Source organism: Amyelois transitella, chromosome 13, assembly GCF_032362555.1.
Source record: "Amyelois transitella isolate CPQ chromosome 13, ilAmyTran1.1, whole genome shotgun sequence".
NCBI classification, from domain to species: Eukaryota; Metazoa; Arthropoda; class Insecta; order Lepidoptera; family Pyralidae; genus Amyelois; species Amyelois transitella.
In genome coordinates, this window is record NC_083516.1 from 3,616,676 (window position 1) to 4,679,291 (window position 1,062,616).

The 1,062,616-nt window shown below is 34.8% G+C and overlaps 67 protein-coding genes and 5 non-coding genes across 101 annotated transcripts; 31 read left to right on the top strand and 41 right to left on the bottom strand.

The window, feature by feature from the left end:
* The first annotated feature begins 37,285 nt into the window (after nucleotides 1-37,285).
* Nucleotides 37,286-45,034, top strand: LOC106137030 (uncharacterized). Of its 2 annotated transcripts, XM_013337765.2 has the most exons (10): nucleotides 37,286-37,640; nucleotides 37,716-37,925; nucleotides 38,275-38,387; nucleotides 38,817-38,916; nucleotides 39,162-39,317; nucleotides 39,664-39,781; nucleotides 40,075-40,257; nucleotides 40,600-40,687; nucleotides 40,920-41,155; nucleotides 41,304-45,034. In XM_013337765.2, the coding sequence occupies exons 1-10, from the start codon at nucleotides 37,567-37,569 to the stop codon at nucleotides 44,946-44,948; spliced, it is 4,923 nt and encodes a 1,640-aa protein (XP_013193219.2). In that variant the 5' UTR covers nucleotides 37,286-37,566; the 3' UTR covers nucleotides 44,949-45,034. The 2 variants fall into 2 exon arrangements, with proteins under 2 accessions (XP_013193219.2, XP_060803224.1); XM_060947241.1 differs by lacking the exon at nucleotides 37,716-37,925.
* On the bottom strand, nucleotides 45,028-48,297 carry LOC106141332 (zinc finger HIT domain-containing protein 3). The gene is made up of 4 exons (XM_060947242.1): nucleotides 48,082-48,297; nucleotides 47,836-47,987; nucleotides 46,658-46,848; nucleotides 45,028-45,737 (listed from the first exon to the last, which is right to left on the bottom strand). The coding sequence occupies exons 1-3, from the start codon at nucleotides 48,144-48,146 to the stop codon at nucleotides 46,667-46,669; spliced, it is 399 nt and encodes a 132-aa protein (XP_060803225.1). The 5' UTR covers nucleotides 48,147-48,297; the 3' UTR covers nucleotides 45,028-45,737; nucleotides 46,658-46,666.
* An 885-nt stretch (nucleotides 48,298-49,182) lies between these two features.
* Nucleotides 49,183-69,468, bottom strand: LOC106137040 (beta-glucuronidase). Of its 2 annotated transcripts, none has more exons than XM_060947521.1 (13): nucleotides 69,266-69,468; nucleotides 59,622-59,894; nucleotides 58,949-59,128; nucleotides 54,770-54,921; nucleotides 54,456-54,565; nucleotides 53,919-54,112; nucleotides 53,150-53,296; nucleotides 52,584-52,756; nucleotides 52,027-52,170; nucleotides 51,460-51,538; nucleotides 51,185-51,361; nucleotides 50,897-51,035; nucleotides 49,183-50,509 (listed from the first exon to the last, which is right to left on the bottom strand). In XM_060947521.1, exons 2-13 carry the CDS (start codon nucleotides 59,892-59,894, stop codon nucleotides 50,328-50,330), a joined length of 1,950 nt encoding a protein of 649 aa, XP_060803504.1. In that variant the 5' UTR covers nucleotides 69,266-69,468; the 3' UTR covers nucleotides 49,183-50,327. The 2 variants fall into 2 exon arrangements, with proteins under 2 accessions (XP_060803504.1, XP_060803505.1); XM_060947522.1 differs by lacking the exon at nucleotides 69,266-69,468 and adding an exon at nucleotides 67,893-67,929.
* A 3,520-nt stretch (nucleotides 69,469-72,988) lies between these two features.
* On the top strand, nucleotides 72,989-73,059 carry Trnag-gcc (transfer RNA glycine (anticodon GCC)). The gene has a single exon. It is a non-coding gene; the product is annotated as a tRNA-Gly (tRNA).
* Nucleotides 73,060-73,477: 418 nt separating this feature from the next.
* Trnaf-gaa (transfer RNA phenylalanine (anticodon GAA)) lies at nucleotides 73,478-73,550 on the bottom strand. The gene has a single exon. It is a non-coding gene; the product is annotated as a tRNA-Phe (tRNA).
* Nucleotides 73,551-86,735: 13,185 nt separating this feature from the next.
* LOC106140377 (matrix metalloproteinase-2) lies at nucleotides 86,736-247,306 on the top strand. Its single transcript, XM_060947239.1, has 12 exons — nucleotides 86,736-87,111; nucleotides 89,664-90,493; nucleotides 129,579-129,686; nucleotides 130,143-130,315; nucleotides 235,424-235,573; nucleotides 241,969-242,111; nucleotides 243,672-243,830; nucleotides 243,920-244,479; nucleotides 244,559-244,700; nucleotides 244,960-245,119; nucleotides 245,383-245,486; nucleotides 245,751-247,306. The coding sequence occupies exons 2-12, from the start codon at nucleotides 89,903-89,905 to the stop codon at nucleotides 246,020-246,022; spliced, it is 2,562 nt and encodes an 853-aa protein (XP_060803222.1). The 5' UTR covers nucleotides 86,736-87,111; nucleotides 89,664-89,902; the 3' UTR covers nucleotides 246,023-247,306.
* Nucleotides 94,146-94,218, bottom strand: Trnak-cuu (transfer RNA lysine (anticodon CUU)). Its single transcript has one exon. It is a non-coding gene; the product is annotated as a tRNA-Lys (tRNA).
* Trnar-ccu (transfer RNA arginine (anticodon CCU)) lies at nucleotides 136,000-136,072 on the bottom strand. The gene has a single exon. It is a non-coding gene; the product is annotated as a tRNA-Arg (tRNA).
* Nucleotides 136,765-136,837, bottom strand: Trnak-uuu (transfer RNA lysine (anticodon UUU)). Its single transcript has one exon. It is a non-coding gene; the product is annotated as a tRNA-Lys (tRNA).
* Nucleotides 246,631-249,990, bottom strand: LOC106140366 (cytochrome c oxidase assembly protein COX19). The gene is made up of 2 exons (XM_060947240.1): nucleotides 249,555-249,990; nucleotides 246,631-249,299 (listed from the first exon to the last, which is right to left on the bottom strand). The coding sequence occupies exon 1, from the start codon at nucleotides 249,832-249,834 to the stop codon at nucleotides 249,568-249,570; it is 267 nt and encodes an 88-aa protein (XP_060803223.1). The 5' UTR covers nucleotides 249,835-249,990; the 3' UTR covers nucleotides 246,631-249,299; nucleotides 249,555-249,567.
* Nucleotides 249,991-250,336: 346 nt separating this feature from the next.
* LOC106140359 (probable RNA-binding protein 19) lies at nucleotides 250,337-261,097 on the top strand. The gene is made up of 15 exons (XM_060947571.1): nucleotides 250,337-250,487; nucleotides 250,566-250,922; nucleotides 251,093-251,335; nucleotides 251,554-251,670; nucleotides 252,344-252,524; nucleotides 252,752-252,843; nucleotides 253,074-253,179; nucleotides 253,625-253,816; nucleotides 253,989-254,150; nucleotides 254,513-254,616; nucleotides 254,916-255,386; nucleotides 255,505-255,707; nucleotides 255,939-256,055; nucleotides 257,267-257,375; nucleotides 257,738-261,097. The coding sequence occupies exons 1-15, from the start codon at nucleotides 250,452-250,454 to the stop codon at nucleotides 257,945-257,947; spliced, it is 2,700 nt and encodes an 899-aa protein (XP_060803554.1). The 5' UTR covers nucleotides 250,337-250,451; the 3' UTR covers nucleotides 257,948-261,097.
* Nucleotides 257,949-261,836, bottom strand: LOC106140369 (transmembrane 9 superfamily member 3). Its single transcript, XM_013341952.2, has one exon. The coding sequence runs from the start codon at nucleotides 261,714-261,716 to the stop codon at nucleotides 259,989-259,991; it is 1,728 nt and encodes a 575-aa protein (XP_013197406.1). The 5' UTR covers nucleotides 261,717-261,836; the 3' UTR covers nucleotides 257,949-259,988.
* Nucleotides 261,837-262,051: 215 nt separating this feature from the next.
* Nucleotides 262,052-266,211, top strand: LOC106140370 (notchless protein homolog 1). The gene is made up of 10 exons (XM_013341953.2): nucleotides 262,052-262,285; nucleotides 262,370-262,527; nucleotides 263,131-263,267; nucleotides 263,422-263,596; nucleotides 263,844-264,018; nucleotides 264,385-264,529; nucleotides 264,651-264,840; nucleotides 265,096-265,259; nucleotides 265,523-265,649; nucleotides 266,115-266,211. Exons 1-10 carry the CDS (start codon nucleotides 262,148-262,150, stop codon nucleotides 266,125-266,127), a joined length of 1,422 nt encoding a protein of 473 aa, XP_013197407.1. The 5' UTR covers nucleotides 262,052-262,147; the 3' UTR covers nucleotides 266,128-266,211.
* Nucleotides 266,212-266,215: 4 nt separating this feature from the next.
* On the bottom strand, nucleotides 266,216-268,545 carry LOC106140371 (something about silencing protein 10). The gene is made up of 2 exons (XM_013341954.2): nucleotides 268,412-268,545; nucleotides 266,216-267,605 (listed from the first exon to the last, which is right to left on the bottom strand). The coding sequence occupies exons 1-2, from the start codon at nucleotides 268,426-268,428 to the stop codon at nucleotides 266,216-266,218; spliced, it is 1,407 nt and encodes a 468-aa protein (XP_013197408.1). The 5' UTR covers nucleotides 268,429-268,545.
* An 850-nt stretch (nucleotides 268,546-269,395) lies between these two features.
* LOC106140360 (cysteine-rich with EGF-like domain protein 2) lies at nucleotides 269,396-271,104 on the top strand. The gene has a single exon (XM_013341942.2). It carries the CDS (start codon nucleotides 269,984-269,986, stop codon nucleotides 271,061-271,063), a length of 1,080 nt encoding a protein of 359 aa, XP_013197396.1. The 5' UTR covers nucleotides 269,396-269,983; the 3' UTR covers nucleotides 271,064-271,104.
* A 776-nt stretch (nucleotides 271,105-271,880) lies between these two features.
* LOC106140372 (active breakpoint cluster region-related protein) lies at nucleotides 271,881-299,888 on the bottom strand. The gene is made up of 22 exons (XM_060947135.1): nucleotides 299,462-299,888; nucleotides 297,131-297,371; nucleotides 296,680-296,875; nucleotides 295,870-296,026; nucleotides 294,019-294,265; nucleotides 293,591-293,750; nucleotides 292,451-292,592; nucleotides 285,595-285,708; nucleotides 284,967-285,152; nucleotides 284,512-284,709; nucleotides 283,388-283,507; nucleotides 283,181-283,303; nucleotides 282,227-282,418; nucleotides 281,742-281,948; nucleotides 281,217-281,412; nucleotides 280,070-280,263; nucleotides 279,687-279,856; nucleotides 279,174-279,313; nucleotides 276,559-276,704; nucleotides 276,106-276,230; nucleotides 275,753-275,900; nucleotides 271,881-275,576 (listed from the first exon to the last, which is right to left on the bottom strand). Exons 1-22 carry the CDS (start codon nucleotides 299,738-299,740, stop codon nucleotides 275,490-275,492), a joined length of 3,768 nt encoding a protein of 1,255 aa, XP_060803118.1. The 5' UTR covers nucleotides 299,741-299,888; the 3' UTR covers nucleotides 271,881-275,489.
* On the top strand, nucleotides 289,865-291,700 carry LOC106140374 (uncharacterized). The gene is made up of 3 exons (XM_013341957.2): nucleotides 289,865-289,946; nucleotides 290,213-290,769; nucleotides 291,062-291,700. The coding sequence occupies exons 1-3, from the start codon at nucleotides 289,868-289,870 to the stop codon at nucleotides 291,065-291,067; spliced, it is 642 nt and encodes a 213-aa protein (XP_013197411.1). The 5' UTR covers nucleotides 289,865-289,867; the 3' UTR covers nucleotides 291,068-291,700.
* A 201-nt stretch (nucleotides 299,889-300,089) lies between the features above and the next one.
* On the top strand, nucleotides 300,090-308,744 carry LOC106140375 (armadillo repeat-containing protein 5). 2 transcript variants are annotated; one of them, XM_060947470.1, is made up of 12 exons: nucleotides 300,090-300,390; nucleotides 300,622-300,848; nucleotides 302,091-302,319; nucleotides 302,857-303,025; nucleotides 304,072-304,242; nucleotides 304,629-305,041; nucleotides 305,210-305,552; nucleotides 305,798-305,977; nucleotides 306,297-306,534; nucleotides 306,735-306,843; nucleotides 307,161-307,306; nucleotides 307,511-308,744. In XM_060947470.1, the coding sequence occupies exons 1-12, from the start codon at nucleotides 300,151-300,153 to the stop codon at nucleotides 308,268-308,270; spliced, it is 3,225 nt and encodes a 1,074-aa protein (XP_060803453.1). In that variant the 5' UTR covers nucleotides 300,090-300,150; the 3' UTR covers nucleotides 308,271-308,744. The 2 variants fall into 2 exon arrangements, with proteins under 2 accessions (XP_060803453.1, XP_060803454.1); XM_060947471.1 differs by having other exon boundaries at nucleotides 306,300-306,534; nucleotides 307,511-308,637.
* Nucleotides 308,745-308,839: 95 nt separating this feature from the next.
* Nucleotides 308,840-313,900, bottom strand: LOC106140362 (cytochrome P450 315a1, mitochondrial). The gene is made up of 7 exons (XM_013341944.2): nucleotides 313,815-313,900; nucleotides 312,704-313,104; nucleotides 312,156-312,362; nucleotides 311,521-311,657; nucleotides 311,213-311,407; nucleotides 309,260-309,475; nucleotides 308,840-308,974 (listed from the first exon to the last, which is right to left on the bottom strand). The coding sequence occupies exons 1-7, from the start codon at nucleotides 313,883-313,885 to the stop codon at nucleotides 308,858-308,860; spliced, it is 1,344 nt and encodes a 447-aa protein (XP_013197398.2). The 5' UTR covers nucleotides 313,886-313,900; the 3' UTR covers nucleotides 308,840-308,857.
* A 1,127-nt stretch (nucleotides 313,901-315,027) lies between these two features.
* On the top strand, nucleotides 315,028-325,265 carry LOC106140368 (26S proteasome non-ATPase regulatory subunit 2). The gene is made up of 18 exons (XM_060947472.1): nucleotides 315,028-315,242; nucleotides 315,328-315,384; nucleotides 315,469-315,687; nucleotides 315,769-315,854; nucleotides 315,983-316,189; nucleotides 316,312-316,470; nucleotides 317,114-317,243; nucleotides 317,583-317,808; nucleotides 318,039-318,272; nucleotides 318,756-318,904; nucleotides 319,025-319,127; nucleotides 319,417-319,583; nucleotides 319,840-319,954; nucleotides 320,379-320,539; nucleotides 320,963-321,147; nucleotides 321,458-321,663; nucleotides 324,270-324,388; nucleotides 324,655-325,265. The coding sequence occupies exons 1-18, from the start codon at nucleotides 315,168-315,170 to the stop codon at nucleotides 324,847-324,849; spliced, it is 2,793 nt and encodes a 930-aa protein (XP_060803455.1). The 5' UTR covers nucleotides 315,028-315,167; the 3' UTR covers nucleotides 324,850-325,265.
* A 1,148-nt stretch (nucleotides 325,266-326,413) lies between these two features.
* On the bottom strand, nucleotides 326,414-327,693 carry LOC106140367 (PRKR-interacting protein 1 homolog). Its single transcript, XM_060947400.1, has 3 exons — nucleotides 327,404-327,693; nucleotides 327,144-327,323; nucleotides 326,414-326,733 (listed from the first exon to the last, which is right to left on the bottom strand). Exons 1-3 carry the CDS (start codon nucleotides 327,503-327,505, stop codon nucleotides 326,449-326,451), a joined length of 567 nt encoding a protein of 188 aa, XP_060803383.1. The 5' UTR covers nucleotides 327,506-327,693; the 3' UTR covers nucleotides 326,414-326,448.
* A 181-nt stretch (nucleotides 327,694-327,874) lies between these two features.
* On the top strand, nucleotides 327,875-334,576 carry LOC106140363 (enolase). The gene is made up of 8 exons (XM_060947464.1): nucleotides 327,875-328,009; nucleotides 328,546-328,640; nucleotides 329,605-329,799; nucleotides 330,128-330,380; nucleotides 330,603-330,799; nucleotides 330,950-331,198; nucleotides 333,636-333,787; nucleotides 334,266-334,576. The coding sequence occupies exons 2-8, from the start codon at nucleotides 328,569-328,571 to the stop codon at nucleotides 334,447-334,449; spliced, it is 1,302 nt and encodes a 433-aa protein (XP_060803447.1). The 5' UTR covers nucleotides 327,875-328,009; nucleotides 328,546-328,568; the 3' UTR covers nucleotides 334,450-334,576.
* A 1,127-nt stretch (nucleotides 334,577-335,703) lies between these two features.
* Nucleotides 335,704-336,970, top strand: LOC132902370 (uncharacterized). Its single transcript, XM_060947132.1, has 3 exons — nucleotides 335,704-335,949; nucleotides 336,453-336,569; nucleotides 336,753-336,970. The coding sequence occupies exons 1-3, from the start codon at nucleotides 335,812-335,814 to the stop codon at nucleotides 336,927-336,929; spliced, it is 432 nt and encodes a 143-aa protein (XP_060803115.1). The 5' UTR covers nucleotides 335,704-335,811; the 3' UTR covers nucleotides 336,930-336,970.
* On the bottom strand, nucleotides 336,927-341,226 carry LOC106133026 (uncharacterized). Its single transcript, XM_060947131.1, has 5 exons — nucleotides 340,888-341,226; nucleotides 339,769-339,919; nucleotides 338,183-338,325; nucleotides 337,354-337,539; nucleotides 336,927-337,244 (listed from the first exon to the last, which is right to left on the bottom strand). Exons 1-5 carry the CDS (start codon nucleotides 341,075-341,077, stop codon nucleotides 337,063-337,065), a joined length of 852 nt encoding a protein of 283 aa, XP_060803114.1. The 5' UTR covers nucleotides 341,078-341,226; the 3' UTR covers nucleotides 336,927-337,062.
* Nucleotides 341,227-341,406: 180 nt separating this feature from the next.
* On the top strand, nucleotides 341,407-346,518 carry LOC106140376 (THO complex subunit 5 homolog). Its single transcript, XM_060947130.1, has 5 exons — nucleotides 341,407-343,966; nucleotides 344,052-344,189; nucleotides 344,309-344,599; nucleotides 344,706-345,045; nucleotides 345,271-346,518. The coding sequence occupies exons 1-5, from the start codon at nucleotides 343,871-343,873 to the stop codon at nucleotides 346,473-346,475; spliced, it is 2,070 nt and encodes a 689-aa protein (XP_060803113.1). The 5' UTR covers nucleotides 341,407-343,870; the 3' UTR covers nucleotides 346,476-346,518.
* A 1,110-nt stretch (nucleotides 346,519-347,628) lies between these two features.
* On the bottom strand, nucleotides 347,629-386,847 carry LOC106141168 (serine/threonine-protein kinase unc-51). Of its 3 annotated transcripts, XM_060947515.1 has the most exons (17): nucleotides 386,446-386,847; nucleotides 379,242-379,418; nucleotides 365,664-365,880; nucleotides 365,241-365,314; nucleotides 364,859-365,019; nucleotides 364,201-364,337; nucleotides 363,190-363,279; nucleotides 362,151-362,285; nucleotides 360,030-360,250; nucleotides 353,878-353,985; nucleotides 353,175-353,295; nucleotides 352,940-353,094; nucleotides 350,787-350,904; nucleotides 350,363-350,491; nucleotides 350,046-350,164; nucleotides 349,131-349,269; nucleotides 347,629-348,591 (listed from the first exon to the last, which is right to left on the bottom strand). In XM_060947515.1, exons 1-17 carry the CDS (start codon nucleotides 386,569-386,571, stop codon nucleotides 348,506-348,508), a joined length of 2,313 nt encoding a protein of 770 aa, XP_060803498.1. In that variant the 5' UTR covers nucleotides 386,572-386,847; the 3' UTR covers nucleotides 347,629-348,505. The 3 variants fall into 3 exon arrangements, with proteins under 3 accessions (XP_060803498.1, XP_060803499.1, XP_060803500.1); XM_060947516.1 differs by lacking the exon at nucleotides 363,190-363,279; XM_060947517.1 differs by lacking the exon at nucleotides 353,878-353,985.
* On the top strand, nucleotides 367,088-370,842 carry LOC106141169 (uncharacterized). The gene is made up of 4 exons (XM_013342826.2): nucleotides 367,088-367,392; nucleotides 368,092-368,581; nucleotides 368,899-369,036; nucleotides 369,483-370,842. Exons 1-4 carry the CDS (start codon nucleotides 367,349-367,351, stop codon nucleotides 370,263-370,265), a joined length of 1,455 nt encoding a protein of 484 aa, XP_013198280.2. The 5' UTR covers nucleotides 367,088-367,348; the 3' UTR covers nucleotides 370,266-370,842.
* Nucleotides 386,848-387,416: 569 nt separating the features above from the next.
* Nucleotides 387,417-389,172, bottom strand: LOC106138860 (density-regulated protein homolog). Of its 2 annotated transcripts, XM_013340148.2 has the most exons (5): nucleotides 389,051-389,172; nucleotides 388,746-388,966; nucleotides 388,506-388,676; nucleotides 388,152-388,291; nucleotides 387,417-387,724 (listed from the first exon to the last, which is right to left on the bottom strand). In XM_013340148.2, exons 2-5 carry the CDS (start codon nucleotides 388,921-388,923, stop codon nucleotides 387,680-387,682), a joined length of 534 nt encoding a protein of 177 aa, XP_013195602.1. In that variant the 5' UTR covers nucleotides 388,924-388,966; nucleotides 389,051-389,172; the 3' UTR covers nucleotides 387,417-387,679. The 2 variants fall into 2 exon arrangements, with proteins under 2 accessions (XP_013195602.1, XP_060803501.1); XM_060947518.1 differs by lacking the exon at nucleotides 389,051-389,172 and having other exon boundaries at nucleotides 388,746-389,044.
* Nucleotides 389,173-390,988: 1,816 nt separating this feature from the next.
* LOC106138862 (septin-2) lies at nucleotides 390,989-399,189 on the bottom strand. Of its 2 annotated transcripts, none has more exons than XM_060947483.1 (8): nucleotides 398,574-399,189; nucleotides 396,555-396,746; nucleotides 395,808-396,066; nucleotides 393,891-394,041; nucleotides 393,405-393,570; nucleotides 393,080-393,236; nucleotides 392,510-392,597; nucleotides 390,989-392,206 (listed from the first exon to the last, which is right to left on the bottom strand). In XM_060947483.1, the coding sequence occupies exons 1-8, from the start codon at nucleotides 398,707-398,709 to the stop codon at nucleotides 392,120-392,122; spliced, it is 1,236 nt and encodes a 411-aa protein (XP_060803466.1). In that variant the 5' UTR covers nucleotides 398,710-399,189; the 3' UTR covers nucleotides 390,989-392,119. The 2 variants fall into 2 exon arrangements, with proteins under 2 accessions (XP_060803466.1, XP_060803467.1); XM_060947484.1 differs by lacking the exon at nucleotides 398,574-399,189 and adding an exon at nucleotides 397,862-397,946.
* Nucleotides 399,190-402,890: 3,701 nt separating this feature from the next.
* LOC106137748 (carboxypeptidase D) lies at nucleotides 402,891-419,769 on the top strand. 2 transcript variants are annotated; one of them, XM_060947566.1, is made up of 11 exons: nucleotides 402,891-403,051; nucleotides 409,285-409,387; nucleotides 410,132-410,293; nucleotides 411,605-411,738; nucleotides 412,863-412,999; nucleotides 413,553-413,740; nucleotides 414,916-415,107; nucleotides 415,722-415,840; nucleotides 417,374-417,550; nucleotides 418,087-418,179; nucleotides 418,668-419,769. In XM_060947566.1, the coding sequence occupies exons 2-11, from the start codon at nucleotides 409,285-409,287 to the stop codon at nucleotides 418,779-418,781; spliced, it is 1,419 nt and encodes a 472-aa protein (XP_060803549.1). In that variant the 5' UTR covers nucleotides 402,891-403,051; the 3' UTR covers nucleotides 418,782-419,769. The 2 variants fall into 2 exon arrangements, with proteins under 2 accessions (XP_060803549.1, XP_060803550.1); XM_060947567.1 differs by having other exon boundaries at nucleotides 414,931-415,107.
* Nucleotides 416,234-416,958, bottom strand: LOC106140019 (uncharacterized). Its single transcript, XM_013341536.2, has one exon. It carries the CDS (start codon nucleotides 416,874-416,876, stop codon nucleotides 416,268-416,270), a length of 609 nt encoding a protein of 202 aa, XP_013196990.1. The 5' UTR covers nucleotides 416,877-416,958; the 3' UTR covers nucleotides 416,234-416,267.
* A 582-nt stretch (nucleotides 419,770-420,351) lies between the features above and the next one.
* On the bottom strand, nucleotides 420,352-421,072 carry LOC106140020 (superoxide dismutase [Cu-Zn]-like). Its single transcript, XM_013341537.2, has one exon. The coding sequence runs from the start codon at nucleotides 420,961-420,963 to the stop codon at nucleotides 420,358-420,360; it is 606 nt and encodes a 201-aa protein (XP_013196991.1). The 5' UTR covers nucleotides 420,964-421,072; the 3' UTR covers nucleotides 420,352-420,357.
* Nucleotides 421,073-421,419: 347 nt separating this feature from the next.
* On the top strand, nucleotides 421,420-425,011 carry LOC106140023 (juvenile hormone esterase). Of its 3 annotated transcripts, none has more exons than XM_060947565.1 (4): nucleotides 421,420-422,312; nucleotides 422,470-422,848; nucleotides 422,918-423,973; nucleotides 424,509-425,011. In XM_060947565.1, the coding sequence occupies exons 2-4, from the start codon at nucleotides 422,517-422,519 to the stop codon at nucleotides 424,711-424,713; spliced, it is 1,593 nt and encodes a 530-aa protein (XP_060803548.1). In that variant the 5' UTR covers nucleotides 421,420-422,312; nucleotides 422,470-422,516; the 3' UTR covers nucleotides 424,714-425,011. The 3 variants fall into 3 exon arrangements, with proteins under 3 accessions (XP_060803548.1, XP_060803547.1, XP_013196994.2); XM_060947564.1 differs by having other exon boundaries at nucleotides 421,422-422,312; nucleotides 422,571-422,848; XM_013341540.2 differs by having other exon boundaries at nucleotides 421,612-422,312; nucleotides 422,571-422,848; nucleotides 422,939-423,973.
* LOC106140024 (replication factor C subunit 5) lies at nucleotides 424,873-432,798 on the bottom strand. Its single transcript, XM_060947568.1, has 8 exons — nucleotides 432,462-432,798; nucleotides 430,913-430,977; nucleotides 430,681-430,808; nucleotides 430,193-430,355; nucleotides 427,160-427,319; nucleotides 426,361-426,575; nucleotides 425,638-425,715; nucleotides 424,873-425,388 (listed from the first exon to the last, which is right to left on the bottom strand). The coding sequence occupies exons 1-8, from the start codon at nucleotides 432,494-432,496 to the stop codon at nucleotides 425,237-425,239; spliced, it is 996 nt and encodes a 331-aa protein (XP_060803551.1). The 5' UTR covers nucleotides 432,497-432,798; the 3' UTR covers nucleotides 424,873-425,236.
* Nucleotides 427,382-430,178, bottom strand: LOC106140025 (ras-related protein Rab-28). Of its 2 annotated transcripts, none has more exons than XM_060947570.1 (4): nucleotides 429,605-430,178; nucleotides 429,270-429,449; nucleotides 428,640-428,873; nucleotides 427,382-428,005 (listed from the first exon to the last, which is right to left on the bottom strand). In XM_060947570.1, exons 1-4 carry the CDS (start codon nucleotides 429,680-429,682, stop codon nucleotides 427,814-427,816), a joined length of 684 nt encoding a protein of 227 aa, XP_060803553.1. In that variant the 5' UTR covers nucleotides 429,683-430,178; the 3' UTR covers nucleotides 427,382-427,813. The 2 variants fall into 2 exon arrangements, with proteins under 2 accessions (XP_060803553.1, XP_060803552.1); XM_060947569.1 differs by having other exon boundaries at nucleotides 429,270-429,452.
* A 937-nt stretch (nucleotides 432,799-433,735) lies between the features above and the next one.
* Nucleotides 433,736-437,746, bottom strand: LOC106133942 (uncharacterized). The gene is made up of 2 exons (XM_060947181.1): nucleotides 437,609-437,746; nucleotides 433,736-436,827 (listed from the first exon to the last, which is right to left on the bottom strand). Exon 2 carries the CDS (start codon nucleotides 436,822-436,824, stop codon nucleotides 434,458-434,460), a length of 2,367 nt encoding a protein of 788 aa, XP_060803164.1. The 5' UTR covers nucleotides 436,825-436,827; nucleotides 437,609-437,746; the 3' UTR covers nucleotides 433,736-434,457.
* A 1,038-nt stretch (nucleotides 437,747-438,784) lies between these two features.
* Nucleotides 438,785-450,245, bottom strand: LOC106140022 (cap-specific mRNA (nucleoside-2'-O-)-methyltransferase 1). The gene is made up of 14 exons (XM_013341539.2): nucleotides 450,031-450,245; nucleotides 449,664-449,822; nucleotides 448,996-449,507; nucleotides 448,671-448,814; nucleotides 448,315-448,591; nucleotides 446,441-446,637; nucleotides 445,746-445,929; nucleotides 444,994-445,225; nucleotides 444,597-444,711; nucleotides 443,914-444,163; nucleotides 443,635-443,735; nucleotides 443,041-443,156; nucleotides 442,374-442,612; nucleotides 438,785-441,885 (listed from the first exon to the last, which is right to left on the bottom strand). The coding sequence occupies exons 1-14, from the start codon at nucleotides 450,044-450,046 to the stop codon at nucleotides 441,629-441,631; spliced, it is 2,799 nt and encodes a 932-aa protein (XP_013196993.1). The 5' UTR covers nucleotides 450,047-450,245; the 3' UTR covers nucleotides 438,785-441,628.
* Nucleotides 450,246-453,043: 2,798 nt separating this feature from the next.
* On the bottom strand, nucleotides 453,044-455,772 carry LOC106140030 (THO complex subunit 4). Its single transcript, XM_013341547.2, has 4 exons — nucleotides 455,413-455,772; nucleotides 454,443-454,656; nucleotides 453,813-454,013; nucleotides 453,044-453,395 (listed from the first exon to the last, which is right to left on the bottom strand). The coding sequence occupies exons 1-4, from the start codon at nucleotides 455,608-455,610 to the stop codon at nucleotides 453,223-453,225; spliced, it is 786 nt and encodes a 261-aa protein (XP_013197001.1). The 5' UTR covers nucleotides 455,611-455,772; the 3' UTR covers nucleotides 453,044-453,222.
* Nucleotides 455,773-456,725: 953 nt separating this feature from the next.
* LOC106140029 (histone RNA hairpin-binding protein) lies at nucleotides 456,726-460,122 on the top strand. Of its 6 annotated transcripts, none has more exons than XM_060947465.1 (6): nucleotides 456,726-456,899; nucleotides 457,610-457,779; nucleotides 458,440-458,534; nucleotides 458,809-458,902; nucleotides 459,126-459,248; nucleotides 459,778-460,122. In XM_060947465.1, the coding sequence occupies exons 3-6, from the start codon at nucleotides 458,477-458,479 to the stop codon at nucleotides 459,953-459,955; spliced, it is 453 nt and encodes a 150-aa protein (XP_060803448.1). In that variant the 5' UTR covers nucleotides 456,726-456,899; nucleotides 457,610-457,779; nucleotides 458,440-458,476; the 3' UTR covers nucleotides 459,956-460,122. The 6 variants fall into 6 exon arrangements, with proteins under 6 accessions (XP_060803448.1, XP_060803450.1, XP_013196998.1 ...); XM_060947467.1 differs by having other exon boundaries at nucleotides 458,440-458,523; XM_013341544.2 differs by lacking the exon at nucleotides 457,610-457,779.
* Nucleotides 460,062-463,791, bottom strand: LOC106140028 (high mobility group protein 20A). The gene is made up of 7 exons (XM_013341543.2): nucleotides 463,354-463,791; nucleotides 463,109-463,268; nucleotides 462,765-462,910; nucleotides 461,754-461,875; nucleotides 461,318-461,440; nucleotides 460,894-461,053; nucleotides 460,062-460,258 (listed from the first exon to the last, which is right to left on the bottom strand). The coding sequence occupies exons 1-7, from the start codon at nucleotides 463,598-463,600 to the stop codon at nucleotides 460,119-460,121; spliced, it is 1,098 nt and encodes a 365-aa protein (XP_013196997.1). The 5' UTR covers nucleotides 463,601-463,791; the 3' UTR covers nucleotides 460,062-460,118.
* Nucleotides 463,792-468,023: 4,232 nt separating this feature from the next.
* LOC106140017 (U6 small nuclear RNA (adenine-(43)-N(6))-methyltransferase) lies at nucleotides 468,024-471,800 on the bottom strand. 2 transcript variants are annotated; one of them, XM_060947246.1, is made up of 8 exons: nucleotides 471,743-471,800; nucleotides 471,387-471,566; nucleotides 471,081-471,294; nucleotides 470,633-470,773; nucleotides 470,066-470,201; nucleotides 469,393-469,509; nucleotides 468,644-468,804; nucleotides 468,024-468,565 (listed from the first exon to the last, which is right to left on the bottom strand). In XM_060947246.1, exons 2-8 carry the CDS (start codon nucleotides 471,489-471,491, stop codon nucleotides 468,024-468,026), a joined length of 1,416 nt encoding a protein of 471 aa, XP_060803229.1. In that variant the 5' UTR covers nucleotides 471,492-471,566; nucleotides 471,743-471,800. The 2 variants fall into 2 exon arrangements, with proteins under 2 accessions (XP_060803229.1, XP_013196987.2); XM_013341533.2 differs by lacking the exon at nucleotides 471,743-471,800 and having other exon boundaries at nucleotides 471,387-471,736.
* A 538-nt stretch (nucleotides 471,801-472,338) lies between these two features.
* LOC106141077 (exportin-6) lies at nucleotides 472,339-493,356 on the top strand. The gene is made up of 21 exons (XM_060947548.1): nucleotides 472,339-472,693; nucleotides 472,815-473,024; nucleotides 473,313-473,510; nucleotides 473,906-474,077; nucleotides 474,253-474,388; nucleotides 476,498-476,636; nucleotides 478,252-478,418; nucleotides 478,512-478,635; nucleotides 478,717-478,799; nucleotides 479,707-479,815; nucleotides 480,350-480,442; nucleotides 480,576-480,729; nucleotides 480,913-481,054; nucleotides 481,309-481,435; nucleotides 486,146-486,286; nucleotides 486,431-486,643; nucleotides 486,950-487,131; nucleotides 490,468-490,644; nucleotides 490,961-491,153; nucleotides 491,545-491,775; nucleotides 492,104-493,356. The coding sequence occupies exons 1-21, from the start codon at nucleotides 472,691-472,693 to the stop codon at nucleotides 492,206-492,208; spliced, it is 3,099 nt and encodes a 1,032-aa protein (XP_060803531.1). The 5' UTR covers nucleotides 472,339-472,690; the 3' UTR covers nucleotides 492,209-493,356.
* Nucleotides 492,953-495,453, bottom strand: LOC106141003 (ADP-ribose pyrophosphatase, mitochondrial). The gene is made up of 4 exons (XM_060947549.1): nucleotides 495,002-495,453; nucleotides 494,699-494,930; nucleotides 494,418-494,566; nucleotides 492,953-493,768 (listed from the first exon to the last, which is right to left on the bottom strand). The coding sequence occupies exons 1-4, from the start codon at nucleotides 495,261-495,263 to the stop codon at nucleotides 493,473-493,475; spliced, it is 939 nt and encodes a 312-aa protein (XP_060803532.1). The 5' UTR covers nucleotides 495,264-495,453; the 3' UTR covers nucleotides 492,953-493,472.
* Nucleotides 495,454-496,869: 1,416 nt separating this feature from the next.
* On the bottom strand, nucleotides 496,870-508,080 carry LOC106141080 (condensin complex subunit 1). Of its 2 annotated transcripts, none has more exons than XM_060947545.1 (22): nucleotides 507,774-508,080; nucleotides 507,465-507,578; nucleotides 506,956-507,128; nucleotides 506,340-506,512; nucleotides 506,042-506,183; nucleotides 505,856-505,951; nucleotides 505,314-505,487; nucleotides 504,670-504,831; nucleotides 504,258-504,395; nucleotides 503,390-503,755; nucleotides 502,928-503,257; nucleotides 502,482-502,682; nucleotides 501,727-502,269; nucleotides 501,230-501,403; nucleotides 500,488-500,699; nucleotides 499,671-499,841; nucleotides 499,296-499,381; nucleotides 498,756-498,942; nucleotides 497,959-498,223; nucleotides 497,528-497,689; nucleotides 497,177-497,279; nucleotides 496,870-497,004 (listed from the first exon to the last, which is right to left on the bottom strand). In XM_060947545.1, the coding sequence occupies exons 1-22, from the start codon at nucleotides 507,889-507,891 to the stop codon at nucleotides 496,928-496,930; spliced, it is 4,167 nt and encodes a 1,388-aa protein (XP_060803528.1). In that variant the 5' UTR covers nucleotides 507,892-508,080; the 3' UTR covers nucleotides 496,870-496,927. The 2 variants fall into 2 exon arrangements, with proteins under 2 accessions (XP_060803528.1, XP_060803530.1); XM_060947547.1 differs by lacking the exon at nucleotides 507,774-508,080 and adding an exon at nucleotides 507,656-507,677.
* Nucleotides 508,081-508,262: 182 nt separating this feature from the next.
* Nucleotides 508,263-510,816, top strand: LOC106141079 (translocon-associated protein subunit gamma). The gene is made up of 4 exons (XM_013342733.2): nucleotides 508,263-508,526; nucleotides 508,673-508,892; nucleotides 509,726-509,857; nucleotides 510,567-510,816. The coding sequence occupies exons 1-4, from the start codon at nucleotides 508,394-508,396 to the stop codon at nucleotides 510,631-510,633; spliced, it is 552 nt and encodes a 183-aa protein (XP_013198187.1). The 5' UTR covers nucleotides 508,263-508,393; the 3' UTR covers nucleotides 510,634-510,816.
* A 10-nt stretch (nucleotides 510,817-510,826) lies between these two features.
* On the bottom strand, nucleotides 510,827-531,312 carry LOC106141078 (uncharacterized). The gene is made up of 4 exons (XM_060947550.1): nucleotides 531,177-531,312; nucleotides 512,706-514,103; nucleotides 512,490-512,624; nucleotides 510,827-511,888 (listed from the first exon to the last, which is right to left on the bottom strand). Exons 2-4 carry the CDS (start codon nucleotides 514,039-514,041, stop codon nucleotides 511,770-511,772), a joined length of 1,590 nt encoding a protein of 529 aa, XP_060803533.1. The 5' UTR covers nucleotides 514,042-514,103; nucleotides 531,177-531,312; the 3' UTR covers nucleotides 510,827-511,769.
* A 3,800-nt stretch (nucleotides 531,313-535,112) lies between these two features.
* Nucleotides 535,113-540,643, bottom strand: LOC106131397 (CUE domain-containing protein 1). Its single transcript, XM_013330508.2, has 3 exons — nucleotides 540,369-540,643; nucleotides 536,097-536,392; nucleotides 535,113-535,276 (listed from the first exon to the last, which is right to left on the bottom strand). The coding sequence occupies exons 1-3, from the start codon at nucleotides 540,641-540,643 to the stop codon at nucleotides 535,113-535,115; spliced, it is 735 nt and encodes a 244-aa protein (XP_013185962.1).
* A 1,171-nt stretch (nucleotides 540,644-541,814) lies between these two features.
* On the bottom strand, nucleotides 541,815-548,062 carry LOC106131400 (lysosomal-associated transmembrane protein 4A). 3 transcript variants are annotated; one of them, XM_013330511.2, is made up of 7 exons: nucleotides 547,945-548,062; nucleotides 547,571-547,713; nucleotides 546,716-546,929; nucleotides 546,287-546,425; nucleotides 545,164-545,320; nucleotides 544,596-544,850; nucleotides 541,815-544,116 (listed from the first exon to the last, which is right to left on the bottom strand). In XM_013330511.2, the coding sequence occupies exons 2-7, from the start codon at nucleotides 547,673-547,675 to the stop codon at nucleotides 544,024-544,026; spliced, it is 963 nt and encodes a 320-aa protein (XP_013185965.1). In that variant the 5' UTR covers nucleotides 547,676-547,713; nucleotides 547,945-548,062; the 3' UTR covers nucleotides 541,815-544,023. The 3 variants fall into 3 exon arrangements, with proteins under 3 accessions (XP_013185965.1, XP_013185966.1, XP_013185967.1); XM_013330512.2 differs by having other exon boundaries at nucleotides 547,571-547,683; nucleotides 547,945-548,057; XM_013330513.2 differs by lacking the exon at nucleotides 547,945-548,062 and having other exon boundaries at nucleotides 546,287-546,395; nucleotides 547,571-547,711.
* A 543-nt stretch (nucleotides 548,063-548,605) lies between these two features.
* Nucleotides 548,606-549,199, top strand: LOC106131403 (ragulator complex protein LAMTOR4 homolog). The gene is made up of 3 exons (XM_013330516.2): nucleotides 548,606-548,736; nucleotides 548,816-548,954; nucleotides 549,040-549,199. Exons 2-3 carry the CDS (start codon nucleotides 548,821-548,823, stop codon nucleotides 549,197-549,199), a joined length of 294 nt encoding a protein of 97 aa, XP_013185970.1. The 5' UTR covers nucleotides 548,606-548,736; nucleotides 548,816-548,820.
* Nucleotides 549,200-549,222: 23 nt separating this feature from the next.
* On the top strand, nucleotides 549,223-551,018 carry LOC106131402 (protein RFT1 homolog). Its single transcript, XM_013330515.2, has one exon. It carries the CDS (start codon nucleotides 549,223-549,225, stop codon nucleotides 550,900-550,902), a length of 1,680 nt encoding a protein of 559 aa, XP_013185969.2. The 3' UTR covers nucleotides 550,903-551,018.
* A 52-nt stretch (nucleotides 551,019-551,070) lies between these two features.
* On the bottom strand, nucleotides 551,071-556,012 carry LOC106131404 (vacuolar fusion protein CCZ1 homolog). Of its 2 annotated transcripts, XM_060947213.1 has the most exons (11): nucleotides 555,633-556,012; nucleotides 555,436-555,533; nucleotides 555,125-555,215; nucleotides 554,912-554,974; nucleotides 554,590-554,715; nucleotides 554,253-554,425; nucleotides 553,797-554,071; nucleotides 552,798-552,979; nucleotides 552,150-552,235; nucleotides 551,876-552,003; nucleotides 551,071-551,326 (listed from the first exon to the last, which is right to left on the bottom strand). In XM_060947213.1, the coding sequence occupies exons 1-11, from the start codon at nucleotides 555,702-555,704 to the stop codon at nucleotides 551,268-551,270; spliced, it is 1,353 nt and encodes a 450-aa protein (XP_060803196.1). In that variant the 5' UTR covers nucleotides 555,705-556,012; the 3' UTR covers nucleotides 551,071-551,267. The 2 variants fall into 2 exon arrangements, with proteins under 2 accessions (XP_060803196.1, XP_060803197.1); XM_060947214.1 differs by lacking the exon at nucleotides 555,436-555,533.
* A 306-nt stretch (nucleotides 556,013-556,318) lies between these two features.
* Nucleotides 556,319-564,019, top strand: LOC106131399 (EF-hand domain-containing family member C2). Its single transcript, XM_060947264.1, has 16 exons — nucleotides 556,319-556,908; nucleotides 557,227-557,382; nucleotides 557,634-557,784; nucleotides 558,109-558,221; nucleotides 558,423-558,512; nucleotides 558,637-558,713; nucleotides 559,122-559,287; nucleotides 559,562-559,724; nucleotides 560,025-560,205; nucleotides 560,564-560,714; nucleotides 561,176-561,358; nucleotides 561,845-561,990; nucleotides 562,401-562,517; nucleotides 562,762-562,941; nucleotides 563,240-563,381; nucleotides 563,850-564,019. Exons 1-16 carry the CDS (start codon nucleotides 556,852-556,854, stop codon nucleotides 563,955-563,957), a joined length of 2,181 nt encoding a protein of 726 aa, XP_060803247.1. The 5' UTR covers nucleotides 556,319-556,851; the 3' UTR covers nucleotides 563,958-564,019.
* A 221-nt stretch (nucleotides 564,020-564,240) lies between these two features.
* Nucleotides 564,241-619,639, bottom strand: LOC106131401 (dual oxidase maturation factor 1). Of its 2 annotated transcripts, XM_060947252.1 has the most exons (11): nucleotides 619,503-619,639; nucleotides 611,897-612,066; nucleotides 573,528-573,704; nucleotides 571,847-571,904; nucleotides 568,050-568,187; nucleotides 567,509-567,734; nucleotides 566,967-567,178; nucleotides 566,497-566,677; nucleotides 566,019-566,171; nucleotides 565,627-565,740; nucleotides 564,241-565,344 (listed from the first exon to the last, which is right to left on the bottom strand). In XM_060947252.1, the coding sequence occupies exons 3-11, from the start codon at nucleotides 573,690-573,692 to the stop codon at nucleotides 565,296-565,298; spliced, it is 1,296 nt and encodes a 431-aa protein (XP_060803235.1). In that variant the 5' UTR covers nucleotides 573,693-573,704; nucleotides 611,897-612,066; nucleotides 619,503-619,639; the 3' UTR covers nucleotides 564,241-565,295. The 2 variants fall into 2 exon arrangements, with proteins under 2 accessions (XP_060803235.1, XP_060803234.1); XM_060947251.1 differs by lacking the exons at nucleotides 611,897-612,066; nucleotides 619,503-619,639 and adding an exon at nucleotides 596,359-596,661.
* Nucleotides 619,640-625,113: 5,474 nt separating this feature from the next.
* On the bottom strand, nucleotides 625,114-666,443 carry LOC106131398 (dual oxidase). Its single transcript, XM_060947220.1, has 29 exons — nucleotides 666,297-666,443; nucleotides 659,693-659,775; nucleotides 646,425-646,496; nucleotides 639,228-639,389; nucleotides 638,786-638,973; nucleotides 637,375-637,458; nucleotides 636,715-636,829; nucleotides 635,793-635,959; nucleotides 635,312-635,548; nucleotides 634,908-635,104; nucleotides 634,594-634,727; nucleotides 634,097-634,211; nucleotides 633,645-633,846; nucleotides 632,971-633,124; nucleotides 632,362-632,531; nucleotides 631,593-631,748; nucleotides 631,229-631,375; nucleotides 630,805-630,936; nucleotides 630,356-630,559; nucleotides 629,815-630,002; nucleotides 629,320-629,587; nucleotides 628,893-629,121; nucleotides 628,524-628,741; nucleotides 628,190-628,304; nucleotides 627,659-627,842; nucleotides 627,141-627,300; nucleotides 626,861-627,016; nucleotides 626,187-626,315; nucleotides 625,114-625,867 (listed from the first exon to the last, which is right to left on the bottom strand). The coding sequence occupies exons 2-29, from the start codon at nucleotides 659,760-659,762 to the stop codon at nucleotides 625,739-625,741; spliced, it is 4,482 nt and encodes a 1,493-aa protein (XP_060803203.1). The 5' UTR covers nucleotides 659,763-659,775; nucleotides 666,297-666,443; the 3' UTR covers nucleotides 625,114-625,738.
* A 1,783-nt stretch (nucleotides 666,444-668,226) lies between these two features.
* Nucleotides 668,227-674,017, top strand: LOC106140810 (transcription factor 15). 2 transcript variants are annotated; one of them, XM_060947478.1, is made up of 4 exons: nucleotides 668,227-668,538; nucleotides 669,028-669,158; nucleotides 673,269-673,360; nucleotides 673,549-674,017. In XM_060947478.1, the coding sequence occupies exons 1-4, from the start codon at nucleotides 668,399-668,401 to the stop codon at nucleotides 673,591-673,593; spliced, it is 408 nt and encodes a 135-aa protein (XP_060803461.1). In that variant the 5' UTR covers nucleotides 668,227-668,398; the 3' UTR covers nucleotides 673,594-674,017. The 2 variants fall into 2 exon arrangements, with proteins under 2 accessions (XP_060803461.1, XP_060803462.1); XM_060947479.1 differs by having other exon boundaries at nucleotides 668,385-668,538; nucleotides 669,025-669,158; nucleotides 673,549-674,013.
* A 461-nt stretch (nucleotides 674,018-674,478) lies between these two features.
* LOC106140811 (integrin alpha-PS1) lies at nucleotides 674,479-752,604 on the bottom strand. Its single transcript, XM_060947145.1, has 16 exons — nucleotides 752,245-752,604; nucleotides 684,556-684,683; nucleotides 682,077-682,194; nucleotides 681,690-681,803; nucleotides 681,001-681,212; nucleotides 680,654-680,876; nucleotides 680,182-680,578; nucleotides 679,718-680,095; nucleotides 679,290-679,485; nucleotides 678,960-679,111; nucleotides 678,488-678,738; nucleotides 678,027-678,129; nucleotides 677,624-677,759; nucleotides 677,216-677,508; nucleotides 676,741-676,965; nucleotides 674,479-676,591 (listed from the first exon to the last, which is right to left on the bottom strand). Exons 1-16 carry the CDS (start codon nucleotides 752,427-752,429, stop codon nucleotides 676,355-676,357), a joined length of 3,348 nt encoding a protein of 1,115 aa, XP_060803128.1. The 5' UTR covers nucleotides 752,430-752,604; the 3' UTR covers nucleotides 674,479-676,354.
* Nucleotides 708,199-709,083, top strand: LOC132902374 (uncharacterized). The gene has a single exon (XM_060947146.1). The coding sequence runs from the start codon at nucleotides 708,599-708,601 to the stop codon at nucleotides 709,040-709,042; it is 444 nt and encodes a 147-aa protein (XP_060803129.1). The 5' UTR covers nucleotides 708,199-708,598; the 3' UTR covers nucleotides 709,043-709,083.
* A 1,380-nt stretch (nucleotides 752,605-753,984) lies between the features above and the next one.
* Nucleotides 753,985-763,052, bottom strand: LOC106140812 (uncharacterized). Its single transcript, XM_060947208.1, has 8 exons — nucleotides 762,870-763,052; nucleotides 760,763-760,928; nucleotides 759,966-760,055; nucleotides 758,549-758,749; nucleotides 756,464-756,733; nucleotides 755,871-756,213; nucleotides 755,335-755,591; nucleotides 753,985-754,912 (listed from the first exon to the last, which is right to left on the bottom strand). The coding sequence occupies exons 2-8, from the start codon at nucleotides 760,910-760,912 to the stop codon at nucleotides 754,580-754,582; spliced, it is 1,644 nt and encodes a 547-aa protein (XP_060803191.1). The 5' UTR covers nucleotides 760,913-760,928; nucleotides 762,870-763,052; the 3' UTR covers nucleotides 753,985-754,579.
* Nucleotides 763,053-771,179: 8,127 nt separating this feature from the next.
* On the bottom strand, nucleotides 771,180-786,518 carry LOC106137982 (HEAT repeat-containing protein 6). Its single transcript, XM_060947174.1, has 16 exons — nucleotides 786,197-786,518; nucleotides 785,868-786,116; nucleotides 785,530-785,775; nucleotides 784,792-784,995; nucleotides 784,385-784,669; nucleotides 783,970-784,181; nucleotides 783,572-783,798; nucleotides 782,923-783,227; nucleotides 781,539-781,746; nucleotides 781,102-781,265; nucleotides 780,766-780,888; nucleotides 780,269-780,393; nucleotides 779,758-779,845; nucleotides 776,793-777,017; nucleotides 776,456-776,671; nucleotides 771,180-772,351 (listed from the first exon to the last, which is right to left on the bottom strand). Exons 1-16 carry the CDS (start codon nucleotides 786,347-786,349, stop codon nucleotides 772,094-772,096), a joined length of 3,288 nt encoding a protein of 1,095 aa, XP_060803157.1. The 5' UTR covers nucleotides 786,350-786,518; the 3' UTR covers nucleotides 771,180-772,093.
* LOC132902376 (uncharacterized) lies at nucleotides 772,639-775,314 on the top strand. 2 transcript variants are annotated; one of them, XM_060947177.1, is made up of 3 exons: nucleotides 772,639-772,943; nucleotides 774,385-774,599; nucleotides 774,720-775,314. In XM_060947177.1, the coding sequence occupies exons 1-3, from the start codon at nucleotides 772,639-772,641 to the stop codon at nucleotides 775,271-775,273; spliced, it is 1,074 nt and encodes a 357-aa protein (XP_060803160.1). In that variant the 3' UTR covers nucleotides 775,274-775,314. The 2 variants fall into 2 exon arrangements, with proteins under 2 accessions (XP_060803160.1, XP_060803159.1); XM_060947176.1 differs by having other exon boundaries at nucleotides 774,385-775,314.
* Nucleotides 772,943-775,884, bottom strand: LOC132902377 (uncharacterized). The gene is made up of 2 exons (XM_060947179.1): nucleotides 775,320-775,884; nucleotides 772,943-774,091 (listed from the first exon to the last, which is right to left on the bottom strand). Exons 1-2 carry the CDS (start codon nucleotides 775,447-775,449, stop codon nucleotides 773,133-773,135), a joined length of 1,089 nt encoding a protein of 362 aa, XP_060803162.1. The 5' UTR covers nucleotides 775,450-775,884; the 3' UTR covers nucleotides 772,943-773,132.
* Nucleotides 786,519-786,748: 230 nt separating the features above from the next.
* Nucleotides 786,749-795,772, top strand: LOC106140803 (uncharacterized). Its single transcript, XM_060947175.1, has 16 exons — nucleotides 786,749-787,055; nucleotides 787,381-787,607; nucleotides 787,700-787,762; nucleotides 788,407-788,624; nucleotides 788,828-789,107; nucleotides 789,201-789,316; nucleotides 789,438-789,686; nucleotides 789,771-789,895; nucleotides 790,129-790,177; nucleotides 790,268-790,363; nucleotides 790,545-790,589; nucleotides 790,830-790,865; nucleotides 791,226-791,393; nucleotides 793,546-793,761; nucleotides 794,180-794,529; nucleotides 795,261-795,772. Exons 1-16 carry the CDS (start codon nucleotides 786,749-786,751, stop codon nucleotides 795,431-795,433), a joined length of 2,718 nt encoding a protein of 905 aa, XP_060803158.1. The 3' UTR covers nucleotides 795,434-795,772.
* A 589-nt stretch (nucleotides 795,773-796,361) lies between these two features.
* Nucleotides 796,362-811,096, bottom strand: LOC106137976 (ATP-binding cassette sub-family B member 6). 2 transcript variants are annotated; one of them, XM_060947316.1, is made up of 18 exons: nucleotides 810,961-811,096; nucleotides 810,300-810,450; nucleotides 806,331-806,475; nucleotides 805,540-805,739; nucleotides 805,043-805,187; nucleotides 804,038-804,209; nucleotides 802,930-803,096; nucleotides 802,393-802,630; nucleotides 801,827-802,002; nucleotides 801,235-801,304; nucleotides 800,790-800,922; nucleotides 800,213-800,420; nucleotides 799,697-799,875; nucleotides 799,312-799,426; nucleotides 799,047-799,187; nucleotides 797,595-797,716; nucleotides 797,026-797,223; nucleotides 796,362-796,679 (listed from the first exon to the last, which is right to left on the bottom strand). In XM_060947316.1, exons 2-17 carry the CDS (start codon nucleotides 810,443-810,445, stop codon nucleotides 797,046-797,048), a joined length of 2,535 nt encoding a protein of 844 aa, XP_060803299.1. In that variant the 5' UTR covers nucleotides 810,446-810,450; nucleotides 810,961-811,096; the 3' UTR covers nucleotides 796,362-796,679; nucleotides 797,026-797,045. The 2 variants fall into 2 exon arrangements, with proteins under 2 accessions (XP_060803299.1, XP_060803298.1); XM_060947315.1 differs by having other exon boundaries at nucleotides 810,812-811,004.
* A 1,049-nt stretch (nucleotides 811,097-812,145) lies between these two features.
* LOC106137977 (G protein-coupled receptor kinase 1) lies at nucleotides 812,146-847,808 on the top strand. 4 transcript variants are annotated; one of them, XM_060947158.1, is made up of 16 exons: nucleotides 812,146-812,642; nucleotides 820,976-821,052; nucleotides 826,511-826,584; nucleotides 828,034-828,135; nucleotides 829,933-830,007; nucleotides 830,090-830,151; nucleotides 830,382-830,490; nucleotides 831,079-831,213; nucleotides 840,855-841,020; nucleotides 841,450-841,591; nucleotides 842,106-842,280; nucleotides 842,564-842,682; nucleotides 843,055-843,217; nucleotides 843,555-843,723; nucleotides 844,077-844,321; nucleotides 844,617-847,808. In XM_060947158.1, the coding sequence occupies exons 1-16, from the start codon at nucleotides 812,530-812,532 to the stop codon at nucleotides 844,815-844,817; spliced, it is 2,127 nt and encodes a 708-aa protein (XP_060803141.1). In that variant the 5' UTR covers nucleotides 812,146-812,529; the 3' UTR covers nucleotides 844,818-847,808. The 4 variants fall into 4 exon arrangements, 3 of the variants coding, with proteins under 3 accessions (XP_060803141.1, XP_060803142.1, XP_060803143.1); XM_060947159.1 differs by having other exon boundaries at nucleotides 842,582-842,682; XM_060947160.1 differs by lacking the exon at nucleotides 812,146-812,642 and adding an exon at nucleotides 814,236-818,507.
* A 341-nt stretch (nucleotides 847,809-848,149) lies between these two features.
* On the top strand, nucleotides 848,150-851,737 carry LOC106137978 (lysophospholipid acyltransferase 7). The gene is made up of 7 exons (XM_013338942.2): nucleotides 848,150-848,358; nucleotides 848,677-848,957; nucleotides 849,716-849,867; nucleotides 850,065-850,273; nucleotides 850,756-850,941; nucleotides 851,195-851,327; nucleotides 851,461-851,737. The coding sequence occupies exons 1-7, from the start codon at nucleotides 848,150-848,152 to the stop codon at nucleotides 851,650-851,652; spliced, it is 1,362 nt and encodes a 453-aa protein (XP_013194396.2). The 3' UTR covers nucleotides 851,653-851,737.
* A 106-nt stretch (nucleotides 851,738-851,843) lies between these two features.
* Nucleotides 851,844-857,295, bottom strand: LOC106137979 (pyridoxal kinase). The gene is made up of 5 exons (XM_060947297.1): nucleotides 857,144-857,295; nucleotides 856,914-857,037; nucleotides 854,602-854,845; nucleotides 853,423-853,689; nucleotides 851,844-853,145 (listed from the first exon to the last, which is right to left on the bottom strand). Exons 2-5 carry the CDS (start codon nucleotides 857,001-857,003, stop codon nucleotides 852,850-852,852), a joined length of 897 nt encoding a protein of 298 aa, XP_060803280.1. The 5' UTR covers nucleotides 857,004-857,037; nucleotides 857,144-857,295; the 3' UTR covers nucleotides 851,844-852,849.
* A 10,423-nt stretch (nucleotides 857,296-867,718) lies between these two features.
* LOC106137981 (cytochrome P450 9e2) lies at nucleotides 867,719-873,239 on the top strand. Its single transcript, XM_060947194.1, has 9 exons — nucleotides 867,719-868,308; nucleotides 868,828-868,979; nucleotides 869,540-869,663; nucleotides 869,925-870,043; nucleotides 870,593-870,771; nucleotides 871,223-871,314; nucleotides 871,677-871,892; nucleotides 872,169-872,420; nucleotides 872,709-873,239. Exons 1-9 carry the CDS (start codon nucleotides 868,053-868,055, stop codon nucleotides 872,870-872,872), a joined length of 1,554 nt encoding a protein of 517 aa, XP_060803177.1. The 5' UTR covers nucleotides 867,719-868,052; the 3' UTR covers nucleotides 872,873-873,239.
* A 143-nt stretch (nucleotides 873,240-873,382) lies between these two features.
* LOC132902380 (biogenesis of lysosome-related organelles complex 1 subunit 1) lies at nucleotides 873,383-874,563 on the bottom strand. Its single transcript, XM_060947195.1, has 3 exons — nucleotides 874,340-874,563; nucleotides 874,141-874,213; nucleotides 873,383-874,009 (listed from the first exon to the last, which is right to left on the bottom strand). Exons 1-3 carry the CDS (start codon nucleotides 874,398-874,400, stop codon nucleotides 873,757-873,759), a joined length of 387 nt encoding a protein of 128 aa, XP_060803178.1. The 5' UTR covers nucleotides 874,401-874,563; the 3' UTR covers nucleotides 873,383-873,756.
* Nucleotides 874,564-876,095: 1,532 nt separating this feature from the next.
* On the bottom strand, nucleotides 876,096-881,563 carry LOC106137980 (acyl-CoA Delta(11) desaturase). Its single transcript, XM_060947292.1, has 7 exons — nucleotides 881,555-881,563; nucleotides 880,881-881,109; nucleotides 880,400-880,530; nucleotides 880,036-880,241; nucleotides 879,274-879,459; nucleotides 877,949-878,105; nucleotides 876,096-876,419 (listed from the first exon to the last, which is right to left on the bottom strand). The coding sequence occupies exons 2-7, from the start codon at nucleotides 881,104-881,106 to the stop codon at nucleotides 876,246-876,248; spliced, it is 1,080 nt and encodes a 359-aa protein (XP_060803275.1). The 5' UTR covers nucleotides 881,107-881,109; nucleotides 881,555-881,563; the 3' UTR covers nucleotides 876,096-876,245.
* Nucleotides 881,564-893,409: 11,846 nt separating this feature from the next.
* LOC106141221 (kazrin) lies at nucleotides 893,410-983,322 on the top strand. Its single transcript, XM_060947457.1, has 21 exons — nucleotides 893,410-893,590; nucleotides 909,597-909,624; nucleotides 956,658-956,858; nucleotides 958,518-958,785; nucleotides 959,567-959,818; nucleotides 963,865-963,986; nucleotides 964,314-964,479; nucleotides 966,332-966,459; nucleotides 966,759-966,935; nucleotides 970,240-970,384; nucleotides 971,394-971,531; nucleotides 972,795-972,885; nucleotides 973,264-973,445; nucleotides 973,739-973,929; nucleotides 975,088-975,297; nucleotides 975,597-975,755; nucleotides 978,145-978,268; nucleotides 978,647-978,791; nucleotides 980,835-980,946; nucleotides 981,252-981,550; nucleotides 982,115-983,322. Exons 3-21 carry the CDS (start codon nucleotides 956,823-956,825, stop codon nucleotides 982,257-982,259), a joined length of 3,090 nt encoding a protein of 1,029 aa, XP_060803440.1. The 5' UTR covers nucleotides 893,410-893,590; nucleotides 909,597-909,624; nucleotides 956,658-956,822; the 3' UTR covers nucleotides 982,260-983,322.
* On the top strand, nucleotides 912,428-914,164 carry LOC106140731 (uncharacterized). 2 transcript variants are annotated; one of them, XM_060947458.1, is made up of 2 exons: nucleotides 912,428-913,328; nucleotides 913,670-914,160. In XM_060947458.1, exons 1-2 carry the CDS (start codon nucleotides 912,537-912,539, stop codon nucleotides 914,123-914,125), a joined length of 1,248 nt encoding a protein of 415 aa, XP_060803441.1. In that variant the 5' UTR covers nucleotides 912,428-912,536; the 3' UTR covers nucleotides 914,126-914,160. The 2 variants fall into 2 exon arrangements, with proteins under 2 accessions (XP_060803441.1, XP_060803442.1); XM_060947459.1 differs by having other exon boundaries at nucleotides 912,526-912,681; nucleotides 913,670-914,164.
* Nucleotides 983,323-1,038,497: 55,175 nt separating the features above from the next.
* Nucleotides 1,038,498-1,055,399, top strand: LOC106141184 (uncharacterized). Its single transcript, XM_060947444.1, has 4 exons — nucleotides 1,038,498-1,038,848; nucleotides 1,051,198-1,051,333; nucleotides 1,053,869-1,054,992; nucleotides 1,055,259-1,055,399. The coding sequence occupies exons 1-4, from the start codon at nucleotides 1,038,594-1,038,596 to the stop codon at nucleotides 1,055,397-1,055,399; spliced, it is 1,656 nt and encodes a 551-aa protein (XP_060803427.1). The 5' UTR covers nucleotides 1,038,498-1,038,593.
* The last annotated feature ends 7,217 nt before the right edge of the window (nucleotides 1,055,400-1,062,616 follow it).

Sequence of the window (1,062,616 nt, forward strand, 5' to 3'; positions counted from 1 at the left end):
GAGAACTTTTTCACTCTGTGATGCAAGTAAAATTACCGCAACAATAAATTGCAATTATTCAATTATCTAGTTTGTGTAAGAAGCAGTCTGTCGGTATAGTCAAACAAGAATAGATTATGATAATTGGTCACACTTCAGCGAGTGTTTACTAACTTAACGAATAAAAGATATTTAATCATAAAATAACTAATGTTTATAAAGACTCGCATTTTTGAAACGGAACATTTATCAAAGTAACTTAAGTTAGTTAAGGTACTTATACAGATTTTTAGAAAAATTAGAAACGGTACTTACATAAAAATAGTGATTACCTACATTTAAAAAGCAATGTGCGCCTTTAAGAAATATTGTGACTTCATACATACATACCTACGTATAATCACGTCTATATCCTTTGCGAGGTAGACAGGGCCAACAGTCTTCAAAGACTAAGAGGCCACGTTCAGCTGTATGGCATAATGATGGAATCGAGATTCAACGAGTGCGAACCCATTGCCTACAAGAAGAATCTCAAGTTTAAATACCAATATGGTAGCTATTATACTGATATCAAGTGTGATATTTACGAATTGACAAGCTTTTTCTGCAGCTTCACTCGCAATTTCTGTGTCGCAGATCGTGCAGAAACTACAATCTTTTATACAGGATAAAGAGTAGTTACCTACGTAATGACATATTTCAATTAAATTGCTTGACACTGTAGCAAATATGAAGACGTAACAATACGAAATACATTAGCTATTAGTTCGAATGGGATTGAAACGCGATTAAAAAATTGGCTGGGTATTTCAAATTAGTTGAGTTTAAAAAGCAATTAAAACAAGACAGTTTGGTCAAAATGGCGGATGCATCTAAGCTGTGACGTTGTCAGCGCGACCGCTTTGCCGCGGTTTGTAAAAATTAGATACGGCCGCGGGAGTGATAAAAATTAGCTTCTTTCGACTTTAGCCTTCAAGTTATCATTTCAATGATCTTTTTAATAAACACTAAAGTTTAATGCAATTTTTATGTTGTTTGTAGCATGTTTCTAAAAATCATTTTATGTCGCGGGCCTTTCTTTAAAAAAAATAAGCGTTCAAATTATCTTTCCGAACTTATGGTATTTACTTATTCTATTAGATTTTATAATGTACTTACAATTGTACGTAATTAATTAAAGTTTACAAAAACAAACGACAATGGAGTAAAGCTGCAACTTACTTTTTTTAGTTTTTAAATGGGGCGTATAACCGCATAATAAAAAAACTATTATTATTAAACTTAGTTATAAAGGAAAAATCTTACACAAACGTGCCTGCCACAGATATTATCAATGTCTCAATGATTTAAGTACTGCATTATTTCTCGGTATTAAAGTGTGGGTCGGCAGAACGGTGCAGTCTTACCAAAGCATTATGCAGATCAAACTTCAACGCCTACATTTATTTCGTTACTTTTTTTAAAGTTAAAATAAACTTTAGAGTTGTGACTTTTCTTACTAAAATGTGAGTACTCAAATTTGCGAAAAGAAATCTTACGCATAAAATAAATACTAAACAATGCATAAAAGATAATATCTTTACTATAAGATTTCACATTAACACACCAATGATTCTGATTTAAAGAATGATTTATTTTAATTAATAATTATTATTATCACCAAGCATGCAAAAGATTGAATTTACAGACAAAAGAATCCTAATTCAATAAATTTAGAAAGCGGTCGGTTCTTGCAGCGTTTAAATTATCCCGTACCCGTAGACCGTAGCGTCGCCTACGACACGTAGTCCCTTCGCGTAGCGGATCGTAGCGGCATGCTACGCCGTAGCCGCATTACAATCATTTCCATAGAAATAAAATCATTGCGATTTCTGTAATCTTTTATTAAAAGATTTGGGCTCAAATTTTCAATGTGATTTCTTGTTTCTAACCCAAAAGTATAAAGCATGTTGCACATGCAGTTTTAAAATTTTTATATTATGCAAATAAAAGTTTGAATTTGAATTATTTTTCTTTACTGTTACTACGACGCAATATTGCTACACAAGACTCAAAATAGCCTGGGTTTTCTTTATAAATACCCTGGCTTGAGTTGTCCAAAATTTGTTGGTGCTAAGACATCATACATTTTACAAAATGTTTCGAAAAGCATTGGTAGGCGCAAAATTTTATGTGTCAAAACACGTGGAATGATTCCAAAGAACTTTCTGGACAAGTCCCACTAAACGCCGCGATGGTTACATAGGATAAATTGTCGTTGTCTATTGTGGGATGAAACTTGTGTAAGCACTTGTGCTATCGTAGAGATTCTAGGGAGGGAAGGGACCAAGAAGCATAGTTGTTCTGTCCTACTCCAGGATATATCTTTGTACCTGTAGCCTTTGAGATCATAATTAGGACCTTCTGGATCGTGGGCAAAAAAGTTTGTGAACTAAGCTCAGTAGTCGTGCTGCAGACCAATGAGAATCGTTCAGGGTCGTATCTGGTTGATCCATAGCTAAACGACGAGGGAACTTATCGAGTATTATGGGCGACTTTAGACTGGGCGCTATTGGGGGCAGCCGTTTATATGAAACATGTTGGGGATACCTTACACGTTGACGAAGCATTCTGTAGATACAATTTTCTAAATATTTTTATAAAACATGTTGTGTACATATTTATTTTTGTAATTCATTTGATGGTAGATTCTTAAAAGTATAATACTAATCGACTTGTTTTCTGTTTTTGATGTGTAGTTATTATGACTATATATAAATATGGAAATAAATTAAACTGGAAAATATATTTAAAATAATGTTCACCATTTTATTATTTTGCTTCGTGGGAGATATATTCCATCATTAATATTTTTTTACCGTTTATTGTTGTCATTTGATAACAGGTCTTTATATTCTCATGATACAGGTTGATAAATCAGAAACAGAATGTTGTAATCGGAAAAAAAATCAATACGAAAAAAAATCCGCTAAGAGGCATAAAACTCGTTCCTAAACAGACTGTAAACTAGTTTGGAAAAATCACTTGTTTCATTATTATCGTATATTTTCGAATGATCTGTTGTTTGCGCCTTCAGAAGTGCGCCGGCGCGGCAGGATGTGAGTCAGGTGTCATCGACCCCGGCCGCTACGTCATCACAATACCTAGCCCGCCATTATTGCGCTCACGCTTACATCGGCTCTAAGACATGGTGTGTTAAGTTGCCGAGAAACGTATTTGATACGGTTTATGAAAATTCATCAATTTTAAAAGAAATTAATTGTTTTGCTTGATAACGAATAAGTTATTGGCTTGTTATATGTGGCATAGTATAATTATTTTCTTTCAAATTTGTTTCGAAAAGAACAACCATTGTTAAGGGAGGAAATTAATAATAATTTCCTTTATTTATTAAGTTACGCCTTAACACATTTATTAAGTTACGCTGACAGTTAAATTTAAATCTCTTTAAAATAAGAAACATGGTTCCAGCGTCAACATTTATTCCTTACCGTACAGACGAACAAGACTCAAAGGCCACATTTAGATGATGGAATTGAGATTCACAAATAGTTTCCTTTATTTTTATTAAAAGTAGCTAAGTAGTAAATAAGTAGACTGTGATCATTACAATTTCATCACAAGATCATTATATTATAACCTTAGATAAACCTATAAGTACCTAACTTTGAATGCTTTATACGTTTAATCTTTAAGGAATAAATTGCTTAAAGCAGTGAAAACTGCACATGAAAATCCTTTTCTTATTTTAAAGAATTAAGCTTAGAAACAGACAGATGCCGTGGGCGATTTTATTTTAACAGTAATTAACAGCAACAAATATTGATACATCCTTCCAGTTATTAAGGTATAATTAGGATACTTTACAATATAAAAGTTTTTCGAATAGTAGGTGCCTAACCAGAGTCGTGTTTTATAGTTAAATCTCATACATTATGTTGCTTATTTATTTTTTGCCGTGTAGTTCCCGGCACTTTCGAATAGGAGCACTCAATTTCCTTTTCTTGGATGTCGTTAAAGGCGACTAAGGATAGGCTAATAAACAAGGGGTCATTTTAGGCGATGGGATAGCCACCTACATGCATTTGAATCTTAATTTCATCAATAAGCCATTACAGCTACGCGTGGTCTTTTCTGTTGGCTCAGTCTTCTCGTAAGGGATGTGTTTGTATGTATTTATTTAATATTGATGTAGGTAGCTATATGTATGTAGCTATATGTGAACATATCAGAGAGTGTTCGCGAGCGCTACAAATATGCAATGCAAATTAATTGAAGCAAATGAGGCCCTGATTGTACTGGAATGCTGGCTTTCTATTTCTCCACTTGTTTAGATCTTGTTACACTATGATTTGGCTATTTTAAGAAACATTAGTGAAAGTATTCGAGTGTGTCTATTTTTGGCCTATTTTTACATATCTACTTACTACTACCGTGTGTTTAAAGGTTATCTTTAGTCAAATTTTCAGAATATTAAGGATACTAACTTCTAAAAAGTACTTAATGACTTCTCTTTAAAACTTATACTAAAATAGCACATAATCCGACTTCTATGAATAAACCCATTTTTTTTCTACTAAAAAATATAATGATTCGTATACAGTATTGTACTTTGGAATATTATTACTAAGTACATTAAAATTGATAGTCATAATAGCTCTGCCTTGTTGTTAATCCAGTAAGTAGAAATATTCATATAGTGAACATTATGAGGGGATGTGACTCAATCTGTGGTTGGCCCTGTCATGCTCTGTCATCATTTTGTTGGAAATTAACTATACTATCAGTCAAGCAAGCATCCAACTTCAAAATGTGCCAAATCATAATATTACCAGCCTTACTCCCGATTGCGTCCTCAGTTTCACTGGAGAGGAGTAAGAATAAGAAATCTTTATTGGTATTACTCCAGCACACGCATACAAGTTACAGTATAAGGTAAGTCAGGTTTTTACACGAAGCTATTCCCGTCTGATCTTTGCGAGGAAATGTTATCCATGTAACCATGCTCCAAATGAGCATGGTAACACTTGCACCATGTTGTCAAGTCACCATCATGTACAAAAGGAAGTCATGCGATAAGACCGCCTTTTGTACATAAGTTACTTTAACATAAGTTAAGGATAAATTTATTGTTATAATTTTATGTGCAAAGAAGGGTATTTTCGTCTTTTTATGTTTTATCTCAGCAATCAATCAATGAGTCTTTCTCCAATATAAATGATATATGTGAAATTACTCAGAAATTAATATTATTCCGCCCATAACTTTATTAATATTCAGGACATGTGCGACAAAGTGATTGAATTTGATACAAATTACGATTTATAAAGGTAAGTTCATTTTACATTGAAGCAGGAGTATAATTACATAAAACCTTAAAATGCGTGATGCGCAGAAAGGTATAGGTTTAAATCTCACCTCGGCCACGTACTATTTTCAAAGTTATGTACATTAATTTAAATACTAACCGATGTTGTTACGGTGAGGGAAAACATCGTGAGGAAACATGCACTTTCGAGCAACTGGATGTGTAACCACGGATCCTATTCGGGTTACGTTTACCTGCAAAAGTTGCGGGGGCCAGATGGGAGTCGCTTCGTGTAAACACCTGACTCACTCAAACTAGAATGCATCGTCAAAGGCATACCCCGGGCTCCTCTCCAGAGAGGAGAGGATGCAACCGGGACTAAAGCCAGGAGAAAGAATGCATTAACAGCATAAAATTCTACCCATAGAATTTCTATAACAGATTACAGATCTGGTTGCCTATAAGAGAGTCCCTAATCAGCGTACTATCAGTCTATCCATCGGCATTCATATTTTATTTCGCCTTTTTAAATCGGAAGCATAAATAAAAAATACACATTGACGTCGCAAATAAATTTACCGATCAGCCGATGCAAAGCTAAAATTAATAAATAAATTTAAATACCAAATATTTATTCTATGAAAAAAATATCTTACCGACTTATTAGATTTTTTCTTCTGATTAGCTTTCCACTTCAAAATCTGTAAAAAAAAACAATTTGTTACGAAATATGTAAATTAAATTTTCATTGTGATGTCATTCTATTTTTTCACTTTCCACGATCTCTATATACTAAAATGTATATATCAAAGACGAAATAGATTCAACCAAAGATAGCCCACTGAACTGCAAATTAATGTATTATGCTTCATATCATCATGCCATGCTTTTGTCTTTTCTGTAGAAATATAAAAAAGTTATAATGTAATGATTAAGAAAATATACATTTCCTAAACGTTACCTTTAGAAGTCTTTTAAGAAAAATCCAATTTTTTTAGTAAAGTACATTGAATGTAGTTGTTGTGTGCTGAGTGTGTTAATTTCATAAAAAGAGAACTAGATGTTTTTCTTGGTCACATATATTGTATGTTGCCCGTAAGGAAATTTCCTGTAAGTCACACCATGGTTCATGAATTCACGTTCTTGGGATTTAACTTTGTTGGAGTTACCTCGTTGGTTCATTCTTGGAAACTATTGATTTATTTACAGTATTTCAAGTTAAAATAATTGACTTTTAAGGAAAATCCATGCCAATAATTGCAAGGTCTCATGTATTCAGTTGTGCCGATTACCTTGCCATTAGGAAACTTTGCTTTCTAAGTCACAGTCATGAATTTTGAGGAAAATTCAGTTGAATAATTCTGGTATTCATGAATGTATGTGTTGTGTCGGGGTCACTCGTTGTCTAATTCGAGGAAACGTTAGCGAACAACACGCAGCGATGTGTGAATTTAATCGTCAGTTACTCAATAACTATGATGTCACCTGATGTGTATGAGTCAAGACACTCGTTTCGGCAAATGGCTTTTGCGCATTCACTGCATCCTAAATTAAAATAATGGCCCTATTAGAACAGTCGTTGGCATATCTAGGGCACGTTAGTTATCTTTTCTTCTTGATAGAAAATACTAATTTAGTTTAGATATGTGGTTGGTCGTTTTGCTTCTGTCAAAAAGATTTCATAGGCAATTGATCACTGATCGATTTTGACTAAAATGTAGAGTTCGTAAAGTTAGGTGTGGTAAATTTGGGATCTGACCGCTTTTACATATATTTTGATTCGCGACTTGCTCTCGTCGTGGCAATTTTTATTATTTGATTGATCATAGGCATTGTAATGTAATGTAACTTTTGAATTCGCATGTTCATCATTAATGTACAGACAGTAGGTTCTTATATAATTTTTCAACGTAGATTTGGTTATCTATGATTTTGCACTCGAATATACACAGAATGGACAGATTTATTTTTAAATATTTCTATTATATCGTTTCATAATTATTCAGACTTATCCGTTTATCACACATAACTTGTATTTTAAAGACTCCCTGAACAAAAGAAATGAATATACAACAAGTTGACAACAAGATAGGCTTGTTATAAGTAATTTACAACGAATCCAGCCGCGTTATCTATGTAGGTACAGTGGGTCACATAGAAAAGTATTTAAACTTTCATACGCCTACGATATGTGTCTGTTCGTGTAAATTATAGAGGTTGCCCTAGGTTTTGCCTCTGCCTCCTCCGCCCGTGGGTAAAGTACCCTATATGCCCTCCGTTCTCCAATCGAAACTAAATGTATGTATAATTTTCATGGAGATTGATTCAGAAGTTCAACAATGCAGAACAAACAAAGTAACATTTTTAATTTATACCATTCATTAGTTTTATTTTATTTATCGAAGAATAAAAACAGTTACCTTCAAACTAATAATATAATAAGTAATATCATATAGTTTAACAAAATGAAGTTTTAGTTCCCCTTCGGCTGCACCCAGAGTTTTAGTAGGTATATTCTTTGTAACAAAAGTTAGTTCGGATGGGATATCTTTCAATGTAACCCACTGTACGCAAAATCGACGAGCACAATATGTCAAGTCAACTTGTGTGTTCTTATCAGCGTGTCAACCGGCTGATAAGATGGACGGCGACGGCGTCACACTCGCTTGCGATTTGATAAATTTACCTTTCTCTTTTATTATTAGTTATGTGGCTATCTTCTAAATGGTTATTCGTTTAACCATGATGTAATACGGGCTAAATTCCCTTGCAATGGTTGCGAAGGTAAGATGGGAGTTGCTTCGTGTAAAACTCTGATTCACACAAGTATACCTAAAACTCCCAGAAATGAGAGGAAGGAACCGAGACTAATACTAGTTTATGTTATTTATGGTCACAGCGGTGTGTGGTATGTTTAAATTTCTTTAAAAAATGCACTATGCGCATGCATTTTGAAATTCATTATACCCGTAACTTATATCAAGTTATTTTATAAGATATTTGTAGTCACAATCACAACAAGATTCTTTAGAGAACAATACATAAATTGAATTGAACCAAGCCCGGATTTTCATAGGAAAATATGGACCGTTATCAGTAAATCTTCCAAACATGCGCGTGCGCTGTGACGTTCATTCATGACGATAACAGCGGTTTTATCGTTACATCACAAACAGCTGTTTGACTGGTCGGGGCACATTCCTGAGGGAACGATGAGCGCGGACTGGCTGTCGGGAAAAACTCTAATTACGCCGCATAGTTCAATGTAAAAAAACTTGTGGCAACCAGCAGATCAGCTGTTCGCTGTCAATTTTAAATTCAAATTCTGTTCTACATTCTGTCTTTAAAAAAATGCCTGTCGTGTGTGGTGTGGTTTTCAAAATATTTGAAGAAATTTCTATAATTAAATGTAGATATATGAAAGGTACATATATACTTATGTCATCTGTAAGAGTAAGCAGCACAGTTATTGATTTTCATAGTCATCAAGAGAAAGAATAAACCGTGGGATTATTTTTTTTGGCGATGGGCTACCTTGCCACCATTTGAATCTCAAACGTTTCGGATAATGACATGATTATATGTTTATATGATATACCTAAATACAAGTATGAGTCTGTTTCGGTGGGTGTTGGCGAGGCGCCTTAGTTGCGTTGCGATCATCAGGAACACTCATATGTTGTTTATTTCTGATCAAGCATTGTTTGAATCTATTTAAAACACAGCTCATCATTCCCGTGTCAGCAACACAATTCTATATTTACTTGTGTTCATAAAAATATAGGTTTACAATTTTTACTCCATGTTTGTACGAGTAAAATAGTTGATGGCGATTTATTACTCGTATGCGAGAACATCGGTAGTAGAGACATTTATTAAGACATCAAATTATATTTGAGGGTTGGCTATAATATTCATAAGATCCCTGAGTGATTCATAAGATGCTTAAGTTTCATTGAAATTCAGAATGAAAGTGAAGGTGTATGAAAATTTAAGCAGGAGAGGGAAAAAATCAAAGTTAGTTAAGAGGAAGTGCAATTTGATAATAATTTGTCAAACATTAGTGTAAACATAACACCTAATAGAACTACGCCGCTGCGACCACGTCGCTACCTATCCAGTGTATACTTTAATGTCCTAATTAAGGAATTCTTGGCGCCCGTCCGTCACAGTTCGTTAACTGATTAGATTGCGCACACGCCGAAACCGACCGTCTGTACACTGTGTTAATTTCACCGGCCATGTCTATCATATAATTAAACATTAAAGTATTTCACCGCTTCGGCCTGGCGGAGATCAACTTCCAAGTACATGAAATGCGTGAAGAATCCGACCTCATAAAGTTCAGGAAACATTAAAGCGCATTCAAATTCTTTAACATTTCAACATTTTAATGACTGTAATATTGCAGTCAGATGTTTTGTTGTCAAAATACATTTTATAAAATTCTTTCGTTTGGGCAGCGGCCAATATCTTCCGGAAGCCCGAATTTACGGTGTTAGGGGATGTCTATAAAATATTTGCCTACATTCCGTTCTAAATATACAAGTGACGGTCTGGTGACGTGCGCTGACGCAGCACTCCTGCCCACGTCAGCTCGGCGCCCACTGAATCACGCGCTACTAGTTCATCGCCGCGTTTCTTCTGGACTCAACCGTAATACTTTCATTACAAATATTTTTAGATGTGTTCTTACTTAATATGACCGGTGAAAATCTCTGACCGATTGATTCATCGTTCCAAATCAGAAGACTAAAATTTTTATGGAGCGAGTCTTATCGCTAATTTGAGTTTGTTGGGAGTCAACAAAAGTGTTGAAATTAGAAGATCTAGGTGAAAATTCTATTATATCTGCACTACATTATATAGGTAGTTTATTTATTTGAGGCACTGATGAATTATTGCTAACGATAATTTAATGATATGAATGTTAAACATAAATATCGATTTCGCGAACCTATCGCCCAAAAATAAGAAATGTAAAAACACTGCACACTGTAAACAAAAAATCCATATTCATTTTTTATGTCTAGAGACGTGAACAGTATCAAGCTGATAAATAAAGAGTGCATATCCTTTGTCTTCTGTAATCTAAAGCAAACATGTAGGGTGACGGGAGTACCTGTTATCTCTCCTTATGTTCAGTGCCTTGTATGATTTCTCTGTAATATTCCGTCTTTAGATGATTTATCTGACGAGGACACTAACTTTACACAGAATCTTTAAATAGAATTTCCTCGCCGATAAATTCAAGTTTAACAGCTGCTATATTAGCTCAATTTTTAAAAGCTGCATTTACAAATCATAAATTTATGCCATAAAAGGAATAAAGCTGACCCTCTGTATTGCCCCTTAGAGGAGTGTAGGGAGATATTTTGGCATACCAGTTTTTAAGTTTCTCCAAGCCGGACACATTCTGAGAAATCTACATTTATTCGGATAAATAGTTTTAAAGTGATGCGAGAATAAACATACAGTCATATAGTACAATTCTAAAAATCACATTTTTGGCTACAATTGGCATATCTTTCAAGTACCTACAGAAATTGGTCAGTTAAAATTTTTATTCCGTATATTCTTTAAGATTTCTAAATGCGGTTAATCTTATGGCAGAATTACTCTTTGTATTTAAGTACCTATCTATACCTAAGAGTTTTGATAAATTTTTAACAAAGGAAAATTGTTGTGATTTTCCATAACATTCACTGTGTGATCTCCAGCGCATTCACCTCTGTCCTTGTTATCAAGAGATGCATCGTAAACGTGTACTGAGTCATATAACTAATTGGCAATGTCAGGAACTACGACGTAGTATTTGATATGAACATTGTTGTCAAACACATACAATGTCGAGTTAGAAAATTATCTATGAGTTAACTTTTGGGATTGTGGCAACATTTCCAACAAGCGGCAATACTGAAACAATTTCAAACCGCGAAAGTAAAGTTTCTTCGAATCGATACTATTATGATTTTAGTATTTATTAATGAAGAAAATTGTAACTTTTCCCGTTTAAATTGGTTTCACAACAATTTTCCTTTGTTAAAAATTTTCCTTTCGGAAAGGGAAAGGCTAACTAATAAACTTGGCATTTTGGCGATGTGCTTGCAACCTATCACTATTTGTATCTTAATCTATTAACCATACAGCTGAACATGGTCTTTTATTCTTGGCTCTGTATCCTCCTTAAGGGGTAGAGACGTGATTTGTTTAAGTAATTTGTTTGATATAAAAACCCAAAACTGCAATTTACGGGTAAGACAACTAAACTTGATGTGTTCCAATCAATAAGTTGAGATAAATAATGTAAAGGCTATGCTAGCACATCGAGAAAAAGGCACAAACTCTGAGTTTCTCGCAACCTTCTGTAATGTTTATAAATTTATTTAGACCGGTGTTCAATATGGGGGTTTCTGGCGATGGCGTCTATCGTTGGATCTTTTATAGCTAGAGTGTGCAAGTTAAAGTGCACAAGCTAAAATGATGGTCAAAGCACAAAGGCGACCGGAGCAATCCGGACAGAACTGGCTGTGTGACTCATTGTAGACCGGCTCAACTCTGTGCAATAAAACTTGACTTCGCGGCTTCACAACAAAACAACCAGTATTTATTGGCTATGTTTGAGAAAGGGATGATCAGATGTACTTGTGTGATATTACCCAATTTTATCTATTGCACAGATTAAACAAAACGGTTTTTAAATATACGTACCTATTTCGTTGTCATTGTATTTAATTTTTACTGAAATATTTATAAGTCTTGTTTATTTATACTTGCTTCTTTTAAGTAGTCATTTGTTGAATTTTAAACTTTTTAAAGTATTATTTTAATTGTTTCTTTTATTACCATAAATTTGTGTTCACCTATTGGAAAATATCTTCGAAACAAGGAACAGAAAATTTTCGGAAGATTTTGCTTAATTGGCTTGTTGGTTCTCAAGGAAGTCTACGGAAGTAAACAGGATTTTAAGATATACGTAGGCAGCACCAAGGACGTACTCTAGTACTAAATAAGTAATTAGGTACCTAATTTCAATATTTCATAATAAAAAGTGTGCCTGTCAATAGGCTGTATATCATAAACCGTGATAGCCAGAAAGCTGAATTTTTCCCAAATTATGTATTTCCGTTGCCGCTATAACATTAAATATTAAAAAAATTGGTAACGTTTAAAAAATCAGGAATAGGCTTAAAATTTTCACAGAATTTTTTATTGTTTGTTACTTCTAAATATAAATAATTGAAGAAATATAAAGTAATTATTTAATGAGGGCGGGCACATACATCAACCGCATTTTTTTTAAAGATAATAGTACGGAACCCTTCATGCCCTAGTACGACACGCACTTGTTCGGTATTTTTTTAGAACATTTTACAGGCAACAAGCGCAACCGCTACAGGTCCCGACATGTCTCGGGCGATCGCCCTCGCAGACCTCCGAGCGATAACCTCCAATCCAATATTGTGCAACTTACAGGGACGAATGAATCTATTTGAAGTTTTTACTTTAAAAGATCTTGTCTTGAAAATTAAAATAATTGAATTAAAAATGTGTAGTTTATTCCGTAATAAATAAATAAACAGAGTTCATTACATTTAATGTAAAATGTTTTGGCTGTTAACTCTGCTGTTCCTAGTTTATAATTTGTTATATGGTATTATGCATTTCATTTGGGGGCACGGCAGTGCCCGCATCAAGTCGAGCAAAAAAGCGACACGGTCGTTAGGTATTGTTATTTTATACACACCTATCTTGTTCCCTTTACACTTTATAATAATTATCTCTTCCTTATAATAACTTTCTCACTTAAAATAATCTTAAAATTATTTTTTTATATAAGAATGTCTTTTATCCAACCAAAATACAGAATACGTGTTGGGTACCTACATAAGCAGCATGCAGTAATAAATAGACTTTATCATTTCTCTTTACCTACTTACTTATTTTCCAATCTTTAATTCGCCTTTTAGTATTTTATACATATTCTTAGGTAAAATGTCACTGATACGAGTATTAACAGTGATTTTTAAATTGGCAGCAATGGTACTCAGTATTTCAGTTTGAATAAGCCAAGCCATCGACGAAATAAGCTGTCTTACATTTTTTCTAGAATACATTATGGATAAATCTTGCGTCATAATATTAGATCACAACACAACATGAGCAACATTTTGCTGTTATTGTTTCCACTATTCTATTTAGTTTGTCGATTTGACTTGGAAATTTTGCTTTTCTGCGATGTTCAGCTTTATTTAAATATAATTGTTATTCATTGTGTGTCACTTCACCATTCGCGCAATGTTAACTGTTCCAATTGAGAGTACCTACTGAGTATTATAGAAAAGATGAAATGAAGGATACTTAAATGCAACTTTCACTAATTCGTCATTGTGTCTTTTAAAATTAATTGTCAATAAATATTTTTTGTTATCAGTGACAATGTCGCAAGTTCAGCGCTCGGTCCGCGGAGGAGGTGGAGTGGGGCGTAATCGCGGCTGTGACGTCACGAGTCTGATATTTGCCGCTAATGTAATACAATTACAGACTTCTTTGCTTGGACCGGCGCTTGGTACCTAGGTATCAGATACTAGGTAGAAATAGCTGTTACTTGATAAACTTGCCCGACCTTTTTCAAGTCTATAAAGAGCAACTTGATCAGCCTGGCACCATGTGGCATTGTGGCTGCATGTTAACGATACTTGCTAAACGTTTTGTGGTTTTATCGGTGCCTTTGCATGTAAAGGGCAACAATTGTCAAATATGCTACATTGCGCATTGGTTTTATTCACATTTCTTGTTAGGTAATTAATCTGTTACCCGATATGCGTTTCCGATTACCTACTTTTCTAGCTTTGCGTCCATGTGCTGGGTATTTACTTAACAAGAGTCAAATTACTTTGAGTTCAAGCAACTTTGTGAATTACCTATGTTAAGTGAGAGGTATAAGGAAGACATGTTAGAGGAAGCGCTACGTTTTTATGGCTCCCGAGGAGAAAGATAAAAAGAGAAGCGGAAATGCTCGTCCGTCTGTCAATGCAACGACATTGTCGTGCTATTTGCGTTAAACGAGCGATTTATTTCAGTCGGTCGTGGCGTGAATGTCCGCGGTGGAATTTCGGCCGCGAGGAATCTGATGCCGTTAGGTTGCGTTGCGCTTGCGGGAGATGAAGGCGGCTGCGGGCGTCGCCGGCTTGTTGCTGGGCGGCCGAACCACCACACCGCAGCAGACTCGCTAACATCCGGTCTATTACAATGACATTATTTCCGAAGGAAAATTCGAGACGCAGCTGACTCATCATACCGTTCACTGACGCAACGCTACTGTGCGCCCGGTACCACTTTCCATTACAATATAACTACACTTAATTCGCCATCCAATTTCGTCGCCGGCCACAAATTTTCGCTGTAGCAATTATTTTTCGGCTTACCTTACCTTAATTTATTTAATTATCCAAATTTGCAGATCCATGGCATAAGAACGGTGGTCACTCACTGCATTTGGCACAGTAAAATCCTAAGATAACACATTGGATGTCGGCGTACGGCTCGCGAGAGACCGTGGTAGCGGAGCGCTAGCGCAAACGAGTAGGCGACGCAGGCTCACGGAACTGACTGCGCCGGCGCACCATTTGGGTCACTGTCATGCCGTGGTGGGGGACACGTTCTCCACTTGCCTCTGAAAAATCAGCGTCTCGCGATCGCGAATATGTTTGATCGCGTCACGTCTCGCGCGATGCTTCAATCCTGGTGGCACAATACTTCCACCGCCGTCGGCCGATTACTTTTGCCTATAATTTTATTGGAAATTAGTAAAGCAACACATTAGCACAAAACTTTGGCAGTCATAACAATTTTTTTTCAATCAGCTGCAAGTACGACTAAATGGACGTACGCAATAAATATCCCTTCCATAAAAAAGTATTATACCGTTATAAATTTTCTTTAATCTATCTTAATTTGACGAAACACTTAGTCAAAAATGTACCTACTTACCTAGTTGAAATGTTCAGTTTTTCTACTACGAAAACTATTAACAACCTATAAAAAATAGCTATAAGCAAATAATTGCTTTAATTGAATTTCTTGATAGATTGCACACATATTATATTAATCGAATCTCTATTAATTATTGAGACAAGAAATTTTCTACAGATAGGTACATACATACTTATATTAATTATGAATATAATGGTAATAGAAGCGGTAAATGGTGTTCAACAGTTGAAAATAACTGGAAAAATATTGGAAAATAAGAGCTAAACAGAATAAAGAGCTAAGAAGAATTGAAAGTCTTTAGGAACTACTTATTACCTAATGTTTTCTCGAATGTGTTATTGAAAAATCTACCTATTTTTTGAATAAAAAAAACGGAATGTCAAAATGGAAAGTATGTCTAACTTTTTAATAATTTACAGCGTACGGTGGGCGCATAAAATTTGAAACATATCGAAACACTTCGAAATCAAAGTTAAGATATATATGGCCGTAACATATTCGTAGGTAATACCAAGATAATAGTTTTGTTCTCGTTCACAAATCGGCGCCGAATAGTCTGGTTCGGGCTTGCCTCGATCAAATTTCAAATGAATGCACCGACGGGAAAGTTGCTCAAAGGTGGTCAATCAAGAAATGTGAGAATGCATGGTAACTCAGTCTGAAGTTAAAACCAAATCGAGTTCATATTCTACTTAATATTCTAGTGATATATGATACGCTTTTACGTTAAACCGTTCCACCGATTTTAGTGAAATTTTGTGTGAATAATATGCTTAGCTAGCCTAGCTTTGTAGTTTGTAGGTACAGATCTATATCCCACCGCGGCTATGACTCTTTTCTGTACATTTAATTCCATACAATTACATTCACGTCTATATCCCTTGCGGGGTAGACAGAGACAACAGTCTTGAACAGACTGATAGGTCACGTTCAGCTATTGACAGGTAAAAGAAGAATGCCAAGTTTATAAGCCTATCCCAGGTAGCCTTTTACGACATCCATGGGAAAGAGATGGAGTGGTCCTATTCTTTTTCTATTAGTGCCGGGAACCACACGGCACATTTAATTGAATACCAATAAATGCACTTACGAGAACGGAAAATATCGTGAGGAAATCTGCACATTTGAGATGAACTATCGTCCAATCTGGGTTAGGACGAGGTTAGGTCCCACAAGGTCCAAGAGATGTTGATTCAAACAGTTTAGTATAAAAAAAACTAATTTACTAATAAAAAAGGAATGGCTTAGTTTATTAATTTCGTTTTGCTGTAAAATGATAAAAACTCCATTTGGTTCCAAGTTTCTAAGTAGGTACCTGACATGAATGACAGATAGGCGTTTTGGAATGTAAAAAGAAAGTTATCGAATTATTGATATAATAAATTTGCAATAATCGTAGAATCTTATGGAATAAATGTTTTTTTTTAATTTGTTAATAACAATTGTACTAAACAAAAATTTTATAAATTTAAGGGAATCCGATACAACTACATTTATTTTTAAGTCTATATATTAATTAATATTTTAATTATAAATATATATTATAATATAATTATAAAGCTGCCACAAGTCGGTAAAGTCATTAAAATTTATAAGTTTGTGTTAAAACAATAATTGAGCCATTAATTATCTTAATATTCTGTCATAACCTGATCGTTTCTGCGTTCCCAGACGCGGGACTAGGCGATACTGTACCGGACGGAAGTACAGTCAACAGAACATCTTTATTAATCTTTGGCGTTGCCATACCTTCATGTTTGCAGCACGCACATTCAGCCCATTGTATTACCTAACTGAAGGTCCTACAGTACCTGTCCTATAGATTTCTTGCGATATGATACTTTTATATTACGGGATAGATATAGGTAGCCAAAAGTCAAAAGACTTGAAGACATCGTTTAGCAAGGTAGTTTCATATTAGATTGAGGTTTAGATATCACTGGCAGTTTGCTGCCCATCCAATAAAAGAAGAATTCTAAGTTTATTGTGGTATATTTAAGCCCTAATTTTTTTTTGGGAGTTCAGACTGTTACTCTCGTCGTTGACGGTACAATCGGAAGTCCGTCTTCCGCCAGACTCGTTAAAATGACTGATGATGTGAATTAAATGATATAATATATAACAGGAATATATGCTTCTTGTATGTAGTTTATTACTACAATTATGAACTTATCTGGAAAGTAATTTTCACTGCAATCTCCATAAACAATGTTATGACGTTTGATCGTTATCGTATATTTACGACAGAAGCTTCTTAGATTTAATTATGTTCATTTATAACAAAATAATTATTAGGTAAAGATCTAAAAAATATTCAGTTGTTAAGCGAAGTTATAAAACGATTTTCACTTTCCATAGGTAGGTACCTACAATGTGTGCTGAACTATCTTTACATCAACATTTCAATTAAATCGAATCGAAATGTGTAAGTTACATCATCCATTATACACATTCGTCCCGGTTACATTTACCTTTATGGATAGGAAACATTGTCGGAGTATCTTTTTCCTCAAAGAGATAATTCCGAGTTTATCTCACGTAAGAAGAGGAGTCAGGGGTGTGCCTTTTGACCATGATTTGAAATTGGCTAAGTCAGATTTTCACACGAAGCGATCTATACAGAGGAACATAATTGGATAATAGTTTCAGTTTAGTTTCGAATTATATTGTGAATAAATCAGAAAAAATCCATGTAGATTTAAATGTAAAAAAAATAATAATAATACCGCTAAATAAAATACCGGTATTATTATTTTTTTTACAACCGAATAAATTAATTTCTATCTAATCTTTGTCTTTATCAATCATCAGTCTTTATCAGTAGACTCAACATAAAGTGTGTCAACTAGCACCCAGCCAATAGAGACACAATCTTAAATATTTAAAATTCAATCAAGTCTTGCTTATGAATTTCTTATTTGTATAATCACTAATAAACAGTCAGTTTGTTTATTGGTAAACTGCATGAATTTTTTATTTCAGTTTATCGAATAGACAATCAGAGACAAAGGGGGACTTTGTGTTAAATATTTGAACCACTGAAAGTCACGGAGACCGTCAAAGGGGCCGCTGTCAACTAGACCCACGGTTTAAGTCGCTGGATTCTTTTATTTTTAATATTTTTTTCCTGCCAATGTAATGAAAAATAAGTTTGGTAAAATACAGTCAAAGCAAGAAAAAAATTTTTTTTTGTAATGTAGGTTACGTTGACTATTTTTAACATATTTTGTGTACCTATCAATTTTATTTTAACATTTTTCTTTGACAATGATTTCTTGATACCTACAATATATTAATGTTTTGATAACTTACTTGTTGTTAATTGTTTTTTTTTATTTTGGGTAACATTTAAAATTTGCTGTTTTTTTTATGGACAGACTCCTCTGAAAGTCATAAACTCATAGCTATAGAGTATAACCATAAAGATAAAAATGTGTAGGTAAAAATATTATAAAATTAATAATTCTATAAGTATTTACTTATACTTACAATCAGAACGAGTAATAACTATACTTACAATATTATTTTTAAGTCATTTTAATAAATATTTTCAGTAAAATTATTAAGAAAAATATGGACCATAGCCTTGGTTAAAGTTTATGTCAAATATAACGGTGGAGGTTACATTAACGTTGACCTATAAAAAAAATTGATGGTCAAGTGCAACACTAATTTTGCTAAACCAAAAATTGGACGACTTGTGATGGTTTGGTGATCGGTATAGTAACATGGTGCAATTCCCACAAAAAAATTTAAACCTGCGACCACCTTAATGGTAAAATATAAATACCAATTTAATAAAAAGAAAAGAAAGTGTCACTAACCTTTGTTGTCCTGCTGTTAGGTAGTTAGTCACCAACAATTGTTTTCTCGAGTCGGGAAATTGTTAAGATCTTCTCCATGCTCTGCACACATTTCTTCTAGTACCTACCTATACGACAATTGTTATCATCTCCTAAGTTAACCTCATAAGTCAAACACATTGGTAGCACGAAACACAAAAAGTTTCATTACAACACAATCCATTGACGTGAGTAGAACACTGTTTGGCAACACTGTAAGTCTGTAATACATTTGAAAGTGACGCTGTGATTAAAAAAAGCGCGGCAAAATGATGGTTGGTTGGGCGGGGCGAGCGGCGGGCGGGGCGGGGCGTGCCTCGGGCGCCGCCCCACTGACTCATACAGGCGCCTGCGCAGTCACCCAATACAAGAAAATGCTGAAGGAAATATGAGATCTCGGGGTGACTTGAAGAGAGTTGAGAGTAGTTGTATTTTGACTCCAGTCTTTTATTTATAAAAGGTGGTGGACAAATCTATCAACGCTCAGAAATTAGTCATACATAGTAAGTAATAAGAGAGTACCTAATAAGAATTTTAAAAATATTAAAACTGTATAAATGGTCAAAGTTTGAGCCAAACGAGCAAGATAGGTAAGTACATAAATAACATATCTTCACTGGTATTCTAATGATTCCATCAATAATCTCTGAAGAGAAGCCTACCGGTTTTAAATAAAGAGACAAATAAAAAAATCGTCCAATATCATGCACTTCTATCGTAGAATGGCCCCAGTTGCACCCTTTGCCGCTCTTCGGTATCTACTAAGTAAGTACTTGCTGCTAAACTTGTTTCATATAGGACTTTACTTAATAAAACCACATTAAGATTCAGTTGAATGATGACGCCATCACAAACTGTTTTATTCTATCTTTTTTGACAATGACATTAACAATCATAGATAATTAATCATATGACACAAAACTAAACCTCATTTATAAAAAATATAAATTCGTTAAAGTAACTAGGTAGTTTAAGCAATCAATGTGAGAGCTGTAAAAGAAAATATTGGCAGTTTATTTACACTTAACTGTGGCCAACCAGTTTTCAAGATTGTGGGCTCTGTCTATCCCATAAAAGATAAAGACGTATATATTTTGCAACAAGTAAAACATTTTACTTTTTTTATAGTTTTATTTTGCTCTTGACACTAGTTTATATTTGGGAATAATCTAAAATTTAATTTTTACAACATCAACATCATACCTTCATTCATTAGCAATCATCGGCCGTATGCCATATAAGTCCGAGGCAGCCTTCGACTTTCAAATCTGCGTGAGTCACGCTAGGAGGCACCCATGTGACGTCACCGAGCCCTGCTCATTGGCTTAGGGTCTTCGCAAATCCAACCCAGCCCCCATTGGATATTTTTCCAAGAAATAACTCATTGACCTTTTTGCGGTCGACGTTATTTATTAGGTCCCTTTATTTACATGTGGTTACATTGGCTGTAGGTATAGTTAGATGCAAGTGTGTATAATTTATTTCAATGTAATGGTGCACTGAAAGACTACCTACGTTTATGGCTTAGGTACTGATAATTAATTTAATCAATTACTTACCACGACACCGCCACTGCCTGTGGTAAAAAAGAACACATTTTTAAGAAAACACCTAACAATTAAATACGTATCAATTGAGGGAGAGTCATACAAACTTAGTCAACAACATTTATTATTATTAAGACGCTAATTTTTATCACTGCTGCGGCCGTGTTTCTACGAAACGCGGTAAAACGGTCGCGCTGACAACTCTACAGCTCAGTCACTTATTAAGTTATTACTTATGAGATAAACAGAAAAAGATTTATTTTCGAAATTTGATACAATTTGTATCGCTTACTGACGTCAATCTACTACCGTTTCTAAAGCGCATGCGTTGAAGAAACGGCGGAATAAACTACACTGTAGCATTTTCATCGGACGCCAATTTACGGATTTTTAAATCTAAATCGTGACTAACATTATACACAATATAGACATATTTAAAAAAAGTGTTTATTGTGTCTCTTACAACCACTGTTTAAAAGCTGAATAATTAATATTTTACCTGTTGATTGTCAAATGTATCTTGCATTGCACGTGGATCCGGGCCTTCGACCGGATACAGGTGAATGACCGCCAAACTGCGCCAATCCGCCATCTTTGATTCGTCACGGAGCGCGCGCGCATATCTATCTTCTGCAGATTCTGCTCGGCAAAATTGAAATTGCCAGCGTCATTTTGTTTCAGTTGCATACTTAATCATCCTACGAGAATGTTAGGACAAAATTTTAGGAAGGTTAACCCACTATTAACTAGTTATATCCAAACCAACTTGATCGAAATTTAAAGTGGCTAATTATCATATCGATTTAATAAAGGAGGCATTAATTAACATAAAACCCATAATTATAAGATATTGTTTGTGCTATCGCTAGGTACGCATAATGAAATAATGTTCATAAAGAATTTTGTTTTTCTTCCACGCAAAACCTATAAATTGATTTGATAAATGAGTCTTAAAAAATGTTTGTAGGTATATATAGTCTTTTCAGGAGGAAATTTTTATAGAAAATGATTCCTGAAATTTCTTCCATAAGAAGGAACTTATGAAAGAAATTTCAGGAATCATTTAATCGCCGCGATTTCCCTTTTCATCAGCTATTCAGCTCTGTCTATTTCCTTCGGAAATCTAATGTTTTAATAGTGACGCTCGTCTGCGAATGAAATAGTTCTCACAGCGAAACAAGTGATAGGTATACCTATTGGTCGTGGTATGTACATAGGTACTATTTTTATTACATGTATCAAGTTTTAGTGACGAAAATAGATTGACTGGAAATCACATACTCTTAACAATGTATCCTACTTAGTTATATGTATATAATTCAGAAAGGAAAAAAATAACTCTTACTGAATGGGACGGCAAGAAGAAAAATTCGTGGTCATCGCTTTCCAATCAGAAATTAAAATTATTTAATTAGGTTGTCTCCAATTGTAATAAAAAAAAAGAACGAAATCAAATTAACTTAATTCGAGAGGTACCTACTGAAAGAAGTGAACCAAACGGTCAAAGTGGTTAGCAACAACTGTAGTTCCGATTTATAGGCGTTGAGCTGAGCTAAGCAGTAACCGTCGGTCATCCAACTTGAGCCATTTAACAAACCGTAAAAAACTGAACCCACTATGAAAGAAGGCAGTGGCTCTGTGAGACTTATTCAGAGAGCGTCTTACAATTTAACAGAATGCTCAGCTTATATTAAGTACAGTTGTCTGGCATTGTTGTATGTAAGATCAAACCACACATAAAACGATGTTTTTGGATGGCAACAGTCTCATAGATCCATTGAATAAGTATAAGATTACGTAAATAGTTTGACTTCAACAATTTATAAGGCTTCATATTGGTAAACGATTGGAATAAAAGTCTTTCAATAATTTACTTTTGTAATAATAACAACACCGTTATGCAGCCGCAGAAATCGAAAAAAACAGATTTCTGTGGTTAAAAGTTACAATACAATAAGAATCTTTCTATGTACCAATTTGGTTAGTTGAGCGCATAGCAACGAACGAATGAAAGCCGACGAGGGCGTTAAACCGTATCTAACATTCTGAGTTACGAGGTTTTGTTCGTAAGGAAGTCGGACATGAAATTTTTACATCTTTGAATGTTCCTAGTTGCACCTTTCCACCAGTATGCTTCGGGATCCGAAGGATGAACGATTTAAAACTTCAAACCAAAGACATCAAAAGAAAGAGATGCTTCTGGATTTGAATCACAAACAAGTGAAACCGGCAAAAAAAAAATCAAATTGCACGGCCTCTCTGTACTCTGTGACATACAAGGGTAAATTTTCGCCCGTGTTAAATTAAGCATGATATAGCATGTAGGTGACATTCCGCGTGCAGGGGAGAAACTAGTCGGACCGCATTCAAGGCTCGCCCTTAACCGTCGCCGAGGCCGAGTGGGTACCGTTTTCTGCTGCTATACTGTGTAGGGTTGCCATCTCATTAATATATTAGTTATTCGCCGTGAACTTAGACCTCGCGAACACAATTTTTTTTTTACAAAATTATGAATATCACAAAAACCATATGACCGACTTCGTGCCCCACCAATTTAAAAATTCTTTTGACATATCGCGATACAAACACACATACAAAATATGTATTTTCGACTGGTTTAGTTAGCTCCAAGTTGATTTGGTAAATCCCACTCGCTTCACTCTCTCGGTCAATTATAACAATATCATCTCAATTCAACTATTGAGCCATAGAGCTGAACGTGACCATCTGGTCTTTTTTAAAGGTGTCACAAATGTAGAACAAAATCAGGTATATTATATTTAGCCTCAAAATTTTGTTTGGGGTCCACCCCATAATTATAGTCAAGTATTCGCAAATTATTAGGATCTCATATGTCTAGCACATCTCGCCCGAGGGAATTTTCAAAGTTATTAACTGTACGTAACGTAGACTTTCAGAACAGCTCATTATTTCGGACATTACATCACCAAGTTTGGTAGAGAGATTTCAAAAATCATTTAATAATTGTCACACCTATCTGGGGGCACGGCAGTGCCCCCGCCAAGTCGAGTAATTTGGTTTTACAACATTAATTTTTGTTGTAGACTAATAAATTACTAAAATGTTAATTTAGTGCCGCTGCCGAAGCGTCAGTTCAGAAGAAACGATAACAAACTACACTAGATGCAACCCTGTGTAGCAGTCCAGTATCGACAGCATATAGTCGTTTGCACGATCAGTCTGTAGACTGGAGTCTGCACATCGCTATGCAACTGAACTTCACATTATAAGTTACTGGACGGTCGTTAGAGGCGATCACGTCTGTAAATAATAATAACTTTAATTAAAATATTATAATGATAAAACTGGAACTGATTTACCTACAGTTCTAGTTTTTATAATATTTTAATAAGTATTTTTGGGGTTCTGTCTACCCCGCAAAGAAATGATGTACCTACATATGTATTTATTTTATTACTAAAGCGTGTGCTTTTTATTATACATGAACAAATATTTTCTACATTTACGAAATAATTTCAAAACTAGCCTATCTCTACTAGTGTGTAGGTACACTGAAAACGTGAATTAAAACAATGAATTGCGAATGTGATAAGTAATATATGTTTAAACATCAACAACAGTGTAAGTACCTATGTAACAATTATAGATTAAATAACTTAAATTTCATGGAAAATACTCATATCATCTGCAACATAATTATCACTCTATATAAGATTTATCTTGTTTCCATTATCCGACTGGTGTAATCAAATAACAAGGTGAAAAGATGTTCGTATCTTTTTGAGAAGTGAGCGTTTTTTAATAATTCTCTCTCAACAGCTTTATGTTAAAAGTCAAATTCAATCAAGAATTTACTCGTGTATTATCCTTCCTTCATTACAACTACAAATTAAACTTTTGACCGAAACACACAGAGTAAAAGGCTTTAGCTCGGTAGCCATGCCATTACTTATGGAATATGAACGACCGGCCTTGAGGAATGCCGCCCGAGCACATTGTGTGCACGAGTTTCCCATCGCCACGAAATAATGGGAGTGTAGAAGTAACACTTCGTATTGTGCGGTCTCGAGCAAAATAGCGCACAAAATGACGATGACATGTCAACTTTAACTAGGTACCTACATATATCTACTTATGTAACCATGAAAGTAGTTTGTGTATTGTTTGTGACTACCTCCCTTATTTGTTCGCGCATGTTGTCAAGGTATACATATTTCTTATCACTCATTTTTGTATATTTTTGAGATACAGGGAAGTTAGGAGATGTGTTGTAGCAGGTTTTTCACTTCACCTCGGTTGAATTGAGGTTCCTTCCAATCCTTTGGCTCTTTTATACTTTTATATTTGGTGTTGTCTGATACAATCGCCTGCTCTACTATGTAAGTATAAGATTCTCTGTGTTTTTTGTACGTTCAAGTGCTCATCAGGCTCAGTTTTTGTGACGTAAAGTTTCATAATCTATACTATATTTCTTTTTAAAGAACGCGGCAACGGTCTTAAAAGATATGAAAAAAGTAGTAATTTTAAAGTTTTTAAAAACAATACAGAAAAATTGGAAATAATATTAGGCTGCATATTTCACCTATTTATAGAATCAAGCCCTTTTACCGGAGGGTGGCCAGCAAAGATTACATCTTTTCAATACACACAATTCGTTACATTCACATTCATCACAATATCACATTCTTTATGGATACTCTTCGATGGTATTCTGCTATTTACTACATTCTATTAACCTGATTATACTTTATTTGCATTATAAATAAAATATAGCTATAACATATCTTCTTTGTTTTATCGATATCAATAAAGAAAAAAAAGCACTCTGCAGGTTCTATTGAATTTTAATAAAATATTTAAACATTGATGCGTATGCTATAGAATGAACTATAAGTCTAAAAAAGTAATAAAATATTGTAGTTTCTGCAGTAAACACAAAACGCGACGCGAGCCGAGGGCAAAAGCTAGTTAGTTTTTAGGTACGAAATTATCGTAAATAACAACTTATTCATAAGTAAATCAAGAGAGAGGCTACAACTTCGCATTCTTTTATTAAGCGATGGGGTAGCAACCTGACACAGTCTTTCTAAGACTGTTTAGCTCTGTCTTTTCCGTAAGAGGAAAAGGCGTGATTATATTTACTATGTATGGTAATGTATTATTTGTATCATTACAAATCTGCATCAAAAACATAAAAACTTGAACAAAAACACAAAGGTCCCTTAGAAATGATTAATCACGATCCCGAAGCGCGAGGTGGCGTTCATAATGATGCAATTCCCGGGGTCTGAGTCACGGCCAAACAGACTCGGCCGAGCGGACCTGTGATTCAGCCGCTGCTAACATTTCTCTGAATCGACCTAGGGCTGCCAAATCTCCATACTTATTATATAATAATACTATAAATGGTATAACTAGGGGAAGCGTAAGTGCAGGCCGCCTTCATCAGAGCGAGATGGAAGTCATTGGGGTAGGCCTATGTTCAGCAGTTGACGTCCTACGGCAGAAAAGATGATGATGAAATCAGGTCCAAGGCCCCGAAGCTTGGTGGCGGACAGTGGAACTGGAATACGCCAAGATGAGGGAGAGGGAAAGGAATTGACAGGTTATATTGATTATAACCTCACAACCTATGTTTTTTTGATTAACTGTCTGAATTACTTTCTGTTAAAATGTTTAAAATATGTGGATTATTTATTAAAATCAACTTTCGCTTGACGGTTAGGTAATATGTCATGTCGTCGATATGCAGGTATTTGCATTCGCTAAGATTTTTTACAAATAAAATGTTCTTATTGAACAATAGGTACTTCTATTCCAAGGACTAAACCGCTTGGGGAAATACCCACTGAAAAGTATTTAAGTCTTTAAAGATTTCCCCACATATATGACAGTATTGGATTGATACACCAGACCAGCATTGACTTTATAATTATCCGCAATCGAAAGGTTAAATACGACTTTTTATGTTATTTACTTTACATGAATCCGGCTAGCTTAAAAGCTCTTATCTAATGGAGGTAATTTAAATTAAAAATTAAATTTCTAAACGGATATACTATTATGCGCGATTCATACGTATTGACTCGCGATCATTTTGATTCGAGTGCTATTCCTAACAACATATGTAGGTTATTATTATTATTATTATAAATCTTTATTTCATGCGGCATATTGGCACATACAATTTGTTAGTAAACAGTGAAGCTTAAGAAATAGTAGTAAAAAGTGAAGGTTATGATCGAAGATAAAAATCCGGGTCTCTTTTGATTGTTTAATAACTTTTGTTCAAACTTACTGCATATTTCTTAGAAAAAATAACGTGAAAACGTCCAAACAGACAGTCTTTTTCTCTCTATCTCTCACTCTCAATTGTATTAATAAGCCGCATACAGCTAAACGTAGCATTTCAGTCTTATTTAATTCTGTTGAATTTATCTATCCCGTAAGTATGTATGTAATAACAAATTATGGCTGCAATTTGAAAAATATTGGGCCCTAATTTTTTTCACCATCAGGCTGATGGAGATCAGATAAAAAAGTCTGAGCAATTAAAATAAAAAAAATAATATTAAGAAGTTTCTCATAATATCTCTATTTTCCTAATTTGTAACCCTGTTAGCACGTATTCACATTTTTATTTCTGGATGTCGCTCATTACAGGATCAGTCATCGAGCATCGCTGTGTCCTCAAAACAAAAAATAATCTAAACAGAATATCATAATGTGAAATTAGCACATTGCCATTCGAGAACAGGCAATTTACGAGTATGTTATTAGTTCTGTAATGATTCATTTGTACATTCTTGGAATTGGTTACATTAACTAAAATTTTACAAATATTCTTAAGTTTTTATCATGTTGACATGAAAAATCTTTGGATAAAGTTGTTATTGTTTAATTTAATTCCACCCCTGTTAGTTTTGTGTCTATAGAGTAAAGTCGCTTCGCCGCGCAAGTAATTTTACATAAATAAACTTTTAACTTACTACTCGAATTTTATAATTACGTGATTAGTAGATTCGTGGCCCGTTAGGAAGTAAACTTAACGTTTTCTGGATAAATTATTATCTAATTGCATCATTCATAAACTTTTGGGTTCTTGAGTGTAATACGAGTAATTAAGAGTGTAGAATGGTTTAGCTTTTTGACTAGTCTCTTTCAATACATATAATAAAACAGTAAATAAAAGTTGTCTGAACATTGAGAAATTAAAAAAAAAAATTGGGTATGATGAAATATAGTAACCGAGCATGAATTTGAAATAAAAGTCCTTCTGTTTGTATGTTTGTTTGTACACGCCAATCTTCGGAACTACTGAACGGATTTGAATGTTTTTTTTTTGTTTTATAGCTCTTATTCCTTGCCAACATATGTATATGGTATAAGTTATTTTGTAATCTGGAATAGCTGATGTACATATACCATAACAACTCAATTAAACTAAATTAAATATAAAAAAAAACGAAGACCTGGAACACCTGATGCAGAACCATTATAGACCAGCTAAATCATCCGAATTATCATCAACATCAACCGAGCATTATGTATTGGCGAAGAAAATGGAAGTTTTGGATCATGTGATGTGAAAGCCAAAGGGACCAGCTACTCTTCAATATATAGTAGATACGGAAAAGTAAAAAAAATACGAATCTATTTCTATATAGATATTAGTACGTATTATTAAATATTTGCTGTCAACTGTATGTGCCCTGTGGTTCCGCTGCCGTGAGAATTTCTGGATATAAAGTATTTTTTGTTAATCCAAATTATATACTATGTAATGCCAAATTTCGTTGAAATTTATTTTGGTGAACTTGAGTAAATTTAATAACCTTAACCTTAGTATATCCAATAACACGCAAACGGAGTATCGGGCAACAGTTAGTCTAAAATAAGTATCTAAGTATGTCTAAGCCGAATATCGATTATTGATTGTACTTAATGTTGCAATTTTTTTGCACATTCAAATTGCTGTAATTGTTTACAAATTGCCATATATTATGAGATGAGAGATTAGATAAAATCAAAAATACGTTTTTATTTATGTAAGTATAAACAGATTTATGTCTTGAATATCCAAAAATAAATAAAATCATAAAAATAAAGTGTTAAGCGTAAGCCTTAAAAGTATAAAAATTAAGTGGTTGAAATAATTATCAAAAATCTCATGCACTGCTTCTGCGCATAATATCTTTCTGCCGCCGCGCCGTCGCGACGTCAACGGCCCGCTCCGAAGGGCGGCCACCGTGACGAGCCCGGCGATTTAATTCCAAACAATAATTATTTTGAGCCACGCTGTTTAATTAGACATAATAATTTCTCGACGCTTTATATCTTACCAGTAACCTCTGATATGTTTATTTTAAGATATAATAAAAATTAAATACACAATGAACTTGCGACGGGGTGATAGAAATACAACGAACACAATATCGAATTGAAGAAGTAAAACTTGTTAACTGTTTAATTTGACACGCAGTTGTATTTAACACATGCAATTTTAAAATTATTTCATATAATGGTAAAAAAATTAAAGAACATTAGATTAATAAGGGCTACTTAAATCTTAAAATTTTATGACATATTATAAAATTGATAAAATCCACAGATGCTTTTAAATGTTGATTTATGTAGTTATTTAGGAAGTATCATCTATCTATGACTACTTTCTTTGAATCAAATGATGAAATTAAATTAGCATTGAAATTATAAATCATAAAGTACCTATATACTTAACTATGGTTAATACTCTTTCTAGACTCGGCCGATGTTTTAAAATCAATGACTACCATACTTTGTTCATCGATGAGGGCTACAATTACAATGTCCTGCATACCTAATTAGTAATGTGTTATGTACAATTGAACATTTTGAGTATGGATGGTGTAATAAAAACTAATTTGTTTGTATCTATAGTTGCGACATGTCTGAAGTTTCAACTCTACCGTATTTTGGAGGTTACGTTAGGTTATATACGATGTTCCTAGAGTATAAAATAAAAATTGTTCCAGGAACTTGTTGACTCTCTTTTAAGTGGCTTTTGGTTTAAGTATACACAATATTTAACCCTTCTTTGCATGATGATGGAAATTTCAATCATAACATTTAGTGAAGAAAAAAAGGTACTCAAAAACTGTAAACTTTAAATTTGTTGTTGCTGGTAACTTTGTAAATGACTATTGTGTACAACAAAACCCTAGTACCAATCTACTAGAAGAAAAATTACATTTAAAAAAAAGAAAGGTCACTTCGGTGTAAATTTCCCAAATGTAAAGGCTATTCCACAATTTCGTGTAATCAATGTGGAGTTAATTTGTGCTTGAATAAAAATAATAATTGTTTTTTAAATTATCATTTAGAATAAAGGAGAATAAGTAAGCAATATTTTGACTTATTTAGTACTGAGCTATATATGTAACAATGCATAATGATGTAAATTTTCATCACTGTTTTTTAAATATTTCAAATTCTTATTTATACAAGGATTTTTTTAATATTTTTCCTTTAATCTAGAGCATAAATTACATCAATCTGATTTATTTTAAAACAAATTGGAAAAATCATGCAATGAAGGGTTAAGCTATTACAGATTTTGTTAGCCCAAAAAGGTATCGTTCCGTATAAAAATATTGTGGCAAACACACACATAAATAACTATAACAACTTTAATACTACTCTTAATATCGCAGTCAGTATCAAGACAACATAAAGAAAGCTATGTAATTTCATGCAAACCCCTAAAGATGCTAGTGCTATTTATTATAAGGCATTAATTACACATAGACGAGGCATGCGCAAGCGCAGCGGTATCGACTCAGACGGTCAGCCAGACGCCGTGAGGGGGAGGGACTAGTTCTGCGCGGGGGAGGAAAGCCGGGGAGGACCGGGGAGAGAGGGGAGGGGAAGGCTGTGTTACGTCAGGCAGCCGCATCCGGGTTCGCGGCCGCCCTGCACGCTCTACTGTCTATTGTCGCTGTAGTCTATGCCTACAGGTGGGCAACGAGATAGCTCTAAAATACTGACTGCCTTTTAAACATAGATGAAATGCTTTATTATTAGAAATTAATAATTAAGTAAATAAAGGTAGAAATTGATCGACAGTTTCAGGTTTATTATGTATTAAATTACAAATAAAAAACCAGTCATTCAAGTTTTGATAAAAAAATAGTTTTGTAGGTATTACTTACATTTTGAAGAGTCTAACCAAGTTGCGTAGAGAGTAGAGACCCTAAAATACATTCTACACTATATAGAATTATAAATTAAGTACAAGAAATTACAAATAATATTAATGTAAACGCAATAACTATTTGTATAAATTCGATCTAAAACGCCAATTTACTTATCTACACTAAAATTTTTAAAGTAACGAAAATCCATACGTTTTAAGTGTATCTCTTTTAAATTTACTTTAAAAACTTTTTCTAAATAAAAGGAAAATGTTGAGCCGCTCTTGTATTGTATAGTATCAAGTAAGCGGCGGCAGTCTGTTTCACAGACTCTGTTGCTAGGCGGCCTGCGCTTGCGACGCCCCCTCCCCCTTCCTCGCACCGCGGCGGCACTCGGAAATTATCTAAATTCTAGGCCAAGCCATTCGCGATCCCCTTCTTAACTGGTAAGATCTATATCTATGGGTAAGATACATCTCTTTTGTTTTTGTTTAGTAGTTCTAAGCAGAATAAGATGGCAAGTGCTTAATCTAATCAGTTAAAAGTACAACATCGCCTATTTACAAAAGTCTCCATTATTTTGACCTTCCAGTAAGACAGAAAGAGGTAAACATCTAGAAAATTCTACTTTGTTATTTGTTTTTTATCGTTCCAAGAAGGTGACAGTTACCAGATACTTAATGAGTATAAGTAGGTGCATATGTCCCGTATAAGTATTTGTTATGTAAAATGCCTACATAGGTCTTAGGGTCTTATAGGTCTTAGTTAAGATAATTTAAACTTCTTTTATAAGTGTCATACAAAAGTTAATTGTTTAATAAGTAACTAGCTGTACCCGCGACTTCGTCCGCGTGGTATAGTTATTTTGGGCATCATTGAACCCCCTTAATGTTAAATAATTTTCCCCGTTTTTTTTTTCACATATTCCATTATTTCTTTGCTCCTATAGTTGCAGCGTGATGTTATATAGCCTAAAGCCTTCCTCGATAAATGGTCTATTAACATAAAGATATTTTTTTAATTTGAATCAGTCGTTCTTGAGATTAGCGTGTTCATACAAACAAACTCTTCAGATTTATATTATTAGTATAGATAGTATGGCAAGGAAAGTATTTTTGTTTTTATTTGATTTTTTAACAATCTCCTAACGATGACCATAAAATACGTATAATGCGCACGTTATGGTGTCTGCATCTTGCTGTTCTAAATAAATATTATAATATTAAATAAGCAGTAATTAGAAGAAATACAAGCTCATTAGAGCGAGACTCGCTTACGAAGGCTTTGTGGTAAGTTGTTCTAATTAAAAAACTACATAATTATGCTTATTTATTAGTCACACTTTAAAACCGTTATAGATTTAGATTTTTGACATTTCGGGTATCCCCGGGCTTCTCTTCAGAAATATGAGGACACAGCCGAGACTGACGAAAAGATGGTTTTTGGATTTAATACTAGGAATACGTATATACTTATATATCGCGGCTAGTAGATACTTATTTTTTTAATTAATTTTAATACATGTTCTATCTATCTATTTTTATTTTAAGTGAAATATTTATTTATAAAGTTTTTTAAAACTAACCTATTCATAAATTTTTGGATGTGTGTCAATTTAATTTGGCATTTATAAATAAGATATCAAGGTAATGAAAAAAAAATATTTTTTCTTTGTGGAAAACCGAGGGTTAGTTGATGTCTTTTTAAGGTCAGAAAATTTCTTCAAAGAAAATGTAGATTTTAGTAAGTACTGTAATTTTTTATCCTAGCTACTTTTTTATTTAAAATCAATATAAATATATATATGACACTTAAACTTATATCAATAATATGTGTTCTTATAATAACCTTGCATAAGGTCTTATGCAAGGTTTTAGTTAAGGTCACCCTAGGTCTCTAGAATAGGTAGTCTTGGTTTTTGGCACAAGTTGAATACATTACTTGTCATAGAAATAGAAGTAATATAGTTCTACAGAAATATTATTCCGATTTTAATGGTAGGAGGCGACAATCCTTTGCCAAATAAGTACCTATTTGAAACAAAAACCTCTTGACCACAAGGGTAACAAGATAGGTTACCATGAAAAGAATCCCGTCTGACTTCCTTAGGTATCACAGTTTTAAAACCAATATCTGATTATGCATAGACTATAAGAGATATATCTCATAAGAAACACATATTTTTGGATCCAGACCTGATATAATGAGTAGAATTAAAGATACTTTTCTACAATTGCGATTAATACAAACATTTGTCGGCAAGCGTGTTCTCGCGTCAGGACAGACACCTTGCATCGTCGTCAGCTGTTTAAACTTCCACGTTTTATGTTATCGATGACGTAATTGAGGTTGTGATAAAAATAGCAAACAGGGGGTTATACGTTGTACGAACGTTGACAAGATATATGTCTTATCTGTTCCTCTAACTTTAAGGTTAACCTTAGAGTCTCAGGGAGGGAAATGAGATATACGCCTTATCAACGTTCCTGAATATAAGCATTTATTTAGATTTAACAAGTGGATTTAGATGGCGTTTAGATTATTTTATTTTAGTCCGTAGGTCCGCCCTGGCTTAACTTAAAATTTCTCTGGGAATATAAAGTGAAAGCTTGTTACGCCTTATGACGTGGTTTCAGCTTTCAGTTACCTACAAGTTCACTATTGCTCTGTTAGATATCCACACGATTACTTAGACTGGATATATAGCTACCCTCATAATAAAACAATAAAACTAGTGAACGCTTGATTTATCTTTCCCAAAAAAGTCTGGATAATAATTCTCTTCTGAATGGGCCTGTTTCACGGGAAAACCCCGAAGGACATTATATTATTGGACATCTAATTTTTGCAAACTCGAATCATATTTGTGTGTCATAATCACCATTCTAAGCATGTTTAAAACATGTAAAGTACCTACTCATGTTCAAAGTTCACGTTTCTAAGCGCAGCGCTTACTTGTTTTCTATAACATTCTGCTTACGTACACCTACGTTATTTCTATTACGAAACGAGTTTTCGGTGGCAAACTGCGAAATTCCTCTTTTAATGTCGACAGTTATGAATCTTAGTTGGCTCCGATCCAGCTGCATTTTTGCTATACATCAAACTAGTTACCGAAAGTTGCGCGTGTAACGGAACAACGCCGGCGAGAGGTGAGCGAAGCGAGGTTTGTCGTGGGAAGAGCAGATCCGGCTGTTCTACTTGTGACACGCCTTTCACCGCGCCGCCGGCGCAAGGTCGTCGCGCGGCCGCGCCACTTTCTTTTATATAACTACCATGCTCGCGGCACTCGGCAACCGAATTCGGAGATGACGTCATCAGGTGATTCACCGCACCATTGCTCGCTCGATTACCATGCATATGGGATAATGGGACATTGGCAGTGAACGCACGTTGGCATGTCAATCCCTGGTAGGATTGATTAGATTGATAGAGCGTATGAGAGAGTGGGTTTATTGACAGACAGCGTTTTTATAGGAATGCGGTTTAGGTGTACAGTTAGGTACTGATGGTTTCTTAAGACGCATCCCTTATAAGTTGCTTGTAAATAAGATTATGCGGTACCTATGTGATGAAAATATTATCAGAATTATTGCGCCGTGTGGCTCCAGTTTTTTTTTGAATAGGACCACTCCAAACTGGGTCTGATGACAAAGATAATAAGCTCGTTCATCTTCTTCGAGCTTCTATGCTGGTCAAGTTGAGAAGAAAATTTTTTTGTGGCCTCTGCGCCTTTTCTTGCCTGGGTTATAAAAATCAATCAGGGGTTTAAACTTAGAATTCTTCTTAAATGCGATGGACTTCATATTGAGCCATGCAGCAAGAATAATCTATCTTTTCGTATAAAAGACATCTTATTATTGCCCTGAGGTATTGTTTGATTGGGGATATTTAGACTAAGTAAATAAATACGTTTCTATGATCAGTCAGTTAGACCGCCGAATTAAAAAAAAAAAATATTATTTTTAGGGTAAGGTAGCCAGTAGGTCCATAAAGTTTATATTATTTTGGTCTTGATAATTATTTAATTTCGTGTGTAGGTATTGATAATCATCATACAAAAAATGCTCCCATCATTCACTCATACCATAGTACTACTCTTGTTAAAACATGCTATAGCAAATTTATCAGAATAACATAATTATGCATAGGTAACAAAGGTTCCCGACGGTTTTTTTCTTTTTCATGCAAAACAAGTGACTGTAAAGTACTTCAATATGGGCTTTAATTTTATATCATGCGAAGCCGCGGTTGGAAACTATGTAGAATAAAATTTAGCTAAACCTTTATGTATAGGATTAATTAAATAAGATAGAGGATTTGGATTTAACTTAACAGTTTTACATCAGAATAACACATGTTAAAATTTAGTTACCAATAATCCTTCAACCCTATTTTGACGAAAAACTCCGATACACAATAAGCGGCGAAGTGCTCTGTAGAAAGTGACAGCAGGGTAACATCCGGTAAGCAGGTACCGGAACTGGCGTCTCACGGCACGCGGTTACATCACCGGTGACCGTCAACGTTCTAATTTTAAATGTCGTCAGTCTTGCATAATTTAAAAAATGGCCAAGTGCGTGTCGGCCTTGTGTTGTGAAACTGATGTAAAAATAAAGTTACCTTAAAGTCAATCTTAAAGTTTACTTCATTTGTTAGTTTAGTAGATTGTTGAATTCAGTGAATTGTTTTTTTTTAATTGAAATGCATATCTCGATCCCTTCATCAATCTTTCCCATCAATTTGATATTTGTTTATAAGTTCCATAGTGTCGGTATCTCCGAAGACTTTCCAGAAGTCCGTATGTACAATTCATAATGAAATCTCCATTTAAATCATCAGTATGAAGTTTTTACTTACATCATGGACGTTTTTACAAGTTATACGGGTCGATGAAAACCACTTTTTTTTGCAGTTTTTTCATTATCATTACTCCTAATTTCATTTTAAAATAGCATGTTCGAGTAAGGTACGGGTAAGGTGAAATCGTATACAAATGTGTACATACATAATTGACATACATAGCTGTTAGTGTTTTTAGCCTTTAGATGGCAACTACCTAAAGGCTAAAAACACTAACAGCCAAAATCAATGATTCTTTAAAAGAGCACAGGAGGTATCGTGGGCTTTAAAGAAAGTGAAGAATACTTAAGCTATGTTGATTCATTCAACTTCTTTAAATTGAACAAAATTAACTGTTCGGGCGTAAAATGTATTAGATAGACTTACAGAAAAGAAGAATGAAATCTCAGATAAGGCTCTTACAGCGTGATGCCGACTTCGGGCGTAACGACTGGGTGAAACTGTGCAGTGCAGCGGTCCCGTGACCGACGACGTCTGTAGTCGTACGACTTGCACAGACCAGTCTGAGCGACTGCCAGTGTTACCAACCTAGCGAATTAACCATCACAAACCTAGCTTTAATCAGTACTCGGTTAGGTAGTTCTGTATTGTTTTAGATATTCACAATTTTATAAAAAAATGAAAGTAATCGCGAGGTCTATGTTCGTGGCTTACGACTAGGGTAGCTAAGTGTGAGACGGCCTTTAAATCGGCTGGCAACACTGACAATTAGTCGCAGGTCGCTAATGGGTCGCACATTGTTTATTTAAAGTCTATGCAGGTCGGTACGACTCAGAAGTACGTTGCACGAGACCTTAGATTGAGGCCTAAGTATGTACCAACATACTAGGAGTCTAGGGCTCATCTCTTGTACGTCAGTACCAGAGGTCAGTACCATTATTTATAATTAAGTCGATACCCTAAGTTCAGTACTCTGCCTACATAGATCTCTATTCTGACTTATTTTGATATTTTATGTCGTCGAATAAGTTTTCGTTAATAATTCATATGACACTTACGCCATCTATTAGTGACATTACGAAATAAAATTCTAATAAAAACATTCACGCCATTGTCAAATAATTATACATAGAATTTTAATTAAAAATATTGTGTATCTTCAAAAAAGTCAAGGACAATGTACCATCTTTTATGTTATATCCAACTATGTGACTTCCAAATAAATTTAAAAATATTCTACTGTTTGCCAAATATCAATGTCAACGTACGCGTCAAATGATTTGACGCGGACTGACATTAAAACCAATGTCAAATCACAGACAATGTTGCTAGCTCGGTGCTTTGATCGCCCTTGACTAATCTTATAAATCTAGGGCCTTTTTGACCATATCAGCGGCTCAGCGTCATAAGCGTAGCACCTATTTGTAGAAACCTAGCGCTACTTTTAGAAGTAGTTTGAATTCATTCAAATATTTCAGGAAGAAAATCGAATATATGTATAAGCAAACAAGGTCGTCGAAGAAGAAGGTTTTAATGTTACTATAAATGTCGTACAAAGCTTGTCGGCCCAGGCGACGTATATGTTTGGCTCTTCAAAATTGTCGTTAAAGTCTTTAGCGCTTGTTCAGGAGCAAACAAGCGCTTTTTTGTCGAAGACAGTTGGCAACAATGTCACAGACGTCAAATCAAAAATATTTCCCACGATTTTGAAAAGAAAGCTTGTGTTTAACATTAATTACATTTTACGCATTTTCTTTGTTGTACATTAATAAATATATAAATACAGAAACGTGAAGTGATATCTTTATTCGGGATAAGTTGATACCGAAATTTATGATTAATAAACTTTTGAGCTTGTATGTACTGACGAACACAAGTTTGTTTTTGCCTACCATTTTTACGAATGTCATCATAGTGTTTTATTAGTAAAGGTAAACATGGATCCTTCAGTGAGCCCCATCAAGAAATTAAAAAGTCCCGAAACAAATTTGAATGCGAAAACATCTATCACGTAAGCTATAGCCTTTTTTTATTTTTCTGTCATACTTTATTTAAGGTTAGTCATTTATTCATTACTTATTTGCAGCTGTTCCAATGTGCCAGAAGCGTTATTTGATGCAACTGCATCTAAGAAACACTTTACAAAATTTGGACGAGTGCAGAAAATCAGATTATTACCTAAAAAGCAAATGTGTATAATAGAATATGACCAACCAACATCTGCTGAAAGAGCTTTGCTAAATGCTGGTGCTTTTGAAGGTGCTATGTTTGATGTTACTCGGACCAAAGCAAGAATGTATGTAACTAGTACTATTTGACAGTATACTGTTTTCACTGATGAATTAAGTAATGTTATTCAGCAACATAGTTTTATCAATTTGAAAAGCACTTTGTAAAAAAAAAACAGTAATGCTACTGAGACTGGAGTTGAAATGAACTTCAAACTTACACACATTATTTCTTAATTTGGTTGTATTACTGACACAAACTAAAACCAACTTCCACAGGTTTTATTTATGATTCTGTCAGTACCCAAGCCCTGAGAAACTGCTGGTTACATGATTATTATGTTCAAGATAAAAGTTTAATAATAGTATATCATTTACAATTTGAAAGATTTAATTCTATTCCTGATCTATTTACAGAAGAAAGAAAAGCAAGAGAGATGATGATCCAGACTGGATGCCTGATTCCGATCTGGAGGAAGAATTGGCTGCAATGAGCGGAAGCCCTTCATATAGGGTGTCTCGGCAGAAGCGTGAGTTCTATGTTTAATACTAGCTTTTGGCCAGAGCTTCCCTTTCATCGAATTTCCAGAAATAAAAGCTTTGTTGTATCAGAAGTTTCAAATCAATCTTAGATAGTTGATCTTGAAAATCATCTACAGTATGGATAGGTTAGTTCGGTACAATAGTATCAATACAATTAATAGTATCTTTGATCACTACTGTTTTTGAAGGTAATATATAAATATATATATTTGTGATGGTAAACACTTGTTATCATATTTTCTATGAGGTCTCATTTTTTATATAATTAATTTGTAGCCCAATTCTTATGAATAGTAAGTTTTGAAATGTGACCCTAATTTTCACTTTGGAAGTATCATCATCTGACTAAAGTTTAGACATTGATAGTAGGTATTATAAAACAAAAAAATTACTAAATATATATGTTTCTTATTCAGCTATGGAGGTAGAATCAGAGGTCAAGATGTCTAAACCCACAAGAATAGCTAAACTGTCTCCTCTGAGGAAGAAAATTCCAGTTAGAGAGAAAGTCACAATGTAAGTCTAATTTGTTTTTTACTGTATGAAAATGGCTATATGTTCATCAAGCTGTATATATTAAAGCTGCCCTAAATTATATTGTCGGACCATTTTACCTGTGATCCACAATAAAGACTTTGTAGTTGTACTAATTGGAATCCTAGCAATTCTCCTTAAGAAATCAGTTTGTCACTAGAAAGTAAAGATGTTGCAATTCATTTATTTCTTACCAATCAATCAACTAAACTTAATTTACATTTTAGTACCCAACCATCTAGTGGGATAGAGTCACCAATGAGCATTCCAGTGACACAGACCACTATGAACACCACAGAAGCCGCTGCAGAACTTTATCAGCTCCGGACTAGAGTCTCTCTGACGCCTGATGAGCAGTGGAGGACACTAGATGCTCGGGACAGGTGAGCTAGTATTTAATTTTTACAATATTTTGTCACTGCCTGAACTAAATAGATTTAGATGACACATAGAAATAAACTAATAAATACATACATAAAATCACGCCACTTTCCCAGTGGGGTAGGCTTAGACAACATTTTTCCACTTACCACGATCCCTGCATTCTTCTTTCGCTTTATCCACATTCATAACTCTCTTCGAGCTAGTTTGGAGTTTCAGATACTCTTAACCTGACCGTAATATGATAAAAAGTACATGTTAGATAGAATTACACACATGCTACAATTACTCCCCAGTCTCAGTGAATGTGACGTCTAACGTCTTCTATTACTTTCTTTTTGTTTCTAGAATTTTGAGAGCATGGGGCGGTACTGGATCTCGTGTCAAAGTAGGTGGCGCCACCATCGGAACTTGCCCTGACATGTGTCCTGAAAAGGAATTGCTGCACAGGCAGGCTGAACATCAGGTAATTGTGGTTGTCTAAACTTAGGTGTAGACAAAATGTGAGGATATTTGGCTTAATGGTTACTTGATACCAAGCTGTTAATTTGATTTTTTGTAAGTGCTCGGTTTAAAATGGGCAAGTCATTCCAATTAATAAAGAAGAGATAACACAAAAGGAAAGAGAGCTAACACAATTTGTATGATTGTGCATGTATAGGTATATCTATACATATATTTACTATGTCAGTTTGGTATTAACTTGGCTTAAAATCCTTTAAATTAAATTTTTACGTTTAATTATATTTGCATCAACAGGTTCTCACTCTAGAAACGGTGGTAGACTCGGACGGACAGATGGACCCGTGGCGCGCCGTGAAGCAGTACAGCCGGAGTTCCGCCGACCAAGAGATGCCGCTGTGTTACGAACTCAGACCCGCTTCCGTGCTCATGAGAACCTGCTCCTATCTGCTGCATGAGATCGTGGATACTAGAAGACAGGTACAGATTTATTTTGATCTTGAAAATGTTATTATAGCTTTGTATCAGTCTTGACAAGTTACTGCTCTGTGAATGAAAACAATAAAGTTTTACAAAGATGTAATGTGAGATACAACAAAATAATTAACCTACCCTTTTCTGTTTCGATGCAGTTGTGATGTAGACTATATTTACTACTTTGCTGAATGTGGTCTATTAGTCTTTTCAAGACTGTTGTTTCTATTATTATTTTTACCCCACAAGGGATACAGATGAGATTATATGTATGTCTTTATTATTACATTATGACACTTGCTGTTCTGTTTTTACTCAGTGCCATGTAAAATGAAATTATATTTTCAGGTAACTCTGTCAGACTGGTTCCATTTTATGTGGGACAGGCTTCGGAGTATCAGAAAGGACATAACCCAGCAAGCGTTATGTTGTGGTGGTATGTATCTGTTAACCACAATATGTATTATATTGTAATTATTTGTTTTTATTTCTTTAACAAGAGTTATGGTTTTATGCGGCCAGTGCAGAGTGAAGTGATCCTATTTAATTAAATTCGGTGTAAGTTTCACAAGAGGTCACAGAAAAATCTAAACCAAAAAAAAAACAAATGCGTGATATTCCATCGTTTGCTTGTTGACGCAAAGTCATGATTCATGTTTGTTTTCCAGAATCAATACGCTTAGTGGAAATGTGCGCTAGGTTCCACGCGCATTGCGCTGCCCGACTGGCAGACTTAGAGCACACGCAGTTTGACCAGAAACTCAACACAGACAACCTCACCAAGTGCCTACAGACCCTCAAACATATGTATGCGGACGTGGGACCAGAGGAAAAGCCCAGAGAAGCTGAATTCAGAGGATATATTGCACTGCTCAATTTAGGCGATGCAAACTTTTGGTGGGAGGCAAGTTTAGTACATATATAAATAAATCATGCCTCTTTTCTGGGGGTATAAGCAGAGACAAATCTTTTGCTACAATCCCTGCAATACTTTTTTCTCTTTATCCACATTCATAACTCTCATATCTTTAAAATGATAACTTTTGTTACAGATAAAACAACTGCCAATAGAAATACAGAAATCTGACGCGATAGTGTTCGCAATCAAAGTCTTCAATGCCATAGATAATAATAATTATGTGAGGTTCTTTAGATTGGTAAATGAGAAAGCTACATACCTGCAGGCTTGCATTTTGTTGCGGTATTTCAACGATGTCCGCGCCCGAGCCTTGGCTAGAATCGTCAAAGCCTACGCACCCAGAGGGGGATCGCGATTTCCGGCCGAAGATTTAATGAATGCTCTAGCTTTCGAGTCCGTTGAAAATATGAAATCTTTTATCAATCACTATGGATTAAGATTCGCAAAGGTAGACGACATGGAACTTACGGTTATTCTAGATAGGAACCAGTTCATAGAAGATAGTGATCCCTACCCAACAGCGAGAGCAATCAACTTAATAGAGTCAAAGCGAAACAGTTCTGTTGCTGTTGTGATAGCGGGCGGAACATTGCCAGCCCCAGATTACAGAACACATAAACGATACTCAAGTTTTAACAGCGATGGAAGATTAAAAGATGCAGCCCTTGTTGCCGAAGATCTAGGATATAATACATTTAATGACAGTAACAGAGATATTAAAGCTTTAAAAACCGAAATTCAAAGATTGTCACAAGGAGGTAGAATATTGGGAGTAATTGAAAATAAAACAAATAATACTTTCTCAAAACCAGAAATAAAAGTAATTCAACCTAAGAAGTCTTCAAACTCTATGGACAGTTTTGGTAATAAAAGAACATACTTGTTCCAACCCGCGATTCCTGTTGCGCCAATGGAACTTTTACATAAATCATCAGATAAAATAATGATTGTTAATGATAGAAGCAAATTTATATTTTCCAAGCCTCAAGAACCAGCAACATTTGATTTGGCAAATTCCAAAACTAGTTCAGTTTTCAGTACTGCAAATGCTGATAAAGGAAATATTTTTACAGTTCCTAAATTAGGTACTACAAATGGTAATGATATTTTTGGGAAATCAAATGTTGGTATTGATAATAATTTCAGTGTTTTCAAAGGACATGAAACTAACTTTGTGAAACCCGACAGTACTGGTAATATTGGTAATGTATTTACAAAACTGGATAAAGATTCTGGTGCTCAAAATCCTTCCAGTATATTTTCTAGTTTTAACAAAAAGAACTCATTTGATACACAGCCTGTAGTCAATAAACCAAATAATACCGAAAGTACGTTTGGTCAAAACACTTCAAACAAACTATCACCAGGAAGTCTGTTCAAAAGTGCCTGCAATACAGTTAATGGATCAGAACCCAAAGCTTATTCCATATTCCACACCAAAAATAAAGAGAATTCCGTTGCTGCTGATATATTTAAATCTGTGAACAAACCTCAATTCAGTTCAGTATATGATTTTGATCCATATCAACAAACCGAAGAACAAGAGGAAAATGATATAAAACAGAGAGTACAAGAAGAATTTAGAGAGCAAGAACAGTTAAGGAAAGAAGCTGAAAGAATAGAAGAGCAAAGAAAAGAAGAGTTGCGACGTCAAGAGCAATTACGCAAAGAAGAAGAAATGAAGCGCTTGGAAGAAAAACGTCTCAAAGACGAGGAAAGGAAAAATGAAGAACTAAGAAAGAAAATAGAAGAAGAGAAACGAATTACCGAACTGAAACGTAAGGAAGAAGAAGAATGGCGGTTTCGGATAAAAGTGGATAAAGAGGCGTGTGAATTAATTGAAGAACTCGTAGACGAAATAAAGGATCAAGAAGTCTTGAGCATTTTAAGAGAAGAATTTGACAGTTTTCAAGGCATGATGACACATGCGCAAAATTTGTCTGAAGAGATCCTAAGAGAACTATGTGATGAAATTTGTCGTTCTGAAATGATGGCGGAGAAATATAGATCTGAAAAGGTTATGAGAAAATGGTTTGGTATTTGGAAAAAACAGTCAATGAGAAATTATAAAAGAAGATGTTTTCTAGAAAATACTCCAGTCTGGCTGGCTGATAAAACACCAGTAGAAGAAGCTGCCCTTTTACGACGAACTGTAGAACAATCAGCTTTGAAAAACATGAATGCTATTCATAGGGGATATAGGTTCACTGGAGAATTAAAACAGTGCCCTTCGCCTCAACCATTCAATGTTATGGAAATTATCAAATCTCCACTCCTCAAGCGGATGAAACATATTAACTACCCATACGAAAAATGTTTTTTCTGGAAATTAACTCTAGTAGCGCCAAGAACAGACAAGTGGATGTGTAAAAAGATAAATACAGTAAAGTGGCTTTTAGACGCCTTCTGTGACAACAAGAAACATGATATTTCCGACAGCCTAATACATGTGCAAAAATATTCATGGAATAATTTGATAGACTTTGCTACTTCTATCAGTTTAATATGGCAAAAAAGAAATAATGTTGAAGCAGTGGAAGGTACCAATGGATTGCTGTTTTATTTCACAGAGTTTGACAAAAACTATATTGAAACAATTAAAGAAACTGTTAATCATAAATATCCGTATCAGATAATACCAATAGCTATCATTTTACCAAAAATGAATGAGGATTCAATGCAGAAAACTATAGAATCTACTCTTTCAAGTTTATTGAGTGAGAAGGTTATATCAGCATTTAAAATATTTAATGTAGAATCGCAAAATATTGCTAATTCTATGAACTCGTGTACAAAGAGCGCATTGAAATGGATTGCAAAAATGTATCCACTAGTCCCAAATCTGGAGGTAGATATGTTGAAATCATTATGTCAAAGATATTTAGGAAATGAAATATGGTGTATGTTGAAGTCTAATAGAGATAATAGAGTAAATACAATCCTGAAGGATATAAAAAGACTAGTTAAATGTTACAATATTGCTGTTGACAAATTAATTGAAGTTGTTACAGATGAACGTTTATTCAATTATCCTCCATTTCCATTGGAATTCAAAGAATTTCTAGATAACATATCACCATATCCAAAACCTTATGAATTTATACCAAGCAGCGCAAGAAATACGGAAAACATATCGGCAGTAAGGAATATGATGATACAATTAAAGTTACCTGATCCTAGAACAGATTTTAAAGCAATAGACGTTCCGACATTACAACTACAAATCAGAGATTATTGTAAGCAAATTGACTGGTTTAACAATTCTGAAGAAGTTGTGTGCAAGGTAGTTGCAGTCTTACCTAACGAATTTTCTGATTTGGATATGCCATGTGAAGAATTCAGTGAATATTTTGCTAATTATAATCTTGTAGACATTTTGAATATTATTGTATATGAGAAAATCAATAGATTGAATACCTTTGATAATAGGTTTGTAATTTATGAGCCATCGGTGTTACAACAATATCGGAATGGGCATTGGTTACATGAGGTTGATGTTATAGCTGGAATTAAACACAGAGTTATAGAATACGAAGATGAATTAGATTGTTATCTTGAAGCCAAAAGACGAAAAATTGAATTGGATTCAATGGATTATGTATTGGAGGATAAGGATACAACTTTAGTTGAGGAAAGTATTAAAATACATGATGAAAGTATATCAAAATTCATTGATTGTGAAAGAGCTGTTAAACAGCTTGAAGAAAAATTGGAAGAAGAAAAACAGAAATCTATACAGCTAGAGAATATGTTAAGACTAGCTCTTTCTGATGGATAATAAAAAATAATAAATGATTATTTTTGTGTATATTTGTATTTGAAAAATTAATTGTTTAGTTGCCAAATGAAAATAAAATAATAAAGAATTTATCACTTCTTTTAATTATCTTATCCATATAAATCACAATACATATGTCATTTATTACTTAGTATAAATTTATACAAAGATGATTATGTGCCTCTGAAAGCCTTAATGTCATTTAAACAATTATAACTTATTTTAGCTTTCCCAAAGATCGGGTTGAAATAACATTTTTAAACATCTGTTTTAATCATAGAGCTAAACAGGTTTCTGTCTCAGCAGAGATGGATGCCCACATTACTCTTAAGGTTTTCATAGATTTGATCATTGTATCACCAATAGTACCTACCAAACATATCAGGTTTTAGAAATACTGCAGCTGGATGGAATTTCCAGAAAAAAAGGTACTATTCTTTATAGTCTACCTAACTAGGAAGACTATAATACTAGTAAAGTATTAGTCTACCTAACTAGGTAGACTATAATACTAGTAATAAAGTAGTAAGTAGTAGTAAAGTACTTATTTTTTTTAACTTGTTTCAGTAGGAAATTAGAATGTCCAAGATTTTTCTCTTTACACATTTTATACAGTTTAATAGGTATAGCAAAGAAACTAAACAATTTGTATGAATAGGGGTCAAATTTCTCTGTCATTGATGTTCAGTTATTGTTTTTAGACTAATAGCTATACCATGTACTTACTTATCTTTTGTGGCTCTAAAACAGACATGGAAGAGATGTTATAACTTATTTTTTTAGACTAATAGTTATTATCTGGGAGGGGCGTACGGCAGGGAGATACGCTTTCGCCAAAATTGTTTACTTTGGTGCTGGAGGACATCTTAAGAAGCCTGAACTGGGGGGATTGTGGGTTGAATATACTAGGGTATCGCCTAAATAACTTGCGCTTTGCTGATGACATCGTTTTGTTGGCAAATGACCCCGAGGAACTTCAACGCATGATGGAAGAACTTAACGGCGCCTTCACCCGATGTGGCCTCGAAATGAACTTGGACAAAACGAAGGTTATGACCAACACAGATTCTAACGCAACCATTAAAGTCAACCATACCACCATCGAAAAGGTTGATAAATACGTATATTTGGGGCAAGAGATAGTGACTGGGAAGAAAAACCAAGCGAACGAGATCAACAGACGAGTGCGGCTGGCCTGGGCTGCCTATTCCAACCTCGAGTTTGCCTTTAAAATGAATCTCAAGGCCGAACAAAAGGCACGCATTTTCGACCAATGTATCCTGCCAGTTCTCACCTATGGTGCTGAAACCTGGGTCTTACCACCACCAAGCCAAGGACATACTGCATAAATTAGGTGTGGCCCAGAGGGCACTGGAGAGAAAACTGGTTGGGATCACGTTGCGGGACCGCAAAACAAACGAGTGGCTGAGGCACCAGAGCAAAGTCACTGACGTTATCAAACGCGTGGCTAGACTGAAGTGGGAATGGGCTGGTCACATGGCGCGCAAGACCGATACGTGGAGCAAACGGTTACTCGAGTGGCGACCATGGGGTGAAAAACGTCCCCGAGGGAGACCCCAGATGCGTTGGGACGACGACATCAGACAGATAGCAGGGACAAGATGGATGCAAGTGGCACAGAGCCGCGATGAATGGCGTAGTTTGAAGGAGGCCTACACCCAAGGGGTAGAGATGGGCTGAAGAGAGAGAGTTATTATCTATTTATCTTTGTTATCAGGTGGCTCTACAACACTTAAGCACTCGTCAACAAGTTCTGTAAAAATAGGCTCTTGCATGTATTCTTGGATTAATTCATCGGGGTGTGGTGACTTATCAAGTTCCTCTAATATTTTCCGAACATGAGGGTTTTCTAAACATTTCTTTACACCTGCAGATTTTTCTGAAATAAAAATCGCAATAGGTACCTTTAAAATTTAAGTATGTTTGAAGTTATAATAGGAGAAAAAGTTGAGCAAGTGAAAGAGTTTGTATATCTAGGATCAAAGTTTACATCAGATAGCAAGTGTGATAGTGATATTGAAAGGAGAGTGAACACGGGGAACATGGTGAATGGAGCTTTGCATGCCTTTATGAGCAGTCAGAAACTATCCAAAAAGGCTTGACTGGCTGTGCATAGGGGCGTGTTGGCCCCAACATTAATGTATGGGAGTGAAAGTTGGGTATGGCAAAAGAAGCACGAAAGCAGAATAAATGCAGTGGAAATGAGAGTGTTAAGGAGTATGTTGGGTGTGAAATTGAGTGACCGGATAAGGAACAGCGTGATAATGGGGAATGTTGTGATATGAAAGAAGATGCAGTTACAGGAATAGAAAAGGGTATGTTGAGATGGTTCGATTATGTGGAGAGGATGAATGAAAACAGGTTGACTAAGCAGATATACAAGGAGAGTGTGGAGGGAAAGGTCAGAGTGGGAAGACCTAGACGAACATATCTTGATCAAATTAAGGACGTCCTGGTAAAGGGTCAGGTCAAAAGTACCCGAAACCGCCGAGCGTGCATGAAAAGAGTTATGAATGTGGATGAAGCGAAGAAAATATGCAGAGATTGTGGCAAGTGGAAAGAGGTAGTCTCTGCCTACCCCTCCGGGAAAGAGGCGGGATTTTATGTATGTATGTTTGAAGTTACATTGTATGGAGCCTGGACATGCTCCAGTTCAGCCATGTTCCAGTCAATATGTCAATATATTTATAATTTTTGCCTTTCCCTGTTGTGGGGGCAGAAACTTCATCTATCTCCTTACTATGATCCCTGCATATGTTTTCACATTAATCACATCTTTATAATGCTCGTCAGTTTAGAGTATTCTCAAACTGACCTTTCGCCAAGATTTCTTTTTGTTCAATCAATTCAATTTACATACACTTACCTAATAATTTTAATGTTTCTGGTGCAACTGTGTCCTCTGTAGGGTAATCATAAGTAGTGTGTCTATGAGTCTCGAGTGGGGCGCTAGGTTCCTTTACTGGGGGAGGCGAACATGGAGTCTCCTTGTGTTGTTTACAGCAAGGTACTGAACAGCTAAAAATAAATAATTCATAAATTATAATATCTGAGTTCTAGATGGTACGTTTTAAAAGGTATAATATGGTACATGGTAAATGTTCGAACTTACTATGGTTGACAACAAGTTGGACATTTGTATTTTGGTTCCCCACCGCATTGTATACAAACAGTCATATTTCTTGTAGGTGTATTGTCAATACTACTATTTCAGAAACGAAATAAACACGATTAAGGCTACACTGCTGACTTTAAAATAACTGAATTAGTTTGCATTCGGGGTCGTTTGAGGTATATTATAGGTTATGTTTTTATTTACATGTAACATGTGATTTTGATTGTTTTATGTCGTTGCTGACAATGACAGATGAAGAAAATGAATAATTTTTATATGCAGCCAAACTTCTAATAAAAAGACAGCTTCTTTCTTTCTTTTTCAGTTTAGACCCGTAAAGCAGGTCCCCATAATATCAGCAGTCCTCAGACAAAGGATATTATAATTATAAGTCGTGGTCGCACACTATGGACCTAGAAGGCTTAAGGTCACTCAGCGAGCTATGGAGAGGACTTAACTTATTGTCGTATCGTATCTCTGCGTGACCACATCAGGCATAAGAGAATTTGAAAAACGCAGTCACCGATATAGTTACCTAGAGCAGCGGAGTTTGTTAGAGCAGTGGTCAGGGCCAAGTACCGGCTAGGGCCAAGTACCGGCCAGGGCCAAATACCGGCAAACGCATGCAGTTAGAAACCAGACCTGGGTGGTGTGACGAAGGGTAAAAGATATGAAGTGACCTTAATTACTTGCATAGATAAGAACCTACTTGAAAAGTGGCAATGGTTTTGTGCTACTGGCATAGTAGTAGGTTCTGAAAAAGGCCCGGGACTTCGGTTTCCCATTTTGCTGACAAATCTATGCTTTTACTATTGTCATCTTTTTCGCTCTCGAGTTTGCTGAAAGAAATAAGCAGCACCTATTTATGTAGGTATCTCAGATCCTTATGACATATTTCTATTTCCTTTATGATTTCTTGCTCCGAGCGATACTTCAATCCTATTGAAACTAACCAATGAACAAATAAACAATAAAGGCCTGGTAATAAAATTAAAAGGCCTGGTAATAAAATTAAACTATTATTATGTTAGATATAATTTGTATTTCGTATCTCAATAAATAAATCTTACTTAGAAATATGTTTAAAATTATCCTTAATTAGGTACTTATGACACTAATTGACAAATTACAATATAAAGTGTTCGTGCTGGCGTCAGTCCATTAGTTACTTTATTTCTATTATACATTTTCAGTATCATCTTGAGACAACAACAAATTGCAGTCTTTTTGTATCAACTAAATTGAGAAGGCAAGTAACATAGTTATGAGATATCCTGTACCTATAGGCCAGCAGGCATTTTTACTCTAACTCTACATGTTTTACATAGGTACCTACGTACATAAAACATAAAAACAAAAAATAGTTTTGCATGTGTATGTGTCCATATATTGCTATTTTTACATTTTATAGATACAGTAGGCACTAGCAGGTTGTTTTCAATAAGTTAATGTTCATACCTATACTATACGTAGGTAAATCTAGAAAAGCCTGTGTGGGTCGCATATGTTAAAATATGTTAGTTTTTAATTCTTATCCGATATGTACCTAAGACCTTTTAAAGCTTGACTAGTGAACACTGCCTTAAAAGGGGTAACCAACATGTACGATAACCAAGGTCTAAATAACTTATTACCTGCGTTGGCTTATTTCATTACAACATTTTTCATTTTAACAAAACAACTTGTGCCTTTCCATTGAATAAAGATAAAAATATGTATGTACTTGATCACTGACTGTACAATAATTTGATTAGGTAACATAAAAAAAATTGAACTTGATAGGTAGATGTTTTATTTACAAAAAAATATCAGGTTAACTAGGTGAAAAGGAAGATATTATGGACAATATTATGAACAGAGAGAGGTATTATTCGCCAAGTATTTAAAAGAGTAATAAAGTAGAATACTGAATACTAACATTCTCCTCCTAATAATAAACATAAACTACTTAGTTAAATCACTTATGTCATGTTTACGAAATTAACAATTACCCATACTTTTGAAAAAATGAGTTGTCCAAATTTTCACAATCGGCATCACTTATCCTTTAAGTTTTTTGCTTCGTTTTTCAAAATTTTCATAACGGTATCGGTCTATATATAATTCTTTGTTCCGCTTTTGTTGCGAATCTTGGAGCAGTCTTCGACTCTTGCTTTACCTATACGGCAAATCCACAGACACTGCACCGTTTTGACTGCCGTCAGAATAATAACTAATGTGGGTAGAATGAGAATTAGTACCGACTAGAGTTCGCCGTGTGTCGCCGGGGCGCCGTCGCTGACGTAGAGCGCGCGGGGCGGCGGCGCGCGCCCGGCGTCCGCGGCCGCCACGGCCAGGTAGCGCGCGCGGAGTAGATGTGCCGCGGCTTTGGGTTGGCGCGCACGTGTGAATATGCCTTTCTTGTTGCCTCCCGCTCTTGTGATACCTGTTCAGATAAAGATGTACTATGGCCAAGAATGGGATTCGGATTTTATTCAATCTTATTAAGACTATATTTTGATGTGATATCTTGGAGTTTGATCTTATTTGGAACGCATTGTGTCGTGTCGTGAGTGCTCTGTAAGATCTAGATGAGTTTCCAAGGCCTACTTAAAGATGTTGTGCCTTATAACAGGTAGCTATAACAAAGTTCGTTCTGTGGTAAATTACACTGATTATGTAATCATAATACCCTAAAAGGGTAATACCCTTTGAGCTCAGCGAGACTTCGCTATTTAAAAATTAGAACAGCACTGATTCAAAGCAGAATATTACTTATTTTTGAACATTGATATGGAGGTGTTATTAAATAAATAATTATACGACTCCTTACCCTGTTTAGTTTTGAAGTCAGCGAAGTTCCAGATGAACTCCCCGATAAAGAAGCCGGTCTGCCGTAACTTGTCGAAAGCCTTGAAATGTTCCGACATCAAAGATGCTTGATAGTCTTCTGACCACATGAACGTTGGAAGCTAGAAATTAAATAAATATAATTATGAGATTCTAATGAAATTATCTCGTCTATCTATGACAATCCCAAATCACAATTTAATTGATATAGATGACGGTTAAAAAAAAGAAGATGACGTTATTGGAATTAAAGCCATTGCAGATTACTTACATAATGCATGCCAGCGAGGGTGTCGGCCCCATACTCGGACATGAGAACAGATCGGTTATACTTCTGATGCCATTGCCGCGCTTCACTCTCCACTCTCTTGGCAATGTTCTCGATGTTTCCAGGATCGTGGTACCAACCATTGTAGCGGTTGAAACTGATCACGTCTAGATGCTTTCCCTGAAAATTGCGATTATTTAAACTGTCTTAATAAATGGTGTCATCGAAATGAATGAATGATTCATAAAACTCACTAATTTATAAAATTTATAACTCACTGCAATATCTTTAGGATTAGCTAGAGCGTATGTCACAGGTCTTGTTACGTCCATTGACTTCACATGAAGGACCACGTTTCTGAAACAAAATTCTTTGTGTTAAAAGTAAATAAAACATAGGAATACTAGAGATTTATAATAAACTCCTATCCTTAGCTATTAGCATTGTAGAGTATAATTTTTCGCTAATGAGTAAAGACATGTAGTAATACATACCTATATATGAAAATTTTGCACAACAACTATCTAAATAGGTAAATAAATCAGGTTCCTCCTTAAGTATACAAAAGTCCTAAAAAGGGAAAAGAGATTCCTAGTACTTATCAGAATGTAGGTGTGATATTTTCACAGATATGATTTTCCACAGAATAGAGCAAATCAAAATATTAAAGCGAATAGAAATAATTGATATAAAACAGGTAGGTTTAGCCCTAGAAGCATCCCTCGCCCTGGAGAGAGGCACAGAGCGCGCCTTCGACTGGATTGGGTTAGTTAGCAGGTACAGACCAAAAGCAATAAAGTGTATAGTAGTAGGTACAGTCTAGTATATATAAAACAGTTTAGTACTTGAAGTATTGGTCGCAGTTAGCCTTGTCGCTCACCGGCTCGTTGGCGATGGACCACATGATGACGCTGGGGTGGTTCTTGTCGCGGCGGATGAGTTCTGTTAACGATTGCTTGTGTTTCTCCAACATCGTGTCCGAGTATATCCTGAGAACAATTGATTATTTAATCATCGAGTTTGCATGAAAAGATCAATAAATTTTGATGAAGCAAAAGTATAGAAGGATAAAGGCTAGTGTGATGATGAAGTCTTTGTTTTCCCGTCCCTACAGGAATGCGTGCTATATGTATGCTTTTACTTCTATGGTATTAAAGTTAATTTTTATGTCGCCTAGTCGGCTAGATGTAGTCTATACCCATGAGGCAGTATATCGGTCATTTCTGATGTACAACTTCTTATCAGAAAGTTCGATCTTTCATACTGTACTTATGTTTTTAGCCTGCACTTTTCCTTTGCTAGCTTTTTTACAAGCAATGTAATTTTTCTACTAGGAAGCACTATAAATTGAAGATTTGCTGCTGATCTTCTCAAATCAGAAATATAATAAATGAAAACTCACACAGCGTTGACGCTGGGGCATTCATCGATGATCATAATACCGTGTTCGTCAGCCAATTGATAGATCTCTTCGGCGTAAGGGTAGTGGGAAGTGCGGAATGTATTGGCTCCAATCCATTTGATGAGGTTCATGTTCTTGACCCATAAAACTGGGTCCCAGCCCTTGCCGCGAAACTGGAATGAGGAGTAATTTAGATGACATGATGTCAATTTCTTTATTTCTCAATATTGTATTATTAAGGACGAATACTACTTACAACAAAGCTAAAGAAATTACTTCTACAATTATTACCATAAAGTCTATATGAGTCACAATTAGTATCACAATATTACACAAAAAGGAAATTGAAAAAAAAATACATTATATATAAAACCTAGTCACGCCCGGGACCGACTCCAAGATATTATATATAATACTAGCTGTCCCGGCAAACGTATAATATATGCGTAAGATACAAAAACATGCTAAATAACAAGATCAGAGAAACAATAAATCATTATATTTCAGAAAAGACGCTAAAGAAATCATTTATTCAGTAGCAAAATAACACTGTACAGAATACTCACATCTGAATCTTCGTGCATGCCAAACCCTCGTAGGTATAATGGCTCATCATTGAGATACACAGTCGTGTTGGTCCAAGCTATGGTCCTAATGCCGATCTTTTCACTATACATGTCCACCAGTTCACCCCGAGAGTTAACGAGCGCAGCCTGGAAGAAAACACTAGCTGATTACCTATCATCATAATTTGAAAAAATATTTAAAGATTTTGGCTGCTTAGTCGTTGAAACAGGACAATGTTTCAAAAGCTGGACAAATTTTCAAAAATTGCAATCCATAAAATATATATATATTTTTTTTTCTTTTTTATAAATATATAAATCTCCCGTGAACAATGTATTCTCCCGTCCACATTCTATTCTAAGTATAATTTAATATTGTGAAGTTGACGTTGTTGAGGAAAATGCTGCAGTGCAGTTTGTTACCGCTTCTTCTGCACTGACGCCTTGGAAGCGGCAGTAAACTTAGTTTTTAAGTAATTTATTTGACGTCAACCAAGTTGTTAAACCATGCGACAATTATTAAGCGATATAATAATATCCTATAATAATGAATAAAAATTTTTAATTTTGATTTTTTTATTATTTTGCATTGTAAAAAGAATAACAAAATAAAAAAAGAAAGTTTTAAGAAAGTCGTATGTGGTGGTGTCGTCCTATTATTTCCTTAAATAATACTGTAATTATGGAAAGAAAATTGGCTAGCATTACAAAGTTACCGAGACGATATTCTGACAGTTGAATATTTTAAAACATTTCTCGTCGTACTTACCGTTAATGTGTATAAATATCCTGGTTTCTCGTGCATAAGGTACGGCCACCAGAGATTCGCCTGGGGGATGTCCATCACTCCACTGCAGTTCCGCGACGCGCTTACTTGCTTCTTGTTTTTGTCGAAAATTACCACTTGACAAGTGATCTCTTCGTCACTTGACCCTCTTACTGATATGTTGTATGTAATGATACCTGGATAAATAAATGTAAGTTGTTAAAGTTTTGATTCTGTATACTTTAAGGAAGATACATGTAATGACTTGTGCATAACAACTATCCTTTTTTCTTGAGGAATTCCTGAAACTCAATACTTATACATTCTCCGCCCCCATATCAGTCCTCAGTTTTTTATTCTTTTTTCCTAGTTTCGTTTTCAACAAGAGCTTTAAATTGTTTAATATATCCCAATGGGTATCCCTATCGTCGTCATTGACGAAGAGTATCACTCTTCTGAATAAGCGTTATCAGCGAATCATTGAAAATAGGATAAGTAAATTAAAAGATTGAATACTATTGCCATAGAAGTTTTGCTTACCGGTGTATCCTTGTATATCGGTGTTGACGACAATATCATCAATGTATACGAGTGGTGTGGTGTAAAGGACCACAGGTCTATGTATCCCAGCATAGTTAAAGAAATCGTATCTGAAATTTTTTGGTTTAAGAATTAATTATTAAATTGTTGAAGTTAGTAATAATTGTGTAAACCCAATTAAATATGCTAGAAGGTAATCAACGGAGCTATTAGGGTAAACTATTGTTATTTTTTATATACGTAATATATTTAATCGAAGACGCAATTGGGACTAATACCAGGTGGATGACTATTTATTATTTTTAAAGTCTTACCCATTTTCTTGTGGTATTGTGGTAAGAGTCAAAGTGTTGTCCACAGCCACGGTGAGGAGATTGGTGCTGTTGTACAGGATTCTTTCTGTGATATCCACTTGGAAGGGCAGGTGACCAATCTCGTGAGAGGCTACTTGCACACCATTGAGAAACTGTGACAATATCATAAAACGTACATTATTTTTGAAGTATAACAAGTTCCTATATATTTTTTTGTGTTTCTTTTCTTCTTTATGCCAAGAAAAGAGACGTAGCAGTTATATACAACCCATTATTATTTTTGGTATGGTATTGATTGCCTTCGAATGCCGAAACTGTTGTGTGATTTTATTTAATGATCTGTTTGTTATTATTATTCAACAAATTATGTAATAACTAATAAGGTACTAATATTAAAATTTTGCTATGATAAAATAATTATCTACGATAAATTGCTAAGTAGGTATTTATTTATAAACTGACCTACATTTTTACCGATTCAATTGATAAAAAGGTACATCAAAAGCCTTTTAGTGTCATATCACTTGGCAATGTTAAGTTTTGCGATAGCAAATCCACAAGACTCCACTGTTCAAACAATTACTTAATTTATTTTTTAGGTTATCTTGAATTCCAATACAAAACAAGATTAGTAGGTAATAAGAGTTTTAAATGTTAGCCGACGACGGCATTCCTTATCAGTTTGCTTACAGTATAAATATTTACAGTGGAAATGTTTAGAAAATACATAGTTGTTATTTATAAGACTGGCTATATGGTTTTTCCATCATTAATGATTTTCACGCATACATACAGCTTAACGAAGCCCTCAGTTTTTTTAACACTGTTGGCTTTGTCTAACCCGCAAGGGATATAGATATGAGTAAACGTTTATGTAGTATGATTTCAATTAAGTAGGTTATGGATATCGGAGTTATAATTTTATTTGTTTAAGGATCAGTTATGCGAGGTTTACATATCATTTAAATTTTATAGTAGAAAATAACGTTTGAAATTCAATCGCATATAAGGCTGCTATTGTAGGACCATAACCAAGAACACAGATCGGTTCCATGCAAAAAATACGGTTCATACGGCACATTACATTTTTCGACCTCGATATATGATATTCATGGCAGATAACTGAACATTGCATAGCTCACTTTTCGAAACTGGCTTATCATTAGCTTAAAGCTGCAGGGGAAACCATTTGACAAATTATAATAAAAAATATGAGTTAGGAACTTTCAGGTCACTTTATTTTACTCTTTTATACCTTACTAGCGACCCGCCCCGGCTTCACACGGGTGCAAAATTCGGAAAAAAATATACATAAAAACCTTCCTCTTGAATCACTCTACCTGTTACAAAAAACCGCATCAAAATACGTTGCGTAATTTTAAAGATTTAAGCATACAGACAAACAGACTAAAATAGCGACTTTGTTTTATACTATGCAGTGATTGCAAATGGGTTTGGAAATTGCGGTTAGGACATTGGTCATTGATATAAACGTAAAAAGAGAATTCAAATGGGACTAACTAACTTGTCATGACGGTTCAACAGTTTCTTAAAGGTAGTCCTGTTGATAACATATTTATTCCAAAAAATTGTGTAAGTGTACAAATTACCAGCTGCCCTGCAATGTGTCACCATTGTCAGTATTATTAGAGGTGGGTATATCTACGAGAGAGCTAGTAGGAAGCCGATTAAGAAACGCCGCCGGTTAAGCGAGGTCAGTGCTTTGCCCTCTGCCTGATCTCGTGTCGTGCAATTGGTATTCCAACAACACCAATCCAAAGTTAAAATAGATATGTGTGTTATATTATAAATAATATTTTCATCACCTAAAAACTAGTGATATACTAGTTATACGCGCAGAACTGGAACGAATTCATATTTTTATTTCTGCGCGTTTCCTTGCATATGGCGAATGTAGGTCACTACGATTCTCAATCATTTATTTCTTGATATTTGTAAAATATTTTAATAAGGTGTGATAGAAAGGTCAAAATCGTGGAGATTTTATCAATATACAAGTTTCAATGTCTATTTAACAAAACAAAAGTTGTGTTTGGATGACTTTGTAATAAAATATTTAAACTTTTCGAAACGCCGTGAACCAAAATTTAGATTTAGAGAAAAATTAAAAGTGATCAAAATTCCAAACAAATAAAAATTAACTTCATTAGCACGACAAGGCGTTGCTTTCCGCTACTTAATAGACGTGAAACGATAAGAAGAAATGATGTGTTCAAAATAGTAAACAACAGTTATCTATATTCAGACAAATTAACGCTTAGGTACTTATAGTAATGCTAGTTTGCCAATATTATTAACATATTGATATGGTCTTATATATCAATATATATATATAGTCTTATATATAATATGCTCTGGTGACCTATTCTCAATGGACATTCTGAACAGGCATTGTTGTTGTAAACCTACTCTATCAGACAGAGCTCATACTAAATGTTCAAGGTCGCGAGATCATTATGTGGTACCGTATCGGTCGATCCACGCGTCGATTCAAGATGTGCATACTCCACAAAACTTGAAATGACCTGTTTACGGAAAGGCTAAACAAAGGCGCACCCCGGACTTCTCTCCAAAGACAACGGAATGGCTTAATTTTGGCTACAAAAATCAGAAAAAATGATTGTTCTAGCTAAGTTTTTCCTGGTTACATCTGCCAAAAATGGAGTCTATGTATGAATATCTCAATGCTATAGCTACCTGTGATATAAACCTCTGTATTTATTGCGTAACCATCACGAGATGGGTTCACGAGAGTAGTAGGATAGTGTACAAATTGCACGTCTGCAATAAACCAATTGCCTAGCGACACACTCATATGCGGTCAGCCAGGACACCTCCACCTCTACTATAGAGATCGTCGCCCTTTCTGTTAGTATCATCAATTGAATTATACTAATCTGAATAAGGTAATATCAATCAAAATAGATTCATTTAAAAATTCTTTTTTAATTTAACTTCGAGTTATAACAAAATATTAAGTGAAGTTGTATAGTAAATGTTCAAAGTGTGGTCGTTGCTACTTAAAGAGAAGTAACTAGTAGTGACTAAAAAATCGAATTTATTTCACATGGCACAATAAGCTCCAAAAAAATGTTAACTGACGTCATGGAATGTAAAATTAGGCAACAACTAAACGAAATGTAAGTAAAACTGTTGCTAAAGTTATACAATGTTAAGGTACAGATAATAAGCTATTAATTTCCATATCGTGACGTAATTAATTACAGAAATGGCTTATAACTATGCAAATGATATGTAAATTAATGTTAATAAAAGTTTTGGCGACCAGCAAAATATATGGAACGTAAAAAACGTAGGAGGATTATCACATCGTACGTAGTTATTTCGTTTGTTACTAATTGCCTTTAGTGTTACCGGGAGTACACAAGATGATGGTACCCAGATTAAATTATTCGTAATGTACCTACCTCTATATAGGTACCTTCTGTATATAGGTACCTTATGTATATCTTTTTCTGATTCTTCTTAACAAAATTTGGAAGCGAAGCTAAACATTGGCATTTGTTTGAATAGTAATAGGTAACTAGGCTTTTACATTTTATAAGATTATGTTGTTACTCAAGATTATGTTTGGTTGATTTTACGTGGAAATGGATCGAATGCAAACAAACAGTAGGTACAGAAAGACAAATTAAACGAACACATTACGCGTATAGAAATTAAGTGAGGAACAAAACTAGATTTCGTCCAAATACTAGAACCAGTTTGACGACGATTTTAGATTTGGATTGTTGAATAATAACAACATATACCTACTTATGTTCCTTATAGGTATTGTATTCTTGAGTAAATCCACACTAATAATCATTAATAAAACGAAATAATAAAAGCGTAAAGGCATAAAATCTAGTCTATTTAAAAGAATATAGAGACATAAGAATTGGACCAAATTTTATGCACACACAAGACGTAGGTCGCTTCTAAACGAACGATAAATTCTTATGGGGAGGCGAAACACATATCCTGTATGTGAGTTTCGTGTAGCTAAGACCATAAAATATAGAAAGTAAAAAAGAATATTGGGACGTCAATCACAATCTAAGAGTTACCCCGGTCTTCCCTTTGGTGGCGATGGCGTGGATTCGGTCGGGCTCGAGTCAACCAAATTTATTGAATGTTAATGTGTGTGATACTAACCACTTTAGCCTGGTAATGCACGCTGCCGAACCTTAGCCACACTCTCTGGTGGTTCTCCCAGGACTGCGGCGCGTAGAACCGCCGGTCGTACCAGACCACGCCCGTGTGGTCCCGTATTGCAGCGTCCGTCCCGACGTCGTTGTACGATGAGGGGACTGGCATAGGGATCACCGGTCCAGTCTGCAAAATGTTTATTTAAATATTACACTACCAAACTTACTAGGTACAAAGGTATAAAGAAATGGGAAAGCGCAAAGTCGAGAGACATTATATGCTTAGTACAAATGAACTGGATTTGAAGACTGATTTTCGATGTATTACTGACAATTACTTGCAAATACATACAGAATAATAAATTACAAACAAATTTATAATCACGTCTATATCCCTTGCGAGGTAGACAGAGCCGACAGTCTTGAAAAGACTGATAGGCTGTTTAGGCTTAATGAAAATTTTAATTACTACGAATAATATTAATACTACTTCACTGGTGAGTGATCCTGCTAGCACAAATTCTTCTAATCTAATCCAGTTATGTAATATATATAATCAATGGATACTTACTCGTATTATTTAACCTATGCTGTAGCTAATGTTAGGTACAATAGTGCGTAATTCTCTATTTTCGATAAGGATGGAAAACCGAAAAAAGTTTGCCCAGACATTTACTTACCCTCTCTAAATCTTGTAGATACCATCCATTTAAAAATCCGTACAACGGATCGTTTGGAGGTGACAACCTAAAATTCCAAATACCATCTAGGCTTCTTAAATCTCTAGTCAGTGACTCCCGAGGATACAGTGATCCTCCAGTACTTATAGTTGATCTCTTCCCGAAACTCTCTATGATATTTTCATTTGATGACACCGGGACTATGGCACTGACGATTGAGATGATGATTGTTCCTAAAACTAGCAGCAACTTTGCATTCTTAACGGCCATCATCTGTAACAATACAATATCAATTTATAATAATTAACAAAATAAATTTGAGTTTCATTATATCTAGAATTTTATTTTCTGAACAATCGTAAATATAAATAAAGTAGTAACTTACTTATAGGTATTTAAACTTGTGTTCGATTATGTGGTTACATATTTTGTCGAGTTCATAAATAATAAGCTTTAATGTTTGTAGCTCGCAGAATCAGTACTAATTGACTTTCTACATCAAATTACTTCACTCTTTGCCATTTATCACTTGAGTCGCTAGGCGCAGATGTCGGCAATTGCAAATTTTGTACGACTCCACCAGATTCAAAAGACATAGCGCTTGCGTCTAGTTAGCTCGTATGAATTAACAACTTGACTCCTCGGAAAAATCAAATTGTCGTTTGATAGAGGTCTAATTACTTTGGTTGAGTAGTAATTACCTACAGTTAGTGGTCAACGTGCTCCGCACGCACGACCATCAGTGAAACCTGATAAAGATGCAGCGTCATGTGCAACGCATCGTGTGATCGCCTATGTGTTACATAAGTAATATTTTTTCTGCTCTATTGTTTTTTCGTTCTTGTGTAATCATTGTAGGAAATATGGAAGTGGTTTTTCGGAAACTATTTTAGATAATTTTTATGTTGGTGGAATTTTATAGGTAATTTTTTTTTTAAGTCGATCTAATATAAATAATATCATTCGTCTAAGGATAAAATTACAAATTTATAAAATTTAACACGGTCAAATATTGCAGAGGAATTATTAAGAAATTATTATCAAAAAAAAACCTATTTATTGAAGACAGTTGTAGCGAAAGTGTTAAATTATAGGTCACGAGGTTTCAAGTTTCCATAATTTCTCTGATTGCAATAAGTACCTGTACTAATGGTAGGGTAATGAAAGTGTTCATACATCGATACCTTAGCCAACGTTCCATATCGACAATTGCCTACTTTGTATTGTAAACGTCTAGTAAGTGCGTTTGTTTCGCATTAAGGAAGCTACTGATTCGATATCATGTCAATTAATGTTACTTTTTATGGAATGTGGGAAGTGCCAAATGTTTTTGATTACGTAGGTGTTTATGATGAACTGCATAAAATGTCAAATTTTTATAAATTCATGGTGTCAGATGGATATGTGCTCCAATTAGAGGTAATATAATAAATGCATATTCACAATTTTATATTAATTGATACAGATCAGATATTTGTTATTTTCATTTAAGTGAATAAACTCAAAGACTTGATTGATTTTATTTGAATTTCTTCTTCCTCCTGGCTTTAGTCCCCGGCTGCATCCTCACCTCTCTGGAGTGGAGTCCAGTCTGGGGTAGGCCTTTGACTATGGATCCTAGATTGGGTTAGTCAGAGTTTACACGAAGGGACTCCCATCTGAACTCCACATCTTTTGCAGGTAAACCTAACCCGTATTAGATCCATGGTTATCATCCAGTTGCCTGAATGTGCAGGTTTCCTCGCGATGTTTTCCCTCACCGTTAAAGCATCGGTTAGTATTCGAACTAATGTACATAACTTTGAAAATAGTCATTGGTACTTGGCCGAGGTGGGAATTGAACCTGTGAACGCATCACGCATTTTAACCGGACACCTTACCGATTTGACCACCGACGCTCTAGAACTTACACGTTATAACTTGTGATAAATTCTATTATATTTGTAAATTACAAAGGAAGTGTAACCACAAAAAATAAACTCTAGTAATATATAAATAAAAAAGTACCAAAGTAACTTTCCTAAATATTCTTATAACAAATGATTAGTTACTAAACACATAATCATATGCCCTACCTCTGATCCTATACCATTTCTGTGCACATAAAACAGTACTTAGACCTACGTAACACTATAATAATTGCATGGTTTGACGGTGCGTTGCGAAACAACCGCTTTCTAGAGCATGCGCGCGAGCATAAACAAAAGTACCATGTGCGTATGTTATGGTAATGAATAAAAGAGATGACTTCATCACACAATGAACGACCATTATTTTTTGTCATGGAATTACCATAAGGTATACAAAAAATGTTTTAGGACAAACTTGATTATATTATCAGATTGTTGTATCATAAAAAACCACACGTAGGCATAGTTTTTTTTTTATTTTTAAACACTTGCTCTAAAAGAATTGCTAATCATGATTCCGGTATTCTATAACAAGTTGACTACTGTATTTTTTTTTGAAAAAGTACCCCAAAGATTAATTTACATAAATAAAAATTCTGAACATTTTTCTCTCAGCTCAGCAAAAAAGAAAGCTCCACCCATTTCGTAACACTGCTACGAGGCTGGATTTTTATTGATTTGCTTTGATATTACTAAAATAAGTTGATAATATAGTCATGTCGTCCCTTATCGTGAAGACATAGGTATGTCTATGTATGTTGCCTTCTAGTCTTCTAGAAGAAGATTAGAAGGCATGTTTAAAATGAATTAAAGTAAAACTTAAACTTATGTTCCCGTGGGAGTTTTGGGAAATTCTCTCTTGGGCGCACTGCCCTTACACCATATAACTAAAGAACCTATACTATAATATGTCAAATTTTAAGTTTCTAGACCTAACTGGCTGTGCGTTGTCGGTCAGTCAGCCAGTTATTCATTAATGGAAGAGTTTTATGTACATAGACTGCTATTAAATTTATTTATTCATTTATGTAGCATTATTAGATAAACAACACATCACAGTAAGAGGTATACCTATTTGTTACACGATTAACGTGAGGTTACGACTCAGATGTTACGTCGGATAAGTAAGTGGATCTCGTAAGTATTACTATTACAATACAAAATAATTACTCAGATTCCACATTGTTAATTAGCGTTGAAATAAGTACTCGGGAGTGTCGAAGTTTGTTTTTTAGGTACTTGTTTTAACCAGGTTACCTGATTAAGCTCTTTAAGAAGGACTGCGTTATTAAGTTGATTAAAAAGCAAATCTAGTTTAAGCCCATTTCTTGGAATACAGAAACAACCGTTTGTTTTAAATACATTATGTAAAAAAATTGTAGCCATCACGAAATATCAGTTGTCATAATGAATAACTTTCATAAATAAGTATATGTTATTTAAGTAATGTATTTTTAAACAAAAAGCCCCATAAAGATTGTTTACTTTTATTTTGAGTACACCTACAAATATGTAGGCTTTTTCATCGATGGCTTTTACATAGTGACACTACCAAAAAGAACAAAGTGTAAAAATATTATTATTTTTTTGTTTCTCGAGACCTACTTAGATGTTTTTGGCATTAGCTCAAATAAAAATGATTACATTATTCTTACTCTATGTGACTGACGAGGCATCGCCCGATGGATACATATATTTTCTTTGGTCAATAAAGGTCACACTGGTAAACTTAAGTTCAATAACTTTGAATATAAAAAAATAGCCAAGTTTATAATTACACGAAAACTCAATTATTATTTTGAAAATAAACAAAAACTCCTCGACTCCTATTAAGAGGTCAGCGGCTTTGGCATGATGTAATCACGATCAAATCTGCTGTTAACGCTATGTGATAAATCTTACGACTTAGAAGAGGACTTTGAGAATGATCGGTCTTTTTTCACAATCATCATCCTGCGGTTTGGACTTGCTACCGCTGTCACTATTTGAATCCCAATTCCATCTAGCCGAACATGGCTGAAAGCGTTTTAACGTTTTACTATTGACAATTTTAAAACAATGTTTACAAAGAAACTTTTTTTCTTTAGCCAAACCGTGTAAGTTTGGGTAGTTCAGGGAAAATTGAGAAATATTCTATTTCAAAAATTTTCTTCAAAACACTAAATGTTAGTGTTAAAGGCGAAACTTAATTCCACCATGTGGTCCAACCCTATTTTAAATAATTTCATCCTGTATCCTCTATGCAGCTGTTGAATGAATGCATTGTGCTCCGAGGAATGCCTTATCTCTCATAGATCTTGCACGCTCGACTACAAAATTCCTTGTATCTGTACAGTTTATGTGATGTAATATGATAATATTAACCATATAATAGTCTAGGTCTAGGAGTAACGAAAATATTAGTGTAGTGGTGCATTTTTTCCTATATGCTTTGGTATATCATCAACGTTGTTGTTTTAACGCTTTAAATTTCAATAAAATTGTAGTACTTACAGAGATTTAAGACGGTACAAAGCGCCACTCTTTGAAAAGATTTGGATTATGCGAAGACCAAAACATCTCGTTTACATTAAAATAATGAGTATTTTAATGTAAACGAGGCCGAGCCGGGATCTATGGGTATGCAAAAAGATTTGCGTGTTATTTCCGTTTATACCTAAATGAAAGAGTTTGTATATCTAGGATCAAAGTTTACATCAGATGGCAAGTATGATAGTGATATTGAAAGGAGAGTGAACGCGGGGAACATGGTGAATGGAGCTTTGCATGCCTTTATGAGCAGTCAGAAACTATCCAAAAAGGCTCGACTGGCTGTGCACAGGGGCGTGTTGGTCCCGACATTAATGTATGGGAGTGAAAGTTGGGTATGGCAAAAGAAGCATGAAAGCAGAATAAATGCAGTGGAAATGAGAGCGTTAAGGAGTATGATGGGTGTGAAATTGAGTGACAGGATAAGGAACAGCGTGATAAGGGAATGTTGTGATGTGAAAGAAGATGTAGTTACAGGAATAGAAAAGGGTATGTTAAGATGGTTCGGTCATGTGGAGAGGATGAATGAAAGCAGGTTGACTAAGCAGATATACAAGGAGAGTGTGGAGGGAAAGGTCGGAGTGGGAAGACCTAGACGAACGTATCTTGATCAAATTAAGGACGTCCTGGTAAAGGGTCAGGTCAAAAGTACCCGAAACCGCCGAGCTTGTATGAAGAGAGTTATGAATGTGGACGAAGCGAAAGAAGTATGCAGAGATCGTGGCAAGTGGAAAGAGGTAGTCTCTGCCTACCCCTCCGGGAAAGAGGCGTGATTTTATGTATGTATGTATGTATGTATACCTAAATGGTTGATTTATCTAAGATTTTCGTATACATACTATGCCCTGCATAAAACTTGTCTGGGTTTACTTAAGCCAATCATTTTTTGCAGATGCTAGGGTTAGGAGACGAATAATAGTTTGGTGAACTAAATGCTAGGGTTTGATGGGACTGGTGCTGAACTAATTAGGAACGGATGCACACAAAGTAATATATTTTTCAACGCGCATGTAATTTTGATTTCCGCAAAAAAATGATAATGTTACAATAACAAATTCTTTGTAAGTAAGGATAAGCGACTGAACTTGCGTTTTACTACTCTAGAGGAAAGTTGTGGAAATGCCTTGTTTCTATTTAAGTAACCATGATCAGTCAAAGTCGGTTTGTTAATTAACATAAGCCAAGTTATAATAAAGTATACCTCAATTTGTAAATTGCCATAAGTTGAATGTACTGAAGAGTGCCACAACCTCAAACAAGGTTGGACGTAGTATCAAGATTAGGCCACGCGGATCCGTCGCGGATTACGTCTCCAGAAACCTTTGGTTAGACAAGACAGTTACACTGCTACATTACATGCAAAAGAGATGATCCGCGCCGATTTTCCTTACGGATCACTTTTGCAACAAATCTACAAAAAAAGTAAATTATAAGACGCTAAAAGAAAACGAAAGAGTGAAAGACTAAAGAGTGTTCTCCCTAACAGTGGGCGCGCTGTATAGTAGTAAAAGCGAAGAGTTTCCATGTTCATGGAGACCTGATTCGGCGCATAAAACCAGTTTTTTTTTAAGATAAGGAGGATAATGATCCATGTATTTACTTTTCTGATTTGTAGGAGGTTTGGAGGTAGGTATTGTGCAGCTAATGAAGATTCTACCACAAAACCGCAAAAGCAAAACACTTAAATATGTAATTTGATATTCTAATAAAACTGGTGATCACTAACGAGAAGATGGTGCGATATGCCTAAACGCAGTTAAACATGACACCATATGCATTGTTTAGATATATGCAATTACGCATTCCTTAACAGAGCAATTAGCCCAAAATCTTTGTTCGAGTAATGCACGAGCAGCCAATGAGGAGAGTTGTTGACCGGGCCCTAATAAAATGTCTCATTACTGCAATGAGCTTAATTACTTAGGAATAATGGATCCGCTTCCACAGCTGCCTTCCAGTAAGTAGGTACTTATGAGTGTTGGCAAATTGACAAAAACAATGATTTTATAACCTAAATATATATATATAATCACGTCTTTACCCCTTGCGGGGTTAACAGAGCCAATACAGTCTTGTCACAAAAGACTGAAAGACCACATTCAGCTAATGATGGAATTGAGATTCAAATAAAGAGAGGTTGCTAGCCCATCATCTAAGAAATAATCTCAAGTTTTATCAAGATAAATAACTTTTACAATCGGCACGAAAGAGAAGCAGCTGGCATACACTACTTATGTTTTTTTTTCGCTACCAGACCAGCATGGAAACTTTTTAAGTACGTAAAATTATATACAAGTTGATGAAATATTGTCTTTACTTCTCATGATCTTTGTAAAACTCCCATTTTTTTAGATCCACAGAAATAACGAATATTAGATGAATAGATTGTTGATCTTTTCATAGTGGTTTATTTGTAAAAGTATTTAGTTAATGGCCAAAGGTTAAAGTACTGTTTAACCAAGTTGACCATTTCTATTTTTCTTTGTTGTGGCTAAAAAGACGTGCTAATGACTGCTGGATTTAGAATAAAAGCCCACGCATTTTTACGTGTCGGTTTATAATAAAAGTAGATTTTTGACTGTGGCCTTTACGTGCGAAAGAAAATAAACTGACCTAGTTCAGTAAACATAGGCTTGGTCCCTACAAATGTGTTGTTTCACGCACGCTTTGGTTTATCGGTATAGGTATAGGGCTTCATTAAATGGGAAGTCGTTAACCCATATCAACTTACTCCAGTTTGAGGCGAACGAGGCGTTAATATAGAGTTATGTATTGTATTGCCTGTTTGAATTAGAAGTGATAACATGTATCTTTATAATTCTATTAAACATTTGGGAGTCCAGATTGGAGTGGATACTAGGGATATAGCTACACGTATTGGGTCATGTATATCAAGATAAACGTGACATAATATTCATAAATTACTAAGGTATGTCGATTATCACCATCGACAATTTAGGCATATGCATACCTATAGGTATAGGTACAATATTTTTTAAAGTTTGTGGCGTGTTGATGATATTCGCTCTTTTAATTTTCGAGTAATTCCTATTATAAAATTAAAATAATACCATTAACAAAATAATAATAGCAGTACCATATTCCTTTGTCCAGGTTAAGAATGCCACTCACGTATATTTCTCAGATGTATATTTTTTATGAAAACCATAAGCTAGCCGACAAATTAATACAGAAGATCAAAAATATTATAAAGAACAAATAATTTATTACTGACTGTACCAAAATATGCACGGAGATCCAATCGGAATACAATATTTGATTGTTAATTCTGATCCACCGGACTAGGGATCCGAACAGAATAAAATAAAATGGATCCCTAGGTATCTAATTTTGGGGATCAGAACGGAATAACTTTGAGTTTTTGAGTTTGAATTTGGGCATATGAATTCAGCTATTGACCTTCTGGGCCTATTGAGATTTTGTTAGAAGGTATCTTGAGATGGCTGCGCAATAAGAGAACCAAGGTACCTACATGAATAGAGAAAGACTATTTATAATTATTCGTTACTACTATCACTATCACACTAAATTTAAAACTTTAAAGATATTTATATATGAGAAAGTACACGTACTTACTTACTATAGACACAGAATAACCTTATATTAAACAAAACTTGTGTAAAAGTTTTGGTAGAGAATGCTTTTGCAAGTTCGCCTTGTTTCATCTAAGAAATTTCGAATTTTCTTCCGCGACGAGCATTTCACCTGTCTTTTCTAATTTGTAAAAGTAATGAAACTTTTACTTTTTCTCCTACAACTAGGTGTGTTAAGTAGGTGTTAGTTAGTTTAAATATTTAGTTATAAACATTACCACGATACTGCTAACAGGTCTTGTCGCTTGTGCACAGTTGAATACAGTTTACTTTTTACTCGTAGTTTCAAAGTATTATATACTTAGAGATAAGATATTGATTTATTTGACGCGAAATATGCATGGGTTGCAATGAAATGGCAGTTGGCATTCTGGGATTTTGGAGCACTAAATACTTCCGCTGGGAATGTTGCAACATGACCTATGCTGGTCCTTTATAATACCTGCTTTTTAAATAAAGTCTAAACCCGTGAATGAATTGTTGTTGTTCACATGCTTTGCACAAAAGTAGTCAACTATTTCGTAATACCTGCTCATAATATCATAGGATTAATTTTTTTGTAAGTAGGTAGGTATTTGACTTTTCAACCTAATTTTGTACAATGTAGGCTGAATGAAGTTCTGCTTGCAGTGAAAAAAGACAAATTTTAAAAATGTATAAGCTTTTAGGTAATCGGTTGCCTAATTTAAAAATTTTCACACAGATTGTAAAAGACAATAAAATTAATGAGGACGAATGTTTAACAAAAGAGCCACTTTGTGCAGTGTATCCTTGTATGAAGCTTTATCATTATAGTTGACCGGAAGTAGCTATAGTCAAGGTTTTGTCAATTATTACTATTTAAAAGAAAAAAGTAAATTACATACAAAAGGATGAGTGAGCAAACATGTAGAACTAAAGAAAATTGTTATCAAAATTGTTCTGAATGAATGAAAGGTCAGTGTATACACTTATATACATATATGTTTTATGTGTGCACAACTAAGTATATTGATATTTTTTAAAGTAAAGTAATGCGTGTTTAAGATTTAACATAGGTAAGTCTTTCTATAAGCGAGTTCTCATCTTATTGAAAAAATCATAAAGCATGACCAAAAATTTAAAACTAGGTTAGTTCAGTGGGTTGCAGATAACAGATACCTTGGTACTTAACTCACCCATCTTACTTACTTATCTGTTTATGTTTGTTCGTATTTGTCATATATACCTATTCATACCCATCTTACAATACCTACTTACCATTTCAACGACATAAAGAGTACCTATATTGAGCAGTTGGGTGTTTTCATTTTATTATTAAGTAATGTTCTTAGCCATAACAATCACATTAACATCATATCGTAGTGACCACAGATAAAATGTAGTCATTTTATCTCAAGTCTTATTATATTTACCTACAGTTGTATGTAGTAGGTACTTGTAGATAAATAAATTGATACAGAAGTTGCTATGGTTTTTATCTTTACACAATTTTTACTTTAACTAATACTGAACAAAACAAAATGAATCTTTATGTAGAATACCTATGCTATAGATAAGTACTTTAGGTACGTCATTCTTAAAGAAATATAATTGTCAATTTTTTACTTACATTTTATTCCTGGGTTAAATTAAGGTTGTAATCGCAACGTTACTAAACCACTTTGTACTTAATTCTTATTCATCTGTTCATAAAATTGTTTTCAATAAATATTTTTAACAATTACAATTATTGTATTGTTTTTTTAATACATGATATTTATTTGTTTTATGGCGCGAAAATTTAAACGGCGAACGCGTTCTCCGCTAGACATGAGTTGGTGGACTGGTTGAATGTAAAATGTAAATATCCCTCCCGTGATTGGAACGCACCGGCATAAACCAACTAAATTCGAATAAACACAACTATTTACTGATTTGAACGAAATGAAGCAGATTGAATTGGTCCGGATTAATTAATTTTCTTTTTGTTTCAATGTTTTTTTTCTTGACATTCTGAAAGAATTCTTTAAGTGTCCATTGCAATTTAATTTTTTTTACACGTTTAATGACAAATTATTTACATATATTATGGGAGTTAAGCAAGAGCTAGTAAATATATAGGTACCTATCTTCTTACTGCATGCATACATATAATCACGTCTATATCCATTGCGGGGTAGACAGAGCCAACAGTCTTGAAAATTCTGATAGAGCCATGTTCAGCTGTTTGGCTCAATGATAGCATTGAGATTCAAATAGTAACAGGTTGCTAACCCATAGCTTAGAAGAAGAATCCCAAGTTTATAAGCCTTTCCCTTAGTCGCCTTTTACGACATCCATGGGAAAGAGATGAAGTGGTCCTATTCTTTTTCTATTGGTGCCGGGAACCACACGGCACATTGAAAGAAAATTTAAAGTAATGAATAATGGAATGAAAAAGGCTTGAAAATCAATATTTATATTTACCTAAGCAGATAACTTAGTACTTACACTAACGTCTAGAGTATGTAGGTAGACGTACACTTACATACAAAAAGTTAATTTATTGTAACGTAGGACATGAGCAATGTCGCCAGGACAATCGGGATTTGGGCTGGGTGACCTCGGTCGCAAATACACAAACATAAGAAATTATAGAAGTACCTAGCTAACCCAGATTTTACAAGACTTAAATAAACACTAAAATATTAATTTAACTAATTAAATGAAAAGTAACACAATAATACAACTAATCTGCCTACCCCTCCGGGAAAGAGGCGTGATTTTATGTATGTATGTATGTATGTATATTAATTTAAGACAGTAAGATAAAACTAATGTTTTTTCCTTTAGATCTCTGGCATGAATCTGGTAACCATAAAAATAAACCTTGTATTGTGATCTTAAGAAGAGGCTTCTGAACGAGAAAACTTGGGATACTGTTTTTAGGCGTTGGGCTACCAATTTGTCATTATTATACAAATACCTTAAGTAAGTACAGAAAGCACGTCTTTGATCCTCAAAGGGTAGTCAAAACCAATAGTTACAAGACTCAAAGGCAACATTCCGTTGTATGGTTAAATGATGGAAGTGAGATTCAAAACTTACTTTTCATTTAAAGACTAAGCCTTTTTTGTAGCTATAGGGATATAAAAAGGAGCTGGAACACATTCTTATATTTCTTTGTCACCAGATCAGCATGGATTGACCACCAGACGACGAAACAATTGCGTTTAATTAAAAATTGAAATCCGTTGATTTCGACTTTCAACGAATCTCTTCTAGTTATTTTACATCCTTGACAGAGTCCTTGTCCTCGATGAACCGATATCATCACAATGAACGGTAATGTCCAATCTCGAAGTCTTTGCTCGGAAATAAAGATGTTACCCGGAGCTCAGTTTTTTTTAAGTTGAAGTAACTTGAAAAAACTAGTTTTCTTATCTTTTTATGAACGATGGTCATGCAAAGTTTTGTGGGTACTTGAACTTTATTTGTGTTTTAGTTAGAGCCATATCCATACTTAATATTGTAAGAATCCATCTCTCTCTTTCTTATCTTAGTGTATTGCCATCTCATTTGCAGGCTCTGTTAAGTACTGTCTACTTTTTAATGTAGAAAACCTTCTTTTATGTGCAATGCATGTGCAAAAGACATTATCGCACCACCGACATAAAGTTTTTCTGATTGGTAGGGTGGTAGACTGGTGAAGGCGGAGAGGTACAAAAGGCGGACTAAATGCAAATGCCAAACAGCATTTACATTTTTTTTTGTGCAATAAAGTTTGAAGTTAATAAATAAATAAAACCGGAAATTTTATTTAGATTTGAGATCATATAATATGATACGAGACCAATACCGATTTATATGAGATCCATAAGTAGCCGTATTGTTTTTGATGTCTTTTCTTTAGCCAGCATTTAACAAATGTATTAAACTAGAAGGTAAAAAGAAAAAATCTCGTCAACTTCCGTTCCCGACACTTTTTCAGATTATCTTCTCTTAGTGCATCCTACGTAAATACAATGCTACATTTCAACTTTCTACGCCCAATTGGCAGTCAATCGCTTATCAATGACGCGGCAATAGAGGAGAGTTTTCAATGAATTAGGGTAGTTTGATATCCTGTTTACTATAACTGATGACTGTACATTGTTTGTCTATCACTTATTTATGTAAGAGTTATATATATATTGAACCAAATTTTATAAGAGTGTTCATTTGCTGCCGGCTGCTATGCCAGCGAAGACAAACAACATTTCTCAGAACAATGATATAAAATATAACGGTGATCGCATAAAGCGTGTATTGACGTTTATTCGTGATTCTCAAGATGTTACATAAAGTTTTACGAGTTCTATCGAATTCTCAGAAGATACGAACCATCAATATAAATGGCTCAGATGTTCATAATTTTTATTGTTGCTTTGCTATAAAAGTAGCCATCTATGTTTTTCCTTATGCTTAACCCTTTACAGGACAGAATACTGAACTCAAATTACACAGGGTGACACTCCGGTTTTTCATACAAAAAATCACCACGTCTATAGCAGTACTTATTAAAATGACTACTAAAATATCAATATACGTCTGTAGCTACGGGCATACCCGCTGTACAGATACAACCGGACTGTTATTATAAATAGAAACTTAAACCAACAAGACGGTTAGTTAGCCTCAAAAGGGTCTGTTTCAGTATTTTCTGATGTTTCAAATAAACTATCATCGTCGGTATCTTCCGGGGTCGACACATCCTCCAACAGTTTTTTGATTATTCTCTTCGTCTTTATTCATCTATGACAAAAAGTGAACTTGAGCAAATCACACAAATTGAGCTAGCCCCAAAGTAAGTTCGAGATTTGTGTAATGGCATTAGTATCGATACTATATTTTATAACAACATATGTACATATGAATCTTATAAGAATGAGTAAAATACTTACGTTTTCTGTCACAAATTTTTGCGACACTGACTTGATGTTTCAAAGAATGTTCTAGGCGAACTAAACGGCTATTGCCGTGGTGTCACTATATCAACTACTTTTTTGTGGTTCTACACGATGTAAATATGTATGTATTTTAGTTCTTAGATTTGACAGTAACAATGTTTGAATAACTTGTAGATAGACAGTAAATCTTGTTCTTTACAATGATAGTATGAACGTAGCACGGTGTCCACCGTAGCGCTCTTTACGCTATCTTTTAAAACGACTGCGGTGCCCGGGCTGTCAACCTTCTAAGTTTTTAGCACACTGCTATAACCGTACTGTCCTGTAAAGTGTTAATGTACTTACGTGACGATTTTTATTATTATTCCGCTTTCGGTGGCACATTATACAGCTTAACTTATGTAATTTCGCCAACTTGGACAGAAGCATCGGTGGTTCAGTGGTAGAATGCTCGCCTGCCACGCGGGCGGCCCGGGTTCGATTCCCGGCCGATGCATTGTCTTTTTTTGATGCTTCGGATTTTTTTATTTGAAGTTGAAGAAAACAAAAAGTTGTGGGTTTTGTGTTGTACCTTCGAGGCTTAATGAATTTTTAAATAAATAAACATCATTAAAGTTACTACATAGGTACCTAGTTACAATATTAAACAAACATAAATCTATTCTAAGGCATTTCTAATGTAGTCATGTGTACTAAGAATAAACCGATCGTTTTTGAAGGGAAAGGCCAAGACGAAAGACAGTCGGAGTCATGACTGCTGTTGTTATCAAACCAAAATAAATTTATCAGTCTTTCTACAAGTATCCTGATACGAATTCCAGGATATAGCTAGTTCCCTTCGATAACATAATTTTTCTCCATCATCGGAATTGCGCCCACTAAACAGAGAATGAGCAAAATTAAAAATTATTATTTGCCGAAACCCGGGATTGAACCGGGGACCTTTAGATCTTCAGTCTAACGCTCTCCCAACTGAGCTATTTCGGCGATGATGATTTGATTGAAAATATAATATAAAAAGTAAAGGACTTCAAGGTAGGTACTAACTACTAACAGATAAATTCACAGTTAATATCTAAGACTTATTATATAAAATAGTAAAACTTCCTAAGTATGTACATGAATTAATTATAATCCATGATTTTAAATTATCACATCAAATTCAAGAAATTGCATTCTCTGCCATCTATGTATTATTTCAAAGACTATCCATAAACGTTTTGTTTATTTGTTTGACTACTCGACACGAGATGGCGCGCTGTCGACCATATCAAAATTTAATAAATGGCGTTTTTCGATATTTTTATATTACTATTAGTTTGAATGTTTTGTAATTCATTTCAATATAAGTAAAACTTAACCTTTTATGCCTGTTATAAATAAAGAAGTTTTTAATAAGAATTCATGTCAAAAAGATGTATATATAATATAATATACATTATGCCCTACTATTCAGACAATATTATTTTGTACCTACCAATATGATAATAATATGACCAATGATTTCACTTTTATATAGATTTTGGATCCCTTAATCAATCATCAATCAATAAAAGTCAGGAGGAAGATAGGGTAAAATTAAGTTCTATATTGAGTTTACTTCTACTGGGTACCTATCTTTATTTTGTTTTTTTTTTACATTTTCTACCGCAGCGACCAATTCCATGGGTGTCACTCACACGTGTCGCTCATAAAATATAATCAATGAAAGTACTATTGTGTGAAACTATACCTAGCTATTTATAATAAAAAAAAACCTCTAAGTAAGTCTGTAAGTAGGCACTTAGGTACTACCATCCGCGAATGAATTAAAATATTTATCATAAAATATATTTGTTCAAGTTCAATAATTTCTCCTATCATATTATGCTACAGATAATGCTCAGACAATGTTGGCGGTGAGTCATTGGTGACAAAGGCAACTATTAATTGATTGTAGTACTATCGGAAAAATGATTCAATTGATTTTTTTACATCCGCCCGAGTCCCCCAGCCTTATTAAAACATGAAATGCGAAATATTTCAAACGGTCATGAACATTTAAGTTCAGAAATTTTGACAGACACGTGTGTGGCATTATTATTATTTAACATCCAGTGCCATCCAGTTCCACTGAGTTTCCGTGCACCGTCCTTAGACCCCATCTTGCTCACCATCACGCAGATTAATGTCAACATACAAATATAAGTGATATAGATATCACTTGCGATGTAGACAGCCAATAGTCTTGGAAATACCCATAGGCCACGTTCAGATAATGACACCTAGTATTGAGATTCAATTATTGACAGGTTGCCAGTCCATCGTCAAAAAGAAGAATCCCAGGTTTATAAGCCTTTCCCTTAGTTGCCTTTATGACATCCATAGGAAAGAGATGGAGTAGTCATATTCTTTTTTCCGTTGGTGCCAAGAACCACACGGCACATTGAAGATTAAAGTCAAACGCACTGAAATTCCCAATAATAAAACATACTTTGAATTATTTGATGTTTTACTTCAGAGCCCGAGGCCTCAATCTGTTCTATTCTTTTCAGTGTTAAAAGTTTTATTATTTTTGTGCTGTCGTACGTCCAACGCTCTTTCATAGAAATCATGAATAGGTAAGCTTCTATTAATGCTGGTTTGGTAGTGTGGAACATAGTGTGTTAGCTTGTAGTTGCTTCGTAGCTGCTTTACAAAAGTCTTATTAAGGGAAAGAATAAACTTTGGCATTCTTCTTTTAGGCGATAAACTAACAACTTGTCACTGTTAACCCCTTAACTGTTTATCCCTTAATCTCAATTCCATGTTTAAGCCGACTAGCAAATGGGGCCTTCGAGTCGTTAGTGACTATTGGCTCTGTCAACCTCGTACATAATAAAGACATGATTATGTGTTTTAGTATCCTGGTAGGTGAACATTTTATTGTAGTCAGTGAAATGTAGGTGTGTCCGTGGAAATGTTGGCGCCGTAATTGTTTAGAACACATCAATATTCCATGGACTAACTACAGCGGAAGTCACACGCCTCGGGACAGTTACACTGTACACACGGCAGAATATCAAGATGCCATTCAGTGGAATTTAGTACTTAATGCCGACGTTTCTGAGTAAACGAAGGCAAATTCGCTGTGGTGTTGACTGTACTTCGTAATGGCTGTGGGCGACCTAGCTAGTAGCTAGGGGACCACACACTGTTCATGACTATATTTTCCCAAAATTAAATGTGAGTACTAACTGCCTATTAAAGTTATAGGTTAACTGGAATAAAAGTAGAACCTTAAAATATTTAAAAAGAGGCTTCGACAACTAGTTCGTACGAAACCAGCATGTACCAAAATTATTTTTTTTCCCTCCTGGCTTTTGTCCCGATTGCACTCTTACCATTTTGAACTTACTTTTTACATGAAGCGACTCCCATCCGCAACTTTGCAGGGAAACCTAACTCGAATTGGACAGTTGGTTAAATGTGCTGATTTTAAGGTATAAATCTGACCAATCGGTTCGTTATCATTAGACGCACTCCAAACTCATCTCCCGAAAGGTGAAGGCACAATCGGGACTAGCACGAGTGGGACGATGACTTTAGTATACGTTATGTACCTCAACTACATATTTCTATTTGCAAACTGACGTACAAATGTGGGTTTTCGGTAAAGAATAGTCAGTCAACTATTTTCCATCCGCTATATTTGATTCATCCTTAAAAGCAAGTCATTGAATTAATTGATCTACTCTGAACACCTCAAGTTTCTGTTTATTTACGTTTTTGCGGTGGCGGGCACGTAAAGTAGTAAGCGTTTTTCCCCATGAGTCATTTAAACGTCAAATGAGATATACTCGTACATATAATTCTGTTAAACTTTCTGAGGAAAAGAATTCCTTCTATAGATTTTGTCTTATGAATCAATACTGCTTGCCAGGGTGCTTAGATATATGTATATTTAGATGAGAAATATGGGAAATGATTTTGGGTATCACAGAACAAAATTTTCAGAGTTTATTGTTTAACTAGAGTACCTACGTGGCTCCACTCGCGAAAATTTCGTTAATTTCCGTTCTAGCGGAAATTTCGGGAAATCTTAGCTCGGTGACCACTTAAGGAATCTACATGCCGAATTTCAAATCTCTAGATTAATCGGTTTGGGCTGTGCGTTGATTTGTCAGTCAATCAGTAATTGAGAGCCCTCTTTTATAAGAGTACATTATTCATCAATTAAATATATTTTGTTACTCTCCGCCCGTGTAATTCGAAAGTCATTTATTATTCCCGTTCTAGAAGAAATTCCAGGTAATACTCTCTTTTTATTTCCTTATACTTAACAAAGAGCTTCCTACTCCGTATTATATAAAGTACCTACTCGTACTCTCCCTTCGCCTAGTATCAGTAGTCAGTCATCCAGTTGCTTGGTAACTCAAGAATTTCATAATAGTAGATTGATTTATTCATCATATAAGGTACACGGAATACGAATACATAAATTTTACCAAAAAGCTTTTGATTTGAAATTATCCTTATTGATCGAACACATACTCCTGCCAATTTACGTGTTCGATACAGATGGCTTACAATAAAGGTTAATTTGCTTCTTATTACGTTCGTTTCTCGGTACGGTATGGAAATATTGAGATTGTAGAATTGAAACTTAATGCATCTCACTCTCACTGTCACTTATTTAATTACCTGTGTTATCTACTCTTAAAAAGGTACGAACCAGTTTCTTTCCTCATTTATTTTTTCAAGGATCTTTCGCAGAATGTAAGAAATAGTAGTAGGTATATTCCTCTGTTAGTAGAATATATATACCAATCCAGTAGTTTCCGAGTATATCTATCTACGTACATAATTGACGGCCTCTGTGGCGCAGCGGTAGTACGCACAGTCTGTGACACCGGAGGTCCCGGGTTCAAATCCCGGCCAGGGCATGAGGAGAAAAGAACTTTCTCTGATTGGCCTGGGTCTTGGATGTTTATCTATATAAGTATTTATTATAAAATATAGTATCGTTGAGTTAGTATCTCGTAACACAAGTCTCGAACTTACTTCGAGGCTAACTCAATCTGTGTAAAAAATAAATAAATAAATAATAATATATATTTTTAATACATATTTTCTCAGTAACTCTTCTGCCACTGAATTGTTAGCTTACAAGTGACTATGCCAAGTGAATGATCAATTGTTACACTGTGCCTCACTGCATGAGTTCTTCATATGTCCTCTCGTTATTCTTTTTCGAGGACAATATGGGCTCATATCGAATCGTTCACCCCCCATTTTACGACCACGCCCGACTGTTTTACGGCCGAGTAACGAGGAAGATGGAGATTATTTATTGTAATTAATTTAGAAGTACCCGCGAGTTGAGGACCATGTACATAAGAATACATGTTGTATCTTTTACCTCGCGTTATTCTCAATAACTTTCTGGAGTGGAGTCTTCTGGAGTGTTCCTTTGACCATGATTCTTGAATTTATGATTGGGTAATTCAGATTTTCACACGAATCGACTTTCTTCTGGCTTCCGTAACGGGGCATGTTGATTAGTTTACTTACTATGCTGCTGTCTGGGTATTAAAAGCGCACTTAACGCAGTTACCTAGCTTTTCTAATAATAGACACATAATTAATCTGGTTCTCAATTCTAGCATAAAGCTCCAGCATACAGAACGAGGCCATATTTAAAGTCATAACCTGAAACTTACTACGAGGCTACATAGTGCGAAAACTCACATATCTGTAATCATGATTTCATCTGTAACCGGCTGCTGGGCGCCAGACGGCCTTGACCTTTCCACGCTAGTATTGAGTAAAACGATGGACCTTTGACCATGGTTTCAGATTGGGCGAGTCAGGATTTTACACTAAGCGACTCCCGTCTGACCTCCGCAACCTTCGCAGGGGAATCTGACCCGAATGTGCAGGTTTCCTCACGATGTTGTCCCTCACCGTAAGAGCATCAGTTAGTATTCAAACTAATGTACATAACTTCGAAAATAGTCTTTGGTGCATGACCGGGGTGGGATTCAAACCTGTGCCTTTTCGCCTGTGCTTCTTTGTGAGAGAACAAACAAATGTTAGAAAAATAATGATTAAGACAAATAAGCACTATGCGATGCTGGCACGTGTGATGGGCTCCTTACAATTTGCAATGATTCCAGGTCGTTTCTACTTTTTTCGACTGATTGACATTTTTATTAGGTGTTCATTGGATACATTACCGCTTGACAACGGTTGCAAAGTAGGCGTTTTATTGTCAACCTTCGCAATTGCATGATATGGGTTACTTGCGTTACGACATCTTGAAAGGAAAGTTGTTCTATTTCGAAAATCAGACTCAACTATCAGCTTCTAGCTAGTTCTCACTTATGGTAGCAGTCATATTCAGTAATCCTCTATAAACTGTATTAATTCTGTTAAAGTAGGGGAGATAATAGAACCCAAAGGCTTCACCATCCACCAATAAATATTCGGTAGGTTGAACTTTTGATGGGAAATTTTTAGTGATTCACTATTGAAGTGTAGCAGGAATACTTTACAGTTTCATATAGCCCAGAATAGCGAGAAATTTAATAAGAAGAATAGAAAAAATAAATGCCACTAACTCACACATATTTCTTGACTAGTTCATTAATCACACAAATGGTAAATCTATTAAATTTGTTTTTTCTTTATAAAATATTCAGTGCATTCGGTACCATTAAAAATATCTGGACCTTATACTTTTTTGTTTACTTAAATGGTTCTCAGTGGGTTTCAGTTTTATAAAACCTTTCTTATCCATATTAAAAATATTATATGTAAGTTTTGGAATCTTCTCTATAATATTATAATCTGTAGAGGATCACTCATATTACGATGAAAAGTACTTCAAAAAAACAAATATGCTTACATTACACCTCATAATATTTCGCGGGATCTAAAGAAAAAAAACAGATCTTTAAAAATAATTGAAATATTTTTCAGTAAATAAAGCAACGGCGACGGAGTTTCTTCAGGGTGCTATATTTTCTTGATTCAGTATCTTATCAAATCCCCAAACGATACGAAGTTGTGTCGTCGTTTGCTCGTCAACTTTGTCAAAAATATCTTCCATTCTCATCGACAGTGTGGAGTGTGAACAACCTTTTAATATTAATACTAACACTAGCCTCTGTCAGCGCTTTCGTCTGCTTAATTTCGAATTTTATAGCGATGTGCTACTCTTGAAATACACTGATCTTTGTAAGGTTCATTCAAAATATGACGAATATTAGGTTGGCGCAAGTCGGGCAATGTAGAAAGAGAAGGTCTTTAGTGCGAAGAAGACTTTACAGAATTCATTTATTATGATATAGATAAAGATAAGAAAGATACTTACGTAAGTAAAGATTTTTCGTATATTCAAGTCAAGAATTAAATAAAAGTAAACATAAGAATATATTGAAGTAGAATAAGTTTTATAGGGTTACCTATCCATTTTGTTAGATACTTTTTCTGAAACTTCTCACCAATTCGTTAAGGGAACTTCCGTTTGTGAAAGCACCGGTCATTGATCCCTGATGATCCCACAGGACCCGATTGATGGCCTACAAAAGTCTAGACATTCAGGAGATTTAAAAATAAACTGACTAGCGTAACAGTTTTAACGGTGTTTTAAATATCTACTTATTTCATCTGTTCTCGTTTTATGCGATATAAGTATCTTTTTGTTAATTATGATAAAATCGTATTTCAACAAACGTTTTCATAACTAAAGCTTAAACAATGATTTATATTTGAAAAAGCTTACAAAATTTTGGATCTCTTTTGGGCGATGACATAGCTAAATGATATTATTCCGGGATCTAAATTCCATTACAATCCCAGCTAAGCGTGGGCTTCTCGCCCCTTGCATCTGTCGGCTATGTCTACCCTGAAAGTGACAATTAGATGATTTGTGTGTGTAACTGAATCTAACTTAGTATCAAAAATTGGGTTAGTATGTTTGTCACACTATAACACCAGAATGTGTATCTAATGCTTTTAGTAGGTTGTTATTATTAAGGTAAACGAAAAGAGTTTGTTTTACTGTAAGTTCTGCATCTTTAATTAGTTACCTACTGAGATTTAATATACCTACTACATGTCCCAACAGATGATTAACTCAGGCAATTAATGTAAACAAATGTAACATCGCACGTACAGCGCAGTTGCAGTGGAAGCCGTGAGTCATGGCGAAACATGCAGACTTTGTGCATTATAGAATAATCAGCACAATTAAATACTCTTTGTCAATATTATGAAAGGTGAAATGAATGAAAACATAAGTAAATAAGTTTTGTCGTAAATCAATCAATACCGATAAAAATATGTAGGTATTAAATCCTTGCGTTACTGACTGTGAACGTGGAGCCATATTACAAAAAATACAGGGCGTAAGAAATTTAAAATTGTTTCCTAAATTAGAAGACACTCCTACGGAAACGGGACATGGACAAGTCCAATGAGGGTGCTAGTTCAGGGAAATCTAAAAAAAAAATACACACTAGATTCATCATGCCTCTTTCCCGAAAGGGTAGGCAGAGATTCATTAGTTTCTTTCTGACAGATATGAATAATACTGTACCACGTCTTCATTTAAAATTTATAAAGGATGGCTTACGGAAGCACAAGAAAGTCACAAGGCACAAGAAACGAAAATGTCCAGAGCTATTTGTTTTTTAAATGCCTATTTGTTTTTTCTAAATGATAATTATGTGAAAGTTACTTATAACTGGCCTTAAAAAATGAGTAACAAAATTACCAGAAACAGGAACGGAACCCCAAAGAGAGAAAATAACCGTTTCCCCTTGTTGTTTTGTAATATTAGCAGTTTGCTTTTTTGACGGGTGTCGATTGCACGTTAAGAATGAATCACAATTTTTCTGCAGTAAAAAATGAATCAAGTACCTTCAAAGATATTATTACAAGTATAAATGTAGATATTTCTCAGAAATGTCATCTTTTCTAAACATCACCTGTTTGATTGAATGGAAAAAGTAACGGGTTTTATCATTTTTGTACATGGGACGTGGTAGTACAAGTCGTACTAATGAAACTTTAGGTCACTGTGCCTGGGATATGCTGTAGTATGGCTATAGTCCAACGCCTTAAGTAATTTATACAATACATAATATTTGGTAATTTGTAAAACGAATAGATGTAGACTACTTACATATTTTGTTTTGCTTTGATCCATCCAGACTTCTTTCGATTCATGAACATTCATTCTTCTCTCCGTGCAAGTTCGTTGACTTAGGTTACTCTTGAAATCTTTGACCTAACCTTTTTATGTTTACATAAACATTAATCAGTAATGTTCAAAACTTAGAAAAGAGTCATTGGTACATGGCCGAGTTAGGATTTCAATTTGTGTTGCACACGCATTCACTTGCGCATTTCACCCTGCACCTTAACCGTTCGACCACCGACGGTCTCACGGGTAAAGACGTGATTGCATCTATTTATTACATTTTATATTTTACTAGTTCGTTTGAAACTAGCATTGAAAGGAATGATGACACAGATAAACACACACATTGTGCCTACATTAGTGCTCTAGATATGCCTTGTGTGTGCTATCACAGGACGGCGGGTCGACGATCCGACAGATCTAAATTAATTGTTACAAATTGTGCATTATTCACTCACTCGTATCTTCTTATTGGTAATTGATAAGTGTCTAAGTGCTATTTGTCATTGTTTTTCACTATGGGAGTGGTTTTTGAAACGAGTTAGTTTCTATGCTGGTCAATAGCGGAGAAAAACAAGTATGTACCATATTCTTCTTTCCCGCCCATATTGTAAACTAGTTGACGCCGTTGAGTAGTTGTTATTTGAAATACGAAGGTTAAGGTTATTAAATTTACTGAAATTTCGGCACATATTACAGAGTAGCTGGTCCCTTTGGCTTCACATGATTCAGATCATCCATTTTTTTCGCCAATAGAAAATGCTCTGGTTGAACAACTTTTTTAAAGAAGTCATTTCGATATTTCCTATAGTTTAGTTGAGTTGGTATGGTTCGATATCAGCTGTACCAGATTCCAAAATGAATTATATCCTTTATGTTGGCTAGGAATAAGAGCCAACAAAAAAGTTACATTCAAATCCGTTCAGTAGTTAGCTGTCTACCTCTTAAAGGATAGGTTATGTGTAACTGCTTACTTTGGTTAAATTTCCGTTTGGGACACCACGAAATCCGGGATCTATAAAAGGAAGATGTTACTGACATAAAGACATATTCGTCAACACGCATCCAAAACCACGAGCTGTGGCCATTGTTTATAATAAAAACATTGCAATCAATTCGTCATCTAACATTACGTACAGTTCACTTCAAGTAAAAGTAAAAGGTGCTGAACATCTCGTTAGTCATAACGGTTACCCTCGAAATATATATGCAAATTATTAACTTATCCTAAATAGAGATTGCGCGTCATCCGCATCTGCGGTATCGTGAGGATAAAATTATGGGAGGAGGCATACAGCATGAAAAAATAAATTTTATCTTGATACCTGTACATGAAAGAGAATTTTATTGAAATTGTTTAAATTCGGTATTTAAATTGTATAACTCGATAATAATGGGAAAGTACCTTTAAAAATTATAAGTAGATAACTACAGCAATGTATGGTTTGTTCTGCTTTCAATGAATCTTTTCTCATATCGGTTATTGTCTATCAAAAAGTATCCATGCCTTCTCCAGTGAGATACTATACTCCATGTGCGGTTACGAGCAAAAAATGTAGCCATATGTCCAAGAGTACTTGAATGCTTGACACGTTCATCTGTTTAGTTTGTAGTTGGTAAATGGGTCGCATTTAGGAGTTTTATTTGTGATTGGTTGGTCACAGGTCGAAAAACTCGACGTCAGGATTGATGTAATTTGCCCTGTGTGTTTAATAAACATACCTACAGTTAAGTTTGATACACATTACAAGCTCACACAAACGGCTTTTCTCGCGTTATAATTGTAAATCGCGATTGCTAGGATAAGTGTTTTACCAGGATTAATTATGTATTTCTGAGTATCACATTATGTTCGCGAAATTTCAACATAAAGCGAGAAGACGCAAAGTATTTTAACGCCTTTATATAGTTTAGGGATTTGACATTACAAGATGATTTGACGAAATATTCTTATTGAAATCATTTACATGAATGCATTTCGTCCACGATTTAGATTTAAGAATCTATATTTGTAAATTGACTTCTTGTGAAAATGCTGCAGTGTAGTTTGTTCCGCCGCTTCTTCTTCATATGCACTTTGGAAGCGGTAGTAGTTATAATTAGATTTAAGTGATGTGACGTCAATAAGTGATACCGTATCCAATTTTGAAAACAAATCTTTTCTATTCTAATTTTATAACTCTCAAGTAATAAAGTATTTAATTTGTTTCCAAATACTATGCGTCAATACAAGGGCGTAATACAACACGTCACTAGAAGAGACAAAATATTGTAACACTAACTTTCGAAACTGAATTGAGTTCATGTCACCTAGCCTTAGTCATATTGGAAAATTCATAATTCATGGGTGCGCGGAGGTCAAGCGGGCTACCAGGAAATTTTAAGCACGCAAAGCCATGTTATTAGGCAGATTCAGGCTTACTCATCAACCATCGTTGGTAAATGTGAGAACCCAAGTGACAAAACTTTATTGGGGCAGGTCAATCGTCATTGTTATTTTTTTAAACTATTCAAGCCGTTTTTACATTATCGAATAAAGAACAAATTTAGGCTCCTAAACATTTAGTTTGTGTATTTTGGTTATCTTATTTTTTTAAATAAGTCGCGTGTCCATAAACTTCTACATAACGTTCTAACGTAATTTTCCAATTTGTGGCAATAAAAATGTCTTATTTTATTGGTAAAACATATGTCTTCTTGACTTTTTCCCTTTAGGAGTTTAATGTTGGTCGGTTTCATACTCGTAACTAACATATTCCCGATATCATCTTAGCTATTTGCTTTAAGTTTGGAGACTGTTGAAACAGGCAGTTTGGCAGAGTTTTTATAGTTGGCTTGGCTGACTGCCTAACACCAATAATATAAGTTCAAGGTTAGTTATAATAGCGCTGAATTTGCTTCATATTTAAAAAAATAATAAAAGTCGATTTATTTGATTAATTTAATGATTACATAAATTTTAAGATTGGAAAAGCCATGACTACTCAAACATTTCCTCTTAATTAATTTTGCTTGAACATGCTCTCTTGCAACGTTTCTGCAAAGGGACATCCTTATACATACCGTGTTTCGTGATAATGCGATACATAGAAACACGGAGCCAAGGGTCGTGTCGTGGGTCAAAGTCACGTCGGCGATGCCTCGGCGACTACAAAACAAACACGTGCGCGGCCATATTAGCTGTCTACACAGAAGGTGGTCGAAAATTTATCAGCATTATAGGCGCCACATTAATATGAACTGTCTCCATGATATAGGTTATATATAGGTTGTGATTTTAAGGCTTCTTGTCGTACCTTGACTTAGTTTCCTATCACCATCATCTGCATTGCAGTACAATAAATTTTTATGAGTTGATTGTCAAAAATCCAGTGTGTCCAAAACAAATGGATTAGTAAAGATTAAATCTTTTGAGTGACCTAGCCTTGGCTTAGGAATGACTGATGCTTTTGAGTTTATTTTTCGAAGTCTATTTGCAATGGCAAAGTTAAATTATTTCCAAATCATCTTTTATAAACCATCGCAGGGCAGGACTTGCAAATTATGCTAGGTACTTTATTACTACTCCCACTGGTAACCACATAACAAATGAAAGAATTGGTTCCGATAAAACCTAGACCGTTACCTTTTTATGGTTTTAATGCCACTGAAATTTAAAGACAGGTTTTATGAATGAGTTTCAGACGTGCCTGCATACTCAATACTCATAATACGAAAGCTATCAAAATTTACGACGAGCTTTGTTGGTAAAATTTTATTTCTGTTTCGGCGTTTCCTGATTTTGTTTTACAGGTTTTACAGCCTCTGTGAACTTTTGAGTATCTTCCAGGTGCATCGATTCCAGGATTTTGAACCTCAGGTCATTGAACGGTTTTATAAGGGAAGTTAGATTTTTACTTTTGTCTGCTTTTCTGCCAAAGGGCTTGGGTAGAATATGTGTTCTCTAAGAATCAAAAAATTGTGCTTCTTTTTACAGCTTTCTAAGTTAAACTATTTTTTAAATTAAAAATATTTCGAATTCCACAACATTTCAGCAATTGCTCAAACAAGGTGTCATTTATATTTTGTTCTTTTCCATAGTTACTCACGCAGCTTTAATATATTCTAAGATTTCAGTCTATCAGCGGTTGACTCGACGCTATACTTGAGTCTTGAGCAAACAAGTCGAAATTTTTTTGCGATGTGCTTTGTGTCCGAGTGGTTTATGAACCGTTCAAGAATTTTTGATTGCGTGAGTTTATTGTTATAACTGTGATATCAGCTAAATCACTGTTAATCATAATCATAACATTACACAGGAAATCTGACTAATATTGTTACCTATATGACTAGCAGTGTTATCTCTCACTTTAGCAATAAATATATTTTTTTTACGTGAACTAAGTATAACCTATTCCTGTTTCCTTATAACTTTATACCTAAATTTAAGTTCATCATATTACTGCAAGTAAAATACAAACTTATAAAAATATTAGAATTTTAAAATTTTCCTCGTTTATTTCTACCGGCAGCAAAATAACTCGTTATTTTTCTAATTCATGCTTAACATTTGTAAAAACCACAGATCATACGAATAAAAAAAACCGTGCTAAGATTTCTCGAAAAGTTTTGAACAAGTTCTTTTATTGGCAGTTTTTTTAAATTGTTAATTTTAGATGTTGAGTAAACTTTTTCATTTGTAAAGCCCTTCACCTTTCTTTATTTACAGCACTATCCGTTAATTGTGCCGACCTGCGCGAGGAATTAACCATGTTCCCCTAATTCCTTTCACAAAGACCATGCAGAGCTTCAGATACAAAAGAAATTTTAATCAAACGGAGTTCTGTACGCACTTATTGTGCGTCGACAATTATAACTAACAAAGCTTGCACACAGATGAGTGTGCTGGAGTACTGTACTGACACACACCAGCCCTCTGAACCAAGGAGCGCATGCACTCTGTCCATACCACGTCCAAATCCAACCAAGTTTTAGCATTTAGTTTGGAGTCGCGCGTGCGGGCGGCGAACGTGCGCCGGGCGTTTCGTTCATTGACTTTGTTTATTTTCATTTACGAAACGCTCGCTTTCAATGAACTTACAAAATACAAGTGCTTTTATTACTGTAACCACATCTCTATCAGTGTGTCTGTGTAATTTGTAACCGCTATCGATCATTTCTTGATCTACTACCGAATTAGCTTTACATTTACCAGTAAGTTGTTTCGTAGTGTGAATTATGAAAAGTTTTAGCAGTGCTTTCAGTGTCAGCTGTGTTTAAAGCTTTAGTTGTCCCTGTTTGTCGTTCCGGAGGAAAGAAGGCTTGTTTGTTTGCTTTGGAAGATTTGTTTTCGTCATTCTGTTACTTTCTTTGCTGTAAAGTAGAGCGAACTCGGAACATGTAAGTGTTGTTAATTAGATTTCAATGTTGTTTACATGTTATGTTGTTTTCTTATACTTGTGTAACAGCTATTATCAAAAATAATTTCATAAATTCAGCAAGAGACTGAACTAAAGATGTATAAAGATTTGTGCATGTGTTATGATTTATTTGTAGATCACAAGCCGGCATGTAGACGACTCTAATTAAAGCTGAGTTCGGTTATAAATAGTTCCACTTAGACTCTACTTGTGGCTAACTTTCCTGTGTGTTTTTGTAGCCCCACTTTTATATTTTTATGTTTATTTAAAGCTACTTAGACTTATGATTTTTATTTTACGAATAAAAATAAAAATCATTAGAGTCGGTTAGACAAAGTAGTCACCCAATATTTTTATTCCTTTACAATTGTTTAACGAAGTTTTTACGTTAGTTTTGATTTTACCGAGTAGATCGATTTTACAGTACCTACCTCGTACAGAGGTAACATTGAAATATTTATTTCGTTTTGTTTATTGTTACTCTCAAGATCAAGTTTTTAACCGGGGTCTGTTTCCTTGGGATTTTCAAAAATAAATTTTGGTATGTTTACGTCATTCTGAGTGCCTATTATCTAATTTCAGCGAATCCGTTTACAGCTGTGCGCTGACACATTATTATGTCAGTAACTTACTTTCCTTTTAAATATATTTAAAAGAATTGTTTGATAGTCAATCAAATACAATTTATTATCTTATTTGGAATTCTTCCGCCTTACGGAGCAAAACGCACGTGTGTACGTGCACGAAGGATTTTTTTAAGCACTTTCTACAGATTCCGAAATAGTATCTATCTCAGTTATATATCTCAGTTATATATAATTTTAAAAATAAAATTACTTTTGTTGATACAAAAGTAATTTTATTTTTAAAATTATACTTTATTAGGTTACAATTTTGTAGCGGATCATTAAATATTTTCAACACGTAAAGTACGTAGTTTCCGAAAAAATGTCTATGACATAGGCACGAACGGACAGGACATGGCCAAACTACGATGGTCCTGTTTTGCCATTTGGCTGCGGAACCCTAAAAATACATTAATAAATCTACCATTAGTATGTTTATTTGCCTCCCTGCTAAACAAAATCAGTCAATCAATATCTCAGTAAGTGGGGGAACAAGTCCATAAACTTGCTATCTTATCATTATTTACAAATATACCCTACATGGTTACAATAAAGTTGACATTTCCTTAAAAAACATACCTCAGTTACTGTACCTACCTCGGTATTTTAATAAAAGTTTATGAACTAAATTGTCCTGTTTTTGATCAAAATTAATAGAACATTTTGCGATTGGTAGAAATTATTATTTTAAAATTATATTATGGCAGAAATTACATTATTTGTATCCCATAACATACAATTTATTTTAGAGGCTATAGTGCATTTTTTATAATACTCATATAACGGGAAATAAATAATCTATCAATGAAAATAAACTCCTTTATCTGTTAATATTATTGTTTTCGAGAAAGCTAGGTTCTAAGCTTATGAAATTCAATTCAATAATAACATTTACATAAATGTCTATTCTTACGCATATTACTTTTACTTGAAACAAATATCTAAGAAAGAAAAACTTTCCCTAGCTATTATAAAGCTTCGTTTCGTATTATAAGGAAATTTTCAAAAATCTTTCTTGCATGACCAGCATTCAAATCAAATCCATACTTCCATTATAAGAGATAATGATTTGTTTTCTGTTTGCAACGAGTCAATTCAAAAAGTCCTGGACCGATTTTGACGAAATTTGGAATTCTGGAAAAGCTTGTCTCTACATACTGTGATTAATTATGTTATGTGACTTTCCTTTTATCATCGTCATCATTACTAACACCAAACTTCCATACTAGATGATTTGTATTTTTTGAAATATTTCGGCATCTGTGATGTAGTTGGAGTATCAAACAGATTGAGCTAGTCCCAAAGCAACCTCAATATTACTGCTGTCGGGTACTAACTCAACTATAAACACACTTCCTAACCCTGATCAACCATATAAAGTTATTTTTCAATCATTTTTAACTGGGATTCGAATCTGGGACATTGTGTATAAGAGGTTAGCACTACCACTACGCCACAGAGGCCAATGTTACATATAATAAATAATAAAATACCTATTGAGAAAAGATTTATGGTAAAGGTTTCAGTTATCATTATCTCTTCATAATTTATTGCTATCAGTCAAGTGACATGTCAAACAATATTATCGCCTTGGGAGAGCTTTGTTATCATGGATTTCCTGTTTTCAATATAAATAACTTGTGAGCGTTAATTGTTTTTTTGTTATTATAATGTAGGGTAGTTAATTTATTAAATAGTTCACATAAGAAAATTGTAGATAAAAATAGTTTTCTTTTTATATTGAGGCAAATAGGATGCAAAAAATTAAATGACAATAGTTTCTCTCTTTGAGTACTATACGTTGATCGTAAAAAATAATTATAAACACTTGAATAAAAGTGATTAAATAAAAAAAAGGGTTTTCGTTAATTCCAAAGATTTATCAAACACCTTTTACTTGTTTCAGAAATCGCTTCGATATCTTGTGCATACAAGAATATTATAAGTTCAGAACAAACAGGCTCGCCGCCCACGGAGACAGATAACGCAGCATCCCGTCCACGCAGACTTAATCTGGCACACGGCAACAGGAAATATGACGATAGTATTGCGAGCTGGAACATAGCGCATGAGGATCCTTCACAGCTGCCCCAGTAGCATGCTTAGCTGACAACGCGCATCGACTCCAAAAACAAAGCTGCAATAATGTCAAATGAAGCCACTGCCACAATAAACAGGCGCACCAAATATAGAAACATTGCAAGTAATACTGCCATTGAACTACCAAAAGACATGGAAACTATTATCACTGCCAATGAAAAAACACATTCGTTAGATCCAGACATGGAAACACATGAAGTAGACATACATAAAAGAAGGGATAATCATTCCATTGAAAAATTAGACGAAATTAACAAAACGACTGATTTAGATAGTTTTAGAATACCGCATAAGAATAAATACGAATATGAAAATAAATTCGAAAGGCGAAACGTATTCAGTATCAGAGAAATCGAACGATTGGAATTGCATAAGAACGAAAACGTATACGGAAAAGAATCGATTACCAAAAACAGGGTTGATGTTGACAGATATGGTGGTTCAAGGCGAGCCGCTAATTTGAAATTTAAATTCATTCGGGATGTACGGGAGTGCATGGACGCTGTAGGGAGGACAATGGGCGTGAGTGTGCGGGTGCTCGCCTTAGCGGGCCTGCTGCTGACGTTGCTGGCGACGAGCGAAGCGGCGCCGACGAGGTCGCGACCCCCACGGAGTACACACCACGAAATAAATGTGGTAAGTCTTATTTTAACACGAAACATAGTTCCCTTAAAATAAAATTACCATGTCTTCACTTGGAATACGTTTCGGAAGCAAATGTGCGGGCATTATATTTACATGTAGCGAGCACTGAGCTGCCGCCTTGTCTCATGCATACTAAATAGTCTAAGAGATATCCTGACGACTTGTAAGCTTTCGTCTCGTCGGAACCTCGCCGGAAACAGGCTGCTTATTATACTGGCATTGTCTGCGTTATCTGAATCCCTGTCTGATTTACCAGACAATGTCTTTCTATATCCACTTTTTGAGCCCTCTTATTCTGTGTGGAACCTTTTCATTCAAAACAAAAGCACAGCACACAGACAATCTTTAGAATCGCAATCTCCGTGGTCTGGTTGTTTTCATATTCGAACAAATATTTTTATACGATCCTAAAAGATTGTTAGGTGTTGTATTGGAAATTTCATCTAAGTCGTCGTTCAAATCGAAAATGCACAATTTGGTTAATTCAGTTCATGAAATCTATTTTTACTTATATTTTTCGATTGCACAACAGCTAAAAGGATCCTCTGATAGATTACAGGCCATTTTAAGGCGTATTTCCTCCAAGTGCAAGTAAATGGGGACAAAAAGCTGGCGTGTCTTATTAGATTACTGGCAGTGACAGACGGACGGACAGTTTGGGAGGATTAATGGGTCGAGTGAAAAGATGCGAGTCCGCGGGAAGACCACGCTCGTTTATTTCATGAACCGTTACAGATTGTGAAAAATCTCACTAATTCACAGTGAGTTGTGGTAAATGATATGGTCAGGTCAAGCGATGAAATAAGCAGATATAAGATTTGTAGGTAAATTGACGTTGTTGACGAAAACGCTGCATATTTTTCTTCCGCTTCTTCTACACTTGCGTTTTTGTAGCAAAAGTGTCATTAACAAACTATCCTATCCTACTACTATTATAAAGGCGAAAGTTTGTATGGATGTTTGTTACTCTTTCACGCAAAAACTACTGAACCGATTACCATGAAATTTGGTATGTAGGTAGCTGAAGACCCAGAATAACACATAGGCTACTTTTTATCCCAGAGTTCCCGCGGGATTGATAGGGTTTCCATGCGGACGAAGTCGCGGGCGGCCTCTAGTAAGTAATATTTGACGTCAATATGTAGTGAAACCTTGAATTCTATGTTGATTGATAAATAAAAAAATATATTATAAATACATAATAGATAGTATCTAAGTGTAAGAAAGAAATGCAGAATTCATTTGGCCTACATGTAACAAGGGCAAAGCAAAATTTATAAACGTAAATAAAGTAAGCCATCCAGCTAAAAGTGAACTTCTATTGCATCTTAATCTATATTTTATTCATCATGAGTTTTTGTATGACTTTACGAGTTGCTTGGGTTTCAAACATACCAACTTACCTATTATTTGTTTTGGATGTCATGTTTCTGAACTTGACGTTTTGCGACAATGGAAACGAAAGAAACGAGTTTATTCCGTGCTTATCACAATTAGTTTTTATGAACAGACACACGCATGTCTCGCCTCAGTTTAGACGGCCAGTCTAGACCTTGTGATTATGATAGCTACTCTCTTAATACATGTAAAACTTACATAATTATTTTTATACTGAAAAAAAAAAAGCTGATAGCGAGATAGTAATTTCAAGTTGCTGTGATTGGCGGATAATATTAGAATTTAAATACAGATTACTTTAGATAGTGAACAATAATTTTAGAACAAAATACTTCAGAGTCCCTACTACATAGTAGGGATTACTACTATATTATGTATATAGGTAATGCTTTTTGGTTGGTAATTAAATCAAGTAGAAATACCATCGTAAATAAGATAATTATGATTTTAAGTGACTAACTACATCACCTTTCCATAAGAAATCAAATGAAGACGAGAACTTTTAAATTCGAATTCAGTTTGGTTAAATTATCGTCTAAACTCAGCGTGACCGCGGTGTTTAGCGGCTTCCTGCGTGTGCGCAACTAGGCCGCTCGCCTAAAGGCATGCCTACACTATGTGCTTGGTTTTATTAAAAGCACCAGTTGCGAAACTTGTTCAGAATCTTGTTTTGTCCTTCTTCACTATGCACTGTAATTCTCAAGCAGTAAGTATGTCCAAAATATAGTACTACTCTTCAGTGGTTATGCGTTATTTTATCGTTATGAATTAAAATTATTGTAATTCAGTGAATCCTATTGCTACTTGCAATAAAAGTTATAAAAATCTTCATAATGAAAATTGATTTCATTATATATTTTGGATGTCTCAAGACATTCTATGATCAAGAATTTTGTTTTATACTACTTAATAGTGAGTGTGTATATTATTAGCATGTAGTCCAGCTCGCTCGTGTGAACTAGCCTTTGTTTATGTAATGATAACGGGCTTTATTGCGCTTATGCAAATAAATACTATACAAAATGTTTAATTTTTACAATTACATTTTGAAAGATTGCGTTGTGGATGCATTTCATTTAAATTTAGGAAGAGTGAAAATTAAAGAAAACCAAAAAGACAGTCTTTGTTGAGGGATGGTTATTTTAATTTACAAGAGTACTTGATTAGAAATACATATTTACGTGAATATAAACATGCTTCTTTCCCGGAGAGGTAGGCAGGGATTAATCTTTCCACTTACCACCATCCCTGCAAACTTTTTTCGCTTCATCCACAGTCATAAATCTTTTCATTCAACTTCTTTCGCAAGAACGTGTTCGATTCACTCTAATATCATATATAAAATATTAAGAAAGTGTAAAATTTACTATTGATTAATTCAAATTTATTCCCACCGGGAAGAAGTAAGTGCATATAAAAAATTTAAATTAAAATTGCTTGTCAACATCGTATAAACAAAATTTACATCTAAAAGTTCGTTGAATAGTCTAGTCTGCCTTCTGGAAAAGTGCAAATATATGGCTCGCTTTTAGCAGATTGTCTGGTTCTAGGATCGCGGGAATCTAAGTCTTTTGCTTCCTATTTAAATTCAACTTACTGTTGAATCGTATTACAATAACAAATATGTAGGGAATTTTTTAAATAAGTTAAATTTTTTTTGGCCATTTGTTATTGTCATATTTTGATAATTTAATAAAAAATGAACACGAGTAAACGCATTGCGTAAAATCTATACAGTGCATCATCTTTTTAAATTAAATTTAGGATTATTTACTAACAAATGGACAAAATTTCTTTTTTAAAACAAGTTGACTTATTACCGTAGTCTTCCAGCGCGACCGTAGAAAATCATGAATCTAATTATAATATGGAACCTCGTAAATCATTATGGTAAAGACGTAAATTCTTAATAGGCACAGTTGCATTGTCTCGTTTCTGCTGTCACCAGCTCCTGGTGGCATTTACGTTCTGAGTTGCTTTTTTATTTATTTAGAGATACTTTATTTGTAATATTATAGATAATTTATTTCAAGATTTCAAATAACGAATTTCATAAAAAATATATTAGAGCCCAATACTTAATTATCAGTGTCGCGAAGATCTAGATATTGTTAATTTGTCTTCGGCAAAACAGTCCAAATAGGTTACTTAAAAATAGGTGGTAGGTACAACCTAAGCATTAAACTAAACTGATAATCTAATTATTTTTTTTATTATAAAACAAAAAAAAATTAAAAAGGTATTTCGCCCAACGTGGGGCTCGAACCCACGACCCTGAGATTAAGAGTCTCATGCTCTACCGACTGAGCTAGCCGGGCACTGTTGAAATGGGTCAAATTATCTATGTGATAACGTTTAACACAAAGCTATGATTGCGGATAGGTTGAATCTGCGAGAACTTTATCATTTTAGAGATAACACATGCCATTAAGAACATAAATAAAAGCTAAAATTTTTTTCAATTAAATACTAAAAATACATGTAATGCATTATGTATATTGATGTGGAATCTTTCAGTTGTCACACATAAATTTAGTAGGTACCTAAGTATATTTTTTTGGTATTATTCATATTTTAGCGGGCACCGGCTCCATTGTAACATCATCGTTAGAGGCTGTGTCGTAATCTAAAATAGGTCATTTTACATTACGATTATGATTCGATTATCAATTCCAGTAAGTACGCTTATGTTAACTCAACTTCTTACTTTTACATTCTAAAGTAAACCTTACGACCCTTGTGATAAGGATTGCCTTATCACGCGAGTTTAAATTAACGCTAATACGAAAGCATAATGTTATCTTTCAAGAAGCTGCCTCAAACACTTGCGCCATACGATTAATCTCTCTCTTTAATGGTTGTGTGGAAATATTATCATCTAATTGCATTAGAATAAAATATACGTCTAAATGTTTTATATAAGAGCCCGAAATTTTGCAAAATCTGTAGTCATATCTGTTAATCATGGAATATTAATGTTTTTTATCATGTTGTGGATTAAAAATTTCTTAGTTTTTTTTTTGCTTCCCACCGGTGGTTGGGAAGAGAATCTCGTTTTTCCTGTGTTCTCAGTTGCACTCTTAGGTAACCGTTGCACTTTTAGACTGCGTACAAAATTTTCACGCATTTTATAGACGAATATTAAATTTGTTAAGATAGGCACGGCCAACCCTTTCAGTTCAGTGCCCAAAACCAATAGGCATTTACATAAAACGAATAAGCTTATTTCACTATTGATCGTTAACTATGTAATTAGAAATTTGCATTTGGGAATTGCCCGCAACGGCTGGCCAACTCTAATTATTACCTGGGCTTCATCAAAAGTGATTAAACTCAATCCTGATCAAATTTACGCTTTTGGAAACCATCCTATTTACATGGTAATGATGAATTTATTATGCTAGGAACTACAATACCAGCGGACATAGGTATTTTATTGCTTGAACTTTTAAATTAACTACAGATCCTAACTGATATGGAAAATATTATTTAATAATCTTGCTTAGCTATCTGTTTCGGCTTTATCATTTTATGCCAAATTTCAGTTAATTCCATTTGGTTGTTTTCTGAAACGTATTGACTTTGTAACATTTTCCACATGTGCTTATCTGATTTTGGCTTTTGACAAATGGCTAGTCTACTGACCGTCCTATTCTATAAAAAAGCATCCTGCCCAAACCTACTACATTTATTTAAATGTTATTAATTTAGGTAATAATTCAGGTAACTTGGTATTCCTATGCGTAGGCACATACATGCTTGATATTTAATTATCATTTTATATGGTACTTACCAATAATAATATAAATAACATCCAATTTTTTTCATCATATTTTATTAATTTGCTTCTAAAACCTACTTACTGACTAATGTCCAATGTGTGTCTGTTTTTATTTTCTTTAGCTTTACAATTTAACATTTTTACTTTGTTTCTTGTTCACAAGTTATTTTTTTTTATTTTCAGTGTGAAGAAACTTCAAAAGAATGACATTAGATGTCGGTAATGATGCATACATTTCACGAAAAATCATTGTCGTCTTATTTTGTGCTTTCGTTCCTCTATAATCCCTACGTAGTCAGAATGACAGAACAAAATGAGTATAAGGTTAAAGAACTAATACCTACACCATATTATAATCCTGACACATGTGCTTGGCAAAATGCATGCGTAATTTTTCATTTTAATTTGGACGAGGAAGTGCTCATCCCGATTCTGGCAATTTTTATTTGAGAATTGAGACGATTCGTTGCAACTGGGCAGCTTTCAACGCACGTTAGGCCGGAAATTGCGTCTCCCAGATAAATATAGACACACAGAGAGAGAGAGAGACAGAAATACATGCAAAAATAGTAACAGAAAAAGACCGACATAGTTTTGTTAGTTTATCACGTACTATTTAGACAAGAATTATGATAATTATGCATTACATGGCGCTTATCACTTTCAGAGGAAATTAAACTAGTGCATTGTATGAAATTTTATATATCATGCGTTGTCTTTACTCAATGGTTGTTTTCCATTATAAGTAGTTTATCTCAGTGAATTTTGTTCAAGTCATAGAAAACACTTTTTTAATATGAAAATTCATAATACATATCATATGTTTAAATTGCAAGTGTCCTTTTGTTTGCATGCAAATATACAATTAAAGAACAATCGATAATATCGTCAATGTCATCAAAACGTCATCCCGAATCAAAGTAGCAATACATGCAACATATGCATCCCAATGGTGTATTTGTAACAAATACATTGCTGCACATCAACATTAGTATTCATTGCGTGTTATAATAGAATCCCAGGTGAGGTCCGGCCAATTTTCGGCGCTATGTTCCGGTGACTCATTCATCCGTTCACTGTACCAATCTATATTGAATCTTATTCATTTGTCGTAAGATTTTTTTTATTCAGATCACCATTTGCCCATGTGCTATTCAATCCGGTGGCTATTGTTATTCTAAATACGTGGTTAGAGTATATTTAGTCTGTTCTTTTATCTTGTCTGACGTAGGATGAATCGTTGACCCATATCTGTGAATTAACAGTACTGGCAATAAAACCTGTCGGTGTGGTCATAACATTGATCTAATAAAGACTTTTATTGTTACTGATGTATTATTGGGTATAACTATAATTTTTTTTGTAAAAAGCAGTATAATATTTTTCAAGTTGGCAATCAAATGAACGCCCAGGTAGATGACTCATTAATAATACGTTTTTCCAAAGAAAGAGAAATATACTAGTAGGCAGGTAAACTTACCTTTATAAACATTTAAGATCTTACTGCCAACAAATCTAATAGATATCAACCTTTTTTCAAACTATTTTTACAGTCCTGTTCTGTTCTCATCAAATATTATCGGAGAATGAGTCCCTATACCCAACAGTTTGCTTATTTGGTTTGCACAAATAATGAGATGAAACAATTCGGACGCGAAAAAAGGATTAAAGGCGATAAGGCTGTTTGATTATGGGAAACAATTGAAAACCTAGGTACACATTTTAATTCTAGGATTATAAGAGAGACAAAAGCTTCCATACTGGTCTGGTAGTGAAGAAAAAACGTGTGCCAGCTGAATCTCTTCCCATGAGATTGGAAAAGTAAATCAAAGAAAAGGCTTATAAACTTGGACTATTTTTGGCGATGGGTCAGTAACATGTCACTATTTGAATGTCAATTCAATCTTAAAACCATAGCTGAACTGCCTTTTACGACATCCATGGGAAAGAAATGGTGTGGTCCTATTCTTTTTTCATTGGTGCCGGGAACCTCACCGCACTTAATAAGAAACGTAAAAATACAAATCAGTAAAGCAAAATGTTCCTTTGATGCTTATAATTGGATTAACCTCAGACTCGCCTTACAAAAATCCGAGAATTTCAATGCAGTATTAAATTTCAAGGTACATGCCGCAAGGTGACTAAAATAAAAGGAATGTTAAGATTTTGGACTGTCACTCACGTCCACAACATAAATAAAACAATATTGAGTAATAAAGAAGAAGGTGTAAGTTACTATTCCTTTGGAATAATTTCAATTGCTTCTAACTACCTACATTAAAACTTTTAACTATAAGACGCAGTTGAATCGGGAAAATTAGACCTACATGATAATTCAATCTGTAGAAAACGGAAGCGGATTTAAAGTTTTAGCTACAATCATTATTAATGAATCATCAAAATGTTTCATATCTAATCTAAAAGGACAACGATCTACAAAATTGATTTTAACGTTACGGAAAATACCTGTAAAAAATAAATAGCGTTTAAAATTAATCGGTAGAAGTCAGAATCTTTGCGTGAATATGCTATAAAAATTCATCTTTCTTCATGTGAAAGGGAAGAAAAGCAAAAATTGTTTTTTGTAGGGTTTCGTTATTACAAGTGCGGATCACATGGGTTTATGTGTTACCAATGAAAACCAAACATAAATGTGATGAGCTATTAATTTATTTTCATGAACTAGTCATGAACAGTCAACACCTCAAAATCCGCTAGTATTTTGATCGATATTGAGAACTGGGTCACGTCACTGCGTGCTCGTGTTGACTTGATAAATACTTCTACATACCATACTTTCTTTGACATTTGCGGCCAAGGCCGTACGTACAGTAATGTGCTACTGCTGTAAAATGGTTATCGATTAAATATATGTAATATGCGATGTTCTATCGATATAAGCCGTGTGGATTCTGCGTAATAGTAACACGTCATCTGTTCCTGTCTTTTTCTTGAATATTTCCGTAGAATGCGAAATGATACTAATTACTAATAGTGCATCAAATTTTTTTGAAATAGTTTGGTAATTTTAATCTTTAACAAATCCACGTATTTGAATCTCTTTATTTATTTAAATTGTAGGGTGTAACATGTTACCAATGTTCATTAGGTTTCACTGTTTCTCACAGTACAAGCACCAGTCAAAGACATCGCCTCGAAGATAAACTTAATAATTAATAAACCTTAATACATCAGTAGTAGAGTATATATTCTTTTGAAAATATAATTGTAGAGGTACATAACTGCGGCTGTAGCAAACACGCATCCTTAAAAGTGCAAACTGCATTCTCGTTAACCTTTTTTGTATGGTCAAGTATCAAGTTTATTTCTCGATCTAAGAGGCGTTACTGATAATAAGAAGAACATAGCTCTTTGTGTTGTCAATACTTTGTCAACTATACCGGAATTACAAAACAGGCGATACTTATATGCTAAGAAAGGAATAACCGGTCATTACAGTGATCAAAACGTACGATTATACTATCAATTTATTCTTGTTAAAGAAATATTGAAATACCTTTGATCTATTACTGTCAATTCTAAATGCTAATTCTTTTATGTGATTTTTTTGCATATGTATGTATGCATACTGAAATAGTCAGATATCAGTATCAAGCAGTCGTTATTGTTTTACTTACTACACTAATAAATAAATACTTAGTTTCTAATTGAGACGAGAATCTTGAGATTGCAAGTTTATGTAGCATTTGGTAGTAAAAAGGCAAAATCAATTTGGATATAGAGGCAATGAAAGTGACTCAAAATCTACCTCCACTCTTTAGAAAAATACATATATTTAATCTATACTAATATTATAAAGCTGAAGAATTTGTTTGTTTGAACGCGCTAATCACAGGAACTACTGGTTCGAATTGAAAAATTCTTATTGTGTTGAATAGACCATTTATCGAGGAAGGCTTTAGGCTATATAACATCACGCTGCAACTATTAGGAGCGAAGAAATAATGGAAAATGTGAATAAAAACGGGGGTAAATAATTGTTCATCCTTGAGGGCTTCAACAATGCCTAAAATAACTATACCACGCGGGCGACGTGGGCACAGCTATGAAGTAATAAAATGTTAAAAAGGCGTTAAGGAAATACATTAAATTATAAATTATAATGATAATAAAAATGGCATACAATTCAATGCACACACATAAAGTATCACTTTTTTATGTCATCAAGTCATAAATTTTCACAACATCAATGGCCTAGTTTAGCTGGAAGTGAGATTCAATGTAAAGCAATGCTAAAGTTTAATAAAAATACTTAGATGATATTATCTTTGGAATAGTTCTTTATATTGGTTCATTCTCATATTAAAGTAGCGAATCATAAAAGATTTACAGTAGCAATAACATTCAGTATCTCACTGCAATCTTCAATGAAACCGCTATTTCTCGGCGCGCAGCACGCGACCCGCCTCTCAACTCCATGCAAACGAGGCTTTTGCATAATTTATCAATAGGTGTGTGAACTGACCGTGTAATTCGACATTAAATTGTTAAAAGCATTTAAGTGTAAATGGCACGCTTTGCACCTTCATAATTTGCACTGACTTTACGTAAGAAATTCGCTTTAATTTCGTTCATTTCTTCACAACGAATTCAGCTTGGAAAGTTACATGCGCTATAATTAGGTTTTATTATTATTATGCAAATTGGGAAAATAACTTAGCAATTAATTTAGGTTTTAAAAACAAGTTGGATATGGGTTTTTGTTGTGAGTGAATATGTTTGTATAATAACAGACATAGGTTAACTGTCCATAAATAAACACGTAATGCAACTCAATAATGCGTTCGGAACACAAATATTAATGCATACAGACAGCAATGGCAAAGGCGGCGCGTGCGCACCCATTCTAACTTTAGCTAGGGGGGTGAGAGGGAGGGGCGAAGTCAGAAGCTACTTGCTCACGCCGGACTATAAATAGGGGCTACTTTCACTCGAGGGCGTGACCTGTACCCGTCAGCTGATGAGCTGATGTTGCGAATGAGAACGGATCGGAGATTACCAATAAACAACGTGTCGGATAAAATACTGCCCCTTCATTGAAACGATCTGAGTGGGTTGTGTGAATACTTGGTGAATTATTAAGCTGCTACAGATAACTTGTTTCTGTATTGGAAACATCTGTATGTGGTAAGAGTTCATGTATATACCTACACAATCAACAAGAGTCTTTTGGCGATTTTTGTCTCGGATGCGTCCCGACCATTATGCGTTATTAAGTAAGGTATGTAATTAAATGGAGCTACTCCCGTCAGAGCTTGTGCATAATGCCCTATATCAAATTAAACGAATCTTATGCTTCTTAGAGTTAACGTATTATTTCTTATCGAACCCTGGCACCATAGTTTATGGCAGTTTGTAGAGCATGTCAGACGACTTGTAAAGGTCGACACAGCCCCTGTTCTTATACATAGAGAGGGGTTGTAAAAAATCACAGGAGACACCCCACGCACGGCCCATAGCAATATATCAAGATATCGGATTCCTTTCGCGCCACCTCGATATGTTACTAGTACGTCTTTTCTGTATGTCTTATATAAATTTTCTCTATGAATCTATGAGGTCAAATATCTGCAGTATAATAATTATTCTTTTTATTATGCATCTGTAGACATTTTGACGCATCCAAAACCGTAACGCTCACTTATTTAGGACCAAATTAATCAGTAAAATCGTCAAAATGTGGCTGGACCCTCTCCATTAAGTATTTGGCTTGAAATCAAAACTCAAGTCTATTAAGACAGAGTTCTCTACCATGTTCAGAATGATTATAGTGAACAGTCCATCATTTAGTATGTGTTGGTAACTGCCTATTTTCGTCAACAGAGAATGTAGTTAAATAGCTACTGCGTTAGGGCGAAAGAGCATGCATAAGGGTGCACTGCACAATGTAGGCACGATGTTATATAAAATGAAGAGATTACAGATATTCTACACTTAGACTATTTATTAATGCGGCAGTACACTTTTGGTTTACTTAGCTTTGTATAAATCTTTAGTGATGGTATATAAAAGATCTAAGGGGTATAATATAAATAATCAACATGTTTTCCGTTTGTCTGTTTTCCGGCTACATTTCCAGCGCGGAGGTCAGGTAGTAGAATACAATACAATATAGGTACTCCTGGATTGGGTAGGTAATTTTACTCGATTCGCCTCTCGTCTGACCTCCGAAACATTTCCAGGGGAATTCAACCTAATCTAAAAGTTTTTCGTCACCGTTAGTCCTGTCCATGTAGGCACTGGTTAATTTGTGTCAGTGCGTTCGTATTATTCAATGGAGGGCACGCCGCACAATACGCCATGGCGGGAAGCGCAATCGATTGCCGGGGTCATCGACACGGGAACTGACCTTTGAACCTCTCAGCTGATCGTTCCTATTGTCCAATTATTGTAAATTGCGTGCGAAAAAACCTCTAAATTCGTCAGTCTAGTATAGGTGCTTGTAAATAAGAAAAGATCCCTTTGAAAATAATGGAAAACAATGTTTCTGTACATACGTGTCTAACTAACGTTCTATGTGAAGACATAATATTATAATAAGTACAACTGAATAACGCATTAACGCGATGAACGTTGAAACACAAATACATGAAGACAAAATGCTCAAGATGTCAAATACTTACTACTTAGACAAAATAAAATTGAAAAAAGAAGAAACGCAATTCTTCATAGAACTACTTCGTACAGTCAACGAGGACTATTGATACAAATCGAAGAACAGCTGGCTTATCTAAAATTCAATATTTATTTATCTATTTTATCGACGATGATACTTAGCTGGAAAGTAGTGATGTAGCCACTCAGACGAAGGGAGGAAGAATAAAATGAAGTGCATTGGCTGGGGGCCAATGGAGCGAGAAATAAGCTATTTGGTGTTGTTTTATTGTGATATTCGTATATTCGTCCTTGTGACGAAACAGTACCTTTAAACAAAGGCAAGAATAACATAAAATAGAAGTATAATAGTATCACGTAGAATTTAGGGTATCATTATGAATTGACAATAAAGGGTTTATTTTAGTAGTCTCTTCCTTTTTTTGTTAACTTTATATAAATAAATTGCTATGTTGATTTCTCAAATCGGTGACTGACATACTTAATCGTAATGCAGTTAATGCGAAATTCTTAAGTTCTAATTCTATATAATCTACAGCATTATAATCTGCCTGAAGCAAGATAGAAACCGTAATCATTCGACCTACATTCCGAAATGAAATTACATTGGTAGATATTGGCAAAATGCAATAACGGTGCATAAACACAAACGGATGCAGATAAATAAAAGAAATCGACAGATTGAGTGATTCATTCATTGATTACTGTTATAAATGTTATAATGTATTGCCCGCTGAATATATGGGCTCGATAAAAGGTTGCGTTCGCCATGATTCATCTTGGAATGTTGCTGCGGTGAAAAAATGTAGGACGGTGAAACTGTGATTTCCTAATGTATTAAGATATGAATACGAGTACAAAGGTAAAAGGAACATTGCATATACATACCTGGAATTACGTATGAACATTAGATCACTTTCACTACGGCGTACGAAGAAAATACCTACTGATATATCTTATCTCAATAAATAAATTTTAAATTAATTTGCAGTGTAGTTCCCGGCACCAATAAATACAAGAGTAGGACCACTCCGTCTCTTTCCCATGGATGTCGTATAAAACGACTAAGTGATAGGCTTATAACCTGTCACTTTTAAAATCTCAATTCTATCAACAAGCCAAATAGCTAAACATGGCCTGTCAGTCTTTTCAGGGATAAGCTTATAAACTTGGAATTTTTCTTTTAGGCGATGGGCTAGCAATCCGTCACTATTTGAATCTCAATCCTATCATTAAGCCAAACAGCTGAATGTGGCCTATCAGACTTTTCAAGATTGTTGGCTCTGTCTACCCCGCAAGGGATACAGACGTGATTATATGTATGTGTATAAATAAATTTAAATTTTTATACTGATTTCATCTGTGTAAACCTAAATTAGGTTCTTAATTGATAATTGTGTAAGCGACGATTGTTTTATTTGCTGTTGGTCATCAAAATGTATGAAATAAACAAATAATATAGCATACCATCAAATCATTTTAGTCCTTTCATACAAACCTAGCATTCCACCGAACTGAAATGCATGCAATGCAAAAATCTTTACCGAAAATGAAATGAAAACGTTTCAGTATGTACTTGGCTAAGAAGATTAAGTAGACAATTCAATTTATTACTTAAACTTACAAACCGACAGTGAACCTAAATTCATACACTATTCAATAAAATAAAATAAAATTTTAGTTTAGCTTCATTAAATATGTGCAAAGATGTAATAGAGGAAGCCATCCACTTAATTCTAAAGGGCTTCATTAAAATTATTGGACGACATGGCAATCTAGCCGGATTAAATTTAATTAAATCATTAAGCTGTAATGTGCCTTTAACATTTATTGCGATTTATGTAGCTCAAGGATCTAAGGAACTTAGTGTTGGTACAGTCAACCGCATATCAAGTAACTCTGCATGGAACTCTATGAAGCGGTAATAGAGGTGAAATTGCAATTTTGGGGATTTAGGTTGATGTGCGTGTAGACTGTACAACTTATAAAGCCGAAGTTTTTTTTTTAATATTTTACTGCATAAAAATCACTCAAATAAGTACAATAATTATATCCAGTTATTAATAATTCACTACCAGGCCGGTGTGTTAGCCAAGTAAAACAAAAAACAATGCTTAAGGTTGTATTTTCTTGAAAAAATATAAAAGTAAATCAAGGCAGAGACTTCTAAACTAGAGATTCTTCTTTTAGGCAATGGATAGGTAGCAACCTGTCACTATTTGAATCTGAATTCCATAATTAAACCATCCAGTTGAACGTGACCTTCGTGTCTTTTTGGGACTGCTGACTCTGTCTACCTCTAAGAGATGAAGATATGACTATTATTTTTCAAACAACAAGACATGAAGCACTAGTCTATCTCCAAGTACCTACCAATTAGAAAAACTTAATGTGTGGTCGATTCACAGGTGGTCGTTTGAATCTGCACCATAACTATACACATAAATTACTCAATTACCCTGCTTATTTCTCTTAATTACTCGGCATTCGATTTTAATCGATACATATTATCGGTCGTATACACACGGTCATTGTTTTCCGCTCGGTCATCAATCACTTCAGATTGACGTTATGTGTACAATCGACAAATCAGTAGCGTTTGGCCGCTTTCATTACAATAGGTGAACGACTTGTTTATTGAAATGAATGTCATTTCAGCTTTATCAAACTAGCGTTTGCCTATGGCTTCGATTGGGTCTTAAATTCATTGCCAAAAAATTACAGCAAATACGAGAATCGGGATAAATGTTGATTAAAGCTTTTCAAGATCCACTCCATAAATTTATATTCTTATAATTATTAAAATCCTTTGGATATCTTCTTCTATCACTAAGTAAAAGATATGAACGAGAAGGAACAATAATACACTATTTAGTTTAATACTTATGTTAGAATCTTGAAGATTGTGAGATTCATTTTATCACACTCTTAATCATTTTAGTAGATTTGAAAGAAACTTCCCTTCTCCCTTTTTTTTTTCTCTCCTATATTTGCCTTGAAATACAGGACTACATTATTTTCCGGATCCAGTGGAATGAACAAACCCCGAAAATTTAATTTGCGTTTTTAATCATTAAAAAGTTCATCAACTTCATTACAAATTGAAAAGAACATATTTATATTAAAACCTTCGATACTAAAACCAATTAATTGTGAACAAATTGAAAGAAATCGAGTCAGATTATTTACGATTTATTTTATAGCTTTTCCTTTTGCTTGTGATTGCTTTTAATATTACTGCTATATAGCATAGCTATAAAGTTACTTGTCAACTAAATATGAACTAATAAACTATTATTAATTATCAATTTTGTTTATGAATTAGTTGTAAATCCTCAATTGCTATCAAATATATGCATTTTATTTATGTGGTAGAATTATGACCTTCATAGACATATACATTTCTAACTTATTTTTTAAAGAGTAAGTTTGTAGTAAATTTTGTTTCATAAAGAATATCTTTAGTAAAACCTCTAAAGTTTGACCAAAGTTGTGTTCTGGATATAGGTTAAATTTTTATTTATCAGCATGTTTGAACGATGAAATAATATTAACTTAAAATATTTAAATTTCACTGATCCAGAATTGTATGCAATACAGATTATAAAAGATTTTATACCTTATACTGCTTCAACGCTTTTGAGAAATTCCTTGCAAAATTTATTCGTTGAAAATTTAAGTACCTGTTTCATTGTGTATAATTCGATCACGTGTATGGGATTTAATAGCAGTTTTATTAGGCGATGTGGACATGTGCGCATGCGTTGTTATTGTTAATCATTGCTGGCGCCAACACACCGACAGGCGACAAAATATGCTGTCTGTACGCACCTTTATGACTCATTTTGCAATCAAATGGCAGTTTAATTATTATGAGACGCAAAAGACATGCATTGCATTTTTATTGTGAGAAGTTAATATGCAGGAATTTTGCATTTAAAAAGGTGTTGGTGTTTATAAATTTAAGCACTTGTTAAGACCACTGAGGTTTCAAATTAAGATTTTATCCTTTTTTGGTAGCTAAAACAAAATAAAGATAGTGTTTGCCAGTTACTTTTCTTCACACGCTGATTGTGATAGTCGATAATGGGAAAGGCTAATAAACTTAGTTCTCTTCAGTGACGGGTTAGCAACAGTCTCTTTATCTCTCAATTATGTCTTTTGACATTTGACTTTGTCTACACCGTTAAGGCTAAAGACGTGGTATGTGTATTTATTAGTACACTACAGGCTCACATCGAAATCTTCCCCTAGGAGCAGATTTCAGCACAAAATATGATCATATTGTTGCATTTATTAAGCACCCGTCACTCTTATCACTGCGGTAATAAAATCTTTATTGGAACGTAAATAAGCATTTTATGAAAGCATTTTCATATCTGCCAATGTTTAGTCAGACTGTGGAATGGTAGGATTTATTGGTCGTTAATTGTTACTGACATTTTAATATCATTCGTGTTTTCTAGCTTTTAAGATCTACTATGAAATTTCATTTTATTTTCTTCTAATTTGTTCAATACATAAATATTTAAGGTTCTAGATTGGGTAAGTCAGCTATAGTCGTAGTTACTGACTGATTCTAATAATTTCGCTTGCAAATATTAAAAAAGTACAGGTAGGTAACCAATCCAGCTTGCAAAATGGACAGCTTTTTCTGTATGGGTACAAAAACGAAACATACTCACGTTTATATGACGTCTTTTTCCCTTATGAGACAGAGCCAGAGCCCAAGCCAGAAGACTCAAAGGCCATCTTTAGTATACCTATATATATTATTAGGTTGCTAGCTTCTTGCCTTAAAGAGGAATACTAAGTTTATATCCCCTACGAAAATGAGATCTTCACATACAAATGCCTGTTCAGAGGGTGGCAAGTATTTGTTTATACACATTTGTGCGTGGCAAGTGTTTAAATCTCAATTGTTTCATCGGTATTCCAGACTGTTAACTCTTACTACCCTGTAAGGGATAAAGACGTGAGTATATGTAAAAATGTAGGTATGTGAATCCATATGTGGAAATGAGTCAAGTACCTAGACACAGATAACAATAGTATAGACTTCGAGGGTGTCTGCCGTATCCCGTCTGGTTTCCGGCACACTAAACTTCCTGTGGAAGTCTTATAGGCGACTTGAAGACTAAAACACTATGCAGGCATAGTAGGTAATAGGAATAATATAAGACAATAAGAATGATGAATCGCCGCTTTTCATCGCATACAGTTTTCTGCGCAGAAGTAAAGCTGTCAAATAAAAAAAATGAAATGAAAACTTTATAGTAACTGCGATGTTGGTGAATCAGTCGTGGCGACACATTTACCAGACCATACTAGTCTTCATATTCCAAATTCCAGTTTTGAGTAGGTACCTTGACTTGCACTTGCCCCAATTTGGTCAATTTAATTTTACATTATATATATATAACTATATATCATTACGTCTTTATATCCCATACGGGGTAGACAGTTCAGCTTTTTTCGTTTGAATCTAAATTGTGGTTTGATTCAAAAAGTGACAGGTCAATTTTATTAGCCTTATTACATGTTATTTTTAACGAATAAATTATAAGTATATTAACTTATTTTCAACCACTCACAAAAGTCAACAAGTAACTTCCATTGCAATTTAAACTACAGGATGCAGCCTATCACGTCCATGGAGCTTTTCTGAGCTTACTATGATCACTTTTACGGCAAATTGAATCGTATTGTTATACTCGTAAATGCTAATTTGCGATGGCATCTTCATTAGGTTGAGTAGCATTGACCCTACAGTCATTATTAGATTGAATGCTCTCAAGAGATGAAAGCTGTTATTAAAATCGATTGTCGATAATGTTATTAGTGATAATATAAATAAACAAGCGAATTTATTTATCAAATTATTTCCGTGCAAGTTTATTAGGGAAGAAATGACATAGGTAGTTTGCTCCACTTTCTGGGCAGATTTAAAAAGACAATCAAGGTATGTTTGACAGCTGGGCTATTTAGTGGCATAGTTTGTGACTATTGGCTTTGTCTAAGCCGTAAGGGCTGAAGATGTTAAATTTGTGCGTATGTTCGGAAATAAATATTGCGTTATTATTACCAGTAATCAAATAACAAAGTATAAAACGGATATCGATTATTATTGATCTTTAGCAAAAATATTGATTATTTCAATTTTATAATGAAAAATAAAAAGATATAAGCGTTGTCTTTGTAATTTCTTACGCAGCCATTCATTATTCAGCCATGCACCCCATGGTCTAAAGGGTTCCATTTTAAGGCTGCATTATAAAGCGTGCTTATGTTAAAGTAATAAACATTAAATTTAGTCGAAGGGTACCAAACGGTACACCATAAAAGTGCTATCATTATGGTCTCCATAAAAAAGCGCCACCGCACTCCAGCCGATGACAGGAGATACATAAAACATGGCGGTAGTCAATTCATTGTATTTTTAGAATTATCTTGATTGTTAGAGAGAGATGAAAGTATACGGCAATTTTGTTTTAGGTAAGTACGCAGCTATCCTTTTATAAATTCATCAAACAGGATTTTTGAAAAGACTACACCATGAAAATGAGTTCATTAAATTTTTTGATATAGGAATACTAAAAACCTATAAATTTTTAGCTTTAAAAATACCGTAGCTATTGAATAAGAATAACTTTATATGAAAATTGGTTTTTAACAAAATCAATCTACTAGTGTAAGAGATACTTTAGGATAATTCGATGAAAATACACCTAAGTATACATACTTATACTGATGGGACCAAACCCATCGTGCGTAAATCTCTACTCCCTACAGTTTTTTATTTTATGTTTCGATTCATGGCGAATATTAACATAATAAAAGGCTTAACCTTGTGATTTCCGGCAAAGCAGAATAGGACCATACTATCACTTCCTGTGAATGACGTAGAAGGCGGCTGAAAATTGTGTAGTACTTTATTGGACGTATATAAGATAGATTTCGTACTTAGTTAAAATTTGTCACATATCTTTTTCATTATGATATATTTTTTCCGTTATAACAGTAACCAAAAATGTATCATATGATTAATAGTATTTATTAATAAGTATTTATTGGCTACAAAAATTGTATAACACAACTCGAGTTCAATCCAATTGGTAACGGGTTTAAAACTAAGAAATATCGCTAACGTTTTGCTCGAGAAGTACACATACATATAATCTCGTCTTCATCCCTTACGGGGAAGACATAGCCACAGTCACGTAACGATTGAAATGTCACGTTTAACTGTATGGCTTATAATTACATTATGAGGTAAGTGAGTAAAACAAGTTCTTACGTTCAAAAAGGTTATTTGTAAAAAGCATAAATTGAATTCGTATTTTCCTTTCTTATCTTTTATAATCTAATAAATTAGTGTGTGTATAAAATAGTTTTGGAGTCAATTTTATCAGTCAGTCAGTAATATAAAATCGTCTGGCAGACCGATCGATGTTTTGCATCAGACGAGTTCATTGGTGCAGGTATGAGCAAATTAATGTGTCTAACGCCAGTCTCACGCTCGGCTTGCCGGGAAATCAGGAGGTTTAAAGAAATTTAAAAAGTATTCTATGTATAAATAAAGTAAAATAAGGAAAAAAATATACTTTCTTTAAAATAAATAAAGGACAATGGCATGATCTTGTCTGGTATATGAACCGAGCTCTTAGTATTATATCAAATGTGTAATACTGTTCTTTTTATTTTCGATTTAATTTCAAATTACCACTAAAGCTAAATAGCCAGTTACCTCTTAAATTACTTAAGTCACTACTCGTCTAGATTTATTTTTTACAACATTTTTGAAACAAAGCTGTTTAATGTTCTTTTTCAGTAAGTTTCCTAATTCTTAGCATCTTGCCAGATTTTAAGAGCGCGTGTGTGACGTAAACGTAGCTTAAAACATATAATGTAAAATGATCTTTATAATCAAGATTCTGCAATTATAGACAAAGAAAAGATATATATCAGTAATGTAGAAATTCCGTTGCTGAGTATAAAATATAGAAGAAACTATCTATATCATCCTTCACTTTAAAACTTTGATTTTTCGATGTACCTACAATCTAACGCATAGGTAGACTACTACTACCTATATTTAATATTCAAATTCCTGTCTATTTCAAGCCTATCTTAGTTTTTATTACACATATGTTTTATATATTATAATAATTGATCAAATTATTAAATTTCAACGAATAGTGGTCATTCTTTTTCCTTTTAAATGCTTTTATAAAATAAGGTTAAACTTTAGTGACCTATACGTAATTGGTGCAAGAGTCGCAAACACAAATACTCATTTAATATTTGTTAATAATATTGCATTTTGAATTATGCACCATATGCAATCGTATTAAAGTTAATATTAATATTTAATGAAATTAATTATGATTAATATTTGCTGGCACGCCAGACGCAGACTGCAGCGTGACGTGGCGTCCATTGTCCCTTACCAAGGATTAATTATTGTATTTTAATTTAATTAGCGGGAACTTAGTGGCGGATATGGGTATCGGAAGACTTTCCTGTTCGCAACGGGAATAAGCAAATGTACTGCAAAACCTGTGGGGAAATTACATGGAAGTAATCTTCATGTATTTCTTACATAAATTGTGTGAAACCACCGTCTCGTTGGGAACGATCTATTTATTCAACAAAAAAACCCTGTTCGATCCGATAAGGACGTAATAAATATATACGAGTACGTAGGCGACAAGTTAAAAAAAACTATAATAAAATAGTCAATATTTTTAAAATATGCCGTGTGTTTCCCGGCACTAAGAACAGGACATTAAGGATTCCGCTTGTAGGTGATGGCCTAGCAACTTGACACTATTTGGATGTCAATCTATACTAATACTAATACTAATACTAATACTAATACTAATACTAATACTAATACTAATACTAATACTAATACTAATACTAATACTAATACTAATACTAATACTAATACTAATACTAATACTAATACTAATACTAATACTAATACTAATACTAATACTAATACTAATACTAATACTAATACTAATACTAATACTAATACTAATACTAATACTAATACTAATACTAATACTAATACTAATACTAATACTAATACTAATACTAATACTAATACTAATACTAATACTAATACTAATACTAATACTAATACTAATACTAATTACTAATTACTAATTACTAATTACTAATTACTAATTACTAATTTACTAATATATTATAAAGCTGAAGAGTTTGTTTTGTTTGTTTGTTTGTTTGTTTGTTTAAACGCGCTAATCTCAGAAACTACTGTACCGATTTGAATAATTCTTTCACTGTTAGATAGTCTATTTATCGAGGAAGGCTATAGGCTACATTTTATCCCGGATTTCCTACGGGAAACGTCAACAATGCAGGTGAAAGTTGAATGAGTCGGCCATCTGCGAGCTTTCCACGCGAACGCTGCGCAAACCAACAAAGATATAGTAAAACAATGTACTAAAGATGTGAAGTACTCATTTTTTGCCACAAAAAAGTCCGCAAGAGCATATATCTATCTCTTAAGGTTTACTTACAATAACCACTTTTATGTTCATTTTTTAAGATTATTTTTTAATTATAAACATAAGTTATTTTGAAACCAATTTTCTTTAATTCAGTATTAATCCTTATCCAAATAAATATGTTTATTACTTTCGGCTTTTCATGTAGACTAAAATTGCCATTTACAGTATATAAATCAGACGAATAGGTTTTGAGATATAGTCGTTATAAGCAATTTGCAGCGAAACATTTAATACGGCGAACCAGCGTTCTTTCTAATACGCGTGTCCGCCTAATTAGCAGCTATAATTGATAAAGCCGAGGAGGATGTTTGCAAAAATAAATATGATGCCCAAAATAACTATTCCACGCGGACGAAGTCGCGGGCACAGCTAGTACATGATAAAGCAAAACAGGTAATGTGGCTAATCGGTCTTTTTAAGGATATAGACGTGGTAATGTGATATATATAAATTTTTAATATATAAGATTAACATATTCCCTACGATGCGGCCGTTAATTTTACACATTGATAACTAATAAATACTCAAGCTATTAGCAATCATAAACTATTTGTGCATCAGTGGACTTACAAATATACATTCATATATTATAAATCCCACACCGCTAACTGAACAATGAATTCTTTAAACTCAAAAGAGTCGCGATGCATTTTATACACTAATTGTATTGGGCGACAGGACGCAACAATGATGACATATTTGTTTTATTTTTTCAGAAGAATTATGAGGACAGTAAATAATTTTAAAGTGACCGTTTGCCGGGGTTCCGGTGAGAGATTTGTGCGTGGTTTTGACATGGAGCGAAATTTACTGCTCGACTCGCATAACGCGTAACTGTATTTAATAAGTGTGAAATGTAAATAAAAATATTGCGCAATCTCATTAACCTTTAAGTACTGACGTGACTTAGTCACATCATGAATGGTGACGTGACGTATCTCAGACGGCTTAAGAAACAATTGAAAAGGATTATTTCTGTTTACTATTTGCACATTATTTACTTATATTCTGATCTGTTTATTATTATTCTATTTAGGAAGTGTAAAAACAACAACATTTTCATATAAAATCAGTAATTATTTGGTACAAATTAAATAACCTTCATTTCGCTTACTTAATAAACATGTATCTTATAATCTTAGCTACAATCGAATTATTTGGATTTTTTGGCAATATTCTTACATTTTGTAATCAGTCTTAGTATTGATATTGCTTAGGTTACAAATGCTTTTCTAAATCACGCAAATATTTAGGAACAAATTACTTGTTGTCTACACAGTCCACGCATATTGTTTTTGAACAACCAAGACAAATGGGCTTGCGGCATTCAATGCAATTGTACTTAGTACGCCTTTTAAGTCTTGATGACAGATTTTACAGGTTTTTCTCGCTACTTCTGTATTTTCGGGGGGTATTGTTTCAGGCTCCGGGGGCTTATTTGGACCAAGTACGCGTGCGATTGACAATCGCAACTCTCGGCAATCGATCTGTAAGAAAAAATCTGAGTCTGCCTGATCATCGTCAACATCGCTAAAATCGCCCTCAATTTCCGTTTCTATCCAAGATTGTAAAGTATTTTCGAAGTCTTCACTAGTAGCACAAACCACTCTTTTTCTTTTGCGGCTACTTTTCGATGTACTTGGTTGATCCATCTAAAAAAATACGACAAATGATGAGGTAACGTCTTATAGACCCTTAGAAAGACACACACTAATCATGATCTGACGTCTAATAGATCTGCAACATTAATACTGACCTTACGTCTGAGAGACACTGCACAGCTCCAGAGCCGAACATCTTGTCGCGCCGCTCGCTAGCGCTCGACTGATTAATCAGCGTGTTCAACCCCGAAGCTACAGGGAAGGGCGCGGGGGTATCTTTAACACCTTTGAAATAAGGCTAATTTTTGTCAACTCGCCGTCTATGAGACACCCACGTCAGTACTTAAAGGTTAAATATTACAATTATAGTCTTCCTATTGAAGTATTCTTAGACCTAATACGCGTAAAAGAAAAAATTCATCGCTCAGCTTTTTTTAGTTGTGAGCAATATTCCGTTATTGTGTGATCATTTTCAAATTTACGTTTGGTTCTTTCTACATTCAAATATCAGATCATGTCCTTGAGCTGAATCTTAATTTTTTTTTTGTGTTTTTGGTTCCAAATGGAATGTATTTGTTTATTGAATAACTTCTTAATTCTCACAAAGCGGCTGATTTGAAAATTTTATTAAATCCTTTACATATAACAGGATACATATCCATTGTATGCCTTTTATTTGCATAAGTATACATAGCTACGAATAAACCCATTATTTCTCAAACCTCCATAGTTCCATATTACAATACAATCTTTTATAAAACCCGAATTTACAAGGTTTTCGTATCAATTTTCCATTTTATTCGACGTTTATGAATGCATTACATTCATGCGAGTATGCACGCGATGGTATTGGCATTTTATTAATGCATTTTTGGAATATTGGATATAAAAATAATGCCTTCATGTTTTTAAAGGTCCAATCGAATTTATGGGAGCATGTACGTTTTAGTGCTCACTCAAGGGGCTGAGTATGATATGATTAAAAACAAAGCAGCTCCTATTTATATTTTATGATAGTGCATTGACACAGATTTGATAAATTTAAATAAACTAGGCCTACTTATAAAAGAAAAAAAAGTACTTTTTATAATATGAACAAGAAAACAAATGCACTCAGATGGCAGCAGGTCAATACAGCCCAAGGATTTAATACAGGTAAAACCAGAGAAGAAATCATTTCACAGAATAAAAAAAGCCTTTGTTAAAAAAAATCATCTGAAAATATAAAAGAAAAACGTTACTAATCTAATTCAAATATTGAAGAAACAGTCTGTACGTTCACAATTTCACAAGGCCACCAATGTTAAATGAATTTCCCAAAATTCCAAAACCCCAAGAAAGAGCCAATAAAAACAAACAAACGGACGCCGAATGTTCATATCAGAACACCAAGCAAATCAAACACGGAATGAAATGAAAACTAAATCTTGAAATGAAAACTACATTTTCATTTCAAGATAGGCGTGTAAACATAGCAAAAGTGATTGTATGTTAATATTTATTCACTCCGCTAGGAACACAGGATTGTTTAGACAGTTCGTTCCCGGTCCTGCGGGAACTAGCGCAGGCGCCGGGGAGACGCCCGTGACTCATTCGACCTCATTATGGATGGATCATGCTGTACCTATCTATACGTCTTAACATATTGATTGTGATGTCCTATAAGTACGTCTTCATTGATATTTGTGTTGTTAATTACTACTGAAAATTGGTTAATACTGAAAAAATCATTTTTGTGAAAATAATTTCAGTTTGAACATTAAACATCCTAATATTATAAATGCGAAAGTTTGTGAGTATCTCAGGATGTCAGTATGGATGTTTGTTGCTCTTTCACGCAAAAACTACTGAACCGATTACGATTAAATTTGGTACTTATAGGCTATTTTTTATCTCGAGGTTCCCGCGGGATTGATTCCACGTGGACGAAGTCGCGGGCGGCCTCTAGTAGGTTATAATAATATACACAGCAAGGTTTTATGAAAGTCTGCATTTTAATGAATTAGGTAAGTTAATCATTTAGGTTTAGGTTAGTAAACATTAATCAGGTATTTATTTTAAATTCATTTATTACAAAAAACGCAGACTTATGAGTAAGAGGCGTGTAAACCTGGATACAAACAGTATGGGGAACTCCATGTAAATAAAATCACCAGGTCCTCTAAGTTTTAATTATAACCTTACAAGTGGGATGGCTTTGGGAAAGGTTAAGTAATTAATCAAAATGATTTAAATGGTACCAACACACCAATGATACGTGGTTATCTGATTCATCTTATCTAAAATATGCAATCTGTTATTCATAAATCAATAAATTGGCGTTTAAAAAACTAAAAATCTACTTGTGATTGGGATTTTTTTTTTAAATCTCTTGTATGTTTGACCTACATGTCGCGAAGATTCACATGATTTAATATTGTATTGCACTGAGGACTGAGACTGATAAGTTTGTAAAGGACACAAGATAATCCTTGAATTTCCTGACTTAATCCTACAATATACAATCTCTGTTTGAATTAAAGTGAATCATCCAATTTAAAGTTTCTCAGAAGTCTATAAGCTTAATGATTGTAGAGTTATTCTAAATGATAAAAACGTAATAATGTTCACACATGCAACATGTTGCACTGAAACCGCTTTTTTGTGCGCTGTTTTTAAGTTTTATTTTTAAGTCTATTCTTTAAGTTGTCTTTATAATTGTTGGGTCCGTTTTGAATCATTTTAGGTATTATGATTAATGAATTCTTTAGACCTTGTATATTTTTTACCCAACTATAGGTTAGGCATAGAATGTTATACTTTGTCTTGAATAATAAAATTTTATATATTGTTTATTTTTTCAAATAAGTGCCGTATGGTGCATCAATAGAAAATAGAACTACGCCATGTCTTTCCTATTGATGTCGTAAAATGCGACTAAGGGATAGGGTTATAAACATGAGATTCTTCTTTTAGGCGATGGTCTTGTAACCTGCCACTATTTAAATTTTACTTCTATCATTACTCAAACAGCTATACATGGCCTTTCAGTATTTTCAAGACTGTTGGCTTTGTCTACCCCGCAAGCGATATAGACGTGATCATACGTATGTATGTATGTATATTTTAAATAAAGCTTCACACTGAACATTGGGCCTACCTTCAATGCAAACTGTTAATAGAATAAAGAAACTGATTAATAAGGTCGTGCTGCACTATTTGTTGCATCAATACCGAGTCAGTGAACTTCATTAACCCGAATTGGCCTGTCCGTCTGTGTGCCCACAATTAATCACCCGATGCGAGGGACGCGCTGTCCAAGGACTCGACAATTTATTACAATTCCCTCACAAAGTCCACCGGCCGATTAATAGTTGAGATAAAGTGAACTTTACCAGCTAAATTAATGTAATCCGCTCCTTGTCTCGGAGCTAGCCACTCGCATGAGCTAGCTAATTCCGCTCTGTAATAGGTGTCTGAGGATGATATATTGCTTAAGGGACATAAATTAAGGAAACAGTATCAATTTATTCAAGCCAGAAACGTTTGAAACTAGTTTGTTCTTGGTGAAGTCAGAAGCCATGGACAAACTTGGACAAAACTTTCTTAATATTGTTAGATATTGTAGCAAAGAGCCTCCCTGAACTTCCTATCTGATTCCTTGTCCCTAATGATAATACAGAGATTATTTGGTAAGATATAATTAAAAGACAATGTTAGAACAAGTGCTCTGGCTTTTTCAAAATGAATCTTGAAAAAGCCAGAGATCTAAATGAAGAATCTTAACATAATATACAAAACATGCAATCAATTCACCGGTAAATATCTGGAATTCTTCTAATCTTCTTTAGGTTATCGTGTAATTTTGTTCTGGTTGCAAAATCTAGATGTTTCGAGTTATTTTTACACTTTCCAGTTACACTAATCTCCTACGAAATGCGAAGGGAAGAAAAATATGTATTATCTACGAAACGAACTCAATTTCGGATGATCTAATACCATTAGGATACAAAGCTAATTCTCAATTCACCCGAAATTTCTGCTGAATTCACCCGAAATTTCAAGACGTTAAATTAGTAAAAATGCTGACCCCTGCTGACCCCCATGTGCAGGTATTAAGTGAAGAAAGCACTCGATGCTGATAGAAGTGGAAAATCTACACCAAGCGGAATTTCTAAACAAAAGCAAGGAAAACATACTCCCCCGACAAGAATTGAAGAGAGATTGGCTGACATACAAAACAAATAAATCGCTTCGCCGGCGTTTCCCGCGACCTTGCTATTGCTCGCTAGTTTGGCGACCTCGCGCCATATGATCGCAGTTCGTTGACTCTCAAAGTTTGTATAATAAATTCGTGATGCGTCTCATGCGTCGCAATGGCGTGTCGCCGACCTAATTTTGCGACAACATTGTTAAGAACGGTTCCTTTGAGTGTGAAATTAAAATGTGCGAACAAAAAGGTCTAACTTTGTACGGAGCTGGAATTTTTAATTTCTATTTTCCACTATATCTATGTAGGTACCTACATGAAAGTAGAATCATGAGATTTCACACGACAACAACACAATTTTCCTAATATCATGCATATGAATAGCTCTTTGTCGTATAGATGCATACGACTTGCTAAAAAGATATCACTAGACAGTCGGCCGATTTGCGGAAGCCTGCCTGCTATCAGGGGAACAAACAGATATGTTTCGCAGACCTGCTTGTCTGGCGCCTCCATCGAGCCCAGGTTTAAAGAACAAACCGACAAAATGATATAAGTGTTTCCAAATATCAGAAAGCAGTATAACAGCGGAGAGAAAACGTATTTACGAGAATCAAACATAGGAATTTTGACAATTAATTCTAATCTTTTCCCAGATACCATAGTCCATACCTCTGATATGAATATCATTAGGAGTACTTGTCCTCCGATTATAATCCGTTGACAGCGTTTCACTTAAGTTCTTAATTCTTAATGAGCACGGTTTGAATACTGCTTTAATGTCTTCATGAGCGCATTTTGGAAACGAATTTAATTAATTTCAGACGATGCTACATGTGTAATGGCAGTTCGTTGACTGAAGCGTGCCCGTTGGTCATTTCATTAACTACATACAATGTTAAGTATTTTAACATATAAAGTACTTAACTTACGTGGGTTGATGTTTATTAGCGATAATTATAAAGCTTTGTTTATAAATATCGTGAATATTCGTATGCTGTAAAATCACGGCTGGTGCTAATTGGGCCGTTCTTTAAAATGCGAGTCGAATGAAGGGTTTTATATCACCAGTTTCTTAACATACGATATGTCTATATCCCTTGCCGGGTTAACAGAGCCAACAGTCTTGAAAAGACTGAAAGGCTGAGCTGAGCTGTAGCTGTATAGCTCAATGATAAGATTGAGATTCAAATAGTGACTTGTTGCTAGCCATTACCTACAAGAAGAATCCCAAGATTATTAGTTATAATGTTTAATTATGATTACAGTTTTAAAAGTTATACAGTAAAAGGAAAACTATTTTCTCAGTCCAGTCTGTTTCCAATATAGAGATGATGGTAAGATATGGGTACTCGTATGTGAAGCTTTTAAAGTTGAATGCAACCAATATTATTTTAAAATAATTTAACCTGCCCAGACGGGTATAGATGTGGAGATTATGAAATTAGACATACTTATATGAGTATATACGGCTCTGTTTTCGAAGCTATTGAAAATGCAACTTAGGATACACTTTAAAGAGAGAGATAATTATTTAACTTTATATTTGACCCACCACTTCTCTTCCATACGAAAACATATAATATCAAAAAAGAATTAAAATCCGTAAGATTCATATTTCATAACAAGCGATAACCTATACCTTTGAGATAACCAATTTGGGTACAAATCACTAAAACACGGAAGAACTATTATGGACATCACTTGAATGGAAGTGTGGTAATCGCTGCTCCTCGAAAGTATATTGCGATAGCGGCTCATTTAATAAACTGTTAAGTAAAATGTTTTTGTTGAAGGTGTTCCTATTATTCTCAATGTATAAAATAATGTTATTATTGTAATCTTTGAATTAATAAATCTGTGCTTTAGTATCAGTTTTACTGATAATATTACAAAATAAGGAACAGACGTAATTAGGAGAGATAATTAACATTATAGTATAGTGTAATTTAACCTGCTTACTTATTTTCAAGCTCCGTCGGCCGGTAACCCAAAGAAGCATATAAAAGGCATCAAATCCATAAAAGCCAACATAGAGGCGGGGAGAGTCTATTCCCGCGCTCCCAGTTCGTTCCCGACACCGTATTTGGAACGTTCCCCATAAGGGACACAGGTGTGACATGCACTTACATACTTATGGTCCGACTCATCGACTCACATACTTTAAGCGACCTAAAGTGCAGCATACGGGCGACTAGCGACCAACGGCTCGACCAACGGATCGACAACGTTGCCAACTGTTACTGATGACAAAGCGCTAAATCGGGCTTTACAAAAAAGGTCAAAAAGAAGCAATAAAAGAACTCAGACTGATTGTTGCAGGTCGTACGACTACTAGTTGTTGGCTGCGAGCACTGGTCTGTTTTATTTAAAAAAAAATCTAGTCGTTACGACTGAGGTCTTTCAAAATCGGCGGCACGCTGACCTAGCCCTTACTCTACCCGCCAGACGCGACTCTTTTGTTGTAACTTGCAAGTCATTGTATATTGTTGTACCCTAAAAAGCAGCTTAGTGATGCAACTTGATACTGATACTGGCCTTCTCTTATCCCATTTTGGTTAAATATTTATAATTAAGTTCGTCGTGTATGGCTTTCTCGAAAAAAGTTACTTGCCTAGTTTATATCGCGGTATTGTTATATTTGAGAATGATATATTTGCCGTGTCGTTCCGGGCACTTTAGAATAGGACCACACTGTAACAAATAGTATCTATTATAACCGTTACAAGAACGATATAGCTATGTAATAGTAATCTGATATAATTTGAATGTAGTTTGCAATTTATTGGCCACAAAATTGCCGCAAACATTTAAGCTTTAGGTTGTTCTAATACCTGTTCATTTCTTAATAGATTTCTTAATCGCGAGACAGTATTATTTTAAAGAAAATTATAACAGTTACGAAACGTTACACTTTTTAATTGCTTATTTTTTGGGAGCTTTTATCATGTTGACATGACAGCTTCCTACTTGAGAATACAAATAAACCAATCACAAAATATAAAACCCGTTATGTTACTTAATGAATGACTTAAAGCATACGAGGTAATCTATTCATAGGAAAATGAAATTTATCATGTAAGTATATTATTAGAATGCAAAAAATATACATATTTAAATTGTTATGTAGCTGTTGTTACCAATATGTATTGCTTATTATACATTTATGAATAGAAGTGTGAATCTGACTTATTTGATGTGAAAAACGAATATAACTATTAAAGACGTTGCCTTACATTTCAGAAAATGAAATTGTTATTAGCTAAATAAAGTCAAGTTAACGCTAATATGCCTTACATAAAAGAAAATGCAGTAGAAAAATGCATAAATTTTTATTTTTTTAAATAAACGCATTATAACTTTGATACTTAATAATGATATAAGTTGAAATGGTATATTCGCGCGCACAGGTGATAGCACGTTCACTGCCATATCCCTAGAAACCCGACTCAAATAACGAGAAAAACAAAGTATTACAGAAAAATATTAATATTTGCGCAAGCTGCGTTGTCATAAACATCCAATATTAAATAAGTTTTTATGCTTTACAGAGTTATAAACAACTAGAGACGTAATGCGATATAATACCAATTTTATGTAAGGCGGAACAGTAAAATATGGAAGTTCTTTAGTAAACCGTAAAAGTCACGGACCGCAATATCGGAGTTTATAGCGATCCGATATTAGTATTTACTCTGTGGCAATAACCCAGGGTTCTCCTGGCTATTTGGATTGGACTCTAAGCCCGATATTTCCACCTTAGAATATCTTAATATGAACGCGACGTTCTGAGATTAATCTTAAGATACGTTCTTTCTAAGTTCATCTGACTTGCAACATTCATGAGCCAACTTAACTTCCACGAGATTGTTTGAATTTACATAATCACTCCTAATTTGTAGTAAGTTAGTATAAGAAGGATTCATGGTGTAAACAATTCACAATCATATCTAGAGAATAGAATATATTGTGAGGATTTTACTCCTTAAGCAAACGATATATTTATAAATACATCAATATAGTAAGGAGATAATGATGTTCTAAATGTACAACCAAAGAGGATATAATCACTTCGTTTCATGTACAACTGATACCTGAAGACTGAAAATCACTGTTCACTTTTCTAGATTTTTGGTTTTCCTATGACTACGAAGATAATAATATTTTCTGTGACGATAAACATTAAATTAAAAAAAAATGCAAATTAAAAGGAGTTTCCAGCATTCTACCCTTAAAACTGCCAACATAGATTTTTCTTTTAATTTTAAGAGTATATTAGTGTTCCATGAAATGTGTTAGCTACATAACGTGAGCTAGCTGCATGGCTGCACCGAACTTTTCTCACGCACGCTCATTCTGCATGCGTGGAGTGATGCCTTTAACAAGAATATATGTATTAAACGACCATCGATGAAGAACTTTACATACGTTGTAATAGTGTCACATATTTTTTTCTATTCAAAATCACTCAAATGTTTTATAAACAATTTGCTTCAACATGGCCCCTAAAACATACCTAAATAACTGAGGAGTGTAAGACGAATAAAAGCAATAGAAAAACTTTTGAATTCATTTCTATTAAAATCATAAATTTTTTTTAAAATCATAAATTACATAATCAAGATATTGTGAAATATATTATCACAGTGATACTCTCAGTAGTAGCAGTCAATTCAGACAATATCTTTAAAAACTACCAATATCTAAAATTTATTTAGAGTTACTTACCATCCTTACACGATATTCTCAAAAACTTAATTAACCAATCCATATCAATTACCGGATAATAATATCAAATTGCATTTTGTCATAACGTATGCTGAATCGAGATATTTTTTTCGTATTGTACAGCATTGGTGTCAAAACCCTGTACCCCGCAGGCGCCGACCAACTTCGTATGCTCGGCGAAAACGGCCCCGTTGGTTACTGGAAAACTGATATTGATCCAAGGGTTCCGCACTCATTCAACACGAGAAACTCACTATTTCATATGCCAAATTAATTAAATTCGTTACTGCGTCATGTTCTTTATAAAAATAAGTATCTTTTTCGCTACCTTTATTTATTTTGAAGTTAGCATACACATCTTTCAAACTCCATTCATATGGTCAACTGCTATCTCATTCATGCTCATATTTTCCTATACGCTATTCCATTCACCTGTTTCTTTTCCTGCTTCTTACATCTGTCTGTTTCATCATGTCTACTTGATTTTACATGAAATCTAGACTGCTGTTAGTGAAGTATGTTTAAATCTTAGGTATAGAGATAGATAGGGTAGGTTTGTTTTGTAATAGTGGTCAATCGGTCCAAAGTTATGACATCAATTAAGTGATGAGGAGTATCTCATCTTGCTAGACTGTGAAGAACGAATAAAGAGACAAATCCGTGTGAGTCTCACCAAATTTAAAAGCTTAAAATGGAAATTTGGAGCAATAGGACGTTAAAACAAAAACGCGGATGAAGATTCTCAACCCTTATTCACATAAAATTAGATATGAACGAAACGAGTTAGTACACTAAGACGAGTGAGTGCGAAGCCGAAGCGAGTCGAGTCAAATTATCGCGATCTTCATCGCTCATTCATCATTATCATTCCCGACTGATTTCATTTAAGATGTGACAGTTTGTTTTAATTAACTACACACTTCCTGCGGTTACGGTCGTGGGCTCCGATAAGTCGGTCAAACAGACGGAATTCACGATTTTCCTTTTCCCACAATTCTACCTTCACAAATGTAGTTTCCTGGTTTTAAAATTACTTCATACAATAATTTACGCAAATTGTGACACATTGAATGTAGCTGGTATTTCTGTTTGTGTCTTTGTCCATGACTAACGGATAGGCTTATAAACATCGGATTCTTCTTTTGGTTGACGGGCTACCAACCTGTCACTATATAAATCTTAATTCTATTATTAAGCCAAACAGTTGAACGTGGCTTATCAGTCTATCAAGACTGCTGGCTCTGTCTCACCCGCAAGGGACATAGACGTGATAATATGTATGTATTGTTTCTTTTTGTATGATACAGGATTTGTACAGGAAAAGTTACCTGATAAACATGAAATGTTTCAAGTATGTGGTTATAGAGCGGGATTTTATTGCAATATTTTGTGCCGATTACTTGCTTATTAACTGGCAAAAAATACCAGTAGCCCAATACTGAATTATATAATCAACAAGGAAAACTACAGAAACGAGCAATGTTACATTTTAATTTTGTTATTATAGGTATTCTGAAAAGGATAATATTTCATTTTGACTTTAAACTCGATACCTGAAAACCTAGAGCCGAAGACCTTGTCGCTGGTAATAATATAATTTCTGTCGAATCGATTTTTCTTATCAAAACAAATCACATATTTTGTCGTGTGGTTTCCGGCATCAGGAAAAAAAATTGGACCACTCCATCTCATTCCTATGGATGTCGTAAAAGGCGATCCCAAGATAGGCTTACAAACTTGGGATTCTTTTTTAGGCGATGGGCTAGTAACCTGTAACTATTTGAATCTCAATTTTATCATTGAGCTAAACAGCTGAACGTGGCCTTTCGGTGTTTTCGGGACTGTTGGCTTTGTCTGCCCTGCAAGGGATATAAACGAGATTAAAATGTAAAATAATATTACACAAATTCGTTAAGATTACTGCAATTCAGACTGCAATCAACTGGAAAATTGAATGGACTCACCTTTCCAAAGAAACGCACAATGCACTCACGTCATTGCTAAAGGGACACTAAATTTATATTACAATTTGCCGCCATTGTCAAAGCCCCATAATTTCGTCTAATTTCATGTTCACCATTGGAAATTCAAATTTGATACTTCTTTGTTACATATTGAAATACTAATGGAATGGGTTTATGTTCTGTTTTTTTTCCTAATTATAATAAAATACATGCATGGATATCTTGTCATTTACAGTTTTTGTTTTTTAAGATTTTACTATATAATTAATATTTTACTTTTAATCATACAATAATATGTAGGGAAACTCTTACTTCTCTTTCCTGAAATATCAGTTTTCCCATGCTTGTCGTAAAAGGCGACTAAGGGAAAGGCTATTTAAGTATTTAACATGGGATTCTTCTAGTAGGCGACGGGCGAGCAACCTGTCTCACTCGAAGAAGCCACCATTCATACTAGTGTAGTGCAGGATAGTTTGAAGAAAAACTAGTGTGAAGGACATGCGTTTTATTAAAACAGAAATTCCAGTTACACGTGGGACTCCCACGCATCTCATTATTGTCATCACTGAGCACTGAACGCCTGATCTACTGCGCTCTGCGCCACAGATGTTCGTCCCTAAACGACATACATGACGAATGATCTCGACTGACCTATTAACAGTAATTATCTGAACTGAAACTGCCTTCGGTGAATTACTGACTCAGCCAATAATATAAAATTTTATATTAACATAGGTTACGGTTTTATTTCATACGTGGTGGACAGAGAGAAGTCTCATGAAAAATAATAGATAACTCAACGCCTAAAAGAAAATCTCAAGTTTATAAGTAAATGCACTATTTTATAAAGCTACAAGATTTTTTTTTTGGTTTTCATTCAAATTTAAACTTCATTTAGGCCAACTAAATTTGAATCTGCATGAAATCTTGAAAATGTTCACGATATGCGCTCTTAAAACTAACATGCTGATGGACAAATTTTTCAATAAATTAAAATTATACCGATTATGAATATGGCCGAACTAAAAAATACAATATCATATCGAACGAAAATACTTAAAAAAAATTAATAAAATATCACCCCTCCATACAATTTTATTATCTGTTCGTGATGACAGCCATGTGTGGGGCGTCCGATAAAGGAGTGACGAGCTAGTTCTAATGGTGTGTAATCAGATCACTACCCCTGATGAAGATAGATGGGACTTTCATAATTGTTCTAGGGGTAATATTAATTACCTTTAAAATACAAAAAAGAAACATAAATTTTCAGGCACACAGTATAAGTTTTTGTCTTTTTCGTAGGTATAACCTAACCATACCTAGTTTATTTTTTCCTAGCCTTAGTGTAAATCTCGAAATCCCGGATTCGAAATCCGACCAAGGAATGTTTAGAAATGATTTTTTTTTGATCGGCTTTGTTCTTGTGTTTGTCTTGTCTTTATGTTTATCTATTAAGTATTTAGTATAATATCTCGTACCTATCACAAGTCTCGAACCTATGTCGCAGCTAACTCAATCTATGTAATCTGTCTTATATATATTTATTTATATCTATTGACTTTATTGCACATAAATTATAATAAAATAACATAACCTTTAACTTATGCCTAGGTGTAATAATAATGTAACGTCCTCATCGCATTAGTCAATCTCTTCCAGTAATGGACACAGAACGCAGTGAGTGTTTGATGGCAGTAAGATTCAGATAAAGTGACGGGACAAGATGCAAGTCCATACCTTAAGAAGTAAAGTTAAAACTAAAATTTATAAAATCTTTTGGTTTTTTAATTGTAATTAATTTCATGTTTTCTTCTTATATTTAAGTCCATACGATTCTTTTCTCTGTTTTTCTTGTATCATAAATTAAATTCTAATTCTATAATTAATTAGCATTTTTATTGACGATCTTATGTCAAAATGTAGGGCAAATGTAAGGCTGTGAGCGCACAAATCATCTTGCGTGCCTGTTTGTTCTAATTGACGGTGATCATTAGCCTGCTCCCGTTTCAAGCTTTTTTACTTAATCACTAAGAAAAATACTATTAGCTTTGACCTGATATCGCAATAAAGATAGTGGATATGGGAAAAGTTATTATAGGCAACCTTTACGTAACACTGCTGCGTACAACATTAGACTCGTACGCTGCTCTTGTCTTTACTGCCTGCCCTAGCTACGATTAAAATGTACTTTGAAAAATAAAAGGTATATAATAAATTATCAAAATAAACTTTAAACAATTTCAATTAAGGTAAGGCAAAAATTAATAATAACAGTGAAGATAGAGGTTTTCCTTTATAATATTACTGTGCAGGCAAACAGTTGTGGAAAAATCTGAACCCCAGTTCATACAAAAATGTCGATTTAGAAAGTATAGAACAATCATTAACCGTACATGGAAGTAAGTGTAGAAGCACAGTTGCTTTATAATAATATAACACAAATCTACTGGTTAATTTGCTCGGGTTATTCACATTCTCAGGTGTTCAGCCTTTTCATAACATTATAGTTGACAATTTAGAACGTTCACATAAAATTTATACAACTTATATTCATACTAGACTTGCAGCTGTTTTCTATAAGGCTATTCTTCCGTTTCAATTGAAAATGCATGTTGCTTTTGTAGTTTGAGATTATGTAGCTTTCAAGATAAATAATTAGAATAGGTATGGAATTCAATAAAACTCAACTATGAATTAATTTATCATTCAGGTCTCAACAAACAAAAAATTAACGAACTTTTGCACCCCTTTTGTGCACAATTCTAATACTACTTTATTGCAAAATTATAATTATGTACACAGTTATAATAAAACTATAATACTTATGCGCCTAACTTATTACTATCTGTTATACCGTTTATAAATTATGTTTTCATGGTATTCTAACATCGCACAAAATAACAACTTCAAACGCGAAATTAAATTAACTAAGTACCTACATATAATAATTTAGGATCAAAGCGATTGGCAATAAATTTCCAGATAATAGAAATCAATTAACACGGCTCCATTGTATAATTAACCTAATTGCCTGAATATTTGCATTTATTTTATGGGACCATTTTGTCGGCGCCATATTAGGAAAGCCAATTCGGAAAATTGGAGGACTGACCTGAAAACTAAAAGTGTTTTATACTTAGAAAATGGCGGAATAATTAGTAATGGACCTTTTAACAACATTTTATGTGCGAACGCTATTATGTTTCACGCATCAACTACTGATCAGATTTCAATGAAACTTTACGGTCAGTACCTTATACTTGTCAAGAAGCTCATAGTCTAATAATTACATCGGAACAAATCATAGACTAGATGAGTTCAATAAAAAATAACAAGAGAGCGAAGCCGCGAATCAAAGCTAGCTTAATAAGAATGAAAATTGGAAATTAAAACACACTGAAATTCCAAATTGGTTATTTTATGACAATGTATTTTTTATAAAGATGTAGGTACTTAAGTAACTAGACGTATTGTGCTATAAAAATAGCATTGTTGTGTATTCCACAAAATGAACTGCAAAAAATGGCCAAATGTCAGCTTAATCTTGCACGATCATCTATACTAATATTATAAAGCTGAAGAGTTTGTTTTGTTTGTTTGTTTGTTTGTTTGTTTGTTTGTTTAAACGCGCTAATCTCAGAAACTACTGAACCGATTTTAATAATTCTTTCATTGTTAGATAGACTATTTATCGAGGAAGGCTATAGGCTACATTTTATCCCGGATTTCCTACGGGAAACGTCAACAATGCAGGTGAAAGTTGAATGAGTCGGCCATCTGCGAGTTTCCACGCGAACGCTGCGCAAACCAACAAAGATATAGTAAAACAATGTACTAAAGATATGAAGTACTCATTTTTTGCCACAAAAAAGTCCGCGAGAGCATATATCTATCTCTTAAGGTTTACTTACAATAACCACTTTTATGTTCATTTTTTAAGATTATTTTTTCATTATAAACATAAGTTATTTTTTACAATATATAAATCAGACGAATAGGTTTTGAGATATAGTCGTTATAAGCAATTTGTAGCGAAACATTTAATACGGCAAACCAGCGTTCTTTCTAATACGCGTGACCGCCTGCAAAAATAAATATGATGCCCAAAATAACTATTCCACGCGGACGAAGTCGCGGGCACAGCTAGTTATTAAATACAAGTGTAGGAAAATGAAGTTCTGAACACCTTTTTATTGACTTTACTCAAGATAACATTTGGCCTGTTGGAACAGCGTTAGTCAGCTGCCACAGCCTTAAGCATTTGTGGTCCAAATCATATAAACTTATTTAGATTTTGTCGAAAAAGTTTCTTAGAAAATAAACATTGCCATTCCATATGGCAAAAAAGGTATGCTGCTTTATACACGTAGATTAGAATAATACTTAGTTGTAGATTTAAAGAACAAATTGAAATAATATGCAAATAGTAAGTATGTATTATTATACATACTTAAGTATGTATTATTATACATACTTACTATTTGCATACTATTTCAATAGGATTGTAACTTCTATGAAAATGTCTTTACAACTAAAAACGCCAAATTTTTTTTAACTATAGGTAACCAATATATTTTTCTTCTCACAATTAAATCCACTTCATCCCAACTGGCAGCACCTTAGGGTCGAGGACAATGGGCCCGTGTTGCACAAAGTGTTCATTGTTGTCCGGAAACTCGCTTTAGGTAAACAAGTTTTTTCTCCAGGTGGTATTTGATAATGATTTTAAATTAAAGATGGCATATTATTTTTAATTTACAAATACGGCCAAAATTTTTTAGGCTTTCAGTTGACCGAACTTGTATATGTAGCCAATAATATTAATCTTTAACTCAAGTACTTACATAATATACATTTTCTATAAGTATGATAAATTTCCCTCCGGGAAAGAGGCGTGATTTTATGTATGTATGTATGATAAATTTGCAGGACGTGTGGTCCCCAGCACCAATAAAAAGGGAAAAGGACCACTCCATCTCGTTGTGGATGTCGTTAAGGGCGACTATAGGCTTATAAACTTGGGATTCTTCCAATTGGGTGATGGGCTAGCAACCTGCCACTATTTAAATCTCAATTCTATCATTAATTCAGCTGAATGTGGCCTATCAGTCGTTTCAAGACTGTTGTGTCTGTCTGTCTGTCTACCCTGCGAGGGATGTATAGAAGTGATTATATGTATATGTAATTGTATACTCATAAATACTTATTTATATTCTGCCATTTGCTCTTTTCAGAGATCATACTTGGAGACTTTTGGGTACTTACAAAAGGGCCTGCCGGAGAACCTATTGCTGGAAGGTGACTACGAAGATGACTTCAGGATCGCGATTAAAACGTTACAAGTAAGATTAAATATATACCCACCTTGGTACTTATTTTTGGTTCCATTCTGTTTTCCCGTTATCATGAAAATAACAAGAACTATTACAAACACACAATAACAAAAATTACAAACATTACTTTCGCATTTAGAATATAATTTGGATTGTGAAAAAAGTAGTCAAATATTTATTATTTAATCTAAAAGTAAAAACGGCACTGAATTAAAATATATAGATATATCTAATATTTCTGAAGGTTTTACTTAGGTATAAACCAAAATTAGTCAATTCACCAGAACAATATTAAATTAATCAGAGTTCTATGTTCACGGACAATAAAAATGTTTTGTCTCAAACCAAACATTCTACCAGGTGCTGCTGATAAAATATTCTACCTCTATGATAAACTTCGGGCTTATAAGCGGTGATTGAAAAACTGACTGACAATAAGATTATTGAATGAAATTTTTTCTACAGGAATTCGGTGGTATTCCTGTAACGGGTGTAATAGACGAAGATACGAAAAGTTTATTGAAACAGAAGCGATGCGGCCGGCCGGACCGGGAAATTGGAGACGAGGAGAATATTAGGCGGAAGAAAAGATTCGCTGTGCAGGGCGAAAAGTGGCATCACACCAATTTGACTTGGAGGTAAGTTCCCTAGTTTAAAATAATGTCAAAACATTTAGATATTTTAATTAAGTTCATTAAGGAATTCAATTTAGGAATAAAACCTATAGTTAATGCAGGGATTCTTGTGACACTAGCGACTCCTATCATAAATGTTTTGAAACAGCGCCATCTAGTATTAATATATTGAAAAAATAAAGCACTTATGAACGCATTCATAGTAGTTTCAACTATTCGATAAGAGATGGACCACATCGAAAATGTTCAGTTACTTGTCGCTAGATGGCATTGTACAAATTACTACGTTTTTAACCCTGCAGTGGTCGCGCACCTAATCGAGACAAGAGTGGTCGCGCGGACTACATACGTAGTCCATATTCAAAATGAAATAACTTTGGTTTTTTTATATAATTTATTTATTTTACTTATGGAATTATAATCAGTATAGTTTTCTTAACTATACAAAATAAAATAAAAACTTAGATGTCAACTCTTTTTTATATTAATTAAACAAAAACAAAATTACTTTTCTAAATTGGCACAATAATCACAGCTTTGCTTGATTGAGATCACATTTAAATATAATAATTAAAATTAATCATTCATAGCATTTTCTACACAGGAAAGACACATAATCTTGGAATGATCTCCACAAATAAACTTCTAGCAGGCAGTGCACGACTTTCAAGTATTTTTATTGCGAGCTCTTCTGTAGTCGTGGCAACGGCACCTACATTGCTTGACGTCGCCTCTGAAGCTGGTGCTTGTCTTTTTTGGTCCGTAATACCTAGAAAATCTTAAATTTTTATTGTCAAAGACCTCGGCAACGATTTTGAGTCTATTCTTTTTTGAGCCAATGGTTTCATCCAACCCAAAGATAAGTCGATCAGGAAGTCCCGACGGCATATATTTTCATAATTTTTATTTGCTGTGTAAATACATAATGCATTTGGTGCACTCAAGTTTAGTAAATTGAAGAACACCGTTAGAGGCCATCTTCTAGAGTTTCTCGAAACGTCATACAAAGAACATTTAATCAACAAAAAACACTATGTTGCCTCCGGGTTCTCCCTCTGTTTTAAGGAACTGTTTTAGACCACACTGTGTTATCAACTCCTGTGTAATATTCATTACGCCATCGTCTTTGCTGAGGTGGTTCCCCATCTTCAGAACTTTAACCCGACCCTTCTCCATTAATATCTTGTTCCTGCTCTGATCTACTTCGTCATCCGAGCTAGACTCAGCTTGATAATTGTCGATGTCGGCATCAACTTCTCTCAACCACGCCTCTATTTGTGCAGCTTGTCGATAATCCATTTTTATCCTAAAAATATAATGTTAAATTTATTTATAGTAAAATAACATAAATCAAAAATATTTATATTACATATTTACATCAATTTATACATAAAATAAATTAAAACAAAAAAAATATGAACTGAAAAAATACTTACGTAATTGGTCGCACGGACTACGTGTGTAGTCCAGGAACTTTGCGGAGCTAGTATTGCTACATCCGCGTGTGACCGGCGCTCGTGCTGCACTGAGAACGTTCCGCGATAAGTCATTTGAAAGTACCTAGCGGCACAAGAACCTAACGTGTAGCGTTTAAGAAATAAAACTGATTTTGAATCAGTGGACTACATATGTAGTCCGCGCGACCACTGCAGGGTTAATTGTTTTCGTATCTTATTTCGATACTATTCGTATTTTACATTGTTATGTAATTTCTACATTATTATTTTACTGAAATATTTTTACGCCCTACATTCAGAAGGTAACTAAGTCAGTATTTTTTGTCACATCGTTTCTCTAATTTAGAAATAGGTTGGTATGATTATTAACTTATAAAATTAATATTTTTGTGGATTAACAAAAAAGTATATACGGCTAACACTCAGTAGCACTAGAGTTGGAAATAATAATATATACGTAAACTAAATTTCATAAAATTCTTTACTTTCCCACTTGGCTTCGCCTGCGCGAATTTAACGCCATCTACAAAAGTATACCGGTTTTTCGCAAATTCCAAGGGATTTATAGTGTTTCCCAGGATGTAACGTATTTTAGATATTACCCAAAAGATTGGTTCAGTAGATAACAAGTGAAAAGAATACAAAGAAACAAACAAACTTACTTTCGCATTTATAATAAAACTAGGAATAGATAGTCCAATTGTATCATATTCGGTACGATTATTTTAATGTGAAAATGTAAACCCTTCAACTTCATTTTGCTTATAACTTTTAATCACGCCAGTACTTAAATATTATTTATATCATTTACGTTTTAATAAAGTTGGTTTCTATTTAAACATGCGTACCAATAGATAGACATTCACTATTTGCTTTATTACCACATAAAATTGATGACAAATAATAGTTAAATCACAGAGCTCGTAAAAGTTACGACGCTTTCCGCGTGGCTTAATTAAAAGAATACTTACGTCCATTCGACGCCCCAAAAACGATTTAATGTTACGATCAGAGACTGGGAAGAATACTGTTCTTCTAAATGGTATATTTTTGTAGGTTTTCTATCAATAAGAAGCTGATATCAGTACGATAAAAGCACTTCACACACAAGATCTATTTCACAGTAAAGATGGAAATAAGTCTTGAACTTAGTATAGCGATATCGTACGTACTCAATCATCTTCAAACTGTTGCATTCTATGAAGTTTAATGCTACGCTTATTATGTACTGCAATATTCTTTGTTCATTTTATTACAAAATAAAAGTTCTACTTAAAACATAATACCCTACAAAGCAAGCATCGTTATTACGTGGGCAAGTTGCAGAGTGCCTCGTAGCTTGCAGAGTTTATTCAACTTGGTATCCCAAGAGTGAAAAAGCTGCCTCGCTCGCATCCATTTGAAGTGGAAACAACCACGGAACATGCGGATAATTTGAAAAGTTCACAATCACCTACACCAAACGCGGCTTCAGCACAATTTCCTGTCGAATTAATGGTCTGTCAATATTGTAGTCCTCCATTACAGCTTGTTGTGCAAACAGGCAATAAAAGTACGAGTAGCGCCATCTTGCGGTGGCATTACGTGAGTGTGGCGCCGGTTTGGCCGAACGAAGAAATAACAATAATTTGCTGAATTAATTGCTGATTGAAACTAAAAAAAATTATGAATATTTCGTCAATGCAGTTTAATGTTAAATTAGAAAATTTTTGAAAACAAAATCCCTACCTATAAATAATAATTGTGTATTCGAGTCCTACCAGGGGTTCACAGGAAAGAATCGTTTTGGAATGTCCGTAGCTACTACGTAGGGCGGTGCTGGCAGGGAGCCGCTCTAACTCCTTGCCATCAGATATCTTGACGCGTAAGCAATCATATATGGTAAAATAATGTCAAATTTGCCAAGAAAATAAATAAATTGATGATATTTAAGGCATTTTTTAAAATAGTATATGTTTTTTAAAAATTATGTATTATAAAAATTGACCGATTTCAAGTCACGATTCGGCACGTAACCGATTTAAACACAATTTCGTGAAACGGACTTGTTTCTCGTTTAATATCGAATATAATAATTACCCGCCTTGTAAATCGAACAATAAACAAATACATATCTGTTTCAAACGTCCGCACCGGTAGTTATTACATGGAAATAACGGTATTGTTTGCTATGCTCGTGACAGCTGTGACAAGCACGTTTCGCCACCCGCCGTGCGCGGCGCTGTCATCGCCAATCGGTTTAACACTAGAAACAATATTGAATTCGAAATAAAAGTATTTGAAAAATTATGCACATGCCCGAATTTGTATACCTCAATTTTTTCTGTCTAAATTAAAACTTGCCAACTTCTAATTATTCCAATTATCTTCCTCCAAAATTTTGTCAAGAAGGTATGTTTAGCTTTCGGTTCAAATTGAAACAAGGTTGCCAACAAAAATTAAAAGTTGAATTCTTAACAAAATTGGAAATAACTCAAAATGACTGAACTGTTGACCAATGATCTTGAAAATTTTTCTACTTTATTTCTATTGACCTACATACCTTTTAAATTTAATCAAAGTCAGACCAGCGATTTGAAAGCTATACAAACATACATACAAAAAAAGTATTTTCGCCTAAATTTGATTAGTAGATATAACGTTATAACGTTATGAAAAATCGTTAAATTAACAGTGCTGGCGCTGCTAAATCAGTCTTCTTTCAGGTAATATACTTTTTTAGCAGAATGGCTACCTTACATCTTCAGATCTATACATTGGATACAATGCTCTTTTCGTTAGTAAAGTTCTCATCTACCGCCAACAGAAAGAATTGTCTACATCAGTGGTAGGTTAGTTACCTTTAAACTTTCCGAAAAAACACATCTCTAATATATTATGATAAGAATTCAACTATCTTTATTGTGTTGTGTTAGCCTTTGATTTAATGAGTGTGTGAGAAACATATTTTGCTCTGTATTTAGTTACAATTGTGGCAATATCAATTAAAATTTACAGAATAAATCGTATCATCCTATCAACATTAAGAAGACTACATAAAATTATGTATACATAAAACTTGAGAAAATTAAACTTAGTCTAGATAATATAGTGGATGACGAGCTATTTATTAATTATTGTGACTTGAGCCACCCTCGTCCATCACACCCGCCCCCCCTGCGCGCCCCCTGCGGCCGCCCGAACTGGGTCGACATTTCAATATCGAAGGCATTTCACAATTTCTATTGCCTTTTATTGCGACTGTACGATGTAATAAAGAGCTTATTATACTTATATGAAATGTTGTAAACAGACAGTACTCAAACAAATGCAGCTGAATACTTAAATGTGAAGTTTAAATAATACAAATTGTTCTTATTTGTATTATTTAAATTGTTGTTACACGTGTTGTTTTTAAATAAAACGCAGCTTTCCCGGAAAAAAAATAATTAGATACATTTTCCTAAAAAAAAAATTTTTGTTTGGACATAAATCAACACAAGATAATTTTACATGATCCGCTAGTTGGTAAAGTGATTTTATTCATTACTATTATAATCTAAAAGAATTTAAGTTTATATGCATACCTACCTACTTATCCACATATCTAAACAGGTATTTTCCTTATTTAATTTTTAAATTCAACATAATGTATAAGTAAAGAAGGTTTTAATATAATCATAACATATGTAAGTAAGGTATATAGGCTATGTAATGTTCATCTTAAAAATAAATAAAAGTTTGCTCACCAAAATTCCGGCGATGTTATGGCCATCTTCCGGTGGATAGCAACTTAAAATTTCGATTTGCAATAAAAGTTGTTTATATTAAAGACTTATTTCCATATTATGATTTTTACTCATAATATGGAAATAAAAATTAGAATTAAGTTTGTTTTCGCCTCATTAGGAATCACATTAGAGAATGTATAAAATGAAGATAGTTAAATTATGATATTCAACCTTACAACACCATCAATATGTGATACACGTTCTTTAAAGCAAAGCTTAAAAATCAAAAAAATGTTTTTACGACATTTTCATGCATGTTTGTCCTGACTGAGAATAGAAAATATCTAGCTACGTAGGCTCTACCTACCTTTGAAAGACAAAAAAAAAAATATAGATTTTTTCTGGTACATTTTTTGTTAGGCGATATTTTTACCAAAGGTTAATTGCTCAGAAGTAAAAATGGGTGAAGAATAAAGATAATAATTATGTAGCAACTGTTGCAAAATGATTGTTTTCTGTGTACCCCTGGTGGGACTCGAACCCACAATCCCCGGCTTAGGAGGCCGATGCCTTATCCATTAGGCCACAGGGGCTTGTGTCCTTCGATTGAAATTTGTTAATAAATGCTATTTAGTGTCATTTCATGTGCAAAGTTCGCCAAAATTATGAAATGCAGGTAATTCAAATTCAAACTTTTATTTGCATAATATGAGTACAACAAGGTCTTAAATGGTAGGTAAGTTGAGACGTTGAGAAGATTTGATTATGAGTACATGCATATACCTACCATGTGGTTCTCCATTTCTTTCCACGGGTATCGTAAAAGGAGACAAAGGGATTAAGTAAGGAATAAGTATACATGTATATAGTGTAAGCTGCCATGTTTTTCTAGTAGGTAGTAGCGAAAAAGTAAGCAAAGAAACTTGGGATTCTTCTTTAGCTGATAGGCTGCCACCTGTCACCATCTATATAGATCTGGTATCGGCCAACTTAACGTGGCGATTGAGTCTTGTTTTTATTGGCTTTATCTACGTCGTAAGAGGTAAAGCCGTCTTTGTTTTATAATTAGTGACACAATAAGTAAATACATATTACCTATTTGATGCATATGTACTATAATCAGTTTTTCAATTTAAATAAATAATAAGCATAATAATAAAACTATGCAATTTATAGGTATTGAGAGTTTTTGAAAGGCGATACTTTCAAAAATTTTAAATATCTATCCCACCTAGAAGGCAAATAAAAAAAAAATAACAAATGTAAATTAAAAACAAAAAGGAGCCGCCCGAACAGGGACTTGAACCCTGGACCCTTGGATTAAAAGTCCAATGCTCTACCGACTGAGCTATCCGGGCTCTGCGATGTTTCTTGAAATTTCGTATCAGTTTCGCTACAGTACATAAGACCTTTTAATTTAAAGTAATATCCTATGATTTACGAATTACGAACTCGTTATCATTAGATTTTAATTGAAAGAATTTAACCTAGCCTAGCGCTAGGTTTCCCTGAACAGGTTGCGGAGGTCACACGGGAGACGCTTCGTGTAAATATGATTTACCTACCCAATCCAGGATCATGTGAGGATGTAACTGGGATTTAAGCCAGAAGAAGTATAATTAGACTTCAGTATATCTACATAATAGTACATCTGAAAAACGGGAAAACATAAAAAATAAACAAATGATTGCTTAGTTTAAAAGTTTAGCAACTGCAAATATCGAAAATTGTTCTAATTTTAAAATGTTACAAATACATAATTCTAAATGTTGCAATTGATTGCAATTTTTTTTATTATTATTACCTAACCGTTTCTTTTCTATTTTAAAGGAATAGGTTGGTAACTCTGCTTTTCAAATATACCACTCGTAATATTGATTCGGCTTCCATGTTTAGAAGTCTGTGTAACGGGCCAGTTTTAGCCGACCCAGCGCTTTATAGGTCGCTTTTAAATATCAATGCAACTCCTGAAATAAACTTACAGTGCAGGTATTCAAAACTCAAATTATTATTGAAAAAAGCATTCGAATTACTTTATTTTTAACATAAGTAGAACACGTTTTTATCTCTTACTAGGCAGACAAAGACAACAGTCTCGAAAAGTTTCTTAGATTCAAATAATGACAGGTTAATTGCTTATCGCCTAAAATAAGAATCTCACGATATTTTTATACTAACTTTCTTAATCATCATCGTTAATGCCCGTTTAAACATAATTGATTTTGAAAAATTTTTGACTCTAAAATAATTATGTCCGTCGTCCGTCGGGTCTACTAAAATCTATGTCTGTTTTCTCGTAGCTCCAAAGTCAATCAGCTATCTGGTAATCCAAAACTGCTCCCCGGGAAACCTGATTGTCCCCGCCGAGGCGTGACGTCACTTCGCAAATAACTTGGAACGCTAATGGATATTTTGTAAGGCCAGCTAGACAGCTAAAAGCATTTGACTTAGCTCGATTAGCTCAGTCTAACGACAAACTGTGAATTGAAGCTGTGTTCGTCGTAAAAGATACTTGTAAATACATACCTATGTACTTAAAATCACGTGTCTTTCCCAGAAAAAAAATTGCCACTTGTCACGATCCCTACAGACTGATTTTGCTTCATCCACATTCATAACTCTCTTCACATTCTCCTTGTAGATGATGGGTTAAAATTTAGTAATAGGTCTGTTCGTGTAGTTCCCATATATACGTGATACAGACGTGATTATACATATATATGTGTGTATGTAATAGTTCTGTTAGCATTTGTCCGGTATCAATAGAAATGACGTAATAATTCAGTGGTCTGTACTGTTGATATTTCTTCAGAAATCTTTCAAACTATTGCAAAGCGTTCTACAACGTTTAAGAAGCCTTATATTGACGTGCCTCGTAACTTGTTCTAAACATAGGCAGCGTTGGAGACTAGGTAGTGGTGTAGCAATATTGTAACATTTGTTTTAACCGATGTTCGTGTAAATGAAGAAATCTACATAAAAAATGCAAGAAGAAAAGGGTTTTCACTTTTGCATTTTCTATGTAGTTTTCCAATATACTTGTATATATTATAGTTTTGATAAATTATTAAGTTAAACTATGATAAGATGAAAAAAAAAAAAAAAAACTTCTTTCTACGTAAGCATTTCATATTTGTCTTTTGTTATTAAGCATTTAATTTGCTTTGGAAGCTAATCCTCTTACGGTAAAGGTTAACCGATGCTCTTACAGTAAAGGAAAATATTGTGAAACCATCACCGAATATGTTTTTGGTTCTCCTGTAAAGGTTGCGGAGGTCAGACGGGAGTTGCTTGATGTAAAACCATGACTTACCCAATTAGGGATCATGGAACAAGACCTTTGAGGTGCGTCTTGGTCCATGATCCATAATTGGGTAAGTGGTCCTCTCCAGTGACCTAAGGATGTGACTTACATGTAAGGATTTACGTTAGGAGGCAGAAGCAGCTTTCATGCTAATAACGCATAGCCTATTTCGCTAGTACGCAGTCGAAAATTTGAGGAAAAATAAATATAAAATAGTGGTTTCTGGCACTGCCGAATTCATTCCATATCTTTCCCATGGATGTCGCAGAAGGCGACTAAGGGATAGGCTTGTAAATTTGGGATTCCTATTGTAAGAGCTGTCGCTATTTGATTCTCAATTCCCACATGAAGTCAAACAGCTGAATGTGACCTTTCAGTCTTTTCGAAGCTGATGGCTCTGCCTACCCCGCAACGGATATAGACGTGACTATATATGTAAATAGTATTGTGGTATTATCAACCGTTGTCAAAAAGTTGGACGATCGTTCTTTTTTTATTCTACGGCGAATGTAACGTGTGTCGTCCTCTCGCTGGCCGCTCGTAAATCGCGGACTAGAAAACAATCCTCGCCGCTCGCCAAGTATCCGGTGCGTCTGAAATTCCAATTAAGGAAGCTGCAGAGTTCGCGGGTCCGTTGCATGCTGCGATCACTCACTTGCACTTTTAATTAATTTATTTATCGGGTTCGCGGATCGACGGCGCAACTCGCGCCGGCGCCCCGCCCCGCCGCCGGCTATAAAAAGCGTGGATCGGCGACGACGTCCGTCAGTTTTCTCAGGGACGCCGAGGGCGCCGCCCGCCCACCCTGGAAAATGTTCGGAAGGACGAGGGTTTCTTAAAAATTTTGCCAGTAGCAATGTAGATAAAGGGTTGAGCTTAGGGGGTCGGGAAGCGCGGGTGCAGGCGGCCGCAGATGACCTTGAGGTAAGTGATGCACGCGCGGCGTTCGATAGGCCGGCAGCGCCGCCCGCCCACGCCTGCACTACAGCTGTTTTATTTGATAACCTTGCGTTTCTTATTTCGTAATTTTTTCCTATTTACTTTTTTTTGCATGTTGCGACGGTTTTGTCCTTTTTGTTGAAATCTTTTCAGCAATCGTATTAACGTTTCTTACCTTAAACTGTCTCGATATTTGAGCAAAGATGAGTTACAAGTCGAGCCTGTAAGTTTCCTGTAAGTTAGAATATAAACTTGCAATTTTCTTTTAAAACTGATTGAACAAAGCTTTATTTTGTATTTATTTACAATTTTTGCACGGTCCTATTATTTTTTATTTACAATTTCTCTCCTTATATTTTTTTTGTTACTGTAGTATTTCGACTCAGCATGCAGTTGGGTAAATTCTTGTCATATTAAATGTTTTCCTATGATAAACTTCTTCCTTAATTAAAAACGCAATCTTTCTACATAAATTTCTATTTCTTATTAAAATCTACATCCGTTTCCTAGTAAATTTAATTTAATAGGTTTTCCTAATTTTCCCAAGACTTCGTCTGCGTTGGGCAGTTTATTTTATCAATACAACTGAAATCTGTTTAGACTATTCTAGTACAGACTATTATTTATAGAATTCAAGTAACTCTTCTACAAAAAATAGCTTTAGGTACGAGTACTTACGGTTAAAAAAAATAGTGCAGTTTGTACAAAATTTAAGATTTTACACTAAAATATTTGTTAAATATAATTCGTACTTACGATTGTATTTATCGTAAAAGGAACTCCACGCAGATAAATTACAAAACAAACTACTCAATTAAGTATCCTTAATACCTACTTTAACTGAACTGACTGAAAAACAAGGTCGGTGGTCGAGCGGTTAAGGTCCGAAAAGCTGCCGGTTCTATGATTTTAACCCCTCAAATGAAATTTCAGGTAAAATAGTCAGTTCGTGTAAAAACCTGACTTTCCGTCTCCGAAGAAGGGTTAGGAGGAACGTTAGGCGTTACTGGGACTAAAGTTAGGAGAATGTAAAACTTTCTTTATTTGCAAGGCTGTTTCCAACCACAATCTCAGTCTTCTTAGTTCATTACCCTTGCCTATTTTTACGTAGAACTGGTTCAGTATTTATTTATTTATGTACAAAAGATAAAAAAGAACGTACAAGAAAACCAAATTATTATTTCGTTACCTACTTATAATTAAATCGTCTTATCCAACTAATTACATCCACAAAACCAAAAGGATTCAAATAAAAAGAGCGTGACATAAGGTTGTCTCAGTTTGGTCGGAGGCCAAGTAGTCGTAGCGTAATTACTATCACAGGAGCGGGGGTCTTAATTTGCTTAATTTACTCGAACCGTGCGGCTTATCCACGCGATTTAATGGTTATATCTGAATGATGCGCATTGTTTTAAAACGTCCCAAGTCTACTACCGACAATTAGATCGTTTAATGTAATGGGGTATTAGCCGGTTAGTATAGGCCACATAAAATGTACTATTCTATGAAGTACCTACACTGTACATTTTGTTTGGGGACTAGACTATACCCACAGCTCCGTCCGACTCAGTTTACCCTACCCTTAAATTTTTTAATCTTTTCTTAGTGCTCGTCTAAGCTCTGTAAGGAATTAATAAGCCAAATTTCACTTACCATCGGTGTATAGTTTTGGCTGTACGTCGTCAGTCAGTTGATGATAAAGCTAGAGTTTAAAAAAAAGGCAAATTTAAAATTATCCTACTCGTAGGCTCTTTAGGCTGTAGGCTGGTTTCGTTCTAGGTAACGTTTTAATGGTAAAATCCAAATGACAAAACGGGAACCAAAACATTAAGGTATATAGAATTTAATTAAAACTTCAAACTAAACAAATATCATTCATTTTTTATATTCTGAAAATACAAAGTGTTTTTAAATTCGTAATAAGAATTTAATTTTTCGCTATTACCTACAAAGTTCTACGACAAGGCTCTTATAATATTGATGAGTACTGAAGATAATCAGATTAGAAAGTATCTAAAGCGTACTTGTATAATTACGATACCTACTTAATAATGAAGTTTTGAACTAGCAATATATAATAAATTTTATATTTTTAAAGTTGTATTTCTTTTATTCAAAATATTTAAACTTAGAACTCTAATGCAACAGATTTTCATGTAGTACGAACGCAACTTATTCGAATCAATAAATGTTTTTGTTTTATGAATATTTTTAAAATAAATCTGGCAAATCAAAGTGAAAGTCTGACTTCAAAGCTTTTTTTCTATCAGTCAACTGAACAGGTTAATTAACATATAAACAGAGTTAGACCAAATAAATCGGAATAATAATTCCAATTTATTTGGAAGATTTTGCAACTTTCACTAAGTACTTCGTTACTAAAGTAACAGCAAAAAATAAAAGATATCGGGTTTTGCAGCCAGGACGTCCAATGTAGGATTTATAGCAGAGAAGCCAAAACAAAAGTCCTAACTACCCTACAAGATTGCTTTCGTGCGGTTGGCAATAAACCCGTCGAGTGTGTACTCAACCGAGTCAGTATTTAGAGCATGAATTTTTGATACGCAAGAGGACAATATGCTCAAATATATGCTGAATGTATTCAGTTACTTTATAATGTCAGGTGGGGACGGCCACTCGAAATAAATAGGGAAAACTCGGTCAGCAAAACAGGCCCCGAGGGGTCAGTACAGTTCATAATGTAGAAGGAATATCGTACGACATCCGGCGATGCAGGGACGTCTGAATTCAGTGTTGCTGTTTTTGAAAAATATTCGCATCAAATAAATTTATTTAAGATATAAGGAACTTATATCTTTTTATTTTCAAAACTAAATTCTACCCGGGGCCTCTCTCACGTAATAATCCTCAGAAAAGAGTACATTATGTATCAGATAATTAACTAAAAAAAATTGAATCTCAAAATCTGTCCAGCGATTTAGCCGTGAACGAAAGACAGAATTGCGCATTTATAATATCACTGTAGTTTATAATATTTGTTATATAATCTCATCAATCATTATTGAGATTTTCGTATATATTCTCAAAGAAAGAAATAAATTTATTTCAAGTTAAGCTTCGATACGATAGCCGTAAATATAAACTAGAATTACTAGGTATGTCTCCTTTTCTTCTTTTGCCTTTATAGAGTAAACTGATTCAGGAAATAAAGAAATAAAAGTAAATTCCTTGACTTTAAGGATTCTTCGCTTGCCTTTCCCATCATAAGGAAATCGTCGAGTTTTCTGTACGGAGAGGCACGTCTCATGCTCGTTACGAATATTATGATTTATGTCCCGAGCCGAGCCCAGGAGTATAACAGTAAACAAGGATGATGTGACACCATTTAGCCAGAATGTTTTTCGTACAATAAGTAATTTTGGTTAAGCGCCGCCGAGATGTGCAAATAATTTAATAGGCGTCCTCTGTGTATTGTCTTCTTCGTCCTGGCGTTAATCCAGTTTACATCATAATCTTCCAGGAAAAGAGACTGTGATACTCCTTTTGGATATCCATTTTTACCATCCTGAATTACGTAAGTCAGATTTTTACACAAAGCGACGATCCAATATGGAGACGTTCTCCATATTGGATCATGGTAAAAACTTCCATACTCCTATTATCTGACTAAATACCTTAGTCGCCTTTTACAACATCCATAGGAAGGAGTGAGTGGTATTTTCTATTAACGTATCGGCACGGCAAAGATGATGTGACACTATTTAGCAGAAATATTTTTTGTACAATAAGTAATTTCGGCTTAGTGCCGCCCGTCGCGATGGGCGCCTGTGCAAATAATTTTATAGACGTGCTTTGTGTATTGTCATTGTAATTAAATTTAAATTAGGAGAGATACTGACGTATTTAAAGGTGGCTCTGCTTTTTACGTTTTTTTAATTGCCTTTTTTGAAGTTGGCAATTATCTTGATACTGTGAGTTGGTATTTAATAAATATCTCCATATCTCTATTCCTTGTATTAAAATACAGTAGCTTTCGTCTATATACAACTAGCGATGCGTCTCGGCTCCGCAAGGGTACAATGCTGATTTTATAGACCTAAGTATATACCTTCCCTTGAATCTATTACAATACCCTGCAACAAAATACGTTGGTTAATAGCTGTAGAAATAAAATGTAAATTTGAAAAGGAACCCCGACAAACATTGAAGTTCCTTTTAAAAAGTAAGCAATAATGAATAAAAACTTAAGGTACCGTAGTATGTATAAGTAATAATTTAAAAGAAATACTTTGTTGAGGTCCCCTCAGAATCTTAAAAGTTACAAATACACAGTTTAACCTAACTAAGCAATTTACCTACTTTAACATTTACACCATTTTTAAATGGTTCAACCGATTTTGATTGAACATTTCTAAGAACACTTTGGATTAAAAAAAATTACTTCGTCTGTTTGTGAACTATGATGCCACAGACAAACAGTAATGTCAAACTTATAGCACCCCCCTTTTTCTATCATGGGTTTTAAAATATCAAAAGTATGAAGCGAATTTTTTATACTGTGTAGTGATAGTTGATGATTTAAGTAGTATAAAATACTGATTTTTTCATGAAGATTTCTTTGATTTATTTTAACTTAAACAAAAAATATTAAAATAAATTTATTTTGATTTCGGGTTCCTTGTTTTGGATTTTTTTGCATATCATAACAAAAAGAGCAACTCTGATAAGGTAAAAATCCCAAAACTACAAAGATGCTAATCGCCTTCTTGACAGGTAAAGTTTCCACTACTTAAAAATATTTCATATTATCGGGTTTCCAGTCGTAATCTTTATACTAGACATCAGTAATCGGAACCTGTCTTTAGGATTTACCTCACCATTTTAAAAAAACACTTATTAAGAAAAAAAAAAAGAAAAACAATACCCGCATTGATTTTAAAAATATTTACACTATCTACAGTTTCATTTGTCGGATGGGCGGCTGTTTGTCAGTTCTGCGGCTGTTGCCTTATTCATTACGTCGTCCACTGTTGTAATTGTTGAAATGCAAAAATGTATTCAAAATGGCCGCATACTATGATACCCGATATTTTACAACGAATATACATTAATGATTGCGTAATAAGTATTTTGTGGATTGCATACCCTAATTATGATAATCTAGCTCTGTCTTCCTCGTAAGGAATGAGAATAAGATTGTATAACCAATTACAATTGTTTTCAGTAAAGATTGTTCCAAGTAACGAAAAAAGCTATAGGTAGGTATCATTTTAATTTAGGTAATTTTCTTGCTCTGTGTTTTTTTTTTGTGATAAATGCAGATCTCAAACTCTCATTAAAAGATCAATAGCCAACTGTCCTTTTGCTAGATTCAATTAATTAATTAAGTTAAGTAAAGTACAGAGTATCCCGCAAAATTTTGGACACAATATTTTAAAATAATTTTATAATTATCAAAGCAAAATTTTGAAATAAGCGTCTCTATCAAAAAATAAATGTTTATAAGAATATTATTTAGTTTTCCAATAGGCTAGCTGCTTACGCATTCACCTCTTAATTTACTCGTACTTACAGAATATAAAACCGTGATTCATAATATTAGATGGAAGGTCTGTATGTTATTTTACCACTTTTCTAAATTTTTTAATAAAGTAGTGATAAATCAGGCTAGTTAATTAAGAAAATGTTTGAGTGCTATTCAGATGCTAAAAGCAAGTCTATCACGAATAAGTAGCAACAAATTAACTGAAGGCCTAAATACTCTTAATTGGAGTACACAAATATTTTTTTTTATATTTAATACTTGTTCATAGTTTCGTGTTTAATATTTTATTGTTATTATTTGTTAGCATATATCTACATTCACATAATCACATATTTATCCCTTACGGGGTAGATAGACCTAAAAGACTACATGGTAAAATGCATGGGCTACATGGCTTAGTGATTTGATTTGTATTATAAGTTAGCAATCAAATCGTTTACCTGAAATCCCTCCACATTTGCCCTTCCTTTTTAAACAAACGTAGCGGAATCGGGCAACAAAAGTAAAAAAATATAAAGGCAACAATACACAGTAGTGGGCGTCTATTTCTGCCGAAGCCAGCCGAACAGTCCGGTTTGTAAATCTCTTGTTTTTGAGCACAAAAAGAGGGAATACGAGTATTTCGTGCCTGGAGTCAGGTAGCCGATCCGAAAAACAACAGTCACGCTGTTGGCAAGCTGTAATCGGCTCGTAATAGCCACATACGTCCAGAGATAACGTTTCCAATGACATTTTCCTCAATTGTAATTATCATGTGTTTACTGGGAAATTTATCTCCGATATTTTATACGGATTTCGTTTAATGAGTTTGTCGTTGTAATCAGCGTATTTACTGATATTTCATTATTTCGTTTCTTCCAATAAGTATCTTTAAGGCCTGTCTTTGTATCTCAGACGCTTGTATTAATTGCATTCTATGTATTGCAAAATTTATGTATGTATGATACGAGTACCATTAACAATATGAAATATTATCCATAAAATCTATTCATTCGCCTTCAATTATCCGAACATCAAGGGAAGTCGAACAAGTTATTTGCTGGCAAAAGGTACGCAGTCGCTCGCGTAAACAAGCAATTATGCAAGTCCGTAATAAAAATCGTCATTAATTAAGTTTCCTTTATTTCAATAAACCAAACGAGCGATTCCTTGTTAATTGCCGAGTCGCAGCCTCAGCGCGGCTGAATCGGGTCGGAGAAAAATGCAGATTGCAGTTTGCCGACCGTCCACGACCGGCGGAAATTTAAATTGTTTACGTGAAACAACTCGTTGTTCTATTTACAAACGGCGAAAATATTTTTGTGATTTTCGCCGGCCAGTTTTATTGGAAATTGATGAAAATAAAACAATAGCCATACCGTTGCAGACCATAATTTAAACTAAGTATATTATTCTACGTACAGTCTAGAAATACCCACGGACACAATATCTCTCCGACGTTCATTTATTTTTATTTTCTTTAAAAGTCTCTTGTATTTTTTTCAAATAAGGAACACTTACATAATTTATGTTTCGGTTATGTTTTCCATCTTTCCGAATTTATCTAATCGTTGCGATCGCTGAGGGTTTTCTCTTCTATAACAACTATGAGCTTGTTATGCAAGCACATTGTACCCTACTCTCAACACTAACCACATTCGGAATATTATATGATGCTCTCAGTTTCTATACTTCCTCTTTTATTGTGTAGCTTTCTATGACTGTATAATGCTAGTTTTATTTGCATTCAAATGGAGAAAAGTTCCGAAATCCTGAAAGTACTTACACATTGAAGTGCACTTCTATTCGTCGCGGAGACGGAATGTACTATTAGTATGTACTTAGGAAGTGGCACATGAATTTTAAAAGACAAATGTGATCACTAGTTAGAAATTTAAGATTTTCAGATTATTTATTATATTTGGTGATTCTGAATATCGTTTTGCTAAATAGATAATCCGTTGTAAACGAAGTCGCAGTAAAATATAATATGTATGTAACTATATTGTTTTATTTAATTTAGGTGTGTATTTTTTATTTATATTTTTGAACTCTTTTTTTATTAAGTCTTTACCATTGTAACTAGCTGTAGCTACTATCCCTTACCTAGATATGATTCTTTCAGGTACCTGGTTGACTGGAAGAAACCCCGCCTAGGGATAAATCCGCCATTAAAAATTATTGTTTATGTCATACTTTGTACTTCTATAAATTTCTCATGTACCTACTATACCTAAAGTATTTACAAGCAAACAAACAATAACAGTACACAATCCAAATACATAAAACATTCAGATGATATCCATTCTGATCCCCGATCTCGGCCCTGTTTGCTTAGGTAACAGAATTATGCTGTCCGAGCGGTGCAGTATTAATAGCACAATCATAGGCAGGGCTGTAACGTCCGGGCCGGGTAGCGCTCGCTACGCTGTCGCGTCCTAGCGCTACGCTACGCCCGGATTTAGCGCAATCAAAGCATCGCCGTCGTGTTTACGTAAAATTGAGCAGAATCAATTTTCGTTGGCTCACTTAAAATTCGAACACATTCGCCGATTTCCGGCGGCACATCGCACATTTCCTGCCGTCTAGTCAGGCTGCACACGGGGAGGCCGACGTTACAGGGCGTTTTGTACGCCATTTTTATTTCATCATAATTCCGTTTTCAATTTCTAGCGAGAGCGTCGTGCGACGAGATTGGTGCGTAAAATTCGCGTAAACATTCGAGCGGTTGTGGAACAGTTACTCGCGACTGTAACCGGTTTATGTCGGTGCAGAGTGTAAAGAGACAAGGTTCTTTATGTGTGTAATCATTTTGTGTTACGATGGACTTCGCCGCTCGTGAGTGTTATTAAGGCGCTGTGTCCCCACCCGCTAAGCTTTTACGCTCCGTGATTTTAAAGTGTACAATGTAGGGGCGAGGCTGACCGCTGCGCTGACTCGTGACTTTAGATTATAGAGACTTGTGGTCTCCAAATTCTCAACTGTTCATGACTTTAATACTTTGAACGTAACCTTTTTGGAATGTTTTATTTTAAGCAAAAACGTGATAAGTCCTTACATAAATTGTACTAGTTTCGTACTGATATGATAGGTAACTTTAATTTTGAATCTTTTGAAATAATAAATATTCCACTAGCACCTAAAAACAAAACCTAATACAAACCCCACACCAATTATGTATTAAAAAATTACAAATAAATCTTTAAGCTTATCATAGTATTATAGTGATAAGCTTAAAGATTTATTTATATATATATATATATATTTCATCCAAACTTTTGATTTTCGTTTCGTGACGCGAGGAAGTATTGTTTTATTAAAGGTTCCAAACGTGGCAGAACGGCTGCTTATTCCACGCGCCGTTATATCTGAGAGAATTTACTTTACAACATGCGCTTATTTTTAACTAGCCTTCCTTATTTCCATCACCATTTCGTCACAAAATAAGGAGAGTTCCGGAATAACATTTCACATTGTGAAAAAAACAGTGAATTATTATATTTATTGATATATTACTTTATTCAGTAGAAGAATCAATTAAAAAATTTCGTCAATACCATTATAGTATTTATAAATTTTATTGTAATCTTAATTAAGTATTTGAAGAGCTTAAACATACATACATACATATGATCACGTCTTTATCCCTTACGGGGTAGACAGAGCCACCAGTCTTGAAAAGACTGATAGGCCACGTTCAGCTGTTTGGCTTAATGATAGAATTGAGATTCAAATAGTGACGGGTTGCTAACCGATCGCCCAAAAGAAGAATCCCAAGTTTATAAGCCTATCCCTTAGTCGCCTTTTACGACATCCATGGGAACGAGATGGAGTGGTCCTATTCTTTTTTGTATTGGTGCCGGGAACCACACGGCTTAAAAACAATAACATAAACTTAAAATTTAAAGAACCAACATTAAAATGATGCATGGATAAATTTTACTTGTTAGAATATAAATTTAAAAGTACCTACATACCATTAATATGTTTATCATAAACATGATTTAAATGGTAAGTATGACTCCCATTCAACAGTTAATTTTACGGACACAATCAAATAAATTTTGAGTCCAAGATTTCAGGTTCTTATTAAATATCCGTAAAAGTAGGTATTCCTCTGTACTGTTGTCACCTGGTAACGCCGCTGTACGCCTGTGAATTGGCGCACTGCGATTACAAATTTAAGCCGTCGCAGCTAATATGAATGACAACGGGTCGACCTACTCGACATTCATTTCCCCCGGCGCACCTCTCTTATAATAACTTACACGAGAACTTCGCCTTAAGGTACCGTCGAATATGTGCGGACGCGGTGGGGAACGTGTGAGGCCGAACGGAAAATGGCTTAATAACTTTATGTTTTACGCGTCATTTTCTTAAGAAAACAAGCTTTTACTTATGTTGAAATTGCAAAAAAACATGAGCACAAAAAGGAGTAAACATAAATATAGTTGCCATATCATGTCACGTCAAATTACAGCATACCTTCAATAAAATACAAAGTAAGATACAACTTCTCGTACCTTGTAATTCTGTTATGCTTAAATAATAAGTCGAATTGTACAAGTGCGTCAAACGACGTAGCATTTGCTGGCGCTATTGAATAAACCAAAATTACAGTAAGGGCTACAATTTTCCGCGCCTGAATTGCTGAGCTGCAAACAATTTTATACATATCTGATGAAGGTGCAGACTTTGGCGCCCTATAATCCAGATTCGACCCTTGAATGCGAGCGAACGAGCGGGTGGCCGAGGTTTTAGAGTGGCCCTTCAATCAGCCCTTGCTGGCGGGCGCGGGGGGAGCGGAAAAGAAGGGGGAGGGGCCACGAGGACCTTTGAGCTACAAGCTCTTTGACACGAGCCACTGGCGCACTCTTCAAGTAATGATTCATTCTGCTGATGACTGACGCGGCTAATGCGGCAGTTTCCCTCCCTGATATTTGGTTAAGGATTAAGGATTCGCCCGCTTTTAAATTAGATTTCGTCTCGTCTCTTTTAAGTCATTTAGTGCATGAGAAGTTTAAATTGTTTCTGTAAAAAATTGTGATGCCAACGTTATCAATTTATTAAAAAAAAATGGCCATCCATTTTTCAAATATCAGTATAAATAAATTATTAAATATATAAAATATGTACTTTACAGCGCCATCAAAAGTAGCCTAGAGTGCATCAAACTGGAAGCGATAAAGCCGCATGGCGACTCCTACGCACCGTCGCGTCGTCGACAAACTCACCCATTGTTACTGCATCCGACAATTGCAAGACAATAGCGATCCCAGCTATCGCTCCGTGCACGTAGCTCAAAACCGTAATCGATGTTCGCAAATTATTTAATCCATCCATTAAAGAGATCAACTTCATTATCAAGTCACATTTTCGCTGTCGCAACTCCCTATAACTCCATTTTCAAGAATTAGTTATGTAAAGACGATATAAAGCTTCTACTTAAGCATACTTCTTTGGTTTTCCATATTTTTCTTTAGCTCCACTTCTAATAAACTCCTCCGTTCTAATTGTTTTAATCTACTAAAAATTCCAATTAAAAGTTTTTATCTCTGTTAGAGCTTAGGCGCGACTTGCAGCGGCCGCTGTCTTTTCGCTTGTATCCGTTTTCATTTTCGTCATCTTATTCGAACTTCTAAATTTAAGGTATATGAAACAAGCATTAAACGCTCAAGAACTTAATTTTTAGTGTATCATTTAGCTAAATATTGATATTGAGAGAATAAAACATATATCGTAAAGTCGTAATAAATGTATAAACAGAAATAAAATCAAAATTGAGACGTCAAATAACTTGTTGAGTAAACAGAAAGATAATATTTATCATCTTAGAAAAGATTTTTCTTGATACTCTTCAATATTTCTATGCAGTAGCGTCGTAGCCTACACAATTTAATGTATTCGATGATACGAGCCCGCGAAGGCGGGTCGTTATCATGTCAAAGAAACTATCGCATTACGGACTCAAAGACTTCGGTTTGTTTCATCTCGGTTATGGCCGACAGTTCTTACTCAATAAATCGTAATTCTATATTCAAAGTATGAATAAATGATATTCATAAGATCAGGGTTTTAGAAGTTTCGCAAATTTTGTTGGACCCACAACGCTAACTACTTAGGAAGAAAATACAGTGGTGCGTGAATTTTGGTTATAGTAATAACCAAAATTCACGAACCACTGTATTTTCTTCATTTGGTTATCACCTTATTTATCTTTAACTTTAAAAACGATAATATAAAGACATAATCCGAAAGTCAGTTATACATTTCTGGTGGCTACCATTTGTATAATGAACGTTTAAAATTTAATTCGTTTCGTTTACGGCGCGTGCCGTGTGTCGGGTTACGCAAATACAATGTTCACGTGAAATATCATGAGCTTCGCTCTTTACAAACATACTGTTATTTACATTGAAAATTCCGGTTAATTCAAACTAAGGTATTTTGTTTTGAATCTAGAAATATTGATTTGTCAATTTCAAATAAACTTTTTTCTTACAATTCAGCTATTCACCAATCTTTGTACGCAGATAAGATTATTCTGACTTCCTCTAATAACACCGATCTTATAACAACGAAATAAAAAATAGGTATGTACCACATACCTACTTATAAGTACTAGTACTTAATTAATTAAATGATTAAGTACCATTCATAAAGCGTTACCTTGTTAATAACTGAAAATAGAAATTTTCAGAGAGATAGAGATCGGTTTCAATAATCTCCAATAAAATTGCGAACAGCACTGCACCGAGTTTCCGCTAATTCCCTATAATTCTGGATAATACCCGCCGCTTCAATATCATGAGAACTGAGCTCTTCGTGTACCAACTGTTAGCCCGATACAATCATACGGCATGAGGAATCCATATTGGTTACTAAACAGTGTTCATTGTGAACAAGGCGCCGTGTGGTTTCGTGAAAAAAAAACAGTGCAAACACTTAAAATAAAATATCATTTTCGTTATATCAAGAGTTGAATTGAATTTAATTCAGTTCAATTTAAACTCGGGTTATTGTTATTATTTTCTTTAAGAAGTCCGAGGAATCCTTCTAACTTTCGTATAAATCTTCCGATAATAATGTAATAGAATACAGCGCAGCTTTATCAAGTAGGTACCTGTTTTTGTTACTCAAGTCAGTATAAAATTATTTTATAATTATAAAGCAGTAGGATATATTTCATATTCGGTAAACTCAGAATAAATTTTAAAAGAAATATTAATTTATGGCCTCAATGTAGGCTTTTTAAATGTATACTTTTTTCTGAATACACAAGGAAGAACTCAGTTTTAACAAAAAACGGCAGTAAACAAAGCCTCTAATTAACACCGGCGGTCAAAGTATTATTTTCACCATTAATTTTGAATAATTGCACCTGGCATATAATTTAGACAGATATTCATTTTAAATTGTATTTATGTTGCTCCAGTTTTTTCGAACATGTGTATATCTATGTCTAAGCTTAATTGGTATAAACGGGAACAATATTATGATGAACGGATATGAAAATGAATAGGGTACCGCAATTTATAATTATTATTGTGATGTATTACACCAAAGTTTGTTTCTTAATGAAAATCTGCCTTAATTATTGCTGAAATGAATCAAGTTTCCTGTTGTTGCGTGGTATTAAATGTTTACTTTTTGTTTCAGGTAAGCAAATGAAGGGCCATCTGAACAACGCAATGTTCGTTGAAGATTACGGTAATTTTTAAATCATTTAAATACTTCGATGTTGAAAAAAATATTTTTTACACACTGTCTAGAAATAGAGTAAAGAGAACCTTGAACAACAAACATATTTAGTGTCATAACAAAGAAACTGAGAAAGTTATTGCTGTAATAAAAAGCAGATGTAGACAAAAAGTAAATAAGTTAAAAATGTATATATAATTCTTCTCTACAAAGTAACATGCATTTAAGGTTTTTATTGACATCGGAATAATTCTTATTTTATTCACACATCATTTCGATAGTAGGAAATATTGAACGCGTTGTTACCATTTGTTTGGGCGGAAACGTTGCATCCGGTCCCAAGAGGATCTGGGTTTTCTTATGACACAAACCTTAGAGTAAATAGATAGATAGTTCTATACAAAATAAAATATATTGAATTAAGGAGTCATCTTTGTTCTCATCAAACCGCGGGTTTTGTAACCTATAATTGAATCTTTAGGTGCTGTCTCAAATGAGGGGCGCGCTTAAAACATTATCAAGTGAGACTTTTTTTAAAAGACTTCCTTCTAAGTACCAACCTTGCTTGCTGAAATGTTCAATTAGTTAAATCTGAAAAATATTTTTGAATTCTCAAGAAGATATATATATATATATATATATATTCAGACTATTTTCGGCTTATTAATATTTATTACAATTAAGTAATTATTTACATAAACTTATTTGTCTTAATAAAACTGCGCGCTCTACATCTTAAGATACACTTACAGTAAGGCTCGAACAAGCCCGCAGGACATGCCTGAAAATACTTTGGAAAGGCCCAAGCTCTTGATAAATTGCCACCGGATGTTTTATATAGATTTCACAAGAGAAAAAGGAAACATCGACATGAATTTGTTACAATCCTTTTAATATGGGATCCGTGTTCGAACTTAACGATAAACTGTGTACCAACATCGAATTTTACACAATATGTGAACATTTTTCGAAGAAAGAAGGATTTTATGTATAATTTTCCCTAGCGGTAATAGCTGAAAAGCACTTTCGCAGATCATTTCGTTGTACGCGTATAAAACAATTTACTGATTTATATACTAACAAATCAACAAATAGCCCAAACCGCTGGGTCTAGAGATTTTTTTTATTCTTGAAATCCCTGTGATAACGAAAACATAAAGTCTACGGTTAAATAAAGTGGTTTTTATGTTTAGCAACATATCTCACAAATATACATTCTGATTTACTTTATTATCAAAATGGCACTTCTAATACGCATAATGTGTTTTGTAATCACTGATATAAATAATGGCTTTACGAATCATACAGCTTATCTGTATGATGTTTTGTGGGTAAATGGATAGCTGGGGTAGATTTATTTTACCTATATCTTTCAAACTCAATATATAGAACAAACTGCTATTGTGACCGAATTGTCAGTTAAATTTAATACTTTACCTATCGAAGTTATCACAAGGCTGTAATTGATCAAACATCAATTAAAACAATACAATAAGTAATTGTCATGACGTGTCATAGTTTTTTCCTGATAGGGAAAACAAATAATGCATTAGTTGATAACACATATATTGGCCCTTGTCAAATAAACGTTCTATTTCACTTATTAGTATTAAGTATAATTCACTAAATGAAATTTAGTTTAAAATAAATTATTTTTTACTAGTTTATATATAAGTAGGTACCGTAGGTACAAAAATTATGGTACAGAGTATCCAAGACAAGAGAAGAATGGAATAAAACCGAAAAAGATTTTTGTGTCGCAAAAAGAGGCACGCCAACAGGCTATCTGCACTTTTATTATAAATGTGTAAGTGTATATGTTTCTCCATAAAATTTTCCATACAAATATGGTGGAGTACGGAGAAGGACATGGATCGGATAGAACTTTTCACGTGGGCGGAGCTACGGCCGAGAGCTAGTTAACCATAGGTTAATCTAAAATTTTCGTAAAGAAATGTAATTAAGTATGTTGGCAATTAAAAGCTATATTATAAGGTAGGTACCGACGTTTCGATGAATATAAACTTGGAGTTAACTTGAGACCTTGCATCCTCCAAGTTTACAGGCACATACATTATTAAAATAGTTTCGAATACACGTTCTTCCGGTAAACTTCAGTCATTATTCTCAGTTCGAAATGAACATGATTTTAATAGGAATGTTAGGGATAAAATGATTACTTCATTGTGCATTCAACGAGAAAAGTAATTTATTTAATATATTATTTTTTATTAATGTACAACTATATAGAGCTTTCTTATAATTGTAATCTTCAATTTAATAACACAAAAGTCAAAGACGAAAGAATTTAAATAATCACTTATTAGTTTTACATGCTAGCTAGCACATGTGCTTTCTCATAATAAACAAATGTAGGTATGCCGCGTGACTACCGCTAAATATTTTTAAAACGTAAAATATTTTCAAACAAAGATAAAGCCAAGTCATAACTCCCGCAACCTCCTCAACTACTTGATTAAGGGGCGAAGTTTCCAACTCTTAAGATACTTACAAATATTGGCTATCTCGTGCTAAAAGGCGTCGCTAATCCCTGCCGATATCGGCGTTCAATGCTTCGAATATAATATAAATAAGAATCACGTATGTAATAAGGCGGGAGAGGAGAGCATTCCTCACACGTCCCGGGGCTTCCAGGCTTATCCCAACTTGGGCCATTACTCCGGCGGGCGAGGTTTTTGAAACTGCATTCCTAGTTTGCTGCTTGTATCGTTTGATTTCTCAATAACGGATTTTATCCTACAATAGTTTTGAGTGTTGTCGATTTTATATTGCTTTTCGCTGTTAAAAGAGTAGCATGTTGATGTACGTTCATACATTCTCGGATATTGTTCTCTATAATATTAGTGTATTGTTATATATACTTTTCTATTATTATCCTTCCTTCTCTGCTTTTCTTGTACAATAACATAACTTTCAATCATTTTTGTGTGTTTTCATTCATTACACCATTCGCACTATGCATTGGAGACCTGTGATCCGCTGTCCTATTTTATTATCCACCTTGTTCTTTCCGTTTAGATAATGGTATTAACTTAAAATATCCTTATTAATAGAAAGGTATATGTTCGTTTATTTGGTGGAACCACACAGTTCGTGCGCCCGACATTCTATAGCTCTGCAGAATGGTAGCGGCACTCCGAAACCTGTTCAATTAAATTGTTTGATTAGATTTGCAATAGGCATAATGCACTTGCATTTTGACTATAAACTGTTATTGAAATTTCTAATTTCTGTTAATACGAGTATATGGGATTAATGTATTGGTTTCTAAAATAGTTATCAATGTGCAATAATGGATTGGGCCGAACATTACTAATGTGTTCCCAATTCCTGATATAATAATGATGAGATGATAAAGAAATAAACCGTTTGTCTGTTTTTCAATGATGATCAATTAAAAAAATATAAAGGCTCGGTAAAAGGGCTTTTGCTTAAAGTTGGTTCTGTCATCGCAGTTTGAAAATTGAACATTTAATAAGGTGACGGTGTAATTAAACTTTAACAATTACAGAATGACGCTCACCATTAATACCGGGTACAAATTATATATTGTATCGGTATATAATGTAAGTTTTTTCATGTCCACATGTATGAAGTATTAAATGATCTGTATTGTACATAATTTGTAAATAACTCTCCTACTCCGATGCACAGATAAACTAAAAGTACATAATTGGTTAACCTAGTATTTGTCAAATACTTAACCATATCCTCTTGTCTCAGGCTAATTATACTTAGTTTCAGCTATTTAATAATATCATTACTTGAACTATATCGCTATCAAATCTAGTAGTACGTGTCATGCAATGTATGTAAATCGTTGCGGCATAACCATCTCAATTGGGAGCATAATGCGATCATACGGGAATGCTGTGGACAGCTCCGCTTTCGCTAATAGACAATATGCGGGGAGATTGCATCTTAGTATAAACATCAATGCGGGTTTGCATGCCTTGATCGGCTTTTATATACCGATGCATTTGTTTCGTGATATATACCATTTACCAGCAAATGCTGGTAAATCATCCGTTTTGGGGTATACATAAGTACATTATGATCACGACATTTTATTTCTCGCGGAGGCATAGGCAGAGACTAAATCTTTTCTCGTTTCCCAGTCACTGTTTATTTTTGCTTGATCCACATACATAAATTTTTTCATAAGTTGGTTGATTTGGGGTTATATTCATACTGATATTTATGCCCTGCAGTTTAAAGAAAGTAGAGTAGAATTTTTGTCTTGTCTTAAAAATATTTAAAATATTTGGATAAACAGTAAAACAACAATAAATAATGATTCCGAGACGTGCTACGCAGCACAGCGTGAAAACCTACATTAGTCTCCCTACGGGAGAATTAAAGTTTAGTATCTTACCAATTTTATTTCATATTTCACAAACTTTTAAGACTCTGTTATTGGTATTTGTCTTGTTTAATTTATATGAAAAACTTACCTTTAAAACCGGGATTCTTCATCATTATTCAGTATTATCATTTACTCGACTTGTTTTTTAAAGCTGTTCTTTATGATACAATAAATATGTACCTCATAATTATCGCAAAACATCCAACACCAAAATCTAATTACAACTATTGAATTAATAAATTATTTACATAAGGGCCTCGAAAACTATAATTTAAACTTATTAATAATCTTTTCCAAGACACAAATGAAAGTAATTTAAAAAACACTTACAGCTTTATTACAAAATACAATAATAATACAGCCAACAAATTCTAAAACAGAAATGCATTGTAGAGTTAATTTAATGAATATTAGCATAACATTTTGGCGAACATTCATTTCATAAAGCAAGTTAACTTTTACGGTCCTATTAAAACTGATGGCTCACTTCCCTTGAGTCTTCTTACAAGTGTAAATTAAAGTAAAAATTGCATTATTACATATTAATTGTTATAAGCTCCGCTTATTAATGTTACTTCTCGTGAAAATTTAATCCTCATATATTAAAATGGCTGTTACCTGTTGGTAGGCAGGGAATTATAATTATATTACAATGTCGTTTTACTGCCTCGTGATAAAACGGATATTGTAACCGCTGTGATGTAGCTTTTAACGGGTTTATTGAGTTAACTCACTATCAAAATAATGCGAACTAGGTTTTACCTATCCTATTATTCATATTTTTCCTTTTTTTAATAAATTATAATACAAAAATAATTCCGTATTTACCTTTATTTAGCCTTTCATGAATACAGAACAATAGTAAAAATTTTATTGCTAGCTGATAGATGAACAGGCTCTACAAATAGTAAGAAACAGTACAGTGATTTTTGATACTCTTTGCTATCAAAAGTAAATATTTCAAACTGAAGCAATAAACATCATTAAAAAGTGTACACTAACTACTTTAAAAGCTCATGTTTCATAGTTCTAACGGGCTCGGAGCGGAGTCGAGCAATAATTTGGAGTTTATTTGTGATGTGGCCATTACCGAGTTAATTATTCAGTGGGCCGGGCAACTTCCAAACAAAATAACCAGGACACAGAATAGTGCATATAAAGATAAGTACATACACTGTATCACACGTTTATTCCGTTCGAGGTAGACAGAGCCAGTGGTCTCGAAAATACTTAAGACTTAACATTCAGCTGGAAAGTGAAGGGCTGCAGGCAGATGAGCTGGCCCATCGCCTTAAAAAAGAATCTCAAGTTAATAAGCCTTGAAATGTATCACCTTGCGTATTTTGAGCGTCTTGTAATATTTTCTGTATCATTTCTATTCTATACCTCCAATTTGATACAGGTATATGACTACAAAAACGAAAGACTTTATATAAGTTCTAAATTTTTCTCATTATATCCCATCCCAACTAATATTATAAATGCGAAAGTAAGTTTTATTAACTAAATTTGAGCGTAAAAGAGCTGGTAATAGATAGTACTCGTATTGTAGAATAGAAAATCTTTTAAAATGTAAACATATTTTTATTATGATGATTTTTACGTTTTAATGGATTTTTGTGTAAAAATAATACCTACAAAGAGCGCTAATAACATCCCGTGTTACTACTCTTTTACTTTCAAGCTATTCTTGAGACACATGACGCCTATGTTTGCACCAAGCACAGAATTTTTCGTTTTTCTGTCGCCATCATTAAAACAGTTGAAAACTTACCTACAGTTTTACGAGGAGTGAATATGGCACTTACTCCAAAAACCCATTACGTGTAAGATAGCGGCCAGAATCGGGTGCTGTGAAATTAGAGAACTGTAACTAAGAACATTAAGCCCCGAAATTATGACTGCTTTAACAGTGACTGGAGAAAGCTCCAATGCACTGAATTTACATAATTTGTATCACTTACTCGTAGTATGTACATCATTTTAAATATATTTTCAGAACGGAACTTTTGCTAACTTGTTTTTATTTACATGTTATTAGAATAGATGGATTATAAGAAGATCGGTTTTAAGTCCTTTATTAAATAAAAAAAGATCTCAGCCACAGTTATAAATTCTAGGACAAATAGTTATCAATATCAGTTTGTAACGAGATCTTGGTTAGTTTAGCCCCCACAAGGGCACGCGCGACGCCATTTTTTTTTGCCTGAAAAATATAGCTTCTATTATATAAAATTAAAATATTGTGATCTTGTAGTTGAACATAGTCTAATAATTATATCTTTTAAGTCCTTGAATTTTGTCTTTTCTCACTGTTTCTCTAAAAGAACGGATTAGTAATAATTAAAGCCGTCGGCCAATTCGAAGTTTACGAGCACCTACTGCCGCGCATGTCGTTCTGCTGGCTGTAAGATAATAATTTATTCACGCGAAAACTCGTTGCGCCTCGCAACTTAGATTGGACTTAAACGAGTATGTTGTGAACGCGTATAATACTTAATGAAGTTAAACGCGCCTGAACTGGGAACGACGGCAGTGATAGACACCACACAATTATACTACGATATAATGTCAAAGTAGAAACTTCGGTTGACAACTGTTGAAAATGAATTGTACGTTTACATTTAGTGTTAATAGCGGATGACAAGTCGAATACTAACCTACTTAACAAATATTTTTTATAATGTCAATTAATTATAAAAAAAATTTACCATATCAGTTAAATCAGATAAATTAAATTTAGGGATGGCTGGAAGAGATCCGACTTAGGGCCTTTGTAACTTTTTCCTTTAAACCATCAAGTATTTACTTACATTTTCTCATCGTAGCAGCTAATTTATAAAGCTATAATTCCATTTTATAATTGCTTAACCATGAAATTTGAGCCCAATATGAAGATAGGCTAAGTCATCGTTGAGATAGTTTTAATAACTAAAACGGTTATTTAGCTAAGTAAGTACATCAGAGCAACTACATTTGAAACTAGACGGGCGGCTAAAATGCCATTACTGGACGGGTCGCATGAATTATTTGTAGTAGTGGCCAGCACGCGACGCGCGATTAATCGACTAAATTATTATGCCAACGATACACTGCTGTTTTACAAAATAAATAGAATATGGAAAGGTGACCGATTAACAAAGTAACAATTTATATTATGGAAATATTTTCTTGATAAACATATGAATAAAATAACAAAATAAACATATAAACAAAATAAGTCGTTCGCCGCGAACTCAAACCTTGCGAATACTTTTATCTTTTACAAAAATGTATAATGTACGTATAACGTAAAAATATCTCAAAAAACAACAGAACTGATTTTGTTACCCTACAGACTTTATAATTCTAATAAATATCATATATACCTTTTATATTTCATTTAAATCAGACCAGCAGTTCGAAAGTTATCGGGTCACAAAAATACATGCATGCCAAAAAAAAAATATTCTTGTTAGTTAATTAATTTACTTGTATTACCCAAACTTGACATAGCGACAGCCTGTTTGGCGCATCTTGCCTTTGAAGTAATGATACAACGGATATCTGTATTACTCGTATATAAAACTGACCGATGTTGGAGAAACCGCACAATAAAAAACGAGGCTCCTCTGTTCCCTCTTTATATTTCGCCCCTGGCTGCCGCGCCACTGGGCCGGCTCACTGAAATTCTGACCGTCCCCGGCAGCACTTTTGTGCACGCGGCAACAAAATATTCGACATTCCAAAACACCAGATAAAGACTGTTTAATTCATTCCGATCGAAAGCAAATATGTAAAGAAATAGTAATAAATAGTTTGGGTGTATTGTAAGTAGATTACAATAATCAAATTACATTAAGCACACAGAGGAAAGCTACACGAAAAATCTATTAGGTTTAAAATTTCTAATCATTGTCATGATTCGCATTGCAAACAAAAAATCATATGTCGTATAATCGTAGATGTTACGAGCGAAAATCTATTTCCGTCACGGAGGGCATCGTAAAAATGTAATTACAAAGTAATAAATAAACTTGTTTCAAGCCATTTGAAACCGGTAATACAATAAACCGTGCTAGTAATTAAAGATTAACGCCGGGCGGCGCCGGCGCGACTGAGGCGTCGCTAGCGTGCATCGCACTTATATTCTATTCAAGCTAAACAGTGACGACTTAAACAACTGTTGTATTTGTAAAGTGTATGTAAATTTGTAAAACACTTTATTCAACATTTATACTGCAATTAAAAATGTAAAAATACTGGCTTGTAACAAAATTAACTTTGATGTCGCTCAATTACAACATAGCGCAGTTACCAAACAAATATACTCGTAGGTCAAAACAAAAAGGCTAAATTCCAAAATAAAGGGGCTGAATTTACAACATAAATGTATTTTTGAATTTACAAGCAGACACGCAGGTGTAGGCAGTGGATTTAAACCTGTCAGCGCGAGGCTCGGTCCTATGATATACATTACGAAGCCTCCAAAAATAACTCGATAAAACCACTGAAAAACCGACGTGAGTGAGTTCGTACATAGTTTGTTATAGCTCGAGTACACGCAAAAGCTTTCCTGAGGTGACTCAGCTAAACTTGTTGGAACCAAGATGTTTTTTTAAACACTAGCGGCATATCTAGCACACCGCTTCGTCATGCTTTCTACGTGCATTGAAGAATGATGTGGAAGCACTAAAGTTATTTCTGTCTACTGAGAACGCGTTCTAGTGGGTTTTATGTTCTATTTTTAAAGTGGAGGAACTGGCTGGCAGGCTTATTTTTTTAAATTTTCTTTGTTGGTCGACATTGTTGTATAAATTGAAGAAGCTAACTAGGACGCTTTTATTTTTTAAAATAATAGAATGCGAACTACTTTTATTTAATAGTAAGATAGCAAAACAAATATTAAGTACTCTTTGAAACCTTTTTCATCATAGTAATTTTAACTTAATTTTATAAAATTTTAACAAGTATCTTTTAAAACCCTACCAAAACAGTCATTTAAACCTCAAAATATCAGTGCTGTACTCTTCGTCGTAAAACTTTGTTGAAACGTTGTTCATAACAAGTTGAGAACTCACTATAGTTGGTAACTAGCAGATAATTTAACTGGCATATTTAAGTAAATAGGCGGCGAGTAAACACGAGGGTGAGTGTCGTTCGACATCTTAATTACAAGTTGTGTTAAAATGATTGAGTTTTGCGTTCATTGAATTAACTGCCTGCCTTTACCAAGTGACTATTATCTAGGTTCTTATCATATTTTTAAAGGAACAATTAATTGACGTAAATTTTGGCTAGTAAGGAATTTCTAATAAACATTTATTAGAAATTATAACATTTACAGGACAAAACCTGCAAATAAATTACACAGTAATAAGAATGAACTTACCCCCGAAAATAAAAAATTACCCCGTTCAAATTTAGTTTACAGAATATAAAAATCGAAAGACTTTATACGCGAGGTACTAGAGGAAGATTATTTTATTTAATTCATATTTTATAACAGGCGGTAATCTCGGGATTGCATCTAGATCCAGGCTAGCGGCTAGACTTGACATTTAGCGAGCGGCGAAAGACGAGAAGTCCGATAATTAAAATCTTAAGCCCGGCTTAAGAAGTTGTTACTATGTGTTACTTTACCCTGGCTATAACTTACTTTACTTTTTTCACTTATTTCTCGTCGGTCTTGGAAACTAAAAACGTTAAGTTTTCTTGGTGTTTCTACCGTGTTATAATATTCGATTAAAGAGTGAAATTTTAGCGGTTCTGTTTAATCATTGGTGGCTTACGCCGTAGTTAATAGTTAACGTTATATAAGAATATAAGACATAGTTATTCATGTATTTAGACTAACTGCTGTTAAATTCTTCAAACATAAATTATACGAATTGATTGATTATCAATGTATCCTTTCTTATCAATATCTACGAAAGTTTTGGAGTAACAAATGAATATAAAATTTATGTTTATCTATAATCTTATTTATGTATGTATATAAATGAAACATTTGTATATTATTCTGTATCTCGATTTCAAATTGACACCTGATTACATTATCTTTGCTATTTTTTAAAGGTTGACTGGTAGAAAATGAGAGACACTAAAGTGAAAGGCTAAATGAAGTTTTAAATAAATTAAATAAAAATAAATTAATTGTCCGTGATTCCAGGTTTGGTCACTTATCTATCTATAAAGTAAGTAAGTAACCAAATCGATCGAAACGAGGATCCATCACCGTAACTTCTGTGTAGCCTTTCGTAGACTTTCGTAGCAGTGGCTACGGCGAACAGTAGCACTTAAAGACACTCACTTTCTACTAACTAAAATTATATATTATCTTAAATTTTTAAATGTAGTATTATTAAAAAGAATCATCATATTTTCTTAGATTTAGATATAATAAAAGCGAAATATAACATTTTAAACTTGTTAACAGAGAGTCGGAGAGTAAGTTAGTACCTACCCTTAAGATATAATGGAAAAAAGCTCTCTTAATAACATTGTCAACTTCCCAAAAATATCATTTAATTTTTTTTAAAAAAAACAACACCTTTTTAATTTTAGCAAGCACTTTCTAACAAAGATTAACTCCGTTCAATCATTGTTATTTTTAATAACCTCCGTGTTTAAAAACTCGGCTTTTGGCTATCACGTTTAGATTTTTTTAACGAAATACCATTTAACGGGATATTGGATACTGATACATGTTACATACATTGTTTCTAAGCCAATTAGTTGATCATTTTTGCAGTGGCACGGCCGTGGACGGTGGACCGGCCTAAGCCGAATAAGCCGGTTATGTCCGGTTCGAATCTAATTAAAGGCCGCCGTGTCTGTCCAAAATGCTGACAGTTGCCATTTCACCAGTTTTTATTATAAAATAAAAAGGACACAGAATTGAGACTGTATAAGATCAACTGTACTAATTAAGTACAGTAATTCAGTGCCCACATATACGTGAGATGGATACAATTCATCGATGACAAATGCAGATTGTTTTTATTGTATGTCTTTCTTCTTTCTCTCCCCTGGCGTAGATCCCGGTTACATCATCAACTCTCTGGAGAGAAGCCTGGGTTGCGCCTTTTGATTTGTATAATTCTTTATTTTCTAACAATTCCTTTTTTATTAGTACTTTGCTCAATTATTAATCATCGAACAAGCCAAAATATTTCAGACATTAATATTAATAGTTATTAATACAAAAAGTTATCTATTAGTTATGCATCTGTACCCACGTTACTTTTAATTTTTTTCATCCGCCTCGTTCCGATAAACGCGGTCGGGTCAATGGCGTTGTTTTAATATTATTTGCGATGAAATTTCTGTAACTAAGAGCTGCAAACAGTACCGAAGGGAAAACGAGAAAGAAGTACGAATGAATAATTTGATCAAGTAATGCAGCAACCGCAGTCGCTCAAAATGAATACAATTGTTTTGTTTTCCCTTGGTAAATTTATTCCTTGTTTAGAATAATGAAACTGGCGTATTTGCTCGGGGAAATCCATTCTCTTACAATTTAAGACGGAGCCGCCTAATGTGTTGCAATTTTTCGCGTATAATAACAGTATGCAAATTATATACAGAATAATATTTTGTGTTGTGATGTTGACACAGAAAAAAAAATATTTTTTCCCAAAACGCCGTTTTAGTTTATGAACTACTTAAAAAGTTTCTTTTTACTGTTGCATTGGATTTATTTTACAAATATATTAAAAGAAAGTGTGAATGACCTACATATGTATGAAAGATTTCAACTACAGTTCTGATTAAACTTAAAATAAAAAAGAGCAACATGATTTAAAAGAATATTACATTAAATTATTCAACTTTTTTTAAAATCAAGTCTTTTAAAAAGTTGGCAAAAATCTGTAAAAATAAAACGTAATGTAATAACTTTATAGCTGAAAGTGAATTGTGATAAAAATTACGTAAAATAGATTCCGTTTCTTGTCGAACTGAAGCGCTTTATTCTTACAAAATGGGGATAATCGAATAAGCAACGTTCGATGTAGCGACGCGATGGTAGACGATGCTCCCGACATACCACATTGAAAGACCTCCGTGAGCTGTAATTTAGTAGAAAGCATTGAAATATTCGTGTATAATCTGAATAACATGCCAATATGAACAACAGGGGAATACGAAGGAACGTTAGGGTGTATTTTATCCAATATTAAACGTTTAGGGACCGAGTGGAATATCCTACGAATTACCAGAGGCTTTTACTATACTCAATAAGATAATAGATGAAAAGTATATACACGCGTTAGAGTAACATGTTGCGTAAGTGGTATGCGAAGTATTCTTTGAAGTCTGTTGTTTAGACTTATTAACTTAATTCATTTACGTTATTTATGAGGAGTTTAACGTCGATAACTGGATTTACGTAGGTACATGAAAATGGAATATTAAACGTATTTTAAAAACAGCAATTTGAGGAAGTAAACTTTATTGGTACACAAATATGGTACAAAGTTTACTGTTTTTTTCTTGCAAATAACTATTATAACTCGTTTCTTTATTTCTTATCAATATTTTAGGTCAGTTAACGTAACCGCTGCACATGAAGCATTCAATAATATAACAATTAGAATGAGGCATAATATACGATATTCGCACCTTAGCAACACTCTAATCGAATCATGTATCGGCATCGTGTTGAGCAAACAGTTATTTCAATTACTGTATGCATCTCGGCTGCAAACTCCGTCCGTGCATAATACGAACAAACAAGCGGCGATTCTATGATATTTGTAAGCAACAGTTTTGGAACACGTACCAAATAGCGCAAACGTACTATATATTACTGAGTTTAGGGTTGTAATCGATTCATTAATCCCAGTAGTAGTTAATTCCATATTCGAATTAAGATTTCGACGGTTGTAAAAGAAGAATTCTAAATTAAAATGTAAAAAGGCTAGGCTCTTTTGCAAAAATCGAATCGTATACATAGTTATTTTATATACCTTAATTTTATTTTAACCAAACCAAACTATTTTAATTCCATTTGTGAAGGCAGTCTATTAGGTTGACTGTCTGGTTGGAAAGTTAATGCCAATCATTATCTTAGTAAATATTAACGAGCAGTTTTATGTTCGATAGACTAAATATATTCGGTGAAACAGCGGAATAATGAGCATTTGAAAACTAGCGACCCACCACGGCTTTGTGCGGGGCATATACGTAGCCTAAACATAAATCCTTAATTTGTAAATATGCAGGGATCGTGGCAAGTGGAAAAAGGTAGTCTCTGCCTACCCCTCCGGGAAAGAGGCGTGATTTTATGTATGTATGTATGTAAACATAAATATACATACAATAGGTACATACACCAGTGGAAAATGTACTTTTTTAAAGAAGAAAGGATTTCATGATCGGTTAAGTATTTGCAATGTTACCTTTATAAACAAACAACCCAAGTTATTAACTCTGTTCATATTATACTATACTCTGTACATACCCATATTTTAGTGAGAGTTTTAATTTCAGTAGGTACGTGTTTTGAGTGCCTATTTATGTTTAATATTACGTGATTTTATTCATCAGTTAAATATGTATAGTTCACACAACACAGAGTAAAAGTCAAGAATTCAATTCCTCAGATCCCGGATAATGTAATTTTTCGCCTTTCCATTTTCTCTACCCGAAAGTTAGAGCTTTATTGAAATATTGGATATCAAGTACGGTAGAGTTGTTTTTATTATTCAAAAGTTTCTGAACTTCTTGGTCCGGTCCGGCCATGTTGGCCGACACATCGAGTTTATTTTGATTTTTACCCTCACTGAAATTGACTTCGGATGATGGTATTAGAAACGATAATATTGATAAAGAGCATTTTTTGATTTCTAGATTTATATTAGATATCTAGATTTAAATTTACTTAAATAGATCACTGATTTTTTTTCACACAATGCTTTTTGATTAAATGTAGGCAGAGTCAACAGTTTTGAAAAGACAGAAATGCCACGTTCAGCGGTATGGCTTCATGATTTTAAACGTTAAATTAAGTAATTAAACTAAACTTGTCTTTTAATAGTCTAAATAATATTGATTAAAATTAATCTTAAAGTTCATATTAGCGCATGCTACGCAAACCGTTTCATTTCAAATTTGTAATTTTTTTATTATCTTAATAATTTAGAAAAATCTCAAGATACAGCAGTGTGTCCCACGTGGATTGATTAGTAACAGGAATCTAAGCCGACGCGGGAACGTAACTTGCGGCTTCATTCCGCGAAACTCGACGCCACCGCGCCGCAGTCATCGCACCCCGGTACACTTCACTGCACAATTTATATATAATCCACCTATTTTTAGACTAGATCCTTAACAAATAAAGTATTTAATTAAATCAATAAAAGAAAGTAAACAAATTAACTTTTTTTTATTGATTTATTGAAATACTGTAATTGAGTGATAAAATCTTTTTGATGGTAAAGATTTAGCGCAGTCAGTTATAACACATTTTTTCAGCAAGGAACTAACGTTTGATGAATAAATCAGTTATCTCTAAATCCTGCAAATATTCAGAGAAATTGAACATTACTCTCATAAATAATAATTATTTTAATTAAATATGTTACACAATGGATTGCTTTAAATTGTATAATGATGTAGATGTATAAAACATCGTCACATAACAATGACGACAAAAATCTCAGCGTCCGCCTTCTCCAAAACCTTTGAATTCATTTTCAGGCGCTCCATAATTCACCTATCCATTTAGCTTTGTGGTCTTTGCCCTTAAAAAATATATCAAAGAAAACTCAAGGAGCTCTTATAAAACGTGGCGACAGATAAAAACAGCGAGTAGCCGACGAGACAAATTTCCCGGCGTGCCTCGGAGTGAACCACTCAACTAGTGTGAGATTTTCTTGCTTTTATTTCTAGCGGGTGACACTCGATCGCTTACGGAGCGGTGGCACCTCTCATAAAATATGGACTGTGAAGATGTGGCATTTTGTACTTCTAACACCTGAAATCACATGCTTAGCGATAAAACCATTAATTCTATCTTTAAATAGGCCATTATTTAAAACTCAAGATAAAAAAGAAAAATAATTATTCAGTAAGTTTTAATACTATATATGAATAAATATTTCTATTATTTTTTTCAAATTGAAGATTCAATAGTTGTCAAAATAACTAGCATATTGTATGAGAGCTACTTCTCTTTTCAATCAGTCTTGGCTCTGTCTACTCCATAAAAATTGAAGGCTTTGATGCCATTTCTTTATTTAGTCAATATCCTTGTTTTATGTTTTTCTTCTTCTCCTAGCAATCTTAACGTAGAACTAATAAAACTGAATTATACCTCTATATTGTTAATATTTTGTGCCTTTCCAGACTTGATTTATGCGACCAATATGGCGGCTGCTGTCAGTCGTCCGCCGATATCGAACCGCTCATATCGGCTAACGCGGTTTGCTTGACCAAAGTTAAAAGGAATGTGTTGACTTTACAGCTATATTAAGTGGACCATCTGTTTCGCCTGAAATCTATGTCGATATTGTATCTTTGCTGAGATTTTGTCAACCAAATAGTTGGAACAAGGTTTTCTTATAATATCATTTCGAGCTTACATGTAATTCAAACCATGACATTGGCAGAATCGCAGTCCCGTGGAAGTCGTAATATAGAAAAAAAAGTGAGCACTTTCAGCAGTAAAGCTACAAAAAGTATATATCGCTTAGTAATAATCTTGAGAACCAAAATACATTAGATAGTATCGCGACACTCTCAATTAAGAACACAATTACCCCAGCGATGATTGTTATCGCGCCATCATCAGAATCCTGGCGTTGTTATCAGTGCGGGAAAACCTTTCTCATTTTTAAGCTTCCGACATGGATGGCGACGCTTCAAAACTGTCACAATATCAAGTACTTATATTCTACAGGTTGATCAGAAAATATTTTAATCAGAATCTATATTGACCACATTCAAAAGTTATTATCTTTCGAAAACACTCATAGAATAGATTTATTTTCAAATTTCATAGTTTCACCTATAAATGTAACAGGACAAATTATTATTTTAAATATTGTTTCTGAGGAAGGTACTCGTAAATGCAACCCGTGGGAAACTGGCGCGGGTTGCTATCACTAGTTCTTGGATAAAATATGACAATGAGGTTCATAATCACGTTGTATGAATAGCGACACGACGACTCGTATTGCCGCTAAGTAGGTCGAATAATATGAGGGGATCACCAAGTACCCTTGCGGCTCTCGTCTTCCCTGAAGGGCCCTCCGCCAGTCCTTTACCAATCGCTTGATTTGACATGATTTTTTAAATGCCGATACCAAGTTGCCGAGACCCGACGACACGTATGCGGAATTTTAAATTTCTTATTTTGATGTATTTTTTTTTATTAAGTACCGTCCATTTTTTACCCTAGGGAGGTCATTATCAAAGCACTTTACATTTAAGGGCGTCAAATGATAATTGAAACTAAAGCTTTGAAAAATATAATTATAACAAAATACATATTATTAAGTCTAGACTTATGACATATGTATATTCGGAATACAAGCAGATTTCTGTGCTACTTACATACTAGAAATGAATATTTATCCGAATACATAAACGTAGAATATAAAAATTAAATTGTGAAATGCTTTACTGATTTGTCTCATTTCGTTTTATGGACGTTATTCTGCTTTAACAGAAAACTGACGAAATCTTAGCTACTCCGTCATCTATTTTAATATATATTTATTAACATACATATAATCGCTTAACGTGCATTAAAAATTACTAAGTTATTAATGATATAAATAGCAGAAACAACTTTCAACTGAATGTGATCAAATGACGACGGCTGAGCATCACAATGAATAATGTATCAGCTGTCCAGATTTCGGGAAACTAATTGATTCGGGATATATGTAGATTGGTAGGCATAGGTAGCTTGCGGTGTGATCACCTCGCACACTAACTAAGCTGTGCTACACAAATGATAGTGTACAACCATTAAACGCAATTCGAGGCAAATCACAAAACCAAGAAGTTAGTTAGAAACTTGGTCAAACTAAAATAAACTCTATTAATGAAGGTTGCTTGAGGAAAACCATACTCTATTGTAGAAGTCACGACAAACTAAATCGGAAGAAATATAGACGCAAGGAAACAAATAGCCGAGTTTTCCTCTAACAGAATGAAATAGCTGGAAACATAGACAGCGGCTGGCTGGACAGTGAGTGTTTGTAGTGTAGTGGGGGTGCGGAGGGGACGCCTGTCACGGCGGCGCGGAGTGCGCATCGCTCACACGCTGTGACGGACCGACTGAATTGAGAAATTGAAACGCGTATCTAATCATATAAAAACACACATATCGCTATCGCTACTGTGAAACGTCGCCTAATTATACGAAAGTAAATTAAGACCTTACTTATACGATGATACTTTACGATGTTTTGACTTACTTATAGAATACGTAAAACTCGCACCCTATCCATTTTAATTGACGCTCAGTCCCTACTATGACGTCAGATGCGGTAAGAATGTTAAAATAATTTTCGCCATTTTCGATGTTCCTCTCCATTTCACAGACATGATTCGGCTAAGACGAGTATTTAGAGCGCTTGATAAATTGGGCCCGAAATCGATTTATGGCAAAGTCGCGTTTAAACGAAAATGAAAAATTCGCAAAATCTGCTGGAATCTCATAATAGCCTTTTCATCAATCAATACAATGAAATTCGAAACTGACAGGGGTGGCGTCTATTATTTTCAGATCATGGCATATTTTTGCGATAAATACTTTTCTTCGGGGAGCTTAATAGAGAAATATGTCGGAGGCTTTCGTCTTTTTCATTGTTCAGCAAATAAGCCTAGTGGGTGGACAAAGGCGGCGTGTCGCGAGGACAAGCACATAAGGGCTTGCTTCCGCCGCGCCAGCACTCTCGACGCCGCCTCGAGCCGTCGTCGAGGGCTGTCGAGCGCTGACGAAGCCACCGCCCCGCTCCACGCGCCGCCACTACACGAATAGCTGATATTATAACGCTATGCGGCTGTCACGAAATAGGATGCTGCGGGTTATACAGCCGCAATGCCGAAACTTGATGCAAGTGCTTGCAATGCCATATTCAACAGGGTTTTGATAAGCTTAAGATGCAAGCTCTTATTGTAGTTATAAGTAAGAATGTACTTCTAAATCTATAAATCTACGAAATTGAATTATTTATTCACCTGGATAAGCTTAACTTGAATACAACAAATTCATTTTCCTGTAGAAATAATTGAGTTAGTCTTAAGTGAGTAACAACGCGACATTGCAGAATTTAAAATCCACAGTCTGCGAGAGAAAATATTCGATTTCAAGCGAATAACTCGGTGCGACAATCAAGCCAAACAAAAAGTTGATTCAACGTTTGTAATTAGAAACCGCAGCCGCTCGGATGCCCTGCGCTGCACCTAGTGTGTGCACTACAACTTTACAATTTACTAACTTCTGAAATTCCTAACAACACTTCTTGGCTTTTCGTGTTCAACTTAAAGATGTCGAAATTGTTAACAAAGGAATTGTGTACTTTATTTTAAGCTTAAAATACATTTGGGCTTTTCAATGTAGCGTCATTATATTTGATTTTGAGGGAATACTGTAAATAAAAATAAAATATATAATTTTTATTTTTAATGATGTAGTTAGTACCTATATACCTAATATTAAACATAGGTAAAAACTAAATTAATATTTACTACTAGTAGTGTGTCAAGTGTGGCAGTATTGTCAGTGCAATGCTCATCAGACAGATCATTTCCAAGCGTCAACTTTATAATTTATGAAATTAGATTATTTCAAGCTTACACGAAGAAAAGATAAATGTGGGTAAACTGAAAGAAATATGCAAGGATTGCGGCAAGTGGAAAGTTTTAGTTTCAGCCTGCCTCTGCGGTAGAGACACGTGACGATTATTCCGAAGACAAATTACAAAAAAATAATCACTAAACAGTGATATTTAAATTAGCAAAATAATAATTGGAAGCAGTGTACTAGCACGCTACGCGTCAGGCAAGTGTTTCAAACGGTCCGCCACCGGAGAAAATAATTCAATTAAGTTTTACATCCGAGTGTTCCTCGGACACGAATGAACGCGGTTATCACAATTATGCTGTGTTCGGGAACTAACGGGCTGCAAGTAGAATACGTAACGTTTTGTAATCTCCTACCGAACGTTTAATTATTAAATACCTACGAATGTCGTGTATAACAAAGTGATACATATAAATATCGTATGACTTTAAATAATTTATATAATTTGTATGCGTAATATAGGTATATATCATATTTTTCCCTGAATATTTTTAAACATAATTGTATTAAGTATAGTTCAATTCCAAAAAAAAACCTTAAATTTTATAATTATAAAAATTAATCATGTATGGAATAGTAAACTTTCAAGTAATGGGCATTTTAGAAATATGAAATGCCTTGAAATAAATAAATAAAAGTACTTTTTACTGCGTTTTTGATATTTTAGTAAAACCTATGATGAAAAAAACCGTACATAGTGTCAAGAAAAATAAAAAGCTTATGAGACGTAATTACGCTAACTTTTAGTAAAGGAGTAATCAGTAAAACAATTTTCCCAGTAGCACTTCTGTGCCAGCATTCCAAAGAAATATGCAAATTGAAACAATTAAACAGGAGGCATTTACTTAAACCTAAGTAAAGCAATGTGATCATACTGAAGAAAGTAGCGTGGCGTGGCGTAGCGTGCCGGCGCCACACTGCGCGACGCGGGGTCCCCGACAAGACCCACTAATGGAGCCCCCAGCACCGCCGGGGGGCTATTACACACATTGCTCTTATCGGAAAGCCAACACTTTCTTAATAACGAGACTTTGCCATTCTTCCGTTGCAATCATCTGTGATATTTCCGGACTCAATACGTGATATATATTATAAAAGTATCATAAAATCACTTGTTAGATAGACATAAATATTATCTCTGCATACTGCTGGGTGCGAAAAGACTTCCTCTCACAAAACTTTTAGCATCTGAAAATGCTTCATATTCTTAAAATACTTAAGAGTCTTAATTTACTCACTCCACATTAAAGGAAAAGTGTTAAAGTAAACTGCAGTAATTAGAATGTTAATTAAACGAGTAATTAATTTTAATATAAATTACTCCAACGAAAAGTACACCAAAACCTATTAAAGTAAGTTTAACCCGATCCTCTTGACAAACACGTAGATCTACATTCCGCGAAGTAAAATACAGTCGATTCACCGCAACCTGACGGAGAAACTTTGGCTTCGACGTGTCGACTAGCAACTGTTACCCCACTACACACAATTATACACCCTATTTACATACACGTGAAGTAGCAAATCCTATAAAACAAGTAGTTATTTAATTCTTTGACAATGATGTTTCACAGCCACTTAAAACTTTTGAGTGAATAACAAATCTCCTCTGAAAAGTCTGCTGTGCGAAGTTAGGCTGTTAAATTGTTTGTTGGCGGTCTTTTAAGAAGTTAGAACAAAAATGCATAGAGGTTTAAGTGGCCGGTTCGTTGGGGCTATTTGCATTAGTTTTTACACATTTAAATCAATTCGATTTGAAAGAATATCTTATTCTAAACGTGGATTAGGTACGAGTATATAAGATTCTTCAGTTCTTCTATAAGATTCAGTTTACGCGTACGCAATCATACGTTTTAAATGCTTCCCAACTTCAGCCAACATGAATGTCGTAAAAGACGACTAAGGGATATTTGATATTTTTCTTTTAGGTGATAGGCTAAAAACCTGTAACTATTTGAATCTCAAACCAAATAGCTTAATATGGCCTATCAGTCTTTTCAAACCTGTTAACTCTGTCAAATGCGCAAAGATATTAGACGTGATTATACGAGATGTATGTGTCAAGAAAAACTATTTAGCAAGCTTATGTAGTCGAATTATTGAGAATCATATTTGTCAGTCGGTTAAGAATATTGTGAAACTTGCCCATTTGTCCCTTTAGTCGTAAAAGAAACGTAGGTACCAGTCGATAGTGTTTTGTATTAACCATAACATTGGGGAAACGTGTCGAAATGGCGAGTTGACAAAAAGCGGGGCGTGATTGATGTAGCCTCCTGGCACGCTGCGATCCCTACATGCAAGTTAATACTCTTAAAACCTCCTATGTTTGGGATAATGTACATTTGTATTTCACAAGTTTATAACTCATATTTTACCAGAGGTCTGAAGAGCTTTTTATGTTTGAAATACTAAAATTGCCAAATTCAGCACTAGTGGCATTGTTGATTTTATTTATATTTCTGCATATATTATTACATAAAATGATGCTGCTTTTCCAGAAGAAAAGAGACTGTCAACATGCAATTTTTTTTTAATATGTATTATAATGAGGCTACGATTCAATTATGATCCCCTTAGTTTTTCTGAATCTGACAATCCATGCTATGATTAAAATCTAGATGTTATGAAGCCAGGATTCCCATAAGAACAACTATATTCAATCGTTCCCGTCGATCACACTGTCTTACATAGGTTACCAGAAGCCAGTAATTAATCTTTATTCTATGTCATTGTCTAAAAAAATATCCGTCGTGACACTCCCTCTTGTTTGTTCTCACTGTCACTAACGCGTTTTTCCTTCCCCTGCGGAGAATCCCGCAGCTAATTTGCAAGTCGGTCGACATAATTATCTCTTTGGAGAAAAAACACGTGGTCTGATAAGTGATTAACGCATAGAAATGAACTGGCAGCTACAAAAGTAACAGTGTTAAATAATACTTAGGTGGATTTCAGATATTATTTTTATTCTAAAGCTAGTCTTAAAGATCTCAAGTGTAAGAAATCGTTATGGAAATTATTATATGTAGTACATTAGCATAACGTTCGAGTAGTTTACCCAAGTAGTTTACATAACAGCACTGCATTTTTTGTAACGCGTTATTGTTATTATATCGATCTATTTTTAAACAAAACTAAGTATTTTTTTAAGTTATCCCTTTTGTAAAGTTTTTCACGACAAACCTACAATAAAATTTATCCTGAGTTATAAAAATTCCTTGGGTGACCGAATTTGGATATAAAATCATAAAAAAAGAGCGCCACCTTCCGCTTTAAATAAAATAAGGTGTGCCAACGTTAGTTGCTCACTTATTTAATTAGTGGCACAGCAGTTGACAAATCCATTTACCGCGGGAGTCCGCATTATCTTTTGTTGTCTACGACTGAGACCAATCAATTACCCAGCAGTCGCAGGGAGTTGATTACTCTTCTTAAATCTATCGTTAAGACTGAATTCATACCGGCTTATTTTTTAGAGGTTACATATAATAACTAGGTACTTAGCTAGAAGTCATGATAAAGTTTGCTTTATTTAGATAGATCGATACGATCAGATAACACAAAATGTTTGATTATTGATTTCGCTAATTGTTATCATCGAATCAATAAACACCCATTAAAATGAAAATCAATTTAAGCTACAAACACTTTCAAACGGCAATGACAATTTCAATTTCAAGTTATGCTCGACAAATCTACTTGTGACTGTTTCTGAAATAAAGTTCTATCCGAAATGCTCCAAAAGATCCCTTATCTCGGTTACAGCCTCTTTGAATACCGATTCAAAGTGTAACCCCATCGCAGCGGTTCTTTGATGTCCTTTAATTATAAAACTTTTTCTCGTAAAGGAAAACCTTTTATAGCCCTTGCGCTTGAAACACTGGCATACAAAAGTCACTAGTTAAGAAACTACGTAACTTTATTTAAGTGTACGGGTGAATTTTACATTTGCCACTTATGTGCATTCTGCTTGCCTGTAATTTTGAATTTCTTAATAATTTGTCACTTTAATACAATATTTCTCTCATTCTTGTTCATTGAAACGGCTGTTATCGCATGTCTTATAACAAATTCATTTCATTCATTAGAAATGATAGAATAAAGTGGTGGCCAGCTAAGTAGGGCGCCGTGGGCCGTATCGATCAACCGCTAAAACAAGCCCGCCGACTGTCTGGCCACACGGCACACCCTCCACACGGCCTACCACCTGCCACTCTCTGTATTCCTGGTACAATGACCCAGTAAACGATTCCGGGACACGTTGATTGAAACTTGAAATAGACCTGTGCTTGGAATTGGTTTCAAAAGGTCAACGTAAAGTCAGATATTTATTCTTTTTTTTTCTCTAATGTAAGTAATAACTGCGAAGTTCCTGAATAAGGATAATGACGAATTGGCCTATCAATCTAGCAACTCACTAAGCGAGTTTAATTTTTCCCAATAAAATGGTAACTTGTACAAACTCCAGCGGTTTCAAATTACTAATCGATGTGAGGATTTGCTTCCGAGCTATGTAAATCCCATCATTGTCCGATGTGATGAATCACCCAAGATAAACGTTCTGAAGCAAAGTTAATCGAACGCAGTGAACTTTCAAGGCTTTTATTAAACATACTATTTATTTTACATTTCGTTCCGGCTTGAAACGTACTCTGTTTTATGTTAAACGATCGTTAATCGTCCATTTGTTAGCGATCGGGCGACTCATCGAAATTAATGTACCTATCGTAGTTCCCTGCTTTAAACAACCTACTATCAACAACCTTCATCGACTTGCATTGGTCTTCATTGATCTCTATTTATATGGTTTTATCGTGATAATTACAGTTTTCAGTTAACTGTGATTGCGTGACCAACGAACAGTAATTTACAGTAAATGAGCCGTACAGCATTGCTCGTATTACTAACGTTTTCTTGCTATTTTACTTCTGTCATGAATGTCCCTGTGCACTTAGGTCGTCCATTAAGGCTACTGCAACGCTCGCTGACGGAACGCGACCGTAAAACCTTTATAACATCTTTCTAACACTTGTAAAGCGTTTTGAGATTCCGAGCCGTTTTATGCGACCCAAGATTACCCCATGCTATCTAGTTTTTTTTGGCCTGTCTGCGATCGTGAGCTAATGCTAAGTATACAAGTTTTCTACATAAAAGATGTCTGCTGAAAATTCTGAAACTTATACTGGGTAATTTTATTCAAATGTTTCACTCTGTTGTGTTGTTCAACCGACGAGAAAAGAGTGGAAATAAAAGCAGTTGAATTCCCATAGCGAATATTATAGACATTTTAGTGCTTTTTGATATTGCGATACAAAGCATTGAAATCGCTTTATAGATACAATTGGTACATTTACCTTTTCATTCAAATCTTTTAAAACATGATGTATATTTTCGAGAATAAATATTTCGCAAAGAATGAGTGTTATTAGGAAAAGTCGTGATTTGCTCGCCGGGAGATAAGTTTAATCAGAGAGCCGTTAAGTTTTACTGCCTCGGCTGCATACGTTTTATGGCGGGTTGGGGCGACATTGTCAACAGATCTTGCGATGCTCTTTACGGCAGCTGAAACGTTGCTTTAACGGTTTTATAGTTTTCGTCGTTTCGTCGCGCTGGCGGTCACACAATCCTTAATAGCCCGCGCTAAGTGCCCGCTCGGGGCTTTGTTGCCCTCAAATATGTGTTTTTCTTACATAGCGGAGATTTCCATCTTTACGATATAAGAGTTTTACTTCTTTTATGTTGCAAATTATACCCTAAGTTCCACTATCATGAGTTGAGATTTCTCGATGAGATTTAATAAAATATGACTGTTCAATTCCATTAGCAAACCGCCCAATCGATTTAGGTCAAGTAACTCATCCGTTATGAGATAGTCCTACGATTAATTCCGATAAGTCACGCGCTATGATGTAATATAATCAATTTACATGTTTCACTAGTAGGTTTTCGCGGCAACCTATTACCGTGGTGTTGCTTTTGGAATGTGTAGGTCTTCTTTAATTAATTTACTGGTATGACGAAATGTGCAATCAGGAGTGCTCAGGCAGGGAGCATGGCGACGGCGCGGCGGCTGCATGTCGAGTGCACCCCTACATTATTAATTTGCACACTAATTAACAAATAATTAATTAATAACATGTGAACACTTCGCCATTAATCAACGTTCACGTTGCAGTCCCTGTGCTCGGAAACAATGGACAGTTAGTGGAAATGGCAATATTGAGAATTATTGATATATTGCTGAGGTTGGAGTGGTTTTCTGAGCTTAATTGATAATTACGAGTATGTTTAATTTAGTAGAATCATAATCTTAAAACATATACTGTCGAACAAGTATTAGGTTTTGATCAACAATTTGGAATGCCAGTCGGATCCACGTTGAATCTACATATATTTAATTTTCAAAGAACATTACTTTCACAGTGACTTTTTTAATTTTAATGAAAATACTCTTTGATTTCTTTTTGTTATTGATAGTTTGTGAAAATATCACAATAATTTAAAGAATAGAAACAACCTGTGAAGGATTTTCTGAAAAAAAAGCGCTGATCGATTGCAATGCTGTCAATAAGATTATTAGGACAAATGTGTTTATCCTGTTATAAATCAACGGCGGTGATTTATATCCCATAGCAGAAAAAGTAACTTTAGATGAAGCTAATATTTTCCGGCGAGTCCTCAAACTTGGCTAACTCATCAACGGCCAAGAACACCCCGATTGTAAAATACTGAGCATACAGAACTGTACTCGTACTATACTTTAATTCGTAAACATACATATAAGCACCTCTTTATGCCTTACAGTGTAGATTTAGCCACAGCCAATAGTCTTGAAAAGACTGAAATGTCACGCTCAGCTGAATCGCTTGATAATGGAATTGGTATTGAAATAGTGACAGGTTACTAGTACATCGACTAAAAGAAAAATCCTGATTTAATTAATTGGGTAAAGTTTAAGCTGCATCAATTTTTGAACAAAAAGCAAGTAAGTGTATGCTTTTGTATATGGATAAAAAATTGAACGTATTTTTTTATAAAGGTACTTACTATTTATTAGTATAGAAATATTTAAGCAAAAATTATCACAAGAAAAATAAAACGATGTGAGTTGTCCAAATTAGTTTAACCGTTTTTCAAATTATATATTCCTGTTCTTTTTATTTTGTGATTGAAACTTGGACGAAATTTAACAATGTGCTTGAAATATAATAACAGGCCATCTCTATCTTTATGAACAGGCATTAAGTAAAACAAACTTCTAATTATGAAAACTTTGCTGTTTATCAATATCAATACTAGTGTTATAAAGACACATTTTTTCTTATAATACCGATACTATTCAGTACTTAAATTTTTTTATGGAAATTTTTATACAAAAAAATGCTACAATTATGGTGTCATCATCTTAAGTTTTATTGAAAATAAAAACAAAATTTATCCATGTGGTTTCTCAATAGACGAATAACGGGGTAGACAGAGCCAATAGTCTCGCAAAGACTGAAGCCTTTCGTGATCATTCAAACTATTGGCTCTGTCTACACCTTAAGGGATAAAGACGTTATTGCATGTATGTAAAAATAAGGATGAAATATAGAAAAAAGACTAGATTCCGAGATATGAAGACGGTTTATTTTTAAACGGCATTATACTAGTATAATTACTACTTGAAATTTATTTATATAATTAATTGTTCATTTTGTATAAATAAGGCTGTACTGTAGCACTACGGAAGTTATTTATTAGTCTATGCATGCATACCTCAGTAAGGTCCGCGTGTATCCATGCATATTATCGTGCATCAATATAGTGATGACAGGAGTTCACATATTGCATTGTTTGGCTGCAGTTTGATTAAAACGGCAATGCCTCTCCGGCACTCCGCTGCCGGCGCAAATTCCATTTGTAAAGCTTCCTGCTAACTTTTAATACAAAACACGGAGGTTACAGAAGTTAAGATTCTCTTATAACATCTTAAAAATGGAATGAGTGGTCGAAATGCTTCTCGCCAATTAAGTAAAGATTATCACTAGGATGAAGAAGAAAAGTTAACAAGTGTATATTTATAGTGTCTCTCGAACTTTGTCATCTATTTACCTACTATGAGTTGAAGCCGGGGTTCTCTTTCCAAGATTTCTCGCTCTACTTTATTAGGCAGAATCTTCAGTTTGCAGTCCACCGGCTTAGCGTCTATTTATCTATCAACTTATAGTTATTACAAAGCAGAACGTAAGCGTTTTCGCTGATTTCTTTGGTCGCAAGTAACTGCACTCCCTTGGAAATAACTAAAATGTAGGTATTTTACGAAGAGTTTCAAGCCACTTTATACATTTTCTATTTTCATCTCTTTTTTATCAATTCATAGTTTTGTGGTAGTTTTTTAAATAAATGTGTCATTTAGTTTTTGGCACCAATAGAAAAAAGAATAGGTCCACTCCATCCCTTTCCCATTAATGTCGTTAAAGGCGACTAAGGGAGAGACTGGCAACCTGTCACTATTTGAATCTCAATTCTATCATTAAGCAAAACAGCTGAACGTACATACATACATACATAAAATCACGCCTCTTTCCCGGAGGGGTAGGCAGAGACTACCTCTTTCCACTTGCCACGATCTCTGCATACTTCCTTCGCTTTCGCGTTTCGGGTACTTTTGACCTAACCCTTTACCAGGACGTCCTTAATTTGATCAAGATACGTTCGTCTAGGTCTTCCCACTCCGACCTTTCCCTCCACACAGCTGAACGAACGTCTATCAGTATTTTCAAGACTGTTGGCTCTATCTACTCCGCAAGCGGCACAGACGTTATATATATTATATATGTAAGTATATTTTTAATAAAAATTACATTAGCTACTTTTCTAAACTAATCATGTTTTGTGCAACGTACGATACACCAAGTTTCCAGTCAAATTACTTCAATTACATTATGTCTATGGGCTTATTTACTGTTTCTCTGTGCAGTCAGAATATGGTATGCATTAACTTTCTGAATACGCCCGCATCTTTGTTGAATTTTATTTAAATCTAGTATGAGCTACGCTGTTTATTTTGAAATTTAAAATTAAATTGTCTTGCTTCTATATAGATCACATTGAAGAAGTTGAAAATTTAAAAGTTTCAGAAACTAAATTAAACTTTTTCCTATATTAAGAATATAGGATAAAGTTTTATTTACTTATAAGCACCGTTGACTACACTAATTGGAAAAAAAAAATGTTACATATGTAATAAAGGATTACTCAAAGAACAGGCCACTTGGACCTTAAACTTCTTTGCCAAATCTACCAGAAAATGGAACGATAAAGGTAGTATAATATTGTTTAATAAAAATAAAACATAATTTTGTTGGTGGCAACACTTTTTCTTCGTTCCGCTTTGTAAATTCATTTGATGTGCAATGCCTTCATTGTTAAAATTATAAAAAAATGTTATGTATGTGGAAAATCTTTAAGACTGTTCTTTTAATCTGAATTAAACCTGGAAAACTCATAAATTGATATTTTTCACTATTTTCATTTATTTTAGTAAACATATCACTTAATTCAACTTGTTACTGAGCAAATACATTTTAAAACCATAAACCATAACCACGAATAAATAATATTTATGAGACCAAAAGTTAAAGGCTAGCATTTTTTCATTTCCCCAACTATCAGTTTGAAACTCCTTCCGACGGCGGCCGTCTGGCGCCTTACTTGTTGCACGCGTGAAACGTCATCTATACGTGACGCTATTATCTGATAGTTTGTTTTGTTCACGCTCCACTTATCAGCAGCGTGACAGCCAACATCATAGTTGGAACTTGGATCGAAGAAAGGAGGCGATGTGGCCTGAGAATCGGTTTAACAGCAAACTACGTTGAATGGATAAAAGAAACCGTTAGTTATTAATTACAGTGCTTTTCAAATAAAAGAACATTTTTGCAAGGTTCGAAGTTCGTTATTACTCTTGTAGTTCTTAACTCAAAGGTAATCTTAACGGTTTTTTATCGTGATATAGATACATTGTTCTTATGATAATCCAGTCTATTCAAGACGATTTCTTTAACTGAGCCTCTTCGTTCAATTCAGAACTTTATATAAAATAATAATTTGTAACGACTACAGTATGGCATTATTGTATATACATATATAGTACACAGTTAAAAATTCTTTATCCATCATCTCTACATTTCCATAGTCTAAGGGCTGAAAGGAAGGACGCTGGCGGTCGTATGTAATTTGTGCCTTTGCTCAGCTCATCGGGACCAGATTGAAATTCCTTTCGCAGCCGCGCCGGCGACTGTCTGGCGCCGCACTTGTTGCGTGAACCGTCATAACTACACTTACGTGACGCTATTATCAGATAGTTCAAGACGCGTGCTAGGCTGTTCACGTAAAATTATAGATTTTATAATTTTCATTTAGGATTCGAACAGAAAAACCCTTAGACGGTCATAACTACACTTGGTGACGCAATTATTGGGTAGTTCAAGTCACGTGCTTAATAAGTTTAATATAAGAGGTTTTGACAAATTTTACTTGTTCATGTCGTTAAACAATTAGTTTTAATATTTTTCGTTTACGGTTTGAGCAGAAAAAGATCACTCTGCATGAATCGGGATAACTACACTCGTTCTAGACATGACGTATGATTTCGTCGATGGTTCAAGACGAGTGTCAAAGTTGTTAATGCCTAATGTAACACGTATACGACGTAAAGTAGTATTTTTATTGGAAATAGAAGTACATACTTTCAATTTAAAATAATCAAATCAACACATTAGTTTTGCGCTTATACAATATGAATTTCTGTACTTCCTTACTTCCTTTTCAGATGTAATACATTTTTTTATAAATTGCGATTTACGATAGACAGAATCAATAAATTTTATTGAAGTCTAAAAAGATCAAGTTTAAAAAGATATTTTAATAATCAAGGCGTGAATTCTCACTTACTATATTGGAATCATTACACTTTAATATTACTTTAAAAGGACTCCCATTGATCGTTCTATTGATTGAATGTCTTTTGTAGAATGCGCACTATGAAAATATCATCCTAAATAACATCTTTATCTGATTAAATCAAAGAAAAAAGATTTGTGTGTTAAAAACAAACACTTGAAAAGTTTACCTTCTGATCTATACCATACAAATGTTAAAGCATTGTATTAAAAATAACATGAGACCCGTGAACTAAAGAACATAAGCTCATTCTAATGGCGACAACTTAAAAGCTTTGTTCTTAAAGTCATTAAAATTAATTGAAGAGTTTCAGCCTCTGTTTTATTCCTTGTGTTTCCTCGTTAGGAATTCACGGACGATACTAAAACTTGTACTGTTATTTACAGGAGTTTTAGAATATTATGAAATACAAGGGAACATTTTTCATGGAAATCATAATTGAAATGTAAAGATGTAATACACATTTAACGTGAAGAAACCTTTTTAAATATATTATCCACTTATTCGTAGCAATTGGTATTTTCAATTCAATTCAGAATATTTATTGCATATCATAAAGTACATCAATTGAATTACAGTTACTGCTTAAAAGTAGGTACAATATGAACCCTGTTGGGCATCGCAATTTTAAAATAATATGGAACGGCGGGCAGATTTATATCGGCTATAATTATGAATAATTAAATTGTCATATTATATTTGTAGTTAATATTTATAAGTAATTTAATGAAATGATAGCATAAAAGATAATTTAAATGCCAATATTTCTATCGTTTAAAACCCATCGAATGTACAGTAGTATTAGGCTTTCTTTTATAAATTATTAAATAATAATTTCTTCCAGTTCACAATACAATTCTATTTTTGAAATATGTTTATATAAGTGTTCCTTTTTTGAGTAATTGTATTTTTCAGTTGTTTCTATCTTTTTTATAAGTTATTTTAAATAATAATTTAACTAGCATGTTCATACATATACGTACATCCATTTATTAATACGTATTTCGATCAAACCTAGTATTCAGACAAAAATAAGAAAGATACGAAAATATACTTAATATACATATTATAAAGACTGACGTCAAAAGCATCTTAGCCGTTCCTAAAAATTGAATATATAATCGAGTATTTACACTAAATAGTCGATATCACGTGGCTAGTGAACAGCAACAAGTAGGGCGTCGCGTCGGCGCCGCCGCTGCACGCATGTCCACTACCATTACAGTACCGATTAATCTAATGAAAAGGCCGTAAAAGATTATCCTTAACTACTTTATAAATTAACTTTATTGTCTCAAACCCTGGACGCACCTTAACTGCCTTTCCTTACTCCCTTAAACTACTTTTGTTTAATGTTGTTGTAAGTTACATGCTGCAAAAATTTCTTTATTTCTTCAATAACAAACATTTTTATGAAGGAGCCGTTGAGTAGCAGGCTTATGCTGCGGTTACCACTTTTTAAGCAAACATCGTACTCATGATAAATGCGAAAATTTGTATTTACGTTTGTTACACTTACATTCAAAAACGAATCAAGTATTTTTCTTGTTTAACTTATTATGTCTTTTATAACATGCATACCGCACAATCGGCGGACTTAAGACTGAAAATATAAACAACCAATCAATGATTCGGGAAACAATTTAAACGCAAGTGAAAAGTCTGTGTAAAACAGTATAATGACCCCAGCTACGGCTTTAAAACTTACCTTGTATTTTCTGTCACAAAACGTTGTCCAGCGCTACGGTGCTACGTCACCTACGCTACGAGTGTCTACGAAAGCTCTACGCAGAATTGTAGACATCGACAACTTGCCTTGCTTTGCAGAAATTTACAACTGCTATAGGGCTGAGTTAACGATAGAAGATACATAATCTTACTACTTAAATGTTTTTTAAGTATTTTGTTAAATATGCGATAGATGAGTACCGACTGTTTTTGAATAATTTGTCTATTGTCTCAATCCCAAAAGGTATAATTTTATCGCCAGACTTCACGTCTTTCTGGTCGAGATATTGGTGTGTGACATATTTACCTGCCTCTTAGGTTTGCCTATATTGTGTTAAATTGACGTCCTCGTGTCACAGCTAACGACGCCGCGCGGTCCGCCATCGATTGTTTCGCGTCAAATAAATATGAATTACCATAGGGCGGCGTAACAAGCGCGCTACCACTACACCTACGCAAAAATTGCGAATGTACAGAAGGATAACAAAAATATTAAGCTTGAATAATTAAATATAATCGCTGCAAGACAAAACATGAAACCTTAGAAGATAATGGCTTAGGCGAAAGTATATTGATCAAACCACGTCATGGAATAAAGTCAAGTCAAGTGTACCCTAAAGCGATGACATTGTACGTATTTGGTTAAAGCGAAAAAGTATGCAGTGATCGTGGAAAGAAAATTCTAAGCTACGCCTCTAGAATAGAGGTGAAATGTTATGTATCTCTCTTACTCTCATCTTTGCGTATTCTCAGCTGCACCCTCTACCACTACTTCAAGGCCCGGTCCACTTTCCTACATTTGTCTTTCCACTTTTTCCAGTCTGCAGCATCTTCAATTTAAAGACCATTATATATGTAATGTCTATAAATGAACAACTATAACTAAAAATTGTTAATTCTGAAGGAATTTATTTATTAGTTTCATATCTGTACTTTCTACACGTTATACCGTACGTGCACGGAACATGGCCGAGGGCGCGCCGTAATAGCGTCCACTTCCGCTTTATTAAATTTCTTCGCAAATACACTTTTATTGTTGGCGGCCGACTATCTTCGAGGGGCGTTGTCTTGGCTGTTTGTATCGCATGCAAATAGTGAAACGAATGGCCTTACAACGTTATATGAGTTTTATGAACGCTCAGTGAATTTGAGCATAAAACTTTGTATAGAATATTCAAATATTGTATCGCTGAATTAGTTTCTTCTTACCTAAGTTTCGAACTCACTTCAAGGCTAACTCAATCTGTATAATTTGTCGGGTATATATTTATTTATTTTCCGACTACTTTGTAGCCTGGGGTACGCTTTAAGATATAAGTCTCTCCACTATCTCTCTCTTCAGTCTTTGATAGTCTATTTATTGGCTTGCATATAATCTACTATCAACAAATATATCCATCGTGCTTCGATACCTCAGGTCTATTTATAGATTTTTGAATTCAGTTCTCAGCTTTAAATGTAGTTATGATAAAATACAGCCAACAAACAGTCTTAAAAAGACTGTTAAGCAGTCTGGCTTCAGCAGTTTGGCTTAATGACAGAATTGAATACTTACTTATAAATAAAAACGTTAAATATTTATTACAAAAAACTACATACTTTTAATTGAACGTGGCCTTACAGCTTTTTTCAAGACTTTGTAATGGACTAAAGATTGTATGAATTTATAAAATAAAACAATAAAATGCAAAAGTACGACACAGGTCTGTGTGCAGCGATACCCAAAAGTGCTTCAAGTTATTTCGCAGCACGTACGTAACTCGCTAAAGAGCAAACACTGTATTACATCGAGTTTGCCTCTTCACGCTCCGACTTATGGCTTCCTAATGAAGTTGTCGCCAGGTCCGCGTGTGTGGGTGTGCCAAGACACGCCTAAGAATGAGGTAGTGTGCCATACTACAGAGTGTATGTACAGGTTTTAAGCTAAAGGTCTTAGCGATCCATAATCACTTTTCGCGCGATTTCCTTCGATAGCGCAAGCGTAAATATGATTTAGGGCTGGCACCGCCGTGATCATATTTTTAACAGTATTTTTATTTTTCAAGATAAACTGAAATAAAGATGGTGTAACTAGGAACAGCCAAAGATGACACATTTATTAAGTTGCAAAGAAGACAAATATTAATAAATAAGTCCGTCCAAAACTCATCTTAATTTCGTATGGGTGTGGATTGTTGACGAACACGACATATGTGTTTTATGTAAAAAGTGTATAGTAAAAGAAAATATTTTAAAAGTGCGTAATAAAAAATGTATGTCCTTTGAAGTGATTACAAAGACGAAAGTATTTTAATCATTCGATGTTGTTAAAATAACAATACATAATACAACTTAATAACCATCTGCAATAAGTACCTACTCAAAGTTAACTATTCTAACCAACAAGGCCAATCTTATTGAAGAATCTAAACGGCAGCCCTGAGTAAAGGCAGCACTCAGGCAGGCTGGAGGTTCGTCTCGAACAAATTGCCGTGATGCCCCCGCCATATTAAGTTAACGTCCTCCTTTCTCCCCCTCCACATTTTACTCAAACTCACTAAATTCACTATTCCATTGTCATAATTTACTTAAGTCGACAATGGAGATTCATTATGGATGATTAGACAAATTACTAAAATTAATTCGGTTAATTTATGTTACAGTGTAAAATTAACGTATGGTTATGATCGTACCTCGGGTGGCAATCATACTTCATACCGTTTCTACGACTGCTGACTAATAAATTTGTTCTGGACCGAAAACTAAAAACTATAATCAATAATCCAATGCCTTCATTTTTCATTACAAACAGCGAACAGGTAAGGGTGTGGGGAGTAAATGCCAGGCTTCTGAAGGGAAAGTAAGGGTGGTGCGCGGCGTGCAAGGGGAGAGGAGAGGTGGGTGAAGAACAATAGCCACCATGACATTTAGCATGGAAGCGATTGTCACGGGCCGTTAGAGCCGCGAGCCACTGGGCGTACAGCCGCCCTCCACATCGCTCCTCAAATACTGATTGTGACTGATTCTTTCTTTTCTTTTTTTTTAAATTCTTGTCTGTTACGGCCATTTAATAATTGCTTTAGCATCACATCACATCTTAGAGCCAATCGGCTCAATTCTTCTAATGCCAAAATTCGGTGGATGAGAATGTGAACAGAACATAAACTTTTAAATATTTTAAGCACATTCCCCGTGAAAAAGCAAAACGGGAAGTTTATTGGAAGAATAAATTGAGACTAAAAAGCAGGCAGGGCTGCTCGAGTTTCTCTCGAGGGTAGGAAAAAACAAATTGTTGGTAGATGGTAAGTAATGCCGGGGACGTGCCACAACGACTCGAATTACTTCATTTTGCTTCGCAGCAGCCTGCAGGTGTACATCGCGAGCCGCAGCCCGCGCCGCAATCAAATTAAATTTTAATTGCCGAATTAAGCACATTAATGGCGCGTTATTTTGTCTGAATGAACAATTTTATTGAACTATACAACTTTCAAGAGAAACATGATAATGTGGAGCAATTTAATCAGCTGAAGAAACAAAGATAATATGAAAGTATTGTTGTAGAAATGTGAAATGTTTTCAATTCAGTTTTGGCACTGAGTGTTGCTGAGTCATGACACGAAGCTAGCAAAGCCTTCCAGCAAAGCTCACCTGCCACGAGACACCTGCGCTGCTCGATCACGTAAGTGGCGTATTGCGAGGACATGCTAACAGAAATACTTTCGACAAATATCAAATTTTCTACATAGTCGGAACGGAACACAGTTTTCTACATACGTGCGGGAAACAAACTTGGGTGTTTTAAAGTTATTTTCAACACAAAATGAAATGGATTGGTGGTTAAAAATAATAATAAAATTTCAATAAAAAACTCTTGTAAAAAAATATCATTATTATTTATTCAAGTAAATATGAGTATTAATACATCCCATGTATTCTCAGTAAAATGTTATAATTAATAAATTATTATCTTTATATTATCCCTAAAATCTCAATAAGGCAACAAGCGGTTTTCCCGCCATTACGGCGACAAACGTTAGTAGTAGACACGAACAATTAAGCCGGCATTCGCGCCCTCGTTTACATATTACAATAACTCTGGGGCACAAAATAATGTCACTACAAAAGTATTATCCAACCATTAGTTAGAACTTATTATTTAAGTACATCATTATGTTAGTATATAAATAAAAAATAAGTGCTACTTTATTTTCATTGATTATTTCTTTTAGCCTGCGACCGTTTATACTTAAATTTCTGTTACCAAGTAAAATAAATGTACGGAACAAATTACACAGATTTAGTTCAATATCCAAGCCAATTAAAAAAAGATTCAGCATATCAAAAATTCTATTCCATTATTTTTCGCACTTTGATATTTTGCATACTCTACTCAATTTTACTTCAATGTAGACACATTTGACATGAATGAATCCATTGTGGAATATATATACTTCTATTACGTGACAATTCTGTGCTATAATCATTTAGCGATATTACAATAACTCTGCGGAGAGTCGGGGGCTGATGCTGGTGACAAGCATTCACGGAGATAATCGCTTCTTTGTTTCCGAAGTAAGCCTTTAGAGGCCTTATCTTAGCTAATCATGAACGAGTTTATTAAATTTGTTATTAGTTTTATTTCTTCTGAATTTATAACTTTGCGCGGGGTTTTGACCCCGTGAGAATTTCTTACAAGAAAAACCCTGTCTTACTCTTGAAGGCCCAGCCCACCTGTGTGTGAAATTCATCAAAACATCTCCTGTTGTTTTTTTTATTTACAAAAAATCCTGTAAATAAAATAATCATAATAAAATTCCACATTTCATCACTAATGCAACTATACCCAATTGAAAGATCATAAAAAAATTAAAATGGCTCTATTTCTTGATTATATGAGTATTGAGTATATTGTATACATATATTCACGACGGTTTCGGTACGTCAGAAAATACTAATGCAGTAAATAAAGCCATTAACGAATTTTTATTACTGCCTGCCACCCGCGAAGGCAGGGAGGCTGTTACGTAGGTATTTTTATTTACGCTGTGACACCCTGAACCCCAATAGGGAAATTGGATTGATACTACTTTTAAGGGCCTTTTGGACATGAACCGCGGGTTTAATGTCCAAACCAATATTGCGTCTTTATGCGTTTAGATTTTTACGAGTATTCCAGTTATTATATTAACGGCTCGCCATTCAAGAAACAGTTTAATTATGGGGTTACTACATGGCCATGTTGGGTACACCATTTCCCGATTATTAACTAATAAAAGTTTAATGATGACAATCAATATCTCAATGTACAGATTTATATTTGTTTTTTTTAAATTTTAATTTGTACCATTTCCTTAAACATGAAATTTTTTGTACAAATTATTATGATTATATTAATATTTTATAGGAAAAATATTTGCAAGTTTAGGATTTTTCTAAAATGCATGTAAGTCATTCACCACGGTAGCCCTTGAACCTGTGCATCACGCTTTTTTAATCAGTCTGGTATCTTAACCGTTCGTCCAACGAAGGTTTGTACTTATTCTTATACTCAGATTTCAAAAAAATAAATTGGGCATAAAATAAAACTCAGTAGCTGAAAGTTTAACATTGCCGACAACGTAGCAGTTGGTAGCGGGTTCAAAGTTGGCAACACTTGTAGCGGGAAACGCCTGCGGCCGCACAACTTCTTTCTTGACGCTGCTGCTCAGATTTTCCCGATGTTGCCACTTCCCATTTTTCAATATTTCTCAAGTGCTATTTATTGTTATTTTAACACCGCTTTAAACTTAGTAAGTTTTGGAGTAGCGAAGAATTAAAAAACACACTTACGGTGCAATTTAATTTAAATGAAAATAAACGTTCTAAAAAATCTTGACTATATAATTCTTCCTACAGTCGTCAATCCCGCTTAAATACTAGCCTCTTCGCGTACATTGTGGCCGCGCCTTTTGACCAAGATTTTGTCTATATTGTAGGCAACTAAACAAATCTATTAAAATATTAAACCTCTTGCGTCCTTTGAATTTTAGTTCAATTCCCTACAACAGTCAGTAACGAAGTAAGCTAAGCCTTTATCTATATGAAAACAGTGTACACACGCGATGCAGCATAAATGATCCTCTGGCAGCTGTCACTCGAAAAGTCAATTTCCTCAAAATGGTTGTGTTTTCAGAAACTTTTTTCTCATCCGGAGAGCAAACGAGCATAAGGAAATAAAACAAAACAAGTGTCATCAACGTCAGCTACCCGCCATCACACTATGTATTGATTTTTAGGCTTCGTTCACACCGCGTTGTCATATTTATATACATATGTGTTCAAAAACAGATCTAATATTTACTGATTGATAATACTTTAACTATTGTGATATGCAATATGTATTTTGGGGTAAAATAACAAATGAATATCTAAGTATTAGGATATATTTCGTACAAAAGGACTGGAACTCATTGGAATTATTAAGTGGACCACGCTTTCCGCAGCGAAACGATTGAGGATATAACTGAACGCTGAGATAAAAAGAAATCTCTTTCTCATCTTTGCGTGTTCAATTGCACCCTCCGTCATAATGCTTCGGGGCCTGGTGTCTACTGAAATATTAAGATACATGAGAAAAAAAAGAAATAATTTTAACATTTTATGCTAATTTACGAAAAAGGAGAACATCGCCATTAGCTTCGGAATATTTTAGATATAATATAATAAAAGTGTCGGTAATTGAAGTTAGCCTGCAATTACACATAGAAAAGGTCATCCGTGTGATTGCAGTTTTAGAACACAACCTATTGGCGCCGCATACGTTATAAAATCCGTCAAACGTTCGTTACTCGGTTTTGTCGTTATTTTATCAAATGTCAAGCGCATTTCGCAATGCTAAAGAAAAAAAAATGTTTTATTTCTACGAACTTTCATTACAATATTATTTGCGCTATTTCCGTTTATTCCGTTTGCGGTTTAAGAATAGGTAAACCAATTTATTTTTACCTGCGATTGTCGAAAACTTATAAGAATAAACTTTGATAAAAATATACAGGTATGTTGCGCAAATTGTGGTTTTATTATATAATTTACATACAATTTGTCTAAAATTATTTTGTGCTTAATAATAAATAATGTCCACAACAAAGTGATATAACGGCTAGTAAAATATTTAATTTGAAAACTTATAAGAACTGAGTACTAAGCGAACACAATCTCTGTTTTATCTTCGCACATCAATCTTGCGTTTCTATTGCTTTAGGAAGTGTCGGCTGAAAAATGCATTACAGTAAGAAATGGACAAAAGTCTCAAAATAACGCTCCAATCATGGTGCGAAGCTTTTCTAGTGCTCAAGCGCTGTAAATCCCGCGGCCACTATGAAACTGAATAAGAAGCGGACTGCTTTGATAAATGATGCGTCGCTCCAATGAATCTCCATCAGCGCTTTGTGGCGCTGCAATTCCAAAACGAATTGCAGTTATTTCTTTGTGATTTCCTTTTATAATTATGTGTGCATTGAATTGCGAAGCTGCGAAAATACTTACTGTTTATGTTGGTTTATTAACATTATACCTTCTGCCACTTCTATTGTGTTGTGTTATGAATTTTAGCAAAATAGGTGAGACCTAGGTACATACCATGTTTTATGAGTGGCTGCCTATTTACATAAGAATAATCCACATTCAATGACTTGCAAAATAATATTTTTTTTTATATTCAAGTATTAACTTTACCTTAAATCTTGCTGTTAAATACATTGTTGAAATATAACATAAAGCTAAAGTTTTATGGAGCTGATTTTGGTTTGATTTCCAGAAATTCACGGTAGGTATTTATGATGGTAAAAGTAAAACTGCACTTTCTTGAATATAACACTGAACTATAATAACTGATTTCCGTAGTTTGACAACACAATTATAGATTAATAATTAGGGTATGAACTGCAATGAAATAATATTTCTTAATAATACGCTTTTTTAGAAAAATATCTTTCTTAACATTCTGTTTTGGTTTTTCTTTTTTTCTTAGTGGCCAATTTTATTTACTAATAGTTTGAACACTTCCTTTATTGGAATAATTATTATATTATTCATTTTAAGAGGAATTCAGGCATCTTTTGTTATATATTATGTAATATTTATTATTGATAAGCTTCTAAATAAGATCAATGCCGAGAGAATGCTCGTTTCGAAAAAAATCCTGTCCAACAAAATCTTATCAAATGATTAAAACATATACAACTGTTACCCGGTTTTCAACAGCCGACCGTAACCGCGGGCACAGAGGAAGTGATAAGAATATCCTGACAGGCCAATATTGTTGTTTATTCGAGCATCTGCGACTTATTTCCAATGTGTTTGGTGACCCATGTGACTATACTTCCACATTCAGTCACGCTAAGGCCAACATGGTTTTCCACATATTTTATTTTGACTTACAAGCTCAACTCAAACCACCTAAACTAAATATTTTTTTTGTCTTAATTCATATTACGCCATTAATAATTGCGATGGAAAATTTGCGGAACACATAATCTTACTAAACGGGGGCCGGCGTTACACTATAGGTTTAGTCAATCCTGTAAAGGATAAAACGTCTTGTCCGTGTAAAAAGATATTGCTTTTTGAATATTCGTTTTATATTTTTCCGTAACTCTATCTTCCCGTGCTTCTATTGTGCCGTGTGGCTCCCGGCACCAATACAAAATAGAATAGGAGCACTCCATCTCTTTCCCATGAATGTCGTAAAAGGCGACTAAGGGATAGGCTAACAATCTTGGGGTTCTTTTTTAGGCGATGGGCAAGCCACCTGTCGCTATTTAAATCTCAATGTATCATTAAGCCAAATAGCTTAACGTGACCATTCAGTCTTTTCAAGACTGTTGGTTCTGTCTGCTCCGCAAGGGATATAAACGTGACCATATGTATGTATATGTAACTCTATCTTCAATATTGTTAGATTTTCCTTCACACCGTGTTACCTAAAACAAGCTAGATTATTTGTTAAAGAAATGCTACTATTATTATTTTATGACTCTAAATCTGCAAAGGTTAACGAACCACTATATAGTTTTCTCAGTACATATTTTTGGTTGTATCTAAATCTACAAAAAGTGTCACGCACACAACTACCATTATTGCATTGGAACTTTGAACCCGACATGATAAATGTGCATTGGAGGAGGACATGCATGTATCTTATCAAACAATATGCACTGCCATAGACAATTTTGTTTTAAAAATGGTGGTAAATAATACACTTTGGTTCACGTGATACTTTAATTGCACGCGATACCTTCGTTTAGTATTTCAGTTGTTTCATTCTGGAATATGTTTGCGAAAGCTAACAGGTGTTGAAAAACATATAATAACAATAAAACTCTGTACCGGAAAATGCATACTAACCAAATATATTTAGTTACAAGGTTTTACCAAATTTATCGTTACGTTAACGTGCTTTCCGAACAAAAGAAGTTAAATTAATTATAATTATATGCTCTTTGTTGCTTACCATAAATTCTACAAATAAACTGGGCAATCAAGCTTCTGAAAGTCAACATTTCATTTCCCTGAATCGTGGGTAAACAATTCGCAATAATCTTGAAAACCTTAAAAGGAAAAAGTTGATGAATATACTTATGTACAAAATGCGAAGTATTTAACTGTAAATGCCTCGGGCGGGTTACAAATGCCTGGGATTTTAACGGGACGGTGTAAAACCACCTGAATTTGTATGTGAGTTTTTGCACGGTCTAACTTGGAACTACGACTTACTTATTAATTTACTCAAAGTAAATACAGACCAAATTTGTACCGTCATACGTGCATGATTACAGTTTACACTTTTCTAATTTAGATGCAATTTCGAACTGTGTACCAGTTGCAATTTTGTACTGGTTGTACTAATACCTTTTTTAACGACTTAACTTTGAATAAAATAATATTGCCTTAATAAAAATTCAGTCGTTGATGTCTCCAGTTTTTTCGTGACGAATATATTTTGCTATGCCGATATAGCCGACATTGCCGGCTTCCGAATTTCAATTGTACCGTTTTCCAGTCGATGTACATAACAATTTCTATAAACGATTAACTCATTGTTTCACAAACGTGGGTCGCGGAGTACGAGTACGTGCGTGAGCAATATCGTTTGGGACAGATGGCAACGGGCGGGTCTGTTTGCCCGCGACGGTCAACAGCAGCAGCAAACAGGCGTGCGAACTGCTCACGTGATCATTATACTGCTCGTTCATGTAAAATGTACTGTACATAGTAGAGCATATCCTATTTTGATCTGTGATATAAATTTACTATAATGAAACAATTTAGGCGCTGAGAAAAAGATACCAAGTTTTTCTTGTACTTCCTCTCCATAGAAATTGGCAAGCATTGCATATGATGAGTTTAAATTGTATCGCTCGAGTAAATCTAAGCATGAAACATACAATTTTATTAGGCACATTATTCTTAGTAAACGAAGTTTACGCGGGATTTCTCGTAATCAGGTATACACAAACTCGGATCAAATTGAAAGATATCAAATGTTAACTCGGAATATGAAACTCATCAATGAATTCCAGTCTAGAATATCTGGAAAGCTGACATAAAACTTGAATGCTCCTCAGTTGAAAATCAAATAAAGCGGGCCAGCTGTCGTCGCGCACTGGCGAAGTGCTTCGTACTTGCTCGACTTCGTACTTCGCTTCGTACTCCCTCGTCTTCGTCACACAGACGTTATATCATCCGTTGTGTACACACACGATAAAGTCGCCAGCCGCCACCGACTAAACTTGTACGAGTACTTGCAGGAACTTATTGAAAGAAGTTATTTGTTTATCAAACGCTGACTACGTTATTGTTTTTTTTTTGTTTTTGTTGTATAGTATATTCCCTGTTTTAATCATTTTAGTTCCTTGTGCTCAAAACTATAATTAATTAACCAATAGTTACCAGAGTCAAAATTTATGAAAGGTCCTTTTAATATATTTTATACGTGATATTGATCACGTGATTCATAACTAAGAATCCCATTTATAATACTAATCGGCTCTTTAATTGCCACGAAGTTCAATTTAATGGATTTTGCAGATGTTGTTCTAATGTCAAATCCAGCCGGTAACAGATATACTTTTACAGATTTATAATCTGTGTATCAAAATGCATAACTGCTCATTCAAACCTTGGTTTACCTACATCGTCTTCATACAGTGACAAATGAATAAATCTAACCAGGTTATTTGTTAGCGAGATGACGTGAGCACGGGTCATTTGAAAGCTTATTTGGCGCGGGTGTGTTGATCTTCGCAATAAAGGCAGTATTGCAACGCAAATATTGGGGCCTGAGAGCACGCAGTGACCCCAACTAATTTCATTCGAGTTAGTATGTGGTCGTATGTGCTCAATTGTCTTGTAAGCTGGATATGCTGCTGTCATTTATTCTGGCCAAAAAAATCACTTGAATCTGATTTGGTCTGGCAAGAACCTAATAAAAAACATATATAGATAGTGTATTTTCCTTTATTTTTGATAACCCTCGTCATATATGTCACGGATAACTAAATAAAAACCTATTGAAGTTACTTTTCCTTTTTTAACTTTGAGATAATCATGATCTGTTTTACAAATTTACTGAAATTATTTTTCAAATGATCGATAGAGATTGTACGAGAATGTGGTAAAATACCTAACACAAACGCACTACTATGCTAGCCCTAATCCCAAACCGGTCGGGGAAAGCACGCGCCCTCGTATTTCCTCGGATAATTTACAATTGCGTTCATATTTAGATACTAAATTGCCGCTTTTGTTAACTTTATAATAATGTTGGCTTTACTTTTTATATTTATTTAACTTAGATTTAAGATCTCGTCCGTAGGAAAAACCTAATTGGAGGAACTTATAAAAATAAAATAAATTGGATGAAAACAGAAGAAAATTGAATTGTGCCTATAGAAAAAAAAATTATCAACCGTGTATTAACTTATTAGAACTTATTATTTAGCAGTGTGTTAGTAATCATTTATTGATTGGAATACGCACGAGCATCAATGACAAACGTATTTTAATTTCCATCATTATTACAAAGCCTTTCAACAAATACTAGGCCACAAATTGGGCAATCGCTAACAGCAGCTCTCAATAGAACCAATGAACATTATTGTCAGTGAACATCATCTCAAATTCGTCGAATAAATCACGCGATTGAAATGTAAATACGAACGAGCCGCGTTGTGGAATTAATATTTTGATTGGATTAATCTATTAACAGAATATCCGCGCACACAATAGCCCCACTTGCGGGAGTGAACCTGAGCTGCCATATACATTTGTGGCACTCTGTTCGCTATGTGAATACAGACCTATGTCAGATTACTGTGTATGTCACAAATGCAAATTAATTCTATATTTAGTGAAATTTGACTAATAAATTACAAAAGTCTATGGTTTTATCGTGCACATTACAAAATTGAAACCAATTAAGGACTATTGCGCGATGTAAACTAGTACATTTGCTTGTCGAATTTAGGGAAAATCCTTGCTTCAAACAAGAGATAAATACTTGGCAGGGGTAGGTGCCTATGAACCGTACTTAATGCGGTCATTAGACGTGATTACTAAGTAATGCTGTTCTTAACGTTCCTCCTCGCTTTAAACGACTGAATGTGCGTGACAGACCGACATACCACGGTCTCTGGAAAACTGAGTTTCTGGACATCACCGGCCAGAGTTAATTTCGCTTTTATAACACCACAAACTCGAATGATCTGTTTACTAGCGGGTCAGTAATAAAAAAGGGGCCGTGGTACCATTATGAGAGCAGTCGCTGGATGTCGCCCCCTATCGGGTTGCAAGTGAAACGGATCGTGGGGGGCGGTGACAGATAACGACCAATATGGCTCTTGGTAAACGTCGACTCAATTATGTCGCCTTGGATTTAAGTAGTCCGTAATATGTATTTAGGTAATTGTTCCTAATTCAAGAAATTGAAGGAACTAAAAATTTTATGATATAAATTAACTTTCCAGTCATTATTCTGTACCTTGTAAAATATCCTGAACTGCTTAAGTTGTAATGAGCAAGAAGTTAACTTAGTTTCCATACAGGTTTAAGATTATTTTTTTAACAACACGATCAAAACTCTGTATAATCAGAATAATGATTGTGATCGCTCAGTGCGATAGTCAACAAATACGGGTCGGAAAACATGTCGAGATATGATGGATGGTGAAAGCGTGGATATGATGAAAGATGAATCGAGAGCCAGATAGATATCTGATAATAGTCTCGAATTGACAAACTCTCATGCTAATTACTAAGGGAAAATATTTTCATTTGAATGTTTACGTTAGAATTTGACAACCTCTGTGGTTCTTGTCTATGACACATGAGGCACCCGGTTCTATACCCGGTCGAAAAAAGAACTTATTCTGATTCCTCTGGATTGGATTGGATCTGTATCTATATATGTAGTTATCATAAAAATATATAGTATCGTTGAGTTAGTATCTCATAATACTAGTCTCGCACTTACTTTAAGGCTAACTAAATCTGTGTAAATTTTTCTGTATATAAAAATAAAACAAATCGGAAATATTATTCTAATTTTCTTTTAATAAAACGTTGTGACAACTGCATTTTAATAACAATACAATTATACTAACATTTGCCCGTTGCTTTATGGTATCATTTACAAAAATCCTTGGGTAATATTTGTATGTATGTCAAATTACAGATAATATGAGGATTATTGTTCCGATTTCTATAGTGCAGAGGCTAAACCTAGGTATTCACACATTCATCATTGATATTTCCTTCAGAAAGCATATCTTACTTTCAAAATACACTTTCGAGATTTACGAATTATTCCCAGTCAGATTTAAAACGCGTATAAACAAACCCTCGACCTCACCTGAAAAACAATTGTCTCGTGCAAAATGTAAAATGTTTTATCGGATCCGAACCTCGGGCCCATGCACACGGCCGCAATTACCATCATGCCGGTGACACATCCATTATACTGACGTTTCTCGCCCTTTTTCCCGTCACATTTGACAGTTTTGAAAGCGAATCCTCGCAGCTAGTGATTTCGGAGTACTATAGGTAGGTACTTTCTTTCTACTTGTATTTCGCGTGATTTTATCGTGTATGTGAGATACAGGTTCGCACAAGTTAAGTACAAATTTGGGATTGGGTTTCGCAATGGATATGAACAACTTTCCTAATGTACCTAACTGTTGTGCAGGAACCAGTTTTTTTAGTACGATTTGCATTAATTAGTTTCAATGTCAAATTAAGAACTTCTGCTTCAAACAAATTATTGTACAAATGTTGCTATTGATACCGATTTAGAAAATAGATGTAGCATTTAGTATAAGTCAACAATAATTTTCTCTTGATATCTAATATTCAACCATTATAACTCTTAGGCTACATACATACATATAAACACGTCTATAACCCTTGTGGGGTAGGCAGAGCCAACAGTCTTTAACATGTTTGGACAAATTCAGGAATATCGTGAATACTGCTTTATTTGTCTATATTAACTCGGAAAACTTTTATTAAATAAGGTCTGGCAATATAAGACAATATTACCCCGTAAGATTGATTAATTGCACAATAAACGCCATCTATTGACGTGTAGTGTTACTCTCGGTCCAATCAGTCACCGGCAGTCGAGGTGTGCGGACGTCTCGGCTACTGGTTATTTATAGACGCAATCTTCGCATGCTGAAAAATACGTTACCACCTGTGTAACGACACCTCACGATTTATTACTCTTATTTGCTGCGGATTTACGCTGACAGGTTCGAATATGTTTACTCCTGTTGCCTTAACATATTAATTGCTAGCTTTAGATAGTTTCATAAAATTTGTATTTTGTTGCATTTATTTTGGTTTTATATATTTCTGAACTCTATTATTAATAAATTTTACTGTTCGTTACAGGTAAGATACCAATACTTCAACCAATGGGTAAGACATCAAGACATCAAGTTTACTGAACCATAAAATTGAAATAAAATCTTGAAAAACATTTCGAGCAATCGACGAATTTGAACTCCATTTAGGTATAAAAAAATAGGAATATATGCATATGTATTGAGAATGCAAATAATATCGTACGTTTCCTATATGAAGTCTTGTTCATAATCAAAGTTAGAGCCCGTGACGTCACTTTGGCAACATGGCGGACGACTCTCCGCATCCAATTATGTCTCAAAACTGCCGGACATAAATTTCAATAACACAATTTGTCACAATTTGCGGTACCATTGAAGCCCTCGACGAGCCGTCAGTTTAGGGTTCCATACTTAAATATCCATATATACCATAAGGAAATCCTATTCTTTAAATAACCTTACTTCTGTTCTTATGTCAAGAGTAACTATAAGAACACCTCACTTCTACAAGACATAAATTCATACAAGTGCGTTATGTTGTTAACAAAATCATAAGCAATGAAGTATAACATACACATTATTAATATGCTTTCATATAACAATAACATTAGCATTTAATTAATAACATATCATTGCTTAATGATGCAATTCTAACCGAATCTGCTTTCTTTTCCGTCAAGCAACTATATATACGTGTTCATTACAACACTTTACATACATAAAGGAAATAATCAGAAATCCTTTAAGGTGCTTTCGAACGTACCTTAATAGTGCTGACGTCATAAATACAATATAAAAGTACATACGCGTTAAAACATATTTATCTTGTCATTTTCAATATTAACAAAACATTTATACTGAAATGTCGGTGCGAATGCACAACTCGCGCTTGACCAGTATTTTTTACTGCGGTGGTTGAATTGCGGCGCTCGCGTTGATATGTTTGCGGGCACTGAGAGAACGCCGGATTAGATTCCCAACGTTTATGTTAAACACGTTAAACCCGCAGTCAACCGCCCGGAGTCTTATTAAAACAACGAGAATTGTAGCAAAATATTATGGTACGGCAACACCCGTTTTTATAAGGAATGAAACTTTCCATTATCCTTATACCATTATACCTTTTTTGTTTTCCTCATTGTTACGATATCAATTAGGTATAGATTTGTTATATAAATATTATGTCTAGACAAAAGATCTAATTATATACTTTAAGCAATAATTCGTTTGCTGTGAATTGTGCTTCGAGTTAAGCTGAATATGAGGGGATTTTGCTGAAATTGTTACGATCCTTACAGAAATCTCCCGCTTACTACATACTCATAACTCTTTTCTTGCATATGCGACGATTACGGGTACTTACATCTCCCTTTTTAAAGACATTAGAAATTAAGTCCTTAAAAGGTCGAAAAAGCTAGCAGTCTGGCACTATCTCGAAATTTAATTCCGTCATTCAGCTTTCGAGTCTTGTGACTTTAAGATCTGTCTACCCCGTAAGGATGAAAGGCGTGATATATGCGTACATGCAAGTTTCCCTTGTGACAAATACTTTCAGGAAACAGCCTAAGGTGATTGCGCACCTCGGCTTAAATCCCGAACAAGAATTAATCGCCAATGAAAATTTTCGGCGAGCCGTGAAATTGCAATTTTACGTTGCCTGTTTATATGACGAGTAAAGATGTTATATTTGCATGGACCGCATTTTTAGATTTATAATTATTCATTTAGTCTTTGATGGCTTTATATTATCTCTTAAAGTTTGCTGATGCACAACTTAGCCATTTAAAAACCAATCGGGAAATATTTTGGGTTCATTTAAGAAGCTTCCTTGCTGGTCTGGTAGCTTAGTGTATTCGACACTTTCATTTAATTACACGACTTAACACTTTAATTACACGACATTATTAGCACAATACATAGGCCTTCCAGTGTTAATGTAGTGACTTATTGCGTGATTTCAATGGATTATTTTTTAAAGTAATTTTTTAAATTATTTACTCGTAATCCATACTTGATATTTCCATTACCACATGTCGTCGACCCCCAACTAGGGTAGGATAGGAAGCCACAATTCGGTGACTTACAAGTGCGAAGCCTTATCTATCTCATTACTACCGACTTGACTGAGTCACACATCGTTTATCATGCCGCTAATATAGAATTACTAGCTACCTATTTTCCTTCATATTTGAATAATTTTCTAGGTAAGGTTATTAATTTTACTACCATATTATGTTTTCACTATGAGCGTGTAGTCTAACTCACACTCTCTTTTAAAAATTAACGCAATAATTCATGCACCCGCACATAGAATCACGCTTTTTTCTCGAAGAGGTAGGTAGAGACCACAATTATACTAACTCGGCGGATAAACTACGAGATACTAACTCGGCGATACCATATTTTATAAAAAAAAAACTTATGTAAATTATTAGATTTATGCGGGCGTCACAGGGCGCTCAGCAAACGGCTGAGGTGACCCTCGCGCGCAGCTTTCTTGCATGGGGTATCAAGGGTTCCAAACTTAAACAATTTTTTTTTAATTTGTAGTTTAGGAATTTTACTTTTTTTTTAATTAGGTAGATTCATTATTAGTATAGTTTAGAAATTGTAATAGTCACATTTTGTCAACTTTATTTAGCAAATAAATATTACCTTAACAAAAATCATTTAGCCACGCAAACGAACATACATATTGCAAATGTCGGGTTTATCAAACCTTTAATTGAAGTTATGTTAGAAACATCCAAGACCCTTAAGCCAATCAGAAAAAATTGTTTTCTCATTATAACCTAAACGGGATTTGAACCTTTGGTTCTTCGACATTCAACAGCTTTCATGCAAACACTTTTTTGATGTATCAGGGGGCGATAATTACTATCACCAATATCATTGAGAACGCTTGAAAGCAATCATTACAGCTCTATGAAACGAAATGTTCAAAAGTCTGCCAGAGATAAGCAGCAGGCCCTTTTACAGATGTCCATAGTTATCTCTTAATAGGCATGAAAAGTGGAGCTCTTAATAGGTATGTAATGCGATATTATCGTATTATTTATCGGTACCGCCCCGATTCGGTCGCTTATAACCGCCCGCCCGCCGCGGCCGCACCCTGTTCGTTGGTAGCCGGAGCCGAGTGCGGGAGTGAACTGTGTAGTGCTACAAGTACTTACAATCCAGTCTCTTGCCTACACGTCGTCGCACACCACTGTGGGACTCCGCACGCCGCGCCCGCGCCGCTCGTTTTCAAATCAAACTTCATTAATTGTATCTCGCCGCGATATCGCTACGTTTTATTACTCCGGTCTTTTTATTTCACGTCCCTTAATGCAATTGCACTCGAGCAACGCGAACCATATTATTTTTTGAGCAGTTATTCTTGTTTTTATTGGTTTTTGTGCGTAGTCCGAAATGGAAGCCGACAGCAAAATGGTGAGTTTTTGTATTGTTGTTAACATTTAAATTTTTATTTCTTTTATAATTTTATATTTCACTTTGAAATCTTTAATCATCAAATTGCTCTCAAAATAAACTCAAAGGCTTTTGGTTATAAATAGACTGAATGGTCTGGTATAGTATAAACGGTATCATGGTCTATGATTGAAGAAGCGAGCGCGCCTCTGACACTCATGCGCATTGTCAAGCAATCATCAATAATCATCTATTAGTCCACTTAAAGTGGAACCGTACGGTCAGTATATTGTACAATGCAATAGTACAACTAATAGATTTATCGACTAAAATAACAAAGGAAACTAAAATGTAGAAAACTAAAGTTGTTTAAAAATATGTAATTAAATTGTGTGTTTTTTAATGTAGACAATGTGCATTCGTCCACGATTTAGATTTAAGAGATCTATATTTGTAAATTGACGTCCTATGAAAATGCTGCAGTGTAGTTTGTTCCGCCGCTTCTTCTACACATGCGCTTTGGAAGCGGTAGTAGTTATAATTAGATTTAAGTTATGTGACGTCAATAAGTGATACCTTGTATCCAATTTTGAAAATAAATCTATTCTATTCTATTCTATTCTATTCTATTCTATTCTATTCTATTCTATTCTATTCTATTCTAATTAGAATCATGTGATTCAAATGAAAACCGATAACGTTTCGCGCAATAAACTGTATCTGCGACGTCGTCTGCGAGTACAGTTTTTTATCTCCTCGATACAATCAATCACTATGCTAAATAACGAACAAATATTTATTCTTTATAAAACTAGGGATTTAGTGAAAACAATAAAATAACATCTGAGATGGCCACTTTATTTGTCCAACTGATACTTTAATATAAATGAAATGAGTTCTTTGTTCCATCATAAAAGTGTCGTTATCTCGCGATATCGATCGAGCCAGCCTCCCTCGCAGATAGCGGCTGATAACATAGTTTATCTCGTCCAGACGCGTCCGACCGTTGTCACTGTCACTCCGCCAACGAAAAACTACAGTTAATGAAGAATTCCGATACGCAGCTTACAAACCACATACACTTGTAATCCCCTAATAGATTCTCATTCCGAGAATAACAGGAAAATAAATACTCTTTTCATTCGTGTCACAGAGTCATTGAATTTGTGTCATCATCTTTTAAATCGTAAAATATTAAAATATTTAATTATAGTGAATTACTTTGAAATATCGCGAATGGATAAGTGGCTCATTTGACCCTGTCTAGCCTTTTATGGACAAAACGACATTTCTTTTCAACTTGCAGTAGTTAGTTACTATATTTTAACATAAATTGTTATCAACTTTTCACTTATTATAACAGTTATTCACTGAAGTACTATATATAACGGAGCTCTTAGGCTCCACATATACTTAATTCTTGGCCCTCAGAGTGTCTGCATTCTGTTTCTACGATTCTTATAGACAGAATGCTCTCTATAGCTACCTATGGCGAGCATCGAACTAGCGAAAAGCATAAGGTAGCTAGGTATGTGCTAGCTCTTTAATAGACCATTATTTTCATAGTCTCTCAATACACACTGCAGGAGTAGGAACTCGGCTGTTTTGTTTTATAAACACATGCCTTTGTACGCCCACTCGTGCCTTGAAACTTACGATTTACTCATATCACAGATTTGTAATACCTTATTTATTATTCTTCCAAAACACGTTTATGAATCAGACCCAGAATTGAAACATTTGAAATTCAAATTGTTCCTTCCAGCACATACTTAAGTCATTGTCATAACAAGATTAACTCGAGAAGTTTGTTTTTGAAAAGATCTCTATCGTTATATAATGCGTTTGAGTAGAATGTCTTTGTCAATTGGGAACAGTCATGCGAACAGCCAACTCTAATTATCCGTAGTATAGTTCCTTCAAAACTAACGCTATCCATTAGTTAATTTTCTCGGACGTCACATCTCGCGGACTGAGCGTCATCCGATATTAGGCACAAATAAGGAAAGTTTGGAATAGGCACTACATACAATATGCATATAACCTTGTAAATCATATTGTAGAAAATATAGGTACTGCAATTTTTTGAACAGCATACCGTTAGCGAAATTTACCAAACGTATATGCTTTAGGCTGTATTAGTCACAAAAGTGCAGTAAAATAGAAAACAAAGGAGTTCGTTTAAAAGAGTAGGTATCTAAACCTTATACATGCTGAGTCACCGACCACAATGCCTAGGCATCGACCAACTGATTTCTTATCGTAAACCATTCTTGTTAGAAATAAAACCTAACAGCAAAAATACGTTACAATTTTAAAACTTGATAAAGGCAGAAATTTTAATCTTTCATTTTAGAATGAAACTACTGAAATTTGATGCCCAAATATAGTGATGAAGTTTTAGGAATCGATAAAAATTTTCTTACTGATAAACAGCTGTTTATTCTTAGTCAAAACATTTTAACATCAAACATAAACCAAAACACTATCCAGTTGATATCAGTTTCCTCGTGCCTAAGAGCAAGTGAGCGGGCGTCAATATTGCTTTTCTAAAAGCACATCACCCCTTATCATGTAGACAAGCGTGTAAGGTGCGTCGCTAGTCTCACTATGGTAGCACAAAATGTTGAATTTACAAAATGATGTCAAACTTAGCTTTTAATGACTATAAAAAAAAAGAAGTTCATAAACCGATGTGATTATTTTGTGATGTTACAAACCTTGGCAAGATGTTATTTTATACTAGCTGTTGCCTTCCACTTCGCTCGCCGACAATCTCAATACATAAAATCTGGCCTCCTGAGTCAACTTTTATGTATTGAGCATTTATTGGCAATATCTTTCAATTACTGACATCGCTCAGTTACAATTTTATTATATGTATAGATGAATGGATATGGATTAAGATAATGTTTTTGTAACCTACTTCAATCATTGTTGTGGCTGGAAAGTGTCTTGAGTCAAGAAAAAATTAAGTTTACTATAAATATTATATTAAAGTAATATGACTGTCACATTAGTTAGACTATAATACTACTACTTATATTATGCTTGAATTATATGATTACGCCACTTTCCCGGAAAGTCATAGATTATATAAATCTTTCCACTTGCCGCGATCCCTGCATATTTCTTGCATGTTCAACAATCTTTTCATGTAAGCTCGTCGGTTTAGTTTATTTGAGACCTGACATTCAGCAGGCAGTCCATAGTTACAATTAGAACAACATCTGTTGTTTTGTTATTTTGCAATAGTAGGGAACTCGAACCCACACAAATTGATTGAAAGCGACATTTGATATAAAATTGTGTTGTGATTGATGTGGCCTCGCGCCCCGCCGCCCCTGCACCTCGCTAAGTGCTCTGTCGTAGTGTTGCTTTACCCATACCCTTAATATATGTGCGAGCATTACACGTGAAAGTAGATAATGTACACATTTATTCTGTCGCTCCGTAATATTGGGATACAGATTTTTTTCTTAAACGTAAGAACATCGGCGAAAATCAGTTTGAACCTGAAATTTATGTCAGCTCTAAGTGGAAATTAATAGTGCACGTATATCTGACCACCTGTCAATAGAAACCAACAGCTTTTTACTCATTTATTTAATATGCAAATTGATCAACAATGAATTCGATCAATCACAGAGAGTAGTAATTGAAAACCTTGTAATGCTTTCTAATCAAATACTTTTACCACACAATCTTCTCACTTCTCATTTCAACATGATTCGAAAATTAATATCACAGCAAGTCCCACAATCAGCCGGCACAAATAAATGAAGCCATTTTCCCGCTCCTGCTGACAGTCGCGTAAATAAACGATAGCATTATGCTTAAATAAAATACTGACTTCACCTGAACTTTGATAAGACCTTCTTAAAAACAATTTTATTATTCCTCCTCGTCTAACATTAAATGCGGAAAAGACAGCAATTTGTTAAATTATTTTGTTCATTCATTACAATACATTCTTTGGCAGCGATAACAAACCAAATAATTATTTTTCTTGACTTCGCTCACAACTTTCAAGGATAATAATATGATTTGAAACCAACGAAACTGAAGCCAAATTTTGAAATACAGGAAGTGCCGGCAAAAGAGCAAAAATGTTCCTAATGATATTCAGCGTTTTTACATTACGTAAAGATGACAGCATATCTTAAAACTTTTCTTAATTTCACAGACACGCTGAAAAATATAGAACATTTTTTTTTCACTAGATCACTCGACAGAAAAGGGTGGCAAAGAATCGCTAGACAAATTGCTCTACTGCTACGCTTAATCTACTTTACAAAAGTTTTTAAAGTTTTCAGATGAATATTCCATCGGCTACCAAAAATCCTTATTCACAATGCGATCTTTGTTTGAACATTTATCAACTCGAAGCAAATACTAAAACATTAAACTTTTATTTATTCCCACAACTTTATAGATGGGAACTGAGTCACGTGATATTTGTCCGCTTCAATAATTCCATAGGTTTAATATTTTAAAGAACTCCAAGGGATATTATTATTTTGATCATAATATTGATAAGTACACAATATAGTGTTATAATGTGTTAAGTTGACTAAGGATCTTGTACCGGCTACAGTCTGTTTGAATTGCCTTTTTCACTCCAGTGTTCTTCTTAGTTCTTGTTAGAGGGCTTCACGAAAAAAATAGTACTGCATTATTGAATAGTTTACTTACTATGATTAAAATATTTGTGGAAATAAGTTTAATTATACTATCCAACGTTCTGCTAACTGCAAGAAGCTGTGGTCGGTCATTCGATATACATACACGTATATTTGAAGAATATATATTTGTAACTGATGAAACTGCTAAATTAACTGGGTGTTTAATCAAAGTGCATTTGGTGCAGACATATGGATTCATAATTAAGAGATATGTAGTTAAATGTGCAGTGTGGCTCTGACCATCCATCACACTCAGGATTCATAACAGTGTCATCCCTTCAGATGTCCCATGTACGGTTATAACAGATGTGTTATGGTGGTAATACTACGAGTAATATCACAGATCTTATTTGGAGACAATGTCACTGTTAATTTATGTAACGTGGTAGTTGCAGTTTGGAAGCTTTAACAGATCTCTCATGCCAGATCTTGTCTCCTACGCTTTGCTCGTCTGTACATTTTGTTAGTACCTCAGGTGTTTAAGGTTTTAAATATACTTTTCTGAGATACCATAATCACATTTAAGGTATAGATATTAATTCCAGAAACGAATAAGTATCAGAAGTTAATTCAAGCAAAAATTCATACCATGAATATGATTCCACAGATGAAAGTAAATACTCGTATTCGAACACATCTGTATCCTTATAGGAGACGCGACAATGATTTTGAAACTACATAAACCATTTCGAAAACAACAATAGATAAGATACTTTAAGCAAAAATTGTTGTATGCACACAAAAAAATGTTGTATGAAAATTTATTTCAGAATATAGTGTTAAATTAAGGATAGGGCTGTCAACGACGGCGCGGAGTATCCCGTATCTGCCGCGGGCATTATGCGAGCTCCCCGTAAACTCATCATTTACAGCCACGCCCGGCGACACCCGGGTGAACGATGACGTGATTCGAACGCGATATATCGTCGTGCAGGGTAATATTGTGCCGCGGGACCGACTGATAGCTCCCGGCCCTTAGCAAAAAATAAGGTCGCCCGTTTGCACGAGAGCAAAGGCTTTAAGTGACAGATACTAGATAAATGTTACTGCTCGTTAGATAAGGGCAAGCGCATAAAAAGGTCGACTCGACATCATGCGAGACTGCATGAAAAACCCTACAAATATGTAAAGCCGAGGGTATATTCTATTCGGAAGCTTCATGTATACGAGTCATGCTGGGCGGAGATGTAATTATTGACGGTATCGATGCGGTAACTTTGAGAATTCTGAAACAGTCCCGATTTCATTATGCAGGAGTGTGGCGGACAGGGACGGTCGAGACAAACTTAGATTGAAGGCGACGACGCCAGCGCGTGCTTAAACTGTACTATCTCCACTCACTTGACGAAGATTTACAGTAACTTCGGGCAGAGTTTAACGGCTTGCCACTATGAAAAGCTGTTGTTGTCGCATACTTCAATAGTTGACGATATATCATAAGCTTTATAAAAATTAATATAAAATTATATTTTAAAATAATGATACCATTACATGAACCCATTTAATGAACTGATAGTAAACTTTACAAATGGGAAGCCTTATCTACCATATCGCTTATGCAGGCATCCGGACATGAAGCGGACGGAAGCGCTCGCGCGATCTGCTTCCGTCGGCGCGTGCGCAAAGCCCTGCCGCGTGTCACTTGATCCCTGCCCACGGTATCGCCTTGCCTGACATTTGATATCCATTCGCCGTCAGCCGACCCACCGCAAAACCTTGATAGGAAATTAATATCAAACCGATATAAAGATATCATACAGTTTTAATAAATTCAACAGAAGGTGATAATTAAACAAACACAGCCACGCGAAACATTAAGCTAATTTTGCCAACATTCAAAACAAACCACCACGCAGTAATAAACAGTTATAAACAAATGGAGAAACCTCACAATTGCTCTAATTACCGCCTCCGTTACCAAATCACGAGAAAATTCACGCGCTCAACCCTCCACATCACAATGAGGGAATGGAAGAAGCCTGTGAAAAAGCAAATTAAATTAATTGTGATGTAAACGAGGGTAGGCCAGTACAGTTGGTACTGTAAATAATAGATGACGCTGCCACTGCTGCACCCCTTCCACAATACAATTTTATTTGGTTCAATGACAATCTACAATAGTAGGTAGTTGTGATTCAATATTTAACCAATTAATAAATTAACATTGGCCGGCAGGATAGCACAAAATAACAAACATTTTGGGTTAAAAGGCTGACAAGTGATTGTTATGTCATTAAATATTTTATTTGCCCGCATTTATTATACGCTGCCACTCTAGCCATTTGCCGCGTCAGTTTTCAATTTAAAAGTAAACTTTTTTTATTCTTCATTTTTATTATTATATCGCCGATCCTGTCTACGCCCTCTCAGGAATAGATACGAGGTCCCCCATATACTGTCATTATTTACAGAAAACTTTAACTTCAAAATTTGAACAAACTCTCACATTTACGATAAAATCAAAATGCTTACCAATTAAAATCTTTTATTTTCTTTCCATATGAACAATTTTTTTCGATTCCGATATGAGCGTCGGTGGTCGATTAATTAAGGTGCCCGGCTACAAGGCACCAGTAATGCATGTGGGAGCAAAAGTTCAAATCTTACTTCAGCCATGTAACAATAACTCTGTTCTGGTGTATGTACATTACTTTGAGTGCTAACTGATGGAAAAAGAAGATGTCGGTCATCCTTTATTATTCACTAGCTACAATAATAATTGACACGTAATCGAGTTTTCATATATCATAGCGGTCAAGCCAAAATGCGAAGGTGAAAACTATAAGTGTATTTATTATGAAAACAGCGTGCCTCCAAAAATAACTTGCATTGAGACGATCGATCGTTTACACTAGAGCTTTATAGAAGCTATTTCGATCATACCGCCAAACATGCTTTACAACTCCGTTATGGATTTACGCTAATATTTCAAGCTATCGTAATATAAATCACATACATGTATTTACAGTGTAAAATAGTGTCAAACAAACAGCTAACTATCAAAACTTTGCCATAGTTCTGCATTGAACATATATTATAACTTAAATGCTTGCTTAGGTAAACTCTGATCTTTTAAGTGAACAACGAATTACTATATTAGAAGTGTCTATAACCACAAGTTTCGAACTTAATTTAGGGCTAGCTTAAACTATGTTATTTATCCCGTGTATAAAACAAATAATTATATTTATAACAGTGACCGTATAAAAAATCTGAGTTATTAACGTATGTTCCAGTTTATTTAACAAAAATACATTATATCGCTAAATTATCATCATATTATTATAATTTATTGACAGTTGAGAAATTGGCTGTGGTGTTCAGTCATTGGTTAGTATATGTCGTATCAACGAATTTTCTTCGCCTCCCTCTTATGACTTTTTATAAAATGATTTTACGTATATCATTTTTTTAACCTACAAGATAGAAGAACAAGAGAAGAAAAGAGTGTAGAAGAGCTTTCCTACAACATATTTTTTAGATGGAAGAAAGAAGATATTAAGAGAGAAGAGGCTCGTTCCCGGTTACTCACTCAACCTGGGTGTGATGTGTGCATTCGTGCTCGGCCCATCACAACCTCCTTGAGTGAGCGATCGTGGATGAGATTCCAACGAGACACCAGAATAAAGAAAATTTAAAGAAATGAAGAGGAACTTATTATATAATATCGCCGTTTTGATTATATGTTTGGCCGTGGATTTTTTCGTTGGAGAACAGTTAATTGGGGCTGGCCTAAGCAATATTTACGAATGTATAACGAGGAAAGACTACCCAGCAAGTAATAAAATAAATTAAACGTATAATTAATATTGAGGATTATAAATATCCAATGTATTTGGAATGTAATTATGGCATATCCGAAATCCAAGTGATCTCTTTCATGGCGCATTACTGTATACACAATAAAATATTTAATGTTTTAGAAACTGGCAAGTGGTTGTGCAAGCGGACATAGACCACAAAACCGTTATAGGTGTATGGTAACATACTTCTGATGGAAATACGATTGGCTACTCGATAAAAATAGACCCACCAACGTACAGAAAACAGGCGCGCTGCGATCTTGATTTACACGTTACTAGAAGTTCCCGTGACTTTGTTTTTTTTATAATAACTAGCTTGGTATTCGCAGTCTTTCATGTTTCTGTAAGAATTCCTAGAATATAAAAAGTAGATATATAAATTATCGACGGGGAACTTAGATGTTAAACTTTCTACCAATTAGTGACTGTCGACAGACAGACAAGTGAAAACTGTGAATGTATATAAAAACCTACGCGCTCATCTGAAGACATACTGTATCACTAGCTTTTGCTGTACTGAGTTTGTCATCTCGCACATTGAATCTCAAATCCAACAAGGGCAGTACTTTTTCAAAAATGGCAAAATACCGAAGACCTCTTCGGTGCCGCCTATAAGTATGAATTTCAACTTTTGTAAAGATTGTTCAAATAAACAATGCGTAAACAGTTTGTAGTATTATTACTAGTATGGATTTTACACTACTACAGACTTACTGACAGAAAGTAATGTTCGTTGGACATTAAAAAGCGAACGTGCGCGTGAAAACGATTTGTCATTGGTAAAAATGCGACAGATAGTATAGTCAACAACATATCACTAATACTAATACTAATCCTGTAGTTACAGGAATAGAAAAGGGTATGTTAAGATGGTTCGGTCATGTGGAGAGGATGAATGAAAGCAGGTTGACTAAGCAGATATACAAGGAGAGTGTGAAGGGGAAAGGTCGGAGTGGGAAGACCTAGACGAACGTATCTTGATCAAATTAAGGACGTCCTGGTAAAGGGTCAGGTCAAAAGTACCCGAAACCGCCGAGCTTGTATGAAGAGAGTTATGAATGTGGACGAAGCGAAAGAAGTATGCAGAGATCGTGGCAAGTGGAAAGAGGTAGTCTCTGACTACCCCTCCGGGAAAGAGGCGTGATTTTATGTATGTATGTATGTATATCACTAATTTACTGCAAATTCACCTCTATTACCGCGTCGTTGAGTTCCATGCATGGTAACTTGATATGCGGTTGACTGTACTTTCGCTACCAGCTTTTGTGTGTGGAGTGGATTCACAAACATCGTTACCTGCCAAGGATCTCTGTCTATATCTAGTCTTATTTATAGCTCCTGTAGTTGTAACAAAACGTTATGTTGAAGTGCATATAACGATCTCATGGGCTATGATTTAAAGGAAAGTTACATATTTTCTTTTTTGTACTCTGTATATTCTTGATATTTCTAGTTCCGGTTGCATCCCTTCCTCTCTGGAGAGGAGTACTGGTTTGCCTTTGACCAAGATCGTGGATTGGTTATGCTAGTTTTTACCCAAAGTGCCATCTGCCTACCACTACCTTGCGACACCTTCCGTCTGTCAACTTTTATAACACAAAAAAAAATGCATTAAAAATATCTTATTTTAGATTCCCAATTTTACCGACATTGTGAAAAGAATTTAGGGCTCTAAACTTTCTAACACTAATTGAAACTTTCACTATATTTTTCCCCTTTTGTTTGAAATAAATTAGTTATATTTTTTAAGATACCTGGAAATGTAAAAAAAAATCTCGCACTAGTTCATCTACTCCATTGTCCATGGCGAGCGCATTCAATTATCTGCAGCATTCTACTCAATTTAGGTGCTATTCATCCAATTACCGGTTACAATGTTATTACGCCGCCGTGTAGTGACCGTGTTCCTCGCATATACATTTTATAATGATTCATTTTCATATGTGATGGGGTAAGAGTTACAGTTTTGAAAAACGCAAATGAAAATTATAATTATTTATAAACATAAGATTAACATTAAGATACATTATGATTTTGTTAAAACAAAGGTTTAATGTATATTACTTACACGCCTACAATTTTACAAATCAATTTTACAACTTGCCTAAAATTAATGTGTAAAAAAAGAGAGGAAAGGAGAGAGAGACTTCGGAACGCAAGATTCAGACCCCGAAGCATATTGTGAGACTTAACACGCTCACTATGCTATGATGTAATGACTATATGCGTATCTACTTATCTTGCAGGAATGCGCTTGCAGTGCAGTTGATCAGGCTGCAATGTTTCGTACTTGCACTGATTGCGACCAATTTACATATGTTTTGCACAAATGAGTCCGCATATCAGTCTTTATTAGCGGCGTAATTGTGTGAGCATTCATTTCGCACGTATCATTTCCGCTTTGAAACATTTGCCACGCTATAAAGGTATGTGTTGTGAGGAAATAAATCGAATACCAAAGTTGTAATTATAATACTAGGCATGGCTTATTGTTGAAGATACATTTTTAAATTGTGAGATAATGTTGGATATATACTATCTATATTCATATATATTTATATATACATATATATATATGTGCTAATTTTTAATGAGACTATGTATTTGGGCTGGCCTAAGCAATATTTAAGAATGTATAATGAGGAAAGACTACCAAAATAATAATTTTGACATACTGGTATATAGTGTTATTATTTTTATTTTTGACTTTTAATGTATTTATCATGTTATATATTTTTTGTCATATAGCCATTACATTTCGAAACATATAAAGTACAATTAATTCTGGTTACTAGAACATTTGATATAGTACCTTCCACGCGTACGAGTACAAAGTCGCGGGGAACATCTAGTTAGTAATAAACCTTACAATCTAACCACCATGTCTTGTCTAAACTAAGACTTAAACCCAAGGCTCTGGCAACTAGCGCATTCGTAACCGCTGCCAACAGCCTACGACTAAGCCGGTCTACGAGCTACGCCGTAGATCTCTACACAGCTACGAACTACGAAAAATTAATTAACATTGCTTTTTTATGCAAGACGTACGTAATATCAGCTCGCATCGAATACGAGAAAAAGTAACGTGAACCTCTACCTTTCAATCTAACCTAAACCTATGTTACAGAAAACAAACCGACAAACGAAACTTGAACAGCTTTTAACAGAATTAACTTTTAATCAATATGTCTGATATCACAAAATGTGAATCAAATTCAAAATTTTTATTAATTTTATTGACGCGCAGAATTTTATTTCATTACTATATAAGTTTTTGTAAAAACTACACGTAAAGTGGTTTTGTGGGCGTTAATAACAAAAAACAATTTTTGTAACGTATTCGTTTGATACCGACCGCTACACTCCGACAATACGGGACCGCTTTTATTTTTCAATTCCACTAACAACATGGACAATTCCATATTGCGATTCAAATATTCAACTTACAAGCCACTTTATTTAACATTTTACTATCTAAAACTGAACTGTTTTGTTGCAAACACTGAATTAAATAAATGACAAACAAATCATACTTTTATATACTTCGTTGGTGCTAATAATAAACGTAGAAGTTGGTATGTTGGTATTCATACTTTCTTTCAGAAAATTACGGATTTGGGTTAAATTACACATAAGAAGTTATTTCCTAATCTAACCTGAAATCTACATTTAATCGATTATAATCGATTAACATATATAAATATATTGTATGCACGTACCACCTTTAACCATTTCCTAACATATTAATAACACATCTACCTTTAACCTTTGCTTACGGAACTAACTACTCGATTATTCTATTATGATTCGTGACGTCACTTCCGGCGGCCAGACCAACAATTGAAGTTAGTTCGCGACTCTCCATGTCCAGTAATTAATCAACTTGTTTAGGATAACTGGACGAGGTGCGACGCGCACACTAATTGTTAAACTTTTCAGACGTTCATTAAACATTATGAATTGGTTATGACAATACCAGCTGTTATCCACGACTACTCGATAGTTATATTGTCAATAAATTATAAAAAACCTAAAAAACATTGTTAAATTATTCAAACTTGTTATTCTGGTATTCGTTTTGATCCATACCTGAAAAAATAACATGCAAACGCACATAGTAACTTCCGCATTTAAAATATTAGTAAAAAGATAGACGTTTTTTGAATAAAGATACTTCGCAGATTGAATAAAAGGAGTCTAGGGTATAGTCACTTTTGACGACGTGGAAACGAGTCGGGAACAATTTCAGGAGGTACTGCGCATCGTGAAATTGAAGGTGTTTGGTTTACTGGAACATCAGCATAAAAGTAAACAAAATAAAATGCACAGAAAAGTTACCCGTTTTCTTATTTCACCTTTATGAAAATTCTAGTCTGTCTGTCTACCCCGTAAGGCATGAACGTGTGATTATACGTATAATTATGATATGATAGGAATGATTTAGAGACTTCGCACAAAAATAATTTTTCGGGCATCATATTTTATTACTAATCTCTTCATTCAGTTGACTCTGGTTTAATTTCAAGAATTATAAATTAATAATAAACACTATCTCAAATGAAACTTGTATGCTGTTTTGGTATTGAAGAATTATATTATTTGTAACATCCTTTATCTGCACATATTGTAAAAGTCAGTTAAAGGAAAGACTTATAAACTTGCATTCTTGTTTTATACGATGAATAAGCGACCTATAACTATCTCTGAATTTAATCATCACTACCATTGAATTTATTAAGTCATCCGACTGATCGTGGTATTTAAGTCTTGTTGTAGATCAAGATTTCATATGTGTGTGTAGAATGAAACACCACTTCAGCACTTCTGTTGTTTCAGTATTTTGTGCTGAGAGTGAGTTGTTTACAGTCTCGAGTCGGTCTCAAGACAATTTGTTTGAAAGGTGTCGCGCAATCCACTCAGCGATCACCGCCGCTGCAAGCCCAGTCTGCAAATATCTGGTATAAATCACTCCATGGAAATAACCATTCAATTCACTAACCGACAGGACTCCAAACATGATAATGATATTGCAATGGAGCTGCTTATGCGCCGTAAACGAGCTATATCTGTCAATGTTTATTCCATTTCAATATACAGGAGATCTGGAGTACATCAAGTTAATTTGTAGTTTTTCGAAATGAATTTAACGGTAAAAACGCGAGTGTGATCCTTGCCGTTGCAAATATAAAAAACTGACCAATATTTTCTTAAAACCAAAATACTAATAAAATTAGTATAGAATATGGAATGTACTTCCCTAAAAATTAGTATAGAATAAGGAATGTACTTCCCTATGTTTTGTGTGCCTTAAATATGTCACCTCATCATTAAAAGTCAGTTATTAGATAAATATATACACCATAAATCTTTTATTGAATATCGTAAAAATAGACGGTGTCACGAAAATTAGTTTCTTAAACCATATTCTAATAACTTTTTTCTTATACTGCATTCTTAAACTATATTTATAGTTAAAATTTTTGGAATAACTAACTTTGTAACTTGTCCTAATCTAATCTAGTCTAATCATTTTACTTTGGTTATAAATTTACTCATGGAAAAAAATATGTGATGCTCAACCACAACATAAACATCTTTCAAAATGTCATAAAGTATATGCGAAATTCATTTACTTAATCCTTAAAAATGAAGTCGAGTCATGTGTGGCATTCAAACGAAGTGATGAATAAGCCAAGGAAAAGTTGGGGAATACATAAATACTGGGAATGTACATGTTCAGTTCAATAGGCAAATCAGAATTCGTAGAAGCCATGCCAAATTGTTTTTATTGTATTCAGTGCAGTGAACCACGAATAATCTAAATAATAATAAAGTTTTATAAGGCCATCCCGTAGTCGCCTTTTACGACATCCACGAGAAAGAGATGGAGTGGTCCTATTCTTTTTTGAAATTGGTACCGAGAACACCAATAGAAAAACAATACTATACGGCACTTACTTGACTTTAGTTAGTAATATATGTAGTTAACAAATGTAATCATCTTTGTTTCGAGCCACTCCTTGACATTTCTCTGGCTTCATCGAATGTAATCGCTTTTACGATCGCTCGTAATAAAAAACACAAGTGTCTGGTTATTAGAGAACACACGCGGTGCAGTCTAAACCTCGTTAGCGGTCACATCACTAGTTCAAATAGCACAACACAAAATATCTAGACTACAAAGAAATAACACATACATTCGAACAAATAAAATACATGCTTCTTTTAGGCGATGGGCTAGTAACCTGTCACTATTTGAAACTCCATTCCATAGCTGAACGTGGCCTTTCAGTCTTATTAATTATACATACATATGATGTATGTAAAAACAATGTTGCTAAACACTCAGTCATATTCATATAGACTATTGCGTTATTGGGTAGTCTGACTGGAAGACAACGTACAGCAGAAATTCTACGCCGAAAAAGGCTTCAACGCAAAGTTGCACACCGCTAATAATTCTACTCATTTATCTGTGTTGCACACTGTATGAAGAAAGAAATAGGTATTCTCTACTACTATAAGCAACCTCCTATCATCTCCATATTGTGTGCTACCAGTACGAAGAGTTAGGCACATGGCACACATCGCCGCCGGGTTATCGTCGAGTGAAATAGAAAACGCTGGTGATTAATTGGCAATTACTTCAACTGGCGATTCCTGCACCCACTTGTCGCCATGTTTAAGCTCCTATATTATTTTTCCGTCGGGTAAATAAATTGATGGTAGGCGCCGCCGGCAACCCGATTGCGATAGGGGCATACTACCTTTGTTGTTATTAATCCCGCTCTCACAATTCACATCGTTGAACGTTTTCGACTGTAGATTGCCAATAAATAATAAATGCATACGTTTTGGCGCGCAAATAAAGAAATGGATAACTTCGTTTTGAATTGTTGATAGACACATACATGTTATAAAAAGTTACACTACATACTCATAAAACAAAATAAATACATTCATCACTCCTGTAGTCATTACATAGGCGTCTAGTGTTACGTCCCAGTGCGAAACAGTAATTTGCCATGATATAATTCAATATTTAGCGGAGTATAATTGAATATTTTTCCAATTTGTCGCGTGTAATGGGGCAAGATTGAGTTGACGGTCCCCCAGCGGCCGGGGCGCGGACCCCGACACCTAGCCCGCTTCATCTTCACGCATAATCTTAATGCTCCAATTAAATTCCGCATTTTAAACTTGGATTTGACTAACAAATATTTGGTGTTCTTTCGGACGTGAATGATAGCGGAATTTGATGACAAATTTTGAATAGACTTCTGATGGAAATTTATTTCATCTATACATTTAACTTAATCTAATCTACATAAATGTTAATGCCAGTTTGTTTTATGTTTTTGTAACTCCCAAACAAAGCTTCTTTTCAACTATAGCAAGTGGACAGATTCCCGAGATGTCCCGTATATTTTGAATATTTATTTTTATATAATTATTGCATCTTGAATGATAGATGAAGATTATTATATATCTATTGCTAAAATAGATATATAATACTCTTTTTCTAGGTTGCTTAACTATAAGGCGATGTATTCAGAACATATCCTACTTGACACGGAACCCATGCACGTCAGACCCCACGTCAATACGGCTGGATTACCAGCCAAATTCACTCGACTATGCCTGTCACGCGTTCTGTTTTGAGTCTCCGACAAAAAGGCCTCATCTTTCATCGGCCGATTTCCTCCCAAATACGTTTGCGATATATTATCCTTGTAATAATACTCAATCATTATGATGTTACATGCTGTAACAGCTTGGCCGACGATTTTTGTTCCGTTATCTTTGATGGCAAAAACATGTTATATTGTGGTTATATATTAATAACGTTTTCGTATCGGCCCTTATGGCTAAATAATTAAATAATAGACCTTGTAAGAGAAATATTTGATTCCAAGTTAAAAATAAACAAATCTATATTTCTTTTTATAAATATCAAATGCAAAAGTTAAACTCACAAATATATGTAGGTACGTAGGCATCGTTTTAGGAAAGACATATCAGTAAAGATATTTTCTGGCAGTCATGAAAAGAACTATGGATAAATATTGTAAACACGCAATAATGCATAGATTTGATCGGTTTACGGTCTCTTGTTATTGCGTTTTGAGTTAGCCGTGGAGAGGCGCGCGTCACGTCGGCTCATTCCAGTGGCCGCCGCCGCTGGCATACTAATATTCTGCAAGCGATTCCCTGTAATTCCAGTCGGTATTCCAACGTCGATTGTGCACCAACCAATATCTTGAATATGTTTCGATAATACTTGACTAGATTTAACAATTTAAACCAAATTTGCTAAAAATATTTTTTATTAAAATATAACCAACATTCCTATCTGCTTGAAAAAATGTCTTCCTTCATAAGTATTTCAATACACTGCAAATCGTAAACCATTGCGACATGCGAATCAGCGGTCGTTATTCGCTTTCGCCGGAGGCTAAACAAACTTTGCTTATCGCTCGGCATAAATTGGCAACACGTCGTTAAGGCGGCCCACACACTGCGATCCGCGCCGCTTTATCAGCAGCCTCTCGTAAACCAGCGCTCTCTGTTATTGCACTGCCGCGACATTTTCCGAGACTTTTTTCATATCGCAAAACGCCGGGCAATTGTTACCCGCGTTGCCTGCAAACCCCGTCGAACAACGTAAACGATTTGGCTACCAACGATAAATATGTTCATTTGGCAGTGCGGGCTCGTTCTGCGTTCATATCGACTGAAAAAGCGCGACGCCTTGAGCGCCGCTGTAATTAGAGGCCCATCGTAAAACGAAAGGGTTGCACCCGGAACGTCCCATCTGATAATGAGCACGACTGGCGCAGCTCCAGCCGCCGCTCATATTAGGTGGTTCTCTCTACCGCTATCGTAACGACTTTTACACTTTTACGAGTTGTTTAGTTCGCGAACCGGCTGTGCCGGGCGCGGACGCTGCCAAATGCTAGTTCGCGGCTCACCGCGCGCGAACCGCTGCTGCTCCCTAAATATCGCCGCCCGCCCGCGACGTGTTAATGAGATGTACGTTTCAGGCTCGTTTGGCATTGCGCGGAGCCACCACCCGCGCCGTCTGCATTACCTAAATACCAAGTCGTTACACTTCATACTACACCCACCCCTAATTTTGTTTGTTTCAGATTTTCAAATCTTAAATAAACAATAATAAAAAAGTAATTCCCCTACAGTATAAAAAACTGTCAGGATCCGTTTACAATAACAGAAGAATCTTCATTCCCGACGATATCAATTTTGCTCAGTGGCTCTTAATTAACATTTTCTTTTCTTTCCTTTCCAGGTGAGTGAGGAAGCGAATACAAAACCAGCAGGCTTTGTGAGGCGCACGCGGTCGCCGCGCGCCGCTCGCTCCGAGACAAAAAAGAATATTACAGCTCTTTCAATTCGAACACACAGAAGAAAAAATATGATCTGCACTTTTGTAAACGCAAATGAGGTTCGCTTTGAAAAGCGGGACTTAATTTAAATAACTCTGTGCATGCATCTGAAAATTTAAACACTTAACACTGAATAGGTATCAAATAAGGGGAAAGTTTACATATGCAACAAAAAGAAGTACATGGTCATTGTATTAAATTGAATAAATAGACTTACCTATGTACTTACAAACGATTACTTATAAAATTTAGATTCGCAACTCGCAAGTAACAACGTCATATAAAGGTGAGTTACAAGTTTTATAAAATCTCATTCAAATATTCAGCAAACACACAAACAACATTTATAACTGCAGTCACTAACGTTGCATACCACAAATATCAATTCGCCAACTATAAGCAATATTTCTAAAAGTCCATTTTCATAGTCTATAAATCCATGTACTCAGAGTACATCGAATGGAACCTTATCAGATCCAGCGTTATGCAACAAAGGCTCCGCGGACTGTTGAACTTCGAACCCGCACCTTCGGAGGTTGAACCCGAACTAGTTTGTTCACTCACCTCGCGGTCATCGCCATCTCAACTATTATGCAACTACGAGTACAGTCTCTGAAAATGACTCGTCTTAAACTTTTACAAAGATTTTATTATACTTAATTGGAAAAGAAATTGTTTTAAATTACCCACATAGCCACAAGTTTCTTATAAGTTAATCTATGATTTATAACTTCAATGTGATATAAATTAGTCAAATGAATTTATTTTTTCTTGACCTGAGATCTTGCCCCGTAAGTAAGAAGCAAGCAAGATACGGTAACACAATGCACTTTATTGACCAGTGATCTTTTTACAACGTTAGAATTATTAGTAATTCTGTGTTCTGACGCAAATTCTGTCATACCATACATTTATTTACTCTATCTAACCACATATTTTCCGGTCGTATTTTTATGTTTTTTGTTAAAGCGCGATGGTGTGCAGGATCAATAAATAAATCAAGTAAATAATACTGGCACACATTTCCGCATAAAAAAGATATAATGAAATTAATTTTGTATTGATTGCCATTGTGATCTCTAAAATTCCAATCCGGAAATGTTGATACTAGAAAATTATAAGACACAACAAGGTTTACAAATAGGCAATAGAATACATAAAGGACACATATTTAGCCAAAATTAGAAATAGGTTTAATGTATGTAACAGTAACTTGCCTTACTAACATGATTCAGATGCAAACCTAGGGTTAAGAGGCGAAGACAAAGAGTGCTAGCTAGGGCAAGCACCTCGCGAGCACCGCCCCTGAGGGCTTTGCACCCTCACTGTTCCACTCTATTTGTCCGTGTTATTTCAGATAATACTCTTTTACGTCATGCTATTCGAGCGTGGAACAGTGGAGAAAAATTATAGAAACTGCTAATTCAATGTGGTCTCTAGACGAAACATGTAGGAGTGATACAAGTGTTTGAAGAATTCTACACACAGATTTACAGAAATCTAAGTTTTCGAAATAAAACTCCGATTTCTGTGATTATTTTCATTCTTAACAAACCTTTGCTCGGGACTTTCTAATGGGAATTTTTAAAAGTCTTTAGTAAATGCTTGCGGTGTTGTGCGGTACCTGCGTTTTCGGAATTACTGGAATTTGACATTAATTTATATTTATATTTGCTTTTGACTAACGAAAGTTCTAAGAAATAATGAATTTCAAGATTTCCTTTTCATAATCACTAATAAACCCAAATAAAAGTCATAAAAGACCAGGAAATAACAATTCTATCGGTGCTGATAAGAACTTTAATTGAAATTTAGTTTCCAAAGACGATATTACAATAAAAAAGCACACTTTACGTATAGGTCATAGTTATTATACATGCACATAAACCAAAAGTAAGGGTGATAAAATTCAAATAGTAGGTATAAAGGTGTCGCACTCATTCTTCAATTTTTTATTTTATGAGTTTTTTTCGTTACCGTGAATGAAGGAACAATACTTTTTACAGCTGATTTCAAAACGAGAGAAGATACTTAATTTGACAATATATTTTTCAACTATGAACCATTTTTCGTGATTGTATTTTTATTTTTGTTGGAAAGTCTCATTATCTTCACGTAAAGATGGGAACTTGGAGAAATCGACGAGACTTCAAATTTATATGCATAGTGTTTACTTTTGATAAAATTACTCAAAATATTCAAACATTTGCATCTTAAATTAAAAATAAATACCTAACAAAATTATCTATGTGATTTGAAGTCGATTTTATGTTTATGAAAGCTATTATATTTCTGCACATCGCTCAAGGAAACTATTCACATATCATTTCCCTACTCATGATAGAACATCCTCCACGCTTGAATCACAAATTTTGCTATTGCATGTTCATTGCTTTTGCAATTCAAATAATTGAACTAACATGCGTGGAAGAACGTTATTACTTTGTAAATATTGACTTCATTTTTATATTTCAAAAATAATATTTTCCTTTTCTTCAAGAATTGGAATCCTAGTAAGTAGTACCTGGATACAACGTATTAGTTTTAAGCTACCAGCTTTTTTTTATATTTTTCATATTTTTTATTATATTTACCAATTTTAATACTAGTCACTTCTCTTCCCGCGCAGATTTTAAACACCAGTCAAGGGAAATGCTTATAAATTTGGAAATATCCTCTTAGGCTATGGACAAGCAAGCTGTCTTATATATAAATTACAATTCCATAATGAGGCCATCCTGGCCTTAAGCCTTTAAGTTTTTGTGACTATAAGAGGAAGCCTCCTTCTTCCCTGTAGATAATAAAAGACACATGATTGACCAATACATGTACCTATTTTTATTTAGAACATACAAACAAAATTTTACTTTTTAAAGACGCATCAATATCCGAGCCTAGCTGAAAATGTATTTTATTCACTATACCCAGGAATCGAATTCGCGAATTAATCAGAATCACACTTACTAATAATCCAATATTATGTGGTAACCAACATGGCATGTTACGCCGGCAACAGCCGGCTTTCAATCCGGACGTTATAAATTTGCTTAAACTTGTTTGAGTTCCGAATTTCCGCGATGTTTGTCCGGACGTGCGGGCCCATTTAGCTCCTAAACTAACTGCTAACTTCTGAGCAAGCACCGACTACCAAGATATTCTGATAAAATTATACTGATATCGAATCAAAAACCGTTCTAAACGACAACGCCCCAATACTTGTCTCTCTTTATGTTCCAATCTATCAAGTTTCCGGTTCAAAATGAGTTATTGTAAAAGCAATCTTTTTGACTGAATTTTCATTTATTCTCGTGAATTATCAATATCATAAATTTTCTATAAATGCGGAGCTACCTTTTTAAATTCCAGTAGACAGTTAATAACTCTAATGAACTCAGATCCACCATGAAAGTAGACATGGGAATATTATATTAACTTCAATACAAAGCTCGCGGTCCACGATCCAGATTAATACCTTGTATTACGTTTACCTTCTTTCACAGCGATGTAATAAAATTCAGCTTAAAAGTGCCTATTACTGAACAGGTCGTTGCTTTCATATCTATATTATTTTTCGTTCCAAATATGAAGTCGTTTATGACAAACGAATGCGATCACTTTACGTAATTAAATGTGGACTATTTCTTATTAGGACTAACGCGGTTGTTTATTAATCATCTAAACTAACGGATAAAATAAATGCCGTTTCCTCTGGTTTGCACGAAGGCGTTAAAATGTTAATAATCAATAATTAATTAAGTTCAAAGGTATTCTCATAAAACACCAGCTGTTAGAGCAAGTTAACGGTGGCAGCAGCGGCGTAGCAACTCATTTTAAATGTATCAAGACTACACTCGTTCCAGTCGGCTGCAGCGGCGTCGACCATCTCAAAACAATCCCAACTGCGTTAATCACTTATTTACGCCTGGGTCCACTCCCGCCCGAGTATTTCTAATGAACGTTGAGAATTCTGGGGAATCCTAATGAACCGTGGGAATTTCGATTCTAATGAACCGAGCGACTCGGAACTTCGGGGCCGGACTTTTAGCTGGTGACTCGGTCTTAAATCGAATTGCGTAGTTTGGTTGGACATTGTTGTGGTGCATCGGGAGCAACGAGGGAAGTAATTTTGCTCGGTTCCGGCGGATATATCTCTCCCATGGCGCGGGGATTGCAACTAATCGGTTTGTCATTTCCGCAATCGACCGCCGCGACGCCGCCGTTTTGAATACTTGATATCCCTCCTTGTTTACACGACTAATACAAGCGAGAGTTTAATCTGGTTTCGTTTCAAACATCGAATTCGTGCCTCAATTCTTTAGCATCGCAAGAACTGTAACCCGTACTTATCCTCTGTCCTGAAACTTCAATTGGTACTTTAAAAATTCAAGACAAATGCTTTTAGCGCAGCACGGCAAGGGAGCGGTAAAAATAACTCGGGACACTTAGAGCTCTCGAGGTGCAACGGGCGCGGTCGGAACATCAAACAGTGCCCGTTGACTTAGCCGATGGGGTTATTGGATAGATAAACTGGGAGACCTTAACGCTTGCTTGGGTTGGGTCTCCGGTATGTACGATATTTAAGTTAAAAGCACTTAAGTAGAAACTTTTTCCTCTCTGTTCCTTAGTAAAGTTGGCAAATTTATTTAGTATAATACTTAATTTTAAAGTAGCCTCCTTTACAAATATCCTCATTTTACTTCAATCATTAATTGGGTCTTAATGCTACAACCGTGCTGCCAGTAACTAATTAATAATATTAATCAATATCAATAAAAAAAAAGAATAGGACCACTCCATCTCGTTCCCATAGATGTCGTAAAAGGCGACCAAGGGATAGGCTTATACATTTGGGATTCTTCTTTTAGGCGATGGGCTAGCAACCCGCCACTATTTGAATCTTAATTCTATCATTAAGCCAAACAGCCGAACGTGGCCTATCAGTCTTTTCAAGACTGTTGGCTCTGTCTACCCCGTAAGGGATAAAGACGTGGACATATGTACATATATGTATGTATGTATGTATATGTAACAGAAAAAAAATCAGCTGCCATATGTCAATGTAATGAAATTTACAAATTTATTATTAAAAATCTTGACGAGACGTCGTCACAGTCTTGTCCGATGCCCGATGGAACGTCTTGACGGAGTGGTTCCCGGCCACCCTGCACATAAGAAAATCTTTTCTAATGTAGACGGGAGCGACGCCATTTCGTTTCAAGAGTTTTTATAATAATAAAAATAGACTAAGCGACTACGGGAATAGAAATATTCATCGTGCGATAGAAAGAAAATCATAATGTGAGGCAGTATTCTTCTTTCCGTGCAGTTTGTAAAAGTGATCAAGCTGAACGTGCCCTTTCAGTCTTTCCGAGATAGAATAAAAGCACTTCATTGCTTTGCATGGATGTCGTAAAAGCTACTAAGGGATTCATCGTCTGGTAGCAGAAATACAAATCTTGTGCCAGCTGTTTTTCTTTCCGTGCAGATTGTTTAAGTCATCACATTGAACGTGGCGTTTCAGTCTTCTCGACACTATTTCCCTTTCTATCCTATCTTTTACATATTTATGTATGTAAATAAATAATGAAGATATTAAATACTTTCTAAAATAAGTCTGTCGGCATCATCATAATAAAAATTTTAGGAATATTTCTGAGGTTGTATATTCTAATCTGCGCGGCGCGGGGGCACCGACGTAAACCGCCGAACATCCGGCGGGTTATCGGCGCGGCGGAACATAGCGCGATATCACCTCACCTACTACGAATTACCATGTTCATATCACAAGGAATAGAGGTATATACGTTAGTAGTTATGCTTGTGATCTATGGAATCTGATTTATTCGCCACATTATCTATGCTTTTTCGTAGTCTTCATATACTGAAAAAAAGGCACCGCAGAATTTCCTAGTTTTAGCTTATAACTACAAAAAATATTTCCTCAAATTTTTATTTTGTCAGTGTGTGTAACTACTATGACCATATATTTACGCCAAATTAACAGCATTCTTTTAAGTATTATAATATATTCTATTATAATAAATTTACATATATGTATATTCTATTAAGTAATATGTATAATAAAATATATAAAAATATGCTGCCCACACGCTATTAGATTTTTATAGTCGAACTATACTCACATGTACCTAATACAAAAAAGAATAACATTTTTAATTAACATCTAGCCAAGAAAATGCAGAGTTTTACAGCTGAAATTAACGTCGTTACCGTAAGCGCAGCACCGCCAAGCTCGCCGTCTTGGATTTCCAATTATATCTCTTTTAGTTTAGCCAACTCATATAAAAGTTCTTACACACGTGTCCTTCGCTGCGCTTTAGATAAAATGCTATTAAGTTTTATATCATCGCTGATATTAGATCTGCTCGGGTCATATAAAATATATTACGATCGGTATTTACCTGTTCAATTCAAAATATTAAGGCCAAAACAATTAATCGTAGAAAGCATTGAAACATGAAATTTAACATTTATTACGTGTTTATTTCGTTCACATGTCCTTTGATATACTTATAATATAAATCATACCAAAGATATTTGAATGTTCCTTGATTATTTAGATACTTCGTATAAAGAAACACTGAGAAAGGATTTGGATTGAAGAATACATTTGGTCGGATATCTCATATATATATATATATATATTGTATAAATGCAATAATAGTGAAGTGACCCGCATCTCGATGGTAATTTACAGCACAATTGTTTGACCGTCGTCGCCGGGAGCGACAGCTCCTGATGCAGCTATCAAATTCTGATCTTATCGATTGAATGCCTACTCGTAGTAATAATAATGAACAGGTTTACTGTTCATAAAAACAGCAAGCAATGCCTATCAAGCCTCATCTTATAGCCTGTTTTATTTAAAGTTCGTATTTTGTTTTTTCTTAGTGCAATAGTTTACCTATCTATCCCAAGCAATACTTCAAAATTAAACACTAAAACTTCGCCAAGTCTGTTAATGGCAGTTATCCTATATTATTTAAAACAGAGCATGAGCTATTAAACCGATAATATTTGTTAAGAATTAAATCAAAATTTCCATAGTTAAATATTTTTATTAAATAAAAAGATAAGTAACAGCAATTATTTTATCATATTATTATATGGTAAATTCGTATTATTTTTAAATTACTTTTCACCTAAAATCAGGAATAAAAATTATACTTATAAATAAACTTGTTCTTACCTTTTTTTTAACTAAACGACAGACATAACTATTTTACATAAAGATGTCTGTGAGTAGTTTTGCTGATTGCAATAATTGTTCAGTCTGCTGCAATAATGCACTCCTTTGAAGGGTCCCTCCGAGCGCAGAGGTTCGTCTGAGACTCGCGCCGTACATTGGCGATAAGCGACATGGCAATAGGCATTGATGCTCTCTGGGAATTTCAATAGCAAGCTACCTCCTCAATTCTTTGATGCATAAAAGGATTAAAGCTTCCATTCTCAAGAATATTCAACACGTGACGGGTTATTTTTAAATCGCGAAAGTGCTGGTATTCTTCATGAGTGACCCAGTAAACGTTTTATCGGCGCACGGATAGCCAATCTCGGCACTTGGAGAATTTATTGAGCAATCATTAGTACACAATAAAGGCAGATGGCCGGCTACGTTACGTCAGGCTCGACGTCGAATCCTAATTGACCTTTATCGACGCTCTCCTTTAATAATGGCTCCTTTGAATGTCTGTCGGCCGGCTCTCACGTGCACTATTGTGGAGGAAGCATTGACTCTCCTTAGGGATTTGAGAGGATTTCTAGACTTCGCTTTAGTCTATCTAATAGTTCAGACAGTGTTGTGAGATGTTTACCGAGTTTGCTTGTCTAATGTAAATTGTCTGTTGGAGATAACGGGCTCGAGTGAACTTCGAATGTTGCTTAATGGTTGGGCTTTACATTGGAATTTAAGTATTATTTCTTTTACTTACCAAAATAGTTTATGTAGAAATAGGTAAGGTACCCGGTTAAAATGCGTCTTGCGCATATAGGTTCGAATGCCTCCACGGCCATGTACAATTTTCAAAGTTATGTACATTAGTTTGATTACTAACCGATGCTCTAACGGTGAGGGAAAACATCGTGAGACCTGCACATTCAGGCAACTGGATGGGTATGCATATAATCCAATACGGGATTGGTTCCCCTGCAAGGGTTGCGGAGGTCAGACGGGAGTCGATTCATGAAAAAACCTGACTCACCCAATCCAGGATCCATGGTCAGGGATTACAACGGGCTTCTCTTCAGAGTGGTGAGGATGCAGCCTTGGGACTATAGCCATGAAGAAGAAGAAGATATAAAAGTCGTTTAAGAATAATTCGCTTTGCTGAAAACTTTTAAAAACATGTGCAATCTGAGCAGAATAACGAGCCCGAGAATCTGGCCCTGAAAACTTCCGATCACAAGCGTACTCTCGCCAATCAACTACTAGAATCGTGTTCGGTGGTGCATATAAGAGAAATTAGCGAATCTGGCCGGCAGAATCGCTGGGGGCAGAATTAAGTCGAGAGTAACGTTGTTATGACGGTAATAGCATATTACCGCTCGGGCGGCGCCGGCATTTTGCGCGCCAGCTCCGCTTCCAAATTGAAGCGATTTTTCAGTGATGCGATTCCATCGGCGATCAGCGTACTCACTTTTATTATTCATGCCTTTACACTTTATGGAATTGCTCTTATAAAATTTCAACTGAAGTCTTTCTAGCCTTTATAAAATAAATCATCCTCCTATTTTATCTAAAAGCGGAAAAAACAAACTTTTGATTTTTTTTGCCTAGATCTGAGCACTCGCGTTATTATAAAGTTATTGAACCAGTAACTTCTACTTTAAATAAGACAGTTTTACAATCCGAATTTGATCCTGAAACTACACTATATAGTTTGAACAAATGTAGAGTCGGTAACATAGTCTTTAAAAGGAGTTAAAATTTTCACACATTCCGGAGAATAAGCCAAATCAGCAAATTTCGTTACTAGCAGCTGCTAACAACATAATGTATGCACATATTAAATATTTTTGCAACATAAGAGTGTGTTTTGGAAGTTGAAAGCCCGTATTTTTCTCGTGCTACGTTCAGATGAATATAAAATGAAAAGCTATTTGTGTATCTTTTATTAATAATGTGAGTATTTATTTTTGTTTCTACATCTAAAATTATTTTGTTCATCGAGCTGTTTTTAATTACGCCATTTATGACTTACGCCACAGATCAAAGATGAAACATATCATAGACATATAATAAAGGAGGAATTATATTTTATCCAAGCTCCTGAAAAACCTCGTCTTCTTTTAAATGAGAACTTTAATATTTGTAGATAGATAAATACATCTCTTTCCCGAAAAGGTAAGTAGAGAATTCATCATTCCACTTGCTACATTTTTTGCATAGGTACTTCTTTATCGAAGTTTTTATTATTGTGAAAAAAGTGAGATAAATTCAATTATTTCCGGCTCAAGGTTTCGAATCGATATTCAATGGTTTATTAACGAGAGAGAAGAGATAACTTCACATGTCGTGACAATCGAAGTGACAGACGGTGCCCGCCATCCCCCGGCGGGACTTCTGACGTTATATTATTTTTATGCTAATTCCGCCGGTCGAACACTAAAGAAAATGTAATTTGGCATGTCCGTCTACATTCCCTACGTTGAGATATTGCATTCGACCTGTAGGTGTGCCGCTTGTAATATCTTACAGTCTTATGTTTCTTTATTGAGGCCGGTGAAGGCGTGTCGTAAAAGTAGTTAATAAAGTATAGATAACATTTACTGGTTAGCGTCGAACTCAAAAATATTAAAAAATATTTCAATTATATGTTATAACATTACCTAAGCGATTTCAGTGACTAAACATCTTCGAGCATTCATATAATAAAATGTATTAGTTTTTTTTATACCAACCTCAATTTTAAATCACTTTTCCATATTATTTCTTCCATATTTTATAAATACTTTTCTTACATATTTTTATAATTGATTTTCGGAAATAGAAATTTTGCCAGTTTTTATCAACAGTGTTCTGAAATGACTATTTCCTCTTACACTGCAGAGACGGCCCGAATAATTTTAATGGCGCGTTGACGGATTATTACAGAAAATTAAATTTTAGCTCGTCGGACACAGACCATAAAGTTCATGCTTACAAATCTGTTTGTTACGACATCGTAACGAGATTATGTTTGCTCCGTAGTGAAGACGTCGCCATGTCGTCATCATATCGCATGTTTTATTTTATTATTTTGAGCAATAAAAGCTCTCCGGCACTCCCGAGCTAAATGTATAAGTTACGGAAACATGCATATTTTTCTGAAAGTTTTGGATTTACTCCCAAACTATCATAGTTTTATCTTTTTTGTAGAAGACAAGGTTAGTTCTTATACACAGATACCTTTTTATGGCCTTTTAAATACAAAGATGATGATGATGACAAAGAGAAGGAAGTATTAAAGATATTGTGGTTCTCATGAACATGATTTATGTAAATAGACTGTCGGAAAGCGAACCCTGGGCTTCGTAATATAGTGAGGGTACTAGAGTGATGAAAGAGCCGTTTTAATTGGATTCGCTTTTTATTCATTAATTCAATGACAAAATTTTCAGATCTATCTCCTAAGGTGGATAATTTCTCAGAATTTGCTCCACGTACAAAAGAATGTAAGGCATTGTGAACATCTATATAACTATTTCCTCTATATATATATCCTCTATTAATAATATGGAGTGAATAACGTTTCGATATCCCGTCGCCAGAAGGCCGGGCTATTGTGAGGGAGTCACGTGAGCACTAGGTCACGTGGCGCGGCTAGTTGCCCACTGAACCCCTCACGTGGCCTCCTGACCCTCCCACGCTCCGTCTTAGCCGTTTTACCCATAACTCCTTCAAACACCCAACGTGCCCTGAAGTCCTCCAAACTCTTAACCAGCAACTTATGTCTCAACTCACGTGCACATCAAATGAAATGTATAACGCAGCTGACGTTTAAAAAACTTTGCACAAATCTACTTTTATGGCTTCGGTCGCAAACTTTTTAAGTGAAACCTGTGCAAATCCAGCTCCCGCAAATCAGAAACAATAATTATTAATTTCTCAGAACTGTAGCTTGTTTAATTTTATAAGTTCTTACAATACTTACCTATCTGACAAATAGCAAATACGGCAACGCTACGAAGTCGAGTAAAATTGTATACTCTATGGAAGCTACGCAGAAGATTTCTAATTTATGAAATTTCCTACTTCGCATCCCAGACCTGCCAAATTGTAAGATCTAGTTATTTGCTGTTGAATTTATAATTTGAAATTGTTGTTTGTTGATGTCTAGCTTGTCTATTCCTAAAAAATCTGTTGGTGTCATTTTTGTTAAAAAGAAAACTCATGGTTATTTAATCAAAACTCGTTTATTTACAACAGGTGCTGTACTTATAAGCTGTTTATTTCATGATCCAAATCGTTAAAAAATGTAACTTGTTAGGTACTTTTAAAATGAGACTAAGCCCCTAGTTGTTTATTGGCATAAAAATTGGATTTAAATGTTGACTGATATATTTGTCTATTCCCAAGTCAGGGCAGGCATGCGTGGACATGATTATCAGACAATCAGTTCGTTTGAGCGTAAAGGGGACGCGCGATGAGCCTGCACTTGATGGACACTGTCGAACATGCGGACATTCCGACAACCATTGTGTGAGGGAACGTAACAAAAACACAATAATTCAATTCACGCATACTAATGAGCGGAAAGCTTTATGATTACAAATAGTAAATCTAAAGTTATAAGCTCGGATTGATAAACAAGGTGTGGAGTGTAATTTTAGTATTTAATGTCGGCTTACCTGATATGTTGATTGAGGACGGCATCATTAGGCCTTCTCGTCAAATAACAGTGAAGCATGGCAAATGCTAGGGTGGCACCAGCAGAAGCTGCGTATCACGGAGATTAAAATGCTGCACTGTATATACGAAGTTTTCGCATTCACGCAGCTTTCATATCCGTCATATAGCAGACAAAATGTAAGACGGCCGCCTAGGCCGATACGGCTTGCGGAAGCCTGCAAACTATCTGTAGTAAGTACCTGAAATACCTCCATAGTGTAGTTTATGACAAAATACTTACATGCAATATAGTTTGCACATGTGCATTTACTGCAAGGAAGTGCATTTCGTTATATTAAAAAGCCAAGACAATAAGTACTTAAAAAATAAATTGTTACTGTTTCGAGAATTCCCTCCTGCATTTCGACCACACTCATTATTTTGAGCTGACATAGCAACATTAACTTTGAAATGCGGTTGCGAATTTCATCCAAGGCTTGCAATTAACTAGTTGGCTGATATAGTGCGTGCACGGACGGCGGCCAATGTTAATATGGCAATAATAAATTTCGGTTTCCATCCGACCGACTGTTCTGGGCGCGGTCCATTAAAAACACTCGATGAATTTAAATTATATCCCTCGAGCAAACTATAACTACGATAGAGTTATAGTTTGCTCAACTAGTTATCATGTCGATAGTACCATTTTCGGGATGTGTCTCGCTTTCAAATTAATATTGCTTATTAGTGCCTCGATATTTGTTTGAAGAAAGCTTATAACACTATTTCGATGCTTATGCTCAATAAGAACAAAAACAGTCATCATAGATATACCGAGCAAGAGCAGTGTGTCTATAAGGTATAAGAAAAGTTATTCTACTTTTACTGAGCTTCACTGCGCTTAAAAACTTACTCACATTCCGTAATGTCTCTATCGATAACCATAATTACGATTAATTAAAAATCTGTAATTTTTAACATTACAACTCAATATACATAGTCATCATCGGAATGTTTTCTCATCATTTCCCACGGGTATCCTAATAATTAAACTAAAATAATAGTTAACAATGGCGGCAGCGGTCAGATCCCATGTTGGTTAGTATTAATTACCCGCGGAAGCGATATTTTATCCGGCAAAATGTATGAATATGAACAAAATGCGGCCGCAACACCACTCGTAGTGGCGGCTCGCTGACACTTATCCGTGTATCTGGGTTTCATTAAGCGAACAGGATACTTTTATTATCCCGCGTTAATCAGGCTTAGCTACAAAATAATAAGAGTATGAAGCTTTATTACATTTATAAAAAATCGATTAAATTGTACGTAAACTAACACAATAATAAAAAAAGGACAAGGCACTTAAAAATTCTAAAACCCAAATGACATTTTACGACGCTTAATACGTAATTATTTATTAGTTTGTTACATATTATGTACATACATGCAAACCGAAGCTTCTGTGCTCTCATTATTTCACGGCTTAGCGCTAACAGTGTATCCGAGTCCAACTAGATCTCTAATTAAAACTGCGTGCAGGGCTAATGACGTCGCTCTCTGAACATGACAACGCATAAATCCAAAGTAATGAACGCAGCGAGCGTTAAATAGGGCCGAGTCACTCAAATTGTCCACAATGCGATTATTCCATTACTGCAAAGCTGCTGGACCGCAGGACACGCGTTGGAACATAAGCTCGACGAGAATTCACGTGGCAGTACCGACTACGGCCGCCCTACACCTGCAGGTGTAATGTCCACTCGTGTTAACTATTCATTCGACACTAAGAGCCAGCTTTCATTTTATGTTTCCTTAAAGAGCTTGCGACTGGCAGAGCCGTGCAAGTCGCTAAATACGAAGGCTACTCAAGTACTATCCAATGCTACTTACATTTTTCTGTCAAAGATTTTTGCCTGCTAGGTACATAAACTATGTTAATAGAGGCTTACATTTATTAACGTAACGTCATAATACCGTCGAATAATCATGTGAATTCCGATGTCGACCACGTTTTTTTTCAAATTAGTCATTTACCAACGTAAAATAAGTATCCCCAGGGATATTGTTTTCAACACTATTCAATTACGTTAAAGAAACTAACACTAGAAACGATTTCAAAATACTTATCATCCGCTGAACACTTACTACCTACTAAACCAACAGGGGAAATATGTAATTCAATACCACAAAATAAAACGATTTTCATGATATTAAGACAACAATATCAATGACAGTGGGAGCAATGACCGCAATTATAACTTTAGAACTTCGCTTCAGAGCGTGTTCAGAGTAAACAAATCTGTTTAATCTATTCCACAAACTCACCACTTGATAGTCTGTGTTATTAATTATGTAACTCAATACTTTTCCGATAAACATTTTTTAACTTTAAGTCCCTATAATTTGCGGGCATAATGCGCTTTCAAATTCAAGCATATTTTGAGTATGATAAGCAAAAGCTCAGGCAAAAGCTAACTGCGGGATTTGGATGCTTACATACATTCCTTTTTTAATTTTCCCTCGTTGAAGGTATTTCAAATTGAAGCCAAAAGTGTAAATCAAGCCAACAATATCTGGCCAGCTTCCGAGTTCCATTTTTAAACTACTTTTTTAGATTAATTAAGTACATAATAAACAAATTTCTTTTCTTTTTCAGCCTAAAGTCGGACCGGCCCCCTTCGCAACTCGACCCATACGGCACCCGCGATGTGCTGGCGCGAGCGCTGGATGTCTGGGAACAAGCCTCCAGGCTCACCTTCAGGGAAGTCAACTCGGATGAGGCCGACATCGTTGTGTCCTTCGCGAAGTAAGTTCTCTTTTTCAAGCACCGTGTAGTCCAATTATGAAATTTCCCAAACAGTTATCCAGTTGGAAGAACAATTCTAGAATGGCGAAGCAATAGTATAAGACATCTGATGTTTACGATAAAGGAAAATAAGCCCGTTTCTAATTTTTTTGTTGATAATGAAATTACTATTAAATTTTCCAAATTGATATTTCAGCCGGGATATCATGTTGATGCATGATATCCCAGCCATAAACACTTATTCAAATTGAAAAGCCAGTTTTTCCTTCCGAAACCTATGTAAGTTAATTTAAATAGTAGGAACTTTAATATTAACTTACCTAAAAGTAACCTTATAAATCGATAGAATTCAATTCGAAATCGCAAATAAAAGCAAATCAAATAAACGTTAGATTACATCCGTAGTGAGACCGGAATTCGTCAGTTGATTTATTACGTTGATAATAAATAATAATCAAGTGAGGATTTAGAGAAACGTCCTATCCATTTTAAGGGGATTTGCGGGTTCGTGTGGAGGCTGCGAGCACCAGAATAAAAGGTCCGACACTGAAAAATCCGCAGCGAAATTCACACAAAAGTTATCAACTTTATTTACTTCCATGTATTTTATTTTGTACAACATAAATCAGAATGAAGTACACTTTTTAATTAAAATCTCCATACATTTTAAGCTAGATAACATTATGGATAGTCATCACTTCACACATATCAAAAGAAAATACCCCTATTTTCTGTGTCTGTATGTAAGCGCTGATCTCGGAAAGTTGGGGACGAATTTTGTTTGGTAGGTATGTTGGAGGGTATTTTGAGGAAGATTTATCTATAAACGCTACCCCTACCAAGACTAGGCAGGTAGCTAGAATTGTATAAAATGAAAGAGAAAATTGATTGACTGATATATCAATGTACAGCTGAAACCAGAGATTTGAAATACATGTTTGGTTTAGGGGTACATTATGAGAGGATTTCCCGAAACTCCTACAGGAACGGAAAGTAACGAAACTTGCTTGTGCGTGGGCGGAGCTACAGTTGTATTCTAAACAGATTTGAAAATGTTTTTTTTTTCAATAACAAGTTAAAACAGATTAAAGATACAATTATGCTAAAAATATTATACTAGGTAAATAGCAAAACGCTTCTTATAAGAGTTCAAAGAACATAAATAGTGTTGGCACGGGCAGCGTGGGCGTTTTCGTTCATGATTCACTTTCATTCTAAAGACGTGACCGGCTAAATCCACTATTCAATTTATCTTACACCAGACTCTACTACAATTCGACATTATTTCGTACAGGACAAGTCTAGGATCGTGCTGCATAATTGTACTGTTCCAGTTGATTTTAGGATTATCATCACTAAGTACTTATTATACTTAAGTGAATAAAGTTAAAATTAAATCAAGCGCCTCTCCGGTTACCGAAACTTAATCAGTCAAAAGCTCAAAATTATTCTGACATCATAAATTTGGGCTCTGTGGCGTACAAGTCTCTCTCAAACTTTCTCTGATAAATGTAGAACCTAATAGTGCTATACATCATAAGTACTCTTCCAGATACAACCTATATATCGTGGTGGTGCTTAAAATTGTTGGTGGACTCAGATTCGGAATGATAACTTAAGACAAAGTTTCCATTGTCGAAAAAAAACATAAACGTAGAAATCCTACAGTGGCATCTTAGACTAATATACGTAGTCCCCGGATACGAAATTACCTGGAATACTGTCTGCGAATATACAATCTTGTTGCGTAACAAGACATGTGTAATTCTGAGGCTTCTTGGATTCATGAACTTATATGAAGAGGGAAAGTAGAAAAGGATATTAGTTTGGCCGTTCTTAACTCCGGTAACAAAAACTTAGAAGAACTATATTTTGTCATGGGTTAGGCATTAGGGCATTCCCAAACAAATGGGCTAAAAAATATATACAAAATATTAACACTTAAAATGTTGCCAACTCATAATATTTGTAAAAAATGTGCAATGTTAATATAAGTAAATATAGGTGTCTCGCAAAGGATACCTACTTAAACTTTGTAATTTCTTTGATATCTCAAGCTATACTGAACACGTCCTTTAAATCTTATTTAAGGAAAATGATCTCGTTAACTTACTATGCCGTTGTTGCCGTATTCACTGCACGCGTAAGTCATTCGTTTCAGACAAATCCCTCTCTATACATTTTCATGTTTAAAATGTCAATTTTTAACTCGGTTACATGAGCTACACTTTAAGTTGTGTTTGTGTACAATTTGATACTATTGATGATACCTAATTAATTTTTTATAGGCTTTGATTTTGCAAAATATGTTGCCCTTTTGTTATTAAATAAAAAAAAAACATAAAATATTCTGCTGACCTCAAAAAGTGGATAAAGGAAACGAAGAATAACATATACTTAGGCACAGTTTGCAAGTTTAACTACTATATATGATTTGAAAAGTAAAATTTACAAGTCAGCAAACACGCAAAGATGAGAGAGATTATAAAAGAAAGAAAGAGAGAGATAAGCTAAAGTTTGTACGACAAACACCTAAAAATCTCTTCTCTTACGCTATCACGCAAAACTACTGTTAAGATTTGGATGATACTTTACAGTAGTTAATATGGTATATACTCAGTCATACGATTAAAATAGGCTACAATTTACACTCGAGCGAAGCCACGGGCTGGCATACATGTCATCAAACATCAAATCGTATCCACTGACTCTACGAAACAGAAGTTGACAAATGACGGAGTGTGGCCGACAAGCGCGGCATATCGAATGAGCGGAGGGCGAAGTTTGCCTTATTAGATCACCGTACACGATATGAGAAAAGGCAACAAAAACCTCCACTGTGGACATATTACGTCGCCATATTGCATAACTTGCACCAACAGCCGATCGCCATGCATTGACTTTTTACGGAGAAGAGAAAAACGCGTTAGCTGTACAGTATTAGACCGAGGAGTTTCTAAAGAAATGTGTTGGCTATTATTCTTTATATAAAATTAGTCAAGTTCAAGACTCAAAACAATTTGTTTGACAATAATCACATATGTCCTTAATTCCGTAATTTACAGTGTGGTTCCCGGCACGAATAGAAAAAAGAATAGGACCACTCTATCTCTTTCCCATGGATGTCGTAAAAGGCGACTAAGGGGTAGGCTTATAAACTTGGGATTCTTCTTTTAGGCGATGGGCTAGCAATCTGTCACTAATTGAATCTCAATTCCATCTTAAGTCAAATAGCTGAACGTGGCCTATTAGTCTTTACAAGACTGTTGGCTCTGTCTACCCCGCAAGGGATATAGACGTGATTATATGTATGTATGTATAAAATTAGTCACTTGGTTAACTTAGACCTTCCGAAGAAAACTTTCTTTTCATTTAGAACAAACCAGTTCCATATTACACGATTGAACTTCCGAGCTCATTCGTTCTCGAAAATCGTGCGTCAATTGTTTACATACACAGTATATAAAATGCTTAGTACATGCGTCGTTTGGGTTGTGTTTATTGATGTCGTAGAAATATCTGACATATAAACGAATCAAATCCTCAGATCCACCTGCCATGGCTTTTATGCGTGCCATTAACTTATATTGCACTCAATAAAAACTCCATTTCACACTACCTATACGTGTGTCTACCTAACTCATATTTATACCGTTTGTACTCATACCAATACAATGTTGCTACGTAGACTGAGAATATTTAAATAGACGAATCGTATTGATCGAAATTGAATCGTAGATACTTACATTTAAAAATATTTTGGGCCTATAGATTAACCAACGTTTATAATTTCCATCACGTTTGTTGCTTAAATATTGATTTATAGTCACGTATCCACGTTTTTATTGAAATCGCCCAAAAATTTTCTTAAATATTACCTATGTTGTAAGGGAGCCCTTTAATAATTACTTTATTGTTACTTAATTATTTATGCTGAAAATTAATATACAAGTTAATAATACCTAATTGGAGTAAAAAATACATGAAAATATTCTGTAAAAATTTTGAATCTACTTGTTGCCGTTGTTCATATTGTTTTCTTAGTTTATTGGGATCAACAAACAATTTTACAATAAAATAAATATACAATATAAAATGTAATAATAACTAAATGTAAAAACAACATCGTTAACCACATGTTCACACATGAATACACTGAGAGTAGGTACATTTTATACCTACATTGTGTTTTCTGTGTAAATTTAGCTTAAAAATGTTAGTGTTAGGTACTCGTTCTGAGTGCAATACATTTCGGGAATTTTGTTGCTAATCAACCTTTTGTAAGCATCAATTCGTGTTGCAAATATATTGTAGTAGTACAATATTATTAGTACGCAAACTATACTTATTTAACAGGTTATGATACGATAATATTCAGTAAAAACACGGTTTCAAGTACGGAACCCTGAAAAAGAAACACACAAATACATGATAATAGTCGTGCCTATTAAATTCGTTTAGTCAAATATCTCTTATATTAAGGTCAAGAAAAATCTGTGTTTATTATTGAAAAGGTTTCTGAAAAACCAGAAATTTTATCTGCAAACCCCGTCACAAGTAATGGAATGTTTCAGACTGCGGATGATTTATTGTGTTGCTCTTTGATAAGGTTTGCAGTATACGATCCGACATAAGATCCGTTTTTTTACAATGAAAAGTAAAATAACCTTTTATGTCCTGCTAATTATGTTCGCAAAAAATATGAAAGGAGTCTTTATAGAGTCCAACAATTTCAATGGTCAAGTCGGCTTTAACAAACTCTCCACTTTGCAACTTACATGTGACATGGGCACAGAAACCAAAATTGTTAAAATTTCACGATTCTCGATATCAATAAAAATGGTGACCGTAGAAAAAGGAACAGTCATGGCTAAACCGAGCTCGTATTCTTACAAAAGTTGTAACTTCTCGAATAAGCCGCTCAAAGTTATAAGTCTAGTTGATGGTTACTTAAATTATAAAATCTGTGTCAGATGAAACTGTTACCGATATATTACGACAGTAGAAACTGTATATAGCAACCATTGCACTTCGCGAGTTGCAGGAGGCAGTTAAGTTGTACGTACCCGAGTACTATCCTTTATTACTGGGTAATATAACAGTTTATGGGGTAATAAATCTCGTAGACGCGTACTATCGTTGCGTTTTGTGCATCACTTTGCGTTAGCGCGTAGCCTTACAGTACTTAGCCGTCCATGATATGAAAATACCGATAAGAAAACAAAACGCTTTATCAATAAAAGATGCCATTTCTTGGACTAATATGTTGGCCAGCATATTACATTAGATTATCAAATCATTTGTTATATGAACTCACTCATATCTCAATAACAAGTGCATTTACTACAGAAGGCAAAAATCATGCCAAACTTCCATTCAACAGACTGCTACAAAAAGACTAAAGGCCATTTCCATCATTGAATTTTCTGACACAATGATAAGTAGTAGCTGCTATTTTTCTATGTCACATTATCCTTGATATGTGTGTATCGGGTACCACACCTATCTGAACTAATGGAAGAAGTTTCGCATGGAAACTCAATAACGCAGCGGTCAGCTAATATTGCGTGAAATATGCATGGGCGAGGTCTTTCCCTTATTTTGTTGGCTTTCTGGGTGTGTCTACTCCGACCATAGGTAATCTATGGTCAACTGAATTTTATTATTGATGATAATTAGGTTATACATAGAGTTTTATGTGACCATGGTGGATTCAATGAATTAATCATCAGATTCTATAAAACCAAACAGTTCATTTATCAATCATAATATAACAGAATCAAAATCTTGAAGGTTATATATAAACGCAAGTCATAAGCGGTAATGTGATTAGTTTGGAACAAGGTAATTTTTATTCCGATGGGAGAGGAAACGCACATTGCAGTTATTAATACAGCCGCTATTAATTCATGATCCTAGATAATCACTACTTTGATCCAATTAGTATGAAACAGACAAGGGATTACATGATTTGAGTGGACACGCCCGGCCCGGTTGGCGCGAAAAATGATTAGGTGGGTAGTGGTCGAGCAAGGACCCGCGGGACACAAGTTTGATTGCTCTGCACACTCTCCGTCCACTCCATCAACTGTTGTTTGTTGCGGAATGAATATATTACTTACTTCAATTCGAATGTTTTCATCAACAGTAACAGTAAACCCTTGCCTATTTGATTTGATGTAATTATCTGTTTAATCGTAATTCATATCTTACTTCTATTTTTACCTGCTCTATCGGATCTCATTCTAATTATATGGTGAGAAGCGTATTGAATTGTACTAAGACTGTTAAAGTTTCAAGACCGAACTAAACCTTTCGGACTAATAATTACCTACCTATTTTGATTCAAAGCATTTTGAAGTACGAAACTATAACGAACTTTATTTTGATAACAGGCGATACCACGACGATGCGTATCCTTTCGACGGACGCGGGCTGATCCTTGCTCACGCCTTCTTTCCGGGTTCCGGACGCGGCGGTGACGCTCACTTCGACGACGATGAACTGTGGATGCTTAGCTCCAATGACGATGATGAAGGTAAGACTAACTGCAAGAAAATATACGCTTCCACAACAATGCGAATCCTTTCGACGGACAAGGCCCGAACTATGCCCACGCCTTCTAGGCAAATACTGGTGGTATATAAGCCGGTGGTCAGACTCCGACCGTAGAGAAAAAGTCTGCTGTGTAGAGAAACCTAATTTAGCGGTTTTTTTTTATTCTAATCTAGCCGCGACGGAAATATATATAATTCCTTTAATTAACGTATTTAAGAACATTATGTCATGAATATAAATAAATGCTGCCGTTCAAATTGAATCGCAAAGTAATTACAGATTTTCCGTGAAGAGTTCAGTGAGAGTAGCGTTCGGAAATGAGCATGTCGCGGTCACCACTGTTTTGACATGCAAATGGCAGGCGCAGTGTGCAGTGGACTTCAGCCCTCATTATATCTAGTTTTGAACGTGTATTTCATCGTTTTAGTAGGCAGTCGGTCATTAAATCTGTGGAAAATCAGTTTAGTTTAAGTATGTATTGCTTTTGGTGGTTTTGGTAAGTTATCGTGTACGGAATCTTTCAAAAAGACCGGCAATCATTTTTCTTTTTCGACAAAGAGAATTATTTTCTGTGGGAATAGGAAAATAATTCAATGATTTTTATACGGATGTTACAAAAATAATATTTAATTAGGAAGACTTCATGGACCAATCCAATGAGCAAATTACACGAACCCAATTTTGTACCGATAGATGAACACATTCTGTTAGGAACAGATTCTGGTAGGACTGCGTTAGTTCATTCACTGCAATTTCAAAGCTAGTACATCTATGTGACAGTAGCCGACAGGAGCTCTGCAAGCTAGGTTATGTAGTGTGTTAACATGTAGCATGTTTGAGCCTAGCCCGATAGCAGGCGCGACCGCAGCACACGGCCCGACGCGCCACGATTACCACGCTGCTGTTACAAAATGTCAAGAGTACAGAATCCATTCATAGTTCTATCGGCTTTAAGCGCCAGCTTCAATGTGAGGTAATAGGTTTAAGTATCTAGATGGTCACACAGACGTGCGGGCGCCCCTTAAGTAGCGAATTAGTTAAGTGACGAAACTGCAATGTCTGCACTTATCTGTACGGCAGATTGTTCTGGAGATACCATGGTACCCCCAACAAAATCCTGCAAATGTTGTAATCTTCCATAGAATCATTATTTTGTAAGGCTGCTGCGGACACGTGATAATTTACACGAACGGGCGCCTACAATGCTGTTATTGTATTCGGCAAGCCATATGTAAATATTCACCTTTATTTGACCCAACCCACACGTAAATATGAGATAACTAGCCGGAATTTGTACACGCAGCATTGGGGCGGGAAATATTTGAACATTTTTTGTTATTTTCTTGAATTGAAAACAAATTTCCCTTATAAACTACTTATTTGTAAAAGTTGAGGTAAATATTAATTTTCCTTGTCGACTTTGAAGATCATATGAATAGCATTTCTATAAGGTTAACACTATGGCAATATCTAAGATTAAGTACCTATTTATCTTATAAAATGAGATTTACGAGTATCACTTTTTCTTCTATTGTTGAAGGAACATCCCTGCTGGCTGTGGCAGCCCATGAATTCGGTCACTCCCTGGGCCTCAGTCATAGTTCAGTCAAGGGAGCTCTTATGTTTCCTTGGTATCAAGGCATCCAACCCAACTTTGAATTACCTGAAGACGATAGAAACGGCATCCAGCAGATGTATGGTAAGAAAAATATATCGATAGAAAATCTGCAATAATGCATGTTGTTGAAAAGTGTACCTTGTGATTAATCATAATTTTAATCATTACAGGGCCGAAAGTACGAAAGCCCTGGGCTAAGATACCATACTATCCAGTAGACTCACAACCACCCACAACCACAACTACAACCACTACGACTACGACCACTACCACCACCAGGAGACCTTACATTCACCACCATAACAGACACAACCGACCAGACCACACGCCCTTCGCGCCCCCGCGGCCTCCCAACAAATACCCTACTTATTACCCCAGACCTCGTCCACCGTACTACACCCCAGACCGTCGTCATTACAACACTACTGAAGAACATCCTAGACGTACGAACCACAATCACTACCCTCGGCCTACACCTCACGAAACTACCACTCACCCCACAACGTATCGGCCAGTAAGATATCCCACTGTCAATACCGATTACCCTTCATATCCGAGGCCAAACTATCCAACAGACCCCAGACATGACTATCCAAGAAAGCCGTATAATCATCCAAGGCCAACCACCACGACTAGACCTACTCCTCCGTCAGATAAACCTGATACATGCAACACCAGCTATGATGCTGTTGCGCTGATTCGAGGAGAACTCTTCATATTCAAAAATAGAGTAAGTCTTCTTTTATACATTGGCATCAATATTTTTCTGGTAGGTCAATGTAGTAAAGAGTGAATTTTTCCTTTTATAGTATCACTGGAGGATAGGCGCTCAGGGTCACTATCCCGGTTATCCCATGGACATATCGAGAATGTGGCCAGGTCTACCAAGGGACTTTACTCGCGTGGATGCAGTTTACGAGAGGCCAGACAGGAAAATTGCATTTTTCATTGGTAAGTTATGAATTCTTTATAAACGTAAATTAACTAATTTTAAGAGTTCATCTTATAATTTTTCCATATCCAACTTTTTGATATTGTGTTCAGCTGGCTCGCATCAAACTACCGTTATCTAGAAGACAGACTAAAAACTTTTTAAGAAAGCAATAATTAAAATTCCCATAAATTACACTGTAGGTACTTTAGAATTAAGAACAGATTAAGAAAACTATTGCAACTAGCTATTCATTTCTTGTTGCGTACTTGTTTTCAGGAAAGGAACTTTTCTTGTTCGACACTCAAAACTTGTTGCCGGGATATCCAAGAGCGATTTCCGAGCTGGGGCTCCCCAGCAGTTTGGAAAAGTTGGACGCAGCCATGGTTTGGGGGCATAACGGCAAAACTTACTTCTACAGCGGCTCTTTATATTGGAAGTAAGTGTTTCGAAATATGAATCCATTTTACGCCCGAATTATCTTATTTTTTAGTTTTTGTCATAATTACTATAAAGTTTTAATAGTACTTAATTATTTTCACTTGATTCTGTATCATGTTTTTGCGTATAGGTACAAAAATATCTTTAACTTCTGCGTCCGAATTCAAACTTGCAACAATAATAAAATTTTATTTCCTACAAATTACAAATAAATCATGAGTTATACAAAATATTCTTATTTAATGATTATTTTTTCCACAGATACGACGAAGAAGAAGGTCACGTTGAACTGGACTACCCGCGCGACATGTCCATGTGGAAAGGAGTGGGCTACAACATCGACAGCGTATTCCAATGGAAAGATGGTAGGTCCTTTGTCATAGGCATTGAATGTGGTTGTTATCTATTCATATCCTACCACCAAACATAATTTTAATAACCATCCGATTATATAAGCCGAATCATGGAATGGGTGACACATTTACTTATTCTAAGCCACATAAGTATTAAAGTGGATCATATATTTACAACGGTTGTAAATATATGATCCACTTTATTACCTACTTAAAACTAACTAAAAGTCGAATAAAAAATCTTCAACTAACATTATCAAATTTTACTGTTCACAGGCAAAACATACTTCTTCAAAGGTAGAGGATTTTGGAAGTTCAACGATCTCCAAATGAAGGTTGAGCACGAGAGGCAACTTCCGTCTGCCCCATTCTGGATGGGATGCCCCACCGAGCGTACCAGCCGTCGCTCGCCGTTCCGCGTGCCCCCCGCTCCTGGCTCCACCCTCCGATCACCGAGTGCCGCTTCCAAACCACACTTCAATACACATTTACCTGTATTATATTCTGTTATTCTTGTACTTGCAACCTTTAAGAAATTCTTTTGGTAGGCCAAGTACAACAAAGACTAGAATAGCAAAATTACCTGTCTACAGGGGCAACTACCAGCCTACTTAAAAGAGTATAAAATATGATACTAGTATGTTACCTACGCTTGCTAGATATCGTAATTTTAATCCCATATTTCCTATATTAATACATAAAGCATAAACAATGCATGCATAAGTAAAATCCTAAGTATACAATTTAATGAATGAATTGGTATGATAACATTGGAACACATTAGATTTATTTTTTTATTCCTACCTAATTAATGTGAAAATCCTCCTTATCAGTAAACTGTTGCCATATTCAATTATTTTGACTAGATCTTTCTTATTAGTAGACAAATTGCAAGCTTCTTAAAAAAACCCGTAGGTATGTGTCAGAGCATAATAAAATTTAGTTAAACACGTTACATATCGATATTAATGTCTGAATTTTAAGGTCTAGTTAAGATATATACCTACTTTATTGCGCAAAATGCACTGCCTGTTTTAGTATTAATCTATCCACTTTGTACTATTAATGTAAACCTATTAGGCTAATATAGTGATACGAGCGGCGCGTCCTATTATTTCTATCGGAATTGTTGTATGTACATTTTGATCTCAACATGATCGCGTGCTTGGTATGACATGTAAGGTATATAACACCATTTTTTAAGCTTCTGTACAGTTTGTAAAGTCGTCGGTGTCAGTATTTATCTTTAGCCGGTGGCATAGGAACATACGAAATCCCGTTTCAGGATCCTGGTTTGAAATAGTTTCGAATGAAGTAAATGAATAAAAAAGTTATATTATTTTCTTAATTTCGCGGTTTATGTAAAATAATAAAATTTTGCCATTTTATTATACTAAATAATCGAATAAGTATAAAATAATAGTATGTTACTATGTATCAACTCGTTATTCCTATGTAATCTGAATAAAAATATTTTTGTAAGAAATGCCTGTTATATCCACAAGAATGCCTTATAATAATTAGGTTTAAAATCCATCTTCTAATCTATTTATATGTAATTAAATAATAAAACTATATCATGCTGGTTAGAGGTACACAATACACTTATTATACACACATAATATATTATTATTGTAAAATATATATTTGTAATTGAAAGTCAATACTTAGATGTAAACGTATAAACTTACCTAATTATCTTTAATCAGAGCAATGGCAGTTCATATTTTACGTAAAATTTCAGTGCGTTTTATTTTTTTTGTAGACATAAACCATTGTTTTGTAAAGAGGCACACAAATCAATCAGAATACAATAGACAAAGTTTAATACTTTTGATTTAATAAAAAATCATATTGGTACTTTAATTATAGTTAGATTACTATAATAATCAAATGCTCAGGTTAACAATAATCATTGTTAAAATTATCTTTGTGTCATGTAAAAATATAATGAGGAGAGTAGTACAAAATATTTTAACTACTATACAAGGTTAACTACTATACTTATATAATACTATCATTGTATAGCCAAGGAATGGCCGAAAATTAATAACCCATCATTATTACCAGATCACTCCTCGTTTCTTATATGTATATATTCTAATTTTGTAGTCAAGAGATTATTGAATAAATCAAAATGGCCTTAATGTACTAAGAAATATACTGAGATTGCTTGAAGGCTATTTATTGGTCCTAAATTGTGTTGCCAACTGGGAATGGAAATATGAATGTGGTAAATGAATAATGGTGCTTATTATAGTTAGTTATTGTACAGAATAAATTATCTTTCAATATTTTTAATGTAAATTTCGTGTGTTGTCAACATTATTGTCTAAAAAACCATAAATTCTTGTACAATCAACAGTCAGCAAATGATAAGTAAATATTTTTTATTATAAAGTCAATATTAAATACTACTGATATCGAACACCTATTTCAACCATAAATTATACCTCTGAGAGTCGCTTATTGTATTAGAACATAGAAACATTTAGCTTTTTTACTGGTTCATCAATCACAAATAATTTAATAATAACTGTGATATTTACTTGTATAAATGCCATAAGTGATTGGCAATAAAAATATAAAGTTTTGTAATCATTTTAATAATAATTATCCAGTTTGTAGTTTTGAGTAATTAAGTAATATAATATTTTACCTTATGAAAGAATAAAATATAAAACTTTCTATATTTGGTTTTTAAATTTATACCTACTCTACTTCTCGTCATTTTTGTTGGTAGAAAAATAAATCTTTAATAGAATCATCTATTTTGTACACAAATCTAAAGTCAAAATCTGCTGAACTGAGCTGTCATATTACACGCATCATACTTTTACTTTTTTTGATAATCACATCCTGGGAAAAGCTTTCAAACTTGGGAATCATCTTTGTGTGAGTATTTCATTAACTTCTGAAACAATAGGCTTTCACAACTCACATTACTGGGTTAGGCTATCTGTCTGGTGACTTCAAAGATAACTGATGACATACCCATATAAACATACATTTACTCATATCCCTTGTGGGGTAGACAAACCCAACAGTCTTGAAAAGACGGGTGGCCACATTCAGCTGTTTCACTTAATGATAAACTGAAATTTAAAAAGCGACAGGTTGCTAGCCCATTGCCTTAAAAAAGAAACCCAAGTTTATATGCCTATCCCTTAGTCGCCTTTTACAACATCCATGGGATGGAGATGGAGTGTCCTATTCTTTTTGTATTTTGGCTAGGAACCACATGGCACATATATGTTGTTCTATTCAAGGGGAGGTGCCTAACAATATGTCAAAGTAAGTAGTTATTCCAGATGACATTTACGTCATCACATTACAAAAACATTAGCAACCTGGCTTGAAAATGCATCACAAACCAGGAAGCTAAAGAAAATTCTTTTTACACAAGTGACAAACGAACTATAAGTGATAACAAATAAAATAAAAAAAAATATGTGCTATGAGATAAAATACTTAATTGAAATACCATGCTGCCCACAACATCATCCTATGAAGGGCGCTCATAAGCATGCACAACCCCTTGGCTTAAGAGCCTCAAATCCTCTTATCTACCAGCAACCAGTGGAGAGGCTGGAGTGGCGGCGGATACCCGGGAAGGCTCTAAGACTAATAATTATCACATAAATAACATTGTCTCAGCACCTAGTAAGACTTCATACCCTTTGGTGTCAAGACTCTTGGTTCGCAGGGCAGGTGTGCACACATGGACTTTACAGGGCGCTCAGCAAACAGCTGAGAGGCAAAGGGTGACCTTCGCGCGGGCAGCTCTCTTGCGCATTGCTATTGCAATACAGTCCGGAAGTATTCCTGATGGAAATGGATATGGATGGATAATGGAAACCATACCAAAAAGGATCTTAAATTAAATTTTTTTTAGTTTGTAGTTCAGGAATATTACTTTTTTTTAACTAGGTGGATTTATTATTAATATAGTTTAGAAATTGTAATAGTCACATTTTGTCAACTTTATTCACCTTGTGTAGTAATATACAATACAGCACTTCATTGAAATACAAAAATGTATAAAATAGCTATTTATTGAGCAACATAACAAAATCTTACCATACTATAAAAATTATTTATCTTTTTTATTAAGTTCCAAGTCTTTAAACCCTAACTTTGACCAATCTTCTTTAGCCATCAAATTATGTTCCATTCTACAGGCCAAATATTCTTTTGCTTCATTCCGGCACATAGAATTGTCACTATCATTAGTAAATAAACATTTCATGTATTTAGTCATACTCTTCTTACACAGACCTTCGTGGTCCAAAGGAAAGCTTCCTTTATCCGGTGGTGTAGGAATGAACTGTTTCTGTCCAAATGTCATCGCTGTCGACATTTTAGATTTCCTTGAGCGTTTGTTTTCAAGAAATAGATGAGATTTTTGAAAAAAGTTACACTTATTTTGTTTGTACAACAATATGAATCAAAAAAATAAATAACAAGACCCAGCAAGACCAACAGCTGATTTTGCTCTAATTTTGATATGACAGCACAATATGACAGTATTTTTAGTTTGACATTTTTGACACCCCCAACAATGACAAACGTCCATGCTTAGACATGAACAATATAAATAGCTATAATGAGATTATTAATATTTAGCTTGCCTGCGATCCCATGATGCCCTCAAAATGGCAAGGGCGAACGGAGGAGTTTTAGTGGGTAGGCTGATATACTAGGTGCCAGGAGTCCCACACTCTCCCGGGTGAAGACCCGGGGGGTTGTCCGTAAAAAGGATTTCCCCTTCGATAACAAAAAAAAAAGGTGTGACAAAGAAAGTGCAAATTGTGCAACACCAATGGTCATTCGTCAACGTCAATATTTGTGACATTGTCACTTGGTTATTCGTCGATCAGCACGTGTTGTTTTGATTTCATTAATTTCATCCGATCTTGAGAATTTGTGTGTAATTTAGAGAGATAGAATACTGAATAAATAAAGACATATGGAAAAATGTCTCGGCTGATTATAAAGAACTTGCCCAACAAGGTATTTAATATATAGCATTAGTACGTGTTTAAATACCTTTGTCTTAAATCTCATGTCGGACTTAATATTCTGTTTCAGGTAACCACTGAAGGTCTGAAGGAAATTTTTTGCCAAAAAGGTGAAGTTACTGACGTTCAGTTAAAATACACAAAGGATGGAAAATTTAGAAATTTCGCCTTTGTTGGGTATAGAACAGAAGAGCAAGCTGCAGAGGCTCTAACATATTTCAATGGCACTTGCATTAGATCTATGAAAATAGATGTTCAAGTCTGTGCTAATCTAGGAGACGAGAAGAAGCCGAGAGCGTGGAGCAAGTATGCACCAGATAGCACAGCATATCAAAAGTTACATAAAGATGAAACTGAAACTAAAAGTAACAAGAAAGAGCGAAAAATTGAAAAAAATAAAAACAAAATTAAGGATTTATTAAAAAAGGTAAATCGAAGGAGAATTAATACTATCTAATTCTTTTGTTTGGATATTTATAAGGTAGATTAGTATCACTAACTAGTAGAGTTATAAACAATTAAAACTATATTTTAATTCACTTGCATGTAAACACATGGTGGCTTCAATAATTTATTCTTATGATGTTTTTATTTTAGCACAAAGATGATCCATTGTTTGCAGAGTTCATAGAAGCACATGTAAATGACAAAACTGCTTGGATCAAAGAGGCTTATGAAAAAGCCATAAATAGTGATGAAGAAGACAGTGGGGTCGATGAAGAAATACCCAGTAAAGATTCAGTAGACAAACCAGAAACAGACACAAATACTAAGACATTAGAGCCCACAAATGTTGTTTCAGAAGAAAAAATTGCTAATAAACAGATCAGTGATTTAGAAGTATGTAAAACTCTTGGTAATAGTAGATCTTCTTTAAGAATTTGAGAAATTTTGAATCAAGTAGAGTGAAAACTTTCTCTTGATCAACCTATAGTTAAACAGAAAAAACAATATCATTTATATTGGCTTTATTTCTGAAATTTTCACATTTTTAGCTAAATTTTCTCTTAAAGTTAGACTTTATTTTTTTACTACCTATTTTAATTTTAATGTTGCAGTACATGAAGATACTAATGAAAAGAGTGGGTAGCAATAAAAGTACCATACAACAAGATGTGCCCAAAGCTGATGACACACCAAAGAAAATTAGACATAGAGAATTGTACCATATTAAAGTTAGTTTTAGCTTTTTTTATAATTAATTTTAACTTATTTTAATTGCCTACAAATCTTTTAAATCCTTGACTCAGTCTAGATGTTTTTATGAGACATCTTTGTCCCTTACATATCATGTATGTGTCATTATTTTGTTTGTCACTGTATCCAACTAGACTGCTGCATGTATTAATTATAAGAAAGACTGAAAAGAAGGTTTTACCTATATTACATCTTTAAACAAATAAAATTTTCATTTTCTACTATCACACTTTTGAATCTAGATTCCATCATTACGCAATGCAGCAGAGCGTGGCCCTCCAGGCTTTTTGAGATCATAGGCTTTGTCTGCAAGGAATAAAAAAATTAATATCCTCGTTAGCCTCGAAGTAAGTCCGAAATTTGTGTAACGAGAAACTTAACACAACAATACTATATTTTAAAAAACTTATAAAGATAATTAAAGACCCATACTAATTGGAGAAATTTTGTTCCTCATCATTCCGTGGCCGGGATTCAAACCCGGGACCACAGACAAGCGCACTACCGCTGTGCCACTGACAAAGATGTGATTATGTTTATGTATGTATGTTATATTTTCTGTTGTAATTGTTGACAATTAGTTTAAAATTTTAAACCATTCTGTGTACCCTATTATTTAACTATTTCCTATATTATTCTTACTTATTTTAGGTAACTGGACTACCTTACACATGCAAGAAAAAAGATATAAAAGATTTTTTCAGACCCCTTGTGCCATATTCAATACGACTTCCTCTAGGCAAAGGAAAAAAATTAGCTGGTTTCTGTTTTGTTGGATTCAGAACAGATAAAGAGTTGAAAAAAGCATTAGGAAAAGACAAATTATTCATTGGTAAAAATATGTTTTAATTTATGTAATAAAATAATTAACTTTAAAATTTTGATGAACTTCACTGGAAGATTCCATTGACATTCTTTATGAAATTATACTGTGTGAAGTGAACTAATAATTAACTTCAAATGTTCATCATCTTATCTACTTAGAGGTGACCTTAAATAATTTAACATACCTTTAAAATCTTAACTGTTCATGTATTAATAGTAAAAATTAACTTGCAGGTAAAAATCGTGTGCACATACAGCAGTATGAAGATAAGGCAAAGAAAGTAGCTGAAGAAGAGGAGGAGAAGGTGCAACAGAAAAAACAAGAGGTGAGTAACTTATATTTAATATATTTTGCCTAAATTTCCCCTTCAAAGGATGCAGAGATGGGAGTTGCTTACTGTAAAAACTGCCTTTTCTCCAGAGAGGTGAAAAGAAGTATTATAAATGCCCCGCGGGAAAGAGTCGTGATTTTATGTATTTATTTTTATTTAACTATCTTTCGAATTAGGGTACTTATCTCTTTATTTATTTTAAATCAAATTTATTAATGTTTCAGCAAGCAAACAATGAAGAAAGTATAGGCGAAAGCGGTTGTATATTTGTAAGAAATCTGCCTTACATTGTATCAGAAGCGGAACTCACAAGTCTCTTTGAAAAATATGGTAATGAAAATAATCTATCAAACACCTCTGAAACGTTTTTGATTTAAGTAAATGTAGTCATACTGTATTTACCAACCTTAAGCTTTGAAGTCAACATCTGAAAATGCAATTGGGAATACGATCAATAGTTTCATGTGGGTCTGAGTCTGACTCTAGTGGTTATGAAGAAATATAGTGTATGCCAGCTCTGTCCATGCAGATGATTGTAATTCAACCAAGGAAAAGCTAATACTAAACTTGAGATTCTAGGATTATTCGATGGGCTAGCAACCTGTCACTATTTGAATCTCAATTCTATCATTAAGCCATACAGCTGAATGTGGCCTCTCAGTCTTTAATAGATTGTTGGCTCTGTGTACCCCGTAAGAGATAAAGACGTCAATATGTAAAACAATTTCAGAGGGAAAATTAAGTGAGTGCCCAAAAATCATCTTTACTTTTTTAGGTCCAATCACAGAAGTGAACATGCCCATCGACCCCATACTCCGACAGGCCAAAGGCTTCGCTACAGTCACGTTCATGATTCCCGAACATGCGGTGAAGGCCTACACGGAACTAGACGGAACAAGTTTTTGCGGTAGAATGCTGCATCTGCTTCCGGGCAGAACTGAAAAGGTTGATAAGGACAGCGATGATGGTGAGATTTTTATTGTGGTTATATTCTGCCTCCGGGGTTCGAATCGAAACTGATCAATCGGTCTCAAATGTTCATACATATGGATTTTTATTTAGCAAAAATTTGTGAATCTGCTGTCTAGTGGCAGATATAAATATTCTCACAAAATTACAATTTTATTTAACTTTCACAGAAGGTTTATCGTTCAAAGAGAAAAAGGCGAAGAAACTGAAAGCCCAGGCCAAGTCTTCTCACAACTGGAATGTGCTGTTCCTGGGAGGCAATGCCGTCGCCGACGTCGTGGCGTCTTCATATAACACTACAAAGGAACAATTACTTAACGATAATAACAAAAGTAAGTACTTATCAAATCAAAACAGCCTTTTATTGATTAAAACCTTTATTGAGTTAGTTTTGATATATTTATTTGGACGTTTTGTGGCGGCGGCCATCTTGGACCTACAAACTTCGCTAAGGATACACCAAAATTCCAAATTTAAAAATATAGAAGGATCCAAATTGTTTATCCCTTTGGAGAACCCGCACACACACATACACATTAAATACCTATCGTTCTTGTTTTGGGGGTAAAAAATGCAATCCCATAGTAGCAGTTCAGCATTATGAAATTAACCAATCACATTGGTGTATTCTTTTCAGAAGTATTTGTATTATTTTTAAATTATACATATATTCATGATCTATCTTTTTATCTAGATACAAGTGCAGCAGTTAGATTGGCCCTCGGAGAGACACAGTTAGTTGCGGAGACAAGAACCTTTTTAGAGACCAATGGAGTTTATCTAGATGCTTTTAATAAGGTATGATTTAAAAACTTGTCAGTAACATTTTTATATTACCAAGTTTCCTCTATACCTAAAGACAAAAGGCATTCACCTCAGTTAAGCTAGAAGTATTCTGTGGCTTCAAAGCTCGGAATTTGTGAAAATATTTTTTTCAGACTGCTGCCTGCTTTGGATTAACGTTGCTTCGAAATTTGTTATTTCTTTAATCCTTTGGTCGCCGTTTGAGATTTATGTTTTATTATTTTACAGTTATGTTAATATTTGCCATAATATTAATGTTAATGAAATAAACCATTAAATGTCTTCCTTTACAGCCTGCGACGAAAAGATCAAAAACGTGTATCATAGTTAAGAATTTACCCGCAAACACAGATAAAGATGAAATTAGGGCATTATTTGAAAAACATGGACAAATAGCTAGGTTTCTGATGCCGAAACACGGCATTACAGCACTCGTCGACTTTATTGAACCATTCGAGGCAAAGAAATCATTTAGTAAACTGGCTTATTCTCAATTTAAAACTGCCCCATTATATTTAGAATGGGCACCAGAGAACGTATTTGTTAAATCAAAAGAAAAAACAACACCAAATACAGAAACTAATGCTTCACTTGAAATCGATGCAAAATCACAAATGGTCACTGAAGACCAAAAGGAGACAAGTACAGTTAACAAAAATGAACTAGAGAGTGAAATTTTGGAAGAAGATGAAGCGCCAGAAAATGACACTACATTGTTTGTTAAAAATCTTAACTTTGTCACAACCGACGATAGGTTGAAGGAGGTTAGTATGAACTTCACAAAACTGTAATTTTTCTCTGCTGTGAAAAAGCAGTCAGCTTCGGCACTTTTCGTTAACGTTAACATTAACGTATTAGCTGTAATATATAATTTTATTTCAGCATTTTTCAAGTTGCGGCAAAGTTTACAGCGCGACTATAGCAAAAAAGAAAGATCCCAAAAATCCAGGACAGTTTTTGTCTATGGGTTATGGTTTTGTGCAATATTACAAAAAGCAAGGGGCCAATGAGGCTCTAAAAGCATTGCAGAGTTCTAGTTTAGATGGCAAGACTTTAGAATTAAAGCGATCTGAACGCGCAAACACGTAAGTGTTGTCAATTTTAATCTGTTAAACTGGTTTACTGTATTGTATCAAAATATAAGATGTTCTACCTAGTCCATCTATATACTCATATATATTTATTAACCGACTTCAAAAAAGGAGTAGGTTCTTAGACACAGAAACAACAACTTTCTTATTGGGCAGTCTAGTAAAGATGAAATTTCGCAAAATATGTAATCAAGCAGTTTTTATTATTATTTTCTTTACTTTCAGGAATGAAGTGAAAACTTCTAAGAAAAGCACCAGTGCTACGGCCCAGAATGGTACAAAAATATTAGTACGCAACGTTCCATTCCAGGCGAACAGAAATGAATTGCACGAAATATTCAGGTATGTATAAAAAAAATTCATCTTAGTTGTGTGATTAGTTTCGTCAAGATCAAGTTACATCGTAGATCACAGATTTCTGCATAAAAAGGTCAATAAATAAAAAGCTACTGTACAAATATAGTAGACTCATGTACAGCCCATTATACATAGAGAAGAAATGTTCACTAAAATTACTAGTCACATGCCTTTTACTTATTTATTTATTAGACAAGTATAAAATATTAGAAAACTTGTGCACCTTTTACTTATTTGTTCAGTTGAGATTTAAAATTATTATTTTTTTAAATTTAATTTAAAAAAAAAGCGATATTGTTAATATTTTCTTATACCTAAAAAGAAATTAACAGCAAATTAAGTATAATCAACATTCAAATAATTTAATTCAAACACGATGAAATCAAAACCAATGTTTACCTACATACCGTGATTGTATTTGCTGATAAACGTTCTGGTATCGATAATTCATTAGTAGTTAAAATTTACAACTGTGGAAATCATACATACATATAGTTTATATTCCTTGCGGGGTAGACAGAGCCAAAAGACATGCAAAAGACCACAAGGCCACGTTCAGCTGTATGACTTTATGATGGAATTGACATTCAAATAGTGACAGGTTGTAATCGATGTTACAAGAGGAATCCCAAGTTTATAAGCCTATCCCTTAGTTTCCTTTTACGACATCCACAAAAAATATATGGAGTGTTTCTATTCTAAAGTGCCCGAAACCACACGAAAATAGTATATCAATATCAATCATATACACATATGGAAATCACCATACTTATGATGGTTGATTTTAGCTTAAAATTATAAGAAGAGCATGAGTAGTAGAGAGTTAAAGCTCACTGTGAGCATGGAATGTGCCAAATGAGTTCTTTCTTCCCTACACAGTACATTCGCTTGAAGGTTAACTCGATGATCTTTCGGTGAGGGAAATTTCAGTTAGGTTAGTTAAAGGCACATTTCAGTAATTGCTATGAATTTTTGATCAAAATTGATGTGTTCAGGGTTACAATGGTCAGATGGAAGTCCCTCTTTGTACTCCTAAATCATAGTCACGTCATGTAATTTTATTCAGTTTATTATCAGGTATCGATTTAATTTCCTGTTTATTTGATATTGCTTATCTCGACCAATTGGTTTACAAATGCATACTAGCGTGTGGCAAATGTTCAAACTAATATCCACTTGTTAACATTTTGTTACAGAGCCTTTGGTGAAATAAAAACATTGAGGATGCCCAAAAAACTTACACCTGGCTCCGATCAGCATCGTGGGTTCGCGTTTGTGGACTACTACACTAAAGCTGATGCAAAGGTAAAATTCCGCTGTATGTTTTACTACTTATATCCCTCGACCCATTCCTCACTATCAATTTTAAAGATCTAACTTGCTAATATATCTTACTAATCAATGCGAAGTTTGTAAGGATGTGTTTATGTATGTTTGTTACTTTTGTACATAAATAGGAAATTTGATACACGAATAGAACATTACCTAAAAAACTATATTCCAAATACCCACATGTGCAAAGCCCTGGCATGAAGCTAGTAAAGAGTATAAATAAAAAACAACACAATACCTACGTACATTGTTATTTTTAATGTATTTTTATGTACTACTTAAAATGTGTAGTTACAAACAAACAAATAATACGCCACAAAACTTTTCTTTTTTAGTCTGCATTTGATACTCTGTGCCAATCGACTCATCTCTACGGACGAAGACTTGTGCTAGAATGGGCTGATCAAACTGACGAAAATGAAGACATAAATGCTCTGAGGAAACGAACGGCTCAAAGTTTTAATGCAAAGGCCCCGAGCGGCAAGAAATCTAGGAAGGCGGCAGTCGACGTGGAAACCTTTGTTGAGGGCGAAAATAAAATGTAAATTTGATTGCAACATTTTTATTTAATTCCCCGTGTAGAGTACATAATACATTTATTTATATTAGGAGTTATAACTAATTGATAGTTTTCATCTAATTCATTAAAATGCAATTAACATTTAAAGTGTTTGCTAATGCCCTGCGGGGTTATTCACGAACGTTGATTAGACATATATCATTCCTTTTACTCATCTTTCCTTTTACTCTTTTCTGAGGTTAACCGAATAGGAAGAAAGGGCTGAGGTACATGTGCATATCAACGTTAATAAATAGACCTATTGATGTTTAAACATATGTTGCAAAAAGATTGCATTTTAACTAAGAAAAACTTGAATTGTAAATAAAAATTTAACACAATATCACAACATCTTTTTTGAATGGGTATTTTGTGGTCTTTCCATGGCGACTACAATTCCAATTTACATTTCAACTGCTATTTTACTCTTAACGTTTAGTTTCGTTATAATTAAGTTCAAATATTTTATGGCAAAGTCCAGTCAAGAATTACTATACCATCTCGTTTATAATCAAAGTATTTCTATGGAAATGTGGTTATGTCAAAAAACTATGTTTATTTTTGGGAACCTGGACTTATCATTCCTCAAAATATTTGACTTCCCCTATATTTTTGCAGTTGCCGAAAATGCAATTTTATTAATAGAATATGTATGCATCAAAATAATGACCAAAATAAGGAAAACCAATTTTAACTAAATTAAAAATAAACTCTCGAATTTATACTTTCGAAGATCCTTACAAAATTTTCACAATAACATACATTTTTATCATATACCTAACATAGTTGTTGATATCATTTCAATTGTGATTATGAATCATCGTAGGTGGAGTCTATAGATATCAGTGCTGGTGTTTGCTTGGACTTGGCTGTGGTTAACTCAAAATGTTGGAAATTCTTCCTTGTGACTTTCGACAAATCAATCTGATCACAAGTTTTAATATTATTAATGTTCCATATTCTAATATATACAAAAATTTATTAATTATACCTAAAATCTAAACCCTGGCTATAGCCTGGGCATAATAAACCTTATTTACAGAAACTAGGAAGATTCTAAATGAATCCCACATCAAAATCAAATATTTTTGGAGTTATGAAAAATCAAGTCAGGGTCCGAGAGGCAGCTTCAATCAAGAATTAAGTGTTTAGGATGATTAATCTCAGAACATTACCCATTTACGAGACAGAAAATTAAGAACCAATACCTGACACTGGTTCATATCACGAAACATTATGACCATTTGGCCTACCTATTCATCCTGTACTGGTTGCTAGTTGCAGAGCCACACAATGTCATTACAACTAATTAATACTAGAAGACTGGAAAATATTTACAAGTTGCTTTAATTAGCTCAAGTAAAATATAAGAGTGAAAAAAAAACCATGAATAATTATAGTATGCGACATAGATAAAAATAAATAAATCACATTATATTCCAAACTCAAACTTTTCTTTCCTAAATTTTCATTTTTATTTCACCAACATGCAAAATACATTGAAATCTAAAAGACACTTTTAATTCATACTTAATGTTGTGCTCATCAATTATGTGAAAGCACCCCTATGGATACATTAATGAATTTTGTTAATCAATTTGCTTGCTACCATTAGTAAGTCAATTAATTTACAAACAGCAATATAATTAAAAATATTTCATTTCTGTGATGGTATGTTCATTGGATTACTATGGCCAATATTCCATCTGTAAATTCTATATTTGCCTCAAATAAAAATAAGTAATAAAATTCAATTTATTGGATCTGTAACATTTAAATCTATTATAGACATTTACAGTAATTTATCAATTGTTTAAATAATTTATAGTGTATTTTCCATATGTTAATTACAATTCTGACAAGTCATATTTTTTTTGCACAAAATAAATTAATAAAAACATTAATTTTATCTTTTGATGAGAGCAAAATATTTGTAATATTTGCATTCAACAAAAACAATGGATATTTTAATAATAATAAAAAATCAAGCAATATTTACTTTACACATAAAAAAGAAATTAATGCATTTAGTCAATTTTCACAGTGGAATATATTTTCCTAACAAATATGCTAGTGCCCAGATATCCAACAGTTCCACATATGATACCAAGAGCCAGACTGAAAAGAGCCATGTAGCCAAAATAGAATGTAGTTTGGAAGAGGCCATACATTTTAGTTTTGAATATGAAATAGTAGAATGAGTACAAGTACACATAGAGAGCAGTGCTTCCAGCAGACAGGAAACTTGTCCACTGCCAGCGGTAGTCTTCGGCATTCAGTAGGAAGTAAGTGCAAACTATAGTCACACATACAGTTACAATCATCAGAATCAAAAAGACGAGCAACATAAACCCATACACATAGTAAATTTTATATGCCCAAAATGAGGTAAATATAAAGTACATTTCAATGAAAATGGACCCAAAAGGTAGAATGCCACCCATGATAATAATGATGAGAGGCTCCATAAACCATTTCTTTTCAGGAATAGGCCTTGGTACAGCATTTATGCGGCAGGGATAATCAGGTTGACCAGCCAGGTTACGTCCGAGTACAGTGCCCACTAATGTCAAGGGCAAAATAACAAAAGTACAGATAGACATTACTGCAATCATGCTACCAAATGGAATGGCTCTAGAGGCATGGTAATACATGGCAATAAAATTGATGAAAAATGCTGTCCCACATACCAACATAGGAAGTAAGAAAGCAGATAAAAGCATTTGCTTGATCCAGAGCTTTCCACCCATTCTGGCATAAAGTGAACCCCCAAAGTAACCATTGATGGGAGAAGTTGCAGCATATATGAATATCGCTGTTGAGAGCAAGGAACCTCTTTCAGTATAAAGTTCACCAAATATAGTAAAAATAATAACACCCAAAGTTACCACTGTTAATTGGTAACCAGAGCCGACCAGAGCAGAGAAAAATGCCAAGTGGGGCACTGGACGGAACACATCACCATGCACTTGCTTCCAACCATACTCATCACCCAAATCTTTCTCCAAGTCATCAAGATCATCATCTTTTGAATACCGGGCATAATCTTTACGTAGAGTTCTCATCAAAATCATGGAGACTAGACCTACTAGGAATATAACCATCATGAAACTATTAAAGATACTGAACCAATGAATCCTATGTTGGAAAAAGTTGGGGTCCAAATATTTATCAAAACGATCCTCAAATTTGATGTTGCTCTTCTTCCAATTCACTTCATAGGTAAATGGAATGTTTGCGTTAGGTGTCAACAGTTCTTTATTCTCAGCAGTAAGATTTACTTCTACAATCCTATTGCCATTGTATCCAATATCGAATTTCTTATGTGTCCAAATATAATATTGGTCACCATCAATTTCTCCAAGTATTCCCCATATTGGTAAGTCATCAATGTACATCTGATACCAATAATGGTTTTTTACAGCATATACAAGCGCTTTGTAGTTTTGATCGGTGAGTGATATGGCACAATACTGTTGTGCTGGAACATTTTCTTTGAAGTTAATATCCAGACCACTGAATTCCAATTCGACTCCCTGAAGAGCTTCCGACAATGTTTCATGGTAATGCTCGATTTTCACTTTAGTACCACCGCACAGAGGTAGCGAAAAATAAGCGTAAGTTTCTTGTCGGTTATGATATGGGCCTACGGTATTCATCCACAGCACGACTTGCTCCTTATCTTCATAAATGTGTTTATGTTCATCACAGTTAACTATTCGCCACAGGACAAACAAAAAATATAAAACTTTCATTGTTAAATCAAATTGCAGGTAAAAGTCAATGATTAATTTATTTTAAATTAAAATAAACATAACACGTAGGATGGAATGCCGCTGTCCGTCCGACATTTAAATAATGTTGCCATGCCATAACTAAATGGAAACTCGTATAAATAATGCACCATGCATGAATTTTATTTATTTGAATTGAAAATAAAGGATCAATCTTGCTTGCGGGATTAAAAAAGATTATAGAAATGATAGATGGAAATTTCAATGTTAAAAGCTAAAAGGGGAAAAGAAAGCAATAATTATTTGCCTCTTCCTTGTCGTAAGGAAATAGATAAAAGTTATGTCAATGTCAAAGACATCCTTTGTTTATCATTGTTTTTAAGGTTATCTTTACCAACAAGACATGCACATAGGTATTCTTTTTGAATAATTTTATTTAACTTGTAATAAACATGGAAGTGGATTTACCTAGCTGTGTTCAAGCAAAACTAAAATCTGATACGGGAGAAGAAGTTGGGGGCACTTTGGACCTGCCTTTGAATATTACCAAAGATCAGCTGCAACTCATCTGTAATGCACTTTTACAAGAGGTATTTAGTTATAAACTTGCTATTCTAATGCAAACGAAACATAATGAATAAACATATTATAATAATAGTATATTATCTTTGTAGGAAGACAAACCGTTCCTCTTCTTTGTCAAAGATGTTGAAATCACATCAACATTGAAAGACTCACTGGATATTAAAACTTTGAATTCTGAAGAAGTTGTGGATATAATATATCAACAACAAGCAGTTTTTAGAGTACGTCCAATAACAAGATGTACTAGGTAAGTGAAATTTTCTTTTAGTAGTACCTCTTAGCCCTTCATTGCATGAATTTTCCTATTTTTTTTTAAATAAATCAGGTTGATGTAATTAATGCTCTAAATTAAAGGATTTTTTTAAATATTTAAAAAAAAATCCTAGTATAAATAAGAATTTGAATTATATAAAAAACAGTGATGAAAATTTACATCATTATGCATTGTTACATATATAGCTCAGTACTAAATAATTCAAAAGATATTGTTTACTTATTCTCCTTTATTCTAAATGATAATTTAAAAAACAATTATTATTTTTATTCAAGTACAAATTAACTCCACATTGATTACACAAAATTGTGGAATAGCCTTTACATTTGGGAAATTTACACCGAAGTGCCCTTTCTTTTTTTTATTGTAATTCTTCTTCTAGTAGACTGGTACTAGGGTTTTATTGTACGCAATAGTCATTTATAAAGTTGCCAGCAGCAACAAATTTAAAGTTTACAGTTTTTGAGGACCTTTTTTTCTTCACTAAATGTTATGATTGAAATTTCCATCATCATGCAAAGAAGGGTTAGAGTTATATATCTTAAGTAAATATGTGTTATTATTTGTTCATATTAGTTCTATACCCGGGCATGCAGAAGCTGTTATATCAACCAGCTTTAGTCCATCTGGCAAACAGATAGCCAGTGGCTCAGGGGACACGACTGTCCGATTTTGGGATTTGAGTACTCAAACACCTCTTCATGTCTGTAAAGGTATGATAATTCTCTTTGTTTATTCTTCAGTTAACTTAAAGTAAAATGATGCACAAAATTATTATTGTGCACCAATTGTGGGCATTCAAGTGCTCATCTTATTTTGTCTTTTATTTTTAAGAATAATTGCTTATCTGTGATTTTATGTTTCAAGGCCACAATAACTGGGTGCTATGCATAAGTTGGTCACCAGATGGTTCAAAACTAGCATCTGCTTGCAAACAAGGAAAAATTATTTTATGGGAACCAAATACTGGAAAGCAGATTGGCAAAACTATGACTGGCCATAAGCAGTGGATTACAGCATTAGCTTGGGAACCATATCATAAGTAAGTAGGAGACATTTTTTAGGAATTCAGATTCATAACTTTTATTCATTATCATGGGACACTGCAATAATTGTCATATCTTTTGATTCCACAACATTGGTTGATGTCAAATAATTAACTTAAAACTAAGTTTACTACCTAAGAAAAGAATTTTATTGAGAAAACATTAAAAATATTTCTTTTTTTAAATTAGTATTTTGTAAAGCCATTGAATTCACATAGAAAACATTTATTTTTTATCTTATAGAAATCCAGATTGCAGAAAAATAGCAAGCTCTTCAAAGGATGGTGATGTAAGAATATGGGACACAGTGACAGGACTTACAGTCCTAAGTTTGTGTGGACATTCGAAAGCTGTCACTGGTATTAAATGGGGGGGAAATGGGCTAATATACACATCCTCACAGGATAGAACAATCAAAGTATGAATTTAACTTCAGCATATGATATTTAAACAATAGAACTACTTTATTAGTAACATACTTTTTAAATCTAATTTTCTGCACATATGGATGGAACTTTGGACACAGCTCATGTGAAAAGTATCTTTGTCTTATCTTTGCTCCAAACTGTAAAATTAAATTTAATAATAATTAATTTTCCTGTGAAGTAGTTACCAACTTACTTTCACATTTATAATTTTAAGTTAGTATGGGACAAAACAAAATTACATTACATATAATCACGTTTTTTACCTTTACGGAGAAAACAGAGCCAACAATCTTGCAAAAGAAACATTATGCTTAAATATTATGATGCCTGTTCATAAAATTATATGATTTTTATAGGTTTGGAGAGCTGATGATGGAATTCTTTGTAGGACTTTGGAAGGACATGCTCATTGGGTGAATACACTGGCATTAAGTACTGACTATGTGTTGCGCACAGGTCCATTCCATCCTGTCATGGATCAAAATGGATTTATCACTGATAGTTAGTATATTAAACAAGTGGTAGATATATGTAATTGGTTCTATTTCTTTAGATGTAATTAAAGAACTATAATATGAATAGACATGACAATATTATACATTTTTATAAATATTACTTTCAGAAAAGGTCTTACAGCAAAGAGCTTTGGAAAGGTATGAAGCCGTATGTACACAAGGTGCAGAAAAACTAGTTTCTGGTTCAGATGACTTTACACTATTTTTGTGGCTACCAGAGAAGGAAAAGAGACCAATGGCAAGAATGACAGGGCATCAACAACTTATAAATGATGTTAAGTTTTCACCAGATACAAGGTGATGAATGATTATTTTTCAATATTATTAACATGAACATTGCTTTTTTGATAAAGTTTCAAGTGTGGAATGAAATTTAAGGTTACTATGGTCATGGGAATTTTCAAAAAGACTAAACAAATGCCTAGTTATTTAAGCTTAAACAATACAATAATTAATTTGGTGTGCATTTATATTTATATATATGTATATAATAATATATACTCATCTTCTCTTTTAAAGTAGGTTAGAATAAGTAAATAAAAATTCTTACAGAATAATAGCATCAGCATCATTTGATAAATCAGTGAAACTATGGGAAGCAGCCACTGGGAAGTTCATCACATCCCTCAGAGGACATGTGCAAGCCGTGTACATGGTGGCTTGGTCTGCAGACTCCAGACTTTTACTTAGTTCCAGTGCAGACTCTACATTGAAAGGTTAATTTAGCCTACCGTTCCGGGTTTTAAATGATTTTTTTTAATTTGAATCTCCTAAAGCCTTATAGGCGAACATGGGTTTTCAAGACTGTTGGCTCTGTCTCCCTCGCAAGGGATATAGACGTGATTATTGTATGTATTGTATTGCTGATAACTGAATTATATCAACATTAAACTGATGTTTTTTCAATTGGGATTATGTATGTATGATACGAAATTACGTAAGTCTTATTTCAAATTGTAACAAAAATTCTTTCTTTTAGTTTGGAATATGAAGACTAAAAAATTGGAGCTAGATTTACCAGGTCATGCTGACGAAGTGTACGCTGTAGACTGGTCACCAGATGGCGCATATGTGGCTTCAGGGGGTAAAGACAAAGTTTTGAAATTGTAAGTTTTGCTAGATTTATTCTTCCACCTGGCGGTAGTCCCGGTATCCTTAACATTCTGGAGTCGTCCCCCCCTAAATTTGTTGCCGTTGCTAATCCGTTAGAAGCCCTTGTTAAATATTAATAATATTACATAAAGAATACCTTTTTCCTTCTAATAAATGAACTGAAAAGCTATTGGAGTGACTTTGATACATATTTAATACATTAAGCTTCAGAAATAATATTGGTTATAGAGAGTAATGAATGTAGATGAAGCAAAGGAAGTACGCAGAGATCGTGGCAAGCGGAAAGATGCAGTGTCTGCCCATCCCTCCGGGAAAAGGCGTGATTTTATGTATGTATGTAATAATATTGGTTACTGGTATTTATAGAAATCCCTACAGCCTATTTTGTACATAGTGAAATAGATCTCATTTAACACTATAAACACTACCCATTCTTTAATACTTGTATGTTGTTTCAGGTGGCAGCATTGAAAAACTTATAAAACATCAGAGGATTATTTTATTGTAGAAATAAAGTACCTAATTACATTATTTTGAATAAATTAATATGAAGTTTATACTACTTAATTTTAACACTCTTCTTAACATTAGCTTTAATACCAGAAGATTCTCCTGCATAACGTGTGATCTCTGTTCGAGGCTCCCGGACAGCACCCTTCCTTCTGATCTTGGCTTTTCTGTACTTGAGTTTATGTTTCACTCGTGGATTTCTCTGGTCCTTCTTTCTGTGAGGCGTCAAACCTTTATTTTTAGCAATTTGGTAGGTTATATCACGTTTATCACCTTCAACTATTAGGGCCTGAGATGTGGATGGTTTATTTTCAATTTCAGTATAATTAGGTGAAGCCTCATTGTCTGAAAATCCACTTTCTTCTGATTCATTGTCATACCTAACATTATCAACTTTAGTATCAATGTTGGTCAATTCATTTTCTTCATAATCATCATCTGAAACACCAGTATCTTCTCCATCATCTTTTTCAATAGCACTTATCAATTTCAGTTTCTTCGGTGCTGATTCTGGAGCTGCTTTTCCAGACTTGCGTTTCATTCTGTCTTTTTGTTCTTGTTTGAATTCTGTTACAGTCAATGCCAAATTACTCTTCACAGCAGCCAAAATTTTATCAATTTGTGGTTTAATAACTTCTAAATATATTGGTTCCATTTTGTTCAAAATTTGACTATACTGATACAATCGTTTTATAACTGGATGATTCTGTATATTGATTCTCTGACTCTTCAGAAGTAAATAAAAACTGATATTTGTGCAATAGTTTAGTATCAAATCATAATTTGTTTTTACAAATTTCGAAGCAGGGCATTTTGGTAGTTTACCATCTTTCACTAATTCTAAAACTGGTTGTAAATCATCTTTAGCCACTGTTAGCTTTGTTTTAAAATCATTAATGAGACCTGCAAACTCTGGACTTTCTTTTTCCAACAACTGTATTTTTTGCCTTTTTGACATTTGACTGAGGTCACTTTTAATAACAGACTCCTTGTCTTCTGCTGCTTGGATCTGTTTAGTGAAAAATTCCAATGTGAAATCTTCATCACCAAGTTGTTCTAGCAATCTTTTTTGAATATTTTTTGCCTCCTCTTCCTCCATAAGAGCAGCCTGTTCATCCTGTCCAAACCCTCCATAGTCTTCATCAACATAATCTGTAGAATAGTAAGATCGTTTTTTCTTTCCCCATGCTTTTGGATCTGGTAAATCATCATCAGATTTTTCTTGTCCTTCTACATCACTATCTGCTATGTCAGGGTTGTCCTTTTGGATGTCAGAGTCTTCATCGGATTCGGAGAATGCATACATTTCATCTTCATTATCAGAACCATCATGCTTCCGTTTTTTTACTTTTGAAATCAACTCTTTTTCTCTTTCTGTATATTCATCTTCAGAACCTGAAGGTTCATAGTTCTCCTTTACATCAAATTTTGAATTAATTCTGAAACAGATAAACCAATATATTGACAAATTGCAACTGGAAATCCATAGTAAGTTTCATCAATACTAAGCTGTAAATTATTTCATAGAACATTACTTGGAAGGAAAAATATTTATCATATTCAACACGCATATTTACATACATACATAGGTATAACCATGTCTTAATCCCTTATGGGGAAGGCAGAGCCCACAAAGACCGAAAGGCCATGTTCAGCTGTATAGCTTAAACATAAGTTATTCAGTCTGATCTACCCAAAATTATTAAAACTTTTGTTAATGGACAAATTTACCGACTGGACTGTTTTTATATATTTTAGCATTCTAATATATATTACTCCAGTCGAGAATAAATCATGAAAAAAATATGAAGAATTAATAATCAGTTACTCTTGTATTTCGTGTGAATAATTTCACACAAAAAATAGCAGGAGCATTACTACTATATTTATTTGTCCTCTTTTAAAGTGAACCTAACGGCACCATGTATATTTACTTATTCGTAATCTTTAGTAAATAACATTTTGATGATAGAACAAAATGTTTGGCGCATGATGTGTTCACGTGGGTATTATAATGAAGGTTGTAGTTTTAGTTATTTTATCGTTTACCATGAGGTTTTCCCACAAACTTGCTTAATTCGGATAAAGGATTTTGAAAATTCTCTCATATTTCGAAAACAGGGAAAATATAGACATCAAGTGAACACGTCGTTAAGTAGCACATAATATTATTGTTATTAGGCCCTTTAATGATTTTATTTAAATAAAAAAATACAGCTTGTTTAAAAGAGAAAATAGTGCCTACCTTATTTTATCACCCATCGTTTTGAGTAACAAATGAAAATAATATTCATTTACAAAAATAGCATGTCACTTCCTTGAGGTTAGAATTGATTAATTTGATGGTTGATAGATTTACTTTGCCTAGATAGAGACGTGCTTGCTAGAGCTTGACTTGACGTATGACAATGACGTGCACTGTTTCCAACTGTTACTAATGAAAAAGCGCCAAATCAACCCAGTCTTTGCCCAACTTGACGTAACGAGCGAAGCTATTTTTTTAACCATTCCATTAGGACGATCAAATATGCTATTCCAATACAACGCATAAAATTCGTGTCCTAACATAAGCCAACGAGAGTTCACAGAGTAACGCAAAAACGACGAAAGTTATATCGGTTAGCGACTATTATTTCGGTTTTCCTGAACCGATTTTTTATTTTTACTTTGCAACCAAGGGATAGCCCTTCGTTGCTTTTTACGATATCCATGAGAAAAAGATGGAGTGGTCCTATTCTGAAGTGCTGGGACACGACACTCAAATATATTTAAAAGGCTTTTTATACGGAAAATGAAATATCTTTTTTGTAGAAATAATATAGGTACAATTCCACATAACATAGTACATTGTTTTGTCATAATTCAAATTGAATCTACAGACAGCGGTCGCAGTACCGGCTACATTCAATATAATCTGTTTGAATCATTTAATGAAACCGGTACCGAACGGACGACTTAGACGCACGTGTGTACTGTGAGCAGGAGCTGATAAGGAACTATGTATCTTTACGAGGAATCTGTACCGGGTAAAAATCAAGATTCAGTGAGCCAAAACACGTGTCGGAGTTGAGATTACCCATGTCTTGTATGTGACTCACACTCACATCATACATAAAATCACGCTTCTTTCTAGGAGGGGAAAGCTGACACTTGACACGCTGACTATTTTTCAATACATAAATATTTTTGGAGTATAAAGTCTGCAATACATAATCTACAAATGGTATTTTTTATTTTAACGACATGTATTTTTGAAAGATTTTTGTCTTTGCGAATTTTGCGTAGGTACTTAAACCTACCTAGTCTTTTGACACAGACGTCACTTTCTCGTCGGTCCAAATAAATAGGTAAAGAATGAAGAAATGAGCGGATTTCATAACCTAAATATAAAACCCAATAAAGCCGCAGGACGCAGCTCCCAGCCAGTCTTGTCTTCTCTTTTCTTCAGTTCTCCCCTGTGCAGCAGCGTAACCTACTGCCTACTCTAAACGGCTGAGGACTCGGTCGAACCGACTCTACATCAAATTTTATTCTACGCTTGTGGTCATTATTCTAGTTTTATTCCCTTAGTTTTTCGTTTTATTTACAGTCAAATAAGTCGGCTCCATGATTTAAAATAACTACCTACCTGTAGATTAAATAATTTCCAAATAGAGATTTAGGTCCATTATTTCTAAAACTATGCCAGAATAGGACTGACTAACTTTAATTAGATATTTAATTCTCAAAAGTACGGTAGATACATACTGTACTTTACTTACTACAAAATAAAATTTGCAGTCCTTTAGTGTGGCGACTAACCATAATTGAATTTACTATGTCTTGGTCCATTTTTTATACAACCTTTTATTTGTTATTTATTTGTGATATAGTTTTAAGTAAAAAACTGTTGCATAAATTTAATGCCCAAAAACTAAATGAATGTAATCGTTGTAAAATATTATCTGATTCTTTTAATTTTTGGATAGAAAAGACTTCTCGTGGAAAATATGAAGGTGGTGATGTAGCCTGGGAAGAAGCAAAATTAAAGACCTATGCTCGCAGTGAGATACGCCTTGTGGAAGTGCAAGAAGGTCTTTGTTCAGAATTAAAAAGTCATCAAGATGATTGCTATGTATTAGCTGAGGAAGCTGAGCAGGTATTAGAGAAGTGGTGGTTTGATGATGGCCCAAAATCAGCAGACTTGTATAGTTGGTTATGTATAGATACACTGCAATATTGTTGCCCAAAAAATCACTATGGTGAATCATGTCTACCATGTCCGAATGGTAAGAATAATGAGGTGTGCAGTGGCCATGGTTCATGTAATGAGAGTAGAAAAGGTGATGGTAAATGTAAATGCAAAAAAGGGTATGATGGAACATCCTGTGATGTTTGTGCTAAGAATTTTTATCTTAATAAAGACATATGTCAGCCTTGCCACAAAGCCTGCAACGGGTGCTCTGGTGACGGTGCTAATATGTGCAATGAATGCAAACTTGGTTGGTCATTAGAGCTAGGTGAATGTGTGGATATTGACGAGTGTGTAGATACAACTATATGTAAACCAGATGAATACTGTTCAAACAATGAGGGATCTTATGTGTGTTATCCATGTGATAAATCTTGTAAAACTTGTTTGGGAGGCGGAGTATCAAACTGCACATCATGTGTATCAGACCATGTATTATGGAGTGGATTTTGTATGGATGATAAATTAAAAAGTGATTTGTTTAGAAACACACTTAAAAAGTTAGCATTGTATTGTGGATTACTTGTTATTGCATTCTTTATTTTTAGGAATACAAAGACATTGGCGTCAGTAGTAATATTAATTATTTCTATATTTATTTTTATATCAGAAAAATCATCAGACATAAACACAGTAGATGTTATATCAAATTTATATTTAAAGTAACTTTGTACCAAATTATCTTTAATTAAAATTTTTCTCTAACATTTACTTTTATTGATTAACCATAGTTATTCCTATTCAAGCTCAAAATTATATTTATTACATACATAATACAATAATATGAACTAGGAAAATAAAACATATGTATATAGATAAATCCATAGAAAAATAACCTGCCTGCAACCAAACAATATTAACACAATTAACTAATTGTTTGCTACTAACGTAGACCTCGCAAATACGTTCAATTTTTACAAACTTGTGAATACCTATCTCAAAAACTACATGACCCATTTTGATGCCCCACGACGAACTTAAAAAGGCCATAGACCCATCCTACACACATTTTAAATTTCATCAAAATCAGAACTTCTCAGCTGCCTAAGCAGTTATCAGTGCCCTGGGTTATTCCCGTTCGTCCCACCAGTGGGACGAACAGAATTTAATAAAATATTATATTTTTATAAATTATAAGGCGCGTTCCACTGGTGGGACGAACGGGAATGACCAATGCACTGGCCTCAACTGCTTAAGCACTGATTAGTGCTCGCACTTTCGGCCGCTCGGCCACGTTTTTGAGCATAATTGCATAACTTTAAGTTTGGAAATACTCCTCTCTCGAAAAATTGATTTCCCGCGGCAAATCGGATCGCGTTACAAACATACATATTGTAGTGGGAGAGATAGTTATGGGTCGATCGCCACAAAGGGAAAAAAAATCTTATTCGCATTACTTGCTCGATTCAGACCAATCTGATATCGGTGATGTTAGATTAGAAGTTTTTAAGGCAATAAAAAACAATCCAAAAAAACACTGGTATAAAGGTGTATTAAAAATACATTTTATTGCAAGTTTTAACTACATTTTAGTGTCATTTATATACAAAAATCAAATACACAGTATTGGGTATTATAATAATCATTAATAACTAAATATTGTTAAATACTTTATAATACAGCTGAATTATTATTAGTAATAACGAATAAAAAGAGGTTGAAATGATTACAAGGTAACATTTCGGGCTTCCTTGAATAAAAGGGGAAAGCGAAGGGTTTAAAATTTATGCTATGCTTAATTCAGTCAAAATACATAGACAAAATTGTTAAACTTCTACAATTACTTTGTTCATTAGAAACCTCAACATAGGTACATAAAAAATGTGTTCACTTTTCTGGTTAACTTATTTGACTGTATTATTAAAACTTGTGACTAAAGAACCCTTATGTCTAGACATTCTATAATACTACAGATTGTCAAGAATATTATAATTGGCAACAGTTAATTTGGCAGCAATAAGCATATCGAAAGGCAGTCTATAGAAGTATAATGTGAACTACATGAATAAAGTTTAAATAAACACTATTTTGGGTTTCTTTTGTCAAACAAATTTAATTATTTGTGATGTTTGCAGTTATTTAAGCTTATGATAACTATTTGACCAAGATATTGGCCTTTCTGGTATAATAGAATAAAAAAGCGTCTAAAATGAAAAAAAAAAAAAACGTTTCTCTTTCATTTGCACATTATATTTTTACAATTTCATGGAGTTCTGCCAAAGCAGAATAATCACATATACCTTGTCTTATAATTGGTTTCTGTAATTAAGTATATAGTACGTAAGTAGAAACCTGTTATAATCCTCGATAGTGATAGAATGGTAATAATGATAATTACTTAAACGGTTGAACGGCAATTTCCAGCATAAAAATACTGGCTATAAAACTAGATAGCTTATTTAAAGCTTATTGCATTGTCGGTATACAAAAAGTATTCCCTGTATCTAGGTATGTTAGAATTAGCATTGAATTTTTAATTCTTATTTTTATATATTAGAAATTTCAGTGGTGGGATAAAAATAAAACCTATCCTTGCCAGTTCTACGTACCCGACATGTCTCGACTTGGAAATTATAATACAAGTACAAAGGTTGAATACATAGAGTCCATTACAAGTGTTTTTAAATGATGATGATACAAAGCGATCTTTGGCGAAGAAAAACAAAAATCTGAATATAGTTAAAGAAATAACACAATATGCACTTAATATTAATAACAATATATTATTATATTCATAAACAGTCGTAAATTAAACGTTTAATGTCTTTCAACAAAATCAATACAAATTTTAATAATGCAGTAACTTTGTTCTAAGACTTTTTGGTAAAATTTTATGTTAAGTACTAATAATGTAACACCTCTATACTACTTGTGAAAATAAACCCTCTAATTTAGTGTTATCTAAAGAATTCGTCAATACATATTTGTGACGAAAATATAATACAAATGTTAAAAAGCCTAAATTAGCTGCAAAATTGAAAAAAAAAAAACAGGACAAAGTTTTAAATTAAATCCAACCATTCCGCCAAACATTCATCTTCAAATGCAGGTACCAACACAAAATTAGCTTATTGTAGATATAATGAAACTTAATAAATATTGCGAAACGAAATAATTCACACGACTAGCATTTAAAAATGCTAAAATAGTAAACTTTTCTAGAATCTTCGTGAAAAATCATTTCACATCTCACAAAATATTCACCTTCCACTGACTACCATTTTAAGGTAATTGCTGTTTAAAATAATAGTTTGTTCATTATCCAAAATAATATCTAAAAGAAAATACTGTCGCTGTCTCGTTTCACGTCATAATAAAAACCAAAACAGCGATAGCGTGCGAGCCGTGCTAATATTCAATTTAATTGGAATTATTTATACATTCTCATTCACAACTTCGAAAAAGAAGTCTACGTTTTCATTGCACTAACTGAATATAAAAATAATACCTAAAAAAATCTTTACGGTATCCCGTGTAATACAGGCAATATCTGAGACGTGTTATTTTTATAAATTTTGTTACAATAGATTGTTAAATTTATCAGTCCAAATTTTTATAATAATCATTTCGGTCCCTTTTAATAATACTTTCGATTACTCAACTTTTCGCCACTTGGTGCCCACATGCTGACAATATTCAACCAACACTATAATCAGTTCCCTGGAGGGGTATTGATTATAAAGGCTTGTGTAAACGAGAGAATGTCTGCAGACGACAAAAACTTCCCTGACTATACAGAATCATATTTATACAAATAGTATTTTTATAAGTTGCACCGATTTTGGCATATTATAAGTTATTCCTGCGCGGAAGTCGAATTTTTGTATGGCGCGACAAAATTTGAGCCTATAAGAACTATTTGAACCCGCTATTATGTCACAGATAATAGATAGGAGAAAATTTGTATGGATTTTAAGTTATATGTACTTGCATTAAGGTTGTTATTTAATTGAATTTTCACAAGATTTGATTCAGCGGTAGGTGGCGCTATTCTGCGCCGTGCAATTTATCATCCAATACCGTTAATTACCGATGCGACTCAATAAAGTTTTAGTACTGTACAAAATTTAAAGAGTTTGCACTCCGCAGACAAAAAATCCATACAATGCGCTAACTTACATAAAGCTACTTGATACATAAAGGAAATGTATGTATTTATGCTTGATTTGCAAATTGTTAATTACTTACATGAAAATTTTGATGTATATGATATTTATCAATAATCAATATTTCTACAATCAGTCTGTTCTTGCATTTATGGAATGTATTTATGGTTTCGTTGAACTTTCTTAACGGACGTTTTACTTAACAATAAAGATAAAAAGCAACGCCTAAATTTTATATTGACGCAAGCTGCCGGTCATATTTCCCTATTACGATTAAAACATCTAGAAACTGGTAGTTTTATTGTTTACAGGATTTCGATATGCGATTCCACGTTTAAAATTAAAAAAAAGTGAAACCTTACAAAAAATCGATTGCCAGTAGAGGGCGGTATGAGGAATAATATAGCTTCAAATTTGCAGCTTGTTGAAGCCACAATATCTTTGAAGTGTATACCACTGACTATTCATTATTTACGTCATAAGTAGTGTATGATATACATCAGCGTACAAAAATTTATCTGAAAGTTTTTATTAAACAAGTTCCGTTGTTTATCACGTTAGGTCCTTCTGTTGTAATGACACTAGTCATTACTCTTGAATTTTGAGTCATTTTTCGTTAAGTTTCGATTGATGTTTGTGTGTATGATAAATTTTCATCTATATTTATCAAAATCTATTTTGTTGATGGTTTAACCCAAAACATAAATTCAAAGATTTTATTATTAATTTCAAGCAAGAAGATCAAAATCTATAATAATAATAGTAAGGAATAAAATCTTACAAAAAATATTTTTCTAATTGGAAAGCTGTTTTCTACAGCCGTCTATGCTGTGGATGTCGAAGATGGATATAATTTTGGTTAAAAACAATAGTTTGCAACCAAAAGGAATGGCCTAATTTATCCACAAGCTCTCTGTTTTCGGTTTGTAAAACTATTTGTTACCCTGAAGGGTAAGTTAGAAAATAGTTGTGTTTATAGTCCCTGTTCAGTCCATCATGCTGGGCCCGCGTTGGTGCGAGGACAGTTGCGCGGCGAGCTGTCGATGTTGCAACAGGCAGTATAGGATGCCGGCCTGAAATCAATAAATTTTTATTTAGAAAAAATAAGGGAACAGCCAGAGAACACGTGAGTGCTATTCTTTCAATTGCCTCTTACAATTTCCGGGAAAGGAAAAATTCTGTCTAAAGTTCTTGACCTTAAGACAGAACTTTACCTTTCCCGAGTCCCACCTTACTGCGCCTAGCTCACCTGCGCCATGGCGTCGACGGTGCCCGCGGCGAGCAGGTCGGTGCGCTGCTTGGCGGCGGCGGCGCTGGCGGGCCGCAGCAGTGTCGGCCCGAACACCGTCGCCAGGTTGTGAAGAGACATCTTGTTCTCGCGCTCGTGCTGATTCACCCTGACAACCAAACGTACACTGTTATCATACAACCCCAGCACTATCCTATTTTGACATTAACTTATGTACACAATGACGATACGAAAACTATTTTTGCTCGATAACAGAACATTTTATTATATGATTCAACAATTGTTGAAAATTTTAAGGATTTAACATTCAGGGGGTCGGGGGTAAGGAAAGATTGAAATAAATAGTCACTTACTTAACAAAATGATTGAGTAGAAAATCTATACAGTTCTTGTTTAAATCAGGCAGTTGTGCGTAGCATTTGAGCAATGCATGTCGCCGCGTGTGCGCCGGGCCGGAGTCTACAGACGTTCCAGCTCCCTGCAAACATAATACAATTACATTTCGTGTTGTCTCACTTAATTGAGCCCTCAATACCTTTTCTTTATTGCAACATAAGGTTAAAATTGGGTAGATTTTTTTTATATAGTTGTTTAAACATATTTAGATTACTTCGGGAAAAAAATGTAAAACAATATTAAAAAGTCACTGAAATTCAAAAGCAAAATATTTCAGTTATAATATAGAAAATGATATAAAAGCAAAATATCTGAGATATTTTGCTTTGAGTTCATATTCTATGTATTTGTTATATTTGTAATTCTTTAAAAAATTTAATAAATCTAATTAAATAATAACGTTTAAATACCTGGGTGGCGCCCCAAGCTCGAATGAGTTCCGGATACAGCGCATCCGTAAACAAAGCCTCCGGCAGTTCCCGTAAGTACAACTTGAGCACGCCCGTCACAGAGTGGATGTCAACTTCTTTTAGTAGCTGCTCGGCTTCGTAAGCATCTGAAATGAAAAATTCTGTTAGCGAATGTCTTGGCCAAGCAAATTTTTTAATCTAAATATTTTACCTACACAACGCTGCGTTGCTACTTTAGGTGAATCATACATCTTAATTTAAGTTTTATGAACTCATTCTGTATATTCGTAGGCCTTTTTCTTCGACAAACTACAGCGACAGGGGTTCGTCTATCATTTTGATAGTGTAGAAGTTCTAAGCAGGGGATCAAAAATATAAGGGGCATTTTTGGTCCTTCGAGCCGGATGCAGACTGTTAGCTTTCGTCATTTTTTTTCATGACGAAAAAAATTCTGCTGAAGAAATTTACTTTCACTGCTTTACTTCGCGACAATCATCGATATGGCAAACTATAACATTCATAGATGAAATAATAGTTTAAAAAAAACTAAAAAACTACGCTTTTATTGCTAATCAAACTAAAAAATAGAAAATAAAAATTAATGACAAAGGAATTCAGTAGTAGCAAGTCGAACAATCAGTTATAGTCAGTTGTAGTAGTAATTACCTCGGATTAAAATTATAACAAAATTAAATTTATAAACAAAACAATTTAAATCAGAGTAAAAAGCGTGGGGTGCCTGATGTAGTAAATATTAAAATCATTCTATTAGCATATATTTATGACAAGAGAGTTATGAAAATGAAGTAAAATGCACCCCACGCTTTTTACTCTGATTTAAATTGTTTTGTTTATAAATTTAATTTTGTTATAATTTTAATCCGAGGTAATTACTACTACAACTGACTATAACTGATTGTTCGACTTGCTACTACTGAATTCCTTTGTCATTAATTTTTATTTTCTATTTTTTAGTTTGATTAGCAATAAAAGCGTAGTTTTTTAGTTTTTTTTAAACTATTATTTATTTTCTATTTTTTAGTTCGATTTGCAATAAAACGGGTAGTTTTTTAGTTTTTTTATACAATTATTTTTTGGAAGTTAACACTTCTGGTATAACTATCTTACTAGAAAAGACTTTCGCAACCATGCGCCCATCGCCGGAGGTTTTCACAACTAACTTTCTTAAAGTTATATGTGGCCTGATTGGATTAAATCTCATAATATTCTCATCATCATAATTCTTTTTAAGGCGATGGGCTTGCAACCTGTCACTATTTGAATCTCAATTCTATCTTAAAGCCAAATAGCTGAACGTGGCCTATCAGTCTTTACAAGACTGTTGGCTCTGTCTACCCCGCAAGGGATATAGACGTGATTATATGTATGTATGATGATTGTTAAACCCAGTTGAAAAGAATTTTATAGTGATAAATCACTGTTAATAATATTTTTGACTATCCAGCAAACGTAATAATTTTCGATTGTGGCCTTGCCAGGAATCAAACCACTAGATTAAGAGGCAGATTGATACAGGAACAAAAATATTTCAAACATACCTCCACTGCCTATACAACCAGGAACGCAACAAAGTTTATCTGAAGACATCGTGGCACTTTTGTTGTAAAATCTGTCTTTCACAAAAACAAACACAAACTTGGGACTCCTATCTCAAATAATAAGGTACTTTTTACAGGAGTCCTATCTCAAAATATCTGCACAACACAGTAAACACAGTCAGAGTCCAATCTCAGATGATAAAATCACACGAATATCCGGAAGAACAAAGCTCGACTCAACGGAAGATTCCAAACTCCAAATAACGATAAGTTATCAGCACAAAACAAAGTGCAAATAGGTAAATACACAGGCACCGGTAAAAAACAACAGAAAGAAAGTTTACAGGTGTTCGAATCGAATTCAATCAAAACTTACTGCAAAACTTATTTGACATAAAAAACTGTCACTCATTTTCCAAACGAGTATTACAGTGTTGCTATTATAAATAGGCAAAAGATACCTAATGTTAATTCAAAAATTGCATTAATATGTTAAATACGTATTAAATATCGCAAAGTTCTGTAGGTAGTAACTTTATTCTTGTATTTTTGTAAATTTAGTTGTTCAATTTTCATTTATTACTTTTGTTTTATTACTTATATATTTTTTATTGTTTTAAAATATTCTACTAATTCTACTATGGTTTCTAATGGTAATACTAAATGGAGCAATGCGATGAAATAAAGAAGCCTCAGGTTAATAGTAACATTATATGGAAATATATTACATCTCTTTTTGACTCATTATACGTCAGAACTTCTTGGTTTCTTGTATGGAGATTACTGGCACTGGTGCTATCTCTGTCTCTCTTACTCTCATACGAAGGATCTAAAAATGAATTTATTAATCCTGGCAGTTTTAATAAGGATAATGAGAAACTCTTATCAAAATATTGCATTGTCATCGGTCCTTGATACGTGTGCAAAGTTCCAAGTTGATCAGACGTTTAGAAATCAGTGAAAATTAAGCTCAAAGATTCCGTTACACACATACATACATACATACAACCCAAGGTAATAAAAGCGTAGTAAAAAACAATAATTGAATGAACTCACTAGTCTCGAAGCTCTTCTTGAGGCGGTTTAGATCGGACGCGCTGCCGGAAATGCGGTACACGCCCACCTCAGTTATTCCTCGCCGCTCGACTTCTCGCACACAAGCGCTTATTATGAACGGAATATTGCGTTTTTCACGTCTGAAACAAGATATCATTTTTTTGAAGGAATGAACTAGCGCTGCCAACGATAATAGGCCAAAAGATAAGTGTAGATTTATTATTTTTACGGGAAATATCTTTGACCCTGAGCTCTTTGATTGAAGAATTTGTAATGTTAACGAAACTGCTGAAAAAACCTTGTAGGTGTTATTATAACGATACACAAAACTTGCACGTACATTTGTGAAACCCTGCTATCTATTTTGTTAAAGATAAAAATAGGGGTGAGAGCAGGATAGCAGATTTGTGCCGAAAAATCAACAAAAGTCTCTACTTTTCCGTAAAGCGCCTACTCTTTCCCTGCACGCATGTCAGCGCGCTTCCAGTAAGTGGTTAGAGTCGCAGTACATACTTGGCGACGTGCGTGATCTTAGCGCCGAACAGCGCGCCGGGCTTGGCGGACGGCACGCGGCGCGCCTCTCTCTCGGGCGGCAGAATGCGCAGGCGCAGCGGCAGCGAGCCGCCGCCCAGCGACACGGCGCGGCACACGCCGCCCGTCTCTAGCGCCCACTCGCGGGACAACTGTCAACAAACATAGCTTTTATATGCAAACGGCATGACATTCTTGTTATCCGGTAACGACGGTGAATGATGCGTGGGGTATGGACAAAGAACCCGAAGCTTCGAAACCCGCTAATGCACCGTGGCTCCCGGTGGCTTACATGGCTCTGAGGGAGGAGATCCAGCTCGAAAGAGAAAATATTTAAATTAAATAAAACAAAGGGATATCCTTACCTTGAGCGTACACTTTCCTCTCAGCACAGGTCTTGCAGCGTCTTCATAGAGCAGTAGTCGCAGATTCTGCGAACCCTCAAGATCTAAAGTGAAGTTTTCGTTCCACCGCGGCTGCGCTGATCGACACACCAGTTTCGACTTCGCCTTGCGGAAGTAGTGACCGTACGAATCGATCTCCACTACTATGTAATAATCTGGAAAAACATATTTGAATTAAGAAATCGAGTAATATTAGAAATGCAACTTGATCTGAAATGTGCGGCATGAAAATGAAAAATGGAAAAATAAATTTAGTTGGAAACGAGAACAAGTACAATTAAATTACATAGGATAACTATGACATCTGCAGAAGTTATTTAACTGTGTCAACGCCTCACCTCATTAAGAGCACGGTCACTTCCCTGGATTAAAGATAGTTATGATTAATGCCATTTTTGAAGGTTAAAAGAAAAATTACTCGTTTAGATAAGCGGTTATTAAATAACAATTAGTTATCAGTAGCCATAGTCAAGGTGGAAATGTTTGAGGGAGGCCTATCTCCTGCCGACTCATTTCGACAGAGATGATAACCAAATCATCACGGATTTGTAGCGGAAATTAGATTTTTGACTCAACCAACATCAACGGGCTGATATTTCGCTAGGTTGGATGGGTTTTTTTTTACGTGTGGAAAGACCTTCGTCTACCCGGCCGGCTACGAGAAGCCGGACAGGTTATGTGGGGCTTGAACCCACTAAAACCACACGGTGCCATCGCCTACCGCTTGTTGCCAGGAGTGTGAGCTGCCCTCGCTCATATTCCTGATGCGGCGGCCGCTTCCACGGCGGCCTCGGCTCGGCCGCTCTCCACGGAGCGGCCAGCGGGGTGACCCGTCGGCCTTCAATTCTACTAGGTTTGATGGGTACACCAAGATAACCGTGGCTCCGAGAATGTTGCGTCGAAGATTGTATTTATGCTCTAATCCGTAGAAACTTAGCTGTTCGTTAATCGTGTGCGAATGTGACTAACGCAGGTGTCAGATTTGACAAGTTAAGAATAAATGTTGAGCAGCGAAAACGAAGAGTTGCGCTCGCGTGACGAGTTGCCAGTAATCCGCCAGCAGCTCCGGCGTGAGATCGCGGTGCGACGTGTATACGGTGCGTCTCACCAGCCTGCGTGTCTAGCGGCGAAGTGCAGCCCCCGATGTGCAGCTGCAGGTCGCCGAGCAGCAGCGAGTCGTCGCGGCCGCTGCGCAGCAGGTACGACCCCATGTCCGTCTGCAGGAAGCTGCGGCACGCCGTCACCCACGCCTGCAGCTCCAGCATGGAGATCGCGGTCGCGCCCAGCGGCGGCGCTGATGATGCCTGTATCACAAAAACTCTGTTACAGGACACAATACTTGCATATATGTATATGCACCATTCATCTAGTGGCATGATGACGCACAACACTGAACAATGTACTATCTGATACAGTGTAAGTGTAGGGTTAAAACTGCGGCACATATTCGAAGTTGAATCTCGGAGGATCCATATGCCAGATAATGTAGGTTGCGGTAGAATAATCCGACATTCGTGTTTCAATTTTGGATCAACACACATCCAAAAGCCATCCATCCACAAACTTTCATCATCATCATATCAGCACTAAAGTTGGATTACATAATATATAAGGTATATAATCCAATTCATACCTGTAACGCATGTATAGAGTCGATCCACTGCGTGCGCTCGAACTCCGAGCTGAGGAAGAACACGTGCTGCCGCTGTAGGCCTCCGCCGGCCGCCTTGGCGCCCACGCGGAATACCAAGTTCGGCGACGCCAGTACGAGTTGTCCCTCCAACTCGGCTAATTTCTTTCGCTGCTTCTCTAGGGCGCCGCGGCTGCCAATACGGATTTTCTAGAAAAATATTAAATAAAATACATACGTATGTATACCTACGTATACAATCTCACCTGTATACCTTACGGGTAGCTTCAGGAGTAGAGCTTACAGTCTCATAAAAACTGAAACGCCACGTTCAGCTGTATCCATTGGCTTAATAATGAAATAGAAACATTGATCTGAATGAATCTTATCAAAATTGTTTTTTTAAACTTTAGATTCGATTGGAAAATAAGAATTCTTTCGGGAGTTCGAAACACTTTACAACACAACATAGAGGCTAAAAAACCTACCTTATCATCGGCCACCGCTCGTTCCTCTGCCAGGATCTGATCACGTACGGTGGAAGCCTGCGACTTGAGCGCCACGATATTAGCCGGCGAAGTCTCCCGGGCCTCAACGCCGGCTTCTTCCTCCACGACGACGATATCGGGTAAAGGAATGAACCATTTCAGTTCGAACGTGAACTTGTCACGACCCGAAGCCTAAAGGTTAGAGTCAGAAATTATTATTATGAGTGTGCTAGAAGGGTTCAACAAGTATGGCACTACAGCAATGCTGATTGATTCACTCAGCATCAGCAATCATCGATTACTGACTACGACCAGTTTGACAAGGGTGCAACGATTAAGAGAATTAGCATAATCTTTTATATATTCATCAGCTCCTAGTGTTTACTACGGCCCCCTCACTGGGAAAGTTCAAAGCATACGCGCATGACCACGATTCAGTATCTCTTCTATACTATACTTTAACTGGAAAAATATCGCAGGTGGATTTTATTTAATTACGACATCAACGGGACATATCAAATTGAAGTTTTAAAAAAATCCTTGTTTTGAAAAGCTTATTTCTGACAACATTACCAACTTTTTCGCAAAGCTAGCGAGTGAACGCCTGCATTTATTTCGCAATACGCGTGCGAACGCGCCGTTTAAAAAACAATGACAAAGGCCTTTGTTGCCGTCCATAGAACTTTAAAACTAGGAAGTTACATGAATCATTTTCATACATACAGAATAAAAATTTCACGTTTCTGAATTGAGCATATATATTGCGAAAACATAAATTTTATGAAGCACGCATCCCTATTATACCGACTTTTCCTCAACCCTATTTTTATGCGGCTTCGTCGACCGCAGCTTTTACAATGAGTAGCTCGTACACTTAGCATTATCGAGGTGGGGATTCTCATTATAATAAAAGATGTATTTCAAAAGATTTTATATCCATATGAGCTATTTTACCTTATATTTGGCACACGCGATAACGTCGTTAAAAAGGAAGAGATGCCTTAATTTTCTATGCCCATCAGAAAGTTCTACTATAAATGAGTTTTTGACCAGTCTTCGTTGTGCACGATCTGCATTCTGAAAAAAATAATTAAAAAATAAATAAATGAAATTCAGCATCTTATTGCTGCACGTCGGCAACAAATAGTATATCATACTTACAGGAAACATAGATTTCGTCTGTATAATGTTGAACTCGTCTAAGAAATGTTGGGTCATGTTTAGCGCGTCCGTCAGCATTGTATGGTCCGGATGGCTAGCTGGTGTATATTTAATGAGATCCTGAAAATTAAATAAAATTTTACATGACTGCCCCAAAACAATTTCATAGTTGTAAACTTTTACAAGAGAAGAAAGCAATAAAAGTTATAAAGAATGTGTAATTCTCAGAGCGCTTATTTCAGAACGTGGATAGTACATTATGTCTAATCTTCTCTTTCCCTATATTTGAGATAATCCGGATTGTGAAAAAGAGAGACAAGACATACACCTTGTCAACGTTCGTGAATACTGAGACAGTGCTGCTACACACAACGCAATTTGTTGGTCCTCCTGGTGTTACTTTCAGTTGCTTCCTTCCAAGAGATCGGCCTATGATATGACCACAATCCAGAACTTATCCAAGCCAGTTAATAAATGAAGGGATACACAAACAGTAGAATCCCGATTATCCGAAACCCGATTATCCGAACATCCGATTATCCGAACTCGCGTCACGGCTCTAGTACCGCGCAACTAGACACGTAGCGACAAGTTAAAACGCGCCTCCGAATGTTTAATCCCGCTCTCATCTCAAAGAAGAGACTGAAACTGAGGATGAATGTCAAGGACCATCTCACGCAGAAGCTTTTGAAGCTCTAGAAATAGCTTTTAAGTGGTTTGAAAGACAGGAGGAATCGGATTCCTTACAGCTGTTACAACTGAAGCACATCAGGGATTTGGCTGCAATGAAAAGATGTGATTCATTACGTCAAAGTTCAATAACAAGTTATTTTCAACCAAAATTGTAAATAACATTGGTACATATTACAATGTCATTCATTATATTTGAACTACATATACATATATATGTAAACGACGTAGGTACAGTTAAACTCATTACATAATATAACATTTAAATTTCAAATATTGTTTTATTTGACTATGAAATCGATTATCCGAATTTTCGATTATCCGAATTACCACTGGTTTTAATTGATTCGGATAATCGGGATTCTACTGTATGACATTCATTAAATCTATTACAAGAGAAATAAGACTACTATAATGAGTAACCACAAACTTACATGCAAAACGAGCGCGTTCTTCTGCACCCTTGCGACGGGTTTATGCAACAAATCGTCAAGCGACATCGGTTGGCCGCGACACGCGATCTCGCGCGTCAGCTCCGCGAAATACTGCGACGTGCTGCAGCGACGTCGCACCGCGTCTGTCGCGCGACCGTAGTTGTGCAGGAACGCGCCGTAGATATTGATGTTTTCCGCCTATGAAAAATCGGCATGATGACTAATTTTCGTTCTAGGGTTTATAAATTTAATTTTACATTAACTAAAACATTGGTGAAATAATCCAAGTCTCTTACGAAACGATACTTAAGTATGACGTCACACTAGAGTAGGTATCTTGTTCGCAATGAAATGCAGGACTTATAAAATTTACTCGACATATGTCTTCATCACACATCATATAACAGCTAGAAGTGTTCTTAAAAATAGTAAAATAAAGTTACTATTATATTTACCATCTTTTTAAAGTGGATTCCAACTGACAATGGTTCATCCCAACTAGCCACAGCGGCTTTAAGGCCTTCCAAAAAATTCTTATGTAATTCATGTAATTCGGATATCTTATAAAATATTGTATTAAACTCTTCTTCAGTAATCACCGGTTGAGATGTTGATAAAGTAGCTTTTATGGCGTTCATATACTGAAAACCGAAATAATGTGTTACATATTAAAACGAATAAAAAGACAGTAGAATAGGATACAATTAAATGTGATTTACAACATTCATTAATACATGGCCACCATGGGATTCGATCCGCTATATCTAGTTTACGAGTCGGGTATCATTAACAGTTCTATTCTTTGCTTTAAGAAGCCATTTAATAGCGCCTTTATTTCTTGTTTCCTGCCTTGTTGAATTTCATCGACAAAACTTTTCCAATTCTTTTTCCCTCATATTTGAGACATATAAGGTATCATTAAGCCAAACAGCTGAACGTGGCTTATCAGTATTTTCAAGACTGTTGGCTCTGTCTAACCCGCAAGGTAAGTATTATGTATATACAATTTATTTTTATCCTGTCTTACTTGCTCGTGTATTAAGTTTAGCTGGGAATATTTTTTGTTTAAAAAATAATACCTACCTTTTCCATAACATACAGACATTCAACATAAACGGTTTCGCTTTCAATGATGCTCTTGACAATGCAGCGGTGCATCGTGAGTCGCTCTGCTTCAGCATTGCTATTAGTAGATTCCTGCAATAAAAAAATATCAAAATGAGCATGTTCGTAACTTAAGTATATTGCATAACACTTCATTGCAGTAAAAATGAACAATTATGGTTCCATTGTTTGACAAACAAACGAAAATTTGTAAGCAATCAGGGCCTCGCTAGACTTATGAGTTATTTCCGCCATTCTAGGTCTCAATCTGAATCAGGTGTGCGAGATGAAATTTACCTTAAGTTTTGTGTGCATAATTTTCTTGAAATTAATTGAAAGCCATGATTCTGAGAGTAAGTATTATTACAAATTCTTGTTAATATAATTCATTAATATATACAGATTTTTGTGTCGATTTACCTAATTTTTTTATGGCATTTAGGCTCGGAGATGAATCGAATAGAAATTAGTCCATTCTACGATACCATAATAATAAGTGATGTTGCCGATATTATCAACGAATTTGAAAACAATATGGTAAGTATAACAATTTTTACGGTATTTTTAATATCAATTAAATCACTTTTGGTTCAGTCTGATAAATCAAATTATTTTTCAGAACTCTCCATTAGACGCAATTCTTAACAGCGAAAGTGAAAGCGATGAAAATATTGAAGATTTACTAACCGAGTATCAGATATCCTTAGACAAAGCTCACAAGCAGCGGCTGACATATTTAGAAAATAAAAATAAATCAAAGAACAAGGTTCCACTTTTCCGGCATGAAAAATTTTTCAAAGGAAAAACACCCAACGTGAAACACGACAATTACTACTTCAATAGTTTTCTCAATCCTTTTAAACCAACACGAAATAATTTCGACCTTTATGTACCACTTACTCCGAATGAAAAATTATTAAACAAACCATTAGGCGATTTACGTAAGGAGCCTGCTCCTCAATTTTCGGCTATAGATAAGATTATCAAAAACAAGTTTCTACCCATTAATTTCCAATCTACTTCCCTTTTTAATCCAGATATGGAGTTGATGAAACCTCGTTGCTGTAAAAACGGGCAAGGTAATTGTAAACAGTGCCCAACTGTATTTAATGCCTTTACCGAAAAACGCACTGATCCCAAAGTATTGATATTTGATAAAACATCATCAGATATTCAACAAGATCCTGCTCATCCAGGAAATAATTTTATGAATAACGAGCTGGCGAATGATCTTGAAAACACAATTAACCTGAAAATAAAAGTTGATGTCCAGCTACCAAGCTTAATGAATATGAGAAAATCCTACAAAGGGCGATATCGCGAAAGAAATATTGACCCAGAAGACACATATTCCAAGGAGTTCATGTCTAGTATAAATCTGCCAATACCATATTTTAACTTTCCAATTCCATTAGATCTCATTCATAAAAAGAGTCCTAAATTCTTTAAACACGATAATATACACGAGATAACTATACATAAGAAAAAGAAGTCAAGGAATAATAGCAATAAAAAACATAGAAATAAAATAATATCATATCAAAAAATATCTTCGGACTTACCACATATAAATAATATCACCGTCGAAAATATAACCAGTTCTAATGATAATATATACAGCACCAGTGAAAACATCAATAATCATTTGAACACAATAAGTAAGCTTGTTGAAGATCATACTAAAAACAATAATACAAAAGTGCAAAGTGTTAAAGAAAAAAATAACAATGACCAAATATTAGAAAGTATATTTGTAACAGTTAATATTTCAAACGAGGAATCGGATAAAGAAGATGCTAATAAAACTATTGAGAATAGCATTGAAACTGATTACACTAAAGCACATGGACTTAATATTACTACCGAAAAAACACTATTACGAAAAAGGCGTCACATTCAGAGTCGGAATATAACAGTCAATACAAATTTGACTGTTATTGGATTACAAAATGTTACAATCCTCAATTCTACTTCTAAGAAAGGAATAGAAAAAGTTGTAGAACAAACAATATCAAAGAAAATTGAAAAGAGTATGTTAGCTGACGCTGAAATGCTTTTTTGGCCGACTTTACCTCAAAACCGATCAGTACCTATTCCTAATAATATAACTAATTTAATATTAGAAAGGGAAAGTAAGAAAGAAAAGTTGAATATGAGTACGGACACGATTCGACATAATCGCACTTTAGCTTTAGAACATGCTATATTTGGCAACGTTGATTGGGATGATATAAGTGTAGTTGCGCCTACATTTTTATCATTTGTTGGTAAATATATCAGGGGTGCTTTAACCTTTTGTTCGGAAAAGATTTGCCACTCCATGAAATGCGAAGAAAAGAAATGTACTCACAGAATATGTGTTCCTGAAGATAGATTAAATCAGAAAGGACACTGTACAGGATCCAATACAACAGGTCTGTAAGAAACACACATTTTTTTGTCCATGCCATAATTAGTTACGTGTTTGTTTTTACTTTTTGCAATTATCCTTGCGGCTGAGTAGAACGTATTCATTCTTTTAGCATTTATTTTAATTTTTATACTTTTAATTTAACTTAGGTTTAGCTGGATAGCTAAATCAGTGTGCAACTTATATATTTTTTTATTTATTTCCATTACAGATAGCATAGCATCATTGGAATCTATTATGGATTTACCATCAAGTGTTGTTTTCAAAATTGTGGATATTGTGGAGGATAAAATGTTAGGCAAAGTATTTGGGAAGGTGACACTTTGCACCAACGCAAAGTGCTTAACATTTCTGGCATCCAAAAAGACTTTCCTTAAGTACAGATGTAATATTAAGGAATCAAACTCGACTGGACACTGCCCAAATATAAAAAATGAAAAAATCATGTAGCCCATAGTTTGCAAAATAAAATGATTTCAAACTTGAAACAAGCGATGTTTATAAATATTCTGTTATGCTACAATTTGGTTCTGATAAGAACCATTCATGCTTATAAAACAAACACTATTCAATATGCAGTTTTCTTACGACTTGTACATACAAAAAATAATATTGATTTATTTAAATATTATATTGCTGTTATTGTGTGATACAGATGTAAGTGCTTCACTGAATTACGCGGTTTCGGTTTGTTTCACCGGTCACCTCATCTAAGATAAATATATTATTCCTATAATTCGAAAAATATACCTACCTACTAATAACCACTTCCTGAGGTTATATTTTACTTGTAAAATTTAATGTGCGTATATATTATATTAATTGATTAATATGTATTTGAGTTAATTTAGACATTAAGAAAAAGTATTTAGGATTGGCTCAATACAATTGGTTATATTATACATTTTGCTAGAATTATTATTTACTTCCATTGTTGGTAAAGTTTTAGATATACTTTGCAAATATTTTCCTCGGTCTTGCTATTGGAACAAACAACCTCAAAATGAAAAGTATTCAATTATTGTGTGTGCATGTAACTATATAATACTAATGATAAAGTAATTATAGGAGTCAGTAGAACTGTATATTTCACCGTGGAAGAAAGTTGTCCCTAGAGTGATCAGCTTCGATACCAAAGGTGCCGTGATAAAATCCGCTGTGAAAACAGACAATTTCATAAGTTGGAAGAAAATAGAAGAAGTAATAGGTAAAAAAGCCGCACGCAAACTTCAAGAAGAAAACGATTGGGATCCACAAGAATGGAATGATTACGTCACTGTAGAAATACGGCAAATGATTCGTAGATTATATACGAATTTGCATTCAAATGGAAGATTGAAAATTTTTACTCTCTGCAGTAAACCTAAATCCATTTGCAGATTTTTAATTTGTACAAATATCAGAGAATTTTGCTTACTGTGCGAAGCTACTAATGAAGATATGCTTGTGAAGGCTTTTTCAAATAAGATTACGCAATGCGCAAACTTTTCAACCACGTTTTTAATAACACAGGGGCATTATTAAATAATAAATAAAATTAGAAACAAAGAAATACGATCATTTTAAATAAAATAACACAGTAGCAAATGTGTCATAAATACTTTCATATGAATGAGAGAAAAAATGTAGATTCTTATCTCATGTTTGTCTTTTGTGCAAGAATGAAAAAAGGTGCCGGTAAATTAAAAGCTCCGTTGGTCGTTTGTTTCTCATTAGGTAAACATTCCTGACTGTGCTTATCTCACAGATAGGGAGATACTTAGCAGAGGGTCGTGTATATAAGATCAAAGTTGGGACAGTCCAAACATTTAGTTCCTTGCGAGTGGTGACATGCACGCAGTCATGTTGTTTTCAAAGTGTATTTTAACAATTTTGTTATTGAATATAGCACGTGAAAGTTCATGTAAACCTATGACTGATGGTAAGTAATTTTTATTTCTTGTTAACAAGCCAGGGGTGACATAAATTTCGGACGTTATGAGATTATAAATAAGATAATCACCCTGGTCATTCTAAATAAACCTATTGTACCATGTTATTCTTACCTTCAAAAATAAATTCTCGTAAAATAAATAAAAAAGGGTTTTCAAAATATGAAGTTTTTTCAATGCATGGTTCACCAGTTTAGATTTGTTTATGTAAGTGTTCAATAATAATTGTAAATAATTATACTAACATCGCTTGCAGAATACATAACAGAGGCTCGGGGTATTGGTAGCACGTTGTGGGGCTGGATCACGTACCCTTTCTCCTGGTGGAGTTCCGGCGAGCCAGCGCCCGTCAACGATCAGCTGATTGGATCCACGACGTTAGGACCCTACGATAACATAGAAGTGGAACGGCACAATGTCACCGTTTGGTGCAACGATCAGACATGCACCACTATGAGATGCGATAAATACGGCTGCAAGAACACAACTTGCAATATTTATGACACCGATATGAAGGGTCAGTGCCGCGAATACGTGACGAAGCCAGATGAACCAGCGCCTACGATTTCGAGCGAAGCAACGAATTCTTCACAAACATCTGAAGTTACGGAAGCCACGCAAAAACTACCATCGAAACCAGACATTGTTACTAATGCACCCGAAATTAAACCAGTAGTTGTGACTAACAATCCTGAAACTAGCCAAGCTGTGGACGAGAGGCCTTTGGAACTTGAAGCGGTTTTATCCTCTACTGTCACCGAAGCTAACGTTAAGGATCCCCAGGCAGACGTTGTGAACTCCAGCGTTTATAAGGTCAGTTCATTGAGGAATCAGTGACTAAATTAATGAATGTTAACAGGTTATTAATAATTTTATATTCAAAGCAATAATTGATTTCAACTAACAAGTGACGCGTACAAATTTTACAATACACCTTTCTTAGAAACTTATACTAATATAACTGATTAACATGGTATGCTATGCGGTTGAAATTATATTAGATAACGATGATGCTGCATGTTGACTGAAAGTTACGAAAAATTTCCTCTCGAAATTGTGATTGTTTTCCTATTTTCCGTAACGCTATTCAATATTTTCCTTTCAGGCGTAAAATCTTTTGAAGTATCCACTACATCATATCTAACGGAGATAAAAACAGGTATGGCAAATTATATTCAGTCAATGATAGAAGAGTACGCTACGAAGCTCACAAACACACTGCTAGAGAATCTTGACATCTCATCTTTCTGTGCCGACGGCGTGTGCTACTACACTGCTTGCGAAGAGGAAAACTGTAGACTGCGCTATTGTAAATACTACATACTGACCAACGAAGAGAAATGCACCGTTAAACCAACGACCACAAAGTTCAGTATGCATAGAAATAAAGTACTATCTATGATCGGTAATTCCAAAAACACAGAAGACAATGAAATCAATATTATAAATAAAATTTTGAATAAGTAGTTACCTACCTCACTAAAATGATGTTCACAGAATCAAAACAGAAGATCATTGAAACGGTATCACTATGGTCTATTTCGACACAGTACCTGCTTATCTACAACCTTAGAGATAACAAGTTCCCAACAAGTTTCAGGTAATATTTTAAGATTAAAATAGAACAGTTTCTTACGCCGAAATCAGACCTAATACTGCCTACCTAGTTTTAGGCGAATATAAAACACATTTTTTTTATTATTGTAATAATATATTTGCTTAAAGATTTGTTCGTTTCGTTTGAGTGTGACTAAAATTAAAAAATATAAATAACGACTTTTATTTTTATTATACATCTTCACTTACTAATAGTTTTAATATAAATCTTAACTAACAGCATTCTTGAAATCCTTCATATAGTTAAAAAAAAAAATAATGAATTTCTCTAACAAATAAGTGCAACAAAATATTTCATAGCTGGTTGGTAAGTTTGCCACCTAGCCGACCGTAAAAACTTACATTTTATGATAGGTACTTCGATGCTGTGAAAATATTTAGCTGCCTTTGGCGAACTCCCGAGCTTTCAATTGTGAATAAGTTATGATGATAGAGAGAAAAATAGAAAATGACAAGGTTTATTTCGCATCAAACGTCATCATGATTCTAACCATACTTTTATATTTATTGTACACAATTTTTTTATATTTAATGTATGTAGGAAAAATACATAATTGCAAACTTCACCAAGGTTACCGCATCTTACACTTTACACTGAAGAAATCATTCAATTCTACAAGATATAAAAATAGTGCACAGCACTACAATACTAAATGAACAAATTCATATAAGCCGCAAACATAATAAAATATACATCTGCCTGCTTTTGATCCATAATTTTATGATAATCGATAAGGTTTTGTGAATAAACTCTTCACTATTACTTTTTATAAATGATTAAAAATGGAAATTAAAGCACTATGTATGGATCGTAGAAAGATATAGTGTTCCTCCGGGAAAAAAGCGTGATTTATATTAGCATATCTTAAAATCCTACCTGAGTCTGTAATTTTCGTAAAGCGGGAGGTGTAGCACTCGCTTCGGTATCTGAAGATATAGCCCTGAGCAGCAACGGTGTATCCGTGGAGTCCACCAGTTCGGACGCTACTTCACTAGGTTCCACTCCTTCGCCAGCTTGCCTGCAACAAAATAACATTATCCAAGGTCTTGGTTGCATCGTTAGCGGTGTGGCTTCAGTGTCCGGGGTCGAATACCTAACCTTGTGGCATGGGAAGAAAATCAACTGACACTATGGACCAATGTGGAAGTCTGCACTATAAATGTGTCTTTTAATTTAGTCGCCTTTTAAGACATCCATGTAAAAAAGATCAAGTAGTCCTGTTCTAAAGTACTGAGAACCACACGACACTACAAGTTTACTGTTGTTGTTATTTAATTAGTTTAGCTTTGACTTGTCTATAAGTTGCTTTTAACGACATCATTAAAAGACACATAGACAAGTCAAGATATTGTTTTCCGTAAAACAATATAATTATCATCTTCTTGCCGTTAGTCCCGGTTTCGTTCGTATCACTCAAAAAGGGACGACTTACGACCTTACGAACTTCGTAACCTTTACAGTGGAACCTTATACATATTAAATCATGGTTACAAATCCAATTGTATGAATGTCCAGGTTCAATGTTCCTCATCTCTCAAACGAAAATTTCATCAAAAGTAGTTTTGACTATGACAAAACTACAAAAATGTTTTCTATTACATAAAAATACTTTTATTTGACCCCTGGCAAGATCAAGATATACTCTCTGACAGACTAATAATAACTCAATTCGATACACTTTCAATAAGGGGCAACTCATTGAGAAAGTGGCGCAAATAGATTTTACGGTATTACAACTGTAAAATTAATAGTAGAATAATTTAAGTTCAATGAATCTAAGTACAGCCGTGTGGTTACCGGCACAATAAATAAAGACCATTTTATATCTTTTTTTGTGGATAGACTAACGCAAATAGTTTCAACTAAATCACGCATTTAAAAGAAGATGCAATGTTTAGTGGCACCTGCGCTATATAGTTGAGTACCAGGCTAACGGTCTTTGGCGTCAAACAGGACTAACCCTGGCTGATAGGCCAAGTCTGTAAGAAGAAGAAGAACATAAATAAAAGTACTCACTGTATAAAATAGTGTATATTGACGTAATTGGGGGCAGTCGCACAAGGAGGAGAGTCGGGCCCTCGCGTCACACTAGGATCGGGCGGCGCGCTCGCTGCTGCGCTCAGTGCTAGCGTACTGGTCCCGCTTGAACCGTCGTCTGTGCTCGAACCAGTGCCACCTAACAACATAGTAGTAACATAGTAGTTTAAATGAAAATACTTGTTATTAAGACGACATTGTTTTATACTGATTTTATTATACAGAAAATGTATGGCCTTTTTAATTTTTCGTATGGAATCTTTGTTAAGAAAGTTAATTATTATTGGGAAGTTTATAACATGTGGATCATTAAAATTGGAGATTAAAGAGCTTTTGTAAGTGAAATGAAACATAATCTTAAATATAAAATATACAAAGTTAAGCGACATAGTATTCTTAGCAAATACCTGCTTGAATATAAACATATTCCCCATCATTCATGTCAGACGGCACTTGGTCGTAGTAAGGCTCGTCCTCCGCAGGGACAACGGCGGGGATGCTTTCCAAAGATATGGGGGCGGATTTGTCGTCACTCCCCTCCGGGAGGTCGGGGGTGGTAGACGTCACCTCCTCGTCGATGGAGCGAGGAGTTGCCGCTCCACCAGATCGTTTGCGCTCAGACGATAACGAGTTTATGCTCTCGTAGCTTTTCACCTAATAAAAATATTTTAGCGTCCATTATTAGGTTTTAAGTTTTAAGAATTCTAGGCTATAAAAAGTCAATAGATTTAACCGGCTGCTCTCTATATGTGGATCAGATAAAGTCACAATAATCAATTAGTCTAGATTCTAACACAGAAGTCTGATTAATAATTTGCAAACTTGGGTAAGCTAGTCTCTGCGAACCCATCCGAGAAAGAGGCGAGATTTTATTTATGTTAAGCTAGTACGACACCCACAAGATAATTTTCAGTTTACCTATAATTTCATTTTACGGACACGACACTGCATTTAGATGGTTTGGTCATGTGGAGAGGATGAATAAAAGTAGGTTGACTAAGCAGATATACAAGGAGAGTGTGGAGGGAAAGGTCGGAGTGGGAAGGCCTAGACGAACGTATCTTGATCAAATTAAGGACGTCCTGGCAAAGGGTCAGGTCAAGAGTACCCGAAACCCCCGAGTTTGCATCAAGAGAGTTATGAATGTGGATGAAGCGAAGGAAGTATGCAGAAATCGTGGCAAGTGGAAAGATGTAGTCTCTGCCTACCCCTCCGGGAAAGAGTAGTGATTTTATGTATGTATGTAAGTATGTACACTGCATTTAGTCTTTCCTGACAAGTGACTTCTTTAAAGCAATTAGGTGTACCTTATTATTTTGATATTGAACCTTAAGAAATTGAATAATCTAAATATCGTACTTAACTAATTCTTCACATACTAGTACGTAATTGTAACTCATCTGTATATATTCGTCATTCAAATACTTATATTAACAACAGTCATGCGCCATTTTACGTCATTTTACATAGAAAAACCAGCAAGAGACGCATAGCTGAAACCAAAGCGTGACAGCGTAGTTTAATTATACGTAATTCATTAAAACGTCACGCACGATTTCTCTTACACTACAATTTTTATTGCATCAAAACTACAGTTAAAATACATATTTCTAGCCAACTTGATAATCTTACCCTAATTTTATACGTATCGTATCTAATCCAATGCAACTAATTAGCTGTGCTATTGTAATAAACGAAGACAGACTTTCGCATTTATAATGTCAACTATGGATTCTAGTATCGTTAGATAGTATCTCATTATATAAAGAAACTTACTTTGGTTCAAGTTCTAATTATCGCTAATACATAAGTTACAAAAAAAAAACAGTAATTTTATTCATATACAAATTTTTTATATGTTGATTAAAAGGAGTTCATTGGGTTGTGGTCATACGTCAGTAACAATATTTTTAATTTTGATACGCACTGGGGTGACAAAGGGTACCTAAGCTCAGTAAGGATATTTTTAACTTTGATTCGCATGACATATCAAAGCGCTGAGCCCTTATATACACAGTTAATTTAAGGTGGGCGAGGATAAATCCTGTAAAATTAGAAGATACATGTTTATTACTCTTGAAATTTTAGAGATGAGTTATTAAACATGCTATGATGTAAGAGAGGTTTTATTTCAAAATAACGGTGACCACGCAACACTTAGTCATAGAAAGGAAAACATGCGCCTCTTTGTTTAATAACTTAAGGCTCCGTTTACCATGATAACGAGTTGATTGTACAAAATTCCATGGTGACCTCACCCTTTCACTGATAGAAGGTGTTGACGCTCGGCTAGCAATGGATTCCCTGGACTCAGCATTTCGCATCCGCCTGCCCAAAGAAGACGGCGGACTATCCTCAACCAATCCAGATTCAGGCAGTGACGCGCCACGCTTATTGAACACTTTCGGCGGCGGCCTGCAAACAGTATCTTTAATGTGCTATCTTATCTACTAAATATCAATTACAATTGCATGTAATTATTTATTCAAGGCAATACGCGCGTAGACAACCAACGACTATACAATGTTTTTAATGATGCAACATAAATGCTTTTAAGTCTATTAAAATTAAGTAGGTGTCCATTTCTTCAGTAATCTCAAATTTTTAAATCATTTTAATATTTAAGGTTAGTTTTATCGCTACTTTATGTTAGATAACCTAAATAAACATCATAAGAGTTTGTTTGTTAAAGCAGGCTTAACTCTAGAACTCCTAAACCGAATTTGATAAAATACTCTTGATTACCTAAGTTTTGACGGTCAATGCAACTTATTTACAAACATACAACAACAACAAACTCTCTCATCTTTACATGTATTTGCAACCTTTGCTAACATGTTTCAGAGCTGCCTTCAAACATGATGTAGGGAATAAATGAAATTATATTTATTCACTTATAAATATTGTCACATTACATTGTGGTGCCCTATAACCCACGATAGGTTGCCCTATGTTATGGGTGGCAGGTTTCCGACACAAGGACCAGTTGCAGTATTGTATTAGTGTAAGCCAAAGATACCATAACCAAGTTAGTTAAATATATCTTGCTAGAAATGAAAATTACTTACTTAGGTGGAACTTTCTTTTTGGCAGCTGCCGTAGGTTCAACAGGACTACTCTCAGAAGACTGAGGGGACTCATCTGTCTTCTTGGATGCATTCTCTGCTAGTTTCAGACCATTTACTTCGATGACTGTTACAAAATCACCACTTTGTGACGTTGGACGGTTTTTGACTTGGGTTGGACTTGTTTGATCTACAGCTACTGCATTAGATAAAAATAAGCCAAATCAAGATCATTGTAATAAATAAAGGTTTTAAAGCAGAATATTCAAATTTAAGATGTGAGGTACTTTAATTGTTAAACAATAGAACCGTAGAAAACAGTTTCCGTGGTTACACACAGAATAAACAATACAAAATGTATGCACATCAAATATCTTCTTACATAAATAAAAAATAGTATAAATTTAAATTAAGCAATAAAGACACATACATATAATAAATTATTATTCCTTACCTTTAGAATCTTGAATATTATCAGTTCTTTGCACAATTTCACTATGACATCTTCTCCGTGCTTCTGCTGCCAAATTGGATGAAAGCTCATTAATGCATTGGTTGATTGAACTCCGTTCACCAGCATGCACTGGTTTGCTTCTAAGCTGCACTTCTTCACATTCTACAGTCTCTGTTGTAGAGTCAACACTACTTGCGAGACTGGTTTCACTCTTCTTAGATAATGAATCTGTATTGGACTCCTAAAATTAAAAGTTACAAAAGTTTTACTAAATTATTCTCCATGACACCTCAAACCAAGTCCTTATACCTACTCCTAAAAGCCAGTAGTAAAAGTAGACTTAAAGTAATGGGAAATGCTTAAAAACAGTAAAAAACCTGTTCTTGTTTTTTTTTGTTCATTGATTTTATTTATTTAAACTTTATTGTACAAACAACGCCGATACGAACGAACTTATTTCTCAATGCATTTCTAAAAGTTAACCTTTGGGTTAAGCAGGTTTTGCAGGTTTTTCTTTTCAAAAGGGCAGGATCAATAACATATGACACATAAAATTTGTACGTGACAAATTTTCAAGGGCATTGAGTGGCTATAATTTACAGACTCAATATGGAGTGATCAAAATATAATTAACATACAAAAGGGAAGTCAGAAAGACATTACAGGTGACAACACATACCATGAGTGTAGAAACAATAACTATGTAATAATGTAAGACTTTAATAATTTTAAGTGACCCTGTGTCCTTTATGTTAATCCCTTGTGCAAACACAAACTTCCTGTTACAGTGAATTTGACTTATTAAAATGATGTCATACAGTAAAATAATCCATTTGTTGTCAAGGTTGTAGGCTTCAGTTCCCTCAGGTATCCTAACATATTTATGTCAAGGTCAATGGTATGATGACTCTGGATTTTAGTTAAATGTTTCTTACTTGATTAATGTATGATACTGGTGAAATAGAGAAACCTCCTTACTAATGAAAGTAACTTTTCTAAGAAATAATAAAGTAGGGATGTTTCTTTTAGTCGATGGGGTATCAACCTGTCCCTAAGTTAATCAAAACTGCTTTCTGTTAAACAAAATTATTCTCTTATAGGTACACTAAAAATATGTAATTTAAGAAGTAGGATAATGGGTGATAATTAAAAGCTACTGTTATGAGTAAATTTTTTTAAGATAGCAGTTGTGATAGTTGGATGAAAAATACAAAACATTATATTTGGGCTAAAGTCTTATCTACATGGAAGCAAAAATTGAATAGGTTTATAGTAAAGGCAGGTAGCTACTATAAAATAATATGATGTTGAGTCATACTTATTCAGCCAATGAATGTTATTGTGAGTGGTTACATACTCTATGTAATATATCAGCTTGATCTAACATAAAATAGAAAGGTGACATAACAAGTGTTTTGATAATCTATGCCTTTAACTTGCCAAACACCAGACCAAGTGGAGAGAGTAATATGGAACCCAGGCCTCAAAATGCTATTATGGAGAGTGCAACTAGGAACACCCAAAGAGAGAGAGAGAGTGATTCACAAAACACCCAAAGAAATTAAATCCTGTTTAGTAGTTTCTACCTAATGCTTTTTAAATAAACCAATATTTCCTCAAAATAATATTATCCCAGAATTCAGTGGTATAAAATTTATGCATGTTGTAGCCCCTGCTTTCATATGCTCTGAAGAGCATTATACAGTTACAAATAAGTATTAATTCATTCATACATAAATATGGAGCGAGCATCAATGAATAAAACATTTAGACTAAAATGTTTCCTCAATGCTCAGTGAGTATGAAAATCAATTCATTCATTGATACATTTACAAGTCAATGGGATCCTGTATAACAGTAAAGATAGGTTGATGTCCACCAATACTGTATCAAATTGACAAATTGAAAGATTCACATAATTTTTATTATACAATACTGATTCACTAAGTATATTGAATAAAGTCTTAAATCTAATAAAATTGTGAAAATGAGCTAAATTGATTGGATTTTGATTAATAGGATAGTATAGAAGAGATTTATTTTTAAAATTGGATACAAAGTATCACTTATTGATGTCAACATAAGTTAAAATATAGTGTTTACAAATAAAGAATGCCATAATTTTATGCTACTTCCTCTTCTCATCTAGAATTGTCAGAATATTTTTAGAGAAAAATAGTTATCAATATAAATCTTACTGTGATGGTGAACTTTAAATTAAGTATGGACAGCTAACACTTGGTAGAAAAGAGTTTTTATAGAAGATTAATTGATTGTTGAAGAATTAAGAATCTGAAGTTAAACGATGGAATATAGGGCATATTGATATACCTGTTTGTTATCAGACGTCTTGTCAGGTTCATTCGAGTCAGGCACCAAGGGCGGCGCCGCCCTGTTGCCCTGAGCAGCTTTGTGCTTCTCTACATCTGAGAGCAATGTTTCTAAATATGACACATAAAATTCTTCCTTCTCCAACTCTTCTCTAAGGATAGCCACTTTTTGTTTGTGTTTAGACAAATTGGCTCTGACATCTTCCTCCCAAGCGGCTGGTAAGGTACTATCTGGAAATCGTTGCACCCACACGCGTTGAAAATCTCCAAAGACACTCATCTCTCACAAAACGATTTCATGACCAGTTAATTTGCAATAGTTTACAGGGAAGCTTTTCGATGTACAAAAAAACCTATCATAAATTCACAAATACAATCACAAAATTATCTTGTCCTGTCATTAATTTCTGATTCTAACCATAAACTTAAAAGTCTATACCACAGAATAAAAATAAAACTAACGTAAAAGAGCAAGAAAATTATAGAAAGGAATTTTATGAAGAACAATACAGTGGGCGAATGCCCTTATTTTTTTCATAGACAAAATCAGCTGTTCTACTCTGAGTTTCTTTAAGGAGATTGGTGTCGTACGAATGTCATAGGGGGGCTAGAAAGAAATGTCAGTCAGTTACGTCAAAATGTCTGTCTAAGTATAGTGAATGCTGTTGTAATTATTTTCACTAATTGAAAATGGATAAAGTTAAATCAACTATAGAAGGATTAAAATCAACTTCATCTGCTCGCGTTCAAGAAACTTTATTAAAGATAAGAAGTAATGTAATAATAAATGACGCTGGTATTAAACTTTTTAGACAAAGTGGTGGATTAGATTTACTAGTGCCCCATTTGCGCAAGCCAAACGAGAGAATTCTTGATATCGCTCTAAGTATCCTTGGAAATTGTTGTCTCGAAGAGGAAAGCAGCCTAGCAGTAAGTTTTCAGTGATAATTTTATAAATCTAATTCTTAGATATTCTTATATGAAGTTCACAGTAGTCACATTTGAAAAAACATTAATAAGATATTTATTCCACTTAATATCCTACACTTACTGTACACTAGCAATATTTGTGTATTTATTTTTACTTCGTTTTTATTTCAAATTCTAAATATTTTGTTTGTATAATATGCATTTCGGTTTTACATCATATTGGCTTTACAGGTTGGCAAGTTAAATTCATTTGGACCATTAGTATCTATACTGAAGACGGTGTGTCGAGACAGTATCGTTGGAAGAGCTTGTCGTGTGATAGGAAATCTGGCACAACGCACCAGCAATGCTGAAGGCCTACATAATCATGGAGCAGTAACAGCATTAGTTGCTCTCATTGAAAACAGGGATAAAAACACATCATACCCTACTCTTACTATGGCTGTGAGAGCAATCAGGTAATAATAATATTATTATCTTAAGATTTTAATATATAACAATTTAAAAAAAAATTGGATGTTTGGATATCATGGGAAATTATCAAATTTATTTCAACTTATTTTGAGACCAACTGAATCTATGTAGTATTTATAACTGTACTGTACTTTATAATATTACAAATAACAGTATGTAACTGTTATTTGTAATATTATAAACACAATAGATAGCCTTGATAAAACATATAGCTTAAGTTTGTGACTTACACCTAAGGTATTAAATACCCATAGAATAAACTAGTATAAACTTAGATAATAGGGTACCGGACAGTAATCGAAAAAAAATCTAAGTTGTGTTTTAAAATAAAGTTTGTTATACAAGAACATCACATAATAAAGATTTTTAAGAAATAACAATGATTTATAATTTTAAATCAATAAATAAAGTTGCATAAATCCAATATTTTTTATCTGTGCAGCGTAAGAACCCAAACACCAATCACAGTGAGTGACGTCATACGTAATGACTGATAAGTAAACACCACTGCTTTGTATGTTATTTCGAGTTATTCTACGATTTATTTGCATTTTTCTAAAAATATTTAATTGTAATTAGTTACGAATTGAAGGACTTTACTCATAACAGAAGTTGTCGCAAGTGCTTGAAGCCGCCTATCAAGCTTTTATCATGGAACAAGGTTACAAACCGACAAATCTCCCAAAAGATTGATATTATATTTTCATGGTGGGCAGTTCCTTTGCCACTAATACCGACTTTTATTTGCTGAATTAAGCAATGTGGAAACATTTGTGTAAGTATTTCAACCTCTTTTTGTTTATCTTAACAACAGAAATGATTGAAGAAATTACAAACGAAAACATAACCTAAAACTAGTTATTTTCACATATTTTTTTCTATGATTTTAAAGGTTAGATATTTATGGGTTTTGCATGTTTCTAGATCTGCGAGAAAATACTTAAATTATCCAAGCACTGATCACTTGTAATATGGCTTGTAGTTTGTTTTTCAAACATATGACGTCACGCGATCAGAATTGACGTAAAGTGCTGTTTTCGCGGCAATTTTAAATAAATTACGTTTTTCTCGTTTTTAAATACTCCAAAAGATTTATTTATTTAAAATAATATTTTTTATGGATATATAAATAAATAAAGATTATTTTTAAACACAATCTGAAAAGTTGTCCGGTACCCTATTGTTGTCATCCTTCAATGGCACTAATGTTTTTTTTTACCATTTAGGCAACTTTGGATGGTTATAGACAAAAGAGAGGAGATGCTTGCTCTCAACGCTGTGCGCTGTATAGCAATACTAGTTACAACTGAGTGTGAGTCAGCGGGGATAATAAAGTCTACCAATCCAGCCAGGGAAACTGAGGGATTCAGGAAAAGCCAGGAGGAATTAGTCATTGGAATACTTAAATGCCTTGGATATTTCACAACTCATGCAACAGCACAATGTGCAGAACAGGTATGTCTCCCCAGCTCACAGCACCAATAGAAATAAGAACCACTCCTTCTCTTTCTCATTGATGTTGTAAAAGGCAACTAAGGGATGGGCCTTTAAACTTGAGATTCTTCTTTTAGGCAATTGACACTATTTGAATCCCAATTCAATCATCAAGCCAAAATTTGCCCTGTCTATAGAGTAAGTATATATATGTATGTATGTATAGGAAAGATATGGAGTAGTCCTATTCTTAAGTGCCAGTATCCCTATGGTTTCTAGATAATATTGCAATAGAATGTGGCTAAAATTAATAAAAGCCCCTTAGATATAACAGGTTTTTAGTGTAAATGAACTGCCAAAGGTGTTTGATTGACATTGTGGTTATGGGTACAAATTCTGTAAGCAGGAAGTTAGGATATATTATTTAGACTATATACATACACTCTGACATTGATAATTATTTACACCCTGTATAGTATTGAATGATCAAAACTCAACAATTAGCAATATAAAAAATAATTATAATTATATACAATGCTTTAATCCTTTTCTTTTAAGATTCAAGGAGATGGCAGAGGATATCAAAGTCTTGTAGCTTTGACAAAATTATATGAATCCTTAGCCTTAAAATGCCTGATGAATCTGTGTTACCTGTCTCCATGTCGACCTCTGTTAGGCACTGCAGGGTTAGTAGAGTGTCTTGTGGGAATACTACAAAAGATATCAGGTAAAATAATATTGAAAATTTATTAGACTTATGTATAAGTACTTTGTATCCAAATCTATACTAATATTATAAAGCTGAAGAGTTTGTTTTGTTTGTTTGTTTGTTTAAACGCGCTAATCTCAGAAAATACTGAACCGATTTGAATAATTCTTTCACTGTTAGGTAGTCTATTTATCGAGGAAGGCTTTAGGCTACATTTTATCCCGGATTTCCTACGGGAAACGTCAACAATGCAGGTGAAAGTTGAATGAGTCGGCCATCTGTGGGCTTTCCACGCGAACGCTGCGCAAACCAACAAAGATATAGTAAAACAATGTACTAAAGATGTGAAGTACTCATTTTTTGCCACAAAAAAGTCCGCGAGAGCATATATCTATCTCTTAAGGTTTACTTACAATAACCACTTTTATGTTCATTTTTTAAGATTATTTTTTCATTATAAACATAAGTTATTTTGAAACCAATTTTCTTTAATTCAGTTTTAATCCTTATCCAAATAAATATGTTTATTACTTTCAGCTTTTCATGTAGACTAAAATTGCCATTTACAGTATATAAATCAGACGAATAGGTTTTGAGATATAGTCGTTATAAGCAATTTGCAGCGAAACATTTAATACGGCGAACCAGCGTTTTTTCTAATACGCGTGACCGCCTGACAAAATAACTATTCCACGCGGACGAAGTCGCGGGCACAGCTAGTTTGGAAATAAAAATATTCTATTCTATGATTAAAGTTACACATTTACGTTAATGGTCTTTGAAAGTCGAAATTGAGTTGAAATCGATTTACAAATCGAAGTCTCAGTGCCTATAATTTTGTTTGCATTGTACACACAATCATACATATTATGTATAGATTATTGTTTTATAATATAGTTAATAATCCATGTATATATCCAGTATAGTGTAATGTAGGAAATCTCAATTCGATCACTAAGCCAAACAGCTGAGCGTGGCCTATCAGTCTTTTCAAGACTGGTTGCTGTCTACCCCGTTAGGGATATAGACGTGACATATGTATGTATAGTAAATTATATTTTTAGAGGTCTTATGGTGGCCAGAGGGTGCCGCCCGAGCACTTGCCCAGCTGAGCGGGGAGTCTGTGAACCGCTCGCGGCTGCGGCACTGCGGCGGCCTGCCTCTGTTAGTGGCGGCGGCGAGAGAGCACCCGTGCGCCATGCATGCTCTGTTGCAGTATGTGTTCGATGATACGTGTGAGTATTCTTCTTGCCGTGGTGTTAATCCCTGTTACATCATCACCTATCTAGAGAGTAGCCTAGGAAGCGATTTTGACCATGATCCCGTATTGGGTAAGTCAGGTTTTTACTCAGATTAGAAACTAACCCATATTGGATCATTGTAAAACCTGCACACTATGAATGTGTATGTAAATGTAACTATTTCTCGAAATTAAACTCAAATTTTGAATTTATTCATTGGTTTTGTTCAATGTGTCCCTGAATAGATTTTTGTAAAGGAATTAAATTTTTGTACTGTAGAATTTTAGTGTCCCTTTATTTCATTTCATACTTTTTGCCAGTGGCAATCCTGTGGTTTAGGTATTTGCACCTGATTTATTGTTTTTTTCTATTACCTACAGCATTCCAAATTCTTGTCAATGAAGGCCTAATAAGTCTACTAACAGATGAACTGACAAAATATCTTGGCACTATGGATATAGAACATAATAATACGGAAAATACTAACAAGCTGAATGAAACCACGGAGCCTCTTGTTGATAAGAAATTAAGAACCGAATTAAAAGTAGAAGAGAAAGAAGCACCAAAGAATGTGGAAGCAAAAAGTTGTTTATTCTTGCGGCGGAAAAGTCACTTAGCTAAAAACGAAGATGAATTGAAAGTGGTAATAGAAAGAGATAACATGATAGTCGGTTTCATTGATGCGGTTGATAGCGACGCCAGTGATGAAAGTCAGAGTGAGGATGATAGCGGAGCTCCAAAACGAAAAGGGACCAAGAGAGCTAGATCTGGGAGTCCAAAATTAGCTCAAAATGTAAGTAAATTAAAGTATTCTTCATTAAAATGACTCATTTTTATATAAAGAATATGATTTTATATAGTAGCCTGTTGCCCATAACACAGGAAACCTTCCATATACACCATGTCATGAATGAGACATTTACTTCTGAATAAATATATTTTCAATATATTTATCTTTCAGAAACCTCAGTTAATCAAAATGGCCAATAAGGATTGGTCTGCTGGTGTGTACTGGGAGCCTAAAAGTCCCGAATGGCCGATCACATGTCAACCTTTAGGGTCTCGCGGTGCGCTGAGTCCAGATAGATCAGAATATGGACCAATGTCTCCATATTCCGACGAGAATCAATCTGGATTTAGCCCAGAATATAGGGGATTCTCCAATAAGCGAGCCCGTTGGGATCGGAGTCCAGAGTCTGGTTTCAGTACGGGAGAAGGCAGTTCCGCTTCGCCATATTGGACTGAGTATCAGTGGAGCCCCAGCAGCTCAGGAAGCCCTACCTCGCCGTTAAGTGTTAATGAAGGTAAGACAATGACAGCAGTTACCAACCATCTCACTAATCAATTTATACTTTTTAGACTTGGTGAAACACAACAATCGAGAAATTCAATACTGGAAACCATAACAACTGTCATACGCAATGAGTTAATCTCCATTCTCTGTCTCCATCTCTTTTACTTCATTATGTTTATCATACATAAACTCAAGTGATTATATCTCTTAATAAATTTCTTATAAGATTTTTGTTGTGGAAAAACTTTGTTACAGACAGTTCAGACTCAGAGATATCGGGGCGTTACTCGCCCGTTTGTAGCGAGACTGACGACGCAGTTAACATCGCGCCGCGAAGCTCGGCAGCCGAGTTAGACGCCGCTCAAGTAGCTCATGACCTTGACGAGCTCATCATGGAAGATGACGATAGCGTGGAAGAGGAAACACCATTATCAGGTATATGGGAAGGATTTTATTGACGTTTCGTTAAAGAAATGCTAGTGTGGCTATACTTCGCAAACTTAAGAGCATTCTTTTCTAGATAGACGCCTCTCTTTCATAGACCACTACACGGGGAGGTTGGAGGAGCTGATCGAAATGCAGCACAAGTAGGGCTTGACTTTTTCTTTTTTTTTCCCCTCCGAAGAGTAAATAATCCCTCGACGAGCTCATGAGAGGGAGCTGATGTCTTTGTTAGGTGTGACACATCATAGCGATTTGCGCACAGCACGGCCATAGAATGGATGTTCTCGTAAAGTCATCTCATTTGTTTCAGAAGAAGCAAACAAATTAGACATGAGTACGAAATCGTCCCGAATCGCGTGCGTTCTAGTCCTACTATTCAGAGTTTCGCACGGCGCGTGCAATTTTCACGGCGCACGTGAAGAGCCCGTGCCCAATCATACAATGGAACTATTGACAGGGAAAGAGTGCCTAAACGCTTTGCTGGACTATGTGGAACGATGCAAGAGGCCGCTTGGAAGGGCCGCCAGAATACTAGCAAGAGTTTTAAGGTGACATTATCTATTTACTTGTATTTCATATTGAATATGCGATAGAATAGGAGATGATCTCTCTTTCTGAGAATACCTTAAAGTAGCTAGGTAACTAGTGTATTAAAATATTAAAGGGCACTTGGTACAAGCAGATAGCTGGTTAGAAAATAAAACCTCATACTCTGAACAAAATTAATAAAATGATTTTCTTTTTGCAGTAATGCGCTGTGTTTAATGAACATATTGAGGCACCGACTGGCTCTTAGATTACACAGCATGACTGTCAGTTCCAAGCATCCGCCAGCTAAATGTCAGCAGTGTAAACAGGTTAACTCTTTTTTATTTTATTTACCGTTCATTAACCGGAGCTGGGAATGTAGTATTTGGACGATCGATGTGTTTCCGGATATGAATATTCTACAATTAAAAAAAATAGCTTTAGGTATAAATATCATGTCATCTAAACATCCGACTCGAAGGACAAATTTTGAGAAGTGATACGGTCAATCCGTGTTAAGGTCAGTAATTCTGACAGCCTCTACCGACATATTCCGTCTTGCTCGTGCTCAGCTATTTCACACGCACACCTGATTTTAACCGAAGCTCTTCTAAGTCAAATATTAAATTTTAGAAATTTGTTACAGATTGTAAGACTGAGTGCTAAGTTATTAGTTCAATTGACTATTCTGGCGGAATCCAGTTACGGTATCGGTGAAATCAGTTACCAGCTGCTAAAAGGCAATTCTTCTATGAAACAAACGCTAGCTTTAACACTGCCATATATAGTAAGGTGAGATTACAGATATAATAAAAATGATTTTGTAGTTTATAATTTTTTTTATCGTTATAACCAATCAAGCGTTTCTATAAGAGACGCAATGTATTTGCTGGTTTAGGTTTTACTTGGATTTTCCCTACTTTAAAAAGAGGGTTACGCTTTTGTTTTAGAAAAACGCGCCATGCATTTAGTTCATTATAACTCATCTTATTTCAGAACTGAGAAAGCGTTAAAGAAATACTTCATAGACTGCAGTGCGCTGAACTTCCTGTTCGCTAACATCTCGGAGTCCAAAGAAGACATTCAAGACTGCGTCACTGCCATAGTAAAGTTAGCCTCCAATGTTCATATTAAAGATCCAAAATCTTTAGAAAGTAGGTTCAAAGATCAAGTCTATGTTAGCTATGATCCTGTACTAGATAATCTATCAGTAGATGAAGTAGTCACCTTCCAGCTAGACGATTTATCCTTAGTAAAAGCGAACAAAGTGTTCCTATGTCAAAACTCTGAATATTTCAGCGCCATGCTTATGGGCTGTTTCAAGGAGTCTGTAGAAAAGTGCGTTCGTCTCACAGATGTTTCGAGACCCGCCCTCGAATATCTTTTTACTTTATTACACTGTGGTTTGAATAACCCTCAGTGTGAAATACAGATATTCCCAATGGCTGAAGACTTGGAAACTAATTTAGAAGTTCTATTACTTGCGGACAGGTACTTGCTAGATAGACTGAAGGAGTTAATGAGTAGTGCGATATTGCAATTTCAGCTGACGCCCGAGAATGCCGATAAGATTTATGTGTGGTCTTTGAGCAAAGGAATGGGATTTTTGTGTGTAGAATCTGTAGCGTATTTGCTAACTGGAAAAATGTGCGAGACGGCGCGTGCGCGGTCGTTCCAAACTATCCTTAGCTTGGAGTATAAAGACCAGTGGTTAGATGACATCAAGTCTATGATCCGAAGGCAGCTTGTAAAATGAACTATGCATAGTATTTTGGTTATTGAGTTATTGTTATATCGAGATTGGTTATTATTAAGAAGGATACCTAATTAATAACTTTTTAATCCTACTTATTACTGTGCTATCGTACTCGGTATTTGGTGGTCTGCTCTCAATCTCGTTTTGCCATAAATATCTTAAATAATAATTAAAAACCCGCCTATAAATTTTTATTGCATTTAATGAGCAACTCAATTAGATTTCGCCTCCAGCTCCGCCCGCGTGAAAAAGTACCCTATGTCCTTTTCCGTACTCCTCGCTATATGTATGCAAAATTTCATGAAGACCGGTTTCGTGGTTTTATCGTGAAAGACAAACAAACGTATATTTTACAGGAAATGTTTAATTTTGTAAATGAAATGTAATTTTTTAATTGTGATATGTATGAAATTTATAAAAAGTGGAATAGAATAAAGCGAAAAGATATATTTTTATTCAAGTACATGTATTGAAAGAAATGTGTTGAAATGTTTATAGCATGTTTTACATATTTAAAAAGCAATACTTATGTAAATATTGTTTATTTGTGTTAATTACAAAATAAAGTTATGCAATAACACAAGCTTTCATTGCTTTCTCGGAGATACTCTTATCTGAATGTCTTGATTAGGAATCAAGACTTGGCACATTATGGGGGATACTTCAGAGCTATTAATGCATTCCAAGTCAAAGTTCTGCACTATCTGAAAAAATAGAAGATTTGATAACCAAAATAATGTTGTCTTAAAGGAAATCATGAATATTTTATTAATTCTACTAAATTTGGAGGATTCTACAAATTCTCAGTATAATCATACCAACTACTTAATAGCATAAACAAATTGATTAACCTTGTGTAAAGAACCAAATCCTCCAATGTCCACCACAGAGTACTGAAAAACTATCACGCTACGACAATTATGCATATAGCACATAGAAATGATATGGGATATTAGGTAAGTATACCTAATTACATTGAATAAACTTACTTGGTGAATAATTTCAGTCAGCTGAAGCATGGCGATTCTCTTACCCACACAAGAACGGGCGCCCATAGCGAAAGGCAAAGAAGCTGATGGTACATGCTTGGCTAAGTCTTGTCGCCTGGGGTCGTTCCTATCCCATCGATAAGGCAGGAATTTGTCTGCTTGACTAAAATTGTGCTCATCCCTCCCAGATGTGAAAATGGAAGCAACAATTGGGGTCTAAAACAGTATTACATATTAAGAAAGAGACTTCATAATTAGAAAGTGCTTAATATGCATGTCGTGTTAAGTAAAAAAATAGCAAACATTGTTTAATTTTTTAATTTCAACTTTAGATGTTTTGATTCTAAGTTGGGAACAGTATGCTGATACTTTAAAAGCTGTGTAGCAATTGAAAAAGATGTTATGTCATTTTAGATTGAAGAATTTTTTGTGAAATTTGTGGTAAGGATTATCTCTGAATAATATACAATGTAACAAACTTATTTACACTCATTTATTAGGTCTTTTTTGGCATAATTTTTGCAACTGTATTTTTTATTTCTTCCTTTATGTGATTGTAGGGTTCTTCAATTTCACTAGGCGCTTCAGGTATCCCAAGCTTTCTCCTCAAAGATGGTGACAAGAGACACAAGTTCTGGATCAAACCGAATCCGCTCGAGGTAACCCAATAAAGGCACATACATGATGGAACACTGGCTGCTACAGGTATCATTACTAGGGAAAATACTCTGAATACATTTGTGAAGGTATTATACATTTTTGATGGCTCTCTCAATTTTGACATCCTCTGTATTTCTATGATAGTCAAATTAGTTATTCCAAATGCTACAGGCAAAATAAGGGAATGATCAGGTTCCACTAAATTTGGTATCCAACCAAATCCTCCACCAGACAATTCCATAAACGTCACTAAGGCAGCAGGGTCGCCTGACTGCATGTACACCAAATTTCTAAGAGCAAAAGACATGCACACCCATATTGGAATTTGACACCAAATAACTAAACTTGCTTTGAAGGGATGGCAATTATCTCTTACAATAAGCTGTTGCCATTGCTTCTTCAGGGATCTCTTATACAATACTACTGCTTGTTTATCTGTTAAATTGTATACTTTCTTAGCTATTGTGGTCTCTTTTTTCAATTCATTAATCATGTCTTTTAACTCTAAGCTAATATTTTCAACTTTTGCCAAAATATAATTTTGATATATTGTAAGAGGCAATGTTATTAATCCGCGTATGAGTATAGTGGAACTCACTACTGTTGCCCACCAGGTCAGGCCGGTTGTGTCATGAAAGTATAACAAGCCATCTTGCATTAAGTGTACTAGGGTACTGTTGGATATACTTGTATAAGTCTGCTGCTGCCATTCCACAAAAGCTTCCATAGAAATGTGCCGTCTATTCGAACAATTAGTATCATAAATTATACTGTTTTGTGTGGGGTGATTATATCCATCGCCCCTTTTCTGGTATAGATCAGAATTAAGAGCACTGAAATTCCTGCTGTTATAATAAATAATATACTTTTTGTAATTTCTGAAATATTTTATGCAGTTCATGGTTATTTCCTAAAAATATAATTTTAAAAATATTTCCGATTTCAACAACTTATATTCACTTCATATTTTGACTATCTTAACCAATCCTACCTACGTACGTTCATACGTTGACAATAAGTTTTCTTTATTTTACCGTAATGACGTGTGTGAAAAATGTTACCAGACTACAAATTTCCATACCTCTAGTACTTAATTATATATCACCGTCATTCATAATTTTATTTCAATAATTATTTTATTAAATATATAGTTTAAAATCATTGTTTCTCTGCCATCAAGCGTACATACTAATGCCTTACTTTTCTCTTATGACATTATAATATAAAAAAATTATTACATAACTTAATTTGTTTTTTTTATATAAAATTATAAAAGTAAATTAATATACTTACCCCAGAATCCAAAATGTAATTTCCAAGAATATTTTCTTTAGGCAATATCCTAGTCAAAAATGGAGCCACGGGATATAATCGCATCGTTTCCTTAATAACGAGTTGTATTTTATTTTTGTCATTCGATCTCAACTCATTGCTTACTTTAGGGTGTCTTGAAAGTAACAGCAATATCCACAGTGTTGTATACGCCGTCTTGTGAACAGAAAGATACATAGCATTTAGATTTCTCATAATTTAGTAACGTCCTTACCACCTTTCTGCATCTAACCTAAATGCCTCAATTATATTTTTTTATTAGTGTTTACCGTATCTCCCGCAGCTATTACAAAATCTGCTGCAATTTTTGTAATATTATCGTCCGAAATGTTTTCCTTGCACAATTTGTTAATTAAACCATCACTTTTATGCCTCTTTCTTATGATTTCTTTGACAATTTTGTGTGCTGTGAATATAAAAGCAAACACCTAATTTAAAAAATATGAAACATTTGGGTAAAAATGTTTCTAGTAGGTAATTTAATACTGAAGATTTAAAATTATCCCTACTAATATCATAAACGCGATTATCTGGCTGTCTGTCTGTGATACTTTCACACTTAAACCACTAAACCGATTTTAATAAAATTAGTACAGAGATAGAGATGACCCTGATTAAGAACATAAGCATACTTTTGATCGCGAAAAAAATTATAGTAAGTTATATAATCTCGTGGGATAAAGTATGTCTTTGATATACTGAAACAATTCAACGATTTAATCTAAAAATATGTATAGAATTAATAAAAAGAAAATAACGGAGATTTTCCATAAATATATCTGTTACATTACTGATCGCAAGTTACGGGAGGATGGGTCACCTAGACTAAGCATACATTTCTCATGATAAGTTGGTATCTAAAATATAAATTGTAGATTAAATTGAAAATTTTATTTACACATACCCAATGCAGTAGATAAATCGATACAATCCTTGAAGTCCCTCCACACTTTCAAGTTTAACTGTTGGGATAAATGTAATGGAAAAGCAGATAATTTTGTGGTGGTTATGAAAATCATTTTAACTGATTCAGAAAACATGTTTAAAAGTTCTTCGTAGTACTTGCTTCGATTAAATGATTCTTTGCTGCCGAGTAATATTTGAATAATCACTAAAACAATAACAAATCATGATTTTTTTTTATAAATAAAATATTGCAATTTTTTACAATTGAATAATGTGCCGTGTGGTTCCCGGCACCAATTAAAAAAGAATAGTCACTCCGTCTCATTCCCATGGATGTCGTAAAAGGCTACTAAGGGATAAACTTAGAAACTTAGGATTCTTCTTGTAAACGATGGCATAGCAACCTGTCACTATTTTAATCTCAATTCTATCATTAAGCCAAACAGTTGAACGTGGCCTATCAGTCTTTTCAAGACTGTTGGCTCTGTCTACACCGCAAGGGATATAGACGTGATTATATGTATGTATGAATGTATGAATAATTACCATCTGTAGAAAGTCGATAAAAGTCAGATTCTAGATTAGGCATGAAACTAGTGCTTTTGCATTTGTCCTTCCATGCTGAAATAAATTGTTGTATCGGGGTATTTATAGCATTTTCTAACCAGTCGTCAGAATCTTTTAATAGATGTTTATTCGTTATACGACGGTTTGTTAACCACTCTTCTCCATTCATGAAAAAAAGACCTCTTTTGGATCCATATAGCTTCTCATATAATATCCAAGGTTCTGGTAAAATATGAAGTGGATATTTTCCCTCCAAAGTCATAAAAAGTGATTTTATCAATGCAGGATCGCTTACAAAAACTATATTTGTGGTTCCGTTTAATTTTTCATAAAATATAGGACCAAGCTCTTTATGTCGCGCATCTATATAATTATGCAATCTGTGAAATAATTAATTATGCAATTATAAAATCAAGATGCAATTTAACTATAAACTAATAAGTTTTATTTGAATAAAAGAAATTAAACATTATTTGAAGATGTTTCCGTTCAGACCAAAATTAATCGGATTTCTATGTTTCGGTGTCCGTCGATCATTGATTGGCTTTGTATAATAGTTAGTCAATCAATTACGTTGTATGTATTTTGTTTTCATATTTATTAATTTTTTTCACCGAATCAAACTTTTTTTATTTGGAAAGTACTTTTATTAATAGTTTTAGTTGACAAATACAGTTTAAAATAAATAGACGTACGTACAAACAAAATCCTGTCCGTAACCTTTTTTAATAAAAGAGGACACTGACTGATATATCAACGCATAATAATAAAATTTAAGGAATCACTGGGGTTGGGATGGAACTAGAGATTAAAAATTTGGCATAAAGATTCCTAAAATAGTCAAGGGATGCACTGACAGGATTTTTGCTATATTCGCGCGAACGTGATTTTTACTTTCACTTGTGTGGAGTGTCAGCTCTGTCTATTCCGTAAGGGATAAAGACGTGATTATGTGTCAACATAATCACGTCTTTATCCCTTACGGAATAGACAGAGCCGACAATGTCGGAAAGATTGAAAGCCTATAGCAGAGTTATACTAAGTATTATAATGTATATAAGCTTCTAAGTAGATTAAACATAAGATATACTTAGTTTGATTTCCAGCTGCCCACAATTGTAATCGAGATCCAAAAACAGGCAATTCTCTGGGCCTGGGCATATCTTTGATTGTTTTAGTTGAGCTTTTTCGTAATAATACCGTTGCATTATGCCTTTTGTAAAATAGATTTTGCGCCCTTGCCATTAATATTTTTACACGATACATATTTTTTTTAACCAGTATGCACTTGTACACAAATGGATGTATATCACTTATTATTACACAGAACAGTCCACTTCACAGAACGTGGGTATTGAAATAAAACCTGTGATTTTAAATCATCCGGTCGCGGCTTCAGGTAGCTGTGCGATCCTGTTTATATGGTAATAACATTCAATGAATAATGCGATGTCTCGACCTGAGATCGGATTCCCAACCATCGCTAAACAATATGATAATTTAAATGAACTTTAGAAAAACAAGTTTGAAGATATTTATATGAAATATATTTTGCGAATGTAATCGACAAAAAATGGACCAAAAATATCCATAAAATCCATACAATTATAACTGGCCAATATATGTCGGGTGTTGAATTTAAGACGATCTGCGTAACAGACTAGCGCAACGGATGCCTTAAACTAATGTTATAAATGCGAAAGTATGTTTCTGTGATTCTTTTGCCATCATTTACTACAAAACCACTAAACCTGCATACACGTCAAGTAAGGAGAAAAACAAAGAATACTTTTCATAAGGGCGGAGCTCCGGACGAAAGCTAGTTTTCTAAATGTATATAAAATTCTCTATTATTTTATATATTTATATAAAAATAAAATAATAGAGAATATGTAAATATGTACTATGTTCAAAGGAATTTTTTAACGTGTCGATTTAATTTATGATTTAACACCATGCATGTTCCCAATATGAGTTAAGTTCTCGTCTGACCTCATCAAATTTTTAGCTTCCAGGAGTCATGAGCAGGGTATTTTTGCGATGTTTTCCTTTAGCGTACGAGCACCCGTTTTTAATCAATCAAATTTATGTACCAAAATATCCAAGAAATGTAAATGTTACATCATGTTACGTAAAATCAAATAAAATCTAAAAATTAAATCAAGTTAAAATTTTACGTAATCACTTCTCAATAACATCATTATATTATATTGGGACTTAATCTGTTTTGGCTTTGCTGCATTTGGGTAAAAAAAAATGGTAGATACTAGTAGATTTTGAGATTTTTTATATGGCCACTTTACAACAAAGTTGTCGCTGTGGTTGGTGAGGTGACTTGTCAAAATTATAAAACTCATCGTGAAACCAAAATTGTAGAATTTTTTCGCTGAACTGCGGATTTTGAAATAGATTTTATTTTATTTAAATATAAAATACAACAAACATGACGGTGAAAAATAAGGCAGAAGAGCCTAAAAAGGAAAAGGCTGAGCCTGTCCCTGCTCCGAATGACGATTTGGTAGGCAAAATACTTATTATTGAGAATATGCGGTTACTTGGTTTTCATTTACCTATGTACTTTATCTCTTTTGTTTATTTTCAAGTCCGAAGAAGATAAACGTCTCCAAGAAGAACTGAACATGCTAGTCGAAAAGCTTGTGGTGAGTGTATTTTTATTTGTCTTACTTTTTCTATAAATAATAAAAAAACAGCATAGTTAACCCTAACATGCCTTTGTATTTTAGGGGAATGAAAAGGATCTGTATTTCCCGGCTCTTCAAATGCTCAGCAACCTCATTAGAACATCCACAACATCGATGACGTCAGTGCCAAAGCCTCTCAAGTTTTTGCGGGAACATTATCCTGCTCTGAAAGAAGTATATGGAAAAATCACAGATGCAAAGACCAAGAAGTTTTGTGCTGATGTCGTGTCCGTATTAGCAATGGGAGTGAGTGGATCTCAAGTAAGTACCATTGAAGACCAAAATTAAATAGAAAGATTAATTATTACATGTTCTTCTAAATTTTTTTATCTTTGTTTGAAGGATGCTGCAGAGAAGAGAGAATGTCTTAAATATTGTCTCCTCGGAACTATGTCTAATGTTGGAGATTGGGGCCATGAATATGTCAGGTACAGTACAATTGTTATATTGATTGAACTGGTACTTCACATGGATTTAATGTACCTACATCTAATTAGCTATAGTTACCATTAAATTGTCCTGAAAAAGGTGTATCTATAAGTGTTTATTATTTTAGACAACTGGAAGGAGAAATAGCTGAAGAGTGGAATGTTGAGAACATGGACACTCTGCTGCCGTTAGTAAGGGATGTTGTTGCCTTTGACATGCAGCACTCTGCTGAGATCCAAGCTTGTGATCTCCTAATGGAAATCGACCGGCTCGACCTTCTAACACAACATATGGATCAGAGCAACTATCCTCGTGTTTGCCTGTATCTTATTGGGTAAAGTTATTTATTTTTACCTAATATTTTATATACAATCAGTCTCTTGACTTTGGTGAGATATCCTTAAGCTTTAACCCAACATATCCCATGGTGCATACTATTTTGTGCTATGCTTTTAGGTGTGCCAGTTATGTTGTAGAACCAGAGGCCACTCAGATCCTACAGGGTGTGTTGGATACATACCTACGTTTCGGAGAATATCCAAGGGCACTATTGGTTGCAATGCAGCTTCATGACAAGGTCAAGTGTGAGGAGGTCTTCAATTCATGTAATGATCCGTAAGTTTTTTAAAATTATAATTTGGTTCACATATTCTAAGTTATCCATTCTTCAACTTTCATAATTTGTATATTGACATAATAATGTAAAATAGCCTGTATTTCTCTGCTCAGTTAAGATATAATTCAAATTCATAATATCTACGCTTCAAAAACGTTATCCCGATTCTTCTTGTAGGCGATGGGTTAGCAACCTGTCACTACTGGAATCTCAATTCCATCATTTAACCATACAGCTGAAAGGGGCCTTTCAATGTTTTCAAGACTTGTTGGCCCTGTCTACCCCACGACATGACTATTTGTATGTATGTAAGTTTGTTATTAAGGGGTAATCTTTACAAATATATAAACCATTCATGAAAATTGGATTAAAAAGGAACAATAAAAGTGAAAATTCCATTATAAAGGTACAATATATGTATGGTGATAAATAAGAAGCAGTGTAACTTTATAAAGTACCCGAAACTGCAGAGCTTGCATGAAGAGAGTTATGAATGTGGATGAAGCAAAGGAAATATGCAGAGATCGTGGCAAGTGGAAAGAGGTAGTCTCTGCCTACCCCTCCGGGAAAGAGGCATGATTTTATGTATGTATGTATGTAACTTTATTGCAAGTGTCAGTAAATCATGGCTGTACATTTCAGATTACTAAAGAAGCAGCTTTGCTACATGCTCGCGCGTCAGTACGTGCCGCTAGACATGGACGACGAAGACCTGCGTACCATTCTCCTCAATGCACACATCAATGATCATTACTTAAGCCTTGCTAGAGAGGTATGTTCTGCATTTTATTGATATAGCTGAAGTTTTCTTGATATCAATTAATATCTAGCGAAATTTTACAGGAGAGCAGATTTTTTTTGAGATACTTGTGTACCTGTACTGTTTTTTTGAGATTTTTGAGATACTTACCTATAATTTTAGATCAACCAACAGCTGCTTGAAATTTTATTTTCTAATGAGTTATAACAGATTTTTTTTAATGGTAAAATATGCGCATTTTTATTTATGATAAATTTAATGGCATAAAAACAGATTATTAAAAAAAAAAGAGTATAATTTTCTATGTACCTACTTGAAAAAAGAAGTTGAAGATTTCATAAATTGTTTCAGCTCGACATAATGGAGCCAAAAACTCCCGAAGAAGTCTATAAGACTTGGTTGGAGTCTGCCGGTTCAGCACTCAGGCCGTCACTACTGGCAGACCACCCAGTGGACTCTGCGCGCCAAAATCTCTCCGCAACGTTCGTCAACGCTTTCGTGAATGCTGGCTTTGGCCGTGACAAGCTTGTCACCACTGAAGATGGGAATAAGTGGATGTACAAGAATAAAGATCATGGTATGACTTTGTTTCATACTTCATACATACACTTCTTTATGTATGGCACGCGCGACGTCGTTTCTATCGCGCTTAAAACTATCGCTGGTTCGCTTTTTTTATGATGTGAAAAAGGACAGCGATAGTTTATCGCCCGACAAAAATCATTACATTATCATGACTTCTTTAAAATATTTTTAGAATGTTTTCTTTTTCATACAGTAGTTGATCATGATGAATTTCTCTCCCAGGTATGTTATCCGCGGCTGCCTCCCTAGGCATGATCCACTTATGGGATGTAGATGGTGGTCTCACACCCATCGACAAGTACTTGTACACAGCCGATGAACACATCAAGGCGGGAGCGTTGTTGGCGTTGGGGCTGGTCAATTGCGGCGTACGCAACGAGTGCGATCCGGCGCTAGCGTTGTTGTCAGATTATGTGCTACATTCTAGCACCAATCTTAGGATTGGCAGCGTTTTAGGTGAGTTCTCCTTATATATAATGTGTTGATCTTTGGCCAAAATATAACACCCACATTTGTATTTTTAATATGAATTACTTAATTATTTTCAATTGTTTTGTTCTTCTCAACAACAGTGTGAAATGACTAGAAATTTTTTCTTCTTGCTGCATAACACATTGGATAATTAAATTACAAATTTACTAACAACTAGTAAGTCGCGTCGGGAATTCTAAGAAGGCGTAGTCAAGCGGTGATCGTTAAATCTTTGCTGACCCTGAGCCTTGAAGTTGTAATCAGGATCACGAAAATTTTCAAAAAGTCACTGTAATAAATAGTTTTCTAGACGTCGTCAACAGCCTGCGGCATGTCAGACTTACCCAATATAGGTTTATGGTCAAAACACGAACATTGGGTTCTTCTCCAGAGAGGTGTAACTGGTATCTACGCCAGAAGAAAAAAAAATGGACTGTGAGCCTTGTGACATTAATTATCGGTCATCAGGTCTCGGCATCGCGTACGCGGGCACGCATCGAGAGGACGTGCTGTCCCACCTCCTGCCGGTGTTGAGCGACACGAGCGCCACGCCCGAGATCTACGCGCTGGCCGCCATCTCCTGCGGCCTCATCGCCGTCGGCTCCTGCAACGGAGAGGTGAGTTCTGCCATGTTACCAGCTCTCACATAGAGAAGGTTTCTCACTATTGAGGTTGTCATTGTTGATCTGTTTATTGTAAAAAAAATTGATAATAATTTTTATGTTTTTGTTGATTAGGTAACGTGCGCTATCATTCAACGCCTCATAGATGACAACAAGGATTTGCACTCTTCTACCTATGCTAGATTCTTGCATTTGGGATTGGGCCTGTGTTTCTTGGGTAAGGAATTGTTGTGAGGTTAACAGTCCCCCTAATATATTCTTGTTTTCTTTGATTGCAGTAACAATAAGTTTCTATGCACCTCTTTATCAATTAGATTATGAGCATCTGCCATCAATTATAGATACTTCAACTGAATACAAAGAAAACTGACGTATATTGTCACCAATGTGTCAGCCACGGACATATGCTTTTGATAAAAAGGAACACAAACATTGTTTTTGCTTGTGTCATTTTAATGATTTTTTCAAGTTCAGAAATCATTTTCAATCGCATTCTTTTTCCTCAGGCTGTAAGGAGCGCACGGAAGCCACCATGGCGGCCTTGGAAGTGTTGCCAGAGCCGCAGCAGTCTCTGTGCCAGACCACACTGTCCATGTGCGCGTACGCAGGCACCGGTGACGTGCTCGTCGTGCAACAGATGCTGCACATTTGCTCCAAGCACTATGAGACTGATGTAGGTGGATTGTCTCCATGTGATATGTATTATTTCTAAATTCAAATTCAAATTTGCTGATACTCTGCACCTTTAGACTCGAATAATAAACATGGGATTCTTCTTTTAGGCGATAGGCTAACCGCCTGTTAGGATTTAAATCTCAATGCTATCACTAAGCCTACAGATTAAAATGGCGTTTTTTTCAAGACTGTTTACCCTAGAAGAGATAAAGACACGATTATGAAACCAGCTGATGTGAATACTCTGATTTCAGAACGAACAATCCTCAGCTGAGGACACCGCTTTCAAGAAGCAAGACAAGAAAGAAGCCAAAGAAGGCTCCAGCAGCTCCACTGCAGCGAGCTCTTCCAAGGATGATAAGAGCAAAGGTAGCACCAGTGAATGTTCACTATCTTTCATATGTCTCATCATGACTCTTCATCTGAACTGAATAGATACAAGATATGAATGGCTTACCAGAGTTCGTGAACCATCCTCTTATACTATAGTTTTATTTGATCTTTGATTAGGTACTACTAACACCAGCAATAGTTTCTACCAAGTGAAATAACTTTCTACAACCAGAACTTTCGGCTGTGCTTCTACTGGGCAGTCAATTCTTTTATGTGATTAACTCAGTCTTCTCCAAAAGATCTTTATGGGTAGGAAGTCATATATCGTGTGTTGACTTACCTTTACCTTTTAAAGTCATCAGACCACCTTGTAAGATTCTCCTACAATGTATCTGTCTATTCGTGGTCGCAATTCTGAAACCTACATAAAAAATTGGACGTTTATTATTTTTTTCTATAGGCAAATCATCAAAGGACGGCAAGAGCAAGGAGAAGGACAAGGAAAAGGAGGCCAACAAGGAATTATCATCGGTGCAGGCCGTGGCCACTCTCGGAGTCGCCGTTATCGCCTTCGCCGAGGAGACCGGCGCGGAAATGTGCACTCGCATCTTTGGACAGCTCGTGAGTTACCATAGACTATATATATTACCTCATTTGTGTCTATCATTTGAGTTCTTTTATCTCAAAGACTTCCAACAAATAGTTGTCGTTGGTGCAAGCCATGGTCACTTCCATAGTCGCTGTCATCTCCTTCGTTGAAGAGACCGGCGCTGAAATGTGCACTCGCTTAAAGATGCGAGTGTTAAAAGTAACAGCTCGTTTGTTACCATAGACTATAGATATTGGCTCATTTGTATCTTTGAACTGAGGACTACTAGCTCAAGACTTTAGAGTCTCTGAATGGTCAGACAGAAGAAGATATAATATTTAATGATTAATAAATACCTTCAGCTAAGGCTAGAAAAAAGATGACTTTTAAATACTCAATGTATTGTTTTCTTATGTGGTTAATGAAAAAAAAATCCAAATGTGTTCCCTTTCTAGGGTCGTTACGGAGAGCCAGCCGTGCGCCGCGCAGTGCCATTGGCAATTGCTCTGTGTTCTATCTCGAACCCACAACTGGCTGTCATCGACGTTCTAAACAAGTATTCTCACGATTCCGACAATGACGTCGCTTACAACGCCATCTTCGCCATGGGATTGGTCGGCGCTGGAACCAACAATGCCAGGTAATGTGCAAGATAATGATTTTGTTTTTGTTATAACTGATGTAGATTTTCAATCAAACATTTTCTGAAGCTTATGTGATGCGATGTGACAAAAAATTGTAAGAATTGGAATTTTGTGTGTTTAATCTATGACTACTGGATTTTAGTCATAGGTGGACCTGGGACCCTCGTCTGTAGAGACAATCACGGCCACAATTTATTCACCGAACGGGTTTACACTCGACGGCCTCGCGCGCCTGCCAGCGAGGCCCTTAGTATTGCAATGATAACTACTCTTATTGATTAAAACCAACGGTCCTCTTCCCCGCAGACTGGCTACAATGCTCCGCGCGCTGGCGCTGTACCACGGCAAGTCGCCCGTGCACCTGTTCATGGTGCGCCTCGCCCAGGGCCTGTGCCACGCGGGCAAGGGCACCGTCACCCTCAGCCCCGCGCACAGCGACCGCCGCCTCATCAACCAGCCCGCGCTCGCCGGCCTGCTCGTCGTGCTCACCGCCTTCCTCGACTGCAAGAACAGTCAGTGCACCATCTGTTTGTCTAGCTTCTGCTCTCCAAGTCGCTAGTTCCCCTGTCTCCCTGAGCCCCCACACAGCGACCGCCGCCTCATCAACCAGCCCGCGCTCGCCGGCCTGCTCGTCGTGCTCACCGCCTTCCTCGACTGCAAGAACAGTCAGTGCACCATCTGTTTGTCTAGCTTCTGCTCTCCAAGTCGCTAGTTCCCCTGTCTCCCTGAGCCCCCACACAGCGACCGCCGCCTCATCAACCAGCCCGCGCTCGCCGGCCTGCTCGTCGTGCTCACCGCCTTCCTCGACTGCAAGAACAGTCAGTGCACCATCTGTTTGTCTAGCTTCTGCTCTCCAAGTCGCTAGTTCCCCTGTCTCCCTGAGCCCCCACACAGCGACCGCCGCCTCATCAACCAGCCCGCGCTCGCCGGCCTGCTCGTCGTGCTCACCGCCTTCCTCGACTGCAAGAACAGTCAGTGCACCATCTGTTTGTCTAGCTTCTGCTCTCCAAGTCGCTAGTTCCCCTGTCTCCCTGAGCCCCCACACAGCGACCGCCGCCTCATCAACCAGCCCGCGCTCGCCGGCCTGCTCGTCGTGCTCACCGCCTTCCTCGACTGCAAGAACAGTCAGTGCACCATCTGTTTGTCTAGCTTCTGCTCTCCAAGTCGCTAGTTCCCCTGTCTCCCTGAGCCCCCACACAGCGACCGCCGCCTCATCAACCAGCCCGCGCTCGCCGGCCTGCTCGTCGTGCTCACCGCCTTCCTCGACTGCAAGAACAGTCAGTGCACCATCTGTTTGTCTAGCTTCTGCTCTCCAAGTCGCTAGTTCCCCTGTCTCCCTGAGCCCCCACACAGCGACCGCCGCCTCATCAACCAGCCCGCGCTCGCCGGCCTGCTCGTCGTGCTCACCGCCTTCCTCGACTGCAAGAACAGTCAGTGCACCATCTGTTTGTCTAGCTTCTGCTCTCCAAGTCGCTAGTTCCCCTGTCTCCCTGAGCCCCCACACAGCGACCGCCGCCTCATCAACCAGCCCGCGCTCGCCGGCCTGCTCGTCGTGCTCACCGCCTTCCTCGACTGCAAGAACAGTCAGTGCACCATCTGTTTGTCTAGCTTCTGCTCTCCAAGTCGCTAGTTCCCCTGTCTCCCTGAGCCCCCACACAGCGACCGCCGCCTCATCAACCAGCCCGCGCTCGCCGGCCTGCTCGTCGTGCTCACCGCCTTCCTCGACTGCAAGAACAGTCAGTGCACCATCTGTTTGTCTAGCTTCTGCTCTCCAAGTCGCTAGTTCCCCTGTCTCCCTGAGCCCCCACACAGCGACCGCCGCCTCATCAACCAGCCCGCGCTCGCCGGCCTGCTCGTCGTGCTCACCGCCTTCCTCGACTGCAAGAACAGTCAGTGCACCATCTGTTTGTCTAGCTTCTGCTCTCCAAGTCGCTAGTTCCCCTGTCTCCCTGAGCCCCCACACAGCGACCGCCGCCTCATCAACCAGCCCGCGCTCGCCGGCCTGCTCGTCGTGCTCACCGCCTTCCTCGACTGCAAGAACAGTCAGTGCACCATCTGTTTGTCTAGCTTCTGCTCTCCAAGTCGCTAGTTCCCCTGTCTCCCTGAGCCCCCACACAGCGACCGCCGCCTCATCAACCAGCCCGCGCTCGCCGGCCTGCTCGTCGTGCTCACCGCCTTCCTCGACTGCAAGAACAGTCAGTGCACCATCTGTTTGTCTAGCTTCTGCTCTCCAAGTCGCTAGTTCCCCTGTCTCCCTGAGCCCCCACACAGCGACCGCCGCCTCATCAACCAGCCCGCGCTCGCCGGCCTGCTCGTCGTGCTCACCGCCTTCCTCGACTGCAAGAACAGTCAGTGCACCATCTGTTTGTCTAGCTTCTGCTCTCCAAGTCGCTAGTTCCCCTGTCTCCCTGAGCCCCCACACAGCGACCGCCGCCTCATCAACCAGCCCGCGCTCGCCGGCCTGCTCGTCGTGCTCACCGCCTTCCTCGACTGCAAGAACAGTCAGTGCACCATCTGTTTGTCTAGCTTCTGCTCTCCAAGTCGCTAGTTCCCCTGTCTCCCTGAGCCCCCACACAGCGACCGCCGCCTCATCAACCAGCCCGCGCTCGCCGGCCTGCTCGTCGTGCTCACCGCCTTCCTCGACTGCAAGAACAGTCAGTGCACCATCTGTTTGTCTAGCTTCTGCTCTCCAAGTCGCTAGTTCACCTGTCTCCCTGAGCCTCCACCCAGTAACTGTATCAAAATACCATTTTCTGTCTTTTTTACTGAGGGTCAAGTCAGTCGAGGAAGCTACCTTGAGACAGCTGATACATTGTCCATCTTCATACCATTCTATCTTGTTTGTCATCAATCTGTACCCTGGGCCAGTACCCTGGGCCAAAATGATGACATACACCCGCATGCTTTATTCGGGCCTTCCTCGGGACTTTATGGCGTCTAGGCAAGATCCACTAGGCATAGGATATGAGCAACTAACTTAAAAACCAACAATCGCTAATAGAATCAATATGTGTTTGCGGTAATTGTCTCCTTTTTTCTTCCCTCTCTTCTCGGTTCCGTTTTAGACCTCTTTTATGTAACGAACACTATACTTACTCATCTTTTATTTTTATTGCAGTTATTCTGGGCAAGTCCCACTACTTACTGTACGTGTTGGCGACGTCCATGCAGCCCCGCTGGCTGGTGACCCTTGACGAGAACCTGCAGCCCCTCAACGTTAGCGTGCGAGTCGGACAGGTAACCTTCATGTGAACTCCGTGATAGCCCAGAAACATCGATGACTTTAAATAGTTTGTCGAGGCAGAAATTATAATATAGGAGGCCTTGATATTATACTTAGTATATAAAATTAATTACTCTTATACCTCACATAGGGATAAGCCAAGGCAAATCTCATTGCATTAGAGTACTCTTGAACTACCTTTACCAAACATTTGAGATAAGCAGGCAGACAGACTTAGCGGGTTATAAGAAATCGTAAACCCATTATTTTCTTCTTCCAGGCGGTCGACGTGATCGGTAAGGCTGGTACACCGAAGACAATCGCCGGATCTCACACGCACACCACGCCGGTGCTGCTTTCCTTCGGCGAGCGCGCCGAACTCGCCACAGACGAGTACATCCCACTGTCTCCCGTCATGGAGGGCTTTGTTATCCTCAAGAAGAACGAAGACAGCATTATGGCTTCGGTCCAGTAGACTACAGTTAGATGTGTAGACTTCAGAATAATGTAAGATTATAGAAGTAGTAGTAATTTTAAATTTCCCTCTTCAAACATACCTAACATGTTTGAAGAGGGAAGTTTAAAATCTTAAATATACCTTGATAATGAAAGAGCATCAATAAAAGAGCTAATGAATTTGATGTCACAAGTAATGGTTCTGACACCATTATAGTAGCATGTTTTGGTTACATCTTGGATCTCAATTCTGAGATTTAGCTTTACAACTATGCACAAAATTAAGTGCGATGTAAGACACTCATTCCTTAAGTTTCATGTACAATATTGAATTTCTATTTTCTTATATTATTCCGTTTCTATGATGTTAGACGTAACTTTATATGTGTAACTTTCCGATTTTAATGTAATAAAAATATCTATTATGTATATGCATTGCATTGTTTTATTTCTCGTTACTATCAAGTGAAGGTTAAAAACCTACTTCAAGACTGAAGCTATGATGCAGGCTCACTTATTTCAAGAGTACTAAAGATAAGCTAATCATTATGATTCTAATTAGGAAGTGAAAGTTTATTATAAATAAGCTCACTTGATTTTCATAAACTTTCCCTATAAAGAGCAAAAGCCTTATGAATATAAGTAGAGCATTCAATTTAAAGGTTTTCAAGTGTCCGGGATGTTCTTTTTAACATTGTATCCCATTGTTATAATAAACAGACAGGGCAGAATACTGTTCTGTAAAAATAATAATCTGAATTCAGAATCTGTACAATAAAAGTGGGTAGTTTTGAAACTTTCCTGGTAATAATTACGAGATATTTAAACGAGTGCAGTGCACATGTTATTATTTTTCGTTTTTAATTCCTTCCATAAATACTCGTATTTAAAATGTGGGACTTATTTCTTGTTTTGGTTGGCGCAATGGTATTTGTAATTGTAATAATTTTAGGGTAAGTTATACCGAATTTATAATAAAAATTAGTCACTTGTGCATCAAGAACTATTTTTGTCTCTCATTGCATTATCCTTTTCTAAACATTATAATTCATTGTAAGGTTAAGAAAAATATTTTTTATAACACCCAAACTAATTGAACGTCTATCTCAGCTTTTGTGTCTAAACTGATATCGCTTTTGATAAAATGTTGTGTATCTTTTTTAATTCCTGATTTTTAAATTACACGAGAAATTTGTTCAACTTGGATGAAAGCTACAACATACAAGTTGTATCAACAACTTTTTTCTTTTTGAGCTACATAATGTGAATTCATACATCGACTACCACTATTCCCTACCCTACCAAAATAATAACGAACTACCTATGTATCCCACAGGTTTACAGTAGTGCCATGCTGCGTGCATGGCAACATCAACCTACCTGCCACAGCATGGGATCACGCCATCTCAGCTGATATAGATAGCTATGTTCTCACAGGGTCCCTACCACCGTTTTCCACCTCTACATACTTTTTAGTAAATGAGTTTAGTTATACAGATGTTTCAGCATCAGTCTAAAAAACTCAATTTTTATTGATACTTCTTGAGTATGGTTATTAGAAAAATACTCTAATTTTTTTGTAAATAAAACAATATCATATTTCAATATTTTCACTTTGCTATGATCTATTATCAGTTATTACATTACTTTTACTAAATTCTTGTTCTTTTTTTTTATTTTGTTCTGTCTCTTTGTGCTCTACTAATTCTTCATCATCTTCCTCATTGCTATCGTCAGATTGTGATGAAGTATTTTGTTGAATGTTTTCAGTTTTTGGCTTCTTGCCCTTCAACTTTGCTTTATTCTTTTTCTTCAACCTTTTTGCTCTCTTCTTTGCTGTTTTTTCCTCAGCTGCTCTTCTGTTTTCTTCAATTTTCCTGTGATATTCCTCTTCTAGTTTCTCCTTTAAATAAGAATAGAAATTATTAGTGTAATATTCTACAGGATCTGAAAATTCTTGTGTGCTAAACTCTACTAACTTGGGCGAGATCTTTAGCAATGATGAGGTAAATGTATTTGCAGGAAATATTCATTCTGGTTTGTTCAATCAGAATTTAGAAATATACAGCAACATATTTTCTCATGAATACAGTAGACAAAAAAAAGGTGTGCTAGTTTACAAATTAACAATCCTTATGATAAAAAAAACCCAATCAAAATTATGATTAAAATCCATTATAAAGCCATACAGCTAAACATTGTCTTTCGGTCTTTTCAAGACTGTTGGCTCTGTCTACCCCGCAAGGGATATAGACGTGATGATATGTATGTAACTCTTATAACAAGACAATAAATTACTAAAATGTACTGCACCTTCTCACTTTTCTCTTGTATGAATTTTTGCCTTGCATATTCTTTTCTCCTTAAATGTCGGTATACGTGAAATTCTCCAGATCCAGCACCGGCACTTGATCCCATTACATTTCGCACGAAATCTGGCGCAGAAGGTAAAGACTTCTGTTTTGGTGGCTCTGGTATAATTACTGGCTTGTCCTGAAATTGCAATTCTTTATTAGGTGAACTTTTTTAATTTTGAATATAATCCCAAAATGAGATAGGCGCATTCTCCTTACTGGATTTTTCATAAGTTTCTCTAATTTGAGTCTTTGAAGATCTGTTGCATTCTTAATAACTATGGGCTTTTTCTCATCCTTGTTTGATTCTTTATCACTCATTGCAAAATCTAGCCTTTAAATATTACACCAAAGTTGAAAAGGCAGGTAAAAAATCGAGAGCACGCAAGAAATTTATTTATAAAATACCGAATTATTGAACCAAAAAGATTTTATTTTACGTTACGGACATTAAGTAAAACACAAACAATTCCAATTCCTACAGATTTGCTAGATAGGTACCTACTTGTTTGCTAAAATTTTGTTTACCTGTCATTATTTAATGATGACATTTATGACAGTTACAAATAAAAAAAAACTTGAAGGCACTGATAGAATAATAGTACATGTCTTGAAGGGAACGATGTTTCTTTAACTCTTCACCATCAAACCGTCGTCAATCCAATCTAAAACTCCAAAACGATATCCGGTTTTTACCGATTCGATGCTCTTATTTCACCTTTGAGAAGGTCAAATAAATCACTGACCCAACTCAGCTGCTAGTGAATTGTGTTGTGCGTGAATTCTTTAAGACTTGTTAAGAATTCTAATTAATTATTTACTGTGGTAAGTAAGAAATAGTCATATTTTGTTTAGATAACTAGCAGTACTTCATGCTTATTACTTATTTTATTCTTACAGTTTTTTGTAGCGTTCTTATTTATATTATAATTTGGTTTATATAACTATATTTTTGCAAGCTGAGCATTCAGCTTAGACTGTAAAATAAACGTGAATAAATTATTGAATACATAAGCTACTAAAACGTATACTTAAAAATCCTTCTTACATATGATCTTTCGACCTTGATCTTAAGTAAGCCGGTGCTGCCGGTAAGCAATGTGATAAGCTGCCAAAAAGCAAACTGGACATACACTTTTTTAACAAAACAATAAAATTTTAATAATAAGCTTTATTTTTGAATTTCAAAACATCCTTCTAGTTCTTAGTGCCATTGTTATATTAGGATGAAAACGTGCTAGTTTTGAGTCCAAGAATGTCATAGGTAGTTAGAATAACTGCTACCAAACTAGGTCAAGCTCTCCTTGTGCCCATGCTCACAGCATAGACTGCTTCACTCAATTAAATATTTTGTTTTCCAGTAATAAGAAACATCATTTCCAAAATGCCGATCAAGTCTATCAAAGCTCGTCAAATCTTTGACTCTCGTGGCAACCCTACTGTTGAAGTTGATCTGGTAAGTTTTAGTATGCATAGCATTTTTATGTTTCACTTATAACAAAATAATCTTCACAAGAATTAATATAATATTCATGATGTAATAACTAATATAACATAACCACAAGTTCCATTGTTTTTTCTTCACATAATATTGTAACTTGAATGGATTTAGCTGTAAAGTTTATCTATAAGTTAGGTAGATACATACATACTTACTTATATCAAGTATTTGTTATGATTTATTTATATGATGACATTTTCGTTATCATTAACTATAGACTTTTATCTATATTAATTTATGTTTTGTCTGGATAGTTAATGTTACATATTGAAAATACATACATATAGTCACGTCTATATTCCTTGCGGGGTAAACAGAGCCAACAGTTTTGAAAAGATTAAAACACTGATATGCCAAATTCAGTTGTATGGCAACTGATGGGATTGAGAATCAAATAGCCAATCGCCTACTTGAGATTCCTCTTATCCCAAGTTTATAAGTGTACCCCTTAGTCGCATTTTACGACATCCATGAGAATGATATGGAATGAGATGGATTATTCTAAAGTGCTGGTAACCACACAGCACAGATGAAAAAGGTTTAACAGAATTATTAATTTTGGTTATTTATTTATATGTATGTATGTAATCTTTTATCAAGTATTATATTTAATACATCAATTATGAAAGGAATTGTATGAAATCTTCTAACTTATCCTGTAGGTATATAGTGTGATGTATCCATAAACAAATACAAGAGTAATCTTGTGTTCCGGCTTGTTGCCAGCTTGTGTTCCGGCACATAAACAAATACAAGAGTAATCTTATTATTTATGGATACATCACATATAGCTTTACTATATATCTTCATATTCGATTCCAGATGAAAGGATTTTTGAAATCGCTACATAGTTCTGACCATAGTCCCCTTTACACAAATTTGTTGAATTTAAAACACATTTATTGTTGTTATCACATAGGTAACAGAGTTGGGTCTGTTCCGCGCGGCTGTTCCCTCCGGCGCCTCCACCGGTGTGCACGAGGCTTTAGAGCTCCGTGACAATGTGAAGGGAGAGTACCACGGCAAGGGGGTGCTCACCGCCATCAAGAATATCAATGACATCATCGCCCCTGAGCTGCTCAAAGCTAACATCGAGGTCACACAGCAGAAGGAGGTTGGTTATACTCTCTGGAATTATGTAATTTAGAAAATATTTAATAGCATGATCTATCTCATACTATCATCTACTCTCTGGAATTATGTAATTTAGAATTTTTTATAGCTTGGTCTTGTTGCACTTGATTATCCTAAAAGAGACATTTATTGATTTTTCCATTCATCCATTCTTTCCTTTTCCATCCATCGAAGTTACCTTTCACTGCCCAAATTGAATAGGTCATGCAAACTACCGCAGACAGAGAAGCCACAATATTATGTTAATTACTAAGTGCTATTTGAGCACTTATTTCTCATCCGATTCTAAGATAAATTTTATTTTATAGATTGATCAACTAATGCTAAATCTCGATGGCACTGAGAACAAGTCAAAGCTTGGTGCTAACGCCATCCTCGGCGTGTCATTGGCGGTGGCCAAGGCCGGTGCCGCCAAGAAGGGCGTACCCCTGTACCAGCACCTCGCGGACTTGGCTGGCAACAGCAATATCGTATTGCCTGTACCAGCCTTCAATGTGATTAATGGAGGCTCCCACGCTGGCAACAAGCTGGCTATGCAGGAGTTTATGATCCTGCCTACAGGTAACATTATATTTAGAAAATCTGGATTAATATAGCTTATGTCCAATTGTCTTCCCTGTTGTCTGATGATTGAATATCCTGATCAATTATATCTCCCAAAGTACCATAGTTTTAGTAATGTTGATTAATAAAAAGTTATCAATTCCATTGAACTTCTTATCTTGTTTTTGTTAAGTATTAAAGAAAAAAATTGGAATTATTAAAGACAAATTTTATAAACAGGTGCATCCAGCTTCAGTGAGGCAATGCGCATGGGCACAGAAGTGTATCACCACCTGAAGAAGATCATCAAGGAGAAGTTCGGCCTCGACTCCACCGCCGTCGGAGATGAGGGTGGCTTCGCGCCCAACATTCTGAATAACAAGGACGCCTTGTTCCTCATCCAGGATGCTATCCAGCAGGGCGGATACACTGGCAAGGTCAGCTTTACAAATTTAAAGCAGTTATTTTAAAATTCCCCCTCTAAAGGGTCTAAGGAGTATTCTTCCTCTGGAAATGGAATTCACTTAATAAAAATTTCAACATTCAAATACTACAATATAGTTATTAATTACTTACATACTTTACAGATCGAAATCGGAATGGACGTCGCAGCATCAGAATTCTTTAAGAATGGCTCCTATGATCTGGATTTCAAGAACCCACAGTCCAACCCGGCTGATTACCTTCCCTCGGACAAGTTGGCCGAGCTGTACCTCGAGTTCATCAAGGACTTCCCCATGGTCTCCATTGAAGATCCCTTCGACCAGGACGACTGGGCCGCCTGGGCAAACCTTACGTCGCGCACGCCCATACAGATTGTGGGAGATGATCTTACCGTGAGTATACTGATGGGATAATAACAGGAGTTTTTTTAGGACATGGGATAATAATTGGATTTCTCCAGGACTTTGCTTATAAAAATACTATGTACATAGGTGTTGCACGCATGTGTGTGTGACAATAAATAATAGTTTAAAAAAACTAAAAAACTACGCTTTTATTGCTAATCAAACTAAAAAATAGAAAATAAAAATTAATGACAAAGGAATTCAGTAGTAGCAAGTCGAACAATCAGTTATAGTCAGTTGTAGTAGTAATTACCTCGGATTAAAATTATAATAAAATTAAATTTATAAACAAAACAATTTAAATCAGAGTAAAAAGCGTGGGGTGCCTGATGTAGTAAATATTAAAATCATTCTATTAGCATATATTTATGACAAGAGAGTTATGAAAATGAAGTAAAATGCACCCCACGCTTTTTACTCTGATTTAAATTGTTTTGTTTATAAATTTAATTTTATTATAATTTTAATCCGAGGTAATTACTACTACAACTGACTATAACTGATTGTTCGACTTGCTACTACTGAATTCCTTTGTCATTAATTTTTATTTTCTATTTTTTAGTTTGATTAGCAATAAAAGCGTAGTTTTTTAGTTTTTTTAAACTATTATTTATTTTCTATTTTTTAGTTCGATTTGCAATAAAACGGGTAGTTTTTTAGTTTTTTTATACAATTATTTTTTGGAAGTTAACACTTCTGGTATAACTATCTTACTAGAAAAGACTTTCGCAACTATGTGCCCATCGCCGGAGGTTTTCACAACTAACTTTCTTAAAGTTATATGTGGCCTGATTGGATTAAATCTCATAATATTCTCATCATCATGATTCTTTTTAAGGCGATGGGCTTGCAACCTGTCACTATTTGAATCTCAATTCTATCTTAAAGCCAAATAGCTGAACGTGGCCTATCAGTCTTTACAAGACTGTTGGCTCTGTCTACCCCGCAAGGGATATAGACGTGATAATATGTATGTATGATGATTGTTAAACCCAGTTGAAAAAAATTTTATAGTGATAAATCACTGTTAATAATATTTTTGACTATCCAGCAAACGTAATAATTTTCGATTGTGGCCTTGCCAGGAATCAAACCACAAGATTAAGAGGCAGATTGATACAGGAACAAAAATATTTCAAACATACCTCCACTGCCTTTACAACCAGGAACGCAACAAAGTTTATCTGAAGACATCGTGGCACTTTTGTTGTAAAATCTGTCTTTCACAAAAACAAACACAAACTTGGGACTCCTATCTCAAATAATAAGGTACTTTTTACAGGAGTCCTATCTCAAAATATCTGCACAACACAGTAAACACAGTCAGAGTCCAATCTCAGATGATAAAATCACACGAATATCCGGAAGAACAAAGCTCGACTCAACAGAAGATTCCAAACTCCAAATAACGACAAGTTATCAGCACAAAACAAAGTGCAAATAGGTAAATACACAGGCACCGGTAAAAAACAACAGAAAGAAAGTTTACAGGTGTTCGAATCGAATTCAATCAAAACTTACTGCAAAACTTATTTGACATAAAAAACTGTCAGTCATTTTCCAAATGAGTATTACAGTGTTGCTATTATAAATAGGCAAAAGATACCTAATGTTAATTCAAGAATTGCATTAATATGTTAAATACGTATTAAATATCGCAAAGTTCTGTAGGTAGTAACTTTATTCTTGTATTTTTGTAAATTTAGTTGTTCAATTTTCATTTATTACTTTTGTTTTATTACTTATATATTTTTTATTGTTTTAAAATATTCTACTAATTCTACTATGGTTTCTAATGGTAATTCTAAATGGAGCAATGCGATGAAATAAAGAAGCCTCAGGTTAATAGTAACATTATATGGAAATATATTACATCTCTTTTTGACTCATTATACGTCAGAACTTCTTGGTTTCTTGTATGGAGATTACTGGCACTGGTGCTATCTCTGTCTCTCTTACTCTCATACGAAGGATCTAAAAATGAATTTATTAATCCTGGCAGTTTTAATAAGGATAATGAGAAACTCTTATCAAAATATTGCATTGTCATCGGTCCTTGATACGTGTGCAAAGTTCCAAGTTGATCAGACGTTTAGAAATCAGTGAAAATTAAGCTCAAAGATTCCGTTACATACATACATACATACATACATACATACATACATACAACCCAAGCTAATAAAAGCGTAGTAAAAATGGCCATGTCGTGAGATAATTTATGAGAGTGTACGGTGAGGTGTGTATGTAATAAAGTTGGCATACTTTTCATTCATAATAAATGAATGCTCCATTTTGCCTTATTTTTATTCTACGTCTATGATTTTGTTATTAAAAAATTACATTTTTAAATTATTATTAATTTTTCGAGTTAGAAGACCACAAACATCTACAATAATTTAAATTAATTACTTTGTCGCATCCCCAGGTCACAAACCCGAAGCGCATCGCCACGGCTGTGGAGAAGAAGGCATGCAACTGTTTGCTGCTTAAGGTGAACCAGATTGGAAGCGTCACGGAGTCTATTGCCGCACACTTGCTGGCCAAGCAGAATGGCTGGGGCACCATGGTCTCCCACAGGTGGGTTGAAATTATTTTTCATATGAGGAGGGTCATACGAGTCATTTAAGATGTCTTTACACCTATTTAGGATAATACATACATAGATATAATCACGTCTATATCCCTTGCGGGGTAGACAGAGCCAACAGTCTTGAAAAGACTGATAGGCTACATTCAGCTATTTGGCTATAAGATAGAATTGAGATTGAAATAGTGACAGGTTGCTAGCCCATCGCCTAAAAGAAGAATCCCAAGTTTATAAGCCTACCCCTTAGTCGCCTTTTACGACATCTATGGGAGAGAGATGGAGTGGTCCTATTCTTTTTTCTATTGGAGCCGGGAACCACACGGCGCATTTAGGATTATAGAGAAAAAAAACAATAATAGATATGTAATTACCCTGCCTGAAATAGCTTTACCTGTCTGTCTATTATTAATATCATTAAATCAGTGCCAGTACCTATAATATTGTCTTGTATATGTATGTTTTTACCAGGTCTGGTGAGACCGAAGACACGTTCATCGCTGACTTGGTAGTGGGTCTGTCGACGGGTCAGATCAAGACGGGTGCGCCGTGCCGCTCCGAGCGCCTCGCCAAGTACAACCAGATCCTGCGCATCGAGGAGGAGCTCGGCGGCGCCGCCAAGTACGCCGGCAAGAACTTCCGCAGGCCCGTTTAAATGCGCATACAACCACCATATATTATACAATCACCGCTAGGGCGGTACTTAATCTTTAGAGAACTTGGCTATTTTACCGATATCTCAAAATTTATACGTTAATGCGCAAATAAATGTACAATACTGACTAACGCATTTTATATAAATTTTGGAATCGATAATTCTGTAAGTTAAAAACAAGCTTTCGTGAACGTAAACCAGAAGCTATCATTGTAAGGAAATAATGTTTGTAGAGTGGATGTGTATTTATTTAAAATTAATAGATCCTTATTTTTAAAATTATCTCTAATAAGAAAAATAATTATTTGTAATTACCGTAGGTATTTACAAAATGCTAAGTCGATCGATACATGTTTACCCTAATAAAATGTTATGTAATAGTTCAAACAATCTTTTAATTTTCACTTCTTCTTTCTTAAGATTAATCTTAGAATTTTATTATGCATAACGACAAAACATGAAACAAATCCTGAGACCTGGAAAGCTGAGACTACCATAAAAACTTTCATTCCCACAAGTTTTTTACATCATTTGTTTGAAGTTATAATATAGCTGCCCAATGTCTATTCTAGACCTTAACCAGGCAGATTTGAAAACATTACTTTGTATTTAAATGTGCCCTAAATTTATTACAATACTTATCACTCCCGTAAAAGAGTACCTACCACCTTAGACGAAGAATCATAATTATTGATAAATAATAAATAGTATATATTATTAATCAATAAATCAATAATACAGGTTTTACGTGTGTACGTAATGTACGTTTATTTTATTTCGGAAGTTTCATTCGTTTAGAGCAGTCTTTCCCAAAGTGGGCGATTGTGGGCGCTGCAGGTCTCAAGGGGGGCGGTAAGAGACCCAGAAAGCGCTAAGACCTAAGCGCCGTTGTATGTTACCTACTGCGCTCAGGTTTTAAGTTGCGGGTTATAGTAAAAGTTTCGTTAAGAATTCTCCGTTACTATACATACATATACATATATAGGTCACAATAATTAATTAAACTAATTTGAAGTTATAGTGGTTTTTAAATAGGTGAAAAAATGGGGGCGCTAAAAAAATATTTATTCTCAAAGTGGGCTGTAGACAAAATAAGTTTGGGACTCTCTGATTTAGAGATACACATATATGTCTGAGCCTACCAGAGATGAGCTTTTTACCTATAAAATTTTCCCTGTATTGATTAGGTATGTTTTATTTGATCATTCTAATTTAAAATATTCTATAATAGTAACACTCGAAACATCTGATAGTGATGGATGATGTGACATTGACATATTATTTTTAGTAGGAAAAACGTCAAAAAAATTGTCAAATTATATAAAGTGTAGATATTCGTATTTCCATCTTTAGGTCACCGTAATGAAATTAACAGCCGTTCTGTGCCGTGTGCCTGTAATCAGGTTCCGAAAAGGCAACGCCGGCAAGCCCGCGGGTCCGCCCGCTGGCGGGGGCAGCTGTCCCGTCGGGTCTTCGCCAGCCGCTGGACCTGCCGCCGCTGTAAGTTCCTTCCCATCCCACATAACACGGGACACAGCTCTATTTGAACTTGTGAAGGTAACACAATCGCTTCACTAAATGTCCAGGCAGTGTTTGTATAAAGTTACCTACTTGTACGGATAGTAACTTAATAAGATGGTATACATACATTACAAAAATTAAATCTTGTAAGGAATTAAATTGAATACTTTCGAGTTTTACTATGATTTATTCAAAAAAATATAAAGTTAAAGCCCCTTCTTTTGTGTAAAGATATCCAATACAATTATGTTGTTGGGTACTATACTTTTTGGCTTTATAAAGAATTTCTTCATATACTTTTTGGCTTTATAAAGAAATTAAGATTCAAATAGTGTCAGGTTGCTAGCCCATCGCATAAAAGAAGAATCTCAAATTTATAAGCCTTTCCCTTAGGCACCTTTTACAACTTCCATGGGAATGAGACATATCCATACTCATAATGTTCTTCAATATATACTTAGTGTAGACACATTTGGTTACAGGCTCAACCAGCAGCTGCAATGAGTACATCCACTATTCCCGATATTGACCTGCCAGCTCGCTACCGAAGGGCACCTCTTAGTGATGAAGAGATTGCTTACATCAATGGAGGAGGAATAGTGTAGTCACATTATTACCTTGTTTTAGTAGACCTTAGCCTATTCTTATGTAAATATTATTTGTCTAGACTAGTAAGTAGGTTTGTGTATACACTGCTAACTTGAAGAAACATGTCAAAGCTACCATCAGTCAGTTTTTGTTTATTCACATTTTATTACATATTAATTTTTTGTAAATTTCAGAGATCCACCAGCAAAGAAAAAAAAGTAGATAAAGAACTTCCAAAAGCTGTAGCAGTCCTCAAAATTCCGCGTGGTGTTCTAGTGGAATCTGGATCAAAATCCAGAAAACAGCAACAAGAATTCTCTTTAAACATAATTTTACAAAAAACTGTAAAGCAAAGTAGTAAAAAGCTGTAATGTAAATCTTTTATTATAAAAATATAGAAAAATATTATCTATGGAATGTTTTAATAACATGTTTAACTATTTGGGTGTATAATCAACATAGAGAATATAAATGACATATAAAAGAGATATCACAAGCAAGATTCTAATAATACCGAACACCGAGTTTTTCGCTCTGGATGGACCACATTTGTGCAGCCGGCCCATAGTAGCTTTCATCATTATTGGTCTCAAATTTCAAGACACCAAACTTGGCAAATCTTTGTTTCCATGCAGTTGTTTGTGGCAGTGTGAGAAGAGCATCACTTACGGCACTCTTGACTTGTGCTGAAAACAGATTTAATTTAAGCCATTACTTATTTGTTAGAAAAAGATGTAAAAAGTTCAATGTAACTTAAAATTTTACCAGTTTCTGTTAGTAAACTTAAATAATTACCATCTAATTTTTTATTAACTACGATAGGGTAAGGCGGTAGGCGTCCTAGGGTCTCTAGTAATATGATGTCTTTGCCACCATCCTGCATGTATTTCTTAGAGTACAGCAGTGTCGTCGAATCAACCGCCGCCCATTCAGCTTGTTTGGAAAGTACCATTTGAGCAGACGCCAAGTGAGACCCAGATTCTGGAAATAAAAGTGGTTTTTAGTAGTGGGTTTTAGTTACTCAAAACGTCAATTTACATTGAATATAAAGCAGAGTACGCATATTATCAAATTTCATCCATTCACGGTCATAGCCACTTGCACCTACCTACTACATTGCAAATGACACATCATTTACGCGCTGCTATGCTAACAGCTGTTGAGACTTGAATTGTACACAATTGATGTAACAATAGCTGTAATGTATAGTACAGTGGACCGTGTGGAAAATTGTACTATCTACGATCGAAAGTAAGAAACTTCTAAGTAGCTCATTGGTCTTTATTTAATTCCACTTGATATACTATATTTATAAAAGAATGTATAACTTATGCTATGACTTTTGCCCTCGTCTGTCTCTGACTATCATGAGCAGATCGATTGTTTAATTTTTTTTACTAACCTTGACTGATTAGGAACAAACAGCACCTACGCAGTACTCCCAATTATTGTCTATAAACTTATTATAAATGGTTAATATCACTTTTCTGCGAACTTTCTATCTCAAGTCTTTAAGTAGGTATTAGGTATATGTATGTACTTTTACTCGGATTTCGCCTTAAACCGTCAAGAAGCGCCTTGATGTGGCACTGATCATTTAGTAGGTATTCAGAACAGAGCTTACTTAACAGAGATCCAAAGAAGGACGCATTTTCGCCTTTAGATTTCAGGGTTTTCAAAACTATCTGGCTTCCACTAAGAGATTCTTCATCACTAAAGGCGAACGTACATCCGCGAAGATCCAGCAGCGTGTTCACGTTGTGGGCTCTGAAACGATCAAATACCCGTTCAAATTGTATTCGCGTGCACACGATTAACTCGATAGAACAATATTAGCAACGTATATCATATAAATACGTAATTATAGAATAATAGAAGTTCTCAATTCTTATCAGAAGCCAATGACATGGCTGATAACATTTTTATCTATTTGCTTTTAGGCGACGACATGTGATTGAATTCAAGCAGTTTGTATTTTAAAAGTGATTTGGCGTAGGTATTAAGTGTTGTAAATATTATTAATTTAATGAATAAGAGAAAGAGAGAGTTCCTCTTCTACTCTTTCTCTCATCTCTGCGTGTTGCCGGTTGCACTCTACAGAATTGTTTCGAGGCCCGGGGTCCGCTTTCCGACTTTTCGGTCTCTACTTAGTCCGATTTTTGGCGTCCTCGGATTTCAGTCTATTGGCTCGCATATCCTCTCTTGCGACGACCAGCTATGATTTTTTCGGCCTGCTCCTTCTGCCTGGGCCTGGCGGAAGCGGTATGGCCTATGGAAGATATCTGTTCTTCAAGTAGTCTTCAGTTTTTCGCAAAACATGGCCAGCGTAGGCGGCTCTCCCGCATTTTGTCTGCTACGTCATTGACATGAAGACTTCTGTGGATATGGGAGTTCCTTACGCGATACTTCCGTAATACTCCACATCACAGGCAGATTTGGCTTGTGCCGTTCCAGCACAGGCCAGGCTCAGGCCGCTGTTATGCGAGCCTTGACGTCGCAATCGATGTCCGGACATATGGCGTACGGATCCCAAGTAGGTATTTAAAATGGTCTGTACGCTCGACCAGGTTATCGCCTATGCGTACAAGTGGGGATGTGTATTACATGTAGGTACTCCGTCTTCGCCACATTCCACTTCAGACCGCCGACACATTATAGGAAGGGCAACTCGGGTGAGTCCGATTACGATATTAGTCTCCTACATACCAAATTTGAAATATTATGCAAATTTTATTGTCAGAATGTAGAGTAACTCCAACGCATGCACTCACTAGCATAACACATAGCATAGATTACTACAGATTATTAAATAGGTATACCTATAGTTGATCATATAAATGCATGTACACAAAAAGTGTTGTTGGAATCTTTGGTTTGAACAACCGTTTTAGTTTATCTTTTACGCATTTGCGTGGTGCTGAACTTTCATCATACCTGATTTAATCGTCTTGTGAAATTATGATTTTATTTTAATAAAGTCGTTAAAGTATGAAGTCATTAAAAGTTTACAATTAAAACAATTAGCAGCTATAATTGATAAAGCCGAGGAGCAAGTTTGCAAAAATAAATATGATGCCCAAAATAACTATTACACGCGGACAAAGTCGCGGGCACAGCTAGTATTTTAATAAAGTCGTTAAAGTATGAAGTCATTAAAAGTTTACAATTAATCTCTCTTTAATAATTAATTAGGTATAGGTATCGTCTTACTTTTTGTCGCTGTGAACAATGATGTCTGAGAAGTATCCGGGCCTGTTTTCTACATTCATTTGGTGGGCAAACACGGGAGTAACGGGCAGCAGTTCCACGTAAGGGTTTTTCGTATTGCGAAGCTTCATGTAAGCCGCCGCAGTCATGAACGCTGTAAAAGGAAAAATCTATAAGGTTGGATAAAAGTACCTACGAGGTAGACTTAGCCACACAAGGCGTTTAGCTGGGGGGCTTAAGTAGTTTATTGAGATTCGGAGGCAGTGACGAGTCCCTAGCCTCGCCTTATGCGCAGGAAGAGAAGCAGCTGGGACACTATTTTTTTTCGATAGGTAGAGTATATAAGTAACCGTCAGAGAAACTGTAAGTATGTAATGTCACCAGTTCAGTACTACCAGGCAATGCCGTTCATAGATAAGGTATGTCACCTTTGCCTTTACAATATAAACAGTGCAAATTCCAACCGGTCGATCCGGAATAGTCTCCGGAATGCTGACAAAGTTCGAGGCAACTAGGTTTCTACTTTGTTGATGTTATTCGCGCACCTATACTTATTAAGTTCTTGCTATGTAACTATTAACTAGATACTAACTTACTAGTTTCAAACTTACTTCGAGGCTAACTCAATTTGTCCCGTACCTATATATTTATTTATTTATGTCATTTGCTTACTTTGTTTATATAAAATAATCATGATATAAGTATTTACAGATACACTATGATGGATTCAGCTACTGGAGGTAATCCTGTGATAATGTCTCCATTACCAGTTTACAGAAATACTTAGTCATAGTAAAAAAGTTTGTATAGGTATTCTTTCTCAAATTATGTACTTACCTACCACACATAAAAGGGACAATTCAGAAAAGCCTGCCCTTCAAAACCCGATGAAAGTTTGAACTCGAATCATGATTTTTGGTTTGAAAAGCTTGTTTTTCACTTAGTCGCCCCTTACGACACCCAAAGGAAAAAGATTGATCTACTTAGAGCCGAATACAACACGGCACCATTTATATTGTAGGTATTAGGTATTGTATTGCAGAAAAAGCAAGTACCTACCTTCCTAACATGCAACCTAATATTTTCATTAGTTTTGTTAAGTCCTATCCTACCCCTACCTACCCAAATCCACTTTATCCTCTAGAAAGGGGTCCGGTCGGTCCTGGAATGGTCCGGGTGTCCGGCTTTCATACTGTAGCGTTGTGTTGCAGCCCACAGCCTCCTCGAGCAGCTCCATAATCAGTTCATACAACTGCACGGGGTGAGTCGGACACATGTAAGTCACTATACGAACTTCTGGCTTTGCAGACATTTTCACGAAAAATAATTAAAACTAGATTCTACAACTTTCCACTTCGTATTTATAAATGGGATTGGAATGGTCGCTTAACTCATAATAAAACAATAAACAATACACGCTTCTGACACGGGATTATCGACGCGACTTGGAGTAAACTTTGTGACGTCAGATGCACGCGGCCGGTTCGTGGTCATTGGAGCGAAGGAACCGATGTGTTGAAAGGTTGAGAACTGGCAAACCGATAGATAGATGTATTTATGGATAAAGGAGTAGGAGTAGAAAAGGTACTTTCTCACATGATTCATCCAACCTTCCTACTTATTAGGGTTCTGTTAGTAAATAAGGAACTCTAATAGTTTCGCCATGTCTGTCTGTTTGTCTGTCCGCGGTTTTACTCAGAGGCTATAAATCCTCTGAGTAAAACCGCGGACAGAGCCGCATTGCCCCTATGAATATGTCAAACGATCTATATTTATAACAATTATATTATTTTAATTTAATTAGTTTTAAAATTAGTCAATTTTATATATCTTTTCATTTGTAGTATATTTTAATTCATTGAATTACGACAAAAAAAAATTCTATGCCTAGGGAACCGCGGCTCCGACGTTGTCTGTATTATTTTATATACCTATGTTAGTATTTTCAATACTAAAAAATATTGCATGCCTGAAGGGGCAAACTGTTGATACTGTTAAATGTAATTCCATCTATATGTCTACACAGTTATGCAATAAATATTTTGAGTTTGAGTTTGCGACGGAGGTTGTTTGCTTTTTTTGACAGGCGTTGTTGTTCGATGCGTTGCGGTTGCGTGATTAGTTGTTCTGACTTGTGGCTAGGAATGTGAAAAAAAATCGATTATGGAAAAAATCGATTTTTATAATCATACAATAATTTGCACTCCGACATTACGTTTTTGTCTTCTGGCTTGTAGCCCGGAACGCGAACTGCCAAAGAATACCATATCATATCATAGCTCCATAATATTACATTAACGCCATCTGTGCATTCTTTCTGTGCTCTTAAAACAGTTTAGATGATTAATTTAATCAAACATTCTCTAGATGGAATTAGTCGATGAACAGTATTTTACCGCCATTCGGTTGATTTTTTATTCATTATGCGTTGCTGAAACTTCATTTTTCAAACTTGATTGTTAAAAACTTTAACTTGTGTTGATTATATAAGAACTTACTGTTTCTGTTGTTTATTTTTAATGAATAAATCTATTGATATAATGTATATGGCGTTTTAAAAATTAGGAAAAAATCTATCAATATAATAAAATCGATTATTTTCTTAAGAAAAATCGATTATTTGTTAATCGATTTATCATACTTAAAAAATAAATCGATTATATAAAAATCGATTTTTTTACAGCAATGTCACATCCCTACTGTGGCGTAGAGATGTCGTCGCCACACCAGCAAATATTGTTTTTTTAATGTTAAGTAGCTATGTAGCTCTGACTATGTAGTGATACTTTTGATCTGATAAGTATCAAAGATAAAATTCCAATTCAAGAAAAAGCGAATAATCTGAGGGTTTTTTTATAACTGAATCTCAATAAAATCTGTATATAAAGACATATTATGTTTATACATAATCAAGTAAAAAGCGTCGGTGGTCGAATCGGAAAGGTGCCCGGTTAAAATGCGTGATGCGCAGAAAGGCACAGGTTCTCAATGCTCGTACGGTAAGGGAAAACATTGTGAGAAAACCTGCACAGGCAACTGGATGTATAATTATTACTGATCTCTTACTACTTAGTAAAATCAGTTTTTTTACATCAAAAACTTAAAGCTCCAAATGCTTCATATGTAAATTTAGAAAAAATCGAAGACGGTATAAAAAATCGATCTATTGGGCTTGAAAAATCGATTCGTCGATTAATCAAACCTCTAACTAAAGGATATTAGTTGCAGTGCTGCCATTTTAGCGCTTTTTTTATGAGTTTGGAGCGTTTTACAGAATTATAGCGCCTAGCGGATAATCTGGCGCTTTTTTCATTTACGTCATGACATATTAAAGAACTCTATGGCTCTATCAGCATCAGTTATTTTAAAGCCCAATAGAGTGCTTCAACATTTTATACAAGTTTTGGAGTCTTGGAGTAAGCGACATAGACAGTAGTTACTCTCCAGCAATGGCAAGCAATAATATTAGAAAAGTGGGTGAATACCGATGACACGGTAAAATTCTGGGCTGAAGTTCAGCAGTCGAAAGATGCAGCTGGCAATTGTACATATAAAGATTAATTCGAAGTTGCCACAAAAATAATGAAATTACCATATTCTAATGCGGATATAGAAAGAGTTTTCAGTTTAATGAATGTTGTAAAAACGAAATTAAGGAATACATTAAAATTAAAAAATATAAATGCTATTCTTACAATTCGTACAGGACTAACTGTCGCAGACCGCAATTGTTCGCATTATGACATTCCAGCCGATGTCTTGCGAAAGATTGGAACATCGGAAAAATATTTTAAAACTACTAATGAACCTTTACCACGCCCTAGTTCAGCAGATAGCTATTTTTTTGTTAATTTCGAAAATAAACGTTTTACTTAAGTAATTTTTTGTTTGTTTGCTTTATTTCATTCAAGAAAAATTGTTCTTTTAGCGCGATATCTAGCGCTTTTTTACATCTTACAGCGCTCTATCGGATTTTTGGTCTGGCAGCACTGATTAATTGTTAGTATAGTATCTGTGTCCTAGCCTCGCCTTTTTTGCTGTTCGTTCAAATAATTATTTATAGTCAGATATATTGTTTATACATATTTATGCCCTAAAAATCACAATGGGAAAAGATGAAGTATCAACGAAAAAACGGCGAAAATTAAATACTACCACGTCAAGTGATATCACCAAACAAGCGCCTGTTGATGTTTATAAGGTTAGTAATTCTGGTCAATGCATTAGTCCATTTTTTGTCAGTAATTGAGTGAGTGTTCATAATATTAACTTTACTTACTTCACAGCGTGTCGTGGAATTTGAGGAAACAGAAGCGCAGCTTCGGCCCGCCGAGAAAGATGCCACTTTATTCAAGAAGATTTGCCAGGACATCAGACTCTTGCTTGCAGACATTGCGGATTTGAAGGCAAAGGATACAGAAGAAGTAATATATTTTTATGTTGTGTAAATATTTACAACGAGAAAGAAATTTTTTTATTTGGCGCATAAAACAACGTAACTAAACAATTGTGTATAAATTAAATTCATGTTGTGTATTTTTAGGCAAAAGAAAAAATCACTGCCAAACGAATAGAAGCTTCACTAAATTTGGTTGCACTTAAAAAGTTAAATCGTCTTGAGAAAGTACGCACAAGGGCTGGGCGAGATACTTTGCATAAAGAAAAGCAGAGGGTAGACTCTACTCACTTGCTGCTGCAGAACTTACTGTATGAAGCAGATCATCTCAACAAAGAGGTCACCAAATGTCTTCAATTCAAGTCAAAAGATGAAGAAATCGAACTTGTGCCTGTAGAAGACTTCTATAGAGATGCTCCAGCTGAAATAGCACGTCCTGTAAGTTTATAATTGTTGTTATTATTCTGAGTTGTTTATTATTTTATGAAAGATGTTTTACCATTGTTTTTCAAACATCATCTTCATTAAATTTCAATATTTCCAGGAAATTACAAAGACTGACTTGCATCAACTTCAACTGTCAAGACTTGAATGGGAACTGCGTCAACGTCGTGAGCTAGCTGGAGCATGCAATGAGTTGGTTGCATCAAAAGAACGGGTCGCCGCAGCTATTGCGGCTGCTAGGTCCAGGCTTGAAGCCTTGGCCCCGCATCTCAAAGATGTCTTGAAATCCACAAAACCTCTGCAGGAATGTTTGGCTATGAGACTGGACGAGAAGAGGGATGAAGCAAGGGTAGCTTCCTTGTTGCCACCGCCATTGTTTTTGCTGTATGCTAACTCCAGTGCTTATTCAGATGCTCTTGGAGTTAAAACTGTGACTGTTGGTAAGCAATGTTGTTTATAATTTTACTTATTATAAATTTTTCTTATATGCTTGCTTGCATACCAAATTCTAATGGCAAAAATAAAAATATTAAATTAATATGTAGCTTTTTATTATATGTCAACTTGTTGTACATTTTATGTGCATAAAATGATGATAAAAATGTATGTTTATGTAACTGTAAAATGTATGTTTATGTAACAAATATATCAATACTTATTTCCAGGTATCTCTGGTGATGAAGATGAAGCACGAAGATTAGATCAGCTCAGTAATATTGACAGTGAATTAGTAGTCTCTAATGACTCAGATTCAGACCAAGATAATAATGAAGAAGAACACAGGGAAAAGAAGAAGCGCCACCATAGGTCTTCAAAAGTCTCCAAGGAAGAAAAAGCGGAAGCCAAGAAAAAGGAAGTTTTAAAGAAACATCCTCTGAGTGTACAAGTATCAGTTAAAGTTTCTGATGGAACTGGTCTGAACCTAATTTTTTCTTATCTTATTCATCTAAAAATTGTTGTGGTGAAATTCACTGTGTTAATGCCACAACCAGTCACAGGAGTGTCAGCCGCTGATGTGCTGAGTGGGCACTGTATTCTCAATGAACTGTATCCCTCAGACACGGGAAATGATTCTCCCCATCCAGCCACTTCTTACTTATTAAATGCTGCAGGTATATCGGAAGATTTTCAGCATTTTATACCTGAAGTTGGTAAGCCTTATATTTGGGCACAAAGAATGTGTGGTCTAGATTTCATGGCTGCTATTTTGGACGATCAAAAAATTAAAAAAGTTATGCAACCCTGCCAGAGCTTAAGCGTAAGTACAGTTGAAAACTTCATTCTTACTTTAAAGAAAAGATTAAAGTCACGAGTGGAACTTATGAAGGAGTTACAAGATCTGGAATCTGGGAAAATCATACCTCCCACAGGAAACGTGCCTGTGCGATTATCAGGTTCTTTGACTCAATGGCAGTCTGTAGGTTGGCCAGAGTACAACCAGTCTCCTTCAACAGCATTTTTGATATCAGAGGGATTGGTCAATTGTAATGATATGCTCTATAGGGCTATTATTACAAGACAATCAGCAAAACTAGTTGCATTTGTTGCACTGGCGAGCGACTACCCGAAGAAGGCCCCGTTATTTTCATTGACACTTCATTGGAATGGAACCCATCACTCGGGAATAAACGATGATATTAGGGATATTGAAAGGATTATAAACACTGACTGGGTAACAAGAGAAAAAGAAGTGCCATCCCTATCAACGCAAATGACAAAGCTGTTGACTTATCTAGATATTCTATTAGAAACAATGGGTTCTTCAGAGTTTCCTCCTGATAAGGTTATGTTCTGTTCAGTACGGGGACGTAATAGAATTAAGCCTTACCGATTCTTGAAACAAGGCAATGGAGTGTTTGTGCAGTTCTAATTTCATGAAATTGTATGAATTAAATATAAGTCAATAACTAGTATTTTGTATTTCACTTTAACTTTTTTCATGTATATTTGCCCAGAAAGGTAGGCATACAGGCTACATCTTCCCATCATCTTGCAACAATCCCTGCTTTCTTTGATACACATTCCTAACTCTAATAAATGAAACTAACCATCACACTGGTTGGTGGCAAAATGCTGTTACTATGTATCAGTCGTGGAAGGAACTCTTGACATCACCTGCTGGTCTTCTCCGATTTGATCAAGGTCTTTTCGTCTAGTTGCTGACGGACAGTGTCAGAATTTGACTCTTAAATTTTAATATTTTTTATATTACCCTATTATAATACACTGTCCGAATAATATTGTGTCCGACTCGTCAGCAACTCCCTTCGCCCGCTGCTCCAACTACATGAAAATTGCCCTATGTCCGACACGGTCGATTCAGTGGATTCAGATAATATTAGTCTGGAAGTCCTCATTGGTCCTATTACGATCATAGTTGGCGCAGAGACAGAAAAATCTTCAGAAAGATAGTTTACTATACTTTAGGAATTTCCAACAGAAGTGAGGCCCCGCGCAAAAGCTGGTAGTATCGGGATTTCTTTTTTACTATAATCATAATAAATTCGACTATCATAGTGAATATACAGGGTGACTTTTAATTCAACTGCATACATTTAACTGTTAAGTATACTCATCAAAAGGATATTTAAAAACGTTAAAAGAAAAATATCGGTTCATATTTCAGAAAGTACGAAAAAAAAATTATCAAAATCCACGATCCTAAATACGTCATATCACCCCGGCCGGCGGAAAAGCGACGCGTAAGATTCACAATTCATTCAGCTGAGCGATCTCGACAACTCTGTACTTTACTTGATCTTGATATTAGAAAAATAATTATTTTTCAGGCATTTATTTACATGTTTAGTTTTAATTTATTTTTGTAGTATTGGTTTAATAAAGCGTGTGACGTAGTTTTTGAGGGTTTTTTAAATGTGAAAATGATGACGTTTAATTTAAATACAAATAGGCTTACACGGCTCAGAAGCATGGGTATAGTCTATGTTTAAAAGGATGCAGTTGTTTTAAATGTCATGTCCTGTATAGTGAAAATACTTCTTGGCAATAAATAATATCCATGATGTGATGTTACAAATAAGTATTTATTAAACAAAACAAAAATTTTATGATACAACAGTCTTTATTCTTATTTTCAGTAAAGCATTTAACATTTGAGGAAAAGTAGGGAATATGATCACAATTTGGCAAAATAAGATATGACTTGAAGAGAAAAATTACACAAAAATCATTCATACTTAATATTTTCGACGAAATACTCATAATTTGTAGCTTAACCTAAAAATGCCATATTGTTATTGGTCGATAATGAGATCTCTATAGCATTGTGTCTATATTGAGTTACACCAAATTTGCATTTTACATAATACACATAATTGTAATAATAAAATGTTAATTTAATAATGAGACTTATATGGAAACAATACTACATACTCTACTCTAATTTTTTTTTACTTTTTTTAAATTGGTATTTTTAAATCTAAAGTGACTTGAAAACCAGCTTTACGACATATGTTACTGAATATGATTCGCTGTAATAGCAGTTTTTTGTTATCTTTTACTACAACAAACCTTAGAAAGATACAACCTTTTACTTCAAAGGAGATGAGAACACACAACTATTCTAAAATTTTATCAATCCAAAGCGATTTCTAATTCTTTCAACACTAAAATCTTCTAGAGGATGCTATATAATCTATAGTTACACAAACTCTTTGCAATGTACTGCTCATAAAAAAATATAATTCGCTATTGCAATCTCTGGCAATCTTCATTCTTGCTAAACAATTGTATACGGTGATTCATTGTTATCATTCACTTATACCTTTTACACATTTTTTTTATAATTATTTTGATTGTTCCTCACATTTTCTAAGAACAAAATAAAATCACTTTCCATTTGTCAAGTGTGCTTACGGCTATGACTTGTTGCTTATTGTATTATGAGATCCCAGCCTCCAGTTTCGCGTCCAAGATCTTGCGCGGCCCCTTGAGGCAATTGAGCCGCCTTTGGACTGCATCTCGGTCTATATACAGAAGACAAAAATAAGATTAGCTCTATAGACACATTGTTTCGGATACAAACAACACATCTCTACGCAGTATTTACCCGTATGTACATATTATTTACTTTATTAAATACTAGCTTTTACCCGAGACTTCGTCCTTATGATAGTTTGTTAGCACACTACATTTATTTCACACGTCATATAGACAATATGATATGACAGCTCACTGCATTACAATCCATCCGGAAAGTAATTTAATCCATAGATATGCGTTGCCCTGCGGTAGAAGCCATGTCTTTTCCCAGGTTTTCAAAATATCGCCATGCCAAATATCATCTATTCAGTAGTTTGGGCGGTTAATTTTAACAGAGTAACTTTCGCATTTATAATATTAGTATGGCAGTATGAGTAGCATCATTTGAGTTAGTATTCGACAATTGCCCTGTATACATGTTTAGTTAATAAGATAAGTAGGAAGGCCCCGGGCCGCGAGACACTGCTGTGGAGGGTGCAGGAACATGCAAAAAGAGAGTTTACATTATGTATGTGGAGCTTACACTTGGAGAGCGTGCTGCGGTGGTTGGGGTGCAGCGGCGAGCGCTGCACCAGCGAGTGCAGCAGCACCTGCGCGGACAGGTAGCGCCGCTCGCACTCCTTCACGTCGCCGAACAACTCCTCCAGCGCCGCCTTCTGGCACTGCAATGAATAAACACTCTGAAATTTATACTACGACTACGATAAAAAATTTTAGTCTTTCAAATTTGAAATGAGGTCTGTAAGGATCGTAGCAAGTGGAAATCCAAAGTCTCTGCCTACCCCAAAGGGAAACAGGCATGATGCTATGTATGTATTACAAATTTAATAAGTTGCACCGATGTTCCTGTGCAGAAGTCTTAATTTTCTTATGGTGCGGAAAACATTGAGCTCTTGAGCTTGTCGCGCTATTTGAACTTGCGAATTGAACTATCCGCTATTATTAGCGAGATAACAAGAGACATTTTGTTTTTGGGTTTATCTCTACTTTCACCTTTCTGAATGATGATTAGAAAATGCCGGTCAACGAATGTTCAGGTCAAAACGAAAAAAAAAACTGAAAGTTGGGATATTTCAGGAGTGCAATACATGATTTCCCATTATTTGCTTGGTTGGATCACCAGTTTACTCTTATATATAAAATTCTCCTGTCACAATTTTCGTCCCCGTGCTCCTCCGAAACGGCTTGACCGATTCTCATAAAATTTTGTGAGCATACCTATTGAGAAGGTGTGAGAATCGGCCACACATCTATTTTTCACACCCCTTAGTGATAAGGGTTGTCCATAAACTTATCTTAACATATTTTTTAACTAGAAATTACTTAAAAATATTTATATGGCAAAACAACGTTTGCCGGGACAGCTAGTAGAATATAAAAGATACGCAACTCTTAGTATAAAGAAAAGAAGAAGAGGATTTTACAGTGGCATTCTTACCAGTTCTATGGCGTGTTCGTAGAGTATCTTATCACAGACCGCGGGCGGCACGCCCGCCTCGTGGAGCCGCTTCGACTCGTTCACGATCCACTTGTACTTGCTGTTCATCATTTGGACGACTGAAAAAGAATAATATTATTAGTACAATTGAATCACTTTTGGTGTTCATCTTAACCAAGGTCAGGTACGATAAAAAAAAAACACGTTTCGAATCAGTTTTCAAGCGTGTGTAGCCAAGCGGTTTGTCGCCGCATGAGAGGTTTCCGAATCCCAAAAAAGTAGCTTTGTACAAAATAAAAAAGTGTCAGTGTCCCGACCTTGCCTGACTTGCGGCGTGGGCTGCAGCGTGCGGTTGCGGTAGGCGTCGGCCGCCACGCGCAGCCCGGCCGCCAGCGCCCGCATGGCCTGCACCAGCAGCCCGAGGCGCACGCTGTCGTTGTACCGCTCTGTAACAACAATACACTGTTTTAAACTATTCCCATACATAATGGATATGTACGGAGTCTTATAAAAATACGGAATAACGTGGACATTGGACACTGAATCCACATTGCCGGTACAGGTTCGAACGAGTTTTCGGTTTTTTGCATCGGTAGTCATTATTTTCGAAGTCATGTTGTAATAATTCATGTAACTAATGTACATTAGTTACATGAATTATTACAACATGACTAACCGATGCTTTACGGTGAAGAAAAAAAATCGTGAGGAAACCCGCACATTCAGGCAACTGTTAATTACCGTCCGAGGCGTCCATGAGGGCGGCGATGGGCGCGCCGCACGACACCGCCATGTCGGAGAGCAGCTCGGCGAGCACGCGCACGAAGTTCAGCTGCGAGAACACCCTGCTGTGCTCCTCCTGCAACGCGACATATTCAATTTTATTTATTTAAATTACTAGCTGTGCCCGCGACTTCGTCCGCGTGGAATAGTTATTTTGGGCATCATTGAAAGACGAATAATTTTCCCCGTTTTTACATTCTCAGCGTAATGTTATATAACCAAAAATTCCTTCCGCCTTCATCGATAAATGGTCTATTCAACACAAAAAAAAAAATTTCAATTCGAACCAGTACTTCCTGAGATTAGCGCGTTCAAACAAACAAACTCTTCAGCTTTATAATATTAGCATAGATTAATATTACCACTTTAATAATACCGAAGAAGTACAGCACAGGAGTATAATTTTTGAATGGTGCGAAAATATAGCCAATCTGAGCGCGCCATTTGAACCTGTGAACTGAACTGCCCGCTATTACATTACTATTATGAGCGAGATAGCAGGAGACGTTTTGTTTATGGAATAAAAGTTTTATTAACTTTGTAATAAGGCTGTTATTTTATTTGTTTATTTAATTAAGTTTGATTCGGTGGTACAGTGTGCTAAGCTCTCGAATATTCCCGAGGCGACTTGCAACAATGACTTATGAGGCGACTGAACATGTTATGGCAAACATTTCCGGACAAATGGGCTGAATGAAGTAGGGACCAAAAAATCCCACATACGAAACCATATACTCATGTCATCTAGAACTTCAATTTCAAACAAAACCTAAATTCTTAAATTGAATGAGTAACTCTTTATTGCTATTAAAATTAATGGCAAAATTCATTTTTTCTGTCTCACCGCTACTTTTTATTATTTTCTTTCAACGATCCCGCATGGATAAGGATGGAATTATTACATACTTACAGTTTGTTGAATAATTCTTTTTATAAATTACATTAATTTATACTGAACGAACTAAAATTAAACACAGGAAAACTGAAGGTGAACAAGTAAACACAAAGCGAACATACAACATATAATTATTACATCAGCAAATACGGCGAGGTAATCTTTCTTAATGTCGCCTAGTCTATAATGCGTAGGACTGATATCACGCAACTATGACGTGGATTTGCAATCATTCGTCTCATTGTCGCTCGTTAAGTGTTCCTTGTATTGATATTTTTTATCGTCAATGTTTATGTCATAATGACTTCATAAGTGTGCGGTTTTTTGTCGGGAACATCAATAGAATAAGAGGTTAATGGTCAAACTACGCATCTTCAATTTTTGGGTCAACGCACTCGAAACTGGTTATATTTATATTGGTGGTTATATTTAGAAATAGGACCTTATCGAGTTTGTATTTGATAAGCCTATTATTACGTTTCATATATAATATAATAGTATGTAGATATAAAGACTGCGTTTACGTCTTCCATATATTTACGATATTTCTAGTGGGAAGAACATTTTATTTCTTAAAAAATTACACAGAAAACAGCTTGGCCCAGCTGTTATGTAAATGACTAATAACTAAACTACTCATAACTAACGAGGCGTTGTTTACATAGTTACTTTGACACGTAGAGAATATTTGTTTTTAGTGGAAGCACTTGATCGTTATGGTAAATATTATGTTGTTTCAATATACGAATCTTTTACAGATTTTAATTTTTTGTTGACATTCAACAATATAATTTTAACTCTAGGTTAACGAAACGGCTATTTTAAACTGTATTGGCATAGCATAAAAGTTTCAGGAAAAAATGAAGTGAGCGTTAAATGAGGCTTCTTACTCTTCATGGGCTGTTTTTTACATCCTGCACGATCAGGAAAGGCGTGAAGGCGGTATAATTTACATCGATATACCTAATTTGAGCGGTTGAGCCTATCGGATCGCGCCCTTTAAACCCGCAAACTGAAATGTTCTCTATAGTACTTACTACATTATGAGCGAGATAGGACGAGACTTTCGGCTTTTGCGTTTTAAGTTTAATGTACCTTCAATAAGGTGGCGTTTTAATTTTATTGAGTTTTCATCCGGTTGTACTATTCTGCGCCGTCGAATAGTGCCAAGTCGACTTATGAATGTGGTAGTTCTGTAAGTCGTGTATGTACATACCGCAAGTATGGTCTCCTCCTGCAGGTTGGGGATGTAGACGGGCGGGTCGGCGTGGCGCGCCAGCCCGCGCAGCAGCGCCTCGGCGCGCCCGGGCGAGCCCGCGCCGCCCGCCTCGCTGCTCGCGCGCAGCGCCAGCGGCACCGGCGGCGACGTGCCTGGGGAAACATTCTCTACTGTTATCTACTGACGACTACGCGTTGTGTTCAAAATTCTGCGAGGGTAGAAGTATACTCACCGGATCTGTGCGGGCTGGCGTTGGCCGTGGGCGAGACTTGCCATAGAGAAGGCGGCGGTGAGCTGCCAGAGTTGCTGCTGCGGCGGCGCGGAGTGCGGCCCGTGCTGAGCGGGAACGGCATCTGTTACGGGAATCACTTTGTTTATACACGGTAAACGACTTTTATGATCTGTACTCAATGTGATATATTAGATTTAAACATCGCAAAACGAAAAAGCTCTTTATTCTCCGTTGCACTGTTGCAATCAAAAGTCGCATTTAAGCCTACGCCCGAGTCGTCCTCATAACAGGTTCCATAGTACGTCCCATAAATTTTATTGGCATAATTTTGAAGACCGCATTACTTAATTTCCCTCTTAAATAGCGGGAAGACCGTGGAAGCCAAGTACTGGCAGCAACGCCAAGTACAAAATTCAGAAAGAAAACAATGACCTAAAAATTATTCGTTACCACTCCGTATCTTTCATAATTTTTTATATTCAATATGTGAATTTCAACAAAATGCACAAAATTTTACATTATGAGACCTTACACTAGTATGGCGTCTCTAGCGGTTAAACCATACGCAGTAGCCCTTCATTAGAAAGAGACGTCGCGGTCATTTATTCATTCTAAAAATTTTATTCTGGAGTAATTTATTTCTTCCAGTTCATTGAGAATTCTGAGGGGGAGGGCGGAGACTTATGTAGAACGACTGACTCACAGTGGGTGGTGACAGTGAGCCGATGTTGGCGGTGTTGCGGTTGGAACGGAGGACGTCGATTGGCTGCGAGCGCGGGATGTTGTTGTTAGATGCCATGTCAAGCGGATTCTGCAATATATACATATTATATATTATATGCTAAGAACCGTTATTCGAGACCTATAGAGTGAGATAGCAACACCTTCGTGCTCTTTCAACAGCCCCAAAGTGCCCCCTCCACCCACTTCCGGTCACCTATCTCGTTCTTTCGGAGTGGAGGGGGGGCCTCGCTTGCCAGTGCGCGCAGGAGCGCTGTCTCCTCACATTGGCATCGACTTTCGTCGAAGCAACACCCCATAAATAAAACAGCGTTGCTGTTCGAAAAAATAAATTAATAAATCAATAAGTTGTTATTGTGTATGTCTGCGGAAGACTTACAACACTGCCTACAAAAGGCATCGCCTGCGGAAGGCAATTCCCTAAAGTTTCCTACAGAAGGAATTTTTATGATGAATAAGTCACCAGATAAGGACGAACGGAATCGGCGGGAGCGGTCCACAAGTTCCAGCAGTACTAGTTCTTCGTCAAGCTCATCTAGTTCCGACCGGCTACGTTCCCGTTCCCGCCATAAGGCGCGAACACGCGGTCGTAAAAGAACACATAGCGGTGGGGATCGCAGGTTAGACATATTAACATCTCAAGTAAGTGATATATTGAATTATATTAGGCAGACCGATTCTACTTTTGCCAAAAAACAACGTAGGTCTATCAGTGATTCAGATTCTAACGTTTCTAACATTTCAATTCATCCTACCGACAATTTAAAAAGTTCTCTTTTTGCCGACGAGCCCCTCGTCAACAAACCGCGACCAAGTAAAACTTTCGAATTTAACGTTAACACTAATCTCAAAGAACCTAACGTAGAAAATGCATTAGAGAACCGATTAAATCTTCTTAATAAACTGCATCACTTTAATACAAACGAGTGGGATCGCGTTCGATACGTAGAAACCGAGAAAAATTATTTGGCAAAACCTGGTTTTTACGAGATTGATGTTAACACTGAGGTTCGATACTTTGATCCTAATTCTAGCTGGCTAAAGTCATTAGATAGGTCATTGGGCGCCATGACTCATGCACTTATCCAGCAAAATGAGAACTTAAAAAATAATCTACAAGAGCTCATACAATGGTCATCATTACCCGGTTGTAACTTAGATGCAAATACGTTATTTGATAAAATAAATTCCCTTTTTTCTGACAAATCGGCCTATGTAAAAGTGTCCGAAGATATTTTACAATTAGTTTGTGGGAGGCGTGCTGACGTCATACAAAAGCGACGCGACAGTGTTCTTTCAAGCATTAAAGATCGTTTTATAAAAGAAGACATTAGAAAGATACCTCCTACAAACTCACAATTATTTAATCCAGATATGTTAAGCTCCTTTTTGCAGAAAGTTGGGGGTACTAATAAAATTTTTGTGTCAAACAAACGCTCTGCAGAAGAGCCAATAATGTCTATGCGGAATAGAACAGATTATTCTCAAAACAAACGATCGCAGAGATCGTTCAATAGACAGGAGAAAAATCTTGATAATGTACCCTCAACTTCGACTGGTTATCGCGGTTTATCGACAAAGACCGGTAAATATCAAAACAGCAAGGCGAATAAAAGTGGGACGAATTCGAAGCACAGTACCAACACTAAGAAATCAACTGAGAATTCAAACCGTCGGTACAGTAATTTTCGTAAATGACTATATACAAGACAACTTTTACGGTGGGCGTTTGAAAGATTTTATTCATGTTTGGCGTCATTTCAACGCTCCAGATTACATCATAAAAGTAATATCGAGTTATCGAATCCCCTTTTTAGTTCTACCCCCATTAATGGCACCAAACATGTTAAGAAAATTTCAGACACCCAACAGTGCTGCAATGACAAAACAGATTTCAGATTTAAAAAGACAAAAGGTTTTGGTACCAGCTCCAAATACACCCAGTTTTGTCTGTCCGATGTTTCTCGTAAAGAAGGCAGACTCGAGCGATCGGCCTATCTTCAACTTGAAAAAGCTAAACGATTACCTAGCACAATTCAAATTTCGCCTTATAAACGTTCAGAGGATTCCAGACTTCTTACAAGAAGGAGACTGGACCGTGAAGATCGATTTATCTCAGGCATACTTTCACCTGGCGGTCGCCGAAGCCGATCAACAGTATCTGAGAGTTCTATACGAAACGGATTCAGGAAACATCGAGCTCCTTCAGATGACCAGTCTCCCCTTCGGGCTGTCATCAGCACCCAAAGTATTCTCGACTGTATCCAACTGGGTAGCCCAGCTCTTGCGCGAAAGAGGCTTAAGGCTCATAGTCTATCTCGACGACTATCTGATAGTCCATCAAAACCGAGAAATTTTGATAGAGCATGCTGCAGAAGCTGTTCGATTACTGACCCTGCTCGGATGGACGATCAATTACAAGAAATCTGTGCTCGTCCCGACCAAATGTATAAACTACCTAGGTGTAACATGGAATCTCAGCCAGAATTCCAAGTACCTACCCAAGGACAAAGTGTCGAAAATCAAAAACAAAATACTTTATTTGTTAGACACCAATCAATGGAATTTCAAAGATTCCCAGAGGGTACTAGGCATGCTAAACTTTGCAGCGTTCGTCGTGCCCAGAGGTCGTCTTCACTGCCGCCCCATACAGAAGGCCAGCATACGACTTTCGAAAATTCAGCCACAAACAAAGTGGCCATTAGAAATTTCAGTTCAAGACGAACTGAAATGGTGGTTAACTGCAGTAGAATCAGGCACTCCTATTCACTGCCAGAGGGTTGCACATTTTTTGACAACCGATGCCTCCGGCTCAGGTTGGGGGGCTGTGCTAGATGGGAAAAATGTAAGTGGTGTCTGGCAGAACAGTCAGATAAGTTGGCACAGCAATCTGAAAGAAATGTCAGCTGTCATACAGACATTGAAGATGTTTCTATCGTACCTCCGAAACACCACGATTCTATTACAATCGGACAACAAAAGCGTGATCAGTTACATAAAAAACGAAGGAGGCCTACGATCCACAAACCTGTTCAAATTAACGCAACTGTTGTTCAACATAATGGACGAGAACAACATACAGATAATCCCACATCATATTCCCGGTCAATTCAACATAGAAGCGGACTTACTATCCAGAAAGAAGTCACGCGGCGAATGGACTCTCAACCCAGAAGCTTGCCACGAAGTGTTCAACCGCTACGGTCGACCACAAATCGATTTATTCGCTTCCGCAAACGCACACGTGCTTGCTTGTTACGCATCGCGCAATTACGAAGACTCGAGCGCAATATTTCACGACGCGTTCAGCAGAAAATGGAACTTTCAACTTGCTTGGGTGTTTCCACCCCCCCCATCTTGTTCCCCGGGTCCTAGCACATATGAACCAGGCGAAGGGAATGTACATCATAATAGCCCCGCGTTGGCACAAAGTATATTGGCGTCCGGATCTCAAGAGCAGGGCTGTACGAGCGCCGTTCACTATCACCGATCTACAGCACAGGCTGACGGATACACGGACTCGGCTCCCACCGCCTCGTGTGGCCGAGATCTGTCTCGAGGCTTGGTTGGTGAAGGGTGGAGCAATCAACTGACAGGTTGGTCTCATGACGAAATTCAATTGCTTAACACTAGCTTGAGAGCATCAACAAACAAAATATACCAGTCTGTCTGGTCTAAATGGGAAGTTTGGTGTAGGGCTAATAATATTAACAGCCTACAACCCAACGGAGCCCAGCTAGCTAGATACTTAGCACATTTGCATATACGCTTGAATTTGTCATATAAAACCATTTTAGTTCATAAATCCTGTATTTCTACACTGTCTGTTCCTAGACAAGAACCACTTAGCGCAAATGTTATTGTGAAGCGTATTCTTAAGGCTATTTCAGTCGCTAATGCTGACAAAAAGCAAAGTAAACCAGCAATCTGGGATCCCAGAATTGTAATTGAATGGTTAATTACACACTCCCCTGATCTAAATTCATTATTTGTATTATCTCAGCGCACAGCTTTGATACTTTTGCTAGCATCTAGTCGAAGAGTACATGATTTAACCCTGTTACATATTGATGAACAGCATTATGAAGATCATTCTGATGTTATTGTGTTTCACCCAGTATTCGGCTCTAAGACTGACAATTATGTGCACAGGCAGTCTTCATGGCGTCTCAAACAAACTGAGAATTACAATATCTGTCCTGTTTTTCATGTAAAAAGACTGATAGAAATTTCTCGAGCAAGGCGTACTGAAGAAATGACTGAACTGTTCATTTCATGTAATGGAAATATTAAGGCTGCCTCTCGGACTATGATTGGAGGCTGGGTCAAGAGGATTCTTCGCTCGGCGGGAGTTGAAGCTAGTCCAGGGAGTACGCGCAGTGCTTCAGCCTCGTTAAACTGGATGGACAATTGTAATATTGATGAGATAATGCAAAAGGGGAACTGGCGTGTTCCTAATACCTTTGCGTGTTATTATTCAAAAGAGATACGTGAACCCCAGAATGGGTTTAACTTGTCAAAGTATTTTGATGCTTTATAACCTGATTTTATGACTTTTATATTATCATATTACTAACTGGAAAATAACTTTAACTTTTATTTAATTTTTTGTTTTCAATTCTTGCTTATAAGAATTCTATACATTTAAAGAAAAATACATACATATATATATATTTCATTCATTATTTGTCGCAGCAAATACCATTGATTAGGTATATTTTCTATAAGAAGAATAAATAAAACAAAACTGATTAGCAGATGTCTTCTTTTTATTGCCATTGCATATTTCAATGACTATTCCATACTGACCTTCATCACACATTGGCTTATTATTTTTCGCTTGCCACCAGGCGATAACAAACACATCTCACTCTATAGGTCTCGAATAACGGTTCTTAGCATATAATATACCTGTTTTACCTGAAATTAAAACAGTTATTATATGCGGTAACCTTATTCGAGACCTATAGTTTAAATTCTGCCTGCTGGCTTATTTTAACATACTTTAGTGAGATGCAATGTGAGGAGACAGCGCTCCTGCGCGCACTGGCAAGCGAGGCCCCCCCTCCACTCCGAAAGAACGAGATAGGTGACCGGAAGTGGGTGGAGGGGGCACTTTGGGGCTGTTGAAAGAGCACGAAGGTGTTGCTATCTCACTCTATAGGTCTCGAATAAGGTTACCGCATATAATAACTGTTTTAATTTCAGGTAAAACAGGTATACATATCAATACACAGAGCCGCGGTGATAACGACGTGTGTAATGGTGGTTGGTGAAGTATATCGAGTTGAAGGAAGCCGCTTGACTGACCAACGCATATAGGTACCAAGACCAACCGAATACTGAATGCTGATATAGTGGAATGAATGGAACATGTGATATAACCCGTTGGTAACATAGGAAATTTACATGGACAAGTTATTATATCATATAAAACGACGATGACGATCTTATAGTTACATACAATATGCTAATGTAACGGTGTAAAGAGACGCGGATAATGAAACAATTTTTTATTGATATGTATAATTATATAATGTCTTTTGTCGTGTGTGTCGCGACACCAATATAAAATAAAATAGGACCCCTCTATTTCTCTTTCCTATGGATGTCATATAAGGCGACTAAGGGATAGGCTTCTTAAACTTGAGATTCTTTTAGGCGATGGGCTGGCTACCTGTCACTATTTGAATTTCAATTCTATCATTAAGCCTAGCAGCTGAACGTGGCCTATCAGCTAAATATAGACGTGTTTATATGAATGAATAAATGAAATGAATGTCTTGAGTGAGTGTCTTTGAGAACAAAATGACAACGTTTACAGAGGTAGAAGGTCGAACATTAACGTGGGCTAATGATATCAATATAAAAATGACTTTAACGAGTTTATAATTTCGATACCATGCCGCTAATGTGATTAGACAAATAATGGAACATTGAGATATCAACATTGAACTCGAGTCAAAGTTATATACGATTGGTTTAAGACGACTACGACGACTTCATAATTTGATATCACGGCGCTGGTGTGATGATGTAAGGTGACGGAAATCATACTACTAATATACCTCGAGTTAGGGTTCAAAATGACCGCAAATATTAGTAAAGACTCACCCTGTAGTGCAGCGAAGGCGGCTCCAGCGCTGGTGGGGGCTGGAAGGCGTTGGTGGGGGTGGGGTTGGGGTGCTGCCGCGACTGCCCCGCCAGCTGCAGCGTGCTGGGCCGCGGCGCCGCCTCGGAGCCCGACGACGCGCCGGAGCACGACGCGGACCCGCCGTCCGCCTCCACCAGCACGAAGTCGTCTTCCCCCGCCCATGTGTTGTCCGATGACTCGGCTGGGAGGAAGATGATACTATTGTCATAAGATATACTCGCGACTTGACTCGAAGGCTCTTAAACTAATTTTTATTCCAATAAAACATCATTTTCCATTTGACATTCAAATTGAGAATTATCGACCAAATTAACATTGAATGGAAAAAATAACCCGGTATTTGAAGATGAAGATTAAATTTAAAAAGACGTTCATTTTAGTCAAAATTAAAAAATAAACAATCTTACTACCGTATGCAATCCTACTACTATTATAAAGGCGAAAGTTTGTATGGATGTTTGTTACTCTTTCACGCAAAAAGTACTGAACCGATTACCATGAAATTTGGTATGTAGGTAGCTGAAGACCCAGAATAACACATAGGCTACTTTTTATCCCAGAGTTCCCGCGGGATTGATAGGGTTTCCATGCGGACGAAGTCGCGGGCGGCCTCTAGTACACATATAAAACTACCTTTCAATACGACCATTGTAAGTTGGTCTGCCGACGTTATTAAACGTTAAAGTATCTAATAAGCTTATATTGGAGGTGCTACTATCATCTCGTACCCTACTTGCAATTGAGGCGTTACCAATATATACGAGTACGCATTGCGCACTTACTCGAGCAAAATAGGACACATCACGACAATCCTCGACTCTTTGGTTGGCCAATGTGCAAGTAATTGATCTAATTTATGTCGCTGTATAGTGATATGTCCTACTTTATTATCTAAGTTATTTATATTGACTAATATGTACAGGCGTTGGCATCGATGCATATCAACGGTATAAACTGCAATAATTGATTGTATACATTATTATTGTACCACTCAATTGTAAGCAATTAAGATGCAGTTATTATGGAAATAAGATTAATTTACTAGCATCTGTTAGAATTATTCTTACATAATGTATAATAACTAAAGTGCTGCTTTCTTATATAACGTGTTATGCAATCTGTATGCAAATATATGACATGTGAAGTTTGTGACATTTACAGAAGGTTATTGTTAAATATAAAGGTAACTTTATAAATTGTATCTTCTTTTTATTTTGATGCTGAATGGGTCACATTTTCATACATTAACGTAAACATCACGAAATTTGTTGGTTTATATAAACATACAGATTACACACGTATGTATTATGCTCGTCAATAACGTTTGATTAGGACACGAAAGGTTTTTAGAATTTTTTATTAACAGGTCTTAGATTAGAGAATATATAAATGAGCCTAGAACTTATTTGTATTACGAATAAATAAAAAAAAACAGTCACTTTAATGCAATATTAAAGTCACTTTGACTTTCATATTGCATTAAAGTGACTTTATTTTGTTTGACCGGATATCAAATATGATACAACTATTATTTCATTGATTTTTCCTTATTGCGCCGAAAATTCAAGAATGTATGCGTCACATACAATTTAATATCGCTTTACTACCTTTATCACTAAAATACTGCAACAATACGTCAGCGTAATATCAAAGATAAACTCTTACTATCAGACTGAATTTTTTATGTTTAGACAAATAAAATAGGTACATAATTTAACAGATACTAATCATGTCTAATTTTAAACTCCTGGGAAATTCGAGTTTTCAAATAAATATATTTTCACTTTCAGTATTAAGTGATAGATACCTTTTGTGTTTCGACTAGTATCATCCGAAAATTTTAATGAAGTACCTTTATAAAATAAAAATATGTTTATTTTACTCCACAACAAATATACTTGTAAGAATATGTTTGTGTTATAAAACTATGATTAAACAATAGTTATTATGAATACCAGTTTAAATAAGTATTTTTACTTTTTTAAAAGCTAACTTTAGCACTTGGTTGCTTGTTTACTCTGTAAAACGAAATTTCATCGAAATCCACTTTGCAAAAGAGTCGTGAGAGAGTCGATACTGACCTGATGAGGTGGGCTGCGGTTTCCTGGGCTGCAGCACGTGGTGCGGCAGTGTTAGGGTGGGCGCGGACAGACGCGGCGCCGCGCGCGCCGGCGCACTCGACGCTGCGCTGCACACGCCAGCCGCGCTAGCGCCGCCTAGTAACATAACGCTTACTGACACTATTCTCTTGTTTTTATTTGTAATACAAAATATAAACTATACCGTACATGACATACGTGCCCATGTCCCGCTCATTAAAAACAGTTCGATAAGAAGAAGAAAAAACATATTCTGAAAGTTTTAAGTTATTCTTTATATATACCGATAATTAAATTTACCCGATATAAATTCAAATGCCAATGCTAAATATGAAGGGTGATCAAATAGTTCGTGGAATAGAGGGTTTTTCACTTATAACAACTGCGACACATGATAGTTCAGAGATGTCCCTAGTAATGATCATTCATTTCCTAATTTTATGAAAGAACAACATGGAAAGAAAGCACGAGACGAAAATTGCTGATTTGCATATTTCGACACCAAATGAAAAGCTATCCTTATATACTGAAATATCAAAATAATTCATCCTTTATTCTTCTCATTTCGCGAACTTTTTGACCTACCTCATAAAAAACATTCTGTAGGCAAGCGTGGGCAATCTACATAAGAAGGTCGTAGTCCTTGAAATTTTAAAACTTTTTGCTGTTTTGTTGATTAACACATTTTATAATCAAGCCATGCTACAGAAGCGACACCGAATGTGCTTATAGGAGTAGAGACGAATTGTAGATTAGTGACAACTGACAACACGTTCACAGGAAGGTTATCAATAACCGCCACATCATGCACCAACGAAGCGACGATTAAATAGGCCGTCTACTTCGTGCACGGTACTCCTACTCTCTCAACAATGAAAGCGAAATTAATAACTTCAGAAACACAAAATTGATAGGAAAAATTTCATCGTGCCTTCATCCCGTATACAATTTCCTACTTATAGAGTATCAGGCACGAAGTCGACCGCCTTAATAGTGCTTTAGTAAGTGATGATATAAGTACCCTCGCTGTGCCACGAATCTTCTAGGTAACAGTTAGTGTCTGCTTCACCCTCTACGCACTCCATTATGTCAGGCAGATCACAGTCCAAACCTGAACAATACATGCTCTTTTACCATCACTGAAAGTTATTACGCTACTTTCATATTTTCTTTAATACCTGTGTCTAAACAACACTAGTCAAAAATTTCATGGACTAGAAACGAGTAATGTGCGATGGCATATGCAGTAACTATGTATAACAATGAAATGATTATGAATCAAGATAGCACTATTAACTAAAAAAGTAGGTACCAATACAGCCAAACATCAGTTTCAAGAAACGCTTGTTATATTCTATTTAAATGTTTTCTATTACTATTGAATGCAAATTGAACTAAGAATACAAATAGGTAAGTATGTAAACGTATGCAATCGACACTGAGAGGACGAAGAGACAATGATGTGAGTTGGTTTCGAAAGCTCGAACAAAAACTAGGCGAACACATTATGATTACTGATTAGTCACACGTACAAGATTGATTTCGTATATTCGGCGATGAATACACATACATAAGTACACAAGCCGAAAAAGCATGAGTCATATCAGGTAAATAGGTAGAAATATTTATTCCATATAGTGTTTTCTTTACAATTCAGGGCAATCTATATCACTGTAGATCTTTTGCGGGTCATTGATATCTTTGTTAGGTATTTCTAGCCTTCTTCAATGTAAAAACATGATATTTTCGAAAGGAATGTTTGGCTTTTTAAAAAAATACTTTAGATTGTTTTTTAATTTTTTTTTGCCTTGTATTCTCTAACTGGTCTTTTGCGACATCAACTCTAAATGCTTTGTCAAAAGCAACGCGGGTTACCGATAGTTAACTGACACATTTTTTTATTGGGCACGATAAATTTATTTAGTTAAAAACATTATAACAAGTTGTTTTAATGTATTTAACAACGTTCACGTCAGTTCTGTACATAGTAAGTTCCCAACATTGAATACCTAAGATTTCTCTGGTTACTCACTAGGTATAGATGTGGTGCGCGGGCGCTGTAGGAACGGATGGTTGAAGAACATTTCAAACGGCATGCGCTCGCGTGGATTTCGCCGTAGCAGACCAATTAGAAGGTTGCATAGTTCATTGCTGGTACCTGCCGGCATCCTGAAAAAAAAAATCATATATTAATACCTTCTCAATTAATACAAAAGGGGATTATAACTTACAACACAAACAAGGTATTTTGCTTTGTTGTATTTAACTTAATAATTAACTTAAGGATAGTCCCGTGCGAGCAAATTGTGAATTACGATATAAATAATATATAATAGTATTTACACTTCAAGATGGTTGTAAGAGTATGATTTCCTCTGAATTAAATAATAAACAACAAGTTTATGATTTCTTGGTAGTAAAAAAGCCGCTTACTAATAATAATTAAATGTATTTACAGGTGCTTGATTCGTAATGCAAAGTAAATAATTATTACGTCTCTGAAAAGTTCTTGAATTCTTGAATACAAAATGAAGATCTAATAGTATGACAAGAAAAAAAAATTTGCTCAAGTACATAACTATACATTACAGTTTTGCTAAATCTTGATCAACCATAATTAAGATTATGCATTTAGATAACACAGTTAATGGTGGTAAAAAATAAAAGCAACACAAGAGCTTGGCACTTACTTGGGTTGTAAATCTACGCTGTTTTCGTAGAAGGCTTTCAGTTCGTGAGGCGTAGTAGCTTGGAATGGAGCCTTGCCGGTCAGACATTGGTAGACAATGGTGCCGAGGCTCCAGAGATCAGCTTTGGCATCATACTTCAGTGACATTATGACTTCAGGTGCCTGTAATAACATGAAATAAATTTATATTATTAGATTTTTACCGCTTCTTTTGCACTTACATTTTGGAAGTGGCACTAAAATTTTACTATTTATTCGACGTCAACCAATGTTATTAAACCAAAAGATCTGACAATTATCAAGTGATATTCGAAATGTTCCACAATATTGAATAAAAAAAATAATTTGCTTGAGTTATGTTATACAATGTGTTGATTACATACCATATACATTGGAGAGCCACATAGTGTGACGGCCATGTTTCCTTCTTCCAGGAACCTCGCGAAGCCAAAGTCAGCTGCACGGAAAGAAACGCAGTTAAACATATAAACAACGCTACCTAGTTGCAAATTGCGTAGCATGAATATTAATGCTTCTAAACAATTATATTGTGTACTTTGTGAGGTGATTCACAATGAGACCATGAAAAACTATGTATCAAATGTTTTTTTTGTTGGACTTTACTCGACAATTTGTAAACAACGTTTGATAGTAATTTCTAGTTATTTTAATCATTATTTATCTTCTTAATATTTCAAATTAATTACGCTGGGTCTAGGGATGTAAAATTTGACATGTACTTTTTTATGTGTTCTTCATTATTTATTAAGCGAGTTTTCTTACTATACCTAGTTTAAAATAATTACCAATTTTTAGTATGATCTCTGAAGGTTGCGGAGTGCGTTGCGGCGCGACATTGTGGGTGAGGAGTATGTTCTGTGGCTTGAGGTCTCTGTGCACAATTCCCTTGGCGTGTATGGCGCGCATGGCCTCCGCCAGCTGCCGCAGGAACAGCCGGATGGTACCTTCGCTAAGTAGCCGGTTGGCCTGCAGGTAGTCCGCCAGGTCGCCGCCATTACAGTACTGTAACATACAACATAGTAAGTGCCTATCCGAAAGACGGAATAACATAATAAATGACGGTGGATAGTGAAAACCAAAGAATTTGGTATATATATTTTTTGCGAAGAGTATGCCTGTAAAATTATAACGAACTAATAACAATAATCCATCCAGCCGAACATGGCCTTTCAGTGTTCTCGGGACTGTTGACTTTGTCTACCTCGCTAGGGATAAAGACGTAATAGGTATGTATAGGTTTGTATGTAAGAAGATATTTTAATATAAGAAAATGACATGAAATACATAACAGTTCAGTAATTTCATAGGCTTCATTCAAATTAAAAAAACTACATACATATTATCATGTCTATATCTCTCGCGGGGTAGAGAGAGCCAACAGTCTTGGAATGACTGATAAGCCAAGTTCGGCTGTTTGGCTCATTGATAGAATTGAGATTCAAATAGTGATAAGTTTATAAGCCTATCCCTTAATCGCCTTTTACGACATCCATTCGAAAGAGATGGAGTGGTCCTATTCTTTTTTCCATTAGTTTCTGGAACCACACGGCACAAAAATAAACTAATCACATGTAATATTCAATTGTTACTATCATGATTTGTTGCAAAAGTGATGTTTGGAGCCTCTTAAAGGTTACCCGTGATCTCCGTTATATTTGCTTGCACTAGACTGATTCTGCGGATAATGTTTATTTAACTGTTTAATAATAGATGTTATACATTCAAATTCATTGCGTAGAATTAGTACTGAACGAAGTATGCGGTCAATTTAACGAGCTATTAATGTAAAGGATCGCATAATGCACAATAAATTGATAAAATAATATACTAGTCTACAGTAGTACTTGACGTAAGAAAGGTGCAGTACATATAACAACACATATTCATATTTGTATAAAACGATAACGTCAATAAAACAAAAATAATAAATCCGGCAATTTATGAATCAACCTCAATTCCGGTGTAAAACTGATTCTTCTAGTTTCTTCGTACTGAGAGATAATTTTTGTAATGTCCATCATACGATGTTACGTATACTGTCAAGAGCAGAGCATATCAGAACATGTAAGTATTACTATCAGTTCGGTTCGGTAGTAATTTACACTTATCAAGTTTTTTTTTATTCATATCAAGTCGACGCACAAATCTTTGTGGGGCCGTTGAGTATGGAGCAAACGTTTGCACATCTGTGTAACTATTCATTTGTCAGACCTTGCCTTCTGTGAATACGTGTATGTTTCAGGTGATAAAAAATAGTTCGGCTCATAATATTTTCACATTTATGCAGAGTTGTTATCTGGTTTGATTCGCGATAAGCTGCGCCATGCCGCTGGTAATCTTATCATTGAGTGATAATAGTTATAAGTGTCAGTGAGTTATGTGCTGTGCGCACCGTTGGTACTTGCGGCACAGGCAACTTCTCCAGAGTTCGATTGGCACGTCTTATAATAGTGTGCATTTGTGAGTGACCATGAAAGTGAAGCATCTTTGCCTATTGTCGCTGGCTCTTATTGCGTAAGTATTTAAAATATCCTATTACATATTACCACCTATTCTGTAAAAGCGGTACGTACTGAGTCAACTGAGCTATTTACCTAGTTAGATTTACTTCATGCCTTGTTCAGTTTATTGAAACGCAATACATATTTCACAAAATAATCTTTAAAAAAATTATTCCTATTTCATAAAACTTTTTGCCAACATGTGTTGTACTCGTATGTAAATGTAACTTATGACGGGTATGAAGTACTTACCTACAATGTATGTTGCAAGTATTTGCTTTCGGTTTTACTGATGGATGAGACTTTTGACACGGGGTAATCTTACACTTTAACTTTAACTCGTGTGTTATGATGAATCTACCACCAAAAACTTAATAAAACCAACAAGACTTTGTCAACCTAAGAACGACATCTACCTACAAATTTAGAGCCTATAGAATAATGTTAATGAAAACTGTATTCTACAAATATTTTACGTAAATAATTGTTGACAAGATGTTAATGTAGTATCAGAAGTAATGTAAAGAGTTTTGGAAAGTGGTTATTTTGTGTAAAAAATTAATGTATAATAAGTATCATTAATTCTAAAAGTGAAATATTTCATGCACGCCCTTGATACTTATCATTTTTTTATCTTTTACTTATAATTTTACGTCACCTACTCCCGATAAAAGTGTACGATAAAGTCACGAGTTATTAAAACCAATTTCAGGCTTACAACCGTAAGAGGGCAGAATGGCGATGATATTCCGATGGAAAATGATAACCAATTCCCACCTGAACAGCAAGCCGCACCAAACGATGGGGACGTTCTGGAAGGAAGTGGAAGTGGGCCCATAGAGCAAACAGACACTACTGATAAACCCTCTAGTACAACAACAGAACAACCACAAATTGAAGATATGTTTGATCCATCTAACAAACTGTTGAATGAACCCGACATCATTGATAAGCAAGATAAAGGTGATATTGGTCAATTATCTTGCCCTGAAAAATGTTCATGTAACGCGGAAGGCGAAGATTTTACAACAGAATGTTCAGGTTTAGAGTTATCAGAATTACCTACAGGAATTGACAATAAAACGACAAAACTGAAACTACAGAACAATAAATTGACTGAAATACCAAAAGAAATATCTTCATTAATAAACCTAAAGTTTTTGAATGCTAGTAACAATTTGATTCAAGATTTGGCTCTTGGAGTAAGTATTTCTTTTAATTAGTGAGTTCTTTTGATTATAAATCATTAACAAAAATATGGACCTATTTTCTCAACGCAAGAGAAGTTTAGATTATATGATTTTAATTTAGGTGTTGAAAAATAATCCATGATAAGAAAAGTAAAATGAAATTACTAATGTCATAATGAATTACTTTTGCTGAAACAATACTTTATTTTATATTTTAGTTATTCATCTTTTCTAAAAAAAAAGGTATGTAGATTGTTTTACTTTATTTCAGTGCCTAAACAAATGGACAGATTGATAGATTTTATTACATAAAATATTTTCCATTCCAGTCAATCAGTACTTTATCTGGACTACGTGTGCTAGACTTACAGAAAAATCGTTTGTTACAATTTCCAATGGATTTGCAGAACAGCTTTGATTTGACAAAATTAGAAACATTGAATCTGGGACGCAATGACATACGAGAGGTAAGATTGTAATCATTATATTATACAGTGAACTTAAAATTGCAATGATTTTTATCCATCCATTATAATAAATACATTATAATAAAACTGTAACTGACCAATTTATTTACGTTTAAGATAATGCTAAAAATCTACAAGGGGTTCTATATATAACTTACAAAATCCAATACCACTATTTTTAAAAGTTTTATCTATATGTTTGTCTGCGCATATATTTGTGCGCCTATCACACAAAGCCTAGTGCTTCGTTAAAAATGTCGTTTTCGCAGATATATTTGTCTTGCTTGATCTTAAAATCTGGTGTACATAATGTTCTTACCCCACCCCTCTAAGAGGGCAATACAGGGAGCAATTTCAATTGTCAGAGGACAAAGTCGCGGGCAACAACTAATCATTTTATAAGATGTGTTTAACTTATCTTTGATATTTGCTTATAAATGTTTCAGAAACTATCATCCGACGTATTGGGGAAATTCACGTCTCTTGAAAAAATAGTAGTGCCTTCAAACGCGTTTGATGAACAAGTAGAAGTGGGATTGTGTAAATCTTTGACAAACAGTCTGAAAATCATATGCGTTGAAACATGCGAGAAGGAAATAAATTGTCCAGATTATCAAGGTGGTATTGAACATGATATGCTTGAAGCAAAGATTCCAGCAACTATATTCCTTGACGACGACTCGGAAAGTGATCCAACAATAAATACCCCTGATATAAATTACGGAACCCCTAATGCTGTTAATAATGAGACCGCATCGGACAAAGAACCAATCTCTACACTGAATCCTGAAAATGGGTCGCAAGACGCTCCTGAAACTTCATTAAATGATTTGGGCAAAACAGAAGAAGCTGCAGCAATTTCAAAGTTCAGCACTTTAGTAGAAGCTGGAAACTCCGATATATCAGTAAATGTCCGAAAAGTTGATATTCCAGCGGTTAATTCCGAAAATAAACAAGAAGAAACTCAAACAGATAAAAACGAGTCGTCTAATTATAAAGTTGGTGCCACGACATCAGATTCAAAATCCGGAGGTGTAAATAAAAGTACTATTGGAATAATAGTAGCCTGTATGGTGGTAATAGTTGCTGGAATTACAATAAAAAAGAATTGGACTAATATTAGAAAGAGATTTAGCTCTGATTCTAGAACACCAGATCGCCCAGTTGGTAACACGAATGGTACAACATCACCAGAAGAAGTGCCTCTGCAAGACAAATCCCCCGTTTAAGGACATAAGTTTAATTTAGCTAGTGTGTCATATTTGACTTTTGTGGTTTCGATCTGAATGTCATTATTTATTGCCAAAATTGGTTCAGAATTGTAGTAGGAAGTAGAAGTTGTGAAAAATAGGGAAATATTTTGTATGTGATTCTTAATACATATAAAAAGCGTGTCATTATTGCGTAAAACGTATGTTTCTCGTTGGAAAGCGTAAGCTTACGTTTACAACTTTGTTTAATGATAATTTATCTTAAGATAGCATTAATAAGCACGTTAAATACATTGTTGGCTCTGTCTACCCCGCAAAGGATATAGACGAGATAATATGTTATGTTAAAATACATTGTTGTTAAAATTTAATTTTATAAATTAGAATGATTATGTTGTTAGAATATTTTCTCCCTTTACAAAATACATTTTTTATAGTCGGCAACAATTAATATGTAAGTTAAGTTTAATGGTTGTTAATCCAGAATAAGGGAAAGATAATAATATATGTAAATAAATTCATATACTCGTAATAAGAGAACTTTTTTCCTATATGTTTTGTACTTAAAGAGTAAATAAAAAAGTTTAAGTTAAAATAGTTTGTATTAATGTTTTGTTTAATTAAAAGTTAACTTATCGCTTGCGTTCTCATCTCCCACTAATCCTCAATCGAGTATATAGAACAAACAAAGAATCAATTTATAAATCTACTTACGACTAGGTTGTCACGGTACGGCTTATTATTGAGTGTCAATAAATATTATTTTTTTATTCCATAAAATATACTGCTTATGTCAAAAATTTCAAAGATATTTACAAAATTTTGTATAGGTAAGTTCCAGAGGTCGATTAAAAAACTTAAAGATAAAAAAAACTTCAACTTCTAATTGCAATAAAGAAGGACATACGGCTCAGTGACTTACAAGCTTGACCGAGTTGTACTGGTACCGTTACCCTATTTAAGCCTTTATGCAACTTGTTACTAATAGTTCACCGTGGTGTGAGTGAGTGGTTTTTAAAGTTCCCAGCTTCACCTGAACATGTGATTTCTGTCTGACAAAAGATACGGCCGACATGCCCTAGGTCGTTGACTGCGGCCAGGTCTACGGCCGCCGCCAGTGCAGTTGCAAACACATATCGTGGCGAAAACGGGACAATGCTTATTTAAGAAACATTCACCACCAATGAAAGTTTTACAGCGTTGCTCGCATTATGATTCGAGAATTGTGAGATATGACTCAAGTGCAGCGACCTCGTTAAAAGTTTAATTCACTCTGGAACCGTCATGATAACCTTATTTAAAAGGTTTTTATATGGAAAGTGCAATATAGGATTTTGAAATTTCAAAAAGCAGGTTATCATTAAATTTCAATTAAATGTTTTTAATTTTAAGCCATGTTTATAGTATACATATATTGTGTTTTAAGTATCTAAAGGCGGCTAAATGTGGAAGCATTATTTATTGAGAAATCCTGCTTGGCCTGACCTACTAACATTTCGAGTCCCTTTTGATTGCATGTCTGTGGCGCAAACTGCAATTTACCGATTGATAGTCATTTTGCAAATATGCATTTTCTTGTGGTGCCGCCAGTTAACTACTCGTAGCAATATATTTAAAAGATCATTGATAGAATGTTGACTGAGACATATTTTTTTTATATTAGGTACTAATATTTAGAGGTGGCAGGGAGGTCTTAGTAAAAATATTTGGTTAAAAATGTGAAATCTGTTGACTTGCAATTGAGTTTTCATGCAAGATTTAATTAAGTACATCAACTATCTAGATACAAAACGGAATGTAAAGAATAGACGTAAATGGAAGAAACCGTGGCGTCAACCAGTCTAGTCATGTTTTTCCTCCTCTTGAAACAAAGGAAATAGGTACATATATAACAGGTACAAGAACACCGTTAACAACTAATTCTCCTAAGTTGAGATAAAATGTAACAAGTTGTTGCTATATCTAGGTAGGTTTTATTAGTTGTAGGTACCGGTTTTAAATGACGCTTTATCTAACACAAAAATCAATCAGGCAAAAAAGTTTCAGTTCTAGTTTATTTGTTTTATTTTTTTGGACAAATTAAATAATTTCTTTCTTTCTATTTTAAAGAGTTAAAGAGTAAAAGTAAGTTACCAAAGAGTAAAGTCAACAAACAAAGGAATTAACAAAGAGTTTGTAAGTAAAAGTCTTTAAATAAGTAACAAGATTGTTGTCACCAATAGCTGCATTACCACATCAAACACATACATACATATGGTCACGTCTGTATTCCTTGCGGGGTAGACAGAGCCAACAATCTTGAAAAAACAGAATGGCCACGTTCAGCTATTTGGCTTAATTATAGAATTGAGATTCAAACAGTGACAGGTTGCTAGCCCATCGCCTAAAAGAAGAATTCCATGTGAGCCTATCCCTTAGTCGCCTTTTACGACATCCATGGGGAAGAGATGGAGTGGTCCTATTCTTTTTTCATTGGTGCCGGGAACCACTCGGCACATCAAAAAAAGAAAATAAATAATTATTACGTTCAATTGCAGCAAAAAATGCAATGTTATACGATGATTCGAGAAACTAAATCAACACATCAACAAAACGAAAGCTACTTGAAAATTATTCTCATTTGAAAATGAGAGTGAACTTGATAGGCGATAGCGGATGGTGACTTGGAATTACAAGTGCATTAGGCGGATGGATAGAAAGCTGCGGTTTCCGTCGCACCAGCTCGCTTTCCAGCGCCGGGCGGAGTACATGGAGTGCGAAATGCACCTGACGCAATATTGCATACTCATTTGTCTAGAGAGACGATCGGCTCGTGTCCTCAAATGGGTAGTTTGATTGTATCAAATGACGTTATCAAAACCCTATATAAAAATCTATTATAAATATTATAAGTTAAATATTTCCAAATAAATATTTTGATATATAATTATGACTTTATGTTAAATTTTCCGAAGAAATTTGAAAACTTTTCTTCATAAAATGCGTGTCGGTGTTCGTGTGTGTTTATAATAAATTGAGATAATATTACAATAAATAATCTTGTCTGGAACTACGTCATCAAACGTATTGAACGAGTGAGGCGTATAGTTGAACCATAAGATCTATCTAATAGTTGCCAAGTCAGTAGGTTACATTTGCCGTTCCGTTATCAATTTAATTATTCCACGGTGTAGTGAGTGCACTATCTGACATAAAAACCTTTACCGGTTCGCGATATGGACCGTTGTTTTACATGCACCTTAAATAGATCTTTATCGTATTGCATACGGGATTATATTTAACAGAAAATAGAACGAAGTTATTTTTTGTATGAATTATTTGATCAATTTGAGTGTTTCATTTATTGGGCGTATTTATTTATATTATTTATATTGAATTCCGAAAGGGGATAACACCATTTCTGTCTTTCTGATTTAAGGAGTTTTCAGAACAAAATACAATGGGCGAAATCACTAACAAGTGCACAAAAATTCTCAATCCTGCGTTGGTGTCAGACGACATAAAAATCTTTGTAAAGTAATCAGAAAAGTAAGTATCTATCTCATGGAATGAGAAAATCATTTTGTGTTACATGATGTTACAAATATTGTATTATGTTTTGTATAGATGTGGTACGCGGCCGAAGCCCTGCCGATATCGAGTAGAGGTACCGGTTCGATATGGAGACACGTGCGAGATGTAGGGCCCCAAGAGCGCACACTAATACGACCACGAGGTCACCACCTGACTGCGATAGCAAACGCGAAAAGTTATATATCACCAATCGTTCGAATTTAAATATTCACGTTTTATCTTTAACAAGAAATGTCTAAGAGTTCGAGACGAATTAAACGTGTGTAAAAATTTGGGAAAATCAATTAAACAATCTTCAGTATAGAGTACAAAATAAGAAGTCTAAATGGCTCAAGAAGATGTAAATATTTATGTGCAAAATTTTCGAACGCGCGTTCTCGATTTGGACAGTGTTGATGATTCCGACTTCCTTTTTGTTTATATTTTTAAATTGAAAACCAGAAAGATGCCCCATACACCAAATTAATTCAATTTGCGTGTTCATCAAGAAGACACAGGATATACTACTATATCTGATACTAGAGACTACAAACAAAAATGTTCTAAAATCGTTCGTTTTATAAATCCTTGGTTTTAGTCGTTTCAAATGAGCGATGTCGCGTATCATAAGTGGACTATCCTCTAAATAGCTAGCAACCAAGTTGACATTGACTACTCGACTCGTATACATGTTATACGTACCTATACAATAGGTTCAGATTAGTCGGGCTCGGGCGTCGCCGTCACCTCAACACGTGATCATTCGGCAACAAACGCAAGCTCTTGCATAAGATCGCACCTAATATTCCCTATACATCATAGTATTACATTTAGTGTGTAGGTGCAATTGGCAAAATTGTTGCATTCACCTTCCACAGACTTGTGTCTACTTTTAAGTAGTTTTTTTTCACTATATGGCGGCCTTTCAGAGAAATCTTTAATATAATTTGTTTAATCTTAATTAAATAGGACTGTATCTGAGTTCCCAAAACATAATTTTATTTGCTTTGAAATTCCAAAGTTCACTGTCCCAAAAAGAAAAACATATGACAGTTATGACGACGCAGATTTTGATAAGGTTTATAATAAATTGAGATAATATTACAATAAATAATCGTGTCTGGAACTACGTCATCAAACGTAGTGAACGAGTGAGGCGTAGAATTAACGACGCAGAAACACGAAGCCACGAACTCTTCCGCGTTGTTTTTTAGATCACTTGCTACAAATAGTTCAAAAATTATATATGGTACGGGTGATATTAACATTTGAATCTGGAAGAGGTTATGGTCGTTACATATTATACATGAAATTTTGCTTTTATTTTTGCTAAATAGTTCGTAATTTAAAACTCAATTCCAACATTATGCCATACAACTGAACGTGGGGTTTCAGTCTTTTCAAAACTGTTGGCTCTGTCTACCTTGTAATGGAAAATGAACTTATAATTGTATATGTATGTGAACAGTTCGAGGCTTTGTCTTGCCGGGAACAACTTAAGGTTGAAATACAGTACAATAAAGAGTGGAGTTAACTTGTTTTTGACTGCGTTATGTTCTAAAAATAAAGAGTCAAAAAATTGACGTACCCATAATTGCTGAAGTCATGGTTGGCGGCGACCATCACAGGTTGGCTGGCCATGGCGATCTACGTAGAATGTATTTGAGAATTCGTGCCAATGAACTTCACTTGGCTTATTGTACTGCGACGAGGGCGTTGCTGTTCTGTTTTAGTTTTTACGCAACAAATACACTTTGTACGTATTTATATATTTACGTCCGTGTTGTCGTATTATGTCTGTTATTCAATGTTAGAACTTTGTTTAGAATAGTATAAATTTAGTATAACATTAGACTTGTTGATTTAATTACAATTTTTTAAGAGGTTATTTTTAATTTATATTTATACTCGCGTTCTAGAAAACGGCTCTTACGATTTCATAAAATTTGAAATGTATGTGCATACGAGGATAAAAAAAAATCGAATCAAGGTTTCACATCCAAGAAAATTCATTGTCGACATTTTGGGATGGTTTTGATGTTCGGTGGGCGTTACAAAACCTATAATATTTTTTTATGGTTTTTCTGACATCCACCGGGCGTCGCTTGGTCAACGAAGTACTATAATGTTATAAAGAACCATTAAAATCTAATCGAAACAACGCACAACTGTCATTTCCTCTGAATCGTCTTATAAATAAGTAAATGTAGCTCGGAATTATAGTTAAAAGACAGGCAAGCTTTAAAAGATACGTATGATATCCATATGCCAAATTCTACAAGTCATTGAGGCAAATAAAAACCTTAAGGTAAGAATATTGTATAAAAAAGGGGCCTCCCATTTTGTTCCGGTCATTGTAAACCAGAGTAAATTTATGTTCACGTCATATATTTTTAGTTTTGGGTCGGCTTGCAGTTTTCCAATACTTTTATCAGTTTTTATCACCACGTAGGTAGTCATGACACGTTTATATTGTTTATGTACTGCCATGTTTGGGAGACTGTTGCTCCGTTCATGTATCGTTTATCCTTTGTTAACATTTATCAATATCAGTCAGCGACTCGGGTAAACTAGACAAACAAAAAAAAAACTAGATTTTAAGTCGGGCGGTGACCCACAGGCACGGTGTAAAATAGCCTACTGATACAACGTCGAAAATTTGGAGACTGAAAATTCCAACAAAACTTGTAAAATATATAACGCATGGAAATTGATTCGTAGCGGTAGGTTACCTTTATGAGGCATTAAAATTAGTTTCCAATATTTAGACTACTTCCTGAAACTATGTAAATAAGTGTACTTTCACGACAGTAGCAATTAGTTGGGAGTACATACTATTGTGCGCAATAATCTATCTCGTAGATACAACACGAGGCGGGCGTATGTATATACACGAGGCGAAGACGCGACACGTGTGGAAATACAGCAGGCAGACACCATGGCGCGTGCGAATGCGCTCGGCATAAGCAACGACGCTGGTCTCATTTTGGACCCAAAATGAGATCCAAAATGGCAGAGATTCTCATCTGAATTGCTCGTAAATCCGTTTCGAAAATGTAAGTATGGTAAGGCAAAATAATTTGTACGTATTGTGAGTGTGGTAAGGCAAAATTTATATAGAGAACTAGCTGTTGCCCGCGACTTCGTTCATCATCCTCCTCAGGGTCTCAAATCTTATCTACGTACCAAATTTCATCAAAATCGGTTCGGTGGTTTAGGCGTGAAAGCGTTACAGACATATAGGTAAACAGACAGGGTTCCTTTCTAATTTATAATATTAGCATGGATTTGGTTCTTACAATTACAATTACGATACCGCTAATGACTAAAAGGGTTGCAAATCTTTAAAATTAATTTGTCTCATCTTAAACGTATTTTTGCGTGAAATAAAACGTTCGGTTATGAACGTATACGCAATCAAATTTCTGAAATCTTAGGTTTGATAAGAAGATAAACAGGTTAGTAGGGCAGTTCCACCTCCACCAGTCGCGACCCTAAACATTACGATGGCCAGATCAAAGTTCTGTATACTGATAATAACTTTACATTGTCTAGCACATAACGTCTGCTAATCTCATTTATTGATATCCCCTTGACCTATTACGGCATTTAGCTGCGCAATAACTTAAATTTGGCGCAATTCACGTGAATTAATATTTTTATCTTTATCCGTCTACAATTTTAATGTAATCTATGACAGCCGACGGACTTGGACGTGCACGCACCAGGCGCGTGCTACAAAGATGGGTGTCTCGCTAAAATTTGACCTTGCTTTAAATTCTACCATTCCTACCACAGATACAAAGGTTTGAAGCGTGCCGATTGAAAAAATTAGATTTAGCACTTAGTAAATACACAGAACTATAGTTAATACGAATACTTTATTTTTAAAAATGTTAATTTATTAAATACAAAGTTGCATTGCTTATTTTTATAGAACAAATTGTCGATTGCGGGTTTGTCCGTCGCTTCAGAAGTAGATTAAGGGCAAGGGCAGTAGGTTATGGACAGCAATAGTTGATGTTTTAATGATGGACACAACTTCCTGGTTATTGTAACGCAAACTATCTCTAGTATTGTATGTTAATATGTGATTCCGGGTTTGTTCTACCTCTTTTAATAGAAAAAATAAATAGGATATGAAGAAATTATGACTATCATAGCTAAAATACTAGATAGAAATAGTAAAAGACCAAATATTAATGAAATAGACTTAATAAAATAACGAGCTCATAGCAGCTTCTATCTGGTTATAATAGAGGTTAGTAGGATTAGTAAGCTTAGGACAGTTCAGATATTGCGGTGTTCAACAGGCGATGAATGTATAATCAAATACATACACGTGACTGAACTAACCATTATGAAGTTGGGGAGCTAGTGTGAAACGTGATTAAAGTTTACGCTGCCTTATTATTGGGGCTGCTGATTTGCATTAATTTAGATCAAACTAAAGTCGAGTTGCAGGTTGATGGCAAACTAGAATGAACTAGTGGAAATAAAAATTTGCGAGAGCAGACCCTTTGATTAACAATCAGTGTCTTGATTGTTAAGGAACATGTAATCCATACATAATAATTGGTCGGTTACAGAAAAGAACATGTTAATTTTTTTGTAAATTGGAATGAGTTCATTCTAATTCGTTAACACGCGTTATTTGTTGTTTGTTGCTTAACCTGTGGTGCGTATGTTTATTGCGATTGCCGTATATTTACCGAGACAGCCATGCATACCCATCCTCCAATGTTGAAATTATGAACATTCTTACTTAGCCATATTTTCCAGAAAAATGGCGCCAAACGGAAGCATTATAAAATTAGTTTCTTTAAATAGACGGAATTCAGCAAACATCCAGCAAAGGAGGAAAATTTTAAAAATGAGTGAAGTTTGGCAAATTGTAAACCATGGTTAAAAGAAAAACTTAATACCTAATTATTTAATATGTCAACTACTTATATTAATACGAAGTATAGTGTACTTTTGTACAATTTAAATCAATATGTGCCGTAGACTTTACGCCGCGTGATTTCAGCAAAGAGAAGAGCAGAGAAGTTTTGTTTAACTATCGCTGAGGTGATACTTCGGGCTCGACCGTCACCTTAAGGAAGTTCTTCTGCCAGGATAGGTATTATGCCTGGGGAACAGCAGCTCCGACGATGTGCAGTCTTAGGTTGTAGTTATGCTCTAATACGTGAAATGTTTGATTGCACGATTTAGCATACGCGCTGTTGATAAGCTTAGTGATGTTGCCACATAACAAAAACAGTTACAATACAACATTAAAATAAAGTCACCCGAGATGGCCCGGTGGCTTTAAATAATAAATCATTTTACAGCATGCCGAATATCATCGACAAGATGTCTTCAGTGGACCCAGAATTTTAAACCCGATAAAATAAGATTGGGGATACGCTGTTTTGAAAGAGTCTAAATACGTTAACTTACCTCCATGACGACATAGACGTATGCCGGGCTGTCCATGCAATCATGCATCGCGACTAGGTTCGTGTGGTGCAAAGCTGTCAGCTCACGCAAGATCTTGATTTCTTTCACCAGAATTTCTGACGCTTTCTGGATCCCTTTTTTTGTCACTACCTTCACAGCAACTGACTGTGACGGATTCTGGAACAAAGCAAAATACATTTAACTGTACGTGATACGACTATGATAAAAACGCTTATTTATTCTGTATGCAGGTTATTATTTTAGATAATATAACAATGGCTGGAATGCGTTGACTTCGCATGATTGTTGGCTAAAGTACAATGAAATCTGTGGGAATGGTGATGGTGCAAAAAGTTGGCAAGCATTTTTAGTTTATATGTATTTTGTTGGCTATTGAATATCAACTAAGGAACTTATGCCAAAGATGTAGTAAAGAACACATATTTTTCTATATTATGTATATCCGTAATAGAATGGATTAAAATCTATAATAGCTGCATCTGATACGGGTAATAATTATGGAATACTTAAATAACTGCCATGCGCTCAGTGCCAATATTGTACGCGAGGTTTGCACAAGTTCTTATAAGAAGTTACTTTACAGTATTATATAATTATAGGTTGCTCTGTAAATTGATAAGGCAAATGCAGTGAGCGTTGCTTAAGGTCGTCGCAGGTGGGCGAGCTATACGTGCAGCAAGGTCCTGGCTGCATCTTTAAATTTGTATACACGTAAGAGCACTGTTAACACTGAAACTAATGTACATAACTCCGAAAAAAGTAACTGGTAATAGCTGGGGTAGGATTTGAAACTGTGCCTCCACCACACGCAACTGTTCCCGTATCCATTCGAAAAAATACGCGGACGCTCTAGCCGCGGCCAACAGCTACCAACATAATTATTCAGAGCACGCATTTTAATTTCACGTTATTTCAAAATCTATAAATCCAATTGTGCTATAAAGGGCAATATTATATTCGTAAAATACCCTTTATGATGATACAACTTTTGATCATAAGGATATGTATATCCTCGTGTAGTAATAATGCTCAAAAACCTTTTAATTTACATAATTTTTTAACATATAAAATACCTTATAGTAATTAAATTATAGAAGTTAGATATATTGTGTCGAGGACTTTTTATAGATCTTTTAAAAACCTACTATATTTTTGTCATACATTATATGCCTAGATAATCAGTCGTGTGGCCAGCACACGCCATAAAAGATTGAAGTAGCGCTTTTTCCCGGATTACTTCATAAATATTGATTAATCTGTCTGAAACCTAATAAAATTAAAAAAAAAAAACAAATATATTATTATGGCACTTTCAGATAATGTAGCTTTCTAAAAAGTGAAAAAGGAGGAAACTAGTTTATGACTTTATTCGTTATTACAAACGTAAGAAATCTTTTTTCTTTATTAATAGTGTTGATGATATCTTGATGAAGGACATCGTGGGCAAGCCCGTCGCCTAGTTGTTTATGAAATTATGAATTGTAAGCAGAAGAGAAAGCAATGCTAAATTACTCTTAAAAATCATAATGTTACTCAGTAACGAGGAATATGGTTAGAAAAAACTTTTCATTTGATTTTATTTATATATATTGTAAAAATTTCCGATTTCCATCTGACTTTATATGAATGGCGTTTCAAAACTCCTAATGTAAATACACTACAACCTCAGGTCACGATTGGGCAGTGCATTTGTAATTAAAGGGGCTGTGCGGAAGGCGAGCTAATATTAGCCTCCTTACATTCCGTAGGCTGGTGGAGCGATTTCAGCTTGACCTGATTTCGACACGTTCCCTGTTGACTGGGAGCATTTTGTAGGCCAAGTATACTAAATCGATTTGAACGAATGTTTATTCTGTGATCTAGCAATAGGGATTAAACTCCTCTCCGGAACTACAGAAAAGCAATCTAATTGATGCTTGCGCGGTCACGGTCGTCCATTAGGTGGCGTAAGGTATGATAGTGATTATCATACCAAATCTCTCGTTTGCCAAACCTCACAGGGATGCAAAGAAATTTTGTAAAGAGTATACACACTAATCATTGTCAGCCTTGTTCATAAACGTTACTTAAATTTTAAGATACACTTTAAGTCATATAAATGTTTGGTAAAAAAAAAAAAGTATTTTATTCAAACATGACGGCCTCCGTGGCGCAGCGGTAGTGCGCTTGTCTGTGTCACCGGAAGTCCCGGGTTCGAATCCCGGCCAGGGCATGATGAGAAACGAACTTTCTCTGATTGGCCCAGGGTCTTGGATGTTTATCTATACAAGTATTTATTATAAAATATAGTATCGTTGAGTTAGTATCTCGTAACACAAGTTTCGAACTTACTTCGAGGCTAACTCAATCTGTGTTATTTGTCCAGTACTTATATAAAAAAAAAAAAAAAAAAAAAAAAAAAAAAAACAAAGTGACAGTGGCATGCATTATTTCTTTCCTTTTCTACGAACAATTCTTCTACAGCCAGATAGCTACCACTAAAGTTAAAAACTACCACGATATTGCCAGGGTTAAAAAAAATAAGGGATTTTTAATTAATACCGGACTTAACAGGTTTTATGAATAATAAAATTTAAGACACTGCTTAAGTCTTAATCAACGTTTCAGTGAAGACAAGAAATTTTTATTAATAAGGCTGTAAGTCGAGAGAGCTTTTTTACTTGAAATAGAAGTGTCATTGTGGGTGTAATGGACGCGTATAATATAGATATATATTTAATATATGTAGATCCTAACTTTTATTATTTATCGTGAAACTTTGTTCAAAAACAAATCTGAATGTGACTTCAAATGGTACACCCCACGCGTGTGCAGCACCATGTCGTGCGCCCTTGGGAGGCATGGGCCGTGACGTATTGTCCAGGTACTGGTATTGTCCCTTGCACTTGGAACAAAGGAATGAAATCCAACCCAAACTCAGCACGACCACTAAATATTTTTTTCTTCCAAGATGGGACAATATATGTAGGAGGTTTTCAATATTGCTAACTTTTTGCCAACACATGACTTTCTTTTGACTACTCCATTTTTTTTTCATATATAGCCCATATAATTAGAATATTTGGCGTTCTTTTAAATACAAAATCTAATTTGTTTCTTTTTTTATCGAACCCTATTGACTTTTCCGATTCAATATTTATGTTCATTTGATTGAAAGAAAGAAAGTAAAATTGTATATTTGGTACAAAAAACAAATAGTTGCGAAGTTAATGTCCCAGAGGGCGTACATAAAACAAGAAGTTAATTCTGATTTCGTTAAAATTTAATATTAGTAGTTATTCGGTATGATTTTACCTATATTATTATAATACTATTACCTATTGCTTTTAAAGTAATTGACTTGTAAGTTAAGTAGCTGTTTATCTTAATGATACTAATTAACTACGTCTATTCGTTTGTATAATTTGATAGGTAAGCACACTGAGACACTCAAAAGTAAACAAGACAGACATTCAAAACAAACAGTAAGTATGGCCCACTTCGCCAAATGTAGGTATTCCCAATGAAATATACGATTTTACATCAATACAATAAACAACAAACAATTTTATGTTGTTGTTTACCTATTTTATGCTATTGCTTTTCATTTGATATTATATGGGATGCTGTGGCTAACTGATACCTAGTTGAAACAAAAAGTAGGGACATGTGTATTAATGCCGTGAAGTCTATGTACCGGCACCAGTTTATTTCTAAGTTAGAAAATTCGTTACTAGCAATATGAAATTCATATAATATGAATAGCGTTTGTAATAATTATGTCGAGTATGGTCTGAGCGATGACGAGGTGATTTGTTCATGTGTACCCAGCAAATTTGTATAGTTTCATATTTATTCATATCTATAGGGTATAAGAGCTACATACTAGCCATAATGATTATCTCGTGGAAGAAACTCATTATCCGGTTAAGAGCATAGACCTCTTCAATCTACGAGTCGTCGACACTGTTTTTTTTGTAACGCGATAGAATATAGATGTCCTCGCAGTTCAAAGGAGTCAGTTTTTGTTATTTGCTATATGTATTTCCAGATATTTTCTTTGTCATTCACGATTGGCAATACATTTAACAGTTTGTATCGCTTGTTTATTTGAAGCGGCTAACACTTGGTAACTGGTTTAAGATTAATCACTTGATGACATCAGACAAATTGTCTATGTCATATTTTGCAAAAAGTGACTTCCCTTAGAACCATTTTTGAAATTATTAAATAAATTAAAGGAATATTTTTAAGCCCTCATTTATTTATATTTTGTGTTATAGTACCAACCCTAGGACCAACTGTCGGCTTCGCAATTGGATAATTAAGGGCACGCGTTGGATAGCCTAGATAAAGCCAGCTGCACACACAAACCAGAATGGGAGCAGCTGCTGAGGTGCAGTACCCACATGCGAACCTGGTTCACTAGCAGCGACCTCAAATGGCGCGAACCAGGTGGTAGCTAGTGTTATTAATATAACGTTAGCTTCCACCTGTGACTCTGCTCGCTTACTACTTTTGTACGTAATGATAATCTCTTAATATATACTGATCTATATTAATTAGTTATATTACTGCTACTTTTACTAGAGTCGTTAGGCATTTCATAACTATTTCATTTTGAAAAGAATTCATTAGAATTTTTTAAAAATAAAATCATACATACATACATATAGTCGTCCATATCCCTTGCGGGGTAGACAGAGCCAACAGTCTTGAAGACTGACAGGCCACATTCAGCTTTTTGGCTTGATGATAGAATTTAGATTCAAATAGTGACAGGTTGCTAAATCCTTTCTTGTCTTATTTAAATTAATTATTTCATATAAGATGTAAAACCACACATGAGTTATATAAACTGATTGAAAAAACCAATGATTATAATTGTTGATTTTCTGTGCCGTGTGGTTCCCGGCACCTATATAAAAAAAAAAATAGGACCACTCCATCTCTTTCCCATGGATGTCGTAAAAGGCGACTAAAGGATAGGCTTACAAACTTGAGATTCTTCTTTTAAGTGATGGGCTAGCAACCTGTCACTATTTGAATCTCAAATCTATTTTAAAGCCAAATAGCTGAACGTGGCCATTCAGTCTTTTCAAGACTGTTGGTTCTGTCTACCCCGAAAGGGATATAGACGTGACAAAGTACAGACAAAAGCAATCAGAAACTTCAACAGTCAAAGTTAACACCCAATAGCATTGGGGCACTCAGTATGCTTTGATGTGCATTAGTAACGAGTTTGAGTCCGTGAGTATGAGTCCGTGTGTCAGTGATATTATTAAAAATTTTTTTGTTACTTTTTGTCCACACTAATAATAAAGTAAAAATATTTGTATTTTTTGTATGTTTGTAATGAATAAACTCACAAACTACTGAACTGATTTTTCACATATTTGAATGATGAAATCTGGTACACATGTTAGAATAGACTTTTGGGAACAACATTGGCTACTTTTTTTCTGGAAATTGCCACATGAGCAAACACTAGTTTTCATAAGAATTTGGTGCACAATTGAATGTAGAAAACTCCTTAGAGAAGTTCCTTAAGGAGCACCAAGAAAAGATTTCTTGAAATTCCCACAGAACCAGATTTACAGGACATTACATTTTATTTATTTTAGTTTCACCAAATTTGGAACAAAAATATTATACAGGAGATAAATCAAAAGAAACAAGCATTTTAATCTTAGCTAGGTAAGTATCTTCTCATTTAATTTGTAAACAAATATATACTTTCTTTTGCATTATTTTGATAACAGCAAATAAATAGCCATATCTTGAAGTTTAACACAAAGTCAGAGGTTAAAGACCTGAGCATTTGTTTATAGTTTAAGCAAACCTATTTCCTCTAAGAAGGTTGATGTTCATTATGACTTTGAAAATATGGCTATTTGGTTTTTAATGAGTCATAGTCTATTTATGTTAAAATTGTAACTATTACTCTACCTCTATACCTTAACCATTCAGCTAATTTAAAGCCCTCTGTCTATCCTAATGGCTGCATGCTTTCATGCATAAATACAGAGGTTTATGAGTATGTGAGTTAGCTACACTTTCATAAAAATACTACAGCAAGGTATTTGGATGCAACTTTACGGCTGTTACATGAAAATAATATAGTAAGCTAATTTGTAAGCAAGCAAAGCCACAATAGGAAGCTAGATATTGAAAATTTTTATGCAATTTTCTTAGTTGCAGTTTCAATGGAAAAAATGGCATACTTCATTTTTTTATGCATAGAACTTGATACATTAAACCATTCAAGATTCCATGCATATAATGTATGCACAGACAAAGGCAATTCTTTCTTAATAAAAACATGATGATAACAACTATCAACTCTGTATGGACCACTAAGCTAAAGTACAAGCTGAAATGTAACGAAACATCTGAAATAGTTGTGAAACTGTAAACAACATAGATAAGAAACAATTACCAGAACAAAATTATAAAAGACAAAAATAAAAATAAATTTTTACCTACGAGCTATAAAAACACATAATATACCTACATAAAATGACATCATAATTCTTCTAGGCAAAAATCTAGATCAATCTTGATACACTATTTCTTAACTCGGCCGGTTTAGAAATAGTGTATTAGTATTTAAAATAATTCTTTTTTAAATAGGAACATTTCAGTAAGGTTTTTCTAAAAATCAGATTGAAGCTACCACAGTAACAACCTACCCATTTACTTATTCAATTAAATTGTAATTAGGTAGGTACTGAAGTTCAAGTCTGGCTTAATTTCAATCATAATTATTTAATATTAATGATTAAAATAATGTGGAAAAATGTGTAATGTTTTAATTGAAATTTCTAGTGTTTGATTTGGAGAAGTAACTGTTATTAAAATAAATTTCTTAAGTGTACCAAGTTTCTTGTATAACATTACAAATACCATGCTATAAAAATACCTCAAGAAACAAATAATCACAAAATTCAAGTTGCATGTACCTAGTTATATTTACAAAACAGACAACAAATATAAAAAATATGAATTGAATTATTTGTGCCAAGATTGAAACAAATGCGTTGTTTGTTATACTAATTTACCTACAACGCCTACGACGATCACATATCGATTTAGCGAGAAAAATATTAAGCATATTTGATTTCAAGTATAGTTTATGAAATGCAAGAGAAAAACAAACAAAACAATGACGCAGAATCTTATGTGTAGTAAGGAAGGAACTCACCTTTCTCCTCCTTCCTTTGTATACCATGGCAAAGGCTCCATGGCCTATGATATCTTGTTTGGTGAATTCGTATTCACCAACCTGGGTTACCTCCATTTTCATTAACTTTCCCTTAACCACTGACATTTTCACAATGTATATTTATTTACAGTCTAGGACAACAATACAACAAAAGATCAATAAATTTATCTTCAAATACTGTAGTGGAACTTGACTAAGCGCTACATTCTGATCACAGTTAGCTCCAAATCACTTCCTCGTTTTCATTGTTAAACTCGTTAGATATACTAGATTATCAACCTTAGAACATAATTCTGTTTTAACCGATCACAACACACAATGAATGCTAAATGTGTAAAAGTGATTTTATTTTGTGTTGATTTTGCAGAGTAGAATATTGGGTTGCCACTACACAAAAAAGAATGACATTAAGTGCTGCCATTATTGAAAGTAATAAGAAACTACCATGGATAACATAAAAAAAGTTAAATATAATTTATAAATACCCTTGTCATAAAATTTTCACCCAATTTTTTCTGATTTGAAATCAAAGCAAGCAGAAAAATATTAGTCTTTTTTTTACGCAAGTAAATAGCTTTTCTGAAATACGAAAATATAGCAATACTTTGTAGAAATTATCATTTCAACAAATTTAATTGGCTGACTGAGAAGACTGACTAGGTAGGTGTTGCCAAAGTAGACAGTAAAAAAATAATTATCCATTAAAATAGTTGACCGCGACTTCGTATGAGTGGAAGAGTTCATATTTTGTCATGGCATTTTTATATATTACATAGTGATTTTATCGTTTGTGTTGCCCAAATTACTTATTACAAATACTCCATTATGTATATTGTTCTGTTCCGTGTTAATATCTATATTAGATAAATAGAGAATAAGAGGATAAAAAAAACAAAATGATTTTTCAAAAAATTGTTCATATTAGTATGAAGTTCATTAAAATAAATAAGAAAATGTAAAAACACTTTATTTCTATTTTATTACTGTGGCATAGATTAGCCATTACTTTGATTAAGATTAACTTAGAATTTTCAAATCAACTATTCAACATTATAAGTAAACAATATGGGATGGATATTTCAGAAACAAGTCTACTTTATTAGTGCGAACTGTACTGACCACATCAGTATGTGTAGACTGCAATGATAAAATTAATGTCAAAAATAACACAGAAATAAAGTATTTAATGTTGTAACACTTCCTAATATAATAACTATCTTTTCTGGTCTCCGAGATCTTCAATGCTATCTTCATCAATCTGAAAAAATAAATACAAATCAAATATAGAATCAATAAATCCATACAATTACATGTGCTGTGTGTTTCCCCACACTTTAAAAAAATCACTCCATATCTTTCCCATGGGTGTTGTAAAAGGGGACTAAGGGATAAGCTTATAAAATTTTGAGTCATTTTGTAGGCAATAGGCTAGCAACCTGGCCTATTTGAATCTCAATTTCATTATAAAGCCATTTAGCTGAAAGATTATGAAATGAAGAGATTTCTCAGAAGACATCATAAGGTGTTGTGCTAAATTCTGAACGTAAGTGACCATCACTATCCGACTCATTTGTGATGATACAAATCATCTTAACAAGAAGAAACAAAATCTTAAAACTGATTGTTGACTATTTTATTACAAAACTTTGCAACCAACACTAAACTTCTCCAAAGTGGAATCTTACCTCAGGCCACTTCTCTGGTATAATGTCAAAAAGATCATCTTTTACATCTCCTTGAATGACAATCTCGTCATCCCCAGTGACTGAAGAACCACAAGCGAATTTGGTTCCGAAGAATTTTGCTGCTACTTTCAAATCTATATCTGTAACATAATTAAACATATTGCTATTATATCTTATTCAAAAATATCACATGTTAACATTCATGAATAGACCCACAAACAAATCTGTTGAGAATAATGCATCTACTTGGGTTTTGCATCTAACTGCACATTACCATTATTGTTCTCATATATGTACTAAAATATCTTGTTTTATGTATTTTAAAATATATTTAATGAATAAGTATTTTCTTACCAAAAGTGCTTAAGCCAGAAACCACTGTGACAGATTTCTTTTTACCACGGGGAGCCCGTGATACTTGAACTAATTTGGGCACATCTTCCTTTTTCTTTGATTTGAGCATCCCTTTACCACCACGTTTTTGTCGCTTCTTTTCTTCTTCTCCACCTGCATTTTCTTCTTCGTCTGAAATATTAGGCAGTTGAATTAAATTGAAAGTAATAATAACCTTAACTATAAAAAAATGTCGCTTACCAATTTTTACTTTTTCAAATTCTGTCGGCAAGTTCTTTTCTAACCATTGTTTACATTTGTCGTATTCAGGATAGTATTCACAATATTCTATTGGCATGGAACAATTTCCACAATACTGCACTTTTATCGGGTATGTGACTCCATTCCTAGGTCCCATTGTTAAATCTCTGTCAGCCATAGTTCAACGATTTTAAATAAAATTTCAATTAAGAACTTGCATGCTGAAAAAGTTGTGGTAATAAAATATGTTAAAATAGTTATTTTCAATAATATTCAGTTATAATATGTAATTGAAGTGAACTTGCCTATTTTTTTACTTTGGCTGCCGCTTCTTTGACATTTGGGTGATTTGGGTCTTGGACTTGACGTTATTTTTTTTTGGTCGTTCTAATTCCCTCGTTTGTTTGGGAAGGCAAAGGGTACTAGCCCATGCAGTCACTCTCAAGTGACTCAGGACTTGACGTTAGGTTAGGTTATAGTAAAGAAAGAAAGAAAGAAAGAAAAATCTTTATTTGGCGCAAGATGTAACATAACATTTTCATTCATAAACAGAGATAAAAAAATAAAAAAAATACATGATGCGACCAAAAGGGTTTCCACTCAGCATATGCATGTGTGTTTAATAATTTTGCCTTTGAGAAAGTAGGGTTTTTTGGCTGGAACTTATAAATACATATTATGTTCAGCTATGGGATAACCTCCTCTACCAATAGAAACGATCAGAGGATGAGCTCTCAACCTTTATCCTTTTAAAACACAAATCAAAAAGCTGGTCTGATGCATCTTATACTTTAGTGGACTAGTGTAAGTTATTATTAATTAATAGAACATCTCTTATTAATATTATAAATTCCAAAGTACATATTTCTGTCTGTTCCGCTTTCACAGCTAAACCGCTGCTGGACCGATTCGAATGAAATTGGTAGGCATTATGTTAAAAATCCGCGTTCTAACACAGGATACATTTTTAGGGTTCTGTGCCTAAACAGTAAAAACGAGACCCTATTACTAAGCCTCTGCTGTCTGTATGTCCGTCTTTGTGTCACCAGGCTATATCTCCTAAACAGTGATAGCTAGAAATATGAAATTTTCACAAATAGTGTAAGTATGTCGATTGCGGCTATAACAACAAATACTAAAAATTCAAATAAATATATATGGGGTGTCCCCATATATATTTATATACAATAAGCATTGATTTGTGAAAATCCTGTAGGTATTCTTTTGATAGGTAGCGTTTAATTGGTTGCTTTTTCTAGAAGGTGCTAGTTTTGTCGCCTTTTTGTAGATGCCGATGTTCAATTCGTCGCTTTTTGCAGATGGCGCTTAATTCACGTGGGCGATGCTGCGGGTAAAAGCTAGTTGTACCATCATCTTGGATTGGGCGAATTAGGGTTTTATCCAAAGCGACTCCCATCTGCCCTTCGCAACCTCTGCATACTTCCATGATCCGCAAAAATGACAAATTAAAATAAAATTTTACATACATACATATAATCACGTCTATATCCCTAGCGGGGTAGACAGAGCCACCAGTCTTGAAAAGACTGATAGGCCACGCTCAGCTGTTTGGCTAAGTGATAGAATTGAGATTCAAATAGTGACAGGTTGCTAGCCCATCGCCTAAAAGAGGAATCCCAAGTTTATAAGCCTATCCCATAGTCGCCTTTTACGACATCCGAGGGAAAGAGATGGAGTAGTCCTGGTTCGGTCATGTGGAGAGGATGAATGAAAACAGGTTGACTAAGCAGTTATACAAGGTGAGTGTGGAGGGAAAGGACGGAGTGGGAAGACCTAGACGAACGTACCTTGATCAAATTAAGGACGTCCTGGTAAAGGGTCAGGTCAAAAGTACCCGAAACCGCCGAGCTTGCATGAAAAGAGTTATGAATGTGGATGAAGCGAAGGAAGTATGCAGAGATCGTGGAAAGAGGTAGTCTCTGCCTACCCCTCCGGGAAAGAGGCGTGATTTTATGTATGTATGCTAAAAGCGACGAATTTAATAACAGCATCTACAAAAAACCGTACTCATAATCGATCATGATTACACATTAAGATGCTTAAAAACCCAAGTTTCCTCACGATGTTTTACCTCCCTTAAGATCAACGGTTACTTAGCAGTCAAACAGAAACGTAAATCAGTACATTCATGTTTTAAACATTATATACTTACTCGTTGATTATGTTTTAAAATGGAGATAATATTTGGGGCAAGTACAGGGCAAAAACAGACACCGTATAGGTAAAGTATCAATTTTTACTTTTAATATCTACAATAATATCGCTACAAATGTTCGTTTTGCTGTAAACTTTGGTATTACTAGGTAAGTAATTGCTGTACAACAACGGAATGTTAAAACTTTTATTAAGCTATAATTTTGAAAACTGGAAATATATTGCAACTTACTGGATACTTACCTATTGTTTTGTAGGTAGGCATATTCCTTGTATTGTTTTTTTGTATAAAATTATTTTTTCGGTATTCTAAATTGCTTTTTACTTTGGACGTTTTTGTTGTAGTGAGCAGATATTTAGATATTGTGAAATCTTACAATACTTAATATCGTTTAAATAGATCTGAAGAAATTTCAAATTAAATATAGTTTAGAGTCACTTAAGATCGCTCGAATTACACTAGCTAGATACCGCGAGTAGTCACCATCTGTATAAAAATCAATAAGTCATCAAATTTTTTTTGATAGATTTGATTCTACAGCTTAAAACTATAAGATATAGGTACTTTGGTTAGTGACAATTACAACATAATAGTTTAAAACAGTTTCGAAGAAACGTCCATTGCACTTTATTTTAAAGAGTTTTGCCAAGCGATTTCTCTGGCGAACATATAAGGACACTTGCGGAATTTAGCTAGATCTGTCTAGGTCTATGGGGTTCTTGTATTGGTGCCATACGTTTCGATCTCATCACGATGACATTATAACGTAAGTTAGAGTTCCGTATGGATATAATTGTATTTAATGATGATGTGATTAATGAACGAAGTGCTGTATTCAATTCGCTCAATAAGTTTATCAAAATGAAACTACCTTTTTGTGAGTTTGTACCATATGTGCGAAAACCATTTTCCCTGTTTATTTTTCAGTTCAGTTAAAGGTTCGCAATATAATGTTTAATTAAACTAGCTGAATGCATAAACATTTCAGAATACTATTAAGTGTAAATGCAATAAGTATTCTCTAAAAATTAAATATAAAGTAAGTAGGTAACAAATTTAATTTAAGTATGTATCAAAAATCTAAATTCATCAAATTTTTCTAAAGAGGTTTTAGTAATGGTTTTTTAAAATTATAAGGTACAATAACAATCTCTAATGTGGTTAATAATAGGTACTACGTAATACAATGCAGTCTATCTTATACGTCTATAATACTGTCGTGTTTTTTGTCGGAAGCTTTGAGTTTCTCTTGCATTTGTGTTAACATGTCCTGCATGCGTCGGATCTGGAAGACAAAAATAGCATTAGTATAAATAGATAAAGGAACAAACAGTAAATTACATTTTTATAAAATTAAACGTGATCAAGGACAAGTTATTACAATGATTCGGATGTTTCGGGTACGGTCTGTATTCATTATAAAAATTATTACTGGGGACTAGTGATTATACGTCATGAAAGTTTCAACGATTCAATTGATTACCGTTTTGATTTATTCTGTCTATTCGAGTGTGGACGTAGTGTCAGCGTTGATGAATTATAAAGGAGATTTAATTTAACCTTTATTGTAACTATATTAGGTACTTACCTCTTCATCCTTTTGCAACAGCAGTCGGTCGGTATCTGTTATAACTACTTGATCGTTGTTGTTGCCCATTGAATCTCTTTTCAGTTTTCTGAAATGAAAGGAAAAATATTTTTGGTCAAATGAATTTTATTTTGATCTACACACATTGTTTAAAAATTATAATATAGGAACATATATATTTAAAGTTGTATACTATAAAGGCCGTTCAGTTGAACGGCCGAGGTTCGCGTGACATGTTGTGTTAACGGTAAAGTAGTTGAGTTTCCATAAAAGGCTTTCCTTCCTGAATCCATGTTAATTCTCTGAATTACTATGTCCCGACTTGTATAACTACTGCGTATACTGCAGCGGCTCCAGAAATGTGTGTAGGTACTTAGGTACCTACCAACCAACTTATTGCCCAAGTACGACGCATTGTTAAAATAGATTTTTAAATAATTTCTAGTGCTTTTTTAGTGTTTTTTTGAAGGTGGTAATAATTTAATTTCATTCAATAAAACATCTATCAAAATATTTACGTTCGTACGCGTACATTATGTCCACTCTTACTAAGACAAAAGCCATCCATACCCTCTTTCTCTCATGGCGTGCTGTGATATCTGGGAAATGCATTGGGCACGGAAGTTCTCGTAATGCACGTCCTGTGTGACGTCCTTCAGGTCCTGCATGTGCGTGGAGATGAGCATCGTGCGCAGCTTGGTGAAATCCGAGTGCCGCGGGTTCTCCACTGAAAACGAACAAGTTGGACTAGTAAGAGCAGCGGAGGTCTGTTGTACACATCAAGGGTTATCTGAAACTAACTTCATTTTTGGAAGATTGCACTGAAGGGCTGATTGGCGGTTTATAGGTGAGGTTGCTGATTGTCAAAAATTTGAATCTTTATATCGGTACTCACCATCGACGATTCCCCAAGGGTATTGTCGGCCGCGCACGCGCTTGCCTCCGATCTCTAACACGGTGTCTGATGCGACCACTGCGAACGGCGCTGCCGCCTTCAGCTCGCGGTCCTGCTGCTTGAATTCCTCGTCCTCGTCGCTGTCGCATTCTGGGAACTGGTATACCTGACAACATATTTGGGTCTAATTTATTGCTCTACACTTAAAAATTCTTGTGCCTAGGTACTGTAGGTTCTGCTTATTTATAAAATTGTAGGTTCTGCTAATTTCTAATGAAATCTCATCCAGTAGACTCGGGAGGGAAGATATGATGTTCTTGTTACAGATTCCCAATTTTTTGGCTGCAAAAGTCTTTGATATGGTACGTGACAGTATAACATTGATTTAAGTACTGACATTGCTTTCCGTTTTAATTAGTGATAATGTCAAATATAAGATTTTTCATTATCTACCATTTGTTTTAAATATGCTATGTTCTGACATACTTGTATCTGATGCTCTTCGAGGTCGGAAAGTATCCGTGCTTTGAGCTTCTTCACTTCAGCAGCTGTGAGCGAGTCTGCCTTGGCGATCACTACCACTATGTTCACCTTCCGATGTAGCCTCTTCATCATCTCCAAATCCACATGTCTTAGACTGTAACAAATAATTTTATTGCATAAATCTACTAGAACTGTGTGTCTGGAAATGTTTTTAACATTATCAAGTGTATCTGAACTCTCTCTCATCTAGGTAGGCTTCAATCTACATTTATTTAAATATTCTAGATATTCCTTCGTAAATACGCGATTTCTATTCTTTTATTTATGTGTTGTTACGATATCATAGCAAAGGTGACTTGATTCTGTAATACAATGTTAAAAGGCCTAGAGGCACGTGTGCTTCCGCAACCAAGAGATAGCCCCTATCGCCCACACCGCGGCCCTGACCATTTATTAGGTCAACTGCTCATCTAAACACGTCCACACCTATTCATAGCATGATACCGCCTATAAAGTTTTATGCAGTCGTTATTAATAATGTCAACGAGATCAACGAACTACATTCCCGTCGGTGCTGTTAAAGACTGAGATGGGGCATTTTGAAAGCGTGACCAATTTAATTTTGTGATAACTACAATGAATCATCTTTGACAAGTTACATAATACAAAACAAAGTTTCGGCTTGAGTGTTCATGGACCTCGAAGTAGGTCTGGCCATATATGAAATATGGACCACCGATAGGTACCTAATGATTATGATAATATATATAAAAAGTTTTGTGTTTCAACTTTTCGCATGTAGCCTCGTGTAGGTAAAGTCTTGCGTTTAGTTGAATGCTGTTAGTTGTAAAATTAAACGTAAACGTTTGATTTCTCTCCTGTCATTGATCGTGAATGGTACTTTATATATTTCTATAAATTTGATATATAGATACCGTGTGGTTCCCGGCAGTGCCGTGTGGTTCCCGGCAGTGCCGTGTGGTTCCCGGCACCAACACAAAAAAGAATGGGACCACTCCATCTCTTTCCCATGGATGTCGTAAAAGGCGACTAAGGGACAGGCTTACATACTTGAGTTTCTTTTTTAGGCGATGGGCTAGCAACCTGTCACTATTTGAATCTCAATTCTATACTAAAGCCAAATAGCTGAACGTGGCCTATCAGTCTTTACAAGACTGTTGGCTCTGTCTACCCCGCAAGGGATATAGACGTGATTATATGTATGTATGTATGTTGATATATATAGGCGAATTCTCAAGGAAATACAAGTGAAAAGGTTTAATGGACCAACAAGAAAAAGCGCTTGAACAAATTACAAGTGACATGGCTCATTGAACACAATGGCATAGTCAAGTACACAACCATACTAAATTTTTTTTACACTTGAATCATTTCTTTATTCATTTAAAGGTACTTATAGTAAGAAAAGATCATAAGAGATAACATATTTACCATAACTAATGTTCAAAGTAATATAGGTACCAAAAATTATTATTATAAAACATCTAACATAGACGTAATTTTTATACACATAATTACAAATAAGTTACAAATAATTGAATCTCAATTCTATCATTAAGCCGAACAGCTGAACGTGGTCTGTCAGTCTTTTAAGAGTGCTGGCTCTGTCTACCTCGTAAGGGATATAGATGTGATTACCTAATGAATGAATGAAGTTACAAATAAGCTTAATGTAATGTAGTGCTTGTTTACCTGTCTGCCATTTGAAGGATTACAATAATCAATTTCAACCTTGTGGAATTAATTTAAACATACCTACCTACCTACAACATCACTAGACAAACAATGCGAACTTTATACCTATCGAAAAGAATCGAATGCCACGTTATAACATTTGAAATATCATGAAAATTTCATCTAGTACTTACTTCGAAGTACTTATATATAAATAGTACAAACCTATGTGCCCAAGGTGGTACAAAGTACAGACAGCAGTGTACCCTATTGTCCTGCATATGCCGCCTGTTTAGACCACTCTCGTCCGTAAAGTACTGTCTGAACTGCTCGTCTATGTAGGCCGAGCACACTCGCCACGAGTCCTCGCAGTTGATAGCATCGCCGAACCCGGGCGTGTCTACTATAGTCAGCCTTAGTTTCACACCACGCTCTTCGATTTCCATTGTTTTCTTTTCGATCGTTGTGGTCTTTTCTATTCTATCTGCAAAAAAAATAAATTATAAATCGCATGTAATTGTAACTACAGTTGCTTGTGTAGGTAATCAATATTGGTATTTATCATATCAATTTAGGTAATGAATACCTATTATTTGCCCTTGGTTGTATAAAATATTTTCACCTGCTAAGGATATTTATAAGCCATCGCTTGCCATGCATACACCTGTTCTGGAAAGGTCGTTGTTCAATGTTCCAATAAACTACATCATACTTAATAATCTTAGCGATTGGGAGTCCACCTAATTATGACGTTCCAGTAGTAGAATGTGCAAGGTCACACAGAGCGACAGCGGTCTGACGATTAATCCCTATTTGGATAACAGTTACTGCCATATATACCTATCTGAAAAAAGAATATCCGGTATGGATATCTACACGGAGCGCAAGGTTTAATTTCGTTTTGGCACCTCTTACGACATTCATTCATTCATATTCTAAAATATTAAAAAAAACCCACGACATCAAATTTACCTTGTACATCAGGTATTTTCCTGTTCTTGTAGAGGTCTCCCAAAAATAGGCTGTTGATGAGTGTGGACTTTCCGAGACCACATTCTCCAACCACCATCAGAGTAAAGTCAAACCCTCGCTTCACAGACTTGCGATGCACCTGCTCCGGCAGTGTCGCGAAACCGATGTAGTCCCGCTCTCCTCGCTCCCGTTCTGATAGCCAAAGTAAATAATATTGATACATGTTTTAAATAACAGCGTCTTAGCGTAAGGTGCCCGGTTCAAATGCGTGATGCGCAGAAAGACACAGGTTCAAATCCCACCTTGGCCACGTTACAAATAATCCAATACGGGTTAGGTTTACCTGCAAAGGTTGCGGAGGACAGATGGGAGTCGCTTCGTGTAAAACCTTGACTCACCCAATCTTGGTTCCATGTGAGGATGCAACCGGACTAAAGGAGGAAAAAAGACATGTTATAAGAGACGATTTTAAGCCAGTTTCTGAGGCTAATGCATGCTGGATATTAATACTATCTAATACTATGTTACGAACAGAAAATAGAAAATGTATAGGACTGTTATTCCGATTTATATAGATGTACCCGTTCTAACGGTGCATATAAAGTTTAAATATGTGTTTGATATTCTAACTATTAATTTATTTTTAAATAATTCAATCAATGGAATTCACACAGAGCGTTATCTTTGGGAGGACAATTGGGCTCTTTCATAAGGAATTATAAAGTACCTAAACCTAAATCAGATACTATGAAGAAGAAGCGGACTCTACGCAGCAAATGAAACACGAAATATTGTCATTTTAAGAAGAACTTGTCTTCAAAAGTAAAATTGATAAAACGCAGCACCCGACATATGTAAATTGCATATTAATATCCATGTGAACTCTTGTATGAGCCTGACAATAATACCAGAGGAAGCAGGCCATTGCAACGCAGGCAGCGGAGTGTGACACGACAGGTTCCCTTGATACTTGCCTGGTGCCGTCCAGGGACGCATTCTACGCAAGTATCGGGGACGACTAGCGGAAGTCGGGGACGTGCCTATCAGATCACTTGGACGCAAATGGGTGTTGTTATCTAGCACTGTCGAACAACCGTCACGCATGAATGGGTGCGCTCGAAAGGGTAAAATGCAAACTACATACATATTTATATGGTTAATCAAAGGTTATGTAGTTGTTTGATTATATGATTTCTCTTTATTTTATAAGGAGCCGGGATGAAGCAGGTAAACAACCAATAGTTGAAGTTGAGAATACAACAGTACGAACACGTAATTGATTGAGAGAATACAAAAATAATAAATACTTAGCAGACATGGCCGTCCGATGATGATTGTTTATTTACAAAACAAATGAACATCGTAACCGTACTGGTACTGACTAGGTAGAATGAAAATAATACAATGAATTGTTTTCATAACATGTACTTACGAGAAAACTATTTCATAACGTAATCTAGATTAATGTCGTAAAAAAAGTATTGAGATGACAAAATAATCGTGTGATCAAATCTAGCTGTGTCTTTCATATTTTTACATTAAACGCAACAATAGACTGTTACTGGTATATTACTCGTATGAGCTAGAAGTTTCTACAATTTCTTTATTTTCACAAAACATGTAATACCCCATTAGAACTTTTCTTCTTATTGACTTGTGGAAACTGTATTGTCTACGCTATAATTATTCTACTTTAGGTAATTGAATAAATGTAATTCTCATAGATTGGGATTGAGAATATTATTTTACATATTCTCAATCTCAAAACATTTGTACTTACTGGTTCAAACATATAGAAGAAAGAAGTAAGTAGCTATAAGTAATTATATATATTTTTTGAGCATATCTGGGACAGTTTTCGCCATCCACACTAGTGATCTGTTGTTATTAAAAAATAAACATAACATTCGTCATCGCGCATCTCAAAATATTTTGATTAAAAATTCGATAAGTCTCGTGATATGTTATGACCAGTTTGCAAATATTAAGTAAGATACTTGTTTGAAAATATTTACTTACGAATCTTAATCACAGTTCTAAAAGGGGGTTTGTATTTGGTGTTATCCTTGTCTGTGTCTGTTTCTGTATTCATATTTTCTTTATTATTAGTATCTATATTGATATCTACGATAGCAAAAGAGTCATTTTTTTCCATATCGATGTGTGTCTACTTTTGCTATAGATATATATCAATTAAACTTGAGGAAGTTTAAAACTTTTCAGGCAAGGCAACCGTTAGATAAATATGAAGAACAAAAACACGGGAACCGCCGTCACGCACGGTTGATTTCTATTGTGTAAGGAATTTCATGTCGCTGTGATACTCTTGGAGATACGTATTTGGGTGTCGGGTACGTGCGCAGGAGTCGCGGCGAGGTGGACGGCAGATGATCGCGGCCGCGTGCGCTTTTCCGGCACGACGCGCACGTTCACACCGCGCGCGCACAGTTACATACTGACGGACGGCCGCAAGTTTGATATTAGTGTTAATTTACGTCACCTATTAACAGGTGTAACTGTTAATTAGAATAATTATCATATATATGATCCTTGAAATTTTTAATTACTTAAATGTCTTTAGTATTGAATTTTAGGCCACTATGTATTATGTAACCTTAGGTAGTTACTCCACAGATGAAGCTAAAGCGGATACTAAATTATCTCTTTATCTCGAATGATATCACCAACATTTAAGATTAGTTACTCTATTTAACCTGAACTGTAACGCAACAGAGCCTTGTAGGTATATAGACTCATAGGTACATACATTACCGAAGATAACTCGTACAAAATTTGGGTCAACCATCAAAATTGCTTTCAGAAAATATGATACGTTATTGTGCTATTCGATTAGAGTTGTATGCACTTGTATGTATCCCGTATGTCTATACAGCTATTCTTTGCATGTTCAATTGTGAGATGGTGCGGAGTCAGCGGCTCCATCCGGTGACGCAACGCATCTACCTCGGACATTTGAACTCTGCTGAGCCCGGCCTGGGGCTTGATGCCTACAATTAATGGACACCCACGCCTACTTAGAAATTCTTTTATAGTTTTTGGCCCATTTTATTCCATGTAGGCATCTCTATCTTAAGTGCATTCAATAAGTTTTTGCTGCATCTTGTATCTGTAGATATACCTACCATCGGACCTGTGAATCCGGTCTACTTTTTGAATACATTTAGATAGGAAAGGTATATAAAATATATCAATTTCGTAGAAACGAAGGTGGTTTCAATGCCTTTTTCAAATTCATCTTTCCTTTTCTGTCCATATTTGTCACACAAAAAGTAATGATTTTCGTTGTAAATTTTTCTTGCTAAAAATTTTGCTCCAAAAATTTTCTCACGCTATGTATTAAAACAAGTTCACAAGAGCCCAGTTCCTACTGACAGCTAGGTTATAAGAAAAACAAAAATTTGCGATTCTTAAGCTAAATGGTGTTGATTAAGTCTACCTTGTTATTAATTCATATATTATTATGTCGCAACAAGTAAGATTTATTTTGATGACGATCACGAAGGCGGATATAAAGCTAGTCACTGCGCAATTGCGCATGCGTACTACCAATTTGCGAGAATTTCCCTTTGACTTTTCAAACCTTAAAAGTACTTACCTCAATAAAAAGAATTACTCAAAAATGCTTACCCATTGTCATTTTCAATGAGGTACTTCTTTGGTTCCAGGTAGGTATTGTAATCGGCAACAGTGAAAGAGATATCTTTTATCAAATTTTCATGTTTACCGCCCAGTTATGTAGGATTTTTAAAACCCTTCCACAAATTCTTTCCTTTCCCTTGCTTTTAAAATAGCGATTCACAGAGTTGCAAAATCGATCGATTCACAGATTTATTCATATTAGACTACTCATTAAAATAATAAATCCATTTTTGATTTATCATGATGTTCAACCATATCTTCTGGCATTTTCAAATAAAGTTGCATAATAGGAGGCTCCTTAAAGATATTCACAAAAATATCACTGCAGCTCGAAAGACACCGTTCACTTTATTTCTACACTACACATCTAACGAGTTTGAAATAAATAAAGTCGCGCGACACTTAAAATAATATCACGAATCTAATCCTAAATTGTATAATTAAAAACAGTAGAAAAATCGAAGAAAAATAAAATCACATTGTTTGTGCGCCGTCCTGTGCGTGTTGCGTTACGTAATGTGAGGGTCCCGGGCAGAGCTCGCGCCCTCTCCGGAGGAGAGCCCCGCGCCCCCCGCGCCCCGCAGGACCCTGCGCACTGCCCGCCGCCCAGGGGGCGCAGCGTCACGGCCGCCCTGCCGATCGATACGCGGGGCGGCAACCCCCGCTACCAAACACAACACTACCATCTCCTTTACCACATGTCCCACTTGCGTTGCATCTATTGTAATATGACCGCGCGTCCCAGAAACAAACAAGGTCGTTGCATATTTCATGGTCACATCAGTTATTGTTTTAGCATTTCTTTATGTAATAATTGTTTTTACGAACATCCGTTCAAACTTGCATAACTTAACTTATATTATTAAGAAGACAAAGATTTGTATATTTGTAAATTCGGTCAAAAGGTTTACCTACCGGTTTAAGGAATAGCCCAATTAATCATTGTATGATGTAAGCGTACCATTTGCAATGGTCTAAATTCAAATCCCGCTGCGTTTTTCCGATTTACTTAGATTAAGTACCTAGTTTAAGCTAAGCAAGTTGTGAAGCAAGGTATTTAGGACATGCAAAGCAACCAAAATTACGCCTGTCGAATATTAAAAGCAATTAAGTCTACACGTACCGACTTTAGAATAGAACTCCATTCCATATCTTTCCCATTTATGTCGTAAAAGGCATAGGCTTTAGGGATTGCTCTTGTAGGTTATGGGCTAGCAACCTGACACTAAGCATTTTAATCTCAATTCCATCATAATGCCATACAGGCCTTTCATTCTTTTCAAGACAGTTGGCTTTGCCTACCCCACAAGGGATAGAGATGTGACTATATGTATGTAGGTACGTATGTCATTTATTTACTTCATTTTACAATTTTTTATAATATCATATATAATATTCCCTAAACGTATAATTGTAACTGGCCGATCTTTGTATCTGTACTTGAAAAATTTGGCCAGAAAATCGACATGGGGATGTATGTGATCAATAGAAGCCAAAAATTGGACTTTTATCGTTTCTCTCTTCGTCTGATTTTACTTGTATCACACGAAACTATTTCTCCGAATTGAATGCTTTAAAATCTTGATTTTTTTAGATGTGTGTGCTTGTCTTGTAAGTAAGAACTTTTAACCTGGTAAACAAAATTCTCCCCTATTTCTCTTAGGGTGCAATTTATGTTGCTTGTGTTACCATGTTTTTCGTTTTATGGCGGAAGAAGTGTTACTATAAGTAGTATTAAAATTAATTAAGACCGGCCAAGTGCGAGTCGAACTGCACAGGAAAATTTCAGCTTTCTAGCAGGCGGATAGACGGACAGACAGCAGAGGTTTAGTAATAGTTTTTACCATTTAAACTATTGGTATGGTCCGTACCCTAGGAACCAGAATCTGATCGTGCAACAAATTCTCTCGAGAAATCAGGGAAAGCTAGAGTGCGTGGGCGATTCCCTGCGGCGGTGCAGTGGGTCTTATTGGTGTCCGATGGCTGCTCTCGGGAACTCACTGGGTTTAATTTGGCAGCTGGATATCTAAATTTAGATGCAAGTATGATCTTTCTCTAGTTGTAAAAATTATAAAAATGAACTAGACAACTTAAAAGATTGAAAGAGCCACACAGGAGTTACACTAATAGTCCAGATCAGGTAGACAAAAAAGGTGAACTGAAGAAGAAAGATCTTGCGCTTGCACAAATTTGTGTCATCAGCCACCCCGATAACTTTTGTATCCTAAATTTGTTCTAATTTGCGCATCAGAAAGTAAGTCACGAAGAGAATACTGACCTAATGGTATAATGCATGTAGGTAATGTTACGCTTTTCCAATATCAAGCAAAGTGCCACTTTAGCACTATGTATATTTAAACTGATGGAAATGATAAGGTATCTATTGAATATCAGGAAATAAAGAACTCAATCCGCGGGAAAAGTGCCAGATCAGATGAGAGGCGGGAATCCTACGTCACTCATGGTAGCGCTGAACGACTATAGCTGTAAATGCGCTCGTATTTCTGCAGCACTAGAGTGGAAATCACAAGCCGAGAGGTTATTCGAAGTTCAGGTCGATGTTTTATGATACGTACCTTATTTCTCGGAGATAGAACTGTATTCAGAATAAAGAGTTTGAGAGAAAGCACTTTCCGGTTATGCGGGTTGACGGATGACGCAGATGCCGGCGTGCTCGCAGTGCACGGCCGTCGCCCGACAGTCGGCCAGAGTCCGTCAGCTGCTCACGACAGGCCCGACAATTTTGTCTCGTTTAAGAACAAAGATCAAAGTGTCGTAAATGAAATCTCAAAGTTTGTCCTTCCCTTAGCGCAAGACTCCTCTCAAATATACTCAAGGTAAGAATCTTTATATTGTTTTTTTTTTGTAAATTTTTAGTTTTTATTTACTTAGTTAAGGTTTGAAGTTACTTGCCAATTTTGATAAGTTTTAACATCACTTACTTAAATAAAGTTGATAAAGTAATGTCAAAGGTTTCAAATATATAAATAAAAATATACATAAATATAAATTTGACCTGAAATTTAATTGCAAAACATCAATTAGGTATTCAGTGACAAATCTTTAGTTAATTTTTTTAAATAGAAAATGAATAAAATGTTCGAAGTAAATAATTATATAAGTAAATAATAATATGAAGTGTCTAGTCTATATTTCTATCGATACAACTAGTATAATAATTAGAGATCGGATAATCGGATGCATATTTACCTAAACTAATATTTTTTCTAAGAAAGTATGGAGGCGGCTTCTTGCTTTCGGGATTCGAATTATTTTGAATCCCGGAAATTTTATTAAACAAGAAACTTATCGTATATTAGGTATGATAAACACCTTTATAAACATAAGTGATGGATGATCACATCTGGCTCGAGCTTGGCACAGGAACCTCGTAATTAATTGTAGTTTAATTTGAACTTAAATCAAAATTTCAGTACACTCTGTACATAAATCTTTTTAAAATTGGCAATCCATAAAATATATATATATATTTTTTTTTTTTCTTTTTTCAATATTAAATCTCATAAATATATAAATCTCCCGTGAACAATGTATTCTCCCGTCCACATTCTATTCTAAGTATAATTTAATATTGCGAAGTTGACGTTGTTGAAGAAAATGCTGCAGTGCAGTTTGTTACCGCTTCTTCTGCACTGACGCCTTGGAAGCGGCAGTAAACTTAGTTTTTAAGTAATATATTTGACGTCAACCAAGTTGTTAAACCATACGACAATTATTAAGCGATATAATAATATCCTATAATAATGAATAAAAAATTTTGAATTTTGAATTTTTTTTGAATTTTGAATTTTTGAATTTTTGATCATATTTATTAAAAAATTACTTACCTACCGGGATTCCAGAATTATACCACGTGATTGTTTTTTACAGGAGTACGTTCCGTACTAACCCAACACCCCAATTTTAGGTAAATATGCATCCGAATATCCGATCTCTGATAATAATTAAATTGACACCGGGGTTCATCCGTAACTACCGAAACTTAAGCAGAAAAAAAGAGGGCTATTAGAAGTAGGTACTTCCCTAAAACAACATACATACATACATATAATCACGTCTATATCCCTTGCGGGGTAGACAGAGCCTACAGTCTTATAAAGACTGATAGGCCACGTTCAGCTATTTGGCTTTAAGATAGGATTGAGATTCAAATAGTGACAGGTTGCTAGCCCATCGCCTAAAAGAAGAATCCCAAGTTTATAAGCCTACCCCTTAGTCGGCTTTTACGACATCCATGGGAAAGAGATGGAGTGGTCCAATTCTTTTTTGTATTGGTGCCGGAAACCACACGGCACAAAACTAAAACAACAATTATAAAATTTTACTCTGTATATATATTTGTTCACGCAAAAGCTACAAAATAAAATTCGACGCGATTTTTTCAATTTATAGATTCATCCATCATATCATGTTTTATCTAATACATGTAGGTCTCTTAGAACCTAGATCCGAGAAGAAAAAGTCATTATTTCCTCGTGTATCAAGTTGACAAGCAAAACATAGGTACTTAAGTAGATATTTTTCATAGAATGCGCTATTTTTTAAAACTAAACTACTTTCATCGGAACACGCTAATGCTTTTCAAGACATACCTATTCAAATCACGCCCGTTGCCAACTTTCATCAGACAAAAAGTGATGCACGCCGCATTGTTTGCTGATGGATTGCGCTGGCATCTTACAGGACTTTTCATATTCCTAAGTACAGTCCCATTTCCCGTAGCACTGAAAAAAATAGAAAGCCTTTTTCGTTTCACTATTTCAACCAACTTCAAAAAGAAGTTTATTCGTCGCCCCATTCTATGATAAAGCCTAATATAATATTGTATGTCAAATAAAACATCATATTTCATCTTCATCGCTTAAGCGAACTTAATATAAAACATCATGTTCCTATTAACTAATTGTGTTAGACATATACATATATGTCTAAGTATATACTTATGTATACTATATTTAGGAATGAACAACATACGCTTATGTACAAGAAATCATATAAATACACCGCACATAAGTTCACAATGTGTGGTACACATTGCCCTCATTATGCAACAGAATATATCAACTGTGGACTATTTCTGTCTCATACTTAGTAAACACATAAATATCTTGAATTTTGAGTTACTTTTCTATACATGACTAAAATTAATTTCGCTGTTTGGGTAACATATACCTAACAATGTTTTATCACTGCTTTTGAAAATGAAAGTGGGCAGTGTTTAGCGGGACCACTCTAATAAGGTCATTGTGCCACCACAACGACTACTCACAGCCGGAAGGAAAGCTTAGTAAGCCGTTGCTATAACTTAATGTCATCCAATAGTTGTTTGTAGTATCTCTATGTGAAGTAGCACCATCTATACAGAAAGGATAACTAACAGGAGGGTTTAGTTCTAGTAACTTAAATACGCGTATTTAAACGGATACAGGTTAAACCTGAGCGGCCTGTACAGTATTGTTCATCATCCAATACGAGTATTGTAAAAAGTGGTAAGTATAGTTTGGGTATTACGACCTGGCCTGAACTACATTGAGATGTAGTTTCTTTTAAATTGAGAGGCCTTAAGCTGCTGATTCTGCTACTTACTTTATTACGTTGTTTTTACTATTGTTCCCATGCAAGTATTGTTTCGTTACGCCTGAGAAACTGCCTAGGTATACCTACCTATTGATCGATGTGAAAGATGTTTCTCATAAGTACCTCTGTGTAATAGCACCCTCTCAAATACCTCCAGTATGTTCGAAGAGGCACTAATTAGAGTACCACGACTGTAATTGTTTTATCTAAGTGTCATAATAATATACATATAATATAATAGCAAAAGAATAGGACTACTCCATCTCTTTCCTATGAATGCCGTAAAAGGCGACTAAGGGATTGGCTTATAAACTCGGGATTCTTCTTTTAGGCGATCGGCTAGCAACCTGTCACTATTTGAATCTCAATTCCATCACTAAGCCAAACAGCTGAACGTGGCCTTCAGTCTTTTCAAGACTGTTGGCTCTGTCTAACCCGCAAGGGATAAAGACGTGATGATATGTATGTACGTGTGATATTAATGGAAATCTCCAATGCAGTATACAATTCAAATATTTCCTTCTAAATATTCGTTGTCTTGCTATATTCGAGTAGTTAAATTTGTCGCACACCATCGTACATAGGTACGTATTATTTTCTAACCGCCAATTCATTAAGAAAAGTTATTTAGATTTAATTATAAAGTTATCACTCAATAATCACACACAATCAAGAGGTGTGCGTGTGTGATTCGAATATATATGTTGAGAAATAATCACCGCTTAATTTTTTTACAAGAGCAAATAAATAAAAGTATAAAAAATTACTACCTCTTTATAACTTGAAATGTATTAGCAAAACAGCGAGCCTACTATGCATATAATATAATCAAAGGAGTGTGTTGTGGCTACCTAAAACATCGGAAACGGTAAAAAATTTATTAGTTATTACTTTGAATAACTTAGCAAAATTCTTCGAGAATAACGGTATAAAATAACAGAAATGTTTATTTGACTCAGATTCATATAAATTAGTAGATACTTACACATTTTTTTTTCTATTAGACATATGAATTACTCGTATATATTGTAATTTTACAGAAACTTCTCATGCGTTACGTTTTTAAATACTAAAACAAACAAGCGGTTTTATATAAGGAAAATCGTACGTGTGTGTATTCATTGTTATAACTTTATCCCATTAAATATCCCACAAAGCCATGGTTACATTTTCCTTGTTAATGATTGGCGTGTAACTATACCTATAGTTAGTTGTGGTTTTTATCAAAATGTTGTTACGAACCAGGTTTGGAATCCTAAACAAAACTTTCTGTGGTGTAGGTCACACCCATTCAAAAACGGTAAGAATTTATTATGTATTTATTTTGGATAAGACCAAAACAGAAGTCTCATGTGTACTTCACAGCAATTTCCCTTACTACGCGACATCGTTGTGGACACAAAATTATTAAAGTGCAGAAGAATAACTTTTGCACACAGATACACAGTTTTTGATACATCAATGTAAAATCATGCGGAGTGATAAGACGAGCAGCAGTACAATAAGCCCGATGAGATATCAAAAGTAAGATCAAATCTTGTAAAAAAATATTGTATAACGCGATACTTATGTATTCTCCTTATTGCTTGCTGCGGTCCACTGACCCAGTGACCTTCAGGTAAGGCCCGATGACAGCGCGCGCGCATGTGGAGCGCCTCGCCACCGCTCGCACATGTGCCATCGAACAACATTGAAAAAAGAAAGCCTCAAGCCGTTTCGTGACGTCACGTCACGCGCGGTGCAATTGATTGATGAAAGCGAATGAGAAAGATTCCATTATAACAAATGGTCTTAATATGTAGCTGACGTTGTCCGGATTATTTTATCTCTCTTAGTATGGCGATGGTCATCCCTTCTCCTTGTGAGAAGATGCCTTTGCCATATACCCATTTATAAACTTAACTGCAGAAATGCAGAAATAATTCTGCTGTTTTAAGATGTTCTCTGAAACATCTTCTACATTTAGGACCCAGTTAGTGAGACCTTAACCAAATTTCTTTGGGATCACACTGACTCGGTACTCTTAAAAAATTCAAAAGTATATACCTAATTACTGGTAATGGCGTAATATACATAAAAACAGAGCTTATTCTTTATATTTTTGAGATGTTCTCTGGAGTATCTTCCACATTTATAACCAGACCTTAACCTAATTTCTATCAGACCCAATCGGACACTACTCGTTTGAACGCAAAAATAATTTTTTAAATCGCATTAAAAATGCTAATGACAAGCGGTAATAAACATAAAAAATATGGTTAAATTGAGAACCTTCTCCTGTTTAAAGTCCGTTGTAAGTTACATTGCATGTCTGAATTTTCCGTCAAATCCGTAGATTTAAAACATTACTTGTCAAATGAAAATTTAAATTAAAGCGTCGCGTCGTAGCTTTTCGTAGCAAAATTGCTACAAACGCTACAATATGCCACGTAGCTGCGACGACTAGCGTGGTCTAGTCGTAGCTTCGTAGAGGGTGCAGCTCTCGATCAAAATATTTATATGATACTAGCTGTCCCGGCAAACGTTGTTTTGCCATATAAATTATTTTTAAGTAACTTAGGGGTATAAAAAATAGATGTTGGCCGATTCTCAGACCTACACAATATGCTCACAAAATTTGAGAGAATCGGTCAAGCCGTTTCGGAGGAGTACGGAGACAAACATTGTGACACGAGAATTTTATATATAAGATATAGGTACTAGCTAGCAAACGTTGTTTTGCCTTATAATTTCAAGTAATTTCTAATTAAAAAAAATGTTTTTGCACAAAATTTCGTGAGAATCAGTCAAGCCGTCAGGAGGAGTACGGGAACGAATGAAAACACGATAATCAAACTAATATTATAAAGCTGAAGAATTTGTTTGTTTGCTTGAACGCGCTAATCTGAGGAACTACTGGTTCGAATTGAAAATTCTTTTTGCGTTGAATATACCATTTATCGAGGATGGCTTGAGGCTATATAACATCACGCTGCAACTATAAGGAGTAAAGAAATAATGGAATATGTGAAAAAAAAACATGGAAATTTATTCATCCTTGAGGGCTTCAATGATGTCCAAAATAACTATTCCACGCGGACGAAGTCGCGGGTACAGCTAGTTTTATAAGACTAGCTACTCCCGGCAAACGTTGGTTTGCCATAATTTAGGGGTATGAAAAATAGATGTTGGCCGATTCTCAGACCTACTCAATATGCTCACAAAATTTCATGAGAATCGGTCAAGCCGTTTCGGAGGAGTACGGGAACGGACATTGTGACACGAGAATTTTATGTATAATATTAAGTTTGGTTTTAAGAGAAAGAGATTAATCAGTATTGAAATTAATTAGACTTTAAGATCTAAATAAATAATAAGATAGATCTTTAGATTAAGTTAATCTTAAGATTTATGCTCTTTTTTATATAAATCGAAGCACTGTCTACCCGTAAGCTTAGGAATAAATGTATTTATGCTTGTCATTTTGTTACAGATGGGCGCTGGTTCCGTAGCAAGACTGGCCAACACATTCCTGCTCCTCACTTGCCTTGGTTCAACGTTCACGCAGTCCTTTCCCGAAGCCAGTTATAGCACAGGTGATTATGTACTGCTAGGACGATCCTGTTTACTTTGAATATTCATGGAGAACTGCAGATTTTTGTTGACTTCAAAATCCACCAATTCCGTAGTCCACTAAAGAAAGGGTGTTTGAAAACTTCCATTGTATAAACTCTACATAAATAGCCGTGAAAAATTGGGTAGGTAAGGTTTATAGATACTACCAACTACGGATTGACTGAAATCAAATCCAACCGACCAATTAGGAATTTTCCTTTATTATACTCTACTTTGTTTCATATGTAACTACTTACGTCCGTTAAAATTCGAGTGTTGTTGAGCAACCTTAAATGGTCTATGAGAAACGCGGACAAAACAACATTTCAGTCAGAAATCGAGGGAGTTTGTGGCCAGAGCTAGCTAGTTTTGTATAAAACTTAGACGATGTGAATTATTGAATTGTGAATCTGTACCTATAGGAGGAAAATAACCCGCTTCTTGATTCTTAATGATATCAGATGGTTTTTCCAAATCGCTTTGAAGATAATAATAAATAATTTTTGAGCACTTTAACATAAAGTTGAAAACACACAGACTTAAATTCGAAAAGTCTCTTCTAAATTAATATTAAAGGATACATTATTTAATGATTTATAATGATGGAAAAAAGGCATCCCACAGACCATGAATTATCTAAATACTCGTACATCAATATGTACATCGACCTAAAGAGGTTTAAAGGCTAGTTCACACAAAGTAAATAATTGTTGCTGGTTCTTTAGTGGAAGACACAACAAACATCGGAGAGGCGGAGTCGCGCACAGCCGGCGCAGAGCTGGAGTTCCGCTACCACGACCACGACCAGCTCACGCGATACCTGCGCGCTGTCTCCGCGCAGTATCCAGCGCTCACAGCACTCTACTCCATTGGAAAGTCCGTGCAAGGTAAGCAGCAATGAATGAAAAATATTCTGTAATGTAGCTCGTCGCAACAATGTACAACAAAAACGAGTTTAGAAATTAATTGCATCTAATTTGCAATAACAAGGCGGTCGTCGCAGACTTTATCCACGCTAGCGCGCTGATAAATATGCGAAACTCACAATATTGACTGAATATGTAATAGTTTTTTGTTATTCAAAGTTTTGGCCCTGACTAAGATTTGTTGGCGTAAAGCCTTTTTTTTAGTATAAGTCAACAAAAAGTCATTGCATAATACGTCGCCGTATACTTATTTATTAGCTTTTAAGCTCTTTTCTTCTCATTATTTTAACTTCTCATTAAAATTACATCTTAGCTTCTGCCATTTTAGAGTCTTCATAATAATATACAATAATAACTGATAAATTTTACAATTTTGTGATATTTATAAATAAATGTACAAGTATAACAAGCGCTATCTCATTTAGTTTAAAGGTCGAGCATGAGTTGTGGTTGATTAAATATTCGCGTCACCATATTTATTACTAAACATGAGTTTGTTCGATGTCATTTGTTCTCTAGGGAAAAACAACAGGCTTAAACCTTTAGTACGCTTATTTATTTCATACAACTTTTTTTTACATGCGTATGATAGGGAAATCCGATGTCAAGAACTAGGGAATAACAGCTGGATAATTTACAGCAATCATTAAGCAAAGCCTATGTATGTCCAATTTAGTGTAGACGTATTTCAACCTCCTCTATTCTATGTCATTTTGGGCAAAATGTATACAATTATTTTCCTCCACCTTTACCATTTCCCATCTTATCTGTAATCTGGCCGCGAGCCACTTTTTCAGTCTAACAGTGTCTTGACCACTGCCATGTGAATTTTGCTATACATCCAATCATATCAGCCCCTTTACTGTTTTGTCAGTCTGGTTATATGTTTATAACTTGCTCGCTACGTAGTTACCTGTGGGTGTTTTTTATTTATGTTTATTGCACAAACAATGTTTTTATTTTGTTTGTATTTTGTACAATAAAATATAAATAAATAAATGTTGATACAATGGGTGGATTATATGCTAAATGCATTATCTAACAGTTAAATAAAATTATTACCGATTGAAAAGTGGCACAATTTGAATCTAGATTCATCATTAAGGCAGCTGAACGTGGCCCTTGAGTCTTTTCAAGAATGTTGACTCTGTCTGCCCTGCAAGTACCGGATGAAGATTCTATTAGGGCCGTAAAGACATACCTATAAGTAAACGGCACGCCCGATGTCAAGAAGCCAATCAAACTTAACACGCAATTTTGTTATATTTATAGGTCGCGATTTGTGGGTGATGGTGGTTTCAGCGTCGCCGTACGAACACATGATTGGAAAACCCGACGTGAAGTACGTGGCTAATATTCACGGGAACGAAGCCGTCGGCAGGGAGCTGCTGTTGCATCTCATACAGGTCGGTCTCAAACATTATTTATTCACATACATACATACATATGATCACGTCTATATCCCTTGCGGGGTAGACAGAGCCAACAGTCTTGAAAAGACTGAATGGCCACGTTCAGCTATTTGGCTTAATGATAGAACCGAGATTCAAATAGTGACAGGTTGCTTTATATTTATATTATATTTATTCACCATTGAGTTAAACTAACTTATTACCTCAAAACTCAACGTTACTATATTTTCCAATAACATTTCATAAGATTTTGTCCTTCCCTGTTGTTTTAATTTGACAAACCTTCTACATAACTTAATTGAATATTTCAATACGCTCCTACTAATATGAAAGAATACAAGATGTATAGGTTGATAAATGTTTGGGATAGGTACACTTACTCGGATAGATTAAATTAAAAACCTATTTTGAGAAACTCCTTATCTCGCAAGGCCTTTGTTGGTCTGTTGACTATAACAGAAACATACAACTACAATGAAAAGCAGAAGAAAATATAATATTGTTTACTGGATATCCCTATTTGATCTGTGAAAATGACCGCATCGTCTCACAGGCATATAAAATTAGCCGTAACCCAAATAAAAAGCGACGATATATGCATCATTACAACTTCGCTATGGTTTGCCATTATATTCGCATTTGCTAGTTTGGAGAGATTAGTTTTCAAAAGAAAATTAAATTCCATGGTTGTTACGATTCGGTAGAATATAATGAATTATGAATAATTTATATAAACAAAAGGTTTTATTTAACTTTGTATCAAATAAAAACTTCATAAATCGCTGAAAGAAAAACAAAGCTTCCAAAAGAGAGAAAAAACAATTATATTATATACTAGAGGCTGCCCGCGACTTTGTCCGCATGGAAACCCTATCAATCCCACGGGAACTCCGGGATAAAATAGTCTAATAAAAGTCGTAATATGTTATTCTGAGTCTTCAGCTACCTACATACCAAATTTCATCGTAATCGGTTTAGTAGTTTTTGCGTGGAAGAGTAACAAACATCCATACTGACATCCAAACTTTCGCATTTATAATATTATTAGGATTAGGATTAGGATGAATAAGGATATGTTTGTACCTATATTTCTTTTAGTAGACAACTTTTTTTTTCAGTATTTGGTGACTTCATACAACACAGATCCGTATATCAAATGGCTCCTAGACAACACGAGAATTCACCTGATGCCGTCCATGAACCCTGACGGCTTCTCCATCTCTAAAGAAGGACAGTGTGACACAGTTTTTGGCAGGTTTGTACAAAAAATTCCACATAATTTCAAATACAACAAGGCCGAAATAAACATTTTTACTTTATTCATAGAAATTACCAACCGTGACGATTGCAGATTACGTAATTTTATAAAATTTGACAATACTATAGGTCTCACAACTGTCATACTACATAATAGTTACTTTACATATTTGCGGAAGGTAGGTGACTAAACAATAATGGCATGTACGCTGTGTTCGACCATGTCCACGTAATTATAGTAAGAACGAAAAGTTGTTGAAAGTAATCACACTTAAATTATCACGAGACAATAACATCGAGCGGACTGAGTTTAGGACGTAGGAAAAAAACATCATTATAATCTGTTACCCATTGGATCTGGATCATAGTCAATAGACGAACGCTTGGGTTCTCTCTAGAGAGGTGACGATGTAACTTAACGGCAGGATTAAAAGGCGCGCGACGTTTTTATCGCGCGTACTATCACTGTGCCGTTTCATGTCATTATAAATAGGAGTAGTTTATCGCAACACGCGTGCCATGTAGCCCCGCTGATTTTACCATAAACTTAGGTACAACTCTCGGCGGTACGATTTGAACCGCAACTTCCCGGACTACTTCAAGGCCAACACCAAAAAGCCGCAGCCGGAGACCGAGGCCGTCAAGGAGTGGATCAGCAAGATTCAGTTCGTGGTATCTGGCTCTTTGCACGGAGGCGCACTCGTCGCTTCATACCCTTTTGACAACACGCCCAATTCTAGTATGTATTAAATCTACGCTACTCTAAGTGCGAAAGTTTGTGGATTTTATGCGTATTTTATTTGTTTTGTTTACACTCACTGAAATCAACGATCAAATTTTTATAAGTCTTATTAATATAGCTAAACATGGCGTTACATAAGATAGCATTACAAGCCAGCGAAATCGCGGGCGAAAGATAGTAGCAACATATTCTAATTGAGTATGTTTAGCTTAAAATAAGTGGTCTAAACACAAAAAATTAAATATTGACTGTGATTTTACAATAGTTTCCTTTTTGTTTTTCACTTTCGAGGGATAAATTGACAGAAGTAGGTAGTGAAAGGTTGCTAGTTTACCTGTTGCATATTCAAAGCATTGTCACTTTTCCCCGTTAGCATAATCTTTGAGAATTCCACACACACTGGCATTATTGTCTTACTCGATGATGTTTAATTCTGCGAATATTTTTAAATTGTTGATTTATTTTTCTGCTTTCAACTAAAGGAATTTGTCGGTCTTCCGTTCTTTGCTCGGGTAACGTATAAAATTTCTGATGCATTTTTTAACGCTTAACTTTAACTTGAGTTAGGAAAAGACATAAACTAGCCCTTTTTTATTTCAATATTAGATTATGTATGCCTGCTATTTTAAGCGTACTCTACATTGTGTGAAATCCTTGGTCCAAATATTGTAAAAAGGACAAAGGGCATGATGTTTGATTGTCCCTAACATTTTCATCCCCTCACAAAAATTTCCATCAATAGGTACTCGCTACATAAAATTGCCTTCTGTTTAATTATTATTTCATAGAACCTTACAGTGTTAATTTGGGGAAATCATCTTTTAGTCTTGGAAAAAATGTTAATAATTGTGATCAAAGATGTTCAAAAATTCTTTGTGTGTTATCTCTTCTGACAGCAGTTTTTGGGTTCTATTAAACACTACTTTCTCAATGATGAATGAATAAATTCAAATTTTAAAAAATATTAATATGAGACATTTTAATCATTAGGTAGGTACTTAGCACTGCATCATTTTCTTCAATGATTAGAATTAGACTAGAAATGTAGACGAGAGAATACATTGTTATAATGAATTAATTTAATTTAAATTTAAATAATATGCTGATGTTTTAATAAATAGACTTAATGACATTTTATAAAACTCCATGTCTAACAAGCGTTTGTCCAACATATCCCCTGAACGCAGTGTTCCAAACATACGCGCACACGCCGTCGATCGCGCCCGACGACGACGTGTTCCGCCACCTGGCGCTGGTGTACTCCAAGAACCACGAGAAGATGTCCCGCGGTGTCTCCTGCAAGTCGGGCTCCACTCGTTTCGAGAACGGCATCACTAATGGCGCTGCGTGGTATCCACTCACAGGTAACATGACTCTCACACCTACAAACCTGAAAGTGTTTTCGTTTTTCTTGTCTAAGAGTTTCATCAGCCTACCCAGTCTTGAATGAAATTTCAAATACACATAGTGAGTGTACTAAGGACCTAGGCATTTAGACAATAATTTACGTAAATAAAAATATAAAGTGGTGATGTTCATTGATATGAATTGTGGGTTTAAACCAATCAGTTGTGGGACTACTAGAACGTAAAGTACTTTTAATAATTTAGTAGAGGAGTGAGTTGAGTAAGTTCTCTATGATAACTGTTTAACATTGTGACGAACCTAGGAGAAAACTGACTGCTGATACCTAATTAAAAAGCTATTACATAGGTACTGTCACCGCCTTGCATAAATCATTAATGTATGAAATCACAGTCACCTCACGGAGTTGGAACTGTAATCAACCGATAAACATACTGCGTTTATTTCTGGTTCTACTTGGGGCCCAATGGTTCCGTCATCTTTTCCTTGTCTATATTTACAAACAAATAACTGTTGGAAAAACAGAATATTTTTAATTCACTACCCCAATGTTCAAAAGATTTCTTCCCAATCAAAGTAAGGTAAATCTCCCAAAAATCAATGCTATTGGCAGGTGGAATGCAAGATTACAACTACCTCTGGCACGGTTGCATGGAGATTACGCTGGAGATCTCTTGTTGCAAGTACCCGCCCGCGCACGAGCTGCGCAAATACTGGCTGGACAATAAAGAGGTAAAGTAAAATCTTTATTATTTTTTAATTTTACCTAGAATTAAAGAAAAAAGATACTGGCGTGTCAGTACTGGTGTAGCAGATATCGGGCACCACAGTTCAGTTTTATTTTTGTAACTTTAATCCTACAACTCAGGCAACCCTTCATCTTTTATAATACTCATGTTAATCAGAGGTTAAATGTAAAATTTTACCTAAAACCCATCGATAGTTTGGTAACATTAACACACTGATACTGTGATAAGGTATCGCTCTATAGCCCAGACGATAAGGTAGGTAAATCAGCAATTAATCGTATCGATAAAACTTAAGTAGGCACAAAATGCAATTAATTATTCAAAAAACTGCTGACATGTAGATAACACTTTCCAATCATTAATAATGTGAAAAATATAAATAGCTTAAAGTAGGTACTTTATTTACTTCCTTAGTACAAATCATAGATTGCGAAAAACGCAACCGCAGCAAGTATAGAGAGAGATGGTGCTGCAATACCAGCGGAATTCCAGGGGTCCACTGGAAACATGATGCCGATGACTCCGCAAGCCACTCTCCCGCCGGCATTCCCTGTGGTCAGCGAAGACTCGTGGCCTCCCTGGCCCAAGTCATCCTCTCCTTCATGTAACACCAGAGCACGACCTACTATACTGTTCCTGCCTGTAAGAGCTATAACCGTGTCCAAGATACGGACATTAGCAATTGCCGTATCACCACCAACAAAGGCGATATTTCCCAAATCACCGACGTGACGCACCGTATGGTTCTGACCGCCATGATCTGTGTCGTCAGGGTTGAAATGCGCGCCAGTAGTATCGCAGGTAGTAATGTCTCCAAGCTGGTGTATATGGAACCCGTAATTTCCTTCAGGCAGCCCAGTTATATTCCCCGTAACAAGGACTCCTCCGTCCACCTCCGTAAACAATATTCTTCCAGTTACATTCGTTGATATAAGATGAGCAATTGCCACTTTATATTCAGCCTTACTCTGGATTGCAAAACTAAGAACAACCAAACAAAACAACCAACGAGAAAACATTTTTGCACTACGATTTGCTAGTAAAATCACGACAATACTGTCGGGCGATATAACAATCGACTAAATAAATCCTAAATGTGTATGTTATCAAACATGATAAGGTGAGAGTGGATCTTTATCAATGAAAAGCTATACCTCAGCCTATTCTGTGATAACACGATAGTGGAGTATAATCTATGTACTAGGTACGTTCACCTATTGCTTAATATGTAGGTACGACTAGTAAGTCTCTGCTGCTACACTCTGAGTTATGCTCTAATTCTCGCTGGAATTCCAAAATTTTTCCAGGGAGCTCCCTTTTGCATAACTAAAGCTCGCATTACATTTGTCACACAAGAACTTACATTATTTGATAATTATCAATTCTGTGTCCCTTAGAGATATCGTAATAAAAAGAAAGTTGGTCCACAAGGAAATCAGGCTTCAGTCCAGCGTTAGCATGCATATAGGAAATTTCAAATATACTAAAATAAGGAAATACGATCTTACATTTCCAGTCGTTGATAAAGTTCTTGGCGGAAGCCCACCGCGGTGCGCATGGGTTCGTGATGGACGAGAATGGTAACCCAGTGGAGCGCGCCGCCATTCGCGTGAAGGGCCGTGACGTCACCTACCACACCACCAAGTACGGCGAGTTCTGGAGGATTCTGTTGCCGGGGACGTATCGACTTGATGTAAGAGCTTTTTTATTTTACAAGATATATACACGTATACACCAGTAAATACATAAATCACGCCTCTTTTCCAGAGGGGTATAGCTAGAGACTACATCTTCCCCCTTTATCTACATTATTTCATGCGCACGTGCGAACTTATCAGTTAAGGAAACTCTTGATCTGACTTTTCGCCAGGACGTTCCAGATTCGATCGATGTACCTACGTTATCTTAGAACTCTCTATAACTCTCTACGCACGCAATACTTCTTCGCATACTCAGCCGCGTCACTGTTGATTATTTATTTTCTGGTGTGTTGATTGTCTAATCAAAATCCTGTGAAACATGGGCGTAGAAATGTTTGTAAGTTTTATAAAAGTTACTGCAATGTGAGGAGTGCAGTTGATGAATTTATCTTTAGGAAATATAATCTGAGTTGACTTTTCGTTCGATCTATAGTTCTGTAAAATTTCAAGGGCTTCCTAGGCCTATGATATTCATATTTAGACTTATTAAAGATATTGATTTGATTGCATTATATTCATTTGGTTGCAGGTATCGGCTGACGGATACTTGCCACAAGAAGTTGAGTTTATCGTAATAGAGAGTCATCCGACTTTGCTGAATGTTACTTTACATTCGGCGAAAGTAAGTACCCTTTCAGGGTTCGTTACATATTGTACTACTTGTAAATATATTTAGCTTATTAAACTTCACTGTAAATATGGGTCATCATCAGAAATAAAACAATTTTACTTATTACAAAGTGAGGCAAGGAAGTAAAATTGCTTCAGCATGCCTGTGTAAATAATTCTTAATTGCCCTTCGTACATTTTTTGCCCAAATATAAGTTTTTACACTCGCAGATTTTTGTGCTGCGCATTTTCATTTAGCACAGAATTTGGGGTACTAACTAATATGTAGACAAAAACAAAATAACGGCTATGAATTACTAGAGAAGACAGTTAACAATAATACCTGGATATCCAATATTTTTTAAGGAAAAACTTTAGATTGAACTAAGTTTTTACCTTCAAAAACAACAATATCAACAACAGTGCTATTTTCCCATTTGCCTCTTTGTATAAACAACTTCTGCTCTTGGGTGGTTTGGTACTACTGTATTATCTTCTTAGGGTTACGTGACGACCCGGGCTCCGAAACACGAGCCTGGCCGCGCTCGTGTCACCAGCACCACCGCCAAGCCATCAACGCAGCCGCAAGATATCTTTGTGTTCCCTCAAGACTAATTGAATTACACACACTAATTAGCTTTTTGATTATTGAAGTTCAGTATGTACACTGAAATGCAGTATAACCAAGATCTGTATTTTCTAAGTACAAATATATTATGTAGGACCATAGAAATTTAATAATATTCAGATATCTATGTGTAGGACCAATATTGAAGGTATCTACAACTTTTACAAAATGATATTTTACAAATCTTGTTTAGAAGAAGTTGTTTAAGCCAATATTATTGATTGAATCAACCCTTTAGGTGTTTGTTCTTTATATGTATTAGCTTATATTAAGTAATTGTAATGTAAGTAAAATCGTATTTAGAAATTGATCTCACGTTTGGCTTGCTTGTTGAAGATGGTGAAGGAAATGTAAAAAAATATGTAGATAGACATATATTGCAGATTGTATTGTATTTATTCGTGTTATTTATTAACATAAACCAAATGTCTGATGTACTTAAGTGAATGCAGACTGTGTTCAGTAGTCAACATTATACTATCTAACATTATGTTATACGAGTAGGATGCGTGAATTTATTGTACAATTATGCAGAATTAAAAAAGACGTACTTACTTCCCACGTTATACAAGTAGTATATTTTGTCCCGTGTAAATAAATTTTAACTTTTTCAATAACCCATTTGATATATCTACTTAACACTATAACGCAGGTAAGGTGTTTGTTCACATATTTAATAGCAAATAAGTTCAAATTAGAAGATATGTAGATAGAACGTCAATTTACAAATATAGAGCTCTTAACAAAAATCAATAAGAAACAAAATTACTAAAAAAATTCATCGCACTTTAAGAATAACACTTTGAGTGTTCCTAACCTACACTTGTAATCAACCTAAAAGAACAAACTTGGATTTAAAAAGTATCAAAGAACCACTATTTACTCATCATCACCCTCCCGGCGTTAGACCCAGTTATATGCTCACCTCTCTGGAAAGGAGCCTGTGGTGCGCTTTTATCTTTGACTATTTGCTGACATGCTGACTCAAAAATACTTTCCGTTTCATATTTCTGTCATTAAGTACCTGTAGATTATTCGGGCTATAAGATTGATTATGTATTTGTTTGTGTGTAGCGCATTGACGGAGGCCCCTACTACCGGCCGCCAGTGGCAGCTCGGCCGCCGCCTCCGCCTCCGCCTGGCTTCATAGCTTCCATTACCAACTCCTTCAACAGCATCGTCTCCAATATCTTCGGCTAACCCCACAGGAATTTCAACAAAGCCATTTCTATGGCAGATTCTACACAACTGCAGCAGGTGTCGTGTTAGCTCAATCACAAGTCTGAACGAAACGTAATTATCTAGTGTATTAATATTCTTTTTCGGGCCGCCATCGGTCTCAATTTGAAATTTAATCTCACAAATGAAAGATAATATTCTTTTTTTATAATATTCATATTGTATCTCAAAAAAAAATATGCAGGTATATAAGAAAAACGTGGCCCAACATTAATAAACCGAAAACTTGACAAGTGTTCTTATATGAGCGGAACAAAATATTTAAGCATAGATAATTTAATAAGGTACCTATTTAATTATTGTAAATAGAAAAAAAAATTAATTTTAATATTTATTTAGTTTAAGTAAATAATTAAACACCGAAGGCATTGCATTTTCATTTAAATTCACCTCATTTGGTTGCAATAATTTACGCCAAGGGTCGACAGGCGACCGAAGGCCAATAACACCGCAAGCAAGACGAGAGCCCGCATTACCAGTCGTCAGCGAGTCTACGGCTCCACCCAAACCTAGGTCATCCTCTCCCTCGTGCAATATCAACGTCCGCCCCAACACATTGTTTCTACCACGAAGTGCAATCACATGATCCACAAAGTCTATTTCTGCGACTCCATTTTCGTCAAACTGTATATTCCCCAAGTCTCCAACATGCCGCAACGCATGGTCTCGACCTCCATGAACAGTACCGTCCGGATTGAAGTGGCTGCCGGCTGCTTCGCAAGTGGTGGTGTCCCCAAACTCGTGTATGTGGAACCCGTAATTTCCGGCACCAAGGCCGACGATTCTGCCATGAACACGAATTCCTGCGCCGATCTCCGTGAACCAAATACTGCCAGAGACATCACTAGACACTAACTGTGCAACGGCTTCTCTTTCACATGTGACAGTAACAAATGATATAGTTAAACAAATTGCCAAATGGTAAATCATATTGAAGCAAAGTATTTATGAACTGTTCGTATAAAAAGGGTATACGAATCGAAAACTAGCAATGAAAACCTAAATGCGCTTAAACCAAAATGTGTAATGCTTTTGTATTTGTCTTTAATCTTTATCAAAAATACAAATCATCCTTATAAAAGATAATAAATAAGATTACCTCAAGATAGATCAATGTATTGATAAATTGGTGCATGGACTTGTAATATGGGGCTGAACTCACTCACTAATAGTCTTTATAATATGATGTGTAAATACTCGCGATCAGCTATGACTTCAAACGGTTACGTGGTATGGACTATACACCAAATACCAACTTCTGTGATCACTTAAGTGAAATATTATACTCCGTAGTGCAAACCATAAAAAATTATCCGGTTTAGCAATTTTCAAGTTGACCAAGAGAAGACGAACTCACGGGCTGTTATAGGTCTGTTTATATTTAGATTAAGGAAGAGTCATTCGGTGTGATACCCACCCACTCCTGGCTTGTGCTCGTTGTCAGACCCCGAGCTTCTCCTCAGTGAGGACGCAACTGGGATAAACGCTAGGAAGATGACGTGTTCATATTCAATCTAGCAGAATAATTTAAATCAAACTACAAAGTAACAAACAATAAACGTTATGAAACCTTATCAAAAAGTGAATACTCTCACGTATACTTATAAGTGTTTTTGCTGTTATATATTATATTATATACATTATTTTACATGTTATTAGACACGTAACACCTAGTAGAGTAATATTTTTATCGTCAAAGGTTTGTCAAAGAAGCAGTAACGTAAGAGAGAAGTAGGAAGTAAATCAGCCCGCATAAAATATAATAGATATTATATATATATTAACAGCATATATATATAATAGTAGGTATATATATATATATATATATATACAGTCACGTCTATATCCCTTGCGGGGTAGACAGAGCGAACAGACTAATAGGCCACGTTCAGGTTTTGGCTTGATAATTGAATTACATGCATATATTGAAGCCCTACAACTACATATAAACTCTGTCTCCTTTTATCCTCATCAAGAATTAAAACAATAATATAAACAGTAACGTTAAATCAACTAAGTACTTATCAGTATTATGCTAGTACTCAGTTTAGCAGTCGTGTCACAGCTGTGTTTAATCTAATACGTGTGCTGTGTTTAATAAAATGTTCATAGAAGCACTTATATGTATCATCATATCAATGGTATCAACGGAATGTTTCCTAATCGCCACCACTACAGGGCTCGTGAGAGGGAAACTCAATAATGACTACAATTTATCTTACTTTTCATATCAAGGTATTCCATATGCTGAAAATCCTACAGGCGAACTGCGATTTAAGGTAATGATCACCTTAAAATATTTTCCGATTAGTTTACTTTCCGAAATTAAGTGTTGCTCTTGATTTTGTATATCTATAAAACTTTTCCCTAATTAAATGAAAAATATAAAAAAAATCTATGACCCTAAAATATTTTAACATTTGTCCGGCCACACAGAAAATACGTAATGACTGAAATGATGTTGATGTTATACAAACATCATAATGGGTTTGAGACGTAGACGTAAAAAGAACAAAATTATTTTAAAATTTATGCAGGCCCCTATTCCCAAAAAACCTTGGACCAACATTCTGGACGCTACGAAACCAGGCCCAGTCTGTCCCCAACCAGAAGGAAACTATAACAGATTACAAATGTCCGAAGACTGCTTAGTATTAAATATTTATGTTCCCGCAAATACAACAGGAAAATTACTACCAGTTTTCACATTTGTCCATGGTGGCGGGTATAAGATGCTATCCGGGGACACTGACATACTGTATGGACCACAATTTTATCTGAAATGCGATCTCATTTTCGTGTCTATGAATTACAGGTGAGAAATAAAATTTCTGAAAATAAATTAAACGATTATAAGGTTTTAATGGGCCGAGTATGTAAACAGTTTGCTTTATAAATGTTTTAGATTAGGAGCTCTAGGGTTTTTTTCCCTAGAGAACGACCAATTTCCAGGTAACGCGGGATTAAAAGACGTTCTACTGGCGTTAAAATGGATCAGAGTAAACATAGATAGATTTGGAGGTGACAACAGTATGATGACAATAGGAGGAAGCAGTTCCGGCTCGTCCATGTCACATTACTTAATGTTGACAAATAAAGCCAAAGGACTTTTCAATCGGGCCTTTCTTGCAAGTGGAAGTGCTATCAGTTTTAGATTTGTACAGAAGAAACCTAGAGATAACGCGTTGGCATTGGCTGATAAACTAGGATTGACAATAGAAGATAGTGAAAACTTTACCCAAACAATTTCCAAAATTGACGTTTCTGATATAGTGGACGCCCAGGAGAATATTTTCAAAGATAAAAGAAGTGAGATGAGACCGTTTGGTCCGTTTGTTCCCTCGGTCGAACCCGTATTGCCAGAAGCAGTTATCACGAAACATCCTTTGGATATATTAAGATTTGGCACGCCAAATCCAGTTCCAGTGTTGGTGGGATTCAACTCATTAGAGGGCGTATATTATTGGGCTACTTTAAAGAAAAATGAGACATTGGTCAAAAACTTACCAAAACTGTTTCCAGATTGTATACCGCCCGATTTGGAGTGTCCAAAGAAGTCGGAATATTACCAAAAATTGGTTGATTATATCAGTGATTTTTATTTCGGGGGTACTGATTTAAACAACTTTACCCGACACAATTTCCTAGAGCTGCTCTCTGATACCCAATATACATACAATGTCGACCACTGGATAAAAATATATAAAGATCAAAACCCGAATAACGTATTGTATTATTACTTGTTCGACTTTGATGGCGACCTGAATTGGGCCAAACTGAACTACCACGTGACGGAGGTGGCGGGCACGGCGCACTCCGATGACTTGGGTTACCAGTTCATCACGAGAACAACAAAGCCCTTGCTAAATGACATCGATTCACGATCGCGTCGAATGATGGACCTAATGATGACTCTATTCACTAATTTCATGAAATATGGGTAAGATTTACATACATACATACATACATAAACTCACGCCTCTTTCCCGGAGGGGTAGGCAGAGACTACCTCTTTCCACTTGCCACGATCCCTGCATACTTCCTTTGCTTCATCCACATTCATAACTCTCTTCATGCAAGCTCGGCGGTTTCGGGCACTTTTGGGTTAGATTTAATTTATTAAAATTATTTTTAATATTTTACATCCCAACTTTTAAATGCGAAAGTACATTTATTTGTATCCAAGGCACTTAATTGGCACGCGTAGGTGGCGCTTAATTCTCGCGGGCCAAGCTGCTGGTAAAAGCTAGTTCACTAATAATCCAGAATCCAGTAACGCTTCAGCGCCAGCTTATAAAGCCATTAGGTCATTCAATATAATATCAAAAGGGTCAGTGCTGAAATCGCGTCTTTCTAATAATTTGTAAATTTCAGCATTCAGTTGGATTTAAATGAAGCTATAATGCAATTTTCGCCAGACTTGTTTTGCATAATAAAAAATACATTTAAATTAACTACTTAACAAAAAATTACAGAAATCCAACACCAGACTGCTATGAAGGAACCAAATGGCCACAGTACAATACACAAGAGAAGTACATGGTGCTCACTGACGAGCCTAGGGTCGGGGAACGCGGGCCGAACGCGAATAGGATGGAATTCTGGCGCAACGTCTATCAAGAGTTTCAAGAAGTTTGTGTCAATTTGGGAGGACCAGTGAAAGACAATAACCTTATATAAGAAACAGATATAGAATGACAGAGCTAAGACACCCAGATAGCATCATTTCCTTGCTCTGTGGAACTGGCGTGGCGAAAAATTTTTGTTTTAATATAAATTAAACACATATTACTTAATGAAACATTTATTTTAAACAATCATCTCTTTTCAAAAATTAGGAAATTAACATTCAGTGTTAATAGTGTATCTCATACATAAGCTATGATTTAGATCTTGAATTTAGCATGCTGAATACGATCAGAATTTCATGACTAATTATCTGACAGAAAATGGAATTTGAAACCTAATACTTCTCCAATTGCTTCAAATTAGTACTATAATGCTTTCTACGACATTATATTTGAAAATGGAAGTGATTTAAAATTAAAACATGCCACAAATGGCGCGCCACTGTTACGATACAAAGACGATTTAAACACTAAATACGCTGTAAGGTACGCGTAGTCGACGGATTGCGTCTAGAAGTGGAACTTGAAGCTGCTCAAGACTGGTAACACTTGTATCAAACAGTGGTCGGGATACGCTACGAGTCCACTTTGAGTTGGTCGCGCCCCTCCTGGAAGGCAGCAATGAGCGCGGCCAGCTCGATGCGCTCGCTGCACCCGTTCGCCAGACGAGCTTCCGAGTCCGCCATCTTGATTAGCAACGACATTAGCACTTGCGGCGGTAGTTTCACTGAAAATATCAAAGAACAATATATTTATAAAATTTTCAATTCAACGTATGTCAAGCTGAATTTATTCAAAATAAAATAAAATAGGAAATAATTTGAGCATATTTATTTGCAAAAAAGAAAAGTATACGCCCATCTCTCGTCATGCTAGCAAAATACCCTCACATAATGGGGTCACCTAACTTAGTTATCCATTCAGTTTGCTTTTAAAATGTCTAGTATACAGTATATTATTTATACTAGGTACTTACTTCTATGTATTATTGTATGAGTTTCGGTCAATATGTCACTCAGAGCTAACCCTTTAGCAAGTTTGACGTCTTGAATATCTGGTGTTAAATCAAATTTAAGAAAATATGATAATGAACATATGAAAATCCATGTGTAAGAAATTACTACTGCCAAAGTGCGAAGTCTAATAAACTAAAAACCAGCCAAGTGTGAGAAAGACACGCTTAGAATAATGTACAATTATCTACATAAACAGCCAAATAAACTATGTTTAATCATTTTGAAATGAGTTATAAAAATAATTGGGATGTAAAAATAATATGTTTGCAGCGAGAATGAAAAATAATTTAAAGCAGAAAATAGCATCGAAATAATCAGTACTTAGGTTTTTTTACATTAACATCGCTGCCCGAGTTATTTTTTGGTATCAAAATGTTAGTCGCCCTTTAATTGGCATCCATATCGAAAATAATTAACCATAATTATATCTTCAAAAAGAAACCCGCTTTAGCTTTATAGTGCACTTTTTTTTATAATTTATGTTTTTCTAGTGGCAACAAATTCATCTGTGAAAATTCAATGTGGCTAACTTTAACGGACAGTGAAAACGTGGTGAAAAACTATATGGGTACAGAACAACATACATATATTTCTTTTGGTATTCCAACCAAAAATTCTGAAGACAAAAACCTAACTATTTGATTAAATAAAAGAGAAGGCTTTTTTGTTACTAAAAAGGATACTTTTAAAACACGTCCCGAAGTCGTTCTCATTAAGCAGCCAGTTGAGGATCGCGTTGATATCGGACCGCAGCGGATGGCCCACACACGTGTAGACGTTGTCCTCGGTGACGTCACGGTACGCCAGCCACGTGCTTTGCAGCGTGTTCAGCACTTTGCGCATGTCGCCGCCAGAGAGCGTGAGCAGCGCGTGCACGCCGTCTTCTGATATTGTCACGCTGAAAAAGTAATCATCGCTATCACCTACTGGAATAGTTATTTTGGGCATCATTGAAGCCCTCAAAGATAAACAATTTTCCCCGTCGTTCACATTTTCCATTATTTCTTCGTTCCTAATAGTTGCAGCGTGATGTTATATAGCCTCAAGCCTTCCTCGATAAATGGTCTATTCAACACAAAAAAAAAAGAAAAAGAATTTTTCAATTTGAACCCGTAGTTCCTGAGATTAGCGCGTTCAAACAAACTTTTCAGCTTTATAATATTAGTATAGATAATGCTGTTGTGTACTGACCAATACTAACTACTTACGTATGTACCTATGTATTTTACCAAAAAAAAAAAGCCCTCTCATCACTCTTACCATCCTGGTGGCGGGCTGTCTCTGAGGTACAGATCGATGACATCTAGTTCAGAAATGGACTGTAGCCTGATGGTTCGTTTGACGGAAGTTTATTTATCTATGTACCTACTTTGTTATTTTGGTTCAATAAATTAAATTAAGTATCGAGAGTGTTCCCGATTAAATCCAGGCTTATGATTTCATATCACAGCAGCAAGAGACTTTATAGTTAGTAGTACCCACCCTTCAGCGGCGGCGATCTCCTTGAGCCGTGGCACAATCTGAGCCTTGTTGAGCGGCGCGAAGCGGAAGCGCGTGCAGCGGGACTGCAGCGCTGGTATGATCTTGCCCAAGTAGTTGCATATTATACAGAAGCGGACGTTGTCCGTGTACTTCTCTATTACTGAAATATAAAATTTTCTTGTTGTTATTATAACAAAATTTAAAAAGCAAACATACTGTGCCGACCCCACTTAAAAAGTGGAAAAAGTAAAGACAAAGAAGATTATTATAACAGAAGTTAACATATCTTTCAGTAGATTTGGAATGAAGGAAAATGTAACGTATGCGTCCGTGTTTATCGTAAAATTGTAAGTTATAGGTATTTTTTGACTGGTCAAATAAGACGTAGTCAGCGTATTAGTGATAGTGTTCACGGAATGAACGAAGAATATAAGTGTTATGTATGTGTGCGTACGTGTATATTGTAAAATTGTTCTTTATTAAAATAGATATTGAGTCATCTTTGACTAATCGAATTAATATAGTACCTATTAATATCCTTTTAGTAAAAGGGTTCTTGCACAACGAACGAGCATTGTGGTATAACTATAATAATGACGCTGTCATGCAAAATTCAGCAAAACAAATAAGAAGACAAACGAGAGAAAAAAAAGTTTATTGCAGTTTGCATATAGAAGAAGTGGCGCCCCGTTTAAACCGCCTCAAGGCCTTTCTGTTCATTATGAGGGAATGGGAAGGCACCGCGCGGCCGGACAGCGGGCGCGCGGGCGCGCGCTCGCCGGCGGGCGCGGGCTGAGCACGCGGGCCCGCCACGCGCGACACGAGCGCCGCGAATGCCGTGTTCACCTGGAATTATAGCGAACTTTTAAGATGTGATATGATAAAATGATGGAGAATCAGAAGTGTAAATATACACTGCTGATTCTCCATCTCTTTTCTCCTGGCTTAAGTCCCGGTTGCATCCTCACCACTCTGGAGAGGAGCCCGGGGTATGCCTTTGAACATCAATCCAGGATTGGGTGAGTCAGGTTTTTACACGAAGCGACTCCCGTCTGATCTCCGCAACCTATGCAGGGGAATCTAACCCGTATTGGGTCAATCATAGATACACATCCATATCCAACTATAATTCTACGCTTTGTAGTTAGCCCTGCCTTAGTTCTTTACTCTCGAACCTATCAGAACGTTTATAACAATTTTATTTCTTTCCTTTTTCTCAAAGAACTTTAATATGCAACAAACCTGTACCTATATTTATTCTCATTGTAAAAAGGCGCGTTGATATCAATCATGAAGACTAAAAATTTATGTAAAATCTTTTCGCAATCTGTAAATTTGTGCATTCAAATTCCGGTAATTCATAAATTAACAATGTGGTTTAACCACCACTAATAATCTATCTACTACGAGTAGGTATAGACCACTCCAAGCAATTGAAAAATAGCTAGAAACGAAAGTAGTAATTATAATTAATAGTTACCATCTCCCCAGTCCTAGCAGATCCTTTGAAATTTTCTAAAAGATGTTCAGATGCGAACTTCTGCACGCAAGACAGCCTCACAGCTCGCTGGTGCTCCAACTCGGACTTGTTGCCAAACAACGCCAACAGCGGCTTCTTGGGCTCGCGCTCAAAAATCTCTTTAACTCTCACCACCCACAGTGCGAGTCTCTCGAAGCTTTGCAGGTTTGTTAGGTCGTAAACGAATATTACTATCTAAAAAGTGTAACATGTGTAATAACTAATCAATAAGAAAGTATATATATATTGAAGAAGGCCAGCTATTGAATATATAAATATATGAGGGGCTAAAACGCATCAAGACACTGAGGAACATTCACATTCACCATTTAGCATTCACCCTTAATTAGGTAGACAAAGTATGCAGGTGTCATTAACAATGTTTGCTAGCAGTTAATCCTGTTGGGAAGGCGCTGTAAACCTGACTCGGTAACATCTTTATCTCTCTGAAATAGAGCTCGGAATGTTCCTGGATCCCAGTCCGTCAATAAGTCAGGTTTTTACACTTTTACAGAGGAATCTAACCCAAACTGAAAGGTAATCTATTGTTAAAAGCTAAGGCGAAAATCGTAAAAAAAAATCAGTACATACATCAGAAGAATACAAATAGTTGGCGAGCATGGCGGTGTGGATGGCGTTGCCGGCCACGTCGCAGAGCTGCACGGGCACGGGCGGCCGCAGCCCCGCGCTCTGCCCGCACAGCACGTCCGCGCCCGACGTGCCGCCGCCGCCGCACGCGGGGCTGCCCAGGTACCGCGAGCACAGGCTGCTCTGCTATCATACCTCATTTATCTTTTTTCTTTACTAATTATAAAAAGTTTGTTTAAAAAGCAATTTCTTTCTGTGCATCCTTTAAGAATATATTTTATTAGATAATCATAATAGGTAAAGTTAAAGTTAATCAGTAAAACAGAAATATGACTTACTTTTCCAGTGGCTGGCTCACCCACAACAGTGATTTTGATTGTCCTGCTTTGCCCATCTTCATCCTCTGTGTCTGACATATAGTTTCAGTATCTTAAGGTAGTTTGTCGCACATTTAACATACACAACACTCTGTCCACTTTATCAATCTAACATCTGGTTAGGAATTTATTATGATAACAAAAGCCACATTGTCAAGTTACTATTTGTTGTGGGCAATATATCCATGGTAACTACTTATTCAGGATTGAGTAACATTAATTGTAAAATTAGTATACCTACATAAAACCTTTTTCCTGGGGGGGTAGGATATTCCACAATCTCGATCACAAAATAATTTTCTTTTACATTATAGCAAACTGTTCTATTGCAATAGTAACAGATATTATTATTAGACGATTTACCTATACAATATTTATTTTGCCTGCCGGCAAAAAGTATCTATCAGTACCTAATTGACACAATTTTTAAGTAGATATAGCTGTTCTCTGGAGTATCTTCCACATTTTTTTTTCCATTTATTTTGACACAAACAGTCATAAAACACATTTATAAGCAGACCTTCAAATTATAAGTTCAAATATACTTACTGCGCCTCAGGGCATTTTGTGCATCATTTGTCATAGCATCTGCCTCGTCCAGAATAATCAGCTTTGGCCCAGCCTTAAATATTGTTCTTGTTGAGGCAAAGCTTAGGATTTGTCCACGCACAATACCAATGCCTCGATCATCTGATGCATTTAGTTCTAATACCTGAAGATATTAGTAATAATATTAACTTTCATACAAGTTTTTCATCATTTTATTGTCTACTAAGGACACAGCAAAATATGTACTGAGAAAAGACTATGAGATAATAGCAAAGGAGTTTAGCTAGAAATTAACATACTATGCGGACCCAACATTAGAAGTAGGATAAAGAGAAACACAGCAAAATGTTCCTATAACAAAGCTAGAAAAGTAGAATCTTCTTATTAACTTAATAACACCAAGTTTTACCGCCTGAAAAGAGAACTATCATACAAATAAGGAAAGCTTTTACCTAGGAGAAACTATCTCTATTTACATCTATACACACCATAGAATTGAATTGTTGGGGAGTGTACATCTGTCTTGCACAAGCCAGTATTGTTGATGTTTTTCCTGTACCCGGTGGACCATAAAATAGTAAATGAGGCAGTTGATTTTCTTTCATGAACTGGTTAACTAAAAAAAAGCAAATTTTTAAAAATAATTTCTGCAGTTGGCATAAGAGAATGAAAATAAAATTAAATTTTTAAGAGCAATAATAATACCAACTATTTACTTACTTGTATTAATAATATCATCATGTGATACAAGGTCTTCTAACTTAGAAGGTCGATACTTCTCTACCCTAAAATAAATAAATATTTAACATCATTGCAGATCTCATGTACTTATTTAGATTTGTAAGATTTTAATGAAATTTGGTACACTGTTAGAATATAACATACATACAAACATAAAATGACTACATCTTTCCACTTGCCACAATCTCTGCATACTTCTTTCAATTGATCCACATTCATAAATCTCTTCATGTAAGCTCAGCAGTTTCGGGTATTCTTGACCTGACCTTTTGCTGGGATGTCCTTAATTTGATCAATATACATCTGTCTTCATCCTTTATTCCTTGTTCATCGCCTTTTCACTCCGACCTTTCCATCCACTCTCCTTGTATATTTGCTTAGTCAACCTGCTTTCATTCCTCCTCTCCAGATGACTTAACCATCATATCATACCTTCTTTTTTAATGTTACTGTATCTTCTTTCAAATTCCAACATTCGCTTATCACACTGTTTCTTATCAAGTCACTCAATTTCACACCAAATCATACTCTTAACACTCTCATTTCCACCGCATTATTCTGTTTTCGTGCTTTTATTTCCAAACCCAACCTTCACTCCCATAATCCCATGCTAAAAAAATCTTATGATGGTTTGTTAATGTTAATAAAATAATATTTGTGAGTAATAAAAATGGAAATAAAAAGTCTAAGTTTCATGTCTTATAGTTTTTGTAGTAGATGTTTCTGCTAATATTATGGGAAGTGACAATAAGATGAAGATGTAACATGCCTATCCAACAGATACCAATTTATTCTACTTTTGAATGTGCACGGACTGTACTTTTGGGTATACAGATGCAGGCAGTTCTTTCCATACCTTAGCCACTCAAGCCAAAAAAGAGGTATTGGTGTTTAATTCCACTATTTAGTATTTCAACAACTAATGAGTGAAATTTCTGTCTGCATCTCATAGGCTAAGGGATGGCAAAGTTTCTATTAGTTCAAAGATTGCCTTTGCACACTCTCCAAAAGGGATCCTATAAATTACCATTAGACAAGCAACTTTGCGATGATGCTGTAGGGATTATATTGTTTGTGTGCATGTTGTCGTTGTTATTTGTCTTTAATAATATGTAATTGTTTTTATTATTTATTTATTTAGGACATAAAAAACAGTACAATATAACACGTAGTGTTAAACTAAAATTTGCGATCCGATTTACACCCGCATCTGCCGCGGCAAAACAAGTTGTCGAGCGTATTGAGTGCGCAATATTTTTTTTTCGGAAAAAATGTTCGTGATCATATGTTACTATTGATTGTATTTGAAAGATAGATAAATATTTTATCTTTTTACACTATGTTTTAACATTTTTTACACTATTGTTATTACCGGTGAAAGAACCAATCACTTACTTTTTATACATGCTCCAGAAAAGTTAATAAATTATCGCCGTCTTTTTATTATAAATGTTTTTATTTATAATTCTTATTAGAAGAATAATTAAACTTTTAGATTTTATAAATTTTAGATTTGTTTTTTACTCACCAAGGTAAATTTTTATGAGTCTCCCCCAAAGTCATCGCAAAAGCTTAAGTAATAGCGTGTATTGGTATGGGTTATAAATAACGGATTGTTTATTAACTTCGTTTGTCTTGGATTTACTCTTGTATCAATTCCAAATGGAAAAACAAACAAACAGGGTTAAAAACACGAACTTTCACACAAAATTCAACGGCGCGGAAGTTTACTTTTGGAATTTTGCTTGTCCGGGTAACTATAACTTAAACTCTCTGGTCTTGTCAGTATGTCAGTACATAATAGATAGGAGTGAGCGTTATATTTCATAGATCGTTTGCAAAACGTTGTGTCTACTCGACAACGCAAAAGTTATGGCCGATTGGCCGACTTTTTGTTATCTCCTGTCGCGGCATCATTAGCGGAGTAGTAAAAACATAAACAATGACAACAAAAGAAAATAACAAACAGCTCTTTCGCTGACGCTCTTCGAGTGTATATTTAAAAGAGATGGGCATTAATCAGGGGTTAAGTATGAAGGAGAGTTCTTTTTTCATATGCACATATGATAACGCCTTTATCCTTTTCGGTGTAGACAGAGACAAGTCTTAAGAAGAATGAAAGGCTACATCTAAAGAAAGAATTCCAAGTATATTCGTTTATCCCTTAGTCAGCTTTGACGACATCAATGGGAAAGATCCTATTCTTAATTAACGGAAACCACACGGTATTTTATGTTCGTTGCCGAACCTGACAAAGTCGTTACGATTCCATATGATATGATGTCATCAACAAATTACATCATATTCTCAAAATGAGTTAGTTTTACGACCTCGTTACAACTATCAAACGAATTTCTTGTGTGATAAAACCTATTTATTATAGTCGTTGGTTGTCAAACAGATAGATGTGAACACGTTGGCAACGTTTCGTGTGTTATTTATAAAAAGCGTAAGGACACGGAACTAGTTCATCAAATACATAGGTCTATTTATCTTATCTATGGGTAGCAGCGCGAACGCGCAATAATTTTGATTGATATCAATGTCAAAATGAGTGATTTTTGTGACAGTGACAGTGTAATTTTTTTCTTAGCACAGGCAGGAAGTGTTTTTTTTAATCATTTTGTGATGATTTTTAAATAGGCAGATCTACTATTGCATTCGCCCCTTTTTCACATAAAGATGTACATAACGAGTACATACTTTGAGTAGGTATTCGTATTGAGGGTTCTTGGAGGACTTAAAGAAAGGAAGAAACTCTACCGTCATAGCGCCTTACTTGAGACAGTTTTGGAATTCAGGTGTTTATAAACTTTTACTGTGTCAACGAATAGTGACAGTATTCACATCTATAATATAGTCTGTACCTTTTTTATCCAAAAAATGCTTCCCCAAGCCCATAGGTACATCACAGATTTTTTATTTTTTTTATTTTTGCTGTCTCATGTTACCATCATGAAGTGCCATAATTGATACACCACACAAAACATATGAAAGTATCATGAATAGAATTTAAATGAATACTTGAGACAGTAAAAAAATTCAAAAACTACATGACCAACTGAAAATTTTTTTTTTGGGCAGCTGCACTAAATTTTAAGTACCAAAAATGAAACAAGTTCCGTATAGCTCAATTTTTATTAATATTCATTACAATCAGTTTAAATCAACGTTGTTCGCTTATTTGGCAATGCAGTGAAAACAAATAGAAATACTTTTCTAAAGTAAAATAAGGAGAAAATAATGAAACAAGAATTTAATCTTACATAACTCAAAAACTTATAACAATCATACTCCAATATTTTCATATATAGTGGGTACTATAGTAACTAAAAAAATAATACACGTTTTTGGTAGCTTTATAAGCTAATCATTACAATAATTAAACATTACAAAAATAATCAGATAAATCAGTTTCTAAAATGAGACGTTTCAAGTTGACTGCATGTATCAAATTGACAACACTTAAGTGAGTACTTGAACTTACAACTAATAAACAATATTCTTCAGTCTTAAAATTTCAATCAGTCTTCATTAATAATAAGATTTGGCTTTATATTACTTACATTTACATTGAAACTGTAACGACCTCTTTTCAACAATACTGGCTTAACAACTGATATAATTTTTTGAGAGTCAACAGTCATAATATCATCAACAGGGGGAAATACATAAATTCCTTTATTTGTGCTTTTTCTCAAAAACTTACAGGAATACTCATTCTCATTTAATATTTCAGTTATCTGAGCAAAGAACTCTTTTACCATTGGTTTATTTTTAAAGCCATCATATATTAAGTGAATTTTTACAAAGTCATACATTTTTACAGATACTTCAGAAGTAGGTTCGGTTTCTATATGTTCATTCTTGGTTTCACTTAAAATTTGTTTCAGTTTCATTTTAGCAGATTTGGAGGATGATGGTTGCTGTGTTGATTTAAATACTTTTGGCTGCGAAGTTATATCGTTTTGATCTTTAGGTTTGCGTTTTATATCAATAGATTTAGAGGTAGATGGTTGCTGTTCTGGTTCATATACTTTTGGTAGCGTAATAATGTCGTCTTGATTAGTGGAAGATAATGGTTCCTGTGGTGATGCAAATACTTCTGGCTGAGTAATTACATTATTTTGATCTTTTGTGGAAGAAGACAGTTTCTGTACTGATTTAGATATTTTTGATTGCGAAATTATGTCCTCTTCACCTTTTGATTTTTCTCGTGATTTAGAGACTCTTGGCTGGAAAAATATATTTTCTTGATCTTCAGAATCTAAATATACATGTTTTCTTTGTTGTTTTAATTTAATGTTAGGAATGATATTTGATTGGGTTGTGGTTTTTTCTATCAAATTATCGAAATCTTGTAATTCAGATATATTATCACTATCAGATGTATCATGTACAGAATAATTGCTAGAAACTGTAGTATCCGTGTCTTCTTCACGTGCTGTTTTCGGTTGCGTAAATAATGGATCTGAATCTATGTTTACTTCTAAATAATCTTCTTCTGCATCACAAATTCCCACGTCTACTTCTTCAATATTTTGAGTATTTGAAGGATTTGTAATATCGGAGACTGTAAGGCTTTGACCTGCCGAAGCTTGCAATTTTTTCTTTCTCACTTTAAGAGGAGCTGATGTATTAAGACGACTTTCTTTTAAAAAACTTTCGAATGCACTCGCCCATTCTTTAGATGTGCTGTTATTTTCTGGAGTTTCAACGGGAAGCTTGGCCAGAACTGTTTGTTTGTTGAGAGGGCAAATCCCAGCTGCACGAAACCCTGACTTTAAATTCTCTGAAGATGTCAACAGTTGATCTAACGATCGTTTTAAAAGTCGCGGAAACTGATCTTTGGGAATGCAGCCCCTGGTTTTCTGCTTCCATTCTAATAAGGTTTTTCGCCATATTGCTTTAAGTGGACGGAAGTAAGCGACATCAAGCGGTTGGGTTAAGTGTGAACTATTTGCAGGGAGAAATATGAAACGAATATCTGATTCCGCACATTTTTGTATAACCTTTACAGACAGATGACTTGCCAGGTTATCTCCTAGTATTGCTTTCGGACCTTCACCTACCGAACTGAAATAAGGTACAACCACTTTGAAAAACCAGTCTTCAAACGTTGTACTGTCAAACCAACCGCTTCTTGTTCGATTGTAGAATGTATTAGCTGGCCCTCCTCTCAACCAAGAATCGTAAAGGTGCTCAGCCTTATATACGACATATATTGGTAATAAAGCTCCTGATGCTGATCCTGCAAACATAACCGATGTGCTCGATTTCGAAGCGTCAATGATATTTTTTGGACTTTTGAAACCTCTTCTTACTAATACTTTTGTTTTTCCAGGGTCGTCGGTAAAGTTAGTTTCATCAAAATTCACAATTGCTTCTGGTTTTACTCCCTCCAAGCTAATCATTAGATTATCAAAATAATCAGATATCATTTCAGGATTAACAGCAGCTCTTGCTCTTTTAATGTTTTCACAAAACTTGTACGAAATTTCATGTTTGTTTCGGTCTAAAAATCCTTTCAACCAAAATCTTCCTGGCAAATTGTTCTTAAATCTAGGTTCTGTCTTTCCCTTCGTGTCAAGGTATTGCTTCACAATAAGCGTCAAGTCAAAGGCTGTTATAGGAAATCCCCATTTCCCGCAAAGAATTAAGGCTTCTACAATTATATTTTCATCTTCATTTGAAAAAACTGTGGGTCTTCCAACTTTATTCATATGCTTACAACGCACTTTTCTCTGTACAGTGGCTGGTGGAACATTATATTTTTCTGCAGCTTTTCTAATCGACATACCTTTTCGCACTGAAGCCACTGCATTTTCAACCGCTTCATTGGAGTAGTTACGGTATGGCCGTGACCCAATTTTCTTTCGATACCTTCCCATGTTCTGTCAAAAAATCGAAATGAAGATTTAGGTAAGCCCAAGATAATTGTCTTTCTTGGCAAATTTTCTTGTCAATTATTTTACCCTTCCATTGAAATCTTCAAAACCATAGTAGACATGAAAATTCATTACATACACCACAGATATAAAAACATTACATTAAATGTAATGTTATTATATCTGTGACATACATCAAAAGATAATTTTTATAGGATTGATTAATAAGAATAGAACATTTTACACCATTGTTATTTTTATGAAAAGATTATCCATTAATCGCAAAAAAAATCCTTTTCGTTCACATTCATATTATATTTAAAATACTTGACAACAAGTTTACATGAATCTATGGTTTCTATGATTTCATTGAAATATTAAATTTTTGACAGAAAAAAATGGCCGCAAAACGAGCTTTTAATTAAAAAGAAAGTTTTAACAATTATTAAGCCATTTTGAGACATAGTAAATAACTTGAGACAGTTGGTAACTTGAAACAGTAGGTAACATGAGACAGTAGATAACATGAAACAAATGTATCAAATTACAACCACTTCGAAATATTTTCATTTGGAGTGGCACACAAGCCGTCGTTTTAACTTAAAATTCACGAAACCTTTGATAGTTTGTAGCTAAATAGTAAGGTTAGGTTATGCAAAGACCAGATTTTGACAAAGATCAACACAGATCGAGTAACATGTGAAGTTTTATGAACCACAGAACTTAACAATTTATTGTGAAAACTTTCAACACTAATTATTCATAAAATAGGCTTGAAAAGACTTACTTTAGTTATTATTTATCTTGCACACACTTTTCTCCTGTCGCCATGACACTTGCCAGCAGTAATGTTACCATGTGTAAAAAAATATGGGTGCGTTCGAAAAAACCAGTTATTTGTATCAAGTTAACCTGCAGTATCAAGTAAGGCACATTGACGGTACTTTTATTAAAATCGTCAAATTTGCTTTAATGGTTTATTAGAGATAAGAAATTCATGATGTTCGTCAGGGTCCTTCAGTGATATTTTTAATGAAACCGTTAAGTTAACCGTTAACAACCTTTAGAAAGTTTAAGGTCATACATACTTATCCTAGTTAACCTTCGCTTATTGTATGTATATGTCGCAGGAAAATGAAGTACCTAACCAGAGATTTCGCGAAATCCCTAGGGATATCACGAAATCACGGCATATGTTGAATATTCTTTTTTACGACGCCTTCTTACTAAAATAGTCAGTGAAATGTCGTTTCACTAAATTAAATCTAGTGAAATGTCAGAAAAACGGATGCCTCCGTGTACAAATCGTCCAATGTATCTCTCTCCTCTCTCTACCCAAACGGACACAAGTGGGAGCGGAAGGAAGCCGCCGTGGAAGCGGCCGCCGCGTCACGAATATGAGCGAGGGCAGCTCATGCTCTTGGTAACGAAGCGGTAGGCGATGGCACCGTGTGGTTTTAAGCCCCACATATCCCGTCCGGCCTCCCGTACTCGGCCGGGTAGATGAAGGTCTTTCCACACGTAAAAAAAAGGTTAGGTTAGGTTAATAATTATGTAAGTACTTTTAAAAGGCGAACCTTTTTCATTCTTTATTTCACTAGATTTAGATGAGTGAAATGATATATCACTAGATTGAAATAGTATTTTGTCATATCACTAATAATTTTTTTAGTAAGAAGATGTATTAAATAGGAATATTCACCATCTTCCGTGATTTCGTGCTATACCTAGGGATTTCGTGAAATCTCTGATATCCTCATTTCTCTGCGACATATATATATCACAATAAAGTACTTACGTAAAAAGTATAATTTATTTTTCCTACTGCTAGGCAAAAGTACTTACTCTTCGCTAGATTTGTTACACGAAGTTATGAAGATAATTAGAAAATCACCCCTTTCCTTTCAAATAAGAGTTACCTATATACATGTAAAAAAATTGTGGGGATTATAAAAAAAAACAGTTGAAAAATATACACATTTTATTTGAGTATAATATAGCATAAACTTATCTTAATTTTCAACAGTCCATATTAAAAACAATCACTTTTCTTTAGTCTTCCTGATAAATGTTTATATATTTAAAACATAATAATCAGAAAGTAATTAAATAATACAAAATGCACTTAAGGGTAGGTTAGGTAGATAGGTACCTACCAAGATTAAAAAATAAAGTCGGATAGTGTTCTCCAAGCGGAATAAATGTAATGTGTGTTTACTAAATGGCTTTGTTTATTGATTTTTAACATGTATCTAACTATTGAATTTTATACCAACCATTTACAAAAAACAAGGTTAAAAAAGGGAATAAAAGCGACTCTCTAGAATGAGATGATTGAACAAGACCTTCAATTTAAAATAATATTACTTATCTAGTAGTTAATTTAAAAAAGAGAGAAGAGATGATTGATCAAAAAACTGAGAACTTGTTAAGAGCCTTTAAACTTTTGCATGACTTGACGGATTGTTCCATTACTTCACCATCGCCAGCAAATTTAGTAAATTCGGAATTGAGCCTCGGTCACTTTTGTAACACAAGTTGTTAATAGCGTGTAAAATGATAAATATAATATAGAAATATTCCTCATATGAAGTGCTTACATATTAGATACGTCGATATCGGCGAGACTTCAATACATTAAATAGAAAGGATAAAACAAAAAGTTGGTAACTTAAATGTCTAATGTCTCATGCCGTAACGCGACAATGCTTAGATTGTTCTGGCGGGGTTCAAACATAGTAATCACTTGTATCAAAATATGTATAACAGAAAACAATTAATTGAGGTCCCTAACACGCGCAGACAGAGCGGAAATTGACCATTAGACTAGCCGCTGACTATATTTCTTTGCTTACTTATTTAAACATTTATGGACACAAAAAAAAATATTTACCTATCGACACAATATAAAGACAGAATTTAGCTTAGACAGCTTTTTTGTTGAAATTCAAAAGCTTTGAAGTCTTTGACAATTACAACAAGTAATAGTGACGACTCTTTCTTACGACGATTACATTAATTAGCTAATTGAGAATTTTATAATGCGTCGTGTAGATGATTCCCTGCATTTTTTTTCAAAAAAATAAATTTCTTTCTAGGAGACATAATATGTCATAATATGTACATATTATGTAAAAAAAAATTGAAATCTCAAAACATGATATCAATATTTTGACTCATTAGAAAAAAATCACAAACGTAGGTTTAAAAATATCTTTCAATGAATAGAACTTTGTAAAAATGTACCTAAGCATACATTATTTTGGCATTACCTTATGTATCAAACAATTTACTAGCATAATACTGTTATGAAAAACACAAAATATTGTTTCTACGGGCTTTTCGTACGCATGTGTGCGTGAGCGCCCGTGTACAGACATACCTGGCCGAGGCCCGATGCTATACGGACGTGTCGCTTGTCGTCACCCGATAAACCAAAAGAACGCGAAATCGCAAAAAGTTTTCAAGTAAATTCTTTATTAAATCTTTGTTTTTGTGTAAAATTTCTTATTATTTTTAGAAGTATTGTTGTTTATAAAGTGTAATAAAGTGATTCCTGTGAAGAGATGTAAAAAGTTCACATACGCCAATCATATGCTTCGTGTATACAAGGTAAGAAATTTAGTTTTTTGACTCTTATTGAAGGTAGAAATGTAGGTTTCTAATTTGTAAACATCGTTGCACAATCTTATTTTATTACAATTAAGGTAGGTACTAATGTTAGGTATATACGCTCAAATAATATAATTTGTGCTGTACTAATGTATTGATTGAGTGATACCAATATCTTTCCATCAACATTGGTCTTAGGTTGGTAGGTACCTAGTTAGAATACCTACTTAATAATTTCAAAATACAAGGACATGTGTGTTTTTGTGAATCTTACGCAGTTTCTTTCTATTTATGTTACTTTCTTTGATGAGCTAAAGACAAAAAAAAACTCGTGTAAAAATGTTAGCGTAACTTTTGTACTAGCTGTTGCCCGCAACTCTATGTGCATTAGCAAAGAAATAATGGAATATGTAAAAAAAGGGGAAAATTATTCATCCTTGAATGATTCCCAATATAACAAATCCACGCGGACGAAGTCGCGGGCACAGCTAGTTGTTGTGGATAATAAAATCTAATTAGTTTTTATTATCCACATCCATATCATTTATCGTATCCATATCCGTTTTAATATACTTTAACGTAAGTTTTTGTTTTTTATACTTATATACCTATGATATTTTTACTGATTTGTATTTTAAATTTATAAATAAAAATATTTCAAAGAAATCTCAAATGTTTTAATTTTTTTTTCTATGTTTTTGTCAATCATGACGTGTCTAATATCAGATTATGTCTTTTATTTCAATTTTGTCTCACCACGTGCGCCATCTGTGGTCACAAATTGGTCACAAGTGTTGTTGATAGATAGCGTTGAAGTCGATTATGTCAATGTGTGCCTGCGTTTCTAAATTTCATTTAACTGATGGGATTTAAGGGGCCTTAAATCTAACCGATCTACACGACATTCATAGCTATGTTTGATTTTATAAGATATGAACTTTCATAAGAATCAATTGCTTTCAATTGTGTAGATTAATAAAATAAGTAAAAAGTACTTGTCAATTGAATGTATCGCATCAAATTATCCATAATAAATAACACAAGTTAATAATTCACAAATAAAATTATATTTCGCAAATTTTTGTCCTCCCAGTTGTCAAATGTCTCCCGCCCAAGACTTAACTAGTGCAAACATAAAAAGAATTTAATGGTTTATAATAACGGCGGCGTTTTAAAGGACAAATTTAAATTAATTTTACGCCTTGCCAGTATTCTTTAAAACGTAATGTTCGACATCTGCTCGCGACACCCCTATTTCCGGCCCTGTCTTACCTTCAAAAATAGCACACGCGCGCTGGTCCCAAGACCACATAACCCTACCCATGTACGCTCTTATCATATCCAATGTAGCTTCTGGCAGCAAAATATATTCACTTCGAGGTTTCTTGTCTTTTCCGACACAAAAGTAATATTTCTTATTAAAATTCTTCGACATTTGTGCTATCCAGGGCTCTGAAAAAAAAAACAATTAACTCCACATAAAATTTAAATACATATACATACATAACATAATATAATCACCCTTGCGGCGTAGACAGAGCCAAGTCTTGAAAAGACTGAAAGAACACATTCATCTTTTGACAGGTTGCAAGCTCATTGCCTAAATCGAAGAATCTCAAGTTTTTAAGCCTATCCCTTAGTCGCCTTTTACGACATCCATGGGAAAGAGATGGAGTGGTCATTCATGTTCTATTGGAGCCGGGAAGCACTCCGCAAATTATCATGATAATGAACATTAAAGTACACATCGAAATTACTGAAGAATGTCCTTCGTCAACAAATAAACTGAATGAAAATAACACAATTTTAAAATGACAAGAGACCTACAAAAAATCTTTTCGTAGTTTTTATTATAATGAAATATTAAAAATATGCTAACCCATCGTTAATAACAAAAGGGAGGGACGGGGTGTAATATGTATGTATTGCACAAGGCATACCTTTAATTTCCTTCAAGAATAAAACTGAGCCTACAGTATAAAACATGCCACTCCCATTTATCCTGTTCGGAGTGTCCATAATCACTGCCCTTTTGTTGCGCTTCATGTCGTGAATTTGCAAGTGGTTGATAAATGTGGGGAAATTTTCCATATTGAAAAACCTCTTACATCTTATTGGCATAGCATTTCTATCAAAAGGCTTATTAAGGGCGTTACAAAATAAGTCGCATTGGTTGATCCTGTAAAATAAATTATCATGTTAAATATTAGCTAGGTTTTTAGGGTTCCGTTCCTAGTATAAAGTTAAAAACCCAATTACTAAGCCTGCGCTTTCTGTCTGTCATCAGGCTGTATCTCATAAACCGTGATCGCTAGAAAGCTGAAATTTTCACAAATTATGCATTTTGTTGCTCCTATAACAACAAACACATTAAAAAAATAATTATATTAAGTCCCCGTACAATAAAGGTATGTTTTTCGTGCACGAGTCCGACGGGCACTTGGCCGGATTTTTTTTTAACTTTCTACAAGATCAAATTAAAATAAAAATGATTATATGTAAGTATTGACTGTTTTAAAGTGACTTGTTTATATGCATGATCTATTTATATTCTATGACAAATGGGTTTTGTACTAAATATTGTTTTATTTATAAAAGAGCATTTACCTGTTAGACAAAGACATATGTGTAATATCAATTCCACCAAGAACCATCCCATCTATGACATGTAAAGCCTTTGTAAACAATTGCTGATTACCTTCGCCTCTGTACTCCTTAACAATCTGAATTAAAAAAAATCATAATATGTAGTATAAATTACTAGCCCGCCACATAGTTCGCCTTAAAAGGCTATTGAAGGATAAAGGGTAAGGGGAGAAACTTTCATACTTTAGTTTTTAAGTTGGACCAATTAGAGCAATAGTTTTCGCGAGATTCGATGCGACAAATATACAGACAGAAATTCTAAAAATTGGTTTTTGAGCTTTTGTTGGTCTTTGATTTTTGGCAACATCATTCAAGTACAGGCATCGGCCAGTTATTATGTATGATAATGTTAAAAATTGCTAATAAAATTTTGTGCCTGAGGGATGTAAACAAAAAGAGCAGTTTTTTTAATAAGAAGAATCTGCATGAAATTTTGTATTGAATAAAGCTAGTACGATAAAAAATATAAAAATATAGTGCAACGGCTCAGGAGATACCAGCGGCCAAACACCAATCAATGTTAGGTGGCACAGATATGTCCTGAGCCCACCGTACCTCTCCATATATGAGTGTGTTGGCCGGTATGGCCCGTTGCAGTTCAGTAACCAGGCGCCATCCGTTTTCCTCCAACTGGTACACTTGTCTGCCTCCACAACCTAAAAGAAGTACATAGGTATAAGTAAATCTATTTGCATACCCCTGTAACGCAAGAAGAATTATTTTTACAGTGGGCCACGGGCCAATATAAGTGGCCCACTGTACATAAAAATAATGTTGAATTCCATATCATAATTCATTACTCTAGTACAAACATAACAGAAGAGCCAATATTACCCATAAATATCCTCAAACAGGATTCTGTTTTACTGCTGCTCACAAAGGTACAGTGCCAGTCATAAACGTGTCTGAAGTTGTTCAATTCAGCGGGATGTTCCAAGTACACTGGTTTCTTATTAAGCACATTGGTCCTGAAGCCTTGGTTGTTGTGTGACTCTGGCAGCGGGGTCTTTACAAGGGAGAGCATGCACTTGAGAGTGTCTTCCGGTCCATGCCTTTCAGGATGTATTCTGACTTGATCTGGCAACTGAAATACAAATTTAAATCAAACCTTCTTTAGTGGCATTGTGATGGGTAAATAAATTTTAAATCCCTTCAAGATACGTGACCTGATTGATGACCGGCGCGGTATACAAGAAGTATCCCCATCTCGTTCTACCGCGTGGCGAAAGTGCATAACCCAGCCTGGTTTTCTTTATTTATTTAAGTAAGTAACTCTTATGTTATCAATTCACTGTCGAAGTACAACCAGATTTTCTTTTACGGCCTTGTCGAGGTGTTAATAACTATTTGTTATTGCTACAGTAGATTCGTCCATAATGCACCTATACGACAACCTTGCGGTTATTGAACACTATAAATATTAAATTGTTGCTGTGAAAGAATTCCATAGCCTGCATACTAAAACCTTCATGTAAGGTAGTTAACTAAATTGCATCAAAAATAGCACTGCCACTTACATTCCACAGTTTCAAACACTCCTCCCTCATTTTTGCTTGACACGGCTCTTTTAAACTTTTGTCTTTACTAAAGGCTGCAATTTTTAATAAGTTCTTTATTTGCCTTTCACCAAGTCTGCAATAAAAAACATTGCTTAAAAGTGTACATGTGTAAATTAAATAACATGAAACAATTATGATCATTTTCACATTCGACTCCCCTTAAATGGCAGTGACTTCGATTGTTCAAATTCTTTCTTTCTAATAGACAAAGGCACTTCCTTATACGAGTACGTCGATGTTCGCGTAATGCCTTCGATCAGCTAATCAAAACAGATGACATATGAAAATATGATTATTCTTTCATTATTTTATCTATTACATAAAAGTAAGCAATTATCATTTTGACATTACATACACACAATTGCTTTTATAAATATAGTTGTAGAATTCGGTATCCTCTTGCATAACGCTGAGTGGTACCAGTTGTGGGATATCATGCGGATGTTCGTCCTCCGCCGCCTTGCCAAGCATCTTGTTTACTTTAAAGAGGTGGTTTTCTGCGGCCTCCGTGCCTGGCCTCTTCCACAGGCAAATCAGATACCTTTCGGAGTTTGCGGGACGTGACGTCACGGGCTTGTGGATGCACACTGAAAGCAATCTGACTTTGAATAACTAAAGCTTTAAAAGCTTATGTTTATATTTGTTTAACACCAACAAAAAGTCGTTTGGCTGATAGGTATGCTGGTTTGGCTGGTATAGTTTTGATAAGTCTATAAATGCTGCTTAAAATTCACTTAATTTGTAACAGATCCCTTTGGGTTTCTAATCATATAAATGAACGTGCCTTGTGGTTCCCGTCACCAATAGAAACACTACATCTCTGCCCCATGTATGTCGTAAAAGGCGATAGGTCTATTAATTTGGGATTCTTCTTTCAGCCGATTGGGCTAGCAACCTGTCACTATTTGAATCTCTATTCTCAAGCCTAACAGCTGAACGTGGCATATTTCTCTTTTCAAGACTATTGACTCTATCAACCTTGCATGGGATATAGACGTGTTTATATGTATGTATCTAAGATCTGACTGATAACTTTTCTTTGTCAACTTCTAGACCAAAAGTGATGGGTGAATAAACTATTCACAACTTATGAAAATCAACTATTACCTTTATCAAAACATCTATACATAATGTAAATAAGTCCAACACTGAAAAGTGTGAATACATCAAAGAGTTTGACGACAAAATGTCCACCCGTGCGTACCAGCATAAGAGCGGCTAGGCACTGACATAGGTACAGCTGCTTGGAAAGTATCTCCTGTATGTTTTCTTGACCCTCCACAGAGAAGCCCTGGAAGAGAATTATTGTGAGAACACTGCTTGGCATTTAAGTTTCGCGCAGAGCATAAAAATGGGAATAAAAAATAGATACGAGATTTTTAGACGGCTAATCATTTCCACAGATCAAGTGGTTGATTCTACTCTTGTCACAAATCCAGTATACTATTTATACTATTTAAAGCAATAAAGAGTTATTTAGTCATGCATAAGAAACGTAAATAAATCTTCAGAAATTAACTAGATTTTTTGAAAAAAAGTTTGCGGATGTTATTAAATTTATTTCTAATGTTTCATGATTATATAAAGATGATTGATTGATTGATGATTTAAGTTCGCTTAATTTACGCTAAGTACCTGGGTGACCGAGCGGTCGCTGGAAGTTAGAGAAAATGAAACACTTATTAAGAAAAACACCAAATGCCACAAAAAAAATACAATATATATATTTTTTGTATTTTGTTTTATATATTTATGTATATATACATACATATTGCTTGTTTATTAGTAAAGTATATACTTACTCCATCTGCCATTAAGAAGTGAACTCCAATATCATCAGTCTGTCTCAAAACATGCTCCTTCAAGGACTCCAGGTTATCCGGATCAAATATGTTGCCATCGTTATTGACACCGTAATATGGATTAAAGGTCTCTGGAGAACCCGCATAAAAATCAGACAGTTTAAAATCATTCCGACCTTTCAGGGTGAAACCAAAACCTGGAAGTATAATAATTTTTATAAATAAAATAGGTACAAGTACTTTTAAGAAGACCATGCAAAAATAAAAATGATAAGTTATCCAAAGATATAGTTTGGTTTTATCAATATCAAAAGACGCTATAAACGTGAAATTTGAAAAGAACTTTACACTTACAACAAGTTGCAATTTTAAATTGGACAAAAGGAAATCATTTTATTACAATTATTATATTACATGTATAAAATTCTGAAACCATATGTAAGATGGTGTCGCGCTATGCGGGCAAGGAGGGGTGGAAGCGGAAATGCACAAGAGTTCTCAGATTTATTATTACAAATTAACACCGATGAACTTATTTCTTAGTTTATGGTGAAGTTGAAGATGTAATAAATCATAAGAACTTTTGGTTATGTGAACCGCACACAATCTTGACCCCTCGCAACGATCAAGCATTGGCTATCAACAATAGCATATTGGCGCGAAAGCTTGGTGATAGCGTAGAGTACACCTCGATTCGACCACAGTCCAGGATACCGCCAACGCCATCGCGTACCCAACTGAATTTTTAAATTCTTTGTCGGCACAGGGTATTCCGTAGTACAAATTAAATTGAATAAGTGGGTGTATATTATAAGGAATATAAGTCCACCTAAATTGACCAACGGGACCCAACTGAGGGAAACATCCCTTCAGCGGAATATAGAGGCAGAGTCATTTACGGGGTGCGTTACGTGCGGTGCGGGATTGGAGAACGGGTATTTATCCCGATTATACCCAACAATTATCCGTTCCGATTCAAACGATTACAGTTCCCCGTCAATACATGTAACGCTATGACAATCAACAAAGCGCAAGGGCAAACAATGAGTACCGCGGGAATCGACTTGACCAGTGATTGTTTTTCTCACGGACAATTGTACGTAGCCCTTTCTTCCCTGAGTGACGCCAGTAAGTTGAAATAACTACAAATGTTGTTTATATAGAGAAGTTTGGCAATAATATACTAGCTATTGCCCTGATTCGGATCCAGTCGCGTAATGGTTTTTCAGCCTCATTTTTCACCTCCCGTGACAGCTCTTTTAGGTTTGATTTTTCGAAAGTCTAATGAGGTCAAATAAAGACTATTATTATCGGGGGTTTTAAGCTATCTCTATAAAAAATTTCATCAACATTGGTCTAGCGGTATAGCCGTGAAACCGCAACCGTTCTAAAACCCGTTTGCCACTGAATTGTTCATCGAAAAGAAAACATTTTGAATCTATACTAATACGAGTATTATAAAGCTGAAGAGTTTGTTTGAACGCGCTAATCGCAGGAACTACTTGTTCGAATTGGCTTTAGGCTATAGAACATCACGGTGCAACTATACGGTACAAAGAAATAATGGAAAATAAGGAAAAAAACGGGAAAAAATATTCATCCTTGAGGGCTTCAATTATGCCCAAAATAACTTTTCCACGCGGACGAAGCCTCGGGCACAGCTAGTGCGTAATAAACCGACTTTCGCGTTTAAAATGTTGGTATTTAAAATGGTATGATTCCTGAAATATTTAAAATCCAATAAACATTTCCACATTATTCAACTGATCTCTTTAAAGTAAAACAAAAATTATTTCAAACCACACACAGACGAAGTTGCTTGAAATGTTCATGCTACTACATAATGGGGTACTATTTTAAGAATTTTACATTACCTTTAGCTTTCCATCCCTTACGATACAAAACATATTCGGAGAAGCCTCCAGGGCCAGCACAAACATCGGCAAAATAAAGCAATTCCTTTTCATCCAACGCACGTTCCTTACTATTTCGTTTTTTGGGGTTAGTAAATATAAAATCGAAAACAGCATCCAAATTGGCCATCTTTACTGCAGCCCTGTTTAAAAATATAACTGCACCAATTGTCTCATATGGATTACTCCTAAATCGAGCATGTCTCAAATCTTCATCATCCAAGCTATCAAATATAGTCTGTAACATAATATATATACATCAAGTAAGATAAAGTCAGAACAGGAAAGTGTCTAACAACTGCCCTAAAATAGTTTACCTTTGCATCAAGAACCCCTTTTAGTATTTGTACATCAACAAAATCTGTTTCATCATCTATAGTTAATTTTTTTGGCCCAAAACTAAGCCACTTGTCTAAAATGTCACCAGACAGAGTTTCTTGTGGTGCTGGTGGCATCCAATCCTAAAAAAAATCATACTAATTTAGTAACTTTTACCATTATTCATTTTTGCTTTTCCTTCAATCCAAAAGAAGGACAATTCTATCTTGTCTTACTTTTTTCTTCAAAATTTAAGTTCCAAACCATGCTGTCTATTAACATTTATTATGAAAGCATCTAGAAAATACAATAAGAAAAACTCACTACTATCTCCTTAGCTTCTGGCTCAGCATCATCTGGTGACCATTTGAAATTCTGAGGTACTTGACCAACCACGGAGGGCTTTAATCCCAAACCTCTTCTTCCCTTTTGAGTGGAAGCCTCAACCGGGTCTACACGACCATGCTCAAATTTACCCAAACCTTTCCCTACTTTGAAACCCATCATACTCATCATACGTTTAGACTTTTCTGAAAAACCACTACCAAATGATCCAGTGCCATGATCAACTTCATCAGGACTTTTACCATAAAATTTGTTATCATTTGTATCTTGAAAGCTAAGCCGCAAAGAGGTTTCTCCATTTTCAACATTATCATCAAGAGATGGTTGGTAATCTTGATACTGATCTGATATAGGTGATGAACAATTTTCACTTGAACTACTTCTACTTCTCCTGCTACCAGGGCTGTTATCCGTGAGACTTCGGGGAAGTTCTGCTCTTGAGTAATTCGCTTGAGGAATATTTGTTGGTTCCTCATCTGATTCATGTAAAACTAAAAAAAACAATAAAAATAAAGGATTTAAGACTCGAGGTACAACTTGGAAGAAAGAAAAGAAATAGAATTTAAAATGTTTCTTATACAAATATTTCTTGACTTAACAGCAGTAACATAGAATGCAATTTGATATATGTAAATATAATGTTATACCTGAGCCATGAGAAGTAGTGGAAGCATAAGTATCCGCCCGGGACCGTTTTTGGGGGACTGGGGATGCATCACTGCCAGAATAAGTGTCAACGCGCGTCCGTTTCTTGGCCTGTACATTAACAGACTCATCGCTGCCGGAATCTTCGTCACCTGAAGGATCTGAGTACAACAATTATTGGTTATGTTTCAAAACATTAATTAGAATTTAAAAAATACGATATTAGCACACACTCGACCCTTGAATGCAGGAAAATTTTGTCGTTATCAAATTTTAGGCTTGGGTATGAAATATACACAGTTAACTACCCATAAATAAGACTTAATTACGATACATAAAATAGCAAAAACAAGTAAAATAAGGGCTTACCTGATAGAGTCATCATGGTGATTGTTGAAGAGTTAAATTTGATTTTTCCTTTTTATTACTTTCCACTAAAAGAAAATCCCGTAACCAGACAATTCTTGATGACAAGTTTTGTTTTAGTTTAGATAAAACAGCCTGGCTCTAAAGAAAACAAGCGATTGTATGAAACGATTGGGAATTTTTAAGGCGTTTATGTTCGAAAGCCTCTTCATTGATAAAAATTCAATGAACAACTGACGGCTTTCGAAATTTTATGGATTATACTAGCCGCCATTTTAAATCCGCCGCAAATATATTTATCATTCATTATTGACATACATGACATTCTTCATTCACTTCTTTCCGTGACTATGCCGCCCGTTTATTGTTGTTTTATTGGAAATATCTGAGCTTATTTTTCAAGTAATCTGCATATTTTTCCAAAATAATATATGTGGAATAGCAACCCAAAATGATTGAAATATAAAAGAAAAGGTACGTAATTTGTAAATCGAACATTGTAGAGATTCACAAGATTTCCAGTAGATGATCGGTAAGTATTAATATTATTACAGTGTGTCACAACGTTATCTTAGTCATTAATTTTATTGTAAAATAATATAAACCAGTAATCTATAAAACTTACGAGAAAGAGGCGTGATTTATGTATGTATGTATATTAACCTTATAAACAAAGTTTAGCGATAATTTAATTTTTTAACGATTATTTTAATAAGAGTGAGCGAGGGTCAACAGAGCCGTGAATACCTACGCATGTCAATACGCATGAAAATTTAATTCTAGTTTTCTTTTCAGCTTTGAAAGACAAGTGGCATCCAGAAACAAAACTGTGATCAATGAACAAATAAAAAGATGTCTGTGGCAAATTTCCTTCCAAATGTCCCCTCTTCTCTCGGTACTGTAACCGCGGGCGGGAATCCCCGATCGGTCGACAACGCGATTCGGTTTCTGACACGCAGCAATATTTAAATTTTTCGCGCGGTTTTAGAAACGCGACTATTTTGAGTCCCTGAACATTATTTTGGGGACAACGGGACAGGTGGTCGAATAAAGGGACAGTCCCGTTAAAAACGGGACGTCTGATCACTGTATTTATTTATTTGAGGTACAGGTACGGGTTAGGTTACTGTTGGCTCTGTCAACCCTGCAAGGGACGTGATTATTATGTATATATGAAAATCTTCCATGCATGGAATGGATAAACTTATTGACGACCGAAAAAAAATAACAATCAAGCGTCCATCGTCATAGTATCTCTATTTAGAAACACAAAGCATTACAGAAAGCTGAGATAGGAATGGCGATCTGAGATCGATTAATCGATTTAAGCCCAAAAAATCAATTTTTTAATTGATATGCAGTACTGAATCAATGGTTCAGCCTTAAAAATCGTCATTTGATTTTTTTAAAGTTTAAATGTGAAGCATTGGGGCTATAACTTAATAAATACATACATACATATGGTCACGTCTATATCCCTTGCGGGGTAGACAGAGCCAACAGTCTTATTGATCTATTTCGAGAAGAATCGCTAGAAATCGGCGAGAAAATCTTTGAATCCAGAGTAAGCCTAAGGATAGCCTTAGGATAGCCTTAGGCTTACTCTAGATTCAAAGATTTTCTCGCCGAGATTCTTGCTCAGAAGACATTCAATAATAGGTAAGCGCTAAGTCGGCAATACTCATCTTGACAATTTTGTCAAAATTAAACAAAAACCAACAAAACATCTTAAGTACCTATCATGCACAAAAGTATTGATTAAAACGGGATCGAGTACTAAAGTAAATACTTTTTTGTAAACGGCATTCAAATATAAATAACAGTTTATATCTTCATCAGGAATTTCTTCGTCTTTTTTATCCTTTACCAGATTTTGTTGACCTTACCAGAGAAAAACCACGTTCAAATCTGTTGAATAGTTTCGAAGTTATCAAGTACCTACCTACTTACCAGACAGAAAAAATAAATACTAAAATTGTTTTTTTTATTGTTTATTTTTTTTGCAGAAACTTATTTAGGTAATGTTCCTACACTTGGTTTGTACTGTCTTATTACCTAAATGTATCTATTGATTACAAGTTTCCATGCTGGCAGGTAGCGATTAAAAAACATAGTGTGTACCAGTTGCTTCTTGCAGATTGTAATAGTCAATTAAGATAAAGGCTAATAAATATTTTTTTAGGCGATGGGCTAGCAGCCTGTCACTATTTGAATCTCAATCTATCACCTTAACGTGGTCTTTTAGTCTTCTCGAAACTTTCTGCCCTGTAAGGAGTAAATACGGAATTGTATGTATGTAAAACACATGAAAGTGGATCCAGTTTGTTTCATGAAAGCGGCGGCAGCGTTTCATAAGAGCGGCGGCATTTTACAAAGGCGGTCGCAGTACTACTACACAGCGGCGTACATATGCGATTAAAAAACAGTGTGTACCAGTTGCTTCTAATAAATATTTTTTTTAGACGATGGGCTAGCAGCCTGTCACTATTTGAGTCTCAATCTATCACCTAAATGTGGCCTTTTAGTCTTCTCGAAACTTTCTACCCTGTAAGGAATAAATACGGAATTGTATGTATGCAAAACAGATGTCCATACATTTGCTAGAGTTATTCCATACACATAAAAATTCCATTAAAGTGGATACAGTTTGTTTGTTTTAAGAGGTTTTTTCCTAACAAAAACACAAATATATTTTTTATAGCATTCGACATTGAATTTGGATAAGTAATATGATTTTTAAGGATTCATGGGATCTTCATTGTACCAAAACACAAACTTTCACTTTGACAAAATGCACACAAGACCATGTTTGTGGTGATATCATAAGACTATCAGCTAAGACAATACCTTATGCTCAATTGCCATTTCTATTTAAACTGAATGCCGAAGATCAGATTAGCACATGTCAATCGCCTGCCCTAATCACAATAGTAATCGACCAATCAGATTACAAGCTGCATACAAAATTTTTTCAACAGAATTCAATGAAATCTTAAACAGAAAAAAAAACAGAACCTTCACTAACTTATATTTATTTCAAATTTAATATTACAAGTCTTGTTCTTGTTTTTCACTGATGTCAAAAAAATATTTCAAGCCTAAATGTAATGGTTGCATTATTTTAAATTCATTATACAAAATACTATAGTTACACGCACTGTGTACATGTGTCCTTTCACACCACCAATGTCATTCTCACTTAATTTCTTTAACATATGCGTCTAGTTCAGCGTCCAGTTGCTCGGCAGTGGGTACGGGGCGCCTCCCCCGACCCGCGCCGGCGCCGCGTCCTCGGCGCGCTCCTCCGCGACCACCTACACCACCGCGACCACCTCCGCCACCGCTGCTTTGGTTTCTATTCGCTCCACCTAAAAATTGATGTACTTTTGGTAAATGTAAATTTTTTGCACTGCTAATCAACATATATCCTATAATTTTAAACCACTGTTGATTAAATTTTCAATGAATATATTAATTTATCCAAGGTCAACAACTATTTTCTGGAGTTTCCCAGAATATCAAGAAAATGGGGATTTCAGTTTAACATGAGCCTTGCTGGCATGAAAAAAAAGAAAAATCTGTTCCCTAAAATAACTTTATTGTGCTGTTACTTATTTGATATATAATTTATGAAGCTAAAGAGTAAAACTGCTCAATACAGAGATATTAACTGAAATGGGCTGGATGCCTTGAAATGCCTTGAATGGGCATATAAGACATATTTAAGCAGAAAAAGCTTTCACTGCTCAGTTTGACAGAATAAAATATGAAATTTGATGATTTACCTCTGTTTGAATTTCGTCGCACGGGACCACCGCTGCCACCTCCTCCTCCTCCAAGGCGACCCCTATCGTCAGATCTCAGGGAACTGATTTCTGAAGTAGCCAGTTGAATGTTCATTGCGCGTCCATCAAGTGGAACTCCATTATACTGTTTCATAGCCTTTAATGCATCTGCCCGTCTTTCAAATACAACATCAGCAGTTCCTAAAAATAAAAAAATATTTAGTGGATATTTTAGTAGAAAAGTAGGTATAACAAGCAAATCATCATCATTTTTCATCAGAGAGAAGCCCCAGGTACTTTTATAGCCATGACCCAAGATTATGTTTATTTTTATCAGCCTGACTTCCATTTGGATAGGTACCTACAGTATATTGGAACAACATGCAACAATATATGAAATCCTCCTTTAGTCAGTCTTTAGTTAAGACAGTCATAGGCAGAATTGGACATATCACAGGAAAATTTAATTTTGGTCATCATTGCAGATAGTTAGTTTAGTTGGTTGCTCATGGTTAGATCATGAGACCTTTGAAACATTAATGTTGCATCACACCTCATCTCAGTGTGAAGTGTCCATAATTTTAGATATATTCAAAGAATTTTACTAAATATTAATTTTAACATATTTACCTAGGGATCTTCCAGATCTATCATAATGAACAGCGGCACTCTTAAGAATGCCAAACTCTGAAAATAGCTCTTGAATATCAGAATCAGAAACTCCAAAGTCCAGATTGGAGACTAATAGCTTCGTGGGGCCAGTTGAGATAGGTCCACTGCGCTGAATCTTCCTCTCTCCAAAATCATTGAACATGTCATGTTTCCAAGTGCTGTTTACATCACCCTGAAATAGTCGTCCTTCATAGAGCATGCCAGCTGGCTGCTCCCAAACCTCTTTGAGCATAAATACACTCAAAATGCACACCAAAATGCACTGGTTATACAAGCTTTACAATTTTTTATACACAATACAAAAAACAATTAAAATTATTGAAAACAATTTTTCACAAAAGAAAAACATCCGTTTTATATTGATAATCACACTATGTATACACAACACTTGTAACATTTTATTTGAAAGTTCCAGGTCACATTGATGTTGTTACACCATGTTCCGAACACTAGCAAATACAGGAGAATGTTATAGATGACAACGAAACAATCCACTGCTTTGCCACCCTCTACTGTATAAATTCCTTTGACAGTGCAGTATGCCATTCTCCATGAAACAATTTGTTGACTTGATGTAGAATGAATGGGTTTGATTATAATTTAAATATCAGACAGTAAAAAATGCGTCTGAATAAACTCCAGTTAATCGAATGCCATACAGCGGCATTACACCCCATGTCAAGAGCAGATAAGTTTGAAATAAAAAATAAATTTATTCAGAAAGTTATTATGTGTGGGGATGACGAAAAGATATAGTGAAGCAGATTACTTCACTTTTCTACAAATACTCCCAACTTTAAAAACAGCCCTGGCGACTTCGCAGCGGCGTCATAGAAAGCACCATGAAGGTAATGAAGTAGTGATGCGTCATTTAGTAGTACCACGTTATCCGCCATTTGCAATTGTTTAATCATCTAAATGGATTTACCCTTGTGTAATTCGCAGGTTTGGATATGCCACCACGATTTCTACCACGTAATACACCAGTCGTGCGGCCATTGCGAAATCCTCCACTTCCTCGAGCAGGTCTTCTATTACCATCGAATTTTCTTCCAGCTCCACCTCTTCCTCCTTTTTTACTTGCTTTTATGATATCGTCCAATGCCATATCAATTCTATCAACCATTTTCACCGCTTTAAATGTTAATATTCTTGTAATAAAAAACTTAAAGGAAATCCCAAGTAGGTCATAAACTCAATAAACCCCACACAAAGCACGCATCACTCGACGTCGAAACAGAGTCAAGAAAATGGCTGCGCTGCGATCCTGCGATACGAATGAAATAAGGCGAGGCGAAGTGTTGCCTATCAATCGATAGTGTACTATCGATAGTTGAGTTAAAGCAATAATATCGATAGGAATATGGATAGGACTATCGATAGCGCAGTTTCCATTGATATTGATGGAAAACAGAGTCACGAGTTTGTGTTTGAGAATAAAAAAATGAACTACAGTGACCCCCGGGTTTCCCTACGGTTTACCATGATTACAAAACTAGATTACCCAATGTTAAATTTTCGGAAAATTAAAACTGCTCTATAAATGTATTAATCCGGTTTACCCCGGGTACCCCGTTTTCCGCAAGACATGGCCGTACCAGCGTAGGCAGTCCTGCATTTTGTTTACGTCACGGACATGGAAGCTTCCGCGGATATGGGAGTTCCTTACATGCTCCTTCTGTGATATTAAACACATCCAGCGCAGCATGTTTAGCAACATATTACAGGACAGGCAAAATGATGGATTAATAGACCTACACTTTCAACCTAACCGGCATTTTGGTCACAGAGTTCACCTGCCACCTCACGCCACTTCGACCTGGCCGCTGTTATGCGAGCCTTGACGTCGCAATCGATGTCCCCGGACGTATGGAGTACAGATGTCAAGTATTAAAAATGGTATATACGCTCGACCAGGTTATCGCCTATGCGTACAGGTGGGGGATTTGTATTACAGGTCATGCACTCCGTCTTTTCTATATACCGGTTATCTTCCATTTGAATATTGAATAAATTTAAGATTAAGTTGATGTCATCAGCTCCTCAATTCGGAGGTAGTTTCATAATTCGGATGGTCCTAATACTATTATTATTAGTCAAACTCATTGCAAAAAGTTTTTTGGGCCTTCGAAAGCACGGATACGTATATATTAATTTACTCTTTGTACTGACCTGACCCCCCCTGACCTACGCCTTTCTGACGAGTGACGCTGACATTGACATTGACAGACATGACGCGATCCGCCGGATCGCAGTTTGGCGATCGCGAATTTGGCGCGCAAGTCGCAACGCCGTTTGTTTTTTTAGTTGGTTTATTAAAAAAGATTTACCTATATCTGCTTAATTTTCCAAAGAATTTTGTTGGTTTCGGTTGTAACCTTATAATTAGATCTAGGAGTCGTGATTAAATATCATGTAAGTTTTTTTAAATAATGTTATCAGAAGGGAAGTGCCTACCTTCCTTCTTCTTGGCGTTAAAGGGCCATTTAGACGAGGGCATTTTTCAAGAAATTCCATTAGGCAATCCAATTGAACCCGCAAAATTCATTTACACATAACCAATCAAGTAAGCCAGTTCAGTTAATCATCATTTCAGCCGTAGGACGTCCTCCGCTGAACATACACCTCCCCAATGACTTCCACTCTGTTACGACCTGCATCCAACGTGCCCCCGCGGATTTCACCAAATCGTATTCTCGCGGGGGGCGTCCTACGCTGCGTTTCTGGCTGGCTGGCCTTCTGCTCTTCAAGAAATGTGGCCTGCCCATTGCTCCTTCAGTTTGCTGACTTGAGCTGCTGTCGGTTACTTTCGTTCGTCTACAGATGTCCTCATTCCTGATTCGATTTGGCAGAGAAACGCCAAGCATACCTATCTCTACAGCTTGCTGAGTGACCTTGATCCTATTTAAGGGACCTACAATTAAAGACTATCTCAGCACTGTAGGTCATCACTCGCACACACTGGTCAAAGGCAGTTTGAGGTATTCTTGAAGAAAACACATTGCATGTATCTTCCCGAATGCTGCCCAACCTAATTAAATACTCCAAGAGACCTCCTTCTCAAAGCTGGATCTACCTAAAGAACCTTTTGTCCTAGGTAGTAATATTTTTCTACAACTTTGCAGATTGAGTCTCCTACATTGCTACTAAGGTGTTACGCGTACGACATTCAACACAACTTTCATGTCCATGTTCATTAAGGCCCACCTGTTTGTAAACTCAATTGAGGTCTCCCAGAATTTTTTTGAGGTCTTCTAAAGACTACCTTGATCACTATATTGTCAGAAATTCGAAGGTGACTGATATATTCACCATTGAAATTAATGCTGAGTCCTTGCCATTTAAGCAGTTTGAAGGCATCTTCTATTGCATTCATGAAGAGCTTTGGAGGGAATGGGAAAGAGTTCAGTTAATAAACTGTGTAGAAAACAACAACTTGTGAAATGGCTTACTGGCTTAAACAGGGACATACAAAGTTCACAAGATGCCAATACTTGAACCAATTCACTATGTGGGTGATGGGGGCATTTGCTTCACTAAATTTGAAACTGTTCTAATACCTTAACGGAATGTCTCAAAAAAATTGCCTCATGTAAATGTGCCATTAGTCCTCATAACATTTTCACCACCCTGGAGACGAGAGGGATGCGGTCTTTGACCATGATCCTATATCGGGTAAGTTAGGTTTCTACATGATGAGACTCCCCTTCGCAACCCATGCAACTTTTGCATGGGAAGCTTTAAGCCATAGTATTAAATGTCAAAAAGCTGCAATTTGCATATGCAAATTACTACTAAGGGAATATTCCCTTAGTCACCCTTTTCAACATCCATGGGTAAGATTGAGTGGTCCTATTCTAATTAAAGTGAAGCGAACTACACAACATAGTACCTATTTAAATTACGTGAAATGTTTAGAATTGGTTGGTTCTTCAGAATCTCCTTAACTTTGCAGATGGAATTATAACCTTCTAACCTTTTTTGGAATCATAATGAACTGGACAACGGAGTCTTCTTGTGATTCAAATGAAGAGGATAGGTTTGTGAAAGGTTTCTAAATTTTCATATTTTTTTAATTCTTATTATAAATATACTTCGTAGTAATCTGGAAGCACTTCATTTCAATGGAACTGTATAATTAATTATGGTCCTTAATACCAGACCACTTATCCTGTCTTTGTTGGATGATGCCACATCTAATTAGAGGCAAAGTTTCCAAAGAAATTGAACATCAGGCCACATAATTAAAACCTAGGTTTTAAGGGAAAAAAACTGTGAATACCAGTTTTTAAATTTGTATCATAAGCTATTCAAATTGTTTTAGATAAGGAAAAACAAAGGACAGAAACTCAAGAAAAGTCAAAGAGTAGAAAAAGACCTCGACCGACCAGTAAATGCGAAGCAGAGAAAAAACTAAGGTAACTCCTATCACTATCCTTCCATTATGAAATAATAAACTTATCAGTAGGTAATGTAGAATGAAAAGAAGAAAAAATAAAAAACTTATCAGTAATGTAATTAAGCCAAAAACAAAGCCAACATTGCTGCTATTTATTTATGACTGTAGTAACTTAGATTGTATGTTTATCATAAACAGCTTACAGCTTAGAAAAATACCTTATAATATTAAAACATTTACAGCAGACCCCCGAGAAAACCAATGGAGTTTGAAACGGACCTATCCGTGCTTGGGAGACGCCAAAAACAAATAGACTATGGGAAAAACACGGTCGGATATTTCAACTATACAAAGAAAGTGCCACTGTAAGTTTATTAATAGAATAGGTACCCTTTCTATTTAGATTATAATTATAATGGTCTGTGTTTATTTATTAATTGTCATTTTGGCACAATCCTAGGTGCAAACGTTTTTTTATTAAATTAGATTTTGACAAATTTAAAGATGCACGAGTGTGTGTATCACGCACTTCTTTGTCCCTTTCGGGGTAGATAGTTCGTTCCCGACACTTTAGAGTAGGATCACTTCCAACAATGTCGTAGAGATGTCGCCAGGAAATATATGTACAAGAATAGTAATATAGTATGTACATTCATTTAGTGCAGATTTTCTTTTTTTCTGGAGTTCCTAGTGAATAAACGTGAGTTATACAATGTAAGTTCATGGTCAAAAGGCGCACTCCAGGGTCCTTCCCAGACGTTAGGATGTAACCAGAATTAACATCTGGAGGAAGTTAACATGACAAAACCATGAAATATTAGTTATCTATGGATGGTATAGTAATTAGTTATCTATGAATAAATGAGGTGTTATGAATGTACATTATTTTTTCAGTGACCAGCGTACTAAAGATCATCCAAGAACTCCTGACAAATTTGTAAAATATAGCAGACGATCGTGGGACTCTCTTATCAAAATATGGAGAAAACAGTTACATGAATATGATGACACTCCTGATAAACCAAAAGTTCCGCGGCAATATAATGTATCAGAATCAGATGATGATTCTTAGAGAATTAATTTATAGATAGCACACTATTAGCATTTGTTTCACTACTAACATACATTGTAACTATTCTTTTTCATGTTTAAGATTAAGACAGATGAAAATAACTGTGAAGTATTATTGTACTTTGTTTATTCAATAATGATTGACATATTAAAAATATTTTTTTTCAATTTGTAGGCAGTTCAATTTTCGTCAGAATTTCTCGAGCTTGTTTGACTGCCGCATGCGTCTTGTTTTCTGTGGCAAGGGTTTGTAGTTTCTCCATGTACTCGTCAATGTTGGCATCAGTCGCTCCAGCTGGACCACCTGTACAATAAACGTACATACAAAAGTTTTTTCATAGACAATTGTAAATTGTTCATATTGTTATGCTATTTTTGCGAAATAGTGGGGCACGCTGATGTTTCTGCCTCCATTATAGAACATGACTACTATATGAGTCTGTGGTCGAATTGATAACGTGCCTGATTTAAATGCATGATGCACATGATGGCACAGGTTTAAATGCTTACCTTGGCCATTTACCATTACCATTAGAGTGCTATGTGCCGATGCTCTTATAGTAAGACAAAAAATATCGCGAGAAAATCTGCAAATTAAGGCATTTCGATGTAACCAGAGTAAAGGTTCGCCAGAGGTGGTGGAGGTTCGAAACCTAAACTAATCCAGGATCAAGAGCGCACCCTGTGCTCCTGGTGATTATGTAATGTAATTACAACAGGAAGAAGACTTATATTTGCTACTAGCTTTTTTCTGCGACTTCTTCCGCGTGGTTTCTTTCTTTTTATTTATAAATGCGAAAGTATATTCTGTTAAGCTTTCACGCCTAAGCCACTGAACCGATTTTGGAATTTGGTATAGACCATAGGTTATTTTTATTGCAAAAAAGAAACCACGCAGACCGAAGTCGCGGGCAAAAGCTAGTTAGCGATATGTGATACCTGGCAAGGCCAGCGTGTGTAGCCCCTGTACGAGCAACGCGACGAGCGCGCGGCGATGCGAGTGCAGCGCGGCGGTGCGCTCCACGGCGGCCGCGGTCTCCGCGCGCAACCTCACCGTCGCGCCGCACACTTCCTCCGCGTGCCTTTGAAGGATCGCGTTCTGAAACGAGAAAGATTTTAATTAATAAATACGAGTTATATTGGATTTTAGATTGACAAAAAGCTCTTACAGCAAGATTACAGAAAAGGAATCCTTAAAAAAAAGCACAGATCAAACCACCGAATTTATACATCTGGCATGTAGTTTCCAAGTGGTCTAGGGTTGCACTAAATTGAGATTTCTACAAATTCCCATGGGAACTGAAATTAACGGGTTTCTCTTTTTAAGCAGGCATACTCTAGTTATTAATAATATTAAACCCACCTGTTGCTCATAATCAGCATTGGCTTTCCTCAACTGTCTTAGTTCTGATTCTCTTAGTTTGTTGTGCTGCAGAAACTGGTCCGTAAATATCGGAATATCTGAATCTCCTCCGCCTAGCTCCTCCTGTTAAATGAGTACAGATCTAAAAAAATCTATTACCTATAAGAAAAATAAATAAAAAATGTTTTTTTTAAACACAAAGCTGATGCTTAATTTCTAGTATGTAGCAAAATCATTACTAAAAACATAGTGTGTACCCGCTTCAGTTTTTGTTCCCTTGCAGATTGTATAAGTCAATCAAGGCAAAGACAAATAAACTTGGGATTTTGGCAATGGGCTTGCAACCTGTCTGTATTTGATTTGAATCTCAATCCCATAATCGGCTGAACATGACCTTTCAGAACTTTCTTTATCCTTGTATGTAAGTACTACTTACTGAAGCTGGAGTTATACAAGGCCTTGGTCTGGGTGGAGTTTGCTGCCGTACTACTTGAGTTGCTGGCACAACCATGGTGCCGTTCACGGATACACTGCTTTGTTCTGTAGACTGTGCATTTGCTGAAAGATGGTGTCAATCCCTACTATCCATATATACGTACATAAAACATACACAAATAATCACCTCTTTATCGCTTGTGTACCAGTACGCGGCAGTAACAAGAAAAATTGCCCCTGTGCGCAATGCTCCCGTAAAGTCCCGTGGCAGATGCGTGTGGACGACTAATTGTCTGGCGGCGCTGCGAGCGGGGCGGAAAGGGTTGGGATGCGACACTTACGATCATTGAACACTTTGTTAACCATTTGTATTGTGAATTAAGGAATTTCTCTACACTACAATTTTATTTTGGTTTAGTATTTGGTTATTCATACTAATTCCAACATTTTAATAAAGCTCATTCAAAGTCTGCCTGTATATATACAGGAACAATACCCTAAAGAAAACATGACAACCTGTTCATACAACAAAAAGCACATATGGATCAATTTTCTTTGTAGGCGAATGTACTGCTAAGGCAATGAATATGCATTTCAATGCAAAGAATTGACTTCACTGAAATTATATTTATTACACAAACATTAGTTTCACATTGATTAATGTTTTTTTAATGTAGACAATGTTCATTTAGATTTAAGAGATCTATATTTGTAAATTGACCTTAGTGAAAATGCTGCAGTGTAGTTTATTCTGCCATTTCTTCTACACATGCACTTTGGATGCAGTAGTAATTATAATTCGATTTAAGTGATGTGAAGTCAATAAGCGATACCTTGTATCAAATTTTGAAAATAAATCTATTCTATTCTCCCAATAATCCCATGGGAAATCTGGGATTAAATTCAGTTACATACATATTACATTTCATCATAATTGGTTCAGTAGTATTTGCATATTAACTTTACCTACCTTCAAAAATCTATTGTTATTATTATTTACAACTTTCCTTACCTTGGTTTGTAACAGCTGTAGTATCCTGCACAGGATTATGTTTTACTTTCTTGGAAGGGGCACTGGAGTCCTTCTGCTCTAGTTGTTGACGTCTGAATTCCTTATATGCATCTGTTTTTTTGTATTCTGCCCATTCTTTGATGTATCTAAACAATATTAAAATACTGTTCATAGGAATTCAAGTAAAAAATCTTTGAGCTGTGTTTTTTACATATATTTTTCTTTTTTGGGTCTGTTGGGAGGGTGTTTGTTACAGGTAAGTGATCCTATGCCTGACACTGATAGGACAAGGAAAGACTTTTACATTTCTTTTAAACTTAATATCTTCTAAATTAAATTCAAACCTCTCTTTATCTTGATCTGCAGCATCCAAGTATTGTTGTTTCTCCTCTGCAGGTAGTTTACTCCACTCACTGGCCAACTGGCGGGTAAGTTCCGCAAAACCTAAATCAGGTTGCTCGGCACGTAGCTGGTCTCTGCGTTCATTTAAATACCGCACATATCCTGGAGGCACATGTAAAAAAAAACTTAAACAAAACCAAATTTATTTCGGCAGTTAAATAAGTAAATAAAAAGTCTAAAACTCAACCTGTTAAAGGCTGCCTTGGTGCAGTAACATCTCGGGGTACCTTAGGTTTGCGTTTTTTTGGTTTCTTTGGCGACGGTTTTTGTACGTTATCTTTCGTTGGTGCAGATGTTGATAATATATTACTGCTTTCAGTATTGTTACCAACGGGTGCAGCGGCCACAATTTGCTCTTGCTCCGCGGTAGGCTTATGTACTACCTCTGACGGAATTTCAGATTGTGGTTCTAGTTGAGCATTTTCTGTTTCCATATCTACTGTTTCGATAAATTTTGATGGTCACAACTAGGTATGTTTTTAATCACACAACAGTATTTTCTTATTTTGTTTATGTTTCAAAAAATCAAACATAAATATTACTATCTATGTATCACTTAAAATCGGTAAATAATTAAAATCTGAAATCACGGACGACTCAATTTTGTTTATTTGATAGTCCTTGACAATACCAATTTGACATTGACAGTTGAATTTTTTTAAATTACAACAAATAAACATATTAAAGTTCAATTAAAACTAATTTATTAGTTTGCAATGATACATGAGGATGTTTAAAATAGATAAAATTCATTCAAACCCTCTCTCAGACATTATATGTCAGTGTTCAAACCCCATCTAAAAATCTTAGCAGTGCTTCATTATAATCCATCTTTGGAGTACATAGTTTTAGAGTTTATTTATAACAAGGAAACAAAAATGTTCTATTTATAATATAGTTTTTCTGTTCTTGTATTTAAATTAGAATAGATTTATTTTCAAAATTTGATAAAAGGTATCACTTATTGACATCACTTAAATCGAATAGGCTATTTGACTCTAATAAAAATATACATACCTATGTCATCAGTCTTAATATTATTTTTTGGAACGATTTGTAATAACGCCAGATAAAAATATTGCATTATTTTAACAAAATCCGTCTCCGAAAATTAGGGTATTTTATGCAGCTGTCACGTGACTAAAAACGACCGTGATTGGCTATTTCTATTATGACGTAAATTACGCATAAACAGATCGCACTGTTCCTTGGTGTTCGCTATTATTTTTCAAGATTTTATAAGTGTTTTTTCGCTCAGGATTGCTCAGATAACATAGGTATTTAATAATGAAAACCAATTTCAAAAAAGCTGACAGTCGAAACCTACCAAAAGTCGGGTTAAAGAAATCTTTATTCTCATAAAGTGGACGCAATAATAGTTGGCGTCTTCTTCAAGGACAATCCAGATTTTTATGCTGCCGAATAATAAGAACTTATCAACGTAAATACTCACATCAAAGTGGTTTCCACAAAAATGAGGACGTGTTTTGGTGACATAGGTATCATCAGCATTACGCCAAGCAAGATGAAACCACTTCTAGCGAATATTCAAATCCATCGGCACAGAAATAAACAGTTTCGTAGGAGATTTTATTGTTGTATTAGTGCATATAACATTTATAGAAACTTATTTTAATAATTTTCACACATATGACGTGAAGTTAAATAAAACAAGATTTTTTTTATAAAATAGCTAAATAAAGATAGAAAAGTGTTTTTAGGGCTCCTTATAAACAAATAAATACCCTAAGATAGTTTTTAGAACTTTGTCAAATAGCCTATTATGTCTGCTACCTAAGCTTGCATAAAGAGAGTTATGAATGTGGATGATGCGAAGGAAGTATGCAGAGATCGTGACAAGTGGAAAGATGTAGTTTCTGCCTACCCCTCCGGGAAAGAGGCGTGATTTTATGTACGTATGTATGTCTGCTACCGCTTCCAAAGCGTATATGTAAAAGAAGCGGCGGAACAAACTACACTGCAGCATTTTCACCGGTCGTCAATTTAAAAAGACAATCTAAATCGTGGCCGAATGTACATATTCCACATTAAAAAAAATCAAGAAGTACCGAATTAATGGTTTCAATACTAATATTTATGTAAAATAAAAATAATTCCTATGTCTGCTGCTGCTCCCCAAAGCAGTAGACCATATGACATTAAACTATGAAAATTATTAAAATATATTAGATTAGCAGTTGCCACATCTGCCAGATGCCTAATAGGACGAATTCTAGAGAAAGATTTTTAATTTCAAAATGTGAGCATGCCATTTGATCTAAACTTATACCTAAGAACGTATAGTACTAACCCCAAAATCTAATCTTTAACCACTCATACTGATATCAATATTTGTCTCACACACTTTGGGAAGTGTAAGTATACGTAATGCATTGGTTCTTATTTGAATTTAACAGTAAGTTGTTGACTGAAAGCCAGATAGAAATGCCGGTTTAAGTGCTATTCGCATCATTACAGGTATCGCTATGGCGGTTCATCTTAATAATTAGTGACGTATCATCTGCAAACAACACGATGCTAACCTGTTTCTCAAACATGCAAGGCAGGTCGTTAATATATATAGGATAGAGAAAAAGTCCCAAAATCTAACATCAAAACCTTGTGGTACGCTTAATTTTACGTTAGCTTCTTTCTATTTTGTGTTATTTAAATCTACCGTCTGTAATCTGTCACTAAGGTATGATTTGATTAGTTCAATGGCAATAGTGTCGAAACACTCCGATGGCATCCTGCAAGCCGTCTTTTCATGCATTGAGAATATGAGTGACAAGAGCCACACCAGCATTTGTTATTTATTAGACTTAAAGCTTTATTTGATTAAGCATAATTCTCTCCAACACCTTGCTCTTTTCTTGAATAGTGGAATTGATTAACTATTAATACTTCATTAAATTTTGAAAATCCCTTGGTCAACAAAATCATTGAATACATTGAAATGCTTAGTCCCCAGCATATCACAACAGCCAAACCACAATGATCCTCAACACTATTTCAAGGTAGTTAGTTAAAAAGTTTAGCTTTTGCATGGGTTTGCATTGAAGAGCGTACTAATATTACTCATGTAATTTTTCATAATCGTTTATTCCAAATTCATAGTGTCCGACCGAAGCTTCGGCTTCGGCTTCGGCCACCTTCGGCCAAAAAATCCACCTTCGGCGAAACATTCGGCTTCGGCCCAAAATCCGACCGAAGCCGAAGGTTTCGCCGAAGGTCCGAGCGACCGTCGAGATAGAACGAACTGTTACGAAAGTCATGAGGCGGCGGGGAGTCACTGTCAAAATATCACATTGCTGATTGCATGCATCAAAACAAGTCCGTACGTGTATTTAAACGAGTGTTTTTGTAAGAAATCAAATCATTATTTTTTACCAGTAGGTAAATCACAAACTTTTATCTATAGGTACATATAATAAAACAGTAAAAATATTTTGTCTGTACATTTAGTATTTTCGACTGAAATGGATAGAGGCACACTTAAAATGAATAATAGAAAGCAAAAATATATTTTTTTTAATTTCTTGTCTGTATGTATGATCACGATTATCTCCGAAAGTACTAAACCGATTTACTTCAAACTTTCACCAATTGCTTTGTTTTAACTCAGAATAACATTCAAAGTTTGTTTCATCAAAATCGGTTCACTAAAAAAAAGTTATCGACATTTGAATGAACTCAAGGCATCAGTATGCCTGCAAATAAGTTACGAAATTAAAAATTCAAAGTCATTTATCATTATACGACGGCATTGTACCTATAACATATAAATATAAGTGAAAGGCGACTAAGGGATGGGCTTACAAACTTGGGATTCTTTTTTAGGCGATGGGCGAGCAACCTATCACTTTTTGAATCTCAATTCTATCATTAAGTCAAATAGCTGAACGTCTTTTCAAGTCTGTTGGCTCTGTCTACCCCGCAAGGGATAAAGACGTGACCATATGTATGTAGTCTACTTTAATTTCGACACCAACGCAACGGCTTCGATGGTCCAGTGGTTAGCCCGTGAGACTGTGAAGTTGGCGTCCAAGTTCGAATCCCAACAATTACAAGATATTTTTTTTTATTAAAAATTTTTTTTTTTTTTGTTTGAGTATTTTATGTAAAAAAACTAAAAATCAAAATACTACATATAATAAAACGGTAAAAATATTTTTTCTGTACATTTAATATTTTGACTAAAACGGATAGAGAATTTTTTTTTTACATTTTTTGTCTGTCTGTATCTGACTGTATGATTAAAATTCAACTCGAAATTTACGCGGACGAAGTCGCGGGCAACAGCTAGTTTATCTCTAAACCAACCACCTCTATGATATATCATCAACTTCTATATGAGACAGTCAATATATAAACCTTCAATATTGAGGTTTTGAAATGATTTTAATATTAATTGTAGCTTGTAGACAATATTGAACAAAATTAATTACTGAGTGCTGAGAGAATATAAACCTTCGGCTTCGGCTTCGGCCGAAGGTTGTTGCGATAGCCGATTAATCGGCTTCGGCTTCGGTTTCGGCCAAAAATAAACCTTCGGTCGGACACTAAATTCAATATTATTTTTATCTACATCAGTCACGTAGACCGAACCATCAGTCTTAAAAAGACTGATAGGCCACGTTTAGCTGTAGGGCTTGATGATGGCACGAGATTCAAATAGTGACAGGTTCGCCCATCACCTACAAGGATCCCATTTTTATCAGCATTCAAAAAGTCCAATTGTTTAACATGCCAACATTCTCATGCATGCAGTCCAGAAAAATCCCCTGATCCCCTTTGTACTAACATATTGGGACTATGATTAGATGATGAGGTTAATGACGAGTTAAAAAGACATTTTCATTTCCAATTATTTTTAATATACTGCACTATTTGATGTAGACCTTCTTTGCCACCAGTTCCACTCAAAAATTCCATTTCCATTATTATATCACAATCTTTCTTTACAATTTTCAATGTCGCATGTACCACAGGATTGGTGTTAGGTTCAGTATCAGTATTAGTGTCATTTATACTACTTAATTCTTCAGATACTTCATCAGACTTAGTATTAGGTATGCTTTGGCTGTCAGGTGTAGTTGATAACTTACTAGTTGATTCAGTAACATCTTTCATTTTCGGTCTCTTTGGATCATCTGTAACTAATCTCTTCATGAGCCTCCTTTTACGTCTCTGATTGGACCAAGTGTTTGTAGGCGCTACAATGTCTAGTAGTATATTGTTACCTCGCTTATTGATCACCTTGTAGTTTATATGTAAAGCATTCATGATTGCTTTAAGTTTATTTGTTGTAGTCTCCACATCGTAGGAGCTGTTAGGTATTTGAGGCAGTAAAAAAGCTATCGGGAGTTTTTTTTTGCGTGGTTGATCCCTTGGTGGCACTAAAATGAAAAAAAAAAGTAAATGCTTAGGGCACGTGTAATGTGATCGTACAGCTTCGCGATAATAATGTTACATACCTAAGGTGTAAATATCATAGTCTTGATATGTCCAAGCAAGACCCCAACGTGTCACACGACCCTGGCAGAACTCTGTATGAGTATTTTTTATTCCTTCAGATTTTAAATACTCCACTAATTCCTTCAAATTGTATTTATGACCAACCATTGTTGTATATACTCTGAAAAATAAACCAACTAAATTTTTTTGATTTGTATATAACTATGTATAATTACGTCTTTATCCCGGTAGACAGAACCAACAGTCTTAAAAATCTAAACAAGCCCAGTCAAGTGCAGGTCTGACCCGCCCACAGAGGTGTCCATCCGCACCACCATTACATGTGTTACTTAATATTTAGTTTTTATATTCACAGCTTTCTAGCTTTCACAGTTTTTGAGATATCAATACTAATATTATAAAGCTGAAAAGTTCGTTTGTTTGAACCCGTTAATCAGAGGATCTACTGGTTCGAATTGAAAAATTATTTTTGTGTTGAATAGACCATTTATCGAGGAAGGCTTTAGGCTATATAACATCACGCTTTAACTTTTAGAAGCGAAGAAATGATGGAAAATGAAAAAAAACCGGGGTAGATTATTCATCCGTCAATTCAATGATGCCCAAAATAACTATTTCACGCGGACGAAGTCGCGAGCACAGCTAGTATCTCTATATCTTATATTCTCTGTCTGCTTGTCACCAGGCTATGGTACGGGCCAAGCAGACAGAGGAGGTTCAATAAAAGGGTTTTTACCTTTGTACTTACAGAACTCTATTTTTGTGATTTTTACTTTCATCAATAAACTTTTTACAAAATTCTAATTCACCACCTTCAGTGATAAGCTCTTGAGGAGAACCGGTAAATCCATTTTTGGGTGGTACCCTGCAAAGAAAATATTCAGGTGGTATAAAGTTTGCAAGATGTTGGTAAATAAATTGAAGTTCATTGCAGTTTTTTACTTTCGATACAAATACAGACATATTATCACATATGCATCTATATATATCCCTTGTAGAGCAGACAGAGCCAATAGTCTTGAAAAGTCTGTAAGGCAGCCGTATGGCTTTATAATGGAATTGAGATTCAAATATTGACAGGTTGCTAGCCCATCGCCTACAAGAAGGATCCCAAGTTTATTAGCCTATCCCTTAGTAGCCTTTTACGACATCCTATTCTTTAGTGCCGCGATCCACACTGCACATTTTTTGACTTCACAAAAATTTATTTGTATTGGAAAAACCTTTTCGCCAACATGGACACCTTTATGCATATCACAGAAAACTGCAACGGAATACTAACTACAACTAGCGACAGGCAAACTACAACATATTAAGTCTCTAAAACTTCATGGCGCCATAAAAGAGGTAATAAATTTTGAAGTGGTTATGGGTAGCTTGTATTCACTGCACCAGCTATGTATGTATAAATTCATACAAACCTTGCAGGGCTTCTTGATTCCCACAGCTCTTGGAAACTGCTATAGAATGGAGGGTTGCACATGGTGAAATGATAAATTTTGTCTTGTTCTTCAGACAGTACATATTCAATCACTGTCGATGTTGGGTTCTTTTTCACTGGAAACATTTACCTATAATTTAAATGAGTCACAAAACAAATTATATCACTAAGAATCTATATATAATAAGATATAAATATAGAAGTATACAACAAATCCAAAATCATCTTTTTGTCTAGTAGATTTTCTTAAATATCATAATGTGGAATGATCCAACTTGTGTAGTATACATAAATATGTTTATTTTATATGCAGTATACATATATCTATAGTCATACTTATGGATGTAAACTATTATAATGTAAGTGTATTAAGTAATCTATTATTCATATTTTTATATTATTATTTCATTTACAGTTATTGCACCACCCATACATTCATCTCAGTTTGGTCGAAAGATTCCACTGGCAGAGAATGCCTTGTGGCATTAAGTCCACCTATTGTACTTTTAATGTGCATAAAGTTTCAATAAATAAATAAAAGATGTACCTGCTATAATTTCTTGTAAGTTGTTCTTTTGGACATTTTGTTGAGCCTTTAGAAGACTGGCATCATCAGTTTCTGTTCCAATCATATGCCACTTGTTCTTAGCAGCAGCTAGCAGAGGATACACAGCGCATGCACCTGTTCCTGTGAATTTCAAAACATTTTTTAAATGAAATATCACAAAATAATTTTTTTTTGTAGTTTTAGTGACCATAAACTATTATTGAGTTTTTGGCTACGCGTCTATAAAATATTGTCATCTGATTTGATAATTGTTTTTAAAAGAAATTACATGCATGAAGAATGTTTTACCATATAGCTTTCACTTGCAGCAAATTTCATGGAGATCAATTCAGTGGTTTAACTTTAAGAGGTAACAACTAAGTTACATTTATTTATAATAATAATATAAAAGATGTTAAAAAAAACATGACAATAAAACAGTACTTACCAATATCCAAACCACAAACTTCACTACCATTATTTATTGCTTTTAGAATATCTTCCACCCACAGTATATAATTGAGTCGAAGTGGTAAAGTTGGAACTAACCTATCTTCTGGGATGTCTACATCAAGATTAAAATCCGACTTTAACAAACATTTGGTTAGAACTCTTAGGCTATGGGGATCCTTGAAATCAATACTAACTCTGCCAGTTATATCCTAAAACAAAAATTTATTAATTATTAACCTTGTAGTTGCTTGTAACTAAGCATTTACAAGGGATAATTTGATTAAAGTACCTCATAACTTACCATTTTCGCAATCGAGGCAAACTCTGCATATTTTTTAGCTAATATCACAAAATCAGGTGGATGCCTGTATATGTTTCGTGGGTGCATAAATTTATTGACAGCCATTCTAAACTTAGTTATTGATGAACTTGACTTGAACTTTTCATATACTATAATATTTTAGTTAATTGATGCGAACAGCTGGAATAATAGATTTGATTCTGATTGATATAAGAAGATGCAAGTTCGCTTATAATGTATTTATTTTAAAATTACAAATGCAAAACCTATGCAGTGCAAAATTAAACAAGAGCAAATAAATTGTATTAAAAGACCATAGAAATTGTAATAAAGTGTATAAATCACAGATTTGTTACTTTCAAATGGTAATATTCCTTTCAATTTCAACTGAGTACAAAACAGAGACAATTTAATATTTGACTTGACATTGACAACCAATTTCATCCATAAACATAAACACATACCTAAGCGTGTAGCCGGAGATTTTTTTTTTTATTTATTTCATTATTCGACTCGAACGCCACCAAAGGGAAGATTTTCCGCCAGAATAGGTGTTATGCCTAGGGAACTGCGGCTCCGACGATGTTGACTCGGAGGTTGTATGTATGCTCCAATCCGTGAAATATTTGCTTGCGCGATTAAGATTCTTCGTTGCTATTGGCTGAGTGCGTCAATTACTTTGCGATGTTTGATAGTAGTTGGTGTATGACGTTAGTAATGTCACCATAGTACATACTAATAATATAATATTACACAGACCACATACAATAAATATAATACTTCATATAATAGCTTGAATAATATGAATATTTTTATGCTAAGTTATGAAGAGATACATGGCCGAAAATATGGCGGCGTAAGTAGCCAATAGGGGCGTGCTTCACTAGCGCCATGCGCATACATCTGAACTACAGTGTCCTGAGCCTGTAATACTATTCGATATTCAGACTCGTCGACTCGACAGTAAGTCTCGTCGAGTCCGGTCTTGCAGTTTGGTTGGGATCTATTGTGTTACTCATGTTATACTGCTTATGTTAAGACTAAAACAGTCTTAATATCGAATAGTCTAATAGTGGCTTTATTTGTTAATCATCTGTGGACAGACAGACGGACAGCAAATAAGAATGACAGATTATGATCTATCAAATCGATGGGAGATAAATTTTATCAAACGGCTTTAGATTAAGATTTCTAGATCAAACTTCATTGATTCAGTCTTAATATTCCAGCATTTAATTGCAATTTGCATATAAACCAGACTATAATATGATGTGAACTTGCATGATAGAAAATATTTGTCGGTTATGGTATGTACGCAAATTATAATTTTTATCACTACAAACAAAATTTGTCCTGGTTTAGCATACTATTGAAAGTATAATTAAAAAAAATTTAATGAAGTATTTACATTTTATATTATTTTTACAGGGTGATATAGATGTAAATGAGGCCTTGGCCTCTTTGGAGGTATTGATGTCCGAATTCTTTGCGCCAACCACAACCAATTACAGAAAAAGAGAAATAGAAAGCATGCTAGAAAATTTTTCTAACAGGAGAGACTCTTGGAAACATTGTTTGCTATTTCTCCAGAAATCCCAAAACCAGTATGTGCTCATGTTCACACTGACAACTTTAGAGGTAAGGTAATTTAATTTTTTATAGTAGTTTACTTTTTCGCCATAAATGCTATTTTATTATATTTATCACCAAAATATTCTATCCCTGCAAGGGATTTACAAGTGACTTTATGTATGTAATTATATGTTTGATATTCTGAATTATGTTAGTGGAACAACAAGAATGTGTTGTAATTTTTTAAAACAAACTTGATAAAATTAATTTGTTTAAATTCTTTGCTATTGGAGATGTATATTTGATCAGTCCTTAATTCAATTGTGTAACATAAAGTTTTATGATATTTTTCAGAACATCATCAATAGACAATGGATAAGTTTATCAACCAATGAAAAAACTGAGATAAGGTTAACACTATGGAATGAGTTGATTTCTAAGCATGAAATGATGGTCTACTTTATACGTAACAAACTGGCTGCTCTCATGGTATCAATTGCAAGATATGATTGGCCTGACCAGTATTCTGACTTTTTTAATAACATAGTTGAAGTAAGTTCTTGTTTTTACTTTATAATAGACAATATAGGTATTTAAGGCAGGAGCTGCTTTATAAGATATTCTGACTGATTAAATCATGTTTTTACGCAGATTTTAGCAATAAAATCAATTTTATTATAAAAATACCTACTTCTAATACTCTGTCATCTCTGCATGTTTTTGGTTGCACCCTCCACTGAAGTGATTCCCAAGTAGTTATCAGGTTTCTGTAAGTCATGGCTGTACCAACATAGGTGGCTCTCCTGCAATTCGTCTGAATCTGCAGATATGGGAGTTTCACACGCAGTCTTTCCATGATACTTTACACATCCAGCACAGCATGTTAATTTCTGTGATACCAACTTTTAATTATAAGTTTAAAAAATTGTCTATTGTATTCTTTTCAGCTTATAAATTGCAATGGACATCATTGTATATTAGGGTTGGTGCTAGCACAGGCCGCCAGTGAGGAACTGGGTGCTGCCCGTGATACAGGTGTGTTGCTGCCTTCACAACGGAGGAGCGAGCTGGAGAGACTCATGCTGAAGGGCATGCCTCAATTGTTGGCAGCACTTAGTGGTAAATTATTATGTATAAAGTCAAAAAAATTGGAAACCTTAGCTTGTAACAATAAAGAAAAATTGTTTTACTAAAAGCTGTCACATGACGAAGTATTTTTTTTACAATGTTTAGCATTTATATATTTAAAATAAAGAAAGATTATTTCAAATGAAATTCTTATATTATCTTTTAGGGATTTTAGAGAAAAATGCTCAAGAAGGGCAATCAAATCCGCCTCCATCGCCCACTAGTGGGATACCGCAGATGTCGGCCCTTCCAGACCTACTGGCAAGTGCTACAGAAGACCAGGCAGCAAGAAATGTGGACAAGTAAGAATTTATTAAATTCATCTAATTATGCTGTGGTTAGAATTTATTGTACATTTTTAGTGTGATTTGCTTCTTTTAGATTTTTATCAAGAAGTTTGTTTTGCTTGAATTATTATGTGATTATGGGTATCCTGCCTTCTCGCCGAAAATTGTTTAGCGGATTATCACTTGCCAACCAACGGTTCGCCTGATTTTCACTTTGACAACTAACGATTGTCAAATTTTTGTATGATAACGTTTCATTTGGTAGAATTATTGTTAAGCTCATTATTATAATGACAGAACACGTTTCGGGCACTTATCATTTATCAAATCCTTCACTAGGCCAGACAACTTTTAGACGAATAACGTTTCGTCTGTGTAACAGTACCTTTTTCGTACATTTATATTATGATATAAAATAAACTAATTTCGACATGCAATTTTTATTAAAGAATTACAAAAAAAAAATTAACCCTTTAAATTAGCAGCAATGCACATTAATAATTTTCATGTGAATATGAAGATTTGGGTTCAAGAATTCTGTTGATTCTTTCGTCTTTGTCTAAGTATTTTTTTTTTTCTTAGGTTCTGGTGGGGCACCTGTTAATATATTTTCTATTTCCCCCTCGTTGGCAACGGTTTCCTTTATTAACGTAGTTGAGGTGAAATCGAAAGAAATCGGTTAGGTTAGGTTAGAACTGCGACCAGAACCGAATCGCTTTTGTTTCACTACACAGGGCACTTGAATATTAGCTACAGTAGAAAAATAATTATGGAAAAAAAAACAATAATATATTATTTGGTAAACAATACATTAAATTAAATGAATATTACTCTAACTGAAACGTTCGCTACTTGAAAGTTGGCCTTGTGAAAAGTGTCATTATAAAAGCCAGACCAAACGTACAGTTGGCAATAGTTAAGTTGGGAAATGAAACAAAATTAAGTGATATAGTTGGCAAATGATTATTCCGCGAAATAAAATTCTGCGAAACGTTGATTGGCAAGTGATGATCTGCCAAACGATTTTCGGCGAAAAGGCAGAGAACTGTGATTATGATAAGAAAAGAAAACTCTTCATAATGATGTTTGTTCAGTTTTACACACAAGCTGTATTGATAATAACAACTGTGAGTTGTGGTTGTTTTTAATTTATATAAATATATTGTATTTAACAGAATTTATAGGATATAGGAAAATCATCAACCTTAAATAATTAAAATCATCTTCTATATATATAAAAGCAGATTGATAGTATAAAAGAAAGGGTGACATCAATGCGCAGCCTAAACCATATAATCTAAAAACTTGACATTTGGACATCAGCTTACTTTACCACGTAGTGATAAGATAAGAAAGGAATTTCCTAAAGGGGTTGAAAAGGTGGTAAAATATTGAATGTAAAAAAAAAACATTTTGACTGATCAACTTAAAATTCAGCATGAATGCATTTTGGCAAAAATAATTAAAAGTGTGTCTTGGGGTTTTAGAAAATTTGAATTTTACATGGGTAAAAAAGGAGTTCAAAAAAACCAAGTTGACTTATGTATCATCACAGGACTGAAACCAAAATAGCTTAGAATCTAACTAATATTTGAAATATGTATTAATTAAACAAAAATATGAATTAAGGGATTCAGGAATTTTAGAAAATTTGCTGTTTTTGTGAATACAATGAGAACTTGCTCCATGGTGGAATGTGATCACAAAAACAGATTAATGAAATAAACTTTTATTTATATCCCTTTGGGCAATGTCAGAAAAAACATTACTCTGAGTGGGTCAGTTTCACAGAGTGCTAGATAAATACATACATATCATCACGTCTATATCCCTTACGGGGTAGACAGAGCCAACAGTCTTGAAAAGACTGAAAGGCCACGTTCAGCTATATGGCTTAATAGAATTGAGATTCAAATAGTGACAGGTTGCTAGCCTGTTGCCTAAAAAAGAATCCCAAGTTTGTAAGCCTATCCCTTAGTCGCCTTTTACGACATCCATGGGAAAGAGGTGGAGTGGTCCTATTCTTTTTTGTATTGGTGCCGGGAACCACACGGCATCTGTGAAAAAAAACCTACCATGCTACAAACCTCTTTTTTAAAGTGTTTTAAATATTTTGTTTTGTAGAGCCCTTAACGCGGAAATAGTAGTGAAGTGCCTGACAACACTGCAGCACCTGTTCTCGTGGCTGCCGCTGTCATCGCACGTGCCGCCGTCACTCGTCACCACCGTGTTCTTCTGGGGCAGCATCGCCACACAATCACATGTATGTGGACATTTATGCATTGAATCTGGTTAAAAAGTATTCTGATACAATTCCATTCGGTATGAATCAACCTCAGTAATTTTATTAAACCTGAAATTAGTTATGGTTAAAGAAGTTGTATTCTCATGAAAGAATCTTCAAATTCACTTGTAATGAGAACTTACAAATTAAGGACGGATGCGTAAATAAGATTATATTTAGACTTTTGTAGGTATTTTATTAATTTAATATTGTTTTAAAGCTTTTTGAAAGTAGTTAATGTTTGCAGTCTTTTAAGAAATCTTAAAGTTATTTATTGTACAGCTGAGCTCTTTCGTGAATGATGATGAAGTTTGATTTGCCATAATTTTTTCTGGGTACCTATGTGTAAGCTGATGTCATTAGCACGCCCGAGTTTAATTTTTTGATATTGCTTTTTCTTTGTAAAAGCTATTTCAGAGTGAATATCTTTATTAATCTGTGCCCGCGACATCGTCCGCGTGAAATAGTTATTCGCGAAAACAAATGAGCCATCTGCGCGTCTGAGCCGCGCGGCATGGTATCTCGCAGAGTTACACCTCCCTCTCCGCGTCGCTCGCAAGCAACGCCTCTCCTTGCAGCGTCATGATTTGCGGTGCGGGTAAATTTTATATCGGTGTTATTTTAAAATTGTAATATCTTCTAAGATGTTCATTGAAATTAAGTGTTGTCAAACACAATTTTGTTCACAAATAAATACTCTTAATCAACAACACAATTTTTGGATAAAGATTAATATTATTACGTTGATAAAAATCTTAACAAATAATGCATTAATTTCGACCATATATGAGTACCATAAAAACGGTTCTAGTGAGCTAATTTTAAAAGATAGACATATACTGTCGCGGACATTTTTTAGATCATTTAAAGAGGAATAATCCTTTCATACTTATATTTTTGGTATCTTGAACCGTTTTCGCAGCGCACGCAACGGTCAATGATGAATAATTTTCCCAGTTTTTGTCACATTTACCATTATTTCTTCGGTCCTAATAGTTGCAGCGTGATGTTATAATTATAGCCTAAAGCGATAAATGTTCTATTCAACACAAAAATATTTTTTTCAATTCGAACTTGTAGTTCCTGAGATTAGCGCGTTCAAACAAACAAACAAACTCTTCAGCTTTATAATATTAGTATAGATATATATTTTTGTAAATAAACATATGATTGTCTAACGTTCATAATTTTTGCTTTACTATAAACTATTTTGCTTGGTTTTATATAATGTAAATGAAACAGCGATTTTCTTAGTTTATTATGAGAAATTTGTATTAATTTTAAGTTGGTTTTGGCAGCTGTTCCCCAGACTTCAATTATATAATCTATGTGTGGCTTTACAAAGTATATATTTAGAAATGCTTTTACTAGGTAGGTCTGATAACGACGGCGAGCCTTGATTTTTTTGTCTATGTGATGTATCCAGATAAGATGAGAATCGTTTTACTTTTTGTATTTCGTTTGCGATTTGATATATCAAAAGGTATTACTATTATTTTATGTATCTTCGATAAACTCTTTACATATAGGTATATTTCAGTTATCTCGTTCTTACAATTACAAGTACATATTATAATAGAGTTCAACATTTCAGAGCTCTGAAGCGGCGTTGGCGGGGCTGGGCGGCGTATGCGAGCTGCTGTACCGGCGATACGCGCCGCCGTCGTCGGCGACCACCGCGCTGCGACTGCACCACTGCGCGCTGCGGCTGCTGCGGCACCTCACGCACAACCCCCACCACATGCTGCAAGCGCACCACGAGTCAGTGTCGCATTTTAACCGGACACTTTATCGACCACAGACGCTTTGCACATTTTATTTTTATTACTTATTGTAATTTTTTTTTTCTTTCAGTTACCTCAACAAGTTAGCAGAATTACTGAAACTATTTGTATCTTTGCATTTCAAGAGGCTCGAGGCCGAGCCAGAATTCGATGCAATCGAATTTCTTTCTTATCTATTCCAGTATACATTCCAGGTGATCATAAAACTTAAATAAAATTGCGCTTGTTTTATTTATTTTTACAAGTTATATTTAAATAACGAACATATATTTCAGGTACCTACGTGTGAAATATTTGTTAACTGCTTAGATATATGGACACAGTTTATTGATATTTTGAAGCCTGAAGATACACCAAAGTAAGTAAAACAGATTTCTTAACTGAAAAACAATTACACAAAAATCACTATAGACGGCCTCTGTGGCGCAGCGGTCTTATGCTTGTCTGTGACACCGGGGGTCACGGGTTCAAATCCCGGCCAGGGCATGATGAGAAAAGAACTTTTTCTGATTGGCCTGGGTCTTGGATGTTTATCTATATAAGTATATAAATATTTATTATAAAATATAGTATCGTTGAGTTAGTATCTCGTAACACAAGTCTCGAACTTACTTCGAGGCTAACTCAATCAGTGTAATTTGTCCTAAAAAAAAAAAAAAAAAAAAAAAGAAAAAAGAAAAAAAAAAAGAAAAAAAAAAAAGAATGTCTATCCAACAAGGTTGGGTTAGCTACCTATTCCTACTGTTTATTTCTTTATTGTACAAACCGTAAACAATGTTGATACAATGGGCGGACTTAATGCTAAATGCATTATCTGACAATGAACCATTGGGTAAGACAGAGAAATTAAGTACCTTGTAGTTATTATGTACCTTCATATATATGAATGTAATAAACTACACACTTATACATACATATATATGTATATTATACACACACACACACGCACTTACTAATATATATATTAATAGTTATAGGCTAGTTAACTAATAATTAAATTGATACATTGAATGTATATTTCCTTTTGTATTAAGCTTAAGAAATCAAAAGGAAGGCTTAGAAAATTTTATAATTTAAAGTGCGAGATTAATCTAGGAACCCCAAGTTTTAAATCGGTTTAGTAAGATAAATGTAGAAAGATGCCAATAGCTACTTAATTTATTTTAGTTACTTAATTTAGAACGACTGAATTTATCCCGTAAGCGTTATCCCTTACGGGGTAAAATTCAAACTTTATAAACGTGATTTATGTATGCTGATTGTAGATATTGGGAGGCGCTACAAGCGCTGGTGACGGGCGTGCTCAACAAGATACAGTTCCAGCACAACAAGGCGCAGCTGCAACATCTTGACAACGAAGTGTGTGATGACGATGTGCGTGATTATCTTATTTTTCTTTTTGATACACTGATTTTTTTTTCACTGTCGTGTGGTTCCCGGCACCAATACAAAAAAGAATAGAACCACTCCATCTCTTTCCCATGGATGTCGTAAAAGGCGACTAAGGGATAGGCTTACAAACTTGGGATTCATTTTTAGGCGATGGGCTAGCAACCTGTCACTAATTGAATCTCAATTCTATCATTAAGCCAAATAGATGAACGTGGCCATTCAGTCTTTTCAAGCCTGTTGGCTCTGTCTACCCCGCAAGGAATATAGACGTGACCGTGTGTATGTATGTGTATTTTTTTTTTTCACTGAATTCATGTCATGTAGCATTTAGATAATTGAACTGACGCCCGATCTTAATATTCGATCCCAATCCACAGATTGAAATCAATCTTATATCGATTCCAATCTCTATCTCGATATGAAATTAAATGAGTAAAATTATAATATTTTTGGTAGAACATGCCAGTTTTGTTGGTTTTTTAAACATTAGCTGTAAAATTTTTGTTTTTTTTTCAGGGTGAAACTGAATGGCACACATTTCTCAAGCATTGTATTGAATGCATAGCTCGCGTGGCGGATTTAGCTCCATTGGATGTTTTTACGTCGGTGGTGAGTATTTTTTCTTAACTTTGTCAAGAAACAGTCCATGAATCGGTTTAACAGTCAAGGTGATGCAATTCATCTTTCTTCACACCGAATTTTATGCCGAATATTGTAGTAAAGAGTTTTATCATATCATCAGTTGGAGCGGTGGCAGTGTCTAGCGGGAGTCTACGCTCGAGCGGCGACGCGTTCCGGCGGCGCAGCACCCGAAGCCGACCGCCTGCTCGCCGCGCTGCTTGACCTGGCCACGCTCACCCGGCTGCTGGGCAGACTCGCGCCTGCTCTCATGGCGGGTAATGCTGTGTGCTACTGTACCTAATGATGTCCATTGCCACTGACAGCTTCTGCGTTTGGATATAGAAGTCGGAGGTTGAATTTATGCTCGGAACCGTAGAAATTTCGCTTGAATGGTTTATAATTTTGGTGTTGAGATGTTGCCAAAGCAACTCTTAGTTATTGACATTACACGTTTCCAGAGCCGGAGCCTCGACGGCGCGGCGGCGTGGCGGCGGGCGGCGCGCTGGTGGAGCGCGTGCTGTGCGCGCTGGGCGCGGCGGCGGGCGCGCGGCCGCACCGCGCCGCGCACTGCCACGCGCATGCGCGCGCGCTCGTCATGGTGTGAGTATACAGATAAGGCCCGACTGAGACCGATTAAAATTTTTTATCTTAGGCGAGACCGAAAGAAATACATGCAATATACACAACATAATATGGCTTGGAAATTCAAGAGTCATTTTATAACCTCCCAAACTTATTAATTTTATATTATTGGAATAAATCGTGTTCTTTTCGCAATATTTTATAGTCGATCACTAATTTATCGACGAAGGTTTTTCATGCAACAATAAAATGTTTTCTCCCCCTATGGTCAGGCACGCGGAGATGTTCGCGTGCATGGGCGCGTGGAGCTGCTACGCGGGCGAGTGCGGCGTGCCCGTGCCCGCCATGGAGGGGCTCTTCGCGTCCGCCGTGCCCTTCCTCACGCCGCACGACTCGCCCGTTTGTATACCTCTATATTGATTGCTATTTATTAGAATAAGTGAAAACAGAGAGTGCAGTGAGTACGTTAGTTTATTTTATTTAGATAAAATCTTAGATACACATAAGACATGACAGAGCAGATGACAGAAGAGAATAATTAGTTCTTATTTTTAATCTACTTGACACAATATACAATGGCCAGGGTGTTCGTTATTGATATTGAAACCATGAAGGTTTAACACCCCCCCGCAATGCGAACATCCCGTATATTAAACAAACATATATAAAATAGTTAAAGACAATATCAAAGTTTAAAAAATAAATCTTTACAGTACACACATCAATAACAAAATAACACCAAAGCAATATATAATAGAAACACAATTAACACTCTAACCTAAACCTAAAGAATTAGAACATTTTATGTGTTTAGGCTTCGGCAACGGTTTTGTTAAAATGTCGGCAATCATTGATTGGGTTGGAACAAATTTAAGTTCGAACTCATGCCGTGATATTGCGTCTCGAATAAAGTGGTGTTTAATGTCGATATGTTTTGTGCGTGCATGATATGTGTTGTTATGAGCTAATTTAATGGAACTTTGATTGTCTGTATGAATGACTATGGGATGAGAATGGATGGCAAAGACATCAGTTATGAGAGTTTTGAGATAAATAGCTTCTTTGCAAGCATCCGCCAGAGCCATATATTCAGCTTCTGTAGTGGAAAGCGCTATTGTACGCTGCTTGCGAGCTTCCCATGAAATAGGACCTCCACTCATCAAAAAAACGTAACCTGTAAATGACCTACGATCCACAAGATTGTTTCCATAGTCTGCATCTACATAACAAACAGGATAAAATGTGTCTGTCTTCTTATAACTAAGTTTTAGATTTTTAGTACCTTTCAAATATCGAAGAATACGTTTAGCGGCCTTCCAGTGTACCCCCCCGTAATGTGCATTGAACTGGGAAAGGTATGAGACTGAGTGAGCTATATCAGGTCTCGTACATATGGCAATGTACATTAAAGAGCCGATAAGTTCTTGAAAGGGAACTTGAACTTTTTCTTCCTCTTTTTCAGGTAAAGTTAGTTTTACACCTGGTTCCAGTGGTGTTGTGACAGAAATTGCTTCAATCATATTATATTTTTCTAAAAGCTTTTCAATATATTTGGTTTGATCTAAAGTTATAGAGCCTTTTTCTTGTATAACTCTCATACCAAGACAATCTTTTAGATTACCAAGATCTTTTATAATAAATTGTTTCTTAAGTTCATTTTGAAAACAATATTTGAGATTATCATTAGTACTTACAATGAAAAAATCATCAACAAATACAGCTATCAAAAGTAGATCATTACCATCACGCTTGTAGTAAAGGCAATGTTCATTTGCTGTTTGTGTAAGCGACATTTTACGCATTGCTTCACAAACTTTTATGTTCCACTGTCGTGGAGCCTGTTTAAGACCGTAAATGGCTTTCTTGAGAAGACACACTTTTTCCTTAGGATTATTGGAGAATCCGTCAGGTTGCTCCATATAAATTTCTTCTTCAAGATCACCATTAAGAAAAGCTGTTTCCACATCTAAGTGATCAACTTTCAGTCCATGATGTGCAGCAAAAGCTATTAAAAGACGAACTGATGACAATCGGGCTACAGGAGAAAATGTTTCGCCATAATCTACCCCTGCTACTTGTGTAAAGCCTTTAGCAACTAACCTTGCTTTGTATTTAGTGACGTTACCACTTGTATCCTTTTTAATTTTGAAGACCCATTTGCATTTTGTTGTTTTTCTACCAACAGGCCTGTCAACGAGAATCCATGTCCCATGTTTCGTCAGAGAATCATATTCAGCCTTCATGGCTTCTAACCACTTTTCTTTACATGGGTGTTCAGTAACTTCCTTATAACATTCTGGTTCTTCTTCAGATGTAAGATATATATTTTCACTGAATCTCTCAGGAGGACGTCTTGACCGAGTAGGATACCTCCTAATTGACTCAGGAACTTGTTCATCAGACTCAGGAGAAGAATTTACAGGAGTAACAAATTCTTCCGTGTACTCTGATGATGACAGCTGTGGAGTTTCTGAACTAACTGGCTGAAGTTCTTCCTCTAAAACTGGATGTTGGTCAACTAAAGGTAGTTGCTCGTCAACTAAAGGAACAAGAACATCTTCTGCTTTTGAAGTAGGTAACTCTTCATCGTTGTACATTTTGTCTTCCAAGAAGACAACATCTCTCGCACTTATTATAACGCGCGGATTCTTTGGATTTATAAGGCGATATCCTCTACTTTCCGCACAATATCCTACGAAAATGCATGATTGGGTTTTTGATTCCAGCTTTGTACGCTTTTCTTTAGGCACGAGAACATGGGCTACGCATCCAAACACTTTGAGATGAGAAAGATCTACCTTCCGTTTAGTCCATAGTTCTTCTGGAATTTTGTTATTTAAAGATTGCGTAGGAACACGATTCTTTAAATATATTGCTGTATTGACAGCTTCACCCCAATATGCTAAAGGTAGTTTGGAGTCTTTAAGCATTGATCTAGCTTTCTCGATTATAGTCCTGTTAGCACGCTCTGAGATACCGTTCTGTTGAGGAGTGTACGGTATCGTTGTTTGGTGAATTATACCGTTCTCCTTCAGAAAAGCCGTCATCTCCTTATTAACGTATTCGCGACCGTTATCTGAACGCAGAACTTTTATTCGCTCACCAGTTTGATTTTCTACCAAATGCTTAAACTCTACAAACTTTGTAAAAACATCAGCTTTTGATTTTAAAAGATATCCAAAAGTTTTGCGACTAAAATCGTCTGTAAAAGTAAGTAAGTAAAGAGCCCCACCCCATGAGTGCGTACTCATAGGTCCACATAAGTCCGAATGAATTAATTGCAAGACTTTGCTTGATTTGCTCTTAGACTTCTTTGGAAAAGGTATTTTCGCAAGTTTTCCTTGTAAACATGGAATACACGTTTTATTATACAAACCAGAATAATCTATTCCTATACACTTCTTTTTCAAGATATGCATACTTTTCTGATTAAGATGACCAAGTCGTCTATGCCAGAGCATAGCAGACTCCTTGGTAGGTGTATAAAAAACATGCGAACTTTTTGTATCGAGTCTATACATACCTTTATGATACGAGACCCTGTTGCAATGACATTTCCTGTCACTTGACATCCGCCTCTCTGAATTATTTGTGCCCCATTATTTGTAAATAAAATATCGAAACCCTTTTTAACCATACTGCTAACGGATAGCAAATTTGTGGCTAGACCAGGAATGTACAAAACATCGCTAATGTTACTTACGCTATCGGAAACTTGGCAGCTTACATCACCTTTACCTTGACTTAATAGCTGCTCCTTATTTGCAACTATAATCGGTGAAATGTGGCGATGCATATTCACAAACCAATCTTTTCTATTGGACATATGGGAGGACGCTCCAGAATCTATGTACCAATCTTGTGAACCTGTGGGAAGAGCATTAGTGAAACAAGATGAAAGTGTAAATTTTGAAGTGTAATTTGAACAATCTTGTGAAATAAAATTTGAACTGTTTGTTGCCGAATTATTCTTTTTGCTTTTATTTCTACACTCCGAAACCAAATGCCCTGACTTCTTGCAGTACTTGCAGAACTTCTTTTTCTTGTCCTTGCTGTGTAGCGCTGCATCCACAGTGCTTGTAGGTACTGCTGCTGGAGAAGTACGTATGTCCTCCTTTAAGAGTGCTGCCACCACATTTTCCGTCGTCAGCTTAGTATTGGCATGCTCTAAGGCCATAACTAACGAGTGGTACCGTTCTGGTAATCCAACAAGCAATATAATTGCTAAGAATTCATCGTCTACGCCTGCTCCTATTGCTACCAGTTCTTGTTGAATAGCAAGACTAGAGTTAACATAATTTTGCATACCTCCTGGCTTGTTGAACTCATTAGACAACAGTTTTTTCATAAGGGTTAGTCTTCTTGTGAGACCACTATCTGCATATGCCTTTTTCAAACGATTAAATGTTTCATAAGCCGTTTTCGCAGATTTTATTATGGGATACACCGATTCGTCACATGTAAGGCAAATTTTTGCTTTCGCTTTCGCATCTTTGCGCTTTACCTCAGGATCAGAAGTATCAACTTCTTTGATGACGACATCCCAGAGATCTTGATCTATCAACATGCATTCTATACTGAATGCCCAGTTAGGGAAATTACTCCCCGTCAACTTCTTGAATGTAGTTGACGAACTTGGCGCTGTCATATTGAGAAGATTTTTATCCACATTACTCATTATTCAATTTTCACGTACCTTAACAAATTGGATGTCCCATAACCTATTAGAATAAGTGAAAACAGAGAGTGCAGTGAGTACGTTAGTTTATTTTATTTAGATAAAATCTTAGATACACATAAGACATGACAGAAGAGAATAATTAGTTCTTATTTTTAATCTACTTGACACAATATACAATGGCCAGGGTGTTCGTTATTGATATTGAAACCATGAAGGTTTAACACTATTTGCTTCAAAGCTGCGCGTTTCAAATGAAATAAAAGTTTAATTCCACAAAATTAAAAGTTATGTACCTAATCGGTTGGTTGTATAAAAGTTCATTGGTCAAATTATTGAGATACCGGGCTTGTTGGGCTTGACTCTTTGTTGTTTACAAAGCTACTTCCAGATATCAGAAACCTAACGTTTATTTATTTTATCGTCCACAGGAACCGCCACTTTTGTGTCATGCGGCAGCGCACTTATTATCGAGTCTTTCGAAGAACGTGAAGTTTACGCGAGAGCCTGTGTCGCTAGTGGGCGATCTATACCATCACGCGCAAGTGTCACTGCGATACCTCGAGACTAAGGTAAGTTATTTATCTTTATGTATGAGTTTTAAGAATACATTTCTAAACAATATTAAAATATATTTAAAATAAATCCTTTATAAATTGTATGCTTACATTGATTAAGCTATTTTGACAATAAAGGTAACTGGTTGCAATTTACAGACAGCGGCAGTAGTTCGCGAGGCGTTATTGTCTCTGTGCCTGCCGCGTGGCTCAGGCAGTGCTGCCAACAACGGGCCCGCTAGCGGAGACGCAGCCCGCGCGTTGTTAGCCGCGTGGACAGGGGAGCTCAACCGCTGCGGGCCGGCGGTCGCTCTGCCTCCGCTCACAGCCCTGCTGCACTCGTTCGCGCATGCGCCCACTCTCGCCAAGAAGGTGAGTCGCACCGAGGCGGAGATAGAGACTCGGCCCGCGCATTCTATACTGGCCACACATATCTCTACTAACCTTTCCTTCTACGAGCTGAATTATGAGAAGTGTGTGCTGCTCTCGTGTTTGCTTTATCGTACAGTGCACCCTTGCTTGACACCCTACTTGCTAAAGTAATGAAGACTCCCTCGCCTGGGTGGTCGATAAAATTCGTATTTAGTACAAATTATGCTCAATCACTGCTTTTGATTATCGTTGTCAAGTCTAAAATGACAACGGAAATTTTATTTATACGTTATTTCTCCTACTCAGATAATAGCAGAAAGCATGCAGCCCGCAGCGGAGACGTCCCTGCGCATGCTTCGGGAACCTGCTTATGCGCAAGAGGAGGCGGAAATAACTGATTTTTTCCTGGCGCTGTTCACTGCGTTGTTACCACAGCTAGGAAACTTTGCGTACACTGCCATCGATGTGTTCCTCGATGTTGCACAGAGGTATTCTTTGCTATTACACATCTGAATACTAATATTTAATTAGGTAACAGTTACATTTGAAATTGTATTTCATTTCATTCTAACTTCCAGATAATTTCTTTTGCAACGAAAATAATTTTATTGTTAGCATGTGTCACACAGCACACACGTCAGTGATACCTCTATCAGTAACGTGACAGATGTGTGTCAGAATGGCGGGTGTACCTCACGGATTTTAATATCTGTTTTGGATTAAAAACGTACCTGATGTGTACCTCAGTGTACCTATCCTAAAAATCTGTGTACCTCCTTCTATGTAAAGATTTTTAATAAAATAGGTACACCCGCGGTCCTGACGTCAGGACCGCGGGTGTACTTCTAGTTAGCATATGTAGGTAAGTAAACTGTATATGTACATTTGGTACCTCTTGTGTACCTGCAGAAATAAATATTAAATAAATAAAAAATATTAAGGGTGCTGAAAAAATGAAAAAAATAAAAAAAAACGGAACTCTTATAGGATCACTCTAGTGTCTGCCTGTATGTGATTACCTATACATTTATGTATAGGTACAGAATTGTAACATTCCTAAATCACAAAATATATATTTATGTATATTAAAAAAAAAAAAAAATTCAATCCATAAAGGTCACATTCTGAAATCATACATTTAGAGCTTTTTCTTACATTATTACGAAGATCGTCATAACACTCCCATCGCTTGCCTCGGAAGGATACCTACATGAAAGTAGGGTAAACCGTATAGCTATTGCCCACTTAAGGACTTCAAACACTTTGGCTTCAAACAATAAAAAAAGTATTATAAGTTTCGACCATTTATAATTTTTTTCTTATGTCTAAATAAAATCTCCATCAAAGTGTTAACGGTTTTTAGTCAAAACTTACATGGCTTAGAAAATAATTAAACAAATTTAAAATTATCCAAAAATGTACAGTTATTGCCCATTGCTTACACTAATTGCCCACATCACAGCACAGTAATTGCCCAGTACCTTAAAATGATAAATTAGACTTTAAACTTTTGTCACTCCTTCTGATGTTCTTCAAAAATGCCTTCCACCAACAATCACCTGGCCTATTTTATATAAAAAAAATTAGGGCGCGGGTTTTCTTCCAAAAACTTTTGCACGGAGTCTAAAATGTCTTCTTTATTTCGAGGAAATCCTTTTCTAGCCGATATTATTATCCAATCCTACAAACGACTTTCTTCAGACAGTAAATATAGGTGACTAGCTGTGCCCACAACTTCGTCCACGTGGAATAATTATTTTGGGCATTATTGAAGCCCTGGAGGATGAATAATTTTCCCCGTTTTTTTTCACATTTTCTATTATTTCTTTGCTCCTTATAGTTACAGTGTGATATTATATAGCCTTAAGCCTTCCTCGATTAATGGTCTATTCAACGCAAAAATAATTTTTCTATTCGAATCAATACTTCCTGAGATGAGTGCGTTCAAACAAACAAACAAACTCTTCAGCTTTATAATATTAGTAAAGATGGTCCTGTACCGATAGATTTAAAGCTTACTTAATTGAAGTTGAAGCGCAGTCAGAGTAAGAGAAGAGGGGAAGGGATATAAGATAAAATGAAAGATTTAAATTACTTTTTAAGTGTATAGGAACAAACGGGTCAAAAAATACAATAAACTTGACTCTTGTCAAACAGACATTTTTAAATTTACTTGTCCGCCGAATTTATGGCGGGACGAAGGAGTTCCGGGTATGAGTTTTTATACATACGATTGTTCGTTTGTTACTAACATATAATTTTATTTATTTATAGTATTTACAACTATTTAAATGTGATCCCTACAATTCTAAACTGGTTTTATGTCCCAGATTTTTAATATAGTAGCGGAGACCTCGGAACAAGGTATTTTTCAGCAATTTGCCTTGTAGACAAATTGTTAAAAGCATCTTGAAGAGCCTCGATAGCTTTCTGTAAATTTTCTTTGCTATATTGCACTTTTCGTGTCTTTGGCATACTGTGAATAAAACAATAACAGCCAATAAGATGTTGTGCATAGTGATTGGCTACCCGCACCCACGAAATAATGTTAACAATATTTGCTACATTGTCAATATTATTGCGTGTATTTGGCAAAAATATTGACAATATTTTTGCGCGTATGCAAGCCATTAAGCTAATAAATGTGACAGCAACATTACTGACTTAATCAAAAAATTGCCGATAATGATTGCCCTGGGCAATAACTATAGATATTAACCATGGCAATCACTAAAATTATGGTGGGCAATAACTAAAAATATGCCGAAATACGTACAGCGATTGCCCACCGTTAAAAAACTGTTGAATCTAATCCGATTTCAAATATTTTCATTAAAAACATAACATAACACTTATGATTTCGTCATAACCATACACCAATAATAAAATATCAAACAAAATGCAAAAAAAATGAACCTCTAAGCAAGTAATTCCTTAAGAAAATTGCTAAAAAGCTTACCTGTTTGAGTAACACGTTCACCCGTCTTGACAAAATCTACCATTAATGTTATTTTTCTTCAGTTTTAACACTTATCAATTTTAAAATCTACTATAAGTTGACCATAGAGTAACCTAGTAAATTATATTCGAAACAACTGAGAACACAACCTTGATTCAGATTTTTTTTCTAAAAACGGGCAATCACTGCCTGTGGGCAATCACTCTCTGGTTTACCCTATATACTGTAGTAATGAACTAGAACTAGATCATTTATACATAAACATTTTGTTGTTGATATATGTTAATTATAATTTGTATTGTGCAACTAATTTTCTGTTTTGTTCAGAATGTGTCATAACTGGCCAGTTACAAAAAAAGAAAAAGAAAATTTTAACATGAAAAAAAATGATTTTTTATCATTTTTATCATTTTCTCAGCACCCTTAATATTTTTTATTTATTTAATATTTGTTTCTGCAGGTACACAAGAGGTACCAAATGTACATATACAGTTAACTTACCTACATATGCTAACTAGAAGTACACCCGCGGTCCTGACGTCAGGACCGCGGGTGTACCTATTTTATTAAAAATCTTTACATAGAAGGAGGTACACAGATTTTTAGGATAGGTACACTGAGGTACACATCAGGTACGTTTTTAATCCAAAACAGATATTAAAATCCGTGAGGTACACCCGCCATTCTGACACACATCGTGACAGTACTACCTTTACCAGTCTTTCAAAGTCAAATGAAATACAAGGGTACACGGTCATGTATGCCGAAAGACCGACCGTTGCCTTTAGACGGGGGATGAAAAATAGTTGTTCACGGATGATGAAATGAAGACGATGGCATTAAAAGAAATGTTGTGATCGTGCAGGGGCGGCGACGACAGCAGCCTGGAGCGGCTGGTGTCGTGCGTGCGGCTGGGCGTGGAGGCGGGCGGCGGCGGCGTGCGCGTGCGCGCCGTGCTGGAGCTGCTGCTGCGCCACGCGCTGCCGCGCGCCGCGCCCGCCGCGCCCGCGCTCGCCCGCGCCGCGCTGCGCCTCTTGGCCAGGTCCGCCGTCATGGCTCACTATGCGTACAACGCCGCTTTTACGATGCTTCACTTTTTTTTTTCAAGATACACTCCGATCGCCTTCTTTCCTACGTCTAGGACTTAGTTATAATACTTCCTACATTCAGGGTAACAACAAAATATAACAGTGACCTGTTGGTAAAATAGCAACAATGAATGATTGTCGTGACACTATCCAACACCACTTGTCTACCCCGCAAGGGATATAGACATGATTATATGTATTCATTGCCTCTAAAACCTATTAAAAGCATATATTTCGCATACTAATTCCTTTTTTTTTCTTCAAAAACAGTGTTCTAATCCACCGCTGGCGGTATTTCTTCATGCACAAATGCGACGGCGAAGAGAGTGCGAGAAGAACGAATGAACTCCGGTCTGGTTTGGCGGCGCTCGGCCGCGCCCTCTTACAACCCGATATCGAACTAATGCGAATCAATATAAACACGCTGGAAGTGTTGAATACAAAGTGGAAGTTGTACCATAAGGTAAATTATTTACATAACATTCAAAATAAGCAGCAAACTTGTCGTTAAATTTGAGCCTTTTCATGAAAATTTTAATTCACCTACGACTCGGCTTTGAAGAAAAAATGGTGGTATAGGTCATTTATCCCTGATGAGATAGTCAGAGCCAATAATGTCAAGGCGTTTTGCCGATTATATTAACCTATCAGAATAAAAAAGGGAACAAAAATCCATACAAATATTAAAATGTCTAATTTTTACAGTTAAATCATTGAAAGATTTTGATGAAATTTGATACAAAAATATAGATTGGAACTTTGGAAAAGAACGCAGGTATTGTTTTGGTAATTCCTAAAAAACAGGAGCTTTGCGCAGGTGGAGCTAAAGTGAGCACGTTCTCGCTCTTTACCAGGTGATCTTCCGCACGGAGTTCCTGTCGCAGTTCCTGTCCGTGCTGCTGGCCACGCTGGCGGAGGGCGGCGCGCGCGCGCTGCTGCGCGAGGAGATCCTGGGCGCGCTGCACGCCATGGCGGCCGTGGACTTCACCGCGTTCCGGCAAGCCTTCCTGCCGCACTTCCTCGCCTCGCTCGATGGGCTAGACCCGACGCATGTTCACGAGTTGGCCCAGTTTCCAGCCGACACGGTAATATATATAAATAATTATAGTTTCGTTTTTTCGGTTCGTGTAAAAATCTGATTTACCCAATCCAGGATCATGGTCAAAAGGCGCTAAGGGATAGCTTTCTTTCTTTCGCGTTCCGCCACGCCTTTATGCCACGCTCGACTAGACTCACCACAAATTCCCACGAATAAACGGAACGAAAATTAAACGATAGTTCTTTCGAGTCTTACAGGAGCTGGGGGTCTCCTCTAGTAATTTACGTTTTTATAGCACATTTTGAACTTAGCGTGTTTGTTTTATTTTTAATTACTTTAAAAGAATTCGAATAAATAGAAAAATATTTTTTCAGGATCTTCCTACATTTACCCAGAACATCCAACGACTCATGAACGACGTGAACTGCTACCGCGCGTATAACGCTCTCATGCCATCTGGACACTCCGCTATGTCTTAACATCAATTTCACGTTGTGTTTGACTGCAGTATGGACTGAAAGTTATCAACAGTATGACTTACGCTCTCCCAATATGTCGTTTTACAAGTTCTTTAACCCCAAAGCTAAAGAGAGAGATGATAAGACAAATTGCCCTTCAACGTTAGTGAATAAGTCCACTGAAGAAGGGCATAGTTCTCAAACTTCACAAACAGATTTTGGACATTATTTTAATTTCTTGAAATTAATTAGTCATTATAAAGAACTTACCTTATTTATGGTTTGTTTACCTTTTTGCCTCACGGAAAAATTATCTCGGTATAGATTTATTTAATTGTAGTGTTTGGTGATGGTCATGTAAAGTGCTGTAATGATGAACACAGTAATCATAGATCAAGTATGGGAGAGAATAGAAATGTTTAATTTATGTTATGTTCTAGATAGCAATAAAATGCATTTATAGAGCATTTTTAAGAGTTTGGTAAATTTTGTTTGAATGTTATAATGTTTTTTTTTTTACTGAGTTCCTATCAATGTGGTCATCAACATTGTGTCATGTATGATTGTAAAAATTATGATTATTGGAATGGAAGTTACATTTTCTTCAATATTTTTAAGGAGTAAAACCATTCCGCCTTACTTTTCTGTAAATATACATGACTAGTCATTGTAATATAAGTGTAATAATGATTTGTTAAAAACAATTCTCTCACAAAAATTTCGAAATATCTTTGTTTATTCTTAATCTCTTCATATTTTAAGAAATTTTGAAAGTCTGCAGATAATACACACTGATGAAATCTAAATTTCATGTCATTCATAAAAGCAAGGAACATTAGACAGGTTGCCAATAATAACGTTATAATTTGTTGAGTAAAAATATTAATTTAACCTTTATTTCAATGAATCCACTGTACTCCGTAATGGTAGCAGTAAATTAGGATAAAATAATAGTTATTATGCATAATTGTGTATAATTATGATGTAAAGGGGGATGAATGGGTGCAATATGTGATAGATTCAGGTGATCATCAACAGAAATGTTATGAAAAAACGAAATTTTTATATTGTTATCAGATAAGATGCAATATTTTTACATGTGTATTTGGAAACTTGTGATGGATATCTGAGTATATTATATATTATGACTTAATAAACTGCATTTTTTTAAAGCATTTTAATTTATTTGAATTTTATTAAGTACCTACAACTTAGAATTCACTGTGTATGGTGTTTGTAATACTAAAAATGAGGCACAAATAAAATGACACTGTTTTAACAAAAACTACCTTAACTTACCAATCCCCAAATGCCGATTTACGACTTCTTTCAAAATTGAGTCATGGCTGGCATATAAACTAATGTTTGGGGTTGCATCAACCCATCTTACCCCCACTGCATCATCCCCAGCATGTAGATTTAGGGCTCCAACAACAGATCCACTGTCGTCATGGAAATTGTAAGCCACAGTTTCCATCCATGCATTGTCAGTATTGCGACGGTCATCCACATATCCCTCGTAAACAACTTCTCCTTCACTAAAGAACTTTTCAAACTTTTTTGTCCATTCTTCTCTTTCCTCTGTAAAAGGATTAATCATTATTAGGGTGCAACAGTGCTGCAGGATTCTTAAAAAAAAAAAAAATTAGATGCATTGTAGTATTTCTTTCATTTGCATCCAAAATGTTTTTGTGAGAACTAATTTTACAGTGTGAATGAATACAAGTGTGAACTAATGTTAGATAATAGGATTCCTCAACAATCCTATTATCTAACATTAGTTTAAGTGATTATGAGGAAGAGGAATTGTCACGCGGAAATTAAGACGATGCGGAGATATGGAGCAGAAGAGGAAAAGGATGATAGGAAATTATAAATACTAGTAGATCCAACCCAACAGCCATTTCATAACTAGGTAGAAACATACACAAAAATTAATTAAAAGGGGCGTTTCCAGTAGATAGGCTGACAGCAGGAGTGAAGGGCTCGTTCGCCCGTCCATCAGCATCACGCTGCGGCCTGTGCCATGGACACGCGACGCGCATGCGCAGTGAAATTCCTCATAAATTTTGAGGAACTGATAGCAGAAGAGGATTTTTTATTTTTATTTATGAGGATGTGGTAGCATTTGAGGAACCCAAAATACTGCGGAATTTTGGCATTATGAGGAAGCAGAACAAGAATCCTCAGCAACCCTATTATACTAATAGGAAGCTACATTTGTTTTTACCTTTAGACATGACTAAAGCATTCATAGCTTCTTCTTGGAATTCCCTGACAGCTGTGGTGGTTACTTTTTCTCCAGGATCAACCATGCCACCAGGCAGGGCCCACTCTCCAGTGTCTCCTCGTTTGATAGCTACAAACTGAAGTATTGGTCTAAAAAATAATTATAATGTTATCAAGCCCACATACCCAGTACTGCAAACTATGTCAATGTTAGGTGTGGGATACACCAGGATGCCATTTTATTTAGCACTGTCACCAAAATAAGAATTGCAATTAACTTACTTATCATTGTCGTCATGAACTAACTCCCCTGACTCCAATCTCTTCCATCGTGTAACCACTGGATCTGCTGCATGATTTGGTCCCCACCGACCAAGGATTCCACGTCCACAAATTCCAGTGCGGCCAATGGGATTAAGTGGATAACCATTGACAATTTGGTAGTCACCCATGTAACTTTTTCTACTTATTTTTCCATCCATACTATTCCATTTTGGTTGAAATGTACCATTACCTAATAAGAAAATGATTTTATTATGTTTTAGTTTGTTGCACTTACATAAAGTCAATGATGAAATTACTTACCAATGTCAGGATCTGCCCATGGTTTCCCTGTAAGCCCTGGTTCAGTATAATTAGGAGGTTTGTAACTGGTATACTCAGTAGACCAGCTGACCTTATCATCAGGAACAATAAATCTTAGTACATTTGACCGAGGGTAAGTCCCACCTCTGCATTTGAAATGTATGGACATCAGAGCTACCTGGGGTCTTGCCATTAATGTTCTAGAACTCGATAGTATTATGAGGAATAATTTGATATTCATATATTTACTTTTGTAAAACATTAGCTTTTTGTATTTTTAGAAAGCAATCTCAAAGACACAGACGTTTGCTTCTAGCCTTTCTATTCAAATAGGCAAAAGGAAATAAGAGTCATTCTCATATCAAATTCCAAAGAAAAGAAAACAAGAATTCAAAACAATAACATTAATGGGAACTATTTCTGTTCAAGTAGTGTTGCCGAAAGTTCGCTATCGATAATTCGATAGTGGAATATCACTATCAAATTATCGATAGCACAGTTTCTGTCAATACTATTGGGACCAAACAATACTTTCGATAGTATTGAAGCTCAATATTGAAAGCAAGCAGCAGTGAGCTATCGATAGGTTAGAAAATTTTCGAGATTGTGGCGAAATCTATACGCCACAAGCCATAAAAATAAAAAATAGAATCACGCGAAGCTATCAGTCATAAACAGCGAAAAACATAAATCGCGCAAGCAAAGATTGCACGGATTGGAGCATATATACAACCTCCGACATCATCATCTCAACATCGTCGGAGCCCAGGCATAACACCTAGTCGAGCCGAATCATCGCTGAGGCTCAATGGCAACTATCGATAGTAAAACTCGATAGTTTGATAATGCTAATCTATACGAATGAATATTTCATCAACAAACAAGACGTCAAGCAAGTACCTGCATAATGCTGACAATTGACTTGGCAGAGAGATTTGTTTTAAATGACATCTTTTTTACGAAAGACTCAACTGTAGCAAAGAACAGATCACACTGATACATACATATAATCCTGACTATATCCCAATAGGTCACGTTCAGTAGCAGTCTGTTTGGCTTAATGATAGAATTGAGATTCAAATAGTGATGGGTTGTTACCCCATCGCCTAAAAGAAGAATCTCAAGTTTATGAGCCTATGTCTTAGTCGGCTTTTACGACATCCACTGATTACATCACACTGATTTTCTATAAATTTTTGTATAATATCTATCCAAAATACTCTATATAAAATCACGTATATTTCCCGGAGGGGTAGGCAGACACTACATCTTTCTACTTGCGATGCGACCACTGCATACATTTTTTCTTGCTTATTTCATTTTGTCTAACCTCTCTTTATGTAAGCTCATCAATTTAAGGTATTGTACATATCGAGAGTGTCGCTGGTCTTATGGCTAAGTTGCCCGGTTAAAATGCGTGATGCGTAGAAGGGCACAGGTTCTACTCCCACCTCGGCCATGTATCAATGACTATTTTCGAAGTTATGTAGGTACATTAGTTTGAATTCTAACATATTCATATTCTTGATTTTAAGATTCCACATGTCTTCTTGAATACCTTGGTAGATATTTATTTCATAGTTTACTTAGATATAATCAATACAATTAGTGGCAGAACGAGGCGCGAATACTCAGGGATGCACTCGTCACAAAAAGAGGCGAGGGTAGGCCTCGTACCTACTAGGCATATTCCTGAAAGTTTTTAGCTTGGATGCTCACTCAGATTTTCTCAGATAGGACACCTACACCTATGTAGGTAACTAATAATTAAGATTGAGTGTTTATCTGAGGTATGCATATTCCTGAAAGTTCTAAGGTTTGCTGCTTTTTATTCATACTACTTTAAATAAAACCTGAGAAATAAAATATACAGATTGTAAATATAAAATGTATTTATTAATATTCGATGTAACAAAAACTAACTCATTATTTCTTTCTGCGAGTAGTTTTCCTAGCAGTAGGTTTTTTGAAAACATCGTCATCCTTTTGTTGATCTTCGTCATCTGAAAAGTGCGTTAATTGAAATTCAGAAAAACATAAATAAAATAACAGTAAAGGGGTAATCAGATAATGTTGTACACTTTCCACGGTCCCCGCATACTCTTTCATGAATATTTTCATGCAAAAATTCAGAACAACATTATAAATTTACATTCAAAACAAAACATAACAAACCTGATTCTTCAGAATTATAAGAAACAACTTTTCTAGATCTCGTTGGTTTTCTGCTAGATTTTCGAACTGAAGGTGGAGTTCCATCGTTGGCGGGTGGTTCATTCTGAGAAAACATGAAAGAGAAGTTTTCTATTAGGAAAGCATTGAGTTTAATTACATAATTAACTTATTTGACCTTAATTTACAGGAAACATAGTATATAATAATCTACTGACATAGCACAATTGACACTTGTAAATAAATACATGTATTGTCCAAAAATATATCAGTATGAACCCGATTAGTGTTGCCAGTCGATAGTCGTCGATAGTTGAGTAAAGGCAACAGTATCGATAGGATCATCGATCATACCTCATCAGGGCTCGAGGAACGCCGCCGGGCACGCCGGGGCGCGGGTTTCTTCCGCGGCGTGGCGCGCGGCGGCTCGGCCGCAGCCGCGGGCCGCGCGCCGTCCTCGCCCTCGCGCACAGCGAAACACTCCTCGATCTTATCGCCCAGCTCCGTTACTAGCGTCTGAAATATACACACACTTTAACAATCTGCGTTAACATAATTTTTCCGCCGTCAGGGTACAATATAGACAGCAATTTTAATTCCGTAATACTAACTGTGACCTGTGACTACCTGTGACTCCGACTATGGCGCACAGTTGTACACTGAAGGACCTGTCTGTATGATGCTATAAGAAATGATTCTATTCTTTACTTTAACTATTTCTGCTTCACATGGCAGTTGAGTTTAAAAAATCCTACATCAGCCATATTAAAACAAAAACCACTTACTTTAATTTCATTCTTCGCCAATTTCGACGTGTTATTCATGAGCGTCGTGAAAGACTCCATTACGCCGCTGCAATGCAGCTTATCCTTATAGCAATCCAGGTTTTCAATGAGTTTCCTCAAGGACCTCTCATTATACGAGAACAATGAGAGGCAGTACGCTAGATCGCGCCACTGGCGTTCTTCAGTTGATAGCTTGAAGCGCTGACAAAGTTTTTCTACTAGAGCCTCCATTTGACGGTCTTTTTGTATGAGTGATGTTATGTATCTGTAGGAAGGATAATCATTTTAAAGCAGTGGTAAAAAACGTACGTGGGATCCACGAAGACTGAAATTTAAGGTGCGGCATAACATTACTTTGATGATTAAAAATCTCATAAAGAAAGAGAATCTGTGAAAGCCTCTAACGCAAAAAGGCCTCGAACAAGCACTATATTTGCGAAAATAATGAGTCAATAGATTTATGCCATGAGTCTAAGATAAACTGAACTAGCAACCGAGTAGGTTATATATGGAGATGAACTTATTAGAAATCTACGTAATCATCTTTACCAAATGATTCATAACTTACAACATTATCTACGAATTATCAAGCTACAGATAAATGTATTAATAAATATTATTTAAAAATAATATAGGTATTTAATGCGCACGTATGTAACGTACCTTTATTATATACCGGACGTTTAGAATAATGTTACAATGATCTGTGGTGACCAAACGTCTTAAAACCAGTGGGCTACTGCTCTTTGGATATTTTCGGGGATAGACCTGAATTCCTTGGCTTTTGACCTACTTACTTCATAATAAGTCTATACTGGTCCTCCGGCACGTTCAGCTCAGGGTCGCTAAGGCGCGATATGATGTCGGGCATCACGTTATACAGGGCGTTGCCTTTCTGCGAAAGCTGCTTGAAGAACAGGCGCGTCATATTCGCGACGCCAGAGTCTTTGTCGGCGCAGCAGAGCGCCATGTCCGCTATCTGACCTTTTTTTTTGAAAAAAAAAAAAAAACTTTGTAGTGAATATGATGTGGAAGCCAAAGGGACCAGCTAACCTGAATCTGGATGTACGGAAATTTGAGTAAATTTAATGACCTTAACCTTCGAATTGCCAATAACGCGCAAACGGAGTTGCGGGCGACAGCTAGTACACAAGTAAAAAAAAATTCATTGGGTAAAAAAACAAAGATATTGACAACTTATCCGAAAAAAACTTCTTAAAAAAATACATATTAAAAAGAAACTGATTCCAAGAGGAAACATTCTTTTATAATTTAAATCAAGAGATTGCCAAACAAACAATAAATTTATAAATACTATTGCATCACGTGTTATGTACCTTTGACGCGCACCATTTCGTGGAGAACCAGGAATGACAGCATCTTTACAGCGCATTGCCGGACTTCAAGCTCTTCGTCGTTCAGGCTACGGAATAATAACAAAAACATTAGAATTGATGCTACCATTCCTTAATTATAGTTTAAACTTTAGTTTTTTCTTTGATAACTTCTGTTTGTAGATTTGAAGCCTACTTTTTTATTCATGTAATGAAGTTTAATGTATCATAAGTGCATTACATTTCTTTCTTTCTTACATGACAATATAATAGATAAACAAATTGAATTCAGTATTTAATGAATTCAGAATTATTAAAATAGAAATTAAACAATTTAATTGCAAATCAGGAGTTAATGCGTCGTTAATTTAATCTTACATGTGATAAATGTGATGTGTCCATGGTTGAGTGAGATTAGGGAACCGTAGAGTAAGATCGGCGAAAGCGATGGTTAGGTTGGTCCTCAAGGAAACATTCTTAGACCGCTTCAGTACTGTCACCATTAGCTGAAGACCGTCTTCGCACACTGCACTTGAAACCAACATGAATCTGAAACGAGGATAAGTAATCCGCGTAGTATACATAGATTATTTCATTTTATCATAAATTATACAGGTATTTTGTTTCCTCAATAAATATTTTCTAATATCCTTGTTGACTGTTTCTCTCGTTTTATCCTCTATTTGATTAGAAACTTTCACAGAAAAGTTTAACAGCGGGGTTATTCGCCAATGTCTTATCTTCCATTTCTGAAGGAAATTATCTATTCTTTTCCCTGAATAAAAAAAATTAAAGAAAGACAAGGCATATGTCTTATCTTATCTCTTTAAATTTGATGGTTATTTTAGTTTGAAAAATCATCTCGAATCTTGAAATTTGTTTTATAATTGAGAATTAAAAGTCCCAAGTTCTTGCGATTCGTCAAGGGATCTGGTGGATTTAAACGATCGACGTGGCATCGCAGTTTTGTGTATGACGCCTAAGATAGAATAGAATAAACTTTATTGACAAATTAAAAACCCACAATAAGGTACGAAGATTTTAAAATAAACGATAACACAAACAATAGACATATAGCTAAATCAAATAACATACACTATTTGAATTTTTTTATAACAAAAAGAAGAAGGAAAACCAAATGACAATAAAATTTAGGGTTTTCTTAGATAGTTGTCACAGATAAACATAGTTATACCTGGTAAATGTTAAAGCTGCGGCCGCTTGTAATTGCGTCGTACAGCGCGCGGGATTGGCCAACAACCAGCGAAGGAGGGGGATGTAGCGCGCTAAAGCGGTGTCGACGCCGACGATGTCCCGCTCGCATACGTTGCGGACGTATTCCGCGTCCGCGTCGTCTGCTACTGCGCCCTCGAGGCCCGCCTCGTCTTCCGTCATTGTGGTGTTTGCCTTCAGATCAAACATTTGAAAGTAAATTAATAAATATATACGGGACAAATTGCACTTAAAATATATACCTATATGGATAAACAAGACCCAGGCCAATCAGAGATAGTTCGTTTCTCATCATGCTCTGGCCAGCAAACACCGTTGGGTGACAGAGGCCGTCAAAAGTGTAGAGAAACATGTCTGAGTGGAACGCGGCCCTCAAAGCGTAACATGTTCTGCTTTGTGTGCGAAGGTGATTTTCACTCACCTAATAATATTCTCAATAAAGTTAAGAGCATCGGCAGTTGAATCATTAAGGTGCACGATCAATATGTCGTGAGGAAACCTGCACTTTCAGGCAACTGGATGTGTAACCTTGATTCAACACGGACTAGGTTCCCCTGCAAAGGTTGAGGAGGGAAATGGAAGTCGCTTTGTGTATAAATCTGACTCACCCAATCCAGGATCATGATTAAAGGCGTACTCGGGGCTCGTCTCCAAAGTTATGAGGACGTAACCGAGACTAATTCCAGGGGGAAGGAGATAGTTACCGAAGGCGCCTTGGAGACGCTGGCAGAGCGTTGTCCCCTGGAAGAAGCGCTGGCGTTGCTGACATTCATGAGCGTTTGTCTGCGGAGGTCATCAACTCGTCCGCGCTTAGCTGGAGTCGCGAACGCACTGGCTTTCTTCTTTTTCTTCTCTTCTTCTTTGCGTTCTTCGCGAACCTAATAAAAAAGCATTGTAGCAAAACAGTTTAAAATTCAAATGAGGACCAGTCCAGACCAGACCATAAACCAGTTTAATGTTATATATTACATGACGATCTGGCAAATGAGAATAACAGAAGTTACACTTAATTTAATTTCTGCACACTAAAACTGCTGCATGTTACAACAGTATGTGTACGCACTACTTGATGATTCATATTAAGTTATATTGTGATTGTTTGACGACCTGTGTTTTAACAGGTCAAAAAAAAAATACATTTCATAAACCCTGCTACTAGGGATTAGTAAAAGAATTAAATTAAAAATGTGTTTTCTCTCACCTGGTTTCTTCTTCTTAATTCGCTGTAGACGCTTGTGTCCAGATATATCAATTGCTGCAATGCGACGTGTCCCACTGCAAAAACGAACCGGGTCAACAACTCCGTGGGCATGCTGGCTTCCTCTTCACTGTCCTGGTCCTTTACCACCGACTCTTGCAGCCTTTTGAACATTTCCGACAAAATCTTCGCACAAAGGATCTCAGGAGAATCGCACACCGCGTAAATAAAATCTATAGTGTTCGTAGCGAATTGCATGAACTTATTCAACTTCGAATAAGTTTCTAGAAGGCTGTCGAATATCGCTGTGAATATGGGGTGGTCCATGGGATATCTTTGGTTTTTCTTTGCTAAACATAACAGCAGCTGAGCGCTCAGATTCCTTGAGTTATAGTCGCCTGTGAGACCGTGGGTCTGGATAACCTCCAAATTTGCCAGTACTACAGAAGGCTGGGCTTTAGATATCATGACGAGAATAGATATCGCCGCATAGCTGTCCATATCGGTAGTACCATCGATTTTCTTCAGAAACATTTCCCAGAAAACCTGAAACCCAAAAGTAAAGACAATTTTAGATGACGTTTGCACTTGAAGAAGGACTTACCTGAAGTGATAATATGACAAGGTCTTTTGTCGAGCACCCAAATATAGATTTACCTTCTGTGAAATCTGAATCTGCTCTAAATCCGCTAGCGAGGTGAGTCGCCGAGCTTCATTCATAGCATAGTAAACAGGCAGCAGTGACATCGTCTCCTCACCTGGATGATAGCAGGCGTGATGTCCCCCTTGTCGACCCACTGCTGCACGAGATGGTCGAGCGCGAGCGCACTGCCGCGGTCCACGCTGGCCGCTAGCGAGGTGAGTCTCCGAGCGATGGTGAACGCTCGCGCGCGCTCGTTTTTGTTTTCGCACTCTAAGTACATGTCGCGATATGCTCGCTCTACTGCTTCCCGTTTATCCTGCAAACATCCATCCATTAATCACTTTCCTCTAGTGCGCTCGTGATGTTTAAACCCACTCATCTCGGCCAACATTGTTGTTTACTAATTGTTGTTTAATAATATTATTTTGTTTCCAAATAGGAAAACATGGCTCCGCAGTTTAGATGTTATCAATTACACTATTCATTAAATATTTTAGGTTAGCTATGAAAAATTTACTACATTACAAGATTTATTAATTAATATATTTGATATATACTTACTTGGTCAGGCGACCATACAAGCAGCAACATAGTAGCAACGCCCACTTTAGCCGACTCTATATTAAAGTGGTGTGCTGCGGTGAAGAAGTCTATAGCTTCGCTCACGTCTCCGGCTTGCTTCGACATGAGCAAGGAGTTTATCAAAGGCACAGCTTCAGACACCATTCTACAGAAATGTACGGACTCTTGAAGGAAGGCAACTATGCTCTCTTTCTCTTCCATTTTCTTGTATAGTGCTAGCTCGTTCTCGCATTGCTGCGTCATGGATATTGACTGCCTGCGATCGGGTATGATGAAAATATTTCGCAGTAGAGCTACAAAGTAGTCTATCTGAAATACAATGTATGAATTGGTGGATTTGGATAAGTTGAATGATTTTTGACGGCGTACGAAATAAGGCTTGTTAAAATGTTAATAAAAGAAGTTACTAAAGAGTTAAGTTTAATATTTTTTGTCACTTACCTGATCACTTTTCTCCATATCACACCTAAGCAGTTTCGCGTCAGGATATTGTCTTTCCGTATGTTTCACGATCAAATAAGCTTTATGATAATTCTTATCACGCATATGTTTACGTATAGCATCATATAAATTATCCAGCGATGCTTGAGATAGCTCGGGTTCATCTTGAGTTAAAACATCCATATTATCCTTTATTGTAGAAATAACATCTTTTTCTATTTTATCCCATTTCTTTACAAGTTCTGGGTCCGGCCCAGGGTTCTGTTTCTTTTGAAGATCCTCCAGTATCTTCTGCTCTGTTTCCAGCTGTTTTTCTAGTAATTCTAGTTTGAGTTGCGCAGAGAATGGGTTGCATTCTAAAAACACCTAAATAAATATTTAAATATGTATGTGCGTAGTGCCATGTGTAAATATTGGGGATGTTTGTGTGTCTTAAACTATAAAAAAGTAAAAGAGATCATTCATTCACTTTTACCTTTTTACTATTTACTAGCTGGGCCCGCGACTTCGTCCGCGTGGAATAGTTATTTTGGGCATCATTGAAGCCCTCAAGGATGAATTATTTCCCCATTTTTTTTTCACATTTTCCATTATTTCTATTAAAAGTTGCAGCGTGCTGTTATATAGCCTAAAGCCTTCCTTGATAAATGGTCTATTCAACACAAAAATATTTTTTCAATTGGAATCAGTAGTTTCTGAGATTAACGAGTTCAAACAAACAAACTCTTCAGCTTTATAATATTAGTATAGAAGAGATTTATGTACAAATCAAATTTATCGGATTTTGTGGTATTTTCATTGCACGCCTGGTTTTGGAGGGTGATTTTTTTCTTTCCACAATAAGTTAAAATTAATATTTGATAGTTACCTTAATCAGTTGTATGGCAGCTTTCCTAACGAGTGCAGCCTTGTCTTTGAGGCGGCCGATGCCACGTTCTAGCACGGTGCGTTGCCGAGTTACGGGTACGCAGTTCTCACGCTGTAGGCGACACCAGAACTGTAGGACCTGAACATTCATTACGTATTAGGCGTCACCAAAAGCGAAATTCTGTAAAGTAAAACTTTTGAAAATGTTTATAATTTTTACTAATTTTATTGGACAAGGGGAGGCCAATTAACGTAAGCGTTTAAAGCGCTAACGCTTGTCACGCAACTATAGCTGCGGTCTTCATATGGATAAGTGACCACAAGTGGCACAAAAGTTCCAAAAGGTACTGCCCAATCCGTATACGACGTCATTTGTCATCGACCTTATTGCGAGCTACTTGGCAATGGCATACCTTGTGTCGCACGTAGGCCGAGAGGTCGTGCATGTGGTCGTAGAGGTCGTCGAGGAAGTCGTCCCGCTGCGCGCGCTGCGCGGCCGTCAGCCCCTCGCCGCGCAGCTGCACGCTCAGCACCGAGCACATCATGCCCAGCACGCTGATGCGCAGTGTGTACGACTGAGGTACAACATATATACTCGTATTTAATAACATTCCATATTGTGATAAAATAACAGAGGTCTTTAACTATATCCTGATGTAACGTTTCCAATATACATAACAAAATTCTGAGCGCAATAATGTCCTTTTGGATTAATCAGTGACTTAGTTGTAGACGGCTAGTATATATTATATTTTTTTCCAAAACCACGAAATGCGTAACATTTAACAACTCTAAAGTTATCAATGAAGCTAGCAATTAAACTGAGTAATTAAACCCTCTAAAACTGAGTATCCGGATTTTTTTAATATATCTTTTAAGTGTGATATCTCAAAGATCAATATTGGCGAGAATCAATATGTCATTCACATGTCTATTCAAACACATCTACGATGGCCACAGTACCTAAGCCCAGAGAGCATTTGCTCTGATGGCAAGTTAGGTAATTTTTTTGTGTATTCATTTTTTTTACAATTACATCAAGTTTATAATTGAGTACCTCATCACTTTCCAAGTAAGGCTGAATAGTAGCAATAGCGCCGGTCATCTCCTTCGGTAACTCATTGGTAAGCTCCAATAGGAACGCGCCACAGTTCCGCGCGGCCGCCTGCTCGGTACCGGCGCCCGCGTTCTCTTCGTCACTGGACGCTAAAGCTTCTGCTATCTCACGGACCTAAAGTTAAAAAAAATACTCTTCCTTATTTATTTTAGGCTTTATTGCATCACAAATAATACACAATTTTGAAACAACAGAAATGCCTTGTTTTTAATAACTGTTCTAATCATATTACAATTCTTATCATAAATTAAAGTTATTTGAAAACTGAATGCTAAGGTGCGGCTTGATGTACAGGAAATTTGAAAAATTACAAATACTAAGAAGGTTGCTAAATGCTGGTTAGAAATTCTAATTGGATTGTAGACAAAAGAGAATGAGAGAGCTAATATTGATGGTGGACTTAACTGAAAACTTTTTTAGTTTCTCGTTTATGTATATACTATTAAGTGAACTTAGTAACTAGGTTTCTTAATTACTATTACCATTTGAGGTCCAAATGTTCCAAGACCAAATTCGTTAGTCAGCTGAACCACACCAGCACAAATAGGGGATACAGCATGTTCAGCCATTTGCAAAACCTGGAAAATGAAAAATAAAATAATTGTTTATTCAACACTTTAAGAAATATCATTACAGGTTAACAAAATTGTTTAAAACTATATTGTCACCTGTACTAATTTGATGAGGCAAGATGTGCCATGGTTGTACTTCTTGATTAGAACACCAAGAACTTGAAACACTGTTTCTCTGATTGCCTTATTTTTGATGATCTGTTCTTCCAATACTTTGTAACATGGATCGGCAACCATTCTGAAAAATTGTTTTTTTTAGATTAATTTACCACTTATAAATTTCATTACATAAAAAGGTTGAATAACATTCTTTTGGTTCATTGAAAGTTAAGGGGAATACCATATATTAACACTTCAATTTGTTCATTCCAAAGTTAAAGTTTCATGTACTTACGAAACAAAATTATCCTCTGCCAAAGGTGGGTCCCATAGTCTAGAAAGGGGTTGCTGTAGAACCAAATGCAGTGTGACTAGCGCAGCTTGCTTATCTGACTCTGTCCACCCACAAAACTCTTCATCATTGGTTGCCTTCTTGCCTTTTTTGCCTAAACTTAACTTCGTTGAGTTCTGAAAAATTTGTTTTTGATATAGTTAATTGATTCAAGCTTATTTATAAGAATTCATTTACTTGATAATAAAAAATAATTCAGAATCTGTCTTTCTTCTTTCTTGTGGGGTTGGCAGAGCCAATGGTTTTGAAAAGACTGAAAGGCCACATTTGGCTATATGGCTTAATGATAAAATTGGGATCTAAATAGTGACAGGTTGCTTGTTCATCACCTAAAAGGATCCCAAGTTGCCTTAGCCGCCTTTACGACATCCATAAGGAAGAATGTCGTAAAAGGTTTATTATCAGGAACCATACAGCAAATTACACAGATAAAACAGCTGAACTGGTTCTTAAAAAATTTAAATAGCTGAAATGTCCAGAAAGGTCTCCATGAGATTGAAGGCATGCAAAGAGGTGGCAGATATAAGGTTAATAATTTATTTAATTTTGAGGAACTCACATCTGCAGCTAACTTGGCATCTTTGGTCTTCATAATTTGGGTGAACAGATACAAAACCATCTTGACAATATTAAGATTCTTGGTCCTCACATCGGTGTCAATTTCCTTATCTTGAAAAATGGCTTCCAAGTGATTGCAAAGGTTTTTTGCAGCTCTTACAATGTGGTCAAATCCTAAAATGAGATCATGCTATCACAATATCTTCATAATAATTTGATAGTGTCTGAGCCAGCATGCATCTGTTTGCTAAGCTTAAAAAAATTCAAACTTGGTTTTGGTTGTAAGGTTTAGTTATAAGTTGACCATTTTTAGCAGAGCTGTGAATTTTTTGATAAACTATTTTTAAGCCAGTGTTACCCTTAAAGGTTTTGCCTGTCTTTGTGCCAAATATCATCAAGTTCAGTTAAATAGCTAATTAACTTCTTCCGAGTGATCTCGGTTATGAATTTTTACAATAGTTAGCTACCTAATATGTGTGATTTGCCCATAAATATGTCAATTATATTTACCCTTATTTATAATGTTCCATTCTAATTTATTGCCATGTACTATAATGGAAAAGTAGGTGTCAAAATGTTCCAAAATATAATCCACTCCTTCAGAGTTATAGGCGCGTGCAGCATCTGCAAATCAAATTATAATTAATAATTTTTAACTATATTATGTAACAAATTAATATAATACCATCAAGTAAAATTACAAATTTATCATTAAAACGTGTTAAGCAAATTCAGGGCAGTGGTTCCACTAGTTTGAAAGTAATCAGTGAACTGAAGATGATAGCTTCATGTACTTGAGAAAAGGTGACATATTTTCACCTTGCAGCTTCGATAAAAGTAATCTGGGTTGAACAACATCTTCAACATGATACTGTCCGGCGTGAGATTCCAGTAATTCATCCTTCTGTAAGGGAATTGCAAATTCAAAGTGGCTCATGTCGAACTTGTTCTTTTGTCAACTTTGTGTAGCTTTTAATATATTATGTAGACTGATAACTAAACTGCGACTTCTCTGACGTTATTTTATTTCGCTTTATATTTAGTGAAAATTATAGCGTAACAATCTAAATGATGATTTCGTTCAAATAACATTCAAAGAAAGCGACAAAATCAAACAAGAACAACGAATTTATTTTGAAAATGACAATGATAACTTAGATTTATTTGACATTTTCGTTCAAAAATGTGAAGCCATTACACAAGTAATGTTTTTAATCTTTGCATTTATAGATATACGAATCGTACTTTACCGAAAAATGACAGTATTTTTGCGCAATGGCAATCTTTTTTGACACGTTGGTTACATGTCATTTGACGTTTCACTTTTCTGTTGCCAGCGCAGAACATAAACTTTCTTTTATGAGATTTGGTTCTTGATCTATTCGGTTCTGATCTTTGCAAAGTGCTAGTGATTTGATATATTGGAAATATTCAACAAAATGTCTGGAAAGAGTAACAAAGCTTTCACGAAGGAAGAAGAGCTGCTGCTACAGGATTTTAGCAGAAATGTGTCAACGAAGTCATCTGCCTTATTTTACGGGAATGCTTTCATAGTCTCCGCTATTCCCATATGTAAATATTTGATTTGTATTATTTTATGTGTGCGTCTATCTTTTCCAATTGATAACCATACCAGTTTCATACATAAAATCATTGTTTTCTGATGTTGTCACAATAGATGTTAAGTAACCTAATTTTATTATATTTCTGTCATTCAGGGTTGTTCTGGAGGGTGCATGCCTTAGAAGTCAGTACGTCTTTAGTCTGGTTTGCGTTAGTGACAGGCGCAAGTACTTGGCTCCTAGCCCTGGCATACCGTAACACCAAGTTCCAACTGAAGCACCGCGTAGCAGTCCGCCGCGAAGATGCCGTTGCCCGGGAGATGTCTAGGAAACTTGCCGAAGATAAGAAGATGAGCAGAAAAGAAAAGGATGAGAGGTATTTAATATTTTTTTACTCAAATTTATTCACAACATATGTTTGCTTGTGTGTTATTTATTATGTTATTTATGTCCATCAAGGAAAATAAGAATAAAACTTAAAATAAAGAGAAATTCAGTACAAGGGCACTAATTATTTCTAGAGAAATTTCTCCAGCAGGCCCAATGTGTTATGCTACACCCAGTCAACTATTTTTTTTTCATTTCTTTAATCATTAAAAATTTAATACTTTCCAATAGCTATTTATTTTCTAATTATTATAATCACTAATATAAATTAACTGGCACTTCAGCAAAGAAGGATTAAGTTACTTAAATTTTTGTTAAAATTAAAAATTTATAAGTTGATTATACTCAACAATCTTAATAAATAAACTTGTTAACTTATAAACATATGCAGGAAGGTGCTACTACTACTTACTATTCCTAAGTAATATGCATTCTTGATCCAATAGTGACCGAGCTGTGCTCAGTGAACATCAGAAAAACTATCCCTGTTGTCAAGGATCAAACCCAGGCACTTGACTTTAAAACCAATTGCTTACCGACCGAGCTCCCACGTCAATCGTGATCGTGGTGCCAAAATTATGCTTAATACCTACCAACCATTTTATATGGAAAAAGTTTTTGGGTTAAAATTTGAGATAAAAGAATTTTCCCAGACATAGGACTCAGCTATATCGTTTTTTGTTTGTTGTTGAGTTTTTGGGAAGGCAAGTACAAATATATATAGATAAGTATTGCTTGTTTAATAGTACTTATAGGTTTTTTAAAGAATTTGGGTTAGAAAAATTTAAAACAAAGCTAAATAAAATGAAAAATATTTTTCAGAATTCTGTGGAAGAAGAATGAAGTAGCTGACTATGAGGCGACCACCTACTCCATCTTCTACAACAACGCCTTGTTCCTCACCATCGTCATCCTCAGTAGCTTCTACCTGCTGCGCTCCTTCACACCTACAGTGTATCCTTTACTATATTTGGTTCTGCTGAGAACATGCTTAAACCAAGTTTATTTGAATGTGCAGTGTGGTTCCCAACACTTTAAAATAGAAAATGGGATAATATTTCCCATGAATATCAGAAAAAAATTATCAACTTGGGATTTTCCTTGAAGGTGATAGCCTAGCAACCCATCAGTATTTTAATCTTAACTCCATTAAGTAAAGTTAACTCGGATTGTTGAGGGGTTATTAAGCAATACAGCCAAACATGACCTTCAGTCTTTTAAAAACTATATCACGCCGTTTTTATCGCGCGAAAAACATCCCTCGATGCCCCATTTTACGACATACTAAAACACCAAACAGCCATGTAGTGTCTTCACCTGGTTGGGGAGGAGCACAGAAGTTGGGTTCTTACACAAAGCTTACCTCCGCAGGGTGCTACCAAGTTCCTTTGTTTTATGGCATACTAATTTAAGAATAAAATTGATTTATTTTTTTTATAAATAGCCAAATTTCCAATGAAATACTGAAATTTTTGTCTTTCATTGTATCATAAAGTTTCCTTGCACCAGCTTTCGCTAGCTGATGTAATTATTTTTTGCTGAGTTTTATCTAAATCCATTCAGTAGTTTTTCTTAGAGTAACTGGACATTCAAACATTAGTGCATCTCACAAACATTCATATTTATAATATTGGTATATTAACTTCCTTAGCAGAATTTACAGTAACTACATTGTATCTCTGACTGCGGCGTCTGGACTCCTGGCTCTGCTCTCCACTGGCACCAAGTGATTTGTTGGACAAGACTAATTCAGTGAATGAATGTGTGAAATCAAATTAGTGCAAACATTTAAGTTTCACCGTTAAACCAGAGTGTTTGAACTAAGTTGTTTTTAAGAGTGCTTGTTGAGTAAAAATGTTACTAGATTAATTTTATAAAAGTAAATTAAAGAACAATAAAACAAGTTTTAAACAGTCTTCAGTTTTATTTACATTATCGTAGTGACAGTAGACTTACATATAATGGGTTCTTATATCTAAAATAAGTAATTATTTTGCTGCTTTTCAATATCAGGGTGGGTTGAGTTCAATCTAAAATCACAAACAGCTATTTTCGTTACATTAAATGTTGTAATGTATGTACAACTTTGCTGCTGAATAAGGTACACTTTACAAAGCCCATTAATAATTTGCTATATAGTATTTGATCGTCAATTTACGAGTGAGAGTGCATATTGCATAAATTTCGAATCATAAGTCAATGACTAGAAAGTAGATGCATGTAGAATAATAGAATCTTGGAAGGAATATTGAATGAATTGAATTGAACATTTCAAAATTGGAATATTTCAAAAGTAACTTTTTTTAGATCTAAATTAATTCAACCTAAAACTGGATAAGTCTAGGGTGGGCTTTGCCATTAAAGAGATACGAATACACAATAGAAATCTTTCTATGGGTTGAACTATTGTATGTTTGCACTACAGTATATTATAAGTGATACTTAAAACGGCAGCGAAATACTTCGTCGTTATGGCCAACTTAGGTAGGTGGCCACGAGGTTGTAAAGCGTTAGCTCCATTTTACGCATCCCATACCTTGTACCAAAGTGATATGGCTTCGATTTAATTGTTTTTAGTTCTAACATTATACTTGTTTCATTGTCTGGAAAAATAATAGAATTTCTCTCTAAACCGTCACCCACACCCAAACTGGTGTCGTTAAAAAAATTATTAAATGAAACATACTTTAGGAACTTATTTAAAGAAAAAATATACTATAAAGCCATGCCTCCCTTGTACAAGTTATACGATAACTCGTAAAACATCGCGACCGCTTTAACGGGCGGTTTAAACAGTTTGTAGAACAGTGGCGCCAATGCGCTGCCAAATCCCAGTGGTTCCCTCAGAACGCTGGTTTGTCAGGGCTCAGTACATCATGCCGACGTGCAACGGCTCCGTGCGCTGGAAGTACACGTTGGGGTTGCTGCTGAAGGTAGGCTCCACGCTCGTGTACACGTTGCCCTCCTCCGGACGCACCATCACGCCTGTAATTGTATGTTTGCTATGAATACTTAGGTCACTTAAGGATTATCAAGGCATAAGGAAGCAACTGTGGAGGGATGGGTGTATGATGATATTTTTTCTTAAGTTGCTTGCTAAACTTAAGACTAAGTTTAAGGTCCTTTTATGTACCTATAATTAAATTTTTAATTAATTTATGTGAGTTTAGGTATGTCCATTACAAGAAAAAAATTATAAATATCTAAATCAATCACTTTTAATGGTACTTTATTCTTTAAGTGTATAGATGGATGGATGGAGATAAGATTGTTTACTTTTAATTCAGTAAGTATCTTAAGAGCCTTAGTTCTTTAAATACTGATAAAAAGCTAAAGGCTATAAGCATATTTACATTGCAGCCATGGAGATCAGAATATTAAAAGGCTATTTTCCGATTTCTTTGATTGCAGTACATATCTAAAATGAAAAATACATTGCAAGTATGGATTGAGTGTATTTCCTTTTAAAGACCGATTGAAAAACGAAAGCAGAAAGAATAGCATTTGGAGACATATATAGAGCTAGTTGTGCATAGTGCTTACAGAGTTTTATAAACCTATAGCGTGATATTTCTTCAGTAATTACCTGGAGGTAGAAGATAGTGGAAGGGGGGATAATTGTATTGGTAGTGCATTAAGGGGTGTAGAGGGTAGTGCGGTGGAGAACACAGAGGGCGTGAGTGTAGGTGCGTAGTGCTCGCGAACATCGCGCCGTACAGATCTGCGAACAGAACATATGCGGTCAATCACGTGCACAAAGCGCCAGTTCTTACTGTTAGCGCACGTTAGATACTTAACTAACCGGCTGGCTGAGCGGGCGGCTCCTTGCGGTCTAGCGCGAGCGGGGGAGCTGGCAATGGCGCCGCGGCCGACACCATGCCATACTTCACCGGCTTGAAGTGGAAGAACGACGGCGAGTAGCCCGAGCCTCCGGCGCCCAGGGAGCTCAAGCCTTCCTCGCGGTCCGCGTCCCAGCGTCCTTCGCGGCCCAGCGCTGCCAGGCGGCGACCCTTCGGCGCGAACATGAGCGCGAACACCACTGCGCACGTAGCGAGCAAACCCGCCGCTACGCATGCGTCTTTGTGCCGCTCTGGTGCTCCCAGCGCCGCCGCCACCCAGCATACCCATACGGCCGCCGTCGCGCCACCAGCTCCTGCGATATGGGTCGCCTCGCGGTAGTTGTCGCGAATACCACGCGATCTCAACGCTATGCCGCACACCACTGTTATCAGGAACGCCGCGTACGACAATGATAATAAGAGATCAGATAAAGCAGCGTCGCAACGTCCGCCGCCACTTATGACTCGCGGCGGCGAACCGCCCAGCCATTGAGCACCGATTGCTACTTGTATCATCACTGCGAAAAATAACAGGAGTCCTTGATACACCGCTGGCAGGTATACCCCTCCGTTTAAACTCAATAAGAATACACATTTCACTAGTAATGATGCAAACACGATCACATAAGCTACACCCGTTCCAAAACGGACGGCTCCGCAAGTGAACGCTGTCGGAGTAATCGCAAAAAGCGCTGCTGTTGCTGCGCATGATAACAATCCAAAAAGTAGTGTCTGTCCCAGTAATAGGTGACGCTGACTTGGAGCTTTGCGGCTAGCTCCCCATACGACGAATGCTTCAAAACCGCCAAGTGTTACTATAGTCACACAAGCCAACGCTAATATCGGCACTGCCCATGGCTCTAACCTCAATATGCCCTGAGACGGCTGCGGTAACGTCGTTATTATTGTTGTATTTTTAAGTACCGGGATGGGCGATGAAACAAGGGTCTTGACTGAAGTTGGCGAAGGTGTCGATGATGATGTTCGTTCGGGAACCACAAAGTACTCCGTACTCATCTCGAGCCGATGCGCTTCAGTACGGGCGGGACGTCGCGGCGGCGGTTCTGTTTCTGCTTGAGCTTCTTCCTCTTCGACCGAAAGGTTCTGTTCTTCGTATTCCTGTTCATATGTCTCCTCGTAATCAGCATCGGTATAGTGATGTTCTGACGGAGCGTTGCGAGGAGCGTACGCGGCGGGTACGCGCGGAGCCAGGCGGTCGCCGAAGCGGGCGGCGTATGCGGTGGCGAGAGCGGCCAACGCCGCCATCACCAGCAGCGCGCGCACTTCGCCTGCAGCCATGAGCGCGCGGCGCTACGGGCCCGAGTCTCGCTGCACGCTCATCCGCGCGCGATTTGCTATCTCTGAAACGATAAAAGGTACACGTCAGTCAAGCTATGAAATGCCGCCCCGAGACGCGACGTTTCGACAGCGATAACCAAACAAAGAATCTCATGGAAACCGGTTCGACGCCCCGGTCGCCCTCGCCATCCACCTCTAGGAACTTTGCGAATCATTATTCCTTTTTGTTTTATTCTTGGTCATAAAGGGCGCAATGGTCGAGTCTGGCTTTATGGCGATTTAACGTCTTCGCTTCAAAACGTGACTAGGAATATACTTAACTTTAAGGATCGTGCTTTACTCGGAAAGAAAAAAGAAAGAAACCCAACGTGCCCTTATCCTAACGTTGTTGGCATTTTTACTACTTCGTTTCGTGAGACGTTACCTTTTTACTAAAAAAATTCATCTTGTTCTTATTTTTAAATAATTTTTATTCAAAAACAATCCCTGTAAACTGTAACCCTCACGAAAATAGGTAAAATTGAATTATATTTGCTTATAATTTTGAATAGTTTTTTTTTAATATTAAATAATATATGTAGATATAATTATACTTTATTGTTTGGTAACTGTACTTGTTAAAATTTTTATAACCATAAATAAAGAACTAAGTTCTCTGCTAAGATAAAATAATCACTATGTTGCCTTGTCATGACTGCATAATATTATTATGTAGCTACATTTCTCAACAACCTGATTTCATTCACCGCCTACGCGAATTTTTACACCAGTAGGTAGATAATACTTACTTGACGACATACATTAAACACAATGCGAAATTTATACATAATTCTATTTCATCATATTGCGTATTTTCGATTGACGTCTGCTGAAAGCCCGTCCTCCCATGATCGCATTAAGGTACTTTATCCGATATGAAATTATTTGTCAAAAATAGTATCTTCTACGACATGTAAGAAATAAAGTAGGCACTCCAACTATACAGCCAGACACCGCGAGTCATTTTAAGTATAAGGTAAGTTGAGATTTTATAACATTAATTATTATTATTATATTTGTTTTAAGTGTCGAAATCTTTATTCTGGGACCTACCCATTCTAACCACATACTTTGAAGATAAAAATATAACCCTGTATACTGACATACCGTTCAAATTGGAATGTGGCTTTGTCCGTCTCGCGAAATCACCAAGGGGCAGATAAGGGCAACGATCGAATAATTTCGTCCGTAAGGCCTGGGTGAGTTACCTGCGTTCACGTCGTAAGACTCATAATCGTCCGGTTTTCCCCAACGAACTTATTCCAAAAAAACACCAGGATTCCAAGCGATTTATTTTTTTCACCCCAGCTTATTTCAATAAACTATATTCACTGCAAGACTGTGTGACATAGTTGAATGAAACAGGAAAACTTTAAAATTGTTTTTGGAAAATAATTTTTAGTTATGTTTTTTTCTTTTAATCTCATTCGCCTCTTGTTATTATCAAATCGTGGGATAAAGATATCTTGTCAGTCATTGTCACGAGGAAAACGAGATACTTTTTCGCACCTTTTAGTTATAGAAATTAATTTTATTTAATTACACGACGACAGATTGCAACAATGCACTTGTTGTCGTTATAGGTAATTAATTCCTCGGTAAGGAGTAGGTAAGCGAAATAATATTAATTTCATTTTATACCATATAACTGAACTGATCGTGGCCTTTAAGTCTTTTCGAGACAGTTAGTACGAGTAGTTAGGGATAAAGACGTGAGTGTGTATGTATGTAGAAAGTGAAATAAAAACAACAAATACCTATACAGCCTACCAGGCGTTTTCAGATGAAATTGGTTGCAAACCATGTACCTGGAGCACTGGCACAAGGATAACTCTGTATTTAATTAATGCAAAAGCATTAGCTTTTGTCTCCGAGTTAGCGTAAATCATAGAATTGAAGGTGTCAGCCACAGAATTACTTCGCATTACTGTAAAAGCGACGTTCACGCTCCGGTAAAGTACTGGCAATGCATTATCTCCAACCCTCCTATCACGCCGTCATCATAACAAAATAAATCACCGCGGCCGCAATCCGTCTTGGCGATAGGAATATCTACGACCATTCTAAATACCGAATATAAATATGCATTCGTTCCGTAAAAGGAAGCTTCTAATTCTGTCAGGAGATTACGCGGAAAGGTACAAGGGACCGAATCGTGACTTTAAACTTATTATCCGAAACTGTATACCTTACAAAACGTACTGTAGGCAGATTTGGTGATTGGTGCTAAAGTAACGGTCTGCGCCGGCGCAGCACTTGGGGCGATCCGACAATCGCACGAGCGAGTGATCTCGCCAACGGTACCGCGTTATCTAAGATCACTTCCAAATCTCTATCTCGAGATACATACTGATGTCCGTATTTACGTAATTGGTTCGCCTTATGCTTTCGATGGTTGTATTGTATGTAGATAACTGTGTTTTGACGTGGATGTCGATAGTTGAAGCTTGAATAGCTTTGGAGGTTCAAATAAACAGGCTCAATTATTTCAAACCGAGTCATAAAATTATGGAATTGATAGATTAAGTAATTAACCAAGCACACGAGCATCTTAATTCTCCCACTTATGTTTTTTTCTTACGCAATTTTAAAAGGTTGCTTGGAGAAGATTATACCTACTTAGTATGAGAGGTGTAGCCTGCAGCACAAAACCTTTATTAACTTACTTTTAATATTTACGAGTATGTATAAAATTTTTCTATTAAATTTTTATACTGTTTTTTTTTGCATTGAAGAACAGACGATGTAGAGTTAGTTAATGTAACAAAGATAAAAATGAATGTTGAAGTTTTTAACATATCTAATGTTTTTAGTGGACGCTTCTTGGTTTTTTAATATATTAATAATCAAAAGAAATATAGTAGGTACATACTTTTCGTCTACTTAACGTCGTTTACTTTACGTCTAAGGAATATTTCACATTATAAATCTTAAGCTGGTACACCTAAGTAGAATAAATCGAACAGGGCGATTCAATGAACTGATGTTAAAGTCGTACATTTATCAATAGTAAATTGCAAAAGAAATATTGACGCATGTAGACGTTTGGTATAAATTGTATGGAGGTTGGTTAGTATTCGCAGGGCGCGCTGCTCGTGAGTTGCGAGCTGCAGGACGCCGCCGGCGCATGCTCCCGTCGATCTTATGACATGAAAGAGGCTTGCGCGCTGCCTAGAATAATAAACATCTGACAGGGTATTTACTCTTTTTATTGAGAAACGAACAGCGCGAATGAAAATATATAGTTAGGATATGGTTATTAATTAAGAAGGTATTTATGGGTATAAATTTAATAAATATTTACTATATTGTTTCTTTTGATTTAAAGTAAAGTAGAGCAAAGGGCCTAAGTAAGGGATAGGTTAAAAGATATGAACTTTTAAACAAAATTGTTGCTCCTGCCTAATATTGACTTAACATATTTTTCTTTGAGTTAGGATTTTTTTGAAATTCAAACTCAGCCGAAATTAAAATATTCACAAGTACCCAGAATAAATATTTAGAGAAAAATCCTTTATGGTTTGTATTAATTATAATTAATAGATTAACCAGTATAAAGAGAGACGCTGCTAAAATCCTATATAATGCCTGCTAGAAATAAGCACCTTCAAGAGGAGATACAGAAATTATTAACAAAAAAAGTAATAAGTTAAGATTTTTATGAGAAATAACCCAACAAACATTTAGGCGACGATTAGAGCTTATTTTGTTACTTAGTGGGCTACAAAGGCATTACAGTAGCAGCACTTATGACTATTGGCGATAAAGTGGCGTACCAAGTAACGTATATCACTTCTACTTATAATACAGAGTTACAAGCGCGACAATTAGGCGAGCTTAAAGGTTATGGATGTATTATGGCAAATCTCAACACTGTTGTACATGCACAGCATTTTGTGTTATAGCTTTAAGTGAATCTTAGAACTCTTAGATCTAAATAAGAATAAGAATTAGCTACTACCACCAAAAGTGCTATGCAGGTGATAATAAACTCTTTACAAGAACCTAAAGTTGCACAATAGCGTTAATAAGCGCTACCAGCCTTACAATAGTGTTAATTTAATCTTATATAGAACCAAATGCTTGAAGCTATACAAAACTCTCTTGCATTACCTTAAGTCAAATAGGAGTATAATTTTTCGCTATAACAGATCCTCTAGCGTCTATTGTTACTCTTTTGTGACTAAAGGTAAAGTAATAGCGCTTAAGGTCACTACTGTATTTCTTATATTGACTACTTGTTTTTGACAATGGCGTCGTAACCAAAATAAACAAAAATTGTTGTAAATACGTGGAAAAGTTTTCAGTAAATAGACAACATACATCGGGCGCTCGAATTATTTGCCAATAAATATGTAACATATTCACAGTGTACTTCCCTTCGCAGCAAAAATATGCTTCCTTTCGCACCATACAATATCACTTTTTTTTGTTTAATATAAAAATCATTAGTCGTAAACTTATAGCCATTGAAAATAAAATTATTTATAATTAGATCACAAAATTAGTTTAATTATCTTGAATAGCGTTCAGACCGTTACAAAACACCAATTTACCTCCCTTTTAGCGCTTGAAAATATAATTAACGCCTTTGTATCTCTACTGTACCGCTTAAGGAGTCAGTTGACGCTTATTTACCCCTCTTGTATCGCTAAGAGATCCTGTTACCGCTATAATAACTTTCTTATAGCACTGATTGTACCTCTTAGCCAATTACCATAACTCTTGTATACCGTCATTATACAACCTTAAGTGATATAAAAATTGTGCCTAATTCGGGGGTAAAGTAGGGTTAGAGCGCGCTCTAACACTAATTTGTTACACCCATAAACCACTTTAGAATGTAGTTAGCGCTTTTATAGACTTATTATAAATCTTACTTTAGCGCCTAATTGTTACTTGGGAATCGTCTAGTCCAATTTGAAAACATTGAATGCTTCAATTTGGCCAAAGTGGAAAGATAAATGAAGAAAAGCGGGCCTTAGGCCCCGAAGCACTGTGCCAGTGGGTGCACAACTGGGAATATGGGAAAGGAGAGGGATTCGTCAATTCATAGCGTTGTACGATTATAAGTCGCATTATACCATGGTGACCACATGAATGGAAAGTCAAAGTTATCATCCGACACAAGTATTGCAGACAATAAGTGTTAGGGAAACAGAGCGTTCGTGCGCGGCCGCGCGCGTAAAAGTAACAACGCGAATACTCAGGGTGAAACTCGGCAGAACTGATTGTGAGTCTAGCAGTGCGCCGGCGCAGCTGCCACGTCACATTCCTGCATCGCCTATTGTTTCACTTGCATCGCGCACATCTCAGCGTGACGCAGATATTTCACAGATCTCCATAGCATGCTCTGTGTCATTTTATCACGCGTCAAAATCATTTATTCGCTAAGTCGTTGGCAGTCTAGTTTATTGTATGCGTATTGTAACGTGCATTTATGTATGATCAAACCTTCTTTGACTTAATAAAACTCCTCTTGATGTTAGTCTAGATACATACATGAGTAATCAGAGTTAGACCGAGCGAACGCCACAGTTCGTCTATATCCACGATTATATGTAGAGCAAGTAAGATTTTTACCCGAAGCGACTCTTGTCTGTTCTCCGTTATCTTGCAGGGGAATCTAGCCCAGCTGAAACTAGTCACATATCCAAATGGTTGGTAAGCGTTCAAAGTTACGAACGTACTCATACTTGCTCATGACTTTTGTGAGACTTAAACCTGGGTACCTTCGAACGGGTATTTCCAAATCGTCAAAATAAATACCGCAAACGCCAGTCATATCCCCACATATTTAACCGTTCGAAGATAAAATACGAGTTTCGTGCCAATTGTCGGCGTACGCTCATCTAACAATTATACTGCGGCTAATGTTTATCGTGTGACTTAATAGTAGTCCATTGCTATGAAAAAAAACGTAATCGATACACATGCCACCGAAATTGGAAACGCAGCGAAAGTTTCACTAATCAATAGTGTATGTATATATACGTGTGATTGACCTAAGTAGGTACTTATTATCACCACGATTTATAAAAGTAATAAACAAAACGCAAAACCCGCAGATAAGATTGCTTGCTTCTAAAGGTTTGACTGGTAGAGAATGCTATTAGCATTACGTTCACCTATTGTATCTTTAAGGTTCATCAAATTTTATTGATCAAGAAACCGTTAATGTTGTAAATATTGTCATGTGTCATATCATTCACACATATAAATGCCGTATAAAAGACTTCAACGAACGATTACAGCGACGTCAGCAATATTTTTAATAATTGTTGGGCTTGCGACTCAAAATTAACCTAGTATCATCTCACTCTTACAGGAAAGAAGAAGACTAGTTTAAATAATCTAGTCTTCTTCTTTCTCCTGGTATTAATCCCGGTTATATCTGAACCCAACCTCTCTGGAGAGGAGCCAGGATTGCGATCATGACCTCCACAACCTTTGCAGAAGAAGGAACCTAATCTATATTGGATTGTAAAACAACGCTAGATGAATGTTATACATACATACATAAACTCACGCCTCTTTCCCGGAGGGGTAGGCAGAGACTACCTCTTTCCACTTGCCACGATCCCTGCATACTTCCTTTGCTTCATCCACATTCATAACTCTCTTCATGCAAGCTCGGCGGTTTCGGGCACTTTTGACCTGACCCTTCACCAGGACGTCCTTAATTTGATCAAGATATGTTCGTCTAGGTCTTCCCACCCTGACCTTTCCCTCCACACTCTCCTTGTATATCTGCTTAGTCAACCTGTTTTCATTCATCCTCTCCACATGACCGAACCATTTCAACATACCCTTTTCTATTCCTGTAACTACATCTTCTTTCACATCACAACATTCCAATGTTAATATTAGTTATTTATAAACCTATCTACCTAAGTCGCCTTTCACGACAATTTATCTAGTTTTTGTTATAAATGTTGAGATTGCTGTAAGTTAGGTAAGTAAAAATCCCAAAACAAAATTTCTAGTGAGCTAGCTCAACCTGTGCAATGTAACAAATTGTATGTACGAGTACTTATACAAAACAAAAATGTTAAGAATGTGGTAATAAAGTAAAAACATGTAAAGGAATTATACGGTTTACAAATATTATAATGTCACCTGTCGCCATCAAATAAAAAGCTTTAAGGTGGAAATAATAGAGAATTCTCTACGGTTCGTTCAGCTTGCCCTCAAATATATTACGGTGTAATTCTAGTAAGTGATGTTCGCAAGCATGCGTTACATTTGTGTCAACCATTAGGAAAGTCATGGTTGTGATTGACAAAAGAATCCAAAACTGTTTTAATTCTGACATAAAGTAGGAAAAGAGTTAGTCCAAGCGCATATTCCATTTTACTAAATAAACATTCAGTAACTATTTCATACAAGTCAAATTACATTTACTACGCGCTTAATGAAATTAAACTTGTCTGAATTAGTAATAGAATTGCGCTGAATGTGACTAAGGGATAGGCTAAAAAATTTAGGATTCTTTTAGCAATAAGTAGGCTAGCAAGCTGTCACTATTTGAATCTAAATTTCACCATTAACATACAGCTGGCTTAATGCATTCAGTCTTTGGGAGACTGTTGGCTCTGTCAACCCCGTAAAGGATAAAAAGATGGTAATTATATATGTGTACGTCTTAGGCCTACCCATACAATTCAATTATGTTACATACTTGGTTATTTAGGTTTTTTTTTTTTTTAGTTTTCCCCCAGGTGTTACTCCACACCCAGGGGGAGTTTATTGCCAATCTCTCTCTGTGTGGGTTACAGAGACATTTTTATACATTTTTATTTGCATTGTATGTGATAAACTTTTACATTACATTACACTGTCATAGTCTGCTTCTTTTACAATATCTGTTAGAGTTTGTTATTATTATTTTCAGTATAATGTTTTTAACACAATTCTATTTTTAACATTATTATTACTATTAAATTAGTAGCTATTATATTATACAACATTTTTATGGCTTTTTATTTTATACCTGTATACTATTATTCTTTACAATATTATTTATTATTTTTGTAACTAATAAATGCTGGCAACTAAACCAATAAAATCGAAATATTACTTTGCGTCAATAAGCGCGATTCGCTAATTGCCACGATTCTCTTTATTATCTACCGTATGGTGTCGTCAATATCTTATAACCAAAGGTTATCACTATTTGTCTATCTTTAAAATTTTTCATTCTTATAAAGTACCTCACATTAAATTATTCTTATTTTAACGTTATAAAGTTATTATTAAAACATACTTAAATTTTTGTCTTATTTATACTTTTGCTACTTATAACCTAATGTCGTCAAGTCAGTTTTAATATAGTTAATATAGCATAAAATTTATTTTACATAGCAACTTGGCGTGCCTTCGTTCCAGCGAATAATTATTATTAGCTGATTCGGAGCCACATGTATAATTTCCGGTGCAAACTGGGTTCAGATTGGTCTCCACGCACGTGCAGCAGCATGCCTAACATCATTGCTTTGCTTAATGGCTTGACATTAACTCGGCAATCGGGGTGCCCTGCACGCCCGGAGAAGCCCCTAGCCCATGTTTACACGTATGTAATCCTGGATCTGGCGAGAGCCTCCCACCTTTGCCTGACCTGACAGGCAGAGCTAAAAGCGTTGTGGTCGTAACTCACCTCACTTCTGTCCGCCCGGCAGTTCAGGCACGATGGGACGGCTCCCGCCATCCAGCCTAGACACACCGACCTTTTGTGCTCTCCTCCACAGTGGCTGCACCTTTCCGCTGTCTGCTTACACTGGCGTCTTCCGTGGCCGTAACCCAGGCACATCGAGCATTGGACCAGTGGAGAATAGTCCTCCACCTGAATCCGCTGCATGTCGATGCGCACTGAGCCGGCCCCGACCAACGTATTCCACATTTTGGGAGGAACACTCATGATCACGTGTTCCAAGAGGGGGTTCCTAGCCTTTTTTCTAAATTTAATTATAATTTGTCCATCCTCCTCCTTTAGATCCTTTATCAACTTACAATTTTGTTGCACTAGTTTTTCAATAATTTCTTCGTTTTTGTTCTTCATTAAAACATTCTTTAAAATAAGGAGGGGGTTTTTATTTTCCATGTTTCTCACCTGTAATTTGGGTATGTTGTTTATTTTTCTTTTTAATTTCTCCCTACCCTCTTCTGAATTACAACTTATAATAACTTTCCTATCTCTTGTTTTTCTAATTCTTTCTATTCTTATCCACTCCCCACTGTCTTTCGTCGCTTCTCTTATTTGATCCAGCACCTCGTCACCTGTTTCCACTCCTGCTTTGTCATTGACAATGACGGAGTGTAAGGTGACGGGTGGTTCCTTCATCTTAACTACAACCTGGGAGTAGGTAAGAGGCTGCGTACTTATATTTGTACATGTATCGGTCCGTTGGTTAATCGACCCTTGGAGCTCCTGTAAAACCTTAGAGTTCTCTTCTATTCTGTCAGCCAATATTTTCAAACAATTACTCAAGTCTTCTGTTTTCTCTTGATTTTGAGGGGGGGGAGAGGTCTGCGTCCTCACGCTGGGTCGTTGACCTGGTGTCATATTCTTTATTTCCTGACAAGCAGCCAGGTCGCACACCAGGTTGTCGGCCTCTTTAATCTTTTTTATGACAGCGTCCTTGGTTGTCCTCTTCAACCGCAGAGCAGACTCGACATCTGCCAAAACCTCCTCGAGGATGTCCCTGATGGAGCCGCACAGTGTGTTTTTGTCCTCATCCGTTAGAATCTTGCGCCTATACTCTTCCTTCAGGAGCGGCGTCTTCGGGTAATGATGTATGTACCTGCTCCGTGTATTGGGGGTGGCGAATTCTTCCTCCGAGGATGGCCCGACGGGGGAGTCCGACGGTGAGGTATTTCGACTTCTAAATTCTGAAGGCGATATTTGGAAAGCTTCTTGGCAGGTGAGTGTCTTTTTGAATGTCACTGACTTTGGCGTTTGGTTATGCGTCATGATTTAAAAGTAAAATTGTAAAAGTGGTAAAATAAGAGAATAGAGTACAATATAAAATTAAAAAGGAGGGAGCTACCTAATAGGAAGGCAAATAATCGCCAGTTAGTTATGGTTTAAAATATAAATTTGTAAAAGTTGTAAATAGGGGAGAGTATATATTCAGTTTACTGAATAAAAGTAAATTTAAAATGGGAGTCAATTATTTAAAACACTCAGTCATGAAAATGCGAAGGCCCGACTTGGGCGTGGTCACAATACCGGGAAGTCCACGTGTTCCTTGTACGAGCACTGCAATCCGGACAAATCCTGGCAATCCTGGTCCAGCTGCTAGAGATTGTTGGGGTCCAGGTGTTGCACATATATCACCTTCACTAAGAACAACTTATTTTTTTAAAAAAATATTAATTTATTACTCATTACTCAATTAAAAATATTTTGCAAATTTATTTTGCGGAGCGCATCGGAGCACGTCTGCACTCTACGACGGCTCGAAGCAGACTTGGTTATTTAGGTTACATGGTGCTATCTGAATAAAAAATCACTTTAAATAACGATATGCAATAATTTTCTTGTTAAAATTAAAATTTTAAAATAGGTAAAGGTTTAAATACGAATATAAACAGATAAAATTAAGGAATGAAAGTTTTAAGAACAATATGATGATGATCATGAATTAATTGTTTTGAGTATTTGTAAACTGTTAAGTAAGATTTCTGGATTTACAAAATGTAAGGGTAACATTTTCAATTATTTTTAGGTATTACTCCTAAAGTACTTAAAATCGTTAAACATTTTAAACTGATGAATACCGTGACAAATGGTCATTTATATATCCAACATATTCAGTTTCATGTTCCAAAAACAAGACTTCCTTTTAAAATAACTGCATGCGATCAAGCGACTATGCTAGCGTGACGGTTTATATTTGGCATAAAGAAATAATATTAGTAATATATTTTTATATGATAATTACTTTAACGGTGCATTCATTTAATTTTATATAATTCTGAAACGGATATACTCGGTAAAAAAAAACATAACTAGGTACTAAGTATATGAGAGCTTCTCGCGCAGATTGTGAAATACAGTAAAGCTGTAAAACTGAGTTTTATCTATCTTTTAGGCAGACGGCTAGCTATGACTATCTGGATCTCAATAACTTTATTAAGCTATCCAGCTAAACATTGCCTTCAAGTATTGCGAGTATAGACTTGGTCTGCCCCGTAAGGGCCTATACTTGATAGAATAAGTACAATGCCTAAACAGCCATACCAGCTGAGCCGTTTCTGTCCTTTCTTGTTAAAATTAGTCTTGAAAAGACTGTTGGCTCTGTCTACCCCGCAAGGGATTTAGCCGTGACTTTATGTATGTACCTATTTACTGTCTTTATATTTTATGCCTAAACTGCTAGCTAACTAGGTTTATCTTATTAGTCGCATATGTAAACCGACGTCGACGAAAGTGGGTGTGTGTCAAATATCACCATTCAATTGACTCATTGGACCGCGTAATGACTTCCCTTTTCACATTGTGAGATTGTGACGCCTCTATGAAGACTCCGGAACGTAAACCTCGGAAATAACATGAGGCATATTGCATAAGGTTTAATTATGGCGATTAGAATACAATTCAGTTGCATTTAAAAGTCTTAAGTCTACCCACTCTTTAAAGTCATGTGAAAATGATATTATATGTTTTCAAGATGAAGAAAATGGAGAGCCAAAAAGATAATTATGTATAAAGTACAATAATTGTTTTGTTTAGGTATAATACTAAGCATGGACTGAATATGCTATGCAGAATTAATTTGATGGTAATAGGTACTTGAATTATGGGCCAACATTAATATTATAAATTAAACATAGGTAACTTTTTTTAACAAAGGGGGAAAAAGCGTTAAAAGAGGGTAATGAAAAATTGTCAGTGCGCTTTAACGGCGAACGAGGTCGCGGGCAACATCTAGTTATAAATAAACATATCAGTATATATGTATATAAAAAAAATATATAAAATAACTGATTTTATTTTGAAAATATACTTAAGTCACTCTCTCTCTCTCTAGCTAGCTCTCAAGCAATACTGAACTAGAATAGTTTATGCTATAAAACTATCTGCCAGTAGAGCATATCATCATCACTACATAGTATAAAACAAAGTCGCCCATTTTGTCTGTAGTCCCTTCGTATGCATAAAACTTTAAAACTACGCAACGGATTTTGATGCGGTTTTCACTAATAGAAAGAGTATTTTCTCCGACAGGTTTTTATATATAATTGAAATACATTGAAACTATATTAGCTGAGTTATAGCGATTTATGTCCAAGAAGTCAGAAAAAAAATATAATTGAAGATTGCATTTGTGCGTGCGCCGCTTATACCGTTGGATACAAGTAAGAAAAATGTATAGCAAAAACATTGGTCTTTATTAGTTCTACAAAAAAGTCTGCGATGACATATATCCAGCTTTTTTATTTAAGTCACAAAAACTACTTTTCTGTATTAAAAAAACATTTAATTCGTTGGGTGATGTTTAACTGGTGATATAACCAATAATACATAAATCCTTATCAAAATAAGTAAGTTCATCATCACGAGCATTTAATTTAGATTATTTTTGCAGTTTACAGTGTGTTATTTAGACATATAGTTTAGGAGATATCACGATATTAGTATTGCGGCGCGGTACGGGCCGGCCGCGGCGGCGGGGGCAGCGTCCCTATAAAAACGGTACATAAAAAATAAATAATATTAAAAAGTAGGTACTACGACTTTGATCTATACATATAAGACAAAAAAAAATCTGTACATTACTTAAATATTTTTTCCAAAAACTGATAGGGGGGGCGATCAAAGAAGAGTCACAGAAACCAAAAAACATTTTAATATTTTAAACGCGGTTAAGGGAAAGAGAAGTTATTGTGAATTGAAAATTAGTATCCAATATGTGTTGGTGCGTTGACTGTATTTGTCGAAGTAGCGGGATACACGCAAACGAAGTTGCGCGGGTCAGCTAGTCTATCATTAAATTAAGAATTTTTTCAAGATATGGAACGAATATCAATGACCAACAGAAGCCAAAAGTGTGTTTTTTTTTTAATTTTATATTCAAATTAGATAATATAGTTATTAAAAGTTTAACAAACTCATGAATTTACGTATAACCAGAAAGTGGATAACAAAAATATCTGTTCAGTAGGAAATATTCTAAGTTGCGCACTCCGCTTACACGTCGAACGTAGTAAATTAAGTTTGTTAAACTTAATTTACTACTTTACCATAATATATAAAATGTTTAAAAAAATCATATTAATTACTATTATTTATGTACACAGAAAACATCGAGACTGATAAACACAAGAAACAAAATTACAAAGGTTCTGCTTATTTCAAAAGAAATCTCTTCCAGCAGACCCGAGATAGGAGACATGATGGAAAGGGTGACAGGCGTGTACTCCACTCACACAACTAATAATAGACATACATAAACAAATACATAAATAAAATATAATAAAATACATATATAAATACAAAATAATAAACTTACATAAAGTAAATACAATATATACCAAATTAGCAAGGCTTGGAGAGGTAATAAATTTTAATTATTTTTTTAAATTGGGACAGTGATTTAGAGTCACGTATCTCAGGATTATTATTTATATTTATTACTTTTCTACATAAGTCATGTAGTTTGTTAAACTTTTCATAACTATATTATCTAATTTGAATATGAAAATATCATCGTCAGTAAATCAGATCATTAGGTACACGAAGCGATTCTTGACTTCTGTGACTGCACTTTAATTAATGCATGCGAATAACAAAAACAATGGTAACAGGTATATAGTGCAAAAACATACATACATATAGACAGAAATTAAAAAAAAAACCAATTTGGCTTCTGTTGGTTATTGATATTTGTTTCATATCTTACCATTTTGTAGTAAATTTTAACTATAATTAACTTCATTACCCTAAAAATACAACCACTGAATACTGATAAGATACTTAAATACTTTAATATAATAAAGTAACAATAAAACAAGTAATCCTATAAAATAAAACTGTTCATTTTACTTCGCAATGAATCCGAGCATGTACCTACTTACAGTAAACCTTCAAGCGGTGATCGTAAATGATAGAAATCTAAGTGCGTTATATATCATTCATAATTTTAATGATAGTTCTGACAATTTCAATTATGGTAGTTGCTTACTGCTCTACTGGCAGATAATTATATAGCCTTAACTATTCTAGTTCAGTATTGCTTGAGAGCTCTGGTGTTGTCATTTGTGACTCAGTATATTATAAGAAAATCAGTTATGTCATAAATTGTAAATTATATATACCTATATACTAATATGTTTATTTATAACTAGATGTTGCCCGCAACTTCGTTCGCCGTAAAAGTGCACTGACAATCTTTCATTCCCCTCTTTTAACCCCTTTTCCCCCTTTGTTATAAAAAGTTACCTAGGTTAAGGATATAAGTTAAGAAAGTTGCATATTAATACTACATTATATAAGCAATTTATTACGGCGAAACTAAATACAAAATTCTCAATATCTGCGGCTTCAGATTCTCTGACAGCAGATAATACGCCGGCGATACCACTTGATGCCAAAGGTGTACTGACAATAGCCCTGAAATGGACGTCCAGCCGCAGAATAGCTTCACTTTAATAAATCAAAGTGTTTACGACCAAAGCCTCGATTTTACAACCCCGCGCCTCAGACGAGCCGCCCCGTGGAATGTGGCATCGAATGCTTCCTTTATAGAGAAAATAATGAAGGACAATAAATCTTTGTAATTTAAAACACACTAACATTTATAGTTAACGTAATAATATCTGCAAAATCTATGGTTAATGTATCTAAAACGTAATGTTATATCATGTCATGATAGCTGTTTATGACCTCGATTTGAGTGTCTGGTGGTCAGGTAATTAAAATGCCGCCTAATCTCCGAGGAATCAAGCATAATTAGATCTGAACTTAACGTACATTAATTTGCTTGAATGTGTAGTTTTACATAGTTACTATAAGAGCATATTCAATAACTTTCTGATTTTTCAATTATTCAGTAAATTTCGAATAATTTTTTTAGGTCTGTTACATATGTTTATTTTTCGTCATTTCATCATTGATTCAAAAAAAATCATACCTATATAGTCAAGTCAGGGATCAAAATTAAATGGAGACAGGTAATCTCCTAGCTAATTATAGAACTTCACGTCATTTGCATATCGAGCCGTTGTAATAGGATAACTACATATTATTAGCCTACAGTAGCACTTTTTGCCATCGCTTACCATCACAGTATAAAAGATCGAAAATAGAATAAGTTTTATATGAAGAGTGCGTACGCATATGTACGAGTATGTTACATATAATGTTCAATGTTGGAATATCTACTAAGTTATTCCAACATAAAGTTATCGTTATTTTATTGAGTGAATTCTGAAGGAATCTCATTTGAGTAATTGTCGCCTGATCTTCGCAACCCAAGTAATCAAACTTGTGGGGCTTCTACATTTTCCTTCTCTTTCATGTTAACTTTTGAATATATAAAAAGAAAAATAAGACATGCCTATCAATATTCGTGAACAGCCCCGTAAAAATGAAATGTTATTTCTGCTGACTATATATACGTCAGTATAGTTTGTGAATAAATGTTTCATAAATATTTAATACAGATAGGAGATGGAAAGGCTATTTTTAAAATTTCATACAATTATAAACCTGTAATTTATTCAGGGCTCTGACTTGGTATACGCACTCTAATGAGGACAAAAAACTTCTACAGATCGAAAGTACTTATATGGGCGTATTATGTAAATGAAAGTAAAGGCGTCTTGGGTCTGGGGTGCTGGCTACTGGATGCAGCCGATTATGCCCATTATTTAAACTGGTAATGGCTTCTCATCCTTTGCCTTGTTTTGCCATTTAGCTTCCAGTTTTTAGTTTATTTGTTCGTAAAATACAAAAGTCTCGTTTTCGAACTCCCTTTGTTCGTGGAATTCCAAAAAAGTGATGAATTGTTTCGCATACTAGTTTTAAATTTGAGATGGACATTCATTAAGCTAAATGTGTCTGTTAATGGTATGGCGGATTTCATAAAAGTAGAATATAGGTATAAAATTGATTTTCGACATTTGAAAATTCAAAACATTGTTTGTTAACTATAGCACTTTCATAAGTTTTAAGTGAAGTAATTTAAACTTTGGGGAGCTCATTGCATCTTAATTTCTATTTAAATAAGAGTATTGTTAGAAAAACTTTTAAAAGGATTGAAAATCTTGCTTAAGAAGAATTGGTTACCCCAAGCCTTGGAATGTCATGATTGTAAGACGTATTGCATGTTGCTTTTATCCACTAAAAGTAATTAAACATTTTAGTCAGGCCCCCAAAATCTGACATCCTAGGGGATCTTTAGTGTTAAATAATTTGTCATACTTGAAATTAACTTGCCTTGTTGTTCAGTTTGTCAGAATGTCTGGGCCAAAACTCACAAGTATTTTTTTAAATCTGATAACCTCAACTAATGTTGCAGTTTTCCATAAACATTTAGTTGGGATAACAATAGTAACTTATATAATTGAATTAGTTAATGATGTCATTAGAGAGGCTATTTTATAGACTTTATCAGACTCCAATGTTTTGGGATTTGGGAAAAGGCTTTGCTGGTGGGACTAGGAAAACCAAAATTATACGGCAGTATGTAATGTTAATTGCCGAATTAACATAGTAATTAAATATAAAGGGTCATTTTTAAGGTACATTAATAGCGTACATTGCATTGCTGAATGTCATTTTTTTTATTACAAATATAATTGGGTTTGGTCACTTCATAGTTAGAACTTCTATACGATTCATATAAGTGATTCACATGTTACGTATTAACACAATTTAAAATATTTAAAGGTTGATTCATCTGATATTCTTTTAACAATTATTATTCTTAGTTGGACATCAGAAACAACTGCAGATCATGCCAGCAAAAGTTCGTCGATCTTAACAAACAAGGTTAACAACAGGTTCAGTACAGATCGGTTCATTCTTATTTAGCCTACAGGAGGCGCGACACGGTCATAGTCCTATCTTCCCCCAAACAGACGATACTCACGAAATTGTTACTCCAGGCCAGCTTCCAAAAGGCGAGCTTTCAGATGCACTTCAGGTAGACCCGTTTCGTGAACATCACAAGATTTTTTTACCATAGTCACTAAGCGCGGGAAAAGTGCCGAAACTCCATGCGTGCGCCTGACGCGAAGCCTAGGGACAAACTGAGCGAATTTCTGGGTGTCCGTGATGCGTGACGGGTGCACGTGCACTGCACGATGCGCAGACACATCTTGACTTGACTAGACGACGACCAAGGCTTTGTTGTTAAGCGCGGCAAGCGGCCGGCGCCGAGGCGCCCGGACCAGAGTGCAGGCCGGGCCAAAGGTGCAACAAGCGTTGATCCTTCACCCACTATAAAACACCTATAGTACAGGCAAAATAATAAATTAGGTGCAGACGCATATTCATTACCTACTTGCCATCTTTTCATATCAATAGCTTTTTGAATTCTGTAGAGAACTTTCCTTTACATATAGGTAGTAATTACCTAAGTAAATAAGATTTTTTTAAACCAAATATGTTTCAGAATAATTACTTATATCTATAATTAAATTACGGAAGATCCGAAATTGTTGAGAAGGACATTCACTTTGGATATTTTCTCAATATTTTGTAATAGCTATGCTCGCGACTTCGTCCGCGTGAAATTATTTTGGGCATCATTGAGCCCTCAAGAATGAAAATTTTTTTTTCACATTTTCCATTATTTCTTCGCTCCTAATAGTTGCAGCGTGATGTTATATAGCCTAAAGCCTTCCTAGATAAATGGTCTATTCAACGCAAAGAATTTTTCAATTCGAACCAGTAGTTCCTGAGATTAGCACGTTCAAACAAACAAACTCTTCAGCTTTATAATATTAGTAAAGATTTGTACCTAATGTAACTGTAAAAACGTAACGTTTTTATTTCTTGTTCCGATTTAGCAAAAATTTTCCGAAATTCTTCAAGTTTTTCTGAGAGCTGAAATTCCAGAGTTATTGGTATATTCAATACACTATACATACCTTATAAAGTTGGGATTCTTCTTAATGGCAACGGCATAGCCTGTCACTATTTAAATATCAATTATATTCATTCATTTTTCACTGCATCTTGCACACGCAGTATTTAGAAGGTTCTTGGAGTGATGATTTAGCTTAGCACGAGGCAGTACACTACAGTTATCTCGGTACTTACATTAAGTTATAAGATTTTTCCGCGGCTGTGGTTCCCTATGATGTAAGAGCATTGAATATATAATTGCTCCTTAGTGGGTGGTGTCTATTCCACTTCTATTCACTACTTTTATTGTTAACGAAAGTTGAGTTAATTCACAGTCGTATGCTGATTATTTTCCGGTTGAGATACTCTTTTAATATCATTTAATTGTGGTGTATGAGAACTAAGAGTTATTTAACGAAGTACAAGTCATTAATTTATGCTAACCATTAGAATGGAAAATGTGTGTCTCACACACAATAGCATGAGCGAACACCTCGGAAATATTACATTTTCTCTTGTATACTTAGTACAAGCGATGTTCTACTATTACGTTTTGCGACGGTGGTTTTAATAATTATTCATAAAACTCTCAACAGGAACTGTGTTTAAATATATTTTCTTTGGTGGGATGGATGCATAAATATATTTTTATTTGGTGGGAAACTTAGCAAAGCACTTATACGGCTTTAGGAGTCGTTTTCGTCGAGTGTTTTCTTAAGACAATCTTTATTAATTATGTGATCCGATTAAGTCTTCCTACAAGGCCTCTGCTAGCTTTTTCCTGCTATATAAAAGATTTTTTGTTATATTTTTACTTTAGATTTTCCATTAATTAAGCCCTGCTTAGCGAAAGTTAGACACGTGTCTGTCAACTTTCCATTGCATTGTGAAGGTATGTTTATCTTTTCCAGATAAAAGAATGAATCTGTTTCATAATTTTCACATGGTACCATTATTGTTTGTAACCAAATATGAAAAATTCAAGTTTATATCTTAGTAAAGAATCATTTGAAACCATTACCTATATAAATGCCTTACCTATTTGTATCTATAATGTGTGATCCTAAGTCAAATAATTTATTTTAAGTCATGAAGGTTTAGAATTAAACATTGTGATTCTTAAGAAGACATGATTTTACTGTCAAAACAAAATGACGTCAACGAACGACTCGTTGATGTCTTTTATTCAGGAATTTATAATTGTTTTGCTTACTACCAAAAGAGTTTTACGTTGATATGAGGACATTGCAATACAGTCACATGATATTGGGAATGTCTCTTTCTAATTTGCCCAATTTAAAAGAAGTTCACGCAATGATTCATAGCTAGAAAGGTCGTTCAAGGTTCTGCTATTTTTGTTTAAAGTCGATTTTTCAGGTTTAAGCAACCAAAACCGACATACTTACTTTAGTGGTAACTTCTGACTTATTCTGGCCATAACTAGCTTTAAGGTTGTGGTGTGGTGAGTCGTGGTGAGACAGAATGTCGCGGACGTGTGGTGAACATCGACAGTGACTCTCTCGGTTCCGCACCGGCGCGCGCGCTGACAAGCGTTTTCTTTGATGCGATACAGCGCGCCTGATTACTCGCGTATGCAACCTCATTTGTCCACGCATGGAACCAACTTATTAGATTCTATTCACAAACATACAATTATTATATTTTTAAAACTTGACGGCCCGCGTAACCATAACAGTTTCGAAAAGATCAAATGTAAGAATTTTACCTACTGCCTTAAAAGTTTTTTGAGGGAAAAATAAAAAAAGTTTAAGTATCCCTTGTGTTATATGTTTCCACTACACACATACTACCTGTAAATCTGGTAAGTTTATTAGTTCCTGCAGATAGTATGTGTGAAATAGGTTTCCAAGAATTTTTGAAAAATTAAGATAAAAAGATGAGTACACCTAAAACAATCAATTTATTAGACAAATAAATATTTTTATTACGGTAACTAGCTTATTCATATGAAAAATACATTTAAGATAATAACCTACATTTCTACTGCCTTACAAAAGTTTTAATAACTTTATCAATAACAAGATCGATCATTAACTTCAAAATTTCAACATTGAGAAGTTTACAAAAATTTTAAGTATCAGTTAGCCACTTTCTAGTAACGCGAGTTACTTATTAATTTGTCTATTGCAGTTAAGGCAGAGCCAAGTTTGGGGTTGCGGGCTATAATATGTACCTAATTTAAATACATACATATAGTCCCGTTTCCATCCCTTACGTAAATTAAATAATAAGTATAGCAGATATTTAAGAAATACCTATTTATAATATTACTGCTCTTCCTCAGTGTAGGTAATTATGTCTCGAGGTTCTCGTTAAAATAAACTCCTACGTTTCGAACAAGGTAAAAATATTATTGGCTAAAGATTTAAAAGGGTCAATAGTGGTGTGGTCTGTGGTTTCTTCATTTCTGGAATGTTCTATGTGCAAATGGAGCTTAATTTCATGGGCGTGCGTTTCCGGGGGATAATGGTGCATATCATTCTAAGTCGCAATCTCAGTTTGCGGGATCAGTCGGGCGAGATAACTAATGAGCTAACGGCATCTAAATTTGACTTGGAACAAAGCATCTATTTTTTTGAAACAAATATTTACATTATCTAACTACGACGTAGACATATATACAAATCTTTTTCAGCCTTGCTTTCCGATCGTTACGATTAGTATCGATACAATTGGGAACATATTCCGTGTTCTAAATCAATAATAACCGCATCCATTAATAAGAATCCCAGTCTTATCCAAACCTTGTGATACTTCCTATAAGGCCCTCTGGCTTAAGGCTCTCCAGAGTTTTATATAGATAACGTCACTTCCTTGGAGACTAATCAATCAAAAAACGTATACCACCATTAGTTTTCGGCCAATATGCGAAATGACTTGTCCCAGCTAGATGCTACTGCCACTTGATGCCAAGCACAGACCAATCAGAAATATGTTATATCTTGGTGTGGTGCTGTGGCCGGTCTTCGTCATCACTGTGCTCCTCCTGGAGGAGAAGGCTGTCTGGAGGCCCTCGAGGCGGCGCTCGAGCGTTACCAGTTTTGCGAGAACCTCCTCGGGTAAACATTCGCGAAAGTTGAGCAAACTTCTTACGAGACACTGAAAAGTTAAAAATACAAGTACGTATTTATATTAAAAAGACATATTAAATATTTATAAATAAATATATACGGGACATATTACACAGATTGAGTTAGCCTCGAAGTAAGTTCGAGACTAGAGTTACGAGAGACTTACTCAACAATATTTTATTTTATAATAAATACTTAAATAGATAAACATCCAAGACCCAGGCCAATCAGAAAAAGTTCTTTTCTCATCATGCCCTGGCCGGGATTCTAAACCGGGACCTCCGGTGTCACAAGCAAACGTACTACCGCTGCGCCACAGAGGCCAATATTAGGTATAATTTTTATTATTATTAAGCTGGCGTTTGTCTCGGTTGCATCTTCTGTGGGTGTCATGATCCGAAAGTGGAATCGTCAGTTCAAAATAACAAAATACGAAATATATTCCAAAGTTGACAGAAAAATGTCGGAAACTGAATTACGACGTAGCCAAGACGTTTCTAAGGGTGGGGGTGCAACCACATGCAATAATAGTTTTGAATTGTATTCTCTTACTTGTCTGTCACTGACGCTACTCGTGAAAATAACACTGATCAGTACTCAATCTAGGCCAGACTAGTCTAGTCAGTGTCGCAAAAAGTTATCTTAAATCAATAGGCAATCCATGACTAAGACGTAGGTATTTACCGGTCAATGGTCGGTATCGTTGTATCAGGAAATAAAATCGATACAATGTGCGTATTTTGTTACAAAGCCGAAGAGTCGCATAAGTTGGTACCTACTCAACGGCAGCAAATACATGAAATCACACGAATTACTTACACTTTATATATTTAATACACAACACTTACTTTTTCCCATAGTTTTCAACCGTTCCTTGAACGCCGCTTCGTCATCATGGCATTTAGTTTTTTGCCCCTGTTCGCTGTCCAAAGCTGCCATGAACTCCTGGTTCCACCGGAGTTCCGCCATAAATTCCTCATTCTGAAGGAAAGTGGCTATTCGGTCATCGTCCATGTCCAGGCTGAGGTCAATCCTGGCGTCTGTATTTGGGGGAATGCGCAGGAACATTGGCGGCAAAGGCCCAAGCATACGCGGTACCCACTTTTTCCGAATCGCGAGTGGAATAGAATCGTCATCTACATCTCTGTAATAACAATATAAATATTTTTCTTTACTTTGCCTTATCAATTGAAGACAGTCCATGGTAATAATTGTGCAGTTTTATAGTAACTAAAGGAGACCAGAACCATATAGTTGCTATGAAACAGATAGCACTGGGAAACTGGCCCGTGAGTAAACAGTTTAACAAAACCATGATGAATATCACACGCAGTTGACAGCTAGGGAGAACTTATTTACGAGTAAGTGTTAAACAAATGTTGTTCCTTCAATAATTAGAGCATTCTTAGAAGTGTTTTGATTATACTGAACGCAGAACTTGCTTGGATAGTTTTCATGCAAGTTATGTATGTGCGAGAAGCATAACGTAGCAAAGGCAGGAATGCGCGCAAAAAATACTAGATACCTAGGTAGGGTACGGCAAAATTAAAAAGTAGGTTTGTGGGGATACGAACTTGTCGTATACTAAATACTGAACTCAAAAAATAATATATTTATACGTGTTTATGTAAGGACCTAAGGTACGGTACATAATTTATTAAGCCTAGCCTTAGGCTAGAGAGTTGTTCGTTCAACCCGAGAACCAAGTGTATAGTTTCAACACATTGTTTTCTTTATTTAGATGCAATATTATTTCGTGTAGACAGTAACATAAAACCGTATCAGGGTGTGGTGGGACGAATATATATGTAAGTATAACGATTCCATAAGCTTATAAAAGGAGGTACCTAGTTAACTAATAGGAAACTAAACAAATATTTAATGCGTAAGTAGGTGTGTTTTGGGAGTGTCGAAAGCAAAAAAGAAATAATTTCTGTAAGCATTATCAAGGTCTAGTCTTTACGACGTTGTTGTGACGATGTAGAATAAAATCACTTTAATTTGTGAAATGATTATTTTCCTGGCGTTATTTTAACTTGTTGCTTCATTTTCATTCATGCTATACCTTCATAATATTATGCATAAAGAGGCATTTACAGTCTGACACTAAAGAGTAGCTAGGTAGGGTAAACCAGAGAGTGATTGCCCACAGGCAGTAATTGCCCGTTTTTAGAAAAAAAATCTGAATCAAAGGTTGTGTTCTCACTTGTTTCGAATATAATTTACTAGGTTACTCTATGGTCAATTTATAGTAGATTTTAAAATTGATAAGTGTTAACACTGAAGAAAAAACAACATTAATGGTATATTTTGTCAAGACGGGTGAACGTGTTACTCAAACAGGTAAGCTTTTTAGCAATTTTCTTAAGGAATTACTTGCTTAGAGGTTCATTTTTTTTAAATTTTATTTGATATTTCATTATTGGTGTATGGTTATGACGAAATCATAAGTGTTATGTTATGTTTTTAATGAAAATATTTTAAATCAGATTAGATTCAACGGTTTTTTAACGGTGGGCAATCGCTGTACGTATTTCGGCATATTTTTAGTTATTGCCCACCATAATTTTAGTGATTGCCATGGTTAATATGTATAGTTATTGCCCAGGGCAATCATTATCGGCAATTTTTTGATTAAGTCAGTAATGTTGCCGTGACATTTATTAGCTTAATGGCTTGCATACGCGCAATAATATTGTCAATATTTTTTTCACTATGTAATATTGTCAATATTTTTTTCACTATGTAATATTGTCAATATTTTTGCCAAACACACGCAATAATATTGACAATGTAGCAAATATTGTTAACATTATTTCGTGGGTGCGGGTAACCAATCGCTATGCACAACATCTTATTGGCTGTTATTGTTTTATTTACAGTATGCCAAAGACACCAAAAGTGCAATATAACAAAGAAAATTTACAGAAAGCTATCGAGGCTCATCAAGATGCTTCTAACAATTTGTCTACAAGGCAAATTGCTGAAAAATACTGTGTTCCGAGGTCCAGTCTCCGCTACTATATTAAAAATCTGGGAGATAAAACCAGTCAATTGCCGTCAGTCAAAAGCCGTGTGGTTCCCGGCACCAATACAAAAATGAATAGGACCACTCCATCTCTTTCCCATGGATGTCGTAAACGGCGACTAAAGGACAGGCTTACAAACTTGAGATTCTTTTTTTAGGCGATACGCTAGCAACTTGTCACTATTCGAATCTCAATTTTATCTTAAAGCCAAATAGCTGAACGTGGCCTATCAGTCCGCTAGGACTGTTGGCTCTGTCTACCCCGCAAGGGATATAGACGTGATTATATGTATGTATGTATGTATGCATAAAACCAGTTTAGGACTGTAGGGATCACATTTAAATAGTTGTAAATACTATAAATAAATAAAATTATATGTTAGTAACAAACGGACAACCGTATGTATAAAAAATCATACGCGGATCTCCTTCGCCCCGCCATAAATTCGGTGAACAAGTAAATTTAAAAATGTCTGTTTGACAAGAGTCAAGTTTATTGTATTTTTTGGTCCATTTGATTTGAGATGGTTCGGTCATGTGGAGAGGATGAATGAAAACAGGTTGACTAAGCAGATATACATGGAGGGTGTGGAGGGAAAGGTCGGAGTGGAAAGACCTAGACGAACGTATCTTGATCAAATTAAGGACGTCCTGATAAAGGGTCAGGTCAAAAGTACCCGAAACCGCCGAGCTTGCATGAAGAGAGTTATGAATGTGGATGAAGCGAAGGAAATATGCAGAGATCGTGGCAAGTGGAAAGAGGTAGTCTCTGCCTACCCCTCCGGGAAAGAGGCGTGATTTTATGTATGTTTGTATGTTTGGCCCGTTTGTTCCTATACACTTAAAAAGTAATTTAAATCTTTCATTTTATCTTATATCCTTTCCCCTCTTCTCTTACTCTGATTGCGCTTCAACTTCAATTAGGTAAGCTTTAAATCTATTGCTTCAGGACCATCTATACTAATATTATAAAGCTGAAGAGTTTGTTTGTTTGTTTGAACGCGCTAATCTCAGGAACTACTGGTTCGAATTGAAAAATTCTTTTTGCGTTGAATAGACCATTAATCGAGGAAGACTTTAGGCTATATAATATCACACTGTAACCATAAGGAGCAAAGAAGTAATAGAAAATGTGAAAAAACGGAGAAAATTATTTATTAATGTCTGAAGAAAGTTGTTTGGAGGATTGGATAATAATATCGGCTAGAAAAGGATTTCCTCGAAATATACATTTTAGACTCCGTGCAAAAGTTTTTGGAAGAAAACCCGCGCCCTAATTCGTTTTTTTAAAATAGGCCAGGTGATGGTTGGTGGAAGGCATTTTTGAAGAACATCAGAATGAGTGACAAAAGTTCAAATTCTAATTTATCAATTAAGGGCACTGGGCAATTACTGTGCTGTGATGTGGGCAATTAGTGTAAGCAATGGGCAATAACTGTACATTTTTGGATAATTTTAAATTTGTTTATTTATTTTCTAAGCCATGTAAGTTTTGACTAAAAATCGTTAACACTTTGATGGAGATCTTATTTAGACATAAGAAAAAATTTATAAATGGTTGAAACTTGTAATACTTTTTTTATTATTTGAAGCCAAAGTGTTTGAAGTCCTTAAGTGGGCAATAGCTATACGGTTTACCCTATATCTGACAAATGTAAAAATTTTATAATATAAATCAACACATTCTATTACCTTTGCCAGCTTTGAGCCAGTGCATGAAGGGAGTCAGTTGTATTGTTATGTACTTATTTCCATATATTCTTTTTTAAAAATTCCGTTGAAACTACAAATTTTATAGATTCTCCTAGTTAACTCACCTTAGGTAAGGCTTCGTAAGTATGTGGCAAAATTTTATTTCCTATATAATCTCATCTATTGTATAAGGATATTTTAAATTGTATGGTTTTCTGACCACAGGAACACTACGTATTTTTCCGTGAATGTTGTAGTTTTTGCAAACGACGAAGGAGAAGACAGTCAAAAGTACTTTCCTGATTGATACACATAGTGGACCTCAAGCAGAAATTAGAGATACACCTACTCTCAAAATTTAAAAAGCTAAAAAACATTATTGTCAATAATCAAAACTTACACAAGTGCAGCGGTATCACTGTCTTCGCCGCTTTCAGTCTTAGATTTCCTATATTTACTTCTCGAAGGTGTACTGCTTTCTACTCTTTCCATCTCTAGTCGTAGCCGTTCATTTTGGTTGTCTGTACTCATGGCGAGCAGCTGATCGATGGTCGCATCAACAGCCCCCTGGTTCGCCCGTAGAACTGCTTCGATAACGTCATCATCCATGTCGGGAAACATGGTCTTGAAGTCGGTCATGGCTTGGGTAAATTCCAACTGCATGGTGGAAGCCATTGCGCCGGCTTTGTGCGGCATTCGATGAGGGTCGTCAGAAGCACTCACCCCCGGCCGGCGACTCAGCTGATGTGTGACGCAGCAATACCGCAATGCTGAGCAACGCTCGAGCATCGGCCATCCTGCGGCAGGATGCCGGCAGACGCCAATCCTACTCGCTACTAACTAGCGTTTTCCATGTAGCAATACTCTGGTTGCAATTATAACCAAGATGTGCAATTTTCACTTTCGGCTTTTAGGTCTGCATTGCGCATGCGTGCACCGAGGGGGGTAATGCTGTCGATATAAATAGAGAACGCACGAGGCGGCGCGCGTCCCGGCTTCGCACTGTTGACCCGCAAGCACTGGACTGCAGGATTCACTCAAGGAGTCGCCACAGCGCATGCGTCGGGATATTGTTTGTAAATTGCGGTCGTCCAAGTGACCTTTTCGTAACATTGCTAGCGGTGGAATGCCACTACATACTTTGTTTGCCTACTAAGCAAAGAAGGTGTTCTGTTTATGTTTTCGATTATAACAAAAGTTCAATACGATACATTCGTAGTACCTATTGAGTAATTTTTAGGTCTTTTTTTAATTGCTCACCAATGCTCTCGCATAACTCAACCGCTTCAGTACGCTTCAGCCGAGTAAACAACTTATACATACCTTCATATACAATATATACCAATATATACCTTCATATAATCACGTCTTTATCCCTTCGGGGTAGACAGAAACGAGAGTCACGAAAAAGCTTGATTGGCTGAGAACATGGAATAATTGACGTGTATGTGAAAATCAGTTTTTTTTCAAAGTGTGGCTAACTAAGAATACTTTTTACCCGACAGCAGGACGCAAAGTGGGTAATGTGTTTATGAGTCTATGTATGTATGTTGTTCCTATATGGCATTGTAGACCAAACGGCTTGGCCAATTTTGATGATGACCTTGCGAGTGTCACTGAAAAGAACCTCCCTCCCTCCCCTCTAGTACCTATAACGAAGAACATCCTTCCCAGATAACTACGACGAAGTCGGAGGTCGAAGGCTGAGGACTGAGGTGCTAGACGAGGCCAAAGGCCGAGCTTCCGAGCGAGGGCGAAGACTGAGCCATCCACATTTTACAATATTTTTTTTTGTATATTCAGTAGTAGGTAGGTAGTAGACAACGGTAATAAAAATAGGTATAACTATACAGTATAATGATTTATTTAAGATTTAGATTAGATATCTTACAGTCAATAATTTAATACGATACACTCTTATGACATTCTTACTTAACACACGGAATAACGAATTTATCAATATCTAAAATTGATTTCTGCTTTTTCTTGACAAATACTACTTATATTAATGATAAAATCAAGGAAAATACCTCTAAGTACATTAAAGATAAGTCCTCCATTTTAAACGTTACCTACAAGTATTTTTTTGTCTTAAGCATTCATCATTCTGTTGGACTTTAAATCAAAAAGTTCACTTCTTCACACTAATATCTAGGAAAAAAACACAGATGGGGGTTCGTTCGTTTCGTGTGAAGCCCTTACTTACCCTATCCTGGATAATGGTTATTAGCGCAATCCGGGGTACTCTCGGAGAGGTGAGGACGCAACCGGGCTTAACGCCAAGAGAAGATCAAGGCAAAAGGACTAACTATAAGCAATTTCAGAAAAAAATTAAACCAAAAAACAATCATTCATTCGATTTTAGGCCTCAATGAAACTACCCACAGGTTCTTATCGTAACATTAAAAGCAGCAGTAAGAAGCGATATAATTCATTACATTATAATTAACGTACTAATTGCTTTGTCGATTCGACCAAAGAGATCTTTATTAACAATTTTCGGATGCGTCTTCGCAACGCATATAAGGCACCATAGATTTTGGCATTTCCTTTTTTTCTGACAATGATTTCATGCTCTAGCGTGGGTTAACAATTAGCTTTCGAAAACGGTGTGACAAGAAAATTTTAATAACGTTCTTCGATATACGACGAAATTATATTTTTTTCTAAAATTGACAACCCACACTAGATAGACGATTCATTCATGTCTAAACAACAGAGCCGTTTAATCATTATTAATATAGTACCCATAAGGTCATAATGTGTAGATAATTTATTATTATTCGAGGCAGTGACCTCTATATAAAATACCATAACTATGATTGCTATTCATCCAAACTATTGTTTTATATAATCGAATGATAATCACTGCAAACCCTCAAATATGTGTTAGGAACATGAGAATTAATTTCATGAATAGGAATGGACGGCGCCATATTTTGACATCAATAAAGAAATTAAGTCATAATTATATTGACTTAATTTCTTTATTATATATAGTGCGATATACATTTCATTTATTTTTCTAAACGTTCCTTAAATCCAGGAGTAATAAGTTGATAAGCATAGCATTACAATCTGTCTAATTTTTATTTTACAAATATAAAATGTCATAATTTATGTAGAACAAAGCCTTATAAAAAACACTTAAATTGATTTACTTTCAATTCAACTATACAGGTTTTGAAAGTGTGAGCAAAATAAAGCAAATATAAAGAAAAAGTGCATTTAGCGATGAGTTTTAAGTATATGTTTAATTAAAATTTAAAACGAGATATATAATACTACAGATTTATTTTACAAAAATAAAATTTTCAAACACAACATGATGGCACTAGACCGTTGTAGATACAACACAACACGATCGATGACTACAAAGTGGAAATGTTAAAAGAAAATATTTTTTAGACATTACAATAAAACAAGAGAAAAATAAAAGGAAACAATACAAGAGTTAATTTTTTAATATAATTTTACAAATGAAATTACATAAAACGAATGTTTGAAATTCGTAATTTTACGTGGTGATTTATGAGGTAAATACTTTATCATGGATTAACACTTCTAAGGACTGAAAGTGACTTAGAAATTTTCTCAATTAATTTTTTTAGACATACAGTCATCGGGATTTGAGTTCGTTTACTACCGACAGAAACACATCGACCACTATAATTTGCATGTGAACCGACGGATTAATACTCAATGCGTGTCACAATATGGGTGTCATAAGTAATCATATTATAAAGTAGGTCCATGATAATAACCAACTATTTCCAAAAAAAAAAACATGATGAAATCCGAAAATAAAATCTGATTACACTACGTGAGTACCGGTAGCACCAGTAATTTATTGGCAGATAATAAACCGATGAAAAATTTTATTCATTCTACTGAAGCTGTACAAGAAATTTGTATGTTATATCTTAAATATTCCTGACATTTTTTCTATATGTAAAATTTACGCAAATTACATCCACATATAAAGTTGTCACAACGTTCGTATTCCGATGAGTGTAATGTGTGTTTGTGTGTGTGGGATTGTAGGTACATGAGATTTAGACGCGGGCCTGTGTGCCCTGTTGAGGCAACATGACCACCGTATTGGTGGCCGGGGCCGGCTGCGTCTGTTCCCCGGGCGGAGTCTCCGGCTATAGGAGGAAAAATATTATGTTAATATAAAAAAAGCAATACTTAACGAACTTATGTAACGAACGCGTTCACGTGAATTACACAGAAATGTAAAACAGTGATCACAGGAGTGAAAAAATTGTGATGTAGTGTTACTTACAACAAATATTTTAATAAGCAAATAGTCTGTGCATCTGCAGACATTTCTGTCTGACAACTGAATCATATTTATTTTGTAACATTGTATATGTATCGGTCATTGGTTGAATGCCCGAGTCACGTGGTTTTTGGTTAAAGTACTGTGTTACAGCTTTTATAGTTGGGCAGCAGGGTGAAGTAAGAAGGCGTAAACACAGATCCCTCGCCGGAGATCCTTTAGCATCGAAATATTTGGAGTTTTTAGTAGTATTAGCTGGTTTAACAGTACCCATTGATGGTATTGACATTACTGAGCCCTCGCTAATAATCGACTAAGGATAAACAGTATACAAGTACTTACAGTAGTGATAGCTGGTTCAGCCGTGGCCATCAATGTGGCTGCGCGGTAGGATGGTGGGGGAGTCTGCTTGACGGCCTCTTCGTAGTCGGGCAGGAGGCTGGAGTAGTCCGGCGCGGGCGCAGGTGCCGAGTAGGGCGGCGCGGGCGCAGTCACCAGCCCCTCGCTGGAGATCACGAACGGCGTGAGGCTCTGCAGCGCGTGCGCACGCATCGTCAGGTACTTGTAGCACCGCCACACCACGTTGATGCAGTAGCCCTGTAGAAAAGAAATTGTAATTTTAGGACGTTAGAAAGTACTGTTTAAAAGAAGTAAACGAATCACTAAATATTTGTACCTAAGGGTTTGTGAAAATACGGTAAAGATCTATTCCCACATACTATCGATATCTGTTGGACTCTGACCGAAAGAAGGTCTGGTCAATTACCTAATGTATGTGAAAGAAAGTTTTTAATCGCAGTTCAATCAATGATGTTGTCAACAATAAATGAACAATCCGGCACAGGTACCAGTTAACAATGAAAGGCAACAGTTACACTATAAAACATTACAGAGAAGCTAAAAGAAATACCTTCAGCAGCACGGCGAGGAGGAAGGCAGAGAGCACGACGAGCGCCAGCGCGGGCGCCGGCAGCTGCAGCAGCTCGGCGCGCCACGGCACTCGCCGCGTCTCCGCCACCAGCCGGTGGATGGAACGGAGGTAGCATAGGTAGCCTGTGGCTGTAAGCCTATAATAAAACATACAGTTTAAGTACCAAATATGTAGGATACAACCAGCACCAACGCTACGAGGTAAGATACTTTAAGTATCAATGTCTCACTTTCATCTTTACAAGTTTCTAGTTGTAACTTCTTCTTGTAGGCTTTTTGGCCAGTTTTAAGAGGTTGGTAAACTATATGTTTGTACAATACTTTACTTTACTAGTGTATTCAAAGAATTGCAAACATGCTGCAAAATAAATAAGAACTATTTTATAAAACTAGCGGCCTGTCACGGCGTCGGCCATAGCATTTTAACAGTGAAAGAATTTTTATGATCAACTAGTATTCCCAAAAATTACTCCCTATAACAAACAATCAAGTTACAAACTTTGCCTCTTTATCATATTAGTATGGATAAAAAGTATAGTCAGAATATGCTATGAAAATAAACTCTTATCAATAAATTTAAAACAACTTCTTGAAAAATCATGTAGGTAATGTAATATTCATGTGATTGTGAAATCTGTTGATGAAACAGCATTCACAATATCAAATTTATGAAATCGAATACATGAATGAAAATTTTTATAAGAAATAAAGATTTTAATAGATGAATGATATGATGAATATTAAGATGTAATCATGAATGAATATAATGTCTTAAAGAAATATGATTTGTGGCTACAGTCATTTCAAGACTGTTGGCTCTGTCTACCCCGCAAGGGATATAGACGTGACCATATGTATGTATGTACGTAAGAAATATGATTATTAAAAACTACAATTCTCATTTTAAACAAAAGCAGTAAATGGAATTTCAGAAAAAATATACTACTATGAGGAAAATTGCTTAGGTTTTTTTCATGCTCAAGTACAAGTGTTATGTAGCCCAAAATTGTTAATATTATTTTAAGGTTTGGCATGTTCTTACTTTGATAAATATCCTGGTTAACTCTGTTCACTATTCAAATATTAACAATGCTAAAACTCACACAGTGATAGCAAAGTCGAATATCTGCAGACAGAAGAACGGCAGCAGATGAGCTGGCTTGCCACGGGCCGCTCCGTAGATCAGCATGAGCGTGATGGTCAGGGTGCACACTGTAACCAGTGCACCCACATCCACATCATCTATAGTACACGGGCAATTAATTATTATAACATTTGCTGCCAATTAATATTAGTCTTATGGACTTAGGCTATATTTTTTAGATATACTGCTGGAGTCTGTGATCCTTGTTTTTTGTATTAAAATAAATGTATGAATTTAGAGGTTCAATAATTTTACAGTATACTAAAGAACTTATAAGTGAACAATTTCTTGAAAAATTTAACTTCCTTAATCTAAATATCTTGGATTGTAAACACTTGCCAGTTACGGTATATAGGATCATTTTTGATTGTAAACACCTGCCACTTACGGTATATAAGACCATGATCTCGGGGTTGAATGGAATGTTGGGGGTATGAGCTAGGCGGTGCCTCTACATTAGAGAGAGGAGTGGGCATCACATTGTTTGGTTTGCCAACATCACTCCAGTCTGCTATGGGTGACCCATCACGCTCCAATTCATCCAACAAGCGAGGATCACGCACTATAGCAGCCAGGAAACCCAAAGCTACAAGGTGCAGCATCTATAATAAAAATATTAGGAATGAATTGAAACACATTTTGAATAATATTAAATACCTATGTGGTAAACTGAATATTTTTTTTATTAGAAATAAAAATAGGTTTATTTTCAAAATAGGATATAAGGTATCAGTTATTGACATCAACATCAGCCTATTATATCTACTACCCCTTCCAAAGCACATGTGTAGAAGTAGATATGGTATTGTTTTTGTTCTACAAGTATTTGCTTGTTTATATTCTAATTAGAATTTAAAACATTTCTTTGGTTATTACTGGGTTTCATCCTTACAATTCATTATTTTTGTATAATTAATGTTTAAAGATAAAATAGACAATAAAAAATTGTGATTATCATATTTTGACTAAAGATTAGGATCTCAAAATTATTTCAGTTGGGAGCCTTCTTAGAATAAAATTTAAATCTTGTCTCCAATTTATCAGTGATAAATTTATCACACAAAGCAATAATATTGGCTATTACTTTTATCTTACAACATATTAGTCATTATGACAAGAAAACATAGTTACAGGCATTTGATATTTGGTTTATTAATACAATATTGAATGATGATCAAATTGGTTACCTATCAGCATCAGTGAATCATTTGAGTTCCTTCCTTTGAAAAATTATCCTACTTACCAAGTGCCATGTTCCAAGTAAGATTGTACCCGTGCGTACATGAAGACAGAATAAGCAGCGCCACTCACTGTTGCGGTCGCCTCCCAATTTGGGAAACCTCAGCATGTTGTGATCTGCCTCAAACAGATTAGATTTACTTCAACCTGTAAGTAAAAACAAGTTTTGACTAAGAAATTTCACTATATATACAGTTTTATTTTGTGCAACAACTGCTAAGTATTAACAAATCGCATTAGTACGTAATGGTAACGTATGTCATTCAATAATATCAATATTATAAAGTACTGCATTGTAAATTTTAATACATTTTCGTGAAATTATTTAGTAACGCAGAATCCGTGTTAAATAAATTATAGAAAATAAAGGCCACTTACCAATTTAGAACCCCAAATATATAAGTTAAACCAATTGATTTCTACAAAGATTCTCACAATTTCACAACATAAACGTAAATGACCAAATGACGTATGTGAATGTCATCTCAACCAGTAAGTAAACGTCAATGAAGTTAGTGAAAGTCGATCAAAAGTATCGATATCGATTTCATATATTAAACTTGTAACACACGTAGTTATATTGTGTTAGTTTAGCGATAGCCGTTTGTATGACTGAATTGAGACGGGCTGATCCATTTACAATAAGAATGTTCATAAAAAAATCGGGAGAACAAACATTGAAACAGATTTTATTTTTCTCACTGAATAAGAAGGCGCTCAGCAAATATCTGAGAGAAGCAACGGTAACCCTGGCAGTATCTCTTTTAAGTTTATGACCTTCGGATAGGTTTCTTACAAAACGTATTGCTATTGCAATACAGCGCGGGAATGCTGCCTGTGTGATGGAAAAAAAATATTATACATATAATATTTTTTTTTTGTTTGTAGTTAAGGAATTTGTCTTTATTTTTATTAGGTAGATTTGGGTAGGTTGAATATTATTATAGTTCAGAAATTGTAATAATCTTCTTTATCATAAATCATATTTTGATGACTTATGTTTGGTACATTTCATCATAGACTGTCAATATCAGTTAACTGTCAAGTTAAGTCATCATTCAGGGCATGCGATGGCACGTCAGACATGTCATGTGTCATGTCATTTCAACAGAAATATTAAAAGATTAAACGAAACGAAGGAGTGATATTATTTTTTTTCTCGCTATTGAGGTAAATTATAAAAAACAAATGTGTAGGTTGTAGTATTGCTTATGCTTATTTTTGTAACTGAATTGTGTTTAACTTGCAGCTATAATGGACAAAATCCCAGATCAAATTGGTTATCTGGTGTTAACGGAAGACGGAGCCGTCCTTGAATCGGGTGGTGAGCTTGAAAACGATGAACGTGTTGCTACAATAATAACTGATCTTATCAGTTTGTCTAATAAGTACGTTTGTAATTAGTTTAACTAACGCGGTGATGTGTTTAAAAAAACTTTTCAAGCCATTTCAATAAAAATTATATTTTTTCAGAGTGGACCCAGTGGCTTTTGCTCCTAATGAACAATTCAAGAAGATTTCTATAACTTATGATGATCATTGGTTTGTTATTTGTATTTCCAATAAGAAGATTTATGTGGTGAAAAGAACCATTCCCATATCAGTCCTTGATGGAAATACAGTAAATGTTTGAACTTTTAGGTAAATATTGCAAACATGGGGCGTAATCTTTTGATGAGTAGTTTGGAAAATGCATCCTTCAACATTATTTTCCAAATTCTATTTCGCTGTATAACATTTATTATAAATGCTTGGGTAATCAGAAATGTGGGGCATGAAGTATTAGGCATTATGAATGTAAGGTTACTTCTGCTAGAAAGTACAATACTGTTTCTCAGTCGTGAGCCTTTCAACCGTGCATGTATGGGACAAAAAGATGAATTAAGTTGGACACATATAATAAATCAGATTTGGCTTTCCATGCCTATAAGCTGTGTTTTGTCTCTTATCTTTGTTTACATCTGGTTAAATTGGCTGCCATTGAGCAGTCCAGAACACATTTCCCAGTACACATTTGGTTGTTGGAGTGTCGCCCTATCTTGTGTATTGGAGCTTTGTGGTGCCAATTTGGTACTAATTGCTCAGCTTTACTGTTTCATAAAACTGAAGGTTGCCCTTGACACTTTATATATTTTTATAAGATCAGTAATATTTGTCACTATTATTGTATACAACAGATCACTTGCTCTTATTGCATTTTCTGTGGCACAAGTTGCAAGCATTGGCATCATAGTAGTCTGCTATTATATTTTCTTTTATTGGTACATAAACAATAAACCACTATATGCTAAAGGTGCACTAAAAAGCAAGTTCGTACCAGATAGAATTTTGCAACAGTTGTATAATAATATGGATGATTTTCAATTCACATCATTGACAGATTTCTTCCCTAAATATTTGGGATCTGTTAATTCTACATTCAATAAAAAATTAAATACTCTTACTATAAGTTTTGCAAAGCAAGGTATTGTGAAGCAGTTGTTGACAGAGGGAGAGAAGTATGTGATGTCAGTGAGCCCTGTCATGTCTTTTTCTGAACAAGCTACATATGATGTAGTGAATAATCTGGGAAGCTTGGCTGCCAGGTTTATTTTTAGACCTATTGAGGACAGCAGCTATTTTTATTTCACACAGATGGTGAGTAGAGAACTACCTCTCCATAAGCAAGACCAACATAAAATTCAAGAGTCTTGTACAGTACTTTCTCAAATTTGCAAAGCTGTGGGCTCAATAGGGTTGTTGGTATTAGTATTTGGACAAAGTTATTCACAGACTTTGCTGACGTTGTACGGGGGCGAGGCATTTGTTGCAAGTGGGCTGCCAGTGCAGTTGCTCCGGAGTCACTGCCTGGCGATAGTGTTGCTGGCCATCAATGGCATCACAGAATGCTACACTTTTGCCACAATGACAAGTGCAGAACTGAATAAATACAATTACTGGATGGTTTTCTTTTCTATATGCTTTCTAATATTATCTTATGGTTTGACATATATTTTTGGCCCTGTAGGGTTTATTGTTTCCAATTGTATAAATATGTTTGCTAGGATTATGCATAGTATACATTTTATAAACCATAAATATAAAGACACTGGCTACAAGCCACTGGAAGGACTGAATGTTGGCAAGATTTTCCTTTTGACTTTGTTTATTGCTGGGTGTGTTTGTAAAGTTTCAGAAAACAAATTTTCTAAAAGTTCAGTTATTTTACATATCGCAATTGGAGCAGTGTGTGTGTTTTGTGTGCTTCTTGCCTGGGGTTATGAAAACAGGAAACTTGTCATAAAAACGTATAAAAAAATTATGAATGTACAAGATAAAAAAATATCTAGTGACTAGCATACAATAAAACTTTTGTAAATTTAAATATAAAACTATTTATAAGATTGTCAATATAGTTACTGTGATGGAAATAAATAAATATAACTGTTAACATTGTAAAGCATTTTATTTATATACTTCTGTTAATAGAATTGATTTAAACATTTGATTATCATAATATACATAATTTGACACAAAAAAAGGCCTGCCTTTATAGTATTAACAATAGGGTATGTAGCTTTGTATAATTGTTTATGAATTCAAACACTATCAAATAGTACCAATTCGACAGTCGAAAAGGTTTTAAATTATTAAGAAGTTCAAGAGATTGGCAATTATTTGAATACATACAGTCTTGATCACAATCAACAGCAATAACATTTTCAAATAGGGTAAAAGAAAACACCTTTCATTTGCGATTCACATATTCGTTTGACTTCATCTGAAATAAAATATTTCATAACATTATTCTTTACTTTGCATAATGTACACGCCACTGTTTGCGTTCGCAAAACACAAATAGCAACAAAATAACATTATTATCTCAATTATTTTTTCAATTTCCTTCGTCATTCGACTTTTAATTAAATAGATTTTGCCCGCAACTTCGCCCGCGCAAATTTAAAAATTTTACTTTCACGCGCGATTTAGCTCTATCTATAAAAGAATACAGGTTTTTCGCAAATCCCACGGGTTTTTACCGGGATAAAAAGTACGTAAGGATGTAGTAAGTCAAAAATTGGTTCAAGATTGGTTAAGTAGATAACACGTGAAGCGACAACAAATAAACAGCTTTTCTTTAGTATTTATAGTATTAGCTGGAATATGACTGTCATTTTTAAGTATCACAGCAAGTGAAGAAACTATAAATTTATTCGGTTAACAATTGTGGCGGTTTCAACCGAGAATAACTAGTCTCATCATACCTATTTTATTCTGTACTCTTTGTTTTAAAACGTATCTATAAAAGGACCAAAGAAGTAGCACTCACCAGATATTTCCTTTAGAGTCGCATTCTTTTCTTGAATAACTACGTAAAACTCTCTCTCATTTGATATTTTCCCCGTGACCCAATATTCATCAGGTATTTTAATTATGATTTCTCCATATTTGCCTAGACTGAAAACAAAAAAAAAATCAATGAAGTAATGTTGGAATTACAGTAGACAAATTTAAAATAACGGATTACTTTTAGCTGTATTCGATATTATTGTTGCATCTATTAAATACTTAATTAAAAGCAACAAAAAAAAATGTAATCAAACCTTTTCCTGTCACAATGTATGCCTGCTATCGTACTCAATACCTCTGGTTTGACCGCCGCCGATGGAACTAATTTGTTTGTGGGCGGCTGAAAAGTATCGAGTCATTTAATTATAGATTTATAGGACTAGATTTAAGGATATTTCATAAGCATATGAAACGAAGATGCTAAAACTGGTCTGACACTTACGTAGTTCATAAGTATTTTTTGATCTTACCCATGCTCAGTAAAGAAGATGCATATTATTATATAACTTTGATAACCTAAGAAAATGCTTACTATAACTTTTATATAGTTTTATATACAAAGTAATATTTTACTTACTTTTTTGTATTGGTGCCGTGTGGTTCCCGGCACCAATACAAAAAAGAATAGGATCACTCCATCTCTTTCCCATGGATGTCGTAAAAGGCGACTAAGGGATAGGCTTATAAACTTGGGATTCTTCTTTTAGGTGATGGGTTAGCAACCTGTCACTATTTTAATCTCAATTCTATCATTAAGCCAAATAGCTGAACGTGGCCATTTAGTCTTCAAGACTGTTGGCTCTGTCTACCCCGCATGGGATATAGACATGATCATATGTATGTATGTAATATTTTACATATCTTTTGAACTTATTATAGCTGTATTTTCCAACTATACTTACAGACGTTTTGAACGCTAAATTGAGCCTATTGAAGTAGACGAATTTGTGGTCGCTTGCAAGATGGGCCGTCTGTAATGCATGAAGTGTGCATGTCTCACTTATCGACGAAGCTATGCTGTACAGCTGCGGACCCATGAACGCGTCCAGAGACCGGAATGTCTCAATATCCAGGGTCGTGTTTACTGAAATATTAATTATAATATTTAAGAAATTTATTTAGTGTTTGGAATTGCCACAGTCGAGCGTTCTGTCCGCTCTTTACCTGTGGTGCATGCACCCATCCAATATACATACATACATATGATCACGTCTATATCCCTTACGGGGTAGACAGAGCAAACAGTCTTGAAAAGATTGATAGGCCACGTTCAGCTGTTTGGCTTAATGATAAAATTAAGATTCGAATAATGATGGAATGCTAGCCCATCGCCTAAAAGAAAAATCCCAAGTTTATAAGCCTATCCCTTCCAAAATATCCATCCAACATGTAGGTTTATTCCACTTGGTCCCTGGGTAAATACATATTTGTGTCATACATGACACAAATTGGCATACGTAAAATTTTCACATGACCATGAATAATTCACATAAACCTGTCACACTTCCCAGTATGTCTCCTATCTCGGGTATGCTGGAAGAGATTTCTTTTGAAATAAGTAGAGCCTATGCAATTCTGTTTCATGTGTTTATCATTGCCGATGTTTTCTGTGTACATAAATTAGTTAATAAAAAATAAATATTTAATTTTTTTAACTACCTCGTCTATATTATTTTCTGTCTATGAAATTGTATTGCATGGTGTTACGACGAAGGAAAAACAAAACATTGATTTGCAAATTCAAGCAACTGGATGTATTGCCATGATAAATGAACTACATGTAATGTCGTTTCGTGTAAGAGTCTCCTCTGGAATCATGGTGTTATGATGATGCCTTCGCAACTGAGACTCACGCCAAGAGGATAATTTATATGAACCAAATTTCTGTACAGTTTTCTTACCATCAATACTAAAAGAAATGGTAGCGCTCAGAGTTCTATAAACCACCAAGTAATACTGCCTAGTCTCTGTGTCCTCTTCCCGCATCAGGAAGACTTTGACCAGTTTATTGAGGTCTTCTTTATTGCGAATTCCTTCAGCTGGACTGATGAATCTGCCGTGTTTTTGGGCGGCAGTCACTGCGTCTCCGTGTATTTCCTTTTCTACTTGTTTTGGGAGCAAAGTTTGAACTAAATACTTGTACAATGTGAGCATGTCTTCATTTGAGAGGGCATTCCTAAAGGCATTTTAAACATAAGTTATTTGAAATTGAAATTATCTCACATAGCTGATAGTGGCCTTAACTAAAAGTAAATGTTACTCCTGAAGGTTTAATTAAAAAATCGGTAATTTTATCAATTATTTAAATAAGATTATAATTTTGTGAATTTGCTCGGTTGATGGAAAACTTAACTCACCATATAAGCTGGTCGTTGTAGACAAAAGAGATGCATTTAAAGTCAGGATAATTAACTTCTAGTAAATCAATAAAACACACTACTCTGAAGAATGAATTCTTGTCTAATGGTAAATATTGAATTCCTTGTATAACATCTGACATATCATTCTTGAGATTTGTTGATAGAATGTACTGGAAAAAATTAAAAAATCAATGAAGACATTTTAGTTGCAGAAGAAAATTCAGATGTAAAAGAGAATTTTTAAAAAGAAAAATATCTTCTCTTATCATTGGTTAAACCCAGGACCTGATTCATAGAACCATTATCACAAACCATTAAAGAAATTAAACTTTACCGGTGTAAAGAATTCTTCACAAGTGGTATATATTTCTTCAATAGAAATGTCTTTGAATAGTCCCATAAACATTTGGAACATCTTGTATGATGACACAAGTATATTGTTCATTATCGATGGATCTACCTGTAACAGCAAGGCTATAATTAGACATTAAAAAGTGGGTAAGTACATGAAATTGGTATAGACATCATCATATCAACAATCTGCATGCCTAATTTCAGGGCAAGCAGTCCAGTAGTTTGGTCTGTGCATGTATAGATCATTCAGTCAGTCACCTTATATTAACAACAATAGCTCAGTATAAAATATATATATTTACCACTTCTCCTTGTGTCTCCCCAATAGCTGACAAAGCTTTAGTGGTATAAGGTATTCTCACCACCTGTAATGCACTTAATTTGTTAGGCACTATACTCAGTTAGCTCAAATTATATATCTGAATTTAAAAGACAGCAAGAAATGGCAATCTTTTTTATTTAATGATTCAACAAAGAAATCACAAAAATAATTGTGAAAATATAAATGTCATTACCAAAACCATCCAATAGCCCTTTTCAGGTTGGTAGAAGATGTAACGTTTTGTTTGGGTTTGGAGTGCTTCACAGGGCTCTGATGAAAATGTACTGCAAAATACAAAATAATACTCTATACAATATCTGAAAGATACAACATATGTACACTACAAAAAAAAATTTAAAATAACTTTTCTGCTTAGTATAATTTTAAACTTTACTAACTACCTACTAAATACTTTAAGTTAGTAGTTAGTAAAGTTTAAAAACTGCAGATAATTTCATAAATTGCTCTGGTTTGTGTGTACTTTCTGTGGGTAATATAACTCACGACATAAATTTCACCACTGCTTCGCACAATCCAACCTGATTCTTACGAGCATCACTTGCAGTTTGGCTCGGGTGGTAGTATAATATCTTTTTTAATTCCTACAAGAGTAAAAACACAAATATTTATTTAATGGTTTCAAAACTTGATAAAGAGTAGTATATAGGTGCTTGAAATATAAGGTATGGTTTGTAACTCACTTCGCCTTCCTTAGGCCCATAATTAGAATTAAATATGAAGAACGAACAAATCTTCGTTTTAACATCTATCATTTTAATATATTAGTGATTATAATTTATTTAATAAATTGATTCACTTTCATCACCACTTTTCTGAAGGGAATTTAAGTAACTCATAAAATTTCCAATTTGTTGATATTAACTTTAGCCGAAACGCTGTTGTTAAGTATTTTTTACAAAACACATCTGCATCAGACAGGATTAATTAATTAAATGGCACCACATATATTAATAAAATAACAGACAAACCCACATTAAGTAGGTAATGATATAATGGAATGTAACTTTTTATTTATTTACCGTCTGGTTTTTTACCACACTGAGGCTACTAGTCTCTTCTCTTCACGTTGACGTTGACCGACATTGACAGCTTTGTCATGCATGACAGTGAGATTTTTTCCAGAATTTTTCTATTTCTGGTTTTTACAATTTTGACCTCAGAAAACCATGATCCATCCACCATCAGCCAACATGTTTTATCTCTTTTCTGGAGGGAGACTTCACCATGCTAATATCCGATATCCCTAAATCCATAGTTGGCAGTTCTACTATGGATTGAGGGATATCGGATATTAGCATGGTGAAGTTCATATACATAAATCACATTTAGGTTCTGTAACTCATGCAACTCCGCTAACTTTGACACAGATTTAAAAACATCTTTGCTTGAAGTGTAATGCAGGTACCGCCATGCATACCAAAGTTTTAAAAACATTACCTGAAGATGCGAACTTTCTTAAATATACTTATACTAGCTGTGCCCGCGACTTCGTCTGCGTGGAATAGTTATTTTGGGCATCATTAAAGGCCTCAAGGGTGAATAATTTTCCCTGTTTTTTTTTTCACTTTTTCCATAATTTCTTCGCTCCTAGATAGTTGCAGCGTGATGTCATATAGCCTAAAGCCTTCCTCGATAAATGGTCTATTTAACACAAAAATAATTTTTCGATTCGAACCAGTAGTTCCTGAGATTAGCGCTTCAAACAAACAAACTCTTCAGCTTATTATATTAGTATAGATTACCTCCGTGGGGTGCAGTTTCTTCGGTACTTTGTTACCATGGCAACTAATTTAAATGTTGTTTATTGTGGAATATGCTGTTATTTTCATTTCTTTCGATCCTAGTATTATCTTGGTTTATTTTTGATTATTGTTGTTTTTATTAATTTGAATCATCATTATGGCTATAAGAAACCCAAGGCTGCCCCTTTTACCTGGCTATGGAACAAATACACTGGTAAGTGCAATACATTCAGATGTTTCTGATTTTATCTGAATAGCCAAAGGTAATAAAGGTATAGTAGTTAATGTAATGTACCTACTTAAATAAAGCTGCAAAAGTCCAAGAGAAATACTTTTTATTTCTGTGAATCCAATAACTCACTGAATCATTTAATCCTATTGTGGCTTACGAAATTTGTGACTTCTTATTGCTTTGTTTACCCCGCAAAGGGTAAAGCGTAATAGGTATGTGTGTTTAGGTTTGTAAAAAAAAACATTTTGTAATTAAAGATTAAAGATATACGGTATTCACGGAATAGTTTATTGTATTTAGATAGGAAAGAAGAGCTTCGGCGTTCGCCCTGTGTTCACCAGCATCGACAAGGTCAATATGCTTGTGGACAAGGCCGAGGAAGGGAACCGAGTCCCGTCCATATACTGCAGAAAGCAAGCGCCCGACCTGCCCACTTGGATCATGTATGATAAACATGTAAGTAATGCAATGGATTGCGCTTTATACGTCACAAGGAAAACTTTGGCGAACCCCTGACTCCAGACTAATATCAGGAGGATTTTTGAGTTAAAATGATGTGGGGAGAAATTTTAAGATTTTCGTATTAGTGAGGTGGAGTAGTATTTATAAAAAAAACCCAACATACTAACATAGTTACATAATAAGACTATATTTATGTGAAAAACTGTTATTGTAACGAATTAATAAATATTTGTAAACGTATCCAGATATTAAGATTTGAAGCATATTTCCAACAATCGCTACACGAGATGAAAGTCGGATCGAGCATTCTGCGGAAAGTGTCGATTTTCTTCTTTCTTGAAGATGGCACTTTGAAGGTAGTGGAACCAAAAACTGAAAATAGCGGCTTATCACAAGGTCAGTATGGTTTAATTCTATCTTACATTAACTGCCTTAAGTTTTTGTGTCATGTGTGATTTCTACTAGGTACCTACTTTAGGAAGGTACAGTGCAATTTTTCCGAATGGACGTGGTGATGTCTCGATAGATAGTGCCTATACCTACCGTGATCTAAATTGGACAAACGCATCTAAAAGAATGACGTGCTAAGTAGGTTTCTACAGACAAAAAGAACACCTACAATAAAACACTGATGACAATACGTAGTCAAATAAACGCATCATTTGATTCCCGCAGAGTAGATAATATATAAGCACTACTAATTAATTCGTAAAATTTTAGGAACGCTTATTAGTCGCCAAAGGATAAGACTTCCATTTTCTTATGACATGTATTATGATGTACTGGATTTAAATGTCGGACGGGAAGTTACATTCTTTGGAAAGGTTTTTAAGGTAATAATTTTTTTTTTCTCTTTAATATCATATTATTCCCGATTATTTTTCAGCCGCTAGTTTCAATGCCCTGCTGTTCATTACAGTATACTGGATTTTTTTAGTTCTTAGTCAATTTGTCTTCTAGTAGCCTCCTACGATAGAAGATAAGAAATTTTATTGAGAGCTGCTTATAATTGAATTTCTTCTGTTCCTTTGTAGATTGTGAGCTGTGATAACTTTACAAGAGTATTCCTTAACCGCCTCGGAATTAATGTGCCAGATCCGATTCCCTTTCCCGATGCTGTCGAGGTAAGTACCTGCATAAAATCTTATAAGTAACTACTATTCTCATACTTATAGTTGAAAAATACATTTTCTATGCAAAACATCGACCATGGGCTTGAATGCTTATTAAATTTCACAATATTCTCAGCGAGCGCCTGATACCAGAAAACCGCCAAAACATAGACCATTCAAACAATTTTTGGATTTCGACAGACAAGTTTTAAGGTAAGTTCTTTCTTTCTGTATTAAAGCATGCAATTATTTTTGCTCTGTCTTTAATTTTACTCATCTTTTTCTATTAAATGTATTTTTCTATAAATTTAAGTTAAGTAAAACGGGTCATTAAAGGGTCAGGTCAAAAGTACCCGAAACCGCCGAGTTTGCATGAAGAGAGTTATGAATGTGGATGAAGCGAAGGAAGTATGCAGAGATCGTGGCAAGTGGAAAGAGGTAGTCTCTGCCTACCCCTCCGGGAAAGAGGCGTGATTTTATGTATGTATGTATGTTAAGTTTATACCTATCATATATTTCAAAAAGATTCTTATTTTTAATGGAAGTGTCAGGTTTCTAATATAAAAAATATAAAGCTGTAACTAATGTTTAAGAAGTTACGAAAACTATTGATATTTTTAGGTTTTATGGATACTGGGATGATAGAGATTCGGAATTCGGCGTGTTGCATCATTTAGAGATCCACTATTTCTTGGCTGATGACACTATTGAAATCAAAGAAGTTATGCCAGCCAACTCTGGAATGGAGGCGGGACCTATGTTCTTGAAGAGAATGCGGTTGCCAAAAGTACTTACCTACTCTGTTATTAAGATATTTTTTCTTTTATAAGGTGTAAAGCAACAAACAAAGATTTTCAAATAATTCTTAATAAGTTTAACTTGACATAGACACCTTCTTATCAATCCCAGGAATTATTTTTCGTGTGCCATTAAGCATCCAGTAACTATATTATTGTAATAAAGAGTTGCTGAGGCTGAGTTGCTGACCCATAATTATTTTTTTCATAACAAAAAACAATGCAGTCACAGAAAAGGTTAACAATATTTTTTCAAACTTCTAGAAAATTCCTCCTCGTGTCGAAATGACAGGCGGGCCAAAACCGCCGGCGTATGGGCCCGCGGACCTGAGTATTGGGGCCGTGGTGAATGCTTTCGGCAGAAATGTCGTGTTGACCGACTGTGACCCCTACACTAAGGAATACTATAGGATCACGTATGGTATAGGTAATCTCTCTTTCATGTGACGTGTCTGGTAAAAGTTGTCTACCCCCTTGCCTTTGTTTGCGTGTATAATGCTGTGTATTTTCACCGTTTTACCATATTCTTATGCGATATTGATATATTTCAACGTTAGAGTTTTACTAATGTGTGATGAAAACAAGAATTATCGAGTCAATTTTTCCACTTAATTTAAAAGGATTCTGATTCTTAGTTCTGAATCATTAAACTCACAGTTTGCTTCGTGATAATCTGATACTTGAATCAATATAACTCACAAGAAGTAATAATTCTTATCTCTCTTAGATGCTTTCACGCCTCTGCCGATCCCAGGAGATGAAAAGGAATGTGTGAGCACGAGCACGGCAGATAGACAGCTGCCACCATGGAACGGTTACGGTTCCTACGAAGACTCCGCCCAGAACTGTCGAACGGTAGAGCCCAAGGCACCGCATGGCGATTTCATTAAGTTTCTTCATAAAGACAGGTTCATAATTCCAATGACTTTTATCATATGGATAATCACATCTTTATCCCCTACGAGGTAGACATAGCTGAGTCTCGAAAAGACAAGGGTCAAGTCAAGAAGTCCATGTTCGGCTGTATGACTTAATAAAACGATTTGAGATTCAAATAGTGACAAGTCACTAAAAACAAATAAGGTTAAAAGAAAAATTCCGGCTTAAAAGAAGAATTATAAATTTATTAGCCTTCCCCTTGATTACTTTTATGATCAGGACGGGGAGAAGCAGGTGGCACACACTATGTTTTTTCTACGCTACTAGAACGGCATGAAAGCTAGTTATCCTACAGATAAATCTAATTATAACTTCAAATTGATTCAGGGTTGGGTTTGACTCTCATGTACTGAGATTCGCCGCGCGCCTCATCACAGACAACCCTGAGGACTCTCGCAGATATTTCATCATCAAGTACTTCTTGTCTGATGACACGATCGGAGTGTTCGAGTTGTGCGAACGCAATTCTGGTTTTACGGTAATTATACTTTTTGTAATTCATTATTTTGTATGGTGTGGTGGGGTCGCTCCATTTAAAACATCACTCGAACCTCAGACTACAGAGGGGTGAGAACACGTTAACGGGACTAAGGCAAGCAGGATGATGATGACTTTATTAATTTTCTTTAACATTCGCCGCAAACTTAAGACCTCGCAAAAAATTGTCAATATAAAAGTTACTTTACTTTAGCTTTAAAATTTGGATACGGAAATAAGCTGGAGATGATCTTGGGATGAACTTATTGATAAAATAATTTTATAACAGTTTTGTATGTACTAGATATAACATTGCAAAAGAATCCAATGCAAACATAAAAAAATCTTTTTCTTTTTTAGAACTGGCCAGTTATGACACATTCTGAACAAAACAGAAAAGAGGTTGCATATTACTAATTATATTAACCATTAGGTACCTACCATTACAATAACTGTTTTCAGGGAGGAAAGTTCTTCCGTCGTACCAAAATGTATCTGCCAGATGTTGAGTTCTTCGTGCCTAAGGAACCGCCAGCCTACACCGACCAGGACATGTGGGTTGGCAACGAGTTGGTTATCAACAAGCACCGGTTCCGATTGGTAGCCGCTGATGAGTACGCGCTGCGGTATTTAGAGGTCAACCAGGTGCGGATATATTTTCTTAAAATAAAGAAATACATACATACACCCACATATCATGTCTTTATTCCTTATGGGGGCCTGTACAGACCCAATAGTCTTGAAAAGACTTAGTAGCTTACTAGCCCATCGCCTAAAAGAAGAATGTCAAGTTTATAACCCTTTCCCTTCATTGACATTCTGCACGGGACGAGAAGCGCAGGAAAAGAATTGATAGAATTCTGAACACGTGGAGTATAAAAATTTGTCTTTGATGTAAAGTAAAAAAAATAAATGACTACATCATATAAATCATAATTAAGTCGGTCGCTCTCTCTCTCTCAAATAAATCTACAGGAAAATTTTTACATACATACATATAGTCACGTCTATATACCTTACGAGGTAGACAGAGCTAATAGTCCCGAAAAGACTGAATGGCCACGTTCAGCGGCTCGGCTTAATGATGGAATTTTAAAAAATATTTATTTAACAATAATTTCAATAATTCAGTATCCAATGGCCAACATAACCCTGATAATGGATAAAATTCGACGCACCTTAGCGTCGGTGGAGAATGGATACAAGAACTTCGTGGCTAAGTACATGGAGGCGGTGCTGCCCGACAAAAGAGAGCTCATGTCCGTCAGGTGTTTCAAGTAAGTTATCTTACAAATAAAAATAATAATTATAATATAATATAGTCAATTATTTAATCTCTTCTTTGCACTTGCATTAGTCAATAACCTCACTTCTCTGGAGAGGAGCCCGGTACGGCGTTTGACATTGATTCTCAACTTACCCCTGCGACCTTTGCAGGAAAACTTAATTATTGGATCATGGGAAAAGCTTCACTAGATGTGTCTATTCCCATAATTGCCTTTTACGATATACATTGAAAGTAGATGGATTTAATACCTTATCGTTATTTATTTAATCCATGATCATGGTTTTGGGTACATTTTGGGCTCCTAGACCTGTAATGTGAGAGCGCAATCAGGACTAACGCTAGGAACATGACGAATTTATTGCTAACATAAAGATCTTTTATTTTGGAATTTATTAATAGACAAGCAATGAAGGAGATAATGTGTGAGAAGATGACCGAACACGAGTTCCTGACGCTGATCCGACATTTCCGCGGAGACCCAGGCATGGAGAAGAGCCCACGACGAGAAATGATTAGGTAAGTGATAATTACAAAATTTTCGATTATTGTATTTTAATTTTATTGGAGACAAACATTTTCAATTCTGCATGGATGCCATGAGAGGCGACTAGTAAGCATATCCATCACGCAATTTTCATCATGTCTAGCGGCGAAGAAAGAACAAAGTTAGCTAGTTGCGTCACTTTGCTACTTTCGTCTGATCCACATCTCTCAACATGCAAGCTAGTTTCCAAACTTATCCGAAGAATATGATTATCAGGTCTTTAGTATTCACTGACCTAACGCGCGGTCTTTGGGACGACCGCGACAGACTTCGTGAGGGTCTTATGCACGCGGACGAGGTCGGCACCGGCGTATTGTCACAGCATCGCCTGCGTCAGCTGCTGAGGGCTCATCGCCTGCCCTTGAATGGAGATCTTATGGACTGTATGCTGTCAGTGTGAGTTGCGAGCTTCATAGAACTTTACTGTTTAGGTACACACACACACATGCAAATAGCACGTTCTTACCTCTTATTGCGTATTAAAGTCGATAGTAATTTAAGACCTAAAGTCCCCAGAGGAAAAGGTCGGCATCGAAACCGATCGTAACTATTAAGTTACGGCTTGTGGCACTGTATACTCTTCTTTTTTTCATAATTTTATGAATCTTGCAAATCTGTGATAACTAAAGGCTTGCCGAGGATGTTATAAAAATATATTTTATATTTTGACTGAGGACTATGTATTTTTACACAGATTGAAAAAGGATGAAAATTGCAACATTCTTTATGAAGATTTGATGGATTTCCTAGACTTTAAGACTCGACCTGTGTGTAACCTCACAGAGGAAGACTATCAGAAAGTTGTGCGACACGCTCCTCCTGTTAAGGATACAGAGGTACATTTAATTCAAATACTATAAAAGTTTTGTGCCGTGTGGTTCCGACACCAATAAAAAGAGAACAGGACCACTCCGTCTCTTTTCCATGGATGTCGTAAAGGCGACTAAGGGATAAACTTGGGATTCTTTTTTTGGGCGATGGGTTAGCAACTTGTTACTATTGAAATCTCAATTCTGTCATTAAGTCAAACGGCTAAATGTCGCCTATCAGTCTTTTCAAGACTGTTGGCTCTGTCTACCCCGTAAGGGACATAGACGTGACTATATGTATGTATGTATAAAAGTTTCAGATATGCTCTCATGAAATTTATTAAGATAACAGTTCGACAATCTGGTAGATATTAAAATCTGCAAACACTAGCTTAATTGCTTTAGCTTTGAGGCCGCTTAATACAGTTTTTGTAAATCAAATATATAACGGTATTCTTATTCACATTAAAAAGCTTTAAATTTAAATAATTACAGTGTAAGTTATGGGCGGAGGCGGACATGTTTATACACGATGGCTACGTAAATTGGAACGCTTTCCTCTGCCAGCTCAACTTGGACCATTTAGTCAAGGACCAGTCGTAGTCTATAGATCGAGTAAAACATGGTATGTATAGCTTTATATTTTGGGTGCAATAGTTTTGGTATGATTGTAATGTATTGTTTTGTAATTAAAATTATGATGATTTTTTATTACATACATATTGTCTTGTTTCTTTTTTCGCTATCGACAATCACAAAACTTTTTGATGTAGGTACATATGTTTATAGGTTTTGCAAGATATTGATGTATTAAAAAAAATTTGATTACTCGATAAAAATAAATAAGCAAGCAGAAAACAAAAGACGAATACATTTGAAACTTTTATATTTTTATCAATCACAATAAATACATTTTTACACTCACTCTTGAAATTCTCACTTTTATATTTTAAAAAAGGCCCTTTCACTGTTGCAAACACATTTTCGCAACATTGAAAATGACCTGTGATGTTAATATTGCAAAAACTTATGACGTAGAAGATAAAATTGTGATTTACAAACATTCAAACTTTAGTATCACATTTTATTCGTACGTCCGACCACAACGTAGATAAGTTTTAAATAAATAACTTAAACCTATTAAATTTAATGCTAAATGACTTCGTTCTAGTAGTAATAGTCAATACAACGCATTGTCAAGTAGGCACGTACAAACAATTAGGTATAATGGAAGAGAACAAGGATACTTTTACATTATTTTTGGGTTTAAAATATATTTTATGAATTGATGGATTAAATAAATAATACTTATCATCGTGTACGACGATGCGGAAATAACTGTAGGCCACTTTCATTAAGAACAGAACTACCTTATAAAGAAAACACTTATTTTTTATGCCATGGGCTTAAGATTTTATCAAAAGTTAATTTATTCGTTGGTGTATTTTTGTTATTTTTGTCTATGATCTAATTATTTTTGACATGGCACAAAGTATTCACTTGTGTGTCGATGATTGTTGCTGATGATTTGTGTTTTTACTATATTTATTTTTTCTAAGAGGTAACAATTATTAAGGGGAATGCAATATTTATTTTTATATCTAGACTTTATAGTTTATGACACTGGACGGATTCATTGCAATTTAATTACGGCACTAACTAATAATTTACATATTTACAAATCGATCGATTTACATTTAACCGACGGACACATTGGTTTATCATTATGTAATTACTAAAGTTTATCATGTCCACCATTAGACTTATGGATTTAATACTGAAGCATTAAATTCGCAAGTCTAATTTTGATGGTCGAGTAGGTAACGTTGGTACGTCCGTCACACGAGATCAGTAGTTCGGTTTTTCACTTTCCGACGCTCACTCCTGGCACTAAGTTACAAATTAATTATTCAACTGTTATAAATTTACGTCAGTTCATCTTCACCACATATCTTTGACTCGTTCTGCTGCAGGAATCTGAGGCCTAAACCTGTGAAGAAAATTTATGATTTTCAGTCATTTTCAGCTGCTAGCTTCAGCTTCAAATATTTTTAATTGGTTTAGTTTAGCATCATTAATTAAATCTTGAAGTTGTTTAAGAAATAGGTCAAACTAAAATACAAATATCGTAAACCAAGTGTTTTAGATAGATTGTTAAAAGAGTGTAAGTAGAAAGTAAAGTAAGCAGTCTATCCAAACAAGTGTACGCATGGATTTCGCATTTAGTAACATGATTTAAGTTTGCTTACATTTTAAAGAATTCATAATATACCTGTGAATAGGGATGGATGGCGGTGATCCAAGGGTGCTGTTTCCCAGAGGCGACATCTTGATTCCGGAACTGTTACCATTTACACTCGAACCGAGACTGGACGCGGAGTCTGCCCTGTAAAGTTAATATTTTTGTTGTGAACTAAGTCTTCTTACTTATTTCTTTTTATAACGTGAGCAGGGTATTGCATATCGGAAATACTTCGTTTTTTAATGGTCGGATTCCAACGTTGCAATGTTTTGGGAAAACTAAAGCGGACCCCAGGCTTCGAAGCACTGTGGCGGAGGGCGCAACTGGCAACACAGAGTATTTTGGAAAAAAAATTGGATGAATGTAGTCAAACATACTGGTATGACAAATTAGAATGACCAAAGTGAAGCAGCGCTCCTTACCTGTCGATCTGTCTTCTGAAAAGCGGATACCTCCACGGGGAGTTGGGTTTGCGTTGCTCATGCTGAAAGGCGGGGTTGTCCCTGCCACGGTCACTCTCGTTCACCACCGACATGGAAACGTTACCCACGTCTCTTGTTTTAGATGATAACCTCCTGGTGAAAACAAATTATTATATTTATGTTATAATGTAATATTCGTTCTATAAGTATTAAAACTGTAATAGAATCTGCTTGATGATGATATACTTCTTTCACATGACAACTAATATACATACTACCAAATTTAATTAAAGGTCATATAAAGGTCAAAGGCAGGTGAGCCTTTGACGTTTATTTGCAACAGTTAGACCTTTTGTCATTTAGTTACGTTATTCACATGTGATGATGAAGTGCACACTATGGGAAGTATATAAAAACTGCTTAATCCTGGCCACTTACGCTTCCAAGGTAAAAAGCATTAAATAATATCCATAAGTACCTAAGTATCCTGGTAGGCAGTGAAGGCTGTGGCGGCCGTGCACGCTGTCGACTGCTGTCCACAATTAGAACATGCCGGTCATACGGCGTATCATAATCCACTTCGAGCACCGTGGAGAACTTGTGTGGCCACATCAGGTCTACAGCTGCTATCAGTAACCCTACTACTACACATATGCTTCCTGGAAAGAGAGGTTTTATATAATCGGGTAATGTGTGGAAAATAAATAAGTATACGACGCTAGCCTAATGTGCCCAGAGATTGTTAAAGATTATGACCTGAAATATAAAACAGGTATTTGAACTCAATTTGCCGGTGTGAACTGTGTGTGGTTCATAAAATAAAAAAAGTTTAGAGTCATCAAAAGGATCAAGTTAGCCAAGAAGAGAATAAGTTTTGTCAAACCCCATTTGGAATCCTCAGTAGCCGCCTTTTACCTATATATCAAAAAGTACGAAGAACTAACTTACCAGAAATTAAAACTAGCCAGAAGCACCAGCCTAGCGAGAAGAAAAGCATGGCCCCGTCGAGCCTGACTATGAGCGGCGCGGTCGGCAGGGACGCCCAGTAGCCCCCCGCCGCGGCGCACAGGGTGACCCCTAACGTCGCCATCGTGTAGGCCCCGTATCGAGGAACCACCACGAGAAGCAAGTTCATGAGGAGCCATAGCGCTAATGCTGCCCTATAAAATGGAATAGCCTGATTTGGTAAATTAGGTAATAATACGATATGATTTTATGTATGTATGTATGTATGTAATACGATATAAAATGCATGCCATGAAACAATAACAAAATACATGCCGTATTTCTAATTACTTACTTCTTTACTATACAAACTTTAATCTGTGTGTTATTAAGAAAATTATCAATGGTAAAGTGTCTTGATTTGAATTTCTTTTTTGTATTATGGCAGCAAATTATAGTTTCCAAAAAGTTTACCACATTTTTCCTAAACATTCAATTTTTTAATTACAAACTAAATGCAAAGGCGTAAACTAAAACCTGTTTACCAAAGCAACGTGGCCGTTGTATATCCAGCTGCGCGGTACTTCGCCCCCCACTCGAAGCCTTCGTGCTGTACCGCAAAGTGCTCGGCTATGGACAGCACCGGGTATGGCAGGCCCCGGCTCAGACCAGCTCGGTACCACTCTTGGATAGCGCCGGCTTCTTCCCAGCGGAACTGTTCGTTGTAGTCCACGCCTGGGTCACCTATCGTTGTATTGCCCCAGGACAGAGCTGAAATCAATTGATATATACATGTTACCACATCTATATACTTCGGCAGATTAGACAGACCTACAAGTCAAAGTATTCTATAGAAGACATGTATTAGCAGGTTGGTCTATTACTTATGCACTCTTGCCTATTTACTCTTGTCTTGACATTGCCTAAGTTGTAGTTATCAGGGAGCGAAACGTGGAGAGGAAGATTTTAGCCATTTGTACTCGTATAATAAATGATTTGGTGAACCGAGCGGTGCGTTGCGTAGAACACTCCATATGGATACAATGCCTGCCTTGCACCAGTAGATGCACGGATGTCGTAACTCACCAGTAAGCGTAACATTGACGTGGCCCAACCCCACGTGCACGGCTAGCCAGCAGTCCAGCCGCTCGGTGGAAAACGCGCGGTAAGATGCGCGCGCGACTCGGGCGCCGGATATGTGCCACGATGATCCGTGCTTGCACACTGTAATAGGTATAATTATAGTATATATTATATAATAGGTATAATTATTTAAATAAATAAAAATATTTTTCTTTATTCCTTACGAATTAGACAAGAGTATCGAATGTTTAAGGCTTCAATCAGCTGCAGTGATTAATTATTAATAGGTTGCTAAAATAAGGGCGCCTACATTTCACTAATGCCAAAGAGATCAAAAGAAAAATTTTGCTAAATATAATTATATTATTTAAGTGTAAAGCACACTACGCTACGCTCTATATCTATTCTATACTCCACATCCACTACTTCATAACATAACCATAGCATCTAAAACCATGAAAGAAAACAAAGTTAAATAATACATGTTCTTTAAATTTAAGTACGTGATTGTTAACATAAAACAAAGCAACACATCATTATAATCATTGTCGTACTTCTCGTACGGTAACTGCGGAAATTCATTACGGATGTGAAACAAAAAGTTTAAAAAACAAAGCAGACTTCGTTTACATTGCAGTTTTTGTCTGCAAATGACCTTTCACAGGATTTTCTAGAAGGTAACCATTTGTTAAGTCATGACACTCCTCTTAACTTGTTAAGCTTATTTAGGTGTGTCCTAAACTGTTGTCATCAATAAAAAAGAGGATCTTATAAGAGTCTATTTTCTGAAATCTTTCATGATCTGTTTTAAACTGCTTATCATATCATCCATTGTACTCGTAAGTAAATACATGTAAGATAGGGGAGAAGACAAAGAATTTTATATTAGTATTTTGTATAAAACATACTGGAATTGCAATTGCTAAATACATTTTACCATGGTGGTTTGAAGTTTTCTATGTTTAGTATGGTGGGGAGTAATCATAGAATTCGGAAATATTATAAGACCATATTGAGATATTAAGTACTGGTGAAAATGCTATAGCAATTGCAAGTGATGGTTGTGAATTCATCATAGCATGTTATGTTTTCATCTTGCATAGCTATATACTGAGTATTATTTGTCAGCTTTACATAATGTCTTATTATCCCTTACGAGGTAGACAGCTAACAGTGTAGAAAAGGCTGAAGCCATGTTCCTTGATTTAAATGAGATTAAAATTGAGACAGGTTGTTAGTTGATCGCCAAAAAGAAGAATCCCAAGTTTATTAGTAACTGCGCAGAAACGCGCAGAAAATAGCGCAGCAAGACACATTATTTCTGTAGTTTCAAGTACTTACGAGACAGCATTTCTGTTGACTTATGTGATTTCGATTTCTCCAGGTAATATTATAAACTATGTTTCTGAGATGAACACTGAACATTATACGCCACAGTAATGCGGCTGACACACGAAATAACTCGGTCAATGGCAGAATGCAAGCGGTTGATTTCTCCACTTGGCCGGTCACCCGAAGACAATGGCAATTCTCATTACGAAAAAAATAAGTTTTTGCAAAATCTTAACGGTCATCTAATTGTTAATAGATATTAAAGGGTAGAAAAGATTTTAACATTTTTATGGATGCAAACACCTTATATCCTTCACATTTAATTCTGAAATCGAGTAAAGAATTTTATAAGATATTTTTATTTTAAAGAAGGGCTTTCGCTGTACTTAACACCTACATGATCTCCATCTGAAATAAAAATCGAGCAAGCGCGTGTCGGGCGCACTTACAGTAACAAGGGTTCTAGGGGTGCTCCTAGACCTACATTCCAAACTTTAGCTCGGTTTGCGCCATTCTTTGAAATTATTTCATATTCCTTTAAACTACTTACCTAAAACTTAAAAGATTGTCAAAATATTGGCATAATAAAAAAAAAACTATGTCTATCCCTTAGGTTCATGTATCAAGTGCACTATCTATAAAAATATTTCACGAAATCATACTTCACCCATGTAAAATGGCTGTGAAATACGGCCATGACAAACTATCGTTTATGTATACCTACTCGTATTATAGTACGGGATTTTTACGATTAGGCACAGAACAGGAAAAAAATCTATGCTTATTTTACTTTGCAAAAATATAATCAGATTTAAAGCTCAAGATCAGTGATATCAATGAATAAAAAAAATATGAACAAGTTTTTTTAAGGTTCGCTTATAGTTCGTTATTTCAATGACATGGAAAAATGTTTGGGGATTTTAATTATTATCGATATAGTTACGTTATTATCAATTAATAATATTCAATGTCAATTAAACGTTTATTAAACATATATAACCGGTTTCTATCCTATTGGATATTGCAACGTTTATTTGTATTAGCGGAATAGCTTCATATAATAGGTGCTTATTATGTGAATTACGCATGAATTATACCTTACATAATCTATGATGTTGGGCTTTACTACGGATTTGACCGAAATAGAAATCGTGCGGCATTTTGATTGTTGCCCTTCATTTTTTAATCAAATGAAAAGTGTATTTAAATGACTGATGAGGATTTCGTATGTGCGGTATTTGGATTGTTCTATTTCTTGGGGCTAGACTTGTCTGATCTGATGTCTTGTCTGATCTCATATCTGTTTGCCATTTTACTAACCTTGTTTGATTAGGTGAGCAGTGATTAGGAACTTCTATAGCATTACGTCAATATTTAAGCTTTTAAATAATTTAGGTAGTGAAAAAAAATTATGACTGTGGCGGTATTCAGTTCTCTACATAAAGGACGTCAAAATTCTTATATTTGTCGGTATTATGAAGAGCTAACTGAAATTGTATTCTTGTAAGTATCTATTGTTTAATTTCTCTAATGGTCGCACACTTAATATGAGTTTTTTCCGTAGCTAAAAATTTGCGGAATGTTAATTTATTGAATATATATTTATATTCCGTGTTTGAAACGTCTTTTCTGTTCAATCAATTAGGTACTTACTCAAGTCTAATACAATAAAGATTATTCATTATTTTATTAATGTGAGTTTAAAACGATAAAAGTATTTAAAAATAAAAATTTAAGTTATGACACAACTCTTAAAAACCTTTATTTTAATATCTTTATTTATTTTCGGACATATCCTCGATGAAGTCAAGGTCGATCATAAACTGCGAAGTCGATTCCACATTCTCGGACTCGTAGAATTCAGACCAATGAATTGCCCAGGTATCGCCTACTGGTTCTTAACATACAGGGTCATCTACTTCGGGAACCGACAATTTTATTGTTCAACATTTAAATTTTCTTTTGTTTCTAGAGTATTTTGAAATAAATACTTCTTTTTCTAGACTAGATTAACTTTTCCTCTTAAAAAAGATTTATACAAAAAGATGTGACTTCTTTTTGAATAATTATTTTTTGGAAAGAGACCTGCACATTAAGGCAACCTTGCAATATTTAGGCTTATAAAGCAGATCTTTATTTTGTAATCAATGTTGTGATATTAAACTTATATCTTTCCTTTCATATTTGTATAGAATCATTTGATACGCTTTATGAATTCGACTGCATTTTGTAAAATATTTTAATTATTTTCATCAAAATAGTGCAAATTTTCACCTCAAAAACAATTACCCCTTACTGTTTGTTAATACTTTCAAAATGTTTTTCTTGCTCTCCTGATAAAAACGTATTTACTTGTATGTGCTTACTTTATGTAAGAAAAATATCTTGAAAGAACCTTTCTTGTTCAGCGCTACGGCCAAGGATGTTCTAACGAAACATGATAGTAAAAATGTCAAGTTAATACTAACCTAATATGACAGTGCCGACGAAGAGACTCAGGGTGACTATGGTGAACGTTGAAAATCTCTGAAAATAAACAAAAAATATTAATTAATACAAGATGGTCACTAGGTAAACTTATTAATAAGGCTCATATTTCACTTGGGGAAAAATTTTAAATTATTTTTTGTTGCCATCCTCAAATCTAGGTTGTGAGGAATAAAAATGTAATGGTTTAAGCTCACAGCTAGTACCAACAATATGTTAAGTAGGTTAGCATGTTTGTAGAGCTTCTAAGCGTGGGAGCTAATGCACAGATTATGCAAATTTAAGAATTGGACCCAAACTCATAAGACGCAGATCCTTGAGTCACTGATCCGACTTGTTTTTTGTGATAACCATCCAAAGAATGATGATTAATTGTTATTGAATTATTCAAATAGTTTATTTTTGAACTTTATAAAAATAGAATAGGTATCTACTTGTTAACTAACAGTGTGTTCAACTGTCAATGATGTAACAGGTATACAACTAGTCAAGTGTTTTACCACTCCTTAAAGGTACTGTTTGTTTATATAACAGTAATAAAAAATCAAGTCTTTTATTTTTGTCGCACAGTTTGGTACTCAAACTGTTTTCATTGATTAATATTCGATATCTTAAATATAAATAAGTACGTAGTAACTAAATGCAAAGTTTTATTCGAACCCTTGTATTTCAAAGGCCCATTAATAGCATACATTATGCTATAGTACTAAGGGCGAAATATAATTAGCAGCATTCACTTTGCTATAGCGAGTTGAGATAAAGAGTGGGCGTTACGACCACTCAAGTTGAGTATAATTTTCGACATGTGCTATAAGAGCAGATGAACCAGATTTCTTTTTTATTCCGGGGAAGATAGCAAGCAAGACCAGCTGACCGGCGTGATCGCATCAAGAAACCAAAACTAGGGTTAATTATAGCAGCCTAAACCTTTTCTATAAGGAATGTGAAGTAGAGAGAAAGCGTAACAATGGCTATTTAATGTAATAAATAATAGGAGCTCTTTTTTGATGTACGGGAAGAATAGTATAAGCATAACGAGCACCGACGTTAGGGTTCAATATCATTATCTTCATGAACTTTTAGGCACAAAAATTGGTTTACCTCTTTCCAGATGCTGGGCAATATAACGAGGAAGGGGAGGTACAGTGTGAGCTCAACGAGCACTAACGCCAGGGCTGGCACAATGAGAGTTACGGTCTGGTTGTGGTACCGCATGAATTATTTACTTTTCTTTATTTGCAAAACTTACAATTGTAATTAAATACAAATAATATAAATAAATATTACATACATACATACATATAATCACGTCTATATCCCTTGCGGGGTAGACAGAGCCAACAGTCTTGAAAAGACTGATAGGCCACGTTCAGCTGTTTGGCTTTATGATGGAATTGAGATTCAAATAGTGACAGGTTGCTAGCCCATCGCCTAAAAGAAGAATCCCGTGTTTATAAGCCTTACCCTTAGTCGCCTTTTACGACATCCATGGGAACGAGATGGAGTGGTCCTATTCTTTTTTTTATTGGTGCCGGGAACCACACGGCACCAATACAAAAAAGCACCAATAAATAAATATTTTATACTCATATCACAATACATAAATTTTATGTCTTAATCATTAAAGTTTCCACTTTATTATAGAAGGAGTAATACGGTTACCTCTTTCCTGATGCCGGGGAAGATAGCGAGGAAGGCGAGGTAGAGCGTGAGCGCTGCGATCACCAACGCCAGGGCTGGCACGTCGGCCGCTACTGCCGTGCGGTTGTGGTACGCGTACAGGGTCGGCCCGCCTTCCTCGCGAAACGCATCGAACCACCCCTTCATCGCTCACCCAGCCTGAAACAAAATGATTTAAAATAAGAATTTATTTTAACAATTTAAAAATTTTGTATCATCTCAAATCAAATAAAAAAGTTCATGATTAAAATTACAAATAATAATTTGAAACAAAGACATTGCATCTATGGTTTATGGTATGGTTGGAAATTAGAATTGAGTTTTTACTTTGTATAGATAACAAAAATACGGCCATGTTGTTTTTTTAAAAATGAAAAAGAAATTGCCAAATTATAGCAACGGCAAAGCTACCTACAAAAAGTCCCTAAAATAAATACTTACATCTTCTAAAAACTAATATAATACTCATATCAGCGGTGCGATGTCTCCTGAGTATACTTTGAAGGGTTTTATGTACTTTGTGAAAGTTTAATGACATGGTTGAAGATTTACATTGTGTTCTAAATATAAACTCTTTGCCTCATGTGAACACATTACTTTTTGCGTATACAGTGTATGTTTCTTTGAATAACATTGAAAAGCTTTAAATAAGAAGTAGTAAAAGAGAAAATGCGCCATTTCCTGCATTACAGTTTGTTTTGTCGTAACGCACGCAGTAAGACGAGCTCTTTAAGTGCAAAGTTACGTACAAATGGCTGTTCTTAAATGTTAATTAGGTATATCTATGGCTGTACTTGACACAAATTGCTTTATTCAAGTAATGGGCTAAGGAAGCTATAATTTACTTCAATAACTTTAAATTATTCATTACTAGGAAGTATATTTCGTGTTGTGATTAAATACATACATAGGTACATAATAATCACTCTGTTTCCCGGAGGGGGTAGGCAGAGTAACCTGAACAGGCGACTTTACATGAAATGAATATGGATGAAGGTTAGAAATATATAAGGATCGTAGCAAGTGGAAAGATTTAGTTTTTTAATAAACTCTAGTCATTTTTATAGAATGTTTGATACTTAACTAAACCGATCAAAAAATATTCAAATTTTACAGAGCCACATTTTTATAGTCTTATTTGTAAGTTACCATCATATTGGTGAGATGACATGGGCTCTTTGTTTATATATTATTTATTTTATTCATACTAAAATATTGGTGATTTATAAATACTTACATATTTTAAGGATATCGGCATTATTTCCGTATTTGACAAGGACATTAATTGAACATTTGCAAGTATTTATTTAAAGTAAGTAATACTATTATGTAAATGGGCAGATTTGCAATATGCCCATTTCTTTTCCCTAGAGAATAAACATTTTACATTGATTCGCCTCTTTAGAATTTTTTATTAAAAATAAAGTTATATTTCATCAAAACAATGAGATTGAGCTAAAACCCGTTTGTAAATTGCAATAAGCCAAGTCTAGAACACGAGACGTGGCCGGAATGCTACTTCAGTTGCGACATGCGCCCGCGCAGCTGCGTCGCCTTCGGGAAACGGATGTAGATCGAGCCTCAGTTCCCAATTAAATTATAAACGATAGTGATACTAAAGAGATTGTGCGCTTGCCCAATGAAACTCGCCAGGCGGAAAATCAAACGGCCCATTGTTTTAGATTTAAGATTATCATCGCAATTATTTACGGTCTTGTTAGCGATGAAAGGGATGCGTAGTTAGGTCCTTTGACAGTTGTTATCATGTATAATTTGATGTATTTGTATTGCAAGCATGAGTGCTATTTCAATTGAATTGAAACACTCGCCAAATAGAATTTAGTGCCTTTAAATTTGCTCTCAAAAGCTCCAGATAATAAAGTAAAGCAATCACAGCTATAACTAAGAAGTCCATCATTGACATTCTTGAAGAGGGCTGACTTATTTGGTTTAATAATTGTAACTTAGGATATTCGAAAGACTTAATAAGTCCTTTTTTAAGCTAAGTTATTCAACTTGAAGCACCGAATTTTGCGAAATTGAATTATATTTAACCGTTCAAATGAACGAGCAATGCACAAATTGTAAGGCGTAAAAAACAATGAGTGACCTTTAAGGTGTAATGTTCTTGACACAAATATGATTACTGATAGAGCTGCATGCCGGAAGCGTCTCACAGAGCCGGTAGTTAACCACCGGAAATTATATTAATCCCAGACATGACGAGGTTGAATGCAAGTAAGTTTCATACATTAAAAAAGAACAGATAAAGAACAGTAATATTTTTTTAGTCGCCGTTTCTTACCAGTCTCGTGAAAATGTCATGCAAAGTTAATAATGTAAATGTATTTGTTTATTCTTTTTTGAAATCATTTTTACTCTTTTAAGCGGATAATCTACTACTACTACAACAACCACAACTAGGTAAGAATGTTAGTAGATTTGGAAAATATTATCAAGCTAAACCGCTTAACTGTTTTTTTTTAATATAGTACTTAATTTTAATTTTTTTAAATTCAATAAAGTGGGTGCGTTAAATCGCCTACTTACCTTTCTGGAGGTAAACTACTCATATACCAACTTAAATATCTTTGTTTGTGCAGACTCGTTTTCATTCCCAATGCTTATCCTTAAATAGACGGCGATAAAGATCATTTTTTATAAAATAATAAAATCTGAGGTCAGGCGTATGCGCAGAGAAACTATAAATACTCATACCTTACTAAGGTCATATAAGTTACGTTGGGAATTTATAAATAATAAGTTCGATATGATCATTAATATCGACTTCATAATGTTGTGAGTTGTTTTTAATAAATGTGTTATCAAATATGAATTATGGTTGAGTTACAAGTTCACACGTAATGAAAAACAGTTTTACTTCCGTTTATGTCCGTTAGGCTAATTTTGATCATTATAATTAGAAGTAAGGTATGCGAAAAAGTACTATTGATGTAAACGAAAACATAGTGCCAGAAAAATGGAAAGATTATCCCCTTAGTCCATGAAAATATTTAAACATTATGACAAATTACCATAGATCAAGTAATACATACCAGTTTTTGTCAGTAGCTATGTGACTAATAACTTGCTAAGTGATCGTGGCGGAAATAGGCAGTCTTGTGGTTAATTTGAGTAGAAACATCAAAATACAAGGTCCACCATTACTAGTGTAAACATTTTAAACAAGCGCATTTTTATGCAAATTATATTATGACATTTTACTTGCCATAGTTACTTGATTTTCAAGTTGAAGAAAATTTTGTACGTATAAATTATGATAAAATCAAACAATGAAATATTTTTCACATTTTCAGTCCTTATTGCTTTTGTTGACTGTGTTGTGGATATTATAAATTTCATTAAGTATCTATATCAAATAATACAAACGATCGCTTTTTCCCAGAGCTTTGGCAAAGACGACGTTATTTCATCTGCATATTTCTCAGAGATAAACCTTTTATTAGTGAAAGATAAATTAAGTACTGAAACTTGAAAAAAAAAACAAGTGACAAGAACAAAGAAGGTTATTTCTATTTAGGTACGTTAACTATGTAAAATAAGTTCGACTTTAGCTACATAAATGATATAAGAAACATGATTAAGCTATTTTTAAAAATGCTGTACGAGAATAGAAGTCTAATAACCTGAGGTGCTTAACCAGGGCAGTAGGGTAACGTTCGTTGTTTTGAATGCCGATTGTGCTTATGACCAAAAAAAAAGAGCGAAAGTGTTCGCCTTTAATACAATATAAGTACATATTGCATTGGTGAAAAGGACATGAGCTGACATTTTGAAAGTGGAAAGAGAAATTTAAATTTCTCATGTATTGTACCTATCTATAGGTATCGGTTTAAAGTGTTCATTTATGTCTTATCTTTATTATTAAAGTAATTATAAGATGTATATAACTAGGTTCATAAGAGATTAATTTTGGCTCTACTTAATGGGTTAACATAAATCAAACATACAAACATACATACATATGATCACGTCTATATCCCTTGCGGGGTAGACAGAGCCAACAGTCTTGAAAAGACTGAATGGCTACGTTCAGCTATTTGGCTTAATGATAGAACCGAGATTCAAATAGTGACAGGTTGCTAGCCCATCGCCTAAAAGAGGAATCCTAAGTTTATAAGCCTATCCCTTAGTCGCCTTTTACGACATCCATGGGAAAGAGATGGAGTGGTCCTATTCTTTTTTGTAATAGTGCCGGGAACCACACGGCACATAAATCAAAAATGAATACATTTATAATTTTAACCAAAAACGATAACTACTTTCGTGTTACCTTGTTTTATTCTTCGCTTCATTTTTTAGATATAAAATAGACGATTAAGTTAAATAATATCAGAGTGGTCATACAATATGGTACAAGCTTTATAAAAAGGTTAACTTCTACTGCTACTCCCATTTTCAGTGCAGGTTTAATTGTACCAGGAAGCGGGCGGTCGATGCGCCGGCTCGAGGTCTTGCCCTGTAGCTATAATGTGAACATGGTCTGTGGCCTTGATCGTCCGGAGATAGCAAGGGCGGGCCTAGTGTTGTTTACTAATAAAAAGTACAAAGGACCATAGAAAGGTATACCACCTTCATAATATTCCTTTTTTATCTAAGAGTTATGAATGTGGATGAAGCGAAAGAAGTATGTATTCGGTTTTGCTTATACCTTAAAAGTTTTTCTAATAAGTGATGTTAATTAACCTTGCGTTTAGAATGTCTTAAATGTATATTCATCACACTATTAGATGCTTTATAATTTTTATTATACACCGTAAAAACAATAATTTCAGTTAATTAGTAGGCTTACCGGCGTTGTAGGTGTCACTAATATTATTTATAAATATAACATAATTTCAATTTATTTGTAAGTTGTGGACCAAAGAAAAGGAGCCTGCAAGCTTTTTTAACGATCTCGTAAGAAGAATATTCTTATTTTTTTAAATGTAGGTATAGTATTCGGGACAAGCACTGATTGAATTAGCCCCAAAAGTTAGTTCGAGTCTTGTGTTAAGGGATACTTACTAAACGATACTAACTTTTATAATAAATATATATATGCAAAATAAATAAACATCAGATTCAGGACAATCAGATAAAGATTGTTTTCATCATGCTCCGGTAGGTCTTAAATAACTATGTACATACATCCAGGAAAATAGCACACATAATTAACACGAGAGCACTCGTTGGTAGGCCATCAGTGAGATAATTATGGTGTACGATCGTGGTCTGCCTGTCATGGCCGGGCGCAGTCAGGGGCACAGCTGTAGTACAGACACAATTGTGGAAGTTATTTATATGTATTACGTGTCTTGTGAACAAAATGTAACATAAATGACGGAGTAGTCGTTTAAAAAAATATTGTATTGGTGTATGAAATTTAATTTTTGATTTTCGCAGCAATTTCCGAAAGGTTATTTAATAAACAGTTGTCGTTTTATAAGCTTTTGTTTATTTTACTTTATTTTTCTTAACTCACGTGAGTTAAGATAAATATTCATATTAATAAAGCAATGGATGGAAATAAAAATAGTGATACAATATCTAAACTTCTTGGCCATAAAAATTTGGGTAATAATTTTTCATCAGGAAACTTTTTATTATTCACAAATTAAGATAACAATGCATATTTAACAAAATATTGTCATTTACATTTACGTAAAACTAGGAACTACGTTTTGTGTTATCGCTGTAACCTCGTTGTGATGTGATGAGCTGCTCTTTAAATTTACGGTACATTGGAATAAATTTATTTTTTAAATATTTATTATCAACATATTTTAAGACAACATACGTAGACTTGCTGGGAAATGAAAATACTTCAGTATATAAGTAGGACTAAGTAGTTAATGTTTATTTTCATATAATTATTGATTTTGAAAACATTTTGCGATCGAGGTTTTCTTTCGTAAACAAAAAAGTACAACATAGTAAATATTGAAACTGCATTATCTAGTCACCTTGTAACACGACAGCAATTGTTCTTAACAAACGCACAAGTTCTTTATAACTGGTTAATTGATAGGCAAATAGTTATTTGTTACGCAAACTTAGCGTAGGGACGATGTCAAAACGTTTTTATTTGTAAATCCAAAGAATATAACCGTAAAGTATGAAAATTTGCTTTGTTATGGTTACACAAGGAGTTATCTGTGTAATCAAATATCTGATTCTGAATTTATAAAAGTATTTATTTTGTCTTAAATTAAAATTATCTATATATAATAGTTTACATATGTACATAACACAATAAAGTTCTGTTTTTATTAAGATGTTAAAAAAACAACAAAGTAATTGTGCATTATCAGACGGTTTGATTTTAATTAAATGAAACATTTCAGCGTTTGACTAACTAGGCTAAAAATGCATGTAGCTATAAGAATCATTTTTTGAATACCTTACAACAACTAGGTTTTACAAATTGAGGTAAACAAACAACTAACTGTACGAAGGACAAGGCCGTAACAAATATGTTTGAGTTACTTTTGTAAAAGAGGAAAATCTCTTGCTTTTCAGATAATTAACATGTCCTTGGAGGGAGATATATAAAATATGCTGTGAATAATTTAATTACTATTGACCTCGGTAAGTTGAGGTCGACCAACACTCATTTATTGTAGATGATGACTTTATAACGGTGGAAATATCAAGCGCAACGTTCAAATTTAATACCTACTTTAAGCTATAAAGTTGGTTCAAAGGTCAAAGTGCTCCGCTTCATAGTGTATGTTATTATCTGACGCATCCACAGAGCAAGAAGATGGCATCAGACACTATAGGTGTCAGTCTGTGCCCTGTGATTAGACAGTATGTTGATATCTATATCAAGATTAGTTTTAACATTTTTTCAAATTGTTTCTCGCAGAAGATAAAACGTTGGTTTTAATTTTTTTGTAAAAAACTTTAATACATACATATTATCACGTCTACGTCCCTTGTGGAGCATACAGAACCAACAGTTTTGAAAAGAATGAAAGGCCGCTTGAGATTCTAATAGGGACAGGTTGCTGGCCCATCGCTTAAAAAATAATTCCATGTTCATTAGCCTTTTCTTTGGTCTCCTTTTACGACATACATGAGACAGAGACGGATAGTGGTCCTATTCTAAAAACCGTGAGGTTGCCGGCACTTAAGAATAAGGCTACGGCTGTAATTAATTTTTAGGTAATAGTTTAAGCTTACAAAAAAATTATCCATAGTAAAATACAAATACCAAAATTTTGATTTATTAAATTGTACCACAAAGATAATTATAATTTACTACATATATATGTATATATGTATATTGCCACAAGTTTAAAACCGCAAATACGCATCTTTTTCAATTTAAATTGTCTAGAAGGTAACTTTTTATCAATAAAATTAACGGGATATGAGTAAAGTAGGGAAAGTGACAATAATGGGGCTTATGATTGCGGTTAGACTACCGCAAATGGTTAACTTTCGTCGGTTTAATGTATCTAATGCATATAATTTATTCTTTACATACCTATAATCACGTCTATATCCCTGGCGGGGTAGAGAGAGCCAACAGTCTTGAAAATACTAATAGGCCACGTTGAGCTGTTTGGTTTACTGATAGAGTTGTGATACATATAAAGTGACAGGTTGCTAGCCCGTCGCCTAAAAGAAGAATCTCAAGTTTATAAGCTTATCCCTTAGTCGCTTTTACGACATGCATGGGAAAGAGATGCAGTGGTCCTAATAATTTTTCTATTGGCGCCAGGAACCACACGGCACTTATTTATTTAAAATATAGATGGACTAGTTCAAAATCATTTTCCCGGAAAATATAGTTGCAAGGTGAAGATAATTGTGGTTTTTCTAAAACAGTTAACTGAAAAACTCCACGGACGCCCAGGTACTATCTCCTAAAGCTATATAACTAGTCACAAATATGAGAGGTCGCGCATGTGTTGGTCAGCCGACCAGTAACGGTTACATAACTAGCTCCAGTTCCGATATACAGAACTTGACCTTGCCCAGCTGACGGTGCCAAAATAAAGACACAATGTGCCCACATGATTAGAAGACGAGTCTACGCCTGAACAAGATTGTTTATTGATTTAGATGTTGACTTATGTTGGTACGAATTTTGAAAACATAATGTTAGAATCAAAGTGTGGGGAGAGCAAAGTGTTATGTGCAGATGTAATTTTTTTTTCATACATTGTACTCAAAACATTCAAGACAATATTAATATTACAAATTATATAACATTTTATGAAGAGATGTTGCTATTTCAAGATTTTAACAAAAAAATATTTGTATTTATATGCTTTATACAACATTTCTCTACCAACTCAAGTGCTAAACTTAACCTTTCTATCATTTTAACTCATTATTTTTAAAACCTTGTACATAATTAGTGTTTAAATTTAAATTGATCTATTTGTCTATAAGCCGACATGATTAACAGCATGCAGCAGTCCATAAATTACTTAGATCATAATTCTTATTAATGATCGCAGACAGAAACGGATCATCGCTCAAATGTATTGAGCATTTTTCACATGGCTGCTCTATTGAGGCCGGCATTGTCCAGGTGCAAATAAAATCTAGCACTTTGTACATTAATTATCTTATGAGACACGTTCAGTGTAGACGTAGGTACCTATTGCTCATTTAAATATAAATTTATATCGGTTCGCGACTTTCACATCTGGTGTTACTACCAAATATGTGTAATGTTTACATTTAACCTATTTCATTAACATAAGTCATACCGATATTTACTTACCATCCACTTAAAAGCAAATAGTTATAGAACCTATTGCAAAAATATAAAAAAAAAGATAAACAATTTTCTTTGTAAGAAATTTGGCACAAAAGTGCCACAAAATATTCCCGTTGTTCTTAGAAATTAATATTTCAAATTGCGGTTCCTATAATTTGTTTAATGTTAAGCACTGGTCCAGCCAAGAAATGTCTTGCACTGTAGTGCCGGTCTAACAAGTTTGCATTGAGTATAGTGCTCGGGTACAACCTTCTCAAATGACAGCACGGCATAAAAAACAACGGACAGTTGGTATTCGAGCCAAGGTTCTGTAACAAGATATGTGAAGCAGATAGCGTTAAGAGAATTAAAAGAATATAAATACTGCTTAAATTGATACCGTCTGAATTGATATCGGTAGCTTTTGAAGCGCCTTTTTGTTTTGATAAGATGCTGTGATTATATCTTAGATGTTCATCAAGGCTATGATTTGTGAATGTGAACGTACAGTGAGCTACAGAGTATGACAGCTATCTATGCGTGGCATACTTTTGTATGTAGCCTACTGTACATAATTATATCTATTTTAAACATTGGAATTCGTAATTTTCACTAACGTTTTATATTGTATTACTGTAAGAAGAGATAACAGTAATAGATATCATACATTCAGGATAGAATCTATTCTGTTCACAAATTACAGCCTACCTGAACGGGAACTAAGCACTATTTTTACTTGTAAAATTTTCATAATAGGACATAGCCATCTATAAAATATAATAATAACTTCAAGTTGGAACATGAGTTATCTAACATATTAATTGAGATTTTAAAAAAGAAGAAAAGAGTGATTCGATCCTTCAAACGAAATATTGTTTTAATGTTTCATACTGTGACATTAGTAGGTAGTTAAGTCAAGGCGACGTCACGAATAATGCTCAATGAATGTTAAAATGCTAAACTTGATGAACTTTGTAATGAGAGACAGATGACGTGGGTTACTTTTCTTTATTAAAAGTAATAATGGCATTTGCTTTAAAACTCCATCTTTGAAATTGCTTATGGGGTTTTTTTTATGTGATTACTAAACAACTTATTGTATATTCAGGTAACTCGCTGTGTAACCATCCACTTGGTTAGATTTCCTTGACAGGTTGTGTACGTCAGACAGGAGTAAAAACGGGACTTACCTACTTTACGGTTCAAGTCAAACGGATTGGGACGAAGAAAACGCAACGCAAGGAAATAATAATAATATTTTAAACAATGAGTAGGTAGGTTTACCATTTCCCGTAGGACAAGTAAACAGTCAAAAATTTCAGCTGAAGAAATAGCACTTTCTTTTAACATCTGGTAGTAAGGTTTTCAAAGACTTATATGTAATTATCATATTTACAAAGGAAAAAGTCCTTACATAGAACGTTGCGCAATGAACAGAGGTAGATTATTATTAAATAAATAGAACTGTTTCTCCATTAGCTCAGTATCATTTATCAGATCAAGTAAATGTAGTTAAAAGCTTAAACAAAGATTTAACTTTAAAAACAAGAGAAGAATCTTGACTTTGAATCATCTTTTCTATTCGGTATTTTTGAGTTAGTATCCCCCACCATCTTTTACTTCATTCCATTTAAATTTATTTATTTACATTTACCTCTTAAATCAATGCTGTGGACAGCAATTATAAGCATTATAACTATACCTCATACAAACTACGAAGACACAACAACAAATGGGAGAGATTGACGCGTAGATATCATTATGATTGTATGTTATGGTCTACAACAATTGTTTCGAAATTCAGAGGCGGTTTCAGCCAAATTAACGTGGGAATCTCCTATCTCTGTCGATCTCTGAGGGCGAATCCTACGAATATTATGAATGAATTGTTGCGATTAATTCTTTTGTTATTGTTTGATTGCGTGTGATAGTATGGGATATACTTGTAGCGCTTTGTGATGTACTCATATAAGTGTGTAGTAAATCAAAGCGTAATTTTAATGTATGTTAGTATATTGAATGTTTATGATTTTAGGTAATAAATATTTTATTATTGATACAATGTTTAATTTGTTAAAGTAAATAAAAATAGCATTTTAAATAAATTAATTTATATTTTGGGCACAATGAAATTATGGTGAGTATAGTATGTTAAAAAATGGGAAAAGAGGAAATCATTATCGATAAAAGTTTTGTTGGTATTTAACGCAAAGATAAATAAATGTATAATATACCTAAATGCTATAAGCACAAGAAAAAATATATTTCGCAATAAATGGTTGACACGTGATATGTACTTTTATTCTTGAATCCTAGATTCATCCAAGGATTCTGCAACAGAGGTAAAGCGCCAGTAAGATGAATATACGGGGAGGTTTTAAGATTTTAGCCGTTTCGGATGGATTTTATCTGCATGCGGTATATGACATAACTTGCCTGGGGGTGATTTCATCTTAATAGCTCAAATGCACAGATTGCATAGGCATGCTTGATATTAGGAAATGCTCGGGAATCTGAAGAGTTACGAAACAATTTTGATCTAATCTCAGCTTTTAAGACAGTGATGACACTGATTTCCTGTATTGATATATGACTGTTATACTCATAATATACCGACAGCAAATTTTTAAACAATATTGGCGTGATTCTAAGTAACATTTCTTGGTATGTGTATCATCTTTTTCAAATACAAATAAAGTTTTTATTCATTCATTATTTGTAACATGAATGAGATCTGCACGTCCCATTTGATTACTTGTACAATGTACAAATTGCTTATTTCCATTTCATTTTATGCGGGGTTTAGCAACATTATGTGATTTGTCATAGCAATGTACTCGCAAAGTGACTGGCGTATGTCACAGCCTCTAATGGACGGCAATTAGGAGTAGCAAGGTTTGTTCCTCATTGCTCTTAACTTTGGTATTTAGTTCTCACACATACTTATATGATAAATTAATATAAACGGGACAAATTACACTGATCAAATTAGCCTCGAATTAAGTAACTCTAAATTTGTGTTACGAGATACTATATTTCAGAGTAAAATAAGTAAAAATGCATCACGCCTCTTCTTGGGGAGCAATTAGGCAATCTTTTTTTCACAGCTCGTCAGTTGAAACCCTCTAAATAAAGAGAAAATATTTGTGTTTTTATTTGTAATGAAAAGACTGCACCAATTTTGAAGAAACTTAAAACAAAGGCTCTGTAAAATGTGATTAAATAAGAGAGCTAAATTCTAGTAATAGACATCAACGAGTTTTGCAAAATCATGCTAGTTATTTCAATCGCAAATTACTTTTTCCTGAAGCTTTATAAGAATTTTCAAAATAAAATTCTGTCTATGTTCCTTTTAAATGTCGAACTCCGTGCATATTTTTATCAATATCGGTTTAATATCGTTTATTTATCCTAACGTTAGTCTCTGTAAAATATTCACTTGTCTGAAAAGAAAACCAATATAGGTCTTAAATTTTTATAGTTATAAAATCGGTGTGGATCCACACAATACTTTAAAAATTAAGAAAAATTAAAATTTACTTCTTTCGATTTTTTCTTAGATCAATCAGAAATAATCTGTTACCTTTACATGCACACGCTATTATGCAACTGTAGGCTATCATCAAGTCTACAACTGCAATACATAGAGGTATTACAGATGCTCATTAAAGGTATAAGTAAAAAGAATTTGGATTCATCGTTGTTCCGTAAGTATGTAAGCTTAATATTCTTGAATTTCTCATTGAATACCAATGTTCAAAATATTTTTGACTAAATCTGGCCACTAAGAAAAAAATAAAAACTAAAATAGAATGTTAAGTTAGATAGTTTAAAAAAGCATATTATTAAGAAGTATTAGTTCATTGCAGTTCATACCTTAATTAGTAATCTTCAATTGTATTGTCAAACAACGTAATTCAATTATTATATAATATTTTGGGTAGGGTATAATTTTTCATCGTATGTTTTGACTTACGTCCAATAAAAATCCATAAAGATTTAAAAATAAGCAATATTGAATCAAACCGATTGTGTCAAAAAATGTTGTGAATGCCAGATGGGAGTCGCTTCGTGTGTAAATCTGACATACCTCAAGAATCATGTTCACAGTCAGACCCCGGGCTCTTCTCCGGAAAGAAGAGGACGCAACTGTGACCAACGCCAAGTTGAATTAGTCTCATCATTTTTATTTTCTTCCTTGTAATTTCAATACTATGTAGATGTCGTATACGTAAGTGATTGTGTATTTGTTTCCGCATGCTTGTGTCATGCGTGTCGTGTAGCGTCGCGAGGTCAGACTAAGGCCACATTACTACAAAACTCAATCGAGATGAATCCACACTGATTTGCATTTATCATGAAAACTCTGCAGCCGCCGTGCAGTTTCTTATAGATAACTAGCGACCCGCCCCGGCTTCGCACGGGTGCAAAATTCGGAAAAAATTATACATAAAAACCTTCCTCTTGAATCACTCTACCTGTTACAAAAAACCGCATCAAAATCCGTTGCGTAATTTTAAAGATTTAAGCATAAAGACAAACAGACTAAAATAGCGACTTTGTTTTATAGTATGTAGTGATGATATAACCACATAAAAGTGGGTTTATGATTATTATTTTAGAATAATTTAAAAATATGTATTAATTGACTACGAATCAAAATAAATCTATTACATACTTTCTTCACTCTTTTAAAAGGTCAGAAACATATATATATATATATATATATATATATATATATATATATATATATATATATATATATATATATATATATATATATATATATATATATATATATATATATAAAAATTTTTTTAATGAACAGATCTGGTTTTAAAATTTAAAATAATTAGAAATCAAAAGTTAAATAGTATTGACGCACAATTTTTCTTTTTTTAATTATTTTCTTTTCATTTAAAATAAATATATATATGTCTCTTTTCCGGGGGCCCCGGTCGACCCTGCATCAAGTAAAATACAATTAGAAATTTTGCCACGATTACTGCTTACTTTATTTGCTTTACATACCAATCATCAATCTCGTATACAACCATATTTAACTGAAGTGGTTACTAACATTATATGTGGTTAATTTAAAATTTTATCGGATCTTCTGCAAGCGTACAAATAAGTTGTAAGATACAGTCCAGTGATAAATTCGACGCATTCGTCATCCAAGTATCCGGTTGTCAGAATTGTAAGGTTCAGTGACTTTTAAACACGTCAACAATTTGTAAAAAGAACGGGTTCGTAGTTGGGTTTCCAGTAAAAATGGCAAAAATAGCAAATTCTTTACGTGGGTAAGATATCTAAGGAATAACTTTATCTATTATGAGGCAAGGGTCAACCATATGATTCTAGGAATCATTCTAACTAATATTTACTTACAAAAATCTCGACCCTTATATATATATATAATTATTCTAAGGGTCGGGTCTAAGGGTCGATATATATATATATATATATATATATATATATATATATATATATATTTATCTTTTTGAACACCACCGAGAGAGTTTGAAAATAATATAATTTACCTATTTAAATCTATTTCCTCATTTTTGTTTAATTAAGTCTCTCCAGCGTAAAAACTCAATGGAAAAAATTACGTACAAAAAGTAGACATAAGTGCTGCATTCAAATGTTTAAATTATGTTGTTAGCAATTTTCAACAATTATATTAACGTAATCTTTAGGGACGTTAGAGTACAATAAGATCGCTGATGCAACTGCGAACAATAGATGGGAATAGAGCCTTCTGCCTCTCGTAAGACTCTTAGTAAAAAAATATTTTAAAATAGTCATCGTTCATAAAAGATAATGTGTCATAGGCGAAAGATTGAATAGATAACTTTAGTTGTTATTCAGAGTGAATACACTAGCATTTCATATTTGTGCAATATGTCATTGGCGAAAAAGAGAAAACACCAGAGAAACGATTAGGCTAAACAACATCTAGAATTTTAAATTAGCAGATGTTCAATTACGTAATTTGATAAAATTAAATTTATGGAATCCAATACCAAGCACTCTGTTCTAAACATGAAAAATATTGTGTGTTTGAGTGATTAAAATTAAAACGATTAAAATATTACGGAGACTACGTACTAATACACTTTCATTAGTTTTATATTTCTTTCAAATTAATTTGATCAACTGTATCAGATATTGAAGGCTTTCTTCTTGAGCAATTATATCGTATCTCTAGGAAATAATTAAAATGTTCTAGCTTAACTGGTTTCGGTTGTTAATCAGGCTATGAGAATAATAAAGAACCGAATCAAGATTCGCAAGTGGTAAGACATTGTTAAAACGTGCAATGGCTTGATGGCTGCAATATCCGAAATAGTACCACTTGAAAATGTTTATTGTGGTCCTGTTACTGTTTCTGAATCCATTTCAATTCAGCTAAACTTGACCTTCCAGTTTTCTGACTTTTGGTTTTACTTCTCCTTAAACGGGGTATTTTTGTGCGTAGTTATCCTAATCTTATTTATTCCTAAAACTATTTTTTATGAAACTTTGTAGTAATATCTGAATAATATCTTAGACATTGAATTAAACAGTAAACTTAAAATTTGAGGCGGATGAAATCGCGGGCAACACTTAGTTTGTGTGTATATAACAATGCATCTAATAAAGCTTACCAAAGTGGTGGTATTGTATTGTGTATTGTGGTGAGTGGTTTGTAGCCTAGGCTTTGTAATTATCCATGGTCAATTTGTGAACAAGTGCGGTCAGTGGGAGTGTCCACAGGCTATAATATAGAAGTTACACAACAAGGCGATAGATAAGCTAGGATTAGGTCGAGACTGTAATTTTCCACTGAATTATAACTTTGTTGAACCAAAAAGACTGTACTTACTAGTAGATTACTTCTTTGAAGATTGTATCTGTACTGAGTGTAAAAAGAGTTTCTGCACAATATTTTCAAGGATACAAATTATAATTTAGATAGATAGATAGATAGATAGATAAAAGCTTTATTCACCATCACAATACATTAGTTGGACACATACATAATTAACAGTAATAAACAATGTGAATGTGCAATGTGCATGAATGTACCACAAACAATGATGGACAGTGAAAAGGTCCTGACTCAGCATAATGTCGCAGGTGTAGGCACCGCGACGCTGATGATTCTGCCAGAACCTTAGATGAGCTCAGCGAAGCCACACGAAGAGGAGATAAATGTACCTACTAGTTATAGGGCGAGTGTCCAGTAAAGTTTGTTAATGGCTCAGCAAAAAAGAAAGAAATAAATAAGTGCGAATGTAATAAATATTTTCATTTACTGTTGCTTATTACTTAAGTGTTAAAAAAGCGCACGCACGTCACTTTAACAATCAAATGGTTCAATAATTAATGACTGTAGCCACACTAGGAAAACATGCGAGTAATGTTTGTGTATATATTAGTATATTTAACTTTGTGATTGGGTCAAACGTTTGCCATTCCAATTGCATTTGACAGAATAAATTCCTTAAATTTAAGTTTAAATGAAAAGAGTGATTTTAAATTTCGAATAGGAGGGGGGATATTATTCCATATTTTAGTGGCATTATACCTAAAACTACAACAGAACGCAGCTGTTCTGTGTCGAGGCACGACGAGAGGAGGGACACATGTTCTCAACCCCTCCGATCCTCTCGGATATCTCAATTTTATTTTGTCATACAAATACATAGGCGACTTCTTGTTGATCACACCAAACATAAGGGTTGCCATGTACAGTTTCTGTCGATCTCGCATTTTTAAGAGATTTGAGGAGTAAATGAACGGACTAACACTTGTGCGAGGTGGAATTTTAAAGCAATATCGTGCACAGGCATTTTGTACCCGCTGTATAAGTTTCTGCGATTTAGCTAAGAGACAAGGTCCGTATACAGTAATGCAATAATTAAGCTTAGATAAAACCAGTGCCTCACACAGAGAGATACGTAAATCTACGCATATGTAATCTCTAATACGGTATAAGACTTTCAGTCTATAAAAACAACTCTTCACCACCCCCGCCACATAATCCTCAAACCTAAGTCTGCCGTCCATCAGTACTCCCAAATTTCTAGCCTCTTCTACCATATCAACACTGGTGTCCCTGATTTTAACGCATAATCTTCTCGATTTAGTTTTAGCTATTTGACTTTTAGATCCAAAAATCATAAATTTTGTTTTGGTTGGATTTAGAACTAAGCAATTCCTTTCAGACCAAGCAGCGATTCTGTCAAGATCCGCATTAAGATCGGCAATGGCACTATCAAAGTCTTTGTCTCCAAAAGATACGTAAATCTGCAAATCGTCAGCATACAATTGGTATTTGCAAATTTTAATAACGTCAATTATATCCGCAGTATATATAATAAACAACAGCGGCCCCAAAATAGAGCCCTGTGGTACACCTCTGCTAACAGGACTATTCTTCGATTTAAGTACCTCACCATTGGAGGCTCGTATTTGGATCCGCTGCGACCGGCCACTGAGGTAAGAGTTGAACCATTTTATTGTTGATGGATGGAACCCATAGTAAGACATCTTCGAAAGAAGAAGGGGAATATTTATGCAATCAAAGGCACGCGAGTAGTCCAACAGAACGAGAAGAGAGGCCTCGCCCCTATCCTGACTGTAAAGAATATTATCAACAACATCGATCAATGCTGTCGCTGTGCTGCGACCCTTTCTGAAACCCGATTGTTTGTCTGGAAGAAGGCCACAAGCCTCACAATATTTGTATAACTGTAGGTATACTATTTTTTCCATTATCTTAGATACATATGGAAGGAGGCTGACAGGACGTAAGTCCTTAAAGTCCTGGGGACTGTCTACTTTTGGTATTGGACACACAATGGCTATTTTCCATTTATCAGGAAATGTACAGGATGTGATAGACTTATTAATAATTTGAGTGATTATTGACAATGTATACGGCATTGTTAAAAGTATCATGTCCCTACTGAGACCATCACTACCCTGCGCGTTCGACTTAATACTTAATATGATATTGGCAACAACTTCCTCAGTCACCGGCTCTAGGCGAAACTCACAGGAAAACTTACGATGACATTCAAAGTATGACAAATCTGATATAGAAATAGAATTTAGCCCAGGGACATTCAAAAAGTGAGCATTGATTTTTTCGGGTTCCAAAAGATGTTGAGGAAGATCGCAAGCACTATTTGAATCAGGCAGAACTGAATTTTTAATATTTTTCCAAAGCAATTTGGGATTCTTAATATTATTATTAATATATTGATCAAAATAAGCTTTACGCTCAGTGAAAAGACACACGTGTACCATTTTCTTTAAATCTTTATAATGCCTATGATCCTCCTCCAGTCCTGAAATTTTGTATCTCCTGTGAGCCTCATCGCGCAGTTTCATTTGGTAACGAATATTACTTGTAATCCACGGAGTGTTTTTAGGTCGTACAACAGATGAGGTGATCGGCGCATGACGATCAAACAATGCCATTACTCGATTGGTGAAAACAGAGATTAAGTCATTAACGTCATCCAAATCATTTATTTCATATAGGTTCAAATCTAAAATATCACTGTCAAAACCACTCAAACATATTTTTTTTAATTTCCTGCTACTGACTTTCTTCAGAGGCAATCTAGGTCTTCTTATGTTTAAATGAGCTGTAATAAAAGCATGAGCTCCAAGCTGGGGTATATGATCAACATTTAAGTCGCAAACTACACTATTCGAACAGATCAGATCAATAATTGTCTCACTATGGGAAGTAAAATGGGTGGGTTGGTTAACGAAGTTCGTGAGATTAAAACATTTCAAAAACTGTTCAAGCTGTGGGTACTTGTATGGGTCTTTTTCAATTAAGTCAACATTAAAGTCACCTACAAGGTAAACCTTATCATAGTCATAAAATGACGCAAGCGATTCGGTTATAGCATCAAAAAAGGTTCCCGGGTTAAGCCATGGAGGCCGATACGCAGTGCCAATGAGCAAACGAACGGAATTTACCTTAAGAGATATCCACATCTGATCAATATGTGAGGCCGATGTGGGGTGTGGACAGGTGCGTGCCTCTAGCCCCTTCCTTATGTAAAATCCTACTCCTCCACCACGACTACGTTGGTGATTTGGCGGCCTAGGTATATGTCGGAGTCTGTAACCTGGAACCGTTGGGGCACGCCTATCCCCCTCATCAGAAAGCCAGGTTTCATTTATTGCCAGAATATCTGGAGAAACGCGAGCCACTGCCATTAAAAACTCATCATGTCTCGACCCTAGCGACCCTTTGTTAAAGAGACTAATTTTCATGTTTTTTGATTTAATCATTTTTGTTTGCATATTTATTTAGTATAAGACGCGTGAATTATGAGTGAGATAATTAAAAATAACGTATAAGTGATATCACTTTTAAAAGTCAATATCTTAAAAGAGACAAACATTTTCTCATATGTGTGTGGGGTTCTATAAATATGAATCTCAGTTTCAAAACAAAACAGTTGATTGTCAAAGTTATTTACAAAAAAATATAATGTGTGTAAGAGATGTAACTCAATGAAATATATATGTATATAAAAGCCACTTTGAGGTAAAGCATTTTTTGTATAAATAAACCGAAAAACGTGCCCCATCAGTGCCCCTTCAGTGCGCCGCAAAACACATACACATTGCACATTCAAAACCAATGTACTTTTGAGTCTAAAGCAATTCCTTCTCATCTTAACATAAACAATATAGAAGCTATTAGCTTTACACATACACATTTCTAATTCAAATAACTGAGCACTGTATACAATCTTTTGTGCAATAACTACTAAATGGGGAATGCAAAAGAGTTTAATTTTACGTTTAAACAGTAGCCACCTGGTCAACCAAATACCAAGTCCATCGTACATATAAAAATCGCAAGCACTTATAGTATATAATATACGAGTAAAAAAGGACCGAGCACTAGGCTTCCCATATGAAGAAACTGAGTAGGAAATATAAAAATAACCTTCGCATAGTTTAAACAGTGTATGTAAGGATAGCCAAGTTATACAAACCTTATATATAATAAATATACCAAAAGCAATAAAATATATGTTTCTATGTTTCAACAAGGCGTATAAATGTTTACAAGTAGTCACCATCATTCTCGTGAAAAATACATTTGAAAAATACAAATTGTTAATTTTATACATCCGCCGTACATTTAATGTAAACAAAGCACTAATTAAAGTATATGAGAAATACACGAAAGAAAAATATAGTATAGATGTATAGTTGCATAATAGCACCTTAAAAGCGAGAAACAGATAAAAAAACAGATAAAAAAACAGATAAAAAAAGTACCGGTGATTATATCTACATCCCCACAGTACATGTATATGTGAGCAAGCACTTGACACAATACTAAATTTAATTTCTTTTTTGTTAGACAGATATATTCCAATTTCGTATAATATAAATTTCTTCTCTTATTGATTTCTTGGAAGACATGTCTATTTAAAGAACTAGCAGCTTTCTACTACGGTTATTGTTCTGATGCTCCACTGTGAAACTTTGGGGACATAAATAAATACGTTAAGTTTTAGATTTGCAGCTAAATTAACAAACTCTCTTATAACTACCATGTTTTAGATTTTATTTCACTGAAGAATTATGTTTATTAATTTATGAAGTTATTTTAGAATAAAGATAAGAAATTACTATTTGTTACGGATTTCTGAATATATTTGTGTAAAAATAAACCGTCCATCCCAATCGTTCCGTGGAACAATTGAAACAACGAAATGGTCGCAGTTGTCATTAGGAAAGGGCAAAATGAATTTGCAAGGGTAAATTTTAGTGGTCTAATGAATATGTAATGAATGCGTCTTCTTTCTAGCATTAGTCCCGATTGCATCCTCTTCTTCGGAAGAGAGCCTGCGGTGCGCCTTTGTATTCTTGCACGTGATGATGTATACCCATATACGCTCGCCTTTTGAATAATTAAAGGTTTAATTATACTACATTAATAAGTTAATAATTTTCCTATAAATAACGAATGGGATGATTTATTACAAATTATAATATATATGTACAACTATTACGAATCTATTGCGTAACTAACATTGGCATTTATGTTTTGTTACAATAAATTATTATCTGTTAAACCAGTGGCGCAGTAAGTTTAACTGCGTAGGTACTGGGTAGGAGTGGCTATTTTGGATTTACGATAAAAATATATGTTTAATAAGTAATAATTCATATGAGTAATAAATTAATATAATTTATATAAGCGCATAAAATTTATATGAGTTGCACTAATTCTTGAGCACATTGCAAATCCTACATTTTTCCGGGATGAAAGTTTTCTTTTCTAATACTTAAAAAATACGTATTTCAATTTTATTTCTAACTAAGTGAAATAAAGAAAATTGAAGAGGTAATAATAAAATATCCAGACCCACTTTTCCATTTTTATAATATTGATTAGTATCATTACAATCAAATGAAGCTATTAAAGAAAATTTTGTTTGTGTAGCACTGAACTTGGTAAATGCTTAATGCTTTATCATTGTCTGCAAAGGTCACATGACCGCGACATATCCTGTTTCATTGTATGGATGTGATTGATAATTCCAACCGTGTTTTCCCCACACTGCCAGAACACTACCGGATTTCAGACACCGTACTTGTTATTTATTGCTTCGATGCTTTATCCTGTCAGATAAATGTTCAAAAGTTCAAAGTATATACTTTGAACTTTTGAACATTTATCTGATCTTATAACTGGTTTTATAAAACCCATAGGATATATAATCTGTACCCAAAATTAAGAGAATCATGAAGTGGTTATTTTATTCCTGACTCTTGGCATTAATATGTTATGTCTCTCTGGAGTAGACTCTTTAACCGAACACCTGTCTGGTCTACGAAACCTTGCTGTAGAACTTATCATGTAAGATTTTCTTGATTATGAAGGTTTCTTCATGACGTTTGTTATCACCGGTACGGAGCTCAGAAAAGAGTAATTGGTTAAAATTGGGAACGGTTCGCTTTGTTGAGGCTGACACTTGGAATACTACCACTGGATCACTGATGTTCTCGTGTAAAAATTTCCAGTTTAAAAAAAAACAATTCTATTTCTAATGTAACCAATATTAGAATTCCCGTATTTTTCTTGAACTAATATCCAATTTTACTCAATATTCATATATATATATATATATATATATATTTCATTCGAAGTAGTTCTTGTTTCACAGAAACCCAATGCTTGTTTCTGTAGAACACAACTGGTACATAATTTACAAATCACAATATGTGTATGAATCCAAATTCAATGCCAAAGCATGGAATTTTGTTTACCAAAAAGTTAAGTACATTAAGTCCTTGTTAATTCCAAATCAAAAATTACTGTCAATATATTTTAAGCTTTATTGTGTAAATAAACTTGTAAAGTACAAGGGGCAGACATAATGCTATATATAAAATATGTAAGTTATCAATTCTATTACATTTGAATTGCGTTGAGTCTAGAAACTATGTGAATTTGACTATTTTATTCGAATTAAAATTAAATTAGTTTGATTGGAAACAATCGTTCTTACGCTAAAGTAAAATTTAGTAAAAAGATCTGCATGATTAGATGACCTAGCCATGATCTTCCTGGGGTTAAAGGATCATATAGTTGGAATGTTCTGATGGCATGACACTATGTAGGGCATGTGAGTGTAAAGTGCGATCCTAGTGTCGAGTCATTCCTGAAGCAATATCGCCATACTCTTAGAAACCCTGAAAGTTATTTGCAGCTAAGCGTGTAAAATAAGGCTAAATTCTGTATAGCTGTAATAACGATGATGCAAAAGTATTTGGCAATAATTGAACATAAATGTAACTGAACCTTCAACACTACTTTGATAACGATACAACGGAGCTGTTTTGTTCCAAACAATAACTGACAAGTTTATAGCGGCAGCGTACAAAAATCATAAGTATATTTTACAATTAACAGTAGTGAGCAGGGCAGACAAATTGTGATTCATTTTGCTGTTCATAATTAGCCGTAATGAGCGTAAAAAGTGCAAACAAAAGAGTGGACTTAAATAATAAAACATTCAACACTACAGTTTATGATTTACCTACCTTTTGTTACAATGACAAAATGATAAATCACTTATTATGGCACTGGGAGGGTTGGCACAAAACATCACAATATACACTATTCGTATACGACTTTTGTCTCACTGTTGAAGGAACACTTGGTTTTTAGATCGCGGCGGGATCGTCGCGGGGCACATAATTCTCGATATCGAGTTTCGTTGTACTAAATATCGGTCGTGTTATATCGGTAAAGGCTCGGGCCGGACTGAGCGGTTTATTATTATATCGCGGGAAGGAGCGCGGCTGTATTCAAGGTTCCGAGGCGGCCGCCGCCGGCGCACGTTCCACCTACCGAGGCTTATCTGGCGTTGCCTTTGTCGTTCACGATTCGCTTCGCTCGACTCGTTCGTTTCGTCCCATTACGTGTATATCTGGGAAATCGTCACGAACAGTTTTTGAAACATTTGTATATACTAGCAAAGATGAATAGTATTTTGGATTCAACAAGGACAACATTTTTGCTACCATCTATTTGCTACCGCTACGCCGTAGCTGGACTACGCGAGTCAGCTACGCCGTAGACGTTCTGAGCGATCGATGGCGTTTTTAAATAATATATTTTGTTAATTGTTATGGGTACATTAATGTATGACGTGTACTTTTTAAACTAAGTTGACAATAAAGATTAAGTATATTCGCTGTTGACATTTGTTACATTGACTCCTTCAATGTATCTGTTCACAAGATTATTTTAAAACGTTATCATAACAAGAGATCGTATATCTCATACATTCTGGGTAAAATTGCAAAGTATTGCATGTTGAAACATAACATTTTCAATTATTCTTATTAAAACAGACTTTTCTTAAATCTGATGATTTATTTAGTAAACCATATTACCAAAACATATGCAAAAGCATTAACATAAGATGAAAGTATGCATATACCACGCCTCTTCTCCGGAATCGGGGGTTAAAAGGAACAACCTTTCCAGCATATTGAAGTCTGGTGATACATGTACTACCGCACGAATCACCTGCGCCCGCGCATGGCGATACGCGTGTCCACTTCCACGTAGCACGATAACCACAACGTGACTCAATTGTCAAGCATCCACCTCCCTGGTGAGGACGATGATCTCATCATACGAAGGTGATAGCGAATTCCTTTGAGATTTTATTTATAAGAATAAAATATTTAAAAAGTAACGTTTTCAAAATCCATAGGTACTTATATTATTTAATTTCACTAAATTCACAAACCAGCTTTCAAACAAAGCAGCTTGACTAGCAAGGGTTGGTTTGTGATACATGGATTTGTTACCTATGCTGGTACGGTTACGTCCTGTAGAAGCTATCTGGGTAACAGATATCAGGCAAGGCCGCGTCCGCCGGGCTAAGCAGACTACGTAGTCTTCGCTGAAGATTATATGCATCCAAATGATTTTAAAACTAAATTCGCTGCAAGACAAAGTTGAGAAGTAGAGAGTCAGAAAGCAGACCCCATGCCCTGAAGCTCAATGGAAGACAACTCAGTGACAGAATTACTAACACTTATTATTATTCTCCACCAAAAAATTTCTCCTTAAGGTTAGTTACAATCTCTCTATCAAAATCGCACGACACGATTTATAAGCATCGAGCAAAAGCAATTGGGAACATTAAGCATATCTCAATGTTGTAATCTACCTGCAAACTTCTGCTAATTCAGAGGTCTGTGTTGTATCACTGAGTTCGACAAGTGCAACTTTCTACAAAGCACAGGATTTCAGTAAATATGACTACCATTCGTTGACCCTGGGGTTATGCTTAGATGTCATGAACTTCTATAAGAACAGTAGGTTTTCTCATGACTAACTTTTGCTATCATCCTTTTTTGACTAATTTTACTAGTTTGATATTCGATACAGTGTTTAATAAGCGATTTTGAACGTGAACAATACATAATTTTTCGGATATTTTCTCGTTTTGAGCGCATCAATGTCATTCTCCGAGTCGATTTTGTTGAAACTTTGACAGTTATTAAGACAATTAGGTACATAGTATACATGAAGAATATTCTTCAGGGGATTCTGAGCGAAGCCATGGCCATTAGTAAGTCATATCTGGCGCATAGATCAAACATACCTTGATATTTAATTAAATGCCATTTGTTTTACCCGGCTAGTCGGAAGTAAAGTCAGCCTTTTATCTGATATTGTTCATTAGAAAAACGTCGAAGTGTAAATGAACGCAGCTCAGTATCCATTTCCTGTTTGAGAAGGCCAAGGAAATATTACGAATTAATTTGAATAATCGATAACAAACCCAATGCCAGATAAATTAATATTTTATGAAGTTATTAACAGTTACTGTCACACCAAACTCAACACAAATGTTTGGATACATACACCAAACTCATTAATGTTTGGATACCGTTTGATAGATTATAGGATTATAGAATTAATATTGGATACGAATAGATAATGGAGTAATTTTATTTAAATATTTTTTTACAAAACTAAAATCTTAGGTAACTAAAAAGACCTTTGATTTATTATGATTAAATCGTAAATTAAAAAAATTATAATACACAACACGATGGAACTTGCTAAGTATGTAAGCGATATAAAAACACAACTATAAAAATTACAATAGATGAGCGGCGGCTTAAATGTTATAAATATTGCTGTATCAATCTTATAATGGGTACTTATTAAGTAAATTTTCTTTTATAGATAGGTACAAAAATATTACGGGCGCATTTCACATTGGTGACAATGTGACTGACACAACATAAAATACAAATTTGGCTTAATGATACTTTAAAGACCATGACTTTTTATTTTACAATTTATAATTCTTATCGATGTTTTGAGCATAAATTCACAAATCATAAATACAATAATGTTCATTAAACGTAATTATTCACGACACAGTATACTGATGACATCAGAAGTGTATCCGCAACAGTGGTCAATGTGCTGGAGTTATTATAATAATTGGCACTTGTCAGTGGCATTTGTGGTAATTTATGAAGGTGCAGTGGCCAGCCGGATGTGCGTGATATTTAAAATCAAGATCTTAAAAAATATATTTTTCGACATTTTATTTACAGAACAAAAGTAAAAGTTTTCATATGTAGGGGAAGACACCTCAAAGTGCCGACAACCGACAACAAAATTATAATTATTGTATTTGCCTAATATTTATCTCTTTTAACTCCTATATTCTAAGTGGATTTATTTATTCGAAAAAGAAAAGAAGTGAAAAATAAAAAATAACCGGTGTAATGATGATCTTATTTTCGAAAACCATCGACTGGTCATCGACAACCGACAACAAAATTATAATTATTTTATTTGCCTAATATTTATCTCTTTTAACTGCTATATTCTAAGTGGATTTATTTATTCGAAAAAGAAAAGAAGTGAAAAAGAAAAATAACCGGTGTAATGATGATCTTATTTTCGAAAACCATCGACTGGTCATCGTTATGTGTCATACATCTGTCAGGCTTTCGTAAGGTATACATAATAATCCGTGTCAAAAAATCATATATGTGCTCAATAATATTCTAGCTTCGTTGAAGTTTCAAAAACAAGCCGTGTCCAATTCAATGTTCAAAATAATATAACAAATCTAAATCCAAAGTCACGTATTCGAATGCGTTTTCGTCTAATTGATGCAACGGAGGTCACAAAAGACTGTGAAGTAAGTAACGCGTGAAGATTGACCATCTTTAAACGAAAATAAGCTGTGCTGTTAATGTTGCACTCGACCTTCTGGTAGGTTTTTTATTCATAGCATGCACTTGTAAATGTTATCGAATCTATCTGGATCAGCTGTTTGAGATGTGACCTTCTAGCTCATCATAAGGACATGTTGCGTATTATTACATTACTAGATTATGCCCGCAGTTTCGCCTGCGTTAATCTCGTTTATTTTCCGTTCTTGTGAAAATTTCGGAATAAACTATCGTTGTGCTCCCATACATTTCATAAGGAATGTACTTACCAAATCACAGTTAAACAACATTCACAAGTTTGGCTGTTCAGGCACGAATATTTTTTATATGTTTAACTGATTTTTACCGGACAAGTTTTCTTAGGAAATCCATGTGTTCTCTTTTTATGAAATAGATTTCCACTGAACTAAACAAAAAAAGATGATCAATTATATTATTTCAAGACGAAGTCAATATTGAAACATTGCTACTTGTTGGTGATCTTCACAATGAGTCATCCCACTAGTTCTCGAGGTTAGACTTATGAAACAGTCGTTAGTTAAATGAATTTATCCTCTAGTTATTAAAATGTAACATAAAGTAGTACTAGTCATAAGTATCTCGCAAATATTGTATTTGCAAGTCACATAGTAAAGCCATTTTCATATGAGCTCACCCTTTGTCGAATTTTGCACGGTATACTCGTTATAATACGGCTAATGTCTTATTTCTCTATTGTTTATGATATGGTCAAGCTTTTGTGCCTAGAAACTCATTAACTTTAAAAGCAAATTCTAATTTTAATTTGTAAATCGTGAAAATGTATTTAATCTATCTGGTCATGTAGTTTTCTTGTGATAGCTTCAAAGCTTAGTCCACTAAAGAGAGAAAGTAATCAATTTCAGACTTAGTACCATTTATAGTATTTTTTCGCAATGCTCATTACCGACAAGTGTGCTTCTTTACTTTTGTAAACTAATACACAGTTATGACCTGCGTCGTGGTATTGATCTAGATATTGAATATCATTTTGTTGTCTCATCGTGGTATCTAGCCTTGCCATAGTCGGATTTTTGTGCAACGGTTTATACCGTTACAAAATTATTATTGATCACCTGGGCAAAAATCCGTTATCTTTTATTATAAAAATGCATATCATAAATACCAATAAGCAATTTTAGGTGTAATCAATGCTTTTGAGCCCGATAGGAATATCGTGTTATTGTGTGACCGACACATGTACGTTTCAAAGAAATGAAATGTTCTAAAATTATTGGGGAATATTGGTTTACGTTCATTAACGGTACTCATCATAAACATGTATTTAGTCGTTTTAGTTTTTATGCCAGAACTATGACCATCTCTTAATTTTAAGGGCCACATAATATGTATTGAAATTGTTCGAAGAGACTGCACTCAGCAAAATAAACGGTTCAGGTTTGACTGAAAAAATCTAATTCTTTTTGAATTGATCACACATAGTACGGTTGTAATTGATTTACAAACGGAAGGAAAAATAATATTATATTATTACTTTAGCTTCTCGTCGGAAGAGGTAATGAATGATGAACCAATAAGCGAGAGAATACAGGGTCGCTTTGGTCGAGGACCTTTGTCGACCTCAGCACGCATCGCAATGAGCAGGAAGATACAGACACTTCCGCGATATTTAACTAGTCCTGCCTCACTACTTAAATAATTGGGTTTAGTTATTTAAAAAAAAGTGCGATATAAATTTATATACATTTGCAGCTGCTCTGCAATTATTTTGCAACGCATTCATTTGTAATATTTCTATGCAGCGAGATTCCAAGTACTTAGTTCTGAGAATGCGCACATTATTTTCAACGTGAATATAAAAATAGTGTGGTCCTAATAAAGGCATTTTAATATTTACATTAATTCATATTACTACTTTAAAGCACTATTATCTATCTACTACTACTACTACTATATATCTAGAGCTGAAAAACCTGACTCAAACAATCCAGGATCCATGGTCAAAGGCTCCTCTGTAGAGTGGTGAGGATGGAACCGGGAATAAATCCAGGAGGAAGAATATCTAGAGCTAACTTTTCAAAGTTATAAAGTAGTTTTTTTTATTATGATAGAAATTAAATGAGTAAGTACGTTTCGGTAAGTAGCTAAATTTTCTTAGGTACCTATTTAAATCATATTACAAACAAGTATAAAAAAAAGGAATAAAAATCCATCAGAAACTGATAGCAAATATTTTGTGAGAATATATAGAATGGGTGCTTGGGAGGCCATTAAGGGTTTTAGGTTTTAGTTTAGCAACCTTTGCAAAATTTAATAATGTTTATTGCTTTATCGATATAATCGTAAAGTCGTATGACATCACTAGTCCCCTACGGTCACGCGCACCGATCACGACCACACGAGCTAGGTTCCCACTTATTTCCCATGTTATACATACATACATACATACATACAATCACGCCTCTTTCCCGGAGGGGTAGGCAGAGACTACCTCTTTCCACTTGCCACGATCTCTGCATACTTCTTTCGCTTCGTCCACATTCATAACTCTCTTCATACAAGCTCGGCGGTTTCGGGTACTTTTGACCTGACCCTTTACCAGGACGTCCTTAATTTGATCAAGATACGTTCGTCTAGGTCTTCCCACTCCGACCTTTCCCTCCACACTCTCCTTGTATATCTGCTTAGTCAACCTGCTTTCATTCATCCTCTCCACATGACCGAACCATCTTAACATACCCTTTTCTATTCCTGTAACTACATCTTCTTTCACATCACAACATTCCCTTATCACGCTGTTCCTTATCCTGTCACTCAATTTCACACCCATCATACTCCTTAACGCTCTCATTTCCACTGCATTTATTCTGCTTTCATGCTTCTTTTGCCATACCCAACTTTCACTCCCATACATTAATGTCGGGACCAACACGCCCCTGTGCACAGCCAGTCGAGCCTTTTTGGATAGTTTCTGACTGCTCATAAAGGCATGCAAAGCTCCATTCACCATGTTCCCCGCGTTCACTCTCCTTTCAATATCACTATCATACTTGCCATCTGATGTAAACTTTGATCCTAGATATACAAACTCTTTCACTTGCTCCACTTTTTCTCCTCCAATCAAAATATTACATGCTGTCATTTCTTTCTCCATTTCAAAAACCAGTGTTTTAGTTTTACTTACGTTCACTTTCATTCCTTTCTCTTTTAAAGCTTCATGCATACAGTTTACCATCTCCTGTAACTCCTCCGCTGATGACGCCAGTATAACCTGATCGTCGGCATAGAGCAGACATTTGACGAGTAACTCATTCATCCTTAATCCACTTTTAGACTCTTTCAAATCTGTCAAACAGCTATCCATAAATAGGTTGAACAGCCACGGTGACGCAACACATCCTTGCCTAACGCCTTTCTCAATCTTAAACCACTCAGTGTGCGCTCCGTTTATCCTGACACAAGCACTCGAATCCTCATATAAGGATTTCAGTGCTCGTATTAAGAGACTGCTCACCCCATGCATAGAAAGTGCTGACCACAATTCATTCCTCTCAACTCTGTCATAGGCCTTTTCCAGATCTACGAATGTGCAATAGACTTTTTGACTCTTGGCCAAAAACTTTTCGGCTATGCACCGCAAGGAAAAGACCTGATCAGTACATCCCATTCCCTTTCGAAATCCCGCTTGAGCATCCCATATTTTGTCATCAGTTTCATTCCTGACTCTATTAATCAATACCTTAGCATACAATTTGCCGACGACGCTAAGCAGGCTTATACCACGATAATTTTTGCAGTCCAGCTGTGACCCTTTTCCTTTGTAAAGTGGCACGATACCCACGATTCCCATGTTATGCATTATTGATTATAATTACATTAATTTTAAACAACAAATCAATCTTATACATTTTACATTTATATTCATTGAGAGCATTTATACTTATTTTATCTTATCCTTTACACTTTATATTACCTATATATTTCAAAGCGTAGTAAGACTTATTTCAGGGTCATCATGTTGATAATTGCAGAAATTACATGGACTGTAAGTTGGTTAGTAGGTATATTACATTCATGAGGTATTCTTTATGGGTACGAAGAATAGAAAAAGCTATTTTACTACTAGTTTAAGTCGCAACACTTTCATAATGAGTTCAGAAAAATTACACGGCGTATTTGGCACAGCTGACTAATGAGCCAATCTGGGCGTTCAGGCTGCAACAGTGTTTAGCCAACGTGTACAAAGAAAGTGCAAGTAACAATCGCATGCGCATGCGGCAAAATGCATTGCGCAAGAACCTCGGTGGTTTCTCCCACGAGCATGTGACAACTCAATACTATGTAGTCAATACTAGGGAGGCAGATTTATGATGAAAATAAAAGAGATACTTAATTTTTTTTTATAAGAACTTCTCATGTTGTATTATAAAAAAAAAATACGGGATTGTTTAGAGATTATAGATGCGGTTATCTTTACTAATAACATAATTTTTGTTCTGTTGAAACTATATTCTAGTTTTGTAAATTTTGATTAAGGTTTTATGACTTAAATTAAAATTCGTGAACATTTTAGATCAAACTATAATGTTGTAACTTGCTGAAATTTAGTCGTTTAAGATATTTTCTTCTTTGTAATAATACTTCCCACTAATATTATAAATTGAAAAACATTTTAGCAATTAGCTAAAATATTTTAACACGACTATAATTAATGTTGGTAAGATTAAGGTAATTAATATTTGCCATGAAACGAAATCTATTAAACGAATACGGACGAAACTGTACAGTAATACAACTTAACTCAGAATAAGAAGACAAAAAAATTGTATTTTATAATACCTATGTGTTATGGATAACAGCGAATTGCTGAAATCTTATTGGGTAAAAATTCAAAGTATATTCGTTAAAAACGTCGTCATGACTCATAAAAGGATACGGTTACGTGATACAGTCGGATGTTATTCTAACAAGTTGTTTGTAACAGAACTAAATCTACACAATGACCATAAACGTGTCTAAGCTATAAACTGGTGGATAATATTTTTACATAATTTATCCGGTTGTGAAACGGAATATCTATTTCATTAATTGAAATTGTAAAAATCTTTTCCCGTCTTTGATAATAAATATCATAAGCGAAATGTCAGAGATCTCCTTTTAGTGAGTGTAGTTTCTTTAATTTTAAAATCGGTTCATGTTACTCGTATTATGTTGTTGAATGTATTATGTTATGAATACACACATACATTGTACCATTGTACTAAATTTCTCTTTAGTTTAAGTTCTTTATTTACTTTTTCCTTGATGTACATAAATAAAGAAACATACATGTATAAATTACGTCCATATCTCTTACGGCATGGACCAAGCCAACAGACTTCAAAGACTGGAAGGCCACATTCAGCTAAATAAATACAAATAAGCAAACAAAACATATTTTGTTTGTCGCTTTGTATGAGCAAAACAAAAAAATGAAATTTTCTCTTATTCCACATAATATACCGAATAAAAGCTTTCTACGATGGTTCTTTGTCTGTAACTCACTCAGTCAATAACGGAAGCGTTTCCTAGGTACGTATAAATACGAAAATGGGGCAGGCAAGCGTGTAGCGAGCAACAGCTAATCTTGTTGTTATTTTGCCAATGAACTATACTTTGATTGATTTATCTTTATGTTTTATAACGATGTAAGTAATCGTTTATAACGATGTTGACAAGGACGTAGGATACCTGTCAATATTTGGCACGTTTCACAGGTTTCGCAACCAAAAACCTTGCTCTGAATCTCTGAATGCATCAGTAGTCTCATAAAATGATTCAAAATTTATTAACTGGCAGTTGTGTACTAAATTTGCTTTCCTGTTTGCTATTATTTCTTTAATAAAATATGCAGCAATATCATTAATTCAAAAGTAACTTTACTTTGCCTGCTATGCGTAATTTTAAACGATTTGTTAAATTACATATTTGACGAATTTAGAATTTAGTTTGCGTTAAGAACATAGCAATTTTGTGATCTCATCAGTTAAGTTTTAAGGTGAACCATAGCTTACACGGCTTTTGCCGCGAACATTTGATTCAGTTTTAAAATATTTAACTCTTTATTTCAAGGAAAAAATAAACAAAATATCAGTACTTATAATATGACACTTTGTCTTTTCAAGACTTTTGGTCCTGTCTACCCCGCAAGGGATATAAACGTGATTATATGCATGTACGTAATACATATGGCAGAAAAAAGAAGGATTATATTTTTTTGTGAATACTATTAAAATTAGTTAATATTTTGTCAGTTAAATTATAGTATGTGTCATTCAATCTGCATTTTTAGTTAAAATTGTAAAAAAATACTATGAAAGTACTGACTAACTGTTATACACAAATGGTGTGTACTTATCTATGCGTAAAAACGTATTACCGTACGCAGTATTATGTCACGGACGTATTATTTCAGATCTGCACTAGTTTTGAGCGTCACGACAATTTCTTAGCTAATTACAGACATTACCCACTATACATAAGTTATGGCATGTTACACTAATTGTAGTGTTTAGCGACCACGCGACTGAATACCGCTTTGCAGAAGCTGCTTTGATTATATACTTATACGGAACACTTGTTTCCATAATTAAATGATAAAAATGTATGATACAAGCTTTCACTATTTTTTACACCATTTTTTCATGTTTTCTAGGAATAAAATAAAATAAATATATACGGGACAGATTACGCAGATTGAGTTGGCTACGAAGCAAGATTGACGTGATGCTAACTGATCGATACTATATTTTATAACTATACTTATATTAATAAACCTCTATGGCCCAGGCCATTCAGAGAAAGTTTGTTTCCTTCATGACCTGGTCGGGATTCGATACCGGTAACTTCGGTGTCACAGACAAGTGCACTACCGCTGCGCCACAGAGGCCGTCAATTTATAATAATAAAAAAGAAGTAAACATGTCTTCGCATTTATAATATTACTTGGCTTGTTTAAAATATTAATGTGTCTTATCAGCGATTTCGTACAATTTCACTTTAATATCACATGTAGATATAAAACAATAATGTAATTCGTGACCCAAAGAGCCGGAGATCACTTCCGCTGTTGACCTTTACTCAGAACAGGTAATTCAACTTCTGGGTAGGTACATACACATTACTCAATACCTGTGACGACGCTATCAATAGTTACCTACTCGATCAATCGGCTTCGCGTCTCGAGATACCAATTAATTGTGCAATATGTTTTAAGAATAGTAATCAGAATAATTATTGACATTAGAAATGCCATATAATTCTTTAAAATAAAGTAATGGATGTTTTGCCGCCTGGCAGGCAGTTTTCTACGCGGTTATGATGATGCTGTCAAATAAGATAAAAACGTTAATCAGAAATTTCTTTTTAGTAACACTAATTAGCGTTAACAAGAGCGGAATCTTCTGACACAAGCATATTTCGCTGAAAAGGAGGCTCCAGCAAATGACGTCCTGTAATTATCAATTATTACCCAATAAAATAGACGACGACCAGTACTTACAATTTCTATAGTCTTATATTATTACGAATTCTATGGTTTTAGGCAGTTTGTAAGCAATCATATTGAGTAGAGTTAAAATTAACTGTAGACAAATAAAATATTATCTGCCATATCTGCTTATTGTTATTAAATGTCGTTATTTGTTTCTTGTAATTGAAAATTACACAATGAGCGGTTGATGTAAACAAATACAAATCTCGTTTAATTTACAATTGCCAGTAAAGTTATCTTCAAAATAAATAATGTGACTAGCAATAATAGGTATGAATATGTCTTTAGAAACCAAAAAACTGCTATAGAACTACTACCCGCATACTTTGCGACTGCCATAATACCCGCTTTCTTCGCAAAATATGTACATTACATAACGTGTAACAGCGCTGCGCCCACGGCGTTCAAGTATGGGAAAAACGCCTTTATGACGTCACACTATTGAGTAAAATGCAGCAACCAGGATATAGCCGTGAATTAAAATAAAAAAAAAATAATATCTGAAGTCATTTGAAATTTTTTTTTTGTATTTAAGGTCTGGTGGATGTATGTGTATTCCTAGTACAAGCACTTGGTCCTTTCGCATTATATGTAAATAATGAGAATTAATTTATGTCTATTACTTTTCTACTTTTCCTGCTCCTCACAATCCAACCAAAGCAACATGAAAATTTTTATGGCAAGGCAAATTTTCGTCTCTTTTTCTATCCGGCCTAATTTATTACTATAAAGCTATGACTAAATATCTTACGATGTAGCTATAAGTGCCAAGATTCTAGTGTCGGGTTGGGAGACCTTGATCTAGTTTTACAATCTGGGACTTACTACATGTTATCTTCTTCTCGTCTCCTCCTTCCTTATGTTCGCTTCTAGAACAGCATGGAGCTTGCACTAGATGGATCGTATCTAACGATCCATACCTGAGCGAACTGTAATGTACATCATTTAATTAACTATGTAGTAAGAAACTTCTACTATTCAATATAATTGAAGTTACCTATCTATAAATCCATCTTCATATTATTATGTTGATTTCATTAGAATTATTATCAGAAAGGTTTGTGTGTCACTAGTTACCGGATAATAATTATTTTAACTACAACCATAGACGTATTGGAGTAAGGATATCATTATATTTTATTATCGTGCATTTGGTAGGTATTAGGCACGCACATGTAATAAGCAAGTGCAACGTCCATGTAGACAAAATGAATGCGTTCAACGATGTCAATGACACCTCATATTCTCTAAAATGCATTTTGTTATAAATTTTATAAGTTTATAATTATCATGTTTCTTAGGTGTCAATATATGTAACTACTTACGGATGAAAGACGTTTAATGTTTTGCACATTCATTATTTTAATAAAAGACGTATCCACCTAATGTATGCTTTTTGTTTATATATTACATTTTCTTTTATTTCAACAAAATTCATAACACTTGCAAATTAATTTTGCAATTTATCTCTCTTCATATCTTCAGTGGGTCTTAGTTGTCTGTGTGTTAATTAAATGGCGTGGATACAGTATATGCGCATGAGCATCGAGGTGTGAAGCTGACCCTGGCACGTGGGTGTAGTCAGGTGGCGTGGCGTGGCGTGGCACATGCTAACTGGAATCACTTTCCGGACTACTATGTGCAAATTCACTACTGCTTGATCAAGCATTTGGTTACATGAAGTTTCCAATTTCTGTTTATGTTCTTTTAATTAGCTGGAAACAGTTTTTTTTCCTTTTTGGGCAAGTAGAGTTCTGGTCTAGCCATTAAATTTTAAACTTCATGGATTGCCAATGAACTGTGGTTTGATTGAAATTGATCTCTATTAAAGTCAATTTAAAATTGATTATGAAATTCTTGAATATTGTTGAACTATAAAACTTATAGTACCTTAATCTGAGTGATCGGATATTTTTCTCTGGTTCCACGTTTTTTCACTTAGATTGGTTATTTTATTTTTAAATTATGTGCTATCTAACTACCTACTTATTTCTTTCTAATTTTGCTTTCTTTTCTGTCTTGGTTCAAGTTCTGCTTGTACGAGTACTAAGCAGAATCAATGATTGCAACGCACAGAGTTTTAGAGTTAATGAGCCTCTGTTATTAAAAATAAAGACACAGTTTATTACAAAAACGTTAGATTAAAAATGTTGCAACACAGTGGCAATTATTGCATCAAAATTAATACGGAAGACGAAAACCATTTATCTGACCAACAGATCTACGTATAAATTGCCTTGGAGATTCGAATAATAATAAAGCATCCGTCATATTTCCACATCTGTACCTTGATGCCACCACCATTAACATTTACGGTCATGACCACAGCTTCTCGGGTCCTCACGAATACGAAACAAAGAGTAGCCAACAATGCCCAAGTCACGTTATTGGCCATTGGAAGTTGAATGGCTTTCAAGTCTTTTTATGGAGTTTTTTAAATAGTTTTTAATTTCTCTTTAAGCTGCAGATATTCATGTATGTAAAAGAGGACACTGACATATCAACGCAAAGTCCAAACCATGCATGTAGGTTCTAGTACTACTAGAGAGGAATAATAAAATAGCATTGGAAGAAAACAAAGCCTTTTAGAATTTTAAGAAATAATATGGGAGAAAAATCTATATAGATAATAATTTAATTATTATAGTGAGATTACCTTTGTAGCAATAGCGAAACTCGTACTCGATCAGTTTTTGAAAATACAAGTATATATCGACTTCTACAACTATACTCACGTTACAACAAAAGCATACACTTGTCGAAGCCTACATGCCTGCGCCGGCGCCGCGTTCCGCCGATGTCATGGTCTCTATTGACACTTTCACCGGGCCTTACCTTCCTTTACGTCACCGCCAGTCGGTCAGCCGCCTCAATTATATCATCACGAAATCAGCTGCGACTGTGAGTAACTAGCGCATTAGCACACTGCATTAAAAACTAATAGAGGTTATCTAGTAAAAATCTATGAAGATGATACTGACGAATTATAATTTTCATGTTGATGGTTTGGTATTATGAAATTCAACTATTTGTGTAAACAATAATCCAATATAGGTAGGTTAGGTTACTCTGTAAGTGTGAAGGTCAGACGGGAGTCGCTTTGTGTAATTTTTCTGGGATCGTGGTTACAGGTGCATATCGGGCTCCTCTCCAGAAAGGTGAGGATGCAAGTGGGACCAACACCAGGATGATGGTGTATTATGAAACCTGAAGTAGATTTACCGTTAAATCTCATATAAAGTATGCTAATTAAATTAGCTTTGCTACTTTTTCTTAACCACCCATTTATAACCATAATATGTTTAACCTCTTAAACCTCCATTTGTTTCTTAATTCTTGTACTGTTGACTATTGTCATTCATTATTCACATCTTATTCATCTCTTGCCATTTCAGTCATTAAATTGTTACGTAGGCACCAATTATACAAGTACGTCTTTGTATTTGGTTGGTATAACTTGTTTAAAATCTACATTTATTATATGGCAACCTTTCATTAGGGCTTGCGAAATGGATATAAAATATAAAATTAAGTTTGTTTCTAGTTAGAATTAATATTAACGTACATTACATATCTTAGGCTAGGGCCAAATAATCTTATAAATGAATGAAAAAAAAAATTATCATCGTAAACCTTTTTCGTTTCTGTTTTTTGATTTTGTATTTGATGCTTGATTTTTACAAATAAAGAAAAATAATTTCGTTACTTAATTATATGCAAAGAACAAGCCATTTCTCATTATCCAAGTTATTCGACACTCGTCACAGGTAGGTTGCCTACCAACAGTATTGTCTTTGCGGTTTCTATTTACTGGTGCGTTTCTGGCCATTCGTCATGGGGTGTAAGTCATTGTGATGTTGTGTAAGTCAGGACTTCACTATGAGGTCTCCAACACAATGCGCAAAGGATTTTGTAACTGTGTTTTAGATTATGCGAATTGCTTATATAGGAGTATTTCAGTGGACTAGTTCATTGGATTCGAGAAAAATTTCATTCAAGTTTCTGATCTCATTGTATTTATTTATATTTTGCGAGTACGCGAATCAATTTTCTCTTATTTTCCTGCAGTTCATTCCTTTATAGTAACCATATTGTTAGTCTCATCATCATACTTTATTTTCACACAAGTTGTGTATTTTTGCTTGCTATATGTTGGTACTTAAAAAAACAGTTCCGTTTAACAAAACCTTCGCGCTAATAGGTAACGAAAGTCGCTTGGCTAGAAGGAAATGGCACTTTAAGATGATTAAGGAGCTTTCATGTCTCTCTTCGCAATGGTTTAAAACGGTGCAGTCCTATAAGCATTATTTTTTTATTTGTTTTGAAATATAAGAAAATACATACCTGAGTTCCAAGATTGTTTTGTACTTTTCTCTTTTCATTTCCACGTATTAACGTAAAGTCACCTTCGCGTTTCACTCATCATTTCACAACACTCACGCCGTAATGTTTTTACATAAACACTATTTGCACTTAGAAAACGGTCGACAGTCTTATCCCAGTTGCCACGCGATCTGTAACAACCAAATATATCATTAATACATACTATGTAATAATATATTATTACACCCTTTTCTTTAAATCCCAAAACATTTTATGATGTTTAATAATTACATATATTGAAACTTCCTTAAAGTTATACGTTCCTTTTTATGGGACACAAACTCAACTACATTTAAAGCAAACTTTATCTTTGAGAAATCTGTCCTCTGCGAAATTTAAAACGGAAATTATTTTCTTAAAATAGTAGAAATGTATGTGAGAGTCAAAGAAATCTTAAAGGAAACAACAAAAGGGTGACGCAACCAGAAATTGGAATGTAGACCCGGACTATTCTCACGGCATCAGAGTTTTTGGCGAATGCGAATAAATAATAGCAGAAGGTAAACAAATGCGCAAAAAAATTTACACTCAAAATTGTATAATAGTGTGTTCAAAGTGCAATTCGTATCTTTTTGAATTGATCTTTTCTCTCCTACATTTCGTACTCATTGTTGTGGAATCATCAAGAAGATACTCTTACTTCGCAAAACACAGTCTTTTACTATCAAATATAATAAAGGGTAAAGTTTGTAACTTCCCTTCAAACTCTTCAACGTTAAAAAGAATCTGTCTATATATCTGTATATGCCATAAAATAATAATACGTAGTTGATTTGGAAACCACTTTTTTTAAGTCGGATTAAAGTTACTTTTTCAGTAGTACGGTTTTTACTTCAAAGGTTTTATTTAAATTCAGCACCGTCATAAAAGGTGAGTGTTATAAATCAAACTTTATAATTTTTTGGTAAAATAAGTTATTTCTATGGGTGTTTTTAATGGGATTCAACAACGAACTACAGAAGTTATAATGGAAAGGTACTATTCTTGTAATATTACCACCACCTATCTAATCTAGACCAAGTGTGCAGAAATCTTCGGAGGTGTTTAAAGCAAAGCGTGGGAAAATAAAAACATTACATACTTATACGTAATTAATCTTAAGTTCACTTCGGCATTACTGTCAGATTAACGTTTGTATCTCGTGCTGATCAGTTTCTACATAATTTCTAGTTAGCTAAAGTTCAATTGAACGTGATAAAATGATACGACAGTTCTTTGCTATATCTACGAAATCTTTTTAACGTTGTTAATAATATTCTTGAATTCAAATTCTGCTCGCATTATAAAAAGGATCACATGCTTCATACTCTGATAGGATCAAGAAATACCGAGGCAAAGCGAGTATTTGTCGAATTGCAAAAGACGGCCTTCATCGCCAGGACCCCGGGCGTACGCCATTTCAGTACAATCACTCGATTCTAACCATCTATAATTACTTATTACACTAATGGAACTCTGATCGACAATATGTGCCTTGTCACGACTATATAATTACTATTCTTGGCCTATCGTCTTGTAGTGTGTTTGACAAATTGACTACTTGAGATTATTAATAAGACCTCGTACAGACTGTTATTAAGAATTGAATGCGAAAAATAATTACTACAGAATAACATTGTTGCTGTAATTACTTCGTACATTTATAATTACTAGCTTTATGTGTAACTATAACTTGGTCTAAATTTAAATTCAAATGTGAAATTTGAATAAAAAGAAGGATGAATTGTAGTTATTAAGTTAAAATTTAACACATTTAATTTCTCGGCTATAATATGTAAATTAAATATTTGGCCTCTGCTGTTGCAACACCAAACCGAATATTCTCCATCCCATAACGCACTGACGAAACTTGTACGCGAAAATTAAAGTATGGATTATTGGTAAAGTCAAGTGGTTTAAACATACTTGTAGAAGGACGATGACATTAACACGTATAAAAAGTAAATATCGAGGAAAAATTCTTGCAAACATTGTGTAGTGAGCAGTGACGTCAAGGGCCGCGTGCGTGGCCGGTTGCGCAAGAGTTGCCGCGCAAACATACATAGATCACCTGCCCCTGCGGCCTTGCCCGAAATTCTTCTTTGACCTGTTCCACCTTCTCTGTTTTATTGATTCGACACTAATTCTTTCTATTTGCTTTGAATTTTTGTCATTTTAAAAGATATTTTAAAATTTTTCTTACTTAATAATATACATTAGCCATATACAGGTTTCGCCTGCATCTCCGCCCGCATTGAACTAAAATTCTTAGATCCGTAGAAATTACCAATATTCACCAGAACACAAACAAAATTACTTTCGCTTTGAGGTTGGGATAGGTAAGCACACACCCAAACAGATTTGACTTAGATCTTATTAATATAGGCTATTTTCCTGGTCAATAATTGCAATAAGATTTTTTTGAAGTTTGAACTTATGCGAAGGCCAATAATAACTAGACTAGCAATTAGCACATCACATAACTATCCCTAGTTTACCGCAGTGACTACATGCCTCTGTATAATTATAATAAGAAAATATTTTAACAACTCTTTGGAAACATCTGGGAGCACGGGCGAAAAATCCAGTTACGAATTATGAAATTGTATGAAATGCAGTATCGCCCAGCAAAAGCCACGGGAAACGCGTTTTATACTTTGCAGCTGCACTAAACTCGGATCTAGATTGCAATTTCCATTAATTATGTACCTTTCCTGCTATGTTGTTTGGGTGTGTCGTGCTAAACGAAGCGTTCAAATGATGTTAGGTTGACATACACATGCAGGTCGACGTTTGATTTCGAATTGCGTTAACAATACCTACATTACATAAGCTTGCCTGTTCGAGAAAGTGGAGTATTTGAACAGGTAATTCACGGAATGGGCATTTGTGAAATTGATCCCATACAGGCGATGTCGTCAAATGGATAAACACAAACAATGGGATTTATGTCATGGCATGCAAATTAGTATACAAGGAGTCTTTTCCACACCTGCGGAGTGTACGTGAGAAACTGTAACACATTGTTTTGAGAAAACAAATGTCCGATCAGCGGCACTGTGGGAGCACAGTCAGCTGACAATAGGTGCGCTTACATGAGTATGTAAGCATAGGCACGATAGATAAATTAAACAATGAAAATCAACATTAATTAACAGCTCGTTAAAAAACTGATGAGACTGAATAGAATAATAAAAATCTAATTTACAATGTGTAGTATTATTTTGCATTGATAATTAATTATACAGCATTTAAATTAAATGACTGACTATCACATTTACATATAAGCTAGTAAAAACGGTAATTAGACACCCTTAGCGTTTAAATACTGCTGTTATTCAAGTCAAGATGCCTAGCTAATTTATTTATTCACTTACATTATTAAGTTCCTTCGGGCAAGTGTTGCGCAAGGCTTTAATAGATTCAAACTCGACGTTTATGGCATACACTAGTGTTAGAAAACAAGATTTCTTGCCGGCGACTTCCAACGTGGAACAAATGTCAAGACCGTCGGTAAAGCGCAGTCGGGTTTTGCAACTAGGACCAGAAATGCCTACCCAGCTCTAAGTCAAATGGAACAATCGCACTTTGTAAATTGTAAAGAGGTTAAATGCGAAATAGCTTAGGCAACGAGACAAATCTTTCAGGGCATCTTTTCTATAGAATGGGCCTCAAACAAACATTACCCAATATACTCGGTCAGAATTAATCGTAAAATTGAAATAGGTTTAATAATCGTGATTCGTTACGATTGCAATCATTGGAAGCTATGAATTTGTTATGGTCGTGATCGCAAAGTCATGATGTGTGATCTACATAAATTACACTTGAAATAATTTACGATATCCGTGACTTCATATACGTAGAGTATTTGGCGTTATTTTGTTATTTTCCTTCATAAATCTAGCGAGTTAAACTGATGATAGTAGAAATACTGAGTAGAAGATCAACTCTTGTTAACAAATTATTGTGAAAATATTTAGTAAAGCTTACACAGGTTAATTTTAGAAACTAATGCCTTACGGCATAACGAAGTCCCCTATGCCGTAATCATTGGTTTCTAACTTTAGATGTCTTCTACGTTAAACATATCAAAAGAGAGTAGAGTAGAAGTAATCCAATTCTTATTTGCTGGAAATTATACAGAGACTAAATTTTTTACGATTCCTTCATATTTCTTTCGTTTCATGCACGATCATCACACTCTTCATGCAAGTTAGTTTGTTAATACTCTACGTTATTAATATGTCAGGTTTCACTTTACTTCGGAAAACATATAATTTACATATTTATATTGAGAATGCGTATAGAAATAATTGCAACTGTGCTGGCCTTCACTTGGAGGACAGATCGGGCGCATCCGCACGGTGAACTGCAATGCTGGCGTCAGTAACGGAATTCCAGTGTTTACAGCTCATAAACGGTGAGATAACTGGTGTGAGGTAATGCCTGTGACACACATAGGCTTAGAAAAATATGCCGTAAATGTCAGGCTAGCATTGTATTTTAATTATGCATATTGAAGTTGTAGGTTTTGCTTCGTAATTCGGATATATTTTTTTGTCTATGTGAATTAATCACACTTTTTTAAATCATTTTAAATTAACTTTTTTCGCCTGAGTGCATTTAAATATACTCTTATGTATCTATACTTCATTATCTTTGATTGATCAGAAAAAGTAATTTAATTACCCTTTTCAATTCTGAGGAAATGTACTAAAATCTTAATGTTCGTCAATATTATTAAAAAAAGAAATACAATAAAAATAATTCTTAGACCTCTGTCTATAGTATTGAAATCTGCGTTTTAGTCATTAATTTTGACTGTAAATGTGTGTATGTGTAGTATACATTTTTTCATATCTTTTTTTGTCTACGGATAACGAATATGAGTAGTTGCCACATACTCATTTCATGGAGGTATTTGAGAGTTACGTAAAGTTTGCTTACAATGAAAAAGATGAATTTCGAGATTTTATAATTATCATGACTGACATGTACAAAAACAAAGATTAATCCACAACACAATTCAATGTCTACCCTCAGGGTTATAATTCATAGTATGTGCTGCGGTTTAACACAATGTAACAATTATAAGTCGTTTATATTACTCAAGATAAGTGTTGTAATTTTCATCAATATTTTCTCTTGCTTTCCTGATTTTACCTATCCCATATATTTTATACTTACTGTTGAAGTTATGTGTCATTGATTCGAGTTATATGGATGCTGGCATACTCTTCATTAAGTTCATACTTATAATTGGAATTAATTATATCATATTAAAAGTAGTGACAAAATATGCCCTAATGCACTTTCTTTATTAATGAAAATTCTAGTGTATCTGCCTGATAGTAAGCAAGATAGGCGTGGGAGTCATTCAAGTAACTTAGGGAAGTTGTAGGTATTAGAGAATAGAGAAGAGGCGAGGTTTTTTTAGATTTTAGCAATTTTATATGTACGAGTATTTCGGTGACTCTTTTTTTGGGAAACTCGCAAGCTTTAAAATGGGACATTACTTTCAGGAATCAATAATATTCTGGATTGGGCTTGTGACCAGTAGGTATCGCTTTTGTTACATTACAACAGTCAAATTGGTTTCAAAATGGACATGGCGCTTGGTTTAACGGAGATTAATGTTGTATTGTTCAATCGCATCACTGGACTCCGTGGCGTAACGTTGAATGTATCAAATCATGTTGGAAATTGGCATAAATTATAACATTACAGATGTAAATCTTCATACTCGATTTGTTTTCTTTTTATTACTAAAGAATTTTTCTTAATCTAAACTTACACGTTCATGCTCTCACACAACACATCAGACACTGCATATTTCTCCTGGCTTTAGTCCCAGTTGCATCAGTATGCAAAGGCATATGGTCAAAGGACCATGGATCCTGGATTGGAAAAGTAAGGTTTTTACGCAAAGCAACTCTCATCTGAATTATTTAGGTTTACACATTATATAAATGTTATTTTGGAAGAGTGACATTTGCAACACAGTTAAATAACTTCTACCAGATATCATCGTTATTCTATGTGTTTAAATTACTTATACTTGTTATTGGTTTTCCAAATATATATTTTTTCATTGTCACTTTGTTTGTTATGCTTATAAGTCTGTTTTTTCATTTGATTATCTCGACTGAAGTGGTTTTGTAACGGGGGACTGTTTCGGTTTGTGCTCATTAAAAAGGGATAACAAATTTTTGAAATGTCGGTTGTAATTTGAAATATCGTTTGGCAATATTTAAATTTATTTAAACTGTGGTGAATCCCAGTTTCCCTTTGCAATTATTTCATTATACCAGTAAGTTTCGGTTCTAAACTGAACTATTTTCTATACATTCGTTATTTTAGAACCATAAAATACATCTTATCTCAAACCAGTTAGTCAGTTATTTTTTATTGAGTGTCAAATGCTTTGGTTGGTCAACGTATAATACTTAGAAGTAGTAACGTTTTTATGATGGAGTTATTAAAACAAGTTTTGTTTAGGAGTTTTAAGGTCTGTTATTCACTGGGATAAACAGCTGCAAATCTTTTATTATTTATAAGTAATACCTACCTATTATTAATCTGATTACTTATAAAAAATGTTAATAGATTAAAATTACTTATTGATTATAGATTATTTTTTTACGTAGCATTCTGAATCTTGTGGCTATATTGTTTTTGTATTACTTTAATGGAATTTACTATTGTTATGATACGTTATATTTTAAACCTAGTAGTTTTATAAAAAAATATTTGTATTTCTTTGATTAAATTAACTATGACAGCAGATGTTTATCACTCTTAAAACTATTTGACATTTGGCAAAGGTCAGCGAGTGAACCTAGTCATTTACTATGTAGGCAGTAGCGATGAGACCTTAAATGGGTTTAAGAAGAGATGAAAAGACTTAACTAATACAGTCTATCTACATTGTTTTATAATTCTGACCCAAAGTAAAACCGCAAGTAATCACCATAGCTCCGTTGTCCATCTGATTATGGACAATTAATTCCAATCTGGCTGTAGGTATCTCATAAAATAACATTTTCACAGATTTTGTATTTCTATTGACAGCGTATGAATATCATATTTAAAGTCTAAGTACCTATATTCAAGGATTTTGTTAACAAAGATTGTATTACTACGAGTTTGTGTTCAACTCGAAGAGCTGTTAATTAAGGTTTAAAATACTTCTGCTTAGTAGTAACGCCAATAAATGAAGGGAGAAATCAAAAATGTTTACCTACATATGTATTAACGAGTTAATACCTGAGTAGTTGACTTTTATACTTTTACTCTTTTATATAAGTGACTTTGAAAATGGTAATAAAAATCTTCATATTTTTCATGCAGAGCAATAAATCCTTTAATTTGCCGTCTCCTTAGAAAAGACTTCAACGCGTTATATTCAGTTACAAAATTCAGTGTAAAAGTACGCTTGAATTCTGTTCACAGCATCAGAGTAATTTGTGCGGTAATTTTAAGGGTCAGCTGAATGTTTAATTCAAATAAGAGCCGCCGTAAATTGTTTTAATTGAGGACAAGGATGTCGGCTGCGCGTGCGACCGAGCGACGCGGTTATATTCACCTGTTGGTTATCCTTGCTTTACCGTCAGCCGTGCACAACTCGAGCGGACTTCCGCTGGACGTCAATTTGTTTCACACCACTAACACTAGGAAATAAGATGCGGTTTAGAAAGTGCGGAGGTCGCCGGCAGGTAGCGCCGCCTCGCGCGATCACTGATAACTAAACCCGCCGTCGCTGCCAAGCCCTCGACGACCACCGCTGCACCGCGCGGAACGAAAGCGAGCTGGAAAGAGACGGCCATTCATTTCTTTCTTTTAATCTTGCAGCGAAAACTGCAGCTTTCTTGCCGACAGCTCATTATATACAAAATTACATAAACAAATGAGCCTGACATTTGCTATCAGCGACTAGTCTTCTATTTAGGTCTAATAAAAATGTATAACATCTGTCACAAGACCTTACGACATGGCCCGTTGAGTTTTGCAAAACTTCGAAATGATGCCTCACGTTTTTTATTGTATTTGTTACTGTAAAAATTACGATTTCACGCTTCTACGTAATGTTATATTAATTGTTGGGAGTAAGCATATGGTTACATCCCTTTATTTTTTTGTTTGGTTACTTTATCTAAAAAGGTAATGAATTATTTTAAAATTACATCCCTATCATAGCCTATCATATTCATTATAAATAGGTAAATTGGTTACAAAGTTTGCTTGATAACATAAAACGGAATGTGCCCGAAGCCGAAAACTAATTGCTGGTCATTCTTAGAAACCATTTTGAAATATTATTTATAATGAAACATTTTATTCTAAGCGATGTGTAAGATAGAAACGTATATACACACATATATATGGTCACGTCTATATCCCTTGCGGGGTAGACAGAGCCAACAATCTTAAATAGACTGAATGGCCACGTTCAGCTATTTAGCTTAATAATAGAATTGAGATTCAAATAGTGACAGGTTGCTAACCCATCGCCTAAAAAAAGAATCCCAAGTTTGTAAGCCTATCCCTTAGTCGCCTTTTACGACTTCCATGGGAAAGAGATGAAGTGGTCCTATTATTTTTTGTATTGGTGCCGGGAACCACACGGCAGATAGAAACGTTAGTGATATTGATCATTTATTTTCAATCACATTTCTAGAAACCATGCAACCTACTAATCAAGCTATTAGTGTTGAAAGGCAAAGTGCTTGTTTGTGAATAACTTCCTCTAGTGTTGCCACAAATAATAATAACACAGAAGCAACCAAGAAAATATATTTTTTTGTTTGATTGATCATGATCTTTTTTATTAAAAAGAGATTTTGAGAAAGTATCTGTTCTACGATCTGTGCAGACCTAATACCTGGTAACTAGTATTTGGAACAATTTGGTGCGGTCTAAATACATACGCATAAAAGTAACTTAGCAGTCGGGAGACGATGGAAAGTCATTCTATAAGTCAAGTTTTACTGCCCTTACGTAATTTTATTTAATTCGATAAGACAAATACAGGAATCATTTGTTTAGGTATTATGTGAAATAATTATAAAACTAGGTATATAACCTCTCTGTATCACCATTAATGTGTAGTATCAGCGTATGCAATGAGGAAATGACAGTGAGTGGTAGGCAGTGAACTTGCGCGGCGGAACTGCATGTTTTCCTTCCTATTGACTTCTATAAGGCCGATTCGCATACCTGGCATGATTTCAATTCCCAACGAACGTAAAGCTTTATTGCGGCGAAATAAGACAATTATTGCGAAATTGTGATATAAAAGGTAACGTGGCCTTTCAGTCTATTCAAAACTGTTGGCTTCGTATTAAGAGCTTAAGAGATAAAGAAATTATTATATACATGTATATGTATTTATAAAGTTATATTTAAGCAGAATTAGTTCTATTGGCTGACGCTGTGACTTGTGTTATCACGGGTACTGGATTCCAACCCTACTGAAATAACCGTTTCTGAATCTCAGTCATTCGAACGGTCCTTACCAGGTCCCGGACTCAAATGAGTCAAACGTTAGGAATATGAAGGTTAAATAATTTGCTTAATCAATTAACCAACTAAAAAACTAAGTAGGAGTGCTTTTTACATGATCAATTAAGTAAGGTAATTGACCGTATATACATGTGACCTTCCTTGACCTAACCCATTATTATGTAGCACGATGATTCGTCAATTTTTTCCTCTACTCCATCTGTGGTAATTTCTATAAACTGAAATAAAAACCTTAGTACAATTTTTTAATCTTATTATCAACTAAGTAGGCTAATGTTAAATAAAGTTAGCTTAATATTTGATTCAATGATGATGGATTAACTTTAATTTTCGCTTTTTGTTTTAATTCCGATAATGCTTATGTCTTATATTTCATCAGAAGGCATTAAATAATTTCCAGTAGGTATCTCGTTCACGGCTCGTAACGTGCGTGGTGACCGTGTCGCTATTATTTACTTTTTCTGTCATTAAGAACTATAAAACATAACTTATTCAATTTTAATTCATTGACATTTATATTATATATGCATTGCTTTTATATGATCACATTATGATCCTCTCGGAAATATTGTAGAACAATACGCTTGTGGTATTTGTGTTCTTGGCGCAAATCAGTTATCAACAATAAATATTCAGATTTCCGTGCAAAAAATTAAAACGATATTGTCGTTATTTTAATATTATTCATCAAAACTTTCATAAGAAAATGTATTTTAACTTGTTTGAGCAAAAAGAAATAAGTATTCTTAATTTTTTATGACTTCTCTAGACTGAGGTATACTCAGAGTAGAATTTCTCATATGTTAAAGAATTTAATTTCACGGTAAATTCATTTATTATAAACCGAAATAAAACTTTCGAAACGATCCTCCGTTGCCTCTTGCCGGAGGTATCCAAAACTTTGTGAGTCATGGTAACTTCTTACAAAGTAACCTTTCCGTGTTACGTAATTGTGGGAAAACAATTAAATTTCGAAGTTACGCTGTGTGGTCAAAATAATGGTTTTGAATTGAAATTGTGTTTTTTGATTAGGAATTTTTGTTAAATATTTGAAAAATGTGAAGGTTAAAAAATAAATGGAAAAAATTGGTAGTTATATAAACCAAAAATCGTCTGTTTACTTATATATTCATATAGTAACGTCTATTTATACATTCATATAGTCACATCTATATCCCTTGCGGGGTAGACCGGGCCAACAGTTTTGAAAATACTGAAATGTATGGCTGAATGGCTTTATGATGGAATTGAGATTCAAACAGTGTTGGGTTGGTAGCCTATCGCCTACAAGACGAATCCCAAATTTAACAATATTTATAGCCGATCCCTCAGTAGCCTTTTCCGACATGCATGGGAAAGTTATAGATTAATTCTATCCTGAAGTGTTGGACACCACACGGCACTTACTTAAATGCTATATTTCAATTCAATAGCAAATCTGTTCATTTCAAACAATTTCTCAATACTTCGAACTGATTGGCAGTCACTATTATGTGTAGTTAATTATAACAAAGGGATTGCTTTAAAAGGCCAAAATAAATAAAGGATTTATTTAGATAATTCACAAAGGTTAAAAGCTGATATTCGACAACTAAGATTGTAACATTCGTTCACTTAAAAATGTTATCGACATTTTATTTACTACTTGAATGTTATTTCATTAATTACCCTCTTTAATGAAATCGTCTTGATTTCAATTTGATTACGTAGTCATCATTCCATTTATTTCGTTTTTTTAAAGCAATTGGTTTTTATTAAGGCGTGGAAAGTAATACCTCTTTGATGGCAAAAGTAACTTTGAACTTCCTAAGACAAGACATATATTCAACAGAAATTCGTGACACCTATCTTTCGACGTGCCTTCTATTCCATTCCAAACATAATATCGAAATATTCCTACCCAACCGTAGTTATAGATAAATTGTAGTAGTTGTTGACATTTACAGGTTGTCTTTGTTGAACTACGGCCGAACCAGTGCTTACGAGGGAAAATAACCTCATGGCTGTCAATAGAACAGTGATGATTTCAAATTTTGTACTGGGTGTGTTGGGAAGAAGGCTATTGTCTACTTGTTACTATTATCCAGTGGTTAAGTCAAGTAATATAACCCAGGTTGGATCATGCTTGTTACATCGGGTGAAAATTTTTATTTCCTTAGATGCGTCTTACGACTTGATCCTACTAAGTATTGGGCTTGGATAACTATACGAATATACATGCTTATTTATACAATTACCTTTAGGTAGGTATAAGTATTTAGAATCGTGAGTAAAACAATACACAGTTTAGTGACGAATGAGCTTTGTAAGGTCACAAGAGATGTAATATCATTGTTCTTGTTCTCATAAAATATAATACAAGCTAAGTAAATGGAGGCACAGATACTTGAAGGTAAGCCGAAGGTGAGTCCATGCATTGCGACCACATATCATTATGTTGCAACTGCATTAATTTGCACCTAGTAATTGATGCATTATGCAGTCGCTAAGCGGCGGCCTTAATTACAAAGTAGGTGATTTGTCGGTGCAATATATGTACATAAGTATCGTACTATATATACGTACAACTGACCAAATCGTATCCCATAAATGTTGAATTTATTCCCCGCGTCTCTGATCCCTGCTAAAGAAATAAAGAAAACTGTGATCAAACGCACTTCAATTCCCAATAAAATAGTGATAACAATGTATTAATAAGCGATGAAGCGTACATTGTCATTTATAAATAATTTATCTACTTAATTCATTACTGAAATTAATTTCTTATAGATAGAAATATAATTTAATATAAGTAGTGTGCCTAGCAAGGCTAAAACCTCTTACTTGGCTTAAGTGCTAGCTTCAAATTACCACCCATAAATAATCCAAGTACGAATCTTAAAGGTTTGAGAACAATCGTAAAGCAACCACTTACGTTACTGATGTTTTGAAAAATTTCGCAATGATGAGGCTCCCGAATGAGTTGGGAAATAAAAGCGCATGACAAAACAATAAATTGAAGATGCCAGTTTAGAATGCAAAGATTTGTAGGTATTGTACTCAGTGTCATCGGTAATAATTTAAATGTCATGTGCCTTATAAACGGCTAGCGATGCTGTTATATTATTCATGTTTTTTTCTAACCATAGAAATCTAATAGATTGCTCTGAGTTTGATCTTCGCCACCGCAATTTTATTCACTACCTGAGGCTAAACACATACTCCTTCTACTTATATTATACTAGAGGCCGCCCGCGACTTCGTCCGCATGGAAACCCTATCAATCCCGCGGGAACTCTGGGATAAAAAGTAGCCTATGTGTTATTCTGGGTCTTCAGCTACCTACATACCAAATTTCATGGTAATCGGTTCAGTAGTTTTTGCGTGAAAGAGTAACAAACATCCATACAAACTTTCGCCTTTATAATAGTAGTAGGAAATGCGAAAGTTTGCAGATAGTTATTTCTTGTTAACATGTAAAGGAAAATATATAAAGGAAATATAGGCTAAGTAAAAAAATTTAAAGAGTGAACAAATTTTATTAAAACTCTTATATTTACATACAATTTCAACTTAAATAAAACACAGTTTCATATTTATTTTATTAGCCAATTTCACTAAGGATAAGTTTTTACATTATTTACATAACATTTTTACAAATAAAAATAATAACTAAATAGGTAAATCAGATCGCAATGAGTATTATATTAATTTAAAAGTAATATTGATGGTAATCAATCTTTTGTACATTAAAATGCGCTGTTTTTTATTTTTGTACTGAGTCATTGCATTGATGATGATAATTATTAAAAACATAATCATAAAAACTAATCAATAAATAAGTTAATATAAAATAGGAAGTAACTGATTTATTAATTTGGCATTCGAGACTCATTCAAATTAATTATATTTTTTAAACTTTGATTTGAACAAAACTTCGAGTATGATTATTGATTCTATATGATCTAAACAATAGTAGACCAATGGATGATAGCAGCTCCGTCCATCATTAATCACGATTGGCAGTTAAGGTTTTTTCTGACTAAACTAAACTAAATTCTTAAAACTATAGAGTACATCAGTCTCATTAGGATTTAAAAGAAGATACAATTTTACCTAGATTATCAAACGTGATGTTATTAATGTGTTCAGTCAACGGACTGTAAAATGAACTGCTTATTATTCTGAAACTAAAATATGCTCCAATTTAATATAATATATTTTAAAGGTAATGAGACTGAAGTATAAATCTAGCAAGGTCTCGAGATGACAAAGTCGATTTTTTCCCATGGCTAAGTTAAAATTTTTGATCCTACCAAATTATCCAAAGTTCTCGAAGTGATGTATGAAGTAAGGCAGGCGGCGCGTCCGGTTCACTTGTTCGCACGCAGACATTATGCTTTTAGTGAGGGGGCGCGGGCCGCACGAGAATACACCTATTTTTGATACCTGTATGAATGTAATTATAAAAAAATTAACTATTACATTATTCACAATTAACCTATGATGACACATATAGCATAATCATGACCCAATATATTTGTAAAGCTTCCCTGTAACGCTTAAAGAACAGATAGGAATGTCTTCATATAAAAACCTGACTAACTCAATCCAAGGAGATGTGTGGTGGTGACAGGCAGTTTCTTGAACAGCACTCAACGAAAGAAAATAAATTCAAATATTGCAAGTCTTTTTATCCCAATAGCTGTTTAGGTACATTGACAAAAAAGCCTTTAGTCATAAAACCGCAGTAAACTTGGTTACTTACATAACTGTGCTTCTTCTGAACAAATTTGAGGAAGGAAGACATATCTGGCCTTCCGAAATGGTTGACGGCCTTCAACCCCGTGAACATGGACGTGCGCGACAGCCTTTGGAAGTGGTTCTCGCAGATATACTGTAGAAATGAATCGGAAATCGTTATTTGGTCTCAAATTTGTCCTAAACCTTAGAAATCTAAATTTGTAAACACTGGCAATATTAAAAGGTAATATTTTTGGGATTTTAAATGTGTTTTATCTACATCTGCCTGATGGAAAGTAATATGAGGTCTAAGGTGGTTCAAATAAACTCAAATATCACAATATATGTATGGGTGAAATCGCTAGACATGCTATGTCATTCAATGATGACAATTTGCTATAATATTAATTAAGCGTATTCAGTCTTGGAAAGATCCAAGACTGTTAGCTTTGTCTTTTCCGCAAGAAATAAAAACGTGATTGTATGTATGTTTATCTAGCTTATTATAGTCCTATGGGCTGTATGTTAAGTTCCGGACAATAAATTTAATATATAATTACAATAAATCTGTTATGTAGATAATATCACTATAGATGATAGGATTGACTTCATTGCACAACAAAATGCTATATAAAACCAGTAATTTCATGGAAATTACTTGGCTTAAGAATACATAACTAGTAGGAACAATGAACATACCAGCATGGTGGTCCTCAAGTCGAACTTGTGGAAGAACTGCGTGATGAAGATGTGTATTTCTAGCACATTGGTGACGTCCTTCCGCTCCACGTCTCTCAACACGTCGATGAACCATTCGAAGTGTTTGTGTGATGGGCAGATCCATAGGAAATAAACCTAGGAAGTTAAAAAATAAATGATTATATAAATGTTGAAAGAATTATACAGAGATATTAGTCTCCGCCTGGAAAATGGAGTGATGTTGAATACCAAACTTGAACTGTATGAACAGAAAACTGACCTTTTTACAAGCGACTCCAGAGTATCTGTTAGTTGATGTTCCGAACACCAGGTCGTTGAGTATGGAGGCGTACGGGGTCACTCCGATACCTCCGCCCACCATCACTGCCACTTCGAACTTGTACCAGTCTTGGTTACCTCCGCCGAATGGACCCTGGATTCTGTCAAATTTGTTCGAATGTCATCATCATCCGCCTAGCTTTAGTCCCGGTTGCATCATCATTATTTTCGAAAAGGGCTGCGCAAGCGCATATGACTTAGAAATCGGGTTTTAACAAGAATTTACTTCGGTTTAATCGCAAACTTAGGATTACATTTATTTATATACATGAAAGTATGCAACGTTAACAAAAATAAATATGCAGTTTATCTGTTTATAAGGGGACAAAATAAAAATTAATAAAAATTGGGGTTTTAAATACTGCCAGAAATAAAAATGTCTCAATTTATATACTATTGTAGGCAAATAATCAGGAATAAATTAAACGAAATGCATGTAACATTAATCGACAAACTTACCTAATTTTGGGTTGGTCCTCTGGATTAAAATTGCAAGGATCAAAGTAATTTCTTAATTTCCACGTCCATGGACCCTGGGCTTTAATGTGACAAGAGAGGAAGTTCTCGTGAGGGGCCGATGTTAGCGTGAATGAATGAAACTCCTCCTTCTTGAATGCTGTGCAAGCTAGACGTACCCATTGTCCTGTGACGAGGGTAAAATCAATATTACATATAAAACTGAGTTAATACTTATTTAATTAAAAGGGCCTATACAGGCCAGAACAAAGACACATTTTAATTGAAATAAAAGTTGCGTTTCGTTGTCGTCGCTTGTAATATGAAAAAAAATTGCAGTACCTAGTCATTGCAGTTATTCCGATTTTTATAAGAGTGCAATCATCTCAAGGTGGCTTCATTTTCATTAATTGATTCATCTTTGTGTTTAAGATGATGTTAGGCATCGGAATTCATTTATTTTTTATGATGGGTTCGGCTGTGCATGTTTTACGGGTATAATGAATAATTAAAGTATTATGGAGCGTTACATACCTGACAAATATTTTAGATTTGGAGGTCTGTAGAACTTTATTTTGATCACGTCTGATGGCAACATCTCCGTTTCCAAAACATCAAGTGCCAGATATTTTGTTCTTAATGACACCACCTGCACATAAAAAGATTCAGGATACCTAACAGGTTACAATTGACTTGCAAATGAAGAACGCGCCGGCAGTATGAATGACGTGTAGGAAGTGTTCGCGCCATAATTTATAGGCATTTTGCGGCATCATAAATTTTTTCTAGTTCTGAAATAGTATGTATCAATGTCCATACCACATTAAAAACACCGGTTCTCGTCTGAAATATTATAATATTAACAAACCTTATCAAGAATGTAAATGATGGCAGGTCCCAGGAAGAAGATCCAAAAGCGGGGAGCTCCTGTGAGGCGGGCTAGGCCGTGCACTAGGCACAGGGCGTACAGAGCGACGTGCAGGGAGTGCGCGCGCCAGAACCACGGGTACGCGCGCTTGCGCACCGTGCCGTGCGCGAACACGAAGATTATGCACATGATCACGAAGAGAATCACACCGGTGATGCCTGAAATAAGAAATATTTAAAAATCACTTTCTCCTGAAATGATATTGATAGTCTCAGTTTATGCTTAAGAGCTTAAAATATTAACCATGTTTCAAGGTAAGCGCCTGCAGCAAAAACTTGCTGCTTAAAAAGAGATCATAATTGAACTTACCTGTGATAGTTTGGAACACCCAATACGTAATTCCTGGTCGAAAATCAGATGTGAAATGGACCTCCTTCGTAAGACATCGAAGGTTCTCGACGGGTTGTGTGGACACATGGTAGAAATTGACCATATGGCCGGCCGTGTGGAGAAGGGAAAAGAAGAGGGCTGTGCATGCAACGATCTTGTGGAATTGAATACTCGAGTCCAGGGGGATATACTGCTGTATGCTGAATTCCTGGTTCGAATAAAAATAAAGTTTATTATAAGGACATACCTAGTCATATCAATTTTGTAAGTAAAATAATGATAAATATTTTACAGCACTAAAAAGACAAGGAAACTATTAAATGAATTTCTCAAATTTCAAATTTAAGTAGTTGTTCAATCTAATTTCATTCATTCATCAATTCTTTAATCAATAAATTACGCTTACCTTCAACTTGGTCAACAAATTCCTGGACATAGTCAACAACAGCAAGCTGTAGCAGAACGACAGGGACGCCGCAGATCCTCTCGTAATGGCTATTCCCACTCCCATTATATGCCTCAAGTCTAAATGTTCCGACATGAAGGAGTAGTGAGCAAATCTTTCCACGAAAAGACCTATCGTCACTACGTAGAATATGAACAGGTAGAAAATGTTCTGGCGGTTTTCTTCTAGGAACGTGGTTAGGTAGTCCCATTTTAGGAGGAGCCAATGCCTGGAAAGGGAATTGATATTTTAGAATTATTATTATTACTATATTCGTAGACTCTGAGAATTAAAAGTTACAGGATGAAGTATTCTTTGAAATTACAAAATGAATAAATATGATTCTACCTTATGGAGTTACATAGGTATGTTGTTTTCTTAGTTCTCCCAGACTTGAGTGTTGAAGAAAAGGTTACATGCGTTTTTCTTTAATACACACATATACTTATAACTTACCTTGATTGTTCCATTGAGGGTTCTATATGGAAACTGGTCATTCTAGCAACATTGGTGGAGGTATCCAGGAAGTTCTGTTTGGCTCCCTTGCAGTCCAGACCAATGGCTACAAACTCGCCCTTGTATTCTTTCATCATTAACTTGAAATCCGAATATGTTAAGTGGTCTTTATGTTGAAGGCCAGCATCCTAGAAGATATACAAAAAAAAGGTAAGATAACATACTAGATAAAATATGAAGAAATAAATTTCTTTCAGTCGATAGGTCTCATCTCTCAAACACAATTTTGTAAAATTATCTCTCTGTCATCTTGTTTTCAGAACATTCAGCTTTTTAGTAGAACCACTAAAAACACCACTACACAAATTTTCAGGCGACCTGGGAAAATATGATTAAAACCTATTTTTTATTTATTCTTAGTCTAGCTTTTGGTTCGCGGAGGTATATATATAATTTAAAAGGTGCACATACAAGTAAAAAAGGTAAAATTACTAAGACTCAAGTAAGGTCCAGGGCAATCAGAAAAATTTAAGATGCTCACCAAAAACATTCCATCGATTAGTTCAGTGACGTGCTCATCCCTGAGTGATGTAGTCCTGGCTATCTCCACTAGGGACCGCAGCATCTCACTCAGCTCTCCCTTATCAATGACTCCGTTGCGATCGTTGTCGCACATGTCGAATATTATGCGCAGTTTATCTTCCGTCGCACCGCGGGAGAATAGTACTACAGTGTCCAGGAATTCCTTATTGGGTAAAAGAAATACATTCGATTATTACAATTGACATTGTCGAGATGATGATGATTTATTATTGATAAGATCTTATAGTAAAAATATTATATTTTAGAAAATAAATATAATCTTGAAATAAGATACAAGAAATACCCAGAAGTATTAAAGGAATAAGGATAACATGTATCTAAAATGTAGAATAAATAAAAACTACAATAAAAATCATCTTATGTAAATAGTAAATGTTGAAATATTACCTGAAAAGAGATCCTGCCATCGCCATCTTTGTCGACAATATTAAACATTTTCTTAACAAATACGGCATCAGCTTTCATTCCTAAGGCACTTGCAAATTCGCCTTTAGATAAAGATGTCCTCATTACTATTGACTAAAACAAAATAGAAAACACAAATTTAAACAATTAATTTGAAATGTTATTTCGTCAGAATTAAAAACGAAACACCGATAGTTGAAAATGATAATGAACGATATGCCTTTTTACGGGGGCAGATATCAATAGTAAATTTGTGTAATTTTTTTTTTCTGCTTTCTAGGCATTCTTTTACAAATTAATTTATGATATACATACAAAAGGAAAGGAAAAAGTATATTAAAAACTACCAAGCTTACTCTTAAGGAAGAAAAACTTAGAAAAAAAATTTTAATTACTAAAGTTGTACCTCTGGATCAGCATCCTCAGACCTTCGTCTCTTCTCTCCGGGCGCGAGACCAAACGTGATGGCGTAGGCTTCTCTGAAGAAGTGCTCCAATCTGCGTTGTCTTCGCTCTCTGGTCTCGGCTGTGGCCAGGATGTGATCTCTGTGGCCCTATTCATTCATAATATTGTTTTATAAAGCTATTTGTATTGTTTTATAAATAACACAGAATAAATATAATACAACAAAAATTTTATTTTGCTTGTTCCTAGTTTAACCCTCTGCCACTATGCTTTAGGGCCTTGGCTCCAGACAACTTTGTAAGCCTTATTTTCCCACCATTTCTGGTACTAAATTTATTCCAGTTAACATGATGTATTCTTATTACCTGACTCAAGCTAAGAGCCTTCTTGTGCTGAGCGAGGAAGGTGTCTAGTTTGACTAGGAACTTTCTCCGGGAGGCTATGGAGTCCATTTCTAGCACCAGGTCGTGTTCCCGAGCTGCGCGAATCAGGACTAACGGACGCTTGTTGTTGCGACCTTCCTGTTAATACAAAATACTTTGTTATACCTTGATTACGTATTATTATCATTTTTTTGTAATAAAGCAATTAAGTTTACATAGCTTTTTTAAGTATTCAACGATAGTGGTACGCCGTAGAGAGTCGATGACTCAATTTTCGATAATTTTCTAAATTTAACTGTTTGATAAATTTCTTAGAAGTGAGTAGGTAAGACTAATACTTAAACGTTCTTTGAACACTCAAGTAGGAATTAACTCTTTGGTTGCTGGTAATATTTGAGCTCTAAAGTTATAAGACGCGGCACGATTATAACACTGAATGTCAATGATCGCACAATTGTATGCGCAATATTTTTTGTATGTCTGTATCACTTCGGGTCGCAGACTTGTTGAATCAGTAATGCAGTTATATTTATAAATTCTCATATAAAATATGTAAATTGCGATGATGTGATTTGTTTCGCTCAATATTTCAAAAACTCAAAATATAACAATCATAGGCGTTAAGATATATTAAATCAGTACAAAAAGCAAACGACATGAACATAAAAATCGTATTACGGAGAAATCTATGGTGTCTGTCTACTTACTTCCAAGATAATTGGGCGTATTGTATGTTTTTAAAAACATATACCTGGCTTTCAAGTACAGTGAGCTGATCCGTGTGATCCAACGGCACGGTGCGAAGTTTGTCTCCCTTTCGGTCGGTCACGTGTAACGAGGGTTCAGGTCCCAGCCGTAACTTGACTAATCGCTTGTGAGAGGCATGGACCCATTCTCGACATACCATTTTATCCACAGAACCTAGGAAAGGAATTCAATTATGTTTTTAATAGTCTGTGGTTAGAAAGTATCTATAATTGCTGATCAACAACTAAAAAGATGCAGACTAAGTAATTTGAAAATAGAACATTGATATTACAGAAGCTAGATGCACCAAGCATCATTGTACTATTTACATGTATTTGTATTACATCATATTCTATTTCTATTTATTTTAGTTTATAATACCTAGAGTAATGTTATACCTAAAGTACGAAAGTAACAGCCAAGCATGATGGAAAATTTTGTCGTCGTTGTAGAATATGTTTTTGCTGGATTAAAAGTCTTGGTGGCGTAATACAGGGAAGTTATGGAGAAGTACAGCTGATTCATTTTAATTATTAATCCTTGTAAGAGAAAGTTGGAATTAACAAGATTGATAGCCAATTTATATCGTAGACTGTGATATCATTATTTTTACCTTTATGATGTGCATTTTTCAAATGTTCCTGTTGAATTTTCAGCCGACGCCGACGACTGTTTTGTAGCTTTACTACCCCGTATGCTGCGCCAGCGCAAAGGATAGGAACAAATGCCAATGCTAAGCATGTGTAGATATAGGCGAATTCGTTGCCCTGAAACGAAATAATATGTGTTAGTTAAGCGGATGCCAACGATACAACTATGACAGAATAGATGGATCGCAAAAATGTATGTAACATAATCGTAGAATGATCATTGGCTTAAGATTTAATAATAAGTCTCGATTTACTTAGGTAGGTATTAATTAAAGTACACTTAAGAACATTTTTTTACAATGTAATGCTTCATGCAAGAGAGACTTAGAATGTGGATGAAGCGAAGGATGTATGCAGAGATCGTGGCAAGTGGAAAGATTTAGTCTCTGCAAAAAATAAAAGGGGAGGGCTACCCCTCCGGGAAAAAGTTTTTATTTTTTGAATGACTCATGTAATTATTAAGTGGTAAAACTTTGAAGTTATTTAGCGTCCTAATTTTACTGCCTACTTTATATACTTATGAGCATACATAGTTGTCTGTCTTTTCTCATGCAACTTTAATGCAAACAAAGTACGGCTTTATAATGATTTCATCTCTTCTGACAATATTTTAAAATAACAAGTAACTTTTACTGACCTCAAAATAATCATATCCCTTCAAATACTTGCAGGGCGGTAGTTTGGAGGCATTGAGCTGGTAGGGCTGCGGGCAGGTGTCTCCCGCTCGCCAGTGGAACACGTCACGTTGAATGTCAGTAGGACCCACTGCGGTGCTGTTTACTATGATGTCCCAGAGGGTGATACGACGGAGTTCCGCTATTTCTTCACGAGTGAATATGCTGAGAGGGAAAAAAGTAAGTTAATAGATTAATTGTTAGCAATCCACTCGTAAATTTGTATTGATATTTGTCATCGATTCTATTTTATGTCATAAGCACAGAATTTGACTACTAGGGAACATAGTCATGGAATATTTGATCGCGGCTCGTTCATGAAATCCCTCTTTTGAACGCGAAGATTATGTTTTTAAAATGTGTCTAAATTTACTTTAAGAGAAGAGATGAATAAAGAATAATGTTAAAAAATTACCCATTTTTCTCATTCTCGAACCAAAACCGATCAGCATCACGAATTCTCGTAAATTGATCTATTATGATTGCTCTGAATAGTTCTCCAGGATGGCCAGTCGATTCCAGCATACCACCTTAAAATAATGATAGATTGTCAATTTCTTTATGATTTAAATAAGAAAAAATATAACACGACGTTTATAGAGTTTCGCCGAATGATGAAATTTTAATTGGGTCTTGAGATTATTAAGTACATACATAAAATCACGCCTCTTTCCCGGAGGGGTAGGCAGAGACTACCTCTTTCCACTTGCCACGATCTCTGCATACTTCCTTCGCTTCATCCACAATATTAAGTAATTAACATCAAAGTATAATGTATTAGTATTTATATAACAAATGCAACAGTAAGAGGTACATAACTAACAATTTACATAATAAAAATACAACATTGTTCAAGTAACAAATTAGCCTTATAATAAGAAAAAAGAATGTAAAATTTTCATTGTAACTTACCGATGTAAACATCAATGTTATCAAGTCTAGCATCGTAGGCTTGAATAAGTCGTTGCAACAAGTCTGGATTACTTTCAAAGAGAGCTGGATTGATTTCATTGAATGTCTTAATTCTTGTAAGTCCGAAGTATTCCCTGAAAACATTTAAGTTAATCTAAGATTCTCTAAAATTTTATTAAAAAAAGGTTTATAAATAGCCAATTATAATGATCAAACAATAAAAAAATTGTCAGAGAATTGTATAGTAATAAATGTATTAATACATCTACTATTTTATACGCCTGTATATATCATTAAGAGTTACATATTTTTACCTGGCTGTGTTATAATCTGGTAACCCGTTGTCTCTCCCTCTCATAATGTTTAGTGCTCCAAGATCCCGTCTCGAAAACTCCATGGGACCAAATAAGTTGTCCCTAACATCAGAACACAAGAGAGCATCTTCTCTCTCAGATAATTGTGAAGCCATGCCCATGAGAACTTCTTCGATTGGGACTTGAGATACAACGTCCTGGAAAGAAATTCCTGTGACTACAAATTTATATATTACCAAAAATAAAGGCAATCAACAACAATAATCGTGGCTTAAAATAAAATGACTGCCTCGCATAATTGTAACCCCTTATATATCTAAAAAAACTTTTTTTTTGGAAAATGGCGATCCAGACCCATTGTGCAATTATAAATTAAAAAAAATAGAAGAGAGAGGTGTACTCACGTTGCCATCCCACCAGGTCTGACACAGCCTTATAGCGTCGTGTCCTCCAGGTGCTCGGCCATATCTGCAATTCCTGTCTCTCAACAAAATGGCGGGCGGCACCAGCGTGTGGCCGAAACGGAAAGCTGCCACTGCAAAGGAGTGGGTTACACCCGGAGCGACCTCTGCTTTGTACCCGCTGTAGGGAGGCATCGGGACGCCGAGAAAAGCGGGGACGTATTCGTAAAGGATTATATTCTAAAACAAAAATATTATAAATTGCTTTTTGCTTCTAGTTTTTAGCGAACACAAATGTTTTTTTATTATATTTTATACAAAAACGTTTTTAACATCTTGACCAGAAAGTCAAGCAACTATGGTTTGATCCAGTATGACCAAATCCGGAAGGGCGCAGTCTTAACAGTCTCTCCAAGGAAGGAATTGAATAACCAAATAAAAATACTGGAATGATGATGAAATAAGTCGCTGGTATTAAAATTACCTGTAGACTAGCTATGACAATTCTCCTGGCCCTTTGGAACAGCTGCTCGTCACTCCAGTCTGGATGCTGGCGATGGACTCTAGCAGCCACCACATTGTGCCAGCGAAGGAGAAGTATTCCGAAGGTCACCATCGCTGGATTTTGGTTAGTTCGAGGGTCTCCTAATACTGAAATAGTAAAAGAAAAGAAATGTTTGGTTGTTTGTAAACTTTTGTTATTGCAAATAAAAAGAATATAACAAAACATTCATTGGATTTAGAAGAATATAATGAAGGACTTATACCATCAAAAAAAAAATTAAGGCTCTTTACATTTTGCTAGTATATATTAATAGTTGAATCTCTCTTATGCACGTGCATGGAGCCAGTTATACCCTCCATGACGATGCTTTGGGGTCCGGGGTCTGCATTCCAGCATTTCCTAATGTTAATTTCAAATTCACGATCTTTCACGATCAAAGATTCTGAGTCTTATCCATTGGCTGAGCAATTATTCATACGAAAGCTTTATTCATACTTGAATGGCTTGAATCTTGATCCATAAAATGATATAAGACTTTAACATTAAAAATCAGGTTATTCCAGTTTCACATTAATTATAATGTTGTGGAGTAAGTCGTTATCAGTAAATCGAGCTTTGGGTAAAAAAATAACGAGCACGGTCAGAGTAGAACAGATGGTATTCAATGATACTAGTTTTAGGCGTCTTTGATATTCAAGGACGACTTATTAAAACTAATTATTTCAATTAAATCTAATACATTTTACAGTTCAGTGCTAAGGTATAAAAACTATATAGGTACAAAACTATTGGATAAAATATCAACTAGTATATGCTTTAAAAAATATGAAGACCTAGTCTTAATAATTTATTTCTTTAAGTACTTGAAAAAATAAGATATATTCAATTAAAAAACACTTACAGAAAAGTCTCTCTGGGCTAAGCATGCGCATATAGTGAGGTACCGGATTATTAAACAAAGGAACTCTCTTTGTATTCCTTAGCGGCATGCCTCCTTCACTCGCAAGGCTCCCGTTCTGTAGCAATAATAAAAACAACTTATTATAAAACATTCAGGCTACTGAGTAAACCTATACCCAATCGAGTTATATGAAATATTTGATTGATTGATTTATTATAAGCTCCAAAATAATAATTGATCTTTCTTTTAACAGTTTCATGGAATAAAAAATAAAGTGCCGTGTGGCTCGCGGCACCAATATAAGAAGGAATAGGACCACTCCATCTCTTCCCATGGATGTCGTAAAAGGTGACAAAGGGGTTGGCTTATAAACTTGGGTTTCTTCTTCCGTTCCAAATTCCAAAGACATAATAAAATTCAAGAATAATTAAAAAAAACTTAAAGTCAAAAGTCTGTCTTTTAAATAAGTATTTTATTCATTTCCTAGATACGGCTTCAACGCTTGCCCAATTCAAATGATGACGATGGATGAGTTTGCGAATGTAGGTTGTTGAAGATGTGTGATGCTGCATTTCTAAGCGGACGACGTCGCGGGTATCTAATGTAAAATAACGTAATTATGAATGTACGTAAAGGGCAGGCGTGGCTGCTGGGCGGCACCTGAAATGACCTCATTGCATTCACCCACGCCTCGCTCGTGCTGTACACGAAGCTGCCGTCGATCCATGACGTCATTTGGTTCACCTGAAAAAGATAAACTGATCTGTGTATTTGATATTTTGAGCATTATCTGTTCATAATTTTTATTTTATTGTTAAATAGTCGGGATCAGGTTAAACAGGCAGGTCTTACAATTTTAAACTTTACGGTGTTATATTGAGAAAACTCAGCTGAAAATGCGACAAAAACAGTCAAAGACCAAAAATAAACCGGCCTCTTAACAGAAATTTTCTGATATTGTGCTTTTCATCTTATTTGTTTCACATTAATCATTTGTTCATAAGTAAATCTAAGTACTTACAAAATTATGCAAACACATTTTGACAATAAATTCTAATTAATGAAGTTCTTAGAAGTATGAATCATCGTTCTCACAAGCCGCAAAATAAATCTTTGCAATGTAGATCTAAAATGTGAAGCAATTGGCGTTTGATTGATGATTATAATTCTATCTCAGTTAAGGTGCGGTATTTCAGTCGGTATCTGACTTCGATTGCATTGATTGGATCTGGGTTACGTATAAGTTTTATTGCCAGGAATTCGGCCTTCGTGTCCGCAGACAAATGAGTGCTAACATGCGTATAATATTATATGTGCGACTACTGTAGAAGGGAGCTAATATTTGAGTATTTGTTGACAGCATGTTTGTCTAACTAGCCTTCATACGTCGTAGTATTATAAAGCTTGGTTAAAGACTTGGATTTTTTTATTAAATTTTATTTATCGGATAATTGTTTTTTATTGTTGGACCTGGTTCTAAGGTTTATTTGTCGGTTTCATAATTCATTAAAATCGACTAATGCTATTATTACCAAAGATACACAAATTACACAATTTTTAATTATAACTATTAGATGTCAAACTTTGACCACAAAGATCGTAGCCTATTAAACAACACCCGCCTGCAAAAATATATTTTCGATAAACAGTGAAGTCACGTTTCAATTATGAACGAAATCGTAAAATGACACAAAGTAAGTTGTACTTAGATAAGATAAAACTAATTTTCAGTGACAGTATGTACCGTACAACCGTACACGTAATTATTATCACGCACTTATCTTTTACTAAAAAAACTGCTCGCGTTTACTTCGATTGCATATTATCTTTAAAACTTTTTTTATTTCTAGCTGATATTATATAGTGAATTGTTAAAGTGAGTAAAGACAATAAAATATATAATTAAAACTTATATGTTACGTATTTCTCTTCCTTAATTCAATAACATCATAATTGAATGTTCAATATTTCATTCTCAGTTAAGCTTTGGTTGCTTACATTTCTTTTTGTTTGTTATAAGGTATTACTCGTATATCATTGTTAAATACTTGTTGGTACAATTTTCACTTACTTGTTCCCTCGGACTATTAGGACTCTGCCCCGTCGCGCGATCATAGGCTGCCCTTAAGAAGGGCATATACTTGGTACCCTGGCACTCTGGGTCATACATGTGGTCACATTTGTCTACTGGGATGCGGTGGTGCTCGATTGGACAACCGGATTCGGCGGCCATCACTATTTCCCCGGTCACTACTTGCCCTGTAGATAAGAAATGTTTAAAATTTTTTCAACTTTCAAAGAGTTCCTTCATTAACAAATTATCCATTTACTTTTTGTAAGGAGGCACAGCGTGGTTCACTAGCTTGTCAATTGTAAATAGCCAACCTGCAATTCGCCAGCCAAGATAAGCCAAGTTGTGGTATAAATAGTTTTAACAGCATCTTAACCCTGGTCTGTCTGTAGAGCCCATCATGTAATTTTTGTGAGCAAATAACCATATTACGGCTTCTTACCAAAGAAAGCTAGAAGAGCTGTTCTATTCGCCAGCGAGGGTAGTCCATCTTGTCCTCTCATGAACAGTTTGGACAGCGTCCTGGCGCCAGGCCGGTCGGCGCCGGCCATCATGTATACTCCGTCAGCGTACGACGCGGGTGTCTTCCGAGTAAGCCGACTGCCTGTATCAAATTTTTTTAAATTTAAAATGAAGTCAATTTATTTAAATTTTGTTAAAAATATATTAAGTTTTGTTTTATAAGTTCATCGTTGATCTAAGTTTGTCTTTGATTTTTTCTGAGTTTTTAAAATTTTAAATAATAAGGCTTTTATCTTGGACCTACCTATGTCAGTGTTATATATACTTATTATACTGACATTGACATAAAACTTCATCAAATTGGTACTTGATTCTTTGTCAAATTGTAATATTAAACCGAAATGTGAAGAGAAAGATCTACCTATTTTTAGATTACATATAGCATGTGTGTTCGTGTTTTGTGTTGGTAGTTCATATCTCATTAATTTAAACAATTACGAATATAAGATTTTAGTTGTTCTTCAAAGAAAATAGAAGTATTATTTTGTATATTTTTGTTTCTGGTTATGAGGACATGAATTCACATTCAATAAATACTCAATTATTCGATATTGAAAGTGAAAGTGATAGCGATGATGAATTTTTTGATACAATTCTGAAATGGTATATCAAATACGAAGATAATGAATTGAAAGAAAATAAAGATGAAAAACAAGTCATAGAAATGAGAAACAGTTTTAATGCATATCACAACATGCAAAATCTCAACAATTCTGATTTCACTCTCAAATTTATGCTGTCGAAAACTGCAGTGGAATCTTTACTACCTCAAATAATCCAGCAACGTACTATTGCACACGCCACAAATAAAGTAAAATTATTACCGTTACATCAACTATTGCTGACATTGAGATTTTATGTACAAGGTTCCATGCCAGCGACTGATTTCCTAGAGATATCCAAACCAACCGCAAGCAGAATAGTACAGGATATATCAGGGGCATTATCAAAACTAAGCAAAGATTGTATATTTGTACATCAAGATAAAGCAGATAAATTTAGAAAAATTGCAAATTTTCCGAACATTTTAGGCATCATAAATTACACAACTGTTCCTATCGATTTGTCTTTTTCAGAAGTAAGTAAGTCAGGAACAAAATTAGAACTTTATGTGCAAGCAATATGTGACGCTGATATGAGATTTATAAATATGGAAGTCCATTGGCCTGGAGTGGAACTTGACTCTGTTGTCAGAAAATCTGCTATCAAACAATGTTACGATGTAAATAAATTTGGAAAGCACATACTTGGTGACAGAAATTATCCTTGTAAAAAGTACATTTTAACTCCAGTAACGGACCCTTGTACTGAAGCTGAACAAAGCTATAATAAAGCACATTTAAAAACATGGAAAACAATTGAAAAGACTTTTGCTTTATGGAAACAAATGTTTACAATTGTTGCGCGCCCAATGCGTGAACCATTATGGAACATACGCAGTATTATTATTGCGACTGCAGTCTTGCATAATATATGCAGAGGTGAAAAATTAGAAGAAACATCGTCCCATATCAATGAGATAAATGACAGTGATGAAGTTCTTAACTATGATGAGGATGGTGAAAGTCATGACGATGATTTACATAGAATAAACGTTATAGAGCAATATTTTAGGCTGAGGGAACAAACGGGGCAAGTCTAAATTAAATGAGTTAAATAATCATATATTGAATCAACTTCTCAGAGAAAAAAATGTAAAGTTAGAGAAGAAAACTAGTTGATGCTTTGTATTTAATCACTTCAAATGTCTCTTTAACTTAAATTAACAGCAACACAAACTGCCTTCTGATCAAACTATGACAGCTTTACCACTGCATGTCTATTATGATGGATCACGCCAGCATCGGTAGAGGTTCAAGACACTAATAATTTGAGAGGCATGCGTGATTCTGTGGTGGCGTAATGTTCAAATTAAACATCTACCTGCATGAACAGCGAATTAGGAACAAGGAGATTCAATCTATGGTGTCGGTAATTTGGTTTTAGTTAACATTATATCGACTCATGTTTATTTATCTAATCTTACTTATAAATTGCTAGTTCTTATCTCATGTTTTTTTATGAGTGAAATAGTAGACTCGTAGAATGCGCGATTATAAATTAAATTTGGTGAACTGAACCAGTATATGTAATGGAATTTCTTATGAATTTCTTATGATCATCAAATCTTAAATAACTATGCAAGTTACATAATTTATCGTTATTAGTTAGAACTAAGTGTCTACTATAATTTTTTTCAAACCAAACGTAAAGTGATTCAAAAGTATTTATTTTTATTAAAATGACAATGCCATTAGTTCGCTGTCTTAAGCAGATATTTTTTTTAGCAGTTTTCTTATTCAAAAATATTGAATACTTTTTGGCTTTTCCAAATATTATTTAATCTTCTCACAGAAGTATAACGGCAATTAAGACATTTGTAATATAAAATTTAGCGTACTTTTACATGACCATTTACAGGCTTCAAGTTTATGAAGAATAACAGCCTTGTGTTGCTTTATTTTGACATTGTGAAAGGAGACTTACCGCTTGTCAATGACGAGATAGCCGTAAAGGGAAATATTTGCGGCGCTTCAGTAGCTCCGGGCCATGACAATGACCAATATAAAATTTATTTTAGTACATAAGGCCCATGATTGCAAGTAACAGTATGCTTCTGAACAACTTGAAATTAAATACAAGTACATAGCCAGAAATATTGGTATCTTTCATACAAATTAGCGCCCAACAAAGCTAATTTATATTTAGGTGTATTAATTTTATTTACTATCGAATTAATTTAAAAAAGAAAATGAATTTATTTAATATCTACGATATACGGTTTTAGGAAATTTCTCATTTTACATTTTATGCTCACTTTGTATTATTAGGCAGGCCACTTAAAATCATTACAGAATAGTTACTTGGCGAAATTTTCAGTAAAATCCTGTCAGAAAGTTCGGTTATTGATTAATAGTTAGGTCAATATTATCATTTTTAAAACCCGTTATTGAGCGAATGACTGTCAACACACCGCTCAAACCACTTGGTCCAGAGCTTTGAAATTTGTCCTTATTGGAGAGACAGAGAGAATTTTCCAAAACTCCCGCGGAAATTAACGGGATTTTCCTTTTTGAGCAGAAGAAACCGCGCGGACGTCCTGTAGTAATAACTAATCAAAGATATTATATTTGGTTTTAGTGGTCAAGTAGAGGTTAAGGTTAAACATTTATTATTAAAAAACAAAACACCGGTAATATTGATATTGAATGTTTTAAAAAGGTTCGTCAGTAGTCGAGTACCTTGTCGAGGTATCTCTCAACTCAAGAAGCAACTTAGAATCCAGACACTTACACATAAAAGTACCATTCACTTTTTTGTGAGTTACGTACATCAGTTTCATTACTCACTGCTACTCTTATGGTCTCTACTAAAACATCGAGCTGGCCATGATAGGTATTATATAGGTACAGGTATTCAATTTGTACCATGATTCAATTTGGGTTAGATTCATTTACAAGGTTGCATAGAAGAGGCGATAGTAGATTTTCTTAAAAAAACTTACTTGTACACACTTCAAATGAGTCATGATATATTAGTGATGGTGATAAGTAAATAATATAAGAGTTGATTAATTATAATGCGCGTTGATGTCTTTTCTTGTAGGAATTCAGTCTATTCTTAATAGAAGTTCGATTAAAAATAACATCGTTCAGCATTAGAAATGTTTTAATTTTTTTTTTACGTTTAAAGTGATAATGTTGTGTTTGTTTATTAAATATGTTATAACATTAAAATATTTTTTCACCTCGTAAACTATAAAAACATGTCACATATTTAAAGATGGCCAGTGAAACAAAAGATTTTTAAGCATTATATAACACTAGGTGCCGCCCGCGACTTCGTCCGCGTGGAATAAATCCCGCAGGAACTCCTGGATAAAAAGTATATGTTATTCTGGGTCTTCAGCTACCTACATACCAAATTTCATCGTAGTCGGTTCACTAGTTATTGCGTGAAAGAGTAACAAATATCCATACTGACATACTCACAAACTTTCGCATTTATAATATTAGTAGTTAAACATGGGCAATAATGGTTTCTTAGATAATAAAAATCGGCAAACGGCATGTAACCTTGTATGACAAATATAAGGTCAACGTTTTAGGCCACTGACACTTGAAAATCTAACCGGACAGCTCATAACTCCATAAATCAATTTGGATTAATAAAAACAATCAGTATAAAAGCTTTTAAATCTACCTACTTAAAAATTTTATCACCTTTCTTTAGCCGTCCATACAAATTATAATGTAGTCACTTTGAAGGTCCCTGAACAACTTCAATTTAGAAAATGAAGTCCAATCCCTTGCCCTTAGGCCTTCTTTTACAAAACGCGAGGGTACAAACTATTTTTAATAATAAAGTAATAATAAGACTAAGTTACATCAGACTATTTTTGTCTTGTCATTCGACATAGGCTTTCGCAATAGATGCGTCAACTCGGCAATTATAATCATTCTGAATCTGTGTCCATTGGGGTCAAGAATACTTTGTTATGATAGGATTCTGTGATTTATCTCTCTCTCTAGAAAAGATCTCTCATAGAATAAGATAAATATTATAAGTAATATTACGGAATATTAACTTTTTCTTATTGTGTTTTCTTTAATATTGGATTATTTATTCATCTCACCTGTTGTAAGTGCCAAGAGATATAATGTTCGCGGATAGAACTTGTCGGGGAATTTAGACGCAGGCAATTCATTCTACACCTTAGATGAAAGAACCTTAGAACAAAAGGAACTATCGAAGCGTTTAGTTATAGCGGCTATTTGGTTTATTATTTCAACGTCTGTCTGGCCCCGAGAGGTAACACCTTTACGCTGGCTTGGTAGTGCTCCTATTTCCGCGAAGATTGTAGAAGTCATTAAAGGAACAGGCTTTCAAACTTGGAATTCTTCTACAAGGTGAAAGGCTGGCAACCTTCACTAATATTGTTGGTTTTTTAGTAAAGAGAAAATCAAACATTGAGTTTTATTACGAACGATTACTATAGAAAAAAAGTATCGGCAAAAATAAACAATTCCGTAGTAGTCAAATTAAAGTAGGTATTATACATAACTTATCCTACATTTTATGTAGGAAGTTTGATTCGTCTGAATATGTTTAACTTCTTTTATATGGCAAATGATATAAGCAAACACAGTAAATTAGTTGGAATTAAATAAACATACAGCCTTGAGTATTATGGTTTGGTTTGTGTATTTAATTTAAGATAATCACGTGTAAGATAATACTCGTGCCAACCTGTATGATATATTTATAAATCAATTAATTAAAAATAATTTATGCGTGTAGTGACTTAAAATAAATCATAATTTATAGTAACGATACAATAAGAAACACTTTATAATGTCTGATGATTACACACATTCTATTTTTGGTAGTGCAAATAATGTATTGCCATTTAATTGCTGCCTATCAAATTATTAGGTCTCCCGTTGCTTTTTTTTTCCATTTCAATGAAGGAACGGAAGAGGATAAAATATTTTTTTTAATCATATTTCTTCTTCTTCTGTCATAGGCTAAAAATCACTCATTAGAAATCTGGTATGATTTAATTAAAATTTCTAAAACTGAAACTGAATAATATTTTTTCAACAATCAATAGTTAGAGTTTCCATTTATGTACTTTGCTCTCATTAATGACATGGACATGACATACAAAAAATGGCGCGCATTTTTCACAGCCATTGGCAAAGACTGGTGCAGGTTTCCTTAATTCGCGTCATGGCTACGTTCACGTCGGACCACACACTTTGAAAAAGATAAAAAGCTTAAAAAAATAAAGCTGGAAATATTGCGGGGAGTAGCGGCGTAAAATATTTTCTCAGCAGAAGGTTTAAGAAATAGGTAAATATTTAACAGAAACATAGATATGATTTCTGCAATAAATTGTCGCTAACAATATTGATATCTGTTTGTCAAAACATTGTAAAAGTATTTTTATTTAAAATTTATTTATTAAGAAAAATATTGACAGAAAAGATTGTCAAGTAATTATATAACTTAAATAGAGACTAATAAACTTATGATAAGTTACAGTCACTTTTTAAAAATAATGCAATGTAACTAGACCACAAAATAAAACTAACCATGATTATCTGAAAGACAGATTGAGACAAGGTTATATAATATCAAATCTCAAAGTTAAATTGGACTTGATTAACTTCACTTCAAACAATGACAGCTGACAATGAGATCGGATCTCGTTTCGTATCTACTCAGTAGCTTATCCGTGATACAATACACGACACCACATGACATAATATGTATGGGATATATGTATATCCTTTATCACAGTTCATGGTCACTGTGGTTGTTTTAGATAACTTCAAAATCAAGATGCAAACCATGGACTTTATCCTTGAAGTGGAAGTACCTAATTGATGAAATTATTGGAAAATATAATGTACAATAGAACTTTAACATTTGGCAATTTGCTCTACAAAACTATATATCCATTATCTACAAGAATTAAGTCATTATCTCCATTAAGTTACTTGAGGTATACTATCACAATTCCATCAATAAGTCATCTATCACACTAGGCGTGGACTTCATGTTTTTAGATATCTGATTCCATACTATATAATTAAAAGAATTCATTTAACCATTGATTGACATGTTTTATATTTGTTCAGAAACAATGCGTCGCCCTCTCACCGGACTTGGGCAATGATATGAGAAATTTACATAATCCGCGGATTACGAAGCCACCGTGTGAGTGCGAGTGCTGACTTTATATTCATAACAAAGCCGTTGGTGTACTTAAATTGAGAGCGCACGAGCAAATATAAAGGTATACTTCACATAACATGGAGGAAATTTAAACAAAATGTTACTACTCTGTTTTCAATAAACTTACTTTTTTTTGTATTATTAAAAAATGTGAGACTTTTTTCCAGACTGAGAAGTTTTTATTTTTACGTAGATCGATATTTGGACAAACAATAATTGTGCATAAATATTATAAACTTGAATTTGGGTAAAACATTGTCACTCTGCATTTATGAAAGACAAACTTTTATCTGGTTATTGCATTTTTTGCTAATGTTTTTTGAAAATAACTTACCCACTGATCCCCAATCAGGATAGGCTCTGTTGTTAAACCATCCATCGTAGCGCTGTTTCTCATAGTATACTTCTGAAACAAAACGTACAACCTGGTTGAAACATTTATCTTACAACAACGTATTTCATTTGTTTACAATGTGTAAAATACAAAAAAAAAATTTTTAAAGGAAATTGCAAATATTAATCATCTTATTTTTTTTTTTGATAAAAACAGTACATTATTCTATCTATTCTTTCTATCTATAACAAAGAAGAATAATGCAACTGTAACAATAAGAGTTTTGGTTTATACGAGTATAGATATTATGCAGATACATCGTTAATAGTAACCTCACGCCTCCCTATTAGCCCTTCGTTCTTTGCATATCACTGAATTAGTTTTTGCTATGTGTTCTAGTTACATAGAAATGAGTTGATCTTAGCATCTACAAGACCTTGCTCGTCGGCCCTGTAGTTATAAATAGTAAAACTTTAAAAAGAAATGGGCCATTAAAGAAAATAATTAAAAGAAAATCATGCTTGGGAGAATCTTCAGAGTAGTATAATAATCCTCCCAAACAAAAACTCCAATTTCGTTTACAGAAGAATAGTTTACGAGCTAAGAAATTGCCTACGATACAGGTTAATACAATGCTTAGGACTTTATAAATCGTTAATAATGTTAAAGTTATCGGAAAAATATTAAAAATATCGGAAAAGCCACTTGGTAATGCGTCAATGTTTATATTCGTCAGATCAAATTTGTTAATGATTTATGCATGCTGGCAAAGACAATAACGATGATAAACCCATGACTACTTAATAAAACAATGTCAACCAACATAAATTTTGTATTTATAATTTTAGACATGTGGTAGCGTGGTAACTTACTAGCAATATTACGTTATAATGTGTAGAATACAATTTTTTTTTTCAAATTATTTACAAACGGGTGCTACATAATCACAGCTACAGTTTATTGAGATATCAACGCGTAATAATCTAAGTAGGTACGAGTGAACCTACATTATCTATCAATAACTATCCATTATACTTGACCTGAATATGTTCTTATAAGAAACGTGAAAAACCTATGTACATAACACGACTTTGTGCATGTGATCATAAAATACATAAAGTTCTAGATTATCAATATGCAACTAAGACATTGGCAAAGGAGAAAAATTCGAGGTCATACTGACTGAATTCTAGATTTGATGTGAAGTACTAGTCAGAAGTGACCCTATGACAATTTAATTTTGAAAATACATTTAACAAATGTGATAATGTACTTTGTTGATTGTGTGAATAAATTCATGTTTACTCTTCCAAACCTTTTAATTCTATTTTCGTGCCCACCTCATTGTAGAGTGAAGCCCGGGGTATGCTTGTGACGAAAATCCGCAAATTTGCGGATTTGATTTTTTGCAGGAAAACCTACCTAACGCATATCGGATCAAGGTTAGAGATCCATTTTTGCCTGAATGTGTAGATTTTCTCAAAATAATGCACATAACTCTCAAAAGAGTCTTTAGTACATTTCCGCAGTAGATTTTTAACCTTTACTTAAAGCTAAATGCTATATACCTGGTTGTATCACTTTTTTAGGCAACTTGACCGTTTGACCACCAACGTTCTCCATTCATATTTACTTATATGACATCAATTAAAATAACTCTGTACCATATCTATGTTTTATTAATGCATAGTTTTAGAACAAATTGGAATTCCCCATCTTGAACTTAATTTTATTACCTACATTACACAAATGGTGTTTTATTATATTATTATTCGTAATAGTAATTATAAAATTCTCCAGTTATATTAAAATATGTAGTAAATTATGAATATTAAAAATTAAGTTTTACCATGGAGTTTGAAGTCAAGTTAGATTAAAGAATCGTAGAAAGAAGTTGACAACTTAAAGAGATCATATATTTAAGCTATTTAGTAAAATTTTTGTATTACTACTTAGATTTTGTTAAATTACAATTTATATTATTCTATATTTTGATTGATTCATGCCTTTCAATTTTCGTAGGGAGATGTCAAATCAATGTTAAATAGTATATAAGATTAAGATGTCAGCATAGAACTAGTTTCTGGAGAGATCTCACCTTTATATATCAACTGTTTCTTTTTTTTGTTATATCACCAGTCATCATGATTATATTAGACCCAGGGGCCTTTTTTAAACACTTTCTACTTTACTGCGCACAGTCTTCGGTATAATAAGGTCCATATATCAACATTTATGACACCTGTTCACGTACAAACATTCCTTTGGCATGTCTATATGGCTATGTTACTTGCAATTAACGTTGGTACAATTCTTTCAAACTGTTATAAAATAGCTATAAAATACCTTTCGCTGTAGTTGCCTCATTAAATGCTCATATAATTGATTAAGACCTATACATACACGATGTAGACATAGTTATTATGTTCATTAATAAATAAAATGTACGTTGTAGTTGAACAAATAATACAAATGTGAATTAATATTCATTATATAATGTTCATTATTTTCGTTACACGAAATATTAAAAAAATATTGGTTCTGTAACAATATAAAGATAAAACTAAATATTCATCATTATTTTAATCATCTTATTAAAAGTAATTGCAATCACTATGATCAAAGAATTTAATATTGTCTTTTTTTAAATATATATATTTATTATTATTATATTATATTTATTTTTTATTAATCAATTTAAAAAAGTCTTTTTTTTTAATTGATGTATAATCAATTTAAAAAAAAGATAAATGTTAACCATTTGATTAACAACCACTTCAAACTGAGATACTAACCATCTTCATTGCGATAAGCGTGTACGAGTACCATTCAATAACAAATGTGAACATATAAATCACTCCTGTTACTTTATTAAGGCCACATATTGGTCCAAAGTAACTATACGTTAAACCAATCACTGGCCGAGATTTGAGGCCAGCCTATAGAGGGCGACACATCATACCATCACCAATACAATAAGACCGAATTGATTTATGACGTTAGCGTGATATTATACATATTTGGTTGGTATATATATAGATGCTAACCAAATATGAATAAATAAATAATTATAACACAGGTAATAAAGTAACGTTTTTTGTACTCAAACGGTAAAAACTGAACTCTTAATCTACCATTTTTACTCCCACTACACTGGAGTGAAGCATGTAAATCTGGTTATGGTAAAATGCATTTTTTATGTGTTTTTCTGAATTTTTGGTAATTACTATTATTATGTTTGATTCTGTGACACTACCTAGCAAGTGTTGTTAGACAGCGGAACAAGCAAGCGGCCAATGTTTCGACGACAATTAGAACTCAATAATGCCAGAGCTGGCCTAGCGCCTTATCCAATGTGAACAACGCCTATTATATTGAAAGGTTAACTTCAACTTACATTGTAAATAATGCACCTGCAGCTTGTAACCGATATATATTAAATTCAGGACATTTTGTTAGATCTAATCGCATTTCAACACAGCTGCAATCTGAGTGCGATCAAATATTATATCTTGTCGTAGAGGTAATACTTATAAATTTAACAGCTAGTAGTGGCAGTAATAAGTTAAACTTAGTCGTACAGATTAATATCTGTATTTCTGTCGTATTTATAGTAATTACTTTGAAATCAATTATATGATATATCAAAACGCCTTGGCTTACTGAATTTACTTCGAAGCATATCAGCAGATCCAGAGGGAAGACATATTAAGGATTGATCACTTGAACTTAGACTGTAATTAATAGTAATTAAATATATGTTAGTTAAATACGAAGTTTGCATTGTGTATGGAATCTCTGTGGAAACCATTGAGTGAGTTCCAAAAGTTAAATGTCTCGTACAACTTAACCACAATTCTGGTATACGATAGATGGCTTAATTGCAAGAGTCGGTTATAAAACATACTACTGATATTTCAGCCGTCCAACTCATAACTAAATGTTAACATATGAAACGAGATAATTAAACTAATTATGACTATCCATTCATAATTAATAATCTAATCGATCATGTGGAAAATGAAACAGTTGCAATATAAACAGAGCTGTCAGAGGTTGTTTCATGTTATCTAGTTGTGGGTGTATGATATGACAGATGACAAGCAAACGGGCGCCCTACTTTCATAAATTAAATTAACTTACATCAACAATTCAACATAGTATATAAGTATGTATTATAAGCGTTTATGTTCTCTTCACAATTTCAGTATTTAGTACGCAACAAATACTAGCTAGGTTATACATAACGGTGGCGAAATTAGTCTTCTTCTATATAGGTTCTATCGGATCTATAGTATAGGATTCTATGAATTAATTAGAAATGCCATTAAAGGAAATCGCGCATATTCATTTAGACTACCCATATTTTAAAGATTTTTATTTCTATGTAGATCTTTAAAACGATCCAAACTTCGTATACCTTTATTTCGTATCATACATTTCGTTAACGGCGTAACTGTAATACGTTTTGTTGTTTTTCATCTTTATATTATAAAGTAATTAAATAAATAAAGAAAATATAATAACTAAAAATAAAAATGAGCGCGTTCTTCTTCCGGCATTTTTGACTAATGAGTTAAAGTACTCCAATACCTGCTCAACCGTTTTTATGCAATATGAAACGTCAAAAACACAAGATATTTTTTCCCCACTAAATACACTAATGATGTCAGAAGCAAAACCTATGTTATTTCAATTAAGTAGTTCTAAAGTTTCTGTTATAATTTAATTAACTCGTTAATTATACATTTGATTATACACAGACACAGATTATAATGAAAACGATAAAATATGTACGACACGTTTTTGAATTAACAATATTTCTTTTAAAATTTTAACTTCATTAGGTTAAAAGCTATGCTGTGATATTTATCATCCAATACTATCAAAGGCAATTTGTATAACAATGCCGAAACGAATTCGCAAAAAAACCTGATAACCGAACATCTATAAAAACTATACAAGCACAGTATCGAGGTGGCGATCCATTGAACTTGAAACTATAGGAATATTGTGTCGGTGTCGTTAAGCTCATTCAGTTTCCTGCGCAGCTGTTTTATTTCACAGCTTTACAATTTCATTTTGATGACGGCACCTTCACCAGAACTATATTATTTCGAATTCTATGGCATATTAATATCTACTGTATGAGAAATTTCAATTTGTTTCTTTTATTTTTAGTACAATTTAAGGGCCAGAATTTATTAAGAGACATATGTTCTTTTTATTTTTACACGAATACATTACGTTCTTCCCACAAGTGCAAAGCCTATTTTATAAATATCAAATTAGAGGTATACTGTTGAAAGGTCAGGTCAAGAGTACCCGAAACCGAGAAGCTAGCATGAAAAGAGCGGTGTGAATGTGAATTCATAACAACAAGTGGCAAGTGGAAAGATGTAGATTCTGCCTCATCCTGAAACGGGAAGGAGGCGTGATTTGAAGGATGTATGTTATATTAATACAGCAAAATAATAAAAGCATCTATATAATGACTGTAATTTGTGCTCAATTAGTACCAAGTTATTATGAGTACAAATACTACCACTATTGTTACCGAATACGGGTAAACACTTTTAGTTCATAGGACATTATTATGTACGGTATAATATCTGAGGAGTTATGGATTGTGACCTTATATCATTGTCGACATGAGACATAAGGTTCCGCTTCAGCATAAAAACCAGATCCGGTATCCTCATCTAAATCATCATACACATCTGTTTTTGCACTAATAAAGTTTTTAAAACAGAATGAGCTCATGCGATCATGAAGAACGAAATTGTATTAGGGCAATTAATTTTTTGTGCTAAATTAAAGACTCCAAAAGATCGTTATTAAGGTCACAAATTGCCGGCAAGAGATTAATGTCTAAATTGAAGCCAGGTGACTTTAAATGTGAAGTTTTAATGTATTTCTATAAAAAATACAATCAATAAATTTTTTTCAAGTTTGTTTTTTTTTTGTTCTTACCGCAGGTAGTCCCCAAAAGTGAGCCATTGTCCTCAAAACGATATTAATATAATAATTATTGAAATTTTAATGAATTATTTACCAGCGATAAAGGAAAATCACACGGAAGCCGTAACGTATGTTAACAAATTAAAGAACACACGACATGTTTGTCAATTTGTTATTACTTATGTATTTGTGTATAAATGTAAAATAATATTTATATATGCAGGATGTTGATTCACAAACGTCATGGTTTCTCTGTATTCGTTTTATCCCTAAACTGTCTCATCACACTTTTGTAAAGGAGCAGCATTAGTTATCAAATCATTATTTCAATCAATACACCTTTTCTTGATCTATTTATTTCTATTTTCGTACTTTTCACACAAAGCACATGGCACTACAGAATTAGACTAAACCATCTTTTTTCAATGGATGTCGTCATCATACTTATAACGCGTCTTTGAGTATGTTGAGACTATTGGCTTTGGAATAAACACAGTATATACTGAATCAAAAATTAAATCAAAAATATTTTATAAATAAATATCATAATGAAATACACTTATTTTCTCGTAAAACAAGTTCCGAACTTACATCGAGGCTAACTCAATCTATGTTATTTGTGCCGTATATACTCGTATTTATTTATTTATAACATCTAACTAGAGGATTTGACAAATCATTTCTCGACGTACGCTATTCATTACCATACCCTACAGTATACAAATCAGATTCCGGCAACGTGTTCGCAATAAATCAGGAAGTGTTACAATAACATTGATGTATCACTTACAAAACACGGCGATCTATAAGTGTATTGAAGATGTCCTTACTACGTTTCCGAGTACGCCCACTCAGCAAAATATGTTTTGGTTACGTCACGGTTAGGTTATAATTCTACTTACAATTGAAAATAGTAAAAAACGGACACTTCAGAGTCTTTACCTTTTTGTCTCCGTATCTGTGGATGAAGGTATTTAATACACATACATAATAATCATGTCTTTATGTCTTACGTGTTAGACAGAGTCAACAATATTGAAACCACTGAAAGGCCTCGTTCAGCTGTATAATTTGTAAAAAAACGTTTTTTATTGTACGTATTATGACACCGTTGCTTTTACGGTAAGGGGAAAACATCGTGAGGAAACCTGCACATTCAGGGAACTGGACGTGTAACCATGATTCAATATGGCCTAGGTTTCTTTGCAAACGTTACAGAGATCAGATGTGAGTCGCTTCGTGTAAAAACTTAACCCACCCAATCTAAAGGTCAAAGGCGCACCCAAGGTGGTCGTCATCGTCTTCAGAGAGGTAAGGATGTAACCGGGACTAACGCCTAGACGAATAAGTAGGCAAATGCCTCTATTAGTTAGGTATATAGGATATAGGATAGTCTTAAGCATCAAAAGTAAGTGCTAAGAATTAACAATACATCAAACAAGGCTGGATTTTTTTAATATAATATGCTAACCGCGTGTGGTGCTACAACCATAACAAAGTTAAGATGAGAACACACACATTAACTTCATAAGTAGCACATCTATCATTTTGGTCGGTCTATAGGAATCAGGTTAAAACGAAGATGTCAAGCAGTTTATTAGTCATTGCTAATTGGCCATCGTCATCAGGGCCACATTCTTACATAAACTGTGTCATGGTCCTCCTAAATTTACGCGGAAGCACGTTTAGGTATATAAACATGTGCACGGTTTCATAATAATTGATTGCTTAAATGCACAATTTGATAAAACGGAATGTTCAGTATAAAACGTACCTACGTGTAGATATATTATTTTTACGTCCTTATCATCAACGGAACAAACCAAAGTGTTAGAAAATTTAGCTTAAGTTAATACAAAGAAGCAAGTATGAAACTTATCTAAGAAGCAAAAGTTCTTAAGAAAGTTTATATCAAATTTGTTTCGTTTAAATGTAAAATTGATTTTATTTTTAAATTTATAATTTTCTAATTTTTTTTTATTGTTCATTCGGTTTCTTCACCTGATGCGTGTAGTGCAGACAACTGTTATGGTCTTTCATATGGTCAGCGGAGTTCTTAAGATCTTTTTGTCTGTCCCATGTTACATTTAAGTTTTCCTTTGTAAATGAATGCATTTTGAAATGTAAAACAAAAGAAGGATGACGGAGGCTCGGTAACTCGGCCTTCACACTACTTTCACTGTCGCGACGTACCGGCATTGCTACCAATTTGGTGCGCGTGCGACGATACACGTTCGGTCCATTCGATCATAAATTAGATAACGTAGCTGTAAAACGTTTTATTTTAACTTATCCGCTGCTTAATCGACAATTCGTTTATTTTTGAATCGATAACAAACATTGGCAGTAGTATTAGAACAAAGGTAATTATAAGTTAAGTCATTTTCGATATTTTGTTGGACATATTTTAATTTAGATTTACTCTAGTGGCAAATATTAAAATTATTAAATCCAAACAACTAAAAATGTAAAACTAAGTTAAATAAAACGTAGGTAATACATAATTCTGCAGAGATAGATCGTGCAAAATACGTTTTCTAAGTCGTGGGAAAGGATCCTTTTGTTTTTATTAACGTACTTATTGTGATTCGGAGAAGAAGTGACAGTCTCGCAACGCATAAAAAAGTTGAAATTGATTGTGAAACGAGTGGATGAATACCGATTAATTGCAGAGTTTAAAAAATAGTTTATCTCTCATAATAATGACAATAACTATGTCAAAGTTTTTTAATCATCTTATTTTGTTGAACATGTAAAAAGATCTTTTTTTTCTTTAACATGTGCCGTGTGGTTCCCGGCAGTGCCGTGTGGTTCCCGGCACTATTACAAAAAAGAATAGGACCACTCCATCTCTTTCCCATGGATGTCGTAAAAGGCGACTAAGGGATAGGCTTATAAACTTAGGATTCCTCTTTTAGGCGATGGGCTAGCAACCTGTCACTATTTGAATCCCGGTTCTATCATTAAGCCAAATAGCTGAACGTGGCCATTCAGTCTTTTCAAGACTGTTGGCTCTGTCTACCCCGCAAGGGATATAGACGTGATCATATGTATGTATGTACACTTTCAACCATTTTTGTGCAGCCCTCCATCAACTTTTTTCATTTCTTTATTTATTTATTATATCACATATACTTATTTATTATCACATATAACAGAGTACAATACATATAATAGGATAAAAAGAAATAGTAGAATCAGATCTATACATTGAGCTCTCTAGATTCCAAAAGATCATACAAAAAGATCTCACATCTGAATTTTACTCAAAGACAGGAAGTGTATAAGTATCTATTACAATCCTTGGAATCCTTGGCGTGGATGACATTTAAATGTCAGAAAGTGTTCCGTAGTCCGGTACCTAATTACTGCAACTTGTGTTGCCTTCAATGTGATATAGATATAATATATGATACACATATCCTGACATTAATTTACAGATCAACACTTTATTTGGATAAAAAGATAAAAAAAATTACTTTATTCAGGTTCTTTTAGTTTAGGATTAGGAACAAACATGTACCTTGAGCAACTTGTACGCATATGGTCACGTCTATATCCCTTGCGGGATAGACAGAGCCAACAGTCTTGAAAAGACTGAATGGCCACGTTCAGCTATTTGGTAATTTTTAACTGAGTAAAGATGTTAGTGTGATGTAAGTTTATAAAATTTATAGTAACTAAATTGTTCCTTCAGTTATTATAAATTTGGCCGGTATGATTTAAAAAAAATTAACTTATAACAAATATTATCTGATGTAAAAGCAGATGCAATTTTCTAATTTGTTTTTCTTTCTACTGTGTTGGTACTCTTTGATTGTTGAAGGTTTTATTAAAAATTCACCGCAATCTTATAGATTAGTCATATTTACTAACGCTATTAAATACCTCAGTTTCAAAACCATTCGCAATAAACAACCTTAAATGAAATGATAAAATTTGGATTTATTCTACAAATGCCAAATTTCTTCAAAATCCGTATAGTTGAAACTAATTAGGTATTTTCTTGATTTTTCATTACAAATCAAACACAAATATTTTCTCTTCAGGATATTAGGTATCAAATATCCTGAAGAAATATCCTTAATTGATATAAAAGTTGGACAAATCTTTTATACTAGCTTATCACTACATAGTATAAAACAAAGTCGCCCATTTTGTCTGTAGTCCCTTCGTATGCATAAAACTTTAAAACTACGCAACGGATTTTGATGCGGTTTTCACTAATAGAAAGAGTATTTTCTCCGACAGGTTTTTATATATAATTGAAATACATTGAAACTATATTAGCTGAGTTATAGCGATTTATGTCCAAGAAGTCAGAAAAAAAATCTAATTGAAGATTGCATTTGTGCGTGCGCCGCTTATACCGTTGGATACAAGTAAGAACAATGTATAGCAAAAACATTGGTCTTTATTAGTTCTACAAAAAAGTCCGCGATGACATATATCCAGCTTTTTTATTTAAGTCACAAAAACTACTTTTCTGTATTAAAAAAACATTTAATTCGTTGGGTGATGTTTAACTGGTGATATAACCAGTAATACATATATCCTTATCAAAATAAGTAAGTTCATCATCACGAGCATTTAATTTAGATTATTTTTGCAGTTTACAGTGTGTTATTTAGACATATAGTTTAGGAGATATCACGATATTAGTATTGCGGCACGGTACGGGCCGGCCGCGGCGGCGGGGGCAGCGTCCCTATAAAAAGCGCGTCGGCGGCAGCAAGAAAATAATAGTTAGATGTATATAACAAAAGTAGGTAAGTACATAAAAAAAAAACAAAAAATATAAAAAAACGGTACATAAAAAATAAATAATATTAAAAAGTAGGTACTACGACTTTGATCTATACATATAAGACAAAAAAAAATCTGTACATTACTTAAATATTTTTTCCAAAAACTGATAGGGGGGGGCGATCAAAGAAGAGTCACAGAAACCAAAAAACATTTTAATATTTTAAACGCGGTTAAGGGAAAGAGAAGTTATTGTGAATTGAAAATTAGTATCCAATATGTGTTGGTGCGTTGACTGTATTTGTCGAAGTAGCGGGATACACGCAAACGAAGTTAGTTGCGCGGGTCAGCTAGTAAGAGATATAACTGTATCCTATTAACAATAACGCAGACAGTTGACCTTGACCCATCGGAAACGGAAGAGTAATATCAAGGTTACGGGGAAATGATTTAAGTATCATAATCACAGGTACCTAAGTGCGCAGTAATGCCAACTTCGCCTTAGGAAATTGGGATCATCAATAGACAAGCTGCGCTCAGGTGGGATTTTCGGGATAAAAAGTACCCTTTGTTATTCCAGGTTAACCCGTGGAAATTTTTCTATAAAAATCCGGTTTAACGTGGAGTCACAACTGTCGTATTTATAATAATAGCTTGCGGCTTCGTCCACCCTCAATTCTATAAATTTTAACTTATTATGTTATTTCAATGCCTGAGCTATGTAAGTGCAAGTTTCATGAACTTAAATTCAGTAGTTTTTGCGTGAAAGAGAAACAAACACACATCCACACAACATAAGTTATTCGCTAACAATTAACTCAGATTTCCAAGATAAATAAAGTTTATTCATTATATTTTATTCTCGCGTGGGCTCGTGTCTATACCAATCGCAAAAAATACTCGTATCAAGTAATTATCATATTGATCTCAGTTCACACGATTAATTGTTATCAAAGATATCACGACTAAGTGCCGTATGGACTCAGCACTTTAGAATATCATCATGATCAGTCATGGCTTAAAAGCGCACTCAGACTCTCTAGAGAGGTGAAGATGTATGTGAAGATGTCTGCAAAGAAGTTTCCCCGATTTGATTTGAGTGACGCGTAAATGAAAAATCATGTGAGAATGTGCATTCTACGAATAAACTATTGAGTTTAAGACTGTGCACAGAACAGAGAACTGGTTTGAAAAGAGCTTAATATGCCTTGGGGGCTCTTGGACGTATATATGTATGTATGCCGCATCTAACAAAGCCAAAAAATACTTATAGGAAACATACATATTACGTGAAAAATTTAACATTTTATATAAACAAAAATAAAAGTTGTAAACAAATTACACATATTTTACCCCAAATGTTAAGTTCGAGGATATGTAACTTTATATATGTTAAAGTCTTCTTTAGATCCGCTCGCTTAAGGAATTTGTGGTATTCTACGTACTTGAACTATTGTTTATGCTGTGGTACTACTAGTTTACAAGTTAGTTCTTTGATCTTTTTGGTCACCTACTTTGGTCCATAAGAGAAGGTAATAAAAACCTAAAATAGATATCCTTATTTATTATAAGGATATCTATTACATTAATCCCGTTTTATATTGCAAGCATCAGTACTTAATTGACGATATCATGGCAATGATCGACAAATTCGTGACCAATCAGCACGAAGAGGCACAGTTGACAACGAACAACCAGTTCACATCCTTGTCTTACAATCCTCATTTACAAATGGACCACTATATTATATAAAAATAAGCAAAATTGGCTCATATGCCCTGCAGCCTTCGGAATATATACGTATGTGTATTGTGACATCCGCATGCGTTGGCGACAGGTTAAAAATAAATGAATAGTTTTTTATAGGTTGTGTATAATTGAACTACCTTTTAAACAGAGATCCGTTACGTATAATAAGTGCAAATTATATGCGCGTTGAAAATAGTAATCTGATTGATTCATTGTTGGCATGCGAATATGTTAGTTAAGTTATCAGTCTGGATTAAGTGAATAGAGACAATTGGCTAGCGATGTGTAACTTTTAGAAATTGCTATGAGCAGTTTTGTGTAAGTACTTGTGTAACTACCTTAAAATATATAAAATTAATTTAAACGTATGAACGTACTCCTTTCCTCATTTTATTCTCTCTCTCAAAATGTAGGAACTATAAAAGTATAAGGTGTTCATGATGTATTGAGCTAAGCTGAAAACCGGTGTTTATTTTCATGTTAGATTTTCTATGCGAACTGCAAACAAAACAAGAGAAGTCTAAGATTCCATGTTAAGAATTTCATGACACCGTACAAGTTTGAAAACTAATTTTAAGTTACTACTTTAATATACTAAGAAAACATATTATAAGTAGGTACACTATTTGAATCTCAATTCTACGAGTTAATACTCGTGATGAAATACAATGATTGTGACATCAGCTGAGCGTGGCTTTTCAGTCTTTGCGAGACTGTTAGCTCTGACTACCCGTAACAGATAAAGACGTGATTATATATATATATATATATATATATATACATATATTAAAGAGAAAAACACCAATAGATACCTGGATCAGCTAAGCATAGAACCACCAGTGTCGAGGCAGCCCACAGCAAGATCCTCGCGCCTCCCTCCATATTGCGTGAGTATCTGCAACAATTTCACAGTAATCATCAATTTTACATGCCCTTGTAGCTGCGATTAGGTGGGATTAGCAGTGTTATTATCGAGATGACCGACGTGAGAACAAAGATGATTATAATTTGTTAGTAAAATCATTAAAAAATTTAGAAGTGAGAGCAGCCTTATTCGTGTTCAAATCATCGACCAAGCAGATACAAATACACAAGATCAAAAATGGATTATTGTTATCCCTGCTCGGTAATATGGGTCTTCTAAGGTATACTGTAAGTGGAATGCTTGTACACGGGCATAAAGCCGCCTAGCTGATGATGGTGTCTATCAACTAAAAATATTTTCGATGCACAAGTGATGAATTCCTTCGTATCCAGCTTATGAAACCACGCATCATTGCGTTTAAACAAAAAAAACTTGCCAAATGCTTGTTGGACTCGCGCACTAAAGGTTCCGTATCATCATCACTTTTTTACTTAAATATTTATTTATTTTTTATTTATTAACATTTCTCCCTGTTTATTAAAACGATCAATATTTCTCGTATTATGTTTTTTTTTGAATTGTTGTTATAGCGGCAACGGAATTTGTGAAAATTGTAGCTTTCTAGCTATCGCGGTTCAAGAGACACAGCTTAGTCACATACAGACGCACCAGACAGGCAGAGGAGGCATAGGGTTCCGTTTTAACCTTTAGGTAAAGAACACAAAAAATTCTTAACATTCTTGTATTCGTTTGTAATGGGAGCAAAACCAACCGTGTCTGCACACTAATGAATAGAATTAAGTTTTATTTCTTGTCTTACGATTCAAGTTTATAGTTGCGATATCCGATGTCTTCACCGATACGGAAATTGGTTTGACAATAATCAGTGGCTTCTCATTATCATTGAGAAATGCGGGTACTTCGCAACAACATAGTGCTTGGGCTATGAAGTCTTTTTGTTGCATCTTTGAAATTTAAATTAAATCTGTAGTTACAGCAATACGCGCTAGCGATTTGAATTATCTATATGCAGATAAAAAATATAAATAATTATATGATGCTTTGATTCACAATGAAAATGATGAAAGTAACTTTAAAAATACAAATTCTGTATAAATGCACAAACGAGATTTGAATAAAATTTGAATGTTTGTTAGCGTTCTAATACCAGAACTACAACAATTCTCAAAATGCATTGTTTATTTTGAAATTTAATTTTAAAATCTGTTGACAAGACAGTGATTCATAGCTGTCATGTAGGTCAACGAACTTAATTCATTCACAGTTCAAGTTTTCGCGGAAGTTCAGGCAAGCCGCGAGCCTTGCCCTTTACGCGCTGCACGCACTTATTTCATATATATATATAATTATGTAGTAATTATCTATTCTAACATTATCTCAGACTTCCGTTATATTTACTTCTAATTTACTACTTTTTTGTGCGAAACCCTATTTTATTCTATCATGGTAAGATTTGATTAGTTCTTTTGACTTTAGTTTCCTATCATTAGAATATACGTATTTGTTTATATGTCCACCATTATTATCTAAAATAATATGTTATGGAAATGGAAGTTCATATCATAGTTTTGTATATTGATTGTCGATATGCTATAACATTATATTTGTCCAATAATTTTCAAGTTTAAAAATCTTTGAAAATACCGTTGATATTTAGAAGGATATTAAATTACAGAATAATTTTTAGAGTTAGGTATCATTTGATAAAGTGCAATGATTTAATATATACTATTAACTAATCACTTTACATGATACCGATGAGGCTATAAGTTACAACAGATTTTATTTTTATAATAAATTTGAGTGAGTATAATAGATTTGATTTGACCTGAATCTACCTGGTGGTAAGCAAGATAAGTTCTAAGGTGATGCAGGCACAAATAGTGCCTATTCACTCTTGCCTTAAACCTCCAAGTTATATGTATCGGGAGACGCATAAAGAGGATATAGAGAGACGCGGATAGGGAATTTCAAATCACAGCCGTTCGCATGATAAAAGATGTGGCGAATTGCAAGGTGCGAATGGTGGGGATATTGACCATGTATGGATGGAATGGATAATGTATGATCGAAATCAGTATGATTTATGTAGTTTCATTTAAACAGGTCATGTAGGTCAATAAATTTGAATATTTCGTGCATATTATAGGATCTAACAAGTGGATTTCACGATACGATGCGACAAGGACACCTTAAAGATGCACCGACTGACCCACTTCACAAGTACATTCAACCGCATAAGCAACCATCCTCTGTAGATCTTTATGTCGCTGTAATAGTTGTTAAATTGTAATGAATTTAGAGAGTTTGTGTTAAGCCTGTGCTGTTTTGCAATGAGATCCGGTCGTCGACCAATCTGAACGTGATTATTAGATGCTCTTTACTTTGCAGTTAGATTCCGTTTTTCGAGAGATATTACAGGTGCTTTTTGCTCAAGTATTTCATTTTTAATTGTTTATTAAAATTTAATGAATGTTCACCTTAAAAATTTGTTTTATGTTTTTGGGCAAATTAATCTATAAGGAATTTTGGAATCTAGCTCTTAGGACCTATAACTTTATTGGAAAATATATATATCTATCGGCCTTTCATATCGGCTTACTTCTCACATCACCGAAACCAAAGACACACTGTGAATCTCCTCTTACTCAAAAGGAATAATTTTTCGAGCGTATTATTCAAACTAGTTACTCAAATTCAAAACTTCTCAAGATGGATCCGATAAGCGTCGGTATGATTAAATAAAATAATGGGCGGTCATGTATAATTGCGCTTGGGCAATCCGTGATTTGACCCATTTGCAGGCAAGGCCGTTACCAAAGTCTTTGTGCGCTCAAAGCCACACTATCTTCTGCGCCATCGTTGCAGAGAGCCTAAACTTGTTTGATTAGAGTAAATCTTTAAGGAGATTTAATTAGTTTTTGTCTTTAAGATATACACAAAAATTAAAACGTAACGTATCCATACTACGATTCCTGTATACTAGAACTTCTTCTTCTTTTTAATTTCGTATATTTTGAAACGAATCACAATACAAGGGAATAATTCTAATGTAGGAAATGCTTGGACACAGTCGTTCCATTCAAATACCCTTACAACATCAATCAAGTAGAAGCATTTTAATAAGAAGATGTCTTAATCAATTTCCCAGGATCCACCAACTTCGAGATTGTTTGGCTGCACGCTATTTATGCGGATTACTCAATTTATGTTTAAGTAAACAAGTAGCTACTTGAAAGGTCATTTTGGATGCATGCTAATGGAAATAACAAATTAAAAACTCAGAGAAGTTACTTTAATATTTAGAAATCATCTTTTAATTTTCGATTTCATAATTGCGTATGATATTTTTTGTCTGTTATAGCTAACTGAGTTGTTGTGTAATTATTATATCAGTATACCTACGTTAAACGAAACGGCGACTGTCATCTATGAATGAGAATAAAACCACTGCGTTTTTAATATCTATCGACCATGACTATCATCAAAGCAAAGTATTAGTAAGCTTATTAGATACACCATCAACGTAATTCATTCACTTGGTGTTTTGCGAAATCCCCATAGGAGTGAAAAACAAGAAAAGCAAACTTATTAGATTATTTTTATTTAAGACGTACAATTAATGAAATCATAAAGCTGGTCCAATCAATTACTACATAACAACTGCGTATTTGTTTTAGAATACATCATTTGTCTACAGTTGACAAGACAATAGACGCAATTTCGCTGTCAACATATGCTTAAGAATTAAAGAATCAATCAGTTGACCTAAATGTGCCTTTCTGTCTAGACCACCTCAAACAATAGGAGTCTTATTAAATTTAACACATGTTTAAAGAGTATATAAGAAATTTTGTTTGAATTAAATCCCTATCATATACTTCTGTGGTTAAGTCGTGTTTTTTCATGAGCAGAAGCCGAAGTCTCAAATGTTTTTCTCCGTGGCGCAAATTACACCTCTCGGAGAGGAGCTCGGGATGAGCGTTTTAACCATGATCCTAGATTGGGTAAGTCAGGTTTTTACACGAAGTGACTCTCGTCTGACCTCCATACCTTTGCCGGGGAACCTAATATTGGATCGTGGTAAAGTCGGAGTCTTTACGTATGATTATGTATAAAATGGCAGTCGACCTTTATATATACCTGTATACTAATACGTAGGTTTTCTCTCTACAATTCTAAGTTATACATAATTTTCCCAGAGCGGTAAGCAGATATGGCAATGGCTACATGTTTCCCCTTGCTACGATCCCTTCAGACCTCTACATCTTTAGCCACCATTGCGTTAGCAGAGAACCGCCTGTTATACATATATATATATGTATATATATATACGGGACAAATTACACTGATTGAGTTAGCCTCGAAGTAAGTTCGAGACTTGTGTTACGAGATACTAACTCATCGATACTATATCTATCTATATATATAAAAATGAATTGCTGTTCGTTAGTCTCGCTAAAACTCGAGAACGGCTGAACGGATTTATCTTATCTTAGTCTTGAATTATTCGTGAAGGTTTAAAAGGTGAGAAAAATTCGAATAATTGCCGGGAAAATCCTCAGAAAACAGCATTTTTCTATTTCCCATACAAACGTTTTCTAACTAATACGTACAGACAATTTGAGCTTTATTGCTTATGTATAAAGTTCACTGTTGTCTCAGCAATGTAGGTCTAATAGATAGGAACAAAAAACTTTCATATTACAAATCTTTTTGACAGAACGAAGTCTGTCGGGTCTGCTAGTTCTATAATAAATACTTATAGAGATAAACATCTAAGACCCAGGCCAATCAGAAAAAGTTCTTTTCTCATCATGCCCTGGCCAGGATTCGAACCCGGGACCTCCGGTGTCACAGACAAGCGTTCTACCGCGGCGCCACAGAGGCCGTCACAATTTCAAACCTATACTTGCTTTTGAGTAATCATTAAGAAACCTCAATGAAGACGATGTCATCGCTCATGTTGTGATAGGTAGGTCATTGACAGGATATCGGTGTAGATCCTTAATGACTCAGAACTGAACCGGATGACAATTACAAGAAATTACCTACACTACACTTGAAGGATACATTGCATCATAGAATGAGTTTATTTGAAGTTAATGTTGTTAAACGTATATACATATGTAAATCCGGGAGCAGAAGTCGACAAAATTTTATATATAACGGCTTTATCCCTTACAGGTTGACTGAGACAATATAGATCACGGTTATAAATCAGAGGTTTTTAGATTTATTTCCCAACACGAACTTATCTTCATATTGTTTTCATAGATACTTACATATATACTCACATCTCCATCCCTTGCAGGGTAGACAAAGCCAATAGTCTTGCTAAGACTAAAAGGCTACTAATTAATACGGTTTAGATACATTATAAATTTAATATATGAATAAACTTTCTTATTATATACAAGTTAGTCAAACTGTCAAAGTTCCATCACGGATTTCCATTTTTTCATCTGCTATGCGTTTGCGCGTGCCGTTTTATCATCCAATCATATAATATTCGTACGTTCTCAGACTTGAATGAACTCATGGGACTTGAATTAAATATTCTCTATACAATACAATGCAACGTCGAATGCAAAATATTAATTTAACATATTTATTTTTTCAATATTTAACCTTTGTTTAATTACATTCAAATCGAATGATGCCATAGCCAGACCTAATACTGAAAGCATGATTATTTCATAAAGACGGTCGATCAATCTTTGATGTATACGTGTTTCCTGTTGCTCTCACAGTCGTTATTTTTTAAGGCCTGGTTTTTCTTTTCCGATATTTTATCCCCCTTTACCTAGTCATTTTGCATTTTTTCACATACTATGGCTCGCAGGCATATTTTACCAGTAAAACAAAATTTCCGCTTTCATCAGAAAAATAGAGATATCATTTTAAAATTTCACAAATAACATAACAGAATTTCCTTTCACCAATTGTCAAATTTATTACATGTAAAAGAAGTTTTGTCCCTTTAACTGTCTTAAAGTTTCCAGTGCATTGAAATGTTGAGCATTTGTTTAGATACTTATTTAAACGTTAAACGCACCTCCTAAATACATAAAAGGTAACATAAATGTATATATTTTTATAATTAGCATAAAAGCATAGACATAAAAATATGACAAAGAATAATCAGCTGATTGTGCAGTACGACGTGCCAGGCTCGACCGGTCCTGCAAATAACTGTACGGCCAACTAAATGTACCTAACAGTTACGTGAAAAACCCATTGTGTGTACGCACGAAAGATGGAGATGCTTAACTGTCATTAGTATTGTTTGGGGAGTCGAGTTCAACGTTTATTTAAATACGTTGCGAAACTTAGGCACGGAATTCTAATGGTTCGAGCGGGTAGCCGATGCCGACTGTTAAAAAGAAGAAGTCATAATTGACCACTGACCAGTGGGCATCAGTGGGTGTCAAACATGTGTTCGCGTCCTTGCGTTCACCACTAGATAATGTGGCTATCTTATCACGGAATCTCTAATTTTGGCAAAACTTTGAAATAGAAAGGCTCACCTTATTTCAACAATTGGGGTTTTCCAGCATTGTCACCTGAGGAGCAGTTGCTTTCATCCACGATTGTTTGAAAATATGTAACGTTTGCACTGTTTACGGAGCGAAAGCGGTTCGATCACGGAAGTTGTGTTCGCGTATTGCGGCACGTTAAAGACGGTCGACTCGTGCGCAGCGTGGGTTACGACTCGGCACTCGGCTGGCTGAGGTGTCGCCAGGAGAAAGTCTCGGCCGTGAGCACCGGCGGCGGGCCGACTGGTGGGGACGTGACGTTGCTAAACCGGCACCATCTGATGCATGATCAATATGGGAAACATCTTTGGTAGATCACCGAGCTCTTGTTTAATGTTTGGTAATCTTACGCGAAAATTTCTTTTTAAATTGAAATGATGGCGATCTGAAATCTTTGCGCTTAAGATCATCGGTTCACTTCTGCTTGTTTTTGTCTACAATAAAATACTATGTAATATGCATAAAGAAGCTTAGGCTACCCCTCCAAGAAAGAGGTATGACATACATAAGTATGTGTATTTATTAACGGCCTCTGTGGCGCAGCGGTCGTACGCTTGTCTGTGACACCGGAGGTCCCGGGTTCGAATTCCGGTCAGAGCATGATGAGAAAAGAAATTTTCTGATTGGCTGGGTCTTGGATGTTTACCTATTTATATGTATTTATTATGAAATAAAGTACTTATCGTTGAGTTAGTATCTCGTAACACAAGTCTCAAAATTACTTCGAGACTAACTCAATCTACGTAATTTGTTCCGTATACATTTATGTTAGTTTGAAGTAAATTGACCATCAATTCTGTGGACTAAAATCCTTATTATTTTATAACTACATATATTAATTAATCCCACAATTTTTCTCTAGTGTCAATATCTTTAACATTAATCAACGAAAACAAACGCAAATTAATACAAAATGAATGAGGTCGACGACGCGTTTAAATGGCCAATTAGTGGGGTTCTCACGACGCTTCCCCTGAGACGCGAATCCAGGGACATGCTGCTCGAATCTCGGTTCCCATGCGATTGTTTATTTTTATTCGAAATACAAATAAAAAAATAAATTAAATCTTGCATATGAATTTAATAATTAAAATTTTACCGGTATATATATTTTAATACTTTTTTGTTTACTGTTTATTTCATTTTTGTATTTGCTCTTTTTGTAATAAACTGTATAGTACCAAAGTAAAAGTTCTGAAGTAATGTTTTTTTTTTACTAAAATTATCTTCGCACTGAAATTGATTCGTTTAAAATTATTTAAGTACATCACCACACAACCTTATTTTTGTAAATAGTTATATTCATCAAAAGCGGTCAAATTAATCAAATACATAATATGTGCGTGTCTGTAGTGATGTCTGACGCAATGGGCACTGAAAAAATCATCAAAATCATTAAAAATATTTATTGCAGTAGTCAGCTTAAACTAACAGAGACAAAGTACTAGGGAGCAAACCGACTTTTACATTCTTGATGACAACTGAACCATTCGCCACAACAGGGTTGGATTAAGGTAGTTATTTAGTTGAGATTTTTTCTTAGTATTGTTTTCCATTTTTTAAGTGGTTTAAATTTAGATTTAAGTTGTTTTTGTTTCCAGTGAGATATGATTTGATATGAAATTCAATAATAACAAAACACTTTGTTAATTCATAATTAGAATGTTTATACATTAGGATATTTCATAACAAAGTATAATTCATACATAGGACAGGGATTTTGCCAAGTTTTGAGTTTATTTTGATTTATCAATAATTTATAATAAACCATGAAAAACCACAAGTCATTTCCAATTACATCCCTGTATGTCCGGGAGCCATCTGTTTATACAATTATCGGTTAAGAACCGCGTCAGGGCGCGCGCTGTTCTTCCTAAATGACTCCTTCATACGCGGCATCCCGCGGGTACATATTGGGGACTCCAGACCATTTTCAATTAGTTTGTGCTTAGCATCTGTGTATTACACTTCCTTGATAAAGAAAAAAAATACTGGCCACCAAGCAAAGTAAAAAAAGATAAATGTAACTTTGCCGTAGAAAATATTTTTTTTATAAATTCGAAATACGTTTACAATAAAAAGTAATTTCAAAAATGGAAAATTACCTCCAATATCAAAACGAAGAAAGTTGGGGGCAGCAAATGTTCGCAGTGACGTCATACCAAAGTGTGGAGGTTCCTGTGGCGAAGCAACGTTGCCAGGCTAATGCGCGGGAGCGGGACCGGACGCAAAAGTTAGTATTGATAAGTTTAAGCAATAGTAAATCACCTTGACAGTAAATGATATTTGAGTACAGTAACAGTACTTAATTAATATGTTTTTGGAAACTTTCATTAGTCTGTTTATTATTGTGTTCTCTTGCTAGAAAAGCTTATGCAATCCGAAACTGTTGATGTCGTATTTTCATCTCCGCTGAGGTCTCTTTCAAGATTTAAACTTAGGGGCACCTATTGAGTTGCCGTTGCCAGTTGGGCTCTACAAAAAAAAACCTTTAAAAAATTGAAAACCTAAATTTCTTTAGAATTTATTGAATATATAAGAGTCTATACAAGCATTTTTTCTGTTTAAATTTTATCAATTATCATTATCTAAATAATTTAATAAAAATGCATATGTAAAAAAATGGTTTCCTAGTAGTGACATAAGTTCTGAAAAAGTTTACCACTTCAGTTTAAGCAGCTATAATAGGATTGTTATCAAAATACCGTTAATCTCCAAGCAGCGTGAACCTGGCCTTCAACACGCTGCGCCTGCTCATCCCCACGGAACCCCCCGACAGGAAACTGAGTAAGATTGAGATCCTCCGGTTGGCTGGCAGCTATATAACCCATCTAGACAATCAGCTGTACACCGGTAAAGTATAACAATTGTTTGGAATTGTGATAAAATCGCCAACCACAAATATTCTGAGGAACTGAAAAATATAGAGAAATATAATGAGCGGAATCCAAACTTTATAATAGATAATAGAACTTATAGCTAGAACACATATAATACAAGGGATATTATTTAAAATATAGTAGATATGAAATAAATTTCACCATCGCTGACAAATAGAGCGATATAAATTTAATTTCCAAAACATATGTAATTATCTTGTTCTTCTCATTAAATTTGTGCACCTACATAAAACTTTATATAATCACACCGACCGATCGCTATTACTATAACGAACATTTTGAGAAAATTTCGATACTGATTATGTTTACACAGACACATATTTAAAAAGTCTGCTTTATTCACATAGCACTGATTGCTTAGTTGATCTTGTATATTTCATATTAAATTGTATAATAAATTATACGCTGTGATTTAAAATAAAAGAATCCAGCGCCTTGCACCACAGGTCCAGTACAAAGCGGCCTCAGTTAACGGGCTTTTCCCTATTTGACCTTATTAGAGTGAACCTGTTGGTTTTGAGATTATAACCTAATTTAGAAATAATATTTTAATAATACATACATACATACATAAAATCACGCCTCTTTCCCGGAGGGGTAGGCAGAGACTACCTCTTTCCACTTGCCACGATCTCTGCATACTTCTTTCGCTTCGTCCACATTCATAACTCTCTTCATACAAGCTCGGCGGTTTCGGGTACTTTTGACCTGACCCTTTACCAGGACGTCCTTAATTTGATCAAGATACGTTCGTCTAGGTCTTCCCACTCCGACCTTTCCCTCCACACTCTCCTTGTATATCTGCTTAGTCAACCTGCTTTCATTCATCCTCTCCACATGACCGAACCATCTTAACATACCCTTTTCTATTCCTGTAACTACATCTTCTTTCACATCACAACATTCCCTTATCACGCTGTTCCTTATCCTGTCACTCAATTTCACACCCATCATACTCCTTAACGCTCTCATTTCCACTGCATTTATTCTGCTTTCATGCTTCTTTTGCCATACCCAACTTTCACTCCCATACATTAATGTCGGGACCAACACGCCCCTGTGCACAGCCAGTCGAGCCTTTTTGGATAGTTTCTGACTGCTCATAAAGGCATGCAAAGCTCCATTCACCATGTTCCCCGCGTTCACTCTCCTTTCAATATCACTATCATACTTGCCATCTGATGTAAACTTTGATCCTAGATATACAAACTCTTTCACTTGCTCCACTTTTTCTCCTCCAATCAAAATATTACATGCTGTCATTTCTTTCTCCATTTCAAAAACCAGTGTTTTAGTTTTACTTACGTTCACTTTCATTCCTTTCTCTTTTAAAGCTTCATGCATACAGTTTACCATCTCCTGTAACTCCTCCGCTGATGACGCCAGTATAACCTGATCGTCGGCATAGAGCAGACATTTGACGAGTAACTCATTCATCCTTAATCCACTTTTAGACTCTTTCAAATCTGTCAAACAGCTATCCATAAATAGGTTGAACAGCCACGGTGACGCAACACATCCTTGCCTAACGCCTTTCTCAATCTTAAACCACTCAGTGTGCGCTCCGTTTATCCTGACACAAGCACTCGAATCCTCATATAAGGATTTCAGTGCTCGTATTAAGAGACTGCTCACCCCATGCATAGAAAGTGCTGACCACAATTCATTCCTCTCAACTCTGTCATAGGCCTTTTCCAGATCTACGAATGTGCAATAGACTTTTTGACTCTTGGCCAAAAACTTTTCGGCTATGCACCGCAAGGAAAAGACCTGATCAGTACATCCCATTCCCTTTCGAAATCCCGCTTGAGCATCCCATATTTTGTCATCAGTTTCATTCCTGACTCTATTAATCAATACCTTAGCATACAATTTGCCGACGACGCTAAGCAGGCTTATACCACGATAATTTTTGCAGTCCAGCTGTGACCCTTTTCCTTTGTAAAGTGGCACGATAACAGCCTTACACCAATCTTTTGGTACTCGGCCGCTTCTCCAACACAAATTGAAAAGGCAGTACAACTGACTAGCTACTACGCCTTTTCCTGCTTTAAGCATCTCGACCGACACTCTATCACACCCAGCAGCCTTTCCCGCTTTCATACTCTTAAGTGCTTCCACAATTTCGAACATTTCAATTTCGCCTTCCATCTCATTCTCTTTTTCTTCGCTATAGCAGAAATCTTTCTTATTTCCTTCCTTTTTTTCAAATAAACTTTCAAAATAGTCCTTCCATATCTTTAGTACACATTCTTCTCCTTTCACAACGCTACCATCCTGGCATCTGATCCTAGTCAGCTCTCTGGTTATAGTATTTCCTCGGGCTGACCTTACGGATTTCCAGAATACTTTCAGATTTGACTGAAAGTCTTCTGATAGCCTTTTATCAAAATCCTCTTTATACTCTTCTTTCTTTCTAATCACAGCTTTCTTAACCAAATCTTTCATTTTCTTATATTCCTTACGTGCTTCATTCACATCTTCATCTATAACCTCTTGCATTCTTAAGTTAGCTTTTGCTGCTAACAAATCCAGCCATGCTTTCTTCTTTAATCGCACAAGTTCTTGCACATCTTTACTCATCCACGCATTTTTGTGATTTTTTCCTTTCCTTCTTCTACTTACACCACACACTTCAACAGCTACTTTCACAATTCTTTCTTTAAATTCCTTCCATCCATCTTCAATATCGCTCATTTCCTCTAAATCTTCAAATTCATCCTTCAGTCTATTAATATACTTCTTACCTACATCCATATCTTGCAAATTTTCTACTTTTACTCTTTCCAAAGCGCTGGTTTGCTCCCTTACCCTGTGCCGCCAGCGATTGAAGATACCCCTTATCCGGGATATCACCAGTAAATGGTCCGAGTCAATGCCAGCACCGCGATATGCACGGGTATCCAGCACTTTGTTCTTCAATCTTTCATCTACAATCACAAAGTCTATCATACTTTTTAAAATACCTTCCACTCTTGTGTAGGTGTGGATCTCTTTATGTTGAAACATTGAGTTCGACACAAAAAGATCCCACTCTAGACAAATTTCTAATACACTTCTTCCATTATCATTCACCTTTTCGTCACCAAACGCACCAAGCACCTTTTCATATCCATCACGCTTTACACCCACCCATCCATTAAAATCACCTAACATAATAATCTTCTCATTTGGCTTGGTAACTTTCAATACTTCTCTTACACTATTCCAGAACTCCTCGTTTTCGCTTTTTGCTGATGTTGTACCCCTCGAACCCACATCCCAAGGTGCATAAACACCTAGAACGAAGATCCGAGTGATTCCAACTTTCAGCCTAATCCATAGAAGACGAGGGCTGACACACTCATACTCATTCACGCACTCAGCCATTCGTGCAGAAAGAATTAGACCGACCCCTTGACAGCCTCGGCTGGTACTGGAAATTCCAGACCAATACGCCGTGTAAGGGCCGTGCTGCGTCGCGTCGCATCCTTTCCGCTTCGTTTCATTCACGCACAACACATCCAAACGTCTTTCATCCATCATCTGGCATACTTCCTCAATCTTATCCTTCATTCCTCCTCTTACATTCATCGTCGCAAAGCGGCTTTCAGCAGACCGCATACCGCTCCCGCCGGGAACGAGACGTGATGGGGTGCGGACACCATCGCCGCCATCTAGGTGCTCTTTCAAAAAATTTGCATCCATGCGATTTCCACGAGACGCTAGGGAAAAATTTTGTCCGCCCCAGCAGAGCCCCGCATGCCAGGGTAAGGCTAGCCATTACCTGGGGGTCGCCCAACCCCATGGCGGAAGTGGCACGCTCGAGACTAGGCTCGCCCCTAGCCATGCATCCATCGGCGCGGCAGACCTTAGATTGGCAGGGATTTACATTAAAGAGGAATCCCAAGTCTATCCCTTAGTCGGCTCTTACGACATCCGTGGGAAAGAGATGGAGTGGTCCTATTCTTTTGTAATGGTGCCGGGAACCACACGGCAATTTTAATAATAATTAACTCTAATTAAAAAAATAATTTTTACTATTGAATGAAAAAAAAACCTTATTTACTTAACGATGTTTTAGGCGACATGGAACAACCGTGTCTTCAAAAGAATGAGGTCGAAAATAATAGCAGATCTTTATGCACTTTTTGTTGGTCGACGGTAAAAAAAGATGTAAGTTTACCTAGAAATTACTAAGAATTTGCTGCATGCTATTTCAATAAAATATTAAATTAAGCCTTTCATCGTCCCTTTAATGAATGAAGGCGGGGACTTTTTAAAACTGTAAGTATATGGCGAATATTAAGATTGTAAAAATAACGGAATTAACAGTAACTATATACTTTTTTCTTTTATTTCAGAAACCTCCGACTCAGGCTTGCAGTTTTTATAAATCTCCATTCTAGACTGACGTGGCCTGAAATTATTTATTAAGATATTTAACCGATTCCCTGTCCATAAAATATACCAATTTCTTTGTTCCTAAGTTATCAATCGGGCAGGGAAGCTGTTAATATTACTAGTCTGAGATCAATTATGATGTACTTAGTTAATATTATTAGTTTTTTATTGTTAAATGTAGATAATATATATTATCATATCATGCATTTATGTAAGAACACTTAGGTAGTAGGAAGGTAAAATAATATGTGTATTCTCGGCACGCGATATGTTATTATAATAAATTATATCAGAAAGATTAACTGTATACTTGAAAAACATTTTAGATATAAATTAATTTGTCAAAAAAGGTCTAAATTATGTTTTTTTTTAATTTTATTTTTAATAACAAATTATTCATTAAGAATTCAATTTATAATTATTTGTAGTTTAATACAGCCATCCCTTTAATACCGATTGCGTCCTTATCACATACCACCTCTTTACCACGATTCTGGTGGAAGTGTGAATCAGGTTATTTTACATGAAGTGACCTCACAGTTTGACACAAATCTTTCTGGGTTTGGATCATTTTACAGATTTGGTTACCTGAATCTGCAGGTATTCTCATAATATCCTCGCCGTAAAAGAGCATTCGTTAGGAAAAAACGAATGTACGTAACACAGAAAAGATTTTTTGTACGTGGCTGCGGCAAGATTCGAATTTATGTCAGATATCTTAAGCACACGACCACAAGATCTTAGTTGTAATTGTTTTGATGTTACGCTTGTTATCAGATTATCTATTTTACAATTCACTATTTTATCTTTAGACCGTCCTCCCCAGTTATTTTGCGGTCGATTAGAAGATGGTCCTCGCCAAATAAGAGATTAAAATTAAAACAAACATATCGAATGGCACAATTTTATTAAAATTTATTGAAGGCATAATCAAGAATCAAGATTTTATTAGGATAAAAATAAATCACAACCAGTGTAAAATAGGTGGCATTTATTTAAATGTACCGATACGTCTCAACATTCTTTATAATTGTTGCAGTAAATAAATTAAAATAAACCATACCTGCAATCAATAAAAGAAAAACTTTATTCTATTATCAGTCCAGGAAATAGTCTTATTTCGTAATGAACATGAATAAACGCCTACATTTTTATTGTAAATAATAATCCACTACTTACTACTGAAGATTATTCTAAACTGCTATCACTCTAAAACGAGTGAAAGTTATTCTTAACAAAATCAAATACACAGAAGTTTTTAGTACAAATATCCAGCATAATATTATAAAAAAATATAGGAGGTAAAATAAAAGACTCAAAAACAATTGTCACTAATTAAACTCTGTTTAAAGTGAAAACTGTTTTTTACACACTAAAACGTTAAGACGTATCGATGGTGAAAATCATGAATTATTTAAAAAAATTTAGGCAGTGGTACATTTGTGAAAAACAACGATTTAGTATAAAATCTACCTAATGAATAATAAAATATGTACATTATAAAACTACGTTACATTTTTGAATAATTTACATCTTTACATTAAATTATTATCATTAAAAAGTGACATAAAATGCATTGTGGCAAAAATCTTATGAAAAATATGATAAAGTGATTCAGAATTCTATTACTCCTGTCTTAAAAATAAAAATACAAATTTAAGTTCACTTTTAATTATTGAACGTATACTCGCTGACTTTTAGTAAATATATGGTGCTTACTACTTTGTTAAATAATGCGAAGGTTAAACTCACATTTCCTTTTTATAAAACTGTTAAATACTAAAATGTAATTTTTTTTCACTGAATGTTGAAGAGAATGGAGATGCTCAGCACCAAATTCTGATCTTAAATTATTTAAGTACTTTCTACGTAATAACATCATTCTTGACTTAAGCAACGACTACAGCACTTTTTCATCAACCACACCATCATCGAAAAAATGAATAGTTAATACTAACCGTTTATGATTAGAACTACCAAGTCAACTACGTCGCAAACACACGTCTCTTCTCACCACATATGATGACTGTGCATACATTTACCTACAACTAGTGTTACAAAATACCTTTATTTGTGACTAGTAAACAGCCTAGTCAATCAAGTTACGCTATTTATAAATAAGTAGCTATTTACAGAAATATATTATATTCCAAGCAAATACGCTCGCTCATACACCATCAAGCATATGGGGATAGCGTTACGAAAACACATTCCAGTTTGTATCAAAGTAAAAGAAGTAAGTAGTTGTGGGCATAAGTTTTATAACTGGCAGTGTGTTTTGATAGTAAGAATTAAATAAATTATAAAAAATCGTACGGTCCCTAATAATTATCCTATTTCGTACAGCAAAGTCGTATAAACAAACATTTCGCGTGTGACTCGTACAAACATCAACAAAACAAGTCTGTTCAAAACATCACATACATACATTTTCCTCTATGAAGACATCACAGTCAAAAGACGTATAAATTACTAATTTATGTATCATGCACTAGAACATCACTAAGGTATATGTAGGATAATTGTAACCTCAGTATACTTAAATATATACTTAAATTAGAATCGCGTTAAACTTTGAATTTTTAATTTTTGATACAACATTGACACATTTTTTGGATATTTCATCAATATCTTAAAAATTACCTTTATAATAAAGGTTGAAATTAAACCCACATATCCCTTAGGGAAGTTACTGATCAACACTAGTGTACATTCCTCAATTTCCTAAACTTGTGTTCCGCAATTGTCCAACACAAGAAACTTTAGCTATCGAGTTCCATTCCTATTTCTGTCGATAAACGGACTCGATTCGTGATTGTTCTTCTCCAGATTTCCTGACAACGTAGGGTCTGGACGACTTCGCTTGAAGAAACCGAGTTTCCATAAGAATATTATAAGTAGCACCAGGACTATTAGTCCTATGATAACTGATATTATTATAACCCACAACGGCACTTCTGTCGGTTCGCTTATCTTCAAATCTGGATAGGCGACTGTCTCCACCTGAAAAATATAAAGAAATATCACAATAATGGTGCTGGTTCCACATTCTTTTTTCACAAGTTGTATCAAAACTTTTTTCAACAAGTTTTTCTGTGTAGCTGAGAGATTAATAATTAAATGTTACTACATATTAAATGTTATTTATTCACCGTTGCTTCAGTGTCAAACGTTCCCGTTTGATGTATATTATAATGCTCAGGTATTTGGATGGATGCTTTCGATGCTATGGTCACGTGACCAACCCGAGGGTAGTCTTCCACCAGCGTGGAGTTCCACAGCCGGGCCTTGATGGTGATAGTGACCTCCTGCCGGCGCGCCAGCGGGTAGATGATGCATTGGAAAGAGATGCACTTGGCAGTCTTCTTATCGCAACTCTGCAAATTGAAACAAAATCGTATGAGTATATCTTCTATATAATCCTTCTATAAATAAGCGTGATTTTTATTTTGCTTATTTGAAATAAAGTTGGCGAACAAAATTGTCATTATCAACTTTTTTAGATACGGATATGGTGATTGTAATCCTCTACTAACACCAAAGTATTTAATTTTCTTATATCTTTGCCATCAACGTTACTTCTTCCCTGAACTAATAGTAGTTTTTGCTTCTGCATAAAGAACTCACCATATTTTCCACATGTTTTCTTTGACCATCATCGGTATACGCTGCGGCTTGCACCTGCTCCTCAGTATTCCTTCTTCTTCTCACTCTGTTCTCGACACTGGAATATGTGTACGCCTTCCTACTCTCATTATATCTTTTACTGCTAGACCTGGCACTCATTTTCCCTGATCGTGAACTTAAAAGTGGTTCCATTTTCAAATTTTCGAGTAGGGGTTCCGTTGAACCAGGTCGCGTTAAGAGTTTAAGAGGATTCAGTTGCTCTTCTGATGTGAAACATTTCCCGTGGCTGTGACCTGAAATTAATGAAAAAAAAAATGTTACAAAACCTTCATTACTGGTAAAATACATTTGATGTTTTTTAGGTCTTCAAATAAGCTTTTTTATAGCAATAATATACATTCTACTCACCAGTTTCTTCGTCGATGGCAGTAATATTTTCTGGGTACAAGAGCCATTTGCCTTGAGGCTTATCAGAAGCAACCTGATGTGGCCACAATATAAGCACTTGCACAGCATTCACTCGCCATCTTCCTTCGTTGCTGACCTGAAATTGTTTGAAAGGGATTTAATTCATTGGTCTTTGTTAGTAAGGACAAAGATATTTGCTTCATTTTTAAGCTGTATGTTTTATCTAGAAAAATCACTGAAAGAGATATAAGTAATTTCTTTCAATTCGTTTTTATGGAGTTATCAAAAATTTAATTTCGTTCATATAATTAGAATTGTGAAAATGTATCTGTCTATAAAGAAGCATTATAATTCTGTGAAAATGTATCTGTCTATAAAGAAGCTTTATAATTTTATTAGTAACCTGGTACTTATGCACGATGGCGGGCCCAACGTCATCGAAGTAAGTCATGGCCGACTCACCCTTCACCTCGCCGCCGTAGAACACCTGCTCGGGACGGGCCACTCTGTAAAAAATACAATCATATGTTTTACTAGCGAGGCAAACAAGCGCATAGGCTACCTTGCAGTTAGGCCTTGGCGAAAATATATTGATACTGAGGGCGCCACTATCACCCAAAGATGGATATCGAAAAGTAGCTGTAGCTTTATGCTGTTCATCAATACGACGATGAAGTTAATACTAATGAATGATAATAAATAAGTATTTATTTTATCAAGGTTCCGTATTTTTAAAAATAAGTATAATGATAGTTAAACTTTGTTTCACGCAGTACTTGCAGCATGAATCAGAATCTTTCAGCTGGTTTATCAACAAGAATCCAAGAGAAAAATGTTTTAATGTGCAATGCCGTCAAAACTCACCCATGTATCATTAAGTCTGCATTCTTTATCACAATAGCTTTGACTTTGGCGGGTGTCTTCCCAGGGTAGATTTCTTTAGAAGTCGAATTTGCCCAAACATTGAACTCGATCTCCAGGTCGCTATCCTCGAGAGCTCGAGCATCGAACCTCAGTACGATCGCTGGTGTACCTTCTGGCTGTCTTTTGAAAGGGTTTTCTAACAGGCAGCCGACTGTTGTTTTGTTAACGCTCGTGCAAATCACGTGTTTATCCTGTAAATTATTAAATATTATTTTTACAAAATGTAATGTCATTTTCATCAGAGCGTTTTTATCTGTCGGCTTCAATGCCTAGTTTTAGAAACATGCAAAGGATACATTTCTGCATTTGGTCAAAAAAACTTACGTGTTTGATATGAAAAATATACATATTTGCTAAGTACTTACTTAAATTTGGGAGGGGATAATATACAGAGAATAAAAGTGATTCTTACACTTATATTGGCAGCAATATAATGCAGAGTGGGGCTGTGTTGAACAAACAGTTGCGCTTCATATGCAGAGTCTCCGTAGTTGTCTACCTTCACCGCCAGTTTTACTTCTTCTTCTTCGCCGAGAGTTAGGGAGTATGACGTGCCATCATCAGCTGGAAAAAAAATAACGATTTAAACTATATGATTTTATACAACATTCCAAGGCCAATAAATTTTATTAAAATTGATTGGTCTTGGCCTTGGCCAACGTCTAATCATTTTGGATCTCGGTAAAATGGAGCTAATTTCGCTAATACTCTTTGCGCAATATGAAAAAAATAACAATTTTACCTTTAGGTAAAAGCAACTTCGGATCAACTACAAGATCACTATGGCAGATGCCGTCTTCCCCGCAATCGTTCAAGAAGTTTGCTGTAAAGATGGTGGTAGCTGTCGCGTTCAGCACCGGATAGTCGTCAATGTTTGGTAAAGTTCCCACTGTGGAGTAAGTCGGCTGCACGTGTTGAAGCTTGAAGGTCAGCTGGATCTGTAATGTTATGATGAGAAATATATGAGAAAATAATAAAAACAAACAACCTTTTAAAATAAACCTAATCCGACGAGCTTTTTAAAAGTAGAATAGAGTAGCTAAAGTCTAAGTAAAACGCGGAGATTGTGATAAGTGAATGTGGTGTATTGTAATAATATAGTAGTAGTTTAATTTTCCTAAGATTTACCTTAATAAAATTAACAAGAACATATCAGAAGGTAATACTTACTCTAATAGGTGTTTGAATATCTCTGGTACTGTTCTTTAAATAAGCTATGTGATCGGTACAATAATCGACATTCTTGCCCAAACTTATACTTTTGTTCACAATACTTGTCTTTGCACTATCGAAGAAGATTCTAGAAAATTTCTTTTCTTTATTAAATGTTTCGGCTTCTATGACGTAGTTAAGCTTGTGTATAGAACTCTGACTAGTTTTGACCAGAGATTTAATGACACTGCATGCTTGGAAATGAAAGCAGGTAAAATTCGATGTAGGATCTTTATCACAGCCTTGAACTGCTGGGTCTACGTTCAATATTTTGGCTGGTACAACCCAGGTCTTAATGTCAATGATGGGTCTGGTACGGAGGAGGGCTACGCTGCTCTGTAAAACATCAACAATACTTCTTAATAATTTTGATCCAAGAGTAACTGAATATTGAAGCACAGTGAATTTAAAATAGAACTTACATTTTCATAAGCGCCTACTAATAAATCAGGATACCCATTATCGTCAAGATCTAGTCCACCAGAGAGTGAATAACCAAAGGTTCTCATAAGCCTTGGTAAATCCTCAGCTTTTATAATTTGATCGGGTTTCGAATTGAGTCCATTTTTTCTTGAACCCATATGAATGTACACCACGCCATTGCCTTCATATGGACTGCCAATGGCAACATCTTCACAGCCATCCTTATTTAGATCTCCAGCATTGGCAATCGCAATCCCAAATTGAGATTCTGGTTTTCCGTTTAATTTTACGTCATATTTGGTAGTGAAGTTGTTGTTTTGATTTATGTACAAATAGACAGCGCCACCGACACCTTTAGAGAAATAGAATGGTGCTCCAACTAAGAGATCGGGGAATCTGTAAAAGCAAGGAACATGAAAGATTTAAGATTTTTTAAAACAAAGCAAAATATTTTCCATTATAATAACATACCCATCACCATTGACATCCGCCGCGCACATTTCGTATCCGAAACTAGAACCGAACTGCTCTCCATTGATGATAATATTGAGGCCAAGCAAGTTGATATCAGCACTCCATGATTTTATTTCTCTTTTGCTGAAGATTAGAACTTGTCCAGTGCCGTGTGCACGAGGTGCTCCGGCTGCATATGAAAACTTGGAACCGAAAAAATTTGCTCCAATCACAGACATTCCTGAAATTGTAAAGTTAATATAATTTCGATATTTTAATCTTATTTTAAGGTCTGTTTATTTTCTTTTAACGTTCTTTATTTACAAGATTAAAAAGTTTGTATTGCCGAAGGAGCTAGTTATTACCTAGATAACTGTATTTTTCAACAGGACTTTGTCCATCTTCCACTGGAGCAAAGTAAACCATGTTATCTCTTTCAAGGAGGTCGTCATTGGTGTCGGACACGAACATGGTGCCTCTCCAGGTGTATGGCCCAGGACTGCCCATTACCAAGGTATCATCCTTCAGGAAAGAACTGCTGGTTCCTATTTGACAATACCCAAAGTCCTCGTGTTCTCTGAAATAATGCATCATCGTATTTTAATATTAGTGGTCGAATCGGTAGGTAGTTACAATGCGTGATACGCGTAAAAGACACAGGCTTTAATCCCACCTCGCCCTCAATGACGATGAATTTGATACCAATGACTATTTTCGAAGTATATAAGTTTGAATGCATATAAGTTTGAATACTAACCAATACTCTTACGGTGAGGGAAATTGTCGTGAGGAAACCTGCACATTCAGGCAACTGGATGTGCAACCATGTTTGATCTAATATGGGTTAGGTTCCCTTGCAATGGTTGCGGAAGTCAGATGGAAGTCAATAATGATCTTTGGTAAGAATCATACATATAATCTGACTCATCTATCACCGAAGATATTATGATATTGATTTTAAAAAGCTAGTTTCCTGTATTGAATTTCAGACCGCTGTTCATAAACACCAAAACCATAGAGATTAAGTTTGTTTGCATGCTACTGTAATAACTACCTTGCTACAGATCTTCCTCGACAAGGCTCCCACGCATCTTGCAACTTGAGATCATTGGTGAGGGTATAACAGAGACCTTGTCCAAATTGCGACTCCAGTATTTTTCGAATATATCTGAAATGACAACATAACATAAATTTAACAATTATACTAAACAAAACATAATTAGTAAAAGATGCACTGTCATAAAAAGTTTGTTTTTGACTAATTTGGTCTTAAGTTTTAAGGAATCATCCGCCTGAGTTCAAAATTTTGGTAAGACGTAGAAACAATCTAATCAAAATAATCTAATTTAACAACTATTTGTACTCCAAGCCACAAACAAATATATAAGAAAATATAACTACTTTCAGATTTCATAAAAAATCTAAAAATGCAATATGTTACCTGTGCGCACACACAACAGCTTTCATGCCAGGACCCTGACTTCGAACAGAAACTCCTAGCCATTGCCCGTTCTTGATCTCTTCCGGATGAGGGTTGGACAACGCTGAATCTTCAGACCCTGCATATGTTATATCCAAATCAGATTATGTTATCTAATGTAATATTATTCCAATATTTAATCAAAGTATTTATAAAACAAATATAGTTATAATAAAAGTCAAAACGCGTTATGAACACATACATACATCGGCAAAAAATCATTAGGCTTTAAATTAGACACAATTTATACAAAAAAAATGTAGCTTGTTTTAATTACCCAAACACATTAGAAGTAATAAAAATAAAGTAGTAAAAATATCATTCATTATTCAATTATGTTTATCAAGCAGAAGCAATCATTGCAGATTGGTTTTGCTTTTTAATAAAATAAATTGAATCCCCAAAAGTGAAAGTATTTTATTGCATAAATGTTGGCAAATGCAAAGCCAAACCAGGCGTGTATAATGCAAGTACATCTGTAACAGTAACAGCGCTAGGGAAGTATCTTGCACGTGCCAAACATCCGGCCGCACCGAGTAAACACCGTGCGAATGATGGAAGCGATTCTCATAATCATAAAATGACAGACATGCAAAGTAATAGTATACACAAAATATCATTAAACTATGTTTTTCGACGTGATACTACGAGTGGTAAAGGTGACAGTAGAACTCCTGCAAACCTGAAATGAATTTTGAAAAAGTACGGCAAAACTTGTGGTCTCGGGTTAATTGGACGTTATCGAGGACTACAATTGTTAATTTAGAGCTGAAACTGATAATATTAATCGATGGTCGACTCGTTAATACACCAATTTACACCAATAAAATTTTAATATACTAATCGATTAATTGTTATATTGTTATTCCACCGTAAGATATTTTAATTGCGAAAAACCAGATATACTTTGGTTTTAAAATTGGTACTTCTAAATAAGGTTTCATGAAGTTTATGTAGTATTGCATTTTAGGATGCTAACTCAATATCCGCAATGTAAGTATTGTTAATACTCAATATTATTATATTAATTTACCAGTCACCTTTATACGTTAATTTATTTTCACTGCATTTATGTTACTAAATAATTTTTGATATGATTTTCTTTATCAAATAAGTACTTATCTGCAATTAGATAGGTATTGTTTCAAAATAAAAATCAACAAGCTTTCCTAAGACTACATTCATTAAGCTGTATTTACTACTGTCTAGATAGTATACCAACATTGTTTTATTTTACTTCTAATTGTTTAAAATATACTTACCTACATGTTATAATAAACTAATGCATTTTGAATTGAGAAATGTGTTGTGCTCAAGCAGTGAAGGGTGCCTTTGCAAGCAGTTAGTGCCTTTTATTATTATAATCGCAAATTTAGAATTCATTTCATTTTTTAAAATTTCAACAATTATAGATTATGAAATGTATCCTAAATGAAAGAAAATAATTGTGTGTGCAATATGTTTGTATAGTTAGTTATGTACATGCGAAGTATTAACATCGATGGCTTCTGGAGTCTTCAGGCAGTACATTAGTAGATCAAATTAAAAATACAGCGATTAGTCGATATTAGTTGAGAGCCAAATGATAAGAATATAAAGGAGGTTGAGACCACAGCTCACTTACTGGATACTATTTTGCCGTTTTGCGCTGTTTGGGGCACCACCGACAAAAGACAACAATTTAGTTAAAACTTATACTTAAACACAGATTATTGCACTTTTATGGCAGTGCAGTATTAAGGTTTATACTTACTAAAAAATATAAAACAATTATTTACTTATGCCATCCTTTGAAAATTCTTCAAAATTGTGAGCTACTTTCTAAATAATCTACTTCGTGTATTTGCTAATCTATGAATTATATTATTCTGTAGTGAATGGTGATCTATTTCTATTGTTTTATACATTGACTATTAATTACTTTTGTTTTATACATTGCTACAAATTAGCATGTAGGTGTACTTCTATCAATAAATAAACGACTACTATTTTACATAATATAACTTTGTAATATTTTTATTTATATCGGAACTAAACATTTTTTAGGATAAAGAAGAAAATATTGAAGAATAGTAAAAGAGATTTTTTAATGAATGAAAATTAGAACCAAATGTAACCAGTGGAATAAAATTATGATGGTTCATTCACGTCATTATAAGCAGATAAATATAATGAAATGTTCACTATACAGTAACAGTATACAGCTGTTAATTCTCTAGAATCACAATGTTCTAAGCAATTATTAAAAATAAAAAATATTTATTTTCTAGAGAATAAGGAGATTAATAAAAATCATTCCCTCTTCACGTACAATTTTTGTAGAACGCCAAAATCATAAAATATGGCGATATTCAGATATCCTTTTTTGAGGAAGGGGAACGTTTTTTTTTATTTGTCGTTACATTATTTATACGAAGATATTAGTTATGATTGTACTCACTGGTTTTCCCGTCGGTGACCACTTGTTCGCAGTCCCTCACAGCTGGAGACAGGCCACACTTCCACAGGGCTCCGGATCGGGTAGTGTTTGGCTGCAGGTTCTGCCCGAGTGGAGCGCCAACCAGGAGCCTGGAAATAATAATATGCATATTATTAAGATTATTTAGATTTAAGGGCAAATAAATAAGTATTTGTTACATAATTTTATTAGCAACCGGTGAGTAACATTTACTTATCTAAATCTAAATAGGTATATATCATCACTAAGTCATTGTTAGAAAAATTTGAAGCCGTGTAAGAACATACTTAAAACTTATAGCAGAGTTATTCCAATTTTAATTTTCATTAACATTTTAATCCTCAAACAGCAGTTACAAATTGTTTTTCATAATTTGTACGTATAGTTTGATTCTACAACTTCTGCTTGCGAACATCGTTCACGTTGTATTACTTTTGGTTACGTATGCAGTTTTTAAAACATACTTCTGACTATTATATGATGAGGACGTCATTTATTTGGTAGTTTATTGTGAATAAATATATGTGAATAAATTAACAGCCACACATATATAAACAGCTAATTAATGGTTCCCAAAAAACATAAAGGAGAGTTTTATTCAAAAATGAAATCAAATTATGTTATCATATCCAATTATTTTGGGAGAAAGATTAATAATAGATAACAATCAAAGAATAAGTATACCGTTAACAACCATGAATGCATGATAACGAGGGATATGATTACTATTGCGGGTCTTTCATTACGTCATTACTGGCATAATGCAAGATAATGACACTTAGGTGCTTCTGCATGACCGCGCTCGAAGTATAATATGTGGAGACATGAAAGTCAAAATAATAACCAGAGTTTATTCAAGCTCAAACCTTCTTTCTAAACATCCTGTGACTACTTATTGATACAACTATTGGCTGTTACATTTATTTAATATATTAATCCACACATTAGACATTTAACAAGTAAGTGGTAATTTAGTTACTTTTTTAAAACAACCAAAATTTTCTACTACAACCACCTGTAGCCATGAATTAAGCTGGTGTAAAACTATCCTAACTAAAACTCGCATTTTAATTGCGAAAGTAAGTTTATTTGTTTGTTTACTTTTTTACTGAACGAATCTTCTTGATTTACGTATTATTAACAGTCTGCTGTTGGCTCTGTCTATCCCGCACGGGTTATAGACGTGACTATATGTATGTAGGCATTTACTCACATAGTTTGCAAATGAAAGGCACTAAAGCTTGTTAATGCGTAACGGTCAATTTAACATAATTGAAATAGCTCCGATACTTCCCTTTCAGCTAGTCATAGCTTAATTAGAGCTTGTGCATTTGCATTTTGAGGGTATGGTGCCATTGATAACGACTAAAGAAAAAATATATAATTAACGACAAGATGTGGTAAAAGTGCAAAGTATATGAACTCTTCTGAATAATTTCATATTCTAATAATTACATATATATAATCACGTCTATATCCCTTGCGGGGTAAACAGAGCTAACAGTCTTAAAAAGGCTTATAGGCCACGTTCAGCTGTTTGGCTTAATTAAAGAATTAAGATTCAATAAGTGACAGGTTGCTAGCCTGTCGCCTAAATAAATAATTATGTTTTGTAACTTTGTCTTCAAATAAAATAATAATAATAGTAGTTCGTGTTTATTAAAAAAGAAAACGACGATTTCCTTTTAACAGATTTCCATAGCTGCATAACATACCTACCTGTAAGTTGTTATTTAAAAATGCGTTTCAAATGAATTAAATGAATGTAAAGAGATAAACAAAACAATATAGTACAGATTGCGCTCGCCTAAAACTTAGTTCGATTTTCTACAGTACCTATTCTTTCAAATGATTTTTCTTCTTTCTATTTATCGCGCATAGTAGCACCCTACTTTTTGTTCACTACATTGCACCCATTGTTTGCCAGATAAGGGCTACGTTTACGCTTCTTTAATCCAGTTAAACACGTCTAAGCATCGGCAACTAAAAAAGGAAATTACTACTGGTTGTATGTACTATATCTGTATTCGGTTTAAGAAATTTCCTAAGTTTTATACAATCAACACCGCGATGTCTCTCAGCAGATCTTTCTTAATCAAGCTTCTTTCAGAAATCAAATTAATTTATGAATAATTCGATATGTATGAACATTTAGTCGTTCATCTCGCAACGAATCGATTTGAGGCGCGCGCCCTACTCGATCATTGGACGGCAAATAGCGATTCTGTTCGTATTCAATTTAACATTGGTCACGGGCGGCGGGCCCTGTGATTGTACCAGAGTTAAGTCTACTGCATACTCTATGCATTTAAATTATCATAAATCATCTCTAATGCCACCGTTCGACATTTATAATGCAGTTAGTTTTATTGTAAGACTAACGGACCAGCGTTTTAGATCCAAAATGCGCATTTAAATAAGTATATTCGAGCTTATATAAATTAAATGACTTTTGAGAATTACTTAATCAACATCAACAGTTAAACCGATTATAATAGACAAAACTTATTGTCTGTGATCTCTGTTCCATTTTGAACACAATATAACACCCACTCTTTGGGGCAATGAACTTTCACAATGTGCATGAAGAAAGTAAGAAACAATTAAGACTTTATTGTTTTGCCGGGAGTTGCGACATTACCTTATCTAAATATTTTCTTATGGGCGAGTCCCGAGAAAGCCGTGCGCCCTAAATTTGAGTCAAACAAATGCTTGTCGACGCACGATACATGGGGAACGCTATATTTTTAACCTAATATAAGGTTCTAAATATTATTTTGTTTGAGTTATAAAGAAAAGTAAAACTGTTTAATGAAATTATAATATTTTACGCACGATACTGCTCTAGTTCCTCTTTATGCATGTTTTGTATGTGAGTATCTGAGCATACAATCATCATGAGCTATATTTTGGTTAAGTATTTTACCTATAGCCCATCGAGCCCCTATGTAACATAACTGAATAACTGCGCGGGTATTCGATTAATTTTTATAACTGCAAAAGGCAATCAGTCAGACCCTTATGATCAATTTACAACACAAAGGGTTCATTTGTAGTGAAACTGCATTTCGAGCCCACACCACCGCCATCGATCGTGCCCTCATCGGGGTTAACGCTATTTGCGCCCACGCACCTTATTTTCCGTGACTAGAGAGCATCTTTCACAAAACTAAATATTATTGCAATAAATGATGTCTATGCTTCAATGCTGCTGTGTCTGTGAATAAAAACACAGTATGTGCCAGCTGCCGCACAGGTCGTTAAATTCAGGCGAGAGAGGGACTTATAAACTAAGTGTGTACTTTGTAAAGCCCATTTTAGGCTACGATCGCTAGCTATTTCGTAAAATTGAGAATTTTTCTAAACGCTGATAACTGAAAAAATATTGAGTAGAAAATGAACAACACAATTATCACCTACAATAATTTCATGTCCAATATTTTGCCTAAATCATAATAATATCATAATCCGTACTAATATTATAAATGCGAAAGTCTGTCTGTCTGTTCCGCTTTCACGCCTGACCCGCTGAACCGATTTTGATGAAATTTGGTATGTATATAGTTTAAGACCCGCGTTCAAACATAGGCTATTTCAAAAATCGTCCCCCAGAATAGTCAAATGGGGGGGTGAAAGTTTGTATGAAAATCATCGTTCCGCTTTCACGCCTGAACCGCTGAACCGATTTTGATGAAATTTGATATGTATATAGTTTAACATCAAAATCTGTCCAGTAGTTTTTGCGCGAAAGAGTAACAAACTCTGCAAGTACGCTGACGAAGTCGCGGGTACACAGCTAGTAATTTTATACATAATGAAAATAAAGATTACCTTTATGACTATTTTTATTTATGCGAAAATAAAAGCAATCGTATATAGCTTATGGAACTTTCATTATCAAAATTCGATCCTTCCATTACCTGTGAGTTTGAAAGACCGCTCCTACGTCGGGTTTCGTGTGTCGTGTTCATAGGCAAAGATCTAGCTAGACCCCGCAAGTATGTTCAAGTTTGTCATAAAGTCAGTAAGCATAAAAATGAATAATCTTACTGTTTTAAGCTCTTTAGTAAAATATATTAAAATAGGTATTCGGAAATAGGGACTTTATAAATTGATTTTCAATGTTGACTTTATTGTTTGATCTTCAAGGCACGCATAAGTGAGTTTTGTAGCAACAGATAAATTATTTATCTACATATCTATCTAGAGAGCAAAATCATTGTTTCATTTTTTTTTAAATATAAAGTTTTTCAGCAGCTACACTAAACTGGCTTGGTTTTATACAGATGAATGCACAGGCGTATCTTGCTAGATCTACGTCTGTGGTCATATCCTTGAGCCACGCCTACAAAAAGGGCGATAAATTTCCCATCAACGATATCTATCCTTGACATCGACCGATACGACATCCGTATTGCACAGCCATTTAGATGTCCATTACAATAAAAATGCATTTCGTGGGCGGTCATCAATCTTACCTCATGTTTACGACTCCACTCCTCAGGAATTTCGGTTTCTTTGCATGTTTGGTATTTTAGATAAGACTTTTTAGGAACAAAATGCTAAACAAATATTTGAAGTTTTAAAAACATTTTGGAGACACTTTAAAGTTGAAGAAGTAACTAGAATACTGTATTTACAGTTTATCTTTTTGGAATCTTTTATAGGAAGGAAGATGACTATTATATTTATATTAAATGTCAATATTAAATTCTTGTGTGTAATAGATAAAACATATTCATTTTAAATTATATCTTTTTATCTCCTGCCTAATATCATTGTCAGTAAATCCTGATATACCTTAAGGACTATTCTATTAAGTCAATTGGAGGGATAGATCAAAAAGCGGTCCCGGCCCGTGGCGCAAGCGCATGGAGTCGAAGAGCTAGCATTATTTTGATTTCTTACTCATTTTATTTCTTTGTCATTTAATTGCAGAAAACATGCTCGACGATGCTTTGTTTGGTTAATTAATTGTATCTTTTTAATAAAGTAATTTGCATAAGGATTCTTGTAACCATCAAATGGTTTTGCAGATAAGAAGTGATGTATATATGGATATACTAGAGACCGCCCGCGACTTCGTCCGCATGGAAACCCTATCAATCCCGCGGGCACTCTGGGATAAAAAGTAGCCTATGTGTTATTCTGGGTCTTCAGCTACCTACATACCAAATTTCATGGTAATCGGTTCAGTAGTTTTTGCGTGAAAGAGTAACAAACATCCATACAAACTTTCGCCTTTATAATAGTAGTAGGATTTAAATTTATTTTTTATCCTAACGACATTATTTATTTGTACGATGGTATATAAATGATTTGGATTCCTTTTTACAAAGTTTCTCATCTACTAAAACGACATTTTTTTATTAAGAATGATGTTTTCCGGGCAGTAGCATCTGACCGCCCATATAATATAAATGTATTTTATTTTATACGTTTTATTTTCCAATTAAATTATTTTATTATAATATTAAACGAGCTCCCGAACTATTCTCGAATGAAAGAGTACATGTAAACGTGCGCATACAACCTTACATACTTACACGTACTGGATTTCTTCGGCCCAATACTCGTAATACATTCTACCGCCCTTTTTAATTTGATTCCAAATACCATCACGAATTGAGTCATTGAAACATTGATTGTAATGGAGGGTTCATTAATTCATTTTTTTCTGACTACGAGTACTCCATGTTTATTTTTTAGATATACAGATTTATGAAGTACTTCTAATGGGAAGCTTTCTTTGAAACACAATAATTTAGTTTATAATAAAATAATACTACATACCTACGCCACGTTCAGTAGAATGATGAACTTGAGATTCAGATAGTGACCGGTAGCTTCCCCATTGCCTAAACGCCAAGAAATCCAAATGTATTAGCCCTTTGCCTTGTTTTATTTTTTTTTTAAACGAGAATAATAAATTATTTTAAGTATATAATGCAGGTCATATTTATCGTTATTTCTAGCTTAGATCCCTTTAGTTACACAACGTTTTAAATTACGATGTTTTATACCACATGTTCATATCCACGTTTAATATTTGCTACAAGTGGCAAACAATAGGCAGTAAAGTGTATTTCTAACTACTTCCAACGAAAGAGGTTACATTGGACAGTTAGCCTAAGGATTTATTATTACCGACCCAACATTAAAGATGAATCTTTATAAGTGCGGATGCGGTTATGCGGTATGAAATTTGAAACGTGAAAGGGATATGAAAGATGAAAAATGCATATGTAACTATATGTAAATCTGCAACTTTTTTCCTTCGCTTTTAAATTGTTATGCTATAATACTCTTAAACTAAAACAAGAAATTCTAGATAATATTTTGTTTTCGAAATACAATCTTCTTGCTCTGGTACATAAATCAATTAATGGTTATATAATAACTCATACTAATGAGGTATGTATGTATTACAATACTCTTTTTTTCAGATCAAGCATCATATTCTTTTTCTTCAGAACTTCGGTGCAAAACCACAATTTTTATTTATACATTACACAAATCAGTCGTGCATTCGTTAAAAATATAAAATGCATGAACACCGTTCGGTAAGCAAATATTACGAAATTTACATATTACTCCCGAGTACGTCCTCTTTTGAGTCACCTTTCACTAAGAAAATAAATAAAGTTTAATCGTGTTGTTCCCGCATGTGTGAGGACAGGATTGCCTTGCGGCTGGGCCAGGGGCCGTCGTCGGTGGTCTCGCAGACATTGTCCAAACTTTATTGTCACAAGTACCTATAAGGCAGGGCCGATTACTGCTGAGGGCGCTATGTGGCACAATCGTAAATATTATTGTTGAATCTAAAGGTTTATAGAAAGGCTCGAATGGTACTGTTAGCTCTTCTATTTATGTGTTCACCTGCTACATAAAAGACTCTTAATCATAATTTTATTACTGGAAGGGATATGCATTCGGACAGGTTCGTGTCTAACCTAAATTGTCGAATGACAGGATATTCCTTTTCAAATTTTAATATAGATAAGATTCTATTTTTATCTGAAATTAAAGTGAATTGATATAATTTTACATTCCATTGACTTCGTCAATCTTCGATGAACTTACCATAATAAGTATGTTTACTGCAAAAATCTTTGAATATTCTACAATAAATTACAGAAATCTGAATAATTTCTTTGACTGCAACTTATAAAGGGAGCTAAAAATATCTGTAGTTCTAAATTGAATTATTTGCAACACAGAGCTCATAAGGGACTTGTAAATGAAGTCGCGATTCTATAGGAATCCGTACCAGAAATAGCGGGCACGCGCGGCATCGTGTGTGGCGCAAATTGTATGGAAATAAGAGGACGATGGAACGAGGACCACTGATGTAAATGCAGTGTCCGGGGAAATGGTGCGGCGGCTGCAAATACTGCGCTATTTGTATCGCTTAGTGTCGAACCCTGTATTTTGTATTGTCTTGCTTTTCCTGCATTGCATATGCTTTCTAGGGAGTAAATAGATAAATAATATGCTCATCGTTGGCTCTGGATTTTTGCATAATTCAAATCCACTTCTTTCGTATTTATGTGCCCAAAAAAAATAAGATTCAACTTAAACATTATGAAAGTTCATCCAAGTTTGTTTCATATCAGGTATAATTTTGCCTTTTAAAGATTAACTTCCTGATGTTTTTAATACAATACAGCCAACGGCTATAAATACAATCCGAACAATATGACAGTAATAGAAAAGTATAAGTATGCTTAGTGCTCAATGCTCGTGCTCTTATAATAAGATTTAATTTTTTCGTTTATAATTTCATAGAACTTTCAACAGCCCTACAGAAAAGACCCAAATTTCCTTTCAAGTTTCTATTCTAAGATGTCACCTCGAGGCATTGAATCCATTATGCATCATCTTCGGTGACATTTAGAATTTATTGCCGTTGTCTAAATGATGGAGTAGGTGTAGCAATATAAGCCTGTTTATGACGAAACAAAGTACACTATAAGATACACGATAGCGGTCTCTCGAAGAAAGTGGCGCTTTTTCTTATCTGTCCGTGACATTTTGTTAGACGAAGCGTCTTTTAAATAAAAGCAATAAAATAATGCTTTAACCTTAATGAAAGTATTGAATGACATATTATAAGATTATACTCGTATTTTGGGTCTAATCCTTACTGTATAGGGATAATTCTTTAGTAAGATCGCTTCATCTATTTCTGTAAATTAAGTAAGCAACAAGTTGTACAAACTTGGACAACATTTTACATGAAAATTGCAACAACGTAATATACAATTAGCGACCGAAATGTACATTAATCAAACTCAGCTTAAGCAATTCAAAGTCGCTGTTTCAATAATATATTCGGGAATCGATGATGTTCACATCATGTTTAAATACAAGATAAAATCTTCAAAAGTAGAACATGGATTCACTTTCCCAGATCGATTTCTTGTCCGAATGTGTAATTTATTCCAAAGATCAGTAATAGCAGCAATAACAGTAACTCGTAATCGCTTTCAAGATATCCTCGTTCACATAAATACTCGCAGGTCGCTCAATAAGCCGTACATTACGTCCAATGTATAGATAGCCCGATATGGCGTGTGTACCACTTCATTACTCTCGGAGACGGTTGATTAACTTGTTCTTATTTACTCTATAGTTTTCGTTTTGTTTTACTTTTCTTTCGGGAAAAAAAGATTTTATTACAATAGGGTTTACTAGGGTTTGCGTTTTCGGGGCCTAGTCTTCTCCTCATATGCTGCGTGCGAATGTATAAACTAAGAAAACTCGAAAATAAGAGAGTTGGATTATTTATAAGCAGTAAATACAAGCTTTGCAGAATTCATCAATAGTCATTTACTGACAGTTCATCATTTGCTGTGTAGAGGTACTGGCAGTGACCAACGAGGTGGCGAGTCACGACACGGCTATCGCTAGAGGTAATGACAGATCGCAGCGCGAGATACCGAGCGCGAGCTTTCGACGTCTCCAAACGGCACCTCGATTCGGTTCAGCGTCATATATTGTCTTAAGAAAAGAAACTGTTAAAAAGCAACTAAAAACAATTTTTTCTTCATAGGTATCCCTTTCATATTCCTACCTACAAAAAGTGACTAACATAATAGTAAAGTACAGTACATAATAGTAAAGGCAATGTAGAGAAAAAAAATAGAAGTCAGACTTCGTTCGTCCCCGAAGCATTATGATGGAGGATGCAACCGGGAATACGCAGAGAAAGAGAATAGGTACTAAGCCATACCCCGGTAATTTATTTGTTGTCTCGTCCTCATCTTTACTTCGTAATTTTGGTCGGTTTAATTGATTTTGAGTCTAAATTTAGATTTCAACTCAAACTGTCAACATTTGCTGAACACATGTGAAATTAGATGACTAAAGTCTTGCCATTTTGTTATTACACATAATAATGTCTGCTTTTGAACCCATTAAAAGTATTTATGTCTTTCAACTTTCGACCAACACAAAGAATAAAAAAAATCACTAGATTTAAGATCGCGAGCCAGAAATTTTTATTAATGGCCTCAACAAGGCCAGTCAGATTAAGGTCTTTATCATCGTGACCGTATTGGGAATTGAGCCCAGGACTTTGTGTCTCAGAGACAGGATCACTGCGCCTAACAGGCCGTCAAATATTAATACTGAATTTTAATGCAAACCACACATAACCAGTAACACTGAGTTATGAATTTAAAGCCAAACCATGACTAGTTTAGAACGGCCTTTCACAAAGAAGCCATAAACAATAACGACATTCTTCGGAACAAATTGAATCTACTGTTCAGTGGAAGTGCGAACTAGAGAAAATAAACTAAACATACAAAGATGGCCGGTGGCTGCAGCCGAGATGGGGCTACCCAGAGATAATTCCGGCTTTCACACGCGAACTGCCAGTGCTAAGCCATTCGCCGTTTTACTTGTTTAAACAACATTTAGTCTTATACACGTAAAAAACGTAGGTAAGAACAGAGATAGATCTTCATTCATTCTTTTATTCGAACTTCATTCTTACCCATTTTTATCTTGTTACAGTACCCTGGATATTGATAAATTACTTATTATCTGAGGTAGGAATTTCAGCTTATATGTGAGCTGTGAAGCAGCGATTGTAAGTATTAATTAATTAATTCAAAATTATAACACGTTTATAACTAAAATTTTCTTAAAAAAGGAGACCGAACTTATCGCGGTATAAGTTAAGGGTTTTTTAGAAAAAGCGCGCTACTATTTTTACCTATCTTTTCTAGAAGTCTTTGAGAAAAAAGGAGCAAAACATATAATTATTTAAAATCACTATAATTAAAGAGCTTAACTTCTGTAAACTGAGTATTTTGCATCATCTCTATGTGAATAACTTCTGAACAGTTGTCCGTTGAAAGAATCATGAATGGATCTTATAAACAGATAGACTGAGCTAGAATTTTACATTGTGTGTACCTACTTGTGTACTCGTATGATAACCTTTGGTCTGCGATAAGCTGAATGTAAGACAAAAGATAATTATTATATTTTGTTTAAGAAATTATTTCGTCCAACCAAAATACATGGTGTATGTGAAGGCAAACAAATTGTTACTTAAATTAGGTATTCTTTATTTTCTCTTGTTTCGTTTCGTCAATTACTTAATTTCGTAAAATTGTTGACTAATTTGTTAAGTACCATATTACTCGAAGGTAAAAGTTTTCTTATTTTAAAAATGTACCATGTTATCAATACAGTTTTCAAATGATATTTTTAATAATGTGATGCAAAATATCATTGCATCGCAAATTCCAGCATACCAGTCCTGTCAGTACGGTAAATAATAGGTTGTGGTGTGTATTAGTCAGATAAATCCTCGGCGTGGGAGGTAGCTAGCCGGCAAGTAGGCTGTAGTGGCGGCACTAGCGTCGTTGTAATATCGAACTTAGCTTAGACTTCTGTCATGTATAAGATATAACTAGGTACTAACTATTGCGCTTCGAATTGTTATTTATCATCAAAAGTTAAGGCGCTCAGAAAGCTCAGGTCTAGAATGTTAAGATTAAATATTAAGGTAAAATTTTTATGAAATAGCACATGTAGTTAACAGACGACCGCAGATTGAGCAACGCATACTCTTTTTGAACGTGTCAATTTAGCGAACGGCTCTCGGCGCGCTCTAATATCTCTGCGCCCGTGTGCAGAGTATGCCCTGCATACGGGCGCAGGTTGAGCCGTCTCTAGTAGGTTAGCTGCTAATAGAACCGGATTAGACGAAAGGAAGGCTGATAAAGTATTTGCCATACATTGCTATGAAAGCCCGCTAACGAGTATTTATTATTTATTTATTTCAGATATAATATTCTCGAGACATTTTTATTTATCCCGTCCTATCTGGTAATATCGCAATATTTTATTACAATTAATCTAATTCATAAATACTACCTGCTGTAATAGGTTACAAACGTCTTTATCTAAAAAAGGTTGGACGTAGTCTGCGGCTATAGATTTAAATATCAGTTAAGTTTAATATTGTAATATTTCGATTTCTTCACATCGCACCTTGCTAATCTTTCGACGTGTGAAGTGTCTAAAATAGAACATCGATACTAGCACAAAAATAACAGAACTTATATCTGATCAAAGTCAACCACACATTCCATTTTATATCCTAGTTTACAAGTGGTGTACTTTATATTCTAGATGTGCAAAATTGAGCTCAAATTTACCGAATAAAAAACTAATTATAAAATAAACAATCTCATTCACATACACGATTCGCAAGTAGGTCGGTTCAATAAAACTGATACCATTTAAGCTTATTCTTAAAATCACCTACAACAAACCGGCAGACTCCACATTCTTTGTTTACAGACAACAGCAGATTAAGTTACCATGCATGGAACTCTATTACGCGGTACAAGAGGCCAATTTCCAGTGAATTTAGGTAGATCGATATGCTGTTAACTGTACAGTGTCGTAAACAAACATTAGATAATTTAATGTACAGCAAACAACATTAGAAAATACCGTAGGCGTGGTCAGCGTGGCCGGCGATGTGTGGGATCGCCTTAACAAACACAAGCAAAAGACCGACCTATTATGAGTGTCTAATAATTGAGTGCAAAGATTGAGAGGTCCATAATACGGGTGTCAAAACATCAATGGATCAATTGTAGTTGGGGAAATGTGGTTGAACTCTTAATATAAATGCTTATGATCCATTTTTTACATTAATAAATTCATTACTTGAGTATGGCATGGATGGCAAGGATGTGTTGCGTCACCGTGGCTGTTCAACCTATTTATGGATAGCTGTTTGACAGATTTGAAAGAGTCTAAAAGTGGATTAAGGATGAATGAGTTACTCGTCAAATGTCTGCTCTATGCCGACGATCAGGTTATACTGGCGTCATCAGCGGAGGAGTTACAGGAGATGGTAAACTGTATGCATGAAGCTTTAAAAGAGAAAGGAATGAAAGTGAACGTAAGTAAAACTAAAACACTGGTTTTTGAAATGGAGAAAGAAATGACAGCATGTAATATTTTGATTGGAGGAGAAAAAGTGGAGCAAGTGAAAGAGTTTGTATATCTAGGATCAAAGTTTACATCAGATGGCAAGTATGATAGTGATATTGAAAGGAGAGTGAACGCGGGGAACATGGTGAATGGAGCTTTGCATGCCTTTATGAGCAGTCAGAAACTATCCAAAAAGGCTCGACTGGCTGTGCACAGGGGCGTGTTGGTCCCGACATTAATGTATGGGAGTGAAAGTTGGGTATGGCAAAAGAAGCATGAAAGCAGAATAAATGCAGTGGAAATGAGAGCGTTAAGGAGTATGATGGGTGTGAAATTGAGTGACAGGATAAGGAACAGCGTGATAAGGGAATGTTGTGATGTGAAAGAAGATGTAGTTACAGGAATAGAAAAGGGTATGTTAAGATGGTTCGGTCATGTGGAGAGGATGAATGAAAGCAGGTTGACTAAGCAGATATACAAGGAGAGTGTGGAGGGAAAGGTCGGAGTGGGAAGACCTAGACGAACGTATCTTGATCAAATTAAGGACGTCCTGGTAAAGGGTCAGGTCAAAAGTACCCGAAACCGCCGAGCTTGTATGAAGAGAGTTATGAATGTGGACGAAGCGAAAGAAGTATGCAGAGATCGTGGCAAGTGGAAAGAGGTAGTCTCTGCCTACCCCTCCGGGAAAGAGGCGTGATTTTATGTATGTATGTATGTATGTTACTTGAGTATTCAATTAAAGTCCAGAATATAATATAAGTGTTACATAACATACATATAAACACTTTTATTTCTAAACGATTTATTTATTTGGTATGTTCTTATATGTACGCCTGGTAAAGTAATATAGGATAATAACCTTGGCAGACATATTTACTATATTCTTCATAATAATTCCTTATTTTCAATGCGCACTTCCTACCAGTACAAGGTAATAACATAAATTTGAACATAAATGTTAGCCACAGATGTCCGACATTAAAACATGTGTTCTTATTAAGCTATCCAAGGCTCTTATTTTGTGAAAGTTGCTGTGGGGATGCCGTTAAGCACTCCGACAATCAAATTATTGTAATGAGCCGTGATGAGCCGAAAAGCCTTTTTGCGAAAAGGAACGAGGTCTTTTTACCGAAATTGAATGGATGAAAAATAAGTCTTTCATTACTAAGTCATGAAGAGTGAGTGAATGAAGCAATAACTCTTTATTGCGCTCTGAAACAATACATGAAATACACACACACGCACGAATACAACACAAGTAGTTCAACGATCTCATCGTTGAAACTGAAAAGCTTGGTTTGGCATAATCTTATTAAGTTACGACATTTAAAACTAACCTCGTAATAAAAATAAAGATATTAATCCTATGATCATCATTCATTTCAATAGAACTTAGCTTAGATTCTATATTTTGATATTTTTAATTAGTTTATTTTATTCCGCAATGTAAAGAAATAAACACATTCAACTTTCCCACCATTCCTTAAGTAGTTGGAAGGTAAACATTATCTCTATGATGGTATAATGCACAACCATACTAACAGAAGTAATAAATAGACAATTTTACTAACTAATAAAGTTCGATGCACCGACGTCGAACACTGTTACTAATTTGCATGCACCTACGATTGCACGCATATCCAAGCAAACTAATCTGCGACTAAATTACTATTAATGAACGCAAATAGATGGGAACAGAATTTCCAGTCTGTAATCATATTTACCGTAGAAACTACAAAAATGAGTGGACAGAAAGAGAACTGCCGAGGGATGATTCAGAAAATAATACATAGATAAATCATTCACTTGTTACTAAAAAACAAGAACATTATAACAATGTTCGTCTTCCTCTTGGGGCTAGTCCTGATTATATACTCACCTCTCTGGATTTGGTGAGTCAGGTTTTTAAACAAACCGATTTTCATCTTACCTCCGTAACCTTTTCAACTGCAGTGTTTTCATTGCGATTGCATTAAAATATTTGTAATTTGACAAATATTATTAAGTTTAATGTTACAACATTGACATAATTACCAAGTAGGAATACTTTGACGTTGTCCCTTGTTATTTGCGGTTGCTAAGTAAGTCTCTAGTGCAAAGTTTATGTAGTATCTTATCTATGCTCTCTTTATTTTACCCATCGCTTGCTATCCGTCAGGTATGTATCTCTAATATTTACGCAGGGCGAGCCTTTCTCACGAGCCCCCGGCATGATCAGTAAGAGTCAATATCGGGACATTCTTGTTTATTGTAGCAATTTCATTTAAGTAGAAGATGAGTAAAGGTGGAACGCTAACATTCTCATAACAATATTTGTGTAAAAGTAATTTTTTCAAAAATTATGATGAGACTTGCATAAGAGAAGTACTATTTTCGGCTATTTAGGCGACAGCGCCTAGGTCAGGACCATGCCTGTATCAGCCTAGGCATGGTCCTAATTTGGTTAACACGGTTCTTATAAGTCGGTAATAAGCTTGTAACGCATAAGCTACACATCTTTCTTATAAGTCGGTTATAAGCTTGTCAGAGAGGCTGAACGTGATCTCACTGCAGCTGTAATTTTAGAACGGCAAGCTTCAGACCGAGCACGCCATTCGGGTCAACGAATGAGACTTGCGCATATATTTGTATCCCATAAATAAAACTTATTTATATATCTGCCATAGCGCACATTTCTTTCCGGAATCATTTACATGTAATCTTGATTGCATCTGCAAGCATGTTTAAATTGCGTTATTTGAGCCAAGTGTGTCATCTTATTGTGAATTGGAATTGGTCCAGTTGTCCTACATTCTAGCACAGATTCTAGTTAGCGAATGCGAAATATTTGGAAAGACTTCAGTGTTAGATGATTTGTATGCTGTAGCTCAACGCGTTAAAAAAAAGATATTTAAATTTAGCACATCAAAATTAAATCGATCACTTAATTAAAGAAACATTGAAAACCAAACTTTTAGAACAAATTACGACAGGGTCAGGTCATGAACATCGAACATCCAGACTAACGGAACAGTGCCATGTCGGCATTTAACAAAGTTGGCCTTGAGCTAGCAACATTGTCACCAACAGGAAGAGGCAATTGAGTGAATGAGTCGGCGACCGCGCAGTTCATCAAAATCGTTCGATGCACGACTGATCACATGGGAACTGGGTCAGTGTGCTATGTCAACGAACCTAGCAGGGGATGAGTATTGACGCAGGGATGTTGGGGGAAACTTATTTTTATCTCCGAGACAAAAATAATTTTGAGCTAAGACGCTGTAACGTACGTAAATTCTTAGATCTCTGCGTGTTTTACATGTCGAAATGTTGTCTCGATAAGTTTAATTATATGAATGAAGAGGATAATATTGTTATCCTGGTAAAAAGCAATCAATGATTCTGATTCCTAATTCCCTAATTAGTACAATCAATGTTTACAAAATTTAATTAACGACTAACATACTTGTTCGTAAAAATATTGCCGCGGTATGAGATCCTTCAGTTTTTTTATTACTTCCTAATTAATACATCCACTATTTTATTACCATGTAGAATTTTAATTGGGTACTCACTCATTAATAATAAGAAATATCCAAAATTTTTAAAGGTAATAAATCATCACTAAAGAGGTACGCAACATTCTTCTACCATGCCATCTCACCATATTTGACTGCGGCGGTGCCTGATTCGAAACAAAGACGCTTTAACAGGAGTTATCATCAATCATATCGACTACAATATGACTTTTCTGCCAATTAGCGGTTTGGCGGCTCGGCTGGGCCTTATAAGGCCCCTTAAGGCCTTTCCATATCTGGAGAAATTTAAACTGATTGGCCACTTCGTGACCGAACAATACCGAGACCTTGCGAGAGGCGCTCGCAGTATTAAGACTGCTACAATGTCTTTCTCTAATTGATGCCTAAAAGGGATATTCAATGTATACTAATGTTGTTAAGGCAGTATTTAGCATGATTTTTATTAGAATATTTTAACATAATGATACATTGACATGTAAAATTTTGGTAGTTGCGTAATTAGATTCCAACAAGACCCTGAATTCTCAAGATTCTTTTGATATAATATTTTTCTGATTATGCTTTATACAGCATTTCTGTTACATAATGCTTTTAATTTTCAAACGCAAACTTGTTTTACTTCTCATAGTAGTTATATCAATTTCGCCAGTTATTAGAAAAGCCCAAAAGGGCAATAAGTACATGAATGTTTTCGGTTACGAAATCTCCCGCATTGCGTGTCGGTCACGTCTCCAAATTACCATGACAATGGCAGGTACAATCTTTTACCATGTTCTTGACAATGACGCACTATTTTGTCACATTTTGAACTTTATTGCAATCACCTTAAGGGATGATGGAGTACCTATTGTAGTTCGTTTACAAGACATTAACATCTACGGTGCCATCCTGTGTAATTTATGGAAATGACCGCTAACAAAAACACATGACAAAGGTGTCTACTCAAAATTAAGTAGATGGGTCGTCGTGTTCCCCATTGTCTAGCGATTGTTCCCCTGGGTTCGTAATCGTAAATATCAGCCGCTATCCCCATGGTGGGCTTTGTCCGGGTACATTTGATATGAACTACTTTGAATTTAAAAGGTTTAGTGCATCGAATGTCCAACTCATCATTATAGTATAAACAAAAATTAATGGACTGTTCACAAATAAAAAAATAGCTTATGAACGTGTTCAGAATCATCAAAAATGTCTAATCCTTACTTAACAAGTTAAATTCGGCATTCGGTATTAATTGTATTGAAATGATAAGACAGTTAATATTCATGAGCAAATTTACTAACAAAAAACAGCGAAAATAGGGAAAATGTTTCCAAACGCTCCGATCCCAGGTTACGTTAACCCAGATACACCGGGAAAGCGGCCCTTATAATTGATTGCTTTCTATTTTTCGATAGCGAAGTCGATTCGAAATTCGGACGTGGGCGAACCGGCGAAGGCGAGAAGTGGCGAGAGAAATGATACAACGAAATCATACTATGATACTGTTATATATGGTAGAGAACAAGAAAAGGCCTTTGTATGTTGTGATGATTTGACAATATCTTGTGAACTGTAGGTGGACATGGATATGTTATCTCTTATGTTGTGATCTTTTTATGTTTTATCTTATTTCTTATAACACTATCTGACATATTTATAACTTAATAAAGCCATCAGAGATAAGTTTTTGTTCATCCACACATGACGACAATGAACGGTGTGTTCAACAGATGTACTACTAACTTAATTTCTTATATATACGAAAACGTGGGGACCGTTACTAACAACATCAATTTCCAGTCTAATTTGTGACACACGTAGATGTGTCAGATAACCGGTAGGCTAATATTAATTTAAAATTTAAATTGGTTAAACAAAACAGCGGTTGCAACTTAAAGGGTCTGCGTGCGCGCAATAAATCGTGTCCAATTAGGGCTAGTTATCAGGCGACAAAGAAATGCCGGACTTAGCACTGGGAACTATTTCCATATGACTATCTGACAAGTAGCTTTTAATAGTTTAGAAATATATTTGCATATTTTTTATTTTTTTTATTAATCAGAAGTATTAAATCAAATACCCAATCAAATTTGTAATTTTATTATGATGATAGAAAATAAAGAATTTTATCATTAATTAAAATTAAAAAAACGAGTATTGTTTTTGCCCCAAAAGCAAGAATGGTAGGTAATGGTAAATTCCTATTAAAAAAGATTTCTTTTCTAGAGCGTCTGCTAAAACTAATATTAATGATTTTGATTATTGTATTGAATCTAAGCAAGTAATTTAAGTAAAAAATAAAATCTAGACCTATTTTAATAATTTTACTATTAATAACTTTTTGTATACGAAATACGAATACAGTAGCGAACGAGAACGAAATGTTTATTCGACCTACGATAATTTTCGAATTTTTCGTAATGAAAGTTAGCGCTGCCTTAATTAACGAATTGTTGTTTAATTGATCGAGATTTCACTTAACGTAAATTTCCAATTGCCTTGTACCATTATTTTTTAATTACTACTCGTTTCCTTTTATCACTTTATATTTTTACTTTTATATTTTTTATCACACTATAAAATGTTGAAAAATTGGGGTGACTTCTGTAATAATTGTAATATAGGATTGGACGTGCGCTACAAAAGTCATATATTTTATGATAATTAGACCATAACCACATAGCATGGTTCCATTAATATGGTAGTTTTAGTAACTTTGAATAATATTGCCTGATAGTCTAATGTTAACAACTGCCCTTTGCATACTCGTGTGTCTGATATAAAACAGACCACTCCTCTTAATTATGTTTTATGTATAAGTTTTTCCAAGATCGTAAGGAGTTTGGTTCCCAGAATAACGTAGTAACTTTGTCTAAAAACCTTACCTTACCTAACTAACCTAGACTTACCAGTACAGGATTATAATAGATTTAATCTGGTCTCTCCAGTGAGATGAAAACGCAACAAGATTTTTAATTCAAGATTTTATATCAGGCATAAGAACGATGTCGCCAAAACATATGCAATTCTGCCAAGACAAACATGTGTGACGCCTTTGTTATACTTTAAAATAAAACACTTACTTGCAAGAACATTTGGTGAACTTTTTCTTTTTCATGAAAACAGTTTGCACAGAAATTTTAAAATTTACGGATTAGGTTACCACCTATGAACAAATTCTAAAACGTATACGCTCACACACATAGCATATGACATTATATTATATAAATTAGCATTAATTTTATAACTAAATAAACACGAGTTTTTATCCCTTACGGAGAAGACAGAAAAAATAGTCATAAGACTTGAAGCCACATTAATAATACAATTGAAACTGCAACAAAGTGAATAATTAAAGAAAGTACTTTTCTCAGATTCACAAACAAAAATAAATCACTTCCTTTCTAGTGATCAGTATTTCGCCGCGTAAACAAAACTGCGCGTGGGCAACAAAAACGTTTGATGTTGATGCAACGTGTTGCAATGAAAAACAATGAAACTAACCTTTTAACCGACTGATGAATGATCTGATGAACCATCTCGATCAATGAAAACATACGTTAAGTAGGTGCTATTGTTCACGTAAACATATTGACCTCATTTTATTTGGGTCAGGTTATGTTGAAATATTAAACATTTATACATTTAAGCAATAATGCGTGGTGCAAAACTATATAGTTTACACAACCTTCCAAACGTTCTTAATTTAGTATCACTAAACATTATAACATAATTTTAAATCAATTTAATATTCAGTTAAGAACAACTATTGTTATGAATTATTAACTCACCTTACTTAGCAAGCATATAATCAAAGTAATCTTGACCCTCAGGCCACATAATCTCAATAAATCAAAAGGTTGTCAATACTGAAACTGAATTAGGTATTCTGTAGGCACAAGACGCGTCCTTATACATGCGAATATTAGAGATTTGCATACAATCGTAAGCCATAAAGGGCTGAAATTTGGTTGTAATAACATTTCAATCATGACGCCATGTGTGACTCATGTTACTTACCATAAATATGTTTATTTGGAATAAATTGAACTAACATACCCAAAAAGAGCTGTTTGTTTTTGAAATGTATTTACCATAATAATTAATTTATCCTCGTGTATTTTAGTCTATGATGTTACCCGGTCAATTAATAAATCTTCTTTGTTTATATATCACGTTTAATGGGAAAAATAGACACATATTTATTTGTAAATCCACTATATATTGTAACAAGCTATCGCTCTTATGAACATTTAAGAAAATTTAATCTAATTAGTTTCAATGGTTTAGTGGATTTAATTATTTTGTGACATACATATGTTCAGTAAAATTTTAAGGGACATAAATCACGATTGAGGTACAGAAATAATTAATACGTTATGTAGATTTAAATTAGGTATTTTGCGCTTCTGTTAATGAGAAACTAGGAAAGCTAAAATTTGCAGTATTATCATTAAGTTTATGGCTAATACCTTGCAGTTAACCTTTGAAGAATGATGGCTTAGCTTTTTGCACGACGTCCATAACGTTGAGTAACAGCATACATGGGTAGCCTAGCTATTAACCATACATTTTCCTTATCATAACACATTAGCATTAAAGATTGATTATCAGTATTAATGCAGATAAAAAGAAGGAAACAGTTGTACCTGGTAAAATACTTAATTTGATAACACCAATTCTTGTACCGCGTGTCAGTTTCTAAAATTCTATATTGTTTAACATTATTATGGCTGCATAGTACTGTATAGATTTTCGACAGTGTCATTTGTCAATTATTTTTTGAACATAACCTTTAAATGTCAAACTGTTATTTGATATGCCAATGCCCTTAGCCACTTGCAATATCTACGTCTACACAGTCAGTATAGACGCAAACTGGTTCTGAGTAATTTCTAATGAAGTCGACGCTATGTCGTCTAATGAAGTGGCTTAAATTTATCACAAAAACAAGTGGTCAATTTATAACTAAAAATAAGTGAATCATAAGATGAGTGCTCCAGAAGAATATTTCAAGCAAGAATGACGCATCCCAGAGCGTGAATGACGTTCCCAGAATAAAATATAACTGCAAAATTATATAAGGACTGAGGAAATCAACCGGCATCAGTACCTTTGTATTAATATACATATATGTTTTAAAGATAATTCTTTAAAACACAAAACCTTTAAAACTTAAAAATAAGCTCATTTAACTTCAGAGACATATCGTTAAAGACTAGTTTGTATTATCAGCAATCTGTCTGTACTTACATACATCTTACTAACATGTCACTATATTATATAATATAGTTTGTATATACAAACTAGCTAGAATCAACACTATTAACCTGATTCAAAAACATAGACTACTACAACTTGGACTTGGCTCGTATATACCATATCTACGGTTTCTTAACATGAACTAATTATAATAGATACTCTATACTTTTGCACTATTTATTCTAAGCAAAAAGTATCTTACCCACCCAATTTAAGAAATAAAACGACATGATTACATCCACACCTCAAACTTAACTGTTCGATTACGATATTTGAATTGTAAATCCGAGTTTCCTATTGTCGGTAGACCGACGACCTCCGACCTGCAGCTCTTGTATCAAACTGCGCGGCAGATCCTCATACAAATCATACTAAATTTAAACCTTATAGCTATAGTTATAAGATTTAGGAGATTTATCTCCTAAATCTTATAACTATAGCTAGGTTAATGTGAATGCATCTGCCTTACAGATGTTAATCGCGGCTCAGTATGGTCGTTTAATACAGCCGCCAGTGGAGCTTTGTTTTGATGTCATATAAATAGCATATTATGACTTCCATTAGCCGTATATCTTGCAGAAGAAAGTTATGGAAAAATTCGTGTCGGTTCCGCATCTAAAATGTACTGTTACTTCAAAGTTATTTCAACGCTATCCGCTCTAGTTAAACGTAATAAACTTAAAAATACGATAAGATTTGGCCGTACACTAAGTTGGTACAGTGACTTATGTAGATTGTGATTTAAAGAAATTGACTTACAGAAATTTCTGGTAGTCTCTGCCTACCCCTCCGGGAAAGAGGTGTGATTTTATGTATGTATGTATGTAAATTTATTTAGCACGTGAACGCACTAAGAATTTCGTTCTCTTCTTTGATGTATTTTCCATGTTTGTCTTTGTGACTTTACACTTCCTAACGTGACCCATGAACATGCTTAAAAAAATAAACCTGTTATAAACCATTTATCCAGTTTAAATCTTTCAGATTTAATCTCTTACAATGAAACACGCGCATCAATTTCTGCGAACAAGCAGGATACTCAGACTAAGAGATGCCTTGAATAGCAGTTTTGTTTATCGATTTCTACAAAAAATATTCAAATATTTGAATGTCTGTAACTTGAAACTATCAATCAATTTGATTTTGATTGAATTTGGATTAAATTTTGACCAATAATTTTTAGTCAATTCAGATTTTAAGATTCTCGCTTTCACACCTATTACTGTTAGCTATGGTTAATTTACCATACAAAATTCGTGCAGTGAGGATCGCATGTTTCCCATAAATCCCAAAAATATTCCATGCTTATAAAGAAGTCTCGTTTTATGAACCAGATAAATAACGAATGAATTGGTATATCGTGAGGTAACCTCGACACTGTGCATACGATCGGATGGCGCATCACTAGTACGTCTGGTACCTAACGACCGGTACGATCCTCAACAAAGATCCAATGGGGTTTCCAGAACATTACACACATTAATCATTGCTGCAATGTCTTTGAACAAGATATAGCCTTGTAAGCGATTAACCTTACGAGTGCTGGTGACATGGGCTGGAAATCTTTTTGTAAAGTTCTAGGTATTTAACTTTCTTTTTATATAAACAATAAAATACCAAAAATATAAAATATACTCATATTTTTACTGAAACCAAAGTAAAGGATACGTTTTAAGCAGAACAAAAGAAAAAGTGAAATGAAAAATATTTTTCAATTATGAAATGATCATCGTCGATTAAATTAATCTTGATAGATCAAACGGGAACAAGCGCCACCATCACTCATTTTTTCATAACGTATAGTATTCTTTTTAAAAATTCTCCGTCTGGAGCAATTTATCAATCAAAAGCTGCCGGCTGTGAGCTCATGTTGACTCACAGTTCAATTAAAAAAGGCGTAACAAATAAGCATTGGTAAGAATCACGATGTGAGAAAAGGGGCAATTATTTCTCATTACGAGCACATGAGTCAGAATAAGGAAACGCATAATGCAGCCACATGTAAGAATCGCATCGAACCAACATTGGAAACACAAACATTGATTTATAGATATGCGATATTGACAAAGATAAGATAAAATTTCCGATTAAAGATAAGTGTTCTAAATATCATAAATCGATATAGGAATTGCAATATTACAGTAAAACATTAATAATTACTTGGTTAAGTAGGGATAAGACTTTCCTCTGAATTGTGTGAATCAGTGTATAGCCGACCTTAAAGACGAACACAATAGTTAACTATTTTATTTAGTACTTTTCCGGTTTTGACCTTGAATCAGCTTTCTTTGATCAATTTTAAATATGACGAATAAAGGTAAGTTCCCATGCGATTTGCGAAAAAACTGTAATCTTTTTTAGGTGGAGCAAAATGTTCTCGGGGTAGCCTCATTCCCTAGAGAACGCGTCCCCAGGTAGCGGATAGGGGAACGCTCGCTGGATGCTACATCCAGAGGGTAGGAGGGAAATAAAATACCTCCCGCGGACTAACAAGGCCGCAGATGGAACCTGCGTTATAAAACCTCTGCGGCGTGCTCCTTCGCCATATGCGGAGTACGAGGGCGGTGCAGTGCTGGGAGTTGGGCAATGGTGTGCAACTTTAGCCTTGACAAATCTAGCACGACACACACAGAGCTGAAGCTTGATGGAGAAATCCTACCGAGAGTAAACAAGTTCAAATACCTAGGTTCTGTTATCGCACGGACGGCACGATCACCGCTGACATAACCCATAGAACGACGTCTGGGTGGAGTAAATGGCGAGAACTGACAGGAGTCCTATGTGATCCTAAAATGCCTGTAAGAACCAAAGGCAAAGTCTATAAAACCGCCGTGAGACCAGTTCTACTCTATGGCAGCGAAACGTGGGCCTCAAAGCAAACGCAAGAGCATAAACTACACACGACGGAAATGCGTATGCTCCGTTGGGCAGGTGGAGTTACCCTCAAAGATAAAGTCCGAAATGAACATATACGGGGCAGTTTCAAGGTGGCACCCATAACCGAGAAGCTCAAAGAATCCAGACTAAGATGGTTTGGACATGTAATGCGTAGACCCGAAGATCACGCTGTAAAGAAGTGCCTTTCCATGGCTACGTTAAAGAGAGGGAAAGGCAGGCCCCCAACAACCTGGATGTCAAATGTCCAGAGAGACATGAAAGAGTTGGGCCTGTCAACTGACGACGCGTATCAGCGGAAGAAATGGCGCCTTAAGATTAGGAAAGCCGACCCCGCGTAACGGGAAGAGGCGAGGACAAAGAAGAGGTGGAGCAAAATGTGCGAGTAAAAGAGCGGGTAAAAGATAATTAACATATTTTTATTATATTGATTTCTACGTTGTAATGGATTTTTTAGTAAAAATAATAAAAAGAAAGCTCAAAAATTAGAGGACATGAAGTACTTTTCATTTACGAATCATAATTGAAGTGAGTCCATTAAAAATTACTTTAACAATTAAGTGAAGAAATTTATTTCCTTGTTATGTGAATAATATGTGTGTGTTATGCAAGAAGCATTGGATAATCCGAATTTGAACACAACCGATATATCGAAAGGATATGAATAGTAACGGACAAACAATCGGACGTGTCTAATCACAACAGCACACAATGGATTTGTTTATTTTTAACTGTAGCCTGAGCTGTATCGGTAGTCCGATTAGAACCCAAGTGGGTGGTCGATGTTACAAACTGCATGAGGATTAACTGAAAGTTCAAAATAACGCGAGGCACAAAAATATTGACCCAATATAATTTAAAATAAATCTTTATTTAAGTATACTTTATAATATTAGTATAAGTTTTTAATGATATGTTGTATTCTACAAAATTTGTGATAACTTACCTATCCGAACAAAACTGAAGCCCCTTATGACTTATCACTAAAATATGCCTATTTCATAGAGCTAATTTTAAAGACACGCACTTGACCGGAAGCTCTTGAACTCTTCCAGACATTCCTAATGTAACCACTCGAGATTACAGTAACACCTCTGATGATGCAGCCTCGGAACTACTTATTTGATCTCGCCACTTGAAAGCAAAACTCCTATTTAGGAACACTTTTATGCGCACTTGGGGTATTACGATCTGGCGCATAACGACTACTTAGAACCGAATGCTATAAAATACAGAGAGAGGTTATAAAATTAAGGTATGTGATATTAATACTTAATACGGGTATTTATAGTTTCAATTAAAAGTATTTTGTGAGGTGAAATGAATATTTTGTTTTTATGGCTCGAAAGTTGCCGCACTTTATTAATTTAAATTTAAATGGATTATCTCTATTCTTAACACTTTAAAGAGATATTTAGTTATAGTTTAACCTTTCTCAATGTTATACAAAAAAAAGTTATAATTACGAAAAAATAAAAAATTACAAAACATAGCGATATATCTTTTTCAAACCATGACAAGATATTTGGCTACTATAACATAAATAGAAAGTGGAAAGGTCAATTGGCGAAGAAATTTTATATCTTAAGTCTTCATAAACTGCATATTCCTGGACAAAGGAATTGCAAGCCCCTGGTGGCGCGGTAACGAGAAGCAATAAACCAGACGTTTATAGTCTAGCTCTCACACCGATCCGATTTCAGCTCGCGTGGAATTCTTTATGACTGAATGAAATATGCCTTGTCCAGTTTTAGGATTTGAATACCTGATGAATTTATAGGTCTTGCCTTTTCTTCCTTTTTGGGATAATTAATAAGGTTCTATTCAGAATATTTAAGCTTCATGTACAAATAAAAGTCAATCAAGGGAAAGGCTTCTAAGCTCGGGATTCTTCTATTAGGCGATGGCTAGCAGCCTACTACTATCGGTATCTAAATACTATCATTTAGCAATCCAGCTGAACGTGGCCTGAGTAGTTCCGTACTGCTGGTTCTATCTACCCTGTAAGTGGTAATGTATGTTTGTCGCTATAACTTCAGAACTTTCGAAATAAATATTTTGCAAATTTGCGTTAAGATCAAAAAAATAATATAGAAGTATTTATACGTAGATTACGATAATATACCAAGAAAATAAAAATCGGTTATGTGAATTCTCAAGAAAATTGGCGGCTGGCTTGCATTTAAAGCTGGATCAATATACCCATTCAGCGTATCAGATATGCGGTAATATGACATTGTTCACAGCGGGCGTCTACTCATCTACATCTACATATCTCATTACTTTTGTAATACATCAACCGACTTCAGGTATAGGATGGTACTACCATTGTGTATGTCTAATGATATTTAAATGACATGGCAGTCATTGTTTCCATATTTCGTAGCCAAGATATGAAAGAAAGCTGAGAAATACTAACAGACTATATGAAGAAGTCATCTTTTAAAAATTATAAATATTTTTGTAAACATTTAATTTCTTTAAACTCACACTCATGGCTCTCGCGTGTAACACATATCCCATAAAAATCCGTTTCTGTACATTTTATTTTTACAATATAAAATGAAAGAATCGAGAGAAGTATATCTAAAGGTATCGTGGTTAGAGTAGTGATGTAGTCACTGCTAGAAGGTATTATGACTATTAGTTCAAATTAAATTTTATCCGTATAAACAAAAAGAGGTACTAATTAAATTACTCGTATGCTCTGCTGTAAATTCCTAATCGATGTATACCTTTTAATAGGCTTACCGTTCATCTAATTTCTCTGAATTATTAGTATCGGAATGATTCTGAAGTAGTTAAAGTACCTACAGCAAAGGATCGTTTTAAATTATGTTTTTTGATCATACACATAATTTTTTACTACTAGCCCCATATGAACAGAGCGTTTTTCGGGATGAATTGCACCCTATGCTATACTTCTCAAATTGCACTTAAACATGTATTTCGCACTTACCTACATATTAAAAGTTACAAACACGCTTTATAAATATTAGAATGGAAGCTTAAAAGATTACAAGATATTTTTTAACGGAGCACGCCAATTGAAACCTCATTATAACTTCGATGGCATACGTTATGACACAGTATTAAATCAATCACGACTACCTATGGTCAGTATTATCTGTTTCGTGACTTCGTTAGGAAAGTTTTAATCATGATTCACAAATCGCTCACTGTCATTAAGCAACAAACGAAAGGGCTAATCACTTTTACTTTCATAACGGACTCTTATTATAAGTTTTAGTAACCTTTCAGTATTCTAACCCAAAAATTTGTGGACTGATGATGTAAAGATCTGTCAGTCTTTTCAAGACTGTTGGCTGTGTCTACCCCTAATAGGATATAGATGTCATTATATGAATGCATGTAATTTATTATTTTGTAATTGAACTTACTCACAGACACGCGAGTTAGACAGACATGTTGCATATACAGACAGCTCATACCTTCACATAATGATATATTTCATCGTGATGCAATGCCGACTCTGCACTTACCTGAAAAGAAAAATATTCTTAGAACAATGGAATGAAAATAAATAAGATTGCTTTGGCTGTAAGCTTGTCTCTTTTGTTGATATTCGTTTGGGGACAAAATTACAATACCTATCGTATGAAATCAGTCAAAAAAGATTGTTTTTTATTTTATTTGTCCCTAGTATTTCCTAGTACTAATATGCCGTGATTTTGGTATGGGGCAAAGCATTCCTCATTTTTATCACTATTATTCTTTTGCGTCGATATCACAAAAAAAAAATGGTGAACTATATAGTACACTTATATATACGTAAAATTAGTATTAGTTATTTTAATATTGCGTATAAAACCCTTAATTATATTTTACGATCAAAATTATCACATTAAGACATATGTATATACCTTCTCGCACTTTACCATCTATGACCCTAATAATTGCAATAATCGATTAATCGCTAACTAATCGAATTTCTAACAACTGTGATTGATAATGGAGGAACTAACGAACACTTTTAGTGGAACGTGTCTAATTGGAATAACCTCGAAATGGTCAATGCATTGCGAATATCATACGTAGAGATCCCATTCTCTTATGTAGAAATCTTTTGTAAGTTGCTTGTTTGAGATTTCAATAACGAGATAAAATAATATTTATTAACTAATCATTAAATAAACATAAGATTTAACACAAAAAACACATGAGATTATTTATATAGATTTCATTCGGTATGTTATGAAGTAAAGAGATATATGTCTTTTCCACAGCATCGATTTAAATGTTATTAAAACGTATGTTATTTACTTAATTTCACAATTTCACCGTTAACTACTTAAACCATAAAAAATCACAATTATCTTCAAAATTCAACAAACTCGCGCCAAATATATACATGCCGTGTGGTTCCCGGCACCAATACAAAAAAGAATAGGACCACTCCATCTCTTTCCCATGGATGTCGTAAAAGGCGACTAAGGGATAGGCTTACAAACTTGAGATTCTTTTTTTAGGCGATAGGCTAGCAACTTGTCACTATTTGAATCTCAATTCTATCTTAAAGCCAAATAGCTGAACGTGGCCTATCAGTCCGCTCAGGACTGTTGGCTCTGTCTACCCCGCAAGGGATATAGACGTGATTATATGTATGTATGTATGTAATATATACATACCTACCGTAATAAATGATCCTTTATCCGCAAAGCAAAGAGTTTTTGGTGTTCCACGTTTTGTAGGTAGCGCTAACGATGATACTATGGGTTTCCTTGTAAAATGCCGCTATTTTAATTTCACAATTTCACCGTTAACTACTTAAACCATAAAAAATCACAATTATCTTCAAAATTCAACAAACTCGCGCCAAATATATACATGCCGTGTGGTTCCCGGCACCAATACAAAAAAGAATAGGACCACTCCATCTCTTTCCCATGGATGTCGTAAAAGGCGACTAAGGGATAGGCTTACAAACTTGAGATTCTTTTTTTAGGCGATAGGCTAGCAACTTGTCACTATTTGAATCTCAATTCTATCTTAAAGCCAAATAGCTGAACGTGGCCTATCAGTCCGCTCAGGACTGTTGGCTCTGTCTACCCCGCAAGGGATATAGACGTGATTATATGTATGTATGTATGTAATATATACATACCTACCGTAATAAATGATCCTTTATCCGCAAAGCAAAGAGTTTTTGGTGTTCCACGTTTTGTAGGTAGCGCTAACGATGATACTATGGGTTTCCTTGTAAAATGCCGCTATTGTGCTCAACCAGCGAAATCATGTGGTCAATCAATAAATGGTAACATCAACAGTATATATACAGTGGCCAGGACATTCAACTCAAGATTGTAGTGTAGCAGATAAATTATATGTTAAAATCGGCGATCTATATCGGCATATGGCGTAAAATATCCAAGGCGAAACAGCGGCAAATAAAATTCGCAATTATATTAAATTTTAAATTTATACCACGAGTTTAATTCCCCTAACATAATGTTCGAGGAAAGGCCAGGGATTTCGTTACAAATATATCTAAATAAAAATATATTTAAATATACATATGGATAAAAGGTAAAGTAATTGTAATAGTTATCTTAATTTCTCTATACGTAATTCGTGGGGACGCACGATTACGAATTTAAACATTTTTAATTAATAACATTATGGATTAGGATCATGATGATAGGTCATCATGACGTGGGCGCTAAATATAAGTTCATGCTATCATCGGAGATTGACTGACTTGTGTGTTTGTTGATACAATAAGCCCTTCTCCACTAATCTAAAGTGTTGTACCTCTTATCATGACGCCATTAATTATATTTGAATGCCGACGCCCACGATTCTACGCTTTTATTGGCCCCACAATAATTACAGTAATTGATTTTAATGTAGTAATTGTAGGGTTCTTTAATACTATCCGTATGCAAACACAGATAATATTATACTCATAGATACATCTTCGAACAAATTATACTGAATTAAACCACATTATCATTAGTCGAGATCAGACTTAGCTCTTTTTCAGTGGTGATCACTATCTGCCCTTTCATTTATATTGTTATTATTAAAATGTTTACAAACAAACGTTTATTCTTTAAATAAAACGAATCAAAACCACGGGAGGTAATGTAACCGAAATGAAAATTGAACTGCACTAAAATAGGAGCGGTTTTATTTCTAAATGAACAAGACTAATAAAAACGTTTCATAAACGGTATCTTTGTTATGAAAAATGTTTATCCATTCACAAAGGGTCCTTTATAAATCACAAAAACCGGTGAGTCGATCATTAAAACAGAATCAAAGTGCAGGATCAGATTACAGCTTATTAGATGGGTGTCCCTCAAACCAAACCTCATCCGAACATCCGCCGTACCAATACAATAATGTAAATACAGAAGAACATGTAATATAAGCGAAACAAATAGGGACAAATCACACAGTAGGTACAGTATCTATTTATTTTTTTGTATGTTTGTCATACTTCCAGGCATCAAATTAAATGAATATACAGAAGAACGTAAATATCTGTTTCAGGCCTATTTGCTCTTTTAGGGCAAAACATAGTTATCATTAAAGTATTTGAAAACATTGGTGTGGCTGTAATTACTAGATCACAATTAAGTCGTACATAAGAGTCTTGTGAATTCATCAAAATATTAACTTCATCTAAAATATTTAAGCGTTACCTTGTACTTTGCATTTCATCACAAAAATGTATCCTTGTATTCGTATTAAAACTGTAAGTTATCTGTTCTTATATTATTTTTGTCAGAAACAACCGCACCAGGGTCTAATAGATTATAATGTGATGCTATTGGATATCACATGTAATGTAAAGAATATAATATTTTTGAACATTAAAGATGTATTATGGTTTGGATTGTAGGTTAATAATGGTTGCAACTGGTTCTTACTTTTTGATCAAGTCCTGCTTATTGGTTCCCTGAAGTATTCTACCAAAGGCTAAGTCTGCTTCTAAATCTTAATATTAATAAACAATTTAATTACGCACTAAATTAAGATGTGGAGTTCTGTTGCTACAACGATAACCGTTTTTTGTAATGACATCTGCGAATGTATTATAATAAAACTAAGTAAACCCAACTCCGGAGCCGGAACATTTACTATATATTCTTCTACTATCCATTGAGAAACTGTGTCACGTGATCCACGTCTCCCTACTGATCCCTAATAACACCCATAGCATTATGGGTGCTGTAATAAGCCAGACGGGATGAAAGACAGCGTTTACGAGCGCCGGTGTAGAGTTACAAACAGCCACAAGCACGCCTACTTGTTTTTATTATGGTTTTATTTAAATATTTGCCTGATTTATTTAGTACAAATGTTAAAGAAAGCGTGAGAAATGACATTAATTATAAAAGTTGCCTTGCTTTGGGTGTTTTATTGCTCGATAACTTTTCGGTATTTTTTTAATTTTTATTTATTTATTGTTACATTTACAATATGTAAAGAACAATAGGCAGGCTTAATGCTATTAACATTATCTAACAGTGTACTACTATTGGGTTAAGCATTGTTTTTCGTAGGTTGTAGGTTGGGCACTGGACATGACAGTTCGTAGTGCAAGAACTACTACGATTTCTAGACCTACCAAGTACCTAGAGCTAATTATATACTATATACTACTATACTATACTGTAAAAAGTCTAACAAAAACACCTAATAAACAATTCCAACTGAAAACTGTAGCCACGGTTCCTTCAGACGTTGACGTCATCGGTACAATGACCCCTTGTTGCTTGTAAAACCGATCGGCAAATTCCCAGTCAAAATAACCTGAGAAGCTCCAGATATTGTCCATAGAATAAGGAGTCCAATTCACCAGGAATTACGACTCAATATAAAGTAACAAGTCTAAGAACGAAACAATTTTTCCTGTTCACACCGCAGAAAAAATAAAAGCCTTTTACTAAAATAAGCAGTGAGTAAATCATAACGAAGTATTCGCAAATGAACCCATCCATCTTTGAAATGGAATCGCCTACAGGGATTGCTCATTTACCAACTGTCAGTATCTGTACCGTATGTTCAAGGCATATAAATAATCTCTCAACTTTATGAGATCATAAAATTCCTATGTTTTTTTTTTTAAATTACGAATACGTCGAAGATATTTCTATTTTTTTTAAATATATAATAATAATTAAAGTATAACATAAATACATATAAACTCGTCTATATACCGCGGGGGTAGACTCGAGAATACTGATAGCCCACGTTCAGCTGTTTGGCTCAATGATAGAACTGCGATTCAAATAGTCACAGGTTGATAGCCAATCGCCTTAAAGAAAAATCTTATCTATAGGCTATCCCTTAGTTGCTTCCTTTTATGACATCCATACCGTTCAGGTGCCGAGAACCAACTGAACCGAGAATGTAACGCTTCTGAAAATAAATCCAGCAATTGGACATATAAGTCTTAGACATATTGATGACATACGCGTAATAGTCCGATTAGGAGGAAAGCTCACAAAAAAAAAACATAACCATTGCATATCCTATTGCTCAAGACTATGGATGCATGAAACGTGAGATCAATATCAAATTTTATAGTCTCATATTCTGTCGTTTACGTTTTATGTTTACGACGTATGATGAATAAGAAAAAGATTGATTAATGTATGTATGTAGTTGTAGTATTTTCGTAGCAAATATACAATATTCAGTCATATTTTTTTTCATTTTGGAACTTTTTTATTAAGGTCTGTCAATAATATTTCATGTCTCAATTCCTAACGGGTAAGTTCCTACCTTGTTTCTTTTACCTTCTTTACCCGAAAGTTTTAGTAGTGATGAAACTGAAATTCAGTGGCACGTTAGCTTGCCCACCGCCTAAAAAAGATTTATTTGCCTTTTCATTAAAAAAAAAGAAGCAGCCAGCACACACTATCAGGCCAGGATGAAAGCAAAAATCTGCCTTTAGTAATTAAAATGCCTTATAAATTTTTGCCGTAAACTTATTTTACAAGAAGAAATCTCTGTAATTGCCTCTTTATTTACTTTCGAATTGAAACGAAACCAATTAAATGGAAAACTTGATTCGATAAATATTGAAGACAAGTTAAGTAACTAAATTATAGAGCTGGTCTGTAATTACACCTTAAATAGTACTTATGTGAACACAAGTGATTTTACTCATTTTTAATTGCTAGGCCGCACCTGAGGTTTAATTTTCTTTGGGCGTGTCTTTATGTTATCTAGTTGTTGTGTAGTTTCATAGAATAAAACCAGCATAATTTATGGTCGTTTACAAACATATTTGCTTATGTAAAATTTAATGTTGAGAATCATGATCATGGAAATATATTCTGTACATTAGGCTATGATAGTAGGTATCATTTATATTCCAGTTTTACCACAGATGGGTAAAACATTTAAGGTATTCTAACTTCACAGCTTTTTGTATATGAGCCATCCGTGCGTAAAGGCCACTGTAAAAATAAGTTAAGGCTGTCAGTGGTAACTTTAGCATATATTCATAGTAGATTCTTTTAGTACCTTAAGTACGAAGAATGTCAGTTACTTAGAAAAGCTCTAATAGAAGATATTAAACAACATATAAGGTAAAGCCTTAGAAAAAAAATTGGAAACATACCAATGCGCAATATCAATTGAAAAATAAATATTCAGTAATCTTTGGGCAGCCCTATTCACTGGCACCACACGTGTAGCAAGTTCGTAGCGGCTGCGCGCGCGCACCGCACTACCGTACTTACTCATTTCGCGGCTCACTGCCTCCAGTAATTACCATCAATTCATAGAATGGAATGACGACCTGTTGATTTAATACGTCACTTCATGCAATCGTTTTGTAGTCCGAAATAAATAATTCATGAATTGATGGGTTTTAAAGCCTAATACGCGCAGCTTCCCCCGCACGTTTTTCGAAAAGCACACGAGAAGTATAGTTTTTACCGGGATGAAAAGCCCCCTTTGTCCTTCTCCAGACTCCTAATTACATATACTCGTACGCAAATTTTGAAAGGATTTTGTCTCAATCTTAATCTTTCTCTCTTTTCTCTCAGTCTCAATTCTTAACTAAGTTAGCTAAATTAGCTAAGTTATTTAATGATGATTAACAATGATGAAATACAAAAAGCAATCTCTCTGTCAATCAACCACAGAATAGAACATAAAGTTGAACATAGTTTTTTTTTAAACAGAGTTGCTACAAATCTGAGAAGAGAAATTGGTAGGTACCGTAGATATTGTACTAGCAGTACAGTTATGTTTTAAATTAAGATTTGTTCGAACTACCGTTTCATGAATGACTAAAAGGAAAAGTTAATCTTTTATTTGACAATAAAAATAAACTTGATTTGGTGTACTTACTAGAAAAATTTACTTACCTAATAAATTATGAGTTCTTCAACCTTTTGATATCTTATTCTTTAAACACGAATATTTTGGATTGCCTTGAAAGCCTTAAATCATGCTTGAATTATAATTTATTTTAGCAAATCTATAATCGAATTATGCTGAAACTGAATTCGCTACAAAATGTAGCTAATTTATCTGTCAAAAATGATAATTTAGTGCAATTTAAAGCCTATTTCACATAAATAAACGTACTTTTGCTTAAGAGTTCACTCATATGGGAATATACAGAAATCCTTTAACATTAAATTGTAAATTCCTGTCATGGTTTACAAAGATAAGTAGGTATTATTATCCTTTACCGCTGCCAGGGAAAAATACTTTTAAGGACTACTTTAATTGTTTGGTTTACAAACTTTTGAATTTGGTTTGGAGTGAGTTTGGAATTTATTTTGTAGATAAGGTACTAATCTCAAATAAATTTTATACAACCGATTGTTATCACAATCATCGACTGTAAACTAATAGTTAATTAAATTTGGTGTGGTCAAGCCTAAGGTGTAATTGAAACTATTCAAAATAAAAAAGTATTTATTATAATGCCACAAGTATTAATTACCTGTGGGATGTTTGGAGGCGTGTGGGAATGTCCACTTTTATTAGTCGTAACGAAATTTAATTACAGGCCTTTGTCTTTGATGGCACAATAGTGTAGTAAAATAGTAAAAACAGTAGCGATACGGATTCGTGATACGAATACGGCATCAGTAAAGTGATGCCCTTTATTCGAAGCGTCCGTAGGTTCCTCTGCAAGGATTTTTACAGCATTCTTTCCCACAAGAATTTTATTCGTGTCAGCGTATTATTTCACATGTGGCTAATCCTTAAATGCTTACATCCGGATTAAATGAATACCAAATGATTCATGTTATTATTTTCGTTGGAATAATCTAACAGACATCCTTTAATAGACGAGTTAGATCTATACGATTTATTTTCGTTTTTAAATTGAACATAAGAAACTACCCATGAACTTCTGATTTCTGAAAGCAAATCTTTACCCTGATTACGTATTGGATGTTTCGTGATTAGATCTTTTAGATTGATAAGTACTGTTGTATGTCTTCCATGAGTACATCTAGATTATCTATTGGATTGACATCCAAATAGAAGGAAGAAATTGTGATGTATGAATCTGTCGTTCTAATTTTAATGTCCATCACTTTGGTTAAGGTGTATTCTTTCCAAAGTATCTTCCTTCACTAAGAAATACGATAAACCAAAAGACGTCTTTATACCAAGCCCATCTTATCTTAAATGCATTAAGCGGAAGGGAATCATTCATAAAACTGACCATTCATTCGCCGACATAAACTTTTCGAGAATTCTTTCGGAGATGGCGATTTAAAAGTGTAATGTACGGTATCCTACCGTCCACCATGGTGATTGAAATGTTTATTTATTACAGTATTCTTTTTCAGCGACAGCTGTATCCTGTTGAAGGGAAGATTATAGAAAAAACTAATGGTTATCTATCGATAAATCTGTGTAAACAATTTTTTATTGGTGTACCTGCTTAAGCGATATCTTACTGATCTGAACGAGGGTGTCATATTATGTATTTATAAGTATAAAACTCGCTTTAGACAAGGACATTATTGTCGTTGAAAAAAAATATTTTCAGCGTACGCTTGACAATGTTCTTACTTAAACTTTCAATAACAATGATTGCAGTATAAAAATTTGCAAATAATACTTGCTGTTTATACTGCAATCACTTCCATCAAGCTGTTACAAAATATACATCTTCACTATTTGTTAAGTTTCAAAATATTTTCATTTGGTACTTTAAACACTAAAACGACAGAAGGATACTTTTGAGAGCAAAAAAATGTTATCTGCTGACTTTGAGCTAGTTACAATATGTTTTTGCAAGCTACACCATGTTTTTACGGCATAATAATAATAAAGTCACGTAGATCATAAATCAAAATAAAATTTTGTAGTTCATGTTCTATGTTTTCGTTGCATCTAAATGTAAACCTTACTGCGTTATGCTTAAAGATGACATTAGTATGATCCTAGACTCTGTAGATGGGAAGATCGCGTGTAAAGTCCTGCCAAGCCTCCCAACCGCGCCTTGTACTAGTTAGTAAGTACAACTGCCATAGGTTTTGTCTCACCTTAGTCAGTAACGCCCGAAATAAATTATTTGCAAGGATATCGTAAGTCCCTCAAAATAGTTTTCACATAAAAATGGCTTTGGTAGAATATATTACAAAAATAAATATGTCGCGATGAATAATCTACTGGTTATCAATGTAATAAATATCAGTGATCAATGAAGTGATCTTTTACAAAGTTTTTTCTTTGTCTTCCAATTTTAATCTATAAATAAAATAAATATAAATATATACGGGACAAATCACACAGATTGAGTTAGCCTCGAAGTAAGTTCGAGACTTGTGTTACGAGATACTAACTCAACGATACTATATTTTATAATGAATACTTAGATAGATAAACATCCAAGATCCAGGGCAATCAGGAAAAGTTCTTATCTCATCATGCCCTGACCGGGATTCGAACCCGGGACCTCCGGTGTCACAGACAAGCGTACTACCGCTGCGCCACAGGGGTCGTCTATCTGATTCATAATAGTATAAAGAAGTTAAATTTGCAACTTGGATTGTAAAAGCTAAACTTCGGAAGTACTGGACTGATCATTAAAATGCTACATTATAATCTATACTATGGCCGAAGCCATGATGGTCAGCTACTAAGGGATAGAGACATGGCATGCGTGTGTTTCAAGCTTGAGCTTGACATCGCTAGTGGTGACATCATTTTCGTTGCACAGATAACGTTTTCCACCTGCAAACTACACTTCCACTGACCACAGTCAAGCCAGACTCGTAATATAGCTGAGCCCATAATTACCGGGCGACCTACTTAATACGACTTTGCTTAATTAATATAATTCGACCCAGTGCACGCTTGCAAACGGTCATTAGTTCAACTACCAAGAATAACAACTTAAAAGCGTATTATCTACAATTTAATGCATATGAAATTAATTTTTTTTATAGGTAAAAGAAAAAAGGACAAATTAAAAATAAAAAAGAATTTAATTATTAAAGTATTGTGTAGTCATTATTGATATTTTTCACGGTCACTAATAAAATGATTTTCCTAATAAGAAAAACAGCAACTTTGGCCAGCATCCGTTTCATCCTGATTCATGTATTCTTAATAATTAGAATGACTGGTCCTCTTATCTAGCTTCATATTTATTGTCATCTGAGTCACATTTGCAATAAAATTATAAGTATAGCTAGCTGACTTTGTTAAGCAAGGTAGGTATTATTTTTTCTGCATTTCATAATCGCAATAAATGTATTTAGAAAAATTATGATGAAATATAAATAACATTGAAACATATAATAAACATAAATAAGAGTGTTTTTCAGATTACAACGACTGAAAAGTTTCGACTGGTGCAGTATAAGGGCGAAAAAGGAACTAAGTCATTATATTTCGCATTAAAATGATTAAAAACAAAAACATAAGTTAGTCGGTGCAAAATTTTGAAGCAGTCAACAAAACACTTATCTTCAGATTATCTTGTCTAGCAAATGTTGAAATTTTAAAGAGAAAGGGCACTAATTTGTTGTCAGTCCTGACACAGAATCGTCTCTCGTCTTCACCATATAAGGCGATCTGTTGTAGATAATATGGTAGGAAGTGTGACATCGTGTCGTCCGGTCACGTCTTCGAAATATTGGCGACGTTTATCGCGAGTGTCAATCGAATGGACGCCGGCGCCCGCGGCGGAATTTTAATTTACGCTAAGTTTGTGTAATGCTTCTTTTAAATGACCTCTTTTGTAAGAAACGTCATTAGTGTTACTTAAATTTACACAACTGCAAAGCAAACGAAATCCGTCTCAGTAAAATTTCCGAATTAGTGCAATGCAATCAGGGTGCAGCCATATAAAATTTGTAAAACAATATGGACAAGCAATCAAAATTCTAAATTGAACCCACAATGCACAATTAGAGCCATTCACGCCCCGCTGCTTGTATTCAAATTTCGAACGCAGGAACAAGCAATGAGTGTTTTATTTTTCTATCGTCGCTTTTGTTTATGGTCTTTGTTTTTTTTTTGGTGTCGCTTTAATAGGAAATGAAATAAATTGTGTTGAACATATCAGAACATCATCGTTTAGTAATTGTTCGCCAGAACGTCCGGAAACAACGTGATTCCCTTTTTGTATTGTTAATATTTTTTATTACAGGTAAAAATCTCAATTTCATCATAAATGCATACAGCTGAATTTGGCCTTTTCAAGAATGTTAGCGTGACTACATGTATATACAAATATTTACATTTACATTTTTTAAATAAATACTTACTTAAATTACAAGTACAGTCAATAAAAAATATTGTCTAGTTACTCCATTAATTTACATGAAAATTGAAGTAAGATCGCCAATTGGTATGATTCATATTTATGGAAAAAATACCTACTCGTTTCACAAATGCATCTTGTTTATAGTAAATGAATCATGAAGCCATAAGATACTCTATTATCATACAGAGCACGTGCGTACTCATCACTCATAGTCAAAGAGTTACTACGATTATGAATATGCGATTGTCACAATATTATAATCATACAAAAGCATACCTATTTTGTGTGACAGTGTAACTAATAGGTATAAACTTTTTTGCTCTATAGTGAGGCTGATGCATAAGTGCATCGGATGAATCAGATGATTGACCTAGTCAGAAACAGTTTAGTATGCTGGCTGGTAGTCGAGATTTCTACTAAATTAAAAAAGCATGTAGCTTAGTAAACAAATATCGAACGATAATCTAATCGATTTAAGTATCGATTTAGGTATAATGGTTTTTCATTATTATGGCGATGATGATTAAAGAACCTAGGTACTTGAATTTAAACAACATCAATTCAAAATGTCACGTTTATCTTAATGTTAGTAGAAACTTATCTTTTGATGATTATTTCAAATTTTTTAAGATAGACTTAAAAATAATGATCTTATGAAACATATTATGAAATTTGATGAAACATATATCGTTTGCATATTATTTCTAACTCTCAACCTAGATGGCTTAGTATCATCGTGATGTTAAGTGCATCGTATAAGTAAACTAACGGGGACGTGGTATTCGGTCCTTGGTTTATATCAGTAATTTTTTGTCGAACAAAAATGTACAACTATACATGCCTTCAACATGGCGTGACGACTCAATCTTTTCAAAAGAAAATAACAGATGGTGTGGGGCATTTCCAAAGAAATTACTATGAAAGGTTTACAAGGAAATGAATAGTGATTCCGTCAAGATCGTGACGGGAGCGTCGTCGCTGGAATAGATTGAAAACCTTCGCTAGTCGTGCAACCGTGGATAAAGGGCAGTCGGGGACATCGACAAAATTTCACAATAATGCTAGACTAAAAATGGTAAATGACGGTTTCAAATTGGGTCCTGTAAAATTTAATGTCATAATTTGAAGATTATGCAAAGTTGTATAATTTAATGTTTTACATTAGATAAAATTTATCCGTAACAATGAAAACGTTTTAACTTTTCAAATTATGAGAATAATATATGGAATCCATACAAGACAACAAACCTAATCATAGTTTAGGATTGCTTATAACAACAATTTATTTATGGGTGTGTATTTTGATATGTGCACACTAAACTTTTATTCATCATAACATAACAAACAATAGGTACCTATATTAAACTACAAACCAAATACAATTTTAAATTTTATCATAAGACAATGTGGTTTTTTAGATATTATAATTTATAACTAAAATGATTTTTTGATATATTTGAAGAAACAAATAAAATTTTAAAGCGCATATCCGATCTAGTAAACGTGAACATTGGTTGGTGGTAGGGCCGCTTTCTCGAAGCTATTGAGAACATTCAATGGATGAAAATTATGTGAAAATTATGCACGGTGTTAGTGTAGATGACGAGGCAACTGAGTATAATTAAGGGTAAACAAGAAGACGTCAGTAGACTGAAAGAAAACAATCTACTTAAAAATTTGGTATGTAGACCAAAATTTTTTACAATTTTGCCATGCCAATCACAATACTGTACTATAATAATCACAATATGAGAAATAGTATTCCATAATTATTTAGTACTACTAAAGAATATTAAAACGAAATGTGCTCAGTGAAAAATATTTTTCTTAATACGCGAATAGTCTTGCGAACGATATGTTTACATGATTCACATATATATATTTTTTTCAACGAAAAAGCAAATAGGTACTTTATTTAAGGTTAAATCTCTCTGGCAATTGGTATAAACAGAATAACGTAAGATTATATTCGTAAGGAAAAACATCTAGAAGGCCAAGAAAATGTACGTATTGCCAAATGTTGTGTTACGAAACTGTAGGGCATTGACCGAGGTCACCTAAATTCTCCTAGAAAAGTCGCACAAGCTTCATAAATAAGTAAAAAAACCCTTGAGTGGTCAGATAATAACATATTCGTAAAATAACACGTTTGTCATTTTATTTTTCAATCAATAGCATACAACTAAACGAACTGGGACAAATCCGTCCAAAACTTTCCGAGATTAGCGCATACATACAGATCTTTTGTTTTATATCTAATAATAAACTCCGTCTGTATCTATCTGTCTGTTAAGTCATTTCAAGGAGTTTCTTTTTGTAAGAATAATAACCCCTTCAAAAAATAAAACGTGATTATTCGTACATATGAATACTAAACCCAAGACCTAGGCTGATTCAAAATGTAGATACTTATCATATTTAATCACGAACTTACAAATTACAGGCCGTCTTACAAAGAGTACCTAATTAAATGATTCCCACCAAATCGCCATTCCGGTGCATTAGCTAGCTCCCGTTATTTGTCAGCTACATTGAGCATCTCTTGGATGTGGATATGCCACGTGGTCACATAATAAGGCGCGTGTCACACAGATACTTACTAGAGCAGAAAGTGGGGCATTATGGGCACCGACGGATAACATCAGCAGCGTCTTGTTCACGTGAATGTTTCCATATAAAGGCGTTCATGAAAAATAAATATATAAAAAATATCGACCTCTGTCGATCTTATTAAAACTTAGAACTTTTTAAAAGTTAAGTACCAAACAATACTGAGACTATCAAGTCACATTAATAATACATTTGTTTTCAGAATTGACTTATCTTGAAATCGAAACTCCCTACAAAATAACAACGACAAAATAAAATGTAAGAACTACTACTTTTTAGCTATTACATCAAAGTTTTGATTTGATTCAAAAGAATATAAAGTCTCATATAAAATTTTATAAGTAACCAGAGAGAGAGAAGGGTAAAGTAACATAAGAGTGAAATCTATACGTGCATTAGAATCAGAACCAACGAAGAAATAGCCTCTTGAAATCTTGACAGTCAGATTAGAGGGGAGAACACAATACCATGATTTACTTCAAAACAGACGCTCGAGAGCCATTTTGCAAAATCCATTGAATTTCGCTGATCTTTTGTGTAATTCCCATTGTACTTATCTGTGAATCCGAGAAATCGGAAGTACTCCTATTATGTTTCTTCAAACCACTATTTGTAAGGCGCATTATTAGTGAATTACTAATGTCTTAAGGATTTGTGCTTAAAGATTTGAACGAATTTTCAATATACATTTTTTGTTATTCTTCATATTATTACCGACTACCGCAAGACTTTTCTATATAGAAATAAAAAGGTCTACAGTAACTACGGTCTAGACTACTAAATTTTGTATACAGAGAATCTTAAACTGTAAATAATTGAGATAAAATGTTATTCTACATAATAGAACAAGTACATATGAACTTTAAAATCAATTCAGAAGATTCAGATACTCAATGATTAAGTATATGTAGATTGGAAGTTTATTTTAGTATTCATATGAATGCTAAATTTATATCAACTTACTGCAACTAATTAAAATTTATGGATCGAAGAATCTCCTGTTCATTAATTTATTTTCTCTTCTTTTTGAAAACAATGGTCTTTGACTGACCAAGGGCCAGGTGTGTGTAAGAACAAAGATCTCAGTAAACGTAAACCAAATAATACCCCACAACCCCACCGCATGATATAAAGCGAAGCATGTAGGTACGAGTAGGTACACTTCCCTGTATTAGTCTAAAACATTTATTTTTAAGTTATTATTAAAGTTATAATACAAATAAGAGAAAATATTTGTTTGTTTCTGAAATGGAAAAAAAGATTTGAACGATTTAAAAAAATCACTTATATGTAACGTACTTTGCTAAAATACCGTTACATCACTTACTTTCATGATGATCAGCTCTATGGTGAACTTAACTTTTCAAACTTACCTGTAACAAAGAGGAAAAATTATTATAAACAAGTGTTCGGTTACGTTTTTATGCATCACATACGAATACAATCACTTTCCTCTTAACCTTATCTTTTTTTTAAGCCTGACTTGAACTGACCACTCTATTTTTATTATTATACTAGAGGCCGCCCGCGACTTCGTCCGCATGGAAACCCTATCAATCCCGCGGGAACTCTGGGATAAAAAGTAGCCTATGTGTTATTCTGGGTCTTCAGCTACCTACATACCAAATTTCATGGTAATCGGTTCAGTAGTTTTTGCGTGAAAGAGTAACAAACATCCATACATCCATACAAACTTTCGCCTTTATAATAGTAGTAGGATAGTAGGATTTGTTTTTCTGTGGGTCACGAAGAAGAATATCGATGGAAGCTATAGTATCTACAGACATAGGATAGCACACGTTATTTGAAATTATATTAAAGCTGTCTCCTTAAATTGGAGTAACGGCTTTATCATGACTAGAAAGAGGGTGAAATAGCAATTAAGACGTATTCTTTTACTTGCTGTCAGTATTATGGACAATTTATTTGATGCGGCCACCCCCACACCTATTGTGTCCCACTTCATGCCAGTCACTCGGACACAAGGGAATCATCGTCCCTTCTGATTTAATAAGTCCTTTGTTCTGCACTTTCATTTGTTATTCCACGAATTCACGTCAGTTTCAATAAAGTAACAATTGAAAGTAATAGTCCTACTAACAAAAGACTATTAAATATATCTTATCTAAATTAAACTCATATGGAACTTGAAATTGATAGCTTTATTAGGAAGCTTTTAGACTAATTAACTATCTTAAGCGCCATACGTTCTTGTGGAGATAAAATATTGGTCCAGAAATAGTCAGCCCTTAATGTAATAAATTAAAAGAAGCATTCCCGTGGCTGCATGTAACAATGGAGTCATGTTAACACAAAGCAACTGGACAGAAATAACACGAACAGACACAGCAGACAGATACACTCTTAGCGGGAATTTCACTAGTTAAGTATACCTTTCTGGAAAAAAGTTTGTATACGTAGGCATTGATATAATATAGTTTGATGCTTTGCATAATTATGTACCTACGTATCAACGAAATTATGTTTTATGTTAATTAATAAGTAAAAACAGCTTCGTCAAATAAGAGAAAATCGTAAAGCCGACAATAAAATACTGATGATTGCACACACGTAGTTACTATAACTTGCGACATCAAAGTGCCACGCCAACGATACGACAAAAGACGCAATAAAATTTGTATTTCTGTTATAAAAATATGCCGTAAAGTGCAATTTATAGCTGACAAATATTGCGTAAACTTGAATATGTTTCTAGATGTAGGCATAGTTACATCAATAGTTCATGACGTGCTGTTTTATATTTCACTGCATTTATTTGATTATTAATAACTAGATACATATACCCCTCCAGGATGGAGGCAAGGGATACATATAGGTATACATTCTCACGAGAACCTTTTAAATACTAATATGTTTTCTCCATAGATTTCTCGTATCGAGTGTATTCGATCAGCCAGATCGACAAGAAAAATATTAATGTTCTGTTAATTTCGGCTCTAGCACTTTTCTTTATTTAAAAAAATACCCATGGGCGTACCCCAAACACAAGAAAACCAGCAATAAAAATTAAACTGTTGCCTGTTTCCCACTATCTGAAACTGTATCCTATTTTGATGGAACTTCAATTTATTTTCGTGTACATCAATTCTGTATTCCCGGCAGCTAATTAGTAGGTGTTATATTTATCCTGTATCCGATTACCGGACAAAGAACAACGATATTAAAACCGTTAACGTGTTGGTCTGACTACCGAATAACTTTACTTCGAATAACACTAATTGATTCAGCGTAGTGGTGCAGTCAAAGACACAAATCTAGCTAGATTTTGCCATTTCGATGTATGAAAGCCAAGCGCTTCAAGCTTTTTTTAATTACCGTAAAGACGTTATAAGGGATAATAACTTTTAAGTAGATTTTCCGATACAGCTCAATACTCAAGACCAGTCAAACGCACTCAAATTTCCAATAAGAAATTTACATACTTATCATTTCAGTTAGATAACAAACAATCACATGATCGATTATAATATAATTGAGGTATGGTGTGAGTAACAAACATCGATTTAAAGATTTTTGAAAAAAAATACACCATTTTGCAACACCATTCATTGTGGTCTCAAGTGTCAAATACACTTACGGGTCTATCTTAGATTTAAGTCTGTGGTTGCAGTAGTAGAGGAATGTTTAAGTGCATACGTCGCCGGCGGACACCTGCGTCAATATTTGCATATAAAATAAATATCAGCTCACTTCGATTGGTCTACGGTAACTGTCTTATGATTGCCCTTGCCCTTGAATGCCCTTTTTAGGCCGAAAGATAAAAACACTTTAACTTAATGTTACTGGATTTAACACGACAGCATTATGTTAGTAAGCTATAAGTAATAATTTTATTTAAATTTGAATTACGTAATATATACGTAATAGTTGATCAAACAAATAGAGGAAAATAATATGTTTTTAATTATTCATAAGTAATTTTCTTGTTAATAACAATCAGTATTCAATACTGATTGTTATTAACAAGAAAATAATAAATCATCCGATACTGCTGCTCTTGATAATCTTCGAAAAGTACGTGTATTTTAGGAGAGAAACCTTCAAGTTGTTATAATACACCATCAAATTATTTCCTTGGGATAAATGGAAACAACCTCTCTGCACACTGACGCCGAAAGAAAACTTAAAAATGACATGCATTATTTCCATAAACGATTTGAATTTCCATGTTTTGTTTTATTTTTTTAGACACGACTTTTAATCTGAGTGGATTAGACGCTTAAAGACTATGTGGCAAAAAAAGCTTCGTACTTATTAGATACCCTTTGAGAGAATATTATTCTATTGAAAATGATCATTCTTTGCTGCTAAATTATTTTATTATATGGTGTTCGTCGAAATAGAAAACAGATGCTCAGCCGAAACTTTAAACCCGGTACGAAAAATATCTATTTCTTATTTTAATAGTTTATGTTGAGTAAGATCTTCTGACATAGGATTTAAATTGTACCCGAACTATAGTAAAAAAGAAATAGGTTGTTCATGAGTCATGGTGAAAATTTTTGCTAAATATATATTTTCTCGTATTCCGTGCATATCGTTCTTTTGATCTGCACACTCTACATTATACTTTTCATATTATTCAAATTTCATATCTCATTATCACACAATATCCACGGACAATTGACTAGGATAATTGACCAATTTATGCCGATTCCTCCAAGCTGTCACGTTGATATGCTCAATTTATGACAAATAATTATGGGTACGCATACTTATGCCGTCAGTTACATTACCTACAACTGCAATACTGCGCACGAGTGCAACATTTATCATGGTACTCAATCTTCAAACTAAAATTAGGTAACTTTCTACCTAGGTACATTGTAACAGATAAATGTGAAAACGTTTCTTTTAAACAGATATTTTGATGCTCCCACTTAATTTTTTTTTAATGGAATAAAAAATAAAGATAATACCAAAGTTTGATTGATTTATTTATATAGGGAAACACAACGGAGAAAAACGTTATCAGAATATTTGACAGTGATATTCTTAATCTACTTTATTGAGTACATTTTCTATCCAAAACGTATTTACACAGCATTCAACACTTTACAACGGTTAACGTTTTAAACATTTTATATATGCTTTATTAAACAGACAGAAAAATGCTAAGGCTCTTTCTTATGGCACTTTTAAAAAAATGACTTGGCGAAACGAAGAACATGTGAAAGAACGATACCACCATAAAATAGCCTGATAATTATATGCATTTCGAACATAGTGGAGCGAAATACTAAATGCGTATGCAGGCGAGAAAAAAACGGGTACAACCGGGTCCATCCCACGCGAATTCTTCAAGGGACAAGCATCAGATTGCTAGTGGCGAGATGAGGTGAGGTTATTAGGGTTGTCAATCTTTACAATTATACTGTTACGAACAAAGCACAGAGAAATAACATATCAAATTAAATCGACAAAAACAATACATAGTTTGCCTTAAATGTTTTATTCGATACGATATGCTTCTTTATAATGTGATGACAAGCTTCTTTAAATGGAAATTTATTATACTAGCATTGTCTTGAATCAATGCTAGTATTATAAACCATATTTTACTATCTTATTTTGTATCTTAGAAGTTATTCTTCTTAACGTGGTGTTAAAGAAAGTTGGCGACGCAACTGCGTATCAACAACCCTAACTTGCCACACCTGCCCTAATAGCTTCTATTTAAACGGCAGTAACTGCACTCTGCCACAGATAATGAATGTCAACTGACTTAAGAACTTGAGACTGATTTTATGGTGATTTTATTGAAGTAAGCTCTTAGCTATCTTTTTCTTAAATAAATTAAATGACAGTCTTAAACTGGGAACATGCATTCCTAAATAACTTTAACAAATTAAAACGTTTACATATCTAAATGAGACTTCATCGAATTTAATTCATTTGCTAACAAAACAGTTACAGATATATTACATATATTTAAAATTATGAATATCATCGTTCGTCTGAAATTATCTTATTTTGGGTAAGTAGCATATAGCTACTTAAACTAAAACCAATAAATGATGTTATTTGATTTGTATTAATATTGTATAGATCAGTTAACCAGTACAGCTTAATTCCTAAATAAACCTCGGTTTGTGCTATAATTGCCTTAATCAAAGTCAGGCGCCTACGCGCGATATAAATAGTGCATTTATATTCGAACCAGTCTCGAAGGGCTCACTTAGTTTGAAATGCCTTGAATAATCGGACTACGTTTGCCATGCAAAACAGACAACACTTGTCCTTGAAAAATACATATTGGACCATAGTTTTTATAGTTACCTATCAAAAACATTAAGTATTCCTTTGACATAATTTAAAGTACCTATCATGCAGTAGATCTGTAAGTAAGTAAATATGTAAATGCTTTATTGTTAAATAAAGAAGTACATTACAAATAAAAGACAGTAGTACAACACAACGGCGGGCTCTATTTACCTACATGGCTAATACTACTAATTACATAGCACTTTTAATTTTCACAGGAATTTTGATAATAACATAGGGACATAAGTTCCTTAGGAGATTTTAATTCATTGTAGTGTATGTATTGTTGTAGTCAACAGAAAATAAAACTTTTTTTATAGCTGTAGTGTGTAGAGTATGGGGTTTCTTTCTAATACCTAATAATTATGTTGCACTTATAATTTGTCCTGATGAGCAGTGCTTTACATAAAACGGTAGAACGGCAAGTGAGGAAACATAAACATACAGTGCACGTTGGAAGCAACATAATATTTCTTAGTTTTCACTTAAAACGCAAAATATTTGTAAATGCGACATTCGAAAAGGGCTTATCGTGAGGTCAATATTAAAATGAAGTTTGCGCCAACTTTACGCGTAAGTTAATTGAAATGTTTTATTCAGTTTTAGTCATAAATAACCCATCGAAGTTCAACGGCCTCTGAAAAGTAGAGATTAGCATGGGACATCCGAGATTGATATTTATGTAGGGCGGATGTGTTGGGCAGATTATACCCCACTCCAAATTATAAACAAGTGACGTAAGCATATTTGAGAACAATATGAACTACATGAAGTAGAATGTTATTGTTGTTATGGTCTACTAAAAGGAGTATCAATTATTTTGATAAAATGTATCCCATAAATCTAACGATTTAACTTCAATGTTCATATGTGTTACATAACCACTCAATATCTTAATTTTAAACTATAGAATATGTTTGCCTAAGGTAAACAAACGCAATTCTATTATGCGTTAATTAAAAAGCTAATCGAATTTACGTTTCCACTGTGTTTTCACACTGAGGGCCGCCTACAAGCTATCATGAACTGTTAGACTCTACCCACTTTATGAGTTAACGAAACGCCGTTGTTTGTACAAAATAATTGCATGGCGTTAATGCGTAAGTTTGTCCGTAGTAAGTACGAAACAAAACATTATTGAAAAAAACGAATTTGAACTGAAAATACCATAAACCAATTTGTTTTTACAAGTCGTTAATTTTTTAAATTGAGTACATATAGTTTTTTTTATTTCTTTTATTATTACAGTGCCATAAGGCCAAGCTTTGTGTTTTCTTTCGTAAAAATATTATACTATGCATAAACTTATTAGTTACTTTTACGTGATCGTACTTGTTTACGACGAGTAACTGTATGTGCTGAGACTCAGTATGTTGCGGCAGCGATTACGTGGAAATATAAAGAATATTTTATGTGTTTTTAATGACGCACTAAGCCGATTGGAACTAAAGCTCGAAGAAGATAATTATTGACTTAATAAAGGGTCATTTAAAATCACCGATCAGTGTCGTCCGTTGCAGGCGGCGTCTGGAGTCTGAGCTAGGTTTTTCAATCCATTGACTGGGCCGACTCACCGTTACAGCATAAAACATGGAGCATGCAGAAGCAAAGCTTGTGGTTAACTTTAGCAAATGCGGTTTGATACGCAATAACATTGTTTTTGTTTAATTTACACTTTGTGTCTTTAACACTATTAAAGTAATTTACAATTTCTTCTAATAAACATTAGATAAAATTTTTAAGAAATTCGGACACGTGTCGTATGGCTCCCACCAGTGTCTCATGGTTCTTGGTTTTCAGCTGTACAGTCAATCGCATATCAAATTACTTTTCATGGAACTCTATGACGCGGTACTAGGGGCGAATTTGCAGTGAATGTGTGCAGGTTAATAATAGTAGGTTATGTACGTGGGCTTTTCGCCTTTTCGTGACTGGCGGGTCCGTATACCCTTAAGAGATAAAGGCGTGAAATGATATTGTATATAATTTCGGACAAAGCGGCAAAAGCCAGAAAGCAAAAAGATAATTTCATTAGAATAGAAAAATATACCTAACTCATATCGGTACACTAAATGTTTTGTAACCACGCGATACCAGTCGCCCAGTTTTTATTGAAGCAACAACGTTATGCGTTTTAAATAACTGTGCTTCTAATGGCTGTATGTTTTTCCTAGTAGTGAGACACATCTATTGCAAATATCTTCGATTGCCCGTTAGGCGAACCTGTAGAATGATGGCGTTAATTTTGTAAAACAAACACGTGTTGAAATTAGCCTTTTCCTGTGACAATTATATCCTCATCTTACGTCATGTTTACATAATTAAGCCTTACCACATATAAAAACAAGTAGTCCATTTACCCTTTTGGGGTAAATTAAGTCAATTTAATAGTCATAAAAATTTAAGGAAGGTTAAGCTGAATGGCTTAATAATCAGAGATACGGTCAAATTGCAAGTTTATTCGAATCCCGGTCAGGGCATGATGAGATAAGAACTTTTTCTGATTGGCCTGGGTCTTGGATGTTTATCTAATTCTAGTTTATTTATTATAAAATATAGTATCATTGAGTTAGTATCTCGTAACACAAGTTTCGAACTTACTTCGAGGCTAACTCAATCAGTGTAATTTGTCCTGTATATATTTATTTTATTATTTATGTATTTCTTTTCCCGGTCTAACCAGCATGCAACCGTTATTAACATCGTTATTACAATCACTTAGTACTCGTACTACGCCACATTTCAGCGAAATCCGTGTAGTGATGTCACTTGTGGGTTGAAACATGACTCAGAAACCTTTCTCTTGTATACCTATTTATTCATTCCTTTTATTTATTAATTTTTTTAAAAAATCACAATTTTAGTTAATTCAAATTCAAATAATTTTTTTATACCTTATTATGGAACATTTCAACATCAATTAATAGTTTTCATATCTTTTGGTTTCACAACATTGGTTGACGTCAACTTAATTAATTAAAAATAAGCTTACAGAAGCAGCGGTAACAAACTGATGTGCAGCGTTTTCATCTTTCTAATTATTTTTTATCTAAAATAATTTAAAGACACACTACACACACATTACACTTCGTAATTTTCCGACGCTTACCTCAGTTGCGTTTTTAATACGGACGAAAAGATAGCCGTTTAAAAAATACTCGTTGAACAAAATTAATGATAAAACCTATAAGATTGTGTCACATGTCCTCGTTATGTGTCTGTGTTGTTAGATAAAAAGATGATCTTTTGATACAATTATGGCGATGCTCAGCGTTAATGAGGTGTGCGATAAAAACAAAGCCAGTTATGATACGACCTTAAAGCTCAAGCCTGGCATGATCAGATGATTATCTCGGTCTGAAGATACTTTCATAAATAATGTTTATCGTGTTCATTATCCTGGTGTATCTTCAAAATGTGTTGTGCAATTTAAGGATGCATCATTACGAATGTTTTAAGATCATCCGCCTGAAACTAATTTGCATTCTTTACAAAGAGTGGTATTTTATTTCATGGCAGATTGACTTAATTTAAACATATTATTACACACAATAATATGTTTATATAATTATTGTGTGTAATAATATTTTAGCATTTTATATATAAAAATTAATAAATCAATAATCTTCAACAAACGTGTTTAACGCATAAAGTGCTATTAAATGCATTGCCTCACACATGAGGTCAAATGATCGTGTAATAGGCACCCACTGACCGAGATGAGTCAGTTAAATTACGGGGACCTTGAGTGATACTTAATCCATGGATTAGAGCCGTTAATGTTTCATTAACAAGGAGTTATAATAACTCTGCTAATTATTTTCGAAATCTATTCTCTTAACCTTCACTTAGTTTGATTAGATATAAAGTAAGCGAAGGTGGTACACAAACAAAAATACTATTTCATTGGAACTGAAACTGCATACCAAACAGATTTTTGTAAATCAAAAATTCTTCTGTGTTGCTTTTTTCTTTTAGCACTTGTATCATTTTTTCATTGGATTTTGTTGAAAAATTATGGCTTCTAGCTCAAATCACCACATTTATATGTTAAACGGCACCTATATAGCGGCAGAATTTCTCCAATAAATGCTAAGGGTTATTTATACAAAACTTGTACTATAACAGCATGTAATGCAGCAAAGCCGTCACCTCGCTACACTTGTCCTGTCCGTCGAGTTCTTAACGTCCGTTGGTACTTACGTACCTTTGTACCTGCCTAGATGGTGTATGCTTTATAGACCTGTAATTACCTTTAACCACTAAAGGTCCATAAGTATCGTTGTGTGTAGGTGTAGCTTCTGATCTTAAAAATAACCACTCATGTTTTACGAGACATAATAAATCATGATTGGTTTTTATGAAAAATATACTTTGAGTATTCAACCAAATTAACTACAACCAAATAGGAGATAATTTTCAAGCTGATCACGAATCATCAGAATCAACATACGCAAATCTACATACAGCAGCCTCGTACTTGGTTATTGCTATAGAAATATAGTGCACTTACACGCCACACTTTCTGTTACAATAAAACATTACTTTTATACAAAAAGGACCAACCAAGTGAGTTCAATGAGAACATAGTACCTGCACCGACCGGCTCATACATGGCTATTTCTCAGCTACATGGTTTATGTGTGGTACAGCTTTAATTGACTTGATTTAGGAAACAGTACGGGGGAAAATATAGCAGAGCCCCGAGGAAATTGTTTCACGACGTTATATATCTTTGTCACTTCTTGTATGTAATGATAAATCTTATAGGACAAAACATAGGTCTTTAGGATACGATTTACTGTATGATGCAAGTTTAACAAATTCAAAAGTTTTCACCTCTTCTTTTAACAGACATAACAAAAATCTAATAACTAACTTTTACCCAATAACCTAACTTTCGCATTTATAATATCAGTTGAAATGTCATATAGTTAAACACAAAAAATATAAACTACGAAAGTTAAAATTAGTAATTAAAATAATTATTCATAAAATAGAGACGAGGGGATAAGAAACTTCATCCTCTGTGGCGCAGATGTAGTACGCTTGTCTGTGACATTAGACGTCCCGGGTTCGAATCCCGGCCAGGGCATGATGACAAAAGAACTTTTTCTGATTGGCCTGGATCTTGGATGTTTATATATGTATATAAGTATTAATTATAAAATATAGTATCGTTTAGTTAGCATCTTACTTCGAGGCTAACTCAATCTGTGTAATTTGTCTCGTATCTATATATTTATTTATTTATTTATCTTCACAAAGAAAAGGTATAAATTACAATATTAAAACATAAGAAAGAGAAACCATACAGGATGTATGAGATAATGTTTGCAAATTGATCTCAGTTGAGTAGCGTGTCGACGCGGGCGCATGCGAGTACAGTTACTAACGGTGAGGACCGCGAATCTGACACCTCGCGAACCGGACTGATCAGCTCCGTAGCAAAATTTCATGTTGATATTATTTTACAATTTTACATTAAAAAAATATAGCCTAGTAACATAAAATCACGTCTCTTTACCGAAGGGCTACGCATAGACTACATCTTTCCACTTGCTCCGATTTATGCATACTTCTTACCATACAATGTCAAAAACACACTGCCTTATTTTATCATGAATACTCGTAAAAACTTTTTTTACGAACTCATGATATGTTAGAAAATACAAAACAGGCCCATTCCAGTGATAACATGACCGATGACATTCTTGGGACACACCTACGTAGGTATGTTTTAGCCGAGTTCAGAAAATTTACATTATCGAATTCGTAATAAGGTAAAACTTTCTTAAACCTCTTTTGGGTTACAATACTTAAACTTCAACATGTACCCTAACATATGTATATCGAGATATTTTAATTGACGTTTTCTAATCGAAGTTCATGTATGAATGACTTAATTCTTTATCGGTACCTAAATGAAATGCTGCTGGTTAGTCAAAACAATTTTTTTATTAGTTTCTCAAAATTAAATAACTTAACATTATGATTTTTTGTGATTGAGATCAGTCAATATTAATTATTATAGCTTATATAAAGATATTTATCTACTGCGTTGGTGGACCAAATACGATTTGTTCTTCGAATCGCCAAAAGTATTTAAATATTCTATCCAAACAATCGCAGACCTCTAACAAGCACAATAATCCCATTCAGAACACTAACTAGTCCCATTGGGAGATCTAGCCTCGGGCCAGCATTTACCATAACAAGGGATACAATGGTCACTGCGAGAAGCCCACTGATTGTATGCTCATACGCATCCCTTTGTGGGAGTTAACTTCTGTCTGAATAGTAATGACTTTATGCTAGATAGAAGCGTTAGATTATTATAGAAACTGATAATATAAATGTATGTAATCTCGACTTCCTTACTACTGTAGAGTTTGTATTTATTTGTATTTTCTTCATGTTTATCTAGTTAAACAATCTTTATTAAATTTAGCATACACAAAGTTGAGTATATTGGACACAGGGTGCAGTCATTCAGAAAAAATAAACTAATGTTTCCGTGGGATTGGCATCAAACGAAAATATAGACAACTAGCTTTCCGCCCGCGGCTTCGCCCACGTGTAATTCGGTTATACTTATATAGCGTTTTTTAATGATCTCGACAGGGCTTTTTCTTCCACAGGCTGAAATCTTGTTACAACTGGAATTAAATATAGCCTGTGTTACTCAGGGATGATGTAGCTTTCTAATGGTGAATGTTGGAAATCGATTCAGTAGTTTCGGAGTTTATCGATTACACAAACAAACATATAAAAAAATAGATTGTTCTTCTTTATAATATTAGTATACATACAAATCTATATAGAAAAAGTAAAGCGAGACAAAATCATCGTCTCAAAAGAAAAAAAAAACAGGATTTATAGGACGAAGAGGCCTTACAGGATTTCCTTCTGTTTAAGTATTTGCGTCTGATAGTCATCATCCCATGTGAATGAGCTGATGATGGAAGGTACAACTCCTCAACGGTTAGGAGTTGAAAGAAAATTCTTACGAAGTTATACGTACATGTGAGGCTATTAGGTTGACCTGATAATAAAAAATAAATCTCATTAACGTTAAGAATTTAGGTGAAAATGGATGCGGACAAATTTCGTCTCTTCACTTGTTTCCTTTTAGCTGTTTGTATGGGTAGTGTTAACACAAAATAGGGATTTAAAGGCGTGATGTTATTAATGTTATGCATGTATGTACATAATTATGTATGTTATTATGTATGTTAAAGAGACGACTGAAAATTGTCATACAAAGTCTTTTTTTTTAAGGACGGGAAATCATCAAATGACCTCTCCCGCTCTGGGTGGAACGGAAGGGAGTGTCAGACTTTTACTGACTATCCCACCTCGTTCCTTCAGTTGCCCTTTGCGTTCCGGGGCCACGGTATCTCGTTAGAACTTTCCCGCAGCCCCGGCTCAGTTTATCCCGTTTCCCCCCCTTGGGGGTTGACATTTCAAAAATTCCTTCTTAGTGCTCACTTATGTTACTAAAGGAACCTCTGTTCAAAATCTAAGACTCCTATACCGAGCGGTTTCGGCTGTGCGTTAATAAATCAGTCACCCAATCGCACCCCCTAAATCACGATTGGAGGGTAGTTTGAAAAAACTTATAATGTCAAACATATTTACTTGCCTATGTACGTGTTCATGCCAAGTTTCAAGTTTATAAACCCAAGGAATAAGATTTTTCATAGAAACGTTTTTACCCCTTTTCCCCCCCTTGGGGGTTGAATTTCCAAAAATCCTTTCTTAGTGCTCCCCTACATATCCCAAGGAACCTACATTCCAAATTTCAGCTGTCTACGACCAGTAGTTTCGACTGTGCGTTGTCTGTCAGTCAGTCACTCAGTACCTAACGGAAGAGTTTTATATATATAGATATAGATAAAACATACATCAGTAACGACAATTTATAAGTAGGTACTTTATGCAGATATTATAAACTTAATTACCATGAAAGTCATAAATTTGGTTTTCCGATCGAAATAACCTATAAACAACGTGAAGCGCATACTAATTAATTCAAAAGTTATTTAAACTGTACCATTATCATTCTGTAATATCGGTGTTAACATGAAAATATTTCGCAAAAGAAACCCAAAGAAGTTAGTGAAAGTGGTCAGTGTCGTCCGGTCCAATACCATAGTTGGCAATGCTGTGCAGACGTCCAATTAGAGGGAATGCGCCCTCGGGCTGCGGGCCGCCACTCCACAGGGAGTTGCAATTTATACTGCCTCTACGCACAGTTTACGACCACAGATGGAATGCCTATTCGAATGATGAGATTGGGTGTTCCATCACTGGAAATGTAGCTGACATTGTGACGGACACGAAGGAATTTGCTGACAGCTCTGCTTTACTAGGACAGCAAAGACTGATAGGAGTACTTTAGAGGAGCGGCAATTTGAAAATCCGACAATAAATATTTAAGTTGTTGTTTTTACCGTCAAGAAAAGCATAAACTAAACTTTATTTTCTTACAAAAATAAACTTATCAAATCAACAAATTACGACATATGTCCGCAACAAAAGTTATAAAGCCATCAACGAGCTAGGCTGCCGAAATCATGAAGAATGAAATACATCCGAGAGTTGAAACGCAAGAATCTGGTTTGAATCCGCCTGTATGCCCGACCACCTTAAAAGGCGGCTCGTCGACAATAGCCTGGGAACTCAGCTCATTTGAGGAGAAATATTATGTCGTGTCGGTGCCGGCTCGCTAAATCGCTTTTTAAATGGAACTGTGCAACAAACGTGTCATGAACAAATAATATGAGGAGAGGATAAGCTTCGCTTATTGATACGTCTGATGTGTTCATTGCAGAATATCTGGAATAGTTCGCTTGAAAACTCTTTAAACACTTCGATGACTATGTTTTTATTTGACCAATGAGTTTTCATTTAACAAAAGAAATACTGAAAGAGAGTCTAGTCTAGCCTCGTGAGTCTTCGTTGAACTCTTATTATAAAAATATCGATTCGTAAGCATACACTGACTCACGATCACTGCTTTGAAGAAATACACTTGAATTTTTTATCTCTGAGAGTAATCAAATATTTGGGAATGTATTTATAAATAAAATACAGAGATACTGTCAGCATCCTGGCGCCTCCTGATAATTTATGAAGAACAACTTTTAAAAATAGTAGTAATTTAAAACATCCAAAGAGAATATACTACCTTGCTACGAAATTAAATTATCATTGAATTATCTCCAGAAAACTATTACGCTTTTCAGGTATAAGTTTCAAGTAACCTGATGAAAGTAAATGTATACATTCATTAAACTCCAAAAAAATTTATTGTGATAAACTTTCAGACATAATAAAACACATTTAATTACATAGTTTCATCTTCGAAAGAAGTAATTGACGAAAGTTACGTCGATTATAAGAATTTTGCGTTTGCCTGCATTACATTACATTTATAGAAAACTCTGGCGCCAACAATATGAAGAAATGTGGTTCTACTATCACTTGCGTCAGCGTGTCTCACCTTGAGTCGTGAGCAAACAGGGGTCGGAGTCGTATCATATCTGCAGGATTATCACTATTTATCTGCACGATAACAGGACAAATTAAAATAGCCGTCGCCGTATCACCGGCAGTAACCGTTACTCAAAATCAAAATTATCGCTCGTTATCTAACTAAAACCACCACCAACCAAATAAGAAACCCTTTTAAAAATTTAAAATTGCAAGCTCACTCGATTTAAATTAACAAGACGAAGCTCCATTAAATATGTTAAACCGAAGAAACGAAAATAAAAGATAAGAAACAAGCAAACCGCGTGACCTTGCGCTAACGAAGGCTGCAATACAGAACAGAAAACACGACTGCCAACAAAAAGAAATAAAAACGCCGAGTAAAGACCTGCCACAAAAAATAAAAGAAACAGACCGTGGAATGGCGTGGATCGCGCCTGATTGGACCGAAATGTCGAAGAGAGGTCCAGACTTACACACAGTTGAAACTTGTACTCACATTAATTAAGATCACAGCAGTAACGATTATTTTAAGAACTGATGAAAAGCAATGTGCCGTGTGGTTCCCGGCACCAATACAAAAAAGAATAGGACCACTCCATCTCTTTCCCATGGATGTCGTAAAAGGCGACTAAGGGATAGGCTTACAAACTTGAGATTCTTTTTTTAGGCGATAGGCTAGCAACTTGTCACTATTCGAATCTCAATTCTATCTTAAAGCCAAATAGCTGAACGTGGCCTATCAGTCCGCTCAGGACTGTTGGCTCTGTCTACCCCGCAAGGGATATAGACGTGATTATATGTATGTATGTATGTATGAAAAGCAATGACCACAAAAATCCAAAGCATGCTTCGTAAAAATCACAATCGAAAAATTAAGAGTTTCTGATATAGAAAATCAGAGATATCGTTAATAACTTAAATAATGATAGGTACGTTTTACTAAATGAGATAATTAGATATGCTAAAGTCATATAGTACATACAGTATAAGAGTACAAGCGGGTTCTTTGAAAAGACTACAATGTTAGGAAATTTTGTTATATGATAAATCTGACCTCGACGTTTTATGGCATGCTAAACAAGATGTTACAAGACATTTATGAGAGGAAACTTAGTTTGATAAGGTAATTGTAAGTAATCTCTCCTAGTACTTAGTTAACTCCTAGTACCAGATTTATATGCATTCACAATTAACTCCCCAGACATGAAACTCTATCAAAGTTAATAAGTATTTTTTATTAATTTCTGATCAATACTAACTTACTCCTTGGATCGTAGACGTATCTGAACTTTGGACTCTCACTAGTCCAAATGCCAGGAGAATGATGTATGACAATTAAAAACAGATTTGTATGCAGGGGTAGATAAAATAAGTACCTATATTGCACAACTTCTATCTATCATAGAACAGATGTGTGCGAATTGGGTTACCAAAGATAATGCTATCGACGCCATTCGAATCTCTGCCCGATTGATGTCAACCATGCTGTCCTTTGTTGGTTTGTGTCAGTTTGATATTTCTCTCCTGAATTTATTTCTATAATACCATTGTAAGAATGTATGTTATTCAAGAATTTCTAATAACTAAATGAAAATTAGAATTATTTTATAAAATTCAATAATTTACCAAAACTTCAAAGTTTTGTAAAATACAGCAATTAAGCTAACCGACTCATCAGTCGTTTTAATTTGTGTAATCAAATGTTGCAATTTATCTACGACCGAAATTATGTTTATGTCAATAATAAGTACAATTTACAGATCTACCACGAGAATTATCTCTATCTACTTAATTACACTTGTAAACGGCTTATATTGCAAATAAATGATCTAAAGGGGAAATGCCAGGTCAGGGATCAGCGAAATAGATAATTCTAACTCTATCTTAGAATTAAATAAAGTGCGTACGCATTGATTACAAATATTTTAATGATAAATTTAGTATCTAGTTTAATATGTTCAACATTTATTACAGAATTCAACATAATCAAAACTTTTACTTGTTTACATTCATTCATTTATGAATATAATCACGTCTGTATCCCTTACGGGGTAGGCAGAGCCAGCACCCTTGAAGACTGCCACGTTTATTGTGAAGCTTAATGAGATTTTAATAGTAACAGGTTGCTTGCCCATTGCCTAAAAGAAGAATCCCAAGTTTATAAGTCTTTGCCTTAGTCGCCTTTTACGATATCCTTGGAAAACAGATGGTGTATTCCTATTCTTTTTTTAAATTGGTGCCGGGAACCAAAACTCACTAGTTATCCGGTGACAAAATTTTCTAATTTAGACTTATTTATATAAAAATAAAAGAAGACTGCTCAATGTATAATATTTAATCCTACATACATCTTCAGTAATTATGCGTGTGCATAATTACTTTATGTTTGAACTCATGCTAACTTATATACATAGGTACTTAATAAAGGACATTTTGATGGAAGACTTATGCAAATTTATCAACACATACAATATGGTAACCTATAATGAATTTGCGTAGTAGGTATCTATAGTTTAGAATATCTTTTGAATATAACAATGTAATATTTCTAAGACAGAACTTTGCCTACACTCAGTTTGACAGAATACAATGAGATAGGAATGAGAAGTGTTTAATTTATGTCGTGAATTAAAGCATACTTCCATATATTAAAAAGAAATTGTTTTGACATTTTTGTTTAATTTGTTCAAGAAAAGGAGCCACAAAATTAAAATTATTTGAAATAAATAATTTGTCAAATAAAAATTTTGCTCAAACGAAGAAACCTGAAAACTACAATTTAAATGCGATCGCCCTAAATACCTCAGCTCGGACATATTTTGAATGGTCGATAGAAATTATCTGCCGCTACAAGTACATATGTCCCACGACAGAGATTGACTAACTAATGACGAGGTTATCGAGAGTTCGACGAAAGCTGACTCCGGTATTGGTAAACAAACAAGACCTGTATAAAGAAGCTGTTTGATACTAGTAGTACTTTTAAAAGGTAGGTAACTAAGTTTTGCTGCTGGGCCATACTAAACTTTTCTCTTTTTATATTACTATTAAAAGAGAAAAGTTTAGTAATTTTGTGAAGAACTTTATTAAATGATGGCGAATGATGTTTGTTACAGAGCAAATTTCCTGATTTTTTTTTTTTTTTTTTTTTTTTTTTTTTTTTTTTTTTTTTTTTTTTTTTTTTTTTTTTTTTTAATCACACAGATTGAGTTAGCACACAGATTGAGTACTTTTATTTCTAGAAATTCTCACGGAAGCGAAATCTTGGTCTAATATCTGTCATAGATATTTCCGGATGAAAGTACCTTTCTGATACAATTTTTTGGTGACATTAACAAATATATCTACTTATATTTATAGAAATACTTATTTGAAAATTTAACTTTAACGCAGGCGCACCAAAAACTAGTACTTAGGTACTTACCATATAAATTTAAAATATTTTGCTCTGAACGCCTAAAAATCCACCATTACACTAAAACAAGCTAACAGTATCGGCTTGCACTAAATGTAAGTACAGAAATGGGTTTAATATATTATTCTTATGGTGTTTTGATTTAAATGTTACTGTTGTTACTCGTTGATGGGTTAACATACCAAGTTATATGGGAGTGTAGGGTTGTCAAGATGGTTTAAGAGATAAATATTTTTATTATATATATTTAAATATAGTTATTGAAATAAGCTATAAAAATATATTTTCTTGTGTCTTGAGATAGATTACCAAAGTATATAAAATAAATACATCCATTTTCATTTAAGTGCCTTGAATTAGAATAATTTCTGTAAATAAGTAATGCTTAAAAGCATGAGTGGTTTGCATAAAATAAAGCAATGCAATAATTTTAATGATTACCTTATGTACATTTAAATAGTTTTCTTTCTCAATCAATATGGTGTGTGACGGTGGATACGAAGATGTTAAATGCCTATTTAAGGGATATCCATGTATGCTACTTTTGAATTCTTATGGACAGTACTTGTCGGGAATTAAGTTTTTGTATCACAATTTAATTTAACTAAAGAGCAACCCTGAAGGGCAGTTGAACCTGAGTGCGCCCACGCATGGCGTAGGCGGACTTAGAGTCACTGCCTTCGACTAAAACCATTGCATTATGATCTGTTATAACATTTCACCACTCACGTTGCTAAATATACCATATTTGTTATCTCCTCTTCTCATTTTTATTTATTTGACACATTTATTGTGAGCCTTTTTCCATGACTTTTCCGAAACAAACTTCAGTCACCATTCTCTCATAATTTATATTTCATTTCAATCACAATTCTGATCAAAGGACAAATTGTAAAATTAAGTTCCGTGCAAAGTAAACCTATATGTATAACAAAAATATGCTCAACTTACTCAGTACTGTGATTAAAGTATTTAAATTTATTGGTCTATTAGTTAGTGTTAATAAGTACACTGTCGACCAGTTCATTGTTACGATATTACAAATAAACAGCCTTGAAAGCCTCATGTAACCGATAAGTACTTAGCCCAAAGCATAAATTGCTTTCACGATGACTGGCAATGGCGATGTCGCTTAACTTCAATTGTCACAATTCTCATTTACATATGAAAACGAAATAATTTTTATGCATTTACTCTTTAAAAATCTCTTGAATTAAAAGTAGGTAAATGGCTAGCTTAGGAAAATAATTTTAGTCCGCCATTGCAAGTGATTTATTTCTTATATAACTATGTGCTATTTCTTGTTACTGTATAAATTTCTATGCAATAAAGATAAAACAAAATAAGATAAAAATTTATTCATTCCAATTTTTTTCTTCAATAATTCAAGACACTGTCTTTGTTCATCTTAACTAGAATATATACAGAATATCGAGTATAATATGTAGTTAGATCTCGACCATGATTTAAAACTAATATAAATTCTGATTATAAACGGGTAATCAAGAGCTAAATCAGACTATTATCTTCAGTACGTATCTTTTTCGAACAATTCAATGTTATAAGATAAGTTAGTACCAACCACACGTATTGGATTATGTTCCGTAGTGGGCGCGGGCGCAGCTATACAAAACGTTGCAATTTCGTTGGTCAATAGGGAATGCCATGCGCACTGGCAGCCTGGCAGTTCATTTACAATACATTTGATTTAGTACCGAATCGACTTATCTAAAATATCTATGTTCTGCATTTTACGTGTACAGTGTGTTACAGTTAAGTTTTGCATAGATTAAATTATTCAGCTTTGCAAATTGTAATAATATTTGTTACACAGATTAAAATTTCAAAAGTTTAAAATATTAAATGCATTTTTATACATAAAAAAATATATCATCTGATTGGTTTTCGGTTCAAATTGAATGTTACAAAAAAGCTGTTCACAGAACAAAGGCGCTAAATATAGCAACTGTGTAACAAGTGTGTTTTTGTCTATTTACTGCCGTTCTCACAAACTGTTTTGACTGACAACCCTGTCGGTTTTATGGTGAATGGACCGAATAAAAAATAGTTTGTTACTATTACAATTGACTTCTGATGTAGAAGTAAAATAAATTAAAAGTCAACGTAAAACTCTTTATAAATCGACTTTTCAGTACCACATAACCAGTTTTCGCCCGTTCATAGTTTATGCCTTGGATCTCAACTTTACAAAATGTATATTACATTCCTACGGTTCTTACACCTAAAAGCTAGTAAGCACAAACATACCAAGAATTTTTGCAACCTGCTCTCAACATGTTATCTGTATCTCGCTATCATTAAAAGTCATCTAATTGAACGTTCTCTTCGTGTTGTTCGAGACAATCGGCACTATTTGCCGCAGAAGACAAATAAAGAGAATTTACCTTTACACGTACAAGAGTAATTAGATAGGAAGTCAGTAAATGAGTGCAATTAACAAAACTCACTGGCTAAGCAGAAGTAAAACATTTCCTTTTCCCTCAATTTGACTCCGTCTAATGCTTAGTCTAACATCTTTTCCAACATTTATAAATGGCGCAGGCGCTGGCACAGAACACTGCCTTTATCGATCTTCTTTGCTCAGTGACTGGTAATTGGAACAGCCAGTGGCACACGTCGAAAGAAGAAATACCCATTAACACGACATCTGAGTACGAACATGTTAGTAAAATCAATTTAAACTTCTAAACTTACGTCTTGTAATTGATTGACAACTTAAATGCATGTCAGGTACATCATTAAGTAATCCAATATAACTTCGAATATAGAAATGCATGTGTATAAAGTGCTATTTTAATTCTGTGATGAGAAATGCCCACAAATAAAATTGATACAAAACTGTTGGTGTATTTTACATGTTTTGTCAAAAAATTTATGAAATTATTTTTGTTAAATCTAATGTCACCTATTAAATCAAAAATTATTTAATACTTCTATTAACTTATAATTTATAGGTAGTCATGAAATCAAAACATAATTTTTATTGTGTGATGTAAACACATTTTGACACACACAATCGAGTGAAATACTGCGGCAGACTTTACCCATTACGGAAACTTTTGTATAATAATTTGAGTTAAATATACCCCAATATTCCTTTAATATTATTCATAACACTTTAAAATGTTCGTTTCTAAACCAATGAATATTTATTATGCCCGATTAGTTCGATGAATTCAATGTAATGTGTGCTTAGCGTAAACAACCCGCTTCATGGAAAGCACCCCACTGAGAACGACGTGTGAACATTTTAATTGGTGAGAATTGTCTGGGGACAGACCCTAAACCTAAATAGGATTATTAAGCTCCACCGCGGAGTTTAATCACTTGTTTTACTCGAAGAGGCAACGCTTTTTACAGTTAGCTAAGTCTTGGAACTTATATTTCCATTTATGACGCAAACATAATAAAAATTTACACACATTGCTCCCAAAACGTCACAGAAACTAAATATTATACGTTACGGAATGAGGAGAAACTGTGAGAAAACGTCTCTATTTGTAGGCAAGCTCCTAAAGTTACGTATAACACCCACATGCCGTATTCCATGTTTGGCTTCAACTAAACCATTGGTGTTTATGTTGGAGCGACATCGCTTATTTCATCTGAAGGGCTATGAATTAACATATGCATTGATACATATAAAAAGACGAAAGTAGACACACGTTAAAAATTTTTTATAAAATTATTACGTCATCAAATAAACAACTTAATATTCCCCTAACTAGACCTATCATAGAACTAAATATATCTTAAAGGAACACAGAACACAATCAGAGAATCCCCAATAAGAAAACTATGCATCTAGCATAATTAGTCTTGTTTATGTCAGCATATATTAAGGTTATATAGGCGCACATATTAAGCAGAAATTAATAAAGAAACAAAGCCTTCCTGCCTACACTAGGTGCCTTATCTCTTCCTCGAATGAATTAATTTCACAACAACATTTACGAAAAGTTCTACTGTTGGCACTTTATATGTATTGAATTTTAACCATAACTGCGGTTAAGACAGTGAGGCATAAAAACATGTTGGTATTATTTCTTAGGTAAAGTGAGAATAAAATTTGCTCTCTCCAGAGCAACGACCTTAAGTTAGTTATACCAGTTGTAGATTTACCGGTGGCTCCAGCTTATAACGAAGCTATCGACTCCTTATCGGAACTTTCCGTGTCCTAGTATTTACACAACTAACACTATTTACACTTTGTGATCTTATACTACTGACAATCGACATATTTAGTGTTAAGAAAATAAATAGGAAAGCTTTCGTCAGTTCTCTGTTGCTTTTTTAGATTCCGTTCTACCCCTTATCTCACCCTATGTTCTAAGAAAGAGCGTTGGTGGTTGAGTGTAAAATGTCTTGGACTTGTTATCAAGAGACAGGTAACGATTTCTAATCTCGATCTAACCGTAGCGTCACCCTACGGTGATGATGATATGGTGATTTAGTGATATGTCAACATGTGGAAATGAAACATACCACAAACACGTCAAATGAATTTTGCTCTCTTCTGATACCATGTAATAACATAAATATAAGTCATATCTAGTCTTACCATTTAAACGTAAATTTAAAAGTTAAGGTTAATTGAAAGACCAACGCACATGAAATAAAACAACAACATTAGAAGAATCATTTAATCTTTGTGCGACTGTCACGTTTTGTACTACTTATGAAAACGGAAATGCCAGTATTTGGGTCAATACCATTCATGTTGTGTAGAAAATTAGGGTCAAAAACATTAAAACCAACATTAACAATTTGTTTAGACGGAGGATAATCTAACCTCACATATTTTTGATGAAATAGAAAACCACATCAATCTTTTAAATAACCGAAGCATAATTTCCAATTGATTAAGTAACTATCATGGCAAATATTTGCAATCTCTCAACCACTCAAAATTAATTCATTGGATATAGGTATTCCAGATTCGCGTCACAATTATCATTTGTACAGACACTGAAGTAAATCTAGGAAGTTTGTAACTAGACTGTGAGTCATATTTCAACGCGAGCGCACTGTCTCCGTCAACAGTTAATCTTGTTGTGAGATCGAGTTGAGAGGAACCATTTGAAGATGAAGATTATGTTTCAAGTGTTGAACATTAAGAAAGTATACTTATTTATTCATGCAATAAATACTCAAAACTTACACCTTCATATTGTCGAGATTGCCCTTTAACGATATAAGTCACAAAATTTTCGTCAAATCTGTTTTTTTTTAAGCTTAATATAACAAATCATTATTTCAGTAATGTGTGAAATTCAGATTAATTATATGGCTTTTTAAAATAGTTACAGGATCTTCAATCAGTACTTTTGTAACTTACAGGTTTAAGAGTCGATACTTGAAAGGCTTAAAACCAACAGGTTTGGGTATTATTTTCTCAATCATTATTTAAATTCTTCCATCATCAAAGAAATAAAAGTAAAATTCCTTTAATCTGCCTTTAGGGGCAAAGTGATCAATGTGCATCTTCAACGGGCGCAAGGATACAAGATGCATAAGCTTGATATATTATTTTTTTTGACGTACCAGTCAGATAACAACTCATTTATATGCTAATATACCTACTTTTGATTTCAGTAAATTTTACAGAAGATAAGAACAAGGTTTTATCTTTTGTAAAATTCACTGAATGAGTAAGAAAGAAGAAAGAAAGAAAGAAAAATCTTTATTTGGCGCAAGATGTAACATAACATTTTCATTCATAAACAGAGATAAAAATAAAAAAAAAATACATGATGCGACCAAAAGGGTTTCCACTCAGCATATGCATGTGTATGATGAGGTTACACAATGCGCTGATTTTCAGTGGAACCTAGTACGGAGGCTTTGCCATTCAATATGAAGGATACATATTAAAAATATAAACACAAAATAACAAGAAGACAGCAGTGCTAGGGAGTTAATATATGTTGAGTATGAACGTGAGTGTAACTATGTTCTTATTGTTGAAGCAAAGTAGACAAAAGGTAGGCAGGAAGGACAAAAGGTAGGTAGAAGGAAACTACAGAAAAATGCAAAGGTTATGTAAAGGTTTGCTGTTATGTGTTGGATTGAGATTGTAGTAAGTGACTTTTCAGTTTATCTTTGAAGTGTGATACCGTAGTGCAGTTACGCACAGGTGGCGGAAGATTGTTCCAACACTTCGTAGCAGCGTATCGGAAGCTGCCACGAAAAGCAGCTGTATTGTGTTGTGGAAATATTAACCGAGTTGCAGTCCTCATTAGACATTGTGGGAACTGTAATTTTTGATAGAGATAGGTAGGTTTCTTTTTGCGCATAATTCCAAACAGAAGTGATCCAAGGTGGAGTGTTCGACGATTTGACATGTTTAATATATCATTTTTATTTAAGAAAGGTGTAATGTGACATCTTCGCGGAATTTTAAAACAAAACCGAGTACATGTAAATAAAATATCGTCATCATTTTTAAGACATTTCTTAATGTCACTCGTAGCTACTCTTGAGTCGTTCGACTCAATCGTCCCAAACTTTGTCTGAGCAGGTAGACGGAGGTAAGTACAGCTACGGACAAAACCCGCGTGATCCTTTCGACAACACTGTTTAAAGAAAACTACAATGTTGCTGATATAGAGCCAATACTTGTATTGTCACCATTCTTTAAGTTTAAGATTTATGTTACAATGTTCCCAGACGCAGAAATATTGAGAAACGTGCGTGAACAGTAAATAGGTACAATCGCTCATTTTTAAAACATGATAAAAAACAAGTCTTGAGTTTGTTATTTAAAACTCAGACCACGCTCAAATAACACAATAGCGCTTTCTGATAAGCGCAGCACATTCTCGATAATTTTGATATCACACCAATATAAAGTAGTATTCTTGCAAAACAACACATTTCAAGAGATAAATATTTAGCTGGATGCAACCCATATGGGTGACGACCTTCGCTTATGACATCATACTGTACTTTTAAGATTAAAATAAGCAACTCACCAGCTAGTATTAGTTCCGTCGCTGTTAAATGTGACATGTTCAGCTACAGAAAATCCAAAGTAAGAGCCTGATGCCCCGTACTTTATCACTGGAATCCTCGGTTCTAGATTGAAACTGGTAGCACTAAATAAAAAAAAGCACCAAAATAAAAATAAAACACCAGCGCACTTGGCTTGGAAAGCCATCGTATACACCGTTCGTTATATCGTCGAGGAATTATCGTAATATCGCACCTATACAGACTAAGTCCGAGTAATTAATTTGCACATCGCGATTTTCGGAGTATGAACACGCTGCCGCAGCAACGTATACACGACCAACGCGTTCGCCGGTCGACGGACGAGTGTTTATTCTATTTTTCTGAACCAACCATGCTGTATAACCGCTTGATGTGATTTCATAACATCACCGCTAGCCCTTGTAACATGAAGTTATAGTATCTAGGTAATTAAGACATATGGTAAAGAAAAAGTATAGAATTAAGTGGATAGGTCAAATAAATGTTGAAAATGTACAACATTCGCCATACTTTTGCCACTTCTTGTGAATGAAGAATTCTATAAAGCGCCATCTTCAGCGATTTACCGAAGTTAAATAAAATGTAAGTAGTGACATCTACACCAATAGCGTGCAATTGATTAGAGTGATAAAGCTTTTATGCTGTAAATAATGCTGAGCAGTTTTATTAATTATTAATATAATATCACCGCATTTTTTAAATATAGATAACTTGATTTACGGGCAGCTTCGTCCGTCCAACAGTTCAGCGGTGAGACATTTATTTACATTAGGTAAGACATTTATGTGGTACCTACTTGGTAAATTAACTGTAATTTATACGAAGTCTCATTTTAGATTAGCAAAGTAAGTTCCTACCTTGTAATTTGATCTCTAGATCAATTTTTTTTTTTGCTTTTATTAGGTCTTTAATACTTACTAAAGCATTGGAACTTAGATCATGATCCTATACACCTTGATGCAACAAACCTTGAATTCTTGCAATGAAATTAAATATATTTTTACCATTTTTTCACCAGTAGGTACTAGTCTTTCTAGTTATAAGTTATTTTTTATTACTTTGGTAGTTCATACTCAAAGACAAATTGATCATTTTTCGACAACATGCACTCAGTCTGCAAAGGGTCAGGTCAAGAGTACCCGAAACCGAATGAAGCGAAGGAAGTATGCAGAGATCGTGGAGAGGAGTGGAGAGATGTACCCCTCTGGGAAAGAGGCGTGATTTTATAAATGTATCTTATCAAATTAAGGAAATTATCTCGATCAAATTAAGGACGTACCCGAAACCGCCGAGCTTGCATGAAGAGAGTTATGAATGTGGATGAAGCAAAGGAAGTATGCAGGGATCGTGGCAAGTGGAAAGAGGTAGTCTCTGTCTACCCCTCCGGGAAAGAGGCGTGATTTTATGTATGTATGTATGTATGCACTCAGTCTGTTACCTTCTACTCAAATCAAGAGGTACCTATCTGCACTCGCTGAATGCTTAATTAGCTTTCTACATCATTGCTGAAAAAGTATGAAATTCTACTACATTATATTAATCATTTCAGTTTTTTTAAGTCAAAGCAAGATACGAAACCGTTTCTCAATATAAAGTTTTTAGTTAACGTGAGACCAACAGCTGGTAATGAAACGTAAATACTCGTATAAATACCTAAGTAAGTACTTTTTAAAAGCTTTATTTGACAATTCACACACTAGAATACAAGAAAACAACATTACTTTTCTTTATTTATTTATTGAAAAATATAATATTCGAGACAAAATAAGAGATATTTTGATTACCCAAAAAAACAAGAATTCTAAAGTCAATTTCTAAATTAATCAAGGAACGATAGTCTTTTACTAGTCTCTCTCCAAGAGAAACCATCAAAATTCTTTGTTATGTAAATCAATTAAAGTTATAAATTTAAAATACTGATAATAATCATTTAAGAAAAGGTTATATAATATCTGTAACGATTAGCTTAAAAAAAGATATGTTCCATAAACTAGGCGACAAACATTAATGGATTGTTGTTGGATTTGTTTGGTAGTTGGCAAAACAGGCGATCGCCTAGACACTGATGATATCCTATCTCGATACGAAGAGTCGTTTGTTCATATCGATTATTTGTAACGACTCTACAACCGAATCGTATGTTCCTACGGTGCGCACGGCACTGGGATAGAAATATCCCTCGGTTGCAAACTCGTGACCAATCGATTGGAATTTGACGGAGCCTATGTCGCGCCAGGTGAGTTTTGTAGCATCACAACACTCTATGCGGGCCAGGACGCCGCTAGTGTTGTAACACCATTCTGACCTCGATGACGTTTAGGGTAGAGGATGGAAGGTCAGCTCGGTTTGTGAGTGTGCGAACAACAGGTTCAGTTGGGAGTCCAATCCCACATTGAAAACCTTCACTAGTTTCGCTTCGGCACAGCCAGGATCTTTCCGCACGAGTGCAACTCCTGACACTTTCATAAGGTGAACTTCAGAGTCGACGGTGCCTCCGCCAGTGGTCGCCAGTTTGACGTGACACGTGACGTCGACGTGAACATATTTCACCACGGCTTTTCCACGCTTTCCTGGAACGTCTTCGAATACTGTCTTCTCTTCTACTTGTGGCAGATCAGCTCTGAAAACGGTGGCTTCTCCCAATAGACCCTGTAAAAAATAAAAGTATTAACTCTCATATTTATAACTCTACAACATCATTGAACAGGCCAAGGTAAAATTGCATTGGCTTATCGCCAAAATGAATGCAACTAGAAATTGTCCTTGTGCCAAAACCATCTAACTTAGCATTCAAAACATGGGTAGTAAACAAAAGTGGTGTGACCACGGAGTGACATATTGCTCTCTAATTATATCTTGGCATTAAGATCCCATTCATCTAGTGCAGTATTTGCCATGATCCCATATGAGTTAGCTTCTCCTGCAAAGATTGTAGAGATCAGATGGGAGTCGCTTACCCAATCCAGAATCATGGTCAAAGGCGCACCCCGGACTCCGCTCAGAGGTGAAGATGTCATGTCAGGATTATCTCCAAGAGGAAGAAGAAGAAACCCATAATTTAATCGACTTACCCCGTTGCCTGTGATAGAGAATTTCATCCCGGGGTGGATAGCTCGAGTTTCCATTCCAATGCCTTCAGGGTGAGAGTCGGACCAGAAGTAGTTTTCTGGGCAGTTGAGGCTGTCTGGTTTGAAGGTGATGCGTTTTCCGTAGCCCATGCCGATGGACTGCAGGAGGAGACTGCGGCCTTGGAAGAGGTGGCGGCGGCTACCGGCAGGCCGCACGCGGTAGTGGAAACCGGGCACCACTCGTGGGTCAACATATGTTCCTATAACAAGTTTTATAAGGTGAGAGGAAGAGCCTATGGATTCATTTTAATAAAGGTGGTCGGTAAAGAACTGATGTTTTTACTGATGATTGAGCGATCAAAAGATAGTAGTCGATTTAGTCATAATCATATAATCGGAATCCTTTCTACATTGCCGGTTGACTAAGAGGTAAGTAAGGTAAGTCCGTAATTAGTATATATATGGCAATTTCACAAAATATAAATATATGTTTAGCTTGTTCTTAACAATGATTTTAACATACGAAAAAATATAATTACCAATGACAGGGAGTTCATATTTCTCGAGACCAACAACGCAGTATTGGCATGGAATGTCTTTGACGTCGCTTCCGTTGACTGTGATTCTCCTTGAGGACGACTGGATGCCCGGCCTGAGTTCATAACCCTTCTTGAGCTGCTTGATTCCTATGGCGACGTTAAGCACCTTCTCCACAACAGCCTTGCCTCGACCTTTCTTGAGAATAGCCACCCCAGTGACTGGAACTAATTTCGTGGCACCGTCGTTCTCGTACCATTCCACTTTGCATAGGGTATTTATCTTAACCTTCTTGACAATTGTTTCATCTTTCAAAATATTCTGATCTAGTTCTATTTGATTTTTCTGCAATGTTACCAAAAAAATATATAAATCAGTGATAAATTCTGTTGAAAAGTTAAAACTTCATTGAATTGCTTATATTTGGGTGACGTCATTAAAATATAAATTAAGTTTGTTCGTTGATTCGTGTAGTTGAAGAAAGTTCCGCTGCTTAAAAATTTCAACTAATTCATTAATGTATACTATACAATAAAGTTATAAAAAAGATTTAAGAACGATAGTAATGAAGAAAAAATACTCTGTGATTTATTACCTGCTGCTGAACAACTTCTAAGATTCCTTGTGGCTCGTGGTTTGCATCATAGATAGTGAATTTATCTCCAACTGATATAGCTTCGATCTCAAAAACAAATCCTTCCGGTCTGGAGTCAGTCCAGAAATAATTGTCATTGTCATTAAGGGTGCAGTTGTAAGGTTCAAAAGTCATGCGTCTTGCGAAGCCACGGCCGATGGACTGCAGGGTGAGGGCTTTACCGCCAAACAAATATCTTGGTTTCACGGACAGAGGTGCGGCATCTAGACCCTGAAATGTTAAATTTATGCTCAAATATTTTTTCTTTAATCTACAATAAATATCTTATATTGAAATGTGTTGCTTTACATTTGATCTTAATTTTTACTTTTTCTATTTTAGTACATTAATTAAGTAGCATTATTATTTAAAAATTGATAATTCTAAGTTTTTGTAAAAAAGTAGAACGTTTTAAACTTTCAAAGATATAATAATAAAGTAAGACGAAACATCACAGAAGTGATCAATGTTATGACTATTTTTTCACATGCTCTGAAATGAACGACTAAAAGTTAGTTCCCACAATGAAAAAGGTGTATTTTGGAAAATGTGATGAAAAAATAATCATATCAAGATCGCGCAAGAACATTGATATGATTTAAAATGGCATGTTGCCCTTATGAATGATACTTATGGTTTACCTATTTTCGACATAACGTCCCAGGCAGTATGTCTCTTTCGACCGTCGGGTCACGGGATTCTTGAGGTGGTTTGTATCAACGCCGCTCTGGGCGAGGTTCTGAAAAACTGGACGATCCACATACCATCGCCTACACGACAAGTGCACACAATAGTGGCAACACACGCAAGTCAGACAGTGTTGATCGTTGATGACTTTTCGCTCTGGAAATTTCAGCAACGGACACCGCTACTCACTATCGCGACTAGTACAAATCTGATCAAAGTAACTATCCTAAACCGCTGAAACAGGCTAACAGACGTTACAGTTTTGAATTTGGACATAGGCAATAGTTTTAAACATTTTAAGAAAGTAAACAACAACCTATTTAAACATCTCGTGAGGTTGCCATTACAAATTCAATTACTTTTCTATGGAAAATATTATTTTTAATGTTCTCTGTAAATATGTAACGAACATACAAAAGACTACTTATTTAGCAATCAAATACAAAATAATTGTGCCCTACATAGTAAGTGTAATAATAGTTACTTACTTATGACAACCTCATTATTGTGCTTTGTGTTTTTAGAATATATTAGGTATCTTAGTCCTATTTATATATTTTTCAATATCGCTTGTGGTTATAATATGGGCTTAACGAATAATCTCATTAAAAAGTAAAATATTTTTAACAATATATCACATAATAAACTGTAGTTAATTGTATGCAAATAGATACCAACTTAGAGAGTATTCGCTTAGCCTATGAACATTTTTGTAAGATATGAAAAAACTCACCATCCTCTTGGTTCTGAAAAGGATTTAAACCTTGCAAGAATGTCCGATATGTAACCACAAACGATTTTATATGGGACCTCAAAACTTTAGAAGAAACTTTTTAGAATATTACGGTGAATATTGTAGATAAACAGATTACTAATCATTATTTATGCAATAAAGGTTATGGTAAAGAACACAATAAGATGTTTTAAATAGGTTGTTCATGTTCATACAAAGTCCAAATTGTGTTCAAGTCTGAACGTCGTCACACGTAGCCGTTTCTTTCGCAGTTCAGTTTTAAAATTTTGCCCGAAATTTATATGGATCTTCGAAGTTTTTCGTTTCGTTTCCGATGTAAAGAAGCTCCACATTGATGATACACAAGCGAGTTCAATATTTCGATATTTGTCAATGATAAGCGACATGTAACTGTACAAGGATAGCCATATTGTATTTTTTTTAAAGTCATGGTAGTATATGTACTATGTAGGTACTTATACTTCCATGAAAATATTTAATTGAGAATAATCAGAAATGTCAAAGACTTCAATCTTCAACAGATGTTTATAAAATACAACGATCCCGTACAGTGGTGATACCAGATTGCGACAGCGAGTACATTACAATTAAATAACTGGTCTCACCTGCATGGGCCGGACTTTGTATCGGAAGCCGGTTCTGACTCGGGGGTCGATGTACACCCCGATTACTGGCAGCTCGTGAGGAGCTGGCGCAGGGACGCGGTACACGGCTGGCACATCCCCTAGTTTACTTGCGTCCAGTAACACCTCCCTATCAGTAGCACGCTCACGCCAGAAACTTTTGATGGGAACATCATGAGGCTCCTGTAAAAGAATCACAATTTTTCAAACGATCATATTTAAAAACTATGCAATTTAAAAGTAAATTAAACCTCTTCAGTAATGTCTAATGAAAATATTTCACAGTCTTCTTCAAGATCTTTTGCGGCCAGTGTCATTTTTTCAAAGGGAACTAAAAGAACTAAGGGGAACAATGACCGGCCAACTGGCCGGTATGAAACACAATAATGAAATGTATCTAAATCAAGTGATGTACCTAGTTGGCAATCTGTTTCATGCACGAAGCCATTTTATTTTCAATTCCTCGGCCAAGAATAATAGGAAGTGCGAGTTACATCACTTGCATTGGTAACTTAGAACTTTCATAGATAAAAGGTGCAAATCCAACAAGTTTTATTTTTCGGTATTTAGCTATGAATGAAAATTTTATAAGCTTTAACAACATCAATATAATAGATTCAATTGCAACAATTTATTTCAATTGACTTATTTGCCTACTGCGTACATGTTACGTCTTCATCGCTCGATCTTCCAGATTGTTTCCTGTCGCGAAAATAACTTGAAATATGCGCATCTCAAACTTGATCAATTTATTGACTGAGCAAAATTACTGCTAATTGGTTGGGGCTAAGTCCGTCTCTGTTTATATTTAAACACCGCCCGTTCTATTTCAGGCGGTGCAGGTTACACGATTTTTCACTTTTTGTTGATAGCATCCGTCAATGTATGTATTTAGAACATGAGTCAAGCGATCGAGATTCAAGAGGCGCCTCATATATTCTAGAGCATCTCGACTCGACTATTCCAAGCCATATAACGGTAATGCTATTGACCTCCACATATCGAAAGAAATGAATCAAAGGAAGCGCAACAAATATACTATTAGAGAAGACAATCAAGTGTCAAGACGATTGTCCTTAGATTTTCATCAAACATCCGCACAAATGTATATGTATGTAACCTGGTTACGTTACACATGTGAGTAGTGTAACAGGTAGGTACCAATGTTTGTTTTGTCAACATTTCTAGTTAACTTCGATGAAAGTAGAAACAAAACGGTACATGGCAATATTAATGATAACTAATAATACTTTTCCGTCCCCCGTCAAGTTAATAAATAGATCAAACAACTAAATCAGCCGCCTTATAAATATACCAAAACTTAATTTCAGTTATTACAGTCGAATTGAGGTCCTCCTTTTTTTGAAGTCGGTTATAAAAATATACCTAAAGTACTTACAGTATATTCTAGTCCAGGGAAAGCCTCTTCACCATCGCTTTCGTAATCACTTGCAGCGGGCGGTAGGACCTTGGGTGTTGCTTCATTTTTCTACGAAATACAAAACTAAAATTAGACTACCTGGGCGATTTCGCAAATCCAACCTAGACTACGTAACAGACATTATTATCATGCATTATCTTAAGACAAAGAAAACACGTCACGTTTATATGGATGGTACAGTTACAAGTACTGTTATTGATAAAGAAAATAGGTTACATGTTTACATATTAAAAGATCCTTGACTCAATCTCTTTATTAAGGTTAAGTCGATTGTAAAATATAATTGTAATTTGCAATTGTGCAGCGATGACAAAATGGTTGTCGTAAGATCTATTAATATTTTACGATGATTTCCTGATAACAAAAATTTTAAACGCTAGTCAAGGGCACTTTTTTGACAAGGTAAAACTGTGTTTATATTTAGATTCCAGTTATTTATATTTTATTTTTTAACACATTAATACCGCCTTGATCTTTTGCGGAAAAATCACTACTGATATCAAATTGTATCAACCTCTATTATCATCAGCTTAGCCAAGAAGTGTATTTTCAGCTCGCTACTTATTATGTAGATTACTAAAAAATATTTTTCAGAACTGCATTTTAAATTCATTTAAAACAGGCCATATTTCTTCAAATCCAGAAATAAGCCTTAGTTACTTCTGAAGTTCTCATCTACCTAAGTCAGTCTCATTTACCACTTCTGATACCATCTCGTGATACCAGTACCTAGCAGATAAATTCAAGATGCTTACCTGAGTGGAGATAGTTTCTTCGACCAGCGCCGGTTCCTCGTCCAAGGCTGTGGAGGTGCCAGCTAGACGAGCGCGGGTGAGGTTCCACAGGCGCTGCAGAGCCAACGGGGTCTCTTCAGCTTGAATCTCCATGGCTGGGCTGGCTAGCATCTTTGTCTTCTCAAGTCTGAACGCAAAAAGAATCTGGGTTTAGATTGGTCGTTTTTTATCTAAGCATTCCTAAATATTATATAATTGTTAAGCAGACCTGATTACTGACAATGTATTTTAGCTATTTTTTTATATTTATAAAGGGCTTTCATATTTTTAAAACTGTAGACTCTATCTACACCGTAAGGCATAAAGACGTGGTATGTATGTGTGTACGTATGCAATATGCAATATACCAAACATTAAGACATCTACAATGGATGTTTTCTTAATAAAGCTTTCTTCATTCATGTTGCATTTTTTAAATATTATAAATTCATAAATCAGATGTTGTAATAATTTAGGCTAGGTACTCGTACAAAATTAATCAAAAATAGGCTACATAACATATGGCAATGAAATTATTTCCTCATTTCGATTAATTTCAAACAGATAAGTGCGGCAGTTTCATAACAAGAGCGAATTTTATTTTGAAATAATTATTTTATATAGTATCTATTAATTAACATATTTTAATTGGACTTCAAATGCACACGCATGTTTCAACGAAGAGGATTATAATCACTACGAGTTTCATTTTCAAAATAAATTCGCAAAATCAAAAACATTAAAATAAAAATCATCAATATTACGATTAGAATAAATATAATCTTTTTGTTCATTATAATCAAATCGTTATTTCAATACAAAAAAAATATGGTTCTCCAAATACTATAATGTAGGTATTGAAACTGAACCAAATCCAACTGGTTACAAACTAGTATTTATAAAAAAGGTAATTTATTTTTAGCTTTCATTTGTACTGTGTGAGTACACGTTTATTTGATGAGTTATTGATCCAAGACATGAAACACTTGCTTCATGACGTAAATCACTATTTATTTTATGCCAATATTTTGCTAACCGAAAGTATTGCTTCAGGGCTATATCAGTTCGATAGGAAAATTCCATGACATATTTCCTCTCGCATATCCTTTACTTTTTTTTTGTTATTTTGTATGGGACGATTATTAAAATTAACTGTATTTTTTTTATTTGTAAAGTTATAACTAAAATCGCTCCCGATTTTTTATTTAATTTTATATATCATATGGAATAAAATTTATTTGTATATTAATCTTATAAATCCATACAATACTATAAGCACTAATTCTTATAAATGCTTAAGTCCTTTTGCTTTTAACGGTTTACGAAGTGCCGATACTAATGAAAATGAAAAATTATGAAGTTTAATTTTTCGTGAAAATATAGCAACTTTTTTTTAGAAGTCCTAGGCAAAAATTAGTTAGTTATATTTGTACCACTTTTCCCAAATTTGTAACCACCATTTATTTCAATAGTAAATTCTGTAAATTAACAAAATACGCAATAGGATCATGTCTCATCCCCACTCAAAAATTAGGGAATAGCGCAGGTAAAAGATTTCAACGACCACAAAAACTCTTTTGTATTTTTATCTTAAATCTTTTCGTAACAAGGTAGGTAATAATACTCGTAGTAATTTTTGACAGGTTTGTATACTCTCAGATAAGTTAGAAAAAACTTTTTATATGTAATTTAACAAACAGTGTTTTATTCTTGTTCTATACTTTATAATTTTTTGGCCTCAAATAGTGTGGCGAGCGAGGAAAGTTATTTACTCACATTGATTAGCTAGCTGTCAACCGAAAGAGAAAGCGTGCAAGTAGTCGATGCAGTTAAATGTCGGCCATCTTGCCACCATGGCCTGGTAGTTTTACAATAAATTATCAGACAGTGTAAAGGACATGCATTTCTAATGAGAGAAAGAGGAAATTATGGTATAAATTTTTCCTTTCATCGCTTGTCATGAACTACTCGTATTTATAGTTTACAGGATCTTTTTAAATCTATAGTCGTAAGTCGTAACATATTGTTTCAAAACTAGAACAATTTCAGGAAAATTCTAGTTCTTTCTTTTATTTTTTAGAATACTTACCAATTTATAAAAGTTAACAATACAAAGCAACTGCTTCAAGCAAATCAGGATTTCTCGATCAACTGGCTTTCACAAAACTACAATTGAAAAGTATTCACAATAGTTGCAGCGAACTTATGCAGAATTGAAGGTCTGGCGACTGTCACGTAGCAAGGCTGAAACACAACTGAGGGTTATTTCTCGACAGAGGTATTTTAAATCACCGGCACTCCCCGGTTAAACTGCTGTATCTCGCATGGTAGAAGAGGATGGTGCTATGCACGAAAGAGAGATAGACTTGTGGGCACGCGTCCACCGCGTGTTCCACCAGACAAACACACACATACACAAGTGTTACGCATGCGTTGAAATTATCACTGTATACATACGTCTGCTCGACGTCAGAGACTGTCCTCTTTTGAGTCCAAAGTCCACATGGGGGTGCTAAATACCAAATTAGGAAAGTTTCCTCAAACTTTACTTCACACAAGTCCCTAGGGACACCTTCTTATAAACGTGATATCAATGTTGGCAGGTTGTATGTTACGCTGACCTCTAACGACAAAAAATGTGAAAAAAAAAAACAGGAAGACATTTTATAAAAATAACCTATTACTTAGAAAAAAATAATGTCGGGTTTTTGAGTTATTTAAGTAACAATTTGGAAGTTATTCAGTATTTATTCCAAATTCCTGATGAGTACCTAAAATACGCCAGGCAGTCAGAACAGAAAGACACAACAACGCACATATGGACGGAGCTTAACAATAGTAGGTAAAGAAAGACGAAGATATGAACCTTAAAAAAACGATAAATGCCAGTAAAATGTCGTCATCGTTCCCAAAGAAAACATCGCAGCAATACTGACTGTAGAACTAAATTTGAAAAGACAGCAAATGCATCACAGGATTAAATTAAACTGAAGAAGCTAAATTAAATCAAAGCCCTCGCTCCTTATATAGTCAGACAACATTTCAAAAGATGCATTACAGAGTTATATAGGTACATTTTTTTCAACACATACATATCATCACGTCTAGGTATATCCCTTGCGAGGTAAACAGAGCCAACAGTCTTGAAAAGACTGAAAGGCCACGTTCAGCTGTTTGGCTTATTGATAAAATTGAGATTCTAATAGAGACAGGTTGCTAGCCCATCGCCTAAAAGAAGAATCCCAAGTTTATAAACCAATCCTTTAGTCGCATTTTACGACATCCGTGGGAAAGAGATGAAGTAGGCCTATTCTTTTTTCTATTGGGGAACCACACAGCACTCTTTTTTTCAAAGTAGATAAAATACCTATATGTGAGTATTATTTAAATATTTATTAAAACTTGGAAAGATATAAAAAACATGATTAGAAGGTTTAACATACCTTATAAGTAAATAAAAAACCTAATAACTTTTTAACCTTATAACCGGTAGAAACCCAATGATATGTATAATAGGTACCTATTTGAAAAAAGAAGGTTTAAAAATCTATTAAATAAAATAGCACTTGCAATTTATCAATATGTTTATGTAACCTCGTCTGTTTAGTGTAAGTACTTTAGATGTAATAAATATTCAACGAGATCATTCCCAATCACATTCTTTTTAATCTACATATTTTCCTTACAATTTATCATCTGGGTTTCTACTGGTATTTCAATCAGTTATGTTAATACTACACAGGCATAACTTTGGCTCCGTGTATATAAATTGGTTTTTTTTTCACATTTATGACAGGAGAATTCAAACATTAATTTTATTGTTATGAAGATTAATCTAAATGACTTTGCATGTTGAAGAATGCATTGCAAACAAATCTTCAAATAATGTACAAACAAATTTTACCTTATTATTTGTTTACTGCTTAAGATAAAAGATATCTAGAAAAATGATATCATACATTAGACTCAACATTGGTACAGATAAAACGGCAGACTTTCTTATCTTATCTTAGGATTATTTGGATGCCCCACGAGACACGGAAGTGTGAAAAATCGTCATTTTATTTCGCAGTAAATACTTAATAATCAAAATCGAACAGAATTTTACTGTATCTGGAAGTACATACTAAGTCGATAAGGATACTGATTTTATCGATAGGTACCTATTTGATACAAAAATTTAGTTTAGGTACTTCATTATCACATCATCAAAAATGAATTATGGAACATAATGTTACAATTATTAAAAGTTCACAGCGTTTTTGCTTCAGTCATAATAAAAAGTATAAAATAATTTAGTATGAATTTTTTGTATAGTGTATTACGAGTTTCTTATTCGAAATCCCTGATTTTAACATTTACATAGCCACCAGCTACCTGAATAACATATTTTAGCATCCACTTCACTATAAATTTCCACTTCACAATTACTGTAAATACGTGAATGACTAATAAGTAACTATTGTAGGCATTTACTCACATGTCAGTGACACTTACAACTTTTTGGGAAAATTTTAAACAAATTTTGAAGATAATGGCTTCTACTGAGTCTGTTGTTTTATTTATTTCATTTATTCTTATAATATTACGTAATGAATATTTAGTATCCTATGTTAATGCAGACTATTTTGTTAGTGCCTTCTACAAATTTACGAGTATACACCTAACCATACTACCAACTACGTATTTTATAACACGGACTTCGTCCTTTCAATAATAGCTCACATGATTGAACAATTGACGGTCACTTGCGAAGGCAATCAAATCGAATTGTAATTGTTATTTATTACAATTTGAGACAAGATTCTCAATATGTATTTTAGCTTACTTTACTATGTATGCACCTCTGGCTCCTCTTGAGAGGTGAGGGCGCAACCGAGACTGACGCCTAAAAGGATACATAATATAATGATGTCTCTATTCCTTGCAGACAGAGCTTAGAAAGGCTAGGTATATCCACGATAAGCTGTATGGAATTGAGATTCTAAAAGTTGGAGTAACAAAGTTTATTTTTCTCTTGACTGAATCTTACAATCTGCAGGCAAATTAAAGCAGCTGGTACACACTTGTTATTCCTTATCTGCCAGACCTTAGCAATAATAATGAATATTCTCAAAATTACAATTCGATGCTTTCAAACCAAGGTATTTTAAAGCCGGAAGAGGCGTCAAGTTACCGCCAACCAAAACTATATCGGTCAAACACGACGCCAGTTGATTGCAAACATAAACTGACACCCACTGTTTCGTTCGTGGAACTAACTGTTTTATAAACATGACTTTAAAAATGTCAAAGTTAATTCTTCTTTCTTTGAATACCTAAAAATAACTCACATAAGACGATGTACCTATAACAAAAATAGCGTTTAAAGATTTACACAAACGTCATTTTTTGACTTCATTACCTTTTAGGTAGGTACTTAACTAAGAAAGTCTAGGCAACTTCTTCTTCTTCGTCGATTCCTCATAACTGAGAGTCATGACCACAATAAGTACCTAGTAGTAATTATGTACCATCATCTGGCCAAATTCATAATTACATCATAATGTAAGATTATGGGCACGAAGCCAAATCTAGAGTTGTAGAAACTTTATACCGAATTTTCAGGAAGTTTCTTCTCGCATTATTCGACGTCACTGTGACACTGTTATTGTTGTAGGACGAGTATTTTAGTTGAGCACACCAAAATCTAGTATTTTCCAGTTATGAGTTGCTAAATATACCTACCTAAGAACATAATCGCATAGAACAATTTACATAAGTTTAATTAACGTTTTACAATAGGTAATTTACAATGAAGGGACACCAAACTTTAAAGCAGTTTTAAGTTGGTGTTTCCCTTATCGAACTTTAAAGATTTCAACTGATTATGGAACTGATATCATGCTCTCGAGAAACTTCAGAAAGGAACTAAAAACGGTAGTGATTACATTCCCTTAGGAGACTAATATAACAAAAATGTGAATTATAATAAAACGCATTTAAAAATTTCATTTCATTTCTACTCAAATCAAGCGTTGACAAGGTCATATGATTTGGTATTCTCATGATAACTAAATTTACCTGTAAATTCGTGTGAGACGAATTAACTGCTCTCAAATCTACATTTTGATGCTAATTTATCAATCCACCTTTAACTAGATTTTAGATATTTATATTCAAATTTACTGACATGTAATTTTTTTGTATTAGTGCCGTCTGGTTCCCGACACCAATACAAAAAAGAATAACCCCCTCCCTCTTTTTCCCATGGATGTCGTAAAAGGCGACTAAGGGATAAGCTTATAAAATTGCGATCCTTTTTTTTAGGCAATAAGCTAGCAACCTGTCACTATTTGGATCTCAATTCCATCATTTAGCCGAGCAGCCGAACGTGGCCATTCAGTCTTTTCGGGACTATTGGCTCTGCCTACCCCGTAAGGGATATAGACGTGACTATATGTATGTATGTAAAATATTTCTTTGTAAATCTGGTCAATGGTTTACCACATTCAGCGGCTAGTTCTAGATCCACTCCAATTCTTCACTTACAGAGTGTTTCAGATGTCTTCAATTAATATACCTAAATGCCTGTGTTGAAACAGACATGAAGCTTAAAGATATCTTTATCGCAGTTTTGCGAGCTTCGCATGCAGCGTAGCGGAGTAAGTCAGTGGAAGTAAATCTACTTAACATATAATCTAATAAAATAAATCAAACTGGTAAATATATATAAGATGAGGAAGTAAGAGTGGAAGAACACGACAATAATATCTCCAAATAGGTGATGCGCCAGTACAATGTCTGACATTTTCATGGCCCTACAGTACCCAGAAGTTCGGGAAGGGCAAAATTATGGTATAACTAAAGCCTAGATGGGCAGAGCCGAGGGTTTAACTAGTACATTAAATAATTACATAAGCTTTAGAATGATTAGGAAGTTATCTCGGTAGGTAGATAGATATTAAAAGATAAATTTGGTTATAAAACGTGTGTTTACATTTTTAAAGTAATCATTGTATTGGCATTAGTTTGTCATGTATGATAGCAGTGTATTGCGCCGAAATTCTGAACATTCATACATTGCATGCAACTAAGTCTACTAATATTATAAATGCGAAATCTGTCTGTCTATCAGTTCCACTTTCACAGCTAAACCGCTGGACGAATTCGAGTGAATTTTGAAATGCTTTTAGCCCCATACCTTATTATAAATACAACGCATTGACACACTATTAGTAGTCTTTATTCCGTACGGGATAGATACACGTTTACCTAAATAGCTTTTAGGATTTAGATATTAATGACAATGTGTTACCTTGTCAACTAAAAGAAGAATTACAAGTTAGTGACTATGCATGAAAAGATAAACTAGTTTAGTAACATGTGACATAAAAACTAAATTTCTGAAATTTTCTTAATCTTTACAATCTTGCAAACACGTGCGTACTTTTGTAAATTTATTTTATACTTTTGTAAAGTTATCGTGAGAAAAAAACGATAACACTGGCAAAATATTCCATTGTGTTGTAGTACCCATTCCATTGTAATCCCATTCCATTGTAATACTCCGTCTTACCCATTCTGGCAACTACTTACATTTCAAAGGCTAGGCATGTAGGTACTTTGTCAACATTTTTTAAAATTTCATTTTCATAAAAGATGACAAACCCATCAGAATATCTGTTTCCTTTACACTAAATTAATATACACATAATTATATTAAATTTCTGTGCACAAACAAATCTATCTAAGATCTATACTTAACATGCCACTTAGCTACGGCGTAGCGAACGCTACACGCTACGATCAATTGTATGTACATACTAGCTGTGCCCGCGACTTCGTCCGCGTGGAAGTCGGGGGGACGGTCAGGCGGTCACGCGTATTAGAAAGAACGCTGGTTCGCCGTATTAAATGTTTCGCTGCAAATTGCTTATAACGACTATATCTCAAAACCTATTCGTCTGATTTATATACTGTGAATGACAATTTTAGTCTACATGAAAAGCCGAAAGTAATAAACATATTTATTTGGATAAGGATTAATACTGAATTAAAGAAAATTGGTTTCAAAATAACTTATGTTTATAATGAAAAAATAATCTTAAAAAATGAACATAAAAGTGGTTATTGTAAGTAAACCTTAAGAGATAGATATATGCTCTCGCGGACTTTTTTGTGGCAAAAAATGAGTACTTCACATCTTTAGTACATTGTTTTACTATATCTTTGTTGGTTTGCGCAGTGTTCGCGTGGAAAGCTCGCAGATGGCCGACTCATTCAACTTTCACCTGCATTGTTGACGTTTCCCGTAGGAAATCCGGGAAAAAATGTAGCCTATAGCCTTCCTCGATAAATAGACTATCTAACAGTGAAAGAATTATTTAAATCGGTTCAGTAGTTTCTGAGATTAGCGCGTTTAAACAAACAAACAAAACAAACTCTTCAGCTTTATAATATTAGTATAGATGTATATTGAGGTAGAGCGCCTACATGCATTTTCTCCGCCACGTTTATAAAGATATTTATAAAATACGTATCCTAATTTGCGTGAAAACGGTATTTAAGTAACACATCAAAAATTAGTATTACCTAAATTTTTTGTAATAAAACTACATTATCAAGTTGAGAACTTGACAACTCAATAGGACATTTTGGTAAATCAGCCGCACATTTTCATTGCTTTTTCTTTTCGTTATATTACAAAAAGACTGAAAGCATTTAAAGTCACCTCAGACACGACACGACGCCTACGTGCAAACGAACACGCAACTTGAACTTTAGTCTTTTTTTACATCTCTTGACGCAGGAATAGACCTCTTAAAATAATATTATTATTTAGAGTCTGCCATTTCCATTTTTGCTGGTTAACAAATTTCATAATATTGGTAATATTGGTTGGTATTTTTAACAAAAAATACCGGCGGTATTATTTACACATTAATAACTTACGCGCACTAGTTCGTGATCGCAGCGGATCAAAAACAAATCAATAAGCTCATGGTCTTTGACGAAGCAAGGACAATTAAATTGCCCTTGGATGAAAACTAATAGCATTAAGTACTTAGGTACGTTAACATTAAAGGTTTTTTGCCCTTCCCTGTAAACTTAACCTTAAGAGAATTTAAACTGATCGAAGTTACGTGTTCATTAAAATTTTAAAAGAAAAATTTGCAACTGAATATCTAACCGTATTCCAAGCTAGATTAGGTTACCCTGTTAAAGGAATCATGAAGGTCATAAGCTTTGTTATCTTGATACTAGATCTTGGTCATAGAAAAATCCGCATAACTCGTCACTTATTCTACAGTATGTACTCACCAGGGATACCCATTAACAGCCATCATAACAGCTTATTGTTACCGAAACTACGATCAGCTCTTTAAAAATATTACACCATCTCGAAATTAAAAGCGTAAAGAATATCAACCATATCATAAATATACATATTATTTTCGACTCTAAAATGACCTGGGTTATCGGCGTCTGCCTGGCTTATTCCGTGGGAAAGGTGACTACCATAAGCAGCCACAATGTGACCCCAGTATCTAAGCGATCATTTACGTCAATGCCCCTAGAGTAAAATCATTAATTAGTCAAATAATTTCATTCATGCGTAATGGAACTGTTATAGTACGACCATACAATAATGTAATATTTAGTTTTGTCGTACTTACATAGGTCATCATCGGGATTTCTTAGCTAAATACCGTTCTCAAAAATTCTGATAATTGTTTGACATTTCTTGACCTACAATTATTTGGGTTCCTACGTAAATAAACGTAAACAATAAAAGTACTTAAGTACCTACGTCTTTTTTTTTTGATAAATACATTTCTAGATTAGTTAAAAGTCTTGAAAACAGTTGTAATAATTAACTTTGCTATTAGCCATACCTACTTTAGAAATATTTTTGAAGATTATTTAAAATTGTTTAATTTTTAGTAGGTACTGCACCTTAAAATGTAACTACAGACTTTGTAAAACTTTATTCTGAAAAAAGGGAAGACTTGACAGATACACGTTTTTAGATTTTTCATTAAGATATAATACCATCTACCTTTTAGAAATAATTTTGCGTTGAAAACAATTCCATTATACGTCAGTTGCCTTTTAATTAATTGGATTAGTCTACAAACAGGATCGTTTATTCAGCAGGCGTGTCGATAACGTTCCACATATCGATAACAGATCATCTATATTAAGTACTTACCTAGTTTCTCTGTATATATGAAGGTAAACAATGGCCCGATGGTTTCATAGATAGTGGAAAATTATCTGATTTAAGTGTTCCCCTTTCATATTATTTACGATAAAAAACAACTTTATCAAAGCACGTTTATGTAACCTTTTAACTAAGTGCTATATCTACGAAATGGAATCTTCGCATGGAAGTTAAAAAATTAAATGCAAGAGATGTTATACAAAAGTATTTATTTCAATAAATATTAGTATTTAATTTTATACTTAGGTTAAAAATGATTATTTCCTTATTCAATTAAAACAAACTGAAATATTTAAAATTTATACATAAACAAGGTCCGCACTAACCAAGTACAAACACTGACTGGTTGAAAGAAATCCAACAACTTACCGCAATATATAAAATGAAATAAATATACCTAAGTTGACAAAAAAATTGATCTTTTGGTGACAGACTTAATTTGTGCGACCCTTATATAATTGTATAAATATTTGTATAACGTACGGTATATATACTAACATGATAAATGAATTATATTCATATAAATCATATCCATTCTTTGAAAAATACTTTACCCTGCACTTAAGAAAAAGAAAATGACGATGATCTAGGTATTAACTATAAGCAAAAACTAACTTATATAAGACCTACGAGATAACAAAACGTTGAAACTAATTCTAGGGCTAGCAAACTCTATTTATTTTTTCAGTTTACAAAACTGAAAATATATATGTAATATATAAATAATATAATTTTGTAAATAAGTTTTCAACATATCCGAGTGAAAAGACTTACTAAAAAGGTTGAACGGTCGTGTACTGAAAAGAGACAGACATATGTCCCTTTTCAGTATGTTCAAACTCCATAAGTAAATCAGTTTTAGATCGATTAGCTGCTTATAATATATAATCTCAGGTGAATATTTACTAAATAATATCACGCCACTTTCCCAGAGGGTTAAGCAGAGACTAAATTTTTTCAATTGCCACGATCGCTACAGCCTTTTTTGCTTCATGGGCATGAAGCTTTTATGGTCATAATTTATCAATATTTTTAAGCAAGGTCGTCGGTTTACCACTTGTCTGACCTTTCACTATTATTACGGCCCCTATTTGATCATGAATTTTTTACATATCCCATATGAATATATCTTGGAGCATTGCCAACGACTGCTGTTGCGTCTGAGAGCTGGCTGTCAAATCTACCGTCACGTACTTCGCAGCTTGCAATATCTTCATGCACGAAGCATTTTCAGGAAGCAATCTGTGACATAACTGGGTGTAGAGAGATTTTGCGCATTCATAATGAAACACTAAGGGGTCTAGGATTTCAGTGAGATCCGCTGGAGTGAGGAGACAGCACATGTGGGCTAAGGTCACGCAGAGCTGAAAGAAGTTTTTTTTATAAGTGTTAATTTTAGGGCCTACGCAGACCGGGACGTCATGGCAAGGGATTTTGCCGTGAGTCAGCGCACACCGGCTGCTTAGATACCGCGGCATACCAGCATTTTACCACGGCATGCCACGGCGTGCCGCGGCATTCCAGCACTTTGCCACGGCATGCCCCGGCATGCCCCGGGGTGCCGCGGCATGACAAAGCACGCCTCAGCGACTCCTGCTGCCTGCAGTCTTCAGTTGCGTTTGATTGAGTGTTGGTGTGCCTCAGTTTTACAATGGTAGATTGGGATTTAGTGTTGATATCGATTATTGCAGATGAAGAAGAAAGTGCACAGGCTAATAATAGGAATAGAAGAAGATTTTGGGTTGATAATTTATGGAAAGAAAGGGAATCAAAGGGTGAATTCAATAATTTATTTAATGACTTAAAATACGACGTGCAAAAATTTTATGACTATCATAGAATGGATTATGAGAAATTTCAAGCACTGTTGAATATATGTCGACCATATATCGAAAAACAGAGGACCAATTTTCGCAACCCCATTGAAGCCGATCAAAGATTATCCTTGTGTTTGAGGTGGGCAGTTAAATGATTGTATAAGTTTAATATTTTCTTCTTTTATTTAATTAAAAAAACAATTTTTTTTGCCAAATACAATCATGAATTGTAGACACATAATAACGATTTTTATGTTTTTGCACTGATAAATCTTCTCACTGATAATTCCTGGATCTTTATTTCTTTTTACTTAATTTAGAGTACCTACTACTTTAGATTAGTTTCGTATTCAGAAACTGCAGTTTTGTAGCCAGACCCTGAAGCAGCTTCATAGCCAGGGCCCGAGGCGGTTTCATAACCAGACCGTGAAGCAGGTTCATAGCCAGAACCTGAGGCGGTTCCAAAGCCAGACCCCGAAGCTGCTTCATAACCAGAGCCTGAGGCAGTTCCAAAGCCAGACCCCGAAGCTGCTTCATAACCAGAGCCTGAGGCAGTTCCAAAGCCAGACCCCGAAGCTGCTTCATAACCGGAGCCTGAGGCGGTTCCAAAGTCAGACCCCGAAGCTGCTTCATAGCCAGATCTTGAGGTGGTTTCATAGCCAGATCTTGAGGTGGTTTCATAGCCAGATCCTGATACAGCTTCATAGCCCAAGCCTGCCGCGGTTCCACAGCCAGATCTTGAAGTAAAAGCGGTACGGCATGGTCGTTGATGTTGCAAATTGGTAGAGACATCTTCAGATGTTGGAGCTGGAGTTCCCTCTATGTAGTTTAATTCGGCGTCAGTTACCATATTAAATATTTGTCTCTTTATTCGGACCTGCTCTCTTTTTGGTAGCTTTTTTACTGTGGCAGCCATTGTTTGAAAGAACGAATCAATGGCGTCCACCTCCTTTTTCGATTCAATATATTTATTTAGTATTTCAGCAGTTGTTGTAGGTTCTGGTATTATTGAGGAATGGTGTGAATCATTGGTCATTCGCGAAACTGAACGTTCATCGCTATCAACGACAGCGGATTCTGCAAAAGAAGTCTGCGTATCCTCTGAAGAGGAGTCCAAATTCGAGGTTTGTTTTCTGTGCTGAATGAATTTTTTCAAAAACTCCAGCTCTTTTTCAAACTTGATAGGGCGTCGCTTTGTGTACGGGTCACCACTCTTTGTTTTTCTGTTATTCAGAGCTTTCCTAAAATTATTACGTATATTACTCCATATTTTCTGACATTCTTCACCTAAAACAAAACATAAGCAGGTAAAATGGTATAGAATCAGAATAAGTAGGTAATGGGAAAAGGCCTTAGATAGTGACTAGGTGACTAGGTTAGCACCAGCTATGTTTATGGGATTATATTGAGCTAATTTTTTTTCTAAGTAAAAATTACCACTGGCTTTACGGTGAAGGAAAATATCGTGAGGAATTCATAATTATATATAAATAAATATATCGTATTATTTAATTGACTTTGTTTAACTGTACCCTGTCTTTCACTCTGCCTCACTTACCCCTCTTTATATTATCTTTCAGATTTTTGATCACGGGAAGTAGCTTCAAGTCTCTAGGTTACAGCTATCGTATGGGGTTTAGTACAGTGCGCTCTATAGTACATGAAACTTGCCAAGTCATTTGGAATGTCCTAAGGCCTAGTGTTATGCCAAAACCAACAAGGGAAAAATGGACGCGAATCGCGATGGAATTTGATGAAAAATGGAATTTCCCGAACTGCATCGGTGCAATAGATGGTAAACATTTTAGGATAAGGGCACCTCGCAATAGTGGAAGTCTCTACATGAACTATAAAAAGTTTTTTAGTATCGTGCTACTAGCGGTTGTGGATGCAAATTATAAATTTGTGATTGCAGATGTAGGATCATATGGACGAAATAGTGATGGAGGTATAATGCAAAACTCAATATTTGGAAAAAAATTGACTTCTAATGCCCTCGATATTCCCCCAAAAAAACGTTTACCGAGGACAGATCTTGAGTTGCCCTATGTTTTTATAGCAGACGAGGCTTTTCCGTTAACCACAAACATTATGAGACCATTTAGTAGCGACCGATTGACAGATGAAGCAATGAAAATATACAATTATCGTTTGAGTAGAGCCAGGCGTATCGTCGAAAATGCATTTGGTATACTTCAAGAACGTTTCGAATTATGTCAAAAAGGAATTCAGGTTCAACCAAAATATATTGATAATATCATTTTAGCATGTACTTGCTTACACAATTTCATCATAGGTGGTACAAGCACAGAAAGTCAAAGTATAGCAAGTGTAAGCATTAATTTAGAAAACGATAATAATATGAACAATGCATTAGATGGTACGACAGTACGGGAGATGTTTAAAGATTACTTTAACTCTGATGAGGGCTCGATTCCATGGCAAAACGATATTGTAAATAGACATTAATACCGTGTGAAGTATTAAAATATAATTATATTGCAAAAATATTTACCTGTTTTATTCATTTCTGTCCCAATTATTCTCCACGCATTGTTCTTCATTTGAGTGTTCATATAATGTTTTGATGACATATTATATAAATAATCATAGGCTTGAACTAATGTTATTAATTTTTCCTCCATGTTGGAATAAAAAACGTAAAAAACTGGTCTCCGAAAAAAACACGTAGGTACACAGTCGTCAAAGACGCGGGCGCAAATGGATGGTCAATGGTGTGCATTCCCCGCTTCTCTACCCCCACCGCCGCACCCCGCAGTATATTACTACGAGCGCTGGAGTCCGTGTCATGCCGTTGCCTACCGCAGTATGCCGCGGCATCCCGCCACGGGAGCCTGTGACGAGCGCCGGAGTCCGTGTCATGCCGTTGCCTACCGCAGTATGCCGCGGCATCCCGCCACGGGAGCCTGTGGCGTGTCTTTTCGATTAAATCCCTTTCAATGCCACGGCATCATTTTAAAGCATAGCAATTTATGTCGTATTTCTGTAACAGTACGGTTGAATGTCCATTAGTAAAAATTAAAATCCCTTGCCATTCCGTCCCGGTCTGCGTAGGCCTTTAGAGTTATTCCCTCGATTTGAATATTTAATTAAACACTCAAACATAATAATTGGGAAATTTTCTATAGAAAAAAAAACATTACTATAGTTAAACGTCACTTTTATAGAAAGAAAAAATACGAGATAATTCACTCAAACAATTATACTTAAACATAGAGCCTGTGTGCGACATCAGTGATCGGGTAATAATAATTTTGTTGAAATTATCAGTTATAACAAAATAACAAATAATGTACTCGTTGCCTATACCACGAGAAACAAGCGTGATAATTTTTTTAAGTATTTTAAATACGTCGCAGTAATAAGCCTATCTTCGCGATTTTTATTGCTTCCAACTGGCCTAAGAAATTCCTCCTTCACGGGTGCGTCAAATGGCTGCGTTGACGTGCACCTTTGGATTCTTGCTTTTGAAGCGTAGCGATAGCAATAGAGCAGATTTATTTTCAAAATAATCGCGTTAATCAGTTATCTCTCCATTGGATAAGACCGCCGTTGCAATATTTTTTTACATGTTTTCTGTTTTATGCAATAAAGTTACAACAACAACAAAAGCAACCATTTTCAATATACCTGTTCTATGAGATTATCCTTATGTTTATATTCAGTGAAGTCGTCAACATTGGCTGCGTTCTCCATGGCCGCCATGATGCCACGCCACACGCCCGCAAACTGCTCGCCGTAGAACTCGCGGCTGCTCGGCGCTCGCAACGCAACTGCCGCGTTGATGCGCACCTTTAGATTCTTGCATTCGAGACATAGTGTGCATAGACTTGGGAACACTTGCCTCTGTATACAATAAATATAAAAATTAAGGTAACAGAAAATTCAATACTATGAAATATTTTATATTTTCATCTTCTATTTATAATAATTAGTATGGACAATAAAAAGTGAAATATTGTTTTACCTGCCATCCACTGAAACATCTGAAGAGATATTCGTTTTTCATAGCGTTTCCTATCGCGTAACAAGCGTTCCACCGCACCTTCATATTGCTGACCTTGCACGAGCACTCCAAAAGCTTCCCTATTGCCCCTTCACATATGGTCTTGATTTGACTGTTGCGTGATAAAAACTCGCTCGTTATCAATCGTAGAAAATTACCAAGGCCTCGCGTCGCACTCATTTTGACCTGAAATGGAAGACCGTAATATTTTTTTGATTCGATGGCTAATAATCAATTCAATACAAACAATAAAATTTAATTGCATAAATTAAGTCGAATAGTAAGATAATATAAGGCGGGCCGCCTTCTATTAACTTACTATTCGACTTTCTTTGTTTATAAGAAAAAGTAAAAAAAACACCTTTACCCGGAGTATCGTTAAATCAGTAGGTTTTACAAATAAATGGAATTTCCGAGGTTTTGTCCCGTGTACCAAACTAGTAATTAGTTACTATTTATTAATCGTAATTTACCTACTGTATTTATTACTACTACTATCTTTGCAGTACATGACCCAATAAAATATAGACATCCTAATTAGCAGTTTTGCCCACAGTACAGCGTGAGAAAGCAATCTTTGTACCTTTACTCTTTGAACTGACTGGGTAGGTACAATGTTAAAATATATTCAAATAGATATAATAGTCATACTTAGCGGTTCTTTATCAGTAAACACATAAAGTTACTGTTATTTAAACATAGGCAATGAACCTAATCGTAACTGGACGTAACACGTGCTATGCACGTGAAGGATAATCGGTTTCTATGTATTCGTGACGCAAAGTTTTATGTTCAGAGATAATCCTAATACTAAATCAAACGAAAAGAGTTCATTTCACGAAAATTTTCAATTTTTTTAATGCATGTATTTTTATATATTTTATATATGAATATCAAAATACAAATGTATAGCACAATTGGCTGACTGACTTGACTGGTTTCAACCATTAGGTCTGAAGTATTTATATTTTAAACACAGTCGAAAATAAAAATCTTTGATAATTAACTTTGTCTCCGTCGATAGAAGTGCTTGTATATTTCATTGTCATTCTTAAACAGCGAAGTGCAATGAAACCTTTTGTGAATTTATGAACCTATGAACAGACTGTGAATGCAGAGTCCAAAAAAAAATTGGAAAGGACTTTTCAAACATTTAGTTTTTATGTGAATCAATCTTAAAACAATGAAAAAATTATGAATTTAAACCTAGTTCCTGGTTTAACCATCTAAAAAGATAAAGTTGCTGGTTTTATAATGTCAGTTACAGTTACCATCCGGTACTACTGATTAGAAAGTAGTGAGTTCACGGCTTGGATAATTTAAATTGTTTTAAAAATAATAAATTGATAAATATTGAGGTCGGTTGCTAAGTTAGTAATGCCACTATTTTTATATATAGAAGAGATAGAGAAAGCCAATTGTGTGTGTGTGTGTGTGTTTGTATGTGTATATGGATAAAGTTAAAAGTATTATGTAATTTTATCCTCTTAAAACAATTTTTCGAAATCAATATTTAGTTTGACTTTAAATGACCTACATTTGATTGTAATTTTAAGGAAAATATTAAATAGATATCCCAAAACACAACTTTGGGATTTCTTTATATATTTTCTATTATTTCCATTTTAAGGAATTTTTGTCCAGAAACATGCAATAAAGTTTTAACTACCAAATTAATAAAGGTCAATCTTATCATATGAACTAATTAATGAAACCTAAAAATAAAATTATCTAAAACATTTCTCCTGTTGTTTACTTGCCGTAATTGCATAAAATCGGTTTAATTCGGATCGAGTAATTAAAGCCAACAGTATCGTCCTGTTATTTTGTGATAAACAAACATTTAAACTTGTGTTATTGAGAAATATTATTTGACTACTCTAACGAAGTTTTATCTTTAAAACTAACTCGCATTGGGAATTTTTGAATTATAATATAGTTTGACTTATGATATAGTTGTCTATGATATAATATACAAGGTTTATAATATACATATAAGGTTAATTCTTTACTCCATCTATGATCACTATGTCGAATGTCAATGAGGGCGCTAGTTCTGCGTTTTATAGTTCTACTAGCTGTGCCCGCGACGTCGTCCGCGTGGAATAGTTGTTTTGGGCATCATTGAAGCTCTCAAGGATGAATAATTTTCCCCGTCATATTTCACATTTTCCATTATTTCTTTGTTCCTTATAGTTGCAGCGTGATATCTACTTCGAGGCTAACTCAATCTGTGTAATTTGTCCCGTATTAAGTAGTAATTAGCCTCGAAGTAAGTTCGAAACTTGTGTTACGAGATACTAACTCAACGATACTATATTTTATAATAAATACGTATATAGATAAACATCCAAGACCCAGGCCAATCAGAGAAAGTTCGTTTCTCATCATGCCCTGGCCGGGATTCGAACCCGGGACCTCCGGTGACACAGACAAGCGCACTACCGCTGCGCCACAGAGGCCGTCAAGTGTGATGTTATATAGCCGAAAGCCTTCCTAGATAAACGGTGTATTCAACGCAAAAAGAATTTTTCAATTCGAAGCAGTAGTTTCTGAGTTTAGCGCGTTCGAACAAACAAACAAACTCTTCAGATTTATAATATTAGTATAGACATAGCAACACTGCTTTTTGTAATTATTGCCAGTTCAATTAAATTCACTTTTCAAGCCGCAATATGGCGAGGTATGCTATATTTCTGGTCAAGCTTTGCAACATATTTCTTTCACTGCTTTATTTTATAAAGTAAATTAGTAGCAGAGTTTTTGACATGTTACGTCTGTTTGCTCTTAGCTGCTTACGCAGGCATCTGATTACTGCCGGTTGTCGAATCCCACGAACCAACATACTGGTCTAGCACAAATATGTACTCGACAAACAACTCCCTAGAACCAGATTGAACCGATGTTAGAATCGATAGTGTCGTACCTTATCGTTATCGCTGGCGCACTGCACGCTGACCTCTAGCAAACGGGCCAATAGATCGTCGTCAATGTTATCGAGCTCAGGATCTTTCCTGTAAGTGTGCATACAAAAATAGGTATTTGTGTATAAACATTAAATTGATCTTAGCACTAACATTAAATTAAAAAGAAAAGCAATTACATTAAACGTGACCTAAGTAATTTGGAATATTGAGAAATAAAGAATCTGTCTGATATTTATGCCAGTACTTGCCAGTAGGGCCTGGGATCCGGCCATGCGCTTACGCCTAACAGCGACTCCCATCTAACCTCTGTGACCTTTATAAATGGGGAAATTAAACGTTGGATGTTTCACACATATTCAGTTGCATAAATGTGTAAGTTTCTCGGTATGTAACTCGTAATACTAAACGGTGCTTTCACGGTGAGGGCGGTTCCCTCACCGTGAAGACTCGATTAACATTTAAAACAGTAAGCGGTCTAGTTTTATATATTTGTTTAGTTATAAAACTCACATATTTAACACCAGAGCATCGCTGAGATTGCCTAGGGCCCACGCGGCCTTCGTGCGGACAACTAGGGTTGGTTCCGCAAGAGCACGAAGTATATTTTCACCGCAGTCACTCACAAAGCATATATCCTGAAACCAATTACTTATATCAGAATCACAGAATATTTATTTAACATATAAATTGAACAACATGATCAAACCAACAATGAAAATGTTTTTATTTGTGAAAACAGGTTAGGTACTAGTATATTGCATAATTTTTCTTGACTGTGTCTCAGGGTCGTTACATGATCTCACCAGTAAGCAATACTTAGTCTAACTATGATTATGTACTACGAATTGTATCATATAACTAGTCTCCCATATTGCCTTAAGAGAAATGTATATTTTCTCACATCTCGGAGTGTGGAATAAATGACCAGCATAGCAAGAACCCTCACTGCCGCTGCACAACATATAGTCAACCCATAGCTTGCCTATTATAAATGTATTTTTTCTCACCTCTCTAAGCGTGGGATACATGACCAGCATAGCTAGAGCCCTCACGGCTGCAGCACGAACAGCTGGCTCGGGGTCACTACACGATCCCACCAATAAAGCGCAACATAACACTTGCGTTCGGCTCTGTAAGAAACAAACATATCCGTAAAGCAGCGCCATCTTCTGTGTAATAAGAATGTTTTTATTCGATATTATCACGAATTGCGAGCGATAGGACATGAATATTTTTTTAAATAACACAAAGGGCCAGAGGACTAGGAATGAACTCGGCACTCAGTAGGATTTAGGCACGTGCATGTGTTTGAAGTCGTTTACTCAATATATTTATTTACTTACAGGTAGCTCTTTTAATACCCGTGCGCCCACATTCGCTATACAGTCACATACGACTGCTTTAGCCGGCGAGTTCTCTTGACATTGCAAAGCCATTGAAAGTGGCGGCAGGAGCTTCTCCCAAAAATACACGCACTGGTTTAAAGGCGGCGGTTCATCTATTTGTTCTGTAATTTAAAAATACATTTTGGATTTAAAAAGATTCAGTAGAAATAAAATGAGAAAAAGAGTAAAAATCTTTTTTTGTATAGTTTCGTATTCCTAAAGCTATATTTTTTCACGGCACTCGTCATTCAGATTGAGCATTGTATAGTCATGTTCCTGATTGATGATCACAATCACTGCAGTAACTGCGGCGCCATTTGTAACCTCTAACTTTTCCTTGTACTACCAGACATTCTACAAAAAGCGTGAGCTATACATAAAATATATGAACTTACCTAATTTCTGAACAGCATCCCCCACAATACTGGTTGTCCTGGCCGCTTGCAAAACCACATCTTGATGTTCATGTTGTAACAACTCCGACAAGACATCAGCCAACACCGTTATATGTGGTTGAAGGAGCTCTCTCAAGTGATGGAAAGCAATGGCTGAAAGTACTTGAAGAGATTCTAACACTACTGGGATAACGGACGGCTTACACCTCTGAAAATAACAGAATATTATCGAAATAGGACCTTAATGATTGAAATTGAACAGTATTTCACAGAATTATCAAGTGAGTAAATGAAAAGGCGTGGCTTGGGGCACTTTCTGGTTATGGCTGAGCCAACAAACTTGAAAAAACTCTAAGGCCACGTCATTTAACTTATTTACATTTTGAGATAGTGACAGGTTTCAAGAAAATTCCCAAGTTTATAATCCTTTTTTTTAATAGGCTATTTGACAAAGTTCTAAAAACTATCTTAGGGTATTTATTTGTTTATAAGGAGCCCTACAAAAATACTTTTCTGCCTTTATTACAGCTATTTTATTAAAAAATCGAAAAAGAAAATGAAATATTCAAATATGCCGCCAAAACGCGACTTTTAGCAATATGGCGGCCATGGCATGCAGTGACGTAAATTTCGTGTAAATATCATACAAAGCTTGTTGGTGTTTCGAAAAGTTTTGATTTTCTCTTGTTTTATTTAACTTGTGCCACGTCATATGTGTGAAAATTATTAAAATGAGTTCCTATAAATGTTGTGCCGTGCCTCAATGCACTAATACAACAATAAAATCTCCTACGAAACTGTTTTTTTCTATGCCGATGGATTTGAATATTCGTAAGAAGTGGTTTCAGATCATGATCTCAGATCAGTGGTTACCAAGATATACTTAAATTGATGTTTTCACATTCCTCAGTTCGGCAGCATAGAAATCTGAATTGTCTTTGAAGAAGACAATCCAGATTTCTTCTTCCAACCATTATTGCGTCCACTTTTGGTAGGTTTCAACTGTCAGCTTTCGCGGAATTTCCATTATTAAATACCTATGTTATCTGAGTAAACCTGAGCGATCAAACACTTATAAAATCTTGAAAAATAATCGCGAACACTAAGGAACGGTACGATCCACAGTCTGTTTATGGATAATTGACGTCATAATAGAAATAGCCAATCACGTTCGTTTTTAGTCACGTGACAGCTGCATATAAAAACCTAATTTTCTGAGACGGATTTTGTTTAAATAATGCAATATTTTTATCTCGCGTTATTACAAATCGCTCCACAAAAATAATATTAAGACTGATGACATAAAAGAAATGTATATTTTTATTACAGTCAAATAGCCTATTGACTTTTAAAATCTGCACAGGAAAATAAACTGCTAACATACCGTAACCACACTCCCTCTGAAGATCCATCCCATATTTTTAAAGCAGATATCCAAAATCCAACTATTAAAATGATAGAGATTCATATCATTCTCCTTGTCTTTTTCACTAGTACTCTCTACAAACATTTCGTCGTCAGAGTAACCTTCTTCAAAATCATCGCATTCAGTCTCCACTTTAGTATTACTTGCAATAATTTTCAAAGGCACTGCATCTTTTTGAATGGATTTGATAATTTCGTCGACTTTTGGATCAACAGACAGGACACATCCCATTGTTATTAATGCGGCGACTTGTAATGTTACATCTGAAATATAAGTGTCACTGTATTGGAAGAAGTATTTCTTCAAAATGTGTATTATTTGAGTGGTGGACTCTGTCTTTCAAACATTAATTCTTTTGGTAATTTAAAGGGCAATACTTATAGCGAAACTACCAATTCAAAAATTAAAAAAATATATTAAGTCATTAAATAGTATTCAATAAATAAAGGAACTTTTTTAATTTCTTTGCACACTTCTAACAATTTCTGACCAAATAGCCCAAATTGTTGCCGCCCAGCATCTGCCCAATACTTTGTTCGAAAATATCTACTTTGCCACCAGTATCAACTTTGACTCCACATTAACCTTTTTGAAAAATAATTCTTACCTCTATGGACCAAAAATTTCCTGGTGGCCCTCACGAGTTCTCCAATTAAGCCCGACTTCATTTTGTGATAAGGTGTGGCCTGTACGAGAGCAGCACAGCACTTTAGAGCTACAATAATTACTGCATGACTCCTTTCACTGTCTAGTATACTGATGAGGGCTTTGTGCATGCAATTTATGACATAGCCAAGGGATACAGAGAATGGTATAAAAGAACCATCTTTTTTGCTGCAAGGAAATGTGTTTGGTGTTAGGGTGTGTTTGGAAAGAACCTTTGTTAATCTAAATGTAAGATTAACAGAATTTACACAAAATACCACTAGAATTTAATGTAAACCTGTTGTTTATAACATATATAGTTGTTTATAAAAAAAATTACAACAATTGTGGAATACTGACCTTGTATCAGCCTGCGACAAGTACACTCTAGCTCCTGACAGCATAGTAAGAATGACACTCAACACACTAGCTCTGCTACTGGCTATAGGGTCCGTCACAGCACAATATACGAGGCTTTTCTTGGCAGGCTCATGTGCAGACCAGTTGGCATCATCAGGGGAATCTGGCAGAAGAGCCCACCAGAACCCGAATATGTCTCTTTTTTCTGATATCTGGATTGTTAAAAGTGCAAATGAAACAGAGGAAAATTCAAAAACAAAAAAGTGTCATCATTTAACTTAATTTTAAACAGCAGCGACACACAATTTTAGCAAACAAACAATTTTTTTAATTCAATTTTTTTATTTATATAAATTACAATCAAAGATGTTCATTTAATTTCATACAGAAAATTGAACAATAATAAAAAACTTACCTTAACTAAGACAAGCAAAAGATTTGAGGCACTCTGTCTGACTCTAGATTTCAGAGCTATAAGCTTTGCTTCCCTGCTGTTCTCAACATCAGACATATCTGAATCACTAGTCAGAACCCAGCCATTCTTGGCTTTCTGAGGCTCCAAGTATTGGCTAGAAACAGGCTTGTAAGCTGAGTTATTTTCAAAATTATCAACATCTTTCATCAAACTGTGATCCGACACTGGAATCTCTTTCTTTAAACTTTCTATGGCATTGTTCCTTTGCTTTCTCAATTTTTGTTTCTGAAAATAAAAAGCCAAAATCATTGTTAAGCTAAAATAATCTTGAAAAAAGGCTTTAGCAAAACATACTATATAGTAGGTCAGAGGACACAAGAGCTCTAAAAGAGTCTGTGAGTTATTACCTTTCCTCCTTTAGGAACAATTTTAACAGGAGCAGCGGCCATAGTCTGCTGGGCTGGCATTATCTTTTCAGGCGTAGACCCTTGGGCAACAAGCCCATACAGTACAAAATAACGACAAACACCCATAACCTCTGGCAATGGAATCGATACTTTCTGTTCACTATAATATAACTGAGAGAGTACCCTTAAAGCTGATATTATAACCTGAAAATGGTCAAGGATTATTAAGTTTGGTTTTTGAACCTTAAATCAAAATATGTAACTGTTATAATAAACCTTACTGACCTTTCTGTTATCCCACAATAATAAATATTGTCACATAATTGTAAATATGCTTTAGGCAACGGGCTAACACCCTGTCTCTTTTTAAATCTCAATATTATCATTGGGCCAGACAGCTGGAATGGCCTTTCAGTCTTTTGGTGACTACTGGCTCTGTCTTCCCCACAGGAGATATAAATGTGAGTATATGTTATGTTAATTACAAATAACTTATAGGACAGTATCAAGGTTGATTTCCCTCTATAAATTTATTTCATAGGATTTATAAAAAGCAATTTATGTTGGTAGTGTAAAAATTCTTCTTTACAGAACACTTATTGCAAACACCCTTGTGAAACTTTTGATACATATTGAGGATGGAGACATGGTCAAAAGGCTTCTCCCAGAAAAGTGGAGTTAACACCAGGAGGAAGAAGATTTATTAACCAAAGGACTTTTATAGAATTTGTTGCTCACCTTACAATATAAGAACTCATCTCCTTTATTACATAAATCCTTCATCAGAAACTTTAAAGTCAGTTGTGAAAGTTTTTGTTGCATGTCAACTGATATATTGGTTTCTGTCTTACTATCTTCTGTTGTGATGCAAGATGATATACACTTAAAGGCAAGTAAAGAGATCTGCAGATTATTTTGAGAAGAAATGCTTTGCTCAATTAGGTTTGTTAAAATTCCATTTTGACCTAGTAGTTCCTCAATACACTGAAATTAGAAACACACACAAACATAAATATTATGCAGTCATACAGATTGTAGCTTAATTTTAGGATAACATAGTACTTATGGATACTTGCCTTTTTGCCTGCTTGAGGGCTAATCTTCAAAATGCATTGCATATTATGGAGAATGTCAGGTAATATTATATCAGAACATTGTTTCACACACTGAATATGCCACGAAATAACTTTCCATAGGTATTCCGCTTCAAACTTCAAACTTTGTTTGGTAATAATACTGTTGATCAAATGTGATGTTTTTGCAGCCAATAACTCATCTGCTGGTTTGATATTGAGAGACAAAGCGGTCACCAAAACAGTTGAATCCTAAAAACATTTTAAAATTATACTTAAACAGTATACATAAAATACATAATACCCCGAAAATATTTTAGTATTTAACTTACGTGCTTCCGAACAAACAAACAGCCTTTAAAAGGTTTCGAATTCAATTCGTCAAGAAAAGAATTCACTTTTGATTTATTATATTCTTTTAAATACAACAAATTGCACAATTCTCCACAAATTAGTGAAAAATCCTGAGCTAAGTTGATATCCATTATTGGAATATTAATGAATATGGTCAGATCTTTTGTAATTAATATCACTGCATATTTAATTTGTACACGTTGAATGGAAAAACTTTTTAAAAGAAGTCGGCTAATAATTTTTAACAAATAATAATTCAAAACAATATTTGCAGCTGTGATTCTGAGGTTACAACTACTTGACACCTTGACGAAAAATACGAAAATTGACTTTGACAACGATTTTGAAAGCGCTTTTAAAAATGGGCGAATCTAGAGTCAAGAAGTGAATGTAACCTGAGCACCATGTACTATTTTATTTTATAAAAATCCCAAGAAGGTTCTGGTAAATTTTTGGAGAAAACAAAATTAATCACGTCCAATGTGGCATTTTTATGTCATTTCACATAAAGAATTCACACCATACACATCATGTCGTCTTTATTCAATTTGAAACTTCCAACTCATGAAAAACCCGTATTTCATCATCCTTGGGAAAGGATAATCAAAGATGAGTTTACTAGTAAAGTGAAGTATGCCCACAACTCGGTAAAGAATCCTAGATATCCCAGAGAAGAAGACCTAAAGACTAAGCCAAAACCAAAAGTACCAAAAGAATCGAGAATCAGATTCACCATAATTGGCAATAGAGTAACAAAGGAATTTGTATATTGTGTCAGTATAGCTAAGGGATTATATAAGTACAGGCAGAAAATTTTCGATTCCCCTATAATAAGAGGTAAGATTTTTGCCAAATCTATTCAAGTCTTTTCAAGAAAATGTTTTAAAACAGAGTCTGAAATTCGAGGGAGTTGAACACATATTCTGGGATTGAGTTTCTCAATAGTAGCAGTCCAGGCAGGAAATAATGTGTCTCTCAATGTATCTCCATAATTTGCGCGAGATTAGTATCTCTAGTTACAGAACAGTTTCTGTAACTCTTCTTCGACATAAGCCTATGAACGACATAAAGTCCTGTTAGTTTAAAGCCATGCTGAAGAAAAATATGCCGAATCCATAACTTGTTTTCCTTTCTTTCACTTGCTATAGCTTTGTTTTTTCAGGTGTAACTAGTGTAGAATGGCCGTCAGTATGGAACGATTTGAAGCTCAGATATGGCGAACTAGCGTTCTGCATCAACTCTCAGGTTGCTGTTATAATGAACGATACTTTCCTTGGCGGCGAAGAAGAATTGAAAGAATTTATTGAATCAAGATATGTTTATCATCTATGCTTGGACTACTATAAAGAAGGAATCGGCCAGTTTGCAACTTACATAAGATCGTCTGGTGTAAGTTTATTTTTAAATAATCTTATTTTAAATTAGTAAGTATGTTGGGTATATTTTTTGGATAATATTTTCTATATTTTTATTTCTTCCAGAGACCATGTGCATATTTTCATATCTCAATAGATGATGAAGAAGTTGGTTCTATGATATTTATGGTAAGTAGGTAGATATACTTTTTTCACGCAACTGTGGCGACATCTCTACGCCACAAGTCACAAAAAACTTATCACGCAACGTTATGAGTCAAAAACAGCGAAATCTCTAAATCGCGCAAGCAAAGATTTCACGGATTGGAGCGTATCTACAACCTCCGGCACAACATTGTTGGAGCCGTATAATTAAGAAATATTGATTTCCCCTGATACTCTAGAATAACTTATACTAAGGTCACCTCACAACACAAAGTTCTGTGTGTGTGAACTTACAAAAGATTCACCTCTCTAAAGTCTAGGGTTGCGCCTTTTGCCTATGATACTGTGTTGGGTAAGTCAGGTTTTCACACAAAGCGTCTCCCGTCTGAACTCTACAACCTTTGCATGGGCAAGCTGTACTAGACGAATGTGCCTATTCCCTTAACCGTTTTTATGACATCCATAGGAAAGAGATGTCCTATTTTATTAAGGTGCCGGGAAAAACACTACTCAAACACAACACGTGTGGTTCTTTTTTACCTTATGATAGCCTTGGTGTGACTTTTCAAAGACGGCACATTGTATCAATCTTTAAACACAAATAGTACGCAACACTTCGGTTCGCACAAATAACCTTGACATGATCTTAATTTTTTAATGATTTCCAGTTATATTCGGACATATTGCCGTACACTTGCGACAACTTCCTCAGACTCTGCAAGCAAACAAAGGGCGGTTACGGTGGCACCCCTGTCCACCGCATTGTTAAAGATGGTTGGATACAGTGCGGTGGATTTGGACTGAAGAGTAATGATGATTTGGGCTGTGAGAATTTTATAGTACCGCACGATAGACGCGGCGTGTTATGCATGGCTAATGATGGAAGGTATTTTATGTGCAATTAACCTTTATATTGTAGGAATGTTAACTTTCTCGTGTTGAATCTCGAAAAATTAATCATTTGAGAGCTACTTACAGGGAAATTATAAAGCAATATGAACTTGCATCTTCGATTTCAAGTCGTCCGTCGTGTAAGCTGAAGATGAGTATACCTAGGTACTATACTTAATCTACCAAAATACTTTACAGAAATGTGGATTGCTCAACACAGTTTTTCGTTTTGCTGCAACCAGCTCCATGGATGGCACACAAATACGTCGCGTTCGGGCAACTCATTGATGGAGAAAGCACTCTTCAGAAAATTGAACAGGTTCCTACATTATACGAATCGCCAACGAAAAATATTACAATATACCGCGCTGGTATATTGAACATGGATTGTCAAGATATTATGATAAATAAAAACACAAAAGAATTTATTTTTGGTCACATTGACGATCTTTATGTTATTGGAGAAATATTTTATGAGGCAAGTAAGATTTTCGGTAAATATAAAAAAGTTATTTAGATGAGAACGAAAAAGACGGACCATTTATTATTTAATATATCGACCTTATTGCAGGAACTTCTACAAAAGGTGTTCGATGAAATCGAGCGTAGGGAGCATCAAGTATTAACTGGGGAAGAAATAGAAGGTGAAGTCACAGGCGAAGGTGACTTAATTAAAGACAGTCAAAGGTAATGAAATTATAGCTCAAATATCTTCCCTAAGTGTAGATTAAACTGTTCATCAGGTTTTAACTGTACTTACTTGTAGCAACCTACTAATAGCAACTATATTTCCTCACTTACATTCTAGATTTATTCGTAACAAAGAAGATATCGAAAAACAATTGGGTAAGAGTCAGGGAGCTATGCCAGAAACCAATCCTGAATTAGGAGAAGCTGAGGAATATCAATATGCTTACGAATACGAAGGTTCACCGTATCGACACGTATCATTGGGTCCTACAGCAAGTCTGGTAGTCAAACCTGAAAAACCGTACTACTTGCCACTAACAGATGTTCCTTACCCTGGTGAAGTGGACTCAAACTTTGATTTGAAAAGGTCAGCTGTACAAATTTTGTAGTAACGTGGTAACAGGATGGCCCTATACTTATTGTACCGACTTATATCTTTACACTTTTTCAGGTTCTTAAGGGGCGATTATTGCCATGAAATTGACTTGGAAGTAAAACGTGAATCCAAGAAGACAGCAGTGGCATATCCTTCAGAGTTGTTCGTTTGTTCTGAGAGTAGCGACGACAGTCCTTCATGTGTGTATATTTGTATTGTGGTAGTGTGTATGAAAAAAAATGCACAGTACCTTAAGGCGGTAAATATGTACATAACTATAAGATACACGTACTTTTTCTATGAAAATTATGGGTGGTCTACTTAGGAATGTTATAGCAAATAAGCCTGGATATTTGATGGATTTTTATTATTGTATCAAATAACATCACAAGCATGTAGAGCAGAATTATATTTATTTTTTCTTTTTTTATAGCGGTAGAATTGGATTCTGAAGAAGAGCGGGAAATCAAAAAATATCTTAGGTAATTAATTATATTTCAGCAAGGCCAGACCAATTTTTTTCTCAAAAAAAAGTCCAATATGACCATTCTATTCTATTTTCACTTTTACAGCCAAAATGTAGATCATGTGAGCTTTGCCGGGGGCACGGTAAAAAAGATATCCAAACGGTTTGCAAAATTGAACATATTAGGTAGTCCTAATGCTATGTAAGTATCTCTTCTATATTTTTCAATTTTTATTTTGAAAATGTATATGTCGAGAGAAAAATACAGACCTAAGTTACATGTTATATGTCATTCTTAAAATAAAATACATAATTGACTTAGTATATAGATGGATAGGTATATACTTATACCAAAATCTTATAAGTAACATTTTAATTTTTAGGTCCGAATCGTTTATAGTAACTGACGAAATTCTAAGAAAAGTAAGGTAAATATATTATATACTGACTAAGAAGACATTTGACATTAGGTAATAGATATTTCTGGGGCTTCGCTCCAATAGAAAATTCTTCAACAAGAAATTGGTCCGGTTTCCAAAGATAAAGAATAATTTTGTGGTAAATTCATCAAAATCAGTCCAGTAGTTTAAGTTTTTTCGTTACGAATAAAAATACTAATAAATATCTTTCTCACACACACAAAAATCACAATGATTTTTATTTTACAGAACATTGTCACCTGTAGCGAATCAAAGACACGCCAAGTAAGATTTTTTAATAATTTCGTTACTAACATACTTACCTATTCAAAGGTCCTTTTTAACTTATATGGCTACAAACCTGAACTTTCGTGGCTTACATTTAAAATGCTTCAGAGGAGTAATCAGGCAATATAGAAACAAACCCGTAAGAAAAAAACAGGAAACTCATTTTTTTTGAAGATTAACAGTTACATAATAATCCTTATTAGTACCTACCTAATATCTAATACAATTCATAAAACCAAAGGCATTTGCAAATTTCTGATACGTGTACCTACCTAAGCACGAAAATTCTGTAAGTGACACATTCAATTTTCAAGGACAGTTTTCAAAATATGACAGTGTAGTAAATGTTTTTGGCAGAAAAGTATCAGTAAGCATAAACGCCGATGATGAAGAAAAGGTGCACCATAAAATCAAACGACGCCAGACAGGTTTCGTTCGCCCCACTGACTTGGAGAAGATTCGCCTGGTAGCTAAACTAAACCAAAACCTAGATGACGAGACTTACGAGGACAACGATGCTAACAGGTAAGTAGTCGTTGAGCGGCCTTAACATGGGACAAATTTTGTGGATACCTAAAATTTTTTATACCCGAATGAAATAACCATAGAAGTCTGTTTAATTCAGTATATTTTAAAATAACCAAAAAATATCTAAAAGGCCATAATTCAAATTTATCCTGTTCCAATTTGTATTAACTTCTTTCTTGGCTTTTTGAATATCATTAAAAATAGCTGTAAATGAAGTAAGCGGCACCACGCGGTCTCTGTTCACGGTTTTACAGAACTGCGTGTCCGAAGAAATTACATGAAGAGTGTTATGTATAGATGATCGGATAAGATTGGTTTGTATAAAATTAAAATAAAATTGGTCAAACATATCTACATTGATCAATTAGAAACGCGTAAACTGCCTCACTTACCTACTTAACGGCTTATTTATTTTTTTCTTCTTTATAATCATGTTTTATTCAGAAAAAAAAATAAGGTAACTGTAAAAATATCTACTGAAGAAGTCCGTCAAGAACAGATGCATCATCAAAGCAAGCGACGACAAACTGGGTTTGTGAGACCTGGCGGGAAAAATTCTTCTCTCATTGGCGGGTTCCACGAGGAAAAATACGACGACAGTACAGATGTTATCAGGTTTAATTAGTTTTTTATACAAATAACTATTTGTGTAGGCGATTCTTGTTGTCTTTAGGATAAAATATTTTCGTGACATTTAATTTTGTCACGCGAATATTTAAAAATTGGTCATTGAAGAGAAGCCGTATAAAACTTTTAAGCTCTTTGGGGCGCACGCACTATTGCTATCTATTGAATTATTTTTAAACAATGAATAACAAAATTTTCACCTGTTTTGCATGTGTTTGCGCACATTGCACAATTTGAAAGTTTAAAAAAAATGTTCTATCCGAAAGCCAATATAAATAATGTGTTTAAGTTTTGAAATTACTTATAACACTTAACCTTTCAGTATTAAATAGAACATATTCATTTATTGTTCTTTGGCGTACTTCATTGACTTTTTAAATTCGTAGAGTATTTTTTTTTACTTTTTATTTAGAAAAATGTCAATGAATAAAGCCAAGAAAGAAGAAAAACCAAAGAAATCAAAGTGTCGCTCGGTGTTTGAACGCTCGGGAAATTTAGAAAAGGTTCATATAATAGACGAATGGAATGATGACAATGATGATGACAGGTATTCGCTTTTTATGTAAATAACATAAGTAAGTACTTATAATTAATGTTGCTTTTGCTTCTACTCAAGTGTTAAAAGTGCACACGTTTGCATTGTAAGTAGAGCACAAAAATATTTCTATATCTCAGTATGTAACAATCTTAATTTTCATGTCTTCATATGAGTAAGTATAAAGTGATAAAAGTTAAGAAACCAAATTATGTGAAGAAAACGCTGTTATAACACCGAATTTATCTATAGGAGTATCACGCGCAACGCCACTGAGAGAAAGAAGATGACAAAACTTATACATAAGAAACTTTATTTTATTCAATAGGTAACTACAAACATACAAATTGATAAAAACATCAACGTCTCATCTGCCGTTCCGCTACTACGAATACTGATATATTTAAATAAACTAACAAGAATTTTCAATACTATGTAGGAAATAATAAATATGGGCTTTGGCCGATACATGCATTTTACTAAAGTATAATCCGCTGAACACATCCTAGCAGAAGACTAACTTCATTATTCTACTGGACACTATCAGAATAATCTTTAAATTACGAGAAAAAATTGTGCCGTGTGGTTCCCGGCACCAATACAAAAAAGAATAGGACCACTCCATCTCTTCCCCATGGAGGCGTAAAAGGCGACTAAGGGATAGGCTTAAAAACTGGGATTCTTCTTTAGGCGATGGGCAAGCAACCTGTCACTATTTGAATCTCAATTCTATCACTAAGCCAAATAGCTGAACGTGGCCATTCAGTCTTTTCATAACTGTTGGCTCTGTCTACCCCGCAAGGGATATAGACGTGACCATATGTATGTATGTATTACGAGAAATATACTTAAACCGAAATTCGCGCACTTATACAAATAATTTAAAATGTCTCCGCTTCCAATAGATTTTCTATAATTCCATTGATCAAAAGAATGGCATCTAATGAACACAAGGCTGATTTGAAAATGGAATATCTCTTGTTCCAGAAAAGTGCGGATATCGCAGAAAGCGCCTGAGTCGCAAATTCATGAAAAAGAAAGGCAAAGGCAAATAGCCCGCCGGCCGACCGGATTCGTGCGAATGGCTCCTCTGGATGTTGATGACTCGGAAATTGATGTTCATCGGCCGTCTGTACTGCAAAGATTGTACGATGATGTAGCAATTGAAGATGATGACGATGTGCCCACTCTAAAGGACTACAAGTATGTCTCATCTATACTTTATTTTATAAAACCTCTAGACCGGTCTTTTTTCGATGGACCAAACACTGATTAATGAATACACGCAGAGCATAAAAAATATAAAAAAATAAATACATATATACGCGACAGATTACACGGATATTTCAAACTTACAAAGATTTTCTTACGCCAAGAGTCAAACCTTAACTCTCTGAGGGTATGTAAATTAGCAAGACGAAATTCGTTAAATCTTAAAAATTAAACTACCATCGCTGTATCGCCTGTCAACAGTTTCGAACTTACTTCGAAACTAACTCAGTCTGTGGAATTTTATCTTATATATTTTATTTTATCCCCTCAACAGAGTATTACCCCACAGCAGCAGTTATCAGTATCGGTGAAACTAAATAAAATTTTTAATTTTATATTTTTATTGTAGGACGAAATCTGAATTAATTCCGAAAAAGAGTAATTTACTGACTACCGAAAACCTGCTAATGGCTAATGATGAAAGTAAAGAACGATACTTCCGCCCTTCCATGTTGCCAAAAGTTGCATCTCCAGAACAAGTGCTTAACTTACAGCATGGTAAAAAAGTTGCAAGAAAGATCTCTTCGGACTACGTCAATACCATAGACCAGATAGAACATAGACAACAAAACTCCATAAGGAGTGTAGAGTACGCAAAAATGCGCCCGACAATTAGCGTTACAGATTATCAAACTAAAAATTCTAAATACCAAGAGGAACAAAGGAATTCGAAACCCCAAATGAAAAACATCCTTGAAGGTAATAGTAGTAATATTTTAAAATAATGAATATAATGATAACATTATATTCATTATTTTAAAATATTACGGCACGGCGTTACGGCAGCTATACATTAGTGCTGCGAAGGTCCGCGAATAGCCGCGCCTGTTGCGATCAGTGAGTGCATTCACGCTTATTTGTATTTTAATCCACGACAAAGACCTAGCATCTCGTTCGCATGGCGTTCACGTATCTCCATCCAACCACACACGGCTCCGGCATTAACTGGCAAGGAGCCGAGAAGGAGAAGGACTATACGATCGTTGTATTTCAATTATCCACCTTTTTTTTTACTTTTATAGCAAATTACTGTTATAGTAGCAGCAGCTTTCACGTCCATTTCGCGGCATGTTACGCTGATGAATGTGAACCCATATTAATTCGCGGCACTAGTGTTTGGTGCCATTATGTTTTATAAGGGTAATACACTATGGCTACCTATATAATAACTCCAATGGCATGAATATAATCTGAAGCACCATTAGTGTCTTTGATCATTTGGATAAAGTTTATGTCAAGCAGGAAATTTCAGAACAAATTGTGCCAGGCTGTGTCGTACTTTTAGATCTGTGTTTTTCAAAAAATACATATACCATATCTCTTTTTAATTCAATCCTGTCCATGAAATTCAATTCAATTTTGTTGTGGAATGTCCAGTACGATTGTTTTTATTAATTAAGCAATTAATAAATGTTTCTTTTTATTTGTAGACGACAGCGTAACTGTAGGTTTGCGACTACCTGGCGATACTCCGCTTTATTTAGAGAACTCTTCTGAAAACGTAAAGTTCTTTGGTCAATTTTATTTCATTTTTATAGCGTTATTCAATACGTCGCATTTTTTAAGTCGAACAATCAGAACTCAGATATACTGCACCATTTAAAGAACTAAATCAATCTATTATTTGTAAATAATACACGGCTATTCAAGTTTTATTTTTGGCGGCACTATCGAGTGCATCCCATTTTTGCTTTCAAAAAACATTTAGTGCTCGAAGTACGGTCAGCATCACCTGCATTTGGCTCGTATGTATTTGTTTTTCTAATAATGTCATTCCGACACACTACTTGTGTTAGTATTGTTTGTAATGCTGTACCAAAATGCACTGAGAATGTTATAAATTAAAAATAACGCTATATATTGTAGATCAAGCAGCGTGCAGATGAAGCAGCTCATCGCATTAGCGTGGTACAATCAAAATTATCAAGAATCGAAAAACAAAGTCGACATAATTGAGATTTTTTTAGTTTAACTTTTATAATTTTGTCTTAATAATTTTACAGAGTTTTAGACATATTATTACACGTTTTAAGTACAAAAAACTTTGTTTTTTTTTATATCAAGTAGGTACGTTGAGTCGCGAAATTGACGTTATAAGTATTTAATGTTGTTATAACAGTTTTGAATTTATGGAAAACAAAGCTTAGTGTACAATTAATATTGTTATTGTGTCTACCTAGTTTAACGAGGTTATATGCTCCTACACACGATGCCACACTACCGCCATGAAGAGCCGCAAACTCGAAGAGAAGTTATAGACATCGTATGTAGGAGATTAGATTAAATAAATAATTAAATAAGTTCATGCATTTTTATTTTTAGGCATTTTAAGTAGATTTCACATAAACACATTAATATGTCTCATAAATGGACAGATTATCATTTATAGAAATTATTATTGTCTTGGCTCATGATAATCAGCAATTTTATATTCAGAAAAATAATCCGCTCTACCGCACCATATTATATTTCTTTATAATTCTTATAAACAGATAATTGTAGGATTGAAATACTTGAAATAAAAGACGTGATTAAAAAAGAAAATAGTTTAATAACCACTGAAATCGCACGTATAATTTCCCATCACAATATATTAATACTCTATGTACCTACAATATATTTGATTATTTACATTATCACAATGTAAACTTAAAAACTTGATCAACACTGAGTTTGAGAGGTGTCATCACACAGTTGCACTTATTGTACCAAATTGAACCTACTTATATAAAGATTCAGTCGCGTCCATACAAATTGACAAATTCATTGGTTAGTGACGCCCACCGCCGACTAGCACCGTTCACACCAGAAATATCACATCTAGATTTTGCCATACATAAACGTATTACCTAGAAGAAGAAAAAAACATTTTTAAACATAGATATTTTACTGTCAGCTCCAATGCACCATGCATTAAATAACAAATAAAGCTAAATACAGCATACAAAAATATGTAATTTATAATTACCTAATTTTGTGTTAAATAAATTGTCCTAATAGGTAATTTACGCAGTTGTTTTACTAAATCCATCATAAACTATTGCTTAGTTTATGATGGATTTAGTAAAACAAACCCAGTCAAACGTGGCGTAATACCGGCCTTGATATCTGGCATCTATGAACAACATTCAAAAGAGAGGATGGGTTGGTTTCCTTCAAGTCGTTAATAAAATTAAAAAATAGAGAATTACATACCTAAACGGGGCAAAATAGATTTAAAGATGGCCGTGCCCATGGCCAGGGTTGACCGCGCCGCCCCCGTTGGGTTGAGTGGGCGGCGTTTCTTCTACGTTGTTGTTGTTACCTTCGCCTATGTTGTTGCTGTTTCTACTTTCGAGTTGTTGCTGCCACATTGATGCGTAGAAACCGCCTTGCGCTAGCAATGTGTCGTGGCTGGAAAGGAATATAGATCAACTGAGATCTGATTTAGTTCAATTTAAATTTCTGTCTACCCCGTTAGGGATAAAGACGTGATAAAATGTGTGTATGTACGATACAATTTGATCAGATTCGTCACAAAGGACAACTCGCAATCGCTTCTCTGTTAGCACCTAACAATCATACTCTTGGATCGTTCTGAGGTAGACTACCACTTAGTCTACTATGGCAAACTCCACGACAATATGATGATAGGAACAAGGACAAGAAATGTAAATATAATTAATTTTGTCCAGTTTTTTATCAAGGTATATCAATAGCTAACAATGTAAACTCTCCGGCTATCTGTGAAAAAACAGAGGGTAGGTAAATAAATTTTTACTAACCTTCCTCTTTCAATGATCTCTCCTTCCTTGAGCACTAAAATCTCATCTGCATGGATGATTGTTGATAACCTATGTGCTATTATTAAAGTTGTTCTATTCGCGCAGACTCGCGCCAACGCTGCCTAAAAAATTAAAATAAATTATGTTCACTATAATTTGCCCGTGGCTGTGCTGCCGTGGAAGTTTCTTAATTTCCAGACAGAATAGGGATGTGGACTATTTTTGAGAAAGTGTTTAAAACCATGCATAAGTACCAAATATAACCCAAACTATTTATTATTATTTTTTTATTTGAAGTAATACCTTTAAAATAATTTATTTAAAATTCCATTTAAAATTTCGCGCTAAAACGCGGATACCTGTCAAACGGCCGCTGTGACGTCACGCGTTATAAAATATTGTCGAAGTTGTATGTAATGAATATCTAGTTTATTTATTTATTTATTTAATAGTTATGTAATAGTTATTTCATAGTTGTGTGATAATAATATGAATTCAAAATTTTATAAATATTGTGCGGTGCCGCAGTGTAAAATTACAACTATTAAAACACCTGAAAAACTGTTTTTTCACGTTCCACGTACAAAAACGATGCTAAAAATTGGCCCATCGGGATCCGGCACTTGTATCTACACAAAATAAAATGTATTTCTGTGAGGATCATTTTGATGTAAGTTTGATAATATTTGTAACATTTACTTGTATTAAAATAATTTAACTCTTCAAGTTTTCAAAGACGAAAACTCGAATTTTTAGGTTAGAAATAAAGTAAACAATGTTTCGTAGTTTTATTATAGTTTCCAATGATATGGAGAATTATCCAGAATATCATTTGATGGGCACAGTATCCCAGATCAGACTGAGAGCAGGTTGTGTGCCAAGAAAGTTTGCATGTCAACCCGATAGAAAAGACGAACCGAAAACATAACAACTCGACTATTAGCAGTTAAAAGGCAAAGATTGGAATCAATAGCGGAATGTGAAAGAGAAAAAGAACAGACTCATTCTACACAAAGTATTTCCGTGGCTTAGATAATCGGACGGTAATCACGGTAATAATATGATCCAAATATCAACAAACACCATAGTATTTGACAGCGAAAATTCTTGTATTGCAACGCGTGACATCACGAATTTTGATTGGTGTTCATTGTCACGTGACTTGAGGGTGAAATATTTAATAACATTTTATAAAGTAAAAATAATCCTTATTTATTAAGGAAAATATTGTGTTTTTTACTATAGAAACTACCTTTTCGTGGTAAAATTTTATACTTATTTGAGTGTAGTCCACATCCGAATAGGGATTATATTTGAATCATATTATTACTGTAATTTCCGTGCAACTTCTTCGAAATTTGCTCGATTATCTTTTTGAATAAATTTTTAAAGGTTTTCCCATAATGGAAAGTGGATATATTAAGGCAGATAGTTCCAAGTTTTATTACAAACCTGTATATTTCTCTCCGTGTTAGTATCGAGAGCAGACGTGGCTTCGTCCAACAGAACGATCGCAGGATCCTTTAGTATGGTCCTTGCTATCGCTATTCTTTGTTTCTCACCACCACTCAGCCGCAGCCCTCTTTCTCCAACCTAAGAAATATGTTTATGAATTATTAATATATTTGATTTATAAAATCGATACTGAAAAAAATAATATCAAATGAGAAACACCTTATCTAATAAAGAAGCTTTAAAGTTATAGCTTTAAACTAACCTGTGTGTCATACGCTTCAGGGAATGTGAGTATTCTGTCGTGAATATCAGCATTTTTGGCCGCAGAAATAACATCAGCGGAGGTTGCAGTCAAGCGGCCATATTGGATGTTATATCTGAGAATAATAATAAACACAAATACAATAAACAAACTTATCACGTTTTTATATAGTCGCAAGTCCTGGAAGGCTCAATTGCGGTATAGAGATTCAGACATAGTGTCAGTTACTAGCCCATCACCCTTCCCCTTGATTGACGTTTTGAATCTGCGCGGGAAGAGAAACAGCTTGCGCCACAACTTTTGTTTACGACGAAGAAACTGAGCACATTACTGTCCCTGTTTTGGGAAGAAAAACTAACTGAATAAAAGTAAAAAATTGACTAACCGGACAGTATTGTTGAAAAGCACGGTGTCCTGCGGCACCACTCCGATGTTGGCGCGCAACGACGCCTGCGTCACCGTGCGCACGTCCTGACCGTCCACCAGCACCGCGCCTTCGTTCACGTCATAGAAACGGAACAAAAGACGCATCACTGTCGATTTTCCGGCGCCGCTCGGACCGACCTTAATAAATAAATGAAATTACGATTAATTTTTTTAGGATATGTAATAAAATATACTAACGGGTAAAAGTCTACTGTTGAGCGTTTATGAATGGAGCTACAATGAATTTCTCAATTGAAGTAAACAGTTTATCTAGAGTGGGAATCAGTTTCTCAATGTGAGAATCCATTTCTCAAAGTAAGAGTCGGTTACTCAGGTGTGAGAATCAGTTTCCAAAGATTATGTTGAAAATTTGTTTCTCCATTTGAGAATACCTTTTCACAAATTTCACAATTTATCATACAATAATCATAAATAAATAAATATAAGAAAAACACGTCTACCAAACTCCACTTACCAACGCGACAGTACTGCCCGGCGCTACTTTGAAGCTAACATTAGTAAGAATCAGTTTTTCAGGCCCATATCCAAATGAAACGTGCTTGAATTCAATGCCACCTCGTCTAATTAACAAGTCTGGGGCTCCCACGGCATCCTTCACGTCGCTATCCACTCGCATCAGGTCGAACATGTTTTCCATATCAACAAAGTTCTTTTGGATTGCCCTAAAATAAAAAAAATATATAAATACTTTGTCTCGGTGTCTGTTTTAAACCATTTTATATTATCTATCGCTTAATCTGATATGTTTGCGCCGAATCCAGATCATATGTATTAATACGGTTAAAACAATGTGGGTATCCTTATTTAAGACCAAGTTGTAGAGCAAAACCTGTAAGTGGATATAAATTAATTACGTAATGCCAAAACAAAGTCTTTATATATTACTATCACAACAGCAGAATTAGGGTTACGGTAGGCCTACTGTAAAAACTTATAAAAACTATTTGTCCGATTATTATCCCGAGTTTAAGACTTATTAGCAATATCTTCGGTAAAGACTAGTAAATTTATAGATACAGAAAATCACTTACCTATAATAAGTACCGAACCAGTTAAGCGGTACGTAGAGTTGCACTATGTAAGAGGCGAAAAGTACGTAATCACCAACAGTCAACTCAAATTTGGTGACCATAGAAATACACAGCAGAGAGCCGGCAAGTAGACCTGAGAGAAGAGAAAAATACATTTCATACATGACAGTTCGTATCTTTTTTAGTAGTGAAAGTTAATGTCAAGGTAATATTATAATCAGCTTTTTGATATCAAATTATAAGTCTAGAAGAGACTATTTATCTTGAAATCTAACCAACTGTTATTATCAGTTTTTTATATTAATTGTAAGCACCTAAATAGTTGACATATATTTTGTTGAAAGAGCAATAGGACTTCCAAGTCCAAATATAAAGTTTGATAACCAGGTGATATTATTAGCATTTTTAATTTAATTTTCAAGTATAATTATTATTACCTACTTACCACTGCAAATGATGACGTTCTGCATTGTATTGAGCATGTTCAATGTGATGAGAGATTTAAATTCTTCTTTCTGTGAACAAAAAAAAATAAAACAATATATTTACCTATTTTGTAAAAAACATTCTTTAAAAAACCTGACAAATAGGAACAAAAGACGCGTCACTGTCGATTTTCCGGCGCCGCTCGGACCTACCTGCAACCTGATAACTGACAGTTTAAATTCATGGGAAACCATGATCGAATATGAGTTGGGTTCTTATGCAAAGGTTGTTGCGGTCAGAGGGTGACGCTTCGTATGCAACCAGGACTAAAGACAGAGGAATGATACGAGTGTATGGGTAGTAATATTCTAACTACTAAATTACTTTTAGTCTGGGATATCATGTTCCGGACAGAATACACATTCAAATATTTACACTCTTTACAATATTATATATTTTTGCTCAAATGGAAGTTAAACCTCTTAAGTCGGTTGCTTTGACAAATAATTGAATATAGCAAATCTCTACGGATCTTTGATTAGAGGTAGATTAAAAAGTACTAACCTTAAAAGTACTAAGAGTAATCTAATATATCAATAAACGATACAAACCTGGTAGTTAACAATAGCTTCTCTATAAGACACAACTTCATAGCTCTCAGCGCCGTAATATTTGACAGTTTCGTAATTGAGCAAAGAGTCGACCGAACGCGCCTTCTGTTCGTTGTCAGCTAAGTTCATACGCCGTTGATACTTTGTCCGCCATTCCGTTACGGCGATCGTTGCAACTGAAAAAAATTATGAAAAATGTTGCAGTAGAATTCACGACTGTTTCTTTTTTTTTATTTGGCTATATTTTGCTGAGTGCCACGATGGGCAATGGCCTCTTTTGGTCTCCATTGATCTATATCGTAGGGAAGATGCAATCAGATCATCCGACTTATTAATTAAGATTCAGTGAACCCTCTCAGAAGGCGATTTTTGCGAGTCTAATAAATTATTTTTACACAGTTTATTAAAAAATCGCCAAATTATCATCCTTTACGGTATTTCCTGTTGCATCGTTTCTCTTGAGATGAGCCCAGAGTATTTAAATACAGCCGTTTTTAAAAAATAATTTGTAATTTTGCCAATTACCATTGATAATATTTGTTTAAAATATAATTTCAAACACTCACTTATATACAAAACCATAGTCGAGAAGACAATCAGTCCGAACCAAGCGTTAAACTGAGTTACGAAGTACACCACTGCCACTATAATATCCACCAGAGTCGGAGTTATAGAGAAAAGAATGTACGACAGCAAGTTGTCTATGGAATCCGTCCCGCGGTCCATTACGCGAAGGACTTCGCCGGTTTTGCGAGCGAGGTGCCATCGCAGAGGTAATTCGTGGAGGTGTTTGAATAATTCTAGCTGAAATATTAAGAGAAATAAAATATTAAACAAGCCGCTAAAATGAATGGCGTCTGCCTTCGTTTGTTCTTGGAGGAGGAGGTTTGGGGGTGGGAGTATCGTACCCATACAGCACAGATAATCGTTCCCATTACCTGACCTAGATTTGCGCTTGCATTTGCAGGCCGATTCCTCTGCCTTGTTTACTCCTAGAAATGGGTGTGGAATAATTTGGTGATTCTGTAAAAAAACTGAACATAATCTATAGATATGTGACCCTACACTAATAAGGATTAATAAAAGGTAACGATTTACTATACCTGTAATTCCCTAGTAGTGTATTGCTGCACTTTGATCCACAAGAAGGAGCGCAGATTGTTCAGAAAGCCCATTCCGCCGGTTCCGCCGCCTTGCAGGAACTTGAACACCACGTAAACCACGACGAGGTCCCAACGGAACACCATCGGCGGTATGGATAAGCTGTCCACTAAATCAAGAAAAAAAATTGCGCTTCTGAATAACTGAATCATAAACTGACTGACTGATGACTTTCACACATAGCCAAATCCGCTGGGTCTAAAGACTTGAAATTTTGTACGCAGTCGCAGGAAGTCCCGAATTAACGAGATTTTACGCTATTCCCAGGCGGAGCTGCGGGCTATAGTTGTCTATATAGTTATCTATATAAATCATCTAATACAAAAACTAAATAATCACAAATGATTCATCATCAGAACAGAGCTCACGATTCATCTTCATTAGCATGTCCAGTTGATTTCTGGAGGCAGGAACATTGATTTACGTTAGAGCTAATCTATGATGAGTCCTATATACTTATTATACAGCATTACAGAAGTTTATATGGTATCGAAATGACACTCATTGGTTTCTGTTGATATATAAATATCGTATAAAGAGAAACAATGGTAGATAAAGAATTGGTCAACAACAAAAATACATCCAAAAACAGAATTACCGACCCAAAGAACGTACTTTCCTCGCAACTTTATATTATTCAAATAAGCATATCTAGTGAAACCGATAGTATTTTTGTGTAATAAATAATTGTAAAAACTTGTGAGTCCATGATATGGAAACAGAAGTGAATATATTACATACATACATACATATGATCACGTCTATATCCCTTGCGGGGTAGACAGAGCCAACAGTCTTGAAAAGACTGAATGGCCACGTTCAGCTATTTGGCTATAGTGAATATATTCCTCATGTTAATCAGCACATTCTCATCGAATGCTGGATGTAAGTATGTATTCTTGAGCTTATTGAGCCAACTACTCCCAGCAATATATTGACCAGATCCTCTTATCTATCTGGTATGTGGTTTACTCAAAATATATTCATTTTCTTTTCTGGAATTTTCACCATAGACATAACTACGTAGGATATAAAATATGAAGAACATACCTATCAGCTTATTATAAATAGGCACGTAAAGGTTAACTACGCGGCCGGCGATGAGAGCCAATATGCATATAAACACGTAGATCTGCAGGCACAGACTCTTGCGCGGCCAAAGAAACGGCAGCAGGGTGCGCAGTTTGCTGAATACATTGCGGAATGTTGACCTGTTTTCATCCTGTTGACGAAATTTGGAACGCGTTAATTAGAATTATAAAGTTAAGATAAAAGATATAACTATTATAAAAGAAAATGTGTGATCCCAATCTAAATAAGTACATGCAAGCTTAAATAACTTTCCTTCAAAAACCTAAGTTATTTTTTATATCTTTAACGTGACGCGGGGAGAGATTATATTTTTAGTAGAGTGATTTAAAACCTTAAGAAATACATAAAATATAGATATCATTCATTCTTTCGTTGCATTTTATATTGAATTCCCCCTACGATATGGTCAAAACAATGTCTCACAGGTGGTGAATAGCAGGCGAGTGCGTAGTCCATATTTTAAATCATAAGGCACTTTCTCGTATCCTAAAGAATATTTAGTGAGCAATCACCTGTTTTTTAATTTTTATCTCAGTATCTACACAATGATTTTGAAACGGGCATGGCATCTTAACCTAATTACACAAAAATATAAATAATTATTACTGATAATATAAAATCATAACGAAATTGAAAATGACGGACTAACGTCAAAAACTGCGGTGGTAAATTTTTAAATGTCAAGCACTAATGAGTGTGGCTACAGATCGAACAACAGAGCACTGCACATTGAGAGCCTACCCGAAAAAAAAAAAAAGAGGAAATTTTCATATTTTTGTAACTTAATAACAGTATTAAGCACAAAACAATAGCACACCTGTCTGATACTTTCTCTGTGTGTTCTGTTGAGTTCAGAGGAGGTTCAAAGTATATCAACAAACCGCACATTTATTTAGGGTATATCTTTATAAGGCGTTTTATTTAAGAGAATTTGGTTATTTTCTTGTAATATTTTGGACTTACCCGCGGAGGTATTCTGCGATTATCGTCTACCCTGAAGTACTCATTCGGATGCATGATTCCAGGGGCTTTTAGGCCAAGTATAAACATTATCATACAGGATACATATCGGCCGACGAAGAGTGCCATCTCTAGGCGATCTTGGAGACTAAAAAACAAAATTAAAAATAAAAAATAGCCAAAAATACAATAAATTTCATAACACAACAATATTTATCTGGTATATTATGTGTTTAGTTTTCGGAAGTCCGCCTTTCATGCTATGCGATCGTATCTGTATAATAACGTTTTAATAAAAAAATCACGCTACCCTGCACAGCCATGTAAATTTGCTAAATAACAACAATTTAGTGTAAAGTGACAATCGTTGTAATAATTGTGAATATCTTGATTATATATGTAATTAAGTAATTTTGCCTTACAAACAAAATAAATAAAATATATATTTTATATAAAAGATATATTTCGGTTATATTACCGAAACAATAATTTGTACTCACTCTTTCAATCCCCACCACCATCCTTCCTTATTGAGATTCAGGAATGACAGATTCTCTGACACAAATATCAGAGCCCAGAAAACCAATAACACGAAGCCATGGCCTCTCGGAGGCACCGAGGGTAGTAGGTATCGCCTCTCCAAAATTGCGAGGTAGGCCGATAGAGGAAACACTACTACATTTATCACTAGAGCTACAACCTGAAAACAAAAATAAGAGTCCAAATAAGCATAGTTCTGTTTGACCACAAAAACAAATCAGCTGGTATAGCAGGGTTACAGACGTCTAATTTAACGGCTCCACGAAATTACCTCAACTTACCACTGCCGCTGCTTCGTTGCCATGGGTAGACCATGGTCCTCTTAAAGTAAGACGCAATGGATACAAACTCAAAGATGAAGATGTATAACTAATTATGCTAAGGAAGGCCCTCGAAGTAATTGATCCGGGATCAGGATTAATTTTAGTGGTAGAAATTCAAATTAAACCACGTGAGAAACATACATAGTATTGAACACAGATATCAGTTCAAAGCCGCCTCACATACTGAAGGTGGCGCAAATGCGAAAGCGTACATACACTTTGTATTTAAATACTAACGACCCGGTAGCAATAATAGATATAAATCTTTCTCACAAAACTTCTCACCAACATTTCAAACAGGGCAAAATCCACAACTTTCCGAGATAACCGCATATACACAGGCAGAGAAAATAGGAAAGCTTTATAATATTTATAGACTACATTTTGTTTCCTTATAAGCGTGTGCAGTTTCATTGGGAAGAACTCACCATATAACCATAGACATGTCCACCTTTGAATACAAATGACTGCAGTATAAACCGTGTTACAGCCAAAACTGGTACAAATAGCGTGAAAAACAGCTGAACCCCAAACAAGCGCGACGACCTGACATCTAATACTTCAGTTCCATATCTGAAAAAAGTTAATTTGTATATTAAGAATATATATAAATAAAACGGTAGGTTGTTAAACTGACATTTGTTTAACGAAGAATGACCTATTAATTTATTTATTTAATAACGTAACCTATTCAATAAACGCAGATAAGTGATTAAAATTATAGCAGTACAAGCCTTTGAAAGCAATTAAGATTGCACGCATTAGATGTGGTGATTAAATATGATATTTCCCCCGTTCTAAAAGATTTTTATGCACTTTGTACAACTTTGTTGTATTTGGCTCCCCTCTAGTAGGTACATGAAGAGTAGACATCTGAGAATACTATCAGGCAGGTTACGGACGCAAGAGACGACCAAGGTTGTAAATATTTGAAAATGTGCAACAACTGCATTCCCAAGGAAGGTTGACGTTAGGCAGGTAACTAGGTAAAATAAAATATTACTAAAATCAACAGTAAACAGAAAACCAGAACATAAGCTAGAGGACAAGGCAACTGGGCCTAGTTGGTTGAAAATGGACAACACGCGAGAGGGAGAACGTTGGGGCTTCATTAATAGCTAAAAGTCTGTATATTAAAAAAACCGACCAAGGTTGGCCTCGCGCACGAATAGTTACGTACCATCTATTCAAAAAATTTCGTTTGTTGGATTTAACATTGTGCCTCCTTTAACACTAACCTTATTTTATTTAATATTTTTTTTTATATTGAAAGGTAACATGCAACTTAATTTTATTATTAACATTGAGCAAAAATCGAAGAATACAAGTTGTATGATACCACCCTTAATGTTTTTATTTGTAGACAAAATTTGTTGTCAAAGCGGCAACGGAAATACGTAATTTGTGAAAATTTCAGCTTTCTAGCTATCACGGTTTAGGAGATACAAGCTGTTTGTAAACAAAAGCTTGTTGGTTTTAATTGTGGACGAAAAATTATGTCATGTCTATTTTTAAATTTACCTTACTTCTTTCTGATAAGATTTAGGTAGCCCAGAATTCAATGAGATAATAAAACTGATAATTGTCAAATTGCAAGTTCGCGCCTATTGTTATCTCTCGCTCCTACGTGACTAGGCGTAAGGGGCCTAATTGACATTACATAAACACTGTTTGATAAGCTGCTGATAAATTATTAAACGGCATTTATTACAATTATTATAGAAGGGCACTGTGTTAAAAATAAATCCAGTTACATAATTTAAATAATTACTAGGTTTCCTTATGATATGGGACAAAACTCAATAACATTATTTGAAACTACAACATACATACATATAATAAAATTGTAACTGACCGACGTCTATACATAAAAGGATATACGTATGTAGAATACAATAGAAAAGATTTATTTTCAAAATTGGATACCAGATATCACTTATTGGTGTCACATCACTTAAATTTTAATTTTATATATACTACCGCTTCAAAGCGCATATGTTAAAGAAGCGGCGACACAAACTACACTGCAGATACATATATCACCAAAAGAAGCCAAAAATCTGATTTTTAGCATGTCTTTCAAGCTGTATCTGAAATAAGTTTAAGCCCCATTTGCACCTGATGAAGCGAAAGATCCCCGTTAATTTCCCGTCCCGCAGGATTTCGGGGAAACCTCTCTTATGCTGGGGCCACACTAACTAGAAATGCCATTTATTGTCGCAATAATGGACGTTATCGTAGGTTTAGCCAAGACTTAACACGATAATTTGACATTAACGTCTGGCCTTTCATAAATACTGACTAACGGACAGCCCCGGCTTCGCACGGGTAGCATCATACAAACTTTCACCTCCCATTCTAGTATTATAGGGATTGATTTTTGAAAAAGAAGTATCCTATTTTAGAATACGGATTTTTAACTATATTTTTTTTTGCATACCAAGTTTTATTCGAATCGGTCTAGCGGTTTAGCTGTTTAGTGCAAGTGTAGCCACCCACTTTAGCGCGTTATAATTATCCTAATAATTTATCACGCTAGTGAGCATTGTCGTTAGCCGCTAGTGTGATACCACCTTTATTGCAACCGTAGACCACATAAGAAACCTAATTGAATTTGAAATCTCTAAACCCGGCGGATTTGCTTGTGCGTTGATATTTATCAATGTCCACTTTTATAAATTTAGATAATAATCAAACAATAGCCGACTTTCAGCTCTAAGGGCTCCAAGGCCACTTGGCGTCTTTCGGGCGTCGTCTTCTTGCTAGTGCCTAAGCCCACCTGTATGATGCACATTACTGCTACGTCGACGCTGTGATGACGACGCGCGAAAAACGCCAAGGGCTCTAAGTTTGTAGTTTGAAGGCAAGGGACATTATTTTAAATCGCAATACACGCCTTATATGGTCATATATCTATTACCCAGAGAATCCCAGGGCTCTTCCCGAGACAAGAGGCAACTGTGACAATTGCCAGGAGAATGACGATGACACAATATTGCGCAATACTGATATCAATAATGTAATGACGTCATGACGATTCCCTGTTTGTTTTTGAATAAACATGTGTTGGGACCATTTTTTTAATTTGAAGTGTCAATAATTTAAAATCCCTTAGTCACCTTTTACGACATACAAAGGAGAATATACACTTTTTATTACGAAAAAGGGGGGGGAAGGAGTAATAAAAGGGGATGAAAGATTTCAGTATACTTTTATGGTGAATCAGACCTTGGTGCAATCTTATTTATAGGATATCTATAATAAATCTGCTTGTTCTAGTACATTTACTTACTTTTTTATAGAGATATAAAAGTAAGATAGTTTAGATTATGATTATGCCCTTCTTTCATCATCATCTGTTGTTACAAAATATTGAACATACAATGTAAGCTGTTCATATTTAGTGGGTTATTCATAAATGCTGACAACACGTATGTCTAATCTACTCTCTCTGTGTCTGTCTTAGTCTGGGATTAATCATAGAGATAAAAAAGGGAGAATTTATCAGGTCTGTCTTTATTAATTATCATGATTCATGAACAGACAGTTAAAATCCATACTAATATTATAAAGTAAAAGTGTTTGTTTGTCTATCTTTGATGACTAAACTGCTAAAGCAATCTACATGAAATTTTGCATGTACATTGTGTAGTTTGGTGAAGGAAATAGAGTACCTTATGTGAGGACAGATTGGCAGGTAAAAGCTACTCACAAATAACTTGAGTATCTTCTTTGTATAAATGAAACAAATATCCTATGCATTAAATTTAAAAAAAAAGAATAGGACCACACCATTTTTCATGTTCCCATGGATGTCGTAAAAGGCGACAAAGGGATAGACTTATAAACTTGGGATTATTCTTTTAGACGATGGGCTAGCAACCTATCACTATTTGAATCTCAATACTATCATTAAGAAAAAAATTTGAACATAGGACATGTTTTTTCAAGACTGTTGGTTTTGTCTTCCCCGCAAGGGACATAGATGTAATTTTATGTAAATGTATGTTTAAAAACGTAAAGTCATGTTGGTACTATTACTTGCTAAGTTTATTTTTTGCTTTGCAAATTTTGTCCCATTAATTTAGGTTTAACTCTTAACAAAAGCCTCATTAAGTCAAACTGCTGAACATAGCTTTTCAGTCATTAGATTACTGTTGGCTCTATCTACCCCATAAGAGATAAAGATGTGATTAAATGTATGATGTAATTTTAAATAAATTTCTTATTTGATATTTTATTTACAGAATTAGATTGATGTCTTCAAACATTTGATATATTAATATTAGTATAGTTGATATTCTTTGGCTACCTATGTTATGGCATTCTCATGGTGACAAATCAAATTACTTCCTTTTTAAAATAAAAATTAATTTACTATGTTAGAAATATCTTACCTTTTGTACATAACAATCTGAATAATACCAAATCCAATAAGGAAACTACCAATAACAATGGCAGAAATAGTCTCCATAAAACATTGTGATATGCCATGATCAACCCACACTTCCCAAAGAGTAACATTAGGTGGACAATACTCCATTGTCACTGAAAACATCAAAATAAGGTGAATTTTATTTAAACACTATTTTCTTAAAAAGAAAACAAACACATTTCCTGTATACTGAATTATTAAGAATACGTGTTTTAACATGAAAAAGAAATATAGGTACCTATTGCAGGTATACTATTTTTCTATTATACGTGTTCTCTTGCATTTTGCGTTCGTAGGAAATAAACAATTATTTTTTCACAAAGAGGTAAAGTTCAACTAAAGTGTAAATTTTACTAAATAATACAAAAGACATAAAAAATTATTAACTTAAAACTTTTGTTTTTAAAATGCAATAGATACCTATATGTAAATTTTTACAATTTTGATTATACAAGCACAAATCATATTTCTTACCATGGGTTGCGTTGAGTAATTATAATAAGTCAGGATTTACCAAAGTTTATGTAAGAAAACCTCTAATATTCAATGACAATAGGCGGCTACCTCTATCAAATTTCCTTAATCATTATTTTACGTTATGAAGCAAATTAAAAATTACAAACCCGCAATTGCAATCACCTATCACTATCATACATATCACTCACTGACATTTTCTTTTTATTCCTTCGTTTTATAATATGGCAAAGGATACTAGCCCACGCAGCAATCACTCACTGTCAGCGTAACGTGACGTTGTTGACAATTGACAAACAAGCCATAAACAAGATTAAACTTTTAATTTTCCAATATCAAAGTCCCAAACGTTTCGAATATAAGTAATTATATCGATGCGTACCATAATAAAGTAATTGTTTTTCTCAACATATTGGTTATTAGTATATCAACAAAATATGTAAAACTACAATAAATAAAGTTCCATAATTGTTCAAAGTATTTCAAGCATCTACTACTGTAGCCGTTAACAATATCAAGCAAAAAAATTAATATTTATTTTATCTCATATACCTCGTCAAATATTTATCTAATCCTTATTAAATATTTATTTTGAGCTAAAATAGAAATACCTACATATTTAGTATTCTGTGATTATTTCCACCGGCAACAGGCATACTGTGCCATACTTCAAATTCTAGACAGGACTTTTGTTTATAACAAAACAAACACAGTATTAGTTGATGTAGTTAATCCCAAATAATTTATGAAAACGAAAGTAAGTTTTATTGTTTGTTGATTTTAAGGCATTAACTAATAAACCAATCTTTGTAAATTTTACAAAGCGTTTGAAGTTAAATGTCTGTAGAAGGACATAATTAAAACTTTTCACCCGAGTTAGTTTCCGTCGGATTTGCGAAAAACTTGTACTCTTTTGTGGCTCTAAATTTGCGTATATAGGTGGCGCTTAATTCGCGCGTATTGGTTATAAGCTTATTTTATGTTACGTGCATATCTCAGGTCTTTATTCTTTACTTCGTAGGGACTCTTCCTAGTAAATACGATCTAATTAATAAATAACTTATTATTGCAATAAAAAATTGTACACGATTAATGCATTTTGTTAATCATAGTAACTAGGTACTTTACCTAGCTTTATAGTACCTAGATAGGTACTTTGGTTGGTACCAAGGTAGGTACGTAAAATTATTAATTGAATGAAGTTTGAAGAATGAATATAATTACTACCACAGACACAATACAACAATACAACTTCCATTCAGTAGATTATCGTTCTCTGATTGGCAGGTTGAACGTCATGTGTTTGAATGTAAAGTGTCTTCAATGTAGGGGTGTGCTATTTTTTAGTAGTGTGCGTAGCACTGGAGTGACGTGACGGGCGGGTGTAAAACGTTTTCACATTCATTTGCATTTTTTGTAAATATAAACTAGTAATATCAGTAACAGTAGTCGTAAATAATTGACACATTTTATTATTTATTTATCTAAACGTACACTATGTGATAAGGTGTTTTTCAATTGTGTAAAATACTCTTGGAATTTAAATGATCAGCATGTGTCACCAGTCATCAACAAATTTATAGTGAAACAGTGGCGAGTCGTCATGTGAGGGAAGATATGCCTATTAGTTAAATTTTGACTAGAATCAATTTGTATTTGTGTTGTGTACAAGTGATATTTATTATTTGCCTATTGGAAGTGATAAATTCAGTCGCAAAATGGCGGACCTCGAGGCTGTGCTGGCAGATGTCAGCTACTTGATGGCTATGGAGAAGTCGAAATGCACTCCAGCAGCGAGAGCTAGTAAAAAAATAGTTTTACCAGATCCAAGGTAAATTACTAAGACGTAGCATATTATCCACATACTGTCTGTACCAATAAATAAAATTCAAAATAAGGAATAAGATATCTTGTTTACAAATTCATTTTATTTACATTTTCATTTAATTTTCTATGAATTTGAGACTAAGACACCTGCTTGGCTGCCAAAAATACATTATAATAATAACAGAATCTGAATTACCCCTAGAAGCATTCTGAACGCGCCGCTTTATTTTACTGTTCCTATCCCTTTTCATTCCGCACAATACGATAGTGACAGCATATGTGGTTTCTTCGGAGCTCGACAACACTCGACGGCTTACGAATGGAGCCATAGAACATTTCAATTCAAATTTGAAAAACTAGTGATTGAAGAAAAAATATGGCCGCAAATTGACCGCTCCGCTCATATAGTAAAAATAATAAAATTGCGCATCTTAGAAACAAGAAGAACCCTGGCCAGGGCACAAGAAACCAAAATACAAGAAATTAAGGTACGTGTTGTGCGTTTACATTCCCGCTTCCCGCTTCTTCCTTTCACAATATTCTCTTTACCAAAAATCCAGCGACCTACATAATTGTTTTCCGCTATTCCATTTTGTGGTCCATTACGAGCCGCATACTTCAAACCCGCTTCATGCGTATTGTTATTGACGAGATTTGTTTAAAACCGCGATTTTCTGTAGATAATCATAACCGCATTGCGCCGACATTCGGCCGGCTTCTGTGTAGAATCTACCTACACAATTAAATAAAAACGTCCGCTCAGAGTACTCTCACACCGCTCACCGCTTATTTTGAATAAGATTTTGGTATTAAGTGTTTTATTTCGTAAAATACCTCTATCCGCCATCTTTTACCATGGAATCTAAACTCAAGTTGTTACAAGAGAAAAATAAGGTTCGCTTTGAACGTCTTTCTAAATTATACGAGGTAGGCAAAAATTTGTCTCCATCTACTACCGAATTGCGCTCGATTGAGACTTTTATGTCCGATAGTCAAACTGTAGACATATTGCGTAATGATTTCATGCAAACTTTGGATGAAATTAATCTATTACACATGGAATTAGATCCCAAATTCCAACCAAGTTATAAGTCACTTTCATCATTTGAAGATATTTATGCTCGTGTTGTAAGGTTCCGTGTAAATCTAAAAGGTAAATCCGTTTCTTCGAGTGCAGTTCCGCAAACAACGAATAAGGCTCCCTTCAAACTAGCTCCGCTTAATATTCCTAGCTTTGACGGAAAAATTGAAAATTGGCCCGTTTTCTATGAATCTTTTAAAGCTAATATACATTGTAATCCAGATTTAACAGATTCTCATAGAATTCAATATTTAGTTGGAAGGCTCACCGGAAATGCATTAAAAATTATAGCAGGCGTGATTCCTTCTGGCGAAAACTATAAGTCCATTTGGGACAGTTTGACAAAGAAATATCAGGATAAGAGAGCCCTAGGTTCGTATTATGTTTCCACGTTGCTTAATATTAAAGCCGCTTCAAATAACTCTGTCGCATTAAATAATTTCATAGATACATTTGACGCTGCTACCGCTGCACTAAATCAATTAAAAATAGAAGATACTTTTGATTTCATTTTATTTAATTTAGCATTCCGCAAATTAGATTCAAGTACCGCTCAGGCGTTTGAAATGACTGCTAGAAATAAAATGATTCCGAGTTATTCAGATTTAGTTGAATTCATTAAAAGTCAAGTAAAAATATTAGATCGCACTACTAATAATAATAATTCATTCAACCGCACTACTCAAAATAACAATGCTACTATTAATAATTCATACCGCTCCTGCCATACAGTCCATTCGTTCGTAACCCGCAATAATAATAATATCGACAACCGCTCTGTATGTTCAATGTGTAATACGTCTGAACACTTTCAGCTTTATACTTGCCCCGCATTTAAATCTTTGTCACCGAAAAATCGCCTTGAATTTATTAAATCGAAAGTAGGGTGTGTAAACTGCCTTAGCTTGACACATTCCGTGTCAAAATGTAATTCGAAGTATAAATGTAGACAATGTGGAAAAAGTCATCATTCTTTGTTGCATTTAGATTCATCCTCAAATAAAAACTCACCTTCTGCGTCATTTCGAGATTCGTTCACTAGGACAACCATACAAGACAGCGCTGCTTCGGCTACAACTGGTACAGAGAATTGCGCCTCCACCTCCGCGGCATCAATGCCCGTTATTAGCAAAGATCGCGAGCACGTATCGCTTTGCGCTCGCTCACCTGACCTAACGAATGTTCTTCCCTGTACCACGTTAACTTGTCATAACCGTACTGAAGTGCTTCTTTCTACCGCCAGTATTTACGCGTATAATAATGATAAGAATATAAAAGAAACTGTTCGATGTCTTATTGATAATGCTTCACAGAACAATTTAATTACTCTAAACTGTTGCAAAAAACTTAATTTGAAAATTATTCCGCTGTCAAATTCGACTTTAAAGGGTGTTGGTTTGACTTCCCGGCCTGTTATAGGGTATGCTAATTTTACGATTTCTGCAAAAAATAATAAACAAACTTTTAATTTAACCGCATTGGTCATAGATTGTATTACCGATCGTCTTCCTTTAGATTATATTGATACATCTATTGTTAGGCATCTGGTAAACATACCGCTTGCAGATCCATTCTGGCATATTCCTGGAGAAATCGAAATTGTCCTAGGAGCAAAGTTATTCCCATTCTTACTTCTTAGTGGAAAAGTCATTGCACCGCCAGCTCCGCCCGCTATTGAAACTGTTTTTGGATTTGTTTTCATGGGTGACGCCGCTGCTAATACCGCTTCGTCAGTCATTGGCGATATAACCGCAATTCAGTCTTCATCTTCCGCTTCATTTCTTACTTGTTTTGAAAAAAGTATAGATGCCTCTCTTTCTAAATTCTGGGAATTAGAGGAAGTTCCTGTGAATAAATTTCTTAGTCGTACTGATGAAGAATGTGAACAAATTTACGCTTCTACTGTCTCTCGCGACTCAACTGGTCGCTATTGCACCGTGTTACCATTTGCTAAGGATCCCAGTAGCTTAGGGAACTCGTACACTGTTGCTCATCGCCGTTTGTTGGCACTGGAACGCAGACTAAGCGACACAGATTTACGTGTGAGCTATAACGCCGCTATCATGGATTACATAAATAACAAATACTTAGATCCAGTGTTACCATCGGACGAGTCTGATGGAGGGTATATAATTCCTCACCACCCAGTTGTCAGATTGGACAAACAGACTACTAAAGTCAGGGTTGTTTTGGACGCGAGTGCTCAATGTCATAATGGTGTAGCTCTCAATGATATTTTACACACTGGACCTAATCTTCTTGCTAATTTAAAAATTCCGCGCCATCTGGCTGTAGCTCAGGGTTCTAGGGTTAATATAGTTGCTTTCGCTGACGCTAGTATGAAAGCGTATGGCTGTGTTGTTTTCTTACATGTTACCGATCCTACTGATAACATATGTGTCCGCTTGGTTTGTGCAAAGTCAAAGGTTGCGCCAGTCAAAGTAGTTTCACTTGCCCGCTTGGAGCTCTGTGCTGCCGTCATAATGTCCAAGCTAACCAAATTGGTCTACGATACTTATTCAGCGCGCACGCCTATAGATAATGTTTATGCTTTTTCAGACTCAAAAATAGCTCTTTCGTGGATTCATTCATCTCCACATCGGTGGAATATTTTTGTCAGCAATCGTGTTGCCAAATGTCACGAGAATCTAGAGCCTAAAAACTTCTTCCACGTCGCCGGAGTTCAGAATCCCGCAGACTGTCTGTCGAGAGGTTTATTACCTGAACAATTACTCACGCACAAATTATGGTGGAACGGTCCTGAATGGTTAATTACGCCTGTACCTCAGTGGCCGATAGAATCTTTTCAGCCTGAAAAATGTGAAGACTTGCCAGAATTTAACAGTAAAACGCTTGTAGCAACCGCTTCTCGTGGTGTAGAACTGTCTCCTCTTTGTTCTCTATCGTGCAAAGTTTCTTCATGGAATAAACTGTTAAGAATAATTGTATATATTTTACGCTTTGTAAGATTATTGCCCCGCTCTAAAAGGTTAGAGACCTCTCATATAATTACCGCTGAAAACTATTTGCTTCGATCAGTTCAAATCGCTCATTTTACAAATGTCATAAATGATTTGAAAAAGGGTAATATTCCTTCTGCCCCGCTTAATAAATTAGACTTATTTATATCGGAAGATAAATTAATCAGAATAGGAGGTCGATTAGCTAATTCAAACTTACCGTTCGAAGCGAAACATCCTATTTTACTTCCTAAACATGATAATGTTACTTACTTGATTATAGACTATTTTCACCGCGTACATTGTCATACTGGTGCCGCTCTTCTTAGCTCTTTGATTCGCCAAAAATATTGGATAATATCATCTCGATCTGTTATACGGCAACGAGTACATAATTGTAATTTTTGTTTTAAAAATTCTCCTTCGCATCCAACTCCTAAGATGGCGAATTTACCCGCATTTCGTGTTCAAGAGACAAAAGCTTTCGTTCATACTGGCGTGGATTACGCTGGGCCTATTAACATCACTATTTGTAGACGTCGTGGTCAGCGAAGTCAAAAGGCATACATTTGCCTATTTATTTGTTTAGTGACGAAAGCCGTTCATATTGAACTTGCCTCAGATTTATCTTCTATTACATTTCTTTCTGCGTTTAAGAGATTTATATCCCGTAGGGGTCCAGTTTCCCATCTATATTCCGATAATGGAACTAATTTCGTTGGCGCTAAGTCTCATTTGAATGAGCTTTATAATTTTTTACTTTCTTCAGATTATAATGATTTACTCTCAAGCGAGCTTGTAAATCGCCGCATAGAATGGCATATGTCTCCTCCCCGCGCTCCGCATTTTGGAGGAATTTGGGAGTCAAATATAAAAAGTTTGAAGACTCATTTGTACCGCATTATTGGCAATCAATTACTTACATATGAAGAGCTTTTAACAGTATTAACACAGATTGAAACAATAATGAATTCACGACCCCTCTGCGTACTACAGGAAGAACCGCATCTTGAGCCTTTAACTCCCGCGCACTTTATTATGGCTTCTCCACTACAGTACTTGCCACTCGCACCTGTATCTTCTACGCCGCTAGTTACACGTAAATCGCTACTCGATCAAATGATTCGCTCATATTGGAAAAGATGGCATTTAGAGTACTTGAATAATTTACAGGTTCGTCAGAAATGGTTGAAAGATGTAACGAACGTCAAAATTGGTACTGTAGTGTTGATACATGAAGATAATGTTCCCCCATTACGATGGCCATTGGGAATCATTGAAAAGACTTATCCAGGTGCAGACGGTACTGTGAGAGTAGCTTTAGTTAAAACTCAAAATGGTTTTCTTAAAAGACCAATCGTTAAATTAAGTCCATTGCCGTCGCAATAACAATACCGCATTTTCTTAATAATTTCTTATTTTATGAATGTTATTATATTATTTTTTCCGCTTTAGTTAATATTAAAATCCACTACTATTTACGCTACTCTATGAGTGATTTCCTTTTATTTTTCTTTTGAGAAAGCGATGTTTCTCAAGGCGCCGGAGGATGAACGCGCCGCTTTATTTTACTGTTCCTATCCCTTTTCATTCCGCACAATACGATAGTGACAGCATATGTGGTTTCTTCGGAGCTCGACAACACTCGACGGCTTACGAATGGAGCCATAGAACATTTCAATTCAAATTTGAAAAACTAGTGATTGAAGAAAAAATATGGCCGCAAATTGACCGCTCCGCTCATATAGTAAAAATAATAAAATTGCGCATCTTAGAAACAAGAAGAACCCTGGCCAGGGCACAAGAAACCAAAATACAAGAAATTAAGGTACGTGTTGTGCGTTTACATTCCCGCTTCCCGCTTCTTCCTTTCACAATATTCTCTTTACCAAAAATCCAGCGACCTACATAATTGTTTTCCGCTATTCCACATTCAATGATCTTGTATAATGACCATAAAACATATTGCCAGCATCAGCTGTTATTAAATTAAAGAAAAAAAAGAACTAACAGAAAAAATAATTTCATTTACAGACAATAAATTGGTTTGTTCAAATCCTTCAAATGAAATATAGTTGTCATAAAAGGCCAAACAGTTTCAGTGTAGGCCATTAACACTTGTTGAGGTCATTGTCCTCTTAAGTGATGATTTTGCTTTAGGTCTCAAGCAATTCCTATTTTGAAGATATGTCAGTAAACACAACAAAAAATTATAAAAATGCCTAAAGAAAGAAACAAAGTCTCACATATTATACATAAATAAATATAGTTTTTACTATAATTTTTATAACAATTAAAATATCTATAAAAGGTTAGTACTAGGTAGGTATGTTGAAATATTTACTTTTAAAACAGCATATATTCTGTAGTGTTTGTACCTACTATGGCTCCTTTTTATGTTTTTGTACTTGCCGCATAAAAGAGACCCTATTTTACATCACTAGACTGATTCTTTCCTCGAGAATTTTCTAATTTGTATTATATCTTTTTGTGACAAATTTTGTCTGCATCATTATTTTTTAGTTAAAAATAAATACAAATCTTTTTGTTTTGTAGCTGTTTACATATTGATTTCAATGGATGCTTCAGTGCATTACTGTTGGCACTTTAGTAAATTGTTATGTTTAGAACTGCAGTTTGGTGGTATTCTATACTTTTACATAAATAAAATCACGTCTTTATTCCTTGCTGGGTAGATAGTGCCAGCAGTCTTGCATAGACTGATAGGCCTCATTCAGCTGTTTTGCTTAATGATACTGATGTATTATTTTCTTTTTTTAATATTAATCTATACTAATATTATAAAGCTGAAGAGTTTGTTTATTTGTCTAAATGCGCTAATCTCAGGAAGTACTGGTTTGAATTGAAAAATTATTTTTGCATTGAATAGACCATTTATCGAGGAAGGCTTTAGGCTGTATAATATAATACTGCAAATATAAGAAGCAAAGAAATAATGGGAAATGTAAAAATACAGGGAAAATTATTCATGTTTGAGGGCGTCAATGATGCCCAAAATAACTAAATGAGGTCAAAGTCACGGGCACAGCTAGTATTGGATAATCAGGTCAAAGCAACAAAGGTTATTTCTTTATACTAAAGTCTTAAAGACCTTGAGGGAAACCTTTTATCTGATGAGCAAGTGGTAAATTATTCTCATGAGGTGCTTAAACATCAGCAGCGAACGGGTAGCCACCTGACATCTCTCTGAATCAGGATCAAGTGCCACAGAGAATCCTTGAGGAAATTTTATATGCTCTTTGTAGCATTAAGAATCAGAAAGCTGTTGGTGCTAATAGAGTCCCTATTGAATACAGATAGTCTGAGGACTAAAGACCTTGTTTTTGGCCTAAGGATAATACCAGGCTTAGGAACTTACCGTCTATTATCTTTTGTGGATAAAAATAGAGAAGGTCTTCGACTTGTGACATTGTCTTCAGTGATTCCAGATATCTTTACGATGTAATCTGCGACATGTATCGCGACTCCGATTCTTTGGTTAGGACTGCTGTTTGTGATACTAAAACCTTCCCCGTCTCAGACAGAATTCACCAAGGTGGAGAGAAAATTCCCAAAACATTTGGAGTATAGGGTGAACACAAAAAGATGAGAGACCAGTGGTTCTTATATCCAGTTTCATGAAAGAGCAGTGGTTTTAAGCTGATGCTCGTCATATGTCATTAGTTCATTTATTAAAGGGTCATTAGTAAACTTTGATATCTACCAAAACCTTTTGACCAAAACGATGCGTTGTAACGTGAATTCGAAAGTGTATATGTATAACCCATACTAATGTTGAACTTTGTCTGTCTATTACGCTTTCATATTTATAAACCTCGAGAATATATTTTTATGAAATCTAAAATGGAGGCCATCAAGCATCGAGGCTAAACAAAGTTTATATTTCTCGGGGAAGAAGTCGCGGCTCACTATTTAGAAATATTTTTGGAATAAACCAAGATTTTTACAGTGTCACGAAAGTAATTAAGTAAAAAAAAAACAACTAAACAATTTACGTGAAATAAGTATATTGCCAGACACTGCGTAATAATAAGTTAAGAAATATTATTTTTAATAGTGTTACTTATATCTTCACTTGATAAACAGCAGTTGGGCTTACAGACGTCATAAAAAAGTCAAAGCTTGGTCGTTGTCAGCTACATAAATAAAATATCTTGGTGATCGTCTAAAAGTAAACAAAACTATAAAACAACATTTTCTTAAAGTTGCCATTTTTACTCTTTCGTTATTTTATTGTTTATCTATAAGATTATATTTGTTTTTTTTTTGTTACAGTGTACGGAGTGTTATGCACAAATATATGGAGAAGAAGAATGAAGTAAATTTTGACAAAATATTTAATCAAGTCTTAGGTGAGTATAAATAAATAAATAACATTCATCAGGGTCATCCTCCTAGCGTTTGTCCCAGTTGCGTTCGCATCTCTGTCTAGAAGGAACTCGGGGTCCTCCTGTGACCACGATTCCTGGAGCGCAAAAGATAGGTTTTCACTCGAAGTGACTCTCGTCCCATCTGACATCTGCAATTTCTGCAACAACCAGCCAAACTTACCGTAAGAGCATTGAAAACTGTATGTACATAGAGAAGAGTCATTGGTCGCGATAAGATTTAAAACTGTGTCTTCATGTTAATCTCACTTCTTGTTATAAGACAGACCACAGACGTGAACCTTACGTGGCTTGAAATATAGGTCTAGGTCATGCGGATGGGATGCTAGTGGATTGGATTACTAGGGCTATGGAGTGAGATTCGGACATCTGCCTCGAAAATTTCTCACGTAATTTTGATTAGGCAGATTTTTATTATTATTTATTATGTAATAATATCTCCACATGAGTGAGCAGCGAACAAGTTATGAAATTGAAGTTTGACTATCCAAAAGTCACACGATAAACCGAATGTGTTGTAATTTCATAGCACCACCACATAATATAACGGCATTCATTCTAAAATCATGTGGTATAGAATGCTCATTTGCTAATTTGTACTTTTAGCGATATAATCATCAACAATATTTACCTTCGATGTACTTAGTTTGGAACACAATTTTTTTGTATTGTCATAAAAAAAAACTTCATATTTATCGCGGTGTTCATCTAAAGTTATTTAGCGTATGGAAATCATTTTTTTCTTGTCTCTTGACACATGTTCTTACGCAGACAACTTACCACGCGCCCCCTAGACGTCTACTTTGCTTTTACGGATACTCTGAATCTAGATGAGAGTATACTGTTATGTAAACATACAGGAGACCCTTTGAGTCGCTTTCATCTCGAAAGTTTGCGTCTGGCCTTTACAACTCGTTCCGTGATTGAAGTAGCGCATTTACCGCTCACACTTCGTAATGGCAATTAGATTTTTATTAGCCTGCACACGTCTGAAGTGTTTGTCTTGTTGTACCTTCACAGTATTCCACACTGCTTTGTTGATCGTGATTGTAATGCTAAGTTCTCACAGATAGAAAACATAACATAATATAATCATACCTCATAAACAGAGCCAACAGTCTTCAAAAGACTGAAGGCCACGTTCAGCTGTTTGGCTTAATGATAGAATAATAATTGAGAATCAAATAATGACAGGATAGCCCATCGTCTAAAAGAGGAACTCCAAGTATATAAGCCTATCCCTTAGCTGCATTTTACGACATCCATGGGAATGAGATGGAGAGAAAGAGAATTAGTCTTTAACCTTATTATTAAAAAATAATGCCTGGGTATCGTCTCCTATATAGTTAGTACAAATATACACATTAGATGCAATGTCTCAGTAAGGACAGTCAGAGCGATAGATGGGTAAACCATCTGACAAAACATTCTTAGGATGGTGTTGTTGGATTACTGGTCCTATTTAGAATTGCATTAATAATTGGGACTCCGCTCGCGTTAAACGGCCAATGCTGTTGATTTTCGTTGCCGTGGGAATTGCGGGAAATCTTCATTAACTAAGTACGTCTTTTCATTTGCCACAATAATTTTTTATTCAACACACACACACACACAAGCTGTGAAAATTGTAACCTTTGCGTTACTGCCTTGCATTTTTATTTCAAAGACAGCTCTTGTTTTAGATAATATCAAATGTTATCAGTGAACATGCGCCGAACGGCATATTTCATAAAAAAATATGGCTCATTACTTCTTATTTGTAGAATTGTCATTCACATTGCTTTTTACGAACGTGTACAGTATCAGCAAAGAAAGTGCTACTGCTGGAATAACGAAAGTGATCTAGATAAGTTTAATTCAGGATCGCTTTCGGAACAACTTTCTTGTCGGGATTTGTATCGTAAACAAGATTAAATGTATAAGCAGGGTCGAATTGGTGAGTCTTTTGCGCACGCACGCACGCTTTGGATTATTACCGTCACACATGGCTTTAGTTCATTTGGCGTAGTTATTTTGAAATCGTGTCCGTTTTAAATTTTAATTTTTCTAAGGTTTGCCAAATTTTGCTTTTCGACAACCGATACATACATGATGCCTTTGTGAGGTAGGCGTCGTGAATAGGATAATTATTTACATTCATAATTATTAAATTACTTAACACATTTATTTCCATTAATGGTAAGTAATTTATTCCCAGATATTTTTGACCATTTAAATACCAAGATTATAGATTTATCCAGCTATATTTTTAACCAAAAATCGTTGCCCAAATTGTGCCTTAAATATTTAACCCATGTCCAACTCGACCAGTATATATGCGATATTTGAATAACATGTCCATTATAATTCCCTGATTACAATGATTAGGATCAGGCGTCCTTCTAAGAAATCTCGTACAATCTGTAACCAATTTTTTTTCAGTTCTATCGTGGTAATAAAGGTGAGCAAAGCTTCATCAAGTCATCGATGATTGACTTTGGAACTCAGTTTTGTTAGTACAACATCTTACCCACAATTACAGCTGGAGGGTGTTTAGAATGTAAACCAATGTACTTGAAATTTTGCGTAATTATGAGTGTTTAGAAGGACAAAGTGCTTTTTATCCCGGTGAAAACTATAGTTCCAGTGGGATTAGCGATTGCAAAAACCTGTATTCTTTTGTAGGTGGCAAACATGCAAATATATGAACGAAAATATGAATTATATAATTTTATTTCATCCTTCAACCCTGTTGTATGTCCTTAGTCCGTATTAGATCAGGTTAGGCGCAATTTCAAATATGTAAATAGCTATGTGATTTACCTTCGAAGATTGTGTACTAAACGAAAAAGATCTTCTTTCTTCAAACGTAAAACTAACTAACTAGTTACATTTTCCCAAGGATTTCATAGATCGTCACATAGACAGAGAATAATTTATATTAGTAGGTACTTACATAATTCGTTTTATATTGTGCCCAGAGTTCTCTCTAGTAACGATTTCTAATGGCCTAAACTAAACTAAATGTAATTTTAGATTTTTCTCAAAAGACTCGGTCGCCTGCCTAATTCTGACCGGAGTTTCCACCAGACATATACATATAATTTCCTTCCTTTGCTTGCATATTTATCTATAAGAGAAAATAAATATTACATTTGAACGGTGCTATATTAGATCGTAAGATTTCATCATCAATGAAGCAAATACAGATCGGTTGTGATTTATGAATTCTTTGCGCTCATAACCGGAATTGATGTTATGACATTACGTATTCAGTTGCTCTATTTTGTCTTCATTCGTATTTTTATTATTTGATGCTTTTTTACTCCTGAATTTTGGTTAGTCTCTATCCTAGCGAACTATGTTTTAGTTTTAAATTGTTTTTGTTCCTAAGCGCACCCAAACGCCCCGAAGCATAGTGGCGGAGAGTGCAACTAAGAACATTCCCAAGTTACTGAAAACAGAGAGAGAGATTTTGTTTCCAAACATATTGAAATCTGCACTAACCTACTGTCTAGTCTTACTGACTGACTCACAGAAGCGATTACTATATAATAGTTTCATTATGTTTTTCTCAATCGCTGCTGGCTTTAAAACTGGGAATCCGGTTGAAACTGACACTTTTCAACAATTACAAGCCCAATGAAATGATTTTGCAAACATTTTATCTTTCGCCCGTGATCTCACACATCAGCTTGCTTTTGGAAAAACGTTAAGCAAATCATATCAGTCAGTACTGATGCCAATTGTATGAGCGAGTACATTGTATTTGTAATAAGGCTGACAACTGCAAAAAGTGCCAATAAACCTGTCTTATGACATACACACGTCTGGAAAAGTCCAAACCATAAATTTCATCTCAGTAAAAACTACAGTTTCCGTGACATTTGCAAATAACCTGAATTGTTTTGTAGGTGGCGCTAAATTCGCGCACTTTCGGTGAAGCTTCCTTATTTTCTATAACATACCTTACATTTTTAATTTATTTGACGTTACATCAACTATGTTGAGATATATTATTCGCTGGTTAAAAAATATGACTAATGATAAGACGGCGCATTCGGTGAAAGCTTGATATTGTAGCAAAGTAATGCCCGGCCGGGGAGAGTTACAAATGCAATTTGCTGTGACCCCACTTATAGTTGCAGTAAATAACTTTATCGACTGCAGTGGACATTGTGCGACCCTCTCTCTATATAGGCCACCAGTTTTATTTAGGTTACCTTTATTTACCTAAGTTATCGTTATGAAGATAAATAGTGTGAGTCCATAAAATATTTCAATTCAAGCATTGGCAACTGTAAAGCACTTACGAAAATGATCTTCGATGTCTTCGTTAGAAGTAATTTTTCTTACTGATTTATTTATTACCTATGCGACTGTACTAATGATGACAATATTAACGATTGCGTGGTACTTTTATTATTTGCATAAATATATTATATGTTAATAGACCAATAATGATGTGACATTCGAGTTAGTAGGTATCTGGTGATTTACGTCATAACAGGCAATGCGTGATGTTTGTGTTTACTTAGACTGCGGAAACGTATCATTGAAAAACGACTGGCCATTCGCGATATTTATCGTGCTTGATACATGACGTGCTAGCAGTTGATATAATTTGATAGTTAATATTTTATTTTGATGAAGCGTTGATGGTCCAATGGTTAAAAGGTGACCCAACTAAACCACGATGAACATATTCAAAACCTTCCGCGGCTATATACCAATGACTCATTTATGAGATTGCCAACCAATGCTCTTGCTACCCTTTAAAATAGTAGTGTGTTTTCAAATTATACACAGATTCCCTTCGAATACTACATACGTACATAAATTCACGACTTTTTTGGACGTGACTATTCAGTCTTTTCAAGACTGTTGGCTCTGTACCGCGCAAGGGATATTGACGTGACTATATGTATATGTCAATGTATGTGTTCCTTCTTCCCAAAGGGGTACGCAGAGACTACATCTTTCCACTTGCCACGATCCCTTTTCGCTTCTTCCACATTCATATCTCTCTGCATGCGTGCTCGTCGGTTTCAGGTACTTTAGAACTGACTTTTATATGAATAATTCATACAAAACCTCGAATACTAACTTTTTTCAATATGATTTATGGTGTTAATGTCAGTTCCTTCAATCAATCAATATACGTATGTATATGTAGTAGGTAGTACATCCTATAGTATGACAGGATAGCAGACACAAACGATAATCTATTGTTTGGCAGTTAACCTGGTATTATTCATAGATCAACGAAGAGACTCACACCGACAACAATCGCTAAAATATTTGTTTATAGCTAGACAGTTTTTTAGGTCTAGCTGGACATACAAAATGTTTCAGTTTTCTGACTGCATCGGACATTTTTGACAAGACAATTGACTGAACATACAAGTATACCTGTTTCATGTGGTATTTTGTGTTGTTTCAGGTTATTTATTATTTAAGGAATTTTGTGAACAAACGTCAGAAGAACCAGTGCCACAATTAAAATTTTATGAAGAGGTAAAGTATTGAATTTTTTTATTAATAGATAATTTTAATTACTGCTCTATATTATTGTAATAAACACACATAATGATCTTTTTTTTTTCTATTGTGTAACCTAAATGATTGTGTGGTATGATATTATGATGAATGAGCAAAGTGAGAGACAGTGACGTGATATGCAAACTAACAGACGGACCCTTAGGACCTCTCCTATCAGGTTTTAAGAAACAAGACGTGAAGTGGTGTCAGATTGGAAAAGTATTAGTTGAATAAAACTGTTTTTGTCCCGTAAATTTGGTATTTATTTATGGTCAGGACCATGTTAGATTCGAATACATATAAATTGAAATAAATAATAGCAAACGATAAAAGTATCCATACTTATTGTTATCGCTAGACCAAGTAGTCAAGATTTTTTTTTTAATAAGTACTTACTCTACCTAGCTATCAATAATTTCTTAAATGTACTTACTATTATTGTAGTACAAACATGTCGTCGCGAGTATTATACTTAGTAAAACAGATGAATTATTAATCTAGCTAACTAGCACCTTCGATTTCAGATTAGTCACTGAGTGACGTCTGAATAAATAACAGTTAAATACCTACCACTTGTTTGACATCCATATTCACAGCAAATATTGTTATTCAAATTCAAAATTCAAAATTCAAAATTTTTATTCATTATTATAGGATATTATTATATCGCTTAATAATTGTCGTATGGTTTAACAACTTGGTTGACGTCAAATAAATTACTTAAAAACTAAGTTTACTGCCGCTTCCAAGGCGTCAGTGCAGAAGAAGCGGTAACAAACTGCACTGCAGCATTTTCATCAACAACGTCAACTTCACAATATTAAATTATACTTAGAATAGAATGTGGACGGGAGAATACATTGTTCACGGGAGATTTATATATTTATGAGATTTAATATTGAAAAAAGAAAAATATATATATATATATATATTAATAAAGGTATAAATTAGCGTATTGTCTTTTGTTTTCTTAATCACGTGGTCGAGTGCAAATGTAAATTATAGATTAAAAGCACTAAAAGTAGTTCATAACTATACCGTTTGTTCTTTAAGCTTTACGTACTTTATTAGTTATTTTAGACTCATCGTAAGTGAATTTATGTATTATTTATGGGTCAATAAATTTCTATTAACCCAAATACAAATCAATCAAAACCAATCACTAATCAGTTACTTATTATAATTAAAGAGTATCCACAGACCTAAGTAGTTGCGATTTTTTCATGAGGCGCTACTGTTGGTCATTAAATAACTAGACCAGGAGAAAAATATTTTTTCCTGATGCGCAATTTAAAAGTTAGCAAAATAAAATGCGTTAGATAAAATGACACGTTTAAAATATTTTTTCTACATTGGTCATATAAAATAGGTGTAATTTTAATGACATAAGTATACATTATACTTAGCTCTTTATTTTGTCAACAGATTAAATTATATGAAAAACAAGAATGCCTAGAAGAAAGACGAAGGATCGCGAGAGATATTTATGACAATTTTATTATGAAAGAATTATTAGCACATTCACATGTAAGTATAAACGAAGTTTACAACAAATTATGACCAAAGTTACGCTTATTTATTGGAACATAAGTAAAGATTACAATCATTCGTAACATTTGGCTAATACCGTAGAATTTCTTTCCCTAGAGAAAATGATAAATATGTGTTGTTGATAAAAGTTGTTGCAAAGTTTAGACCAGTTGCTTTCAGATCCAGCTAAAAAAGATTTTTGTGTTGGACTAGTTTTCTTTAGTTATAAGCTGTGATACCTACCACTAGTCCTTCCATCGAAGAATGATAAAAAAGTAATTTAATAACTTTTGCTTAATGAACAGGAAAAAAATATGGTGAGCTGATGGGTTTATTATTTTATGCAATATTATTTAGAAGCTGTAAGATATAGTAGATAATAAATAAAATAAATAATTTTTATTTCGGTAGTGATGGCACTATGTACGCACTTCTTATCTATAACTGGATTAAAGAGATATGGGTGTTCAATAAGTAAATTGTGGAGTTTGCGAATCACTTGTCATTACCGCTAATGCCTAGGCTTTGGCTGGTTTTGTCATCAGATCTAGTTAATCCTCTGACTGACTGTGCCATAAAACCATGGTTTTATGACACAATAAAATACTCGAGTTGGACATTGCTCCAGTAATAGTTTATTTCTAATCATAATATATTTTGTTTTCGTTACGGTGACGAACATTGATTTTCATAACAAAACCTGGTATCTGGAGTTACGTGATACATTTTTTATCAAATTTTTTATTATTTCCTTTTTTACATTATTTAGTTTTTAATGGATTTTTTAAGAAATATATATAATAATACTTTAGTTTTTGGTGTGACACTGTTATATGTTTTTGACCTAAGCTGAGTATTGTGATAATTTATAATGCGATTTTACTTAACTAATTAACGTAAAATTCAGCACAATAATGACGTTTTCTAGTCTAGCAAAGAAATATTTAAAAAAAATTAAAGCGTCCAAGCCAATATCACTTATCCAAAATCAAGTTTAGAATCAAGGATTCTCATCTTTGAAAGCGTTTTCTTATTAAAACAGTTACCATGATCTTAAAATCACGAGTACAAAGACCGACTCGGTTTTTGAGCTTATAAATGAAATTCTATAATTTTCGCTGATAATATCATGGCAACTAAGGCATAGTAAACGAAACGAAAAATGAAAATAATAAATGGATCTAGGGTTGAAATGAGACTGCATCCGGCGCAAGCGGCTGTCGGTGTAATGAGGATCGTTATTGCGACTCTTGGCTCGCTGCCCAGTAAACCTTCGATAACAATCAACCGATTCTAGCAATGTGCTGCGAAAATCGAATCTCTCATTTACACAGTATCAACAGAGTTATTTATGCCGCAATAAAAATTCCCCTAAATCAAATTTAAGGATTTATCTTTGAGAATAATTGGCGAGAAGGTTAATTAAATTGTCTCCTTAAATACGAGAAAAGAAAACTGCCGACAGAAAGTCAACACAAAACTCTTTTTTTTCTTTATCAATCAAATTATTATAAACTCTTGCATTACTGAGTGACTGACGACCCACGTCGTAGGTAATAATGACGACATTACCACAATTAACGTAGCTTCTCTATAATTAAAGCGATCAAGAGCAGTAAAAGTTATATTTATAACGCCCATTAACTTGTAAAGTCTGAAGAATTAACATCACGTTGATTGAGATTGAATCAGTTCCGTGATTAAAGTGACACTGTTTCGTATACTTTAACAAATTTGAAACGTTGTGGTCACTTCTATTAATTACTTAGCTGATTGTGTCTCTTCTATTTGCAGGATTATTCAAAAGAGTGTGTAGCACATGTACAAAAATATTTAATGAAGCACGAAGTGCCACCTAACCTTTTTGAGGTATGTTCTTCTATAGAATCAAATATTTTTAATGCTTACAAATTTTTTAATTGTATTAACTGACATGCTTTTCTTATTTTAGCCATACATTGAAGAAATATTCCAACATCTACGAGGGGAGCCATTTAAAAATTTCTTAGAAAGGTAAATGTCATAATATCGTCTTATTTCTAATTATAAATATCAGCGGTATATATGTAGGTACTTATGACTGTGCTCTCTACTAGAAGTTGGGAGTGATAGCTTGGTCACTACCGAATACTGCTTGTGATTATAAAATAATTTAAAATTTTATGCTGAATAATCAATTGTAAATTTTTGTTGAGAATGAGAAAATCTGAGGCATAACTTGCAATAATTTTCATTTCTTTCAGTGACAAATACACAAGGTTTTGCCAATGGAAAAACTTAGAATTAAACATTCAGTTGACAATGAACGACTTCAGTGTTCACCGTATCATCGGCCGGGGCGGCTTCGGAGAGGTGAGAGTTTAAATTTTAACTCTTTTATTAACTTTTCCTTTGTTTTCCGCGTTTATATGCACCTACTGTACTGCTATTGTTCCCAGTTCTGAGCGAGGTTTCATCGTATATGAATTAATATTATTAATTCCTTTGTTTCTTTTAAACAAACAGCTGATAACATAGAGGTTGGTAAGCGTTAAATAGACTTGTCATACGGGCCGACGGAAGCATAACAAAACAATGAATTTAAAATATGTTCACGCGCTTTCTACTTCCGCTAAGTGTGTAAAAAATTTCAGTCGTAATCTTTTTTCATTCACTTTAACAACTTCTGTAAGAGCTTATTTTTTTCTAAGGGGATGCTTATTCCATATAATTAGAATCTAATTCAATTAGATAAGTACCATATTTTAACAAAAACCATTAACTACCTCTTACGAGTCACCCTGTGTATACCTGAATACCTGAGTGTTTACAAAAAACAAATGATGACAAAGAACTATTTGTCATCTGCTGCCTTATAATAGTCTGTACATTGAATGAATGTTGGTTTCTCGTTCGAATGATTGCGCTTTGATCGCTCCTGAATAAAACAATTTATCCCAGGTGTACGGGTGTCGGAAGGCGGATACGGGTAAAATGTACGCGATGAAGTGTCTGGATAAGAAACGGATCAAGATGAAGCAAGGAGAAACGCTCGCGCTCAACGAGCGCATTATGCTCTCTCTAGTCAGTACTGGGGTGAGTACCTATAATAATTACATGTCCTCTTTCAATTTGGGGTCAAGCACATACTCACATGAGTTAATAAAAGTGACGTTTGAAGTAGAAGGGTATTTTTTAAATAGAATCGTTATTGACGGTTTTCCGTTTAGTGTAAACAGGATTGATTGAGCTGATAATTTTATTGTTATTTGATCAGTATTACAAAACAACGATCTTAATTACTAACTTTAAAACTACCTCCGGCTTTTAAGCTGTTCGTAAAAGTTATACCAACAACTGGCTATTATACATTCTAGCCGTCGCATATAGGTGCTTGTCATTTGAAAAACAATGAGTTTTTTTGGCCATCGATTGCAATAGTACGAAGCGCAACTGTAAATAAGAACCGAATAGAAATAATTCTCTTTCCGCTCAGTTAAAGTCGTAACATTCAAACTCACGACTCGTATACAGTTACAAAGTCTAAAGCTTTTAACTGTTTGTGTAAGTAAGGATATAGGAAATTGCTACGACAAGGTGTAATGGGAATTGCACCAAGTGAAAGCAATGGAATGGATTACGTCCCCGAGCTCGCTATCCCGACCCCGATTGCCGGGCGACTATCGTAGATTGTAATGGTCTGCGATATACTGTAGTGGATAGAGCTCTGCAGAGAACAGTTGCCTTATTGCATATCATTGGTACAATCACTGAATCGAATTGATACAACATGATAATTTAGTGGTTTTTTTTAAAGTACGTCGATTACTGGCCTTTTCAACAGTTTGCTATAATATTAATTACTAAGTGTTACTGGTAACATAACTACTGCTAAGTTACTTCTAAGTTACGTTACTGCTAAGTTTCATGAAAATCCCTTAAGTATTTTTTTCGGGAAAGAGTAACAAATACACACATACACCTATTTGCATATCTTTATAAACTATCGCATTTATAATATTAGAATGACTCTTTTTATCTTCCGTCTAAACATATCCGAATAATCGAACCTGCCATTTAAATCTAATGCTAATAAAACAAACGAGACCTATTGTAAAATCCATGTATCTGCAAACAAGACTAGCGCAATTCTGGTTCTGAAGTGGATATCATACGAGTACCTTAGATGTATGTAAGGTAATAGGTACCTATAGCCGATGTCACTTCACGGCTCGTTTAGAACAAAGGAAACGCGATTTAACCACGATACGCCGTGAAATGATTTATCTTGTCTATTTTATACCGGTTTTGTACAGAGTCTTTGAAAGGAATCATGGTAACAGTCAGCTTGGTCCAATCGTCCTTTGACGTCTAGGGATGCGATATCTATTAAGGAATAATTTATATTAAATACTACCATAACTTCATTCTATTGTATCTTTGTTTGTGATGCATCTGACAGAGCTTTTAATTTTTAGCCTTTAGGTAGGTCCTCCCTCATTTTAACCGAATTTGAATTTCTATTAAGTACTTGTCATTGTCTGAATCCCAATTCCATCATTTCGTGAAGCTTAACTTGACCTTCGAGTCTCTTCGAGACTGTTGGCTTTATCAACCCCGTGAGAGATCGAAAAGTTATCCGATTAATGTATATAGTTTGTATATTTTCTTTGTATTTTTTTTGAAATTAAAATTTATTAATCATAGTTAAGTGAAGAAAAAGTGGTTTTTATATTTAGGTGACTATTGATGTACAAGAACGATTTAACCCAAATGCCCAGATATTATATTTGTAAGTACTTATCTATTCATAAAGTAAATCATAGTACATTATCTAACTATCATCGCCATCGATTTACTCAATACTTCTTAGAGTAACAGTAAATAAAGTTATCTTGAAAAAATAACTTCTTTACATATTCACACATTAATGTGATGGAAAAATTCGCCAGAATGGAATTCTATGACAAGTGCCACAAACACAACTTAACATTGTGTTATTACATTGTCGTCAGTTAAACAAAACTAATTTAAATATATTCAGTGCACAACTAAGTTTATAGAATGAAATCTCATAAATAGACTATGATAAAAATAAATAAATATATACGGGACAAATTACACTGATTGAGTTAGCCTCGAAGTAAGTTCGAAACTTGTGTTACGAGATATTAACTCAACGATACTATATTTTATAATAAATACTTATATAGATAAACATCCAAGACCCAGGACAATCAGAAAAAGTTCTTTTCTCATCATGCCTTGACCGGGAGTCGAACCCGGGACCTCCGATGTCACAGACAAGCGTACTACCGCTGAGCCACAGAGGCCGTCAAATGATATTATATCATACATTAAAATCACGCCTCGTTCCCGAAGTGGTAAGCAGAAATTATATCATTCCACTTGTTACGATTCTTACGATCCCCGCGTACCTCTTAAGTGTACAACGATAATATCTGTACAAAATGGAAAACTATTGACGATTTAAAAATTGTAAAACAAAATGATGCTACGGAAGCGGAATATACCACGAGTCCACGACAAATTGAGGGCGATCCAATTCGTTTCAGTCCAATTGGTAGGATATCGTTTATGTCCGCGATACCATATCGCGTACCTATTACACGTACGTATATCACCGATGTATTGTGAATCAAAGTGGATTGCAATCGATAACCAATCTCATTTGATAGTCAATACTTGCACTTTCTTTTAGATGTCTGTCACTCATCGTTGCTGTTTAGATGGAATGTTAATAAATAAATAAATACATACGGGACAAATTACACAGATTGAGTTAGCTTCGTAGTAAGTTCGAGACTTGGGTTACGAGATACTAACTCAACGATACTATAGTTTATAATAATAATTACTTATACATATGTATATATAAACATCCAAGACCTGAGCCAATCAGAAAACGTTCTTTTCTCATCATGCCCTGGCCCTCGAACCCGGGACCTCCGGTGTCACAGACAAGCGTACGACCGCTGCGCCAAAGAGGCCGTCAATGTTATTTTGCTAATTTGGATGTGCCGTGTGGTTCCCGGCACCAATAAAAAAAGAATAGGACCACTCCATCTCGTTCCCATGGATGTCGTAAAAGGCGACTAAGAGATAGGCTTATAAACTTGAGATTCTCCTTTTAGGCGATGGGCTAGCAACCTGTTACTATTTGAAACTCAATTCCATCATAAAGCCAAACAGCTGAACGTGGCCTATCAGTCTTTTCAAGATGTTGGCTCTGTCTACCCCGCAAGGGATATAGATGTGATTATATGTATGTATGGATGTGCGATAAAGGTTTTAAAAGTGAGATAGTTTGAGAATTTTGATGCTCTATTTCAGCGACGTGCAGTCTCGTTTCTTAAGTTTTTTTATACTTTGTAAAATTTTAAATTACGGTCGGCTGCCTGCCTAACATCAATGCGTTAAAATCATCAACGAGCTACTACTACTCTGTCGGTCTAAATTAGAACTGGGACTGAAAATTTCCAAATATCCATTCAGGGTATCATCTGTGTCTTGATTTAATATGCTAAAGATATATCACCTTTCCTTTTTATTTATATACACACATACAGTTTTATGCAAAGTAACCTTTGTCATTGACGTAATTCAAGACATAAATTGTGTTATTTCTAAACGAGTTTCTTACAATATAAACTCGAAGGCACAAGCGGCGCGCTAAGTAGAAAATAAAGTCATGCCTGTACACAATATGAGAGGTATCGAAGTCGCAGTACCGGTACGAGCAACTCTTTATAATCATAGGTATATGTCACCGTTTCATTACGACAAAATCCTTTCCTCCGTGCTTGCAAAGTTGCAGAATGTTTTCCAACTTATTTATACAAGACACAATTCGGGACCCGAGGAAGAACCGTATCCGTATATTGACTCGAGAGATGAGTAATACTGTGTAGAACACAATTGACTGCAGGCTCCGCTTTACGATTATTCGTTGCTGGGGAAAAATCATTTGCGTCCGGCCTTCGCATTACTGTCCCGAGCACACATTCAATTACTGCTCATTCTTTACGTCGGTCGTTAGTAAAACCACAGCTTTTTTGCTTACGTAGTTTGTTGTCTTTGTTAAATTAAACAGGACTGACATCATGATCATAATATTTTGCAATTTAAGAACTTTTTAATGTTTTTAAAATAGCCATGTAATTGGTAGTTAATGCTAGTAATGATGTGAGATTACGTCGGCGAGGTCTAATTAAGAACACGATCGTCCTGGGAATCTGTAGCGTGGCCTGCGGCTATCGTGTTTTTAAAGACGTTGAAGTTGCATATCACTGCTAAACATCACTTAATTAAAGGGCAATAATACAATTAATTAAATGTCTCGCTGTGTATTACGATGACCAACTTTCATATTTCAGGCGGTAACAATATTTTATGATACAATGTGAATGCTTTTATGATACATTATAACTAGTCGTTCGCTGCGAACTTAGACCTTCCGAATACTTTAATTTTTTACAAAATTTTAAGCACTAAAAAATACTATTGACTATATACATTTTAAGTTCTATTAAAATAAAACCAGCGGATCCAAAGTTATCGCGTTACAAATATACATACATACATAAAAATAAAATATTTTCACCCCAAGTTAATTGATAGACCCAATCGCTTCGTTCGCTCGATCAATGATTAAATTAGTTTTATAATTAGCCTCTTTTTAAATATTTTCGGAACTAATTTTAATTCTCAATTCCTACACATGAAATAGCGGCAATCGTGCCACGCAACAGCAGATGTTTCGATTGAACTAAGATAAACAAGGTGGTCGATCTCACCTGGGTCAAGTATTTTTAAACGCATCGCCGGTTCACGCAGTGATGATATCATAATCACCAATGGGCTGTATCCTATATCTTTAGTAACCCTAATAAAATTCTAAGATAATAATACCCAGTATGATTTATTTACGTCATTCTAACATTAATTTTGACAGCATTTCACCGGCAATAAATGGTTCATGAAAATAATGTTTTGTCGTATGTAAGAAAATCAATACTGGAAAATTACTGAAATTACTACTAGGAAAATTCCTAAGTACCTACATTTTATCATGTTACAAGCTTTTTGTAAAAGCTAATAGTTAAACTTAAATTCACGTTGATCTCAATAACGCGACAAAACAATTCCTGTATTGTTCTTAACTGCATTGTTTTGTATGATTGACGCACATATGGTTTTACTATGGAGTGACATGCCCAATCTCTATGTTGTGTACATATTACCCGTGCATGACTTCCAATGCTTTGTTTTGCCTGTCTTCAGCTGTCAAGAAAACAATACGTCGCCGTTAGTTGTTTAACCCCCGTCGGAGGCGTAACTGGCACGAACTTACGCAACGCAAGCCATATTTGACGTTCTCTTATGAAACAACTTGGGAATTATTTTCACAAGAAACTTATTACAATTGTAACATAATATTCTTATAGCTGGAAAACTAATTTTGGTTATGGTATAAATTATACGCAGCTCTAACAGTCCAAACAAAATGGAAATATTCGAAAACTAGAATTTGTTTGTGTAGGCTTCTCGTTGACCATTTCCACATTTTTTTGTTTCATTCGTCGACCTCATTGTATACCTACATACTGATTAATGTCCAAAGTATGAAACACCTTTTCTAAGATTCCTCTCAACTGCTTCTTTACTAGTATTCAATATGATTTTTGTACGTAGCAGTTTATTTTATTTTTCGTCGCCTAAAAGGCTTCCCGTAAAGTTTAACCAAGGCCGTGGCTATCCGAAGCAAAGTTTATAAAACGGGAAACTGTCGTTCTGTTACTACATTTATACGTTCTGAAGTTTTAGCATGAATTTCTTGCGTCGTGGCCTTGTTTTCAAACTTTATGCTTTGTGGTACCTAATAAACGTTTTTATTTTATGTTTACGGGTAAGCAAACTTGGGTTTATGGCCGCGCGCCGATATGGGTGACAAATTTTATCGATATTGCATTATGGCTGTCCGTCGCAAACTTCAGCCATTTTTTTTATAATGTAAAGTATTACAATAATATTTAGGTTATGGTTGGTTGAGTAACAAGTTAACGTATTGGAATATTGAATGAATTTTAAAGCGAAATTTACTCAACAGTGGAACCTTACAACATAATAATGAGTATTGTGCCATCATCATCATGTGCATCGTAAATTTTGGTATGTTCATGCTTTAACCATTTTAAATAAATGATATCATCATTTATCCGGTGATATCATTTTCATTTGGAAATGGTTCATTTTATTTTGATTCCGGATGAATCGGCTGACTTTCTGCTTGATGATTAAATCTGTAATGTTTACTTTCGATACGTAAAGTCGTAGGATTTTATTAGTCTACGTCAACGTGTCCACTCGCCTAACATGCTAACTATAGCATAAGCTCTAGAATTTCAGTCAATTTCGATTTTTTCAAATTATATTGCGTGCGAAAATCACACTAATTTATAGATTACACAAGATTAGAATTTTGAAATCACATTCTATTCTAAGTATAATTTAATATTGTGAAGTTGACGTTGTTGATGAAAATGCTGCAGTGCAGTTTGTTACCGCTTCTTCTGCACTGACGCCTTGGAAGCGGCAGTAAACTTAGTTTTTAAGTAATTTATTTGACGTCAACCAAGTTGTTAAACCATACGACAATTATTAAGCGATATAATAATATCCTATAATAATGAATAAAAATTTTGAATTTGAATTTTGAATTTGAATTTGAAAAGATAAATACATTTTGGTTTCTTTCTTACCTCCATTAAAGTGAACCCTTGTAAATGCATTAATCATTTTTCTAGTTGTTGTCTGTCACCAACTTTTACATGAAACTTGTTTTGGATTTTATTTTTCCTAGTTTGTATAAAAACGCTCGTTTTGTATGTCTGGCCAGTTAGTTACACGTAGCTAAAAAGTTTTAGCATACAGCTGAGTTAAATATATTTCGTCCATGGGTACAGTTAACGAGAAATGGGTATTAACTTGAATAATTAATCTTGAGATACATACATACAGTCACGTCTATATCCCTTGCAGGGTAGACAGAACCAACAGTCTTGAAAAGACTGAGAGGCTACGTTCAGCTGTACAGCTTTATGATGGAATCGAGACTCAAATAGTGACAGTTTGCTAGCCCATCGCTTACAAGAAGAATCACAAGTTTATAAGCCTAACCCCAAATCGCCTTTTACGATATCCATGAGAAAGATATGGAGTGATCCTATTCTACATAAAGTGCTGGGAAACACACGGCATATCTTGAGATCTTTACATAATTAGCGCAGGAAAGAAACTTAACACGGTAAATTTAAGTTTAATTTAATTATATGCACTAATGAATGTTCATTTCATAGCGGTTCATCTTAAACATATTCAATGTAAGTTCCGATAAAATAGTTATGCCAAACTCGTCAAGTTTTAACGCATTAACTTTATTTCGTCGACGACGCTGCTTATCTTTTATGTGCGGTCGTCTGGTGGTTGTTCTTGGTCGCAGGGCGCCGCGTCGTCTGTCCGTGTTGTACAAATAACATCGGGATCTTCGTTATCTGGCCCCGACACGCCTTTAGGGGGCGGTCAGACGAAGTCTATTTATCTTAACTACACATTAAAGTCCGCTGAGTTTATGTATGACAGGACTGGTCTCGGTAATGAATTATTGAACGGTTTCTGTGATAGAAACATGGGTGATCTAGAAACTTTGGTAATCTTATTTGAAGTGAGAATGTATGCTATATAATTATTGTCTTGTAACTATTGACTGTCTACCGGGTATCACCGACGGGTTGTATTTATAAAGACGCAAATGTGTTTGTGGGAGTGCTATAATATTTTAAAGCAGACCCAGCGCTCAAAGCGTTACAGTTAAGTCTGCAAGTGGGAACACGAGCAATGAGAGTGCGACTATTATATATGTAAGTTATATTCGGATTTAATTTATTTAAATTATTGACAAATAAACTAATATCATAGGCTTTTAAACTTGTTGTTCTTTTTTTAGGCGATGGGCTAGCAACCTGTCACTATTTTAATCTCAATTCTATTATTATGCCAAACGGCTGAACGTGGCCTATCAGTCTTCTCAAGACTGTTGTCTCTGTCTACCCTGCAAGGGAAATTGATGTGATTATATTTATGTAAATTGATCTCAGTGTCACCCGTACTGTGCCAATTCATGGAATCAATATAATCCAGTAGAATGTTCCCATCAACTTGACAGAGAACAAAGGGAATGCACCATAACAGTCACGCGCGCTCTTAAATATTTCCGATTATACCCCGCCATTCGTTTTACTGTTATTCAACACAATTTTGCATACCGAACCTGTTATTGATCTATATTTGTCGGGAAACTTTCTAGATTTCAGTTTTACGGTAGTTTCTACGAAAATACATTCACTATAAAGCCAATGATTAGTTATGTCAGCATAGTAAATGTTTTTTATGGTTTACGTTATTCCAATTATTTAAAAAAAATATATTACGCCCACATTTAATAATCGTCAGATGATTCATCACTATCTGACGATAAATCGAATATCTGAAAAACAATGCTATTTACACGTGGCCCGCCGCCCGATATGAAACGAATACCAATAGTTCGTGTTACAATAGATTACGGTAAAACAACGTGTCTCACCCTAGACCCGTATGCGATTGAAACTGGATATTCGCGCGCGTGAGACATAACATATCAAATTTCATTTCTGGAAAAGGGGTCATAGCGTCACACGTATCTAGATGACATATAGAATAGATCATACGCTCGCTCTCGCCCCAGCCTCACCGTTATGAACGTTGATGTAAACTGAAGTAGATGTTTCATTTGCATCGAAATTTAAAACTATTACGGTTTATTTTTATTTATCAAATATGTTTACTATTAAAAAGTACAATCAATAAAATATAATAAGCGGACTAATTTGTAAAAGCATTAATTAACCGTCTACTATTGGGTAAAGTAGAGAACATTGGTGTGGGTGATAATAAAAATTTCTGTCTTAAATTTTTTAAGAAGGACATTTTTAAATTAAAGACTTATCAAATTTACTTTCTTACAAAGAGGTCAAAGTCATCACACCAGGAAAACCTTTGCAAACCTTCAACTCAAGCATGTTAATTTAAAACGTCTCAATCATATTGTTACGTTTTCTCAGTACTTGGTCCGCTATGCATGCATGTAAAGAAAAGATACATAAACTACTTTATTACGCGGACCCTGAGTTCCAAAGCTGTAATGAGAGGAATACATTATGTTTTTGGAGGAAGGTCAAACTAATCTCGCAAATGTTGAGCAAAATTGTGATATTTATCAACCTTGATGCATCTAAATTGAAGTAGATGAACTATTTTCCTCTAATCTCGAGGTCTGAACTGTAGTAGCATTAGCATATCAATTGCTTGAGGAAAAATATATGTTAGCGGTTTCATTTGTTGGTTGTGCGATTTATGCACGAAATAGCTTGAAACCAAAGTATCATGAGGAAGTAATGCATTAATAATTATATAAGTACTACTTTTGCGGTCAGACAGATTATTTTTCGATTTTAATAATAAAAAGTATATACTCTTAACTATAATATTATTACTGTAATATGGTTAATATTAACCCTTACAGTAAGAGCATCGATAAGCCTGTGCATTACGCTTTTTTATTCGGCAACTGGCCCGTTCTGTAGCAATAATTTCAACATCTATTATTCTTTCTCCAGGTGGATTGCCCATTCATCGTGTGTATGACCTACGCGTTCCACACTCCGGACAAGCTATGTTTCATACTGGACCTTATGAATGGCGGCGACCTACACTACCACCTCTCTCAACATGGAGTCTTCAATGAGGCGGAAATGAAATTCTATGCAGCTGAAGTTATATTAGGTGGGTATTGGTTTAAGAAGGTTCTCTCTGTTGTCAATGTTGAAAGAAATGGTTCGGCAGTTCTATATGTAGGTACTGTGGATTCATGCATTTTGTAAATTCACTGTTCTGCTCTTTACACTTCCTAAAAATTCCATAAAGTTATGTACATGCCAAAATTACAGCTAAGTGAGGTACGCCTGGTTGTTTCGGCTATGCCTTTTCAGTCTGTAATATAAAAGTTTCATGTACGATAGCATTCGGCCGGGGCTTCGCTTCCGTAAGAAATTCCAGAAAAGAATGTTTGAACTCCGAAAGATAACTGCATTCATACAACATTTCATCAAAATCGAACCAGCGGTCGTAAAAGCGTAACGGGAAGACAGACTTTAAGATTTATTATATTTGTATGGATTTATTGATAAATTGATGATGTTAATTATGTTTTAGGATTGGAGCACATGCACAAGCGTCACATAGTGTACAGAGACCTGAAGCCCGCGAACATCTTGCTGGACGAACACGGTCATGTCAGAATATCTGACCTCGGCTTAGCCTGCGACTTCTCTAAGAAGAAACCGCACGCCAGTGTGTAAGTATATTATTTAAAACGATTGTTTTAAAAGTACAAAATTTTATGCTAAAAGCTTTATATACCAGTCAACCCTAGTGGATATCGGATATGTTTCATTTGGTTAAATTTGAGCTTTTATGTGAAGATATGATTTGAGGTTTGGCTCGATACTTGATATAATTAAAACTGTTACAAAATGCGTAAAGACAATATAGAAAAGACAAATTATAAATTATGGATGCAAGACAAAGTATCATAGAGAAGGATTAAAGGCACATTTTTGGATTCATTATTTTAGAATCAGCCATAGTAACATAAATTGACGAAGCAAAAGTATTCATAAAAAGATGGAGGTTTTAATGAAATGTGTAGAGTGTGCTGGGAAAAGATTTCTTCTATATTACTTACACATGTGATAATTTTCAATGTTGTTGTCACTAGCTGTGGTTACACTTAGAATTAGATGCTAGGAAAAAACAATCAATCACTTACAATTAGCTTCGTTTTACACAACCAAATTAAATATCTACAGCGGCACCCACGGCTACATGGCTCCGGAGGTGCTCTCAAAAGGCACCGGTTACGACTCGTCGGCCGACTGGTTCAGTTTCGGTTGCATGCTGTATAAGTTGCTGAAGGGACATTCTCCATTCCGCCAGCATAAGACCAAGGACAAGCATGAAATCGACCGCATGACGCTCACTATGGTAAATATCATCTTATAAATGTAGCTATTAAAGGTTAATTGTTTGGTTAAAGCTTTCATTTCATTGTCAAATATCAGATTTGTTTGACTATAATTGGTTTATAAGAATATACAAATATCGTATATGTATATATGATATAATTGAATAGATAGTTTGTTGCTATACACTTTTGTACACTACTATGTACCTATATGTTATGTTAGCTCTGTTCATAGTGATTCCGTATTAAAAAAAGAAATCGAGCATGCAGCCCCGAATAAAGATGGAATAATGTCTGCAATAGAATTACAATGTGTTCCAGAATGTGGAATTGCCTGAATCGTTCAGTCCAAGTCTGAAGAGTTTGCTCGAGGGTCTGTTGCAGAGGGACATCAACAAGCGATTGGGCTGCAAAGGAAGAGGGTAAGATATTATTGTAGTACCATACCATGGATATTCCATTTAATTGCTTTAACTTTGGCATCGGATGAGTAATATTGCAGCTTATAAACTTGAAAATCTTTTTGTAGATGTAGAAGTACACTTATATTATATGCACGAAAGATTTTTCTGTGGTTTCTGTACCCCACCAAAGGTGCAGCTGCACTACCGACCCGACCCGTCGCCGAATCAAAGAAATGTTTTCTGTTTTTTTTTAATCCAGACGGAAAATTAACGAATCTATCTTCTTTTGGATGCTTTCTATATATTCTACATTATATAAGAAGAATACTGGCATCAACAGACGCGACTTTTTAAAATACATTTATATAATTTATACATTACACTTTTCAGTGCGGACGAGGTAAAAGAACACGTGTTCTTCGCTGGCATCGACTGGCAGCAAGTGTACCACCAGAAGTACACTCCCCCGCTAATCCCCCCGCGCGGGGAGGTTAATGCAGCGGACGCATTTGATATCGGCAGCTTCGATGAGGAGGATACTAAGGGCATAAAGGTAGGAATTTAAAAAACTTAACAGCGCCTTACATTTCGGCATATAAGTTTAGTGTTTTTTCCAATAAATGGCAGAAAGTGGACTAGCAGAAGTACACTACTAGTTCTATCCACCCGTTAGCAATGAATTCGTGATATACTGTTTGTATGTATGTATTTTGAACAGAGCACAGCAGACTTGTATTATTGGTTCAATTAACACAAATTACTAACTGATGAGTCCAATGAATTCATAATCCCAAATTTAAGGCTATGCTTGGATAGCTAGGCTAGCCAGACTCAAATTACAATTTTTTTAAAGTGAGACACTACAATGTAAAAAAATAACTGGTTTACAGTTGACAGAAGCAGATCAGATGCAATACAAAGACTTCCCGCTCGTCATATCCGAGCGCTGGCAGTCGGAGGTCGCGGAGACGGTGTTCGAGACCATCAACCAGGAGGCAGACAAGATGGAGCAGAAGAAGAAGGCCAAGCAGAAACAGAAGTTCGACGCCGATGAGAAAGGTGAACAATTTTCTCTAAGAGTTGCTTGGCAAGCACTCTTGACTGATCAAATCATTGATAAGTATGAAGTTTTTAATGGATTTTAAAATAATTCCTTTCGAGGATTTCCCCTTTCTGACTTCATTTCCTTATATTTTCTAACTTTTATTACAGCCTAAGCTGGTTTATTTCCTAAAATCGATAACGGAGACGTATGTCGGCATAGATATAAGGCCTATACACTGCACCTCCAAAATATATCTCCACTCTCTTTTTATTCATTATGCGTTTCCTTCGTGTCTGCCTGATCATAATAATGATATGTTTAACCATCAATTTTCATTTCCATTGACAAATATCATAATTAATTTCAGAATCGGACTGCATACTGCACGGCTACATCAAGAAACTAGGCGGGCCGTTCGCCAGCGCGTGGCAGACCCGTTACGCCAAACTATACCCCAACCGACTCGAATTACACCTAGAAAACAACACAAAGCCTGAAATGATACTATTGGACACAGTCGAGGAAGTATCATCCGATCTTGTCCCCGTTAAGAATGAACAGTGTATCGTGCTAAGGACGAGGCATGACACGAAAATCGTGTTGACTAATACTGTAAGTTTAGTAAATTATAGATGTTGAATAAGAGATAAGCAAAAACATTTGTCCACACAGAAATTTGATTAGCCATTAAACCTTACACAATTAACCATGGATGTAGTCTTTAAAAATATATGTTACTGTCTTTGTTCAAGTCACCTGTAATGTTTAATGGTGATTAATGTTATTTTGGCATTAACAAAATTGTACTTTAGTGGTAATTATGTCAGTTTAAATGTTGTGACTATTGGATTTGTATAATATGTCGTAATGAGTACTTTTGTTTGATGTTGCAATTCATTTATTTCAGGACGAAATCGGCCTCCGGGAGTGGGCAATATCATTGCGATCCGCTCATAAGTGCTCTCAGGAGCTCCTCGCTTCCATGGCGAAGAAGGCCGGCAAGATTTACGGCACGGACGGGGCCAAGGAGGGCGGCGCGGCGGCGGGGCTGCCCGCGCGCCCGCCCGCGCCGCCCGCGCCGCCGCGCGCGCCCAACGGGAACAACTAGCACGAGCTTCCCGCGCCCAACAAGGGCGCGAAGATGTTCCGCCGCTCCAAGAGCGCCGCGCAGCTCATCAAGTGAACGCGCAAGTGAACGTCGACATGCAGTGGCCGAAAGGCGCCAATCACTTTAGCCGACACGCACACGGATAATTTAAAGTGTTTTAAGTGCTTCAAAAATAAAGTACTCGAGTGATAATTGAATTCGCTTTGAGGGGCTAAAGGGCGCGAATCACCTTTCGTAATACGCAAACAGATAATAAGAAGAAAAAGTGTAAGTACTTGAGTGAAAATTAAATCGCGCCGGATCGGTTAAATGACAGTGGTTATGAAGCGCTTCAAAGTATGTTTACCAAGTGTAGACGCAACTGATTTTGAACATGAGTTTGTAAATTGCGGTTTAAATTCGATAAGCGAACAATTTATGACCGCCAGATATATATTAAGTAATGAAGTGCGCGCCTATTTTTGCTCATGGTACAACAAAACCAGGTATCCTATTTTGTTGATGTTTCAAATCTATAAAAAGTAGTATCCAATTTAGAACATGACTAACTAATTAAATCAATTTCTTAGCTTAACAAATCTCGTTGATTCAAATAAGATTTTAATTGATTAAAATCTTAACAAAAATACCTGGTAAGTAATGTCATGTTGCACCATGACGTAGCCAAAGTTTCCTAGGACCGGTCGCGTTTTGTTGCGCAATTAAAGCGATAGGATCGATCTTACGTATTCTAGTGATTTTCGATTGTGGACATGGTTTTGTAATTGTTTGCACCGATAGAATTTTGTAATTATTATTGTAATCTGGATGTTGTATTTAACTCCGTAGAAGGTATTGTAAATTTAATGACTCAATTGAGTAGATAAGCATAGCAACTACCTATATATGTGTTTGTGCGATAGATCAAATCAAAATATAAAATAAAATACAAAAATTGTAACTGACGTCGAAATTGGTAAAAATAATATTAGACAATTTTGACAAAAATTGAATTGTTTGTTGTGCGTATTATAATAGAAGCTTCGACTTAATCGATTTATATTGTAATTAGAATTCTAGCACCTTGGTGACACAGCCGATTATTGCACACAGATTATATTTACATTAGTTTTGTTTTATGTTGTATCTGGTGGCTCTCTTGTGCAATCGCGTATGTTAAAAATAAAATAGTTCCTTTTTATAAAGTAATGGAACAAATTATAACATTATTTATTATTAAATGGTACTTAATTATAAGTTTCACTTTTTATGTTCCGAACCAATTATGCGCAATAACCTTTATCGTTATACATATATATAATATAAGAAAAAAAAATAGAGACCGATATGAGTAGATCTAATGAAATCTCTTTTCATATTATATTTAGAGGCAATACTTTTCTAACAACATTTAGGTGTGGTGAATTAATATAACAATAGATGTAAAGGCAATATTTAGAGAAATTTTAAAGCATGTTTAATGTCAGATGAATTTATGTCGGAATTTTTAATTTGGATATTTATTCCTAAACAGTTTATTGTGGCCTGGCCCAAATGACATTTTTGTATGTTGTGTATGTTTTATATGTAAAGCAATGCAACTTTATTTGAACGTAATCATTGTTTTGTCTGATGCAGATTTAGTTTTTCTTCTTTATGAAATGTTCCATTTGTTGCCATATTATAATAATAACAGTTTTATATTATATCATCAATTAACTATTTGTATTTTATTCAAGTGAGCGTGAGCGTTGCAAGTCGAGATAGTAAATAACTAAGCAATAATAAAACTCATGAATGCGATGATGTAACAGCTAATGCTGTTGAGATGGGAATATTTCTGTAATATACTTTAATATTTAGATATCTTGAGACCTTTGACGTAGTATAGTGCAACGCAGTAGCTCTTAGATAATGTATATAATATGGAAATCGGGTGATCACCGTAAGTATGTGTAATAAAGCCTAGATTAGTGATGTAAAGGCGTAGCTTCTATGATCGAAGTGAGGTATGAATTTAAGTTATATGAGTTATGTTTTATTATGATAAATATTTATTTACAGATGCCTAGGAGTTATGATTGAATTTAAATATCACTTTATTATATGCCTGGATTTATTGGTATACTATCACGTTTCTATACCAAGTGTCAAGATACTTGTCAATAGAGTTTATTGACCTTTATTTATATTTATAGCTAAACTTCTTAGTACTTCCGTTTCAGTTGAACTAAGTTTAGTGCAGTGTAATGAATAAATTTAAAGGTCTTTGTGCGTTTTTGACATGCTACTTACTCTTGGTATACTATTAGATGCTAGTCAATTGAATTTTACTGCAATGGAGTCATTGTTATAATGGAATAAATTAAAAAAATAATGTAATAGTTTGAGCAGTATTATAGGTTAGTTATTTGTTTCTTGATAAAATCATTCTGTCTAATGTGATATATCTTGTAAAGATTTCTTAGACGCGTCCGAAGCGTTAGTGCGTTTCTCTATTCAAGGGAACAAAATTTTGCTTGTGTACTTAGTATTCTTTTGCCTACTGATATTCCAAGTTTTTCTACTTATGTTTATCGTAGTTGCTGTAGACAATGAACGTATATTGATTCATTATTAACAGTTATAAATTTTCTATAAAGCCTATATAAAAATCACTTTGTCGCCGATTAACTGGATAAGCATTTGAAAATGTTTTTGTACGCGAAAACGGCCAAAGTAGCGATGTTCAACATTCCGGTAAGTATGCCAAATTAGCTTACTATAGAAAATAATCGTAATGCATTTAAGAAGATTTTATTTATTTACTTAATATCCGTTCACATAATATAATAAGCACAGTACTGTATTCAGGGTTCTTTTTTTATTTTATTTAAGATTGCTTAATAGGCTAAATTATAGGAGTTTCGCACACCAGGCTAGATCTGCATCAGACAATGTTACGTACCTCTGTTAGTGAATATTTTTATTGTGAACCTACATTATATGTGTAGTAAATTGTTTATTTAATCATTCAATTGTTTTAATTTCAAATCATAAAACTGTTGATGTTTTATGCCTTCGACTTGGATGAAATTACATCAATAAACAAGGCTAACGAAAGTCACTGACCGGCATGCTTTTGGCCTTCACTATGCTCTCGTGGAGATATTATCAGAAAGATTTTCCCAACCCTCTTACCTCCCTATCTTTGTGCTAAATTTCTTCAAAATTGATTACGTACAAACCTTTTTGATGCTTCCTCTCACAATGACAATCAATGGCACGATGTCATCAATATATAGTTGTAAGTAATATCACCAATAACAAATGCATTATTTTTACTCCATTATCAAAATTAGGAAATTTAAAAGATGATTAACGATATAATTTTCGTATTATCAATATTCACATGCATTTCTCTGGGAAGTTATTACAGAAAAATCGAGGACTTGGAGACGAAACGAAACTATGGGGCGGGACTTGGAATTCTCACGGCTTGTCTGATTTGCGGGTACCAAATTTACCATTCAGTGTTAATTGTCTGGGGAAACGTTATTATTATTAAATGCGGTGATAAACGGTAAGCTACTCTTTGTTTTAAGACAAGGTTTAAGGCTTTTGAGTAATTTCTTCTTTGTGGTTGATTGAAACCTTGCTACTGCTTTCTTGATGATGAGGAAACAGCACATTAAAGAAACTAAAAGTGACCTGCATAATCTAAGCTCCTCTAAAGATTGCAAAGGTAAACCGGCGTCGCTAGGTGTAAAACCGTGATCCGATTCGACGAATCTGTCTCTTCTCCAGGGAGGATGACTTTATAATGGCCGTAATGCAAAATTTACTGCCGCTGGCGGCAAGCTATTCCTATTTAAAATTAAAAATGTTTTTCTTATTCTAGTTATGTACATCAACTGAGCTTGGCTTACACATGGACATATCTCTTCTACTTGTACTACAATGTTGTGACAACGCAATACGTGCTATGGCTAAACCAGGCTATGGCTCTTAAGCTGGTCGGTTTAGCTTTCGAAGTCAACCACCATGATAAAGCGACCAATCCTAACCGGCAAACTTTATCAAGCGCTAAGTTATCCGTGGGGGATAATGAAGTGATTACATCGGAGCCAACTGCTATTGATATTATAACGTATACTTTCTTTTTCATCGGAATTCATAAAGGTAAGGAATAGGAAAGTCAAGTCGACTTAGCCCAGCGAATTATTTCCCCGACGACTTTGCATTGCGACGGCTAGCACCGGTAATCGGACTTAAGTCCTTTAAGGTTCTCCTTTAAGATAAAGTCCTGCCTTAAATTATAATACATACATATGGTCACATCTATATCCCTTGCGGGGTAGACAGAGCCAACGAGTCTTGAAAACACTGAAAGGCCACGTTCAGCTATTTTTCTAAATGATAGAATTGAGATTCAAATAGTGACAGGTTGCTAATCCATTGCCTAAAAAAGAATCCCAAATTTGTATCCCTTAGTCGCCTTTTACGACATCCATGGGAAAGAGACGATGGAGTGATCCTATTCTTTTTTGTATTGGTGCCAGGAACCACACGGCACAAACATTAAAATGATTAAAATATACGTAATAACGAGTATCACAACTAAGCTAAACACAAAGTCATGAAACAGGCCTTAATGATAGATAGAAATTCGACAAAGTCCTCTGTTTCTGAAGATAAGTGGAAGTATTTACCTATCCAATAACAGAAGAACAGTGATGTTTTGTGTTCAATAATATCTAATGGTACAGGCTTAGGATCATATTTTACCCTCGGTACAGGCTACCGAATGACAAAGACAAAAACTACCGACTAACTTGGCCTACCAGAACCTCTATTACCCCTCAACATAGGTACCAAAATACAAATAGATACAGCTGCTATGACAATTTTTTAAATAGGTATATCTTTTTTTAACCAAGGTCCGTACTACAGATGGAAAACATTCGAAGCTCATTTCAATCAACCTTTTGCTACATTGGGCGATTGCAGGGTTATAACTTTACAGAAACTGAAGAAGGCAGGCTTGTGTGCTTTGGGATACATATTATTAAGTTTGAGATATTCTCCCCAAGTAAGTGCTTAAACAAATAATCTAGCCTAGGTATATAAAATAATTGAATTGGTATTATTTAGTGCTGAAATCGCCCCTAGCGTGTTTTTTGTTTAAATTGATAATCATCATATCCATAAACTGTAGGTACTACCTACATTTACGACGACATGGGCCTACTTTAGTGCCAAAACTTATTGATTTTCAAACATTTTCAGATTTACGACGACAGCAGTTTTTATAGAAATCACAACACGGACTATCGCTTCGTATACAACATTCCGCTCCTAGCGATGTTCTTCTTCTATAGTCAGATGCTCATGGCTCTTTGTACGGCAGTGTGCACGGAGGCCGGCTTTGGGATTTATCCGGCCAGGTGTACGCCTCTACCCGGACATGGTCCTTCGGAGCATCCGAGTTTTCTCAAGTTAGATTCCTTTTATATATAATTACTAGCAATCCGCCCCGGCTTCGCACGGGTGCAAAATTATAAATGTTATTATAAAAACCTTCCTCTTGAATCACTCTACCTGTTACAAAAAACCGCATCAAAATCCGTTGCGTAATTTTAAAGATTTAAGCATACAGACAAACAGACTAAACTAGCGACTTTGTTTTATACTATGTAGTGATAAGGCATACACCTGAAAGTGGCCTTCGAGTCATTGGATAAGGTTGGCTTAGTATACCCCGTGGAGAATAAATATTCTATACTATAACATATGTAAGTAGATAAATTAAGCGGACCCCATGCTCCGACACAGAGCGGGCAATTGCAAACACGCTAACATTACAGAAAGAGAGGGATATTAGATTCCTTTGAACTCTTTTCCAGTTGTAGAGATTAGGTAAAATAATAAATCAAAACATGGAGATATTAGTCACTATCACATATTATTTTAATTTTAGCATCGCAACCCCGGAAATGGCATTGGCTGAAGAATATAATTTTGGAATGCTCAAATGTTTTGAGAACAACAAATTACTGTTGGGTCCTAGGATGAAAGATACTTTGCGAAGTTGGGAAATGCCTACAATTTATTGGTTCTGGTTTTATGTGTACAAAAACATAACGAAAACCAATAAGGAAATAAGGTAAGTATAATCAATTGGTTGTTTTCTCTGATCCTTTAAAAACATAAAAAGAATAATAAAGCAAAAATAGATAAGCAATTATTTTTGGAATTCCTACGGAGCAAGCCATGAAAAAGAGCTTAATTGAAAAGTAAATGAGACATGATCATTTTTTATGCTTTTTCATACAATATTGTATTGTGCAGTAAGTAACTCTATTCACTAAAATTTAAGGATGTCTTGATAGATATATTGTTTCTACCATTATTTTTAGGAGCGCTTGTTCATACCTTCTGTGGACGTTGTGGTGCGGGCCTGACCTACAGCATTTCATCTTGTCAGCCACGCTTTGGGTCTATGTTAATTTGGAGCAAGAATACAATGGTCTTTTCAATACTGGAGGGCAGGTAATAAAACATGCATACATTTACCAGGTAGGTACCCTTTATAGGGTAAACAGAGCCAACATCATTAAAGACATGGTGTGGTGTTGTTGTGGTTGTTGACTTCGAAAATATTAATTCAGCTTATCTCTTCAAGATGAAACGCCTGCCCTGGGAGGTGGGATTCTCGATCATGCGCCTGCTGTGCATCATCTACCTATTTCCTTGCCTCGTAATCACGGACACGACTGTCTTCCTCAAATATTACAACTCTATATACTGGATATACCACTGGTTCCTGCTTGGTTCCATTGTATTCGCTATTATTTTGCATAAAATGATCCGTTGATTTTTATATATTTTTAACTTTTGGAACTATAAACTTTTTTTTCTATAATATTGCTCGTTTTTATTTTAACTTCATTGTGCTTGTGCTTTTGTACGTACAAGTACCCGAACCGGATGTAGCGAAGTAAGCAACTTTTACACTGTTGCTTTTAAAGGTGTGCATAAAACTTAGCGGAGTAAAAGTGCAAAAGCTTAACATCAAAATATTTATTTTCCTTAACTTAAAAAGATAGTAAAATAAAAAAAATCAACAAAGTGTAAAATTTAAATCATTAACATTCAATATTGAACAATTCAATGCATATAGCTTATTTCTAATGATTATGTTACCTCGCTATAGATTTTAATTTTATCACAGATAAAATTAAATGGAAGTTAATGTTTATTGGTCAAATAAAATATCATACCTATAATAATCTTTGTATAACAGCTATATTTTTATAATGCGCACTGGCTGACAAAATCTATAAATGGAATAGATAGCCAAGTTATTACCCTAATATAAATATACATCTTCACTTTGACTATTTTTTAATGCATTCACGTTTAATAAACATTATTAGCTTAAAATTTTTCTTACAATGTTTGAAATGAGGATTTTTAGAACGGTCGACCGAACTAATGTGTTATAACTATAACAAATCATCGACGATCGAAGACGACGATGTGCATTGTATTTGTATAATTAACTACCTAAACCTATTTTTTATGTCAAATATACTGTCAATAAACCTTTATGGAAATCTAATTAAACAATAAGTTTGAATTGATATTGGATGGCACATATATTTACCAACATTATTTAACTTCATACGATTAATACATGATTATACATTACAGTTTTATTAGTACTTATTGTCTTTTGATTATTGTCTGGTCAGAACATTTAACATATTTTAACTTATGTCTAAATTGCCCATTTATTTGTCACATTTTTATATACTAAGCATACAAAAAGTTATGTACGCAAACATTTTCAAATTTATATTGCACATGACATAAAAAAAGCAGTTTGCGCTTGCGCATTAAGTATGTGTGTGTAACACAGGACACAAGTATATGTGTTCAGATAAAAATATCTAATGGTACTTGTATAATTATTTTAAGCAAATCATCTTACCAGTCAGAGTAACGGAGATAGCACTAGTAACATTTTCTTGTAATGCATTCGAATTTAGGCGTTAATAACACTACTATACTAAGAGGTAATTTCTACAGCATTGATTTTCACAATAGGATTTACAATGACATTCTTGTTCTGTATCAATCTGAGTTCCCTAAGAGCTGGGGGAAGGGTTCCTGTGGGCTGAATTTGCCTGGCTGTATTAAACGTGTCTGTGACAATACTTTGCATGGTCGCAATCGTCTTTTCTAAGGTTGATTTGACGTCGTTGTTAGTTTTGTGCCACCAAGCCAGGAATAATGCAGCAAAAAGGTCACCTGTGCCAGTAAATGTGGACTCCACTTTTGGTATTTCAATTTTGTAGCAGGATTCTGGAATATAACAATAACTAGCAGTTGATTTTTATGTTTGGGGACAGCGTGATAGTGATACTTTGCTTTGATTGGCTACTTGCCTGTACATTATTTTTGTAACTTTTTGTAAATTCTGTACTTTTTTGAACATATAGTCACGTCTTTATCCCTTGCGAGGAAGACAAAGCCAACAGTCTTGAAAAGATTGAAATGCCACGTTCAGCTTTATGGCTTAAGATGGAATTGAACAGAACCTATTTCCAATACAGAATTATTAAATCAAGCCAAATCTTACCAGGCGTGCTTGCCAGTCCAATCATCGTACTGCCATTTCCCAACTCGGTACTAGACAAAACGACAGTCTTCACTCCCTTCTCATGGAACGCCTTGGTGACCTTCAGTGCGTCCTCCACACTTTTCATCTTGAGACCTGTCAGCAGTTCTGCCTCAAACTGGTTAGGAGTGATTATGTCTGCCAGGGGAACTATTATATCTCTGTACACTGGTAATATGTCCTCTGGCACGTACATTCTGCCGTCATCTCCCATCACTGGGTCACACACTGTAAATTAAAAAGATAAAAAATATATAGGGAATGACGTCAATACCAGAAATTCGGTCACAAGTGGACCCATCGTTTCTTGGTCATATACTGGCATGTTATACCACGGGTTTTTATCAAGAGGAGTGGTGAGGTAGAAAACGGGACTAACGGTAGGAGGATGATGAACTGCAAAAGATTTGATGCCAACCTTAAACAATACAGTATGAAAATAATAATGTGAGCCTTATTATCACAATAATATACTTTAATTTTAAGCCTAGTCTCCTTTATCATTGCTTCATAAAATCAAGTTTTGTCGAAGCGAGCACATTGTGCAAGAATGTCACAAATATCAAATGTTTAATAATATTTGTTCAGCTTTATCAAATAATTACAGTTTATCACTCAAGGAAATTGTCAGAGATCTTTAGCGAAACAATCACATGTTTATCTAAATAGATAGACATACAAGAACTTATCAATGTTTCTGATTTCATGCTAATAATACTTGCGCTATTTATCATAAGTAAGTTTAAATTGAAATAGATATGTTTGCTGTAACCAATTTTCTTACTTTCGGTACTGTACTTCTTCAGTACTTTTAGACTATAAACTATTATGTCTGATTATTCCCAATACTTCCCTTTAGCACTATCCCCAAAGTGACAACTGGGACTACCTGGGGCTGCCAGAGGTGAGACAATATAATTAGGACCAATATCAGGAGGAAGGAGAGTAAGAGTCATAGGAACGAGACATATTAGTTTCTAAGTGTTGCACATTATGGTAAGAAATTCAATGGGCAAAAAATTTAAACTTTTTATCTTGACTAGACTGAATGGCCATGTTCAGCTGTATGGCTGTGATTATGATATTGAAATTCAAATAGTGACAGGTTGTTAGCCCATTACTTAAATTTAACACACTTACCATAAACAAGATTGGGATTTTTCAACCTCAATTTTTTTATTATTTCAGCAACTTGTTTCATAGAGTCTGCTGATCTTGAGTAGCCAGTTAGGAAGTGTGTGTAGAAGTGGACATCATTGGCAATCAGACCTTCCACTATCTCCTCCATTTCTTCATTTTTGAGAACAGTACCCTTAATGGTTTTGTAGCCAGTGTGTGTTGAGAATTGTACAGTATTTATAGAGTCTACTTCAAAACCTAAAACCTGAAATTAAGAATTAATATAAAATACAATTTTCAATTAACCATGACTACACCAATATGTTAGGTACATTATTTATTAACATTGTGTTGTAGGCTGCACAAATTTCATATTCATGCTACCTATATTAGAAGAGATAGACCTATATTAATTATATATACATTTTAAAATATTTTTTATATTGATGCAAAATGATAACTTGTATTATTATGTGCATAGCAACTATTTATTGGAGTCTTGCTTGAGGCTTGATAACAAAAGATTGACTTATCAAGTTGTTTTTGATAAAATAGTAGGTACCTACATTGATTAGTTTTATTTAAAATAAGGAAGAGTCTGTCATCAATGTTTATATGAATTACCAGGGAGCTAGCATAGCATGCAATAAACTATCTCTGTTTCGCTTCTTATTAGATAATAACGCGCGTGCTATACTAGCTCCACAGAAGAATAAAATAGTAAAAAAAACAATTATGATTTTTCAGTAAAAAGAAAATAATCTATACTTAATAGGTAAAAATACACATAGTAATATTGTGCTGTGGGTTTGCTAATGCAAACACAAATATAGTTTAAACATCAAAAAGACATATGGGCTATAATTACATTTGAGTGAAGCAGTTGATGGAAGCTACTATTACATAGTTCTAATAAAAAAATGAAGACTTTTGGCCTTGGTTTATAAATTAAAATAAACAAGTTGTTTGGCTCCAATGATTACAGCAATGGCCATGACACAATCTTGTGATGAAAAATAATTCACAAAACTGCAGAAGTTATTAAATAAAAACATAATATTTATGTTATTGTTTATGTGTACATTAATTTTGTAAGTAGGAATGAGATACTAAAAAGTCACATAATTAAATTTAATTCTTCTTTATTAATTTAAATTTAATTCTACTAAATACTATTAATATTGTAAAATTATGACTAGGTAGGTATCTACTTATCATAATTCAATTTAAAAACAATCTTTTAATTATACAAAAATAAAACTACGTAGATAAATGACAAAGTCTGATTGTTTGTCTATCCAGGTAAAACTCTTGAAACGGGCCACCGCCGGAGAGGGGTGGTGAGGGGGGAGGGGGTAACACCTCCCCTCCCGTGACCCCCCCTTGCCGGAAGCCTATAGTTTTTTTTTTACGAATTTTTAAAGTTTTCATATAAAAAGTGTGCTAAAGGTCATTAACCGCCAGATGGGCAAGGGGGGGAAAAGTAAGAAGGGATGAAAGGGGTGAAGGTGAGTTAAACCTAACCTAACCTATACGTACTTACTATTATTCTTTTTTACTCAGTTTGAACGCTCTGCTCGCTTCGCTCGCTCCGCTTTGGTGGTTTACACCAACTTAACCTAAACTAACCAAACCGAGTTTGATTTGTCACCAATTTGTTTCTTTTCATTGCGGCCCCCCTGCACCCCCTGCTGTCCGTTTACCGACAGCTACTTTCGAAGTCAGTAAATAAGATGACAGTAGCACATAAGCAAAACGGCAGATTGCGTTCTGTTCATAGTTAGTGTCTTTTTTGTTTTTACTTTTAAGCAAAGTTTTTGACTATATTTTTAGTGCTAAAATATATTAATTAATGTATTGTACATGTTTAATGGACAAACTAATTATTTAATACTAAATTAACACAGTTTACAATGACAAACCGAAAATATTGGGTTGTTTAGTGCAATTTTTAAGATTTTCAAAAATTCATATAAAAAAAGGGGGGGCTTCCGGCAAAAAAAAATACTTGGGGGGGGGGGGGGTCATACAAACCCTCCCCCACCCTCCCCACCCCCTCCTCAACCTCTCTGGCGGTGGCCCGTTTTAAGAGTTAAGCCTCTATCCATCAACTACTGAAAAGAAACTAAAATATGTTGACATAAAATTTTCATGTATGAACTTATTAATAATGAGAAAGATGATATGGGGCGTCACAAATGCTGGTTATTGTTATAAAAATAATATTTGAAGACATTAATTTTATGTCTCTATAACTGTAAAAAAGAAGTGTTATCATGTTCATTATGTATGAATTCCTGATCCTGATTTTAAAAAGATACCTTAGTTCATACCTGAAGAGGAAATACTGCACTTTTGTTGCCTACATAGCCATGTACTACATGACTTTGAATTGAAAGAACTCTAGGACTTGGTTGACTCATTTTCCTTTAAATTTGTACAGTAAGCTGCGTAAACCTGTAAAAACTTCAAATTCTAATTTCTGAACAAGAGAGGTAAAATAGTAGTAATAAGATGTGATGATAATACAAATTACTGGTAAGTAAATCTTAATTTAAAATACCTTTATGTGCGAAGTTAAATATATATAATTGCCAAGTCGGTGAGCTGTTATTTTCAAAGCTAAGGCGAACGAAAACTAAATGAATTCGATATATTTAATCAGCCTTGCTATGTATGGCCTTGAGAAGATGGCATGGCTAGGTAATGGATCTTCGTTATCATTTTGACAGTGACATGACTCAAGAAAAATGTAAAATGCCTAAGAACTTTGTCGTTCGAAATCAATATCTAGTCCAATTTGTTGCATTACAGAATTCAATAAGTTTAGGCAACGGTTATATAAATAATGTTTATATAACCACAGACATGTAAATAAAGAGGTGTACAATAAGTGAAAGTTTCTCGAAATCGGGAGAGATAAATAATCTTATGTTATAAAAAGGAATAAACTTAAACAATTAACCATATCGATTTTGAACGAATACATAATGTTTGTGATCTAAGGTCATGATGATCTAAGTTTGTTATGAAGTAATTTAAAGGTAGGTAGTAGAAACACCGTAATTAAAATTAGTTTGTAGTACTTCTTATTTTGCGTTCAATAAGACGCTGTGTCACCGTGTTAATAAGTTTTTTTTTTAAACATGATACTTGACGCGTCAATACAATGCAGTTTTGGATACCTACGATAATAGACCCGTTTTTCCCCCAAAGGGTAAAAAACGGATATTTAGGTTTCAGCCGAAGCTTGAACCACCGTTGAGATAACGCCTTCTCAATTCGTGTCAATCTACCCTCTTTTCGCTGCGTTTTTCTCCTTCCATCGCAGTTTTGTTTCGTGTTGTCTCTTTCTAACATTTACAGGGCAGCGCTCGGCTGGGTGTTCGTCAGTTTGCTAACCTACCTAAAGCCGGCAAGGCCTTAGGTGGTGGTTCAAGCTTCGGCTGAAACCTAAATATCCGTTTTTTACCCTTTGGGGGAAAAACGGGTCTATTTAGGTGTTCGAGCCTTCGCTTGAACCACCGTTGAGACGTGTTTACCATCTGCCGGCGTTGCCCTAAGCGTACTGTGAGGTAATTAAGATACACTTAAACAAAAATAAAAATAAAAAAGAATGCGTATGTTACCATCTGTCTATATTATTCGAACACAAAACAAACTTAAATTTTGATTTGATTATGATCATATAACAATAATTATTATTTTCCCAAAATAAAATAAAATAAAATAAAAATTAACCATAATACCGTAATAAGTGATTATTTTGCGACTTCAGTAAATTATTTTAATTATGTTGTTATAGGTGAGAAAGAATCAATTAAAGTATTATTGACCACACGTAAACGTCCTGGAATCTCTTTAAAGTAATGATTTAGGAAAGTATTCCTACTTCGCCAATTGCCTCTCTTTAATACTTCTTCGATATTGAATCGGTTACTGGTCCAAATGTCTGAGGCTACTGCAGCTCGGAAGCTACCTGCAGATGCGTCTATCCTGGCTTCCTTAAATACAGTTCTGATCCATCCTGCTATAATAGAGCGTGTTGCGCCTTTCACAGTGCCCCGTGTCGTGATGAACAAGTTATAGACATTTCCCGTTCTTCGTCGTGATTGTGACACTTCTATTAGTTTTCTAACCCAAAAGACCAGGTCCAAGTTTTTATCCTGTCGCGTCGCAGCGCCTAAGCTCTTTATCAACCATCCTGACTGCTGGTAGGTTGTTGAGTCCGTCTTAGATCCAAAGCTTGGATGGAATAAAATTCCTTCATCAGTATCTTCGAAAGCATCTTCTTTAATACTAAGAAGCGTTAGGTCGTGAACCCTGCGACCTGAGGCCAAAAGCAAGAGTGTGGAAGTATGTCTAGATACGGAGAAGAGATTATTTTCGTCGAAAGAATAATTTTTTAGGAAGTTCAACAGGTCGTCTATTTTCCACGATAAAGGTTTCTTTATAGGTGGCCTTTGAGCAAATATTCCTTTCAATGCATGCCTAACGAGCGGATGGGAGCTTAGATTATTAGATTCGTTCGGGTTCGAAAATGTGACTATTACCGACTTATGCAAGGCAACCGTTCTGGCAGCTAGCTTCTCTTCTGTAAAAAGATGACACAAATATTTGGCTAGGTGTGGAGGACTTGGATTATCTATAGAGATATTTTGCAAAGTTGCCCATTTTCTCCATTTTGACCATGCTGGTCTGTATGTTTTCAGCGTTGAGGGTCTCCATGATTTTTCCAAAACTTGTACCTCGTTTTCATTCCAATTTTCTAATTGACCGCTCCAGCCTGTATCTTCCATACCACTAAATTTAATTTGTCTACTTCTGGAGGCGGGCGATTGGTTCGCAGATCGATTAGATTCGATTCCAAATTTTGAATTTTGAGGGGGGGTCTCAGAGCCCGTCTCTTTAGTTCTGGTTCCCAAAAAGCTCTCGGCCATGTTGGTGTTACCAGCAAGTATTGTCCCCGTGATGACTGTAAGTGGCGTAGAACTTGAGGAATCAACGCTGGTGGAGGGAATATCCAGCCTAACCTGTACTGCCACGTCCTGCTGAAAGCGTTCGTAAACTGACTGTTCCCGTCTTTTAAGTCTTCGCTCACATAAGCTGGGACTATAGCGGATTTCTTCGAAGCAAATAGATCTATTTCTGGTCGGCCTAGCTCTTGAAAAATTTTGGCCAGCGTTTCTCTTCTGAGGTGCCATTCCGGAAGGGACTTGGCTCTCGAGAGTCCGTCGGCTATTCCATTGTAATGCCCGGGAATATACCGTGCTGTTAGGTGACACCGTCGTTTCTGGCAAATTTCCAATATACTCGCTGCTGTTTCTAGTAAGGTCAAAGATTTTGTGCCTCCTTGCTTCATAACGTAAGCTACGCTGGTGCGATTGTCGGTTTGCACGGTGACTGATTTCCCCTCTAGTTCTAGTTCTATTTGTCTCAAAACTTCGAGAATAGTCCAAAGTTCTTTCTTGTTGCTGTGCCAGTTTTGTTGACTGAGAGTCCACGTACCGCAGAGACGACGGCCGTTCACTACGGCCCCCCATCCCGTGTCTGCCGCATCCGTTGTTATGAATATTGACGGCGGAGGATAGTGAATTGGCGAGTGCTGATGTGCGTTTTCTAGCCACCAAGCAAGGTCCAGGAGTACTGAGTCCCGCATCGCGAATTTCATGTGCCGCTTTCGATTTGGTAATCTTGACGACTCTCTTTGTAGCATTCTGCAATGTAACCGTCCCAGCGGAACCACGAATGAAGCGAAGTTCAGTTTGCCGAGGATCACTTTGGCATCCAGCCAGCTCCAACGTTTTTCCTTGATCAGTTTTGAAAGGCTTAATTTTAATTTTTCGGTTTTCTCGATTCCTAGCCTTTTCTGGTTTAGCTCTGTGTCCCATGTTATACCTAGATATTCTACTTTCTTTGAGGGTACCGCTGTAGATTTTTGAAAGTTGATTTGCCAACCGAGATTTCTTAAGAATGTCACTGCAAAGTCCAATTGCTTGGACAGTATTTCCGGGTCCTTGTGAATCAGAAGAAAATCGTCGAGGTAGACGACGATTATGAGGCCTTTCTGTCTGAGTTCGTGAGCGATCCAGTTTGTAAGTTTTGCGAAAGCCGCCGGTGCACTGGACAGCCCGAATGGGAGGCAGGTCATTTGATATGTCCTGTCTTCGTATGCTAATGTAAGGAATCGACGATGACTTCTTGCAACTGGTACGTGAAAATATGCCTTTGATATGTCTATCTTCATCATATAATCGTCCACATCCAAATGAGTCGGAACATTTTGATGACTTATAAGTCGAAACTTTGGTGCCATCACGTATTGATTCAATTTTTTCAGATTCAATATGGGTCTGTTGGTTCCATCTGCCTTTTTCCTGAGGAAAAAGGTGGACAAAAACCCCGTCTCTTGGCTTGTTTCCTCTAAGGCTGATGACGTTAACATCTCTCTCTCTGGTAAAACCAGTCCGATATATGTGTCTGAATATATACCTGGGAGTAGGCGTAAATTATTTTTCAAGTGTCGGGAATTCGCAAAAAACTATAATTTTAAGTTCTGCTGGTCGGCTAACAACAAAATTTACATTCGGAAGGACGAGCACTCAAAGATTATTAGGGTGGACTCCGAGGCTACTCTCGCTACTATTCAGTCTCAATGACTAGCCTGCCTAATCATCAGTATTAGCGACGTCTTATCCTCTTTTACATATATGTCATATACTTTATTATATTATAGCAGTTGTATCGCCTACGTATCAAATAAGTTACTAAGTTTTAATATTATTTTTCTTTACTATTATTTTTTATTTACACTCTTTAACACAAAAAGTATTCTAGCTGTTACTCATAAGTATGTAATTCCCTTACATACTTTATCGCATCCTCCCGTCTACTTGCAATTGCTGTTTGTGGTAACAAATTTTCATAACAATTTATTTCATACATACGTTAAGTACTTTGTTTCCTGGTTATGGATATCAGATATACTAAACCATAACTCGGGTCAGAAGTATCTTAACCCAATACACTTTAATATGAGCTTGTTTAATGTTACGTATCTAAAAACCCCGTTGTCGCACGTTTATCTTGTAGGTTCTCAATCTCGCATGCCTGTCGCGTTTACTGCTCGAAATACATCCGACTTCTTTGGTTCAGAAATTAATAGCTTCTTTTTTGTAAATTATTTATATTTATTATTATATGGTTAGAAACGATTTTAGTACTATAACGTCTGAACTGGAGGATGTTGGCATGTCGCGAGCCTTAATTTGTCAGCCCGACCAATGTGCTACTTTATTACGAAATAATAATAAAACTTTAACGGCATTTCATTTAAATATACGGAGTATCAACCGCAATTTTGATATGTTTAATGTTCTTTTAGCTGAAATGGAAATCACACCTGAAATCCTTATCTTTACTGAGTGTTGGTTATCGGTAGCACCATTTTTACCAAATCTTGTTGGATACAAAACATATCAAACTAAAAATAATGAAAACCAAAATAGCGGGATCGTCATATATATTAAAACACATCTTGAGTGCAAAGTTTATGAACCGAGCTGCATAAAAGACGCTGGTTGCCTGGTGTGTGAGTTTGATAGGGAGTTTGCTTTAATAGCTATTTACCGCTCACCGTCACATCTGAATGCTGATATCTTTCTAAACAGCCTCAATGAGTTGCTTCAAACTCTAAAATCTTTTAAGATACTCAGCATGTTAGGAGATACAAATATAGATATAACAAAAGATTCCATAGATGACAATAAAGACGACTATTTAGACATTCTTGCATTGCATGGTCTTTTGCCCACACAAACGTTTATCACCCGGGGTAAAAAATGTTTAGATCACACTATGTTAAGAAGTAAACTCCCATCTTCCACATTAGTGATAGACACCCAAATAACCGATCATTTACCTACAATTTTGTCAACACAGTTGAATTATCAACACCAAAGCTCTCAATATGTACGATCAATTGTAAATTATAACGCAATAAATGCTGCAATATCTCAATTAGACTTTACACCTCTATTCTCTACACAAGACGTAAATGTTGCCGTTAGTTACCTCATCTCCACTATCTCTTACATTGTTAAACAAAATACTCATAAAGTTAAAATAACACGTAGTAAGAAACACATTAAGCCATGGGTAACGCCTGGTTTGATCCGATGTATAAGAAACCGTGACAAAATGCACAGTCAACTTAAGCGAGATCCAGAGAACATCATTTTGAAAGTGACATACGCGAGATACAGAAACTTTATTAACAAGCTCCTTAAAACTACTAAAATTAATTATCACAGAAAGATTTTACAAGATGCGAAAAATAATCCCAAGAATACATGGACGGCTATTAAAGAAATTTCAAATATTAATAAATCTGAATCCGGTGCACGACGGCTTCTAAAACTGCATTCAGACCCAAGAGTCTCGGTTAATAATGTAAATAATTTTTTTGTAAACATCGGTAAGGATTTGGCAGACAAAATACTCAGCAGACAGCCACCTAAAACCTCTAAAACCACTCAATATGAGAGCGACTCAATTTTCCTAACAGACGTCGATGAAGGCGAGATCGAACTTTTATTATTAAGCCTTCGTAGGGACAGTTCTGTTGGCTGGGATGGCATATCTGCGAGAATTCTGCAAGATTCACGACAAATCTTTATTCCGGTAGTTACACACATCTGCCAACTGGCTTTATCATCAGGAGTATTTCCAGCTGCCTTTAAGAGGGCAGTAGTTACTCCTGTCTTTAAGTCCGGGGATGAAGATGATGTCTCAAACTATCGACCTATATCTGTACTTTCTACTCTATCCAAAATACTAGAGAAAGTTCTAAATAAACGACTGGTCAACTACCTGGAATCCAAAAACATCATTGCGCATAACCAGTTTGGTTTTAGACGAGGCCTTAGTACAGAAGACGCTTTGCATGGCTTACTGAATAATGTCATAAAATATTTAGATAACCAGCAAAGATGTCTCAGCGTGTTTCTCGATCTCTCGAAAGCATTCGACACCGTTTCCATCCCACTTCTCTTAACAAAACTGGAATGCATTGGAATACGTGGCCTCCCTCTCTCCATATTTCGTGATTACCTTCTAAATCGTACACAATGTGTCAAAATAGACGATATTGTAAGTGATCAACAGGAACTAGTTTTCGGCGTACCGCAGGGCTCAATTCTCGGTCCCACCCTCTTTTTAGTATATATTAACGACCTTTGTAAACTAAGCATACCTAATTGTCAAATATACACGTATGCAGATGACACAGCACTTGTTATAAACGGTCGGGATTGGAGTGAAGCCTTTTCAAATGCAGAATTAGCTCTGTCCACAGTTATGTCTTGGCTTGATTCAAATTTATTAACTCTAAACTTAGCCAAAAGCAACTATATAACCTTTGCTATAAATGCTTCTACCCTACCTTTAGATAATGAATTCTCACTTAAAGCTCATAAATGCCGAACATTCAATAATAACTCCCTGTGCACATGCACAGTCATATCAAGGACCACAACCGCTAAATATCTTGGAATATATGTAGATCAATATCTTAAGTGGGACCAACATATTGCTTTTTTGAAAAACAAAGTAAGGAAACTCATTTATGTTTTCCGAAATTTAAACTCTGTTGCCGATTTAAGTACCCTTAAGGTCGTATACTTTGCGCTATGCCAATCCATTCTAACGTACTGTATCGCAGTATGGGGTGGAGCTGTAAAAACAACGCTGCTACCGCTTGAGCGAGCGCAAAGAGCGGTCCTTAAGGTTATGATCAAAAAGCCTTTTCGGTTCCCTACTCAACAACTATTTTCAGAGATATCAATCATGACAGTCAGGCAACTATTTATCTCCATGTTGCTGCTTCGTAAGCACTCACAGTTGGTGTATGATCCGACACTACATACCCGAAAGCGTAGATGGGACCTAGTATGTTCTACACCACCACATAGGACTGTTTTTGCTGCACGGCATTTTGAAGTAATTAGCTGTATTATGTATAATAAGGCCAATAAAATATTAAAAATATACCCTTGCACAAAACGTGTTGTCAAATTCAAAATTAAAGAGTGGCTTTTGACATTAAATTACTCTGACACGGAAAATCTATTGCCTAAATAATATCAATTATTAATGAAATTTATTTAATATACTTAGTCCACGTATCTTTTCTTATTAATATATACGATGTTCACATCGTTGTACATAAATTGTTACCACAAGGCGGTCTAGAGCGTTATTGCAATAGTTTTAAGTTTATCTTGATTTATACATATTAATAAAAATCTATCCTTAGTTAACTATTGTGTAAACTCAAAATAATTCCCAGAATACAGATTCGTCTAGTTTGGGAATTATTAAATCAGTGTACATTTTACTTCAACTTAAATAAACAAACATCATTACATCCTACCGGATCTTCCGTGATGCCTTCTACCAATCAAGATACAGGTTTATTCTTAGTTTGATGGTGGATGGCTGAGCGTTGGACCAGATTAGAAAATGTATTAACACCTTTTATATGAACGATGTATGTACATAATATTTGCTGAAATGAGTCAATAAAACCAATTTTTTTTTTTTTTTTTTTTTTTTTTTTTCTCTTCTATCTCTTTTGTCATTTCCGAGGACGATTTTGTTTGGAAATTCGAGACGTTTACCTTTGACAAGCGAGTTAGAGGTGGTTTCTTTAGGAATGGGATTTTGTATCCTTTTATTATGTTTAAAATATTCGGTGGAGCCGAGCTCCAACGGTTTAAAAATTTTTGGAGCCGCCCCGCTTCGAATGTATCATTTTTTATCTCCACTCCCCCTTTTTCTTGAAAAAATATTTTGCTTTCTTGAAGAGTCTCCACCTTTTTCTTTATTTGTCACGTTCCATTTAGCATTATTGTCATTATATTTCTTTTTCTTCCAGCTATTAGAGTCTATCCAGCCTGTTTTTGAGATGTCTCTTTTTCGAGATCTATCGTGTGTGTTATTAAATCTTTGATCACTATACCCGTATTTCTTTTTCGTGGGAAAGAACTTGTGGACACCGCCTTGTTCTTTTACGGCATCTGTTAAGGCCTTATCTGCAAATAGATGCGTGTCCGAAGGGGGTATGTCGTGAAGTATTTGCCTGAGAACCCTGTTGGTTGGACGATATATTGCTCGTCGATGCTGTATAACCTCAGCACGACGTCCGCAAACATATTGAAGGAGATTGTCGGATACCTTTCGAAATTCAGAGTCTGCAGCTAGGAATTCCTTGCCAACTTTATTTCTTTCATGGTTAGGCATTTTGTTTAGCAAGATTTGAAAGTGTTTTCTCTGTAGAAGCAGCCCATTTGTTATAGCTCCCAATGTCATGTCAGCACTCTCCAGAATTTTCACCGATTTGTATTGAGGTGTTGCTCCTGCAAGTACGTTGTTGGGTTTCAGAGAAGAAAAGGCTGGGGCAGCTTGAAACATTTTTTGTGTGTCGGCATATCTTATATTTTGCCAGCCTTCTTCCCCAAAACGTTGGCATATAATACCTTGCTTTAGAAGCTCTGGATTAGCTTTTGCAACTTTTGGTTCTTTTTCTGTGGTAAATGGCGAGAAATCGTAAGAGCGCTCCCTCTTCTTTGAAGGGGGCTCTTGGTTTGTAAGATCATCTAGCCTACGCTGCGTTTCTGCAATTTGTTGTCGTAGGGTCGACTCCTCAGAAGCTATACTTCTAGAACCAGAATTTGTAGAACAGGAGGCAATTTCCATATCTTCTACCGATTTTGTGCTATCTGTCATCGACTCAAACGACTCATTCGATATGTTGGTTTGGTTTGTGCTCTCACTGCCTCGAGTGAGGAGTTTCTTAATATTTTCATTTTGCTCTGAGGAAGCATTCAACAGTTTTCCAAACATTTCCATTTGCTTGTTTAGGACAGAAAGAAGGACGTCGTTATTACTGCTAGAATTATCAGAGCGTTTAGAAGGTGAGCATTCCTCGGTAAGTGGGATAGGACTGGGTCTTTTCCGATTAGTAGGCGTATTGAACTCTTGTTGCGGTGAAACCGACAACCGTAACTGTGAAGATGCTCTGTCTCTATTAACCAGTTTAGGTTTCAGCTCTCGCACGGCGTTCATGAAGCGCTTGTAGTCTGGAGCGTGAATCTTTTCCATGATGCTGTGGGGAGCATATAATAGTGCTCTGCCTAGTGGCCATTGTAAAAGTTTACTTTTTATCTGTCGGAAGCGTCTTTCAGACAATGAATTTGCAGATGGGTCGAAGGCTCTTGCTAAATCCACAATAGGTATAGCAAATCTTATTTTAGCATCTACTTTCTGCGTTATTTCATCTCCAAAGATATCTTGAAATGAAAGGTTACAGACTGCCCACGTTCGCCATTCAGAGGGAAAATGTTCATCGACGGCCGCGACTAGGGCTCGGTAGGAGTCAGCATCTTCGTCTTGACAGGGCATAGATGCTAGTTGCCCCATTGGTATGATCTCATCCATGATCTGGAAGTGATGAGAAGTGAATTGATCAACAGACGTCGAATCGTAGGTCGAATAAATTGCTTCAAGTCGAGACAGTTACACCGTGATTCGACACGGCGACTCATTCGACGTCGCGTCGAGTCGTTTATGCGACAGTATGTCGAGTCAAGTATACGACGCCGTGTCGAGTAGATTAGGGCGACGTGTCGAGAAGCTTATTCTAACGTCGAGTTGATTTGGTATGTAACCAGTAGTAGGAGGCTGGCTCCTAAGTCGTCGCTGGACCAAAGGGTGCCGAGCGGAAATTAATACTTGACTCGACGCAATAATAAGTGAGGTGATTTTACTCACCGCCAGTTCCTCTATAGACACAAGTTTACTGCACGAATTCTAAAAGCGTACTGACGAACACCCAGCCGAGCGCTGCCCTGTAAATGTTAGAAAGAGACAACACGAAACAAAACTGCGATGGAAGGAGAAAAACGCAGCGAAAAGAGGGTAGATTGACACGAATTGAGAAGGCGTTATCTCAACGGTGGTTCAAGCGAAGGCTCGAACACCTAAATAATATAAGTCAAATTTCATTTCATGAGTCCTAATTTAGGTTTGTTAAGCGGCGGGTGACAGTTACCCTCGTTTCGTACTTTGAGTATTTTTAAGTTCACAGTGTATACGATCATAGCCTAATCTTATTAGGCAAAAATACTTCTTAGCAGCTGTCACTATCATGTTGATGTTGAAGTGACAATTACATCAGCTGGTTTTGTTTGTTTTTTTATGTTCCCTCGTCTCAATTTCGCTTTGCTGAATCATTTATAAACATTTAAAAAATTTTGGGCGATTTTGCAGTTCTTTCCAGATTCTTTCCATGCTGATAAACATGTCAATGTTTGAGATATAAATAAAGGGGTTTCCGTTAATTTGTCAGACAAAGTTAAGGTCTTCACTAAACATTGTTTGCCTTCTTGCTTAGAATAACTGAAGCCCTTACTATGGAGTACTTTAGTGGATCCAGAAAAATTCTACGATTCATCATGGAAGATTGGAAATTATTATTGTTTTTAACATTTGTATTTGCTGTTTACTTTTACTATACAAGCACTTTCGACTTTTTTGAAAAGAAAGGTGTTAAATACATGAAACCTACAATTTTCGTCGGCAACATGGGCAAAAGAATAGCTAGCAAGGTTTCGTTTCACACATTTCAATTGGAAATATATAATTATTTCAAAGGAAACCAATTCGGAGGTAAGATGTAAAACAGTTCATAAGATAAAATAATTAATTTCACTCATAATGTATCGCCTACCTTTGTGGGAAAGAGGCGTGATACATGATAATGTATGTATGTGTTAATTCATATTAATGTGTCACTCATTCCCACTTCCTTAGACACTGCCTTTTTATCTGCTTTTCTGATCTGTACATTATTTACCATACTTTTAACTATCTTTATCCAAAAGTTAAATTAAGTTCAGCTAAAGCTGCATTAAATATTTAAAAGGTTTTTACTTTTAAATTAACAAAAGCAAAAATCATTTGTCACAGCCTAATCTTTACAAATTAGTTGTTATCTAAATCTCATATAATATGGTTTGCTGTGTGTGGTGACTGATGCAATGGATAAGTAATATTTCTGAATGAGGAAAATTGAGAGTTTTTGGAATGAGCGAAAAAAGGCTGTACTCTTTTATGCTTCAGGGAACAGACTGCTATGATATATAAATAAGAAAATTGATTGTTAGATAACTAATCACATTTTTATAGGATTTTTTGAAGGAAGAAGACCAGTTTTATACCTAATGGACCCAGAGCTCATAAAAGCTGTTACCATTAGAGATTTTGATTATTTCACAGACCGAAATACTTTACGCATAAAAGAAGCAAGATACATCAGTCAGTCACTTCTGAATCTTAAGGTATATCTTCCTATTTAAAACCATTTTTAATTTTTTTTTAACAAAAACTGCCTGAAAATTTATGTTGAGAAAGGAAAAATTATATTGTATTTATAGAAGGAATAATTAATAGCCCACTGAAATATACAGGTGTTTAAATAATATTACTGATTTTAAATGTGGATGTATCTTTACGCACCCTTAGTGTATGATAGGTGTTTAATAAACAAAAAAAAACATATACCGGGCAAATTACACAGATTGAGTTAGCCTCAAAGTAAGTTCGAGACTTGTGTTACGAGATAATAACTCAACAATACTATATTTTGTAATAAATACTTATATAGATAAACATCCAAGACCCAGGCCAATCAGAAAAAGTTATTTTCTCATCATGGCTGGGATTTGAACCTGGGACCTCCAGTGCCACAGACAAGCATACTACCGCTGCACCACAGGCCGTAAATATTATAATACCTGCCTGTATTTATTTTTAAATCAAATATTTTATATTTGTATATTGTGTTTTGGTTCAAACTATTTTATATATGATACAATTATTTCATTAAATATCTTCATAGGGTTCAGAATGGAAAGCTGTCCGCAGCACACTCACCCCAGCATTCAGCTCAGCACGTCTGAAACATATGCTGCCACTTATTGAGCATTGTTCTCAGCAGTTAGTTGAATTTTTAAAACAATATGGTAAGTGTTCTTTGTGCACAGGTCTTAGATGTTTTAGAGAATTAGTCTCTGTTGTATTTTATTTATAGAACGGATATAGCGGATACATACTCTTGTGAAGTGGTTTAACAAGATTAGGTAATTCTTGTTTGATGGAAAGATCCCATGATTATGGATGGGAAAAGTTGGATGAAGAACTGACGAGATCTCCATTATGTTTGTAACCTTAAATTATTATTAAGAAATATCTTATGTCATCTTTTCTTTTTTTTTCTTTTTCAGATGGAAAAGATGTAGAAATGAAAGATACATTGGGACATTTCACACTGGAGGTCATAGGCGCTTGTGCGTTTGGAATAAAATGCGACGCACTTACTGACGAAAATGCACATTTTGTGAAGGTTTGTGTAACTTCAATGATTATTCTTGATGACCTCTTATCATATTTTTTTCTCAATTATTTACTTTGAAATCAAAAAAGAATATTATGATACTTAAAAAGCAGTATTTTTTTAATAACTTTAATAAGTTTTTCCATCATGATCTGAACAGGGTTCAAACCTAGGACTTATGATTCAGAAGTTAACACAACCATTGTGCCAAATAGGCCGAAAGAATTGAATAAATATTAAATCCCAACAAATACCATAAATGCGAAAGTAAGTTTATATGATTGTCTGTAGTCAATTCATGCATTATCTACTGAACCAATTTTTTTTTAAAGTTTGCGTATTTAATACTTAATTTAGTATCTAGAGAAGGACATAAGGTATTTTTCATCCTGATAATATTGTTCCCGTGAAACATGCGAACAACCTCTATTCTTTTGTAGGTGACGCTAAATTCGCGCGGGGAAGCTGTGGAAAAGAAAGTTTTGAAATAAAAATAAAAGTAAAGAACAGACAGGAATACAATATTCCACAATTTATTCCTTCAATTCAATTTTTCAGGTTGCTGAGAAATTCAACTATATGTCCAAGACCAAAAGAATATTTCTTTTAATGGTACTGATGATTATGCCCAAAATGATGCAGTATCTAAACATGTCGTTTCTAAACACAGAGAGCATCGCAGAGCTAATGGGCATATTGCAGAAAGCAAAAGCTGAAAGAAGAGCAACGGGCATTAAGTAAGACTAGCTTATGCCGGTCGCATGACTTGCGTATATTTAGTAGTGTTTTTTCGGTACCACCATACATTCTTGGTATTCTAATATGTAGGTATCTTATGTCGACGTCAATTCTTGGTTGAGTGTTGAAAGTGGAAAGTTAAAAAACAAATATAAAATATGATGTACTTTTATTTTTGTAATTTTGTTAAGACAAGCAATTTCGCTTAACTCTTAACATTGGTTTAGAGTATACAGTTAACACATTAATTTATTTAATTTTTCATAAGATTTGATTAAGGTACATAAGGTTCATACGAATAAAATATTTGATGCACGCCTTGCTTTAATAGGTATATATAGTATATAATGAGAGATATAAAAGTTTCTCTTCATTGCAATTATTTGTAATGGGTCATTAAGTTTTAATTTTTTTTTGAGAATATGAATAATGTACTGTGTTTATTTTCAGGAAAAACGACTTTCTACAACTTCTTATAGATGCCGCTGATACAGAAAATCACCAAGAGACTTCTGATTCGGAAAAATCGAAGGTTAAAGCAAGTAAGTTTGAAAGCATCTTAAGTTTAACAACGTCTGGTCTATTAAAAAATAAGTAATTAAACTTTTTTCTTACAATAGGAATGTAATTGTTAGTTAACACATAGACTGCCATGTCAGTCACCGGTTACTGACAGGTATATAATCTTTGTATTAGCAAATCTACTATGGCAGGCAACGTGTTAAAAAAGCGGGTTTATTGGCATACCTTACATTGGCATATATTTCACCTTTACGTTGAAAAAAGTTATAAAATAAGTAAAAAAGCCAAAGGCATAGACACTTATCATCACTAGATGTACTGTACTACATAAAAAAGTTTAATAATTTGGAAGTATAAAATTAAATCTTTGTATATTTTTCAGCCTTAGATGACGACACTATAGACGCACAGACACTATTGTTCCTCATCGCGGGGTACGAAACATCAAGTACTCTGTTATCCTTTGCTATACATGCCTTGGCAACCAGACCCGACTTACAGGATAAATTGCGTGCCCACATTGAAGAGTGCACTAGTGGGAAAGAAATGAGCTATGAACTCCTGTCTCAACTCTCATATTTGGAGGGATTTTTACTTGGCGAGTACATTTAACTTTGTTCGAAGATTTAATGTTTCTTAAAGCAAAAATATTTTTCACACTTTTTTGCATTGCTCCCGAAAATGGCAAGTTTTTTTACAAAGTGGCGTATTAGTGTAGGTAAGTACCTACAAAATTAATAATAGGTCACCATGTTGAGATACCGATCACATTTTAAAAAGAATATTATTTTTTTAGGAGATGGGACAGCAACCTGCCACTATCTGAATCTCTATTCCATCCTAATGCTAACAGACCAACATTTAATATTCACAGAGACCCTACGCATGTACCCGCCAGTATCCCGCGTTGATCGCGTCTGTGTGAAGCCCTACACTCTACCAGGCACATCGGTGCAAGTCAATGTTGGCGACGCAGTGGCCATCCCCATATACGGCGTCCATATGGATCCAGAGTATTACCCGGAACCGGAAGAGTTCCGTCCAGAGAGGTTCATAGGAGACGCTAAGAAGGAACGTCCATCCCATCTCTTTTTAGCCTTTGGCGCTGGACCTCGCAATTGTATTGGTAATGATTATTGATTTATTTTAAAAATTATCAATTGCATTTCTTTTTATTACTAGCTTGGTAAAGAAGTTGCATTTGATTTGATCCTATCCAACAACTTACCCTTAATATATAAGCTTACCCTAAATAGGGTTTTAGTTAGCCAAACAACTCTCTCATAGTGGCGTGTTCCCAGTTACACCCTCTACATTAAGCATCAAGGCATAGTATGTTTTGGTAATGTATTTTGGAGTGCAATCATAATTTCTTATTAATTTAATGATTAATAGTCAAAAACTACTTTTTCAGGTTTGAGATTCGCAATGTTTTCCGCAAAACTGGCGATGGTGAAGCTCCTGATGAACTTCAAGTTCTCTGCATGCTCCAAAACTAACAACCCAGTGAAAATTGACAAGAGGGCTTTCTTGTTGAAAGCAGATGGCGGGTTATGGGTGCGCTTGGATAAAATATAACTGAATTTATATTTACAATTAAATAGTATTTAATATAGCTTGCCAGTCTACAGTGATATAAAATTATAGTGCCAGAGTTAAAAGTAATGATAACAGTCTTTGTTTGATATATTTTTTCATAAAGTAATATCATAGGAAATACAAAGTCATAAAACAAGTCTGTGATAGCCAGTGCAAATATTGAGTGATAAGGTAACTGTGGTGAGATTTTGTAACCGAAATATACAACTTGTAGTTGCTAGTACAATTAATTTACATTTAATCAATCAAAACTGAATTTATGAAGGAATCTCTTCTTGAGATCCTGGTTTTTTAGGGATAAAGGTGTTGGCTTTTGATATTGAGATTAAAAGTATAAAATTGCTTGGTATTGGTTATTATAAGATATAAAAAGACAATAGATTTAAGGTACTTCTATTATATTTTTCTTCCAAGATTATAATATATTTTCCCAGTATTAGAAATAGTACACCATTTGTTTGCCATTTTTAGTGTCACAATTATTTTAGAATTTAGTATAAAGCTTATATTTATGGAAATTTAATAAATGATTTTTATATTCCAATTTTGTTTGACAATCCTTTACTCATAAAAAAAACAAAGATCACTATGTATTTGCCTCTACTATAAGACATAAGCCTTAGTGCTGTGGCAAAATGGGAAAGAAATCATGGTTGCTAAAATATACTACTTCATTTCTTCCCTAGAATGTCGTACGAGACAAGCAGCACTGCTGATTTTTATAGTTGCCATGCATTGAACAAGGTCAATGCACGACTAAAACACACAAATATAACGGAATGTCATATAATATATTATGTATTTCTATGAATCTGGAATTATGCCTTTAATTATAGTTAAACTTAGAAAAAAAATTCCTAACTCTATGATTGACTATTGCTAGGTTTCTCCTGTGTTGTTTCATAAGCCTTTTCTAAAGTCTCCGTGATAATCTTCATGTCATTCTCTATGCTTCTCGCCCAGTTTTCAACATCACCAATTTCCTTGAGGGCACTACTGAAGTTCTCCACAAGAGCAACCCACTGTTGTGTTTGTTTCGCAAAGTTTATTGCTCCTTGGTGCAATAGTTTAGCTTCAGCATCTAATTTCTTTTGGTTGAGATAAGCTTGGGCCACTCTGCAAAGAAAAAAAGGACTTGTGTTCCGAATAAAAAAAAAATCTCATAAAAACACATACTATATTTTTTGTATTTAAATCTGAATGTGTTGAATTGTATTTTTGTTAAATAAAGTTTCAAGTATACAAACCCCACATTGAGATGATCAACAAGGGCCTGTGTCAAATCATTTGCGGCTGCTATACATTCCTTGCGCTTTTGCTCTGTAAAGAAAATCGTTCTACATACTGTATTCCCTGTAACTGAGTTTGTTGTGTACAGTGTTGAAAAATAATATATTATAAAAAAACATAAACCTATGTATATTGAAAAAAAAAAAATATTCTTACCTTGTACGACTCGCTTAGCAGCCTGTTTGGCTTGGTGTTCTTTTATAACTGAAGCTAACATATTTGAAACATAAATAACACTCTAAATTGTTAATTGATAGAAATACGGTTATGTATAAATGTTATTTTAATGTATTTTGAACCTTTGATTTCCTTAATTAACGTATATAGGTAGGTTGTTTTGGTTGATTTTATTTCAACTATCAAATCAACCAGTCGACCAGCTGACTTAGCAGCTGAAACTTGACATTGATATATTGACATTGATGTCTGTGTTTTTTTACTGGTTAATAGTCGCTAAGGTTTTATGAGCCATGTATACGAGGCGATTTTTCGTGTCATTCCATTAGGGGTACAGCCAAGGACAGCATTTATTTAAACCAACGATTATTATTATTGTAATAGAAAGTATGTTTCCGCCCTTCTCCACTTGCACCGATCGGCGTCACGATTAGCGCACGATGGCGTCTACATGAAGTTGCTGTTTACTACTTACCCGTCTCTCTGCTTCAAACAGGCAACTGGGCCAGATATTTTGTAGGACTGACGGTACTTAAGTGTTTGAGGGTCTTTTGTATTTTATCTACTTAGGTTCTAGGAACTTATTTATATATCAAAAACAAAAACTATTTGTATGAATGTCACTAATTTAAAACGCGCGAAATATCCCCGCTCTGATTATTCAATTTGCATCAGATATTTACATGGAGATTATTTATGTAGAGGAAATAAATGATATATCAGGTTGACTCAGTAAAATACAAAAAGAATGTGAATAGAAACGTTGGAAGGAGAACCCGAACCCGTAAGGCCGAGACGAAAACTTTACTTTCGTCCAAGCCTGATAAAAGGTCAGTTCAAGAATTCTGTAAACGACACTTAGAAGAGAGTTATGAATGTGGATGAAGCGAAAGAATTGCGCAGGTTTCGTGGCAGGATCAAAGATTAGCCTATGCTTGCCGGAAAAGAGGAATGTATGTTATGTAGGCAGGCCAGTTGTTATATCAGTTGATTAGGTAGATAATAAGTACTTGTCTTAATAACCGCGAGCTATACCGCTCTTTTTAGTGGCTGATTATAATAACAATACTCATTAAATTTCTCTCCCTTCTAGCTAAGGGGTTTTAGTTAGCCTCCTAGTTATATCAGTTTACACTTTTTACTGATGTCATGTGTTAATAGCCTTACATAAGGTATTTCCCTGTTAATAAGGAAGTGGGCTTTGAAATATAATCTTATTATTTTGGTAGGTACGCTTTTGGTAAATTAATGATGTGTGTAATTCTGCTTGTAATAGAAGCATGTGCTAGCTTTGCAGCAAGCGAGTCGAATGTTAGCAAGCATCATAGCCTGCATTAATTATAGCCCAGTAATGGAGGTTTCCATCGATTTTCGCTTATCGCTCACGGCGCCAGCTGCGTATCGCATTGGAGATTTTACCTTGTTTCAATTTACTGGGTACCTTTTTTTTACAAAGCTCATGTAGCAGCAATTGCGATTAACTAATTTCGAGGGATTTTTGGTGTGTTTTGCAAAATTTAGGCATTTTTAAAGTAGGTAAGTAGTATACTAATTTAGACTATATGGATAGCCACTATATATGCAATTTTAGATTTTGAATAATTAAATTAAAAGTATGTTAATTCAGCTATAGATTTACTTAGAATTATCTTATATCTGTAAATGCCCACTTTGTGTAGAAATTATAATTAAGTAAGTACTTGAATAAATTAAAAATAAAATATTATTTCGACAGTTTATTTTACAAAATTTATACCAATTAAATATTTACTGCTCCTACATTACAAAGAAATACTCATATTTAATTTAGAATATCTATGGATAATTTTATATTAGTCACGCAATTTTCTCCCAATACGTTACTGCTACGGACTAACGGACGTCATCACGTCGCCTTCTTTTCTTCACAGCTGTCCACACTTCCGTACTTTTCCTTGAGTTTCTCAGTGAACTCGGGGTCATCCCAGCCCCACAGGTGGTGTGTCCCATCCCCAGTGCGGTAAGATCGTTGTCTAATAATTTCAGGTGAAACGCTTTTCAAGTCGTATGCTTGGCCAATCTGAAATTAATGTAAATGAAGTCGGTTAAAAATTTATTTCTCTTGATCAATATGAAACTTTTATTCAGATTTCTATGGTAGAGTTTACATGGAAATAAATGTGTATCGCAATAGCATTAGTCCCACTGCTTCGCCTACCTAAGACGTAGGTAAGGATGTAGTAGAAAGTAGTATGAGCAAATTGTTATCTATATAATTTCCCGGAGTTCACGGGAAACTTTGGCCACGTTAATATATTTAGGCGGTAATTACCTTCACCTTTGCGTGTTTACAACCGCAAATCTCAAAATTGAGGCAAAATAATTAAATCCCCTGGGGTATTTGTATCGCTTTATGGCTCACCTTTCATCAATTGAGCTGTCACGTAAATCGTAATAATAAAAGTGTAGTTTACGGCCGTAAAACCCTCTATTTTGATTATAGTGCAATAAAACTTGCACAGGTCACGTAGATACGAATCGTTGAGAAATGTGAAAATGTCAGAAACCTACGCTTCCAGTAAAATAATGTAAGCTCCTACGAAGAAAGGCTGTGTGTGAAATCTGTAGGTAAGTAGGTATATATACAAAACTAGCAGCTTTAATACGGTACCTAGGTTAGGGCAGACTGAAATGCTCAAACTGAAAAGAACTGATTTTGTCGTGCGATGAGCAGATTTTTTTTTATATAAGAAATTGCTATTGCGTAGGTATACCGTAACTGTCAAATTCTAGAGTCTACTTACTTATTTGCCGGGTGCTTAACTTTTATCTATCACTAATATAATGATTACAAGTTGGTATTTTTAACCTTGGCTTGGCTTGAGGGAAAAAAGTAATTACCCATATTTATAAACTAGCTGTGCCCGCAACTTCGTCCGCGTGGAATAGTTATTTTGGGCATTATAGAAGCCCTCATGGGTGAATAATTTTCCCCGTATATTTCACATTATCTATTATTTATAATGCTCCTTATATTTGCAGCGTGCTGTTATATAGCCTAAAGCCTACCTCGATAAATGGTCTATTCAACGCAAAAAGAATTTTTCAATTCGAACCAGTAGTTCCTGGGATTAGCGCGTTCAAACAAACAAACTCTTCAGCTTTATAATATTAGTATTAGTATAGATAAATATAATAATTAATTATTTATAGCTTTTTATATCGATTCAAAAATGACGAAGTTCCTTGCAAACTTGCACCCCCTATTTCATTCCCTTGGGATAGAATTTCAGGATAAAAAGTAGCCTATATTCTAATCCAGGTTATTAACTATATCTGTGCCGAATTTTGTTCAGATCCGTTCGGTAGATTTTGCGTGATGCGCGTACAAACATACAGACAGACAGACGGACAGACAGACAAAAATTCAAAAAAATTGTTTTGGCTTCTATTGTCCCTAAAAAGGCCCCTTATATTTTTTCTTAAATATCTTCAATGTACAGACAAAGTTCAGTTACAGTTTTATTACATGTATATTACCTATATTTATAAATGGAAAGTTTTTTGTCACTCGAAAATGATCAAATATTATGTTAAAATTAAAAATACCTTAGCCATCGCTTCAATGAAGACAATAGTTGGCGTGAGCATGTTGTAAAGAGGGTACTCTGTCGCGCGGTAGTCCCACGGGAACGTGTGGTGGTAGTTGTGGAATCCTTCCACGCAGATCATCCAGGTGCCGATGTTGTCGCGAGGATTCAGTGACCTTGGCGGGAATTAGTCAGTATTAACCTACATAAAAGACCTAAGCACGATTCCCAGTGTAGACAAATATTTCTTTTTTATTTACACAGATAAGATTTAGATAAGATAAGATATATACGGTTCTGGTTGTGTTTGACAAGGTTCCAATAGCCAACGGAAGAAACACTCACTTGCAAGTTTCAGACCTTGAAAATTTTCCCTATGTTCTTTTCTTAACTAGTATTTTAAAATGCGAAAGCAAGCTTGTTTGTTACCGCTTCACGAGACATTAAGATCAACCAGAAAAGTTTAAATATATTTCTAGTGGCATCAAATTACCCGCTACAGTTCAATCCAAGAATTCTATTGGCGATGCCCATCAATTGCCAAAGGTTTTTTTTATTAAATAAACATCAGTTTCTCTGACCCGAAAATCATTAATTTCAGTCATAAGGCCGACTTTAATAACTTTGCTGTCAGGTTAATAGGCTCAATTACGCAACCCGTTTAGATAGTGGCCGCCTTACCACTTTCATGCGATATATTATTAAGGTATGCATATATACCTATTCATTATGCCTTTTACTTTTTCAAAGAATTTTGGGATTCCACTTATGGGCGATGGGCTGACAACCTGTTACTATTTGAATGTTAATGCTATCATTAAGCCATACAGCTGAACAGCCTTTCAGTATTTTCGAGACTGTTGGCTCTGTCTACCCCGCAGGGGATGTAGACGTGACTATTTGTATGTAAGTTAAATATAAATTATATAATTGGTTTATGGTTTAAATAATAAAACAATGATGCTACATAAATTATTAGAAAATAAATAAATATTTAAGGGGGAAGAAAACTTTCAAGCGGGTAGTGGTAGCAAAATCAGCCACTTAGATATTTCAAATATATTTTTCTGCACTTTGCCCAGTCTTGTAGATGGTAAATATTTAATTTTGTTGCTTCTTTTATGCCCCACGTGCTTCGATGCTCACGTGTTTGATAAATTCAAGACAGATAGGTTCAACAATATTTTAATAAGAATATTATGACAAAACTTTTAATTTGATGTGTTTGCAACTAAGAATCCAGTTAGAAGTTTGTTGTAATAACGCTCTGGTAGAATTTCGAATAGACCATGAACAACCAAATGCAAAAAGTATGTAAGTATGTACACATGGTAAAAAACTTACTTATCGTACGGCCTGTATCCGAAGGTATGGGCAAAACTGTTGATACTCCACACCACGTTAATGCCGATGGTATATCTGAGAATGGTGGGAATAAAGAATGCGTTTGTCCAGGATTCTCCCCAGAAATAGACAGGAATGATGGTTGGCACCACAAAGCACAGGATTGGCATCATCTTCATGTAATGTCTGCGGAAAAATATATGTTGATAGTATTATTATTATACATAGTCATGGTCACGTCTATATCCCTTGCAGGGTAGACAGAGCCAACAGTCTTGAAAAGACTGATAGGCCACGTTCAGCTTTTTGGCTTTATGATAGAATTGAAATTCAAATAGTGACAGGTTGCTAGCCCATCGCCTGAAAGAAGAATCCCTAGTTTATAAGCCTATCCCTAAGTCGCCTTTTACGACATCCACTGGAACAAGATGGAGTGGTCCTATTCTTTTTTTTTATAGGTGCCGGCAACCACACGGCTTATTAGCATGGCATAACTATCAAGGAAATTGATTCATATTATCTTTTTAATAGGATCTTGTATGTTTAATGTGTAGTGAAAACTTTCATGTAACAACCTAATGTTAATGTTATGTATTACATAGATGACACAAAAAAAAACTTATTTGTCTTTTGAATTTTAAAGGAAGCAAAGAGATATGAGAAAATCTGATTATGTAAGTAATGGTAAGGTAGGTTAGTAGATAATCAAAGGACCTTAACTGATAAAAAATCTTAATTGAATAAAATAATGGAAAAACATACTTTTTCTGGAACATAACCACCGGATCCGCATAGAGGTCGGTGAGGTCGATCCTGCGGCCTCCTTCGATCACCTCCGGGGTCTTCTTGCAGCAGAGCCACCCCATGTGCGAGTAGAACAGGCCCCTCTCCGCGTTGTGGGGGTCCGCGTCCGTGTCCGCATACTTGTGGTGGGTGCGGTGGTCTCTGGCCCACTCGAAGATACAGTCCTATCATGTACAATGATTGATAAAGGTTTTAATTTTAATCTTAAGATGGTCTGAGGGGTTATGTTTCAATCCTTCTTTCTTGGCGGTAGGCCGTGGCAATTCTAAATCAAACACCCTTGTTCAAGCGCATTAAACAATCTGAGTAAGGAATACCATACCTGGAAGCCCATTGTCTGCCAGATCATGAGTAGAATCCTGAGTGGAGTTTTAGCCTTGAAGCACCGGTGTGTCCACAACCGATGAGACCCTGCCCCTATTCCAATAGCACACATCACGTGAACTGCGAATGCTGAAAATTGATTTTATTTTTATTTGATTTTTTCAATGCCCTTGTTACAAATAAAATGTACAAATTTTTAAGTTACTAACTCTTTAAAGTAATGATAAGTACCTAATGTTATAAGTTGAAGTCAGACAGAAGCGTTAGTGAAGCAGGCAGGCTAATCGCAAAAGCGTGAAAAACCTATCACATAGACGCTTCGCCTTATACGTTGTTTGGATGAGCTTTTAAGTTTTTAACAACAACTGAACTAAAAATGTATATATGTGGATAGGCTACAATTAAGTATAAAGGGGGAGAGGGGAAGGTGAATACGAATCTGCAAACATTAAAGGCAAGGCAATTAAATCTCTACATACCAAACACATTCGTCTGCCATTTTGCGCTCGTAAGAGCCAAGTAGACTCCATACAACGATGCCACGTGGAGGTAAATAAACCACAAGATGTTGAACCACACATACTCATATTTCCTTGGGCGTGCGTTCTTTAGTACTGAGACATCTTTCGCAAGACCCAAGTCAGGAGTCTGAGTGTCACTCTCGAATAAAACGCCGCTCACTACCGGGTCCACTTGGGGAGGCATTGTCTAAAATATGAAAAATATAATAGAAGTTTTGTCGTTGCTGTTTATATTTCATTTTTTTAATTTCATTTAAATGGGGTTTATGTCAAATGTACAATACAATAATAAGTGACACCCATGAGCAACTTTGTCAAAAATAAAAAAAGGCTCAACAATTGCTTTTTATGTGTAAATAAATAATTTTATTCTTCTTTTATATAAGAACCATACATCAACGCTAGTAGATGGTAAAAGTAATCTATCATGGAAGTAATTTACGTTTTATTAAGTACTTATTCATTGGCAAAGGGTCATTAGCGTCATTAAAAAAATTTAATCGTATAAAATTGTGTTATATAACGTGGCCCATGAGTCTTCCAAGACTGCTGGCTCTGTCTACCCCACAAGGGATATAGACGTGACTATATGTTTGTATATATACATAATTATTATCACACTTTTGACTGACCCAGACAATTTTCTCCGTGGGACTAAACCCAAATTCCACGAATCACTCCCTTTTAAAACGAACAATAAAACGTCCGGTCTGTGGATCAGCGGGTCAAGCAAGTTAATTTCGTATAATTTTATTTATTGCGTAAGTGTGTATTGTAGTCAAATTAATGTAGATGTTGAGTCGAAGTGCTGATCTGTATAGTACAGGTATATATTGAAAAATCTTTGCATCATCATCTTCAAGGTGTTTGATTGAGGACCCTGCGTCCATCTTTGACTAGGATCTAGGCGACGGAATGTAAGGATAATACTACTTTCTTAGGGAAACTTAAGTGGATGATGCGGTTACATATATCATTTGCCAATCTGAGCAGGTTTCCTTGTGACTTTTACTCCCTTCGATGGAGCATCCGTTAGTATAAAGGTAAAACATATTAAGTAAAACATATGATTAATGAATTTATAATAGCTAGCAGTTCAGTAATTGGGGTTTTAATCCGAGTACCTTTGGAGGACAGTGAACACTCTAATGCGTCGCCGACGTATTGTCTCCGTTAGAATGCTTTATTCTTAATGTGCTTACCTATACCGGTACTGCACCATGAAAACAGTATGTTTTCATAAAAAAATAAATATTTTTTTATTGCAGTATTATAGCAGCAACATCGATGCAAATGTTATAAAAACTGATGGTGCTGCCTTATCGCAAAAGTAACTTTACAAGCAAGTACATAGTATAGTTATACATATAAAAAATTATACGGCAAGTAGGTATGACGCAGAAGTAGAATATTTAATATAAAGAACAAAAATTTTTACTTCAAAACTTCATTTTTAGTCAACATAAAACAAGTAATACTTACTGAATTCGAAATTTAATTAATTGCCAATTTCAGCCGTCGAAATTTCCTCTGCGTAACTTTAGAAATATGTTACATAAAAATATGTACCTAATTGCCTGATGAACTCACCGTGACAATGTAATAAGGCTGAGATCGTCGTGGGGTGATAAATAGGATTAGAAGCCGAGTGGAAAGACATGGGCCTCGAGGACTCCACACAGTAAAATCTGCGTTTTACGCATCACTACCCATGTTCATTCGTACATATACGAGTATGTTTGCAAGCCGCTAGCTCCGGATTAAACCGCGTTTTCTTTCACATTAATGTCGGTTTGTGTGCTGCAGAATTTGTTTTATACAATACTACCAATACATTTATTTGTGCATGAATTATTTTTCTTTGCTTTAGCATGTTAGCATCAGTATATAGTTTTCCTCGATATCGTGCATTTCTTTTAAATATTTCATCGATTGCTAGCGCATTCCATTACAAAAAGATGACTAAGTATTAGTAAGCGGGTTGATCGTTCTTTGCTCTGTGTATTTCATCCAGCGATCGGAAATTACAAGCGGTCCGGCCCCAATCTGCGGTTGCCGTTTGAACTCGTAACCTCATCGATGCTATGTTCAGACTTGTTTGTGAATTATGCTGGAGTTAGATATAAAGTATAAAGGAACGTAGCGTACGTTTAGATCTCCGATCGCGTTAATAACGATTCCGATATTTTGCACAATTTAGGTTACGATTTTTTTTTTGAAAATTGAATTCTTTTGACAATACATATTATTGTTTTACAAGCCAGTTGTTAAGCCAGGTTAGATTCTGAGATAATGATGTACACTGAACGGCAATGAAACCTGGCCAACTATGGTTTTGGTTTGTATGAACAGGGGGTCAGGTTAATCTACCTAATGTTGAATATACAATACAATAGCTTCGTTCATTGCAAAAATATTATACCAATGCGAGTATCGACTTACTTTTTTATTGTATTCAAATAAACCAGATTGTTTATTTAACAACTTGGCCGTGATTTTGTCACAGTAATTGAGGTAATGAAATTAACTAAGGAACTGCTGGGTAAGTTGAAGGTTTTAAATAAAATGGTGTTCTCAAGCGATTTGATATAACGCGCAGAAGAAGGCGCAACATTTTTTTTGTTTTCGAAGGGGAAATCCTTTAAATGGACGGCCTTTCGGGATAATTTTTTATGAAATATATACAGCGAGATAGATTCATTGCCTGCTTCCAGGCCAATCTAGGATAAAAAGGCGCACCTTCTTCTCCCCAGGGAGGTGAGGACGTAAACGAGATTAAGACCAGGAGCAAAAAGAAGATAAACTAGGTCTTCAGGAGTAACAGAGGTATTTCTTCTTCCTAATTTTATCATGCGGGCGCTGGCTGTTTCTGAATTTTTGCCAACTTTTAAATATACTCGTGTTTTTTTATATACGGATCATTAACTCAGGGAATCTTGAAAAAACCAATAGACCTGAATAAAGGTGTAAACTTTCCATCCCCTATTCAGGTTTGCTGGGTTTTTTGGAAAGTTTGGGGAAGTATTTCCAATAGTTACAAGTTTCCCGTCTCAATGTTTGTTAGCAAATATGTACCTAAGGATTGATCGGCTTGCCTCGCCTGATTTTGACCATCTGGTAAGTGTTCCAAAGAAATTCAATGTGAATTGATGGCATGTAGGCTGTAAACGTATTTATTGCTTTCCGTAAAATGGAGAGGACACCATAGATGTCAGACACTAGCTCGGAATCTTAGGAGTTTTCAATCCTTCCTTGAAAACAAAATATATTCGCCATAAATGAAGCTATGATGGAATATCTTTTCGTGATAAGATTCTCGTAAATAGAGGGCAGCACTTGAAAAAAAAACTACATATTCCATATAACGGGGGCGGAACTGCGGGCACAAAGTAGTTAGTTGTATGAGCTAAAATATTTCAGCAATACGTCGGCTACAGCGGGCGCGGTCGGAAGGCAATTGAACTGGCATCACCACCGATTACCAGTATTGTGGCTTAAATGGTTTCCGATCTTTAAAAACGAATTGATTGCCGGACCAAATTGAAATGGTGCGGTCAGCTCGCGTTAAATTTAGATTGAACTCACTTCAATTTTCAATTTATTTTGGTTTAGTTTTGATAAAGGATGGCGACAATATTTTTTTACACTTTACTAATTTTCCAGAGTTTGGGAGAGTTTCCCAATTAAGTACATGTTCATAAATTAAAGTTACTTTTACAGAGATATGTCTATTCACAAATTTCTATGGAAATCTTTCCAGAAGCTGAGAGTTTATTAATTTTGTAATTAATAATTTATTAGTGTAATTTATAAGTTTAATAATTACAAAGCAAAATGTAAATATTTTCTCTTCATTTCGTTCGAACATAATTTTGCGAACCGAACTAAAAGAACTGTTTAAAACGTTATTTTTAATAACGTTTCCAAGCCAACAACAAATTGGATTAATTTTCCTTTACAGGCGTAACCGAAGTAATCATTTACGCTGTTTTGGACAATTTGATCTTCATCACACATGGCAATTATATACTTACAGCTTATGTACCTAATAGTAGGTAGAGTAAAGATCAAATCCTGGTTGAATATTCATAGTGCTAGTCGTGCAATCGGTCAATTACGTCCGGTAACAAAGGGCCGCGGGCTCGGAATCAATTTAAGCGGCTATTGGCTTTGTAAGTACTCGCGAACTGTGCAGAGCTCACTTCTAAGAAGTTTTCGTTCATAAGTCTAAAGTTGAACTAAATTATGTCATATATGCTGGTAAAATATATTTCGAATATGGCTTATTATTCGGATTTACGTGCCCAATCGTCAGGTATCAGATAAAGGCTATCAAAACCATGTTTTACTGTGGAGACCACACTTTCGGTAATTAAGTTAGTTAATTGTCAATATATCCTTTTGTGACTTTAAATTTGACTTTTACTTTATACATAAAAACACATCAGTTTCCGTTTTGATATTTTATTTTTTCTTGGTTGAGTTAACCAATTTTCTAAATAAAATTTCGAAATTCCAGATTTTAACACAGGAATTATTAATGTATATTCGACCAAACTAAACATCAGTTGTTTACTAGTTAAACGTAGAGAAATTAACAACATGTTTGAATCAGAAATGTAAACGGAAGTGCATACCTGAAAGTGCCGGACCTACTGCATTTACAAAGCTTAATGTTGCTGCAACCGCTTAAAGTTTTAACAATCAGATTATCCCGGCTTCGTACTTGCTAATGATTTTAGTTCCCCAACTGAAATGCTTCAGCAAAATGCTAAAGCGCTCACTTCGCTGGATAATAAAGGATAGTTAATTGTATTTAGTCAATAAAAAGAACTGGGTATTAAAGAGGGGTAGTAGAGTTAATGCCGTGTGGTTCCCGGCACCAATAGAAAAAAAAATAGGACCACTCTTTCCCATAGGTGCCATAAAAGGCGACTAAAGGATAGGCTTATAAACTTGTGATAATTTTTTTTTGACGCTGGGCTACCAACATTATTATGTAATGTCACCTTTTGCGCTAAATAAAGATTTTTCTTTGTTTCTTTCTTTATAGCAACCTATCACTATTTGAATCTCAATTCTATCATTAAGCCAAACAGCTGAACGTGGGCTAAGTATTTTCAAGACTGTTGGCTCTGTCTACCCCGTAAGGGATATAGACGTGTCTATATGTATGTAGTAGAGAGTAGTCTCATGATGTAGGCAGATCTTTCCACTTGCCCCAATACTCCGCAAACTTCTTTTGTTTCATCTACTTACTAATAGGTTTATTAAACTTTACATGTTTAGAGTCGGTAATTATTATGGTACCGTGGGCCACATAGAAAAGTTTACCTACCACTTTCGATACGTAAGTCCCTCTAGAGAAAGAGGCGAGATATGTGCCAACGTGGGTACTGCGCTTTTACCATTTATTTAAAAGGGCAGGTAAACAAAATATTATATTGTTCTATTTGTGTAGATGAAGACAAACGAGGATCATTGTGACGCCTACGAGCCGACGGTTTTGTAACAAAAGCCTTTTTAAAATCCTCTCCGGGCGACCTTCAGTAATCCTTAGGCGAATCGGGTAGATTGGCTTCATAACTTTTTCAAAACAAATTTGCATATTTCTGAGCTCTGCTATTTATTACTTGAATAACAATTGCATATCTTGTTTGCTTTAAAAATAAATATATAGTGAACTATACACACAGATTGAGCTAGCCCAAAGTAGGTAAGTTCGAGTCTTGTGTTAAATTAATTAATACTTAGTTAATTAAAAACTACTTTAGACTGTCATCTAAAACCCAAGTTAATCAGAAAATGGTAATTTCATTTATATTTCATCATGAACTGTCCGGGTATCGAACCTGTAATCCTGTACTGTCCTGTAACTCCAGACCTGTGCTTTACAGTCACAGCTGGGAACCAGTGATTCTTGACTATTGATGACTAAATATTTTACAATGCAATTAACTTTTCCTATCCCAATCATATATTACTGAAAGAGATAAGATTTATACCTGTGCCTTATTGAGCTGAAGGCGCCGCTTAACAGGCAATTACGTTAGATACATGGTCACAATCCAACTCCTTTGATTGAGGGCTCTTAGCAAACCTTGGAGCCAATCCATTCCAAAAATGGCTAAGTAAACCTTTTTTTTACCTATCACTTTTATTTTATTTTTTGTATAGAAAAAGCTTATATTAAATTTATCAAATTTTTTTTCAGTGATTTATGAAGTTCTTAGTTCCCTACGATACGACCTTCTTCTTCCTGGTTTAAGTAGCGGTTGAGTCAGGTTTTTTTATGAAGCGACTCCTGTCTGTCCTCCGCAACATTTTGCAGGGAACCCTTAACAGTATTGGATCATGTGGTTATTCATTCAGTTTCATGAATGTGCAGGTTTCCTCACGATGTTTTCCCTCACCGTAAGAGCATCGGTTAGTATTCGAACAATTGTGTTTTCTTACGACCTAACTACTAAATAATTGACAAAATATGATGGAACCAAAATTTAATTAATTAATAGTTGTGAGTCGAAGAAGAGCGTTAGGTATGCAATGACATATTATTAGAATATGACGTCACGTTAATAAAAGTTTTCAAATACAGTTTTATATAAAAAAAGGTAGCTTAGGAAAACTTTACTTAGCCAATTACATCTTGCTCCACTAGGATTGAATGGGCCTGAAGATCCAAAATGGGCACGGCGCTCTTCACTTTCAAAATGAAATTTCTTCTGCCTCGTGTGATGCGGATTGTCGTTCGGATTATTTATTTAGCTTGATATTATTAACTTAAAAAATTTGTGGGTTATGACATTCGTATTTTGTTTTAATTGATTGTTTAATTGAGCGAATTTAGGGAAATAACGATTAATATGAGTACCAGTTTCTACTCGCGCCTTCACTCGCTTGTAAATTGTATCATGTCACATCATCATTTAATAAAGGCAAGTTACTGTAAAGGTTTATTTGTCAAGTTTGACAATATAATTGTAATTGATGTAATTAATTCGTCGGACTGTATATGAACTAAAACTTATTGCTTATTAACAAATTTGATACAAATGCCTAACAATTAAAAATTAAGACTAAATTCCACCGAATTGAATAAAGCTGAGTAAGTTTGACAAAGATCGGTAGAAGAGGAGAGTAAAATTTTGAAATAGTGTTTTCTTGTAGATACGCCGTGTAGTTCTCGGCACTTATAAAAAAAAGAATTGAGAAACTCTATCTTTTTGCTATGTCGTTAAAGGCGACTATAGGATAGGCTTATTAACTTGGGACTCTTCTTTCAGGCGATGGGCTAGCAACCTGTCATTATTTGAATCTCAATTCTATCATCAAGCCAAACAGCTTAACGTGGCTTATCAGTCTTTAAAGACTGTTGGCTCTATCTACCCCGCAAAGGATATAGACGTATTTATATGTATGTATGTAGATAACAATGAAAAAACAATGACACATAATGTCTTTTCTACAAAAGAAGTGCAACGAAATTTTTTCTTTGCTTTAAATGATTGAAAATTTGAGGTCACATTTAAATTAACCGCAACGTCAAAATGAAACAGTACCTATAGATTCAATAAATCTGCTTAGAACAAGAGCATGCTAGTAGTGGGTATTAGAGTCATAAATCACGTCCAAGCAAATTGTTATCGGTCGAGACAAGGCTGGGTCGAGGGGACCTGACAAATGCTGTTCTGATACACTGCTGTAGAGTTCACATCAGGGAATCTTGTGTTTTATAAACCACCGACTTTTGGTATCAGTAGCTTTGAAGAGGAAAAAACTACAGTTAGGATTTTTTTTAAAAACGCCAAATTCTGATGTGGAAAATTTGAAAAGAATTGTAATGAAACGTGAGTGAGTGGAGAGAACATACTTACCTACAATCTTATCTTTTCGCTCGCCACGGCCACGCTCAGCTGAACGGTTTAACGAAGGAATTGAAATTAAAATAATTACAGGTTGCTAGACCATCGCTTAAAAGAAGAATCACAAATTTATAGCCTGCCCCTAGCCGCCTTTTACGACATCCATGGGAAAGAGATGGAGTGGTCCTTTTATTTTTAAATTATGTATCTCGTTGAGCGAACTACAGATAAAATATGACATATTTTAAGTGTTTATAAAAGCGAAATGCGTTTTTAATTACATAGTAGAAATAGGTTTTGTTTCCTGCGATGTCTGAAACAAATCAGTAGTATTTCTATAAATATAATAAAACCCATAAAAATAAAACCAATAAAATGTCGATTCTGTGTTTCTGTTATCGCATTAAATTAATCTGTAAATTAATGTAAACATCTGGTGGTTATTTGGCGATCGGATCGTAGGTACGAAATCTTTTAAATATTTAAAGCTGAAGGGTTGGAGATACGATAAAAAGGGCCGATTAACATACAGACACGACTGTCGTACGTTAACACGTTGTGACAAATGGTTCGTGTTAATGAGAGGCCACGTCAATACAATGCTGGATCAAAATATCGAGTGGAGAGAAATTCGCATATTTTTCTTCGTTTGTGTAATCTAGAGATGTTTTAGAAATGAACGGTAATACGGGTTTTTCCAAGTTAATACTATGATAGGTTCTCCTGGGCATGGCTCCGTTTTGTAGGATAACAATATTTATAAACATATTTCGATTAATTTAAAATGGCAAATTGCTTTCTTCAAGCCCAGGTTGTAATGCATCCAAAAAACAAAAAATATTCCTACTAAATAGGGCCACAACCCATACATCTTTGTCATTAAATTTTAACTTAATATTAATTACTGTTAATACTGTCAGTCAGTGTGAACATCAAGGCACATCTTTAAACCTGGTGCCAATTATTAAATACAAGATAATTAAAGATATTCTTAAACCATACAGCTCAACGTGGCATTTCAGTATTTTCAAGACCGTCGGCTTTGTCTCCCCGCAAAGGATACAGACGTGATTATAAGTATGTATGCTTAAGACTAAACATTGTTAATAAATCTATATTCTATTTTAATTTGTGATACAAAATTCGGTGACGAAGCTGTTACAGGTCCCGCGCGAAGAGGGGTGCTATCGGACGATCACTGGCGCATTTTTGTTAATAGCACCCAATCTTGGTGGTACAAGAATAAAATCAGATAGCTTTCCTTGTCGTGAGAATTAGTATGAAGAACAGAAATATGAAGTTGCTTGAATAATAATAAGATTTCCACATACATACCCACAAAATGCAAAACAACGTTTGCCGGGACAGCTAGTTACTTATAAGAAGTTTGGGACTGCTTTCGTATAACAGTTATAGTGGAACTTCTTACCTATTTTTTTGTATCATTTTATATCTACTATACAATGTATACAAAGTACATAAAGGTCAGGTCAGTGGCTTAACTGTGAAGAGGTAACAAACAAGCAAACATACTTTCGCATTTATATTATAAATAAGGAAGTACGAATTGGTTCACATCACATTTCTTATAACTTGTACCACACCCAGCGTCCCCTCGCCAAGGGTCATTGTAACAGTAGGGGTCCGATGACAACCCCAAATAGAAGGGCTTCGAGAAAACTCCCTTCATATAAGCTCCATAGAATTCCGCTTAGTGGAGTCGCGATATATTGCGATTTAGTAACATGTGTTTTGTTTGCCCGCGACGCTACTTTCTTCTCTTTGTCAGAATGCGAAATATCCTTTGTGGGTTGTAATTTGATTTCCTTTGATCTTATTTCGATTGATACGGACTTATTTACTGAGATGAATTTTCTGTGATGTTCGTTGTCATCAATATAAATACGTTATACGGGAATTCACTTCTGCCGTGACTCGTAAAAATTGTTTAACATATTTTGTCGTTCTTTTTTGAAGTACAGAAAATGACCAATTCCATCTTTTCCCGTGGTTTTTATTTGAGAATAGATAACGAACTAAAAATATTAAAGCAAAAAATGTAACTAACACAGACACCATTAACTTTTAGGAACCAAAAAGCCTTCCGATATGGATGTTTCAAACTACAAATGCAACAAATAAGTTTATTATAAGTGAAATATACACAGTATAGAATCAGAGTTTATTTGTGATATTAATTATAATGTAAACAGAAATAGAATAAGCATCTGAAATCAAATTAAGATTCATTGAATATACTATTGCTTTGAAAATAGTCCGTACACTTGACGGCATAAATAAAAGACAAAAAAATATAAAAAATTTATGTTTAATTTAAGAAAATTAATTAATTTAAAAAGTATCGCGTATATTATTGTGTAAAGTAAACAGCTATTACGAAATGAGTAAGACATAATCACAAGTAATCACCCCACCAGGAAATATCTTTAGAAATCAAAGTGAAATGTTTCAATTCCATCATACAAATGAAATCTTTCTAAGTTTATCGGCTCTGTCTACCCGCTAAGAGTTCCCTACAGCATCCTTTAGGTAGAAATCTATGTAAGATGTGATTGATGCAGCAGTTAATATCGGCGACCACAGACACAGAAGTCTTACCAAGCGACGCTGTAGCATATCAGTTGATGACTACTACGAGACTTGTCCAATTTTCCATGCTGTCAAGTGTAATTGTGACGCATTCAAATAGTTGAATCCGAGTCTTGAGTCTACATCAATTATCCAGTAATTAAATCAAGTTTACTCCAATGATCACGATCGTCGGATATTTCCAGGAAATTCTGAACACAGAGACAGTAATTTAAGCCGTAAATACTCCCTGATTTCCAATGCACTAATTAAAATTTAATTAATATTTGTATCATAAAACCTCTATAATTAAGCATTTTATATTTAAGTTTATCTTTAAAACGTTGATAAATGACAATTATAACTGAGTTGTGATGAGTAAGTGACAGACATACAATCAGATAATGCACAGTGGGCGTGATGATGAAATTTGGCAAGTGTGTTTCTTCGAGAGTATGTGAACAGTTTATAAAGATTTGGCCGGGGTGGAAATAAATAAATCTTCAAAGTTCAAAGATATGCGAATACAATCAAAAAGATAGACAGAATACAAACAGACGAACATTTTTCAAAACGTAAATGTCTGTGGGAAAACAGAGTGCAAATCTGTTTTATGTGAATCAGCCGTTGTCGAATCTTCTATAATATTTCTTATTTTTAGCGTAAAATAAATAAAAAAGGCAATTTCATTGTTCGGGCCTTCCGATTATGTAGATTCACGGAACAAAGAAAAACTGTATCTCGATTGTGGTTGGCCGCCTGAAAATCACGTTCTATAAATTGGATTCTCAGATTTTTTACGGTGACTTCCCTAAAATATGAGAAAATAAAGATATGTATTACTATAGGTGATAATTGTTTACTTAAACATAAATCCTTATAAAAAAGGGTAACTAGGTAGGCATATTTATAGGCAAGTTTTAAAAAAAAGAATAAAAATAATCTTTCCTAATTACATGAAAACTCGGAAATCTTTGTTGCTTCATAAAGTTTGTAGCTCTATACTTACATCTTCCTTACATCGTGGTTCATTATAGATGGTGCTTATATGCATTATAAGCTGTAAAAATACTATACCTATCGTTATTTTCACTATTTTTCCTGGTAGGTACAAATTTACTTTACTTCAACGGTACAATTTCTGAATTCTGTGGGTATACTATCTATCTACTGACTGTCTGTAACTCTCTCATATCTTAGTGCGTCCTAGTTGTGCACTTTGCCACTATGATTTGGGGCCAGGTCCGCTTTCAGGCTTTTTTTCTATTTACTTTATCTAGTCTGCAGCGTATTAAGTTTAAAGACCACTAATGTAACTAAACCTAAATATTCATATCAGATTATAGTGTCTGTATTGTAAAATAAACCGCCCTGAGTCCACATTAGCATATAATTAAATGATAATCGGCTCAATAGAACAGTACTGACGATTTGTGGGAGGCAGTGGATGGCGCGGCGTGCAAAGAGAACGCAGCGGGGAGTGGTGACGTCACGCGCGCATGCGCCCGAATGAGTTCCTTCGTGTGTAGAGTAGGAGTAGTATGCAGATGTGACAGGCATGTATATTGATATAAAAAATTATATGTACAATGGCGAGCTCCAGTATTTAAGCTTAATGTTATTTATTTGCTCAGTTTAACAATGACTTTGAATTGCCAGAACTATTGCTCCAATTATTTTATTAATAGCTTTTATCGGCTTGATATTAATTATTTTACAACAGATATTTTTGTTATGCAACATTGCCATAGGACAGAATTTTTTTCTAGTGTGGATCCATTTGTTTTGTGTAAATGAATTGTAATATATTATCAATTTTAAAAACACATCGTTCACATTCTTATGTTTGCAATATCTTATTTCAATGAGAAACAATATTTGGGTTTATAATTGTAATGTGGCATTTAGTAACTATAAGAGTTCGCCATACATTTCCTCTTGTAAATTGCGGCATCTGTATCTTTAAGTTGTACTACATCCAGCAATCCGTGTCTGCGGCGGCAGCGGGGCGACCAGTCGAGTTGCCGCGAGTCGCTACGAGCGCGCGCTACGCCGCTCCTGCTACGACGCGTAGTGACTATCCGCTACGCAGCGTACCGATAACCTACGAAAATACCTGTGACTGTGCATGCATAAGGAATTGATAAGTGCGTATACGTATTTTGTGACATATCTAGTACTTTGAAGTGAGTGTATATCAGCTTCGTAATTAAGGTACGTGAATATTTAATAAACCGTCGGGTACACAGCGGTTCCTCTGATGCTAGTGGCATACTCCAATGTCAAGGACACGTTTATTGATCAAGCAGATGTGACTTATCCTATGTTTACACTATTGTTTGTTTTTGACTTTGGGGATTTGTATTAACAAAAAAATATTCCTTAAGTTCTATCAAAAGGTGGACAAAAACTTCTGCATTTTTTGAGTACCTAAACATTGAGATTCAAACCGCTTATCCATAGGTGTTAGAAGAGGGTTGACGAATAATTTATAAGATAAGGTGCCACCTTGCGTTACAAGCTTCATGAATTGAAAATGCTCATGGAACAAATTATACTAAAACCTGCCGGGTTCTAACGGTCATTAATAATGGAGAAGGTAATTTTATTTGAAATACTACTTACGCCGAGGCGGAAATGTATTACTTATTAAGTAGACAAATTAAATGCAAAACGTTTTAAAAAAATTGAATATTGTTATCTATATATATGAAATATCTATAGAATAACATAATCGACATGCATTTATGTTATTCTATAGGTATTTTTAGAAAGCTTCAACTGTTCCAATATTTATTGTTCCGTTGCGAAATGGCAAAAACAGGATCCCTCAAGTTTTCATCATGACCGTCAGTACATCTGCAATCCGTATGTCACAACCATTTTATTCGGAGACTGTGCGGACTAAGTTTGAATTTATATATATTGTCACGGAGGGATGAAAAACATTTAATAATAAAATTACAACTCTTTCGCGGAGGGATATGCAGAGACTACATCTTTACATTAAAAAATCTTTATTATGGAACAAAGGATGCTAAAACAATCGATTATGCTATTATATTATATATTTATTAAAGTTGTAAAAATTCTGTCCTGACATTAGTTTCGAAAAAATCGTACGAATAATTTCGAAGCACCCTCAGTGCATGCATCCGATTCGACCTATGCCGGTAGTTAGGAGAAATGAACGTGCTCAATTTTTGAAAATGTAATGTTGCAATAGAAGTGACGGCAGCCGAGTGTTAAGGTATCCGAGTCGTAATTGAAACTTCACAGGCTGAATCTCTATCAATGACTTTTCTAGAGATAAATTAATGTACAATGCTATAGAGTTAGGTTAAATATAGTGAGGAAGCAAAACTAAGTTATTGAATGTGTAACCATGGTCCAATTTATTTAGATTTATCTACATTAAGGTCAGACAATAGTCGCTCTATTGTAATTACGTGACCGTCCCAGGCATGAATTTAAATTGTTAGGTATTTGCTTTTGTGGGAAGTTTTGATAACGGACACTGACATCATTATATCTTTTGCTAATTTCACTGAAATCTATTCTGAGGTTTCGGCTGTGATAATTAAAGTCAACGTTTGCTTTATCGGGCACTCTTCCAATGAAGATAAGCAATTTTCCATGTGGTTTGCAGTACTTAAATTGAATCACTTCTCCGAAGAGATAAGAGGCAACTGAGAAAATAAACAATTTCAGTGCAGAAATCATAAACCAAGTTGGGGTAGGTTTTGCATCTTTGTTTACTCACGTCACCCACTCCTGGGTTGCTTTGCTAATATCAAAGGTGGACCCCGGTCTCCCAGGATCCTGCCCTAGAGAGTCCCGGCACCGGCGGATTATGAAGATAAGAAAATATGTATGTATTTTCGGTTCCACATCAAACATTCTTCGGCTCATTTGTGCCTGGTTGTGAAATCAATCAGTAGACTTTTATGTGTCGCACAGAGTATATCCAGCGTGTCACATTAAGCCGTAATGACCGGAGCTAAGTGGCGATCGAGGACATTTATTGTGACTGGGACTCTCGAAAGGAACCGGACGATTTCACAGGACGAGAGGCTATAGAAAATCGTTCAGATAAATTATGTTATTTGGTTGATTTATTAATTTGATTGCTCTGAGGAGAAGTATGAACGTGATTAAAATTATGAAATATGAGATTTATATTATGTGATATAACCCAAAAATATATATTTTTCCTGGCAATTAATTATGTTGGCTATTGAAGATAATTTTTTTTTGGGATATCCGTTTGTAATAATTATTGGATACTCGTACGATATCATGCAATATAGTTTTCAGTGACCATGTAATTTTTCGATACATAAACCACGGAAGTGCTTATTTTGACTTTCACTTATAAGTGTTTTTCGCCACCTTTGTCTTTATAAGTGATCGTTTGCTGTTTTAATATTTTGTTTGCAAATAAATGATTCAATAGAATCCGTACAGGCAAATACGATAAGATTTATCTGCATACGTGGAGAAACGAACAGCCTACATTTTAGAATTTGCCCATGCACACTACTGCAGTGCTCCAATCGTATCTGAGGTTGAAAGGTGGGTTTGCGAGTGTGTACTAAGCCTTCGCTTCGTATTCAGCGCATTCCCTATGCAAACGTCAAAAGCGAAAAGCTTTGTACTAGTATCACAAAATTATTAATAGCACTACGTTGGTACGGTGGTATTGTTTTGACAAGAGCAAATCAAAGCATACACAAACACACACATTGTTTATGATTTAATCTTTTACTTGAATTATTGCGATTAACTTATTAACTGTCTATACAATTTAAAAACATTATTAAAATTTATTTATTAAAATACGTTCGTAACTAGCTGATACATCGCGTACAAAATAAACAAAAAAAAATATTAAATGGAGAAATTCCTTTCTCCCTCGAATAAATAAAAAAATATATTCTTTTGACGTATATCTATTTAAAATTAAGATTTGAAAATGTACTTTTTATTTAATTTCTCGTCGAGTGTAACTGGCAGTTTTTCAAAAAGTCAATGCTATCACGTGATAAATATTGTGCTACTATAGTTAGAAGAGATCTTATTGTAGTGCTCAGTGGGTGTTTGAAAGGGAGTCGTTAAGCAGAGAGCTCACTAGAGCCGCCCCAGTGCCCCCGTGTAGCGGATTCCTATTATTCCGTCGTTGACATCCAAAGCAGGGCAGAGGGAGCATTTTTTATTCTCAAAATGCATGTGTTTTACGGAAATTCAGTGTTAAGTATAAATAAATTCTTGAAATCAATTGAAGATCATTAATTTATTACGCATGATCAAAGTTATTAGTAATATTAAACTTTATTTATTAAAAGTTCTTTAACTCAAAACTTATATTTAAAAGTAAATTAAGGATAATACTTTTATTATCCTTAATTTACTTTTAAATATAAGTTTTATGTTCTCGAAATCTTTTTTTGTTAAAGTATCTCGAGCTTACAAAGATAGTAGGAGAAAAAGAGTGAGAAAGAGTTAGTAGGAACTGTCTGATAAATATATATATTCGCTTATAAATAATAAAAGTTGAAGAAAATCATTAACTATGCTTAGTTCAGCTGAAAAAGTTTACGTTACATCTTTAAAGCTTGAGTAATTATGATAAATTATGACTTAGAATTAGCTCTACGTTTACAAAGGCAAGTTCAAGATATTTGGACGCAGCTGTTCTGTCCGGGAATTATTTAACAGTCGTTAAGGTAAGTCTGTGTCTGTGTCAGGTTTTACATAAGTTTTTAAGTAAATACCTTAAGTTATTACTATTTTCATGAAGTGATTTCTTAAGAAATTTTATAGGGCGTGACTTGTACCTAAGCTTGTATGAACAACTTGTATCGTAGTTTATGTAAAGGAAATAAATTATAATTTTTGGAATCGTACAACATATTTCATGAAAAAATTGTAAGTTATAACAGTGACCTTATTTCAAACTAATGAAATAATTAATTTTGAACCTACTTTAAAAAAGGAGGAGGTTCTCAATTCGACCGTATTTTTTAACCATCTTCTATGGAAAAGATCAAAGCCCGCCTTTTTGAACAGATTTGCCTACGTACTAGATAAATAGGTAAACAGTCACGAGCCGAGTAACACAATTAGTTGTTATGCCGGCGAAGTTGGGTGCCAGGAGATACCAATCTTTGCAGATAGTAATGACAAGCACTTCGGAATTCAATTATCACCGGAGGCTGAGATGGATTCGACCGGGATTCGTGAGATAAGTATCTGTTTATTGATTTTTAAAGGGTACTTTCCTGATTTTCTTTTACTTCATCCACATTCATAACTCTCTTCCTTCATGTAACCTCGTCGGGTAAGAGTACTTTTGATCTGACTCTAGAAAGTATGCAGGAACCGTGCCAAGAAGAAAGATGTAGTCTCTGTTTGCCCCTCGAAAGAGACGTGATTTTATGAATGTAGTGGGTGACGTCTTAGGCACGTACATATTTCAAATTAGAAATTTGTATAGAAGTGTGTAAATCAATCACTCTACGAATACGTCCAAATGATGGCATATTCAGCCATTGGTGTCCAAATTCAAGGTTCATTTGACATGTAAGTTATAGTTTGTGTTGTTAAATATGAAGCAATATTTATACAAGGAAGGTCATAAAAGGCACAGAGTATCTCCAGTGTAAAACAAACTTAACCTGTGAGTCGGCTATAACTGAACATATTTGTTTGCTCTTCCGTGCACCTACATCAGAACATCTAGATGTATACGTAGCCTAATGCATTACCATATCCAATGACTTCAATTTATCTTTCTCTGCATTCAGTTAGGGTGCGTCGGGTCGGGGTGACACGCAGGCTTTGGCAAATAAAGGGATGTATTTCGCTCCGGACGTACCTACTAAATCAGTTAAAGCCAGCTTTAACTATGGTAAAGTTATGGTAACAAAATGGAAACGGTGTCAAGATCTCTTTGTTGAGATAGAAAATTAATGAAGATCATTTATAATATTTATGAGTGATGGAAAAAATAAAAGTAATTCGCTTGGTGACTTAGTCGGATCAAGTTTTTTAGAACATTACATACGGCATGAGTTGTCGTCAAAAATGCATTTTGTATCAAAACGTTCAGATGATTTTTTAACAGAAATTCTGTTTTGCTAATAAATTCTTAAAGTATCTAATTTAAATTTCACTTGATATTTCATAACATGGTTATACTTATCGTGATTTTCATCAGATTCTAATTTATTATATCTTATTGGATATATAATCTATAATAACATCTTAAATTTTTGAGAAAATCATGAATATCCAAAGACTTTTTACGGGTTGCCTCAAATTGGTAAATCCTTTTTACTTTTTTCCATTAGGGTCAAGCCGCCGCCGACCGTTGCATTTGATTGAAATATATTTAAACGTTTGCAATGTATGTACATACTGTTTGGCTTTCCCATTAACAGAGAGGGGTGGACTGTCATCGTCAGACTTCAAAGCCAGCGCAGACCAAAGGTAATCCAGGCTCGGCAAAGCGAACATCAATTAAACAGCACTGATTTTATATTTTTTTGCTTTGAAAATAAATAAACGCTTTGCTTGCGGCTATGTACGTTTAGATTACGGTTTTGTGCTGTTAAATAAAAGGAGCGTTTGAAACAATTTTCCTTACAACCAAAATATATATAGTACCATATTTATATTTTGGGTGTATAGTACAAATATAGTACTTAACTCCAAAATTAAACAATTAAATTGCAATTTTCTTGACAGTAGATACTATACCATGCGTTAATTGCATCTGGGCTTATTAATATCCGGAAAACTTTTAGCGTTTAAAGTCATTACATTTTTAGCTTTAGATTAATACAAACAAGCTGTATACATTTTGTCTGTCACTTCAGTTTCCATGGTTATAAAAAATATTGCTGTCACAAAATTATTTAACGAATTCAATACAAACAAAGTTGCAGAATGCAACAAATTGTATGAAAATACAAATACACTTGGAACGGAAGCGGTGTACTTTAGTATATCTTTGTATATCCACGTACGTAACTTCTCAGTTCGCAATTTCGTTTCGTAGAAATACGATATACCTACAATCCCCACGCGATAGTGCTATCACAAATATAGGGCAAAAGATGCAATGCAAAGTAATATTTTAAGAAAATTAAGATTAAACTATAAATTATGTACGAGTAACCAATTAACCCAAAAAGGTCCAACAGGGATCAATTTTAGCATAGAGACAGATAAAATCTAGTAAAGGAATAATTTTTTTGAAATTTTTAAAGTATTCAAGCACCGTGTAAAAGCTCGCAACTTATATAGAATCTGAGTAAAAATTTTATTACAATGTCATTAATTTGTTGCCTTCAGAGCCACGTAAAAACGAAGAAGTTTCATCATGAGGTCCGATGATATGAAGGCTTGTAACTCGGAACAAAAACACAATCAATAATCAGAATGAAAAAATATATCAATAATCTCTGCTCTTTGAATATAATATTTTGGGTTTATGCTTACCACAGAAAATTCAATATGAGACGTGATGCTTCTACCTCTGTGATAATAAAATTCAAATTTACCTGTGAAGATGACTGAACATTAATATTTCAACCATATTCTTACTTGTGAGTAGATATGCCGTGTGGTTCCCGGCACCAATTCAAAAAAGAATAGGACCAATCCATCTCTTTTCCATGGATGTCGTAAAAGGCGACTTAGGGATAGGCTTATAAAGTTTGGATTCTTCTTTTAGGCGACCGGCTAGCAATCTGTCACTATTTGAATCTCGATTCTACCATTAACCCAACCACTGAACTTGGCCTATCAGTATTTTCTATTTATATTGTCTTCCCTGCAATGTACATAGACGTGATTATATGTATAAAGATGTTAATTCTGTTTATGGGGCAAGCATTTAGCTTGACATTTTAAAAATTCGTAATCATGTACTTAAGTTCCATTATTTAACCCGGATAATTAATCCCATATTTAAATAAGCCTTAGGTTCAATTAATCAAAAGTGAGATTTTATACTCTATACTACTTTTACTCCTCAAATATTTGTGATTAGTTTTACTATTTAAAATAGAGCAATTTTTGAGTGGCTTATTTTTAACATTTTAGGAAGGGTTACAAGCATGTTTGGAGAGAGCACCGCCAAGTCCGTATTTCAATGTAAATTGCAAAAGTTTTATCCCTTAGCGGCTCAACGAAAGGATAGAAACGTTTTAAGAGCATTTTATTTTGACTTTATACGAGTGTACTCGTATAAAGTCAAAATAAAATACGAGTGTACTCGTATAAAGTCAAAATAAAATGCTCTTACCATATACCACGAACAGTGACATATTTATTGATAACAAATCAATCGTACATACCTGTATTTTTTATTATTACCTTAAAATAAATAAAATAACCGTAGATTCAAAAGTCGCTTAAACAGCCGTATAAAATAATCACTTGTAATGAAAACTCCGCAAGTACTGAACCGATTATAATAAAATTTCAAATATATCTATTATTTAGTCTAACTTATAAACATAGAACAATGAAACATAGAACATTGGAACATTAAAACATAGAACAGTTTTAATTTCAATTTTATTGAGCTACGGAAACGCATGGCTTGATCATTTATTATTCTTACACCTTAGTAATTACTATTACCCAAATAAATATCTATGCAAAAAATACATGTATAATGACAGTCAAAACAAAAAAGGTTGTCCATATTCAGAAAATAGTTAGAAATTGCAATGTAACGGGGATACCGGCCCTATTCCGGGTGTTCCGGGCACAACAGGTACAATCGATAAAGCACCCCGGGTGGCGGCGCGTAAACAGACTTCGGAATGTTCAGATACGCCGTAGGATTTTCAATTATGCGCCTCTTGAAATATATAAATTACGCGTGGTAGAATTAATTTGACCAAATTTTGTTGTCAGTGAAGTATACTAAAGTTTAATGATTAGTCTGAAAATTATTAAATTTACGCCAGAAAAATGACTTAATCAAATTAACGAGGTACCTTATTTCGTTTCTAAATAATTAAGAACCTAATATTTCTTCGTAAGAAATTGCTTGGTATCTTATCTTATTACGTAAACATAAAAATAAATTAACTTATTTCAAAACATTATTCGACGGCCTCTGTGACGCAGCGGTAGTACGCACTGTCTGTGACACCGGAGGTCCCGGGTTCAAATCCCTACCATACCATAATGTTACGTCTATATACCTTGCGGGGTAGTCTATCTGTCTTGAAAAGACTGATAGACCACGTTAAGCTGTTTGGCTTAATGATAGAATCGAGATTCAAATAGCGACAGGTCGCTAGCCCGTCGCCTTAAAGAAGATCCGAAGTTTATAAGCCTATTCCTTAGTGGCCTTTTACGACATCCATGGGATAGAGATGGAGTGGTCTCATTCTTTTTTCTATTGGTGTGAAAAACCACACGGATTATATCTTACCGTTATATAAATAAATTACTAACCTATGGAAACATTATTCTATTCTTACTTTCTAAGCTGTCAATAAGGAATGAAGGGCTCGAATAATGGTCAATGACACCACAACAATGAGATTTCAAGCTATTATCTCTAGCTTTCATTTGATAGCTTTCATTCTCATGGTAATCCGACTAAAGAGAGGTATTCAAGGGAAGAAAGAAAAATACGCTTACGGTCCCTACACGTAAGGGTTCATAACTCGTCCGGACAAGGGTAACATTTACTTATCGACGTGGAAAAGGTACTTTTACATTCAGCCGGTCTCCGTCGCGTCGTAAATAGCTAACTTTTTTATATATCCGCTCAGCACATGCGGGGTTAAAATTTTGCTGAAACATTTCTTCTGTTTGTTTAAACAAACATGTCCTGCAGGGTTTTACCTAAATTTTCAAACCTGATGGTTTAATGCAATATTGAGATGTTGTATTTTTTCTTAAAATATCTGACTATTTTTGATGGAGTATGAATTACTTGCTATAACATTTTAGCCTTATGACACCTGATGTAATGTTGTGGTGCTTTATTTCTTTCTAATTGTGGTGCAGTAATGAGTTAAGTGTAATTTGTGAAACTGATACTACAAGTTCTTTATTTAATATAATGTACATACCTAAGTATATTTTAATAATTTACTAAGTATATTTTTGTTCTTATTTTGAATGAATTAAAGAAACAAACAGCGAATACCGGAATTACGGAAGAAATCAATTGGTGCCAATTGGCGCGCCATTGTTGAATTATATTTGATAGCCCGCATCTTACAGGCTAATGGACATCTTGGGAAGATAACAATGTATGAGTGAAATTTTTGTTGTAAGTGGTTTATTTATCTGCATGTCTCATTATTCTCAGCTGTTGGTTCCAACGCCAGAACTCTGTCAAATACAGCCATCCTTTTTAATACATAAGATATACACATAATATGATAAGCAATCTTCCTCGATAATCAGAAAGGCGCTGTTATTCTTGGCTATCTTAGTTTGTAAATTTCTATCTCCAATACATCACATCGTAACGGTTTGGTTGCATGTGACGGGCACGATGGGATGTTTTGTCAGCGTCGACCACAAACCGGCGATGAGATTGCTGTGTTCACCGCATTCAGTGCTTTACTGACATGACGTATGTTGCTCGTTTTACAAGTTTTTATTTAGTCTCACCTTTAGACTATAAATAAGGTAGGTCAATAGTTTCACCTGTCCCAAGGTTTGTCTGTAATCGAAAATTACTAAACATGTATTTTGATCTACTTCATAGTTGTAGATTTTTGAGTAAATTTTTGGATGCATGGTTTTGACACTTTACAAAATTTGACAAAAATATTCCCTACCTGAATGTTTTCAGCCATAGTCGTATAGCAAAAGGTTCACCATCAACCTAGATGATGATAGTGTTACTTTGTATACATTAGAACTCGCAGTGACAGATGTTATACATAAATTTTTGATATACAAATGTAACTAGAGTTTAAATAAGTATTTTTAAACAGAAGAGGATATTAATTGATAAAGAAGCTTTGCCGTAAAAAGCCGTAACTGTAAATCATCCGATTTATAGGCAGAGGCAATAAAGAAAGATCTTTATCATTGAGTCTATTCTTTTTCGCAAGTGCCTGAATTGTTGCTATTGGAAAATGATTTCCGGCAAGTTCCCGCTTTTGGCAGTATTTATAACACTGTATCTAAATTGATACGAATTTTATACGGAAGTTAAGTACTCACCAAGCCGATCAACTTGTGCTTAAGGAATTTTTTCGTATATACATACATATAATCGCGTCTATATCTCTTGCGATGCAACAGTGACTGTTTTGTACAGTGACAGGTTGATAGCCTATCGCCTACAAGAAGAATGTCAAGCTCTCCGTATATTTTGTTATATTAAAATAATTACTTAATACTTTATTATTCCTTAAATTGCTTATTACCTAATTCACAGATTAATTAGCAGTCAGCGAAACGAATGGAATATACATCAATAACATATGTTGCCATATTATTTGATCAATACTCCCCGATCAGACTTGTATATGTATTGATATCTTCATTAATTAGCTAATGATGAGCCACTGTTAGTCTGATATGTCTCAATCTGACTATTCTGAGAAGTAAATGTTTGTGATGCCTTTGAACTTATTATATCATAGACATACATATGTATTTGACGAATGATTTTATATCGGAACTTTTAAATGTACCTATGTGTCAGGATCAGGAAGAGTTCTAATTTAATTCGTATAGCGGTACATTATACACTTACCCGTTTACATTATTTTAAGACAGTGCTCTTGTTCTATGAAGTTTTATGAAATTCAGACAAAGACTTTAAAAATTGTACACATTGTATAAAATAAATATAGTTGAATTGGTTCTTGGTGTTGTTTCCCTTGGATAAAATTGTATCTCTGTTGGACGAGCATTCTCAAAAATGAGCATGACCCCAAAAAAAAAACGATTTTTTAAATAAAAATACTTGTTTCTTTCACTTCAACGTCTTACAGTAAATTATGATCAAAACATCAAAGAAATCGTGTAATGTCTGTTAACCCTGCGAGCCCGAGAGCGGACTCAAAGCGGCCTGATTTCATTTTCTTACTAAAGGTAATTTAAAGGCGGAGACACAAGACCGGAATAAGCCCCAGATTTCTACCCCGCAATGCCATATCTTATCCCATTTCCACTCCGGCCCGTTTTATTACGATCCATAAAAACGAGGATACTAGCGCAATCAAGAATAGTTTAGTATTGTTTGTAGTGGTCTTCGAAGTTAAATATTTAAAACAATAATCTCGCCGACGGGGCTTGCAATTGTAACATGGGGTGGTTTCAGAGAGTAATATTGTGTAGTGCCGAAGGGTGTGAGGGGGCGCCAATCGATACGCACCCCTGTTCTATACCGGGCTTAATGCACCCCAAACATGACCGTGTTCGCAAGGAAAACGGAGTGCATTTTAGATACGCGCTTTTCAATGTAGGCCGGCTTGTGAAATATATGTTTTGATTTGGGTTATTCTGGAACTTTCCGGATTAAAATATTTTAAAAATATAGATATGAAATGTGGCCTTCGAGTATTGTGTGTATTTTAGCTTTGTCTACTGCAAAAGCGACAAAAACATGATAATGTGGTTAAACTGATAGTTAAACTGATATGTTCAGGTTATCGGGGTGAGTTTTGGCTGAATGTTCTAACATTAAACTAGACTTACACTTTATCTTGATATTGAACGAAATGATGGAATTAACAGAGAGAAGTTAGAACTGATAAGCCCATCGCTATAGAGATGAAACGCAAGTTTCTAAGCTAATGTTACAATTCGCGCGGGAAAAGAAGCAGCCGGCACATAATATTTTTTTGCTATTAGACCAGCACAGAAGCATTCATTCATTCATATATCAAGTCTATATCCCTTGCAGTGTAGACAGAGCTAGCAGTCTTGAAAGACAGACAGGCGATGTTCAATTGTTAGGCTTAAGGATAGAATTGAGATTCAAATTGTGACAGGTTGCTAGCCTATCATCTGTAAGAAGAATCCCAAGTTTATAAGTATATCTCTTAGTCACCTTTTACGACATCCATGCTATGTCTGTCTATAAATAAATGAAAAAAAAATTGGATAATTTTAATTTTCAACCCACATATATCTTGCATACCTACATAAATAATCTCATATAAAGTTATTTTGGTATCACTACACACTAGGCAGCTAAAGTTAGAGTGGCATGTTAAAGTCATCGGTAACTTCACGGAATTGGCCGCCATTTGCAGTAATTCGCAAACATGTCGTGTTATGGAGTTTTCCAACTTTCCTTTTTTGTGATTAGGGTCTTGATAAGTTCAGGGTTCTATCCTTACATCCTCTATTTATATCCGATTTTCTATAATAAAACTGTGATTGGGGTTTTGTGTACACACGTATTTTAGTGTTATTAAGAATATTAATTTTGGTAATTTGTGCTGCATATAGAACGAAATTTTGTTGAATATCTGTATCTATCTATGTACATAACTAAATAAGTAACCTAAAGATTCAATTTGATACTGTTATAGATACTATTGAAACTCTTGCTAGGAATTTAAATGTTTTTATTGTTGTTATAGATTATGAAACAGGTATTATTGTAAATTATTTTTAATAAACGTACATCGAGAATTTGATGACACGCAAAAAAATCATTACTCTTATTCATTAAAATATTGAAAAGAATATCTATATATATCATGCTAAGAATACCTTTAATATGGTTTAAGCTATGTTGAGTGTTTCCCAGTTTCTGAGCAGACTATAATACTACAATTCTCTTGAGTAAATATTAAAACGAGTCTTTAAAACGTTCACCAAAGGCTTAAATGCAAAATAGCCTCAATTGCATTGTAGATGTCGCTACCGGCGCTACAGATGCACTCAGCATCTCTGAAATAAATTATTTCACCACAATAAAGAAAGGTATATATTATAAAAGAACGAGGCAATTTTTTTCTGTTTAAAAGGTTTTTTTGGTCTTGTTTTGTCTTCATTGCCATCTGGTCGTCTCGTAGGTAAAATGCTTTTATTTTTTGTTAATTGTTTTGTGTTTGCTACTTTAAAAGCATAGATTAATTTTGTTTGATTGTAAATTATAAGAAAAAAATAGGTTTAGAACATATTAATATTTTTACAGTTGACATTTGATTATATGATGAATATCAACAACCTGTTATTATAATAAGTAGGTGTGCGAATGTTTTTATGACTGGATGCGGACTTTGCTTTTAAAATTGTAATTAAAATATTTATGATGTAGGATGATTTATTTTGAATTCTTGAGATTGAAGCATCTTTTTAAGCCGAAAGCTGCGGCAACCGGATAAAGTAATGCTGGTTTGTTTGAAATTAAGTATAAGTAGTTGATAAGACAGCTAACTCACTTATGCAATTGTCAAGCTGTTTGCTTATTTTATAAATATTGCCATTCTTTTCTCACAAAAATCATCTTGTACATGATCTTGGAATTACATGATAGCTAAAGAAATAATAATTAGTGTCATACTTGTGAGGAACTATTTCATTTCTTAATTTCTAAGGTTATTTTCTATTTGTTCTATTTTATATATTACTATCGTCAAAACGTCACCAAAGCAATTTGTTGTTGTTACCTCAAATTTTAATAAAGAACGAATACCTTTATCAAAATGAAATAAGTTGTTTGATTAATTTAAAAAATGAACATGCAAAACTTTTAATACAAAAATATACTTATTTGATAATTAATTAAGGTATACGATTATAGAATAAAGTAAACATCTTAAGATAAAACTTATGTACATATCTAAATTAAATTTAAGCAGTAAAAAATTAATTACTTCAAAGAACCTGAATATTTTCTTAAACTTTTCCTTTGAAAATTAAAGAAATTTCTAAGTTTGATGACGGATAAACATTAAGGACGCCTTAATTATGTTTTTTTTTGTCCTTCATCTTCATATTTAAGAATGATATTTTTATTTTCAATGGCGTTACCTTCATGAACCTAAAGTATGACAAATAATAGCTGAAGTGCTTTTATCAATTTATATTTTTAAGAGAAAGTTAAGAACCTTTAGTTTTTCTTCAATGTCGGTATAATTGGAATCTGTAATTTTATTAAGGTATTTCTAATGAATTGTTTTATGTTATAAAATTAGACCAATCGTGTTTATGCTATTGACAACTGAAAGTCAAAGACCTGATGAACGCTCACGTTTGTCTATTTTTTCTCTCTTTAGAAATAATTGAGAAAAATAGGTATCGTAGTAACTAAATTCTTCAAAGAGTCATCTTAAAGAAAGCGATGTGTTGAAAGACTTTATTTCACTACCTATTGTTAGCTGGGCGCTGATATAATCGCCTTTACTCACAATCTCACGAAACCGGCTGAACCTACGTCCATTTTATCTTCAGCCTCCATTATGTTCTAGTTATTCCTTATCAAGTGTTAGTCAGATAATCCGATATTGCAGTACTAAGCTTTGTGAATTGCAAAGCTATGTTAAGATTAAGTTAAGACAAACGTAAATTTGTCGATAGCAATAACCGACTAAAGTATGAAAATTGGAATAGATTCAGTACAAATTATGTAGTTCGAGTTAACGTTATATGGCGCAATTCACCCGTGTCCAAGTTAGGTATTTTTACTTTGAAATTAACAAGTTTGGTAAATAAAAGGCGGATTTAAAATCAAGTTCGATTTATCGAAGATCATAGATAGGAATAGTACACTTATAAATTTCTTCTTTAGATTAATTGAGGTAAAACCGCTGAAAATTTGTTAAGTTGAGGTAAGTTAAATTATAACCATCTGACAAAGATTTAATTCCAATACCAGTAACCATTACATTTAAATAACATTCTGGAAATGTTAAAGGAGAAAATGTTAAATTTTTTGTGGCAAACAATGTCGATTAGCCATGGGAAGTCGCGGATACAAACTAGTGTTTATAATATTTTCTTTCTTAGCTATCATCGTAGTAAAACGTTTCAAATGAAACATTTAGAAAGTGTCAAACTGGAAAAGTTGTTTGACGATTAATCATCGTCGGACTGTCGGAGGCTTTGAACTCTCGTTAAATTTAAGTTGGGTATCATTACGACAAGGGTGTGTTGCACCTGCTATTTTACATTTATAATGCTTTCGGCACACTTGTATTATAAAATTAGAAAAGGAACAATAATTGTGTGAGTACTAGTCAACACTCTAATTTATTGTTCAAGCGGTTTTTAAGATTAAATATTTTGCTAAAAGACATTTATTTTTATTTATTTATTTATGTATATCAAGGAAAAAAATACATAAAAGAAAAAATATTTTTGAGTAGGTATCTTACTAGGTTCTTGGCATTGAAAATACATAGTTAGCAGATTTCCTAGAAACCTGTAGTTTAAGCCTGTTTATCTGAAGGTGAGAACCTTCCAACATGAAACTTTCAACATTCATAGAAATTATTTTAATACAACATCAAAAAATTCTTTAATTTGTATCTATTTTTTTTAAAGATGTGAGAACCACTATTTATAACATTCGCCCTTCAATACTAATATGCAAAAAGAGAAAAGAATTATATTTTTGTATATATAACTTTATTTAGATGATATTTGACAAAACCTTCAGGAGTAACTTTGGCGTCTTACTTGTTTTGCTTTGCTGCTGTGGGGAAATGGGGCGGTCTAGCTATGCTTGTAAAACATATTTCTATTCGACTTTAAAGTACACTTGGAAAAAATGACGCGACATGTCTTACACCGTTTTAAAATTAAAAAACCGGCTCAGAAACTCAAAAGTGTCGTAGCAGTAAATTCGACAGCTCTAAACTGGTTTTATTTCTGGAAGCCTGGAATTCCGACCGAGCACCGGCGTCAAAAGTAATGCCTGAAGAAAATTGATTTCCTGCTTTCGTCTAGACGCATTTCCTTTAACCTAAAATTACATTTCAACTGAAAAACATTACCTCGGATTATTTTTAATGGACGATCTCAAGACACAAACAATCTCCATAATATCCTTTTAAAGTGTCCAAACATCTCGTTTTAGGGACTTAATGGAATATCGCCTTGGGAATAAGCGTGTTATTTTTAATTTTTGCCGCGAGTTTTCTATCAGAAAAGCAAATATTATTACTGAAACCAATTATATAGTAAAAGATTTTACTTTGTTAGTGCAGTTAATTGTTAAAATATAAAATAATGAGACTATTATTTTTTGTTTCAGAAGCAAAACAATAGAAGAAAAGTAAAAGGTATGTAATTAAATCGAAACCTTAGTTTGATAAACCTCTATATCAGGGGTACATCAATATCAGGGGAAAATGATTTATTTTGGGGGTTGGTTTTGTTCCCTTATTCAAATTTAAATTGCGCTCATAATCCAAATATCACCGTATTTTGAATAAGATATACTTAATCTTAATATTTGAATGTACAACAATAAAATTAATTTTTATTAGGGAAAGGCTTTTCGGATTATTCTTTAAATTATCAACTTGTCCCTTTCTCTTAATCTCAATGCTATCAAAAGCTCCCAGATTCTAGCTAAGCGTGGTTTTAAAGTCTTGTGGCTATATGTTCTGCCTAGTCCGTAAGGGATTAAGATGTAATATATTTTTGTTTGTAGGTAAAATTAAAGGTAAATAAATCTGGTGATACCATCGTGACTACTTTGAGACATAAATCGTTTCGTGATTCAAATGAGTTTTTGTAGTGCAACGGTATGTACCTAGGTACATCCAGTGTACAGAATGGTAAATAATTCAAAGCGGGCAGGGCAGGGGTTGGCGACCCGCGCTAACGAATACTTCTCGATCAAACATTTGAGTGTATAGGGTTGCCATTAGCATTGAGCAAAATTAGCTTTTCGCTCACAAATCTAAATCAGTCGGTAAAATTATATTTCAAATTATACCTATAAAGAGAATAAAAAGGTCGTTAGAGGTAATTATTCATTAATTAATTTTTTTAGTTCGTTTTCCAGATTGCATTATGTTCGTTACGTTGATTAAAAATCAATTATGTATCAAATATATTATACAATAATATACGTGCAATATCCACATGTTAATTAAGACAAAAAAAAAAATATATGATGTAATGCTGAATACATTGCTAATAAAAAAAATAATAATACACAAATTATAGTTTAAAGAGAATTTCAACCCGAATCTTCAAATATTATGTCTTCGAGTATCTACTTTAATCAGTGCCTAATTAAATTTTCCAAATATTCGAAGTAATGAGCACATGGTCACTTTGAGTAAGACTGGTAACCCTACACACAGGAGTTCAGAGGACGTTAAAGTTATAGCGATACCGGTGTTGCGGTGTGTACGTGGTACCGTGTATGGGGAAAACCGATTCAATTCTGTGTTCAAAACTTCACTTAATATTGAAACTAACAATCGAATTGTGTGAATGTTTTGGGTTGTTGTTAGCTAAGCTAAAATTTTTAATTTGCCTCAATATATTACGCATAAAGCAAAATCAATCACATATATACACACGTATTATTACGTCTATATCCCTTTCGGGATAGATTGAGTCAACAGTTTTAAAAAGACTGAAAGGCCAGCTGCATGGCCTAATGATGGAATTGGGATGCAAATACATAGCAACAAGATGGGATGGGCTAGGGATGGGCAAGCCATCCCCTACAAGAAAAATTCCAAGTTTAGAAACCTATTCCTTAGTAGTCTTTAACGACATGGAGTGGAGGTGAAAGATGTGGAGTGGTCCTATTCTAAATTTCTGGCATTTTTATAAACTTTTATTAGGTATAATATGAAGGCATGAGAATAAGTCAATAAAAGGGAGACTTTTATATATAGAATTTTTCTTTTTGGGTGAGCGAGTGGGCCAGCCATGGTCCAGCCTGTGACGTTTGAATATTGGTACTATTGGTTCTATCTTTCCGGAAAAGACATGATTTGTGTAAGATACATATATAAAAAAAAGGTATAAAGAAAAAGAATTTTTCACAAACCTGTTAAACCTTTAATTTACATGTTGTAAATATGAAGTCTAATATTATCTTATCCAATATTATCATATCTTCATAAAACTAACAGATAGACAGAATTGTCAATCTGAAAATACTCGTAATATCGCCAGAGATTAAAATGGACGCCCACTTTTACCAAGACGAATAAAACTACATAAGTATGTATTCCAATAAAATAAAATAACTTCGTTGTAAATGTTCTTCAGATAGGCGTGTAATTTAACTTCTGGGAGGTGAATATTTCCATTCGAATAATCGGAATTTCACCTTTGATCTTTGTTGTAACTTCGTGTAGGCGGATTTATCTATTGCGCTTGGTCGAGCTTTTCTAAAAGGCATATAATCCATTTTATTTTTTCCAATCTTTCATAAGATGTACTCGTGTTTAAAAATTAGAAAATAAATAATCATGTCATCAAAGTAAGTGTTCAGGCATTGCTGAATAAAATTAAAATACAAATCATTAATTTTATAAAAAGTCAAGACATAAATCTAGTCAAAAGTCAACATTGCGAACGCGTGTTGTAAGGCCAATCATTTTATGATGAATCTCATAAAGTAATTGGTCTTACGACACAAGTCACAATTGCCCACGAAAATAAACGCCCACGCTCATTTGAACGATCATTCAATAGCCTGCATATTCCAAGATTAGATCCACAGTCCACAAGGACTGCCACAATGGCGGACAAAGCGTCTGAATGCATAAAACCAGTCTCATATAGTATGACGACTGTGTGAGACCGGCTATTGAGGTATATTACAAAAGGCATTGTGTGCTTGGAGTAGTTTATCTCATATCTGGTCCCGAGACGCAGTTCCGCCCTGATACTGCTCAAAACATGTTGAAGTGTCACGTTACTGATATGTTGCTCGGCTATTTTCTTGGCATGACACCTTACTTTAAGTATAACTTCAAAGTCGAAAAATTTAGAAGCATCTAAAGATATGTAACATTATCTTACGTTGTGAAATAATTTTACATATGCACTGATATATCTACGCGTCATATTTTTCACGTGTGTAATATGATATATTGTGGTTTGTAGTAATGTTGTCAAAATAAGATAAATGGTATCTATCGAGTTATCGGAGATTTCAAAAAGCGTTACTATCGACAATACGTCTTAGGAGACTAAGCATTAAATATATTTAAAAATGCCGAATAGAATAATTAGTAAGGTTTCGCGACCTCCGTTAGATTTGGTCGACATAATTCATGAAGTGGCTAAAATTGCTAAGATTGAGGGCATAAAATTTTCAATTGGATTTGGCAGTGAAGATGAAATGGATTTTATTTTGGGTGATGTTTATAAAGTGACTATACGCGGATACAGGGACGGACAAAGACTTAAAAGACAATTTGTTATTAAATGGATTGCTGATCCCGAAAGACGATATACCTTTAGAAATCTGTACATACGCGATCATGCATTTTACAATTATGTTGCACCAAAACTGATTGAAATTCAGAGACGATTTAAAATTGTTGAAGGATTAAAAATTTCGTTTCCAAATTGTGTATTTTCAAGAAAAGAAAAACATAAGGAATGTATGGTGTTTACCTGTATCTTAAGCCAGGGATATGGATTTAGTAATAGAGTGCATAGTATTGATGTTGAACATTGTTCATTGGTTATAAAGTGTTTAGCCAAACTGCATGGATTATTTTATGTGTTAAAGCATACTGATGAGAGACAAAGTAATTTCATAAAGATGATATATCACAGTGACGTCCAATATAGTGGTAAAATAAAACCAACGTCGAATTGTATTTTCAATTTTTATAATGAATCAGTATCTGTTGTAAAGGATCCCATGGCTAAAAATAAGCTAAATAACTGTGCTGAAGACATTTACAACATATTATGCAAGTGTGTCATTCCCGATCGATTTAGTACCATTTGTCATGCTGATTGTTGGAGTAATAATGTGTGCTTTAAATATAATGTAGGTCTAGGTGTATATTATAGAAGCAATCATATTAATTTGCTTTATTCAATAAGGCTAACTTTAAATGTTTAACTCTGTAAATATTATACGAATATTATACTAAACATAATTTTTTTAAAGTTAATTAAGTCCATTATATGTCAGTCACATTTGTCTGATTATTATTGAATTTATTTATAATACAATAGAAAAGAAATTTCACATTATCTATTTTCTTTGGCAAGTAGGTAAAATAAAAAATTTACAGTGGAAAATATCAATTGTTTTAAATAAAGTAAAAATTCGCGTCATCAAAAAGACGCACAGACTTAGATTTTAACCAAATCTTCTTTTTTCAGGGGACCAAACCAATAGATGTTATCTTAGTTGATTACCAGATAAGCAGATTTGCGTCACCTGTGACAGATCTATCTTACTTTTTATATATGTCAACCGACGAAGAACTACTCGAAAATCACTACGAACGATTGATAAATTTGTATTATAAGACACTGTCGGCTGTACTCAGGCAGTGCAACGTAAACGTGAACGAAATATATCCTGAGGACATTTTTCAAGAACACCTAAAAAAATATTCGGTACTGGGTCTAATTGAAGCCCTAATATCCATGAAAATTATTACAGCAGAATCTGAAGATGCTATAGAAATGGCGAAAATGCGATACGACATTGTTAAAGAATTGGCTTGTGATAGCGAATCGCAGAATGAGTCTTTATTTGTGAAGAGGGTTAATGGTGTTGTAAATGACTTTTTTAAGCGTGGTTACTCATTAGATGCAGTTTTGGAGAAATAAATGTATTTTAGATCACGTTATATATTTTTTTAATTCCATTTTAGTTAAGTCAAATGAAGTTAATCATATAGCTTCAAAACAGTTCGTTTTCCATTATGCCCCCGCGAGTATTCGAACCAGGGATCTCCAGTGTCACAGACAAGCGTACTACCGCTGCGCCACAGAGGCCGTTAACTCCGTTGCCATTAATTGTAAATGTAAGCATTTAAAATTATATTATTTAATAAATTGAAGCCTAACTCAATGATTAAGAGAGTTGGTAAATTCATATAAGTATTTTATTAAGCTATCTAAAAATATAAATATATATCTAAGAATGCCTCTTATATAATTGTATTGTGTTTATAACACACCACCGCCAACGTTTATAGCTAGATCTAAAACGCGTTCCTGGCACGCCTTTAAAAAAAAATAGTAAAGAGTTGTCTCTTTACTATTTTTTTCAAAAGGCTGGGTTTGGTCCTTGGCTTGGAAGATGATTTGCGTTGGGGGAGGTTTGATTAACTTATAACAAATAGAGATTTTAAATTAACTATAAAAAGTAGAACGAGGATTTTAAACATCTTGTTTGATACTTAATTACATTGAATTTTCACTCAGTTTTATTGCTCCCAAGCGATATTAAATTTTACTTTGTCGGTGCAATCAGGCTAACTTTAATTTATTAAACTCGGCGTATTTTTGTGGGACATTGTTCCGAATTAAACATGCAGCGTTGAATTCCCAGACGTTTTAAATTAGTTTGGCTTGATTTTGATTTGAGGTTAAAAGATATAAAATATTAGAATGTTTGATTATTATGGAGGCACTACTAGCAAATTTCACTTATTTGACAATGTATGAAAGTTCACTAATTATTCACCTGTACAGAAATATAAAAAATGGAATTAAAATTATGAAGGTGCAGTCAGTGCAGATACTATAAGTTACTGTATCACTTTACATTGTTTCCAATTTAAGAAAAATCTATTCTATTCTATATGATAAGTATGTAAGTTTTGAGAATTCAAAAATTCTATTTTATTAACACATCACATCACTTAAATTTAATTTTAAAGTTGGCCAATAATCATAGAGCCCAATATCCTAATAGTCTTAGCGATAAGCAGTTATCGTTTGTATAGAGGCTTATGTCCATATAATATAACGGAGATATAAAGTTACGTAAAGTTCGTAGTTATGCTCTCTGGTATATTAGCAGACTAATGTATTCAACAGTAATCTATTTTTAGATCCCCACTGCTTAAGCATTGGCCTTCCTTATGGGGGAATAAGGAGACAACGAACTAATATAAGCCCACCACACTGGCATTATGCGGGTTGGTGGGTATCAACGTCTGCAAATTGTAACCAGATAGGCTGAACTTGCTTTGCAATGCAGCCGTGCAGTGTGGTTCCCGATACCAATAGAAAAAAGAATAGGACCACTCCGTCTCTTTCCCATAGATGTCGTAAAAGGCGACTAAGGGATAGGCTTATAAACTTGGAATTCTTCTTTTAGGCGATGGGCTAGCAACCTGTTACATTATATGAATTTCAATTCTATCAGTATGCCAAACAGCTGAACGTAGCCTATCAGTATTTTCAAGCTTGTTGGCTCTGTCAACCCCGCAAGGGATAAAGACGTGATTATATGTATGTACCTATGTATGCAACGCATTGTGGAGCTTGTGATTTTTAGTGTATCCCATGACCGACCGCTACGAAAGTTGCTTGACAAATTGTTATACAGCCTATATAATAACGTTGGCATTACTTTAAACTAACCTTCGTCTGAAGCACGTTCCACCTACGTCAATGTCAATACCTATTCAGGAACATGCACCATGTTTGTGGTTAGGAATATATTAGGTTTGCGCACGTAGGCGGTTACACTTATTGATCAAAGGACAATCGGGGTCGTGAAATTAATTAAGAATTGTAAGCACTGTCGGGAACTGTGGTTTGTGGCAACACTATGGCTAATATATATATATATATATATATATGTGTACATACATTACTCAAAATCAACAATCAGATAACTTCGAGAGATGAAACTGATAAAAATTGACTTTCGTAGTAAACTAACTTGAGCGATACTAATAGAATTGACCTGACCTCGGGTCTGTTCCTTAATAACGTTCACAAGATCGTGAAAACTGGTCATAATAGTAAAAATCATGAGAATTTCTTGTAAATTTGTTTACAAACACACACACACATAATCACGGCTATATCCCTTGCGGAGTAGTCAGATCCAACAGTTTTGAAAATACTGATAGGCCACGTTCAGCTGTATGGCTTAGGATAGAATTGAGATTCAAATAGTGCCAGGTTGCTAGTCTATTGCCTAAAAAGCAATCTCAAGTTTATTATCCTATCCCTTAGTCGCCTGTTACGATATTTACGGGTAAGAGATGGAGTGGTTCTATTCTATTGTATAATAAAATATTGAAAGAAAGTTCAAATCAAAGACTAACTTATTGTATTACCTACATTAAGCTCACAAAGATTAGTCACTTAATCGATTGCCTTGTAGTCGCCCTCTGCTATACGAACCGTGAAATTAAGTAAGTAATCCCTTTAGTAAACTCACAAGGTGATAGGCTGTTTATTTCCGAGCTCTAAGCCGCCTATGCAGCGTATTTACCGAAATCCACACTGGATTAACTTTTAAGGGCTCCTAAAACAACATTAATCCTTTTTTGCATTTAACTAAAACTAAGAACTATACTAGCAACCTGTCACTATTTGAATCTATCATTAAGCTGAACGTGGCCATTCAGTCTTTTCAAGACTGTTGGCTTTGTCTACCCCGCAAGGGATATAGACGCGACCATATGTATGTACTAAAACTAACCTATCTGTAATTGAAAACGAATGAAAACATTGATAAGTTAAATTTTCAATTCCTCTAAGGAAATAATATTTATATATTGGCTCCTATTTTTGTTTTTACTTTAATGTTAAACTTTTCCTATTAAAAAACGAACGATTATTCAGAACTTTTAAATCTACTTATCTCGTATTCAATATGCGTAGGACTTAACTTTGCACACAGTACTCGTACATATTTTCAAATAAACATTTTATGCTAATACAGAGCACGTTATCGTTTCTTGATCCCTCACTCAAATGTTCTGAAAAGTCCCTACGCTGAATAGTAAATTTTGTTCTCGCAACTTGCACGCGAAACTTTACTCGCATTTTAAATGCGAAAGCAAACACTGACGGGGGAGAACTTCGGCATAAAATTCTGCTGTACGAAATAAAATAGCAATTTTTCTCTAAAACAATGCGTCGCCTCTGCCAACGGGAAGTTATTGTTCAACATATTTTCACACGTGCATTCGCAGTGGAGGGTTAAGTGTCGCGGTGTTTAAGTTAACCCTTTTAGTTAGGGAACAAAGGGTAACGTTAGGGGTCGGTCCATTGGCGTTGTGGGAGTCAAGAGCTACAGTGAAAATGATGTATCTCAAAGTGAGAGGAAAAATACAGCATACCATTACAACGAAGTAACCAGGAACTTGTACTTCTTACAATATTTTTTCATCATTTTTTTAATGTTCATATTTGACATGTTTTGCCCACCAAAAAAGAAACACCCAGGTGCATAATATTATTTCAAATGTAATTCCGTGAAGTATATATTAATTAATAGGTTTCTGTAATTTCGTTGTTTTGGAAGTACAAAAGTAAGCTAAAGTACTGAAAAGTAGGCAATTTGATTAATAAATGATGTAACTGTATATTTTTATAGGCAAATATCTTGTATATGGTATTCTATAAAAGAATATTAATCAAACTGTTATGATTTTTAAAAATTTTGGTAATTTGAAGACGAAACCCATAAAAAAAATGTCCAGCTTAAGAAAAACCCCCAATAGAAAAGTGACATTCCCAAAGGGTTTCCAAAATTCCTTGCTCTCCCGACAACCACGGGTTCGATATTGTGTAAATGTTAATTTGACTCCCAAATTGTTTCCTTTACACCTGCAAATTTTAATTTTGAAGTCGGCTGATGGCATTTCACATTTCGTGAAATAATTGAATTTCCTGCCACCTGGCCACGTGCGGCATTGACTTGATTTGATGTTTGTTATGAAAATATTTGCTGATGTTGATAATGTAACTTCTTAATAATATTATTTTTCTTTTTATATTGATTACTCCTATTTGGCGCAGTAGTAGAAATTAATGGTTCAGAGTTAGATCTCCAGTTTGATTATTGATAAAAAAACACACTTTTTAATGTGTGCTTAAATACTGTATCCAGAAAAAGTTTTGTTCATATTCATTGCTACCAAAACCAACATGATAATTAAAACATTTTGGTCGAAATAATTTCGCATATGATTACAGAGAATAACTAACCACAAAACTAAACAATAGATCATTGTTCAGTTTTAAAATTTATTTAATTTTACATTACATTGTGCACAATTATAATGTTTATTCCATTATGTTTAACAAAATGAAATGCTAAAGCATTTCATCAAAATGATAAAAAAAGAAGCCGCTATTAACGAAAATATGTTGCTTATGGCATTATTATTTATTACAAGAGTTTGTCCTCTCTGTACTATGCACTATATGTTTGCTAAATTTCATGGAGATCGGTTCAGTGGTTTTGACGTGAAAGACACTTTCACATTTATAATATTAGGATGGAGTAAGGTACCTTTTGTAATGAATAGACCAAAAATACTTTACCCTAAATAAAAATAAATAATTCGAATTAGTCGAGAGGATAAATGGTGGCTAATACAAGAGGGAAATAAGTCTGGGAATCGTAATGGTTCTTGGCACTTTATCCTTTTATAGCCTAAGGAAAGTAAACTTATCACTGTCACACGTAGACACATTGGTGGTCTGGACGTCTCATTCCCTATTTGTTATCTCATTCCACCGGTCACCCATGAAAATAACACTTGTATGATATTCGAGCAATTTGCACATTAGAAAAAAAATTGTCATTAGATCATTATGTACATAGAAGCATTTGATACCTGTGTTTTTATGTGTTAGGGTCTCCTGCAAAGGTTGCTGATGACAAAAAGAGTTGCTTTGTGTAAAACCTGCCTCATTCGCTCCAGAAAAGTGACAATAGAACCGGAACTAATGTCAAGAGGAAGAAGAATATTCTGTTTTTCTAACTATCCGTCCAACCTTCTCTTTTATAGGCCTATGAACTTTTGAAAGGCTCATTATCTCTATACTACCAAAATAACTATTAAATCAAAAATCTTGAACAACGGAACACCTTCATAAAAATACTCATGAATTTTCGACGACGACAACACTCTAAAATGCAAACGCACAAATTTATGTGCTCGATAAAATTACTGTCAGAAATTTAAACACCTCAGCTTACGCACCAGGAGTAAGTGAACTTAAATCAGAGTCCGCCCCTGCATTTCATCTCAAATTAAGAGTTATACGGCCTCATTCTTTGCCGCCGAGGAAAATATAAAATGGGTAAACGGGGGAGGAGTGGCTAAAAGGGACATGGAAGTGTAGGTACGGCTTCATGACGGTGTCGGGGTTAAATCTAATTTTTCCTCCGCTAATGCCCTGCTCGACTTGCAGGGTTGGCTGAGCGGGAAAATTGTAACTCGCAGAGGATTTATATGATTTACTTTAATCGTTGCTTCTCCTCGTGTGACCTCTGTGTGTTTAAATCATAAAAAATATAGTATTTCGTCTTTGACGGTCGAAATAAATGTGTGTAAGTATTACTTTGCTAAGGCATACTTTTCGATTCTTCTGTTTGCTTTGTGTCATTCTATGTTGAGATTATTTTAAGCCTCAATATCTACAAATATCCGAATATTAAACCTTGAAAACAAATAATATGCGTTCAAGGTAGTTTGATTAGTATAATCAAGCATTAAGTTTTAACTATTTATTTTAATAAAATGTCTATCCGATAGTATTACGCTTTCTTGATTCAAATATTTTACCCATATGTATCGTATCTATGTAATTTTTAATGGTGAGTTACGATCCGAAGTCAAACATAGATTTATTGCTAGTTGAAATTTTTCAAATTAGCTGAATGTAGCTTAAAAAATCACGTATTTATATAAATAAACTTTAAATTTTGTTAATCGATTCCGGTAGCCTGACGACCAGACGGCCTCTAGTTTGATAAATACTTACCGTGAACAGTACGCGCGGTCACCGCCGCATATTTTAACATAATTATATTTATTCTGTGGACTGCTTTGACGTTCAGTTTCTGAAATTAATGTTATTCTTCAATTAATTTAAAGGTAACTTTGGCGTTAATCAATTAGTTATAATGAAATTAATTGCAGTTGTACAAAAAGCCTCCATGCTAGTTTGGTAGCGAAAAATACATAGTGTGTGCCGCTACTTCTCTTTCCCGCAAATTGTAAATGCCAATAAAGGTAAAGAGATGAAGACGTGATATTTTCTGAAAAGATTGCAGCTTACAAACAGAATAAGTTCTTAAGCCTTTTGTAAAAAATGTGTTGTATTTAACGCTTTATATTTTATTTGTAAGTTACTCGTAGATGTTCAATATGCTTGGCAAATTTATTAGTAATATCGAAATTCTAATCAATTTCAGCCTTTAGAGGCAGCTAAGTAGATTTTTTTAAATAGTGATTGACAAATGCTACATTGCAATTGAGTCTGCTTTACTTACGGTTAAAGAAAAATTCTAGCGATTGAATACATGCAATGGAAACGGAGCAATAGCAAACGATCATGTTAGGCTGTAATTACCTGTACCGGGATTGCAATGGCTTTGCCCACTTTTCCCCGCTTCCCCACCATTATAAAATTCAGAGAGTACAGAGATAGATGCCGCTTATCTTGGAATTATTAAGTATTTTGGCGAGAGATTAATCTACGTGTAGAAAGACTACAGTTGAAATTCTAAATATTTGAGGACGTAAAATTATATCTTAAGTTTAAGGTTATTAAGATAGGTTATTTTCCTTCTTCTTTCTCCTGGCTTAGTTAGACTTGGGTTCATACTTATCTCTCTCAGAGAGGAGAAAAAAATATAAATTGAGAATTCCACTTATACCTATTTAACCTTTATTTTTGTGCGTTCAGTGTTCTGTGCCATAATCCCAGTAGAAATGCATTCGCATTTTTAGTGTGAAAAGAATTCCATTGGAGAGTAGAAATGTGTAATTAACGTTGTTTTGTTTTGCTTAGCTTTGGGATGTTGAAATTATTTTTATGTTGTGGTTGGGGTGGCGGGAACTGATTTTAAGTGAGCTTTTCTGACTCTATACAAAATCTCTGCTGTGTTGATATGGTGATGTGTTATTTTAATATTCGGGAAAAAGTTAGAATTAAAGGATGTGTTTTCACTAGGTTTCATTTAACTTAAATTTGATGTTAGTGAATAGATAGCTTTGAAAACATTGACGAAGGCTACGAACAGCTAATGATTATGTATGAATTTCTGATAGATAACATTGCAGAAAATAAGATGGCCTTACCATGTATTATTTTCGAGAAAATAAGATGAAATTTCTCTCCAGAGGAGGTCAGAGGTCTGATATTGATGTTTCTTCGGATCGAACACTATTACCGACCTCCTTTTAAATAATTACGGTCCGATCGACCCCACTAAAACACCCCGAGTGATTTTTCGGTGACTCCAATATTGGTTATTCCTCGCAAAATTGCCTCGTAAAACTGAATTGCTCACTGGCCTATACTTTGCACAGACAACTAAACTAGTTTCAAAATTAATAAAATATTTCAAAGTCAGTTAAATAATTTAAGTTTTTTTTTTCTTTTACAATAAAAATTATTCTTAATTACCTAAAATTTAAAATATAACTCTGTAATGCATGCCTAGACCTCATTTCCGTTGGGGTAGGCACCAGGCAAACTACACCTTTCCTCTTGTCACCACGGTCCCTACAACTTCTTTTGTTTATAAATTCCTTTTTTCGCAACCGTACCGTTGATCTAATAAAACGATGTAATATTTCAATTTTCATATTGGTAAAAATAGTGGATCTATATTATTGCACAACAAAGTGAAATGGTCCGCGTATTTTTGTTTCCCCATCGAAATTGAAAGACGATAATTGATTGGCTACCCCAAAATTGTTCCGGATACAATCGTGATCGTGACTCGAAATAATGATTGTCTCAAGACAGTACTAAAGAAAAATGACAACCTATTGCACAATCTCTCAATATCATAGAGGAATGTTATGAAAGTCTTAATGATGGGATTGAGGTAGATAGGGAAAGGTTACTAGCCCATCGCCAAAAACGCATTTTTTTGTCAAACCAAACCTTAATTGGTAGAATTCAAAGGCTATTTTATAAACTACTCGTAAATAAGATATCAATTAACTTCCATGCTCTCATTATTTTGTGAGGTAAACTGTAAATTTGGCCAAATATTGGCGAATCAAACTGTTCATTAGAGCTAGGTGCTCTTGGCGTATTGATTTACTGGGGGAAGTAAATGGTACACTATTAGTAGGGATGCGAGGGTGAGGTACGCATAGGTACGTTTTACGAACATAGGTTAAACGTCATGTATCAAATTGATATGAATGATCATTATGTTATTCGAACCGTAGTAGTTTTAACTATTAGTCATCAATATTTTATGGCCTATAATGGTGAATTTTTAAACAAAGTGATATAAATCATGTGATTTTGGAACTGGCACTGCAGAATATAATAATAGTACACGCTGCCATGCATTTTGAGACAGATCATGACCACAATAACATCAAAAGAAATCAGAAAATTGCGATTTCCATTCTTGCACCTACGCTTAACTCTGCAGCATATAAAATGATATTGAATAAGAGGACGAGACAAAACATATCGATATTCAGAGTATTTTTTTTATAGTCCACTTTAATCAAACTAATTCAAATTACTATTCTGTGATAACAATGATTGTAGTTACGGCTATATTCGGAGTATTTGTTTTGATATTTCAATTAAAACGGCGACTACAATGCGAGCGAACATTCACTCATATAATGCAAAAACGCACAGTAAACATTCGTATTTACGCAACCCATAAAAATGTACAATTGATAAAATTTCATGCGATTGAAAACGTAAACATCGCGCAAACGTTTTACCTTTTATTCGGATGACAATACATCAATTTACATACACAACTACGCAATTCGCTCTGTACAAAGCGAGCAACAAAATGTTGAATGTAAATGAACAAATCTTGTCTATGCAAAGCTTTATTTTATACAACAAAAGACTATTTATTTACGGTAGCACTTAGGGTTATTATATTACGGCACCCGAAAACCTGAAGTAACAGGGTGGAACACGGCTGAGGATTTAATAGACAAATTTAATTAGCCGTCAGCGCGACGCCTAGTGTGGTGAATTACTCAGTTACTCACATTTCCTTGATCTGCAAATTTTCAAGCAATCTGTGGTTGATTGGAAGGAAATTTCGAAACTTTTCCACAACATTACTGTTTTACTGAAAAATAATGTTAAACTGGAATCTTTATTAGTAAGGCGTTGAGCTAGCAACCTCTTACTGTAAGTATCCCGAAATTCCCACGGGAGCGAAGCCCTTGGGCCCAGCTAGTTTCTTTGTAATTCAAAGTGAACACATGTAACAGGATAACACTTTGTGATAAGTATAAACATATGAAATTTCAGCAGTCTACGAAAAATCTCATTTACTTTTAAATTGCATATTCGTAGTTTCGGGTATCCTCGTAGTTCCACTATTGTATGCTGTAATATTAAATTATATGAGTATTCCTTTACAGTGTCGTGGATACGCGCAAGTTGAAAGTATTACAAGAAAATTCTTCAAAGAATCAGTTTATTTCTAAAGAATCTTGAAATATTTATAAACCGCGTTAGGTCAAGATCTTTGAAAGTAAGCGTGTTAGTTAATTAAAAGGTGGTCCATCAAGGTGCACTAAGAGAGTGACATCAATAAGTGTTACCATGAATCCAATTTTGAAAATAAAGCTGCGAGAGAAACTTGTATTATGTTTCTATTTTGAATGTATCTTGCTGTTAAACAGCAATATGCAATAATTTTTTGTTCATAATGAGCTCCGTATTTAGTGATATCAACTCAAACTCCTCAATTAACACCTCCTCTGAATGATAGATATACTGACTCTATTCAAGTAATTTTTCCAGTTTGATTCATTGACTTATAATTAAGTAGATACTTTGGATTGATTATACTACCGATGCTCACAGTGGCAACTGTGAGCGGAGTGACAATCTGTAATGTCACTCGTCAGCCAATGAGATGGCATTAATCTAAATATAGCTACAATTTGTATGGAGTGCTCGAAGTGTGGTTGCAGAAAAAAGAGTTCGTTACTGAAAGATTTTCCATCCTTAATTGAAAACTATTTTAGGAGTTACATTTTAACGCAGCACCAGGTTTTCCCGTCGCCAACAACCTCATTACATTGCGGAAGTGCACTTGTCCTAATGATCCGAATGTCTCCGGCGATTTGTCCTAGTTGCCGAATGAAATGTGTGATTTTTTTCCAGTATTTTTAACGAAGGTTTAAATTTTGTAAGGTCTTAAACCTGGTTTGAGAGTACCTATATTTTTTTTGTATTTAGTTTCTAGTTGCAACTCATTTATTGACTTGATATTTATATGACTAAACCTTGAACTCAATCTAAAAATTATGTGGTTGTTTAATAAAATATGCACTATCAAATTAGTGTATCAACTTATATGTTTTATAAAATCGTGTAACTGTTTGTTATTCCTGAAATAAATAAAAAATATTGTAACAATATTTTGGTCTGAAGTAATATTTCAAAAACTAACACAAACGTACAAATCTTATTAAAAACATATTGTGACACGACATTATCAAACATGTTGATCGAATTTTTTAAGTGAAATATTATTTACCAAAAGCTATTTACTTGAAAAATTAAAGAACATCGCACGGAAAAATTGGGTTAATGGAAGTTTCTTCACAATTAACCACGGACAAGTTGGTCCCCGAGCGATATTAGAGTAAGGAAATACATCGGAATAAAAATCGAATGGCTTTTCGAGTTATCGGGTCAGGCGATTAACCCAAATAACGCTTCTTTACCATAAATTGTGAAGTTAATGATTCAATATTTCATAAAATATGGAAACATCAAATAAACATTTTAAAGTAGCAAAATTTCCCTCATAAAAATAAGGGATAAAAGAGTAATTAAAAAATTGTGGAATTGCTTAAATATCAATTTAAAAGCTCAATCTGTGCTCAGTTGAAAATTAACACCATTATCAACTACAGCCTTAAACCAAAGGCAAATCTGTATAACTCACTAATATTTCCACATAATGAGAGAAATTCAATTTTCAAGTGGAGTTTAGAAATTAAATTTATTTCAATTCTACGCTCCTCTCCCTTCAGTTATAATTTAATGTGCGGACAGGAGTAAAATCCATAAAATCTAATGGGAAAATTCCACAAAGCGATGAAGCTTTGGAGATTTATTAGTAAGTATTATAGCCACCGTTGCTACCTATTTAAGCTTTATTACATTTGAGATTGAAATATCACGAATAAGTATGAGAACTATCTATGGCTTAAGATTGTGTACTGTGATTAGGTGATATGAATACTTGAATTTTTTTTTTTAAATCACGCCTTCATAATATCTGAGGAGAATAATGTACCGACTATTTTTATAACAAAAAATAATGAGAAAAATACTATGCGATCAATTAAATGTTAAGTGGCACTTATTTTTTAAACATTCTTATCATAATACCACGAGTATGGTATTCTGATAAGATGTTATTTTTGTCTTCTTCTGCTGAGCTGTACTTGCACCATATTTTATGAAATGAATAACATATAAAATGACATATACACATGACATATATGTAAGCATAATACATATATTTTTAGATCTTAGATTATTCTTATATTCTTAGAGCTATGTAATATGAACAGGTTTATAAACCTGTTCATATTACATATTATATATACATATATAATAAACACCAAGTGGATAAATATTACAAACTGCTAATCGTTCCGGGTACGACCTCCTCCGTAGGAAGTAGTCCTGTCCGTCCTGTCCGTCCGTCCGTTTATACATACATAAACATTAAAATAATCACGTCTATTTCCTTTGCGGGGTAAACAGAGTGGCTTGATGATAGAAATGAGATTCAAATAGTGATAGGTTGCTAGCCTGTCGCCTAAAGAAAGAATCCCAAGTTTCTTATTTTTTTTTTCTCTTGGATTTTAGTGGATAAGCCTATCCCTTAGTCTCCTTTTACGACATCCATGGGAAGGAGATGGAGTGGTCCTATGGCACATACATACTGGGTTAGGTAATTTCTCGAAGCGACTCCGTCCGACTTCTGTGACTCTGTTAATATATTAAAATGCACCTTTGTACTTTAAAACATTTTTCTTTGTGTTCATACAAGTTATATTCGAAACTTCGAGGACCTACCTACTCGTCTGTTCTGCGGATCAAAGTTTTGCCTCGAGGGGGCTACAGTCAACTAGCATAGAAAGTAGCTAATGTATTTCAAAGAGTCTTCTACAACTATATAAATATTATTACAGAGTAGAGTTACAGACCGTCTTTTATCATTTACCACGTATTGGCGTGGATAACAAGTAGGAAACCATTTCGAAATTTCTTTGCAATGCAAAGTCTACTCAACCTTACTAATAAAAACGCGAAAAGGAGTTTGTTATGTTTTCTGGTATTTGGCTTTCACGCTTTTTTACCAATATTTGATATACAATACAAAAGTACTGAGAAAATAATAAAGTCTACTTTCTTTCTCTAAAAAAGTACAATAATATCTTTCGTCGTTTTATATCATTAGAATTTATATTTGACAGAATTTATTTTGTATAAATTCCCCTAAATAGGTATATATCAATATAACTCATAATCTAAGTTGGCAACAAAGTAGGAGCTCACGTCCTTAGTTTAAAACCTTTAAAGCTGGTCCCGATGGCGAATAGATTGTAACGACGATGACATTCTAACGATCACGTCGCAGCTTCATTGCATGGTGTTTCATGACTCCATCAAATTTAATGTGTGAGCTTTGTCATTTATACTACTTACATAGAGATTAGATTCTTTTCTAGTAAAGTCTTTATGTGGATTGTGGTTTGCGTGTTTTAATAATTGAGAATTTTTCTTCCTTTTTTAGCTAGCGCCTTTTATATTGATATGAGCGTTATATACACTAAGTAGTTTTCACTAAGTAGTTATCCCCCATTTACAAAATGCCAATATTAAAAGCCTTAAGCCCAATCGCTAGCAGTTGCGAAACTAAGAAGCAGATATCAAATTCATAATGTAAAATAATATCTGTTATTTATGCAAATGACTACAAGCATCGCTACAATTCCGATCCACCAGCAAAGAAATTTCTAGCTTTTTAGTAGCGGTCTTATTTATCCTCCATCAATTCTAAATTGTTACCACTCCTCACGATCTGTTCCAATACGTGTTGGCATCTTCATAACAGTTACCAAGTTTGCTCTTTTAAAACAACGGACGTGCAAAAATTAAGTACGTGCCTCGAAGCCCGCGATGGAACTTTGCTGAAGTTATGGAGCAGGCGTGAACCGGGGTGAGAACAAAACGCAGAATACTATGAAACTCGGATAATGTTCGCTGAAATTCTGTTATGCAGCTGTTGGAGAGAAAACATCATTATGTTGGCTATTGTATGTTGAAAATGTTGTGGAAATTACTTGGAAGGGGTAATATTATGAAAAGGCGCACTATGTGTTACATGTTTACTGTCTAAATTACATAAGATCATCAAGTAAAATCATGAGATAAAAAAAGTCCAAGTAGTAAGTTGGTTATAGAGGAAATTTACAAAAAACTTTAAGTTTATGTAAAGTTATCTATCAATATGGCAATTTTCCGTAAAATACGTAGTCAGTTCATAAGTAATTTCGGCTTATTTTGATACGTCTAAGGCGTGATTTCACACACCATGAGTTCTTAACCTATGTCAGTCAGTCACTTTTCCTTTTTTATATTATATTCCTCATATATTCAAATATATATATAAACCGTTAATACTACGACTACATTCTAGAAAGTCCCCAGCGGTATAGCCGGAGTATCGTGCCCGCGAAGTCTCCATCAGCTGCCGTCATCGTTCATTACCATATTTCTCATTATTATTGCCACGGGCCTGTTTGATAACTTTAATGGACTCTGAGCCCATCAACTTTCAGGTTTAAGGCCTCGTAAAATATTACGATATTTCATAATTCGTTTTGGTGTTCACATACTGCGATGTGCCTGCAGCGCAGTCTCTAAATTTTATTTGGGTGTATGTGAATGATATGAATTGGATTTTAGTGGATTGACTATTCAAACAAAGTTCTGATCAAATCATAAAATGGTTCATAAATAATAGTTTCATATATGATAGTGGTTTTCTATTATTCATCCATTTTTATTTAGATTTTATATTAACATTGTTTAATGGTCGTTTTATTATTGCATATTACAATAAGATCTACATTATCAAAAAAACTTCATTTTTTTCAAGAATGAGCCTTATATCTTAGCTCTTTCCCTTTTTTTGGATCCTCTAACAATAAAAACTCTTCAAGAACGTACAACTTTAGGTAAATTTGGGACAATAACTTAATAATATTCCAACGGTTTTAGTGAGATCAAGCGTATTCGGTCGCGTAGTTAGTAAACTAATAATTAGAAGACTAAATTTTACGTTGAAAATATATATTTGATTTTGCTATAGTATGCAAGTATGCAAAATAATTAATTCTTATACTTTTTCCGCAATACAAGATTAATAATCCAATATTTATATAGTTTTATAATTAACACATATACAGAATGCATAATAAAAATAATTCAATAAATGGGCAAATTTTTCTTTTCCATCCAGGATATACCAAAGTACTCAACATATCATTAATTAGACATAATTCTTTGCTTTCAGGTACAATAGTTATTTCTGATCAATTAAAATTGAGTAAGTACATATTTATCAGGCTTATTGTAAGGAACTATAACTCTACAGAGGAGAGCACTGTTGGGGGTTTCAAGCAAGCAAAAGTGCCTTTTTCCTATACCCACGTACTGACTAACCATGGGTACTAAAAATAGTTACTCTGTGGCAATTCAGACATTGAAGTCGTGTACATACTTGCGTGAACGATTGACAGAGTCAATGTGCCGCTTCACGCCCTGGCGGCCAGGGCGGCCATACTGGGCCTACAGCATTCAGTTCAATGAACCTCTAGTTTTGTCGCACTCATTTGGAAAATCGATCATTTCGGTAAATGCTCTCCGGTATTGGAAAGACTTAATGAAAATTCAAAGATAGCGCCAGAACTTGCGCCGGCGTCCTTTTCCATTTTTAAGTACTTAGGTGTTATTATAATTGGTTAATGTGTCCAAGACATGCGAACCGTTTAGGAATGGTGGCAAGTGGAAACTGTCTCTGCTTGTGCCTGCTTGTGCAGCGTGATGTTTTCTATGTATTTAAGACTTTTATTTAAGAATTTTTTCTTTCTCTTTGACAAATCGATCAAAATAAATTTCGATACAGTGCTTAAAGAATCTTTCGTACTTCTCTTTCGTAATGGTTACAAAAGGCAAAATCCAACAAACATAATAGGCATATAAAGATGTTTACTTTTTACAAAAGCCTTCTAAGAAACATTTGTAAAGATATTTTGATTATTGATGACGAACACGACATTATGTGACACAAAGCTGAGGAAAATATATGAAATGCTCCGAGGCATTTCTAGTTAATACGTTGGCATTCCAATAGCTTATATCTGAGCAGTGGAAAGAATTCCATTAAATAATTTCGCCGAGGAAAATCAATATGGTATTGAATGGGACAGTCTCCGTCGATGATGACTGCGGAAGCGGACGTGCCGTGCCTGCCAATCCGATCTTTTTCCACGCTGGCCAATGTATAGTCATCGACATAAGTCCATATAAACCCATTGACGTACTATAAACCTAATATTTCCAAGCGTCGGTGGTCAAATCGGTAAGATGCCCGGTTGAAATGCGTACTTGGCCATGTACCAATGACGATTTTCAAGTTGTCTACATTTGTTACCGATGCTCGAGAAAAAATCGTGAGGAAACCTACACATTCAGGCAACTGGATGTGTAATAGGTTCCCCTGCAAAGGTTGCGGAGGTCAAATGTGTGTCGCTACATGGAATCCAGCACTCCTGGTCAAAGGAGTATCCCGAGCTCCTCTCCAGAGTAGTGTGGATGTAACCAAGACTAAAGGTAGAAGGAACAAGATCCTTACTTTTTCATAGTTAAAAGTTATAAATGGACTTTTATAGGCAACTGTCCCTTGAGGAAAGTGTAGGAATTTTGTTACTAACGTTTATTATCAATTATTGTAATCATCTCTGGTTAGAGAAAAAACGCCAGCAAATGTACAGTTACCTGCATAATTCCGAATATACTTTTTCTCAATCACAATACAACCAACGGAAATTGCCAACCTTTGATGATTTTCTACAAAAGCTTACAAAAAGTTGATTCTGGACCCATGTTCTTGACATTTTTGGACTTCGTCGACATAAGATTATTTATGTTTTTTTATCAATACATAAATTGCTATCAACATGACATATAGTCGACATAATCGTTGCTATGATCCTAACATTTATTTGGTTTCTCCACACTCATTACTCTTGTCATATAGTCTTTTTCCTTGCCTCTAATTTACATAAATTAGTTAAAAGAATTTTTAATTATAATCACGAACTTCTGTGCTACGCCTACGATGTTGTAAAAAATTAACTGCGTAGACTCTAGCGTAGCACATTCGTAGAAGCTAACAAAATGTCGTAGCAAGCTCTACGAACTTATTTTATTAATAGTATAACTATTAACTTCTGTTTATATACGAAGATTAATTGAAACTAACTTTTCTTTACAACAACAATATCTTACTTTTAACATTAGGACTAATTTCAGATTAAGGTAATTTCAAAAATATAAAGAGACTGTGTTACCATAGATAATTTAGTATTGATGAAAAAAATAACACTTTATGTCAGATTCTATCATATTATGTGCTTGTTGTTTAAAAAATCTAATTGTGACTTACCAAATAAGTAGGAAACATCTAACCTATTTTTAATTAAATTATAGCTGTAATAGATTGCAACCAAGAAAATATCACCAGTAAAAGTGGAATACCAAATTTTATCTTTACATTATAAAATGTTTTTCGTTTTAAATAAGTACGAGTATAGTATGTAAACATAACGTATTACCTATATTCTTATATACAACGTGAGTTCGCTTCAATAACTCACTGTTAGAAACCGCGCCTATATTTGGGGCACGTCGTATTTCACGTAAGAATGACATGAATTTCCCTCGGAGCGACTCGAACCAAGCCTGAGTTTGTAGTTATTTATAGTTATAGAGATATAAACTTGGAGGAACTCAGACGATTAAGTCTTAATTAAAACCTATCAATAATTTTAGTTTTAGTTACTTTTGCTTATGATGACCGTGCCATGTCGTGAATCTGCATTTTAAAATAGGACCTAAAAGATGTCGTAAAAGGCAACTAAAGGAATATAACTAATGAAAGCTTCCATTCTGATAGTATAGTGTGCCAGCTGTTTCCCTTACCGCGCAGTTGTTAAAAGTCAATCAAAGGAAAGGCTAATAAACTTGAGATTTTTCTTTAAGGCCAGGGGCTAAATTTAATTATTCATTGAAAGATTCAACTGGGACTCCTCTTCTGGGCCATGAGCTAGCAACCTGTCACTATTTGAATATCCAATTCATCATAAAGCCATACAACTGAATGTGTTCAGTCTTTTCGGGTCTGTTGGCTATATCTACCTCGCGAGAAATATGAACATGACTTAATGTATGTATGTTCTTTTTAAATAGTAAAGGAAAAGTTACTTATTTAGTACCAGAAGCGCAATACAAAGAAGTTTTCTAGTATTTAAGGTATACCTATGACGAAAATTTAAAGATAGAATATTTTGTATGAAGGGCGATAACATTTGCTCATCATCCATTGACGGGTAAATTCATGACTTACGCTATCGTATTAGTTCAGGGCTAAAAGGAGGCCGCTACACAATATAACCTCCTTTCAAGAAATAGTTCCTTGAAAAGGGTTAAGTCGGGTCACCGATGTGAGGTATCTGGAGGATCGTATTCTTAGGAAAGTTTTTTCAATGGAAAATATATTTCCATATATACGTAAACATACATTCAAAAGCGCAATATTGCTACTTTGAGGTTTTACTTTTTATGACAAAAGGCAAGCACCCAATATGTGCCTTATAATTGATGAAAGGTTCAAAGGTCAATTGACTGCGTAAAGTGGCTAAATTGGAGGGAAGTAACATACCGTGCGCCGATTTTACGTACGTAGGGAGAAGGTAGCCAAGGAGAAACATTGGCCACACCCATGGTGTTATAACAAATAGCGTTTTGACATACATGAGAATATTATTTATTTCTAACAAAATAGACAGAATCAGTACCAGTAGCCTCGAAAAGGCTCGGAGGTCACGTTTAGAAGGATTATTAAATAATGTTAAGATTTAAGTATAGGCATAATAGAATAATATGAAAATTTTAATCTTCAGTACCTATTTTCATGCATCTATATTTTTTATGTAAGTTTCTTAAAGCGATATAATCACAGAGAAGTACAATAAAAATACATTATGTGGTGCGAACTGAACACTTGTCTGTCACGCTCGCGTTCGTGGCGCTATATTCAGTCTAGGCATTATTCAGTCTCCTTTTATCAAGCCTCTGATGTGAGTTGTTGCCACGTTCTAGCCTGCATATGAACTCATTGAATATTCTCAGATAACTTTTAAAGTGCCTCACGGAATTCCGAATAAGTTTAGAGCGTAAGCACACAACGCGATTGTGTTTATATTTCAGATTTTCTGTAACGATGCTTCACGAAAACAAACTATAAAGATTTTGTACAAGCGGATCAATAAATTGGTATTGAAGTCAAGTATACAGAACAAAGAAGAAAGGTAGCAATTAAAAACTTTTCTATTAAAGCAAAAACAAACAGGAAAACAAAACAAAGTTCGAGAGGTCTTTGATTAAAGACGACTGTAAAATTGTATTGCAGAAGCCATCTTGGGCTTTATATAGTGGGTAAAAGGGTGAAGAAAAGAGAACCTATTCTTTGTTTTGGCTTTTTTGAATTAAATCTGTTGTTCAACAAGCCGGGATGGTATCTTCTAACTTGAGAAAGCTAAGCAGCTGTTGTTAATGTTTTGACTCGGAGAAATGGTAAATATTTTTCTGTACTTTTGTGGGAATTAACACAAATTCGTTGTTTGTAGGCAGAAATTTGCAATTACTCGTAATTATGAAATATGAAATAGCTTTAAGGAGTGTTCATTTGTTTATAGGTAGCATTGCATTTCTGAAAGGCATTGTTGAAAATAGGTTTTTGAGGTAAAATTCTTACTTTGTTAAAAGTCACGTGGCACCACGTGACAAATCCTGATACGAGCACAATTGTTTGAATTATATATTCAGGATTATTTCCCGCGAGTTTGATGTGCTCTCAACTTGGTAAGGCCTAAACACATTGGCCCAATTTAAAATTTACGCGACTCGTGTAACTTTGCACTTCACCTCGATACGAATTTGGGAAATTTATGGAGTTTGTTTAGGATGTTCCTCCATATCACTAGGATATTTGTTCCCAGATAATTTTCTGTCTCTGTTCGGTTATATGCAGTATTTCTTAACCGTAGTAAACGAGTGGGAAGAGTAGTACAAGTCAATTGCTTTCTGCTCTTAAAACAATGAGAAATATTGCGAGGAAACTTTTTCATTCAGGCAATCAGATGTCATATGTGTAACCGTGATTCGTCAGACGAAAAGGAAATTACTTTATTCTTTTTTCGAAGCAGGCAGATCTGTGCGTTCTAGTATGGAAGATTTGTGATAGCAGTAAATACACATATTGAGTATATTTCTTGTGCACAGCTATGGATAGGTACCTTAACCTGGAGTTTCCAGTTTGTTTGATGAAGTGGGCGAAATGTTTCGCTTCACAATACTTCGCGCTCGAACCTAAGCAGTTACCTGTGATAAATACTCAATGAATTAGAATTTCCTCCAATGAAATATTTTAAAAGGCTTTTTTTTTTAATACGCTACATGTAGGTGTTTATTTATGTAGATTTATACTAACAGATTATGAATGTACATACCTACCATATACATAACATTACAAAAAAAATCACTTACTAACTCAATCTTAGTATTTAAAAAAAATTATTTCCTGAAAATAGTTTAACTCAAAAAAAAAAAAAAATTCATTTTAATTTTCAAAAGTCATTTTATGTTTCAATACTATAAAAACATTACTTTTATATTATAATAGATCTTTTTTCTCTCGTTTTTTCAGATGTTAATAGAAATTTACCAAAATTATTGTTTATTTTCCCGAGTTTATGTGTTATTACATAAGCTTACAAAATAACTCAGTCAAACGTTTCTTATAAAAATATTTTTGTAATGGATATGATTAACCATAAAGGTTACATACAATGAGTAATTTTCTAAAGGCATTGTGCTTCCACGTTTTACATGAAATCTAGTCACAAAATAATGAAGATACAGAACTGACATATTTGTGAAGTAGATGCTCTAACAATAAATATCATGATACGGATGTAGTAATACATGAAAATATTATTTTTGGATAAATTGCACTTAAGAATAACATATATTGTGGATATAAAGTTTTATGTATTCATTTAAATTTATTGCACGTAAAATGCACAAAGGGTTGGCTACTACTATCTCTGCCACTCGAATCTTTGGACCAAACTGAATATATGCAAAGTTTTTATTTTATATTAATTTTATATCATTGTCTTTTTAAGTTTTTAAAAGGTTTTATCGGCAATGATTAATTTAGGCTACCGTCTCTGTTGTTTTAATATATACCTACAAAAATTCCAACCACATATGATTTCAAATTGCACATAAGTAGAATAAAATCAACATTGCTGCTTTTCTAAAAGGAAGCTAAAGATTATATTTTTCTGCACCTACTTTACTTCGTTAGTCCAGTAGAATGGCTCTGACCCGGTATTCACGGAATCCATTTAGTGTTATGACCTACTGCTCACTGTTATTTAATCTATCCGACCAATACCAAAGCCTCATATCCTTTCATTGTATGGTTATAATCGACGTACATTTTGGTAAAGTGGGCTTTTCATACTCATTATTATTTTATTGAAAGGCACACAAGCCGAGCGAGATCAATTTGAATCAAAACCCGGGCGAAATGCATTGTAAAAATTTTAACCTAAAGCATTAAAACATTTCAACAATGTATTTTCAACATTTTATCAATTATTACGTTGAAATTTTTATTATACATTTATTATCACGTTCCCATTCCCCACGGGGCAGAAAGGCCATGCCCAGCTGTAGGGCTCAATGAAGCAATTGAAATTAAATCGAATAATTTTAGGACATAGTACCTATGACAGGCTGCTAGCATCAAAGAAGGAACCCATGTTTTTTGTACATGAATCTTTTTACATCAGCACAAGGATGATGCTCTCTGCAGGGATCTTAATTTTTATAAGGTGATTTCCCATTGAATATCAAGTTAATACATTCTTATATAACCATCTTTTATTGTCAGCCTCAGTGTAGACCAGAGGTCCCGGATTCGAATATCGATCAGGACATGATGAGAAACGAACTTTTTCTGATTGGCCTGGGTCTTGGATTTTAATCTATTTAAGTATTAATAAATATAGAATCGTTGAGTTAGTATCTCTTAACATAAGTAGAGTGTAATTGTTCCGTATATATTTATTATTTAGTATTTATTGGTCTGGGCTAATAAAGCCGTATAGAATCAGAACAAGTAAGAGGATTTGGGCTATCTTTCTGCAAGCTAGACGGTTTGGGGATATGATTACGTGTTGATTTTATTAGAGTTATTTCCTTAGTTTCCTTGATATTAGATAATAGAAATTTATATTGTACCTCAAGTACACGTTATGGCGAAGAGTTGTGTTTTTCACTTTCGTATTACGAATTACATTATATACGAATTGTATCAGGAAATCTTAAAATCCAGTTTCATTTCATGGTCAGTTAAAGCTTCAAAAATGTAAACGGATATTCCCTTATTATATTTAATAATTTAAGGATATTAAATTCTTAAATTAACATCTAGATATAGAAATATTAAAATTTTATCGGGAATGTAGGATAGAGATACTTAGTTGAAAGTTTTGCTCAAGTTTCATCACCATCTGGCGCCAATTGGGAGCGTTGCCAAAACAAACTGGATGAAGTTCGGGAAATCCGATAACATCTTTGTTTAAAAACCCTGTACGAGAAATGTTTATCAATCACATAACACAGGTATCGAATTTACTTTGAAGCTAGCTCAATCTGTGTGATTGTCCCGCAGAAGTACTTATTTATTTATTTATTTGATTTATTGACATCATTTTCTGCAATTTAGATTCAAAAGCCAAAACCAAAGTTATCTACTTCAATGAAAATTTGCAGAATTTTGGTGATTGAGTAAATCTGGTAAAAACTATAAGAAAGTTTTGTTCACCGACCTTAGAAAAGGATGAAGTTTCTCAATTCAACCATTATTACGAATGTTATATCATGTTTTTATTTTCCGCAATGACACTATGGAAACCCCCGCATGACATTTTTCATTTTCACACAAACGTTAAATAAATTATTTTTTTGTATGTGGCCAGTGAAAACTTCTTTCAAAATATTGTAGCATTTCGGTATAATACTGGTATTTAAAAAATGTTATACCTTAGAGTATCCAATTAAATGTTCTATATCTAGGTCTAGTGTTTCCACAACCTCAATGTTTAACAAACTGTAAATTAGTTGAAGTCTTTGTTAGGAATAGCAATACAAGTTCCTGAAAATCTGCTCTGACATTCGTTCAACCCAAAAGTTATATTGTTCGCATACCAAGTTTGACAATGAAAGTTTTGAGCAAACTTGTGTCAATCACCTGAAATAATATGTGTTGCCCTGGAGATTGGAATCGTCAGTCCCTTAAGAATTTGATTACGATCTTATTTTCCTTTGAGTTCTGTTAGAATACCTTACGTGATGCGTGTCAATAGAGGTAAAACTTGACCTGATCATACCAACAAAAACATAGTTGCCCTGGTTTCTCAGATGTTTACTAGACAAGCTTAAAGACAAAAATAAAATTAAAAAATATTAAATATATTGTTTTCAGTTACTGCTTAAGCCTCATTTTACATTATTACCTGTAAGTCTTTAGTATTATGACACAACACAGTAAAATGATAAAGTACACCCGCGATTTCGCCACCATAAATCGAAAACTCTTGTTAAGATCTTTTCCCGCGGGAAAATTAGCAAATCACCAGATAAGAAACATATGAAATTCACATTTCTAGACAGAGCGGTTTATACTTTGCGCTGATATTTCAACCAGTCAGTCAGTGTCTTATTTTTTTAAATATATTTAGGTTATCATTTGTAGAAGTATGTAGGGATTGAATAAAGATGTTATCTCTGCCTACTCCTCCGTGGACGAGGCGCGTCTTTATGTATGTAGATTATTGTTTAAAATTGCACTGATCCCCTAAGATTTCACATCAGATGTAATAGCAATATAAAATTCCGTTCCTCTGTCAAGAGATAGACATTCCACTTTATAATTAAAGTGGGATTATACTCGCGCATATTGCATTCTGCTCAGAATATGAACAATAAAACCGACGACATCACTCACTATATAGAGATTAAGGAATGAAAGTCTTGTAACAATCTTGCTTACGTATCTTATTGTTTCTGGTCTATTTCTTGTTTTTGTTTTATCCTGTAACGTAAAATATTATAGCCTATCTTATAATAACCCACAAGGCATCTTCAAAAAATGTTTCTTCCCTCAGTTTGAAGTAAATAAATGTATGGAGTATTTCTATTAGTATCTTTTTTTCATAATCATACTGTACAACATTTATTAAGCCCAAGATAATACTAAGATTAGTATCTCGTTAAGTATTGGTGTATAAATAATACTGAAGGTTATCCAACCACATACATAAATATTAATTCATTTTATGTCTATCGAATCTCAAAGTATAATGTAATGACTAAAAGTTTTGATTAATACGTGAACTACATGTAAAACTATACTCATTCATTATTCGCTCACATCCGAACTTCAAAGTAAATGAATATTCAATTTTCATCCATACCGCGAAGTGTTTAAATTTTAAGATAAGCAAGTTCATAATTTATCGGGGCACGCGTTAGTTCAGAATTTTAATAGCGACACAATATGTACACTGTCATTTTTCCATTGACTTTAGGTCTGGGTTTAATTACAGCATACATTATTTATTTATTATAATTACACAATAAAAAAGCAATAGTAGAAACAGATCCGGGTCGTATCCCAAAGGATGCGTTTATGAAAAAACAAACGGGAAAAAATTTCCACGCGTTAAAATACATTGTATTACATTTCAATTAAATCAAATTAACAAGCCTTGCCATAATTATGTAGTATAACAAAAAACAACCAGATACAATTGGAAAAATTTCAATTAGATGAAATTTGAGGATATATACATACATATATAACGTTTTCTTTCTTTTGGGGTAGGAAGATCCAACAAACAGTCTTGTTACATTCGGAGGGCCACTTTCTGTTGCATGATTTTATGATGGAATTGAAATTCCAAGCATAGAAGCATATAAACCTTACGTTTACATGCTGTAAGTGACAATAAATACTAAGAAAATCATAAGCATCCTCCTAACATTATTTCTAGTTATATCTCCACCTCTGATTTGCCTAAAATTTGCAGATTTTCTTATAACGTTTTCCCTCACTGTAAGGGCATCGGTTACCTTGCTCTTTGCTGATATAACTGAAAATATTAAGCAACAAATAACATATTATCTGACAATTTTAACAAAATAAATTGAAGATGACATTAATAAGGATAGTAGTAAAATTAAAGGTACAACCTCTTCCTCTTATATTCTTTCGAAATAAATATAAACAAAACAAATTGAGGTGAACCGTGTTACAAATTCAAGATGGCGGAAAATAATAAATCTCACTTAGTAATAGCAGGGGCGTCTAGTGCCCACATGGCGCTTCCATCTTAATTATATCTTAACATAAATTATGGAGAGCACAGCGTTAAACAACAAATGCTAATAATAGACCCTATTTTTATACCCAATAATTATAACAATGATTTTAACACATAATTTAAGTCTATAAGAACTTTTTCTGGCTGCTTCTTCGTCCTCCTGGCTTTAATCTCAGTTACATCTCCAGCTAGCTGAAAAAGAGTCCAAAGTGTTTATTTTGACCATAATTGGGTAAAGCCAGAAGTTTCTTCAAAACGACTCCTTTCTGATCTCTGCAACAAAACACCTGCACTAGATGATCTGCCTTTAACAACATCCAAGGGAAAGAAATGGAGTGGTCCTATTGAATAATGTCGGGAACCACTTAACAGATTAAAAACACATCTGTATTTTAATGACAATGACCAACTTCTACGGTGTTTAAACGCACTACATGTTCTTGTACATACAACAATAAATAAGCATGTTAAGACTCATTGCAAGACTTTAATTCTGTTTTCACGTTGTTTTACAATCTTGGCATCCCTCAGTTAAAGATGGAGTGTTTGCTTTGCCTCTCACCTCATGCCTCTGGGCTTTTGACTTTGAGGGACAAACATCCAATCCATTAGTTAATGGACACTATTGAAATCAATAAATCAATTTCTTTAGTTCATTATTGTTATTTTTATAACGTGACGAAAAATATATTTAATAAAATATATAGGTATTTCAGTGCATTTTTTCTTTGTTTTAGTGAGTGGTCTTCTTATTCTTATTCTATTTTTAACAATATTACCTTCTTGGCCGTAAGTCTTCCGCAATAAATTTGAAAGGGCTGTTATCAAGCAGTGTGCAGGATATTTAACATCTACGTGCCTTTACGTTCTTATTTGTCAAAGTATTTAAATAATAACTTGATAGTGCAGTCAAAGTCCATAGTATAATTGCGGGTATCGCCTCAAAGAGCCAAGAGCAGACAGAAAGCGCCGCCGGGTCCGGAAGTTTGTTTAATTACAGTATCAAGTGCGTACAAACCCTAACTTGGTCGGCAGATTTTATCAGGGGGACGCTCCTAATAACACTGAGTATTTTCAATTAATTGGCACAAACAGATTTGTAATTTTCCCCGGGCATTTATTTCCAATGTTAAGTGTTTCATGAAGCTTTAATTAAATCGAGCCGTGATTGAGAAAGACATTTTCTTGGTGCGTGGTTGTGGTGTCAGTGGTTTTTGTAGATTCAATGAAGATCGGAATTATATAATTTTACTAAAGCTATGTACTTCAATATTATAAAATTTCATAACTGACTGATTTATCTAATTGAAAGTTATAATATTTCACATTTTACTAGAAAATTGTGAATGAGAGAATATTTCTATGTTTCAAAGCACTAAATCAATAAAAAGTAACCTAAATGATTTTGAAAAGTAGTTCATTTAGTAGTACAATACTATTTGATTCCAATTAAATACTAATGCCCTTTAATTGGGAAAGTCAACCTAGGGCTTTGTAAACACGCATTACGAGTTTTCGTATTGAGTTAATAATTATGGTAAAAGAGCGAGTCACCCCACAGCGGTTAATAAATTTGTTCAACCCTTTTCTATTGAATGTGCCGTCAAAGAAGATCAAAATATGTTATGGGCTTGAGTGAGTACTTATATAATAATACGATTTACTCGGAAACAGTATTCCAATTACGGTTTGAATTTTTAATACAATTGTAGCTTGTTTGAAAACATTTTAGCTTTTTAATTTCAAATTTTCGCTTTTCTATGTCATGCATTATGTTAAAATGTTTCGGTTTTCGAACGGTTCTATGACATAGTTTTTCGTCATATGATTGATCGGCTGAACTTATCTTCCAACTATTCGTAGAACTACAGCAAAGTAGGAGTCCATTTTGTCGTATCAACACTGTTCGTAAGCCAAACTACTTTCGGCGAAAAGTTTCATACTTAAACATGTCTAGGGACATGTTTAAGTATGAAATATCTTATGATTTTTTTTATTTATTTATATTATACATATATTTATGTACATCAAGGGAAAAAAATAAGAATAGAACTTAAAAAGAAATTCAGTACAAGGTTATTTCTATATTCATTATGCTTTTCGAATCGCTATTCCAGATGTTGAAATATACATACTCGTACATGTAAGACACTTGAAATACTTTTTACAATCGTGTCGATTTCTTGAAATATCTGCACTTATTTAGTTTTTGTTGCTGTATTTGGTATAATACGACATTTTATCTAACGAGATGGATTCTATTCTTCACTACCGAAAACCAGTCAATTATTATTTAATTTGATTGAACTGGCTTCAATCAAACTAAATAAGAATTGAATGGCCTAGAATAAACTTAAATTTAAAATTTATTACAGTATCATAATATTGATTGACACAATTTCACGCGTTTTATTGATCTTGGCAGTTGATGTTCATGATAAAAGAAGAATTTACAAGCGTGCTTTTTTACGGCAAAGAAAACTCTCCGTATTCAGTTTAGTGCGAAGGTGCTAAAAGTGCTTTTGTGTGAAAGACCCCGCCTCACGGCACCCTATTGAATCGAGACGTAAAAGTGAAATTTACGGCGCGTAAATTTACGGGCTTTCGGGATTAGTGCAGGGCTATTCAAATTGTACCGACAACAATGTCGAGAATCCGTTAATGTATTTTTTGAGGTATTAATTTATGTTGAATAGATTGCAAAAAGATGTTCATGTGATTAATGGATTATAATCTGTTTCTTGATATAAAAAACGAGGAAATATCTTTAAATATCCTACTTACTACTACCAGGGTTATATAATCACATTTACAACCCCAGCTATCTGAAGAACAGTCCAGGGTGTTTTTTTTTTGGCCATGATTGGGTAAAGTCAGAAGTTTCTCCAAAACGACTCGGATGATCATAAAATTTATACTATCTTATAAAAACAACAAATTGTCGATAATAATTTTACAATTATGGAGTATATTTGAAATTTCAAATTACTAAGTAAACAGACCAACCAGATTATGTTTTCTTAGGCAAAAAGGTTTTAATGTATCCCTTCATAGTAATACGATTATCGTTATACTTACAGACGCCATAAAATTTAATTAATCCATACTTAGTTATAGACTGTCTGAGAGGTTTATACGGGCTTAGTCGAAATTTAATAACGTTCGCGTACCTGTCATTCCTTGTTAGTCTTTTTTTATTGAAGGCAGCGGCGGGAGGCTGATTGTAGTTAGTTCCCCCTAAACAAGCCTAGGGCGTACCTCTAAGCCCTCTTGTCTGGAGGACTCCCCTAGTGTTGTGATGCCATATTACCAGCCGCTTGAACGCTGAGCTTTTTAATTAAACTCTGTAATAAACATGGAATTTGTACAGGTAAATTTACGAGCAATTATTGCGTTTTGGGAAGCTAGATGAGGTTTCTCAAAGGCTTTTGTTTGTTTCGTAATTCAGGTTCTATATATTCGAGAGACTTTGAAAAGCTGACAGCTACATACAAGTTACATACAATATATCTCTGTATACCATCCTTGGTTGACTGGAAAATTCCTTTTTGCTGGTCAGTCCACCATTGTGTATATTTGTGGTACTAAATTGAAGATAATTTGAATAAATAACTTGTGGTTACATAATGTGTTATAACTTTTGATGTCAGTCAAAGTTGTCTTATTACGAGACGATCACTTATTTAATGGAAATGTTCTGTAAACATTTAGGAATCTTTTATATAGATAATAAAAAAGTTATTTTTTAAACAATTACGTACGAAAAGAGAGTACAAGGGAAGGCAAATGATAACTCGTCTTCCTTGTTAACACTGGCGCACCCCAACTGCAAATAATGGGAGCGGTCGGACCCTCGCCTTCGCCATGGTTACAGTGCCTACGCTTAGTAGCCCAGGGCAATCGGTGAAACAAACTCCGTCGGGGTCAATTTCATATGACATATACAGTGATTGCTGTGTTTTAAAACAGATCTTCTGTTTTTGAACACCATATAATAAAAAAATAAATTATGATATATATAGAATGAAGAAGTAGTAATAATATATGTAGAATATGATATAGAATGAACCTCGAAGTGAGTTCGAGACTTGTCTTAAAAGATACTGCCTCAACGATACTTGTGTCACAGACAAGCTCACTACCGGTGCACAACAGAGGCCGACACTTCCATGCAGGTCTTGTGTTTCTTCTCCGACTCAGGTTGTAATTGTAGTACTAATTGAAAAATACAAACAGTCTTTCATATTTCAGATAAATAAAAAAAAAACATAATATAGTTCATACATTTCGTAGCGTTTATAAAATTGCGTAAATTCCGGTTTCATTCTCACATCTCTAGAGCCCGGGGTGCGCCTTATGCCCATGATTACAAAAAGTAACTATAATATCAAGATATCCTACTGTGAAACTTGGCCTTAATTGATACAGTTTTATCACAACTAGCCAACTTTATTATATACAAAGACTTTTACCACCCAAGGCATATGATGAAGATATATCTAAGATATATGATATCATCATACCCATAATATTCTTGTCACACATAATAAAGCCTAAATACCTCGCATGTCTGGTGTCATAATTTTGTGAGCGTAAAAAGGCCTGTTCCGTTTTTCGTGTTTTACTTCACGAAAAATATTTTTTTTTATATCCCGCTTGGAAAGTATGCGTAGTTTGTGAAAAATATCTATTATTAGCTTTGTGGAACACATTATGAGATATGATCTTTTACTGGTAGTTTTACTTTTCCCACACTAAGTTGGCATTTACTTATACATATATCTTTTATCATATTTGAGCTCTTATTGATAAGGGCACTTAAGTATCGCTAACATAGCCTGCGTTGTTGACCTAGAGGATACAAAATTCAAATAATATAATTGTTGGTTAGTATACATATGTGCCTATATACATTTTTCAGCCAAATTCTTTATAAAGATATGTTAACTTATTTGAAACGATCGCTAATTAGGTAACGCTAAGGCATTCCCAGCCAGCCAGTTATTCTAGAGAACAACATTGTTTCTTTTAAAAATAAAAAATCCCAGAAATACTATAATAGAGCATTTACGCGTCTCTCTGCTTTTCCGACACTACCATTGTTTTCCGATGGCTGGATCTTTTTTCTATTTGGCTTGTTACGGGTGTCCCATGACCTAACGAGGCCCTTTACTTATAACAAGGCCCTTCTAGTATGATATCATCATATGTTTACCGATGTTAGTGACGCTTGTTCATCAGATTTGTTTCAATAATGTGAGATATTGAGTTTTTCCCTTTATATTACTTGAGGAGTTCCCTTTATATTACTTACATTTTTTAAATTAGTCAGAAATTTTGATTCATTAAATTTATTTTAAAATTAGCGCGCGCCATAATTTTCTTATGTATAATATTCATATATAAACTGTCCTCATAATTTAAAGATTAGCTAGAAGAGGTCCCATTTGGGAATTAGCCCGTCTTTGTATTGTGTGTTATTACTATAATGTATTTATGTCGCTCTTTTTTAAACAATAAAGTTTTAAAATATTTTATATAAGTTATATAGACAACTTTTTATTGAGTTTAAATAAACCAAGCAATTTGGTTTAAACAAATAAGTAAAATAAATAAGTTTATATTAACCAAAAAATTTACATTCAAAATATAATATTATTATAAATGTAAAATGTAATTATACAATACGTAAATGCAGAAGGTGCGTGAACCGTAACCGACATGTTTGTCCCAAAGGAAATTAATGTTTCGGACGCAATAAAATCGCCGGTCAGTCCGCGACAAATTATAAATATTCGTTTTTATTAAATGTTGTCAAAGGATTTTACTTAAATCCTTCAAATTGTAATAATTTGGTTCTTTGTTCTCATCGGAGCAGATTATACAGATGTGATATTGCTTTTTAAATATTTAAGGAACATAATGTAGGTACCTGGGTCGAAACTTATAACTATCTTAAGGGCTATATTAAAATATATGATGATAGTCAAGAAGTAAGAAGATTCAACAACAATTTAGTTTTATAGGAAGTAAAAACTGGTATTAACAGTTTGTATTATAATTAATCAAGGAACATCAGAAAAATAAAAATTCAAAACATCGCTTAGTTCATTAACCAGGATTATTTGCTAAGGGAGTAAACAACGATGTTTACGTTTTTAACGCAAAATACAAACATCGCCAACATACACTGATGTGATGTTAGATTTTACATACATACACACATACATGTGGTGACGTCTACATCCCTTGTGGCGTAGACAGAGCCAACAGTCTTGGAAAGATTGAAAGCCCACGTGCAGTTGTATGGCTTCACGCAATTGAGATTAAAATAGTGACAAGTTGCTAGCCCATCGCCTACTAGAGGAATCCCAAGTTTATAAGCCCCTTAGTTGCCTTTTATGACATCCATATAAAATACATGAAGTGGTTTCATTTTAAAATGCCGGAACCTACACGGCCCGTAAATTTTACAATTTCTAACTTTACTTCAGTACAAGTCCATGTTTGTTCAAACCAGAATTTCTTTCGGCCTGTCTGTTCTACATGCGGCATGGTTATACGTTCCTCAAATAGCATAAATGCTTCAGAAAAAAGTAAACTTACGAGACTAGGAGGTTCTCTTACATTTTGCTGCTATATAACGGCTGCCACGAATGAGGGGGTTCATAGTCAGTCTCTTCTTGAAATTCCGCACATCCAGCGCAGCATTGTCATCTTGTGACAGCCAGGTTCTGTTTATGACGCTAAAAATGATAAGATTTATGCATTTTAACAACAGCTGCAGCTGACGCCGTAGCAATTCACAGGCTGTAATATAGTGCCCCGAGACAGGTGTCGGGAAAACAATCACATTAGTATGAAAAATTGGATGTTCCGATATAATATTCATCAGTTTCTAGTTTTGTGGTAAAAAAAAGTTAAAAATCAAAGTGTGAGAGAATTATTAAGACAATGTTGACTGAAATAAAGGAAATCTACATATATTTTTATATATTCATAGATAAAACCATACCTTACGGGGAAGTCAGAGCCAACGGTTTCGCAAAGACTTGTAGGGCCACGTTCAGCTATATGGCTTAATGATGGAATTAAGATTCAAATAGTGTCAGGTTGTTAGCTCGTCGGCTAAAAGAAGACTCCCAAGTTAATTGGCCTATTTCTTAGTTGCCTTTTACGACACCCATAGGAAAGAGACGGATTGTAAAGTCCTATTGTAAAGTCCCGGGAACCACACGGCACAAAAAATTCTGATGGAACAAAACTCAAGTTGTTCGGATTTATTTACTTTTTGTGGAAAGAAAATCATTTGAAAAGCTCAAAATAAAGCATCTTGGCCAATAAAATCAATTGAAATAACGCTAATATTTTACAAGTCACTTTTCAGTGTTTCTACCTACAAGGCTGTAAAAGGTTTGTTAAGAGCATCAGGCTAAAGTAGACTTTTGAAATAAAAGGTTTTCACTTCGACCTAATTACGACGAAGTGAAGAGGTTTAGTTTAAAAAATTACTTTCAAATGCCAACAACCAATAGAAGTTGATCGAAAAACAGCAAGAACAGACTAACTTCTGCATAAGTCGTGGTAAGCCACTAATCCGCTGGATGGAAGTCCGTGCCTGTTCTACTAAACGAAATTACTTGTCGGCGCGGCTTACTATTGGAAACTCCTCGTGAAATAGTAAGCGGTGTTAACGAATTTTAAAACATTAGATTTTTTTAATATAAGAGCAAAATTGAATCACCTACACTTATTTCTTGCAAAATTGCTTTGTATATAAAGGTAAAGCCTATTTCTTAAAGCATTATGAACATAATTTTCTATTATTCATGTTTATATTATTATTTCTTTTACAGTTATTGTGATAACCCGTACATCCATCTCAGTTTGGTCCAAAGGTTGGACTGGCAATGAATGCTTTGTGGCATTAAGTCCACCTCTTGTATATTTTAATTATGTGCATAAAGTTTTAAAATAAATAATCACGTTATGATTTAAACGATGTAGATTGTAGGTATAAGGTCCTCATATTGTTAAGTGGTTTGATGATTATCATTTGGTATGATTATTATTTTTTTAACATGCATTTTGGTCACGCGATTGAAATACAAAACATTCAACGAGGTTAACTTAAAATTTTAGCGAAAAACAATTTAGTATTGATATATCTTTCGAAGTAGATACTCAAATACTTTTAAATTAGAATTGACTCATGTAACAGTCATTTTATGCCAAATTAAAAAAATACTTTAACTTTATTCTTCCCCGGACTATTCATGTACCTACGTATATAAATGACAACACAAAGAAATGACAAACACCAAAAATCTTGGTACATAATATAGTTAATGTAGTCGTTTATAATATAACAGACTGTTAAATAAATATGTTTATAAAAATACATGAACGTTAAAGTATTTATTTAACTAAGTTGGTATTTAAGTCAAATAAAATATATTCTAAACAATCCGTAGGTACTTTGTAACTATTCAATAATAGATTGTCGCAAAATAACAATATTTTGGAAGTGTTCGTGATCGTAACTTAATTTGTAACTAATGAATATTTAATGAACATTTGAGTTTGTGAACATTTACTATTTTCGTTCCCAAGGTCGTGACCCGAGGTCGTGCACTCTGCTGCCCGGACTCGGGTATATTTACATACACAATTAAGTTTTTAAATTGGATGGAGTCTTACCTTTACATTTTTATACAATTTACTCAAACGGCCAGGGTAAATAGGGGCTGGAATATGAAACATAATTTTACTACAAGTTTTATATCTCTTTCTCATCAAAGCATATTCTCAATTGTTGAACTGTTTAATCGTGCGGTTCTCGGCACTAATACATAAAAGAATAGGACCACTCCATCTCTTTCCCATGGATGTCGTAAAAGGCGACTAAGGGATAGGCTTACAAACTTGGGACTCTTTTTTAGGCGATGGGCTAGCAACCTGTCACTATTTGAATCTCAATTCCTATCTTTAAGCCAAATAGCTGAACGTGGCCATTCAGTCTTTTCAAGACTGTTGGCTCTGTCTACCCCGCTAGGAATATAGACGTGACCATATGTATGTATGTTGAACTGTTGAGCACTGTATATTATAATGTGAACAAATTTATCAGGGTATTACACAACGCAACTTGGGATTTTCGATCGAAATGTTAGGTGATTAAACTTCCATAGGAAGTTAAGGAGGTCATTGCAGGACTGCTAGACCTAAGTACTTGCCTGGTTCGCAGTAGGTAGTAATAATATGGTTTTTATATAAATAAAAACATACTGCGCATGCTGCATTTCTCGCGTAAATTCAATTCTTTTTTCTGCGGAAAGAAAGGTTCGGATATTATGATTTTGTTCCCAGATGCAAGGGATAGGCTTATAAACTTGGAATTCTTTTTTCAGGGTTGCAACCTGCCACTATTGGAATCTCAATCTACCAATAAGCCTAACAGCCGAACGTGGCCTATTGGTCTTTTCGAGACTGTTTTCTACCCCGCAAGGGATATAGAAGTGATTATATGTGTGTGTATGTAGTTGCTTTAAAATACCTTTATAAATCTTTTCAGTCAAATTAGTCCTTAATGATTAAGGAACATTAGGTATATGTACTTTAACTCAGGTTATTTAAATATGCATAATAAAGAGTTTTGTAGTAACCCACTCATCTATTTATAGCCATTCTTATTTTAATTCTTACCCAGTTTTGTAATTAAGGAAAGTTATTTCAAGAATGATATTTTTATATTCCTGCCTAGTTTTGTACTTCATTAAGTTAATGTTAATCAAAAAGATTGAAGTCTGGGAAATATAACATTTATTTTACCTAATTACCTCCCGAAGATCGGGGAAGACCGGCTGGGTAAGTATAAAACTTTTCTTGTAGACTCAAACATAAAAGTTGTAGAGAGCTTGCATCTCTTTCAAAAAGTTCTGAAGTGTTCGCGCAGCTTCCAATCTTTCTCGTTAGCAGTTGTTTCATTGACTAATAGTAACATTAGTTTTTAAGGACTAGACTAATTGAAATACTGTTCCACCTTCCGCTTTTACTACAAAAAATCTTACGTAAGTTTTATTGTGGAAGGAGAGACGCCGCGGCAGAAGACCCTAATAGTATGAAGATTTCAATGTATATATTTCAATGTGTCGTGTGGTTACCGGCACTTAGTTCATGTGATTCACGGCGTTTTAGAATAGGACCGCTCCATCCCTTTTTCAGGGATAACATATAAGGTGACTAAGGGATAGGCTTATAAACTTGGGAATCATCTTGAAGGCTACGGGCTAGCAACCTGTTACTATTTGAATCTCAATTCCATCACCAAGCCAATCAGTCTTTTCATGATTGTTAGCTCTGTCTACCCCAAAAGTGGCATATACGTAATTATATGATATGTATGTATGTATATATTAATATTGTTTATGACTTTTCTAAATTGCCCAATCCAGGATCATGGTCAAAAGGCAAACATTGGGCTTTTCTCCGAAAAGGTGAGGATGTAACTGAGATTTACGCCAGGAGTAAAAATTAGGTAACCATTATAATAAATGTATTCTCTCGTCAACATTTTAAGTTCATTTGATATTGTGAAGTTGACGTTGTTGAAGAAAATGCTGCAGTGCAGTTTGTTACCGCTTCTTCTGCACTGACGCCTTGGAAGCGGCAGTTAACTTAGTTTTAAGTAATTAATTTAACGTCAACCAGTGTTGTTAAACCATACGTTTTGACAATTATTAAGCGATATGAAGTATCATATAATAATGAATAAAAATTTTGAATTTTTTTTAATAAAACCTGTTTCAATTATTTGATCAAATTGTGTTTTAACTTTTTAAAGACTCTTGACTCGATTGCTGAGACTGAGGCGCTCCGCCACTTTAAAATAGAGATCCTTGAACCACTTCATAACATTAAAACATTTACATTCATATTCCACGTTTCATAATTAATTAAACTCGAAAGGTTTGCAGTTTCATTAACTTCACGTTAGAGGGGGGATCTAGCTAGCAATTTATTCAATGTGCTAACATTTATAATGAAATGTATAGTCTTTACATTATATTCTCTTTTTCTTTACATACACATACTATATCTATTTACTAAAAGTATTTTTGTAAAGAAAAATAGATTTGGTAATTATTTTAGTATTTTAGTATATGGCGTTCTTGTTAAGGTGTTAACGAAAGTGATTGAGCATATTATTTTTAGGTAATCATCATATTGCATTACGTTTATTTCATGAGTCAAATTTTAATATACTTTCAAGTGCTACTTGATACTTGACAAGTAATTTGTTAACTTTTGATAATTTTACTAGAGCAGCCACGTTTTTCTGACAAAATTACAAAAATTATCGCAGTCACACTGTTTATTATATACCCTTTTATGGAGTTGATGGTAAATTTTCTATTGGTTGTGATTCGTAAGATTTTACGAACAGGTTTTCAACAAGCAAGTCTAGATAAGTAATATTCACTTTCTCAACATTTTGTCTTATAAAAATTTATTTTGAAAACTTAAAGAAAATGTATGTGGCTACAAATATTACCTAGCGCAGAGCAATATCTTCGTGGAACACCTGCCGTGCTCTCCCGACACGTTTACATTGGAAATTAACATCTCCCCTCTAACCAATAGTCTCCTTACCGGTACTATTACTATAGCATCGTTTAACTAAGTTGATGAGGGTTGAACTTAGTACTTAATTGATGTAGAATATAATATATAGAATCTCATTTCCATCATTAAGCCATCTAAACCTTAACCGCCGAGTCTTGTGATTGTTGGCTGTATTCACGTAGGGGATGTTGACGTAACTCCGTGTTATGTGTGTGTGGGTGTAAATATGTACTATGTGCAAATATTTCCCGTTCAGCCAATTGTCTTGTACTTGCGTACCGTATCTCTTCATAAATGGGAGTTGATCCTAGTGATAGTTTTAATAATTTCACCGGTCTAACATTGTGTTCTTAAACGACAATATGTATCGAAGCTTCCATAGTTTGGAAAACTTGGTAGGTAAATATTGGGAAATATCTTTTCACCTACATGCTTAGTCATGAAATCTGAATAACATATTCAGATGACAAGACTTTCATAGCACAAGAAACGAACATAATTACATACCATCACGTCTATATCCCTTGCGGGGTAGACAGAGCTTAAGTAAAGTTGCTTAATTTTAGATGTGAGTGAACCCTCTTTAGGAATAGAACTTTAGTACTGCTCTCACTAATGGTACTTGCAAAACTTTCCTTGAGTCCTACGTTAATTTGTCAGAAACATGAATATTTATTTTATTTACGGTAACTTTCTATGAGTTTGGAGTGAGTATGACATATAGACTTATTTTTACCGATTAGACTAACGATATCTACCGTTAATTTCAAAAAATGTCGCCCGATAAATATATAGGGTAAACAGTCATAAGACAATACTTTAAAAAAAGGCTCGTGTACCTATTTAAATATTAAGTATAAAAATATGTGACGAATAAAATTAACATTCTCGGATATAAACTGAATTGATATAAAGGGTTGCAAGCGTTGCAAACAGAATATGAATATCAAATAATTATGGTCATTTTGTCTTCAAATTACATAGAGCTAGTCAAATTACGGGACCTCTCATTGAAACGCAAACAACATGAAAACAAGCCATTAATATAACACACGTCTATTTGCGTTAAATTAGAATCATCACAGATACGACACAAGTTATAAAAAATATCAATATTCTTTCTCCTTCTGGTATTAATCCTGGTCGCATTTACACTTCTCTGGAGATAAGCTTGAGGTAAACCTGAATCATCATCCTGGATTGGGTTTGTACACAAAGCGACATTTCTTGTCTGACTGTGCCGGAGAACAAGTTACACATCCAGTTGTTTCAATGTGCAGATTTTCCTCATGATGTTTTCGGTCGCTGCAAGAGGTTAGTATTAAAAGTCACTTCTTACAATACCTTCTCTACCTTCTACCTTCAAAATTTGGTACTTATTAAAAACGTATAACTTGAAATCTAAACTCGACTCTCACAAAACATCTCTTTAGTGAGCATGGTCAATTTAAAATGTAACCACATCACGCACATAAATTATCCATCTGCGATCTTGTTATTTTATACATTCAGCACGAATATGTGGGCTATTTCCATTTTCTCGGTATTATGTCCCGGAATTATGTCCCAACCCCTTACCATTGTTTCTCGAAGTAGATATATGTAGGTATTGTGCTCGACGGCAGAATACTAATAACTTAGCAAGCAAACAAAAGTCCAATGACTGCGGTCGCCAACAGTTGGAGAAAATTTCATTTGCGTACGGACGTGACTGTATTAGTTGTTAATGAGACTTGAGCTAATCATAATTTGACCTTATTTCCTTATTTTTGTAGTGGGCAAGTCAATATACAGAGCGACTCGGTATATACCAAATTCCATGCTGGTCTGGTAGCTCTCTCTGGTAGGTCTCTTCCTGTGCAGATTGTTAAAGTCAATGAAAGGAAACGCTAATAACTTGGGTTATTATTTTAGGTGAAGGACTATCCTGTCATTCATTTCAATCCATCAGTAGTCATATATCTATACGTAGCCTTTTTTAAAGAATCTTTGGCTCTGTAACCCCGTAATAAAAACGTGATTATAGTTTAACTATTTCATTAGCATCAGATTTTACAGTTACAAATAATAAAAATCTGCGTTATTTTGCTAGGCTACAATTTACACGTGTGTAAAACAAGCCTAGTTAAGACACGAGATACTTAATTAACTTTAAGATTCAGATGATTTGGCGCAGGTGATGTAGATTACTAGGACGAGACGGCGCTGTATTTACGAGCACAATTCCGGCAAACTGGAAGTGCTGTTATAACGACCTCATAAATAGCAAGTTTAAATCTGCCAACTTGACTAGAACTGCATTGAAGTTTCATTGGCTACTTCAGGGAATTTGCAAACAATTAAACTGAATAATTATACTTACAACAATAAAAAAGAGGAGGACTAGAGTAAAACCGAATATAGATACTTCGTTTTGGTGAAAGGTCACAACGAGAGGGAATAAATCAATGAACTTGTACGAAAAGATTGAAGAATTTGGAGAGCTGAAGACGTAATCTCCTCTAGAAGAGAGGATTATATGAATCTATGTAATTAGTTTTTTAAAGGCAGTAGTAATCACACACCAACTGTCAAACATAGCGAAGAAATAGCAGGGGAAAGTCTTAATTAAGATAACAAAGATTTCACTAATTGGAGCATAAATACACTCTCTGACTCAAAATCGTCGGAGCCGCAGTTCTCCAGGCATTACACCTAGCCTTCCTTCCTTCCTTCCTTCTAGCGGAAGATCTTTCCTATTGTGGTGGTCGAGCGAAATCATCGCTTGCGCTATAGTGCCATTCACCATTTATATGTAGGTAACGATATTTTGCAGTTACCAAGGGTTAGATATAGATACCCTTACTCTCCTTTCACTTTTGCCACATTAAAGTACTTGCAGTATGTAATCGCAATCTTTTACTTATTATCCCTAATCTTCTTTTAGTTACGCCACACTAAAAATATTCGCAATGAATTATCTTTACATGATACATTAATTAACTTTTAGATCCCACATCTGAAAACTCCAAACGGAATTGTACTAACATTCGGAAGGCGTGCGTTTTAGACTCGGTAACTGAAATTAACCTACTTTCAGACGCCCATTATCGCAGCCTGTTTGCAACAACATTACGTAATTCGCTGTGAAAGCCAAACGGTAACTCATATCTTTCCTATCCTTTGACCATAAAAGGGATGTATGAAAGGCTCTTTAATCTAAATTTTCTGGTCGGTGCTGCTTCTGCTCGTCGCATAAAATGGCATGACGTTTTAATTAAGGCGTGAACTATTCAAAGGCCGTAATAACGAGACTGCATAACTTTACCTTGTGTGGAAGTTTCTCGTATCGGCACTCCCACGTCTTAGAGCTATTAAAAGTGTACTGGAATAGAAGGAGAGGTTTATACAGCAAATTCAGATTGAAATAACTTTTGGTATGGCATGTTGTGTGTTGTTCAACGCTAATCAGTTTAGTTTCGATTTTGTTCATTTTAAGAAGCTAATCAGTTTAACTTTTTAAAATTAACAAAATCGATGGCCAGATACTGACTATACTAAATAATTTCTAATTTTCGAATATGTTTAGATGTCGTTAATTTTAATAATATTTGAAAATAATGGAGTCCTTGAAGACTGACATTTCATTCCCTTTTTTAAAAGTGTAGCATGTTGTTAACACGTACATTAGTCAAAGTAGTCCATTAATAATGACTATAAATCTAGACATCGATTTATGACTGCATCCATTAATCACATAGTTATTGGCTCTGCTTAACGTCCGAATTCATGACGGCTTTAATTGGCTTTTCCTTAAGTGTGTACTATATGCTACTTACTATATACTAAGTGAGAAATATCTAGGAAAATAATATGAACTTCATGATAATCACTTAACATGTGTACTTAATTCAAATTATGGCAAAAAGGCAACGACAAAAAAAGTGGAATGAAACCCCTTCTACTACTAACTTGAAAGAGGGTTTAAATATATTATTCTAATCTAAAAGTTTGTAATGTGCCGAGAGTGCTACCAACTTTCATATTAAAAGCGACGTTCATAAAACAACTCTTCGGAGCCCCAATTTAAGAAGTCAAAGACTTAAAAATCGGTTAATGTTGCCAGGACGGAGGCCTTCCCCACGACCTTTTTATGTAAATCCTGAAGGATGTGCCAGGGTTTTTAATGAAACTGGGCAATTACTTTGATGGATACTGCATTCGTGACGGACGACCCTCTTGCAGTAACTATTGATTTAAACTGTAACATTATCGGTTATAATTTACACATGGTAGATGAAGAGAAGCAAGAGAAAGATGCAGTGTTAGGGCGAAGTCATGCTCTTTTGAAATTATTTTTTTGCATCTATTGTAGTCAAAGTTTTTCAAAAGAACTAAAACGCTTATTCGGGCGATTTGGATGCCAAAAGAGCGTAATCCTTGGTGTTGCGGTCGTTTGTAGCTAATTATGAGATGGCTATTTATAATGAGATGGATTGTATGTAAAAGTGATACCTACGAAACATTTCGAGATATATCTAAATCTATGTGAGCAAGCAAAAAATATATAATTCATGTATGACTTTTTGTGCGAACATATACATTTTTCATATGATTAACAATGTAATTAACACATAAAAAACAAAACATATAGCTCAGCACTTACGCAAGGAAATTTGCAGAGACAACCTTATCTCATTGATTTAAAAAAGTAAATGCGCCTCCCTTACACAGGCGGAATTTTAATCAATTTTGCGGCCAATAACTGGAGTGGAGGCTAAACGGGCGCTTCTCGCAAATTACCGCCTTTAAAACTCTGGACTATATTCGTCAGAGTAACGCTCTTAAATATAAAAAAGCGGAGTTCGTTTTGGGAATTTGCATAACAGATACGATTACAGAACACTCACTTTGCCCGAATGTTTTATACTCTATAATTGTATTTGGAGAGACGGCCGAGCGTTTTAAAACATTGATACCGAACAGATGTTTGAGGGCGGAATTTCAATAACAACTGGCTACTGGTAAAGATTTTCTTAGTGGCTTTTCCAGCTGGAAAGAGCATTTTGTATACAGAAAATCTTCTTTAAAATATTGGCAAACGTAGGAAAAGTACAAAGAAGCTGTCTGGGAGAACCGCCCGAGGCTACCTGAATAATGAGTTCTCCAAGTATTTTGACGAACTTTATTACGGTTAGTACTTAACAGGCAATTAAGGGGCCTCTAGTATTTTTCTTCGCAGACGTGGTAATTAGTTCTGTGATATCTCAAAAGAGTTTCCCCGAGTCGTCCCTTTGTATTAATTAAAAGTGTCAGCATACTTTGCTGAGCTGTGATAGCGTATTAGATTACGTGACGTTGCCTTTGTTATGAATAATACTCTTTATCCTTGAAAACTTCTCTTCACTTTATGCGGGAAAAACAGTATTTTCATAAAGTCTCTTCCTTCGTTAACACTTCGTTGTGTATGTGAGGTCTGAGAGAGGTTGATGTCAAGGAACCCAATCCGGTGAATTGAATTATGGTAAAAAATCATCTGTTTTGGTAGAGAATTTAATAAATATTTCCATGCATTTTACCATTGATGATGAAATAACCAAATAGCCGTAAAGGACTGCCAATATTACTGCTGTAAGGTACCTAAAAATTGTTGTACACAACTGAGAATGTTATCATTATTACCTGGAAATTTAATTATTATACTGAAATAAAATAATTGAATAGTATGTAATAACATGTATCTTTTGTTACAGATCAACCTTCGTTCAACGTCGACCGTCTACAGTAAAGCGAGCATTACGTGGAATAATTTCACCTGGTCCATAAGATAGGTGGTTTCGGGAACAGTAAGTCGGCGTCACTCGGCGACCATGAGGGGGGGCGGGGGATAGCATGACAGAGCCTGCCACGGCGGCCTGATGGCGCTAGTGCGCCGGATATTAGGCGACGCCCAGGTACATATTCAGGAAAATAAAATAAATACACTACTCAGGCTTTTCATAATTTTGTATTGTGACGCCATACACGTTAAGATACCAGAATAAGCAATGTATGAGTATATATATTAAGTGCATATCATATGTACATAGTATAAATATGTTACAATATTAACACGGAGCGATATTAACATATGATAACGTATAGATCCCTTTGCCAGTCTCATCGCTGGCAATCAATTAAAAAACGTCGAAAACATCAAGGCACGCCTATTCTCGCATGATTAGCAAACCCACACACCACAGAACACGAAGCGGCGCACCGGCGCCGGCATTCGGAAGCAGGCTTCAATGCTCTGTGCCACGCACGCACGTTTCATTCAACATGACATGTAAAAGGGACGTACTCAGGGAACCTGACGTAATATGTAAAATGGACGCACTCGACTCGGCGGCGAGCCATCCTACCGATTAATCCTATAACCTCGATAGTCACCTGAATCTACCGATATCTACCATTAATTACAAAGTTGGGAATTGGCATAAAACGCTACGATTAAAGTGGCTATTACGTCAAACTGTAGTGAATTTAGAAAATAGAGAAGGTTAGATTAATGGGATTAGATAAGACACTGTTGGTGGTTAGAGCCACCCGAAATAAGTATTATTTATGATTACACAAACGTGCTACATGATACTTAATACTTAACTGAATACTTCTAGGTAAATTAAACATAAATAATGGGCTAATTAGACTTTTTTAGGATTTAAAAAAAATTGGATAATGCTTTTAACGTTACGAATAAGAATACACCGGGCTCTGTAGTACTAAAAAAATTTGCGACTGGCCATTTATAACACAGTGAAAAAATATAGGTATATTTGGCGGGAAAATTCAAGATATTTATTGGTATGCTATACATCCATGGACTTACTTATGTATGTACCAGTATGTATGTATGTAAATATTGGTTGACATTATTTATGCAGTTTTAACGTCCCGCTTTTAAATTGCATTCAAGTTCAAAAACACTTTAGAAAAATTTTTAATGGAAACTGGATATTGTCGTATTTTAAGAAAAAATTGTTTTTTTCTTTTTAAAGCGGTACTGAAAAGTTTTTCAGTAGAGTAATAAAAAAAAACAAATAATGTCAGCTTTTTTTCTCAACGTAAACTGCAACTAATGTTATACCAATAAGGTTCACACCTTTTTTAAAACCATAGTTAGACCCAGATCAATATTGTAGTTACCACTAGCAATAAAAACGGTAATGGATTAGCACTTAGCCGGTCACTAGCTAGACTAACACTAACTAGTTATTAGCTTAATTAGTGAACCTTAAATATCCGCAATTACGCTGTCTGCGGATTTTAAAAGCTATTTTATGCTTAAAAGTTATAGCATTTCTGTACCTATTTCAACGTTTGTTTATCTTGTGAAAAGTACATGATACATTTTGAGTTCGTATATGAAGCAGCATTTCCACTTGAGTTTCAGTTTTATAAAATTACCATTGCTGTTTTTACAGTAATAAGTAACAGGAATATGTAACTGATAATTAGTTCCAGATAGCGATATAATTTTCTATTAGTGAGTCCCAGGTAGAGTTAATTGCACAATAAAGAGTATTTTATTCACGCAATATTAAACAAAGTAATTTTAGTTTTTCTTTCAGGCGAAACTCCGCAAAATGGTTGATGAGCAAGTGTCGGTTGGGGCTCGGGTAGAGGTCGACGAACCCGAGCCAGCCGACCCTCTCATCACGCCGGCCAGTTCAGCTCTTGAAAGGTCCGATTTGGATCCCAGGCCTATACCTCCAGAACGCAGGCTCCTCATAGGAACTCTTGATAAACGGAACGGCTCACTAAATGGCGATAAAGAAGCAACATTAAATAGGACGTCCAGACTTTCAATAAGAAATGGAAAAGAAAATCCTTTCTTAGGTACGTATTATATAAAATTATCGCGCAAGATTTTATATCTAACATAGGAAGAGGTCGTGTGTTTAGGGCTTTATTAAGAGGACCATGACTTTTTAGGTCAACTTTTATTTAGAGAGAATAGTAACTATGTCCCGCCTGGTTTCGAATGGAACAAACTAAAAGTTACATTTATAATGCATGTCTGCATGCAACTCTGTGGTTCTTGAGTGGGATTTTGTTCTCTTGCTTCAAATATCTGCAATGCACATACCTGAACGAACATATTGCTCTATTATTAAATGAATACGTAGTCTGAAACAGCCATTCTGTGTTATTATTCTGTCTTGAGTCGGGTAAATATATGTTTAACATTCATTACACCTCCCTTTGCTTGGCAAGTATTTTAACACTATGCAGAGGTAAAGAGGTATACGTACTTATGTTTTATCTAATAAAACCTTAGCTATTTCTTTAACGTAATATTTAACAATAATATTATATACCCAGCGTTATGTGCTTAGATTCAAAATGATAAACTTATTGGGGTTTAATGCAAGGTAGCTTTTCTGATATGTTTAAAGAATATTCAGGAACCTAATTCAATTATATTTTGCATTTTTCTATCTTATCCTGCCAGTTAGTGGTTTTTTATCGTGGATTTAAAATGGCGAAACACCTACGTGATTCTATTTGCAAATGTCACAAAATACTCTCTTTTATACATTATGTTTAACGGAGTCATTTGTGGTATTAGAAAAATATGTTCAATACACTTAAATACAAATTTCAACAACTTCAACAGATGATGACAATAAAGAAAATCAAGCTAATGGAAAACTGGAATCTCCCGTGAAATGGTCGACACAGAACGGCAGCGACAGTGGCACGTACGCCGAAATAGGCACTGGTGGCAACAGCAATACTAGTGAAAGGAATGTGTTGGATCCTGCTGATAGTTCCGAAGAAGAGGTGCCTTTGCCTGATGCTACTTCACCGGGACGGAGTAGCGACGGACCTGAACCAAGAGCAGATGTTACTGCAGTACTGGATGGAGGTGAGAATGAAAAAACAAATCTTAATTTTTGTACTTTACAAAATGTATAAGGTTGTGGAAAATTTAAATACAATAACTTCTAATTAAACAAGACAAAATCAATGAAATTTAAATGAAGTTACTTCACATTAAACAAGGCAATCAATGAGAGGGACAATAAATAAATAAATATAAATTCATACGGGACAATTTACGCAAATTAAGTTACCCTCGAAGTTGTTTCGAGATACTATCTTAAAAATACTAAATTTGTTTGAACATTTGATTGAACATTCAAAACCCAGGCCTATCAGAAAAAGATCATCTTTCAGGTTGTATTCTTAACTATTGGCTTCAATTATTATAATTTACCTTATACCACCAACAAATATAATATTACTTTTGTAGAGCTGAATTCCGTAATAAAATGTGGGTGGTTCATTTTTATTCAATATTCATATTGTCAAGAATATGATGTCCCACGCAATCCCTTAAGTTGTGAGAAATTGATCTATATTAGAAGCCCGCAATAATAAGTTACATTTTATATTTGGCAGTAGTTTTATTTATGATAAAGGTATTCAATATGTTTTCACAAAATAAATACACACCTAAAATAGAAAAATTAGGTTCAACTTGGCTTTGATATTAAGCAGGGGAATGAACTTCTTCTTTTAAGTGTGTTTAAAATTTTTCGAGAAGATAGAGAGAGTAGTCTTAAAAACACTGAAAGGTCACGTTCCATTTTAGCTTTATATTCAATTAAGGGTTTTCATATTACTCATTGATTCACTCCCATCATTAATGGCTCCTATTGTAGGGACGCTTGTGTAGACTAGAACATCTTGTAAGAATAAATAATGTTCTAAGAATAAATAATTCTTATGCACATTTCAGAAATAATTTGTGCAATCCGTCTTTTACATCTAAAACTAAAGTGGATTTAATTTATTCGAAACTAATATAGAGGTAAAAAAATAAAAGAAACTTGAAAGTCCATGACGTAAACTCTGCGTTGGCGTTTGTCTTAGAGTCTGTAATTCAAGAGATAATAGTTCCTAACTAGTCGAGACGCCATGTTTGTTTTGTTGATGAACTTCATACTTAGTTGGAAATTCTTACACCGTCGTCGTCTCTTCACAAAAACTGAAATATTATCAGATTTTTTATTTGTGAGCTAGCTTTTGTCAATGTAAGTAGTGTAATAGTAAATGATGTATTGTGTGTGTGACATTCTTTCTAAATAGTGAAGATAAAGAGAAACAACAAGAAAAATGGAAAGTCAATATATGGGTTGGGTATAGAGGGTCAGTGCTAAGAATTCATATCTACTAAAATTACGCTACGCCATAAGCATATATGATACAAAAAAATATATCTTCTGTTTAAGAGATAATAATAAAGAAATGTAGTAGCTCAAGAGATTTCTTTAACATGTGAAATAAAATAACATTGTACTATTAAAATATGCAAGTAGAATTTCTGCCAATTATACGATATCTACAAAAAAAACGGAACTATATTACGTTCTTCTTATATTTACAAAGTTTAAAACTCCAAAGAAGTTGAAACAAATGAAATTATACCAGCACTTTACTTCTTGCCAGGCAACAACTTATTTTGCAGAATTTGACTTGCTAACTCAATGGAAAATGTGGAACATGCTATGTTCTCGTTTTATGCGTTGAAGCTATTGTTCAAGCGAAGGCTTAATAGAGCAGCCATGAGAAAATAATACACAGTAAGAATCCAGCACGCTCTATGGCTTCTGAACATCCATACATTGTTCGTACCACCCTTTGCGGGTTATCTCCGTGCTAATGAGAACCAGCCTTGGGGAATAAGCTCATTTGCCGACTAACTGCACAACCAACAACTTCCAAGAAAGAAACTTCCCGCCAGCTGTTGTAATTTGTCATTTAATTATTCCCAACCTTTTAATTAGCACGTGGCAATTTGTTTCTTAACTTTCTCGTGGTAGAACTTTGCTTTAATGTACATTAATATACTACGTTGTTTACTCCTGCATAACTAATTTTTGCGTTTTTGAAAAAGTTATTATATCGTTTAATGACTAGTGTCGTCTCCATTAGAAAATTTTTATCGTTGCGTGCCAGTTGCACCCTCTGACACTACAAAAATCAGAAAAATTATTATACTTATTTAGTCGCAAAGGTATATTTCTTGTACGATATTCGTAGTTGTGTGAACTGTTAATCATCGGATAGAATGGTAGCGTCAATAAACACAAAAAATACTATCGTTTATGTAGGTAATGTAGGTTCTATCTTATTTCCCAAAGGATTTTCTACAGTAGAAGATTGGCACAGTTCACAAGGTTTGCGCTTAGATCTATACAGATAATATCCCAGTTAGGTTAGTATACGAGTATGTTATTTATCTATGCCCGGGCGAGAAATCGTAAGGAAATAATATGTTTATTCATCGATATTTTTCAATCTTATACGCGTTTTCCCTTTTGTGTATATCTTTATGAATACGGGAGCACACTTCACTGTATTATATAATATAAAAGAATCATCAAGATCTTCCTGGCGTTTTTCCCGGTTGCGTTCTCTCATCAGATATACCGTAACAAAATAGAATAATAATACTGTAAGGGGAAATAAAGTGATGAATAAGTCGGAGGGGGAAGTCGCAATGTAGAATTTGGTAGATATAACTGTTCCGTACTAAAACTATGATAAAGTAGACGTCATAGACACCTGGTGCCTGAGTAACGCGTGTTACTCACTTTCAATCGTTTTGTCTGGACCGGCCTTTCGTGACTAAAGGAAGTTTGCTTTTATTACAATGTTTACCTCCCCATAACCGCCGTTATATGACTATCGGGTCACTTTATTTGAGTTTTAACATTATGTGATGAGAGCTTGTTATACTATTGCTTAATAAATGATAAAAGAAAAGATATGTACTATAACACAAAATCCTTATAGAAAAGAACATAAAAAGTAAGGCATAGAATTATCGATAACTTTTATATAATAATACTAGCTGTGCCCGCGACTTCGTCCGCGTGGAATAGTTATTTTGGGCATCATATTTATTTTTGCAAACATCCTCCTCGGCTTTATCAATTATAGCTGCTAATTGTTATGCGACTTGGCGACGACTTGGCCCACATCATTACCCGCGACGGAACGGAGACCGTATAGTGAGATGAGAGGCCTTTGCCCAGTAGTGGGATCTTACAGGCTGATACTTTACTTTACTTTAAAATAGTAATATCTTCTAAGATGTTCATTGAAATTAAGTGATATCAAAGACAGTTGTGTTTACAATTAAATACTCATAATCAACAACAATCTTAAAAGATAGACATAATCAGTTTAAAAGTAGGTAAGAGGTAAAAACAGACAAACATACAAAGGAAGTATTATAAGTAGAACGCGTATTAGAAAGAACGCTGGTTCGCTGTATTAAATGTTTTGCTGCAAATTGCTTATAACGACTATATCTCAAAACCTATTCGTCTGATTTATATACTGTAAATGGCAATTTTAGTCTACATGAAAAGCCGAAAGTAATAAACATATTTATTTGGATAAGGATTAATACTGAATTAAAGAAAATTGGTTTCAAAATAATTTATGTTTATAATGAAAAAATAATCTTAAAAAATGAACATAAAAGTAGTTATTGTAAGTAAACCTTAAGAGATAGATATATGCTCTCGCGGACTTTTTTGTGACAAAAAATGAGTACTTCACATCTTTAGTACATTGTTTTACTATATCTTTGTTGGTTTGCGCAGCGTTCGCGTGGAAAGCTCGCAGATGGCCGACTCATTCAACTTTCACCTGCATTGTTGACGTTTCCCGTAGGAAATCCGGGATATAATGTAGCCTATAGCCTTCCTCGATAAATAGACTATCTAACAGTGAAAGAATTATTCAAATCGGTTCAGTAGTTTCTGAGATTAGCGCGTTTAAACAAACAAACAAACAAACAAACAAACTCTTCAGCTTTATAATATTAGTATAGATAATTTAAAGTTAATTTCTTAGTATGATTATATTTTTTAAGTTTTTATTTATTGGCAACAGAAGCGGCGTCCCCTGGTGGGCGTTCGGACCGGTCTCGACAAGATGAGGTCCTGGCGTCTCCTGGGATGCTCACTGCGGCACAGCTAGCCAGGAGACTGCGTCTGGAGAACGAACGATTGCAGGTGACGTATTATGTGTTTTAATAGAGGCGTGCTATTACAATCAATACAAAAAAATGTTTTTTAATGAAATAAGCAATATTGATTAAGTAGATTTTGTGTGATTCGAATACAATAAGAACAAACATATAACAAGTGTGAAAAATAATGACTTTTCACACTTGTTCTATGTGTGTAATATTTAGATAAAAAACACATAATGCTTAGATATTATGTGTTTTACTTACATACCAGTTATGGATTTTTATAGATATATCATGTCTTTATTCTATCCGGAATAGGCAGAGCTAATATAAAGATACCTATGATGTCAGTATATTTTATTCGTAGGCGGAGCTGACAAGAGTTCGTCGCCTCCTTGTGGCGGCGGCAGAACGAGGCGAGGCTGGCACGGCGTTGATTGAGAAGGCGAAAGGAGAAGATGGCCAAGACTCGGCTCCACTCGACCCGCAGCTGTTGGAAAAAGAGCTGCTATTGGCAAGAGAAGCTGTAAATTGTAAGTGATGTTACGCATATCTAAAGATTCGTTAAGCAGCAAGATATCAAATTTAGAAATATTATAGCTACGTAAGCTCCTCTATCCCACAAAAAAAACAAAGCCTAGGTATTTATTTAATAGGTTTCTGACATCGAAATTAATGTATTAAAAGGTAGCTACTAATTTTTAAACGTTGGCATTAGTCTTCAACTTTTTCTTTCGTAATTCCCTTGGTAACAAAACCTTCGATCTCATAAAACTAGTCAATTTGTTGAGTGCCGCTCACGATATGAGCAAAAAGTAGTAAGACGACGTTTTGATAAACTATAGTCATAATGTTCTGAAGACCTGAGTACCTGGCGGCCGTGTTTAGCAAACCGGTCACGTAGCCAAAGGGCGTGCTGTAACTTTGGCAGACATTGAGTAACATCGTTACTCTGACGAAAAACCAACTTGATGTAACTATTATAGACATACTTTGTACCATATTTACTCATAGCGGCTAGTCTATTTTAAGAGTTACACTTTTTTTTTGTCGGAAACTGTACTTCCTGACGTAGTATAGTAAATACTTCAGTCTTGCATATAGATAAAAATGTTTTAGGTTTTAATTCTCCCAAGACTGGCAGGAGTTAGCTATAGCGAACACTAAAAGTTGGTTTTACTGTTTGTAAAGTTTTTTTTTACATGCTGCTCTCATTCGCAATCCCGAATAAAAATCTACGATGCAATTGGAAGAACTCTATGATGAGACAGAGAAAAGACAGACTGGACAGAGCTCATAGTCACAAAACTTGATGGCTACATTTACCTTGATAGCTTCATTTACTCATAGCGGCTATTCTGTTTTAAGAGTTACACCTTTTTTGCCTGAAACTGTATTTCCTGACGTAGTATAGTAAAACAATGTGTTAGAAAGATACTTCAGTCTTGCATATAGATAAAAATGTTTTAGGTTTTAATTCTCCCAAGACTGGCAGGAGTCAGCTATAGCGAACACTAAAAGTTGTTAGTAATAGGTTTTACTGTTTGTAAAGTTTCTTTTACAAGCTGCTCTCATTCGCAATACCGAATAAAAATCTACGATGCAATTGGAAGAACTCTATGATGAGACAGAGAAAAGGCAGACTGGACAGAGCTCATAGTCACAAAACTTGATAGCTACATTTACCTTGATAGCTTCATCATAGAATTAAAACTAGAATACAAACTACTAACCTAATAATCATGATCTCGAAACAACATTTCAAAGTTGCAAGAATTTGCATAGAGACTTGCAATGAAGGACTCGGCTTCGGAGCAGCATTGCTCCCTCACAGGGGATTGTGCCAATGCATACATGTTTATATAAATAGTATCCTCTCCAAAGACACTTTGATTCGAAACCAGACGATCACACGAGTCGACGATGCAAACGTATTATTGGTGGATAAAAGGTCTCTCTAACATCTGCGCTTCTCAGAATGGAAATTGAAATATTTTCTATTTGTCTCGTGGGGATCAAGGAGGATTGCATGATGGATGATATATGTTTTAGTTTTTCATTCTACATGTTCAACTTTAAATGTAATTTACTAAATGAAATATAATGTACTTATGGTTTTTATTGCTGCACGTATTTTTGCGGATCACATTGTGAGAAAATCAAATATTTGAATAAAAAAATAAGGAAACATTAGGTTATGCCAGATTAGGAATGATTATAGGCGCATATATGTACGCAAAAAATAATTAAAATGGATAAATATTTTAAATAATAATAGTAACTGGTAGTCAATTATAAAAGACAAATCAAGTAAAAAATATTCTATTAAGTTTAATCAATTAAAACGTTTCATGAATTTCTTCTTACGTTAACAATTTGTTACAGCGCTCAAAGCAGACAAGAAAAGGCTGAAAGCTGAGAAATTCGATTTGCTCAATCAAATGAAACAACTGTACGCTACGCTGGAAGATAAGGAAAAGGAACTGCGAGACTTTATACGGAACTATGAACAGGTTTTAAATGTATTACGAACTGCACTTCATTTATCTATCGCTAAAATATTATTTTCAGATTCATTCAAGAACTGTAGATATTGTCATATTTTTTCTGAATAAGATTATTGTGAAATATTATGACTGCTTGTATACAATTATGAACTCCCTTAACTCTTTTTGAACTTCATACTTATCATTATATATCATTTATCTTTTACATGCCTTATTTCCTTATTAATTAAAAATCACCAATCTTGCACACTAAATTATTCTTATTAATTTTTAATAGGTTATTACCTAACTATGTTTGTTTTAAGATGCGATCAAGAGGCGGTGCGTCATCAGCATTGGGCGCTGAGCGTGCTGAGAGAGAGAGAGAAAGAGCCGCACTATTACGTCACGCTCGGGACGAAGCCGAGCGTTCGTTACAACTGGCCGCAGCGCTCAGCGCACGTGACACTCAGTTGAGACACGCTAGGGAACAATTATTTGAGGTAAGTATTAGAAAATAAAAAATGCAAGCTTAAATAGCTGCTATGGTCAGCACATGTAATGACACTCAGATATGAGGGAACAATTTTTTTTTTTGGACTAATTACACAGATTGAGTTAGCCTCGAAGTAAGTTCGAGACTTGTGTTACGGGATACTAACTCAACGATACTATATTTTATAATAAATACTTATATAGATAAACATCCAAGACCCAGGTTAATCAGAGAATGTTCTTCTTCATCATGCCCTGGCCGGGATTCGAACCTGGGACCTTTGGAGTCGCAGACAAGTGTATTACCGCTGCGCCACAGAGGCCGTCTAAATTGTTGAGGTTAAGAATAAAATTAATTCATAAACGAGAAGGTACATCATAACCTATTGTATATCGAGTTAACATACGTAGTGATAGTGATAGCGAGTTAAAAGTAATATGTTAATGTCACGCACGGCACATTTGCTACTTGATATAAATTTAGGAATATTTTTTTGTATAAACTGTGTAGATCATAAAGGTGACGTGTTAATTATTAGCAACATTTATAAATTACTTTGGTTACAAAAGCGTGACACTCGGTTGAATCACGTAAGGAACAATTTATAATTTGAGTTTTAAATGTGTATGGACACACCTTACTTTGACCAATGCACATCCTAAGCCTTACTCAATATAGTTTTTTATAACCATAAATATCTAAATAATCCTACTCTAGCTCTCATCCGCCCACGCGAAGTAAGCGTCACCTAAAAAGAATAGAGCATTTTCGAAAATCCCACGGCAGATACTTTTTGCAGGGAAGAAAAATACCATATGTCCTTTTTCAGACTCTTAATTACATATACACAAAATTTTAAGAAACTTGGTTCAGTAGATAACGCGTAAAGAGACTACTCACAAGCAAACAAATGAACTTATTTTCGCATTTGTAATATTACTTGGGATATATAAATTCGTTTAAGGTTTTTATAGAGGTAATATTAAAAAAAAAGAAATGTCATCGATTATTTATTTTGTCAAAAAATTTTGATAGCATAGGTAGGTACTTGATACAAGTTTATAAAAAGAAGAGCTATTGTAAAAACAAAGAAATGTAGACACTGCTTTGCTTTATTTATCAATTCATTACTTGTTTTTTGTATAAAGTTTATTTTTCTCAACAATTTTGTTTTTCATTATAAAGTTCACCTTTATAAGATGAAAAAGAAACTGCTATTATGTAAATGGCAAATTCGATTAGGAACTTTGTGGGAATTCCTTAAAAACCATATTTCTAATAATTTAAACTACTTCAACAAAATTCCACTGATAAAACTGATTCAATCGTGATATAACTGGAACGCTTATTTTAAATGCGCATTACAACAAACGGATTTATATTTAATGTAATTTCAGTTTCGAAGTATAAATAAGTGATGTATTTATATGAGCAATTATAAAATTACATAAATTAATTTCACGCAGAGTACAATTATTTTCACTCGGTTATTCAATTTATATTATGAAAAATATGTTTTCGTAGTGTGGTGTCGTTTTACCTTGGCATATCCATCATTTTTAAAAATATTTACCTACCTTCCTATTTTATCCAAATTACAAGACGTCATACTGATAACACACTGCCACTCAAGTAATACAATGACATCACGCCGACACAGAAAAAAAAATTCAAAATGAGAACGTACCGAAAATTTCATAATTTTAACCATGATTTAACATGGTTTCTTACTGTCAATCTTAGGATCTTAGGTGTCAATTGCAATATTAATCGGGGACTTTATCGTCTATACTCGCTATCACTATAAATTAATTTGATTGAGTGTAGTTGAAAATTTCATAAACAAACGTGAATCGACAGTGGTTGATGAATAGGGCTTGCGATACGGCCCTTTGACAAGTTAACGTTCACACAGAGAGATAACCACTAAATGTAATATTAATAATTCATTAATAAGGTAGATGGATTTTTTTATGTTTTCATTGATAGAACTTATACTTAATACTTTAACTAATAGGTTTTGCTCTTTTTACAATTTTAGCGTAAACTTTAAGGCCGAGATAGGAATTCAAACAATAAACAAATAACTGGACCAATTTTTACATGATGATCATTGAATTGCCGTTCATGGAATATAGTTGAAAATGCAATCAGCAAGATCTTGCCTCTTATTAATTTAGTTTCTTTCTTTAGCGTACCCTAAATATAAAGTAACTCAACCGTTATCACGTAAGAGCTTTTTAGTCTATAATAAAATAACTTAAACCTCTTCGTGTTACTAAGTAGACCTATGTCTGATCTTCATTCATTTGCGAACCTGCCATCCATCAACAGCACGCGGTGTTAATTACCATTTCAAATCGCTCCTTGGAAAGCGAATTGCGAGGAAAATTAAACGCAACCCAGCAACGATCTATCGTAATTTGGCGTAAATGAACTTTGATTTCGGTCGGCTATTCACAGGATTACCATATTTAATAAGTTTTCTTTGGGATTACCAAGTCGGTTAATGCTCCCGTTTGTTGGGAAACAGAAATGCGTTTATGAAATTATGTAGATATTTTAGTACTTGTCTGCTGTAAACTTTTTAAGTTGGAAAACACTGTTCCACAAAATTATACCTTATAGTCAACGCGGTAATGTGTGACTCAGGTTTACTAAATACAATATTTTCATATCGCACAAAAGTTTATTACGCCTAGATTTATACCAATGCTTAAATTGATAATAGCTGCAAATGAAGCGTTATAGCATAAGCGATAAATGATCTTCAATATAAGACTCATTAAAGCGGCCTAACACAATCGGTAGCCAAAAGCCGGCCCAATAACCATAATCCCTAAATTTATTGAAGCGTGGTGAAACTGCCATGAAAATTAGGCTAATTAATAAATTTATAACAACAGATTATACCTATCAATTGGAAGATAAAGGCGTTTATCCAAGATGTAATCAGTATAAGGAGAATTACTTTTTTACACTCAGGAAATAATTTTCATTGTTTCGTTGTATCCGAAGTCTCTGTCATGCGTGTTAAGTAATACATAAGTGTTTTTTCCAAATTTACTTATATTGTGTTACTTCCTTTCCTTTTAAAAATATAAATTTTAAATCTAAACACAAATAAAATAAGTGGCTTAACTCTGCACCTAAACATTTGTAAAAGGCAATTCACTATCACAAGATTAAAAATTTTATGAGAATACGATCAATGTAACAGCTTTGAGCCACCCTTTTTAACATGACTCTTGTTTCGGATCTACTTTAACATTTATTTTTACGTTAATTGTTTAATAAATAACTGTTAATAGGCTCGAAGACAACTCCAAGCGGCAGGGTGCCTCTCCGAGGGCGAGAGCGTGGCGTCTCTTGGCATGGGGCCTCCTATGATGCTTGGGGGTCCCTCGGGCCTCATCGGAGACAGGGGCAGCTGCAGCGCCGACTCAGGTGTTAGAGGTAGCAACCGGAACTACTTCCAGTATTAACGCGATTAGATTATAGTAAAAGCTGCTTTTTGAGTATCAAACATGAGTCATGGTTCATCCCAGAGTAGATGTGCATCAATAACAGGAGTCGCTCGTAGTGAACACCGATTATTACAACTTGCCGAATAGTGTATTTATTTCAATATTTTGTTTATTAGTTCCATTTTTTTTTAATATTATATCTATGATTGTTGTAGGTACGGGTTATTTGAATGAGACTTTAAATAACACTAAATAAGGAAAGGTTATTTTCATCGCAATTAAAACTAAAAATTATTTTAGTTTCTGCCGGATTAAGACGACTGCTGTTGTTGACATAATATTTGACGTTTTTGATACAGCCTTGATAAAGCTTCGTATTGCCTTGATAAAGTAACTTATAAAATTGAAACCCTAATTTGGATGGAGTTCCTGTTTATAATTTATGTACCTATATTCAATGTATGTATGTGTTCTTATCACCACCACATTTCATAAATTCTTAGACTAAAAGTACTTGCATATATTATTTTTCTACATTTTACATCTACTGTAGAAATAGTTAAATTTTCAAATTGATCAGAAACAACTTCTTATGAACACCAATACTTCTATTTTGTTAAAATTTGCATGTTTCTTTATATTATGCTTATGAATGTAGTTCTAATGTATTCTTTTTTTGTAGACAAAGTCTTCGTTAATCCTTTTTGCTTGCTGTGTATTTCATTCTTCTTTACCATTATAATTATTTTCTTCCATGCCTGCAATTATCTGTTCATAGATCTTCCGAGCTTCATATAAACGCCGCATTCATCTTGTATGCTTAGTAACCCATTTCTGGGAAAGGCACAAAAAATTGCGTCCATAAATTATTGCTGTACGAGTATGTTGCTTGGGTATGATTTATTGCGTATTCGCCACACAGAGCAGGGAAGACTTAAGGTGCTTCTCTTCTCTGTGATTTGTTTCAGCACTAAGTGAGAATGTTGTGTCAGTAACAGGAAGCAGCGATGGTGGCGCCACGTCGGTGTGTGGAGGCAACCTGTCGGACTCCACCGCAGAAGGGGTGCCCCCCAGCCTTGACCCTTACGACACAGATGCCGTGTCATTAGTCTCGTCTGCCCATCACATTTATCAGTGTAAGTAACATTTGGTAAAAGAGTATTATTACCCTATATAAAAATATCCGGGTAAGTATAGTATGAAGGGTAGTTTTTCGAACACCAGTTGCAATCGAAACAAAATTTGATTTTAAACAATTTATTGCAGCACTAAAAATTTGTATCGGTAATGTTTTCGTCTTTTATCTTTATGTTTTCTGAAAATTAATAGTGAAAACTTATTGAAGCAAATGTTTTCAAAAATTCAATTGCGCTGAGTTTAAGTATAAAAGTAGATGTTTGGATTAGGCCTTTCTTTGAAATGATAAACCAGGCAATCTTCTTGTTGATGTATACCAGCATAATTGCATCGTTATATAGACACGTTAAGCAGCCGTATTAATTTAGATATATCTCTTTGTATTAATTACTTCGTAACCTGAGTACGAAACGGTAATCACCGGATTGTCATGTTAATTACGACATAATAATATCCGCACGGATGCGATAACGATGTTGGATGTAATCACAATGCAACACTGTTGCACGAGTAATCAGTATATTTCGACAAAAACATTATTATTCATACCTTCAAACGACATTATTTGCCCGAGAATCGATAAAAGCCTGCTAGCGCTTTTTACAATATAAAAAGGACGGTAAAACCGAGCTTTAAACGAATTCAGAACTGATAGCAAAACTCCGATGTTTTCGAATTTCAACCGACTCGTCAAACAAATCCACTTTATTTGCTCTCAAATATACATAAAAGGAAATTATTTCGGTTTTCCGCTAAACGACGAGGAAGCTATTTTTCAAGAACATTTTGTTCTTCGAAAATTCTATCTATTTAATTATGAGACTACACAATACCGTCCTCATCAAAGCGGAAAAAATGCGTTTAAATTTTTCCATTTACAAAATAACTTGAGCGTTTGTTGTTTCGCCAAGAAAGAAACTTCCTTAAAAATGTATATGTATAATAAAATATTAGTTATAGGAAATAAAAATGTGTTTAATGTCAGCTATATTTACTAAGGAAGAGATTTTTTAATTATATGTGATTAGATGTTAAATCTTTGAATGCCTAATGTTGATTTCAAAATCGAGGATTTACGACAATTAATATAATATTTACAACGTTGAACATTGCAAGAGCACAATTATTTTAAAGCAAATATTTAACATGGAGGCAGGTTGGTTTTAAAGGTTGATATCTTACTATGTCAACTTCTTTTTAAGTTGGTTTTTTTAAACAATTATTTCCATTAAAGGTCTACTCACTTTATGACCTTGTTATAGTGAGCACACCCCGGGACTGCAGCCCTACACTGTCGCCACACAATACGGGCTCCCCATTCACGCGCTCCATCGACGCGGGATCACTTTCCAGGTTTGATTCAAATCTAATTCCATTTTATACTAGGATATTTTTCAGAACGATACAATCTTTCATCACATAAGTAAGTATGTGAGGTAATAGGTATGTGAAATAGGAGGAGAGGGAAGGAGTGAAATAGGTATGTGAGGTACAAACGGCAAAGTCATTTATAATTTATTTGAGTGAAATGAAATGTAGTCATTAATATGATAGTTCCACTGAAATGACATCAAAATAATTCATGCAATACTTGCTTTTTAATTAGATTGTATACAAATATACATAGTTGTTGTTCAAATAAAATGTTTTTATAAAAGAAAAAGAAATGAAACCTTCGGTTTCTTAGCATTTTCAAACAAAATATTTTTACCCAATGAATTTTCTACATAGGTCCGTGGAACAGCTGTCAAGTCCCGGTGAATGTGAAGCGGCGCTCGTAGGGCTTCGCCCCCGCGGCACGGGCAAGGGCGGGCGCGGGCGTGGTTCCGCCTGGGGCTCTATATCGCGAGTGTTCGCCAGGAGCAGGCACCGCACCAAATCCGGCAGTGCGGCCGTCAGTGGGCATGAGAGTGGTATGTTGATATTGTAGAACTATTGTACTTAGGGTACAAAAAATGCATCCTAATACGATCCTCAATTCAATTCTAAAATTCCCTTAATTATTATGTAATATTCTCTGGCACCACTTTCACGTTTTTTATGATGTATGTGTTTAGTACACAGTTCGCCCAAATGAAACAATGATCTTAAGAATTTTTATTAGTGTATTGTCTAGTGTACAATGAAAAATGCCTTGTGTGTATAATTTTATCGTTTACTTATCAACCAATAAGAATCCATATTCAAGACCGTTTTCACTCAACAGAGCCAGTGTACGCCGGCACCGGTAGTACTAGCAGAGCCTGGTCTCCTCTGGGCAGCGAAGCAGCTCTGAGAGAAGCAGCTTCACTGCCATTGGCAAGATGGCGGGCGCCAGCCATCTTGGCTTGGATGGAATTGGCGCTTGGTATGCCCCAGTATTGCTGTGCTGTGGCTGACAACGTGAAAAGTGGGAAGGTAATGTTGTTTTTGTTGAAATATAAGTTAATAGAATACCATAAGGTATTCATAAATGTATCAATAACTGTCGCTGTATGGTGACATCTTTTATCTTAAAGCATTTAAATATTTTTCAACTGAAAACTAAACTTTAAATTTCTATTCATAAAATGATAATAAAAATTTCCTGTACAATTAAGACATTTTTATGACAAAGTTAGGATTTTTATATTTAATACACAACGTCATCCTTTGCGTTATGCTCCGATCAAAACTCAAATTTAATACTTTTTATTGTTCCAACATAACAAAGGAAAACCGCGATTAGAATTTCAGCCTCGCAATTCTCTGCTAAACAATGTAGCTTATCTTTCCAAACGTTATATAAATTAAAAAAATGATTATGGGATAACCCATTGATTACATGAAGTGCTGTGGCTTTATTGGATTAGTATGGAAATTAGGTCCCGACGCAATCCTTTTGATGATTTCACGTGACTGTGTACATATTCAAAACACGTTGATCTCTGATTTATCGTGAGGTGAAAACGTAACATTTATTAATCTGTCACAGCATTTCACTGCCAAAATGACGTCGTTAGTGAAATTCGATTTAATTTCATTGATTTGGATAATTTGATGCTTTCACGTGATTATAATGAGCACAACGCAAATCCATTATAGGTTTTCATGCTCCAGCAACTGTATTGTGAATAAAATTGTTCTCTATTTTAAGTTTTAATTGCAATAGTTGGATATCTTTTGTTGCTAACTGTACGAAATGAACAACTTATTTATTAATGTAAGTGAAGGTTAATTTGTAAATGAAATAGGGTTTTGTTTTGATAAGAAATTATTTGTTAAAATATATTTAATTCTTATCAATGCGATGTTTATGAACACTAAAGGTTTTTCTTTACTCATTCATGGTAGTAATCAAAAGTTCTGAAAATTGTCTTCAATTTTATCAAAATCTGTTTCCGATTTTCTGTTTCATTAGGTTGCTAGATTAATATAATAACAAAAAATTATAGATACCTAAAATACGATGAAGATATGCATGTGTAAAAATTAGTACAGTCATAACATATTTGCTCATCATAAATCAAACACCACCTAGTAGTAAATCAATTGACGCGATAGTAGCGTCAAATATTCTGTTCTCATTGGTTCTAGATCCGTGCTTTGAATGGGCAGGTTCTGCTCGAGCTCTCGGATGCTGACCTGGAGGTGGGCTTGGGGATCACGCAGCCCATGCATCGGAAGAAGTTGCGGCTGGCGATAGAGGAGAGAAGGCGGCCTGACCTCGTGAGGAACCCTAGCATCGGGCAGCTGAACCATTCGTGGGTGGCTGCGGAGTGGCTCCCGGATTTGGGGTTATCGCAAGTCAGTCCTATGTGAAAATATCTATTGAAAAATATCAAGATGAAAATTGTTAATAAAAAGATTCGCCATTCATCCTCTTTGAGAAAAACATGTAACCTTTCAGAAGTTGATAGTTACTTCTACCAAAAAATAATATTTTATTAAATTCTACAACTACCATTATGTAGAAATTTGTGAATAAGATTAAAGTTACTCTCAATAATTTATAAAACAGAATATTTAAAAAAAAAAAAAGTATAAATAAAAGTGTGAAAGCATTTTTTTAATACTAAGACTATAGAAATCATCTTTGTCAACAGTACGGAGAGTCGTTCCTAGTGAACCTAGTAGACGCTCGAATGCTTGACACCATCAGCAAGAAGGAGCTGGAAAAGTACCTCGGGGTGACCAGGAAGTTCCACCAAGCCTCCATCGTCCATGGCATACACTTGCTTAGAATAATGAAGTATGATAGACAGGTGAGAATTTAGAAGTTTTGTTAAAGACTTGATAATATCTTGTGCGTCTGTTTAGATATCTTCTTTATCCCCGCTAGTAGGCACAGCAAGAAGGTTATTGTTGTGGCTTAATAGAAGATTCTAGTAATTAGTTTGCTTAACTTAACTTTTGCTTGATTGACTTTAACATATGAATATAGTCAAGTTTATATCCCTTGCGAAGTAGACAGAGCCAACAGCCTCTGTGGCGCAGCGGTAGTACGCTTGTCTGTGACAGGGCATGATGAGAAAAGAACTTTTTCTGATTGGCCTGGGTTTTGGATGTTTATCTATATAAGTATTTATTATAAAATATAGTATCGTTGAGTTAGTATCTCATCACAAGTTTCGAACTTACTTCGAGGCTAACTCGATCAGTGTAATTTGCCAGTATATAAAAAAAAAAAAACAGTTTTGACAAGACTGAAAGGCCTGTTCAGCAGTATGACTAAATTATGGAATTGAAATTTGAGTAGTTACAGGCTGCAGGCCCATCACCTACAAGAAGAATCTGAATTTATTAGCCTAAGTCGCCTTTTTCGGAATCCATGGAAAAGATATGACGTGGTCCTATAGATACTAAAGTGCTGCGAATCACACGAACATCTGTGTTAGAAAATGTTGTAGAAAGGGAAACCGGAAACACAGCATAACTCGTAGTAGGCTTCCAGCATCAAGGAGGTTGTGCAAATGGCTAAAAACCATCAACTGATAAATAACTTACCAAAACAAGAAAAATCCTACTTTAATCCCATTTAATAGCTGAACTAAACCTGAAAACTCGAGTCGTATAAATTTTTATGAAAAATTTTCGCGTTCCAACTTAATTTAAATTTCTTTGAAATCGGAGGATGGATATGTGGATAGCTCGCAATCGTTTGGTACGGAAATGCGAAATGTTGGTTTTATAAAACCAGTAGATTAAAAAAAATGTTTTTAGGTTCCGGTTTTCATAAAAAAATTAATGCGAACATATTTAATATTAATGTTTTGTGTTTTAATCAGATAAAACAGGATTCAATGGAAATAATTTCGTACCGGATATTAAATATATTTAAAGTAAAAATGTAGATATTGTTAAATGAAACGGCTTTTACCCATCGGGGATGGCATTGAATGGTAAAAAATACAAAATCTAATAAAATATGTTATTGGAAGAAAATTATAGATACCTTTCATCATTTAAAAATGTTGTATCTTATGTTATCCTATTTCCTATCTTAAGTTATAGACAGTTTTACCCTGCTTATCAACTGATCTCTACCTATTATAAAATTTTGTAGGAATTTTTTGTCCCTTTTCCGTTGATTTGGGGCTAAATCAAGTCACTTTTTAAAAATGGTCATTTATTATTTTACCACCTAGCAAAAGTCCGTATTTACCTTGTTTTCCTTTAATGTCTTTTATTTTTTAAGACTAGTCTTATTTATTTTTAATTTTACAATGTAGTAAAATAAACTCCGCATTTTCGCCGTAAACAAAAGACTCCGTTTAAAGATAATCTAAAAAAACATTTCCCTACGTTCTTGATAAGAGCCGGAGATAAGGGGAAAGCAAATAAACGATTATCCAGTGAGTCGGTACAAAATGTTTCGTCTTGCAATGCCATCGTGACCCGTAAACATAAAATAATTAGATTACAGAAGTATTTTTATTTAGATTTAGACATCAAAAGAGAATTTTGATTATGACATTTTCCGATATTTATGAGTAAACCTTTCACATATATGCTTTTTACACAACCTGCCTGTCATTATTCAGAACTTCTCTCCAACAACTAGGTAAATCATTACAAATCAACTATCAAAAAAATATAAGTGAATGCAAACTATAACTAGTTACTCGCGTAGCATGCCACTCATAAAATACAAAACGTTCTTAGACGCACGTTTTTGGGAGTATCTTTTTATCCAGTTTTTATTTTGTGTCATAATGTTAGCACATTAATCATCGCGGTGTACCCTTCGAATTCTTTACCGATTCTGACCTAGAAGATCCTGGTTATTACTTTTTTATTGTGTAATAAATTATGGATGCCGAAATCAATCTTTCTTCCTATAGGAATACCTATTTATTTTGAAAGAAAATTTGAAACTTTTATTATATTTTCATTGTTTCTATGGATCTGATATTTGTCATTAAATTATAATTTTAGTTATTAAAAAAAAATAGACAATATCTCGTAAAAAAATATATAAGTCAGTATAAGCACTTTTTTAAAAACAAGTAAGATACATACTTTTATAGGTTTTAATAATTGCGCAAATTGTATTTATTTTAAATAAGAAAAACGAATAAAGAATTCAAACCGATTTCAAGAACCTAATCTCATCAAGAAAGTTCCAGCCATTCATTCGCGACCTATTTTCAGGCTTTGGCGGTGAGGCGACACCAGTGTGAGAACGTCGACGCAGATCCTTTAGTTTGGACCAATCAGAGGTTCATGCGGTGGGCTCACAATATTGACTTAGGAGAATTTGCTGACAACCTAAAAGGTGAGTTGTTTCTGTAAACAACCCTAGCCTGAATCTCAAAAGGACAAAGGAATATGTGATCAGAAATGAAAAAAAACTTTGATTAAATTCTTGTGTATTTAGGTTGGAGGTTTTACAAACATTTACTTACGCAAAATTAATTTTACTCAACGAAGAAAACCTCTACTCGCACCAGGTGTTTTCATTTCCTTGTCTTGTTTAACCTCCAGTATTTTGAATTTTCACAGTGCGGAGGTAGCTTTGCTCTATTTACTTTTTAAGACAAAACCAAATGTTAATTTTTTAATATCTTTTTGCGATAATTATTAAACTAGATCAAAAAATATCTTTAATTAAGAAAGCTTTTAAAAATATTTGTTCATTATTCATGTTAAACAGATAGCGGAGTCCACGGTGGATTAGTAGTATTAGAGCCATCATTTACTGGGGAAACTATGGCAACGGCTCTCGGAATACCGCCTTCTAAAAGCATTATACGAAGGCATTTGGTTGCGGAATTTGATGCTCTTGTGATACCTGCGAGGTAAGTCCTATCGTATTGTTCAGTTTGTTTACCACACATCAAAGGAAAACATAATATTGTCACAAACTTTAATACGTTATCATTTCGTCTGCAACAAAATATCATGTTTTCCAATATCTGATGACACACCATCCAATTAACTAATTCTTTCTGTCTTGGTGACAAAAGCACAGTCCAAAGTGATATAATCCAGAGTTTATCTCATGAACTATAATCGATATGTCAATGTGAAAGTAAAAAGCTTGAAGGAATTCTCGCACTGCATGCTAGTCACCAGAGTCACGCCCCGGTAGGTGAGCAACCTGTAGTTGATTATAATGTGAGGTGCAATCCTGCAGGTATACGATATTTTGCCAGGTGGAAGAACTGCAAGTGGAGGCTGCCCGAGCATCCATGTTGTCCACAAAACAAAGATAAATCGACAAAAATTAAAAAACTCTCCTTCAAAAAGTAAATTAGCTTCGATGCCAAGTCTCGACAACCTGTATCTATGTAAAGTTTCTTGTACCTATAAAAATGTTTGTAAAGTTGCTATTTTTACACAAAATATTTTTCTTTGCAAAAAAGTCATCTAGAGGTTCTTCCGTCAAGATTCGCTCGTTTGTGAAACTTTTTTGATCGAAAACTTTACGAGCGGTGAAGACTGATAAGTTATTGTAGGACCCATGGTTTGTAAGTAAAAGCATCTCGAAAAGTTGTTGCGATCGGAAACATTCACAATAAATATTCCTTTGTGTCTTACGCCTTCGTCAGTGTTAGATTCAATGTTCTACATTGTTATAATAACAGCCCCCTAGAGTTCCAACTTGCAGTAGTTTAGATTTGTCATGTCAATGTTTCGTCGAGATCGATCAATTTAATAAAATTAGTAAATGTATACTTACAACATAGTTGGTATCAACGTCAAGCACACAATGCTTCGTATAATAAATAGGGGGTTTATCATATCCCATGATCAATACTTTCGTATTTATTATGAGAACGATTTGTTGAGAATAATTTATTGACAATTTTAATATTAATTAAATTAATCGAAGATTTTGAATCGTTACACCAAATATTTAATTAAAAAAACAGAACCATTCACCATAGCTTTAGGAGTAATAACAATAATAGCATTTACCAATATTGTAAAATAAATATGTTTTTGACTTGTATACATTAAAATTGTAAAATTGACTACATTGTATATTAGGATCATCTGTAATATTGATTGACATTATAAATGTGAATAAATCCTGATAAAAAAACAATTCCTAAAGGACATCGAGTCAATTTCTTTTAATATCATCATCCGTAACTTGGCGATCCTTGCATCGAGACAGAACGGTAACAATCATTTTATCGATAATCATGAATGCCTCTCTGTCATCATCATTAGATTGCACCTTTATAAGGCTCTCTCCACCGTTTATCCTTCCATTGGTATTTTGTTTTATCAAAATGATTTGTAACCACACCGACATTTCGTGCTTGTCTGGTTTAATTTCTTCTTTGATTTACCATTGTCGTCATTTTAATTCGAGCTTTCAGAGAAGAGTACTGCATTAGCCTGCCAAAATTAAAAAAATATTTAATATACTTAAATGAATATTTTAAAGTATTTCAGTACTGTTCTTTGTTCACAATTTGTTAATATTTGTCCACGTTACTTTTTTTCTGATCATACCTTCGTTCACAGTCAGCATGATTCGTATTTTCCGGCAAAGTGCATCATGCTTTTGATGTCTATGCAAAATGTTTTCAATTGAAATTTAAAGTCTCCTGGTATTTAACTTACTAAAAAAGTGTAATGAAAATGTCGAGCCACAGTTTTAAAAATTCAACATCTATGTTGTAAATTCAAGCTCTAAATGAAGCAGTTCGTAAAACAGGAACCATTGCATGAGAGCTTTTTGTGTTAGCCAAAATATTACAAAGTTAGTGCAAATTTGAGAGACTTGATTATACCAAAGTAAAAGCAAACAGCGCTCTGCCTGGCTTTCGTCGAATTTAATCTAGTGCATGTTTGCCTAGCTGAAATAAATACATCTATGTTTTCAGGAACATGTTTGGCCACCAAATCCGAATGTTGGGTAGACCGTTTTCCAGGTCAGTGGCGACTGGATTACCGGGAATAGATCTTAGCAGTGACTCTCGAAGGCATAGTTTAAGGGTAAGGCGTTGTAACGTAGTTGTTTTTGTATGTCGTCTTTAAGAAAGTAGTGATTGATATCATAATTAATGTACAACCAAAACTAATGTATGTATTTGAATTTGAACCAACTTAGCACACAGATAATAAATTTCAGGCAATTGCAATGTTTATTTCAAAAACAGACGCCTACGCCTCCGGGAAAGAGGCGTGAGTTTATGTATGTATGTATGTATTTCAAAAACTATGCATGAAAGAAAATAAAAGGAGTTCTTAATATTTTATTATTTTAAGATGAACCTATAAATTCTTCAATATTTTCTCAGGGATCAATATCTCGAGCGCTAGGAGTGTTGAAGCCAAAACACGACCGGACGTCGCCTTCGAGCTCCAGCGAAAGTTCGAGTGTCCTCAGTCTCACCCAGCCCTACCAGATGACATACTCCCCGCCCATAGCCATGAGAACTTTATCCCAGCTGAGCATGACATACGCCCCTCCACCAACACTACAGGAATACGAACCGATATATACTCCGCTGAGTCTGTACTCTCAGTCTAGTGTCTCCACAAGAGACAGCCTACAGAAACTCAACGAGATAAAGGAAAACGCCGGCATAACGCATAGGTGAGTCACAAATGTGCATTTATTTATAAACGGAATGTTGAGGAACTTTGGACGGATTTTAATGATGATGTCTAGACTGTATTATGTGCAGCCACTAATTTGTTTTGAATACTGCATTAGGAGAGACATGTTCGTCGTTTCACGTTGTGGATTGTACTTTTCAGTTAGCAAAAAACCATTAAACAAACCTATATTTTGACTCACTTTGTCTTATAAGGTAAACTAATAAGGAAGCATCGGAGATTTTCTTTTAATTACCGAGCAGAATTATAGTATCCTTTAATATTTACTTTAACATTATAAAATTGTTGTACTAATAAACGTTAATTTGTATTTTTTTTTTAAATCACTCTATCCTCCAAACATTTTTCTACATATCCATATTCTTTTTCTTCCCTCTTGGTTTTAGTCCCGGTTGCATCCTCACCGCACCTCCGCAACTTTTGCAGGGGAACCAAACCCGTATTGGATCGATCATGGTTTCACATCCAGTTGCCTGAATGTGTAGGTTCTATCATACTCCATATCCATATTGTCATTATATATTGTATGCATTGTCTACAGATTTGGTCAGAAAGCAGATCATGCTCATAGAGTGAGCTCACCTCTCCCAGCGAAATCCGTGGACGATACGGCTGTGAAGCAGAAGCGACATCGCCGCGTCAAAAGCATTGGTGACATCAACGCTTGTACAAAAACGTCAGTGTAAAGCAAAGTGTCAATTGTAGTCGCGCAACCATCGCGGGACTATAAAACATAGATTTTTAATAAAATGGACAGCGCAAGTGTTACGTGGTCTCTGATTATTTTTATTAAGTATTATGAAACTGTTATCTGTAACCTTATGTAAAATTTTATGTTTCCTATTGGGGATACGAATAAATTTTCATCCATATCCAACGAGAAACATTTTTAGCAGTCATGATAATTTTAATTGGGGTAATTTGTAATTTTATTTTGTTTCTCCGAAAGTCTTATGAAACAAAAGCACGAAAGACGTTGCTGTAAACTTGCGTTAACTATTAATTCTAATCTATGTATAGAACCAAGTGTAGTTAATTTATAGACATGTACAATATCGCATATCACAATTTGATAAAAATATTTGTGAATATATCACAAACCAGATCGTGTTTTAATTGTAACTTCAATTTTTCTTATGATAATCAGTGTTCCATATACAATAGTGTTGTACTAAGTGTAACTTTTTAAATGTTTTAATGATTTCGGTATAAAATAGTCATGCTTTATTTAATAGCCCAACACTGTGATAATAAATTATCTCACGCGTTCAACAGGAGCTTCTGATTTTATATAATTGAATGTAGTTAATAATCAATTAATTATGTACCAGTATTAACAATCCTATCGAGCTTGATACCCTTTAAAACTGATGTGCTGATGCCGGGAATGTTTTGACATGATGTTCAATATATTCCTTTTACTATGGTGTACTTACAATTGATAAGAATCTCAGACAGAAAACGATCATTTTTCATTTTGACAGAGGATTGAAGCTGCTCTGCCTAATAAAACATTACACATTTGGGAGCTGAACAGGAATGTCCTTTCGTGTATCCCAATGGTACATCAAATGGTACCTTGACGAGTTGCCTTCTTTTCATGTTGCTTTCGACCCTTATACTTATAGAAACTGCGCATATTTCTTTTATTAATAATTCTTGAAGACAAAGAAAAATATTACCGACAACAGCACGTCTATTTATATAAAACCGTTTTATTTTTTATAGAATACGAGTTTATTAAGTATAATTTCAAGTATTATTTTGTTTCTGTTATTTTTAATTTTATTCATGTGATAAATATGAGTTACCTAATAATTTTATTATATTTTATGTGTTACCGATTATATCGTAATTTGATTTATACAAAATCTTTTAAATAAAATAAAATGAAACTGATGTATTGTTTTATTATCTTCACCATGCCAATTTCAGTTTTGACATTTAAAACAAAGTTACCACTCTTTTGAAGCTTAACATTGTTATGCAATCAGTTGTTAAACAATCTATAGCTCTTTGGACAACTCATCAATATTTCTGTACAAGAAAGATCACGATCGATTTCTAGGATCAGAGTTTGTGAATAGGATTATTCATTATCAAGTGATAACTCCTCCTGACATAATTGTGGGTGCGGCTATGACCATAATACTCGATTGGGTAAGTTTCCACACAAAGCGACACTTCCATCTAATCTTCGCAACTTATGCAGGTGAATCAAGCACATTGGATCATGGTTACATATCCAGTGATCTGGATGTTATTTCTTCACGAAAGAAATACGAACATCCAAAAATACTAATCTTCTCTCTTTGTATGGCCAAACAGCTGAACGTGGCCTGTCAGTCTAAAGTCCCACACGGGATAAAGATGTTATAAAATGTGCTCGTATGGATTGTAAGAAATTAATGACAAAAACAATAAAGTACATTCTCAAAGAAATAATATTTTTTAAATTGAAACTTATTGAGCATTCCTTAAATTCTCCAATAAAATTGAATTGAAAAAAAAATTGTTAACTTTACTTAACTTAACAAATATCAAAATCTATTTCAATTTTCTTCTGTCTGGCCTGAACAAGATTTTGTAAATTGTAATATTACATTAGGACCAATATTTATTTAATAGCTCATTTCAAGTCTCCACAAAGGGCTCGATAAAAGAAACAGCCTCAAGTTTCGGTAATATCAATAGAGAAAACACATAAGATTTCCTTTGATACCATTTAAACATAAATATTTTAGTTGGCAGAGCGCTTCAGGGATTCGCCCTTTTTAGTAAGCTAACATTTCCAAAGGAGAAATGGAATTGGTTTAAATTCCTTAGAGCTACGCGATGTAATAACAGATATTCTTGCCAATATCATGTTTTCTATATCACGATGGAAAGGTTCATGCGTCGAGCTCTCATAATGAATTCTAGCGCAAAAAGGATCGCTTTATTAAACCGTGATCTCTCTTGTGATCAAGTGATTCTTAATGCTTACGTTAAATTGGTATTGCCATTTTTGTGAATTGATCGGAATGATATTATCGATTGTGAGATCCATACTATGTACATATACTTCAATTTTTATTAATGGACATGCGAAAGTGTGCCTCTCTTCTTTACGCCTAAACCATTTATGTTCTTTTGCGTGAAATTTTTAATTATACAAGGTAAAATAAGGATACCTTGGAAAATTACCACGGGATCAGGTGAAACGGGATTGAACTTAATTCTGGCGGAGTTTCAGAGAAAAACTAACATGATTACTAAGCAAACCTAAGTCCGACTTCGGCTAATGCAGCAGGTTGAACAACGCAAAGATAAGAAAGGCAATAAGTTATTGTTAATGTACGTATGTATATAATGTTTTCATAAAACACTTCATCCATTTGAAGTTTATAACAATAAATTATAAAATTATTTATTTTACTAGCTTTGCCCCTAGTTTCAAAGCGACTAGCGCAAATTTAGCACCACCTTCAAAAAGCGACTACAAACTTACTTTCGCATTTATACTATTAGTGGGATGCCTCATTCCCGTAACTAATTGGTATGGGTGAAAATGATTTTCTGCAAATATAAGTCAGTTTCGCGAAGTTCATTCAGAACAGCAGTACCAAGAAGACGGCCATCGTTTTTACTCTGTGGTGCCTACCTAAAGAAGAAAGTTGAGCAATCTAGGAAGTTAGTAGCGACATCCGGTCTTGGGTTTCATTTCTGGAGATGACGAGTTGTCCTTAACTTGTGTTTTCAAACACTCATCTCTTTTGTCTGTATGTTTGCTACTTAAAAACGAGGAAACTATATAAGGAACTCAATACATAAATTGTAACAAGGAGTCTCTTCTCGTAATTATATTGTCTGAAACCTGATTCCACACATAATAGCTATCAGCCTTCAGGCAGGATGCGAAGACAACATCGAACGATGCATACCTAGATTAAATATTGTATAGATAAGACGCCACTTATTCTGTTTACCTCATAAAAGAAGGTAATAATAACATACATACATACAATATATGTATTTATCGCTTAAGTAGACGTTGCCAACCACATTCTTGAAAAGACTTAAATGCCACGTTTACTGTATGCCTTACATGAAAGCAAACTTGTCAAAGCTAAGCTGGTTACCAAAAACATTATTTCGCCATATTATTATAAAAAACATTAAATTTACGTTTCAGTATAACATTCCTTTCTTCGGAATATATTTGAAGTATAAAGCCAGTGGTATGTAAGTGATAGTTCTGGAGTTTCTGTATTTTTAAGTCTATTTCCTGCTACTTAGTACTCTGAAACTATGACGAAGAAATCACGTTTCTCAGTATTTACATAAGTATAATAATAATCTTATTAGTGTTGTTACACCTTTCTATATGTGTACGATCATAGTTCTTGAGGGCAGATCTTTTTTACTTCACATTTGCCATTGCCCATGACATTATTTTATTACTTACGGAACTATAGAAATCGAATATTAATTATTACAATACTAAGTATTATATTACTCCGATTAGTTTTATGATGTGAACACATTAATTTTAATCTGGATTGAGTAAGTCAGGTATTTTCTATTTTGATCTATGATACTACAATACTAGATACAACATTTATCTTATAGAATAGAATAGAATAGAATAGATTTATTTTCAAAATTGGATACAAGGTATCACTTATTGACGTCACATAACTTAAATCTAATTATAACTACTACCGCTTCCAAAGCGCATGTGTAGAAGAAGCGGCGGAACAAACTACACTGCAGCATTTTCATAGGACGTCAATTTACAAATATAGATCTCTTAAATCTAAATCGTGGACGAATGCACATTGTCTACATTAAAAAACATGTATGAATGTAGAACTGATTATGTCAATACGAATATTTCGTCAAATAAAATAATTATAAAATAAAATATGTACATACTGTACAAATTATGTCCAGATCATGTCAAAAATACACAAGCATTTAAGAGGCCATTATGTCCAGCTCGGGCCACACATGTTTATCATTAATATAATCATCCGTGCTGTAATAGGCTTTCCTACAAAGCTCAACTTTAATATACTGTTTGAATTTTCTATCATTCATTTCAAGAACACTTTTTGGTAATTTATTATAAAATCTTATACAATTAATAAGAAATGATTTCCCTACCTTAGCCAGCCGATGTGCTGGGATCGACAACTTGTAATTGTTCCGCAGTGATCTACTAGTACATTCACCTACTTTTTTGAAAGAGTCTAAGTTTTTCCTAACATGCATGATGTTATCGAATATGTATTGGGAGGGCAAAGTTAAAATATTTAGGTTTTTGAAAAAATCTCTAAGGGAATCTCTTTGTTTAAGACCGTAGATATATCGAATTGCCCTTTTTTGTAAAATGAAAATAGTTTGTATGTCTGCTGCTGATCCCCAAAGCAGTAGACCATATGACATTAAACTATGAAAATAACTAAAATATACTAGCTTAGCAGTTGCCACATCCGTCAAATGCCTAATACGACGAATAGCGTATGCTGCAGAACTAAGCCTTTTAGAAAGTTTTAAAATGTGATGATTATGAAAAGTATATATACAAACTCACGTCTCTATCGCTTACGGGGCAAACACAACCTACAGCACATGAACCTACAGCCATATAGCTTTACAGTAATGGAACTGAGATTCAAATAGTGACGTTAATGAAATGTATATCAGTATAAAATAGACTAGAACAATCGTCGGCTTCCAGGCAGTCTACTTGTATATGTGAAGTTCTGAACTTTCGTGAAATAAGGTGTCGTTAGCGGCCGTGCCGCCCACATTACTCCAGGAGACTGATTTTATATTTTTCTACATATCCGTATTTTTTTAATTCAGTGTATTTAGTATATTCTTCCAGATTAAAATATCCGGAATCAAATAACACATGTTTTTAATTGATTATTCCATTGTCAATTTATCCATTTAGACATGGCATATTAACCCGGAAAGGGTTTCACTACGTCTATATTCACCTGCAATTAATTATATTGCCACTTCGCGAATCGGGTGTTATAAATCGCTTTTTGGCAAAAATACATGATAGTATTATTACAAAACAAAGTTACTAAGGATCCTTAAACATCTTTCATTTTGTTGTTACTTTTCATTTAATTTATATTTTCTTCGATAGATGATACATGGCGCTGGTACTGCTAATGCATGTAATGATATTCATAGAAAATATAACGCATTCGCCAATTACTTCACTAAATCTAAGTATGTAGATATGTTTTTGCCTGAATAACAAGAGAAACATTTTTTTAAATTAAATCTACAAATGACGCCGTCTGTCTCTTACGCAATCTGTGGTCGGGCAACTCCGTAACTGGCGTTGCTTAGTTAGCGAACTATTCTTTTCAATTCCGCAAAATGACTGTCGGCTGAATTCCCAAGGACTGATAAAAGTGAGAACTGCAACGCGATGTGTATTTTATTTTTTAAGCCACGCCAACTTACTCGGCATTATTTTTTTTATATTATATGTACTTTTCAGTAAATACTAATGTGGCATTATGTATAGAGACACTTATTATTTTGGTTGCTGTTCACTTTACTTAAAATAATAACTTGGCATCTTTAGACGTTTCACACCACAAGGCATTGGCCATGTTCAGTACACAAGGCCTTCGATCCATGTTTACATACATAAAAATAAAACCCATAATTTAAAAAATTCAAATGACTAATACCGCAGTAATTTACTATTATTCTCTTGACGATTTCATGTCGTGGCATGTGACACCTTTACATCCTTTCAAATCCATTAGGCTCTTTCTATTATTCACCCGAAAGGAACTAGGTCCCATTCTAAATGAAGCAAATAATCAAAAACTTTGTTATCGCATTAGTCCTACTGAATAATTAATACTTTTACCTATAAGAAAGCAGGTCTCCATGCGAACAATGTTTAATTTCGAAATGGTTACCAACATGTATTATTTATGAAGAATAGGTATTCTTATAGGTATAAGATAAAGGAAAACTTGAGTATTTTTGTACAAAATTTATCCCGGCGGCTACTTATTATTATGACATAAATGTACCTATATTTAGCTTATTCAATTTTATTTATAAAATACATAAAGAAGTTATGCTCATCGAGAAAAAAAATACAATAATGTCATTAATAAAATTACCGTAAACGTGAGCCCTAACTTTTTGGATTAAATTTCTTACAGGCGGGGACAGTAAACAAATGTCAAAAAAATACCTTAAATAATTTAATGTTATCTAACTTTTTAACGATTTTAATGAAAAACTCATTTTATTTTAATAAAAGGAGGTACTCACGAAAGTTTATTAAGTTTATTAATTTCTCTAAATTCTAATAATGTAAATCTGGAAGTTATTGGTTAGGAATATTGTCGTCCAAAAAGGGCAAATACCAAGTCACTCTATAGTCACGCATCATTAAGTTTCAATATTGCTTAGAAGGCTTGCCTGCCTCGTCGTACTTGAGTTATAAAATAAGGACATTACAGAAGTACTTTATCTTCAAATCATCTCATGTCAATGTAAAATTTTATATCTTAAAATTTTTGTGTGCTTCACAAATAAAAAATAATACTCAAAAGTTTAACCATGAAATTCGATTGAAGAGCTTAAGATAATAACTTGCAGAGGGAGGACTATATGTTACTAATAAAAACCATTGCCAACTCTAACAATTTATATTCCTTAAATTAATAAATAATATTAATCTCTCTGTAATTAAGTAGGGACTTGTAGAAGGTATGTTAAGCAAACACGCAAATTCCAAATTTACCACAATCAATATTTTGTGGCCCCGAAGCATCGCGATGAAACGTCCGAGATAAAATAAAGGTACGTTACTTTTTAATAGCTGTATTATTTATAAATAGTATAATGCAACGCGAAAGAGACTCTTCCTCTCCATATTTAGTAACTATAATTTGTGTATGCGGGCGAGACGTGAAATCACGCATTTTATGCCGTCAGCGGAAATTCAATCGGTAACTGGAGTAGATCGGCGAAGAAATATGCAAAAATATTCGTAAGTGAGCGGAAATGAAGTTGGAACGTGTAACCTTTCTTGTGAAATAAAACATGTGAAATGAACTCTCTAGACGATAGCCTTTGTGCGGAGAATGTATCTGATACGTCATTTTAAATTCAATTCGATGAACTATGTCTTGGCGTGAAATGTGATTTTTCTTTATAAGTACACCCATTCTTTTTGCTTTTCAACTGACTTCAAAAAGGAGGAAGTAGACCATTTGGTGGCAACTTAAAGGTTTTTCTTTGAAATGTTTCAACGCAATGAAATATTAAATCGGAATTTAATAACTATCATGTCATTGATAGCCATTACACAGAACCAAATTGACAGTCGTTGCAAAATTATATGACTTCTAGCAGCGCCCAGGGGCTTCAGTTCTGTGGGAATTTCTGGTACCAAATTTCACCAAAATCCATTCAGTATTTTCTCGGGATACGGTAAGAAATACGCACACATCCTCACTCTATTTTTAAAAAATTTCACATTTATAATATTAGCAAAGTAGGATAGGAAAAATTCCCTAACAATTTCAACAGTAAACATTTAACAAACATAGCAACTAACCCTTACCGACGTATATGTATCCCTATTCCCAACAGGGTCAGCTTTGCGCTTAGAATATTACATGAATTTCCATCAACGATGAAATGGTGTATTCTGTATCGAAATCACTTCACACTTTATTTCATTTGTTTGACTATCTGATAAGTCCGCTTTCACCAAACCAATCACCATATGGGCGCCAAAACCAAGTTATATTAATAAGTAATTTATGTTTACAGCTCTGACCAAAGTGAGAGTTTAAAAAATCTCTCTTTTAGGATATTAGAAATTTTATGCTATAGAAGACTTCGAACAAAGGCCCTCTTATCTTACTTCTAAAGAAATTTCTTCCATTAGACCCGCGACAAGAAAATTGACAGTAGTGTACAATGTAAGTAAAAAAAAAGAAGTAGTTGAATCTAAGAAAGAAATGATTGGTAGGTTTCGAACTGGTTTAGCTTGGAACGAGATTAATACATTGCTGTATAGCCACTGGACCATCAATGTCCATGTTATGGTGATTTTGATTTTCTTGTTATATTATTCAATATATAAAACTAAACTTGTGATATGGTAATCCAGAATAAGCCTCAAAGTCCTACATATGTATCTTGTCACAGAATGCACTCTGCTAGTGCTATATTATTTCTGTGAGGTTACAAGTAGAGTGTGCCGTCATGCCATCTCCGCTTTAGATTCATGCGATGTGAATACGCCTTCCTCTAACGCCTACAAAATTATTGTAGGCTGTAACTTTAACATGGAACGTTAGTTTGTTCAACATCCTTTGCAACTGGTTTTGAATATAAAAATCATGTAGGTTTTTATATTTCTTTTACTTTGAATCATCAAACAGGATTCATAAAAAATAAATGTTTTTGAAATAAATTCATAGGTTAAAATGACAATGATTTTCCGTACTGCTGGTGATAATTGTACTTTCTATTATAATTTGAAATATGTTTCAAATATAAAAAAAAAATACATTGAATGATAATGATGAAAAACTTTAAAAGTAAAATAATTCAAGAAGTTGAAACACGTTGTAAACCTGAGGCAGATGGTGCGCTATTAAGCGAAATTAAAGTTCCAATTCACCTTTTAAAAGTGACTTTGTTCATAGTTTTGCCTGATGAAGTTCCTATTGTGTGAAAGCGGTTTGTTTCGCAGTTCCGAACAATACGGAGCATTTACATTGTTCGCTCCTCGCCATGTCAGGCCTGCGTGGTGACAGTTTGATGAAAGATGCCTCCTGTTCTGCAGGCCATTGTCTACTTACTAATGTGGGCAAGTATTATTAAATGACGTAAATAATTTTCTTACCTATTATTTATTTTGGGATGTGTCACGTACGATTCTATAGTCAGACTAGCAACATACATACATATGTACATAAAATCACGTTTACATCCCCTGCTGGACAGACAGAGCCAACAGTCTCAAAAAGATCAATAGGCCACGTTCAGCTATTTGGTTTAATGATAGAATCGAAATTCACAGTGACAGGTTGCTAACCCGTCGCCTAAAAGAAGAATCTCAAGTTTATAAGATTATCCCTTAGGGCGACTAAGTTAGTAACTTTGACGACACATATAGGAAAGAAATAGAGTAGTCCTATTATTTTTTCTATTTGTATCGGAAATCACACGGCACTAACTAACCATACAGTTTAAAATATTTATATTTATACTGATTTTCCATAGATCCTGATATGGTTCCTGGCACTTTTGGGCTCCCCGTCGAAGCACTCCGTCAGATCCCTCTCTATGAAATGGCGAGCATATATACTTTCCAAATGCCTGCAATTTAGACACTGAATATATTTACCAAAGGATATATGTATGTATATTGCAATTTATCGCAGCGAATCGCTATGTACCTATCTATATCAATTTAGTTTCCAGATACGTAGCGGCGGCCTCCCCTCCCGAAACTATGCTCTAAGAATGAACTGTATCGCTCTAAACCATTAATTTAACAGCAAGCAAGCTCCAACGAGCACCCGAGAGTTGTTTAACTAACGCAAACTTCAGACGAGTTCATGTAACACTGATAATAATTCCAAGATGCTACTTCTCATCTCACCTGACCTCCCTTTATGAGAGGTAAGTTAGCCTGGAATTCCATTGCTTAATTGAGAACGTAGTCTCTTGTTCATCGTATCATATTGCAATTTGTGTTCCGAATAGTGACCTCAAAGCATTCGAAAGCATGTGTTTTCTCAGAGGTAAAATCAGTTATTTTTCTTTTATTTAAATCTACAAAATTCTGCTTCTGTATAGGTAGGAAAATTATTTTGGTTATCATAAAATTTGGAGAAGTTGGTATTAAAAATTCCTTTCTTATTAAGACCACGAAGCCTTCGCAATGGACCGGCACCCTAACAGTGCAAAGACATAAATATGTAGCTAGAACCAGCTGACATTTGCATGGCAATTAGAATAGAAGCAGAGGTCCGATTACCATTTCAATTGTGGGGAATGAGAGCGGTGCATTCAGTGAGCAACACTTCGCGCCGCTGAATGGAATCTTACGTTAATTTCTACTCTTCACAGTGAGTTTATAAGGCAGCGGGAACTGGGTAATTTGCGGTTTTACAAGTTGAGAAAACAGTTCGTTGTTATAATGGTAAATAAGCGAGCTAAACTTTCATACATATATCGCGTATTTATATTATACGGGGTGGGTAAAGCCAACAACCTAAAAAACTGAAAGGCCACCTTCAGCTGTACGGCCTAATGATAGAATATACATTCTGCCTTCACAATCTATGGGTGACAGGTTGCTAACCCATGGCCTAAAACAAGAATCCCAAATTTATTAGCCTTTCCCTCAATTGATGAAGCACAAACTTCAGTCTATGACATCCATGGGTAAGGTTTTCCTATTTTCAGACGCCGGGTTCCACACGATCTAGAAAATTTAAATTAAACTATACGTGACTAGTGAAATAAATTAGTGGTATATTGGATTAACAGTTTCAAGCTTGGAGCGAGGTGAGCCGGGACCGGAGATGCATGGCTCTATATTAATTCCCAAGGCTCCAGAATATACAAACTGCGATATATTTCAATAGACGATGCCATAACTTTGCACATGGCTTAGTCAAATTCATTTTGTTCGTGTTACATGCTTATTTTTCTTCATATTACGTTAAATTTGTGTTTCTAGCAATCATTATAAATTATTTAATAGTGCAATTACTAATTAGACAATAATTATGTAAAGTGAGGAAGAAGAAATATTTAGAAGCAACTACTAGCGAGGTACTAATTCTAAATCTCTTTTTCACAAAATTTCAAATATATCACATGCATGTCTGTGCTGGATGCAAAGCTTAATTGAGAACACAAGAAAATAAAATACAAGAATGGTAATACAGTCTGAACGTAAACATTAACTAAGCAATTTTGCACCCAGCTCAATCCACAACCAATGTTTACCGACGAAGAATTTGGAAATCGAAACGTAACCATTTTAGGTTAGCTGCATGCAAGCGTGCAAGCGCTGTAATCAGATTACGAGCCCAATTCGCATATCAACCACGGCCCGTTTTACATCTATGAGAATTTGTGTACTAAAGCAGATTATAACGGTATCGTGCAATCTAATTTTCGACTGAATCTGCGATTGCACCGCACGTAAGAAAATATTCCACCTCGAAAATGTGCCTGGTTGAAAATAGTGAAACACAAACAGGTATGAGTTAAGGTTATCACGTTAATTCTTAACTAGGATTTAATGTCAATGACTTACATACAACAGGTTAACTTATGCTGTATCGTATAACGAAAATATTGTATACCTATATTATTTAAGATGCTCTATGATCGCTTATTGACAAAATTTAAATGTATTTAACAAAAAAATTGAAAATTTTCACACCACATATTCTATTGAACCAAATGTTTTAGATATTAAAAAAGATCCCAAAGGAAACTAGGGGCCAAGATATAAAAACACATGTGTAAGTAATTTGTCCACCCTAGACCATATTTCAAATAATATATTCATTAGATTCCCTCGGTGGCTACAATTTCGGCGTGGCCATCGGCTCAAAGACCCTCTTCTTGCTATTATAATATTCATGTATGATGGAAGACGCACTGCCGTTATCTAGGAATTATTATAAAAAACAATTTTACCGAAATTAGAAAAAAGAATTGAAACAGTCAATCCAAACACATTGTCCTTAATCGCTGAGAACAATGATTCGTAATTTATTTAAAAAAGAAACTTTAATTTCTTCACTATTTTGACAAATTTTATTTTTGATCCACTTACTTTTTCATTTTTGATTTACTTACTTCTTGCTTCTTCCATATTGAGTTATCATTTAATACATACTTTTATTATTTTACGATTATGCAAATATAAACATTACAAGGATACGACTTCTAGACGAATTTTACGACCGAAGTCACCTCCTGCATTCCGGTCGCATCTTTACGACATGTCTGTCATTCATTTAACTTGAAGCAGGAACTAGGAGATTACCGACGACTGAGCCGGTGTCTACTCAAGAAGACACGTCTAAGTCATAAAGCCTCCAGCAAGTCGGTTCGCTGAATAGCTCCCTTATGTATCCTATTGCTAAAATCTGGATCTACAGTGTTCAAAATTGTGTTATACCTACCTACATGTTAGATATACTGTTTCACGTCGTTTCAAGTCTTCTCACTATGTATCTTCTGTAGTCATAATTTCGGCCTACGACATTTGGAAATAGGGACAGGTTGCTAGCTCATCCATCGCCTAAAACAGTTTATAAGACTTGAAATTTTACAATCTGCATGGGTATAGAATCTGCGAGTATCGTTTAAAAGCTCACTATTAAGCATTGATAAAATCATGCCTTTTTCCCAAACGGGTAGGAAGTGACTACATCTTTTTACTTCCAACCATCGCTGCATACTTTATTTGCTTCATTCATATCGCTTATAAGATTTAAATTTGGTAATTCATAAAGAGATATACATATACCCCACCTAATGACAAGAAGTAATCCGATAAAGATCGCCCAAATATATAATAACTATTCATGTTTACATGACTAATAAATCACAATTTGTTAAATTGTTTATTGGTTTTAAACATAATTCGCGGTGAAACATCCGAACACTCCACATAATGCGTCACAGGTGCAGTCGGGACTGCAATAAATATACAATATTAATATCCGTGGCATTACCGGGCATTTTACCCTGGAGCGCCACCTCTAATGCTTTTACCTATTTTTGTCGGTACACAGCTCGTATTTTATAATACAGGATGTGTTCTGACTACAGTTATTTATTAAACCGATTGTCGTTTCATAAATTATGTTAAGATTTTTTCTTTTCAACTTGGAATGATATGTATCAACAAATAGACGTAGGTATACCTATTGTAATAAAAATAAAAAGCTAAAACCTTTTTTGTACCTCCTCAAATCATTCAAACATTATTTTTATGTAGGTAATGTATGAAGAAGTTATTAATAATTATACTCTTAGAGTGAAGCTAGGCGTGTGCTACTTTCCTTCTTAGATTACTAATTTGCCTTTGAGGTAGATGGTAAATAAGTAGTATAATTGTTTGGAGTAATAAATTTCAAAGACCAAATTTGTTTTACTTTTTCAGCATCACCCATTCAACGTTTGAACCCACATAACTCAAAGTAATTATCCGAACTAGTCAATTTGGGTTGGTAGCTAAGTTACCGCCCTTGCAACACTATTACACAGGTTTTATTCTTTCAGGAAGCTGCTACTAATCCCCAGTTTAATAGCCCGTGAACCCCGAGGGTTGTTAAGGGGAGTTTAAGACGCGGGTTCATTTGGGAATCGTTCGTCCTGAGAACATGCCATAAAACTTTATTAAGAACAAACTTTACCTCCATCGAACAACATAAGTTTAACTGTGGGTATAACGCAATCGTTAGATTTTAGTTATATCCTATATACATTTCTACAGAAAAATAAATTTTCAATCATATTAAATTCATTTCGAGTACTAAAGGCGACATCTTTCCACTTGCCCCGATCCCTGCATACTTCTTTAGCTTCATCTTTCACCAGGACGTCCTCTATTCGATGGAAGTAAGTCAGCTACGCCTTCTCTTTCAGCTCAATATATACTCCCTCATAGTACGTGTAAATTAATTCCAATTGAGAATATCAAAGCCTACATAAAGGATTTAATGAAAGGCTTTTGCGTTCCTGAACTTGTTGTGATTTGAACCCACTTGAAAGCGGCCTAAAATATTTGTCATTTCATTAAACTTTCTCTTAATTGGTCAATGTTTGCGCAGTATTATTTGTAAATTGCTATCATGACTTTACTTCGTTAGGATTTACATCGTCCTAGCTCCACCTTGACAGATGAGGACTTGGGGCTTGGTTTATGTAATTATACAAAATTTTTATTGGCTTAGGAAATACCAGCATGTTTAGACGATGAACACAAAAGAAAACAAAGTTTTACTCTCCCATAAATGGGTATTAGTCAATTAACTGATCGGTCTTTGTCAAACACCACAGTTCATCCACTAAGTTTTCCTGGGTGCAATACAAAAACATGTTATGATTAATATAGGCACAATATTATGAAATTTTTGATGAAAATCGATGTTATTTCCGTGTGATTGGGTACGAGAGGGGAATAAACAAGCATCACTAATTTTAAAGCGTCCACATGAGTACACGCCAATCAAATTATCAATACTCGTGACTAGGATTCACTCACAAGTGACATTAATATTAAATCTCACAAATAGTTGTTGATAGAGAAGTGGGTTCTCCAGCGTATTTCGAGGAATTAGGAATGTTTGCATCTCTCCGACTAAGATTGTAACTTCAATATAAACTTAGTCTGCGCAGCTTGATTGGTACATATTAAATCTTTTACAGATGAATTATTTTGTGTACAGGTAAGTTTATTCGTTGCTTCTTCCCTAAATTGATATTATCAATTATTTGTTTGTTCAATAAACATAAAATCCTTTTGAAAAATGTGCCGTGTGGTTCCCGGCACCAATACAAAAAAGAATAGGACCACTCCATCTGTTTCCCATGGATGTCGTAAAAGGCGACTAAGGGATAGGCTTACAAACTTGAGATTCTTTTTTTAGGCGATAGGCTAGCAACTTGTCACTATTCGAATCTCAATTCTATCTTAAAGCCAAATAGCTGAACGTGGCCTATCAGTCCGCTCAGGACTGTTGGCTCTGTCTACCCCGCAAGGGATATAGACGTGATTATATGTATGTATGTATGTCCTTTTAAAAAATACACAGACTTAATTTAGGACTAGGTGAGGTTTATAAATATCTCAACACCTACTGTTGGAAAACCAAGAAAATTTTTTTCGTGTTTTCATTTACAATGTAAATTCAATGGCAACAATAACACTTGATGTTATTAAAATTAATGCAACATTGATATGCATCAATAATTGATTAAATAAAATGCTGCATTTTGAGCAGTATTTCCGTCGAAATGTTCTGTTTACCTGAAAATAAAGTTAACCTAGTTGAAAAATGCTCAATATTTTCGATATATGAAAGATATCACACCAATATACATATTTAGTATGTAACACCAGTCACGATTCACGCACCTGTGTGAGTTAAGCTCCACTGCACGCTGCAAAGAGGAGAGTGCTGTCAAAATTGTGAAATCCCATTCCATAGTGTGAGGGCTCACAGACTCGATAAGCTTCAAAATCAATTTCGACTTGTTTACAGAGGCGCCGGCAAATAGACCTATAGCCTATAGTTATCGTAGTTCGCAGACATCTAACTGAGGAATGCTAGACTTAGGACACATTTTGATCAATTAATAAATCATTAATCAATATTGATCGCGGGCACTCTCTAGTCAAAGTAAATTCTTACATTGCGGGTTGATTGACTGACTAGTATTATTTAGAAAGGCTTAGATAAAAATGCGATTTCGGTCAACTACCCGTATACGGATTTTGACAGTACAACAGAATTAATCTATATCTTTTCATTAAGTTTTAGAAGAAAACACACGTTTAATTATTTATTTATTGAACATAGATACAAATATGCTTGTATTTGATAATATACTTCAAAAAACTCATTATCAGAAAGGGGTAACTATTTTGAGTCTTATATTTTATGATCAATCCAGCACGTCAGAAGTATTGGAATCGGTATCTATAGAATGAATTCAATAAATGTAGATAAACTCTGGTAGAATTACCTGTAGTAATGAGGTCTCGTTGTCAATGACTGAGACATTACAGTGTCCTATTCATTTTGTCTAATTGATATAAAAATTGTGTACCATTTACTACTTCTGTGTTATTTTCTTTCCTTATGAAACACCCTATGAATGCAAAATTTTATGAACCTTAGTCTAGAGAAGTAACAAATGATGTTTTCTAATTAATATAACTTTGTAGGGTTTGTATTTTAACCAATCTTGTCATTTATATTTCTTTTATCTTCCAAATCCACTTTCCATTATGTAAGAAGCCAGTATTTCCTGGTCATATCGCAAACTGATCCATAAAGCATTAAAGCAGTTAGTCATCGATTACACGCAACGACCGTCCCGAAACGGTCCCAAGGCGTGCGGTATCGGGTCGAAACGGCCCCATCTTGGGTACATACATTATTATGTATCCTGTAATTTACACTGAGACATCTAGACATTAGTTGGTCTACGGCTAATACGCCTTATTTGACTAAATTTACATATCTAAATATTTTTTGAGCTACTTCATTTCATTCGATCAGTTTGGAGAAAGTAGTTGAACACAGAAGTAAGTGTCCTTTTTTGTAAATATACTTATTTACAAAAAAGGACACTTACTTACTGATTAACCGACATTTAAACGCACAACCGCTGCATCTAGATTGAATTTTGTCATGTACGCGTACTATAGGGTTCTTAATGGATAGGCGTGCATTCCCCGAAATTCCTACAGGAACAAAAATTATGATCCGAATTATTTAATCATACTTAGTCAAGATTTAATATTTTAAATAATTTACGAGCTTCAAAAATATTGACCCGTCGCTTTATGTATTTTCAAATAATAATAAAGATCACGTGTATAACGCTGTCAATATTAAGCAAAAAGGATAATAAGCTAATTTCCATCCTTTAAAATGTCCATCTGACTCCGCATCGGAACCAAAATCAGACCTATCAATAAGATCTCTCAAACCCCTCGAAGCACCTCACTCGAGGCTTTTCAGGAAGCAATCTCCTAAAGTATGCATTTACCCCAGGGACAGTGGATCCGCTTGGTAATTTGCCGATAAAGATCTACCGTTTAATTGTAGGTTTTTGGGGTAATTAGGTGCGAAATTTTATAGCTATGATGATTGATAGAAGTTGATAACATTGCGTAATATTCTATACTTATAATCATAATTAGGCAACGGAGAATTCGGGATAGGCATCCAGACATCGCAGTAAAATTATGTATTTTGTTAATTATATAATAAAGTTTTTTCCAATTTATAGCGGACCTAAGGCACTGAAGGTGTAGGGTGCAAAGGGAACACGCCATGATGAGATAGAAAGATTATCCACTTTAATCGTCAAATATTACTACTCTTACATCATTTAGAACATTTGTATAAAAAATTACCTGTGTTAAAATTTAAAAATAATGAAGGACCTAAGTATATCAATACTAGAGTCTTCCAATATTTCCCAACATTTTAGCAAAAGGTAAAGTTCATAAACAACGTGATAGACTATATCTACGTAAAGCTACATTATGAAATATATGTACCATCTGTCGCCGAGTTTGATTGGATCTCTGATGATTTGTTTGTCGGGGCAGAATTCATTTCGTGCCGTGAAAAAATCTGTTACGTGACTGACATCGTAATCTGCGGAAATTTTGTTTTCTTTTCACTAACCTGCTTCCTATTCCTTCATTTTTTGCGTTTCTTTTAAGAAAATTTGAAACAATTGTCTTGTCGTGTTCTACCTTGCTTTTGATTTACAATGTAATCAAATAATTCCAAGTTCTTTTTCCGTTTTTCATTGTTTGAAATGTCATTTAACGAAACCATGCAATAAAATGACGAGTTAACAATTTTATACTTGAAATTTTGAAGTCCAAATTTGTAAATGTTTCAGTTTGCTTAATTTAAAAGCCTTCAGTAATAAATTTACAAACACTGAAGTAATCAACGTAACTGTATTTTACCTAATTGTAATTGTATTTCAGTATAAGCAATAAATAAATACCACCCCTTAATTTATATATCCATTGTTAAATTTCCGATATGCTAATATTTAAATGGAAAAAGTAATATGAATTTAAGTTAAAAGGAAATTAAAGTAATAATTTATGCTACCCGTTCTTATTTGTACGCATATTGGCTTGCTTTAAATACTTTCCATTCCAAAAAAGATCTGTTATCGTAGGATTTGCGATAAAATGACTGTGATATGCGAGCGAACCCGACGAAAAAAAACTTTTGAGTGCAGTATTTTCAAAATATTATTCCAATATCCATGGTTTTGATAAAATGCTTATGTTCAATTTATTGTTTCTAAAATATTTTATTCATGGTTTTATTCGCTGTCATGACAGCAACTTGTTGCCATGCACTTAACCTTATCCATACATTTCCTACGACACATGATCAAATAAATAAACTTAGGTAGTTAGGTAGCAGGTACCCGTAAATTGATAGACATAAAGCGACACTGCTTTTTATATTATCAACACTGTGAAATCATTTGATAACCATGATGAACTTGATTGTTATTACACTTAGCACTCATCAAAGAGACACTAACCTGTTCATAGGTGTCGTTAGAAATTAAAAACAAACTACCACTTTTTAAATTAAATAGGCTACAATAACATAGTAATAACAAGATAATCTCTAACACGTTTTGTGATTACAACTTCGGCAAACGTTTTATTAATTTACATACCTAATGATAGGAAGAAACTCAGCTTGTCTACATGAAATAGTTTCAAATTCATAAGCTCTTGTTTATGTTTCTTATCATAACTCGAGATTGGTTTTAATTTGTAAACTCAATTTCAACATGTAAGTATCAAACAAATAAAAAAAATTATTTGTAAAAACTGTTTTTATCGTCCTACGACAATTAATCCAATTTAACATTACTAAAAACCAAAACAAATGAAAGAAACCGAATCAAATATATTAACTCATGTGGTCTAGTTCAGGAGATGTCAGTTTGCAGACGGTATCAAAAGTAATAAATGTCTTGCTTTACGACGCCCCAGCTCCAACGTCATTTTCCACCGAGAAAAATATTTCATTCGTACGACGCGTAATAAAGTTAGCGCAAAGCCAGGTGCTGGGTCCTTAATTTGTTCAGAGTAAACCTGGGCTTGGAATCTTTAAAGGATCTGAGGTATTTTCTTCGTCTTATCTAGATTGTTAGCTTATACAAGTATTATGCACTTTATGACCTTGAAATAATTTTAGACTGCTCTATTTAGTATAGGACCAATCATTTTGTACCTAAAATATTGGTTCATATTTAATTTAAACAAATATAAAGAATGCAAACCACATCCTTATCAATATATTCGAAATATAATTACTTCACCTAAACAATGTTATTACATAGTCGTTATTAACTTTCATTGAACTGTTAATCAATTCATTGATAGTCGTGATGTTGTTCCATTGTCTTCTTCCTCCTGACTTTAGCCCCGGTTGCACCCTCACTACTCTGAAGAGGCAGCCGAGGTATACCATTGACCATGGATCCTGGATGGGTGAGTCAAATTTTTACACTGTTGTCTCATTGTATGCCTACAAAATTATATCCTCTCTTACGTTTTTGCTACTAGATAATAAATATATTATTGTTGAGGAGAAAAATGTACCTTTTTCTATTACTGAGAAAATTGATATATCTACTTTTTTATTAATTCATTTTAAAACTTCCTTTTAACAATTTCCTGTGAAGAAATTAATATAAAAAAGTTACTGTGCTCTATTTTCTGAAGGGATTTCCCAGGAAACCATTGCGGGAACCCTTTAGAATGTTAACTAAGTCATATTATTGTCAATGGTGGCAACGTATTTTTATTTCTTTGAAATACAATTTGTGCCCGCTCCAGACTTCTACTTTGTACTCATTATTGGTTGAATATAACTTTTATTAATGCTAAAGATTCTTATTTTTATCATTGCTTACTTATAGATATACTAGAATATAGGTAACAGACGGTATAAAGGGAAAAATACGGTCTTTCAAAAATTCCAAAAGATGACATTAAATATAAAAGAAACATTTTTAAACCCGACCTTTTAGGTCATCCCCGACAGTAACGTTTCAGTCAGTCACACTAGAAATCTACGCCATTTTTAAGATAATTATATAACATTATTGATGTATTGATAAGACAGAGGCTTAGATGGTTAGGTTAAGTAAGGTACATCCTGTGTGTGTATATTGTACATTTGGCAGTACTTTTAAAACTATTTTGTTTAAATGGTTAACTAAATTAGTATTTGTTACATACATACATACATATGATCACGTCTATATCCCTTGCGGGGTAGACAGAGCCAACAGTCTTGAAAAGACTGAATGGCCACGTTCAGCTATTTGGCTTAATGATAGAACCGAGATTCAAATAGTGACAGGTTGCTAGCCCATCGCCTAAAAGAGGAATCCTAAGTTTATAAGCCTATCCCTTAGTCGCCTTTTACGACATCCATGGGAAAGAGATGGAGTGGTCCTATTCTTTTTTGTAATAGTGCCGGGAACCACACGGCACTAGTATTTGTTCTTTTGTGTTATTGGAGTCACAGCTATATACTGAGAAAGAACCAAAGAATTTAGGTCATATTCAAAGAAATTGAATAAACGTGTATGGGTGGTATTGTATTTACGTAAACGTGTCAAGAGTTGTAGAAGATTAATCCTAGTATTTTAAGGCTGTTGATTAAACAAACAAAAGGTCGTAATACGAGGTCCCGTTAGGATCTCATATTAAATTCCGTGTATAAATCTTGTTGGCAGTGTTTGTGGTTTAATTTACACCTACAATATAAAGCCTTTGAACTTTAAATGGAGGCAAATTAATTCTCAAAATTATTGTTTAGTTAACTAAAAGTTTTGTAGACGTAACCATATTCCTTTAACTTCCTGAAGTGACTTCATAAAAAGGGACGTTGCATGAACTTTCATAAGACATAAGTCCTATCTTCTTTCTCTTTCAATATTTTTTGGTTAACTGAAGAATTAGAAAGAGAGGAAAGACATGTGTTTTGTCAACGTTCATGAAAAGCTACCAGATGTACGATATCAGGGGAACTTGCAAATAAAAGTGGTTGTTGTTGTTTTGTATGAGCTTCATATTTTGAGGACTACAAGTTATTAAAATTCTGTTACGCTTTATGACGTAAAAATTAGCTAACGTAGAGTTTTTAAAAAATCTCACGGGAGTGAAGCGCCCAGTGGCAGTCCATCTCTATATAAAGTTAACGGACTAATCCAAAAGCTAAAAAAGGACTTATTTGATTTGATAATAAGCTACAATAAACTAAACTGCGGATAAAAATAACCTTATATGGAGATACAAAACAAAGAAAAAATAATATACTGCAATGCATACATACTTACTAAATGCCAAAAAACGTCCTTCCCATCCATCTTCCGGCACCTGGGATAGCTCCAGGCCGGCTGTCTAATTAACAAAGAGCAATAAATACTACAATCTGAGGATAGCAATTAATCACCCACAGTCAGTCAGAGAATTTATCTGCGTTGCTCAAGTTTACGGTCAATTAAACGAAAGAAACTTAGTTAAAGTTCAAAATTAAAAATATTGAGGAGTTTACTTTTTACTGAATTTTATTATTATTCTATACTAATATCCTTGAAGATATATTCTTTTATTTATTTGTAATGACTAGACCGACTAATGAACTTAGGAAAAGTGATGAGAACGGAAAAGAACTTGTTGCCACTATATTTGTTGTTCAATATATTAAAAATTGCCAAGACAAGTATTTCACGGGGATAAAACAATGACTTTTTTTAATATTCCCTGAAAACTAAGATCAAATCTTGTAAAAATCTTTATTAAACTTATTTTTTTTATTTAAACTTTTATTATGAGGTTACTCTTCTAAACTTTACTATTTTCTGACCCAAATTTGATATAGCGGCGACCTGAAACTAATTAGAATTACGCGCGAACGGTCCAAAGTACTTATTGCGAAAGTTGGAAGTTGGTGGAAATTAAAAAGGTGATACCCAATCTACGCGGCATCTCAAGTTAGTACCTACTTAAATAAAGAAAATAGATAAGTACTTACTCAAGATTCAGATCCACTTCGTTTCCTTTAATGAAAAAGTTTGTGTCTCGATATTTTACATCACAGTATACATTATCATTGACGTCGATTAGCCTACTAGAAATTGATGAGGTTTATATAATCGGAAAAGCAACTAATAATAAAAAGAATAAAGTTTTTAACTTAATATAATGCTCAGCTTAATCAAATAATTATACATCGGTTTAATCGTAATAATAATATTATCAAAACCATAAAATACAGACGTTTCTGAATGATTACTTATGTTCCCTTCCCCTTTCTGATTATACAAACTAACCAAATGTGCATACTTCAATTAACACTATGAAAATACATTTTCATAAGACAAAACACCAATAAAGCAGACTCGTAATCCCTGTTGAATAGACTACAACAATGGCAAAGGAAAAACAGAGAGTTCCTCATCAAATCTCCATAAAGGACATTGGACAGATCGATATGGACAGCAAAACGATAAAAAGAAGTTCGGCCTCGACACGCGACGAAAAAGGCAGTCTGTGGTCTGAGCGCTCGACACGAAATGTTCCTGCTGTTTCTAGTCTTTTCTTGTTACAAAACAAGCTTTTGGCCAAGATTTCGTCTAGTGGGAATTTTTCTCTACTTATAGACTGCCATGTCAATACCTATATGACCAAAAAATTCACATAAGCTAGATCTATGTGATTTTTTTGTGAAACCTGCTCATTGATTTCAGTTTTGCCTTTAATAATATCAGTATATTTATCCTTTTATTTATCTTGGTATGCCAATACCAGTAAGAATCCCTAGTAGCCTAGTCCTTGAATACTGTATTATTATTATGCTGAACAATTATATATCATCTGGTTTGGGCTGTGTATCCTAGGGACTACAGTAAAACATATTCCTTACTGTAAAAATCGAACAACATTAAAAAAAAAGGACTTAAGTCTACAGAAACAAAGGGATGTATCCTGGAAGCCTGTCCGATGTTGAAATCTATTTACTCGAGATCATATCACCCTTTACGAAATAGTTTTGTTTGTTATATAGGTAGTTCTTTTATTTATTAAGGGTCTTGCTTGTGTAATAATTAATGTTTATGAATGTTTAATTTTTAATTGTATCTACACATTTGATCTTAGTGTGCTTGTCACAGGATTATCATATACTAACGTATCTGTTATAGAAATTAAAACTTTGACATAAACATATTCTAGAAGGTTTAGTTACATATCGCTATAAGCTTCCTTCACGGAAACGATCATATTTTTTGTCATGGTTATTGCAATACATATAAAGATAAACATCGCATATCATGTACAAACAGAAAAAAATAGTTTTGCAACATATAGATATATAGCATTATATACCTATTACAAACATATTGCTATAAAGAAAATACCCAAAAAGGAACTCTAAAGCGGCTTTTCCCAAATTGAAAATGGTTCATGTTACATTTATACACGTTTCGCACAACACTCACTGGAATGAGTTCCAGATGAGCAAACAAATTGCATATCCAATCACATCCCCGACATGCCATCAAAATGTGATCATCAAAAAGATATTTCATGGCTATAATTTCGCAAGCCGCTTACAAGATTGGTGTCAATTAAATTGATTTATTTGGTAAATTGGATTCAGTGAAAAGAAAGCTAGGTATAGGTAATGAAAAGTAATAATTGTTTTACATACATACATGTATAGGTAAATAACTTATCTCTGTAAGTACAGACATATTAAATTGTATTTATTATGGTAGAGATTATGAACAGCTAAAAGTAAGTCATCTTTAACTGCTCCTCCACGGAATTGTCGTGATTATACAAGTATGTATGTACCTCTAAGTATGAGATAACACCACTTATTATAGGAACCCCTATTTTCTTTGTCTGTATATATGCGCTAATCTCGGAAAGTTTAGGACGAATTTTGTTGCTGTTTGAAATGTTGAAAACAGGGTTTTGAGGCAGGTTTATATCTATAAATTCTAAACATGCGAAGGCGAGGCGGGTCACTGGTATGATCTCAGTGAAAAAGAGTTTGAGAAGCCTTGTGAAGACCGTCATTAATAAATGTACGTGATATCGGTGCCGCAAATCAGGACGTTACTCAACGAAACTCGAAATTAAAATGTAACTGAGGTGCAGTGTGTTCGGGATCAGAGTGTTAGAACGTTCCGTCACGTTTAAATATAACTCTCAACAAATGACAGAGTAGGAATGAGTATAATATTCATCAAGATGTAATTAAGTCAACCAAGGAAAAGCTTATTATTTTTCTTGGATTTTCCTTTATGCAGATGGACACTAATCTGTCACTCTTTGAATCTTCCTTTTACGAAGTCATTAAACAAACGTGACATTTGAGTCTTATGATTATGGACTTGATAACAGGGTTAAGGAAAAATATATGTATGTATGTTTGTCATAAACTATCAGTCAATTAATAGCACATACATAAATGTAATCACGTCTTTATCCATAACGGGGAGTACAGAGTCTTAATGAGACTTAATGATGGAACTAAGTTTCAAATAGTGACAGGTTTCTACCCCAACGCCATTAAGAAGAATCCCAAGATTATTAGATAGTCTTTCCCTTAATTTTCTTCGCTACCACACCAGCAGGGAAGCATGTAGAAGAATTAATAGATGAATAATTAAAATACTTAATTATCACTCGGTATTAACTACAATCTCATTTTGATGGATGAGAAGACTAGCCATTGTTATTAAATTAAATGGTACCGACCTAGATGCCATTACAATAATAGGAATGTGTTTGCAATTCGGAGCTCGAATTGGATCCAATCGCTGGTACACAGACATCTTGCGGGTGGATTCAGGTCATCCAGATATCCATTTACCATGCTCAATGCCTGGATCGCGGTGAATCTGCTGCCCCAATTCCGATTGAATTGTTTGACTATCACAACTTGCATGCAATCCGAATCTAACTTTCACTATATTTGTTGAGCTGAAGATAATAAGTATCCAACAAACCAGGTGGCAATATTCATTTAACATCCATGTAACAATTTTCTTTTAAATACACATGTTTAAAAGCACTTAAATGTATATACTTTACTATAACTTATAGACTTCCGTTCTTCACAATTATAAAAAAAAAAAACTTTAAAGAGATATTCCATTCATTTGCCGTTTTTGTTTATATGCGGGGACTACAGTTTCAATTTTTATGTTTTTACTAGCTGTGCCCGCGACTTCGTCCGCGTGGAATAGTTATTTTGGGCATCATATTTATTTTTGCAAACATCCTCCTCGGCTTTATCAATTATAGTCAGGCGGTCACGCGTATTAGAAAGAACGCTGGTTCGCCGTATTAAATGTTTCGCTGCAAATTGCTTATAACGACTATATCTCAAAACCTATTCGTCTGATTTATATACTGTAAATGCCAATTTTAGTCTACATGAAAAGCCGAAAGTAATAAACATATTTATTTGGATAAGGATTAATACTGAATTAAAGAAAATTGGTTTCAAAATAACTTATGTTTATAATGAAAAAATAATCTTAAAAAATGAACATAAAAGTAGTTATTGTAAGTAAACCTTAAGAGATAGATATATGCTCTCGCGGACTTTTTTGTGACAAAAAATGAGTACTTCACATCTTTAGTACATTGTTTTACTATATCTTTGTTGGTTTGCGCAGCGTTCGCGTGGAAAGCTCGCAGATGGCCGACTCATTCAACTTTCACCTGCATTGTTGACGTTTCCCGTAGGAAATCCGGGATATAATGTAGCCTATAGCCTTCCTCGATAAATAGACTATCTAACAGTGAAAGAATTATTCAAATCGGTTCAGTAGTTTCTGAGATTAGCGCGTTTAAACAAACAAACAAACAAAACAAACTCTTCAGCTTTATAATATTAGTATAGATTTGTAAGATGAGTTGCCGTTCCGACACTATTAATTAAATTGTAATCAGTACTCATCATTTTCATTCTAGTCCATTTGAATCTCAATACAACTAAACGTATCTTCGGTCTTGCAATTATTAGTTCTGCTTCCTCGTAATTGAAGATGGCATGATTTATGTTTGAAGAAATTACAAAGTTCCTGAAAATAAATCTTTACTAACCTCATTTGCTTGGTAGATTAAATTTAAACTACAAAACTTAACCTAGTTAATTTTATAAAAATAAACGTTACTTTTGCAATTTAGGTACCACTCCACAAAATTGTTAGTATTATTTCTGAGGTAAAAGTTTGCATGCGGTGGAATTTATGCTGATTTTATCACCCACACATTGGCGAATATATCCTACTGGGAACATATCTACGCACTTGCCGACTCGTAAAACTGTACATTTAACCCACAAAAAATCCCAAATGTTCTCTTCAGGGCGACAAAATGGCAAAATCACTTTTGGCGAATTACTTTTATTTATTGTATTGGCATAAAATTAACATTTCATTTATTGTAGGTTGGCATATAAATAAATTTTCACAATTATACAAGTTTTTCAAAACAAGAACAAGAAATTGTAACCATAATATACATTTGACATCAAAATCAAAAATGCTAAAACTACATAATGTAAAAAAAAATTAACTTACATTTTTGATGGACAAAAGCAAAATATAGAAAAGATGAAAGAAACACCTAAGGTATAGATTTATTCGTATATGTTCTTACTGTGTTTAATTTACGCTTGCGCTTTTCTTTACTTGGTATACTCCATGAGATAAAACTTGAGAATCTTTACATGACTATTCTCCTATTACAGATAAACCCCAATTATAGTAATAATTTCAAGTTTGAACATGAGCGTCGAATGACCATTTCATTATAGTTGAAGAGGTCCCTACTTAACAAAGCCTTAGACACAAATTAAAGAAAATGAAGAAGTCTCACCTCGTTTTATAAAAATTTCCTATCAAGTGTATAAATAAAAATTTAAAAATCAAACAACTACAGTAATCCAATAATGACTACATGTTACACATATTTCACGTCATTATATCAAAAACGAAGCCAATATAGTCATACGATAACATATTACATGTATACCTATCTGTACTATTATTATTGCGTACTCTTACGTGTTAACACAAACTACAGGCATTAAGTTTGTTTATAGTCCCCGCGCCCCACAGTTGGGCTCAGCTATTTAACTTAATGAAGGGACCAAATCTATACAAACACGTACAATACAACCCGCTTAGGTGCGATCAAATATAATGGTGTACTGCAAACCTAGGAAACCTCCAATTATCGTAACACTGGTGTAATGATTATATTAAGTCACATTTAAAAATTACCATCGTCAATCAGTCTGATCCTACCTGAATTACGATTACACGTAATTAACTGAATGTATAGCCTTAGGAGTATCAATAACTAAATTGAAATAATATAGAAAAGAATACATTATTAGTATTAAGAATACATACATACATATGATCACGTCTATATCCCTTGCGGGGTAGACAGAACCAACAGTCTTGAAAAGACAGAATGGCCACGTTCAGCTATTTGGCTTAATGATAGAATTGAGATTCAAATAGTGACAGGTTGATAGCCCATCGCCTAAAAAGGAATCCCAAGTTTGTAAGCCTATCCCTTAGTCGCCTTTTACGACATCCATGGGAAAGAGATGGAGTGGTCCTATTCTTTTTTGTATTGGTGCCGGGAACCACACGGCATAAGAATACATAGTATTTTTATTATCTATTCTCTTGCATTTCCATTACTGGAATACCCCATGCTTTGGTCTCTAGAATACTTGTATGACTAAACTTCTTATTCAATGAAATAATACTCCTAATAAAATTAAATACTTCTCGTTTTTCAGTGGGATATTAACCATTTTTCGTTAAACTTTTGATAAGATTCAATTCATAAAAAAGATACCTTTTACTTGTATCATGTTTATACATTAAATAAATACGAATTTAAATTTTACATTTACTACCATTTATTTTTCATAATGCGTGAAGAAAGATAATAACATAATTTATAACAATAGGCAAACAGCAATATCGTATGATACAAAAAGTCGTTTCAGCTTAAATGCGAAATGTAAAATCTCCATTGGATAAAAACAAAGCCGATCACTAATTTTGACATTTTATTTTATCCTTTATCAAAAATCCTTACACACACTTACACCGATTGGTGATTTTTTCAACTTAAGACATAAGAATCAATTTTACAAAATTTCAAGAGCTTTCACGAATTCTGTTGTTTCCAGAGTTTACTCCCAGAAATGAAAATGTATTACTCGTATTATATATTACTCCTGTTATTTTGACAATTAAAGTGTATTTTGATTTCTATGCTGATTTTAAAATTATTAATACTTTTTAGGTCAGTGTTTCGTTCGTAAAAATGAGAGAAATGAGCGATAAAGAACTAGGAAATTCAACATTTAGACGACCAAAGCCGCGAGCTACAAACCGAAACCTAAATAAACGTTACATAATTACATAATTCCTTTGACTGCGGAGCGGCAACTAAGTAAATATGGTAAATAGCTAGCAAATCGCTGCAATGTAAACAATTTTAGACGTAGCTAGAGGACGATTTATAACTTTATTCTTTCAGAAAACGAACCAACGACTGTAATACTCGATGCGGAAAATCCTTTGACACATTATCAGATGGAAAAGCAAGTCTACTAGAGCGAAATAAATGAAATCAAAGACCTATCTATCTACTAGTCTCTAGTTCTCAGTGCTGAGGCAGCTGTGACATAACCCGAAAGCCTTATGAATTATTTAAAAGGGAATCGTCCTCCGTCAGACATTTGAATTATTTTGAAGCCTTGTGCATAATTAAGTATGACATACTTTACTGCCCGACACTTTTACACGCTACCTTTCAAAATTACAAATTCAAATTTATTAGTTAATTGATAACCTAGTTTGATAAACTCAGACATCTTGCCTGTACTTATGTTAAAGAGTTCACATTGTTTAAAAGTTCTCCATAGTAAGGGCGCGTTAAGAAAAATGTGCAAGTACAAGGATAAAGTATGACGAGGGTAAAAACTGGAAAGCTTTTTTCTTTTTATGAGCTTATGAAGCTTAAATTATTTATTTTGTAAAAGAAAGCTTTATTTCAGTATATATTTGCTTCGTAATATTATGGCAAATACTTTAAAACTTATTGAAACTTATTGATAGAAGAACAATGGTGGCCGCCGCTTTCAAGGTTTGGGAAGTAATTCATCAAATCATATGCCCCTTAGTGTAATTCCTGTACACAAATTATGTCATTACTAGCTAAATAATTATTTGCTTTTTCTATACGTTTCAATTCAAAACATGAACATTAGAAATGTATTGCGCCGTGAACATAAAACCGTTGAGTTTAGCGTCGGTTGACCTGGATCCGCGTCACTCGATTATGCCCAGAATCGCAGCTGCACGGGCTGCAATCCCGGAGATGGATCCTTTCTTTGTCTCCACTCAAGCATCACTCGCTCGGGAAATTAACCTTTCTGTCTACTTACTGCCCTCATCTCTTAATTACGCGGTATTAGAATTAATGCGCGCTCTACTAAATTCAAAACATTAATTTATTTCTTAACATGTCTAACAAAATATTAGCTTTAATATATACCGACTTCGCTACTCTTTTCCATATCATTTGTTTTATAATAAGTCGTTTAAACTTGGCATAGCGCGTTGTTAAGGTAATTTTTTATATACATATGGAGGTCAACATTTTAAGTATTCATATTTTATGAAGGCTCCTGGAACGTGATGGCTTTCTACATCTTGCTGTGTCTACAAAACTGTTATTATAAGACCTTTTGAATCTTGATATGCTCGCGACCTTCTTCTTTCACGATACTTTTCCAGGCGCCGCAGTACAAGACATAAATTTCACCAAAAATGGGATGAAATGTATTTAAAATTTCTGCCTGTAGTGACACTAACCCAGATTCAGGATTATAAGTGCATTGTCTGCACAAACATTCTATGTGTGGTTTTAAAGATAGGTATATATACTCGTATAATTAATAAATAAAAAATAAGCTTTTTAAGAGGTAGTCTCTGCCTACCCCTCCGGGAAAGAGGCGTGATTTTATGTATGTATGTATATATATATAACTAGTACCTGTAACTAGTGCCATATCTATCTATATGTAACATCATTACAACCACTCAAAATTCTTTGGGGTATTCAAGTTAGGCTACCTCCAAAGATCTCAATCTTAACCGATTCGCTGCATGATCATCTTTATACATCTGACTTTTTGTCTTTTTATAAATGAACATCAGTCATTATTTTCACTGGTCAGACTTCATAATCGTTCACCGAACCAAGTTTGAAGTGAAATCAATAAAAAGTGTTTGATAAAAGCAGTTCTATTCCGTTCGCTATTGAAAAGTTGATGAGCGCTCTGCAACGGGCATCGGGCAAAATTAAAACGCCGGTTGCCAAAGCAATGCCGCCCCGGTTTGTCTGTCCCTGGGCTGGAGCATTCAATGGTGTGATAGCTTACATTCCAAATTCTAAATGTAAGGCCGGCGATGTACTTCTACATATATTTCGACGATACGCTACGTTATGAGTTAGTATATTTTGTAGCAGTATTACGGGATAATAATATTCCAATCTGATGATTATTCTGATTATAAACAAACAGGTATTTAAACAGGGAATAAATGGAGACTTTACCCAACAGTCGCACACTATAGGCTTAAAAATACAATAAAATCAGACAACAGCAGTAATCCAATAATACATATTGCATCAAGTATTCCTAACAATAAAATCTTGCAAAGAAATATCGTTTTTATTTATAAATTCTCGGATAAATGGAAAATTGAATTATAACTTTGACAAAAAGAAATAAATAAGTACATCAAATATCTAGTAGTATATTTTTCTAAGAAAAATTTTTTTAATAGTAGTATGAAAAAAAACTGATATGTTTGAACTTCATCCACGGGTTTTGCTGCTTCCGAGTTCCTACAATTATATATTGCTGAGTCACTGCCTTTATTAATATTTTTGCAAATGTATTTAATATGTATGAATAGTGTAAGAGAAGTATTGAAAGTTACCAAGCCAAATGAGAAGATTATTATGTTAGGTGATTTTAATGGATGGGTGGGTGTAAAGCGTGATGGATATGAAAAGGTGCTTGGTGCGTTTGGTGACGAAAAGGTGAATGATAATGGAAGAAGTGTATTAGAAATTTGTCTAGAGTGGGATCTTTTTGTGTCGAACTCAATGTTTCAACATAAAGAGATCCACACCTACACAAGAGTGGAAGGTATTTTAAAAAGTATGATAGACTTTGTGATTGTAGATGAAAGATTGAAGAACAAAGTGCTGGATACCCGTGCATATCGCGGTGCTGGCATTGACTCGGACCATTTACTGGTGATATCCCGGATAAGGGGTATCTTCAATCGCTGGCGGCACAGGGTAAGGGAGCAAACCAGCGCTTTGGAAAGAGTAAAAGTAGAAAATTTGCAAGATATGGATGTAGGTAAGAAGTATATTAATAGACTGAAGGATGAATTTGAAGATTTAGATGAAATGAGCGATATTGAAGATGGATGGAAGGAATTTAAAGAAAGAATTGTGAAAGTAGCTGTTGAAGTGTGTGGTGTAAGTAGAAGAAGGAAAGGAAAAAATCACAAAAATGCGTGGATGAGTAAAGATGTGCAAGAACTTGTGCGATTAAAGAAGAAAGCATGGCTGGATTTGTTAGCAGCAAAAGCTAACTTAAGAATGCAAGAGGTTATAGATGAAGATGTGAATGAAGCACGTAAGGAATATAAGAAAATGAAAGATTTGGTTTAGAAAGCTGTGATTAGAAAGAAAGAAGAGTATAAAGAGGATTTTGATAAAAGGCTATCAGAAGACTTTCAGTCAAATCTGAAAGTATTCTGGAAATCCGTAAGGTCAGCCCGAGGAAATACTATAACCAGAGAGCTGACTAGGATCAGATGCCAGGATGGTAGCGTTGTGAAAGGAGAAGAATGTGTACTAAAGATATGGAAGGACTATTTTGAAAGTTTATTTGAAAAAAAGGAAGGAAATAAGAAAGATTTCTGCTATAGCGAAGAAAAAGAGAATGAGATGGAAGGCGAAATTGAAATGTTCGAAATTGTGGAAGCACTTAAGAGTATGAAAGCGGGAAAGGCTGCTGGGTGTGATAGAGTGTCGGTCGAGATGCTTAAAGCAGGAAAAGGCGTAGTAGCTAGTCAGTTGTACTGCCTTTTCAATTTGTGTTGGAGAAGCGGCCGAGTACCAAAAGATTGGTGTAAGGCTGTTATCGTGCCACTTTACAAAGGAAAAGGGTCACAGCTGGACTGCAAAAATTATCGTGGTATAAGCCTGCTTAGCGTCGTCGGCAAATTGTATGCTAAGGTATTGATTAATAGAGTCAGGAATGAAACTGAAGACAAAATATGGGATGCTCAAGCGGGATTTCGAAAGGGAATGGGATGTACTGATCAGGTCTTTTCCTTGCGGTGCATAGCCGAAAAGTTTTTGGCCAAGAGTCAAAAAGTCTATTGCACATTCGTAGATCTGGAAAAGGCCTATGACAGAGTTGAGAGGAATGAATTGTGGTCAGCACTTTCTATGCATGGGGTGAGCAGTCTCTTAATACGAGCACTGAAATCCTTATATGAGGATTCGAGTGCTTGTGTCAGGATAAACGGAGCGCACACTGAGTGGTTTAAGATTGAGAAAGGCGTTAGGCAAGGATGTGTTGCGTCACCGTGGCTGTTCAACCTATTTATGGATAGCTGTTTGACAGATTTGAAAGAGTCTAAAAGTGGATTAAGGATGAATGAGTTACTCGTCAAATGTCTGCTCTATGCCGACGATCAGGTTATACTGGCGTCATCAGCGGAGGAGTTACAGGAGATGGTAAACTGTATGCATGAAGCTTTAAAAGAGAAAGGAATGAAAGTGAACGTAAGTAAAACTAAAACACTGGTTTTTGAAATGGAGAAAGAAATGACAGCATGTAATATTTTGATTGGAGGAGAAAAAGTGGAGCAAGTGAAAGAGTTTGTATATCTAGGATCAAAGTTTACATCAGATGGCAAGTATGATAGTGATATTGAAAGGAGAGTGAACGCGGGGAACATGGTGAATGGAGCTTTGCATGCCTTTATGAGCAGTCAGAAACTATCCAAAAAGGCTCGACTGGCTGTGCACAGGGGCGTGTTGGTCCCGACATTAATGTATGGGAGTGAAAGTTGGGTATGGCAAAAGAAGCATGAAAGCAGAATAAATGCAGTGGAAATGAGAGCGTTAAGGAGTATGATGGGTGTGAAATTGAGTGACAGGATAAGGAACAGCGTGATAAGGGAATGTTGTGATTTGAAAGAAGATGTAGTTACAGGAATAGAAAAGGGTATGTTAAGATGGTTCGGTCATGTGGAGAGGATGAATGAAAGCAGGTTGACTAAGCAGATATACAAGGAGAGTGTGGAGGGAAAGGTCGGAGTGGGAAGACCTAGACGAACGTATCTTGATCAAATTAAGGACGTCCTGGTAAAGGGTCAGGTCAAAAGTACCCGAAACCGCCGAGCTTGTATGAAGAGAGTTATGAATGTGGACGAAGCGAAAGAAGTATGCAGAGATCGTGGCAAGTGGAAAGAGGTAGTCTCTGCCTACCCCTCCGGGAAAGAGGCGTGATTTTATGTATGTATGTATGTATGTATGTATTTAATACTGCATGCCTCGTTGGGCATTTTTGATAAAATAGGTGAGTAAGGTAAGTACTACCCAACCATTGTTTACAGTAACGTAACTGCTGTTTCGGAGTTTAAGAGCTGCTGTTTGACCTCCGTCTGCTGACGCTCTCCTACGATACATCGGATAACCATAATCATTGTGAACAGTCTCTTTAATTAACTGGCGAGGGATTTTTTTGCATTTTCCATCCTTCATGCAAGGGCTTTTGAGTTTTCGGGACCACATAGACCATGAATCATATTTTTGATAAAATGAAGTGTCTGGTCACTATTACGATCTGGTATTTTAGCACTGATGATTTTGTCTATTTGGTCAGGTCTTAAGTTATCTTTCAACCACACGGTTTCAAAAGCGCGGTTTGCCACATTTGAGGTAAAACGCTTTTGCCATTCTATTCTATATTCTACATCTACTGTATTCTACATGAAGCACAATACTTGCCCAAATATTTTCCCCTTTGTAGTAACAGTCATCAGCTTATTACCTTTGTTTCTTAAAAACCCTCGCCAGAATATCATGGCTATTAACATCCTCGACAACTTATTTCATAAGGGATGGGAATGCATCTTTGGTAATTTAGAAAGCAATCAGACTCCCCGGAAAATAATTCTTCCCATGGAAATGGGTTGTTTTCCCGCGGTCAAAAGTAACTCATGTTCTTTTTTTTTTAAGTCTCATACAATCTCCTTATCAAATTTCATTTAAATCTGTTCAGTCGTTTAGGCGTAAAAGCGATCGGCCACCTGAATTTTCAATAACAGACCGACGGAGTTACTTTCGCATTTATAATATTAGTATGGATTAAAAGAAAACCTCCACGGCTTTATTGAGGGATAAAGAATTTAATTTTAACAACGAGAGTACATCGAGAGTAGAAATCTGAGCTCCTTTCGTAACGACTACCCACGTCCTAAAATTTTATACGGCTTCGTTATCTATCAATATACGAGTATTTCTTATTCGTATCATGTTTTAGCTTTTAAAAACAGGCAATAAAAACCATAACTATGTCTTAATACAGGTAATTGACAAAGAAATACTTAAGACTATTTAATTACCCTTTGTTTTCTCTACTGAAGAATTTCAAAAACATGATGAATCTTACGTCTCCTTTTATTTAGAAATAACATGAGTTTCATCGCTTTTAAAATAAATAGTGTTCACCGGCAAAGAAATACTCGACGGACCGTAGAAAAACAAGCAAACAGTCCGTGTTTCCATTTAGTACTTGGATGCAACCCCGCTGCTTGTTTTAATTTATTTCCATCTAATTAAAATTTTATGAAGTTTCTATCATTACTTGTATAGTGAAATTTAGTTGGATATCATAAATTTAAGTTGATAAAAATAAACTTAAATTCCAAATAAGAATGTTAACAACATAATATAAAGTACGAATAAATCAATCAACATGCAATGGTGTAGACTTTTTTTTTAATTGCCCAAATAAAAGTAACTATCTCAATAATTAAGATCTATTCTACAAGTAAATAAAAACGCATTTAGGTACCTACTAAATACGATTGTTTAGTTAACAGGTTTGCGATTTTCATTAAATCTAAACTAATCATTTCAGATTAAATTAATTCAAATAACTATTTTACAAAAATCTTGCTCATCAAAATAGAGAAATGAAAAATAAGATATACACAATATATACACAATAGTTTAACAAACAAATTGCATTATTCATTGACAGATTAAAAGTTATTTTCTTTTATTTCTATTTATTTACTAACGTAATACAAATCTGAATACATTATAACTACGTGGGAGTAATATTGCAACAAAGTTCAGGTTTTTCTGGCTGGAAATATTCAAATAACGACTTCTTTGAATTCTGCAGATGTTCATTCCATGAATTCATAAATTTTCAGCGGCGTTAAGTAAAATATTTGCTTCATATTTTATCGAAAGAAATGCCAGTATTACCCTTATAATATTTTATAGTTTGGAATATTTTTATGAAAAATGATTAGGCACTTTTATTTTGATGCACGTACAAGTAAAATATATTTTTATTCTGAACTTTTCTTGGATATCCCAACTAATATTTACCTTTTCACTAGAGTACTTTTCATAACGGTATAGTTTCCGTGGGATTTGCGTAAAACAAGTATTCTTTTATAAATGGCGCTTAATTTGCGCGGGCGAATTGTAAAAGTTAGTTAGTATATGCTATATATAGTAACTAACTTTTACAAGCAGCAAGTCTTATATAAAAGACATATTTTCATAGAATTATTTCATAGCCTCACAGTACAAGTATTTAATGCAGGCACTCAAATGCTACCAAGCAGGCAATCTAATTCCTCTTACAGCGCTTTTATAAACTGTCGATGGTAAGTTGATGTTATGAAGACTAGCGATTTGATAACCCGCGATATAAAAAACTAGATAAAAGACCTCACGGAAACCATCGCAACTCTAAAAGCAAAATCCTTAATCAAGTTTCATACATACATACATAAAATTTCGCCTTTCTTCCGGAGGGGTAGGCAGAGACTACTTACATCTTTTCACTTGCCGCGATCCCTGCATACTTCATCCACATTTTTTACTATCTTCGTGCAAGCTTGCCGATTTAGGTACCGTTAATAATAATTTCAGCATACAAACTCTATGATAATAACGTTGTTTTTGTTCCATATTTATTAGTTCTTTTATTCTAATTGTTATAATAAGAAAGAGACGGAAAGTTTTAATGGCCATTTCACATCTTAATTTTGTAAAAGTGATTTTGTCATCCAGCCACAAAGTATGTAGTGATCTTTCGTTTTATACTTTTTGTTTCAAATATTTCAACTACGTTCAAACATATAAGTTTACGATGTATAGCGCCATCTAACCAAAGCCTTTGTAGATGAGAAGCCTGTTCTCCTGCACTAATCCAGAGCTTACTCCCGCCGAGCCAACCGATCAGCGTCGGGGTTCAAAATAACCGATTCCTCGGTAATTTCATAGATGGCTCTGCGTTATAATCTGATGAGGATATAATTTTAAGTTAGTGCACTAGCTAATGGGTATGGCTATCGGTTTACATCGAGTTTGAACTTTTTTTATTTATTTTATTAAATTATATTAGTTATGTAATTATTTCATATGAACTTAATCCTCATGTGTACAAAAGTTTCATTTATAACGCGTTTATTTATTTTTTTATGTACACAAATTATATACAGGAGAACTTAATACATTCACTTAATTATTCAACAGTTTCTTCCGAATATTGCTTGTATATATTATAATTTTAATCTCTAGTAAAGAAGACGTTTGATGGATTTTTAAGCGGTAAATTTTTCCGTTCCTGATATTTCCCGTTACAGTACCCACTTACTTACAAAAACATTGTGCAACAGTTTGCTCACAAAATTACCAAACTTTATTCTTTCATGGGAAAATGTTACATTAGCGTTAGCATTATAAAATATACCACTTACTTCCCTAAATCACAAAGCGAGTTATGACGAACAAACGGCTGACTAAAAATCAGCGCCACAAAAGTTAATTTAACAAGAAACTCAAATAAGAAAGAGACAGTATTTTGAATAGCAGTTGTATCTTGTAAAGGAACGTAATTACGAATACAATCAGATGGAATGGACCTGTCAGGATTTATGTGATAGGCATCTGACGTAAAGCAGACAGATTTAAATTTGTAGCTCAACGCAATTATAATGCACATTCAACCAATGAAATTGGTCGAGCGGCTGCATCTCATATTATTCACATTTTTTGGCTTGTTTTGCATATTTATATACCAGTCTCGGTCTTTCTAAACGAGAAAATAACTTCTTTGGCGAAGGTAGTGCAGTAGATATTGTGCTTACCTCTAAGTCAAAAACCCAACAGTCCAATCCCGTTCATAACATGTTGAATAGCAAATTAGCTCAATTTGCTTGGTCAAGTTTGTTACTTAAATGTAGGTTACCTCTTACGAGTATATATGAAGTTTATTTCAAATAGCAAATGAATAAAATCAGGAACGTTCTGGTGAAAGTCCAGAATTTAGAAGTACCAATGCAGAGAGACCAATGCAGTGAAAGTGGAAAGATGTATTTTCTCCCAACTCCTCCGGGAAAGAGGTGGGATGTATGTAAATATCAGGCATATCATTGAACTGGCAATTTATTGTCAAAATTGCCTTAATCTGTTTAGGAAGAAGATCTCAAACAAATTATCGTTTATCCATAGACTATGTGGGAACTAGGCAATTATAATATTGTCATTGTTTTTAATTCTAAACATATGCCATTTATTTAAAATAAACTCATTTCGCAATAATCTCCAGATAATCCGCATATAGACCCTGATACAATACTCAAGGTCCGAGGTAATTGAGCTATCATCCAATGGTGTTTATATTGTCGTTTATAAACACTTCTATTGCTAGTCGAGTCATATCAGACTTGACTACGATGACGCTATTATATGTATACATACATACATATGGTCACGTCTATATCCCTTGCGGGATAGACAGAGCCAACAGTTTTGAAAAGACTGAATGGCCACGTTCAGCTATTTGGCTTAATGATAGAATTGAGATTCAAATAGTGACAGGTTACTAGCCCATCGCCTAAAAAAGAATCCCAAGTTTGTAAGCCTATCCCTTATTATATGAATATATGTCATATATGTATTTGTTTCAAGTTTTTTATTATTATTTTCTGTGCTTTCCCAATAGCATGTTTATTATCTTGCGTTGTTGACCTTTGGGTCGGGCAACTTGTCATGTGAATTTCTGTCTTAATGTTTAAAATTAAAACTATTCATCAATAAATATCAAACTAATTTACATACAATACAACAAGTTCACATAGACAAATCCTCAAGATGCATAAAATTTGGTATGAAAACAATCAGCTCACAATCACTGACATACCAATATACCTACATATTTAATTCTGTACTGGTTTACTTGTATAAAATCAGTGCTATTGCATCCAAAACTCAGAATTAAAAAAGAAAGCCTAAAGCCCGTAGTAGCCTCGAAAGACGCTGGATCATATCTCTTTCATTCATATGTTATTTCTGAGCTAAGCGTTACTTTTATTGGCAAAGTGTGCCATAATTCTTCTTTTCCTTCAAGACGCAATCTTTCACACGCTTAACCTTTCGTAATTTATAATGGATGTAAATTCTACTGTGGGTTGACGTCAGTAAATCCCAATAAAATACCTCTTAAAGGCTTTAGCCATTCGACAAAGTCTGGAGATGACTTCTTACGATTTGTGTGGCCAAAAGATTTAAATGAGCAGCATTTTTTTTACTTTTATTATTGTGGTTTAAAAGTAGATATATAAGTATTGCACATATAATTTAATGCAAAACTGATAATTAAAAATTAATATTTCTTACTGATGATAACGCCTCTAAACTTGATAGATCTCACTTGATGTTATCTGAAATAACTTGCGAATACGCTAACGATCAACACTATTATATCTGTCTGTGAAGTTTATTTATTTACCTGTAGGATATATTATAAAAGCTATTTTATGAAAATTAAACTTGTTGCAAACTGTATAAAATATTAAACCCATTGTTTACAGGCGTTCGTTACTAAGTTATCATTAACTTCGACAGTTGTGACTATAATTGCAACATAATTTTTTATGCAAAAACGACGACTTTATTTAATTCTGCCCTTCAAGGATCAATCACGGAGGAGGTCTTTGAGCGAGCCGCCCTGGGTGGTACTCTAAATATTTATTCAGCTGGCCCTGACAATGGCAGCGTATTTCAATGACGAAGGCGCATAGCCTAGAGCGGTCGGCCGCTGTGCGCTTGCGCATGCATGCACACCAAAATAATATATTGCATAAAATAATTTTACTAGATTTACCTATTATGTTTTTTTTATTTTTTGTATACTGTGTATTTATATTTTATTTGCCAAACATGGATTTTATTTTTAATTTCTTTAATTTTGATTTAGATTGTTAGCCGCACGCAATAGATTTTAAGGAACCTTTATCTTATATGTATGTTGGAACTTAACATCAACCAAATAATAATTAAACGTTTTTTTTATCTTTTTCCTTTGGGCACACTGGAAAAAATTAACTACTCCAAATAATGACATTAAAACAAGTGAAGCAGCGAGAAAATCTATCTACGTCACTAAGTACTGATTCTATAGCACAATTCAGAATAAGTGCATCTAAACCTCTTCACGGTGAAATACACACGCACACAAAGTACATAAACTGCGCAATGAATATTTATTTTGTTACTGCACATTAAAGTGCATTTTTTCTTTTTACTCATCTCTCATCCCCAAGCGATCATTCTTCATATCTGCACCCGGCATCGACAATAATTATTTATCTTGAACAAATATATTGTGGAATAAAGTAGGTACCAATTAAATTTATTGACCTACAATCTATAATTTAAAAAGAATAATGGGCGCACATTATTTGTGTCTGCGATTTACTCGCCGACTTATTTGCTTTTCATTTTCCATGTGGTTTATTTCTTGCTATCCTCATAATATCCACATTATATATACAAAAATTATGTTTAAGTAATGTTTTTACTAAAATATTCCGAAGGGGTTTACAATAACTACCCTTAAGCTGACTCGTAGGAGGACACCATCCGTCAAACCATGGGCAGATCAGTTTTTGTTTAGATATGAATTGAACAAACTACGTATGTTAGGCTACTCATTTTCTGAAGAGGTGCCTGTGGTACGCATTTGATGACGATCCTAGATTGGGTAAGTCAGTTTTCATAAGAAGCGACTTCCGTTAGTACAGTATATAAGTACAAGTTTTTTTTACGCTTAAACATTTGACTAGCGACGGACTTATGTAAAATCACTCTTTTATCAAATCAAAAACGTAATTTATATTTTTTTCGTCTTGATCTTTATCAGAGGTGGTTCTAACATACTGCTACTCTCTTCTCTTCTATCTTGTATATCATGTTGTTTTATTAATTAAGTATCTATTTCACAGACGCGTGCCCTTTCCACCACGTGTCAAATTATTATACTAATATACCGGTTATTTCAGAAGAATATCCAAAGCTACTTGCTTTTCACAGCGGGTGAACGCGACAAATTGTGCGTCTAAATGTTTTGCCCAGTTTATGCAAATGATAAGGCCTTATTAGCAAAGGCCTCACGAAGCGAGGATAAAAATCATAATAAAATGGTGTCTATGGACAAGATTACGAGTTTATTTAAGAACTTGCACCAAGTGTAAGCTATCTAATTTTCCAATTTTATGCAAACCCTCTCGCTCTTAGTATCATAAGTATTTCCGATTATATTAACAGCTGTCGCTTTCAAACTCAAGGTTATGATTATCTTACTGATTGATTGATTGAAAAATAACGCACAATCCAAAGATATTTGGCATGAAAATTTCTTATATGGTCAAGGAATGCACTAAGAGGGATTTTTTGGAATTTTTCGTTTAACGTAAGCGCAGGAGTATCGAGTACGGAGTCGCAAGCGTCCTCTAGTACATTTTTACATATATTCTTAAATATCTCTTTTTTATATATCTTACTAGCTGTTCCGGCAAACGTTGTTTCACCATATATGTAAATAATATTTAAATAATTTCTAGTTAAAAAAAATGTTAAGGGTGGACAACTCTTATCATTAAGGGGTATGAAGAATAGATGTTGGCCGATTCTCAGGCAGTAGATCTGAGAATCGGCTATAAACTCACAAAATTTCATGAGATTTTGTCAAGCCGTTTCGGAGTAGTACGGGAACGAACATTGTGACACGAAAATTTTATATACATACATATAAGATATATGTGGTTAACAGAGAAATCATGCTATGTTATCATTTCCATTCTAGTTTGAACCCTGTTCATATATGACCTCACACTGAATTATTACACGCAGAGAACAAAAAAAAATGTTCATGTGATTTAGATGACACCAAACTCAATTACTTATGGCTTCAGCCGGTTCTTTTACTGAACGAATTAAAATTTAATTGTTTTCAACAGTCATATTTTTGCCGGTGCGAAACAGCGCCGAGAGCTAAAGGCATCTTGGTCGTTTTTTACCACTTCTTGCTTGGTTGTGTAGAGTTATTCCGATGAAGTTGAGACTTGAAACTTAAAATAATGATTACTTTACTTCAAACATACATATATAGAATGGAGTAGACAGAGCCGATAGTCTTGAAAACACTGAAAGGTCATGTTGAGCTGTCCATTCCAGTCTATTCCCCCGTCCTGCTAACTCGTCAGGGATTATGAGTACTGAATAATTTTCGGTTGACCACTACACTACATCTAGACACTATCAAAGTCAGTCAACTATAGGATCGGTCTGCTAACTAAGCTCCGTGATCCAGCGGATAACAATGGAAGAAGAAGAAATAAATAAAGGAAAACCACTTTCAGCAAGCGTCAAACTATGACGCTTGCTGAAAGTGGTTTTCCTTTATTTGCCTCTTTCGATGTGAAAAGGCCAGGCTCTATCGTAATTCTGAGTCTCAAGAACTACACGGCATTTTTTATATCACACGTTATATAAAAAATCGACTTTATTGCTAGTTCAACAAAATTATACCGATACTAACAAAGCTCTCGTTCCATTTCGGGCGCAAACTCCATAACCCCGGTATGGTATTCATTAAAAGAAAAGAAAATCGCCATACAGTCTAACTTCTCAAATCGTTTATTCTAAGAAACTATTGGAATTGAATATGCCTTATAAGGCTCAAATAATTTCAGTCCACTGGGAATTTTATACATGTCGTTACTTGGGGATAGTAAAGGCTTTCAATCAAATGTACCAGTCCATTTTGATCGTATCGTAAACAATATCAGAGGCTATAAGGCAGTTTTATTAAATAGATTTTCCAGACATCGCCCACTCCACAATCAAATATTCTCAAGTATAAAAATCATGATAAAATTTATCTTAACTTTCACGCTTATCAACAAAGAAGAAGTCGACATACATTTCAAACACTGCACTTTCTCAGCTCTTCGAGCAAAAAGGTGAGAAACTGTCTCGTGAGGCGAATCGCAAGGTTTTTTTGCCAAGAAACCTTGTACGATGTCACAGTACAATGAGATTGCATGCATCACCGCACATCAATTCAATGATTCCAGCGGAGCCAGCTTGCTGCATCGGTCAGCGTATATTTATCGAATAGTATGGAGAGTGCTTGCCCATTCAGACGTCCCCACTTGATAAATTGCCCTTGATTTGCATATAAAAGGCAAGAAAAAGAAATTAAAATCAGCATTTAAAATATTAGAAGCTGGGTTTAGGTTTGTTTCAATCATTGTTACAGTAATGATTAATACTTTTAAAATTAAATTTGTGATTTTTCAACGTTGTTAAAGAAAATCACATTGTTATTTGGTTATTTTCTTATAATTTTCATTTCCCCTGTCAAATCTACTTCTTGATCCCAGTCGAAACTGTGACTTTGGGCGAGGGAGGCAGCCCGTTGTCTGTCAGTCAGTCACACAGTTAAGCAAATATGTTAAATGTATTATAAGAGGTTAATTTAGTTTCAGGCGTTTTATTAGAGATTCCTTAAAATTTAGCTATAAATATATAAAGACCTTAACTTAGTTAGACGCCTAGATAGTTCCTTTCCGGTTTGCGATCGACGGTGACTGAACTTCCGAACACATGAAAGGGAAACCACTTTTTATTCAGCCCCACTCTTGCGTAACTGGCTACTTGATATTTCAACTTTTTGCCCTAATACTGACGCAAACTAGTTTCTAGTTAGCTCTCTGTACAGGCAAATCCAAAAGTTCAATGTGAGTGTGTGTTTGTCATAGCATGCACATTATGATTTTATCACATAAAAAAAAGAAATTACTTGATACCTAGCATGTATTAGGAATGGCATTGTTGCTAAATTTAAAGGGCGTAGATAGCTGAAATTTGACATGTTTATTCTGTATATATGTAAATAGTGTAAGCGATTCCTAAAAGCGCATATCCCGATGTTCCCACGGAAACGGGAACAAAACGAGATTTTTAATTTAACGCAAGCGAAGTTGCAAATATTATCCAGTATAAAATATTGTCACATTTTGTGAAGAAAATATGACACTCAAATTTTAATAAGTATATAACTCTAGTGACTGACTGTCCATTAGATGTACAAGTAAACAATTATAAACCCTTATGCTAGGTGATAAGGTATAAGCGCTTAGTTTATAAAATCTTGAACTCCGGAGCTGATGATGCTTTGCCTGAGCTTCATATAATATGCGCATGCTTTATGTACTCGTACGCGAGATAAAAAGTCACTAGGGAACATCGGGAATAGTTTATTTTTAGAATCTGTTGATGAAGAAAGCTGGGAATAATATATAACACGCCACTTTTGATTTCACTTTCATAAGCCTGAGAATACAGAGCTAAAGGGACACTAAAGAGAATTCGTAGAAAATCAATAATTTCTTTAACACTGCAAAGAAAGCAATAGCGCTTGCAGCATACCTCTCCCGTAATTTGGTTTGTACCTATAACCAGAATGTCGGTAGAGCAGATGGTTGGTAGGGAAACAAAAGCCAAAGACTAGCGCGAAATGTAAAAAGGTTTCGGTGAAGGAAAACTATATATTTATCTACATATTTAATACAAATACTAACTTAGTTACGCAGCTGGAGTTTTTGTTCTTTTTATAAGTATAAAATAATATTCTACGTATTGATAAACATAATATAATAAACTAGACTTTTGCTAGAAGTCCTATGTTCCTTCTTAAGATGTCTCTTTGTTACTTCTTGAGAAATAATAATCTAAATTTATACCAACAACAGTGGTATGCTATCTTAATAACAATAACTTAAATAACCAATGATAATTTACACACATAGCACAGGCTTACGTAAAAATAGGGCAAGATTTCAATGCATATTCTGATAAAATAAAATGTCAAATAAAATTGAATGAAGTGCTCTCTCTACACCTCTGCAATCGCATTATGTACTTCAATAAAGGTTAAAGCTTTCGATGGTCTACTTTAGTACTTGGCTTTTAAAGCGTAATGGTTAAGGACTAACTTATTATATGGGTAATGGGTGTATTTTTAGTCTTCTTGGAATAATAAAAGACTATAGATGTAGTAAATACTGGAGAATGTGACGTCGTATCATAACTTTCTTATAATTCAAGCCAATTTTTGTAGTTACATACATACATACATATGGTCACGTCTATATCCCTTGCGGGGTAGACAGAGCCACCAGTCTTGAAAAGACTGAATGGCCACGTTCAGCTATTTAATAATTTTAAATTATTTAATGTCATAAATTCATGTATGTACTTAGTTATAGTTCCACCGAATCATTAATAATATTCCTCGATCACACTTCATTAAAAAGGAAAAAAAATATTGTATATACTCGAACACATCCATTTGTGAATGTACTAGTTCATCATATATTGTCACTGTCTCAAATTAAAATAAGTACGAAATGTTCAAAGCGCAATAGAAATACAATTGAATTGCAATTTTGCCAGCGCACGCGGCGTCACAACATGCTTTTGCTTTTTAAAAAATCAACTTAGGCACACTCTATCAAGCTTAAGGGTAGACATACACTAGCGGCTTCAGTCTTTTCAGACTGCTTTAAATAAGTTTATTGCCCGAAACAGCCTCAATTTAAATCTTTGTTGTTCTTTGAATGTTTTGTAAAAATCTGTGGGTAATTCATTGTGGGCTTACACCTTTATTCAGTCTAATCTGCCTGACTGTTTAAAGCCGTGTATTGCTGGCCTTATGTATTCTTCACACTCGAGAAGGCGTAGGCAAGACAATGCCATCGCAAATGTGCAGAGGAATATTTAAACGGAGCCAAAATGCGACGTGAGATGCAAAACATTATAGGGAAAATGAACCGATACAATTATTTGGATCGGAAATCACTCAGTGTGAATGGTGACTTGTCTTGGATTAAATTCTGTTAATTTCATAGACCATTACCTGGGCTACAGCCTCTGTTAAAATTTATATTTTAAAATAAATTTGTGATAAATTTGCGATAAAATAATAAGTTATTCATCATTAAACTGGTATTTTTCATCAATTATATATCATTACATCAGACAATTTCTATTGAGTAGGTATACATATTAGTAATATTTAATGTTCTTTCTATTCTGTCTATGGTTATCCGTCAGGTTTTTAAAAGTCAAGGTGATTTATATTAAAAATCTTTCCGATTGATAAGCAATCACACTCCTATGCAAGGGTGTAATGATTATCATATAGTACATAAGTCTATAAAAAAATAAAATATGGGTTCTTATAGCTCCTCACATACCAGTGATCCACGTTATTAAGACACTCTATCAAAAAGCTCCTTCAACCTTTATCTAACTCCATTATCTTTGTAATTAGAGGCTACACATAACGCGCTTGACTTTAGGGCGAAAAAAAACTTAGGAAAAAACCCTAATCACGACTCGAAACAAAAACTGAAGTAGCTACGCTGATCATAAAGATGATTACCAATTTATTTTGACAGCCGCTTGTTTAACAGTGTGAACGAAGACTCATTTAAACTAGCCCATTATTTATTTAACCATTATATTTTTTGCTAAGATTTAAAAATATAGAAATATTTGTATAAAAAATTTAACGCGTAGTCCGACGTAAACAACTTCAATACATTTGATTTTAATTACAGCAAGTTGTGGATAATTTGCCTGGCATATAAAATTGTACCTAACGGCCAGTATAGCGGCCAAATTTGATAGGAAATAAACGGAGCTAAAGGCCTTTATCAAATCTATACTAATATTAAAGAGGTCTAGGTAAGCGTAATTCTATTTTATCAAAAAAACACCTTTCTCCATAAATGTTCTAGGTATTCAAAGTATAGCGTCCAAGGGTCCAAAGGCAAGAATTTACTTGGCCATATCTGTATTAATTAAATTTATAAAAAAGCTGGTTTTTTTTTCAGTCTAAGCGCTAACCCCTATGTTATTTTATACTTGCCCCTTTTTATGTTCTTCTTTACTTGTTCATCCGAGAAGCATGTTATTTTCTCACCCATCCATCTAAATCATATCTAATTATGTTAACGCATTTCAAATTATACGTCTGTCATATTTTTTGTTTCTGCTCATTTTTAACTTACTCATTCCATATGAATTGTTAAACAGATTGAATACATAAAACGAACAACTCAGCGTTTAATTTTTAAAATCGCAATCGCATCTCTAACAACATACCTACTCGTAGAAAAGAAAGTGTGCAGCTTGACAAATCATTATCATTTTAATAAAAATTTAATCGAAGTACCTATATGAGTTTTTCCCATAACAGAGTGACGGTGGTCAGGCGAAAGTCGCTCTATTTAATAATCTGACTAGAAATCGCTCTTAGTCAAAGGTGCATCTTGAGCTCCTCGGGAAGAGGCAACTAAAACAAACACCAAAACGATAGACAAACAACAGCTTTTAAAATTATGACCTGACCTAAGATCTCACCCAGAGTTCAGTCGTACGTTATTTAGTCCTCAACAAAACGTAACAGTAAAAAAAACGGAAGAAATTGTTTAAAACCATAACCGTTCCACGATAACTTGCAGTACGATAACTTACAAGCAGATCTCAAGCATTTAAGGCGTTCACACATTTGTTCGTAACTGCAAAGAAAACATTGCTGGCACATTGTTGACATTGTAACTGTACTGGACAAGTAACCCACAGCCGGCACAATGCAGCAGCTATGCTCCCACGCGCCAATCCACATGCCCCCGATATTTGCACATGCCATGCAGTTTCCAAGTTTACATAGATGTAGGTTCACCAGCATGTAAGTATTTTTTTTAATCTGAATTTCTGCGACACGATTTTTACAAGTCTCGTACTAGAATTCTTTTTTACAAAGTTGCAATTCTTTCTGAGCTAGTTGGGATTAATATTTTAAGTTTTCTTTAATAAAATTTCATATTTTTTGATGAATAGCGCCGGTTGAATTGGAATGGGTACATTTAAATAATCCTTTTGTATCATATTACCATTATACTGATATAAATTAAAGATAACTACGTAAAGTAAAAGTGTATGAATCATATCATTATATTTTACGCGAAAACTGCACAGCTAAGAGACTAAACTTAGTCACCCTACCGTACTCTACTCAACACGACAATAGAGTAATGAGAAACGGTTTTGTATGCACAATTAATTAAATCTAAATGTCCGTGTGAATTCTTCTCATTAACGGTAATTTTAAGGTCAAAAATACAATTAAGTAACTTACCGAACCAAATTAAACATTTTATCTAAATTCTGTGTTTCCCGGCACCAATATAAAAAAGAATAGAACCATTCCATCTCTTTCCCATAAAGGTCGTAAAAGGCGACTAAGGAATAGGCTTATAAATTAGGGACTCTTCTTTTAGGCGATGGGCTAGCAACCTGTCACTATTTGACTCTCAATTCTATCATTAAGCCTAACACTTAAACGTGGCCTGTCAGTCATTCAAGTCTGCTGGCTCTGTCTACCCCGCAAGGGATATCGACGTAATTATATGAATGAATGAATGATATTAATGAAATCAATTTTCAATCTGAGCCGCTAATTGTAAAATTACAAATACTTTGAGAAGAATGTGAAATACATAATTATAATAATAAGTAGAGTAGTCAACACAAACATAACATACATAACACATCTAATTTTAATAATAAGGAGCAGTCAATTCAGTAGTTACTTAAAACTTTACATGCGCCACTCAAGTTACTGATTCCACATAAAATATGCCGTGTGCAGAATAAACAGATTATAAATAAAACCTCATGACACACTGTGGATGAAGGTAATATGACCATTTTGAATGTCCTTGGCAACGATGGGCTTTACATGACCGTCAGGGCTGACAAAATTCCAAACTTACAACAACAAACCATAAAAACAAAATTTCTTTGCTTTAAATTTCAAACAATTCATTAACATCAGAGAAATATCTTTTTTGTTCATTTTATGCCGAAAATGTTATATTGTTCAGATGCTTTTTATCAAAGTAAAAATATTTTAATTGCCCAAAGAATGCCTATTACGAGGAACTATTCAAGGATCTTAATTCATTCTTTTCAAAATTTTATTTTTGATTCCTAATGCGTAATCATGGTACTCGTATTCATTGGTATCCTGGTTATTCATCAAGGATTTAAGGCGGATATAAATGCTCAATCCTTACTTCAGACACTTTCAGTGGAAATGCCTTTTTAAAAAAAGATATGTGCTTACCGTACTCGACCATGGAATACAGATAACAATAATTGTTGGGATTTTTAACATTATAGTGGCAACATTGCTATGAACATTTCATCTATTATCCATGAAGATTGTTTATTGCTAAGTTAACCTTCGTCCACTCCCGCGTCTTTCAGTATAACTATTTTTGAAGAAAATAAATTGTATGTGTATACTCGTATGTAACATCGTGCGGTTTACATCATACCAGCATTCTACATACAGTACGCTTCACTCAAACAATAATTCTATAGAGTGAAAGTAATGGTGTAGTAATAGTAAGTTAATTCTGAAATTTATTAAATTGTGTGTTTTGCAAGATTACACTTCATTCCTATTATTTCAAGTACCATATTTAATTTCTTTTGTCTTATATTATTTCATATTTCCACGCCCTCAACCCTACTTACTGGCCATGTTGGGTCACGCCGGAACAAAGGGCCATAAAATAGCGTCACCCAGTATCACAGCATCGGGAGCCATCACAAATTGGTTTATTGAGATTGCCAGACCACGATGGAGGGATAAGGTCGGCCACTGAGGCGGCCCGTAGTTGCTTTTTAAATATATTCATTAAAAATACTAATTGATTCAGATGTTTATAATCGGTTTTAATTCTTTTTATCATTCTTAAATTAAAACATATATTTACTCGTAATTGGTGATTAAAACAAATGAATGATTAAATATAGCTAATGAGGATAATGTAAGTTTGACTAGGTTTGTAGTTGTAATATTTTTTAAGAATTTCGAATAAGAAAGTATGTAAGGCTGACTACATACTGCTGCGTCATCATACTTTGGTAAAAAAATTTAACTGCATTAGATTTTTATGCATAACACGATGATATCATACTTACGATCCAATAAAATTTTGCCTTAAATACATAAATAAATAATGAATGTATTGAAAACGAACGTCACGGTTTTTAAATAGTAATTACCAAATTCACGATCATCGGGATGGTAACAAGAAAATAAGAAAGTAATTGGGTGTTTACAGAAACGTTCACTTTATTAGAATAGTGAAGCGCAGGTTGAGATCCCAAAGTACATCCCACATTTCACGGTAACTACCTCTTTGTGGAGCATGGTAGATCCAATTTACTTTGACCACAGGGTATAACCAGTGGGAAGATATAACCTAAGATAAATATAATACGTGCAGAAAGAACACTAAAACTGTAAACCCTCTAAATGTAAGGTTATACAACTTTTAAAATATAAATTTTTGCTTTAAAAACAGAAAACAGAGAGATTATCATTACTTGTTCCATTAAATTATCACTAACGTATGAATCTGATACCACGGAAAACTACAACTTTATAGCCTCTACCAACACTTAGTTTGTTTATTAGTATAAGTCATTAAAAGGTATCAAACAATCAGACTAAAAGAAATCCAGACTTAATCAATCAAGGATCACGGTTTGAAGACCCATACCGGGTATTCTCCATAAAAGTAAGGATTAAACCGGGACTATCGCCAAGAGGGAGAAGAGTTACTTCCATCACTAAGACATCCAAGTGAACGTGGCCTTTCAGTCTTTTTGAGACTGTTAGCACTGGTAAGGGATAAAGATGTAATATAAAAAGGATCTTTTTATTTACATACATACATACATACATAAAATCACGCCTCTTTCCCGGAGGGGTAGGCAGAGACTACCTCTTTCCACTTGCCACGATCTCTGCATACTTCTTTCGCTTCGTCCACATTCATAACTCTCTTCATACAAGCTCGGCGGTTTCGGGTACTTTTGACCTGACCCTTTACCAGGACGTCCTGATTTTGATCAAGATACGTTCGTCTAGGTCTTCCCACTCCGACCTTTCCCTCCACACTCTCCTTGTATATCTGATCTTTTTATTTATTTAAACTTATTTATTTAAACACGGTCCGGCTAATCTATACATATAATAAAACAGTAAAAATATTTTGTCTGTACATTTAGTATTACTGACTGAAATGGGAAAAAAATATTTTTGATTTCTATTATTAATTTTAAGTGTCCCTCTAGGACGAAGTCGCGGGCAACAGCTAGTAGTGTTATATATGATATAAATGTCTGTAGGTATATATAGTTACATACATAGTTAAAATAATAAATCTTTGTTAACAAAGTTCTTAAAAATAACTAATCCGTCATGATTATTCCAGTGTACCTTTATGTTAGGCCACGTGCTGTAAACAACCCCTTGAATGCCATTCATGTTCCGACATAGGCAATTGACCGGTTTTATATTTTGCATTGTAAATTCTCATATATCATAAATACTCTAAGTTGGTGCTAAGTTTTCATAACATATGGATAGGCACGCATTGCTTTGGCTTTCATTTGCCATAAAAATTAACTGAACTAAACTGATAAAGGTTTGCTCCGCGCACAGATTAATGACTCTACGTAGACCTCGGTAGCCATATACATTGACATAGGAATCTCAGAATAGCCTGGTGACTGACCTCATCATTTTGAGACTTTCTAACAGAATCTAATAGCCTCATAGTAAGTCGATTATTATGTCCATGCATACCTATGTAGTTTCTGGCATAGTAAATAGGAACACTTGCGTTTACATTCCTTACGAGGTAGACAGAGCTAATGTCTTGAAAAGACTGTAAGGCCACGTTCAGCTGTATGGCTTAAAGATGTAGCTGAGATTCAAAAAGTGACAACGAAAATACAAAAAACAAAACAGAGAATTTCTTTTCAAGAAAAGATGCTACATAAAGTTCATCCTATTATTCGATACAACGCACCCATAACAACGAATAGGGGTACTATTACTAGTCTAACGCGAGTCCTGGGTTCAATACTCGACACAGGCACTAACGAACGCGATCCTCGTGTCTCGATAAGGCAGCATTTCAATAGTACCACCTCGGGTGTTTTCCTGATGGACTTGTTTAATCACCTCTACAATTCAAATTCATTCAAATTGATGAAATGAAGCTACTGAAGTTAACTACTTACGGAATATAATAGAAGTTTACAACTTACTTGTCCTTGCTATTTATACTTTTAATAGGTGACGTGGTTTAATGCATGTGATGCTAATTATTTTGCCAACATTTATAATGTCATTGTCAACTGTCTCAGCAATCTTCTTTGTTTAAAACCAAACACCTTTGGGAGAACAAATGGTTCATCTGACTAAAAAATTTTGATTTTCATTTACTTGGATCTTATTTTATTAAAAGTGAATAAAAGAAAGTTGTTAGATAAAAACTTTAACATACATCTGCTTTGTAAAAAAAATATTTAAGAGTAAATATGTTACCTTAATCGTCTAAAACTAAAAACTGAACATGATTTTTTGTTAAATTCGCTATAAAGAAAATTTAATTCAAAAGAGGGAGCAAATCATTGGTGTTTACAGGAATAAATCCAGCCACGACACCGCTCTATGCTCTAACAGGCAAATGTTCACTTTATCATAAGCCTTTCGTCTCGTCTGCTTCGTTAACTGAACACTTTTTAACACGCATTTATTAAGATGTTTAAATGTGACAATGGTTTTATACTTTTTACATGCATCTTTTTTACTTGTTTTATATGCAATGTACCTACAATTTTAAAAGACTTTTCGTTTCAGATATTAGCTTACTTTTGTTGCACAATTTTATATAACTGATTTAAAAAGCCTTTCAGATATAGAAAATTAACATCTCAGAAATATTTAGTGTGAATTTGGGTCTAAATGTATTTCCAAGATTATTATTATATTATCATACTTCAAAAATATGAAAATTGCTTAATAGTATGAAGATGAAGCAAACCAAAGTTAAAACAGTTTATAGTAGCTATATAGTATTTGTATTTGTAAATGTTTAATTGAAATTAGGTCATTCTGCCATCAACGACCGAGTTTCGACATGAAGCACCTGTACAAAGTTAAACTCTTAAAACAATGATGTTAATGGAGCGTTAATTTAAAACCAGACATTGTTATTTAGAAACAATGCAATTATGGTCAGGGAAACCACAAAACGGACTATTAGCCTTTTTATAGCTCAAATGTACTCTTGTGGGAACAAGTCAAGGAAATAATTTTATGCTTCACTTGCCTCCAATTCTATGACGCTTATTACTCACAACAGTGTAATGAATGCACCTTACGCTTCTTGTTTTTAATAGAGTTTAAACATAGACCTCAGCACAGATTATCTCAATCAACTAACAAAAATAGGTTTAAATAACATTCTTACTTTGTAGATAGTAGTTGCTAATAGCCAACATTTAACACCGATCTTCTTGTATGTACGAACCACGGAACAAGAAATGAACAAATTTATAGGAGTATTTTTATTATTTATCTTACATTAAGGGTCAGGTTTCTCGTTCCAAATCCTTAGCACTAGCTCAAAGCTTGATGACTTCTGATAGAATTCAGATAAGCCGAGCAGTATTACTTATTCTATTGTGCTAATATAAGTCAGTATAAGTCCACTGAACACATTACATTTACTGGATGGGCATATACGACGCCAATTATAGACAATTGCTGACAAGTTACATGTTTTTATAAAGTATCATTTGTATTACATTATTTTAAATTGATTACACAAGAAACTTGACGGACATTGATCTAATAGTTCACAATCATTAAAATACAATGTCCATGCCTTAAATCCAGTTTATAACGACAAAAAACGTGCTATAATACATGCGATTTGGTAGACGTTGTATAATTTTTTAATATTTTTTTCTGGAGTTTGATATGGTCTCTTTATTATACGAGAACACTAAATAATTTTTGAGATAAGAGAGCTAGCATTTAATGCATTTAAATTATAATTAAATAAATCAGAAGTTTTTTTTTCTTAAATACGTATATAAACAAAATCCGAAAAGTAATTAAATGATACTTTATTCATTCTCATTTTTTGTTACCAGCCATGGGCTTTTTACAAATACTTCGCTCAAAGAAATAGCGTTGAGCATTACCTATGGTCATCCCGAACATTAAAATTTTTCATTTCGCAGTAAATTGCTAAATAAGTGCTTATTGTACTAATTGCATACAATTAAAATCCTTAAAAATACTTATGAGAAAATTGTGATTTATTGTATACCATACTAGGAAATATCCACTTTGTAGATCGGCAACGCAAGTGTGAGGACAGAAAGTATAATTGCACATACCGGCTGTTAAACTTCTGCGTAGACGTATAATTACATAAAATCTCTACGTAGCGTTAAATAACTGAAATGCTGCTATGGTGCTTTAAGTGCATACTTCCTTAATACTCCGACATCGTAAGTTCCTTGCAAAACAAAGCACTGAAGAAGAGCCTTTGCGACGCTTCCCTGCTCTGTGCAAAACAGTGTTGGGAATGTGGGGATCGTAAAGTGTCCAAAGGTGATGTTACCCATTAATATGCATTGCAGTCCGGCTACCGTTATAAAAATACGTATGTTCTTTTACAAAAACCAATTTTGAACATTTTCGGAAAATAAAAAAGCAATATTTTTTATCTGATATTTTTTGATTGATAATGCCCGTTTCTGATTATTTACAAGAGCAAGATAAATTATGCAATTTCATTTTATTTATTTTTATCTACAAGAAGAAATATGATAAGGTTTTTATACAAATATAAATAAGTTTTTTACATACCTCGTGCTGTCATATTCTGCAGAAATTAAATCTTTATCTTTTCCTTAACAATTGTGCTTTTTTCGATTTTATTTGACACAGAGCAAGTTGCGAATTTCATACTATAAAAAGGATATAAGAAAAAGTTAGTAATTACGCGACAGAATCGTTTTCCCTGTAGTTAATGGAGAATCGAATAATATGAGGAAAACTATTATTTAAACATTTGGAGATCGTTACATTAATAAATTCCAAAACATAAAAAATACTTTAACATCTCTAAATTGTTTTTAATTTTTAGTTAAGATTTTAAGCAAATAAAACACATGCTCAAATTATAGTCGTACAGTAGCCTCGACATGTCAAATTAATACTCCTTGATCTAGTAGGCCATTGAAAAAGCGTTTAAGAGTTGATGTGTTTATTAAATTGTCTTAAGTAATTTACGATGAAGCTTCGTCTGGGCTCTCTTTAAAGGAGGTTTTGTTACCTTTTTTAGTTTACATGACCACAATGAGCTGCTCTTATTTGCAATTTGTACTTATTACTACAACGGCATTTTTGCAATTACTTAAGTAATTGAAGTACTCGATACACTTTTCAAGTTGTATGCTAGTAGTGGTTATATGGGAAAATGTATACCAGAAATCGAATATATCATTTGTAATCATTTATTTTACGTAGGAATAAGAATCATCTAAAATATTTATATTTTGAAAAACAATATGTCCAACACCTAAAATATTTTATTTAAGATACCTGCAATACTTATTTTGAACAGTTGCTTCGATAAAAATAATAAAATAACCACTTGGAGTTAGCACCGTTTACCTAGTAATGGCAACTGTTGGTGTAAAAGAGAATACCTACATATTCGTATCGTTTTCAAGTCAGAAACATTTTCTCTTAATAAGTACAAATTATTATCACGAAGTGCCTGTTTCATTGTATTTTGTGTGTTCAAATGTGTTCTTTCTGGTATAGCTAGGTAGGTATGTTAGTTCTGATTTCAGTCAGTCCTGTTACCTACTTACTCGAACTTTTAAATTGACCTCACACTAACACGCTAAGATATACATTATGATACTAGTGATATAAATAAGATACTGATATGTTTTCATCGCTAGATGGTTACGAAATAAACAGAAGTGCTAAAGTTGATTGAACCCAAGTTCACAAGAGGACGTGTGACAGTCCAAGCCGAGAGCGAACTAACCATCTCTTACATCAAGTTAATAATTGCCATGCCGGCTCTGCATAATCGATCTAACGCAATTACAAATACCCTGATGAGCGAGGACTAGTTTTGCCATAAAATTTCTTGTTCCGTGTGAGATTGCTGATCTTTTTATAGGGACGTTCCAACGTTCACGTCTACGAAAGAAGTATATAGCAAAAACTGGTATAGAAAACTAGATTTTCACGTCCGCTAGCGTTTAGAACGATTAGCCGCAAGGGAAGCATTGTTGATACGCTATCAGCTGATCGTGCGCAGTCCGCCATGGTATCGCGTCCGCGGCGCATGCGCGCGGCGCCGGCTCGCGATTCCTCGTTGTCGCGCGTACTCGCGAACGTATTTTCAGCACGTGCACAGATGACATAATTAAGATGCCGTGCAGTTTTAGAAAGTTCATGCGTATTATTAAATTCCTTTTGGCTGGAGGGACCGTGTTTTGTATCAGCTGGATTTTGAGTGTCAATGAATGGCACAGCGGCGTCCGCTGGGAGGAACGCCGTGGTTCCCCGGCGGTGCCGACTATGAGGACCATCGTGGCGTACTCGGAGGGCAAGCAAGCGGAGCTGGACAGACCTTCGCCGGTCACTTGCGATCGGCTCCCGGCTTTCCCGAAAATACCGTATATTGTTAGTTTCTCGATATAATTTTTAATTATTCATAGTGATTACCATATCAATCAATTACACACAAATAAACCCAGTAGGTTAAAATGATAGTTTAAGCTAAAGAAAACTTTACCCTATATTAGGTATAGGTAGGTATATCGGCATGCTATTTAGGAAGCAAATTATGCAGATACTACTTATAATAACCATAAATTATAGGTATACTTGTTAAAAAAATAACATAAAAAAACCAACAAGTAAGTATTTTTCCAATAACTATAATTTATGTACCAAGCTAATAATGAATACTCGAGAAAATAGTTGAAAATACCTAACTATACTTAGCATTCTCTACTGTAGAGCTTGCGCCAGTAAATATAAAAAAATATTCATCTATTAAAATTAATAAATCTAAGAATTGACACAATAATTAGCGATTTTTTTTATATTATTTCACTACCTTAAACACACCAAACTAAAATAAAATTTATTTCAAAAGATAAACATTATTTCGTTGCAGATTTTTAATATAAGTACTTATATTAAATATATATATATATATGTTTCGATCCTGTTCTTATATAAATTGTAATAGTACTTAAATAAAAAAGGTTATCAAGGTGTTACCAAGCCATACTTACAAGATAAATGATTTAAAATCAATTATTAAATAAAATACTTAATATTTTCAAATTAGGAACTTGGAAAGATAGAACATACATGCATACATACATATGGTCATGTTTATATCCCTTGTGGGGTAGACAGAGCCAACAGTCTTGAAAAGACTGATAGGCCACGCTCATCTATTTGGTTTAATGATAGAATTGAGATTCAAATAGTGACAGGTTGCTAGCCCATCGCCTAAAGCCTATCCCTTAGTCGCCTTTTACGACATCCATAGGAAAAAGATGGAGTGGTCCTATTATTTTTTGTACTGGTGCCGGAAACTACCGGGAAATATAGAAATAGATCAAATTCATCTAATAAATAATACGATAGCCTTTCTATGTTCGTGAACTGGTTAGCGCTCTAAACATATTAAGTGTCTTATTCTAAGACGTTATATCATTGATTTACAGTCTCATAACTGGTATTTTAGCGATAAACATTTTATGAGGAAACAATGACTTTTCAATATATACAAAATTTTGTATAATAGAGAATCGCGCCATCAAAGACCACTTTAAATGTAAATGAACTCATTCCTGGCAGATTGTTTTAGTTATTGTACGAAACGAATGAGGTGCGCAACAAATCTTTAATTGTTTGTGTTGTCTTACAGACACGATACGTAACAAGTTTGTTTTGAAATAGTATTTCCCAAATCCCATGAGAACCGCACTATTTCTGTGACATTCACATTTAAGACTCTACTATATTTTTGATAAGAAGTATATGTATGTATGTATATACACATATACATACATGCCCACATATAGTCACGTCTATATCACTTGCGCAGTAGACAGAGCCGACATTCTTGAAAACTTAAAGGTCACGTTCAGCTGTTTGTTGTTGTTAGAATTGAGATTCAAATAGTAACAAGTTGCCAGCCTATCGACTAAATAAAGAATCCCAAGTTTATAAGTCTATATTTTAGTCGCTTATATAACATCCATGGGAAAGGGATGGTGTGACCCTATCGTTTTTTAAATTTGTGCATGATGTGTTATACACACAATATTAGAAAATTGTCCTAATTTTGTTCTAATACTTACGTTATAGAAGTATGTGTATTTTCGGTATGACTTACAGTTTAAATAAATTATTCGTTTCATTAGAGCCGTTAAATAAAGTTTTCTTTTAAATTTTTCAACATTTTTTTCGTAATATGTTGTAAGACTACGCTTTAAACAAGCGTAGTAACTTGAGAATTTCCCCTGGTACAGTTAATGCTTTCACAATAATTTGTTTGCCTCTACATATGCAAATATCATAGACAAGAAGTTTGAGAAACGCCAGTGCTGTGAGATACGAGTCATTGTTACTGCTGCTTACTATGCGGACTAACTTCCTGTACGACGGAATGGCACATACATTCATTGTATAAGATATTCATAATGTTGTATGAACAAAACTTCAATATATTTCAAACTACTAGAAAGAGGTACATATGTGTTGACGAAGGCATAAGTTCTCATATCGTACTACACTACGTGTCTTCGCTAATAAAAGTAATTTAAATCGTTATTCGTTATATATGTTATAATAAATTGCACGAATCAGTTATATTTACGTATGATATCAAACATGTAACGCAAAATTAAACAAGCGAAAAAGCGTTAAAGTTGCAAAAAAGATTTAAAATCGAACTTCTTACTTTTTCTGATTATAAATATTCGAAGCCTCAGCGAAAGTAAGTTTAGTAGGCCGTAGCTATAAACAGCTGGCATCTGCAGTACTAGCAAAAACCAATAATTTCTTTCACGATGTCAATTAAATAGAAATGATTGGAACAAATTGCGATACGTATCCGTCGATATCGGACAATCGGCGAACGTAATCGAGTCGCTGCAATAGATTTACTTGAACTTGTTTCGAATATCGATAATATATTCCGATGCCGGTCACGAACGGAAAATAAATCGGAATCAATATCCTCCGCGGGTCTTTCTAATGGCAAACCGCCACCGGCACAAGCCGACCGTGGCTTCTATGAGAAGTTAGTAAAGTTTCTTTATCTTCAGCAATCAATTGGAGCAAGTGAGTGAGTTAACATAGAATAATGAAGGGTTAGCTTTTAATAATGCCCAATATACGAGTATCACAACTCGCAAGGGGTGGCAATGGACTTGCAAAAGGTACTAGCTTTCGCCCGAAGCACCGCCTGCGTTAAACTAAAATTCCCGTTAATGTAGGAATAACCAAAAAATAGTAACCATGACTATTACAAACTACTTTTTTGGTTATTACTACGGAACAGTAATTTTTTATTTCCAAATTCTTAACTCGTACGAGTATAAAATTGTATCAAAATCTGTTCAAATGATTCACTCACTGTGCAGAGGTAACGAGTAAAACAAACGAAACAAACCTAGCTAATACGTTAAAATAGTTTTTTCTAATTTAGTTTAATCAGTGTAAAATCTTTTAAAGGTGTTACGTGAAGCTTTTTGTTAACGCTTTGCCACCTTTATTTAATTAGAAGAGCGATACTAAGAAGGTGCTCGTCCCTTAGCAAATTAGATTCTATTTGCGTACAGTTCATTGCACTCGAGAATTGCATAAATATATTTCTGTTTCATATCACACAGCATTTGTTTTAGTTTAATAATAATGATACCTACGTTCTGGTATAATTTTGGCCATAGGTATCTACTTATAAATATATGTTACGAGGCCTCTAAAAAAATTACTTATTAATTAATTGTTCCTCCTAAGAACAATTTTGATATATTTTATCAAAAAGAATGGAAGTTTCTTCAGTTTGCATTCGAAGTTTATTCTTTATAAATAAATGTAAATGTAGACTAACGCTGGTAAACTAACCAGAAAAAACCGTAATTGCCCAAATCACAATGTAATTGCTTCGAGACCTTTTATTACACGCTCGGAAGCTTGTTACTTAATATGATCTTAAAAATACTGGAACTAAACGTTAAATGGTTGCCTCAGTACGCTTCACCACTACACCACCACTTTTAACATTATACACGATCGTTAAATATATAGAGTTCTTTTTTTGTCATCTTATCAACCACGAGATGTGATCGCACAGGTGTTTAGGTATCAATGATCTTAATGACTCAATTATATTGGATTTCAAAAATTATTCGTACCAAAACCACAAATTTAACCTGTCATTATAAAATTACAGCAAAGCCATATTTTTATACGGTAATAACTGGTAATAATTCTTATTTAAGACAATTTGCGATTATTGCGAGGATTTTCGGTAAAGATTTACTAATGGCATATAATTTTTTTTGATTTGGAGAGCTATTTAAGAAAACAATTTAAAATTAGATACGCAAATTTTTTGCGATTTAAACAACACGCAACATATCAAATTTACTTAGGTGAGATTCAATGACAACGAACTCGATAATAGGTACATCGTAATGCAACGAATTTGGTATCTTAGGGAGAACTTGGGATAGCCAGGGTTTCACGTCGCGACATTTTTCTTTCGATGTTGCCTGGTTTCGTCATCTCTATTGGTTTGCATATATTGCCAAGCCAGATTTTTTTAGTCAGCATTTACTACTTGGGTCCGTAAGAGGTATTCAGATATTTCGGTTTCCCAAGTCTAAGTATGTTTAATATCTCTTCCATATCTGCCCGAGAGGTAGAAAATAACCAAGATCCAAGGTTACGTAATTATATTATTTCATGAGAATAGATTGCATTTTCGGTACGTGTGAAATGATGACACGTAGTGTTTGGCGTGTGATTACACGAATTGCTATCATTATTCGAGTCCGATTGTTATAACAAAAAGTTTCAAATTATCCTCTCAATAATTCGCACGTATATCTTCGTACAACAAAACAAATTATGGGATCAAGATAGCTATATAACTTTACTAGAGAGCACCCATGACTCCGCCCGCGAAAATTTCCAAAAATCCTTTCTTATTGGACATCTCCTAGCAACAATCTTTACGGATTTCTCTTCTTTTTTAATTGGTGAAAGTCGTTAATGTATGTTTTCATAACTCTTTTGAGTTGATGAATTATCACTCTTAATTCTGTTTTCGACGATTACAGCACTCCTAATATCTTTCTTCAAGACATCCAAAATTTAATCCCTTAAGATGTGATAATTGTTTGTAAATTGAATAAATGAATATCCGCTAATTGTTTTTATCTATTTCCAGGCTATCCAATCTCAGAAACTGACCATTCTGCCCTTTAGAAATTTATCTGCGTTCTCTCGGTCTATTCCTCTAAGTCTGCTTGTAATAAATTACTTTCAACTGGTTGAGATATGTACCTGAAACCTGATAGATTTATTGAAGTGTATATGAATGTCTCTGCATAAAGTTGTACTAACAACTTGTGTTTTTAATACGTACTTTTCAAATCAGTAGTAATTTTTAATTATGGTTTGTCTTATAAAATAGAGACGTGATTTTTTTTTAAAGTTTACTTTAATGCAACCAGCATTTAAATATCCAACATATACACATATATATGACAATGTCGATTTCTTATAATAAATCAAAAATTTAAACAAGTCGGGCACACATTTATGCTAACTCAATCTTTGAATTTGCCCCAGATATATTTATTTATATTTTTGATATTTTTTGGCCTTGTATCAATTTCCATGATAACCAAAATCTAAAACAAAATCGACAGATCTTTAACGATCTAAAATGGCAGAATTTCACCAAACTTTTCCTAATAAGTCACACACAGTTATGGTTTATTCTATTTGTATATTATTACACAAGGGTACGAACTTCTGCTCACATCCCATAAAAACCTGGTTAATTTCCATTCCCGCGGGAATATAATTCTACGCGACATATGGAACCTATATCAATTATCCGTATTCAATCCTAAATTCAAGAGATCGTGATAAATCACAATAAAAATAAGTTTCATTTCATTTCAACATGGATCTTTGTTCTAATATGTAACTAGCGCCTCAGGCTTTACAAAACAAAAGGCGATGAAAGTGAGATCGGTCGTAAATTGAATCTGTCTTCTTGCCTCATTCGAAAACGAACATTACATTATGACTTTTATAAATTCTTTATTTTCCTTGCTTACTAATTTGTCAATCAACGACGATCAATTGCCAACTTAGTGTGTATATTACAAAGTCGCTAAGTGTATCCTATCGCTGACTTAAACTATCTCAGTACTTAATTTTAAAGAAAATCTGATTTTTATTAACGAAGAATAGATTTATTATTACATATTTTCTACTTACACACCGTCCCACATACTTAATCTATACTTAAATCCTACGGGATGGACAGAAGCAGAAGTCACAAGACTTTTAATTCCACACAAACCAATTATGGCATGAAACATTAGAATTTGGCAAAAATATAGTCTTTATTTTTTCTATAGGCTACCAGACCAGCATTGAAGTACCAGCATTATAGTATAACTACCTTAACTATTGTAATAGGAATTCTTCAATTAATAAAACATAACAATTTTTTACTTTATTCAAAGAATTTAATTAAATCGTAAGACGTAACCAGGGATTAAGGATAATAAATAACACGACTTAAGATTTTATGACCAAAGTTATTCACTAAACAGCAATTAGTAGATGACGCAATGTTTTTAGTTTCAATCAGTATGTAGCCGCTCTATTATTAAAATTAAATTAAAAAGAAAATATTCAGATATAATTCAAATTAATTACTTGGAAAAAGGTCAATTCTAATAAATTTGACGTATTCAATTAAAAAATCACGATATGCATAGATTGTACGTAAGTCTTTGATTCTAAGAGTATTATGGACATTTATAATGTCACGAAATTATTAATTACATACTAACTTTTTCCACTTGCCACGATCTCTGCATACTTCCTTCGCTTCATCCACATTCATAACTCTCTTCATGCAAGGTCGGCGGTTTCGGGTACTCTTGACCTGATCCTTTGCCAGGACGTCCTTAATTTGATCAAGATATAGTCTTTGCCTACCCCTCCGTGAAAGATTTGATTTTGTATGAATGTGTGTATGTAACTTTTTCCAACAACTTCGTTCTCGCAAAGTCTGTTTTTCATGTTGCCCTGGTAATTAACAAATATAACAAATTTTAAACTCTTACATACCAGTAACGCAAAAGAATTGATAATCATGATGCAAGGAGCGTGTCACCAATGAAAAAGCTAATCTCGTTTCACCGTTACACTAAATAAGTAGTTATCTCCAGTACAACGAGCATATTCTTAGAATTCCAGTTAATACTTTGTCATCGAATATCTAGTACTTGTTTTCCACCCACGAAGCCAAGTGGAGCGGCCAACAGTACCGTGGTTCACGAAAACGCGACGTGACCTCACGTACTTCCGACCCACGAACCTAATAACTGTGACTCCATGCAGCATATCTGTGGCCACACAATTATTTAGTGCTGGCAACATTGAGTTCTTTCTACTCACATAGAGTGCACCTCGTGTTCGAAATACAAACTAAATAAAAACAATTTCAAAATTATTGTTCGATAGATTTTACCAGCAGTATCACCCAAGAATTTAGCGACACTTTCAAAATAATACAAGTCTATATCAAATCCCATGCAAACTTTAGTTTTTACCGGGATGATACGGTAGGTATCCTCTTCCAGCTCTTAATTTAATATATGCGAAATTTCAAGATTGGTTCAAAAGATAACGCGTAAAGGGGTAACAAACAAACTTACTTTCGCATTAATAATATTAGTTGGGATGATAGTTATAATAATTATTGCATGGTTTTTTATACCTTTTATTTGATCTTTATCTTTTTTCTTCCTTATGGAAGGGTGTAGAATACGTGTACCGTTTACGTTTACCTCTATACATTTAGGGATCGTTTTTTTTTATTTTTCAAAGCGACTGCTTAGCCTCATTTCTTATAAATAGGTGTGCATTCTAAACAAAATAACGCGTGAACCATACTAAAATATATTTTATAGTTGACATTCATTTTGAACAACCCGTCGTCGCAAGTTTATGGCAGTTAGTTCGTGGTATCATTGCATGATGAGTTTATTTTATTCGACAAGAGGTCAGCGGCCAAAGCATGCACATGTATGTCAAGTCATTATTTCTTACAGGGCAGACGGCGTCAATAGTTAAAGGACAATTTAGCTGGATTATGGTAATGGTGGAATTGAGATTCAGTTTGTGTAGTTAAGATTGAATTTCAACTGTCAACTACTGAATTCCTAAACAACCGAAACAAATTGCAAGAGATTTACATTTTGCTCCTATTGATAGGGTTCAATACATAAAATAGGTATGAATGAAAATGCGGCACGTACTTAAATTTTCACAAGATAATTTATACCAATCAAATTATATCTATTTTATTCCAAAGTTCCAAACTCACTTGTAGGTTATTAAATATCTTCATAACAATGAATTATATCTCTATAAATCGTGGGTCAGCTAACCTTTGTTGGTCATGGATATTAGCCAAGCACATTTTGTACTCATGGCACATATTATAAGTGACTTGTTAATCAAATCAAATCAAATCATTTATTTGTTAGAATACAATTTTTTTACAATCAGATGGTCACGATATAATTAAGTACATGCATTCTGCCTTATTAGGCGTACAAATATTTGGATAATAGACGGAATAAGATTTAATATTACTTACAATTATTTATGTCTTTAATTAGCACAAAGTTATTGATAAATTTAAGTATAAAAGTCGTACTGATTATTGACAATTATTATTCACACTGATTCCTAGAAAAATGTCTGGTCAAGAATACCCTTAACTAAACGAGCTTGTAAGTATAACGAGATGTCAATTTGGATGAAGAAATCTAAACTTCATTTTATTTTATTTATTTAAATCTTTATTGCACAAAAAGATGTACAAAAGGCGGACTTAATGCCGCAAAAAACCAGCTGACCAAACAGAAAAAAAAATTAAGTTGGTGGTGTGAAAGTATTCACTTTAACATACTGAAAAATACATACATTACAAAAAAATGTATAAATACATACAAGATACATAATATACATTATAAATGCATATAAATACATAAAATATCAATAATGGGGCAGATCAGTAATTGCAGGATTGGTGGCAAAAGATATGTTATTTTATATTTCTATATACAAACAGGTATGATATCTTTTTAGAAGATTTTTATTTCGCATGTTTCCCAAGCATCTAGTGAAGGCATATGAGTACACTCGGACATGGGAACTACTTGCTAGATAAATTGTAGATCAGGTCGTTAAAGTAAGCTTTCAGCATGTATTTAACAGCGAGATAAAGTGTAGAACAAAAATAAGAATAAGGTTTGGTTAGGTTGGTCAGAAAGAGTTAATTAAAGAAAACTCAATAAAAAATTGTAAGGCCAAAGAATACCCTAAATTGTAGTTATTACTTTTTTATTTCATAAATGTTTTAATGCATATATTCATAATTCTAAACAGCGTCGAATAATTTACTAAAATAACATTACCTACGGCTCTATTTTTATAATAAAGATAAGGTAATTAGGTACCAATTAATAAAAAAAAGAAATTAAATTAAAACTATCTACATCTCTTATAATTGAATACCTACTTACCCTTTAAAAACAATATACTTAATAAATAAGTATACTTAATAAGCAGATGATTTCTTCCACATAAAAATTATAAAAGAATGCTTATGAACTTTGAACATATATGGTAAAGGCAACAAAAACCTTGACGTGTAAAGGCATATCTAATCTAGTCGCGGTCCAATATCATAAATCAGGATAGGGGAAAAATTAAGTGGCCCGTCAATGGATGGTGTATATTTTTTCTATTTTGTACTCTAACTAGAGTAGATTCACACTCTGCAACCGCAGCCATACAAAACTTTTAATATAAATTTAAAATCGTTGTCCAAGCATCAGCTGAAAGGAAATGTTCCAAGAGTCAATCTGTACATATGTATGTAACTTGTTTCCAGATGTTATAGTGTTAAAATTTATGCACTGAACCTTGGTGCTCGTTCTAAAATTTGACACATTTTTTCCAAAGTTTGAATTTTTAACAGCAATGCAAAACTTTTATATTTTGTTTTTTAAAATGAAGTAACAACAAAACACTTTAATAACAACAGAATAAGTTAATGCTTAACGCAAGTAAGATTAAATTTCTATAAATGTTTTGCGTTCAAAAATGTAGAAATATATGTTTCAACACGTCTCCTAAACAAGATAGTTCAGAGATTTACTGGTCAGATCTCGCGCAGGTTCACGTTGCTATCTGATGTATCTTGTGAGGGGTTAGAATATATCGTGCCGATAGCTTGCACGCAGCGCAAACACACGGAGTACCTAAAATACTATAGAATTAATTGACGAAAAAAATTGTTACAGACAGGATTGTTGTTTATTTTATTTTAGACATTAGTTGCGGTTCTTCCGACATCTTAAAATTAAATGACTTTTAATGCGTTTCTGCATATTTTCCTCAAAAACACACACACATAACGTCTTTCAATGACTGGTTTGGCTTCTACTTTCTACTTTTCGACCGTAAACTAACCAAAATTTGATACGTTTACTATTCTTTTCAAACTGCACTGTTCTGAACAAACAAACATCGCCGAAGTATTACACAATACTTATAAAACGGTGTTTCAGGAATTTGAGACTTACACTTATGAACAAATATCTTCAAATTTATACGGATAACAATAAACTAGATATTTAATTTAAAAGTTGACAGTAAAAATAATAATTAATTGAAGTAAAATAACTCGAGAAACTTTTTGTTAATATTGTTCTGTATCTACGTGGACTTGTGAATCACACCCTCCTTATCGCTTGATTAGACATCAACGCGTTTAGAGTGGAGTTGAATGTAAGTTAGATGTCACGATCATGATAACCTTATGGGGTAGAAAGATCACATTTATTTATTTATATAATTAATTCAATTATTCTTTATATGGTACATATTTGAAAAAATAACTTTAAAAGATCTTTCTCTGTAGTTTTACCAAAACTGGGTACCTAAAATGTAAATACGTAACCTTGTCACTAATCCTATTTCTACTTAAAATTATAGTCACACTAGGTGTATTTAATTAGTTTTTGGAAAGTTTTTTAAATTGTTTTCTATGTCCCATGCATTTTTTTCTAGATAATCTTGGCAGTTAATTAGCGTAATTATAGATATATAAAAAAACAGTGTACCTCGTATCACCTGCACATGTTTCTAAAACTGTACGCCATCGTTCCCATAGTATGTCGCATATTTTAAATGTCCTATGTTGTAATTACTAACTGCTGTGCATAATTTCTAATATCCTGTTGGTGTCACAAAATAATGACATAACAGAATAAACTTCTTATCGATAACATGGGCGTATACGAAAGGTGACTATATTTAAGTAGGGTTATAAGCATAACATACAAAACAAACATTATATTAAAAACATCACGTCTTTAACCCTCAGTAGAAAAGCTGACAGTAGACTGAAAGAGCGTCGGTGGACGAATCGGTAATGTGCCCGGTTAAAATGTGGGATGCGCAGAAAGACACACGTTAGGTTTACGGCAAAGGTTGCGGAGGTCAGATGGGAGTCGCTTCGTGAAAAAACCTGACCCACCCAATCGAGGATCCACAGTCAGAGGTATACCCTACAGTGTTGAGGATGCAACCGGGACTAAAGCCAGGAAGAAGAAGCAAAGCCGACATTCACGAAAACACTTAAAGAAATCGTTTATATCTTTATTCACTCAGAAGTCCGCCGAGAATTTTTGTGTCGCGCAGAGGAACATGAAAAGAACAATGCTCGGAATTACCCTGCAGGATCGAAAACAGAATTATTAGATTCAATCCAAAACGAAAGTTAGCGTCGTTATGACTATCATAGAAAAAAAAAGTGGGAGTGGTGGCAGGGCATATTGCAAGACTGCACGATAGCCGATGGACAAGACGAGTCCTGGAGTGGAGACCGAGAGCTGACACCAACGCGGCAAACCACCGCATCGCTGGGTAGACGACATCCGACGACATGTAGGTCGAGACTAAGTGAGCCTATATCCAAAAGTGGAAGAAGAAGCAAGAGACCTATATCCAAGACTGAATCCTCAAAAGGCCACCATGATGATGATGATGATGATGATAACTATATTAACTTTTACAATCTGCACAGGAAAAGAAACAACTGACATATTTTCGGCGCTACCAACATGGAAGCTGAAGAATAAAAAGCATTAAGCCACACGAAGAATTACCCTTCTGTATTCTTATTATTTTGCGCTGGTTGTCTGTGCATCATTAGAATTGTATAATGAATCTGATGTTATCATCTCGCTCACTTAATTTCTTACTGACGGAATAAATATGTCTTATGTTGAGCATGGTTCCATCCAACATTATAAATCTTATTATTGCAACGAAAATCATGGTGTATTTCTAATTCATAATTACGTACTTTAAAAATAGTAGAAAATTACTGTAACTTACTTTTCTCTCTTTTTCTCAAAATAGAGTTGAATTTACCTTAAGAGTATTGTATAAGTATTGTTATTGAAATTTTTCATACTAAGATTTGGTAAAATAACGGTCACCTGACCCCAATCCGACTTGGAAAAATTTGAAATCATCTTCTAAAATAAGACTTATTTTATTCCTGTAGTTAAATTCTTACATAACAATCATTACAATCTTTGTTACGTTTTAACTAAAAGTGTCGAAATGAAAGAATCGATTATATTTTTTTTTTCTTTTTCAGAATCGCACCTGGTTACCCGATATGGTTCACGAGTCCGGCTGGCAACATGTAGCCGGGACTAGGGTCTCCCTTTACGCCGCCTACTACGACGAGAGGACACCGCAGCGGTACGTGCGAATCTTGGCCAAATTTCAAGGTTAGTTGATATTATATATTGATAGTTTTGAAATTTATGTGTAGAATCGATTCATTTCCTACTATTTGTCATCCTGTTAAGTCCATACATTAAATAGTATCAACCTCTTTTCACATGTTACTAAAGTTGTAAAAAGTTACATGTTTTGTTTTCTATTAAGGACCTTGAGTGAAAAATTTGAAAATCAAAATAACTACGCAATAGTTTATCAAAGAGATAATTTTAGGTCGCTTTTATTTTTCGCGAATTGAACAGGTACCTCAGTTAAGTATATCGTTACCAAAGAGACACTAAAGAGATTTTGTGGGATTCAAAAAACAGATTAACCCATAATTTCTTTTGTTAAGGCATGAAAATACCTAATGTGTTGCCGCAAGCTCTTAAAATTATAATGAAAAGCTATACGAGTTTTCGATACCATCAATGCGATATAACCATGATACGACTACTGCGGTGCTTGTATGTTTACTTTTAAATATTTATTATTCCCTTAACTACGTATCATAATCAGTTACGCATCAACGTACAAACTAAATTACATTTTGTGATGCGAGCTTTAAAAACATGATTATGTCGTATAAGTTTACGGTCGAAATGCATTATCCTTAAAAAGCAAACGAGACATACAAAATGTACCGAGGTTATAATTTAGTAAAAAGTAACAACGCATGCGAGACGCGAAACAAAATAAAAATGCATCGTTCGTACTTTATGTAAAAAACAGACGCAATCTACTCTAATAAAGACATCCGCGAAATCTCAAACGGTGATAAAAACAACACCATAATTATTGGTGAACATGGAACCCCTTGCTCGTTGGTTTAAAAAAAGGCCAAAGAAGACGGTCGCAACTTAATCGCGGAGAATAAATATGGCTCTCGTTTTTGGTCTTACAGTAACTCACATGGTTGTCTCATTAAAATCTGGTTGTGCTAAGTATACATTAAAGTAATAGGGGCATTTATAAATGTTATCTATATGTGTGGTGCAAGTGCAACAAAAGTGTCGGCAGAAAGTGGGCAGAGCGCGACAGACTCGGACGAAAGGCGAGATAAAGTGGCGCTCATTTGTCACTCCTGGCACAAAGTAAAGAGTCTAACAGATGTGAATTATATTTAGCATATAATGAGATCACGCCTGAACTTCGAAACGGTAGCCCGGCAGTACAGACGTCGTTTGCTTAATCTATATTTATCAATATTCTTATTTCAACTAGAATACCCCGATTTGTTCATTTAAGGTTTATACATTCATATATGTAGCTCCACCTCTTTCAACGTATTCGCATAAACATACATACATACATACATAAAATCACGCCTCTTTCCCGGAGGGGTAGGCAGAGACTACCTCTTTCCACTTGCCACGATCTCTGCATACTTCTTTCGCTTCGTCCACATTAAAATCCGCATAAATTAATAATAATAATTAATTTTTTATTAAATCCGCATAAACTCGCCTACAAATCAACTTCAGTAGAAAATACATGGTTTTCATATATGTACCATGTTTGTAATATGATAACTTTTGAACCGTCGTTTTGATTTAGATGAAATTTTGAATATTTGTATCTGCAAAATAAATGAAGTTTTGAATGTGTGTAAAAAAATTATCTGCAATAAAGTTTTTAAGTTTAAAAGTAAGCTCGATTTTTATTTGTCAAGTTCTTCTTCTGAATAAATTCTTTTTACTTTTACTTTACTTTTACTTCTTGTATTTTTAATGTAAGTACTTGTTAAATGCTTATATATATGAAGTGCCTATATCTCTGGGCTCTGCATATTTTGCGCTCACGCCGAGAGTCCGTGTCGTGTAAATTCCTTCCCGCCAAGATAAATGCCACTCCTATATTGCCCTTGGACGGATTAAAACACTAAACCTTTTCACTTCGTTTTCCTTTATAACTTTCTATTTATTAAAACCAAATTTTATATTTTAGCCGATTTTTCTGTAGATTTAATTTAAAACAGAAGCAAAGGGTTTATAAAATTAACCTAATATAATTTAAAAAAAACTTAAAAAAATTCAACAGTTAACCTAACATGAAGAGACCACAAAGTGTAAAAAGTAGGATTAAAAGTAACACAAATTTTTATTCGAAATTATAACATTAGTAATTATATGGAAACAAAAAGGGTTATTTAAGAATATACTAATTGAGCACAACTGATTACAGTAACATAATCAGATAAGAGATTCCGCAAACAACGGCACTTGAGAGCGAATAATCCAAAGGGCAATTTGAAGTTGGTTTTCCACTCATTTCTAATGGAAAGTATTTCTATCCTGTTCATAGAAGGCGGCAATCCAAGAACCGTTGTAATGACAGTTCCTTCTAGTACCGCTGTACCGCACACCAAAGGAAATGACTTGGACAAATTACTATTATATAACAACATGTAATAATTCTAGATATAAAATGTATTGCTAAGATATTTACGGTTAGTTTAGCCATTCTACTCCGTATTATAAAGGAAATGATAGACTACTGTCTTTATTTAGAAAATTACAGTAATAAATTTTCATTGTCCACAGGTCGCAATATCACCACAGAAGAACCGTTATTTTGCCAAACACGCATCCTCAATCCAAACGAAGGTTCCGTGGAAGTAGTGGCAGCAAAACCATTAGAAATTTGGTGGCACGAATGGGATCTTTCATTTTCAGAAGTTGAAACACCTCTTCTGCTCTCGTGCCCTTTGACAGAGAGTCTGTATGGGCCAGCAGTTGTTTCAATAGTCACTGAACCATGCAATAACCCTTCCAATGCATTTGCTTTAAATTCAAATGAAAATAACTATAAATATAAAAACTCGTTTACAATATGTGTTAAAGATATACATTTTGAAAATGATGTTTCACAGAATCTAGTAGAATGGATTGAAACAAATAAATTATTAGGTGTGGATGTTATAGATATGTATATCGATAAGATAGATAAACAAACAGAAAGAATTCTTTTACACTACCGAGAGAAAGGTAACGTTAGATTATTTCAAGTTCCTATTAATAATAAGCCAGGAAGATCTCTTTGGCAGAGAAGAAGAGATCATATAATAACCTACAATGATTGCTTATATAGAAATATTCATGAATCTGAATTTGTGATTCCATTAGACGTAGATGAAATTATATTACCGAAAATAGCAAAAACTTTACCAGAGCTCATAAAACGTCTATTTAAGAAAGGATGGGATCCTATGAAAAATTCTGCCATTTTGATACAAAACGTTTTTTTCTTTGATTTTATGCAAGGAATAGATAAATATGAATATAGAAAAATGCACAGCAAAAGTAAAGTCTATGTAAAACGAGACGACGTCCGGATCAAAAAAAGTCCAAATGTAGATATAAGTGATATAGAACTAATAGATGATACAAATAGCATTAACAATGAAGTCATAGATGTTAGAGAATTAGATAATGATTTATATGACAAATACAGATCTAGGTGCGGAAGAGATTTACTTACACCTAAACTAGTGAAAAACATTGTGAGTTCTGCTATAGTCAGTCCCGTGGGGTATTACAGTAAGAGTCTTATGTTATCCAAAAAGGTGCTGACGGCGTTCAATCACTATCCTCTTGTGAGCCTGGGTGCGTCAGGTTTCGCCGGGTGGTCCGCATCTTTCAGTGAAGTGCAGTTGAACCACTATAAGGTAAAGAAGATTTTTTATTTAACTCTTATATAATTTTTAAAATTCTCAACTATCTATCTAGGATTTTAGATAAGATTATGAATTCAGTCGTCATTAAATTGTCATACACTTAATTTTAATAACAATGTCTTGACCGTACCGTTGCCTACCCCGGTACTAAAAAGTATACTACAAACTTAAGTTTAATATTCTAGGATCTTCTAACATTCAACCAACAATACAAGCATTTCTCTAATAAATAATAGTATCGTGTGCTCACGCTGCAGGAATCGTGCAACACGACGGTGGTGGCCGAGTGCGAGCGCTACGGAAGGCGCGCGCGCCTCGATCGGGCCGCGCTGCGCCTGCGCAGACGCCTCACGCTCGCCCTAGCCAACGCCATCTGCACTCAAATAAACATTACCTGAGACCTGAGAATAATGCCTTTTATTTAAATATACAACGTTTCAATTCACAAGTCACATTCTTTTGCTATTCAAAAATAGCTCTCCTATGTTATTTCGATTTAATCATTCGAGTATTGTCAGTAACCTGGTTTTTTACGGGCTTCTATTTTTAAATTCTAATATTTCAATTGTTTCTTTAAGGAACAAATGCTTTCCAGTCACAATTACCATATATAGCCCAAGAGCCCGTGAACGCCAGACATACCTTATTTTGTAAAAGCTGAAAGTTTCTGTAAATATGCCTCTAGTACAGGTAGGAACGATCCCCACCTATGGTACTCAGGCAGTGGTTGCTTTGGCAGGTAGCAGGTAATAAAGGTATACTTTTTTCAACCTGAAATTCGTTAATTTGTAAAGCTCAATTTTTTGATATTTTATCCGTAATAATACACAAACTCGCGTTACTCATTGCCAGACACGTACTATGGTTGCAACCCCTTGCCAGACACCCCTAAACTATAATATTTTGTAACTCTACTTACGTCATTTTGTAAAATCTGAATTTAATACATATTTTTTGGGGAATTATACAAACAAAGTTTCTAAAGTAGCCAGACAGTTTTGAAGGTTCTATTATCCTGCCAGACGCATTGGAGTGAGCAAAAGATGCAAGAGTGCGGAGTATATGTAGTAACTGGAGCGAGTGGGACAGAGTGTTCGGTTCCTTGCGACGTTTCATTGCGCATCAGCTGTCGTTTATTTTAGGGATGTGACCTGATGAATCAATCCTCAAAAATTCGATATTTTTCCAAAATGTTTTTTTCACTGTAAGTATAAATCAAATTCATAAAAAACAAGACAAATGTTAGAATTAACGATCTTTTTATCAAATTCTTTTAACAATTATTTTTATTACTATTATCATCAATGTATCAGATCAGGTAGAAAACAAAACATTTATTTTCAAATCTTTTTTAATCAAAAACAATAAGATAATTTGACTTAAAGTTCCCAATGATTAATACCTTACCTTTTTAAAAACAACAATCTGTCAAGTCTACCGGGATCCAAGCGGTTCCGCTCATCATTTGCTATGTTTCCAGCAACTGAAAACAGGCGCTTGCAGGCGCACAAGGAACGGATGATGCCACAATAGTCATATTATACGTCATGGCTATTGATGGTTTTTTAGCTCTTGCCAGTAATGTATAGGATCATATTTCAGGTCCACGACTGCCTGCGATAAATAATGTTTAAGTTCGTCATTTAAACCCTAAGTTTCCTGTGCAAGTGCATTATACATAGAAAGTTGCTTTTTGACAAGCAACTTGTGGAAATCCCATATTCCTTTATTCAAAGTAATAGATTAATTTCTGTTGTCTGTGGTTGCTAAGTATGTTTGGGATGTAAATTAAACAATTTTAAACCATAAAGATATGTATGTTAAGCTTAAAATCGAGTTTTAAGTTGTCTCGGACGGTCGGCCCACATGTGCGCCACAGCAGATTACGGTGGTGGCGCATATAGGTTAAAGAATATGATTATAATTTATAAACGTAACAAGTTTGTTGATGAGAAGTGAGGCGAAGGAGACTACACATACAGACATCTTGCGAGGTTTTGAGTAATCAACCGGCAGCACTCTTGTAATACGGGCCTTCAATTAATTGTATGGTTTAAACCAAAACAGAAAAAATCGTATCTCGATTTTAGAATGTCTGAGATCGATTCACGAGATCGATTCGTGTTGTACTCTGCAGCAACGCCCCCTGTTGGAATTTTTGTTCTATCTATGGCAATTTAAGGTACAACAGAAGAACATTATGTACAAAAAACAATTTAGTATGTACGTACAGTAACTTTGAGAAAAAATGATACTTTATAGGGCGCTGCTAGAGAGTATACTCTACGGCAGCGCCACTCAGAATACTTACTTGTATTTATAATAGAAAGCTGATTTGTGTGTTAGACGATGTACGAACGTTTATTAATATGTACGTCTTAGAATAATAATGAAAATGTAAGCAACTATTGTTTTATCTAACTTTAAAAGAAAGACCGTAGTTAGGTACGTTGCAGTGAACACTTCTTCTTTCCTGTCAATAAGGCAATTAATAAAGTAAGTACTAAATTAATAACACAGATTTTGTAACAGTAACAATTTCAGGAAAGCTATATTGTCTGCCTTTTATTTTTTCACAATGAATCAAACTAGCTTTTGCTTGCGGCTTCACCCGCGGTAAGCTTTAAAAACGTAAAATCAATTAATTCGTTAATAAATAATATCTAAGGCTTTGCAAGGCATTTCTTTTAAAGTAAGATAAAACAATAGTTGCTTACATTTTCATTATTATTCTAAGACGTACATACTAATAAACGTTCGTACATCGTCTAACACAAAAATCAGCTTTCTATTATAAATACAAGTAAGTATTCTGAGTGGCGCTGCTGTAGAGTATACTCTCTAGCAGCGCCCTATAAAGTATCATTTTTTCTCAAATTTACTGTACGTACATACTAAATTGTTTTTTGTACATAATGTTCTTCTGTTGTACATTTAATTGCCATAGATAGAACAAAAATTCTAACAGGGGGCGTTGCTGCAGAGTACAACACATCGATTCAATGTATACGATCGATTAAAAAGATCGATTTTTTCGCTCCAAATAATCGATTTTTCGATTAATCGATCTTAGATCGCCATCCCTAGTTTATTTTGTATTGTTCAACGGACGGTTATATACGCATAGTAAACTGTCCCACTCGCTCCAGTTACTACATATACTCCGCACTCTTGTATCTTTTGCTCACTCCAATGCGTCTGGCAGGATAATAGAACCTTCAAAAATGTCTGGCTACTTCAGAAACTTTGTTTGAATAATTCCCCAAAAAATATGTATTAAATTCAGATTTTACAAAATGACGTAAGTAGAGTTACAAAATATTATAGTTTAGGGGTGTCTGGCAAGGGGTTGCAACCATAGTACGTGTCTGGCAATGAGTAACGCGAGTTTGTGTATTATTACGGATAAAATATCAAAAAATTGAGCTTTACAAATTAACGAATTTCAGGTTGAAAAAAGTATACCTTTATTACCTGCTACCTGCCAAAGCAACCACTGCCTGAGTACCATAGGTGGGGATCGTTCCTACCTGTACTAGAGGCATATTTACAGAAACTTTCAGCTTTTACAAAATAAGGTATGTCTGGCGTTCACGGGCTCTTGCTCTAATAGCCAATATATCCATTTTGCAAACACTGCCTGCATCATTATATGCATATTTTTCAAAGACCTTTATTTTTTATTAAAATACCACACATAAATATACATTAGCAATACATTATGCCCGCATGAGCGACGTTACAAACGTAAGTGTGGCATTTATTAAGAAAAAGCTGTAAGTTTGTATGTTCAGAAACTTGAAACAGAACACTTGAATGCATCAATGAATATTAATCGTATTTAATAATATATGGGTAAAGGTCATCAAACAATTAATTCAAGAGGAGCCAGAACTAGGATTTATCTTTACATAGAGAGAGATTGTATGTATTTGGTTTACTATAATTTTTCCATAGGGCTGCTTAGCCATTAGATTAAGTATGTTATAAATCCTAAGTATGTGCGTGGACACCTTACTATGTAACTTATTTGTTACTCTATAATGGTCGAAGTCTATTGAACATTCATCAAAGTAAGACATAGTCCTTAAATAATATACCAGCAACTATAAAACTTCAAAAAGTCTTTTGCTTCCGGTTGGTTTAATTTTATAAAAATCTTTAGCATTTTACTTTAGAATGTGTAAAGGTTGCAAGGATCGTGACAAGTGAAAAGATGTCCTGCAAGTCTTTGCCTACCCCTCCAGGATAGAAACGTGATTTTATGTGTGTTTGTATCACAATCCATGATAATCAATGGTTGACTGTTTGATAATGCTATAATCATTAAGTCCGCTTACTGTACTTAACAAATTGTTATTGGTACAAATAAAAGAAAGAAAGAAAGAAAATTCAAAAAAAAGAAGAACCCCGGGCTCCGAAGCGGCACAATAACAATCTGCACGGAGAAGCAGCCAACACACACAATGTTTTTCTTCATTACCAAACCAGCGTAGAAAATGTGCTTTAGCTTTTGCGTGGGCTATTTAAAAGTGTAACTATGAATTGATATGGAAGAAAATGATCATGTAGATTGTCTTCTAGTCACGGACATAATACAGGATGTGTGACTATCAAAACAAAATGGTTTGTGTATCTATGGAGAATAATAAGTAGTAAGGTGCCATAATGGAAAAGGAATCCGATTGTGCATATTTCATGTTGAAATACTTATTAAAAGCTCCCAACCTGCACCGTAAATACGAGTATACTTTTATTTATTTGTTTTTTTAAAGTACGATTTTAATTCGCTTGGTAAGATTGATTTATTCTGCAAGTTTGCTGTAAATAAAAATAAGAAAAAAATATATAAATGATTTGAAACTGCTAAGTTGTAATATCAGTTTTAGATAATTTCCAAATTTTGGTCCAAAGAGATTAGGACTACCCCTTCAAACTTCGAAATAAAGGTATAAATTGACTGAAGAAATGAAACGAAATAAACCTAGGTAAAAAAAAGAAGATTAAGTATATAATAGCCGATACATAAAGGAAGTTCTGTATATGAACTCTGCATTCAACTGTTTTGAAAGACAACTAATAACCATATGTTATCAAGGTGTTTCCTGGCATGGGACGTCATAGGTCGCATGATTTATGAGAAAACCCGATCCACCATAATAGCACTGTGATGAATCAAGAATCTGAGTAAGATACACAAGGTGTCATTTTGTCAATCATTTTCCAGTTATTCATAATACGATCATGACATGAGGTATGAAGCTGGTGATATATTAGAAGTGAACGTTGATTACACAGTTTTTGCGACAGCTTTTACATTTTCAAGATGGTATTTTTATACAAGCAGGAAGTTATTTGATAATACATAGGATTCAGCAGGTATTGCCACTTTGATACGACTATGATGGAAACGTTGCTTCTACGACTTTCTATCATGCTGTAATTCATTCGATCATCACCCGCCTTAGTCTCCATCATACTGGCATCAGTCCCATTTGTATCCTCATCTCTCTGGAGAGGATCCCGGGTAAGTCAGGATTTGTTAACAAATTCCATTTAAGTAACGGATCCTAAGTCCCCTCTAGAAAAGGTTGTTCGTAATACAGAACAAAAGGGGCACTAAAGAGAAAGGGTTCGCTATAAGAAAGCAAACGCGAGAGCAGCGCACTCCTCCAAGATTCGGCTCGTATAACCGGAATGTTGGCAGAGCCATGATGGCAGTGAGGTAGTGTTAATTCCATTTAAGTGGCTGCTCTCTATATGCTTTTGTTTCTTTCTAAACGATTCAAATCATAATGCCCTTTAAAAACAAGTTTTATATAATCGTAATGTTGTGAAATAATTTAAAAAAAGAACATCCAGTATTGTCCGCAAACCTGCTTTATCAATCATCACGGCAATACCATCGTGCTCATCCAGATTAATAAACACTAGATCGGTATCAGACTGCCCCACGTTATAAAATAAGGAGAGTGCAGAAATGTATCAAGAAAAATGTATACATACATATATTACACATTTACAAAGAAAGGTTTTTCAATGGGCATCGAAGCTCGCTAGATGAATCTGTTTTTTTTTCAAAGTCACAGGCAAGGGATGAAATGGTTCTATTCTAAAGTTTCCGAAACCACACAGGTTACATTGTGTTATAAAGCTATTTAAATAACTATACCTAGTATCCTGTGTATATTTCTGTAATATTTACAAATTATGCGCGGCGACCACTCTTTATGACATGACAATAGAAAATAAATCGCTGGACTACGAGCGGTATTTCAATTGCCGCCTTTCCTGAGAATATCATTTATAATAGAATAAGCTACGTTTGAGAACTAATGTTATTTTATTATAGATAGAAAAAGAAAGTTCTAAATATTTTTAATGCTCATAAATCGATGTAGTGTCGTTAATCTTTTATAAGACTATGAAAAAACATTCAACAAATTAAATTACAACACATACATAAATGAAATAAAGCCTCTTTCCTGGAGAGGTAGGCAGAGACTTCATTTCTTTATTGCGATACTCGTATGCATGTGCAATTAATACTTTTTCTGGACCACACAAGTAAAGAATGCCTAGTCAAGAATGCGTTATTTGCCATGAAAGAAAAATATACCTTGTCAAAACCGATATAGCAAAACATGTCAAACTGAGCCAATCATTTTAATTTAATTACTTATCTATAGACACAATTACCAAGATATTTTTTTAAATTACTCATAAGTGACTACATTTCCGTTTCTAATAATACACATAACAACGGGTAAGCTTCGACTTATACATGTCATTATAGCTATTAACACAAAATGTCTACTTGTCATGTCAGCATCTTCAATGACTTAATGATAGAGGACGTCTAGTTGAGACGTTTGGTGAGTTTTATTTGCCGTTTATAGCTTGTTTAAATCTATCAGTTTAAATCGTGTTCGACAGGATAGTCCAGATCCTAAATACATACAAAAAAACAGGAACAGGTTGCTGCATCATTCGGTTGAAAGCTATAAGAATCTGTAGCGAACGAAATTAATTATATAATCATTAATTAAATAATCCGGAGTAAACAACGTAATAAATTGTACAGTGATGTGGTGTACGTAGAGATATGGTACATAATATTAATTAATTTTATTCGTAACAAAACAAAATATATCAGGTACACAGAAGACAAACAGGCAAAAGAAAAAAACGTGATAAAAGCCGGAATAGAGACATGGTATTTTGTTTGTATGTATGTTGTAGGTACAGCATATACGTAAGTTCGTACATCCTACATTTGATTTTCTACAACCAACGAACTGCAAATATTGTATGACGAAATAAATCTGAAAATAATGTTGTTATAATGATGACAACAACTGACAACAATAATGCTTCGCGTTTTACTTGCGCAACATAATTTAATGTAGTCCCATATATCCCTGCCTATAAATAAATTTCTGTATACAGTGGATAGTAGAAATATAGTAGATAGGGTCTAATTCTGCTCTGACTAAGCTAACTTAAAAAAGTTCGGATGAAACCGATAATTCTCGAAAAACTGAAATAAGCACGCTGGGAGAGATGAAGATCCTAGGTTCGAAACCTCGGCAGGACATGACAAGAAACAAACTTT

Coding starts and splice junctions, on each gene's coding strand:
- LOC106137030 (XM_013337765.2), top strand. CDS start 37,567: ATGGATCCTTCAGTGAGCCCCATCAAGAAATTAAAAAGTCCCGAAACA. Junction 39,782..40,074: donor ACAGGCAGGCTGAACATCAG/GTAATTGTGGTT, acceptor TTGCATCAACAG/GTTCTCACTCTAGAAACGGT. Junction 41,156..41,303: donor ATGCAAACTTTTGGTGGGAG/GCAAGTTTAGTA, acceptor CTTTTGTTACAG/ATAAAACAACTGCCAATAGA.
- LOC106141332 (XM_060947242.1), bottom strand. CDS start 48,146: ATGACTGTTTGTATACAATGCGGTGGGGAACCAAAATACAAATGTCCA. Junction 47,988..48,081: donor CCAACTTGTTGTCAACCATA/GTAAGTTCGAAC, acceptor ATTTATTTTTAG/CTGTTCAGTACCTTGCTGTA. Junction 46,849..47,835: donor AGAAACATTAAAATTATTAG/GTAAGTGTATGT, acceptor TTTTTATTTCAG/AAAAATCTGCAGGTGTAAAG.
- LOC106137040 (XM_060947521.1), bottom strand. CDS start 59,894: ATGATGGCCGTTAAGAATGCAAAGTTGCTGCTAGTTTTAGGAACAATC. Junction 53,297..53,918: donor GATATTTATACACATTAACG/GTAAGTACGACG, acceptor GTTTTCTTCCAG/GCTGCGCTCGTTAACTCTCG. Junction 52,171..52,583: donor TGCCCCAGCGTCAACGCTGT/GTGAGTTTTCAT, acceptor AATTGTTCTCAG/GATATACTCGGACACGATGT.
- LOC106140377 (XM_060947239.1), top strand. CDS start 89,903: ATGTCAAATGAAGCCACTGCCACAATAAACAGGCGCACCAAATATAGA. Junction 235,574..241,968: donor ATCGTTGTGTCCTTCGCGAA/GTAAGTTCTCTT, acceptor TTTTGATAACAG/GCGATACCACGACGATGCGT. Junction 242,112..243,671: donor CTCCAATGACGATGATGAAG/GTAAGACTAACT, acceptor CTATTGTTGAAG/GAACATCCCTGCTGGCTGTG.
- LOC106140366 (XM_060947240.1), bottom strand. CDS start 249,834: ATGTCGACAGCGATGACATTTGGACAGAAACAGTTCATTCCTACACCA.
- LOC106140359 (XM_060947571.1), top strand. CDS start 250,452: ATGTCTCGGCTGATTATAAAGAACTTGCCCAACAAG. Junction 251,336..251,553: donor AACAGATCAGTGATTTAGAA/GTATGTAAAACT, acceptor TTAATGTTGCAG/TACATGAAGATACTAATGAA. Junction 257,376..257,737: donor ACACTAAAGCTGATGCAAAG/GTAAAATTCCGC, acceptor TTTCTTTTTTAG/TCTGCATTTGATACTCTGTG.
- LOC106140369 (XM_013341952.2), bottom strand. CDS start 261,716: ATGAAAGTTTTATATTTTTTGTTTGTCCTGTGGCGAATAGTTAACTGT.
- LOC106140370 (XM_013341953.2), top strand. CDS start 262,148: ATGGAAGTGGATTTACCTAGCTGTGTTCAAGCAAAACTAAAATCTGAT. Junction 264,841..265,095: donor AAGTTTTCACCAGATACAAG/GTGATGAATGAT, acceptor AAATTCTTACAG/AATAATAGCATCAGCATCAT. Junction 265,260..265,522: donor TGCAGACTCTACATTGAAAG/GTTAATTTAGCC, acceptor TCTTTCTTTTAG/TTTGGAATATGAAGACTAAA.
- LOC106140360 (XM_013341942.2), top strand. CDS start 269,984: ATGTCTTGGTCCATTTTTTATACAACCTTTTATTTGTTATTTATTTGT.
- LOC106140374 (XM_013341957.2), top strand. CDS start 289,868: ATGTTGTTTTCAAAGTGTATTTTAACAATTTTGTTATTGAATATAGCA. Junction 289,947..290,212: donor ATGTAAACCTATGACTGATG/GTAAGTAATTTT, acceptor CATCGCTTGCAG/AATACATAACAGAGGCTCGG.
- LOC106140372 (XM_060947135.1), bottom strand. CDS start 299,740: ATGAGTGTCTTTGGAGATTTTCAACGCGTGTGGGTGCAACGATTTCCA. Junction 285,709..292,450: donor TACGAAAATTACAGACTCAG/GTAGGATTTTAA, acceptor TTTTTATTGCAG/GAATCTACTAATAGCAATGC. Junction 284,710..284,966: donor GAATCCACTTTAAAAAGATG/GTAAATATAATA, acceptor GATTTTTCATAG/GCGGAAAACATCAATATCTA.
- LOC106140375 (XM_060947470.1), top strand. CDS start 300,151: ATGGATAAAGTTAAATCAACTATAGAAGGATTAAAATCAACTTCATCT. Junction 300,849..302,090: donor ATGGCTGTGAGAGCAATCAG/GTAATAATAATA, acceptor TTTACCATTTAG/GCAACTTTGGATGGTTATAG. Junction 306,844..307,160: donor AATGTCAGCAGTGTAAACAG/GTTAACTCTTTT, acceptor AATTTGTTACAG/ATTGTAAGACTGAGTGCTAA.
- LOC106140362 (XM_013341944.2), bottom strand. CDS start 313,885: ATGCCCAGGCCCAGAGAATTGCCTGTTTTTGGATCTCGATTACAATTG. Junction 311,408..311,520: donor TAATAGCTGCGGGAGATACG/GTAAACACTAAT, acceptor TCTGTTCACAAG/ACGGCGTATACAACACTGTG. Junction 308,975..309,259: donor TGACTGAAATTATTCACCAA/GTAAGTTTATTC, acceptor CTATTTTTTCAG/ATAGTGCAGAACTTTGACTT.
- LOC106140368 (XM_060947472.1), top strand. CDS start 315,168: ATGACGGTGAAAAATAAGGCAGAAGAGCCTAAAAAGGAAAAGGCTGAG. Junction 315,688..315,768: donor TGGGAGTGAGTGGATCTCAA/GTAAGTACCATT, acceptor CTTTGTTTGAAG/GATGCTGCAGAGAAGAGAGA. Junction 319,584..319,839: donor CCAAGCACTATGAGACTGAT/GTAGGTGGATTG, acceptor CTCTGATTTCAG/AACGAACAATCCTCAGCTGA.
- LOC106140367 (XM_060947400.1), bottom strand. CDS start 327,505: ATGAGTGATAAAGAATCAAACAAGGATGAGAAAAAGCCCATAGTTATT. Junction 327,324..327,403: donor AGAAACTTATGAAAAATCCA/GTAAGGAGAATG, acceptor TTGCAATTTCAG/GACAAGCCAGTAATTATACC. Junction 326,734..327,143: donor TACAAGAGAAAAGTGAGAAG/GTGCAGTACATT, acceptor TCTTATTTAAAG/GAGAAACTAGAAGAGGAATA.
- LOC106140363 (XM_060947464.1), top strand. CDS start 328,569: ATGCCGATCAAGTCTATCAAAGCTCGTCAAATCTTTGACTCTCGTGGC. Junction 329,800..330,127: donor AGGTCACACAGCAGAAGGAG/GTTGGTTATACT, acceptor TTTATTTTATAG/ATTGATCAACTAATGCTAAA. Junction 330,381..330,602: donor GTTTATGATCCTGCCTACAG/GTAACATTATAT, acceptor TTTTATAAACAG/GTGCATCCAGCTTCAGTGAG.
- LOC132902370 (XM_060947132.1), top strand. CDS start 335,812: ATGAAATTAACAGCCGTTCTGTGCCGTGTGCCTGTAATCAGGTTCCGA. Junction 335,950..336,452: donor CCGCTGGACCTGCCGCCGCT/GTAAGTTCCTTC, acceptor ATTTGGTTACAG/GCTCAACCAGCAGCTGCAAT. Junction 336,570..336,752: donor ACATCAATGGAGGAGGAATA/GTGTAGTCACAT, acceptor TGTAAATTTCAG/AGATCCACCAGCAAAGAAAA.
- LOC106133026 (XM_060947131.1), bottom strand. CDS start 341,077: ATGTCTGCAAAGCCAGAAGTTCGTATAGTGACTTACATGTGTCCGACT. Junction 338,326..339,768: donor ATTGTTCACAGCGACAAAAA/GTAAGACGATAC, acceptor TGATCGTTTCAG/AGCCCACAACGTGAACACGC. Junction 337,540..338,182: donor CTTCTTTGGATCTCTGTTAA/GTAAGCTCTGTT, acceptor TTTTATTTCCAG/AATCTGGGTCTCACTTGGCG.
- LOC106140376 (XM_060947130.1), top strand. CDS start 343,871: ATGGGAAAAGATGAAGTATCAACGAAAAAACGGCGAAAATTAAATACT. Junction 344,190..344,308: donor AGGCAAAGGATACAGAAGAA/GTAATATATTTT, acceptor GTGTATTTTTAG/GCAAAAGAAAAAATCACTGC. Junction 345,046..345,270: donor AGTTAAAACTGTGACTGTTG/GTAAGCAATGTT, acceptor ACTTATTTCCAG/GTATCTCTGGTGATGAAGAT.
- LOC106141169 (XM_013342826.2), top strand. CDS start 367,349: ATGAAAGTGAAGCATCTTTGCCTATTGTCGCTGGCTCTTATTGC. Junction 367,393..368,091: donor TTGTCGCTGGCTCTTATTGC/GTAAGTATTTAA, acceptor AACCAATTTCAG/GCTTACAACCGTAAGAGGGC. Junction 369,037..369,482: donor GACGCAATGACATACGAGAG/GTAAGATTGTAA, acceptor TAAATGTTTCAG/AAACTATCATCCGACGTATT.
- LOC106141168 (XM_060947515.1), bottom strand. CDS start 386,571: ATGTCAGTGGTTAAGGGAAAGTTAATGAAAATGGAGGTAACCCAGGTT. Junction 379,419..386,445: donor ACAAAGGAAGGAGGAGAAAG/GTGAGTTCCTTC, acceptor GCTTTGTTCCAG/AATCCGTCACAGTCAGTTGC. Junction 365,020..365,240: donor GTGGCTCTCCAATGTATATG/GTATGTAATCAA, acceptor ATGTTATTACAG/GCACCTGAAGTCATAATGTC.
- LOC106138860 (XM_013340148.2), bottom strand. CDS start 388,923: ATGGCTGACAGAGATTTAACAATGGGACCTAGGAATGGAGTCACATAC. Junction 388,292..388,505: donor TTCTGGCTTAAGCACTTTTG/GTAAGAAAATAC, acceptor ATTATGTTACAG/ATATAGATTTGAAAGTAGCA. Junction 387,725..388,151: donor TACCAGAGAAGTGGCCTGAG/GTAAGATTCCAC, acceptor TTATTTTTTCAG/ATTGATGAAGATAGCATTGA.
- LOC106138862 (XM_060947483.1), bottom strand. CDS start 398,709: ATGGAAAAAAATGACTCTTTTGCTATCGTAGATATCAATATAGATACT. Junction 396,067..396,554: donor GAAAATACCTGATGTACAAG/GTAAATTTGATG, acceptor TTTTTTTTGCAG/ATAGAATAGAAAAGACCACA. Junction 392,207..392,509: donor TGTTGCAAAAGGATGAAGAG/GTAAGTACCTAA, acceptor TTTGTCTTCCAG/ATCCGACGCATGCAGGACAT.
- LOC106137748 (XM_060947566.1), top strand. CDS start 409,285: ATGGGCGCTGGTTCCGTAGCAAGACTGGCCAACACATTCCTGCTCCTC. Junction 409,388..410,131: donor CGAAGCCAGTTATAGCACAG/GTGATTATGTAC, acceptor CTGGTTCTTTAG/TGGAAGACACAACAAACATC. Junction 418,180..418,667: donor TTACTTTACATTCGGCGAAA/GTAAGTACCCTT, acceptor TTATCTTCTTAG/GGTTACGTGACGACCCGGGC.
- LOC106140019 (XM_013341536.2), bottom strand. CDS start 416,876: ATGTTTTCTCGTTGGTTGTTTTGTTTGGTTGTTCTTAGTTTTGCAATC.
- LOC106140020 (XM_013341537.2), bottom strand. CDS start 420,963: ATGATTTACCATTTGGCAATTTGTTTAACTATATCATTTGTTACTGTC.
- LOC106140023 (XM_060947564.1), top strand. CDS start 422,136: ATGTTCATAGAAGCACTTATATGTATCATCATATCAATGGTATCAACG. Junction 422,313..422,570: donor CAGGCGAACTGCGATTTAAG/GTAATGATCACC, acceptor AAATTTATGCAG/GCCCCTATTCCCAAAAAACC. Junction 422,849..422,917: donor TTCGTGTCTATGAATTACAG/GTGAGAAATAAA, acceptor GTATGTAAACAG/TTTGCTTTATAAATGTTTTA.
- LOC106140025 (XM_060947569.1), bottom strand. CDS start 429,682: ATGTCAGACACAGAGGATGAAGATGGGCAAAGCAGGACAATCAAAATC. Junction 428,874..429,269: donor ACTATTTGTATTCTTCTGAT/GTATGTACTGAT, acceptor TACACTTTTTAG/ATAGTAATATTCGTTTACGA. Junction 428,006..428,639: donor CTGCTAGGACTGGGGAGATG/GTAACTATTAAT, acceptor CTATAATTCCAG/GTGAACACGGCATTCGCGGC.
- LOC106140024 (XM_060947568.1), bottom strand. CDS start 432,496: ATGACTTTGGGGGAGACTCATAAAAATTTACCTTG. Junction 430,356..430,680: donor CCCAACAATTCAATTCTATG/GTGTGTATAGAT, acceptor TAATATCTTCAG/GTATTAGAACTAAATGCATC. Junction 425,389..425,637: donor TCATACAATAATACATAGAA/GTAAGTACCTAG, acceptor TGATATTTTCAG/TGAAACTACCGCCGCAAGTG.
- LOC106133942 (XM_060947181.1), bottom strand. CDS start 436,824: ATGGGAAGGTATCGAAAGAAAATTGGGTCACGGCCATACCGTAACTAC.
- LOC106140022 (XM_013341539.2), bottom strand. Junction 445,930..446,440: donor ACTTCTTAATGGCAGATGGA/GTAAGTATATAC, acceptor ATTCTCTTCCAG/GGCTTCTCTGTGGAGGGTCA. Junction 443,736..443,913: donor CTGTTTGAGGATATTTATGG/GTAATATTGGCT, acceptor TACTTCTTTTAG/GTTGTGGAGGCAGACAAGTG.
- LOC106140030 (XM_013341547.2), bottom strand. CDS start 455,610: ATGGTTGATAGAATTGATATGGCATTGGACGATATCATAAAAGCAAGT. Junction 454,014..454,442: donor TAGATCTGGAAGATCCCTAG/GTAAATATGTTA, acceptor TTTTATTTTTAG/GAACTGCTGATGTTGTATTT. Junction 453,396..453,812: donor GCGACGAAATTCAAACAGAG/GTAAATCATCAA, acceptor ATCAATTTTTAG/GTGGAGCGAATAGAAACCAA.
- LOC106140029 (XM_060947465.1), top strand. CDS start 458,477: ATGAACTGGACAACGGAGTCTTCTTGTGATTCAAATGAAGAGGATAGG. Junction 458,903..459,125: donor GAAGCAGAGAAAAAACTAAG/GTAACTCCTATC, acceptor AAACATTTACAG/CAGACCCCCGAGAAAACCAA. Junction 459,249..459,777: donor TATACAAAGAAAGTGCCACT/GTAAGTTTATTA, acceptor TTATTTTTTCAG/TGACCAGCGTACTAAAGATC.
- LOC106140028 (XM_013341543.2), bottom strand. CDS start 463,600: ATGGAAACAGAAAATGCTCAACTAGAACCACAATCTGAAATTCCGTCA. Junction 461,876..462,764: donor TACAGCTGTTACAAACCAAG/GTAAGGAAAGTT, acceptor ACCATCTTTCAG/CAAATGCACAGTCTACAGAA. Junction 460,259..460,893: donor ACACACGCTGGCCTTGCCAG/GTATCACATATC, acceptor TTTATTGTACAG/GTGGTCCAGCTGGAGCGACT.
- LOC106140017 (XM_060947246.1), bottom strand. CDS start 471,491: ATGGCTGTCAATAAATTTATGCACCCACGAAACATATACAGGCATCCA. Junction 470,774..471,080: donor AGTTTGTGGTTTGGATATTG/GTAAGTACTGTT, acceptor TGAAATTCACAG/GAACAGGTGCATGCGCTGTG. Junction 468,566..468,643: donor CTATGATATTTACACCTTAG/GTATGTAACATT, acceptor TTTTCATTTTAG/TGCCACCAAGGGATCAACCA.
- LOC106141077 (XM_060947548.1), top strand. Junction 473,511..473,905: donor TTTTTAATAACATAGTTGAA/GTAAGTTCTTGT, acceptor TATTCTTTTCAG/CTTATAAATTGCAATGGACA. Junction 478,419..478,511: donor ATGCTGCAAGCGCACCACGA/GTCAGTGTCGCA, acceptor TTTTTCTTTCAG/TTACCTCAACAAGTTAGCAG.
- LOC106141003 (XM_060947549.1), bottom strand. CDS start 495,263: ATGTTTTACAAAAGTAAATATATGAATATCAAATTATTCCTCATAATA. Junction 494,931..495,001: donor ATGGGCAGATCCTGACATTG/GTAAGTAATTTC, acceptor TTTTCTTATTAG/GTAATGGTACATTTCAACCA. Junction 493,769..494,417: donor TGCTTTAGTCATGTCTAAAG/GTAAAAACAAAT, acceptor ATCCTTTTACAG/AGGAAAGAGAAGAATGGACA.
- LOC106141080 (XM_060947545.1), bottom strand. CDS start 507,891: ATGAGCCACTTTGAATTTGCAATTCCCTTACAGAAGGATGAATTACTG. Junction 506,184..506,339: donor GCAGAGGATAATTTTGTTTC/GTAAGTACATGA, acceptor ACAATTTTTCAG/AATGGTTGCCGATCCATGTT. Junction 497,280..497,527: donor GTTCCTCGAGCCCTGATGAG/GTATGATCGATG, acceptor ATGTTTTCTCAG/AATGAACCACCCGCCAACGA.
- LOC106141079 (XM_013342733.2), top strand. CDS start 508,394: ATGTCTGGAAAGAGTAACAAAGCTTTCACGAAGGAAGAAGAGCTGCTG. Junction 508,893..509,725: donor AGAAAAGAAAAGGATGAGAG/GTATTTAATATT, acceptor AATATTTTTCAG/AATTCTGTGGAAGAAGAATG. Junction 509,858..510,566: donor CGCTCCTTCACACCTACAGT/GTATCCTTTACT, acceptor CAGAATTTACAG/TAACTACATTGTATCTCTGA.
- LOC106141078 (XM_060947550.1), bottom strand. CDS start 514,041: ATGGCTGCAGGCGAAGTGCGCGCGCTGCTGGTGATGGCGGCGTTGGCC. Junction 512,625..512,705: donor GCCGCCCGCTCAGCCAGCCG/GTTAGTTAAGTA, acceptor TTCTGTTCGCAG/ATCTGTACGGCGCGATGTTC. Junction 511,889..512,489: donor CCACTATCTTCTACCTCCAG/GTAATTACTGAA, acceptor ATACAATTACAG/GCGTGATGGTGCGTCCGGAG.
- LOC106131397 (XM_013330508.2), bottom strand. CDS start 540,643: ATGGCTTCCACCATGCAGTTGGAATTTACCCAAGCCATGACCGACTTC. Junction 536,393..540,368: donor AGTGATACCGCTGCACTTGT/GTAAGTTTTGAT, acceptor TTGTTATTACAG/AGATGTAGATGACGATTCTA. Junction 535,277..536,096: donor GTTGAAAACTATGGGAAAAA/GTAAGTGTTGTG, acceptor TTAACTTTTCAG/TGTCTCGTAAGAAGTTTGCT.
- LOC106131400 (XM_013330511.2), bottom strand. CDS start 547,675: ATGCTGAGGTTTCCCAAATTGGGAGGCGACCGCAACAGTGAGTGGCGC. Junction 546,930..547,570: donor TACTTGGAACATGGCACTTG/GTAAGTAGGATA, acceptor TTTTTATTATAG/ATGCTGCACCTTGTAGCTTT. Junction 544,117..544,595: donor CTGAACCAGCTATCACTACT/GTAAGTACTTGT, acceptor TTCCTCCTATAG/CCGGAGACTCCGCCCGGGGA.
- LOC106131403 (XM_013330516.2), top strand. CDS start 548,821: ATGGACAAAATCCCAGATCAAATTGGTTATCTGGTGTTAACGGAAGAC. Junction 548,955..549,039: donor CTTATCAGTTTGTCTAATAA/GTACGTTTGTAA, acceptor ATATTTTTTCAG/AGTGGACCCAGTGGCTTTTG.
- LOC106131402 (XM_013330515.2), top strand. CDS start 549,223: ATGGGGCGTAATCTTTTGATGAGTAGTTTGGAAAATGCATCCTTCAAC.
- LOC106131404 (XM_060947213.1), bottom strand. CDS start 555,704: ATGATAGATGTTAAAACGAAGATTTGTTCGTTCTTCATATTTAATTCT. Junction 554,716..554,911: donor GGGAGACACAAGGAGAAGTG/GTAAATATATAT, acceptor TTGCTGTTACAG/GTAGATCCATCGATAATGAA. Junction 552,980..553,796: donor CATTTCTTTTAGTATTGATG/GTAAGAAAACTG, acceptor TTAATATTTCAG/TAAACACGACCCTGGATATT.
- LOC106131399 (XM_060947264.1), top strand. CDS start 556,852: ATGGCTATAAGAAACCCAAGGCTGCCCCTTTTACCTGGCTATGGAACA. Junction 558,222..558,422: donor TCTTTGGAAAGGTTTTTAAG/GTAATAATTTTT, acceptor GTTCCTTTGTAG/ATTGTGAGCTGTGATAACTT. Junction 561,359..561,844: donor GGTATTTAGAGGTCAACCAG/GTGCGGATATAT, acceptor TCAATAATTCAG/TATCCAATGGCCAACATAAC.
- LOC106131401 (XM_060947252.1), bottom strand. CDS start 573,692: ATGAAGGGGTGGTTCGATGCGTTTCGCGAGGAAGGCGGGCCGACCCTG. Junction 571,905..573,527: donor TCCCCGGCATCAGGAAAGAG/GTAACCGTATTA, acceptor GTTTATTTTCAG/AGATTTTCAACGTTCACCAT. Junction 566,678..566,966: donor CTGGCTAGTTTTAATTTCTG/GTAAGTTAGTTC, acceptor CTCTCTTTCCAG/GAAGCATATGTGTAGTAGTA.
- LOC106131398 (XM_060947220.1), bottom strand. CDS start 659,762: ATGGAGGGAGGCGCGAGGATCTTGCTGTGGGCTGCCTCGACACTGGTG. Junction 646,497..659,692: donor TCTATGCTTAGCTGATCCAG/GTATCTATTGGT, acceptor GTTTTGTTTCAG/AAGTATACTATGAGAAACAG. Junction 636,830..637,374: donor ATGCAATGAGGTCATTTCAG/GTGCCGCCCAGC, acceptor TTATTGCTACAG/AACGGGAGCCTTGCGAGTGA.
- LOC106140810 (XM_060947479.1), top strand. CDS start 668,399: ATGGAAAATTACCTCCAATATCAAAACGAAGAAAGTTGGGGGCAGCAA. Junction 668,539..669,024: donor GAGCGGGACCGGACGCAAAA/GTTAGTATTGAT, acceptor TTAATCTCCAAG/CAGCGTGAACCTGGCCTTCA. Junction 669,159..673,268: donor AGACAATCAGCTGTACACCG/GTAAAGTATAAC, acceptor ACGATGTTTTAG/GCGACATGGAACAACCGTGT.
- LOC132902374 (XM_060947146.1), top strand. CDS start 708,599: ATGCCTGTAAGAACCAAAGGCAAAGTCTATAAAACCGCCGTGAGACCA.
- LOC106140811 (XM_060947145.1), bottom strand. CDS start 752,429: ATGGCTTTCCAAGCCAAGTGCGCTGGTGTTTTATTTTTATTTTGGTGC. Junction 681,804..682,076: donor GCTGTTGTGTGTGCGCACAG/GTAACATATTGC, acceptor TTGTCATTTCAG/ATATATTCGAAAAATACTGG. Junction 677,509..677,623: donor TGCCATCGACGAAGAAACTG/GTGAGTAGAATG, acceptor CATTAATTTCAG/GTCACAGCCACGGGAAATGT.
- LOC106140812 (XM_060947208.1), bottom strand. CDS start 760,912: ATGCTAGCCAGCCCAGCCATGGAGATTCAAGCTGAAGAGACCCCGTTG. Junction 760,056..760,762: donor AAGAAACTATCTCCACTCAG/GTAAGCATCTTG, acceptor TGTATTTCGTAG/AAAAATGAAGCAACACCCAA. Junction 754,913..755,334: donor TCTCTATCACAGGCAACGGG/GTAAGTCGATTA, acceptor TATTTTTTACAG/GGTCTATTGGGAGAAGCCAC.
- LOC132902376 (XM_060947176.1), top strand. CDS start 772,639: ATGGTAGATTGGGATTTAGTGTTGATATCGATTATTGCAGATGAAGAA. Junction 772,944..774,384: donor AGATTATCCTTGTGTTTGAG/GTGGGCAGTTAA, acceptor ATTATCTTTCAG/ATTTTTGATCACGGGAAGTA.
- LOC132902377 (XM_060947179.1), bottom strand. CDS start 775,449: ATGGAGGAAAAATTAATAACATTAGTTCAAGCCTATGATTATTTATAT. Junction 774,092..775,319: donor GACAGAAATGAATAAAACAG/GTAAATATTTTT, acceptor GTTTTGTTTTAG/GTGAAGAATGTCAGAAAATA.
- LOC106137982 (XM_060947174.1), bottom strand. CDS start 786,349: ATGGATATCAACTTAGCTCAGGATTTTTCACTAATTTGTGGAGAATTG. Junction 777,018..779,757: donor GCGCCAGCGATAACGATAAG/GTACGACACTAT, acceptor CTTCCATTTCAG/GTCAAAATGAGTGCGACGCG. Junction 776,672..776,792: donor GATGTTTCAGTGGATGGCAG/GTAAAACAATAT, acceptor TATTGTATACAG/AGGCAAGTGTTCCCAAGTCT.
- LOC106140803 (XM_060947175.1), top strand. CDS start 786,749: ATGTCGTCTTTATTCAATTTGAAACTTCCAACTCATGAAAAACCCGTA. Junction 789,896..790,128: donor TAGCGACGACAGTCCTTCAT/GTGTGTATATTT, acceptor CTTTTTTTATAG/CGGTAGAATTGGATTCTGAA. Junction 790,364..790,544: donor TTAGGTAGTCCTAATGCTAT/GTAAGTATCTCT, acceptor TTTAATTTTTAG/GTCCGAATCGTTTATAGTAA.
- LOC106137976 (XM_060947316.1), bottom strand. CDS start 810,445: ATGGAGTATTGTCCACCTAATGTTACTCTTTGGGAAGTGTGGGTTGAT. Junction 799,427..799,696: donor CTTTTCAACAATACTGTCCG/GTTAGTCAATTT, acceptor TATTATTCTCAG/ATATAACATCCAATATGGCC. Junction 799,188..799,311: donor CTGAAGCGTATGACACACAG/GTTAGTTTAAAG, acceptor CATATTTCTTAG/GTTGGAGAAAGAGGGCTGCG.
- LOC106137977 (XM_060947158.1), top strand. CDS start 812,530: ATGGCGGACCTCGAGGCTGTGCTGGCAGATGTCAGCTACTTGATGGCT. Junction 821,053..826,510: donor AATATTTAATCAAGTCTTAG/GTGAGTATAAAT, acceptor GTGTTGTTTCAG/GTTATTTATTATTTAAGGAA. Junction 828,136..829,932: donor AATTATTAGCACATTCACAT/GTAAGTATAAAC, acceptor TTCTATTTGCAG/GATTATTCAAAAGAGTGTGT.
- LOC106137978 (XM_013338942.2), top strand. CDS start 848,150: ATGATTAACGATATAATTTTCGTATTATCAATATTCACATGCATTTCT. Junction 850,274..850,755: donor GAGCATCCGAGTTTTCTCAA/GTTAGATTCCTT, acceptor TTTTAATTTTAG/CATCGCAACCCCGGAAATGG. Junction 850,942..851,194: donor AAAACCAATAAGGAAATAAG/GTAAGTATAATC, acceptor CATTATTTTTAG/GAGCGCTTGTTCATACCTTC.
- LOC106137979 (XM_060947297.1), bottom strand. CDS start 857,003: ATGAGTCAACCAAGTCCTAGAGTTCTTTCAATTCAAAGTCATGTAGTA. Junction 854,846..856,913: donor GTGCAGTATTTCCTCTTCAG/GTATGAACTAAG, acceptor TCTTAATTTCAG/GTTTTAGGTTTTGAAGTAGA. Junction 853,690..854,601: donor AAATCCCAATCTTGTTTATG/GTAAGTGTGTTA, acceptor TTTAATTTACAG/TGTGTGACCCAGTGATGGGA.
- LOC106137981 (XM_060947194.1), top strand. CDS start 868,053: ATGGAGTACTTTAGTGGATCCAGAAAAATTCTACGATTCATCATGGAA. Junction 870,044..870,592: donor AAAATGCACATTTTGTGAAG/GTTTGTGTAACT, acceptor TCAATTTTTCAG/GTTGCTGAGAAATTCAACTA. Junction 870,772..871,222: donor AGAAGAGCAACGGGCATTAA/GTAAGACTAGCT, acceptor GTTTATTTTCAG/GAAAAACGACTTTCTACAAC.
- LOC132902380 (XM_060947195.1), bottom strand. CDS start 874,400: ATGTTAGCTTCAGTTATAAAAGAACACCAAGCCAAACAGGCTGCTAAG. Junction 874,214..874,339: donor TGCTAAGCGAGTCGTACAAG/GTAAGAATATTT, acceptor TTTTCTTTACAG/AGCAAAAGCGCAAGGAATGT. Junction 874,010..874,140: donor GTTGATCATCTCAATGTGGG/GTTTGTATACTT, acceptor TTTTCTTTGCAG/AGTGGCCCAAGCTTATCTCA.
- LOC106137980 (XM_060947292.1), bottom strand. CDS start 881,106: ATGCCTCCCCAAGTGGACCCGGTAGTGAGCGGCGTTTTATTCGAGAGT. Junction 880,531..880,880: donor ATGGCAGACGAATGTGTTTG/GTATGTAGAGAT, acceptor ATCAATTTTCAG/CATTCGCAGTTCACGTGATG. Junction 878,106..879,273: donor GGATACAGGCCGTACGATAA/GTAAGTTTTTTA, acceptor ATTCCCGCCAAG/GTCACTGAATCCTCGCGACA.
- LOC106140731 (XM_060947458.1), top strand. CDS start 912,537: ATGCCGAATAGAATAATTAGTAAGGTTTCGCGACCTCCGTTAGATTTG. Junction 913,329..913,669: donor ATGTGTGCTTTAAATATAAT/GTAGGTCTAGGT, acceptor TTCTTTTTTCAG/GGGACCAAACCAATAGATGT.
- LOC106141221 (XM_060947457.1), top strand. CDS start 956,823: ATGGCGCTAGTGCGCCGGATATTAGGCGACGCCCAG. Junction 958,786..959,566: donor AAAAGAAAATCCTTTCTTAG/GTACGTATTATA, acceptor CAACTTCAACAG/ATGATGACAATAAAGAAAAT. Junction 959,819..963,864: donor TACTGCAGTACTGGATGGAG/GTGAGAATGAAA, acceptor TATTGGCAACAG/AAGCGGCGTCCCCTGGTGGG.
- LOC106141184 (XM_060947444.1), top strand. CDS start 1,038,594: ATGCCGTGCAGTTTTAGAAAGTTCATGCGTATTATTAAATTCCTTTTG. Junction 1,038,849..1,051,197: donor TCCCGAAAATACCGTATATT/GTTAGTTTCTCG, acceptor TTTCTTTTTCAG/AATCGCACCTGGTTACCCGA. Junction 1,051,334..1,053,868: donor AATCTTGGCCAAATTTCAAG/GTTAGTTGATAT, acceptor CATTGTCCACAG/GTCGCAATATCACCACAGAA.